At 39.4% G+C, this 1153433-nt stretch overlaps 8 protein-coding genes, 1 long non-coding RNA gene, 1 other non-coding gene and 1 pseudogene across 28 annotated transcripts; 4 read left to right on the top strand and 7 right to left on the bottom strand.

Annotated features, from left to right (window-relative positions):
* Positions 1 to 116777: 116777 nt before the first annotated feature.
* On the bottom strand, positions 116778 to 117572 carry LOC126083693 (thioredoxin-related transmembrane protein 1-like; annotated as a pseudogene).
* Positions 117573 to 380957: 263385 nt separating this feature from the next.
* On the bottom strand, positions 380958 to 392336 carry DACT1 (dishevelled binding antagonist of beta catenin 1). Of its 2 annotated transcripts, none has more exons than XM_049898964.1 (4): positions 391641 to 392336; positions 389311 to 389443; positions 387488 to 387643; positions 380958 to 384233 (listed from the first exon to the last, which is right to left on the bottom strand). In XM_049898964.1, exons 1-4 carry the CDS (start codon positions 391983 to 391985, stop codon positions 382354 to 382356), a joined length of 2514 nt encoding a protein of 837 aa, XP_049754921.1. In that variant the 5' UTR covers positions 391986 to 392336; the 3' UTR covers positions 380958 to 382353. The 2 variants fall into 2 exon arrangements, with proteins under 2 accessions (XP_049754921.1, XP_049754922.1); XM_049898965.1 differs by having other exon boundaries at positions 380958 to 384122.
* Positions 392337 to 487075: 94739 nt separating this feature from the next.
* KIAA0586 (KIAA0586 ortholog) lies at positions 487076 to 629373 on the bottom strand. Of its 13 annotated transcripts, XR_007518854.1 has the most exons (33): positions 628942 to 629095; positions 628183 to 628475; positions 626960 to 627030; positions 624260 to 624329; positions 623147 to 623216; positions 619815 to 619989; positions 618633 to 618854; positions 616416 to 616569; positions 614306 to 614473; positions 612354 to 612477; positions 607750 to 607882; positions 606792 to 607003; positions 606221 to 606293; positions 604431 to 604658; positions 603330 to 603504; positions 600318 to 600515; positions 598723 to 598910; positions 596292 to 596402; positions 594422 to 594502; positions 589177 to 589370; positions 587573 to 587691; positions 585216 to 585415; positions 581058 to 581217; positions 579965 to 580187; positions 579186 to 579430; positions 577919 to 577995; positions 576441 to 576575; positions 571660 to 571837; positions 562317 to 562471; positions 557702 to 557816; positions 512148 to 512208; positions 499034 to 499099; positions 489970 to 490053 (listed from the first exon to the last, which is right to left on the bottom strand). XR_007518854.1 is itself a non-coding variant. In XM_049897391.1 (32 exons), the coding sequence occupies exons 2-32, from the start codon at positions 628379 to 628381 to the stop codon at positions 489902 to 489904; spliced, it is 4671 nt and encodes a 1556-aa protein (XP_049753348.1). In that variant the 5' UTR covers positions 628382 to 628475; positions 629145 to 629373; the 3' UTR covers positions 487076 to 489901. The 13 variants fall into 13 exon arrangements, 11 of the variants coding, with proteins under 11 accessions (XP_049753348.1, XP_049753347.1, XP_049753346.1 ...); XM_049897391.1 differs by lacking the exons at positions 512148 to 512208; positions 628942 to 629095 and adding an exon at positions 629145 to 629373 and having other exon boundaries at positions 487076 to 490053; XM_049897390.1 differs by lacking the exon at positions 512148 to 512208 and having other exon boundaries at positions 487076 to 490053; positions 628938 to 629095.
* Positions 629374 to 629640: 267 nt separating this feature from the next.
* TIMM9 (translocase of inner mitochondrial membrane 9) lies at positions 629641 to 645247 on the top strand. The gene is made up of 5 exons (XM_049897404.1): positions 629641 to 629753; positions 633118 to 633206; positions 642794 to 642855; positions 643378 to 643473; positions 644477 to 645247. The coding sequence occupies exons 3-5, from the start codon at positions 642817 to 642819 to the stop codon at positions 644609 to 644611; spliced, it is 270 nt and encodes an 89-aa protein (XP_049753361.1). The 5' UTR covers positions 629641 to 629753; positions 633118 to 633206; positions 642794 to 642816; the 3' UTR covers positions 644612 to 645247.
* TOMM20L (translocase of outer mitochondrial membrane 20 like) lies at positions 635338 to 654671 on the bottom strand. 2 transcript variants are annotated; one of them, XM_049897402.1, is made up of 5 exons: positions 654443 to 654671; positions 654195 to 654238; positions 647338 to 647416; positions 646061 to 646203; positions 635338 to 640251 (listed from the first exon to the last, which is right to left on the bottom strand). In XM_049897402.1, exons 1-5 carry the CDS (start codon positions 654576 to 654578, stop codon positions 640240 to 640242), a joined length of 414 nt encoding a protein of 137 aa, XP_049753359.1. In that variant the 5' UTR covers positions 654579 to 654671; the 3' UTR covers positions 635338 to 640239. The 2 variants fall into 2 exon arrangements, with proteins under 2 accessions (XP_049753359.1, XP_049753358.1); XM_049897401.1 differs by lacking the exon at positions 635338 to 640251 and adding an exon at positions 645035 to 645118.
* An 8018-nt stretch (positions 654672 to 662689) lies between these two features.
* ARID4A (AT-rich interaction domain 4A) lies at positions 662690 to 731278 on the bottom strand. Of its 2 annotated transcripts, none has more exons than XM_049898057.1 (24): positions 731185 to 731278; positions 730036 to 730092; positions 728162 to 728272; positions 726312 to 726377; positions 724759 to 724849; positions 715544 to 715623; positions 715362 to 715456; positions 712202 to 712334; positions 707998 to 708077; positions 706821 to 706897; positions 706161 to 706327; positions 690462 to 690534; positions 689160 to 689254; positions 688893 to 688990; positions 687916 to 688147; positions 686242 to 686492; positions 683257 to 683454; positions 677978 to 678062; positions 676101 to 676242; positions 673614 to 674747; positions 673291 to 673395; positions 669039 to 669245; positions 667877 to 668023; positions 662690 to 664526 (listed from the first exon to the last, which is right to left on the bottom strand). In XM_049898057.1, the coding sequence occupies exons 2-24, from the start codon at positions 730039 to 730041 to the stop codon at positions 664423 to 664425; spliced, it is 3777 nt and encodes a 1258-aa protein (XP_049754014.1). In that variant the 5' UTR covers positions 730042 to 730092; positions 731185 to 731278; the 3' UTR covers positions 662690 to 664422. The 2 variants fall into 2 exon arrangements, with proteins under 2 accessions (XP_049754014.1, XP_049754015.1); XM_049898058.1 differs by lacking the exon at positions 731185 to 731278 and adding an exon at positions 730200 to 730291.
* A 17077-nt stretch (positions 731279 to 748355) lies between these two features.
* Positions 748356 to 771233, bottom strand: PSMA3 (proteasome 20S subunit alpha 3). Its single transcript, XM_049898074.1, has 11 exons — positions 771127 to 771233; positions 768377 to 768459; positions 761020 to 761143; positions 757516 to 757617; positions 757355 to 757428; positions 755225 to 755297; positions 754313 to 754378; positions 752169 to 752215; positions 749725 to 749792; positions 749131 to 749195; positions 748356 to 748520 (listed from the first exon to the last, which is right to left on the bottom strand). The coding sequence occupies exons 1-11, from the start codon at positions 771145 to 771147 to the stop codon at positions 748476 to 748478; spliced, it is 768 nt and encodes a 255-aa protein (XP_049754031.1). The 5' UTR covers positions 771148 to 771233; the 3' UTR covers positions 748356 to 748475.
* A 2273-nt stretch (positions 771234 to 773506) lies between these two features.
* Positions 773507 to 804922, top strand: LOC126083973 (uncharacterized). The gene is made up of 3 exons (XR_007518896.1): positions 773507 to 773700; positions 774080 to 774159; positions 804807 to 804922. It is a non-coding gene; the product is annotated as an uncharacterized LOC126083973 (long non-coding RNA).
* TRNAK-CUU (transfer RNA lysine (anticodon CUU)) lies at positions 775461 to 775533 on the top strand. The gene has a single exon. It is a non-coding gene; the product is annotated as a tRNA-Lys (tRNA).
* On the bottom strand, positions 781950 to 808469 carry ACTR10 (actin related protein 10). Its single transcript, XM_049898071.1, has 13 exons — positions 808275 to 808469; positions 806036 to 806108; positions 804897 to 804979; positions 803276 to 803384; positions 800778 to 800885; positions 798901 to 798968; positions 798553 to 798632; positions 792563 to 792598; positions 789503 to 789582; positions 789351 to 789424; positions 786086 to 786167; positions 784186 to 784387; positions 781950 to 782820 (listed from the first exon to the last, which is right to left on the bottom strand). The coding sequence occupies exons 1-13, from the start codon at positions 808349 to 808351 to the stop codon at positions 782639 to 782641; spliced, it is 1254 nt and encodes a 417-aa protein (XP_049754028.1). The 5' UTR covers positions 808352 to 808469; the 3' UTR covers positions 781950 to 782638.
* ARMH4 (armadillo like helical domain containing 4) lies at positions 806174 to 1019561 on the top strand. Of its 4 annotated transcripts, XM_049898060.1 has the most exons (10): positions 806174 to 806258; positions 807286 to 807485; positions 835138 to 835289; positions 879629 to 881051; positions 887087 to 887338; positions 889637 to 889849; positions 915092 to 915343; positions 1007124 to 1007155; positions 1014314 to 1014448; positions 1014692 to 1019561. In XM_049898060.1, exons 2-10 carry the CDS (start codon positions 807464 to 807466, stop codon positions 1014758 to 1014760), a joined length of 2550 nt encoding a protein of 849 aa, XP_049754017.1. In that variant the 5' UTR covers positions 806174 to 806258; positions 807286 to 807463; the 3' UTR covers positions 1014761 to 1019561. The 4 variants fall into 4 exon arrangements, with proteins under 4 accessions (XP_049754017.1, XP_049754018.1, XP_049754019.1 ...); XM_049898061.1 differs by lacking the exon at positions 835138 to 835289; XM_049898062.1 differs by lacking the exons at positions 806174 to 806258; positions 807286 to 807485; positions 835138 to 835289 and adding an exon at positions 862121 to 862205.
* Positions 1019562 to 1153433: the final 133872 nt, after the last annotated feature.

Raw genomic sequence — 1153433 nt, 5'->3', positions numbered from 1 at the left:
ATTGTAGCCATTTTAGTTGTGAAAGGGTTTTGATGTTTTCAATAGCAAACACAACAGATTGTGGTCAGAGTCTGGGCTTGTAAACACACTTCTACCATTCACCAGATGTCAAAAGGCATGTGGCTTCTCTGAGCCTCAGTTTCCTGATCCATAGAATGGAAAAACACGATTTTGCTTCAAGGCTGGCTTTTTCCTGTTTCAAGTCTCAGTTTAAAATGCCACCTCCTCAGAGAGGTATCCTCTCTAAACTATCTCCCATCCATCCAACCACATAGCCATTCTCTGTCACATCACCCACTTCCAATCCCTACCCCCAAATCTGTTTTCTGGTTTATTGCCTGTCTCCCCCAATAGAGTATAAGGACCATGAGAATAAAGACTGTTTTTATCCCTATTTATTCAGCAAATTCTGTCTAATGGCTTCGAGGTGGAAGACGCTGTTCAGTGCACTGAAGATTCATCAGTAAAGTAAGATCCTGTCCCTGTTTTCTAGTAGCGAAGACAGGCCTTGAACAAATAAGCAGATAACTTTATAACATGGCAGGTAGTAGTAACTGTTCTGAAGAATAAAGGAGGTTAAGGGAATAAAAAAGGAACCTTGGTGGGCGGATACAATTTCATATAGGGTGGTCAGGGAAGGCCTCTCTGATTAGCTAACATTTTAACAGAGACCTGAAGACAGGGAAGTAGTGAGACCTGCAGGTATGTGGCGGTGGTACATTCAGAAGGTGGGAGCACTATGCTAGATGGTCCCAAGAACACTAAGGGCAGTGGGCTGGAGCAGAGCACACCAGGGGCACAGTGGGAGGAGACGGAGAAGGAGCCCAGCTCAAGGAAGAACTTGTAATTCACGGTAAGGACTTCTGATTTCATTCTGAGTGAGAAGGGAAGCCTGGCTGGTTTTGGTAGAGTGACTTTTGTTTTATGAGGCTCACCTTTGCTGCTATGGGCAGATGAGACTGAAAAAGGGCTTAGGTGGAAGCAGCATGACCTGTCTGGAGGCTTTCAAATGGTACAGATAAGAAATATGGGTGCTTTGAATGGGGTGGTAGCAGTGGCGGTAGCAAGAAGGGCCTGGATTTCAGATACATTTTGAATGTAGGGGTACAGTATTTCCTGACAATTGGGGTGGAAGGGGGAGTGGAGAAGGAGTCCAGGAAGTCTCTAAGGCTTTTGGGCTGAACAATTGGAACAGATACGGAGGAAGAAAAGGTTAATATGAGAATGCTGGAAGTATGAATAAGGACTTTGGTTTTAGATGTATTCAATAATTTTGAAATACCTATTAGAAACCCAAGTAGAGATGTTGAATAAGCAGTTAGATATACTGACTCAGAAGTTCAGTGGAAGATATATAGGCTGGAAATATAAATTTGGGAAACATGAGCAAATAGATAATTTAAAACCATCTTTTTTTATTGTTGTGTCTTCAATGCCTGTCAGGTATGTTGTTGCTGTTGTTACGTGTCATCGAAAGTCAGTTCCAACTTATAGCAACCCTATGTATAACAGAACAAAACATTGCCCAGCCTGGCACCAATGCTTGAGTCCATTGTTGCTGCCACCGTGTCAATCCATCTCTTTGAGAATCCTCCTCTTTTTTGCTGACACTCTACTTTACCAACCATGATATCCTTCTCCAGAGACTGATCCCTCCTGATAACATGTCTGAAGTATGTGAGATGTAGTCTTGCTATCTTTGCTTCCAAGGAGCATTCTGGCTGTACTTCTTCTAAGACAGATTTGTTTGTTCTTTTGGCAGTCTATGATATATTCAACATTCTTCACCAACACCATAGCTCAGAAGTGTCAATTCTTCTTTGGTCTTCCTTAGTCATTGTCCAGCTTTCACATGCATATGAGGCAACTAAAAACACCATGGCTTGGGTGCAATGCAACCTTTGATTTATTGACTGCTGCTTTCATGGGTGTTGATTGTGGATGCAAATAAAATGAAATCTTTGATAACTTCAATCTTTTCTCCATTTATTATGGTGTTGCTTATTGGTGCATTTATGAGGATTCTTGTTTTCTTTATATTGAGGCTTAATCCATACTGAAGGCTATGGCCTTTGATCTTCATTAGGAAGTGCTTCCTCTTCGCTTTCAGCAAGAAAGGTTGTGTCATCTGCAGATCACAGGTTGGTGACAAGTCTTCCTCCAATCCTGATGCCCCATTCTTCTTCATAAAGTCCAGCTTCTCAGATTGTTTGCTCAGCATACAGATTGAGTAAGTATGGTGAAAGGATACAATGCTGACACTCACCTTTCCTGACTTTAAACCACACAATATCCCCTTGTTCTGTTCAAATGACTGCCTCTTGATCTATGTACAGGTTCCTCATGAGCACAATTAAGTGTTCTGGAATTCCCATTCCTCAAAATGTTATCCATAATTTGTTATGATTCACACAGTTGAATGCCTTTGAGTAGTCAATAAAACACAGGTAAACATCCTTCTGGTATTTTGTGCTTTCAGCCAGGATCCATTTGACATCAGCAATGATATCCCTGGTTCCACATCCACTTCTGAATCTGGCTTGAATTCTGACAGTTCCCTGTGGATGTACTACTACAGCCATTTTTTAATGATCTTTAGCAAAATTTTACTTGGCGTGTGACATTAATGATATTGTTCGATATTTCCCACATTCAATCGGACCACTTTTCTTTGGAATAGGGATAAATATGGATCTCTTCCAGTCGGTTGGCCAGGTAGCTGTCTTCGAAATTTCTTGGCATAGACGAATAAGCACTTCCAGCACTGCTTCTATTTGGTGAAACATCTCCATTGGTTTTTTGCCAATGCTTTCAGTACAGTTTGGAAACCCTGGTGGCATAGTTGTTAAGAGCTATGGCTGCTAAGCAAAAGGTTGGCAGTTTGAATCTACCAGACACTCCTTGGAAACTAAATGGGGCAGTTCTACTCTGCTATACGGTTGCTATGAGTCGAAATTAGCTAGACGGCAACAGGTTTGGTTTGTTTTTGGTCAGTGCAGCTTGGACCTCTTCCTTCAGTACCATTGGTTCCTGATCATATGCTACCTCCTGAAATTCTTTTTTGGTATAGTGACTCTGTATATTCCGTCCATCTTCTTTTGATACTTCCTGCATCATTTAATATTTTCCCCACAGAATTCTTCCATATTGCAACTTGAGACTTGAATTTTTCCTTCAGTTCTTTCAGCTTGAGAAATGCCGAGTGTGTTCTTCCATTTCGGTTTTCTAACTCCAGGTCTTTGCAAGTGTTATTATAATAGTTTACTTTGTCCTCTTGAACCACCCTTTGAAATCTTCTGTTCATCTCTTTTACTTCATCATTTCTTCCTTTTGCTTTAGCTACTCCATGTTTAAGAGAGAGTTTCAGAGTGTCTTTTGACATCCATTTTGATCTTTTCTTTCTTTTTAATGACCTCTTACTTTCTTTATACGTATGATATCCTTGATGTTGTTCCACAACTCATCTGGTCATCAGTCATTAGTATTCAATATATCAAATCTATTTTTAAGATGGTCTCTAAATTCAGGTGAGATGTACTCAAGGTTGTACTTTGGCTCTCGTGGACTTGTTCTAATTTTCTTCAGCTTCAACTTGAATTTGCATATGAGCAATTGATGGTCTGTTCTGAAGTTAGCCCCTGGCCTTGTTCTGGTGATGATATTGAGCTTTTCCATCGTCTCTTTCTACAGATGTAGCCGATTCAATTCCTGTGTATTCCATCTGGCAAGGTCCATATGTATAGCCACTATTCCTGTTGTTGAAAAAATGTACTTGCAATGAAGAAGTCTTTGGTCTTGCAAAATTCTATCACACAATCTCTGGCATTGCTTCTATCACCAAGGCCGTATTTTCCACCTACCAATCCTTCTTCTGTGTTTCCAACTTTTGCATTCCAATCACTAGTACAGTAAGTATAGGCATCCAATATTTATTGAATCAATGATGAAATTAATGTTATGAAGATGATATAAGTTCATGGGTATGAACGTATTTTTCAAACTATAAATTCTCCTGCAAACAAAAAGCTATATATAATATTCTAATATTATGATTATCTTACAAACATGCAATCTTCCAATAAGAAAGAAAGGTTTAGCAGAAGTACAACCATGTACAATTAGAAATTTTGCCTCTAACAGAAACAAACTCCAGATGGCTTCTTCCTTCCTCCCCTTTTTGATATTTAAAGTTAGTACTGTTTAATACTATAATTAAGGGTAGCACCGTGGAAAACTGAATGCCAGTGAAATGTAACATTTTTTTCGATTACTGGCTCTTCAAATTGTCAAAACGATTTGCAGTGCATTTTTCAAACTGTTTCAGAAGGGATAATTTTCCAAAAGTTAATTCTAAAAATATATGGGTTTCATATGTATTTTCTCACCCCAAATCACTCCATAACTCTAAATTCAAATGGCATTAGTTTGCATTAAATAAAAAATAGTCTTGACTTCCATCTGTTTGCCTTTTAAGTCACAGCATGATATTTTGATTAAAAAAAAAAGTTGCTTGAAGATTCTTATTGTGGAAACTATTGCTTTTGGACTGAAGCAATCCTCATAATAAAGTTCTCTGGACCTTTGAAATACATGATAAAAATGAGAAGTCACATGTTATATTTCCTCAGCTGGTTATGGAAATATAACAGGGCTGAAGGTTTTCTGTCTCTGAAAGCTGAGCATTGTGATACGAAGCCTTAACATTTTTCTGAATCTAGAGTGGGGATAGGTAGGTAGATGACTGGATGGGTGAGTGGGTGAATAGATAAATCAATGGATTGGTGGATGGATAAGGAGAAGGGGGAGGGGGAAAAGAAAGAGAGACAGCCAGAAATGAGAGCGTAAAGAGGAAAGAAAGATATTTCGACTTTTCACAAACATGCCATAATAATTCTATAGGATAAAGATGGTCTTTTTAACAGCCAACTGGTACAATTGATATCCATAATTGAAAAATAAACCTTGATGCCTACCTTACATGCTATACAAAAATTAACTTTAAATGGATCATAGATGGAAATGTAAGAGCTAGGCCTATAAAATGTCTAGAAGAAAGCATGGGAGAAAGTTTTTTGACCTTGATTTAGGAAACTTCTTAGATAGAACAAAAAAAAAGCATGAATTAAAAAAGAAAAAATTGATCCTGTATATTAAAGGCCATCAAATTTAGAATCTTTTGCTCTTTGCTACTATAAAAATGAAAACGCATGTCAAAGACTTGGAGAAAATACTTTCAAAACATATATCTGGTAAAAGACTTCTACCTAGAATACATATATCATGAAATATTACAACTCAATAATTAAAAAAAATGTAAAATATTTGAATACACACTTCAGCAAAGAAGGTATATGAATGACAAGTATATGAAAAAATACTCAACAACATTAGTCATCAGGGAACTACAAATTAAGAACACAATGAAATACTACCAAAACAGAATGGCTAAAATTAAAAAGATCAACAATGACATGTATTCTTCATAAAGACTAAATTTACTTTTCTGCCATGACTACTAGAAAACTGAGCAAAATATATGAATGATGATTTTCAGAAACTGGACAAGAGACAGCACAGGATTGTGATCCTGGAGAAAAGGGAAAAACCAAAGTGAGCCCTTTAATTATATCAGCTTACAACCTGGAAGCAGTTTCCAAGATGCAGTACAGAGAGGGAGAACCCAGATGGAGGCTGATAATCTCATCAAGTTGTAGAGACAGAGACTGGAATTTCAATTGGTCCAGGTGGCTAGAATTTGTGGGTTAGAATACTGGAAAGAACTGATCTGCATGACGTAGATCAGAAATCTGCAAAAGGGTCTACTTGAGACTTTTGCAATTGTAAACACTAAAGCAGTTACTTAAACACTAAAATAAAAGTACATGGGTAAGAAGGCCAATAGTGGCTGACGATACCAAATGTTGGTGAGAATATAGAGTAACTAGAATTTCTATTTGGAATGCAAAAGTACAACTCTGGGAAATAATTTGGCAGTTTCTTACAAAATTAAAATAAGCTTACCATACAACCCAGCAATCCCACTCCTAGGTATTTACCCAGAGGAATTAAAACATATGTCCACACAAAGACTTGTACATGAATGTTCATAATATCTTTATCCCTAATAACCCCAAACTGGAAACTAAATATTTATCAGCTGGTGAATGAATAAATAAATTGTGATATGTACATATACACATACCTACACATTACTCAGCCATAAAATAAAACTAGCTTCTGACACATGCCAGAACATAGACAAATATTAAAAGATTTATGCTAAGGGAAAGCCAAACACAAGAATCTTTTCTGCTTAATTCCATTATATATTATAGAAAAGGCAAAGCTATACTGACAGAAAGAGATCAGTAGTTACTAAGAGCTGGAGGTAGCAGGTGGGAATTGAGTACAAAGGGGAAAGAGAGAACATTCTGGGTGATAGAAATGTTCTGTAGGAGCCTTGGTGGCACAGTGGGTAAGCGTTTGTCTGCTAACTGAAAGGTTGAAGATTCGAACCCACCAGCTGCTCCACAGGAGGAAGATGTGGCAGTCTACTCCCATAAAGATATTTTAATTGGAAACCCTATGGTGCAGATCTATCCTGTCTGACAGGGTCACTATGAGTTGAAATCAACTCAGTGGCAATGGGTTTGGCTTTTTGGCTAAATGTTCTATATTATCAGTCATTGTGGCAGTGGTTCCATGACTATACATTTGTCAAAAATCACAGAATTGTACACTTAAAACTTGTGACTGTTATGGTATATAAATTATGCCGCTATAAAGATATTTTAAACATGTTAAAAATATTCATTAGATAGGATTAAAACATATTCCATCAAACAGAAAGGATTGGTAAACTAGAAGGCAAGCCAAGAGGAATTATCCAAACTGAAGCACTAAGAATATCAAAATGTAAGAAACGAGAAGAGCCATAATGACATATGGACCAGTATCAAGTAGTCTAACACACTGTGCTGGAGCCTCAGAAGAGTGTACAAGGCAATTAATATTGATAAATATTGATAAAAAAGATTCCAAGTTTTATTTAAAACATCAATCAACAGACATAGTAAGTTTAGTGAACCGTAGCAACAGAATAAATACAAAGATAACCAAAACAAGGCACATCATAATCAAACTGCTGAAGACCAAAGATAAAAGCGAACTGAAACCAATTAAAAAAACAAACCCATTGCTGTGGAGTCAATTCCAACTCATGGCAACCCTATCGAACAGAGTAAAACTGTCCCAAAGAATTTCGAAGGAGTGGTTGGTGGATTTGAGCTGCCAACCTTTTGGTTAGCAGCCGAGCTCTTAACCACTGTACCACCAGGGCTTTTACGTATCAGCAAACAACATTAAGAATGACCTCCCACTTCTCATTAGAAACATCATAAGCCTAAAGAATAAAAACTTTAACTTGCTTAAAAAAGAAACCTGTCAAGATAGAATTATATATTCAAATATTCTTCAAAAATGAAGACATTTCCAGATAAAGGAAAGCTCAGAGAATTTGTTGCTAGCAGACCCACATTATAAGAAATGCTAGGAGGAGTGTTCATGATAAACGGAAATGATATCAGTTCTACAGAAAAAATAAAGAATACCAAAGCTAATATGTGGATAAATATGAATATTGTTTTTTATTAAACCACTTAAAGTATAATTGACTATTTAAAGCAAAAATACTAACTATACAGTGCATGGTTTGTAACATATGTAGAAGCAAAATGTATAACATCAAAAGCACAAAGGAGGAAAAGAAAGAGAAATGGCATAAGCCTGAATACTGCAATCTCTAGAGCAACCATTAAAAAATATACAAAGAGTTATAGTTTAAAATTCAAGAGAGGATGTAGAATGCAATACCAAATAATATTTCATGAACTCAAAATAAGGCAAGAAAGAAGGAAGAAAGCATGGGGGGGGGGGAGAGGGAAAATAGATGTACACCCAACTCGATCAGTAATTATATTTGTGTGCATCCTTTTATATAGTACTTACACAACCCTGCAACGTAGCAGATATTTTTGTTCATATTTTATAGATGAGAAAATTAAGGCTTACAGAGGATAATTACCTTGCCCAAGGTCACACAGCTTGTTACTGGCAAAACCACTTACTTATTGAACTTACATCTTGGGAATATTCCTAGCCTCATAACTCTCTCATCAGAATGAATCTAAATGTACATATTCTATTTTAAAGGAGGAACAGTTTTCCGGAAACAATTTTACATCCTACAAGTCTTCAAGGAAGAATGGAAAAGCTACCCGCTGAATTGCTGCCACAGTTGCCGTGGAAACCTGAAAAGAGATTACATACAAATCAGTTCTACAACTCCATCTTTTAATAGGTGCAGAACGTAACCACAGGATGCCGAATCCTCATGGAAAACTTCCTGAAAAATCCATCTAATCAAAAATCTCCTCAGCTTTTCTACTACAAAAATCCCCGTTCACACAGTAAGCTGAACTCCGCCAGATGAGGTGGGTAATGATTCTCTTTCTCAGAACTGGTGCCCTTCTCTGGTTGTTGAGGAAAAAAAAAAAAAACCTAAAATAATACCGAAAAGCAAGAACAAGCGGCTACAGTGTGCTGGATGGACATGTCATAAAAGCCAGAACAAGAGGTGTTAGAGAGGAGCTGTGGGTGCTGACTTAAAGGAGTGGTAAATAGCACTGAGCTAAACAAGTGTAAATAGGACCCACCCCCGGCAAGGGAGGCAGCAGCCCCCACTGGAGGCAAAACAAACGCTCTCTGGGAGCACAGACCTCCCTCTGTTGAGTTTTTCTGTAATGCTGAGGTATAGACACTGTCAACGGAAAGTTAATTGTCACAGTAAAAAGAAATTCTGATATTAAATAAAGGCATAGCTTTGTTCACAACGAAAGAGTTATTTACTTGTTTATCTAACTTTAGGCCCTTTAATATGCATCCCTGCAAGCTGATTTTAAGTTATAAAAGAAAACTGAAGCACGAATAGCAAGTACAGAAAAGTAAGAAAGATATGATTTGCTGTTTTTTCCCCATGACATTTGACTCTGATTCAGCCAGTAGAAATAATTTAGTAGATATATTAATTAGGATTGGATTTGGTTGCAAGTGACAGAAACCCCAAAGTAACAATGGCTTAAACAAGGTAGTAGTTCATTTTTCTTTTACTTGAAAGTTCTTACAGGTTGTCTAGGGCTGATATGGCAAATCCACAATCATCAGGGACCCAGGATCCTCCTAGCTTGATGTACCACCATTTTCAGTACGTGACCACGAACTCTGCTCCAAGATGACCATTGGAGCTACAACCCACATATCCACAATAGAGCCAGCAGAAAAGAGAAAGGAATGAAGAAGGACACTCCCTTTCCCTTAAAGGACTCTGCCCTGAAGTTTCATACACTTCTACTTACATGCCATTGGCCATGTCCCATATGTCTTGGACTACCCCTGTGTGCCACAGACAATCAGAACCTCACATATTGTATTATTGTTGTTGTTTTGTGCTGTCAAGTTGATTCCAACTCATAGCAACTCTACATGATAGAGCAGAACTGCCCCATAGAGTTTCCTAGACTATAATCTTTACGGGAGCAGATTACCAGGTCTTATCTCTCATGGAGCCACTGGTAAGTTCTAACCACTGACCTTTCGATTAGCAGCCGAGCACTTAACCATTGTGCCACCAGGGCAATGTGTATAGGACTAACCTAAGAGGAAGGACGGTGGTTCTCTGCATAGTCCAGGAGATCATAGGACTCAGGTTTGATTAATTTATCCATTTGTTCATAATACATTCAAAACAATTATTAGTCATACGGTATGTGTCAGGTTCTGTGTTAGATTCTGGAAATAAAAAAATAATAGTGACACAAAAGCAAACAAATAATTTCCACACAATGTGGCAGGGATTTCAGATAGGTAAAGAAGTAGCTAACTTTGTAGAGTTTCAAGGGAGAGCTTTCAAGGACATTTTCACAAAAGACGTGCCATATAAGCTAAGTCTTCAAAAAAATAGGACATTGCCAGTGATACTGATGAGGAAGAGCTGGGAGAGGGCAAGAGTTGTTGGGAAGTGTTGGCAAGTGGAGGACACATTCCAGGCAAGGAGGAACAGATGCACTGACAAAATGTGGAAAAGTGTGGCTTAGTTAGGGAACACTTGGTAATTCCATAGGACTTGGAATGGGGATGAGAGATGTAGGAAGGGAGTAAAGAAGCAAAGCTAGAAGATGAGCCTGAAATATAGGCAGGAGCCCATGATGATGGGCTTCGTAGAAAAGTTGGAGAACCTGCACATCATTTTGTGGTTAATGGGAAGCCACTGGAGAGATCTAGGAATGAACGGGAAGACCACAATGAGACTATGTTTTGAAAGATTTGTCTGGTGGGTGTGTGTAAATATGGAAGCTAGACTGGAGACGAGCAAGTTTGGAAGCAGAAAAATTGGTTATTTGTTAAGCATTTACTGAACATCAACTCTGTGCCAGCGCTATGTTAAGTGCTAAGGATATCAAATGGAGTTTGACAGACACAGGGACCTTCAAGGAACCAAGAAGAGGAAGAGCACCAACGAGTGCTAACGGCCCTCTGCAGAGCATGAGTGAACATGCGAAGGTACAGGGTGACCAGGGAGAACAGTGAAGAAAGTGCCTGATTTTACAGGGATGAAATAGGAAAACTGCAGAGAAAAGGAGACTTTTGTTTGTGAAGGCTGAAAAGAAGTTTGACAGGTGGTAGAAGGCATGGAAAGGTATTCCTAGCAGAGTATTCAGTACCTGCAAATATAAAGAGGCATGAAGAGGAACTGCAAGTAGTTCAGTGTGGCTGGGACTCAGGGTACAAGTGTGGAAAATTAGGCCCAGATCAGGACAAAGACAGCTGAGGAGTCACATGATTGGACCTGGTAAGAGGTTATGGCAAATGTCCAGTAGGAGACAGGAACCTGACTTATGTTAGGTGGAAAGGGAGGTCACTGAGCTGGACATCTCCCATTTGTTGCTCCTGATCCACTGATGCTCTTCTCTATTGCCCAGGAGGTTGAACTGCATGGATTGCATCAATAGGGACTCTTGTTCTCCAGCTTCCAGCTGGACTTGAGCCAATGGGGAATACCAGAAGGAAATTAATGGGGAGGACAGTGTGAGGTCAGGGTACGTATTTATTCCTCCAGCTCCCTGCCTGTGGAGTTACAATATGCTCCAAAAACCAAATCAAACCCATTGCAGTCGAGTTGATTCTGCCTCATAGTGTCCCTATAGGGCAGAGTAGAACTGCCCCATAGGGTTTCCAAGGAGCGGTTGGTGGATTAGAACTGCTGACATTTTGGTTAGCAACTGTATCTCTTAACCGCTGTGCAACCACATCAGCTAACATCATAGTTCCTGTTGGATGGTCGTATCCTCACAGCACGCTCTCTCTCACTCTCCTTATCCTCATTCTCTCTTGTCCTCTTGGGTCCTAAACTGCTCCTGCCTTTACCCATTCAGACATAGGAGTGATAACAGCAACCCACTATAGCCGCGGGGTATTACACTATCCCTTGTGGTTTCCCTACCTACGCCCATTGTAGTTGTAAAGAGGTCCTTTATTAAATTCTCCTCAAATTCCACAATAAGTGTGCCAGCTGTTTTCTGCCAGAGTCCTGACTAATATAATCCCTAAACATCACCCTCACCTATACCCCATTTCTTCACAACTTTTCATGTAAGCTGGAGCCCCCAGGTTTCCCGCAGGAATGATCAAATCCCCCAAGATAATCCATAGCTCTCACAGCCCTTGTTTAGTACATCAAAGGTCCCTATCTGGTGGATTCAGGTCAGTTCAGATCAGTGTAACTAAGTTCTTAAAAAATTGCTACCGACAAATTCACGAGTAAATGGGGGGATAAAAAATGGACACAATAGTATAACCTACTAGACTGTGATTTTTGGCATATTTCCTGACATAGTTTAAATAAATAGTCCTGACTGAATTAAAATCAATCACTTCCAATTCCAAATTCCATGAAGAGAGAGCCTGATTGTTCATCTCGAATTGGGTGTTTAGTTCTGATCCACTCAGTTGTGGCCAGAGGGGTGGGTCACAGTACAAACATGACTACCTGGGATTCACCAATCTGTGCAGGGAGGAAGTTGCCAGAGAAAGGGTACCATTGTAGGATGGGCAAACATCCTGGAAAGCATCTATCACAGCAGATAGTAGATTAGTCTTTCTTTAGTTGAATAAAGGCAGATTGTGATAAACCAAGAAAGGCTAATTTAAAGTTGTCGTAACCATAAGATATCCTAGCACTGTTTTTCAGAAGAGAAGGAATAATAGCACATTTACAATTCAATTATATTTCTATTATTCTGTTGTTGCCCTGAGTCAATTCCAACTCATGGTGACTCATGTGTGCAGAGTAGAAATGCTCTATAGGGTTTCTAAGGCTGTAACCTTTCAGAAGCAGATCTCCAGGCCTGTTTTCTGAGGAGCCTCTGGGTGGGTTCAAACCATCAACCTTTCAGCTAGTAGTAGATTGCTTTACCTTTTGTGCCAGTCAGGGACTCCATCTATTACTTTAGGTCTAGTCAAATTAGATATCCCTCACCGTCCCACAGTACACTGAGGGGAGAGGAGTATTGCTACACCTGCCACACAGCTGGGTCCAAAGACTGCCTGCCTGCTCCCAGCATGCTCCAGAGTTTGTTTCCATGCCAACCAGTCTAGGAGTGTTTCTATCCTATCTACCCGCTCCAGGACAGACATTAATAGAATAAGCATATATGAGAAAGAGTAAGAGATGGGTTTAATAAGTACATGCAATTATTTTTATAGCACGGTGGTCCTAAATTATTCCTTTTGATAGTCTCCTTTATAACACAAGATAATAGAAGATAGATTATAATGTCTTTCCTGCTAAGTGCTAAGAGCTCTTTTAAATCTGTTATCACATTTTCCTCACAGCATCACTAAGAGGTAAGAAAGGTCTTGTTTTGCAGATTGGGAAACTAAGGCACGGTATCATGAAATGACCATCTTACACAGGGCGAAGGAATGCTACTATTAGGATGAGATTAAAGACTCTTACCTGTAAAATCTGCATTTTCATTATACTTTTCTGCTTCCCTGTATCCATCTGCTTTAAGCTCCAGAGCAAATCAATTCAATACAATTTTAATTAACTAACATCCTCACTATATTTTGTGTTAATTGTAAAAGAAGCAAAAAAGGGCAAGGGGGGCTGCTGCTGGGGAAGACAGTTGGGGAAACTATCAAAGAAAAAGGCAAGTGAATACAAAGATTGGGAAACAGAAAAGCAGCTGTGTATGTTTAACTTACGTTTAACTATTTCGCCTAAATTTTCTTGCAAGGAAAAGAAAACACCATTCAGCTTTGGAGTAAAAGAAGTTTAGCTCATTGGCCTAAGGTATATTTGTGACTCTGGGAAACAATAATATGAGATCAAAGGTGGCCAAAATGAACAAGAGACACCTCAGGCAGAGAGAGAAGGAAAACCAGGAAGGTGAGCATAAAAGAAAATGAGCAATGGTATCAGTCCACTCTCTTCACCTTTCCCAGAGATTCTGCCTTTGACCTCCACCTGCTCATGAGCACAACCAAGAAATGGACGAAAACATGCCTTTGTGATGATGGAGGCTGAGAGGGCATTAAACCTCTGTTGAAGTGTTGGTGCCATCGCTTTAAAGATCATGAGATTTATCTCACCTCTCTGCTTCACACAAAAAGCTACTACTCTAGACTGTGCATACAGAAACCTCAGCATATATAAATATTTATATTTTGTTATTTTGGTAAATACATACATACACACATATATGTAAAACAAAACATTTGCCATTTCAACAACTTTCACATGTAAAATTCACTGACGTTTATTATGTTCATCATGTTGTACAATCACCACTACTATCTGATTACAAATTTTCACATCATCCTTACAGGATGTATTTTTTATGTCACTGATGTTTATCAAAAGCAATGGACAATCACTTCGCAAGGATTTCAAAAGCTAAAATCCAGTGACATTTTAGTGCCCAGGTACTTTCTGAATCTAGAATTTTGGGTACCCAGAATATTTATTTTGAACTCAGAGTATGAGAGAGTGTTGATCCTGGCTTTGTAGGTCCAGAAAGTGGCAACACACACACACACACACACACACACACACTGTTGTTGCTGTTAGGTGCCATCAGGTTGGTTCCTACTCATAGCAACACTATGTACAACAAAATGAAACACTGCCCGGTCCTATGCCGTCCTCACAGTCATTGCTATGTTTGAGCCCCTTGTTGCAGCCACTGTGTCAATCCATTTTGTTGAGGGTCTTCTTCTTCACTGACCCTCTACTTTACCAAGCATGATGTCCTTCTCCAGTGACTGCTCTCTCCTGACACTACGTCCAAAGTACATAAGATGAAGTCTCACCAGCCTCCCTTCTAAGGAGCATTCTGGCTGCACTTCTTCCAGGACAGATTTATTTTTTCTTCTGGTATATTCAATATCTTCACCAACACCATAGTTCAAATGCATCAATTCTTCTTCGGCCTTCCTTATTCATTGCACAGCTTTCACATGCATATGAGGCGATTTAAAAGACCATGGTTTGGTGCAGATGAACCTTCGTCCTCAAAGTGACTTCTTTGTTTTTTAACACTTTAAAGAGAACTTTTGCAGCAGATTTGCCTAGTGCAATACATTCTTTGATTTCTTGACTACTACTTCCATGGACATTGATTGTGGATCCATGTAAAATGAAATCCTTGACAACTTCAATCTTTTCTCCGTTTATCATGATGTTGCTTATCGGTCCAGTTGTGAGGATTTTTGTTTATGTTAAGGCGTAATCCATTCTGAAGACTGTGGTCTTTGATCTTCATCAGTAAGTGCTTCAAGTCCTCTTTGCTTTCAGCAAGCAAGGTTGTATCGTCTGCATATCGCAGGTTGTTAATGAGTCTTCCTCCAATCCTGATGGCTTTGGAGAGTCCAGTTTCTTAGACTATTTGGTACTTTGTCATTCCTGGAGATTTATTTTTCGCCAATGCTTGGACTTCTTCCTTCAGTGCCATCAGTTCTTAATCATATGCTACCTCCTGAAATAGTTGAACATCGACCAATTCTTTTTGGTACAGTGACTCTATGTATTCCTTTCACCTTCTTTTGATGCTTCCTGCGTTGTTCAATTTTTTGCCCACAGAATCCTTCAATATTGCACTCAAGCCTTGGATTTTTTCTTCAGTTCTTTCAGCCTGAGAAATGTTGAACATGTGTTTCCCTTTTGGTTTTCTAACTCCAGATTTTCACACATTTCCTTATAGTACTTTGTCTTCTTGAGCCGCCCTTTCAAAACTTGTGTTCAGCTCTTTTATATCACCATTTCTTCTGTTCACTTCAGCTACTCAGTGTTCAAAAGCAAGTTTCAGAGTCTCTTCTGTAATCCATTTTGGTCTTTTTTTTTCTGTCTTTTTAATGACCTTTTGCTTTCTTCATGTATGATGTCCTTGATATCATACCTCAACTCGTCTGGTCTTTGGTCAATAGTGTTCAATGCATCAAATCTATTCTTGAGATGGTCTCTAAATTCAGGAGGGAATTACTCAAGGTCTACTTTGGCTCTCGTGAACTTGTTTTAATTTTCTTTATCTTCAGCTTGAACTTGCATATGATCAGTTGATGGTTTGTTCTGTAGCCAGCCCTTGGCCTTGTTCTGACTGATGATATTGAGCTTATCCATGGTTTCTTTCCACAGATGTAGTCAATTTGATTCCTGTATATTCTATCTGGCAAAGTTCATGTGTATAGTTACTATTTATGTCCTTGAATAAAGGTATTTGCAATGAAGAAGTCATTGGTCTTGCAAAATTCTATTATGTGATCTCCAAAATCATCTCTATCACCAAGCCCGTATTTTCCAACTACCAGTCCTTCTTCTTAGTTTCCAACTTTTGCATTCCAAACACTGGTAAGTATCAATTCATCTTGATTGCATGTTTAATCAATTGCAGACTGCAGAAGTTGGTAAAAATCTTCAAATTTTTCATCTTTAGCATTAGTGGTTGATAATGTAAATCTCAATAATAGTCAATAGTCCTACTAACTTTTCTTTCTTGTAGGTGTATATGGGTATCATCCTATCACTGACAGCATTGTATTTCAGGATAGGTCTTGAAATGCCCTTTTTGGTGATGAATTCAACACCATTCCTTTTGAATTTGTCATTCCTGGCATAATAGACCATATGATTGTCTGCTTCAAAATGGCCAATACCAGTCCATTTCAGTTACTAATGCCTAGGATATTGATCTTCGAGCATTTAATTTTTGACAACTTCTAATTTTCCTTGATTCATACTTTGTACATTCCATGTTCTGATTATCAATGGGTGTTTGCAGCTGTTTCTTCTCATTTTGAGTTTTGCTACATCAGCAAATGAAGGTCCTGAATGTTTGACTCCATCCACATCATTAAGGTCGATTCTACTTTGAGGAGGCAGCTCTTCTCCAGCCATATTTTGAGTGCCTTCCAACCTAAGGGGCTCATCTTCTGGCACTATATCAATGTTTTGCTGTTATCCATGAGGCTTTCACTGGCCAATTTCTTCAGAAGTAGATTGCCAAGTCCTTCTCCCCAGTCTGTTTTAGTCTGGAAGTTCCACTGACACCAGTCTACCAAGGGTGACCCTGCTGGTATTTGAAATACCAGTGACATAGCTTCCATCATCATAGGAACATGCAAGCCACCACAGTATGACAAACTGACAGACGAGTGGTCGCACACATATTACTGCATCCTGTGTCTACTCTGCGTTGCAGAGTATAATATTGTCCTAGGATTGAGGATACCACCTTGCCCTCTCCTAAATTCCATCCTTGTAATTTTCATTGCCTATTTACCTCAGGGTGACAAGCCCAAGATTTATTCCCCACCAAATTGCATCCCCAGGGAGGGGAACAGGGCTCAGGGCTTAAGAGGTTCAAACCCGGCTCATGGTATGCATTGTATGACCAGTAACACTAACAATGAGTGACCGTAGGCAAATTACTTAGCCTCTCTGACCTTCCGTGTCCCTATTTGTAAACTATGACTATTCATAATATCAACATTTTGAGGATTAAATGAGATAATCCACATAATGTCCAGTGCCTAGAACATAGTCAGCGCTGAATAACTTTTAGCTATTATAATTTTGGAAACCCTGGTGGCATAGTGGTTAAGACCTACAACTGCTAACCAAAAGGTCAGCAGTTCAAATTCACCAGGTGCTCTTTGGAAATGCTATGGAGCAGTTCTACTCTGTCCTATAGGTTCACTATAAGTCAGAATCTACTCAATGGCAGCAGCAACAAGTTTATTATTATAATTTTACTTGGATCCACAGTCAACACCCATGGAAGCAGCAGTCAAGAAATCTAACCACTTATTGCAGTGGAAAAATCTGCTGCAAAAGACCTCTTTAAAGTGTTTAAAAGCAAAGATGTCACTTTGAGGACTAACGTGTGTCTGACCCAAGCTATGGTCTTTTCAATTACCTCATATGCATGTGAAAGATGGGCAAGAAAGACTGAAGAAGAATCGATGCCTCTGAATCATGATGTTGGAAAAGAATATCGAATATACCATAGACTGCCTGAAGAACAAACGAATCTGTCTAGGAAGTACAGCTAGAATTCTTCTTAGGAGGGTGGATGACAAGACTTTGTCTTACATACTTTGGACACATTATCAGGAGGGATCATTCCCTAGAGAAGGACACCATGCTTGGTAAAGTAGATGGTCTGTGAAAACAGGAAGACCTTCAATGAGATGGAATGACACAGTGGCTGTAATAGTAGGCTCAAACATAGCAACTATTGTGAGGATAGCACAGGACCAGGCAATGACCTATGTTGTACATAGGGTCGCTGTGGGTTAGAACTGACTCGACTGCATGTAACGACGGCAACATTATAATGGTGTTCCTTGGTGGTGTAAATGGTTAACACATTTGACTGCTAACTGAAAGGCTGGAGGTTCAAATCACCCAGAGATGCCTCAAAAAAAAAAAAAAAAAAAGCCTGGCAATCTACTTCCAAAAAATCCATGATTGAAAACCCTATGGATCACAGTTCTACTCTGACACACATGCGGCCACTATGAGTCAGAATAGACTTGATGGCAACTGGTTTTATTTATTATAACAACTCCCTAGAACATGTCTCAGTGGAGCTGTTCCTCTGCTCTTCAGACAAGCCTCTCCTGTCATGCTCACAGATAATAAATATAGAGGAATGGGAGAACAAATTAAAAGTGGAAAACAGCTGGGAAAGTGGCCAGTCAGGAGGAGTCAAATAGTTGCCAGAATTATGTATAAGGGTCTCTACAGACGGAAAGAGGTATAAGGGTCTCTACAGACGGAAAGAGGTATAGTGTGTACAAAATAGTTAAGTGGGCACAGTTTAAGATTCTTGGGGCAAATCTAAGAGGAGGCACAGGCATATTAAGTTTATTCACATAAATGGACAGGCTTTGGGAAAATGTACTTAAATGAAAGTTTTGCATTGAAAACCAGTCTTTTCCCAAGCTCATTAGAGTGGCAAGGCAATTATCCCTTTACAAATTTAGAGTGTTGCTTTTATATAGTAAGAAGATTAGAAAACTGAAACAACTCAATATACTAGCAGTAAATCTCTGCCATAGACCTCAAAAAGAGCTAACACATTTTAGATGGTAAAAGGGTAGACTTTTGTAGTAGAATTCAAGTAAAGTATCCAAATACATTTGCAAAGGAAGATGTATTCTTTGCGAATAAATCTTCACTTTCAGTATATTGCTTGAAGTAAGAATAATCTCTTCATTGCGACCCTGATTCACACTGTTTTTCCCTCTTAACTTGCTGCCCTTCCTTTGCCACACAAAGATATTTCAAATCTGCCATAAACACAGATACTCCCCCTGCCATACAGTGATAAACTGGCTGTTACACAGAGCTTAGAAACCAGACAGAGTGTTTCTACATATCTAACCCAAGTTATTTTCTGGGGCTTAACATATTTTCAACAGCAGTTCAACCACATGCTTAACTCTAACATAGAATTCCTTTCACCAGCTATGGAAAAAAAAAAAATCTAAGAGACTATTGCTTCTGTGGAAGTGCTTGTACATGACTCCAGGGAAATTATCCTTTCCCTCATTCCAACATGCTTTATGGGGTTGCCCCAACCTGGCTGTACTAAACCTCCAAAACGTATGCTTCTGTGTGCATCACAGTGGCCAAGGCTGGAAGAGCCCCAAGAGTCTCTGAAAGCCCAGAAAGAATGCTTTCCAGCACTGAGGCTCTTCATTATTCTGGCAGAATGCCTAAACAAGTGACGCACCTCCCCTTCAGGGGCTGTGTTATCCTAGTCCCTTGCAAAGTGCCAATTCCAAAAAATTGGGACAGTTTCCATCCTTAGACTTTCTGAACATCCTTTGACCTTCCACTTGGATCACTAAGCTCCTGATCAAAGAGACAATAGGGCAAAATGTTATAGATTCCTTGACACAGAAGACGGCCTGCCTTTACTTCTGGTTCAGTCCACTGATGCCCCTCACCCAGGGCATGCACAGAGGGGCTTCCTCTTTTGGAGCAGTACAGAATCTTGATTAAGATTTTAAGTTTAAGGCAAATTGAACTGGGTTTGAATACCAGCTCCCCTGTCTACTAGCTCTGAGACCTTGGGCAAGCTATTTAACTTTCCTGAGCCTCAGTTCCTTGTCTATCAATTGAGGATAATAGCACATCTACCTCTTTAAATTTGGGGGGAAATTAAATAATTTATGTAAACGATTCAATAAGCACAGTAAGCAGTCCATAAATATTAGCTATTGTCATTGACTACTATGCAGCCTGACTTTTTTCCTCCTGAGTATTCATTTATTCAATAAACTGATTATTGATCCATCTCAGGCATTAGGGAACCATCCACAAAGCCCCTCCTTCCCCCCCTCCCCCCAGCTACTTGTGTCAGTGCCCTAAGTTGCAAACTGTATGAAAATACCCAAATTTGAGGAAGCTATGTGCAAACTATACGCAAATATACAAATTTGAGAAACCAGTACAGTTAACCCATTGCCCTTGAGTGGTTTCCGACTCATAGCAACTCTATAGGGTCACTATGACTTGGAGCCCTGGTGGCACAGTGGTTAAGAGCTTGGCTAACCAAAAGGTCAGCAATTCAAATCCTCCAGGTGGTCTTTGGAAACTCTATGGGGGCAGTTCTACTCTGTCTTATAGGGCAGAATTGACTCGATGGCAATGGGTTTATGATTCAGAATCAACTCAGCTGTACTGCAAAGGTTTTTTTTTTTCCCCACTGATAAGTAAATCTGGAGCCCTGGTGGCATAGTGGTTCAGCGCTCCTTGGAAACCCTTTGGGGCAGTTCTACTCTGTCCTATAGGGTTGCTATGAGTCAGAACCGACTCAACAACGACACGAACAATGAGTAAATGGATAAAAATTAACCCAATGATACCATTTCATCTATCTAAAATGTAACTTTTTAAATGGTAATAATATTCAGTGCCATCAAAAGCAGCATCAAAGAGATACATTGATGAAAATATAAAATTTTAGAGAGTATTTTATTTATTAGTATATATCAAGAACAAAAAAAAAATTCATACCTTTTGACCCAATAATTTGACTTCTGGAAATTTATCCAAAAGCAATACTCAGAAATACAGACAAAAAATATATATATACAAAAATGTTCATGACAGCTTTATTCTATCAGCATAAATGCTCAACAATAAAAATTACTTAAAAAATTATGATAACCCAACACAATAAAATGCCACACACCTATTAAAAGTCATGTTTTCAATGTATATTAGTAACATGGGAAAGCAATCACAATATATATATATATTTTAACTGGGTGTAAAACTTATAAATATACAGAAAAAATTATTAAAAGGAAATAAGGTAAAATGTTAACAGCAAATATCTGTAATGAAGGAAGTAGAATCATGTTTAGTTTGATTTGTATCATTTGTGTATTCCAAATTTTCTATAAAAAACACGCATTATTTTCATGATCAAAAAAATCTTTTGTGTCCTAGTTTTTCAGAGACATGTTTTCTATGAATTTACTTACACTTATACATTAATTTGGCCCTCAAAAGAAACAAATCCTTAGCCCCAAAGAATAACTGTAATTGCTAGACTCTCAGCTGCTCTGCCAGGTAGAGGAGACACTTGGAGGTAGGTCAGTTTCTCATTCTTTTTCATCCTTCCCTGCTCAGTGGGTGGGAGGGGAGCCTTACAGGCAGCCTTAGAGTCAAAGACTGATGGGTAAGTTGCAAGTAACAATGACGGTCAGGCAGACACAGCCATAATCTCCAGAGATCAGGCTCTAGTCAGCATGGAGTCACTGAGTCTGATGGGATAACTTATTTCTGCATCATCAGTAGGCTGCAGCTATGCAGTTGATTCACATTTGCTCTAAAGGTGGAGGAGTCCTGAGCCTGAGAATATTCCCAAGCCAGGCTTTCTGATGGGGTGGCCTGATCTCAGGAGAGAAAGCATGACAGAACAAGTGTGGTTCTTTTAAGTTATCCGTGTGCTCATTGGCCTGCCCTGGCTCAGGATGTGAAAGAAAAGTAGATATGTGTTGTGTTCGGCTTCATGGTTACCGAAGGCATGTTGTACCAACTTTGTGAAGTTGTAGTATTATTAATTGCTAGTATTTAGCAGTCACAGGGTACTCTATTATTCTCGGGCATCTTGCCAAAAATAATTTGGGAATTTTTCAAATCTCTCTAAAAAGGAAAGTCAACATTATTAGTGTCATTATCTTCTGAAACACACAAGAGTATTATGAAAGCTGATGCCATGGTAGGTCGCTGGCAAAACCAAAATTAAACTTATTTTCTGGCTCCTTTATTGTTAGCAGTCAGAAGTTTCAAGGAATCACAGAATTTTCCTAGTGGAAAAGACCACAAAGATGCATAATTCAAAATAAGAGAAATAGGCTGGGTATGATTTGCTCTCATCTCAAATAAAAATTACTTTTTTTTTTTTTAATTAAGCACTATGATCACTTTTTTTTTTTTCATAATTGGCTCTTGTGGAAAAAGAACTACCCTGGAATCAGAAAAAAAAAAAAAAAAAGATCTGATCGAAGAGTTCCCACTAGGAAAATCAAATCAACCATTTATTTTGCCTGTACCTCTCACTACGTATGAAATAGGTAGCTAAGAATATCCACACCAAAACTGCGCAATACTGATGTGACTATAATAAATGTGAGAGCTCTATAGCATGTTGTTGTTGTTGTTAGATGCCGTGGAGTCGGTTCCGACTCATAGCGACCCTGTGCACAACAGAACGAAACACTGCCCAGTCCTGAGCCATCCTTAACAATCGTTATGCTTGAGCTCATTGTTGCAGCCACTGTGTCAGTCCACCTCGTTGAGGGTCTTCCTCTTTTCCACTGACCCTGTACTCTGCCAAGCATGATGTCCTTCTCCAGGGACTTATCCCTCCTGACAACATGTCCAAAGTATGTAAGACGCAGTCTCGTCATCCTTGCCTCTAAGGAGCATTCTAGCCGCAATTCTTCCAAGACAGATTTGTTCGTTCTTTTGGCAGCCCATGGTATATTCAATATTCTTCGCCAACACCACAATTCAAAGGCGTCAACTCTTCTTCGGTCTTCCTTATTCATTATCCAGCTTTAACATGCATATGATGCCATTGAAAATACCATGGCTTGGGTCAGGCACACCTTAGTCTTCAGGGTGACATCTTTGCTCTTCAACACTTTGAAGAGGTCCTTTGCAGCAGATTTACCCAATGCAATGCGTCTTTTGATTTCTTGACTGATGCTTCCATGGCTGTTGATCGTGGATCCAAGTAAAATGAAATCCTTGACAGTTTCAATCTTTTCTCCATTTATCATGGGTTGCTCATTGGTCCGGTTGTGAGGATTTTTGTTTTCTTTATGTTGAGGTGCAGTCCATACCGAAGGCTGTGGTCTTTGATCTTCATTAGGAAGTGCTTCAAGTCCTCTTCACTTTCAGCAAGCAAGGTTGTGTCATCTGCATAACGCAGGTTGTTAATGAGTCTTCCTCCAATCCTGATGCCCCGTTCTTCTTCATATAGTCCAGCTTCTCGGATTATTTGCTCAGCATACAGATTAAATAGGTATGGTAAAAGAATACAACCCTGCCGCACACCTTTCCTGACTTTAAACCGATCAGTATCCCCTTGTTCTGTCCGAACAACTGCCTCTTGATCTATGTAAAGGTTCCTCATGAGCACAATTAAGTGTTCTGGAATTCCAATTCTTCCCAATGTTATCCATAGTTTGTTATGATCCACACAGTCGAATGCCTTTGCATAGTCAATAAAACACAGGTAAACATCCTTCTGGTATTCTCTGCTTTCAGCCAGGATCCATCTGACATCAGCAATGATATCCCTGGTTCCACATCCTCTTCTGAAACCGGCCTGAATTTCTGGCTGTTCCCTGTCAATATACTGCTGCAGCCATTTTTGAATGATCTTCAGCAAAATTTTGCTTGTGTGTGATATTAATGATATTGCTCTATAATTTCCACATTTGGTTGGAATAGACATAAATATGGATCTCTTCCAGTCAGTTGGCCAGGAAGCTGTCTTCCATATTTCTTGGCATAGACGAGTGAGCACCTCCAGCGATGCATCTGTTTGTTGAAACATCTCAATTGATAGCCCATCGATTCCTGGAGCCTTGTTTTTCGCCAATGCCTTCAGAGCAGCTTGGACTTCCTCCTTCAGTACCATCGGTTCCTGATCACATGCCACCTCTTGAAATGGTTGAACATTGACTAATTCTTTTTGGTATAATGACTCTGTATTCCTTTCATCTTCTTTTGATGCTTCCTGTGTCCTTTAATATTTTCCCCATGGAATCCTTCACTATTGCAACTTGAGGCTTGAATTTTTTCTTCAGTTCTTTCAGCTTGAGAAATGCCGAGCATGTTCATACCTTTGGTTTTCCATCTCCATGTCATTATAATACTTTACTTTGTCTTCTCGAGAGGCCCTTTGAAATCTTCTGTTCAGTTCTTTTACTTCATCAATTCTTGATTTTGATTTAGCTGCTCGACGCTCAAGAGCAAGTTTCAGAGTCTCCTCTGACATTCATCTTGGTCTTTTCTTTCTTTCCTGTCTTTTCAGTGACCTCTTGCTTTCTTCATGTATGATGTCCTTGATGTCATTCCACAACTTGTCTGGTTCTTCAGTCACTAGTGTTCAATGCATCAAATCTATTCTTCAGGTGGTCTCTAAATTCAGGTAGGATATACTCAAGGTCATATTTTGGCTCTTGTGGACTTGCTCTGATTTTCTTTAGTTTCAGCTTGAACTTCCATGTGAGCAATTGATGGTCTGTTCCACAGTTGGCCCCTGGCCTTGTCCTGACTGATGATATTGAGCTTTTCCATCGTCTCTTTCCACAAATGTAGTCAATTTGATTTCTGCATGTTCCATCTGGTGAGGTCCATGTGTATAGTTGCCGTTTAGGTTGGTGCAAGAAGATATTTGGAATGACAAAGTCGTTGGTCTTGCAAAATTCTATCATTTGATTTCGGGCATTGTTTCTATCACCAAGGCTGTATTTTCCAACTACTGATCCTTCTTCGTTTCCAACTTTTGCATTCCAATCACCAGCAATTATCAATGCATCTTGACTGCATGTTCGATCAATTTCAGACTGCAGCAGCTGATAAAAATCTTCTATTTCTTCATCTTTGGCCCTAGTGGTTGGTGCATAAATTTGAATTATAGTCGTATTAACTGGTCTTTCTTGTAGGCATATGGATATTATCCTATCACTGACAGCATTGTACTTCAGGATAGATCTTGAAACGTTCTTTTTGACGATGAATGCAACACCATTCTTCTTTGAGTTGTCATTCCCAGCATAGTAGACTATATGATTGTCCATTTCCAAATGGCCAATGCCAGTCCCTTTCAGCTCACTAATGCCTAGGATATTGATGTTTATGTGTTCCATTTCATTTTTGATGATTTCCAATTTTCCTAGATTCATACTTCATACATTCCAGGTTCTGATTATTAATGGATGTTTGCAGCTGTTTCTTCTCATTTTGAGTTGTGCCACATCAGCAAATGAAGGTCCTGAAAGCTTTACTCCATCCACATTATTAAGGTCAACTCTACTTTGAGGAGGCAGCTCTTCCCCAGTCACCTTTTGAGTGCCTTCCAACCTGGGGGGCTCATCTTCCAGTACTATATCAGACAATGTTTGTCACTGCTATTCATCAGGTTTTCACTGGCTAAGGCTTTTCAGAAGTAGACTGCCAGGTCCTTCTTCCTAGTCTGTCTTAGTCTGGAAGCTCAGCTGAAACCTGCCCTCCATTGGCGACCCTGCTGGTATCTGAATACCGGTGGCATAGCTTCCAGCATCACAGCAACATGCAAGCCCCCACAGTACGACAAACAAAAATGAGAACAAAAGGTTCTCAAATGAAAATGGAGGAAAATATTTTAATCGATGTTTTGTTATAATTTAATAAAATGCATAGATTTTAAGTGTACAGTTCGATGTATTTTTTTAAATGTATACACCTCTGTAACCACCTCAGCAATCAAGATATCGGTCATTTCCATGACCCCAGAAAGTTTCTTCATGTTCACTTGAAGTCAAATGCCACCTCCTCGAGGCAGCTACTGATCTCATTTCTATCACTAAAGACTAAGTACTCTATTGTGTCTAGCTTCTTTCAATCATCATAATGCTTGCAGAGGTTCATTAAAGTTGCTCTATGTAGTAGAAGCTCATTTCTTTGTATTGCTGCATAGCTGCTATAAACATTCTTGCACGAATACTTGTGTGGACATATGTCATTTCTTGTGGGTAGAAAACAAAGAGTAAAACTGATGGTTCATAAAGTAATTGTACATTTTACTTTGTAAGAAATTGCCAGACAGTTTTCCAAAGTGGTTATACTGTTTTACACTCCCACCAATAATGTATGAAAGTTCGTTTCTCCATGTCCTCGCCACGCTTGGTATTGTCAGCATTTTCAGTTGTAGCCATTTTAGTGAGGATGAAGTGGTATCTTATTATAGTTTTAATTTGCATTTTCCTAATATATGCTAATAATAATGCTTAGTATCTTTTCCTGTGACTACTTACCAACATAAGTCTTGTTTTGCTAAGTGTCTTTTTAAGTCTTTTGACATTTGGGTGGGTGTTGTCTTTTTATTATTGAATTAGTGGTTTCTTATACCTTTTGGATAGAAGTCCTTTGTCAGATACATGTATTATGAATATTATTTCTCCATCTGTGGCTAATCTTTTCATTTTATCAGCGGTGTCTTTTAAAGAGCAGAACTTTTAAATTTTGATGAAGCTTATTTTATGAGTTTTTTTTTTCTCTTATGGTAAATTCTTTCTTGTTCTATCTAAAATACCTTTGCCCACCTGAACATCATAAATACATTGTCATATGTTTTCATGTAGAAGTTTTAACGTTTTAGAATTTATGTTTAGGTCTGTTCTCCATCTTTAATTAATTTGTGCTCAGTGTAAGGTCAAAGTGGAGACTATTGTTTTTTTCCATATGCATATCCAATTGTTTCAGCACTATTTACCAGAATGACTATCTATTCTCCAATGAATTACCTTAGTGCCCTTGTTGAAAATTAGTTGACCACACATGTAGGTCTATTTCTAGACTTTGTTCTGTTCCATTTATCTGTTTGCGAATACCACATGCTTGGTTACTCTGGTTTTATATCAAGTTTTAAAATCAAATAGTGTTAAGTCCTACAAGTTTGTGCTTCTATTTCAAGATAAAACCAAACCAAACCTGTTGCCTTTGAGTCAATTCTGACTCATAGCAACCCTATAAGACAGAGAGAACTGCCCTATAGGGTTTCCAAGGAGCGGTTGGTGGGTTTGAACTGCCAATCTTTTGGTTAACAGCTGAGCTCTTAACCACTGTACCACCAGAGCTCCATTTCAAGATGGTTTTGATTTTTATATATCTTTTACATTTCCATATGAATTAGAATTAGTTTGTCAATTTCTTTAAAATAATCTAGTGGAGGAAATTGATATTTCTACAATATTGAGTTTTCCAGTGCATAAACGTGGTATATGGTTTCATTTATTTAGGTCTTCTTTACTTTCAGCAATGTTTGGTAGTATTCAGTGTAAGGTCTTGTACATGTTCCATTAGATGTATTTCTAGGTATGTGGTATTCCTTGATGACATTGTAGTGGTAATTTTAATTTCATTTTCCAATTGTTTTGTTCTTGTTGGATATAGTTTCCTATATAAATGTCAGTGAGGTAAAGCTGGTTGATAATGCTCTTTAGATATTTCATATCATTAGTGATTTTTTGTTGTTCTGTTTATTTGTTCAAATTTCCACTCTGATGGTAGATTTATGTATTTTTTTCTTTAGTTATGTTAATTTTTGCTTCATGAATTTTGAAGCTCCGTTACTGAATTTACATTTAGGATCGTTATTTCTTCTTGAGGAATTGACCCCTTTATCATTTGTAAATGTCCCTCTTTATCACTTGTGATATTTATACAGTTCGAAAATCTATTCTGTCTGATGTTAATATAGCAGCTCTAACATCCGTTTATTTAGAGTTTACATGGAGTCCCTGGATGGGGCAAACTTATAATTCGCTTGGCTGCTAATTGAAAGGTTGGCAGTTTGAGTCCAGCTTTAGGTGCCTCAGAAGAAAGTCCTGATGATCTACATCTGAAAAATCAGCCATTGAAAACCCTATGGAGACAGTTCTACTCTGACACATAGTTGAAATTGACTTGATGGCAATCATTTTTGTTTTTACATGGTATCTTTTTCCATTCTTTTACTTTTAACCCACTTTTTCTTTGTATTTAAACTTCATATCTTGCAGACAGCATATACACTGAAACCTGAGAAAGCCACAACTTGAAGGAACTGCCTTGTTTTCTGGGTCTTGCAAGTTTTACCACTTTTCTATTGCTCTCTATTAATGGAAAGTATTTGAGTTTTCCTCCCCTGACAGATTTCTGCCTTACACAGGTTCTGGCTTTCACAGGTTTTACTGTAGTTGGTCTTGCCTTTTTATCCAGTCTGGTCTACACTCTATTGTTTGTTTCTCATTTCTCCTTTAGCCTGGTGGTGCAGAAGATAAGAACTTGGCTAAAAGGTCAGCAGTTGGAACCCACCAGCCACTCCTTTGAAACCCTATGGAGCAGTTCTACTCCGTCCCATAGGGTTGTTATGAATCGGAATTGACTCAACGGCAACCGGTTAGGTTAGTTATTGAACATTTAGCTACATATTTTTGTATTATTTTTTAGTAGTTGCTAGAAATTGCATCTTTGTCACAATCTATCTGCAAATGATTTTAGGCTATTTCAGGAATTGTGTACAATCTTACAACTGTACAATATAACTTACCTTCTCTCTCACCTTTTGTGCTCTTTTGTCAGAGTTTTCCATATATCTTATTGTCACATAATACATATATTGTTATTGTTTTTTGTTTAAAAGCTATAGTCTTTTAAACAAGTATACATATAAATATTTTTATATTTACCCACTGTATATGCTTTATATACTTCTGGTGTTCTTCATTCCTTTTCGTATATGTAGGCTGCCATATGATATCAGTTCCTTCCAGCCTGATTCACTTCTTTCAGCTTTTTTGTGGTGTGGGCGTGTTGGCAACCTAATTTCTCAGCTTTGTTTATCTGCAAATGTCTTTATTATGTCTCCATTTTTATTTCCCTCTATATAATGTATCTTTTCCTCTCACTGCTTTTAAGATTTTCCATTTATTTTTTGCATACAGAAATTTGACTCTAATGTACTTAGGTTATGGTTTTCTTTGTAGTTTTCTTGATTGGGGTTTGCTGAGTTTCCTGGATCAATAGATGGCCATTTTTGATCAAATTTGGAAAGTTTTTCAAATATTTTTTCTGATCAATCTCTCTTCCTTTTTTCTAGGAGTCTAATTGCATGTATGTTCAATCTCTTGATCATTAAGACTCTGCTCATCTTGCCAATATTTTTCAGTGAATTTTTTATTTCAGATGTTGCTTTTCAACTCTAGAATTTTCATTTGGTTCTTTTATCATTCCTAAATCTCTCCTGAAGTTCCCTATCTCTTCACTAATTATATCCATTTTATCTTACAGATTCTTTAATCTATTTGTCATAGTAATCTTAAGGTCATTTTGTGCTAATTTCAACGTCTGGGTCATCCACGATTTTTCTCTTTGACTATAGGTCATATTCTTTTGCTTTTTGTATGATAATTTTTTTTTTTTTGTACTTTAGATGAAGGTTTACAGAGCTAGCGTCTCATTAAACAATTAGTACACATACTGTTTTGTGACATTGGTTACCAACCCCACAACATGTCAACACTCTCCCTTCTTGACCTTGAGTTCCCTATTACCAGCTTTCCTTCTAGTCCTTGCCTCTGGGCTAGTCTTGTTTTGTTTTAGGGGCCTGTCTAATCTTTGGATGATGGGTGTACCTCAGGATTGACTTCATTACTGAACTAAAAAGGTATCTGGGGGCCATACTCTTGGGGTTTTTCCAGTCTCTGTCAGACCAGTAAGTCTGGTCTTTTTTTGTGAGTTAGAATTTTGTTTTATATTTTCTATTGTGATCCTTGTCAGAGCAGTGAGTGGTGGTAGCCAGGGACCATCTAGCTGTGCTAGACTCAGTCTGGTGGAGGCTATGGTAGTTGTGGTCCATTAGTCCTTTGGACCAATCTTTTCCTTCTGTCTTTGGTTTTCTTCATCTTCCCTTGCTCCCAATCGGGTGAGATATACGGTAATAATTTTATGCCAAACTGTGTCTAAGAGGACCTTAGAGGCTCAGGTTAATATCTTACGTAGATGTATGTATGTGTGTATGCATGTGAATGTGTGTTTTTCCCCCAAGAGGTAATATCCTCCAATAGAGCCTAACACTAAATACCATTAAGGGTTCTGAGCCTCAAAAAATAGGAGACTACAGACTAAGAGCTGCAGAAATTACTAGATATTATTTTGTTTTCCAGCCCCACTTCCAGCTGCCATTTATTCAGAAAAATTCCATGTAAGAGAATTACTTGTTAGAAAGGGTCTTTGTATTTGTTGTTTCTCCAGATTCAAGTTGTATATGCTAGCTCACAGATTTGGCAAAAGTTTAGCTATACATATATACTAGTTTATATATCTCGTTGTTAGGTACCATCAAGTCAATCTTTGACTCACAGTGACCCCATGTGACAGGGTAGAACTTCCCTACAGGGTTTTCTAGGCTGTAATATTTTATTTACCAGAGCAGATCACCAGATCCTTCTCCATGGAGCCACTGGGTGAGTTTGAGCCACTGGGTGGGTTCGAACCACCAATCTTTCAGCTATCAGCTGAATGCTTAACTGTTGTGCCGCTAGGGCTTATATATATATATACCTATACACACGCACACACATATATATACATATATACACATATACATATATATATATAAAAAGTTCAAACCCATTACCATCGAGTCGATTCCGACTCATAGGGACCCTATAGGACAGAGTAGAATTGTCCGATAGGATTTCCAAGGAGCGGCTGGTGGATTTGAACCCCTGACCTTTTGGTTAGCAGCCATAGCTCTTAACCACTGCTCTACCAAGGCTCTATATTTCACTATAGATAGCCATGTATGTATCCTGTCCTTCTCTAACAGGATTACTCTTTCATGTGTTCTGCCATCAGCAACTGGACCAGGTATAAAAGCGTCTCTGTCTTACACTTTCCTAGGAAGGGTTTGCTCTCTGGAGTTTAGTTTCTTCAGATTATTTGTGTCCACAGCTCTTGATGGCTTTTGCATTAGCCATCTATTGCTGTGTAGCAAATTATCCCCAAAATGTAGCACCTGAACACAACAAACATTGATTATCTAACAGGGTATCTGATGGTCAGGAATCTGGAAGAAGTTTAGCTGGATGGTTCTGGCTTTGGGTCTCTTGTGAGGTCATAGCCAAGCTGTTGGTAGTGGCTGCAGTCATCTGTAATCTGAAAGCTTGTCCAGGGTTGTGGCTGTTGGTAGGAGGCCTCGGTTCCTTGCTGGCTGTTGGCAAAGGTCCTAATTCCTCGCCTCAAGGACCTCTTCATAGGACTGCTCACAACATGGCTTCTGACTCCCCCAGAGTGAATGACCTAAGAGACAGCAAGATTGCAAGAGAGCAAACAAATGGAAGTCCTACAACTTTGTATAATCTGTTCTCGAAAGTGATATACCACCACTTCTGCCCATTCATGTACCGTGGGTGAGGAAACCACAGAGGGCATGAACCTCAAGAGCAGTGATCACTGGGTGCCGTCTTGGGGGCTGACTACCATGACTTTTAAAGAGAATGTGATGTTTGTTTATCCAGTGATTTCTTCTTGTTTTGGTGGCACATTCTTCTACATCCTGAATAGCAGCAAGATGATATCCAGTAAAATGCATTTGAAGTGCAATCCCCTAAAATAACTATCTTAACTTAAAACCATAATTAAAAAAACAAAATTCAAATCAACTTTTGATTCTTTGTTTAATAGCTTTACTGGCCGTAAGAGAGTAGGGCTGCCATGCTAACATCATTAGATTTTTTTTTGGTACACTTTTTCTGAATTTTACTTCTAAGAGAAAACAGTAGCATTATTTTAATAGTAAAAGCCATGTGAAAGACTAGAAAGGCAATGAAATATAGCAGGCAATGACTCAGGTCCTGGAGTTAAACTGTCCAGTGTACAAATTTTAGCTCTGCTCCTTACAGCCTCAGTATCCTTATCTATAAAATGGGCATGCAAATGACAGGAACTTAGAGCTTTGTTGCATGAAATAAGGACTGTGCTTAGCAAAGTGCCATCACTGTCAATAACGAAGCTTTTGTGTTTCTGCAAGGTACTTACACCAAGCAAAGAGGTCTTTAGGAAGTTACGTAGCAATCCTATTCACTCCTCACCCTTCTTTCACCCTTTCTGTTTAAGGAAGTTATTTAATTGTTTATGCTTTATATAGATGGCGGATATTTCTTAAGAGACATATTATTCTTAATTTTTAAAGGCTATGCGCAGCCAGGGAAAGTAGCTTCCTTGTAGTGAATAGGTGCTTTTTAATTTATTTTTCAATTAATTTCAAGAATCGGTTGGTCTACATTTTAGAGGCTAAAAAAAAAAAACAAAAAAAACATTTAGAGGCTAGACTGTTGTAAATTTTGAAGGTTGTCCCCTACCTTCCCCAACTCTGTACCCTGTGCCCCAAAAAAAAAAAACAAAAAAAACATTTAGAGGCTAGACTGTTGTAAATTTTGAAGGTTGTCCCCTACCTTCCCCAACTCTGTACCCTGTGCCCCAGAAGTAAGCAAATATGGGAACTGAATCAAGGTAGCAGCTTTCATGCGTGGAGCTAGGAACCCAAGGTCTCAGAAGTGGTTAAAGGGCTGGAGTGTAATTAGAAGCATCTATTTGCTTCCAACTGCAACAACGCTCTCTGCTTAAGTCTCGAGCAAGGTCATTATTCTCAGCCTAGGACGCACCAGTGCACAGCAGACTGCTCATTAGTATTCCGCACATTCCGTCAGCTAAATTTGCCATTTTATTTAGAATGCTTCTGATTGCACACTTTTTATTTTCCAGGCTTCCTCAGAGAAATGGATGACACTGTTAGCGATCTGACAGGCAGCCGAGTGCACGCCGATGCGTTTGCTATCAAACTAAGGGGAAAAGTTATTAAAACACTTAGCTGTCAACTGTGAATTCAGTTACAATCATTTAAGTTTAAAAAAATACTTTTCAATAGGAGGGCCAAAAATAAATAACTAAATCAAGGCAGATGTATGGAGAGAACAAAAAGCATTTCAGTCAGTTAGAATTTAACAAAAAGATTTTGTCTTCGCTCTATACTATGTCCCAATAAAAGTAAATGAACGTGGACATATTTTAAGGCTACAAAATCGTTCATTCTGGCCATTGAAATAGATTCCTACTAAAGGCGTTTTCAGCATCACATACTTGGCAAACCTCAGAAATCACACCTTTCAAAGTCTGTGCCCTTAATAAGATAATTCATATTTATATTTAATTACCCTTTTCTCACCATTTCTTGGATGTGATCAGCCAAATGACATCTAAATTACTACCTCACAAAAGAAATTAAAGGGGCGTATTGCTTTTATGGGCTGTGAAAGGGATGTACAATTTGTATTCCTATCAGCAGAGCTACTAAAAAATGGAAATTTATGATTTCTGCCCCCTAGAAAAACCTCATTAAGCTCCTTGAAGAAATGGAAACCTCACGAGCAGTAATCAAAGCATACGAAGCCTCCTGAGTGGTGAACAGAGCCCACTTCATCAGACAATTCCGCTGGGGATAGAGTTGCCCGAGGACATGCTTCTGACCGAATGCATTATAAACTGAAAGGCAGTTGCAGAAAGTGAGCTAGGAAGCCCGACCAGTACAATGTATCCGTGAGAATCTTTATTGAGAACATATTGGCCTTTCATCTTTGTCAAATCCCCAGGAACCACGAGTAAACAAGAGGCAGATTGATGTGCCCAGCTCAGGGCAAATCAGTGGATAGAACAGCGCAGACACGTAGGTAGTGTAAGGTTCCACTGCTGTGGCCAGAGCAGCTGTATGTCACATGTCTCACAGGTCAGTATGATTTAGAACCATGGTCAGTGTGTGTGTCTGCTTGTAGTAAGCAAGCCTTCCCTGTCCCCATGTGCATCTTACTGGGCAGCACCCTAAGAGAAATTGCTCACACACAGGCCTTCATGTCATTAGCCTAAGGAAGGAACATCTGATAGGAAATGTACCAGAAGTACTTTGATTTTCAGGGCATCTTGTGGGCCACTTTGGCTGAAGAAGGCTGAAATGTTGCAGCTGGGGAATCAGGTGAAAACCACGAGAGAATCGTTCACAGAAGACAAAGAAAGAGATTGTTCGTAGAACAGTGTGGCCAACGTTAGAGGACTGATCAATCTAAGACACTAAGGAAAATAAAGACTAACTACACATTGGATTTAGCAACAGGAAGGTTATTGGTTATGTTAATGAAAGCAGTGTCTATGGAGTGGTGAGGGCTGAGGCCGTGCTGCAATGGGTAACAGGATGAACAGCAAGTATGAAAGTGAAGACCGTAACTGTAGCAAGGTCTTCCCAGGCACACAGCTGTGCAGAGATTTGAGACAAGAAAGCTACGAGAGAGAACACTGTGATTCTAAGCAGGGCGCCTGACATCAAGAATTTCGTAAGAAAAATGATTTATGTCTAGTTCATTCTGACTCATGATTACCCCACGTGTGTCAGTGTAGGCCTATGCTCCACATTTTTTTTTAATAATTTGTTTTATTTTTGCTGTTGAGAATATACATAGCAGAACATACACCAATTCAACAAGTTCTGCATGTACAATCCAATGACACCGATTACATTTTTCAAGTTGTACAACCATCCTCACCCTCTTTTTTTGGGTTGTTCCTCCCCCATTAACAGAAAATCACTGCCCCCTAAGTTTCCTACTAATTTTTCAAGTTGCTGTTGTCAATCTGATCCCATACAGATAGCTCTTAAAGAGCATAATGCTTGAGGCAGACATTCTTTACTAGTTAAGCTAAAGTATTATTTAGTTTTAAGAAGAATTCAGGGGATAGTTTTGGCTCGAGGCAATAGTTTCAGGGTTCATCCATCCTCCATGGCATCAGAAAGCCTGAATTCCATGAGAAGGTTTGAAATTCTGTTCTGCATTTGCCCCCTTTTGATCACTTCATATGGTTTTCAATGGCTAGGTTTTTAGAAGTAGAGCTCCAGGCCTTTCTTCTGAGGTGACTCTGGGTGGACTTGAACCTCCAGTCTTTCAGTTAGCAGCCGTTTGCACCACCCAGGGACTCCAAGAATTTGGAAATACCTATTTAGTGATGCTTTTCCATACTGAATGGCCACTGGTACATACATCTGCACTGGAAGAGATTATCACCTCCAAATTGGTAGCAAAGATGATATCTGAAAGCACGTTGCTCCCATCTGTCAGCATGTCCTCTTCTCTTATAATGGGATAGGTAACATAAGGTGTGGACTTCTTAAGTGGTACAAAAGGTTAACATGCACGGCTGCTAACTGAAAGGTTGGAGATTTGAGTTCACCTAGAGGTTTTTTTAGAGGTGCCTTAGAAGAAAGACCTGGTGATCTACTTCCAAAAAGCCAGCCACTGAAAACCCTATGGAACACAGTTTTACTCTGACACATGAGTTTGCCATGAGCTGGAGTCCATGCAACAGCAACTGGTTAAATGTAAGGTGTACGAGGAGATGACTTGAACTGGGGTGGGCTTGTTAAATGTGAAGCAGTGAGGAGGGGTGCTTTTCCTAGATAAACTGTCATGAAAACTTACTCTTGGCAGCTAGCTTTGGCTAATTCCATGAGACCTGCTTGCATCAAGGGCCCAATAAACTTTCCTGGGGTTTGCAACTAACCTGTCTTTTTTCTTTACCACTTTCCTCTCAAGGACCTCTGAGAGGCCACACCTTCTGAAAAGGCATACCAGTTCTGGCCTCAGCAATCAGGTAAATGTCTACTTTACAGGTGGGCTTAGATTCAGTCATTAACAGAAGGCTATTTTCATAGTAAAAATCTATATGGTAAATGGATTTACTACCCACAAATAAAACTAGTTAAGGCAATTGGTTCACAGAATTACAGATGCTTACATTCTTTCTAAAAGTAAAACTGGAACCATGATGTGCTCTAGTCATTGACGGTATAAAGACACCAGGCCTAGCCTTTGGCAATTAGCTCATTATCTTATACTAACACTACTACTTATTACTATCTGGAGGTGTCATTAACCTCCTTCCCTGCTTAGAGCAGAATTTAATACAAAGCAGATCTGTCTCTCTCACCATTCAATAGAGCATTTAATTATCAAAGGATCAAAAGCATCTCTTTATAATGTGGCTGTGCAGAACAGACTCCAAGGAAATCACAAAGGACAGCTTAAGTGTAATTTCCTGAAAGAAAAGGCAGTCAACAAAAAAATTAAACCACAGAAGATGACAGCTGTAGAATCATAACATGTCTATTTTCATCTTCCTATCACAGAACTCTATTAAGATAACTCATAACCGGAAGACCATCCAAACAAAGCAAGAGTGTTTTTCATATAAATGTACTAAGCACTTGAAAGTGTCACCAAAGGTGCTCATTTGGGAATGCCAAATACTGTTATTAGCCCTTACCCTGGTAGTACAGGTCATGCCTCAAAAGATTGTGGTAGGCTGCAAAACACACGCACGTGAAATTGCTTCCCAACACTTCCACAATTAAACGGGGTTTAAGTTCCTACTTCCCTAATCACATTCCCTCCACTCAGAAATGATTTTATTATAGCTTCTCTAGAGAAGATTTTTGGAATTAAAATGACACAATATGCCAGCCAAGAGATAGGAAACTCACAGTTGAATATACAATGGTGTTATTTATAATGCCTCCCTACAAGACAAAATCAGCTTGCCTTCATATAAAAACTTGATGAGTTTGTTCAGTGGCTGAAACAATAACAGGGCTTCGAACTGGTTCGTTCTGGTTCGAAGCCTGTTGAGAATTTGCATTTCTACCTCAGATGTACTGAATCAGAATCTATATTTTAACAGGATCCCCAAGTGATTCTTCTGTATAGTAAATTTTGAGACCCACCGCTCTACTAGTCCTTCTCAGAATTGGTCCCTAACCAGCAGCATTAGCATCGCTTGAGAACTTGTTGGAGGCCTGGTGACGCAGTCCAAATCCATCAACTGTTCCTTGAAAACCCTATGGGGCTATTCTACTCTGTCCTATATGGTCGCTATGAGTTGGAATTGACTGGACGGCAAGGGGTTTGGTTTTCTTTTTTGAAGGGGGAGGACTTGTTAGAAATGCAAATTCTAATGAACTGGTTCAAACCCCTGAATAATAAAGACAACCATTTAAGATGAGTAACAGAAAAGCAATCCTGGAGCCACCTTTCCTGTTTATAGTTCCCATCTCCAACAGGCATGATTAAAAGATGTCAGTCAATTACATTTCACTTTTTATGCAGGCTGTCTTGCTTACTTGCATTCATTATAAAATTTCAGAAATGTGCCAGGAAGGATAATTTAATGAATAGATGTTGGATTTGCCATTAGAAATTGACAAGCATCCAGCAGCATATTTTATTCTCTCTCAGAGATCATTTATTTCAGGGTGTTGTGCTTTTGATAAGTGGACTGTGTTTGGGTCTTTATACATATCATGTATAGTATAGTAATCCCTTCTTTCAGTGATTTAAATGCCTTTATTACCAGTTCCTATCAAGAAAGAAATTGTGGACTATATTAGTGAAGGAGATTATTTTTTATTACATAAATATTTCATGATATGTATTTCTCATTTCTTGCCCTGACACTTTATTACCACCGACTTTTATTAATCCCATGCTTGATATAAATTAAATGTGAGATTTTGATGTGTATGGTTGCCAGGGCCTTGAGGGCATAGAATCTCTTCTCTAAGATTACAATTGTTTAGCTTCTCCTAGGATTAATTTGCCTAACCATAGTCTCTGAGCCATTCAAGAAAGAGATAATTTGGAAGTATAGCAGCAGGCTTCAGATGTGATAACTTATAACTCCCATTTATGCCATTTGTGGAAACTCAAAGACAAGGTTCACCAGGAGACATTTCACGAGGGGCTTATGAAATTGAATACAGTCAAACACTCCATTGTTAGAGGCTGATGCACTTGTCTGGGGACCTCATGCTTGCTGGCACTTCTGTGTAAGGCAAGATTGGGCAAGGGAAAGTGGCCAAACTCACACACACCATGGTTGCCTTGGTTAGCAACTCTCACGCAAAGTGGAAGTGGCAGCTGAAACAAGCTTTGCCTTCCTCTGGGGCTCATGCAGGCTCTTGCCATGTGAGTTACCATCACAAAATTAACTGGACTATTGTTATTTTCACAAGTCTCTTCCATATTCTTCATTTCACCTCAGTATATCACTATCAGTATCACTCGGCTTTATGGAAGGAAGAATGTACGAGAAGCACCATCTCTTCAGAGAACAAGAATTACAACAACATGGATCATCATTTAATAGAAATGACATAGAATGGCATTGGCTTTGAAGACTGCAAAGCAGAATGGGGTGGGGGGGAGAGCAAGGTTGGCTTTACATGTAGCTGAACTATTTCATCTAATGAGATTATTTTAGAAGAATCAAGAAAGCCCCTTTATCGAAAAACATCTATCCAATTCAGATGTCTGATGGCCCACTTATTCTCTTGCATAAATATGTAACTCCTAGTTAAATAGAAATGAACATGCATTGAGGCATTGCCATCTTTGTTGTAAATAAGTTTATCAGATCCTTTCTTCCTTAGAAAACTGTTATGGGTTGAATTGTGTCCTCCAAAAATAGGTTTTGAAATCCTAACCACTGTTTCTGTAAGTATGACCCTGTTTTGAAATAGTGTTTTCTTTTGTTATATTAACGAGGCCATACCAGTGTAAAACAACAAACCAAACCTGTTGCCGCCAAGTTGATTCCAACTCATAGTGACCCTATACCATTGTAGGATAAATCCTACATCTAATTATTTCTGAGTTATAAAAACCAGAATAGATAGAGACATAGACACAGGGTGAAGACAGAGGCCAAAGAATGCCAAGGAACATCAAAAATGCTAAGGAACTTCAAGGAACTCCTGGGGCTACCCACAAAGAAGTATCTCCCTCTTGAGCCACACCTTAAATTCAGACATCTAGCCTTGCTAACTATGAGCAAATAAACTTCCATTCTTAAAAGCTACCCATTTGTATTATTATTATTTTTTGAAGCAGCATTAGGTAACTAAGATAACAATTATCCAAGCAGAAATAAACTACATATCAAGCTAGGAGGCAGAGGTAGAGTTGTGAACCTGGAGACTGGGGAGTCAGTCACAGGGAAAGCCAAGCCAAATGGGGTGAGGTGAGTCCTGGAGAGCCAAGAGCTTGCGGGCCATGCATACTTGGAGGTGGGAGGGAGATGATTGCTGAAAAAGGAAACAGAAGAGCAAAGATCTATTCTGATTCACTGATTTGCTCTTCATCACACCTCATTTAGTCAGCTTAGTACCAAACTTCTACCAAGAGAGCAATGGCAATGTTAAACTTCTATGATTTTAAGACCTACAGAGTAATGGGGATGCTTATTTCCCACTTCTGGGTTTTCTTACAATATAACTCCAATATTATACTTTAGCCATGTTTAATGAATGGTTAATTATGGCAACTAAGAAATGAAAGAATCTAGAAAACTTGACACTGAAGAAATTTAGTCATAATGGAACCTACAATAAAGGTTAAACCACATACTAAAAGATAATCTATGGAGATTAATCATATCATGTTCAGATATCATGAAGATTAAATTCCGAGTAAATCTACAATGGTATACTTTTGTTGTTTTGTGCCATCAAGTTAATTCCGACTCATGGAAACCCTGTAGGATGGAGTAGAACTGCCCCATAGGATTTACTAGGCTATAATCTTTACAGGAGCAGATCAACAGGTCATTTCTACTGCACAGTGGCTTGTGGGTTCAAACCACCAGCCTTTTGGTTAGCAGCTGAGTGCCTAACCATTGTGTCACCAGGGCTCCTTTAGCAAAGGTGGAAATGCTTAAAAGAACAGCATACATTTGTGAACAGTGAAGATGACAGAAGAATACATAGGATAAAGAGGAATGACACAGGAGCGATACACTGGAGCAGATCTTAAAAGATTTATTAAGCTAAAGAACATGGTGTTTTTTGTTGGCCAGTTTCTGAAGTAATTTACAAACCCTTTTTTAAAGGAAAAAAATTATCCCCGGCCCCCAGTATTAACTTAAATCATGATACACATTTACATAATCATGTGCATATACATATTTCTCACTCTGTCTTATGTGTCCTTCATGGTCAGATGAGGCCATTTGTTCCAAGTGGTTGTCATTGTGGGATCTGGGCTGAAGGAGCAGTCACTTTCTGGATTATTGCTGGACTTACGCCAGAAAGAAAAAAAGGGAGAGGGCTGAACATGCAATGGCTCTGAAAACTTGCACTTGAATGTGGAACATGTCACTTCCCCTCACGTTTCTTTTGGCAAAGCAAATGGCACAGCCAAATCTAAAGTCAGTGGGGTGGGAAGTATAATTTTCCCACAAGAAGGGACTCAGTAGGGAGAGGCAGGAAATGTTTTTGAAAACTACAGGAACCTATCATAACACGAAAAAGAAAACTAGATTTCAACTCTCTTTGTTTCCAGGTTTTATATGAGTCTAAAACAATAAAATTAATTACATAGGAAATTATAAAATCAACAAAGTTCAAATTACTATTTATTTATTGCATTGAATGTTTAACTCAAACTAAAAAACTGTGAGAAAAATGTTACAAAGAGCTAAGGCTCAGGATTACTGTTGTTGTTGTTGCTCCTGTTCGTAATTAAACTAGTCCTACCTTGTCTGCCATGGGACATGTGGTAACTCAATTCTCCCCAGGTTTTTCTCTATTGGAGCTACTGGACTGAAAATCTTCCTACAGACAATTTGCTATCACAGCATTTGGACTTCACATGGTTCAAACTCATTTATAAATTAGGTCTGCTTCTGTTCATTTTTCATTAGTTCTTGACATTAAATGTCATACAACTTGGTGCCAACACAATCATAAAGACATCTACAACACAGTGAAATTTTATGACAGTGATAAGATAGTCATTTAGATAATGCAGAATATAATTACATGTTTTAATGATTTTTTAAAAATTGACATTAAAACACAAAATTCCAGGAAACCCCTAGCCATCCTGAGCAAGACCTCCTTACTCCTGCAAGAATGCCCCTCCAGGGGTCTGAGGGTCCCTCTTTGAAAAACACTGCTACAGGCAAAAGAAAGCCATTGAAAAATTTAAAGCCACAGAATTTTATAATCAAAATGCTTAAAGCACTAAAGGAAATCAGTTGGGAGGTACTACAAAATGGCCTAGTAAGGAAAAGTGAAGACCTGAACAATAAGATTGTAAGAACAAAATACTGGAAAACTAAATGTTTAACAAAATACCAACTTGAAATCTGAGGAAGAAAACTCTGGAGAAGCAGAGAGAGTTGAGGGGAGAAAAATGGTAGCCTGACTTCCATCCCAGCCTCCCAAAACAAGGCAAGCTCATCACTAACAAAGATCTGAGTATATGATTAATCACACACTGTCATACATTGGAAAGAATACTGGACAGGGTTAAAAGATTCGAGTTTCAGTTCCAGTTTTGCCACTTTGGGGAAACAACAACCTCTCTGAGTTTATAAAGAGAAGATTATGTAAAGAGTCCTGCCTGTTTCAGAAGTTTGGTTAGAGTGAAATGCAGGGTGAATGGTGTACATCAGTTTTAAATTCAGTTCAACTAATACTTATTAACTATTATATATAGGAGGGAACTTGTTAGTTGCTGTCATTTGACAATTTGTTCTTTACCCTTTGTACTTCAAGTTATCATTTTGGGGCTATGTCTCCCCCTACCTTCCTTCTTTTCCTGGAGCCTCGGCAACCCAATAATAAGGTAATAGAATGGAAAGTTTTGTTATGAAACTCAAGTTTGAGCAGGGCCCAGAAACTCTTTTAGCATAAAAAAAAAAGGTACAAAATATAAGCTAGCAAAGGACTTACCTTTATTTACAGTCAGATTTTCCTTTAGACAGTCTACTTTTTCCTGTTCTTTTTATCAAGCCCTTAGTCTCCGAGCTTTATCTTGGCCCTGTCAAGTCTCAGCCCAGAATGACAACCCACGCTGCCAGAGGCAGTCACAGAGGAGGATAAAGACACTTCAATGAAAGAGCAGTGGCCACGGGGCCAAGGGACTGGGCAGGGGAGGTAGAAAAGGAATGTGAGAGTCGCAGGGGGATGATGCTGTCTGTTGCTGAAGGGAGCAGCCATAGGAAGCGTCCTGAGAGTCGAAGAGTGAGGCCCAGATCTATGGACAGCACAGACACATGAGTCAATGAAAGAAGGGACTGTCCATGCTGGTTGGATTATGTCCCTTGAACCCAAGGCAAAGAACATACTGACATTCTATGGGGGCCTGTGTATGCGTTTACTCAGCTGAGGGAGGGCTTAGCTCATCTCCTCTTCATCCCAATCACCAGCAGATGCATGAATTCTAACAGCAGGAACGACCAGGAGGCAAATAAGCCACATGGGACCCATCAATGGCTGACCAGTAAGACTTTTTCTTGACTCTTTCAATCCCTCCCACTAAGGAGCACAGCATTCATTTTAGGTTACCATTTTGAACCCATCGCTCTGCTGTAGTGTGACAGACAATCCTCAAAGAAAGTCCAGAAGTCACCAAACATTGGCATGGGTAAAGAACAAAGAGCTCTTTATTGGAAGCAGGTCTTAGAATAGCGTTCTGATTCGTTACCGTTGGATGGTGTTATTCTCTATATTTTTATTCTCTAGACTTTCTGATGGTGTCTGAGACTTTTAAGCTAAAAGTAAAATGTGGTTATTAGCTACTAAGGCTTGTTAAAGGAAGCATTAAAAGAAACTGTGGTTAAGCTACTGGGCTCCCAGCTCACAGTGGGCAATTCAGCTCCATACAAGGACACATTGTGGACTTAAAGTAAATTAGATTCAGCAACTTTTTAAAGGTGGGATTTGAAATCTGTGATGGTAGCAGGCAACTAAAACACTAGAGAATATTGAGGCAGATTCAGACACCATATGTTATGGATTAAATTGTGCCCCCCAAAATATGTGTTATGAATCCTAACCCATGTACCTGTGGTTATAATCCCTTTGGGAATGAGTTTTGTTATGTTGATGAGGTAGTATTAGTGTGGGTGTGTTTTAAATCAATCTCTTTTGAGATATAAAAGAGATCAAACAAGCAAGCTATCAGGCAGAGTTGGGGAAAGAGATGCTAAATCACATGAAGATCACCCAGGAACAGAAGAAGCTCAAAAGAGACAACAACCTTCCTCCAGAGCCAACAGAAGGAGAAAGCGTTCGCCCAGAGCCAACACCCTGCATTCAGACTTCTAGCCTCCTAAACTGAGGGAAAAGAAATTTCTATTTGTTAAAGCCATCCATTTGTGGCATTTCTATTATAGCAGCACTAGATAACTAAGACACCATATGCCACCTTACCCTTTTGGACCACAAGGTCGTATAATATTAGCCTTGAGCAAAAGGCAATGTATTCAATATCACAAATGAAACAGCAGTATGGCTATACTACTTTGCAGTTTTCCAGATATTATTATAATGACATTGCTCTCTTGGAATTTTATGGCCACTGTTGCTTTCTTTAAGGAAGCAATTTAAAGAACTATCTTCTTTGACAGTATCTTCCAAGGCCGTGAGACATTTTCCAAAATTGTCTGGATCCTAGTTTCTAATCCAGATACCTAAAAGAACAACTCTGCTGACTGCCATCTGTATGGGCCCAAGAGCACCTGTGACCTCATGAATGCTCACACCTCTATGAGGCAAGTAGCTAACGAATAGATATCATCCCTTCTCCAAAGGGATAATACAGAGAGGTTGAGTGCATTACCAAAAATAGCTGAGCAGTTATTGAATGAGGTGTGAGCAGATCTAGTTGTTATGGTTCCCAGACTGGTATTTTCTCTACTGGGCTACATCACATACTCCAGCATGGAACTACATATTAAAACATCAGATGCTACTGTGGTGAATGGAAGTACTTCTAAGCATTATCAGTCTAGAGATAGTCTCCCCTAAAGAACGAGGATTTAAACAAACCAAAAACATTTTGGATCCTTAAAGAGATATAAAAGTTAATCCAATAAACTGAACTAGTCTGGGGTTGTTGAATAAATAATAAGGCTCTCACTGTAATATGCATGTATATCTCACTTCACGTAGATGTGTTTCCTGAAAAATTTTACAGTGTGTATATATATATATGTATATATATATATATATATTCCCCCACGTCTGTCAGCTTGTTGTACTGTGTGAGCTTGTGTGTTGCTGTGATGCTGAAAGCTATGCCACTGGTATTCAAATACCAATAGGGTCACTCATGGTGGACAGGTTTCAGCTGAGCTTCCAGATTAAGACAAACTAGGAAGAAGGACCCAGCAGTCACTTCTGAAAAGAAATAGCCAGTGAAAAACTTATGAATAGCAGCGAAACGTTGTCTGATATAGTGCTAGAAGGTCAGTGCTTCACGTTGGAAGGCACTCAAAAGACAACTGGGGAAGAGCTGCCTCCTCAAAGTAGATTCAATCTTAATGACATGAATGGAGTCAAGCTTTCGGGACCTTCATTTGCTGATGTGGCACAACTCAAAATGAGAAGAAACCCCTACAAACATTCATTAAAAATCGGAATATGGAATATAAGAAGTATGAATCTAGGAAAATTGGAAATTGTCAGAAATGAAAGGGAATGCCTAAACATGGATATCCTACGTGTAAAAATGGCTTGGGGGAGGCGTCTGATCTCCTCCAATCCCACAGGGGGAAAGAGAGCCCAGATAACAGCACAAGGCTGACTCCCATGAGGTGGAGGCCAGGCAAGCCTCCTCTCTCCGGCACCTTTACTAATTCTTACAACAACCGATCCTCCCACAGGAGGATTTGATAATTCATTGCAATGGCCATGCAGAACTCACAGGCCATATTCACTATCATGGAATGTATTAGGGAACTAACAGTTATAATACTAGCTCAAGAACACTCAAGATACAGTTCTTCTGTCAGGGTAGCCTCTCCCCAGCTGTGCTTGCAGCCACACCTCTCCCTGGCCCTCACTCTCTGCCCAAAGGCACTGAGCTTTCTCTCTCCGTAGCCCAGGAAGCCCACCACACCGTCTTCTGCTGCTAGGTCTCTCTTGCTGGTCTCTTCTTCCTTGGTGGTGGTGGATTCTTCCTCTCTTCTCTGGAATTGGCTCTTTTAAGGCAAAACTGACCAATCCCCTTAGTAGGCCACAATTACCCTATCGCACAATCACCTTGGTGGGAGTTACAAGCCCATGGCTATAAAGGCCACACGCAAAAGTAATTAATCCACCACACTAGGCATTAGTGAGCTGAAATGAACTGGTATTGGCCATTTGAATAAGGCAATCATATAGTCTACTATGCTGGGAATGACAACTTGAAGAGAAATGGTGCTGCATTCATCCTCAGGAAGAACATTTCAAGATCTATCCTGAAGTACAATGTTGTCAGTGATAGGGAAGTATCCATATGCCTACAAGGAAAACCAGTTAATACGACTTTTAATAAAATCTACACATCAACCACTAAAGCCAAAGATGAGGAAATTGAAGGTTTTTACCAATTTCTACAGTCTGAAATTGATTGCACATGTAATCAGGATGCATTGATAATTACTGGTGATTGGAATGTGAAAGTTGAAAACAAAGAGGAAGGATTGGTAGTTGGAAAATATGGCCTTGGCGATAGAAACAATGCCGGAGATTGCATGACAGAATTTTGCAAAACCAAAGACTTCTTCACTGAAAATACCTTTTTTTTTTTTAATAATTTTTATTGTGCTTTAAGTGAAAGTTTACAAATCAAGTCAGTCTCTCTCTCTCACACACACAAAAATATACACCTTGCTACACACTCCCAATTACTCTCCTCCTAATGAGACCATCTGCTCTCTCCCTCCACTCTCTCTTTTCGTGTCCATTTCGCCAGCTTCTAACCCTCTCCACCCTCTCATCTCCCCTCCAGGCAGGAGATGCCAACATAGTCTCAAGTGTCTACCTGATCCAAGAAGCTCACTCCTAACCAGCATCCCTCTCCAACCCGTTGTCCAGTCCAATCCATGTCTGAAGAGTTGGCTTTGGGAATGGTTCCTGTCCTGGGGCAATACAAGGTCTGGGGGCCATGACCACCAGGGTCCATCCAGTCTCAGTCAGACCATTAAGCCTAGTCTTATGAGAATTTGGGACCTGCATCCCACTGGTGTCCTGCTTCCTCAGGGGTTCTCTGTTGTGTTCCCTGTCAGGGCAGTCATCGGTTATAGCCGGGCCCCATCTAGTTCTTCTGGTTTCAGGTTGATGTGGTAGCTGGTTCATGTGGCTGTTTCTGTCTTTTGGGCTCATAATTGCCTTGTGTCCTTGGTGTTCTTCATTCTTCTTTGATCCAGGTGGGTTGAGACCAATTGATGCATCTTAGATGGCTGCTTGCTAGCATTTAAGACCCCAGATGCCACTCTTCAAAGTGGGATGCAGAATGTTTTGTTAATAGATTTTACTATGCCAATTGACTTAGATGTCCCCTGAAACCATGGTCCTCAGACCCCTGCCCCTGCTATGCTGGCCTTCGAAGCATTCAGTTTATTCAGGAAACTGCTTTTGGTTTAGTCCAATTGTGACCTCCCCTGTATTGTGTACTGTCTTTCCCTTCACCTAAAGTAGTTCTTATCTACTATCTAATTATAAATACCCCTCTCCCACTGTCTGTCCCTCCCCCCTCTCATAACCACAAACGAATGTTTTCTTCTCAGATTAAACTATTTCTCAAGTTCTTATAATAGTGGTCTTATACAATATTTGTCCTTTTGCAACTGACTGATTTCACTCAGCATAATGCCTTCCAGGTTCCTCCACGTTATGAAATGTTTCACAGATTCCTCACTGTTCTTTATCGATGTGTAGTATTCCATTGTGTGAATATACCATAATTTATTTAACCATTCATCCCTTGATGGGCACTTTGGTTGCTTCCATGTTTTTGCTATTGTAAACAGTACTGCAATAAACATGGGTGTGCATATATCTCTTTGTGTAAGGCTCTTATTTCTCTAGGATATATTCCAAGGAGTGGGATTGCTGGATCATATGGTAGTTCTAGTTTTAACTTTTTAAGGAAGCGCCAAATCAATTTCCAAAGTGGTTATACCATTTGACATTCCCACCAGCAGTGTAGAAGTGTTCCAATCTCTCCACAGCCCCTCCAACATTTATTCTTTTGTGTTTTTTGGATTAATGCCAGCCTTGTTGGAGTGAGATGAAATCTCATTGTAGTTTTGATCTGCATTTCTCTAATGGCTAATGATCGTGAACATTTCCTCATATATCTGTTAGCTACCTGGATGTCTTCTTTAGTGAAGTGTCTATTCATATCTTTTGCCCATTTTTTAATTGAGTTACTTGTCTTTTTGCAGTTGAGTTTTTGCGGTATCATGTAGATTTTAGAGATCAGATGCAGATCAGAAATGTCATAGCTAAAAACTTTTTCCCAGTCTGTAGGTAGTCTTTTTACTCTTTTGGTGAACTCTTTGGATGAGCATAAGTGTTTGATTTTTAGGAGCTCCCAGTTATCTAGTTTTTCTTCTACATTCTTTATAATGTTTTCTATACTGTTTACGCCGTGTATTAGGGCTCCTAACATTGTCCCTATTTTTTCTTCCATGATCTTTATCATTTTAGATTTTATATTTAGGTCTTTGATCCATTTTGAGTTAGTTTTTGTGCATGGAGTGAGTTATGGGTCTTGTTTCATTTTTTTACAGATGGATATCCAGTTACGCCAGCACCGTTTGTTTAAAAGACTGTCTTTTCCCCATTTAACTGTTTTGGGGCCGTTGTCAAAAATCAGCTGCTCATATGTGGATGGATTTATGTCTGGATTCTCAGTTCTGTTCCATTGGTCCATGTATCTGTTGTTGTACCGGTACCAGGCTGGTTTGACTACTGTGGCGGTATAATAGTTTCTAAAATCAGGTAGAGTGAGGCCTCCCACTTTGTCCTTCTTTTTCAGTAATGCCTTATTTATCCGGGGCCTCTTTCTCTTCCATATGAAATTGGTGATTTGTTTCTCCATCTCATTAAAGAATGTCCTTGGGATTTGGATTGGAATTGCATTAAATGTATAGTTCGTTTTTGGTAGAATAGACGTTTTTAAAATGTTAAGTCTTCCTATCTATGAGCAAGGTATATTCTTCCACTTATGTAAGTCTGTTTTGGTTTCTTGCAGAAGTGTACTGTGGTTTTCTTTGTATAGGTCTTTTACATCTCTGGTAAGATTTATTCCTAAGTATTTTATCTTCTTGGGGGCTACTGTAAATGGCATTGATTTGGTGATTTCTTTTTTGATGTTCTTTTTGTTGGTGTACAGGAATCCAACTGATTTTTGTATGTTTATCTTGTATCCCGTTACTCTGCTGAACTCTTGTATTAGTTTCAGTAGATTTCTGGAGGATTCCTTAGGGTTTTCTGTGTATAAGATCATGTCATCTGCAAATAGAGATACTTTGACTTCTTCCTTGCCAATCTGGATGCCTTTTATTTCTCTATCTAGCCTAATTGCTATGGCTAGGACCTCCAGCACAAAGTTGAATGAGAGCAGTGATAAAGGGCATCCTTGTCTGGTTCCTGATCTCAAGGGGAATGTTTTCAGGCTCTCTCCATTTAGGGTGATGTTGGCTGTTTTTTTTTTTTTATACAAATGCCCTTTATTATGTTGAGAAATTTTCCTTCTATTCCTATTTTGCTGAGAGTTTTATCACGAATGAGTGTTGAACTTTGTCAAATGCCTTTTCTGCATCAATTGATAAAATTATGTGTTTCTTGTCTTTTGTTTTATTTATATGGTGGGTGACATTAATTGTTTTTCTAATGTTGAAGCATCCCTGCATACCTGGTATGAATCCCACTTGGTCATGGTGAATTATTTTTTTGATACGTTGTTGAATTCTATTGGCTAGAATTTTGTTGAGGATTTTTGCATCTACATTCATGAGGGCTATAGGTCTATAATTTTCTTTTCTTGTGGTATCTTTACCTGGTTTTGGTATCAGGGATATGGTGGCTTCATAGAATGAGTTTGGTAGTATTCCATCCTTTTCTATGCTCTGAAATACCTTTAGTAGTAGTGGTGTTAACTCTTCTCTGAAAGTTTGGTAGAACTCTGCAGTGAAGCCCTCCCGATCAGGGCTTTTTTTTGTTGGGAGTTTTTGATTACCTTTTCAATCTCTTCTTTTGTTATGAGTCTATTTAGTTGTTCTACCTCTGTTTGTGTTAGTTTAGGTAGGTAGTGTGTTTCTAGGAATTCATCCATTTCTTCTAGGTTTTCAAATTTGAGTATAGTTTTTCATAGTAATCTCATATGATTCTTTTAATTTCAGTTGGGTCTGTTGTAATATCACCCATCTCATTTCTTATTCGGGTTATTTGCTTCCTCTCCTGTGTTTCTTTTGTCAGTTTGGCCAATGGTTTATCAATTTTGTTGATTTTTTCAAAAAACCAGCTTTTGGTCTTGTTAATTCCTTCAATTGTTTTTCTGTTTTCTATTTCATTTAGTTCAGCTCTAATTTTTATTATTTGTTTCTTTTCTGGTGCCTGTGGGTTTCTGTTTTTTGCGCTCTTTCTATTTGTTCAAGTTGTAGGGATAATTCTTTGATTTTGGCCCTTTCTTCTTTTTGGATGTGTGCATTTATTGGTATAAATTGGCCTCTGAGTACCGCTTTTGCTGTGTCCCAAACGTTCTGATAGGAAGTGTTTTCATTCTCATTGGATTCTATGAATTTCTTTATTCCATCCTTAATGTCTTCTATAATCCAGTCTTTTTTGAGCAGCGTATTGTTCAGTTTCCAAGTGTTTGATTTCTTTTCCCTGCTTTTTCTGTTATTGATTTCCACTTTTATGGCCTTGTGGTCAGAGAAGATGCTTTGTAATATTTCAATGTTTTGAATTCTGCTAAGGTTTGTTTTATGACCTACTATGTGGTCTATTCTAGAGAATGTTCCATGTGCACTAGAAAAGAAAGTATAGTTGGTTGCTGTTGGGTGGAGTGTTCTGTATATGTCTACAAGGTCAAGTTGGTTGATTGTGCCATTTAGATCTTCCATGTCTTTATTGAGCTTCTTTCTAGATGTCCTGTCCTTCACTGAAAGTGGTGTGTTGAAGTCTCCTACTATTATTGTGGAGCTGTCTATCTCACTTTTCAATGCTGATAGAGTTTGTTTTATGTATCTTGCAGCCCTGCCATTGGGTGTATAAATATTTAATATGGTTATATCTTCTTGGTGTATTGTCCCTTTAATCATTATATAGTGTCCTTCCTTATCCTTTCTAATGGATTTAACTTTAAAGTCTATTTTGTTGGAAATTAATATCGCCACTCCTGCTCTTTTTTGATTGTTATTTGCTTGATATATTTTTTCCATCCTTTGAGTTTTAGTTTGTTTGTGTCTCTAAGTCTAAGGTGTGTCTCCTGTAGGCAGCATATATATGGATCTTGTTTTTTAATCCATTCTGCCTCTCTCTGTCTCTTTATTGGTGCATTTAGTCCATTTACATTCAGGGTAATTATGGATATGTATGAATTTAGTGCCATCATTTTGATGTCTTTTTTTGTGTGTGTTGACAGTTTCTTTTTCCCACTTGATTTTATGTGCTGAGTAGATTTTCTTTATATATTGTCCTTTCCTCATATTTGTTGTTGTTGATATTGTTTCCGCTGAGTCTGTATTTTTCCCTTGTATTTTATTTTGATGAGTAGGATAGTTTGTCTCCTTTGTGGTTGCCTTATTATTTCCCCCATTTTTCTAAATTTAAAACTAACTTTTATTTCTTTGTATCGCAGTATCTTCCTCTCCATATGGAAGGTGTATGATTACATTTTTTAGTCCCTCTTTATTATTTTAATGTTGTCTTCTTTTATGTAATAACATTGCCATTACCCTGTGTTGGGCTTTTTTTTTTTTAAATCTTGCTTTGTGTTTTTGGATTTCCGTGTCTGGGTTGACTTCTGGTTGCTCTGCCCAGTGTTCTAGTCTTGGGTTGATACCTGATATTATTGATTTTCTAACTAAAGAACTCCCTTTAGTATTTCTTGTAGTTTTGGTTTGGTTTTTATGAATTCCCTCAACTTGTTTTTATCTGGAAATGTCTTAATTCCACCTTCATATTTAAGAGACAGTTTTGATGGATATATGATTCTTGGCAGGCAATTTTTTTCCTTCCATTTTTTAAATATGTCATCCCATTGCCTTCTTGCCTGCATGGTTTCTGCCCAGTAGTCTGAGCTTATTCTTATTGGCTCTCCCTTGTAGGCGACTTTTCTTTTATCCCTCGCTGCTCTTATAATTCCCTCTTTATCTTTGGTTTTGGCAAGCTCGATTATAATATGTCTTGGTGACTTTCTTTTCAGATCTACCTTATGTGGAGTTCGATGAGCATCTTGGATAGATATCTTCTCATCTTTCACAATATCAGGGAAGTTTTCTGCCAACAAATCTTCAATAATTTTCTCTGTATTTTCTATTATTCCTCCCTGTTCTGGTATTCCAATCACTCATAGGTTATTTCTCTTGATAGAGTCCCATATGATTCTTAAGGTTTCTTCATTTTTTTCTTTAATTCTTTTATCTGATTTTTCTTCAAATATATTAGTGCCAAGAGATTTATCTTCGAGTTCAGAAATTCTAGCTTCTACTTGCTCAATTCTGCTCCTCTGACTTTCTATTGAGTTATCTAATTCTGTAATTTTGTTGTTGATCTTCTGAATTTCTGATTGCTGTCTGTCTATGGATTTTTCAAGCTTATTAAACTTTTCATTATGTTCCTGAATAATCTTTCTAATTTCTTCAGTTGCTTTATCTGTGTGTTCCTTGGCTTGTTCTGCGTATTGCCTCGTTTCCTTCCTGATGTCTTGAAGGGTTCTGTATATTAAACTTTAGCATTCTGCATCTGGTAATTCCAGGAATGCACTTTCATCTAAAAGATCTCTGGATTCTTTGTTTTGAGAGCCTGTTGAGGTGGTCATGGCCTGTTTCTTTATGTGACTTCATATTGACTGTTGTCGCCAAGCCATCTATAAGTTATTGTATTAGTTTATGCTTGCTTACTGTGCCATAGCTGCTTGCTTTGTTTTGTTTTGGTATACCCCTATGGGTTGCTTGAGTGAGCTAGCTTGATTATTTTCACCTTTGGAGCTCTGGTGTCCAGTCCCCAGCTGGCTAGAGCTGTTATCAAGTATATCAGTCTAGGAGTCCATTCAGTTTTCTTGTATGAATTCAGCTCAGGTTTCCAGGTAGCTGATATCAAGTGTGTGGTACAGGCTCTATCCTACAGTCTTAGGGGGGCAGGGGTGATTGGCGTATATACCAGTATTTGATTGCAGCAGGGGGTCCTGCTCTGAATAAGGCAGGGGGCTGAGAACTGACCCCCAAGTGTGTCTGAAGAAAATGCATCTCTGTTCCCTAGAGCATGCTGGTGGGTAGGCTCTACAGAGAGACCACGGGCACCCAAAGTTTTTGTTGTAAGGACTGGGAGGTACCAGTTATCTTTGGACCCTTGTTGCAGGTGGCTGAGTGAACTGAGTGGAGCTACCAGTCCTCAGGTCCCTGTTGTGGGTAGGTGGGGACGTTGTTTAATAGGCAAAGCGATGTCAAACCTCAAACACCCACCTCTCCAACACACAGCTGAAATGGTTGGAGTTTGCCAACAAGGGCCTATTCTCCCGAAATAGGCCCACATAGGTCCATGTAGAAGGGAAAGGTGCTCAAGGTCCATGGATGGTTTATGCCTGGATAGGAGCTGCTTCTGTCCTGAGCTCCCCTGGTTAATGGAGCTACCAAATCATCTTTTCCCCCCAGTTGCAAATTTTTTCCTTCCCCAAGGTCGGGAGGACAGCTCCAGGTGCTCACCAGGGTCTATCTCAGGCCCAGGGATTCAGTCGCTGAAGCTGGCTTGGGGGTGGGGGGCACAGTAAAATATATGCAAGTACTTAGCTTTTGCTGAGAGCACACTGTTCTCCTCAGATTCCAGAGGTGTGAGTGGGCTGTGTGGCTGGCTACTTCTCCCTGAGGAAACTGTGGCTGAATGCTAGGACCAGCCTGCCGCCGCTGCTGCTGCCACCACCGCCACCACTCCAGGAATCGTGCCTGAGGGCTCCCCATGATTCAGGGCCAGTGACTCCTCTCCACTTCTGAATGGTCTCTTCCTTCCCCTGCCCCTCAGTTTGTTGTCTAAGCTTGCCTTTGGTGCTCAGGTCTCCCAGCTTGTCACAAATGTACTCGTTTCACTTGCGTTTTCAGGTCTTTGTTGTAAAGAGGGCTCAATGGAAGCCTCTGTCTATTCCGCCGTCTTGGCTCTGCCAAAAATACCTTTTTTTGACAACATTAGCGGTGACCATACAGGTGGACCTTTTCAGATGGAACACACAGGAATCAAATCAACTACATCTGTGGAAATGGATGATGGAAAAGCTCAACATCATTAGTCAGAACAAGGCCAGGGGCTGACTACAGAGCAGACCATCAATTGCTTATATGCAAGTTCAAGTTGAAACTGAAGAAAATTAGAACAAGTCTACAAGAGCCAAAGTACGACCTTGAGTATATCCCACCTGAATTTAGAGACCATCTTAAGAACAGATTTGACGTGTTGAGCACTAATGAGCAAAGACCACATGAGTTGTAGAATGACATCAAGGATATTATACATAAAGAAAGTAAGACGTTATTAAAAAGACAGGAAAGAAAGAAAAGACCAAAACGGATGTCAGAAGAGACTCTGAAACTTGCTTTTAAACATAGAATATCTAAAGTGAAAGGAAGAAATGATGAAGTAAAAGAGCTGAACAGAAGATTTCAAAGAGTGGCTCAATAAGACAAAGTAAAGTATTATAATGACATGTGCAAAGACTGTAGATAACCAAAAGGGGAGGAACACACTTGGCATTTCTCAAGCTGAAAGGACCGAAGAAAAAATTCAAGCCTCAAGTTGCAATATCGAAGAAGCCGCAGGGAAAATATTAAAAGACACAGGAAGCATCAAAAGAAGATGGAAGGAATACACAGAGTCACTTTACCAAAAAGAACTGGTCCACATTCAACCATTTCAGGAGGTAGCATATGATCAGGAACTGACGGTACCAAAAGAAGAAGTCCAAGTCGCACTGAAGGTATTGGTGAAAAACAAGGCTCCAGGAATTGACAGAATACCAACTGAGATGTTTCAACAAATGGATGCAGTACTGGAAGCATTTACTCATCTATGCCAAGAAATTTGGAAAACAGATACTGGGCCAACTGACTTAAAGAGATCCATATTTATGCCTATTCCCAAGAAAGACGATCCAACCCAATGCAGAAATTATCAAACAATATCATTAATATCACACACCAAGTAAAATTTTGCTGAAGATCATTCAAGAGTGGCTGCAGCACTATATTGAAAGGGAACTGCCAGAAATTCAAGTCAGGTTCAGAAGAGGACATGGAACCAGGGATATTATTGCTGACGTCAGATGGATCCTGGCTTAAAGCAGAATAATACCAGAAAAATGTTTACCTGTGTTTTATTGTCCATGCAAAGTCATTTGACTGTGTGGATCATAACAAATTGTGGATAACATTGCAAAGAATGGGAATTCGAGAACACTTAATTGTGCTCATGAGGAACCTGTACATAGACCAAGAGATAGTTGTTTATCAGAAGAAGGGGATACTGCATAAAGTCAGGAAAAGTGTGTGTCAAGGTTGTATCTTTTCACCATACCTATTCAATCTGTATGCTGAACAAGAAATCCAAGAAGCTGGACTCTGTGAAGAAGAATGGGGCATTAGGATTGGAGGAAGACTAACAACCTGTGTTATGCAGATTACACAACATTGCTTGCTGAAAGTGAAGAGGACTTAAAGCACTTACTAATGAAGATCAAACACCACAGTCTTCAGCATGGATTACACCTCAACATAAAGAAAACAAAAATCTTCACAACTGGACCAATAAACATCATGATAAATGGAGAAAAGATTGAAGTTGTCAAGGATTTCATTTTACTTGGATCCATAACCAACACCCAGGGAAGCGGCAGTCAAGAAATCAAATTACAGATTGCATTGGGCAAATCCGTTGCAAAAGACCTCTTTAAAGTGTTAAAGAGTAAAGATGTCACCTTGAAGATTAAGATGCGCCTGACCCAAGGCATGGTGTTTTCAATTCTCATATGCATATGAAAGCTGGATGATATGCTTTCGAATTGTGGTGTTGGCGAAGAATATTGAATATACCATGGAGTGCCAAAAAATCGAACAAATCTGTCTTGGAAGAGGTATAAACAGAATGCTCCTTAGAAGCTGGGATGGTGAGACTATATCTCACATACCTTGGACATGTTATCAGGAGGGATCAGTCCCTGGAAAAGGACATCACGCTTGGTAAAGTAGAGGGTCATCGAAAAAGAGGAAGACCCTCAAGGAGATGGATTGACACAGTGGCTGCAACAATGGGCTCAAGCATAACAATAATTGTAAGGATGGCACAAGACCGGGCAGTGTTTCGTTCTGTTGTGAATAGAACCGACTTGATGGCACCTAACAACGACAACATATTTTTTAATTTTATAAATCAAGTTGTATTTTACCCCCGAATACCCTTTTAACTCAACACTGAAGTCTCTCCCGAGGTTCACCCTTCAGCCAAAGATTAGGCAGGTCTATGCTGTTGTTGTTGTTGTATGGAAGAGATCCATATTTATGCCTATTCCAAAGAAAGGTGATCCAACCAAATGCAGAATTTATCAAACAGGCAGGCCTTTAGGGCCAATGATAACACCCATGAGGTACGTACTTCATAGTTCAATCAGGTATATGAGACTAATGGGCTCACCAGCCCAAAAGCAAAGACGAGAAGGTAAAAAAGGACAAGAAACTGTACGAATTGAAACAGGGAAACTGGTGTGGAGAAGGGGAGAGTATTGACACATTACGGGGTTGGCAACCAGTGTCACAAAACAATTTGTGTATTAACTGTTTAATGAGAAACTAATTTGCGATGTAAACTTTCACCTAAATCATCATCATCATAATAATAAAAGTTGTATTTTAAATACCCAAGAAGAATCACTATTTAAGGAAGGAAGCCTGTTTAAACCTTTTGTAAAATCAAATCCTTTTTGGTAATGTGAAAAATCATCCACTTATGTGGGGGCTTTATATTCTCAGCTTCAGTATGTTTCCGTTTTCTTATTGCAGGGCATACCCACAGTTTGATTAATGGGAAAATAGTATTTTTATTTTATAATATCTCACTTTTGACAGATGTATGAAGAGTTGAATCTATTCATGAAAGGCTTTTATTTGTACTCTAGGCAATGGAATGGGGTGGCGATAGATACCAAGGCAACTTTTTTTTGCTTCAAATTAAAATCTCATAAACATATTTTTAGACCATGCCAATCTGCTCCTATAGCCTTATACATAGGCTGACTCTCGGAGAGCTATTTTTCTCACAGATATGTCTAATTGGTAGCAGCTGTTAATCAAGCATATTGTCACAAATCCTGCGGCACAGCATTCATCCTAAAGGTTTGTGGCTTCTACATTTTCAGGGGAAGCCATATGCCTTAGGCAGCATGGAATGGAGTGGATTTCTAGTAATTATATTGAGTCAATGTAATTTGGCTGGAAATTGCCAATTTGAATGTTTGTGTTGATCAAACTCCCTAGGAAGTAGTCAGGTCTTATCAGCACTTTGTGCTGTTGACACATAACCTAAGAGGAAATGTCCCCTTAGCTTTCTGGTTAAGGGCCCAGCATCAGACAGCTGGCATGCTATAGTAGAGGCCTTGACTTTAGCAGACTGGGGCTTAAATCCATGTTCTACCATTAATTCTTCCAATTAATCAACCATCGTTAAGTACCTGGATACACTTGACATTGTGCTACACGCCAGGGTACCAAGGTAAATAAGGCATGGTCCTAGCCTCAAAGGCTGCATTCAATCGAGGGAAGGCCAGGCTAAGTGCTCCAAGATACCCAAAGCCACACAGGCTTCTGTATTCTCCAAGCCTTGAAACTCCTGAGGCCAGGTTGAAACCACCCAAAGCTAATAGAGCGAAGGCAAACTGGGTGGCACAGACGGTTAAATGCTCAACTACTGGCTGAAAGGTTTGTGGTTCAAACCCACCCAGAGGCACCTCAGAAGACAGGCCTGGTGATCTGTTTCCAAAAGGTCACAGCCTTGAAAACCCTATGGAGCAGCTCTACTCTGCACACATGAGGTCACCATGAGTCAGAATTGACTTGATGGCAACTAACAACAATAACGGAGCCAAGATACCCCCCCCCCTTTGAGTCCTGTGCCCACCTCTCTAACCAGAGACTGTCAGGACTAAACACAAACATGCCTTTTATCTCTGCTTTTATCAGTCAACTTCCAACATGTAAGCCTTCTGTTCCTTTAATTTCTTCTCTAGGCACTACAAACCAGGTACAATTAAGTCAGCTACAACTTATGACAACCTTGTGTGTCAGAGTATAACTGTGCTCCATACGGTTTCCAATGACTGATTTTTTGGAACTAGATTGCCAGCCCTTTCTTCTGAGGTGCCTCTGGGTGGACTCAAACCTCCAACTTTTTAGTTAGCAGTTGAATGGGCTAACTTTTTGCACCACCCAGTGACTCCTTTCCAGGCACTACTATCCCCAACATACCCTGTTCTTCCTTGGCCCAACTCTGTAGCCTAACTTCTCCCCCATGGAGCCCTCTGAATCCCCACTCTATTATCAGATCGCTCTCTACACCCTCAGATTCCCCTACAAGAGCTTCCTCCACTTCCTTAACTGAATGTTGGCTTTCCCTGAGGATACCCACTCCTGTATATTCCTCTCAAAGGGAGTCTCTTTATTCTCTCAGACCCCTAGAGCTGGTATCCTTTTGTTCCCCAATCCCATGTCTCAACTAAACCCCTGTGGCAGTTGTATTTTCCAAAGATGACTGCAACAATATCTCCCACCCACATGCTCTTTTACAGTGTGACCTTGCTTATAGACAGGTACTTCCTCATCCTCAGTGAACATACCTGCATCTGCATCATCTTCCTTCCATATGATGAAGGAGGCAGTCCTTCTTCTGTCTGAGGGCAACCCCTTTTTTTCTGCTCTGGAGTCTATTCTTGTATCCACCCTCTTCTCATTCCTGCATTTTCAGCTTTCCCCCTCTAGTAGAGTCTTTACAGTACCAATAATACTTAAACATCCTCATTTTTTCAAACTTAAATTTAAAAAGCTCCTAGACTGTTTTACTCCATCCATGTATCATGTTCTTTAACCTCCCTTCGGAGCCATTTTTGTCAAGAGTTTACACTTGCTGTCTCCATTTCCTCACTTCCTTCCCACTTCCTACCCTGCCTCATCTGGCTTCTATCCCACCACTACACCAGAATAGCACCTGCTGAGGTCAACATAGACCTCTAGAGTGCTCACTTTAGTGGCTATGTTCCAGCCTTCATTTAAATGGTGCCAGAGCTAGAGATACAACTTTAGGAGTGAAATATAGGAATAAGGATCATTCAGAGAAAATCATGAGTATGGACAAAGAGTCAGAGGGAGGGAGACGAAGAAGGAGAACACCAAGGAAAGAGAATGCTAGCACTTAAGGGGTAATAAAGAAGTTTAGGGAAGGAGAATGAGAAGCCATGGTCATAAGATAAGAACCAGTACAAAGTGATTTTATGAAAGTCAAGGGAGACAAGAATCTCAAGTGGCCAACAGTGTCATGTGTTTCATAGAGTTCAGGTAAGTTTGAGACTGAAAGCAATGTAGAAAGCAGTTCATTATAAGGTAATATTATGCTGTGTTGCTTTGAGAACTAAATGAGATAAGTAGCAGGTGTGTGGCACCTGCTCTATAATTGGTAGCCATCACTATTAAAGGGTGAACATGAGAAGTGTGATATGGTATTTCACTGTGGTTTTGACTTGCATTTTCCTGATGGCTAATGATGTTGACCATCTTTTGATGCAATTATTTGCTATTTGTACTATACATCTTTCTTGAAGCCAATTGCTTAACACTTCAAAGATGGAACTGTTACTAGAGATGATGAAGTCTAGAATGTATTCAAGGAATTGAGAAATTAAGAAGTGGAGACAAAAATCAATAGACTTGAAGGTCAAGGTATTGTGAGATCAGAGAAAAGTTTTAATTATTTGCATAGTGTTTGGACCATGAAACAGACTGAAAAGAAACCATACTGGATCCTCCACTCCTTCCAGGGTTTTTTGTGCACTTTCTATCCCTCTGGAGGGTGGGGACGGTGCTGACTCATTTTAGCACAATGGTTTGCACATAAATGGGACTTTGTTGAAGTGAATAAAAGATGAGAGAATTTTCTCCACTTATACCAACCATTTAGCTAGCTCTGTCAATCAAAAGCAATCCTATGAAAATCTGTTCAATTCATGTTCCAAGTGAGGTGATCCAAACGCTAAGGAAAACAGGAGATTAGCAATTAATTTAGCAGTAGGGAACATGTCCAAGACAGATTGCCTCAATTTCAGTTAAACAATTTATCCCTTTAAATGAGTCTTTGTTAAACATGAGATACAAAGATTTCAAAATTCAAAGTTTTTCAAAACTCTAATCAAGAAAATGCATTTGGGATGAGTTTTCCCAGTCATCAAAGTGCCTAGCCCATTGGTCAGCATGACTCATTCTCTCTGTGGCTCAGTTTTCTCACAAGCAAATTCAGGGTAAAAACAGTAACCTCCTTGTAGGGTATTAGGATGATTACATGAGATAATATTTGAACACATTCAAGAAACAAGAACTGTAAGTATCCCTGAGAATGAAACAAATCCTAGGCCTTCTAACCTACCTCCCTATACTCGGCCTGCCGCAGAAGTAGCAGCCAAAAAGTAACTCTGGGCTTTCAGTTCAACATGGTACACAGAAAATATGCATTAACTTCTCCTCCCCAAATCTCATTGACTCATGGGAAAGAAGTATAAAAAAAATTCATTTATACAAGTCCAGAGAATGGGAAGAGTGGGCATGAATTAAGAAAACATCTTGATGAATTTTTAGAAAACAAAAGACAATTGAGAACCAATTGATGGATAATCCAGAGTGGAGATAGGCATAGGTCTGAAAGGGTGAATACCAGAGCCCTGGTGGTCTGAGAGGGTGAATAGCAGGCTTAAATGGATGTGGGAGCCATGCTTCATGGAGGGTCTCCAAGGGGCTCCAGGTGGGAAGTAGGCCAGAGACATAGGTGATTGAAGATTTGATTAAAGAAGGTCTAACTAGTTTTGCTTCACCTTGAGCTCTGTTCATGTAAAAATGTTGTCAACCGAAGCCAGAATACTGAGTTCTAAGGAAATCGGGCTATCGGCCTGTGTGGAGCATCCCAAAGTAGGATCCTCTTCATCTGGGCACTGGAGACTCCAACCTACCTGATCCTACGTGGCCATGCAGTCTAAAGTGAAGGCTGTCATTGGACACATATTGTACCAACAAACACCGGGCTCATAGTCTGTCTTCACATTCAGGAGAAAGAGCTGTTGGTGAAACAGATCTATACAAAGAAGAAATCCACATCAGCTCCCTATACTGATCAACCTAATCCTTCATTTACAAACATGAATGAACAAGAAAGGGTCATCAGATATTTGAGGAAAACTAAGAGTCCCTGGATGGGGCAAATGGTTAACATACTCAGCCGCTAATCAAAAGTTTGTAGGTCCAAGTCCACCCAGAGGTGTCTTGGAAGAAAGACCTGGTGATCTACTTTCAACAAATCAGCCACTGAAAACCCTGTGAAGTACAGTTCTACTCTAACACACATGGAGGCGGTGGGCATGAGTTGGAATTGATTCAATGGCAACTGGTTAACTGGTTAAGAGTTTAAAGGAGAAAGCAAAGAGGAACCAACAGAAAAATCAGCTCTGGAACAATCAATACCACAAGGTTCAGAGATAATTCAGGAAAGAAACAAAACAAAATCAAAAGGAAAGAAAGACAGAAATCAAGGGAAAGTTTTTTTATAAAGAAAAAAGGAAGAAAGGGAGGAACAAAAAAACCCATGACACCCAATACTGTTCTAAGAGGAGTTTCTGAAGGAGCAAACAATAAAAATGGAGGGGAAAAAAATATCAAAGAAACAACAGGAGAAAACTTCCCAAAAGACCAGTCTTCAGACTGAAAAGCACATATAGTACTGAACAGAATGGAAGGAAAAAGAGTCATAAAATTCCAAAACACCAAGAATAAAGAAAAAAAATTACAGAGGAAACAGAATCAGGTTGACATGATTCTTCTCAACAGTAGTCTAGGATTTTAGAAAAAGATGGACCAAGTCCTCCAAAATTCAGAAGAAAAATGATCTTAAATCTAGAATTCTATATCCAGGAAACTTCCAGTTCAGTGTAAAGGTGAAATGCAGACATTGTCAGGCATATAAATACTCAAAGTTACCCTCTGATAGATCTTTTGAAAACAGATCTTCTGAAAACAGAAACGTAACAATAATAATATAATAAGTATAATAAAGCTAAGAACGTACCTGTGCAAAACAAAACAAGGAATAGAGTAAGCAGAGAAAAGTGGAGGAGAGAGAGAGCACTGGAGAAACAATTTTTCTCAGTTTACCTGTTTAAAAGGTGCTGACTAAATGTAAATAATCAAGATACAGACAGTTAACTATATCATCTGAAATTAACCAATAGAATATCTAAAAACAAAAGCACAAGTTAAAAAAATTGGGGGTAGGGTAGGGTTACTCTTAGTGAGCTAAATTTGCCAGTTCAAAGCAGGCAGCTAATAAAGGTAAATTCCTATTATGTGGCTTTATGCAGTTAACAACTAAAGAAAAAGACACAAAAACAGTCAAAAGAGGTTACCTTTGAACTTGGAGAGGTAGGTGGGGATGGGGAGGAGGAGCAGGACACAGGCGAAGACTTACTACTAGACTCTGCACTATTTTAAGGTCCCTGGGTAGCACAAATGGTTCAGTGCTAGACTACTAACTGAAAGGTTGTTCGTTCAAATCCACCCATAGACCCCTCGTAAGTAAGACCAGCTGAACTGCTTGCAAAAGGTCACAGCCTTGAAAACCCTATGGAGCAGTTTTACTCTGTACACATGGGGTCACCATGAGTGAGAATCGACTTGATGGCAACTAATAACAACTGCACTATTTGAATTTTAATCTTCACAGAATTGTTTTATTTTTTTGTAATAATTAAAAAGGAAACACTTCCCAAAGATTCCTAAATCTCAAGCATTGTTCTGTCCAAACAGGTAAATCTAGCTTACATTGGGCTTGCAGGTGATTCTTAAAATGGCCACATGCTTTCTATCTGGAAGAAATACCATAATAGTAAAAGCTTTGGCACCTGTGTATTCAACAGTTAATCTAATATAACCTTTCTCTAGCTAAACAATATTTTATAAAATCTCAGTTCTGGTTTCAATCTCTACTCCATTCCTGCTCTCTTTGTAATTCATTTGTTTTCTCTTTTCTGATCACATTGCCACGGATTCACACCTTCTGGATAATCTAATTACTGCATTTCTTCTCATGAAGCACAATCATTAGCACCGTTAACCTGTAAAATACACCAAATCTCTACCTTTCTAATAATAAAGTTAACAAGTGTTATGTTGTTGTTGTCAGGTGCCGTCGAGTCAGTTCTGACTCATAGCGACCCTATGCACAACAGAACAAAACACTGCCTGGTCCTGTGCCATCCTTACAATACTTGTTATGCTTGAGCTCATTGCTGCAGCCACTGCATCAATCCACCTCGTTGAGGGTCTTCCTCTTTTCCACTGACCCTGTACTCTGCCCAGCATAATGTCCTTCTTCAGGGACTGATCCCTCCTGACAACATGTCCAAAGTATGTAAGACGCAGTCTCGCCATCCTTGCTTCTAAGGAGCATTCTGGTTGTGCTTTCTCCAAGACAGATTTGTTCGTTCTTTTGGCAGTCCACGGTGTATTCAATATTCTTCACCAACACCCCAATTCAAAGGCGTCAATTCTTCTTTGGTCTTCCTTATTCATTGTCCAGCTTTCACATGCGCATGATGTGATTGAAAATACCATAGCTTGGGTCAGGCACACCTTAGTCTTCAAGGTGACATCTTTGCTCTTTGACACTTTAAAGAGGTCCTTTGCAGCAGATTTACCCAATGCAATGTGTCTTTTGATTTCTTGACTGCTGCTTCCATGGCTGTTAATTGTGGACCCAAGAAAAATGAAATCCTTAACAGTTTCAATCTTTTCTCCATTTATCATGATGTGGCTTTTTGGTCCACTTGTGAGGATTTTGTTTTTTTATGTTGAGGTGTAATCAGTACTGAAGGCTGTGGTCTTTAACCTTCATCAGTATGTGCTTCAAGTCCTTTTCACTCTCAGCAAGCAAGGTTGTGTCATCTGCATAACTCAGGTTGTTAATAAGTCTTCCTCCAGTCCTGATGCCCTGTAGTACTTCTTCATATAGTCTAGCTTCTTAGATTATTTGCTCAGCATACAGATTGAATAGGTGTGGTGAAAGGATACAACCCTGATGCACACCTTTCCTGACTTTAAACCAATCAGTATCCCCTTGTTCTGTCCAAACAACTGCCTCTTGATCTATGTAAAGGTTCCTCATGAGCACAATTAAGTGTTCTGAATTCCCATTCTTCACAATGTTATCCATAATTTGTTATGATCCACACAGTCGAATGCCTTTGCATAGTCAATAAAACACAGGTAAACATCCTTCTGGTATTCTCTGCTTTCAGCCAGGATCCATCTGACATCAGCAATGATATCCCTGGTTCCACATCCTCTTCTGAAACTGGCCTGAATTTCTGGCAGTTCCCTGTCAATATACTGCTGCAGCCATTTTTGAATGATCTTCAGGAAAATTTAGCTTGAGTGTGATATTGTTCTATAATTTCTGCATTCAGCTGGATCACCTTTCTTGGGAATAGGCATAAATATGGATCTCTTCAGTCAGTTGGCCAGGAAGCTGTTTTCCAAATTTCTTGGTATAGACAAGTGAGCACCTCCAGTGCTTCCAAGTGTGAGAGTATTAGAAAAATGCTTTATTTCACACATATGTATACAAAATCCACTATACAACATAGCTTTAGTTCCCATTATAAGAGTAAGTGAGAATCAGTGGGCAGACCAGAATAACACTTTTATTCAAGACTTAAAATTACATCATCGCTTCACCACTGTCAATTAATTTTCCTCTGGGTAAGGTATCAGAGGGTAAAGGTTGAGCTTTCACAGCTCAGCCTTTTGCTTATGCTTGTGCCCACTCCCCTCAGTCATCTTGCCCAAGAGTCCTACTGGTAATGGTAATTTTCCCACTTGCCTTTCCTATTGTAACACCGTCAGTAGAATTCAGATCTGGGTCTCTCAGTTTCTAATGTGCTAAGAAATGGACACGTGGGCTTTATAGGGACACCACTTCCTTTGGCTTCACCTCTTTGAGAAAATACATAAGCATAATGTAAAACTTTTGCCGCATTTACTTATTATATTTGTTTTCTACTGCTGAGATCTGCAAATTGTCACAAATTTAGCAGATTAAACACCACACATGTATTATCTTACAGTTCTGTAGGTCAGGAGCTGGATACGGGTTTTGCTGGGTTTAAATCAAGATGTAGGCAAGGCTGCTTTCGGGAGGCTCTAGGGGAGAATCTGTTTCCTTTTCCAGATTTTAGAGGATCACCCACATTCCTTTGCTCATGGCTCCCTTCCTCCATCTTCAAAGCTTCAAAATTTGAGTTCTTCTCACACTGTCATCTCTCTGGTTCTCTGCAGCTAAGAAAGGATTTTCATTTTCAAACACCCATGCAATTAGATTATGCTCACCTAAATAATCCAGGATAATCTCCCCATATCAAGGTCCTTAAATTTAACCATATCTACAAAGACCCTTTTGCCAAGTAGGTAACACATTCACAGTCTCTGAGGATTAGGTGAGGACTTCTTTAGGTGAGGAATTATTCTGCCTACCATACCTATACATTATCACCCCTTGATTCCCTGGAGAGATAGGCATGAATGAGGATGAAATAATGATCTTGATTTAGGGGACAGTCTTTTAAATACTTCAAAATCTCTTATCAAAATTACATACTGATATCCAAGGCTCTCAAAGAACTAATCTGCAATTCTAAATGGTATAAAATAGTCACATTTCCAATTCTTTTAACTTATACCCAAATAATTTAATTGAGCTTGTACATGACTTCGAATATATGATCCCGTTATAGCAGAGAAGAAATAAGACAGACAAGAGGTTTCAGGAATTGGGGGGAAGAGGAATGACTAGATTTTATATTATTTTAAAAAGTATTTATACTTTTGTTATCTATTTTATTTTTAAAAAAACTTTCCCACAAATTATAAAAGAAATATATGCTCATTAAGGAAGATTTGGGAATTATAGAAAGATATCTATATACTTTTAAAAAGCTATATATAGTCTCATCATCTCCTATATTCTCAATGAGATTCAGATATGATACATACAAAACACTTGATAACAGTTCTTCTTGTAATAACAACATAATAACATCCCCAGATATCAAACCGTCTATTGCTGCTGTTGTGAGGTACCATCAAGTCAGTTCCAACTCACAGCAACCCTATGTACAACAGAATGAAACACTGCTGGGTCCTGTTCCATCCTCACAATCTTTGCTACGCTTGAGCCCATCATTGCAGCCACTGTGTCAGTCCATTTCCTTGAAGGTCTTCCTCTCTTTCACTGACCTTCCACTTTACCAAGCATGATGTCCTTCTCCAGGAACTGGTTCCTCCTGATAACATGTCCAAAGTACATAAGACAAAGTCTCACCTTCCTTGCATCTAAGGAGATTCTGGCTGTACTTCTTCCAAGATAGATTTGTTTGTTCTTCTGGCAGTCCGTGGTATGTATATTCAATATTCTTTGCCAATACCATAATTCAAAGGCATCAATTCTTCTTCAGTACTCCTTATTCATTGTCCAGCTTTCACTTGCATATCAGGCAATTGAAAATACCATGGCTTGGGTTAGCAAACATTAGTTCTCAAAATGATATCTTTCTTTTAACATTTTAAGAGGTCTTTTGCAGCAGATTTACCCAATGCAATACATTGTTTGATATCTTGATCGTAGATCCATAGGCATTGATTATAGATCCAAGTAAAATGAAATTCTTGATAAATTCAATATTTTCTCTGTTTATCATGATGTTGCTTATTGGTCCAGTTGTGAGGATTTTTTTTTTTTTTATGTGGAGATGTAATCCATACTGAAGGCTGTATAGTCTTTGATCTTCATCGGTAAGTGCTTCAAGTTCTCTTTACTTTCAGGAAGCAAGGCTGTGTCATCTGTATATCCCAGGTTATTAATGAGTCTTCCTCCACACCTGATGCTGCATTCTTCTTCATACAGCACAACTTCTTGGATTATTTGCTCAGCATACAGATTGAATCAAGTATGGTGAAAGGATACAATCCTGATGCACACTTTTCCTGATTTTAAACCATGCAGTATCCCCTTGTTCTGTTCGAACAACTGCCTGTTGGTTTATGTACAAGATCCTCATGAGCATAATTAAGTGTTCTGGAATTCCCACTTTTTGCAATGTTATCCATAATATGTTATGATCCACACAGTCATAGTCAATAAAACACAGGTAAGCATCTTTCTGGTGTTCTCTGATTTCAGCCAAGATCTATCTGACATCAGGAATGTTATGCCTCACTCCACGCCCTCATTTGAATCCAGCTTGAATTTCTGGCAGTTCCCTGTCTATGTACTGCTGCAACTTCTTTTGAATTATATTCAGCAAAATTTTATTTGTCTGTGACATTAATGACATTGTTTGATAATTTCTGCATTCTGTTGAAATCATCTTTCTTTGCAATGGGCACAAATATGTATCCATGGCAGTCAGTTGGCCAGGTAGCTGTCTCCCAAATTTCTTGACATAGATGAATGAGCTCTTTCAGTGCTGCATCTGTTTGTTAAAACATCTCAGTTGGTATTCCTGGAGCCTTGTTTTTTGTCAATGCCTTCGGTGCAGCTTGGACTTCTTCCTTCAATACCTTCAGTTCTTTTTTTTTTTTTTTTTTTTACCCTTTCTTTTAAAATTGTGCTTCAGATGAATGGAAACCCTGGTGGCATAGTGGTTAAGTGCTACAGCTCTTACCCAAAAGGTCAGCAGTTCAAATCCACCAGGTGCTCCTTGGAAACTCTATGGGGCAGTTCTACCCTGTCCTATAGGGTCGCTATGAGTCAGAATCAACTTGACAGCAGTGGGTTTGGTTTCTTGTTTTTAGATGAAGGTTTACATAACAAACTAGCTTCTCATTAAACAGTACACATATTGTTTTGTGACACTGGTTAACAACCCAACATGTCAACACTCTCCCTTCTCAACCTTGGGTTCCCTAATACCAGCTTTCCTATCCTCTCCTGCCTTCTAGTCCTTGCTCCTGGGCTAATGTGCGCTTTAGTCTCATTTTGTTTTAGGGGCCTGTCTAATCTTTGGCTGAAGGGTGAGCCTCAGGAGTGACTTCATTACTGAGCTAAAAGTGTGCCCAGGGGCCACACTCTTGGGGTTTCTCCAGTTTGTGTCAGGCCAGTAAGTCCGGTCTTTTTTTGTGAGTTAGAATTTTGCCCTACATTTTTCTCCAGCTCTGCCCAGGACCCTCTATTGTCATCTCTGTCAGAGCAGTCGTTGGTGGTAGCTGGGCACCATCTAGTTGTACTGGACACAGTCTGGTGGAGGCTGTGGTAGTTGTGGTCCATTAGTCCTTCGTGCTAATCTTTCTCTTGTGCCTTTAGTTTTCTTCATTCTCCCTTGCCCCCGAAGGGGTGGGACCAGTGGAGTATCTTAGATGGCTGCTCACAAGCTTTTAAGACCCCAGACACTATTCTTCAAAGTAGAATATAGAACATTTTCTTTATAAACTGTTATGCCAATTGAGTTAGATGTTCCCTGAGATCAGGGTCCCCACAGCCCTCAGCCCGGCAATTAGGTCCCTCAGGGAGTTTTGATATGTCTATGGATACCTCCAGTTCTTGATCATATGCTGCCTCCTGAAATGGTTAAACATCAACCAAATCTTGTAAATTCCTTTCATTTTCTTTTGATGCTTCCTGCGTTGTTCAATATTTTGCCCATGAAAAAAAAGAAAAAAAAGCCTGTTGCCATTGAGTCGATTCTGACTCATAGTGACCATGAAGGACAGAGTAGAACTGCCCCATAGTGTTTCCAAGGAGCAGCTGGTGGATTTCAACTGCCAACCTTTCGGTTAGCACCCAAGCTCTTAAACACTGCACCATTTTGCCCAAAGAATCCTTCAATATTGCAACATCAGGCTTGAATTTTTTCTTCAGTTCTTTCAGCTTGAGAAATGCAGAGCATGTGCTTCCTTTTTGGTTTTCTAACTCCAGGTCTTTGCACATTTCATTATAATTCTTTACTCTGTGTTTTCAAGCCACCCTTTGAAATCTTCTGTTCAACTCTTTTCCTTCATTATATCCTCACCTGTTTTAGCTACTCTACATTCAAGAACAAGTTTCAGAGTCTCTTCTGACGTCCAGTTTGGTCTTTTCGTTCTTTCCTGTCTTTTTGCTTTATTCATGCATGATGTCCTTGATGTCATTCCACAACTCATCTGATCTTTGGTCATGAGTGTTCAATGCATCAAATCTATTCTTGAGATGGCCTCCAATTTCAGGTAGGATATACACAAGGTCTTATTTTGACTCTTCTGGACTTTCTCTAATTTTCTTCAGCTTCAACTTGAACTTGCATACGAGCAATTGATGGTCTGTTCCACAGTTGGCTCCAGGCCTTGTTCTGACTGATGATATTGAATTTCTCTATAGTCTCTTTCCACAGATACAGCCGATTTAATTCCTGTATGTTGCATCCAACAACATCCACATGTATAGTCACCATTTATGTTGTTTAAAAAAGTATTTGCAATGAGTAAGTCATAAAAAAAAAAAATAGGTCTTGCAAAATTCTATCATGAGCTCTCTGGAGTAGTTTCTATCACCGAGGCCATATTTTCCAACTACTGATCCTTTCTCTTTGTTTCCAACTTTTGCATTCCAATCACCAGTAATTATCAATGTATCTTGATTACATGTTTGATCAATTTCAGACATCAGAAGCTGGTAAAATCTTCAGTTTCTTCATCTTTGGCATTAGCGGCTGGTGCGTAAAGTTGAAAAATAATCATATTAACTGGTCTTCCTTGTAAACAAAAAACCAAACCTCTTGCCGTCAAGTTGATTCCAACTCATAGCAACTCTATAGGATAGAATAGAACTGCCCCAAGGGGTTTCCAAGGAGTGCCTGTTGGATTTGAACTGCTGACTTTTTGATTAGCTATGTCACCCAGGTTTCCTGGTCCTCCTTGTAGTCATATGGATATTATCCTATCACTGACAGTGTTGTACTTTAGGGTAGATCCTGAAATGTTCTTTTTGACAATGAATGTGATGTCATTCCTCTTCAATTCTTCATTCCCAGCTTAGTAGACCATATGATTGTCCGATTCAAAATGACCAATTTATGGACTCAACAGATAAAGACACAAAGGGCACAGTGAGCAACTGCTTAAAGACTCAAAATAAAAATAAAACCTTGACAGCCTGGAATGATGCACCAAAACAAGAAAACAGAGAAGACATCAAGCCAGACACATAGACCCTCAAAGTAGCTCACCATGAGTTTATAGAAAGAGAACATGGAACCTAGGACAGCTACTGAAGTATGAAGTTAACTTGAGACACAGATAATGTGGCTACAGAGGGATACTGTGAGGAAGGCACAGTCCTAGGCTGGAGTGAAAAGCCAGAGAGTTGAGTTGATAGCTCTGTCATGAGATAAAGTCCTCCCAAAAAATTCGGGTGCAAAGGGGCTAGAGTACATAGCATATAAGCAAGTCTAAGGAAGTAGAGAGTTAGCCTAGGAAAAAAGCAAGTAAACAAAAAAGGAGTCTCTGAGTGGTACAATTGTTTAGGCTTGATTTCTAATCAAAAGTTTGGTGGTTTGAACCCACCCAGGGCTTCCTTGGGAGAACGATCTGGCTATCTGCTCCCGTAAACGTTACAGTCTAGAAAACCCTATGGGGCAGTTCTACTCTGTCACATGGGCCACTGAGTCTAAATTGACTTGACAGCACCCGATAACAATAACAAACAAAAAAACCAGAAGTCATAAGAGCTGGTTTTAAATATTTGTAGGACTAGCAGCTATTGCACACAAGTGGAATTAGCTCCACAGAACTGACTTAGTATCACCAAATAGATTTTAAAGGGAAGGCAAATATGATTGATCAGAGAAAGACCCAGTAAACAAAGTTGTTCAAATTTGGAGTTGTAGTTTTTCTCCTTACCTGAAGCAATATTTATGACCACCTGCCAGGAATAACACCAAGGGGAGAGGTGAGTGTGTTGGGTGAATGGGGAGCCACAGGAGGACCATTTGCCCTATGTTTATTTTTAATTTTATATCTCTATGATTCCATGAAATAGGGCACTTACAACATTAGCTAGAAGGTAAGGGGAAGGAGAAACGGAATCAGAAATGGAAAAGCACAAGGGAGAACAAGAAAAATAAAGATGGGGAGCTTTATATCTCCCAATCCTAGTCTCCCCTCCCCTACTGGAGTTGTTCAGAGTTTTATGTTGTGGAGTTCATGTGGGAAAAAAAAAAGTTCAGTGTTGCTTCCTCTATCCCAGGAATTACATTTCTGGCTAACAAATTATAGACCTGATTATTAGGTTGTAAATATGTTTCTACTTGTGTTGTGAAATAAACGCACATTTTGCTGGATGTCAGTAATGAATGGAATATATTGGCCTGAAAACAACCTCAAGCTGTTAGGAGGAATGGAATCTCAGAAAACGTGGGTGGCCTCTGGGGATTTGGAAAGAAATAAAACACCTTCAGAATCCCTGGGATCTAGCTGTTGGATAGTTGTCAAAAATATACTTTGAAATGCAAAGATTCTATTAGGGGTTTAGTTTTTGTTCACTTTTAGTAACTACAAAAAAAAAATTAAGAAAATGCACTTCTTTGTTGAAAGGCTATAATTTGCATGTTATAGTCTTGCATTTTTGATACTGCATTGACAGTGAAACTAACCTCAATGTGTAAATGTGGTTGAAAGCACAACCAGGATGCCTTCCACAATGGGGACACATGTGGTCTCTGCTCTGCCTGGTTAAGTGACTACATGTTTCTAGGGTTTGTCTGGTCGGCAGCTCTGCCTCTGTGCTTTCTTGGGAATATATTTCCTTTGTTCAAAATGTGCCACATATTTCTGATTACAGCATAGAATTTAGGCTGCAAAACAAAGCAAAAATGTTTATGTCATATGACCTGAGGCCATGTTGAAGCAAATTTTTGTTAGAATTTCTTTCAACTTCTTCTTTTGTGGTTTTGGATTCACAGCTTGCCACTAAGTAATTAGGTCAGAAGTCCTATTATAATCAGTCTGCCTCCTTTGTTTGGATCAGTGCAAATGAATTACATGAACAATGGTTCTAATTCCAGGAAACTTGTATGTCAGAAAGTCATTGTGATCTTGTCTTATGAAAAATGGCAAGTATAGGGATGCCAGTAAAAGGAGCGCTCAAATTAGTTGGTAATATCAATGCCCCTTCTAAGTTTATTGGCCATAAAATAAATGAGTGCATAAAACTGTTGTGAACATTAGGTATAATATATAAAAGTATTTCAGTGCTTTGCACATAATAGACACTCAATAAAAAGTTTATGGTTAAAACCAACAACTGGGTTAAGCGTCTTTTTTTTTTTTAATCTCTATCACAGAGCTCATCATACTAATGTGTTTTGCTCTGTTTAGTTGTGTCTTCCCACGCAACTGGATTTAATGTCCATACCCCAAGCACATAAACCAATGTAATTTGCTGAAGTACTAAATGTAGAATACCTGCCTTTGGACTTTTAACTTAAAAGTCAGTAGTTCTGCTGTCATAAACTCCATGTATTTCCAAAAGATAAGTATTTTTTCTATATCACATTTTCTAGCCTTCTATTAGTGCAATCTAAGCATAAATCAAAGTTTTACAAATATATCTGGATATAATTGTGCTCTCAGAATTCTCACATATATTAATGAAGTAAAAATTCAAAGATTGATTATTCTGGAACTTACAATTCTGCAATCTATGAACTATTCTGTAGTTGACCATGTACACTGAGACAACTATTACATTGAACCGCTGAACCAGAGAACAAAGAGTCTCAATGACAGACTTCTCTTGTGGTCAGGTCTGGGGGACCATGGAGGCTAAATTCAGAAAATCCACAGAGGCTGGAAAACAATTTATAGGAAAACTAAAAGCTAAGTCAAAGGCTTTTGAACCTTTATGCAGGGTTACGGATAACCCTGATTTCCCTACTAAATTACCGTTCTTAAGAGTATTAGTATAGTTCAAGTATATCTGGAAAGTCCTTGATGAAACTGCCTTTTGCAAAGTCCACAACTCATTCAGCTATTCACAAATGCAGTGTGGCAAGCAGGTGTCATTCAGAGAATTTGAAGACTGAAGAGCTTTATTAGATAATAATGCCCAACTCTAATTTCCTGAAATACCGATTAAGAATACTACACTCCCACAAAATGTGGTAGATTAGGTGTATGATGGTATTGAAGCAGGTGGGGAAATGTGATTAGGACCACAAAATATCCTGTTTATGCCAACAAAACCTCCAATTCCACTGTCACCATTGGCTTATACTCCATTAAAGAGCCCTAGGAGAGAATATATATTTTCCCCAATCAGAAGTTTTGACACAAATTCTTGTGCTGAGGTTTCCCATTGACTTCAAACACAAACTATTGCCTCTTTTTGATAATTATGCCATGAGGTTTCCACCTTGTTACATACAGTACTGCCTTAGCAGAAAGACAAAGATCAGATCCTATATGTCTAGTACCATTATCCAAGTCCCAATTCATGAAAAATTAGAAAGGAAAAATAGAAGCCTTCGTGGATTAGCACAAATATATCATGGACATCAAAAATATTCTGAAATGGAAAGTGCTCCTGACATTCAAAAGAAATCAAGATACCTATATAATTTGTTGTGGTTTAGTCATGTGTTACTTCAATTGTCTGTCACAACAGGGGGGCTGTGTTCTCAAAATTTCCAGAGGATTATAAAGTATGGCAAGATGGCAGCCACTAGGTCAGTTTCCCAGTAACCATTAGCATGCTCAAGACTTTATATGGAAACTCCTACTTCTCAAGGCCAGTCACCTACCTTACAGCAAGGCTTGTCTTTCCAAAGCAGCATGGCCCCATGCATGTATTGCTTCGTTCAACAAGTGGGCACAGAGCACCCATCATGTCCCTGAGCCTTCACTGAGCGCTGGACACACAACTGTGACCAAGCCTCAAGGATCTCACAGCCCAAAAGACCAGGCCAGCAACCCAAATATAGTTGCAGTGCTGAGCAATGAGGACTCTGATTAAAGAGGAAAGCACTAAAATAAAGAGTATGAAGGTACGAAATACTGAAAAATTAGTACCTAAAGAAAGCAACAGAAGATAATCTGACTCAGCTAGGTGGGCAGAAATGAAGGTGAACACTGTCTAAAGGGTGTTTGAACTTGCCTCTAAATAACGAGGTTCTTCCACTTCATTTTTCTTCCTTGAGCCACCTACCTTTCTCTGGCCAAGTGGGATTAGACCATGCAACTGAAACTCAGGACCAGTGAAGGGGAAAGGAAGGAGTGGAAATACACTTTTGGAGCAATCTTTAGTTCTTTACTATTAAGCAATAAACTGGCATCGGAGTATAATGATGGCCAACAATTCTCAAAAAAACCTTTCTTTCTGAACCGTTCCTCCTCTTTTAAACCACAGAGGACTCTCTGAAAAACTCATTTTTAAAATGCATGTTAAAAAAATAAAGATAGTAATAGGGGTGTGCAGCCAGAAGCAATTACAAGAGGATAATCTAGACCTGTAAGAATGATAAACTTCAGAATTAAATGACTTGAAACTTAACCACCAAAGATGATGCAAGGAAACTCTTGTTATACTTTCAAGTACAAATAATGGAAACTCATGGATGACAGCTCTTGAGAGGATTACAGTCTGGCGATATCCTCTGTGTGAAGCCTTAGTAAGTCCCCCAAAAGACTAGTATAATGAAATTTAGCAGGGAAATGTGAATTAGGTGATGGTGTAATTAGACAGACCTGGTTAAACAAATGAAGCCAAAGAGTGCTACAAATGGGATCAATATTGATCTACAGAGAATCCCTTGTGGCATGCCAAAATGCTCTACCAATATTTTATCAATGACTTGAGTTCCTCTATCTCTCTCTCTCTCACACACTGTATATACATATATACTGACTCACCTAAAGCAACATAGTATCAACTTTGTGGATCAGGAGCATTTGGGACAATATTGTAGGCTGGGCTTCTTCAACCTCCATTCCACACTCATTCTGGTTAAAGAGGTTGGACAACTAAAAGATACACCTCTCACTTTCTCCCATAATCAGGATTATGGAGACAAATTGCATTCCACCAGCAAATTGCATTCCACCAACAAATTGCATTCCATCAAGTAGAGGCCCTCATGTGAGATTTGGAAGGTAGAACTGAGGTAAATCCCATTTTTCTGCCCCTTTTTTGCTGTTTCTGTGGCAAGTTAGATCATGGAGGTGCAAGGTTTTTCTGCAGCAGTGTTCCAGTGTCTCTTCATCATCTTCCTGAGTGTCAGGAGTTGCAATGGCAGCGGTAGTGATAACATCTTCATTTCTGGACCACAACTAGAACCCTGTGTTCTCGAACTTATAACTCCAGAGATGAACTTGGAGATAGTAGCTCCTCTCATGGGTCTGTTTGTAATGTTCTGGGAGGTATTTCTAAAGGCCCAGCTTAGAACCCATTCCTTAGTCATTCCAATAATTTTCCAAACACCTGACTCTATGTGTTACATTTAAACCGAAACCAAACCTGTTGCTGTCGAGTCAATTCCAACTCATAGCAACCCTATAGCATTACTTTCAGCTTAAAATGCCAAGAAAGGTTTCTGTTTCCTGCACTGAGTATTGATTGACATAGGATGGCCGGTAAACATGTTGAATGACTAGAATTAGAATGAAAGGCAATTATAACATGATATAGTTTTATAAGGGTACGTGTAAAAACTCAGTACTTACGTCCAAAATGCAATTGCATGTGGATAGGCTAGAGGAAGTATAACCTAGCATCATCACATAAGAAATAGTTTAGAAAGAGACCACCTGAAAACTCATTGCCATCAAGTCAATTCCAGCTCGTAGTGGCCCTATAGGACAGAGTAGAACTGCCCCATAGAGTTTCTAAGGAATGCCTGGTGGATTTGAAATGCCAACGTTTTTGTTAGCAGCTGTAGCTCTTAACAACCACACCACCAGGGTTTCCAGCAAGACGATCAGAGATGTTAATGTGGTATCTAGAAAAAAATCAAAGTTATGATGTGCTCTATTGGTCTACTCTGGCAAGACCACATTTAGGGTATAGTGGCTAGTCCTAGGCATTTTCTTTTAAGAAGAGTATAGCCAAAAAAGAGATCCTTCAAGGAAGATTAAGTGGGATCAAGAAAATAATCTGAATCTATGTCACATAAAGAATATTTGAAGAACATGTACCCTGAAGAGAAGAAAAAACTCAAAGCGTACCACAATAGCCATATTTAAACATTTGCATTGCTTTATTGTGGAAGATTCATCAGATTTGTTCCAAACGTTTCAAAGATTTGGAGCCAGGACCAATATAGAAAAGAAACAGGGGGGCAAAGCTGGAAGCTCTTTAGTAAGAGCTGTCAGAATATGGGTCAGACTGCTTTGGGAGGCAATAAATTTTCAAACACTTGAAGTATTCAAATAAAGATGGACGATCATTTTATGGGGTGGATGTAGGGTACACTGAACCATTAAATGAGTTGCTGGCCTCAAGAGACAGAAAGGGCCGCATAAAACAGCAACTACATCAGCCTGAGACCAGAAGAACTAGATGGTGCCTGGCTATAACTGATGACTGCCCTGACAGGGAGCACAACAGAGAACCTCTGAGGGAGCGGGTGAGCAGTGGGATGCAGACCCCAAATTCTCATAAAAAGACCAGACTTAATGGTCTGACTGAGACTAGAAGGACCCCAGTGGTCATGGTTCCCAGACCTTCTGTTAGTCCAAGACAGGAACCATTCCCAAAGCCAACTCTTCAGACAGGGATTGAAATGGACAATGGGATAGAAAATGATACTGGTGAAGAATGAGCTTCTTGGATCAAGCAGACACTTGAGGTTATGTTGGTATCTCCTCTCTGGAGGGGAGATGAGAGGGTAGAGGGGATCAGAAGCTGAAGGAATGGACACGAAAAGGGAGAATGGAGGGAAGGAGTATACTGTCTCATTAGGGGGAGAGCAATTAGGAGTATATAGCAAGGTATACATAAATTTTTGTATGAGAGACTGACTTGATTTGTAAACTTTCACTTAAAAAAAGCACAGTAAAAAAAAAAAAAAATGAGTTGCTGACCCAATAAGGTAACTTTTGAAGCTTATTCCAAATTCAAAAAAATTTTTATAGCAAAAGTTTTACACGACTACTTGGATATTCCTAGAAAATACACATATAATCTACAATTCTAAAAGATATGAATACTTTTAAAGGAAGCAGCTGCAAGATCCCAGAATTTGCAATTAGACACATGGGGGTTCAAATCTTGACTCTATTGTTCACTACCTAGAAGACTTGGAGCAATTTAAATAATCTCTGATTCTCTGTTTCCTCATTGGTGAATAATGATATTATTATGTAATTTTGTTACGGGATTTAGGAAAAATGTGCCCTAAATCAGATAGACACAATTATTACAAAAATATTGTCACTTTATAATACATGCTTCAGTGATTCTTCCTTACTATTTTACTCTTTCTAACTGCCAGACACCAATGAACAAAGGTTTTATAGCTGTTCTAAATTTTAGAGTTGGTTTTTTTTTTTTAACTTAAAATTTTTCTATAAAATAGGCAGCATTACGCAATTGTCAAAAGTAAAAACTCATGAATCCAGCAGATCTGCGTTCATATCCCAGCTCTGCCTCTTCTTAATCAAATGACAATATACATAATCTATAAACTGGGATCTATAAGGTCGCTATGAGTCAGAATTGACTCGACGGCAGTGGGTTTGATTTTTGGTTTTATAAACTGGGAACCTGAGTTCTTTTATCTGTTAAATGGGGTTGATCATTGCACCTAGCTCAGGAGGTTTTGGTAAGGATTAAAATTAAATAATGTGTGTAGGCACTTAGCCAGTGCTAAGCTCATAGTAACTGCTCAATAACTGTTCACTAATAATAATAATTACGGTAAGTAATAGTGATGGTAACGATAAAAGCACAAACGACATTGGGCATTGACCTAAAATATTAATCTAATGACTTTTCTGATCTTCAGTAGTCTCATCCTAAATCTGTTATAGGATTCTTTATTGTTGGGAGATTATTTAGATATTTATACTTTTTTATAACTACACCGTACATCACACCGACTTCTAATTGTTTCACTTTTCATGGAGGTGCTAAAGACGTATGGTCATAACCTAACCTGACACGTCCATTGACCACAGGCCTATTTGGGAAGACAGTATGCCAGGAAGGCTAGGAAAATACTACGTGTTACTGGCAGCATTAACTCAATAAACTCCCCAGGGGAGCAATAAAAATGCAGTAGCTAGCAGCCTTAATGAGGACATATTTGGAGCTCAGTGTAATCTTATAATGTGCTCAGTGCCCTGTGGAATTCATAGGAGTTTGATTTAGCGACATTAGATCTGTTTCTCAAAATGTTGGCGATACGATTTGCAAAATTGTCTCTTATTTTAGCTGATGACATCGCAAATTACAAGTGTTATTATGGCATTGTTTATAATTCAAAGATGTTACCACAAGAATCTGCCTTTCAGCTGCTGGCAGATGTGAGTAGAGTTTGTCTTTGTTAATATGCCAAATTTTTCCTTAAGGGCTTTAATCTGATTTCAGAGTGTTACGTGTATTAGGACACATGAGAAGCCTATTTTGTGAAACAATTTTAAAAAACAATCTCTATTCTTTCATGATGACCTTTTAAATCAATCTTTGTCTCTTACCCTCCAAGAATCTCTTCAACTGTGATAGTTTGCTCTCCACCAAATCCTGATAGCCCCAGATATTGGGCTGGCCCTTGCCAGTTGCTGCGGAGTCAATTCTGACTCATGGAGACTCTGTGGGTGTTAGAGTAGAATTGTCTTCCATAGGGTTTTTAATATATGGTTTTTCAGAAGTAGATTGCCAGGCCTTTCTTCTGAGATACCTCTGGATGGACTCAAACCTCCAACCATTTGCTTAGCAGCCAACTGCATTAACCATTTGCATCACCCAGGAACTAAGGTTAGCCTTAATCAACCCAAACCCACTGCCGTTGAATCGATTCTAAATTATAGTGACCCTATAGGACAGAGTAGAACTGCCCCATAGGGTTTCCAAGGCTATAAATATTTATGGAAGCAAACTGCCACATCTTTCTCCCACGGAGCAGCTGGTGGGTTTGAACTGCCAGTCTTTTGGTTAGCAGTTGAGAGCTTTAACCACTGTGCCATCAGGGCTCCTGAGGTTAGCCCTTTTTTTTTTTCTAGCCCTAGTGTCTTCTAAATCAGAATGATGAAGAGAAACTAGAAGTGTGAGAAATGTGTTAGGTACTTAGGGAACTCCCAGACTCCACTTCTCAGCAGCTGTTCTCTTTAGAAACAGAGGTAATAATAGAAATGATAATCACTCAGATGGTACTGTTGTAGGCAAGGCCAAGAGATAATGCGGATAAGGGCTGCATAGAAAAGGGAAATTTTAGGGTGAATATCATTAACTGCCACAGGATGAAAGAACATTTATCAGCTGTTTCAAAGGCATTAAGAGCCATCTAAAAAAAGTGCATCACAGGGAGAGTTTATTATGTTCTAATTGGCAGACTAGCCTAAAGAGAATTTTCAAAGTAATTAACTGGCAAGTTAAAAAAAAAAAAATCCCCTACAAGTCACTTGAAAATAAAAACTAATCACTCAGCCTGTGGGTCTATCACCTGAGTTATAGGCAAAAAAAAGAAAAATACTGTATAGAAGTACATCATCTGTTTGAGAGCCATAACCAACATCACTCACTCAAGATATAATTGAGGGACATGAAACTAAACATCCAGGCCCCTCTAATCAGCCAAATTAGATGTGTGACCCAGAGCACCTGAGCAAGTTTCATTACCTCTCCATGCTTCAGTTTCCACACTTATGAAATGGAGATAATAATTTTATATACCTCATGGGGTTGTTGTGGGGATTAAATGAGTCAATGAAGGTACAAATGAAAAGCACATAGTAAATGCTTAATAAATGTATGCTGTTGATTTTACTGTTAGCATTTTTTACTGCTACTACTACTATAGCTACTGTTTCAGCCATAAGAAAGCCTCTTGGGTACTATTGAACTAAAAATAAATGTTCACCCAGAGGACAATTTGAGGCAGGATACAGTAGGTACCACTGCAGGAGAAAACAGCAAAGGCCTACAGAGGACAGAAAGCCACTTCTGGTGGAAAAAGAAGCAGCTTCAATCTTACATTTAATTAACTAATAATCCAAGAGCTCATCAAGCCAAGCCAGTCCCTTCGGGAGGCAAGCTGGTAATATACCATTAGAGACCAAGGGATGGCTCATCATACAATGTTGTCCAGTAGCAAAATTCACCTCTCAAAATTTCCCTTCCTTACCACTAACATGTAATTTCAATCTATTCCCCAGTGCCCTGCTTTCCTTATCCCAGCTATCTTACCCATTTCCTCAAATGATGGTCCATAAACAGTAGTTACAATAGTAGCTAAGACTTCCGGAGCGCTATGAGCCAAGCACTGTTCTAATACTCTTTATAATATCAGTTCATTTAATTTTCACAATCCTGTAGGTGTTCCCCATTTTATAAAAGAGAAAGCCAAGTTACAGAATGTTTAAGCAACTGTCCCAAGGTCAGTAGTAGTGCTGATCCTGGACAGAATTTTCATTATTATATAGCAAACTGAAAAAATAAGGACAATGTGGTGACTTTCTGATAAAGTAAAATATATACAATTTAATTAAGAACTGTCATGTGTTTTTAAATTATGTACTTACTACATATTTGATGCTCAAGTGTCAAAGCTTTTATGAAATGACTGTCAAAGGAAGTTAGACAATCACCATTTTTTAAGCAGACTCACAAAATTCTAAATCCGAGGACCACTGAACTCTCCCTCCTAACTTAGGACAAAGCCCTTCCTCTTGGTTTGACCTCCCACAGTCTCATCCCTACCCAGCCACTGACTTCAAGTGCTTCTCCTCCCTGCCCTTCCCCCATTATCCCTTTCACGTTACCTTTTGGAACAGCTGTTATACTCTGATCATAATCTATGTTTCCTTCCACTTCTCGTCATGGCTAAACTCTGACTCCCTTCAGTCAAGCCACTTTCTTGGAAGAGCACACAGCATGCTTCCTACAGCTCCTTCTCAAATCACTGTTCTTCTGCCACCACTGGACAACCTCCTCTCCACCAAGAGAGGGTCCTCTCTCATCTTCCTCAATGACTTTAATACAATCTGTAGTCTATCCTCTCAACCCCATTTCTTGCTATGATCATCAGCATCTAGAATGAGGATGTTTGTAACATCCTAATTAGTCTCCTCAATTCCAGGGGCATTTATTATCACTTCAGTTCTCCCAACCTTAGACAGGGCTACATGCATGCTCCATGCATAAGACATATTAAGGAATAAAGGGAATCCATTGTATTTGGTGATTAGGATATCCTTGGTTAACTTCCAGAAAGAAGCTATAGTAGAGTTGTGGAGGCAGAACCCAGGGTGCAAGGGTGTAAGGGGAGAGTGGGTGGTAAGAGAGTGGAGGTTGCCATCACTTAAAAAACTTCCCTGGGTTTTCTTTTGGCTACATTGACATTAACCTAGTTTTCCTCCTACATTCATTCTCTACTTTCTTTTAATATAGAAAACATTTCATGAACCCCAATCATAAATCAGGCAGTTTTCTAGGCATTGAGGATACAAAAAAAACTGGTTCTTTCTCTCAATTTTTTCAGTCTTGGAGAAGTGCCCTTTATAGATTGCATTCATTATACTTGAGTGGGATGAGGAAATGAGAACACAGAAGAGGACAAAATTATTTCTACCAAAGGACAAGAATGGCATTATAGATTGACAATTTTGGAGGTAGTGTGAAAGATGAATAGAAAAAAAGGATGCAGAACACATCCTATCTGGTGCGATATCCTAGGGCGCATAAACCCTAAATGGATGGCATATGTTTCAGCTTGATTCCCTCAGAATACAGTCAACATGACAACTGGGGCAATCGCCCTGGGATGGAGAAAAAAAATTAACTCAAGGGTCACCTAGAGGTCCAATTAACGGGACATGAATACCAGTTAACTATGGAAATTTGTGGAGAAGGTAGAGAAAAATTGACCTAAGGTTCTCAACACAGGAGACTAGCTGAATAATTACATTAGTAGCCAAGAGTAAGAGGTGCGTTGCTGGCTGTCCTTCTATCTCTTGCCCTAAAGGTTTCATCTTCGGCCTTCTTTTTTCACTTTTCCAAACTCTTTTGCATGACATTTTCATATCCTCCAGCTGTTCAACTGCCATGTGGATGATGTCCAACTCTTTGTTTGCAGCCAATATCTCTGATGGGTTCCACACTTGATTTTTCAATTTGCCTCCTGGAGATATCTGGCTGGTTGTCTCACTCTTTGTTGCTCTTATTGTTGCTGGGTGCCGCCAAGTCAATTTCAACTCATAGTGACCACATGTAACAGAGTAGAAACACCCCACAGGGTTTTCTAGGCTGTAATCTTTATGGGAGGCGATCACCCGGTCTTTTTCCCATGGGGTCACCGAGTGGATTTGAACTACCAAGCTTTCCGTTTGCAGCTGAGTGCTTAACCTCACCAGGGCTCCTTAGGTGTCTCACTAGGACCACAAATTAACAGTTAACATGAAACTATTCACTCTTTACCTCCAGTCTTCCGTCTCCTGTGTCAACACTTTTCACGAAGTCATAAACTTCTGAAAGATCCAGTCTCACGGCCAATTTACTGCTAGAGCATGTTGAGTATACCTGATTAACCCCAGCTTCATCACTTTCCTCCACATCTTCCTTTCTAGCAAGCTCTTTGGGATCCCTGGGTGATGCAAATGGTTGATGCATTCATCTGCTAACTGAAAGTCAAAGGTTTGAGTCCACCCAGAGGCGTGTCAGAAGAGAGGCCTGGTGATCTACCTCTGAAATATCAGCTATTGAAAACCCTACGGAACACAGTTCTACTCTGACACATATGGGGTCACCCCAAGTAGGAACTGACTCGACAGCAATCAGAAAAAGAAAAAAAAAGCAAGCTCTTTATTCAGGCCCTAACTCCATCTCACCTCCAGGTAATTTCCTTAAAATCCAATTTTCACTTTCACTTCCCCCATTGAAAAACAATTTTCAGCTGGGTCCTGACAATGTTCCCAAACTTGTGATAGACATTTTCACGTTTAATCATCATAAGGTATGCTCAAAGCAGCAAAGAAATGGCAGTTCACCAAGGTATCCCTTGCAGCTCTCTTGGGGAAGAGCTACATTTCCCTTAAATCTTCACTGCCTACAACACATGCATTATGCCCAAGATTATAGGAGTGTTCCTTTTTCAATCTCAGAAGAAAAAGGAACTATTTCACACATGGCTGTCTGAAATGTCTACTACTGAAACAAGTGTTTCTATTTAAATAGATTTTTTTCTTAAATTTTAAAATTGTCAAGCAGCAATATCCCACTGGTGCCTACTCATTAAATTCCATTTCTGAGGTTAGGTTTCTTCAATATGAGATTATAAAAATAGCAGAAATTGGTGAACAGGAGAAGACATTTGCACACCAGAGGCAGTGGGTCAGAGGTTCTTTTCTCTAACATAATAACACCGATAACTTCATCTCATTAGCAGATCTCTGAGTTCATAACTCCAGGTTTCCTCACCTTAACAAAGGCAACAAAGGCATTTCCCCTGCAGCCTAGGCTGCAGTTTCAAGCCCTGTGTGGTGAGTGGGATAGGGGTCACCAGTAGAAAGTAATTGGATTTCAACACAGGGAGCCCATAGTGCCACTTTGGAAAGGTAACCTCTTGTTATGTCCAAGTGTGCCTCTGAATCTAATGGCAGTACTTTTCCCTTTAGGGAACTCATTCAGTTTCTACAGAAAACCACATGGACTCTAGAGGTGAAAGGAAAGAATTCCCCTTTCCACCTGCCTTCACAGCTCCATTCTTATTGGCTGCAGATCCAGGCGTGAGAGTGTGCCCCAGGTGAGAGCTGGTCAATCAGCACCCAGGAGAACAGTCAGGAGAAGCACCACAACTCAATTGCAACGGCATAGAGATCAGCACCAATGGATTCATCAGGCACCCTGCCCAAAGGGGACATATTTGAAAGGGGTCACAGGATGACATGGTGACACCTGTGACTCAGTCTTTTTGGGTTCTGAGGCCAAGAGTCAGAGCAGCTGATACCAGTGTTCCCAGCAAACAAGAGGCGACTCTAATGAGGTACCAGACTAGTGCAGGAGCTCCACAGGGATTTCTGTTTCTGCTCTCCAGGCACAAGGCAGGATTTAATAATAGGAAAAACAAGGGGGTTCCAGTTAACTCACATCTTAGGGTCAATTCCAGTTTAATTTTTAAAGGGGCTTTTTTTTTTTTTTTAACTATAAAAGCAGTTCTTGTTCACTGTAAAAATATACGTAAATAAAATATGAAAATAAAAATCACACATGGTCCCAAGACCCAGAGATATCTACTGTTAATATTTTCATAAATATTCTTTCAGTAAGTATCAATGTGTGTATGTGTATATGTGTGCATGTATATAATCTGTTGCCATCGAGTTGATTTCGACTCATAGAGACCCTATAGGATAGTGTAGAACCACCTCATAGTGTTTCCAAGGAGCGGCTGGTAGATTCAAACTGTCAACCTTTTGGTTAACAGCCAAGCTCTTAACCACTGCACCATCAGGGCTCCATATGTGTGTATATGTATACGTATATATGATTCCAAAGAAGGCACAGCACTGGGCAGTGTTTCGTTCTGTTGTACACGGGGTCACTATGAGTCGGAACCAACTCGATGGCACCTAACAACAACAAGTATATATATATATACACAGATATATATGTATGTATATATTTTATATAATTCTTTTCTTCTCCATCATCCTAAAATAGGATCATGTAACACCTACTGTCTCGTAACCTACTTTTTTCACTTGACAACATATCATGAACATATTTCCATGTCATTAGAAGTTCTGGAAACCCTGGTGGCATAGTGGTTAAATGCTATGGCTGCTAACCAAAGGGTCGGCTGTTCAAATCTGCCAGGAGCTCCTTGGAAACTCTATGGGGCAGTTCTACCCTGCCCTATAGGGTCGCTATGAGTTGGAATCAACTCGACGGCACTGGTTTTGGTTTGATTTGGTTTGGTTAGAAGCTCTACGACAACATTATTTTTAGTGGATGCTTGGTATTCATGGACAAATTTTAATTTTAAAAACCTATCTGCATTAATCTAGGCCATACCATTGTTTGCAAGCCAGTCACAGGTCACTGCAAAAGGGCTAGTCAGACATTGCTTCAGTCTGACAGGACTCGTATAATGGCTTGTTGTTGTTGTTGTTCTGTGCCATCAAGTCAATTCTAACTCATAGCGACCCTATAGGACAGAGCAGAACTGCCCCATAGGGTTTCCAAGAAGCAGCTGGTGGATTCCAGCTGCTGGCCTTTTGGTTAGCAGCCTGAACTCTTAACCCACTTTGCCATCAGGGCTCCATATCACGGCTTGTTGTTGTTGTTAGGTACTGCTGAGTCCGTTGCGACTCATAGCAACCCTATGCACAGAATGACACATTGCCCAGTCCTGCACCATCCTCACAATTGTTGCTACGCTTGAGCCCATTGTTGCAGCCACTGTGTCAATCCATCTCGTTGAAGGTCTTCCTCTTTTCGATGACCCTCTACTTTACCAAGCATGATGTCCTTCTACAGGGTCTGATCCCTCCTGATAACATGTCCAAAGTATGTGAGATGAAGTCTCAGCATCCTTGCTTCTAAGGAACATTCTGGCTGTACTTCTTCCAAGACAGATTTGTTCATTCTTTTGGCAGTCCATGGTATATTTAATATTCTTCACTAACGCCACAATTCAAAGGCCTCAATTCGTCTTTGGTTTTCCTTATTCATTGTCCAGTTTTTGCATGCATATGAGGCAACTAAAAACTAATGGCTTGGGTCAGGTGCCTTGGCCCCCAAGGTGACGTCTTTGCTTTTTAACACTTTAAAGAGATGCACCTTAGTCCTCAAGGTGACATCTTTGCTTTTTAACACTTTAAAGAGATCTCTTGCAGCCAATTTGTCCAATTCAATGCATATTTTGATTTCTTGACTGCTGCTTCCATGGGTGTTGATCATGGATCCAAGTAAAATGAAATCCTAGACAACTTCAAACTTTTCTTCATTTATCATGATGTTGCTTATTGGTCCAGTTGTGAGGATTTTTGTTTTCCTTATATTTTGGTGTAATCCATACTGAAGGCCGTGGTCTTTAATCTTCATCAGCAAGTGCTTCAAGTCCTCTTGACTTTCAGCAAGCAAGGCTAGAGGCTGCCAGAGACTGCTAAACACCTCTTCATAGGTCTGTGCTTTAGACAGTATTCTTATCCAAGATTTAAAGTTTTCAAAGAACTTTTATGTCAAAAAAACATAGTAATAATAACAATAATGGATAGTCTTTTTTCTAGGTACCGTACTAAGCAATTTCCATGTATTATCTCATTTAGTTCTATCAATATCCTTTTAGATAGGACTTCTGTTTTCTCTGTTTTATTAAAAAGAGACTGAGACTTAGAGATGTTATGTAATTTAGTCGAAGTCACATAACTAGTATGTGATAGGCCTAGGACTCAACCCAGTTAATTCAGGGAATTCTACATTGTGTATAGTTCATTTAATGCTTTCCCAATATAATTTCTACTCTGTAGTAATTGAAATAATGACCTATGAAGCAACTAACTCTTATTGCATTTCACAATTAGAGTTTACTCAATAACAAGTCATAAATGTTTCTGTTAGTGAATGAGGTCTTTCACCTCCTGGCTGGTAACATAGGACAGAATAGAACTGCCCCAAAGAGTTTCCAAGGAGCACCTGGTAGATTCGAACTGCCAACCTTTCAGTTAGCAGCTGTGGCTCTGAACCACTATGCCACCAGGGTTTCCAACAAATAATGAGAAAAGCTAAAATCCTTTGTTGCAAGTGTCTTCCAGGATTTAAAGACACAATTTTGTGTGCAGATTTTTTTTTTTTTTTTAGGGTGATTTTCTTCACAACCTCACACTGCCTTTTGGTGACAGAGCCACCTCTGGCATCCAGACCCAAGTTCAGTGCCAGCAGCCAGGGCTCATGTCTGCAAGGACTTTACAGATAACACCTGGTCATTTTCAACACTAGAGGGTTTCTGCTTAAAGAACGACCTTCAGGCAACTTCAGGAAAGTCTTATTTCTCTGGAGCAAAAACCACAAACCTCAGATTTCTGAAAACATAGCCCTCAACATTTTGCATCAAATTATTATTATTTTTTTTTTTCTTCTGAAAGATCCGGCATAAATTAGGACACAGATGAGCAGATCAAGTAGCAGCTCTTAATCTGCAACTAATCTCTTTGGCTTCGTGGCAATCAGGGAAACAGCTGGTTTAAGACAAAAGTGACAACCTATTAGCACTCAGAGAGAAATGACTTCTTTCATCACTGATACTGGAAGACGCTGTTGCTATGGCAACTGGTCCCTGCATCCATCCCATATCCAATTGCTGAAATGATAAGGAAGCTTGTCAGCCTGAGAGAAGATTATTCACATTTATCCCTTCTAAGTGACAGCCAATGAGGTCGGTAAGGGAGATACTATAAAAATGCCTGTACAAACCCAGAAATTCTCATTGTGGTAAAGTACTGCTGTACCAGGCTTCCCTACCTTGTTTCTTTGACTAAAACTTAAGAGTTTTTTAATTGTACTGGGTCACATTTAATTTCATGAACTATGATATGCCTTAGGGGTAATATTTGAAATGTGCTTTCTTACTGGGCATTGGTATTTAAAATATGTGTGTGAGATATGGTATATTCCTATGGGGTACAAAAATGCTTTGGACATTCCAAAAAAAAAAATACTTTGGCTATTCCACTCCTATGTATATATCCAAAAGAATTGAAAACAGGAACTCAAATACATATACACAAATATTCATGGCAGCACTATTCATGATAGCTAAAGGAAGAAACAACCCAAAAGTCTATCAACAAATGGATGGAGAAATAACAATAGATAAATGGTAACTGTGGTGAAGGGTAAGACAGTACACAATACAGAAGAAGCCAGCACAACTTCTACAAGGCAAGGTTGTGGAAGCTCCATAGACACATCCAAACTCCCTGAGGGGCCGAATTACTGGGCTGAGGGCCGTGGGGACCGTGGTCTCTGGGAACATCCAACTCAATTGGCATAATATAGTTTATAAAGAAAACGTTCTACATTCTACTTTGGTGAGTAGCGTCTGGGGTCTTAAAAGCCTGTGAGCAGCCATTTAGGATACTCTACTGGTCTCACCCCTTTGGGAGCAAGGAATAATGAAGAAAACTAAAGACACAACGGAAAGATTAGTCCAAAGGACTACTGGACCACAACTACCATGGCCTCCACCAGACTAAGTCCAGTACAACTAGATGGTGCCCAGGTACCACCACTGACTGCTCTGACAGGGATCACAATAGTGCGTCCTGGACAGAGCTGGAGAAAAATGTAGAACAGAATTCTAATTCACAAAAAAAGACCAGAGTTACTGGCCTGACAGAGACTAGCGAAACACTGAGAGTATGGCACCCAGACACCCTTTTAGGTCAGTAATGAAGTCACTCCTGAGGTTAACCCTTCAGTCAAAGACTAGACAGGCCCATAAAACAAAATGACTAAGTCCAGCCCAGGCTCAAGGACTAGAAGGCAGAAGGGGACAGGAAAGTTGGTAATAGGGAACCCAAGGTTGAGAAGGGAGAGTCTTAACATGTCATGGGGTTGTTAACCAATGTCATAAAATAATATGTGTACTAACTGTTTAATGAGAAGCTAGTTTGTTCTGTACACCTTCATTTAAAGTACAATTGAAAAAAACAAAAAGCCATGTCAAAGCGACTGGTTTAATTAAAAAAAAAAAAGAATGAAGGATAAACAAAATGTAGTATATGCAAACAATGGAATTTATTCAGCCATAAAAAGGAAAGAAGTAATGATACTTGCTACAATGTGGATGGACCTCGAAAACATTATGCTAAGTAAGAGAACTCAGACATGAAAGATTACTTATTTAATTCTATTTATATGAAATACCCAGAATATCCATAGAGACAGAAAGCAGACTGGTGGTTTCTAGGGGCTGGGGATAGAAAGGAACGGGGAGTGATTGCTGATGTATATGGGGTGATTAAAATATCTGGAGATAGAGAGAGGTGGTGGTTCCACAATATTGTAGATGTACTCAATGCCACTGAATTATTCACTTTAAAATGGTTAATTTTATGTTATATGAATTTCACCTCAATTAAAAAAAAATGCTTTGGACAAAGATATTCTCTAATTGCATTTAGAGGAGAATAGGACCAGAGCTCTCTTCTCACCCCATGGTAGTCAGTCTTCAGTCTGAGGCTGAAATGCTGATTCTGGCATTTTTATCTTACATCCTCCCACACCGCCAGCAGCCTACCTGGACTCTCAACAAGCCCTAGATTTGTGTTAAATCACAAATGAGGGAGCTTGTGCATCTGGCAGTAGCTGCTTTGCTAAAGGATAGCAAACAAATTGCATTTCTCTATCTGAACACAAAAATGCTTCTCAGGTAGAAACAAAGTAATGCAGCTAACATCATTTAATTCTGTTTCCTGAAGGAATCTCAAAGCAGCTGACACCTCTGATTCTAGAGCACCTCAATGTCATGGCCCTTCATGACACCTATGTAAAAACAGACAACCTACATTTTCCATCCTGTTTAAATAATAAGTGCTTAACTTTTAAAACGTTTCATGTGAGCTGGAAACCAAATGTTCTTGAGGGTACATTCTCATTTTTCACCAAATAATTTGTTTTTGTAACTCATGTTGTAGAAGGCAGGAGTACAAGGAAGAATGAAAAAGAAGTACATTTTCAAAATTATAGGGTCCTCAAGTACCCACCAACAGGTCTTTGAGTCTTCCATTTCCAATGGTCACTCCTATTTCCTCCCTACTCAAACACTACATCACAAACCTAAATAACTTTTCTGGTATTTCACAATTAATATCCCTTGTCCTAAAATAATAATAAAAAACGCGTGCTCTCACCTTTGCCCATGTGTGGGTGAAACTCTCTTTGGCTGCTTTGGAAACCCAGTGGGCAGAAAAGAGAGCAGGCAACAGCAGGAATAGGTGTCTTTTGGCTAATAGCTGCCATCCAGGGAGCCACTGACAATGTGATTTGTCATGTCATTGCTGTAGAGGTGAGGAGGTACAGTCAACATGGTGCCCTAGACAGATGCATCATGCTGTCTAGGGCAAAGACCTGAAAAACTAAGTAACACAGATACAAGCATCAATCCCAGAAACCTAAGCATCAAAAGAAGAGATAAAGAACTACATCGAATACTGAAGGAAAATAGAGAATGAGGAGAGATATAGAGTAGAGGTCCTTGGCCAACTAACACAGCACAGTATTGCCATCTTGGAGCACAGCCAACAATGACTGTGGACCTGGAGTACAGGAAGACAACTTCACAGAGCTCCCAATGGGAGACAGGCCACCCGGTAAACAGAAACATGCTTTCCCATCCCTCACCCTTCTTCCACGTGTGCCACCCCCACCCCTTCCAGATGGGCCACGTCATGCCACTTGGCTAAAGATCTACCTGCACGCTGTCACCCCAGGTCTACCCCACCCCCACCCACCAGCTCCTGCTGCACCATTTTTTAATTTTTTCCTTTCTTCCCTTTATTCCTTTTCTTCCTCTCTCCTACCTGGCCATGTATGCCACCTCCTGCCCTTTCTACCGACCCCCAGGTCCACCATTCCCTAACCCACGGGCTACCTTTTTTTTTTCTTCCTTTCCACCAAGCCCCGTACACCACCCCTCCTTCCCACCAGACCTCACCATGCCACCACAGTTAGAGCATCCCCAGCTCAGGCCCACCACCACACCAGGCCTGTACTGCCCCTCCCCTCCTCCTCCTGCCACTTGACCAGCTGCTGAATAGTTGGAAGCAAGCCCATATCACTACCCAGCTGACACCCCCACCTATCTGGTGAGGAACTATGAATGCTCCCACACTGCTGGACCATCATCAGAAGGCAGACAGTACCTGCTCAGTCTGTCCTCAACCACCTTGCCAAACCAGTAGAGCATGAAAGAATTTCCCTGCCTTCTGCTGCCCTACCCACCCAGTCAAGGTGGCAAAAGCTATCGTGCCCACAGATGAGCAAGGAATAAAGCACACCTGATCTGCCTGCCTTGACATATCAAAACAAAACAAAGAGCAGAATGAAACAAATATACATACAATCAATAAATAAAGACCAAAATACCCTAATGTCTCGGAGACAGCAGACAATGTCAAAACATATTAAAAAGCAGGACAAGATGGCTCCAGCAAATAACTAAAATAAAGAATCAGATGACCTTCTAGTAGAAGAAAAGACAGTGGAACTACCTGACATGGAATTCAAAAGATTAGGGCTCTCCAAAAGAATAGGAAAGAGAGCAAGGAAAGCACAGGCAAAACTAAGGGAAAAATATACAAAATCATGAAAACACAAACAAAACCAATGAAAATATAGCCAAAATAAAGGAAAACACTGACAAAGCAATAGAAGAATTCAGGAAAATAATACAAGAAGCATCAAACTAAATAAACAATTAGAAATCATGCAAAAACAGCAAGTAGAAATCCAAAAGATAAACAACAAAATTTTGGAAATGGACAACTCGATAGAAGGTTTTAGGAGCAAATTTGAAACAATGACAGACAGAATCAGTAAGACTGAATACAAATCCATGGACACCACTTTGTCTGAGGAAAAATCAGAGAAAAGAACAAAGAAAACCTAAGAATTATATGGGACACAATCAAGAGAATAAATAAATAATGTGCACTGTTGTAGTTCTAAGATGGGGGAGAAAACGGAAAACATAGAGAAGATTGTTGAAGATTTGCTGGCAGAATACTTCCCAAATATCATGAAAGATGAAAAGCTGCCCATCCAAGACACTCTGCAAACCCCATACAGGATAGACCTCAAAAGAAAATCACCAAGACATATCATAACCACACTTGCCAAACGAAAGACAAAGAATTCTGAGAGCAGTTGGAGAAAAATGAAAGTCACTTACAAAGGGAAAACAATAAGACTAAACTCTGATTACTTGGCAGAAATTACACAGGCAAGACGACAATAGAATGACATATATAAAACTTTGAAAGAAAAAAACTGCCAACAAACAATAATATACACTGCAATATACTAATCTCACCATTATATCAAATATAATGGTGGGATTAGTACATTTCCAGATAAACAGAAATTAAGGGAATTTGTAAAAGCCAAACCAAACAGCAGAAATATTAAAGGGAGCTTTTTGGTTAGACAGCCAATAACATCAGATAACAACTGGAGTCTAAGACACAGGACAACATCAGCCAGAAACCAACCTAGGTAAAGAACTCTTAATAATAAAACAAAGCTAAAAGACTTAAAACAGGGAAACAGAGACTTCAAACTGTAAATGATAACAAGTTCAAAACAATAAAAAGGGGAATAAACAGTATAGGTATAAAGCTTTCAAATGGAGAAGTCAAGGCAATACCAAGTAATAAAAGACTGGTTCAAATTTAGGAAGGTAAGGGTAAATTTCAAGGTAACCACAAAGAAAGTTAACAAACCTACTCATCAGAATAAAAAAGAAAGAAAACATAAAGTCTTAGTAAACACAGAATCTATAATAACAAAAGAAAAGAAAATCCACAAACAAAAGGAACTCATCACAGGAAAGTAAGAGGAACAAAGAAAATGTCAGCACCACACACACACAAAAAAAATCACACAAATGTGACAGCAATAAACTCATACCCATTAATAATCATGCTGAATGTAAATGGCTTAAATATACCTAAAAGAGTGGCAGAATTGGTAAAAAAAAAAAAAAAGCATGATCCATCAAAGGACAACCCATCCAAAAGCACAACCCAACAAGAGACACATCTCAGACACAAAGACATAAATACATTAAAAATCAAAGGATGGAAAAAACATATCAAGCAAACAGTAACCAAAAAAGGGCCAGAGTGATAAAACAGACTTTGCTAATCTTAGTTAAAATAGACTTTAAGGCAAAATTAACCACAAAAGACAAGGAAGGACACTATATAATGATTAAAGGGATAATCCACCAAGAAGACATAACCTTAATAAATATCTACACACCCCATGACAGGGCTCCAAAATACATAAAACAAATTCTAATAGCACAGAAAAGAGAAATAGATAATTCTACAATAATAGTAGGAAACTTCAGCACATCATTCTTGGTAAAGGACAGAACATCTAGAAAGAAACTCAACAAAGATACAGAAGATCTAAAGGTCAAAATCAACCAACTTGACCTCAGAGGCATATACAGAACACTCCACCCAACAGCAGTAGAGTAATACATTTTTTCTAACTCTATGGAACATTCTCCAGAACAGACCACATTTCAGGCCACAAAGCAAGCCTCAATAAAATCCCAAACACTGAAATAATACAAAGGCTTCTCTCTGATCACAACACCATAAAAGTAGAAATCAATAACAAAATGAGCAAGGAAAAAAATCAAATACATGGGAACTGAATAACACCTTGCTTAAAAACAAATGAGCAATAAAAGAAATCAAACAGGGGAAAAAAAATATCTAAAATTAAATAAGAATGAAAACACATTGTCCAAAAACCTTTGGGACAAAGCAAAGGCTGTGCTCAGAGGTCAATTTATAGCAATAAACACACACATAAAAAAAAAGAACAGGCTAAAATCTAAAGGTTAGCCCTACAACTTGAATGAAAGAAAGATAACAGCAAAAGAAGGCCATAGCCACCAGAAGAAAGGAAATAATACACATTAGGTCAGAAGAAATGTAACAGAGAGCAGAAAAACAATGGAAAGAATCAACAAGGCCAAAAATTATACCCCAACAAATTTGAGAACCTAGAGGAAACAGAAAAATTTCTAGAAACACACTACCTACCTAAACTAACACAAGCTGAAATAGAAAATCTGAACAGACCCATAACAAGAGAAGAGATTGAAGAGGAAGTGAAGAAACTCCCAATAAGAACAACAAAAAAAGCCCTGACCTGGATAGCTTCATTGGTAAATTTTACCAAACATTCAGAGAAGAGCTCACGCCAGTACTACTCAAACTATTTCAGAGCAGAGCAAAGGAAGGAATATACCTGAATTCATTCTATGAAGCCAACATAACCGTGATACCAAAGCCAAGTAAAGACACTGGTAAATTTTACCAAACATTCAGAGAAGAGCTCACGCCAGTACTACTCAAACTATTTCAGAGCAGAGCAAAGGAAGGAATATACCTGAATTCATTCTATGAAGCCAACATAACCGTGATACCAAAGCCAAGTAAAGACACCACAGTAAAAGAAAATTACAGACCAATATCTTTCGTGAATATAGATGCAAAAATTCTCAACAAAATTCTAGCCAATAGAATTCAGCACCATATCAAAAAATAATACACCACAACCAAGTCGATTCATGCCAGGTATGTAAGGATGGTTCAACATAGAAAATCAATCAACGTAACTCACCACATAAATAGAACAAAAGAAAAAAATCACATGATCATCTCATTCAACACAGAAAAGGCATTTGACAGAGTTCAACACCCATTTCTGATAAAAACTCTCAATAAAATAGGAATAGAAGGGAAATTCCTCAACATAATAAAAGGCATCTACACAAAACCAACAGCCAACATCATTCTTAACAGAGACAAGCTGAAAGCACTTGCCCTGAGAATGGGAATAAGACAAGAATGCCCTTTATCACCACTCATATTCAACATTGCGCTGGAAGTCCTAGAGAGAGCAATAAGACAAGAAAAAGAAATAAAGCATATTCGAATTGGAAAGGAAGAAATAAAACTATCCCTATTTACAGATGATATGATTCTATACATGGAGAACCCCAAAGATTCCATTAAAAAACTACTGGAACTAATAGAAAGATTCAGCACAGTAGCAGGATATAAGATCAATATATAAAAATCAGTTGGATTCCTATACACCAACAAAGAGAACTTCAAAAAGGAAGTCAGGAAAATACAATTTTTGATAGCCCCTAAAAGGATATAATACTTAGGAATAAATCTAACCAGGGACATAAAAGACCCACACAAAGAAAACTACAAAACGCTATTGCAAGAAACGAAAAGAGAGCTAAATAAATGGGAAAACACACCGTGTTCATGGATAGGAAGACTCAACATTGTGAAAATATCAATACTCAAAGCAATCTACAGATATCATGCAATCCTGATCCAAATACCAACAATAGTCTTTAATTAGATGAAAAAACTAATCATCACCTTTATACGGAAAGGAAAGAGGCCCTGGATAAGCAAAGTATTGAAAAAAAAGAACAAAATGGGAGACCTACCAGATCTCAGAAGCTACCATACAGTCACAGTAGTCAAAAAATCCTGGTACTGGTACAATGACAGACACATAGACCAATGGAACATAATGAGAACCCAGATGTAAGTCCACCCACCTATGGTCAGCTGATCTTTGACAAAGGACCAAAGTCCATTAAATAGGGAAGAGACAGTCTTTTTAAAAAATGGTGCTGGCAGAACTGGAAACCATCTGTTAAAAAAAAAAAAAAAAAAAAACTAAAATGACAAAGATCATGGAAGAAAAAATAGCGACAATGCTAGGAGCCCCAATATGTCACACAACAGAATAGAAATCATAACTAACAATGCACAAACACCAGAAGATAAACTAGATCCTAAAAAAAATTGAACACTTATGCTCATCAAAAGACTTCACCAAAAGAGTAAAAACAGAACCTACAGACTGGGAAAAAATTTTTGCTATAATATATCCAACGAAGACCTAATTTATAAGATCTATTTTTTTTTACGGGAAAATCCAGCACCTCTACAATAAAAAGACAAATAATCCAATTAAAAAATGGGCAAAGGATATGAACACACAGTGCACCAAAGAAGACATTCAAGCAGCTAACAGATGCATGAGGAAATACTGACAATCATTAGCCACTGGAGAAATGTAAATCAAAACTATAATGAGATACAATCTCACTCCGACATTACTGGCACAAATCAACAAACAAAAAATAACAAATGTTGGAGAGGTTGTAGGGAGACTGGAACTCGTATGCATTGCTGGTGAGTATATAAATTGGTATGGAAATGTATGGAAAACAATATGGCACAATCTAGCAATCCCACTCTTAAGAATATACCCTAGAGAAATAAGAATCGTCACACAAATAGATACATGAACATCCATGTTCACTGTAGCATTGTTCACAATAGCAAAAAGATGGAAACAACCTAACTGCCCATCAACAGATGAATGGATAAACAAATTATGGTACACACACACAATGGAATACTACGCAACGATAAAGAACAATGATGAATCTGAGAAATATCTCACAACAAGGATGAATATGGAGGGCATTATGCTGAGCCCAAAAGAACTAGATGGTGCCCAGCTACAACCACTGACCACTCTGACAGGGATCACAATAGGAGGGTCCCAGGGACAGTGGTAGAAAAATGTAGAACAAAATTCAAATTCACAAAAAAAGACCAATTTACCGGTCTGACAGAGACTGGAGGAACCCCCGAGACTACAGCCCCTGGACACCCTGCTAACTCAGAATTGAAGACACGCCCAAAGTCCACCTTTCAGCCAACGATTAGGCAGTCCTATAAAACAAACAATAATGCACGTGGAGAATATGCTTCTTAGTTCGGTCAAGTATAGGAGACCAAACGGGCAACACCTGCCCAAAAGCAAAGGTGAGAAGACTGAAGGGATAGGAAAACTGGACAAATGGACATGGAAAACCCAGGGTGAAAAGGGAAACAGGTAGAATGCTGACATATTGTGGGAATTGCAGCTAATGTCACAAAACAATGTGTGTATAAATTTTTTTATGAAAAACTAATTTTCACTGTAAACTCTCACCTAAAACACAATAATAAAAGCAAGAGATGAAATGTGGCCCATGAAAAGAAAATTTATGGTAAAATAATTATTAGCATAGCTAATATTTGTTGTGTACGTACTAAATACCATTTAAAATACAATTTGCATGTATTGTCTGACTTGGTCTCCCTAGACACTTCATAAAATAAGTGCCATTATTGTTCTCATCCTGAGGTTTAGAGAGGTCCGGTAATTTTCCCAAAATCATATGATGGAAAAGACAGAAAAACCCAGAGCCTAATGCTACCTTTAGCTATTCCCAACGAATTTGTTATGTTTCAAAAACCCTTAAGTACAATGGTCAATCCACCTCCTTCCCATGTGAAGGTCACATCATTATGTATGTAGTTTACTCTGTAAAATTGAGCCTGGTAGTTGACACGGGTGCGCAGGAAACATTTGCTGATTGGAAAAAAACAAACAACAACAAAAAAACCTTTTGATTCCAGATTAGAGAGGTTTCTGCTCTTTAAAGAAGGTCTGTACTGTTGCCTTTGGCAGTTCCAAGGGTCCCTGGAATACTGTCATCCTACATACTTCTTTTGCCCAGGTTCCTGAGATCTTGCCTCCTCCCGACTTCCTACACACTAGTGGCGTTTTCCTTTACTGCTTTCACAAATGCAGACTTTAGAGTTCCTTTGGTAACTGGTAAGAGCAAAGAACCAAGATACATGTCATCAGATTCTTTAAACCAATATGGATCAGCCCAGAGCAGTCTTAGAAGAAGAATAATTCTTTTTCAAGATTAAATAAAACTGTAACATTCAAATTTTCCCCTACTTAATTTGCAACTAAGAAAACTCTCTAATGCAGATGTATGTGGCAAGGTTCCAACCCTCTGCAAGTAAGGCTCTGAGTAATTTCTACAGGCTTGCAAAGCTTCACTTCATATCCTAGAGAGCAGAACAAGTGCCTGTTCATCATCCTATGACCACTGTGCAGCCCAAGACTGCCAGCTTTCCTCTCCCTGCCAATGACAGACACTCTAATACACGCAAGCAAGAGCCAGAGAAAGCATTGCTAAGGCAATTAAGGAGTGCACAGCAGCGAATCTACTGACGCCTACTTAGCATTTTTTCTGTTTTGAAATTTAAAATATTATAACAAAAAATTATACCTGTCTATTGTAGAAAATTGGAAAATATAGATAAAATTAAAGAAAGTTTAAAACAGTCATAATCCCACCCTACAGAGATAGCATTTTAGTGTATGACCTTCCAGAATTTTTCTACATCTTTTTTGTTGGTTTCTAATTTTTTTTTAGGACAATTTTATTATACTATTCCTACTATCTTTGTCCTATGGCGCACAGTTCTGTTCTGACACGCATGGGGTTGCCGTGAGTTGGAATTGACTCAACTGCAACTGGTTAACTGGTTACTATCTTTCTAAATCCAAGGTACTGTGAACATCTTTTTATGTCAATAACATTCGCCTTTGATGTTATTTTAAAGGTTATATCATGTTTCATGTGTGATTAAACCATAATTTATTTAACCAAATTCTCTTTTGTTGAACCTTTAGTTGATCTTATAAATAATACTTCATTGACCATCCTTGAATATAAATCTTCACGTACTTGTTATCTAGAAATGGAATTCCTGGATCAAAGAGTATATAAGCTTTCAAGACTTTTGATTCATATTATCAAAATGGCCTCCAGAAAACTTAAATCAATTTACCCTTTCACAGAAATTCACAGTATCCTTTTTTTAAAAAAATCAAAATCATATACATTCCCGAGTCAAAGAGAAGTGCTTTTTGGAAGCCCGCATCATTGCTTTGCTCTATTAACATCAGCAAACACAGTTACAGCCTTAGCAAAAAAAAAAAAAAGTCCTTGTGATTACTAAGTTAATGAAACATTCTGCCATTTTTCAAAGGGGATCAAGCCACACACCCAGGCCCAGCACAGTCAAGGAAGAGGACCTAAATCAGGGCCACTCTGACTATGATCATTCATCTCAGGACAGTGAACTTTTGTGGGTCAATATGAGTTAGGGCTAAGAATGAAGGCCTTTTTTCAGAGGTCCTTTGAGTTAAACCATGGGCCAGCCCAGGTTCATGGGAGAACCATGCAGGTTGGCCGATTTCTTCAGAGGCTATTTCAGATTCTCAGAAAAACATGGTTTCCTCATTCAGTTAGGGATCCCCCAAGCCAGGTATAAGTTAGCCTCAGACAGGCACCCCCAGAGCCTTGCAGGGCAAGAATAGCCCATCCCCATTTTTCTTTCCAAATCTTTTCTAGTCAGAGGACACCACTGGTTTTACCTTGAGGGAGAAATTCCTCAGGGTGTTGTACAAAGTAGAAATAACAGATAAGAAGAGTTCACATCCAAGCATGTCTTTCTTAATAATTTAACTTCAAACTCCATTTGGTGTGGGGTGGAAGAGGATTACCTAATATTTCTAGAGTCAGTCACGAGTTGCATAACTTGTTCTCATTCACCTATTAATTTATCAAATAATTATTCAGTGCAATAGAGTGTGTCATTAAGACTATGGGCCCTGGTATCAGACTGCCTGCTTTCAGTTCTTATTGTATGACCTTGGGCAAGTCACTTTATCTTGCCTCAGTTTCCTCATGTGTACATGAGGACCATTGCCCTAGCCTGGATTCTCTAGAGAAGCAACACGTATAAATATATATAGAGAGAGATTTACATTAAGGAAAGGGGTTCACACAATTGTAGAGGCTGGAATGTCCCAAGTCAGTGAGTCACGCTAGAGGCTTCTCCTGATTCACACAGCCACAGGGGCTGGTGAACCTAAGACTGGCAGGTCAGACAGCAGGGTTCTGGCTCAAATGCTTCAAAGACCAATGACTCTCAAGATCGGCAGGCAAGATGGCAGGTAAGCTGCTAGCTCAAGTTCCAAGAACTGAAGGTTAGATGAACAGGAGCCAGCTGCAGGATCCAGAGTGAGCAAAACCCCACAAGCCTTGCCAGAAAGTCTACCTATGTTGGATGCAGCCCACACCTCCAAAGAAACTCTCCTCAACTGATTGGCTACCCACAGCAGATCCCATCATAGAGGTGATCACATTATATTAAATCTCATTATGGAGGTGATCACATCATTATACGAGTGCCAAAGTGCATCATAACTGCCAAGCCACTGAGAACCATGGCCCAGCAAGTTGACACATAACCCCAAGATCACAACCACACATTAGAGGATTTCTGTGAAGAAGAAATGATATTATATGAATTTAATTTATTTAGAACTTACTTAGAACAATTTCCAGAACCTAACGGCTAAATGTTAACCATTATTATTAGTACTACGTCCTCAGGTAGAAGAATTGATGCCTTTAAATTGTGGTTTTGGCAAAGAATATTGAATATACCACGGACTGCCAAAAGAATGAACAAATCTGTCTTAGAAGAGGTACAGCCAGAATGCTCCTTAGAGACAAGGATGGCGAGATTGCGTCTTACATACTTTGGACATGTCGTCAGGAGGGATCAGTCCCTGGAGAAGGACATCATTCTTGGCAGAGTACAGGGTCAGCGGAAAAGAGGAAGACCCTCAACAAGGTGGATTGACATAGTGGCTGCAACAATCAGCTCAAGCATAACAACAACTGTAAGGATGGCGCAGGACCGGGCAGTGTTTCGTTCTGTCGTGCATAGGGTCGCTATGAGTTGGAACTGACTTGACGGCACCTAACAACAACAACAACAACAACTCAGGTACTGGCTAAAAGCTGGAGACATGAAGACACAAATTCCCTGGCTCCCAAAAGCTCCCTATTCAATAGAGAAAATGAATATGTAAACAAATAATTAGGACAGGTGTTATGAAGAAGACAATGGCATCATGAAGATGGAAGTATTCGGCTTTGTCTTGGGATGCTAGAGAAAGCTTAACCTCTTCTCTGGGTGTCTGAGTTTTGTAAGGTAGTTTGGAATCTATCAAGCAGAAAAGGAGGCATTCGAGGGGCACAATAGCATATGAGGAGCCATGGAGATGAGCAAGGCAGGGAAACACACTCCTAATTCAGCCAGGCTGTTGTTTAGGTTGATAATGTTGATAAGGGGATAAGAGGCAGGTTGATGCTGGAAAATGTCACAGAAATCACTTCATGGTGTCATATTTCATATGCTCTAAATTCATAGTTCATAGTTAGGAGTTGGAACGTTATCCTATAAAGTCTCCCTTATTCTCAGCCTGGAGGCTTGAGAGGATATGCCAAGTTTTAGGGGCATAGCTTACTCAACTATGTAAACTATGTATAGTTACTATTTATAGTTATTTCTAGCTTTAAGAGCAAAGTTTACTCAACAACAGGTATAGCAATTGATACCCTTATTTCTTATTGAGATATATGATGGAGTGGATTTCAAAATTTGCATTACTTTTTAAGCGATTGCAATGAAATTTATAATTTATACTGGGATACTTGGAATTACACCACCAGGCTCCCAAGGGCCAGCAGTTACTTTCCTCTTCCAGTGGGGAAGCTTCAGAGGGAAAACTGGAAAAGATGGCTTGCCTAAGAAAAGCAGAAAAATACTTCCACATCATGTCTCATTCAAAGGAAGCCTCGCATAAGTACTCGGGAACTGCTGAAGTATTTAAAGGAGAGAAGTGCTATAAGCAGACTTGTATCGAGAAGGATCACTCTGGATTCAGTGTGGCTCTAGAAAAAAAAATAATGAAAGCAATTAAACCAGAGGCAGGAAGGCCAGTGAGGAGGCTTTTTCTGTAATCTGACCCCAAGATAGTTCAGCTCCACCCTTTTTGTTATTCTCAAATACCCTGCACTTTTCTTTCATAATACTTGGCACTTTATTCAGTGTCTGTCCTCCCCACTAAACTATGAACCCCGTGAAAGAATAAAACATACATATTATTCATTGCTATGCCCCAATGCCTAGTACTGTACCTGGTAAACATTAAAAAACCAAAAACCAAACCCAGTGCCATCAAGTCAATTCTGACTCATAGGTACATATTAGCTACTCAATAAATGGTTATTAAATAAATGTTCAAACAAACAGAGCTAAATGGAATTACTACAAAATTATTTTGTTGTCAGTTACTGCCAAATTGATTCTGACTCATGGTGACCCCATGTGTGTCAGAATAGAACAGTGCTCCACAGGGTTTTCAAGGTTGTGTCCTTTCGGAAGCAGATCGACAGTCTCCCTTCTGAGGGGCCTCTGAGTGGGCTTGAACTGCCAACTTCTCAGCTAGTAGTCAAGTGCTTAACTGTTTGCTCCACCCAGGGACTCCCAAAATTATTTGAGTAGGCCAGATAATTTTTTTCTGGAATTTAAATTCCAGAAATTTGATATGAAATTAGGAAATAATACTCTGAGTTAACCCCAATTTTGTTAATCCTATTTATTGGTTCTAAATGTATCACCCTCTTTACAGATGAGGAACTGAACAGCTCAGAGAGAGGTTAAGTACCTTGCCAAGATCATACATCATTAAGGGAGAAAGGACTTGAACCCAAGTCTGGCTAGCCTGAGCCTGGGCTCTTAACTGCTGTCTTGTACTGTAGGCTGGACAAGACAATTAAGAGCTCTTGGAAGTCATCAAATGTCACCTGGTTCCTAAAGGGGGTAGGATATTCCAATTCTGGAAGGAAAACATAAGCAGAATTCTGAGCACCCTCAGAGAAGATTGAATAATCCTATGTGACTTGGATATATGGAGCTTGAAGAGAAAAAGAAAAAGTTAAAAGTGAAAAATTAGAAAAGTGGGTTAGAGCTAGATGTTGTCAGGCCAATAAGTCCAGTGGTGAAGTGAGTCACTGCAGGCGGCAGGGAGAGAACATCGCCTAAGTTGGATGAGATGCGATTGTTTGAGACTTGAGCTTTTAAAGGTAACCTTTTGGCAAAGCCAACTTCTTTGCTTATCAGTTTCCCTATCTTTAAAAGAGCAGCACATAGAAATCAGTTCCACTCAAGGACTCATTCATACAGCAGGTTTTCCCTTCTCAACTTCTTCAGTGGTTTTAAAAAAGTTACGTTTCTCTGCTGGGTCTCTGTTTCTGGCTTTTGGGAACCTTGTATTTACTTAAGGCAGAGTCTTCTGCTAGTTCCTGAAATCTCATGCTGGATGGATTCATCATTTCCTCTTCATTAAAAGATAAGAAAAAGATGCATCTGGCCTTCTTGGTTCCTAGCCATCATCGGATACATCTTCACTCAACATTCACGATTTGTTGTGGATCTTAGTGCAAAGGCTTGAAGCTTGCTTCTAGGTTCTTTAGGTCTTATAGAGTTGAATGAAACTTGATGTAGGGGGTGGACAGATATTTGACTCCTTCCATTTCGCTCCCCTCTCCCTTTTCCTTACCATTAGATATTCATCAGTTTTGCCTGTAAGGAGGTTGTGAGCCAGAAATTAGCACACAGTTGGGTGAGGTCTAGAGTCCCTGGGTGGAACAAGCAGTTAATGCTCTCAGCTATTAGCCAAAGGTTGGAGGTTCATGGTGGCTCAGAAGAAAGCCCTAGCAATCGAATTCTGAAAAATCAGCCACTGAAAACCTGAAAAATCAGCCACTGAAAACCATTTCAACTCTGACACACATGGTGTCAGCATGAGTCAAACTGGCTAATCGATAGCAGCCAGTATAGTGTTGGTGGGTGAGGTCTGGAACACAGAACCCCAGTACAAGCTAACAGCAACCACTCCCCTATCCCAGCCCCAAGGATCCTACATTCCACATTTCTACCTACAAGTGTATAAGTCATGGTTATGTCCTAAACATCAAATATAAGCTAGGGAAACAATACAGAGAGCACTTCTCATGTATTCTAAAACACGCTGATGGAAACCAGACTTTGGAATCTCCTTTCTTCTATATCCAGGTGTAAGTTCCTCATCCTTAGAAAGAAATGAATGGGACAGTATTTTTCTTGGACTTGGAAAATATTGTTCAGAATCAGTACATCTTGCCTCTTTGCAATCTTTCCCTGCATCCGCCCCACACCCACCTATCTTCTTCCCTCTTTCACATGTTCCTCATCCCTCACCACGCTGACTTCCTTACCCTATTCCCACTCCCAGCTACATGACCTACAGGGACAAATGCAGATTGCTGTTTCCTCAGTAGGTCGGGCTTTTGATAATGTGAAACTGTTTAGGTTGGAGCTGTGGCCTGACTTTGTCAAGAGCCATATGGTGCTGAGGCAGTACTGGGGAGCATGAGAGCACAGCCAAGATCTGCAAGATCTGGGACTAGGCAAAGCTGTGAGTCTAATGAGGAAAAGGGAGCTTAAGGGAGTTCTGGCCTTTTTGGCAAAGGGCCCAGTTGAACATGGGACTACCCAGAGGCAAAAGCAACTCAACCAACAATAAATTAATAAAATAGCCTATTGATTCTGGCTTTGTTGTCAACACAGTAGACTAAAGGCACTTCTCAACTTCCAGGCAATAAGGACTCACAAGCCTCCTGATTTTACGCTCAGGCATACTCCCAGTCTCCTGGCAGCTGATAAGATGAATTGCTCTCCAAATGTCTTTCTCAGTGATGTATTTAACTGGTAACATGAAGCATTTAAAGACACTTTCTCTTCTTTTGTGAAAGAATTCTACACACACTTCCTAGGAGAGATGCAAGTGTTTCAATGGGTTAGTCAATATACAATTACAGTAGGCATAAAAAGTGGTACGTAACCTTTGCTGGAAATAAATGTAACAGAAAACTCTTCTCTGATACTTTCCCTTGAAATTTTCCCAAGAGTAAAAAAGTGAAATATTATCTTCCACTAGTTAATGTCCACAAAAGTCATTTACCCTCCTTAGTCCAAATGTCATCTACTACAGAATCAAAAATATGTTTATTCAATTGGAATTTTTATTCAAATGTTTTTGATATGGACTTAGTCTTGTGTTATAATTTCAAAATGTTCTATCTTTTAAAAAATTACTTTAGTGACTCTGAAAGACAGAGAAAGTAGAGGAAACTAGTTGTATTTAATAATAAATAAGTTATTGCATTCATCTCAAGACAAAGTTAGTAGAGCCCTAAATAGTTTTGAATGGCCCTAAATGGGTAACTCCATTGGAAAGAGCTAGAAATGGTTATTTGCATGTGTGTGGATTTTACATATGGGTTGCTACATATATAAGAAAGTTGAACATGAACTGGTCTCTTATTTTGGTAAGGATAGGGAGTTGAAGTTAAGGGCCTTGGTGATTCTGTGGTAGAATTCTTGCCTTCCTTGTGGGAGACCAGCCACCGCCAGTCTGTTAGGGAGTCTTGTGTGTTGCTATGATGCTGAACAGGTCTCAATGAAGCTTCCAGATTAAGACAGACTAGGAAGAAAGGCCTGGTGATCTACTTGTGAAAATCAGCCAATAAAAACCCTATAGATTACAATAGACTGATCTGTCACCAATCATGGGGATGTTGCTGGACCAGGCAGTGTTGCATTCCTTTGTGTATGGGGTTGCCATGAGTCAAGGCTGACTCAACAACAGCTAACAACAATAAGTTGAAAATAACTTACAGTAGATCATACCAAGCTAATATAAGACTCAATGCAGCAGTTAATGCCAGAAAACTTAAGAGTTTGTCCTACTGTCAGTTTGTTGTGCTACAGAGGCTTGCGTGTTGCTGTGATGCTGTAAGCTATGCCACCAGTATTCAAATACCAGCAGGGTCATCCATGATGGACAAGTTTCAGTTGAGCTTCCAGACTAACACAGACTAGGAAAAAGGACCCAGCAGTCTAATGCTGAAAAGAATTAGCCAGGGAAAACCTTATGAATAGCAGCAGAACATTATCTGATATATGCTGGAAGATGAGCCCCTCAGGTTGGAAGGCAGGCAAAATACAACTGGGAAAGAGCTGCCTCCTCAAAGTAGAGTTGACCTTAATGATAAGGATGGAGTCAAGCTTTCGAGATCTTATTTGCTGACGTGGCATGACTCAAAATGAGAAGAAACAGCTGCAAACATCCATTAATAACTCAGAACATGGAATGTATGAAGTATGAATCTAGGTTAGAAATCATCAAAAAGGAAATGGAATGCATAAACATCAATGTCCTAGGCATTAGTGAGCTGAATTGGACTGGTATTGGTCATTTTGAATCGAATAATCATATGGCCTACTATGCAAGGAACGGCAAATTGAAGAGGAATGGCATTGCATTCATCAGCAAAAAGAACATTTCAAGATCTATCCTGAAGTACAATGCTGTCAGTGATAGGATAATATCCATATGCCTACAAGGAAGACCAGTTAATACAGGTACTATTCAACCACTGTGTATACAGGTATTACACACCAACCACTAAAGCCAAAGATGAAGAAATTGAAGATTTTTACCAACTTCTGCAGTCTGAAATTGATCGAACATGCAATCAAGATGCATTGACAATTACCAATGATTGGGATGCGAAAGTTGGAAATGAAAAAGAATGAGTAGTTGGAAAATATGGCGTTGGTGATAGAAACAACTCCGGAGAGCGCATGATAGAATTTTGCAGGACCAACGACTTCTTCATTGAAAATACATTTTTTCAACATCATCAGTGGTGACTATACATGTGGACCTCACCAGACAGAATACACAGGAATCAAATTGACAATATCTGTGGAAACAATCAATAGAAAAGCTCAATATCATCAGTCAGAACAAGGCCAGGAGCCAGCTGCAGAACAGACCATCATTGCTCATATGCAAGTTCAAGCTGAAACTGAAGAAAATTAGAACAAGCCCACGAGAGCCAACATATGACCTTGAGCATGTTGTTGTTGTTAGGTACTGTCCAGTCAGTTCCAACTCATAGTGACCCTATGTACAAGAGAATAAAATACTGCCTGGTCCTGCTCCATTCTTAGAATCGTTGTTATGCTTGAGCCCATTGTTGCACCCACTGTGTCAATCCAGCTCATTAAGGGTCTTCCTCTTTTTTGCTGACCCTGTACTTTACCAAGCATGATGTCCTTCTCCAGGGACTGATCCCTTCTGATAACATGTCCAAAGTATGTGAGATGAACTCTCACCATCTTTGCTTCTAAGGAGCATTCTGGTTGTACTTCTTCTAAGACAGATTTGTTCATTCTTTTGGAAGTCCATGTTATATTCAATATTCTTCACCACCACCAAAATTTAAAGGCATCAATTTAGAGACCATCTCAGGGATAGATTTGATACAGTGAACACTAATGACTAATGAACACTGGATGAGTTGTGGGATGACATCAATGACATCATAAATGAAGAAAGCAAAAGGTCATTTAAAAGACAGGAAAGAAAGAAAAGACCAAAATGGATGTCAGAAGAGACTCTAAAACTTGCTCTTGAACATTGAGTAGCTAAAGAAAAAAGAAGAAATGATGAACTAAAAGAGCTGAACAGAAGATTTCAAAGGGCAGCTAGAGAAGACAAAGTAAAGTATTATAATGACATATGCAAAGACCTGGAGTTAGAAAACCAAAAGAGAAGAACATGCTCAGCATTTCTCCAGCTGAAAGAACTGAAAAAAAATTCAGGCCTTGAGTTGCAATATTGAAGGATTCTATGGAAAAAATACTGAATAATTCAGGAAGCGTCAAAAGAAGATGGAAGGAATACACGGAATCACTGTACCAAAAAGAATTGGTCAACGTTCAATCATTTCAGGAGACACCATGTGATCAAGAACTGATGGTACTGAAGGAAGAGGTCTGTGATGGTTAAGACTGTGTGTCAACTTGGCTGGGCCATGATTCTTAGTGTTTTAGTGGTTGTATAATGTTATGATCATTTCCGTGTTGAAATTTGATATGTGACCACCCCCATGATGGAATCTGCTGAGTGGTACCAGCAGGGGTGGGGCCTGTGGTGGCTTACCACCCCTCACCTTTCTTCTCTCCACCTTTTGCCACCTACTTCCTTCCTGCTTGCCTTGCCAAGGTTTTTGGCTTGTTCTGGACTCAGCAGCTGCCTCTTGTCTGACCTCTGGTTCTTAGGACTTGAGCTAGCAGCTTACCTGTCCATCTTGGGATTCCTCGACCTTCACAGCCTGTGAGCAGGAGCCCTGCTCTCCGACCTGCCAATCTTGGGTTCACCGGCTTCAGCAGCTCTGTAAATTGGAAAAGGCCTCTCTCCTGATCCATGGACTTGGGACATTCCAACCTCTACAATCATGTCAGCTGTTTCCTTGATGTAAATCTCTCTCTATATATATTTACATGCTTTACTGGTTCTGCTTCTCTAGAGAACCCAGTCTCAGACAAGGTCCAAGGTGCACTGAAGACATTAGTGAAAAACAAGCCTCCAGCAATTGGCAGAATACCAAATGAGATGTATTCTCAAGCGGATGCAGCACTGGAAGTGCTTGCTCATCTATGCCAAAAAATTTGAAAGACAGTTAACTGGCCAACTGACTGGAAGAGATCCATATTTATGCCTATTCCAAAGAAAAGTGATACAACTGAATGCGGAAATTATCGAACGATATCATTAATATTACACGCAAGTAAAATTTTGATGAAGATCATTCGAAAGCGATTGCAGCAGTACTTCAACAGGGAACTGCCAGAAATTCAAAACGGATTCAGAAGAGGACTTGGGATGAGTGATATCTTTGCTGATGTCAGATAGATCCTGACTGAAAGCAGAGAATACCAGAAAGATGTTTACCTCTGTTTCATTGACTAGGGAAAGGGATTCAAGTGTGTGGATCATAAGAAATTACGGATAACACTGCAAAGAATGGGAATTCAGAACACTTCATTGTGCTCATGAGGAACCTGTACATAGACCAAGAGGTAGTCTTCGGAGAGTACAAGGGGTTTAAAGTCAGGAAAGGTGTATGTCAGGGTTGTATCCTGTCACCATACTTATTCAATCTGTATGCTGAGCAAATAAACCGAGAAGCTGGACTATATGAGGAAGAATGGGGCATCAGGGTTGGAGGAAGACTCATTAACATCCTGTGTTATGTAGATGACAAACCTTTCTTGCTGAAAGTGAAGAGGACTTGAAGCACTTACTGACGGAGATCAAAGACCACAGCCTTCAGTATAGATTACACCTCCACACAAAGAAAACAAAAATCCTCACAACTGGACTGGTGACATGTGACAAATGGAGAAAATACTGAAATTGTCAAGAATTTCATTTTACTTGGATCCACAATCAATACCCATGGAAGAAGCAGTCAAGAAATCAAATGACATATCGCACTGGGAAAATCTGCTGCAAAAGACCTCTTTAAAGTGTTAAAAAGCAAAGATGTCACTTTAAGGACTAAGGTGCACCTAACCCAAGCCATGGTATTTTCAATGACATCATATGCATGTGAAAGCTGGACAATGAATAAGAAAAATCAAAGAAAAATTGATGCCTTTGAATTACGGTGTTGGCAAAGAATACTGAATATACCATGGACTGCCAAATGAACGAACAAGTCTGTCTTGGAAGAAGTATAGCCAGAATGCTCCTTAGAGGCAAGGATGATGAGACTTTGTCTCACATACTTTGGACATGTTATCAGAAGGGATCAGTCCCTAGAGAAGGACATAATGCTTGGTAAAGCAGAGGATCAGTGAAAAAGAGGAAGACCCTCAACAAGATGGATTGACATGGTGGCTACAACAATGGGTTCGAACATAGTAACGATTGTGAAGATGGCACAGGACTGGGCGGTGTTTCCTTCTGTTGTACACACGGTCGCTATGAGTCAGAACTGACTGGACAGCACCTGAAAACAGCAACAACTTAGACGTAGAAGGAGAGAGTAATAATATGAGCGTGCTCTGAACAAAAGATGTAAATACCCTGGTGGAAAAGTAGGAACTTCAAGGACAACAGTAGAAATTGTGAAAGTTTACGTATGATTCCAACTCACAGCAACCCTATAGGACTAAGTAGTACTGCCCCATAGGGTTTCCAACGCTGTAATCTTTATGGAAGCAGGCTGTTACATCTTTCTCCCACAGAGCATGGCTGGCAGGTTCAAACCTCTGACCATCTGGTTAGCAGCCAAGCGCTTAACCATTGTGCCACCAGGGCTCTTGTGAAAGTTTGGATAGGCTATATGTTGCTTTTCCCCGACTCCCTCGAGATCTGGAAAGTGTCAGTAGTCAGGGGCAGATGGGAACCCTGAAAGAGAGAGACCGGATAAAGCTGACAACTGAGGCAGGATGAAGAATGGAAAAACCGAAGAAGGGCGGGGTGACATAGCAAGAGAAGCTGAGCAGATAATGCTAGTTTGTCTATTTTGACTTCCATTAAGCCTTCAAAGCAGAAGATAAGAACAACTAAGCCACATCAGTGAGAGGAGGGCAGCAGGATGATCTTTAAAGGGTAGCTCTGTGGTGAGGATCCACTCAACACAGATGAGAGCAGCTCCCCAGAAAACGATAGTGCAGCACCAAAAAACCAAACCTGTTGTCATCAAGCTGATTCCAACTCACAGCAACTCCATGTGTTACAGAGTAGAACTACTCCATAGGGTTTTCTTAGCTACACTCTTTATGCAAGCAAATTGCCAGGCCTTTCTTCCACGGCACCGCTGGGCAGGTTTGAACTGCCAACCTTTAGGTTAGCAGTCAGGGACAAATCATTTGCGCCACCCAGGGACCTTAAGGGGTCTGATTATTAATGGAATCAGGGTGAACTCAATTATTAAATTTTAATAATATGAAGTCCAGGAAATAAAGGAGCTTCAAATCACCAACATTACTATATTTTTAAAAAGCCTATTTCAGTGAAAAAGACTAGGCTGACAAAAATAGTTTTGTGGCAAGTCTATTCAGCAGGCCAAACCTAAAGATTCTGTTCTGCAAAAATGACAGTGAAAACAAGCAATTTGTGTTCAGGGTAAAAGATATTATGACGTTTTAACAGTTGCAAGGAAAGTAACGTTTGAAATAGACACCTGGAGAACACACCTGAGAGAATTACAGCAAGAGGGGTTGGTTTGAGTCCCTGTGAGGTGCTTTCCAATTGCGGGGGCTGGGGAGTGGTATGAGGAGGCAGCCAGAGACATGATAGAAGGATGAATGTAAGATGGATGGGTGGATGGATGGATACTGATTAATATTATTAACATGAATTCATAGATAAATTCAAAAATAGGTTGATGTGCACAAAAACAGTACTTAGTCTTTTAAGAGAACAAGGTCCTAGTGGTGCCTACTCTTAAAATACAATTTTATACACTCTTTGCAATAAAAAAACACTAAATCATATTTATGCAAACTGTCTGATTCACATCAAAACAAAAAGAATGCTATGCAGCTGGGTCCATTAGCATGAATGAACAACCGAGCCAATAACATCTGCCAAAATGAACGTCGAAAAGGCTCCAGAGGCTGTAAAAGGAGAAGGCAGAGGAGAAGAGGCTTCCGGAAGAAAATGAGAAAAATAAAGGAGGTGAATTTAGGGTTTAGAGGTGAGAGTGAAAGGGTCAGGGAGTGAAACAGGTGGAATAATAAGAAACTAATAACAAATGCAAGAAAAAACAAGCAGGAATTACACAGCTCAGAAACAAAAGGAGATGCATGAATACGTTATTTTAGAAGTGAAGTTTTTTTTTATTTGAAGCCCACGTAAAGAAGGATGCTCACGAGTCACGCGGCCTGGGGGCCAGAGAAGGCGGCTGGCTGCTAGGCTCACAGTGCAGACTTTGCATGTGCTGATTCACCCAGCTCTAGGGCCCAGCCTTCAGCCCTGCAGGCTCAAAAGCTGGATTTTGTTGCCACTGGGACTAGATCCAGAGCTCAGGCTCACCAAAACCCACACCAAACCCAGTGCTGTGGATTCCGACTCATAGCAACCCTATAGGACAGAGTAGAACTGCCCCCACAGAGTTTCCAAGGAGTGCCTGGCAGGATTCGAACTGCTGACCCTTTGGTTCGCAGCCGTAGCATTTAGCCACTTAACCACTACACCACCAGGCTCACAGAGATGTATAAACCAGAATGTCAATTTATACATGCAAGAGTATAGTCTTCCCCAGAGGCAGTCTTCAGAGGAAAGCAATAACTGGAATATCACTTGGTTGAACACACATCGGCACAAGAAAAGTCCTGTAGCACAGCTGTTAAAAGCCTAGACTCCAGAGCACACGGTTTTTTCACTTTTAGCTATGCATCCTTGGGCAAGTTATTTAATCTCTCTGTTTTAATTTTCTCATCTATAAAATGGGGTATTCCGGTTATCTATTGCTACCTAGGAAACCACTCCAAACCTTAGCAGCTTATAACAACAGTCACGTACTTGGCTCATGAATCTGCAATTTGGGCAGGGCTTGGCAGGAACCCACCGCACTACCTTGGAAGAAGGGCCTGGCAATCTACTTCCAAAAAATCAGCCAGTGAAAACCCTATGGAGCACAGTTCTATTCTTACACACATGGGGTCATCAGGAGTAGGGGGTCACTAAACAGCAAGTGGTTGTTTTTTTTTTTTTTTTTTTGGACAGGGACAACTCTTATGTGCTCCATGCAGTACTAGGTGGAATGGCTCAACAGGAGGCTTGAGGGTCCATTTACAAGATGGCAAGTTGGGACTGAGTGTTGTCTGGGAGGTCAGCCGTGACTATGGGCCAAGGGTTCAGCCCTCAGTGTGGGCTTTTCCATAGGCTTCTTGGGCTTCCTCAGACCACAGTGTTTAGATTCCAAGAGCAAGTGTCCCTAGAGACAGGAAGTGAAAGCTGCCAGTTTCTTAAGGATTGGGCCCAGAGACTGGCACATGTCATGTACTATTGGTCAAGCAGCCACAGAACAAAATCTGAGAAGAGGACGTAGGACCATACATACCTCTTAATGGGGGAAGTGTCAAAGGACTTCGGGGAAATTTTTTTTTAAGTACATTACATGAAAGTTTAAACAGTTGGTACACATATTGTTTTATGACATTGGTTAACACTCTCCCTTCTCAACTTTTGGTTCCCTATTACCAGCTTTCCTGTCCTCTCCTGCCTTCTAGTCCTTGCCCCAGGGCTGGTGTGCCCCTTTAGTCTCATTTTGTTTTATGTGCCTGTCCAATCTTTGGCTGAAGGGAGAATCTCAGGAGTGACTTCATTACTGAGCTGAAAGGGAGTCCGGGGGCCATACTCTGAGGGTTTGTCCCATCTCTGTCAGGCCAGCAAGTCTGGTCTTTCTTTTTGAGTTAGAATTTTGTTCTACATTTTTCTCCAGCTATGGCTGGGACTTTCTATTGTTATCCCTGTCAGAGCAGTCAGTGGTGGTAGCTGGGCACCATCTAGATGTACTGAACTCAGTCTGGTGGAAGCTGTGGTAGATGTGGTCCATTAGTCCTTTGGACTAATCTTTCCCTTATTCTCTTTAGTTTTCTTCATTCTTCCTTGCTCCCGAAGGGGTGAGACCAGTGGAGTATCCTAGACGGCTGCTCACAGGCTTTTAAGACTCCAGATGCTACTCACCGAAGTAGAACGTAGAACATTTTCTGTATAAACTATGTTATACCAATTAAGCTAGATGTTCCCTGAGACCACGGTCCCCACAGCCCTCAGCCCAGCAATTTGCTCCCTCAGGGAGTTTGGATGTGCCTATGGAGCTTCCATGACCTTGCCTTGTACAAGCTGTGCTGGCTTCCCCAGTATTTTGTACTGTGTTACCCTTCACCAAAGTTACCACTTATCTACATAGGGCCGCTATGAGTCAGAATCGACTCGACGGCACTGGGTTTGGTTTTATTGTGTATTTAGTGTTTTTCCATCCCCAGCCCTCCCTCATAACCATCAAGATTGTTTCTTTTTGTATGCAAACCTTCTCATGAGTTTTTACAGTAATAGTCTCATACAATATTTGTCTTTTTGTGATTGACTTATGTGAATCAGCATAATGTCCTCCAGATTCAACCATGTTATGAGATGCTTCACAGATTCATTGTTGTTCTTTATCATTGCGTAATACTCCATTGTGTGTCTGTACCACTTTGATTATCCATTCATCTGTTGATGGGCACCTAGGTTGTTTCCATCTTTTTGCTATTGTGATCAATGCTGCAGTGAACATGGGAGTGCGTATGTCCATTCATGTGACGACCCTTATTTCTCTAGGATATACTCCTAGGAGTGGGATTGCTGGATCATATGGTATTTCTATTTGTAGCTTTATAAGGGGGTGCCATATCATTTTTCGAAATGGTTATATCATTTTGCATTCCCAGGGACATATTTTAAGACTGCAGGAGTCTGTCCTCTGGACACAAAATTATTTACATTCCTTCCACGTGCAAAATACACTCACCTCGCCCCTAAGGTCCCCCAAAGTCTCATCACAGCATCAAGCTCCTTTTTGCTCTGTACTGTTTCTGTCTCTTTCTGCCTAGCTAGAGATGATTCCGCCAGAACAATTTTCTTAAAAACCTGTGGGTTTTGTATAAATCTTATTGAGGTTCATTCCATTTGACAAAAGCCCCAACTGCAAATCTCTTCAAGTCGTCCTTCTCCACTTGAGCTCCTATGAGGCTACTGTGGAACAAATATATCCTTAAAATACTTAGAAAACTCTGTTTAATGGAGAGCAACTAACAGGTATCACTTAAGAAAGTTCAAAAAGGCACCAAACAGTTATACTTCTTTCAGAACTCTTAACTAAAGATCTGACAGTCCCATCCTAGATTTGAACTTTGGCCCAAGGCCCTTTCTTAATTTGAGAATTAGTTTGTCATCTGAAGAAACTAGGAATGGGAAATAGCTTTATTTCCAAATCCCACAAGTCCTGGCTTCTTTATATTTAATAGTTCATTCTTTAGCTCTTCTCACTTCTCTCACTGTTTATGAGGGGCAGTGAGAAGTATCCATTTTGCACTTGCAATATTCTTCTTGGAAATCTCCTTAGCCAGAGCATTCATTAGGTCTATTTCCTAATTTCCACATGACTTAGGCAACAAAAAACAAACCAAACCCAGTGCCATCGAGTCGATTCCGACTCATAGCCACACTATACAGCAGAGTAGAACTGCCCCATAGAGTTTCCAAGGAGAGGCTGGCGGATTCAAACTGCCGACCTTTTGTTGTAGTCTTTGAAAATATTCAATACTGCTATAAACCAAAAAAAAAAAAAAAAAAACCCAAACCCATTGCTGTTGAATCAGTTCCTATTCATAGCGACCCTATAGGACAGAGTAGAACTGCCCAATAGAGTTTCCAGGGAGCGTCTGGTGGATTCAAAATACCGACCTTTTGGTCAGCAGCCATAGCACTTAACCACTACACCACCAGGGTTTCCCAATACTGCCAAAAAAAATAAAAATGTATATTTTTTTTTCTAGAGGAGACAAAAAACAAATGGGATGAATAAAACTCATTAGATGTATATACATACAGATAGGATTGAATTGTGTCCCCCCAAAAATAAGTATTGTAAATCCTAACCCCTATATCTGTGGAGCCCTGGTGGTACAGTGGCTAAGAGCTCAGCTGCTAACCAAAAGGTTAGCAGTTTGGAAACCCTATGGGGCAGTTCTAGTCCGCCTATAGTGTTGCTGAGTCAGAATCAACTCAATGGCAACGAGTTTGTTTTATTTTGTTTTTATATCTGTGGTTATAAACCCAGCTGAGGATATGTTTTCTTTGTTATGTTAATGAGGCAGTATTAGTGTAGCGTGTGTTTTAAGTCAATCTCTTTCGAGATATGAAAGAGCAGATTAAGCAAGCAAGCATAAATGGAGGGGAAGATACACCACACGATCACCAAGGAATCTAGGAATAGGAGCTGAAAAGAGACAAGAACCTTCCCTCAGGGTAGACAGAGAGAGAGCCTTTCCTTAGAGTCAGCACCCTGAATTTGGACTTCCAACCTCCTAAACTGTAAGAAAATAAATTTGTTTGTTAAAGCCACCCACTGTGGTCTTCCTGTTACAGCAGCACCAGATAACTGTTGTAGTTATTGCAGGTCCCATCAAGTCAATTCCAACTCATAACAATCCTTTGTACAACAGAAAGAAACACTGCCTGCTACTGCGCTATCCTCATAATTGTTCTTAGGCTTGAGCCCATTGTTGCAGCTACTGTGTCAGTCTATCACGTTGAGAGTCTTCCTCTTTTTCATTGACCCTCTACTTTACCAAGCATGATGTCATTCCCCAGGGACTGGTTCCTCCTAATAACGTGTCCAAAGTTCGTAAGGTGAAGTCTTATCATCCTTACTTCTAAGGAGGGTTATGGCTGTATTTCCTCCAAGACGGATTTGTTCATTCTTTTGGCAGCCTATGGTATGTGTATTCAATATTCTTTGTCAACGCCATAATTCAAAGGCATCAATTCTTCTTCAGTCTTCCTTATTCATTGCCCAGTTTTTGCATGTACATGAGGTGATTAAAAATACCATGGCTTGGGTCAGGCGCACCTTAGCCCTCAAAGAGACATCTTTGCTTTTTAATACTTTAAAGAGGTCTTTTGCAGCAAATTTTACCCATGCAATATGTTGTTTGATTTTTTTTTTCTGAATAGAGTACAAATTTCACTTAATATCAAATTAAGCATCTGTGAGCTTTTGAAATGTAAATGTAAGGCTTTTCCACAACACCAAATAAAAATCAGGAATGTTAAACTTCACACCAAAAAAAGAAAAGGAAAAAAAAAAAAGTTCAAGTAGAGGTTCAACAAGAATAATGTAGAATCTCAGATGAGTATCCAAAAGTTTAAATATTCTGTAGATAGCCCTTCGATTTTAAGGATTTTCAGTAAACTTTATCAGCTTGAAACAAAAACAAAAAGCACTGTCTACCAAAACATGGAAAAATTTCCAGACAATTATCATCTGATTTAGAAAATTAAAGAAGTAACCCAAGGCAAACAGGAAAAATACAAACCATACACTGAACAGAGGAGAGCAAAAGAGGCAATCATCAACCTTTATAGGAATCAGGACATCATGGACCTATAAAAGCTGCCTAAATCAGTAGCATATCCTGTATTATTATCATATGTAGAAACTGTAAATAAAGGTAGTTTTTATTAGCTGCATAATCTAAAAATATGAGGAAAAGTTGGACTATATCTCTAAAAAGACCACTGAGCTGTCATTGAAATATACAATTCTTAAGAACATGGGCAAAATTTCCTTTTATGGGAAGTATGTTCTTTGTTTCACACAGTGAAACTGAGGAAAATCATATCAAATGAGAAATCTTTTTCTCTAATGTAAATTCATTAGTTCATCTTCTTAAATACCTCAGTAATGCACTACTTGGAAAATGTAAATTTTCAACTCAGACTTGAAACAAGTTATTAAACAGACATACCCAAATTTTATTGCTTGGCACCAGATTTTTCAAAGATTAAAGAATTGTTTAAACCACCATGCTGTTCATAAATCATATTTCAAACATTTATACCTAGTGCTACTTTTATTTTCTGAAGGTAGATTGCTCAATCTAATGACGATCTACACTGAACCCTGCAATGTACAAGGAAGTCACAGTTCATTCCAAACCAAAAGAAATTATCAATCTTCTGTTTTTGTCAAAATCATAATATTAAGATATTTCTAAAAATTAACTACTATTTACCCGTGGCCTACAAAGGGCCCACAGAATGGTATCTTATGGCATTCTATGGGAAGTCTTTGTTCCGTGTTTCCTTTCAGCTTCCTCTTCTGAAACATCTTCTTCATGAGTCTCTTGTTCCTCCTACACTTTTTTCAAAGATTGAGAAGATTCTGGTAATAATTTTTTTGAAGGGTGTGGTTGCGGTCTGTGCCTTTTTGAAGGACAAAGGCAATCTGCCACTAATGTCATACAAAATCCTAGCAGTAGTCCTGAAAGCAGGGTTGCTAAAGAAAAAACTGTATATGATCCCCACACTGCTAATCCAAGGTCTTCAAGTCCTGATCCACATAGATAACTGAAAGAGTGCTGACATACTACTTACCAGAATAGAACCTAGACCAAACCATGACGAAACAGGTTCAATATTCTTCCATTCTTTTTCACTTACAAAGTTTATGAAGCCCTTCTTAGCCCTCAGGCCCTGATAACACCTAAATTCACCATGTTTACAACGATAAATAGTAGGAAGAGAAGTTACTATAAATCATCCCCTCGGTCCTGGCTGCTCTATGACATCTACTTTTGCAACATTAACCTCAAGATCTTCTCCCCATTCAGCAAGACTTTCCCATTCTGGTTGAAGATTTTGACAAGCAGGCATGGAACATAAAATTCTATCATTCACTTTCCTTCCCAGCAACTCTTTCCAGTTTTTGGCTGTGATGATGCGCACGTCACTCCACCACCCGTGGGTCCAGGGAGTCCACCATAGTAATACCACCAGCACTGCCAGGGAAACCATGAGACTCCTGGACGGCACCATGTCAGCCGCTTGCATGCCCCACACCAACCTCAGCGACCCCCACCTCCATGCAACAGCTCTTTACTTCCACTGTGTTGTTTGATTTCTTGAGTGCTGCTTCCACGGGTGTTATGGATCCAAGTAAAATAAAATCAATCCTTGATGACTTTGATTTTTTCTTTGTTTATCATAATATTGCTTATTAGTCTAGTTGTAAGGATTTTTGTCTAGATAACTAAGACTATATATGTATATATATGGAGAAAGAGTACCAACTCTCATTTTCCACATATAATTCTAAGAGGCAGTAGTGAGAAGTAATTTCAAATGAGTTTTGGGAAAAGTTGATGGTATTGGAAGCAAATAAAAGTGACCCATAAATCCAAACACTTAGAACTCCTCAATAAGAACAGATAACTTAAAAGTTACTTATTTAGCACATGCTAACAGTACCCTAAAAAAGGAATTGGGCCAGGAAAGTTTAAGAACTACAAAAGGAATAAGGCTACCTTATTAATGATATGAAAATAGTTAATCAAAATGAGGGATGTTTTGCAGAGGTTTATGGCAGATGATCAAATTTCTTCAAACAAGAAAATATAAATATGTAAGAGGAATGATCAAGTTGATGAAAGCCCTCCTGGCTCTGGAAGGGATAAGAAAATGGCAGGACATGTTTTAAAAATGATATAGAGAAAACTCAAAGGAAGAAAGCAAGCCAAGGCCTTTTTAAAAAAACAAATAAATGCTCCCAGCTGTGGTAGTATCTAATGAAATACATAGAGAAAGGGAAAAAGGATAGAAACTGAAGCCAAAAACAAACGAACAAATGAGAAATGTTTGAGACAAAGTCAAGGTAATGAGAAAAGGAAAGGGGGATCAAGAAAGAATAAAATTTCTTCTTATGAACATTGTAGTGCTCAAAAGCAGCGAAAGTGATGGTGGTTTAAAAGCAATGCAATAAAAAACAGGTTAAGAGTCTGGATTTAAAACTTAGACACACAAGGCTCTAGTCATAGCTCCTTTCTGGCCAGATACATGTCTTAGGTAACCTTTTTAGGTAACCTCTCTGCCTCAGTTTCTCCTCATGTGAAAAATGGAAAGGGAGATTTTGATGCTTCTCTAACCTGGACTGCTATGACGAATAGGGAGCTTTTAACATGGGGCCTAGCGCATAGGAAGGACTCAACAAATGTTCATGATGGTGACTGATTATTCATGATAACCTTGAAAGATACAAACCTACAGATAGTTTTTGAAAGAGAAACTGCAGATAGTATGCAGGACATAGGATGTCACTGAGGAACTATTTCTAGGGTAAAAAAAAAAAAAAGGACAGGGAGATGTGGGCTAAATGCTTGAGAGTCAATAAAAGAAGAGTTCTCAAATAATTAATTGAACAAATACAGCTCCAGTGAGTCTCATCATGAACGTGCTGAAGGGGAAAAGGCTCCCGGGTCTAGTGGACTCTCTGCTGGCTTGATACAAGACCACTGAGAATGTACAGGATCCTGCATATCAGAGAAGATTGAAATGACTTCCGCAATGAAATCATGGGGGTTAACAATAGCTTCCTGAGGAAAGAGGAAACATATTAACAATTTGAGGTCACATCCTGAATGCCATCAATAAAAGATAGTTAAATATATTGTGGTCCATCAATATTCTGTGTGACTATAAAAAGGAATATAACAGTTCTCTAGGTACCGATGTGAAGAAACATCCTTTCTATGGTGTTTAACGACCAAGTACAGAACACACTGTATATTCGATGACTCCATTTTTAGGAAACCATCATATATGGTTATATAGACATAAACCAGCCAGGCACCCAGCAGTCTGGAAAACAGGACTAGGGCGTCAGAGGGGCTTTCCCTTTTTTTACTATTTACCAGTGGAAGGCACTATGGTTTACTGGTTAAAAGCCCAAGCACTTGCTAGCAGACAACCTTAGGAAGTTACTTAACCCCTCTGTCCCTTGGTTTACCCATTCGTCAAAAAGGACAATAATCAGAGTATCTACATAATAGAGTTGTCAGGAGGATGAAATGAGATAATGAACCTTTCATCCAGGTGACACTTGGAACAGGGCATGTGGCACCTAGAACTCTCAATCACTGTCAGCTGTCAGTGTTTTCATTATTACACTTCTGTAATGTTTGCAGTCATTTTACCACAAGCATGAGTCACTGTTGTAATCCTTTAAAAGTCTAAATGGGGAGAATAAAGAAAGTTAATACAGTTGTAGAAATGAAGAGGATTTTTCTGGCTATACTTACATGTTTGTTTCTCCAGGAGAACCTCAGTATCTCTTTGTTAAGTTTTCCTCAAAATCTTGTGGGTATTTTAATTGGCACTGCATTAAATTTATGAATTCTCTGAGGGAGGACATACTTCATACTGCTGATTCTTCCTCTCCAACATCAAGGTGCATCTTTAATTTTTTTCTTATGTTCTCAGGACAATTTTAAATTTTCTTCATATGGGTCTGCACATTTCTGTTTAAGTTTACTCCAAAATTCTTTTTTTTTTTTTGAAGTTAATATTAGAAATGGGATCTTTTCTTTTATTACATTTTTTTTTAGTCAATCTTGTTTATATATTGGAAAGCTATGAGAGGGCTGAATCTTCCAGATAACAAACTGTATTATGGAACTACTGCAGTTAAAAACATTTTGGTGCTGAAGAGGAAAGGAAGGTCAAATGTTGGAAGAGATAATTCATAAATAGACTCTACCACACATGAGACTTTAGCATATGATAAAGGAGACAATTCAAAAGGGGAAAAATGAATTAATATATAAATTACAGTAGGAAAGCTGACTAAACATTTAGAAAAATAATAACTCTCTTCTTCAGTCTTTACAACAAATAAATTCAGAGTAAGCAGAGATTTTAAAAAAAATGAACCTATAAAATCCTACCAATCAGTGATTTTTTAAAATAAAACTATTAAAGGAATAGAAGAAAACATGGCACATTTATTTATAATATTGGAATCAAAGATGCTTTCTAGGCAATATATATAAAATCTAGAATCCATAAAGAAATTTAAAATGTTTACATGATCAAATTTACCCAAACATCTGTTTGGGAAAAAAAATATAAGTAAAATCAAATAAACTGAGAAACATATTTGCAACACACATATAAACCGCCAATTAATTTACAAAGGGTTTATACAAATCAATTAGGAAAAAATTCTGATGATCTGATAGAAAAATAAAATGAATGGAGATGATTAGCTCATCAACACAGTTCATAGAAACATAGTTCTAACACCCAATGAACACCAGGACTAAACGCAGGAACACAACTTCCAAGGTTCAGGTGGGACTCAGGAAGGCCAGAGAGGATGAGGGCCATGATCAGACCAGACATCTCTGCCCAGCAGGACACAGGGCAGTTGTTCACATGGATCCATGGGCTGCTCATGGACAGTGAAAGTTAACTCTGTTACAGCTTATGTACTAGCCAAAGGATAGACCTGTCTACTTAGAGTACTTTGAGTGCAGAGATCTCACCAGAGAAAACAGAATCCATAAAGTTAAAAGGAAGATACACTAGTCAACTGTCTTGACGTATCCTTTGGGAGTAAAGGGAAAGAAGCCTGTTAAACAGTAAATGTGGTCTGGAAAATAAAGGAAATGGGGCTGGGGGAGCGGGAGGGGAACCACCATCACAGGGATTTTTCAAAGTTATCATTAGAAAACCAGGTAAAGCTGAGTACTTTTCTGTGGTTTGTTTTCTAGGATGATAATTTTGAATGCTTTCATGTCAGCATGGTATAACAAGTCAAACTCAGAAAAAAGAATTGTATCCTGGTGTCGTTTTTGCCCAAACTTGAATGAGTTTCTTTCTTTTCTACCTTCTGTTGGCCAAATGCTGCATCACACGTCCAGAAATTTTATGCTATCAGCTTTGTAATGCAACATGTTTAGTTCTGAGTAGGGCCTTTGCTGTGCGGCAGTGATTCTTTCTAAAATCTCCTAAGGTTCTTTGAATGTTCCCAATTCTCTGGTCTGACGCTTTTTCTTTTGGTAAATATAGGCTGCCTCCGATGTTTCTACGTACAGTATTTTCCATTTCTTTTCTGAATCCTTAGCCTTCATGAAACATGGTAGCACATTTGTCACAAGAGCCTTTTCGTGTATCACCACATTTTACTCAAATAATGTACACCTTCTACGTTTGTTTGCCAAGAAGCCCTCACCCACGAGGTATTTTCATAAGCATTGCTATGCCAATTTTTTCCACATGTTGCTGTAAAAAAATTAGCATAGAGTGCTTATGAAAATTCCTTGCAGGGGGAGGACTCAGTTGGCAAACAAATGTAAGATGCATGCATTATCTGCGTAAAAATACAGGATTCTCTTTTGTATGTGGTCAAATTTATCCAGTCTTTCTTCCTAGAGGACCACCACTTTCTTTCTTCCAGTCTTTCAGCATAGAAGCTTACTCTGCAATTATTGAATACATTGTGTCTTCTTAAAGTTGAGACTTGAAAGCATAAAACTGTAAAATAATTCCTCTGTTCTCTAAAGCTAATGGACTTGAGCACATCTGGCCCCACCGATCCCAGAGTCAACACACAGAAGCCAGATCAGTCACTCTAGTGTTTAGTTATATTAAACTGTACTTGCCCAGATAGCTCAGTCAGACTCTTAATCTGAGGGTCCAGGGTTCAAGTCCCTGTATGGGCATACATGGGGTCACCATGAGTTGGAACCAACTCATCACCAACTGGTGGTAGTTATACTTAAAAGAAAACAGCTAAATAAAAGAACTTTTCCTAGGGATCCTTTTATTTCCCATAGTAAAGAAAAGAATTAATCATGCAATTACTAAGAAACTTGATACAGAAATAATGTAAGGACTGTTAAAATCCATGCCAGCCACCATTTTGTTTTAATTATATAGATGTAATTGCACATAAGGAGCCCTGGTGGTGCAGTGGCTAAATGCTCAATTGCTAACAGAAAGGTTGGCAGTTTGACCTCACACAGCAGCTCTGCAGGAGAAAAGACCCGGCAATCTGCCCCCATAAAGATTAGAGCCTTGGAAACCCCATGGGGCAATTCTACTTTGTCCTAGGGTTGCTATGAGTAGGAATCTGATGGCAATGGGTTTTAACTGTACACGAGGAGGCCTGGTGGTGCAGTGGTTAAACTCGCGGCCAATAATCAAAAGGTCAGTAGTTTGAACCCATTAGCCGCTCTGTGGAAGAAGGATGTGGCAGTCTGCTTCCATAAATATTATAGACTTGAAAACCCTATGGCGCAGCGTTACCCTGCCCTATATGTTCACTATGAGTCAGAATCAACTTGACAGCAACAGTTTTTTTAATTGTACATACATAGATTTTATCTATCATCTGTCTATTGTATGTATACATATCAGTATATAAATACATATTACAGTAATTTTATAAATATAATTATACATACATTTTTTTTATTTATATATAGTTATATATTCATATATGTTACAGTACCTAACTGTCATGCATTTTATATACATATTGTTTTATTTGATCCTCACAATTTCTTTCTCATTTTAGTACTGTCTTAATTCCGATTTGCGGTTGATTAAAGATGGCCACAAATTCTTTGACGCATCTCCTATCAAGAGGCAAGGTCGATCTCCCCTCCCTTGAACCTGAGCAGGCTTTGTGACTGCTTTGGCCAATAGTTTACGGGAGAAGTGATACAGTGTCAGTTTCAGGCCCACACGTTAAAAGCATCCTCTCCTGCCTCTTCTACACTCACTTTTGGAGCCCTGAGCTTGCACTGCAAGAAGACCACCACCCTGCTGGAGACAACACACAGACAGGCTCTGAGCCCACTTGGAGAGGATGAGGGGCATAGCTGAGCCCCACCATCCCCATCAAGGTGCCAGACATATGAGGGAGTTCTTCCTGCACCCTCCAGACCAGAGCAGCCGCCAGCTAAATACCCCAAAATGACCCAGTCAGTACCACGTGAAGCAGAATTGCCCACTAGAGTCTTGCCTGAATTTCTGACCCACAGAATCATGCGATTTTATAGGATGGTCATTGTTTTAGGCCACTAAATGTTGGGATAGTTTGTTATACAGCATCAGATAACTAGAACTCCATCTTACAGTAAAGAACCAAAAATCACAGCAAGTGAAGTAGCTTGTTTCAGATCATATGCCTAATTAATAGCACAGCTGAGATCCCAACTCAGGCAGTCTGCCTCAAAAACCTGTTAGCTACTCCACTGAGTTATTTTTAAATTATAATTAACTTTTGGAGATAGGGGATATGTAACACCTTTAGTCTTCTTAGCACTCTAATTCCTATATAATGAAGAATATGTACCAAAAATATATATTCATTCTCCATTCAAGGTTATCTATTTATGCTTATTTCTACATCCCTCTGATTTGAAAATGTGATGAATTCCTCCAACAGGTATACGTTCTGCTAGTGTTTATTTTAAGACAGTGGGGTAGAGATTGCCATTTCTCTTCTGTCTTTAGCACAGATCGTATCAGCAATGTTGCTTAATACCAAGCAGGCAGGCTAATTCTGGGTCTCAGGAAGTTGATTTCTATAGTATTAAATGTAGCTTAGTAATTTTTCAAGGAGACAGAGACCCTGGAGTCTCGGTAGTTTCTCTGATAAGCTATCATCCCATCTGTTTTGTACTAGAATGCATTATTATCCCAAAAGGGAGCAAGGGTAGGGCAAGGAGGAGACTTGATACCAGCTGCTACACAGGCAAGTAATCTGTACCTGCAGGCTTTCTGGAGCCAAGAAAGGTCAGAGGTCGAGGACCCAGAGGTACTGATGAAATCAAGTGACTTCAGCTAATTAAACACTTCAGCAATATGCACTGTGGCGTTGGCACTGTTGTTTCCCAGATACAATAAACAACACGATGTGTGACATCAGGGAAAACAGGTACTCGGTGCAAGTGTTATCCTCCATTTGTTGAAGGGCATTTTCACAAAAAGTAGGGATAACCAACAAGACCTGGGCTTATTTTCATTTGCGTCACTTCCGAAACTTTCTGACTTCAACCTCTCAGAGACTGATAACATAGAGAAAACAAATAATAGGTACGCAGTGATTAGCACTGTTCCCTAGAGTTTAACGCTCCTAAACGTGCTAATTTAATTGATTCTTGTTTAGTTTGGCTTTCTGAGTTACAGTATAGGAAAATCTAAGGTAAAAAGAACTAGAAGTCTCAGAAGTTAAAGATAGGCCAGCCCCATGGCTCTTAAACAATAACTTGCACCTTTCCCTCAACTGGCTTTTAATAACAATAAAATTGTGATATGAAAGAACACCTAATATTTATTGAGCTCTTCCATGTACCAGGTGCTGTTCCAAGTATTTTCTGTTGATAAAGACATTTAATCATCACACTACTTTATGAGGTGGATATTACTGTTATTCCCACCTTACAGATGAAGAAACTGAGGTTTAGAGAGATTAAGTAATTTGCCTAAAAGCACATGTAGGAAGTGGAGGGAGTCTAGGAATTAAACCTAAGCAGACTGAGTCTAGTACTATCCCACCTCCCAAATTAGAAATCAGAATTGCTCCACTTTTATCCATTTTTACATATAAGACATACATAAAATTAAGAAATACATGATTTATTAAAAAAAAAAAGAACTTCAGAAATCACTATTTTAATTTAATCTTTGCTTAGGTCAGTGAAGTAACAGAAGTCTTCAGTGATATCTGTACCTCCTGCTCACAAAGGATTGGGGTGGGGTTTGACTGAGAACCAGAGCTCCCACCTGGTATACAGTCTAATATTTCTTAGGGTATATATAGGGTCGCTATGAGTCAGAATCGACTCGACCGCACTAGGTTTGGTTTTTGGTTTTTTATTCTGTTGCAGAGTAGAACTGCCCCATAGGGTTTCTAAGGCTGCTACATCTTTCTCCCACAGAGCAGATGCTGGGTCCTTTCGCTTCACAGCTGAGCACTTGAACCACTGTCCCACCAGGGGTCCTTATCATATTGTTGTTGTTAGGTGCTTTCGAGTCAGTTCTGACTCACAGCAGTCCTAGGTACAACAGAGTGAAACACAGCCCGGTACGGCGCCATCCTCACATCACTGCTATGTTTGAGCCGTTGTTGCAGACACTGTGTCAATCCTTCCCATTGAGGGTCTTCCACTTTTTTGCTGACCCTCTACTTTACCAGTCACAATGCCCTTCTCCAGGGACTGGTCCCTCCTGATAGTATGTCCAAAGTATGTTTGACAAAGTCGCACCATCCTGCCTTCTGAGGAACATTCTGGGTGTGCTTCCTCCAAGACAGATTTGTTCATTCTTCTGAAAGTCCATGGTATATTCAATATTCTTTGCCAACGCCATGATTCAAATGCATCAATTCTTCTTCAGTCGGTCTTCCTTATTCTTGTCCAGCTTTCCCATGCACATGAGGGGATTGAAAATACCATGACTTGGGTCAGATGCACTTTAGTCCTCAAAGCGATATCTTTGCTTTTTAACACTTTAAAGAGGTCTTTTGCAGCATTTGACCAACACAACACATTGTTTGATTTCTTAACTACTGCTTCCATTGGCGTTGACTGTGGATCCAAGTAAAATGAAATCCTTGACAACTTGCAATATTTTCTCTAGTTATTGGTCCAGTTGTGAAGATTCTTGTTTTCTTTATGTTGAAGGGCAGTCCATACCGAAGGCTGTAGTCTTTGATCTTCATCAGTCCTCTTCACTTTCAGCAAGCACGGTTGTGTCATCTGCATATCACAGATTGTTAATGAGTCTTCCTCCAATCCTAATGCCCTATTCTTTATATAGTCCAGCTTAGTATTAGATTAGTTGCTTAGCATACAGACTGAATAAGTATGGCAAAAGGATACAACGCTGATGCATGCTTTTCCTGATTTTAAACCATGCAGTATCCCCTTGTTCTGTCCTAAAGACTGCCTCTTGGTCTATGTACAGGTTCCTCATGAGCACAATTAAATGTCTTAGAATTCCCATTCTTCACAAGGTTATCCATAATTTGGTCTGATCCACACAGTCGAATGCCTTTACATAGTCAATAAAATATAGGTAAACGTCTTTTTAAAATAAATCATGTATTTCTTAATTTTATGCATATCTTATATGTAAAAATGGATCTATTCTCTGCTTTCAGCCAAGATCCATCTGACATCAGCAATGACAGCCCTCTTTCCATGTCCACTTCAGAATCTGGCTGAATTTCTGGCAGTTCCCTGTTGATGTACTGCTGCAACGTTTTGAATGATCTTCAGTAAAATATTTCATGCATGTGATATTAATGATATTGTTTGATGATTTCCACATTCTGTTTGTAATTTCACCTTTCTTTGGAATGGGCACAAATACGGATGTCTTCCAGCCAATTGGCCAGGTAGCTGTCTTCCAAATTTCTTAGCATAGATGAGTGAGTGCTTCAGCATTGCTTCTATTTGTTGAAACATCTCAAATTGTATTCCATCAATTCCTGGAACCTTGTTTTTCGCCAATGCCTTCAGTGCAGCTTGAACTTCTTCCTTTGGTACCATGGGTTCTTGACCATATGCTATGTCCTGAAATGGTTGAAAGTCGACAAATTCTTTTTGGTACAGTGATTCTGTCTGTAATCCTTCTATCTTCTTTTGATGCTTTGTGCATTGTTCAATACCTTGCCCATAGAATCCTTCAATATTGCAACTTGAGGCTTGAATTTTTTCTTCAGTTCTTTCAGCTTGGGAAATGCTGAGCATGTTCTTCCCTTTTGGTTTTCTAACTCTGGGTCTTTGCACATTTCAAGCAGCCCTTTGAAATCTTCTGTTCAGCTCTTTTACTACATCATTTCTTCCATTCGCTTTAGCTACTGTATGTTCAAGAGTAAGTTCAGAGTCTCTTCTGACATCCATTTTGGTCTCTTTTTTTTTTTTTTCTTCCCTGTCTTTTAAATGGCCTTTTGGTTTCTTCATGTATGATGTCCTTGATGTCATTCCACAACTCATCTAGTCTTTGGTCATTAGTGTTCGCTGCATCATATCTATTCTTGAGATGGTCTCCAAATCAGGTGGAATATACTCAAGGTAGTATATCGGTTCTCGTGGACTTGTCCTAACTTTCTTCAACTTCCACTTGAACTTGCATATTAACAATTGATGATCTGTTCCACAGCTGGACCCTGGCCTTGTTCTGACTGATGACATTGAGCTTTTCCATTGTCTCTTTTCACAGATTTAGTAGATTTGATTCCCGTATACTCTATCTAGTAAAATCCACAGGTATAATTGCCATTTTTGCTGTGGAAAAAAGGTATCTGCAATGGAGAAGTTGTTGCTCTTACAAAATTCTATCATTCAATCTCCGGAGTCATTTCTATTGCCAAGGCTATAGTTTCCAACTCAGATCCTTCTTTTTTGTTTCCAACTTTCACATTCCAATCACCAGTAATTACCAATACATCTTGATTGCATGTTTGCTCAATTTCAGACTAAGAAGTTGGCAAAAATCTTCAATTTCCTCACCTTTGGCATTAGTGGTTGGCGTGTAAATTTGTACAACAGTCATATTAACTGCTCTTCCTTGTGGGCGTATGGATATTATCCTGTCACTCACAGCATTGTACTTCAGGATAGACCCTTAAAGAACAATGAATGTGTCCATGTTCCCCTTTGTCTTTCCAGGCATGGAAGACCATATGATTATCTGATTCCAAATGGCCAATACCATTCCATTTCAGCTCACTAATGCCTAGGACATCTATCTTCAAGCTTTCTATTCCATTTTTGACAACTTTCAAGTTTCCTAGATTCATATTTCATACATTCCAAATTCCAATTATTAATAGATATTTGCAGCTGTTTCTTCTCATTTTGAGTCATGCCACATCAGCATATGAAGGTCCCAAAAGCTTTTTCCATCCATGCCATTAAGGTCGACTCAACTTTAAGGAGATAGCTCTTCCCCAGTGGTATTGAGTGCTTTCCAAGCTGAGGGGCTCATCTTCTGGCACGATATCAGACAGTGTTTCCCTGCTGTTCATAAAGTTTTCACTGGCTAATTCGTCAGTGACCATAAATTAGGTTGAATAATTTTCCTTTTTTTCCATTTTATCTCTTTATATATACAAAACATACTATTGGTAGGGGAAAGTGGTTTTAATTTAACTTGTTCCTACTTCCGAAAAGGAAAAGATACTAAGAGGTTATCACCGTCTTGAATTTAAGTACATGGCATTACTACTGTTAGTCTGGTGTCAAGAGGAATTGAGCTTGTATAAATCTCTGTGAGAAACCCTGGTGGCGTAGTGGTTAAGTGCTACGGCTGCTAACCAAAGGGTTGGCAGTTCAAATCCGCCAGGTGCTCTTTGGAAACTCTAAGGGGCAGTTCTACTCTGTCCTATAGGGTCGCTATGAGTCGGAATCGACTTGACGGCAGTGGGTCTGGTTTTTTTTTTTTTGGTAAATCTCTGTGCTGCCCATTGGACAACAGCAAGAACTGCTGTCTGTGAGTAGATGCAGTTTGAAGATTGATTTTTCCCTGAAACAGAGCCTCTGGTGTCTCAGTGAGGACAGTTCAGAGCACAGACAACTTTTAGGATGTGTACAGATAGCATAGTGGGTCAGAGCTTAGGCTCTGGAATCAGACATAACTGAATTTCAGTCCCAGATTTCCACAGTCTGTGTGATTTTGTAAGGATTTTAGTTTTCTTCACATTCAGGTGCAATCCATACTGAAGAGTGTAGTATAAACAACATCATGATAAACCCACCTCTGTCAAGTTGATTCCGACTCATAGCATAGGACAGAGTAGAACTGCACCATAGAGATTCCAAGGAGAGCCTGGTGGATTCGAACTGCCTACCTCTTGGTTAGCAGCCATAGCACTTAACCACTACACCACCAGGGTTTCATGCAGAAAATACTGAAATTGTGAACGATTTCATTGTACTTGGATCAAAAATCGACAGCTATGAAAGCGGTAATCAAGAAATCAAATGATGTATTGCATTGGTCAAATCTGCTGCAAAAGACCTTTTCCAAAGGTTTAAAAAGCAAAGATGTTACTTTGATGACTAAAAGCTAGACAATGAAAAAGGAAAACAAAAGAATTGATGCATTTGAACTGTGGTGGTGGCAAAAAAAAATTTGAATATACTGTGGAATGCCAGAAGAACGAACAAATCAGTAACGGAAGAAATACAACCAGAAGGCTCCTTAGAGGATAGCAAGACTTTGGCTCCCTTATTCTGGACACGTCATCAGGAAAGACCAATCACTAGAAAAGGAGATCATGGTTGGAAAAGTAGAGGGTTAGCAAAAATTAGAGAAACCCTCAAGGAGATAGATTAACACAATAGCTGTAACGGAGAACACAAATGTATCAATGGCATGAAAATGAAGATGGTGCAGGATAGGACAAGGTTTTGTTCTATTACACAAGGTCACCATGAGTTGGAGGTGACTCAACAGCAACCAGGAACAACAAATGTGACCTTGGGCAAGTAGCATGAACTAGCTGAGTCTCAGTTTTTTCATTTGTAAAAGGTGATTTAAAATAGCTTTGAATGCATTGTTACTGGAAAAATTAAATAAAACAACCTATATAAAGTGTTTACCTCAACTCCTGGCCCAATAAATGGGTTTGGAAAAAAATTTTTAAACTGTACAATTTTCAATAAATAGAAGCATACTGTAAAGAAATAAAAACAATGAAAATATACAAGCCTATTAAATTCTCACTGGAAACAGTTGCCTGCTAAAGACTGAGTCTGAGGCCTGCTCTTTGTTTTTATAAAAGGGAGATTTTAGAGGGAAGTTAAAGAAATATCAGCACCCAATTGAGACCTTCTCCCTTTCATAATCATGCAAATTAAAATAGAACTGGAAAACAACGATAATAACGCATCTATTTCTTTCAGCAAACAAATCCAATCATACCTATTTAATTGTTCCTTCCAAACTTATGACGAAACTTGTGCTGCTCCTATAGGTTCAGCAAGTTTCCAGGGATAAATTATGATAATGGGGGAAAAAAAAAAAAACCTCTTAGTTTTCTTTGAAACAAGAGAGCAAATAAGCGGCTTGGAATATAAGACAGAAAGAAAAATAAAAATACATATTATATTGTAATGATGGTGGTTCAATGGTAGAATTCTCACCTTCCCTTGAGGGAGACCAAGTTTGATTCCTGGCCAATGCACCTCATGCTGAGCCACCACCCATCTGTCAGGAGAGGCTCATGTGTTGCTATGACGCTGAACAGGTTTCAGAGGAACTTCCAGACTAAGAAAGACTAAGAAGAAAGGCCTGGGGATTTACTTCTGAAAATCAGCAAATGAAAACCCTATAGATCACAAAGGTCCAATCCACAACCAATCATGGGTATGGCACAGGACCAGGCAGCATTTTGTTTCATTGTGCACGGGGTTGCGTGAGTTAGAGTTGACTCGACAGAATCAGCCAACAATTATATTTAAGAATCAGTAACTACATAAATATCAATATAATTGTAAATCCAACCCATAACAAGCTGTTCATGTCTAGAATGGTGAAATGTATCTTGCTCTGCATGTCTCAATGGTTGTATCAAAATCTAGACTTCAGCAAGCACAGTGAGTACTTCCATGACCCTTGGCAGCTAGAGAGAGCTGGCCTAAATCTCAGGTTCAAACAATTCTTTTTTCTATGACAACTCTCAGCTAAAAGAATTCAGTCTGCAGAAGGTCACTGCCAGACTTGATTCAAACAGGTGCCAAACCTCCAGGCCTTAATATAACCAAGGGATTAAAGACCAGCAATGCACCACAAGGACAGAGGAGGCTCTAGGCAGAGACAGTAAAATACACACGTCTGTATCCACAGGAGGCAAAATAATGATGAGAGGACTTTCCACCAAGGATACACAAACTATTCAAGATATGCTCTGAAGTTTATAAGCCAGGCTATCGAAGATAGACATTCCACATTTTTATTTTTTAAACTTTGATCTCAGTAGAACACATATTCAGAATATGGTACCAAGCGTGCACATCTGTGAAAAAGAAAAATAACACAGTTGACCAAAAAATGAGCATGGAATCTACTTTATCAGCAGTTTTTAAGCATAGCTCTTAAAATAATATCTAAATATAGGCTTTCCATGCCAAAGTGGAGACAGATGTGCTTTAATATAATATCCTAATGTTTGTCTATTTCCTGATGACCCTTGGACTTCCAGGGTAGGCTTCTAGTTTCTCTTTTGAAACAGATGTTGGTAAGTGTCTGTCCCAAACCAAAAATCCTGATCTACAATGAACTCAACCAAGTTTTCCTTCCTTCTTTCAAATTTACATCAACTAGATTCCATTCTTTGTCAGCACCTATGGCTACAGAACATAATCAGAAAATAAAAAGTAGAAATACTATGATAATTTCAAGCAATCAAAAGGCACACAGTAAACATAAGGCCAGAGACATCTCAACAAAAGTGTAATTTTCCCCTTTGTCCCCTAAAAACTGGGTGTTCAACAAATGGAATTTTATACAGTCAAACACATATAGTAACTGTGCTAACCAAACGTTGCCTAGCAAAAAGCCTATTAAAGCATTAATCAGTAAGAGTGGCTTGGAGCTAACATATTATAGCTTCAGCATAGCATTGTAAGCCTCTACAGGACACTGAAATGGCAGTATATCTCTAAATCACTATATCTTAAATGCTTGGAAACACTTTGACTCTCTTCAATAGGCAATCATTTTCCTTTGGAACCATGTTTATAGTCTTGTTAACAGACCTTTATTTTTCCCCAAACAACTTTTTTTTTTTTTAAGTCAACGTCATGATCCCTATACAAATATCACAAATTCTAATTACTCAACTATAAAATCAAGGCAATTTTACTATAATGCCTTCATGATGCCGTCTTAGAAAATTATTAATAAATCAAATCCTTTTTAAAAAAATGCATCAGGGCTCTCATTAAAAGAAACCTTTGAGGAATCCAAGAATTTCTGACAACACAGATAATCAGCTTCTAATGGACTTGTTTTGTAAGTTCAGGTCTTTAGGAACAATTTTTTTTAAAGGCACACCTATGATTTTGATTTATCAAGATATCACGCATCTCCTTGTTTCCTTTAAAGTAACCTTTACAAATAGCTAAATATACTTTGAAAATGTCAAATATTAGGACCTTACAAAAAGATAATTATGAACAAAATTCTGTTTTCAAAATGATAATATTAAAAAAATAAGGAAAATTGTTTTGTTGTATGCTGTTAAACTGTGATTACAGAAAAAGGTCCTATAGCTTGTTATTCCTAGAGGTTAATTCTGTCTTTTTAAAAAATTACTAAATCTGGGAAAATCATAAGTTCTGGCTCTTCTTTTTTATTTTACTGATAAATTAATTCTACCAGGGTTTTGGCATTTGTTAAAAACTAAAAACTAATTCAGACATCAAAAGAGAGAAAATTTCTGCTTAAAAAGGAATATGATAGAAGGAAGCCATCATCTTTCAGGTAAAAAGCAGACTCATGGCATTTTCACTTATGATGATAATCATATAACCTATACATTGGAGCTGGATATCACGGAACCCCAGATCCCAAAAAGTATGCTGAGTAATCTCTGTCAGCCCCTGATAGACCTCTCCTGTTGCCTAAGACACTAGTACTGCCTTGTGAACCTGGGATAAACAACACAGGGAATGAACACATTTTATATTTTATCCAGGTCCTTTTCTTTTCAGGACTTTCTACAAATGATTACTTTATAAAACAAAACAAAACAAAACAAAAAAAAACCTGTTGCCGTCGAGTAGATTCCAACTCATAGAGGCCCTATAGTAGTGAATATTTGAATAGTGTTCTTGTACTTTTACTGTTTTTGTACTTGTTGTTGTTGTTGTTAGGTGCCATCGAGTTGATTTTGACCCATAGTGACCCTGTGTGATAGAGTAGAACTGACCCACATGGTTTTCTTGGCTGTGATCTTTATGGAAACATATCTCCAGGTCTTTCTTCCATGGAATGGCTGGGTGGGTTCGAACTGTCAACTTTTTGTTTGTGCCACCAGGGCTCCTTGCTGTTATACTATAGCATTTTTATTTATTTATTTTTTAAAGAAAAGAGAAGCTTTAAAAAAGCCTTTTGGGAGAGGATAAGAAATGTGGAGTTTAGGAAATCAAGGAATGAACATTTCTGATGGAATGAAAGTTTGACTCAAAGAGAACTTTTATTACATAAAATGCTAGACTTAATTGTTACATAAAGGAAGGAATATAAGGTTAGATCATATACATATTTGATTCCCAAAATGTAGCATATATATTTATTTAAGGCTGTATAAGAATGTAAACTTATTCAAGAACCTTGAAATCTGTGAAAGAGAAAATTACTCTTATTACTCTTAATTATTCTTATTCTTACATGGAAGGGGGATGAGGAATTTAGTGAGCTGAATATTAAGATAAAGTTTGAGAATGTGGTCTAATCACCTCAGATTAAACACTGAGTGTTTCTCATTAAATACAATGTCAATTAATCAACATGGAATTTAGAAGAGACAGAAAAGAAGTTGAATAGTTTATCACATAGAAAACATTTTCAATACCAATGCGATCTGTTTATATATATATGAACTGTTTGATTAGAGTCATTTGGATAAGTTCTGAAAAAAAATCTGTAGTCCAATAAGTAATATGAAGTTGAAAATTCATAGAATTGGGGAGGGCAGAAAACAGAGAGAGGAAATTGCAGTAGATGGTTTTAGACCACAGGGTTGGAAAGAAATGAGACAGAATATAGAGATGGGGTAGGTCTCAGAAGGCTATATGAATGGATACATTAAACTATTCACAGCCCATCCCTTGGCATCGAAAAGTTCCAAATTATATGAAAAGCAATTTTGAGCCAGTGAGCACAAAAATAAACCCAAAGAAAATCTGTACTTGGTGATTACATTAAGCCTGGCATGGACAAGAGCTGCCTGGGAAATCTTAGCTTTTAATAAGTACATCAGAAATAGGAATTGGAGAGAATGCACATGACATAAATGAACACAGGTATGAAATGAGTGACTTTTTTTAAAAAAGCTTCTACACTTGATTCAGTCATTTTAAATCTGTCTTTAAAAAGAAAATTGAAGAACAGGAATTTCAGGTATTACAGAATTAGAAAAATTTCAACAGTAACCCAAAACCCCTAGTTCCTGAAGTCCAAAACAGACATCACTGGGAAAAAATAGCTGTCTCTATAAAAACATCAATTTTTAAAGAATTACCTAATTTTTTAATTTGATATGGAAAAATATGAATGTTTGAAACTTGAAAATTCTTGATTAAAGGGAACAGTGCGGCTCATATATTTTTTAAAAGCATAAGAAAAATAAAAACTATAACCTTCCAAATTTCACCTCAAATGCAATTCTTAAATTAAAGCAATTAATTTGTGGAAAAGTAATTTTAAAGTCCCAGGTAATAGCAATGTGGTATCAATATTTAGTTCAAAGATGTTTCAGATGAAATAGAATAGCTGCTCTTAGCAAAATTATAAAAACAGTTGGTTTAGGAAATAATAGAGAATTATGTGGGGGAGGGCACTAACAAGGTGTCTGATACCGAATTTAGTAAAATATTATCTGAAGCAAATTTAAATTAACTTGGAAATAAACATTGTGAAATAAATTAAAAATTGGCTAAATTATTTTAAACAAAAAAACTGATAAATGGCCCAATATCCAATTTAGACAAGATATTTGGCAGAAGGTCTATTATTTCTGGTCCCAATAAAAATTATATTAATGACTTGGAATAGCGATGAGCATTAGGTTACTGATATTAGTAGAAGGTCTGTTTTGAATAGGCAAAGATTGTGCTCAAGTACACGAAGATCTGAAGGGATTGCATTGAAAGCCAGAAGATTATAAACTGGAGTCAGCTTAGAAAAATGCAAGCTACTATATATCATGAGAAAAATAATTTGAACCTAGTTTAATTCCATGAGAAAACATAGCAATTGGTAATGCCAAAGAGACTCTACAGGGAATAATAGAATATTAAGTAACCACTTAAAGAATGAGAGGGAAGAAAAGCAGGCCAAAGCCCTTCCAGCGTCATCTCCATTTCCTATATATGGCAGCCTGCCATGAGTAGATGTTAATGATTTGATAAGGTGAGAGAGACTGGCAGTCCTTACCTAGCTATAGTCTAACCACTTCCATCCCAGGCCATAGGAAGAGAAGTGATCAAGTACACAGCAGAACTCACAGTTGCTGAATCCTGCCTCATGCCATCTGATTTTATTGTTGTTGTTTTAATTGAGGTTAGAGAGAAACGGAAACTAAGCATATTGCTACTGATAATAATGAATTCAGTGAGATGGGACTGATGGAGCACTAGACTGGTAGGCAGCAAATCTACCACTGACCAGCCACTGTTTCCTCCTTTGTACAATGAAGAGGTTGAACTATAGCATGCCTTATGTTCCTTCTTGAGTCCCTGGTAAATGCAAATGGTTAACACATTTGGCTACTGACTTGGAAGCTTGAGTCCACCCAAGTGGACACGGAAGCACCATGGAAGAAACGCGTGGTGACCTACTTCTAAAACAACAGCTATTGAAAACCCTATGCAGCACAGTTCTACTCTAATGTACATGGGGTAGCCATGAGTTGTAACCTACTGGATGGCAACTTGTTTTAATGTTCCTTTCAGCTCTAAGATTCTACACAATGGTTTCGTGGATGTTTTGGGGAGGGGAGGGGGAAAGGCTGTATTTAGAACAAAGAGCCTATGGTAAATTTGTGTAATATATTACTCTTTGGTAAAAAGACCAGAAACCTATTGCCATCTAGTCAATTCCAACTCATAGAGACACTGTAGCATAGAGTAGAACTACCCCCATAGGGTTTCATAGTCTGTAATCTTTACAGAAGAAAACTGCCACATTTTTCTCGCGCGGAACGGCTGGTGGGTTTGAACCACCAACTTTTCAGCTAGCGGCGAAGTGCTTAACCACTGTGCCACCAGGGCTCCTTCTTTGGTAGAAGAGGCTGAGTATATAAGTGGATCCAAGTTAAAAATGTAAAACTCCTTGGGTTCTTTCCAACTCATAGCAACCCTGTAGGACAGACTAGAACTGCCCCGTAGTTTCCAAGGAGCACCTGGTGGATTCCAACTGCCAACCTTATGGTTAGCAGCTGAACTCTTAACTACTACGCCACCAGGGTTTGTATGAGTTAGAATTGACTCGATGGCAATAGTTTTGGTGGGTTTGGGGGGGTTCTTATTAATAATCAGTATGTATTGAGTGTTTCTTATTGCTAGACACTGTGCCAAGTACTTTACGTGAATTATCTCATTTAACATTTAGAACAATTCTTTGATGTAGGTATGATTATTATATCCCCTTTACTGACGGTCACGCTGAATCTCAGAGAGGCTAAATAACTTGTCCAAGTTTGCACAACTAGTAAGTGGTAACATTCCTGGGCAAAGTCTTCACCAGGCCATGGCAAACAGAAAAATAAGAACAATGACAGTCAAAAAATATTTGCTGAATTAAAAAAAATGGCATCTGGTGCACACCCACATGCATGCAATCCTTTGGGATAAAGCCCAATGTGGGAAATATGACATCTGTTGAGCACTGCTAAATGATAAGCACAGTACCAGGCACTTCACAAATATCCCATTTATTCCTCACAATAACACTCTGAGATGGGTGCTGTTATCCTCATTTTACAGGTGAACAAACAGAAGCCAGCCTTTCATTGCTGTGTCCCCACCTAGGTAGCTGTCCCCAGGAATGTGGCATTCAGGACTGGGCCTGGAGCAGAGAGGAGAAGAGACCCCCAACCAGCAAGAAGCCTATAAGAACAAGCTGCAGCATCTCAGTACCTTTGGCCAAGTTACAAAGCATAGGGTAAACTCTAGTAACTTTTTAGCTTGATAGCCTCTAACTCCACACTTTCTTTGGTTTGTACCCCAGTCTCCTTCTTTTGGAAAGTCCCCATCTATGAGGTCTTGGTGAGGGGGGAACTGCCACCCACTGCACCATGGAAGCCAGAGGCCAGGCTTGCCCTCTTCTCCACCCCCCTTCAGTCTTACAGTGAAGGAAGGACAGGCCTTTGACTTAGGCTCTACCAATCTAACATTCTCTCCTGGAGCTCTGAATCCTGAGCCTGTGAGGAAGGGATGACGTGGTTGTGGTAGCGCTTCTCATGGCTGCGAGAGAAGTATACAGCAGGATCTGTAGCCTCATTTTGAGGAGTCTTTGGTTCTTTGGTTCCTGTCCATTCTCAAGTTTATTCTTCAGCTTCCCATTTTTAAGCTCCAAATATCCTAACAAATTCCTCTTTTGTTTAAGATAAAACAGTCTGTTTTCTGCTACTTACAACAAAGAAGCCTATATGGCACAGGCTGTAAGTAGAAGAGAAAAGGCAGCTATTCACGTGGTATTTGAAATCCATTCTTGTCAGAGCACTCTCTCAAGTGACAGCTTCTGTCTTTCAGCTTCTCAGGCACTAAAGGACCACTCCCTGATCTGTGTGCCTGAATGTCGCTACCAATTCACATCTTTACCACAAATTCCTCAAATCCCTCTCCTCAGCTCTACCAGCTTTCAACCCACACAAAAAAGTGTGCAAAGATGCACTATAACAATCAAGTTGGACAGTTTTGCTATTTATGTCATTCTACATTTTGCCTCCCAAAATGAAACCCTTTCATTACAAGGTTTTAATGAAATACTGATGCAGATATTGCATTTCCCAATACAAAAGATATGCTTTTAAATGTGCTCCATTATTGTTCTACATGATATAAGACTGCTCATTACCGAGTTAACATCTTTAGGTTTCACATCCCTTTTTATTATCTTTCTACACACACACACTCACTCACTCATGAATACGTTCACACACACTCACACACACAACTACGTACCTTGCATTAGTTTTCACTCAAACCAATACAGAAAGGCAAAGTCACTCATATACATTAACAGTAAATGCTTGTATAAACAGAATGGAGGAAAGAGTCAACCCAAAGAGTTTCACATGCAGAAATTCTATTCTGTATGTTGGAAGAAAACCATCTTCTGGCTATTTTGAAATTCAATATAGGTGGAGAAAAGGATGAGAAGTTCTGAAGGGAGGAGTCCATTGATGGCCTCTGGGAGAAGATGAGGCTGGAACTCTGTGGCAGGTCACAGATAAAGATGGGAGAGGTTTGAGGGATGTCTCATGAATCTGCTAGAGGAGGGGCTTGGGAGGGAGAACTCCAAGCCGCTGGTAGCCACCCACTATGGGCATCCACAGATAAGGTGGCACTTGCTATGTGTTTGTGATTAAAAGGAGAAAACGGTGGAAAGGAGAGCCCCAGGATAAAATTCAAGAAAGAAAGACACCATCTGTAGAACATTCTCTGAAAGTACATGGAATAAGAAATACAATTTCTTTCTGAAAGTCTTATTCCTAGGGGTGTTGTTAGAACATGAGCCCATGAAGGGTTATAACTGGATTTTCTCAGTTTTCCATGGGTTCTAATATATACTAATATAAAATACTTATGTAAACAGAATGGAACAGCATTTTATACAGCAATGAATCAGCCCATTGGGATTTAAAAATGTCTCCTAATTGCCTATATGCACAAATCACATTTTCACCCTCATTTTTTCTGGCTGCAAACCAGGATCTTTACCAACTACTTCACCACCATTGATTTTCATAGCACCTGTTACAAAGTGCTGTATTGTAGGCACTTGAAAATCCAGTATAACCCAAGGTCAATAGAAGCTTCTCCTGCCCTTTGGAAATCTAGAAAAAAGTGGCTCAGATCTCCAGATTTCATGGCCTAGGGCAGTCCAGATCCCACCTTGAGATTTCCACAAAGTGTCTGAAGGACCTAATTGTTGTGGGTGTTTCTTGGTTTCCTGCTGCTGCAAGGCTGGCTATGTGCAGGAAACCCAATCCCCACTCCCAGGCCCACTCACAGCAAGAATTCATCAGCACTGCCCCCTTTTCTGAAGGTGTTGGGAGGGAGATGGGAGAATTTACACTTTGGGAATTCAAATAACTTCAAATGGAAAAGTCAGCATTACGACTCTTACAGATATTTCAACTGCTTCACCTACACGGTATCATCAGCCTTCTCCCCACTAGCCCTGTCTGCTAGCTTCTCTGTCTCTTTTCTCCTTCTCCACCCTGTCTGGAGCCACTTCTCTCTTGTCATTATGCAGAGCTGTCTTGCTCTCTTTTATGAAGCCTTGGCACCAGCCTCCTCTCCAGCCCTTGCGTCTCATCCTCTGCCCATAATTGTCATTACCAAGATCGTGACACCGTTTCCTGACAAAGAAAGTTACCTCACAAAGAGGAATTCTGATGCCAGCCATTAAGATAATAAAATGTTGTCTCCCTCATTAGAGGGAAGAAATAAAGGCAGAAAACTTTAGAAACAGTGCGGGGAGCTGATTGTAGGGCGCTGGGGACCTCCTGCTCGTCATCCTAGCAGTAAACTACAGAGTGGCCTACATTCTCAAAGGGTTTGAGGAATCAGGGCCTGAAACAACTTTTAAAAGGTACTCGGACCTGCAGGCTTACCTCTAACCCAGAGTGACCAATCTGAAGTTGTAACCATGTGCCCAATGGCCTTCACTGCAGACATGCTTTTGTTTTTTTCCTTTAAGTAAGAGACAAGAGCTCCCAATTTTTTTTCTCTGCCTTTTTCTCATCACTGACTTTTCATGCTGTTCTATACAAGCTATTGTTCTCCAAATAGTGCAAGCCCACTACTGTACTAGCCACAATGAAGAATAATTTTGAAAAGTACCAGGCACAGAAAACATTTATTAGAACTGGAAAAGTGGTAAATATCTGTTAGAAAATTATGAGAGTGAAAGAGAGAAGAGCAAGGGGGAAAACACCTCAACAGAAGATAATGTCCTCAAAACAATAGCATCCAGGCTTCAAATAGCAGTGCACTGCCTTCTAATTTCAATTTGATGTGTGTAGAATTCCTTCTTTTCCAATGCCAAATGCTGAATGAAACATGCAATAAAAATTACTGCCTGAAACATGGTGATAGCATTTAATCCTCTGGCAACACATTAGAAAGGCTTTCAGCTTTAAACCAAGGACTGCCATACTGCAGCTTTGCTCGTGAAATTATTTATTCATGCCTTGGCTTATAAAGCCCCTTTTTATAAGCTTTCTATCAGCTAATAATAGGCTGGAGCACTTACGTTCTCAGCCTGACAGATTCCACATTTATGAGACTGGGAGTTCGATGCCTGGCACAGAGTTGCCACCTGGAGGGAGTCATGCTGTCTGGTTGAGTGGGTTTCAGCATCATGATGTTGCAGGGATGCTGTGGCAGGTTAGGTACCACTGAGACAAGAGGGGCAGGATGTGGGAAGGCATGGAGTGAAAGAGGATGCGGGAGAAAGGCAAGCTGGCTCCCTCAGGCTTCTGGAAACTGTGTCCCAAATGTTTAGGGTAGAGCATGCAGAAAGGGAGAGAAGGACCCAAAGAACACAGGATAAAACTCTCTCTAAACCAAATGTCAATAATTATTAATTAGTGACAATATGTTTAACAATAGGGTTGTTGTTTGTGAAAAAGCTGGGGAGAGGAAATTAAAAGTAGAAGCCAGATTACAAAGGAAAAATTATATACTTAAGAGAGCAAACATATTTGAAGCACTTTAATGTCTATTTATTTACATGCACTTTGTCCCTAATGAAAGATATGGCTGCAGTGGGGCAAGAAGCTTACTACAGATTATTCTTGTCTGGTCATTAAAGTACAACCTGCTAATACATAATACTTGATTAGTTTAACCCTTCCTGGCCTTCCCCATTTGGTCAATTCTTGCTGTTAAGTATACTTCATAGTACCATGTAACCGCTCTTTCTCAGTACTTACCACAGCTAAAATTGTATTTTGTGTGTGTGTGTGCGTGTGCTCCATGAGGGATTGTTTTTATTTTCCCTTCAGTTAGTAGCTACAAGAGGGCTTGGAACTTCCTACTGAAACATACTATGAATGCAATAAAATTAAATGTATTTTGAAATATTTTAATTCAGACTTTCCACTAAGTATTGGTTATAAGGAAAGGTCAATAAAGGGTGCAGCAAATCACCAAAATAATAAAAACCCACTGAAAGAGAAAAATATTATTCTGATAAAATGTTAACAATTGTGGAATATGTTAAAAGCCCTTTGATGTTATTAATGGTAAAATAATAAAAGAATAGTAAAGTTCAAATAACCCTAAAAATATGGTTCAAACAAAAAAAAACCAAAACCCCAAACCCATTGCCTTAGAGTTGATTCTGACTCAGCAACCCTATATGGTTATATGAGTATAAATACCCTAAAGTATTATCCAATAAGCCAAGTTTTCATCAGAATTAAACCAGCCTTAAACTCTTTGATCTTCATTGCCAAACATATAAATATATACACGTATATTGCTTTTCTCTTTCTTGATCTTTCTGGGCAAAAGAGTCAGCTGTCCACCATCCAACACCTCCATTTTCTTTTGCTTCAGTCCCACTGGCCTTTGATCACTCCAAGCCTGGCTCATCCCTAAGTATTTGTACTTGCTGTCACCTCTGTCTGTTGTGCCCTTTCCCCAGATCTTTGCAGAGCTTATTCCTTCTCCTCAGTCCTGACGACTCCACTGGTCCCCATTCCCACTTACCCTCTACCACATTAACTTGTTTTATTTGTTTTCTGGTATACCTCAAACTAAAATCATTTTGCATTTTGGCTCATTTGTTTGTAGGCTTTTTTGTTTTAGGTCTCCCACGCAATAATGCAAAAGTCTTTGAAAGCAGGCAACTATGTCTGTCTTTTCATGTTTATACCCCCAGTGCCTAGTGTTATGGATTGAATAATGTCCCGCAAAATAAGTATTGAAATCCTGGCCTCTATACCTATAAATTAAGAAGCCCTGGTGGCACAACAGTTAAGTGCTCAGCTGCTAGCCAAAATGTTGGTAGTTTGAATCTACCCAGTGGCTCTGTGGGAGTAAAGGCCTAGCAATCTGCTCCTTGTAAAGATTATAGACTAAAAAACCTTGTGGGGCAGAAACGCAAGAGACCCATGTAGGATTGTCACCCAACGATGCAGCAAGACGATGTATATAAAAGCTGCTCAACTTATCCTTTTAGGGAAAGAAAATGCCAGTTCAAAAAAATCCCTTTAGGAAGGACAACACACAATACAGGGGAAGTCAGAACAACTGGACTAAATCAAAAGCTAAGAAGTTCCCTGAACACAACCAAATGTTTTGAGGGAGAGAGTAGCTGGGGCTATGGTCTGGGGACCATGGTTTCAGGGGACATCTAGGTCAATTGCCATAACAAAGTTTCTTAAAAAAATGTTCTGCATCCCACTTTGGTGAGTGGCGTCTGGAGTCTTAAAAGCTTATGAGCAGCTATCTAAGATGCATCAATTGGTCCCAACCCACTTGGAGCAAAGGAGAAGAACACCAAAGACTCGAGGAAAATATCAGCCCAGGAGACAAAAGGGCCACATAAAGCAGAGGGTCCATGGGCCACATAAAGCAGAGGGTCCATCAGCTTGAGACCAGAAGAACTAGATGGTGCCCAGCTACCACCAATGAAAGCCCTGACAGGGAACACAACAGAGAATCCTTGACACAGCAGGGGAAAAAGTATGCAGCAGAACTCAAATTCACGTAAAAAGACCAGACTTAATGGTCTGACTGAGACTGGAGGAGCCCCCAAAACTATGGCCCCTGGATGTTCTGTTAAACCAGAACTAAAACGATTGCCACAACCAACCCTTCAGACAAAGGTTAGACTGCACTATAAAACAAAAAATAATACTAAGAGGGTACTTCTTAGTTCAAGCAGATACATGAGACCAAATGGGCGGCTCCTGTCTGGAGGAAGGATGAGAAGGCAGGAAGGGACAGGAGCTGGTTGGATGGACACAGAAAAACTGAGGTGGAAAGGGGGAGTGTACTGTCACATTATAGGGATTGCAACTGCTGTCACATAAAAATATGTGTATAAATTTTTGTATGAGAAATTAACTTGCGCTCTAAACTTTCACCTAAAGCACAATAAAAAAAAAATCCCTTCAAAATTGTGAAAGCTATATATCATGGCTTCATTTTCCTCACCATAATTCCCATTCCCTAAAGCTAGGCTGATCCCTATAGGAGCCAGCACTAACAATTTACTTACCATCAGCTTATCTGAGCCAGAAAACACCCCTTCAGATCTGCCAGATGGTTTGGGGCCTGATGCTGTGCATCCTCACAGCTGCCTAGACAGTGTTCCTCCGAGTGGGTGAGTGATATCCTGGATAATGACAAGGGATTGGTAATTCCTTTCACCTGAACACTGTTCTCTACGGACACAGGGTACAAAGTTGGAAGACGGCTAATCCTCCACCCACTCTACAATTGTACTGTTGTTGGGGGGGACACAGTGGCATAGTGCATACTGGGAGTCTCCATGGAAAGCGCTGGATTGTAGGGTTCCATTGAAGTGGCAGCGGGAACTAGGAAGAAGAGATAAATCTCTCAACCTGCCCTGCAGCTCCTTCTTGGAAGTGTGGAACACTGCTGGACCTCAATGGCCTGGGGCAAATTCGTGCCCCCGGGACTCCTCTTTCGGAGCCGTGCCCTTTCCTAAGGACTTCCTTTCACCATTGGATTCCCTAGTCTTTCCATCAGAATTTGTTCTTAAAAAAGCATCTGATAACAAATAGATTTTACCTTAGTGTGGTTTAAGGCAATCTCTTGTTGGGCGACAAAGACTTCATTTTTAAGCCCCCTCTCCTAATGAAGAAATAAGTTATCATTTCCAATCAGAATAATCAGAGCAAACTCTTGTATAGTACTTGTTAGGTGCCAGGCACTGTTTTAAGTGCTTTAGGTATATTTACTCATTCAATCATCATAACAATCCTACAGAAGTTTCAGGTACAGAGATATTATGTAACTTGTCGAAGGCCACATAACTAGTAAGTGGCGGCTAGGATTTGAACCCAGGCAGACCAGTGCCAGAGTCTGGGATCTCAGCCACTACCCATCCACTACCCAAGAGTGCTTGTGGGAGAGGTGTTTTGCCCCCATAGATGGCTGGCTCCACCCTGTAACTTGAACTCAAGTAGTGCTTACCGATAAGCTTATGACTTTTTGGTGTGTGTGGTCGGTAGCAAAACTGTGTTAATTTAGAATGAATGAAAGCTAACGCCAGGTGAAAAGCCAAGATAGCCAACTGCAAAAATTATTTTAAAGCTCTTTCAGCCAGATATATATAGGCCACAAAAGATTAGGCATTTATTGTAATTGTTAAAAAGATGCCATAAAAATAAAGCATCAATAAGGTAGGACTGAGTTTTGGTTTTTTGTTTTTCAACTATTTGTAATTACATTTCCTAAAACAATGAGAAATTACATCTTCATCAAGCACTTGGTAATTGAAGCCCAAAGCTCATAAATCATCGTCAAGATGCTAGCATGCCATATTGCACCTGGCATGTTCCCCACTAGAGGGACAGCTGCTGTGCCCTCGTCCTTCCTGCTTCAAAGACAGGACAGCACTCATTTCTCAGAAATGATCTGAAAAGAGCTGTGCCAAATTCAGGGCTTAGGGACAAGCAAAGGGTGCAGAAATTAATTCACTTTGGAACATCATATTTGTCAATTTCCAATCATATTTGCTTATTTTTCTGGAATAAAGATTTAAAAAACCTTCTTTGCTACCTTTACACCTGTGCTCATCAACACTCAGTTAAGAACTGACTTGAGGAAAGCAATCAAAAGCTTTGTTCCAGGCCTTATTTGATAATGGAATATATGCAGCGTGCAACCTACTCAGAGTTTACTGTCCACAAAATTGCATTTTCTGTTTGCATTTATCACTTGAGATACATTCAGCATTTATCTGGCAGCTGGCAGCAGCTGGAAAGCCTTGTGATGGTCCAGACTCTGCCATTACCTCCTGCACAAAGACACACACATACACACAAATACACACACACACACACACACACGCATAACACTTAAAATCACAGAAGTCAAAGGGGTCTTACAAATAATTCAATTTACACTGCTGATTTTACAGATGGAAAAACTGAGGTTCTGAAATATTTTTTGTGTCTAGTTAGTCATTGCACTGGTTAGGACCCTTAGTTTCAAGCAACAGAACTTCACCTCAGACTAGTTTAAGCAAAAAGGGGGATAATTACTATAGGGCTGTGGATGTGCATCAAGGAACTCAATGGCAGCAATACAGCCAGGCACCAGACCAACTGGAATCAGAGATTCAAAGCCTACTTGTTGTCTTGCTTTGTCTCTCCTCTCCCCCAGCTGCGCCTTCATGCTTGGCTCTCCTTCTCTCTCAACCTACTTCCTCAACTCCCAGATCAATTCCAAAAATTCCAGGGAATAGATTCACTAGCTTAGCCTAGTTCAGATGCCCATTCCTCAACCAACCACCTACAGCCCAGAACTCCATCACATCGTAACATGACTGCTTCCATTGCAACAATGTGATTGAGTGGAAAATTCCCTGAAAAAATGGGTATGGGACAAAATAAGTAATATGAACTCACACTAGAATTTAAAACTTTTGACATTTGGTTGATTTGCCTTTTCTGCTTCCTCTCTCATCCTGTTATTTGTAAACTAATCATTTAAATATATACAGAATCTCTTTCTATAATACATTCATTCATTCTCTGATTATTTATTAAACCAATAAAAACAGTTGCCATCAAGTCTATTCCAACTCATGGCAACCCCATGTCAGAGTAGAATTATACTCCACAGGGTTTTGAATAGTTGATTTTTCGAAAGTAGATTGCCAGGCCTTTCTTCTGAGGAGCCTATGAGTAGACATGAATCTCCAATCTTTCAGTTAGCAGCTGAGTGTGTTAACCATTCGCACTACCCCAGGACTCCATTATTTATCCATCATACACATTCATTGTGATTAACAACTAAATAGTTGCATTTAATCTTCAGAATAGCTTGGCAGAAGAGGCAATGTTATCTCCATTTTACAGATCCAAAAATTGAGTCTCAGAGAGGATGGGTAACATCTCTAATATAGTAGCTAAGAGTTAAAATAATGAATGACAAGAATAAGTACACAAAAGTGTATGGTAGTAGAGAGAAATAACTGAAATCTCAACCTTAAACTTGAAGAGAAATACACCTGGAGGCAAAACATGAGTTCAGGACATCAAAAAACCCTTGACTCATGAAAAAAAGAACACCGAGCCTCTTGTAAGAGCCCACAGGCAAGGCCCGTCTTACAGAATTTTAAGGGTATTCGTCAAGGTTTGCAGGCTCTAAGATGTCAATCCCATTACCATTTATTCCATCATTATTTAGAATTGACTCTCATGGCAAGGAAGACTACAGGTATACTTTAGGGAAAGCATGTGATCATTACAGTCAAAATCGGAAATTGGAAGTCTATCTGCTGTATCTACCTTTGTGTACAGTTGGATTGTACAGTAATTAAACAGGATGGACAAAAAAAGATGTCAAAGCTACGTAGTGTTCACTCTGAGGCACATCCTGCTGCACGTGAACTGAAGTACCAATTAACTGCAGGCCACTTGCTACCTGTCTTGGAGATGCTTATGCCTCACCAGCAATAGAAGTACTGTCCCCTCTAGAGATGGGGGATCTAGAACCAGGCTTATGATGGACTGAAGGCCATTCCAACCCAGAGGGAACATGGGCTCCTCAGTGGCTGTCCTGGGGCCTTCCAACAGTAACTCCCAACACCCATGAGGCAACTTACCGAAAGAGGCTGAGGGAGATTAAGAATCTAATTCAGGCACATTATATAATACCTCATTTACAATGACATCTTTGAGAAGTGCGTATTCTTTTCTCCATTTTACAGACGAAAAGCCTGAGGCTCAGAGCAGTTAAATTGCTTGTCCACGGTCACAGAGCCAGGAATAGCAGAGTTGACACTTACACATCTGTCAGACAACACAGTCCATGTTCTCTCCACATCCCAGGCTCTCTGGGGGACCGTGTCTTTACCAACATCAGGAATACCTGAAGGCAACTCTCTCTAGCCCCAGCCTCACCTATTCCCACACACCTTTCCTGAGTTGAGATGGGGTGAAGGAGGGCCCTCTCACAATTCCCTTATCCCTGTTCTCGATGATGGGGGTGGGGGGGCAACAAAACAGAAGTATAATCAGAACACGCTGGATAACTACTTCCTTGCTCTCTGGAGCCTTCCTGGCCAACCCTCTGTTTTGGGCCTTTTATCAACCACTTCCTAGTCTTAGTGCCACAAACAAAGGACAGCCCCTCCCTTCATGCCCCTACCATTTACCCTCATATGCTTTATTATTCCTCATTTCTCTCTCATCTCTTTTCTTTATGCCAATTCCCCACCCCACCACATCTTAGCCCATCCTCCTTTAAGGATGAAATAGAAGAAATCACGGCAGAGTCAATTCAAACTATTTTGATTTACCATACTCATCCCCTCCCCTTTAATGCCTGTACCTTCTTTCCCTTCCTTTATATTTTACAGTTCTCTCTCATCTCTTTTCTCCTTGTATTTTCTTTAAATTTAGCTCTTCTCATGCTTTCTCCATTTTCCTGCCACAAGGACTCCCCTCCTGTGCTTACATTAGCCCTCCCCCACCAGCTGGCCTCCCAGGCAACCCCAGTCTGCATGCTTGCCATCCTGGACGAGTTGTGTACACCCTGGGTTTTCACTGTTTACACTCTTCCCATGGCCCAGGGTACCAGCTCCACCCTTGCCATACTCTTGCCCGCCTGAAGGTTGGTGCCTACAATACTCTGTGTGGGATAAACGATAGAAAGGAAAGAAAACTGGAACAGGAATACATAAATATTTATATACCCAAATACAGTCCAGAAAAACAAATGTGTATGCATTTTTTAAATCAACTTTAAAAATTTAACGGAGAGTTGAATATCATGAGACTTTTGTTTCTAAATTTTCATGCCTTCACCAAAAAATTTGGAATATTAAAATTATATCACTACTATAGGACCTTTTTCCCTGTGAATTGTGGGCATTTTAACCGTTTCCTAAAAAAAAAAAAAAAAAAAAAATCTAGTAATTGTAATTCCCCAAGAGTTTCCTTTTTGAACAAACTACCTTTTTTGTACATAGGGTTGCTCTGAGTTGCAATGAACTTGGTGGCACCTAATAACAACAACAACAACTTTTTGAATAAGCTATATTCCTTATAGATCAAATCTAGTCACCAGGCTCTACTTTAATCAATGCCCAAGTAGAAAAGAATTACTATGTTCAGAAGAAGCAGCAGTATAGGAGAGGGCAAGAAATCTGACTCCCTGACTTCTAAGTAAGGGAAGCTCTGGTTTAGAGCAAACTGTACTGCACAAAATCTTTCCATTTTAAGTAGAGCTGATCCATGAAGACCATGAAGATCTATGAATTATTTGGTCTTTCTTCACCATATAAAGGTTTCATCAAAGAAATTCCTCAAAAAGTTGTTGTTGTTTTTAGGTGCCATCGATTCGGTTCCAACTCATAGCGACCCCATGTACCACACAACAAAACACTGCCCAGTCCTGTGACATCCTTACAATCATTGTTACATTTGAGCCCATTGTTGCAGCCACTGTGTCAATCCATCTTGTTGAGGATCTTCCCCTTTTTTGCTGACCTTGTACTTTACCAAGCATGATGTCCTTCTCCATGGACTGATCCCTCATGACAACATGTCCAAAGTATGTAAGATGCAGTCTCGCCATCCTTGCTTCTAAGGAGCATTCTGGTTGTACTTCTTCCAAGACCGATTTGTTCGTTCTTTTGGCAACCCATGGTATATTCAATATTCTTCGCCAACACCACAGTTCAAAAGCATCAATTCTTCTTCAGTCTTCCTTATTCATCTTCCAGCTTTCACATGCATATGATGCGATTGAAAATACCATGGCTTGGGTCAGGAGCACCTTAGTCTTCAAGGTGACATCTTTGCTCTTCAACACTTTAAAGAGGTCCCTTGCAGCAGATTTGCCCAGTGCAATGCGTCTCTTGATTTCTTGACTGCTGCTTCCATGGCTGCTAATTGTGAATCCAAGTAAAACGAAGTCCTTGACAACTTCAATCTTTTCTCCTTTTATCATGATGTGGCTTTTTGGTCCACTTGTGAGGATTTTGTTTTCTTTATGTTGAGGTGTAATCAATACTGAAGGCTGTGGTCTTTGACCTTCACCAGTAAGTGCTTCAAGTCCTTTTCACTTTCAGCAAGCAAGGTTGTGTCATCTGCATAATGCAGGTAGTTCATAAGTCTTCTTCCAATCCAGATGCCCCACTCTTCCTCATACAGCCCACCTTCTTGGATTATTTGCTCAGCACACAGACTGAATAGGTATGGTGAAAGGATAAAACCTTGATGCACACCTTTCCTGACTTCCTGAACCACTCAGTATCCCCTTGTTCTGTCCAAACAACTGCCTCTTGATCTAGGTACAGGTTCCTCATGAGCACAATTAAGTGTTCTGGAATTCCCATTCTTCGCAACGTTATCCATAACTTGTTATGATCCACACAGTCGAATGCCTTTGCATAGTCAATAAAACACAGGTAAACATCCTTCTGGTATTCTCTGCTTTCAGCCAGGATCCATCTGATATCAGCAATGATATCCCTGGTTCCACGTCCTCTTCTGAAACCGGCCTGAATTTCTGACAGTTCCCTGTTGATATAGTGCTGCAGGCACTTTTGAATGATCTTCAGCAAAATTTTACTTGCGTGTGATATTAATGATATTATTCTCTAATTTCCACATTCGGTTGGATCATCTTTCTTGGGAATAGGCATAGATATGGGTCTCTTCCAATCAGTAGGTCAGGTAGCTGTCTTCCAAATTTCTTGGCATAGATGAGTAAGCACTTCCAAGCACTGCACCCATTTGTTGAAACATCTCAGTTGATATTCCGTCAGTTCCTGGAGCCTTGTTTTTTCACCAATGCCTTCAGTGCAGCTTGGACTTCTTCCTTCAGTACCACTGGTTCCTGACCATATGCTACCTCTTGAAATGGGTGGATGTTGACTAATTTTTTTGGTATAATGACTCTATGTATTCCTTCCATCTTCTTCTGATGCTTCCTATATTGTTTAATATATTCCCCATAGAATCCTTCACTATTGTAATTTGAGGTTTGAATACACAGAGAATACACAGAGTCACTATACCAAAAAGAATTAGCTGACATTCAACCATTTCAAGAGGTAGCATACGATCAGGAACAAATGGTACTGAAGGAAGAAGCCCAAGGTGCACTGAGGGCATTTCAAAAAACTAGCTGGCCTTAAAGGGTTAAAGCATTGTTCAAGTTGTCATCTATTAATTTATATATAATTTTTCTGGACTGTAACACACCTCTGGAAGAAGTACATCTGTAAGCAAAGCAGGAGTCAAGAAACGCAAACCATCGCTCATATGAGAAAGGAAAATCTGTCAGCTTCTCATAAGAGCCAATAAGCAAAGCCAGCCACGTAAACAGGATTTAAAGGGTGTGTTCAATATCCCCAGGCCCCAAAATATCAATTGCATTACCATTCATTTGGCCATTATTGAGCTGTAACCTAGAGTCTTAAATCTTTGATTTTTAAGCTTTTTAATGTTACAAAATCCTTGGGGATTCTGGTTTAAAATTTTCTCCTGAAATATATCCATATACTAGATACACACCAGACTTTGCTTACTTTATTTTGAGGGGTGTGGGTCAGTCCCCTTGCCTTAAGCTACAGCCTAAATTATCCCTTAGCCTCCTGGCAGAAACCTGAGAGCCAGCTGGGAACAAAACAGAACTGAAGACAGGACCCAAATTCATGGCATCAAATGGGAGGAAAGGGTCCCAAAGATCAACTCCTTCACAATGCTACAGACCACCATCCCGAGCTGGAAGAACACACCCCGGAAGCTCTGAAAATTGGGGGCTGGGAGTGAAGGTTGTCTTAAAAAAAAAAAACTTACACAACATTGAAGTGTGTGGAGATCAACTCCCTGAGAGTTCTTTAGAATAAAATTCCACCATCTTGTTACGATTTCTCAAATTATACATTCTCAGACAGTGAATAGCCAAAATGTGGCCAAAGCTATTTAGAAACACTTCAGAGCATATGAGCATAATTTCATACTCCATTATAAGGGATTCTTATGAAATTACATGCTGCATCTTTCTGAACCCCAAGTCAGTTTATCTTAAGAAGTGCTCTGATAAGTTTATACTAAAGCCTTCAGAAATTAAAAATATGCCTTAAGACTACACTAATTCAGCTAAATAGAGAGTTCCCAATTTAAACAAGAGAAGTTTTGTCATTGAATGACTGACTTCCCCAAACATGGTTTCTTTTTTACCCAATTCTTTTCTGTCTTAAAGACATTAACAACAACAACAAAATTGCTGTTGAGTAGATTCAGACTTATAGAGACCCTATAGGACATAGCAGAATTGCCTCATAGGGTTTCCAAGGAGAGGCTGGTGGATTCAAACTGCCGACCTTTTGGTTGGCAGCTAAGCTCTTAACCACTGCACCACTAGGGCGTCTTAAAGACGTTACATCTCCTAATTGTCCAGTTTTCCTTCCCAGAGAGTTCACTTAAAAACAAAACCATTGCCATCAAGTCGATTCCGATTCATAACAACCCTATAAGACAGAGTAGAATTGCCCCACAGAGTTTATTTCCTAGGAGAGCCTAGTGGATTCAAACTGCCAATCTTTTGGGTTGGCAGCCATAGCACTTAGCCACTACGCCACCAGGGTTTCCACTTAAGCATCGTTAAGTCACAAAAGCTACTCCTTGAAAACAAACTTCTTCAGTAGCAATAGGCTATCGGAAAGCTGGTCAAATTTTAGACTTTAGTTCTATTTAAAGGCAGAAACTATTTTTATTTCTGCTTTTAGCTAAGATCAGGATGCAGGATGAACTTGGGAGACCCAGTAGCCCTTGTTAAGGAACTTAGCGCGGCCCTCCTGGCAAAGGTCAGTAAGGTACTGACATCCCAAGGTGGCACCACGTAATAAATGTGTAAGAGAAAGGCAAAGTGTGTTACCATTCATTCGGGAAGATTCTAATGTAATTCAAACGCCTCCAGGGCACACCAGGTTGTTTGAACAAATATGGTCCAAAACATTAGCATTCACATCTCAGTTTTGCTGACTAGAGTCCTACATGCTAATAAGAATCTCCAAGTGCCTGAGAAGTACTCCCCACCCATATATTTCTAGGAGTCCCCAGAGGGTGCATTACACGTGCTCATTCTCAAGGCACCCACACTGTTTGACTGGTTGCCATTGCTCCAGGACACACAGCAGACCAAAAACCCATTGCCATTGAGCCAATTCTGACTCATAGTGACCTTAGAGTTAGGTTGGCCCTAAACAGTATGCTGCTGAGCGCTAATGTGTCACAGAGTATCATGGCATGGCTTTCAGTTTTCACTTACAGCTATCTCCCTCCTCAAAGATAAAAGGGGATCTTAGGGGCTGGGCTGTGACTCAAGTCTCACAACATTCTCATGACTGGACTCAGTCTCCCTCCATCCCTCTGATAAGTAAGCTTTCTTATAAAATCCTTTCCCCTGAGGGTACACATCTTACAAAATCTCCTTAACAAAAAAGAGCCAATCGACATCAAGTGGATTTAGACTTACCGAGACTCCACATATATCAGCGTAGAGCTGTGCTCCACGGATTTTCAATGGCTGATTTTTCAAAAGCAGATTGTTAAGCCTTTCTTCCAATACACCTCTGGATGGACTCAAATAACCAAACTTTCAGTCAGCAGCCAAGCAGGTTAAGCATTTGCATGACCCAGGAAATGAGATCTCCTAAAAACCCATTGCTGTGGGATCAATTTCAACCCATAGTGGCTCAACAGGACAGGTTAGAATTACTCCATAGGGTTTCCAAGGCTGTAATCTTTTTTAAAAAAGCAGACTGTCAAAACTTTCTCCCTCGAAGTGTCTGGTGGTCCGAGCTCTTAACCATTGCACCACCAGAGCTCCTAAGATAGACTAGCCCCCTGCAAACAGAGGGTTCTCAATTCACCTCACCTTCTGTGGACACAGGTAAGCCTAACTGAGGCTCTTACTACACTGACATCAAGGAAGGAGAAGCAGAGTAGTTACTCAAACGTCACCTAGTAAAGGCCAGAGTAGCAGGATGGGGGTCTGGGAACCATGGTTTTCGGGGGACTTCTAGGTCAATTGGCATAACAAAATGTATTAAGAAAACATTCTGCGTCCCACTTTGGTGAGTGGCATCTGGGGTCTTAAATGCTAGAAAGTGGCCATCTAAGATGCATCAATTGGTCTCAACCTACCTGGAACAAAGGAGAATGAAGAACACCAAAGACACAAGGAAAATAGGAGCCCAAGAGACAGAAAGGGCTACATAAACCAGAGACTACACCAGCCTTAGACCAGAAGAACTAGATGGTGCCCAGCTACCACAGATGACTGCCCTGACAGGAAACAACAGAGAATCCCTGATGCAGTGGGAGAACAGAGGGATGCAGTCCTCAAACTCTCATAAAAAGACCAGACTTAATGGTCTGAGACTGGAGGGACACCAGAGGTCATGGCCCCCGGGCCCTCTATTAGCTCAAGGCTGAAACCATTCCCGAAGCCAGCTCTTCAGACAGGGATTGGACTGGACTGTAAGAGAGAAAATGATACTGATGAGGAGCGAGCTTCTTGGCTCAAGTAGACACATGAGACTATGTGGGCGGCTCCTGTCTAGAGGTAAAATGAGAAGGCAGAGGGTGACAGGAGCTGGCTGGATGGACACAGGGAATACAGGGTAGAGAGGTGGAGTGTGCTGTCACGTTAGGGGGAGAGCAGCTACAGTTACATAGCAAAATGTGTATAAGTTTTTGTATGACAGACTGACTTAATTTGTAAACTTCCACGTAAAGCACAATAAATAAAAAAATTTTTAAAGAAAAAAAAAAAAAACCTCACCTAGTAAGGCTCCTAACATTCCCTTGGAGTTATCAGACATTATCTTCAAAGTAAAATAATCTGCTGGAGTGATTAAAGTGTCCCACATCATGTAAGAAAAAGAGGAACATCAGGAGACAGAAGACCACGAAGGGCAGGCAACCCTGCAAAGGCAAGAACAGAAAAAAAGAAACTATTAAGGAAACGTAGAACAGTGGGTTTGCACTAGCACAGGACTTCACAAGGCTGTACTTGGCAAGGGCCAAAAGCAGCTTTTCATTCCTCACGATGATAAGTCAGTTACTCCCAGCTAGACCAGGGCCCAGGCTCCACTCCAGAGTGCTTTGCAGTAATGGCGCATAAATGTGATGTGACTTGCTTATGACTGTAATCCAGGAAAGCCAGGAGGGGAATAATGACAGGGTAAAGAAAATTCATTACACTGTTACCCCCCTCAGACTCAAAGCCTGGCTGTTTGATTTTGCTGATCACAACAGGCTGTTGTGTGGTGTCAGGGATGACTGTAGCTTGCCAGCATTTGGACATTTCTGCAGGTTTAATTATTCTCTGGTAATAACTTCTCCCCACACCTATGAAGAACAGATGATCAACAATACCAACCCAGGGTCCCGCATACTGTGCAGGAGAGAGACCACTTTTTCCAAGCATAGTTTAGGCATACTGTATCCACAGTATGGTGTACTCACTGTAAAGCTTTAATATCAATAATATCGGTCTTTCACTTACAGATATTTAAATAAATGCTTTCCATGTGAAGCAGGAGTAATTATTACCAATATTTGGGTGAAACCAGAATATCGGTGACAGCTCCAACAGCTGCATTCAGCTTTGGCTCAGTAACAAAACACAGAAAGCTCCCCAGTGAGAAACAAGGCAGGGTTTGATGAATTCCACTCAGTTCTTCGGTTACAGATTATTAAAAGATGAATTATAAAATTGGCACAATAATGGTCATGCACATTCTTTTTGGCCAGCATCATCCCCAAGGCTCTGATAGTCACAGAAGAAGCTTTAAAGCAGAGGACAATTCAGGTCTAGCTCAAACAGACACTGTTTGTAAAGCTGCCACGCACCATTAGCACAAGCATGTCCCTGAGTGATTGTTTGATTACTTACCACAGACAGCCACACGCTGTTGCTAATGGGACAAAGACAACCCACGATGACATAGGGTCTGACTATTGCCTTGTTCTGGTCCATGAGATAGAACTCAAGAATATTTAGGCAGGCAGGTAATGCTTCTAGAAGATGTTTAACCAGAGGCCTTGGACTGAGGGAGAAGTTCTAGATCTTGCTAGCCAGACAAAGGGTTTGGCAGTACATTCTTGTGGGATTCTAGGTGGAATTCAGCAAAATATGCTGAATCTATTAGGATGCTGAGAATTTCCAGTACAACACGTTAAATATTTATTCCCTTTTGGATTGATTTTTCCTGAAACATGAGGGTTGAAGTTAGAATACATACATCTAGAGGATTCTCAGCATTCCACATCTCTGGCTGAGAACAGCTGACACCCTTTGTCACACACACACACACACACACACACACACACGACATCCTCAAGGACATGGAGACAGCAGGTGCCTTCAGAGAGGACCCGGGAAGGATGCGTATATATAGTTTATCCAGGAGTTGAGCGAGCAGCCTGCTGTTTGCCTCCATTTAGCACCTTTTCAAGCGTGACCTCCTCTAGCATAAAAAATTACTCGGGGAAAAAAAACCAGCTTTGACTCACATTCTTGTCTACCCATCACTTGATTCTCTCACTGATCTCAGGACTACCTTGGGCTTCCCACTGTTGTTCCTGAGAACCTCCTGAAGGCTAGGACCATGGTTCTCCCTTGATGTGAGGCTGGCCTGGGGTAAGAGGGACAGGAAGAGAACCTGCCAGGGCTCCTTCACTGCATTCCTCACTGAATACACAAAGCCATGGGGACGTAACAGGCTTTGCTGAAGGCTTGGTGGTAGCTAAAGGATACCACAACATAGGAATAAAAGTAACTCAGAACACTAAACATGAGTGTTTAGTGCCCACAGAAGCTTACCAAAGTAAACCCTTCTCAGGGATGCCCCTTAAGTTACATCCAGTTCCAAATCTCAGTTCCCTATCTTAAAGTCCATCTTTTCCATACCCTCCTGGGAGGGAGAACTACTTCTTCTTACCTTCCCAGAGGGAATCTCCACTCCCTCCCTAGGACCAATTTGCTTTTCCAACATGAAATTCTATGAGCCTCCACAATCCCTAGCAATGTTTCCAATCCCAGAATTATTCGGTCAAAAATGAAAATCCTTTGGTCAGTAATCCATGTTGGACTTTAGTATTTCAAATACAGCCACCATGGAGATCTCTCCACTGTGTGATCTGAAGGTAACATGCCCCCAGATTCTTCCTTTAGTCTTTTAGGATGCTGTAGAAACTTCTGGACAGAGCATGTATGCATGGTACAGACATACACATCTCAAAAACGAAAAATAATTTTCTGAAAAAATACCGTCCAAATCTATATAAACACAAGCCTCTCATCTCTCTGAAGGCACCTGCTGTCTCCATGTCCTTGAGGGTGTGTTGTGTGAGCGTGAGGCAAAGGGTGTCAGCTGTTCTCAGCCAGGGATGTGGAATGTTGAGAACCCTCTAAATGTATATATTCTAACTTCAACCCGTATGTTTCAGGAAAAATCAATCCAAAAGGGAATAAATATTTAGTGTATTGTACTGGAAATGTTCAACATCCTAAAAACACTTTCTTTAAACAAACAAAAAACCTATCAAGATTTTTAATACCCACAATGGAAAGAGTATTTTATGTTTTTGTACATAGCGATTTTAGTTTGCCTTTGCTTTGTCTTCCTATTCCTGACCACACCTTAGTTTGCCTTTTCTTTGTCTTCCTATTCCTGACCACACCAGTAGACCGACTAGGTACTGGCAATGGGCTACATCATAGGGTCTTTCCCATCAGCAGTCACCTTCCCCTGAGTCACACCCTGAGACAGTCCTTCCCAACCTTGATCGCATCATATAGCACAATATGTAAATGGTTTGGAGAGCTCACGGCAAAGTGCTGCTCTAGGCTCCACCTGGCCTCACAGAATGTAGAGAGGAAGCAATATCTTGGCACATCCATAACCTCTGTGGGGCACCCTGGGGAGCCACAGCACATCTGCTGGAAAGCTGCCCACAGCTAGACAAAGACCAAGCAAAGCTCTGTGTGTGTGTATGTGTGCACGTGTGTGCCTGTGTGCATGTGTATGTGTGTGTCCCTTGAGCCAGATCAAATTTTTAGGCAGAACTTCCTCTTCCAGCATTATTGGCAAGTAGAAAGAGAAAAACATAAAGATAGATTCTCCACTGTCAGCAGTAAATCCCTAAAAGCTGGGCTGAGAGCTTGGGCTGTGGTTTATTCGACACGTCTGTAATAACTGGCCTTCAAAATTCAAAGAGGCTTTCTCTCTGACCTCACCGTGACTAGTCCCAAGTTGAGAAGCTATGATCTAAAAAGTTAACCAGAGAGGTTGAGTACTCTTGATATAGAGTAAAAAAAAAGGTTATTAAAAGGTAAAGGACAACATGGACAGAATTTTAGTCACAACCTTCTTAATAAACATGAAAAATCTCATTACATGAGAGTAATTGCACCCAAATCCTGGCTTGTTGACTGTCACTGAAGAAAAAGGACAGTATTCTTCTTATTGTCCACTGTATCCCAGTTCTTAACAGAATGTTTGGCATATAGTAAATGCTCAATAAATATTTATTGAAAGAATCTGCTCCACAGATTGAAGGAGTGGATAACTCTTACTCTACTCATCTAAAATTTAGTAAAATGAAATTCATCCCACTTGTCAATTACAGTTTAAGGAGATTATCTAGCAGGAGGCGGCTTTCTTGAAATAAGATTTCAGGCAGAAATCCATCTGTCAACTAATGATACAGACATTAAGAAATGAGAAGTCTCTAACGAAATTGCTAAGTCTAACCTCCTGGCTGCGCAGAGAAGCGGCTGAAGTGTCATTATCAGCTTACACGGCAGGATGAGAGTCCTTCAACTCCTTCTGTTCTCCACCTTCAAAATCTGTTGAGAAAGCAGATACCCAGCCATGAAGCAAACAGGCCCTCATGCTGTTTACACTATATGACACCCTGCTGGTTAAAGTCTTCTTCCAGCATTCACAATGATTCTAAATACATTCACTATTTTCTTGATGCAAGATGATAGTTGACATAATGCAAATAGTTACATTAGAATAAACACAAGCACAATTAAAAACTCAATCATTTGCATATCCATTCTTTTTTATTCATAATAGTTAAACCAGAATTGAGCTGAAGTTTATAACCTTAACATCTATGGGGAAAAAAAGAAGCTTGTTTAAAAAATACATAGCATAAATAAGCAGATGTATTATTTTACTAAGATTATACAGGAGGCTACATTAATCTTACTTGTGTGAACAAAATTTTAAGTACTTTTTAAGTGGTTATTTGCACATAAAAGGGCTAAGGCTTTTTAAAAATGAGTCTTATTTATTAAAAACATGCCTAACTGGATTTCTTCATCAATGCTTTATTGTATTCTGCCTCCTTTAATGGTGCACTAAAAAGCACTGATACTGAATTGTTTTTGAAATATTCTATAATATTTTACTTTTATAGTAGTTTAGCTTAATCTAAGTTAATGAAGTTTTATTCTATGGAAATATTGAGGTAAATGAGCTGATGAACACAAATGTTACTTTATAACCAAAGAATATGGGATTTCAAAAAATAAAATAAAATGCTTTTCCATCCAAAACAAACAACCTTTTTACGAGTACCTATTTTTGTCTTTTCTCCTTGAACTTGACCAACACTTCATTGTGGAAACAGTTGACTGAGTAACACAACGGCGAGAAAGCAAAGTGAAGAAAGTATTTTTTTCTCATCATCTATAGTTTGATGTTTGCCTACTTTATCACCTGTTCACTTTGTGAAATTTGGATCCTAAGCCACAAAATCACAGAAAGGAAAATGTAAGCCAGACCATGTTTCTGTCAGTAGAGTCTGATGGGTTTTTATCTTGGGCTTATATACCTCCGAAAAGATTTTCTGTAATGTTATTTAACATTCATTTTACACATACTTAATAAGCACCTTCCTTGCATAAACTCATGCCTCTATTATCAAAAATGCTTTCCTTATTTGTGACTTAAGTTAAAGGAGACTTAATTAGCCACCTGTAGAATTATTCATTTTTAAATTTATGCTTTCAACAAATATTTCTTGTGTCACCTGCTATATGCCAAGCACTGGCCTAGAAAAAAACTAAGGCAACTGAAAGTTCGAAAGTTCAAGTCCACCCAGAAGCACCTCAGAAGAAAGGACTGACGGTCTACTTCCTTAAGATCTGCTACTAAAAATTCTATGAAGCACGGTTCTACTTTGACACACATGCGGTCACCCTGAATTGAAATCGACTCTGTGCCAATTGGTTGGTGGGTAGCATAGGAAACTCATAACCTAATGAAAGAAACAGGTCTGTAGCAAAGTTAATACCACTTTATCAGGAATATACTAGAAAAACCAAACCAAACTCGTTGCCATCGAGTTGATTTCAACTCATAGTGACGCTATAGGACAGAGTAGAACTGCCCCAAGGAGCAGCTGGTGGATTCTAACTGCCAACATTTTCGTTAGCAGCCAAGCTCTTAACCACTGCACCACCAGGGCTCCAGATATACTAGAGGTAGGTACAATGGAAGACCAGTCAACTCTATCTGGTGCTGAAGAGGCCAGATGGAGAAAACAACAGCTCATCTGGTCTCTCCAGAAAGAGGAGATGTTCCCCCAAAAGGACTGGGAGGGAAAGGCATTACACACAGCAGGAAGGCCATGAAGAGGCATGGTGAGGGAAAACAGTGGGCAAATGATGAGTAGGTCATTATCATTAGAAAGCAATAGCATGTAAGATAGGAGATGCTGGAAAGGCAAATTAAAAACAAATCATGAAGAACCTTTTATGCCCATGATAATTCTGCTCATTGTCATTAAAGCCAGTAGCTTTTTGTCTATTTTTAAGTCACAGAAAACTTCAGTAATCTCATAAAAACAACAGATCTTCTCCCTAGAAAACACACATTTCATATACAATCTTCCCCCAGCATACTCTTATGCCTCCAGCCACTCTACTACCCAAACACACCATCCTTGTTATTTCATGCATGTTCCATGTGTCCAGACTTTTGAATCCAAAGATCAAGATCCCCATTCAGACCTTGAAACAAAAAAAATTGAATTTGAGTTGGAGTCCCAAGAGATTGGCTTCATGGCTCAGACTCTGCCTTTTCCTCCTTTCTCGTCTTGAACTTCCCAAGGCAATTCCCTATTCCTTCCTGAAGTTATGCCATGGAGAAGCCTTCAAATTTTAAAAGTTCTTTCTCTCACACCTGTCCTTCCTCCTTTATTTTCAGCTTTAGTTATAACCACCACCACCCCCAATATCTGTGGTACTTTACAGTTTGTCAGTATATCACACTCATTCAGCACCAGCTTATCTACCACTCTGAAGTGATTTAGAGGGACTTTTACACCCATCTATAATCAGCTTCTTCAGGTAAAGATCTACATGCAAAATTAGCTATAACTTTAACCTTTTTCCTTTGATCCTATTTTTCTATGTGAAATAATTTCTACCTCCCTCTTCTTGATCTTCTCCAAGTTCTCCAAAATCTTTTTAATAAAGGGATGTAAGATCAAGACGTGATCAGAGCTAAAGATAATGAGCAGATTAATTAACAGTTTCCACAATTAAAAAGTCATACGCATCCATCCCATATCATACTATCATTCCTAACTCCAGAATTTGGTTGCTAATTTAAATATAACTTATAGTTCATGAAATTTCTCCAATCATCTCAACTCATGATAAAAATATTAAACAGATACGGTCCCACAAAAGAACAACAATTCCTGGGGAGCCCATGTGCAGGTCAGGGGGCATTGGTGGTTCAGTGGTAGAATTCTTGCCTTCCATGCAGGAGACCCAGGTTAGTTATGCAGGAGACCCAGGTTCAATTCCCAGCCAATGTACTTCATGGCCAGCCACCACTTGTCTGTCAGTGGAAGGTTTGCATGTTGCTATGATGTTGAACAGGTTTTGGCAGAGCTTCCAGACTAAGATGAAATAGGAAGAAAGGCCTGGCAATCTACTTCTGAAATCAGCCAATGAAAACCCTATGGATCACAACGGTTCAATCCACAACCAGTCATGGGGATGGCACAGGACTGGGCAGCATTTCACTGTGCTGTGCATGGATTGCCATGAGTCGAGGGCTAACCTGATGGCAGCTAACAACAACGTACAAGTCAAGAAACAGTCTCCATGGTCTCTATCCCTGCTCAGTCTTATGCTGCTTCAAAAATCTTTAAGAGATCTCAAAAAAAAAAAAAAATGCTAACTGCAGCCCTTCAGAGAGTAAGGCAAACTCATGCCTGGAATAAGTATGCTTATCACTGCCGCTTCAGGGTGGAAGTGTCCAGTGTAGTCAATTTGCCACCCAGAAGGTGGTTGGCCACTTCAAATGACAGTATCTGTTTCTGGCAGGTTGGACATTTGCTGAAGCAGTAGGTAGATTTACCTTGGTAGGTGAGAGCCCATTGTCAGCTTAGTAAGCTGTTGGGCCCATGCACAGCATCCATCTCTACTACTTGACTACTTTATTCACAAGCCTCTTGCATGTTCTTCCTGACAAGAGGATCTTCCCTCATCACTGATTTTCAAGGCTACTCCTAAGTGGACTATAGCACAACTACAATCTATTTCATGTTTGTACTCTTTCTCTATGTCAACCCATTTGTGAACCAAGCTCAGGGTTTTTTCTCCTCTGTTTGCTGGTCATAAGGGATTCCTCCCTATGGATTTAACTGTAAGCTGAGGGAGAAACACTGGATGACACCATGCAGGACTCTGAAGCAGGGATAGTAACTCAGAGTTATCCCATGTTGAAGTGAGGGGTTCAGACCTTTGTACCCCTGTGTAGACCAGTTTTGGGATAGGAACTCCCCTGGGAAGGAAGTATGACCTTGGATGAGGTGACTCCAGACAAAGCAATTCCAAAAAATGCCAAGAGTTGAGGACTTTCTGTCAGCAGCACTTCCAGAATCAAGCCTGAAGGAAGATCTAGGTAGTATATTATAGAATTCATTACATAGCCTGAGTTCAAATCCAGGCTCTGCCAGTTTTTAGATCCGTGATCCCGTGTGTTAGTCCAGGACCATCAAGAAGCAGATGTCAAGACAGGATTAGACATACAAGGGATTTATTGGGAGAAATGTAGGAGAAGAAAACTGAGAGGGAACTGGAGGAGATTGGGGGTGTTGTCAAATCATGATGTAGGACTGACTCCTGTGAAGAAAAGAGGGAGAAAAGGAAGGAAGGAAGAATTGGCGGACTGCAATGCAATTCTAAGAGAGTTTAGGCAAGGCCTATGGGAAGTCTCAAAGCAAATTCACTATCAGAGGCGTCCCACACCTCCAAGTTACAAGCCTGCCTTAGCACTTCTGCTGTACTCAGTCACTGCTGGGAACAGCCATGGAAAGCAGACTCAGCACAAACATGGTGATGGATTTCAGAGGATAGATGCTGGGGCTGTCCATCGATTTTGCTTCTTATAGCAGGAGATCTGAAATGTACATTGTCAAAGCTGCAACACCTTTAAAAGTTTCTTCAACTTTTTAAACTTCAATTTTCTTTCCTTGAAACAGTTTTATTGAGATATAATTCACTTGCCATTCAATCTTTATTTAGTATATTCACAGGGTTATGCAACCAGCACCACAGTTGAATTTTAGAACATTTTGGCCCTCCTTTAAAGAAGTCCTGTACCCATTGCCAGTCACTCCCCATTTCCTCCCACCCGCCAACTCTACGAAACCACTAGTCTACTTTTTTGTCTCTAAAGATTTGCTTATTTTGGACATTTCACATACACGGAGTCATAAAATATGTGGTCTTTTGTGACTGGCTTCTTTCACTTCAGTGTTCTTATTCATAAAAATATAGATAATAAAATTGACTTTGCATGTTCTTGTGAGGATTAAATGAACTAACATGTATTACTTCCTGGCTGTGGAACCTTGGCCTACAGCAGTGGTTCTCAACCAAAAGCAGTTCCCCACACCAATGCCCCTGGGACATTTGGCAATGTCTGAAGACATTTTTGGTTGTCAGTATTAGGGGAATGCTATCTATGAACAAAGGCCAGGGATGATGCTAAACGTCCTACAATGCACAGGACAGCTGTGATGGTTAATGCTATGTGTTGGCTTGACTAGAGAATGAGTCTCAGTGTTTTGGAAGACACTGTGTAATCACCTTCCCTTTTGTGATTTGATGTAAGCAGCCAGTCAGTTGAAAGGGGAGTTTTCTTGGGAGTGTGACCTGCTTCTAGTATATAAATGAATGTGCTGGCAAAGCTCTCTCTCTTTCTCGACCCTGCACTCTTCTCATTGCCTGACTTCTGGTTCTTGGAACATAAGGCTGCAGAGGTCTTTGGCCTGCCACTTGACCTGCAGATTTTGGGTTCATCAGCTCCTGCACCCACATGAGCCAGCAGAGGTCTTCAGCCTGTCATCTGACCCACCAATTTGGGACTTGCCAGCCCCCACAATTGTGTGAGCCATTTCCTTGAAGTAAATCTCTCTAAATACATATTTATATACACTTCACTGGTTTTTCTCCACTAGAAAACCCAAATCAAGACAACAACCCTCCACAACAAAAAAATACCTGGTCCAAAATGTTCTTATTGCTTAGGTTGAGGAACCATGGGCTAGAGCAATACACTTATCTTCTCAGTTTCCACATCTATAAAATGGGTTGTTTATTGCTGGGTGCTGTAAGTGAAAAAAAATCCCTGCTCTCATTGAGGTTACATTCTAGTGGGGACAAAAATATCACCTACTTCATAGGCATTTGAAGCTTAAATGAGTTAATAAATGTAAAGCACTTGGAACAGGCCTTGGCATATAGTAAGGGCTCAATAAAATTTATTTCTTTTAAAGCAATTATGCCAGTGCCCATCACATAATATATGCTCTTTAAATGGCAATTGAGATTACTATTAATATATATATTTTTTTAATCCATTGCCATTGAGTTGATTCTGACTCATAGTGACCCTATAGGACGATATAGAACTGCCCCATAGGGTTTCCAAGTAGCACCTGGTGGATTCCAATTGCCAACATTTTGGTTATTAGCCGAACTCTTAACTGCTACACCACGAGGGTTTCTGCTATTAATATAGTTGAGTAAATATTTCTTAGCCAAAATTTGCTCCCTGAGTACCTTGTGTCTCTTGCACCTGCCACTTGTTCTCAACTTCCCATGGGGGCCTAGAAATGCTCCATGACTTCCATCAGCTCACAAGGATAATGAGTTCCATGTTAAAGAAAACAATAAGTTGGTCTATATTTCTGCCATAGATCCTGTTTTTTGTTTTGTTTTGTTTTTGTTTTTGCATTTCCTGAGTACGAAATGGTTTCCTAACGGTCTCAAACAGAGGAATAAACAAAGGTGTATAAATGCCAAACAAGGGGGAAAAATGACTTGGTGAAGGACAGCCTAACATCATCTCAGACCTGAATTCCAAATAAACTGCTGCCCCTCCAGAGAGCTCAATACCCATCTGTAACAAAGCCAAAAGAGCAATAACAAAACCAAAATCATTTTGCTCCTCTGCTCAGCTTTCCACCAATAAGTACAGATGCTAAGCAACATTCTGTACTGGGTATTAGTTAGTTGTGGTCCCTATTTATACATTCTTGTTGGGATTTGTTTTGCTTTGCAGGCACATCTATCGCTGGCTCATGACCAAGAAAGCCCTGAACTTTTCATTCTGTGAGCTCTTTTCATTGAGTCAAAGGCAAAAAAGGCTAACTAGAGAGGCAAATCATGCCGCCCAAAGCACAGCAGCTTTGACTCCATGCAAAAAAAATTATTTTTCACCAAGATAATTCTCTCCAAGATTGCTTGCTAGAGAGTTTTGGGAGGATGAGAAGCTACTGAAAGCAGAATAGTCGAACAAAAACTGCCTGAACGTCTCCTTGCATTCCTGTCAGTATAAGAGTTTGTGTCCAAAACTCAGTGAGGGACTGATACATAAGAAGGCCTCTTTGAAGAATGCAAAATGTGGAACTCATTTTTCTCTAATAGATTGGAGCTAATCAAGTCAGGCATCAATTTTGGGGGTAATTCTGAAATCACAGAGGATCACCACTGAAATAATTTTCTGCTGTGTATATTTCTTATGGAATGGTTCTAGAACTGAAAAGTGGATCCCCTTCTGTAATTGCCCAAGAGAAAAGAGTGACTGTTGAGAAGATTTGTGTGTTAATAAGGTTCTCATTAGGACTGGAGTCCTTTCCAACTGTAATCCTGAGTTAGGTCCAGAATGTGGAAGATTTGCACTCATTGAAAGGAATGATAATTAACAATGGACACAGTGGAACACAGGAAGAGAAATTCCAGAGATGTTTAGGGACAGGGTCTATTTCATCACTTATGGGGTGTTAAAAAATAGAGCTTCTGGCAGATTTTCAACAAGACTTACAATATAATCTTAATTTTTTTTTCTTTTAAGATCCAAGAATAAAATTGTGTTCCAATGTAAAATGTTGTCCCTATTTTCTTCTCAATTTTTATTTAATTTTCATCATATTTGAAATGAGTATTCCTCCTCATTACCTTTGTAATACCTCTTTAACTTATAAATGCCAGATATTTGTAATCTTTGTTATTCAAAAAAAAGTATATACCAGATATGAGCCCTTACTTTTTCTTAAACAGCACAGTTTCTACAACTAACTCCTCCCTTCCTTACTGGCATATAAATTAACACAGCTCAAGGTCATTTTCGCTGACCATGTCTCCTCAAGGAATATTTGGCTAGAGCTATTTATATAATTTTAAAATGCTTCAGAATATTTTCTGAAATTATAAATTTATGTGATAAACTTCTTCCACCCTAGAACTAGCAGAGTAATTTTTAAAGATGTGAACTTGTGAGTAGAGTTTAAACGGGTTCTTACTTAGAAGAATTTAGGAAGGCTTGTTTCTCCGACATAAGATATAGATGACAAACACCCTTTTGACTCTGCATCAAAAGTCCAGTTTCCCAGTGTTTGTGAAGAGCACAATCAGGGATATTTTGAAAACTGGGCTCCAATATAAATTCCCATGCATTATTTGCTTACAACTTATGAAAAACAATACATAGAACTTTCACTATTCTACATTTCTTTTCATAAGAAGTCTCAGAAAAATAGCACACTGAACCAAAAACTTAGTGATTAGTAACCTAGTTGGTAGACTCAAGACTGGCTGCTTTAGGAAGTTTCAGCCTCTTTTCCTGCTTGATACCATGTAGAACTAAAACTTTTTTTGGAGAACACAGAAAAAATTGTTGTAATATGAATGGTCAAGAAAATATCATCTTAGTGGTGGTTTATTTTAGTTATGTTCATTAAGAAAAATGGATACAACAAAGTTGTATCGTATGTGTGGCACAAAAGTGTAAGCAAACATACAATGGGATAAGAGAATATTACCTCAGTCACCTCTGTTCTCTTGTGATGTCCCACATACCTCTGTCACAACACATGTCATATGATATTTGTCTACATTACATTCCCACTCATCTCTAAGCTCAGGGTGGACAGAGAGCAAGCCTCAGTGATCTTTGTTTTCCTAGGATCAAGCTCTTAGTAGGTATTCAAACATTTATAGAGGCAATAAGAATCATGTACTCGACTTTCTTTGTTACTTAAGCCAAACAAGTACTAAAATTAAAGTGCAAAAATGTATAAGTAAGCCAAATACATGCTTCTTGCCTAATGATAATGTGAATAAAAACAATCTCGGGAAAATATCTAGACCTACCCTTCAAAACCATGATTTCTCAGATGATCCTGATTTGAATGACTTATTCAATTTTCTCAAGGATGGAACACTCTAGATGCATAGAAGAGAAGCCAATTTATTACATACAATAGATGCCTTGGGGTATTAGTTCTCTCAGAGAACTCTGGATAAGAAGGGCTGATACTGACAGTTGGTTCACAAATTTAAACTAAGAATATGAAAAGGAGAGAAGACTTAAATCAGTTTTCAGTCTGACCCCAGGAAGAGGGATGACACATACTGATTAGGCCAATCTGTTTATGTACTGATTAAATAGTTCATGATAAGGCTTATGTCTAAAGCTCAGGTATCTGAGAAAGCAAATCCTGAGGCAAGGATTTAAAAACATTAACACTTTATTTGGGAGATGTAAACCCAGGGCAGTAAGAGAAGAAGAAAAGAAAAGAAGTCAACGACCAATGCATTGCAATATCCTACACTCTGCTACCATACCCTCCCTGCACCAGCTACCACTTCACAAGACCTGGGAAGAGATCCAGTAGGTCCCTCAGCAGGCATGTTCACTTAGCATGGGGGACTTATCTGGAAGTGCCTGAGGAAGAATTGCACCTCAATCTATGAAAGGCGGAATGGAGGGAAGCTTATCCACCCATATTCAATTTCTCATTGATCAAGTTTCATCCTACAGAGGACTAACTCCCCTTCATTTCCTGGTTGCATTATCCAGCCCCTCGGAGTCCCTCAAGACTCCAGTCTCACACCTATAGAGCAGTGCTTCCAGTAAGTTCAAATGTGAAGGTGCAACCAGGTGAGGGTGGGGCACTGACCAAGAGTGAAAGAAGGTGGTAGTAGGGGGAATCTATGAAGGCGCATAAGGCTTGTGCCCCATTTTTTTTCAGGGTAAAGAGCTTAGAAGTGTTCTAGTCCCTGAATCTGCTTTTCCACTGGAGACAAGGGGTTGCTAAGGCATATATGAAAGTGGATTCCATGATAATAAAAAAGACCCTCCCAAGACTCCTTGCTTTGGCTTTGCATCTTCTGGGGGAAATGGCTGTGGTCCAAGATACACACTCTCCTTACACATTATCTTGGAGAGCCCTGGGCACTAGTCCAAGCTACTATTTTACCATGTCTCCCAAAAGCCAAATTGCTGTTTCTGGGTATAGAATGAGGAGAGTACTTGCAATGGATTGTTTAGCTTGGTTTGTTTTCAACACATCTCATCCAGCATACTATTTGTATAACTATTAAAGCAATTTGGGTTAAGACGAGGTCTCACCATACTTTCACCTGTATTTAGTCTCTTGACTAACTCATTAGTATTTCAAGTATCCCACTTCCTAACTCCAAATGAACCAAGCCAAGTGACAGTATGATTTGTCTCTTAAAATGGGTAGGTGACCACAGCTCTTAAATTATCTCCTAGAATCTGTTCTTCTACAATAAAATTGAATACCTAAGAACTGCGGTATGCACAAATGTCTAGGGGCATGCACTTTTCTAACAGCATGAACTACATTCATTACATCCTTTCAGGCTCCAGTCCACACTGGCAATCGTTATATGTATCATCTGTTACCTACCTCATGGAAAAAATCCACCTGCAAATCCTGCCGCTCATGTGAAAGGTTAAATGTTGAGACCCATCCACCCGAGTCAAATCTTCCAACCACAATGAGATGGTGGTAAAGACCACCAAAGCATGCAGAATTTTGCCAAGAGTTACAAGTGTTTGGGATTTACCAGTCTCCTTAATCTCCCGTTATAATGTTAATAATCCCTAGAGCAATTACCCACCTCGGAAAATTTACATTAAGAAAATACTTAAGTGTAGCAAATCCATTAGGCAAGAAAAGTTCAAGAACATTTAGTGTTTTCTACTTAACGCTAAATAAAGTGGAGCAGTGCCACAAATAAAAGAGAAAGAGAAAGGCTGTTAAATCCCTTGAGTAAGAGTAACTTCATCCTCGAGTTTTCCCACAGTGGCGCCATTTTTTTTTGGCATCGGGCTCTGCTTTTGCTCCGTTAGCCTTCAGCCGTTTGAAGGGCTCATGACATCATCTGTGCATGTTTGCAGGACTGAAGGTTTCTTTTTGTAGAACACTCAGCCACGTCAAGGCATTTATCAAAAGCAGCTGTCCTCCATTTACATCCTGATTTAGTCTGAACTGTGCATACGAGCTCTGCAATTACTAAGGAGACTGACTTACTAAATTTCTGGTGAAACCTCGGCTGGGATGAGTGACTGATAGCCAATTCCTTCCCCCTTGACCCATTGCTCCCAGTAGCCCCTTCTTCTACAACAGTAACTCTTACTATTTGGATCTATTGTACCCAAGAGTTTGTATTCATATTAATAGGACAAAGCATATTGTGGTGAGACAAACACAAAATGTGGCCTTCAGTGCCAATCCTAGCTGGATGGCCAACTATAACTGTGGCCTCAGGCAACATGATAGATGCAGTTTTACAGACTGTAGTAGAACTAGCAGGACTGACATCCAGCTGGGACAAAAAAAAAAAAAAACCAGTATAGCCATATTGGTTGTCTAAATATTGAGAATCTTTTATTTTGCTTGGTAAGTAGCTGCTGCTCTGAGCCCTCCATCCTCACTCTCACCCCCACTCCAACTACCCTGGCTCACCTCCCTGGATCTTTGAGATATTCCCACCTCTAGCAATTAAAGGGGTAAACCTAGCCTAGAACTCTGCTTCAGCATTAAAGCCGGTATCCATGCTGATTCATCTTGATCCATCTGTGCCTGAGATACATCAGTAGTTAAATCATTTAAATAGCACCTTCGAGAATACGCACTTTATAAGCAATGGCCATAAGACTGTGGAGCCCTGAAGAATATTAAGAATATTGAAATGACCATTCTAGAAAATAACCACTCCTTCTAAAACATCTGTTCTTACCATCTCTTGTCACTTAGCTGAACACCGTGGACTCTTTCCTCTGCTATCTTTTCAGCCTAGCTCCTAGTCTCATGGTGCCTATTGCAATTTCAATTAGTTTCTCAAGGCAGCATGTGCATTAGCCATTCCTTGATTATAGTTAAATAATAACAAAGCCCTCTCTGAGCTGATGTATTAACTTAAAAACCTGCCAATTAAGAAGCATTCCAGGACTTCTGGTAGGAATGTTGAATGTGGGCAAAAGAGAGCTGAGAAAAACTAAAAAGAGAGAGAATTTGAGCCTAAAAAAAAAATGAAAATAATATAAAAGAAAATCTGAAAATTCTCCAGTAAATTTAGGCTACAGAGAGAAGAAATGCAGAAAGCCAAGTCTGGCTGGTCTTCTCAGTAATACAGAAGCAGCAACCTCCTCGGGATTCCAAATGGTCCCCAAGAATATGGATGGTTGTGTTCACGTGGTACAACATGAGGGGGTTGTTCTGTTGTGAGGCCCAGCTTCTGACAGACAGGAAAATCAGTCATTGTCACCAAGGCTGTTCAACAGCAATATTTTAATAGAGTGCATTTTGCAATAAGATAAAAATCATCTGTTAATCTACAGGCTGTTGTGCCTCAAGGACAAAGTAGGCATGGGGTATGGAGAAAAGCTTGCTGAAATATACAGGTTCTTGGGAGCTCTACAGGTCTAGGGGAAAGAAAAAAAAAAATAACCATAGCCTTGTGTGGTCAATGAGGGACCACTAACTCATTGCCATTGAGTTGATTCCAACTCACAGCGACCTTATAGGACCGAGTAGAACTGCCTCATAGGGTTTCCAAGGCTGTAATCTTAATGGAAGCAGACTTTCCTATCCTTCTCCCGTGGAGCAGCTGGTGGGTCCGAACCACCAACCTTTTGGTTAGCAGGTAAGCATTTAACCACTGTGCCACCAGGGCTCCTGTGAGGGGCCACTAGGGACCTCAAACCACTGACTGAGTACTCACCATGGTAGAATCCTTAGAGAAAGATCAGAAAACTCTTGGTTGCGATGATGTTGTTAGGAAAACCTACTACATACCCAATTAGACATATAGTTGCAAAGTAGTATACACAGTGGCCAATTTCCTAGTGCATAAAGGTTGGTTTTGTTTTCAAGATGTTAAAAGATCAAACTTGATGTACTATACTATGGTCCTTCAGGATATGTGATCGCCCTTGGTCCTTGAATTAGTTTCCAAGGCTGCCATAACAAAGCATCACAAATTGAGTAACTTATAAGAAGACAACATATTGTTTCACATTTTGGAGGCTAGGAATCTGAATTCAGGATGTTGGCAGGGCCATGCTCTCTCCAAAGTCCCTAGAAGATCCTTTCTTGTCTCCCCCATCTTCTCATAGGCACAGGTGTTCCTTTGCTTGCAACTGTAGCATAACTTTGTTGTTCCTCTTTTATAAGGACACCATTCATATTGGATTAGGTCCCACCCTGCTCCTAAACAAGATATTACATGACATAATTCCAGAAATGTTAATATTCTAAGACATTCTAAAAGTAGAGTTGGCATTTTCCTCTTAGGCACACTGTTACTCTCTTACCCTCTTCCAGAGTTTAACCCAACAAATCTCCAACTAAAGAAAGGATTATTCTGTAATCTCAGTCAGTCACCACCAAATATAAGTAAACTTTTAATCTATAAATTCTTAAAATAACACTCTGTTCTCTTAGCAGCTAAACTCCACATTCATCTCCGTTTTCATTCTCTAAACCCTCCCCAGATCTATACTAACAAATATAGTCTTTACTTTCTTGTATTGTGTTTCCTTCTCAGAAGGATGATACTTGATGACTTACCTGCCACAGTCAACTGTGATGCCAGCCAAGTAGGAGTGGGCTGGCAACTTTTTTTTTTTTACATTTATTAAGCAGCTGAGTAGGCCATGATTTGCCCAAAGTCAGTTCAGTGCTGGCTAAATTCTGAAAAGGCCTGTTCTCATCAGCTAGAACCCAAGCCTTAGGCTTACAAGGGAAATCATATTCCTTTCAGAGCTCAGATTACCAGGACTCTAAAGGAAGGCTCAGATGAAGCCCAACCTATAGAGGAACTTGAGCCCTGAAGGAGAATGAGAAACTATGAAACTGTGGATTCTCCTTATAGAGCCTGGACTGAGATGACTCATCCATGCCCTCAAACTGAAAGTAATCAGAAAAAACTGAGTTTACCTCAATTAGAGCACAAATCAAGAAAACCAGTTAATTCCATAAACTCAGTTCTTTGCAGGAATTAACAAGTGTCCCTGTAAGTGAAAACTAGTCTCTTGTCAATGAGCGGAGGATCATATCTTCAGTCTTGCTATATTACTTTTTCTCCAGAGGAGATTTAATCACAAAGGCAATCTATCTCCAGGTTGTACCATGACATACAACAGATTTCTATGCCATCAGCTGTCGTGAGGTCATAAGAATGTTTTACAAATCCTTGCTCAAGAAACTTAAAATGTAGAGTTCTGCCCTCCTGTAAAACTTACTTTTTTTCCCTGTTTAGTAATCCCAGAGGATACGTAACGAGAATTGTATACAATGAGGCCGCTATAATTTTGAAATATGTCGTCTATTCTTTTTATTCCCAGCAAAATAAATTACTAATTGGACATTATATCCATAAAACTAAGCTATTTGAAATTTTGATTCCCTTGAAAAATGCATCAAGTCTACCAAATAATTTCCACTCATAAAAGACATAAAATAATCAATTTTCTAAACATTTTTCTTCCTTCTTTTTTATATGGAATTTCAATTTTCAATTCCCAGATTTAATTTTATTTAGTCGTGGTATTTACATTTCACTAAATGAATCTAGAACACCGTGGGTAAAAACCAAAAAAACCCACTGCCGTCGAGTCGATTCTGACTCATAGCGACCCTATAGAACAGAGTAGAACTGCCCCATAGAGTTTCCAAGTAGCGCCTGCCGGATTCAAACTGCTGACCTTTTGCTTAGCAGCTGTAGCACTCAACCACTACGTCACCAGGGTTTCCCCATGGGTAAAAAAAGGTATGTTTAAATATGTGTAACAATGAAATAAATATTTCCACAACCACTTGATTCTCCCTAGGCCCTTCTCTTCTCTTCCATTTACCACCATACAACAATTGCTCCATAAATCTCTCAACTTAATACAGGAAAGTCGATTTCTAACACTGGGTGACACTGAACTTGGACAAACCAACAGGTATTTCAAAAGAAAGTGTCACACTGAAAATAGTACACTATGTAAGTAATCAAATGAGCATTCATGTCCTACCTAAAAAACAAAACGATCTGAGTCTCTAAGATACCTCTCTAAACAGTGCAAGAAGAATATTCCCACATGGATATCTTAGACATCAATCATTTCAGCATTGATTCATTCATTTATTCCAAAATAATTTGTGTGCCTGGTGGCACAGTGGTTAAGTGCTCAGCTGCTAACCAAAAGGTTGGAGATTTGAACTCACCAGCTGCTCCACAGGAGAAAGATGTGGCAGTCTGCTTCCATAAAGATGACAGCCTTGGAAACCTTGTGGGGCAGTTCTAGTCTGTCCCACAGGGTTGCTATGAGTCAGAATTGACTCAGCGACAATGGGTAACTATCTATGCACTAGTGTCACCTCATACTTAAATTGGAAATAAGTAACTTTTATTGTCTAATTATGGAGATATGGTTTGTGAGGATTAGATGAGATGAATCACGTAGTCTTTAGCACAGTGTCTGGTACAGAAGAAGTGCTAAATAAAAGCTAACAATGGAATAATTGTTATAACACAATGATGACCATGTTGACAACAATGGTGGGCACTAGCAATACAAAGAAAAATGTTAATTTTTTTAATCTCCAATTGCTCAAAATCTAGAAGACCAGACAGATGTATGACTAAATAATAGGATACACTGCAGAATCATAAATACAGTAAAGATATATCCTGGATTTTCCAGGACAGCCCAGATTTCAAATATTCTGTCCCATGGACAGACCTTGAGTTCAATACATGTCTCATTATTTTATTCATGAAATATGGTTTTCATAGCTACAATACAACACAATTGAAACAAAAAGAGAACATTGAACAGGAACTAGAAATGCTTGCTTTTAACAAATGTACAGTCTTGTTGAAGAGAATTATGCACATGAAGCCACTGAAGAGCAAGCAAAACAGCACTTAATCAGACTCAACTATTTAGACCAGAGAATAAGAGCCATAAGAATTCAGAGAAGCTTTGTGGAGAAACTAGACATTAAGGAGAAACTAGGACGCAAGCTCAAGTTTAAGAATGGGTAGGAGTTTCAAAGGGGATAGACTGTAAAGACATAACTCAGCTTCAGATTCTCAAATTGTTTCCTCAAAGATGGAAAAGCAAATGAATTGAGTATAACCACAACCAAACCAAACCCACTGCCATAGAGTCGATTCCGACTCATAGCGACCCCGTAGGACAGAGCAGAACTGCCCCATAGAGTTTCCAAGGAGCATCGGGAGGATTCGAACTGCCGACCCTTTGGTTAGCAGCTGTAGCACTTAACCACTATGCCACCAGGGTTTCCAAGTTGAATATAGTGGCAGGAAAATCTCTATTGTGTATACAGTCATCAGGAATAATATCTTCAGACAATATGTTCCCTGATGCTACTTGAGGAAAGGAATTCATCAGTTCCTGGGCAGTTCGGTTGAAGATGAAGGTATAAAAGCATTTTAATTATAAAAAAAACCCACTTGCATTTATTTAGTACTTTCACCTTTGCAAATTCCTTGATGTTCTCACCTGAGTCTCACATACTGCAGCCAGTGACTAGGTTTGAAACAAGCTCCTTAACTGTTGTGGGGTTTATCGCTGCTGTGGGCCATGTGGCCCTCAGCCAGGTCCAGAGCTCAGTGTCCACAGTTCTAAGCCACTAGCTAAATATTCCACATCTCTACCTTTCTGAATAAGGAAGCTCTGCTAACAGAATTGGGCCCCTAGTAAAATCTGCCTTGATTTGGGACAAGCATTTGGCTAATGTTATATAATCACTGATTATTTGATTAATTTCCTTCTTAAGTTTGGATCTGATGTGAGATTTCTTGGGTGCTAGATAAGAGTTCTCACATAATGGATTCCCTCATGTAATGAGTGGTAGGTGTGTAGCTATGTTCCAGAAGTAACCAGGGGGAAAGAACTGAAAAGAACTAAGATTTTTTTTTTTTACTATGCAATAATATAAAATATTAACAGCTCTTTTGATTATGGAAATAGATGTATCATAATATATGCAGTTTTCCAAGAACATGTCTTCCCACTCCAACTTAGAGCAGTAGAATGTTATACTCTTGCAGGGCTTGGAAATGTTTGGAAATGATACATGTCAAGCAAATTTATAGAATCCCCATTTGCTCTTTAGCAGTTTAGTCTATAGTAGCTACTCTTGGCAAACCCAGGAGTCTGGCTTTAAGTGGCGTTAACAGCACTACGTAGACCCAATACAGCCCTTCATGACCATCTGGCAGAAAATAATGCCTTAGATTTAAAGAACATCTTGACTCTGTTCTCTCCAAGTATATTTACGGTTAAAGCATTGATGCTTTTTGTAAATCCTTCCAACTTCCTCATCACTACTTTTCAAAAAGGTAACTTAAATACCTGTAAGTTAAGTGAATTGCCCCAAATCAGCTGGGGAGCCAAGATTTAACTAAAATAGCCATTGTTTAGGAGCCAGTGTAAGGAGCTCCCTGAGTTTATAAAGTTGGGAAAAGGCCTCCTCAGAAAACAAAGCCAGAAAGAATCAATGCACAAAGGAGTTTAGACAGATATAGAAGCAGACATCACCATGAAATAGTTTACAATAGTCTGCTCCTGAAACTGGGGAAATAAGTGAATATCCTGAGAAAGATAGCTGAAATGTGATTGATAGAAAAGTCACTGAAACTTATCTAGCATGGGGCAAGAATGGCTTTGATGAAACGTTATTTCCTTGTCTTGAGAACAATCCTCACATGGTCTCTGCCCTTAATCCCCCCACCCCATCTGTGCATATCTCTGTGTCTGTTGTTGTTAGTTGTCACTGAGTCAGATCCAACTCATGGTGGTCTTGTGTTTAACAGAATGAAATATTGCCCCATCCAGCACCTTACTCACATCTTTAGTATGTTTGAGCCCATTGTTGCAGCCACTGTGTCAATCCATCTCATGGAGGGTTTCCCTCATTGACTCTACTCTGAGAAGGCAGTTCTTCCCCAGTTGTATTTTGAGTGCCTTCCAATCTGAGGGGCTCATCGTCCAGCACTGTATTGGACAGTGCTCTATTGCTTTCCGTAAGTTTTTCATTGGATAACCAGGCCTTCCTCCCTAGACTGTCTCAATCTGGGAGCTCCACTGAAACCTGTCTACCATGGGTGACCTTGCTAGCTTTTGAAATATCAGTGACATAGCTTCTAGCATCTTAGTAACACGCAGTCCACCACACTATGACAAACTGACAGACAGTGGTGGTCTCTGTGTCTAATCAGTTCTTTTTATAACTCAGTAGTCATTAGATTTAGAACCCACCCTACTCAGGTATGATCTAATTAACATAACAAAGAAAATCCTATTTCCAAACAGAATTATATTCACAGGTATAGGAGTTAGGATTATAACATATATTTTGGGGGAACACAATTTAGCGCCAACGGTGATAATTTCTTCCTATTTATCAAGCACTCTTGAGTGGAGAAAAAACCCTAACCTGAAGGAACCATTCCTTAGAAGCGTTCACTTTCTTTGAGGTCATTCTGTGTTGACCAAGAGATACTGAGGCCTATAATCCAGATACTCACATGGAGGTACTCACCCGGAGGAAGATTCCTAAATTTATGTACGACAGCAAAGAATTTTTCTGACAGATGTAGTTGGTACCATAATACATAGAAATTCTGCTCTGCACACCAATTCCTTGTGAGTTTGGTTAGTAAGGCTCTGCCTCTTGTGGGCTAGACATCTCTGCATGAATTGACAAAATAAGGTTTCTGAACCTGTGAAGTTGAGGTCCAGGGCATTTTATTTGGTGCCTTCTCCAAGATACTGATTCCCAGGGGGTCCTGCTCATGGCTGCCAGCCAGGCTTTCTCTGGGCCTGATCTTAACTGTGTCATCTTCAATCCAGTACTTCACAAGCTTTAATGTGCTTCCAAATTACCTGGGAATCCTTCTGAAACGCGAATCTAATTCCATAGTTCTGGAGTGGGGCCTGAGATTCTACATATCTGACAAATTCCCCAGTGATGCTTATGCAGCTGGTCCAAGGTCCACTCTCTGAATAGAAAGGCTCTACTTACTTCTAGTCAACATCTATTACATAAAATTCTATCCCTTCAGAGTATCTCAAGCAATATTTGATGCTATAAGATATCAATAGAAAAAGTCCACCTTACTAATGAAGAGATTTTACTGCACATGGGGCATGGGCTGCTATGCTTTACCATATTTCATCTACCCATTTTTACTGTAAATATCAGAAATGGAAGTTGGTGAAATGAACTTCAGTTCATTTTCTCATCAAACATTAAGGCCTTCTACCAACATCACAGGATGAGCTACTTGGCTGACGAGGTACACAGAGTAAGAAGAACTGAGACTTTTCTCAAGAAAAGGTAAACTGAGCTCTCAAGCACTGAGAAAATATTAATATTTAGTCAGGCTCCAATTCAAAGCAGGTGAACCAGTGTTTACCAATACAAACCACCTACAGGTTTCATCTTACTTTTTATAGAGGCATTTTGCTAACCAAACATATACAATTAAAAAGGAATTATGCAGCAATATCGTATTCACTGCAGGAAATCTCAGCAATGTTGTGACCTTGAGCATAAATTCCCCTTAGAAGATTGTTTTGGTTTTCAGTGATAGTAATTCTTCTGAGGATAGTGTCCCTCAATGTAAATAGTAGTTAATTTCATCTAATGTTTAATAATCAAGATTTAATTAAATACAGCTCTCAGCTTTTCATTTTTTTATTAAAATTAAGAAATTTAAGATTGCTGCTATGATGAATACAGCTGCTATCATGATTAATAGTAGGGAAATAGTGTGGAGGAGGGGAGGTTTCTTATTCAATAATTGCTATTAGAAACTAGAGTGAAAAAGAATGCAAATGAGAATAAAAATTTAGGAAAAGTAAATTTTTCCCTGAATAAAAGAAGTATGAAAATAGTGCATCTCCTCTTGACCCAAAGTAGCATTCGGTTTTACCATATACTGATTTTACAATGCTTTAAGTTACTGTGTCAGCTTACAGTAGAAAATGAACAGCTAGTAAGAAAGCAGGTGCTGGCATGACATGGGGGCTGAGAGATTTGCATTCACGGGTGTGTTATGTTGCTCCTGGAAAAAGCCAATCCACCATTGATGGGAGCCACAGGTCCAAAAGATGGGCTTATGGAGAAAGAGAGTCAGATTAAGGAACTGGGATTCATTGAGAATTCCCTCGAAATGAGGTAGGAGCAGCAAGACATAACTAGGGATCAGGCATTGAAGAAACATGCTCATGAATACGAATGCAAAAATGCTCAACAAAATTCTAACCAATCAGCATCATATCAAAAAGATAATATACCACAACTAAGTGGGATTCATACCATATATGCAAAGATGGTTCAACACTGGAAAATCAATCACTGTAATCCACCACATAATCAGAAGAACCACATGATCATCTCAATTGATCAGGAAAGTATTTGATGAAGTCCAACACCCTTTCCTGATAAAAACTCTCAATAAAATAGGAATATAAGGGAAATCCCTCAGCATAAAGGGGCATCTATACAATAACAGCCAACATCATTCTCAATGGAGAGAGGCAGAAAGCATTCCTCCTGAGAATGGGAACAAGGCAAGGATGCCCATTATAACCACTCCTATTTAACACTGTGCTGGAAGTGCTAGCTACAGCAATAATGCAAGAAAAAGAAATGAAGGGCATCCAAATTGGAAAAGGAGAAGTAAAACTATCCCTATTCACAGATGATATGATATGATATGATATGATATGATATGATATGATATGATATGATATGATATGATATATGATATGATATGATATGATATGATATGATATGATATGATATGATATGGTATGATATGATATGATATGATACATGGAAAACCCCAAAGATTCCACAAGAAAACTACTGGAACTAATATAAAGACTCAGTAGAGTAGCAGGATACAAGATCAACATACAAAAATCAGTTGGATTCCTATACACCAGTAAAGAGAATTTTGAAAAGGAAATCAGAAAACAATACCATTTATAATAGCCCCTAAAAAGATAAAATACTTAGGAATAAACCTAAGCAGAGATGTAAAAGAAAACTACAAAACTCTACTGCAAGAAACCAAAAGAGACCTACATAAATGGAAAAAAAATACCGTACTCATGGATAGGAAGACTCAACATTGTGAAAATGTCAATTCTACTCAAATTTAATGCAATCCCAATCCAAAAACCAACAGCATTCTTTAACGGGATGGAAAAACTAATCACCACCTTTATATGAAAAGGAAAGGGGCCCCCAATAAGCAAAGCATTATTGAAGAAAAAGAACAAAATAAAAGACCTCTCACTACCTGATCTCAGAACCTTCTGTACAGCCGTGGTAGTCAAAACAGCCTGGTATTGGTACAATGACAGGCACATACACCAATGGAACAGAATTGAGAACACAGACATAAATCCATGCACCTATGGTAAACCGATCTTTGACAAAGGACCTAAGTCCATTAAATGGGGAAAAGACAGTGTGTTTAGCAAATGGTGCTGGCAAAACTAGGTGTTCATCTATGAAAAAAATGAAACAGGGCCCATACTTCACACCATACACACACAAAAAAAAAAAACACAAAAGCTAACTCAAAATGGATCAAAGACCTAAATGTAAAACATAAAATGATAACTATGATGGAAGAAAAAGTAGGGAAAATGGTAGGGCCCTAATACATGGCTTAAATACAATACAAACCATAACTAATGATGTACAACCAGACGATAAACTAGATAACTGGGAGCTCCTAAAAATTAAACACTTATGCTCATCAAAAGACTTCACCAAAAGAGTAAAAAGAGAACTCACAGATGGGGATAATTTTTTGGCTACAACCTAGCTGACAAGGGTCTAATCTCTAAAATCTGTGAAATACTGCAACACCTCAATAACAAAAAAATCAAATAATCCAATGAAAAAAATGGACAAAGGATATGAACAGATGTTTCACCAAAGAAGACATTCAGGCAACTAACAGACACCTGATGAAATGCTGGTGATAATTAGCCATTGAGAAAAGAGAATTGCAAATCAAAACTACAATGACATATCATCTCACCCCAACATTACTGGTACTAATAAAAAAAACTGAAAATAATAAATGTTGGAGAGGTTGCAGGGGATTGAAACTCTTATACACTGCTGATGGGAATGTAAAATGGTACAACCGCTGTGGAAACCGCTGTAGCACCTCCTTAAAAAGCTAGAAATAGAAATACCATAAGATCCAGCAATTCCACTCCTAGGAATATATCCTAGAGAAATAAGGGCCATCACACAAACAGACATATGAACGAACACCCATGTTCATTGCAGCATTATTCACAATAGCAAAAAGATGGAAACTACCTAAGTGCCCATCAACAGATAAATGGATAAACAAATTATGATACATACACACAATGGAATACTACACAATGATAAAGAATAATGATGAATCCGAAAAACATCCCACAACACAGATGAATCAGGAGGGCATTATGCTGAGGGAAATAAGTTAATCACAAAAGGACAAATATTGTTTGAGACCACTATTATAAAAACTCAAGAAAAGGTCTACGCACAGACACACGAAAATCTTTGATGGTTATGAGGGAGACGAGGGGTGTTAACTTTGGCGGAGGGGAAGACGACACAAAATATAAGGCAAATATGAGGCAATTTGACCAAGGCAAAGCCATAGGAGCTTGCTAGACACATCCAAGAACCTTAAGGATGGAGGAACTGGGGCTGAGGACTGGGGACCATGATCTCAGGGCAATCTAGGTCAAATGACATAACATAGTTCATGAAGAAAATGTTCTATATTCTACTTTGGTGAGTAGCATCTGGGGTCTTAAAATTTGGGGAACAGCCATCTAAAATACATCTATTTTCCCATCACTTTCAAACCAAAGGAGGATGAAGAAATCCAAAGACTCAAGGAAAATATTAGTCCAAAGGACTAATGGACCCCGTGAACCACCGCCTCTACCAACCTCAGCCCAGAACTAGATGGTGCCTGGCTACCACCACTGACTGCTCTGACAGGGATCACAATAGAGGGCTCCACACAGAGCAGGAGAAAAATGTAGAAAATTCAAATTCTCAAAAAAGGACCAGACTAACTGGTCTGACAGAGACTGGAGGCACCCCCAAGACTATGGACCCTAGATACCCTGTTAACTCAGAACTGTTAACTCAGAACTGAAGCTACACCCAAAGTCCACCTTTTAGCCAAAGATTAAACAGGCCTACAAAACAAGCATAGTGGTTAAGAGCTATCTATGGCTGTTAACCAAAAGGTTGGTAGTTTGAATCTACCACGGGCTCCGTGGAAAGATTTGCTCTGTAAACTTTCACCTAAAACACAATAAAATTTAAAAAAAAAAAAAAAAAAGGAAAGAAAGTACAGAAATACATATACTCAGGGATGCAGGCAATGATCCTAGGGCAACTCACTGGACTTAAGTGACTTTTTTTTTTTTTGGTGCATTAGGTGAAGGTTTACAGAACAAATTAGTTTCCCATTCAATAGTTTATACACAAAGTGTTCCATGACATTGTTGCACTCCCTGCAGTATGTCAGCACTCTCCCCATTACCACCCTGACTTCCCCATTTCCATTCCTCTGTTTTTCCTGCCTCTTCCTGCCTTCTCATCTTTGCTTTGAGGCATATGTAGTCTTTTTGGTCTTCTGTAGATGATTGTTCCAAGGAGCACTTTCCTTACCTGTGCTATTGTTTATTTATAAATCTGTCTATTGTTTATGAGCCCTGGCTGCACAATGGTTAAAGTGCTGGGCTGCTAACCAAAAGGTCCGCGATTCGAACCTGCCAGCTACTAGACAGGAGAAAGATGTGGCAGTCTGCTTCTGTAAAGATTCATAGCCTTAGAAACCCTATGGGGTCATTATGAATTGGAGTTGACTTGACAGCAGTGGGTTTTGTTTAATTTGGGTCTATTCTTTGGCTGAAAGGTGATCTCTAAGAATGGTTGCAGTTCCAAGTTAGAAGGGTGTCTTAGAGCTATAGTCTCAGGATTTCCTCTAGTCTCTCTCAGACCAACAAATATGATCTTTTTTTATGAATTTCAATTTTGTTCTACTTTTCCCCCCGCCCCCCTTACCAGGATCTTTTGATGTAATCTTGGTCAGAGAGGTTAGTAGTAGTAGTAGGTCATCTAGTTCTTCTGCCCTCAGGCTGGTGGAGGCTGTGGTTCCTATGGTCCATTAGTTCTTTGGACTAACTGTTTTCTTGAGTCTTTGGTTTTCTTCACTCTCCTTCACTCCAGGTGGAAAAAGACCAATAGTTATATCATAGGTGGCTGCTTGCAAGCTTTTAAGGCCCTAGACCCCTACAACAAGGTATGATATAGAATGTTTTCTTTATGAACTATGTTATTTCAATTGACCTAGATGTTCCCTGGGATTATGGTCTTTAGTCTTCAAGCCCAGTGACTCAGTCCCACAAGGTGTTTGGTTTGTCTAGGTTGTTTTCATGACTGTGCCCCCATGTGCTCTATTTTACATATATATGAATATACATGTAGCATATACAAATTATATATATGTAGAAATATCCGCAGCCAAACCTATATATGCACGTTGGTGTACTCCCACATACAATCCCGCACCTATTCACCATACATATCTACTATGTATTCACTCATAGATTATTGTTTGTTAATACTGTTGTTTCAGGATAGTGTGTGTTATAGTATTTACCTTGGTTGCCTTTTATTCTTGTGTACCTCTCAGTGCCTTCTGTTGCCTTGGTTATGTTGTGCCATATTGTGTACTGCTTTCCTCCTCACCAAAGTTAACATGTGTCTACTCTCTAGTTAGTGATCCTTCCTCCCTCCCCTTCCCATTCCTGGTAACCAATAAAAAGTTTTCTTTCTGTGTGTAAACCTTTTCTTGACTATTTATAATAGTGATCTCATGCAATATTTGTCCTTTTGTGATTGACTTATTTCACTCAACAGAATGCCCTCCTCATTCATCCATGTTGTGAGGTGTTTCATGGATTCATCATCATTCTTTACCATTGCATAGTATTCCATTGAGTGTATGTACCACATTTTGTTTATCCTTTCATCCATTAATGGGCACTTAGGTTGTTTCCATTATTTTGCTGTTATGAATAATGTTACAATGAAAAAAGAGTGTGCATATGTCTATTCCTGGCCCAGCTCTTATTTCTCTAGGATATGTAACTAGGAGTGGGATTGAGGGATCATATGCTATTTCTATTTCTAGCAGTTTGTAGAGTTGTAGTGTCCTGCATGTTTCTGTGATACTGGAAGTTCTGCCACCAGTATTTCAAACACCAGCAGGGTCATCCTTGGCGGACAGATTTCAGCTGAGCTTCCAGACTAAGATAGACTAGGAAGAAGGACCTGGTGGCCTACTTCTGAAAAAACTGGACAATGAAAACCTTATGGATAGCAGTAGAACATTGTCTGATACAGTGCCAGAAGATGAGCCCCTCAGTTTGGAAGGCAGGCAGAATACGACTGGGGAAGAGCTGCCTCCTCAAAGTAGAGTCGACCTTAATGGTGTGGATGGAGTCAAGCTTTTGAGACCTTCATTTGCTGATGTGGCATGACTCAAAATGAGAAGAAACAACTGCAAACATCCATTAATAACTCAGAACATGAAATCTATGAAGTATGAATCTAGGAAAATTAGAAGTCCTCAAAGATGAAATAGAACACATAAAGATCAATATCTTAGTCGTTAGTGAGCTGAAATGGACTGGTATTGGACATTTTCAATCAGATAATCATATGGTCTACTACGCCGAGAATGACGAATTGAAGAGGCATGGCGCCATATGCATCGTCAAAAACAACATTTCAAGATCTATTCTGAAGTACAATGCTGTCAGTGATAGGATAATACTCATACACTTACAAGGAAGACAAGTTAAATATGGTCACTATTCAAATTTTTGTGCCAACTACTAAGGCCAAAGATGAAGAAATTGAAGATTTTTACCAACTTCTGAAGTCTAAAATTGATCAAACATGCTATTGAGATGCACTAACAATTACTGGCGATTGGAATGCAAAAGTTGGAAACAAAGAAGAAGGATCGGTAGTTAGAAAACACGGCCTTGGTGATACAAACGACACCAGAGAGCACGATAGAATTTTGCAAGACCAATGACTTCTTCACTGCAAATACCTTTTTCAACAACGTAAATGGCAATTATGTATGTGGACTTCACCAGATGGAATACACAGGAATCAAATCAACTACATCTGTGGAAAGAGACTATGGAAAAGCTCAGTATCAGTCAGAAGAAGGCCACTGTGGAACAGACCATAAGTTGTGCATATGCAAGTTCAAGTTGAAGAAAACTAGAACAAGTCCATGAATGCTAAAGTACGATCTTGAGTATATTCCACCTGAATTTAGAGACCATCTCAAGAATAGATTTGATGAATTGCCAACGCTAATGACCAAAGTGCAGACAAGTTGTGGAATGACATCAAAGACATCATACACGAAGAAAGGAAGAGGTCATTAAAAAGACTGGAGAGAAAGGAGGCCAAAATGGATGTGAGAAGAGGCTCTGAAAGTTGTTCCTGAACATAAAGTAGCTAAAGCGAAAGGAAGAAATGATGAAGTAAAAGGGCTGAACAGAAGATTTCAAAGGGTGGCTCGAGAAGACAAAGTATTATAATGAAATGTGCAAAAACCTGGAGACAGAAAACTAAAAGGGAAGAACATGTTCTGCATTTCTCAAGCTGAAAGAACTGAAGGAAAGCGTCTGAAGCTGTTTTAGGACAGGGTGATTGATTAGATTGCCATGTGTTTAGGATGGAGAAGACCTGGCAGACACATCAAATATTCAAAATATTCAAATGTTTAAAATCCTATAGACAGTATCTAAACTGCTTAACTTTCTATGATTCTTGGAATTCATAATGATATTTTAGACACCTGGAAAAGAAGAAAGTTTCTTTGGATAATGGAAACAAGCCATCTAGAACCTCAGTGTCCAACACTGGTGTGTTTTTGTGGATGTGTAACAGGAACAGCTATTAAACCCAGACTTTTGAGCTCACATTTTCTCTAGGGAAGCTCCAAAAATACCTCTGGCTCACTGGCCTCTGCCAGAAGTAGTGCTACAGCTTTGTCTGTTGTGATCAGGAGGGAAAGGGATGTGTCCATAACACTGCCAGCGTTTCCAAGTACCACTGTGAAACACATTAGTGAAAGTTTAATGGCACGTGGAGGAGATCCAGGTAAAACATGAGGAAGTTGTAAAAGATGGGGAGGAACTTCCTCTTTCCTTCTTTGGCTCCCCTTGCTCTTGTTCAGTTCCATTCAATACGTATGTATTAAGAGCCACTAGAAAAAAAAACCACCTAAATGTCTCACATTAGGGGAAAAGTTAGGTATATCTGTTTGACAGACTGTTCCACAGTCATTAAAATGGTTTATGAAAAATCTGTAGTAACAATGCAGAATACTCATGTTTTAAGGTAGGAGAAAAATGAGATATAAACATGTGCACAACTATTAAAATATAAGCGTTAGGGAGAGGGGAAGTGAAATAAAAATACCCTCAAAAGATTAACTGTTGCTTTCAATGAATAAGTCCACAGGTAAAATGCTTCTTAATTCTCTAAGTTTGCTACAATAAGCATGTATTTATATTGCTTTTAGGTCCCTGAGTAACACAAAACACCCAGGTACAACTACTAATCTAGAGATTGGCAGTTTGAACCTACCCAATGGCACCATGAAACAAAGGCCTGGCAATCTGCTTCTGTAGAGATTACTGCCAAGGAAACCCTATGGGACAGTTCTACTGTGTAACACGTGGGGGTCACCATGAATCAGAATCGACTTGGTGGCAACAAGCTTACATTGTTTTTACAAAAGGAAAAAAATTACAAAGAAAACTTACTATGTTTGATTTAAATGAATGTTTACCTTGTTAATTACAAAAGTCAATTTAACAATATTAAGGGAAATTGGGAATGTGGAGATTCACCTATAATCTCATCACCTGATCACTTTACTTTTTGTGTATTATCTGTCATAAATGTATTTTGAAGTGTGAAATACAAAGAGCAATTGCACCTTCTAACGGGAAAAGTGTCTGTGACTGAAGTGTTAGGCTATAAAACTCAAAGGAAGCTAGAAATGCTTGTAATTAAGAGAAGTGTTATGTTAATTCAAAATCCATCTTTACATAAACTCAGGACTTCAAAACAGTAGGACAAAGAATATAATAATCACCAGAAGAAAATGCACCCTTCTGACTGGAAAAGGATTGGTGCAAGGGATACAAACAGGGGTGATTCCACAAATGAGAGTAATGTCTTTCTTCAGTTTTAGGTCAGCAGCATGGAACAAAAAGCCAGCTTTTCTTATGTATGAAAAGACATCACGATAATATAGATAATAATTACCTAATGTTTGCCCATTTACAAAGCACTTTCACTTGATTTTAATTTATTCTTCCCAACAACCCTAGGAGATAGATATAGCTGTACCTTCTATACAGATTAACATACTGATTTTCAGAGACATTAGCTGAACTGACTTGTCCCAGATCACACAACTAGAATAAAATTCAAATCCAAATCCCTGGAATCCACGTTCCCAAGCATTCCCACTACTGCCACTTGTAAAAGACCAAATGGTTTGATGAAAAACTCTACCCTTCCTATCATTTTCTAGAAATTAACTTTATACTCCAGTCCTTATTCCAAATTCCACATTCAGTATAACTGCTAAAATTTCTCCTGTTCCCTCCTATTTTGGGGGTGGCCTCACCACAATTCTGCTCTCTCTGTTCACTTGCTCAACTTGCCTGTGATCCCCTTCTCTGACTTTCCAGCCAGGCATAACCACTAGGACACATTAACCCACTACTCCCTGGCCACAGGGCTGGAGAACTCATTCTGTAATCCCATATCACCTGACCTTTTCTGATCCCCTCAGAAGGAAGTATGCAGCCTCCTGGGAAGTCCTCTGATTTTTTTCTCAGATTTCACAGAGAATGTCTGATGAAAAAAATGCTTCCCTTCATGTAATATTCTCAGGTATTTTTGCCTAAGTGGAAAGCCTGGCCTTTTGGACCTCAAGTGTTTCATAGTCTAAACAAGACTGCAGCCACCAGAATACAGAATATGTCATGATAAAGTTGTGTGTCAACTTGGCTGGGCCATGATTCTCAATGGTTTGGCAGTTATGTAATGATGTAGTTATCCTCCATGATGTGATCTGATGTGATAAGCTAATCAGTTCTAAGGGGAGTTTCCTCAGGGGTGTGGCCTGTATTCTATATATATATATATGTATGTTCTGAGAAAGCTGGTGTGCTTGCTCTCAATCCTGCATTTGGCTCATTATCTTCTGACCTATGGTTCTCAGGACTTGAGCCAGCAGCCTGCTGTCTTACCTGCCAATCTTGGGATTCATTGGCCTCTGCAGCCTGTAAGCCAGCAGCCTACCATCTGACCTGCCGATCTTGGATTCGTCAGCCCCTGCAGCTATGTGAGTCAGGAGAAACCTCCAACCTGATGCCTGAGCCATCGACCTGGGACTTGCCAGCCTCTACAACCACATGAACCATTTCCATCACACAAATCCCTCTCTCTCTCTCGTTTGGCTGCTAACCAAAAGGCCAGCAGTTCAAATCCACCAGCCGTTCCTTGCAAACCCTATGGGGCAGGTCTACTCTGATCACTGAGTCAGAATCAACTTGACAGCAACAAGTTTAGTTTGGTTATTATACACACACACATACGCTTCACTGATTTTGCTTCTCTGGAGAACCCAGCCTTAGACATTTGGTACCAAGAGTGGTTCTAGAGAAACAAAAGTTAGGGATGAGTTTTGTAAATTGGTTCTCAAGTCTGACTAGTCTTAAAGGCACTGATGACTCTGTCTCCAGTAGTAAATAGGGCACTGCTAATCCATGGCATGTAGTGGCAATAGAAAGGCACAAAACATCACCACCAACAGATCAAATATTGGTGAGAGGCAAGGCTCTGTGTAATCACATGTTTGATACTTTTCTCAATTTTGTCAAAATGAGAAGTTTTGGAGGCTGGTTGGTTGGCCCTATTTTCACCAAAGTGGTGATAGAGATGAGCTCAGTGCTTCAGAAGCACAGCTCAAGTGCCACATAAAAGACCTCAAAGTTGCCACTTGCATCCTGAAAGAAAGCCTTATTTCTTATAGTAACAGAGCTAATATTGCTGAAAACCAAACCCAGAGTCTCATCATAAGAGTGGCTGAATTACAATACCATTTGAATTCCCAACCTTGAATGGTGTCTAAAGTTAAAGTGAGGGCGTTGACTGGGAACAAACGGGATCCTGAAACTAGGTCTGGGGACATATGCGCAGATAATGAGGAAGCTGGTGACATCGAGCCCTTAAACTCCTGCCAACAGAATCAGCCCACTTACTCCCAACTGAAGAGAATACTCCATCTATGTCTGCTAAGCCACCCTCCCCAGTAAAACCATTAGCCCTTCCACCCTCATCTGATGAGATTAACCTAGCTTTTCCTGAAGAGTCTTTGTCTGAGGTATTGCCTGGGGCATCACCTGAGGTAGATGTCTTATAAGACATTGCTAAATGTTTCCAGGATCCACCCCCACCACCTATTTTTACTTCTAGACCTATAACTAAAGTAGCAGCAAGCCCCAAAAGGTGAAGTATAAAGTGTGGCCCAGGAGGTGGTACACATTTCAAAAGAACTTCTTGGCTTTTCTAATATGTACAAACAGAAACCTGAAGAACGTGTGTGGGAATGGCAATTGAGGAAGTGGGATAATGGTGTAAGGAACATAAAGTTGGGTCAGTCTGAGTTTATTGATATGAGCCCACTAAGCTCAGATTCTTCATGCAAAGCTTCAGTTCAAGAAGTTAGGAAGGGATATAATAGTTTATTTGTTTGGTTTGCTGAAGCATGAATTGCTCGGTGGCCTATACTAAGTTGAAGAATCAGATCTGCCTTGGCATGCTATAGAAGAAGGCATCCAAAGGCTTAGGGAAACTGGCATGTTAGAGTATATGTATCAGGTCAGACCCACAGCCCAGAGGACCCAGAGGACACAACTTTTACCACAATGGTAAGGAACAGTTTGTGAAGGGAGCCTCAGCATCCTTGAAGACTGCTGTGATTGCTACTTTGCTAAGTCAGATTTGACAGTGGGAACTGCCTTAACTGAATTAAGACACAAAACTACAATGCGGCTGGTTGGACCCCGTGGTAAATCCCAGACCGCATGGTAGTAGGGCCCAAATGATGGCACACTACTGACAAAAACAAGGTGGGTGTGGTTACCATAATGGACAGCAGAGTCAAAGCGGTAATCAGAATAGTCTAACTCATATGGATTTATGGCACTGGCTACTTAGTCATGTTGTCCTTAGGGGGGAAATAAATGGGAAATCTACTAAATATTTATTTGGTTGGTATAAGCAAAAGAATTCTAGATCAAATGAAGGGCAGTCTAACTTGAATCACCAGAATAGAGAGTCATGGTACCTCAGTCAATTCCTAGACTTGAGCGAGTTTAAAGACCCACAGCTCCTTGAATGAAGGGGAGGCCAGGTCCCATTGCAGAAGGATCCCACTATACTGCCAAAAACTTATACTGTTAATCTTTCTCCTCGCCTTCCCCAAAGGGATCTATGGCCTTTTACGAGAGTGAGTGTTCACTAAAGAAAAGGAAATAATCAGATTTTTAGGGAATTACTGGATACTGGCTCTGTACTGACACTAATTCCAGAAGACTCAAAACGTCACTGTGGCCTACTAGTCAGAGTGGGGGTGTATGGAGGTCAGGTTATTAATGAAGTCTTAAAAAAAATGAACCTGAGCTAAAAAAAAAAAATTTTTTTTTTAGCTCAGGTTCATGTCATAGTGGGTCCCCAAACCCATCCTGTAGTGATTTCCCCAGTTCCAGAAGCATAATTGGAACAGATGAACTCAGCAACTGGCAGATCCCAACACCTTGGATCCTGATAAGTAAGGGCTATTATGGTAGGAAAAGCCAAGTGGAAGCCATTAGACCTGCCCCTACCTAGGAAAATAGCAAAGCAAAACCAATATTGCACGCCTGGAGGGACTACAGAGATTACTGCAACCATCAAGTACTTGAAGGATACAGAGATGGCGATTCCTACCACATCCTCATTCAACTCGCCTAGTTGGCCTATGCAAAAAACAGATGGATCTTGGAGAATGACAGTGGGTTATCCTAAATTTAACCAGGTGGTGTCTCCAATTGCACTTGCTGTTCCAGATGTGGTTTCATTGATTGAACAAATTAATACATCTGTTACCTGGTATTTAGCTATTGATCTGGCCAATGCCTTTCTTGATTCTGGTTTTGAAGGGACACCAGAAGCAGTTTGCCTTCAACTGGCATGGCCAGCAATACACCTTCACTGTCCTACATTAGGGATATATCAACTCTCCAACCCTATGTCATTATTTAGCCAGCAGGGACTTTGATCACCTTTCCCTTTAACAGGACATCACACTGGTACATTACACTGACATTATGCTGATTGGACCTAGTAGGAAGAAGTGGTAGGTAGAAGTGGCCATGACTCAGGACTTACTGGTAAAACATTTACATGTGAAATTAATCTCACAAAAATGCAAGCACCTTCCATCTCAATGAAATTTCTAGGAGTCCAGTGGTGTGGGACATGTCAAGACATTCCATCTAAAGTGAAGGATAAGTTGTTACATTCGGCCCCTCCTACAACTTAAAAGGAGGCACAACACCTGGTAGGCCTCTTTGTATTTTGAAGGCAACATATCCCTCATTTGAGTGTGCTACTCTGGCCTATTTATCAAATGATCAAAAGCAGGTAGTTTTGAGTGGGACCCAGATCAACAGAAGGCTCTGCAACAGGTTCAGGTTGCTGAACAAACCACTCTGCCACTTGGGCCATATGATCTGGCTGATCCAGTAGTACGCGAAGTTTCAGCATTAGAGATGCTGTTTGGAATCTTTGGTGGGCCCCTATTGGTGAATCACAGCACAGACCTTAGGATTTTGAAGTAATGTCTTTCTATCCTCTGCAGGTAACTACTCTCCTTTTGAGAAACAGCTTTTGGCTTATTACTGGGCCTTAGCAGAGACTGAATGCTTAACTATGGGCCACCAAGTCACCATGTGGCCTAAGCTGCCCGTCATGAGTGGAATATTGTCTGACCCACAGAGTCATAAAGTCAGATGTGCACAGAAGCACTCCATCATTACATGGAAGTGGTATATATAAGTTCAGGCTTGAGCAAAACCTGAAGGCACAAGTAAGTTGCATGAGGAAGTAGTCCAAATGCTCATGGTCTCCATTCCTTTCACATTACCTCCCTTCTCCCAGTATGCACCTATGGCCTCGTGGAAAGTTCCTTATGATCAGTTGACTGAGAAAGAGAAAACTCGTGCTTGTTTACAGATGGTTCTGCATAACGTGCAGGCAGCTCTTGCAAGTGGACAGTGGCAGCACCGCAGCCCTCTTCTGGGACCTCCCTGAAGGAGAGTGGTGAAGAGTAATCCTCCCCATGGGCAGAACTTTGAGCAGTGTACCTGATTATTCACTTTGCTTAGAAGGAAAAATGGTCAGATGTGCAACTGTATACTGATTCACGGGCTGTGGCCATTGGTTTGGCTGGATGGTCAGGGACTTGAAAGGAACATGCTTAGAAAATTGGGGACAAGGAAATATGAGGATAAAGGTATATGGATAGACTTCTCTGAATGGGCCAAAGAAGTGAAGATATTTGAGTCTTGTGTGAATGCTCATCAAATGGTGGCTCAGCAGAGGAGGATTTTAACAGTCAAGTGGATAGGACGATGCACTCTGTGGAAACCAGTCATCCTCTTTCCCTAGCCACTCCCTTCATTGCCCGCTAGGCTCATGTATAAAGTGGCCACAGTGGCAGGGATGGACGTTATACACGGGCCCAGCAACATGGACTTCCATTTACCAAGGCTGAATTGGCTACAGCCACTGCTAAGTGCTCAACCTGCCAGCAGCAGAGACCAAAACTGAGTCCCCAGTATGGCACATTTCCTTGAGGCAATCATCCAGCAACTTTGTGGCAGGCTGATTACACTGGACTACTTCCATGATGGAAAGGGCAGCATTTCATTCTTACTAGGACAGACACTCTGGATATGGATTTGCCTTCCCTGCACACAAAGCTTCTGCCGAAACTACCATCCGTGGACTCACCGAATACCTTATCCACCATCGTGGTATCCCATACAGTATTGCTTCAGATCGAGGGACTCACTTTACAGCAAATGAGGTGGTGCAATCAGCCCATGCTCATGGAATTCACTGGTCTTACCATGTTCCCAATCATCCTGAAGCAGCTGGCTTGATATAATGATGGAATGGTCTCCTAAGGACATAATTATGCCACCAGTTAGGTGACAATATTTTGTAGGGTTGGGGCAATGTTCTACAGGAAGCCGTATATGCCCTAAAACAGTGTCCAATATATGGTGCTGTTTCTCCCACAGCTAGGATGCATGGTTCCAGGAATCAAGGGGTAGAAATGGGAGTGGCACCATTCATTATTACCCCTAGTGACCCACTCGCAAAATTTTCGCTTCCTGTCTCTGTGACTCTATGTTCTGTGGGTCTCGAGTTCTTAGTTGCAAAGGGAGGAATGCTCCCACCTGGAGACACAACATGGATTCCATTGAACTGGAAGAATGCCACCTGGCCACTTCGGGCTCCCCATGCCTCTGGAACAACAGGCAAAGAAAGGAGTCATCACAATGGCTGGTGTGATTGATCCTGACTATTAAAGGGAAATCAGATTGGTGTTGCATAATGGAGGTAAAGATGGTGTCTGGAATATAGGAGATCCCTTAGGACATCTCTTAGTACTACCATGCCCTGTAATTAAAGCCAATTCCAACATGACTACCATGGCCCAGATCCTTCAGGAATGAAGGTTTGAGTCACCCCACCAGGCAAAGAACCACAACTAGCTCAGGTACTTGCTAAGTGTAAAGGGAATACGAAATGGGTGGTGGAAGAAGGTAGTTCTAAATACAAGTTATGGCCACATGACCAGTTGCTAAAATGAGGACTATAATTGTTATGAGTATTTCTTCCTTAGTTATCTGGTGCTGCTATAACAGAAATACCACAAGTAAATGGCTTTAACAAAGAGAAATTTATTCTCTCACAGTCTAGTAGGCTAGAAGTCCAAATTCACAGTGTCACCTCCAGGGGAAGGTTTTCTCTTTGTGTCAGCTCTGAAGGAAGGTCCTTGTCATCAGTCTTCCTCAGGTCAAGGAGCTTCTTAGCTCAGGAACCTTGGGTCCAAAGGACACGCTCTGCTCCCAGCATTACTTTCTTGATGGTATAAGGTCCCCAAAGCTCTGCCCACTTCCCTTTCCTTTTATCTCTTATAAGGTAAAAGGTACTGCAGGCCACGCCCCAGGGAAACGCCCTTTACATTGGATCAGGGATGTGATTAGGTCTTTAACCTAATCTAAGCTTGCCTCATTAACCACAGGCAGAGATTACATACGAAAATTATATCAATCACAAATGAAGGACAATCACACAATACTGGGAATCATGGCCTGACCAAGTTGACACATATTTTGGGGTGACACAATTCAATCCATAACAGTGTGCATCAAATATTTTTGTTTTCTTCACCTATAAAATACAAGATGTAAATGAGACTAGTATGGTTTAGGTTGTACTCATGTTATTTGTATCATGTTAGGTACAAATATGACTTTGTAATTGCCTTTTTTTTTTTATTTAGAAATTGTGTAAGGTTTAAGGAGATGTGTACCATGTGCCAAGTTGACAAGGGGTGGATTGTGATGGTTAAGGTTGCATGTCAACTTGCCTGGGCCACTAGTTTGGTAGTTATGTAATGATCTAGTTTGGCAATTATGTAATGATGTAGTTTTACAATTATGTAATGATATAATTTGGCAGTTATATAATGATGTTATCTTCCATGACGTGTTCTGATTTGATCAATCAATCAGTTGTGAGGGGATTTTCCTCAGGGGTGTGGCCTGCATCCAATATATATTTGGACATTCTGGCAAAACTCGCTTGCTTGGGATCCTGCGTCTGTCTTGTCATCGCCTGACCTCTGCTTCTTGGTAACTGGACCAGCAGCCTGCCATACTGCCTGTCTTAGGATCTTAGGATTCATCAGCCTCCACAACCTGTGAACCAGTGGCCTGCTATCTGACCTGCTGATCTTGGATTCTTTAGCCCCTACCGTTATGTGAGTCAGGAGAAGCTGCCAGCCTGACTCACAGGCTTGGGTCTTGCCAGCCCCCACAACCACATGAGCTATTTCCTTGAGATAAATCTCTCTCTATAAAAATGCATATATATTTTTTTCACTGGTTTTGCTTCTTTAGAGAACCCAGCCTAAGACAGTATACTACCCAGGAGGAGGTGAATCATCTCCCTCAGGGAGTAGACTCCAACACGAAAGACACAGAAAAAGTCACACCAAAGGAAAAGCCACACTAATAAATGGCATTTACTCAATGTTTATTTATTTTAAAGAATAGTTTGTTCACTAAGGAAAACATTAAGATGTTTTCTTTCCCATTCTAGAAAGAAAGAAGCAGACATAAACAATTTTTGAAAGGAAAGTATCTCACTAAATCAAGAAAATATGGCTAATCTGTGACTAAAACCATGAGAAAAGAGCCAAAAAGAATATAAAAATTAGGTTTTTTTTCTGTAGGAAATCCAGGCTGCAAGTCATTAAGTCCTATAAATTCACCCCCAATATCCAGATCAGTTGTACACAATCTGGAATAAGTACACAAAATTGTAGGATAAATTCTAGCCAAGAATAATCTCTTCAATTTTCAATGTCACTGCCTCAACACAAAGAAAAAATAAAATAAAGGAAAACTTGTGGATTGCATATACTTCTTCTCAAGTTTTAAGTCCCCCTTCTAACATAAATATGTCCTAATAACATTGCTTGTAAAGGGCAAAACCCAAGAACTAAGTGAGTGGAGGCACATGTGAGAAGAGCCAACTGCAGGTGTCAAGGATTTCATAAACCAGCCTGCCCCAGGAATCACTTACACAGGACTGAAAAGGGAAGGTGCTTCTGTCTTCTGAGTCAACATAAAATTCTGGAACACCTTCCTTCACTGCTCAGTTATAACTAAAGAACATATCTGAGAAAAGAAAGATAATCAAGTTATTAGATCTCCACTGCCATAATCCTGAATGATTCACAGGATTACATGAATCACCTTATGAGTCAGTGACTGGACCAGGGGGTCCTCCTACCTTCTGGCCAATGACTCACTTAGCTAAGAATTTCAGGCAAATAGAACAATGAACGAGACCATCCATGCTCCACATCTTCAAAGTCTGCAAATACTTCTTAGGTAGCAGAACCCTTGTTAAGAGAGAATACCCTCTCCTGCTTGTGAAGAGGAGCTACTTTTCAATCCCCCGGGCTTTGAGAGAAGAGTACAGGGACAGGGTGATATTAAAAATGATGGGAGTAGAGAGAGTAGGATGTTGGCAATGAGACCTTTTATCAGACGGAGAGGTTTCCATCACAGGTGAAATTCCAGGAAACCAGAGAGGTGAGCAGGTTTGAACAGTAATTCTGAATGGGCCTTTGAATAGCTCTCCAACTATACCCTCACATATGCAGTAAACCCCAGTAAGAGAAAAAGTGGAGTAAGTGGCTAAGAGACTGGTTTCCGGCCATAATCCCAACTCCCCCACTTATACTTCATCCTTAGCCTCTGTAGTCTCATCTGTAAAATGGGTTGTTATGAGGATTAAAAAATATAACTCATATATAGTGCTTAGCACAGCGCCTGGCATATAATAAGCATTCAATAAAATGGTGGCTCTAGAGTCATGATGCACACATTCACTTACACATTTTCTCTCTCTCCTTTTTACATTGGAAAGTTGTTCTCCAAAAACTGCCTTTAGGCTCGGAAAGAGTTGCACTGGTAGAATCCCGTCCTTTCCTCTCCAGAGCGAGTATACTGTTGATACTAGCTACACAAGCAAATGATTTCTCCTCTAAACTACCTCCCCCTATGCTTCACATGACAAGCCAAAGTCAGACCCAGCTGGAAAACTAGATAAAATGTAAAAATCCATGAAGTCAGTTGATTTCAATTATAAACATAATACAATAATCATACCCACAGCCTCCTTTGTAAATAGCAATGAACTGAAGGGGAAAATTGGATGTAAAAATACTACAACATGCAACAATAAGAACGAATTGTTATGCCCCACTTTTACCAAAAAAAAAAAAAGGGCGAGGGGGAACACATACCCCAGCCCTGAGAATTGTGGCACAACCAACCCAGCATTAGCTGAAATGGAATTCTGAGATGCCAGTGCACTGCTTGTTTGGAAAACTGTGCACCATCCTGTAAATTAGGACCAGCTGGAAGATTCGATTTAAAACCGATCTGGCCATGGAAGGGGAAAATCTTAAACCTCCCCAAAGTAGCTCTGTCAGCCTGGCCTTGGACTAATGGAAGGCACAGGGTGGGCCCTTCTGGTTCAGCCTCTTTTCTTTCTGACCAGGTAACTTTTCCAGGTAGTAGAGTTTAGCACTAAATATAAAGCTTGTGGTCCTGGAATTCTCTACCTTTTAAGTTAGTTGAACACTAAAAGTGGTATTACTTGGGTAAGAGCTCAGTTTTGGCATCAAGCAAACCTGGGATCAAGCTCTGGTGATCCCCTGTGACCCTGGGCAGCTTATTTAACCTTTCTGTGCCGGGGGTGGATTATCCAAAAGGTAAGGTAAGCACAATTCTTACCTTGTAGAGAGCAATTTCACATTTTTTTCACTATATCAAAAGATTCTGCTTCTAGGTATGGCTGGCATCTGTCTCTCTCCCAACCCCAGAGAATCAAAGCCTCTTTTTAAAATTTACAATCCCTGACAGGGGCGGATGACCCAGTAAACAAAGTAAGCTAGAGCTTACTTGTGCTTACTTACTAATCTGTAATGAACACTTTCACATGGGCTTCACCACATCTCCCACGTGAAATTGTTCACTATGGATGATCATGTAAGCAAGGTAAACATGTTGCTTACCTTGCTTATTGGATAATCCATCCCTGTGTATGCCTGAGTTTCCTCATCTCTCAACATAGGGTTCTTGAGAGGATTAAAAGACTTAATGCACTTAAAATAGTTCTTGACATCTACTAATATTATTATTCCATTTCCCCATTCTTATTGGTCTAATTATTTCAATTTTTTAAATAAACAACAATATAAAAAATATGTTTGAAAACTGGCTTCATCCCAAACTTCAGATCTTTGCATCTGAACTTTGATACCCCACCATAAGGAGCACCAGCTCCTAATTAATGACCTTCCAGATGCCTCCACAAATCCAGTATTTGTACTAGGAAGGCCAAAAGAGGGCGAGGTCAATAGTTCTTAGGGAATGAAAACTTTCCTCCCTGTGTTCTCAAGAGTGCTGGCCAGGCTTGTTTCAGAGAATTCTCCTCACCCTCTGAACTTTGGGATGTTTTTAGACATTGTTCTATTCTAAAGCATCAGGGTGTGTTTTTCTTCACACCATAACGCAAAGGGTAAAATTTATTCACAGCCAAATTACAATCAGAAACAACCAGTAGAAATTTAAAGATGTTCTCACAGCCAAATTGCTTCATTTTCACCTCTTACTTTTTGATGAAAAATTATCAGCACTCATGGGATTTATGGAAGGAGTCAGCAAAATGTGTTATAAACACCTCTTCAAAGAGGCCCCAGAAAGCCTGACTGCAAAATTTCTACTTCTGATAGTTCTCTCCACGCCAGTTCTGAAAAATCTTGGACCCATTCTGACATAGAAATTATTTTCTATCCCCCCAGAAGCTCAGAAGTGGGATAGCATGGAAACGTGCCTAGAATATTTCACATGAAGTCTATGTCAAATATTTTGAGGTTCTATATAAATTCAAAAGGAACCATGGTGGCACAGTGCTTAAGAGCTCAGCTGCTAACTGAAAAGTTAGCAGTTGAAACCCACCAGTAGCATCGCAGGGGAAAGATGTAGCAGTCTGATTCTGTAAAGATTGCTGTTGTTAGGTGCTGTCAAGCTGGTTCTGACTCATAGTGACCCTATACACAACAGAACGAAACACTGCTCAGCCCTGCACCATCCTCACAAGTGTTGCTATGTTTGAGCCCATTGATACAGCCACTGTGCCAATCTACCTTATTGAGCATCTTCCTCTTTTTCTCTGACTCTCTACCAATTACGATGTCCTTCTCCAAGGAGGGGTCCTCCTGATAACATGTTCAAAGTATGTGAGATGATTACAGCTTTGGATTACAGCCATAAAGATTACTAGCCTTAGGGAGGTGGAGCCAACATGGCGGACTAGTCAGACTCAGCAAGCCATCCTCCTGCACCAAGAACTCAAAAAACCAAGTAGGACAGATACAGAAGTCAATCCTGGAACCCCAAACTTTAAAAGATGGGATAAAGTATTAGATCAGAAACTGCTGAGAAGAACAAACTGATTGATAATAATGAATGAGTAGAGATTTGGAGCACAGGTTTCCTTCCTACCAGCACATCAAATTGCAGCCATCTTGAGATAGAGCCAATGACCCCATACAAGAAGTACAGGGAGGCACCTTCACAGAGCTCCCAAAAGGAGACAGAGGAACTGTGTGGACACACCCAGAGTGAAGTAAGGTCCCATTTGCTGGATGTAGCACAAGGAAGTGCTTAGACATTCCTACCCAGTAACCAGAGAAGCATGCCCCTCCAGTCCCCACCCATCTGGCAAGAAGCGTCATGAGTTGCCCCATCCCCAGCATTCCCAACTGCCAGGGACCACAGTACAACCACCCCCCCACCCCATTTTTCTCTCTAATCTACTCCTGTCTGCCCCCCTTCCCTTCCCACCTCTCTTCCTGCCAGTCACCCCCTACTGCACTGAGGCTGAGAGACCCAGCCCCATGTCCCCCCCTCCCCACTGGCTCCACCTTGCTGTGCCACAGCTGACTGACTCAGTCCCTCACTCTTCCCTCCCTGCTGGCCTGACCCAGCTATGCCACTGGACCAAGCCCGCACCACCCCTCCCCTCCTGCCACTTGACTGGCTGCTGAACGGTGGGAAACGAGCTCACGCCACTCCTGGTCTGCCATATCCACTCATTTGGTGAAGGGCTATAATGTTCCCACACCACTGGACCAACATCAGGGGGCAGACAGCACCCACCCAGTCCGCCCTCGGCCACCTCACCAAACCAGTGTACAGCAAAGCAGGCTTACCCTGCCTGCTGCTACCCTGCTCACCCAGACAAGGTGGTGAGTTATCATGCCCAAAGATGAGCAAGCAGCAAAGCACGCCCGATCCACCTGCCCTGATATACCAAAACAAAACAAAACAAAAAGCAGATTGAAGCAAATACATAATCAATAAATAAAGAAAATAATACCTTAAATTCTAGAAGACAGCAGACAATATCAAGACATATTTTAAAAAGCAGGGCAAGATAGCTCCAGCAAGTGACCGAAGTAATCAGATAAACTTCTGGTAGAAGAAAAGGCATTGTAGCTACTAATACGGAATTCGAAAGTCTAGTATTTAGGGCTCTCCAAGAAATTAAGAAAGAGATCAAGGACAGCACAGGCAAAGCCAAGGAAAAAATAGACAAAATCAAGGAAAATACAGACAAAACCAATGAAAACAAAGCTAAAATAAAAAAAAAAAAAAAAACACATAAAGCAATAGAAAAATTCAGGAAAATAATACAAGAATAAGATATCAAAATAAACAAGCAATTAGAAATCATGCAAAAACAGCAATTAGAAATGCAAAAGTTAAAAAAAATTTCAGAAATGGAAAGCTCAATAGAAGGCTTAGGAGCAAATTTAAAATAACAGAAGGCAGGATCAGTGAAATTGAAGACAAATCCATGGATTCTACTTTGAGGAAAAATTGGAAAAGAGAAGGAAGAAAAATGAAGAAAACCGAAGAATTATGTGGGATACAATCAAGAGCAAAAAATTTGCACACGATCAGAGTTTCAGAACAGGGGGAGAAATTAAAAAACACAGAGAAGGTTGTTGAAGATTTGCTGGCAGAAAACTTTCCCAATATCATGAAAGATGAAAAGTTGACCATTCAAGAAGCTCAACAAACCCCACATAGGACAGTCCCCAAAAGAAAGTCACCAAAACACATCATAATCACACTTGCTAAAACCAAAGAAAGAATCCTGACAGCAGGTAGAGAAAAACAAAAAGACTTCTACAAAGGAGAAACAATAAGGCTAAGCCCTGATTATCTGGCAGAAACCATGGAGGTAAGAAAGTAATGGGATGAAATATATAAAACCTTGAAAGAAAACTGCCAACCAATAATAGCATATCCTGCAAAACTTTCTCTCAAATACGATATGAAATTAGGACATTTCTAGATAAACAAAAATTGAGGAAATTTGTGAAAGCCAAATCAAACTTACAAAAAATATTAAAGGGAGTCCCTCAGTTAGAGGATCAACAACGCTAGAGTCTAGGACACAGGCTAGTATGGTAAAGAACTCTCAATAATAAAACAAAGCTAAAGGATTTAAAACAGGAAACCAAAGCATCAATCTATAAATGATGACAACATCAAAATAAAGAAAGGGGGAATAAACAGTGTAGGCATAGAACTTTCAAATGGAGAGGGCATCAAGTTGATATCAAGTAATAAAGACTAGGTTGAACTTAAGAAGAAAAAAGGGTAATTTCAAGGTAACCACAAAGAAAGATAACATACCCACACATCAAGATAAAAAAGAAGAAAAATATAAAAATTCAATAAGCACAAAATCTATAATAATGAAGGAAATGAAAAGAAAATTCACAAACAAAAGGAACTCAGCACAGTAAAGTAAGAGGAACAAAGAAAACATCAGTGCCATGCAAAAAAGCACAACAAAATGACAGCAATAAACTCATACCTATCGATAACCACACTGAATGTAAATGGCTTAAACACACTTGTAAAGGGACAGAGAGTGACAGAAAGGATAAAAAAAAAAAAAATACAACCTATCAGTACGCTGTCTACTAGAGACACACACCTTAGACACAAAGACATAAATATATTAAAAATCAAAGGATGAAAATATATATCAAATAGAAACCTAAAAAGAGAAGGTGTGGCAATATTAATCTCAGATAAAACAGGCGTTAAGGCAAAATCCACCATAAAAGACAAGGAAGAATATCATATAATGATTAAAGGAGCAATCCACCAAGAAGATATAACCTTAATAAATATTTATGCACCCAAACACTAGGGTCCAGAATATATAAAACAAACTCTAACACCATTGAAAAGGGAAATACACAGTTTCAGAATAATAGTAGACTTTAACACACCACCCTCAGTAAAGGACAGACATCTAGAAAGACAACAAAGATACAGAAGATCTAAAGGCTACAATCAACCAACTTGACCTCACAGATATATATAGAACGCTCCACCCAACAGCAGTAAAGTATACGTTCTTTTCAAATGTACATGGAACATTCTCCAGTACAGACCACATTTTAGGCCACAAAGCATCCCTCAATAAAATCCAAAATATCAAAATAATTCAAAGCATCTTCTGTTATCACAATGCCATAAAAGTAGAAATCAATAACAGGAATAGCAAGATAAAAAAATAAAATACATGGAAACTGAATAACACTTTGCCAAAAAAAAAAAAACCCCACTGAGTAATAGATGGAATCAAAAAGTTCCTAGGATCAAATGAGAATGAAAACACATCATAACAAAACCACTGGGACACAGCAAATGCAGTGCTCAGAGGTCAATTAACAGCAATAAACGCACACATCAGAAAAAGAATTAGCCAAAATCACAGAGTAAGTCCTACAACTCAAACAAATAGAAAGAGAACAGCAAAAGAAGCCCATAGTCACCAGAAGGAAGGAAATAGTAACTATTAAAGCAGAAATAAATGAAAGAGAGAACAGAAAAACAATAGAAAGAATCAACAAGACCAAAAGTTAGTTATTTGAAAAAATCAACAAAATTGACAAACCACTGGCCAAACTAACAAAAGAAAAAAAAAAAAAGAGGAACCAAATAACTCAAATAAGAAATGAGATGAGGGGCATTACAACAGACCCAACTTAAATAAAAAGGATCATAACAGAATACTAGGAAAAATTGTACTCCAACAAATTTGAGAGGCTAGAGGATATGACAAATTTCTAGAAACATACCACTCACCTAAACCAACACAAACTGAGGTGGAAAATCTAAACAGATCCATAACAAAAGAGAGATTGAACAGGTAACAATAATTTTTTTTTTTTTTAATTCCAACAAAAAAAGCCCTGACCCAGACAGCTTCACTGGAAAATTTTACCCAACATTCAGAGAAGAGCTCACACCAGTACTATTCAAACTATTTCAGAGCATAGAAAAGGAAGGAATACTGCCGAATTCATTCTATGAGGCCAGTATGATCCTGTTACCTAAGCCTGGCAAAGACCCTACGAAAAAGAAAATTACATACCAATATCTCTCACAAACATAGATACAAAAATTATCAACAAAATTCTAGCCAATAGAATCCAGCTTCATATCAAAAAAATAATACACCACAACCAACTGGGATTCATACCAGGTAAGCAAGGATGGTTCAACATTGAAAAATCAACGTAATCTACCACATGTATAGAATCAAAGAAAAAAATCACATGATCATCTCAGTTGATGCAGACAAGGCATTTGATAAAGTCCAACACCCATTCCTGATTAAAAAAAAAGAAAGAAAGAAAAACTCTCAATAAAATAGGAAATTCCTCAACATAATAAAGTGCATCTATTTTTTTTTTTTATATAAAATAAACAGCCAACATCATTCTCAATGGAGAGAAACTAAGTGTTCTCCCTGAGAATGAGAAAAAGACAAGGATAACCTTCATCACCAGGTCTATTCAATATTGTGCTGGAAGTCCTAGTGAGAGCAATGAGGTAAGAAAAAAGAAATAAAGGGCATACAAATTGGTAAGCAAGAAGTTAAAACCGTCCCTATTTGCAGATGGTTAAGATCCTATCCAACACAGAACACCAAAGACTCCACAAGAAAACTACTGGAACTAATTGATTTAGCATAGTAGCAGGATACAAGATCAACATACAAAAATCAGTTGGATTCCTACACACCAACAAAGAGAACTTTGAAAAGGAAATCAGGAAAACAATACCAATTTTAATAGCCCCTAAAAAGATAAAATACTTAGGAAGAAATCTAATAGGGATGTAAAAGACCCATACAAAGAAAACTACAAAACACTATTGCAAGAAACCAAAAGAGACCTACATAAATGAAAAAACACCCATGCCCATGGATAGGAAGACTCAACATTGTGAAAATGTCAATCCTACTCAAAGCAATCTACAGATATAATGCAATCCTGATACAAATACAGACAGCAATCTTTATTGAGATATAAAAACTAATCGCCACATTCACATGGCAAGGAAAGAGGCCCTGGATAAACAAAGCATTATTGAAGAAAAAGAACAAAGTAGGAGGCCTCACACTACCTGATCTCAAAACCTACAATACAGCACAGTAGTCAAAACAGCCTGGTACTGGTACGACGACACACAGACCAATGGAACAGAAACAAAAACCCAGACATAAATCCATCCACGTACAGTTACCTTGGAAACCCTGGTGGGACAGTGGTTAAGAGCTACCGCTGCTAACCAAAAAGTCAGCAGTTTGAATCCACCAGGCGCTCCTTGTAAACCCTATGGGGCAGTTCTACTCTGTCCTATAGGGTCATTATGAGTAGGAATCGACTTAATGGCAACAGGTTTGATTTTGGCTTTTTTATAGTCACTTTATCTTTGACAAAGGACCAAAATCCAATATATGGGGAAAAGAGTATCTTAGTTATCTACTGGAAGCCCTGGTAGCGTAGTGGTAAAGAGCTATGGCTGCTAACCAAAAGGTTGGTGGTTCAAATCCACCAGGCTCTCTTTGAAAACTCTATGGGGAAGCTCTACTCCATCCTACAGGATTGCTTTGGGTTGGAATCAACTCGACGGCCATGGGTTTGGGTTTTTTTTGTTGTTTTAAATTTTTTTTTTTTTAGTGCTGCTCTAATAGGAACGCCACAAGTGGATGGCATTAACAATAGAAATTTATTCTTTCACAGTTTAGGAGGTTAAAAGTCCAAATTCAGGGCACCAGCTCCAGGGGAAGGCTTTCTTCCTCTATTAGTTCTGGGGGAAGGTCCTTGTCATCAATCTTCCTTTAGTCTAGGAGTATCTCAGCACAGGGATCCTGGATCTAAAGGACACGCTCTGCTCCTGGCACATCTTACTTGGTAGTATAAGGTCCTTCTGTCTCTCTGCTTGCTTCTCTCTTTTACATCTCAAAGGAGATAACTCAAGGTACAACATAATCTTGTAGATTGAGTTCTGCCTCGTTAACATAACTGCCTCTAATCCTACCTCAGACATCACACCATACCTGTTGCTGCCAAGTCGATTCTGACTCATAGTGACCATGTAGGACAGAGTTGAACTGCCCCATAGAGTTTCCAAGGAGCAGTTGGTGGATCCAAACTGCTGACCTTTTCGTTAGCAGCCTGAGCTCTTAACCACTGTGTCACCAGGGCTCCCAATAACATCATAGAGATAAGTGTTTAATTTTTAGGAGCTTCTCATTATCCAGTTTATCTTCTGGTGTTTGTACATTGTTAGTTATGGTTTGTATACTATTTATGCCATGTATCAGGGCCCCTAGCATTTTTATGTCCCTGAACCATATAGTTTTAGGTTTTATATTTAGTTCTCTGATCCATTTTGAGTTGGTGTCTGTATGTGGTGTGAGGTTTGGGGCCTGTTTAATTTTTTAGGGATGGACATCCAGTTTTGCCAGCACAATTTGTTGAAGAGACTATCTGTTATGGATTGAATTGTGTCCCCCCCCAAAAGGTGTGTCAACTTGGCTAGGCCATGATTCCTAATATTTTGTGATTGTCCACCATTTTGTCATCTGATGTGATTTTCCTATGTATTGCAAATCCTACCTCAGATGACAAAATGGTGGACAATCACACAATACTAGGAATCATGGCCTGGCCAAGTTGACATACCTTTTGGGGGTACACAATTTAATTCACAACAGACAGTCTCTTTAACAAATGGTGCTGGAAAAACTGGATAACCATTTATAAAAAAATAAAACAGGGCCCATACCTGATACCATACACAAAAGCTAACTCAAAATGGATCAAAGACCTAAATGTAAAACGTAAAGTGATAAAGACTATGGAAGAAAAAATAGGGAAAATGCTAGGGCCCTAACAAAACAAAAAAAAAAAACCACTGCCGTCAAGTCAATTCCAACTCATAGTGACCCGAAAGGACAGAAAGAACTGCCCCATAGAGTTTCCAAGGAGCGCCTGGTGGATTCAAACTACCGACCTTTTGGTTAGCAGCCATAGCTCTTAACCACTACACCCCCAAGGTTTCCCAGGGGCCCTAAAACTTAACATAAATACAGTACAAACCATAACTAACAATGTATAAACACTGGAAGATAAATTAGGTAACTGGGAGCTCCTAAAAATTAAACACTTACGCTCATCAAAAGACTTCACCAAAAGAGTAAAAAGAGAATCTATAGTTCAGGAAAAAATTTGGCTATGGCATATCCGACAAGGGTCTAATTTCTAAAATCTATAGAATACTTCTGCACCTCAACAACAAAAAGACAAATAAGCCAATTAAAAAAATGGGCAAAGATATGACATACACTTCACCAAAGAATCATTCAAGTGACTACCAGACACATGAGGAAATGCTCACGATCATTATCTATTAGAGAAATGCAAATCAAAACTAACATGAGATATCATCTCACCCCATCATTGCTGGCACAAATTAAAAAGAGAGAAAATAACAAATGTTGGAGACGTTGCATGGAGATTGGAACTATTATGTACTACTGGTAGGAGAGTAAATGATACAACCACTGTGGAAGACAGTATGGCACTTCATCAGAAAACTAGAAATAGAAATACCATATGATCCAGCAATCCCACTCCTAAGCATATACCCTAAACAAATAAGAGTTATGACACAAACAGACATATGCACACCCATGCTCACTGCAGTATTATTCATAACAGCAAAAAGATGGAAACAACCTAAGTGCCCATCAAAAGATTAATGGATAAACAAATTATGGTACATATCCACAATGGAAGACAAGAAACAATAAAGAACAATGATGAATTCATGAAACATCTCACAACACAGGTGAATCTGCAGGGCATTATCTTAAGTGAACTAAGTCTATCACAAAAGATCAAGTATTGTAAGAGACCACTATTATTAAAGGTCAAGAAAAGGTTTACACAAACACACACAAAAAGACAATCTTTGATGGTTACAAGGAAGGGGGTGGTGGGGAGGGGAAGTTACTAACCAGATAGTAGACAAGTGTTAACTTTGGCTAAGGGAAAGACAACACACAATATAGAGGAAGTCAGCGTAACCTGACCAAGGCAAAGTTGTAGAAGCTTCCTAGACACATCCAAACATCTTGACGGACTGAGTTACTAGGGCTTGAAGGCTGAAGACCATGGTCTTGGAGCACATCTAAGTCAACTGGCATAACATAGTTTATAAAAAAAAATGTTCTATATTCTACTTTGGTGAATAGTATCTGGCATCTTAAAAGCCTGTGAGCTGCCACCTACAATACATCTATCTACACTGACCAACATTATGCTCTTCCTGCATTGCTGTGTGCTGCCCTAATCAATGATTTTTTCTTTACAAGACACACCTTAGAAGGCAGTCCTGGCAACCTGCTTCCGAAAGGTCACAGCCTTGAAAACCTTATGAAGCAGTCCTATTCTGCACACACTGGGTCACCATGAGACTGAATCAACTCAACAGCAACGAATAACAACATGTCCTCTCATAGGAATCCGTGAACCGGTGAGATTCCACAAAGATTCCAGAACCCATATTCAAAACCAGGGTTCTCTAGGTAAGGAGGCTTAGAATGGCCCAGATGAGAATCATGTTGTTTTGGACTAGGACAGTGGCAGGAGATAGAAGTATGGAGAGTGTAATGATAAATTTTGGAGGTTGAACAACAGGACTTAAAATTGGATTACATGTGAAGAATAATGGAAAGAAAGGCATTAAGAATGTCTCTCGGGCTTCTGCAGTTTGGCAAGTGGGTGGGTGGCACTGCCTTTGCCTAAGATGAAAGAAGAAATGAGAAAGAGTTAAGACATACTACAGATTACACCTCAAAATAAAGAAAACAAAAATCCTCACAAATGGACTTATAAGCAACATCTTAATAAACGGAAAAAAAGACATGTTATCAAGGATCTTATTTTACTTGGATCTACAATTAACACCCATAGAAGCTGCAATCAAGAAACCAAATGATGTATTGCATTGGGCGAATCCTCTGCAAAAGACCTCTTTTAAAGTGTTCAAAACAAAGTTGTCACCTTGAGAACTAAGGTGCACCCAACCCAAACCATTTCAATTGCCTGATATGCATGCGAAAGCTGGACTATGGATAAGGAAGGCTGAAGAAGAATTGATGCCTTGGAATTATGGTGTTGGTGAAGAATACTGACTATACCACTGACTGCCAGAAGAATGAACAAGTCTGTCTTGGAAGAAGGACAGCCGGAGACTCCTTGGAAGTGAGGATAGCAAGACTTTGTCTAACGTACTTTGGACATGTCATCAGGAGGGACCAGTCCTTGGAGAAGGACATTATACTCGATATGGTAGAGAGTCAGTGAAAAAGAGGAAAAGCCTCAATGAGATGGACTAACACAGTGGCTGCAAAAATAGAACAGTACACAGTACGCAGTTTCTGGAGTTAAATAAACCTAGAGTCAAATCCTGATTCAGCTGTGAAATCTCGAGAGGTTTTTTAACTTCTCTGAGTTCTTGTCTTTATCTTTTTTTTTTTTTTTTTGAGTTCTCGTCTTTATCTATAGTCTGGAGATAATAATTCCTAGTTTATGGGGCTGTGAGAATTAAATATAGTAATCATATTCACAGTGTCTGGTGCAGAGGAAGCACTTGATAGACCTTAGCTATTCCTAGAGGTGCTATGGAAATCATGGGAGGGCTCTGTTTCTAGAAAGAGCAATTGTGAGGGCCCCCTACAGAGAGGGCTGGGCAGGTCCCAGAATGCAACTATGAGAGAAAGGCTAGATTGTTCAGAAGTACAAGACCGTTTGCATAGGAACTGGGCTGTCCCCTGTGTGCCTTTCCCATCCTCACTCCTTTTTTCCAGCTGCACTTGTAAGTAAGTACTTGTAAGTCAATGCTTCCCATGGCCAACACATATGCACATATCTTGTTTCCAGACACTTCCTTCCCAATCTGTGAAAAGTCTGTACTTTAAGGAGTGATGACAGGGTGTGAAGGAGGTTCGAACAAGCTGAAAACATCTGCTTTGTTAAATGGATGATTGTCTTCTGACTTTTTAGGAGGTTGATTTGCAGTAAACATCTGCTTTGTTAAATGGATGATTGTCTTCTGACTTTTTAGGAGGTTGATTTGCAGTTAATAACGTCAGCGTAAGCATGGGCAGGAAGCATACAAACGCGCTCTTGCTCTGGAGCAGCCCTTTATCTCTGTCTTGCATAAACATGATTTTCCAGGTTCCAAAGCTTGGCCAACATGGAGGGTGGAGCTGCCTACCCTCCCTAGCAGAGGGGCCCAGGCTCCTGAAGCTAATGGCAACACCTCTAGGGACTCTCCTTTCATCACTGCCTCCCCAGGCTGCCTCTTGAGGCAATGCCATCCTTCACTCCCTCTCTTCCCCTTCCCTCTGCCCCTCTGATTTCTACAGCAGTGGCTCACATCTCAAGTCCTCACAAAATCAAGAAGTCTTGGCGGTCTAAGGAGAACTGGCTGTGGAGGATTAGCAGTGCAGACATTGAAGCCCAGGACTGGCTAAAGTGAGTCCAGCTTCAGTGATTGATACAGTAGTGCTGGTACTGGCTCTGCTGCCAGCTCAAGCCTGTTGCTAACCCTTAGGAAGTACGTGACTTAGAAGAGGACTACATTTCAGGAAAGAAAACTTGAATAGCACAAATACAAGAAATATCTGGTATGGTAAGAAAATGTATAATTCCAAGCCAAACATGGAACAAGAATTCGGCTGCCTTGGGCACATTTTTAACAAAAACATTTAAGGACAATTGGCAGAATCAGTGAGACACTTTTATAATTCTAGATTTTCAACCTTAAGGCAATAACAGAGGGCTGGTTTCTGTGATTCCATTAGACACTGTGTGTCAAGACACAGTAAATGACAAAGAAAATTTTTATAAGAGCATCATTGATTAAAAGAATTTCTGTTAATTTGGGGGAAAAAAATATGTGTTAAGCCTCAGAATGATAGAGGGTTATTTTCAAATGATATATCCCTGACTCTCAGTTAATACAACAGAGATATCTTTCCTCCTGTAAGACATATTATTGGGGACAAACATTTTCAAACATTTTTCGAAAGAAAAGGCTTTCCGATCATTCCTAAGTCTGTTGTTGTTAGGTGCCATCGAGTAGTTGCGACTACAGTGACCCTATGTACAACAGAACTAAACACTGCCAGTCCTGCACCATCCTCACAATTGTTATGCATGAACGCATTGTTGCAGCTGCTGCATCAGTCCATCTCATTGAGGGTCTTCCTGTACCAAGTAGGATGTCATTCTTCAGGGACTGGTCCCTCCTGATAACATGTCCAAAGTACTTGAGATGAAGTCTTGCAATTCTATCTTCCAAGGAGCACTCTGGCTGTACTTCTTCCAAGACAGACTTATTTGTTCTTCTGTCAGTTCACAGAACATTCAATATTCTTTGCCAACATCATAACCTAAAGGCATCAATTCTTCTTTGGTCTTCCTTATCCATAGTCCAGCTTTTGCATGCATATGAGGTGATTGAAAATATCATGATTTGAGTCAGGCTCACCTTAGTCCTCAAAGTGACTTCTTTGCTTTTGAACACTTTAAGGGGGTCTTTTGTAGCAGATTTGCTCAATGCAATACATCATTTGATTTCTTGACTGCTCCTTCTATGGGTGTTGCTTGTGGATCCAAGTAAAATGAAATCCTTGGCAACATCAGTCTTTTCTCTGTTTATCATGATGTTGCTTATTGGTCCAGTTGTGAGGATCTTTGTTTTCTTTATGTTGAGGTGTAATCCATACTGAAGGCTGTAGTCTTTGACCTCCATCAGTTAAATGCTTCAAGTCCTCTTCACTTTCCGCAAGTAAGGCTCTATCATCTGCATATTCCAGGTTGTTATTAAGTCTTCCACTGATCCTGATGCAGTGTTCTTCTTCATATAGTCCAGCTTCTCAGGTTATTTGCTCAGCATACAGATTGAATAAGTATGGTAAAAGGATACAACCCTGATGCACACCTTTCCTGATTTTAAACCATACAGTATCTCCTTGTTCTGTTTGAACGACTGTCTCTTGGTCTATGTACAGGTTTCTCATGAGCACCATGAAGTATTCTGGAATTTCAATTCTTTGCAATGTTATCCATAATTTATTATGATCCACACAGTTGAATGTCTTTGCATAGTCAATAAAACACAGGTAAACATCTTTCTGGTAATTTCTGCTTTCAGCTAGCATCTATCTCACATCAGCAATGATATTCCTTGTTCCACATCCTCTTCTGATCCGGCTTGAATTTCTGGCAGTTTCCTGTCAATGGAATGCTGGAACCATTTTTTAATTATCTTCAGCAAAATTTTACCTGAGTGTGATGTTAATGATATTGTTTGATAATTTCCCCACACTGTTGAATCACCTTTCTTTGGAATAGGCATAAATATGGATCTCTTCTAGTTGGTTGGCCAGGTAGCTGTCTTTCAAATTTCTTCGTATAGGTGAGTGAGCACCTCCAGTGCTACATTTGTTTGTTGAAACATCTTAATCGGTATTCTGTCAATTCCTGGAGAATTATTTTTCGCCAATACCTTCAATGTAGCTTGGACCTCTTCCTTCAGTACCATCGGTTCTTGATCATATGCTACCTCCTAAAATGACTGAATGTTGGCCAATTCTTTTCCGTACAGTGATTCTCTGTATCTTCTTTTGATGCTTCCTGAGCTGTTCAATATTTTGCCAATAGAATCCTTCAATATTACAACTCCAGCCTTTAGTTTTTTCTTCAGTTCTTTCACCTTGAGAAATATGGAGCACATTCTTCCCTTTTGGTTTTGTAACTCCAGGTCTTTGCACATTTCATTATAATACTTTACTTTGTCTTCTAGAGCCACCCTTTGAAATCTTCTGTTCAGCTCTTTTACTTCATTATTTCTTCCATTCACTTTAGCTGCTCTATGTTCAAGAGCAAGTTTCAGGATCTCTTCTGACAACCCTTTTGGTCATTTTTTTTTTTCCCCTTTCCTGTCTTTTTGATGACCTAGAGTCGTACGTCATACATTCCATATTTCAATTATTAATGGATGTTTGCAGCTGTTTCTTCTCATTTTGAGTCACACCACATCAGCGAATGAAGGTCCTGAAAGATTGACTCCATTTATGTCATTAAGGTTGACTCTACTTTGAGGAGGCAGTTCTTCTCCAGTTGTATTTTGAGCACCTTCCAACCTCAGGGGCTCATCTTCTGGCATTATACCAAACAATATTCTGCAGCTATTCATAAGGTTTTCATAAGCCAGTTTTTTCAGAAGTAGGCTGCCAGGTCCTTCTTCTTAAGTCTGTCTTAGTCTGGAAGCTCCACTGAAACCTGCCCACCACAGATGACCCTGCTGGTATTGGAAATACCGGTGGCATAGCTTCCAGTATCACAGCAACGCGTAAGCCACCACAGTATGACAAACTGACAGATGCCTGGGGTTCCTGAGTCTTATCACTAAATAAATGCAGCAGTGGATTTCTCTTGCAACTATAAAAATAAATATCCACTTTATTCTTCAAGTTTCCTCAGAACTATAGTATCTACCAGCCAAACCAAATCCGCAACAATTGAGTCAATTCCAACTCACTGTAACCCCATAGGGTTTCCAAGGCTGTAAATCTTTATCGAAGCAGGCTGCCACCACTTTCAAAGAGCAGCTGGTAGATTTTAACCTTTTGGTTAGCAGCCAAATGTTTTAACCAGTCCACCATGAGGGCTCCTATAGTATCTATACACATTGAAAAAACAAATTTGTGAAGCAATATGGTGACAGAGGTCCCAGCATTCAGACTCCTCCTGTGTATATGGAACCAAGGAATATGCCAGGTACCCACTGAAGCGCTCTTGCTACTTGAGGAATGAAAGTCTTGGCTGGGCTGGAAAAAGAAAATGAATAGAATATGGGGGAGGGAGGGTAAGACAGTTCCTGGACTGAAACCTTTCAGCCACTGAGGACCAAGGGTTATCCTATAAATCACACCTGTGTCAGAGAGCACACTGATGGGAGAGGAGGCTGAGGCAGGAGTATGATCCACCATGTCACAGGGGAGGGACTTTGGATAAACTAAGGATCAGCAACACTCATATTTTGCCTCATTTACTTTAGACAATTTTCAGAGACTTCAAGGAGAAGTGCTCAGTGACTTAATATAGACCTACAACTATAAGTAGTGAGATGTATCTCCCCCACTCATTTTCAATTTAGATACCATGGTCAGTGGATCACTCTCTCCCTCCATCACTCCAGTGTTTTACCTACTCCACATCTCTACCTTGGTAACTGACATAGCTGGAAAAAAGTACATAACCACACAGACAGGTCTGGTGGTGTAGTGATTAAGAGCTTGGCTACTAATCAAAAGGTCAGCAGTCCAAATCCACCAGCCACTCCTTGGAAACCCTATGGGGCAATTCTAGTCTGTCCTTTAGGGTCACTATGAGTCAGAACCGACTCGATGGCACCGAACAACAATCTCAAGTGAGCCCTTCACACTACAGACAACTATTTCACTTCTTCTCGCCTTCCTTCAAACCTCTAGCACTCCACATCCTCATTCTTGACCCCAGATCTTGTTTCTCAGTTCCCCGCCCCAAAAAGAAGCAGTCAGAAGAGGACTTGCACATAATCCCACCACTGAATGAATCATCTTATGTGCACTGGTGCCCATATACTGCCTTCTCTCCTGTTGCAATGAATAAGTCATCCATGCCCTAGCAAAGGCCAAACCTTTCACTTACGCACATAATCACACCCACTCTCATCTTCTCAAGTTCAGGGTTCCTACAGTAGTATCATCACCCTCCTACTTGATCAATTTTTCCTGCTCTACTGGATCAATTCACTGCATAAAAACACTCTGTTGTACCCCAGACCTTTAAAAAAAGATTTCCCTTGACCCCACATCCCCTCCAGCTACAACTCTCTGCTCCCCTTTGTGCAGCAGAACAAGCGTGAAGATTTGTATATACTTGTTATTTCCACTTCTTATTCAATCCTTTCTTGAATTCACCCAGTTTGACTTTCAATTTCACACTCCACCAAGATTGCTCATGATCAGGTATCCAGTGGCCTCCTATTACCAAAACCAATACTCGTTTCTCAGTTTTTATCCAGCTTAACTCATTAAGAGCATTTGACTTAATTGATCACTACTTTTTCAAACATTTTCCTTTTTATTTCCAGAAAGGCATTAGTGGCTACTCTTCCTCAGACTTCAGACTTCATCTTTGACCCCTTTTCTTCCAATGTCTTCCCTAAATGCCAAACTCGTATTTCCAACCACTTACTCAACACCTGACAATGTCAAAAACGGAACTCTCGTTTTTTCACTCAAACCTAATCCTCTTTCAGTTGTCCTCCTCTCAGTAAATGATCTGTATTTTACCAATTGCTAAGGCCAAAATACTTGAGTCATTCTTTCTCTCAAACTCACATTCATTCCTCAAATTCTATTAACCCTTCTAATTTTTTTTAGAATTTGATCACTTCTCAGCATATCCACCATTATCATCTTATTACACAATGGCATCACGAGAATTGATGTCAGCCAGTACAGTAATTCATGCTGTCACCCTCCCCCGAGGGCCTCCCTTACCAGACCATATATACAGTAATTTTTTGTACTAATGTTACTCATAAAGCATGATTCCCAAATATCACTCCTTCTTTTCCTTTAATTACTGCTTCATTCTCAAAAAAAGTTATTAATATAGGTTTAAAAACACTAATTACCACAATATTGTAGCTAAAACACCAGAAATTTTTATAAAATCAGTGATTATAAAAACACCGGCAGCAACTAAAACAACAGTGCGTGCTTGTACCACGTGCAGATGAAGTCCTGTGATTCAAAGCGTCGTTGTAATTGGATAATTACGACAGCTCTGATCGAAGTGTATCAGAAGCTTCAAAAAGTAAATTAGCATAGTTTTAGGCTTTTAGGTATGCTGATACATGTAAGCTGGGCTTACAAAAAAAGTTTTTGTTGTTATAACTAACTACAGGGATATTTTTATAGTCATTTTGGCATCACCCACTCTGATGGCATCACCCAATGTGGTCCGCACCCCTCCCGCCCCAATAGTGAGGCCACTACTATTATGAACCACCATCATCTCTCCCCTTAACAATTGCAGTAGCCTCCTAGCTGATCTTCCTTCTTCTGTCATTGCCCCCCTACAATCCATTCTCTGCAGAGCAGTCAGAGTGATTTCCTTAATCTGTAAGTCAGATCATGTCATTCATCTGCTGGGAAGCCTTCAGTGCTTTCTGTTTCAAAGTCCTTCCAGGGACTCCAATGTCCTACATGACTTACCCCCCACTTCCTCCTACTCTTCTACCCCCTCAGATACTCCGCTATAGCCACAATGACCATCCTGCTGCTCCTTAAATATGGAGAGCATACTTGTATTCCAGGGCCTTTGAATCTGCTAACCCTTTTGCCTGAAATGCTCTTTTTCGGGTATGCCCACAACTCCCTCCCTCACTTCCTCCAAGTCTCTGTTTAAATATCACCTTTCCAATATTAAATAGCACTCACCCCCATTGCTCTACATCCCCTTTTCTTGCTTTACTCTCCTTCACTGCACATCATCACCACCTGACTTGTACTGATTTTTTCATAAGGCAGCGCTTTCCTCCCACTAGATCATAAGCACCATGAAAGCAAGGACTTGATCTGTTTTGTTTATACCTACACTCCTGGTACATACAGCAGTGCTTGGCACACAACAGACTTTCCGTAAATGTTTGAATGAATGAACTGGTATGAAATAATGAGAATTCTCTTCCATTTGTCCCTGGGCGGTGCGAACAATGAACACGCTCAGCGGCTCGTCAAAAGGTTGGAGGTTTGACTCCGCTCGGAGGTGTCTCAGAAGAAAGGCCTGGTGATCTACTTCTGAAAATCAGCCACCGAAGCCCCTACTGAGCACAGTGGAACTCTGACACACATGGCGGCACCACGAGTTAGAACTGACTCAATAGCAACTGGCTCCTTCATCGAGATGAAAAAGACGAACAAAGAGCGTTATGCTGTCATGAGTGGGTGCTCTGCCAGGGGCATTTTTAATGAGAAGCCGGTGACTATGTAGAATGTGGAGAAAGACAGCAGTTTGCAAGATGCCACAGAGTCCCTTTCCCCAATCTCCCCTGCTGTGAACCCAAAGGCAGTAGAAGAAGGCTGAGGTTTCAGCAGTTCTTTGTGAAGAGAACTGAGCCTGAAAATACTGTTCTGTTCCTATTTTTGGAGACCCTAAAGTACCTCCAGCTGGCAGCCTAAGAAGCACCTGTTACATTTATAATGATAAATAGTACATGTGTTTATACAAGTCAATAAACAATTCCATAATAATGCTCTAAATGACCACAATCTGACATACTCCACAAAGGGATTGAGTCCATTAACAGGCTCAGGCATTCTGAGTCTCTCCAGAGGTAGCTCAGATTCCACAGGGCGGCTTGAGGTCAAAGGTTCTGTGGCTTCCGGGCCAGAGTCTTAACCCAAAGACTATGCCTGCCTCCTTTTGGGAGAGAGGAACTAGGATGATAATTTAGCCTCCTTTTGGGAGAGAGGAACTAGGATGATAATTTAGTATATCTTAAGGGGGCTGTAAACCAACCAAACCACATCCTAGGATTGAATCAACAAAGCTACAGGAGTTGGGGCGTGTGGAGTGGGACTGCTGACTCACACACTCCGTGGGCAAAGCTGAACCTAATGTCTAGAGCACACTAGGACTTTACAGTACTGGGTCTCTTCGAAACAGGAAGTCACCAGAATAAACGAGAACAGACCTATTTAATCCTAAGTAACCTCAGTAGGAAAAGAAAAAGGATGCGCTAAAGTCACATTCATGGTCTAAGTATCCAGCAATGACTAATAAACATGCTTACGTACACTAGTTATCACTTAGCATGGTTAGCAGGTTACAAAAGCAAAATAAAGGCCTTTTTTTATTTTGGAGACATGCCCCCTCCCTCCTCCAGGAATTCCAAACATATTGATATGTAATGTTCAATAGATGAGGAACATTTCTATCCTGGTAAAATTAAATAGCTATTTTCTTAAGCATAAATTCAATCAATTAGGGTTCTACTAATGATCCCATTTTCAAATTATCTTTAAAAAGAAAAATTCCTCTTCTTTTTAAAGGTTCCTGTATGCAGCAGGAAACCCTGGTTGAGTAGTGTTTAAGAAGTTCTGCTAAAAAAAACTGCTGCTAACCAAAATTTCAGTAGTTCGACCCCACCAGGTGCTTCTTGGAAACCCTATGGGGCAGTTCTACTCTATCCTATAGGGTCGCTTTGAGTCAGAATCGACTCGACAGCAACGGGTACAGGTATATGCAGCAGGGAGCCCTGGTGGTGCAGTGGTTAAGAGCTCGGCTGCTAAGCAAAAGGTCTGCAGTTCGAATCTACCAGCCGCCCCTTGGAAACTATAAGGCAGTTCTACTCTGTCCTATAGCACTGCTATGAGTCAGAATCAAGTCAACAACAACAGGTTTAAAAGTAGCAAAGGCTACGCACTATGTTTAATCTAGTTGTTTAGGACAGACCCCCTTGATTTAGTCATTGTTTCAGCACATCTTTGCTGAGTATAATGCCTGTAGAGGTCTGAGCCAAGATCTCCTCCAAGACCAAGGCACTCATTTCCTGAGCTGCACAAAGACTTTGTTGCAGATTCAGTTTAGTCCTTCCCCAGGATGTGTTCTACAAATCAGTTGCCTTTGAGTTGACTCCAACTCACGGCAACCCCATGTGTGTTGGAGTAGAACTGTGCTCCACGGAGTTTTCAATGGCTGATTTTCTGGAACTAGATCATCAGGCCTTTCTTCTGAGGTGCCTCTGGGATGGACTCCAACCTCCAAGCTTTTGATTAGCAACTGAGTACATTAACCATTTGCACCACCCAGGAGCTCTGGAAAGTGCTCTAGTCCTCACCTAAAGTTATACCCCTTCCCCCGTAGAGCCCTCATCTAACAGCTGGTAGATGGGGCAAAGACCTGCCACCTTTCCTCAATTGGAGGCTGCTCTGAAAGGCAATCCCAGCTCCAGAGCTCCCCACGATAACTACTTCAGCTCAGCTTCTTCCCCTGCCCAATCCTGCTCTCCTCACTATCTCCCTGGTGATATTCCCCAAAAAACCTCTCAGTGACTATTTTCCAGGGAACCCCACTTAAGCTATCGAGTACTGTAACTATGATTTTCCAGGCACTGCATTAACTCCCAAGAGTATAAGATGAATAAAACAAGGTGTCTGTTTCAAGTTACAGTCTGAAACAACACAAAAACATACAAGCAAAACAAAAGGGAAAGAGGAGCAAGAAGCTTTACTTGTTTGTAGAACACTCCATGGGGGCAGTGATACTGGAACTCATTCTTGAATGATGAGTTCAATTGATGGAAAAGCCGAGACCAAACCAAACCAAACCAAACCCAGTGCCATCGAGTCAATTCCGACTCATAGTGACCCTATAGGACAGAGTAGAACTGTCCCATAGAGTTTCCAAGGAGCGCCTCGTGGATTCGAACTGCTGACCCTTTGATTAGCAGCCGTAGCACTTAACCACTATGCCACCAGGGTTTCTGAAAAGCCGAGGGGTCTGAGCAAATATTCTAGGCAGATGCGGCAGCATTTGCCAAGTCAAGAAGGTAAGAAAGAGCCTGGCTTACTTCAAGTTACAGTCTATTTGTCAGCATGACTGAAGCACAGAGTGAGGCAAGAGGGGAGATAGGAAATGTCAGAACTGAAGTCCGGAAACAGGATGGGCTCATATTACTGAGGAGCAATATAGAACTGAAAAAAAAGCCCAGGTACTAGTGTCAGAATATTGATTCCACAACTTACCACCTATGTGACTGCAGGTAAATTGTTTAACCCCACTGAGCCTCTGTTTCCTTATCTTAAAATAAGTATAAGACTACAACTTACCTTATAGATACTGCCAGGAAAATTAAATGAGATAATGCATATAAAGTGCTTAATATAGAACTAGGCTCAGAGTGGACATTCAAAAATTGTTAGCTATTATGGGCTGTCTCTTACAGGTGGTAGGGGGATTATCAAATAATTATAAACAGACTTGTGCTTTTAAAAGATTGGTCTAGTAAAGTATCTCTCCTTTCAGGAAAAAGGCCAAAACTGGAGAGATAAATTTACATACACATGAGAACTGAAGCCAGGAGAATGAGATTTGAGGCAAAGGCAATGCAGACAGAGTGAGAAAAGAGGCTATTTAGGGGACAGTCTAAAAAGTCTTGCAGCACCAAGTCAGACAGCAGGGAAGTCAGGATGGGGCTGCTGGAGAAGACAAGGGGGCCTGTCAGTAGGATTAGAGTCCTAGTCTGAATATTTCACACCCTGGAATAGAATGAAAAGTTTCAAGAGCTAAGTAAGTGGCATTCCAAGTGCTGCCACAAAACATGCTATGCACACATTCCTAAAAACTGATATGCTTGCTCACTTCATTCATTCAAAGACTACATCCCCTGGGCTCTATATTTATCCAACTCTGTTCCTAAAAGCACATTCCCTTACTTCCTAGAATACAAAAAAAAATTGTTGGGATGGAAATCCTCATACCAGATAAGTATTAATGGACAGTGATCATAATAAGTTCAAAAATACATATTTTAACTCCGTCACAAGACAATTTAAGGCAAGTATTAAAAAAGTTTTTTTTTTTTTTTTTACCCATATACTCCCATCTACTTTCAGAAAAAATTGAGGTAGGAAGGCAAGCCAGGGATACTAATGGAATTAAGTCTTACAGAATTTAGAACAAAAGAAAAAATATTGAAGCAATTAGTAAAGTACTTTATTAAAATCACAATGAGATACTACTATGCACCCACCAGAATGGGTAAAATTTATAAAAACTGACAACATCAAATGTTGGCAAGGATATGGAGCAACTAGAACTCTCATACATTGTTGGTAGGGTGTAAAATGTTAAAATCACATTGGGAAAGTCTCTGACAATTTCCTATAAAATTAAGGCTACACATATCCTATAACCTAGCAATTCCAATTCTAGATATTTATCCAAGGGAAGTGAAAACATATCTACATCATGAGTTGTACAACATTCATAGCCACTTTATATAATAGCTAAAAACTGGAAACAGCCTAGGCTCAGCAATGGAAGAATGAGTAAGCACAGTGTAGTATATTCATGCAATTGAATGCTATTCAGTGATGAAAAGGAACAAACTATCGACACACACAACAACATGGATAAATCTCAAAAACATCATGGTGAGTGAAAGAAAGCTTACACAAAAAGAAAATACAGTATTATTCCATTTATATGATGTCCTAGAACACGCAAACCTAATATATGGTAGAAAATAATCAGAACAGTGGTTGCTCCTGGGAAAGCCAAGGCTGTATCCACTGGGCAAGGACACGAAGGAACTTTCTGGGTGATGCCGATGTTTTATATCTTGATAAGGGTTTGGGTTACTTGGGTGTATGCATTTGTCAAAACTCAGCAAACATACACTAAAGATACTCACATCCTATTGTATTAAGTTTTAGATCAAAGAAAATACTGCAAATGAATATTCAACTGTGGTTGCCAGTACACATAATGAAGTGATTAAGGGGAAGTGTATTGACGTCTACAATTTACTTTGAAATGTGCCAAAAAACTCAATAAATTGATGGGTGGATAGACGGATAGATAGGTGATAAAGCTAGTACAGTAAATGTTAATGGTTGAATCTACAGAGTGGGTTTGTATGTGTTCACTGTAGAAATCCTTCCACTTTAATGTATGTTTCAAATTTTTTTCATAAAAGAATGTTGGGAAAATGCTTTAGTTTTAAAAGAGATCAATTCCAGTCAAAGGAAGAAAGGGGGCTCAGTCTTACAGCTACCATAAGCCTGTCTGCCTGAGTGGATCAGATGATGATTCAGAAGTGAAGGCCCTGGATGGAAGCGTGGGGAGGGTCTCTAAGGGCAGGGGGCTGCATGTGAATATGTCAGTACAAGGCTTCCCTTTCTTGCTCAGTCAGATATTCAGCAGAGCAGCTAAAATCCAATTGCGGAATATTCTGTGTTCCACTGCAGCAACTTCCCTATCAGCTCCAGAACTGAGACCCACCAGACTGTCTGCGTGCAGCTAAAATAAACTAGCCAGCAGGCCAGTGGGCCCCACTTCAGTCGCTGGCCTTTCCAGTGGAGAACAGTAAGTGGCCTACACATGCACAAACGGGGCCAGGGGCATCTTCCTCCTTCATCTGGTACAGACAGGCAATGCCACTGTTAAAATAAACAAATGGATCCGTGGGGTTGCTGGGCCTGTTTGGCTAATGCCTGGGCTAAGACCCTTGCCCTCTGATCCCATGATGTTTGTGGAGCCTGTGTTGCTGTCTAGCAACAGGGTCTATTTTTCTATCCCATGGTGCAAGTGGACGCAGCAGTCTGTGGCTGATTTATAGGAGGAAGTCACCAGTAGGAAACCCAGGAGGCTCTCACAGCCCAATTGTTTCGTTTTCACTTCCCAGTTCTCAGAACACCAGCAGGCCTGGTGGTCAGTAAAAGGGGTTACCCTTGTTGCAATATTCCTGTGAGGGAACATCACCCAAAGAAGCCCCAAAAGGCTGCCAGATTGGTAATGTTTTCTGCAGCTGATTGGATTTAGATCCTGTTTGCTGCATACATTTTCCATCCTTATTCTAACCAGCTCTAGAGACTATTTCTAAGCTTTTTCAAGGGGTAAGGTTGGCATAAAAATGGAATACTTTTTTCTTAAAGTTATTAAAGTAACAATCTTGTCTATTACTGTACTGTACTGTGATGAACAGGCTTTAAGTACATACATAAATATGGAGTATGTTTTCCTAAAAGTGCGACTACATAACAAAGCACGTTCCCACACACTCTTCTGGTCAATGCTTGTTATGAGTCTGTAGAATAAATAGCATCATGTCTAGTTTATTGATGGGGAAACAGACAGATTAAGTGACCTTCACAGAGATTCACAGAAAATGGTGGAATTTTCTCTCTGACTCCAAGTCCCTAGGAGTGAAAGAGAAAGAAAGAGAGAAACAGAGAGACAGGATGGAAGAGGAGGGACGGAGGGAAGGAGGGAAGGAGGGAGGGAGAGAGGCAAGAAGGGAGAGAGGAAGGAAAAGTCCCCACTGGTGAGTCTGGGAGCCACTTACCATTTTTCACCCACTCTATTTTGTTAGAAGCCCGTGGAACAACTCCTCATTATCACAAGCTCGGTGAGGTTTCCCCCTCAGGCAGAGCTTAAAGAGCCAATAACCCTAATAGTGACAAGGTAGCAGGCTTTAGGGAAATAATCCGAAACCAAGGTTGCTCTACAAGGCATAATTATTTCCTCACAAGTATCCCAATTCATCAGCATCTTCAGAAAATCAGAATGCAAGTGCATGTGTGGGCTCACTTTCCAACACGCACCCAAGGAATACACACGAAGGGAGCCCTCCAACTTCTCCCGTCACACACCACTCCCAAACCCCTGCAACCTCTTTGTTATCCCACATGAACAATGCAGCCTGTCTGGAACATAAAGTTCATCAGCCACAACAAATGAAAGGGATGGAAAGAACATAATCTTGTAACTCCATGGTTTCAACAATGTCCTCAACACTGATTTAAAAATTAAAATAGTGGTAACATTGGAGGCCTTCAATAGGCCTGGAGCTAGCCCAAATGGTGAGTTGCAATTTGTCTCCCAAGCCCCTGAATTCCTCCTTAACCACCACTGCCCCACTACTATCACTCAAACCCCAGACAAATTCAGGGCCAACTCTGTATAGATCAGCACCCTGGAGGAGCTAAGTAGCTCTCCAGAGCTTCCTTGAATACCAAATGAGGATATTACGTATGTTTGAATATTTTATCTTTAAATATAACTTAAAATCTTAATATAGCATTTAATTCTTGCCACCATCCAGCAAAGAAGGTATTAAAATCATTTTACAGATAAAGAAACTGAGGCCCAAAGAAGTAAAGTAACAAAGCCAGTAGGGCCCAGGGGCAATTAACCAGTAAACAATAAACCAGTAAACCAGGTTTACCAGGCCTGGGGTTTGTCACTGCAATGCTTTACTTCTTTCAAAAGATTTCCTTTCCCTCTCAGCTATATAAGTGTTCTGTGGAGAATCTGGAAGGAGCAAAAAGGACAAGTCAGTAAGTGTGTCTCTGTGACAGACAGGTGCCAGGAGGAGACTGCTTGGCAGTAGGGGAAACCTGTGAGTTATCACAGATTTCTAGTGTGATCACCTGGGATATCGTATTCAATCTCTTCACACACAAAAACAGTAAATCCCTATCAACAAAAATTCTCTTAATGGCAGCCTATTCACTTCATCTGGACCACAGATGTATTTCATTGGGTCTTTTAATTAAATTCATTTTCAGCATTTAAAAATGAGATTTCATATTAAAATTCCCATTTCCAGTTTCTCTTGAAAAATAAAAGATTTAGCAATACAAGGTCCAGGTGGCCACATTCAGCTAGTGACAGTGGTGGCTGCTGGCCAGTGCCTACATTGTCCAGTTTGCTGAAGTCACCACCACTCCCTACTGTGTCCTGACACTCAGCCTACTTCACTCATTTACCTGTTCCCAGGAGCTTTTTAATAGATGGCTTCTAAATATACACTACCCACTACCCACCCACTGCCATCGAGTTGATTCTGACTCATAGCGACCCTATAAGACAGAGTAGAACTGCCCCCATAGAGTTTCCAAGGAGCGCCTGGCAGATTCGAACTGCCGACCTCTTAGTTAGCAGCCGTAGCACTTAACCACTACACCACCAGGGTTTCCAAATATACACTAAGAAGCATATATTCATTCAGCGAGCACTTCAACTCTCTTTGTTGGCAAGACACAAGCTACTACCAGGGATACAAGAAGTGTTATATGGCTTCTGCTTCCCAGAGAGTATAGTCCAGGGGAAGGGGCAGGTAAATAAATATGCCCACTAAAATGTCAGCTCTCCAGGGGCAGCGGCAGGGGCTGTGTCTGTTTTGTTCAAAGCAATTTCCAACACCTAGAACAGTACCTGGCATATAGCTGCCAACACGTACATGTAGACGGATGGATGGATGGAAGAAAAGAGAGAAGGGGGAGGGAGACTGTTTCAGTCCCTTTTCGGACACTAGGCAAGAGATGGCAGGGAGTTCTCCATGCAGGGCAGCCAATGGCTAAGGCCACAGAGAAGAAATGTCACCAAGTGCTCTAGGAATAACCAGTTGCCATCAAGTCAATACCAACTCATGGTGACCCGATATGTATCAGAGAAGATTGTGCTATGGGTTTTTGATGACTGATTTTTCGGATGTAAACAGCCAGGTCTTTCTTCTGCAGCACCTCTGGGTGGACTTAACCTTTAGCCTTCAGGTTAGCAGCCAAGCGCATTAACCATCTGCAGCACCCAGGGATTCCCCTCAAGGAATACAGAGGAAGAATTACTTCCATGTGGGATAACTAGGGAAGGCTTTTCAGAGCAGAAGTTTGCTGGGATCTAATTTCTCCTTTCCCCTCCTTAGTAAGCTTTGACTTGTTGAGATTGCTTCAATGCAGAAAAGACACCCAGGTCAATACTCCATCCGCTTGCCAGATACGCTGCTGCCCACGTCAGAACAGGACCTGGCCACAGGGGGCACAAGATCAGACCCTAGACTGCCCTTCCAGGGAAAGGGCTCGCTGGCCTCTAAGAGTCACAGGGGCAGCCAACCATGTGGCTCCACAGTGGCAGCCTGTATAAGAAAGTCAACTCTGGTACCACACTGTGGAAGAGGGGTGCTGCCCTTATTTCAAAGCGGGCCTGTACAGAAGCTGCCAATTTAATACGGTGAAGCACACTGAACTCAGACTTCTGATCTATTCAGTGGGCAACTGTCCTGTTTCAATGACTGACATGGGCCCCTACCCGCTCCCTCCTCCCAGCCTAGCTCACAGCTTTCTCTCACAGGATCTCATTCTCCAAGGTAGGAGAGTATCAGTCTGTTTAATCTCTAAGATCCTGATTCAACTTCAACAACACACTGTGCTTTCCTGAGGCCTCCTGGTAAGAAGACACTCCTTATCTCCATTAACCTCTGACCCGCTAAGATGAAACAGCTCCATCTGCGGGCTGGAGTGCCCTCTGCCCCTGAACTAAAGCTAAGTGTGTGCGCGTGCGCATGTTAGGGGACGAGAGCAGGAACCTGGGGAGGGGGGTGTGTTAGGGGAAGAGAGCAGGAACCTGGAGGGCTCCAGGCTTGATGCCGCCTTCCCCAGGGGATGGCTGTCTCCTCCCTCCCGAGCATTTCTAGTCCAGAGTCTGTTAATGGATGACGCCTTGGGGACCCCTCCAGGTGGCCTCTGGGTTAAGAACTACATCTGGAGGAAGCAGTGCCTCCTAAGAAGATAGAAGGGCCATAAACCCTCAAAGACTGTCCATTTGATTTATGTGATAATAATGGGAATGTTAATCTCCAAAGGCAAAACCATTCCCCCCCAAATTCCAACCCCCTGTGTCCCCACACCTGACTAAATGAAAACAGCCTTACTGCCTGCTCCCGTGGGCATTTCATGTGCACAATCCCACTTAATCCTCGCCACAACTCAGGGAGCTGTGCACTGTTATGTTGCTCATTTCACAGGTGAGGAAACAGAAGCTTGGAGAGAACAAGCAACTTGCCCAAAGTCACAGCTGACAATTGATGAGTTTCAAACCCAGCTACTTACTAAGGTGCGTGGCCTAGCTGACGGCATAAGCCTTGTCTGTCTGACCCCAAAACCTTTGCTTCTGACCACCGTTGAACACTGCTCCCTACAATCACAATGGGATATATCTGGTCCACCCAAAGGCTACAAATGACACTGTTCTTGGATTTTTTTTTCTGTTTGTAAGATTATATGACATTTGGAAAAGACAAAAGTATAGTGATAGAGAAAAGACCAGTGGCTGCCAGGATTAGGGATAGCGGGAGAGCATGACTACAAAGGGTAGCATGAGGGAGTTGTTTTGTTTCTTTGTTGGTTGGTTGATTTTTTTTTTTTTTTTCTTGGAGAGACAGACCTAGTCTATATCATGATTGTGGTGGCAATTATGTGCATCTATACATTTGTTAGAACACCCTCCCCCCAAAAAGAAAGCCAATTTTATTTTGTTAATTAAAAAAAATATGGTTGAGTCCCATATCTGCCTCTTAGCATACATATTGCCCTTGGGTTCTTCATTCAAGCTGTTTACATTTTAATTTAGGGACTGAAGAGCAGTTAATGCTGTGTTATCTCCCCTCTGAGGACTGTAATTCACTCAAGTTAATGTATGTGCCAGGTAATGTTAATCAATGCAATACCAACAGTAAATACTACAGGAGGCATCACTAAATAGTAGACAGATGAGAGTCTGATTGTATCTTTCCCTGGAATGTGTGGATTTCTATTTCCATAAGCAAAACTTTGAAGATGATAAGCAGTAAAAATCAATGTGAATTGAAATTAATTTAAATAAAGAAAAACTAAGTCTTTTTTTTTTTTTTTTTTAATGGTCTGCTGGTCAGTACAATGGTCAATCAATGAACTCAGACTGAAAGCAAGCAGCCAATTCCAGGGGGCGGGCCAGAAATCTGAGACCATAAAAGAGGTCTTTGTTAAACACGGTAATTTAGAGAAATATTTTGAGGGGTACATGAAGAGTCCCTCGGAAATAGACTGTCTCATTTATTTTTATATACCCAATGCCTAATACATAATATATGCTGGATGAATGAGCAAATGAATGCATGAATAATGTACAGGCTTTTCCATGCAGAAGCGTCCCCTGAGATATGCCACAGTTGGGGAAGGGGGGTATTGTACCAACTACACAGTGTATGTTGTTAATTGCCATCGAGTTGATTTTTTACTCAGAACAACCCCATGTGACAGAGGAAAACTGCGTCATAGGGTTTTGTAGGCTGTGATCTTCAAGGGAGCAGGTCGCCAGGTCTTTCTCCCATGGAGCTGCTGGGTGAGTTCGAACCATCAGTTGAAGGCTTGAGCTGAGAGCTTAACCATTGCATTACCAGGACTCCCTACACAGTGTATAGATACCTTAAATGCATTCATTAGAGAAAAAAAATCTTTGAGAACTTTCTTTGTATCTGCCTAGGTACACTGATATTAAGTTCTCTCAGTTAATATAACGAGCCTGTAAAATCTGTATTGCTGTGCCCATTTTACAGAAGAGGAAACTGAGGCTCATGGAGTTTAAGCGACTTACCTTAAATCACAGAGTTAGAAAGCATTGGAGCCACGAATTGAGAACCCATGTCAGGCTCCTTCACACTCCCTTTCCTCCATATCACGCTGAAGGAGACTGTGTTTCCTTCTGAGAAGGATGCCACAACTTCAACTCCAGGGTGAAAAGATAAATGGCAAATAACTTTGCAAAGAAATACAGCAAATGAAAGTGAGGACACTGTCTCTAAACTGGACTTTCCCAGCCTTTTTGTTTGGAGCATTTCAAACCAGCAGGGAGGGGTCTGGGCACATACCTGTTCTGCAGTCTGCCTCTTAAGCGCAACAACATAGAGAACAGCAGGGACCAGGGATCAGTTAGTTAATTTGCTCACTCAGATTCTGGCCTCTAAGATCTGCAAATTAATCCCCTCATCGTTCTACACATTAACACTTCCACAAGAGACTACAGAGAAAAGGAGAAATAAATGTAAAATAAATTCGAAGATTCAGAGTGGGAATTGCTCCTGTTTGTAACCAGTTACACATGGTCATTGTTTTTTGTTTTTGTTTTTTTAAGAAGCGAAGGGTACCAGGAAAGGGCTGGTGGGGAAGAAAGTTCAAAGTACATTGTTTGAAAGAATGTTTGTAATTGTCTCTAAATTTAGATTCACCACACTATTCCTAAACTCCTTGTCCTAGTTCATCTAAAGGCTATAAGGTCAGGCAAGATTGAATTGTTAGTCTTGTGTACTAATTATCAAAAACATCTTATTCATGTGTATTTTATTACAGGATGCCTGATTCACTGACTGCATAAATTGCAAAAATCTCCCAGGTCCAAATGCAAGTGAAAGTTTAATTTGGCCTATAATTGAGCTTTACAGATAACTAAATTCTTCTGGGGTAGATGGGATGACGGGGGCAGTGTGAGGGTTCCATAAAAATCTCTTAATGTGCATAACCTTTTCCCAACCTGGTGAGTTTTCTAAATTGTTTCCTACATTTACCAGGTAGAGTCAGGGTTCATCTGAATAAAGGAACACAGGCTGGTGACTCCACCTTCTGCTTTCTTTGTTTCCCCTGTGGTGAACATATTTGCTGGACCAAAAACTAACACACATGATCTGGACATGAAAAAGATGAAATTAAGACTGTTCCAGAAACTCTAGAACATATGTTCTCCAAAGCTATAGCAACCTGGTACTACAAAAACCAAAAATAAAAATAAAAGCAAACCCGCTGACATTGAGTCGATTCCAGCTCATAGCGAGCCTATAGGACAGAGGAGAACTGCCCCATAGGGTTTCCAAGGAGCACCTGGTGGATTCAACCTGCTAATGTTTTGGTTAGCAGCTGTAGCTCTTAACCATTATGCCACCAGCGTTTCCACTACATACACAGTAGGTGCCTGATAAATGCCTACAGTGAAAATCACAGCAACAGTCCAAAAGGCATTTTAAATTTTCCTCAGAAATATTATCCCTAGCTGGGATTTTTCTGAATCCTCATTTCTTTCCAGCCCTGAGATGATGCTGATTTGTTATGAATCTTTGTCTGGTCCGTTTGACTCAAGTACTATGATATTCTTTTTAAGATTAAAACGAAAACCTGTGGGCTCTCATTTAAACCCTTGGGAACTTTAAAATATTGTTAAAGACACAATATATTCTTTTCCGCTTGAAAAATAAAAAAGTAGTTTGTTAAGTGCTACTCCAAACACATCACAACAGTAGAATGTTCTCAATGAAGTATTAACTATTGGTTTGTTTAGATAAGAAATACATCTAGTTGAAATCAAGCTGCAATCGCAAGACTTCAAAGCAAAACCATTTGGCTTCACAATGTTGGTTCTAACCTCACATCAAAAGAAGCTGTATCCCAGTCGGCTTATGAAAAGAAAACAATTCTTTTCAACTAATATGAAGCACGGAAAAACAAGGATAATATTTCTTGAAATCTTCTCAGAAATAAATAGTGTCACACTGTGAAACACACAACATTTCAGATTCTTTTTTAATGTCAGCAGCCTAGAGACATAGCACTTGGTGAAATAAGAACAGGTGTAAAACCCTAAAAAGAGCATCCATTTTCATTTATAATACTTATAGAAAAATTATATTAATGAGAGAAATTGCCAAAGCCAAAATCTGTTCTGGACACTTGGGAATGGGGTCCAGGAGAAAAACAGAAGTGAAGACAGGTAAGATCCTAAAATTACCCTAACTAATCCCATTCTCTGGTTGATAAAGCAGAAAAGTGCTTTTCACATTTTAATGAGAATCCTGTTAAGATGCAGATTTTGGCTGTGTAGGTCTGGGTGGGGCCTGGGAGTCTGCATTTCCAACAAGCTCCCAGGTGATGCTAATGCTGCTAGTCCCTGGACCACACTCTGAGTAGAACTTTTGACCCCTGAGTCCCATACATCCATCACTGCTTGCCAAAAACCAGCAGCCTGTCTGGTTGAAAAGCACCACAGTCTGTAGCCCTGAAGGGGGTGAGGGGTAGTTTCATGTGTTAAATGACCTCCCTTAGAGTCAACACAACAATATAAGGCAAAACAAAACCAAAATTTCCATTGCAAAGATCAGCTCATTAGGAGCATTATCATTAGAGAGATTTAGATAAAAGACAACTGAAGCAGCATGAAGAGTGCGCCTGGCTTTTACCTGAAGCTTTTGATTTCCCTGCAAAGTTCAGTGAGGGGAGGCATACGGGGAGGGCGGTCGAACCATTGGTGGCCAAAGTCATTATCGGCCCTGACTGAGAGAGATTGAAAAATCAATGCAAGTTTGCACAACAAACCACAGACTAGGAAATGGGATCAGTATATTTGATGAAGATTTGGGATTGAAGTGAGAATTACAGAGTTATTGCCGAACTAAAAGTGGTATTTCAACATCCTGGTACTTCACCTTCTGCCACAGTCTCCTCATCAATGTAATGGAAAAATAACACATTCTTCCAAGGATTGTGGTGAGAATTATATGGGTTGTTTTATATTACAGCAGATGGCACAGTTCCTAACCAATAACAGGTACTATATAAGTGTAGTAGTGGTAGCATAGTGGTTAAGAGCCATGGCTACTAACCAAAAGGTCAGCAGTTTGAATCCACCAGCTGCTCCTTGGAAGCCCTATGGGGCAGTTCTACTGTGTCCTATAGGGTCACTACAAGTTGGAATCCACTTGACGGCAGTGGGTTTTTTATATAAGTGTAAGTTATTATTATTATTAGGTATATATTTCACTGATTTGGGATACCCAGGTATCTAATTCCAGCATAAATGGGTCATCAACTATAAAAATGTATGCGACATCACTAGGAAAGTCATCCATTGAAAACAGTCAGTTTTGCTGGTGATAATATAAAATGGCAATGGGTAATATAAAACAGTACAAGCACCATGAAAAGTGATATGGTTCGTCCTCAAAAAGTTAGAAAGAGAAATACCATATGATCCAGCAATCCCACTTTTAGGTATATATCTGAGAGAAAAAAGAGCCATGACAAAATTAGATATATGCACACCCATGGTCACTGCAGCATTATTTACAATAGCAAAAAGATGGAAACAGCCTAAGTACACAGAGATGGATGAATGGATAAACAAACTGTGGTACACACACACACAATGGAACGCTATGCAAAGTTAAAGAATAACAAATCCGTGAAACATCTCACAACATGAATGAATCTGGAAGGCATTATGTTGAGTGAAATAAGTCAGTCACAAAAGGACAAATACTGTATGAGAACACTATTATAAAAAGTCAAGAAAAGGCTTTCACACAAAAAGAAACATTCTTTGATGGTTACCAGAGATAGGAGGGAAAACTACCAACTAGAAAGTAGACACATACCAACTTTGGTGAAAGGAGAGATAATACACAACATGGGGGAAGTCAGCACAACATAATCAAGATAAAGGAAAACACTGAAAGGTACACAGGAGTAAAAGGCAACAACCGTAAATACTAATACATATACAATACTGCAACAACGGTAATTAACAAACAATAATGTATAAGTGGATACGTAGGTAGATATCTAAACTGAACAGGGGTGGGAGGGGGCATGGAAGTACCAAACAAAACAAAACAAAACAAACCCATTGCTATCGAGTCGATTTCGTACAGAGTAGAATTGCCCCATAGGGTTTCCAAGGGGCAGCTGGTGGATTCAAACCACCAACCTTTTGGTTAACAGCCAAACTCTTAACTACTATGCTACCAGGGCTCCATATGGAAGTACATCCATGTACATACATATGTGTACATGCTGCAAATATACTCTTGTATGTAATAGTATGCACAGGGGACACAGTCATGAAAACTTAGCCATAACCATACATCCCACAGGACTGAGATGCTGGGCTTGAGGGCTAGGAACTATAGTCTCAGGAGACATCTAGTTCAACTAAAAAAAAAAAAAAAAAGAAGATCATAATTCATATAGACAAAGTTCTACCTTGGTGAGTAGCGACTGGGGTCTTAAAAGCTTGCAAGCGGCCATCTAAGATACAATAATTGGTCTCTTCCCATCCAGAGCAAAGAAGAGTGAAGAAAACCAAAGATCAAGGACACAATTAGTCCAAAGGACTAAAGGACCACATGAACCATGGCCTCCACTAACCTGAGACTGAAAGAATGAGATGGTGCCTGGCTACCACTACTGACTGCTCTGACTGGGACCAGAATAGTCGGTTATGGACAGAGTGGGAGAAAAATGTAGAACAAAATTCAAACTCATAAATAATACCAAACTTACTGGTCTAAGAGAGACTGGTGGAACCCCAGAGACTATGACCCTTGGATACCCTTCAAACTTGGAACTGAAATCACTCCCAGAGATTACATTTAGACATACATAGACAAGCCTGTAAAATGAATAATAACACCAGTGACGAATGTACACCTCAGAACAATCAACTATATGAGACATAAAGGGCAACATTTGCCCAAAAGTGAAGTTTAGAAAGACAGTAAGGGCAGGAAACTGGGCAAATGGACACAGTGAACCCTGGGAGAAAGGGGGAAGAGTGCTTAACATATTCAGGGGTTTGCAGCCAACGTCACAAAATAAGCTGTGTATAAATTGTTGAATGGGAAACTAAGTTGCTCTGTAAACTTTCACCTAAACAACAAATACTCAAACCAAAAAAAGACAAATATGACAATGAAAAGAGTCAGTTAATTTAAAACTGGTAACAATCACTCAGCAAGCAGGTATTACTCTTCAAGGGTTTCAAGGATAGATTCTTTTTTTTTAACCTCCAAAAAAAAAAAAACTACCCGTTGCCATCGAGTCAATTCTGACTCATAGTGACCTTATAGCACAGAGTAGAACTGTCCCACAGGGTTTCTAAGGAGTGCCTGGTGGATTTCAATGGCCAGCCTTTTGGTTAACAGCTCTTACTATGCCACCAGGGTTTCCTTTTAACTGCTATTACTAACTCCTCACTTAACACAGAGATAATAAAATGAAACAATCATCTGAAAAGAAGATATCAGGACTAGGTGACTTTAGGGAGAAATAGACGATTTTTCAACCTCCAGTTTGGAAACTATTACCCTTGCCCTAAGACATTCATGTAATAAACAAAAACAGCAACAACAACAAAAAAATCATTTTCCAATAACCCCCATGTAAATCCCACACTAGCCAATACTAACCCACTGTCATCGAGTCAATTCCTACTCATAGTGACCCTATAGAACTGCCCCACTGGGTTTCTAAGGCCATGAATCTTTACAGAAGCAGACTGTGACATTTTTCTACCTCAGAGTGCCTGGTGGGTTTGAACTGCCAACCTTTTAGTTAGCAGCTGAGTGCTTAACCACTGTGCCAGCAGAGCTCCTAGCCAATACTAAAAAATAAATATATATATATATATATTTTTTAATACTAGGAGTCAAAAAAAAAAAAATGGCTTTGCCATAGGTGGTAATATCCAATTTTTCAAGACAGCAATTGTATGTCAATTAAGAAAAATGTCGCCAACATTTTTCTATAAAATGTTCTCACAGCATTTGCTTTGGTCATTAGAACTCTGGGCTCCGAATTTTAGGAGTGTTATTGATCAAAATACTGCCCTCTTGTCCCAACGAGGACTCATTTCCAGGAAGGAGCGAGGCCTAGAAAGTGAAGATGTCATAAAAGAGAACCTGGCTGGGACAAGGAGGCTTTTTGAGGGGAATTTTGTTGGGTTCCACCACTGCTGTGGCCACAGTGCCTAGAACAGTGAATGAATGAGTGGGCCTAGCTATATGAATCTGACTCCTGGCCTTCACTTCTCTCACTGGCCAAATAGGGAGCTAGAACAAAACCTGATCCTTCTCTGTTCACATTCATTGGCATGCTTTCACTGTCAACATTCTAGGATTCTGATTGCTGTTCTGTGTGGAAGACTCTTCACTAGGCCAATCTTCATGAAGCCTAAATAAATATCAGATTTTTCTGGAGGTTGGCTTCCTGTGCATGATATTGGCAAGATAAACAGTACTAGTCCCTACAATAACCACCCTCCAGCAGAAGAGGGATATTCAGGTCCATTTTTAGGCTTGACAAGGGGCAATCACCCGCTTCCTGGGCATTCTATACTTGATTGTGCTTGAGTATACGAATTTTCAACTAACTCTCTATAACAGCCTTGACTTCTTATAACCTGATCCCAAAAGCTCTAATTCAAGGATGTTTCGCAAACAGTGTTCCTCTTCCAGGAGGCCAAAGAGGGCATCACTAGGTCTCGTCCACCTCTTGTCTCTTTGCATGCACACTGTTCCTACGTCACTTCCCAGGATGCCTTTTCCAACCTCTTTGGCTGGTCATGCCCCCATACCATGAATGCTCACACCCTGGACCCCTCTCCTACACAGCACTCATCCTAAGGGCCATTTCACATTTTTTAAATTATCTGATTACACTAGACTCTTACCATAATGGGCCCAGTGTACATATTTGCTGTTTTTACCATTGTCTTCCCAGCTCTAGCACAGTGTCTGGCACACACCAGACTTCTAGTAAATACTGAGTAAATGCATGAATTATTTGGGTGGTCAGCTTGGCTAGAAAACAAAATGAGAAATTCCTAGAACATCCAACAATTTCTCCCAATTTTGCCTAATACCAGGAACAAAGTCCTATGGACTTTCTATAGAATGCTAACACAAGAAAGGCAGTTCCAGAAGCCTATGAGTGGCCATCTATCTCTGGTCTCACCTCTTTGGGCGCAAGGAAGAATGAAGAAAACTAAAGGACTAATGAATCACAACTATTATCGCCTCCACCAGAATGAGTCTAGTACAATTAAATGGTGCCCAGCTACCACCACTGACAGGGATCACAATAGAGGGTCCTGGACAGAGCTAGAGAAAAATGTAGAACAAAATTCTAACTCACAAAAAAAGACCAGACTTACTGGCCGACAGAGATTGGAGAAACCCCAAGAGTATGGCCCCCAGACACCCTTTTAGCTCAGTAATGAAGTCATTCCCAAGGTTCGCCCTTCAACCAAAGTTTAGACAACCTGGTAAAATAAAATGAGGCTAAAGGGTCACACCAGCCCAGGGGCAAGGACTAGAAGGGAGGAGGGGACAGGAAACCTGGTAATAGGGAACCCAAGGTTGAGAAGGGAGAGTGTTGATGTGTCATGGGGTTGGCAAGCAGTGTCATAAAACAGTATGTGTACTGTTTAATGAGAAACTAGTTTGTTTTGTAAACCTTCATCAAAAGTACAATTAAAAAAATAAATAGTGCTACTATGAAAAAAAAGGCAGTTTCTAAATCAACTGGACATCAAGTTTAAATGCAATCCTGTATACCGTGCACCACCACCCAATGCATGCCTCACATGTGACAGCATAACAGTGAAGAACGTGCTCCAGGTTCTTTCAGACTTAGGTTTGAACCTTGGCTCTTCCACATATCATCTGTCACCTTTGAGAAATTACTTATCCTCCCTAAGCTTCAGTCTTCTCAGCTGTAAAATAAGACTTATTCATAGGGTTATTGAAAAAATCCAATGACCATATATTAAGGGGGAGTGGGAAGCAGCCCTGGTGGTGCAATGGTTAAGCGCTCAGCTGCTAACCAAAAGGTGGGTGGTTTGAACCCACCAGTGGCTCTGCAGGAGAAAAGACTTGGAAATCTACACCCCGTAAAGATCAACCCATTCACAAAACCAAACCCATTGCCATCGAGTTGATTCCAACTCATAATGACCATATAGGACAGAGCAGAACTGCCCCACAGAGTTTCCACGGAGTGCCTGGTGGATTCAAAATGCTGACCTTTTGGTTAAGCAGTAGCTCTTAACCACTACACCACCAGGGTTTCCCTGTAAAGATTACAGCCTACAAAACCCTAAGGGGCAGTTCTACTCTGTCCTATAGGGTCGCTATGAGCCAGAATTGACTCAACAGCACAGTATGGGGCATATGAAAGCGTTCAGAAAGGTTAACCCTTCTTAAATATCCTTCATCATGTCCCGAAATCAACTACGGCAACCCTGCGGCCAGCAGGAAGCACTCACAAAATAAGGATTTTCAAACCATTTCAGCCCTGTCACTACTTCTATACCACCAGCTTGTCATGTCTGGCCCTTGCTGTTTGGTTTTGATAATCCTGCAATTAAGCGGGGAGCATCTTTGATGGAATGTCATAAATAAATCATTAGCTTACCCTGGAAGGAGAAAAAAAATTATAAGAGGAGGTGTAAGACACCAGCCAGGGGCCACCTGAACACCTCAGTCCTTTAGAAGCACAGAAATGAGGAAGAGCAGTGTTAGGTGATCTGGTCCGGAGGTCAGGAGGGCACTTACCTTTACTCTGACTTTCTCAGCAGGCCCCCAGAGCTTCCACAGATACCTCCCTCCTGATAACAAACCTCCCAGCAGTCATTTGCCTCCATTTCTGGGACGATGTGACAGTTAAAACCAGATCTAGTCACTTTCGACTAGAACACAGCAACTTTGAGGGTGGTAAGATTAGTAAACTTCAAAAGGTTAGGAGGACTTGATAAGCCAAGGGTAGGGGTGGGAATATTTGTTTAAAAGCTTACACTCCCTGAAATATTCCATCTGAGCCCCCTCACTCCCCCCACCTTCCTTCCCCTTGACCTTTCTTTGACCCTGTCTCTACTCTGGAAGCTTCTTGCTTTGGGTCAGCTACATTCCCAAGCAGAATACCATTTTTTGCCTGGCTAAGGTTCCAGAGACACAGACATAGCCCTCTCAGGGTCCGTTGAGAGTTTAAAAAGGGAAATCAACATTTACATTGGTAAAATACACTCAGCTGCAGGTGGGGAGGGCTTAATCTCTTTTACAACTGGCCACTGCAGCTGTGCAGTAGGCTTCACTCCCCCCACCACCCCCACCAGCGCGCGCGCGCACGCACGCACGCACGCACACACACACACACACACACACACACACACACACACACACACACACACACACACACACACACACACACACACACACACACACACACACACACACACACACACACACACACACACACACACACACACACACACACACACACACACACACACACACACACACACACACACACACACACACACACACACACACACACACACACACACACACACACACACACACACACACACACACACACACACACACACACACACACACACACACACACACACACACACACACACACACACACACACACACACACACACACACACACACACACACACACGCTCTCTGCCTTCCTGGAAATAGCTGCCCCGGAAGAATGCTGAGACACATGATCCCAACCTTGCTATATATAAAAAAATCCAACTGAAATTACAGAAGTCCATTACCAGATGGGGTAGCTTCAGTGGGCTTCATGGACCCAGGAAAAGAGAGCAAGAAGGGACAGAAATCCAACAAGTTGAGATAAAGCCACACTGGTGTGCCCAACGCTCAGGGAGGGGCATGCAGAGTGAGCCCATGGGGTAGGGGAAAGTGGAAGATGCTCTTGGGGGCGGGGTTGTTGTTGTTGTTGTTAGCTGCAGCCTAGTTGCCCCACTCATGGCGACCCCATGCACAGCAGAGCAAAATGCTGCCTGATCCTGCACCATCTCCATGACTGGCTGCAGATTAGACCATTGTGATCCACAGGGTTTTCTTTGGCTGATTCTGGGGAGTAAATTGCAAGGCCTTTCTTCCTAGTCTGAGTCCGAAAGCTCTGCTGGGACCTGTTCAGCACCGTTAACGACTCACAAGCCTCCATTTATACAAGGGTGGTGGGTGGCTGCACATGAGGAGAATCGGCCAGAATCGAACAAGGGTCTCCCACACGGAAGACGATAATCCTACCACTGAACCACCACTGCCTCTGCAGCGGGAGTCAGGGGAGGATATTCTTTCCTGAAATTCCTCCCTGAAACAACCAAACTACCTTCTGATAGCCTTTTCCCCTCTTCTTTTCATTAGAGAAGAGGACAAATAAGCCCAAAGTTCCTGGGCAACAGTTTAGGGCCAACAGTGCCTCATCACAAGCTGGAAGAAGAGAACACCAGAACAAGGAGGAGGGGAAGGGAATAGCTTGCTTTAAAAAATTTAAAAAATACAACCCTAAAGCGATCAACTGCTAACCAAAAGCTCGCTGATTTGAAACCACCCAGTGTCTCCTCAGGAGAATGATGTGGCAGTCTGCTTCAACAGAGATTTACAGCCTTGGAAACCCTACGGGGTCATTTTGAGTCGATGGGGTCACTATGAGTCGGAATCAACTCAACCACAGTGGGTTAAAGTCACTCCGAGGTCTGCTTTAAACACACTTTAGGGAAAAGTGAAACCTAGCATTACTAAAACGAATTTTCTTTCACAAAGCTTAGCGGTGGCCCTCATCACATGCAGAACAGTTCACATTATTACCATTCTAAACACTACACGCTCACCTTTAGATTCGGTGCTACGATTTGCATTTTCCTGTTATAATGGTGAACTGTGGTTTACTGTTTAACTCTTAAGGATTCACAAAATGAAATGATTGAAAAAATATTAAAGTACAGTACAAAGATAGTGAGACAGGTGATCAATAAAAAAAGAAAAAAAAAAAGGATGATAACCAAGTTGCCATCCAGTCAACTCTGACTCAGCAACCCTGTGTGTGTCAAAGTAGAACTGTGCTCTATAAGGTTTTCAGGGGCTGATTTTTTCGAAGTAGATTGCCAGGCCTTTCTTCCAAGGCACCTCTGGGTAGACCCTGAACCTCCTTTCAGTTAGCAGCCTAGCATGTTAACTATTTGCACCACCCAGGGGTTAAATAGAGGCATAATATAATTTACAATGCAAATTATAACAGTTAAAATATTATGGGCTTCAGGTTTCAATATGCATAAATCTCCAAAACATAATATTGAACAAATAAGCAAGGTATGAGAACCATATAGTATAAAATTTATATTAAGTTTAAAAGCATGCAACACTTCACTCTATACTATTTATGAACTTAATGTTTATAGATACATACATGTGTTAAAATATAAAAATATGCAAAAACTTATAAGTACCAAATTCAGAGTAGTGATTTCCTCAGGGGAAGAAGGAAGGTGAAGGAATACTCTTGGAGCTTCCACTGTACCTGTTTTGTTTCATTTCTTTTTAAAAATAATGTGAAATAGACCTGGCAAAAAATTAAGATTTGAGAAGCTGCAGTGAGTACACAATGTTTGTTACATTTTTAAACCTTTTCTGCCTACTTAAAACATTTCATCATAAAACAAAATTTTGAGAACCTCAGACAAGAGTGTTCATGTGAAGGGCAATGTGCAATCTCAGACACCCACCAAATTCATTCATAGGGCACCCCACATTCCCTCACATATCTGGAAAGATCTCAGAAGGGACTCTGGGGCCCAAGAGATGCTACCTCTGCTCTGGCCCAGTCCTAACCAGGCTTTGGTGAGGACTGTTGGGCCAGAGGGCTCCCTTTCTAAGACTCTTGTGTAATCTTTCACCCAGAGGATTCGCAAAATAGCAAGCATTAGGTATCTAAAAGCTTCCTTTAGGAACTCTTAAGAGGAAATGGAATTTAACAAGCCTCCTTCAGACTAAACATGGATACTTGCAAGCCTGGTCTTTAACTGCCAGTTCCACTACTGGGAGTGATTACATCTGGCTGTACTCCCAGCTCTGACACTAGCAAGTTATATAATCTTGGGCCAGACCCTCCACCTCTGGGCCTCGGTTACCTCACCTGGGTCTAGAGGATCTCTAAGGCCTGAGCTTCAAGGTTGTATGGTTCTAATCTTAAAATTAAGAAGGGATAGGCAAATGTGGATAGACAACAACTACTGCCCACTAACCATAATAGCCCTCCACCCAGCCCCATCCTGAAACACTGCTCTCTCCCTCCTCAGGCTTCCATAACTCAAACTCCTATGACAGCCCTTCAGATTAAATGCCACATTAAAATGCAAATGTATCTGGTACCATAATAACACCTTAGCCTCAGCCACACACATCATCTCTTCTAACTCTAGACAGCCACATTTAACACAGATAAGAAAACTGAGGCTTAGAAAGCGTAAGTGATTTGCTTAAGATAACAGTTCTTAAATGGGAAACCCAGGCTTCAAGGTCAAATCTTCAAAACCCCAAATTTAGACCCTTTCCATGACAATGCAATTGCCTGGGATTAGCCTTTGCAGGGGACAGAATTTTAAAAGACAGCAAGGGTAAGAGGACAGGGAGGAAAAAGATGCAGAGGAGGATGGGTCTGCAGCCAAGGGGTAGATGAAAGGACAGTAAAAAAGTCTTCCTCACTTTGACATTTTGCATAAGGCTAGTTCCCTTTACAAACCGCCAGTGGCTCCAAGGGAGAAAGATGTGGCCGTCCGCCTCTGTAGAGATTTACAGCATAAGAAATATTTCTAAATTCTTGTATTTAGATGTTATTTTACATATAGATCAGTACCTGTATTAATGAACGAAATGTCAGTTAGCATTTGACTATATTATCTACATTCCTAAAAGTATATAAAGAATTTTCAAACTTGCCCAGACACTTTTGGATCATAATTGTCTTTTATTCAGGTATGCATAATATGTAAGGCGCCCTGGTGGCACAATGGTTAAAGCAATCAACTGCTAACCAAAAGGCTGTCGGTTTGAAACCACCAGCGGCTCTGAGGGAGAAGGATGTGGCAGTCTGCTTCTGTAGAGATTTACAACATTGGAAACCCTACGGGGTAGCTATGAGTCAGAATCGACTGGACGGCAGTGAGTTTGGTTTGGGTGGGATACGGTATGTAGTGGTTAAGCATAATGGGAGTTCACTTAAAAAGCAAAGACAAATAAATCATAGAAAGCCTTTGAGGGGGAGAAATCAGAGGCAGCCTGCGCTGAATGGAGGAGGAGACTTAATGAGCTATAGCAATAGCCCATTTGCTGATCTCCATGTGAGATCAGCAGTGTCAGGGATTTCAAGTCGTCCTGCTTCCAGCATTCCCCAGGGGACATCCCTTTGGAACACATCACACAAAAAGATCTTGTTTCATCACCAGTCTTCAGGAAGGCGGCTGCCTCTAAATTAAACCACCTCTTTCCAAACCAGGACAATGATAACCTGTAGATACCATTTTGTTGTATTTTGTTTTGTTTCTAACATCCCTGAAAAATTTTAAAGGGGGCATCTAATAACCATCATATACTGCAGAAATGAGAAGAAGGAAAAAACAGTCTCTCCAGTTCCTGACTCCATTTCTACGCAGAAATCATAGAATTCAGGAGCAAAAAGAAATCCTAGTGATTATCTAGAAAACACTTCTGGTTCAACATAGAATTAAAGGACGATACCCTGTTACACATTTTTCTTGTGTTTCCAGTAGAAGACATTTCCTTTAGGATCCCCAGAAAAGCTAATCAGACATTGTACCCCAAGCTAAACAGAACCAAAAGTTCTATTCCTATTCCTATTAAAAGGAAGCTAAGTTTAAAGCTCTTATTACTTGGTGGATTTTATTAAAGTGAGCTGATAGCTTTAAGAAGAGGTAGACACATATTCTGGAATGGGAATTCCAGAACACTTAATTGTGCTCAAGTGGAGCCTATACACAGACCAAGAGGCAGTCATTCGAACAGAACAAGGGGGATACTGTATGGCTTAAAACCAGAAAATGTGTGTGTCAGAGTTGTATCCTTTTACCATACCTATTCAATCTGTATGCTGAGCAAATAATCTGAGAAGCTGGACTATATGAAGAAGAACATGGCATCAGGATCGAAGAAAGACTCGCTAACAACCTGGGATATGCAGATGACACAACCTTGCTTGGGGAAAGTGAAGAGGACTTGAAGCACTTACTGGTGAAAATCAAAGTCTACAGCCTTCAGTATTCCTCAACGTAAAGAAAACAAAAATCCTTACAAGCTGACCAATAAGCAACATCATGATAAACGAAGAAAAGATTGAAGTTGTCAAGGATTTCATTTTACTTGGATCCACAGTCGACACCCATGGAAGCAAGCAGTCAAGAAATCAAAGGACTTATTGCGTTGGACAAATCTGCAAAAGACCTCTTTAAAGTGTTAAAAAGCAAAGATACCACTTTAAAGACTAAGGTGCCCTAACCGAAGCCATGATATTTTAAATCCCTTCATATACATGTGAAAGCTGACTGTAAATAAGAAAAAACAAAGAAGAACTGATGCCTTTGAAATACGGTGTTGGTGAAGAAAAAAGAACAAATCTGTCTTGGAAGCAAGATGGTGAGATTTGGCTCACTTACTTTGGACTTTGTCACGGATTGAATTATGTCCCCCCAAAAATGTGTGTATCAATTTGGCTGGGCCATGATTCCCAGTATTGTATGATTTTCCTGTATGTTGTAAATCCTGCCTCTATGATATTTATGAGGGAGGATGGGCAGCACTTGTGTTAGTGAGGCAGGACTCAGTCTACAAGATTGGATTGTGTCTTGAGGCTGTCTCTTGAGATATATAAGAAAGAAGCAAGCAGAGAGACAGGTGGACCTCATACCACCAAGAAAGCAGTGCCAGGAGCAGAGTGTGTCCTTTGGACCCGGGTCCCTGCACAGAGAACCTCCTAGTCTGGGGGAAGATTGATGAGAAGCCTGGCAGAGAAAGCGTTCCCTGGAGCTGACACCCTGAATTTGGATTTTAGCCTACCTTACTGTGAGAAAATAAATTTCTCTTTGTTAAAGACATCGACTTGTGATATTTCTGTTATAGCAGCCGTAGATAATTGAGACAAACCTGTTATCAGAAGGGACTAGTCTCCAAAAGAGGACATCATCATTGGTAAAGTAGAGGGTCAGCAAAATAGAGGAGGACCCTCAATGAGACAGATTGACACAGTGGCTGCAACAATGGGCTCAAACATAGCAACGACTGTGAGGATGGTGCAGGACCTGGCGGTGTTTTGCTCTGTTGTACACAGGGTCGCTCTGAGTCAGAACCGACTCGACGGCACCTAACAACAACAACAGACACATCTTCAGCATCAACACCTCTACAAGAGAGGTCTGCAAGCTCCTCCCTGACTCTATGTCATATGGTCACTGTTAAAGGTCACCAGGATTGAAAATGCATTCCTATGCAGTAAATCATCTAGGAAAGGAGAGCTGTTGGGACCAAGAACACCACCGTGAAAGAATCAGGTCCCCTACAAACAAGTGGGTGCTGTGTTACCCTCAACCGCAAATTTTCTTTTAGTTCTGTTATTTTTAAAACCACAAATATATTAATAGGTCCTAAAAAATATTAATGTGATTTTAAAACTTGAATTTCTAATTTGGCTTTTTTAAGCCAATAATTTGTGTGTGTGTGTATGTGTGTGTGTGTGTGTGTGTCATACTAGCAGCTGGAGATACTGCCTATGATCAGGACTTCTTTAATCTAGCTTTCAATGAATAACAGGGCAGCAGAAAGTGAAGGCAGACTGGCGAGCCACTAATCCAAAATTCTGGAGGACAAGGAAACAAAGGATGAACAATCCCACATATAACCCACATCCCATCCCTTTGGGGCAATATTATAGGTAAAACTTTCCAGCCCTAATCACTTTGGGCAACATTCAAAGGAATAAGCACGTATAAAAACCTGGAAGTACTAATTTTTAATAAAGAAGAAACTAGTTGAAAGGATGTGCAATAAATGTAAGGAAAACATATTGAGACCTTTCAAAGTGTGCTCAGAGTAGGAAAAGTGAACTAAAAAGGGTGCCTAGAAAAGAATAGGTTGAGGAAAGAAAGATAGGGAAAATTAATGCAGCCAGTGAAAAGGATTGAAGTTTGGGGAAGGAGTGGTATATGGAGGAAATGATTCCAAACAGTTTGAAATCTGGGATCCCAGGAATTAACAACTAACATGGCCACGGGAAACAGTTTTGATTTGAATTCAGTAGTTATTTCTGAAATGTATCCAAGAAAATGTATTTTTCTCAAGAACTGGGGAATCCATACCAGGAAGGAAATAATGGCAACAATCACCCAAAAAAAAGTGTCATTCCTGAATTCTACCATCATGATAAGTCTCTACCAACTTTGTGAGGCTTTGACTCTTGCCTTAGGAATCCTTGCACTATTGTAAAGTGGATTTTTCATTGTAAATGTCTGGCTGATGTGCTCATGTGGCACCAGCTTTTTTCTTATTCATTAGTCAAAACGAACACAAAGAATAGAAAATTGACTGATGAGACTGATTTAGGTTCTCAAGAGAGTGTGATCTAAAACCTACTGTCTTAGTTATCTAGTGCTGCTATAACAGAAATGCCATAAGTGGATGGTTTTAACAAACAGAAATTTATTCTCTCACAATTTAGGAGGCTAGAAGTCTGAATTCAGGGTGCTGGCTCCAGGGGAAGGCTTTCTCTCTCTGTTGGGTCTGAAGGAAAGTCTCTGTCTCTGTGAACTTCTGCTCCTAGGCTATCTTCATGTACCTTGCCATCTCTCTTCCCTCATCTCTGCTTCTCACATGCTTGTTCAATTTCTTTATATCTCAAAAGAGATTGACTCAAAACATACCGTACACTAATATCATCTCTCATTAACATAACAAAGACAACCCATTCCCAAATAGGGTTATATGATCACAGGCTTTCCTTAACTCACAAAAACCAAAAAACTAAACCCGTTTGCCATCGCGTCAACTCAGACTCATAAAAAAAAAAAATAAGCAACCCTATAATACAGCAGAGTAGAACTGCCCCATAGGGTTTCCAAGGAGCAGCTGGTGGCTTCAAACTGCTGACCTTTTGGTTAGCAGCCGTAGCTCTTAAAACACCGTGCCACTATGGGCCATGCAAAAATAGGCTGCAGATAAGATGTGGCCCACAGGTCAAATATTGCCAACTCCTGCTTTAAACTGTTTACATGTGTTATAAAGTCCTTTGTGTGCATGATATATTTCTTCTCCCCCCCCAAAAAAAAAATTAAATAGAAAGAAAAAATGCAATAGAAACTTTCAAGGGAAAATATACATATTCTTCCTAACCCAGATCAAAAGTCCCATTCATTGAGCCTCCAGTCTGTTGGCAGCCCATCTGCCCACAATTTCAATCTAAAATAGAAGCTCTACTTTTTCTGCTTCTGAAGAGAAAAAAGAAATGATATGCTCCAATTCTGTTGTCCACTTTAGAATTTTGGCAGATTCTAAACGCAAGAGTCAAAACAATAATAGTAGTTCAGACTGCTGCTTGGGCAGGAAGGTGGAAAACATCATATGTAAAATCCAAATGTGGCAAAAATGATAATGATCATTGAATATCATTCAGTGAGTGTCTGCTATCCATTAAAAGCTGTCCTTTCTTGAGCCTTAGTATGTACCAGGCATTGATCTCACACTAGACATGTAATTTCGTTTTATTTCCTCTAACAACCCCATGTGGTAGGTACCATTACTAATCTGATTTTGCCATAGTGGAAACCGAGGCACTGAGAGATGAAGTCACTTGGTCAAGGTCACATGGCTAGGAAGTCATGGGGCTGGTATCTACACCCAGGCAGTTGGACCAGAGCCTACGCTCTTAACTGCGTACAGCACTATTTCCACTGTCTAATTCTTAAATACATTTGTCTGCTTACCAGAAATGAAGTAGTATTTTTATCCCCATTCTACAGATAAAGAATGTGTGCTTGCTGCTGGCCTAGGCCCAAGAAGCTTGAAGGCTAGAGCTGGTGCTGAAACTGTCTGTGCTGGTGACACCCTGCTCTAGCTTATTTAAGGAGCATTTTACAAGTCTCAGCTTGTCAGAGGTCGGAGAAGAGCTGCTAAAAAAAATACAAAACAGGTAAAATGAGAACCCAGACTTTCACCCACGTGTCTTCACAGTGACAGGCTGCAACCTTTCATGGCGCCATGTGAAAATAATTACATTCCATCTCCAAGGACCCAAATTTGGTCTTTGAGGGAAGTGGGCAGGTCATGAAGGTTATTGCTGAGAAAAGGAGAAAATCTTAGCAGCTATAAAATAGAAAAATGATCAGCCTTGATTCTACCAAAACCAGAATGTAGAACAGTCTTTACCATTTATTCAACAAACATTTTAAAGCACCCGCTATATGCCAAAAAAATGCCAAGGTGCCTGGTAAATACCAGGGGCACAACAAACCTACCACAGTCCCCCTCCGAGGGTTGGATATGTCTCTCCTGGGGCCTCAGTGGAAAGTGTTTTTAAAACAGCACAAATGGAAGGATGCCAGTTCTTAGAGGCAGGAGAACAGCCGGACTATGACATCTCTGGGGGCCACTCTGCCTACAATACCCACACCCCTTCCCCTCTGCAGCAGCTGAGACAGGAGGCAGAACCACTCCCAGCTCTGATGAACTTTTCCCAAGGGAGTTCTCTCTTGGCAAGAGTTTACAACAATTGCCTTTTCTTCAGAGACTTAAATTAGGGATGGAGTAGGCAGAGGAAGGTGGTTATCGGGAAAACAGACCCTCAGAGATGCAGATTCAGGTTCTGAATGATTCAAAACACAAGAAGAGCACATCTGCTTTAAATCATGACTCCTTTCCTCCATCTATACCCAGCCTGGACAAACCCTGAAAATTATAAGACTCAGGAAGAGAGCAAAGTTTTTCTTTTGCTCTATGGATGTTTTGGGGGAAAGTGAGAGAAAAGCTGTGCAAAAGGCTTCGCCCAGAAGAATTTCCAAACAGCTCCATTCAGGACCTCCCTATCTCCCACCAAATATTTTTATACTAGGGGAATATGGGGACCACAAGCCTCAAAGAAGGCTCTCATGAAAGGACCCATGTAGAAACAGCAGGCCTGACAGTCCATGGGTAGAAATGTCCCAGGGAGGACACGTCACAAAAGGCACTGAAGCTGCTGGTTTGTAGATACTGATGTATTTTACACTCTGAAGCTGATTTTGGGGCCAGCTGCAGGCTCCTCCTTTCTCCAGCTGCTCTACACAGCACAGAGCCTAAATATTGCTCAGCTTAAAGCAACCAAAGGAGATCTCTGAAGTTGCAAGAAATATACTCTCTCTCTTAATGACAGCAGAAATTATCCCCCAAGTGAGTAGCCCAAGCTGGCCAGAAGCCTTCTATAAAGACTGCCCCCATTTTAACACAGCCCCGTTTCAAACACAAGCCCCCTATTGCAGAATCCTGCCCAGACTTGCCCACCCACTCAGGTCTAGGCCAACTACCCAAGCAGTCAACACAATGATTCTCAACTAAGAGAAAGGCACTATGCTATAGTCAGTGGCTACCAAGCTTCAACTAAATATCAGAATCACATGGGGAGCTTATAAAGCAGATACCAAAGTTGTACTTATTGAATCAGAATTCCCAAGGGTGGGGACCAAGAATATGTATTTTTGAGGGCTCACTAGTGTGAAAGCAAAAACTGAGAGGAAATTCAAAGAACCTTAGAAGCTCCTCCTAATGCTCCTTGGAGCTGGTTTCTCAAGGGTCCAACAGCTCAAAAGATCTGAAACTATTCACAATCAGGACTGTATAAGCAACATGGCTTTACATATTGGTTCCTAGATTTTAACTGAACACTGACTTAAAAGGCAAGAAATGACTCTCTAAGAGTGGAGATTCAGATCCAGTAATAGGATTCCTGGAGATTGTTTGGATGGAAGCCTAGATATGGCACATACACATCTGAAATATATTTGAACCATCTCAATTTTAATTTTTTTTTTAATAATCCCTATAAACATTCACATATCATAAGTCCACAGGTCTAATTTGGGGTATAGAAAGTACGTTCACCATGCCTTCCTGTACATGCCTCCTATTTAAAGTCCACGTCGCTATGAGTCAGAATCAACTCGACGGCACTGGGTTAGTATAAATTGTGATCAAGACCACAACTTAAACAAACGAGCAAACCAAAGTGAAATTTTAAAAATTGATACCTTTTTTCAAATGAGGAATTAATTAATCATAAATGGAGTGCTGTGATTTTAAAACTAATAGGACAGGTTAACGTGGCCCAATGGAGCAACTTTACAAAACTTCAAATTAATAGAGTCCATGGGTAGGGGAAGCTAGGAACAGCAAGAAATTGTTGACAGGCAGTGGGAGAAAGACCTAGCGATGTGTTTCCTTAAAGATTACAGCTAAGAAAACCCTATGGGGCAGTTCTGCATTGTCACATGAAGTTACTATTAGTTGGAATCGACTCAACAGCACCCAACAGCAATAACAATTGGTAAAGGCAAAGTACCTGACATCAGAGCCAGAAAGACTGAAAGGGGCAGAAGGACCTTGGATTGGAGCAGAGAAGGAAATGGTAATGCCTGGGGGAAGAGTTTCCTAGAGTTCCTACACATTCTCCACTGCCAATATCATGGCAAGAATCAAACTTATTATGCCAGGGAGACTTTTTCCACCTGAGGGTTGCTCAGCTAAAACCTGCCATGTGAGCAAAGGCACAGGGCTCTGGACTTCTGAGGACCCTCCAGAGAAGCCCACTGCTGTCAATGTGTGCTCTCTCCCAGGATGCAGACACTTGACAGGGAACACAAGGCTCAGTCACAAAACTGAAGGACAGAAAATGGAGATGTGAAGCATTACATCCTCAATAGCAAGATTCTTAAAAAAAAAAAAAAAAAAAACTGGATCTGATTAAGGATAATTGAAATTCTTCTGACCTTTGAGTAGGAAGATGAGGAAAGTTATATAAGCTGGAAAGAGGAAGTGGTGACTAGAAGACTCCCAAGGCCTATGAAGGAAGACACAGAGATATAAAATAAATCAGAAGGAAAGAAGGCTAGGTATCAAAAGGTAATATAAATAAGACCTTGATTTACTCATTCAACAAATTTTACTGAACACCTTCTTCCCTCCTTAAATTCCCAATTGCTCATTAGAGATGGTCCAAATGCTGAGCCATCCTAAGTACGGTCTTCTACTCCCTGGTACAAATCTAGATTCCATCAGCCCTTCCCCATTATCATGTCCTATGTCTAAAGCCATTCAACTGTGTGGATCACAACAAATAATGGATAACATCGCAAAGAAAGGGTATTCCAGAACACTTAAATGTGCTCATGAGGAAGCTGTACATAGACCAAGAAGCAGTTGTTCGAACAGAACAAGGAGATACTTCATGGTTTAAAATCAGGAAAGGTGTACATTAAGGGTTGTAACCTTTCACCATATTTTTCAATCTGTATGCTGAGCAAATAATCTGAGAAGCTGGACTATATGAAGAAGGATATGTCATCAGGGTTGGAGGAAGACCCATTAACAACTTGCAATACGCAGATGGTACAACCTTGCTTGCTGAAAGTGAAGAAGACTTGAAACACTGACGAAGATCAAAGACTACAGCCTTCAGTATGGACTACACCTCAACATAAAGAAAACAAAAATCCTCATAACTAGACCAATAAGCAACATCATGATAAATGGAGAAAATATTAAAGTTGTCAATGATTTCATTTACTTGGATCCATAATCAATGCCCATGAGAGCAACAGTCAAGAGATCAAATGACATACCGCATTGGGAAAATATGCTGCAAAAGATCTCTTTAAGGTATTAACAAGCAAAGATGTCAATTTGAGGACTAAGGTGCACCTGACTCAAGCCATGGTGTTTTTGATCGCCTCATATGCATGCAAAAAGCAGGACAATGAATAAAGGGAACTGAAGAACTGATGCCTTTGAATTATGGTGTTGGTAAAGAATATTGAATATACCATGGCCTGCCAGAAGAATAAACAAATCTGTCTTGGAAGAAGTGTATCCAGAACGCTCCTTAGAAGCGAGGAGGGCAAGACTTTGTCTCACGTAATTTGGACATGTTATCAAGAGGGACCAGCCCCTGGAGAAAGACATCATGCTTGGTAAAGCAGAGGGTCAGAGAAAAAGAGGCAGACCCTCAGCCAGATGGACTAACACAGTGTCTACAACAATGGGCTCAAACATAGCAGTAATTGTGAGGATGGCACAGAATCAAGCGGTATTTCATTCTGTTGTACACGGAACTGACTTGACAGCACCTAACAGCAGCAAAATGTCCCAACCATGATTATTCCTATCTCTGTGTTTTTGCACATTTTTCAGGAAATGCTCTCCTCTTTTCCCATCACCAATTCAAATCCTAGCCATTCTTCAAAGCCTAGTTGAAGTCGCATCACCCCCATGGACCCTGGCCCAATGTCTTGATGACTCTCTTTGTGAAGTCTCATTAAGCGTATAGTACATTCCACACAAACACTTGATATTTTTCACTTTGAATTGTTCTCTTATTATTTGACTTCTGAGTTTGATTGGAACAACAAAGACTCCAGAGGAGTTGATTGATTAGGTGGTGCCTTGATTTAGAATTAGAATGAGGGACTCTTTTCCCTATAAAGATAATTGTATGCTATTATTAGTATGAGTTTTACTGTATCAACGGTCAACTAGTATTCTGCTGTTTTAGTTCCCAACCACCAATTTACAAATAATCTTTTAGAACAAAAGCTGCTTATAAACTGGATATTGCTTCCATGAGGCCAAGGTGAAAAGAGTGATTGAAGAGGTAGTGAATACAAGGAGAAGTGTTGAGAACTGAGTAACAATTGCCTTGGAAGAAAACTGCAAGAGAGGGATTTTTTTTTTTTTTTTTTTGGCAATTAAAATACAAACTTCTGGCCTCCTTGCTTCTTCAGATAGTCACATTTGGTTGTAAAAATTTCTATCTCCTCTTCTTCTCTGACTCTAACCATTTAAGATCTCATTAAATTTATTTTTGTTAGCCAAGTCAACAGCAGGAAGGTTATTCCGTTAAACAGTAACATTTAATAGAAAAAGAACAAGTAACATGGGTACAAGCCTTCATAAAACATGGGATGACCTTTCCTCAGAAGACACTCAGTGGACTGATCAAATGTGATCCCCTTCTTTCAGTTTCCCTAGTTTCCCTGGTGAGCCTCTTGAGTAATATGGAGACTGGCAGTTGCTGAAAGTACCCTGCCCTCTGCCTACGAATCTGCTATCAGCAACGCTCTTTCACTCCTGCCTTTTGCTTGGAGCCATGTTTTCTATAGTTGCTTGTAACTGAGCTTAGACCTTTCCACGAACACTGTTTGATTCATGGCACTTGGCAGAAAGTATGCACAAAACCCAAATGAGCTTGAGCCATACACTGAGCTTTGAATAAACACTAGATTCACAATCATCGTGTGTTTACTAAGATTTTCATTAAAATATTACATACCCTCATATATTTAGCTTATAAGAGACCAGTTTTTTTTCTTCGAGGCACAGTACATGCTTTAAACGTGAAGGAGGCATTACTTCTGATTGTTTAGATGGAACTAGATTCATCATTTAACGGGCTTGATTTACAGACTGAAACAAGTACTCCTAGTTTGACTTAAAGGAGCACACTGGAACAGGTCATTTGTGGCTTGAGTCCTTGTCTTGGTGGGCTACAGCTGTCAATGGCAAAGACTGTAGCTCCTTTGCCCAGGCCAAGATTTGAGTGACCAAAGGATCAGCAGTTTATTATGAGCCTCTTTTTTGTCAGCTAGCACGAGGCCCCGATTGTTTCTAACAACAGCAAGCTACTCAGAGGGACCTTTGCCAAGTCACCCTCTCAGGAAAGATTAATATTCTAGGTCCTCCTCTTTCCAGATATATAAATTTGGGCAAGGTACTTAACTTTTCTAAGTGTCTTTGTTTGCTAGTGTTGCTGTAACGGAATTACCCCAAGTGGGTGGCTTTAAAGAACAGGAATTTATTTTCTCACATTTCAGATTAAAAGTACAAATTCAGGGCACTTGCTCTGGGGAAGCCAGAGCTAAGGGAAGCCTCTCTCTGTGCCCATTCTGGGGGAAGATTCCAGTCCTCTTTCAGCTTCTGTTCCTTACTCAGTTCCTTGGTGATCTTCAGGTGGCAGCTACTTCCATACACCTCCCCATCTGTGCTCACTTGTCTGTGTCTAATCTGCTTTTTTTTTTTAATAACTCAGAAGTGATTAGGTTTAGAACACAACCTATACTGATATGGTCGCATTAACATAATAAAGAAAACCCTATTCCCAAACGGGATTACATCCACTGGTGTGTTGTTATGTGCCATCCAGTCAATTCTGATCCCAACTCATAGCAACCCTATAGGACAGAAAACTGAGAAAACCTACTGCAATCGAGTCATTTCCAACTCATAGCAACCCTACAGGACAGGACAGAACTGCCCCAGAGAGTTTCCGAAGAGCATCTGGTGGATTAGAACTGCTGACCTTTTGGTTAGCAGCCATAGCTCTCAACCACTATACCACCAGGGTTTCCAGGACAGAGTCAGCTATAATCTTTACAGAAGAGCCCTGGTGGCTCAGTGGTTAAGCCCTCAGCTGCTAACTGAAAGTTTGGCAGTTCGAACCCACCAGCCGCTCCATAGGAGAAAGATGTGGCAGTCTGCTTCCACAAAGATTTTCAGCTTTGGAAACCCTATGGGGCAGTTCTACTCTGTCCTATGGGGTCACTGTGAGTCAGAATCAACTCGATGGCAATGAGTTTGGCTTTTTGGTAATCTTTAGGGGAGCAGATCATTAGGTCTTTTCTTCCATAGAGCAGCTGGTAGATTCGAACCACTGACCCTTCAGTTAACAACGGATCACCTATCCATTGTGCCACTAGGGCCCCTTCATCCACAGGTGTAGATACAGGTTAGGTGTAGTCCTGCTTGGAGACAACTCATACTTTTGGAGGACACAATTCAATCCATAACATTAAGCCTTGGTTTCCTTATCTGTAAAATGGCCACAATAACACTATTTACCTTATAAGACTGGTGAGGATCTAATGAGGTAGTGCTTGTAAGATGCAGGGAATAGAATGACAGAAGGATGACCTGGTGCTGGCTGTTTGTTGGGTGATACTGTTCGGCTTAAGCACAAGAAAATTAGTCATCTACTGTGTTCCATTTGCCAAATGACACAGCTTTTAATCTCATCCCCTACCTTAAATGCTAACAAGATATAGGTAGAAGCGCCATCATTTATTATAGTTTTCAGGCTATTTTATTTCCTTTATACTGTAAGTATGTTCACACATATTGCAGAATAAGTCCCAAACAAATGTGAACAGAATGCGGTCCAAACTGATAACTGTCTTGGCTAATTGTTTTCTTCTGGATTCTTCACTAGCTGCCAGAAGAAATGAACACAGGAAGGAAGATGGGAGAGGGGGTGGGGAAGGGAGGCAGACATAGGAGGGGAAACAAAGCTTTGGGGAGGGAGGAGAAGACCTAAAGGTAGTCCTTGGCCTGGTTTGATGGGTTCTCAGAATAGACTAGGCAGAGGCTATTAAAGCTTACGGCTGGGAAGGTGATTGGTCACATTTTAGATCTATTGTCTCCAAGCAGGACTACACCTAACCCATTCTAAACTAATGGGTGGTCTGTCCCAGGATTCCCAGGAAATAGTAGGAGAAATGGGGTTGCTGACTTCTAATTCAAATTTCTCTCCAACCCAGCAGATCCAGATCTCAATTCAGCTATGCGATGACACGTCTTTGTTTCAAATTTTCACGTGTCACTGAGAAGATGTCTATTGTATAGTGGAGAGCACAAAGAGAAAAATAAGAAAGTTGATTCCTTGGGCTGAGATGCAAAATATAGAAAAAAAAGGAAGGAGTGCCCCTAAAATTGGTGTTTATTTTAAGCGACCTCGGCAGAGAGAAAGGTAACTACCAAGGAAAGAAAAATAGCCCTGCTTGCCAAAAATGAGATCATAATAAAACCAAACCCATTGCCGTTGGGTCAATTCCGACTCACAGTGACCCTACAGGACAGAGTAGAACTGTCCCATAGGGTTTCCAAGGAGCACCTGGTAGATTCAAACTGCTGACCTTTTGGTTAGGAGCCAAACTCTTAGCCACTACGCTACCAGGGTTTCCAAGATCTATATATTTATCTTACTAATTCAAACATTTTCTTACTATCCCACAAGCAAAAATAAAGAAAAATCTACAATTTTTCCCACGTTGTCTCTATCAGGCTGTGAAAACAGCAACATTGAGAGTCTCTAAAGTTTTGCTGAGGGCATATAATATATCTGTGAGAGGCCCTGTGAGTTGGAAGTAGGACATTTAACTCTATGTTAAGAGTACCTTGTGGTGATCAAGATTCCAGAGGCCTACCTTCTGACCCCATGCATTTCACAAGTCTGACTCTCTCTTCTTAAGAACTGCTCTGGCAGATGCTGTACGGATCCCCTACCATCCAAAATCAGCACTCACTAGTTCCGGAAGACACTGGCTTTTGTCCAAAGATAAACAATGTTCTGACTCATTTAAACTTTGAAAGCATCTGTCTGACAAGGCCTCTTTGAAGACCTTGCCAGATTCTCCATATTGCCTTATTTACCCACTACTACAGCCTACCGAGCATCACCCTCAAGATCATTCACAATTATTATGAGATACCGGAAAGAACAAATCTGTTGCATGCTATATTAAGAATTAAAAAGAATCAACTTTATAAGATAATGCCAATGATCTTCCAGGAGTTGTACTTTATATTTAAGACCATTTTTGTACTCACTCAGCATTCTATTCCTAGATATATACCCAAGAGAAACACTTACAGGTACACACCAGGAAAGAGATATAAGAATGTTCATAGCATTTAACAGGGTAAGAGAAAAAGGTGGAAACAACCAAATGCCTATGAACAGCAGGATGAATAAATAAATGGTAATGCATCAACATAATAGAATATTAAACAGCAGTGAAAATAAACATTCAACAACACACGTAAATTTTAGTATCATACTGTTTGAAAAAGGCAAGTTCCAAAAGACTTTGTACAGAATTATATCCTTTATACGAAGTTTACAAATAAATAAAATTAAATAACACATTGTCATAAGCTGCCCCCCTCAAAATCAAGTGAATGGCAAATGCCTCTCAGGGAGGGAAAGACGACAAAATAAGGAAGAGTAGCTGGGTCAGTCAATCTACTTGTGAAAATCAATCAATGAAAATCCTTTGAATAACAGCAGTTTGATCCGAAATTGATCATGAAGGATTACGCAGGACTGGACAGTGCTTCGTTCCATTGTGCATGTGGTCTCCGTGAGTAGGCGCCAACCTGATGCCAGCTAACAACTTGGGACTGTGTAAGTTGCCATCTGCGTTCTAGTTGTTACATGGGTGATGGTTTCACAGGAGTTCACAGTATCACTCAACTAATTTTTAAAAGGGCCATGCATAGACAAATTATGATAATATGTAAAATAAATAAGCAAGAGATCACAATTACTCATTGAGCCTTTGTGTTGAATATAAATCTAACAATAACATCTTGGTAGAAGTAGGAGACAAGGTTAAAACTCTCTGTAGGTGACTTCCCTTCTGCTCTTCTTCCTGGCATGCTCAGAATTCATTCTTCACAATGAAATCAAGCTGTCATTCAGGGTAATATTTCACACGGAACAAAAAAGGATGTCCCAATAGCTCATGATCTCTTCAGCTGCAATTTTGTCAATGCCAATTTTGTCAGTCTCCAACATAGCAGAGTAGAAAATCGGTCATTCTTCATCATTATTATGTTTATTTTGCTGGTCTTGCACAATGCCGAAGAAACTTTGACAGAACTAGACCATCGTTCAATAAATCCCACCCTGCTTGCTTTATTGCAGCAGATAACATTAGCTTCTGCATCTACCTCCCGAGCCACTGTGGCTACCCAAGATTCAAGGAGGTATGTTCGTGGTTTGCCTGGTTGGTAAAACCCAGCAGAGGAAGAGCAGGGTGGGCTAACCAAGAAGCGAACAGGGTGGTGGACTATGAAGTTCCTCTTCTAAGGAAGACTTGCCTAGTCTCATCCGGTGCTGCTTACCAAGTGCCTCCCCTTCTGCCCACACCCATCCCAAAGTTTCGTAAATTTTTCCATGTTCTTACAATTGAATAGAGGGAAAGAGTTATGAAGAAATTGGTCTGTTTCATTAAGCATTTCAAATCACTCAAAGGAAACTAAAATTATCATTACTAAAATAATTGCCTGATTTAGGACTGTTTAGTCTGTTGTCTGCTGTGTGAAAAATGGCCAAGTAAACTGACTCTATTTCTCGTATCTTTTTAGTGCCAAAAAATAGAAATTCTTGCACTTTTTCCCATCTACACTGAATATAATCAGTCTCTCCCATTCAGGAGCTTACTCTCGGTTCAGAAGCGGCAGATCTTCTCACAATTAATCCCCATGTGAATAGCACAGGCACCATTAGCAATCCATGTTAACAGTGGCAGTACTCACCATTTCAGAGCAAAGAGGCCCTGTCAGGAAAGTAAGCTTTCCGGAAGTCTGTGATTAATAAGAAATGGGCACTGATTCAGGCCACCTCATCCCAACAACTCCTGTCTCTGCTTTCATTTCATCTGCAAAACAAGGCCATTCCTATGTGCTTCTTGCTCATCAAGATGCTGTGAGCATAATGAGCTGGTGGGTCTATGAAGTTCTTGGACAAAAGCCACTATAATACAGTGACAACTGCCTCCTAAAATTCCTTTTACAAACTCAGATGACACAGTAACCTCAGTGTGAGCTACATAATTCCTGATCATTTATTATACTTGGAACACATTTTAAGCCACTTCTCTGAGGAAGCTTCAAGCTTCACTTAGAGCCAAATGCAGCAAATCAGATCCTTCTTTCCCACCCGGCCCTGAGACGTGAAAAGTTCTTACCAGTCTCCTTGAGATTTCTTTTAAGGAATCCATTCGTAGGCTCAGTGGCCCCCAAGGTCAAGTCAGTCCTATTTTGGGTTATACCTTGATATAAATATCCATATGCATCAGAGACCCCTCTGGTATTCTTGCTATCCCTCTTCCCGGAAATGACATAAATACTAGATGGCCCCTAACTATACAAGATGGCCCCTCTGCAAAAACAAAGCAAAACAAATAACAGCAACGAAAACATATTTCCAGCAATATCCCCCAATCTGACCATTGCCAAACAAGGAATTTTGCCAGAAATGAATCTGCCTCAGAAAGTGGCGAGATTTCTTAACTTTGCCAGGGCCTCGCATAAACTCAGTGGCGAGGACAGGTAGAGGCAGCAGTATCCTGAGCACGACAGGTGAGAGGCCATGACACATGCCTTTGGACAAGGCAGGCTCTGATGTGTGATTTGCCCTGGGACCCCTCACCCTCTCTGGGGATGGGATGAGGAGGGCAGGCCTGCCTATAGCTCTGTCCTCTCTACCTTAGCATCCCTTCCCCCATCCATGATTCTTTATATGCCCTTCTTATCCCACAAGACCCCCTTCCTCCCCAAGAACAACCAGCTCACCTACCATGAAAGAGCCTCATCTTTGCTTGGCCAAAACCACTACCTTGCTCAAAGGAGAAAAGTGCAGGGGGCATTCTGATTATCTTGGCAGGGGTCATGAGATTTGACATCAGAGGGTATTTTTATTTGTTCTGCCGCTGCATAAAACATTCCTTCTTGCCAGGAAAAGACTCACTCCAGCTTCCTTTGGACATGAAGGATCACTAAACTCCAGGACATAAACAGAATCCTGTGTTTTGATGGCATATACCAAACCAGCACCAGAGAAACAAGACCCTAGCGAACTTCACCCAGGTTTGTCATGTCATACTTCCTCTTCCCCAGACTCTTTGAGAGTGCCCAAATCACAGCCAGGTGTCACCAGTAAAAGCTGTCCTCAGGCTTAAACCCCAAACCAAACCCATTGCCACTGAGTTAATTCTGACTCATGGCTGCCCCACATGGCTACTCCACAGGGTTTTCAATGGCCATGACCGTTTGGAAGTAGTCGACCAGTCCTTTCTTCTACAGTGCTGCTAGGAAGATTTGAACCACTGACTTTTTGGTTAGTAGCAAAGCACAAACCATTTCTGCCATCCAGGGACCTCTATCCTCAACTCAGGCTTATCTCCCCTTAAATCTGGCAGTCGTAGAGAAGATAATCTGAGGGAATCTTCTGTATTCTGAAAGTAAAAGATTGACGGTTTGGAATTTTGCTTATTCGCCACCCACAGAGTACGCTTTCCAAAAGCTTTTTAAACAACCAACATGAAATGTGGCTGGAAAAGACACAAAGTAATCAAGACTAGCAGGAACCTGTTTGAGTAATGGATCAACGAGGTTTCCCAAAATATACAATCAATACAATGGCCAAAACAGAAAACCATTGCAGTACTGATTATTTTTTGAGACAGGATGTCTGAGAGCTAACTTTTTTTTTTAAATCCTTGCTGAATTGCCTCATGATTACTTTTTTTTTTTTTTGCTTCATTTAAACATAAATCAGCCACACTGAATGCTAGTCACAACTCAGCCTGTATTCCCCCATTTCACAAGAGTGCTGACTGCCTGATGCTATTGCAGATAAAACAAAATGCAAAGATCTATATCCTCCATCCCACTCTGAGGGTGGAGAAGATTAGGATCTCAGTCTTTTGCTTGAATGTCTCCTACACATTCGGTCATGCCTAAATGTCACGTAAGTATAGTAGACGAAATTGCTTCTGAAACTCCAACACCTATTTTTGACTTCTCTCTTAGAACCAAGCTATAGTTAACACCGGATCGGGCCTGTTGGCCTTGAGATTAGCAGATGAGAATTCATCTTGAAACAGTAACCCCCTGGAGTTAGTGGGGCATTTACCCAGCCTCAGAGGATTAAAAGGCATTCCAGCCTCAGTTTTGAAGGCAATGGTATAAACTTTTAAAGGGAATGGCCTGCACTTCCTCTGTGCACATTAAGAACTATATAGTCAAGTGGATTATTTTTGCACATCTACAGTCTCTCCATCTGGCACAACACAGACAAGGGGAAATGTGGTTTATTTATTTCTACCCCTGTAAATCCTTTATTTCCTTTCCTGAAAATATCCCAATGGCATACCAGCTGTGACCCAGCGTCTGATGTGTGTGTGTGTATATTTCAATCGCTTGTTGGTGGTATTAAGAATCGAAGCAACCCTAAATCCACCTCACAGGAAACCGGGCCATAGCTGCTAATATTAGGTTACATTCTAATTATTTATTCTATATTCCCTTCACACCATTATTCCAAGACTAACAGATCAGGCTTTCGCACTGAATACTAATGCTGCTCTTCATCAGTACTCTAGAGCTGCATTTGTGTGTCTCCCTGGGCAGAGACCAATTACAGGACAAAGTGGAAATCCGCACTATCGCTATCAGCACGTCTCTTCCTATCGAGGTCGCAAAATGTCATTTCCCAGTTGTCCTATGTGAATGGCCCCTTTACCACTTATCAATATGCATGAAGCCCTAACTACACACTTTATGCAAGATAGTAAAAGGGAATTGTCCTTTCTTAAAAAATAAAAGCAGACACTCAGACCACCTTTCCCCTGTGCACTAAAAGCTTTTCTTTGTAAAAGAAACTGCTTCTGTAGGCCTGGGGTCCCTGGGTGCTGCAAATGGTTAACAATCTCAGCTATGAACCCAAAGGTTGGTAGTACGAGTCTACCTAGAGAAAATAATTTGGAAGAAAGGCCTGGTGATCTAATTCCAGAAAATCAGCCACTGAAAACCCTGTGGAGCCAATTCTACTCTGACACACATGGGGTCGCCATAAGTTGGAATGGGCTCAGTAGCAACAGGACAGGATCCTATCTCCTAGAATTTACTGCCAGTCTGCCCACATCAGAACCAAACAGGAGACTCCCATGGAAACAAGGAACTGAACTTTAAGATGCAAGGGAAATGTCACTGCAGAAAGGTAGCTAAGCAACGAATGACCCAGGAAAGGAGAAACTTTCCACCACCCTCTTCCTCACTGGCAAAGCGTTGAGGTTCAGGTCAGATGGGTGCTCCTCCTTAAGGGATGGCACCCTCCAAGCTAGTATAAAGCCAGCCAGAAGAAGACCAGAAGGACAACCAAGATATCTACGCAAAAGAAGGGTGGCCAAGTATCCACAGGAATGTGTATTTCTTGAGTATTAAAAAAAACTTACCTGTTATCAGGTCCAACCTCAGTCTTTAGATATAGCCTGATGATAGCCTATTAAATTATTGGTTTTGCTATCTGTAATATAAACACTCTGGCAGATCGGTGAAGACAGCCGGCAAATAGCTTACATCTAACTGTGAGGTTTGCTCACAATCAACCAAATCATACCTCATTCAATTAGGTACTCAATGAGAATTTGTCGGTGGTGATAGTGACTGTTTGTTGAACTCATGGACATTCCAGGCCCTCTTTTAAGCACTTTTAAATATCATTACTAATAATTATCAAACAACTCCGTAAGGCAAGTAGAACCTATTAAGAAGAAAAGGGTGACTCAGAGCAATAAGCAGCTTGCCTAGAGTTACAAGTAGGTGGCAGAGGCAGGATTTGAGCCAGGCCTGTGAGAATCGGAAATCCATTTATGCTCTTTCCACAACCCCAACAAATATCTACAAAATTATACATATGCTGTGTTCACTGGATTTACAGTGATTAAAGCCATATAGAAAATGATTGAAGCCAAAAGTTAAAAGGGTAAAATGTAAAGGTTATTCCTTTCAGTAAAATGGTAAGTCAGACACAGAATTACCAATTGTTAAAGCACTTATTAAGCAGGTATCCTTGCCTTAGCTCTGAAGGTTAACAATCTAGAAATTTAAGTGCAAGTGCCTCTATCTCCAGCATTAACATAGAACACAGTGAAATGAGCTTCCAAGTGTTTTAAGTGGAGTAGGACCTAGGTTGGGAATCAGGAGACTCAGGTTCTAGCCCTAAATCAGTTATTAAGTAACTGTGTGTCCCTAAGCAATTTGCTCAGCCTCCCTACTCGCAGTTCCTCACCTGTAAAAGGAAGGGATTTGGCTCTGTGAAATGACCAAGTTCCCTCTGTGAAATGACCAAGTTCCGATCCAGACCTGAAGGCTAAGAACTGATATTAATCCACTTCATGACACACTAGAGAGGCATGACCTATTTTGCAGATGGGAAGTAGAGATTCAGAAAAGTTAGGCATCATCTTACTCAGCATTTCATCACAGAGTAGAGTACTAATGTCCTTCTCTCTCCTGCACTGCCAGACCCTACTTCCCCATCCCACCTTGGGACACTTCCTTGACACTGGCTAAGCTGGGCAGAAAGGAACCAGAATAACTCCCTCCACCTCTGCTTAAGGCTGCTGTCATGAAGATTCGGGGGGAAGCCACCTTGGCCATAAGTCACCCTTCATGCTGGCAACCATCCCATCCCCACCCATGATGTAGGACTAGGGGGGTGGGGGCTGTGATTTAGTCCCCACCCATTTTTGTGGACGTGATTAACGGTAGACTCACCCAGTCCACTAGAACCCAAAAAAGGGTCTGTTGTTGAGGGTCAGCCCTTCCCCTGCCTGTATACTAGCACCTCAACACAACCCCACAGTTTTCATTTTGGCCACCTGCCTCCCACTCATTCCGATCACCTGGGCACAAAACCAAACCATGCTGTTCTGTACAAAGATGTCCTTGAGTGAAAATTCAAAACACAAGCTTACCATGTTACACGAGGACTATTAAATTTGTGAAGCCAGCCTTATGCTAAATCGCTTAGTTTTGGCTGTCTCTTGCTACATATCACAAACTCACACCACCCTGCCAACCCGAAGAAATCTGGTTTCCCCTCATCCAAATTTTCAACAGTGCACATTTTAAGAGCCCTCTATCCCTTGTCTACTTCTTTCACCACCTCAAGGTATTTCATTCCTAAGTACCTTGTTTTTCCTTTCCATATTTTCTCACTCTTACTTGCCAGTGGCACTGAGTTTACTTGCCAGTTACGTTCATTCCTTCCTCTGTATTATTTTCCTTTCCTCAAGCAAAAAAAAAAACTCCTTTTTTAGTACTCTGAAGAGTTCTATGTTGTCTGTCCTTTTCTCTATATCTATATTACACAGCATTGGCCCTGAGATCACAGAAGACTGACTGGTCCTCTTGCCCTCTTGGGATTTCCTGCTCACACATCCAAATGTACTATGTGCTCTGTGAATTCTTTTTCATTAAATCGTCACAGCCACTTTATGAAACAGCTCATTCCCTAGGCCATTCCTAAAAAAAAAAAAAAAAAACTAGTGCCATCGACTTAAATATACATACAAATCACCTGGGGATCTTGTTAACATATAGATTCTGATTCAATAGGCCCAAGAATCTGCATTTCTAGAAGCTCCCAGGTGATGCCAAAGATGCTTGTCTATGGACCACATTTGCAGGTTTGGTCTGTGTTGGAACTTTGGCAGTACTTTCGTGTGATTGAGAAGCTGATGTGAAAACTCCACCTACCACTGGCATTTCGGTCCACAAAAGTGAGCACTGCCCTCTTCTCACCACCCTCTCCTAAAATCAATAACCTTCTTGATAGGTCAACAAGTTCATCATGAACATCTCAGCATGAAATTGGTAACAACTTCAGAATGTGAAGTTTGAAAGCAGTGAAAGTACCAAAGGGAAGGGAAGCTGTAGAGTTCAACTTAAAAGCAATCCATTAAGAGGTTAACATGATAAGGTCTTCAAGGAAGACATCAGCCCCACTTACCCCATGAGACACACACAGGGATGAAACACAGGCTGTGCCATCTTGGAATATACTGACTCTCCCCTGAAAGAGCATTTTTTGAGCACCCACATACATGGGTGCATGTGCCAGGTATCTACGCAAACCTACTCATTAAATGCTCACAACCACCTTTTGAAATAGATAAACACAGTGAGGCTCAGGGAAATTGGTTAACTTTTCCCAAGACAATTACAAGTTACATAAATAGGATTCCACCCACCCCTTCCCACTGTAAGCTCCAGTCTCTATTATAACACAAGCTGCCAAAACACTGAGGTGGGGTGAAATGAAGACCCCATGAGAGTTGGAAATGTAGAGAGGAGCTTCTGCCTTTGATGAAGCTTCACCAAGAAAGCATATATGGCTCAGAAAAGAATGACCATGGCTTTGAATGGAAAAGGAGAAAAAGAATCTTTGGGAATACAGGGTAGAGAAGAGTCTAGGTGGTGTGCAGTGGGACCTTTTTGTGTAATAGTTATTGGGTGCACCTCTCATCTTCCTTAATAGCTTAGAAATCCTTGATAGCAGGGAGTGGCTATCTCTGAGACTAGCCTGTCTCTGAAGGAGAAATAATGCTCAGCCTTGTGCTTGATTATATCCTCTCCTGCCTGTGATCTGACCTGTGATCCATAACTTACCCCAAACATGATTGTATCAGTCTCCTGCCCCAACCATTGGATCCATCTTCTCTGTCTCCTAGTAAACTCTAGTCATCCCATTTGAAACAACAACAATTTTGATCAATTCCATAATCCTTAAAACCAGGTCTTCTATTTCTCCTTTCCTTTGCCACCAGCTTTGAGAGATGCATCTTCACACCCTATCTTCATGACTTAAGTACTCACTCATTGTCTTAAGTCATTGTGATCTTGCTTGAGCTCCCACTGCTCTGCTAAAACTAAGTTTGCCTCCATGGTCACCCGGAGCCTCTCAACTGCCTTTTCTTATGCCTGATCCTCCTCACCTTCACTGTGTTATTTAACTTTACTTATGCCCACCTGCTTCATGTTTAAAGCTCCCTCTGTCTTCCCTGATGTAGCAGGGCCTCATTTTCTTCCAACCTTCCTGATCTTTCTCTAACTTCCTTAAAGGTTCTTTCTCCTCCTCTCATCCGTAAATGTGGATGGCTTCATTTCTATTTCCCCTGACACTCCCTCCTTTGATGAGTTCCTCCCCTGCTGTGGCTTCAGTGATCATATTTTGGGTAGATAACTTGTTGGCTCCAGACTCACATTTCCAACTGGCAAGTGAGTATTTCTATCTCCCATTTCCTAAATAATATTACCACCTCAAATTGGCAAAGTCTTTCCTTTGACTTTACAATTTCCATTAATGGTATCATCATTCTCCCATTCATCCAGGATTAACTTGTGCCATCTCACAATTCTCAGACCTTAGATCCTATAGATTCAACTTCTGCAGTATCTCTCACATTCTCTCCCTTCTTCTATTCCTACTGCCACCATCATAGTTCAAGTACTTGGTGTATTTTTAATCTGTTCCCTCTTTTCCACACCCAGTGCCACAGCTTCAATAACTTCCCAGTGTCTGCCTTCCTACCTCTATTTTCTCCCAGCTCCCATCCCATCAAAGCCCTCCTGCAAAATAAATTTTCCAAAGACATAGGTCTGATCAGGACACTCCCTAAAATTTTCATTTCCTGGTTGCCCAAATAATAAAGTCCAAACTTCCCATCTTATTGATTAAGACTCTCCAAACAACGGATATAACTTACTTTTCAGGATTAAACTCCACATCTACCTTATTTAAACCTTATGCAAACATCAAACTAGACTGCTTGTTATACCTCAAACATCTACCATGCTTATCTCCTCTGAATCTCCCCTCATGTTTCCTTTCTCTAAAATGCCTTCCTCCACATCAAACTCAATTCCCTGTTTTTCCACACTAGTCTCAAATCTCAAAAAACTGTTCCTCATACAGGCATTATCAGGTGTGATCTCTTTTCCCTCCTTTGAATCTCCAGAATTTGTACTCTTCAGTATCTTATTTAAAAGACAGGAAAGAAAGAAAAGAACAAAATAGATATCAGAAGAGACTCTGAAACTTACTTTTGAACATAGAGTTGCTAAAGCAAATGGAAAAAAATAATGAAGTAAAACCGGAACAGAAGATTTCAAAGGGCGGCAACAGAAGACAAAGTATTATAATGAAATGTGCAAAGACCTGGAGTTATAAAACCAAAAGGGAAGAAAACACTGAGTGGTTCTCAAGCTGAAAGAACTGAAGAAAAAATTCAAGACTCGAGTCATAATATTGAAGGATTTTGTGGGCAAAAAGTTGAATGATGTAGGAAGCATCAAAGAAGGTGGAAGGAATACATAGAGTCACTGTACCAAAAAGAATTGGTCAATGTTCCATCATTTCAGGAGGTAGCATGTGATCAGGAACCAATGGTACTGAAGGAAAAAGTCCACGCTGCACTGAAGACAGTGAAAACAAAAGGCTCCAGGAATTGACAGAATACCAACTGAGATGTTTCAACATAGAGATGCAGCACTGGAGGTGCTTACTCTTCTATGCCAAGAAATTTGGAAGACAGCTGGAAGAAATCCATATTTGTGTCCATTCCAAAGAAAGATGTATGCTGAGCAAATAATCCAAGGAGCTGGACTATGTGAAGAAGAACGTGGCATCAGGATTGGTGGAGGACTCATTAACAACCTGCAATACGCAGATGACACAACCTTGCTTGCTGAAAGCAAAGAGGACTTGAAGCACTTACTGATGAAGATCAAAGACTACACCCTTCAGTATGGATTGCACCTCAACACGAAGAAAACAAAAATCCTCATAACTGGACCAATGAGCAACATCACGATAAACAGAAAAAATACTGAAGTTGTCAAGGATTTCATTTTACTTGGATCCACAATCAATGCCCATGAAGCAGCAGTTAAGAAATCAAATGATGTACTGCACTGGCACATCAAAAGATCTCTTCAAAATCTTAAAAAGCAAATATGTCACTTTGAGGACTAAGGTGCACCTGACCCAAGCCATGGTCTTTACAACTGCCCCATATGCATGCAAAAGCAGGACAATGAAAAAGAAAGACCTAAGAATTGATGCATTTGAATTATGGTGTTGGCAAAGAATCTTAAATACATTGCTAAAAGAATGAATAAATCTGTCTTGGAGGAAGTACAGCCAGAATGCTCCTTAGAAGCAAGGACGGTGAGACTTTGGCTCTCTTAATTTGGACATGTTATCAGAAGGGACCAATCCCTGGAGAAGGACATCATGCTTGGTAAAGTAGATGGTCAGTGAAAAAGAGAAAGACACTCGATGAGATGGGTTGACACAGTGGCTGCAGAGCAGGACAAAGTTTTGTTCTGTTATACATGGGGTCACTTTGAGTCAGTACAGACTCAATGGTACTTAAGTATCTTATAATAGCTTGTTTCTTAAGTTACTTATAATAGCTTGTTTCTTAAGTTACCTATAATAGCCTCCTTTGTATTAAAATGTTTTGCTCTACCTTAGAATCTAGAAGCAAAGACAGGTACCCAAATAGTTATGATCAAAGAGACTGATGGTGGCCAAAATATCCCAATTTTTTAAATTAATAAATCAAAGTATCAGAGATACACAAGTGTGTGTAGGGGGAGGAGAGGAACAGAGTCATATAAATTTTTACTGATAGCAATAGTAAAAAAAATACTTGCTACCTATTCAAAAATATATAACCTTGGCCATAATAACAAAAGCCATTCCTAAAGCAACACCATCAACTTTACCTAGATAAAAGCATAGAGAGGTCTAGTGCTAACCATTGGTCAGTTTTAATCAGATCAATGAAAATCCACATTTAAGAGGCTAATAGGAGATTCACAAACCAGACCATTCAGCAGGATTCTCTGGTGACTTATAAAAAGCTCTAATTCAGAAAGTCCAGTGTAGGGCATAAATATCTAGTCAATCATTTTCCCAGGTGACTAATGGAGCCAACGTTATCAAAAAGTCAGGTTGATGCGAACATTTCCCCAAGGTTTGGCCACATTTATGGATCACTTGAAATTCATATACTCATCTCCAAAATTCCAGAGATATTTTTCATTTTGGTGAATAGAACTGGAATTCAACTCAAGCACTTCCTCTTGAAATTAAGGTATCCTGAAAGGGGATGTTTGATAATTCAGATGCACCCTGAGGTTTATACTCCAAAAGACAGCTGCAGAAATTTAAAGTAGGATTCATATGGATCAAAAGTTGTGAAACTGGTGTGAAAATGGGCTTCATATCTATTAGATAGCCATGCAGTTCTTCAAATTTTATGATTCTGGGGGAGCTCAGAGCAGTTCAGCAATGGAAAATGAGTGCAGTATCCAGTTAACTGTGGTGTGTGAGTGTGAATACCTACACTCCCTTAGCCGCATCAGCAGTACTTGGTTTTTTCTCTGCAGTTTCAAGTTGCGTGTTCAGATGTCTTCTCCCATCAGTAAGGAAGTACAATATTGTGAGTTTCTGGAATCTAACAAATTGGGTCTCTCAGAGCCCCTTAATCCCAAAAAGCCCTTGATGAAAGAAAGCAGCCCACTAAATTCCATCTTTCTAACAAGTTTCTATGACCTAGCCATCTGCCTGCATAGAAATAACCTAAAGTTCTATACCCTGCATCAACCAATTTCTTCTCAACCTCTCATAAACTGGCAAGCATTAAGGGCACAAATGAGAACATTCACAACCCTGATTATTTCCTCCATCACATCATACAATGAACCCATAGAGTTCTCAGCACAGCCTTTCCCAACAAATGACGCAATGGAAGGGGCACCCACTCACCTTCTCGTTTGATTTGAGCAAAATGTCAACGCCTTCTCTTCCCTCACGTTGCAGGTACCCAATCTGTGGCCACTGAACTCAGCTTTTCCACATTTAGGCCACTTGAATTTCTTACTGGTGAGAGGTTTGGCTCTTCTGACTCATGTTAGCTAATTTCATAAAGGCATTTTTGATAAATACTTCCAACACACTATATCCTGTTACTAAGAAGGCCCAAATCATGGTTTTTACTAGGTTCCACCCGGGGCAGATTATCCAGTAAGCAAGGTAAGCATAGAGTTACTTGTGTTTATTTACAAACCTGTAGTGAACACATTCTCATGGGTTTCACCACATCTTTGCCTATTGGATAACACACCCCTGGCTCCAGGGCAGAAAAGATACTCTCCTCATCTAGGGCATCTTTTCCTAAAAACTCCACCATGGATCAAGACCACTTTCCCTCCCACAGAGCTAGTAGATTGTAGCCTGTTTGCTCAATCACCTGACAGAAACAACCATTCTCTCTTATTCTGATAACAGCACTGCATTTTGTTCCAAAGAACTGATGTTCTGAATTCTTAGTTCTTGTGGTCCTAGTGGACTCATGACATGAACCAAGCCAAACCTGGAATTTGGCAAAGTAGGAAGAAGGAACTCTTTCCACTGGGTTGCTGAGCTGGTAAGATGTAAGCCAGGAGCAGTAGGCAGGCTTCTTGCCACCACCTGGGAAAGCCCATCTGAGAGGAGAGCCAACACAGAAGAAGTGATGCATCAGGTTAAGACATCACACGAGCTTCTGATTAAAGCCATGCCCAAATTAGCTAGCATTAACCCTAATTTATCATTTACAAATGCCAACATATTCCTTTTTTGTGTAAATTAACTTGAGCTGGGTTTCTGTTGTAGCTGAATGTGCCCTGGCTGATATACGACTTAGGAGATGATAATAATAATATCTAACACTTACTATATATATATATATATACTATATACCATATACTAGCTCATTTAATCTTCAGCATACTCTTATGCAGCAGGTGTTGTTATTATCATCATTATCTCTACTTTACAACTGAGGAAACTGAGGGAAAAATTATATAAGGTCATCCAGCTATCAATTGGTGGAGCCAAGATTCAAACCCAAGCAGTTTGGCTCCAGACTCCATGCTATGATTCAGGGCTGCTCAAAGAGGGGTTCACAGACTGGTACCAGTCTACAAAGCATTAACAATCAGTGAGGAGAAATTTAAAGTACATGTATAGAAATTTTTATAGCAATTTGAAATTGCTATGATAGTTTTTATTTACAAAAATACTGGTCTGTGATAAATTGGGGGGAGATATATATACAAAGGGAACCCTGGTGGGGTAGTGGTTAAGAGCTACGGCTGCTAACCAAAAGGTCAGCAGTTCAAATCTACCAGGTGCTCATTGGAAACTCTATGGGGCAGTTCTACTCCATCCTATAGGGTCGCTATGAGTCAGAATCAACTCGATGGCAATGGGTTTTTTATGGGTTATATATACATATATATAGTCCTTTAGTACAGAGTTTAAGTACAGATTTAAATAATATAAATCACAGCCTCTGCCCAAATACTCGTTTCTATGAATAATGCTGTTATCACTTGGCAATCCCAAAATACACTTCTTTTGACTCAATTCCAATGTTTCAAAATAAAATCATCTGAGGTATATTTACCTCCATGGCTCCAGGTTATAATGAGATCCTGAGTTCTCAGGTGAGCTTTAGAGATGCTAACGTATAATGAGTTAAAGTCACATGGCACTGAGCTCACCAATGGCTTTTTCCCAGTGAAACTCGCCCTACACAGACACAGCAAAGGCAAAGGGAATCACAAATCCTAACAAAAGGAGAAGTCACGGAAGATAATTAGTAGGAAACAAGTGATATCAGAGAGTTGGAAGAGGGTCCACAAGTGGCGGAGAACTCTATAATAAAGTATAGAAGTCATCTGTGACCTGGCAGAGCTTTTCTTGGACACCCTATGGTAAGAGACATACATCAAGCCTGTGCTCTGGCAGGGCCACAGGAACAGTGACTAGGACATAAAGCTTAGTCCAGCAGGTCCTGAAAAGATAAGTCTCTCCTGAACAAACATTCACAAAGGAAGGTTAAATGGCCAATAAGCGCATGAGAAAATGCTTGACATTGTTAGTCCTATCAGGGAAATGCAAAATAAGACCACAATGAGATGCTACTACACATCCACTAGAATGACTAAAATTAAAAAGACTGACAATAGCATGTGTTGGCCAGGACGTGGAACAATCAGAACTGTCATAGATGGCTGGTAGGAATGGAAAAAGGTCTGGCAGTTTCTTATAAAATTAAATATATCTACCCTTGAATCCAGCAATTCTTCTCTTACATATTTACCCAAGAGAAATAAAAATGAATCTTCACGTAAAGACTTATACAAGAATGTTCATAGCCTCAAATTAGAAACAATCCAATATTAATCAATAAGAAAATGAATAAACAAACTGTGATATATTTCTACAATGGAACACTACTCAGCAATAAAAATGAACATACTACTGATAGACACAATAACAAGGGTAAATCTTACGTAAGTGAAAGAAGCTGCATGCAAAAGAGTACATGCTGTATAATTCCATTTACATGAAATTCTGAAATAGACAAAGCAAATCTAAGGCAAAAATTATCAGCATGGTAGTTGCCTGTTAGGAGAGGAGGAGGTTGCCTGGGAAGGGACATGAGGGAACTTTCTAGGAGATGGAAATGTTCCATAATAGAGCTGTGAGTTACACAGGTGTATGTATCCACTTGTCAAAACTGTACAGTTAAGATTTGTGCATTTCAATGCATATAAATTTTACTTTAAAAATTGTAAAAAAAAGTAACAATCAAGTGCAGGGACAGATTAACCAGGCTTACTTGTGTTTACTTACTTATCTGTAGTGCATAATTTCACATGAGTTTCACCACATTTTTGATGGGAAGTAGACAGTGGCAGCGCTACAGCCCCTTCCGAGACCTCCTACCAGTAAGAAAGCAGACCCAGAAGCAGAGAGCATCCTTTGGATCCAGGATCCCTGTGCTGAGAAGCTCCTAGACCAGGGGAAGATTGATGACAAGGACCTTCCTCCAGAGTCTACAGAGAGAGAAAGCCCTCCCCTGGACTGGCACCTGAATTTGGACTTCTAGCCATCTAAACCAAGAGAGAATAAATTTCTGTATGTTAAAGGAATCCACGTGTGGTATTTCTGTTATAGCAGCACTAGATAACTAAGATAACTAAGGGAAAGAACAAATACATTGTAATACAGCATATTCTATAATTTATATAGTTTTTTTATGAATATATAAATTATACATGAATATACATCTATGTGGAAAGAGATGAGGGAGAAGCTCAATATCATCAGTCGGAAAAAGGTCAGGGGCCAACTGTGGAACAGACCATCAATTGCTCATATGTAAGTTCAAGTTGAAGCTGAAGAAAATTAAAACTAGTCCACTAGAGCCAAAGTAAGGCCATGAGTATATCCCACCTGAATTTAGAGACCATCTCAAGAATAGATTTGACACATTGAACACTAATGACCAAAGACCAGGCAAGTAGTGGGATAGCATCAACGGCATCATATATGAAGAAAGCAAAAGGTCATCAAAAAGAAAGAAAAGACCAAAATGGATGTCAGAAGAGACTCTGAAACTTGCTCTTGAACGTAGAGTAGCTAAAGTGAACATAAAAAATGATCCCATAAAAAAGCGGAACAGAAGCTTGCAAAGGGTGACACCAGAAGACAAAGTAAGGTATTATAATGAAATGTGTAAAGACGTGGAATTAGAAAACCAAAGGGGAAGAACATGCTTAGCATTTTTCGAGCTGAAAGAACTGAAGAAAAAATTCAAGCTTTGAGTTACAATATTGAAGGATTTTATGAGCAAAATATTGAATGATGCAGGGAGCATCAAAAGAAGATGGAAGAAAACGTAGTCGCTGTATCAAAAAGAATTAGTCAAAGTTCAACCATTTCAGGGGGTAGCATATGATCAAGAACCAATGGTATTGAAGGAAGAAGTCCAAGCTACACTGAAGGCACTGGCAAAATACATGGTTCCAGGAAATGAAGGAAAACCAACTGAGATGTTTCAACAAATGGATGCAACGCTGAAGGTGCTCACTTGCCTATGCCAAGAAATTTGGAAGACAGCTACCTTGCCAGCCAACTGGAAGAGATCCATACCTATGTCCACCCCAAAGAAAGGTGATCCAACAAATGCAGAAATTATTGATATCCAGAGAACACATGCAAGTAAAATTTTGCTGAAGATCATTCAAAAGTAGCTGCAGCAGTACATTAACAGGGAACTGCCAGAAATACAAGCCAGATTCAGAAGAGGACGTGGAATGAGAGGTACTATTGCTAATGTCAGATGGATCTTAGATGAGGACAGAAAATACCAGAAAGATGTTTACCTGTGTTTTACTGACTATGCAAAAGCATTCAACTGTGTGGCTCATAACAAATTATGAATAGTATTTGCAAAGAATGAAAATTCCAGGACATTTAATTATGCTTATGCAGAACCTGTACATAGATCAAGAGGCAGTCATTCGAACAGAACGAGGGAATACTGCATAGTTTAGATTGGGAAAGGTATGCATCAGGGTTGTATCCTTTCACCATATTTATTCAGTCTGTATGCTGAGCAAATACTCTGAGAAGCCGGGCTATATAAGGAATAATGTGGCATCAGGATTGGAGAAAGGCTCCTTAACAACGTGCAATTTGCAAATGACACAACCTTCGTTGTTGAAAGTGAAGAGGACTTGAAGCACTTACTGATGAAGATCAAAGACCACAGCCTTCAGTATGGATTACAACTCAAGATAAAGAAAACAAAAATCCTCACAACAGGAACAATAAACAACACCATGATAAACAGGAAAGACAAGTTGTCAAGGATTTCATTTAACTCGGATCCACAATCAACGCCCATGGAAGCAGCTAAAATCAGATGAAGTATTGCATTGGGAAAACCTGCTGCAAAAGTGCTCTTCAAAGCCTTAAAAAGCATGTCACTTGAGAACTAAGGTGCACCTCACCCAAGCCATGGTAATTTCAATCGCCTCATATGAATGTGAAAGTTGGACAATGAATAAGGAAGACCAAAGAAGAATTGAGGCCTTTGAATTACAGTTTTGGCAAAGAATCTTGAATATACCATGGAATGCCAGAAAAATGAACAAATCTGTTTTGGAAGAAATACAGCCAGAATGCTCCTTAGAAGTGAGAATGGTGAGACTTCATCTTTTGTTCTCTGGACGTGTTATCAGAAGGACACTCAATGAGGTGGATTGACACAGTAGTTGCAACAATAGGCTCAAACATAGCAACAACTGTGAGGATGGCACAGGACTGGGCAGTGTTTTGTTCTGTTGTATATAGTGTTGCTAAGAGTTGGAAACAACTTGACAGCACTTAACAACAACAACATCATTTATAAAGAATGATTTAAAACATAATAAAGTGTTTATGGTATGTCAAGTGAAAAATAACATGAATTTATTTCTAATCCCAACTCTTAAATATGTTTACATTTGCTGACAAAAGATAAAACTAAAAAAAAAATAATGACTGTTACATCATATTGGTATGTAACTAGAGGGTAGGATAATGAGTATTTTGTATTTCTTGTTTATACTTTTCTGAACTTTCCAATGTCCTATAAAATTACTTTTATAGTTTGAAAAAAAAAACCAAAAAGGTCACCTGTAAGTGGGGTACACTACTTATTACAAATCAAATTCTTACCCAGTGACACAGCAACAGCAAGAAAAACAAATTTGTCATTTTATATTTTCTAGGCTTCCTGAGGAAGAACAATGGTGCCCAGAAAATTAACACTGTAAATAGGCTAGTAAGGCTCCTCTTTTCCCCCAACTGCTTTTAACACAATTTTAAAATATCCACTTTCCTTATTTAAATATGGAGAAAAACCAGGATAGCAAGCGAACAATCATTTTTCATTCTATCACAAACATTTTTTATTCCAAACCCTCTGTGCCATTTCCATCCCTCAGATGATTCTAACAAGGTGTCGTCTCCCAGCCAAGGCACTGTGGCAAGCAGACTCTGGCTGACAGACTAAGATATCTGGGTTGAAGCTAAGTAGCAGGGCAGAGAAGAGAATGCATTTGACTTAGTTCTTCTACCAGTCTGTCTAACTGTGAGGGATCTAGGTGGCTCCCTGAGTATAGAAAACACCAGCTGGACTTCCCTACTTCACTGACCAGGACCTCTCCAACCTGTAAGAAACAAATACATTGCTATCATTGCTTCATTGTGGAGCATACTACACAGAACTGTGCTGGTGAGAACAGTTGAATCATAAAATCTTTACTAAAGCTTTTGTGGAGAATTTCCTGACTTACCAAGGCCACACGTGTGCCTCATTATAATGAATTCAAATTTGGTGAGAATACAGCCAGCCGTTCTTAGTGGTATTTTGTTTCACTGGGTTTTTGTTGTTGTTGGTTGGTTGGTTGGTTTTATTTGGGGGAGGGGGTGACAGTTGTGGTTATTGTTGATACAGTAAAACAAATAAAATATTTTACTCATATAGAAGACCAGTTGGTCTTCTAGGTCATGCTCTAGAGCAGCTCTGTCCAATATGGAAGCTGGTTGCCTCATACGGCTATTGAGCACTGAGATATGGCTAGGTTGAACTGAGATGTATAAAATTTAAATCAAATTTTGAAGACCTGGTGCAAAAGAAAAAAAGAATGTAGAATAGCTCAATAATCTTTATATTGGTTGCATGCTGAAATGACAATATTTTGGACATGCTGGGTTAAATAAAATATATTATTAAAATTAATTTCACCTGTTTCTACTTTTTTGGAAGTAGAAACTAGAACATTTAAAATAACATACAGTATGCAGTGTATATTGTATTTCTATTGGACAGCAGTGGCTTAAAAAAATCATTAGCGTTCATTAAATAAGTAAAGACTTGTGACTATTCACCCTGGAGTATGCTTCATAGAAATACCCATGTGAGAGACAGCTTTATCCTAAATGAACCATTGTATCTCAGCATGCCTGTCCTTGTGTGTTTCAATTGGGGCTCCTATGTGAATTTTCTGTTTATTTTCTCTGTCCTTGGACACTTAGTAGATATGATGTGTCTCCTCCTACAGTTGCCCCATGGGCTGTTGTGTGTTAAATTGGTTCCCCAAAAAGATATGCTGAAGTCCTAACCCTTGGTACCCGTGACCTTATTTGGAGTCTTTTTTTGTGTGTGTGTGCTTTACGTGAAGGTTTACAAATCTAGTCAGTCTCTCACACAAAAACTTACATACACCTTGCTACGTACTCCCAGTTGCTCTCCCCCTAATAAGACAGCCCGCTCCCTCCCTCCACTCTCTCTTTTCGTGTCCATCTCGCCAGCTTCTAACCCCCTCTACCCTCTCATCTCCCCTCCAGAGAGGAGATACCAACATAGTCTCAAGTGTCTACTTGATCCAAGAAGCTCATTCTTCACCAGCACCTTTTTCTATCCCATTGTCCAGTCCAATCCATGTCTGAAGAGTTGGCTTTGGGAATGGTTCCTGTCCTGGGCCAACAGAAGGTCTGGGGGCCATGGCCACCGGGGTCCTTCTAGTCTCAGTCAGACCATTAAGTCTGGTCTTTTTATGAGAATTTGGGGTCTGCATCTCACTGCTCTCCTGCTCCCTCAGGGGTTCTCTGTTGTGTTCCCTGTCAGGGCAGTCATCGGTTATAGCCAGGCACCATCTAGTTCTGGTCTCAGGCTGACTTGGTCTCTGGTTTATGTGGCCCCTTCTGTCTCTTGGGCTCACAATTACCTTGTGTCCTTGGTATTCTTCATTCTCCTTTGATCCAGGTGGGTTGAGGCCAGGAAATAAAGTCTTTACAGGTGTAATCAAGTTAAGATGAGGTCATAATAGATTAGGGTAGACCCAAAATCCAAGATGACTGATGTTCTTATAAAGAAAGGGCGATTTGGAGACACAGACACAAATAGGAAAGGAGGACATGTGACAATGGAGGCAAAGATTGGAGTGATACAGCTGCAAGCCAAAGAACACCAAATATTGCTGGCAGCCACCAGAAGCTAGAAGAGGGGCATGGATCCATTCTCTCGCAGTCTCCATAAGGAACCAAAGCTGCCTACACCTTGATTTCAAACTTGTAGCCTCCAGAGGGCACAGCTGGGTAAAGCAAACAGTTAAGAGTTCAGCTGCTGACCAAAAGGTTGGAGGTTCAAGTCCACCTAGAGGCATCTCAAAAGAAAGGCCCGGTGATCTACTTCTGAAAAATCAGCCACAGAAAACGCTATGGAGCACAGTTCTACTCTGACACACATGGGGTCACCATGAGTCAGAATGGACTCAAAGGCAACTGGTTTGGGGCGTTTATTTAATCTCCAGAACTGCGAGAGAATAAATTTCTGTTGTTTTTAGCCACCCAGTTTGTGATAATTTGTTGTGTCAGCCCTAGGACACCGTTGTTGTGTGCCATCAATTCTGATTCACAGTAACCCCATAGGACAGAGCACAGCTGCCCCATAGGGTTTCCAAGACTGTAATCTTTACTGGAGTAGATCACCAGGTCTTTTCTCTTGTGGAGTGGCTGGTGGGTTCAAACCATCAACCTTTCAGTTAGCAGCCAAGCGCTTAACCACTGTGCCACCAGGGCTCCTTTGAGACACTAATACATCCCTGTTCTGCTGTTCTTCCAGGGAGTGAGTCCATAGCTACTTGGGGCTCCCTCAGCATACTGTAGGAACAGTCACTCCAGGGGCTGCAGGGGGAACTGTAGGACATTACTGGGTAAACTAATGAAGAAGGCAAACCTCCTGGTTCCTCCAAAGTCAAGTATGTTTCTCCCAAGTGGTACCCTAGTCACTCTCAGAGGTTTTGGAGAAGAGAGAAGAAAAATATTGCCTAAAAGACGCAAATACAAACTGGCTGGTTCTGAGATAAAGCCCCCTAGGGAATAGAGCACCTGATTCCACCTGGGTGGGTAAAGCCCATAGTTAGGTCACTAAGCCTTCCCCTCTGGCTAGATGGCTAATTATTTCTGATAATAGCGGCCTCCACTAACCCCTCACCTGCCCTACAGCAGCGCAGATCTATCAAGTGAGGAGGGTAGTAATTATTGGTGATGCTTGCAAACACTCATTAGCTAAGCTCCCAGGGTCCTTCGGAGACAGATCGGGGATATAAGGAGATCAACTCCTGAGGATGCCAAAAAAAAAGCCATAGCCATTTGAAAAAAATGCTGTGGTTGTCAATTTTAAGTGTAAAATTCAAAGAGCGTAAAACCAAAAAAGCCAAACCCAGTGCCGTCAAGTCAATTCTGACTCATAGTGACGAGTGTAACTCTGTAATATTTTAGTTATGATGCCTTCTAAATCTGGGAGTTGTTTGTCCCCTCTCGTTAGCTGGTATGATTGCAGTCCAGACCTCTGCCTCCAATGCATGTTAATGCCTTTTTGTCTCTGAATCTCCTTCCAGACTTCAAGTTCTCTGTAGACAAGGGCTGGGTCATCTACTTTATCCCTTTTAGCTCCTTGCATGTTGGCAGGTGCAGAGAATGTACATGATAAAACCAAGAAATGGGTTCCTTTTCATTTTCAGCTATACCAATTTGCCTTCTCTCCATAGGCAAACATTTTCAAACACTTCCCTAGACCAAAGTTTGATGACCCCAACAGATCATAGTATGGTTAATACTATGAAATTTAAAGGCCACTTGTGAACATGCTATGAATATTATATTGCACCACAATGAACAGTTACCAAGACTTCTTGTTCTTAAGGAAGATTTCTGATGTTATTGAGGTTTCAACATAAAATTTGTTTTAGGCTAGGGAAATACTACAAAGAATGCAGAGAATGAGAATTCAACTGTGAAATCACCTTGCTGACTTTTCTAAGACTCTGAGACACGCTCTTCCTTTCCTTCGTGAAGGAAAGTTTACAGAGTTCTTTTAGACAGAATGGTGAAGTCTTTTCTTTTTAAGACACAACTGCGGTTTAATTTTGGAGAGAATAAACCAGATTTCAAAAGACAGACCCTGCTGGAAAGTCACCAATTGGCCACAAACAAAAATGTCTGTGAGAGTTTGATTTTTCTCACTCCAGCTGGGAGTTTTGTTTTTCTTTTTACATTTGCTGAATTTACTTCTCCTAAAATAAAATCCCAAATTCTACTCCTAGCTAATTTGAAAAAGAGACTTCTTTGATCTTCAGAGGTGTCTTAACTTTTAAAAAGAAAAAAAGACAAGAAATTTCCAGATATTTAAATCCCACATATATACAGTAAATCCTTTTTAAAACATTCCAAGGAATAGCAGCTAACAAAAAATCCCTTACAAGAGAAAATGTATTAGGAGTAAAATTTTAGAATATAGACATATTAAACTCTTAATATACCATATGGAAAAAACTTCATAATAGGGGCATCTTAAGAGAGCTTTACTCTCAATATGAGTATGGATTCACTCAATCACAGGTTACGCTACTGATTTCATGCCATTGCCCTTTTTTTCCTTAACTCACAATCAGTCCAAAAACACTTCATTTGTCAAAACTTTAAGAATATATTTATCTTTTGAAATAAAGCCCACACAGGCACGCACACACATAAATAGAAAGTTCTGTACATTATCAAAAAACCAGTGGCATCTTTACTGCCACTGATGTTTAATAACTTACATCCCATCTATATCCTCAGATCCACATGCATTACAAAAATTCCAAGAAACCTCATCATAAATACTCTATTACTGTATGGTTTCCACTATAAAACAGGGCAGCACTTTGTAATATTATCACACTTTTCATGCAAGAATAGGAAAACTCTTTTATGGTTCCATTGTTTTCCTCCAGATACCCATGGGAAAAAAAGGAGGAAGGTCAATTTTATCGAAATTCTGATCCAGGAAATCATAAAACCAGGAGAAGAGAAGGAAACTGTGAGCTCCTTGAGGTTACACTCTACTTTCTTGGGTTATTAAAACTTTTTTTTAATGTTGATGGATTGAAGATGTGAAGTTCTGACTCCCTCCATCTTGACATTATTATCAGTGAAATACTTCTACCCTTCACCACCATCCCATCTCCACATTGAGAGTTTCAACTACGGAAATCTGGATGTTCCTCATGTAGGACTGTGGTAACCTCAGCTTACCCAAAGTGTAAGTGCTTTGTTGTTGTTGTTGTTGTTAGTTGCTGTCAAGTCAATTTCAACTCATGGAGACCCCAAGTGTGCACAGTAAAACAACTCCATAGGGTTCTCAAGGCTGTGACTTTTCTAAAGCAGATAACCAGACCTTTAGTGCAACTTAGTAGGCATCAGGCAGCCTAACCGCCTAGAGCAAAAATGGACCCCCATACGGGTTGTTACTTCAACCAAATACCGTGATATTTGTCTTTAATATGTGGAACATTCTTGAATAGAAAAGAAAAAAATAGAGGAGAGAAGAGGCGAAGGGAGGGAAGAGAAAGGAGAAAGGAAAAGAAAAAAAAAGACAAAGGTATAAGGGGAACCCTCCCCAAATTTTCACATTTTTTGGCAACCATTCAGCAGATGGGAGAAAATTTTTATCATGGCTAATTCTTAAAAATATCGAGCTCAACTCCACTGTGACAAAGTGTGTATCCCTAGGAACTAACCTTTTTTGACTTTAACTTCTCTTTTTGTGAGCTTACCAAGCAATTAATCTATAACTTGCCATGCAAAATAATTCTATAGTCTACTAAGAATAGAACACTAGTGACCGAAGACCAGACGAGTTGTGGAATGACATCAAGGACATTATACATGAAGAAAGCAAGAGGTCATTGAAAAGTCAGGAAAGAAAGAAAAGACCATAATGGATGTCAGAGGAGACTCTGAAACTTCCTCTCAAATGTCGAGGAGCTAAAGCGAAAGGAAGAATTGATGAAGTAAAAGAACTGAACAGAAGATTTCGAAGGGCATCTCAAGAAGACAAAGTAAAGTATTACAATGACATGTGCAAACTGCTGGATATGGAAAACCAAAAGGCAAGAACACGCCTGGCGTTTTTCAAGCTGAAAGAACTGAAGAAAAACTTCAAGCCTCAAGTTGCAATAGTGAAGGATTCCATGGGGAAAATATTAAATGACGCAGGAAGCATCAAAAGAAGCTGGAAGGAATACACAGAGTCATTGTACCAAAAAGAATTAGTTGATATTCAACCATTTCAAGAGGTGGCATATGATCAGGAACCCATGTACTGAAGGAAGAAGTCCAAGCTCCTCTGAAGGCAATGGCGAAAAACAAGGCTCCAGGAATTGATGGAGTATCAATTGAGATGTTTCAAAAAACAGATGCATCACTGGAGGTGCTCACTCGTCTATGCCAAGAAATATGGAAGACAGCTTCCTGAACATATATATGCCTATTCCCAAGAAAGGTGATCCAACTGAATGTGGAAATTATAGAACAATAGCATTAATATCACACACAAGTAAAATTTTGCCGAAGACCATTCAAAAACAGCTGCAGCAGTATATCAACAGGAACAGGCCAGAAATTCAGGCGGTTTCGGAAGAGGAACCAGGGATATCATTGCTGATGTCAGATGGATCCTGGCTGAAAGCAGAGAATACCAGAAGGATGTTTACCTGTGTTTTATTGACTATGCGGATCATAACAAACTATGGATAACACTGCGAAGAATGGGAATTCCAGAACACTTAATTGTGCTTATGAGGAACCTTTACATAGATCAAGAGGCGGTTGTTTGGACAGAACAAGGGGACACTGATTGGTTTAAAGTCAGGAAAAGTGTGCGTCAGGGTTGTATTCTTTCACCATACCTATTTAATCTGTATGCTGAGCAAATAATACAAGAAGCTGGTCTATATGAAGAAGAACGGGGCATCAGGATTGGAGGAAGACTCATTAACACCATGCGTTATGCTGATGACACAACCTTGCTTGCTGAAAGTGAAGAGGACTTGAAGCACTTACTAATGGATTGCACCTCAACATAAAGAAAACAAAAATCCTCACAACTGGACCAATGAGCAACAGCATGATAAATGGAGAAAAGATTGAAGTTGTCAAGGATTTCATTTACTTGGATCCACCATCAACAGCCATGGAAGCAGCAGTCAAGAAATCAAAAGAAGCATTGCATTGGGTAAATCTGCTGCAAAGGACCTCTTGAAAGTGTTGAAGAGCAAAGATGTCACCCTGAAGACTAAGGTGTGCCTGACCCAAGCCATGGTATTTTCAGTCACATCATATATATGTGAAAGCTGGACAATGAAGAAGGAAGACCGAAGAAGAGTTGACGCCTTTGAATTGTGGTGTTGGCGAAGAATATTGAATATACCATGGACTGCCAAAAGAACAAACAAATCTGTCTTGGAAGAAGTGCAGCCAGAATGCTCCTTAGAGGCAAAGATGGCAAGAGTGTGTCTTACATACGTTGGACATGTTGTCAGGAGGGATCAGTCCCTGGAGAAGGACATTGTGCTTGACAGAGTATAGGGTCAGCAGAAAAGAGGAAGACCCTCAACTAGGTGGATTGACAAAGCTGCTGCAACAATAAGCTAAAGCATAACCATGATTGTAAGGATGGTGCAGGACTGGGCAGTGTTTCGTTCTGTTGTGCATAGGGTCACTATGAGTCGGAACAGACTCGACGGCACCTAACAACAACAACCAAGAATAGATCAAAATGGAAATGAAGGAAACAAATAATATGTATCTAAAGAAAAATACGTATCTTATACTTCTTTTTCTTTCTGGGTGAAATTTATAATCAGCTGGTATTTCTGACCATTTCGCATTTGCAATATAAATGTTCATTGATCCCAAAAGGTATTTTTGGTTATCACATTAATACAAAAAAAAAAAAAATTCCTTAAGTTACATTTGTTTTTTGTTGTTGTTGCTTGTTTGTTTTCAGAAAACAAGCCTGTGTATCTCCACATCATTTTTATTGCCATTTTCTTCTCCTTCCTGCAAGATGGGGAGAGTGCCCAGCCCAATCTCAAACAGGATGTCTAAAAAGGTGGGTTAAAAAACAGAGTAAGAAGATTTGAGTCCAGGAACTTACTGGGCATCATGGGCACTTGTTGAGGCCAATGTCCTCCTCTAAAAAATGATGACTATCAAGCCTCACATAATTTCTTGGATTCAAAGCCAGGTTAAGTTAAACTTAATCAATTGTAGGGGAGGATTTGGTGGAGGAACAGATAGAATGAGACAAAAAAGCAGCAGCGCGCACCACAGGCATGCTGTCAGAAGGAAGCTGGTGGTCTGCAGGGCACTTTTGGAGAAACATTGTCAACAGTGACTATATTTTCAACTTGTGCAACCTCTATGTATTTACTATTATCATCACTTCCTTGAAAATAAAAGTTTTGTCAATAAAGATGTTCACACACTAGAAAAGCAAAAAATTTCCTAAAACTTCTTCTGAAAACTTCAAATAAACATTCCTGAGGTTCTCTACCATGTCATTATTTCACCTTTGAAGCCAATGATGTGCCAGTCACTGGGTTAGGCAATGGGGACATAAAGGCTTAAAGACAGACACTGTTCCTGTTGTTCAGGGGCCTACAGTCTAAAGGGGAGATAAATAAGTAAACAGGTAATTACAACACAATGGGATAAATATAATATATTTAATTAGAGTCACATTCAACTTCCATATACTGGTGGCTTAGGGAAGTAAAAAATAGAGTTGAGTAAGGGCTCTATCTGTTTTGTGGTGGTAGAAAGTCAAGAAGATACTTCTATCCCTACCAAGCCCATGATTCCTTTTTTTGTGTGTGGAAGCCAAGAAAATATTAGTCCACCCAGGCCCTGATTTCTCAGCTTAGGAAGTTCAAGCCAAAAGCCATGAAACAGAGTAATTGCAATGGGGCAAAGTAAAAGCCTAAAAGAATATCTGTCTCTCATTCCAGATCTCAAGGGTATAGGGATATTCTTCTCTGTGCAGTTACTTTTCTCATATAACAGGTCTTTCCCACATCTATTCTTGGAACCTATTACCTACCAAGGGTAAGGATTTCTGTAAGGTAACTCAAAGTTGAGTAGAAGACAGACATTCTTTTAATATAATAACAAGGGGAAGTGATCGCAGAAAACTAATATTTGCAATCCAATTATTTAAATCCTTTACTTTAAGGTTGGGGGCAGTGGAGGTTCAGTTGTACAATTCTCACCTTCCATGCAGAAGACCTGAGTTTGATTTCTGGCCAATGTACCTCATGCACAGCCACCACCTGTCAGTTAGTGGAAGTCTGTGTGTTACTATGATGCTGAACAGATTTCAGCAGAGCTTTCAGACTAAGATGGACTAGGGAAAAAGGCCTGGAGATCTCCCTATAAAAATCAGCCAGTGAAAACCCTATGGATCACAAAGGTCTAATCCCCAACCAATCATGGGGATGGTGCAGGACCATTGTGCGTGGGGTCACCATGAATTGGGGGCCAACTCAACAGCAGCTACCAAGAAAAACTACCCCTAAGGTTTTCTTTAGAAAGAACTTGTCCCATTCCTCCTGTCTTAGTCATCTAGTGCTGCCAAAACAGAAATACCATATGTGGATGGCTTTAGCAAATATATTTTCTCACAGTCTAGTAGGTTACAAGTTAAAATTCAGGGTGTCAGCTCCAGGGGAAGGCTTTCACTCTCTGTCAATTCTGGAGGAAGGTACTTGTCCTCAATCTTCCCCTGGTCAAGGAGCTTCTCAGGCGCAGGGACCCTGTGTCCAAAGGACCACTCTGCTCATGGTGCTGCTTTCTTGGTGGTATGTGGTTCCCAACTGTCTGCTTGCTTCCCTTTCCTTTTATCTCTTAGGAGATAAAAGGTGGTACAGGCCCCATCCCAGGAAAACTTCCTTTACATTGGATCAGGGAGGGAACCTGAGTAAGGGTGGTGTTTACAATCCCACCCTAATCTTCTTTAGCATAAAATTACAATCACAAAATGGAGGACAACCACACAATACTGGGAATCATGGCCTAACCAAGTTGACACATATTTTTGGGGGGATACAATTCAATCCATGACACCTCCTCTGCATTCAGGACCCAAAGACCCCACCTCCATTTAGCTCCCACTCCCAGCCAGAGCACATCTGAGACTAGACACAAAATTAGACAGGACGGAGAAGAGAGAAACAGAAGGATAAAGGAGCAGAGCACGGAGGAGCTGTAAGGCAGAGAGAGACAGAGGAACTTTTTTTTTTTTGTACTTTAGGTGAAGGTTTACAGAACAAACTAGTTTCTCACTAAACAGTTAGTACACCTATGTTCTATGATATTGGCTAACAACCCCACGACATGTCAATACTTTCCCTTCTCGACCTTGGGATCCCTATTACCAGCTTTCTTGTCCCCTCCTGCCTTCTAGTCTTTGGCCCTGGGCTAGTGTGCCCATTTAGTCTCGTTTTGTTTTATGGGCCTCCTAATCTTTGGCTGAAGGGTGAACCTCAGGAGTGACCTCAGTACTGAGCTAAAAAGGTGTCTGGAGCCATAGTCTTGGGGTTTCTCCAGAGAGACAGAGAAACTTTAAGGGAGGCATTCTAAAAGAGAGTCTCAGTTATCCGTGAGGCTGATCGTATGATGTGTCCCAAGTTCTTAAGACTAAGACCCCAGGGGTCTAGGCAGAGTTCAGGGACAAGTTGAACAGGCTAATGTACCTCGTGCACAGCCATCTGTCAGTGGAGGCTTGTGTGTTGCTATGACATTGAACAGGTCACAACAAGAAGCCACCCCCTAATTTCCACCACTCTGAAGATTTTGAAGAACATAGTATTTAGCACTTGAATCTGAAATAATGGACTAAAAGTGTTTCTATATTCCATGTGTGTGTTTGACTGCTAACAGTGGAATCTTTGTTTTTGACTAGAGTACCTCTCCCTTCCAGAATAATGAGCACTTATTGGATACTTTAGCACTGAGATCTAACAGTCTTTGGCCTCCTCTTCAATCCAAAGGAATTGTGAAATAACACATTTCCTCTGCATATGCTTTTCCAGCATCCGCCATATGATCTGTTGAGGATACATCCAACCTCATAATTCTCAAATGAGGAAATTCTGGGCCTATTCCAAGAAGTATTAAGACTTTATCAAACAGGCAGGGCCAAGATGGTAGAGTGGTCAGATGCTTCCTGCGGTCCCTCTTATAGCAAAGACCAAAAAAAACTAGTGAATTGATTATATGTGACAACCTAGGAGTCCTGAACATCATATACAAAGTTGAGGAGTCGGACTGAGTGGCAGAGGGAGAGAGAGACAGTTCAGAAGCAGCAAGGATTTGCTAGACCTGACCTGGCCAGCACCCTGCAGGCAGGATTGGATGGCACGCATGGGCTGAGGCAAGCAGTAGTGCTCGAGATGCATTTTCCACACCGGGAGAAACCAAGTGGTAGAGAGTTTGTACAAGCCTGTGGAACCAGGGGAAAGCAGCACTAGATCTACCACATGGGATCAAAAAAAACATCCCCCTGTGAGAAGTACCTCTTTCCCTCTCACCCACCCCTTCCTTGCTCTGCTCCGGTTCTGGCTGGCTTCAGCAATTACAACGCCCCTGGGCTGGAAGTGGGACCTGTCATACACCACGAGCTATTCTCCCGGCTTTGGAGAGGGAACAAATTAACAAATAACAAACAGGAAAAAATAATCTGCCAGCTCTCCTAAACTGGGACTTCACGGCAGACACAGCCCCTTTGCCTAGACGCAGGCATAACAGGGTCTACTCTGAATGCCTTTCAACTCTGCCTAGACCTGTGTGGGCCCATTTCAACAGCACAGTCCCTCATTAGCATAGTACAACAGGGTATATACCTGAAGCCTATTTTCAACTGCAACAACTAAGGGGGACTGGTAGATTCCTGACATGTGACACCACCCTGCCCATTAAGCAGGGTCCTCACCTACCCATATCAGGGGCCTGAGGACTGGTGGCTCCATCCACTCCACCTAGCCACCTACAACAGGGGTCCAAGAATAAGTGGTACCTCCCAGTCCTTACAGCCAACAGCACTGAGTACCCAAAGTCTGGCTGCAAAACCCATCCACCTATGAGCTCTAGGGAACAGGAACATGCCTTCCATCCAGGCATTCATGGGCAGCTGTCAGCTCACTACCTTGCTCAGCACATAACCCCCTCCTGAGGCCAGATACCTGGGCCTGCTCCAATCATCCCTATGTAACCCTGCCAACCTAGGCCTGTATGTGAGAGCCTGCACCACACACTCAGTGACCAATGACGTGGACATCTGAGCTGAATCCACACAAGAAAAGTAAACAGATTCCTGTGCTCACATACCCAGTAGCAACTCTAACCACCTGGTGACAGGCCATGAGAGCTTCAAAGGCACCAATACTCAAACCAGCTTACATATCCAGCCTATTTGGACAAATCAAAACAAAAAGAAACAAGAAGCTAGAGCATAGTAAGCAAACATAAAATAAATAAATATAATAACTTATTGACACCTTGGAGGCAACGGTCAATATCAAATCACATAAAGAAGCAGAGCATGATAGCTTCAGAAAGCGACCAAAACAAAGAGGCATGAAACCTCCCAGAGTAAGATAATGTCTTGGAATTACCAGAGCTAGAATTCAAAAGATTAATATACAGAGCTCTTCAAGAGATCAGGAGGGAGATCAGGCAAAACACAAAACAAGCCAAGGAACACACAGACAAAGTAATAAGGGAACTTAATAAGGTTACACAAGAGCATAATGAAAAATTTAACAGGCTGCAAAAATCCATAGACAGACAGCAAATAGAAATCCAACAGATTATCAATAAAAACTCATAATTAGAAAGTCATAGGAGCAGAACTGAGGCAATGGAAGTTAGAATTAGTGAGGTTGAGGATAAAGCACTTGACACCAATTTATTTGAGGAAAAATCAGATAAAAGAATTTCAAAAATGAAGAAACCCTAAGAATTATGTGGGACACTATCAAGAGCAATAACCTACAACTGACTGGAGTGCCAGAACAGAGGAGGATAATACAAAATGCAGACAGAAATGCTGAGGATTTGTTGGCAGAAAACTTCCCTGATAGCGTGAAAGATGAGAAGATATCTATCCAAGATGCTCCCAAAAGCAAGTCACCAAGACATACTACAATCAAACTTGCCAAAACCAAAAATAAACAGAATTTTAAGAGCAGCTAGGGATAAACAAAAAGTCATCTACAAAGGAGAATCAGTAAGACTAAGCTCGGACTACTCAGCAAAAACCATGCAGGCAAGAAGGCAATGGGATGACATATATAAAGCCTTGAGGGAAAAAAATTACCAGACAAGAATTATATATTCAGGAAAACTGTCTCTAAAATATGACAGTGAAATTAGGGCATTTCCAGATAAACAGAACTTAAAGGAATTCGTAAAAGCCAAACCAAAATTACAAGAAATAACTAAAGGGAGTCCTCTGGTTAGAGTATCAATAACATCAGATAACAACCCAAGACTAGAACACAGGACAGACCAACCAGATATCAACCCAGAGAGGGAAGTCACAAAAACAAGTCAAAGTTAAAACACTAAAAATAGGGAAACAGAGACATCAATATGTAAAAGATAAGATTAAATCAAAAAAGAGGGACAAAATAATGTAGTCATAGAACTTTCATAAGAAGAGAAAGTCAAGGTGATATCAAGAAATAAAAGATTGGTTTAAACTTAGAAATATAGAGATAAATAGTAAGGTAAACACAAAGGAAACTTAACAATCCTAAACAACAAAATGAAAAACAAGAAAAACAAAAAGATTCAGCAAATACAAAATCAACAACAATGAAAAAAATGAAAAGAAAATAAACCTAAATAAAAGTGACTCAGCACAGAAAATTAAGTGGAACAAAGAAGCTGTAGACAATACACACACACACACACACACACACACACACATACAAACATCAAAATGACAGCACTGAACTCATACCTATCAATAATTATGCTGAATGTAAGTGGGCCTAAATGCACAAGAAAGACAGGGAGGGGCAAAATGGATTTAAAAAAAAAAACACAATCCATTTATATGCTGCCTACAAGAGACACACATTAGACTCAAAGACACAAACTAAAATTCAAAGGATAGAAAAAAATTATATCAGGCAAATAACAATCAAAAAAGAACAGGAGTGGCAATATTAATCTCAGGCAAAATAGACTTTAAAGTAAAATCCACCACAAAGGATAAGGAAGGACACTGTATAATGATTAAAGGGTCAATATACCGGGAGGACATAACCATAATAAATACTTACACATCCAATGACAGGGCTCCAAAATACACAAAGCAAACTCTGACAGCATTGAAAAGAGAAATAGACAGCTCTACAATAATAGTAGGAGACTTCAACATACCACTTTCAGTGAAGGACAGAACATCCAGAAAGAAGCACAATAAAGACACAGAAGATCTAAATGTCACAATCAACCAACTAGATCTCATAGACATATACAGAACACTCCACAGCAGTAGCCAAGTATACTTTCTTTTCCAATGCACATGGAACATTCTCCAAAATAGATCACATATTAGGCCACAAAGCAAACCTTACAGAATCTAAAACACTGAAATATTACAAAGCATCTTTTCTGACCATAAAGCCACAAAAGTAGAAATCAATAACAGAAAAGAGAAGAAAAAAAAATCAAATACATGGAAACCGAACAAAACCTTGCTCGAAAACTACTAGGTTATAGAAGAAATTAAGGATGGAATAAAGAAATTCACAGAATCAAATGAGAATGAAAACACATTCTACCAGAACCTTTGGGACACAGCAAAAGCAGCGCTCAGAGGTCAATTTATAGCAATAAATGCACACATTAAAAAAGAAGAAAGGGCCAAAATCAAAACATTAACCCTACAACTTGAACAAATAGAGAGCAGCAAAAGAAGTCCTCAGGTACCAGAAGAAAGGAAATAATAAAAATTAGAGCAGAATTAAACAAACTAGAGAATAGAAAAACAACTGAGTTAACAAGACCAAAAGCTGGTTCTTTGAAAAGATCAACAAAATCGATAAACCATTGGCCAAACCAACAAATGAAAAACAGGAAAGGAGGCAAATAACCCAAGTAAGAAATGAGATGGGCAATATCACAACTGATCCAACTGAAAATAAAATAGCCATAACAGAATACTATGAAAAATTGTACTCCAACAAATTTGAAAACCTAGAGGAAATGGACAAATTTCTGGAAACACGCTACCTACCTAAACTAACACAAACAGAGGTAGAACAACTAAATAAACTCATAACAAAAGAAGAGACTGAAAAGGTAATTAAAAAACTCCCAACCAAAAAAAAAAAGCCCCGTCCCGGGACAGCTTCACTGGAGAATTCTACCAAACCTTCAGAGAAGCGTTAACACCACCACTACTAAAGATATTTCAGAGCATAGAAAAGGCTGGAATACTTTCAAACTCATTCTATGAAGCTAGCATATCCCCTGATACCAAAACCAGGTAAAGACAGCACACAAAAAAGAAAATTACAAATCAATATCCCTCATGAACATAGATGCAAAATCCTCAACAAAGTTCTAGCCAATAGAATTCAACAACATATCAAAAAAATAATTCATCATGACCACGTGGGGTTCATATCAGGTATGCAGAGATGATTCAACATCAGAAAACAATCAATGGAATCCATCATATAAATAAAACAAAAGATAAGAACTGCATGATCTTATCAATTGATGAAGAAAAGGCATTTGACAAAGTTCAACACCCATTCATGATAAAAACTCTCAGCAAAATAGGAATGAAGGGAAATTCCCCAACATAATAAAGGGCATTTATACAAAGCCAACAACCAACATCATCTTAAATGGAGAGAGTCTGAAAGCATTCCCCTTGAGATCTGGAACCAGACAAGAATGCCCTTTATCACCACTCTTGTTCAACATTGTGCTGGAGGTCCTAGACAGGACAATAAGGCAAGAAAAGGAAATACAGGGCATCCAAATTGGTAAGGAAGAAGTGAAAGTATCTTTATTTCCAGATGATATAACATTATAGGAAATCCTGGTAGCATACTGTTTAAGTGCTACGGCAGCTAACCAAATCCACAAGAACACCGCTGGAACTAGTAGAAGGTTTCAGTAATGTATCAGGACACAAGATAACCATACAAAAATCAGTTGGATTCCTCTACACCAACAAAGAGAACTTTTTGGAGTAAACCACCAAATCAATACCATTTAAAATGGCCCCGAGGAAGATAAAATACTTAGGAATAAACCTAACCAGAGACACAAAAGACCTATACAAGGAAAACTACAAGACACTACCACAAGAAACCAAAAGAGACCTACATAAGTGGAAAAACATACCTTGCTCATGGATAGGAAGACTCAACATTGCGAAAATGTCAATTCTACCCAAAGCTATCTATAGATATAATGCAATCCCAATCCAAATTCCAATGACATTTTTTAACGAAATGCAGAAACGAATCACCAACTTCATATGGGAAGGGAAGAGACCCCAGATAAGTAAAGTATTAATAAAAAAGAAGAACAAAGTGGGAGGCCTCATACTACATGATTTTAGTAACTGTTATACCACCACGGTAGTCAAAAGAGCCTGGTACTGGTACAACAACAGATACATAGACCAATGGAACAGAATTGAGAATCCAGACATAAATTTCATCCACCTATGAGCAGCTGATATTTGACAAAGGCCGAAAGTCCATCACACGGGGAAAAGACAGTCTCTTTAAAAAATCGTGCTGGCATAACTGGATATTTACCTGCAAAAAAAATGAAACAAGACCCATATCTCACACCATGCACAAAAACTAACTCAAAATGGATCAAAGACCTAAATAGAAAATCTAAAATGATAAAGATCACGGAAGAAAAAATAGGGACAATGCTAGGAGCCCTAATACATGGCATGAACAGAATACAAACCTTAACTAACAACGCCTAAACACCAGAAGAGAAACTAGATAACTGAGAGCTCCTAAAAATCAAAAACTTATGCTCATTAAAAGACTTCAACAAAAGAGTAAAAACAGCCTACAGACTGGGAAAAAATTTTTGGCTATGACATATCTGATCAGGGTCTAATCTCTAAAATATACAAGATACTGCAAAACCTCAACCACAAAAAGATAAATAACCCAATTAAAAAATAGGCAAAGGATATGAACAGGTACTTCACCAAAGAAGACGTTCAGGCAGCTAACAAGCACAGGAGGAAATGCTCACGATCATTAGCCATTAGAGAAATGCAAATCGAAACCACAATGAGATACCATTTCTCCCCAACATGGCTAGCACTAATTCAAAAAACACAAAATAATAAATGTTAGAGAGGTTGTGGAGAGACTGGAACACTTACAGTGCTGGTGGGAATGTAAAATGGTACAACCACTTTGGAAATCCATTTGACATTTCCTTAAAAAGCTAGAAATAGAAGTACCATAGGGTCCAGCAATCCCACTCTTTAGACTATATACTAGAGAAACAAGGGCCATCATATGAATAGATATATGCACACCCGTGTTCACGGCAGCACTGTTCATGATAGCAAAAAGATGGAAACAACCTAGGTGCCAATCAACAGATGAATGGATAAACAAATTATGGTACATACACAAAATGGAATACTATGCAATGATAAAGAACAATGATAAATCCAAGAAACATCTCAAAATGTTTTTTTGTGTGTGTGCTGAGTAAAATTAGTTGCAAAAAGACAAATATTGTATGAGACCACTATTATAAGAACTCAAGAAAAGGTTTAAACACAGAAGAAAATATTCTTTGATGGTTACAAGGGTGGAAAGGGAGGGAGAGGGTGAATTTACTAACTAGATGGTGTGTTGTGGTGGACAAGAATTATCCTAAGTGAAGGGAAGGACAACACACATACAGGGGAAGTCAGCACAACTGGACTAAACCAAAAGCTAAGAAGTTTCCTGAACACAACCAAACACTTCAAGGGATGGAGTAGTACAGGCTGAAGCCTGGAAACCACGATCTGGGGGGACATCTAGGTCGATTGGCATAACAAAGGCTATTAAGAAAATGTTCTGCATCCCACTTTAGTGAGTGGCATCTGGGGTCTTTAAAACTTGCGAGCAGCCATCTAAGATACATCAATTGGTCCCAACCCATCTGGAGCAAAGGAGAATGAAGAACTCCAAAGACACAAGGAAAATATTAGCACAAAAGACAAAAGGGCCACGTAAATCAGAGAATCCACCAGCCTGAGACCAGAAGAACTAGATGGGATGCAGCTACAACCAATTACCACCATGACAGGGAACACAACAGAGACTCCCTGATAGAGCATGAGAAAAGTGGGGTGCAGAACTCAAATTCACGTAAAAAGACAAGACTTTATGGTCTGCTGGAGACTAGAGGAATCCCAGAAGATATGGCCCAGGACTTTCTGTTAACCCAGAACTAAAACCATTCCCAAAGCCAACTCTTCAGACAAAGATTAGACTGGACTATAAAACATAAAATTGTGCTCATGAAGAGTGTGCTTCTTAGTTCAAGTAAATGCACAAGACTAAATGGCAGCTCCTGTCCGGAGGCAGGATAAGAAGACAGAAAGGGACAGGAGCTGGTTTAATGGACATGGGAAACCCGAGATGGAAAGGGGGAGTGTGCTGTCACATTATAGGGATTGCAACTAGTGTTATATAGCAATATGTGCATAAATTTTTGTATGAGAAATTGAGCTGTAAATTTTCACCTAAAGCACAATTTAAAAAAAAAAAAAGACTTTATCAAACAGCATTCCTAGAGACATCCAAGGCGAATTCAGTGTTAGAAGAGGGTCATCAGGGCACTGTTGAGCATCATCAGGATCACTGTGCTGTTCTCAAACTGAACTATCAAATGAACACCCAGAAATTTAGGTTGCCACCTTAGGAAACTCTTGGTTTAACCATCAAATACTAAAGTCAAGGTCTCCCCTTGGGTGCAACTTCATTTTGTGAAAATGACTATGCCCATGACCAATTTCCATGAAAACCATGACCAAAGCACTCAACTCCAGGTTTTTCTGACTCCCACCTTACAAATATAAACAGGAGAACATCTTCCATGGTACTCACTACTATGAGTGGCTTGAGTAGGAATCTTCATTTTCCTTCCCTTCCAAACTCACTTCTTTATTTTGTACCTAAATAGATCCAGAGATATTTCTATTTTCAGCAATTTAAAGTGGAAGCCACTTCTTTCCTCTCCCTACTTCCTTTTCCTTTTTTCATTCTCCATTTTTTTATCCTTCTTGAAAGCATATAATTCTATGTCAGATACATAATCACTAGATTCACTATCTTTGAAGAAAGATCCAGGTCATTGATTTCCATATCCATCTTAGACAGGAAAGGTCCAGATTTTCTACCTTCACCCAAACACCAGATATCAGTCAACCCTCCACAGTGGGGCAAGGGCAAAATACAGTTATAAAAGGTACTGTAGAGCAAAGGAGAATAATTGAGGCATCAGTTGGAATTCTTTTGTCTACAAGTGACAGGAAGCCCAACCTAAATTTACTTAAGCAAAAGAGAAGAAATGAGGTATCTTATGGATTCACAATACTAAAGAGTTCATGTTGGATTTTGTTTGCAGTGGAGCTTAATTCAGTCACAAACAATGCCCCTGGGATTCTCCTTCTAGCTCTGCTTCCTCTGGATATGTGCAAATCTATGCCTCCACATGGTGGGCTCCAGCAACTTCAGCCTCTTTCCTTCACAACCCCCAGTTCAACAAAAAAAGAAGTCTGCTTCCCCAATAGCCCAAACAACAGTGCCAGAATTGAATTGTTTGGCTTTGGTTGGCCCACTTTCAATCACGTGCCCATGTCCGAACAACAGCTGTGACCAAGGGAATGGATTGCAAAGATTGGCTTAGCCTAGGTCACATGCTCCACTCCCTCAGGACCAGAGATGAAGTCAACTTCACATAAATCTCATGGACTGAGAATAGGGAAGGGATACCATCAAAGTAAAATTATTTCCCCGAAAAGAGTGTGCAGGTGCTGAACAGCAAAGATAATAAACATCTGTTACTGTTCCCCAACTCTGCAAGGATGATCAAGAAACACCTGACAAAGGAGACAGGAAGAGACTTTGAACTTAGTTGTAAAGGACGAGTAGGAATTTGATAGGTCAAAGAAGACTAGGATGAGGGTAGACAGGCCATTCAAAGCTGGGAAAACACCAGGCACAAAAAGTGAACAGGCAAAAAAGCATGATCTTTTCCAGATAACGCAAGTAAGCTCTGTGTAAACAGAATGTAGTAAGCTTATAAGGAGCCCTGGTGGTGCAACAGTTAAGCACTCAGCTGCTAACTGAAAGGTTGGCAGTTCAAACCCACCCAGTGCCTCTACAGGAAAATGGCCTGGCAATCAGCTTCCATAAAGATTACAGCCAAGAAAACTCTATGGGGCACTTCTACTATGTCTCCTGGCATGTCTATGATTTGGAATTGACTCGATGGTATACAACAACAACAGTATGCCTGTGGGAAGTTGCAATAATTGAGGCTATACAGGTAGGCTGATCAAGTCAGGCTTTTTATGCCATATACCAGAATTTAGATTTGATTCTGCCTGAAGAGATGGGGAGCATCTTAAGCAAGAACCTGATCTCGAGTGGTACTGAAGGTATGTTGGATAGATAAGGCCAGGGCTATAAGAGCGGAGAAGAATCTCAGTCAAATATTTCTTACATAGCCTGAACCAAAGCCATTAACCATGGGGATTAAGAAATGAAGCCAGATTCAAGAAATATCTAGGAAGTATAATTGATGGACTTGATGGCTGCTTGGGTGTAGAAAATGGAGGAGAAAGAGGTTTCCTGCTCAGGTTTCTGGCTCTCAGGGGTATATAAAATGCAGTGGCAATTTACTAAAATACCAAATCGTTGAAGACTGGCTATTACATTGCCACTAAGTCTTGGATCTAACTTTCAATTCAGGTTTTTTAACAAAAATACAAGTTGGTGATTTTAGTTACCTTTCAATATTTATAGAGGGTTTTATGTGATTAACCATTCTGCTCACAAACATGTCCTGCCTGCCCCCTCCCACACACAAACACCCGCACTGCATCCGTTCTACATGGGTTATTTACGATGCAGCTGTTTTAGGAGCTGAGGTCCTCATGTTATTCTATCACAACTCAAAACAAATTTCTCTCCACCATCGTGGCTCCATTTGATTTCCCAGCTCAATAAAATGGCATGTTGAGAAAAAAGCCTTATTATCCATTCTAGTCCATAAATAACATAGCTAAGGTCATTCTTGAAGCAATGAAACTCTCATGATGACATTTTATCTCTGAAAAGTGAATTTTTAGTGGTGACAGAGTCCATCTTGAAACAACCCGGATATTTATTTATGTGTTTTTGTGTTTGTGAAAGATATCCCTGCAGGATATCCTCTTTAAGCTTTGCAGCTGTTGATAATGGGTCCTTGCCCAAGTCTGGATTTATTTTACAAACACATTTATCATCTATCAAACATATTGGCTGGCAAAGGTTTTGTATATTTGATGGTTTGTAACATTCTTGTCCCTAATTGTTCTGAATCCTCTGAAACACACTCATACTGTTCTTGCTCGTCCTTTAAGAAAGAGCTGAAAGGCTGACTTTGTCTGGAAGGTGACAGGATTACACTGCATTTATGCTGAATCTACAGTGTGCAGGGAGCATGAAGCTGTTTTCTAGATGAATCAGCTGATTCTTTGTGCTTTACAAGCCAGTGGAGGCATCAGTTAGCCAAAATGTAAGAAAATAGCTCATCTAACCAAGACTGATGGCAGAGAAAGGAAAACAGGAGAAAAATGAGAAAGCAAGACAGATGTATCATCTTCTGGAAAGAGTATTCCGCTCACTCAGTCCAGAACCAAAATTTGGAGCTCTACTTCCAGGCAGAAGGGCAATTACAAGTCTGGAATTATAAGTCAGGGAGACAGCTTGCCAGAGGACTACATGAATTCCTGTCTTCGTGTCATTTCCACCAAGAGAGGCCACGGAATGGCACTCGGGGTGTTAGACTGGCAGCATCTTTCCAGACCCAAGGATCCTGGTGAAATCGGATCAGTTTGGGCTACTTATTCAGTCCAAACTGGACAGGATTTACTTTGGTTCAGATTATTAGGCCCAGAGCCAAATCAGAACCAACCAGGGCTGCAATTGAGTGGGAAATGCTATTTGGCTATACTGCTGGTGTTCATTCCTTAGCTAAAGACTCACCCCAGCTGGACAGGAAACATATGCTAGAACTTTGCTGTTACTCTTGGCTTTTTTCTCTTCTGGAAGCATAAGAAGCTCTCCATTTCTTCCAGGATATATGAAGAGGATTCAAGCTCCCTGTGTTAGTTATCTAGTGCTGCTATAACAGAAATACCACAAGTAGATGGCTTTAGCAAAGAGAAGTTTATTCTCTCACAGTCTACGAGGCTAGAAGTCCAAATTCAGGGTGCCAGCTCCAGGGAAAGCCTTTCTCTTTCTGTTGGCTCTGGAGGAAGTTCCTTGAGGTCAGTCTTCCCAGGTCGAGGAGCTTCTCAGTGCATGGACCCCGGGTCCAAAGGATGTGCTATTCTCCTGGCTCTTGTTTCTTGGTGGTATGAGGCCCCCCTATCTCTCTGCTCCCTGCTCTCTTTTATATCTCAAAAGAAATTGACCCAACATACAACCTAATCCTGTAGATTGAGTCCTACCTCATTAACATAACTGCCTCTAATCCTGCCTCATTAACATCACAGAGGCAGGATTTACGACACATAGGAAAATCTCATCAGATGACAAAATGCTGGGCAATCACACAATACTGGGAAATGGCCTAGCCATGTGGACACACATTTTGGGGGAATAAAATTCAATCCATAACACTCCCTATTTAAATTTACTTTTAGTTTCATTAATCTCTTCTTTCTACTCCATTTCCTGCTTCATTATGCTTGTCTTTCGCTTCTTAGCTCATTTTCCCATCACCTTTGTTGCATTATTCTCTATTCTTTTTGTGTTTTCCCAGCTCTACATTTTCTCTCTTCCCTATACTATTCGTTCCTTCCAAGACTTTCTTTTGTTTGGGGTATCAAGATTTTTACTCCTAGAAGGTTATGCCAGCATTAAAATTGGCATTCAGATAGAGAAAAAAAAAATCCATAAGGTAAACAAGATGGACAGAGTTATTAGACAAAATTTCTTAAAGTCTGACTCAGGTATTGTCAAGAAATTGTATTGGTATAAACTACACAGGACACCAACACTACAATCAGAGTCACTCTTTCAGGTTCATACTCTTCTCAACATTTTATTTAGCAAAGTGTGCCAAAGCAAGGGTTCTCTTGTTCCAAGAGCAAAAGGTGTCAGTGCAACGGCAGCACCCCAGTCAGCTGCCTCTGTGTGATTTGAGGTAGATCACCTGGCCTCTCAACAATCCTCTAACAAGCCTGAAAATCTTCACCTTAGGTCAATAACAAAGCAGGGAAGTTTCTCCAGAGGTCCAATGGCAACTCACCTACATTTCTTCTAAACCACAAAAAAAAACAATGAGTGGCACGATACCTATCTTTTGAATATTGGGAGAGGGGCTTAGAGGGAGGTGTTATGGATTGAACTGTGTCCCCTAAAAATATGTGCTGTAAATTCTAACCCCTAAACCTGTGGTTATAATCCCATTTGGGAATCGGTTTTCAATGTTGTAATAAGGAACTACTAGTGTAAGGTGTGTCTTAAATCAATCTTTTTTGAGATATAAAAGGGCAGATTAAGCAAGCAAGCAGAGATGGGGGAAGATAGATTCCATGCCACCTGAAGATCCCCCAGGAGCCAATGAATAGAAGCTGAGAAGATGCAGGGACCTTCCTCCACAGCGACAGAGAGAGAGCCTTCCCCTACAGACTGTACCCTGTACTGGGACTTCTAGCCTCCTAAGCTGTGAGAAAATAACTTTTCTCTTCGTTAAAGCCAACTTGCATAATTTCTTTTACAGCAGCACTAGGTAACTAAAACAAGAGGGATGCTGGGATTATAGAACTCTTTGGTTGTAAGTGACAGAAACTCAATTTTAACTGGTAGAATTGAAGTGGAAATTTATTAATTCACAAAATTCCAGAAGACTTGGAGGACCAATCTTAGGGAAAGGCAAGGATACTGACTTACTTAGGAGCACTTGAAACCAGAAACACTAATTCTGGTTCTCGCTCTTATTTCTGCATCTTTCTTCATAGCAGCCCCATCTCTCACTGCACACCAGTTTCTACCACATGGCAAAGAACAAAGATTCCAAGAGCTCCCTTGAACTTTACAACCTACCACTTGTATCTCCAGAGAGGGACACCAACTCTCGTTCTTCATTCCCGGGAAAGAGCTGATTGGCCTAGACTCCTCAGTCAATGCCAACTCTGGGCTAATTCAGCTGTGACCATTGGGGCCACAGTACATGTACATGAAAGATCACAGCAGCTTTCACTGAAACCATATGGTGAGAATAAGGGGAGAAGAAGCTCTCAAAACATTTAAGTGGGAGGGGAGTGCTATTCTCAGACAAAAAGGATATATTGGACAGACAGAACACTGAGTTCCCACTACACACATGGCCTGGATGATAGGAATAGCAACAGTTACCAGAGAGGCCAGGCCAGGGAGGGCCTTAGGGGACTGATAATTCAGGCCAGAGTTTGGAGAAGGGGATGCTGTGCCTTTGTCACAGTTCAATATAGCGATATTCCTATCCTTAGCTTCCCAAGCTCAGAGGCTACTAGACTCAAAGCAGTAGACATATAGAGCCCTGGACCCGCCAAGCTATAAAATGTAAATAGTTGAGGTAAAATAATCTCTTCTAAGTATTTTAGATACCCTTAAACAAGCAATATTTTGAAATATTATACCAGGGCAGACTCAAGCAACACTCACATTCACGTTGTGGCCCCTTAGGAAGCAGCACCTCCCCCTCTAAGATGATGCCAAATACTAGGACTACTGGACAAATGTCTTTCTTAAAAGAGGAGGTAAACCACAGATATGCCAGAAACTTTCAAAACCCTGCTTACTTACTAACCATCTTGCTTTTAAATTAAAACTGAAGCCGTTTCCATGATTCTAGAAAATGTTTTAAGTGGTATAATATCATGAAATACAAGACACTATTGAGAGAATATAATTGAAAATGTTTGTAAATGGACTTTATAAAAGGATGAGATATTATGACTCTTACTTTGTTAAGAATTTGTTTCTTCTTTTCCTAGGCTGTTGTGTTTTAGAGCACTGTGCCAAGACTGCTTTAGGAAGTACTACCTGCCCAGCAGGAGTTAACAGTGAAGCTGACGTTAAGTTTCACTCTGTGGCAGGGTAGATAAGAGACTTGTCAGGTTTATTTCTATGAGGAATTATGCTTGAGGTTATCATGCAGTCAAATAAACTTTTTTTCTTACAGAATACATGGAAAGGGATTCAGAGGACTGGAGGAGCCCTGTTTTTCATTGAACAAAGTGATTTTGTTCTGAGGTTAAGCCCGTATGACCCAAAGTACAGGCTGGTATGCAAAGAGTCATGCATTGATTTAAACAATAATAAATTGTGGTCCAGAATGCAGGGGAAAAACTGTTCCCCCATAGACACTGAAGACCATACAATTTCACTGCTGTGATTTCAAAATAAACTTTGTGCTTGTTAAGGTTTGGATTTGCAGCAAATAGTAGGAACTTTTCAAAATGGATACTTAATCCAAACCAGTAAGCTATGATGCTTATAAAGCACCTCTTATAACTGCAAATAGTTAGGTAAATAAGTAGAACATAAATCTTTATAAGTAGCCAATAAAATTCAGAACTTAATGGTCACATAATAAGTTTTTAAATCATAAAATCTGGCAGGCACAATGTGGTGACTTAAGTTTATGTTATCCATGACTCAGGGGCCTTTTAGCAGGATAATTTAAACAGGGCTCATCCTCACAAAACCCATGGGACCAGGGAAGCAGGTGTGGGTTTTAAGAGGTAAGAAACTGAAATAACTGTGCCTGGCACATGGAAGCTATTCAATAATTACTTATTTAATTAATCAGTTAAACTCTATGGAGTAGCAAAGCTGGTAGAACAGATAAGAACATCACTAGTGTCTACTAATTGCGGTTAGCTGCCATAGAGTAGGCCCTCAACTCATGGGAACTCCATGCACAATGGAACTAAACACTGCCCAGTCCTGCAATCAGTTGTAAATTGGACACTTGTTATCCATAGGGTTCTCACTGGCTGATTTCTGGATGTAGATTGCCAGGCCTTTCTTCTTAGTCTGGAAGCTCTGCTGAAACCTGTTCAGCATCATAGCAACATGCAAGTCTCCACTGTCAGATGAGTGGTGGCTGCACTTGATGTGCATTGGCCGGGAATCAAACCCAGGTCTCCCATATAGAAGGCAAAAATTCCACCACAGCCCTCATACATCTAATAAAAGGAGAATTTAGTACCATTCACTCCTACGTATTAAGTTACCACCACAGGCTCTGAGATACCAAGCGAAGTACACCATAGACCTTGCTTTCCACAGGCTGCCAGTTACAAGACGGCAGTGCCCAGTCATTCCACTGACTTCTTATTCCTATTTTCTGCCACACAGGGTAATGGGATCTTGGAAGTTATGACCAATCTGATCACTTGAATGGGCTCCTCTCAAACAATATGATCTAACGAGCCTCTCTAAGCCCCGTTCCCCAAAAGAAAACCAAACCCATTGTTGTCAAGTCTTTTCTGACTCACGGCAGCCCCATGTGTTACAGAGTAAAGCTGAGCTCCACATGGGTGGGTACAAACTGCCAACTTTTACATTAATAGTAAAACCATTTGTGCCACCCAGGGACCTTCCACTAAGCCCCCACACCCCCAAATATCTCCCTCAAGGCTTTTAGGATGTCTGATAGTTCCATTAATAAGAGTCACCCTCAAGGGATGACGCTTCAGAGAAGGTTATCTGTAACTATCAGCTTGTTCATCTTAGAAGATCCCTTTAAGCCACCTGACTAAATGATAATAGCAACAACACACTAGCAATAAAAATAATTTCTTACATTTCCCTGGAGATTTATGTTCAAACTGTATGGTACCATTAGAGCAACAGCCTGAGACAGAAGAGAAAATCCAAACCATTTTCTTGTTTCCAAATCCAGTGAGATAAACTTCTATTTCCTGTTTTATAATATAAGCTTTATGGGCCCTTTTTTTGGTCTAAAATATGCTTCACACTGCTTATCAGTCACAATCTGATGACTCAATATTCTAAGGAACATTCTTTGAAGTCTCCAGGGCTTTGCTCCTAGAAAGCCTCTCCCTGCCTAGCCATAATCTAGTTCAAATGGCCCCTTCTCTCTGAGGCCTTCTGTGCCTCTCTCACAGGATTGACTATGGGCTCCTCCCTCTGTGACCCTATAGCAGTTCATGCCTTTCTCACAGCTCTTAGCACATTCTGCCATGTTTATAACTAGCTGGACAGTCTGTTTCCCCAGTTAGATTCTGAGCCCCGGAAGGGAAGGAGTTTTTGGCTTAGTCATGTTTGTATCAACTCAGCATGGTAGGCAGTCAGATGTTGGCTGAATTAAATCAGTTCCAAAGTAGGCATTTTTAAATCCAATTTTTCCTCCAATTTAATTTTTGTGTGGAGACACAGCTCTACTACATAAAATGTAAAGTAAATCATTATAAATATTTAAAAAAAAAAAACAGAAATTTATCAGTTCTTTAAGAGGTCTCTGGGTAGCACAAACAGTTAACAGCTCAGCTACTAACTGAAAGGTTGGCTGTTCAAATCCACCAAGGGGCAACTTGGAAGAAAGGCCAGGCACTCTGCTTCCAAAAGGTCACAGCCATGAAACTTTTACGGAGCACAGTTCTATTCCAAAAGATAGAATGAACATTTAAATCTGTCTTGGAAGAAGTATGGCCAGAATGTTCCTTAGAAGTAAGAATGGCAAAACTTGGTCTCATGTACTTTGGACATGTTATCAGGAGGGACCAATCCCTGGAGAAGGACATCATGCTTGGTAAAGTAAAGGGTCAGCAAAAAAGAAGAAGACCCTCAGCGAGATGGATTGACACAGTGACTGCAACAATGGGCTCAAACATAGCAACGATTATAAAGATGGTGCAGGACCAGGTAATGTTTCATGCTGTTGTGCATAGGGTCAGCAAGAGTCAGAATTGACTTGACAGCACCTAACAACAACAACACAAATTCCATCATTTTGAACAGACTTCTCTGAACTAATTATTTTAAAATGTAAATTTATAAATTGGCATTAATTTTAAAATATACCATTAATACAAACACTCTAAAGAAAATATTCTAATGAAATTATTTATAACTTTCTACAATTTACCCCTGATAACAGAAAAGTACAAGGCGGAAAAAAAAAAAAAAAAATTTTTTAAACAGAATGAACAGAATAGCATCCACTATTCATCTTAAACAAGAAATGTAAGTGAAACAAAGAAATGTTATAATAAAATATTGTAAGTATAAATGGAAGTCTATGAAATAAATACCAAAGGAAAAATCAAAATGGATTATGGAAAGAGAGATAGACAAGAACTTGGGAGACCCCAGAACTAATCTCTTCTATTACCCTCTAGCTGTGTCAACTTCAACATTATCTCAACTTCTCTGGACAGCAGTTTTCTATAAAATGAAGGGGTTGGACTTCATTGTCTGCCCGTATTTTCAAGGCAGGCTGGCCTTCCCATACCCAGGTACCTGCCAAACATAAGCACATACATTCCCGCTCTTTGGGGCCCAGGACCCTCCTTGTTTTATGGAGTTTCTTTGTTTGTTTGCCAGTTTCTGCATGGTTCCCCCTTCTTGACTCCATCTGTAGCCCCTCCTGGCCCATGGATTAGGTAGTTGGCTTTGCTGTTTTGTCTCTTGACTCCTAAAACGATGTGGCTCACTCTCAAACACCACTTTGTAGTTCAGCCCCTGGTCTGCTAGACTAACCTCCCCTTAGGCCCACCCCATTCACTTTCAAGTGGGGGGAGGAAGAAGATTCAAACAATCATTTCTAAGTTTCCTTTCAGTTCCAGAATTCTAAGAGTCCACCAGCATAAAAAAAAAAAAAAGCCTAAACAAATAGTTTTCTTTGGCCAAAATAAATCTCAGCTATTTGTTTTATGTCTGACCATCATGAAGAATCTCAGGTTAACGCAAGAATTTTTAGGCCTCGAGTGCAGAAGAGAGTCTGTCTTTAGAAGGAAAAATTTCTTCCTTTGTTACTGCTTTCCTTGATTAAAACGAGTCAGTGTTACTATCTGTAAAATTCATCCTAGGCACTTGGTTTCAATTACTTCTGTATTGGAGGGAAACTGAAACATGATGGAAAAATAACCTCACAAGATCTTAACGCCAGACATAGAGCTGCCATTGCCACACATTTCTTGGAATGGGGCCACCATTATCAAGCTTCACTTCTTGTAAATGTTTATTGACACAAAGCCTTTGACAGGAGTCAATCTGGCTGATAGCTTTTTCCTGTTAAATCCCAAGTTGCTTTTGCCACTGAGGGCTCCTAATGACAAAAATGAGGAAGTTGTCTGCAGCAAATGACAGACCACTTGGGCTGGATTTCACCTTGTTCCATTTGGCCTTCTCTGAATAAAGAGGGCAGCCATGCCAAGCTGTATTTGATGATTTGCAAACTTAGAAGGAATCAGAGAATTTAAGAGGTTTGTATTATAAAGCTTCAAAAGAGAAGAAAACTAACATTACCTGAGTATCTATTAAGTGCCAGGCACTATTTCAGGCACTTTATAACATATCTTCTGATTCTCATGAGAATCTTATGAGCTAGGTAACATTATCCCCGTTTTACAGATAAAAGAACTCAGCTCAGAGAGGTACATAAGTAATTCAAATTCATATAGCAGAAAAGTGGTAGGGAGCTGGGATTTGATTCCAAGTCTGGAAACTGGATTTTATGTACTTTTGGTGTGTGATACAGACCTTCACTTTCACATTAACCAAAGATAATATGCATATAAAAAAGAAGTCGTGGAATCACATCATTTCAGATCTTGAAAGAATATTAGAAGTCATTTAGTACAATTTCTCTCATATTATAGATAAGGTGACAGGCCCATAGAGGTCAAATGACTTGTTGAACTTACATGGCTCTAGCTGTGTAAATTGTGAAAATCTTTCTTGATTGAAGTCTTCGGGATTAAGATGCAGGCCTTTCATGGTTAATTGAAGAATAGATTGTCCTAAGTCAGCACAATTGGGTTTCATATGCTTTCAGATAATTGTGGTTATAAAAGTTCCAGGTGGGAATTTCTAAGATAACCCAAGGATACAAAGTGCTATAAAGGAAGCTTTCCTATCAAACTAATAGTCTCCAAAGCATAACTGCTTCTATCTCAGAGTCAAAATTTGGCTTAACAAGTCTCTCTGCAGCAGAATCAGTAATGTCATATGTGTTTTCAAAGCTAGGAATTCACTCAACATCAGGTCAATAGGTTAGCAGAGAGGACAGGAAGGGGAAATAGAGAAGATGCAGCCACTTAGACACTAGGTAACAAAATTAAGTTCATATATTTTGCCATTAGTACAGAAGCAATTTTCCATGTAAGCTCACAGATGCTTGCATTTCTTGACCATAGGTCAGAATTCAATCTGCCCTGAAGACAATTCAGTCTTAAAAACCAAGCAGTCAGCTAACGTCCTCAGTTATTCTTTATAGACAAAGGTAGACTTTTAATAGATTTTTCTTACCAATGTTGAAAAAACCAAATGCTCTAGTGTAGCCAAAGATCATCCACAATTTTAAAAAGCGCAAAAAAGACATTTATTTACTGGCTTTTATGAGCTTAAACACCAAGGCCCAGAGATTTATGTAAATAACAATACTCAGGAAAAGAAACTTATTTAATTTAGGCTTCTGCAAAGGTTGTATACAAACAGTGCCTGAAAGAGGATAAACATAATTCATAAGATTTTCCTGATGTGCTTAACCCATCCAGGAAGTGAAGGACTGGGTTCCCCACAGATATTGTCAGCAACTCTTTTGGAGCATCCAAGTAGGCATAACTATTAATAGGCATCTGATTGAGTTGTCTATCTACTGACCCTGGATGGAGGGTTATGGGCAAAAGCTGGGGTGCAAAGAAGATGAAGCAACTTGAAAACTGTCAAGGAATATTATTTGATGCACTTGATTCCTATGCAATCAAATCACTGGAATTCAACTTTGAATGTAAATTAACTGAAGCTTAAGAGATGAAGCCATGCTTCTTTGGAATGCTTCAAGCAGCAATGTTATCTCCCGTGGGTTTAAGTCAATCTACTTAACGGATCCTCACTCTGACATGAACTAAAGAGGCCAGCAAATGGAAAGAAAAAATCACCTAATATTGACTAACACCATTATTCCATAGCATTACACAAGTTTTCTCAAAAATGTCTGGTTACATTGAGCAATAGCCTTCATTCCTTTGACCACTATGAGCTGGTGCATTCCTAATTATTAGTGACTGCCTAGTTCAAAATCTTTTATTCCACTCACACTGAGTAGGAAGCAAATCACCCCTTCTAGATAGTCAGAGAATGGTCTGGGACTTATCAGAAGGTCCTGACAGGCTGGTTGCAGCCATTCCCGTCCCAGGAAATGTTGTCAGGATGACTAATGCAGAGATTCATGGCAACGTCAAATGTCCTCCATTTAAAGCCTATAAAAAAAGGCAACCAAGACAACAGTGTGAAAATATTAGCTATTTTTTTTTAAGTGTCACTTGTCATTGTCTTATCTGGAAGCAGAGTCTTCCTGAAACAAAAAATAACAAAAGTCATTCCATCCATGCTAGCAGCCAGTTTGGCTCTCTTTTACTTTGATAGAAGATCTGAATGGATATTAGGAAAAGGATCGTTATTTTTTCAGTGTAAGAATTTTTAAGTTTTTTAAACTTAAAATCATTGTTCGAGGTGGGGCCAAGATGGCAGGGTAGTCAGACACTGCTGGTGATCCCTCTTAAAACAAAGACCCGAAAAAACAAGTGAAATGATTATATTTACGACAAGCTAGGAGCCCTGAATATCAAAGGCAAAGTTAGAAAATGGACTGAGAGGAAGGGGGAAGGAGAGATGGTTCAGAAGTGGGGAGGAACTGCCGGACCTGAATCATTGGGAACCCTCAGGCACAATTCCCAGGAGCGACTGCACCAGACTGCTGGTAGCATTCAGCTGCAGTTTCCTCAGGGATAAACACCCAGCTGCAGAGCCCACGCACACCTCCGGAACCAGAAAAGAACGGTGCTCTCCACAAAAGCTAAGTACTTGTATATATTTTACAGCACCCCCAGCCCCCAAGCCTGCTTCAGTGGCTGTTGATTTCCCTGGGCCTCAGATAGGTCCGGCTGAGCACCCTGAGCCATTCTCCCAGCCTTGGAGAAGGAATAAATTCACAACTGGGGGGAAAGATAATATGCCAGCTCCACTAACCGTGGAGCTCAGGACAGAAGCAGCTCCTGCCCAGGCATAAACAGTCTATGAACTTTGAATACCTTTCTCCCCTGCATGGGCCTCTGCAGGCCTATTTCAGGAGAATAGGCCCTTGCTGGCAGAACTCAACTGTTTCAGCTGTGTGCTGGAGAGGAGGGTGTTTGATGTTTGACACCACTTTGCCTATTAAACACAGACCTCACCTACCCACATCAGGGGCCTAAGGACTGGTGACTCCACTCAGGTCACTCAGCCACCCACAACAGGAGTCCAAGGACAACGGGTACCTCCCAGTCCTTACAACCAAAAGCATTGCATGCCCATGGTCTGCCTAGAGAACTCACCCACCTGTGGGCTCTAAGGAACAGGGATGTACTTTCCTCACAAACACTCGGGGGATGATTTTCAGCCCCCTGCCTTGTTTAGAGCGTGACCCCCTGCTGCAACCAGATACCGGTACCCACTCCAATCACCCCTGCCCCTCTAAAACTGCAGGACAAAGTCTGTGCCACATACTTGATGACCAACAACCGGGACACCTAAGCTGAATCCATACAAGAAAAATGAACAGATTCCTAGGCTGATATACCTGATAACAGCTCTAGCCGTCCAGTGACAGGACGTCAGAGCTTCAAAGGAGAAAATAATTAAGCTAGCTTACTCAAGCAACCTTTTTGAGCATATCAAAACAAAACAAAGCAAGATGATAGGATACAGTAAGCAAACATAAAATAAACTAATAGAATAACTTATAGATGGCTCAGAGACAACAGTCGATATCAAATCACATAAAGAAGCAGATCATGATTGCTTCAACAAGCTCTCAGAACAAAGAATCAAAAGATCCTCTGGATAAAGGTGCCTTCCTGGAATTACCAGATGCAGAATACAAAAGATTAATATACAGAACTCTTCAAGACATCAGGAACGAGGTCAGGAAGGAAATCAGGCAATACGCAAAACAAGCCAAGGAACACACAGATAAAGCAGTTGAAGAAATTAAAAAGGTTATTCAAGAACATGATGAAAAATTTAATAAGCTGCAAGAATCCATAGAGAGACAGCAATCAGAAATTTGGAAGATTAACAATAAAATTACAGGATTACAACTCAACAGAAAGTCAGAGGAGCAGAATTGAGCAAGTTGAAGGCAGAATTGGTGAAACTGAAGATAAAACACTTGGCGCCACTATATTTGAAGAAAAATCAGATAAAAGAATTTTAAAAAATGAAGGAACCCTAAGAATCATGTGGGACACTATCAAGAGAAACAACCTACAAGTGTTTGGAGTACCAGAACAGGGAAGGATAACAGAAAATACAGACAGAATTGCTGAAGATTTGTTGGCAGAAAACTTAACTTCCCTGACATCATGAAAGATGAGAAGATATCTATCCAAGATGCTCATCAAACTCCACAAAAGGTAGACCTTAAAAGAAAGTCACCAAGACATATTATAATCAAACTTGCCAAAACCAAAGATAAAGACACAATTTTAAGAGCAGCCAGGGATAAATGAAAAGTCATCTACAAAGGAGAGTCAATATGAATAAGCATGGACTACTCAGCAGAAACCATGCAGGCAAGAAGGCAATGAGATGACTTATATAAAGCACTGAAGGAAAAAAATCACCAGCCAAGAATCATATATCCAGCAAAACTGCCTCTCAATTATGATGGAGAAATTAGGACATTTCCAGATAAACAGAAGTTTAGGGCTTTTGTAAAAACCAAACCAAAACTACAAGAAATATTAAAGGGAGTTCTCTGATATAATATCAGATATCAACCCAAGACTAGAACACTGGACAGAGCAATCAGATGTCAACCGAGATAGGGAAGACTCAAAAATAAATCAAGATTAAAAAAAGCTCAAAACAGGGAAACAGCAATGTCATTATGTAAAAGAAGACAACATTAAAACAATAAAGAGGGACTAAGAAATGTAGTCATAGATCTTTCATATGGAAAGGAAGACAAGGCGATACAAAGAAATAAAAGTTACATTTAAACTTAGAAAAACAGGTGTAAATATTAAGGTAACCACAAAGGAGACTAACAATCCTACTCATCAAAATAAAATACAAGAAAAAAATAGAGACTCAGCAGAAACAAAATCAACAACAATGAATAAGAGGAAAAACAAAATATAAATTACTCAGCACAAAAAATTAAGTGGGAAAAAAAACTGTCAAAGAACACACAAAAAGAAAACATCAGAATGACAGAACTAAATTCAAACCTATTCATAATCACTTACAATGTAAATGGACTAAATGTACCAATAAAAAGACAGAGAGTGGCAGAATGGATAAAAAAAAAAGTGATCCGTCTATATGCTGCCTAGAAGAGACACAAGACACAAACTAAAACTCAAAAGATGGAAAAAAAATATATCAAGTAAACAACAATCAAAAAAGAGTAGGAGTGGCAATATTAATTTCTGACAAAATAGACTTTAAAGTTAAATCCACCACAATGGTTAAGGAAGGACACCATACAATGATTAAAGGGACAATATACCAGGAGGATATAACCATATTAAATATTTATGCACCCAACGACAGGGCTACAAGATACGTAAACTCTAACAGCATTGAAAAGTGAGATAGACAGCTCCACAATTATAGTAGGAGACTTCAAGACACCATGTTCGATGAAGGAAAGAATATCCAGAAAGAAGCTCAACAAAGACATGGAAGATCTAAATGTCACAATCAACCAACTTGACCTCATAAACATATACAGAACACACCACCCAAGGGCACCCAGGTATACATTCTTTCCTAGTGCCCATGGAACATTCTCTAGAGTAGACCACATATTAGGTCATAAAGCAAACTTTAGCGGAATCCAATGCATCGAAATATTACAAAGCATCTTCTCTGACCATAAAGCCATAAAAGTAGAAATAACAGAAAAAGCAGGGAAAACTGAACAATACCCTGCTCAAAAATGACTGGGTTATAGAAGACATTAAGGATAGAATAAAGAAATTCATAGAATCCAATGAGAATGAAAACACTTCCTATCAGAACCTTTGGGAACACAGCTAAAGCAGGGCACAGAGGTCAATTTACACCAATAAATGCACACATACAAAAAGAAGGGGCCAAAATCAAAGAATTATCCCTACAAATTGTAAAAATAGAAATAGAGCAATAAAAGAAACCCACAGGCACTAGAACAAAAAAAAAAAAAAAAGCAAATAAAAATTAGAGCAGAATTAAATGAAATAGAGAACAGAAAAACAATTGAAAGAGTTAACAAGACCAAAAGCCGGTTCTTAGAAAAAATTAACAAAATTGATAAACCATTAGCCAAACTGACAAAAGAAAAGCAGAAGAGGAAGCAAATAGCCTAAATAAGAAATGAGATGGGTGATATTACAACAGACCCAATTGAAATTAGAAGAATCATAACAGATTACTGTGAAAAATTGTACTCTAACAGACTTGAAAACCTAGAAGAAATGGATGAATTTCCAAAAACACACTACCTACCTAAACTATAACACAAACAGAGGTAGAACAACTAAATAAACCCATAACAAAAGAAGAGATTGAAAAGGTAATCAAAGAACTACCCCCCCAAAAAAGCCCTGGCCTGGATGGCTTCACTGCAGAGTTCTACCAAACTTTCAGAGAAGAGTTAACACCACCACTACTAAAGGTATCTCAGAGCATAGAAAAGGATGGAATACTCCCAAACTCATTCTATGAAGCCAGCATATCCCTGATACCAAAACCAGGTAAAGACACCACAAAAAAAGAAAATGACACATTTACATCCCTCACGAACTTAGATGCAAAATCCTCAACAAAATTCTAGCCAATAGAATTCAACAACACACCAAAAAAATTATTCTCCAAGACCAAGTGGGATTCATACCAGTCATGCAGGGATGGTTCAACATTAGAAAAACAATTAATGTAATCCATCATGTAAATAAAACAAAAGACAAGAACCACTTGATCTTACCAATTGACGCAGAAAAGGCATTTGACAAAGTTCAAAGCCCATTCATGATAAAAACTCTCAGAAAAATAAGAATAGAAGGAACATTCCTCAACATAATAAAGGGCATCTATACAAAGCCAACAGCCAACATCATACTAAAAGGATAGAGTCTGAAAGCATTCCCCTTGAGATCGAGAATCAGACAAGGATGCCCTTTATCACCACTCTTATTCAACATTGTGCCGGAGGTCCTAGCCAGAGCAATTAGGCTAGATAAAGAAATAAAGGGCATCCAGGTTGGCAAGGAAGAAGTATATCTCCAAAAAACACAAAATAATAAGTATCGGAGATGTTGTGGAGAGACTGGAACACTTATACACTGCTGGGGGGAGTGTAAAATGGTACAACTTTGGAAATCGATTTGGAACTTCCTTAAAAAGCTAGAAATAGAACTACCATACAATCTAGCAATCCCACTGCTTGAAATATATCCTAGAGAAACAAGAGCCTTTGCAGGAACAGAGATATGCACACCCATGTTCACTGCAGCACTGTTTACAATAGCAAAAAGATGGAAGCAACCAAGGTGCCCATCAATGGATGAATGGATAAATAATGTTATACTCACACAATGGAATACTACGCATTGATAAAGAACAATGATGAATCTGTGAGACATTTCATAACATGGAGGAATCTGGAAGACATTATGCTGAGCGAAATTAGTCAGCTGCAAAAGGACGAGTATTGTACGAGACCACTATTATAAAAACTTGAAAAATAGTTTGAACAGAGAAGAAAATAATTCTTTGGTGGTTATGACAGTGGGGAGGGAGGGAGGGAGGGAGAAAGAGGGGTTTTCACTACTTAGATAGTAGATAAGAACTACTTTGGGTGATGAGAAAGACAACACACAGTACAGGAGAGGTCAGCACAACTGGACTAAACCAAAATCAAAGAAGTTTCCTGAATAAACTGAATGTTTCACAGGCCCGCACAGCAGGGACAGGGGTTTGGGAACCATGGTTTCAGGGGACATCTAAGTCAACTGGCATAATAAAATCTATCAAGAGAACATTCTGCACCCCACTTTGGAGAGTGACATCTGGGGTCTTAAATGCTAGCAAGCAGCCATCTAAGATGCTTCAATTGGTCTCAACCCACCTGGAGCAAAGAAGAATGAAGTACACCAAAGGCACAAGGTAATTTTGAGCCCGAGAGACAGAAAGGGCCACATAAACCAGAGACTACATCAGCCTGAGACCAGAAGAACTAGATGGTGCCCAGCTACAACTGATGATTGCCCTGACAGGGAGCACAACAGAGAACCCCTGAGGGAGCAGGAGAGCAATGGGATGCAGACCCCAAATACTTATAAAAAGACCAGACTTAATGGTCTGACTGAGACTAGAAGGACCCTGGGGGTCATGGTCCCCAGACCTTCAGTTGGCCTGACAGGAACCATTCCCAAAGCCAACTCTTCAGACAGGGATTGAACTGGACTATGGGAAAGAAAATGATACTGGTGTAGAGTGAGCTTCTAGGATCAAGTAGACACATGAGACTATGCAGGCAGCTCCTGTCTGGAGGGGAGATGAGAGGGCAGAGGTGGTCAGAAGCTGGCTGAATGGACACGGGTGGAGGGAAGGAGTGTGCTGTCTCATTACGGGGAGAACAACTAGGAATATATAGCAAGGTGTATATAAAGTTTGGTATGAGAGACTGACTTGATTTGTAAACCTTCACTGAAAGCACAATAAAAATTTTTAAAAAACCTCATTGTTCATTTATGCCAAGGTTTCTCAAACTGCCCTATTGCCACTTGTTGGTGTTTATTGTCGTTAGCTGTCATCTACTCATCCCACAACTCATTGCAACTACATGCACAATAGAACGAAACACTGCCCTGTCCTGTGCCATCTCATGGAGAGTTGTAGATCAGACCATTGTGATCATAGGATTTTCACTGGCTGATTTTTGGAAGCAGATTTCCAGGCCCCTCTTCCTAGCCTGCCTTAGTCTGGAAGCTCCGCTGAAACCTGTTCAGCATCATAGCAACAAGCAAGCCGCCACTGACATACAGGTGGTGGCTGCACATAAGGTGCATTATATTGAACCCAGATCAACCACATGGAAGGTGAGAATTCTGCCACTGAACCACCAATGGCCTCTCCTCATAGCATGTAGGTTCTGATAACTCTTTGTTGTAAGAAGCTGTCCTATGCATTACATGATGTTTAGCAGAATCCCTGGCCTCTACCCACTAGATGCCAATAGTACTCCTCCACAAATTGTGTTAACCAAAAACATCTCTGGACATGCCACATGTCACCCCACTGAGAACAACTAAGTATAAAGTCTTGACTCAAGCACTCCAGTTTCACTAAGTATGGTCTGCAGCAAAGTAATATGGCTGTCAAAGCAAGAAACAGAGGCAATGAGGGGCCATCAGCAGCCACTATCTATCTATAGCAGGCCACTGATTGGGCAGCGTTGGTTACAGCCTAGCCATCATGAGGCCAGAACTTATACCATCATGGCAATGGCCTCTTTGGGGACCTGCGTGTTTACTAACTAAAGGCTGGCCAAGAAAAGTAGACCTTTAATTCTAAAAAGACACAAGTTCCATAGCCACATTCAGTCCTTTCTAAATCCCCACAGCTGGGGCAGAATGACTACGCTGCTATTTTCAACCACATAAGCCTAGCTGAGCAAATGCAGTACCAACTGTATTATCTTCTAATTTAAAAAAAATGGGTTAGAAAAAGCATGGTCTTCTGATTTAACTTAGTAAAAGGAAATGTTTTTATTAAGAATTCCAGAGATCCAAGTTTGCAAAACTTTTGAGTCACAGGAGAGAAGCATGCCATTTTTTGGTCAAAAGTAAATTCCTTTTGAGAACAAAATAAGATCAAGAGGTCACAGAAGTGTCTTTACCTTAGGGTAACTCCTTAAATGGTATGAAGGTAATGATCACCAAAGACTGGTCAGGAAGGAGTCTCTGCTCCTCATTTAGTGTTTCTAGGTGGCTCTGATCAGCCAATTTCAATCTCTTGCTGTTCAGATTCCAGAGAAGAACTTTACTGGGAGTTTGGGGTATGTTTGGCACACTAGCCTATGGCAGAGTTTTCTGGTTGCCTACCCAAAACTCATCCTCCCTTTTATGAATAAAACACCAATTTACTGGGTATCATAATTTACCCAACATTAAAAAAAAAAAAAAAATTGCATATCCACAAGCCTCCCTTGCAGGTAGGGGTGGCTGTTTGACCCAGTTCTGGCCAATGAAGGCAGACTAACCAGCCCATACCTTTTTTTCCTTTGCTCTTCTTGCCAGGAATGCAGACACCACGCAGGAGATGGAACAGCCATGTCATGGCCATGGACAACAAGTCCATGCTAAGGATGGTTGAGCAGAAAGACAGAAAGAAACTTGGTCCCTGGTGGAACCTCTATACCAACCCTGGACTGCGCACCACAAGACTTCTCATTACACAACTATCCCCCAAAATAAAAATCTGGTTAAGCCACTATTTTTCAGGTTTCTGTAACTAACAGCCAAATACAGTTTCTAACTAACAGATTGCTTAACTCAGTGAGGACCTTAGGAGGATTTCAGGGATTAATCCTGATTCAATTTTAAACCACCTAGGTTCTGAATCTCCATTTTGGCACTTTGGCACAGAAGATTATGATCCGCTTTTGGACTTCTGTCCACTTCTCAGTGTGTGGATCGAAGAGAATCAGGATTATCTGGGATGTTTATGTAAAACTCTGCTTCCTTGTACTCAGAAATGAATTTGCTGAATCAGAATCTCTGAGGGGATACCTGGGAACTTGCATCTTTAGCAAGTTCCCCAGGAGGTGCTCATGTCCACTGAAGTTTCAGAATCGCTGCAATCCTTTCTGCTTTCTACAATCCTTCTCTGCACATTGACTTCAGTTTGAGTAATTAGTCTTCAACACTTCGGGTGGATTGCCTGTCTCAAATTCTGTTGATTTTCCAGTTAAACTAGTTCATGATCCATTGACCAAACAAAATCTGAGTTTAACAATAAAACAAATTCTTTCTTATATTGAGTCTTCATAGATTTTGAAAGCTACCTGATAACCTAGTCTAGACTTTTATTTCGAATGGTATGTAAAAACCTGTTCTTTCTTAGCTACAAACTGGACAGCAGACTGTATTATAATATCAGAGCCGAGGAAAACAGACAGCTCCCAATATATGATGGGATTTCTGTTACAGCAGACGGGCACCATGCTTTATAAAAAGTACATGAAAAATAGGACTTGCCTTAGTCAGATTCATGACTCCACCGGGATTAATGAAATCCCTGATTTGGGGTAGGGGGAATTTATGGTATGTTCTTTTTTGTCCCTAATTTCTTTAATTCTTGCTTTTCCAACTTCCCTCTGGACAGCCTGATGCATGCTATTTGGGATTAGATAATTCCAGAGTGTGGCCCCTGACCATCCCATCACTAGTTATAAGTCCTTCCGTAAGCCCCTGCAATTTTGCCATTCACTGAGTGTTAAAGGAGGCCTCTTCCCCTCTATCATTTACAGATAAGTGAGGAAAGCAATTATCTAAGGAGTCAGGCTTTGAGCCGGGTTTTGAACTTGCTGAGTGTCAGCCAGTAGAAGAGTCAGAGGTTGAGCTCCAAATCCCTGGGCTTCCCACTCAGAATGCGGGCCCTAGCGATAGAAAAGAGCAGCATTAAACTGAAGCTGAGTGGCTACACTCAGAGCAAACCAGCTGCATGGAAAAGGCTTCGTGCCAATGAGACACTGATCTGAATCACATTAAAGGTCAAAGGAAAGGATTGTTTTATTTCCTAGAAACTGAAACACCAGAACCACACCCACCTCAAATCCTTTCCAAATCCCCTAAACTCAGTTAGAAGCAAGCCCCAGAAGGGAGAAAAGGGGGGTGAGATTCTTCTGGCTTTAAAACTGTGCTGTGATATATTAACTGCTTCCCTGCTGAGAAACTTTGCAGTCTCCAGAGCTGAAACCCACGTGTCTATTCAAGGCCCCCAGATGAACATTCCCAATGTACACTTGGATTGTTCCTCTGCCAGGCCTCCCCATCCATCAGGGGACCCACAAACCTACAGCAGAGAAACACCACACCTACTGTTGTTTCAAATATTGGCACAAGTTCAGAGGACATGAGAAAGTCTTTCATGGAGCTACATGGAGGCTCCTTCACTGGCTGCCTGGTTTCTGTTTAGAGGGTTAACCCTCTTTGGTCTCCCCATGCCACCTGAGCTTGCTTGGAAAATGCTACCGAGAAAACAAAACTTCACTCCTTTCCCAGTTGTGTCGGACTCTCTGTTTTTTTTTTTTTTTTAGCTCTGAACTTGACTAAATTTGACTACCAAAATCCCATTCAAGGAAGCCAGCAAATGCTCCTCTAGTCAGAGTAATGGTGGTGCAGATGGTTAAGCTCTCAGCTACTAACCAAAAGGTTGGTGGTTTGAATCCACTCACAGGTGCCTCAGAAGAAAGCCTGGTGATCTACTTCTGAAAAGTCACAGCCATTGAAAACCCTATGGAGATAGTCTCATGGAACAACTCAGTCAATTAGCATAACACAGTTCACAAAATCATGATCTGCATCCTAGTGAAGTGAGTAGCAACTGGGGTCTTAAAAGCTTGAGAGTAGCCATTTAAGATACAACTACAGGTCTCTACTTTCCAGGAGCAAAACAGAAAGAAGGTAATCAAAAGCTCAGAGAAGAAATAAGTCTACACAAGCCACAACCTCATCTATCCTGAGACCAGAAGAACCAGATGGTGCCCAGCTACCACCACTGACCATTCTGACTGGTCCCAGAATAGATGGTCCCGGATAGAATGGGAGAAAAATGTGCAGCAGAACTCAAATTCTTAACAAAAAAAAAGGAAGCCAGACAAACTGAACAGTAGAGAACAGAGGGCTCCCTCAGAGTATCACTCTGAGATACTCTAAACCTAGAACTGAGCCTACCCACTGAGATCACCTTGTAGTGAAATAGCAGAGGGGCACACAAAATAAAGGATATTGCCCATAAGATTGGTGCTTTACTTGAAAACCATCAGTATGAGACCATAAGGTCAACAATTACTCAAAACCAAAGATGAGAAGATAAGGGTGCAACTAGAATACTGGAAATGTGACAAACAAAACCAAATTAAAGAGAATGTTGACAAATTGTGAAAAATGTAACTAATATCACTGAACAAGTTGTGTGGAAGTTGTCAAATAGGAACCTACCTTGCAGGTAAACTTTTACCAAAAGCTCAATATAATTTTTAAAAATAGTAAAAAATCATACAGAAAGCAGTTCTATTCACTATGAGTTGGAACTGACTCAATGGAAACTCGTTTTTGTTTTGTTTTGCTTTTCTGTAGCATTTCACATCTGTATCATTTATATGGACTTCAGTGTAGGCTGCCTGGTTTGTGTCTAGATACACGTCTTTTCTCCCCACTCTGGTATAAGCTCCTTGTGATGGTTAAGGTTGTGTGTCAACTTGGTTGGGCCATGATTCTTAGTGGCTTGGAAGTTATGCTGTAGTTTGACACTTATGTAATAATGTAATCACTTCCATGATGAGACCTGCTATAAGCAGCCAATCAGCTGAAAGGAAGTTTCCCTGGGCTTGTGGGCTGCATCCAATATATCTGGACTTTCTGGAAAACCTTGCTGGCTTTTGCTCACTCTGGATCCTGCATCCAGCTCATCATCATCTGACCTCCAGTTCTCAGGACTTGAGCCAGCAGGCTGCCATCTTTACCTGCCAATCTTGGATTTGTCAGCTTCTGCAGCCCGTGAGCCAGCATCCTGCCGTCTGACCTGCCAATCTTGGGATCATCAGCCCCCGAAGCTATGTGAGTCAGGAGAAGCCTCCAGTCTGATGCCTGACCCACAGACTTGGGACTTTCGAGCCTCTACAACCACATGAACCGTTTCCTTGATATAAATCTCTCTCTCTCTCTCTCTCTATATATATATATACATACACTAGTTGCTGTCAAGTAGATTCTGACTCATAAGGACCCTACAGGCTAGAGTAGAATTGCCCCATAAGGCTTCCAAGGAGTGGCTGTTGGAAGCAAACTACCAACCTTTTGGTTAGCAGCTGAGCTCTTAACCACTGTACCACCAGCCCTCCAAATGTATATATAGAGATACATAGATATAGATATTGTTGTTAGGTGCTGTTGAGTCAGTTTCAACTCATAGTGACCCTATGTACAACAGAATGAAACACTGACTGGTCCTGCTCCATCCTCACCACCATTGCTATGTTTGAGCCCATTGTTGCAACCACTGTGTCAATCCACCTCTTCGAGGGTCTTCCTTTCTTTCGCTGACCCTCTACTTTACTAAGTATGATGTCCTTCTCCAGGGACTGAGCCCTCCTGATAACATGTCCAAAGTACGTGAGATGAAGTCTCACCATCCTTGCTTCTAAGGAGCATGCTGGCTGTACTTCCTCCAAGACAGATTTGTTTGTTCTTCTTGCAGTCCATGGTATATTCAATATTCTTCACCAACACCATAATCCAAAGGCATCAATTCTTCTTAAGCCTTCCTTATTCATTGTCCAGCTTTTGCAAGCAAATGAGGTGACTGAAAACATCACAGCTCAGGTCAGGGGCACTACAGTCCTCAAAGTGACTTCTTTGCTTTTCAGCACTTCTGCAGCAGATTTTCCCAATAATCTGCAACACATCATTTGATTTCTTGACTGCTGCTTCCATGAGCATTGATTGTGGATCCAAGTAAAACAAAATCCTTTACAACTTCAATATCTTCTCTATCATACACACACACACACCTATATACCCACTTCACTGGTTTTGCTTCTCTAGAGAATTCAACCTAAGTCATTTGGTACTGAGAGTGGTTCTAGAGAAATAAAACTGGAAGGATGAGTTTTTCTAAATTGGTTCTCAAGTCTAACTGGTCTTAAAGATGATGATGACTCTGCTTCTAGTAGTAAATATAGTACTGCTAATCCATGGCATGTGGTGGCAAGAGAAATACGTAAAATATCACCAATAGATCAAGTATTGGTGAGAGGCAAGGCTCTAGGTAATTGCATGTTTGAAACTTTTCTACAATTTCATCAGAATGAGAAGTATAAGGAAGCTGGTTGGTTGGTACTACTTTTGCTAGACAAATTAGTGAAAGAAAGAGAGGAGCTCAGGGCTTCAGAGTCACAGCTCAATTGCTGCATAAATGACCTCAAAGTTGCCACCTGTGCCCTGAAAGAAAGTCTTATTTCTACTATTAACAGAGATGATATTGCCAACAACCAAACCGAGAGTCATAAGAGTGGCTGAATTACAATGCCAATTGAATTTCCGACTTCAAATCGTGTCTAAAGTTAAAGTGAGGGCATTGATTGGGAAGAAATGGGATCCTGAAGCTTGGGATGAGGACATATGGGCAGATAATCAGGAAGCTAGGGACACTGAGCCTTTAAATTCCATTGAGTCACTCCTGTCAACAGAAAAAGCCCTTTCACTCCCATCTGAAGAGATTACCCCATCTGAAGAGATTATTTCATCTTTGTCTGATAAGCCAACCTCTCCAGTAAACCATTAGCCCCACCACCCCCAACTAATGAGACTAACCCAGCTGTGTTTGAAGAGCCTTTGTCTGAGTCTTCACCTGGGAAAGCATCTGAGTCATTGCCTGTGGCACTGCCAGAGGTAGACGCCTTACAAAACATTAAGAAATGTTTTGAGAACACATCCCACCACTCATTTTTGCTTCTAGACCTATAACTAGACTTCAGTTCTAGTGAACCCCCAAAGGTAAAGTACAAAGTGTGACCCAAGGTGAGGTATGCTACACTCAATAAGAACTGCTTGACTTTTCTAATATGTACAAACAGAAACCTGGGGAATATGTGTAGGAATGGCTGTTAAGGGTGTGGGATAATGGTGCAAGTAACATAGAGTTGGATCAGTCTCAGTTTACTGATATGGGCCCACCATGCACAGATCTTCATTCAATGTCTCAGCTCAAGAGGTTAGGAAAGGATCTAATTGTTTATTTAGTTGGTTTGAGGAAGTATGGATTACACAGTGGCCTACACTGAATCAAGTTGAAGTACCAGGCCTGCCTTGGTATACTGTGGAAAGATATCCAGAGGATTAGGGAAATTGGCATGTTAGAGTGGATTTATCAGGTTAGATCCACAAACCCACCCATGGACTGACCAGAGGACACACCTTTTACCACAACAGTGAAGAACAAATTTGTGAAGGGAGCTCCAGCATCCTTGAAGACTGTTGTGATCACCATTTTATCTAAATCAGATTTGGCGGTGGGAACTGCCCTAACTAAATTAAGACACCTGACTACAATGGGACTGATAAGGCCCCTTGGTGGTAATGGCCAAGTGGCAGCACTCAATTGACAAACACAGGTGGGAATGGTTACTGTAATGGACAGTGAAGTTCAAAGCAGTAATCAGAATAGTCTGACTCATACGGACTTATGGCAATGGCTACAATGGTACGGTGTCCCTAGGAGTGAAAAAGATGGGAAATCTACTAAATATTTACTTGATCTGTATAAGCAGAAGAATTCTAGGTCAAGTGAACTGCAGTCTAAATCAAGTCATCAGAATAGAGAGTCACAGCCCCTCAATCAGTTCCCAGATTTGAGCAAGTTTACGGACTCATAACCCCCTGAATAAAGGGGAGGCCGGGTCCAATTGAGGAAGGACCCCACAGCACTTCCAAAAATGTACACTGTTAATCTTTCTCCCAGCCTTCCCCAAAGGGATCTATGACCTTTTACAAGAGTGACTGTTCATTGAGGAAAAGGAAATAATCAGGCTTTTCAGGGATTACTGGACACTGGCTGTGAACTGGCACTAATTCCAGGAGACCCAAAACATCACTGTGGCCTACTAGTCAGAGTGGAGGCATATGGAGGTCAAGTTATTAATGGAGTCTTAGCTCATGTCTGTCTCACGGTGGGTCCTTGAACTCATCCTGTAGTGATTTCCCCAGTTCCAGAATGCATAACTGGAATAGATATACTGAGCAACTGGCAGAAACCCCACTTTGGATCCCTGACATGTGAAGTCAGGGCTATGATGTAGAAAAGGCTAGATGGCAGCCATTAGAACTGCCCCTACCTAGGAAAACAGTAAGCCAAAAGCAATACTACATTCCTGGAGAGACTGCAGAGATCACTGTCACCACCAAGGACTTAAAGATGCAGGGGTGGTAATTCCTTCCATATCCTCATTCAACTCACCTATTTGCCCTGTGCAAAAAACAGACGGATCTTGGAGAATGACAGTGGATTATTAAAAACTCAACCAGGTGGTGACTGCAATTGTAGCTACTGTTCAGACGTGTTTTCATTCCTTGAGCAAATTAATACACCTCTTGATACTTGGTATGCCGCTATCGATCTAGCAAACCCTTTTTCTCTATATCTGTTTCAATGGACCACCAGACGCAGTTTGCCTTCAGCTGACAAAGCCAGTAATACATCTTCAGCGTCCTACCTCAGAGCTATATCAACTCTCCAGCCCTATGTCATAATTTAGTCGGAAGGGATCTTGATTGCCTTTCCTTTCCAGAAGACATCACACAGATCCATTACATTAAAGACATTATACTGATTGAACCAAGTAAGGAAGAATGACTCTAGACTTATTGATAAGACGTTTGCATGCTAGATTGCAGGAAATTAACTCGACAAAAATTCAGGCACCTTCCACCTCAGCGAAATTTCTAGGGGTCCAGTGGTGTGGAGCACGTTGAAATATTCCTTCTAAAGTGAAGGATAAGTTGTTGCATCTGGCCACTCCTACAATGAAAAAGAGGACACAACACCTGGTGAGCCTCTTTGGATTTTGGAGGCAGCATATTCCTTATCTGGGTGTGCTACTCTGGCCTATTTATCAAGTGACTCGAAGAGCTACTAATTTTGAGTGGTGCCCAAAACAAGAAAAAGCTCTGCAACAAGTTCAGGCTTCAATGCAAGCTGCTTTGCCATGTGGGCCATATGAACCAGCTGATCTGATGGTGCTTGAAGTGGCAGTGGCAGATAGAGATGCTGTTTAGAGTCTTTCTCAGGCCCCTATTGGTGAATCACAGCACAGGCTCTTAGGGTTTTGGAGCAAATCCCTGCCATCCTCTGTAGGTAACTACTCTCCTTTTCAGAAACAGCTTTTAGATTGTTACTGGGCCTTAGTAGAGACTGAATGCTTAACCATGGGCCACCAAGTCACCATGTGCCCTTAGCTGCTCATCATGAACTGGGTGTTGTCTGACCCACAGAATCATAAAGTTGGACACTCCATTACTAAATGGAAGTTGTATTTACAAGATCGGGCTTGAGCACAACCTGAAGGCACAATAAGGTGCATGAGGAAGCAGCCCAAATGCCATGGTCTCTATTCCTGTCACATTACCTGTCCTCTACCAGTCTGCACCTATGGCCTCATGGGGAGTTCTTTATGATCAATCAACTGAGGAAGAGAAAACCTGTGCCTGTGTGATACACAGGCACCACTTGAAAGTGGAACTGCAGCCCCCTTTTGGGACCTCCCTAAAGGACACTGGTGAAGGGAAATCCTCCCAATGGGCAGAACTTTGAGCAATGCACCTGGTTGTTCACTTTGCTTGGAAGGAGAAATGGCCAGATGCGCAACTATATACTGATTCGGGGGCTGTTGCCAATGGTTTGGCTTGATGGTCAGGGGCTTGGAAGGAACATGACTGGAAAATTGGTGACAAGGAGGTATAGGGAAGAAGTATATGGTTAGACCTCTCTGAATGAGCCAAAGAAGTGAAGACATTTGAGTCTCATGTGAATGCTCACCAAAGGGTGACCTCGGCAGAGGAGGATTTCCACAGTCAAGTGGATAGGATGATGCCTTGTGTAGAAACCAGTCATCCTCTTTCCCCAGCCATCCCATCATTGCCCAATGAGCTAATAAACAACGTGGCCATGGTGGCAGGGATGGAAGTTATGCATGCCTTAGCAACATGGACTTCCACTCACCAAGGCTGACTTGGCTACAGCCATTGCTGAGTGCCCAATCTGCCAGCAGCAGAGACCAACACTGAATCCCTGACATGCCACCATTGCTCAAGGTGATCAGCCAGCAACCTGGTGGCAGATTGATTACATTGGACTGTTTCCACCATGGAAAGGGCAGTGTTTTGTTCTTACTAGGATAGACAGTTACTCTGGATATGAATTTGCCTTCCCTTTATGCAATTCTTCCTCCAAAACTACCATCCATGGACTCGGAGAATGCCTTATCCATCTTCATGGTATCCCACACAGCAGCACCTCAGATCAAGGGACTTAATTCACAGCAAATTAAGTATGGCAATGGGCCTATGCTCATAGAATTCACTTCTCTTGCCATGTACCCAATCATCCTGAAGTAGCTGGCTTGATAGAACAGTGGAATGGCCTTCTAAAGACACAATTATGGTGCCAGCCAGGTGTAATATCTTGCAGGGTTGGGGCAATGTTCTCCATGAAGCTATATATGCTCTAAAACAGCATCCAATATATGGTGCTGTTTCTCCCATAGCCAGGATTCACTCATTATTATCCTTAGTGACCTACTCATAAAATTTTTGCTTCCTGTCTCCATGACCCTATGCTCTGCAGGACTACAGGTCTTACTTCCAGAAGAAGGAATGCTCCCACCTAGAGACACATCACTGATTCCATTGAAATGGAAGTTAAGAATGCTACCCGGCCACTTTGGGCTCCTCATGCCTCTGGGTCAACAAAGAAGGGAGTTACCATATTGGGTGGTGTGATTGATCCTGATTACCAAGAGGAAATCAGATTGAGATTGCATAATGGACGTAAAAAAGAGTATGTCGGGAGTACAGGAGATCCCTTAGGACATCTCTTAGTACTACCATGTCCTGTGATTAAAGTCAATGGAAAACTACAGCAACCCAGTTCCAATATGACTAGTAATGGCCCAGACCCTTCAGAAATGAAGGTTTAGGTCAACCCACCAGGCAAAGAACCAAGAACAGCTGAAGTGCTTGCTGAGGGTAAAGGAAACACAGAACGGGTGGTGGAAGAAGGCAGTTCTAAATACCAGCTACGACCACATGACTAGTTGATGAAATAAGGACTATCGTTGTTACAAATATTTCTTCCTTGCAGGTGTACATGGAATATTTTTGTTTTCTTCACTTATAAAATATAAGATATAAACACGGCTACTGCATTTCTTGACTGTACACATAAACGTGTTAGTTGCATCATGTTAGGTACAAGCATGACTTTCTATTGTCTTTATTTAAATATTATGTATGGTTTAAGGAGATGTGTATAGGTACCAAGTTGACAAGTGGTGGACTGTAATGGTTAAGGTCCTTTGTCAACTTGACTGGGCCATGATTTTTAGTGGTTTGGCAGTTATGATACAGTTTAGCAGTTATGTAATGATGTAATCACCTCCATGATGAGATCTGATATAATCTAATCACCTCCATGATGAGATCTGCTATGAAAGGGAGTTTCCTTGGGGGTGTGGCCTGCATCCAATATACACAGACTTTCTGGCAAAGCCTGCTGGCTTTTTCCTGCTCTGAATCCTGTATCCAGCTTGTCATCATCTGACTTCTGGTTCTTGGAACTTGAGCCAGCAGGCTGCCATCTTACTTGCCAATCTTGGATTTGTCAGCCTCCACAACCTGTGAGCCAGCAGCCTACTGTCTGACCTACCAACCTTGGGATTATCAGCTCCCTGCAGCGATGTGAGTCAGGAGAACCCTCTGGCCTAAAGCCTGACCCACGGACTTGGGACTTTCCAGACTCTACAATATGTGAGCCATTTCCTTGGTATAAACTTTTCTCTCTCTCTCCCTCCCTCCCTCTGTCTCGTGCTCTCTCTCTATATATGTGTGTGTGTTTGTGTATCTCATGTATGTGTATATGATTTTATATACATATATATATATTTCACTGGTTTTGCTTCTCTAGAGAACCCAGTCTAAAACACTGTTAGAAGTCAAATACAGTAAATGAGCAAAAATTTTTAAAAGAATTAATGGAATCTTAAAGCATATGCATTTTCTATTTGAATGCTATCAGAAGAAGCTGTTCTCTTGTAGAAAATGAATGAGTTAATTTTACACTGTAGCCCAAAGTAGACTTGATCAAAAACATCCTGACTGAATCAGTCAGGGATACCACTGTTGCCCCTGCCCCCCAACCATATTCAGAAACAAACTTCAAGGTCCAAATCTCTCATGAGAAGATGGGCTGTCACTCTAATCAACAACAAATGTCTAATGTTATGAATTAGACAAGGATGTCCAATGCATTGAAGTAACTTTACAACGTTTAACAACAGCATGTGTAATAGGAGATTAGCCATCAATGCAACTGTCTTCCTATTCAGAGTAAGAGAATGAGGATAAGTAGGAAAATATTGGTTAGATAATTAAGGATAATAGTTGGAAGAAAATATTCAGTTGTCAGTAGGATATATTTACACACATAAGTGAATTTCTTTGTGGTTACTTGCTCTTCTGAGATTAGATTGCAGCTATGCCAAATGCTCATTTTTCATGGCTCACTCCCTGCGCCCTCCCTACCAGCAAAGGAAATTAAAGGTCAAATGTCTTTTTTGGAAAACAGTATCTCAGGCTTCTAGGTTTCTCATTTAGTAAGAATTTATTGAATACTAACTATGGACGTAACGCAAACACTAGGCACCTGTCATAGCTTATCTCCAAAGATATTCCCCAAACCATGTTATACCCTTATGTAGCCCCCTTCTTCTTTAACCCAAGCCCTCACCTTTGAGAACCTGTATCTCATTTTTGACCAAGAGAATGTGGTTTAAGTGATGCCGCATAACTTCTAAGACTAAGACTAGGGTATAAGAAGACTTACAGCTTCCGCTTTGATCTCTCTGGAATACTTGCTCTGGGAGAAGCCAGCCCCCATGTAAGATGTTCAAATATTCTGAGACTGACAACTTGTGAGGAAGCCCAAGCAGGTCATGTGAAGAGACCACATGAAGAAAGAGAAACAGAAAAAGAGGGAGAGCGAGATGCCTAGACAGCCCTTAGCTGTTCTAGCTATCTCAAATGAGGAGCCAGACATGTAAGACAAGCAGGCATCTTAGATATCCAGCCCAGTCAAGCCTTTAGGTGACTCTAGTCTCTTCCCCCATCTGACTACAACTGCTTGAGAGACCTCAAGCAAGAACAGACCAGCTAACAACAAAAAAAAAAACATAACATAATAATAAATTGTTGTTATAAGACTCTAAGACCTGGGATGGTTTGTTACACAACAATAGATAATCAAGCCAGCCCCAAAGAAATGTTTCATTTTTATTGAGATGCAAAGATCTTGCCCTTGGAAAGCTTAGATTATATATAAGGAAACAACACACCCACAGAAAGCAACATGAATAACCTACAACATAACTCATTCACAAATACAAAAACAATCTTCTTCAACTAAGGAACTGCCTTAGGAGACATGCAACTGGGCTTATAAAGGAAAAAAGTGGCACCAGCTTTGCCAAGAAGATTAGCCAAACTAATCCTGGCAAACAGTGAGGGGACAGATGTCGCATCTACAAGAAAAGACAGCCTAGAAACACTGATGAAATGTAGAAGAACATTGAGCAAAGAAAAACGGCAAAGCACATTATAAAAAATATTTAATGTTAATATTAAAAATATAACCAAGAGAAAAAAAAATTAAAGCAAGACACCATTTTTTCAACTACCATATCAGCAAAGATCTTTTTTAAAAGATCATATTCAGTATGGCAGGGTTCAGTGAAACCCATGTGCCCTTCTGGCAGGAGTACACTGTAAATGAGTCCAATCTTTCTGTAGAGCGATATGTATCAAAACCCTCTAAAATAATCATATCTTTGACTTGTTGCATTTCTAGGAATCTAACCAAAGGAAAACATCAGACATTTACAAAAAGCAAATTATTTTGTAAGGGATTTTGGGGCGGGGGGGGCAGAAGGGGAGATTTACTTATAACAACATGAATTAAATATAACCTAAATGTCCAATAACAGGGAAAAGCTTAACTCTGTGATGGTGTACCCACAGGTGATAATCAAAATATTTAATAGCTGGTATGGCAAAGGCACTGGCGAATTTATAATTAAAACCAACATACCAACTAATCAGAATGGACATACCAATCAATCAAAACCAATAGACCAACCAATCATAACAGATGCACCAACAAATTAGACTGAAGGTATAAATAACACTACCTAACACTTTTATTAACACAATGGTCAAAACAATGGACTCAAATATAGCAAAGATCATGAAGATGGTACGGGGCCAGGTAATATTTCATTCTGGTATCCATAAGGTCCTTATTAGTTGGAGTCAACTTGATGGCACCTAACAACAACATAGTCACTGTGTTGCATAATAGCTGAATGTCAGCCTAGAGTTCTTCCACATAACTAAAAATCATGCAACTGTTAAAATTCAAGCTTTTAAATAATGTTTAATGACACTGCAATGAAAAAAGAAAGACCTTATATAATACGTTATCTACATACACATTAATATCACACGCAAGCAAAATTTTGCTGAAGATCATTCAAAAATGGCTGCAGCAGTATATTGACAGGGAACTGCCAGAAATTCAGGCCGGTTTCAGAGGAGGACATGGAACCAGGGATATCGTTGCTGATGTCAGATAGATCCTGGCTGAAAGCAGAGAATACCAGAAAGATGTTTACCTGTGTTTTATTGACTATGCAAAGGCATTCGACTGTGTGGATCGTAACAAACAATGGATAACTTTGTGAAGAATGGGAATTCCGGAACACTTAATTGTGCTCCTGAGGAACCTCTACATAGATCAAGAGGCAGTTGCTCAGATAGAACAAGGGGACACTGATTGGTTTAAAGTCAGGAAAGGTGTGCGGCAGGGTTGTATTCTTTCACCATACCTATTTAATCTGTATGCTGAGCAAATAATACGAGAAGCTGGTCTACATGAAGAAGAATGGGGCATCAGGATTGGAGGAAGACTCGTTAACAACCTGTGTTACGCAGATGGCACAACCTTGCTTGCTGAAAGTGAAGAGGGCTTGAAGCACTTACTAATGAAGAAAAAAGACCACAGCCTTCAGTATGGATTGCACCTCAACATAAAGAAAACAAAAATCCTCACAACTGGACCAATAAGCAACATCATGATAAACAGAGAAAAGATTGAAGTTGTCAAGGATTTCATTTTACTGGGATCCACAATTAACAGCCATGGAAGCAGCAGTCAAAAAAATCAAAAGATGCATTGCATTGGGTAAATCTGCTGCAAAGGATCTCTTTTTTTTTTTTAACTTTTATTGAGCTTCAAGTGAACGTTTACAAATCAAGTCAAACTGTCACATTTAAGTTTATATACACTTTACTCTGTACTCCCACTTGCTCTCCCCCTAGTGAGTCAGCCCTTCCAGTCTCTCGTGACAATTTTGCCAGCTAAAGGATCTCTTTAAAGTGTTGAAAAGCAAAGATGTCACCTTGAAGACTAATGTGCGCCTGACCCAAGCCATGGTATTTTCAATTGCATCATATGCGTGTGAAAGCTGGACAATGAATAAGGAAGGCCGAAGAAGAAATGACGCCTTTGAATTGTGGTGTCGGCGAAGAATATTGAATATACCGTGGACTACCAAAGGAACTAACAAATCCATGTTAGAAGAAGTACAACCAGAATGTTCCTTAGAGGCAAGGATGGTGAGACTGCGTCTTACATACTTTGGACATGTTGTCAGGAGGGATCAGTCCCTGGAGAAGGACATGATGCTTGGCAGAGTACAGGGTCAGAGGAAAAGAGGAAGACCCTCAACTAGGTGGATTGACACAGTGGCTGCAACAATGAGCTCAAGCATAACGATTGTAAGGATGGCGCAGGACTGGGCAGTGTTTCGTTCTGTTGTGCATAGGGTCACTATGAGTCAGAACCGACTTGACAGCACCTAACAACAACAACAACATACACACACACACAAATGTATGCATAGGAAAAAAGAAAGGAAATATACCAAGAGAATAACAGTGGTTGTCCCAGTTGTGAGTTAATTGGTGATTTATTCATTTTTCTTTTTTTGTACTATTCTGTGTTTTCCATATCTTCTATGATAATACACATTATTTTCATAAGTTATCAGAAAAAAGTCACATTATATAAAAGGAAGAAAATAAAAGTGATCTGAGAGCTGTGGTTGGCTGGAGTGTGCAAAGTTTGAGTTGGACTGACCAGCAGAAATGAAAGGTTCTATTTTGGTGTGAAGTGTAGGAAACTATAGCAACTTGGGGATGAGAATGGACAAAGCATGAGCAAAAGAAATTCTAAGTCCTTGAGCAAAAGGACTATACGAGGAAACCGATGTTGGATGATGGTAATTCTAACTACTAGGAGGGAGCCAAGGAGCCATGGCGGTACAACAGTTAAGCACTCAGCTGCTAACCAAAAAGTTGGCTGGTCAAACCCACCCAGCTATTTTCTGTGGGAGAATGGCCTGGCGATCTACTTTTGTAAAGAGTACAGCCAAGAAAACCCTATGGGAAAGTTCTATTTTCACATGGGGTCACAGAGTCAGAACAGACTTGACGGCACCCAACAGCAACCAGGAGGGAGTCTGTTGGAGAGGGCAGAGAAAGGGAGAATAGACAGAAGGCCTCTACAGTATTCCTGGCAGCTAAAACAACATGTTTATGTATCCACACCCATGATTTATGTTTCTTTCATCCTGTCAGGATTTTGACTTTAGCAAAATAGATCTGTTCTTGTACTACATCCAACCTTAATTCAACATCTATCTCACCAATAAATGAGGCTTTGGTGTCCTCTCCCAGTTAAGTCCCTGTGTAGAAAGAAGGACAGACAGGAAGGAAATATCACACTAACACTTTGTTCAATAACACAAAAACAACCAAAGTCAGAATTTTTACTTATTCCAGGACAAAAAGAGCTTTGAATCAGGGAGTTTTGGATCAGATCTCTAAAGACATCCCTTCTCTTTTTTTACTTTTTATTTGGAAATATTTTCAAACTTACAGAAGAGTTGTAAGAATAAGAATAGAAAGAGAACACCGTTATACCCTTTACCTAAGGAGCCCTGGTGGCACAGTGGTTAAGTGCTTGGCTGGCTCCATTCGACAGCAACAGGTTTGGTTTTGGTTTTTATACCCTTTACTTAGAGTCATCTTTCATCTGCTGTTAATATTTTACCCTTTTACTTTACCATTTGTTCTCTGCTTTCTCAATGTATACATATGTACGGCAGTTCGAATCCGCCAGGCACTCCTTGGAAACTCTATGGGGCAGTTCTACTCTGTCCTATAGGGTCGCTGTGAGTGGGAATCAACTCAAGGGCACTGGGTTTTTTGGGTTGGGTATTTGCTGGGTGGATAGATATTACATATATAATTTTGTATAAATATGTATGTGTATATATATATAAATTTTTATTACTTAAAAGTTGCATACATCATGTATATTTCCTGAGAATAGGAATATTCTCTTACATAAACCACGCTGCAATTGCCAGCCTCAGTAATTTTAACATTAATGCGATAATTTTATCTAATCTGCTGTCCCTATTCCAATTTTGTCAGTTGACCTAATAACATCCTTTAGTATTAGTATTTTTTTTTTTTTCTCCAGTACAGGATTCAGTCTAGGATCAGGAATTGCACTTAGTTGCCATGTTTCTTTGCCATTGCCATTGAAGCGATTCCAACTCATAGCGCTATAGGACGGAGTAGAACTGCCCCATAGGGTTTCCTAGGCTGTGATCTTTACGGAAGCAGACTACCACATCTTTCTCCTGCAGAGGCTGGTGGGTTTGAACTGCTGAACTTTAGGTTAGCAGCTGAGCACTTAACCACTTTGCCACCAGGTCTCTTTAGTCTCCCTTAATATGAAACACCTTTTTTTTTTAAAAAAAAAGGCTTTTTTTTTTTACATTTTTTACATCAGACACCAGTTTCACTTTAATTACACACTTTCCAACATAATTTTGCCAACGAATCTCTGCCAACTCATCACCCCTAGAACTCATCTGATCCCTCTCACACTGGAACTCCAGGTAACACAAAGTCTGTCTGGGTGGAAAGAATAGTTATGTCCTTTCCAGGTTTTTTTTTTTTTTTTCCTTCTCCTGAAAAGGACCCATGGCTACAAGTTTGATTCCAAGTGAATATGAACTCATGACCATAAGCTTGAAGGGACCATATTTTCCAATGCATTATGGAGAATGTGTTACAGACTCTCCCGTGGTGGTCAGTTACCAAATCACTCTACTGCCTTAAAATCTTTCCCAGTTCCCTTCTCCACCTGTCTCCTTCTGAAGTACCTTGACCTTTGGACTTGAGAGAGGCCATTCCTCTTCAATTACTCTGATAAATGTGAGGGCGGAGATGGCTGTGGTTGATAGGCACAACCTAAACAAAGACTCCAGATGAGAACTTTTGATGACTATAGTTTCCATCTGAGCCTAGTTGACAGTTATTAATCCATATAAATGCTGTAGTTAAACCATATGGTGGGGAACGTGACTATGAGCCTAGAATCGCAGACATACTGACACAGGGAAAAAACGACACCTATCCCAGTGTCACGGTCTATTTGCATGCAATCCCAGCCAAATCAATATCGCCATTTTAATCAAGAGGGAATTACAGGCTTCGGCAGAGAGGCAACATTGTTAGTAATTACATCAGAGCCATTTTCAGACACATTGCACGCTGAGTTGAAATGTTTAAACAGATATGAAAGAAAAGAAAAGAAAAAAACCTTGGAAAGCTTGAGGGCTGTTTGTGCCCAGAGTAGTGATTCAAGAAGTCATTGTGTTCACGTTCAAACCTTAGAATGGAAGTGCTGGACCAGAAATCTCAGGGTCAGGGAAAGAAAACAGCAGCGGCATTGTGGACGTGTACCACATGAGTGGGGGGTTTTGTCATTCTAAGTGAAAATGTCTAGGCTTTTTTTCATTTTAATCAAAATACATCATTTCTGTGCATGTTTCAGAGAAAAAAAAAATTCCCTGTGCGGTTGCCATATCAGACATACTGGATTTGCAGCTTGCCAGAGATACAATTTGGGGAAAGGAATATTTCGCTGGCTGGCTGGGAATATGTTTATGGAGACCCAGGACACTGGGCACAGCTCAGGCCTTGAAAACCAGCAAATAGAAATTAAGGGAGGTGGGGATGGTGGGAGAACAGGTCAAACAACATTCATTTGTATATAAAGTTTCCTGAATTCTTTTCATCCTTTTTTTTTTTTTAATTCTTCTCCCTCATTTGAATTCCAGTATCTGAGGAAGAAGGCCTGCCTGAATTTAAAAAGTCTGAAATGGCGTTTATGGATGAGGAAATATGATTTTCTTAATTTCAAGCTCAGGTGGCATCAGTGCGGGAGAGGTGCCATGGAAGAAACACTGCTTGAGTCAAAGAAGAAAAATGACTTCTAATTACGGGTAAGACCGGCATGCTGGCCTCAGCCCACAAGGGCTTTGTTTGTATGCAAATGACTCCTTCTAAAAAAAAAAGCACTAGAAAATACTTCCTTTCCTGGATGTGGTGAACACCCTCTTGAAATCTTGTCTATTCTACTCACTTGGTTATTTTCTTTCCTTTTTTATTTTTTTAGTGCTTTCTAAAGTAAGTGTTAACTTTAGCTCCTGCCAGGAATGATCACAAATTACAAATTAATCCATTGTCACTGGTCAAATATTACCCCACACATATGGTTTTATCATCATAGCTGTTTTTACCAAAAAAACAAAAACAAAAACAGTTGTCCACAGGTCGATTTCGACAGTGGTACGTTATTAGCAGGTTCCCCTGGGAACGAAGTCCACCAAGGCACCTAGAGAGCCCTGGGGATCCTCAGGGATGGCTTGGTGGCAGCAGCAAGAAGGCTGAGAAAGCTCCACCTCTGTCCCTGGTGGTGGGCATGTCTGTCGGGTCAGAGCCCAACCCAGCTAGATACAGAGTACTCTACCAGGCTGATGCATCTTAGGAAGTGGTATGAGTGAAATCGGAGCCCCATGGCAGAGGGCTCTCTGGAAAATAAGAGAATGCTCTTTACCTATCACCCTCCCCTCAACAGAGCCTCTGCTCACCCTATCTAGAAGGAAAAGGATGAAATAAGGGGCTCTAATTTCCAGGACACATGCATATGCATATTGTATTACTTCATCCCATTATAAATTTCTATCAGTGAATGGTTCTATTGGAACGTTGCCAACCAAATCTCCCCCTCCACAGGACCCCATTATCTCTCATCTGGTGTTCTCTGGCCTTTTCCACTGTGGAACCTATTAGCCCAAGTATCCAATCACCAAACACTGCCAGTTTTGCATCTTAAATATTTCTCTGCTTTGTCTGCTTTTCCCATTCCTAATGTGCCTGCTCATCATTTGCCTATTCATCTGACTACAGAAAGAACCACTTATTAACTCCCTGCCTCTGGCAACTAGTCTTCAGTACAGCCTTTACATTGCCACCAAAGTGACAGATGATAGATAGGTAAATAGGTAGATAGGTAGATAGATTAAAACCAGCTGCCACTGAGTTAATTCCAACTCATGGTGACCCCATGTGTGTCAGAGTAGAACTGTGCTCCATAAGAGTTTTCAGTGGCTGATTTTTCAAAAGTAAATCACCAGGTCTTTCTTCCAAAGTGTCTTTGAGTGGATTTGAACCACCAACCTTTAGGTCAGCAACTGAGCACGTTAACCATTTGCATTACCCAGGGACTCCAATAGATAGAGAAAGTCATCTCACCATACAACCCAAAATTCTTCAGTGGCTCCCCACAATCCTTGAAATATGTTCCAAACACTTTATCATGGCACTCTAGTTTTATATAGCCCCATCACTTCACAAACCACCTCTCCTTATACACACACCATCTATCTCTTTCACCTGTGTTGTGATAGCTTCTTTTTTTTTTCCCAAAAGAAGCCAGAAGTCTGGTATTTTGGTGGTTTTAAAACATGGCCCGAAAATTCTTTGACGCTGTTCCCATAAAGAAGTTGAGCCTATATTCCCTCCCCTTAAATAGGTGGGTTCTGTGCCTGCTTGATCAATAGAATATAGCGGAAGAGGTGCTGTGTCAGTTTCTAGACCCAAGCTTTAAGAAACTAGGAGCTTCCACTTCCTGTCTATAGGACACTTACTCTTGGAACACGGGAGCCATGCTGTGAGGAAGCCCAGGCCAAATGCGGGTGTTCTGACTGACAGCCCCAGCTGAAGTCCCAATGAACAGCCAACATCAACCACCAGCGTGAGAAGCTTTCCAGATGACATCAATCCCAGCCACCGTCTGACTATGACTACTTGAGAGACCTCAAATGAGAATCTTCTAGCTGATCCCAGTCAACTTCCAGGTACTATAAAAGATAATAAAATAACTGTTGGATTTTAAACCACTGAGTTTGGGGATGTATTACACCGCAATAAATAAACAGAACAGGTATTTTGAATGAAATCTGCCAATCGTTAAGCACTGACAACAAATACAAATTTAAACCACAAAATAAAACACTGTTCCAGCTAAATGCCACACTTCTGTAGACTGCCAGTTTGCAGCTTGTGCTTACACTCCAGCAATCCCCAAATGCTTGGAATACCCTGATGACACCCTGCTTTTCCGTACCTTCAGGCCCTTGCAAATGATGCTCCAGTTGTGCATCCCAACTATTTAGTTTTCCTCAGAATAAAAGCTTGTTAGCTTTTGTGAAATAAATGACCAAACGACCAGATAGCCAAACCAAACCCACTGCCATCGAGTCGACTGCGACTCATAGCAACGCTATGAGTCCAGATAGCCAAGCCCTGTCTATATTGAGACCACTTGCTGTCTTCCTTAATTCCCCCTTGAATTCTTATCACAAGCCTCCTTTAACTACGGTAAGCAGATAATGGTCCTGTCCTTGTAACTCGCAACACACCAGCCTTCACATGTCATATATCTTCTATTCTCCAGCTTCCCTTACATAGAGGATTTTTAGTGACTTCCTTCCTGTTTCCCTGCACCTCCGCCTTATTCTCTTCCTTTATCTTTCCTCTGGCAACTCCAGTGTTTATCCACCTTTCTCTTTAACGGCTTTCCATAGTTCAAGGAAGAGTGTTAGGCACCAATAGCTGGCCAGGCACTGTACTCTGCCCTGGGGATACAGAAGCATACAGCACACACAACATCACAGAAGAGGTCCTTAGAGCACCTTCCAATAGTTGAGATCACTTCTTATTTAATACTAAAAGCCACTTTCAATCCAGAGATGATTTGTGAGTATGCACATTTATCACAGTCTAAATCAATAGTTATTTTTTACAAGTAGTAAATCAAAAAGAAAGTCAGAGGTAAATTCTTGACTGCCTGGCTTTTTCTTCATCCTAGCTGATTAGTGACATTCAACTTGGCTCTTTGTCCTAAGATTTAAAAAAAAAAAAAAATCTTGCGACTAAAATTGTTGCTAAAACCCAAACCAAAACAAAATCCATTACCATGGAGTCTATTCTGACTCATAATGACCCTATAGGACACAGCAGAATTACCTCATAGGGTTTCCAAGGAGCACCTGGTAGATACAAACTGCCAATATTTTGGTTTGCAGCCATAGCTCTTAACTACTACACCACCAGGGTTAAATGTCTTCTAAATATTTTTCCTACTTCTAGTCTCTCCACCACTCCAGGTCTTCCTACATAACACTGATTGTTGGGTTAAAAATTAATTTTTTTAAAAACACTACCTAAAAACTATCATCGGAGGCAGTCCCTACACCAGAAGCTTCAAATGCCATGGTCTAGAATTCAAAGGCATCTGAGGCCTGGCCCCAATCTCCCCTCTTATACACCCTACATTGACTCTTAGCTCCTTTGTCCCTTAAAGCACCAATGTCTCCCCCCAGTGCTACAGTATCTCCCTGCACCCCCTACACTTTACAGCTACCCCACCCAAGCTCCACACTTGCTTTCAGAAGCCCCTCAAACTTTATTTTCATGAAGCTCTCTTATGGCTCTGGACCTTAGAAAGAGTCTTCTCTGAACCCATGGGATACAGACTTTAACAGTCTTAGATTAGCTCCCTCACATTGTCATCTCTCTGCAAGTAGGTCCTTCAACTCCAGAGAGACTGTAAACCTTTCCAAGATAGAAGTCACGTTTTACGTAAAACTTTATCTCCCCAGGGCCTAGCGTGATGCCCAATGGTAAATGTTGAATAAATGTCTGGCAATTGTATCTGATTTATGTGTGTAAATGTTTGCTTTGGTTATTGATTAGACACAACCCAGGTGACAGCTATACACCTCACTTTGGTCAGTGACCTTGACTTTTCTTTCGACCCTCTAATAATGTGTAAAAAACTCAGCAGTATTTACTGGCCAATCACTAATTAAATCATTGGCCAATGGTTATACACTGTAAACACTGCTTAAAGAGATGTGAAATCCTGTTTCTAAAACAAACCATGCTTACCTCCAAACCATGACACTCAATATTCCTGAGAAGTTTCCATAACAGTATCTGAGGAACGGGCTAATGTCACACACACACCAAAAAAAGGAAACAAAATTATCTTGTTTTCTTTGTCCCATGAAGCCCTGGAATTAGCATCCATGCTAAAACTACCTGAAACTTGCAGGTCAACAAGTGTCTGACTTCAGATATATGAAATATAAACTGAAAAACAGGCCAAGGAGTATAATAGAGAAAGCATTCAGCAAAAGGGGCCTGGGCTCACTTCTTGAGAGAGTAATGAGAGTAAAAAGCAGGATTCTGAAGGCACACTACTGAACGCCAAGAAGGAAAAAGGGGTGTAATTTGTAAGCACATAGAGCCATACTGCCAAATTTATACTCAATTAATGTAAGGATTAAGGGATACTAAGTGCTCTGGATTTTAAATGGTAGGTTTTAAGTGGTGCTTAATAAGATGATTAAGACGAAAAGCCTGACCAAGAATTGGCAAGTTGAGGGAAACCTTTCCAGATCATTAATTAACCATAAAGTGTTTCATGGTTGTTCACAACCCAACATATAGACAACACATTATGACTTTTACTTTAATGTCATCATCTAGACACATTTAAATATTTCCATTGAATACTACGCATTGGAGACGATAAGCTTGAGACTAGGTCACGTAGGCATCCTAGCCCAGAGGACAACAACTTTCCACTGAGAACACTGCTGCTAATTCAGAGTGGATAGGGCCTCTAGACAGAAAGCATCCAAAGATGAAGTTTCTGCATTAAATGACTCATAAATGGACAGGGCTGAAAGTATTTAACATATATTTGTGGATTTTTTTTTTTTTTTAAAACTGGACTTTATATCTTACCTTATCTTAAATCTTACAAAGATTTGAGCTGACTTCCTGGACCACGGACAGCAAACTGGGTTCTTCTCATGAACCAGTCTAATCAATTGTCCGGAGCCCGATGTTGAGAAAAATTCCAAGGCTGCCTTGGGTTTGTGGTAAAAAACAGTGGTATAATTGATTAGTGGTGCCTGCCATGGGCAAGGAGGGTCATGCATTGGTAGCATGCATGCCACATTTTTATCCTTCTTGATTTAGACACTTAGCAGTTGAAATTATTGTGGGTTTTCCCCAGCTGACGGGTACCTAGGTTCAGTCCTCCTAATGCAAAAACAGCTGTTTGGACAGGTCAGTCATCTCATTAGAAGATGGCAGGGGAGATGTGGCCTCCTTGATTCAGTAGACCCATCTCACTGGAAGACTGGATCATTGTGTCTGAATGATTCTGTTTGTAATGTATCTCAGGGAAAATCCACAGAATATGAAGATTCCAGTTTCCCTTGAAGAAAATCATATAGTTCATATCATTGGTGGCTGGCAATTCACAGTGAAAAGAGTAAAGATATTGTTTATGTTATACATGAGATAGTAAAATGTTTTTAAATATTAACTAATTTTTGTCTCCCTCTATTTACCCCTTTCCCTTTCTCTACCTCTTCCCTCCCAGCCCCACTTCAAATCGAGAATTTATTATGGGCTCACTTTTCAATAGCAGGATGTGACAGGATAAAATGCCAGAATGGCCTGCCAGACATTTGCAGTTCAGTTTCCAAAAGCCTAAACACAGTTTGCAAGCAGGTGGTCTTCAGGTCAGATATAGCCCAAAGACATGTTTTGTTGGGCCTGCAGAGAATAGTAGAAAACTCTGAATTGTTTGCCAACATTTTAAAATCAAGAGATTTCATATGAACTTAAAATTTCCAGATTCCCTCTTAAAAAAATAAATCAGGAAAACTGGCAATATTGGCCCTGTCTTCCCTCAGGGCAACACTCAGCTGGAGCTGAGTAACAACTGTCCCTTTAAAAACCACATAACCAAACCAAGCCAAACCATATAATGAAAACAAACCAATCCCCACTCAGCCGCTTCACTGGTTACTCACCTCTCTGCCCTCTATGGGCATTTAAGATTGCATCCAGAGGCCTAGATCCTGTGGCAGATCATGCCAGGTGCCTTGGAGGCAAAACCATCAAGATGGTGTGAGCACCTCTGAGGGGCAAATTAAGCTAAAGAGAAGGAGGAATTTGCCCCAGAGATTAGAATGAATACGCTCTCATGTGGGGCAAAGAAAATTGCAGAGGAAAGGCTAAAATAAAAACTTCCTCCCATGTAGGAAGTCAGGAAGAAGGCACCCCCTCCAGAGTCTCCACAGTGAGAAACAAGAACCCCCCGGTGCTGTGCTCATGACCTGAGTGATGCAAATGATTAACGGGCTCGGCTGCTAACCAAAAAGTTGGAGGTTCAAGTCTACCTGCCTCTGAAGAAAGGCCTAACAACCTACTTTGGAAAAATCAGCCACTGAAAACCCTGTGGAGCACAGTTCTACTGTAACACAAATGGGGTCGCCATGAGTTGGAACTGACTCCATTGCATCTAGTAACTGGCAGGGGTCTGGCACTCCACCAAGTGCTAGGAATGAACTGCCCATGTCACCAGTTCCACTCTTGACTTCTCATTTTCTCTCCTATGTTCTTCCATGAGATCTCCACTTGACAAATGTCAAAGCACCCTATACAAGTGTCTGGAATGAATGACATGCTTTAGAAGAGCTCTTGCTTAGAAGTCCAGAGATGCCCTTTGGTCACCTCGAACAAGATCACAACTTGCTCTCCCAATTTAAGGAAACTCAAAAGATGGAAACCTGGGGTGCAAGACCTTGCTTCTTTAAGTGAGGGAAAGGTGATTTTGTTGTTCGGAGCACACCCAGTGAGTCTTTTTCCCCAGTACAGTGGGGAATTACATAATTCAGCGCAGTCCCATTATCCATAAATCCTAACACTCTTTAGCTTTCTCCTTCATCTAATGATCTCATGGAAAAAAGCATTGGTAGTGAAAATGTGCAAGCTATTCCTTGAGTTCAATTCTGATTCTGCTCTGCTGCTCAGCCTTAAAGCATAAAGCACAAAACTATTCTAATAGGGTATCCCCACCACCTGCTTAATGTTAGGCACCCAAGCCACTCAGTCCAATAGAAGCGTGTTATGACGCCTTTTAAAAATGCTCGCGTGGTGGAGGTGTTGTCTAACCTCCTTCAACTTCACCAGGAGGAGAGAGAATCATTATCAGCATCGACAGCCCAAGGCTGATTTCTATGACGCAGAGGTCAGACATGCCTCCTCCTTCCAGCCATTTTACTAATTCTGACACCTTCCATCCCTCCCACAGCACTCTACTCCTCTGCTGGGTTCGATAATTCATTGTAGTGGCCACAAAGAATTAACAGACCATACTTACAATTATGGGATTTATTAGGGAAGTAACAGGTTACAATTCATTTCCATGCTTTGTACACAGGTATTCAAATCACATGGCACAGAACAAAATGTCTAACTATTCCTTATATTTTCATACAATTCTACAAGTGGAGTGGGAATTATATGTTCAATGACCAGGGACCAGTTCATACAGTTTGGGATACAAATAACACCCACCAGTAATTCCTAGCCAGTGAGGCTGAAACCCATCATGCATGAGTAATAGCAAGATTTCTGATCTGTCCAAGGCTCCAACATGCTTTCTGCTCTGTGTCCTGGGATCACCCAGGCCCTTCAGATGTCTGAAGAGAAAGCACAGCCCAGGAGAGTTCCATTACAACGCACAGACTGAAGTTGAGGGATGCTGGTGGGGCATTCTTCATGAATCATTTCCCAAGCTCAGAATCTGGGCAATGTTTCTGGCTCCCATAGGACCCACAGGGGCTAAAACAGCAGCAACTCTTCAGTGGTGGGCTGTCCACTCCCCACGTTTGAAGTCAATAAGGAGTCTGCCTACCAAGCCAGCCAGCACCCTTTGGATTCAAGCTTTTTCATTTCCATACTCAGTGACATCCACCAGGTGCAAGCCCTCCCAGGTTAGTCAGATGGGGATGCCTCCTATGTCATGAGATCCCCTCCCCACACCAGACTCCCTTCTCAAAAGGCTGGAGCCCCAGGTGTTACCTCTTAGAGGCCAATTCTTTCAATTCACATCAATAGTCACTTCCAAGGGAGCAAGCTGCCCCCCAAGAAGGCTGGGTGAGGGCTAGCTCTAGCATCTCACCTCTTTCTCTCCAGGCCAGGACATATACTTCCTCACTCAACTAAGGAAGGCCATGCAAATGATTCTTTTAAAGAGCAAGAAAGAAATCAACATTAGAATTTTTTCTCTCCTTGCCTATACATGAGGCAACTGGCAGCTTCCTCTTACTAAAAAATAGAGGGTGTGTGAACACGGAAATGTCATCTCTGTCAGGAAACCCCTCTGGTAGAGTGACCGCCACACTCTTCCCCTTGCCGAGCCATGCTGGCATGGTGCCACCCACTGAACTCACCAATCCTCAAGAACACCCTCATTATTGACAGTTTCACCGAATGATGATATTCAGACTTCTGAGGAATCCTTAAAAGGGTTTTGCAGTTCATAACTCTGAAGCTGTTCTCCACATTCTTTGGCAACTTAAAGTAGCTCGTACCTCGAAAAGAAGAGTGAATCACAGTTCCATGCTATGCTTAGTGTTTCTCTAATTGAGAGAAAGATCTCTAAGTACCTTAGATATTCTTTTCTTTTGCAGTGATTTCTTTTATTTAAAAAGAACTATCTATTAAAAAAAATGTTCTACATTCCACTGTGGTGAATAGCATCTGGGTCTTGAAAGCCTGCGAGCGGCCATCTAGGATACTCCACTGGTCTCACCCCTTCGGGAGCAAAGAAGAATGAAGAAAACTAAAGATACAAGGGAAAGATTAGTCCAAAGGACTAATGGACCACATCTATCACAGCCTCCACCAGGCTGAGTCCAGTACAACTAGATGGTACCCAGCTACCACCACTGACTGCTCTGACAGGGACCACAATAGAGGGTCCCAGACAGAGCTGGAGAAAAATGTAGAACAAAATTCTAACTCATAACGACCAGACTTGCTGGCCCGACACTGGACAAACCCTGAGAACATGGCCCACAGATAACCTATCAGTTCAGTAATGAAGTCACTCTTGAGGTTCACCCTTCAGCCAAAGGTTAGACAGGCCCATAAAACAAAACGAGGCTAAAGGGGCACACCAGCCCTGGGGCAAGGACTAAAAGGCAGAAGGGGACAGGAAAGGTGGTAAAAGGGAACCCAGGGTTGAGAAGGGAGAGTGTTGACATGTCGTGGTTAACCAATGTCAGAAAACAATATGTGTACTAACCGTTTAATGAGAAACTAGTTTGTTCTGCAAACCTCATCTAAAGTACAATAAAAATAAAAAAAGAAAGAAAGAAAAGATGACACAGCCACTTAGCTGCTGGCTCAGGAAGAGGACTCAGGTGCCCGGACTTCCATTGACTCATTACATTCCCTTCTGCACTACTAGTTACCTAATTCTAGTCTGTAAACGGACAGCCAATAATTTATGTGATCTCCATAGTTACCAGTATTGGCAAAAAATTTTCAAAAACATTTTTCTCTTTGTTAAAAGAAATTAAAAAAAAGAATTATCTGCCCTCTGAGTCCCAGGGTTTTCCCTCTAGAGCTGGGCAAATGTTGATGAATGGTGCCCACAACTTAAAGAACTTGAAGAGTGTTGTAACTGCCATTCTTGCATTACCCTTTGTGAAACTTCAAAATAAACTAAAACATGGGTAGTCTTATTTGAATCAGAATTCTTCTTCCCATTGGCAATTTTTCAAGACCAAACGTTTTTAAAAAACAAAATCAACGGTGTATATGTCTTTTAAAACAGCACTCTTTGTTCTCCTCCTAACTCTACTTTCTTTCTCCTCTTTCCTCAAAACTGTACATTCTTTTTGGGCCACCTCCTAGATGAAGCCTCCGATATGAAATCTGCCTTTAGGCCACTTTCCTGAGATGGAACTCACCCTCCACTCCTCACCTCAATTACTTTTCAAACTGAACTGAAAATTCCTTATACCAGCTTTCCTTCTCCAGTGGCCACACAGTCCCCCAGGACTCTTCCATTATGTAATAGAGAAACGAAGTTGAGAACAACTATAACATCAAAACATTTTATTCCAGTGATGAGTGATTCTTGCAGCAATTTGTAATTGCTTTAAAAAGTAGATTCTGCGTTCAGCTCAATTTATGTCATCTCCCTCAAAATTGGGAACTAAAAAGGGAGCAATTTGTAACTTTCAACTACCCCTGCTGCCATCAAGTCTAAAAATTTTTTTTAATTTAAAGAAAAATTTTTTTCAACTACAGATCAACTGAAATTCAATTGCTTTGGAATAATTAACAAGAGAATTCGATTTCAAGAAAGCACATGTAACTGGAGAGAAATTGGTACGTTTTGCTGTATCTAAAAACAAGACCAATATACGATTAATGATAGAGAGGAAGATAAGTCAAAGGGTCTTAAATACCTTCCAGACCAAGCTAGATACAAATAAGTAAGTAACAAACAACCATCGTCCTGCTGGTTCTACTGCTGTCAGAACACACACTGGCAATCCGTGAACCTGTCCAGTCATTCCATCACCGTTCATTGAGGCAGTCGCTGACTCTTGGATTACGTACTCTTGTTACATGCTAGTCGCTGTATACTCTACAGCTTCCTCATTGTACAAGGCAGGAGTCCTTGGTACCACAGACTGTTAAGTGCTTGGCTACTTACCAAAAGATTGGCAGTTTGAGTCCACCCAGCAGTTCCGCAGAAGAAAGTCCTGGTGATCTACTTCCAAAAGATTACAGCCATTGAAAACGCGATGGAACACAGTTCTACTCGGAACCACATGGGATCACCATGAGCGAGAACTGACTCAATGATAACTGGTGGTTTGTTGTACAAGGTATTACACAGCACAGTGGTCAGAAATATGGACTTTACACTGCCTCAGTTCAAATCCTGCCTTTGCTACTTACTCTCTGTGAGTGCCAGATGTCTTCTCTTTTCCCTTCCAGATCCACTCTGGATCCTGCTCTCTGCCCTGGCGCTGAGTTGTACTGACTATATCAACAGGCCTCATACACTGGAACTTCTGATTACGTTCTTCCTAGGTCTACCGCTGAAGTATCCTGGCAATAGGGTAGAGGGAGGAGAAGGAAGTGCGGGTGCTTATTCTCTTGGCTTCTTCTCTCAAGGTTGCCCTGGGTTGGCAGTGTCCCTGACCAGAGATCACTGCTGCGTGCAAGGTGCGAGGCTGTTGATTTCACACAACTCTCTCTCCTTCTGAGTTCTGGTGACTTCTCCCTCCCATCATCCCTTCAGGCCTCGGTAACAGTGTGCCTGCTCCTAGCTCCATCAACGCTTCCCCTACACCCACATTTGTAAGGAAGCTCTTTGTAAATAAACCCTCCCAATTCTCTTATTTTTATGTGTCACCCATTTTCTGTTTGGGTCCTGACTGATAAACACTGTGACTCTAGACAAATGACTTAACCTCTCCATGCTTCAATCTGTAAAGATAATAATAGTAACTTACCTCCTAGAGTTGTCAGGATTAAATGGTTATTAATACATATGAAATACTTAGAACAGTGTCTGGCATGCAATGAGCATAATCATTTTATTTTTATCATTGTCGTCATCATGATTATCATTAGATACCATGGGTAGACATAGTCCTTGAACTCTAGGAGCTAATCGTTTGGTTTCTGGCATGCTGAGCTGTTGTTCGTGGAGAGGTGTTTTTAAAATAAGGACCCAGAGAAACAATTACTACAGAAAGTTTCTTAAGGAAAATCCAGGAATGATTAACAACACTGGACAGCTAAGATAGATGGTCATTACTAGCAGCCCCAAAGGATTTTTCCATTCAGTTTCTTGCTCTGTTTTTTCTCAAAGCTCTTTTGATGTATCTTATCCTAGATTCATAGACATGTTAGAGCTACAAAGGACTCTAACCAGTCCACTTTATTTAGAAAAGAAAACTGAATTAACCAAAATAAACTTTTAGACCATTTAAGTGTGGACCCTGCATAAGGAAAATAAGTGAGAAAAAAATGTTGAGGCCTTTTAGTCTTGCTCAGGGGACTCTAGCCATTTGGAGAGATTTATTTCTAACCAATGTTTCCTAAGTCCAAAAAAGAATATTACTGTGTTCTCTCCCTAGAGAAGGGAAATGGATCTTAATTTTTAAAAACAGAAGAAAGAAAACAAAGAGAAAACGGAAGTCCTTCATCCACTCTACAGACTGATTTATAACACCAATTAGGTTCAAGGGAATATAAATTGCTATGTGTCCAAAGCATTTAACCAGGATTTAGATACGACTCCGAGAGTGTTAGTAAATGGGGGTGGGGGAAATTTCTAGGAGATTATGTGTGTCCAAGTTAGATTTTACGAGTCTCCTTTCCTTGGGGAATGAAAGGCTAAATTCATCCTTTTAAAAATTGGAATCTTGGGGGAAAGAAACTAGGTCTCAACCTTATTTTATTTCATCTCTCTGAACCTCTATTTCCTGTAAAATGAGAAGGTTGAACCAGATGGTCCCTATGGTTCCTTCCAGTTCTTTATTTCAAGAATTCAGTGAATTTTAAATTGGATATTACGGATATCAAAGAACCCCTTTTCAGCCTCAGATTCTATTACAAAGAAACAGACGAAGGCTATACCTCACTTGTTAAGGGATCAAAGTTGCTTTTTGGTTTCCTTCTTTTTTTTTTTTTTTTTTTTTAACATCTCTGAGTGAGTTTCTGACCCCTGAGTCCAAAAACTCATCTTTTAACTCATCCAGTTGTTTCCAGCTCCTGGTGACAAAAAAAAAAAAAATTAGTTAAAGGAAATTGATTTGTGAGTAGTATGCCAAAGGCCACTTCATTAATATGTCCAATTAGGAAACTCACTTAGAAGACTGAATCGAATTAGAAGGATGAAAATATACTTCAAGCAATATTAGAAGACAAGCATCACATATTACAGCAAAGTTCCAGCAGCTGGGACATAGGAAAAAAACTATAAATCTACAAGAGGATGGCAATCCAACAGAAAAATGGGCAAAAGATTACGAACAATTAGGTTATAGGAATAGTCAATAAACATGAAAAGATGCTTAGCCTCAGTCAAGGAAATGCAGATAAAAACAATAAAATACTCCTCACTTATCAACTGTCTCGTTACCCGACATTTCGCATTTACAACAATAGTAAAAAAAATCCAGTACTCTACTATTTGTGTATTAACGAGGCAGCGGGCTTGGTGACAACAGCTATGGAGCGTTCCTTCCCTTGGGAAGGATCTCGGGGTGGCGACCGGGAAACTGGGCCTCTCAGGGCTGGCCTTCTCCGTGGCTATGGCCTCCAGGCAGACCCATAAGCAGTAGGCAGCACCGAGCCAGTGGGCACCTGTTGTGGGTTCCCAGCTCCTACGCAGCCTGCTCTGCAGCTCAAAATTGCTGTGGACTGAGAAGGGATGAAAAAGGCATTGGAGAGGGTGTTTGGAAGAAATGCATGTAAGCTTAATGACATCCCAAAGTGAACTGTGCCTGAGGCCTCCGCCTAGGTGGGGCTGGGTGCTTGGCCAGGCTCCCAGTGCCACAGCACAAAGCCAAGAGCTTTGATGACTTGCCAGGACCAGAGGGCACAGCAAGCTACATAATTGTGAATGCAGGGCTTGCAAGGGTGGGAGTGGAGCCCTGTAGGCTCCTGAGGGAAGTTCTGATCTAGCACAGGAGAAAGACTAAGTGGTTAAGCCATGCATGGGCCCTCTAGTTGCACAGCCCGACTTTATCCAACTTTGTCTCCTCCAAGCCTCCTTCTCCACAGAGAAATAATCCATAACTGGACTCATCACAGTGATGAGCACATCAGTAAATCTTAGCTGTTATTATTTCTATGATCATATTTTCTAAATAAAAAAATCAAATGAACAAGACTTAATGGTCTGACTGAGACTAGAGGAATCCCGGCAGTCATGGTCCCCAAACCTTCTGTTGGCCCAGGACAGGAACCATTCCCGAAGACAACCCATCAGACATGGAAGGGACTGGACAATGGGTTGGAGAGAGATGCTGATGAAGAGTGAGCTATTTCTATCAGGTGGACACTTGAGACTGTGTTGGCATCTCCTGTCTGGAGGGGAGATAGGAGGGTAGAGAGGGTTAGTAACTGGCAAAATTGTCACGAAAGGAGAGACTGGAAGGGCTGACCCATTAGGGGGAGAGTAAGTGGGAGTACGGAGTAAGGTGTATCTAAGCTTATATATGACAGACTGACTTGATTTGTAAACGCTCACTTAAAGCTCAATAAAAATTATTTTAAAAAAATCAAATGAATGGTCTAAAAACAAAAAAATAATCCTCCATTTTCTCGTAATGCCGATTTTCGCATAACGACCTGGTCTTTGGAACCTACCCATGTCTATAAGCGAGCAGTAGGTGTATTTCACTCCTATCACTTTGTCAAAAATTTAAATGACTAACAATACCAAGGGTTGGAAAGACTCTTAAACATCGCTGGTAAGAGTATAAATTAAAACAACCATGAATGGAGTTGAAGGCATACATACTCTCAGTCTAGTAATTACACTTCTAAATATATAACCTAGTGAAACACTAACATGGTGGCTCAAGGAGATACTCCAAGAATAAGTTCATAATATCAAAAATTGGGTACAATAAAAATATCTACCAAGTGATAGAAGAATAAATAAATTTGGTATATTCCTACAATGGGATACTACATAGCAGTTCAAATGAATGAACCAAGGCTACACATACCGACATGAATTAATCTTAAAAACAAGGATAAAATTTTTAATTCTTGTTACATAAAGTTAATCTATTATTTCATTTATCTGGGGTTATAAAATATGCAAAAAAAAAAAAACCCACTATACATTGCTTATGAATACCAATACTTGCAGTAAAAGTATAAAACCATAGTTTGGAACATACAAGAGGTTGATACGTCCCACATCAGGATAACAGAAACGTCTGATGAGGGAAACAAGGAACTGGAATAAGAAAGGGTCCACAGGGTACAGGGGATCCCATAATGTTTTGTATATTAAAAAAAAAAAAAAAAGATTAAGCAAATGTGTCATCTTGAGGACTAAGATGTGCCTGACCCAAGCCATGGTATTTTCAATTGCCTCATATGCATGTGAAAGCTGGACAGTGAATAAGGACAACTGAAGAAGAATTGATGCTTTGAATTATGGTGTTGGCAAAGAACGTTGAATATACCACAGAGTGCCAGAAGGAACAGGTCTGTCTTGGAAGAAGTACAGCCAGAATGCTGCTTGGAAGCGAGAATGGTGAGACTTTGTCTTCTGTACTTTGGACATGTTATTAGGAGGGACCAGTCCCTGAAGAAGGATATCATGCTTGGGAAAGTAGAGGGTCAGGGAAAAAAGACGACCTTCAAAGAGATGAACTGACACAGTGGCTGCAACTGCGGGCTCAAACATAGCAATGAGTATGACAATGGTGTAGGATCAGGCAGTGTTTCATTTTGTTGTACATAGGGTTGCTATGTACAACAAAATTGTTGTTGTTAGGTGCCGTCGAGTCAGTTCCAGCTCGTAGCAACCCTACAGGACAGAGTAGAACTGCCTCATAGGGTTTCCTAGGCTGTAATCTTTACAGAAGAAGATAGCCAGGTCTTTTTTCCTGGGGAGCTGCTGGCAGGTTCTAACTGCCAACCATTTGGTTAGCAGCTGAGTGCTTTAACCATTGTGCCACCAAGAATCCTTGATCTAGGGATAGGGAAGGGAAAATACAAGATGAACCTGGGACATCTTCAGGTGCTAGCAAATAAAGAAGTGCTCAGAAAAGAATGGGGGCATGTCCAAAGGATACAGGAGTCATCTTGAAAGAACTCCCAATGGCCCGACATGGGGCAATTTGACCAAGAAAATAATGAGGGTAATAGATTATAACTTATACCACCATTTGCCACCAAGTCGATTCTGATTCATGGCAACCCAATGTGTGTCAGAGTAGAACTGTACTCCATAAGGTTTTCAATAGCTGATTTTTCAGAGGTAGATTGCCAGACCTTTATTCCAAGGCACCTCTGGGTAGACTTGAAATTCCAACCTTTTGGTCAGCAGTCTTGTATGTTAACCATTAATACCATTCAGGTACTCCTATAATTTATATAATAAAGCAAATATCCATGAGTTCATATTGACATAAATAAATAGTCAAATAAATATATAATGGGAGTGAAGACATGATGGAAATAGAAAAATCAACATTTGGCAAAAACCACAGTAATAATTGTTGTAGGCAAGAATCGCCAATGGAAGCTAAACTTAGTAGGTAAAAATATGATGAAAAACAGGCTATTTGCATACTCTGAAAGTATTTATGCACAAGATACTTATTAAAAGGGGGGAAAGAGTAACTTCACAGTGGAGAAACCTGGCACACATTTCCTTAGCCAAGCAATCAAAGTGAACGTCACCAGTAACGGAACTTATCAAGTGCTGCCTGATACGAGGCACTAAAAAGGACACATCACTTCTGTGGTATTCTTGCCAAAAACAAAATTAAAAAATCATTGCCAACCAGTTGATTCCTACTCAAAGCAACCCTGTAGAGTAGAACTGCCCCCTAGGGTTTCCAAGGAGCAGCTGGTAGATTCAAACTGCTGACCCTTTGGTTAGCAGCTGAGCTCTTAACCACTACGCCACCAGGGCTTCTTGCCAAAAATGCATAACTTCAATTTAAACATAAGAAAATACCAAACCCAAATTGAGAGACATTCTACAAAATAACTGCCCAGTACGTTTCAAAATTGTCCAGGCATAAAAGACAAAGAAAGATTGAGGAGCTGTCCCACATGGGAGGAGATTAAAGAAATACAGCAACCAAATGCCCTCTGTGATCCTGGACCAGAAAATGGATGTTAGTGGGTTGTTGTTGTTAGGTGCTGTCATGGATTGAATTTTGTCCCCCAGAAATGTGTGTCAACTTGGCTAGTCCACGATTCCTAGTATTGTGTGATTGTCTACCATCTTGTCATCTGATGTCACAGTAGTTAACAGCTTGACTGCTAACCAAAGGATAGCAGTTCAAATCCACCAGGCACTCCTTGGAAACCATATGGGACCATTCTACTCTGTCCCTATAGGATCGCTAGGAGTTGGAATCCACTGGACAGCAACAGATTTATGATGTTAATGAGGTGGGATTAGCGGCAGTTACATTAAGAAGGCAGGACTCAATCTACTAGATTAGGTTTGTATCTAAAGTCAATCTCTTTTGAGATATAAAAGAGAGAAGCAAGCAGAGAGACATGGGGACCTCATACCATCAAGAAAATTAGTGCCAAGAGGATAGTGTGTTCTTTGGACCAGAGTCCCTGCACTGAGAAGCTCCTAGTCCAGGGAAAGATTGATAATAACGCCCTTCCTCCAGAGTCGACAGAAAAAGAAAGCCTTCCCATGGAACTGGCTCCCTGAATTTGGACTTCAAGCCTACTAGGCTGTCAGAAAATAAAGTTCTGTTTCTTGAAGGCATCCACTTGTGGTATTTCTGTTATAGCAGCACTAGATAACCAAGACAGGTGCTGTCAAGTTGCTTCTGACTCACAGCAACCCTATGTACAACAGAATGAAACACAGACCGGTTCTGCTTCATCCTCACAATTGTTGCTATGTTTGGGGCCCTTTTGCAGCCACTGTGTCAATACATCTTTTCAAGGGTCTTCCTCTTTTTTGCTGACCCTCTACTTTACGAAGCATGATGTCCTTCTCCAGGTACTGGTCCTTCCTGATAACATATCCAAAGTATGTGAGACAAAGTCTCGCCATCCTCATTTCTAAGGAGCACTCTTGCTGTACTTCTCCCAAGACACACCTGATTGTTCTACTGGCAGTCCATGGTATAGTCAATATTATTTGCCAACACTGTAATTCAAAGGCATCAATTCTTCTTCGGTCTTCCTTATTCATTGTCCAGCTTTCGCATGCATATGAAGCGACTGAAGATGCCACGCCTTGGGTCAGGTGCACCTTAGTCCTCAAAGTGACATCTTTGCTTTTGAATAGTTTAAAGAGGTCTTTTGCAGCAGATTTGCCCAATACGTCATTTGATTTCTCGACTGCTAATTCCATGGTTGTTGATTCTGTATCCAAGTAAAATGAAATCCTTGATGACTTCAATCTTTTCTCCATTTATCATGATGTTGCTTATTTGTCCAGTTGTGAGGATTTTTGTTTTCTTTATGTTGAGGTGTAATCCATACTGAAAGCCGTGGACTTTGATCTTCAACAGTAAGTAATTCAAGTCCTCTTCACTTTCAGCAAGTAAGGTTGTATAATCTGCATATTGCAGGTTGTTAATGAGTCTTCCACCAATCCTAATGCCACGTTCTTCTTCATATAGTCCAACTACAGTTAGCAGAACATTTGGTTAAATTTGAGCTAGGTATGTAGATTAATGGGACATCTGGTTAAATTTGAGTTAGGTCTGTAGATTAGTTAATATTATTTTATCAATGTTAATTTCCTGTTTTGATCATTGCACTGTAGTTATGTAAGGTATTAATATCTGATGAAGCTGGGTGAAAGGTATATACAAACTCTTGGTACTATTTTTTGTACTATTTAAGTCTAAAATTATTTCAAGATAAAAGGTTTTACAAATATTTGAAGCAAGCATGACAAAATAGCAAAATATTTGATGACAATAAAATACTATTATCTTCTCTGTATGTTTAAAATATTTCATGACAGGAGAAAAAATGAAGGATATAAAATCTGAATATAAAGAATTAAAGAGAGATTGTCATCACACAGCAGTTTTTAAACAATGAGATACTGATGTGAGGGACCAGGCTTTGTATCTGCTGATGTTGTTGGTAGGTGCCATCAAGCTGATTCTGACTCATACAACACCATGTAACAGAGTAGAACTGCCTTAGAGGTTTTTTAGGCTGTAATGTTTACGTGAGCACAACACAAGCTCTTTCTCCCAAGGAGTCACTGGGTGGGTCCAAGCCACCAACTTTTTGGTTAGCAGCTGCCGTAGTTATCTAGTGCTGCCATAACAGAAATACCACTAGTGAATGGCTTTAACAAAGAGAAGTTTATTCTCTCACAGTCTAGGAGGCTAGAAGTCCAAATTCAGGGTGCAAGCTCAAGGAGAAGGCTTTCTCTATCAGCTCTGGAGGAATGTCCTTATCATCAATCTTTCCCTGGACTAGGAGCTTTTCAGTGCAGGAACCCTGGGTCCTGGTACTACTTTCTCGGTCATATGAGGTTCCCAACTTCTCTCTTTTATATCTCAAAAGAGGTTGACTTAAGACACAATCTAATCTTGTAGATTGAGTCCTGCCTCGTTAACATCATAGAGGTAGAATTTACAACACACAGGAAAATCATATCAGATGACAAAATGGTGGACAATCACACAATACTGGGAATAATGGACTAGCCAAGTTGACACACATTTTTGGACAGGGGGGTGGACACAATTCAATCTGTAACAGATGCCAAGCACTTAACCATTGCACCACCACTGGAAAAAAAAAAAAACCTGTTGCAGTCAAGTCAATTTCAACTGTCATAGTGACATTTTTTTTTTTTTGCACTGGGTGAGTGACTCAACAGGACAGAGCAGAACTGCCCTATAGGATTTCCAAGGAGCAGCTGGTGGATTCGAACTAACTTTTGGTTAGAAACCTGAGCTCTTAACCACTGAGCCACCAGAGATCCTTAAAAATGCATATGCTGGCATATTAAACAGTCCTGGTCTTCCAACTCCATTGTAGCTAGGCGCCATCAAGTTGGTTACAACTCACAGTGACCCTATGTCGCTGCACGGTCCTGCACACAATTGTTGCTACTTGAGCCCATTGTTGCAGCCACTGTGTAAATACATCTTTTCAAGGGTCTTCTTCTTTTTTATTGACTCTCTATCAAGCATGATGACACTCTCAAAGGATTAGTCTCTCCTGATAACACATCCAAAGTACATGAGATGAAGTCTCACCATCCTGGCTTCCAAGGAGCACTCTCACTGTACTTCTTCCAAGACAGATTCAGGGACAGATTATCCAATAGGCAGGGTAAGCACCGTGCTTACTTTGCTTACAAGATCATCTGTAGTGAACAATTTCACATGTTCACTACAGATTAGTAAGCACAAGTAAGCCCATGCTTACCTTGCTTACTGGGTCATCTGTCCCTGTCAGGGCTGTGTATTTGAAAAGAGGCTTTGATTCTGTATGAAGGTGCTGTAGGGTTTGGAAAGAGACAGATGCAGGCCATATCTAGAAGCAGAATCTTTGAGGTGGTGAAAAAATATGAAATTGTTCACTACCAATGACCTGCTAAGCAAGATAAGCACCAAGGTTACCTTCCCCATTGGAAAGCCCACCTCCTGACAGATTTGTTTGTTCTTCTGGTAGTCCATGGCACATCCAATATTCTTCATGAACACCAAAATTTGAATCCATCAAAAATTCTTCAGTCTTCCTTATTCACTGTCCAGCTTTCGCATGGCTAAGCCAAAAGCTTGATGTTAATTTCCTATGCTCCTGTCTCCTTTTTTCCCCTGTGGCTCAAAATAATTTCACTCACACTGCCACTACACTAATATTTTTCCTGATTTGCTTTCCACCTAATTCCTTACCACGCTTGGATGCCTGGGCTTTAGTTTATTTTGCAGTTAAAGGAGTAAATGTCAATTTACATGAAAAGTCATCTGAACAGAAATAGGGAGCCCTGGTGTAGAGACTTGAACTGAAGATGAGCTCAACTTTGAAATGTTCAGTTTAAATGACTTCATCATGACCTTTATGTGGAGATCTTCTGCCAGCTGTTATGAATATAGGTCTGAATTTGGGACTACAATTGGGATTTAACCTGGATAATTGGGGATTTGCTACAAAAATGATAGCTAAAGATGTGAGATTTGATGAGACCACCAAGGTTTAGGTACAGAACCTGGACTAATACCGAAACTTAAGGAGTAAGAAAGAGAAATCAGGCTTTATAGGGAAGGTGGGAATGAAAGCAGGATTATGCCCTATTATTAAGAGTGCTTAATGTAAAGAATTCAAGAAAGATAAGAGCTCAGTTAAAACCAGTAGGTTTGATTCTTAGAATGTGACCTTCGAGACATCAGATTCAGTAGAGTAGTAGGGGCAATCGGACTGCAAGAAACTGAAGACAAAGTGAGCACAAAGAAAATGGGAAGGAGCAGGTGTTTGGTGGTGTCTTAGGCTGGGTTCTCTAGACAAACAAAACCAATGCAGCATATAAATACATATACAGAGAGAATTATATAAAGGAAATGGTTTACATGGTTGTAGAGGCTGGAAAGTCCCAAGTTCATGGGTCAGGTTGGAGGCTTCTCCTGACTCACGCAGACACAGGCACTAATGAATCCAAGATCAGAAGGTCAGACAGCAGGTCTCTAGCTCACAGGCTGTGGAGGTTGATGAATCCCAAGATCAGCAGGTAAGCTGGTAAGTAAGCTGTTAGCTCAAGTCCCAAGAACTAGAAGTCAGATGAAGAGGAGCCAGCTGCAGGATCCATGGTGAGCGAAGGCCAGTGAGCCTTGCCTGAAAGTCCATTTATATTGGGTACGGGCCATACCCCCAAGGAAACTCCTTTAACTGATGGTTGCTCACAACAGATCTCACCATGGAGGTGATCATGTAATATCAGGTCTCATTATGGAGGTGATTACATCATTAAAAGCTGCCAAACTACATCATAACTGCCATACCACTGAGGATCATAGCCCAGACAAGTTGACACACAACCTTAACTATCACAGGTGGTGAGAAGGAGGAGGAAGATGGGATGAATGGCGGCTTTGAGGGAATAATGGTTTTCTTTTAGAAAAGGAAAGATGAGCACGCTTGTAGGAGAGAAAAAGGAGCCAATAGAGAAGGAGAAAAGTCAGGGAGGAAATGAGAAAGAATGCAGAGCATAGGTAAGGGGTACACCAGGATGGAGAGGTGAGCCTGCTGTCTTCAATGCAGGAACAGACACTGAGGAAGCATGAGACACAAGCTCAAAGTCAAAGTAACCTGCTGAATAAGGAGTATTAGGACAGGGGTTAAAGGAAAATAGAGATGTTTTGGGGAAACTGTGATGTAAAATAGCATAAATGTAAATCCACCACTACCGTATTTTCTGGTTCGGTGGTAGAATTCTCACTTTCCATGAGAGACCTAGGTTCGATTCTTGGCCAATACACCTCAAGTGTAGCCACCACCCCACCATCAGTGAAAGCTTGTGGGTTGCTATGATGCTGAACAAGCTTTGGAAGAGCTTCCAAGCTAGACAGGCTAGGAAGAAAGGCATGGAGACCTACTTTCACAATCAGCCAATGAAAACCCTATGGCTCACAACAGACCAATTCTGTTGTGCATGGGTCCCCATGAGTCAGAGGCCAACTCCACAGCAGCTAACAAAATCCTATTTTCTCAATTGATTGTTCAACAGCCTTGGGGTGGAGAAAATTTATTCATATAGCATATACGGTTGCTTTTGCATTCACTGTGTAATTTTACTCCAATAATTCTGTGAGATAACTGGAATGCGTATTATTAACCCTATTTTGTAAATGAGAAAACTAAGGCTCAGTGGTTAAATGTCTACCAAGATCATACATCAATCAAATCAAGAGCAGAACTCAGTTCTTTTCACTACACTATGGTAACTCTAAATGCTTTGAAAGAAATTATTATACACAAGTTATCAGCAGCCAAGCAATATTTTTAAAAAGCACTCAAGAAAAGCTGCCAATGTGTATGATGTCAACAGAATCATGCCTAATAGTCTTGTAAGTTCAACAAGATTCTTCATTAAATTTGTTCCATTGTTAGATAGGGGGTGGTAGCAGATGGCTGATATTGAAAGCAGCTCTTCACAGCTAAAAGATGTTAGCAAGAGCATTTACTAAGTACAATGATGGATGACATAGTATCCAATTTGCAGAAGGTGATTGAGTCTAATAGAGTGACCCAAGGATCAAGCTGAGGCTTAGTCCTATTTAACATCTACTATGATTGTTGCAGCAGGCATAACAAAATGGTAATGGAATCTGAAAATAATCATAAGTGATAGGTGATGAAAATACTAACAAAGCTGGGGAAAGTAAAGGGAACTTGATTTCAGTTTGAAGAAAACAGGGTAGAAAAGTGCATAAGGTTTAAAGTGAAGAGACTATTCACAAAGAAAGAAATGCAAATGTACTGTAGTAGGGAAGAAGCCTTGCACTCTCGGAAGAAGACTAAGAAGAACAAAGATGATCAAAAGAGGGGTAACAAGTGATAATGCAGGCAGGGCAGCAAGCTGTCAGCCAAAAGGTTCAGCTAAGACTCAGAGTTAAAATTGCAATGGACATGCTCTCATTTGTGTAACAAAAGGAAGGAGGGGAGAATGAATTTATGTGCGTGTGAGTGTATACAGTATGAAATATATACACACCACACGTAGAATGTTCTGCTGCTATTCATAAGGTTTTCACTGGTTAATTCTTTTCAGAAGTAGACTGCTGTGTCCTTCTTCCTTCCATCAAAACAAGATGGAAGGAATACACAGAGTCATTATATCGAAAAGAATTAGTCCACATTCAACCACTTCAAGAGACAGCATATGATGAGAAACCGATGGTGCTGAAGGAAGAAGTCCAAGCTGCTCTGAAGGCACTAGCGAAAAACAAGGCTCCAGGAACTGATGGAATATCAATTGAGATGTTTCAACAAACGGATGCGGCGCTGGAAGTGCTCACTCATCTATGCCAAGAAATATGGAAGACAGCTTCCCAGCCAACTGACTGGAAGAGATCCATATTTATGCCTATTCCCAAGAAAGGTGATCCAACCGAATGTGGAAATTATAGAACAATATCATTAATATCGCATGTAAGCAAAATTTTGCTGAAGATCATTCAAAAGAAGCTGCAGTAGTACAACAACAGGGAACTGCCTGAACCAGGGATATCATTGCTGGTGTCAGATGGGTCCTGGCTGAAAGCAGAGAATACTAGAATGATGTTTGCCTGTGTTTTATTGACTATGCAAAGGCATTCATCTGTGTGGATCATAACAAATTATGGATAATACTACGAAGAATGGGAATTCCAGAACACTTAATTGTGCTCATGAGGAACCTTCACATGGATCAAGAGGCAGTTGTTCGGACAGAACAAGGGGATGCTGAGTGGTTTAAAGTCAGGAAAGGTGTGCATCGGGCTTGTATCCTTTCACCATACCTATTCAATCTGTATGCTGAGCAAATAATAAGAGAAGCTGGACTATATGAAGAACAGGGCATCAGGATTGGTGGAAGACTCATTAACAACCTGTGTTATGCAGATGGCACAACCTTGCTTGCTGAAAGTGAAGAGGACTTGAAGCACTTACTAATGAAGATCAAAGACCACAGCCTTCAGTATGGATTGAGCCTCAACATAAAGAAAACAAAAATCCTCACAACTGGACCAATAAGCGACATTATGATAAACAGAGAAAAGATTGAAGTTGTTAAGGATTTCATTTTACTTGGAACCACAATCAACAAACAAGGAAGCATCAGTCAAGAAATCAAAAGACGCATTGCACTGGGCAAATCTGCTGCAAAGGACCTCTTTAAAGTGTTGAAAAGCAAAGATGTCACCTTGAAGACTAAGGTGCGCCTGACCCAAGCCATGGTATTTTCAATAGCATCATATGCATGTGAAAGCTGGACAATGAATAAGGGAGACTGAAGAAGAACTGATGCCTTTGAATTGTGGTTGGTGAAGAATATCAAATATACCGTGAACTGACAAAAGAATGAACAAATCTGTCTTGGAAGCAGTACAACCAGAATGCTTCTTAGAAGCAAGGATGGTGAGACTGCGTCTTACATACCTTGGGCATGTTGTCAGAAGGGATCAGTCCCTGGAGAAGGACATCATGCTTGGCAAAGTTCAGGGTCAGTGGAAAAGCGGAAGACCCTCAACGAGGTAGACTGACACAGTGGCTGCAACAATGGTCTCAAGCATAACAACGATTGTTAAGGATGGCGCAGGACCGGGCAGTGTTTCGTTCTGTTGTGCGTGGGGTTGCTATGAGTCGGAAAGACTCAACAGCACCTAACAACAACAGCACATAGAATATCTCTAATACGAGAGAAAAAAAAAAAACCTAGATTTAAAAAAAAAAAAAAAATTGACATAGAGTTGATTGTGACTCATAGTGACCCTATAGGACACAGCAGAACTGACCCATAGGGCTTCCAAGGAGCAGCTGGTAGGTTTGAACTGCCAACCTTCTGTTTAGCAGCCAAACTCTTAACCACTGCACCACCATTACCTCCTGTGAAATAAACTGTTGGCCCACAAGCTAAATCCAGCCTACAGATTGTTATGTTTGGTCATACATAATTGAAATTTTGAATACCTCTAGGCTAAGCATAACTCTCCAGTTTAGCATACTCCTCATTGTTCTCTAATTTATCTCATACCCACCTGATGTTATACATTTATACATACTATCTGCCTGGCTCTTAAAGGGAACTTAGAGCACACACGTGAATGCATGCACACACACACAAACACAGTTGTATATAGAAACAGATAAACACAGAAAAAGGCCAATACAGATACATTTTGAAAGGTTAACAACAGTGATCTCTGAGTAGTTGGGTGACTTTTCTTCTGTTTATCAGTATTTCTAAATTCTCTACTCCAAACAAATATTATGTTTGTAAGATAAATAATGAAAGATGGTTTAAATTCATGTTTAAACTAACATGATTAGTGGTCTCTGTTGTTGTCAGGTGCTGCTGAATCGGTTCCGACTCATAGCGACACTATGCACAACAGAACGAAACACTGCCCGGTCCTGCGCCATCCTTACAATCCTTGTTATGCTTGAGCTTATTGTTGCAGCCACTGTGTCAATCCACCTAGTTGAGGGTCTTCCTCTTTTCCGCTGACCCTGTACTCTGCCAAGCATGATGTCCTTCTCCAGGGACTGAACCCTCCTGACAACATGTCCAAAGTATATAAGACACAGTCTCTCCATCTTTGCTTCTAAGGAGCATTCTGGTTGTGCTTCCTCCAAGACAGATTTGCTCTTCTTTTGGCAGTCCATGGTATATTCAATATTCTTCGCCAACACCACAATTCAAAGGCGTCATTTCTTCTTCGGTCTTCCTTATTCACTGTCCAGCTTTCACATGCATATGATGTCATTGAAAATACCATGGCTTGGGTCAGGCGCACCTTAGTCTTCATGGTGACATCTTTGCTCTTCAACACTCTAAAGAGGTCCTTTGCAGCAGATCTGCCCAATGCAATGCGTCTTTTTGATTTCTTGACTGCTGCTTCCATGGGTGTTGATTGTGGATCCAAGTAAAATGAAATCCTTAACAACTTCAATCTTTTCTCTGTTTATCATGATGTTGTTTATTGGTCCAGTTGTGAGGATTTTTGTTTTCTTTATGTTGAGGTGCAATCCATACTGAAGGCTGTGGTCTTTGATCTTCATCAGTAAGTGCTTCAAGTCCTCTTCACTTTCAGCAAGCAAGATTGTGTCATCTGCATAACGCAGATTGTTAATGAGTCTTCCTCCAATCCTGATGCCCCATTCTTCTTCATATAGTCCAGCCTCTCAGATTATTTGTTCAGCATACAGATTGAATAGGTATGGTGAAAGAATACAACCCTGACGCACACTTTTCCTGACTTTAAACCAATCAGTATCCCCTTGTTCTGTCCAAACAACTGCCTCTTGATCCATGTGAAGGTTCCTCATGAGCACAATTAAGTGTTCTGGAATTCCCATTCTTCGAAGTGTTATCCATAGTTTGTTATGATCCACACAGTCAAATGCCTTTGCATAGTCAATAAAGCACAGGTAAACATCCTTCTGGTATTCTCTGCTTTCAGCCAGGATCCATCTGACATCAGCAATGATATCCCTGGTTCCACGTCCTCTTCTGAAACCGGCCTGAATTTCTGGCAGTTCCCTGTCGATATACTGCTGCAGCAGTTTTTGAATGATCTTCAGCAAAATTTTGTTTGTGCGGGATATTAATGATATTCTTCTATAATTTCCACATTCGGTTGGATCACCTTTCTTGGGAATAGGCATAAATGCGGCTCTCTTCCAGTCAGTCAGCCAGGAAGCTGTCTTCCATATTTCTTGGCATAGACGAGTGAGCACCTCCAGCGCTGCATCTGTTTGTTGAAACATCTCAATTGATATTCCATCAATTCCTGGAGCCTTGTTTTTCGCCAATGTCTTCAGAGCAGCTTGGACTTCTTCCTTCAGTACCATCGGTTCCTGATCATATGCCACCTCTTGAAATGGTTGAATATCAACTAATTCTTTTTGGTACAATGACTCTGTGTATTCCTTCCAGCTTCTTTTGATGCTTCCTGCATCATTTAGTATTTTCCCCATGGAATCCTTCACTATTGCAACTTGAGACTTGAATTTTTCCTTCAGTTTTTTCAGCTTGAGAAACGCCGAGCTTGTTCTTCCCTTTTGGTTTTCCATTTCCAGCTCTTGCACATGTCATTATAATACTTTGTCTTCTCAAGAGGCCCTTTGAAATCTTCTGTTCAGTTCTTTTACTTCATCAATTCTTCCTTTTGCTTTAGCTGCTCGATGCTCAAGAGCAAGTGTCAGAATCTCCTCTGACATCCGTCTTGGTCTTTACTTTCTTTCCTGTCTTTTCAGTGACCTCTTGCTTTCTTCATGGATGATGTCCTTGATGTCATTCCACAACTCGTCTGGTCTGTGGTCACTAGTGTTCAATGCGTCAAATCTATTCTCGAGATGGTCTCTAAATTCAGGTGGGATATACTCAAGGTCTTATTTTGGCTCTCGTGGACTCGCTCTGATTTTCTTCAGTTTCACCTTGAACTTGCATGTGAGCAATTGATGGTCTGTTCCACAGTCAACCCCTGACCTTGTTCTGACTGATGATATTGAGCTTTCCCATCGTCTCTTTCCACAGATGTAGTCAATTTGATTTCTGTGTGTTCCATCTGGCGAGGTCCATGTGTATAAAAAAAAAATTTTTTTTTTTTTTTTTTTTGTGTATAGTCACCGTTTATGTTGGTGAAAGAAGGTATTTGCAATGAAGAAGTTGTTGGTCTTGCAAAATTCTATCATCCGATCTCCAGAATTGTTTCTATCACCAAGGCCATATTTTCCAACTACTGATCCTTCTTCTTTGTTTCCAACTTTTGCTTTCCAATCGCCAGTAATTATCAATGCATCTTGATTACTTGTTCGATCAATTTCAGACTATAGCAGCTGATAAAAATCTTGTTTCTTCATCTTTGGCCCTAGTGGTTGGTGCATAAATTTGAATAACAGTTGTATTAACTGGTCTTCCTTGTAGGCGTATGGATATTATCCTGTCACTGACAGCGTTGTACTTCAGGATAGATTTTGAAACATTCTTTTTGACGATGACTGCAACACCATTCCTCTTCAAGTTCTAGCCAAGCAGAATTATAGACTTTCCAGGGAAATATAGTGGGACCATTCCGATACACTTTGCTTTCTGTTATTTCTTTACTACACCTATGCCCTGCGTCTTTGTATCAGATACAGCCGCAAGACAGGGTGGGTGAAGGCATACTATGAGTTTATCACACACACTAACTGAAAAAGCAAACCAGCCAACATAGTGTCCACTTCCCAATAAAGAACAACAAAAAAAAATTTTTAAGCAAATGTTTTATTTTAGTTTTAACAGGCAATATTTTAATGGATAGTTTTTAAATTAATAGGCAGTAGCCCAAAAAAAAAAATTTTTTTTTTTTTTAGCCCATTCCCCTAATCATCCATTTCCCCTCCCTAGAGTCAGCCAGAGCTAACAGTTTATGTATTCTTTCGGAGGTTGTCTATGCATGTAAGTAATTACAAATATAAAATCTTGGAGAAATTTTTGCCCAGAGCAAATCCATTGTTTTTATTGTATTTTTATTGTGTTGTATTTTAAAAATGAATTAGAAATGTATCTTTTTTCTAAAAAATGATGCAACAGAGAATCACTTTCAATTTATCGGGGAAAATTGTGGAGCTTCCTGCACCAGAAATGTATAAGTTTCATAATAATGGTGGCCGCAGGGATCAACCATTTACTCACTCTTCTTGCCGCCAGCGTGACAGGACAGGCAGCCTCACCAAATATTTCAGCCAAGCAAACCAACCGCCTAAGTGATTTTAATGGTATTCTTCTAATCTGATAACTATAATCCCATTTCTTTCCAGTTGTTGACAAAAAGCCTATAAAGAATAGCTAGTTTTAAAAGTAAAATTGGTTTGGTCGTGAAAATATACAACCTCATTATTTTAGTGGTAATTTATCTTAGTCAGAGCTAAGCAAATTCAAATCCAATCCATCATATTCATATTTCTACCTCCAAATCTCCTAAACAATCTCGAAAAGACATGACTGTGTCTGCTTCATCTAAGTCATTTATCAAGAAGAGAGAGAAAGTTGTTTCTGCATAATTAAAAATCAAGTTACCCACTGTGAATGCCTGGATTCTAAGAGGTGTATCTTTGCTGAGAGGGCTGGAGAGGGTGCTAGTATGTGTGTGTGGAGAATGCCCAGATGAAACAAACATCCCTTCCTTAATAACACAGGTAAACACCACACTCTGAGGGACTAAAGAGAGACTTTCTGCCTTATCATCAGATGTTACCACATGACTGGTGGCCTCTGTAACCTAGTCCTGACTCGGGAAGGGGGGTGCTGGTGGGAGGGTGTTTAGGAAGCAAAGAGTGCTCTCTTTCCTTCCTCTTCACTCCTGCAGTCTAAGTGGTGTGATTGAGGCGTGCTGAAAGGTAAGCCTGTCACACAAATCTCCTCCCCAACAGGCTGCCAGAATGTAGAGATGTGACAGGAAAGGTCATGACACCCAAACAGAAGGCTCCCTCGTGATTTTCAGTCATCACTGTGTAGGGTAGCAAGGCTTTCTTTGACTTATTCCACAGGCTGGGTATTGAGACTTTCCCAGGCTCCTCTTCCAGCAAACCCTTTCTCCACAGTGTGGTTTTGGGAGGACATGTTGTCAGCTACTTACAGCACGAGGCTACACTGTACTGAGAACCAACTCCTGGAGGTCAGGCAGCCTTGGTCAGTCTCATTGCTGAGGATTCTCACGACTCTTGTTAATTCATTTTGTTCTACCCTGGGCAGCTGGCTGGCTCACTCCTCATTCACCCATAAGCAGCCCCAAGTACACTGTCCTGCCTTAAGGAACAAATCTTTGGCTTTCTGAAGCCATCTGACCCCTGATCTGCCCAACACCTCTTTAACAAGATGCTCTTTTTCCACCACTGTTCTCATTCTCAAAGCTTGGTTCTCTATCTTTAACAAATCTAAAAACACATGTCCGGGAGAGATTAAAGTTAAACATCATCTCCTTCAGAATTTTTGCCAATCATCTTCCACCCACTCAGTCCCATTCCTATTCCAATCTATGTCCTTAGAAGCTCAAAGCCCACAGAGCTAACAAAGGATACTAACGGCAGACACGGCTCAGGAGAAGGTTCAGTGGGCACTATGTCACCTTACCAGCCAACTTTTGTGAAAAGTGGTATCATTTTTTACTGCCAGGTGGCAGCAGCCTCATTTTCCCTGTTAAGAGAAAAACAAAAATTGGCATTTCTATTTGTTATGAAAATTTCTTTAAAGCAAATTAATCATCTTGGAGAGTTCTAATTTTAGCCAATTAGGAGAATAAATGGCATTTAAAGTGTAAAGTGGTAAACCATCAGGGAATCTGCATGCGTTTCCCTCACTGAATGTGGAAGAATCACAGGCATTTAACTCACGTAAAGACGCATTCCTGTACCACCACCACAGGGCAGACATTGCTTTACAAGGACCATTATTCTTATATTTGGGAAAAGCGGGGAATCAAAAGAGGAAGCATGATAAGGGAGAGTGAGAGTATTCTAAAAAAGCCCCAGGCTTGCTTTCCCCCAGGGGCTACAGGGCTGGATAAACTACGAGAGGCCTGGCACTCGGTTTTTGCCATGCCCTGCAGAAGAATGTTCAGCTATTTGCTAAAACAGCATTGTACTGGGATGCAGAATGTTACCGTAAGAAAAACAGGAGAAACCTAATGATTTCAAGACCAAGCGTGAGAATCATCTGAAACTAGGATGAAACAGCCTGTCTAATGAAAGAGCCAACATTTCTAAAGGTCCTCAGGGAAAAATGGAGAGAATGCCTGTAACGTGTACATTGCTCCAAGAGCAGCCGATTCTCCGACACCTATCTCAGTCATTCATCCAAAAGAGGTGGTCTGAATTCCACTCCTGCTGACCTCACCCTACCCTTGGTTTTCCCTCTGGCCTCTCACTGCCTGCCAACCCTCAGAGAGAAGCCACTTCGACTACACTCTCCGTTTCCCACTGCACCCACTCTATGCTTCTGGATTCACCAGCCCTTTCCAACAGCCCCGACTCCCTTTAAGCCTCACTCATCACTGTCATTCAACCCTCTTAGCAGCTGGTGTATTCAGACAGCACACCCTCTTCAAAGATACGTCTCACCTGAGTGATAGATGCTCTGGAAGACTAGCACACTTTTGAGCCCAATTTTTTGTCATTTCACCCAAATCGAAACCTGTTAAACCCCATAGCCGTTGAGTCAATTGCGACTCCTAGCAATCCTATAGGACAGAGCAGAACTGCCCCATGGGGTTTTCAAGGCTGTAATCTTTACGGAAGGAGACTTCCACAGCTTTCTCCTGCACAGCGGCTGGTGGGTTCAAACTCCCAATCTTTTGGTTAGCAGCCAAGCTCTTAACCAGTATGCCACCAGAGCTCCTCTCACCCAAGCCTAGTATAGAAAATTAAACAAAATAAAATACTACTAAATATAAGAACTGAGGCCATAATAACTTCAGACAGAAATGAAAACTCCATCATCGGGGAATACAACAATGGGGGATGTGGATAGTATGTGGGAGAAGGCATTCTAGGGTGACTTAAAGTAGCATCCATCTGGAACCAAAACAGTCTATTTGTGTCAAAATGTGTAGTGCATACAAATTTCGTATGTAATTATCAGATACAGCCACTGTTTTATTTTTATTCAGAGTCTTTTGTGTGTGTGTGTGACAGCTTCATCCTATCATAAATGAGCCCCATTTACCACTAAAACTACTTCCAGCTGGTCAGACACAGCACCAACCTAGAGAGGGGCTTTAAAGTAAGAGATTAATGGACCAGGGAGAGACTATCAAAATGTGAGGATGTGTTTTATTCTAATGACTTTCTAGGCACTACACAACCATAACAACACTTCTGCTCTTTCATTAAATTTTTCTGCCATGGTGCATTTAGCTGGGGTAACAGCTGAAGCCATTTTTCCTGATAAACACAAGATGACAGTTTCCATTGGCTTTTTTCTATCATCTGGAGGTTTTCATTGAACACATAAGACAACCAAAAGTTAGAGCTGGTTTTGAAGATTTTATTACAAAATTTTACCTCCCCTCCCTCCCTCACACTATGAGCTGAGCAGCCTTCAATACCTGAGTCACGTGTACCTGATTGAGGTAAACATTGAGTTTAAAGCAATTAGGAGAACAGTGGATTATTTCTCTTTTGCAATTGAAGGGTATATCATTTTTATTTTAAAAACAAACCAAGTGATTGAAAGCAAAAGAAATAAGCATTCCAGTCTCATACCTTTCAAATTGCCACTGAGCGCTCTGGAGGCAAAAAGCAGCATGCACATCAAATTATTTAATCATTTTCTAAATAACCAGCAACAAAGATGCCCAAACCTGCAAACCTAACATGAATGCACTATGTCAGCTAGACACTGAAACTTGAGACTAATGAACAGAAGGTAGAAAGTTATTTAGTGTCACAATATGGTTTTAAGCCTGAGAAAATACCAAGGAGCCTAAGAAGCCCCTCGGACATGGACTCACCAGAAAAAAAATAGTTTCTGTGACCCAACCAAACATCTGCCCTCAAAATTAAAAGGGACTGCTGGGCCACTCCAGGCCATCCTTCCACCTGAGAAGAGCAAACATCAGTCCAGGAAGACAAGAATTGCCTATTTTTAAAGGGGCGGTCTCAACTTTCTCTCAAAAGCGATTACTATGCCTAGTCCTCACTGCCAGCACCTCTTTACTTTCATCTAGCCTGAATCCCTTTTGCTGTGATTCAGGTCTGTTCCCTCTTGGTTTATCCTTAGGGAAGACAAAGAACAGCCAGTCACCAGCTTCTTATACCAATAATCCCTCACATACTTAAGACTGTATTATGCCAATAACAGTCTTTTCTGGATGAATTATCCCCAGTTCTTTAGCATCACCTCTCAGGCCTTTATCATTCCTACGGCTCTCATTTGAACAGTCTGCATGTCTCCACTCAGGATGTGGAGTCCAGGCCTGGACACTGTATCCCAGCTGTGCACAAGACAGTGCTGATTAGAATAAGATTATTGCCTGCCAAGCCATGCAGGGACACAGAGAGGAACAAAGACTACAGTTGGATTGAGAGCCCCAGCAGCCTTCAGTCTTTGCTTCTTATCTGTTCCCAAGGTTCCAAGGCACCTTTGCTGCCAAATAATAAGTTCCTCTCTTTTGGTTAGGCTGAATTCACTGTTTTCTGACTTGTGAAGTTTTTCTTACAAACCAACATCTATGTTTAACAGCTGCTTCTAAACATACTGCTTTAAGACTGAGAAGGCTCAAGTATAGAGCAAGGCAGAAAGAAGACCTTAAAAATCAAAATGGCAGGGCATTCATTGGCCATTTGACCTTGTCTCAGGATGGTGCCCTAGAAATTCCCTCTTCCATTATTGACCCACCACCACTTAAACTTCATGATGTCTGTGGATTTGGTGCTCCTGGCTAGCTCCGCCTAGGTGGTTAATCTATTATTATCTTAAATAATAACACTCAACACTCACAACTGCACAGCCCTCTCACTTGTCCTTGCTAGGGTCACAATCATCTATTCCAACACAACCATCTTACAGATGTGGCATCTAAGGCTAGGAAAAATGTAGTGTCTGCATCAAAATGAATAGCCCTGACACATCCTATGCCCTTTACTCCTGCCAATTAGTCCATAACTTACCCCAGAATCACTGAATTCGTTCCCAATACCTAAATTATGAGGGACTTTGTCATGCCACCATTTAACAGTGAGACCTCCAGCATCGTGTTGTGTGCTTCTCTGGCTCTGTTTCCTCATCTGCTTCTCAGTGTATTTTGTTCTTTTGAATACCAGTACCTTTGGACATGTACCCTAATGACCAATGGCCCTGACTGCCAAATCACAAAATTCCTCTAGTTTCTGATGTTGGCTCTCTTAAGAAAGCTACTTTTTTTAACCCCATAACTATTAAAAAGAAGAATAGCTTCCATGCAAGGTACCCCAAAAAAGATCATCCCCTAGAAACAAGAGGCATTTTTTTGTCACTGTCTTTTCATTTTCCCTTATCAAAAATGAGAAAAATGATCCTCCTTAATACGCAGGAGTGAATCCTCCTGTTGTCCTAGCTCAAAGACCCTTTTCAGGATTTTGAAATCCTTTTATTTCCACACCATATGAAGGCTACATTTGTAATTATTCCTCTCTCTTTCTTTCCTTCCTTCCTTCGTTCACAGGTCTATGCCTCAACATTAACCCACTCTGAGTTCTTCCGTTTTTATCTTCAATTTCTTACCCAGTTTACCATTTTGAGAAACTAGCCTCTGCCATTCTGGCTACCCTTATACTTTCTAAATTCCCATTTTAGGATCCTCTAAGAACTTAATCAACCCTATGAGGCAGTTCTACTCTATCCTATAGGGTCACTATGAGTCAGAATCAACTCCATGGCAACAAGTTTGGTTTGGTTTAAGAACTTAATCAGGGTGCACTTTAATTTAATGCCTCATTAATCATTAACACTGTACCTGAACATTCACCTCTTATTTTAATATTTGGTCACATCAGAGGAAAGCTAACTTGACTTTCTTGGGCAATCCTCTTGTACATATTTTATATCCTATTCTATTTCTAGTCTGCCCTCGGTAGTCTACTTATATTTACTGGAACATTACACCTAATCCATTATCCAGAAAATGGAAATATAATACTAAGTGGTTTTCTGTAGCCCCCATTTCTTTCATAATGTCATAAAAACTTATAACACTTAAAAGCCAACGATCCCTGAGGTCATTCATTCTCAAGAAAGAACAAGTTTATTCTTGTGGAGCAGAATGTGCCTCAGATGTAGTTCTCACATTATAAGATGTGTAGCCTTAACGCATAAAATCAGGGCAGCCTGCGAGCGCCAGCATCCATTTTGCACCTGATGGTGCAAAGCCCATTAGAAGGAAGCAGGTGGGCTCTTACCATTCAGAGGTAAGGACCAGTATTTCAGCAATTCACTTCAGCCTGGATGTCAATGTGGTTTCACAGAGAGATAATAGTCCCCTTCAAACAAAAGGAAATAACCTAGAAAAGTCATTATGTCACTGTTAAAAAATGTACTTGCGTATCCTGCCCTAGCTGTTACTTAATCTGAGTTTTATTTCTAAAGGCTCCTGAGTGGGAAGACTTAAGCACCGCACATGCCTAGCTCATGAGGTAATTGCTTTCAATGTACATCAAATGTTGGTAACGGAATGTTAGCAACGCTGGGCTGGCGAGTGAGGGGTGAGGTAACTGGGGAGTGAGGTAGCAGCTAAAGAAGTTACAAAACTACACCCAATTTGACAGAGCTCTTACTCTCTAACACCAGCTGAAGAAAATGCAAGGAGCCAGGAGGTGAGGATTGTTTACAGAGCACTATCTGGTCTGAGGTGACTTTGCCAGAACCATCTGCCTCCAAAGAGCCCTCACCTGGGCTCCAGGCCCCTTCCTGGGAGCCTCCAGGCTATGAGTGATACCAATCTGCACTGACAGGCTGACACCACTTCTCCAGACAGCCTCCTTAGGGGCAACCAGTTGTGCAGGTATTAGATTCAGTCTCTCAGTTTCAGGCAACTGTGCAACTAACCTTTTCTGATGACCTTCTTTCAAGCCTTCTGCTCCCAATCAGCTCCTGTGAATTAGCAGTTCTCCCAAGTTCCTGATAAAAGAAGTACTGAGGACAGCCATATTTCCTATCATTTTGAAAAAATAATAAATATTAATAAAATAAGATAATAAAAAAATATTACGCAACTATTAGAAATGATGAAGCAAAATTATATTTATTGACATAGAAAAATGTTCATAGTAGGTTATTCAATTTAAAATGCAGATTATAAAGCATTAACATCAAGTGATTTTTTTTGTAAATGTGTACGTTAACAAATGTATATTTTTAAAACTGTGTATTTTTAAAAAGGGCTTACATCAAAACAGTAACAATGACCAGGGATGTAAACGTCTTATACAAAAAAATGATTAAACACTATTGCAAGAAAGTAAAGGAGATCTACATAAATGGAAAAACATTCTATGCTCATGGATTAGAAGACTTAACATGGTGAAAATGTCAATCCTACCAAAAGATATCTGTAGATATAATCCTGATACAAATCCCAACAACATTCTTTAATGAAATGGAAAAAGTAATCACCAACTTCATATGGAAAGAAGGGAGGCCCCAAATAGTTAAAGAAATATTGAAGAAGAAAAAAGTAAGAGGCCTCTCACTTCCTGTTCTCAAAACTTACTATACAGCCACAGTAATCAAAACAGCCTGGTACTGGTTCAATGACAGACACACAGACCAATGGAATAAAATTGAGAACCCATATGTAAATCCATTCATCTACGGGCAGCTGATCTTCAACAAAGGGTCAAAGCCCATTCAACAGGGAAGAAATAGTCTCTTTAAAAAATGGTGTTGGCAAAACTGGATATCCATATGCAGAAAAATGAATCAGGATCCAATCAGCACAAAAACTAACTCAAAATGGATAAAAGGCGTAAATGTTAAAGCTAAAACTACAAAGTTCCTGAAAGATAACATAGGGTCAAAATTAAGGGACCTAATTTTCAGCATAAATAGTCTATCCAACAAAACTAAAAATGCACAAATGACGGAAGATAAATTAGATAACTGGGACCTCCTAAAAATTAAATATTTATGCTCATCAAAAGGTTTTACCAAGAGAGTAAAAAGAGAACCTACAGTCTGGGAAAAAATCTTTGGCAATGACAAATCTGAAGAGGGTCTAATCTCTAAAATAAATAGAAAACTTAAACATCTCAACAACAAAAAGACAAACAATCCAATCAAGAAATAAGCAAAGAACATAAACAGACACTTCACTAAAGGGGACATTCGGGGGCCAACAAATACACAAAAAGATGCTCACAGTCATTATCCATTAGAGATGCAAATGAAAACTACAATGAGATACCACCTCACCCCTGCAAAAATGGCAGTGATTAAAAAAATAGAACACAACAAATGGTGGGGAGGTTGTTAAGGGATTTCAACTCTTATACGTTGCTGGTAGGATTGTAAAATGGTACAACCACTATGGAAAACAGTATGGAGGTTCCTCAAAAAGCTAGAAACAGAAATATCATATGATCCAGTAATCCCACTCCTAGGTATATATCCTAGAAATACAAGAGCAGTGATACAAATAAACATATGCAGCATTTTTCACAATAGCGAAAAGATGAAAACAACCTACGTGCCTATAAACAGATGAAAGAATAAACATTGTGTTACATGTAATGGAATACTACACAACTATAAAGAATAATAAGGAGTCCGCAAAACATCTTATAACATGGATAAATATGGAGGACATCATGCTGAGTAAAATAAGTGAATCATAAAAGGACAAATATTGTATGGTCTCACTTTTATAAAAAGTCAAGAATAGGTATATAGACAGAAAACGATGTTCTTTGATGGTTACCAAAGACGGGAGGGGGAAGGAGGAGGAACCACTTTCTGGTGGTGGGAAAGGCAATACCCAGTATGGGTGAAATCTGCAAGACTTGCCCAAAGTAAAGGAAGACACTAAGTATACAAGAATATGGGACTATTTTCATAAATGCTGTAACATAGACAATTTTGCAACAATAACAACCAAAAAAAAGTGTGTGACTACATAGGTAGATATGTATACATGTATGTGCATAGGAAGGCACATATGAGTATATGGGTATGCATGTACAAGTGTATCTGTAGGCATATGTATATAAGTTTATGTGCACTGCATATATGTATATTATTCATGTATATAATAAACCACATAGGGGCACAGTTCTGGATATTTCTTAGACATAACAAACACCTTGGGGGACTGGATTACTGGGTTTTGAAAGTTTGGGACCATGGTCTTGCTGGACAACTCTGTCAATTGGCATAACATAATTCATAAAGATAATTTTCTATATCCGAGTTTGGTAACGTCTGGAGTCTTAAAACCTTGCGAGAGGCCATATAAGATACAACTATTAGTCTCTACTCATCTGAAACAAAAGAGGCTCAAAGAATAAACTAGTCCAGAGGAATAACAGCCTACATGAACCATGGCCTCATCTAGCTTGAGACCAAAAGAACTAAATGGTGCCTGGCTACCACTACCAACTGATCTGATGAGGAACACAATAAAAGGTCCTGGACAGAAAGGGAGAAAAATGTAGAACAAAACTCAAATTCCTAAAAAAGGCCAGGCTTACTGGACCAATAGAGACTAGAGGAACCCACAAGATCATTGCCCTAAAACATCCTTTGAACTTGGAGCTGAAGCCACTTCTGGTGGTCATCCTTTATCCAAACAATAGATTGGCTTATGAAATAAACAATACAACTCATGAATACCGTGCTCCCTTAAATAATCAACTATATGAGAACATTTACCCTAAAACAAAGATGAGAAGCTAAGGAGAGGCAGGGAAGCTGGATTAATGGAAATAGAACAAAAGAAGGAAATAAGAATGTTGACACATTGTAAAAAGTATAATCAATGTCACAGAACAAGTTGTACAAAAATCGTTAAATTTGCCATGTAAACTTTCACCTAAAACACAATAAAATATTTAAAAAAAAAAAGGAATTGCCACACACAAAAAAAAGTAACAGTGGTCATCTCCGGAGAGTGGGTTATTGCTGTGTGCCATTGAGTCGATTCCAACTCATAGCAAACCTACAGGACAGAGTAGAACTAACTGTCCAATAGGGTTTCCTAGGCTGTAATCCTTACAGGAGCAGATCACCAGGTCTTTTCTCTCACAGAGTGGCTAGTGCGAGGTGCCAAACTTTCAGTTTAGCAGCCATGTTCTTAAACACTGCATCACCAGGGTTCCTGGAGTGTGGGTTACAGGTTATTTTTTCTTTTTGCTCATCCTACTTTCTAATTCTTAATTGGTATGTACTATACATGTAATTTTTAAATAACAAGAGAAAGAAATTCAACCTATAAATATGTAGAGCAAATTTTCACTCTTGCCTTGTTTGTGTGAGAGACTTTTGAGACAGCAGTTGTAGAACAGGGCACTACAGTTCCCTACCGCTACAATTTCACCTGGAATCACCACCGGCCACACACATTCCAGGAGTGCTCTGTGCCCTGCAGGAGAATGGAAGAACCTTATAAAGAAGCACTGATTAAACACAACCAGAGGAGGCTTAAAGGGGGAAGTCCAAGTAACACGGCTTTAAAGATTATTTTACAGGACGTAAAAGTACCCTTTAAATAAAATATATTGAGTTTGATACTATTACAATGACCTCTTCTTGAAGATCAAAAGCAGAGAGAATTTTATTCACAACCATGGTGAATTATTTTTGTATTTTTACCACCTTTACCTAATACAAAACATATGCTGCCATTGGACTAGCCTCCAGCTCTCCGCACTGCCCTCCACGTAGCCAGGCCCATCTCCTCAATAACAACACAGCTCTTGACTTAACATTGTTTCAGTCAGCCAGCACTGTAAGAATCTTCTGTGTGCCTCATCTCATCTGTATCACTTATTTGGTTTCAATAATATGCCACTTTATGTGCTTATTTAAAATTTAATGTGTGTATAAATTCATCCTCCAAAAAGATTTCATCTCATCACCAAGAGATCCTGCTAGCTGTCCCCTAAAATACATCCTTTCCTTCTTCCCAAATAATTGTTGTTGTTAGTTGTCAAAGAATAGATGCTCCAGAATAACAGAGCCCCTGATTTTTATGTGGGGAATAAACCCGTTGCTGTCAAGTCAACTCTGACTCCTAGCGACCCTATAGGGCAGAGCAGAACTGCCCCAGAGAGTTTCCAAGGAGCACAAGGCCCCCCCATAATAAAGTCCACACTTCCTTACCTTGTTTCAGTTAGGTATGTCTAAGTTCTGACCAATCCTTTCAGGGTTGTGTGCAACTTCCAACAATTCTCTTTGAAGAGAAGGAACATGTCCCTTTCCTCATTTTTTGAGGAAATTTTGATGTGATGGCTGGGGCTCAGGCAGTCAACTGGGACCATGAACTAGAAATATGCCAAGGAATACAGAGCAGTAAGACAGGAGTAACCTGGGCCCTGATGATATTATAAGCCATCCCTAACAGACTGGACTACATTTCTCTAGATTTATTTTATGTAAGAAATAAACTTCTATCTGGTTTAAGCCATTGTTATTTGGGGATTTCTGTCACTCACAGTTGAACCTAATCCTACTAAGAACAGTGACCATATTTTCATTTGTTCTACAAATATCTCCTAAGCACCTACTGTGTGGCAAGCACTGACTCTGGAAATACAGCACTGAACACAGCAGGTAGAGTACCCTCCCCTCCGCCCCGCCCCCCCCCCCGCCCCTCCTGGGGCCTGCATTCTAGCTCAGCATCCACACAGCTCCTGTAACACTGCTATGCATCTAGTAGGTGCTGAAATATTTGATGAATGTGTCCACAGTAATAAACTCTCCTGTTTATCCTTTTGGTTTAAAACTGATTTTGTATTTATAAGCCTAAGAATCTTTGTACAACTGGTGCTCAAAGAAAAAATTCACAACTGCTTTTAAAAGAAATGAAATTCTCCACCAGCCAGAGACCAGAAGAATTAGATGGTGCCCAGCTACAACGAACGACCACCCTCACAGGGAACAAAACAGAGGGTCACAGGCAGAGCAGGAGAAAAATGCAGAACAGAACTCAAATTCATGTAAAAAGACCAGACTTAATGGTCTGACAGAGAATGGAGGACTCCCCGAAACTATGACCCTTGGATATACTGTTAACCCAGAACTGAAACCATTCTCGGAGCTCACTCTTCAGATAAAGATTAGACAGGACTACACACACACAAAAAAAAAAAACATACACATGAGGAATATGCTTCTTAGTTCATCAGATATATGAGACCAAGTGGGCAGCTCCTGTCCAAACGCAGGATGAGAAGGCAGGAAGGGACAGGAACTGGTCAAATGGACACAGGGAACCCGGGATGGAAAGGGGTGTATGCTGTCACATTGTGGGGATTGCAACTAACATCACAAAACAATATGTGTATAAATTTTTTTATGAGAAATTAACTTGAACTGTAAACTCTCACCTAAAGCACAATAAAAACAGAAAAAATAATAAAATTATATGCAACAGTATCCAGGATAAATATTGACTCCAGAAATAATAATTAACACAAAAAGTGTGACTTAATTAGATGAGAAAGTGTTAGAGAAAATGAGGTACCTCACACACTTCTTATTTTCTTTAAATATATTTCAAAATGACAGGGTTTAGAGGAATGCTTTAAGTGGATAATTTCTCATATATGCGTTTATGAAGACTAAATAAAACTTTATTAAAATGGTTGCTTTACTGCCATCCAAGTCATGCCAACTGGTCTCTTCACCTGGAGCACCAGAAGAAGGAGAATCAGGAACAGGAGGAAGAAATGGAATGCGTGGCTAATTGCCTCCATGAACAACTGTCCCCTTTGCCACGACACCAGAAGAACTGAATGGTGCCCAGCTAACATTATTGAACATCTTGATCAAAGAGAAAAAAAGAGTATTCAATTATCAGTTAATGAGATTGTGAATAAACAAGATATTACATGAAAAGAAAAAAAAATATTTAATGAACCTTTCCTGCCAGCATGTTCTCCTCTTCCCCCTAAAAAATAGGTAAACACATTAACAAAGTCTATTTTTGCCTTTTAAATTATAACGAACAATGATGGTGACATGATGACAGTTCAAATTAATGAATTGTATTCATTGAAAATATGAGCTCTTGAGTCAGACAGGCTGTGATTCAATTCCAACTCCCTCAGTTACTAGCTGCGTTAACTTGGACAAGATATACATATCCCTCTGTGCCTCCATTCTTTATCCGAAATGGGTATTTATGTATATGGTTGTGAAAATTAAATTTGAAAATGTCCCAGAAATGGTTAATAAATATTAGCTATATTCATTTGTCAATAAATATTAACAGCTTTAAAAATATTCATTTTTTGACTCAGTAATTACATTTCTAGGATTCTATCCCAAGAAAATAATCCTAAATGTGGGAAAAAATCTTATCACAAAAATGTTCCTGCCAGTGCTGTTTATAACAGGCACAAACCAGCAATCTAATATCCTTTCCCTGCCACCTCCACTTCTAGCCCATGGTGAGCTGGGACCTATAAACCCAGGACTAACTAGGACGATGCAGACAGGGTTCGAAAGAGGAAAGAGAAGAAAAGAGAACTTAAGTCCAAATTCCTGGCAAGGCAGGCTTATGAGAAGGAATAGTTCAAAATGTCAAGTACATCAGGGTAGAGCAGAGCAAGACAGCCAAAATGAAGCTCGACCCCTGAGGTCGAGTCCCTGGAGGGAACATTCCAGAATGTAGATCCTGGAGAGATGCCCTGAGAACGGGTGGGGAAGCAAAGGAAGGAGTCTCCACAGAGTATCTCAGTCTCAGTTAGTGGGTGGGCCAGGAGACGCTGAAATAGAAACAAAATAAATTTCCACCACGAACAGAATGGCTAAATAGTTGGATAACACAATAAAGTGGTATGTGACCATTACAAAATGCTGATTAAAAAGACTGTAATAATCTGGGAAAACCCTTAGTTAATGCTAAGTGCATATGGTATGCACTTATATATAGTATATACAGTGTGCACTTACATAGTTATATGTAAATATAAGTACATACCACATATACTTATATATGTTTACATGTACATATGCATACATACTCATGTGTATGTACATATGGTAGGTACTTATTTTATGAGTGTGTGTGTTGAGAGTGTGTATATATACATTTATGTAATTAAAACTATGTTAAATGCATAGAAAAAATACTTGGAGGGAACACACGAAAATGCTAATAACTAGGAAAATAAAGTAATGGTGATTTTTTTTTTGTCTAGTTGTTAAATGTTATTGAATATATAGGTTTTAGATTCCTTTTATACTTAAAAACTTGAAGGAGGGGGACAAAAGAAAATTAGGTGCATTTATCTATAATTTTTAGTGCAACTTTTCCAGAAATTTGTTTCTTAAGAATAAAATGTGTCTTAGGCAACAAGCCATATTTTTAGCCTCCTAAGTCCTTTCCTCTAAACATCAATTGATGAGATTCTGGGGAAAGAATGTTCCTCCTTTGGACTAGTTTTGGCTCTTTGGGAAGAACTGTAACTCTTGCCTCACATGAGGTATCATTTAGGGAACAAAATTCAAAACTCATTTATGGGATACACTCTAATGGTCAGCAGTTATCCAGGATCTCTCCAAAGGTCCTAACTTGCTCCCGCGGTGAACCTTATTCACACATTATATGCGATCATACAAAGGAAAGTAAAATGGCTGTAAGTATTGTTACATTCCTCTCATTATGCATTGTTTCATTCCTGTTAGGAGCTTCCTGAAAGAATGGGTGTCATTTCAATCTCTGAATTCACTAGGGCACATCTGTGATTCTGTAGCCATGATCAGAGTCAATTATTCTGCATGACAGATTGACCACATGGTTATCAGTATCAACTATTAGGTCAGGCCTCCCATGAAATCCCTGAATCAAATCAATTCAGACAAATATTTAGGATAACATCCTTAGTTATCAAGGATTGATTTGGAACTTAATTTTTTCAGTGTTTTTAAAAGTCAGATGAGATGAAAGTGTATTTACATGGAAAGGTGAAGGTGCTTGACTTTAAAAAGCAAGTAGCAAAACAGTAAATAAGGTGTGATCTCACTCTTGGAACAAAAATACATCTAAGCATACTTGGAAGGGGATCTGGAAACATATAAAATAAGGGGCGGCTGGGATCATATTTGGATAATAAAAACACTGTTTTTATTTTCTTCCTTTTTGCTTACTTGTATTCTCTTACTTTCTATAATGCACATACACTGTGTTTGTAACAATAAAAGATTATTTTCAATTAAGAAAAAAAAAGCTCCTGTCTTAGTCATCTAGTGCTGCTGTAACAGAAATATCTCAAGTGGGTGGCTTTAATAAACAGAAATTTATTTTCTCACAGTTTAGGAGGCTAGAAGTCCAAATTCAGAGCACCGACTCCACGGGGAAGCTTTCTCTCTGTTGGCTCTGGAGGAAGGTTCTTGTCTCTTCCACTTTTGATTCCTGGATACTTGGCGATCTCTACATGTCTTGGTACCTATCTTACCCCATCTCTGCTCTGCTGGCTTGTTTAACCTCTTATATATTTCGAAAGAGAATGACTCAAGATAACCCTACGCTAACCGTGCCTAATTAACATAACAAAGACAGCCCATTCCCAAATGGGATTATAACCATAGGCACAGAGGTTAAAAATTACAATACATATTTTAGGGGGACAAAATTCAATCCATTAACAGCTCCCCTCAGTTTTAGAAATTTAGCTCTTAGCATTTCCTGGTTCTGGCTAGGTACAATTCTGAGTAAAATGCCAGATTCCACTAGAAAGCCAGAAATGTGGGTACAGCCTCCTCCTAAGTAAGGAATACAGATTTTATTTTCTTTAATCTTGTGGGAAAAAATGCTCTTGCAAGATTCCCTGCCCAAGTTTGCCAGTTCAAAGGTTGAACACATTTTGCATAAGATTTTGATAAATAGACTTGAGGTGTTTACTCAAATCCAACCCATACTTTGATCATTTTTATTTTGCCCAGCATTAATCGAAATCTCCCAAAGAAATTCTCTAGGTTACCTCCAACTTTACATATTTCTAGTATTCCTTTCAAGATACAACAAACAGCTAGCTGAACTAATATTTATTTTTTGTACTTTTGTAACTCTGAAATATTCATCTTTTATAATTAAATGTAATAAATTACTCCTTGACCATTTCAGTTGTAAGGACTCCAGAGTAGCTGCTATTTACCTGGGCAACGATCCTGAAATTAAAATAATTCTCTGAATCAGCTTTGGGCTCCATGCTGCTAGTCCTTATGTTTAACAGATAGGTTGTAACAGCTCCAAAAAACCACTGTGGGCCAAGGAGTAAATACCCATTTTTAAAAGTGTAATTATATACTCTATTTATTATTATAGTCAGAGATATGATGATCAGGTAAATAATTAAAAGTGACAGGTCTGAAACCAAACAAAATGACTCCCAAGGAAACAAAGGCATTTTTAAGCCACCTTTCAGATACATATGTGTACAGATGCTATTTTTTTCTTAGCCACAAAACAAAGAACTACATAAAAATAAGTAATTACATAGTTATCCTCAACCCTCCAAATTAAAGGTTTACACCCAAAAGAAAGAAAAATAAAATTTCATTGTGCGAATCTCAAATGCATGCTCTCTTCAATGATGATAAAGAATTTCCTCAATTTTAGCAGGCTTTACTATTCCTGACTCATAGCAACCCTACAGGACAGAGTAAAACTGCCCCATAAGGTTTCCCAGGAGCACCTGGTGGATTGAAACTGCTGACCTTTTGGTTAGCAACCGTAGCTCTTAACCACTACACCACTAGAGTCTATAGGGACCAACTTGACAGCAACAGGTTTGCAGGTACTATTACTAAAAGTGGAAACCCTGGTGGCATAGTGGTTTAAGTGCTATGGCTACTAACCAAGAGGTCGGCAGTTCGAATCCGCCAGGTGCTCCTTGAAAACTCTATGGGGCAGTTCTACTCTGTTCTATAGGGTCGCTATCAATCAGAATCAACTCGATGGCAGTGGTTTATTACTAAAAAAATGCTTGGTGGCACAGTGGTTAAGCAATCGGCTGCTAACCAAAAGGCTGGCGATTGGAACCCACCTAGTGGCTCCACGGGAGAAACACCTGTTGATCTCCTTCCATAAAGACTAAAGCCTAGAAAACCCTATGGAACAGATCTATTCTGTCCCATTGGGTCTCTATGAGTTGAAATCAACTTGGTGGCATCTAACAACAGCAACTATTACTCAGATTTAAACACCAGAATACAGCAATCCTATGTGTGTTTTTTAGTGTATGGTGGGGAATTTAGGGGAAATACTGGCTCTTGTGCAGGTCACTTCTAGGTCTCTGAATTCTACTCATATTAAAAATAAATGAGTCAGTGGAGCTCTGTTTCTGCCAAGGCAGTGTTAGCCCACCTTAGCCTCTTTCCCACTGATTACAACTTAAAATGCTGACAAAAATATGGGGGAAAAAACAAACCTACCTGAGGACTGTGAAAAGTAAACAAAAGCAGATGGACTGTGGGAGTGGGTGAGCTTCCCATTATTTTTCTTTTCTCAAGCAGCTTTGCCCTGAGGGCGGTCCCAGCTGCAGAGCAGTGGCAGTGCAAAACCCCAATAGAAACATGTCTTTCTGGCCAAAGGAACCAGGAAAAGTTGACCCTGGGGGATGGAGATGGCAGGGGAAATTCTAGAGGGGGTAGAAGTAGAGAAAAGGACCTCCTATGCATGTTGAACCCTCAGGAGTCAGGCTAACTGCTGAGCCAAGCATGCAAAGCACAGATACAAACCAATGTTGTCAGTGGCCTTGGGTTACCTCTGACTCATGGCGACCCCATACACAATAGAACAAAATGTCCAGTCCTGCGCCACCTTCATAATCATTAGTATGCTCAAGTTCATTCTTGTGGCCACTGCATATTTCTGAGTGTCTTCCAGTGTAGAGGGCTCATCTTCCAGCACTGTATCACACAAGTCTGTTGTGATCCGCAGGGTTTTCAATGGTTCATTTTCAGAAATAGATTACCAGGCCTTTTTTCTTAGTCTGGAAGCTCCACTAAAATCTGTCTACCACAGGTGACCCTACTGGTATTTTAAATACCAGTGGCATAGCTTCCAGCATCATACCAACACACATGCCACCACAGTATGACAAACGGACAGACGGGTGGTGGAAACCAACAGAGCAAAGGCTTTGAGAATTTAATGGATATGAACCACCTGCATCATCTACTCTTGGTAAGTGCTGGTCCCTTATGCAAGGGGCTTAGGTTTAGAAAGTCACTCAGGGTCAAGGACTTGTTCCTCACAGGGTAGGATTTAAAATTGAGACTCCCCCATATTGCTGAGATTCTGAAGGTTTACACCTTCAGTGAAAGGTTGCACCAGGAGAAAAATTATTTGCTGGCCTAGATGAAAATAAGCTTGTCTGCCCTGGCCTGAGCTCTGGACGAAGGAAATGTTTCCCCTGAGAACTTGTACAATCTATCCTCATATGAATCTAAGATTTGAATTTATACCACCTCTGTAGTCAGACACCCCAAAGTAGATAAATTTACTTAGTAAGTGGTCCAGCCTGGGAAATCCCTGAGCACCTGACGGTTAAACAAAACTTCTCTGTATGGAAAAACCCTTAACCAAGTCTCAAAGGATTCTCACCAATAACCTCCTACTGAAAGTGAGCTCACAGTACAAAATTACAAAATATATAAAAAATTGAAAAGGCAGTATGTGCACTAACATGTAACACTTAGGTAACACGTTGTTGCTAAGTATTAGAATTCATCTAAGCAGGGCAAACTCTAAGTAGCCTATAAAATCTGGTGCCTTTTTCCTCAGCGAGAAGATACGTGGAACCCCACTAAGACGACTTGGGAAGGAAACTCACCATATGAGTCCATGAAATGAAGGAAGCAAATTATGGAATAATACATAGAGCTTGAGATAATTTTTTTTAAAGAAAAGGCACAAAGGTTATATGTTTGTATGTGCATGTAACAGGGTATGGGAACATATATGCCATTTAGAGTTAGGGAGGTACTCACAGAAACTCTAGTCAATGCAAAATGGCTAGTTGCATATAAAAACATATGAATACTGTACTACAAGACTAGAAACTCTAAAATTTTGAAGAACTGAGTCACTTTAAGTGTCTTGCTAAAAAGGATGCCTTTACAAACCACAGGGAAATAATTTACTGCATTCCAAAGACAAAAGCTTTGCTAGAAACAAGAGGCATGTAAAGTACAAGAAAATAAAAAGTCTCTAAGGCAGAATTCAAAAAAAGGTAGTTAAGAAGTTTTCACTATACTAAAATTTGCTTCTGAAATTTAGTATTTGAAAATTAATTTTAATTGGATACATTTCACAATAAATATATGAATTATGAGACTAAGATAATTCTATAATTTCCTTTTAACAGACTTTATCCTCTCACTGGCCAAATTTGGGACATGCTGAACATCAAAAAGAAAGATTAAGATTGTAACATATCAAATAGATAAAATTCTCAAGTCCATAGGGATAGGAAAAAAAAACAGGAAAGCTCTTTTTTTTTGTAGAAGAATGTCAGCTAAAAAAAAAGTAGAAGGAAAGATATTTAGAAAACTACCATTTTGCATCCCCAAGGCAATAAATGAATCAGGCTAGGATCAACAATGTAAGCTAAATCCATTAAGTGAAAAGTTATTGAAGAATAGGGTAGCAACACATTACCAAAAAATCATCCACAAATACTAACCTTTTGCAAAGAATAAAAAATGCCTTTATAATGGAGAAAAATGATGTTCAACTTAAGTTGTAACTCTTAAATTCAGTAATAGTGGAACAATCTGATAATATATGTTTCTTGACATGAAGCAATACCAAGTACACATCACCAATAAAATCTTCTTGCCAAAAATGTTTAACCTGAATTCAATCAAGCCTTATGCAGTTTGCAGGACACAGAGGGGCTAAAAGGAAACAACTAAATTCAGACCATGAGCCTGGCTACAAGACAACAGTCCTGAATGCTTCAAAATGTCAGTATCATAAAAAAAAAAGGGGGGGGGGGGGGGAGAGACTATTCTAGACTAAAAAGACCTAACAACCAAACCCAATACACAACTTTAATTGGATCCCGGTTGCACAAGAAGATGCCGTTTTAAAAATTCTTAAACTGGAAAATTTGAATATAGATTAAATGTTTGGTATTACGAATTACTGAGTCGGAATCGACTCAATGGCACAGGTTATTATGAATTACTGTTAATTTTCCTAGGTGTGATCATGATATTGTTACACAGAACGTCCTGGTTCTTAGGAAATGCACGATTAAGTTCTAGGGTGAAATGCCATGATGATGCCTGTAATTTAAAAATAGCACAGCAGTGTGTGTGTGGTGGGGGGACTGCCAATATCTGACTGTCTCTGACCTATGAAACCAGCAATAAGAGTTAAAGCAAACATGGCAAAATGTTAGCAGTTGTTGAATCCAGTTGGTGGGTTTATAGGTGTTTATTGTACTATCCTTTCAACTATTCTGTGTTTAAAATTTTTTGTAATAAAATGTTGGGGGAGGGGATTCTTCTCATAAATGTTTTCCCTAGAAACCATCTATCAAATTTACCCTAAATTTTAAAGAAGTACCTTAACTATTCCAAAAAAAGTGGCTTGCTTTTCCTCATTTGCTTACTCGCCACTGAATCCAAGAATACTACCAAAACTTGCCTTAATTATTGCAAATAATATTCTAATGCTAGAATAGACCTAATATAAAGTTCACAAATAACACCAATAATCAACACAAGATTTACAGGTGTAAACATCTGGTTTTATACTCAAATAACAACCTTAACAGCAGTAAAACAGTTCATTACAGCATATAACGTGTTATATTAAATTTACACAATGATATAAAAACAAATACTGCTTATATCATACAGGAATTTAACATCAACAGGAATATCAAAACGAGTACTACTCATGCACAAAACATGCATATATTGGTATTAAAAAAATTTTTTTTACACAATACTGTTTACAAAAAAAATCCTTTCTAAAAAAAGCCCTTCCAGACAGGGTCAGCAGTCCAATCTGGACTGAATTGCACTAATATATTTAGGCCAAAGCTTAGGTGGCAGAGGGCTCAGTGAGCAATTCGGAGCCTGGAGTCACACCCAAAGGTTACTACATTAGGAGTGCATTTCTTTGTATCCAAGGACCAAAATTTTTCTCAAAGGCAAGTCCTCCAAGGGAGGAATGGCTGGATCTGCTGGAAATTAGGGAAACGGAAAAAAGGCTTCAAAATGTTGGGTAAATGGCCCTAGAATGGGATACCAGGGCTTAGGCACCAAGTGCGGCAAAAGTTTTAGTGAATCTTTCTGAAAAGAAAACAGAATGGGTGAAACATCTGAAAGAATGCAGACTTATATAAAAAATTATAGAAAACAATGACTACCTGTCTTACCTACTTCGCACAACTGTGTGTGATCCCCCCCGATAGGAAAACATTGCCCTAAAGATCAAGAAGCAAATGTTAAGTCCTAAAATTTCATCCAATTGACCTCAAGATCAAAAGGTCTCCCTCAACCTAATAAAACCTGAAGAAAACATCAAAACCTGTAAGACAGTCCCTGGGTTATGAACGTCAGACGTACATACAACCCATAGTTATAAATCAGCCCCTGTAAAGCCTATTACATTAAAAATTCGAGGTACATACAATGGTTTGTAATAACGGGCGCTACTTTGTGACACATGTCAAAACATTTTTACTGTATTATTATGCTAAAGATGTTTTAGTGTACCTGGAAGTTTCTTTTATTGTCTTTTATGCATAGAAAGGTACACTATACACTATATACTAAGACAAACATTTGACTAACTGGCATTAGATACCAACCAGACCTAACTGTTCAGACTTACTACAAATTCCACTTACAGACAGATCTGGGAATGGAACTTGTGGGTAATCCAGGGACTGCCTACACCTTGATGGATGTTCAGGAAATGTAAGACAAAAATCAGCTGATACCACAAAATTCATTCAACTCACCACCATTAAAACCTCAATATTTTCACTTGTAACTAACACAACATTCTTTACCTTCCATTAGAAGCACTACTGTCCGTACATGATGAAGACATGACGTAATTTACCTAAGTTTTATCTTAATAAAAACAAAAAAGCATTCCATGAAAGTTTTACATAAAAACACCACCTTTTTTCTGTGGCTATAAAGAAGACACTTTCGACTTCAATGATTTTACTCAAACCGTGGTCATCAATTTCAAAGAGCCAGACCTAAAGCGGAGGATCTTCTTCTTGAGGTTATGAGAAGCTTTAATTTTGACAAAGGTTTTTGTGGGGTTGTTGTGAAGGTCTGGGGCTGTGACCGTTTGAATAGGGAGAGTCTGGACAAACTGGGACCAAATTAATCCCCCACTTTCTTCAGAGTCACTGGTGGTTGTGCTCTCCCCCACAAACTCCCCTTCACTCACGCTAGACTCACTGTCCCCAAAGCAATTCGTGGTGTAATTGCTCTGCTCGTCCTCACTGGTGTCCACCACGGTGGAGTGGAACAGGGACTCGCACTCGGCCGAATACTCAGAGTCACTAGCTACGTAAGCGTAGGGACTTGCATATGGAAGAGGGACTGGCGCTGCATACACACCCACGTTTTCCCTGCGGTTTCTCCGGGCTCTTCTCAGGGCCTCCTCATAGGAAATCTCAGCGGACGACTTCCACCGCCGATAATCGACTCGCTTATGCTTAGGTTTGGCCACAATTGCATCGCGTCCGTGGTCATGAGACCTGCTCACAGCCCTGTGGCCGCCGCCCAGGGGCCTACTGGGAAGACCCGCCTCAGGCTGGGCATTTGCACTCTTCCTCCCCTTGTTGGAGGCTCTCTTCAGTTTCTTACTTGTATCCAGGTCATCGGGAAACCGGCACTTCTTGCTCACTGCCCGGCTTTTCTCTCTCACGGTCGGCAGACTGTGTTCCACCCCGTGAAGAGCCTGGACTCTGTGCTTTAGGGTTAAGCTTTTCGGGATTCCGGCGTTCTTGATGCCGCGATGGGGCCTGACGCTAGGCTGCTGCCCTGGGATGAATTGAGCATTGACCAGATGCCCTTCCTCCAGGCTTTGGGAAGAAGAGCCCTCGCTTTTGAAATCCAAGGCAGGCCTCTCTTCCACAGGGAGGGAGGGCAGGAGTGGAGCAGCAGGAGGAGGAACAGCCTGCAGGCTGCTTTTCTGTGACACCTTTTTCAGTGGCTGGACAACCCTGCTCTCTTGCAGGGGGGCAGGTACTCTCCCAGGGCTCTCTTTTGGAGAGGCAGCTGAGACCTGACCACTTTCTTTAGGGGACTCCCCTGCCACACCAGTAGGACACCAAGCATTTTCTTGGGAGGCTGCTTTGACATTTTTTGGCACATGCTTACTTGGAAGTTCAGTGACAGCACCTGGCGAGCAGCGCGCTGGAGAGGGCAACCTCTTGCTTTCCAATTGTTCCACTTTTGATTCTTTTGACCACTGCTTCAGCGGGGAGAATGTCCCATTGTCCAAAGGGGGTATTCCACCAGACGGCAAACACGCCTGCTTAGAATTCTTAAGGTTCACACTGTTGCCTTGTGAGACACCACCAGTCACTCTGACACAAACGCTCCCATTCCTCAGGAGCCCTTTTGTGGGGTCAGCATTCACACTGGTTCTAGGTTTGTTGGTCCTTACAGGGTGTGTTTTTCTCTGGATGAGGCTCAGAATGTAGCCATCCATTTTCTTACCGGATGAAGGGTGGGAAGCCGACCACAAAGTGCTTGGAGATGGTAAGGAATTGTCTGTTTTGGTGGAGTCGAGCTCAGCTCCGACACAAACGTCATTCGCACGGTGACCAAGCCTCTCCTCTTCCCTCAGAGGGTTCCCCGTCAGACAAAGAAGAAACATCGGGCTCTGGACGGCCACGGCATGAAGTGGACTGGGATAGCGATATACATCGTTCCCATTTTTAGACACCAGATCACACTGGTACTTGGGATTCACATCTGCAATGACATCAAGGGAGTTAAATTGTGGTGTGGAGGGGGAACAGCAAACTGCCCCTGAGGCCTGGTCTTCACAGTGGCCTTCTTTATATTCCAACCATCCTATGAGATCTGAAAAACATTTAAAGGTACACTCTGAAGAAGTGAATTGGTGAGCACCCTCTTGACCCTGGCTAGTTTTTATGAGGACGAATTCATGAGTAGAGAGAGAATGCCACAGAATCAAAAAAATACTCCAGTAGCTACTTTACCATTTTACACAGTTTATACTAATGGAAGAGAGGGAAAATAATAGCTCTATGGCTGCATGATAGTCCTCTCTCCCTTAAAGATTTTTTTAGGCAGGCCAGTATGGAATAAAAAGGAGCAAAAAAAAATGTCATTCGTTTGAACACTCTTACACGCCAAGTAGAAGCTGATAAAACCCTCTTGGAGAGAAATTTGACCATGTGACTCAAGAATACTTAAAAATGCTCATACTTCTACCTAAAGAAATGATTAAATATGTACACAATAATTTATGTACAAGGATGTTTATCATGCTATTTTAGACAGTAAAAAAATTTTAAATTAGGAGCAATTTTAAAGTTTAATGAGAAAAGTTTTAATAAGATAAATACATCTTTCTGAAGGAGTAATATTCAGCCATTAAAAAAGCTTCCAAAATGTACCGAATAATGTGGGAACACACTTGAAAGTTTAGTGAAAATCATGATATAATACAGAAAAGTATGATTATAATTTTATCAAGATTGCATGTATGCAAAGAAAAAAGTCTGAGATGAAGCATACCAAACTACTAATAGCCGCGTCTCAGTCTGGTGGGAAAGCAAGGTAATGTTGATGTTCTTTATTTTCTACTTACTAAACTTTTGACAATAAATATATAGTGCAATTATAACTGGAAACAGTAAGTGTTTTTTAAGTCATTCTTTCTCTAGGCTACTCTCCCCTCTGTGTTCTATTCTTGGTTTCCCTTTAAAATATTTTGGATAAATTATATTTTATGGGCTTTCTCCTCATTTTGTATTTTTAAAATCTGATGCTTAATGATATGTTCAAGTATAACTGTAAATTGAAACTTCAGGGAAATTGATTCATTGATCAACTTTCAATAGAGACTAATCAAATTTAAATAATAATCGCCTATATATTCAATTGTGATACTAAAAATTAAAGCACAGCATTTTTTTTTAATAGGAAAAGGAATTTTTTATGAGGTTTTAAAAGACTGAGTAGTATTAATGGATGTATTTCCCACATCTCAAAAGTGAAGATGCCAAAATACAATGAAATCAAGCTTCGTTGCTTAATTAAAATGATTTTGAGGACTTATCCGAGTGAATATTATAAAAATCAAAAAATCCTTTAATAACTTCTAGTTATCAGAGAAAACCAAAGTTGAGTATATCACTAATGCAATTTGGCCTCATTCAAACATTGAGAACATCTTATGCGTCAGACTATAAAATCTCTCATGTTTAGGATCTATCCACAAGTAAGAGAAGATTTCTGCCATAAAGAGGCATTCCTTTAGAGTAATAAAATAACAAGACCATAAAACAAATATATATACCTATTTATTGGTATACTAATAGCCTATGATATGATGTTTCAAAATACATTCTTTACTCTAAAAACATCAGATCTTTCATTTCTTCCACAATGTTCATTGTTTAAAGGGAAAGCTCCATGAACTTCAGTGATAATTAGTAGTCCCAGGGAAAAAACAGTCTGATTCAGAGACGATATGATGCATTTGTAAAGAAAAGATTATTATAAAAGTGCCATGGCCTCACCCTCCCCCCACACACACAATAAACAGGTTTTCTAAGAAGGAGAATATCCTTCTAGCTAGCTAACATCCTTTCCGTCCCTCCTCACCCACTACCCTAAGCCCTATTTTTGCACTACTTAAAGCCACATTTTACCTATGCTTCACCTTGGTCGCTTTCCCCTACTTAGGAGGTAAGGAACAAAACAGACATCCCAGCCCCCAAGAGACCCAGCCGAACTATCTTGATTATGTGAGGATGCAGCATTTCCTTCAGGCTTTTCTGGCATTTGGGTGAGGGTCTGTCTTCAAGGAACCTCTACCAAACTACCTTTAATGCATTCATAAAGTTTCCTTCTGAAACCAAATCTGCAGAGTGAGGGGGAACAATTAGCCAATAAACCTAAGGCCCAGACACTCTAGGTACCCAGACCAGTGCTTCGCCAAATGATTGATGCTGACAACACACACTGTACAAAGACATCAGCCAATTAGCAACACTCAGCTGTTCCATATTATGTCTGTGTCACCTGGACTCAAAACTTCAGCCAAGTGGAGAACACAGACAAGCTAGTGATGCAGTGACTAGTGCCAGCATCTATAGCTCCTCTCATCTCTGCTCTTCCAAGGAATCACGACATAGCAGGAGTAAGGAAGGAACTGGAGTTTCAGCACCAAATCTGCCATTCAGCAGATGGGGAGCCTCTGACAAAGCTTATCAGCTGCAGCTCTTCCTCTGTTAGATGAGAAGGTTGAATACAACAATTTCCAAAGTCCCTTGACATAGTGGAAAAACAAAGTCCTGGCAGTTAGGCCTGAGCTTGAATCCTACCTTTGCCACTCACTAGCTATATAACCTTAAACAACTTACCTAACCTTGCTGAGCTTCATTTTTCTTATATATAAAAGGGATCTAACAACACCTGCATCTCGCAGAACTGTTATGAGGATAAAAGTAGGCAAAGCAAGCAGTACAGTGTGTGCCATATAGTGGAAATGCAGAAACCCTTCCAGTACCAACAACAGCATGATTCTCTCTGGAGGTCATTGTAAGCATAGCCCAGAAAGGGGAACAATAGCACTTGAGCTAGTTTTATCCCAACTTACCCACCTGCTAAAAGAAAGCTGCCATCACGCAGGGTGTTCTGCGTGAACAGAGAAGGGATGTTGTTCCCTGATGTGCCAAGCAACCCTTGGCAAGACTGACAGACGTATTTAACTTATTGGTGAGCTTTAGTTTTAAATGATTAAAGAGGAAGAAAATAGATCCAAAGTTGTTTTCAAAAGAAAATGAAGACAAGTCAAACTAACAGCAAAGGCTCAGAAACAGAGCTTAAGACCTAATTAAGGGACAAAATTTCTGAAGATAAGCCCCGCTGCTACCATCAGAACATAAAGCCAAGTGGCACCCAAAAAATACCGGAGTAGTGGTCACTTGGTGTTTTAAACACAAGTACAGCACTAAATGCAGCAAGTGGATGAAATTCTCTGAGCCTTTATTTTTGTTAGTAAGTGGGGTTGGAGCTAAAGAACCTCTAAGGGCCCCTGACCTCTTCCAATTTAAATTTCTATCAATTATGAAAATTCTTACCTGCAGATTTGGGGCAACCATCTGAGACTGTCAAAGTTGCCTCCAAGGGGCTGCAAAAGCAGGTACTAGAATGGCAACTGGATAAACACTCACTGAAGACCGAGTTAGAGGAATTGGAGAGGGACCCTGAAGCACCATCACTCAGCTCATAAAAACCTAAAAATGAAAACACCATTTGGAATTAGGATCATGTCAAGCAATGTTACCTACTCGTGCTTCAAAGGAAAGGAGAGGTCGGCAGTTCGAATCTACCAGGTGCTTCTTGGAAACTCTATGGGGCAGTTCTATTCTGTCCTATAGGGTCGCTATGAGTCCGGGAATCATCTAGGAAAGGGAGATTTTTGGGGGAGGGGCCAACTTCGGCTCACTGAATTTAGTGTCCTGGGTTTCTGGTTTTATTTCAAATAATCTTAGGAAAAGGTAAAGAGCTCTTAGCTATGTTTCAAAGTTACCTTCACCCTCAAGTTGACCTTCTTCCCTGCCCCCACCTTTAAGGATGTGCAAGGAAAGAGACTTAGATCTGTCAAACCACGACTTTATCATGAATGTTTCGGGAGTAACTTTAAGAGACAAACAAATCTATTTAAGGAGCCAAATGGTTTAAAAAAAAAAAAAACTTTTGAAGTAGTCTCAGGAAGTTGAAGTGTGACTAATTTTCTAGCCCAGTTTTGACTTTCTCAAGTTTCAAAGGAGGACCAGTCTTCCAGAAATTTGAATAAAAGCTTTTACTTTTAAACTGTGAAACAAACAAACAGCAACAAAAAAACAGACACCTTACTTTGATTTCAAGGGGTTTCTTCTTACCCGGGAACCCAAAATTAATAATAAAAAGCCTGACCCAAAACTGTAAAACTATTAACTTTTTTTTTTTCACCAGGAAATGCTGAACTACTCCGCAGCATTGTCAATTGTCTTTTCTGGCTTGAAAAGGATAGTTAATAACAAATCTATTACCTATTGATTTAATAAAAAGATTGTGTGCACCCTTAATTTTAATTTTAGTTTCAAGAGGTCTCACAGCTACAGATAAGTAAAGTTCCAAACTTTTTAATGCTAAATCAATAACCATTAAGTACTCTGTCACCATGGAAACTTACATTTATTAAGCAAAAAAAACTACCCCTAAATATTTGTGCAAATGAATGCCTCCTCCCCCTCAGGCAAGAGACAACCTAGTAACTTCAGGTCAGCTGATCTCAGTAAAAGGGGGAGAGGTATGTTTCACTCAATCATGTTAAGGTTAGCCAATGGTTGATTTTCTACCCCACTCCCTCCTCTTCTGTTTAAAAGCTTCACTGTAAGAAGTCTATACAGAGCCCCCCCTTTTTTTTTTTTTGAATCACAATGGTCTCCCTGTATGCATATAGAATAATTGCTTGAATAAACCCTATGTTTTAATTTCTTGTGATTATTTTTTAACAAAACTCAGGTGACTCGGATCAGATCGATCTCGTTATTAAAAATTTTGTAGTCTGGCTTTATTTCCCTCACATGCAACTGAATAGGCCAGAGGCTTAAAGAAGGTATGGCAGGTAGGGAGTGTGTCCTGGGCTCCGCTTGAGGAGGGACACTAATGAGCAGTTTCTATTGGTCATTTCACAATTTCCACAGCCAGCTGTGAGAGATCATTTAGTAATTTAAAACTAATTGCCCTAGGCACTATTTTCCACAGATAGTCCCCTGTGAATGGCAAGCTGCTTTTTTTAGTCTCTCTTCACAAGAAAAAAAAAAAATTGCCATTTGCAGGTCTGGGAATGTGGACTGCAGGGGGCCAAGGCATAGCCAGTGAGTGCAGAATTCTGTCCTTGTGCTTAAGTACTCACCTGAGCTAGGCCGGCTGTCTGTCTCCAGGTGCTCTTCAGATGTCTTTTCCACATCCAATCTTAGGTCGCTTATCTGCTTGTCGAGTTCTTGCAACTGGTTCAACAAACCAGCATCTCGTCTCCTCAAACAATTCTGATTAGGAGGAAACAGAGAAAAGAGGAAGGGACACACTTTGGTGACAAAGAACCAGAAAATCTGCTCTAAGTATTAAATTACCCATCTGAAGAGTTCACTAAATCTTTCAAAACCAAAATTTTACTGGTTGACCTGAAATAAAGAAAAACTTCCAAAATATGTTCTACGTTTAATTCTACTTTGTCATATATTTTGTCAGGATATAAAGTTTCTTCATTAAGAAAAAAACATTTTTTGTTTTTAGTTTCAACTAAAACATACACAGTTACCTTTTATAGGTAGGGACAAGAAAAGCGCATTGAGTTTTTTTAGTTCTTTGGTGTCCAGCTTGTTCTTGAAAAAACAATACTTCACAGTCGACTCTTCAATTTGAAGTTAGAGTGACAGATTTCCTACAATATGCTATAATCTTACTTAGGTAAGATTTTCTGGCCAAATGTCTCAGCCTGCACAGTTTGTTTTCTATTAGTTGCTTTGTGAGGTTTCATCAGTCTCAAGGCCTTTGAAAGTTAGACACTAATACTAATAGCCAGTGCCAAGTATAATGTGAGCTGGCAGAATCCAAAACCCTCAAGGGAAAGCCCATCAAGATTTGAACTCAGCTCGGGTTTCCAAAAGTGACAGATCTGTTGTGCTAACTCACACCGCCACCTAGTGCTTCCTATGGCTGGAAAACCAAAAAAAAAACAAACTCAAAAGGCATCTGGTTCAAATCACAAATGCCAAGTCTACAAATGAAAACAGTACCACAAATATGGACTGGACTGAAATTCTCTTGACACACCGCTTTTGCTCCCCTCGAGCGGACAATAGGAACGCACCGCTCACAATCTTGAGATTCATGAAGACAAAAAGGTGCTATTGCACAAGACAACGCGTAAAACGTTAATGACCAGGCATAACCAGAGAGATTGTCTCAAATTAATATTACATACAAATCTGGCCTGCTACCAAAGAAGTACACTAAAATGCCAAAACTGAGGTATTACAGAAACCATGGTATACAGCCTCACAAAAAGAGTCATATGAATATCTTCTCCTCCTGTTTGTCCTTTGACTTAAAAAGCTTGGAGACATATACCATATGCTTATCTGCTAGAAGAAGTTTCTTCAGAAAAAAATGAACCAAACAAGTAAAAGCATCTGATGCTTAAAAAAAAAGGAAAGAAATTACCTGAAAAAATATCTTACAAAAAATATATAACAAATAACCGCACAAATCACTAGTGCGTTGTAGGAGGGACACTAACGAGTATGTGCCCAGTTTCAGATAGTATCACATCCTCAGGTGAGGATTTTTGCTGTTTTCAAAACTACATTTTGAGGTCACTGGAACAAAGCTGCCGCCATTATTCTAAGGCGGGGTCACAAGCTGTTCATCAATACATCAAGCTCCAAAGTTCTTTTTCTTCCCCGTTAATGAGGGCTGCACAGAATGAGACGGTGACAGGAATCCAATAAAATAAACGCTCCCTGAGAGCAGGTTCTCTCTTCTGCCACCTCCCCCACCTATCACAGCCAGCAGTGCGGATAAAATACGAGCGGTGGGGGCACTTTCTCCAGCCAAATTTCCATCATTTGCATCTAGTTTTAGCACCCTTATACAAAGGGCTTCTCTTTAAAATTAAGCATCAGCCAAAAACTGGCACGCTGGGGAGCGCCCTGGGAGGGGCACGCCTTCCTATGAGCGCTTCAGTGTAATCGTCAAAACTCGGCGTAGGACAGTTAGCCACGCCACAGCCCCCTTCTTGGCTTTTGTCCCTTCTCAACGAGAGGAGATGAAGCTAAAAAGACCTCAAATTAAATGATATTTTAATTGACGGTTTGCGAACCTTCAGAGAGAGGGCAGGTATTCGTCTAACTGGGGAGATGGAAGGTTACAACCAGGCGACTCCAAGAATCTCGAAGGCAGCGAAGGGCGGGCGGCCACCCCCTGCTACCCCGCAAACCGCGCGGGATCGCCAACTCCTCACCTGCTCAGACACAAAGCGGGCACACGCCGGACACGCCTGGGCGTGGGCAGCCCACGCGCACTGGGCACACTCAGGATGGGTCAAGGAGGTACGGGGGGATGGGGGCTGGTAACAGCGTGAATTTCCCCAGCCACAGGCAACCTCGCGCCCATCCCGGGTCACCTGCCCCGATCCCCAGCTCCGCTGTGGGGACAGACGTGCTCACCCCGGGCACGACCTACCAATTGCTTCCGCAACAGCAAAATGTTCTCCTCCAAGAACTTCTCCTCCAGGCGGCTGCGCTGCGCCGCCTCCGCCGGCAGCTCCCCGGCGCGGGGCGCAACGGCCCCCAAGCCCTCCGCGCTACGCAGGGCGCCCCGGACTAGCAGCTCCTGGCGCTGGCGCAGGTACTCCAGCTCCGCCAGCCCGGCCAGTGTGGCCTCCTGCCGCTCCCGGGTGCGCTGCCGCTCCGTGTCAGCCTCGCCCTTCTCCCGCCAGCGCCCCTCGAGCTCCGCCGCGCGCTGCTCGCCCCGAGCCGGCGCCTGCAGCTCCAGCTCCCTCGCCGTCCCGGCCGGACTCGGCTTCATGGTCCCCAACCCTGTGGCAAGCACCGGTCACCGCAGCCGGGCCGCCGGGGCGGAGAAGCCAGGACGCTAGGGCTGCAGCTGCGGGCTCATGCCGCCCTGCGGCGGGGCAAGCGACTGGGGCGACAACGAGAAGCGCTTGGGACTCGCGCGCGACCGCTGGCTGCAGCCGTCCAGCCCCGGGCGGCGCCGTCCGCTGTCGCCGCGCGTCCCTCGCCAGCGGCCCCACAGCTGATAACGCCCCGCTCGGCGCTACGTCACGCGCGGCGGCCGGGCAGACCCCCGCCTCGCGCCCGCCCACGCCGCCTCCCCTCGCCGGGCCCTCTCCACCCAAGCTCGCGCGCTCAGTCTCTGCTTCTGTCAGCCGCGCCCGCCGCTCTGAGCTCAGCCCCGGCCCTCCTCCTTGCTCGGCTCTCCCCGCTCCTCCCTCTCTCCTCCCCCACTCTTCCTCTGGGCCTCTTCGCCCCTTTTCGGGTTTACTGCACCCGATTTTTTAGTGGTTCCTTATTGGTTCTTCTCTGTCGCACAATGCAAGGGGCGAGCGCCTCGAGCCCCAGCATCCTGTTACCGTCAGACTCGCAGGCAAGGTCCGAGAAAGGACACAGCACTTGGACTCCCCAGAGAACTTTCTGAAACTCGACCAAGTTTCAGCAGAGAATCTTAACCCTTTCCCCACGCGTCCACTGTTCATATCCACTTAGACTGTTTCTCTCACCTTACCTAGGAAAGTACTGCGAGTGTTTTCAAAGACCATGTTTGTGGGGTTTTCTTACTCCAGTTTATAAAAGGAAGCAATACAAAGCGCAATGCAATGCTGTTCTGAAACTGTATAGGTCGTAGTTTTGTTGTTAGTGGTGGTTTATTTTAATTTTTTAAATTGTGCCTGAGACAGAAGACTTAATATTAAAGGAAGGCATTTAAAACTAGGGAGGATGATGTCGCTACACAGCCACACGGAAAATTATTTCTTTTAGATGCTCAGGGTTGGTGTGCACGCTTGCGGGCTTTGGGATTTTTGTTTTAGTTTTTTTTTGTTGTTGTTGTTTAGTCTGCATTCACAGAGGTCAGACTCTGAAACCAGACTGACTGAATTTGAATTTCAGTTCCAAGCATGACTAGCTGTACAGTAAAATGGAGTTTATTACTAACAGAACCTAAGTAGTCCTGTTGTAAGAATTACACACCACCCACCAAAAAAAAAAAAATTACGTACAATATGTAATATATAGGAGGGGGGTGCGTTTAGAATGTGTCTGGCATGTATAGTAAGAGTTATATGAATTTTAGCTATTTTTTTCTCTCCAAAAAGACTTACAATGAAATCTTTTCCCTGAAGTAACATTTGTGGTATGGTCATCTCTGCTTGGGACACTGATCACAGGGAATTTCAGTGGGATTGGGATCTGGAAATGCCACTGGCTTCCTTGTCTATGGAATAATACCATATAAACAAACAAGCAGCATGGCCAAGAGGCTCAGAAATCGAATCTACCAAGCCACAATGTGCTGAAGTTCAGCAAAGTTCTGTGTAAAGGAGTGCATCCTAGATCATTGTTTCAGACTTACACCTCTGCCCAGCTGCTAACCCTGCTAGGAATTCTCCCTGTATTCTCCCCTTTCTGGAGTCCTTGGATGGTACACATAGTCAATGTACTGGGCTGCTAATCGGAAGGTTGGAGGTTTGAGTCCACCCAGAGGTGCCTCAGAAGAAAGGCCTGATGACCTACTTCCAAAAAATCAGCCATTGCAAACCCTGCGGAGCACAATTCTACTGTGACACACATGGGGCCACAATGAGTTGGAGTCCACGGGAAGGTAACTGGTTTCCTGGGTTCTTTTCTCCCCACCTCTGCAGAGGCATATCTAAGGTATGGCACTGAGCAGTTTCTATTGCAGTGTCCGTCACCAGCTGTGAGCGATCATTCAGCAAGTTAAAACTAATGCTTTCCTATTGAGAGCCTCCATGGGTTAAGGAGGAACTCTGGTGGCACAATGGTTAAAGCACTCAGCTGCTAACCAGAAAGTCGGCTGTTCAAACCCACCAGCCACTCGGCAGCAGAAAGATGTGGCAGCCTACTTCCATACAGATTTACAGCCTTGGCAAAGTCATAGAAGTTCATCCAAACTCCCACAGGGACCAAGTTACTAGGCTGAGGGCTAGGGACCATGGTCTCAGGGGACATCTGGCTCAATTGGCGTAACATAATTTATAAGGAAAATGTTCTGCATCTTACTTTGGTGAGTAGCATCTGGAGTCTTAAGAGTTCGTGAGCGTCCATCTAAGATACTCTACTGGTCCCACCCTGTCTGGAGCAAGGGAGAATGAAGAAAATCAAAGGCACAAGGGAAATATTAGTCCAAAAGACAAATGGACCACAACTACCACAGCCTGCATTAGACTGAGTCCAGCACAACCAGATGGAGCCTGGCTACTATCACTGACCATTCTGACAGGGATCACAAAGAAGGTTCCAGACAGACCTGGAGAAAAATGTACAACAAAATTCTAACTCACAAGAAAAGATCAGACTTACTGGTTTGACAGACACTGGAGAAACCCTCAGCATATGGCACCTGGACACCCTTTTAAGTCAGTACTGAAGTCACTCCTGAGGTTCACCCTTCAACCAAAGATTGTTCTTGTTGTTGTTAGGTGTCATCAAGTCAATTCAGACTCATAGCGACCCTATGTACAACAGAACAAAACACTGCCTGTTCCTGTGCTATCCTCACAACCGTTACTATGTTTGAGCATATTGTTGCAACCAGTGTCAATCCATCCCAGTGAGGGTCTTCCTCTTTTTCGCTGACCCTCTATTTTACCAAGCATGATGTCCTTCTCCAGAGACTGATCCCTCCTGATAACATGTCCAAAGTATGTGAGATGTAGTCTTGCCGTCCTTACTTTAAAGAGCATTCTGGTTGTACTTCTCCCAAGACAGATTTGCTCGTTCTTTCGGCAATCCATGGTATATTCAACACTCTTCTCCAACACCATAATTCAAAGGTGTCAATTCTTCTTCAGTCTTCCTTATTCATTGTCCAGCTTTCCCATGCATAGGAGGCGATTAAAAATACCATGGTTTGGGTCAGGTGCTCCTCAGTCTTCAAAGTGACATCATTGCTGTTTAACACTTGAGAGAGGTCTTTTGCGACAGATTTGCCCAGTGCAATGTATCATTTGATTTGTTGACTGCTGCTTCTGTGGGTGTTGATTGTGGATCCAAGTAAAATGAAATCCTTGACAATTTCAATCTTTTCCGCATTTATCATGATGTTGCTTATTGGTCCAGTTGTGAGGGATTTGTTTTCTTTATATTGAGGTGTAATCTAAATAGGGTCGCTATGAGTTGGAATCGACTCGACGGCACTGGGTTTGGGTCTGGGTAATCTATACTGAAGGCCGTGGTCTTTGATCTTCATCAATAAGTGCTTCACGTCCTCTTCACTTTCACCACGCAATGTTGTGTTACCTGTGTAACACAGGTTGTTAATGAGTCTGCCTCCAATCCTGATGCCCCATTCTTCTTCATATAGTCCAGCTTCTCGTATTATTTGCTCAGCATACTGATTGAATAGGTATGGTGAAAGGATACAACCCTTATACACACCTTTCCTGACTTTAAACCATGAAGGATCCCCTTGTTTGGTCAAACGACGGCATCTTGATCTATGTACAAGCTCCTTATGAGCACAATTAAGTGTTTTGGAATTCACATTCTTTGCAATATTATGCATAATTTGTTGCGATCTACACAGTTGAATGCCTTTGCATAGTAAATAAAACACAGGTAAACATCATTCTGGTATTCTCTGCTTTCAGTCAGGGTCCATCTGACATCAGCAATGATATCCCTCGTTCCACATCCTCTTCTGAATCCAGCTTGAATTTCTGGCAGTTCCCTGTCAATATACTGCTGCAGCCACCTTTGAGTGATCTTCAGCAAAATTTTACTTGTGTGTAATATTAATGATATTGTTCGATAGTTTCCTCTTCTGTTGGATCACCTTTCTTTGGAATAGGCATAAATATGGATCTCTTCCAGTCGGTTGGCCAGGCAGCTGTTTTCCAAATTTCTTGGCATAAATGAGTGAGCACTTCCAGCACTGCATCCATTTGTTGAAACATCTCAATTTATATTCTGTCATTCCTGGAGACTTCTTTTTTTGCCAGTGCCTTCAGTGCAGCTAGGACCTCTTCCATCATTACCATCAGTTCCTGATCATATGCTACTTCCTGAAATGGTTGACCGTCGACCAAATGCTTTTGGTATAGTGACTCCATGTACTCCTTGCATCATCTTTTGATGCTTCCTGCATTGTTTAATATTTTCCCTGTAGAATTCTTCAATCTTGCAACTTGAAGCTTGAATTTTTCCTTTAGTTCTTTCAGCTTGAGAAATGCCAAGCATATTCTTCCCTTTTGGTTTTCTATCTCCAGCTCTTTGCCCATGTCATTATCATACTTTGTCTTCTCAAGCTGCCCTTTGAAATTTTCTGTTCAGCTCTTTTACTTCATCATTTCTTCTGCTTGCTTTAGATATTAGAGTCCTGGTGGCATAGTGGTTATGATGTCCTTGATGTCATTCCACACTTGTGTGGTCTTTGGTCATTAGTGTTCAATACATCAAATCTATTCTTGAGATGGGGTATACTCAAGTTTGTACTTTGGCTCTCGTGGACTTATTCTAATTTTCTTCAGCATCAGCTTGAACTTGCATACGAGCAATTGACAGTCTGTTCCACTGACAGCCCCTGGCCTTGTTCTGACTGATGATATTGAGCTTTTCCATCGTATCTTTTCACCATCGTATCTTTCCACAGATGTAATTGATGTGATTCCTGTGTATTCCATCTGGTGAGGTCCCCATGTATAGTCGCCATTTATGTTGCTGAAAAAGGTATTTCCAATGAAGAAGTCGTTGGTCTTGTAAAATTCTATCGTGATATCCGGTATCATTTCTGTCACCAAGGCCATATTTTCCAACTACTGATCCTTCTTCTTTGTTTCCAATTTTCACATTCCAATCACCAGTGATTATTAATGCATCCTGATTGCATGCTTAACCAATCTCAGACTGCAGAAAGATGGTAAAAATCTTCAATTTCTTCATCTTTGGCCTTTTTTTGGTTGGTGTATAAATTTGAATAATGGTAGTATTAACTGGTCTTCCTCTTAAGGGGTATGGATATTATCCTATCACTGACAGTGTTGTACTTCAGGATAGATCTTGAGATGTTCTTTTTGATGATGAATGTAACATCTTTCCTCTTCAAGCTGTCATTTCTGGCATAGTAAACCATAACCCAAAACCCATATAGTAGGCCTTAGGATTGTGCAATTCAATATAGCCAATACCAGTCCATTTCAGCTCACTAATGCTTAGGATATCAATGTTTATGCATTCCATTTCATTTTGGGGCCTTTGTCAAATATCAGCTGCTCATAGGTGGATGGATTTATGTCTGGATTCTCAATCCTGTTCCACTGGTCTATGTGTCTGTTGTTGTACCAGTACCAGGCTGTTTTGACTACTGTGGTGGTATAACATGTTCTAAAATCAGGTAGTGTGAGCCATCCCACTTTGTTCTTCTTTTTCAGTAATGCTTTACTTATCCGGGGCCTCTTTCCCTTCCATATGAAGTTGGTGGTTTGTTTCTCCATCTCATTAAAAAATGTCATTGGAATTTGGATTGGGATTGCATTGTATCTATAGATTGCTTTGGGTAGAATAGACATTTTTACAATGTTTAGTCTTCCTATCCATGAGCAAGACATGTTTTTCCATTTATGTAGGTCTCTTTTGGTTTCTTGCAATAGTGTCTTGTAGTTTTCTTTGTATGATCCATTTCATTTTTTGCAATTTCCAATTTTCCTAGTTTCATACATTCCGCGTTCTGATTATTAATGGATGTTTGCAGCTGTTTCTTTTCATTTTGAGTCGTGCCACATTAGCAAATGGTCCTGGAAGCTTCACTCCATCCATATTGTTAAGGTCCACTCTACTTTTAGGAGGCAGCTCTTCCCCAGTCATCCTTTGAGTGCCTTCCGACCTGGGGGGGGCTCATCATCCAGCACTGTATTAGGCAGTGTTCCACTGCTATTCATAAGGTTTTCACTGCCTAATTCTTTTCAGAAGTAGACCACGAGGTCCTTCTTCCTAGTGTTAGTCTAGGAGTTCAGCTGAAACCCTGTATGCCATGGGTGACCCTGCTGGTATTTGAATACCAGTGGCATAGCTTCCAGTACCACAGTAACATGCAAACCCCCACGGTATGGCAAATTGATAGACTCGTGGGGGAGCCAAAGATTAGACAGGCATATAAAACAAAAAACAATACACATAGCTCAACCATATGAGATTAAATGGGCACACCAGCCCAGGGACAAGGAATAGAAGGCAGGAGGGGACAGGAAAGCTGGATGAATGGAAATGGAGAACCCAAGGTCAAGAAGGGGAGAATGTTGACAAATCGCAGGGTTGGCAACCAATGTCCAAAACAATATGTGTATTAATTGTTTAATGAGAAACTAATTTGCTCTGTAAACCTTCCCCTAAAGCACAAAGAAACACAAAAGAGAGAGAGAGAGATTTACAGCCTTGGAAACCCTATGGGGCAGTTCTACTCCGTTCTATAGGGCTGCTATGAGCCAGCATCGACTTGATGGCAGCGGGTTTGGTTTTTTTGGATGGGTCAAGGCAGACTGGGTGATCTTGCTCTACTGAGTGTAGAAAGTGAAGGAACTGAAAAAAATGACTTTGAGCACGTCTTAGACCCATTTTTATCAGTGAAAGCAAGGAAGGTGCTGTTGGAATGTTCATGTAGTAGCATAATGTGTTAAGTAAAAGATTAACTAGCTTGCCTTGTATTTTTTAGTCGATATTATGGTAGAGTTATCTAAAAGATGGGTGTCAGGTGTTTGGACAGGGGTGCAATTTCAGTGCTTGCTATAGGTGCTGTTTTCCGTAGATATGCCTCTGCCTCTCTGTGTAGCCTAACTTTCCTTCCAAGATCAGCTCACGCTTTTTCTTCCTCTTAACTCCAGTTCCTGTGTGAACAACTGATTCTGCATTTACCACATGCTATGTGCACGTTTAGCTTTCTGGGTGTGTGCACATACCTCAATGTATGTAAGTGTGTATGTGTATCTCCTCTCCAGCTACGTTGTAAAATATTCCTTCCCTAAGGCAGGAAGCGTACCCTCTTTGTACACCCTCTTTGTATCCCAGTACTCAGCACAGTTCCTTGCAAGCATTCAACTTCTTGATTGCTAGAGAAAGACTCAAGAAAATGTAGGTTGGTTGTACTTATTTTTTCATTAACATACTTTTTAACTGAATTTAAGAGTGTCCCTTTAATCTCTGTTACAAATAGAATTAACCCAACATTTAAAATTAAGCCAACATCGAGCTGATAGAGACCCCATGTGTTAGAGCAGAACTACTTCATAGCGTTTTCTTGGTTTAGGTCTTTATGAAAGCAAATCACCAGGCCTTTCTTTCACAGCACCGCTGGATGGGTTTGAACCACCAACCTTTAGGTTAGTAGTGAAGCACAAACCATTTGTGCTACCCAGGGACCTAAGCCAACATTTACCCACCCCCTCCCCCAAAAAAGAGCTTCTTTGCCACCTTCCATTCTCCTTCCCAATGCTGTCCCTCACAGACATAAAAGGAACTATCTTTAACTACAAATTTGATTCATAATTAGCACGATTGTATACTAGATTTGAAAATGAAATTATATCCAGCTCTTCATCGACCATACAAAATCAATTCTATTTAGCTCACTTATTCTTTATGCTTCCCATGTGCCAAACACTGTACTAGGTAATACAAGAACAATTTTCCTCCCTACGTTTTAATAAGACACAAAAGAAAAATGACTGATCTCGACTGCCAAATGCCATTCGCCATGTCTTTGTTTCATTCTATTAATTTCTAAGGAAGCTTCTTACATCCTAGTTTTGAATTAGATTCCTTCTGGCTGGGTGGAGCCTATTACTGTGGCCTGTGTTATGTCACACATCAACAACTATATTTAGGAGTGAAAAAAAGCCAAATCGTGTTTTTACACACTACTAATAAATCTTGTTAAAGCAGACAGACAAGTCATTATGTCTCCAAAGCTCCCCACCTTCCCAACCCCCTCTCAACAAATGCCACTTGGATCTGCTTCATTAGTCCAAAGCAAACCATTTGCCACAGCAGCTTGTACATCTCCACGAAAAAGTGTTCCCGGCAAGTTTAAATATTAAAACTAATGTATTCAGATGAGTCCACCAATAAAATGGTCACCAATAAGAAAAAGGTTATGCCTTCCAAAGTATCCATTACACATCAATAAATAATGCTGTTTATTCACATGCCAATTAAAACAAACTTGGGCTGTCAAGTGAAGTTAGAAGCGTGGAGCTCAATGCTATAATTGTTTTTCCAGAAAAACTCCCAATGTTGTCGGAGTTAGTGTGACTGGTTGGGTTGCCCTTTTTCACTTCTTAATCCAACAGCCAAATTTTCTCCACTCTGCCCTAGTTCCTCAGCTTTGCTTTCCTCTTTGATTCTTTGTTTTGGTTGCAGGTATTCCAGAGGCAGTTGAAAGTAATCACCCACTGCTCCCTTCTGTTGCCAACAGGATCTCACTTCCCCTACTGTTTTGATTTTTCTTTTCCTTTCTCTCTAAAGAAGGTGCCGGTGCTCTTCCTCCTCAGTGCCACTTCATTATCTCCTTTCTAGTATTGTTCAGCACTAGTTAGTTCTTTTGCTTTCCCTGGAGGCCTCTGTCTTCTCAGAAAACCTGCTAATTGACACTCAGAAAGTGTGGCAGTAAAGGTAGGGTGGATCTGCTGCCTGAAGGATCAGGAAATTAAGATAAAATTGTCAGCATGAGAGTCTTGATTGAATATATCACAAAATGCATAGCTTATGCTTAATGATATTTCCTGGGCAGAGCCAGGAAGGGCCCCTTATATCACACAGTCTGACACCTTGCCCTTAGACAGAACAACTCCTAACAGCACCCACACTGAATTGCTGGGCATCATTCTACGGATGCCTTGTCCAGCAGTGAACACTCTATTGCAGCTGTGGAAAGTAAGGAGCATCAATTACACATTTTGCAATGGAGCAAAGCAACAAAATGATGCCTTACAGCTTTTATGGCCAAACAAACACAAATGATGTAACTGGAGAAAAAGCTGTCTCAGAGGAGGAGAGAAAAAAGTAAAGGGCAATCCTTTGAGTTGGGGTGATGACCACCATTTGAGGGTCTGGGATCAAAGCTCCAGCCAGACATCAAAGCCCATTTCAGTCTAATGCCAAAAGAGCCACAGTGAGTTAAACTTCATATATAAACTAATTATAGCCTGCCTCCACAATCAGGCTTCAGTGAGCATGTAGGGGAAAGAAAGCAGACATTGAAACAAAAGACCAAGAAAAAGGAAAGTTGGTAGCAAAACTGGGCAACACCATGGCCCTGAAAACTTAAAAAAAAAAAAATTTTTTTTTCGAGGGCAGAGGGGACTAAGGGAATAGCTGAGCAATTAGCAAACATTTGACAATGGTGGTCTTGTTTAAAAGGCTGTGAAATAGCTCCTTCCAGCCTCACTGACCGGTGCACAACCAAATGCATCCGCATCTTTGGAAAAAATGGTTATTTTTGAGCTGTTTCTGCATTGCTAAAGAGGTTCTGTGTACCAAGTTTCTGCCGAAGAAGCAGAAGGTGATCCCATGAAGTTTGGTGGTGACTTCTTCAGGACGCCCGGGCTTCTTTATGTGGAGCTCTGTGAGTTCCAGAGACCCCAATCTGTCCAAGAGTGACTTGCTTTCCTCACAGTCTTAATCACTGATGTGCCCACCAACTGCAGCCACCTTTACAGGTGGAAGGTGCAGTGTACCGAGTGTGCAGATACTCTAGAACTACGCACTCTGATACTAACACCATGGGAGGATTCAGGCTCCTTCATCATCCCCAGGCAAAATTAAAAAGTGTTTCAGAAACAAGTGGCCTCTTTCAACAATTCTAAGTGGATTTTGCACTTATTCTGCTTTATTAGGACCGGTCCCCAATTACTTAACGTTCTTAGTCTCCTGGACTGGCAGCCAGTGCACATCTGATTTTGTCATTCATAGAACATTTTCAAACATATTTCTTTGTCAACGAGCATTAAAATAACAAAATCTAAATTTAAAACCTGGATCTCTTTGGTGAAAGAAATTATGTGTTCCTGTAGGACAGAAGCAAACCTATCCAACATCATTACAGTGTCCCTCTTTGGGTAATCATTTGTTTTTTCAGTGGGTATTGAGCACTTAATACATGCACTGTGCTAGGGATACAGTGGTGAACAAGTCAGACATAATCCTTATCTCCATGATCTAAGAGGGAAACTGGCATTAAATATATACATTCAAATTGTGAAACAACTATGAGAATTTGCAAAATAGTATTTTTAAAGCAGATGTATTGCATGATTATATCAAAAAGTCATATTCAAATGAAACCACACAGATACCCTTATAAAACTTGAGCTTTTTTTTTTTTTCTTTTTGCAAGGAAGAAGATCTTATATTTTATACTTCACTGTTTTTTTGGGGGGTGGAATTAAATATTTATTCTCCTTAAAACTACATTTGAGATTTCTAAAGGGAGATAATTGTTCTATAGGATAATAATTCAATATTTTATCTATTCATTGACAGATAGTAACTAGTATATGTAAATAAGCTTTAAGATAACTAATTATTTTACAGATCTAGTTATTAGATTTTCCTCTGAATTATCCCAGGAAGAAGAAAGAGACAGCATCCCTCCAACTCATGGTACTATGAACAACTTGCAATATGGCTTCCTGATCATTTCCGTGCTAGCAAAGAGATGTGAACAAGCAGGTGATGCTTTTGCTTTAGAACTTGGACAATTGGTCCAGTTCTTTCATTTCCTTTGCTCCCATGAACCCCAGCTTCTCTAAGGAAATACCTAACCAGAGCTCAAACCAATCTCCCACACTGAGTTCTTGGCCTGAGCTTGTCTTAAAGACTCACACAGCCACTTTAATTAAGACCCCCTCAGGGGCCTAGAGTTCCCCTAGAATGCCATTATCACCCCATGAGAGGCTGAAGGCACACACCAATGTCTAAGGCTTAGGCTGCCTTGCCCCACAGGGAGCCTACTTCTTCTAATCCCATTGCACCTCCACAGCAGCCACAGTGTGAAGAGTAGCACATCCACTTCAAACAGAAATTGGGCCTTGAGTATGTCTGCGCTAAGAGCCTCGGATTCAAAGAGAAGTCAGCTGGGATGACAGACATCGGCTTCAGCCCCCAGAGGATAGGAAGGGCTGATAGGAAGGCACCCCAGGGGTCTCTCCCTACTGAGAGGGGATTCTTTGAAGTCAGTCTGGATGGTTTTGACAACAGATGGGCCAATTCACTTCTGTTAAGTTTGGTCCCAGCAGACTGATTTCAGAGTCAAGGGAGTTTTTGCCTAATGATAAAGAAGCCACGCCATTTTGTTATACCCAAGCTTCCCTCTTCCTTCAGGCCCTATGAAGGAATTTGGTTAACCTACCCTGGCTTTTTTTTTTTTTTACCCTGGCTTTAAGGAAGGCTGGTGGCACAATGGTTAAGAGGTCGCTGCTAAACAGAAGGTTGGAACGTCAGTGGTTTGGAACAACCACCCCTTCCACAGGAAAAAGACACGGCAGTTTGCTTCAGTAAAGATTACAGCCTCAGAAACCCTATGGGGCAGTTCTACTCTGTTCTAGAGGGTCATGATGAGTCGGCATCAATTTGGCACAAAAACAGAACAAAACAAATTAAAAAAAAACCCTTGGCTTTAGTAGAAGCTGTTTTCATATGAGAAAGAATCAGATTCTAACATGACACTTACTGATACACTTGGAAGCAGGCCACTCTGGATTTGAACTTCAGCTGCACCACACTCCACCACTCCATGGTGTTCAACACACACTGGTTTTACCAACTTCAACCTCTTTCAGTCTCATTTTTCTCATCTGTAACCTTATAGAAAGGCTGTGCCTGCCAAAGTCCCAAATGTTACATAGCCAATGTGCACACACACACATTTTTTCATGAACGACTAAATTTACAATGTTATATAGATTAAAACTAACGGACCCATTTGGCCATTATTAGGCATACAACCACTGAAGTTAAGAATGTGACTTCAGACTGTAAGGAAATTGCTATCAGATAAAATTTATTTTTAGCTGTCATCTCGCTTTGATGTGAAGACTGGTGCATAGTAGACGCTGGATAAATGTCGATGCCCTTCTTTCTTCTTCATAGTTTATCTGAGTTATTATTTAGGGTAATGAAGCTAATCAGATCCCTTTTTTTTGCATAGTCTTTTATTTTGGAAAATTTCAAAACACAAAAGTAAAGAAAATGGTACGATGAATCTCCATGAGCCTTTCACCCTGGTTCGTATTTATGAAAGATTACTATCAGGTCCCGTTTAGAATGGTCGTTTTGATAATTTGGGGACCAGCAAATATAAAACAGTTATAGATTAGACATGTATTTCTATCTTTAGTTTAGTGTCGTGCATATGATAAGCCTTCAACAAATGCTAGATGTTATTATTATCATCATTATCAAGAAATTTTTTTCTAGAACTTATCTAAAAACTTTTTATGGGCCTCATATAATACGTCTTTCACCCAAAGAACACAAAGAACTTTCCCACAATCCTTACAGTATACCATGATGTGAGCAGACTAGAGATCTTGAAGTAACAAGCAGCAGGGTGAGTCTGCCAGCAACTCAGGATGAGACCCCAGTGGCTGGTCCTGTGGTTCTGATCGTTCTTATGCCTCGAAGACTTTGTCCCCGTGTTCTGCTTCCCCTACTGGGCTTGACAGTGAGCTCCTGACAGCCAGAGGCATCCTGATGCAGGTTCATATCTACAGGGGGAGCGTTAGCACTGGATGAATGCTGAACGGTTAAAGCCGTAGACCCTGGAACAAAGTACTATTAGAAAAAGGACCAGGTGAACCAAATTAGCTTGGAAATTAGACAAAGCATCCCCAATTATCTAGACTGGGTCCCCTTTATTTGGGTTATTTTTCATGAACAATTAAATTTGCTACCTTACATAGATTAAAACTAATATACCCATTTGGCCATCACACGTACAAATACTAAAGCCAAGAATGTGACTTTGAAAACTCAGAAGTGAATTCTTGGCTTAATTATTATTGCCTCTCTGCTTCAATTAGATTTTAAACTCCTCGAGGGCAGGAACAATCCTCTACTTCATCTCTAACTACCTAGAACAAAGCCTGATACAAAGCAGATACTCAATGAAGTCTTGTTTAATTCAATCGCCTTTCATGGTAGATTAAAGTTGAATCCCCTGTCTGTAACACACCAGAAGAACCAATTTTGGGAAACTCTATAAAGAGATCGACTCGAGGGCACTGGGTTTTTTGGGATAAAGAGATATTTATAAGCAAACCCAAACTGGGTGCTTTTCCTGTTAGCTACATTTTCAGAAACATCTCTTGCACCTTTTGTACCTTTTAGGAAAATATGAGGAAATAGGAAAAATAGAAACAGTTCCATTTCTGAAAAGATAAGAATGAAGTTTGATAAAGACAAAAGGCATTTGGGGTCAGTAGAGTTAAAACAAACTCAGCCTAATCGGTCTGTTTGAAGTTGACAAGAAACAGAGAATGACCCATCGGTCTATTGCGGAGCACAAAGCAGTTTAATCAGCATTTCGTCAATGTGGCGACTCCATGGGGTAGCCTAGGAAGGCAGACTGGCACTGTGTGAAAAGCCTGGGATGTTTTTACCTAGAGGGCATTTCTACCTGAATGCCTCTGTGTGTGCTTGTGTATGCTTGTGTGTGCGTATGAGGACGAGGAATGGCAGGGAAATCACTAATTTGGGGTTTAGACTTTTCTCCTTGCTTCCAGTCATGGAATCCCTAAAAAGATTTTCTAACAATGGTTTCATTTTGTTCTGCTGTTAACTCAAGTTTACATCTTTGTGGTGGCCTGTAGCACCTCCCAAGCATCCTAAGCACCCACTAGGTGTTTAATAAATGTTTGCTAAATTGGGTGGGGCAAAGGGTAGAAACCACTAACATTGTATTAAACAAACGCCATTTCCACTAAGGATATTTGGCTCATTTCCAAAGACAGGGGGCAGATGAGCCCACCTTTCCGAGCACAGAAAGATTTATACAAACGTTCAAATCCCAAGCCTTTCTGTCTTCTGAACACACACCCAGTAGACCCAAATACATTCTGACTGATGCTGGGCTCTTCCTAGGAATGTTCTGGGAAGCTAGGATCTTACCTTGCTGACTGCTTGCTGCTGTGGCTGCAGCTACTCAGTCAGTACTAGGGAGGAAACCTGGTTCTGCTGCACAGCAGAGTGGGTATCCCTTTGTGCCTCACATCAAGCAAAGCACCTGGGGGGTTTCGCTGGCTCAAAAAACAAAAAACCCAGCACTTATACATGCACACCGTTTCCTTCCCTTAGCTCATTTCTACATCAACAAATTAGATGTCTTAGAGTTGACTCCAATTTAGAATCACAGCCCATACCACTCTTGTCTATGCACCAGTTGTGCCTTCTGACATTGTCCAATTCATGCCACCCTACCTTTTCCTTCATCCATCTCCTTTGACTATCCCCTTCCTCAGGGCACCCTAAATAAGCAGCTTGGCAGTGCGAGGCAGTTGGAATTTAAAGAGGGCTTTGGCATACCAGCCCCTGCTGAAGCAACACAGAAAGCTGAGAACAGTTTCGAGTGAGACCCCAAGCACCAGCTTTGACCATTAATTACCCAAGAGGGGAAGAGTGGGGACACATATGATCTATATTTCTAGGCATCACCAGGTAATTGCCTGAGCTCTTGGTCTTTCCAAAAAGTTTATTATCCTGTCCACTTTGTCTTTTGAGAAAGAATAAACTCTTTTACCTTTCTGCCATGTCGTCACAAAGAACAAAAATCCAAAGCTAGGTGATCATGTTTCAGTCTTCTGGGTACCCTCCGTGTGCTGCCTGGAAGCCTATCGGAATAACGTGAGTAATGAGGCTACATTTCCTATGGACCCAGCTGTTTATAAACAAAGCTCTTCCTTCTAGAAAAGGCAATGACGTTTAAATTGCTGAAAATTATCAGCCTCAACTCATCTGAATTTCATGGCAGTGTTACTAATTCAGGAAATGGAGCCACAAGAAGTTTCCCTTTCCGCCAAATTGCCTCCAGATGCGCCATACAGAAGAATCTTCATTAAAATATCACACAGTAGCCAGTGTCTCATAATTTCTTCTTTTGTCACCTTGGTCAGAAGATGAATAATAAACCACTGATCACAGAAAGAAGCTCTACGTGTTGTCTGGGATCAGCTTTAAAGCTGCAGTGGCCCACACCCTGCCCTCGCCTCCTTACCTTGTCTTTTTTTTCCATTACCCTTAACGCTTTACTGCACTATACAATTTATTTATTTATTATGTTCATTGTTTATTGCCTGTCTCCCTTACTAGGAAGTGCCACAAAAGCAAGGTTCTTTGTTTGGTTTGCTAATATATCCCAAGGGCCTAGAACAATGCCTGACAAGTGGTGTTTGCTCAAATAAATATTTGTGGAGTAAATGAATGAACGAATCTGTCAATTCATATTAGAACGAAGTCACCAGTCCTGACCTTGAAATTGACTCTAATGCCACATGTCCAACTGCGTATAGGCCACTAAGGTGTCACAAAGATAATCCCAATCTTATTTCCAGAAACCATTCACTTTCATTCCCTTATCCCAGCTTCTCCTCCCAAAGTATCTACTTTTGCCAATGATAACACAATCTTCTCGGCCTTACACTAAAATCCTTGTTCTAGTACTCTTGCCTTTTCTTCATTCCCCCCATCCCTAATTTATAAAATTCCTTAAGATGCTTCTTTTCAAATATCTTTCCAATTTGTCCCTTCCTGTCTATTCTCACTGCCATCACCCTCGGCTATACAATTATCACCTCAAATAGACTCCTAATTGGCCTTCTAGCCTCTAGTCTCTCCTCCCGATGGGCTCTTTTGCATATGATAAGAATCATTTTGATCACTTCAGGCCTCTTCCAAAGGGGTCTGTGATCTAGCCTCCCTATGAAACCCGACCCTCCTGAGTGGTCCTGAGTGGTCAAATGGTCAAGAGTTAGGTCTTAGAAAAATAGTAAGCCATAGTTCCCTGACACTTGCTCTAAGATATTAGGATATTTTAAATCTGATGCCCAGTTTGAATTAGGAGGGGTAGCATGGAAGACCCAGGTTTGATTACCGGCCAATGTTCCTCATTCACAGCTACCACCCATAACTCACCTTAGGCAGATGCACTATGGTGTGTGGGGAGGAAGGGAGCAGGGAAAACACCCTAACTGACAGGCTAAGAAATTTGAACTCTATCTCAGAAGCCACAAAGGGGGAGGTATTAGAAGAGGTCTAGATCTGGGGAACAAGATGAAAAAGGCATTTTAGGCCATCTGGTGAGTGGGTAGAGGTGCCATCGGAGGGAAGACTGACTGGAGACAGAACTCATGAGTTGATGTCAAGATATTTCCAACTATAACATCAACAATTAAATTCTGAGTACCCACTATATTTAGGCAGTGTTCAAAGCGCAGGTGACACAGCAGGAAGAGTTGTTTCCTAAGATTCTGGGAAGAGATTGGGAGAAAGCACTACAGACCAATAACAAACCACTCAAGGCCTCTTTGGAAACCCTGCTGTATAGCGGTTAACAGTTCAGCTGTTAATCAAAAGGTCAGCATTTCAAATCCACCAGGCGCTCCTTGGAAAACCTATGGGGCAGTTCTACTCGGTGCTGTTGGGTTGCTATGAGTCAGAATCAACTGAAGGCAACAGGATTTTTGTGTTTTTTTTTTTTTTTCCACAGCCTTTTACTCACCTGTGCTTGTGCTCACCTAACCACTTTCCCAGCCCCACATAGTCCCTCAGATTTAAAAAAGCACAGTTAGCCAATCCAGTCATCACTACACCAACTCTCTTGCTCAAAACCGCTGCTCCTGAAGACTTGAGCCACAGGTTAGTTAGGAAATGTTTGCTCCAAGTCAGAGGTCAACAAACCTTTTCCGTAAATGGCCAAACCAAAAACCAAACCCACTGCCCTCGAGTTGATTCCAACTCATAGCAATCCTGTAAGACAGAGTAGAACTGCCCTATAGGGTTTCCAAGGCTATAAATCTTTACAGAAGTAGACTGCTACATCTTTCTCCTGCAGAGCAGCTAGTGGGTTCAAGCTGCTGACCTTTTAATTAGCATTTGAGGACTTAACCACTGCACCACCAGGGCTCCTTCTGTAAATGGCCAGACTGTAAATATTTTAGGCTTTGTGAACCTTGCTGTTTCTATCACAACTACTCAACTCTGGTTGTAGCTGGCAAGCGGTCATAAACAATATATAAGTGAGTAAGTATGGCTGTGTTCCAACAAAACTTTGTTTATAAAAACTGATGGCAGTCCAAATTTGGCCCACAAGCCATAGTTCCTTGACACTTGCTCTAAAATATTAGAATATTTGAAATCTGATGCCCAGTTTGAATTCGGAGCATGAAAGACCCAGGTTTGATTCCTGGCCAAGGCACCTCACACTGTCTCCATCCATCTGTCACTGGAGGCTCGTGCGTTGCTATGATGCTGAACAGGTTTCAGCAGAGCTTCCAAACTAAAACTGAGTAGGAAGAAAAGCCTGGCAATCTACTTGTGAAAATCAGCCAAAAGAAACTCTATAAATCACAACAGTCTGATCCTCAACTGCTCATGGAGATGGAGCGATGTTTTGTTCCATTGTGTGTGGGGTTGCCATGAGCTGGGGCCAACTCAATGCCAGCTAGCAACAACAGAGCATGGAAAAGTAGAAAGAGAATGAGTTTCTGAACCCAGAGAAGTGGAGTAGAATCCCAACTCTACAACAAATTATGGGGCCTTGGAAAAATAAACCAGTTTTCTAACGAAGAAAATGAGAGACAGCATGGCATGATGAACTGGAGTCAGACCACCTGAGTTCACATCCTACCTTTACCACTTTCTACCCTTGTGATCTTAGGCAAATTGATTAATCTCTTTGAGCTTCTGCCTCCTCAACTGTTTTTCAAAAGAGTAAAAAATATCACCGTGCACATTGAGAGGATTAAATAAGATCATGCATATCAAGCGCCCAGCACAAGGTAAGCCTTCTGTAGCTGTTAGCTATAATAATTATTATTAATATGACATTTCCCAAAGAGAGGCTATAGAGACAATATGCGAAAATATTTGTTTCCTTATTTTAGAGATTAAAAACAGAAAATCATCTGATTTTATACTCCTGTGCTTCCTAAACATTCTTAACACAGCTGCAGGAAGCTGAAGTCACCTTGTAAACCAGCCACTGCTTTTTCAGATGATTGCCTTTAAGTGGTTTTCAAACACTGAAGGTTATCATGCATAATGTATTATGCTTACATCAGAATTAAATTTTTCCCACTGATTTTCCTCTTGCTTCCATCAAGGTTTTTGCTGGACAAGACTTTGTTTCAAGAGGGGGCTGCTTTTGCTTTCTATGAATTGCGAGCACAGAGCTTCACTCAGGGCTGTTTTTTGTTACTGCTATTGTTACCTGCCATGGATTTGGCCCCTGGCTTGTGGGGCCCCGTGCACAAAAGAATAAATTCCTGCCTGGTACTACACCATTGCCATGGTTGTAGATGGAAACACTGTGATTCATAGGGTTTTCATAGGCTGTTTTTTGGAATTAAGTTGCCAGGCCTTTCTTCCTAGTCTGTCTTAGTCTGGAAGCTCTACTGAAACCTGTTCAACATTATAGCAACACAACAACCCCAGTGACAGACTATGGTTGCGCGTGAGGTACATTGGCCCGGAATCGAACCCAGCTCTCCTTCACAAAAGGCAAGAATTCTACCATTCAATCACCACTGCCCCCAGTCATTCAGGTTTAAAACCAAAAACCAAACCCATTGCTGTCAAGTCAATTCCAACTCATAACGACCCTATAGGACAGAGCAGGGCTGCCTCATAGGGTTTCCAAGGCTACAAATTTGTATGGAAACAGACTGCCATATCTTTCTCCACCCTTCCAGGTTTAGCACCTTTAAATTAACTAATGTGATTTTTGTTTTCAGTTACAACCAAGTTAAAATTCTCCAGTAGACTCAAGACTTCTCAAGCTAGACACTAAACCAAATAAAAACTAAACCTGTTGCAGTCAAGTCAATTCCAACTCATAGCGACCCTATGGGACAGGGTAGAACTGCCCCACAGGGTTTCCAAGTAGCGGCTGGTGGATTCAAACTGCCTACCTTTTGCTTAACAGCTGAGCTCTGAACCACTATGCCACAAGGGCTCCAGCTAGACACTAGAGAGTCCCAGTCAATCCAATAGCTTGAGGAGGAAACTGAGGACTGGGGTATGGGTGGTTCCTCCCATAGCATCTTGTCCTTCCAGGACCTGGAAACAAAGCTAACTCATAACCTTCAGGAAATTCTTTTATTCTAGGGCACTGTGACCACAGCTTAAGTTGAATATACTAGTAACCTTTAAAGGCTGGGGAGGGGGAATATAGATAGATAGGTAGGTAGATAGATTCCTTCACATTGTATTGCACATACCAAAAATAATATTGCTCCAAAACACATCAAAGCAAAGACAGCCTTACCTGAGTGAGAATCTCTAGGACTGTCTTTGTTGCCTGTTGTTCTATATTAAAATACATCTCAGAAGTCTTTATGGCTATTCACGTAAAGACCTCTTGAGCCTGGACATGGGCTCTTTCTGTCTGGCTCTTTCAAAACCACAGTGACCTTCCACTTAGTGGCTCAAAGAGTGATGGGCTTGCCTTTCAGGTTGTCTTGGGTCTATCAAGGTCTCTGGCTGGTGCAAGTAGTTTGTGATTGGCTGCTAATCTAAAGGTTGGCTGCTAATCTTAACTTAAACCCACCCACTAGCTCCATGGAAGAAAAGCCTGTGAAACTGCTTCCATAAAGATTATAGCCAAGAAAACCCTACGGAGAGGTTCTACTCTAACACACAGAGTCACTGTGCATCAGATCGATTTGAAAGCAAGGGGTTTGGGATTTTTTGTTTTGGTTTGGTTTAGTTTTGGGTCTATCAGACAGTCCAAGCCACTGTATACGTTTTGCTCTTTGTTAGAAATAGTAATCAACCACAGGGACAAAGGCGGTAAACAGTAATTAATATGCAGATTCGAAAGTAACTTGCCTCTGGTGCAGAGACTCCTTTGTTTGTTTGCATAGCTTCGGACAAACTGGGGTTTGTCTTAGGCATAATTAAAAAAAAATTTTTTTTTTTTAATTAGCAGGATAAATATAAAATTATGACATTAATTGTTATCTGGCTTTTTTTTCTTAATGGTAGGAATGCCCCTGCTGTGTCTGAGATGCTGCCGCTCAGTAGGGAGTGCCTTCAAAAATGAATTTTAAAATGCTGAAATACCCATTTTAATTAAAAGGCAAACACTGAAATGAGTTTGTCACTTCAAAAATCATAGTTACGGGGCAACAAATCATTGATGCATATATTAACAATTAGTATTTGTACATCAGTTGACCTTATCCCAATGCAAAAAAAAAAAAGATCACTCTTTTCTAATAATAATAATGAAGAGTAATATTTATTAAGTGCTGTGTACCAGATATTAAGCACTTTCCTTGCATTATTTCAATTAATCCTCTCAGCAACTAAAAAAAACTAGCCTGGGTAAAATAAGGCTATTAATATCCACGTATAGATGTGGAAGCTGAAGCTTAAGATATGTTTTTTTTTTTTTAAGATAGGTTTTTCCGGTTCTGCTCTCTGTGATGTATTCAAGAGTCTCTCTGCAGCCCTCATTTCTTTCCTAAGTCTCCCTTCTCTGAGAAATCTACCATTTTGCTACTTTGAACTAATACTTGTAAGCAGCAGATGACCTAAATTATATTCCTAGTTCTGACTGTCTCCTAAATTCTAGTCTATTAGAGTCTCACTCCTGCTGTCAAGCAAAGCTTAGCTACTACTTAACTTTTATTTCCCGTTTAAAAACAAAACAAAACAAACCAGTTGCATTGAGTTGATTTCAACTTATGTTGACCCCGTGTATTTCAGAGGGTTTTCAATGGCTGTGACCTTTCTGAAGTAGAGTACCAGGTCTTTCTTCCAAGGTACCTCTGGGTGTATTTGAACCTCCATCCTTTCAGATAGTAGACAAGTGCTTAGTCGTTTGCACCACACAGGGACTCCTTACCTTTCCGTTATTCAATTCAGCTTCCATCACTTAATGTTAACTGAAAAAGTACTATATTTGTCCCTAGGGGTGAGGTAGAGTGGGAGAGAGGGGAAAGTGAAATTTTAAAAAGCACCTATTCTCAAAGAGGTTTTGATGAGAATTTAAGAAAAGAAATGAACTAAAGACTTTTTTGATTGTCCTGAGGGGAGAGAATGGAACTAGGCAAACAGTGCCTCTCCTTTTTTATAACACAGACCAGGGCCTTAAATACTGGGTAATACCCACAAGCACGTGGTAATGGTTTTCTTCCAAATTGATACAGATCCATGTATCCACAAAAGCTTTTCCTTTCCTTCCAAATCTCAGCCCAAGGTTGCTTCGCCTGTGAAGCCTTCCCTGCTTCTCCCACATCAGCCTTCTTTTGACAATTGCAATGTGATAGCATACCAACCAGTTGCCACGGAGCCCATTCCAATTCACGGCAACCCCTTGCATGTCAGAATAGAACTGTGCTTCACAAGGTTTTCAATGGCTGATTTTTTGGATGTAGATTGCCAGGCCTTACTTCCAAGGCACATCTGGGTGGACTCAAACCTCCAACCTTTCGGTTAACAGTTGAGCACATTAACTGTTTGCACTACCTAGGGACTTCTTGATATCATACTTGGTATAATTACATGGTTGCAGGAATGTCTCCCACACTAGACTATGAGAGTTTTGAGGTTAGAAAACATGTCTTTTCTTCTTTGCATCTTCCATGCCTCACACAGTGCTCACACCTACCTGGCACTCAGGAATCGGCCACCCTTTGCAAACAGCCAGACAGTGCTAGACCTGCTAACAATGTTAGAATGTACCTTCAGAGAGGAAATTAACAACTCAAAACAAAGCCAGTAAAAAGGAACCTGGGAGAATAGCTGGGAAAAAACAACCCTCCCTAGGCTGGCCTCTGAAATTGTTGGTTATTAGTTGCCCTTGAGTCAATTCAGACTCATAGAGACCTCATGCATGCAGAGTAGAACTGCTCCTTAGGGTTTTCAAGGCTGTAACCTTTAGGAAACAAATGACCAGGCCTCTCTTCTGAGAGACCTCTGAGTGGATTTGAACTACCAACTTTTCAGCTAGCAATTGAGATCTTAACTGTTTATACCACCCAGGGAGTCCTGGCCTCAGGGAAGTACTCTCTGAACCTCCAACTGATTGATGAGGGTTGGAAAAAGGAGTGGTTGCAAGGTGAAGCCTGAGCAAGATGACTTCCTAAACAGTCCCACTGCAGGACTTTCTAAAACAAAACACTGACCTAGAAAACTACTCCCTGAATCTGGCCACTTTGGGCAGGTTTTTTGGGAGGAGGTGGGGTAGTGTTTATTCTACACTTTTAAGACACAATGAAATAATGGCACCGCTCAAAGGCAATTTCCCCATTGCTGCCACAGTAGCCAGTAGGAGCCTGTGGGACCTTGACCAATGGATATTCGAATGCACACCAGCCTAAGAGCTGTGAGGCCTCTTTCTGGCATTGTCTATGGCTCCATAGGCCTCCCCAGGTTGTGCAAACTGTCAGTGTACTTGGCTACTAACAGGAAGTTTGGAGGTTCCAGTCTACTCAAAGGTACCTTGGAAGAAAGGGCTGGCAATCTATTGTTGAAAAATCAGCCTTTGAAAACTCAGTTCTACTATGATACACATGGGGTTGCCATGAGTCAGAATCGACTCAAGGGCAACTGATTGGTTATGGCTCCATATGTGTAACACCAAAGACAGTCAAAGCAGGAGGCAGAAGAAAAATTATGAGAGGAAGAAAAGCACCCCCATGTTTTCAATATGCTTTCAACCTCCCCCTCCTCCTCATAAAACCCTCACCCATCCATCACAGAAGACCACAGCATCAGCAATTCTCAGAGGACAGGAGATCCCACACATGCCCTGTGGATGGATATAGACTGAAAAAGCCCTGGTCATCGTGATGTGACTAACAACCCTGTAGGAGCACTGACCTAGGCTCCTTTGTTCTCTAGATTTCCATCCTTCCAGCCCAGCTCCCTCTAAAGCAGAAAGTACAGGACATAATATGGTGAGGACTGAGGAGGAGAAGCAATGGATGCTTGGAAGTGGGGTGGGGGTCTATCCGTTCAGCCATCTAGTGGTTGCAACCTGAATTTTCCGCCCTTCCCTCCACTTTTATTTATTTTTTGGTGCTCCTCATAAAAGTTTATTTTTAAAAAGAGGGAAAATTCTGCTGCTTAAAAAAGAAAAGAGTGAAAACCCTGGTCCCAACTCACTCATGAAGTGATAGCCAGGACTCGATCCTGAATTAGCCATTTACTGCCTGCATGACCTTGAGAAGTTATTCATTTTTTTTTCCTGTTCCTTAGTTTCTTTATCTGCAAAATGGCATTGTTAATGATTTTAATTACGCCAAAGAGTTGTTAGGAGGATTGAATGTATTAATGCATGCAAAGTACTGAGAACAATACCAAAAAATCAAACCTGTTGCTGTCAAGTGGATTCTGACTCATGGGGACCCTATGGGACAGAGGAGAACTGCCCCATAGGGTTTCCAAGGAGCAGCTGGTGGATTAGAGCTGCCAACCTTTTGGTTAGCAGCCAAGCTCTTAAATCACTGTGCCACCAGGGCTCCAAGAACAGTACTGGGTACATATATTTTATATATTTTACTATAAGTAGAACATGGGCTCCATGAGGAGGAGGATTTTTGCTTTTTGCTCGTTACTGTGTCCCTGGCACATAGAAGACACCCGATAAATAGTTGTTGAATGGATTGAATGAATATATTTTGCTGCAATCCTTCAGCTTTGGTGGTCACAGAGTAATATCACTTCTAACTATTCTTCCTCATCCTGACAATTGGCCCTGATCCTCTGATGTCCTGCAGCCTATAAAGGCAACCAAAAAAGAAAGCCCACTGCCGTTGAGTCAATTCCAATCCACAGCAACCCCATAGGGTTTCCAAGGCTGTAAATCTTTATGGCAGCAGACTACCACCATCTTTCTCCTGTGGAGTCGGTGGTTTTGAACCACTGACCTTTTGGTTAGTAGTTGAGTGCATTAACCACTGTGCCACCAGGGCTACTAATAAAGAACATACCTGTTAAGCCTGTTGCCATCAAGTCAATTCCGACTCATAGTGACCATACAGGACACAGTAGAACTGCCCTGTAGGGTTTCCAAGGAGCGGCTGGTGGATTCCAACTGCTGACCTTTTGGTTAGCAGCCTGAGCTCTTAAGGAGAAGGAGGAGAAAAATGCTGGGACCAGCTCTGCCACTTCTATATTTGTGGCGTCAGTTTCCCCTAACGATAAAAGGTAAAGGTTGGGCCTAGAAGATCCAGGTGTATGACTCATCCAGGGGACTATGTAAGATACCTGACCACAGACTAAAAATACAAAAACCAAAGCTGTTGCCATCGAGTCAATCCCAATTCACGGTGACCCCACGTGTTACAGAGTAGAACTGAGCTTTGTGGGGTTTGAATCTCCAACTTTTGGTTAGCAGTAGAGTGCAAACCCTTTATGTCACTCAGGGACCTGACCACAGTCTATTGTTGTTAGGTGCCATTGAATCAATTCAGACTCATAGCGACCTTATGGACAAAAGAATGAAACACTACCCGATCCTGCACCATCTTCACAATTGTTGCCATGCTTGAGCCCATTTTTGCAGCCACTGTGTCAATCCATCTCATTGAGGGCCTTCTTCTTTTTCACTGACCCTCCACTTTTCCAAGCATGATGTCCTCCTCCAGGGACTGATCCCTCCTGATAACATGTCCAAAGTGTGCAAGACACAGTCTCACCATCCTTGCTCCTAAAGAGCATTCTGGTTGTACTTCTTCCAAGGCAGATTTGTTCCTTCTTTTGGCAGTCCATGATATATTCAATATTCTTCACCAATACCACAATTCAAAGGCATCAATTCTTCTTCTGTCTTCCTTACTTATTATCCAGATTTTTCATGCATATGAGGCAATTAAAAATACCATGGCTTGGGTCAGACGCACCTTAATCCTGAAGGTGACATCTTTGTTTTTCAACACTTTAAAGAGGTCTTTTGCAGTAGATTTGCCCAATGCAATGTGTCTTTTGATTTCTTGACTGCTGCTTCCATGGGTGTTGATTGTAGATCCAAGTAAAATGAAATCCTTGACAACCTCAATCTTTTCTCTATTCATCATGATGTTGCTTATTGGTCCAGGCATGAGAGTTTTTGTTTTCTTTATGTTGAGGTGTAAGCCATACTGAAGGCTGTGGTCTTTGATTTTCATCAGTAAGGGCCTCAAGTCTTCTTCACTCTCAGCAATGCAGGTTGTTAATGAGTCTCCAATCCTGATGCACCATTCTTCATATAGTCTGGCTTCTTAGATTATTTGCTCAGCATACAGATTGAATAGGTACAGTGAAAGGATACAACCCAGATGCACACCTTTCCTGACTTTAAACCTGCAGTATCTCCTTGTTCTGTTTGAACGACTGCCTCTTGATCCGTGTACAGATGCCTCATGAGCACAATTAAGTGTTCTGGAATTCCCATTCTCTGCAATGTTATCCATAATTTGTTATGATCCGCACAGTCAAATGCCTTCACATAGTCAATAAAACACAGGTAAACATCTTTCTGGTATTCTTTGCTTTCAGCCAGAATCCATCTGACATCAGCACTGATATCCCTGGTTCCACGTCCTCTTCTGAAACCGGCCTGAATTTCTGGCAGTTCCCTGTCGATATACTACTGAAGCCACTTTTGAACGATCTTCAGCAAAAATTTACTTGCCTATGATATTAATGATATTGTTCAATAATTTCCACATTCGGCTGGACAACCTTTCTTGGGGACAGGCATAAATATGGATCTCTTCCAGTCAGCTGGCCAGGTAGCTGTCTTTCAAATATCTTGGCATAGACAAGTGAGCACTACCAGTGCTGCATCCAATTGTTGAAACATCTCAACTGGCATTCCATCAATTCCCAGAGCCTTGTTTTTCACCAATGCCTTCAGCGCAGTTTGGACTTCTTCCTCCAGTACCATTGGTTCCTAATCATATGTTACCTCCTGAAGCGGTTGAATGTCAACCAATTATTTTTGGTATAGTGACTCTGTGTGTTCCTTCCATCTTCTTTTGATGCTTCCTGTGTCATTTAATATTTTCCACAGACTAAAAAAAAAAAAATTTTAGAACTGGTAAAATAAAAATAAGTAGGCTCAGAGTCATGCTACTAGGAAACAATTGTTCAACCATAAAAATGTCCCAAAGAGCCATCACAAATTACTCTAAAAATCCGTAATTTTTCTTTTGAATTACAATATACCACTTCTCCATTACAACTGATTCGCTATTTTAATATGATTTTCACTCAAAGTTCCATGAAGAAAAGAGGTACTGACCTAAAGAGTTAGGTGCTCTTTCAAAGAAAGTACTCCCTGCCCCTCTGAAAACCCATAAACCAACGAATTCCATCTGGTCATGGAACAGGACGCTCATGAATGTGCCCCTCATTTAGGGAAGAAGCAAGCGGGTGGAGCAATGCACTCAAGATTCATTACTGTCAGTTCAGTTGAAATTACATGTATTAGCACTCAGATTAGATTGTTTACATAATAACAATTACTATAAGAGGGAAAGCAGGCGTTGAAATGTGCCTGTGCAGTTGACACATATGAATAATGGAGAAGCACACACTGCATTTGGTACACGATGAACCTTTTATCCTGGCATCCATGGAGACACCAAGGCTCGGCTCAAATTATTTTCCATGGTAGGGCAAGCATCAGTGATTACAGGGCTAATTAAACTGCTTGTCGGACAATCTCATATTTGACACAAGCCAAACTTGATTTTTCAGAGTAAGGTAATGAATTACTGCAAGACATCCTTAAATCACTTTTGAAAATTCCATAACTTTGCTCTGACGGATATGGAATTTTTCTTCTTTAAACCAGGAACTTGGCCTTTCCTTCTAGTTATAATAACCTGTGCCTAATGTGGCTTCGGAAACCCTGGTGGTGTAGTGGTTAAGTGCTACAGCTGCTAACCAAGAAGTCAGCAGTTCAAATCCGCCAGGTGCTCCTTGGAAACTCTATGGGGCAGTTCTACTCTGTTCTATAGGGTCACTATGAGTCAGAATCGACTCGACCACAGTGGGCTTGGTTTTGGTTTTTAATGTGGCTTCAGCATACTGTATACCCAGTTAACTCTTTATAATACAAAGCTACCTTTCGACCTCAGGTCATCTTGCTTTACCAACTCCATGTTGTTGTTAGCTGCCATTGAGTCAGCTCCCAACTCAAGGTGACCACCTGTTCAATGGAATGAAATGCTGAATGAAAATCTTTTTTCCTAAAAATTAATGAAAGAGCTCAGTCTAGTTTGAACAATTCATTCATTTAGGGATCACTTTTATAAGAACACTAATCTGAAGCTATTTTGAAAAGCATCCAAGGTTTATGGCTAGATCCTAGCATATTGGCGAGCCAAGCTTAGGTTCATCATTAGGCTGTCTCTACGTTGCAATGAGTCAGAATTGACTCAATGGCAATGGGTTTCTGTCCCATTTTGCTTGGGACAGTCTTACTTGTGCCTGTTGTCCAGTATCTCATATGGCTTAGCATTTGTTCTGGATTTTTAATTTCTTCTTAATAAATCATAATTAGCAATCATTGCATCGAAATAAACTGGAGTGGATTTAATAGACCTGCACACTCTATATTTCCAGCTTCTGCCATCACCACATCTCACAGTATGAGAAGCATGTACAGTGAACAAAGTTCTCACCTTAAGCTGTGGTTAAATCTGGAAGTGACACTGCGTCTCTCATCTCCCAACCCTTTCCAAGGGAAGCGTAACTAACGCCTCTCTTTCAAGGACACAGGCAGAGCACTCTCTGATGAAGCAAAGTGCCTGGGGCTGTAAGCATCCAGGAGCTACTAACTCCTGAGGATCTCAGGTGATGGGGGCAGGGCATGGAGTATTCACAGCCTTTTGGCGTACCAGCCTGTTGTGCGATGGCCAGTGCCAGAACCTGAGTGATGCTGGGGTCAGTGAGAAACCTGACAATTAAAGGTCGGGTATATGGGGCATATGCGTGAGAGCCTAGAGATTAAGCTATTGTTTAATTACAATAAATGATGGTTTTGCCTTTTATTGTAGATCTACAACTATATTATCAATGGCCCTTTTTATATTGCAGTAAATCCTTTTGATAACAATAAGCTCAATAAAGACGAAAAAGTACATTTAATGAAAAATTAAGTACAAAACGTCCAGTTCAAGAAAATTCATAATGAACATGTCCCTTGGACAAAATGTTTGCTGACATTTTCATTCTCCATGGGGCCCATAGAGATATCACTGATCCCGTGAGGACCAGAAGCTAAATCTGTCAAGGAAACATCAATATCAATGGTTAGTACTTATTTTAAGAAGATTTTCGCTAGAAGACAAATTAACTAATGAAGCTTCAGGAGGTTCATTTACATATCACTTCGGTGAATAGTGACTTTTTACTTAAACCAAATAACTGTTCTAAACTAATTTCAATTTCAAGTTTTCTTGTGTACACACAGAAAGTAAAACGATGACTGTTATGTGTTGTTTCCGTTAACGAAATCACAGTTAAATACCACGAGTTTATATCAGTGTCATCATTTACTTCAAACAGAAAATCTTTTAATTGCAGTAATGGCTCAATTTTGTCATGGAATCAAAGTAAAGCACTTAGCTGCTAATTCTTTTTAATTGAAACACATGATGTTATCGTGAATGCTATTGAAAATTTCAGGAAAAAGTTCAATATTAAAACTAAAAGTATTTTTGTGGTAATAGTAAGAATACAAGTGTTGGTAGACAAGAACATCATGGTAAACGGTATTCTCCAATTAGGGAGCAGGAGTGTATGAAAAATTGGTTGTGGTGCTCATATAGTTTATAATCACATCCAAACAAGTTCTGCTATTCTACCAATCGAAAAAGAAGCTGCAATTGACAAAACGGGTACATTTTTTACATACACACAGTTGTTGAACTACAAAGCTGATGTCGAACACACTAAATTACATCAGCATGGCAGTACAGGCTTCCTCTCCTTGCAGCCTGACATTAATAGGATTTTAGAAACACTTGAGCCTTTGAAGAACTATTTTATACATCAACCTAAGTGCCCATCAACGTTGTTAAACCTCTTTGTAAGTGATTCTTCTAAATTGGGCTGTATTTTATTTGAAATTAGTTGGAAATATTTAATCAAAATATTTATCGAATGGAATGTCAAATACTTCAGGTTTGAAGCTTTAATAAAATTGCAATTATTAAATGCTTTATATTTAATCCACTTAAAATTTTAAGGGGTACTGAGTTTCTGTTAAGGGTAATGATAAGATTTGGAAAAACAGATAGTGGGAATGGTTGCAAAACATGGTGAATGTAATTTACGTCACTGAATTGTACATGTAAAAATGGTTGAGATGGCAAAAGTTTCGTTATATACATTTCACCACCTTAATTTCTAATTGCAATTGTTGAAAACAAAGTTTGCAATGAAAAGATATTGAAATGTATCCTTGTAAAAGTAAGCGAGGAAGTGATCTTTAGTTATGATTTGTAATTCTATAACTATGTTTTGGAATATCTCAGGTTGTATCTTTTAACAAAACCTCTGTTTTTAAATGGGTAAGTGTATATGCTGTACCTGAAGAAAATGAAATTTGGGAAGACCTACAATTTTGTGGCATCAAAATTTGGCAAAACTTTCAAAAGATTTATAAATAGAGAAAACTTTAGTAAGTTTTTGCTTGTAAAATTACGTGTTGAAATATTTACTCTAAATAGAGGCAACATGATAGTTTTTGTGAAGATATTTTGATTGGAATATTCCATTTCAAAACTGAATATTTTATTTGTGAAAATTCAAAAAAAAAAAAACTAAATTGAAAATATATTTCATTTAGCAAAGTTTGCCTGCATCTTATCAGATGCCTTAGGACCTGTAGAGGGAGTATCTCCTCAATTAAATGCATTGTAGACTGCAGAGAACAGTCAACTGAATGTGTGAACAATTTAAGATTTATGAACCTTAAAATGCAACCTTGAAGATGATTTTGAGCAATTTCATGTAAAAATTCAACTGAATAAGATCATATTGAAAAAAATATATTCATCAGGAAAATATCAGTGGCATAATATTAGACAGAATACTAAAAACTGATTAAAGCACTTTGATGTAAACCAAGGATAATTATTCTGCTTATATCATTTTTAAAGTTCAGGTAATCAATGTAAATAAGCTTATTTATTTTGTTTTATGTGTGCAGATATACTCTTTTTATTCTTTAGAAATTACTTTTGAAAAGTGTTTTTGAACAGACTTTATAGGCCCACTATTCTAATAACATGAACTTGTTGGCCAATAAATATATATTTTTTAAATTACATAATAAATTGTCCTTAGTGCCTCTTCATCCTTAAAAGTGTCCAGATTTGGATGACTAATTATAAGATCACTCTGTTCATAAGAAAGCGTTGTCATACTGACATCAGTTCCAAAAAGTTGAGTGTAGCATGTTCACCCGTATCCATATTAAATACTAAAGTGGTTTGATGGATCAGTTGGCTTTGAATTTTTTTTTTTTTTTAAGAGATGGTAATGATACACTGATCACATCAATACACTGATCACAGTAACAATGGACAAAATGTCTCCAAGGTTTTCTGTCAGGTATTGCAGAATTCCTCCTCCCTTATGAAGAATAAGAGCCCCAGTGGTGCAGTGGTTAAGTGGTTTGAAACTACCAGCCCCTTCGCAGAAGAAAGATGTGGCAGTTTGCTCCAGTAAAGATTTACGGTTCTGGGAACTCTGTGGAGCAGTTCTACTCTGTTCTTGCGAAGATATTTGGATTGAAATATTCAGCTTCAAAACTGAATATTTTATTTGCGGAAATTCAAATAAAAAACTAAATTGAAAATATATTTCATTTAGCAAAATTTGCTATAGGGTCACTATGAGTCAAAATCAACTCGATGGCAATGGGTTTGGGAAATGCATTCAGGACACAGAATGGTACTGGTAGTCCCAGGTGGATAGCTATACACTATACACAGAGTATGAGGGTATCGACCATGGTTTTCAGTACTATAACAAGTTGAGGAAACAACTCTTAAACAGTACTTAAATCCTACACTGTCCAGGAGGGGGAAGGAAGTTACAGCCACAATCCTCTTCTATGATGCCCTATCAGGCTAATCTGAAGTTCTCTTCCTGCTATGAGTTCCTGTGATCCCTAGACCCACCCACTGCTGCTATTACCCAAGATACTTAGCCAGTATAAAAAAAGCCAGTATAGTCCATCTTATTTCCTTGTAGGAATGTTTTGGGAAACTCCAGGACAAGGCTGGCTTCATGAGCATATGACCTGTGCAGTTGTACAGGGTGCCCTCAGAAGCGAAGTGCCCTGCACTTACTTGACTTAATGCTCTGCTGTCTCCATCCTGAAATTCTTAATGAAGCTTGTCCAAAAGGCTCACATTTTTTTACACTGAGCCTTGCAAATTTTGTAACCATTCCTGCTGTAGGAACAGAACCTGTGACCTCTGTTGGGGCTCATGGGTCTGTGGATTTGTGGGACAGAAAAGGAAAGTATCAGCTAGAATGAGAATTCAGTAGGAACACAAAATTAGAGCTAAAGGTGACTAAAAGAATCCATTGTAAGGTTACAAGACATGAGATTGGTATATGCTATGCTGTGTACATTCTCAACAAAAAAAAATAATTTTTTTAAAAAAAGAATCCATTGTGATCTTAGTGACAGCATTGTACTTCCAAAGAATTATAGATTAGGACATTCAAGCCAATTTTATATAAGTTTCAAAAACTGGAGTAACCCCCCAATGTTATCTGTATTACATAAGGATTAGCAATCATATGTAACATGCCTGGAACAGGCGATGTTCAATAAATGATTGGTATTAGCACCTTGATTTTAGCCGTGTGCGTATGTGCATACGCACACTTGTTTTGGGCACTCCTCTAATTCTGCTTTTCAAATAGTACATCTCAAGATCTACAAGTTCTGGAATATCAAGACCTACAAGATCTTATTTATACCTGTGTGATTTTTATTTTGAATAATAATTTTTAACCTACTTGTAGCTTCACCAGAATTTCCAGGGCCAGACCTACAACAGAAAGAAAGGTTTAATGGCAAGTAGATGAGTGCAGGCAATGAACACAAGACTGTTCTAAACTGTTTATGGGGAAATATTTTTAACACACAGATTAGACTCATGGCCCACCCCTACTGTGAACGTCAACCATGATTGGGACTGTTTTCCTTCTGACCTCACTTTCTTCCAAACCTTGAAGAGACTGACTACTTCTCTTGTACCTTTGACCCATATCAACTTTCTTATCCTGAAACACATTTGCTTTTCCATTTGAAGGTGAAGAATAAGTCCCTCTAATGGACTCAGCTTTCTTTGCTCCCTGATAGTCTCTGCAAAGAAACAATTAAACATGAAAAAATTGGCCACACACAGGCTTTTACTTCCACACCTGAAGTGACATTAATGCCAAAGTTGTTCAATAAGTGGAGAAGTCCTTAAACTCTTAACTCAGCAATCTTTGACTGTTAGTTGTTGTTAGGTGCAGATGAATGGATTCTGACTCAGAGCAATCCTAGGTACAACAGAAGGAAACCCTGCCTGGTCCTGTGCCATCCTCACAATCATTGCTATATTTGAGCCCATTTTTGCAGCCACTGTGTCAACCCATCTTGTTGAGGGTTTTTCTCTTTTTTGCTGACCCTCTGCTTTACCAAGCACGGTGTCCTTCTCCAGGAACTGATCCCTCCTGATAACATGTCCAAAGTACGTGAGACAAAGTCTTGCCATCCTTGCTTCTAAGGAGCATTCTGGCTGTACTTCTTCCAAGACAAATTTGTTGTTCTTCTGGCAGTCTGTCTTAGTCATCTAGTGCTGCTATAACAGAAATACCACAAATGGATGGTTTTAACAAAGGGAAATTTATTTCTTCACAGTAAAGTAGGCTAAAAGTCCAAATTCAGGATGTCAGCTCCAGGGGAAGGCTTTCTCTCTCTGTTGGTCTTCTTGTCAATCTTCCCCTGAACTAGGAGTTTCTCCACACAGTGACCCAGGGTCCAAAGGACGCACTCTGCTCCTGGCATTGCTTTCTTGGTAGTATGAGGTCCCGCCTCCTCCATCCCTCTGCTCACTTCTCTTCTTTATATCTCAAGAGATTGCCTGAAGACACAATCCAATCTTGTAGTTTGAGTCCTGCCTCACTAAGACAGCTGCCACACACATTTTTGGGGGGACATAATTTATTCCATGACACAGCCCATGGTATATTCAATATCCTGTGCCAACACCATAATTCAAAGGCAACAATTCTCCTTCGGTCTTCCTTATTCATTGTCCAGCTTTCATGCATATGAGGCGACTGAAAATACCATGGCTTGGGTCAAGTGCACCTTAGTTCTCAAAGCAACATCTTAGCCTTTTAACACTTTAAAGAGGTCTTTTGCAGCAGATTTGCCCACTGTAATGCGTTGTTTGATTTCTTGACTGCTGCTTCCATGGGCATTGATTGTGAATCCAAGTAAAATGAAATCCTTGACAACGTCAATCTTTTCTCCTTTTATCATGATGTTGCTCATTGGCCCAGTTGTGAGGGTTTTTGTATTCTTTATGTTCAGTTGTAATCCATATTGAAAGCTGTAGTCTTTGATCTTCATCAGTAAGTGCTTCAAGTCCTCTTTTTGCTTTCAGCAAGCAAGGTTTTGTCATTTCCATGTCGCAGGTTGTTAATGAGTCTTCCTCTAATCCTGACACCCTGCTCTTTTTAATATAGTCCAGCTTCTCAGATTATTTGCTCAGCATACAGATTGAATAAGTATGGCGAAAAGATACTATCCTGACACAAACCTTTCTTGATTTTAAACCGTGCGGTATCTCCTTGTTATGTTCCAAGGACTGATTCTTGGTCTAGGTACAGGTTCTGCATTAGCACAATTAAGTGGTCTAAAATTCCCATTCTTTGCAATGTTATCCATAGTTTGTTATGATCCACACAGTTGAATGCCTTTACATAGTCCACAGAACACAGGTAAACATCTTTCTGGTATTCTCTGCTTTCAGCCAAGATCCATTTGACATCAGCAATGATATCCTTCGTTCTACATTCTCTTCTGAATCCAGTTTGAATTTCTGGCAGTTTCCTGTCGATGTACTATTCCAGCCACTTCTGAGTTATCTTCAGCAACATTTTACTTGCATGTGATATTAATGATATCATTCAATAATTTCTGCATTCTATTGGATCACTTTTCTTTGAAATGGGCAAAAATATGGATCTCTTCCAGTCAGTTGGCCAGGTAGCTGCCTTCCAAATCTCTTGGCATAGGTGAATGAGTGCTTCTAGTGTTGCTTCCATTTGTGGAAACATCTCAGTTGGTATTCTGCCAATTCCTGGAGCCTTGTTTTTCACCAATGCCTTCAGTGCAGGTTGGACCTCTTCCTGCAATACCGTCAATGCTATTGACTGCTAGACCTGATTCAAATGATGTAAATAGGTGAAATGTTACATGTTCTTGGGCATTAATCTATATTATACTCTCCTGAATTCATGAGGGAGTGGCTAGTAGATGCTTGCTAGCTTCATTTTGGTTCTTTTCCAGAAAGAGGCTGTGGTAGGCAGAATTTTAAAGTGATCCCCAATGACCCAAGCCCTTGTATAACCCCCTTCCCTTACGTGTCAGCAGGGCCTGTCACTTGCTTCTAACCATGGTGACAAAAGTGATTACGTTGATTATGTTATGTTGTATGGCAAAGGAGAAAAGATTTTACAGATGTAATTAAGGCCCATAAGTAAAAAACAAAAACCAAAATTATTGCCCTTGAGTTGATTCCAATTCATGGCAACCATATGTGTCACAAAGTAGAACTTCTCCATAGGGTTATTTTTTGCCTATAATCTTTATGTAATCAGTACCCCTGTGGAACAGTGGGTTTGAACCACCAGCCTTTAAGTTAGCAGCTGATCCCAAACTGCTTGTACCATCTAGTACTCTACTTCCCATTAATCCTTTCTTTCTATTGTAGGTCTGGCCCTGGAAATTCTGGTAAAGCTACAAGTAGTTTAAAATTTATTACTCAAAATAAAAGCCACACATGTATAAATAAGATCTTGTAGGTCTGAACATTCTAGAACTTATAGGCCTTGAGGTGTACTATTTGAAAGAGAGAATTAGAGGAGTGCCCAAAAACACAGGTGTGTGCTTGTGAGTCCAGGGACCTAAGGCCCGTAATTAGCTGGCTTTAAATTAATTAAAAGGAGGTAATCCTGGGTGAGCCTGACTTAATCAGGTGAGTCCTTTGAAAAAGGGTATAGAGGTCAGAGAGGGAAGAAGTAAAATTCTTCTGCTGGCTTTGAAGAAGCAAGCTGCTATGAGTTCTACAACTGCAAAGAAATGAATCCTGCCAGCAACTACAGAAACATGAGAGAGGACCCCAAGCCTCAGATGAGACCCCAGCCCCAGGCAACACTTTGATTTCAGCCTTGTGAGATAATGAGCAGACTCCAGCTAAACAGTGCCCAGATTCCTGACCTGTGGAACCGTGATATCACATGTGTATGTTGTTTTAAACCATTTTAAGCCACTAAGTTTCTGGTAATCTGGTATACAGCAACAGAAAGTTTATAGAGAGGGCTTGAAAATTAGCAGTGATTGCCAAATAGGGAACCCAATTTACCAAAGATGTCATGTCATCATTGCTGTTAGCTGCCATTGAGTCAGCCCCAACTCATGGCGACCGCATGCACAATGGAACGAAATGCCGCACCATCCCCATGATCAGTTGTGAATCAGATCATTGTGATCCACGGGGTTTTCTTTGGCTGATTTTTGGAAGTAAATCACCAGGCCTTTCTTCCTAGTCTGTCTCAGTCTGGAAGCTCTGCTGAATCCTGTTCAGCATAATAGGAACACACAAGCCTCCACTGACAGATGGGTGGTGACTATGCATGAGGTACATTGGCCAGGAATCGAACCCAGGTCTTCTGAATGGAAGACAAGAGTTCTACCACTGAACTACCACTGCTCCCAAGATTTACAAAGTAATTAAAGCTAACTGGAAATGTTCAGTTGCTAAGAGCCCCAACATGGGATTTCCACTTGACAGGAAAACAAGTGAAAAAGGCAGTAATAGATTCCTTTCCAGATTTGAAATAAAAGTCACAGCTCATTTGCTTATCATCTGAAGCACTTAATTAATTAATTAATCATAGCCCAAGCCAAGCGACCCTATAGGACAGAGTAGAAGTGCCCCATAGTATTTCTAAGGAGCAGCTGGTAGATTTGAACTGCTGATCTTTTGGTTAGCAGCCAAGCTCTTTAGCCACTGTGCCACCTTAATCATAGTTGGTTTGCTTTTAAGTCAGACTTCTTTTTTGCAGAGCTAAGGGAAAACAGAAGCATAATCTCAGGGTTATTGATTATCTTCCAAAATGTCTGCATGCATTAGTCAGCGACTCTGGCTCCTTTGCAGTGTCTTTGAAAGATAACAGTATTTAAATCCTACCACACGCCCATCCAACTCTCCAATCAAACAGAAAATCTTTTCTCTCAAATAGTTAAAGAAAGCACCATGTGAGTCCTGAGATCACTGAAAAGCATTACTGATCACTGGTTTTCTATCATTCTTTTTTTTTTTTAATACTCAATTTAGAAACGGAATGAAAGAGAAGGTAAAGAATTGGGCTCTAGTGATGTGTGGAAGCCTAGTACATTTTAGTATTGGGACTCCCAGATTATAGGAAATGTATGAATATATATGAAAGAATTTACTTAAAGGAGGTTGCCTACTTTATGCCTTAATTCTTGAAAAGCTCTGAATCAATTTTGTCATTGACTGGATCTCATTTTAAATGCATCAGGGAGCTCAGCATTTGAAAGAAATCTGCAGTAAAGCAAATTTGCTTTTTGCACTGTGTATAATTGGGCAACCTGCTTCTGTTCTATTGATATGAATTTTTATGTCAGAATTTCTTAAAGTGGAGAACTGGTACTTAAAAACTATACTCAAGTCATTTTCATGAAATGCAATGCCCACAGAAACCTTGGCTAATGTGGGATGGTCTCAGATGGGCTTTGTTGGAAGACCGAAACCAATGGCAGAGAGCTGATTTTGTCTCTTGGTGTCCCCATGTGTTTCAGAGGGTAACTGTGCTCCACAGGGCTTTCAATAGCTGATTTTTCAGAAGTAGGTCACCCAGGCCTTTCTTCTGAGGTGCCTCTGGGCGAACTCAAACCACCAACTTTTCAGTTAGCTGCGAAGCATGTTAACCTTTGAATAGCAGTATTAAAATACTAATCTGGAATACTGAAAAAGGGAGTCTTGATGGGCCACAGACCTTCAAGTCAGGATGTTTAAAAAAAAAAAAAAGCTGAGAGTCTTAGAAGGTAGTCCCTTTCACATTTTGTAGTCAGATTCCATGGGTTCAAGTCCTAGAACTTTGGCATACTAACACAGGGGATGCATTTAACTGCTCTGTGCCCATCTCTTATCTGTAAAATGGGAATAATTAAATTCCAATTTCATGGAGCAGCTGTGAGGAGTAAACACAGAATACAAGAAAGTGCTTGGTGCTTAGTAAGTTTTTAGGGTTTTAGTCTTTGTTAGGAAACCCTGGTGGCACAGTGGTTAAGAGTTACAAAAAGGTCAGCAGTTGGAATCCACCAGGTGCTCCTTAGAAACCCTGTGGGGCAGTTCTACTCTGTCCTTTAGGATCGCTATGAGTTGGAGTCGACTCGATGGCAACGGGTTAGTCTTTGTTAGCTATTACTATTGACACAATAGAGTTGTAGAGGCTCCAGTTATTAAAAAGACTGACTAAATCTAGGAGAGAAAAAAAATAGCACTGAAGGAAATAAACATGCCATCAGAAAAACCATTAGTTTCTCCAGCAGGAGAATGCCTCAGGCATTTTCAGTTCAATGACTACATACCATTTCTAATCATTATCTCATTTAGAATTATAATGAAGAATGTTGGGAATAATTAACCCCATTCTATATTCTCAGGAGCCTGTCACTACAGGTAGTAAAGATACATTGCCAACTCTATGCTTTGCTCTCTACCGTGCCGACAGGCAGGAATTCTTGTCAGTCCTAGGCAAGAAAGCACGTTCCTTCCAATGACACAATGTGAGCCCGGCTCTCTTTTCCGGCAGCATTCAGTCAATTCCCCACCTACTACACCTTGGCCAGGATGATATCTTAAATTCATCTTAGTGTTATCTTTTGATAACACTTTTATAGTCATAGAATAGTACCAGCTCCCGAAAACACCTAGCCCTTTAAAAAAGCCTAGAAACTACAACAGCAACGAGTGAGCGTTCCTTTATAGCCTGATGTGGTAAATCCTCTCTCTCTCTGCTGAGCTGCCAACCTGGAAGCCCCCTCTCTCCTTTGCTAGGAATGCTAGTCACAAAAACCCACGATAAAATGCTGCAGGCACATCAATAAAGGATATAATGAAATCAAATGAGTCTTGTTCCTTACGTTTACATGCAAAAGTATATCAAAGGGGCATCCAGTTTGTTCCTGAGCCCCGCACAATAGACTCTTTTGTGTGAGGGCAGAAAAGATATGTGAAGCTGAATTAGGAAGCAATTCCAATTAAAAGGGCTGTGTTTAAGGCCCCAAAGACAATGCAGCCTTTGCTAGACGGTTAGCTATTAGAAGTGTCTGGCTGCTGAGGTGGTTTTATGGTCATTGGTCTAGAGCTGCGGCAAAGGGAACACAGCCATCCCACCACTCTGTCTCAGGCTCTGGGGCCACACTACCTCCTCTCCAGTTGACTCCTGCATGACCTTGGGGATAATAGTAGTACCTACCTACTAGAGCTGTTGGGAGAATTAAAAAGAAATAAGCTATATAAACCACTTCAGGCCATTCTAGGCACATGCTAAGCACTCTGGCAAATGTCAGCTGTTATTGTAATGACTTCCCCCAGCTGGGCCCCACATCAGTGCGGGCACTTTGTGTGTACACGTGGGCCAGAATCACCCAATAACAAGTGAATGGGACCCTGAAAGTGTTTGGGCTTGGAGGTCAGACCTGCTACGTGGTGAAAGCTATCCCTTGGCACAAAGGCCTCTAAAGTCAGTACAATTTTCTTTCCTAGGGAAATGGAGCTCCTTTTGCAAATATTGGATACCTGGGACGTGAGCCATTTGAATTAGCTCCTCTGTCTCCTACACGTTTTTTGTATTTTGTAGCTTTAGAACCAGGGAGTTTGCAGAAGGCACCTCAGAGATAAATTATTCCCTGTGGCTGATTGTCGGCAATAACTCTCCACATCGTTCATTTGTCTTAAAAAGGATCTACCTTCCTGAGACTGAGTACGATGGCCGCTGCATGCCCACTCTGAAACAGTACTGTGTGTTTCCCTATACGGAGTATCGTACTGCGGGTGCTGAGGGATATAACAGTAGGCTGTTTCCGCCTCAGCTGCTTCACCAAAAAAAAAAAAAAAAATTCACTAAAGAGCCTCTGAAATTTCCTTTAGCGCAGAAGTACTGAAGATTCTTGGCTTTCTAACTTCGGTGTCATTCTTCATTTACCCATGAAAAGTGAAATAATTTTCAATTGGGAACATGGGTTGGGGGCTAAAAACAGGAAGTTTGAAGCATAAATTTGTGAAATAAAATTAGAAATAGACATCTTATTTTGATTTCAAGGGGCCTTCTGACCCACAAACCCAAAAATTAACAGTAAAAGCCTGAAGCCCCAAAACTGTAAAACTATTAACTTGTTTTTTTCACCAGAGACTGCTAAATCATTTTGCGGCATTTTTTCCAGCCTACCAAAAAGAAAAAATTAAAGCTGTTGCCGTCAAGTTGATTCTGACTCATAGCAACCCTATAGGATAGGGTAGAACCGCCCCCCTGGGGTTTCCACAGTTGTAAATCTTTACAGATGTAGATGCCACATCTTTCTCCTGCAGAGCGGCTAGTGTGTTCCAACGGCTGACCTTTCAGTTAGCAGCTATTGAATGCTTTACCCACTGCACCACCAGGGCTCCTTTTTCCAGCCTTAAAGAGTATTAATAATAAGGAAACTGAGGCCCCGTTTAACACGATGACAAAATTTTTGCAAGCCCCTTTGTGCCAAAGACATTTGTAACCATAAACTAGCTCAGAACTCATTAATGCAAAAAAATATAACTTTAGGTAATTTCCTTTGCTTTTTGAGAGATGAGGTAGTTTTACCATTTTAAAAACCTCCAGACTACACCGACTGTTCTGATCAGGGCCACAATAGATAAAAAACAAAAACAAAAACAAAAAAAACAATAGATGGACCTCATAAAATGGGAGAAAAATGTGGAACAGAACTCAAATTCTTAAAAAGTCCAGATTTACCGCACCAGTAAAAAACTGTTTAAACCTACTCTTCATTTACCAACTATGTCATCATTCTATATTTCATGTTTATGACAATAGTAAAAAATCTACTGTCTGTCTATCTTGCACACTAGTGAAGTAATTAACACCAAAGTGCAGGGAGAGAGTTAACCCTGGCTGTGATGGTTAAGGTTATGCGTCAACTTGGGTGGGCCATAATTCTCAGTGGTTTGGCAATTATGTAACAATGTAATTTGGCAGTTATGTGGTGATGTAGTCATCCTCCATCTTGTGACTTGATACGGTCATCCACCGTTTTCACGTAAAGCCAATTTTTGCATAACGACCTGGTCTTTGGAATCTAACTATGTCAATAAGTGAAGAGTGGGTGTATATGAGACTAAACGTCAACACTCTAAAGCAAAGATGAAAAGATAAGGGGGCAGGGAAACTAAAGTGCTAGAAAAGGAACAACCAGAGTGGAATTAAATAGAATGTTGACACCTTGCGAAAAACTTTAACCAATGTTGCTCACCTCTTAAAAGTCTTAAAAAGCAAAGATGTTACTTTGAGGACTAGAGTGCACCTGACCCAAGCCATGGTATTTTCAATCCCCCCCCAAAAAAAAAAAAAATTTTTTTCTTATATGCATGCAGGAACCCTGGTGGTGTAGTGGTTAATTGCTACAGCTGCTAACCAAAGGGTCGGCAGGTTGAATCCACCGGGCACTCCTTGGAAACTCTATGGGGCAGTTCTACTCTGTCCTATATGGTCCTTATGAGTCAGAATTGACTCGACGGCATTGAGTTTTGGTTTTGGGGCTTATATGCATGCAAAAGCTGGACAATGAATAAGGAAGACCAACAAAGAATTGACACCTTTGAATTACGGAGCTAGTGAAGAATATTGAATATACCATGAACTGCCAGAAGAATGAACAAATCTGTATTGGAAGTACAGCCAGAATGCTCTTTAGAAGCAAGGATGGCAAGACTTCTTCTCACATACTTGGGACATGTTATCACGAGGGACCAGTCTCTGGATAAGGACATCATGCTTGGTAAAGTAGAGGGTCAGAGAAAAAGAGGAAGACCCTCAATGAGGTGAGCTGACACAGTGGCTGCAACAATGGGCTCAAACATAGCAATGATCGTGAGGATGGTGCATGGCCAAGCAGGGTTTCATTCTGTTGTACATATGGTCGCTGTGAGTCAGAACCGACTCTGCAGCACCTAACATCAAAAAACAGCAACAATGTCATTGAACAATTTGTGTAAAAATTGTCAAATGGGAATCTAATTTGCTGTGTAAACTTTCACCTTCAGACTACGCTTGACTATTTGTGCAAATGAATGCCCCCTCCCCCATGCACTAGACCAGAATCTACTTAGTAACCTGGTGTCACCTCATCTCAGTAAGGTTTGGGGGTGGGGGGCGGAGGGGAAGGGTTCAATAAATCACATTAAGATTAGCCAATGGTTGATTTTCTATTCTTCTCTCTCCTCTTTGTAAGCTTCATTGTAACTAGCCTATGTCGAATCATTCGTTTTTTTTTAGAATCATAAGAGTCTCTTTATATGCATCTAGAACAACTGTTCAAATAAACCTTATGTTTTAATTTCTTTGTGCTTTATTTTTTTTTTGACAACCTGAACACTAGTGAAACTATGGAATATAAGATAAATTCAGAACCAAAAAGAGTCACTGAACGTTTTGACAGACATGAGGTACCTGAGAATCCCCACAATAAACTGGAAACAAAGAAGACAATAGCACGGTCTCAATCAAAATCAGACTATCAATAGTAAGCAGCAGTTGTCAATCTACAAAGCCTAGGATGCTTGCACGCTCGCTTAAAATAGGGGCTTTGTTATGGTGAAGAGGTAAAATGGGTCTAAATCATAGTCCCTCTTACCTGAGAAAACCCTGAGGAATAACGACAGAAGCCATCACTCTTGCAGTGACGTCTTAAAACCTGTCAAGAGGAAGTGAGAGAAATATGAAAAGGGAGGATAAAATAGGGCTTTATTTCTGTTTGTGATGTTGTAATTCTTTAAGAAAAAGGACCTAAAGCAATTATGGCAAAGTGTAAATATTTGTTAAACCTGGGTGGTGAATTACAGTATCTATGATTCTACTCTCTTCACGTCTGTATGTTTGAAAGTATTTCAAAATATTTTAAAATAATTATGCAGGTTTTAGAGGAAAATAGTCTTTTGGCAACTAGAAAGGGAGAAGTCTTGGCTAGGAAAAGCACAACGAAGAGCATATGAAATCAGTGGTATAATTTAGGAATGGATAAGCATAACTGACGTCACTGAACTATACATGTGAAGGCTACTGAAACGTCAAAAGTTTTGTTACATCTATATTTACCACCATTTTAAAAATAAATAAATAAGAGTAGCTTAAACCTTTCTTCAAGGTTAAGTTTCAGAGTGGCTCCGAAAGGTACAATGCACATAAGACAAAAACCGTTCCCCTTGATGGGGTCAAATCTGTTTTAAGTGACGAAAGCAGGAGTGTTGTGAAGGGGGCCTTCGGGAAGGGACACTGCTGAACTTCCCAACAACTGCTCTGTACCAAGTTCCCTCTTATTTTTTTTTTCCTCTCGTCACTGAGATAGTGAAATATATTTTTTAAAAATCTAACTAATATGCAACAACAATAAAACAGTGGGTTGGGTACTAATCACTTTAGACAAAATGGTGACGAAAATGGGAAGTAACTTTGAAAACCCTCTTTTCTACAAAGCGTAGGCTGGCTTAACCAAGAAAAGGTGTAAACAGAATTAAGTTCTGTTTCTTCCTGAAACCTGAAAAACCTGGATGGAGTGAATGAACCCAGTGTCCAAACTAATAATGAGAGCGCCTCCCAAAGTCAGCTTACTTAGCAAATATTGTTGTAAGGCTGACTGGTCTCCATCATCAAGTCTAAGGACAGATTATAAACGTTTTTCCTCCTGCGCAGAAGGCCGCTGCAAGGAAAATGGAACCTGAGAAGCCATAAAGTATTGATTGTAGGAACTATGGGTCGCTTGAGACCTTTAGTTCATTTACTTGCGATAAAAATTTCAGGGTAGGTGGCAAAATAAAGAATAACATCATGAATCATCCTTCATCATGAAATAGTCCTTTGACCAGTACTTCTTTGACACAGTAAAAGAGACTGTCTCAGATCAGACTTTACTTTCCCCCAAAACTGACCATATAACAAGGAGACATAGATAAGCAAAATTTCCTCCAATGTGGACTTGTACACCACAGCAACTCTTAGGCAGCTCTGTCTCCAAAATTATCACCCTAATGCAGACTGTAAACTGGTAACTGTTCCTATTTGTATCTACAATTATATTTTAACCTAATTCTCAAAATACTGTGACTCCAGGAAGAAGAGAAATTGCGGGGTGCCAAACCTGGTGTATCCTATTTCTCAAACTATATAGACAATGGGAATCATTCTTCCAAATTTAAGAGACTCATAGGAAACTTTTTTTTTTTTTTAATTGCACTTTAGGTGAAAGTTTGCAGTGCAAATTAGTTTTTCATCCAAAAATTTATATACATATTGTTTTGTGACATTGGTTGCAATCCCCACAATGTGTCAGCACTCTCTGCCTTTCTCTTTACACCCTAGATTCCCCATGTCCATTCGTCCAGGTTTCCTGTCTCTTCCTGGCTTCTTATCTTTGCTTTTGGGCAGGTGTTGCCCATTTGGTCTCATATACTTGATAGAACCAAGAAGCACGTTCCTCACGTATGCTATTGTTTGTTTTAGTAAGCCTGTTTAATCTTTGGCTAAAAGGTGGACTTTGAGTGTGGCTTCAGTTCTGAGCTAGCAGGATGTCCAGGGGCCATAGTCTCAGGGGTTCCTCTAGTCTCCGTCAGACCAGTAAGCCTGGTTTGTGTGTGTGTGTGTGTGTGTGTGTGTGTGTGTATGTATGTATGTGTGTGTATGTATGTGTGTGTGTGTGTGAATTTGAATTTTGTTCTAGGTTTTTCTCCCACTCTGTCTGGGACCCTCTATTGTGATCCCTGTCAGAGTGGTAGGTGGTGGTACCCAGGCACCATCTATTTCTTCTGGGCTTAGACTGGTAGAGACTGTGGTACATGTGGTCCATTAGTTCTTTGGACTAATATTTTCCTTGTGTATTTTGTTTTCTTCGTTCTCCTTTGCTCTGGATGGGATGGGACTAATAGATGTTCCTTAGACGGCCACTCACAAGGTTTTAAGACCTCAGAGACTACTCACCAAAGAAGGATGTAGAACATTTTCTTTATGAACTATGTTATGCCAATTGACCTAGATGTCTCTCTTCACCATGATCCCCAGCCCTCAGCCCCCTAGTGTGTTTTCTTTCCCTTCACCAATGTTAACACTTGTCTACTATCTAGTTAGTAATTTCCTCCCTTTGTTTTTTTCTTTGTTTGTTTTCTTGTTCATTGATAATACAGAATTTAAAAGAAACCCGGGTGGCACAATGGTTAAGCACTTGGCTCCTAACCAAACAGTTAGTGGTTCGAACCCACCAGCTGCTCCATGGGAGATGGATGTGGCAGTCTGCTTCTGTAAAGATTATAGCCAAGAAAACCCCATAGGGCAGTTCTGCTCTGTCACATGGGGTCTCTATGAATCAGAATTGACTTGACAGCACCTAACAACAATATGGAATTTAAACAACTTTTTTTTTTATATTAAAACAAACATGGAGTTTGTATTTGTTAGAATGGTTTGGGTTGCAAATAACAGAAGTCAACTTAAATTAATGAACCCACAAAAGGAGAATGTATTCCAAGGATACGGGAAGATCTTACAAAATCAAAGGGCAAGATTACATGGGTTTTCGGAAGAGGTGAACATCAGGGAATCATTTCCCTTCCTTTCTCTAATTACTGAATTTGTCTGAGAAATGGCTTCATTCTTCTTAGAAGAAGGGGTTTCTTTGCTACTCAGTCCTCATGGTGAATAGGAAATGGTCACCAATAGCTTCCAAGCTCACAAGTTTTAAAGTACCAGCCACTCCAATTGCTGACATGTGCCCTCACTCTCTCCCTCCTTCTCTCCCACATATACTATTGCCTTTGGTTCCTTTACCTAATTCCAAATTTATAGTTAAGGGTTGAGCACTGATCCTGTTTAAATCACGTGTCTATGACCAGCAGGGCAGAGTCATACAGGTGATGGGAGTGAAGCCAATAGTCTCCAGAGCAGAGGGATGTGGTAGACAGCGTATGAGTTCCATTATACATGCTATAGAGTAGAATGCTTTCATTCAATAAATATTTAATGAGTACCTTCTCTGTGCTTGGCTCTTGTTATGAATTGAATTGCGTCCCCCAAAAATATGTGTTGGAATCCTATACCTATAGCTGTGCTGTAGACTTGTTTGGAAATAGGGTTTCTTTTTGTTATGTTAATTATATCATACTAAGAAGGGTGGGTTCTAAACCTAATCACTTCTGAGTTACAAAAAGAGCAGATTAGACATAGAAGCATGAAAACATAGGGGAGGACAGATGCCATGTGACGATCATCTATCTATAAGCCAAAGAAACAAGGAATGCCAAGGGCTACAGACAAGGAAGAAATTGACATGTTCGAGACCCTGATCTGAACTTTTAGGCTCCAAAATGTGAGAAAATAAATTTCTGTTCTTTAAGTCACCTACTGCTGGTATTTGTGTTATGGCAGCACTAGGAAACTAAGACAGCACTCTTCTAGGCTCTGGGGAGACAGAGTGAACAAAAGAGACAAAAGTCCTCCTCTGAGGAAGCTTATATTCCATTGGGGGAAGAAAAATGAGAAGCAAATAATCAATAAATATCTAATGTATCAGATAGTAATAAGTGTAGTGAACAGTGGCAGTGGTTTGCTGGTAAATATTTAAGAACCAGCCTACTGGACAGCATTTGATGATTTCTATGGTATAAATACCACCACCATGGTCAGTTGTAAGCTACCAATGTGATGTCACTAAACAGGGGCTTGGGAAGAGATGTGCAGCAGTACACTATTGTAGAATACTTCCAGCATACAGATTAAAAAAAAAAAAAAAATACAGATACAATAGGCGTAAATAACCACAAGAACATAGGTGATAGTAAAATAATCCAGAAGTGACAAATTTCAGAATTTATTACCTTTGCTTAATATACTTTATTTAATCATAAATTAACAAAATTTAGTTTTTAATCACGGTTTTCTTTAACAACTGACTTACAAAATTGCTGGAAATTTTAACAATCAGCACTCATGAGCCACTATGAACCAGCACACCATTGGCAGTAAAGAAAATAAAGCAGGTTGAGCATTAGTGTTCCAATTTATCTATTGCTGTGTAACAAGCCACCTCAAGACTTAGTGGTTTGAAACAGCAACTGTTTTATCAGATTTCACAATTTTATGAGTCAGACATTGTGGCAGGGCTCAGCTGGGTGATCCTTCTATTCCATGTGGTATATCAGCTGAGGTCACTCAGTAACATCAGATGGCAGATGGGCTGGTCTGTCTGGAGGGTCTAAGATGGCTTTGCTCACATGTCTGCTTTGTTGGTGGGGATGACTAGAAGGCTGAGTTCAATTGTAATTGTTGACCAGAGTATTTACACATGGCCATTTCAGTATGATGATAGTGGTGGTGTTAGCTGTGACAAGTTGGCCCCTGATTCATGGCATTCCCATGCATAATGGAACAAAATGCTGCCCTATTGCAGATTGAACTGTTGTGATCCATAGGGTTTTCACTGGTTGATTTTTGGCACAAAAAGTGCATTGGCCAGGAATTGAAACTGGGCCTCTTGCATGAAAGGTGAGAATTCTACCACTGAACCACCAACGTATCATTCAGCTTGGTAATCCCAGATAATTAAACTCAGGACTACCTGAGAAACTATTCCAAGGGACAGGAAGTGGAAGCTGTCAATCTCTTAAGGCTTGGGCCTAAAAACTAACAGAGCACGCACCACCTGCACTGTATTCTATTGCTCAAAGCAGCCACAGAACCTCCCAGATGAAAGTGGACATAGATCCCACTTCTCAACAAGAGCAGTGTGATGGTTAAGATTGTATGTCGACTTGGCTGGGCCATGATTCTCAGTATTTTTATGTGATCACTTCCATAATGGGATCTGCTGTGAGTAGCCAATCAGTTGAAAAGGAGTTTCCTTGGGGGTGTGACCTATATCCAAATATAAGCAGATATTTTGGCTTTTTGCTCACTCTGGATCCTGCAGCTGCCTCCTGTTCATCTGACCTCTGGTTCTTGGGACTTGAGCTAGCTGCTTCTCTGTCAGTCTTGGGATTTGTTGATCTTCACAGCCTGTGAGCAAGAGCCTGCCCTCTGATCTGCCACTCTTGGGTTTGCCAGTCCCTGCACTTACGTGAATCAGGAGAAGCCTTGCTGTATTGCAAGCCAATCTTGGGATTCGTGGATATTCACAGCCTGTAAGCAAGAGCCCTGCTTTCCAACTTGCTGATCTTAGGTTCCCTAGCCCCTGTGGCTATGTGAATCAGGAAAAGCTTCTATCCTAATCCACAGACTTTGGATGTTCCAGCCTCTACAATCCCATGAGCCATTTCTTTGATATAAATCTCTCTCTATATATATTTATATGCTTTAGTGGTTTTGCTTCTCTAGAGAACCCAGCCTAAGACAAGGATTATCAAAGAATTTGTGGCTATTGTTAACTCACCATAGATGGAGAATGACAGTGGTGGAGGAGCTATGCTATTTTACATACAGTGGTTGGGGAAGACTTCTGAACTAAGGTGATGTTTTCTCAGAAAACTGAAAGCAGTAAGGAGTAAGCCATAGGAAAAAATAAAATGTGCACACATTTTCCGAGTCCAGCTTTTGGCAACCAATTGAGACTAAACCCTCTGACTTCACACTGCTGTGCCACTAGGGATATCACAATGGAAAAGTCTAAGAAGCACCAATTAGGCTGATTTCTTCACTCTGCAAGAGAAGGAAGGTGAAGCAGAAAGAATTCAAGTGGCTTTTCCTAGACACCAGATTAGGCCATATTAGTTAATAGCAGAACATGACTGAGTTCGGCTCTTCTAGCTCAGATCTCCTGTTTAAAACCCCAGTGCTTTCCTACAACTCCATGTTGTTTCTAAGGTCAGTGTTATCACGTGACTAGCATTTGAAATTTTTTTTTATCTTAAATTACATGTATTTTATATCATCAAAAAATGTAATTTGGGGACAGTAAGGAACATTTAGGAAAAGGAGGGTGAGAATGGTTGTACAACTTGAAGAATGTAATCAATGTCACTGAATTATACATGTAGAAACTGTTGAATTGGTGTATGTTCTGCTTTGTATATTCTCAACAACAGCGATAAAAAAAAATAAATTATAAAAAAAATATAAACTCCTTGCAGACAGAGGCCTTACTTTTATACTTCTCCAGGGCTGTCATATACAGTTGTACAATTTGTACACTGCACAAAGTATCTTACTGTTGGGGAAGAGATTGAAATGGGAGCCTACACTCAGGATATGCAGTGGGGCAGGACAGCATTAGCCTACATTCAGATTCCTCCAAAGTGTCTCTTAAGGGTATGATCCGATTACCTACTGCTGTCCAACAAACTGCCCCAAACTTAGTCGAATAAAACAACAGCGATTTTATTCTCACAGATTCTGTGGGTCAGTAATTTGAACAAGGCACAGTAGAGATAACTGTTCCATGCTGTTTGAAGCCTCAGCTAAGAAACTTATCTGGGGGCTGGGATCACCTAGAGGCTTTTTCACTCACATCCTCAGTGCCTAGGCTGAAATGGCTGGACTCGGCTGGGACTGTCAGCAGGAGCACCTACATGTGACCTCTCCATGGGAACTGGGCTCCTCACAGCTTGCTTGTTGGTGTCTGAGAAAACCACTATCTCTGAAGAGAAATTCCAGAAAGCAAGCTGCATGGTCGTTTATGACCTAATCTCAGAAGTCACACTGCACCATTTCCACAACTTTTTATTGGCTGCAAGTAAGACACCATGGCCAGTTTAGATGCAAAGCAAAACTGAATCTGTCACCATCAACTCGATTTCAACTCACGGTGACCCTACATGTTACAAACTAGAACTGCTCTGTAGGGTTTTCTTGGCTGTAATCTTTAGGGAAGCAGACCACCAGGCCTTTCTTCCATGGTGCCACTGGATGGGTTCATACTGCCAACTTTTTCAGTTAGTAGTTGAGTACAGCACTTTTGCTACTTAGGGACCCAGTTTAGACTCAAGGGGAGGGAAATTAGACTCCACTTCTCAATGGGGGAAGACAAGGTCACATTTCAGAAGAATATGTGGAATGAGAGACACTGTTGTGGCCATCTTTGAAAAATACATTCTGCCACAACCTCTTGCATAACCCTGTACCTCAAAAGAGATGAAGCGGTAATTGAGGGATGGAACCCCCTAGGACACCCCCATGATGCTCAGGGTGAAGAGTCGCCTGGGGTTGAGTTCAGATGTACTGCTTTCTCAGGTCAACACATGAGTCACCAAAAGCCACAATCTTTTAAGTCTACAATCAGGGAGTGACCTCGGTGAAGGGGGCATGGCCAGCTGCAAAAACGTACCAGATGTTTTTTGCCTTGGGCTTGGTGTTCACGCCACTAGGAAATTCTATAGAAAGGCTTGACAACTTGAGGGTTTGTCTCCTTTTCAATTTGTGGACCACTGACTCACTGCCAAAGTTACCAGGGCTCAAGCCAGAGCCAGATGTTCTTAACAGAAGTGCAAATAAGGCAGCTCCTTTATTATATCTTTTTATGTTGTCTAATGCTATAAAAAAAAAAAAAAATTTTTAATGCTATAAGATGACTTTTTTTTTGAGTGTAGTGAGGGTTTGGACACCCCTAGAAAAGCAATTGTAGCAATTTCCTCTATTTTAGTGCACTTGAAATAACCAGTCATAATCTCAAACCCTTCTTTTCTTAACTGATTGGGTGACCTTCAGCAGCTGGGCTACGAAAACCAAGTGAAGTTTCAAATTGAAGATATATTTAACTAATTTTACTCAAAGAATTTGTTCTTTGTCCTTGGTTTTTGAGAGATAGCTTCAAAAACCTTAGAATTTGCTCAGTGATTGAAGTGTCTTTGATGCAGTCTCCAGGCCATTGTGAAGAATGGGAATTCCAGGACACTTAATTGTGATCATGCAGAACCTGTACACAGACCAAGAGGCAGTCATTCAAACAGAACGAGGGGGTACTGTGTGGTTTAAAATCAGGAAAGGTGTGTGTCAGGGTTGTATCCTTTCACCATACTTATTCAATCTGTATGGTGAGCAGCTAATCCAAAAAATTGGACTATGTGAAGAAGACCCCAGCATCAGGATTGGAGGAAGACTAATTAACAACCTGCTATACACAGGCGACCAATCTTCCTTGCTGAAAGCAATAAAGACTTGAAGCACTTACTGATGAAGATCAAAGACTACAGCCTTCAGTATGGTTTACACCTCAACATAAAGAAAACAAAAATCCTCACAACTAGACCAATAAACAACATCATGATAAATGGAGAAAATAATGAAGTTGTCAAGGATTTCATTTTACTTGGATCCACAATCAATGTCCGTGGAAGCAGCAATCAAGAAATCAAACGACACATTGCATTGGGCAAATCTGCTACAAAAGACCTCTTTAAAGTGTTAAAAAAAAAAACAAAACAAAGATATCACTTTGAGGACTAAAGTGCACCTGACCCAAGTCATGGTATTAATCTCCTTATATGCATGTGAAAACTGGACAATGAATAAGGTAGACAGAAGAAGAATTGATGCCTTTGAATTATGGCATTGGCAAAGAATATTGAATATACCATGGATTGCCAGAAGAAGGAACAAATCTATTTTGGAAGAAGTACAGCCAAAATACTCCTTAAAGCAAGGATAGTGAGGTTTTGTCTCACATACTTTGGACAGTTATCAGAAGGGACCAGTCCCTGAAGAAGGACATCATGCTTAGTAAAGTAAAGGGTCAGTGAAAAAGAGGAGGACCCTCAGCAAGATGGATCGACACAGTGGCTTCAACAATGGGCTCAAATATAGCAGCGATCGTGAGGATGGCGCAGGACCAGGCAGTGTTTCCTTCTGTTGTACATGGGGTTGCTATGAGTTGGAACCAAACTGAGGACACCTAACAACAATAACAACCAGACCACACCTGTGAGTTTATGCTAATGAACTCCCTCTTGGGCAGGGGCTGGCCAGGCCAGAAAGACCTCACATGACATTAGACCAGCCTTGAGGAAAAGGGGATCTGGAGGATGATTTGATCACTCATGCCTACATAATGAAGCCCCAATAAAGGCTCTGGACACAGACGCTCCATTGGCTTACTAGTTGGTGAAAGACATGTACATGGGAGGGCCTTAACACGTCTCTTATTTGGGCATGGAAGCTCACTGGAACCTTTCCTAGACCTCATCCTATACATTTCTTCATTTGTATCTGTTTTGCTATAATAAAACTATAATCATAAGTATAGTGTTTTCCATGAGTTCTATGAGTTGTTCTAATGAATTATTAAACCCAAGGGAGTAGTGGAAGCCAGCAGGTCAGAAGTGAAGGGGGCTGGGAATCCTTGAGTTTACAGCTGGTGTCCTGAAGAGGTTGTGGGGATACCTCAAATTTGTAGCCAGCTGGTTAGAAGTGAGGGTGTTATGGAAACTCCCAATCTTGTGGCTGGCATCTGAGGTCTTGGGCCAGCTTGGTAGACTGGAGAATTGTGCCCCTCAACTCATAAGGCCTGACCTAACTCCAGTGGTTAAGGTCAGAAGAAGTGCAGCATGTGCAGTTGGTGTCAGAACAGACATAACAGAAATAATAATAAATTGACTTGTATTGATCAACACAGTTTGATGTCAGAGAAGTGGGATTTGATTTTATATACGTATAAAATACACATAATATATTTAGTTTTTTAGTGTTCTGGAATGCGTTCCTCCCACCCCATCCCACGATTTCTTGCCATTAATGTAAGACTTACTTATTTGGCATAAATAAAAAAGCAAGAAGAAGAAGAAATCACCATACATACTTACAAGTAAATTAAATTAATCTCTTTATATTTCTGTCCTATCAACTCCACTTTGAGTTCTCACCTGGAGGACTTGGGGGAAAGAATTGTAGAGTTACCATTTAGCTACACACAGTATCACCAAGTAATAAATACTAAATCCAGCCCTCCCACTCCTGTCCTCTGTTCTGGTATTTCTCCAGTTGGGTTGTCTGTAAAATGAGCTGTCACCACATCAGACCCAGGAAAAATGGGAGGGAGCTACACACCAACAAAAGAAATGTTCCTGTAAAAACATGATCCCTTTTCGCTGTATAGTTATTTAAATGCATACGAGCAAACCACTTTTTAAATTCAATTTATACATGAAATTTCACTATTTTAAAGTGTATACTTAGCTATATTGACCACTACCATTTGTTAACAATGAGAAAGTGCTTTAACACCTTTCCACTTATCCTCCTCATCATCCTACCAAAATAATGTATATTCAAGGTGACAATGAGCTGAGACTCAAGCTCTCTTCTATTTTATACCACCAGGTAGTGCCTTGGCAAGACATCAGCTAGCTTACTTTGGACACAAATCAGGAAAGTCCAATCACTAGCAAAGGACATCATGGTTGGTAAAGCAGAGGGTCAGCAAAAACTGGGGAAAAGTCAATGAGGTAGATTGACACAATAGCTAAAACAATGGACTCAAACATACCACTGATCATGAAGATGGCACAGGACCAGGCAACATTTTGTTCTGTGATTGTCTTAGGCTAGGTTCTCTAGAGAAGCAAAACCAGTGAAGTGTGTGTATGTATATGAGCTGGAATTGACTCGAAGGCAACGATTTTGGTTTTATAGATGTATGTATATATACACACACATATATATATATAAATATAGAGAGAGGAATTTATGTCAAGGAAATGGCTCATGTGATTGTAGAGGCTGGAAAGTCCCAAGTCCATGGGTCAGGTGTCGGGCTGGAAGCTTCTCCTGACTCAGGTAGCTGCAGGGCCTGATGAACCCAAGATCAGCATGTCAGATGGCAAGCTGCTGGACCATGGGCTGCAAAGGCCAACACCTCCCAAGACTGGTAGGCAATATGGCAAGCTGCTGTCTAAAGTCTCAAAAACTGGTAGTAATATGATGATGAGTCATTTGCAGGATCCAGAACAAGCAAAAGCCCACAAGCATTGCCAGAAAGTCCGTATATATTGGATGCAGTCCACACCCCTAAACAAACTTCTCTTCAACTGATTGGCTACTAAGACCAGATCTCATCATAGAGGTGATTATGTCATTACATAACTGCCAAACTACATCAAAACTGCCAAACCATTGAGAGTCATGACCCAGTCAAGCTGACACACAACCTTAACCACCACAGTTATACATAAGGTCACTATAAGTCAGTACCAACTGGACAGCAACTAACAACAAGTACCAAGGAAAAGAAGCTCTGGTGTGGGGAGAAAATATGGCAACTCTGGCCCAGCATGTGGCTCCCCATCTGCACATACACTGTTGTTGGGTGCGCTTGACTTGATTCTTACTCATAGTGAGTCCATGTAACAGAGTAGAGCTGCCCCACAGGGTTTTTTTTATTATTATTAAGTAGAAATTACATTTTTATTAAGGATGACAGTCAACAGTTGAACAACCTTTTGTTAATATACTTTTCTACACCTGCAAAAGTAGGTGGCGTGTAAATTATGCATACATTTTTTTTTTAATTTCATGAAATAGATGAAAATACCAAGTGGGGATTACCTTCTGAATCAGCACTATGAAATCTCCCTTAATTTAGTACCAAGGCCTTTTGGAGATATCTGCAATATGTATGTATCTATATCGCTCTCTGTATCCACGGATATTGTTAAGATAGTGTAGACTGCTTAGTGAGAGCTTATGTTGTACGTGTTTTGAGAAAAATTTTACCTATACAAGACTTAAACCAAAACCAAACCAAACCCACTGCCATTGAGCCGATTTCAACTCATAGCAACTCATAGGACTGAGTAGATACAAGACTTAACATAATCTAATATTACTAGGTATAAATGCAAATATGCATAAAATATCGTAACAATACTTTGTGCTCCCCTGGCTCTTTAAAAGTAGAAAAGGTAATAAAGATTTTTGTTTTTTTGTTTGTTTTTAACGTACTTCATAACCCTTGTTTTTATAACCTTTGCAATTTGTAACCTTTGTGATTGATTCTTTAAAATAATTTAGTTTAGTGTTTTCATGTTTCTTATTAGAAGAGCGTGTTTAAGCTTCTAAGATGTCAACTGTCAAGCACCTAGTTTATGCAGTTACTCATTTCTTATGGAAACAAAGTCAGATGGATGCTTATACTTTGGATGAACAAGAAAGCTCAGAGGGTAGGCACATGTTCTTTGTATTTATTCATATTTTAATTATAAATAAAGATTAAAATAGCTATTAACTGGATTTTATGATCCATTATAGCAAAATCAGAATGTTTTGTTGATCTTTTAAGAAGACCTAACTATAAAAAAATGTTCTTATTCTGTAAGGCATGTTTTATTTTAATTTAATTTTTAATAATTTATATATTTATTTTTGTTGTTGAGAGCCCATATGGTGTTCTAGGCTATAATCTTTACAGGAGCATATGCCAGATCTCACTCCTGCAGAGCACTGGGTGGGTTTGAACTGCCAACCTTTTGGTTAGCAGCAGAGCACTTAACCATTGTACCATCAGGACTTCTTGTGTATACACTAGCAAATATGTTTGGTTGGTTACATTGACAGATCAAGAGAAAGCTATCAAATTCAAAGTGTCTGAATTTCAGTAAGGTATTTAACGATGGCTTCCATGTTTGTGCAGAAACCCTAGCGGCAGAGTGGTTAAGAGCTATGGCTGTTAACCAAAAGGTCAGCAGTTGAATCTACCACGTGCTCCTTGGAAATTCTATGGGGCAGTTCTACTCTGTCCTATAGGGCCGCTATGAGTCAGAATCGACTCGACAGCAACAGGTTTGGTTTTGGGTTTCCATGTTTGTGGAATATCATACTGAAGTGTAGATTAAGATAGTAGAGTGGATTAATAGCTGGCTGAACTCTACCTAACAGTACAGATGTCACCCTAATGGGAGGTATCTGGTGGAGTGCCTCAGATTTCTGTAATTGACTCAACAGATTTCTTAATGCCTTGGATAGAGCCAGAGAAGATATTCTCATCACAGCGATAAGGCCCAAAGGTAGGGGAACTAGCAAATACTTTAGATTTAAAAGAATTATGACTTACATCATCCTGAGACCAGAAGAACTAGTTGGTGCCTGGCCACAATTGATGACTGCCCTGACAGGGAGCACAACAGAGAACCCCTGAGGGAGCAGGAGATCAGTGGGATGCAGACCCCAAATTCTCATAAAAAGACCAGACTTAATGGTCTGACTGAGACTAGAGGAATCCCGGCGGTCATGATCCCCAAACCTTCTGTTGGCACAGGACAGGAACCATTCCCGAAGACAACTCAGCAGACATGAAAGGGACTGGACAGTGGGCAGGAGAGAGATGCTGATGAAGAGTGAGCTAATTATATCAGGTGGACACTTGAGACTGTGTTGGCATCTCCTGTCTGGAGGGGGGATGGGAGGATAGAGAGAGTTGGAAGCTGGCAAAATTGTCACGAAAGGAGAGACTGGAAGGGCTGACTCATTAGGGGGAGAGCAAGTGGGAGTACGGAGTAAGGTGTATATAAACTTATATGTGACAGTCTGACTTGATTTGTAAACGTTCACTTGAAGCTCAATAAAAGTTAATAAAAAAAAAGAATTATGATGCGCTGAAAGACATGGCCTCAACTAACAAAAACAAATATAATAAGAACAAATTAAAAGATTTGTACCTTGGTTTGAAAATGTAATTCTACAAATATGAGATGGAGGAAACTTGGTTTGAGAGACTTGAAGTTTAGTTGGCTGCAAACTCCATTTAAGTAAGTCAACAGTTGGACATGACAATCATTTGTCTAATTAGTTTTAGGCCAGCTGTTCTCAAAGTGTGTTCTGTGTACCCCTGGGGATCTCTGAAACTGTTTCAGAGGGTGCACAATGTCAAAATTATTTTTATACTACCAAGATGTTTTTTGCCTTTTTTCACTGGGTGAAAAAAGACCCACTGATGGTGTAAAAGCAATGTGGGGAGAATAACTGGCACTTTAGCAGAGCACTAAACTATACTTGCAGTTACATTCATGATTGCTATGATTTGCAAAAAAAAAAAAAAGCCAGTGATGAAACTATAGAAGTTATTAATTTTATTATATTTCAACCCTCCAGTACATGACGGTGGTAGGCAGAATTCTGAGATGGCTCCCAGGATTTCCACTCCCTGATGTACATGTCATACATAATCCCCCTCCCTTGAATGAGGTAGGACTCTGAATATTATGGATTTCACTCCTGTGATTAGTTTATTTTATATGACAAATATGAAGAGATTTTCAAGATGTAATGAAGGTCCCAAATCAGTTGACTTCAAGTTAGTCAAAAAGGAGGTTATCCTGGGTATGCTGATTTAATATGGTAAACCCTTAAAAGAATTGAGCTGTTCCTGAAGTCAGAGATTCAACGTGTGAGAGAGATTTCTCCTGCTGGCCTCGAAGAAGCAAACTGTTGTCAACAGCCTAGGGAGGGGGGCACGTGGAAAGGATCTCAGTGTGGCTTCCAAGAGCCAAGACAGCTCCCAACCAACATCCATCAAGAAAACAGGGATTTCAGTTCTACAACCACAAGAAGCTGAGTTCTGCCAACAACCACTGAGCTTAGAGAAGGACCCCAAGTTTCAGATGAGATCAGAGCCCAGCTGACGCCTTGATTTTAACCTGGTGAGAACCTAAGCAGAAAGCCCAGCTAATCCACAACTGAACTTTTAACCCCAGAATTGTGAGATAATAAATGGGTGTTAAGCAGCTAAGTTTGTGGTAATATGTTGCATAGCAATAGAAAACCAAATATAAGACTTTTTATTGTGTGTGATGAAATGAGAAATAAGCATAAAGCACTTCTACTTCTTCCTGAAGTGCAATGACTGTATTGAAGAAAATCATTTGTGTGGTTGTTTCAGTTGTGAATTGAACTAGCATAAGTTTTATAGAACACCATTTTTACTTAAAAACAAACAGAGCACTGGGCAACCATGTCTGCTTGCATCTATAACCATGTCTGCATATTTTGCATTGCTGACCTGCTGGTTCTGTCATGTGGCAGAGACTACAAGTTGCCTACCCAATATCCATTCTTCTCTTCTTTCTTGGTACCCGAACCCTGATCTTTAAGTAATCCATACTAAATATAAAAAAAGAATTTAAAATCTGTTGCCATTGAGTCAATTCTGCTTCATGACGAATTCAAACTAAGGATTTTTAAAAGAGAGAAAAGGAGCACAGAGGTAGATTTAATTCTAGTTTCCAATATGGGTGGTGGGATCTCAGTTGTCCATTTAATCATTGTGCTTTATTATTTGCATATATGTTCCACATATCTTTTAGTATATAGTAAATATTGCACAATAACTTTTTTTTATTAAAGAAAGCTATCAGTAGCCAGTGGCTGTGGTGTCAACTCTGACTCATGGAAGCTCCATGTGTGTCAGAGTAGAACTGCGTTCCATAGGGTTTTCAATGCATGAGTTTTTGGAAGTAGATCACCAGGTCTTTCTTTTAAGAGCCTCTGGGTGGACTCAAACCACCAACCTTTTTGTTAGTTGCCTGGCATATTAACCATTTGCACCACCAGGAGACTACTAGAGAAAGAGAATGGGGTCTTTTTGTTTGAATCTGTAAACAAAGGAAGTGGTAACCAGTACTTGCTCCCCTATTCTCCCACCTCCAAGGCAAGGGTAGAGACTTTGTGGTATGGGCTTTCCTCCTTTTGTGACGAACTTGACTGACAGCATATAGGTAATGACTCCCAGACCATGACAAACTGAGCTGGCCACCTGCCACTCACCTGTTTTGGGGAGACTTAGAGCAGTGGAGTTGGGTCTCAGGGCATCATCCAAAAGGTGGCATGGGGCGGTAACAGCAGCAGCCTAGATCTGTGTCGAAATCTCCTGTTTTTGATAGAGCTCTCCATCTTCTGTCCACCATGGTGTGGCCCCCTATTTTGCCCTAAGAAAGCTACCCTTTCACTCATTTTCCTTCTCTCAGACTTTACATTTCAAACAAGAGGTATATCCCTCATTGACTTATTTCTTTCTAAGATTCAGTTAGGAAGAGGGTGGTGAGGGGCCCATTCTGTTCAGCTGTTGCATCTTATTCTGGAAACATGGGGTGGGGGGAGTAATAAGTCAAAACACTCTTTTGGCCAGATGGATTTGATCAAAACAAAATTATTTTCACTACCTACCTAAACTTTTTTTAACACAAACTGAGATAGAAACACTAAGCAAACTCATAACAAAATAAGTGATTGAAAAGGTAATTAAAAAAAACTCCAAACAAAAAAAGTCCTGGCCTGGGTGGCTTCACTGGAGAATTCTACCAAACTTTCAGAGAAAAGCTAACACCAATACTACTAAAAGCTAGTTCAGAGCATAGAAAAGGAAGGAATACTCCTGAATTCATTCTTCGAAGCCAGCATAACCCTGATACCAAAGCCAAGCAAAGACACTGCAAAAAAAGAAAACTATAGACCAATATCCATCATGAACATAGATGCAAAAATCCTCAACAAAATTCTAACCAATAAAACTCAACAGCATATAAAAAAAAATAATACATCACGACCAAGTGGGATTCATACCAGGTATGCAGGGATGGTTCAACATTAGAAAATCAATCAATGTAATCCACCATATAACTAAAACAAAAGGAAACAACCACATGATCTTACCAATTGACACAGAAAAAGCACTTGACAAAGTCCATCACCCATTCCTGATAAAAACTCACAGAAAAATAGGAATAGAAGGGAAATTCCTCAACATAATAAAGGGCATTTATAGAAAGCCAACAGCCAACATCATTCTAAACAAACAGAGACTGAAAGCATTCCCCTTGAGAACAGGAATCAAACAAGGGTGCTTTTTATCACCATTGTTATTCAACACTCTGCCTGATGTCCTAGAAAGAGCAATAAGGCAAGAAAAAGAAATAAAGGACATCCAAATTGGTAAAAAAAAAAAAAAATTTTAACTGAGAAAACCCCAAAGAATACATAAGAAAGCTACTGGAACTAATAGGAGATTCCAGCAAAGTGGCAGGACACAAGATTAATATACAAAAATCTGTAAGAGTCCTCTATACCAATAAAGAGAATTTCAAAAAGGAAACAATCAAATCAATACTATTTACGATAGCCCCCGAGAAGATAAAATACTTAGGAATAAATCTTATCAGGGACGTAAAAGACCTATACAAAGAAAACTACAAAACGCTACTGCAAAAAAACAAGAGACCTACATAAGTGGAAAAACATACCATGCTTATGGATAGGAAGACTCAACACTGTGAACATGTCAGTTCTACCCAAAATGATCTACAGATACAACACAATTCTGATCCAAATTCCAACAGCATTTTTTTTTAACAAGATGGAGAAACAAATCCCCAACTTCATATGGAAAGGGAAGAGGCCCCAGATAAGTAAAGCATTACTGAAGAAGAACAAAGTGGGAGGCCTCACATTACCTGATTTTAGAACCTATTATACAGCTATGGTAGTCACAACAGCCTGGTACTGGTACGATAGCAGACACATAGACCAATGGAATACAAATGAGAACCCAGACGTAAATTTATCCCTCTATGAGCAACTGATATTTGACAAAGGCCCAAAGTCCATTAAATGGGGAAAAGACAGTCTCTTTAAAAAATGGTGCTGGCATAACTGGACGCCCATCTGCAAAAACATGAAACAAGACCCATACTTCATACTATGTATAAAAACCAACTCAAAATGGATCAAAGACCTAAATATAAAAAAAAAGTATACTATATATATATATTTTATATATAATATATATAGTAATAGTATAAAACCTAAAATGATGAAGATCATGGAAGAAAAAGTAGGGACAACACTATGGCATAATAGCATAAAGAAAAAAATTTTTTTTTTCTTTATGTATGCGCCATAAATAACAATGCACAAACACCAGAAGAGAAACTAAATAACTGGGAGCTCCTGAAAATCAAACACGTTCATCAAAAGACTTCACCAAAAGAGTTAAGAGAACCTACACACTGGGAAGAAATTTTTGGCTACAACTTTTCCAACAAGGTCTAATCTCTAAAATCTATAAGACACTGCAACACCTCTACAACAAAAAGACAAATAATCCAATTAAAAAATGGGAAAAGGAAATCAACAGACACTTCACCAGAGAAGATATTCAGGTGGCTAAAACGCGCATGAGGAAATGCTTTCAACCATTAGCCATTAGAGAAATGCAAATCAAAACTACATTGAAATACAATCTCACCCCATCAATACTGGCATTATCCAAAAAACACAAAATAACGAATGTTGGAGAGGTTGTGGGAAGATTGGAACTCTTATGCTCTGCTGGTGTAAATATAAAATGGTACAACCATTTTGGAAAATGGTATGGCACTTTCTTAAAAAGCTAGAAATAGAAATACCGTATGATCCAGCAATCCCACTTCCAGGAATATATCCTAGCCATCACACAAAGAGATATATGCACACCCATGTTTATTGCAGCATTGTTCACAATAGCAAAAAGATGGAAACAACCTAAGTGCCCATCAACAGATGAGTGGATAAACTATGGTACATACATGCAATGGAATACTACAAAACCATAAAGAACAACGATGAATCCATGAAACATCTCACAACGTGGATGAATCTGGAGGGCATTATGCTGACCAAAATAAGTCAACCACAAAAGGACAAATACTGTATGAGACTACTATTTTAAGAATTCAAGAAAAGGTTTACACACAGAAAAAAGCATCGTTTGATGGTTATAAGGGTGGAGAAGGAGAGGGAGCAGAAATCACTAACTATATAGTAAATAAGTATCAACTTTAGTGTAGGGAACGACAACACACAATATAGGGGGAGTCAGCACATCTGGATCAAAGCAAAAGCATCAGGATTAGAGGAAGACTCATTAACAACCTGCATTATGCAGATGACACAACCTTGCTTGCTGAAAGTGAAGAGGACTTGAAGCACATACTGACGAAGATCAAAGACTACAACCTTCAGCATGGATTACACCTCAACATAAATACAACTGTTTTTTAGTTATCTTCAAAATTTTACATGCATGTGATATTAATGATGTTGTTCTATATTTTCCACATTTGGATGGATCACCTTTCTTAGGAATAGGCATAAATATGGATCTCTTCCAGTTGGTTGGCCAGGAAGCTGGTTCCTCATGAGCACAATTAAGTGTTCTGGAATTCCCATTCTTCGCAATGTTATCCATAATTTGTTATGATCCACACAGTCAAATGCCTTTGCATAGTCAATAAAACACAGGTAAACTTCCTTCTGGTATTCTGTGCTTTCAGCCAGGATCCATCTGACATCAGCAATGATATCCCTGGTTCCATATCCTCTTCTGAATCTAGCCTGAATTTCTGGCAGTTCCCTGTCGATATACTGCTCCAGCTGTTTTAGAATGATCTTCAGCAAAATTTTGGTTGCGTGTGATATTAATGATATTGTTCTACAATTTCCACATTCGGTTGGATCACCTTTCTTGGGAATAAGCATAAATATGGATCTCTTCCAGTCGGTTGGCCAGGTCTTCCAAATTTTTTGACATAGACGAGTGAGCACTTCCAGGCTGCAACCGTTTGTTGAAACATCTCAACTGGTATTCCGTCAATTCCTAGAGCCTTGTTTTTTGCCAATGTCTTCAGTGCAGCTTGGACTCCTTCCTTCAGTACCTTCGGTTCTTGATCATATTCTACTTCCTGAAGTGACTGAATGTTGATCAATTCTTTTTGGTACAGTGATCTTCTTTTGAGGCTTCCTGCGTCATTAAGTATTTTGCCCATAGAATCCTTCACTATTGCAACTGAAGGCTTGAATTTTTTCTTCAGTGCTTTCGACTTTAGAAATGCTGAACGTGTTCTCCCCTTTTGGTTTTCTAACTCCAGGTCTTTGCACATGTCATCACAATGCTTTACTTTGTCTTCTTGAGCTGTCCTTTGAAATCTTCTGTTCAGCTCTTTTACTTTATCATTTCTTCCTTTCGCTTTAGCTAGTTGATGTTCAAGGGCAAGTTTCAGAGTCTCTTCTGACATCCATTTTGGTCTTTTCTTTCTTTCCTGTCTTTTTAATGAACTCTTGCTTTCTTCATATATGATGATGTCCTTGATGTCATTCCACTACTTGTCTGGTCTTCGGTCATTAGTGTTTCAGTGTGTTAAATCTATTCTTGAGATGATCTCTAAATTTTGGTGGGATATACTCAAGGTCGTACTTTGGCTCTGCTGAACTTGTCCAAATTTTCGTCTGCTTCAACTTGAACTTGCATATGAACAATTGATGGTCTGTTTCACAGGTGGTCCCCAGCCCTGTTCTGACTGATGATATTGAGTTTTCCATCATCTCTTTCCACAGATGTAGTTGATTTGATTCTTAGGTATTCCATGCAGCAAGGCCCATGTGTACAGTCACCGTTTATGTTGTTGAAAAAATGTATTTGCAGTGAAGGAGTCATTGGTCTTGCAAAATTCTTTCATGTAATCTCCGGCATTGTTTCTATCTCCAAGGCCATATTTTCCAACTACCAATCCTTCTTCTATGTTTCCAACTTTTGCATTCCAAACACCAGTAATTATCAATGCATTCTGATTGCATGCTGGATCAATTCCAGACTGCAGAACTTGGTAAAAATCTTTGCATTCTTCGATTCCTTGGTTTTAGAGGATCCTCACATGTCATCTGTGTTCCCCATTTGTGTGTGCTTTCTTGTCTCTGTGTCTATGCTGCTCATCATATAGCTCAGAAATGATTAAGTTTAGGATATATCCTATACAGCTATGACCTCAATTGACTGATTGGCTTATTATAGCACATTATATTGCACTATGGAAGGTGATTTTTTCCCCCAAATATCTGTCAGCTTGTTGTACATTGCTGTACTATGCCACTGGTATTCAAACACCAGCAGGGTCACCCATGATGGGCAAGTTTCAGCTGAGCTTCCAGGCTAAGACAGACTAGGAAGAAGGACCCAGCAGTCTACTTCTGAAAAGAATTAGCCAGTGAAAATCTTATGAACATTTCCTCACATAGTGCCAGAAGATGAGCCCCTCAGGTTGGAAGGCACTAAAAATACTTCTAGAGAAGAGCTGCCTCCTCAAAGTAGAGTTGACCTTAATGATGTGGATGGAGTCAAGCTTTCAGGACCTTCATTTGCTAACGTGGCACAACTCAAAATGAGAAGAAACAGCTGCAAACATCCATTAATAATTAAAACTTGGAACATATGAAGTATGAATCTAGGAAAACTGAAAGTCATCAAAAATGAAATGGAACACATAAACATCAATATTGTAGGCATTAGTGAGATGAAATGGACTGGCATTGGCCATTTTGAATTGGACAATCATATGGTCTCCTATGCCAGGAATAACAACTTGAAAAGGAATGGTGTTGTATTTATCATTAAAAAAAAAAAAAAAAAAAAAAACACCTTCCATAGTGCAATATATACTGTGTTATAATAAACCAGTCAGTCAGTTGAAGTCGTAGCAGTGTAGGATATACCCTAAACTTAATCATTTCTGAGCTATATAAGGAACAGCATAGACACAGAGACATGCAAGAACACACAAATGGGGAACACAGATGACATGCGAGGGTCCTCTACAAGCCAAGGAACCAAAGAATGCCCGACACTACCTACAAGAAAGGAACGGACGTGGCTGAGACCCTGATTTGTACCTTTATTCTCCAGAACTGTGAGAAAATAAATTTCTATTCTTTAAAGCCACCCACTTGTGATATTTCTGTTAACAGCAGCACTAGGTAACTAAGACAGTCACGTGCACCTCCCTTCTGATTCTCAAGAGCCTTACCCACCTGTGACCATGCCAGATCTCCAGGCTTTGTTCAGCTTTGTTGGACTCTTTGTGACACCCTTGATGTTCTGTTCTTCCTCATCTCCAACCTGACCTAGTCTGAGCCTTTGGGCTTGGATTTCAGCTCCTGCCCACTGTGCCTGTGGTACAGCTTCTCCATAAGTGAGGTGTAGCCACATTCTGATATCAAGGAAGGGAGCTTGCAGGCAGCACCTATATCCAAGGTTGCTGAAGGAGTGGGCACAGAAAAAAAAAGCTTCTCTTCCGCAATCTTTATATGGCTCACAGTCTCACCACTCACATTCTCAAGGCATTCTTAGCATTGATGCTTCTAACAGCTTTCTACCACAGCCTTAACAAGTATGCTGCTAACCCATAATGAATTGTTGAAAAGCCACCAGTTTTAGAGAACATGTTCCACCCATCCCTTTCCCACTTCCATTACATTCTGTTTATTTTCTGGATTCCTTCCTCCCTGTCTCTCTGGCCTTTTTCTTTTCTCATCCTTTCCAAGTCACTCTAACTTCTAGCCCTTAGTGCCATGTCACAGGTCCTCTGCCTCCATTTCATCTCCATGACCTACTTTTTGGGTACAATTTGTTAATGTGTATTGAAGTACAATAATCTGCATATATTTAGAGTGAATAATTTGATAAGTTTTGACATATATATTAGTTTTATTATTGCCACATAACAGTTTACCACAAATTTAGTGGCTTAGCACACCATATATTTATTATCTCACAGTTTCCTTGGGTTAGAAGTACAGGTGTGAGTTAGCTGGGGCCTCTCCTCAGGGCCTTACAAGGCTGAAATCAAGGTGTTCATCAGGCTGTGTTCTCATTCAGTGGCTCAGTTGAAGAAGAATCCAAGTTTAAGTTCATTCAGGTTATTGGCAGAATTCATTTCCTTGTAGATAAGTGACTGAAAGCCCCAACATTTGCTGATTGTTACCTGGAAGTCACCCTCAGGTGCTACAGGCCACCCTTAGTTACTTACCATGTGGGCTTCTCCAACATAGCCACTTCATTAAGCCTTCAAGGAAACTCTCTAAATCCAGTCACCTAAGACAGCCTTTAATAATGTAATCGTAGAAGTGACGCTGGATCACCTTTGCCATATTATTTTCTTTAGAAGTCCTGCCCACACTCAAAGAGGGGAGGGATTACAAAAGATGAACACTAGGAGGGCAGAGACCATTGCAGACACCTCAAAGTTTGTTTGACACAGATATACACCAGTGAAACCATTACCACAATCAGGATAATAAATATTTCGATAACCCCCAAAAGGTTCTTTGTGCCCCCTTGGTGATCACTCCTTCCCTCCACCTTGTCCCTACTATTTTCTGTCACTGTAGACTAGCTTGCATTCTCTAGTATTTTGTATAAATAAAGTCATATAATATGTACTATTTTTGTGTGGCTTCCTTCACTCAGCATAATTATTTTGAGATTCAATCATGTTATTGTGTATATCAGTAGTTTATTCTTTTCCATTGCTGAGTACCATGCCATTGTATGGCTATATCACAGTTTATTTATCTATTCATCTGTTGATGGACATTTGGGTTATTTCCAGTTTTTGACTATTATAAATAAAGGTGCTATGAACATTCATGTACAAGTCTTTGTGTGGACATATGTTTTTATTTCTCTTGAATAAATACCTAGGAGTGGAATCACTGGTTTCTATAGTAGGTATATGTTTAACTTTTTAAGAAACTGCCAAATGGTTGTACCATTTTACATTCCTGCTAACAGTGTATGGGAGTTACATCTTTGCCAGCATTGGTATGGTCGGTCTTTTTAAACTGATCAAATGGGTGTGTATCTCATTGTAGCTTTATTTGCATTTCCCTGATTACAAATGAGGTTGAACATTTTTTTTCCTTTATTTATGTATCTTCTTTTATGAGTTGTCCGATTAACTCTGTTGGTATTTTTATTTTATTGGATTTTGTCTTTTTATTGAGTTGTAAGAATTCTGTATATATATATATATATATATTTGATATATATCCTTTGCCTGATACATGTGTTACAGAATCCAAGATGGTTCTCTCTATGTAGTGTCTGCTGGGGTTAGAATATCCAGGATGGCTGGTTCACACTGTGTCTAGAATCCAAACTGGGATGGCTGGAACAGCTGGGACTGGGCAGACATCTCTTTCTTCAGAGTCTCTCCATGTGGATAGTTTAGGCTCCCTCACAGCATGGTGATCTCAGAGTAGTTGGTCTTTTTATATGGTGGCTGGATTCATCTAGAGCAAACGGTTTAGGAGACCAAGGTAAAAGCTACAAGACTTTTTATGACCTAGCCATGAAAGTCCAAGAACATAGTATATGCTCCATTCTATTGGGCAAAATTCAAGAGGAAGGGAATTAGACATCACTGCTCAACAATAGTAAACCCTGGTGGCATAGTGGTTAAGAGTTTGGCTGCTAACCAAAATGTTGGCAGTTCGAATCCATCAGGTGCTCCTTGGAAACCATATGGGACGGTTCAACTCTGTCCTATAGGGTCACTATGTGTGGGAATCGACTTGATGGCAATGAGTTTTATGGGTTTGGGTCAACAGGAGATGTAACAAAAAATTCGTGGCCATCAAATCTTCCACAATTGGTGTAATTAGAGATCTCTATATTAGTACAGTCTGCCAAATTATTCCCAACTGCTCAATCGAACTCATCTAAATTCACTAAATAACACTTATTTGCAGAATTCATACTTTTCAAAGTATTTTCATGTACTTAACCGTATGCAACCCTCACAACAACCTTTTGAGTTAGGCAGGCAGATATTAATATCCCCTTCCTAAAGAAGTTGCTGAAGTCTAGCAATATTGGTGACTTGTCTTGGGTCCAACAGGAAGAATCAGAACTGGAGCCCAAGATTTCTGTTTCTAGTTCAGTGCCTTCTCTGCTATGCCATGCTATTTCCGTTTAGGTACACAAATCGTTCTGATTCAACTAGCCCCTTATTTCCTAGGAATACTAGGTTTGTGGTGGTCCATAGTTGCTAATGAATTATTTATAGGTGAATTTTCAGACAGGAAGAGCTGCCTTTTTAAATAATTAGATGCTATTCAGTTAAATCTTGTATGAACCAGAAGTTCTGCGGTTGGAAGGAATGAAAATGAAAGAGTTGACTTAAAATTGCACACCTCTGTTCAATGGCATATTATACCAAACCTCTGTTTCTGTGGAGTCGATTCCAACTCATAGCAACCCTATAGGACAGAGTAGAACTGCCCCACAGGGTTTCCAAGGAGTGGCTGGGGGATTCAGACTGCTGACCTTTTGGTTAGCACCCAAGCTCTTAACCACTGCATCACAAGGGCTCCAATTATTATACAGTTGATTAAAAAACAAAGATGGCAGAATTTTATTTACTGACACAGAAAAAAGTGGCAATCCACTGTTAGTGCAAAAAGCCAGTTACAGAGCAGTCGGTATGTAAAATGTAGACTCATTTTGTAAATACACATCCACACATATATTTGTTCTTATATACACAGAAATCATCTAGAAGCCTATATAACTGCTAACAGTGTCTTATCTGAAAGATCCTTTACTGTTTGAATTTGAGTATTATTCTTGAAATAATAATAAAATGTTAAAATTCTTCAATTTCTTCAGAAATGTGTAATTATTATAAGATTTGAAGCAGCTTCACAACTTTTCTAGTCCTGAGTAGGGTGTAAGTATAAACAAACAAAACTTCAGATAGTGTCATACTAAGGGCAGAAATTCTACACTTGTTGATTATCCCTCCAAACAGAAATTATTGTGGAAGTGTCTTTTCAATGCTCGGTATTGGGAAATGTGTTTTTAAAGAAAACAAACAAAAATATTCTTTGAGGTAAACATAATTGCTTCTAGACACTCACTGGTTTGGAATTCAAAAGGCATAGATAATTCTTTCCAAACCAAGATGTGATCATTTTCCACAGATGGCAAAGTGCAAATGAACAGTCAAGAAAAAAGTGATCAAACTTTAACAAATATAAACAGGCAAACATACATAAATCTCACTTAAAGATAAAGCATTCCTACCAAAAGTCCTATAAGGCTGATGACATTATTTAGAAATCCCAAACAAAAAGGTAGTCGTAACCCATTGCCATTGAGTCAATTCTGACTCACAAAGGACAGAGTAGAGTTGCCTCACAGGGTTTCCAAGGTTGTAAATCCTTACAGATGCAGATCACCATATCTTTCTCCTGTGGAGCAACTGGTGGGTTCAAACCACTGACCTTTCAGTTAGCAATGGAGCATTTTAATCGCTGTGCCATCAGGGCTCCTTAAGGTGGCCTGATTCTGTCCTAAATCAGTCAAAGGAGGGTCTGGTAAACTGGCAAAACCATGAGGCCAAAACAGAGTGAAAAAATGTTTGCCTATATGAGTTTACTTTGGGAATAAAATGAGGTCAAAGAACAAAAAGCTACGGTCTGGATAGGGATGCCATCTGTGGGACAGGAGCTCTAGATAGGAACGCCCTGGTCAAGCTAAGAGAGGTATTACCCAAATCTGTTGGAATGTGCGCAGCTGGGATTGAGAACTAGAGCCATTGTTGCAGAGGCATAACTAAGGTACGGCAGGTACGGTGAGTGCCCTGGGCACCTCTTGAGGTGGGGCAATAATGAGTAGTTTCTATTGGCCATCACAGTTTCCATTGCCAGCTGTGAGAGATCATTCAGCAATTTAAAACTAATTGCCATAGGCACTATTTTCCATAGATAGGCCCCTGCATCGTTAGAAGGAGCCAAAGACAAGCCTGGTAAGGACAAAAGTCCAATGATAATGACAATAGCTGCTATTTACTGAGTGACAGCCTTGTGAGACCCTTTTCATACATCATTTCACTTACAATACATAGTCTCCTTGAAAACAGGATATGATGCCTTTTTCAGGTGAGTTCATAGACCTAGAAGGGTTATGTTTCATGCCCCGAACCACAACACTAGTAAGTGACAGAGCCAGAATTCAAATTCAGATCCTTTTCACCACAAAGTCTATGCTCTCCAGTATGACAAACTGCAGAAATCTAAAGGATTCAACAGAAACATGAGAGTAGAAAAGTCAGGAGCCAGGACACTCAGGAGAGGTAAGCCCAGGTGCCAGGTGGGTCAAATCTGCTTGTTCTGGACTTCTACCAACAGAAGGTATTTCCTGGTATGCCCCTGTCATATGATACCTGGTGCATGCTGCCAGGTGGGTACAGCTTCTTCACAGAGTCATGGGACTGGTAAATTAAAATGAACACGACAATCTTCCAAAGGCAGTCAGGTCAGCTCTGCCAGATGTCAGGTTCGATGTAAGCAGTAGTGAGAACTGGGAAAGAGAGGGTGCTAGGGTCAACTACTGAATAACTGAATAACTCTGCCTGTAGTTAAAGAGGATTAGGGTGATGCTTACCCAGGACTCATCCCTGATCAAATGTAAAGGGAGTTTCCCTGGGGTGTGGTCTGCACTGCCTTTTATCTTTCAAGAGATAAAAGGAAAGGGAAGCTAGCAGAGAGTTGGGGAACCTCATACCACCAAGAAAGCAGCTCTGGGAGCAAAGCACGCCCTTTGGACCTGAGGTTCCTGTGCTGAGATGCTCCCAGACCAAGGGAAGACTGATGCATCAAAGGACCTTCCTTCAGAGCCAACAGAGAAAGAAAGCCTTCCACTGGAGCTGGCTTCCTGAATTCAGACTTTTAGCATACTGGACTGTGAGAGAACAAACTTCTCTTTGTTAAAGCCATCCACTTGTGGTATTTCTATTATAGCAGCACTAGATGACTAAGACAGTATAGCTGCCAGGATCTCTGCAAGAGACAAGTACAATTTCAAGAGCCACTGCTCTCAACTAAGCCAAAAGCTATGGCTTCCTCTTAGTTTTTTAGTTCTCCCAGTTCAGATGTTACATACCAAGAAGCAGTCACTTTCTCCAAAGTATCTAGTAACACAGTTAACACACTACCTATAGCAGATTTCTAGGGGAAACAGAAAGTTAACTGGAAGTAAAGCTCTCAGGTAGCACTTTGCCGACAGTGAGCCTATGAAGACAGGACCCCAGACACAGGGACTCCCAGGCTAGTCAAAAATGCCTGTGCCGCAAGAATGGCCCAGAAGTGGAGACCCTGGATGTAAAGCATAAAGGGCATCCATCTAGTGCTTGAACAGAATTCTTATCTCCCAGTCAGTCCCTGACTATTCCGCTGACTGCTAAATCAACCCACAAACACAAAGTATAGTGAAAACAATCCCTTACCTCTAGATAAAACTCAGGTTCCAGCTGCTGCAAGAAATTATTCATATCGCTCCTGAAGGTGAACCAGTTACCATTTGCAGAGCAGGTGGAAGATACGTTAATAACAGTACTAGGCGTGCATTAAGGGCTGTTCATTCTCTGGGCACTTAGCAATCACAGACTATTCAACCGCTGTTTGTGAAATAGTATCTGTCCATCCCCAGTGCAAATAACCTGAACATTATAAGCAAATTCTAATCCCAAACTAGTTTGTCATTTAAAATATGACTGTTCAGGACATGGCATTATGCTGAGCTGTCCTATTAAAGGATTAAAGAGAATCCCACAGTTTGAAAAAACTGAATTCAAGAGCGACTTTTTTGTGTATGTGTGCTAAATAGATATGTACCAAAACATTTGCCACTTCAACATTTTCACATGCACAATTCAGTTGCATTAGTCATGTTCATCTCGTTGTTCAACCATCACCACTGTGCATTTCCAAATGTTTCCATCAAACTTAATAGAAGCTCAGTGTCTCCTAAGAGTGAGTCATCCTTTCCTTCTCCCTCCTGCTTGCACCTGGTAACCATCAATATACTTATATGTGAGTACACGCACATGCATATATAGGTATATTTATAGGTATAAGTATATACATTATGTATATATTCATATATATATAATAAAGCATATAAAGTCACAGTTACAGAGACCCAGACACATCCAAATAGCTTGGAGGATTTGGTTTACTGGGTAAAAGGGCTTTGGACCCTAGTCTTATTAGGACAACTCTGTCAATTGGCATGACATAGTTCGTAAAGATTATGTTCTACATCCTAGTTTGGTGAGTAGTGTCTAGGGTCTTAAAAGCTTGCAAGCAGCCATCTAAGATACAACTATTGGTCTTTTCTTGTCTGGAGCAAAAGAGAATGAAGGAAACCAAAGACTCAAAGAAGAAAGTAGTCCACAGAACAAACAGCCCACACAAACCATAGCTTCTTCTACCCTGAGACCAGAAGAACTAGATGGTGCCTGGCTACCACTACCGACTGTTCTAACCAGAGACACAATAAAAGTCCCAGATAGAATGGAAGAAAAATCTAGAAGAAAACTCATTCCTAAAAAAGACCAGACTTACTGAGCTGATAGAGACTAGAGGAACCCCCAAGACTATCACCCCAAGATATCCTTTGAACTTGGAACTGAAGTCACTCCCAGAAGTCTCCTTTCAGTCAAATAATAGATTGGCTTATAAAATAAACAATATCATCCATGAGGAATGTGCTCCCTTAAACAATTAACTACAAGAGACCAAAATATCATCACTTACCCAAAAGGAAAGATGAGAAGACAAAGAGGGGCACGGAAGCTAGATAAATGGAAACAACAAACAGAATGGAAACAGTGCAAAAACACTGCAAAAATTGTAACCAATGTCACAGGACAATTTGTACAAAAATAACTAAATGGTAACCTAATTTGCAGTGCAAACTTTCACTTAAACACAATAAAATATTGAAAAAAACAAAAACACACAGCAACAACAACCCATGGAGCAGCTCTACTCTGTCACATGAGATCACTAAGAGTCAAAATTAATTCAAGGGCATCTAACAACAACAAAAATCAATTAAAAAAATAAACTTAGGTCTCTATAGACTTGCCTATTCTAGACATTTCGTATAAGTGGGTTCATACAATATTTGTCCTTTTGTGACTGACTTATTTCAATCAGCATGATGTTTTCAAGGAACATCCATGTCAGCATATATCAGGATTTCATTTCTCTATGTCTGCATGATATTCCATTGTATGTATATACCATATTTTTTTTTATCCACTCATCTGTTGATGGACGTTTTGGTTGTTTCCACCTTGTGGCTAGTATGAATATTGCTGCAATGAACACTGGTGTACAAGTATCTGTTTGCACTTCTGCTTTCAGTTCTTTTGGGTATGCCTAGGAGTGGAATTCCTGGGTCATCTGGTAATTCTGTTTAACTTTTTGAGAAACCGCCAATATGTTTTCCACAGAGGTTGTGCCATTTTACAATCCCACCAGCAATGAATAAGAATTCCAGTATTTCCACGTTTTCGCCAACACCCGTTTTATTGTTGTTGTTTTAATCATAGCCACCTTAGTAGGTGTGAAGCGATATCTCATTGTGGCTTTGATTTGCATTTCCCTAGGGACTAATGATGTTGAGTATCATTTCATGTGCTTGTTGGCCATTTGAATTTCTTCTTTGGTGAAATGTTTGTTCAAGTCTTTGCCTATTTTTGATTGGGTTGTTTGTCTTTTTGTTGTTAAGTTGTAGAAGTTCTTTATGTAGCCTAGATATTAAACCCTTTCCAGATATGTACGTCCCTGGTGGCGCAAACAGTTAAGCACTTGATTGCTAGTGGAAAAGTTGGCAGTTTGAACCCACCTAGAGACACCTTGGAAGACATGCCTGGCGATTTTCTTCTGAAAAATCACAGCCTTGAAAACCCTATGGAGCAGTTCTACTCTGCACATGTGGTGTTGCCATGAGTCAGAGCTGACCCCACAGCAGCTAACAATCAGATATATGGCTCCCCAAAATCTTCTCCCACTCTGTAGGTTGTCTCTTCACTTTGTTGAAAAAATAGTTTTATGAACAAAAGAGTCATTTTAATAAGTGTGGTGTAAAGGATGTTCTCTTTTTAGAAATAAAAATATTTTTAATTATAGGAGTAACATTAATATATACTCATTATAAAGAAAAATTGAAACAATGCATAGAAAGTAACACCCCTCTGGCCCCCTTTCACCTAGCGCCCCACCTCAGATGTGACCAGGGTATCAATTTGTGGTGCATTCCTCCCTCCCTTTTTCTCTACTTCTATAGTTCACGTCTTGAGGTGTTTCTTTTGACTTCCAATAAAATCATTATAGTGTGGATTCTGTATTTCCTTAGAAATTATTAGATACTAAGAGAGCCAGCACTTCAGAAAGCTGACCACCAGGAAATACTAACAGTTTCAAAATTAGCTGCAACCATGTCAGGGGAACCACGAACTTGTTTCTTTTCCCTGGAGAAACTTTTCTTTTTTCCCTTAAGAAACAGGAGCTGTGTACAGTATACAAGAGGAGTATGATCTGCCTAGTAGCTTTATTCTATAAACATTCTTAGAATCACTGAGCAGTTCCAACAACCTCGGTACCTCCTATGACTAAGTCCTGGAGGGAGCTGGCATTTTAAAATGGTGTCGTTCAAGCTCCAGAATATACAAAAAAACATATTCGGCTAAGTAGACACTGTAGGCACAGCTCCATGGGTAACACCCTCTTTACCTTCGAAGTTTCCATTACCCCCGGGCTTTGATCTGGTAAACAGAGCTGCCTCTAATCACGTGGCAAAGGTTGCCTTTCTCTCACTCTCCTCTCTGTGCTTTCAAAAATTGAACAATTAACAATTAGAAAGTGTTCTGTGACAGTTCATTATTTTGTACCTGATTTGGGGAGACTGAAAAATAGCCCTTTCAAACAGTCTCTAAGGCCAATTTCCTCCCTTCCCTTCCCCAGAACCTAAACCCTAGGATTCTCCCTAGGGATTTTATAGAAACCAGCCCATCTGGAATATTCTGCTGACAGAAAGCCAGTAATTGATGCCAGCCGGAGAAAATACAACTTCTGCAACTGCTTTAATTCCAGAGAAGTCTTGCCTCCCTTGGAGTGCTCACTTCAGCCAGGCCTCCTCGCCTCACTGGGCTGCGTTGTAGCTGTAGCACCTAACAAAGCAGCCAGAACACAGTGCCCAATAAATGCTTGTCAGATTGAATTAGTTGCATTGAACTCACTTGATGTCTCTGGAGCTCATTTGAAAACAGGAATAATCATACTTAGTTCACAGTGTGGTTGTAAAGACTGAGTGTTATTTGGTCATATTGTTTGGCTGGCTTCTCAAGATAAAAATCTGTTGGTTTCCTATTGCTTAAAGGATAAATAAGGTGCAGTTTCTTACAGTTAGGAGTCAGAGATCTGAGTTCAAATCCAGCTTTGGAGCTTATTAGATGGCTGCTGTTGAATGAGTTACATAATCTGAGTTTCAGATTCCTCATCTGTAAAATTAGGAAAACAATATCTATTTCATGGGCCATTATGAATACTAAATGAGAATACATATAAAGTTCACGGCACAATGCACTGTACATAGGAAGTGTCCTGTAAATGCTAACTATTATCATTATGTATACAGTCTGTACATTGCAGGCACTGGCTAGAGCTCAGTTAAGGTTTGGAGAGTGAATAAATGAACGAGTGAGCACAGCTGTATCAGTTAGGATTGTGCCTGCATGTGACAGAAACCCTACTATAGAGACTAACCAAACAGATGGTTATTTTTCTCACATAAGAACAGAGGCCTGGAAGCAGGCAACCTAGAACTGGTACAAAAAGTTATTGAGGGCCCAAGCTACTTAGAATGTGGACCTCATCCTCAGATTTGGAAGATGCTCTAATCCAGATATCCTGTCCATGTTCCACTCAGGGAGAGGCAGAAAGGGCTTCAGTTGCCTCATCTGTAAAATGGGAACAGCTGACTCCCTTTCCACTGTACCATTCTAATTCACCAACCAATTCAGTATAAAATAAGCACTGCTTATTTGGGATAATGGCCTTTGTGGATGAATTGCTTCATATCCCATAAATAAGCCATCTTAGGTCTCAACCCCACTTAAACTCATTGTTTAGAATAATAATTATGAAGATATTTGGCAACGTAAAGAAATGTTTGTAAAAATGGTAAGTGACAAGAGGCAGACTGTAACACTTGGTCTAGGTATTAACATGGATGATTAGAAGATATATTGTTAAGTGAATAAAAGCAAATCACAGACAACCTTTATGGATAATCTCATTTGAAAAAAAAATACATAACAAAACAAAAACTGGTTGGGGTGCGGTAATGGAAACTTTCACTTTTAGCTCTATAGACTTCTATAATTTTGAATTTTTACACCATGTATATATCTGTATTATTTATCTAATAAAATAAATTTAAATGAATGATTATACCTTAGTTTACTAGTGCTGTTGTAACAGAAATATCACAAGTGGTGGCTTTAAAGAGCAAAATTTCAGGAGGCTAGAAGTCTGGATTCAGGGCACTGGCTACAGGGGCAGGCTCTCTGTTGGCTCTGGGGGAAGATCCTTGTCTTTTTCAGCTTCTGTAGCCCTGGCAGTTCTTGGTTCCTTGATGATCTTCACATGGCATCTGCCTTCCACATGTGTGCCTGCTTCTGTGTCTAGTCTGCTCTTTTTTATAACTTAGAAGTGATTAGGTTTATGTCATACCCTACACTGATATGGTCTCATTAACATAACAAAGAAAACCCTGTTCTCAAACAGGATTACAGCCACAGTTATGGGAGTTAGGATCCCAAACACATATTTTTGGGGGATATAACTCAATCCATAAGAATACCCATGCAATAATATAATTATATAAAATCATGTAAGCATACAGTAAAGCTTAGAGAGGATTCTTGAAAAACAGTGGATATGTCAGGTTGGTGAAATTGTGGAAAAACTCTATTTGTGTTATTGTTGTATGTGCAACAAATATAATTTCATCCAACATGTTCAAATGAGGCACTGGTAAAATTCTGAAACTATCCAAGCAGAACATTTTTTGAAGGTAACCATGAGATTTGCTGATGGAGAGGTCAGATCAGGGGAGCCTCAGCTGGGACCAAACTTTGGCAGAGATTATCTGGAATGCTTGAAACCAAGCTATTTTAGCTAAATTTGGTGAAAAAGGTGGTACATTCAAGTTCGATTTTTCTTTCACCACCAGCACTGAGAGTCAAAAACATGAGGACAAGAACTAAGGTGATGAGATCTTCCTCTCTCTGCCTGGTCCTGTCCGCACTGCAGCACAGGGTGTTCCGGGCTCCCATCACACAGCTAAGCCCTGGAGGCTGCTGTAAGGAGGATAGAGAGGCTGCCGGGCCAGGTACTTAGCACTGCCCTGCAACTTGAGCGACCTTATGATACCCAAATGGGAGGAAATGATCCAGGTCATTAACTTTGGCTCCTTATGAACCCAGCCACTCAGAGAGCTCAAAATAAGGTAATTGTTATAGGAAGACTCACAAACGTTGACCAGGATGTCCCTCCTGGGACAATCATAACTGGTTATTACTTATTGACTCATTAAGTGCAAAGCACTTTGCTATCCACTTTTCATGCATGATCTCAGCTCATCCTCCCTGTGACCTTGCAAGGTAGATATTACTGCCCTCACCCCCACCCTGACACACATACACACACCACATTTTCCAGAAAGGCTAAAGTGGGAGAGCTGGGACTCAAATCCAAGCATGACTCCAACATCCATGCTCTTAAACTGCGCTCAACACTTTTCACGTGCGTTTGCACTTGAACAGAGTTTTGGTTCTTTGGAACCAAGGGATCCTGTAAATTTGAGGAGCACTTTATTAGTGTTGGGGAAAAAAATTCTCTGAACACTCAAAGTCACAAACAGATTTCATGAAAAAGTAGCCAGGCTTCATTCTACCCAAGTGCACAACATAGCCTTTAGGTAGCTGGGTGTGTTTTTTTCTTCATCTAAGCAGTATATCACCTGAGCCATGGTAGCCTGCAATGTATTGTTTAACATATAACCAAAGGGAAAAAGTTCTAATGATTTACTAGGTACACATCATTGGTCTTATGAGACAGCATTTATCAAAACTATGGGTTTGGCTTCTGAAAACCATTAGGTAAATCCCAAGCCTTGTGTTCAATGTGCTCACCTTGGGCCTCAGTCTAGAGGGAATGAAAAGATCTCATTGCTATTGCTTTAAACCTACCTTCCCGTTAACAAACCGATGTGTGTGTGTGTTCGTGCTTGTGTGTATACACAACTTACTTGAAATATTTAACGTGCATTTTAGGATGACCAACTGTTAAAAGATCTCTTTTCCAGGTGTGTCTTTGAAGGAGGAAAGGCATGAAGCATGCTCAGTCTTTTCCCAGCCAGGAGGAGGGAGGCCTGTCCTGTGCTTCTAGTCTAGTTGCCAACTCATTGTTATTGCTGTTTGCTGCCCTAGAGTCAGCCCCCGGCTCACAGTGACCCCGTGCACAATGGAATGATATGCTGCTTGGTCCTGCATTGGCCCCATGATGGGTTGCAGATCGAACCATTGTGATCGACAGGGTTTTCATGGGCTGATTTTTGGAAGTAGATCCCAGGTTTTTCTTCCTAGTCCAAGGGCCAAAATATAAAACCAGAAGTCATTCACTTTTTAAAAATAAGTATTAGAAGGATAGTTTATGAATACAAAGATGCTGGAAGGCAAATTCTGATGAAGGAAGTTGTGGAATAAGTCTATAGACATCAGATGGAGAAAGGAGATCTAGGGCTACACGCCTCGGCTCTTCTCCATGAACACTGTCTCCCTGCTGACTATTCCCTGCTAAAAACCCATCTGTTCACTCTCTTTAAATGCAGGGTAGCCTGGCAGAGTCGGCAGTGTTGACAAGGATGAGAAGGGACCCCATGATAAAGACCAAATACTGGTACTCATTTCTCTTTGTTTTCTCAAATGTACCAATCGGCCCTGGTACAACGTAAGGATGCTCACTTTTTTTTTTTTTTTTTGCAATTTGCAGTATGCTGATACCAGTAAAAATTTATCAACGGAAATAAAAAGGATATTCACTAGCACTCAGTTACTAATTCTGGGTTTGTTAGAGAACCTCAGGGTTCCCTGTGTCTAAAGAGATGAGACACAGTACCCACAAAGCTCAGAAGGGCCAGTACTTCCTGACCTTGTTCGCTCTGTGGCACATGTGTGTGTGCCTAAGGAGGCCATCACTCCCTGTGCCTGTGCCCTGAGATAGAAGCTGGCAAAGTGAGAAGCGTGTGTGGCCAAGTGGGGGAGTTGCTGCTGCAAGAGAGACAGTAGACAATATTCTTATCAGGGAAATAACTTGATAATGATGGGGGGGGAACAAAGATCAAATGATTGTAGGACTGGGGTAGCATTTCAGTCTAATGGACAAGGCATCCTTGCTCTTATGAAGCTTAGTGGAGGTGCAGACGTTCATCACATAAAAGCACAAAGAAAACAGGTATTATCAGACACCCTGCAACTTTTATACTAATCACCATTTTCTGAAAGGCATTCCTTACCTTGCACTTAGAATCCCTGGGTGGTGCACAGTTAATGAGCTTGGCTGCTAACTGAAAGGTTGAAGGTTAGGGTCCGCCCAAAGGTGCCTTGGAAGAAAGGCCTGGCAATCTACTTCTGAAAAACTAGCCCTCAAAAACCTTATGGAAAAGAGTTCTACTCTCACACACACGTGGGGTTGCCATGAGTTGGAACTGACCCCACAGCAACCGGTTAGACTGTACTTGGAAATGACCTTCTTTAAGAGCCTTCCAGGATTTCGTCAGCTTCCTCTCTCCTCCTGCATGAATAACCCTGTCTTTATTTAAAATGTATTAGACCAGTTTACATTCTTCAGGAACAGATGTTCTACCTGACCTTGGATGGCTCCATTTACCAGTAGAGTATCGCTATTCCGAACTGATTACTCTGTCACTCTCCAAGGAAACCTACTTCAGGAACAGGTTACTAACTGGCTATTTTAGAACTTAACACATCATTTAAAAAACTACAAGTGATCTCTCAAAGTGTTTGGTAAATGTTTAAAACGAGACTTTATTAAAGTGGCAGTGTGCCTGCAATCAATAGTTCTACACAAAATGTCTCATCTCTGCAGAAAAAATAGTCATATTAATTTTTACTTCTAGATTCCTACCCACTGGCAGGATGATCACTAAGGAACACACCTCCATCCTGGACAAAACAACATCTAAAATACAGTCCACAAGTCTTGAAGAAGCTGCACATTTTCCCTTAATTTTCATGTATGCTATATTTTCTAATTGTATTTTCAATCACTCCTAAAATCATTTATTTGATAGTTTATCTGACACATCAATCCTCTGAGTGGCTCCTTGTAACTCCTTGCACTGGTTCCATCAAACTCACCACCACACGAAAACAACTCTTCCAAGAAACTCTTTCTGATAGCCAGCATCTCCCTTTTATGCCTTTGAAGCAAATGTTGGGCTTCAGGTTATCATTACTCCCTTTTCAGGTCCTCTATTTGTGACCCAGCACTTCACTTCGTAATGGAGACATACTCACCTCCTAGTGTATGGGCCTTGGACTGGAGAAAGAGATCATTTGATCCACCTGTCACAGAGGATTCATTTATTCCACAGTAAGCACCTTGGTTCTCCCTAGACTTAATTGATACAGCTGCTGTACCAAGCCTGAGTGCCAGGATGCCTTGCTACACTGCCTATACCTGTGTGCTGAATGCCGGGATTCTCTTGGACCAAAGGAAACAGGATAAAAACCACAGCAGAAATCCATCCCCCTCCTACCACCAAGCCAGTTAACAAAATGCAGGCAATGGTAGTTTGGAGAGAAATGAAGGCATCTACAAGTGTCAGCCATTACATGAGAAAGCAATAGAGGTTGGTGCACCTCCAGGAAAAAGACTGTTACACCTCTGCTTTGCTCACACTACACTCTCCTGAGGTCAGAAGCAACCACAATGTGCAATTAATATGTATCACCATCATTTGCAGTACATGCCCCAAGATGCCTGGCATTTTCTCTCATGTGCCCTGAATTCACAGGAGATGAAGATGATGATGTCATTCCACAGATTCCTCAAACCTATGGCACCACAGGATGTGGCATTGTGACTGTTCCTGATTATTTGAACCATCAGCTTAGAGTTTACCACGCTACACTAAGCATCCTACTTGCTCTGGACAGAGACTGGAAAGACAGCTCCTACATCTGAAGTGCAGATTGAATGCTTCTAAGACCTCCCTGAATGTGAGCGCAGCTCGCACTCTATACCCAGCTCTTGACATTCCACCATTCATCTCATATTTGGCAGTTCTACTGTGGCGTCACGAAGTCTTAACAGACATTCTCAGCAAGGACTACCACGGGCCCCTTAACCAGATCATGGTTCAGGTCCACATGGTGGCATGTGATGCCCAGGTGACAACACTGCTATCTATAACTTCCCTGTACGATGCTGGTTCCCGTCTGATACTGCTGCCTGATGTAATGAATGAGATGAATGGATTCCGTGATGCATATGAGCAGCTGAAGGAGCGCACTGGAGAATGGTTCCAGTATGCCAAAACTGGTCACCACCCTGATGCAGTCACAGTGGCACCATCATCTTTCCCCAAACTTGCTTCAGCTACTTTATTCTATGCTACCATGAAGAATTATCAGCCTTTAGCAGGAGGAATACCAGAACACCAGCTGCAAGTGGCTGCCAAGAAGTTCCACAGGAGTGGAATCCTTGCCATGACAGCAGCTCAACAGAAGCACGGGTACAAGTTGGGGTCACCAAAGAAGCCTCAGAGAGGGCCAAAAGGCACTCCGATAGGAAATGTCATCACACCCAAGATGATTCTGATGAAAGTGACAACTAGAGTACCTTAAAAAAAAAAAAAAAAATCACAAAAAACCCATTTTTGGGGGGAATGAGATTCACTTCCTTGGCCTTTCTCCATCAGACTCCAAAAGGTCTTCTGGATTGCCATGAAAGGCTCATAAATTACACATTCGCAAACTCAGGCCCCTATCCACAAGCCCACTGCTGAAACAGACACATAAAGAGGCTCTCTCTGCTTCCTTTTAGGCTTCCTTTCATCAGTTTGGAAATCCTGGTGGCGTAGTAGTTAAGGGCTACGGCCGCTAACCAAAGGGTTGACACTTTGCATCCACCAGGCGCTCCTTGGAAACTCTATGGGGGCAGTTCTACTCTGTCTTATAGGGTCGCTATGAGTCAGAATCAACTGGACGGTACTGGGTTTGGTTTGGTTCCATCAGTTTAACGACTTTTATTTTGGTAGAACTGCTATTTCCCGATTAAAAGTCCCAGCCAACCTCCGGGGCCAATCTTGGTAACTGAGTGCCAGCCATAATGGTTTAACTTTTATGGAAGGAAGACCTCTGAGGCCAGGTGAGCTTTAATTGCACCTCTCTTGTTAGTGGAGAGCTTCATGTCATTGCCAAGAAAGCATTAGCTTCATACCTTGTTTATACTAGAGAATAAATACAGCAAAATTGCTCCTTCCCCCCTTTTCACCACCCCCCCCGCCTTTTTTTTTAATAGGTTAAAGCTAACTTCTTATAAAACCTTAACAATAAAGTATCACGCTTGAAGTAAAGTCTCAGGTTCTTGGCACTGAGCACTGCCAGCACTTCACGGTTAGATTTTTCCTCCTAGCTAGCTGTTCTTTTCCTTTCAGCAGGAATGTTTTCTGGTTTTTATAGCCAAACCGGATGAGAGAAGCAAAACAGCAAGAGGTATTCATGTAGTCATGTTACATTAAATTTCTCTAACATACAGTTCCATTAGAGTTTTCTCTCTTACTTACAGAATACCATTGTGTATACATTAGGATTTCAGTCTTCTAAAGTAGGCCTGCTTACAAGAAATAGGAGATTAAAGAGCTCGTGTCTTTACAGAAAGAGAAATAACATGTCAATTGTGTTTATTTGTTGGGTTACATGATTTATGCTTTCTCATGTGAAGATGGAACGGAGAAAAGAGGACACGTGACATTGTTTAGATAATCCCAAAGAAAGTTGGAGTCCCTCCTTCAAGAAAGGGGTTGCCTTTCATTTAAAATATAAATGGTACTGACAGCTTATGGGGAAAAGAAAGATTTCTTATGTTCTAAGAAATGAATTCAAGACGCACCTAATTTAGTCTCCGAGAAGGAGAATATTTAGCATTCTGGCGGGGGGGGGGGGGGGAGAAAAAAAAGTGTAATTGAGAAAGAATCCCCCCAAATAGGGAATTTAGGGGACCTTTCATGGAACTTTATGTTCATATAGATCTGAACTTTATGTTCATATAGATGTGAAAAGGATCAATGCAATTTGAGTTTAAAGTATATATTTAAAATTTTTCAGTTCCCCAAAATACATTTCAATTCCACTCCACTTCTCTATTTCTTGATTAATTTTCCACCCTATGCAGATGATGAAATCAAATAGAATTATAATGCTAGCAAAATTTTTAGAAAAATCTAACATGAAAAAATGTTGATAAAGTTTACAAATAAATATCTCTTACCTAGTTTTGCTTCTATTGGAAAAACAGGTGGCAAAAAAAGTGACAATTACAGCCCTGCTTATGAAATGCATGATTTTACAAGGCTCCAGAGTGGTACATGTGATTATCAGTCATAAGTATCAAACACTTTTGTGTATTAAAAGCTAAGTGTTATGCTCATTTTTTCTTTAAAGTCATCACCTCTGCTGCACAGGAAGTTACATTCTAAAAAAAAATCTAGATGTGAATGTGTAGAAAGAAAAAGGAGAACCAGGTAAAAACAAAACTATGGTTTATTGACTGTGCTTCAGAAGAGAAAAATCACAATGTATGCGCACACACGCACACACACACAAACACACACACACTGTTCCTTTCTCAACCCTATGGAGCAGTTCTATTCTGCAAAGACGGGGTCACCATGAGTTGGAATTGACTTGACAGCAACTAACAACAACAGCTGCAGTAAACATGCAGTGAAAGAAAAGATACAGCAATGTGCCCTCTTGAAATCTATTAAGAGAAAACTTACATCATCTTTAGCACTTGGAGAATGAGAACCACATCATGTCATCCCCCTTAAGCCCTTCTGTGGATGGTCTCCCTGCCCTGAACCAAAGACTTCCAATGTGAAGTCTGTGTCCCTTTTCTTTGTGGGAAGTTTGAAGTCCCTGACTCTTGACATATGTTCATCTTACAAGCAAGAGCTCTTTTTACAACACTTAATAGCAAAAGGGTCTTAGGTTAATGCCAAGAACCAGATTATTGCCTCTTAAAGAATTATCCTCCCAAAGGAGAAAGATACTTATTAACAGGGGAGAATTTCAAAGTTGCTTTAAAACTGGACCTCTGGATGTTATTGTTCAGGCATCATAAAGCATCTGTATTCAGCTGCTGTTTGATCCAAGTAAAACACTTCTAAAGATAAGTCAGGTTTGTTTCCTGAGTGAAGGTTATCTTTAAGCGACAGATGCAGGACAATAAAGGCCTTTTTCAGGAGCATATACGCTGGAGCAACGCAAAACAAATTTCAAGACTGTCAAGAGACTGAGAAACCTAACAGGACACCCCACATTTAACACATTCTCAATGGACTTCAGACTTCCTGGCTGTTCCTGAACTATTTCCCATGAAGCAGGGCATCATATATCAGTGTCAAAACTCGCTCTGGCTGATACTTTCCACAGCACTCAGACAAGTCCCCTACAACCCCGTACGTATGAGAACCAGCCTGTGGAAGACGAGGCAGTTTTTACTTGTGTAAATGACCTCACCGTTGCCAGTTGTGCATACGAATTCATTCATTTGTTCGGTCAAGAAATATTTGAGGCCTCTGTCTCCTGGTAATGGTTCCCCATCCCAGCCAACCATCAGAATCACCTGGGCCCCTCCACCAGCTATTAATTTGGTGGGTGTGGAGTGGGGCCTGTTAGTTTATAAAAGATCCAGACTTGGAGCCACTACTTCGGTATTTTATGATTTCATTGATGAGAAGGGGCTTACATGCAGTGCACTGACTAAACACCAATGCCTCCAGAGAACCATTCTTCTTAGCTAGATCATTAGGTCATTAGAGATTCCTTGTCCCTCCAGATTCTTGAGCCAACATCCGACTCTGTTCCTTTCTTCTGAGTTCCAAGGTCTTTCTTGGCTGGGGCTGGTGGTGGTAGGGAGCAGAAAGAGAGGAAGGAGGGGAAGGCTAAAAAATGAAGATGTGAATGTATTTTCAAGTAAGAAAAATGACATGCAGAAAAGGATATATAATCTAATCATGCTGTTATGAAATAAAACAAAAATGTGTATATGTATTTGTATGTGCTCATATAAACATGGAGATAGGTGTGAAAAAATAACAGATTAGAAAGTTAATATTAGTTACCTGAGAGGACCAGAAGCAATGAGGGGTACATAAAGAGCATAAAAAGAGGCTTGAAAGAACAGTTATAAAAATGTAAACTAAAGCATTTAAAACTCTAAATAAAAAAAGAGAAATGAAGGTGTGGCTCCCATCCTGTTGCTGCTCACGTTCCAGCTCGCAGTAATAGTGAAGTATCTTACACCAGACAAACTCTCCTGCCACTAACAGTTATAAACTACAGACAAAATATAAATGCAGCCATTTTAAGACATTGGAATATGACAAAAAGCAGACAGGAACTGGAGGATATTCATACCTTAAAAGAAAGAAAACCCACTTGGTGAGATCTGCAGTTACCGGACACCTCAATGCCCACGTGGGTGGAGAACACATTCAAGTCCAAGGGGCTTGGGAGTCAGAGCATAGCTCAGGGCTGTCAGGGAGGCGGAAAATAGAGCAGGGAAATACCAGAAAGAAGGGAACCACAGAGGGAAGAGCCCCAAAATCTGTATACAAACTTCCTCAAATCCTTAGCTGACCCCTGAACTGCAATGTGGTGGATGAAAATCCAAGGAACCCAGTGGAAAGCAACAGCTGAAAGCCTGAAAGAGCTGAGCAGAGATGTCAACAGATGCCTGGTACTGGAGAGACAAAGTTTAGATTCCCGTCCCTTCAATTTAGAGGGGCTCGGTAAACAATTTGAGCATTCTATTGAAACATCAGAAGGGCTGTGGCTTAAGAATAAAAACCACATGTAAAGGCTAAGGGCTATGCTTATTAGTGCTGACCCTATTAAGATTCAGATTGATCCTTATAAACTCCTGCCTAAATCACCTGAGATTCACTCAAACCTGAAGAGATCTCAGGAACCAACCATGTTTTGGGTTATTATAAAACAAGGTCTACTAGTAGCACCAGTCCTTGAACTACTCACTGCTAATTATGAACCTAATGGTAAAGGCTACAGATTTGTTCAAGACCTCAAAGCAATAAATAGAATTATGATTATTAGATTCCTGGTGTTTCCTACCCAAATATTATCTTCCATTACCCGCAGAAGTAAATATTCTATGGTGTTGGATTGTCATGGATTGAATTATGTCCCCCCCAAAAATGTGTGTATTAACTTGGTTAGGCCACGATTCCCAGTATTCTGTGGTTGTCCTCCATTTTGTGACTAATTTTATGCTGAGAGAATAACAGTGGGATTGCAATACCACCCTTACTCAAGTCACCTCCCTGATTCAATGTAAAGGGAGTTTCCCTGGGGTGTGTCCTGTACCATCTTTTATCTTTCAAGAGATAAAAAGAAAGGGAAACAAGTGGAGAGACAGGGGGACCTCATACCACCAAGAAAGCAGCACCAGGAGCAGAGTGCATCCTTTGGACAGAGGGTTCCTGTGCCTCAGAAGCTCCTCGACCAGAGGAAGATTGAGGACAAGGACCTTCTTCCAGAGCCAACAAAGAGAGAAAGCCTTCCCCTGGAGCCGACGCCCTGAATTTGGACTTGTAACCTACTAAAAACCCAAACCAAACCCACTGCCATCGAGTCGATTCCGGCTCACTGCGACCCTATAGAACAGAGTAGAACTGCCCCATAGAATTTCCAAGGTGTAACCTAGACTGTGAGAAAATAAATTTCTCTTTGTTAAAGCCATCCACTTGTGGTATTTCTGTTACGGCGGCACTAGATAACTAAGATATGGATATATGTGCAGTGCTAGTAGCTAGTAGTTAAGGAGAGTCAGTACCTGCTTGCTTCATGTACGAAAATCATGGGCCCTGAAGATTTACAGAATCACCCTAATATTTTTTCTCAATGCCTAAGTAAATGATCTTAAGGATCCGATTTTTCCATAAGCAGCCACAGCATATAGACAATTTATTGCTGTGTTCTGATCTAAATGGCTCACAGGGAGACTTCAAATCTCTCTTAACAAAACTGGCCAAAAAGAGACAAAGTGTCTAGAGAAAAGTTACAACTGTGTCAGAAGACCACATAATTTTGGTCACTATCTGTCTGCAGGCAGACACTCTGTTCTTTGCCAGAATAATAATGATTCCATTACATAAAAGGCCCCAAACTCAAAGACATCTGAGAGGATTTTTTGGATTGCCCTTACATGAGCTTCCTAAAACACAGTTCCAGAAACCCTCCCATGGAATGCAAATACAGCAGAAATTTTCTCCCCTCTGAAGTCCTCTCTGCAGCAACTCTACACTTTGCAGATTTCTGTTGTTGTTGTTGTTAGTTGCCGTTGGATTGTTGAGTTCATATCCCTAACTGAGCCAAAATCTTCCTTGCCAATTGTTAAGGAAAGACAAGACTGCCAATTAGGAGTGTTAATTCAGCAGAACCATTCACAGCAGGAGCTTATTGCCTATCTGAACAAATCTCTTGATCTGGTAGCTTAGACATACACTCCCTGCCTCCATGTGGGGACAGCAACAGCTACTTGGTCAAAACTTCTGCTGACATAGTGCTTACTTCTCCACTAATTCTTTGCATTCTAAATACTGTACAATTCCTGAAACTTCTAGGCAACATTCAACATTTCTCTGTCTGCTGCCTTAATGATTATGAAATCCTTCTACTGTCCTCTTTGCAAACCACAACTAAACATCATTCAAAATTTAATCTCACCACTTACTCCCTCTCTAGATGAAGAGAATCCATAGCTGTTTAGTGACACCTTGGGGATTAAGAATGCCCAGGTCCTTGGCAGCCCCATGTGTCTGTCAGTTTGTCATACTGTGGTGGCTTGCGTGTTGCTGTGATGCTGGAAGCTATGCCACTGATATTTCAAATACCAGCAGGGTCACCCTTGGTGGACAGGTTTCAGCTGAACTTCCAGACTACGACAGACTAGGAAGAAGGACCTGGTGGTTTACTTCTGAAAAAAAATATTAGGCAGTGAAAATCTTGTGAGCAGCACTTGAACACTGTCTGATATAGTGCTGGAAGATGAACCCCCCTGACTGGAAGGCACTCAAAGTATGACCAGGGAAGAGCTGGCTCCTCAAAGTAGAGTCAACCTCACTGACATGGATGGAGTCAAGCTTTCAGGACCTTCATTTGCTAATGTAGCACAACTCAAAATGAGAAGAAACAGCTGCAAACGTCCATTAATAATCAGAACATGGAACGTACAAAGTATGAATCCAGGAAAATTGGAAGTTGTCAAAAATGAAATGGAATGCATAAAACATCGATACCTAGGTGTTAGTGGGCTGAAATGGACCAGTATTGGCCATTTTGAACTGGATGATCATATGGTCTACTATGCTGGGAATGACAAATTGAAGAGTGTCACATGAATTGAATTGTATCCCCCCAAAATATGTCAACTTGGTCATGCTGTCATTGCCAGTATTGTGTGATTGTCCACCATTTTGTCATCTGATGTGACTTTCCTATGTGCTGTAAATCCTATGTCTATGATGTTAATGAGATGGCATTAGTGGCAGTTATGTTAATGAGGCAGAACTCAATATACAAGATTGGATTGTGTCTTAAGCCAATCTCTTTTGAGGTATAAAAGAGAGGAGTGAGCAGGGAGACATGGGGGACCTCATACCACCAAGAAAGTAATGCCAGGAGAAGAGCACGTCCTTTGCACCCAGGGTCGCTGTGCTGAGAAGCTCCTAGTCCAGGGGAAGATTGATGACGAAGAACTTCCTCCAGAGCCTACAAAGAGAGAAAGCCTTCTCCTGCAGTTGGCACCCTGACCCTGAATTTAGACTTCTAGCCTCCTAGACTGTGACAGAATAAATTTCTCTTTGTTAAAGCCATCTATTTTCTGTTATAGCATCACTAGATGACTGAGACAAAGAGGAATGGCATCACATTCATCATCAAAAAAAAAAAAAAAAATTTCAGGATCAATCCTGAAATACAACGCTGTCAGTGATAGGCTAATATCCATATGCCTCAAGGAAGACCAGTTAACACAACTATTATTCAAATTTATGCACCAACCACTAAGGCCAAAGGTGAAGAAATTGAAGATTTCTACCAACTTCTGCAGTCTTCAATCAAGATGCATTGATAATTACTGTTGATTGGGATGCAAAAGTTGGAAACAAAGAAGAGGGGATAGTGGTTAGAAAATATGGCCTTGATGATAAAAACAATGCTGGAAATTGCATGATTGAATTTTGCAAGATCAATGACTTCTTCATTGCAAATACCTTTCTTCAACAACATAAACGGCAACTATGCACATGGACCTTGCCAGGTGGAATACACAGCAATCAAATCGACTACATCTGTGGAAAGACATGATGGAAAAACTCAGCATCATCAGTCAGAACAAGGCCAGCAGCTGACTGCAGAACAGACCACCAATTGCTCATATGCAAGTTCAAGTTGAAATCAAAGAAAATTAGAACAAGTCCACGAGAGCCAAAGTATGACCTTGAGTATATCCCACCTGAATTTAGAGATCATCTCAATAATAGGTTTGACGCGTTGAACACTAATGACCGAAGACCAGTCGAGTTGTGAACATCAAGGACATCATACATGAAGAAAGCAAGAGGTCATTAAAAAGGCAGGAAAGAAAGAAATGGCCAAAGTGGATGTCAGAGAAGACCCTGTAACCTGCTTTTGAAGGTTGAGAAGCTAAAGCAAAAGGAGCTGCAGATTTCAAAGGGCAGCTCGAGAAGACAAGGTAAAATATTATAATGACATATGCAAAGAACTGGAGTTAGAAAACCAAAAGATAGGAACACGCTCAGCATTTCTCAAGCTGAAAGAACTGATGAATAATTCAAGCCTCGAGTTGCAATATTGAACATTCTGTGGACAAAATGGAAACCCTGGTAGCGTAGTGGTTAAGAGCTATGGCTGCTAACCAAAATGTTTGGTTTTGGATATGGGCAAAATATTGAACGACACAGGATGCATCAAGAGATGGAAGGAATACACAGAGTCACTGTACCAAAAAGAACTGGTCGACATTCAACCATTTCAGGAAGTAGCATATGATCAAGAACTGATAGTACTTAAGGAAGAAGTCTAAGCTGCACTGAAAGGAATGGCAAAAAGATTCCAGGAATTGACAAAGTATCAATTGGGATGTTTCAACAAATGCATGGGGTGCTGGAGATGCTCACTCAACTATGTCAAGAAATTTGGAAGACAGCTTCCTGGCCAACGAACTGGAAGAGATCCACATTTGTGCCCATTCCAAAGAAAGGTGATGCAACAGGATGTGGAAATTATTGAGCAATATCATTAATATCACACGTAAGTAAAACTTTGCTGCAGATCATTCAAGTGATTGCAGCAGTACATTGACAGGGAACTGCCAGAAATTCAAACAGGATTCAGAAGACGACGTGGAGTGGGGAGTATCATTGCTGATGTCAGATGGATCCTAGTTGAAAGCAGAGAATACCAGAAAGATGTTCATTGGTGTTTTATTGACTATGCAAAGGCATTCGACTGTGTGGGTCATAACACATTATCGATAACATTGCAAAGAATGGGAATTGTGTTTATGTATGTAGACGAAGAGGCAGTTGTTCGAACAGAACAAGGGGATACTGAGTGGTTTAAAATCAGGAAAGGTGTCCGTCAGAGTTATATCCTTTCACCATACTTATTCAATCTGTACGCTGAGCAAATAATCCGAGAAGCTGGACTATATCAAGAAGAACAGGGATCAGGATTGCAGGAAGACTCATTAACAACCTGCGTTACACAGATGACAAAACCTTGCTTGCTGAAAGTGAGGACTTGAAATATTTACTGATGAAGATCAAAGACTGCAGCCTTCAATATGGATTACACCTCAACATAAAGAAAACAAAAATCCTCACAACTGGACCAATAAGCAACATCATGATAAATGGAGAAAAGACTGAAGTTGTCAAGGACTTTATTTTACTTGGATCTACAATCAACACTCATGGAAGCAGCAGTCAAGAAATCAAATAACTTATATCATTGGGCAAGTCTGCTGCAAAAGACCTCTTTAAAGTGTTAAAAAGCACATATGTCACTTTGAGGACTAAAATGCACTTGACCCAAGCCATGGTATTTTCAATTGCTTCATATACATGTGAAAGCTGGATAATGAATTAGGAAGACCAAAGAATTCATTCCTCTGAATTATGGTGTTGGTGAAGAATATTGAAGACACCATGGACTGCCAAAAGGACTAACAAATCTGTTTTGGAAGAAGTGTGACCAGAATGCTCCTTAGAAGCAAGGATGGTGAGACTGCATCTCACTTTGTAGGCATTATTATCAGGAGTGAATATCATGCTTGGTAAAGTAGAGGGTCAGTGAAAAAGTGGAAGGCCCTCAATGACATGGATTGATACAGTGGCTGCAACAATGGGCTGAAGCATAACGATTGTGAGGATGGTGCAGGACTGGGCAGTGAGTGTTTCATTCTGTTGTACATGGGATCCTTATGAGTCAGAACCGACTCAATGACATCTAACAACAACAACTCAAATCTTTAGGCTTTAGTTATATATACTAGTAATTGTAAGTTTTTAGGAATGGATAGAAGCCATTCCTTGCTGAAAAACTCCAGATGTTACAGAAGGAAAACATTGCCAGACTTTGTGTTCCCAACACAGGAATTCCTACTTTCCTATCCAGTAATTGCAGAGCTCATTTCACTGAACAGTCATACAAAAACTCTGCAGGATTCCTCTCCTGACACAAAAACCTCACTCTCCCCATCACCCCAGTATTCAGGAACAGCAGAAGAACAAATGGGGCACTGAAGGTAAAAATGTCCAAATCAGAGGCTGGCAAACTACAGCCCATGGGCCAAATTTGGACCACGGTCTGTTTGCATACGGTCTATAAGCTAAAGAGTGGCTTACATTGTTTAAAGGTTTGTAAAAAAAAATTTTTTTTTAATCCACAAAGAAGAATATGGAATACACGGCAGAGACCATATGTGACCCACAGTCTAAAATCTTTATTATCTGACCCTTTATTGAGAAAGTTTGCCGACTGCTGGTCTAAACTATCTAATAACCTTCATCTGTCTTGGCCTAATGTTTCACCACTAGTGTTAATGGCCACGTGTTCATCTCCTCAGAGCTCATACAGATTTTCTCCAAGATATCATTACAGAGTGCCTTATGTGACTGGGAATAACTCTACCAATAACTGTATTTTTTCACAGGCAGATCTAGCAAAATACTGTCAGAAACTAATCTACTACACTCTGTCTGGTGTCTAACGTGTACCAGCCACCTTTCCAAAGGAGAAATCATCCAAATCTTTATACAACGTCTAGCTCAGTGACCAGGTCCACTAAGAGAGCCATCAGCGTTATGTTAGACTGCAAAAATTGCCACACATTCTTCCCATTCCTGTATGCATGTTCCTTTACAACGTGACTTTGTAGCTCTTCCCATTAAGAGATGGAGTCTATTTCTCTACCCTTTGGCTCTGGGCTTGGACATGTGACTTGCTTTGGCCTAAAGGACATGTGACAAAGCACAGGCTTGAAACTGCTTACATATTAGAGCTTGTTCTCTATTAGTGTTTAGGAACCTTGCAACCCACATTATGTGAACAAGCTTGGGCTAGCTTGCTGGATGACGAGAGACACATGGCCCAGTTATCTCCATTGCTCCTGCCAGCAGCCAGCAACTGCCAGACGTGAGGCTGTTGACTGTCAACTGACTATAAACGCATGTGTGAGGCCAGACAACATCACGTGGAACACAGCGCAGCTGTCCCAGCTAAGCTCAGGCCCAAACGGCTTTTCCTCAGAATCGTGAGTAAATGCATGGTTGTTTTAAGCCACCAAGTTTTGGTGTGGTTTGTTATGCAGAAAATGCTGATACAGATGCAAAAATGCCTTAGAATGAGTTGTTTCAGGTTCTTCTGACATTAGCTACTTAATAGTTGATCCTCAGGTTTAGGTACCACAGTGAAAATGGACTTCCAACTCAGATCAATGGACTTCCGCTCCCATAAGTGTCTGCAAGTTGAGGCTAACCCAAAAGCCTCTAGAAACAGATGGCGTCAGGGCACAAGTAGCTTACTCAAGACCTTCAGATCAAGCAGACAACTTCAGAAGGGGCAACTTCCACCCAAGACAATGAAACAAGAGAACTGTAAAACCCACTCAAACTGACTGACATCCTTGTAAGACTGTTAATGCCTAACTATGGGCCATTGTTCTCCGTCTCTCTGACTCTACTTTTCTTCATTTTTCCCTCCATCTTTTGAAACAAACTACGTTTTCCTCTACCTTATTTCTAAGAATGAGTTGGACGATTAGCCTCACCAGCTATCTGACCTGTTAGCCATTTTCAACTTCAGGAGTCACTCAAATCATACAATGTTTCGGTTTAATGATAGTGAATAACTCTGTCAAGTATATCACCAGAACATCTCCTACATACTTTAGAACATACAATAATCTCTGGACCCAGACACTCAGACTGGTTGTTACATAGAATCACACACAGCCAATATTTTATCTCCACAGAAAAATCAACCTCATTGCCTTTTAAAATTATCCTGGGTATCCATGGTACTTTCATAACCCATGCAACTACTGTGAATATGACCAAAGGAAATAAAAATACCAAGATTACCAAGAAATCCCATACAACTATCCTGATGGTAGAAATACCTTATATATTAATTCACTCATAATGTAACACCTTGTGAAAAATGTCCTTGTTCAGGAAAAGCAGAATATAAAATGTCAACTAAAATAGTTATCACTATTTGTCATAAAATTCAGGGCAAAAGATATACATTTTCAACTCTTTAGTGCAGCATCAGGCCTGTTCTTTATCTGTGACCTCTATGCATACCCAAAACTATTCCCTGGGACTCCTCACCAGCTCCTTTGAAGATTTTAAATCCTCACCAGTCTCACCATCTGGGTCTCTTCAGAGGTCTCCATAGGAGTGACCTCCCAGGAGTAAGAGGGGTCTATTGATTTGCTTGAGGGTTTTTAACTTTGGTTTAAAAAAAAAGAAAATCATTGCTGTCAAGTCTATTCCAACTCATAGCAACCCTATAGGACACAGTAGAACTGCCCCATATGGTTTCCAAAGAGCAGCTGGTGGATTCGAACTGCTGACCTTTTCGTTAGCAGCTGAACGCTTAACCACTGTGCCACCAAGGCACCTTAACCTTGGTTAGGAGTCCCTGAATTAGAGAGTTGCATCAGTAACTTATCCCCCACTATGGGTGAAATTGTAAATGAGACAGTTCACACTGTAAAGACCCAGCAAAACAGCTTTAATTCAAGTGCTGTTTTGGTAATGGACCATCATATAGCATTACCATACTTACTGTCCACACAATCAAGCATCTGTGCTCTGATTAGTATTTCCCGTTGTTTCTCTGTAAACACTTTAGGACAAGAAGAAAAATATCTTTAAAAAACAATGCAGACACAGGCTGATTACTCTCATAGGTCTGACAATCAGTGCAGCAATCTATTCTCCTGGCATGGGCTAGGTCAACAAGGAAGTTTACTTCATCAAATTTTCTAAAATATAATAAGATTTACCACTATAATAATTGTTTGCTTTTATCCAATGCTTTTTAATAGAGTCTTAAAAGCTAATATACAACTGATGTTTGATGACCAAATGATGACTGTATATCAGGAAGAATTATCAGCTCCTCTCCTAAGGACAGTCAGATGACCAAAAGGGGGGATTAATGAACCCCAACACAGCTGCCCAGTCCAGCTCGTGAGGAGGACACATCACACTGTATGCCCAAAGTCGTTCATTCTTAATTTTGGTAAGCAGATGGACATATTGGTATATGTGAGAGAATAATATTTTAGTGGGTTTCTTCTCAGTGACATTGCAGAAATACTAAGGATTCTGTTCAAATTACTCACCTATAAGGAAATGTATCATCAGGACATCTTTTAAAGGATAAAAATATTTCAACTACAGAACTACTCTTGAACTAGGACTAATAATACACCATGAACTAAGATGCTAATTTGTTTATATTTTTAGAAAAACAGAGTTTTTAATAGAAAAACCATAAAAACAGATGTATAGATACAACATATGTTTAGCATTTAAAAAGAAAAGTTAAGAGCCTAGAAAATATGCTAGTAATAAGAAATATTATCATCTGAGAATAAAGACATTTATTCAAGATTCTGTTAAAGTGCACAAAAAGCAAGTATTTTAGGATTTATACCAAAGGAACACTTTAAATACATGTTGCCCTGGTGTTAAGATACGTAAGCCCAACAACATTAACAGCCTTGATCTTGATAGAGTCTGCTCTTAGTGGCATGTCTCATAGACAGTTTTTTTTCCAGAAGTTGCAAATGATATAAATCAAGTATAAAATTAATGTTTCAAAGCTTATAATGTAAAAAATGCCATTTTACTTATTTTTACATATATAGTTTTATTCCAAAAGGACTTGAGGTATCAGAGGAACCCTGGCCAGGAATAATCAGACACCAAGCATTTTTTTTTTCGCAGAGAAAAGTTCAAGTGCACAAGGAGTGGAATAAATCAAAGATTAAACTCTCCCTCCTAAGGTTAAAAAAGCAGGCTTTCTACATTAGGGAGAAAAAACTACCAGCACCTTTAAATAAAAAATGCTTCTGCTGAAATAAGTGATATTCTTCCCAAGCAGAAAAAGCTTTGAAAACCAGAAACCAAGGGAGGATGGGGGTTAATGTTTAAAATGAAGCAGCACTTAGAAATGTTTCCCCAGCTTTCATCCTACCCAGACACTTATAGATGAACTTCAAAATAGAATTAATGACCCACAGAGCAGCATTTTTCTTCCAATTGTTTAATGGAGACTATTATAAGCAGAACTGTCCAAAGGACCATAGCAAAGAAAATAGGTTCTGAAGTGAAGCCTAAAGCATTTCAGTAACCAACTATCTGAGAGAAGCTTGAGGAACTGTGACGCAGAAGGAATGCGTGCTCCTGACATAGTTCTGGTTTCCACTGGTTTTTGTAGCTTCTATCTTTAGTAAGGAGAAATCCTTATACCCTCCCTGAGCTCTCCAAGCAATGGACCCCACTAGATGTTTAAGGAATTCTAAATTACTCATCAGTAATTCTCAACCTTCAGTGCACATTAAAATCACCATAAAGCTGGCCTGCCTGCCTGTCAGCCTTCCCTCCTCCCTCCCTCTCTCTCTTCCTTCCCTTCATTCACTGGGCTTCACCCCAGGTCAGTTAAGTCAGAATCCCTGAGTATGGAGCCTCGGCATTTTTTTTTTTTTTGGTATTAGTATGTTTTTAAAGCTCCCTAGAGGTTCTAATGTGCAGCCAGGTCTAAGTCCCACCAACTGAACTAGAAAAATATTAAGAAGAGTCAAGGATGACTATAGTTACTGTGTTTGAACTTCAGTTGTGAAGGGAAAACATTTTAAGGGAGATAAATCTTTTGCTAAGGCTAGGTTGCTTTTCTTTTCATATGCGTACCCTCTAGTTTAAGATGCTCAGTTCCCTCAAGGTAATAATGACACCCATCATTTATTGTTTGTCGTTGCTGTGGAGCCCTGGTGGAGCAGGGGTTAAGAGCTCAGCTGCTAATCAAAAGGTCAGCAGTTTGAATCCACCAGTCACTCCTTGGAAACCTTATGTGGCAGATCTACTCTGTTCTATAGGGTCGTGCTGTGAGTTGGAATCAGCTTCGACAGCAACGGGTTTGGTTTTGGGTTTTTTGTTGTTGTTAGCTGTCATGGAGTCGATTCTGACTCATGGTGACCTCACGTGTGCACAGCAGAACTGCTCCATCGGGGTTTTAAGGCTGTGACCTTTTGGAAGCAGATCGCCAGGGATGTTTTTTAAGGTGCTATTGGGTGGGTTCGAATCACCAATCTTTTGGCTAGTAGTCGAGTGCTTAACTATTTGTGCCACCAAACAGTGCTGGGTACTCCACATATACTATCGCTAATCCTCATTATCTGGTAAAAGGGTATTAACACCCGTTTACTTCAGACAGCTGACATGAAGAGGTTTATTTGCCCCCATCAGAGAACCGGTATGTGAAGAAAACTGGAATTAGAACCTGGATGTGTCACATTCCAAAGCAATACATTATTTTTCTCTTAATTTTATGCATTTATGTTTTGAAGGGTAACACAGCACATGTTTCACCATTCAAAAGTATATTAAAAAATAAACCTCCCTCATAATTTTTTCCTGTCACAACTGAAGTTTAAATGCACAGTAAGTACAGTCATTCTTGACTCCCATCACTTAGCCACTCTCATCACCCACCTAGCCACTCAGTTCCCTCCCAGGAGACAATCGAAGTTAACAATTTCTTGTTTATTCTCTCAGAGATAGTTTATGCATATACAAGCAAATACACGTATGTAAGCGTGTGTGTGTGTGTACATACCATATATTTGGATTCATTCCCATTCCTTTTTAAGCTATGGAAGCATTAATTCACAATTTTGCACATGGCTTTTTTCATTATAACAATATATCTAGAAGATAATTCCATAACAGCATATAAACTTTTTTTATCCTTTTCTGTACCACACAGTATTCTGCTGAATGGCTCAGTCCCTTATTGATAACCACTAGGTTGCTTCCGATTATTTTGCTGTTATAAACAATACTGGAATGAGTAACCTTGACCTATGTAATTTTATAAGTACAGACAAAAGTTGTATCTGTAGGATAAACACTTAGATGTAATAGTCAAGCCCTTCCTACTATTCTATGCTTTTAAGAAACGGCCAGACCCATGATGACTTACATTTACTTTATTTTAAAACTTTACCTACATACCCAAGATATGCCTTTCATTTTAATTAAAAAATTAGAGATGGTTTTTGAGAATACGCTCAAAGATAAAAACAGTCTGAAGTGGTTTTATGCCAGAGTAAAATGACCTCAAAACCAGTAGCATAAATATTGTGTTTGCTCCTCACTGCCATTCAGAAGGTATCTGCTCCTGAGGAGTCTGTGTCACCCTGAATTGTGCTGATGCTCGGAGACTGAGAGCAGTCCTCGAGGTTCACCGAGGGCAGTGTCACAGACATCTTGGCAGGTGGTGCCTGCGGAGTGAAGAGTGGTACTGTTTTACCGCCTGCAAAAAGCAGAAACTCATTCAGTTTAACAAGTATATCGTGAGTATTTTTTTTTTTTAATTTATGGTGGTGAAAATATACATAACAAAACATATGCCATCTCAGCAATTTCTATATGTACAATTCAGTATCACTAATTACATTCTTCAAGTTTGGCAACCATTCTCGCTACTCTTTTCCAAATCATTCCACCACCAATAACATAACCTCTATGCCCCCTAAACAAAATGCCCTCTTTCCCCCTCCCTCCCACTCCTGGTAACCACAAATAAGCTTTGGTTTCTATATATCTGCCTATTTCGTATAAGTGAGATCACACAGTCTTTGTCCTTTTGTGACCGACTTATTTCATTCAGCATGTTTTCAGGGTTCACCCATGTTGTTACATGTATCAGGACTTCAGTTCTCATTATGACTCAGTAATATTCCATTGTTTGTATATACTACATTTTGTTTATCCAATTATCTATTGATAGAGATTTCAGTTGTTTCCACCCTTTGGCTATTGTGAAAAGTGCTGCAATGAACACTAGTGTACAGGTTTCTGTTTGCTTTCCTGCCTTCACTTCTTCTGCGTATATACCTAGGACCCAAATTTCTTCTGGGTATATACTTAGGATTGGAATTGCTAGGTCATATGGTAGTTCCATGTTCAACTTTTTGAGGAATCGCCAAACTATTTTCCACAGAAGTTGTACCATTTTCCATTTCCACCAACAATGGATATGGGTTCCAGTTTCTCCACAACCTTGCCAACACTTGTGGTTTTCCCTTTTCCTATCACTGCCATTCTAATAAGGGTGAGGTGGTATCTCAGTGTAGTTTTGATTTGCATCTCCCCTAATGGCTGATGAAACCCTAACGGAACTCTTGGGTGGCACAAATGGTTAGGACTCAACTATAAACTGAAAGGTTGGTGGTTCAAAAGCAGAGGAGCCTCAGAAGACAGGCCTGGTAATCAAATTCCAAAAGATCACAGCCATTGAAAACCCGGTGGAGCACAGTTCTACTCTGAAACACATGGGGTTGCCATAAGTCAGAGTTGACAGCAACTAACAACAATGGCTAATGACATTAAGTATAATTTCATGTACTTGTTCCCCATCTGAATATCCTCTTTGGTGAAAGTCCCCTGCCCATTTTTTGACTGGGTCGTTTGTCTTTTTGTTGTTAAGTTGTACAAATTATATATATATTTTGGATACTAGACCCTTATCGGATATATGGCTCCCCAAATTCTTCTCCCAAGCTATAGGTTGTCTTTTTACTTTGTTGATAAAATCCTTTAGTGAACACCAGTTAATTTTTATGAGGTCCCATTTATCTACTTTGTCTTTTGCTGTTTGTGTGTTTGTTGTCCTATCTGATAATACATCATTAAAAACTAAGTCCTATGATGAATGGAAACCCTGGTGGCATACTGGTTAAGAGCTACAGGTGCTAACTAAAAGGTCCGCAGTTCAAATCCACCAGGCGCTCCTTGGAAACTCTTTGGGGCAGTTCTACTCCATCCTGTAGAGTCGCTATGAGTCGGAATCGACTCGATGGCAGCGGGTTTGGTTTTGATTTTTTTTGATGATGAATATGTATGTGCTTTAAACTCTTCTAAATAATACAAAGATCAAACAAGGATTGTACATGAGGTAATTTCTTTTCTCAAAGTGTTCAGAACTTGTCACAAAAAACTTCTACCTTTCCACTCCCACCTCTAGTCAATTAGAGACAACATTTAAAAAGTATACAAGTGTCAAAAGTTGTAGTATAAATGATAAATGCTAGATAAAACTAAGTGTGGTTAAAAGCAGTCTCTGAAATCCAGACTTAGTCTCTTCCTCAATGCGTGACTTTGGGCAAGTTACTCTACCACTCAGAATTTCAGTTTACTCCTATGTTAAGGGAAACCCTGGTAGCACAGTGGTTAAGAGCTATGGCTGCTAACCAAAAGGTCGGCAGTTCAAATCCACCAGGTGCTCCTTGAAAACTCTATGGGGCAGTTCTAACTTATCCTACAGGGTTGCTATGAGTTGGAATCGACTCAATGGAAACAAGTTAGGCTTTTTTTTTTTGCTGTGTTAAGTGGAATAATAGCACCTACTGTGCAGGGTGTAGTGAAGACGAAATAACATCTATAAAGGGTTTAACAGAGCTTAGCACGTAGTAAGTACTCAAAAACTAAGAGCTACTATTACCACTAAATGATTGTTATTATTACTATTACCATATATTAAATAGCTTGAAGTCCAATAAAAAAACACTGCAATAGTCTTGAAATAAGGTTTTGCTGTTAGTTACATATAGGACATGAGTTTTAAAAGGGGGTAGATACGAACCAAGTAAAAACCTTTTGAAGTCAAAGGTTGCCAAAATACAAGGCAGTTCGCTCTTCCTCCTACTCCTAAAACATGGACCCTCGACTTACGGTCATATCATTAAAAATCAATTACTGAGTACCTAAGGATACAATGCTGTTAGTTCAGAGAATTGATAAAATGAAAGCAACGTCGAAAGAAAAAACCGTTGAAGTGGGTAATTCAAATATCATTGACATTTAACTTTGGAAAGCATATTTCTCTTTTAAATACACATTTCTTCATTATTGCTGTATTTAACCAAATATGGAAAAACATTTCCAAAAAAATCCGTGGATTAAAAGCAGAGGGAAGCAATACAGAAGCTACCTGGTGGCAGTTTGGAATGAAGAATTCATTAATATGTTAAAAAAATCCAAAGTTGACTACATATGTATACCTATCTGCTTATAGCCTAATTCACTCTAAATTTAAAGCAAGCTTTCTAAAATATAAAGAATGTCAACTTGGTATTGCTTAAAACCACAAAAATTCTCATTTCAAATTTTATGGATTTATCATCTATACATAATAACAAGCACTTTAAAAACAAATTACCTTAAACAGTCTTCAAGACACCTCTCAGTCAAGAGTCCAAGTGATTTTTCTAAAACCTCTTTATATTTTCCAGTTAGTTTCCACAGTAATAAAGTGAAATTTTCCATTAAATTTTAATAAGGTCAACACTAAAAGTAGACAGTTCTGGAGCTTTCAATAGTGATTCAATCACAGCTATTGAAAATGATGAGTTATGCAACACTTATCATCCATGATATGTTCTATGAAATAGGATGTTACATGACTTGGATGTTGTACAAACGACGTATTACATACAGGCAGTTTTCAGGTTATAAACACCCAACTTACACACCCCCCAACTACCTACCTGCTGGCCAATGCCCAAGAGCCCCGCCCAGAGCCATGTCCTCTGCCTCACCCGCCTGTATCCCACTGGACATATATGCAGTCAGACGTTGCCCGAATGGACATTACAGAGCACATGACTGTACTTGTAAAAGACAAATTCCTTTCATATTAGGAGGAGAGGTGGGGAGACACTAGGATGAGTTACACAGTTGATGAATTTCAGTGTCTGCAAAATGTGTGGATGGACTTATATCAACAGGCAACTGGAGTTAAAGATTTCAAAGACTGAAAGGTAGTTTTAAAGATATAGAATAAGTAGTCATCTGCATAGATATAATAATTACAGCAATGAGAATAGTGATCACCCAGAAAATAAAACAGACTGAGAAGAGCGATGATAAGAGAAATGTGGGGAAAGGAACAAGAAAGAAAAGTGGTTACAAAACAAATAAAGGAAAAAAGAGGGAGGTGTCAGAGAGATAAGTAGGAAGAAACCTTGAAGAGTCATGCAAGGTACAAGATGGTTTTCAAAAAAAGTCTAATATAACTCATCTAATTAATCTATAATTGGTAGAGTTGAGACTATACCTCACTACTCTTTGCACTATACCCAATACAATAATTAACTACAGTAATAAATGATTATTTTTAGTCACTTGTTTTTTTAAAGGTGGGAGAAGGAAATTCCATTTAATTAGATTTTTTTTTTAATGGTGGGGGCAGCTAAGGAGAGGGGCAGTGCTGAATTTTCAAGCACAAGGCCCTTTATGATATGTCAAGTCTAGGGTCCAAATGAGGTTTGCTGTCCCGTCACCTGGAATGGTCTGACCCAGACAGTGGTGTCAGGCTTCTGTGTGGAAAGGAGTAAAGAGGAAAGGAGGATTTAGATAGGTCTGAGCTGGGTTCGTCCATCCATTCACCCAAAAGATATCATTGAGTATCTACTATGTGCCAGGGACACTGTTCCAGATTCTGGAGAATACTGTAATGAACAAAACGAAAACCCTCCCACAGGCCTTACATTCTAGCTGGGGGTGGGGGAAGATGACAAGTAAGGAAGTAAGCATAAAGTATGTCAGAGGAGGTGATAAGTGCTATTAAGAAAAATAGGTAAGGGGTAAGAGGGATAGAGTGATGACAGACTTTGGGAAAGTTATTTCACTTCTCTAAACCCCCGTTTCCTTATCGGTAAAACAGAGCTAACAGTATCTACCCTCAGAGGTTTTGTAAGGATTAAACGAGATAATGGATATAAAATACTTTGCATAGTGCTGGCACATAAAAAACACTCAAAACAGGTTGGCTCTTATTCCTAGGTAACTGGAAAGGAACTATTCCAAGAGGCACTGACATTCAGGGCAGGCTGCAAAAGGTCGTATGATATAGGGAGAGGGATAAGAATGATTTATGAAATATAATAACAAAAACCAGCTCTGGAAAGCCTCCAGATAGTTATGCTATTTTTAACACTAGTGATTGTGCTTTAATCGTTATGTCAGTAAAATGCACCATCTTATCTAAACGTGTTTGTTCATTTATATATTGGGAAGACTTCTTTAAGTGTTCATTTATACAAGCTAAACAGTCACAGTCTCAGAACTTCGAAAGAGAATACTTTAGGCTAGCATTGAGGTAAAAAAAAAAAAGCACCACTTTTGAGACTGTTACCAGGCAAGAACGGCAATATTCATATCCACTTATGGTCCTCACAGAGTTAACTTTTTTAAAAGAAAAGACGTACCTTAATAAATCACCATTAAAGTAAGCATAAATCTTCCACCTATATTAAATGTAGTTTGATGCTTTTAAAGTTTGACTTTTATATTTCCACAGTAATGTCATTACTCTATGATGTCATTGTTTCAACAGCTGTTTTCGGGTTAAAAAAAAAAAAAGATTATTTCTTGATTCCATGGGTTTACAGTATGATGTCATTTAATCTAGCATATATTTGAAGCTGGGGATCCCATAGAGTTAAACCATGCATTTGAAGCTTCCTAAGACATATTTTAATATACTTTTAGACATTTGAAATTGCAATTTTGTGTTTTTAAAGAGTTGAAATTCATGAAGAAATTTTATGTTTTCTGTTCTTTGATGTTGGATTTATAAGACTAAGAAACAGAAAAGTTAAAACTAATTTATTCTAAGTAATACAGGTAATGATATAAGATTTTCAATGTCCATTTAAGAAGCTGCTTTAACATATACATAGCATAGCTTTCTAAAAGCTTTTCAGGTTTAGATAATCCATTTCATCAGCAGGTTTTAGATTCTAACTCTAATCCTAAAACACATGGTAACCCATTATTATATCTCTGTTATTTGCAAACTAAGAGGAATCCAAACAAAGCATTGTCTCCTAAAACAACATGAGACAAGCAGAGAAATGAAAAAGTTTCCTTGGTAGCTGCACAGAGGTGCACACCATCTCAAACTTGTCACTGCATGTGGCAGAAGCCATTATATGAATTTATGGCATTAGTCTGTGAGATGAGAATAGATGGTGGGACAACTTTTAATTGCCTCAATTTGGACATTTCCACCTGGGAAAAAAGATTTTTTTTAAAAATAAATTGTGCATTTAAAAATATAATTAAAAAAGGACAAGTCTAATAACATTTATTAAGTACATGAAGGATCCCAACCTGAAATATATGGGCAGGTGTCAGAGATTGGTGAATACTCTGAAACTCTATACAAATTATTTTTGTATATGTGTAATTTGGGAGGGAGGTGGGAAGTCGTAGCTATCGGTGTCTTAAAAGGTTTGTGGCTCCCAAATATTTAAGAATCATTGACTTAGTCCAGGCTCATGTGCAAGTGAATCACATTCTCTGATTTAACCTGCAGTAGTGGTGAAATATGAAGAGTTCCTCTCACGTAAACTGTGAACACCTTATTCTCCGAAAGCAACTCTACTCCAGATCTGACAAATTGCACTGTAATTACTCGTTTATGTGTCTGCCTCTTCTGCTGAACAATATATTCCCTGTCATGGATTGAACTGTGTCTCGCCAAAATATGTGTCATCTTGGTTAGGCCACGATTCCCAGTATTGTGTGGCCGTTCTCCATTTTGTGATTGTAATTTTATGTTAAAGAAGATTAGGGTAGGATTGTAATACCCTTACTAAGGTCTGATCCAATGTAAAGGGAGTTTCCCTGGAGTGTGGCCTGAATCACCTTTTATCTTACAAGAGATAAATGGAAATGGAAGCAGAGAGTGGGAACCTCATACCACCAAGAAAGCAGTGCTGGGAGTCGAGCACGTTCTTTGGACCTCAGGTTTCTGTGTGGAGAAGCTCCCAGACCAAGAGAAAACCGATGACAAGGACCTTCCTCCAGAGCCAACAGAGAGAGCCTTCCCCTGGAGCTGGTACCCTGAATTCAGATGTCTAGCCTACTGGACTGCGAGAGAATAAACTTCTCTTTGTTAAAGCCATCCACTTGTTGTATTTCTGTTATAGCAGCACTAGATGACTAAGACATTCCCTAAGAGCATAGATTAGGTCTTTGTCTTCCCAGTGACTAGCAGAGTAGGAACACAGTAAGTACCTGTGACCAAAGGCATGTTTCTGTTAAACCAGTGGCCACTAATAGGAGTTCCATTTGTGAGTTCTTCTTTAGATCAACAGAGCAGAGAACATATAAGTTTGACTTCATCAGCACAATACTAACCAACTGAACCAACTGGCTTGGAGCCCTACATCATCATGATATGTATACATAAACTTTTTCATATTAAAATTTTTTATGCAACATCTATAACTAGGCTGCCACTATGAACATAGGCGTAACAATGCAATGGCTAAAAAATAACCTGACTGAGACTATCTCTAATCAGGGAGTACACACCCGTAAGGCAACCTTACATAAATGACCACTGTTGTAATGTTTTAGGCTTAGTTCAAATGTCACCTTCTCTCAAGCCTTCTTCCTAATAATCTTCATTGACAAAATTAATTTCTTCCTCATTTGTGCACTCAAGCTTTTTAGACATCCACATTTCTAGCAGCACATATCATTTTGTATTATTATCATTTGTTTGGGGGTCTGTTGTTCCCATTAAATATGTGCTCTGCTAAGATAGCCAAAAAAACCAAACCCGTTGCCATTAAGTCATTTAAGCGACACTGTGGGACAGAGCAGAACCGCCCTATAGGGTTTACAAGGCTGTAATCTTTAAGGAAGCAGATCATCACATCTTTCTCCCATGGAGCGGAGCAGATGGTGGGTCTGAACCACCAATCTTTCGGTTAGCAGCTGAGCCCTTAGCCACTGTACCACCAGGGCTCCTGCTATGACAGCAACTGTGTCTTATTTACCTCTGTATCCAACAAAGCTGTAGCATAATTCTGGGAACAGAGTGGGCACTGAATTAATGCTGAACCAAATTGATTTGTTTCTACCTAGAGAGTCTGTGGTTCCTCATGGCTAACAGCGTGCTTAGATTTAAGCCGACCAGATCCTGTCTTTAAAATCAGCCCTGGGTTCAGCAATGCAGTTGTTTCCCAGCTGCCTATGAAAATGTTGTAATATTTCAGCTGTGTTTTATTGAGTTCTTGAAGCATTTTTCCCGTCTACCCTGGGCTCATCTAGTCTTGCATCAATTCCTTGTATAAGCAGCTGCTAAGCTATCCTACTGTAGTCAGTTCTCCTTACATACTTAACCCAGCTCTGCAGATTTTGCAACATCATATCTTTAGTGCTTGATAACAAGTACTACAAGTCTAAATGAATAAGGTGCCTGGTCATTTGATGTTAAGGATAGAATATAATATTTTACTTGATTTTGCTTTCCAGAATTAAAAAAAAAAAAAAAATTTTTTCCAGAATTAGTCACTATTAAATATTTCTTTCCTTTCTTTCATGTTTAAAAAGGGTGGTTTAAAATAGTCTCAGCCCAAAATATGTTTTAGACATATAAACCCCATTACATTTTTTAAATTTACTGTTGTTCCTATTTTTTAAAATGAGTTGATAAATGTTCTAAAATTTATAATTTAAGATTAAAATGAAGCAGTTCCTATAGGAAGAATAAATGTACCAAACCAATCCAACCAAACCTACTGCCGTAAAGTTGATTCTGACTCACAGTGAGCTTACAGGACAGAGTAGAACTGCCCCATAGGGTTTCTAAGGCTACAAATCTTTACAGAAGCAGGCTGCCACATCTTTCTCCTATGAAATGGCTGGCGGGTTTGAATTGCTGACCTTTCGGCTAGCAGCCGAGCGCTTTAACCACTGTACCACCAGGACTCCTATAAATTTACCAGCACCTGTAAAAACAACTCCAATTCTTTTTCTTTTAAAAAGCAATAGCGAATGTCAAAGACTTGTTTCTTCTTATGCCAGATTCCAGCTGCTTCACTTTGTTTAAAACTGACTTCAAAGTTTAAACACTGTCCTGTCCCAACAAATAACCTCCCCCAGATGGAATTATCTTGAGTACTATCCTCAGTGTTCTGAATACCACACCTGCAGCTTTTTAATTCAACATTTTATAAACTTTCCAAAGGGAAATGATAGTTTTTTTTTTTTCTTTCTGTCCCCTAGCTTTTACCTTTAAAAAAAAAAAAGAGAGTTTAATTTCACGCACAGAGAGTTCTATAGCTGGGGTGAGTTTATAGATATCTTAGAAGACTAAAAATATTAGAGTTAGTCTCTCTACTATGCTGATTATTATCAGAGAAAGAAATGACAAGGAAATGAAAAAAGCTGTATAGTTCCAGGTTCAAGAACTTTTAAAGTTAAAAACTTACCTGAAAATACAGACGGGAGATATAGATTGGGCTCAATTTGTATCCGATCCATATCACCTGGTGAAGCTACATTTTAAAAAAAATTTCACAAGAAAATCAGTTTAGCATAGAAATAATCATGATTCATTCCTATTCACCAAAAACAAAACAAAGCAAAACCACAAACTAAATGCACTTCCAGTTACTCCATAAAACCAGGTAAAAGGAAGCCTAATCTAGTGGCCTGAATGTAAAGATGGAAATTAAACAGCTGAATTTTAATGACTGTCAATAGGAGAATAGTTTACCTAATGGATTACTATCTTTATGCATCAAACATGAGGGAAAGGCGGAAGCAAAGGATCATGAGAGAATTTGCTATTTGTATGAACTAAAATACTCACAGACCATTTTCTTCCAAGGTTAAAAATTTTCACAGATTCTCTCACTTAAGGATCTAATCATTACAAAAAAGTTTCGAATCTCCCTTCTCCCTAGGCCAGTCTATGGGCATACTGCCCAACACAATCTATCTGAAACAACCAATAAAGTTGTCAGGGAACACAGAGTCCGAGTCGCAATATACCTCTAAACCAAAGCCAAATTTTAACTTAAAGTGAATAAGAGAAAACCTTCCTAAGGTTAGAGAATTAAGAAGCAGAGAAAAGTTAAACAACTGAAGAGAGAAACTTGCAGCACATGTAGCTCTCAGGCCCACAAGATGTTCTGGGTGTGTTGATGGTATGCTGGGAACCTATACTGAGTGCTCTGAAATCAGTAACTCTCAATAGCTGCTGTTTGAAACGAATTCTTGGGGCAGAATGATATGGAAAAAATTATAATATGGTATAATATTTCTTTTATGATTTTTTCTCTAAAATAAAAAAAAGTCATTTCTCAAGCTTTATTTATTTCAAAATAATTTCAGGTGGAATTCAGAAGAAGTAGAAACTAAATAAAATTACAAGCACTACATAGTTCATTAAATGCCAATATGTTTTCAGTGGTGACAAACATTAAGCTAAACTAGTCTAATTATACTGCAGAAAACATTTAAAAAATTTAAAATATGTTAAAAATGAAACACAAGACAGGTTAACCAAAAAAAAAAAAAAAAAAGAAAGAAAGCTTAAAGAACATAGTTTTAGGAGAGAATGTATTTATTTATAAGGGTCAGATTGTGGACAAACACAAGTTACTTGTATGTCTGATAATCTGCACATAGACCAAAATTGAACATTTGACTCTGATATAGTTTCAAAAAAATCTTTAAATGCTTTAGAAGTGGTGGTTGTTGCTGAATAGATTCTAACTCATGGTTACCTCACGTGTAACAGAGTAGAACTGCTCCACAGGGTTTTCAAGGCTGAGACCTTTAGAAAGCAGATCACTTGGCATGTCTTCCCAGGTGTCTCTGGGTAGGTTCTAACGCCCAACCTTGTGGCTAGCAGTTGAATGCTTAACCGTCTGCACTCTTTAAAAATGCTTACTATGATGTTAACTATTGCGTGTTATGCTCACTTCCTCTGCCTCTAAGTTTTCCAGAGTTTCAGAGGGAGAGGAGTTACTGCTTGGTCACTCCTGCTTATTAGAGATAGTCTTTGAGATTGCACCAAGCACATATAGTACAAACATAGAAACAAACATACCAGTCCATTGATGAACCACTTGTAACAAGCAAAATTAAGTGACAGTCTTTTCTGAAATGTTTATCTGGAACTTCTCCGTTGTGTTATGGTAAGAGATAAGCTACATCACCCCCTTTCATCCTAAATAAAACTGGGTACAAACTAAGAAAACCTACCTTAGGTCTAGCTGGGGCTCAATCATAAAAAAATTTTAAGTACCTTATCTGTGTCCAGCACTATTATGCTAGGTGTTGTGCAGACTACAAAGAAGAATAAAACATTGTTTCCATTCTCTTTAATTGGAAAGACAAAACTAACAGAGGCAATTGGCAGAAGTAAGCAAATCTTCCAATTAACACTTCTGCTGCACCTAAAATATGAGAGATTTTAAAGGCCAAGAACTAATTGAGCTTTCTAACTTTCAATATTATACTCCTATCTACCAGTGTTTCTATTTGCCCAGCTCAAATTCTCTTTTCATTCTTGGTTATTTTTATTTTCTTGTTCCGGAGCCCTGGTGGTGCAGTGGTTAAAAGCTATGGCTGCTATCCAGAAGATCAACAGTTCAAATCCACCAGCTGCTCCTTGGAAACTTTATGATGTGGTTCTCCTCTGTCCTGTAGGGTCACTATGAGTCTGAACTGACTCGACGGCAACAGGTTTGGTTTCTTTTTGTTTTTGGTTCTTCTTGTTCTATTGGTTTCTTTTTAATTCTCCTTAAGGTGATATATGGAAACCCTGGTGGCGTAGTGGTGAAGAGCTATGGCTGCTAACCAAAAGGTCGGCAGTTTGAATCCACCAGGTGCTCCTTGGAAACCCTATGGGGCAGTTCTGCTCCATCCTATAAGGTTACTATGAGTCGGGATCGACTTGATGGCAACAGATTTTTTTTTTTTTGAGGTAATATGTATTGTACCTGGATGGCTTTGGAGAAAGGAGCTATGAAATATTTTTTAAACCAGTCATTCTCAACAGACGGTTGGAGTGGGGAGAAGTCTGAATCACTTTCAGGCTTTTACAAACTAACAAGGCCTCCTTCTGTACTTACAGGCTTAACCTCCAGTGGGGGTGTATCCCCAAAGGGAATCACTGCTACAGTGAAACACTTCCAAGTTAATAACTAACCAAAATGTTAATTTTATACACTCCGTTTTCTTTGCAAAACAAAAAAAGAACTACTTCTCTAATACTCTTTGCTTAATAAAACACCCTTCTGTGAAACTTTCAAAAGCAACAGCTTATTCCTGCTTTATTAAAAAAAACAAGTTTTGGAGGGGGGGCCAAGACGGCAGAATAGTAAGATGGTTCCTGTGATTGCTCTTATAACAAAGACTCAAAAAAATAAGTGAATCAATTACATATGACAATCTAGGAGCCCTGATCATCTAAGACAAAGTTGAGGAGTCACACTGAGGGGCGGGGGAGGGAGAGGCAGTTCAGAAACTGTGAAGAAGTGCCAGTCTTGAGGTAGCCAGCAACCTGCAGGCTGGGTCAGCTGGTGGATGCAGGCTGAGGCAAGCAGTAGCACCTGGAAGCATTTCAACATGTTGGGAGAGACCCGATGGCGAAGAGTCTGTACAAGCCTCCAGAGCTAGGAGGAGGCAGTGTTGGATCTGCAAAAGTTAAGTGCAAGCGTCTAACCTACCACACGGGATCAAAATACCCCTTCCCCTCAGGGACTTTCACAGCAGAGAAATGACACATTCCACTTACCCACCCCCCTCCCTGCTTTGCTCCAATACCAGTCCGGCACTATTCAACAATCGCCACGATCCCTCAGCCAGAAATAAGGGCTATCACACCCAAACCAGTCTCACGCTTTAGGGGGAAAAAAAAAAAAAAAACACCAAGTCCCCTAAGCTGGGAACTCAAGGCAGGCACTGCTCCTTTGCCTACGCACTGGCATAAGGGGTCCATGGACTTTGAATGTGCTTCACTCCTGCCTACACCTGTGTGGGCCAATTCAACATCGTAGGCCCTCGTTAGCATAGAACAACAGGATATACACCTGAAGCCTATTTTCAACTGTAGCAGCCAAGGGAAAGTTGCAGACCCGGACATTTGGACACTGCCCTGCCCATTAAGCAGGGTCCTCACTCACCCACATCAGGGGCCTGAGGACTGGAGGTTTTACCCACTCCACCTAGCCACCCAAGACAGGGGTCCGAAAATAAGTGCTGCCTCTCAGTCCTTACAGTCAACAGCACTGGGTGCCCAAAGTCCGGATGCAAAACCTACCCACCTACCCATTCTAGGGGACAGGGACATGCTTTCCACCTAGGCACTCAGGGGCAGCTGTTAGCCCCTACCTTGCTCAGCACATACCCCTGACTGCAGCCAGATACCTGTGCCTGCTCCAATCACCCCTACATAGCCCTGCCCGTCTATGACTGTAGATGACAGTCAGTACCACACACTCAGTGAACAACAACCTGGACACCTGAGCTGAATCCACACAAGTAAACAGACTCCTGGGCTCATACACCTAGTAGCAGCTCTAACTACCTGGTGACAGGATATGAGAGCATCAAAGATGCCAAGAGCCAAAGTAGCTCACAAACCCAGCCTACCTGGGCAGACCAAAACAAAACAAAACACAAGGATAAATAAATATAATACTTTATTGATGGCTCAGCGACAACAATCAATAACAAATCACATAAAGAAGTAGGTCAAGACAGTTCTGGCAGGTGACCAAAACAGAGAAATAGGAAACCTTTGGAGGAAGAGAAGGCTGTGGAATTACCCGAGTTAGGATTCAAAAGATTAATATGCAGAACTCTTCAAGAGATCAGGCAAAACTCAGACCAAGCCAAGGAACACACAGACAAAGCAATAGAGAAATTCAGGAAAACAATACAAGAACAGAATGACAAATTTAACAGGCTGCTAGAAACCCACAGGAAGACAGCAAATGGAAATCTAAAAGATTAACAATAAGATTTCAGAATTAGACAACTCAATAGCAGGTCCTAGGAGCAGAACTGCAAGTCAGAATTAGCGAGACTGAAGATAAAGCAACTGACACCAACTTATTTGAGGAAAAATCTGATAAAAGAATTAAAAAAAATGAAGAAACTCTAAGAATTATGCAGGACACTATCAAGAGGAAAAAACCTACAAGTGATTAAGGTACCAGGACAGGGGAGAATAACAGAAGATAGAGAGAGAACTGTTGAAGATTTTGCTGGCAGCAAACTTCCTTGATACTGTGAAAGATAAGAAGATATCTATCCAAGAAGCTCACTGAATCTCACACAGGGCAGATTCCCAAAAACAGTTACCAAGACATTATAATCAAGCTTGTCAAAACCAAAGATAAAGATAGAATTTTAAGAGTGGTTAGGGATAAATGAAAAGCCACCTACAAAGGAGAGTCAGTAAGACTAAATTCTGACTATTCAGCAGAAACCAGGCAGGCAAGAAGGCAATGGGATGACATATATAAAGCCTTGAAGGGAAAAAAACTGTCTGACTATTCAGCAGAAACCAGGCAGGCAAGAAGGCAATGGGATGACATATATAAAGCCTTGAAGGGAAAAAAACTGTCTGACTATTCAGCAGAAACCAGGCAGGCAAGAAGGCAATGGGATGACATATATAAAGCCTTGAAGGGAAAAAAACTGTCTGACTATTCAGCAGAAACCATGCAGGCAAGAAGGCAATGGGATGACATATATAAAGCCTTGAAGGGAAAAAAACTGCCAGCCAAGAATTACATACCCAGCAAAACTGTCTCTCAAATATGATGGCAAAATTAGGGCATTTCCAGATAAACAGAAGTTAAGGGAATTTGTAAAAACCAAACCAAAATTGCAAAAAATATTAAAGGGAGTCTTTTGGCTAGAGAACGCAACAATATCAGACAACAACCCAAGATTAGAACACAGGGCAGAACAACCAGATATCAACCCAGATATGGAAGTTGCAAAAATAAGTCAAAGCTGAAGGACTGAAAGTAGGGAAACAGAGATGTCAATATGTAAAAGATGACGTTAAAACAAAAATGGGGGACAAAATAGTGTAGTCATAGAACTTTCATATGGAGAGGTAGTTAAGCTGATATCAAGAAATAAAAGATCAGTTTAAACTTAGAAAAATGGAGGTAAATTTTAAGGTAACCACAAAGGAAACTAACAAATCTACTCATCAAAATAAAAAAGAAGAAAAACATAAAGACTCAGCAAACACAAAATCAACAATAATGAAAAAGATGAAAAGAAAATACATAAAGAAAAACCACTCGGCACAGAAAACTTAAGTGGAACAAAGAAACCGTCAACACCACAATAAAATACATTGAAATGACAGCAGCAAACTCATACCTATCAATAATTACACTGAATTTAAGTAGACAAAATACACCAATAAAGAGACAGAGAGTGCCAGAATGGATAAAAAAAACATGATCTGTCTATATGCTCCCTACAAGAGACACACCTTAGATTCAAAGACACAAGCTAAAACTCAAAGGATGGAAAAAAATATTATCAACCAAACAAAAACCAAAAAAGAGCAGGAGTGGCAATATTAATCAATGAGAAAACAGACTTTAAAGCAAAATTCATTGCAAAGGATAAGAAAGGACATTATATAGTGATTAAAGGATCACTACAATAGGAGGACATAACCATAATAAATATAAACACAGCCACCGACAGTGTTCCAAAATACGTGAAACAAACTCTAACAGCATTGAAAAAAGAAATAGACAGCTCCACCTTAATAGTAGGAGACTTCAACACACCACTTTCAGGGAAGGATAGAACATCTAGAAAGAAACTCAGTAAAGACATGGAAGATCTAAATGCCACAATCAACCAATTTGACCTCATGTACATATATAGAACTCTCCACCCAACAGCAGCCAAGTATACACTCTTTTCCAACACACAGGGAACATTCTCCAGAAACAGACCACATATTAGGCCTCAAAGCAAGGCTTAACAGAATCCAAAACATCAAAATATTACAAAGCATCTTTCCTGACTATAAAGCCATGAAAGTAGAAATCAATAACAGAAAAAGCAAGGAAAAAAAAATCAAATACATGGAAATTGAACAACACCTTGTCCAAAAGCTACTGGGTTATAGAAGAAATCAAGGATGGAATAAAGAAATTCATGGACTCAAATAAGAATGAAAACACATCCTACCAGAACCTTTGGGACGCAGCAAAAGCAGTGCTCAGAGGTCAGTTTACAGCAATAAATGCACACATCCAAAAAGAAGAAAGGGTTAAAATCAAAACATCAGCCCTACAACTCAAACCAATAGAAAGAGAACAGCAAAAGAAGCCCTCAGGCACCAGAAGAAAGTAAATAATAAAGAGCAGAAATAAATGAAATAGAGAATAGAAAAACAATTGAAAGACTCGACAAGAATGAAAGTTGGTTCTTTGAAAAGATCAACAAAATCAATAAAACACTGGCCAAATTGACAAAAGAAAAATAGAAGAAACAAACAGCCCAAAAAAGAAATGTGATGGGCGATATCACAACAGACCCAACTGAAATAAAAAGGACCATAACAGAATACTATCAAAAACTGTACTCCAACAAATTTGAAAACCTAGAGGAAATGGACAAATTTCTAGAAACATACTACCTACCTAAACTAACACAAACTGAGGTAGAAAAACTAAATAAACCTGTAACAAAAGAAGAGATTGAAGAGGTAATTAAAAAACTCCCAAGAACAAGAAAAAAAGCCCTGGCCCTGGTGGCTTCACTGGAGAATTCTACCGAACTTCCAGAGGAGCGTTAACAGCAGTATTACTAAAGGTATTTTGGAGCACAGAAAAGGAAGGAATATTCCCGAACTCATTCAGTAAAGCCACCATAACCCTGATACCAAAGCCAGATAAAGACACCACAAAGAAAACGACAGACCAATATCTCTCATGAACATACACATAAAAATCCTCAACCAAATTCTGGCCAATAGAATTCAACAACTTATCAAAAAAATAATTCATCAAGACCAACTGAGATTCATACCACGTATGCAGGGATGGTTCAACATTACAAAAACAATCAATGTAATCCATCGCATAAAATAAAACAAAAGAACCACATGATCTTTCCAACTGATGTACAAAAGGCATTTGACAAAGTCCAACCCCCACTCCTGATGAAAACTCTCAGCAAAACAGGAATAGAGGGGAAATTCCTTGACACAACAAAGGGCATCTACACAAAGCCAAGAGCCAACATCATCCTAAATGGAGAGAGTCTAGAAGTATTCCCCTTGAGAATGGGAACCAGACAAGGATGCCCTTTACCACCATTCTTATTCAACATTGTGCCGGAGGTCCAAGCAGAGCAATAAGGCAAGACAAAGAAATAAAGGGCATCCAAATTGGTAAGGAAGAAGTAAAAGTATCCCTGTTCAAAGACGGTATGATCTTATACACAGAAAACCCCCAAAGAATCCACAAGAAAGCTACTAGAACTAATAGAAGATTTCAGCAAAGTATCAGAATACAAAATAAACATATAAAAATCAGTTTGATTCTTCTACACCAGAAAAGAGAACTTCAAAAAGGAAATCAAACCAATACCATTTACGATAGCTCCCAAGAAGTAAAATACTTAGGAGTAAACCTAACCAGAGACATAAAAGACCTGTACAAAGAAAACTACAAGACACTACTGCAAGAAACCAAAAGAGACCTATGTAAGTGGAAAAACATACCATGCTCATGGATAGGAAGACTCAGCATTGTGAAAATGTCAATTCTACCCAAAGCAATCTACAGATACAATGCAATTCCAATCCAAATTCTGACAGCATTCTTTAATGAGATGGGGAAACAAATCACCAACTTCATATGGAAAGGGAAGAGACCCCAGATAAGTAAAGCTTCTAAAGAAGAAGAAGAACAAAGTGGGAGGCCTCATGCTACATGAAACTGTTATACTGCCACGGTAGTCAAAACAGCCTGGTACTGGTACAACAACAAATACATAGACCAGTGGGACAGAACTGAGAACCCAGATGTAAATTCATACACCCATGAGCAGCTGATATTTGACAAAGGCCCAAAGTCTATTAAATGAAGAAAAGACAGTCCCTTTAACAAATGGTGCTGGCATAACTGGATTTCCATCTGCAAAAAGATGAAATAAGACCTATACCTCACACCATACACAAAAACTAACTCAAAATGGATCAAAGACCTAAATATAAAATCTAAAATGATAAAGACAACACTAGGAGTCCTAATACACAGCATGAAGAGTATACAAACTATAACTAACAGTGCACAAACACCAGAAGAGAAACTAGATAACTGGGAGCTCCTAAAAATCAAACACTTAAGCTCATGAAAAGACTCCACCAAGAGAGTAAAAAGAGAACCTATGGACTGGGAAAAAATTTTTAGCTATGACATATCTGACAAGCATCTAATCTCTAAAATCTACAAGATACTGCAACACCTCAACAACAAAAAGACAAATAAGGTAATTAAAAAATGGACGAAGGACATGCACAGACACTTCACCAACAAAGACATTCAGGCAGCTAATAGATACATGAGGAAATGTTCATGATCATTAGCCATTAGAGAAATGCAAATCAAAACTACAATGAGATACCATCCCACCCCAACAAGGCTGGCACTAATCATAAAAACACAAAATAATAAATGTTGGAGAGGTTGTAGAGAGGCTGGAACACTCATGCATTGCTGGTGGGAATGTAAAATGGTATAACCACTTTGGAAAATGATTTGATGCTTCCTTTACAAGCTAGAAGTAGATGTACCATACAATCCAGCAATCCCACTCCTTGGAATATATCCTAGAGAAATAAGAGTCATCACACGAATAGATATATGCACACCCATATTCATTGCAGCACTGTTCACAATAGCAAAAAGATGGAAACAACCTAGGTGCCCATCAACAGATGAATGGATAAACAAATTATGGTACATACACACAGTGGAATACTTCGCAAGGATAAAGACCAATGATAAATCTGCGAAACATCTCATTACATGGACAAATCTGGAAGGCATTATGCTGAGTGAAATCAGTCAGTCGCAAAAGGACAAATATTCTATGAGACCACTATTATAAGAACTCAAGAAAAAGTTTAAACACAGAACGAAGCACTCTTTGATGGTTACAAGGGTGGAGAGGGGAATTCACTAACTAGACAGTAGACAAGAATCATCTTAGGTGAAGGGAAGGACAACACACGATATAGGTGAAGTCAGCAAAACTGAACCAAAGCAAAAGCTAAGATGTTTCCTGAACACAACTAAACACTTCGAGGAACAGAGTAGCCGGGGTTAGGGCCTGGGGATCACAGATTTGGGGGACATCTAGGTCAACTAGCATAACGAAGTTTATTATGAAAATGTTCCACATCCCACTTTGGTGAGTGGTGTCTGGGGTCTTAAAAGCTTGCAAGCAGCTATCTAAGATGCATCAATTGGTCCCAAAACACTTGGAGCAAAGGAGAATGAAGAATACCAAAGCCACAAGGAAAATAATAGCCCAAGAAACAAAAGGTTCACATAAAACAGAGACTCCATCAACCTGAGAAGAGAAGAACCAGATGGTGGTTGGCTAACAACAAACACCACCCTGACAGGGAACATAACAAAGAGTCCCGGATGGAGCAGGAGAAAAGTGCGGAGCAGAACTCGGCATAAAAAGGCCAGACTTAATGGTGCAACAGAGATTGGAGGAACCACCAAAACTATGGTCCTTGGAGGCTCTGTTAACCAAGAATTCAGACAAAGGTTAGACTGGACTATAAAACATAAAGTAATACTCGTGAAGAGTGTGCTAAGTTAGCTCAGTCAGATACATGAGACCAAATGGGCAGCTCCTGTCTGGAGACAGAATGAGAAGGTGAGAAGGGACAGGAACTGGTTGAATGGACACAAGAAACTGGGGTGGGAAGTGGGAGTGTGCTGTCACATTGCAGGGATTGCAACTAGTGTCACATAACAATGTGTATATAAATTGTTATACGAGAAATTGACTTGAGCTGTAAACTTTCACCTAAAGCACAATTTAAGAAAAAAACAAGTTTTAACTCAAAGAATGACAATTATTTCATTACTCCAAACCAAAGCATACTTTAGTCATTTCTTTGTACCCACCAAGCAGTGGCGTATCCAGGATATCGCACCAGCCCACCACTGTGTAGTTTTTATTAACCAGGTACAGCCCAACATCTTTCCTCAAGCACAGTAATGTGCTAATTAAAAGATTCATAAGCTTGACTTGTATTTTGAGCTGATACTACGGTAAAATTATCTAAAAGAGGGTGTCAGATTTTTGGACAGGGGCACAATTTCAGGGCTTGCCATAGGTGCCATTTTCCATACATACGCTGCTGGTCTTACTGGGTTGACAGACACTGCTCAGTAGTGCAACGCGCCCAGGGCTAGTGCAAAACGTGCCATACCCTAGTTATGCCTCTGCCACAAAAGCTGCTTTATTAGTAAAAATTTCTGAAGTGAAATAACATACAAAATCTGTTATTATTTTTAAGATGTGTCTTCAATAAGCCACTTCATAAGGTGAAGTGAAGTTATTGCAATGATGCATTTTCTTAAAGAACAAGAAAACAAATTGTTTCCCTCCAATTATACATCTTCATTTTCCCTAAGATGCCTCATTCAGTTCCTTATATATAGTTGCTCAAGAAATATCCAGCTGACTGATGTTTCTGACACCTCTGTGTCTACTAGGATACTCCTTGTGATCTTTTATGGATTATTTTCTAGAAGAAACACTCACTTTTTTTCTATTCACTCTATAGTGTGGAATGTAAGATAAAAATAAAGTCTGCAAGTGAATGACAACCACCAGTTTATATTAGAGAGGCAGCTGTAAAAGTTGTGCTCTTGGAAGCTAGAAGCAAAGCTGCCTGAATGCAAATCGCAGCACCTGACCCTACTAGCTGTGGAGCCTAGGGGAAATGCCTTCATCCTTTGTGTCTCAATTTCCTCTTCTACCTCACAGAGCTCTTATGATAATTAATGGGGACGAATAAATAACTTAGGCAATACCTGGCCCAGAATGGGCACTCAGTAAATGGTAGTTTTATTAAGTGTGATTATTTTGTAACTTTTCCTAATTGATAAAACATCATTCTCATTAGGTAACCTTTTAAAACTGTTTTTTGACAAGGAAACTTTTTTGTTTTATATAAAAAGAAAAAAAATGCTGATCATACATTACAGCAGAAGAACAACAAAGGATTTTGGAGAAAATCACAGCTCAGGTAGGTTAACAACTGACAAAGAAATCAATGCTACAAATCCGTATCAGGGACTAAAACCTACAGCCAGTGGTCTTTTCCCCACCCCCCAACTTTTTCATACTCTTCTAGGATATGTCTTCAGATAGTGAGAACTTTAAGAACCACCACAAATGATTAATTCTGCCTATTATTGCTGTTACTGAAAAAACAGTATAATCTTTAAGAACATAGCCTTTGCTTTCAGAGCTGAACCTGGATTTAGCCTCTCAGCTTCATCAGCTGTGTGACCTTGGGCAAGGTATGTAACCTCTCTGAGCCTCAGGTTCCCCAACTATAAAATGAGAATAATATTACCTACCTAACTGGTCTGATTGAGGATTAAATAAGATAATGCATATCAAGTACTTAGCAGAGTACATCACATATAGGAAGTATGCATAAATGGTAGCTATTATATATATTTTTGATGTAGCTGTAGTTATTATAATCATAAACAAAGCTCTCCTCAGCTAAACCTGGGGGAAGAATCTTGATTCCTGCAACGATTTCTCCCAAAAGTAAAATAGTCACTATCTCAATGGCGGGGGGGGGGGGGCGGGGGGTGGGTGGGTAGGGAGATATCCAACAAATAAGGTAAGCACAATGCTTACCTTGTTACCAGGTAATTTCAACAATTTCGTATTTTTTTCACATTAAAGATTCTGCTTCTAGGTATGGCTGGCATCTGTCTCTCTTCCAATGCCACAGCACCTTCCTAGAGAATCAAAGCCTCTTTTTGTATTACAATCCCTGATGGGGCAGATGATCCAGTAAGAAAGGTAAGCACGGTCTTGCTTGTGCTTACTTGGTAAACTGGAGTGAAATTGTTCACCACAGATGATCTGGTAAGCAAGGTAAGCACCGTGCTTACCTTGCCTGTTGGATAATCACCCCTGTTTTCAAAAACAGAGTTGACTATTTGTAATTTATTCTTGTAACAAGTAACCCGTTGCCAGCGAGTCAATTCCGACTCACAGCGACCCTATGGGACAGAGCAGAATTGCCCCACAGGGTTTCCTAGGCTGTAATCTTTATGGCAGCATATTGCCACATCTTTCTAATGTGGAGTGGCTGGTGAGTGTGGACCACCAACCTTCTGGTTAACAGCTGAGTGCTTAAATTCTCACTTCTTGGATGATGGGAGTTTACTGGAAGTTGAGTATTAGGCTTTGCAATTTAAAGATTAAGGTAGTAAAAACCTACAACCAGGTCAACACAACTTGAAGACTGCTTACCAAGTCTGTAGATTCTTCAGTTCCCTCCTCCTATTGTTCAAATCAAGAAACATCATACTTTCTGGTATTTGAAGTCGAAGAATGAGAAGAGAAAATTTCTAATTATTTGATCTGTAGATTTCTATTAAAATGTCTATAGAAATTTTGACTAGATAACACTGACTAAAAATTGAGTCATAAATCACCTATGAATTTAGCCTGTTACCTTTGACACACACAAAACAGACTTGTTAACTTTTAGCAAGTATTTAAAGATACCACAACATAAAAAACAGGTGTTCTTAGATTTGGAAACAGAATCCAAGGCTGGAAAATATGGAAATACAGGTGAAAATGCTTTAAATAAGGGAACAGAGGGGATACCAGGATTGTATCACTCATACATAATGCTTCTTTGAAACATTCTCATTTCAAAACTTTAGCATTTTATTTTAAACAAATCACCTAAAATCTTGTAGTTACATGATGCCAATTTGAATGTAAACCATGATGTAGTTAAGTGGGTGAGCTTTTCAAAAGACTGGTATTTCAAAGGACAGGAACCTGGGCTTTACGATGTTTGATACTCTTGCATTTAAAAAAAAATATATACTTTTGGTCTGAAAGTTTATCTTCTGGCTCTTTAATGATATCTTTAGTAAAAATCACTGGTATAGCAATGTTTAAATCTTTGAGTGTTCATATTATTGTTTTAAACAAATTCTTAATGGATTATTTAGGAAAATTGTGTAGTACTATAGATCTCTGGAAACTCTGGTGGCATAGTGGTTAAGAGCTACGGCTGCTAACCAAAAGGTCAGCAGTTCAAATCCACCAGGCACTCCCTGGAAACCCTATGGGGCAGTTCTACTCTGTCCTATAGGGTCGCTATGAGTTGGAATTGACTTGATGGCAATGAGTGTGGTTTGGTTATAGGCTCCTGGGTGGCACCAAGGGGTTAAGCTTGACTACTAACCTAAAAGTTGGTGGTCTGAACCCATCCAGTGGCACTGCAGAAGAAAGTACTGGCGATCTACTTCCATAAAGGTTACCGCCAAGAAAATTCTACGGAGCAGTTCTACTCTGTGATATACGGGGTCACCATGAATTGGAAAAGACTCAAAGGCAAAGGGTTTGGTATAGCAATATAGGGCTGTTAACTGCAAAACAAAGATATAAAAACGAAGGTCCCCAAATCTAACCACAAAACAAAACATGGATTTTTAGATGGTTGTTGCCCAGAATTTCAAACAAAATCTACTAAGGAGAAGTCTAAAATTAGTAATATTCAGGGACTCTGGATTTTTTACAATAATTTAATCGAGTTCACTAAAAGAAAGAAAAAAGAATATTAGGATATTTAAAAATATGCAAAAAAGTAACTTTTTAAACAAAAAATCTAGCCAGATCCTCCAAATTAAGTTACTCCATAGCTGTATATCTGATAAGTATACCAACTCTCAAATAATAGCATTTTCAGAAATAGTATCTTCTCAGTATAAAAGCTTACATACAACTGCAAAGATTCTGATTGTTTTCAATACACAAAATAGATGGCCTGCGTATCCTGAATGCAGACCATGATTGATTGGAAGAATAATGTACATTTAATCATCAAAGCTCATTCAAAAGCATGTAAGTGCTTCAATGTATTGCTGTGTGGTATATGACAGAGAGAGTGCTTGCCTTTTAGGAACAGGAATGCACAGAGGGAATTCCAGCATTAAATTGGGTTGACAACTGAGAGAATATGTTTTAGTAGACAACTTTATCTGCAATGTACTTCCTGGTGGTTAAACAGCCTGTGAGACAACTACTAAAACAAATTCCTCTCAGATAAGTCTTTATAAAAGCATGCCATAATGGTTTGAAAACTAAAGGCATCTTATAAATTACAATAGGTTTGCCTAGTGGTTTTTCTTTGAGAGGGTGTAGAGGTAGCAACAGAAGGGAACATGAGGTGTTCCTCAGCATCCTTCAGGGGTGCTGGCAATGTTCTGTCTCTTTAGCTGGGTACAGGATGCACAAGTGTGCTCAGTTTGTGAAAATTCTTTGAGTTGTACACTTATGATGTATGTGTTTTCCTGTATGTATATTGTTATTCTATAAAGAGTTAAAAAAAAAAAATACACCAGGTTAGCTTCAGCAATTAAAAGATGATTCCTTTATGGTTTTGAACTGTTTTCCAATGATTGAAATAATCATATTACTAAGTTTACTAGGTAGCCATTAACAACAACTGAAGTTATTGCTAAGGGATAGGCCATACTACTGACTACAAAGATGAACTCCCTTCTATTTCCTTTGTTAAAACCTTAGAATGTCAACAAGCTGAAATTATTCGGAAGTAGAAGGTGAGTTTTTGTTGCCGTTACTCTAGTATGACCCTCACATGATACACTATGTAGGATACTTGATGTTCTACGACAATTATCCACTCAATTTAAATGAAAGCACAAACTCTAATCTAATTTTAACTAATCTTAAAAGCATTTCTAAAATATTAACATGGTCTGTAAAAACACACTTAAATTCCTTATTTCAGGTACAAAAAAGTTTACCGTTCCAGTTTACGTTTCTAATGCAATGACTTCATAACTATGTTAAACTCAACTTTAACTCTTACTCAACTTTTAACTCTGATAATTCTAATTTGACCATATTACACCAGACCCACAGATTGCTAGAGAAAATCACTATTATTAACATTCTTGGAAATAACATTTGACAGCCTACAAAGCTGAAGGCAAAGAAACTCCCTAATATTTACTAAGCAGCTTGAATCTAAGTGCCTCTATAATCCACACACAGAGAATACATTTTCTGAGATGGAAATCTGGTATGAAAATTTCTTTCAAATTATAGCTTGTGACGACAACTAAAAATACTGTATTGTCTGTGTAGCCTTTACCATGGGTTTTGCCATATTTGGCCATTCCTAACTAAGTTTGGAAAGAAAAATTAAATGTGACATAGTGACCAGTTCACTTCCCCAGGGCCTGACCTGGTAACTTTTGAAAAAGAGTGGAAGAATGAAAAATGAGCCTTCAAATGCAGGAAGCCACTAGAAAATAAGAACAACACCATTCCATATCCTAAAATAAGAGCTTTAAAGATTTTCTGTTGAACAGTAAGTCTTGGGCGCAGGGGAGGGTGGGGGGAGGGTGGGCTTCTGCTCACTGTACACACGACACCAATGGGAGTAAGGGCCAGTCCAAGTTCTCAGTTACCATTACTCTGGGTAATAGTTCCAAGCTGTGCGGCACAGCTGGATAGGCCTTGCCAGCAAGGCCATCGCAGCAGTGCTTTGATAGCGTGGGGCCCTGAAGTGTCAGGATATAGAAAAGGCAGCAGTTGTTGGCTGTGAAAACAGTCTGATATAAACCAGATGGGAACTTACTAGATGGGCAACACAAAGGAAAACAATTGGCTCATTCAACAAAGTCAGGCCCCTGCTCCAGAGAATTCACAGAAGACAATAACAGTCACCCAGGGTTGATGCAAACAAGAAACAGCCATGTGGTTACAGTTTAAAGAATTGTTTTTCCTCAGACTAAACAAAGTTTTGATTTCCAATTCTTATATTCATTAATTGTAGTTTGGCATATTGTAGTTTGGCGTATAGGCCCTTATGCCAAAGAAGAATATTTCATTTATACAATATATACTCTGGTGAAACCAAGACATAGAAACTAATTTTGTGCTGGTTCCTGTTAAGTGCTGTGAACATAGCCTGAGCTATTTCAGGAAACTGGCAAATTTAGAAAAAGATTGATCATGCTGACATGGTAATTAGAAAATATCCAACGTAGTATTTCCAGGACTTCCTAAGTCCGAATTGTTTTAATGTAGGCAGAATGACACTACAGGCCATAATCACAAGGCTCTCAGTAGAACTACATTTCTGGTCTAAGCGATTTTTCTCACTTCATTAGATGGGACAGTATTATTGCAATTATATTCATACATATACTGTGTGAGGCTCACCACACAAAAAGTTTCCCATTGATTCTGGGTTGACAAGTATAACAGAGACTCAAAATTAGATTTTAAGACTCCTTAAAAAAAAAAAAATTTTTTTTTCTTTTGGCAATAGCATTTTACTTAAAGACTTTTGTAGATATGTATTCCACAACAGAGTAATTTGTTTTACTAGTTTAACCAACAGTAAATAAGCATTCTAGCTTAAATAATTCACTAGTAATTGCATTTTTTCCACTGGAAGCCCCAGCGCAACTTGGGCCTCTGCATTTACTACCAAATAAAAAAACCTTAAATTTGTAATCACCATTCTTAGGTGATGGATAAGAAGCCCATCAGGGAAACTCTGGAAAAATGAGATGTACTTCAGCAGCATTTTTGTGCACATATTTGAAAATATTTTATAATTAAGTCACCATGTTAGTTGTTTTCTGCTTAAATAATTAAAAAAATTAATAATTAGGTTTCTGAAAAGAGAAGACATTTATCTATGGAGTTGTGAAAATCACTTGTGGAACATGAGACAAAACTCAGGCTTCCCAATTTGCATTTGCTGCACTGCCCAGATTATTTTCACGGATTCTTTCCACCCTACAAACTGAGGTCAAACATGTAAAGACATCTTTCCTGTTCCATTAGAGCTTTCATCCCATGCAAGGTAATGCTGGAAATAAACCAGAGAAACAGAAGTGGAGTAACAATTTGGAGCAGGTTTATATAGTCATAAGTATTTCCAGCCATAGTTATTTTCTCCCTGTACACTTCCATACATGCTCTGGGTAGGTCACAGACAACAGAGGAATAAAAATGAAAACAGTAAGACCAGTTGAGAAACTTATCAGAGTATTACTAGGGTTGAAAAATATTATGCTTAGAAAAACAACTGCACAACTATAGAACGTACGAAACTTAGCTTGTTGTCAGGTTCCTGAAAAAAAATTTGGCCAGTTTCGTTTGAATGCTGAAAACCCCAATATCAGGCAGCAGTTTTTAACAACTTCTGTGAATGCTGAGACAAAGAACATTTAGTTAGCTAATTCAACCTCTCTGAGTTTCAACTTCCTCATCTGCACAATAAAAATAACAACAATAAAAACACCTTTACATACTTATAAGTTTGTTGTGTGAGAATGAACGTTAGGAGAGAATTCTTCGCAAGCTGTAAAGCATTTGCCAAATGTTAGTTTCATCACTGTGGGTTTAGGGGAAGAAACAGATGTACCATACTTGGCAATGACTGTGTCCTAGTGTAACCCTATATAAGACATATCGACTATTTAGAGTACGATCAAACTAGTAAACAGCCTGTATATGAGGAACAACAGTAAAAGGAAAATAACATGTAGACTGTGGGTTATTACTGCTGTCATCAAATATTTAAAAACTTGTCCCACTGAAAAACTTGTTTCTAAATCTAATAGTACAGAACTAGACCCGATATGTAAGAAGTTATGAAGAGAAATGCTAACTCAAAAAGAATAATTAGAGCTTTCCATCCATAAAATGTACAGCAAGGTACTGTGGGATGATCACCTGTCAGGTCTAGTGTTCCTTTTGCTGGCTCCCTTCTCTTCTTTACATTTTGGAGCTGTCTGAGATCTTAAACCCTGGGGTGCTTCTCTTCCCTATCTATACTCTAGGTAATCTTATCCAGGCCCATAGTTTTAAATACTATCTACACTATCAACTCTCAAATTTATACCTCAAGCCCTAAACTCTTTCCTGAGCTCTCTTCTTACAGAAAACTGCCTTCTTGATCTCTCCATTTGGATGTCTAGTAGGCTTCTCAAACTTTACATGCCCCACACAAAACTACTGATTTTCCTCTCAGTCTTCCTGATCTCAGTACATGACACTATCATTCAAGCAGTAACTCTCAGATCAAAAATTAGGAGGAATTAATCCGTGGCTCTACTTACCATCACAAACCACATCTAATCCACTTACTATTTTTTGAAATGAACTCATTGATCAGAAACTGTATCAGCTATACCATCAAAATACAGCCTGAAGCTGACCACTTTTCCAGCTCCACCTTGGCTCAAGCCACTATCACCTTTCACCTGTAATGCTGCAACAGACTTCCAATTGGTCTCCCTACTTCCATTATTGTAACTTTATAGCCTATTCTCTACCTAAAAGCCAGACGGATCTTTTAAAAAATGTAAGTTAGAGTTTCTCACTTCCCTGCTCAAACCCTCCATGGATTCCCATCGTACTCAGAATACAAGCCAAATTCTTTCTCAGAGCCTGCAGGGCTCTACATGATCTGGCTGCTGCCTGTATCTCCTATCTCCTACCACTGCCACCCGGGCATACTTCTTGCCAGCCACACTGGCCTTCTGCTGTGCCTTGGGCACAGTAAGCTCACTCCCTCCTCAAAACCTTTCTTCCTATTCCTTCGGTATAAAATACTCTTCCCTAGACACTTGCAAGGCTTCCTCCTTTACTTCGTTCTCTGTGCAAGCATTGCTCCTTCAGAGGAGACTTCCGTAACCAAACCATCTAAAGTAGCAAGCCACCCACCTGGCTTCCTCTGCTATTCATTGCCTTGCTTTATGATTTTTAAATTTATACTGGTGGAAATGCAAATTGGCATAGATATTTTTGAAATAACTGCAGCCACACTTTTAAAAAAGTGTTTCACTTTTTATTTGGAAATAATTTTAAACTTAGAGAAAAGTTGCAAGAGTAAGAACAGTATGACCGCTCATATACCACTTACCCAGCTTCACCTATTGCTGACATTTTCCCCATGTTTCCAGTTTGTCTGATTATGTCCCCATGGCCGCATCAGGTTATGCACTCTTAGACAGAATACTGTATAGGAGATGTGTCCTGCTCAGATATCACGTCTGGAGGCACATGATGTCCATCTGCCTCTCTAGGTAATATGAATTTTGATCACCTAGTCAAAGTGCTGTCTCTTATTTTCCCTTTTAATTATTGAGCAATCTGTGAGGAGATACTTTAAGACCATGCAAATATACTGCTTCTCATCAAAATTTCCTTCCACATATAGCATTCGTTGGTAAGTCTAGCCTGATCTAATCTTTGCTATGATGGTTGCAAAGCACTGACCTTCCAACTCCAGAACTCATTCCACATTTACCACTCAACACTTGGCATTCTTCTGCAAACTCCTTATTTTCCTTATAGCACTTATCACTATCTGCAATTGGAAATTTATTTGCTTACTTGTTTATCATCTGTCTTATACACAAGTATATAAACTCTGGGATCCTGTTTTGTTTACAACAGTATTCCTAAAACTTTGAACAGTGGTGCCTGGCACATAGTAGGTACTCAAGAATGAATAAATGAATGGAGGAAGGAAAGTGAAAGAAAACTGTAAACAAGGCCCCTGTGCTAGATAGAATAGACTAAATTACATCAAAAATCTCTTTTAAGATTCTCAAGGGCTAGATAATACATTTAATCCAACAAACGTTTACTGAGAACCTACCATTTAAGGCACTGTGCTAGAGAGCAGGTGTTGCAGAGATGAATGAGAAAAGGTCATCGACTCTAAGGAATTCACTCGCTAGTGAAGAAGGCAGGCTGTAAGAAAATACCCATAAAAGGTATGCTACAAGGACTAAAGGGAAGTATATTCCAAATAGTATAGACCCTTAAAGGACACCACAGTGAACCAAGAAGTTTGTATGTGATGGGGAGGTGGTGTCAGAGGGCAAGAACCCCCATTGCTTTGGAGTTGATTCCAACTCATAGCAACCCTATAGGACAGAGTAGAACTGCCCCATAGGGTTTCCAAGGCTGAAATCTTTATGAAACCAGACTGCCACATCTTTCTCCCGCACAGCATCTTGTGAGTTTGAACCACCAACCTTTTGATTAGCAGCCAAGTACTTCACCACTGTGCCACCAGGGCTCCTTCAGAGGGCAAGAGAAGGGATAACTCTAAGTAGAGGCACAGAGAAAAGCACAGGGTGAAAAAAAAAACAGCTTGGATTTGAGAAAAGCAAATAATACAATCTTAGACACAGGGGATGCTGCTAAGTGTAGGTTGAAGGACGGGAAAGGAACAGAATTATGAAGTGTGTATGGTTACACGTGACCCTAGGAATCACCAAGCCCCATCCCCTCATTCAGTAGATAAGTGATCCTGTTTATTCCACACTTGTTCCCCTGTGCCCCTCTTTCCCCCTTTTCCACTTGAACTTTATGCATAATTTTCTGCTCTTTCCCTCTCTCCTTTTCTTCCTCCTCCACTGCTTCATTTACCCCTCCTTTTCCCTTTTTTCTCTGCCTCCTTTCCTTTCTCTGCACTTACCCTTTTCTTCTCTCGGAACTACACCTTTCTTCCTCTCCTGTCAAGAGTAGAAAAGGGATAGGGTCAAGGATGCAGATGGGTCACCTTTAAAGAAGGAAAAACCACAGCTCTTTCTTCAACTCGAAAGAGAAAAATGAGAAGATAAATGTAGAGCCTTAAGAAGCTGGGGCTAGGGTAGCTATAATGTTCACATCTGAAAGGGTAGACCTAGAAAAGCAAAAGCATATACTAAAAGAGATCTGAGGTGATAAAGCTGGGATTAGGAACTTGGGGAAAAGGGTTAGAACAGGTACTGTTTGGGAGCTAACTAAGATCAATATGAAATTAATGAAAGAATTGCTAGGAAAGGCAAGAGTCCAGTTCAAGTCCCACAGCAAGTTCCTTAACAGGCTGTTATGTACACAAATTCCATCTTGATCCAGCAGGACTTCATGGGCAGGGAACAAAATCAGGGACCTTTGACAGCAGAAGAAACCCAGAAAGGAAATAGGGAAGTCTTAGACAGTGGTAAGTCAGTACTAAATTGGATAACCACATAGGTCAGGCAAGGTATGGGGCCTCCAGGAATAGCCAGTCAAAAGGAATAGGGGCTGAGTGAATGAAGGTGCCAGTACAGGTCGGGGAAAGAATGTATGACCAAAGTGGGTTCATTTAACTGATTCATTAGCCACATGAATAGCCAATAGCTGCTGCCTTGTCCCATTACCCTAAACAAGCCAGGTTACGGAAGGAAGGAGAAAAGAAGTATTAGACTGTATCCTGAATAAGACAAATATCCCTACATACTCCGAGGAGCATACATTTTTTAAAGAACTCAAGGTTTAAAGATGTATTTATATTATTTTAAATATGTTCGTTGAACAAGGAGAAAAAAATTTTACAAGTCAGTTTATCCCTCAAACAACTATACAGAACATGTATGCTCTGTAGCATTTTACCGCCAACATCCTTAGGGCTTGGGACCAATACAGATTCAATTCCTATCTTGGAAAGAGGGCTGACTACAACATGAGCATTCAAAAGGACAGGTTTCCTAGAGGCAATCATGCAAAAAATAGCCAGAATCTTGCCCAAGTCACCAGCTAGTGAATAACAGAGCTAGGATTTGAACCCAAGCAGTCTGGCTCCTGAGTACATTCTCTATGCTGTTGTGCTTTTCATTCTGCAGCAAGAAAACTACAGAAGTCACCAAGAACATCAACTGTTATCAAGCAGTGTCTCCCAAAGGGTGTTCCTCCCTCTTCTGCATCAGAATCACCAAAGGGATTAATTTAACATGCAGATTCCCAGGCCCCACTTCAGCTAAGTAATAAATCTCAGGGTGAAGCCTGGGAATCTGCCATTTTAAAAAAGCACTCCAGGAGAGTCTTTTGTCTGTTACAGTTTGAGAAACACTATATTAAAGACTAAAAAAGGAAAAATCCAACAGTGGTTCAGCTATACTATTTCTTTGTTCTAATTCATTTTGAATCGAAACAATCAAGCTTGTCTTTCATTTCCAGTATAGGTACAAAAATAGTAAAACTGGGTTAGTAGAATAATTCACTATTGTGCTGGTTGAAATAATCTACCTAATTTTTACTTCACTTATATAAAACTAAACTCACTAAAAATTATAAATAAATGACTATTATACTAATTAGAAGAATAGCATTTCTAATACATTACCTTGTAACTGAGGCTAATTTTATTTGGAGAAGGGCGGTATAGAAACATTGCTGAACTAGGAGCAAGAAGATCTAATGCTATCAAAGGTCAAGATTATGACCATTGGGTATGTTGAATAGGGGATGGTTCCTCCGCTCCAAGATTTAAGTATTTATCTCAGTGGTATTAAAATATAAAGATGTGGGGGCAGGGTCAAGATGGTGAAATAATCAGACACTTCATGTTGTTCCTCTTACAACAAAGACCCCCAAAAACAAGTGAATTGGATATATATGACACTCTATGAACCCTAATCATTAAAGACAAAGCTGAAGAATTGGACTGTGTGAAGAAAAGACAATTCAAAAACAGCAGAAACAGGGAATTACGGATCAAGACGTCGTGGGCGTCCTGCTCACTGGATCTGCACAGTTCACACAGATTGAGGCAAGCAGCAACATCCCAAGCCAAAACCCACCAGCCAAGCAGCAGCAAATCTGCACGTACCTCCAGAACCAAAGAGGACATCACATCTGTGAAAGTTAAGTGCAAGCTCCCAAACCACCACGCACACACCATAGCTCTTCCCCCCACCAGAGCTCCATCACCGAGGAGCGCTCCCTTCTCATCCATCCCCCTCCCTGCTCAGCATTCAACACCACCACAACCCCTAAGCTGAGAACTCATAGCCAGGTCCAGAGGCACTCATTCCTTCACCCAGTCACTGGCATAGGGGGTCCAGGGACTTGTAGCGCCCTTCACCCCAGTGCCTTGCAGGCTGATCTGACACCACACACCCTCATTATGATAAAATGGGCAGGGCAACCACCTGAAGTGCATTTTCAGCTGCAGCTGCCAAATGGGAGCTGTAGATTTGTGACATTTGACACTGCCCTGCCTCCTAAGAAGGGGCCTCACCCATCCACACCAGGGGGACCTGAAGGCCAGCGGTACCACCCACTCCATTTAGCTGCACATGACAGAGGCCTGAGAATTAGTGATGCCTCTCAATCCCTCCAGCCAATGGCACTGGGTGCCCAAGGACCAGCTGCACTCCTCTACCCCACCTGCCACTATGCAATGTAGTGGACAGGGGCATGCCATCCATCCAGGCACTTGGGAGCAGCAAACAGCCCCCTTCCTTGACTCCCACACCACTCCCTACTGCAACAAGAGACCTGTGCCTGCTCTGAACAACCCCCATGCAGCTCTGCCCACCTAGGACTATAGGTGAGTGTTTCTGTACCACACACTTGGGTAACCGACACCTAGGCACCTGTGCCCTCACCAACTGGTAAGCAGCAAAGCACACACACAACATCCAACCCAATGACCAGGGAGAACAACCCCTGCATCCATGACCACATGGCCAGAAGGACAGATTCATTACCTCACCAAAAAAAGTAGCCTACATCTTTAGCACCCCCACAAGAACAGTAAACAGACTCCCAGGCTCACACGCCTAGTAACTACTTTGACCATCTGGTGACAGAAGGCGAGTGCTTTAATGATGCCAATGACCAGAGCAGCACACACACCCAGCCTACTTGGACATATCAAAACAGAACAAAAATACAGGACACAGTAAACAAAACTACAATAAATAAATAAATGTAATAACTTATCGATGCCTTGGAGAAAGCTGTCAATATCAAATCACATAAAGAAGCAGGACAAGATGGCTCCAGCAAGTGCCCAAAATAAAGACCCAGAAAATCTTCCAGTGAAAGATAAGGCAATTTAACTACCTGATAAAGAATTCAAAAGACTAATACACAGGGCTGTCCAAGAGATCAAGAAGGAGATCAAGCAAAACAGACCAAACCAAGGAACACACAGACAAAGCAATAGAAGGATTCAGGAAAACAATACAAGAACAAAATCACAGAAGGAACAGGTTGTGAGAAACTATACAAAAATGGCAACTAAAAATCCAAAAGATTAACAATAAAATTTCAGAATTAGACTACTCAGTAGAAGGTTAAAGGAGCAGAATTGAGGCAATGGAAGTCAGAATTCATGAGACTGAAGATAAATCCTCTGACACCAATTTGTTTGAGGAAAAATAAGAAAAAAGAATGAAGAAAGCCTAAGAATTATGTGGGATACTCTCTAGAGGAAAAATCTAGTGATTGGAGTACCAAAACTGGAGGAGATAACAGAAAACAGAGAGAGAATTGTTGAAGATTTGCTGGCCAAAAACATTCCTAATATGAAAGATGAGAAAATATCTATCCATGAAGCTCAGCAAACACCATACAGGATACACACCAAAAGAAAGTCAACAGACATACCATAATCAAACTTGCCAAAACCAAAGACAAAGAAAGAATCTTGAGGGCAGATAGGGATAAACCTAAAGTCACCTACAAAGGAGAACCAATAAGACTAAGCTCTGATTACTCAGCAGAAAACATGCAGGCAAGAGGGCAATGGGATGACATACATAAAACTTTGAAGGGAAAAATATGCCAGCCAAGAATTATATATCCAGCAAAACTGTCTCTCAAATATGATGGTGAAATCAAGTCATTTCCAGATAAACAGAAATTAAGCGAATTTGTATAAACTAGACCAAAATCACAAGAAATATTAAAGGGGTCATCTGGTTAGACAACCAATAACATCAGACATCGATCGAAAACTAGAACACAGGACAGATCAACCAGATACCAACATAGACAGGGAATTGACAAAAATAAAACAAAGCTAAAAGACTGAAAATAGGGAACCAGTGACGTCCATATGTAAATGACAACAACATCAAAACAAAACAGATGGAATAAAATGGTGAAGTCATAGAACTTCCAAATGGAGAAGAAGTCAAGGTGATATGAAGAAATAAAAGACTGGTTTAAACTCAGAAAAATAATGGTAATTTCAAGGTAAACACAAAGGAAGCTAACAAACCTACTGATCAAAATAAAAAAAAAGAAAAACAAAGACTGATTAAACACAAAACCAAAAAAAATTAAAGTGATGAAAATACAAAAACAAAAAGGACTCAGCACAAAAAATTAAGCAGAACAAAGAAACTGTCAACACTACAAAAAAAAAAAAAAAAGAGCAGTAAACCCGTACCTATTGATAATTACAGTGACTGTAAATGGCCTAAATGCACCAGTAAAGAGACAGAGAGTGACAGAATGCATTAAAAAAAAACACGATAAATCTATATGCTGTCTACAAGAGACACATCTCAGACACAACAACATAAATAAGCTAAAACTCAAAGGATGGAAAAAAATATATCAGGCAAACAACCAAAGAAGAGCAGGAATGGCAATATTAATCTCTGATAAAATAGATTTTAAAGCAAAATTCACCATAAAGGACAAGAAAGGACATTATATGATTAAAGGGTTAATACACCAGGGGGACATAAGCATAATAAATATATACATACCCAATGACAGGGCTCCAAAATACATAAAACAAATTCTAACAGTATTGAAAAGAGAAATAGTTCCACAATAATAGTAAAAGACTTCAACATACCACTTGTGGTGAAGGACAGAACATCTAGACAGAAACTCAATAAAGATACAGAAGGTCTAAATGCCACTATCAACCAACTCAACCTTATAGACATATACACAACACTCCACCCAACAGCGGTAAAGTATACATTCTTTTCCAACACATGTGGAACATTCTTCAGAATAGACTATATTTTAGACCACAAGCCAGCCTTAACAGAATCCAAAACATCGAAATAATACAAAGCATCCTCTCTGACCATAATGCTATAAAAGTAGAAATCAATAACAGAAACAGCAAGGAAAAAAAAAAAAAATCAAATACATGGAAACTGAAAAACACCTTGCTTAAAAATTACTGGATAATAGGAGAAATCAAGGATGGAATAAAAAAAATTCATTGAATCAAATGAGAATGAAAATAAATCTTACCAAAACCCTTGGGACACAGCAAAAGCAGTGCTTAGAGGTCAATTTATAGCAATAAATGCACACACCAAAAAAGAAGAGCCAAATCAAAGCATTAACCTTAAAATTCAAACAAATACAAAGAGGGCAGCAAAAGAAGCCCTCAGGCACCAGAAGAAAGGAAATAATAAAGATTATAGCAGAAATAAATGAAATAGAGAACAGAAAAACAACTGAAAAGGTCAAGAAAACCGAAAGTTGGTTCTTTGAAAAGATCAACAACAAAAAACCACTGGCCAAACTGACAGAAGAAAAACAGAAGAAGCAAAAAACTTGCATAAAAAATGAGACAGGTGATATCCCAACAGAACAAACTGAAATAAAAAGGATCATAAAAAATACAACGCTACAAAAAATTGTACTCCAACAAATTTCAAAACCTAGAGGTGACTCAGGTCACCCAGCCACCTGCGACAGGGGCCCAGGGATAACTGGTACCTCCCAGTCCTTACAACAAAAACTTTGGGTGCCCATGGTCCCTCTGCAGAGCCCACCCACTAGCACGCTCTAGGGAACAGAGACACGTTTTCCTCAGAGACACTTGGGGGTTGGTTCTCAGCCCCCTGCCTTGTTCGGAGCATGACTCCCTGCTGCCATCAGATACAGGTATATACGCCAATCACCCCTGCCACACTAAGACTGTAGGACAGAGCCTGTACCACACACTTGATATCAGCTACCTGGAAACCTGAGCTGAATTCATACAAGAAAACTGAATGGAACCCCCGACTGATATACCTGATAACAGCTCTCGCCAGCTGGGGACAGGACACCAGAGCTCCAAAGGTGAAAATAATCAAGCTAGCTCACTCAAGCAACTCATAGGGGTATATCAAAACAAAACAACGCAAGCAGCTACGACACAGTAAGCAAGCATAAACTAATACAATAATATATAGATGGCTTGGAGACAACAGTCAATATCAAGTCACATAAAGAAACAGGCCATGATCACCTCAACAGGCTCTCAAAACAAAGAATCCAGGGATCTTTTAGATGAAATATGCATTCCTGGAATTACCAGATGCAGGATACAAAAGTTTAATATACAGAACCTTTCAAGACATCAGTAAGGAAATAAGGCAAAACGCAGAACAAGCCAAGGAACACACAGATAAAGCAACTGAAGAAATCAGAAAGACTATTCAGGAACATAATGAAAAGTTTAATAAGCTGGAAAAATCTATAGACAGACAGCCATCAGAAATTCAGAAGATTAACAATAAAATTACAGAATTAGATAACTCAATAGAAAGCCAGAGGAGCAGAATTGAGCAAGTAGAAGCTAGGATTTCTGAACTTGAAGATGAATCACTTGGCACTAATATATTTCAAGAAAAATCAGATAAAAGAATTAAAAAACATGAAGAAAACTTAAGAATCATGTGGGACTCTATCAAGAGAAATAACCTATGAGTGATTGGAGTACCAGAAAAGGGAGGGATAACAGAAAATACAGAGAAAATTGTTGAAGATTTGTTGGCAGAAAACTTCCCTGATATTGTGAAAGATGAGAAGATATCTATCCAAGATGCTCATTGAACTCCACATAAGGTAGATCTCAAAAGAAAGTCACCAAGACATATTATAATCGAGCTTGCCAAAACGAAAGACAAAGAGAGAATTATAAGAGCAGCGAGGGATAAAAAAAAGTCACCTACAAAGGAGAGCCAATAAGAATAAGCTCGGACTACTTAGCAGAAACCATGCAGGCAAGAAGGCAATGGGATGACATATTTAAAAAATTGAAGGAAAAAAACCACCTGCCAAGAATCATATATCCATCAAAACTGTCTCTTAAATATGAAGGTGAAATTAAGACATTTCCAGATAAACACAAGTTGAGGGAATTCATAAAAACCAAACCAAAACTACAAGAAATACTAAAGGGAGTTCTTTGGTTAGAAAATCAATAATATCAGGTATCAACCCAAGACTAGAACACAGGGCAGAGCAACGAGAAGTCAACCCAGACAGGGAAATTAAAAAAAAAAAAAGCAAGATTTAAAAAAAAAAAAAAGCGATGTTATTATATAAAAGAAGACAACATTAAAATAATAAAGAGGGACTAAGAAATGTAATCATACACCTTCCATATGGAGAGGAAGATACAGCGATACAAAGAAATAAAAGTTAGTTATAAACTTAGAAAAATAGGGGTAAATAATAAGGTAACCACAAAGGAGACAAACCATCCTACTCATCAAAATAAAATACAAGGGAAAAATACAGACTCAGCAGAAACAAAATCAACAACAACAAATATGAGCAAAGGACAATATATAAAGAAAATCTACTCAGCATATAAAATCAAGTGGGAAAAAGAAGCTGTCAACACACACAAAAAAGACATCAAAACGATAGCACTAAATTCATACCTATCCATAATTACCCTGAATGTAAATGGACTAAATGCACCAATAAAGAGACAGAGAGTGGCAGAATGGATTAAAAAACAAGATCCATCTATATGCTGCCTATAAGGGGAAATGCCTTAGACTTACAGACACAAAAACTAAAACTCAAAGGATGGAAAAAACTGTATCAAGCAAACAACAATCAAAAAAGAGCAGGAGTGGCAACATTAATTTCTGATAAAATAGACTTTAAAGTTAAATCCATCAGAAAGGATAAAGAAGGACACTATACAATGATTAAAGGGACAATACACCAAGAAGATATAACCATATAAAATATTTATGCACCCAATAACAGGGCTGCAAGATACATAAACCAAACTCTATCAGCATTGAAAAGTGAGATAGACAGCTCCACAATAATAGTAGGAGACTTCAACACACCTCTTTCGGTGAAGGACAGGACATCCAGAAAGAAGCTCAATAAAGACACGGAAGATCTAAACGCCACAATCAACCAACCTGACCTCGTAGACATATACAGAACACTCCACCCAACAGCAACCAACTATACTTTCTTTTCTAGTGCACATGGAACATTCTCTAGAATAGACCATGTATTAGGTCATGAAGCAAGCCTTGGCAGAATCCAAAACAATGAAATATTACAAAGCATCTTCTCTGACCACAAGGCCATAAAAGTGGAAATCAATAACAGAAAAAGCAGGGAGAAGAAATCAATCACTTAGAAACTGAACAATACGCTGCTCAAAAAAGACTGGATTATAGAAGATATTAAGGATGGAATAAAGAAATTCATAGAATCCAATGAGAACGAAAACACTTCCTATCAGAACCTTTGGGACACAGCAAAAGCGGTGCTCTGAGGCCAATTTATATCGATAAATGCACACAACCAAAAAGAAGAAAAGGCCAAAATCAAGGAACTATCCCTACAACTTGAACAAATAGAAAGAGAGCAACAAAAGAAACCCACAGGCACCCGAAGAAAACAAATAATAAAAATTAGAGCTGAACTACATGAAGTAGAAAACAGAAAAACAATTGAAAGAATTAACTAGACCAAAAGCTGTTTTTTTTTTTGAAAAAAGTCAAAAAAATTGATAACCCACTGGCCAAACTGACAAAAGAAAAACAGGAGAGGAAGCAAATAACCTGAATAAGAAATGAGATGGGCGATATTACAACAGACCCAAATGAAATTGAAAGAATCATATCAGATTACTATGAAAAACTATACTCAAACAAATTTGAAAACCTAGAAGAAATGGATGAATTCCTAGAAACACACTACCTACCTAAACTAACACAAACAGAGGTAGAACAACTAAATAGACCCATAATAAAAGAAGAGATTGAAAAGGTAATCAAAAACTCCCAACAAAAAAAAGCCCTGGTCCGGATGGCTTCACTGCAGACTTCTACCAAACTTTCAGAGAAGAGTGAACACTACTACTACTAAAGTTATTTTAGAGCATAGAAAAGGATGGGATACTACCTAACTCATTCTATGAAGCCACCATATCCCTGATACCAAAACCAGGTAAAGACACAAGAAAATTATAGACCTATATCCCTCATGAATGTAGATGCAAAAATCCTCAACAAAATTCTAGCCAATAGAATTCAACAACATATCAAAAAAATAATTCACCATGACCAAGGGGGATTCATACCAAGTATGCAGGGATGGTTCAACATTAGAAAAACAATTAATGTAATCTACCACATAAATAAAACAAAAGACAAGAATCACATGATTTTATCAATTGATGCAGAAAAGGCATTTGACAAAGTTCAACACACATTCATGATAAAACTCTCAGCAAAACAGGAATAGAAGGAAAATTTCTCAACATAATTAAGGGCATTTATACAAAGCCAACAGCCAACATCACCCTAAATGGAGAAAGCCTGAAAACATTCCCCTTAAGATCGGGAACCAGACAGGGATGCCCTTTATCACCGCTCTTATTCAACTTTGTGCTGGAGGTCCTAGCCAGAGCAATTAGGCTAGATAAAGAAATAAAAGGCATCCAGATTGGCAAGGAAGAAGTAAAAGTATCTCTATTTGCAGACGACATGATCTTATACACAGAAAACCCTACGGAATCCTTCAGAAATCTACTGAAACTAATAGAAGAGTTCAGCAGAGTATCAGGATACAAGATAAACATACAAAAATCAGTTGGATTCCTGTACACCAACAAAAAGAACATCAAAAAGGAAATGACCAAATCAATGCCATTTACAGTAGCCCCCAAGAAGATAAAACACTTAGGAATAAATCTTACCAGAGATGTAAAAGACCTATACAAAGAAAACTACGGTACACTTCTGCAAGAAACCAAAATAGACTTACATAAGTGGAAGAATATACCTTGCTCATGGATAGGAAGACTTAACATTTTAAAAATGTCTATTCTACCAAAAGCGATCTATACATTTAATGCAACTCCGATCCAAATCCCAAGGACATTCTTTAATGAGATGGAGGAACAAATTACCAATTTCATATGGAAGAGAAAGAGGCCCCAGATAAATAAGGCATTACTGAAAAAGAAGGACAAAGTGGGAGGCCTTACTTTACCTGATTTTAGAAACTATTATACCGCCACAGTAGTCAAAACAGCCTGGTACTGGTAAACAACAGATACATGGACCAATGGACCAGAACTGAGAGTCCAGACATAAATCCATCCACATATGAGCAGCTGATATTTGACAAAGGCCCCAAAACAGTTAAATGGGGAAAAGGCAGTCTTATACACAAACGGTGCTGGCATAACTGGATATCCACCTGCAAAAAAAATGAAACAAGTCCCATACCTCACTCCATGCACAAAAACTAACTCAAAATGGATCAAAGACCTAAATATAAAATCTAAAATGATAAAGAGCATGGAAGAAAAAACAGGAACAATGTTAGGAGCCCTAATACATGGCATAAACAGTATACAAAACATTATAAAGAATGTAGAAGAAAAACTACATAACTGGGAGCTCCTAAAAACCAAACAGCTATGCTCATCCAAAGTCTTCACCAAAAGAGTAAAAAGACTACCTACAGACTGGGAAAAAGTTTTTAGCTATGACATTTCTGATCAGCACCTGATCTCTAAACTCTACAGGATACTGCAAAAACTCAACTGCAAAAAGACAAATAACTCAATTAAAAAATGGGCAAAAGATATGAATAGACACTTCACTAAAGAAAACATTCAGGTAGCTAACAGATACATGAGGAAATGTTCATGATCATTAGCCATTAGAGAAATGCAGATCAAAACTACAATGAGATTTCATCTCACTCCAACAAGGCTGGCATTAATCCAAAAAACACAAAAGAATAAATGTTGGAGAGGCTGTGGAGAGACTGGAACACTTCTACACTGCTGGTGGGAATGTCAAATGGTATAACCACTTTGGAAATTGATTTGGCGCTTCCTTAAAAAGTTAAAACTAGAACTACCATATGATCCAGCAATCCCACTCCTTGGAATATATCCTAGAGAAGTAAGAGCCTTTACACGAACAGATATATGCACACCCATGTTTACTGCAGCACTGTTTACAACAGCAAAAACATGGAAGCAACCAAAGTGCCCACTGATGGATGAACAGATAAATAAATTATGGTATATTCACACAATGGAATACTACACATCGATAAACAACAGTGAGGAATCTGTGAAACATTTCATAACATGGAGGAACCTGGAAGGCATTATGCTGAGTGAAATTAGTCAGTTGCAAAAGGACAAATATTGTATAAGACCACTATTATAAGAACTTGAGAAATAGTTTAAACTGAGAAGAAAACATTCTTTTGTGGTTACGAGAGGGGGGAGGGACAGACGGTGGGAGAGGGGTATTCACTAATTAGATAGTAGATAAGAACTGCTTTAGGTGAAGGGAAAGACAGCACACAATACAGGGGAGGTTAGCACAATTGGACTAAACCAAAAGCAAAGAAGTTTCCTGAATCATCTGAAAGCTTCGAAGGCCAGCGTAGCAGGGCCAGGGGTCTGGGGACCATGGTTTCAGGGGACATCTAAGTCAATTGGCATAGTAAAATCTATTAACAAAACATTCTGCATCCCATTTTGAAGAGTGGCATCTGGGGTCTTAAATGCTAGCAAGCAGCCATCTAAGATGCATCAGTTGGTCTCAACCCACCTGGATCAAAGGAGAATGAAGAACACCAAGGACACAAGGCAATTATGAGCCCAAGAGACAGAAAGAGCCACATGAACCAGCTACTACATCATCCTGAAACCAGAAAAACTAGATGGGGCCCAGCTATAACCGATTACTGCCCTGACAGGGAACACAACAAAGAACCCCTGAGGGAGCAGGACACCAGTGGGATGCAGGTACCAAATTCTCATAAGACCAGGCTTAATGGTCTGACTGAGACTGGATGGACCCTGGTGGTCATGGCCCCCAGACCTTGTATTGCCCCAGGACAGGAACCATTCCCAAAGCCAACTCTTCAGACATGGATTGGACTGGACAGTGGGTTGGAGAGGGATGCTGGTGAGGAGTGAGCTTCTTGGATCAGGTGGACACTTGAGACTATGTTGGCATCTCCTGCTTGGAGGGGAGATGTGAGGGGGGGGTTGGTTAGAAGCTGGCAAAAAGGACACGAAAAGAGAGAGTGGAGGGAAAGAGCAGGCTGTCTCATTAGAGGGAGAGTAATTGGGAGTGTGTAGCAAGGTGTATTTGGGTTTTTGTGTGAGAAACTGACTTGATTTGTAAACTTTCACTTAAAGCACAATAAAAATTAGCAAAAAAAAAAAAAGAAAAGAAATGGAATGCATACAGATCAATATCCTAGGCATTAAAAAAAAGGTGAAACTGGCTGGTATTGGTCATTCTGAATCAGGCAATCATATGGTGTACTATGCCAGGAATGACAACTTGAAGAGGGATGGCATTGCATTCATTGTCAAAAAGAACATTTCAAGATCTCTCCTCAAGTGCTGTCAGTGATAGGATAGTATCCATACGCCTACAGTAAAGACCAGTTGATATGACTATTATTCGCATTTATGCACCAACCGCTAAATACAAAGATGAAGAAATTAAAGATTTTTACCAACTTCTGCAGCCTGAAATTGACCAAACATGCCATCAGGATGCACTGATAATTACTGGTGATTGAAATGTGAAAGCTGGAAACAAAGAAGGATCGGTAGTTGGAAAATATGGTCTTTGGTGACAGAAACGATGCCGGAGATCACATGACTGAATTTTGCAAGATGAACCACTTCTTCATTACAAATACCTTTTTTCACCAACATAAAGAGCGACTACACACATGTACCTCGCCAGAAGGAATACGCAGGAATCAAATCAACTACATATGTGGGAACAGATGGAAAAGCTCAATATCACCAGTCAGAATAAGGCCAGGGGCCGACTGCAGATCAAACCATCAATTACTCATATGCAAATTCAAGTTGAAACTGAAGAAAATTAGAACAAGTCCATGACAGCCAAAGTACATACTTGAGTATATCCCACCTGAATTTAGAGACCATCTCAAGGATAGATTTGACACACTGAACACTAATGACCGAAGATCAGATGAGTTGTGGAAGGACACCATACATGAACAAGAAGTGATTAAAACGACAGGAAAGAAAGAAAAGACCAAAATGGATGTCAGAAGAGACTCTGAAACTTGCTCTTAAACGTTGAGTAGCTAAAGCTAAAGGAAAAAATGATGAAGTAAAAGGGCAAACAGAAGATTTCAAAAAGCAGCTAGAGAAGACAATGTAAAGTACTATGATGACATGTGCAAAGCCCTGGAGATTAAAAAGCAAAAGCAAAGAACATGCTCAGTATTTCTCAAGCTGAAAGAACTGAAGAATAATTTCAAGCCTTAAGTTGCAATAGTGAAGGATTCTACAAGGAAAATATTAAATGACACAGGAAGCATCAAAAGAAGATTGAAGAAATACACAGAGTTACTATACCAAAAAGAATGGGTCGACGTTCAACCATTTCAGGAGGTAACATATGATCCAGAACTGAAGGAACGCGTTCTAACTGCACTGAAGGCATTAGCAAAAACAAGGCTGCAGAAATTGATGGGAAACCAATTGGGAAGTTTCAACAAACAGATGCAGCACTGGAAATGTTCACTCATCTATGCCAAGAAATTTGGAAGACAGTTATGTGGCCAACTGACTAGAAGAGATCCATACTTACGCCTATTCCCAAGAAAGGTGATCCAACTGAATGTGGAAATCACTGAACAATATCATTAATACCACATGTGAGCAAAATTTTGCTGAAGATCATTCAAAAGTGGCTACAGCAGTATATTGACAAGGAACTGCCAGAAATTAAGGCTGGATTTAAAAGAGGACTTGAAACCAAGGATATCATTGCTGATGTCAGATGGATCCTGGCAGAAAGCAGTGAACACCCGAAAGATGTTTACTTGTGTTTTACTGACTATGCTAAGGCGTTCAACTGTGTAGGTCATAATAAATTTTGGATAACATTGTGGAGGATGAGAATTCTGGAACACTTAATTGTGCTCCTGAGGAATCTGTACATGGATCAAGAGGCAGTCGTTCAAACAGAACAAGTGAATACCGCACGGTTTAAACTCAGGAAAAGTGTGCATCAGGGTTATATCCTTTCACCATACCTGTTCAATCTGAATGCTCAGCAAATAATCTGAGAAACTGGACTATACAAAGAAGAACAGGACATCAGGATTGGAGGAAGACTCATTAACAACCTGCGTTATGCAGATGACACAACCCTCCTTGCTGAAAGTGAAGAGGACTTGAAGCATTTACTGATGAAAATCAAAGACCACAGCCTTCAGTATGGATTACACCTCAACATAAAGAAAACAAAAATCCTCACAACTGGACCAATAAGTAACACCATGATAAACGGAAAAAAGATTGAAGTTGTCAAGGATTTCATTTTACTTGGGTCCATAATCAACACCCATGGAAGCAGCAGTCAAGAAATCAAAAGACACATTGCATTGGGCAAACTGGCTGCAAGAGATCTCTTTAAAAAGTGTTAAAAAGCAAAGATGCCACCCTGAGGACTAAGGTGCGCCTGACCCAAGCCATGGTGTTTCCAATCACCTCATATGAAGCGAAAGCTGGACAATGAATAAGGAAGACCGAAAAAGAATTGATGTCTTTGAATTGTGGTACTGGCAAAGAATATTGAATATACCATGGACTGCCAAAAGAACAAACAAATCTGTCTTGGAAGAAGCATAACCAGTATGCTCCTTGGAAGCAAAGATGGCGAGACTGCATCTCACATACTTTGGACATGTTGTCAGGAGGGATCAGTCCTTGGAAAAGGACATCATGCTTGGTAGAGGGTCAACAAAAAAGTGAAGGCCCTCAATGAGATGGACTGACTCAGTGGCTGCAACAATAGGCTCAAGCATAGCAACAATTGTGAGGATGGTACAAGACCCCATAGTGTTTCGTTTTGTTGTGCACAGGATCGCTATGAGTCAGAACCGAGTAGATGACACTGGAAAACAACAACAATTCACAGGTAATATGATCTTACACACACAAAACCCCAAAGAATCCACAAGAAAGCTACTGGAACTAATAGAAGATTTCAGCAATGTAGCAAGATACAAGATTAACATACAAAAATCAGTTGGAGTCCTCTACAACAACAAAGAGAATTTCAAAAAGGAAATCACCAAATCAATACCATCTACAGTAGTCCCTAAGAAGATAAAATACTTAGGAGTAAATTTAACCAGGGACATAAAAGACCTATATGAAGAAAACTACAAAACACTACCGCAAGAAACCAAAAGAGACCTACATAAGTGGAAAAACATACCATGTTCATGGATAGGAAGACAACATTGTGAAAATGTTATTACTACCCAAAGTGATCTACAGATAAAATGCAATCCCGATTCAAATTCCAACAGCACTCTTTGATGAGATGGAAAAATTAATCACCAACTTTATGTGGAAAGGGAAGAGGTCTTGGATAAGTAAAGTATTACTGAAGAAGAACAAAGTGGGAGGCCTCATGCTACCTGATTTTGGAGCCTATTATACAGACACGGTAGTCAAAACAGCCTGGTACTGGTACAACAACAGGCACATAGATCGATGGAAAAGAGTTGAGAACCAAGATGTAAATCCATCCATCTATGAGCAATTGATATTCGACGAAGGGCCAAGTCCATTAAATGGGCAAAAGACAGTCTCTTTAACAAATGGTGCTGGCATAACTGGGTGTCCATTTATAAAAAAATGAAACAGAACTGTCACAGATTGAACCGTGTTCCCCCAAAATATGTCAGCTTGGCTAGGTCATGATTCCCAGTATATATGATTGTCTACCATTTTGTCATCTGATGTGATTTCCCTATGTATTGTAAATCCTATCACTCTGATGTAATAAGATGGATTATGCCAGTTATATTAATGAGACAGTGTCTTAAGCCAATCTCTTTTGAGATATAAAAGAGAGAAGTGAGCAGAGAGACTTGGGGGACCTCATGTCACCAAGAAAGAAGCACCAGGGGCAGAGAGTGTCCTTTGGACCCAGGGTCCGGCATGGAGAAGCTCCTAGTCCAGGGGAAGATTGATGAGAAGGACTTTCTTCCACAGCTGACAGAGACAGAAAGACTTCCCCTGGAGGTGACACCCTGAATTTGGACTTCTAGCCTACCAGACTGTGAGAAAACAAATTTCTCTTTGTTAAAGCCATCAACTTGTGGTATTTCTGTTATGGCAGCACTAGATAACTAAGACAAGAACCCATACCTCACACCATACACAAAAAAAACTAACTCAAAATAGATTAAAGACCTAAATACAAAATCGAAAATGATAAGTATCATGGAAGAAAAAATAGGGACAATGCTAGGAGCCCTAATACACGGCATAAATAGGATAAAAGTCATACCTAACAATGCACAAATGCCAAAAGAGAAACTAGATACTGGGAGTTCCTAAAAATCAAACACTTAGGCTCATCAAAAGACTTCACCAAAAGAGTAAAAAGAGAGCCTATAGACTGGGAAAAAAAATTTTGGCTATGACATATCCAACAAGGGTCTAATCTCTAAAATCTACAAGATACTCCAACACCTCAACAACAAAAAGACAAATAAGGCAATTAAAAAATGCACAAAGGATATGCACAGGCACTTCACCAAAGAAGATATTCAGGCAGCTAACAGATACATGAGGAAATGCTCACGATCATTAGCCATTAGAGAAACGCAAATCAAAACTACAATGAGATACAATCTCACCCCAACAAGGCTGGCACTAATCATAAAAACACAAAATAACGAATATTGGAGAGGTTGTGGGAAGACTAGAACACTTATGCACTGCTGGTGGGAATGTAAAATGGTGCAACCACTTTGGAAAATGATGTGGCACTTCTTTAAAAAGCTAGAAATAGAGATACCAGACGATCCAGAAATCCCACTTCTAGAAACATACCCTAGAAGTATAACAGCTGTCACACAAATAGACATATGCACACCCACGTTCACTGCAGCACTATTCAGAAGAGCAAAAAGATGGAAACAACCTAAATGCCCAACAGTAGACCAAAGAATAAACAAATTGTGGTAAATTTGCATAGTGGAATACTACGCAATAACAAAGAATAACAATGAATCTACGAAATATCTTACAACATGGATGAAACTGGAGGGCATTATGCTGAGTGAAATCAGTCAGTCACAAAAGAACAAATATTGTATGAGACCATTATCATAAGAACTCAAAAAAAGGTTTACCCACAGAAAAAAGCATTCTTTGATGGTTACAAGGGTGGGGAAGTGGGGAAAGGAAACTACTAACTAGATAGTAGGCAGGTGTCAAGTTAGGTGAAGGAAAGGACAACATAAAATATAGGGTAAGTCAGCACAACTGAACCAAAGAAAAGCACGGAAGCTTCCTAGACACAGCTAAACACTTTGAGGGACCAAGTAGCTGGGACTGGGGGCCGGGGACCCCAGTCTCGGGGGATATTTATGTTAATTGGCAAAACACAGTTCACGAAAGAAATGTCTACATCCCACTTTGGTAAGTAGCATCTGGGGTCTTAAAAGCTTTTACGTAGCCACCTCAGATACATCTATTGGTCCCATCCTATCCGGAGCAAAGGAGAATGAAGAAAACCGAAGACACGAGGAAAGTATTAGCCAAAAGAACTAAAGGAGACCACATGAACCAGAGACCCCACCAGCCTGAGACTAGGGGAACTAGATGGTGCCCAACTATCACCAACGACCTCTCTGACAGAGATTACAAGAGAGACTACCTAACAGAATGGGAAAGAAATGCAGAACAGAATTCAAATTCATATAAAAAGATCAGACTTACTGATCTGACAGGGGCTGGATGAACCACTTAGACGATGGTCCCTGAATACTCTGCTAGCCTAGAACTGAAACCATTCCTGAACCCTACTTTTCAGAAAAGACTAGACAGGCCTATAAGGCAAAAAATAACACGTAAGGAATGTGATTCTTAGTTCGATCAAATACATGAAACCAAACAAGCAACTACTGTCTAAAAACAAGATGAGAAGGCAGGAAGGGACAGGAACCAGATAAATAGACACAGGGACCCCGTGGTGGAAAGGGGGAGCATACTGTCACATTGTAGAGATTGCAACCAATGTCACAAAAGAATATATGTATATATTTTTGAATGAGAAATTAACTTGAGCTGTAAACTTTCACCTAAAGCACAATAAGATTAAAAAATATATAAAGATGTTAACAAATCTACATCTATCGCTGTGATCACTAATTTCATAAGATTAAAATATTTTTTAAATGGCTGTTGAATAAAAAGATTAGTAAGTTTCTCTAAGAGTTTAAATTATATTTTACATCAATTCGATTTATATAAAAAACACCATAGTAAAAACTTTAAAGTCAGTCTCCAGGAAATCTGGTTAAGTACAATGAAAGGGTTGCAGAAGTTTTTGGAATGTTGGCAAGTCTTCAAAACAATCCTGGTGTGCGCTTTTGGTGAGATATGTTTAATGTCAAATAGACTCAAGAAAAACTAAGCTCTCTATATACAGGGTATAATTAATTTGACAACAATGAGAAAATTAAACCTTTCCACAATTAAAATACTTCTACATTAAAAAGGAAATTACTTTTAGCACCAACAAATGAAAACATTATAAAAATTCTTGAACAATTTTTAGTGCCTTATTTATTTTCCATGACATCCTTTTTGCATTTTGTGCATTATGTAAGAGAATATCTTTAGTTATGCACATTTCCCTGCTTGATAATATACATTTCTGTCCCCTAAATCAAAGGTGTAAATTCTTTTATATAGGGACAAACAGTTGAAATCATCATCTAAGTTAAAAAAAAGTCCATTAAAGTGTCGGAAGGGTGTCTTTTCTCACATAGATTACGCCCCCACCTCCAGTTAAACATCCTTACATAAAATCTAAGAAATGTATATACATAAAGACAATCAGCAAGTTGACCTAACACATTTGCTGCCACGTGTTTATTTTTTCAGCACTGTCAGAAAAAAACTGACAGTATGATTACATAAAGATGTTTACTTTTAGTACTTAATAGTATTCCAACAAATTATTTCTGAGAGGTACTGTTTTTAATAAATTATTCTTTTCAACTACCCTTTGCTTCCTATCCTTGAGGCTAGATGCCTTATCTTAGCCCTCTCTAAGTCCACAGCACCTTCTATATACCATATATATACCAAGAAAAAAAAAAAAACCCAAACCAGTTGCTGTAAAGTTGATTTCAACTACTGGCAACCCTGTGTTTCAGAGTAGAACTGCACTCCACATTGTGGCTGTGATCCTTCAGATGTAGATCATCAGGACTTTATTCCAAGGCCTCTCTGGGTGGAATTGAACTGCCAACCTTTTGGTTAGTAGCCAAGGCTTAACCATTTGCACCAACCAGGACTTCCCCTTTGCATGTAAAGGATGTAAAAGAGGCTGACCTAAGAATGAATGTACCATGGAATATTATTCAGCTGCAAAAAGGAATGAAGTACTGATACATGTTACAATATGAATAAACCTTGAAAACATTATGCTTAGTGAATAAAATCAGACACAAAAAGCCATGTATTGTATGATTCCATTTATATGAAATGTCCAGAATGGGCAAATCCACGGATACAGAAAATAGATTAGTGGTTACCAGAGGGGAAGACAGAAGTGACTGGTAATGGGTATAGGTTATTTTGTCAGGTGATGAGAATGTTTTGCAATTAGATAGTGGTGATGGTTGCACAACCTTGTGTATATACTAAAAGCCACTGAACTATACACTTTAAAAGGGTGAATTTTATGGTATGTAAATATCTCAATTAAAGAAAAAAAAGAATGAGTGAGTGAATGCTCACACTGTTTTTCTCTCCTCTAGAGCTCAACTAACTAATATGTAGCCTGATTTAACTTTGCATATCCTTGAGCATAGTCTTGGCTGCTCCTACACTCTGCTCAACTAGTAAGTCCTCAAAGAGTGAAATTTATGTTAATATTAGTCTAAGCAAAGGAATACTACAAAAGTCATCACAAAGTCTTTACAAAAAGCCAAGTAAAAATGACTTTTAGATTATTTCACTGCGCCTGTTTATACCATTCCCTATATTCAAAGTGTGAATAATTGAAAAATGATTGTAATGAAATAGGCTTTTTATTTTCCTTTCATTTTATTACTAAAAAATAGAATTGAATGCCATTTGGGGCCAATAGCAAATGATGTAATCATCACAATCAATTCAATAAACACTTATTGATGACTGACTGTGTGCCAAGCACAGTGGTAGGTTGGAAAATGTTCTCTTTAAATAACAAAACAACCTATCTTAACAACCCCATATATCACGTCCTCTGAAATTTTAAATAATCAGTCTGGGGAGTGACAAAGGCAGTTCTTGCCATCAAGCTGTTAAACAACACAATAAATACCTGTTAAATGCTTGTTCAATAAAATGGTATGTAGCACCGTGAAAAGAGCATCAGCTTTGCATTCAGGTAGATAAGGGCTTGAATTCCAGATCTTCATTTTCTGAGCTATATGCCTCAAGGCACAAAAGAGCTAGGAGTGTGTGTGTTAAAGATGAATAAGACTATTGCCATTTGGAGGTTCAGTAAGGACTCAAAAAGATGGAGCTGAATGTGAAGATGGGGAGAGTAGAGAACTATAGGTGGAAGGAAGGTGACATGCAAAGGCACTGAGGCTTGAAAGTGCAGAGAGTGTGGAGAAGGTTCAGTTAATGTTTACTGAATTGCACTGGGTTGATTACACATTAAATGTACTAGTACATAAAACTACAAGTTTTTGAACAGTTCTTTTCGAAAACTAAAAATTTATTTTTTAAAACAGGAGTATTTCAATGGAGTACTTTAAACTTAGCACACACAGTATCATTTTTCTTTATATCTAGTCAGGTGTTAATAATTATAAATGTTCTAGACTTTTAGCTTGAATGGGCTATACTTTTAAATAAATACCTAAAAATCCTATTTATATAATATGGAATATATAATGTTTTATAAAAATACAGCAAACTACCTCCTCCTGAAATGTTAAATATAAGAAAAAGGTACAAGTAAATAAATGTTATACATTGTCACATTTAACACCAAAACTTTTTTATAAATTCCCAAATAATAAATTTTTAGTACAAGTTAATTAGGAGAATTCACGATGAGGAAAAGAACTGTCATAAACTCAGTAACACATTAAGTCAGCTTCATTGAGGTTTAATTTATATACACAGTAAATTCACCCTGTCAGCATACAGGTCTGTGAGTTCTGACAACCCATAGTTAGGTAACTACCATCACAAACAAGATATAGAACATGTCCATCATTACCAATAGTTTCCCACTGCCATTTATAGTCAAAACCTCCTCCTACCCCCAGGGCTTCCTACCTATTGTTTTGCCTTTTCCAAAGTCATGTAAATGCGATTAGTACGGTATGTACCCTTTTCAATTTGGCTTCTTTCACTCAATAAAATGCAGCTGAGAAATTCATTGTTATGGATTGAATTGTATTTCCTCAAAATATGTGTTGTAAATCCTAACTCCTATAGTGGTTATAGGGTCACTATGAGTTGGAATCGACTCGATGGCACTGGGTTTTTTTGTTTTTTTATAGTGGTTATAATGCCATTTGACAACAGGTTTTCTTTGTTATGTTAATGAGGAAATATTAGTGTAGGGCACGTCTTATGTCACCTCTTTTGAGGTATAAAAGAGCAGATTAAGTAAGCAAACAAGCAGAGATGGGGGGAAAATAGATGCCAGGCCACATGAAGAGCACCCAAAAATTGAGGAACCAAAGCTGAAAAGAGACAAGGCCACCCCCCCAGAAATGACAGAGAGAGAGAGTGCCTTCCCTTGGAGCTGGTGCCCTGAATTTGGACTTCTAGCCCTCTAAACTGTGAGAAAATAAATTTGTCTCCTAAAGCCACCCACCTGTCGTATTTCTGTTATAGCCCACCCACCAAACCCACTGCCGTCGAGTCAATTCCGACTCATAGCGACCCTATAGGACAGAGCAGAATTGCCTGGTAGAGTTTCCAAAGAGTGTCTGGCGGATTCGAACTGCTGACCTTTTGCTTAGCAGCCATAGCACTTAACCACTATGCAGCACTAGATAACTAAGTCAAAATTTGGTACCAGAGAGTGGGGTGCAGCTTTAGCAAACAACTAAAATGTGGGAGTGATTTTAGAACTGGGTAACGGGTGGAGACTGGAGGAATTTTCATGTGCTTCATAGTAAGGCCTTAGTTTACCTTGAAGAGACTGTTGCTAAAATTGTAGACATTAAGGATGATTCTGATGAGAGCTCAGAAAGAACTGAGAGCTGTGATAAGAGCTTCCATTGTCACGAACAGAACGTTGCTAGAGTTGTAGACATTAAACATGCCTCTGGTGAGACTTTAACAGGAAACGATGAACATGGGATTGGACACTGGAGGGAAGGTGATGGTGATGCTTCCTATGCAGTGGCAAATAACTTGACTTAATTATGTTCAAATATTTGGTGGAAGGTAGAACTTGTAAGTGATGAACTTGAGTATTTGGCTGAGATTTCTAAGCAAGAATCTTAAAAATGAACTTTGAAAAATGAAAACAGAACTTAAAGATTTGGAAAATTCTGTTGTACAAACTAAGAACATGTGTCTTAGCATTTTCACCAAGGAGATGGCTACACAATCTTTTGTTAAAGAGATTAAGCCTGTGACTGATGGATCTAACCAACTACCACAGCAGAAAACCCATCAGCTTAGACTGACAGGCACAGAGACAGGATGAAAGTAAGGTAAGCTACCTGTTTCTTGGAATTCTTCAGGCAGGGAACAGGCCAAAAGAGCTACCTCTGTTGTCCTCCAAAAAAGAAAAGGACCATCCCTGGAGCAGCTCAGAGATCAGCAGAACTGTTGAAAGGAGCACGGGAAGCAGGGCTGCCTTGGTTTCAAAGGGTGGAGCTACAGCTTTCTAGTTTCAAAGGGTGGAGCCCAGCCTCCTGGGTTTCAAAGGGTGGAGCCACAGCCTGCTAGGTTTCAAAGAGTCAAATCTCCACCAACTCTGTTCTGGAGTGTGGGGCTGCTGTTAAGGTGGGCCAAAAGGTGGAGCTGCTGCCCAAAGCTGAGGTGGTGGGGCTGACATGCCCAAAGGGCAAGAGAAAGGAGACTGCCAGGGCTGAGAAGGTGGGGTCGCCATTCAGATAGGCTGGGAAAACGGGGCTGCCCAAAGCTAAGGGAGCAGAGATGCTGTCCCAGTGAGCCAGGAGGGCTGCAGTCCAGGGCCGAGGAGCCTCCACCCAGAATCCACGCAACGTGACCAACAGCCAGAGTCTGGAGGGCAGGGCCATGGGGAAAGAGGATTATTTTCAAGCCGCGAGAACTAATGTAATTTCTTGTGCTGGGTTTTGGACTTCTTGGTGCCTGTTATCCCTTCTTTCCCTCTAATTTCTCCCATTTGTAATAGAAATGTCTGCCTGTGCCTGTTCCGTCATTGTACTTTGAAAGCAGATAACTTGTATTCTAGATTTCATAGGTTCACAGATGAAAAGGAATTTTGCCCCAGGATGGAATATGCCTAAAGTCTCAACCATATTTGATTTGGATGATTCATAATATGAGATTTAGACTTGTACCTGATTTAAGACTTCTGGGATGAAGTGTTGTAGTGGACGTGTTTTGCATATGGGAAGGACATGAACTTTGGGGGGCCAGAGGGTGTAATGTTATGGATTAAATCGTGTCCCCCCAATAAGTGTTGTAAATCCTTCTATACCTGTGTTTGTAATCCCATTCGGGAATGAGTTTTTTTTGTTACATTAATGAGGTAGTACCAGTGTAGAGTGTGTCTTAACCCAATCCCTTCTGAGATATAAAGGAGCAGATTAAGCAAGCAAGCAGACATGTGGGCAAGTAGATGACATGCCACATGAATATCACCAAGGAACTGGGAAATAGAAACTGAACAGATACCAGACCATTCCCCCAGAGCTGACAGAGAGGGAAAGCCTTCCCTTAAAGCCAGTGCCCTGAATTCAGACTTCCAGCCTCCTAACTGTGGGAAAATAAATTTGTTAAAGCCACCCACTTGTGGTATTTCTGTTATCACGGAACCAGCTAACTAAAACATTCATCCATGCTATTTATTGTGCGTATCAGGAATTCTTTCTTTATAACTGCTGAGTAATCTCCATTGTATGGGTGTACCACAGGTTGTTTATACACTTATCTGTTGAAGGTATCTTAGTTGATTCCACTTTTTGGTGATTATGAAAGAAACTGCTAAAAAAAAAAACTTGAATTTGAATGTAAATATTAAGATTTCATTTCTCTTGAATAAATATTCAGGAAATGAATTGCTCAGTGATATGGTAAGTTTGGAAACCCTGGTGGTGTAGTGGTTAAGTGCTACGGCTGCTAACCAAAGGTTCGGCAGTTTAAATCCGCCAGGCGCTCCTTGGAAACTCTATGGGGCAGTTCTACTCTGTCCTATAGGGTTGCAATTCCGACTTGACGGCACTGAGTTTGTTTTTTTTTTTACGGTAAGTCTAAGGAGCCCTGGTGGCACAATGGTTAAATACTGGCTGCTAACTAAAAGGTCAGTGGCTCAAATCCACCAGTTACTCCATGGGAGAAAGATGTGGCAATCTGCTTCCGTAAAGATTTACAGCCTTCGAAACCCTATGGGGCTGTTCTACTCTGTCCTATAGAGTTGCTATGAGTCAGAATCAACTCGAAAGCAAAGGGTTAGGTTTTGGTTTTATGTAAGCTTATGTTTAACTTTATAAGAAACTACCAAACTGTTTTCTAAAGTGGCTGCAGCATTTTGCATTCCCATCAGCAATGTATGAGAATTCAAGCAGCTCTACATCCTCACCAATGCATGTTATTGCTATCAGTTTCTTTAATCTCAGCCAATCTAATGGGTGTTTGTGAGGACAGTGGTAGAAGTCTTGCCTTCTGTGCAGGAGACCTGGGTTTGATTCCTGGGCACTGCACCTCATGCACAGCCACCACCCATCTGTCGGTGGAGGCTTCTGTGTTGCTATGATGCTGAACAGGTTTCAGGGGAGCTTCCAGACTAAAATGGACAAGGAAGAAAGGCCTGGTAATCTATTTCCAAAAATTAGCCAATGAAAACCCTATGGATTACTACGGCCTGATCTACAACTGATCATGGGGATGGCACAGGATCAAGCAGTGTTTTGTTCCATTGTGCATAGGGTCACCATGAGTTGACAGCCAACCTGAGGGCAGCTAACAACAGATGTTTAGTGGTATCTCATTTTTAATTTGCATTTCTCCAATAACTAAGGATGTTGAATATCTTTCAATGTGTTTATCTGCCATCCATATATCTTATTTGGTGAAGTATCTGTTCAAATCTTTTGCTCATTTTTTAAATTGGGCTGTTGGTTTTCCTACTATTGAGTTTTGTCGGTATTAAAAAATATATTCTGGATATAAACACTTCACCTGGTATATGATTTGTAAATATTTTCTCCTTGGGTTTTTTTTTTTTTTTCCCCCATTTTTTGGCAGTGTCTTTCCAAAAACACAAGTATTTTGATGAAGTCCAATTAACCAATATTTTCTTTTATGAGCTGTGCTTTTTCTGTAGTATCTCAGAAATCTTTGCCCAGTCCAAGATCACGAATATTTTCTCCTATATTTTATTCTCGAAGTTTTGTAGTTTTAACATTTAGATCTAGGATCCATTTGAAGTTATTTTTTGTATATGTTTGTCAGATATGGGTCAAAGTTTTTTTTTTTTGCACATGATGACCACCTGTCCCAACACTATTTGTTGGAATGATTATCCTTTGCCCATTGTCTTTGACATTTGTGAAAAATTAAATGATCATATATGTGTGGAGTATTTCTGGAGTCTCCATTCCATTCTACTGACCTATTTGTCAGTCTTTATGCTAATATCATACTGCCTTGGTTACCATAGCTTTGTAGTAAGTCTTGGAGTAGATAGAATACATCCTTCAAATTTTCATTTTAAAAGTTATTTTGGTTATTCTAGGTCCCTTGCATTTCCTTAGGAGTTTTAGATACAGCTTGTCAATTTCTACCAGAAATCCTTTCTGGAAATTTGACTGAGATTACACTGAATCTAAAGTACAACTTGGGGAGAAGTGGCATCTTAATAGCTTTGAGTCTTCTAATCCCTATAAGGAAACTCTGGTGGCATAGCGGTTAAGAGCTATAGCTGTTAACCAAAAAGTCAGCAGTTTGAATCCAGCAGGTGCTCCTTGGAAACCCTATAGGGGCAGTTCTACTCTGTCCTATTGGGTCACTATGTGTCAGAATTGACTAGACAGCAATGGGTTTGGTTTTTTTAATCCCTATAAACACAGTATTCTCTCTCCATTTATTTACGTCTTCTTTGATTTCTCTCATTAGGTATTTTTGTAGTTTCTGGGCCTCAGATCTTGCAAATATTTTATTAGATTTACAACAAAGTATTTCATGCTTTTTGTTGCTATGTTAAATGGTGCTTTTAAATTACAATTTTCAATTTCTCATTGCTAGTACAGAAAAATACTACTGATTTTTCTATAGTGATATTATAGCCTGTAAACTTGCTAAAATCACACTTTAATTCTAGTACTTTTTTGTAGCCCTTGTGGAATTTTCTACATAGACAATCATGAATCTTTGAACAGAAAAAAATTTATTTATTCCTTTCTAATCTGTTTTTTTTTTTAATCTGTATGTTTTTTTTCTTGCATTACTTCATTAGGTAAGATCTCCAGTGTGATGATGAACAGGAGTAGTGAGAGCAGACAGCCTTGCCTTGTTCCCAATTTTAAATATTACTTAGTCTTTCACCATTAGGTGTGATGCTAGCTGTAGGTTTCTTGTAGATGTCCTTTAACAGGCTGAGGAACTGTCCTTTAATTCCAAGTGTGCTGAGAATTTTAATCATGACAATGCTGAATACTGAGATGCTCTTTTATTTTCTTCTTTAGTCTGTTCATATGGTGAATTATATGGACTGATCTTTTTGAATGCTGACCAAGAACTGCATTCCTGGAATAAACCTCATTTGGCCATGATTTACTGTCTTTTTCTATATAGGCAGATTCAATGTGCTAATATTTTGTAGAGGAACTTTGTATCTATGTTCATAAGGGATAATGTGCATAGGACATTAGAAACTGAGGTAAACAGTATTTATGCTTAGAAAATTGGCATGCCTCTTTTTTAGTTAGGCCATTAGTGTGAGGGGTTGAGTCAATCAAATTAGGAGTTAAACTGGCTTGGAGTTTTGTTGCTATGGTAAACTTAAGTGTACCACTGGCTTCAAAATCTTCTAGTATTACTTTGTCCTTAGTGTGGGCACTAGGCTGCTGAAGGGTTTTTCTCAATATTCCTGTTACAACATAAGCTTTCAGCCTTCACTGTGCACCTGTACCATAGAGGGATTTTTCTCTAGACTCTCGTCCCTCACCCAATAGTAGACTGGTTTTGCCTGTTAGTACTTGTGGTCTCATGGGGGGTGGGGAAGCGGTGATTCTCTGTTGTCCTGGTCCAGCCATGGTGAGGCTTTCTAGGTGACCTTGCCTGTCCTCCCTGTGAGGCTTTCTAAATGACCTCTCCTCCCTGTGGCAGCCAACCTCAGCAGGTTTTGGACAAGAGAGTCTCTTACTCTTCCCCCAGCAATAACGGACCTTTAACAAAGGTACTCACAGAAGATCCTTGGCTCAAGACTATTTTGTTCCTCTCCCTCAAGAGTGGAGATATTTCTTTCTTTACCCTTCCCCCAGCCACAATGAGTTTTCATCTATACACAGGAGATGACAGGTCTCCTGTCTCTACCCCAGTGGCTTAATGCTTTTGCTCCTACAGTAGAAGGTTCCAATTGAGGCTTCTAGTTGTTCTGGCAGTGGCAGCCACTCCCTTCTTCCAGGCTTGTATAACTAAAGGAGACTGTCTCCAGTCTTTTTCCCTACCCCCAGTCTTTTTTTCTCTAGAGGTCTGTGGAGAAGGACCTACAACTCCTCTTATATCTGTAGCTCCCAGTGGTTCTATACAAATTCTTAACAAACTCTTCTTAACTGCCCAATGTCTCTTACTTCTGTGCTCTGGCACAGGAAAGCCAGTGCTTACGTCCCATCTCGTTTTGAAGGAGTCTGTCTTCCTTGAATTTTAGGCTAATTAGTTGCTCTGCATCACCAACTTTCTGATGGCTTCAAAAATATTATGCAAGGGCAGGGCCAAGATGGCGGAGTAGTCAGATGCTTCCCATGGTCCCACTTACAACAAAGACCCGAAAAAACAAGTGAATCGATTATATATGATGATCTAGGAGCCCTGAACATCAAAGATAAAGTTGAGGGATAGGACTGAGTGGCAGGGTGAGGGAGGGGACATTTCAGAAGCAGTGAGGAATTGCCAGACCTGACCCGGAGGGAAACGGCATACTACAGGCTGGATCAGCTGGTGTGCCTGTTGAGGCAAACAATGGCACTAAGGACATGTTTTCCACATCGGGAGAGACCAAGTGGCAGAAAGCTGCTCAATCCTCCAGAACCAGCGAGAAGAGCCACTCATTCGGCAAAAGATAAGTACATGCTTCTAACCTACTGCATATGTCAAAGACTATTCCCTTTGGGAAGAACCTCTTTCCCATTTACCTGTCCCCTACCCACTCTGTGCTGGGTCCAGGCTGGCTTCAGTGACTGCCGTGTCCCCTGGCTGGAAGTAGGACCCGTTGTGCATCCTGAGCCATTTTCCCAGCTTTGGAGAGGGAACAAATTAACAAACGGGAAAAAATAATCTGCCAGCTCCCCTAAGCCAGGAACTCTGGGCAGGCACAGCTCTTTTGGTTAGGCACAGGCATAAGGGGTCCACAGACTTTGAATATCTTTCACCCCTGCATAGACCTGTGTGGGCCCATTTCAACAGCACAGGCCCTCATTAGCACAGTACAACAGGGTATAGACCTGAAGACTAATTTCAACTGTACCAGCTATATGGGAGAGTGGCAGGTTTGTGACATTTGACACTGCTCTGCCCATTAAGCAGGATCCTCACTTACATCAGGGGCATGAGGACTGATGGCTCCACTCATGTCATTTAGCCACCTGTGACAGGGGTCTAAGAGTAAGTGGTGCTTCCCAGTCCTTACAGACAACAGCACTAGGTGCCCATAGTCCGGCTGCAAAACCCGCCCACCTACATGCTCTAGGGAACAGGGACACGCTTTCCTCTCAGACACTCATGGGCAGCTGTCAGACCCATGCCTTGCTCAATGCATGACCCCCTACTGCAGCCAGGTACCTGTGCCTACTCCAATCATCCTTGCCCATCTAAGACTGCAGGTAAGTGCCTGCACCACACACTTGGAGACTGACTACTTGGATACCTGAGCTGAAGCTGTACAAGAAGCGTAAATGGTCTGTTGAGCTCACACATCTAGTAACAGCTCTAACCACCTCGTGACAGGATGTGAGAGCTTCAAAGGCACCAATAATCAAACTAGCTCACATGAGCAGCCTATTTGGGCATATCAAAACAAAACAAGAAGCTAAGACACAGTAAGCAAACACAAAATAAACAAACATAATTTACTGATGGCTCAGAAACAACAGTCAATATCAAATCACATAAAGGCGCAGACCATGATGGCTTCAGCAAGTGCCAAAACAAAAAATCAAGAAGTCTTTTGGAGAATGAGAATTTCTTGGAATTAGCAGAGGGAGAATTCAAAAGATTAACATATAGAGCTCTTTAAGAGATCAGGAAGGAGATCAGGCAAAATGCAGAACAAAGAGGCAGAGCAATAAAGGAACTCAAGAAGGTTATACAAGAGCATAATGACAAATTCAACAGCCTGCAAGAATCCACAGAAAGACAGCAAACAGAAATCCAAAAGATTAACAATAAAATTTCAGAATTTGACAACTCAATAGAAAGTCATAGGAGCACAAGTGAGACAATGGAAGCCAGAATTAGTGAGAGTGAAGATAAAACACATGACACCAACTTATCTGAGGAAAAATCTGATAAAAGAATTAATAAAATGTAGAAACCCTAAGAATTATGTGGGACTCTATCAAGCGGGATAACCTAAGAGTGATTGGAATACCAGAGCAGGGGGGATAACAGAAAATACAGAGAGAGTTGTTGAAGATTTGCTGGCAGAAAACTTCCCTATTATCGTGAAAGATGAGAAGATACCTATCCAAGAAGCTCATCAAACCCCACACAAGGTAGATCCCAAAAGAAGGTCACCAAGACATATTAAAATCAAATTTGCCAAAACCAAAGATAAAGGGAGAATTTTAAGAGCGGCTAGGGATAAACAAAAAGTCATTTACAAAGGAGGGTCAATAAGACTAAGCTCAGACTACTCAGGAGAAACCTTGCAGGCAAGAAGGCAATGGGATGACATATACAAAGCCTTGAAGGAAAAAAATTGCCAGCCAAGAATTATATATCCAGCAAAACTGTCCCTCAGATATGATGGTGAAATTAGGGCATTTCCAGATAAACAGAAGTTTAGGGAATTTGTAAAAACCAAACCAAAATTACAAGAAATACTAAAGGGAGTCCTCTGGTTAGAAAATCAGTAACATCAGATAACAACTCAAGACCAAAATACAGGATAGAACAACCAGATCTCAACCCAGATAGGAAAGTCACAAATAAATCAAAGCTAAAGCAGAGACATCAATATGTTAAAGATGACCACATTAAAACAAAAAGGAGGGACTAAATAATGTAGTCACAGATCTTTCATCTGGAGAGGAAGTCAAGGTGAGATCAAGAAATAAAAGATTGGCTTAAACTCAGAAAAATAGAGGTAAATATTAAAGTAACCACAAGGAAGCTAACATTCTACACATCAAAATAAAAAACAAGAAAAAGATAAAGTCTCAGCAAATACAAAATCAACAACAATGAAAAAGACGAAAACAAAAATGTTAAGGTTTTTTTTTTAGCTTATCAGGCATCTTACTATAGTTAGGCTGGAAGCGACACTCTTTGCATTTTCTACATCCTAGGTGGAAACAATCCCCAAATTCAACAGCATTTTAAAATGAATTTCTATCTCATTAATAAAAAACAGCACAGATTTATGTAAAACTTAGCCCCATCTCCTCCCCATCAGGGATTCATACATATCGTTTTGAAATCACTGCCATACCTTAAAAGAAAAAAATCAAAATAAACTTTAAAATGTGGTTTTGGAATTATTAAAATTGAAGTTATAATTCTGATTGTTATTGTAATTTAGCTATATTTCAAATACAAAGGCAAAAAACTTACCACTTTATTAAATAACAAGAATGATTTCATTTGTACATGTGGTCAGAAATAGCTTCTACATATATATAAAGTTTTGAATTACTTAATTCTCACATATTTAAAGTTACAATCACAGTTTGAGAGGTATAAAATGTGCAAAGATGACCAGAAATTAAACTCAGGACATGATGCCAAAAGGAAACATCTATGATTCTTTAAGTATATTTCCCGCAAAAATGTAAACTGATTACTGTAATTACATCTATTACTTTTAGGACTTTGATACATCTTTTCTGAGTAACATATATAATCTACAAATAAGAAAACTGAAGAAAGCTGTGATTCTCAAGCAACTTTAACAATCCAATCTGTCCCAAGATTTAACCATAAAACATATGGTCTGATTTTTTACCCACTGAGTGTAGTATACCCACTCCTCACTTACTGACACAGTTAGGTTCCAAATACAGGGTCATTATATGAAAATCAGCATTACGCAAAAATGGAAGATGACCACATCAGGTTACAAAATGGAGGACGATTAAATCGTTACATAACTGCCAATTACATCATTACATAACTGCCAAACCACTGAGAATCATGGCCCAGCCAAGTTGAAACATAACTTTAACCATCACAACTTGACATTAGTTACTGCCAGATGTCCATAGTTAATGTGCAAAATAGCTGGATAGTAGATATTTTTGTCAGATAATGAGATAGTTGATAAGTGAGAAGTAGGTATATAGCATGCTTGGCTTTCTAATTGCCATTTTATTATGATGGTCTTAAAAAATTAAGAGAAAAACTATCCAAAGATAGTGTATTTTAATATACCACTTTATAGTATTTAATTGTTCCTGGGTTCATAGCAAATAAATGGATTTAAAAGTAGTCTCTCGTTTGTACTGAAGAAAGTTAACTTGCACAGTAAAAAATGCAATAAAAGTTAACTTGCACAGTAAAAGGAAAACAATAGAAATGACTCATTAAAATCACTTTTTTTAAAAAGTTGCTTTTACTATAAAACTGTTAGACACATCAATCAGGATATAGAATTAAATAAGCAGTACCATGTGGTCAAAAATATATTCAAAGAATTCAATACCAAATGAAAGGGCTTTAGTCTTAGATTCCAAAGATATCATCTGTCAGAACAATCAATTCAAACCCTCTCCTCTGTATTAAATTCTGAAAGTTACAATCAAGGGGAAAAAACAAGGATTTTACAGATTTCCTGGCAACATAGTGCTGGAATCTATGTACTACCACATCTTTGGTCAATTTTTAATGGATGATTGTTGAAAGAGCTGCCACTGCTAGTAAACTGCTTGATTTCTTTATACACACACATTAAACTACTATGCACTTCAAAGTTAAATAGATGATACTTCCCTCTGAAATAGCCATAATCTGGGTTCAAGTACACTTAGAAGCATGCATCTGCCAGAAAAGACGTGGTTTTGATTCTCTTGCAATAAGGTGAATTTCCTTCATTATATTCAAGACTTCTGTGTATAAGTCAGGATTGAATTCCTTCAAAGTCACCTAAAGTCCTAAGTGCCCTAAAAGATTATTTTGGCACTCTGTCTCTCCTACCCTCTGAAACATTTGGCAATGTCTCAGAGTTTCAGCAGAGTAAAAGATAAAACCCACAAAACTTTTGGGAAAAAATTATAACCAACTATATTTACCAAGGCAATCAAATTCATTCAAGAAATGCTCAGTACGCAGGTGTGTGCCAATAATACAGTGAAAGACTTGGCTTCTTTTTAAAATACTCTATTTATAGCTCAGTATTAGTAAGGTTAATATAGATCTGTTCTCCTAATATTGCATTAGATGTAAAATTAAATGCAAAAAATTGAAATGTATTACTCCAACTTGTCTAAACCCTTTCTAAATAAAACTTCCTATTGGCTCACCTTGGTTTCTTTTACTTCTTTTATGATTCTTACTGACTTACTAAATGTCAGTTGGACACTATTTAATGCCATTTTTGTAAGTCAATAAAAATTTAACTGTTGCCATTTTTGGTCAGACATTGATATGGATGAAGCTGAAAACAATTATCAAATTCCTAAAGATCTTACCAAACAGAAACAAGCACAACTTGTACAAGGCAAGGTCATGTAAACTCCACAGATACATCCAAACTCCCTCCCTGAGACCCTCCCTGAGGGACTGAATCACTGGCTTGGGGGCTGTGGGGACCATAGTCTCGGGGAACATCTAGCTCAAGTGGCATAACATAGTTTATAAAGAAAATGTTTTACAATTCTGCTTTGGTGAGTAGCATCTAGGGTTTTAAAAGCTTGTGAGCAGCCATCTAAGATACTCCACCGGTCTCGCCTCATTGGGAACAAGGGAGAATGATGAAAACTAAATACACAAGGGAAAGATTGGTCCAAAGGACTAATGGACCACAACTACCACAGCCTCCACCAGACTAAGTCCAGTACAATTAGATGGCGCCCGGCTACCACCACCAACTTACTCTGACAGGGATAACAACAGAGTGTCCCAGACAGAGCTGGAGAAAAATGCAGAACGAAACTCTGACAAAAAAAGACCAGACTTACTGGCCTGACAGAGACTAGAGAAACCCTGATAATATGGTCTGTGAACACCCTTTTAGCTCAATAATGAAGTCACTCCTGCAGTTCACCTTTCAGCCGAAGATTAGACAGGCCCATAAAACAAAACAAGACTAAAGGGACATACCAGCCCAGGGGCAAGGACTAAAAGGAAGGAGGGGACAGGAAAACTGGTGACTGGAAACCCCAGGTCGAGAAGGGAGAGTGATGACATGTCATGGGGTTGGTAACCAATGTCACAAAGCAGTATGTACAGTTTAATGAGAAGCTAGTTTGTTCTATAAACCTTCATCTAAAGTACAACAACAAAAACAGACAACACTTTAGCTTAACTAGTAAAGAACGTCTGCCTCGAGCATTGTGCTCTTTTAAGATCCATCTACATGGGATCTAACTGACAAAAGCAACTGGAAAGATCAGATAGGAACCAAGGGAGCCATGAATTTATGTTAATGAGGCAGGAACAACTCAGAAAAGGAGAATGAGAATGGTTGTACAACTCAAAGAATATAATCAATGTCACTGAATGTACATGTAGAAACTTTGTATTGGTGCATGTTTTGTTGTATGTATCCTCAACAACTACAACAACAAAAAAAAGAAATTAAAAAAAGAAATGAAAAAGAAAACCCTATGGATCATAAAGGTCTGATGTGAAACTGATAAATAAATAAGTATCTAATGAGAAGCTGATATATTAGACCTGTGATTTTAATTTAATATTTGCAAGCTTTTTAAAATTATACAGTGTTTATATATATGGGGAAATTTAATTTATTAAATCCATGTATACATATTTAGAGAAACATTGGTTGTTTACCAGGTCCCTGGGTGATGCAAACAGTCTGAACCCGCCCAGGGGCATCATGGAAGAAAGGCCTGTCGACTGCCTCTATAAAGATTAAAGGCAAGAAAACCCTATGGAGCAGTTCTACTCTGTAACACATGAGGTCATCATGGCTTGGAACCTGCTTGATAACAATGGTTTTTTGTTGTTGTTTGGTTTTGTTTGGGTGGTTTACTATGTTCAAAAGGCTAATTGATGTCATAAGATTACTAAAATGGGCCTTAAGTAACCTGTGTTGGGCATCGGAGGGGAAAAAAAAAAAAAACAAAACTTGCCAAACAAAGGTATTTTCCTATCAGCTGTGAGAAAAATGATCATTTTATTAGCTACAACATCCCACGAGAAAACAAAACTCATTTATAATGCTAAGAAACAAGTATTCAAAAAAAAAAAAAAACTGAACTAAATAAACAGTCATTGTTCATGAATGGTAACGTTGCTGTTAGTTGCTGATTCTGACTCATGGCGACCCCACATGTGCAGAGTGGAATTGCTCCATAGGGTTTTCAAGGCTGTGACCTTTCAGAAGTAGATTGCCAGGCCTGTCTTCTAATGTACCTCTGGTTAGGTTTCAACAGACAACCTTTTGGCTAGTAGTTGAGTACTTAACTGTTTGTGCCACACAGGGACTCCCTGATTGGTAACTAAAAAAAAAAACAAAAAAACTAGTGATTGGTAACAGTACTCAATAAAAGACATCTAGTCAGTCCTGATATTATCTTAGGAGCATTTATTTGCTCAAATTTCCATACTGTCATGATTAATTTTTAAGTCACCATGAGGAGAGTTTTATAGGCAATTTTCCAAAGGATTCTAAAACACAATACTAATAATATTGTACAATGGTTAAGGAGTCCTGGTGGGACAGTGGTTAAGTGCTCAGTTGCTAACCGAAAGGTCGGCGGTTCAAACTCACCAGCCCCTTCGTGGGAGAAAGATATGACAATCTGCTTCTGTAAAGATTATACTATCGGAAGCTCTGTGGGACAGTTTTACTCTGTCCTATAGGGTTGCTATGAGTCGGAATCGACTTGACAGCAGTGGGTTTGGTTTTGGTTTTGATAGAATTGCTATGAGTCCGAATCGACTTGATGTCAATGGGTTTTGGGTACAACGGTTAGGTTAAAAAAAAAAAGGAAAGAGTGCAAAGTTATGAAAAGTTAAGAGCAACAGAAGAACAGAAAACAATGTGAAGAGTAATGCTAAACCTCATATGGCATAATCTTAATAACTCATTTAGGTCCTTCCCAAAATGCCAAATGCATAGTTACAGGGCACTCAATAATATGTATTAGTTCAATTAGATATCACTTGAAAATGAAAGAAAAACCCAGCTATAAAAGCAAAGGAAAACATTCTACTGCTCAAAACATTCCTGATACTTCTTTCTGGATTATGGCCAGAAAGTTTTGAACAGAACAGATCTTAGTTTCTACTGCTATATTTCAGAATTTAGGTTATGTGCTGTATAAAATTTCAATTACTAAGTATAAGAAGTTAAAGCACAGGACTACCAGCCTTGTAGAACCAAAGGCACTATCAAAATATTTTAATGCTGATGGTGCAATTAAAGTACAACCATAGATTTTTGATAATCAAACAACAGTTCATTCATTTAGCACGAGAATCATTTGTTTTCTGAGTTGTACCTGTTGGTCAACATCACCACACACCAAATAGCCTTTATAAAGCACATTAACAGTCATAATCTCTGCCTTTAACATATTATAATTTAAAACAAACAACTGTGATATAGATATAGATTGATATACAGATAAAAAGATCCTGACATTCAATGTTGTATAAGAATCAAAAGATAGGATTAAAGGGAAAACATTAGCTATGGTTAAAAGAAAATCCATTAGAAATAGTGTTTATTGGTAAAAAGAAATAATGAATATACAGTCAAATATGATACCAGTTCTTCATTCAAAGGGACTAAATGAAAGAAAACAAAACCAAAAAGACCTAGAAACAAGAGTAAGACACCTAAAATTAAAGAATTATTATATTTGTTTAATACCAGGACAAGTATCAAACTATTATATTATTACATAAAAACAAGTCTTACCTTGTTGCTGTGAAAGTGAAATGTCAGATTTACTTCTTACATGTATTAAACGACTTTGTGTTGGTTTGTGTTCAACTTGTTTGTGTTCAGTATCCTGGTCTTGCTTTTGTTGGTACTAAAGAATTCAAGAGATGAAGTCATCTTTCAGTTACTTGAAAAAAAAAAATACTAAGCAGTTGATTAAATTATTCAAGCATTTATTATATACAATCTGAATCTTATCTCTGTCTTCTAATCGCTTTCTTGTCATTTAGTTACTTACTGGCACTTCTACTAGCAATTGGGTGATGAGTACATATAATCAAAGAAAAGATATTATAAATAAAATTTGAAAAAAGATTTGAATAACATAGATCTTACATATTCAAGTCATCACTGTCTATTTTTAGAGAATTTAGATCTATTTATAAATCAAACTACTCTAGATTAATATACACGTGATGGATTTAGACAGGATAAGAATTTAATCATTTCTATTTAGCTATAAGCTCTTCCACAGAACTATTTTTACATAAAATGAAAACCTGCATAATGCACTGTAATTTTTGAAAAGCTTTCACACACAGTAACATCATTTACTTGATGTTCTCACAAGTGTGAGTTGGTATTGTTATCGTTTTACCATTTAAGAAGCTTATGCTCCACCATAAATCCCTCATCTCTCTTCTTTATCTATAACCTAATCAAATTTGAAATTTACAGTAGTCACAAATTCCTTCACAATCACACATCACAAACTGTGATGGCTTTAGCTCTTTTCTTTCTTCCCTTTCCTGTTTTTAGAGCCTGATTATAAATGAGTCCCCGAAAATAGCTATTAGATATATTTAACAGGAACTTAAAAAGTCATCTCTGGACTCTTATCAGCAAAAACAACCAAAGAAGAATCTAAAACACCTGACCACATGAACTCATATGTAACCATTCCAGGTACCGCAAGCATCTCTTTATCAAGAGGTAAAAACGAGTAGCCTTAGATTGCAGTAGTAGCAAGTAGCCTAAACTCTGGTCTTCCAACTTTAGAGTCATTGGTCATGTAGGTTTCTGCCCTGAAGTAAATATATTTTGATGTGTATTTCTAAGATGGTCACTAGCACTATCTCTGGCTCCTGAGACTTAAAGCCCTCCTAGCTCCCTTCCTTAACCACAGTAGTTAAGAGTAAGAATTCTGGAGCTAAACTGCCTGTGTTCAAATCTGACTAAGCCATTTTCTAGCTTTGACCTTGGGCAAGTTACTTAACCCCTAAATACTTCAATTTCCTTATTCATAAAATGGGAAAAATATTAATTACCTCATTAGGCTGTTAGAAGGATTAAATGAGTTAAAATATGTAATGAACGTAGAACACCATCTGGCAAAGTAAGCACTATAAATAAATGCGTGCTATAATTATTACTAGCCAAAGAAATCTAACAAATTTTTTGAGGCCCATTCTTCTGGTAATGTTTCAGTTTTATTTTAAAACAGGCCAGCAATTAAACAAAGCAATCTTTCTTTTATTTCTTAAATAGCTTTATTCAGGTATTTATTAAGGTACAGGTTTTTTTTTTTTTAAACACACTGCACTTATTTAAAGTGTACTATTTGCTAAGTTTTCATAGATGTATATATCCTTGAAACCATCACCACAATCAAGATTATGAACATATCCATCAACCTCGAAAGTTTTTACCCCTTTATAGTCCCTCCTTTCTACGCCCCCACACCCGTCCCCAAGCCACAACTGATCAGCTTTCTGTTCCTGTACATTAGTGTTATGAATTGAATTATGTCCTCCCAAAAGACATGTTGAGGTTCTAATCACTGTACCTGTGAGTGTGATCTTGTTTGGAAATAGGGTCTTTGAAGATATTATCCGTTAGATTAACATAAGATCATACTGGAGTAGGGCGGGTCCTAATGCTATATGACTAATGTCCTTATAAAAGAGAAAAAGATATACAGAGACAGGGAGACAGAGGAAGATACAATATAACTTAGCAGCTGTAAGTCAAGGAATGAATGAAGCAACTGGAAGCTAGGCAAGAGGCATGCAACAGATTCTCTCTCAGAGCCTCAGAAGGAATCAACATAGTCAACAGCCAGCCTACAGAGCTGTGAGACAATAAATTTCTGTTCCCTAAAGCAAACCACTTCATGATATTTTGCTATGGCAGCCCTAGAAAACTAATACACTTAGTTTTGCCTTTTTTAGAATTTTATATAAATGGAATCACTGTGTATGTGTTCTTTTTTAAGTCCAGTTTTCACTCAACATAATTTTTGTGAGAATCATCCATGTTGTCATGTGTATCAAAAAAAAAAAAAAAAACCCAAACCCACTGTTGTCGAATTGATGCAGACTCATAGCAACTTTACAGAACACAGCAGAACTGCCTCATAGGGTGTCCAAGGCTGTAATCTTTATGGAAGCAGGCTGCTACATCTTTCTCCTGCATAGGTATCAACAGTGCATATCAATTCCTTTTTATTGCTGAGTAGTATTCCATCGTATGGTTATACCACAGTTTGTCCATTCACCAGCGGACAGACATTTCTATTGCTTCCAGTTTGGGGCTACTACAAATAAAGCTGCTATTAACACTCATGTACCAGTCTTTGTGTAGACATATGTTTTAATTTCTATTGAGTAAAATGCCTGTATCATGTGTGTTTTTTGTTGTTGCTTTTGAGTGGATTCCAACTCATGGTGACCCTGTGTAATCAGACTAAACCACTCCACAGAATTTTCACAGCTATGACATTTTGGAGGCAGACTGCCAAGTCTTTCTTATAAGGTACCGCTGGGTGGGTTCAAACCACCAACCTTTTGGCTAATAGTTGAACATTTAACCACCACGTGATATGTGTATGTTTTACTCTTAAGAAATCGCCAAACTGTTTCCTCAAAGGGGTTGAATCATTTTACATTCACAAACAGCAGTGTATGAGAGCTGCTGTTGTTTCATATCCTTGCCAACACTTGCAATGTCAGTCTTTTTAATTCTAGCTATTCTAATAGATATGTAGTAGTTTTTGACTACAGTTTTAATTTGAATTTTCCTCATGAATAACAGTGCAGAACACGTTTTCATGTGCTTATTTGCCATCTGTATCTCTTCTTTGGTTAAAGTATCTGTCCAAGTCTTTTACCAATTTTTCAATTGAACTGTTTGTTTTCTTAATATTAAATTCTGTGAGTTCCTCATATATTTGTCAGATAAGTGATTTGCAAATATTTTCTCCCAATCTGACATTCTCTTAGTTTTAAAGAATGAAAGTTCTTATTTTTATAAAGTCTAATTTATTCATTTTTTCTTTAACAGATAGTGCTTTTGGTATTATATCCAAGAAATTTTTGTCTAACCTGAGGTCACGAACCATGCTTTGTACAAAATTTATAACATATTAATTCATTAATAGCTTTTCCTGATCTTTACTTGGCCACAGGTTGGTAATAAGAACCTACATAATAGTGTGTTCTACTGACAAACTTTTTCTTACATATTTTTTGTTTTCCTCAACACTTAGCACAATACCATGAAATGAACACTTACTGAATAAATTAATGTCCAGTGAGAAACTTGTTGCCATCATATAGATACAAAAGTGTAAAGACATGAGCATTTCTCAGATTAACATTTTAGAGAATAATTACCCTGTGTTTTCAGTACACTAGATCATATGAGCTGTTGGCTTAACTCAGTATGAAATTTCTTATGCTTTCATGGTAATACATTTTACAGATGTTATTGTAATAAACATTTATTGATGACCTACTATGTACGAATCACTAATCTAATTATTGTATGGGTTACAGAGCTACCAAACTAGATACCAAGCATTTAATATATATTATTTTTATTTTTAATTTACAGATGAGGGAACTAAGGCTTAGAAAGAGGCTAAATAATTTGTTCTTCATCACAGCTGAAAACCAGTTGAGCTATGATTTGTATTCGGTCGAGTTAATAAATAAAGAAGGAATTATTTGAAGCTGTCTGACTCCAAAGACTACTATGCTGTTGACAGTCATCTAGTGCTGCTATAACAGAAATACCACAAGTGGATGGTTTTAACAAAGAGAAATTCATTTTCTCACAGTCTAGTAGGCTAGAAGTCTAAATTCAGGGAGTCAGCTTCAGGGGAAGGCTTTCTTTCTCTGTTGGCTCTGGAGGAAGGTCCTTCTCATCAATTTTCCCTGGACTAGGAGCTTCTCCATACAGGAACCTCAGGTCCAAAAGACATGCACGGCTCATGGTGCTTCTTTCTTGGTGGTGTAAGGTTCCCCCTCCTCTCTGCTCATTTCCCTTTCCTTTTATCTCTTGTAAGATAAAAAGTAGTGCAGGACACACTCCAGGGAAACTCCCTTTATATGGGATTAGGGATGTGACCTTAGTAATGGTGTTACAATCCCACCCTAATCCTTTGTAACATAAAATTACAATCACAAAATGGAGGACAACCACATAATACTGGGAATCATGGCCTAAGCAAGTTGGCACATATTTTTAGGGGACACAATTCAATCTACGACATATGCTAAAGCAATACTGTTACAATTCTGATTTTAAGTAACACATTAAAAAAAAAATTTTTTTTTTTTTTTATGTACAAGTGCTGTTACTTTGGTACCTGAGAAAAATCTTCAGCTGCTACTGGCAAATTAACATCATTTTCTTGTGCTATCAGAAGTGTTGTGGGAGGAACGAAGTTAGAATCTGGCTGCAACTCCAATTCTCCCAAACTCATTGGACCACGACTAGCACAGGAATCTTCATAAACACCTCCTGTTGTCAAATATGTAAACAAAAGTTATAATAAATTGTTTAAATTATCTTAGGAAAAAATAAGTAATTGACTAGAACTACCAGTATTTCCCACCTCCTGAACTGGAAGTAGTAGTGCACTTCAACAAAGAACACCAGATACTAACCCTTCATTGCAATTAAAACCAAAGTACATACAGAATGCAAAAAGTACCTATGTTCAAACAAATCTATGGAATATTCTAAGCTGCTATCAACAAGTGGCTCATGTAGTCCAGTCCACCTCAACCTAGCTTCCACATACCAACTCCTAACATTTCTGCTCATCTTTTCAATCAGTAAGAGCCAACAAAATGCTTTCTTTTTAAATGTACTCTTTAAAGCAAAGGGCAACTTCCTGCCTAGAAAATGTTGGTATTCCTTACTTCTGTTCTGCAGGTATTTGTCTTCAAATGATCAAGTCCCTTTTCTCCTCATCCAAACGCATCTCAATCAAATTTATTATCAAAAATGAGAAGAAAATGAGAGCAGAAGTATCTAGTTATCTAATAACATCACTGTATATTTGAATTGTACTTTACACTCCATATACATTTCACATATATTATCTCATTTAATTTGAACCTCACAATCATTCCGTAAGGTGAACAGGTCAGATAGCATTATAACCGTCTTTCACTGGCAGAACTAAGGCTCAGAGAAGCTAACTGCCTAAAAATCAGAGAACCACTAAGAGGTACAGAAGGATTAAAAGCCACAATTTAATTAACTAGGATTTAATTTAAATAATGAGGATTTCAACTCCTAGTCACTGTTCTTTATTCTATGTTCTGACTAAAATATTTCTAAGAAAATTCTGTTTTTCCTAATGACCCCCTTTTAAAGAGGATAGCATAATCTATCTCATGAAGAGTTATAAACTAAATGGTTTTAAATGAAATAATATTTTAAAGATATCATAGATATTTTCTATTTAAAAGCAATCTGCTGACAATTTCCTAGGTATAGCAAATAATCACCCTCTGATTGATCTTCTATGTTTATCTAAATTTTAAAGTGTGTTTTGCACAAAGCAGTACACAACCATTGAGTTTTAATTTTTACCTTTCCAGTATTTAATCTGTAGAAAATAATTTCTCAAAACTATGACCTGTTTTATTCTCATTTAATTATCTAGGGGAAGATTAATTTAATATCCATATTTTAGAGTAACTTTTTTACTATGGGGGGGGTCTTACAGTGGGCTCTTTATATTCCGCTATGCCTATTTCTATTTCTGTGTCACCTGTCCAACCTTAAGACTGTTCAGCAAACAAATTAAGACAAAAGAATTAGCACATATAAATGCTGACAAAAAAGAGATTTAAAAACTCTTTTTGCTGATGATGTGATTATATACCGAGAAAACGCAAGAGACTCTAGTGCAGAAGAAGTCTATTAGAACTACTTAGAGAATGGGGTAACATGACTGGGTACTGGATAAATATATTAAAAATATTAGCTTTTCTCTATATTATAGTAATAAGCACTTAGAAATGGAAATAAAAAATTTCTTTACAATAAAAAAAAGAAACTTGTTGCTACCGAGTCGATTCTGACTCATAGCAACCCTACAGGACAGAGTAGAACTGCCCCATATGGTTTCCAAGGAGTGCCTGGTGGATTCAAACTGCTGACCTTTTGGTTAGCAGCCATAGCTCTTAACCACTATGCCACCAGGGTTTCCATTCTTTACAACAGTGACCAAAAATATAAAATAATTAAGAATAAAATTATTAAGAAAGGCACAGAATCATATGAGACTATGTAATCTTATTGAAGGGCATAAAATAAGATCTGAACAAACAGTAAGACAAACAAAAAAAATGCCAAATATTCCACTATTAATGTATAAATCAATGCAATTAGGGTGATTTTTGAGAGGATAAAATAATCTTAAAGTTTATATAGAACACTAAGGACTTGAGAATTTCCAAGAAAAGTACGAAAAAGAAAAAAACTGGGAGACTTGCCCTGTTAAGTAACAGGATGTACCATAAAGCCACAACAGTCTAATAAATGTTTTAGATCAGTTAAACAGAACAAAGAATCCAAGAAAATATCCCTACATCTATGAGAATTTAATATACATGTTGGTTGACATTTCAGTTCAGTGGGAAAAAGACTGGGTAATAACTGGTACTGGCATAAATGGCTATTTAGCTAGAAGAAAATCAAGATGGTCTTCTACCTTACAACATTAGCAAAAATAAAATCTAGATGGACTTAAATATAAATACATTGTAAACAATGAATATTTTGCAAAGAAATCTAGAAGACTACAAGGATAAGCTTGCGTTTGAAGAAACCTAACCAAGTTACGAAAACCCAGAAATTATAAAAGATAAAAATATCTGATTAAAAACATTTTTTTAATTGCATGAAAAAAAAGATAAACAACATCAGTGAACAAAAGATAAATTTGGAAAAAGATATTTACAATACAGATAACAGCAAACATCTAAAATACAGAAATCACTCTTTCAAAGTTATAAGAAAAATTGGAATCTGTGAAACATTTCATAACATGGAAGAACCTGGAAGGCATTATGCTGAGTGAAATTAGTCAGCTGCAAATGGACAAATATTGTATAAGACCACTATTATAAGAACTTGAGAAACAGTTTAAACTGAGAAAAAAACATTCTTTTGTGGTTACGAGAGGGAGGAGGGAGGGAGGGTGAGAGAAGGGCATTCACTAATTAGATAGTAGATAGGAACTACTTTAGGTGAAGGGAAAGACAGCACACAATACAGGGGAGGTCAGCACAACTGGACTAAACCAAAAGCAAATAAATTTCCTGAATGCTTCGAAGGCCAGCGTAGCAGGGCCAGGGGACTGGGGACCATGGTTTCAGGGGACATCTAAGTCAATTGGCATCATAAAATCTATTAACAAAACATTCCGCATCCCACTTTGAAGAGTGGCATCTGGGGTCTTAAATGCTAGCAAGCAGCCATCTAAGATGCATCAACTGGTCTCAACCCACCTGGATCAAAGCAGAATGAAGAACACCAAAAACACAAGGTGATTACAAGCCCAAGAGACAGAAAGGGCCACATGAACCAGCGACTACATCATCCTGAGACCAGAAGAACTAGATGGTGCCCGGCTACAACCGATGACTGCCCTGACAGGGAACACAACAGAGCACCCCTGAGGGAGCAGGAAAGCAGTGGGATACAGACCCCAAATTCTCATAAGACCAGACTTAATGGTCTGAGTGAGACTAGAAGGACCCCGGTGGTCATGGCCCCCAGATCGTCTGTTGGCCCAAGACAGGAAGCATTCCTGACACCAACTCTTCAGACATGGATTGGACTGGACAATGGGTTGGAGAGGGATGCTGGTGAGGAGTGAGCTTCTTGGATCAGGTGGACACTTGAGACTATGTTGGCATCTCCTGCCTGGAGGGGAGATGAGAGGGTAGAGGAGGTTGGAAGGTGAAGAAAAGGATATGAAAAGAGAGAGTAGAGGGAGAGAGCAGGCTGTCTCATCAGGGAGAGAGTAATTGGGAGTGTGTAGCAAGGTGCATATGGGTTTTTGCGTGAGAGACTGACTTGATTTCTAAATTTCACTTAAAGCACAATAAAAATTATTTTTAAAAAGTTATAAGAAAAATTTAGAATCTGGCAAGTGAGAAAAGAACTTAAATAGGTAATTCACGAAAGAGCAAATCCAAATGGCTGACATATGAAAAGACATATGAACTCACCAATATATATAAACATATAGCTTTATATATAAATAAAACATATAGCTTTATATTTTAACTAACAAAAGTAAAAAGAGTAATAGCCACTATTTCTGGAGGGCACGCAGGAAGAGGGCTCTAATTGCTGATAAAAATGTAAGGTGGTTTAAACTTTTAAGAAAGCAACTTGGCATATCTACTTTAAAACTAAAAATACATTTGCCCTTGATTCCAGTTAACCACTCCTGGGAATCTATTCCATAAATATAAAACACAACAATATGGTAGGATATACACATGTGGATATTTACTCTAACATTGTTTATAGTGGGAGAAATGGTAATAACTGAAAGTAAATATCTATCAATGGATAAATAACTGAATAAACTATTGGATATCTACTGCATATTGTTTTATGAATTTAAACCCATTGCTGTCAAGTCAATTCCGACTCATAGCGACCCTATAGGACAGAAGAGAACTGTCCCATAGGGTTTCCAAGAAGCAGCTGGTAGATTCGAACTGCTAACCTTTTGCTTAGCACCAAGTTCTTACCCACTGAGCCACCAAGGCTCCATGAATTTAAAAACAGTGAATTTAAGCATTACCAGTTAACCTAGAGTAATCTTCAGAGTTTACTGAGTAAAAACTGTGTGTATGTATGTGATTATATGTGCAAAGAAAAAAACAGGGAGGTTACTTATCAAAATTGTTAACATAAGTTACCTAGTGAGGCATAACATGGGACAGGAGGAAATCTGTGGGGGTGGGGGTAGGGTTGGAGACACTGAAAAAAGGCTGCCATTTAAAATAATGTATGATATAATCACTCTTCTGTTTTTACACAAAATGATATGTACATTAATATATGGGTATAAAGAAAAAATTAATTAAAAGAACACAACATAAATTTCATAAAAGAAATTTAAGTATACGAACCCAGAAAGTATATAATCAAACATCTCCGAAAAAGTTCTAAAGGTACGTAACAGCTTTCAAATCATATAAGACCCTATCATTCAACAGATATTCATTGACTATGCATGATGCATGAGGGACCACAAACTCTGCTAGATGACAGGGATGTGACAGTGAACAAGATAAAGTCCCTAGCCTCAAGTGAGATTACCAGTCAGTGTGATAACAGCAACCTTAGGTAGGCGACACTAGAGGACGGGGATCTACCTCAGTGACAATGGGTCAGGAAAGGATCCCATGAGAGCAATCGCAATGCTTATCTGCTGTATCACTTCTGAAGACTATGCTCATTGAGTGAAGGTGTCTTTTCTGTTGGTATAAATGTGTAAGAGTTAGCCCTTTATAAAAAGGATGCTAAAGTATTATTCATTCAAGTCAAATTTCATTTAATTAATCAAAACTTGAAATTCCTAACTTTCATTTTCTAGAATCTTGTTGTAATGAAAAAGGAACAGTGGCAGACTTTCAGAGAAGACTAGGTGCTCCTGAAACTGCCACTGCTGGCACCTCTAACAGATTATTCCATGTGTATGAAACAAAAATGTATGTCAAATTTCACATGTATAAAACCTTCCTCATCCTTATTGACTCATAATTCTGTCTTTCCTCTTTATTGATCCTGTCTCAGTGAATGGGGCTGCCATCTACCCTGGGAATCATCTTAGACTTTCCTTTCTTTTGCACCTCTCACATTCAAACTAAGGCTTGTCCATTCTCCTTTTCAATTGTCTCTCAAATCTGTTCCCTTTTATATATTCTCACTGCTGCATAATGTCTCACCAGATTCACTTTAATAGCTGTCTAACCAGCCTCTTTGCTTCCAGTCTTAATCCCCTTCAATCCATCTGCTATAGATTGAATGGGTTCCCCCAAAAAGGTATGAGGAAGTCCTAACCCCTATACCTGTTGAATGTGACCTTGTTTGGAAGTAGGGCCTTTGAAGATATCATCAATTAATATGAGATCATATTGGGGTAGGGTGGGTCCTAATCCTTATGAATGGAAGCTTTATAAAAGAGAAGCTACACAAACACAGAGACAGGCAGAAGACAGCCTTAGGAAGATGGAGGCAGAGATTGGAGCTGGGCTGCTGTTGCAAATCAAGGAACTGCTGGAGCTACCAGAAGCTGAAAGAGACAAGAAAGGATTTTCCCCTAGAGCCTTTGGAAAGATGTAATATTATACATAAGAATCACCAGGGGGTCTTGTTAAAATGTAGATTCTGATTTAGTGTAGTTTTTATGGCAGAAATGCAAATTTTCAGCAGGGGTTTGAAAACGAACGAACTAGTTGGAAGCCCCAGTTTCTCCTTACTGCTCCAATCTTATTGCATCCCATAGCCCTGAGTTCTAGTCATTGACAAAGTACTTAGTGTTCCCCAACAATGCCTTGCATTTCTTGACTTTGCCGCCTTGTCCCACTGCACATTCTACCGGGAAGGCCCCATTCTCACTCACCATATGGCAAACATCTATTCATCTTTGAGGACTCACCTCAAGTCTGACACCCCTCATCTATGATGTCATCCCTGACTGTTCTTCCCCCAGTACAACTGACCTGTACTCCTTTCTAATATGAACTTCTTCACAATAATAAAATATAACTTCCTGCGTGTTTTTGCCTTCTTGTCTACTACCTCTATTAGAGAGCAAATTCATTGTGGTCAGGACCTTACCGGGTTTTATATTCCTAGTTCCTAGCACAAGAAACCCTGGTGGCACAATGGTTAAGCACTAGGCTACTAACCAAAAGGTTGGTGGTTTGAACCTACCCAGGAGCAACATGGGAAAAAGACCTGGCAATCTGCTCCCATAAAGATTACAGCCTAGAAAACCCTATGGGACAGTTCTACTGTGTCATACGAGGTCGCTACAAGTTGAAATCTACTTGAGGGCACCTAACAACAACATCTAGCATGTGCTTATAGTATAGCAGACACTAAAAAAAAAGAAAAAGTTTTCTGAATGAATGAATAAGCAAACAAACTGGAATGTTATAAGCCTTCACCACTTGGCTAATTCCTTTAAGATTCAATTTCACCAATCAAATATACGAGACCAAATGGGTTACTCCTGCCCAAAAGCAAGAGAAGGAGGAGGAAGGGACAGGAAAACTGGACAAATGGACACAGGGAACCCGGGGTAGAAAGGGGGAGAGTGCTGACACATTGTGGGGATCGCAACCAATGTCAAAAAACAATGCATGTATAAATTTTTGAATGAGAAAGTAACTTCAGCAGTAAGCTTTCATCTAAAACACAACTGGGGGAAAAAAAAAAAGACTCAGTTTCACATCCGCTCTTGTGGGAAACCTGCTCTGAGCCCTCGTGTGTGGGCTGGTTCCTCCTCTGCACTCCTGCAGCAGTCTGTACTGCTTTACTAATCACACAGTATTATAATTGTTGTCTGTCTTGTATTTCTCCCACACTAGTTTAGAAGCTTTCTTAACGACAGCTGTCCATCAACTCTGGATCTTGAGCACCTAATACAGCACTAATTTACTACCAGGTAGACAGTAGGTGGAGCCCTGGTGGCACAGTTGTTAAGAGCTTGGCTGCTAACCAAAAGGTTGACAGTTTGTATCCACTGGCAGCTCTTTGGAAACCCAATGGGGCAGTTCTACTCTGTCCTATAGGATCACTGTGAGTCAGAATTGACACAATGGCAACAGGCTTAGATAGGCAGTATTCAATACAGGTTTTCGGAATAAACAAAGAGTTGTAATTGGTAGTATACCCCAGGATCCTTGCAACTCATTGAAAATACCAGCTGGCATTTCAGGGTTCCCAACACAACTCTCCAAAGCTGATTTTGCATCTTTTTTGTCATTCAATCCAATCTGAGAGCTAGTAAGCAGCAGAGCTGGAATTCAAACCCATTCCTGAAACTCCAAAAGCTCAAACACTTAGCCACGCTGCTATACTGCCTCCTATCTATGCTCAATCTTATGTTATTTCGTATTACCATTTTTTCCAATTAAATTACATACAGTGTACATATTAATAAAAAATGTACTACAGGTAATCTCCTAGGTGCTACTAGATATATAGAAGAGCTGCACAGCATATATCCTCATGGATTTTATTCTATAACAATTTAACAAGTACCTAGTTGTTCTCTGAAGGAGCCCTGGTGCAGCAGTGGTTAAAGCACTCAGCTGCTAACTGAAAGGTAGATATTTTGAACCCACCAGCTACTCTGTGGGAGGAAGATATGGCAGTCTGAAGATGACAGCCCAGGAAACCCTATGGGGCAATTCTACTCTTGTACTATACAGTCGCCATGAGTCTGAAAGACTCAAGGACAGCAATGGGTTAGTTGTGCTCAAGTACTAGCAGCTATCAAGTGGTTGGCGAGAACCATCTAGTGGCAACTCTGTTTAATTGCAACCTGCACAGTTAACTATATATAATATTACATTTTATGCCACTGTGAATTCTACTCATAGGACACCCTGGTGGCATAGTGATTAAGAGCTACAGCTGCTGACCAAAAGGTCAGCAGTTCAAATCCACCAGGTGCTCCTTGGAAACCCTATGGGGCAGTTCTACTCTGTCCTATAGGGTTGCTAGGAATGAGTAGGAATCGACTCAACAGCAGTGGTTGGGTTGGCTGGTGAATTGTACTAATTTGAAAGAATGTAAAAAAATTTAACACTGTCACTATGTGCACAAAATGAGAAATAATTCCAATCTTGAATCTCTCTCCATTCAGAATGACACAGTGTTCACTCAATATAAAACTGCCACTCTAAATACTCTATACCAATGTTTTCTGAACTGTAGGCATTTCCTTTTCTGATTTCTGGAAAATCAGCATTCCACTGGGAGTTTCTTTTCACTTAAGAGAATGCAGCAATGGACACAAAAAAATCAGTCATCAGTTTTCTCTATCCTATCCTTATTTCCAAAGTGCTACAGCAGAAAGCTTAGTGAAGTTCTAAAACAGTCTTGAGTGCACTGAGTACTGCATCTGAAATTTACGTAACGTGAAGACTGGATTTCTATAGTGTTACCTAAATTACCCTTTTCCTAAACAAGATCTGTTTGATTAATCACAGTTTTGATGTGCTAGTTATATTTTTCTAGTTTATATTAAAATAAATACATCATTAAGGTTTTTTAAAGGTTCATATACATGTATCACCCAAATCATCTCATGCACCACCCAGTGGTTCATGTGCCAACACTGATACGTGAATCACATTTGGGGAAAAACTGCTGTATACCACACTGCTGTACGCTGTGCTGCTGTACACCGTGCTGCTGTATACCATACTGCTGTATACTACTTTCAGCTATGAAGATCTTTTTTAACAAAGAAATTTTGCAGGCTCTCACCTGAAAATAGTACCACTTTTCTCTATTTGGGGATTACTACTCTAGATTACAATACAAATAGAATACGGCATTCAGCATGGAAACAGTACCAAGAAAGTACAATGAGATCCAAAGTGAATATTCTAACATGATACAAGAAAAAATACTTTGGTATGTACCTGAAACGGTGTCAAATTGCTGAGATAATGGCTTGGGATCACATTTTTGATTCAAAGACTCTGCATTAGCGATAGGCTGCTGCATAGAGACAGAAAGTCCCATTAAGATGTTCTCTGCTGCTGTGGCCAGCCCGGGCCTTTGTCCTTCACTAAGTTCACCCACGCTGTTTTCCAAGTCCTATGAAAAGATGAAATATTTGTCAAAATCATATAATAAAACCAAGTGAAAAGAGGAAATATTTGTTGAATATACCATGGTCTGTACCACTTGACTGTTTGAAGGGTATTTTACAAAGTGCTTTTTATAATAAATATATACTACTTGAAGGTCAAGTTTAAAAAGCTAGTTTATTAAGGCTTTGAGCGCTAGAATTTTTGCTATTTTTTTTTATGAAGTGAAATAACCCTGTTTTTTAATGCTCCAAGTTTTGCTAACAATTTAAAACACTATTTTAAAATAATTTAAAGTACTACACATAGTTCATGTAGTTTAGAATTAGAATATTTCTCCTTCTTCATGAACTAAAATTGCCTAAAGTTTTTATATGAACTTTATAATTAAGCAACTGATGCAGAGAATAATATACCTTAAATGACATAAACATTACCCCATACAAATAATTAATGTTTTTATAAGTATACAGATTAAACAAGGCTACTTTAACCATATTTAATAAAATGCTTTTCCTTGGGAAAGTATAAAAGTACAGAGATACTTTGTATATCTCTTTATCAAATATATGAAATAAACAACCAACTGAAAAAGATTAAGACTTTTTTCTTTCTGTATTAAAAATTATATACCCTAATTGGTACTAAAGGTTAACATGCTTGGCTGGTAACAGAAAGGTTAGGGATGTGAGTGCACCAAAACCAAACCCAAAACCAAACCCAGTGCCATCGAGTCGATTCCGACTCATAGTGACCCTACAGGACAGAGTAGAATTGCCCCATACAGGTGCACCTCAAAAGAAAGTGCTGGAGATCTCCTTCTGAAAAATCACCTGTTGAAAACTATATGGAGCACAGTTAGTTCTGTGCTGACACATAAGGGTTAATCATGAGTCAGAAATGACTTCACAGTATATTAAAAAAATCACTAGTACTTTTTGTAACTTGGAGACACTCTAATTAATGGTTTTGCTAATCAAGAACTGAGTAAAAATTCCAAAATCTGAAAGCTCCTATGTTTCTCATCCTACTACAGGTTACTGAAAACGGTTCTAATTTCAACCACAAGGGTTTTTTTTGTTTGTTTTTACTAGAATATATGAAGAAGTCATTGCTGAAACATATTCAATGACCCTTTTGATTATAAAATAAAATACAAACTTCTTAGCCCCATGTTCAAGATTATCTACAATTTCTTCCCATTGTATATACTTTCAACTCTATTTCCTAATCTGATTCTTCTTCAGAAATACCAATTGCCTCAGTATCCTTTAAAGAGAGAAATGCTGTTTTGCAATTAATATGAAATCACTTGGAGACTCTTGGGCAATGTTTGGAATGATGGTAAATATATTTTCTCTGGAAATTAATTAGAACTAGTTCACAGTACTTCTCAGGGATAAAAAACCTGCAAAAGCCATAACCTGTGTTAGGTGGAGACCTGCCAGAGTAGGAAAATTCAAATATTTTCCACTAAATAGAGAACGATAGAAAAATAGTAACTGCACCCTGGTGGCACGGTGGTTAAGAGCTCAGCTGCTATCCAAAAGATCAGCAGTTCAAATCCACCAGCCACTCCTTGGAAACCCTATGGGGCAGTTCTACTCTGTCCAATAGCGTCACTATGAGTCGGAACTGACACAACAGCAACGGGTTTGGTTTGGTTTTGGCACCTTGTCAAAGGCAGAAAACTTGCGAAAACCAGAAAAACAAGGCAGTCCTTCCAGTTCTGGCTCTCAAAGGTTTCACTGCAGCAGGATGGATACAACTAAAGAACAAATTAGTGGTTGGCCGATCAGATTGAGGAGCTCTCGTAAGAGACAGTAGGAAAGGATAAAAAGAAAATTTAAGAGATAAACAGTTAGAAGTGCCAATACCTAGATATAAATGTTCTAGAAAGGAAGAAATAATTGAAGAGATAAAAGACGTAAGTTTCCCAGCATTAAAAAGATGGAAAAGTCTGATAGACTCAAATAAATGAATGAAACAATATTAGTGCTTTCCTAAAAGGCAGGAAACAGGAATTAGTCAGTAGAACTTTTTAAATTATCACTGCCAGTTCTGCTACTTGCTACCTCTGTTCATGCCATTTGCTTGCCTCATTTTCTCTTTCAGCTTACTAGTTTCTGTACTAAGCAGTTTGGTTTCTACAGCTATGAAATTACTTTCTTAAGGTCAGCAATATAGGCATCATAACTAATATCTTTTCAGTAAAATCAATATTTAGCCAATAGCCAACTGAAGTCTCAGAAAATCGAATTTTTTTTTCAATAAGAAGGAAAAAGTTTTCATTCCTAAATTCTTGTCTCCTTCTGCTTTTTCTAATCACTTAAATTTTTAAGAGTAAAGATTTAATATTAGAAAATAAAACCAGCCATCTCCTTGCGTCCTGTAGAGTCTTCAGATCTTCAGTTCATCAAAAGCTGCTTTCATGTGTGCTCCAATACAGACATCCTAATACACTATAAAGAAATCGAGATTTCTAGTCCCAGTTCCATCATTAACCATCCTGAACGACTCTGCTGTACATTTCCACCTGGGCTTTCCTTGTTGTTGTTGTTAGGTGCTGTTGAATCGGCTCTGACTCTTAACAACCCCATGTACGACAGAACAAAACACTGCCTAATCCTGCACCATCCTCACAATCATTGCTATGTTTGAGCCCACTGTTGCAGTCACTGTGTCAATCCTTAAACACCTTAAATTCGATGCATCAAATTGAACTCATTATCTTCCCCACAAAACCTGGCATCCATCTTTCCGCATTTCTAAGTCAAAAACTATATAATCACCCAGCCAGGCTCCCAAGTGAAAAGCCTCAGGATTGCCCTTAAAAAACTTTTCTTTCTTAATCTCCTTCAATCAGTGAATAATTCTATACCCTTAAATTTAAATCTTTCTCCTATTTCTGTGGTAACTGTCTGTTCATGTTCTCATTCTCTCTTGCCTGGACTACTCCAGTGGTATTCTCACAGATCTCCCATTCTCCCTCACTTGTCCATACTCCTTCCTAAATATCTTAGCATGTGAATCCTCTACTCAAAAGCATTAATGGGCTCCGCAGCACCCAAGCCTTACTATGGCCTAAAAAGGTCTTTATGATCATCTGATTCAACCTATTTCTTCAGACTATCTGACGCTTTACCTAAAGCTCTAGCCACACTGAGATTTTCAACACGTTTGAAATATGCCCTAATCTTTCTTGCCTCACCCTGTCATGGGTAATCTTTTTGTTTGGAATTTTTTGGTGATGCCATGTTTTTTCACTAATAGGATGGAAGCTCAATCATTGTTTCTTGGTAGTTCTTTTATTATTTGAAAAAATAGGGTGCCAGCTGCAAGTGGGACATATCAGTCCCATGTTCCACGAAGCACAACATACATGTGGGACATATCAGCCCCATGTTCGATGAAGCACAGCACACCTGTGGGACATATCAGTCCCATGGCTCATCACACTTCCTAATTACACTTGAAACATAAAATATCTTATTCAACTTTCCAAAAATATACACAAAATACTAAATAAACACTGTGCTTGCTGCAGATAATTGGTATCAGTTTGATTCAGAGTGGGCCACATTGGTACCAAACCTCCAGGGGCAGAACAATATAACATGGGCATATATATGAAGCACACCACATTCATGGGACGTATCAGTCCCATGGCCCAGGAAGTGCATCACAAACTGTTTTCACCCCAAAAATAACTCATTTTCTAATGCTGGTAACCATACCTTCCCAGTAACACAGAGGGAATAGTAAACATACTTGCAAGCCTTACCTCACTATACAAAAGCCAAAAGACACAAAAATTTTACACAATCACTCCTCTAGGAAGCATCTCCTCATATGAATGGCTCTCAACACTCAAATGTGGCAGAGGCCAACTCCCTTGTTTCTTACGCAGTTGCACCAGTATCCACCATGATGCTAGGACATACTAAAGCAGCTCAAATGCCTGCCAACAAACCTCCAGGGGCAGAACAATATAACATGGGCATATATATCCTATGGTCCATGAAAGGGTAAACATATACTATTTCGTCTTCCAAAAGTTCCTTCCTCTTCATTGCTGCCTGGCAAAATCCTACTCAGTTTTTAAAGGTCCAGATCAACATCACATCCTCTACAAAGTGTCATCCAGCTTCAAGAAGAGACTTCTCTCCTCTGTACTCACGTACTCACATAGCACTTGTAAATACACCTATTTGGTCAGCTGTTGCACTGTACTGTAATTACTTGCTTAAGCGCTCATCTCCTACATGACTATAAACTGCTTAAAGGTAGGGGGTTGCATCTCATTCATCTTTGTGTATCCAAGGTTGTGTCTGGCATATAGCACTCAGTAAAAGGTTTCAGAAAGAAAGAACGAATGAATGATCCTTATAAATTATTTAACAGGGCTTTAGCTTTTTTAAACAAGAGGGTTGGAACAGATGGTCTAAATGCCTTTCAGCTATAAAATTCTATAGCTCTGTAATTTCAGGCTAAACTTGCCACAAAGCTGGCTACTGAACAAGTATTAGCATGCTTTAAATAAAAATTGGAATATTTGTTTTTTCTTGTATTTATATTTAATAAGAAATATCGTTAAGGTTAAAAAGTACCTCTGAATGATAAATTGCTTGCTCTGAAACCAATGATTCCTGGTTTTGTTTAGCAAGAAAAGAAAGAATTGCATCTTCACGAATTTTTTTAGGGGGCATCCTAATCACTTGCCCTTCACTGAGATGATCATCTTCCTAGAAGAAATGTAAATATCATTAGTACAAGAAACATTTTCATATTAGACATTTTTAAAAGAAGATGAATTCTTTTTTTTTTCCCCTCACAGTTTTCATTTCCATCAAACTGCGACCCTTTATACATACATAAACCCTTTAGGTTTATCTCAAATATAAACAACAGTATTTTGTTCAAATATAAAGTAATTCAGTTAAATTTAAACTGGAGATATATTATCAAAATATGTGAAAATTAGACCCTCTACCATATGATTGATCACAGTGATTCATAAACATGTCTGACGGTGTCATCAATTTTATAGTGCAGTTTCCTGCTTCCTATTTATACAGTACACAAAGCAACATCACAGACCTTAAGTGTGATTACCTTTGCTTATTTAGGTTGTTTGAAAATACATAAAAAAGTAAAGATTTCAATTCCTCAGCAGTTTTTTCAAAAGAAAATTCCTACTACCATTTCCATATGATATTTATGATATATATACATATATATCATATTTTTAATGGAGCCCTGGTGGCACAGAGGTTAAGCCATACGCCTGTTAACCAAAAAAGTCAGCAGTTCAAATCCACCAGCTGCTCCCTGGAAACCATATGGGGCAGTTCTACTCTGTCCTATAGGGTCGCTATGAGTCGAAATCAGCTTGATGGCAATGGGTGTTTTTTTTGAGGGGGAGCTAGATTATAACTAGAAAGGGTTAGTACCCCTAGATCCTATTTCAGGTTTTTAAAAAAGCCATTAAATTCAATTATTTTTTAGCACAAAGAATTTTAACTATGGTTATGGAAAAATAACAAATGTGTCATAAGAGGTTTGATTTAAATGGCTAAGGCTCTGCCTAAAATATTTTAAATGCAACCTATCCAGATGACAATCTGCACTGAGCTACATTTCACTGCCTAATTAACTGTGTATTTTTTCAACTACTGGAACCAAAGAGGTTAAAAACACAATTTTTTTCTTTTCATTCTCACAATTAAGGTAAAATTACATTATGAAATGTGCAAGACTCGGGAGAAGGGACGATGGATAGTAACTCCTCAAAGGGTATAAGGCTTCCTTTTAGGATTATGAAAAGGTTTTAGAACTAGAGATGGTAGTTGCAGTGATACTGTAAACATGCTGTCATTGCATTGTTCACTTTAAAATGGTTAATTTTATATTATGTGAATATTATCTCAATAATAAAAAAAAAAGAAACCTTAAATTCTGTCATGAATATTTTATTAAGTTTTGTGTCTACTACTCGAATAACTGAGAAATAACCTAATCAATGGCATCGAGTTCACCAAGGCGTTCTTCATGTCAGAATCCAATTTTTGAGTTAATCATTCCTTACCATTTCCAGGGCATCGTTTAGAGTGCTGGATAAGGTATCATTCAGATTTGTCGGATATAGTCCCCCATCCCCTAAAACTAGAAATTAAAATGTAAACATTTAGAAAAAAGAAGAAATACAACTAAGGAACTTAGCAAATAATCTGATGATAAAGCCATAGAACATTACAATTAAACTTATACTACAGAAATGCTAACAGAGTTCATAAACAAGTAATTCACAAGCTACTCAAACTTGCTAGTTTAAAAAAATAGCAATTTATAACAAAGATGAGATTTTTGTACTTTTGTTTCATCTACCAGATAAACAGAAAATTAAAAAATATACAAGTCTCAACTGTAGCTATGAAACTGAGAAATGACCACTCTCAAAAACTGTTGATATAATTAAAAACTGATTAATCGTTCTTAAGATCACTTTGGCAAAGTATCAGTATTTTAAAAGAGGATACTCTGATTCAGCAATTCCACTTCTAGGTATTTATTCTAAGGAAATTATCAGATAAGTGCACAAAGATACATGGGCAAGGATGGTCACTGGAGAACTGTGTACCTACCAAAACATTGAAGAAATCTAAATGCCTCTCATGTGGCAATGCTTAAATGCTACACAGTCATAAAAAAAAAAAAACCAGGTAGATCTGTATGTACTGATATAGAAAGATGTCTATAACAGTATATTATTGGGTGAAAATTCAGTTTTCAAAACAATATGCATAGTATGATGCTATTTTTAAAAGCAAATATATATATATACATATGTGTATGTGTCTATATATGCATAGAAAACAATCTGTAAAAAGACTGGAAGGATATAACCCAAACTATTAACACTGATATTATCTCTGAAGGATAGAACTATGAGGGATATTTTACTTTCTGATGCTAAGGCTCAGTAAAGTTAATTAACTTTCCCAGAGTCCATGTTCCACTTTACCCCATTAACCCAGCACCACATCAGATGCTATCGAGTTATTTCCAACTCATGGTGACCCCAAGTGTGTCAGAGTAGAATTATACTCCATGAGGTTTTCAATGGCTAACTTTTCAGAAGTAGATCACCAGGCCTTTCTTCCCAGGCACCTGTGGGTGGACTCAGACCTCCAACCTTTTGGTTAGCAGCCAAGCGTGTTAATAGTTTGCACCATCCAGAGACTCCAATACCATATTAAGTCTTGAAAACTAAGTAAAAATACTCTAAAACAGAAAATTACTTAGAAAATTATCATAATATAATCAGTGAAATCAACTGGTATAAGTTAACTTACTCTTGGGAGCCAATTTTTTACCATACTTAAATAAAATCTCTCCTTCAGAGATGGGTCTATCTGAAGTTTCAGTTTCTGTGACAGTAGTGCTCTCCAGTGTTGATGACTCTGAACTTGGCATCTGTACGGAGGAAGGGGCCTTGGTGCCATCAGGAAAGGGTGTCAAGGGAATTGGCTCTAGAGGTACAGGTGGAACAGGGACATGTATGCTCTCAGGTTCTTCATCCTTAGCCACAGACATTACACTATGAAGATAAAGATGTATTTTGAACTTCAGTCATCAAAAGCATATATTCATGTTGATATAAAACATAGATTCAAAGGTACTAAATCTCCTTTAGCAAAGTATTTCTATAATTTATACCATTATAATTAATTTAAAAGATTTATTTTTCTAATATTGTTTTCATGCTTCAGTCATAGACCATCTTGGAAGCTCTTCCATTCATAAAATAAATCCACATGGGGATATATGGTAATGTAAGAGTTAACAGATCAGAATAAATGAAGATCCACACTAGGGAGAAATTTTTATTAATAATAGATAGCTTTATTTTAATCTGCCTCAAACCTTTTAAGAAAAAGGTAATTTACTTACAATAAATTTGATAAAAAATTTGAAAACCAAAATTCATGATAATTTATGAAATGTCTTTCTTCTAAAGTAGCTTGTGGTTTATAAAGCCTTATTTATTGTATCTGATGCTTCCGGATGGGTCACATAAGTCAAGCTTAAGATAGAATGTACAGTCACTAAAAGTGAGTACATTATTGCTTACATAGCTCTTGGATGAACAGGTTCTTCATTAAGAGAGTTAGGATTCTCTTCCTCCAGAGGCAGGTCTCCATCACCCCATGGCTTCGGAAGCTCTGGGCTTGATATCTTTAATTTATCAATGGAAATTTCTGACAAAGTTGGGGTAAAAGCTGCTGCTAAAGGTGGTGTAGTAGTAGGAGTAACTGTTGGTGTATTAACAAGCGTGGTGGCAGGCATATCATTTCCTAAAGATTAAAAGAAAAGAGTGAGTAAATAACTCCATCCAAAAAACCAAACCCATTGCCTTTGAGTCCATTCCAACTCTTAGCAACCCTATGGCCAGAACAGAACTGCCTCATAGGGTTTCCAAGGCTGTAATCTTTACGGAAGTGGGCTGCCACATCTTTCTCCTATGCAGGGACCAGTGGATTCGAACCACAGACCTTTCAGTTCGCAACCAAGCGCTTTAAGCACTGAGCCACCATGGCTCCTAAAACCCACTGCTACCGAGTTGATTCCAACTCACAGCAACCCTATAGGACACGGTAGAGCTGCCCCATAGGGCTTCCAAGGCTATAAAACTTTACAGGAGCAGACTGCCACATCTTTCTCCCATGGACCTGCTGGTGTGTTCAAATTGCCAACCTTTCAGTTAGCAATCAAGCACTTAACCATTGTGCCACCAGGACTCCTAAAAACCTCCACAAGAAGGCAAAATATGTTGCTTCAGAAATCCCTTAATATTTTGGTGTACAAATAATGGCAATAATAATTATAATGTCCATTAATTGGAAAATTTCTAAATTAATTTAGTCAAGTATAAGAAAATAACCTTGAAAAGACTTAACACTTCTAACACCACCATATACTTAAATTAGTCTAAATGCCTATTATATATTTTAAAAGTAGCAACTAATGTGTTACTTTCTTCCAAGAAAAATGATTTACTAAACAGCTAGTGAACAACAGGTATATGCATATTAATTTATAAAACATATAGCAAATCATGAAATTTTATTTAATAGTAGCTAAAGTTAAAACTCATTCTGACTCAACAGCAACAGTTTTTTTGTTTTTGGAAAGTTAAAATTGAGTTACAGTGATAGGGTGTTTACCTTTTTCAGCAAACAGTTCTTTCACAGGAAAAGCTTCATCATGATCTGAAACACAGGGAGACGATTCTGGAGTTTTTACCAACACAAGATCCTTAGGAGGTGTTGAAGGTGAGCGAGGAGGAGTAGGCTGTGGGGTAGCCACTGGGGTACACACTCTGGCCTGAAGTAAATTAATAAAACAAGATAAGTTGTGCTTATAATCAGCCAAATAAAAATAATCTGAAACAACAGAATTCCCAGACTATGTAGAATTTAAATGTACGGGCAGAAACCAAATGGAATCCTAAGCGCCTTGGCACTTGAAGACTAGCTATTAGTCTCAAGATTGGCCTGCAGAAACCCTCAGGCCATCGAAATAGCTCTGCCTCTAAAGTAGTCCCCCCACGACACATAATACAGGGGAAGTCAGCACAGCTGGACTAATTCAAAAGCTACGAAGTTTCCTGAATACAACCAAACACTTCAAGGGACAGAGTAGCAGGGGCGGGGGCCTGGGGACCATGGATTCAGGGGACATCTAGGTCAACAGGCATAACAGCATGTATTAAGAAACCATTCTGCATTCCACTTTGGTGAGTGGCATCTGGGATCTTAAAAGTCAGCAAGCAGCCATCCAAGATGCATCAATTGCTCTCAACCCACCTGGAGCAAAGGAGAATAAAGAACACCAGAGACACAAGGAAAATATGAACCCAAGACAAAGAAAGGGCCACATAAACCAAAGGCTCCATCAGCCTGAGATCAGAGGAACTAGATGGTGCCCGGCCACCACCAATGATTGCCCTGACAGGGAACACAACAGAGAATCCCTGATGGAGTGGAGAAAAGTGGGATGTAGACCTCAAATTCCAGGAAAAAGACCAGACTTAATGGTCTGACTGAGACTGGGGGGACCCCAGAGGTCATGGCCCCCAGACTGTTAGCCCAAAACTAAAACCATTCTCAAAGCCAACTCTTCAGACACAGATTAGACTGGACTATAAGACATAAAATGATACTAGTGAGGATGTGCTTCTTAGCTCAAGTAGACACATGAGACTATGTTGGCAGCTCCTGTCTGGAGGTGAGATGAGAAGGCAGAGGGAGACAGGTGCTGGCTGAATGAACGTGGGAAATACAAGGTGGAGAGTAGGAGTGTGCTGTCACATTGTAGAGGAAAACAACTAGGGTCACATAACAATGTGTGTATAAGTTTTTATATGAGAAACTGACTTGAATTGTAAACATTCACTTAAAGCACAATTAAAAAAAAAAAAGGAAAAATAAATAAAGTAGTTCCCCCAAAAATCTAAGGCACACTCTTCTAATACAAAGAGGAAGACTCAGTAAATACAGCTGAGGATCAAACTCAAAATATGAGCTAGTTGGGTAGGCCATGTAGTAGAAAGGAAGCATTTTAACTGACTTACAAGATCTAAAAAATAAGCCTTTTGGTACAAAAGAACGGGACACGTAAAAAGTAAGGGAAAAATAAGAAAAAAAGGTGTAGAAGATGAAGACAATATAGAGATGGAAAGTACTGGGAAAGGAAAAGTAACCATTTTTTAATTAATTTGAATAGGTTCAAAATTCAAAAGGTAAAAAGAATGATAATGACAACAAAATAATATGAAAAAAGGAACTGACTGTATTGTTGAATTGGCAAATATTTTGTTACATATATTTATTTACCACAATAAAAAAAAAAAAGGAATTAACCGTACTTCTGAAATTTTAAAATAAAAACTTCAAGAAAATTAAAACAAACTAAAAAAGAATGATACTGATAATTAAGGCTCTCTACTTACCCACACCCTATCTACCAAGTTTACTTCCCCAAAGGTAACAAATAATCTTGTACTTAAGTCATTTAATATGCGTATACATTTAACTATAAAATAAACTCCCACAAGTCAGATTGCGGGGTCAAAGGGCTAATTACATTTGTAATTTTGATCAATATTGCCAAATTTCCCTCTACAGGATTGTTATATTTTACGCTCCCACCAGAAGGTATAAGAAAGCCCATTTCTCCTAAACTTTGTCAAATTGAGGGCATATCAAACTTTTTAGAGTTTTGCCAAGCTGAGTAGTAAAAACAGAATTTCAGTGAATTTTTATTTTTCTTATTATCATCAGTGAAGTAGACTATCTTTATATACATATATGCCATTTGTATTTTTCTGTGAATTGTCTGGTCAGGTTCTTTGCTCATTTTTCAACTGCATTATTTATATTTTTCTTCTCATTTCAAAAGGTCTTTATATAGTAGGGTGAGTACCCTTTATTCTGTATTATGACTTGCAAATTAACATGCAATTTAAAACCAGGGAGCACATTAGAAATTCTATAGTATTACTTACTACAGTATCCTTAGCCTTAATTTTAAAATGAAAGAAATACACTATACATTTTTTTATGTTTCACTACCTAAGCCTATAGCATAATAGTGCTGTTTTTAAATATAATGCTGACCCATCATCATGAGAGGACTCGAAGGTATTCTACTAGTATTGGTAATGAAGAATAATGATGATGATGAGTATTTGCCATGTTTCAGGCACTGGATTTAGTTCCTTTCATGTATCATCTCATTATATAATAGTTAAGGAGACACATGGTAAAAATGTCATTCCTCCCCAAAATAAGCCAATCAAACTTGGATTCATTCTAAACAAAAGCTCAACAATGCTTTTTATGCAACTTGAAAACTAACTTTAAAATACATTTGGAAGATGAAAAGGCCAAGAAAAGCCATGACAATTCTAATGATAAGAAACAATATGGCAGGGGGTCAGGGGAAACTTGCTCTACTAGATGGTCAGACTTTTGGTAACACTATGGCCATTTAAACTCTGTTAAGTATTCTATCTCTATTGTACAGATGAGGCTGAAGCAAAGGAACTGGGGTTCACATTCAGGTCTTCAAAACTCCAAAGTCCACGTTCTTAACAATTATATATACTGCCTCTTTTAACTGGTTTTCTACATTTTCACATTGAATAACCCTTATGAAAGTATATGCAGTATAAGGCAGAAAACAAACCAGATTAACCTGCATAGAGAAAACCATATTCATGATCATATCTGCACTGCATATGTTACCAAGGAGCTAATGAAGCACAGATCAAAACTATGTGTCAAATCTCTGGCACACTAATCACGATTACATTACACCAATCTCTGCAAGTTTCAAATGAATAATTTTATGCTTATACATCAAACGAGTCAGTTTAAATGTTTATAGAATGATACCTTTGAATCTATATGGTCATAGTAACTACGTAGTTTTTAACAAACAGTAATGTAAATTTTGCCTTTGGAAAATTTCACATTGCTATAATAGGTTAGAAACTCTATTTTACATAGGTGGATTGTTTAAACAATAATAAAAGTACCTGAAACATATTTTCTTTTAAATATTAAAAGTATCGGTTTACATAATAATCAAAAGCAACTTGTGATCCTTGACTATCTACTGAATTTTGAAAAAAATGTTTTTTTAAAGCTTAAGGACATTTTTGGCACATCTGGGGAAATCTGAATGTGAACTCTATACTATATAGTATTAACACATCAATGTTAAATTTCTTGGGTATTATAATTGTATTTTGGTTATGTAAGAAAGTATCCTTGTTCTTAGGAGATACTGCTAATGCATTTAGAGGTGAAGTGTCATAATATCTGAAATTTGTAAATGGTTCAGCAATTTAAAACAAAATTTTAAAGGCTATATATACAAAAACCAAAAACCAAACTCACTGCTGTCAAGTCGATTTCAACTCATAGTGACCCTAGACGACAGAGTAGTATTGTTCACAGGGTTCCTCCAGCACTTTATTTTGAAAGCTTTCCAACTTACAGAACAGTTGAAAGTACTGTGCAATGGTCACATCTGTATACCTTTTACCTATATTCACCAATTGGAACCATTTTGCCACATTTTCTTTACCTCTCTTTATATCTACTGTGAGGAACCCTGGTGGTGCAGTGGTTAAAGCATTTGGCTGCTAACTGAAAGGTTGGTGGTTTGAACCCACCAGCCGTTCTACAGGAGAAAGATGTGACAACAAGGAATCAAAATTTATCATAAACCAAGATCTTAGTTTAAAATCTATCCATTTTACTGTTTTTTTAATAAATGTATCATAAAAATCATGAAATGAGAGTGACTCCTACCGGCAAGTATGTTTCGCTTGTTGAAATGTCTCCAGGGACACTTACAGCAGCAAGATCTTGTTTCTTTCCTTCTTTGTCACCCAGCATGACAGCAATGGTCTCTGCAAGAGCTTCATTCACAAAATGCCTAATCATGTCTGAATTCACAGGAACCCCTGCATCAACAAAAAGCTGGAGGGTACCACCGCTTGCTCCTTCCACTAAAAAATGAAAGGATTTCAGTATAAATGTGCAAGAAACATTCTTGCGATACAAATATTAACTCTTAAAATTTTAGAGATGCCAATATGTGAGGGCGGGGAGAGGAATAAAATGAAAATACAATCGTATCTACTTATTATGAAAGAGACTAAGATGACAACTTACATAACATCCTCTCTAAACAAACCAGAAATGGGAGGAAAAGATACAAATGAAAATTTTTATTTATATGGCCTCTTCCCTGCCACTATAGGATGTAGTGATATAAAGGGATTTGCATTACATTTAATGTCCGCATCTGAAACCAAACCAAACCTAACGCCATCAAGTCAGTTCTGACTCACAGCGACCCTAGAGGACAAAGTAGAACTACCCCATAGGGTTTCCAAGGCTGTAATCTGTAAAGAAACAGACTGCCACATCTTTCTCCCACAGAGTGACTGGTAGGTTTGAATTGCCGACCTTTTGGTTAGCAGGTGAGCACTTAACCACTGTGCCACCAGGGCTCCTTCCTCATCTGAAAGCAATTCACATTTCCAAGAGTAGGGCAACAAGAAACCCTGTGATAGTTCTTGGTTAAAACACAACAACTATGGGAGGAATTTTAGAGAAATGGTAGCTATTTCATAAATATGAAAGCAAAGCTTCCTTCCTTCCAGTTTCAGATATATCAGTAATTAATGTCACAGGCTAACTATCCTCAAACTCCTATAGCAGTTTAGGTAATTGTTATTATAAGTTCTGTAGATATATTAATTTTCCAACTAGGCTGTACTTCTCAATTACATGAACATACATAAAATTCAGTATAATTCCCTTAAGAGATTTCACTAGACTTAAAGTGGCAATTTCTGAAGCTCTGTGTGGAAAATACATGAAAATGTTCTAAACAATCTGATGGATATATGACCTCTCCAGAGTCCTCCTTAAGTAGTACGTCTATACAGCAATATCCAGCTTCCTTAAAAAGTGAGTACAGGTGTCTTAGAATAACTTATTGATGGAGAAGTAATAGCAATTTACTCTGGAGTTTTATAGCAAAGCCTATAACAATTCCAAATTTATATTCAACACCATATGCCAATAAATTTCCTTTGTAATTTTTATATCCATTCTTTGGGCATAAAAATCTGAACATCTCTGTGATAAAGACCTATCCAGGCATAGGCAAAACAAAGGCAAACACATACTTTGGAAAACCCTTTGGAAAATAATTTAGCAGATTCGTATAAATGACATATATTTACCATATGACCAAGAGAAATTACAAGATGTATCTACATAAAGATTTGTTTGGAAATGTTTTTAGTAGCTTTATTCTTAACAGTCAAAAACCAGAAAGAATACAAATGTCCATCAACTGGCAAATGAATAAACAGATTATGGTACAGCCATACAATGTAATATTACCACATGCAACAGCATGACTGAGTATCAAAAGCATTATGCTAAATACAAGAAGACAGACACAAAAGACTATATACTGTATGATTTCATCTATATGAAATTATAGAAGAGTGATAGAAAGATGGTAGGAATTGACTACAAAGTGACATGGGGAAAATTTGGGGGATAATGGAAATATTTTCCTATATCCTGATTGTGTAACATACTGCTATGTGCATTTGTCAAAACTCATCAAACCGTACACTTAAAATTGGTGAATTTTATTGCATGTAAATTATACCTCAAAAAAGATGGAGGAGGAAAAGCAGGAGAAAAGGGCAGCTCCATAAAGAGGCTCCCTTATCCATTCAGTAAATACGGAAACTCTTACTTGGTGTCAATCAAGGACTAAATACTAAAAGAAAAATATCCTCAATCCTGAGTAATTCATAGTGTCGTGAATGAGGCAGATATATAAACCAACCATAATATAATCTGATAGTTATTATAACAAAGATATATATAAAGTGCTGAGGGAAATAACACAGAGGTTTGGGGGTGGGAGGAATGGAGCAGAGGGCAATAGTCTGAAATATGCATTATGAAATAAGAGGGAGAACCTCCACTACAGAGAAGTACTAGGAAGTATAACTGAAAGTTTAAGAGCTTATCTTTCATCACCCCAGGACTTGCTCAACCTCTAAAATATATCAATCTACAAGGTTTTTTTTCTTAATAGCAGAAAAAGTTAAAAGTTCCATTTTACTTACCAATGTCAGGGGTCGATGGTTCACTTTCCTCACTGGCTGAAACACTGACATTAGGCGCGACCGGTTGCTGGGCTGGGAAGCGCCCAGAGATAATTCTTGACATTATTTCTTGTTCTACCCTGGGGGATAAAAGTTAAGGATTCCTAAATTTGACTGAAATGTATAAATGTTGGACATACCCCCCTTAAAAATAATCTTTACCCATGGGCACAAACGTTCAGATGTGAAAGCAGTCACCCTGAAAGTTCAATCTGGAAAGAAGAAAAAATAACATGTATCTGCCACTAAAATAAACTATTTGAATAGAATTTTCTTGTGGGAGATAGTTCATGAAATCAAAAACAAAAACTAAAAGTTTAGCAGAACTCCTAAATTCAAAATAAAGTCTGGGCTAATCAGTACCTGGTATCTCATGCACCTAAAATGTTGGATCCCCCATTCTGTGGGCACACATACAAAACCATACGAGATCAAAGCTAGAAAAGAAGTCCAACAGCCCTGTTTTCAAGGAAATAAATATATAGGCTGTGATATCAGTGGTTTTCCTCTTAAAAAGTGAAGAAAAATTTATTTCCAAGGTCATTTTCACAAAGATTTATACATAAGGCAATAGAGATTTCTTCTAATACATTTCTTTAGAAAGCTAATAAAAACCAAACCCACTGTCATCAAGTCAATTCAGACTCAGGGTAGAACTGCCCCATGGGATTTCCAGGGCTGAAATTTTTATGGAAGCAGACTGCCACATCTTTCTCCCATGGAGCAAGTGGTGGGTTTGAACCACTGACCTTTTGGTCAGCAGCTGAGCACTTAACCACAGACTTAAAAAAAAAAAATAGTCATTGCAGAAAAATCAGAAAGTACACATAAGTTTTTAAAAAATCTCATAATCTTATATTCAGGAATAAACACAGCTAACAATTTGGTATAATCTCCTTTTCAAACTTTCATCTATTCGTATATATTTTAAGTGTAGGTTTTTATACGAACTATTTGTTTTTTTTTTTATTTGTGCCATGTAGGGACTTTAAAATAGGGTTACATTGTTAGTACCCTGCTTTGTTCACGTACTGAGATACTATTATCTTTCAATACCATTAAATATACTTCTAAACCTAATTTTGATAACTGATTAATAACGCCCTTAAGCTTTCTCGTGGGTAAAAATGGGGATAACAATAGTGCTCATAAGTTAATATATGTAACCAATCTAGAAAAAGTGCCTTGTTTGTAATTAAGTGCTAATAACAAGGCACTTTTTGGTGTTCTACGGCCTCGTAGAAGAACCTAACTATTTCTTAGGATAAATTTCTGGAAGTGAATCTCTGGGTGAAAGAACAAGCATATTTGTAAGGCCTTTGCCGCTTAACAACCGCCTCTTTGGCCATAGTAGACAGCTTAAGTACAAATATTCACGGACAGAAGCAATACTTTGAAGAATCAGTAAACCCTCAACATCACGTCAAATAGTTTCCAGAGAAAAGTTTAATAAAGAAAAACACAAGGGAGACTTTCAACTGAAATTTAATGCCTTCAGTTTAAAACTATTTCCATTTACATTTGCTACTTCAATTCTGTTCACACCAACATCACTGTAAACTCACCACTGAATTAAGCTATTTTCCAATGTTTCTTTTCTCTCAATTACTTTATCCCAATTATCAGCAGCGGGTTGAAAAGCAGAAGCAACTGGTGGAAATGGAGGACCATTATATTTTGTAGAAACAACTTTAACACTTCTGTTAAACTCCAGAATTGGTTCAGAGTATTCTGGAATTTCATCGCATTTTTCTTCTTCCTGGTTATTAAAAAAAAAAAACCCTATTATTAAGAATAATTAAAAAATCTATTAAATTTCTGCATTTGTATAACACTTCTTGAGTGCCAACTACAAACAGAGCACTTAGCCAGGTGAATTAACCAACATTTCTAAATTAATCAATAGCCTTTCTAGTTGGGTAGTATATCACACTGCTCATATAGATCAGTCATGCAAATCACACTAAAGAGAAGAAACCTTTAATTTCACAATTATTTTTTCTCTTTAAATATAATATTCATTTTAAACGGTCATGAAACAAGCTAGAAAACTTGACTATCCCAATGTAAAATATTAAAATTTCCCTCAAGACACTTAAGAACTCCACTTTTTATCATATAAAGACTGATGATTCTAAATATCACTGCTTTCCCTTGCAGAATCTATAATTTATATTTAAATATTCGGTGAGGTCCTTATACACATTATTTGTTCTACCATAACATGACAAAAAGTTGTTTCAGAAAATTTTAACCTTTTATTATGGAAAAAGTCAAACATATTTAAAAGCAGATAAAATAGTGCTCTGGCACTATTATATATCTGTTATATGTAAGTAATATGAGTTCTCATTTACTCACTGCAGTTTCAACAATTAACTCATGGCCAAGCTGGTTTGATCCATACCCCCACCCAATTTCCTCTTACTATATAATTTTGAAGCAAATCTCAGATATCACGTAATTTCTCTATAAATATTTCAATGTGTATCTCAAAAAAGTTGTTAGGCGCCACCAAGTTGGTTCCTACTCATAGTGACTCCATGCACAACAGAAGGAAACACTGCCTGGTCCTGCAACATCCTCACAACCATTGATGTTTGAGCCCATAGTTGTAGCCACTGTGTCAGTCCATCTCCTTGAGGGTCTTCCTCTTTTTCAGCAACCTCCTACTTTACCAAGCATAATGGACTTCTCAAGGGACTGATCCCTCCTGATAACATGTCCAAAGTACATGACACAAAGTCTAACTATCCATGCTTCTAAGGAGCATTCTGACTGTACTTCCGCCAGGAGAGATTTGTTTGTTATTTTGGCAGTCCACGGTATATTCAATATTCTTAGCCGAAACAATAATTCAAGGCATCAATTCTTCTTCACTCTGCCTTCTTTACTGTCCAGCTTTTGCATGCATATGAGGCAATAGAAAATACCATGGCTTGGGTCAGAAGCACTGTAGTCCTCAAAATGACATCTTTGCTTTTGAACACTTTAAAGAGGTCTTTTGCAGTAGATTTGCCTAATACAGTATGTCGTTCGATTTCTTGACTGCTGCTTCCATGGATGTCAATTGTGAATCTAAGTAAAATGAAATCCTTAACGGCTTCAATACTTTCTCCATTTATCATGATGCTTATTGGTCCAGTTGTAAGGATTTTTATTTTATGTTGAGGTGTAATCCATGCTAAAGGCTGTGGTCTTGGATCTGCCTCAGTGAGTGAGTACTTCAAGTCCTCTTCACTTTCAGCTATCAAGGTTGTGTCATCTGCACATGGCGGGTTATTAATGTGTCTTCCACCAATTCTGATGTCTCATTCTTCTTCATATATTCCAGCTTCAGATGATTTGTTCAGCATTCAGACTGAATAAATATGGTAAAAAGGATACAATCCTGATACATACCTTTTCTGATTATAAACTACCAGTATCCCCTTGTTCTGTTCAAATGACTGCCTCTTAGTCTATGTACAGGTTCCTCATGTGCACAATTAAGTGTTCTGGAATTCTCATTCTTCACAATGTTATCCAAAATTTTTTTTATCTACACAGTCGAATGCCTTTGCATAGTCAATAAAACACAAGTAAACATCTTTCTGGTATTCTCTACTTTCAGCCATGTTTCATCTAACATCAGCAATGATATCCCTCATTCCCAGTCTTCTTCTGAATCTGGCTTGAATTTTTGGAAGTTCCCTGTTAATGTACTGTTGCAACCATTTTTGAGGTATCTTCAACAAAATTTTACTTGCATATGATAGTAACGATATTGTTCAATAATTTCCATTTTGTTAGATCACCTTTCTTTAGAATGGGCACAAATATGGATCTCTTCTAGCCAGCTGGCCAGGTAGCTGCCTTCCAAATTTCTTGGCATAGATGAATGAGCACTTCCAACGTTCCAACATCTCAGTTGGTATTTCCATTAACTCCTGGAGCCTTGTTTTTCACCAATGCCTTCAGTGCAGCTTGGACTTCTTCCTTCTATACTATCAGCTCTTGATCATATGCTACCTCCTGAAATGGATGAACAACCACCAATCCTTTTTGGTACAGTGATTCTGTGTATTCCTTCCATCTTCTTTTGATGCTTCCTGTGTCATTCAATATCTTGCCTAGAGAATCCTTTGATATTGCAATTCAAGACTTGAATTTTTTCTTCAATTCTTTCAGCTTGAGAGATGTCAAGCATGTTCTTCCCTTTTGGTTTTCTAACTCCAGGTCTTTGCACATTTCATTATAATACTTTGTCTTCTCTAGCTGCCCTTTGAAATCTTCTGTTGAGTTCTTTTACTTCATCATGCCTTCCATTCACTTTAGCTACTCTACATTCAAGAACAAGTTAGAGTCTCTTCTGACATTCATTTTGGCCTTTTTTCTTTCCCGTCTTTTTGATCGCCTTTTGCATTTTTTATGTATGATGCCCTTGATGTCATTCCACAACTCATCTGATCTTTGGTCATTAGTGTCCAATGTATCAAATCTATTCTTGAGATGGTGTCTAAATTCAGGTGGGGTATACTAAAAGCTGTACTTTGGCTCTCGTGGACGTGTTTTAATTTTCTTCAGCTTCAATTCGAACTTGCCTATGAGCGACTGATTGTCGGTTCTGCAGTCAGCCCCTGGCCTTGTTCTGACTGATGATATTGAGCTTTTCCAAAGTCTCTTTCCACAGGTGTAGTCATTTGGTTCCTGTGTATTCCCTCCAGCAAGGTCCATGTGTATAGTAGCCGTTAATGCTGTTGAAAAAAGGTATTTGCAGTGAAAAAGTCATTCAAATTGCAAAATTCTATCATGTGAACTCCACCTTCATTTTTATCACCAATGCCATATTTTTCAACTACTGATCCTTCTTTGTTTCCAACTTTTGCATTCCAATCACCAGTAATTGTCAGTGCATCTTGATTACAGATTCAATCAATTTCAGACTGTAGAAGTTGGTAAAATCTTCAATTTCTTCATCTTTGGCACTAATGATCAGTGCATAAATTTGAATACCAGTCATATTAACTGATCTTCCTTGTAGGCGTATGGATATCATCCTATCACTGACAGCGTTGTACTTCAGAACAGATTCTGAAGTGTTCTTTTTGGCAATGAAAGCGACGCCACTCCTCTTCAATTTGTCATTCTTGACATGGTAGAGCACATGACTGTCTGAATCAAAATGGCAATACCAGTCCATTTCAGCTCCCTAATGCCTAGGATATTGATCTTTATACATTCCAATTAATTTTTGATGACTTCCAATTTTCCTAGATTCATACTTTATACATTCCATGTTCCGATTATTAATGTATGTTTGCAGCTGTTTCTTCTCATTTTGAGTCATGCCACATGAAGGTTCCAAAAGCTCTGTTTCATCCACGTCATTAAGGTCAACTCTACTTTGAGGAGGCAGCTCTTCCCCAGTCATATTTTAAGTGCTTTCCAACCTGAGGGGTTCATCTTTGCACACTCTATCAGACAATGTTCTGCTGCTATTCGTAAGGTTTTTGCTGGCGAATTTTTTCAGAAGCAGGCTGCCAGGTCCTTCTCCATAATCTGTCTTAGTCTGGAAGCGCCACTGAAACCTCTCTACCAGGGTGGCCCTGCTGGTATTTGAAAAACCAGTGTCATTGCTTTCCAGTATTGCGGTAACATGAAAGCCACCACAGAATGACAAACTGAAAGACGAGTGATGGAGAAAAAAAAAAGTTAGGGGTCTTTAAAAAAAAGTCAAAACTCTTTAAAAAATATGACTCAGTATTATTGCATATAAAAATGAAGTCACACAGTTAATAAATGGTTTAGCCAGGGTAGGAACACCTGTCTTTGAATTCCAAATCCTGCTATTTCTATAACTGTTTATTTTACTTGTACCTTGAACAAACAGTTAAACATCTTTCCTAGGCATTAGGAATATAAAAATAATTATAAGACTCCTGCTTTCAAGACACTTATGTGCAGGCCGTATGAAAAGATATAGCTGGGGGCAAATAAAATTAATATACTGCATACCTTTTCATACTCTAAAATAAGGTTTCATTTTATGATTAACAAAACTGGTCTTAGCTCTGAAAGCTCTGAACAAATGTCTTCTTTAAAGTCTGCTGTATGATCTTTTGGCATAGTGGTTAAGTGCTACAGCTGCTAACCAAAAGGTCAGCAGTTCGAATCTGCCAGGCGCTCCTTGGAAACACTGTGGGGCAGTTCTACTCTGTCCTGTAGGGTCGCTATGAGTCAGAATTGACTCGATGGCAATGGGTTTGTTTGTTTGTTTGTTTTGGGGTATGATCTTTTATCCCATTCTTTATTTTTTAATTCCTCCTATATTTTCTCTCCTTCTACTTTACTGTTCCTATCATGTCTATAACTCTTTCTGCTATAACCCCTACCCTTTCCTTGATTTTATGCTCCTCACAAATTTTTTCCTCAATGCAAAGGTATCACAGCAGATCAACTAGTGACCTCTCCACGAGTCCTAAATTGAAAGAGATAAATGTAATAGAGTGAAGAAAAGATAAATTGGAGTCAGAGAAGCTAAAGGAAATGAAAAAGAAGATGACAGTAGGAAGCAAGAGAAACAAGATCTAGGTGAGAAACAGCTAACAATCATTAAGTTTAATGGAAGCAGATAGGTGATACAGATAAAGATAATACTGTACTATAGAATAACCTTCTAGTTTTTAAAAACAGAAGTATACTCAACTGAAAAGTAAAAAGAAGTTTCTCAGAACACTTTAGCATAATACTTAGAGTCAAAAGATATTCAACCACATGGAAAAATACTAATGGAAAAATAATTTCTTATGGGTTTCTAAGCTTTGTTACCTGTATGACATCAATTACTTCATCAAAGTTAGTTCCTGGAAACTTCACCTCTTCTTCATCCACCTTCGTAATTTCAGCAGTCTATAAAATCATTTTCAGAGTTTTTGCTGCTTTAAATCTTTTTTTTGAAAGTTACACATAATTTTTCATATTTCCACCCATAATATGAGCTTGTAATTACAAGGCCTTACTTCCACATTTTTATTTTAATATCATGTTCTGAATTGATTTAATTGGTGAATAAAATCTAAGTTAATCCTCAAGCCATTAAATTTCAATAGCTATAAAAAAATTATATATCATTTTTTCTGTCAAGGAATCTGTCAACAATGCAACTTAAGTCAATTGATCAGCAGGTTAATATAACTGATTTCTCTCCTAGAGTTATGATAAAGTGTTTATATCTGTATGTGGGTATATGTACACATATACAAACTCACAGACAGATATAAAATAAAATAAAATGATTTAGAAAGATAAAATGATTATTTGTACTCATATACTTTTCAATAAACTTTTGGTGAAACATATTACTGATAAAAAATTAAATTAGGCACAAATAACCACGTAGGGTCAGTTCTATTTTATTATATCTCATTATGAGAGATTGTTGGTGTTCTTTCCTTACAACTGTATCCTTCAATAGCCAAATTTGCTTACAATAGATGAAATCTGGGAAAAGTTACAATGCAATTTTGCCATGTAGTAAAGTCATAACTTCATTATTCATCAGCAAATAAATACCAAGAACACATGCATATTTTTGCATAAAGTCAATAGTATAATCACAAAGTAGCATGCCCAAAACATGAACTGCAATCATCACTCTAAAATACACATTTAGTAAAACATTACCATTTAATTCCCATTTAAATCAAAATTCTTCTCCAAAGAGATAGAAAGAAATTCTTTTCACGTGAGTCTCATGACTCAAGCTATCAAAAAGTTACACTAAGGAGGATTACCACTATCTGAATGTTTATAAATGTAAGGATCTGAAACAAAATTTCTTTTTCAAGCTTATAAGCATTTCCAGATTCATTTTAAATTTTTCCTCAAAACCTAAATTATTGTTTATAGACCATGATTATGATGCAAGGCTTTACATGGATTGTTATTGTTAGGTGACACTGAATCTGCTCCAACTCAGATTGTACAATAGAACAAAATACTGCCTGGTCCTGAACCATCCTCACAACTGTTGCTATGTTTGAGCCCACTGTCACAGCCACTGTGTCAATCCATCTCACTGAGGGTCTCTTCCCTTTTTACTGACCCCCTACTGTACAAAGCATCATGTCTTTCTCCAGCAATTAATCCCTCCTGATGACGTATCCAAAGTATGTGGGACCAAGTCTAGCCATCTTCACTTCTAAGGAGCATTCTGGCTGTACTTCCTCCAAGACAGATTTGTTCGTTCTTCTGGCAGTCCACAGTATAGTCAATATTCTTTGCCAACACCGTAATTTGAATGTATCAATTCTTCTTTGGACTTCCCTTTTCATTGTTCAGCTTTTACATGCATATGAGGTGACTGAAAATATCATGGCTTGGGTCAGGCACACCTCAGTTATCAAAGTGACATCTTTGCTTTTTAATACATTAAAGAGGCCTTTTATAGTAGATATACTCAATGGATTATGTTGGTTGACTTCTTGACTGCTGCTTTCATGGGCATTGATTGTGGATCCAAAAAGAATGAAATTAATGACAGCTTCAATTTCTTCACCATCTGTCATGATGTTTTTTGTTTATCGGTCTAGCTGCAAGGATTTTCATTTTCTTTATGTTTAGGTGTACATGGAATAGCGTTAGTTAAAATCTGTAGTCAGACATTCCTGAAAATAATATGACACAATTTGAAAAATACCTGTATCCAGGTTTTCAAAGGAGGAGAAGATGCTTCTTCGGGACTAGGAAGAGATGGACTGACACTAATACTACCATTTGAAATGCTGTCAATATCCACGCTGGGTAATACCTAAAACAGAACAGAGTATCACTTTGCTCATCATTTTGACTCAAACATCTGTATTTGTCAATCTATATACTGATAGCAAAACATGCCCTTTAATTCTTAGGAGAAGGAAGAACACCAAAGACATAAGGAAAATATTAGCCCAAGAGACAGAAAGGGCCACATAAACCGGAAGACTCCATTAGCCTGAGACCAGAAGAACTAGACGGTGCCTGGCTACCACCAATGACCACCCTGACAGGGAAACAACATAGTTCCTGATGGAGCAGGAGAAAAGTGGGGTGCAGAACTCAAATTCTAGCAAAAAGACCAGACTTAATGGAGGAACCCAGAAACACATGGCCCCCAGACTCTGTTAAACCAGAACTAAAACCATTCTCGAAGCCAACTCTTCAGACAAAGATTAGGCTGAACTATAAGACATAAAAAGATACTCGTGAAGACTGTGCTTTTTTTTAGTTCAAGTAGATACATGAGACTAAACGGGCAGCTCCTCTCTGGAGGCGAGATGAGAAGGCAGAGGGGGACAGGAGCTGGTTAAATGGACCTGGAAATCCAGGGTGGAAAGGGGGTATGAGCTATCACAGTACCCAGAGAGGAACTACGTGTATATAAATTTTTGTATGAGAAACTAACTTGAATGTAAACTTTCACTTAAACCACTATATATATATATATATATATATATAAAAAAAAAAAAGGCCCTTTAATTCTTTATTGTGAAGCCAATACCAAAACTTTTAAATTATAAAAACATATTTTACAAAGTTTGGAAAATAAAGGCGAAACACACAACATCCTTTAGATCCGTGCATAGCTAAAATCTAAAATAGTTTTCTTGCCTGGTTTTTCAATGTTATTAGGTCGTAAGCACCTTATCAAGCTGCCATAGACTTGATAATTATATTTTTAAGTGATTGTATAATATTTTAACAAATATATATGCCTTAATCATTTTTCTATTGATAAATATTTAGGATGTTCCCAATTTTTCCACTATCATAAATATTACTACTAAAACGTTCTTTACATATATATTTTTTCCAAATTTTGAATTATTAGTCATAAGGTATGAATAGTCAAGGTTTTTGGTAATAACTGCCAAAATGCAATTTTTTTATGTCCCCTATTTATATCATCAAATGCATAATCAATTACAAGTTTTATCCAAAGCTTACCAAAATTAGATAATATGATTTTTTCAGTGTTAACAGTTTAAAAATGTAGGTGCATTATTGTGATTTCAATTTGCATTATCTTGACTAGGAACAAGATTTAAACTGTTCAATTTGCTTGCTTGTAAATTATATTTTCTCTTCTGTACATTCTTATTCATGTCCTTTGAATATTTCTGTATTTGCATCTATATAGTTTCTTTTTTTAATGGAGATCTTTATATATAAAAGTTAAAATCCTTTACTAGTACATTCCTTTTCTATGTTTTCCCAGTATGTTGTTTTCCTTTCAGAATTTTTTATGTATTTGTTTTAGATTTTTATAGATTTGAATCTATTTTTCTATCATATCTAAGTTTCCTTCTCTCATATCTAGGCTTAGCTTCAGCTTTTATAAAAATTCCATCCAATTATCTTCTAATTCTTCTATGCTCTTTTATAATTATACTTTAGCCTATTCCCTATTTGGATCTCATTTGGTGCATGGCAGGAGGTTAGAGTCTAAAAGTCATCTTTTTCCACACTGCTAACCAATTATTACATTATTTTATTTATAATAATCCTTGCATTTCCCATCCATTTGTGAAGTCTTCATCACATACTACATTCTTTTTAAGTAACAGGCTATTTGTAAAAAACTCTGTTACACTACTATATCAGTGACAATACCCTTTAACTTTTCTAAACCCTTTATTCTTTCAGATATCAAAATTACTCTAAATTTCAAGTACTAAAATACTTTTTTAATTAGACATTATTCAAAATTATACAGCAACTTAGGAAGAGTTCACAACTTGAATATTTAGTCTTCACATATAAAATTTATACGTTTTTCTCTCCATTCATTCAATGTATTTCTTTAAAATTTGAAATATTAATTATACGTCACACACGTTAACTCTTTTTTTTTAAAACTAATTGTAATATACTGCTAAACTGTTTCCTTTGGAATATCATCCAGTCACTTGGAAATGAATCACTGGCTCAAACCATGCAGAACAAGGATAGAGACATCACATCAATATCACAGTTTTAAAAATGAAAGATGAGAAATCAAAATTTTCAAGAAGTAGTATAACAGATTTTAAGTACTAACATTAAACCAAAGAATTTTCCTTAAAAATTTCAGCTCATGAACCCTGACATACCTGTACAGTAAGGTGAGGAGGATCCTTCTTTCCTGACTTCATCTCTACAACTGCTATGTTAGGTTTCTTTACACTGGTTTCTGGTTTTCGAGATGATGGAGGAATAGAAGTAGTCACAGTTACAGGGTGTGGCTTGCTTATAATTACTCCAGCAGGCGGCATGGTATCACTGTTACTCTGAGTTTGTCCTAAGAAGTTTGGGAAAGAAAATGAGTCAACTATTTCAGATATAAATAGGAAGATTTAATACACTACCTAGATCTTTGTGGCTAAATTCTCATATGAAAGTACTATCTGACAATCACCTTTCCCTCCATCATTACCACTGTCAACATACCATGTCATCCTTTTAGCAGTGACTAACATTCGTTAGGCACTTATATATACTTCACATATGCTATCTAATTTAATCCTCAAAAGAAACCTATGAGGTACTAATATTATTCACATTTTAATGAGCATAGGTTTAGAGATGTAATTTACCCAAGGGCTAATAGTTTGTAAGTGCAGAGCCAGGACTAAAGTATACTGCATTACTTTGTATTATTTTTATTCCCAAATTGTAACAGAGCTACAATGAAATAAATTCCTCAGAAACAATAAAACCAGCAACAAAACTCTAGTGCTTGACTTAGCATGTAAGCCATTTACTTGGCAACTATCATAGCTGTCAGAAACTTGTTAGCTTTCACTCTAAAAGTTTCACTTGTTTCCTAAATTTCAAAGTAAAAAGGGGCCATACAGTGTATTTGTTAAAAGCACAGACTCTAAAGCCAGATTTCCTTTGACAATTTACTTAACCCCTTTCTGCCTCAGCTTCCTCATCTATAAAATTAGTATACACCACCAACTTTATAAGGTGGATTAAACAAGTTAATATATGTAAAGTGCTTAGAACTGTATCTGGCATCCAGTAAGGACTTTGTGTTAGCCATTATAGTACTAGAAGGCACTTCTGAACAGATATTAGCTAGCAAGATGACATGTCATTAACATACAATACCAAAAATAAAAAATTATCTCTTACGTTAAAAAAACTCATATTTAAATCATCCATCAAAATTAAGGAAGAAAAACAAAGATACTAAAATAAATAGCTAACTGGATTTGAAGAGCTGGTATGAGGGCTAAAATGACTAGCTCAATTTTTAACACGATGAGATACCTCAAGTAAGTAAACAGAAATACACAACCATATAACTTTTGGTTATCACAGCACAATTCAAAAGTACATAAAAGGTGCTTTAAAGTGTTTTCCCTGATATATAAGGATGGTAAGAAGCCAGTCAAAACCACTGACTTACTATGAACGCCCATGACGTGCCAACTCTTTTATTTCATTTCACCCACAGCAAAATACCAAATACTAAAAGAATGCCTTCTGTGAGACTGTAGCAAAAACTCATCATTTCAGAAATTACTATTTCACAGAATAAGATACATACTGAGGGCCTCCCGACAAATAAAAACAACACGTACAGAAAAGGTGACTATTGTTTCAGTGCCATTTTGTAAGATCTGCTACTACTAGTAAAAACAAAATACATTTATGTTTTAATTTAAATTTTATTCCAATATATTTTGTTGGTTCTTACCTAAAAGAATTGCCATAGGAATTAGATGACCTTCTAGTGTACCTGAATGAGTAGGCATTTCTCTGCTTGGGCTAAACAAATACTGCTGCTGATCAACATGAGGTAGGGTAGTAAGGGAATGCTGTATTTTAGAATCCATCTTCATAGGTTTTGTTGTATAAAAGTCAGTTTGTGTTCTTATTGACTTTACTTTAGTTCCTATAATAATCATCAATGGTAGATGTTAAAAATATCATTTGAACTTCTGCTATCCAATCATGTAGAAATAACCACTTTTTCTTCATTGAAAAATCTCATTCTATACAGTAAGGTTACAGTCCCCGAAACAGAAGTACCGATCAGGGGTCAGCAAACTTTTTCTTAAAAAAAAAAAAAAAAAAAGCTTAGGCATATGGGCTAAATATTCTCACTTGCAATTCTACCATTGTAGCATGAAAGTAGACATAGACAATGCATAAACGAACGTGCATGATTGTCCCAATAAAATTTTATTTACAAAACAGGCAACTGGCCTGCAGACCATAGTTTGCCAACCTCTAAATAGATGTATATTTTGTTCTGCTACTATGATACAATAAATATAGTGACTAGAGAAAAAAGGTGAATAAAGATCCTGAAAAGTGTTCAGACAGTATTTCTGAACTCATTAATTTTTTTTCCATAGGTGCAAAAAAGTTAATGATCAGTTTTCAAATTTGATTTTTTTCACGCTCTCGTTACACTTTTACTCATGATATAATTCTGAATGACCAGTCTTTATCCTTTGAATTTATGTACAAATAGTTTAACTATTCTTTTAAAACCTTGCAGAAGTTAATATCCCTTTATATTTTTATTTCTATGAAGTAGATCTATATAGAAATTATATCTTGATTCTTAAAAAATTAGGAATTTGCTGATTGTATCCTTGAAGAAGTGGATAAATTTCCATGAAACCTGAGAAAAGTAAAGAAAAAAGTACAAAGGAAAAGGGACTAAAATATGTTCTAAATAATTTCCTAACTACTTTTTATATTTAACATATAAGGTATTTTATGAATCTAGAATGTTAAATATAATTTCATTTCGCTTATGATCCTAAGAAGAAAAATTAACTGTTTTACTACCATGTCTATATTTAATCATCCTGTTCTCTGATATTCATTTATTCTACAGAATGAATATATTTATTGAGTGTTTATTTAAAATATACTTGTTCGGTGATTAGTATGTGCTAAGCATTGTTCCAGACACAGGGAAAACAGTGGTGAATAAACCCAACTACCCTCATGGAGCTTACAGTCTAGTAAGGAAAACAATCAAGCAAATAAAAATATAACATCAGATAGTGAAAAGTGCTATGAAGAACCATAAGGCAACGCGAGGGAATGGAGAGCGACAGGAGATAATTCTGTGGATAGAATGATAAGGGTAACCTCTCTGAGGAGCTAACACCTAAGAGCAGAGAACCAAAAACGAACAGGCCATGCAAACGTCTGGGGGAAGAGCACTCCAGATAGTGAATGTACCAGTACCAAGGTGCTAGGATGAGCATGTGTCCAGAGGCCCTCACTCAGTTCTAATATAAGAGTTATTAGATAAAGGTTTTTTTGGGGGGGGGGGTGTTGAATGCATTTTAAAACCTCAAGTTATTTTTTGCAAAGGCTTGCAAAACCCTAAATACATTGATAGCAAAGTTACAATAAATAAGAGAAAATATTAGGGTAGTATCATCTACAAGCTAGATGCTTTACCGAAATAACATCGGTAGAATTTCTGACTAACTTGGCATCCTATATGATCATCTAACTTCTGGAACAAAAGGAGACTAAAGCAACTGTCAAAGGCTCCAGCCTCCAAAACGGAAGACACAATATTTAACCAATGTTAAATTTAGATATACCAGTTATATTAAGATACAGCCTGTGAAATGGTAGATATAAGTCAAAACATGCAGTGATAAATAAAGATGTTAATTGTATAAAAAAAGTAACAAAAATTTTCACCTTTGTTACCTAAGGATCTTTGAGAACAAACAAAATTGCATGCCCATAAGCACTTTCATAATAATATACAATATATGGCTAACATTTCTATTCATAAGAACATGACGAACCAAGGTCTTCAAGGAAATGCCTGTTTCTCTAGGTTATAATTTAGATTGTTCGTTGTTGATGCTAGTTGCCGTCAACTCAGCTCCGGCTCATAGTGGCCCCAAGCACATCAGAACAGAGTGTCATCCAGTCCTGCACCATCTTCACAACTGTAGTATACTTCAGTCCATTACTGTGGGCAGTGTGTATTCTGAGTGCCTTCCAACCAAGGGGACTCATCTTCCAGCACTATATTGAATATTCTGTTACGGTTCATAGGGTTTTCAGTGGCTCATTTTCAAAAGTAGACTGCCAGGCCTTTCTTCTTAATTGGTCTTAGCCTAGAAGCTCTGCTGAAACACATCCACCATGAGTAACCCTGCTGGTATCTGAAATACTGGTGGCATAGCTTCCAGCATCACAACAGCATGCAAGCCACCGCCATATGACAAACTGATAGGTGGTGGTTAAACTGTTTAGGACTTATCACTTCATAAATAAAATTTTTACAATGCTTTATCTGAAGATACCATCTAATCCTATGTTCCCACTTACTCCTACCTTGTGCCTTGATCTTTATGTTCTAGCTAGCCTTTCCACCTTTCACAGAAGGAATTATTTTTCCATCCCAAAGCATTATATTATTAAATGGAATGCTGGTGGCATAGTGGCTAAGTGCTACAGCTGCTAACCAAGAGGTCAGCAGTTCAAATCCATCAGGTGCTCCCTGGAAACTCTATGGGGCAGTTCTACCCTGCCCTACAGGGTCGCTGTAAGTTGGAGTTGACTCAACGACAACAGGTTTGGTTTGTAGTTGAAGCATTATATAATCTGAAGTGTATTTATCAGTAATAAATAAAAAGGAAATAAAAGGAAAACTTTACATATTAAACTGATACCATAAAAAATGAGGTTTACTACAAAAAAGAAGGTTCCTTACCTTTAACTCGTTCTATTACTTTTGGTCTCTGTGGTTTGGATTTAGGAGAAGGAGAATTAAATCTGAGATACGGTCCTTTTTTAAGAGTGGTGCGATGGCCCTGATAAACTGGTTTTCCATAAATTTGTAACATATAATTCTCATCTTGTTTCACTGTGGTTGCTTTCAAAAGTCCCTATGTATACAGTCAAAGTTATTCGACTTACCAAGAAAACAGTCATCTAACATGCATTTGCCTCAATTTCCTAATTTTCCTCCTTTTTCTAGCTTACGTACTATAGTAAGAATGATCAGGTGAGAAAAGTCCTCTGTTTTAAGGAACCCTTAAATTCTGGATATAGTTCTCAAACACACATTCTAAAAAACATGAAAATTAAATATAAAAGTCATCCACCTAAGAAACATTCTTACGTTACTAAGTATATTTTCAGTATCAAATGTAATGTTTAAAGACATCTTACATATTTAAAACATTCAAGTACAATAAAAATAACAATAGAGTCTTTCTATATTCTTGAGCCTATCTTTTATCATAATCTAAATGCCTCAGAAAGAGTTAGCATTTATTGAGCATTTACTAACTCCTAAGCATTGAATTAGATGCTTCACTAATCTTCCTAAAAACCTATACGTGACATTAAGACATTTACGGCCTAGTTAAAGCAGCTAAAAAAATTCCCTCTGTAGCACTTACTACTGTGTCTCATACTCACTAATGCACAAAACATACATTTGTTGAACTGAAAAATAAATGAACAAAATATATATATACACACACAAAGATAAACTACAATACCGAGTATTATTAACCAGAGAATTTAACTTTTATACAAGGTGCTCTCTAGATACACCTGCTATTAACTAAAATCCTATGAGTCTCAGCTTTATGAGATTTCAGAAGGAAGGAACTATGTATTTTTCATGCAGTGTCTTCCACATTATGGATCTCTAGAACTCTAAAGATCAATATTTTAAAGACAGTTTACATTATATATAGTCCTTCATATTTTTAAAACTTTCATATTTATTTGATCATTTATATCTAAATGGAAATGATCAATTATAATATATCTATATCATAAAACCAGATTAGAATCTTACTTCTTTTCTCTCTTTCTGTAAACTTGAAGCGGGCATGTTCCTCATAGGTGGATATCTAAAATGTTCCTCTATTTGTTTTTGAGAAGGTTTTCTTGGAATTACGGCATTATTTACAGTTTTGTTTTGCATGTTGGTTTTAATATCTTTACTCATATTTTGTGCTTTCTTGGTCCTTAGAGTCTTGGGATCAAATCTCTTTTGTTCATAATCTTTTCTTGAGAGCTCATCCTTAACATAATCAAAATCAAAATAACTGGTGCTTAAAATATATCCAAGCAGTAGTGTTTTCGTATCAAAATATATTAGAATTTATATATTTTAGTATATAAATATTACAGTATATAATGTTACAGTATTTTCTACTGTTACAAAAATACAGTTCAGCAGTCACCTTTATAAATAAAGCATACTGGCTTACATATGAATAAAAATGTTATGGAAGGATAAACAAAAAACTAAAAGGACCGTTATGAAGTAGTACCATATTTTTGCACGAATGATGTGTGCCTTCTATGTTTGTTTGCCAACTGTGCCCTCCCCCCACGAGGTATTTTCGTAAGTGTACTACAGTAATTTATTTTTTTACAGGAGCATGTAAAAAAAAAAATGTCATAGCAGTGCTTATAAAAATACCTTGATGGCGGAGAGCACAGGTGGCAAACAAATGTAGACAGCACGTGTCACATGCATAAAACTATGGTAGATGAGGTACAAGGGTGGGAGGGCAACTTTTCATTAAAAACCTTTTTATACTTTTCATTGCATGAATCATACGAATGTAGCAACTGTTCAAAAATTTAAAAAATGTTTCCAGAGAAGCAAACAACTTTGTAATAAAATTCTGAAAAAACACTTATAAAATTACTTGAAGGTTTAAACAAATGTATTTTGCATAGGATTCACAGTACCAGAATGACATATACTGCTAGCTGGCCATAGAGCCAGAACTAGACTCTAAGTCTCTGACTCCTATTTCAACTTTTTTCTGCTGCACCATACAGTAAAAAAAAAAAAGAAAAAAAAAATTCTTTTTTTACAGTAGCTAATATAAATTCTTTACAATTGCATTAGAGATATATATATCCTTAAACCACAATGTTTGAAAAATATATTTCAGTGTTTACTGCTATGGAAAAAAAACTGATACTTCATCTTGCTACCACGTGAGTAAGCACGTAAACCACATCTCACAGTCAGGAAAAAAACACTTTGGGCTCCAAGATAAACAAAAATAGCAGGGTTACCCTGTCTGGTCTATTCCCCCATATGTATAAAACTTTAAAAATCTCCTTCAAATTACTGATCCTCTAATAAGAATAGTTTTCCCATACTTCAGCAATGCTGATGTCTGAAGACATACCGTGTCCTTCGTGGATATAATCATGTGAGAAAGTGGAATTGACTTTTGTAATCTTGGGAATCTTGTGGAAGGTTTTCCCCTTAAATACTTTTGTTGTGTTTATCTTGGCAAGCCAATGCTTCTAAATCCACTGTCTTGAAATATCTTTTTAAGTACTCTTCTTTTCTAAACGCTTTTGCTAACTTTTCTCCCAATTATTCATATTTTAGTTATCTTTCTCCAGTTTTTCAGATAGTCATAATATAATCTGAGATAAGCATTTGTTAAACAAAATCCAATTATTGTAAACATATGGCGATAGAGATAAATTAAGAATTTACAAGTAGACTTACATATAAGGAATATTTTCAGTGTAATGTGATATTTATAAATAGGAATCAATGTTATGTTCTGAGAAGTCACTTAATTCTCAGTTTATTTCTAGACATACCTGAATTTCTGCAGAAATAGTTTTTATCCACTCATCTACTGTCTTTCTGATCCGAAACTTCTCTGACATCTCTCTACAAAAGAGAAAAAGGGATTTTCCTAAATTAGCACTTACTGTCCTGAGAACAGGACCTTGATCAGATTTAATTCTTATCTAGTTTTGAATCTACTGTGTAGTCCAATATCCTTCATCTGAAAAGAAAAAACCAATGTAATTAGTTCTCATCCAATGTCTAAAGAATACACGTTTGAAACATCCATGTGGATCCTTGAAGATACGGATCAGAGAGAAAAAAATAAACAGAAAATTTCCACCAGTAACTCCATGTGTATGTCCGAATCCCAACACTTGAATAAGATTCACATCTTCAAAGGTTATAAAGAATATGTTCTGAACATTAAAAACACATTAAGCAAAATAAAGTACTTAGGAAAAAAAATTAAGAAAGCCTATAGAGCTGGCGCTATGAGTCGAGTCAGAATCGACTTAACGGCAACAGATTTGGTTTGGTTTGGGTTACAGAGCTGACAGCTTCATAAAACAACCTCGGGATGGCAATATTCTATCTTACCTGTCGGCAGACAGAGCACTGATAAACGAATACACGGCAGCTCCATCTTTTGCCCGAATGATAGCTTCCAGGTTTTCTTCAAGTACTTTTTTATTGTTTTGTACTCCTCTCAAAATCTTCTCAGCATCTTTCAATATAGATCTTGTTTTAGTTGACTGAAATTTAACTGGATTCTGATCAGCAAACCTTGACATAATCAAAGATTCTTTTGGCTTAAAAAAAAAAAAAAGGCAAAAATGTTACCATGCAAAACTCATATTGACTATTATAATCCAAACAAGAGCTATTACTATTGTTGGGGCCATCTGCTATACCAACATATCCTAAGGCCTAGAATTCTCAAATTGAAGAGTAATAAGAGAATACTTAGTACTTAAGATTTCTGTCCATTTAGAAGTACTAATATCAGTGTTGGAGCCCTAGTGGCACAGTGGTTAAGAGCTTGGCTGCTAGCCAAAAGGTCACCAGTTCAAATCCACCAGCCACTCCTTGCTAACCCTATGGGGCAGTTCTACTGTCTTATAGGGTCACTATGTGTCAGAATCAACCCAACAGCAATGGGTTTAATGTGAGCATTAAACGAAGTGGGGCTGGGAAATCCCCAGCAGTGCTAGTGCCTGATCATTAAGGGCTATTTCTGGTGAATGAAGCTAAAACAAACCATAAGCAAGGTGGCTGTCAGTGGGTATGACAGACATTGTGGACTGGATGAACGACTGCCATTCACTACCCACTTTCCTCCTTCCTTCCTCAACAAAAAGAAGATGGAAAGCTAGAGATGGCCAAGTGGCTCAGTCCTGGCTTCTGAAAGGCTTTTTAAAGGGAACAGATATGGCTGACATCTCTTTTTAAGTGCTTTGTCCTTCATCTTTACCCTAACTTTCTGTCTTCATAACTTCTTTATTCCTTCCTAATTTTTATCTTTATTACCAATTTTAACATCTTGTTTCCACTTTACCTGAAGTATGCCATTCGTTTCATTCTTCTTTTGGCCAACATCATGACGAACATCACCAGACTTCTGCATGGTCACTGTAGTTGTTCCTAGTTCTTCACAGGAAGGAAATGTTTGAGAAGGTAGAGTCCCATTGCTGAAGAAGATTAAAAAAAAAAGTTTCCTAAATTTCATAAATTCAATACACATGTAATTATATAAATCTTGGACACATTCTCAATTATGTATTACTAAATGGTATCCTATTAAAATTGTACAATGAAATTAAACACTTATGTGATCAAACATATGAAACACAGAAAATCATAATATAAAATTTCCAAACAGGTTTAGGCATAGCAGGAAAAAGGCTTTGTTTTAAAAAAGCTAACACTCAGGAGAACTTCCAGAACGGTGGAGTATGATATCTCTGACAATCCACTCTTCCATACAAGGAACAAGAACACTGGCAAAAATTATTAAAATCAACTTTTTTAGAAATCTGGGAGTTAAACTAAGGCTTGTAACAATCCAAATGGCATTTGTTTAATAAAAAAAAATGCTGAGTCTCAGTTAAAAACAACAAGCTTTATGGCATTTTTAACTTGACCCACTCCCATCTACCCTTCCTAAGCCCTGTGGAAGACCTGAAAACCAACAGCCTCACAACTCTGTTAGCTAAGAAAACCAACAGGCTAGCAGCCACTAAAGGGCTCAAAACAGGATTGGCGCTCCCCAAAAGCTCCATTCACAGGGCTTGTCTTTGACCTGACTCTGAGCTAGCGCAGAGAGAAACCCTATCCCCAGGGCTTTTGTTGTAAAGCAGCTGCAACAATTTAACATCTTGCTGCCTGAGGTGGCAATACCAGTTGAGGCAAAGAAGAGGTTGGATAAAAAACTTTTAAAAATCTGGGGATTTAGATGTCCAGAGGGCACTTTGAAAAGCTCCAATATATTCCTTGGGATCTAGAAGGTCATGTGCCTGGCTGTGCGCACACCCAGGAAAGACCCGAGAAGGTCAAACTGTGAGACTCTGTACAAGTAGGAAATGAAGGCTAAGGCAGACTTATAAACTTCCAGAACACTCAAAGCATGCCCTTACACACACACATACACATATACAGAGTCTTCAGGCAAATACAGGGAGGCTTGTTGGTTCAAGGCTAAGGAAATCTCTTTCCAATCATTACCTGGTTAAGCTAACCAAACAGACTTCAGTGGCACCTACAAGAATATATACTTTACAGAATTAGTCCAGGAAAGTCATCAAACAAACAGCAACAACAACAAACCCTGGCGGGAAAGGGATTTGATTTCCATAGTTGCCACACTATATTATTTTAAATGTCTGGTTTTCCACAAAGAATTATGAGACAAACAGGAAAGTATGTATGGCCCATACCCAGGAAATATCACACTCAATAGAAATTGTCTTTGAGGAATTCCAATTCAAATATTAGACTTACTAAACAAAGACTATAACTCAGATATTACCAAAGAAAACCATGTTCAAAAAATTAAAAGAAAGTATAGGAATAAAATCTCACCAAATAGAAAATACCAGTGAAGAGAGAGAAATTATTAAGAAAAAGAACCAAGAAGAAATTCTGGAGTTGAAAAACTATAATGACTAAAATGGAAAATTCATTTGTGGGGCTCAACAGCATATTTGAGCTGAAATACAAAAGAATCAGCAAACTTGAAGATAGAGATTATCAGGTATGATGAACAAAAAGAAAAAGAAGAAAAATGAACAGAACCTCAGAGATTTGAGGGACACAATCAAGCATACCAACATACAGCATAGTCCCAGAAGGAGAGGAGAAATATCATGTGCATTATTTGAGAATTTACAGAAATAATGACCCAAAACTTCCCAAGTGAGAATCTACTCATTCAAGAGGCTCAACAAACTCCAAACAGGATAAACTAAAGCGATCCACACTTAGACACATCAAACTGTCAGAAGCCTAAGACAAATGGAAAATTCTGACAGGAGCAGCAGGAGAAAAATGCCTCATCACATACAAGGGATCCTCAATAAGATTAACAGCTGACTTCTCATCAGAAACCATGGAGTTCAGAAAGCAGTGAGATGACATTGAAAGTGCTGAAAGAAAAAAAAAAAGTAAACCAAAAAACTCTATATTCAGCAAAATTATCCTTCAAAACTGAAGGAGAAATTAAGATATTCTCAAACCAAAAACAACAACAATAAACCCACTGCCATCGGGTCACTTTCAACTCGTAGTGATCCTAAAGGACAAGGTACAACTGCTCCATAGGCTTTTCAAGGCTGTAATTTTTACAGAAGCAGACTGCCACATCTTTCTCCCATAGAGCGGCTCATGGGTTCAAACCTCCAACCTTTCAGTTAGCAGCTAAGAGCTTTAACCACTGCACCAACAGGGCTCCTTAATACATTCCAAGGTAAACAAAAACAGAGAATTCATTGCTAGTAGACCTACCCTCAAGAAAAACTAAAGGTAATCCTTCAGGTTGGAATAAAAGAACACTTTTATTAACTCAAATCCAAATGAAGAAATAAAAAAAAGAGTACTGGTAAAGGCAAAACTCAAACTTGTTGCCATCAAGTCAATTCTGACTCATAGCGACTCTATAGACAGGGTAAAACTGCCCCATAGAGTTTCCAGGGAGCACCCAATGGATCTGAACTGCTGACCTTTTGGTTAGCAGCCATAGCTCTTAACCAATACACCAGAATTTCTGGGAAAGACAAGGATATAAGTAAATATAAAAATCAATATAAATTTTTTTTTGTCATTCTTTTCCTGATTTAAAAGGTAACTGCATAACGTAATAATTATACAACTATATAGATGGGCTTATCATGTACAAACATAATTTATATGGTAAGTACAATACATAGAAAGAGGGAGAAAACAGCTATATTGGAACAAAGTTTCTGAATACTATTGAAACTGGCGAATTGAGATATTGATTATAATCCTCAATCAATCACTAAGAAAAAAAAACACAGTAAAATAAACACCAAGGAAATTAAAATGGAACACTAGAAAAAACGTATTTAGTACAAAAAATGGCAATAATGGTGGAACAGGGGAACAAAAGAGACATAAGATGTACTGCAAACATATAGCAACATGGCAGACATAAATCCTATCTTATCAGTAATTACACGACATTGAAATGGATTAAAACTGTATAATGTCTTCACATGGACTTACTCAAAATGCTGGTCTTTTAGTTTTTTATTACTATAGTTTCCATGATATTCAAGATACTGACATAGGTTGATTTGATTTTCTAAAACAATGTTATTTAAAATTTCACACATACACAAAAATAGAATACTATAATAAACCTCCATGTACCCATTTTTTTTTTTAACTACAATACACCTATTCCTCATTTGTCAACATGGTTAGGTTCCAAAGATTAGGTCATTACGTGAAAATCAGCATTATGCAAAAATGGATTTTAAAATTTTTTTTTTTGTTTTCAGGCCATCCATTTTTCTTGATTTAGAAAATATGATCATAGAAATAATAACAGCTAAGATCTACTGATGTGGTCATCACTGTGATGAGTCCCGTTATGGATTATTCATCCGTGGAGTAAGCTTGGAGGAGGTAAAGCTGGAAAAAGCCAGGCTGTGTGACTGGAAGGCCCATAGCTTAGCCCCTTCACTTTCCTCCTGTGCTGGGTCAGAGCTGCCTCCAGGGCTCCACTCCCACCTCTATGAGCCCTGTGTTCAGGATCTCAAAGTCTGCTCTGCCCTCTGGGCCTGGAGAGTCACGGAGGCTAGGGGCTTCCTGCAAGGGCACTGAGAGCCTGATTTCACACCTGGCCCCACTGAAGTAGAGACTTTGGGCCCACTTCAGCTCACTTTGGGATGTCATTAAACTCATACACACTTCTTCCAAACACCTTCTCTCTGATGCCTCTTTCCTTCCTCCCTTCCTACCTCACAGCAATTTTGAGCTGCAGAGCCTCAGGCTGCATAGGAACTGGAAACTCAGAAGAGACACCCACTGGCTCAATGTTGACTGTGTATCCGCTCAGAGGCCATGGCCATGGAGGAGGCAGACCTTGCACAGCAGCTAGATGTGGCACCCCCACTCGCAGGAGGGAGCGGAGGACGTGGGGCAGCGCAGCCCAGCTTCCCAGAGGCCGCCCAGAGACCCTCTTCGAGGGAGGGGATGCTCCTCAGTTGTTGCCACCATGTCCACCGCCTCCTTAATGCGCAAAATACATGATAGTCAATTTTTTTACTATCGTTGTAAATGCGAAATGTTGGGTAACAAGATAGTTAGTGAGGGGTAGGTGTAATAATTAACTCACGGCCATCCTCATTTCATTTATACCCCTATTCTTCTTCCCCATACCCTGCACTGGATTACTTTTTAAGCAAATTCCAGACATAATTTCATTAGAAATAAATCATCTGCATTTTGAGAAAATGAGATATATTAATTTCATAAATATAGAAAAAGGTGACGATCTATTAGTAGTAGAAAACAGTAACTAAACCTAGCATATTTGAAAAAAGCAATGTGATAATTTACTAAAATTCCTAAAGAAATTTTAGAAATATGAACAAGGCTCTTTTGAATCTAGTTTTCATTCCAATCTCTTGATTTTACCTGTTTCCCCTCTCAGGATTCCAGCCCATGTTTGACATAGTTAGTGAAGCTTTATCTGAAGATTCATTTTTTCTTGTCAGAGTATCATGGCTATTCAAAATTTGTTCCAATAGTCTTACATTTCCTACAGTGGAAGAAATATAGTATCATTCTTCTATTACTAATTCACTTTTCTTTTATATAATCTTATACCGTATTTTTACACAAATAATGCATGCCTTCTGTGTTTGCCAACGGCGGTGCCCTGGCGGTGCCCTTCCCTCGCAAGGTATTTTTGAAAGCTCACTATGCTAATTTTTTTTTTTTTTTTTACACCAACATATGAAGGGGGTTGGCAGGGCAGCACCTGTGAGATTGCCGCACAGCAGGAGGGTGTGCCTGGCAAACAAAACACAGAAGGTGAACATTATTTGCATAAAAATACAGTGTTTGTGAGATATATTTGTAATAGTACCACTAGCCATGGAGGTGATTCCAACTCATGGCAACCCCGTGTGCCAAAGTAGAACTGTGCCAAACTCTGGCTTAGATTAGTTGCTTATGGTGATTACCTACTCAATGCACTCTAAAGGGTAGGCTATCAAAACACTATCAAACAAAACTGATTTTTTTAACTCTCATGAAAATTATACTGAGAAATTTATGCCAGAATTTATTTCCATCACTGGAAAAAGAAATCTGAACAAGAAATATCTTCATAACAGAGCCCAGCAAATTGGACTACTTTTTATAAATTAGCAAAAAGGAGATTTATCTGTTTCCTCACAGCAACTACTAACTGGATCTTACCTTTAACCTCGTCTTTAGTGAGAATACATAATAATTTTTTTGGGTGAGGTTGGTTTGTTTTTTTAAATATTTTAGCCTCTTAATTCATTAAAATGCTTTAAAAGTGCCAAGACAAGATTTGAATGAATTTAAAGGATTCCAAGAACTGAAGTTGATAGTTCAACAAATACACTTACATTTATCAGAAGTGCTCAAGCACAGCCACCACTCGTTAGTCAGTGAAGGCTTGCATGTTCCTGTAATGCTGAGTAAGTTTCAGCGGGAGCTTCAGACTAAGACAGACTAGAAAAAAGGCCTGGTGATTTACTTCTGAAAACTCAGCCAATGAAAACCCTATGGATCACAATGGTCCCATCCTGTTGTGCGTGGAGTCACCGTGAGTTGGGGGCCAACTCAAGGGCAGCTAACAGTAACAAAACACTATTATTTCAGGTCACCTATAAAAGCTCTCATTCTATAAATAAGTTCATATATGAGCACTTTTTCCTAACTGAACACAGTGATAAATGTTAAATTCCTTGGAGTTTTACTATGAATATATACATGTAACAACGATAAAAGGAAACAAGCTCTTAAAATGATTACCCTTATCGTCAACAAAGCATTATTTTTTATTGATAACAAATTTTTTTTATTAAACATGTAAGTAATAACCTGTAGGAAATATTCAGAATATTATCAATGAATACCTCTCTTACTACCAAGAATCTAAAAAAGCTTGATTGCCTAGTATCATTTAAAGAAAAACATTAAAAATAGGGATCGTACTTTAGTTACTTTAGCACTTTCGCACATAAAAAAAAATAAATAAAACCGAAAAAAAAAACAAAAACAAAAAAACCAAAGCCATTGCCATCTAGCTCATTCAATTCCCACTCATAGCAACCCTATAGGACAAAGTAAAACTGCTCCATAGGGTTTCCAAGGCTGTAAATCTTTATGGAAGCAGACTGTCACATCTTTCTCCTGCAGAGTGGCTCTTGAGTTTCAACCACTAGCCTTTTGGTTCGCAGTCAAGCACTTAACCGCTACGCCAAAAGGGCTCCTTCTTTAGCGCTATAAATTATGAGAACTATAAATTATGAGTGAGGAGATCTGACTATTTCCTAACTTGAGATAGGTCAAGTAAAAGCAGTGGGTTCTCATTCTAATTGCTCTATTACCTCTGTGAACTGCCATCTCTCTATTTTCTTTTTCTTCCATAGGATTTTCTCTTTTTGATATTTTATCATCCCTTGAAACAGGAACAGGAGCAAACCTGCGAGGTGCTGGTGTCTCCAAAGAAGATTTTTGTTTATCAAAACCCATATCTTCAACCTCTCTTAAGGGTGCTTTAATAGAAAATAAGGAAAATAATAAATTTTACATTATTTTTTAAAAATTTAAAATTAGAGTGTTACTCTTCCCATTCTTTAAAACTAAAACCAATTTTATAGAATATACAAATGATTAACGAGGATATGTAGAAATAACTTCATTCTCACTAGAAATCAAAAGAAATGCAGATTATAAGACTGTTTTATACTTACAGCTACTAAACAATAAAATAAATCATTATGATAACATTCAGGGCTATTAAAGCTGTAGTGAAAATGACATAGTCATACATAGCTCATGGCAAGGAAAACTGATTAAAAAAACCATCTGCCAATAAGTCTTAAAAGTTTTTGTACTTTAACTCAGTAATCTTACTCTTGGGCATCTATTCTAAAAAAATAACCTAAAAGAAGGAAAACATTAAACAGATGATGATATTCCTTACAGCATTATTTATAAAGAAAAAAACCTAAGAACTGCCTAAGTGTCCAACAACAGGATAATGGTGACGTATATCGTAAAATAATTGCTGAACAGATAATCTTTCGGTCATTAAAATTAAAAAGACAACTATGTAAAACATAAAAACGCAATATAAAATAACACTTACACTATAATTATAACTATATAAAAACGATGTATGCCCAAGAATTAGAAAAAGCATAGAAAAATAAAGTTCGTTGAATTAATTCACTTATTTTTTGTTCTATTTCTGTTGCTACAGCTAAAACATACAAAGACACAAATTCATTATACAACATTTTTTCTTTAAAACTCAAGTCTAAAGAACAAAAATTATGACCAAGAAAAACACTAAAAATAAGAGATCCCACTTTAGTTACTACTAGGTACAGACCCAAGCCCAAGCCCGTTGCCATCAAGTCAGTTTCCACTCATAGCGACCTTACAGGATAGAATAGAACTGCTCCTTAGGGTTTTCAAGGAGCTGCTGGTGGATTCGAACTGCCACCCTTTCGGTTAGCAGCAGAGCTCTTAACCACTGCACCACCAGGACTCCGCTACGTACACAGAGATATAAAAATCTTCTCTGGACTTGAGGATGAATTAAGTGTCCACTTCTTTTTTTCTATAGAAGGCACACGGCTGGGTCACACTGAGACCTGAGCTCTGGCACTAGCTCTGATGCTCTTACTCTTAAGCCAGGTCATCTTAAGCAGGTAAGTCGTAACTTTTCAGAGCTTCATTTTCTTCCCTTCACAACTTAAAAACTGACTCATATTTACTTTTCCACAGTTTTCTAAGGATCACCAATTTGCTGCAAAATACAAAGCCCCTTATATCAATAATCCTTAATAAAACAAAGTTCTAACATCAAATGTTGGGGATACTGTACCACACGGATCATTATATCATTAAAGGGATAAAAAAACTTGATTTTCTTAAGTTCGTTATTCAAATATCAGTAGTTTGGGAACACATTTACTTCAAGTTCTAATGGCTTAATATATTTAAGCTATATATTCTTTTGTTATTATATAGAAAGATTTTAAAAATTCTATTAAGACAGACTTGCATTACTAACTCTTTGAAAATACTTACAAACAATTTATAATTGTACTTAGGTGGTTTTTCCCCTGACAGAATCAAGAAAAACAGTAAATATGCAGTTTGTCAGAGAACTGGAGGATTTACTTATTACAAACATTTTTGATACCAGATTACTAAAATTTTTCTAAACATATCAGCGCTATAAAGTAAGATAAAATCTAACACTTTTATTACAGGTTATTAATTAAAACCATAAATTAGGACATGACCCATAATTTGACTGAATAAGTTTCAAAATGGCCTAAGAATAACTTGACATAAAAAGAGAACTAATTTTAGTTACTGGGAGATTAATCTCCTACAACCCAGTAAATAAATTTTCAGCTTATATCGCACAAACAAAAGTCACAGGTGACATTTTTTATTCAGAGAAAACTATATACTTACCTTGTTTGAAAGTGAAGGTGTTATGTGAAGATACATCACTGCCACCAAGATTAGGATGTTCTGGTTTTACAAAATACTTTTCTACTTCTCTGGAAGGGGGTATACCCATAGGCTGAAAACTATTAGACTTGAGTGCAGCACTAATAAAATGAGTCTAAAAGACAAACCATTTTATTAATTTCAGATAATATCATTTTGAAAGGATTACATAACAAAATACATTGAAACTTATTAGAGGACTTGAAAACAATTTATTACTTTTAATAAATAATGAGAACACATATATTACATTGCAACTATTTATAGTAGCAGAGATGCTACTAGGCAGACGTAGTAGCACAAAGACCTAGGTTAAGCCTGGTTCTGCTATGTGGCCTTGATAATCTAACTTAACCACTCTAAACCTTAGTTTCTTCTCTTCTATCTCAGAGATGGCTCAGGGGCCATTACAGTAGGCTAGGAGACAACCAAGAGGGAGGGGCCCTAGCCCTAAAACTCACTTCAACCAGAGTACGTAAAACCAAGACATCTTCTCTCACAAGCTACGTGGTAAGATTTTGTCTGAAGTAAAGGTTTAAAAACTACTGGTAGTAAGCACTCAAATGAATAGTAGCCATGCTTAGTAGCAGCAATAATACAGTATATGCATTTATGTATAAATGAGAATTATGGTGACAATACAATTTTCAACACTACTTATTTAAACATCTGGAATATTTAAGTATCGTAACTAATAAAACTCATCTCGAAAAGTGTATTGAGATCCCTCCAAATGAAACAGATGGGACAAATTCAACTAATTTCATTCCATTTAGCATTTACTGAAATACCAGTACACCTAGTGTATCACCAAGATTTCAACTTTCTCTATAATTATAAGCTTTATAAATAAAACCAAAACCAAACCAAACCCAGTGCTGTCGAGTTGATTCAAGCTTTATAAATATCTGAATTTGCAAAGATTCCATTCTTTTAAAATCAAGAAGTCAATAAATTATGGATTTATTTATAAAGGAATGGATGGATGGCAGTCACTTAGGACTTAAGTAGGACCCCCCATTAAGAAATCAACGTGCTTTGCAAATGTATCATCTCATTTTATCCTGTACAACAATGAAAATACACTCTTTAGGTAAAAGACATCCAGGCTCTGAGAGAAGTAAGGTTATTTGTAGACAGGGAACCAGCACTCTGATAGGCCCACCCCAGCTTCTCACCATGTATCATGCTACAGACTCGATTTCAGTCACGTATGAGTCCACTCACTAAAACTTACTTTGTGTGCCTATAATCATTCCAATAAAAATTCTATCTTTGACTGCAAGATAAGCCCTATTAAGATGTCTTGAAAATTATAGTATACTAGTGTTCATTTTGTACCAATATAGTGCTATAATAAGCTTATTTTTGTACTTATCTGAATATTATATTTTAATTTAAAAAGTATAAAAATCATATATTAATCTGAAAAAAAGGAAATTAAAACCAATGCATTTACAATGCTGGTCATTCATTCATTCAGAAAAAAATTCATTGAGTACCTAAGTGCTCAGTAGTGTGCCAAACCTCCACAATCCCAGAAGAAATACTACACTATCAGCTCCTTGGGAAGATTGCTCTCTTTTTTATAATAGCCTGATACCTGGTACTCAAAAAGCAGTACATATATGTTTATGCTTTTAACTAATTAAATGGGGGAACAAATATGTAAAACAGGTAGTTCTCATCCAAGGGTATATATCAGAGTCATTAGAGAGCTTTCTACAATTCCCAGGCCCCATCCTAGACCTACCAACTCAGATTCTCTGAGAGGCCCATGCATGTTTTTATAAAGTTCCCCAAGTAATTCTGATGCACATGCGCAGGTTAGGACCCATTGATATAAACTAATAATTATGATGTAATACAAAAGCACTTTAAAAATGGTATAAACAAAAATACTAAAAAAAAAGAAAAGTTTTCTTACAAAAGGAAAAATCCAATTGTAGGGAGAGGTCTCACAGAACATTTGAGCTAGAACTTGTAGAGACCTAGATCTTGTAGGGTTCTCCATGTAGCGGGAGACTAGTGAACAAACGAATCATTATCGAAAACTAACACAGCTAAAATCTACTGAGCTACTGAAATATCGTGTGGTGTGACTGAAATATCCAATACTAGCTTAGAGATTTAAGTGATAAAAGATCATACAACATGTACTAACTTTATTACAGATACCTGAATATCTATTTGCTGCTGTTGTAATTTTTCAAGATGCTTAATGTGCTGCTCCATAAACATACTCATTTGCTTTTCATGATCACGACAATGAAGCTTCTCATGTTTATTCTGAACGTTTGTTTGCTGCTCTGTAACACGTTGTAACTGTTTATCTGTCTCTTGTAATTTATTAAGTAATTCTGTAACAGAATTGACTTTTGCTTCCAAATCACGCTGCACCTAAAATTAAAACATCAAAATAATATTACAGATACCAAAAATATGTTCAATCACTAGAAAAGTTTTTTAATGCAACTGGTATTGAGAAACGCTCAAGCTTGAGCTTTTATCCCCTAAATATTTGATGATCCAATGCCTTTATTTTTAGAGTTACAGAAATAAAAGGGAGGAAATAGTTTAACCTTAGGCAGATAATTCCTCTTAAAAAAAAATTATATCCAACTTGGCAGAAATACTTAAGTAAAAATTAAAAAAAGAAAAGAACAAAACAAACTAGCTTTTGATACTCTGCTAATCTAAAGATGAGTTGGGTCGGCAGCCTCGAGCTCTCTTTAGTGTTGTTTGTGCTACCTAATAGCTGTAAGGAAACCCTGGTGTCATAGTGGTTAAGTGCTACGGCTGCTAACCAAAGGGTCTGCAGTTTGAGTCCGCCAGGCGCTCCTTGGAAACTCTATGGGGCAGTTCTACTCTGTCCTATAGGGTTGCTAAGAGTTGGAATCGACTAGACAGCACTGGGTTTGGTTTTTTTGGCTTTAATAGCTGTAAGACACTGTGCCTGTTCTGACCTGCTTCTCTGCTTCCCCATTTGCAAACTAAAGGGGATAGCATAGATAATCTCTAAGATTCCTTCTAGCTCTAAAAATAGGGTGATCAATCGTCTGGGTGGCTTGGGACTCAGAGGTTTCCCAGGATGCAGAATACTCAGTGCTAAAACTGGGAAGTCCTGAGTTAACTATCACTATCACTATCACAGTAAGCCCTGGTTAACTATCACTATCATGGGTAATCCTCACAACTCCTGAGAAATGAATACAATCACAGATAGGAAAATTCTTTTCAAATTGAGAGCAACTAGAATGTCCCCAGTCTAGAGCTGGACACAACCATTTGTAGAATCACTTCTTAATAAATGTCTTTACATCTCATAAGGCAGTGACAGACATCTGGGTGAAAATATACTTTTATCAGTGGAGCTGCCGTTGCAATGGCAGCAGCAGTTGCCGCAGCCACAGTTGTAGCTGAATCAATTCCACTGGGTGAAGTTCTAGTCTCCTGAGTAACAGGGTTCTTTTCTGCACCTGCATCTTCTAAAAGCTGTACCTTTACTTCCTTAAAAACAGGCATGTTTTGAGCTCTGCAAATAAAAAAGGAATAAAAATATATTCAGTAAGCTACATTGAATAATTTCAAGAAACACAAGCAGTACTCCGCCGAAGGTGAGTTCTCTTGATTTTTAAAAATTAAATCACCTGTTTTTCCCTATCAGCGTCATGTCAAACAAAGCTATTTGGTTAATGATGTGTATTAAGGCTCAGGCCAAAGTATCTGAAACACTAAAGAAATAATTCCTTAAGGGCAATGATATTATTTCAGAATATAAAAGTTACACAAATGAAAAGGACATGAGCAAAATTATAAAGATATATAATCAAGAAATACAAATTTAAAACACACAGAAAAAGCTCTAAGAATCCAAGTACCAAGTTTCAGTCCCAAAGGCAGACAATGTGAGAAGAATTGTTGAAACTGCTGAAATTAATTTTCTGGAGTCTAGTTCACTTAGATTTATTTAATAAATGTCACCCAGTTAGTTAAAATGGGCATAAAACACAATATTAAGCAGCCTGGATTAAAATGGGCACAAAACACAGTATTAAGCAGCCTGGATTAAAAAAGAGTCCAGTAAACAGACACATATTTGCAGTAAGGCATTTAACTAAATGCTAAAGAAAAGGGCAGACCAATTTTGCTCTATTTTAGGCCTAAAAGAAAACAAAAAAAGGAACCACTGACAAAACTGAAGCGTCCCTACATAAATCTAAGTAAAATTGGTAGGACTGCACTCCACTGTCACCTGTTGGACTTTCCCCTCTTGATTTCTGAAGAAGGGAAAGAGCTCTTAAACTTACTCCCCTCTGATATTTCCTCATTTCTATTAAGAGCATCATTTTACTCGGACTCAAAATTTGGAAGTCATCTTTCACTTCTTTATCCTCTGCTTACCTTCTCACACCCAGTTAAGTCATCAAGTCTTGTCAATTATTTCATCATAATTGCAAGAATATGTCATGGAATTACAAGGGTATGCTGAACATCATAGGTTACCTATTCTAATTCCCTAGTTTTACAGATGAAGAAACCGAGGTCTACTGAGGTAACAGGATTTACCTGATTCAAGTCACAGAACCAGGAAGTAGCACAATTAGGGCCAAATTCCCAGAGATCTCCCACTACACCATAGCTTCCTCTACCAGATTAGCATTTCTCCCTTCTTATTTCTCCTTCTCTAGTATAAAACAGGAGCCTCGGTGGCACAATGGTTAAGAGCTCAGCTGCTAACCAAAAGGTCAGTAGTTCAAATCCACCAGCCACTGCTTGGAAACCCTATGAGGCAGTTCTACGCGGTCCTATAGGGTCACTATCAGTCAGAATTGACTTGACATTACCAAGTCAATAAGTTAGTATAAAACATCATCACCTCTTCTCAACTAATTCATTCTCCTAGTTTTTACTTGCTTAAAAACACCCCACACATATTTCTCCACCCTTTGAAAATCGAAAATTGTCCTCATACACAACTGAATGATGGTCATGAGATCACACTCTGAGAACAATTCATCCGTCATATGAAGGGTAAGTCAAAAGTATTGCTACTAAGGTTCCAATTCATACATGTACAGGTTTATTCCAAACAAAATGTGTTTAAACATGTCTCTGCCATCAATGGATGGCTGCAGACAAGTTCTCTCAGTCATTCACTTGTCTTAGCCTCCTTAGGGTGCCTTAAAAAAAAAAGGGTACTTTTGTGCCACAGAAAAAAATGATTTTGAGGTCAAGGCTAATATAAAATTTTTAACAAAACTGAAGTGGACATCTTCCCAAATCACTGAATCTTTGCAACAAGTTTATGTGAAGGTCTCTGTCATCAATTTTCCCCAGACAAGAAGCTTCTGAGTACAGGGACCCTTAGTCCAAACAAAATATTATTCTCCTGACTTTTGTTTCTTGGTGATATGAGGTTCCCCTGTCTCTCTGCTGGCTTCTCTCTTTTATATGTCAAAAGAGATTGGCTCAAGACACAATCCTGTCTTGTAGATTGAGTCCTGCCTCATTAACACGACTGCCGCTAATCCCATCTCATCAACATCATAGAGGTGGGATTTACGACACATAGGAAAATCACATCAGATGACAAATTGGGGGACAATCACACAAATACTGGGAATCATGGCTCAGCCAAATTGACACACACATTTTTGGGGGAACACAATTCAATTTATGACAGAGTCCCCTAAGGATGCCAAAACTGCCATTTTGATATGGTGTAAATCAAAGAGTGCAGAATTCTTCAGGGGAGGGTTAGAGAGATGGAAACACTGCCTTCTGAGGTATATAGACCTCGATGAAGGATAAGTTGAGAAATAATAGCTTCGCATTTTGATATTTTTGTTTAATAAAGGTTTCTATGACCCTCGTATGTATCACAATTGATTTAACTGTTTTCCAGTAATAAAAATTGAAGTCACTTCCAGCTTTTTCAAATCTAAATAATTCTTTGATAAACATCACTGTGTATAAATTATTGACTGAATTTCTATTATTTTCTTACAGTAGATCCACAACAGAATTACCAGGTCAATTGATAATGACATATTTATCATGGTTCTGTTATCAGGTTTTATCTTGTACTTCATTTTATTTTGTATTTCATTGGTATTCAATGATGGGAGAGGGTATTTAGGTAGAGTATCCAGACGTGGTCTCCTTTCACTCTGCCTAGGTACTAAACTTGTTCCTTTCACAGATCTTAGCCAGGAAAGCCTAAATTTACTTCGACGTTTATAAATATTATTATACTTAACCACTGCTGTAAGTGTATAGTGAAGTGGTTAAGACAGCAGGCTCTAAAGGTACACTGCCTGTTTGAATCCCAGCCTAATGACAACTTGCTAAATGATCTTGCAGAAATCAACCTCTCTGGGCCTCAGTTTCCCCATCTATAAACTGGGGATTCTGTAAAATCTGGTGGTAACAAAATCTATTTCACAGGGTCTTTGGAGTATTAAAGAAGTTAATGTACATAGAGTACTTAAAACAGTACCTCTTCTACGTTAATAGCTAAAAGATACTGAGTATTTCAGATGTGCCCAGTACCATGCATGATACTTTATACATACTATCACATAAGTAAAAAGGTTTTTACCATGCCCAACATATAATGAAGCTGATTTTCAAGAACCATGTTAAGAAAATAACAAATGGTCCACCTATTTTCTGTAAATGAAACTTACTTTTGCTTTAACTCTGCTCTTAGAGCATCCTTCTGTCCCATGGTGTACTGAGAGAGAGAGATGTCACTTGCTGCAAAATCAAGACACAAAAATGTACTTCAGATTCCTGAAAATTTATTACATTTTAAGAAGCTACTCAAAGAAAAACATTTTTAAACTAAAAGAACGCTTAGGTATTTAGTCATACAATTTATCAATACAAGAAAAGGCAAGGAACAAATTTAGTGACTAATTAATACTGCAATAATCATAACCCCGGGCTGGGGGGAGCGGGGAGAACCATATCAATAAAACCTGAGGCCTAACTGGAGACACTTGCTTAAAATATAAACAAAAAAAATTGCTTAGAATAAAATAAAACCAACTGCTTTAAAAATATACTTATCATCGTTGGTGTTGTTAGGTGCCGTCGAGGCAGTTTCTACTCATAGTGACCCTATGTACAACGAATGAAACACTGCCCGGTCCTGCACCATCCTCACAATCGTTATGCTTGAGCCTGTTGTTGCGGCCACTGTGTCAGCTCTTCCCCAGTCATCTTCTGAAGGGCTCATCTTTCAGTTGCTTTTGAAAGCAATTTTTTAATCTATTACCTGATCAAAGGCAACCAAAAACTTTAATTTAGAACTTATAGAGCTCAAAGGAGTCGTGGCGACACAATGGTTAAGCGTTCAGCTGCTAACTGAAAAGTTGGCAGTTCGAACCCACCCAGCAGCTCCATGGGAGAAAGACCTGGTGATCTATTTCTGTAACAATTACAGCCAAGAAGAGCCCACGGGGCAGTTCTGTTCTGTCTCATGGGATCACTATGAGTAGGAACCGACTCACTGGCAAACAACAAACAGATATCTAATACAAAACCTACAGAGAATGTTGATAAGAATAAAATTACCTTTACCGTTGCAAACGTTTTTCTGGGTTTTAGAGATTCTATCGATAGCTTAATTTGAAAGGAAAACTAATTAAAAATGAAAATAATAAAAAATGATAGGGCTATTAAAGAATGTCTAAAAATCAATTCTATCAATTTATCTGAAGGAAAAACTAATTAAAGCATGAAAAAAACTATAAGGCACTGTAATAAATGTCTAAAAATCAATTCTATCCTTTTACCTTTTTGTCTGTTACTCTCTTCTGTTTCATGCAAAGGCAACCCTTGTGCTGCAACATCTTTAGAAAAATTCTTCATCATGTAAAAGAAAGACATGAAAGACTAAAGATTTGTGATTCACTATTCATCAAGTACCATTTACTAGATATGTGACTACTTTGCTCCAGGAGGGCAGGAATTACATACTTCATTCCCAGCCCTACCACATCACTTAGGTACCTTGAAACTACTCAAAGATTTGTTGAATGAGTGAAAAGCTGTCAGACAAGTAAATGAATGAGTGTATTAACAAGCAAGCAATTGTGGCACTGAGATTGAAGCTCACATTCTAGATTCATCACTTTTGGTGAAGCAAGTCATATTTAACTCCTCAGTTGTTTCAGTTAATTATGAAAATCTGATTCACTATCGGCCAAATGACAGGAACAGGGCTGTGCAGATAAAGATGGCTAACACATGTCACAACATCACAAATTAATTAGAGTATTTTTTGTTGTTGGGTTCATATATGGCCTCAGAAGGCTCCTCTGTATAGGTGGCTCCTACTGGCTGCTAGCTTTCTACTCATATCTGTAACCCTACATTACGTCTCTGAGATTCTATTCAGTGCTAAGACACTGACTTTTTAAGTATTGATTCATTTAATATTATTCTTTATCTGCCTTAGACATACCTTTCTTTTCTTCTGCAAAATCAAAAAAGGAAAAGGAGAAAATCATAAAAGAAGAATGTGCCAGGTTATTCATTGATGATAAAAACTTTCTAAGGCTATTAAGTACAGTAGAATGGGTCTGGGAAATTAATATTAAAAAACTCTTACAAATCAGTATTAAAAAGCACAGCATATAAATAGGTAGCTCACAAAAGAATTCAAATGGTCATATATATGCAAAAAATTTCCCTTCACTAACAATAAAATGCAAAATAAAACTGTAAAATGCCTTTTATGCCTATCAAAGTGTCAAAGATTTTAAAATTTTAATGCTTTGTGTTGGTAAAGATGGGGGAAATAATTACACTCATGACCCTGTTGGAGAGAATATATACTGTTACAGTTTTTCTGGGGACAATTTAGAAACATTTCAAAAAATGTATATCTCTTTGATCTAATAATTTTCTACCTAGAAAATTAATCCTAAGGAAATGGTCTGGGGTGTTTATCACATGATAGTATAAATTATCAAACTTGGGAGAAAACAATGTCAAATGACAGGAATATGAACAAATAAACTATGGTACACACATACACAAAAACTCGTGTGAACCAATTAAAAGTTCAAAGGAAAAAAAAACAATGACCTAGAAAGATACTATTTAATACTAAATGGTTATAGAACAGAAAGATCCCATTTCATTAAAAAAAAAATGCATAGGAAAAAACTCAAAATGTTAGTTACTGTCACTTTTGGTGGTAGATTTTTTTCTTTTTTTCCTCTTTGTATTTTCTATAATGAATGTTTAATTTTTTTTTTTCTTTAGGTTTCTGTTTTCTTTCTACACACATGGAAGGTGTATAGAAGGTATTAGCTACAAACAGGAAAAGATACCTCATCTCTGGTAGTAGGGAGAAAGAGGTACGAATAGAAGCAGACAGAAAGTTTATAAATGTGAGCCTATCAGGCACAAACTCCTTCCATTTTCTTGGTAACTGGCCAAGTCAACCCACACTGTAATCCTGGCACTCATTTATGAAACAAAAGTACAGTGTAAAAAGATTGCAGTTCATGTTCATGGTAAAATAATATCGATTGCTCCACATGATTGAGGTTTGTCTTGCAAAACAAAACGTAGTATTTTACATTAGGAAAATCCACAAAATAAGCTGCGAGCCCATAATAAATCTACTGGAATTCTGCCTGATGATCTTCATAACAAAGATAACCCTTTATCCTCTATTATGCTGTAACAGTATATCCATACCTTTGGTAAACTATTTAGATAATGGAATTCAACTAGTATTAACAAATAAGGTCTGCTCAAAAAAAGAAAAAATACAAGCCCAAAGGCTATGTATTTACCCAGGGATCACATAAAGCACATATAATTACATACTTTATTGTGAGTTTTTGATAAAATTGATAAATAGTATCAATTTAATTCTTAGACTGTTATCCAAACAAAAACAAACACACATGTTTGTTATCCAGACTGGTTAAATTGGCAGTATACATCTACATTACGATTAGCAGTCAAAGCCTAATATGAAGCTCTCGTGAAAACATTGCATTTATCATCAAATGTTTTCAATATTATAAAGAAAAAAAGTTAAGATGAGAATTTCATGTTATTTTCAAAGACCCAAAACAAAAACAAACAGACCTCACAAACAGTTTGAATCATATACAAACACACTTCAATTTTTATTCTGAGCTGTAACTATCCCTACTTTTACCTAACAGTATACAAAGCCTCTGGTCAAGAATATTTTCCCTATATAGCAGCAGATTTTCTTTTCAGTAATTTCTCACAGAGGTCATTATCCTAATAATGGCTATTTGCATTTCTGTGTAAGACCTTTTTTTTTTTTTTTAAATGTCTCCAACACTATTTAAGTCACAGTTCTAGCATATAAAACACTTCTCTTGGTAAGTAAAGTCTGAATGAAAGCAAAGCCTGTTGCTAATCATACACAATTTAGGAACACATTATTTGATAATACTGAAAATTTTAACATGAACATAATTAAGAATCCTTTTGCTTACACTTTCTGACATAGTGAGATTTTCTAGTGGAGGCTGGTGATAATTTCTAGCAGATGTTAAATCTGATGAACCTAACAAAACAAAGGAATCAATTTTAGTGATTTTTAAATCAGAACTCTACTTTTAAAAACTGTATAAGCATGATTCTTCAAGAACTACAAACTCCATATTGGAGGAACCAAATTAGAAGCTACTTTTGCATGCAAAAACATCTAAGAAATTAATATATCCCAATGAAGGTTTTTACAGGTGATGTTTTGGAAAACAAGGGTCAGTGCTAATAATCAAGTGAGGTAACAAGTACGAAATGCTACAGCAGTATACTATTAGGTTTGGACCAACTATGGTAAAACAATTTGCCAGAAATAAGTAGATGAGGTAAAAACATGATTTACTAACAGGCCTATGCTAGGCTGAGTATGCTGCACCCCCAGTCCCCCCATCAAAAAACTTTAAAAAACAAATTAAGCCCATTGCCATTGAGTCGATTCCAACTCGCAGCGACCCTATAGGATGGAGCAGAACTGCCCCATAGGGTTTCCAAGGAGTAGCTGGTGGATCTGAATCGCCCAAACTTTTGTTGAGCAGCCAGTAGCTCTTAACCACTGCACCCCTAGGGCTCCTGGTGGATTCCAACTGCCACCCTTTTGGTTAGCAGCCATAGCTCTTAACCAATGCTCCCCTCCAAAAACAGTGGCATTACAAAAGCATTTTGTTGTTTCTGCACACATGTTCACTAATTTGACTCTTATAATTATCCTGTACTTTTCACTGAACTCCAGACAGGCTAAGTGGCTTGGAACATGGAGCCATCAAATGACAGTTTTTTTTTCTACCATGCCAAATTGGATAACATCATCCAAACAGAAGTAGAGTATTTCGTAAAAAGCACTACTGATGAAAACTAAGAACATTATACAAGTTAAGTGTATCGAATACAGATGTGAACAATACGGTGTGCAAAAACCATACCAAGGAAAACGCATAGCTGAGAATGTTAAAGTTTCATTCATTCAACCCATTCAACAAACACTTTGGTGACTGTCTATGCCTGGCCATTTTCCAAGAGAAAAGGGCCAGTTTTCAAACATATTTTTCTACATTTCAGAATTTAAGCATTAAGAATATCCTAAATTTTGAAACACAAAAAAACGAAGTGAAAATAAGGTCTCAAATACTTGCCAAAATAAAAACTGGGTGAAAACCTATATGGGATCACATACCATGTAATGTTCCATTCAAGTCAGTCCCCGTTTTAACAGGAAGACGTTTGTTTGCAGACAACGCAGCAGGCACGCAGGGCAAATCATCTTTCAGCAAAGTCAAATTATCTCTCGGATTTGGAGAAGCTACCTCACGAAGTTTCCTCAGTGGTATTTGAACCTTTTTTTTCTTTTCAGGGCTAACTTCAGAGCCTTTCATATTGTTGATAATAAAACTAGTCCCACAGTTCTGAATGGAAGAACTTTCTTCTGGGTCCTAAGACTTCAGAACAAAATTTTCACCGCTTCGAGTACTGGGAAGGAAGGGGCGGGGGGTGGGGGAGTTTGAGAACATGAGAGGGGTTTTTTTTAGTACGATAAAGAAAACGAATTTCAAAAGTAATTTTGGAACATGCAATCATCAACTTTTAAATAAAACTATGTCTAAATTAAACATCCATAAAACTGGCAATTTACATTTTAGTATTTAATACAGGATGAAAGATGACTATAACATCGTATTTACCCATTAATCTCAGTCTAATAATCCACCATGCCAACGAATCCGAAAATGGAGATGGCAAGAGAATGGCCATCTGAGTAATAATAACCACCCTCAGACACAGTGGATTCCCCAACCCGGGGGCTGGCAGTGCAAAACCAAACAGATGTGGAGGCGGGGTTAAGATTTGTGAAGAGGTAGCCAAGCAACTAAAATCGAAATGCTAATTTAAAAAAACGAAGAAGAAAAAGAAACAAACAAAACAAAAACCAACCCACATGAGACGCTTAGTAGCTTTCAGCCAGAGTCTCACACACCGCTCCAAATACAACCGCCGAACACCTAAATTCACCGGTCCGCGTCTCCAGAAAGCCCGGTAACCGCACCGTCCCCGGTCCAACCAAACAACAGCTTCAGTTGCCCGCGGGTCAACACCCACTTCCCTTTAAGCCCGCCCTTGAGACACAACACGCATGCGTACCAAGAAAAGCATCTAAAACATCCAACCAAAAAGCTGAATGGTCTGCGGTGCTCTTCCATTCCTCTCCGGGTGGAAACAAACTCCTGGCGTAAAAGACCTCGAACAGGAGTGAATGTGGTATGGTTTTTTTGTTTTTAAGGCAAATCATTGCGCCGTAAGACTTAGGCATTGAATAAAACCCCAGAGACTCACTGAAGACCTGCAGAGCGCCCGATCTAACTGGTAACACCATTCCTGTTTTTGATGGAGTGTTTTCACCGTCAGGACCGTGGGCTTAAGTAAATTAGTTTACCAAAAAGTTTCCACAGATTCGGGGTTTTATCGTAGAAAAAGTCAGAAATAGAGAGCAAAGTTTAAGCAAAAAACCAGCAAAAATAATACTAATGAGATTTTAGAATTCGCGGTTGGTATCGTTTCTTTCCTCTAGGTTTCCCAGTATTGTAACGAATCAGCATCAAAGGGTCTATGTGCTATTTGCCTTCGCCGCTCCCACGTGTTCTCTCCCATCCAGCGGCTCCCGACTTGACCCCGGCCCTCCGCCCCTAGACTCGACTGGTAGCGCAGCCTCCCAGCCTCGTACAGGAGTCGTATGCGAGAGCCGGTGCTTAAGTATGGTCTCTTTCTCTGTCCTCAGAATTCCAGGTTTCCGGGCGAGGGGCGGCAGGCTACGCTCTGGAAGAGTAGCGGGGTCTCTCGAGAAGGCCCCCGCATGTATGTGGGGCTGTGGGGGGCTGCGGAGCCGGGCAGGGCGTCGTCAGGGCTCGTTCGGGACTTGCTCGGGGACTATGCCACTGTGCCGAGGGTAAACCTTGAGGCTCTGAGCCGCTCCCAATCTAGGCTTGGGGAATAGGTATCTTGCTTTGGGACCCAGTCTGTAAGGTACCCACGCTATGACCTTGTTCTGACAGGCAGGAGACCCTCTAACTGAAAAAATCCTCTCTAGCCAGAGTACCGGGGCCAGCACCCCTGCTCTGGTCTGTTAATTTTCGAGGACTCGCTATTAAGACCTTTTCTTTTACACTTTACTGGAGGCTTTAAAAACATGAAAGCAAAAAATGTGATCTGGCTTAAATGCTAACTAACCAACTTTATTTATTTTACATCTCAGCTGTGTACTTTCATACAAGAAGTCCCAAGGTTAAAAGGGATTTTAAGGGCCTGGCTTTGGTGAACCCTGTGATTACTCTTTGCACTTTGATGAGTTTCCGTAATTAATGATCACTATTTCCTATTTCAGTTATATTTTCCCCTTCATTATTGGGTTCTTAGGTAGTACCTGTTTGTTCACAATTTCATGTATATTAAAAAAAAAAAATCAAACTCGTTGTTGTTAATTCCAACTCATAGCGACCCTACAGGACAGAGAACTAACCCATAGGGTTTCCAGGGAGCGGCAGGTGAGTTGGAACTGCCGACCTTTTGATAAGCAGCCGAACTCTTACGCAGTGCACCACCAGGGCTCCTCCTGTATTATATAGGTGAATTGAAAAACAGAATTACATTGTCGGGGTTGTGAGAGACCTCGGAGATGATTAAACTCCCTTAATTTCTAGGTATGAAAGAAAAAGTGACCTTTCCTTTCTAGTCTTCAAACTCTGAAAACAAGTCCCCACCTGCTAGATAGGCACTGAATAAAATGTCTTTAATAACTTGATTTGGATCTTCCTGTGCGCCATCCAGTCGATTCTGACTCATAGCGACCATTTCATCTCAAACCTTTAATAGCAAATCTGTTCGTAAAACCCCAGCAGGGTCCCAGATTGATCCTTTATGTCATTTAAGGATCTAATCCAGTGCTCCCAGATCGATCATTTAGGTCTTTGAAGCCAGCCTTTTGATCTGAAAGCAGTACTCAGTAATCTTTCAACTGTATTTTCTCCCCTCTTGCTAATGGTGAGTTAGGGTTGCAGGTAAATCAGACAACTTCCTAAACCTGCAGTAAATAACCTAAAGTGAAAGGACATGTGGTAGAGGCCCATTCTATTAATCCAGTAAGTTAGTTCAGATGACTTTAGACATTAGACCTATGAAATAAAAGACACTGATAGTCCTGGAACAAAAAAGATGGCCCACAAAATTTTTTTTCTTTCTTGGTGTCTTCTTTGTTAACATTTTTTCATTTGCTTTCTCTCTTTACATATAGATACTTTTTGCTGAACCATTTGCAAGTAAGTTGCACACATGATGTTTAGCCATAATTTCTTCAGCATGCATCTCCTTAAAGACATTGTAACCAAGCTACAGTAAAATTATCACACCTAGGAAGATTAATTTATTCAGATTTCCCAAGTATCCCAAAAATGTCTTTATTTTTGTCTCAAAAAATGTTTTCCTTTCGAGAGTCAGAATCTACTCAAGGTCCACACATAAAAGCATGTTTTTGATTGTCATGATTCTTTAGTCTCTTAATGTAGAGCAGTCCTCTATCCCTTTTCTTTATGAGTTTAACTCTTAAAAGATAAGGCCAATCTTATAACTTGTCCCATATTTGGATTTTCCTGATTATTTCCTCTGATCAGAGTCAGGTAAAACAAATGTGGCAAAAAAGCACATAGGTAGTCTTGTGTCCTTATTGCATCCCACCAGGAAACATATCAGAATCCACTGTTTGTGAGACAGTACTAGGTTGAGTCACTTGGATAAGGTGGTAACTACCAGATGTTTCCACTGTAAAGATACAATTTTTCTTTTGTAATAAGTAACCTGCGGAGATGCTTTGAGACTATGGCTATACCTGGTTCCCCCAATAACCTATCACCCAGTGTCTTATCATCCATTCATGATCCTTGCGTGAATCACAAAATTACCAGTTACAGTACCAATGCAACAAGGACCAAGGGCAATTATAATGATATCAGAAGAATTAGTTACTGTGACCCAAGTTTGAGCAGAACTAGAGATTTGACTTCAGACCTGGTACAAATCTTCATATGATTCTAAAAAAAAAAGGAGGGCATCTCCCCATCATATCCTGGTTATTTTTTTCAATATTCAGCAGTTTCTGCAAATTGTTTGTACCTGCGTAATAATGTTCACCTAATAATTTTTTTCAGGGCCCTCGCCAACACTCTGCTCTTCTCCAGGAATTGACTTTCCTTTTGGAAAAGATTAAAATAATTTAGGGAAGGCTATTCTCAATAAGGAAACCCTAGTGGCATAGTGGTTAAGAGCTACGGCTTCCAACCAAAAGGTCAGCGGTTTGAATCCACCAGGTGTTCCTTGGAAATTCTGTGGGGCAGTTCTACTCTGTCCTATAGGGCCGCTATGAATCAGAATCCACTCTATGGTAATGGTGTATCTCAACAACAAAATAAATAAATAATTTTTAAAGTAATTATTTAGGAAAGGAACTAGGTGCCATGGAGAAGAGATAGTGAGCGTGAGAAAATTGTAATTGTAGGTAACAAAAAAAAATTACCAGTATTTTGGGCTTGCTGGAAAGAAGATCAAAAGAACTTGAAGCATGTATTTGGCTACTTGGAGAATAACATTTTTAGGTAGATGATATTAATTACAATAGCTTTTAAGAAACATGGATCTTATGGTACAGTGGGAAAAACAATGGATTTTGAAGTTCAAACATGTTGGTTGGTCCCCATCTGTCCTTGTTACTACTCTGTGTAAATGACCCCCATGTAAATTTCTTAATCTTTTTGAATCATCCCTCCTAAGATTATTAGGAGAATCAGAAGAGAAATGTAATGCATATTTGTTACTTGGAAATATAAGGATAGCATGATAACCCCCCCCAAAAAAAAAAACTCAGTGCCGTTGAGTCGATTCCGACTCATAGCATGATACTAAGTTTTTTTTTTTTTTTTTAATAATAACAAGAATTTTAACCTCAAGGACAGATTGAGGAAACTAATTTCACTTACTGAAGAGGCTTAAACAATGACTTTAGCCAACAGAAGTTTGGATTTTATCAAATAGATTGCCTCAGCAGTCATCTTATAACCTCCTTGTTTTATAGGTAAGGACTCAAGCATCACTGGAGACATTCAAGAAAAGGTTGAACAACCACTATTCCAGAACAGAAAAGAAACTCATGCATCAGAAAAGGTCTGAGCTTGATGACTGCTAAGATCACCCTTTACTATTACATCCCCAGGTTTTATGATGTATTTTGTTTGTCACAAAAACAACTCAGCATTGGTGTAATCATTCCCAAAACGTAACCCAGAGATTCTAGAACTCATCCCTTCCCTGTCTCCAGGTTTCAGCAATATGACCAAGAGTAACCCTTGCTTGAATAATTGTCTTCACCACAACAAACATTTGCTGTAAAATCTGGAAACCAGGACCAAATAAAAGAGCAGCCACATTGCTGATACCTGTTCTCACCATCAGGTGGTTTGTGTGGCTGTTGGACTTTGTTATTCAGCATAATTTATGATTAAATAGCTACAAACTAGAATACTGGAAGACTTGGAAGATCTCAAACTAGCAAGTAAATCTGTATTCACTTTTATCTCCAATATTTTTTAGGGACAGTTGCTTACAATCACCTGTAGCATAATCATGATGTTGGTAAATACAGAGAAGAACTTTGGAGATTTAGCCAGACTTGAGAAAATTGCTGTTAGCTCTTGGGTTTAATTGTAGGTCTGACAATATAATTGGGGGAAAAATACATAAATAGAGAAATACAAAGAAATAAATTGTAACGTTAACATGTAGCTCTCTGAGTAATAGATAATTGACTGCATTACTTTTATAATATGTAAACTTTTTTTTTTTTAAGGAAGAGAAATGTAATGTTTAAGTACTGTATTTTAAAAGACAACACCAAGAAAATAATTTTAAATGAGAATTCATACCAACACCGTGTGGGGGCACTCCTTATCTGTGTCTTGTCAAGACATCCCAATAATAACTGTCATTTGTCACCATGAGTTGTATATACTATGGGGGAGATGGTGGTGGTAGCGTCAGCACAGTGTTGCCAGTCTCTGAAACTTAAAAAACTTTTAAAGATTTTATACTTTGCCTTTCTGAGATCTGGTTGAAAAAGTAAGTATGAATTTTATCTTGAAAAATACAAGGATAGGAAAAAGAACTGGAGTTTGGTATTACGCTTAGCAATCATGTAAATTTCTAAGATGTTGTAAGTAAGAAAATCAGATAGGGCCTTTTTGTTGTGGTGAGCTGTAGAAAGCCTAATTTCTGTGTGTCCTCCTAAAGTACAGTGAGTATACTGTACTAGTTTAAGAATTCTGAAGATTCAGAGTCTAGTGGATTACCTTTTATACCTTCCACTAGAGGCCTGTTGATAAACCAAGTTTCTCAGTGCGTGTTTTATTGTCCTTGTATTTTTTTTCAGTTCCCACAAAACTGGTTTCAGGTAACACCTATTTCTATAAAAGTTGTATTACCAGTTCTTAGATCTTTTCAGGCTGTTTTCCGAGTGGGAAGCCTGAACAGCTCTAGTTGTAAACTTTTGCTAACAGCATTTGCTGTGCTGCATCTTATTCTTTGGCAGGAATTAGAAAGCTGTACAGCCTCTTTTGTTTTTTAATTCAACTTTTTATTTTGATATTATTGTAGATCCACATGCAATTGTAAGATAATGCAGAGATATCCCTTGTGCCCTTTACCCAGTCCCCCAATGGTAACATCTTGTAAAACTGTAATACAGTATAACAACCGGGATGGTAACATTAATACAGTGAAGAAAACAGTTCAATTACAAGGATCTCTCACTTTGCCCTTTTATAACCACATCTATTTCCTTTCTGTCCCAACCCCTTCCTTAAACCCCAGCCACCATCAGTGTTTTCTATTTCTATAATTATGTCCTTTCAAGGATGTTATACGTATATGAAATCATGTGGGATGTAACCATTTGGGATTGACTTTTTTCATCCAGGTTGTTGTATTTCTTTTCTGTTTATTGCTGAGTAGTAGTCCATGATATGGATGTACCAGATTGTTTAATGGTTCACTCACTGTGACGGTTAAGGTTGTGTGTCAACTTGGCTGGACCATGATTCCCAGTGGTTTGGCAATTATGTGATGATGTAGTTTTCTAGTTATATCATGATGTAGTCATCCTCCATGATGTGATCTGATGTGATCAGCCAATCAGTTGTAAGGGGAGTTTCCTTGGGGATGTGGCCTGTACCCAATATATATATATATATATATATATATATATATACACATATATATATATATCTGTATATACATCACACACATACACACACACACACATTCTGGCAAACCTTACTCTCATGCTTATCTGACCTCTAGTTCTTGTGACTTGGGCCAGCGGCCTGCCATATTGCCTGTCGATCTGGGGGTTGTCAGCCTTCACAGCCTGTGAGCCAGGAGCCTGCCATCTTAATCTTACCTGTCGATCTTGAATTCATTAGCCTCTGAGGTCCATAAGCCAGCAGCCTGCTGTTTGACCTACAGATCTTGGGTTCATCAGCTCCTGCAGCTCCATGAGTGAGGATAAGCCCCCAGCCTGATGCCTGACGCATGGACTTGGAAATTGGCAGCCTCTATCCTGTGCTGTCTTCACAATCGCACCTATGCTTGAGCTCATTGTTAAAGCCACTGTGTCATTCCATCTCCTTGAGGGTCTTCCTCTTTTTCAGTGACCCTCTACCAAGCATGATGTCCTTCACCAGGGACTGGTCCCTCCTGATACCATGTCCAAAGTACATGAGACAAAGTCTCACCATCCTTGCTTCTAAGGAACATTCTGGTTGTACTTCTTCCAAGACAAATTTGTTCTTCTGGCAGACCACGGTACATTCAATATTCTTTGCCAACACCATAATTCAAAGGCATTAATTCTTCTTAGGTCTTCCTTTTCATCATCCGGCTTTCGCATGCATATAAGGCAATTGAAAATACCGTGGCTTGGATCAGACGCGGCTTAAAGTCTTCAAAGTGACATCTTTGCTTTTTAACACTTTAAAGAGGTCTTTTGCAGCAGACGTGCCCAATGCAATATGCCATTTGATTTTTTGAGTGCTGCTTCCACGGGCATTGATTGTGGATCCAAGTAAAATGAAATCTTTGACGTCAGTCTTTTCTCCATTTATCATGATGTTGCTCATTGATCCAGTTGTGAGGATTTTTGTTTAATGTTGAGGTGTAATCCATACTGAAGGCTGTAGTCTTTGATCTCATCTGTAAGTGCTTCATGTCCTCTTCACTTTCAGCAAGTAAGGTTTTGTCATCTGCATAATGCAGGTTGTTAACACATCTTCTTCCAATTCTGATGCCCCAGTCCAAATAGTCCAGCTTCTCAGAGTACTTGCTCAGCATACAGATTGAATAAATATGGTGGAAGGATACAACCCTGACGCGCACCTTTCCTGACTTTAAACCATGCCATATCACCTTGTTCTGTTCGAACGACTGCATTGTTGTCTAAGTACAAGTTCCACATGAGCACAATTAAGTGTTCTGGAATTACCATTCTTTACAATGTTGTCTATAATTTGTTATGATCCACACTGTTGAATGCCTTTGCATAGTCTTAAAACACAGGTAGACATCTTTCTGGTATTCTCTGCTTTCAGCCAAGATTCATCTGACATCAGCAATAATGTTCCTTGTTCCACATCCTGTTCTTTATCCAGCTTGAATTTCTGGCAGTTCCCTGTTGATGAGTTGTGGTAGTTTGGTCCATTTCACCTAAGTCTTAAAATTTATGTGTGTAGAGTTGTTTGTAGTATTCCCTTTAATCCTTTTGATATTTGCTGGATCTGTAGTAATATATCCTGTTTCATTCCTAATATTGATCATTTCTGTCTTGTTAGTCTTGCCAGAGGTTTGTCAGTTTCATTGACTTTTCAAAGATTTGTTTCATTGAATTTAGTCTGTTGTTACTCTTTTTTCATTTTCACTGATTTCTGGTAATCTTCTATCTACATGCTTTGGGTTTATTTTGCTCTGATTTTGTAGGTGTTTGAGGTGAGAGTTTTGTTAGACTGTTGCTTTGAGACTTTCCCTCTTTTCTAATGTATGCCTTTAGTGCCATAACTTTTTCTTTTGGTACCACTGCACACAAACTTTGATATTAAAAACAAAACTTCATTGCTTTCACGTCAGTTCCAACTCACAGTAGCTATAGGACCAAGCAGAACTGCCCCATAGGGTTTCCAAGATACAGCTGGTAGATTCAAACTGCCAACCTTTTGGTTAGCAGCCGAATGCTTAACCACTGTGCCACCAGGGCTCCAAACTTTGATATGTTTTTATTTATAGTCAGTTCAATTTTTTTTTTCCCCTTGAGACTTCTTTTTTTGACCCATGGTTTATTTAGAAATACATTGTTTAGTTTTTTTAGTGTTTGGAGATTTTTCCTTTTATCTTAGTGTTACTGATTTCTATTTTGATTCCATTGTGGTTAGAAACACACTCTGTATGGTTTCTGTTCTTTTAATGTTTAAATTAGGTCAGTTTTATGGCCCAGAGTATGATTTGTCTTGGTATATGTTGCACAGGCACTTGATAAAAATGTGTATTCTATGTTGTGGGGTATAATGTTCTGTAAATGTTTAGTTCCTTTTGGTTGATGATGTTATGGATTGAATTGTGTCCCTCCTAAAATATGTGTTGGAATCCTAACCCCTATACCACTTGAGACAGTTTTGGAAACACTGGTGGCATAATGGTTAAGTGCGACGGCTGCTAACCAGAAGTTCAGCAGTTCGAATCCACCAGGTGCTCCTTGGAAACTCTATTGGGGAGTTCTGCCCTGTCCTGTAGGGTTGCTATGAGTTGGAATTGATTTGATGGCAGTGGGTTTAGGTGTTTTTGGAGACAGTTTTATGATTTTTACTTCAGCCACCAAACATAATTTAGAAAACTCAAGAGAAAAAGAAAGCGTACTGTATTTACTTATATTTTTGATTACTGTGTTACTCCTCCTCCTTGATGTTCCAAAACTCCTTTTATCGTTACCTTTTTGTTTTAGAAATTCTCTGTAACCATTGTTAGGCTAGGTCTGCTGGTGATAAGTTCTGTTAGCTTTCCATCTGAAAATGTCTTGATTTCCCCTTCATTCCTAAAGGATATTCCTGCTAAACAATTATTGACAGTTCATTTCTTTCACCACTTGAAAAATGTGTCACTTTCTTCTGGCTTCCATTGTTTCAGATGAGAAATCTGCTGTCATTCTAATTGTTTCTCCCCTATAGGTAAGGTGCTTTTCTTTCACCACTTTCAAGATTTTTTGTTTACCTTTATTTTTTTATTTTCCAGATGTTTCAATATAATGTATATTGGTGTGGATTTTTGGGGGTTTATCCTGTTTGGGGTTTGCTTAGCTTCTTAAATCTGAAGTTTTATAATTTATGTCATGCCAAATATGGGATGTTTTCAGCCATTATTTCATCAGCCCCACCGTCTTTTTCCTCTCCTTCTGGGACTCCCATGACAGGAATGTTAGATCATTCGATATGGTCCTACAGGTCCCTGATATGCTGTTCATTTTTTTCATCTGTTTTCTTTGATATTCTGATTGGGTAATTGTTCTTTCCTCCAGTTCTCTGATTCATTCTTCTGTCACCTCCATTCTCTTGTTGAGTCTGTCCATTGAATTTATTTCAGTTTTTATATTTTTCAGTTCTGAAATTGCCATTTGGTCCTTCATATATTCTGTTTCTTTGATGAAACTTTGTATTTTTTTCATTTCTTTCAAATGTGTTCATAATTGCTCATTGAAGCATTTTTTATAATGGCTGTTTTAAAATCTTTGTCAGATAATTCTAACATTTGTCATCTCAGTGTTATCTTTTTTCATTCAGTTTGAAATCTTAGTTCTTGGTGATCCTCTTTTGTGACATTCTGTGTGTTGTGTTACGAGTCTGTGGATCTTACTTAAACCTTCTCTTTTAACTGGCTTCTTCTAATACCACTCTGGCAGGGGAAGAGGGGGTTGCTGCCTCATTACTGCCAGGCGGAGGTAGACATCAAGACTCCTCACACTTAGTAACACTCAAGGTGGGGCGCCTTGTTACTGTTGGATTGTGATAGGAGTTCCAACTCCCAACTAGGCCTCCATTATACCTCCCTGGTGGGGAGCAGCTGGCCCCCATGTGGCCCCCGCTGACATTATGTAGTGTAGGTTAGGACGGGGTATGTGGTATAATTACCACTGGGCAGCGATACAAGTCCTGAATTTCAACTAGGCCTCCTCTGACTCCACTGTAGAGGGGAGGGGAGGGGTGCCTCCTTGCCAGCAGTGTGGAAGCCTAGCCTCACTGTGGTTTCCATTGACACTGATGAAAATGAGGAGTGGGAAGAAGTTTTATTACCACCCAGCAGATGCCACTCTGTTGGGAGTGCTTTTAACTCATTAGAGCCTGTTTTTGCTGATGTAAGTGGGGAGTGGGTCTCACAGTTTTTTCTGTAGTGTTTGTCTGGAATAGACTGGTTATTGTGTTTTCCACCTTGTAGACTGCCCCTTTTATGGTCTTTTGGCTAGAGAGGGCGAGCTTTTTTGGGGGGGTTGTTTTCTATGTGCTTGATGGCATTTCTGGTTGCTGGCTTCTTCAGTTCCACATCTGGGATATATGAGATAAAAAAGAGACTCACCAGTGTGTTGTTCCTCAGATCCCAAGGTCACTAGCAGTTCTGACCTCTCGCCACCTTAAAGAACCTTATGATTGTTTTGTATGTAATGTCCAGAATTTTTAGTTGGACTTAGCAGGAGTAAGAGGGAACAGTACATCTGTTCTATCTCACCGAATGCAAAAGTCGTATACAACCTTGTTTTATGATATACTTACAGAATCTTCTGTTTCTTTGAGTAGTTAGTAGTATTTTAGCCAGTCATAAATATGCTTCTTGCCTGAGAAGTATGGCTGGTTTCAGAATTAACACAGTCCCTGGTACTTTAGGTATTCAGTAAGTATTTATTGAATGAATATCTACCAGTTAATTAGAATAGTTACTGCAAATATCCCAAATTATAAATAAGTTTAAAATGGATATTAAAAGATGATTCAGTAATTAGGTTTGCATTTCTGTGCAGTTAAGTAGTTGGAGGATATGGAACGAGTGTTTAATGACTTAAGGAAAACTATAATGGATAGTATCTTACCTGGAACATACGAATGAATGATGTTAGTCACAGCAGTATCTGAAAAATTGTGACCTTCAGTTAATTCTTGGTATTTTCCAGGCAGTTTATTTAGTAAACGTATTACTTAAAATGCTGTGAAATGAAACAGGAACAAAAAGTATTCTTGTTAACCTTTCAGGTGTTTATGGAACACTGGTGGTTCAGTGGTAGTATCCTCGCCTTCCATGCAGTAGACCCAGGTTCCATTGCTGGCCAGTGAACCTCAAACGCAGCCACTATCCATCTGTCATTGGAAGTTTGGGTGTTGCTATGATGCTAAACAGATTTCAGCAGAGCTTACAGACTAAGACAGACTAGAAAGAAAGGCCTGATGGTCACTTTTGAAAATTGGCCATTGAAAACTCTATAGGTCACAACACTCTAATCTCATCGTGCCATGGGGTCGCCATGAGTCCAGCCAACTCGACGGCAGCTAACAACAGTAGTTGCCTAAATGCTGGGCTAATCTAAAACCTCTACTGCATTGTTAATCTGTGTTAACTTTCAGCCGCAGAGGTAAAGGAGGTTTAGTAGGAAAAGTAGTTTATATTCCTGTACTGCTAAACCAAAGAGTCTCTAAAGTATACACAGTTGTACTTTTTATTAAACACTATTTCAAAAACTATGGCTGTGACATCTGGACTGAGACTAGGATAGTAAACAGAAAAGAACTGGTGCTTTCCACTGCATATGGAGAAATTGACTTTTCAAAAATGTCAGGATAAGGAAAAAAAAGAGGAAAATGTAAAAGGGGGAAAAGGTGTTTATGTGGTTAGGAATGACACTGCTGTGTGTGTTAATCAAAATGAGAATGCTGATTTTCTTTTCTCTTTTTCATGATGATGGCATGGACTTTGCCCTAAGCTTAAGTTTCTAGTTAGTTTCAACTGCTATAAGCTTGATACTTTTCAGAGTCATTTTAAGTAATAATCAATGAGCTAGTAAGAATGATGTACACTTCCTGTTTCTCTTTTTTGGGCTGGTTATCAGGAAGCTCAAAGCTTAATACAATGCTCAATCACAGAAATTCTGTTAGTGTACAATGTACATACTGAGTATTTCCTTATTTTTCCTTCTACAAAGTGCTTAATTTTCTATTTCAATTTAAACAGCTTTATTATATACAAATCTTTTATATGAGACTGCTTATCCTTTTTAGAACTAGCCAGGATAAATAAATAATGTGATACATTCTTACATCTGAATCAACTGAGCCTGGGTTCTACATTTAGGATATACGAAATTCCTAGTAATTCAGAAAGGTTTTTGGACTTCCTTGTCTTCCCTTCTTTGTTGCCCCCAAGTTAGATCACAAGTATCATATGTTCAGAAGTTTTTGTGATTGCCCTTTTTTAACTGCCGAATGTACAACTACTGTTGTTTCAGAATGGTCTTTTAGAACTCGGAGTATTTTTCATGAGGATCATTTATGTATAAGTGGATGATGTTTGTCAGTGATTAAAAATTCACGTAAGAAGACCAGACTTAATGGTCTGACTGACACTAGAGGAACCACAGGAGACACGGCTTCCAGACTCTCTGTTAACCCAGAACTAAAGCCATTCCTGCAGCCAATTTTTCACACAAAGATTAGACTGGATTATAAAACATAAAGTAACACCCATGAAGAGTGTGCTTCTTAGTTCAAGTAGATACATGAGACTAAATGGACAGCTCCTGTCTGGAGGTGGAATGAGAAGGCAGAAAGGGATAGGAGCTGATTGAATGGACACAGGAAGCCGGGGGTAGAAAAAGGGAGTGTGTTGTCATAGTACAGGGATTGCAACTAGGCTCACATAACAATATCTGTATAAATTTTTGTATGAGAAAATTACCTTGAGCTGTAAACTTTCACCTAAAGCACAATTAAAAAAAAAAAAAAATTAACAGAACCTTTACATTTGCATAGAGATAGTAAAAAGGATCATTTAGTAGCACAGGTCAAAGTTATATTAGCAACCAGTGGGATAGTTAATTCAAGTGCTTGTGGAAGGCACCAGAGATCTCTTGGGCTTTACCTTAAGCAAGGCAAACTATCTTAAAACTGAATATTTAGATAGATGGGTGATGAATAAAACAGGGCCTTTGGGTCCCATAGTAACATTAAGAAAAACTAGTTGCTGTCAAGTCAGTTCCAACTCATGGCGACCCCAAGTGCCTCAGGGTAGAACTATATTCCACAGAGTTTTCAATGGCTGGTTTTCTGGAAGTAGATCACCAGGCCTTTCTTCCAAGGCACCTCTGGGTGGACTCAACCCTACAACTTTTCAGTTAGCAGCCAAGCACATTAACAGTTTGAACCACCCAAGGACATAGTAACATTAAAAAAACTAATTCTAAACTCTAAGGTTCTGTTGTCATTAATGATCAGGGAGGCTGGGAGGTTGGCATATAATTTACATACACAGTTAGAAATTTATAAAATATATAACAATAACTTCAGATAAACTTGTTTCCATTCTGTTTCATATACTATTCTTGTTTTGGTTACCTAACTCTTCAATTAGTCTAAAAATACTTGTTTATAGATTGACAATTTTTTTTTTTAATTTTAAATCAGGTGACTAATAACCATACCAAAATATGGCTGCACAAATACCAGAATCTGATCAGATAAAACAGGTAAGATGTTATAATTAAGGAAAAGGGATTTTATTTAAAAAAAAAAAAAAAAGATATAACCATATCGGTGAGTGATCTCATAAAATAAACATTTATATTTCATTTCCAAGAGTGGATATTAAATGATATGAAGCATATGTATTTTCATTTGACAGATAAGAACTAAATATTCAGCTAGAAAACTGAATCATATTTTGTATAGCCTTTTTTTTTTTTTTTTATTATACACATTTAACTTAGTAGAAGAACCTATGATTTCAAGTATTACAGAGTATTTTACCTGAATATAAAACATTGGTAATTAAGTTTAAAAGCATACTTGTTTTAAAAACCAAACATGACTTGGTGTTGGGATAACTGGAAAAACATACCAAGAAGGTTGCACAACTTAAAGAATATAGTCAGTGTCACTGAAATGTATAGGTAGAACTTACTGAATTGCTGTATGTTGTGCTGTATATATTTTTACCACAATTAAAAAAGGAGGGAGTAACACTAAAGAATTTTCTGATTTGTTTATAGTTTAAGGAATTTCTTGGAACCTACAATAAACTTACAGAAACCTGCTTTTTGGACTGTGTTAAAGACTTCACAACAAGAGAAGTGAAACCTGAAGAGGTATGAATAGTTTTGCCTACTAAAATTTCTCTAAACTTTTGATAAACAATGCAAATAGGATTCCCCTAAGCATTTTTCTTGTTCCCAGTTATAGGAATTTGGGCTACCTTTTGTGTTCTATTGCTTAAAGGAACTGAAGCAGCCAGGGACTCAGGGCATCAGGTTTAACAGTGACAAATTTAATATGACAGTCACATTGTCCCAAGACACACCTTTTTAGAGAAGATGTCTGGGGCTACTGAGTTACTGTACCACAGCAAAAATTCTTACTAGTTAGCTTTCAGTCAAGATGGCCTTGCTTGATAGGGTCTTTCTGTCTGACCCTGAGAACTCACACTGACTAGAAACAGCAGAGCTTGAATTTGATGGCTCAGATTGCATAGGTGGACTCCAAAATCCCAACCCTATCAGAAGTGTTAACTTTTAATATCCCCCATCAAAACATTTATACATTGATTCAAAATGGCATTAAAACTTCCTTCCATGGAAAATATTGATAAACATTCATGCCAAGAACTTAGCATATAATCAGCAATCAATAAGTACTTGCTAAATAACTGACAAAGTTTAGGAGAGATGCTAAGTGTAATATTTTTGTTTAAGAATAAAATGTTGAAAATTCTGCTAAGAATGGGTTTTCTCATTAAAATTGCTATTGGGCCTATATTTTAACCATTGTAAAAAGAGGATGAGAATGGGCGTTTAGTTAATACTGAAACATACCTTCAAGAAAAATAGACCAGAAGCTTCATGAAGGCAGGGCTTACCTACCATTGTTCCTAGTGCCTAGCTAGCAAACTGGTAGGCATTCAGTATACATTATACTTGTCAATAAGTAGAAGTATCAATAATTAAAAGTTTTGGTCATTTGCTACACATTAATACCATTTAATTTTCAGATATAGTCAAAAGCAAAACACCCAATGGTTGTTCTTTTGAAATACGTTTTTAAAAGTTGATATTTTTATGTTGCGTCTTTGGATCTCCCTTTTTTTATTTCTAGATCACCTGTTCAGAACATTGCTTACAGAAATATTTAAAAATGACACAAAGAATATCCATGAGATTTCAGGAATATCATATACAGCAGAATGAAGCTCTGGCAGCCAAAGCAGGACTTCTTGGCCAGCCACGATAGAGAAGTCCTGATGGATGGACTTTTGATATAATATTGCTAACAGTTGTTGCACTAGAAATGAGGATTCATTTGATAGAATCCCCTGAAAGCAAAAGTCACCATGTTAAACTGTCTGTTACGACTGTTAGACAAATGGAAACCACTGGAGAAACACAATTGCTGTGTACCAGGAATAATCAAATAGAAGGTCTTGTTTGTTGTTCAGTGAAAATAAGACGCAACATTTGCTGAGGCCTTAAGATTCAGCAGCTTGGTCACTTGATTAGAAAAATAAACCATTGTTTCTTCAATCATGACTGTTAATTTTAAAGCCAAATATGTGTTCAATCATGTATGAGATAGAAAAAAATTTTATTACTAAAAGTAAAATAAATGGAAGTATCACTGAGTAGTTGTTTATACTATATGGTACCATAGTATTCTGACTGGACTGTGGATACGTTGAAATGTTTTTCAGTCAGGATCATCCTCCAAGTATTCCTGTTCATTCATGTCTGCCTCAAATTGCTGGTAAATACATAAAATAGTTACTTGCTCTCATTTCAATGCACGATCCTTTTTTTGCCTCCCTTCTTGTGTGAGGGTAGGCATTACACATTTTTATCCTGGCTATATTTTCATATATCTTCATGAAAAATCCCGTCTGAGACTAGCTTGGGAATGACTGTTATTCTCTAATAGAGTCTGATTTTTTTGCTTTTGTTGTGTTTTGTTCAAAAACAATCAAGCATGAATGATTCTAAGTCAGACCAACAATATGACATCTGATTAATATGAAAAGTGAACCAAAATTAAAGTAGTTATCTTATGGCTAAATGAATCTGAAACAAATTAAGCATTTCGGGATATTCTGATTGATGCGTAAGTATACGAAACAGTTCGGTAAATGTAAGTGCACTAAAAGCTATTAATCAATTGGCTTATGAATGGATTTCATCTGATACCAATCTAAAGTTGTACTTAATAGAACACTAATTAACCCATATGTTTAATTTTATCAAAACGGTTTCTATAGATTCTCATGTTAATGGAAAGTAGAAGTGTTCTGCTTTGATAATTTACTCTTTTTCTGTATTATATCTAGTTTTTAAGCCATTAAGTCACTTAACAATACCATTTAGCTTATAGGGCTTTATCCACATTACTGCCAATAATTATGATGTCTTTGGAAGTACAAAGATAAACAAAATATTAACAATGCACTCTTTGAAGCTGAAATGTTAAAGCATGGATAATACTCAACAAAATATACAATTCATTATTAGCCAAAGGAATATGAAAGAATAGGCTCGTTTCATCATAAAGCAAGAAAAGCAACCAAAAAGTCAGATACTTACTCATTTAAAACTTTGAGCTACTAACACACATACTTTGCAACTTCTTTGTAATCAAGCTCAACATAGTTATTTACAGTATTCATTTCATAAAGATAGTTAAATATGTGCTTACCTGGCAAATAAGGGGAATTTTGTGCAACAGCATCTCAAATACCTTGGGAGGGAGGGTGAGTTTGAAAACTTTCAGAAGTTCCTGTGGTTGCCCACACAGTAAAAGGGCATTGCTGAGATGTTCGACCCCCATTCTATGCTCTCCTGAAACAGATTAATGAATTTTAAGCTTTTTCAAGATATGACATGTATTATATATCCAGGGGAGAAAAATCAGAGATTTATGAAATTTGATTTCTAAGTAAAGTTCTACAGGCATCATTCCATTAGACAGTACAGGAATGATGGTTCATCATTTGATCATCAGAAATAAGTACTATTGCTTTATTATCTGTTTTTGATGAAGACTGAAGTTGTCAAGGATTTCATTTTACTTGGATCCACAATCAACACCCATGGAAGCGGCAGTTGCAACATCAGAAGACACACTGCATTGGGCAAATCTGCTGCAAATGACCTCTTTAAAGTGTTGAAGACTTGAAGACTAAGGTGCGCCTGACCCAAGCCATGGTATTTTCAATAGCATCATATGCATGTGAAAGCTGGACGATGAATAAGGAAGACAGAAGAAGAATTGATGCCTTTGAATTATGGTGTTGGTGAAGACTATTGACTATACCACGGACTGCCAAAAGAACAAACAAATCTGTTTTGGAAGAAGTGCAACCAGAATGCTCCTTAGAAGCAAGGATGGAGAGACTACATCTTACATACTTTGGACATGTTGTCAGGAGAGATAAGTCCCTGGAGAAGGACATCATGCTTGGTAAACTACGGGGTCAATGAAAAAAAGGAAGACCTTCAACAAGATGGAGTGACACAGTGGCTGCAGCAGTGGGCTTACGCATAATGATTGTGGGTATGGCACAGGACCAGGCAATGTTTTGTTCCGTTGTACACAGTGTCACTATGAGTCAGAACTGACTCAATGGCACCTAACAGCAACAACATTGCTTTGTTAAGAATTCTCTAATGAGACAGCGTTCTTACATTTAGTAATCTGGAAAATCCACTTACTTTTACCTGACAATAAATGAGATTTTCTTGTATTTGGTTTTGCTCTCCAATCTGCCCACTTCTAACACTGTAATATAAACTTTACAGTAGGGTAGAGCTAGACAGTGTGATGAAGCTTAAAATGCTAAGACAGCTTCATATTAACTGAAGCAAGTTGGTTAACACATCTACTTATTTGACATTCAAGTACTAATCAACAAATATTTCTTTAACGTAAAGTATCATAAATAACTACTTACAGAATAACATTTACATTCTTACCTCTAGATAACCAAAGTTCTCCCATCTGTACCTCATGCAGAAGAAGTTCTTGCAATTTTTCATTTGCTGAATCCCACAACTAAAAGATTCACAAAATATATTTAACAGTGAGTAATGAGCATATACTATACGGTGACTGATCACACTAATTAAAAAAAAAAAAAACTAAATTTCCAAAGCCAAAGTATGACATAAGGCAGTACTTTATAATATTTAAACCAGTTTCTTAAAATGGAGTTACAATTCCAGCTGATAGAGAAAACAAATACATGGCATATTCAAGTTAGACTGAGATTCTTAAAATAACCTTCATCCATGTAACTATAAAAAGGTGGAACCCTGGTGACACAGTGGTTCAGAGCCTCAGCTTCTATCCAAAAAGATTAGCAGTGCAACAACGATGAATCCACGAAACATAGCATGGATGAATCTGGAAGGCATTATGCTGAGTGAAATTAGTCACAGAAGGGCAAGTATTGTATGAGACCACTGTTATAAGAATTCAATAAAAGGTTTAAACACAGAAGAAAACATTCTTTGATGGTTATGAGGGTGGGGAGGGAGGGAGATGGGTATTGACTAGGTAATATATAAGAATTATCTTAGGTAAAGGGAAAGACAACACACAATACAGGGGAAATCAGCACAGCTGGACTAAACCAAAAGCTTAAGAAGTTTCCTGAATACAACCAAACACTTAGAGTAGCCGGAGCAGGGGCCTGGGGACCATGGTTTCAGGGGACATCTAGGTCAATTGGCATGACAAAGTTGATTAAGAAAATGTTCTGCATCCCACTTTGGTGAGTGGCGTCTGGGGTCTTAAAAGCTAGCAAGTGGCCATCTAAGGTGCATCAATTGGTCCCAACCCATCTGGAGCAAAGGAGAATGAAGAACACCAAAGAGTCAAGGAAAATATGAGCCTAAGAGACAGAAAGGGCCACATAAACCAGAGACTCCATCAGCTTGAGACCAGAAGAACTAGATGGTGCCCGGCTACCACCAATGACTGCGCTGACAGGGAACACAACAGAGAGTCCCTGACGGAGCAGGAGAAAATTAGGGTGCAGAACTCAAATTCTAGTAAAAAGATTAGACTTAATGGTCTGACTGAGACTGGAGGAACCCCAGAAGACATGGTCCCTGGACTGTTGTTAAAGCAGAACTAAAACCATTCCCGAAGCCAACTCTTTGGACAGATTAGACTGGACTATAAGACCTAAAATAATACTCGCGAAGACTGTGCTTCTTAGTTGCTTCTTAGTTCAAGTAGATACATGAGACTAAATGGGCAGCTCCTGTTCAGAGGCAAGATGACAAGGCATAAAGGGACAGGAGCTGGTTGAATGGATATGGGAAATCCAGAGTGGAAAGGAGGAGTGTGGTGTCACACTATAGAGGGAGCAACTAGGGTCATGTAACAATGTGTGTATAAATTTTTATAGGAGAAACTAGAGCTGTAAACTTTCACTTAAAGCACAATAAAAAATAAAAAATAACAGGGATTACACATGTTTTAAAAAGATATACCAGGTCTTTCCTTATAGGAAACAATATAAATGTAAATAAAGATACCACCAAAAAAAAGATAGTTCGAATCCACCAGCTGCTCCTTACTGTATCCTATAAGGGTCACTATGAGTTGGAATCAACTCAACAACAACAGGTCTTCTTGGTTTTTATAACAAAGATAGTTTTGTATGTTGTAAAGCTATTTTCCTGTCTAGGTAGGGTATTAACAGTGCTGTGTTTATTTCGTTGCATTGGTTTCTCTGGCCTACAGGGTCATTTAGATCAGGATCCCTGTTCATGCAGCATAATTCTCTAGCAAACCAAAAAAACGAAACCTGGTGCCACTGAGTTGATTCTGATTCACTGACCCCCTAGGACGAGTAGAACTGCCCCATAGGGTTTATAAGACTGTAAATCTTTACAGAAGCAAACTGCCATATCTTTCTCCTGCAGAGCAGCTGGTGGGTTCAAACTGCTGGCCTTTCACTTAGCAGCTGGGTGTTTAACCACTGTACCATCAAGGCTCCAACTCTCTAGCAAAAACCAAAACCTAACCTGTTGCGGTCGAGTCGATTCCAACTCACAGTGACCCTATAGAACAGGGTAGAACTGCCCCACAGGGTTTCCAAGGAGGCTGGTGGATTCAAACTGCCAGCCTTTTGGTTAGCTGCTGCAGCTCTTAACCATTGCATCACCAGGGCTTCAGCTGTCCAGTAGGCAGGCAAAAAGATACGCTAAGGCTTTTGTATGGGAACCCTCAAAAGTAGAGGGGTAAAGGGCATGGTGAGTGGTCGGCAGTTAGTGCTCCAAAGAGACACTGTAGTTCACTGCAGTCTAGCTCAGGAAGGTGACCATAGCCACAGGATAGCATCATCCCTGGTAAGAGGCCCAGGACTGGTCTTCGAAGGTAGGGTAGGCAGGTGTTAGCCTAGAATATCAGTTCCACTGCCAGTCACTTCATCTTCAATCTTTTACATCCAGAGAGTTTTTTGTATTTGTTTTCCCCAAGAATTCTCTCTGTAAAATGGGAACCTAGGAGTGGTTCATTTTAAGCTTTTATCAGTAAACATGCTAATGATCAGTAACAACCATAGGTTTCATTCAACAGATGTTTAGTGAGAACAGGACTCTAGGAAGAGCTGGAAGGAATAGGAAACCAAGACCCCATGTGTCCATCCACAAGGAGCTTACAGTCTAACCAAGGAAAATGACCAGTACCCTTAGGTACAACAGTGAAGTCCAATGTCAAGGGCTCAAAGCACAGAGACCTTACATCTAGTTGGGGAATAAAGAAAGGTTTCCCAGAAAAGATAGCATTTGAGATGTGGCGAGGTTCAGTGAATGTTTTGGTGAAGAAAATACAAGTGATGGAAAATTGCAGGGAGATACCAAGTGATCTTAAATAATTTAGCTGGATTATGATGAGATGAGTGAGGGGGAAATCTAATGGTAACAATAATAATAACTGCCAATTATTGAAAGCCAGCTATGGACTAGGAACTTTACATATATTATTTCTAATCTTAGGAATATAAAGTGTTACTATAGAAGGAACCCATGAAAGGCCAAGATGCCAAGCTAACCTGCAGAGTAGGGAGCTACTGCAAGGAGTTATATATTCAGAGCTACCATAGAGAGAAAGAATTTACTCTGTTAGCACAAGAATGGGCAGGGAGACTAGGTAGAATATGACTGGGAAAGCCTGGGTAAGGGAATAAAAGCCTGAAGTGGTGTGGAAGCATTAGAAACAGAGAGTAAAGTATGTGATAAGCTGTAGAAAAACAAGAATTTGGAACTGATTGTGGAGAATGAGGCTGATATTTAAGCAAGATGAAGTGGGGTCACAGCAGGGAGGCTAGTGATACTAGGAGCATCACGAAGAAGCAGAGGAGGAGGAGCAGTGAAGAGGGACCAGATGATGACTTTACTTTGGAACGTACGAAGGTGAGATGCCTTAAGAGCAGAAGACAGCGTCTGGCAGGTAGGCATGTGGCTCTGAATTCTTCAGGAGACTGGATGTAGAGAAGTACATCTGACAATCAGGTGTGGAGAAGGGAAAGAGCTCCTAGGGAGAAGAAGGAAGAGAATACCTGAAGGGTCTGTTAAGACTACAGTTTCATGGGCTCTACCCAGACCTACTGAAACAATCCTTAGGAATAGGGCCTAGGAATCTAAATTTTAACAAGTTCCTCAGGTAATTCTTACGCACTCTAAAGCCTGAGAATCCCTTGGACTATTCTTGACCTCCTAAATCAGAGTCGCTGGTGCTAGGATCAAATAACCTTTTCTAACAAACACCCCAGATAAATCAAATGGACCACACTTTGAGAAAGAAAAAGGTACTGGGATAAGAAAGATCCTAGAAGAGGTGGAAGGGGAGAACTCTGCCTAGGTTTATTCATGTATAAAATGAGAAGAACTGAGTTACGAGGATATGATAAAACATTTGAAAAATCCTGCTTCAGCCTCTTCTTTTTACATAATTCAGAGCTTCAGTATTTCCCACCTGAACTGCCACTGAACTGATTTTCCTGTTTCCAACTTCCTTCCACCACCCCGTCTTCCATAATGACAATAGAATGATCTTCCTTAAAAAATGAAATAAAACAAATAATTGCATCCCTTCTCTGAAATAAAGTCACCTTCACTGATTATCCATCACAACAGAAAAATCTCCACTTCTCAGTTTGGCATTCAAAGCTTCCCACAATAAAACACCAACTGGTTTTGTTTCCCACTATAACCCACCACTAAGCTATCTTTCAGGCCACTGCATTCCCTGAATACTGCAATTTTGGGGTTCGTGCCTCAGCACAAGCTGTTTCCTTCTGCCTAGAGTGAACAACAATATTCAGCAAATATTTGCTGACCACCTACAATGTGCTAGACGTTGTAGGCACTGGGGAGACAACGGAGAATAAAACACAAAGTCTGCTCTTAGGGAGCTTAGTCAAATAAGTAGAAAGCGTTAATCAAATAATCACACAAACAAACGTGCAAATGCAACTATGGATGATGGCAATGAAAGACAGGATCACGGAGTTGTACAAGGCTCTACCTCAATCAGGGAGGTCAGAGAAGGTATCTTCCTATCTAGCTCCTCAGACACTCCCTGCCAGACTTCCTTAAAAAAAAAACAGTGTCAAAATCTGATTCCTGCCTGTCTGTGACCCTTTAATCAAGCAGTCATCGTGAACTATCCACTCTTCCTGGACAATTTATCTCACATCTATTCCAGTTATCACTGACACCACCATAGTTCAAAACTTTTATAGTTCTCACCTGTACTGCTCCAACAGCTTGTTCCCCTCAATGCATCTAGCTCACTCCTGCCACATCAAACTAAAAAAGTTTTTTCTTTTTAATTTTAATTCCTGCCCAGAAATATTTTGTACTTTTCCCATTAAATATGAATTTCTTAACCCTGCCTTCAAAGCCTTTCCTAATTCGACCACTACTTAGTTCTCCAACCTTACCTCCCACTATTCCCCACTGTGACTCCATTGCCTACCTGACTTCCTGAATAGGCCTGGCAGATTGCACGCTCTGTACCTCTATGAATGTGCAGTTCTCTCCATCCTAAATGCTGTCTCCCCCTGAAAACAGGCCTCGAACTCGGCACATTTTTCCAGGCTCGGTTCAGTGTTCTGACTTCTCCCCACCAAAGTCTTTCCAGGACTGCATTTTCCAAAAATAGCCACAGCAATATTCCTGGTCCCAGGGGTTCTTCAAAAGCCTTGCTTTTCCCCCACCAAAAAGGAGAGTCTATTTCCCCTCCCTTGAAATTGAGCAAGCCTCAATGTTGCAGAAGTTGCACCACCTGGCACTCTTGCTCTCTATACAAACACACACAAAAACACATTTGTTTGCCTCCTTAGGACCCAGCCACCATGCTGTAAAGAAGTCCAGGCCATATGGAGTGCTCTGGCCAACAGCCACCAAATATGTGAAGGAATGAATGAGTTTTCAAATGGCCCGCCCCCAGTCCTTGAGCCTCCATGGCTGAAGCTGAGTGGAGCAGGGAAGAGCCTGTGTACACTGCAAATTCTAGTGCAAAATAGATATTGTTTTAAACCAGTAAGCTTAAAACAGGAATTAGCAGATGGAACAACTTCCCTGATAATCCAAACTTGAAAATGATCTCTGCCTCCTCTGATCTGTTCCTGCATTTGTTGGCCTCATCCACTGCCTTGTTTTGGGGGTTATTCTTACTCCTCTGTTGCTGTCTTCTGCCACATCTAGGACAGTGCCTTACATACAGGAGGCTTTCATTGACTTACCAACTGAATGAATGAAGGCTGACTTGGTTAATTCTGAAAATGCATACAAGAACCTAAGAACTATCTACAGCACTTAAGAGCTGATGTGAGTTCGTTAAACTGGGCCAACTACCAAGATGATTGCTTGTAATTGTTATTTAAAAATAAATGCCATTTTATCTGCTTCTGAGTTAGAAGAAAAGCCCTATATTACAGAAACTGGTGGCGTAGGGTTACTGCCCCATAACCCTTGCCCAGCCTGGGTTTCTAAGTGTCCTGTGTGGCTCTTTCAAGGCAAAAGCTCCTCTTCCTTGTTTCAATTAAAAGCACCAGTTCTTACGTGTTTATAGCTGTGTTTATAAGCTGAAATTGTCCCTCCTTTCCTTCCTTTTGCAGTAAGAGAATAAAATCTAAAAAATAAGGCAGCACCTAAGTAGGGCAAGGGCAGGCCTCTGCTCCGTCTGATGGTACTACCCAAACCAACCGTGCGTGTGGACTAGATTCCGACTGCCCCATAGGGTTTCCAAGGCTGTAATCTTTACAGACACATACTGTGGACATGTTATCAGGAAAGACCAGTCCTGGAGCAGGAAGGCCCTGTATTATATCACGCTTGGTAAAGTAGAGGGTCAGCGGAAAAAGAGGAAGGCCCCCAGAGAGATGGATTGACACAGTGGTCTGCAACAGTGGGCTCAAGTAGAGAAACGATCATAAGGGTGTTGCAGGACTGGGCATTGTTTGTTATACATAGGGTCACTGTTAGTCAGAACCGACTCCACGGCACCTAACAATCTTTATGGAAGCGGACTGACACCTGCTTAGATGCTCTCCCTCCAACGGCTGGTGGGGTCGAACTGTCAACCTTTCCGTTAGCAGCCACGCGCTTAACCACTACGCCACCAGAGCCCCGTACCTGAACCAAAACTAAATCAAACCCAATCCGTTGCCCTGGAGTCACTCTGCCTTACAGAGGCCTGGGAAAAACCTGCTGGGTGAATCAACTATAAGACCCTAAAGCCAGGCCAGGAAACTATCGGAAGTGAAAAGGAACTCACTAAAAACACCACCAGTGCATCTAAAGCATTTCACCTGCGCACCCCGTTCCTTAGCCTGTGCCTGTTCCGCTCTTCTTTCTGCAAACACAACATGGCACGTGCTGGTTGGAGGCTCGTCCCAAGGCCGGCGTGGGCCCACCTGTCCCGCCCGCCCGGCGCCACTGGCCCCAAGGCGGCGGCGACGGTGTCTGCACTCGCGGCCCGGCCTCGCCTAGGGGGTCCGGCCCGTCCGGAGGCCCGCCCTGCCCAGCTCAGCCGCGCCTCCACCTCCGCCGCACTCACTGTCCCGCAGGCGGCGCTTGAAAGCGGGGTCGCCGCGCCGCTTCCGGTCGAAATACACACAGTAGCCGAGAAAGGCGACGACGCCGCAGACCGCCAGGGCCGCCAGGAGGCCGAGGAGGGTGCGGACGCCGGGCATCCGGCCGCGGGCGCCCCACGAGCCGAGCGTTGGACGCGGGCTGGCGAGCGCGGTGCCCCCGGCCGGCAGGGGGCGTCGGCACAGCGGCCCAACCCCGGCCTCCTGGCTTTCCGGGCGCCCCAACCAGCCCGTCGACGCCTCGCACGAAGGCTTTCAGACAGATGAGAAAACCGAGGTTCGGAAAGTGTGGGAAGTATCACAAACACCGAGCAGCTCAGAGCTGTTCGAACCCAGGTTTGTCGCACTCCACATTCTGAATCCCTTTCAGAAACACGCCCCGCCCCTATGCTTAGGATACCCATGCGGGGCAGTCTGGTTAGCTGAGGTCTGAGCTCTCCTTAGGCCTCTGTTCTCTTACCTGCAAAATGAAGTCGATTCTAAGGTCAACAAGGGCCATCTCCTGGTTCACAACACTGCCCACTGGGCACCTGCACAGAAACCCAGTCTGGTCTCCTGTCTTCCTTTGTTACCCGAGAGGTCTCAGCCCAAAGTTCCCAACACCTTAGGGAGAGGAGGGAGGAATTTGAAACAAAATTTACCCTAGAAAAAACATTATTTGCTGGCTTAGGCGTGGTAATCAGAGGTCTCTGAGCAAAAAGAGTTACCAGAGAGACTCATGACACTTGCTGGCCTAGATGTTCCTCTAATATTTGCCTTATTTAGCAGACTCAGCAGGAAAAAAAAAAAAGGTAAGGCTTTGACCCAAATACCAAAGGGTTTTTTTTTTTTTTTAATTTTTATATTAAGCCAAAAAGAAGGCATAAGCTAGGTTAAGAACCTCAAGAACTAAATATATATATATATTTTTCCCTTAGGTTATCCAACTGCTATTCGGCGCACAAGCCTCTAGTATGTGCAAAGCAAGATGCTCGTTATGCTACCAATACCAATGACATTGACAAGTAGCCTCTGCCCACACAATGTCAGTTAGCAGGTGTTAAGTTACATACAAATGCTTCATTGAGCATTGTATATTTTTTTTCTATAACTCTTTGGCTGTTGTCAACAACCGATTGTAAACACTAATAGAAGACCGAATCAGCATCCAGTAACTGTTACAGGTGATCTGGGAGTGGTTTTTGGTCCAGAACCTTGATGACTGGTTAGCCCAGCTCTAAATGATCTTTTTCTAGGCTGATTGCTCCTGTCTTCTAACACCACCACTCTACTGCTTTCTATTCCCATCCTTCATTTCCACTGAGCTCATAGTTAGCCCCTGTGGTACATGAAAATGGGTGGGGCCAGAGAAACTGCACTAGGTAGGTGTTCAGGGACATAGTAAGCAGTGACATGTAAAGGTAGGAGAATTATTACAGCAATTAGAAACACATTACTGAAGTTGAAATTGCCAGAGACCTTGAGGAAAACTGAAAAAAATTTCAAGCAAATTTCCATGTTAAAGATTTTTCTTCTCAAATATAGACCAACACTCTTGTTGGTGATCAGAATTCCTATAAAGCTTTAGTCAAGCTCTTTATAAGGTAGAGGAAGTTCTTTTCTATTCCCAGTTTGCTGAGTTTTTATCAGAAATGGATGTTGGATTTTGTCATATGTTTTCCCTGCATCATATGGTTTTTCTTTTTTGTTGTTAATATCGTGAACTATATGGTTTTTGAATGTTAAACCAACCCTGCATACCTGGGATGAATCCCATGTGGCCCATGTTGTATTATCCTTTTAATATGTCATCAGATTGATTTTCTAAAATTTTTATTAGAATTTTTACATAAATGTTCATGAGGTATATTGTTTTTAGTTTTCTTGCTGTTTGTCTGGTTTTGGTGTCAGAGTAATGCTGGCCTCATAGAAAGTTGAAAGTATTCCCTCTTCTTCAATTTTCTGGAAATGTTTTGGTTCCCAGGTGATTGGAATGAAACCCCAGTAAAAACTCTAGGCAGAAGCTTGGTGAGCTTCCCAGGCTGGTGAAAGACATTGATGCTCGGACGGTAGTGTGTCTTTTGGTACATGAAAGATCGGGGACCCTCCCAGACTTCGTCCTTTGAGTCTCTTCATTTGTATTCATTTGCTATAATAAAACTGTAATCGTAAGTATACCGTTTTCCTGAGCTGAGTCATTCTAACGAACTATTGAGCCCTGGGGTGAGGAGCTAGTGTGAACCCCTTAATTTGTAGTCAGCAGTTCAGAAATGAGGGGAGTCTAGGGGTGCCTGAGCTTACAGCTGACTCTGAAGTCTTGAGCACATTTGGCAGTCTGGAGGATGTGCCCTTTAACTTGTGAGACCTGGGTAAAGGGAAAAAAAAAAAAAAGCACTGCGTTTATATACAGCATCTCCCAATGACTTTTTCCATTTCATCTAAGCTGATGAATTTATTGGCATAAAGATGTTCATGGTATTCCTTTACTGACCTTTTAATAGTTGTAGAATCTCTAGTTAATGCCACCTCTCTCATTCCTGATATTGGTAAATTGTGCCTTCTATTGTGCCTTCTCTCTTTTTTTCCTGATCAGTCTGGCTAGAGGTTTATCAATTTTATTATCTCAAAGAACTAGATAGGTTTTTTTATTTTAACCCAGTTATTGTCACATTGAGTCCACTGTACTAAAATCCTGCAGTGCCAGAGTGCACAGTATACACAAAACACTCTATCAATATTTGTTGTGTACTTCTGTATGTATAGTTCTTTTAATATTACTCCTTTAAACATCAGCCAATTTCCTCATCTCTTATTCATGTCAATACTTCAGTATTAATAAGATATAAGTCACCAAAATCTCCGAGGCCAGGGTAAATAAAAGGCTTGGGTATGTGTCCTAAGAGAATGCTAAAGGCAGGTGAGGCAGGGCAGTGGCAGTGAGGAGGGAGAGAACCTTGAGACAAAACAGATGGAGGCTGAAGACCCAGTGAATCAGAGAAAGGGCAATAAAACTAAAATGTAAGGCAGGATCCTTGGGATATTAAACTAACAACTTAGAATAAAAGAGTATAAACTCTAATAACAAGAAATGAAAGTCACATAAATATAACCCAGGAGTGACTATCCAAGTTATTAGAGTAAAACTTCCAAGTTAACAGCTTCAGTGTTTCAAAAAGTTACTTAAGAAATGCTAAGATATTAGAGGAAAAGGGCATAATTTGGTTTAGGTAAATTATGAAAGATAGGATTTTTATTTATATTCAAAACTGATAAATAATATATTGGGCTTATTATACCTACCTGGTTAAGAGCAGTGCAGTGGTTAAGAGCTTGGCTGCTAACCAAAAGGTTGGCAGTTTAAATCCAGCCGCTCCTTGGAAACCCTGTGGGGCAGTTCTGCTTTGTCTTATAGGGTCTCTATGAGTTGGAATTGACTCGACAGCAACAGGTTTTTGTTTTTTTGTTTTTTTAATATATATATCTACCTTGGAAGATCTTAAGATTTCTGGTCAGACAAAAGAAATACAAAAAGGTCATGGCATATTTGGTGTGTGGAGGGGAGGGGAACAGAAATTTCTCACTGCTTTCAGCTGGCGAAAATAATCACTGACTTGATCATTTGAATTCTAGTCTCTGTACTAGCCAACCATAGTGACCTTGGGTTTGGACACGTCTATATATATATATATTTTTTGCTTTACAAGGGTTTTTTTTTTTTTTTAATGTTCACTAAACTACACACATATAAATTTAAAATTACACTTTTGTTACTTTTGACATATATATACCCATGAAACCATCACAATCAAAATAATGAACACATTTGATCACCCTTAAAAGTTTCCCTGGGTTCCTTTGTAATCTCTCCCTCCTGCCTCACCTTAACCCTACCCCCAACCAAGTCCCCAGGCAATCACTGATTTGCTGTCAGTATAGTTTGTATTTTCCAGAACTTTATATAAATGGAATCATAAAAGTGTGTACTCTTCTTTGGCTTCTTTTAATCAGCATTAATTATTTTGAGATTCATCTATTTGGTTGCATGTATCAACAGTTTGTTCCTTTTTGTTGTTGAGTTGTATTCCCTTGTATGTATATACAATTTGTTAATCCATTCACCTTTTGATATTTGTTTAGTGTTTTTGCTATTATAAACAAAGATGATATGTGTGGACTTAGTTTTTCATTTCTTTTGGCAGTGGAATGGTTGGGTCCTATGATGAGTGTATGTCCAACTTTTAAAGAAATTACCAACCATTTTTCCAAAGTAATTGTGCTGTTGTGCATTGTATGGGAGCTCCCATTCTTCCACATCTTTGACAACACTTGGTAAGGTCAAGAGAAATTATGGGGGACTGGCATTCTCCTTAATAGGATTTATAAGCACAGTCATTTATGATTTAGCTACCTACTTAAACATAGGCAAATCAACTTGATCTAAGTCTCAGTTTTAAAATGAAGGGTTTAGACTCTAAAATTCAGTTTTAAATTAAATTGGAAAACAAACTAAACACACTGAAAATTGGAGCTAATTTGAGTTTCAGAGACAAATTTATAAGACTTTATATCTGTATTTTGAATGGGTAATCATTCATATGGTTCAAAACTTAAAAGACACAAGAGATTACAATGAATATATTCCTCCCAAATCTGTCTTTCACCTAGTTTCCCTTCCCCAGAGGCAACTACTGTACTCATTTAATCCTTCGAGAAATATTGTATGCTTCCTCATTCTTTTTTCAGTTGCATAGTATTCTACCATTATCAGTGTATCATAATGTATTTAGCTAGCCCCATAGTGATGAACATTTTGATTAGTTCTTTTTATCTTGCATTGGAACTGTGGTGTTGGTGAAGAATGTTGAATATACGGTGGACTGCCAAAAGAATGACCAAATCAGTCTTAGAAGAAATACAACAAAATGTTCCTTAGAAGCAAGGCTGGCAAGACTTCAACTTGTTTACCTTGGACATATCACCAGGGAAGACAAACTGCAAGAAAGGGACATCGTGTTTGGTAAAGCAGATGACCAACAAAAATGAGGGAAAACATCAGTGAGGTAGACTGACACAATGACCACAATAATGGACTCAAACATACCAATGATCATGAAAATGGCTCAGGACTGTGCAGTGCTTCACTGTTATACATAAGGTTGCCATGAGTCAGAGCCAACTTGATAGCAACTAACAAGAAAATCCTATTCATGTTTTTAAAAGCTAGTATGTTTATATATGCAAGTTCCTTGCACTTTTCAGAATAGAACTTCTCAAAATGAATTCTACATGATACAGATTCCAAAATGAAGATAGCTTCATAACTATATTAACCACAAATGTCAAAATTATAAATACTGCTCTTTTTGTTCTGTTTTAAAAGACGCATAGTGGGTCTGTATGAACAGTTTTTTCTTAGGCCTTCCACTGTGGAAAATGTAATTTGATTTTGCAATAAAGTATTTTTTAAAAGGGCAAACTGTTCCTACTCTGAGAAAACATTAAGCATGTATTCACTAGAAATTCCTCATTAGTGCAAACTCCATTCTAAGAGTCATTCAACCTTCTCTAATGAGGAATGCCATCACATACTGAACTCTTCCTGTAATGGGATAAAAATGTAACCACATGAAAGTAATGAGAGGAAAGAAGGGATAGAAGGAAAAATAAATCATTATTTTAAGAATACTGGGCATTAGATTGTTAAAGTCTCTTTTACACTGTGGTGGTGTTGCTAGGTGCTGTTGAGTCATTTCTGACTCCGAGAGACCCTACGTACAACAGAACGAAACACTGCCCGGTCTGGCACTATCCTCACAATCGTTGGTATGTTTGAGCCCATTGTTGCAGCCACTGTGTCAGTCCATCTTGTTGAGGGTCTTCTTGTTTTTTGATGACCCTATACCAAGCATGATATCCTTCTCCAGGGGCTGGTCCCTCCTGATAACATGTCCAAAGTATGTAAGACGAAGCCTCACCATCCTCACTTCTAATGAGCATTCTGGCTGTACCTCTTCCATAGCAGATTTGTTCATTCTTGTGGCAGCCATGGAATAGTCAGTATTCTTTGTCAACACCATGATTCAAATGCATCAATTCTTCTTCAGTCTTCTTATTCATTGTCCAACTTTTGCATGCATATGAGATGACTGAAAATAACCATGGTTTGGGTCAAGCACACCTTGGTTCTCACACTATACAAATGCTATTTTAACATCATTTTATGAGTACCTGAAAGTTCTCTTTTAAATATTTGGCTTTGTACATAAGGATCACTCACGAAAAACGGAAACAATAGCAATTCAGAAGCAATTTTTCTCAATTATACATCATTTTGCCCACCTACTATGTGTTAGATGCTGGACCAGGCACTTAGTGAGATACACTTATTACCATAGAGCACTTAAAGAACCAATCGTCTAGTTGGGTAGAAAGACACAAATACAAGTAAACATATTAAAAGATAAACTGTGAAGTAAAATAATACAGAAAAGGAAAATGCTTTGGGAGCACAAATTCTGATGGTAGTAAGAAGTCAGAAAAAACTTCATGGAAAAGTGGATTTTGAGAAGAGTGGTGGGAGGAATGGAAGGAGCGAAGACAGAGGTGGGCAAGTGCAGGACAATGCCTGAATGGCCTTTTTTGGCCTGGTTCCTGCCTCAGATCTACTCTTGCCCTGGCTCATTACCTGCAATCTCTCCTCCCTCACACACTTGGAACACTACACCCTTCTTAGCTTCCCTTCCATTTGCCTCGCCAATTCATAATCCTCACTGGAACTCAGTTTAAGGGTCCCTTTCTCTGCAAAGCCTTCCCAGGTCACCTTTGCCTTCAAACTAGTAGGGCTCTGTATCATTACTTCATGGTATGCTATAACGTCATATGCTTATCACACCTGCAGTTTAATAATGCCATATGCTGTTTAACATCCACCCCACTCGATTATACATTCCATGAAGACAAAGACCCTTTCTGTCTTGTTCAGTGTTGTGGCTCCCGGGCCTTAGCACAACACCCGGCACATAAAAGATACTCAGTGAATTGCTGATGAATGAATTCTGGTAATAAGTGGTATCTGTGGTTCTATATAGCTTCAAGTGCTTTCACAATGTTGACTGGAAGAAAAAAAGCCACTGCAGTCGAGCCAATTCTGACTCATAGGGACCCTGTAGGACACAGTAGAACTGCCCCATAGTTTCCAAGGAGCGCCTGGTAAATATGCACTACTAACCTTTTGGTTAGCAGCTGCAGCACTTAACCAGTCCGCCACCAGGGTTTCCACAATGTTGACAGCCACGTTAAATTAAAGGGTTTATAAGAAAGATACGTTGGTTTGTTGTTTTAGGTACCATAGAGTTGGTTCCAACTCATAGCGACCCTGTGTATAACAGAACAAAACACTGCCCAGTCCTGTACCATCCTCACAATCCTTGCTGTATTTGAGCCCATTATTGCAGCCACTGTGTAAATTAATAGCTTCATCTGTATAGATTTACATAATTTAAAGCAATTTCCTCAAAGACCTACTATGTAGTTGTCTTTTTAAAAGTGCTAAATACAAACACTCTTAGTGAAGGACAGGAAAACTAGAAATGTAACACAGAACAACAATATAAGCACAAAATGGAAAATTAAAAGAGCTCCATAAATACTTAACCTGATTTTATGTATAGCATCTTCTATGTTTAGACAGCGGTTATTAAATAGAATCTTTTACTTTCATATTCAAGAGCTAGCTAGTCAAAGTTAAACTCAAAACGTTTTGAGAAAATGTACATTTATATGCCCAATATTTGAATTATAATACCTATTTGATAGTTAATTTCATAATCTCTTCCAGCTCCAAAAATAAAGGATTTTAAGTATCTATATTCATATTCAATGAATATACAATTTTGCTCTGCAGCAATGTCCTAATACTTCATTACCAGACATATCAATTAGAAGGGACAGTTCTCAGGCTGATAACTAGTTGTCTCAGATTTACTGAAAGAAATCATTAGAATACCTAATGTATGAATCCTAGTTCCAATTGGATTTGAATGGCACATTTTTCTCATTTTTATAATTGAGAGGAATTAATATTTTGTTTATTTAACTAAAGACTGAAGAATATACTGAAATGTTTTACTTTATGAAGTCTGATTTTCCAACTTTTAAGCTACTGGCACGTAGGACAAAAACAATCACTTAAATGAAAACTAAAAAATGTAAAGCCTATGTTTAAAACACGGCCTTTATTAATACTGCCCGCTGAGCTCCATTTTTATATTACATTGAAATACTCTGCTTTGCAAAGAAAAGACAGAAAAGTGCATTTTACAAGAGTACTCTTTTGTTTTTAATTCTCTGCGAAAATGGAAGGAATCTGAATCACAAGTTCACAACGTGGTAAAATGAAATTAGGAAACAATGATTTCAGTAATGCTAGGTCATCACTAGTGTTTAGCTCGGACTTTGTTCTTGTAAATCAGATCCTGATATACAGTCTACAGCTTCTAGGTTATTATTCTACAACATATTAAACACAGAAAAGGAGCTTTAAAAAACCCCTTTCAATGTACAAACATGAATTTAAAAATTGAGTTTAAAAAAATCACCTTTTTACATAATGTATATGCAAAACTTGCTTTAAATACATGATTTTGGAAGAATTATTTACAAATGTATCCGTCTGTGGGACAATTCACAGACAAAGCATACATAGTTGCTTTACTTAGTTGTTGCATCTCAACTCTGGGAGATATGAATTTATTCGGCAGTATAGCAAACATAAAAACTGACAAAGTATCTTAAGGGCAACCAAAAATCTGATCCTCAAAACAGCTTCAGTACTAGGACTGCCAAAGTTTCTACATGAGGACATACTTCAATGATCCAGATGCCCATTAATAGTTCTGTTTGAAGGACTGAGACAGACTCCCTTCGATACAGGCAAGGCTGCAGCCTACAACCTCCTGTAAAAGGGACAGCTGAGAGCTTTTGTCATCCAAAGAGTGAATTAACCTAGAATTTTCTTTTTTTCAATTTTATTAATATTTTTAAAAATACATAAAAATACAACATCCAATGTCTGAATAAATATATTTAACAAGTTGCAAGATAATACCTTATTTTACACAAAATTTTCAGCTTTAGAAATCTTGTTAAATAACTTCATTGTTGTTATATATTTCATTTTTGTCTTTTTGTAACAAAATAAAAACTCTGAAATTACATAGAAAAAAGACAAAATATTTTTGTCAAGGGATAAGATAGTCCACTGAAAACCTATTCACAATTCCACTGTAAACATTAATAAACATTAAAATATTTGCATAATTGTGTGCTCAAAAATCCTATAAAAAGTGGAAGACTTATTACAACTGTAGTTTTCAGTCAACTACACTTCCTTTCACAATTTATTTTGTCCCATTTACACCTTTAAAACTGGGCACACTGCTGAACATATACTTTGGCAGTTCTAAATAGCAAGTGCTTCCACAAAAATAAAAAACAATTAAAAAAAAACACACACACACACACACACAACATAAACCCCCTAACTCACCAAGTGTTCAAATACATCTTAGTGAAAGTGCAGCAGTAACTATTCAGCTGGATAATATTTAGATGTTTACCATGTGCACTTGCTTATCTATGATTTCTGTTAACACCTGAAAGCTTTATTATACAAATTCAAATTTGCTAAGTGCCCTTTTTCTATATTCACAAAAAATGAAAAAAAATTAAAAGGGGAAAAATTATGACAAATATGGCAGGCTGCCTAACCTTCAATTATTAATCAGCTTATATTTTGCAACAGGAAGAAAAGAAAAGAGAAAGGAGTAGATACAATCCAGCCTGGGAAAGTATACAGGATATAACTTGGCAATGTCAAACCAGTTGAGTGCTTTGTGTGGTTGTATTTCAGGGTTTTGGGATTTATGTCCATGGCAGCAAACTGCTGGGAAGGCAGAGAAAACATTTATCACCTGCATTCTACAGCAAGTACATTTTGTGGGGGAGAAGAGGATGAGGGACTCATTCCCGTGTCTGATGAAGCAGATGACATGGAGGCTCCTGCATGAGACACTGTGGAATCAAAAGAACTGTGTTAACCTCAAATGCTAGTGCACAAAGATAGCTAGCCAAAGGCAAATTAAAAATAAAATTCTTAATACATTACATACTTCAGTTATAGGCATCTTAAAATATTGCATGAAGGCATAAACTGTCAGCCAAAAATCTGTTGGGCTCAGAAGTAATTACTAAAAACTCATCAGTTCAAAAAACAAAGGCACCATAAAATGTAAAGACTAAAAAGGTATAAACTCTTAAACTTGGCAGATCCAGAAAGGAACCTGGCTCGCCCAAATCAGAAACAAGAGCAACTTCAGATAAATTCTCACTACAGAGAATTCCTGTTTTGTCTCTAGGACTCATAGGACCATAAGGGAATTCGCTCATCCCACAGAATTTCATGTAACCACCTAACCATTCCATCTTTATTCTGCCCCAAAACAACTGAGGGATAAATTATTCCCATAAGTAACAGTAGTTATATAAGATAGATACCAGAATTATAAGGACTGGGATGAAAGAACAGTTGTGTGAAAAAAAGTCATCAAATGGCTTTAACATAACTCTTCCGAAGGCCATATAAAGGCCACTAACTCTATGCACTAGGTGTTTTGCCATTTTTTAGTTTTTGCTTTTATCTTTTCTCTCCTAGGAAAGCTGCCAATCTTTGTCCAATTGTTCCTATTTAAAGTTTTAGTTTTTGTTTATTCAAGCATATCTACGTGTGTGTATACTACCAATGACATGTAACTCATTACAACAAATTTTTATATGTATACTGATAGGAAGTCACTTGATGTCTCAATTCAATAGCTCACTTTTTACTACAAAAAATTTAGAAAACAAAAAAGGAAGACTATAATAAGAGAATCTTTTCAGTTGTATGAAACTTGTATCTCTTAGGAAACTGACTCCAAAGCAGTTGAGGACTCTGAAAAAATTTTCAATTTATTAATTTTCTCTGTTTTGTGTTTAAAAGTTCTGTAAAGACTTCTTGCTATTTACAGATTTTAAAGAAGAGGACGAACAGAAAGTCTGATCCCTTTCCATGTGCTCCATCCTATTTCCTATTGCCAGGAATCAATAACTGGTAAACCTGGAGTAGAATGATTCAAGACCACATGTAACACAAGTCATTCTATCAGTAATTCATCCCCCAAATCTCTGCCCAGGAGCGGAAAACTCCTCTCAATATGATCAAACCTCAGGTAATTTATCAGTTCCATTTTTTTCTTTTTTTAGAAACATCCCTCCTAGACCACACCTCTCCTGCCCCACCCCATTCTTAAACTACTTGCTTTCTAGGCCCGCTATGCAGTGGTCCTCCTAGAGGTTCCATTCGCTATCACTTTGAGATTTTCCTTTCCTGTTTTCCTATGTGGGATTCCTTGTTTGCTGGATCCCATGTTGTCTTCTTTGCTTGGCATCTTCAACTCACAGGTTCCTCCTCTGTTTATTCAATGCTCCTTCTAGAAATCCTGATTCATATGTTACACTTCCTGGTCAGATCCTATACATCTTATTTCTTCATTCCTATTGTCTTGTCGACTTTCTACTGGGATTCCTTCATCTCTACAGTCTCTTTTATTTATCTTTTCTATTGAATTTTTTAAATTCCTGCTGTGGTATTTTTAATTTTTGAAAGGTCCATTTTGTTCTCTGAATTTTTTAAATATTATCATATTCTTATCTCAAGGCTGCAATATCTTTTCCTGGATCTTATGATACTAATTATAGCTTTGTGTTTTTTTTTTTTTTAAATGTAGTACATTAGTTGTCTCTGTTTTTTTCCAAGTTTCTTTTTATTCTCTTTTTCAAATTTGGTTTCTGTCTTTCCTATAGAGGTTCTTCTCAAATACCTGGTCATCTGTGGCTTCCATATTTAAGAGAGGGACACTGAAAAGCTGACTGGAAGCTGAGTGTGAGTAGGCAGGGCTTTCAGTGAGGGGCAATGTATGTGTGGTGATTAGGCAAGGATCTTGCTGTTTGGTTCAGGAACCTCCAAATGTTGGTATCTATGTGTAGGTTATTTCTTTTGGGTTGGTCAGTTTTTCCAGAGAGGAATTCTACAGTCTCCTTTCAGGAATAAGCATAAGTCTGGCTGTCATATCTCAGGGACCAAGAGGATAAGATCTTGGGTTGGGAAGGAACAGAGGTCTCACCGTTCGATATGCAAACTTTCACTCAATTTCATTATCTTGGTTTAACACTTCACCTCCACCTTCAGCTATAGCTGGTGTTCCTGAGTCGACAAGCCTAATGATCTCCATTATACCTTCCAGTAAATTCACCTCCTGTTTTCTGCTAGAGTGGAAAACAGGTAGCCTTGCTTCACAGGGTGGGGGGACAGGATCCAACTGCTCCTCCATTTTCGACAAACTTTCATTTTTCAGCCTCACCCCATATCCCTGCCTTCAAAGGCACACTAAGCCTATACTTTGAGCTTTTCTGGGGTTATGCAGAATTATGTAGAATAAACTGGCTTGTTTGTTTTATCCCAATGCAATCTTGGGTTTTAGCATTCTTTAGTCTGCTGGGGCAGTTGCAATAGTCCATTTGCTTCTCAGTTTCCCAAAGAAATGCTATTGGTATTTCTTTTCTGCTGTAACCTGCTGTCCCTTTCCCTTGTTCTTGTGGATATGGGCTTTTTAATGTGTTGTTTTAGTTGGGTTTTGGGATGGAGAGGATATGAACATGCCCATGTTTAACTATCAGTCAATCCTACACATTTTTAAGGTCTAGCTTGGACACTACTCCCTCTCCAAGATTACCGCAAGGTAATCTCTCCTTGCCCTAAACTCCTATGTTTGTTAATATCACTTTTAGGGCCCTCATCACACACTGTTCTACTACATGTTAGGATCTTTGATAGCAGGACCTATATCTTATTCATCTATGATAGGGAAGCATTAAAGTTGTTAAGATGAACTATCTTATATGGTAGTTGTTTTTGAAATGACTTATGATCCCAACAAGATAACCTCCTGGAGAGTAAGCCTTATACCTTATTCATTTTGGTGGACTCCCTAATAAATAAATATGGTGCCTGATATTAGACAAGAAATAAGTGTTTGTTGGATAAAGAGTGAATTTCGGGGAGAGTAAGCTCTTCTTATGGACCCACCACATTTAGTAAAATCACACATTTTGTAAAAAAGATTACAGTCCCTTTAAGGGTCTTATTCTACTTAATTCAGTTATTGACCCATTCATTTCAACAACAGCCAACAGAGAACAAAACACTGGGACTCTACAAACAATTAATAAATGTGTAGTATATTCAAAGAGTGACAAATCCCAAATCTTCTAAAATGATAGTATACATATATGAAAAATGAGGAGAGAAAAATTATAATAGTTACCTTCTCGGTCTTTCTTTTTTAATCTTTTTCTCCTCCTATCTATAGTTGCAACTTCAGACTTCAAGGACATGTAATATTTTCTGATTTCCTGTAGTTTTTCTTGAAGAAAAGAGATTCTCTCTGTACTATTCATATTATCTAATTCATCTAAAAGGGGAAAAAAAAGTTAATCTGGATTTTAAAAAATTCTGTGAGAAAAAAAGTGGCAGTTCTATCAAAAGTCTAATTCATAAATCAACAAAAGTCTTAGTTTATTAGAACTTGCAATATTAAGCTAGATATAGCTCTGTAAACAGGGATATCTTAAATTCATGAATAACAGTTCTTTAGAGATATATCCAACTGAACATATATTGTTTATGTGATCAAAAAAAGAAAACATCAAAACAAAGCAACCCTGATCTGTAATAGTTTTATTTATTCAAAAAATTTTTTTCTTTTGATGTTTTCTTCATTTATCAGTTATTTCTAATTGTTAACAGTGAAGCCCTGGTAGCTTAGTGGTTAAGAATTTGGCTGCTGACCAAAAGGTCAGCAGTTCAAATCTATCAGCGGCTCCTTGGAAACCCTATGGGGCAGTTCTACTCTGTGCTGTAGGGTTGCTATGAGTTGGAACCGACTCGACAGCACCTAACAACATAACAATTGTTAACGGTAGAAAGAGTGCTTCAGTTTCACTAATTTATATAAATCACACATGTCTTATTCCTTAACTAAGGCTCTTCTGTCAATATTTATCAAGTTAGTGTTATCAAAAGACACAGATTTGCGTTTAAGATAATAAGCGGCAGTTATAGATACACAGTATTTGGAAACCCTAATTAAATGAATTTTTTAATCGTTAAAAAAAAAAAAAAATCACAACAGTTGCCACTGAGTCAATTGTGACTCATGGCAAACACGTGTCAGAGTAGAACTGTGCTCTACAGGGTTCTCAATGGCTGCAACCTTTCAGAAGTTGATCACCAGGCCTTTCTTCCAAGGTGCCTCTGGGTGGACTTGAACTGACAACTTTTGGGTTAGTAGCTGAGTGCATAACCGTTCATGCCACCCAGGCAAACTTGTTAATTATTATTCATTATTTATTAACATTAATCTAAGTGGACATCTAAGGTATATTCCATTTTAAAACAGACATTCAGATTTTCCATAAGCTTCTTACTGAGTTGAAAGCTCCACTTATATGTCCGAGGAGATGAGTTCGGATGTTTTTCTCTGTGTTTATCTTTTTCTCCATCTTTGATGTGAGGGGATATTCTTGCAGGAGATCGCGCAAGCTTCTGTGGCTTTGATACACTAAGATGCTTTACAGGGATACATTTGCTTGAATTGTCTAGGACAGGAAGGTCTTCACTATCACTGCTCTGTCCTGTAACAAAAAAGAATTGACTTAGAGATTATAAATGATAAGAATCTCAAATATCAAACTGCAACACAACAGTAGTGATGGCTGCATAACACAATGAATGTAATTAATGTCACTGAATTGTACATGTAAAAAATCCTGAAATAACAAAATGTTATATATATTTTTTCCCCGTTAAAAAGAAAAACTATAAAGCATATTTGTTATTTGGGGAAAAAAAAAAAACGCAACAGACCCAGAAATTACACGCAACAGAAACAAGTATACAATGCAGAGTTCATATTACTAAAAAAAATTCTTTTCCTCTCTCAGTTTTTATTGCCTTTTTTTCAAGCTACACACCGTACCTCCACCCTGCTCATTTTCAAAAGCCAACCTTGCCTACTACTGCAAAGGCAAAATCGAGTGTTACACAATCAATATCACAGCTCAGCCCCTCCCCTACTTGTACCTGTCCTTATTGCCTTCCCCCCACTCCCTAGTCTTAAAAAAAGAGGAGACTCTGTCTGGAAAAACCATCTCTTTACCTACATTCTTGAAACTGCCTACTTGCAGATCTTCTGAAATACTCCAATGTCAATTACTCAAGTTCTTTTATCTTCGACTTCTTCCGTTCCCAGGGAAAAACTTCTCCCTTAGCTGGGACCCCTTTCCTTCTTGTTAGGATCAAATTTCTTGAGAGAAATCCGGTGTTATCCTGACTTCCACACCTACTGGCACCTCTGTGCTCTTGTTAAGGTCTCAAACACTTACTATTGGCCAAATTCAATGAATGCATTTTAATCCTACTTGAATAGACTATAGCATTTGAAACTTCTTTCTTATTCAAACCCAAGAGTATTTACTGATTTTCATTTATCTCTGGTTAGTTTCTACTGTACTCTTCTTAGCTCACATAAAGGGATGTTCCATCTAATTCTACTTTTGGTCCTTTTTCTTGGCCCCTATTTTCTAATACTGGGTACCTCTAATTCAACATTCCTCAAATCACTCTTCTAACAACCTGCTGCTACTCCTGTATTTCATATCTCAGTTAACCAACTAATAAACTAATAATCTAACAAATAATAACTGAATCCTAGTGATTTTTGTTTCCCAAACCTCTTTAATTCATCTTTTCTTTCACTGCCATGGTTAACCAAAGATTCTTTCCAAAAAGTAAAACTGATTATCTCCTTCCCTTGTTAAAATACCTCCACTGGCTCCTCCCTGCAAATGGCATAAAGTCATACTCCGTGGCCTCGCATTGTTACAACCACCTGGCTCCTGCAACCAACCAACGTATCAACATACCTACCTCCCTTTTTTAATTTCAAACCAATCTCAAGCTTACAAAAAAGTTGTAAGAACAGTACAAGCCTTTTTTTTCCCCTAAACCATGTCATGATGTCTTGTCATCCTCAAGTACTTTTGTGTGTATTTCTTAGAAACAAGGATATTCTTACGTTGGTTATCTACTGCTGCACCTTAAAACTACAAATGCTTAATGTCTTCCACGGTTTCTGAGGGTTGGGAAGAATCTGAGAGCAGTTTGGGTGTGTGGTCTGCCTCAGGCAATCTTGTGAGGTTGCAGTTAAGCTTTTAGCCAGGGCTGCGGTCTCTGAAGACTTGACAAAAAGCTGGAGGATTTGCTTCCAAGATGGCTCCCTCACACAGCTGTTGCCAGGATGCCCTCAGTTCCTCACCATATAGGACTCCCCATAGATTGCTTGCATGTTCTCACAACATGTCAGCTAGCTTCCCCAAGAGCAAGTGATCCAAGAAAGAACAAAAATTTGCAACGTCTTTTATGACTTATTCTCTGAAGTCATACAATATCACTTCCATTTTGTTTTTTGGAACTGAGTCACTAAATTCATCCCACACTCAAGGGGATAAAAATTAGGCATCGCTTCTTGAAGGGAAGAATGTCAAAAGAATTTGTGGGTATGTTTTTAAAGCTACTATACTACTCTTACAGAACCATAATACAACCACGCAAATCAGGAAATTAACATAGATATATTTGTTGCTGCTGTTGTGTGCCATCAAGTCAACTATGACTCATAGCGACCCTATAGGACAGAGAATAAACTGCCTCACAGAGGGTCTCCTAGGCCGAAATCTTTACAAGAGCAGATCGCCAGGTCTTTTCCCCTGCAGTGGATTCAGACCATCAACCTTTTAGTTAGCATCTCAGTGCTTAACCATTGCACCACCAGGGCTCCCACCTAACCCTCACATCCCATTCAAATTTCTCCAGTTGACCCAATAATGTCCTTTATAGCAAAAGGATCCAGGTGAGAATTATTTACTGCATTTAGTTGTCATTTCTCCTAAGTCTCCTTAAATCTGGAGTTCCTGTTATTCCTTGACTTTCATGACCTTGACACTTCTGAAAATTACAGACCACTTATTGTGCAGGGAAACACTGGTGGCACAGTGGTTAAGAGCTACGTCTGCTAACCAAAAAGTCAGCAGTTCAAATCAACCAGGCACTCCTTGGAAACCCTATGGGGCAGTTCACTCTGTCCTTTAGGGTCGCTGTGAGTCGGAATCGACTCGACGGCAATGGGCTTGGTTTTTGGTTTTTATTTTATAGAATATCCATCAGTTTGTATTTGTCTGGTGGTTTCCTACAATTTTAGATTCCGGTTATGCATCTTTAACAGGAATATCACAGAAGCAAGGCTATGTTCTTCTTGCTTCATCCTGTGAGGGGGTATATGATTTCACTTTGTTCCATTACTGGTGGTGGATCACTTTGATCATTTGACTACAAGGTGGTATCTACTGTAAAGTTACTCTTTTTCCCTTTGTAATTCCTGCCATCTTTTTAGTCTCATCTTCCATCACTCTTTTTTCTAACTCTAGAATTGCACTGTCCAGCCACTTACCTACATATGTGTCTTAGTCATCTAGTGCTGCTGTAACAGAAATACCACAAGTGGATAGCTTTAACAAATAGAAATTTATTCTCATGGTCTAGGAAGCTACAAGTCCAAAATCAGGGTGTCAGCTCCAAGAGAAGGCTTTCTCTCTCTGTCGGCTGTGGACGAAAGTCCTTGCCATCGGTCTTCCCTTGGTCTGGGAGCATTTTAGGACAAGAACCTCAGGTCCAAAGGACGCGGTCTGCTCCTGGCACTGCTTTCTTGGTGGTATGAGGTCCCCCGTCTCTCTGCTTACTTATCTCTTTTATATCTCAAAAGAGATTGGCTTAAGACACTATCAAATTTTGTGTATCTCATCAACATAATGCCGCTAATCCATCTCATTAACATCATAGTGATAGGATTTACAACACACAGGGAAATTATAAAATAGAGAACCACCACACAATATTGGGAATCATGGCCTAACCAAGTTGACACATATTTTGGGGGGAAGTAATTCAATCCATGACACTGTGCTACTGAGAACATGAACTATGGCTCAAAGGTTTTCCTTTGAAATATCTTTTATATGAATTATATGTTCCTTTCCTTGGGATGCAAACCTTGGTGTCATAGTGGTTAAGAGCTATAGCTGCTAACCAAAACGGACAGCAGTTCAAATCCACCAGGCGCTCCTTGGAAACCCTATGGGGCAGTTTTACTCTGTCTTCTAGGGTTGCTATGAGTCGGAATAAACTCAACGGCAGCGGGTTTGGTTTTGGGTTTTTTTTCCCTTGGGATATGTGTCTACTGTAACTTAGGATTTCCCTTTCAGACTTGCATGAAGCTTTCTGCATGATTTTTACTACCTACTTTTATTCTTTATTGTACAGGAAGACTGTTTTTCATATCTATTTTATTTATATTGATTTATATATTTCCTTGTTTGTTTCAATAAAAATGATCTTTATTCCCCCATGTTTTAAAATTCCTATGGTAGTATTTAGAAGTCAGCCTTTCTAGCCTATAGGAAAACATTCCATGCAGAAATGTAAACTTCATATGCTTTTAAAAAAAAACCACAGCAAATGTTAAACAGCTATTTTCAGAACATAATAAGCCAAATTTATGTTACATCTGACATAAACTGCTGAAAATACTAGCATGTACTAAAGCCAGCATTAAAAAGCACCAACCTGTTCCATTCTTTTCATTTTTGGCTACAGCACTTGTTCGCTTTGGGGTACGCTTTTGCTTTTTTGCCAATAATCCACTATTTCCATCGCTTGGCCTCTTCTGACCTGAAATAAGGGAAAGAACTTAAAGAAAACAAGGGCCAGCATATTTATTCACCTGTCTACATTTACCTTCTATATACACATTTAAAAGAAAAGAAGAAAAAGGAAGAAACAGCAAGCAAACAGTAAGAAAGAGTACCTCATAGACCCATAGTTCTTAAAACTGGCAACTTATTTTTGGTTGTAATATAAAGGCTAATTTTTTCCCCAAAAGTCCTTACCCTTCTCTCTGCTCTCTCTCTCTTGTATGATTATACTACAGGTACTGGAAGCAACACTGGCTTCAAATCCATTTGCTGATTCCCTCTCACAGAGACCTTCCTGAGATTCCTCAGCAATACTCTCAACTTCAATCGTTATGTCACTCTCACTTTTTATACTTCGAGACTCATCTTGACTGAGAGTAAGTGGTGAAGCTTCTGAAAAGTTATGCGGTACTACAGGAGGTAGGGCAGGTGGAACTGAAACGAGAGAATTAGATTCAGAGCTTTCTACCACCACATCCTCAATACTGTTCTTATCCTTTTCATCCAAATCATCCAGATCGACTTCATGGCAAACCAAGGTTTCAGGCCCAATCAGGGGCATTGCATCCTCTTCTTCTTTTAGTGGAGTATTTACAGTTTCTGCAGCCGGACTATCAAATTTTTCACTAGTCAGTTCTTGGACGCGTTGATTTGACTCTGCTATTAATGACGGCATTCCCTCATTTTCTGTTTCAAAGTGCTGTTCAAAATTTAAGTTCTTCTTTCCCTCAGATTCGATACAATCACTGGTCCTTTCTTGAGATAAGCTATTTGTCATTTCCATTCCATTCTCAATTCTTATTTTTTTCTCTGGTGATGATTGTCCTTGTATTTTCCGTTTCAACTTTTTTTCTTTTACACAGTGGTCAGCTTCATCTTCCGTAGCAGAAGAAAAGTCTTTATTGTCTAATGAAGGAAATTCTAGATTCTGAGTCTCCATTTGAGGTTCACATCCTGCTTCATCCTGGCTAAACGATGAAATCTTTATAATTTCTAAAGAAAGATCTTTTGTCTTGCTCCTTCTTCCCTTCCCTTTAGGAGATTTTTCTGCCTCTTTCTTAACTTCTACTACTTGTTCCATTTTGTTTCCAAAAATCTGTACTATTTGTTCATTCTCTCCAACTTCTAACTTCAGGGTTTCTAAAGGCTGCATTTGAGTCCTATCATTTTCTTTTAATATATGTGCAATCTTTGGATTTTCTTCATCTAGTTTATCATCATTTACATTTTCATTTTTTTCTACTTCGTCTTTAATATCAGGAGAAAGTTCTTCATTCATCAAATTCTTTTCTAAAGTGTCTTCTGTTTCACTATCAGATGAACAAGAATCTGCAAGAGGAAATACTGCTGTATTACAGAAGTTTCTATTTTAGTTACCAATATAATTACATAATAAAAATCCCACTAAAAACAAACAAAAGCCTTAATCATATACCTCTGAATACCTCCCTACAGAAATCTGTTATATAAAATCAGTCATACATTTGTGCCAAAAATTGAGGGGGAGGGATTTCAAATTAAACTTCATGTAAAAATACAATGCATAGCAAATGTTACCATTACCCTATTTAGGCTATGATAACCCTTAAAAAATCAAAAGACTTGTATTGAAATATGAATTCAACATGCTAAGTAGTTTAACCTGCGATCTAGTAGGTTTTAATAAATGTGAAGGCCATTTTGTATCCAAAGAAATGAATATGACATTCTACTTAATTCTGAAAAAAGAGACACTCGTAATGAGCAATCTGAATTCTCAAAATTTTAAATATTCTTCTGACTAAGAGAAAAGAAGTACAGGCAAGCTCCCTTCTTGCAAAATAAATTATTCTCTTTAAGACAGGGAATTTTTCAAATAAAATAGGGTTTTAAGGCTGTATGGGAGCTGTAAAATACAAAAATTCTGCCACATGGTGCTCCTATCCTAAAGAAGTCCAAAGAGGTAAAAATAAATGTATTTTTTTTAATTAAAGGGTTCGCAAAGTTTTATTTTGTGTCTTTATCATAAATATAGATTTCATTTGTTATCACATTAAAAAACACCTTTTATGTGGTAGTTCAACAAGGCTTCTATGTACACTTTTGTAGGTTGTATATTGCACACAGGCATTTCAAGAGGGTACCTTTCATTTGTGGACATTTTGCATTTGTGTATTATGACAGCCTTCCAGCAGATGGCAGGAAGGAGGAAGAAGAAGGCCCTTTTCTAATTTGCACACAAGAGCCATGTGGAAACCCTACAGCTCTGAACAAATTTTTCCTTGAAGGAAAGTTTTTTCTTTTCTTTTCTTTTTTAATTATTTGTGTTCATCACAAAGCATGCCTATACTACGTTAGCTTGTGCTCTCTTTGAACCTGGTCTCAGCTTTGTTGAAAGATCCTGGGTAAACAGCTCTCAATTTACAGGATATACTGCTGTGCTTTAAAGGCAGTGCAGCACACACTAGGATGTATGGCTTGTCAAATCACCCTATGATCACTAAATTTTGCATTAAAATGATATGGCAAAATAAACATTCTCCTCAAATCAAACTGTATTTTACATTGTATGAGAATAAAAACCCAGTTTTATTATTTATACTATTGAGTTTTGAAGACTCAGTGATCCTCAAAATTGAGCACCTTCCATTCCACTTGACAGGGGTGAGCTGTCTGGCATATTACTGTGAGTACTTCTGGTACCTGATTTTCCTTCACTGTTTGGTGTCTTAGACAAACCATATGGCATGTTAGATGAAAGGGTAGATTTTAAAGGAGGTCGTCCACGTTTTGACTTCTGCCTCTCCTCATCCCTCTTTTCATCCTTTTCACTGTCTTCTTTATTCTGGGTAAAACAATAAAATGTATGAAAAGAGGTAACACCTTATGAAAAATGAACATTCTGCTTCTCTAAGGAAAACTGTTAACTCCAATAGGTTAGATACTTTACATGTCTACTCCTAACCTGTGCTAATAGAAAAAATTAAAAACAAAGTTTTCTAATATGTTTTCTATTTATATGAATGATGTGTTGTGCAATTTGTAACAAGCAATTACATCTATTCCTCACTTATCTACTATCGCGTTATCTGACATTTCGCATTTATGACAATATTTAAAAATCTACTATTAAACTATTTTCCACGTTAGCAAGGCCACGGGCACGGTAGCAACGGCTGTCAAGCGTCCCCTCCCCTCAAGGAGAGTCTCTGGGAAGCTGGGCCATGCTGCCCCACGCCCTCCACTCCCTCCAGCTGCCATGCAGGGCAGTGCCCTCTGGGTAGATGTGCAGGCAGTAAGGAACCGGCCACTTGTTCTGGGTTCCCAGCTTCTATGCTATGTGGCTTAAGGCCCTGCAACTCAAAACTGCTGTGGGATGGGAAGGGAGGAAAGAAAAAGGCATTGGTGAGGGTGTATGGAAGAAATGTGTGAGTGTAATAACACCCCGAAGTGAGCTAAATTGGGCCTGAAGCTTCTGCCTAGGTGAAGCTGGGTATGGCCAGGCTTCCAGCGCCCTGGCAGAAGCCCCAGCACTGGGTGACTCGCTAGGCCCTGAGGGCACAGCAGGCTCCAGGATCCTGAACTCAGACTTGCAGGGGTGTGAGTGAAGCCCTGGAGGCGGCTCCATGAAGGAAACTCTGAGCCAGCACAGGAGAAAGGCTAAGTGGGTTAAGTAGTGGGCTCCTAGTCACAGAGCCAGCTTTATCCAGTTTTGTCTCCTCCAAGCCTCCTTCTCCACAGAGGAACAATCCATAACTGGACTCCTCAGTGATTACCACATCAGTAAATCTTAGCTGTTTTAATTATGATCATATTTTCTAAATAAAAAAATCAAATGGATGGTCTGAAAACAGAAAAAAAAAAAATCCTCCATTTTTGCACGACGACCTGATCTTTGGAGCCTAACCACGTCCATAAGTGAAAAGTGCGTGTGTATCGTATGACGGTTAGAGTCAATGCATTAGAAAGCTTTATAACTACTCAACAGTCCCCCTTGTACCTTTCTATCCCCTGGGGAAAGGAAAGATCTATTCATCAATTGATAAAACACTAGGTTAATCTCTAAGGTAAAAAAAAGGCTCAAAATTCAAGATGCGTGTAAGCGGACAACTGGCCAGCAGAGAGGTGATTTAAAATTTTAATATTAAAACTTAATATTCTGAATTTAAAAATCGGATTTCACATTAAAAAAACATCAAGATGACGAAAAATTCTAAGCCCTGGAAACCCTAGGCCTGTATTCCTATAGCAGAGTTAGTTAGTTCTACCCTCCCTGGCTGAGGAACATGTCTTCTTGTTTGTCACCATCAGTCCCATTTTACCCTTTCCTATCTAGCCTCTATACACATTTGAGTTTGAATGTTTGCTCTAGGGGTAGATGGTTTTCACCTTTCCTGAAACAATGTGGTCATGTGTTTTAAATTTTTACTTTTTTAGCTCCACAGTAGTTAGAGAAAATCACAATTATCTTAAAAGAAACAAAATGATTATTACAATGAGAAAACTATTTATAAAAAATATGCAATTCAATTTGGATGATTCCTGAACCTATCATCAAGGATATGAATCTATGAACATACTTTAGTTTTTTTCTTCTGTTTTTTCTTTGGTCCACCTTTGTCCAAAGGCCAGATTATCCTGTCAGCCTTCACCCATTCATCGTACCTTAAAATAAAGAATATATACAGATTTCACAATGGTATCCTATTTGACATTTATTCACCAAATAAAAACAGCCATGAGATAGACCAAAGAGTTTGTCTGCAGAAATGCGATGGGCATAGGAGCTGGTTTGTTGGTAATATGTGCCGGCCACTGTAGTAAGTGCTTTGTGTATCTACCATTGAGGGGAAAAGGCAAGAGGATTTCTTAGGTAACAGGCTTAAAGGGAGCACTCAGTAAGCAGACCATAAATGGATTCAAGACTATGTGAATTGCTTTGTTTTCCACAACTCCTACAGATCTGAGCTTAATTAACTAAACTGATTCTATACTGGGATGCATGCTATTGACCAAATAATGCCAAGGTTCTTGTTGTTAGTTGATTCTATCTCCTGGTGGTAAATAAGGTAAATTCTCATTTGCTATATGATTAGTTCTAATCATCCAGATTATTTTATCAAGTCCTTTTCAACTCTCTTTAACTCCCCATAACTCTCTTTAGCCTTTATATTTCTAACCAAATTTTATTCTGAATTATGCCACCACTGAAACTCTGAATTTTTTAGATACCTCATTTCCTTTAAGTTAATTCTGTTTAGAGCAAGTAAAAACTCTAACTCCTCATTTTGCCTACACCTTTTCCCCACACCTTTTCCCCCCCAAAAATTTGACGTTTGCATTTTAAGATAGTCCAAGTTACTAGTCAAGGGAAAATACGAAATTAAACTTTCTAGAACTAACTGTTCTTATATTATGTAAATATACAGGTATTTATAAAGCTCAATCGAAATCTGAATATTTATGTAAAAAAAACTATAGGAACCTTCAATGGCACCATGTTAACAGAAACTCACATATATGAAAACTACACCTTGGCTTTGTAACGCATTTACCATGGAACCAAGCAAAATGAAGACACAGTTCCAATATGCATGAGTTTATCTTGACATGGTACCACAACTACCTGTACTATGGTTTGAAAACTATCTCCTCTTGAATTAACCCAATATCCAATTCTATGAGCATTTTATCGGACTTCTAAGCATCTTTACTGGCTTACTGAGCTATTTAGAAATATTCATTTGGACATTTACTGTGGGTCTACTATATGAGAAAGCATGCAGAGAAAAATAGAGTAGACAAGCCCTTTGCCTTCAAGCAACTTGCAGTCTGGTGTGAAAGACAGACATATAATAAAATCAAGTATAAACAAGTACGTGCAATATAAGTGTCATGTATCTGGTCCAGGGCCAACAAAGGAATGAGTGATCTGCCCAATTCCAAAATTCCATGGGAGCTATCAGATGACTTAGAAGCACAGGCCTGATGTGCAGTACACTTGGTCCAGGCCACACTGGCCCGGTGAATGTGGTATTTCATGTAGATACTTCTAGCCCTAATATAGCCAACTAAATGTGGTCCCAGAGATTCTACACTAGAGGCCAGGACTCCTCCTCATACTTAAATATGCTCCTCTGTTTTAGAAATCAGACTACATTCTCTAGGAGCTATAATTGTTCTATTTCAATGAATAGGCCAGAATTATATCAGCTTTTAGGGAGATGGAAGGACAATGAAAATCATAAACCATGTGAATAACCAGTTAGGTAACTGGTTAGTAAGATAACCAGTTAGGAGCAACCTCAGAACATAATAACTACTGAGAAAAGTCATAAAGCAAAGCATTAAAAAGATGAGAAAGAAAGACAAGAAAGGGAAATTCTAGAAAGCAAAACAGACAGACGCAGATGATAAGACTGGCTGGTTACGGACTGAATAGAATCTGAGGAAAAGAGAAAGCTAACGTGCTACCTCTGCAAATATAGCGACTCAAAGTTCGTAAATGTAGCCCTTTCCCCCTTTATTCAACAATATGGTTTAAAGAGAAACAAGATTTTTAAAAATAAACCCACAGCCGCCTTCTACCTCATTAAAGCAAATGGTTAACATCTATTGAGCACTTACCAAGTCACAGGCATTGTTCTATGCACTTTACATGTTAATATAGTGTCATGGATTGAATTGTATCCCCCCAAAATATGTGTCAACTTGGTTAGGCCATGATTCCCAGTATTGCATGGCTGTCCTTCATTCTGTGACTGTAATTTTATGTTAAAAAGGAATCGGGTAGGATTGTAACACCCTCACTAAGGTCATATCCGTGATCCAATGTAAGAGGAGTTTCCCTGGGGTGTGGCCTGTACCATTGGTTATCTTACAAGAGATAAAAGGAAAGGGAAGTGAACAGAGCGGGGGACCTCATACTACCAAGAAAGAAGCACAGGGAACAAAGCGTGTCCTTTGGACCCAGGGGTCCTGTGCGGAGAAGCTCCTAGTCCAGGGGAAAATTGATGAGAAGGACCTTCCTCCAGAGCTGACAGACAGAAAAAGCCTTTCCCTGGAGCTGATGCCCTGAATTTGGACTTCCAGCCTACTAGACTGTGAGAAAGTAAATGTATCTTTGTTAAAGTCATCCATTTGTGGTATTTCTGTTATAGCAGCACTAGGTAACTAAGAATCTGGTACCGAGAGAGTAGGGTGTGCTCTAACAGATGCCTAAAATGTAGAAGCGGTTTTGAAACTGTGAATGGATATAGGGCCAGCAGCAGCAGAGAAGAGACAGAGAACTAGAAGCAGCTGAACTAGGAGACCAGCGCCAGACAGTGCTGGAGCCAACCCACAGAGTGAGAAAGCTGAATGCCTTTGGCAGGAGGCTTCCTGGTGGAGTGGGGTGCCTCTGGGTACTTAACAGTGGAGCTAGGCTTGCCGACTGACAGAGCAAGAGAGCTGAGTACCTTCCAGCTGAAGTTTACTGGTGGAGTGGGGTGCCTCCAGGCACTAATCAGTGGAGCTACAGAGCTTTGGAACACATGCCCCAGCAGGGCAGAAGCAGGTGTGAGGCCCGAGAGCCCAGAGGCCAAGGAACCAGAAAGCAGAAGCTGAAGAGACAAGGAACACAGGAAGCTGAGCGGCCTCAGTCTCAAAAGGTATGGTCATGACCTCAGGGGTTTCAAAGGGTAGAACCATGTCCTCTGGTGTCTGTAAGGGTGGAGCTGCCACTCGGATGGACTAAGAAAATTGTGCACCTAAAGCTGAGGGAGCAGAGTTGCTGGCCCAGTGGGCCTGGAAGGCAGAGCTGAAGCCCAGGGCCAAGGGTCCTCCACTCAGAATCCGCAGAGTATGGCCAATACCTAGAGTCCGGAGGACAGGGCCATTGTTTAAACTGGCTCGGAGAACTGAGATTGTTTTCAAAGCCTTGAGGGCTAATATAATACATTCTGCTAACTTGCTCGGTGCCTGTTTTGCCTTCTTTCCCTCCAATTTCTCCCATTTGTAACAGAAATGTCTAGCTTGTGCTTGTTCTGCCATTGTGCTTTGGAAGCAGGTAACCTGTATTCTATATTTCACAGATGAAGAGGAATTTTTGGAGATTTTGGACTTGAAGTTGATTTAAGACTTTTGCTATGATATGATGGGTTGAATGTGTCTTACATGTAGCAAGAACATGAATTTTGGGGGGCCAAAAGGTAGAATGTCATAGATTGAATTATGTCCCCCCAAAATGTGTCAACTTGGTTAGGCCATGATTCTCAGTATTGTGTGGTTGTCCTCCATTTTGTGATTGTAATTTTATGTTAAAGTGGATTAGGGTGGGATTTTAACACCCTTAGTAAGGTCACATCCCTGATCCAATGTAAAGGGAGTTTCCCTAGAGTGTGGCCTGCACCATCTTTTATCTTACAAGAGATGAAAGGGAAGCAAGTAGAGAAGGGGGAACCGCAAACCACCAAGAAAGAAGCAACAGGAGCAGAACATGTCCTTTGGACCCGGGGTTCCTGTGCGGAGTAGATCCTAGTCCAGGGGAAGACTGACAAGAAGGACCTTCCTCCAGAGCCGACAGAGAGAGAAAGCCTTTCCCTGAAGCTGACGCTCTGAATTTGGACTTCTAGCCTACCAGTCTGTGATAAAATAAATTTCTCTTTGTTAAAGCTACCCACTTGTGGTACTTCTGTTATAGCAGCACTAGATAACTAAGACATACAGGTACTGCTGTTATTTCTCACAACTCTCTAAAGTAGGTACTTTCTTTCCCCAACTCAGAGATGAGGAAATTGAGGAATAACAGAGCACACATCTAGTAAACAGGGAAACCTTGGAGCAGCCTGGATCCAAGTAACTACAGGGCAACCAGAGATAATAAACACAAAAGACTTTCGAAAGGAGAAAGACAAAAGCAGCCCCTGACATGCAGGGGCTGGCCTGGTACTATCAGCTGAGACATTGTGTTGCTACGAGCTCACGTGGCACTCACAGCTAAGCTGTGGTGTTCTCCTGTGGAACATAAACAATTTCACAGAACATCAACATCTGACAAGGCCACTCTGTGACCATGATGGGCAAGACAAAAACAAGACTGCTCCCTAATCATATCTAAAACACAGAAAAAACAGGAACGTTGTCCAAGCCACAAAAATGACCAAACATCCTCCTTTCCTGAGTGAGTGACTGCTACTTCTTTACCAATTACAGCATTAGCTTTGATCTAGTTTCCCTTCTTTGAGATAAGATATACTAAGACACCCAATCATAGGATTACCCCCACTTCCTAACACATCCAGATATAGAGCAAAGCTCTACTTTCTTTAGATTCTACCCTGAAAATCATCTAACGGAAGCTCAAATCTAAGTCCTCTCTAACACGCATTTTTTAATATTCAAAAAATGTTTGCTCTATTAAGATGTGTGACACTAGCATCATTTCTGATACGCGAAACAAAAATAAAAGCAAGGGCATGATAGGGAGCTACAGGCTCAGCTCTCTGCCTATGTTCTGCAGGTTGTTTCTGCAGAATCTTGGGCTATAGCTCCTCCTGAAGGTGGTGCCCTGAGCATTCGCTGATTCATCTAACACCCTCTTACTGAGGCACCACACAGTTCCCCATGGCAGGCATTCTCCCTCACGGCAAATGAGTAATAAATCCAACTTGTTCAACTACAGGTGTGTTCCTGGTAAGTCTTTGGCTGGAAGCACTGACACAGCTAGTAAAAGAGTGGGAATGTTGAAGACTTGGAAGATTTAGACTCTAGGTGAGCATTACAAATATATACCATTTACTTTAGTCCTTCACAACTTACATCGATCCGTTTTTCCCCGTTGAAGGAAATTTCAATAGTAAGAAAATATTTCCTTGCTTACCTGACATTCCATCCATAGTAATGTACCAAGTATAAAACTTCTCCATCATCAAGTTCAGTGCTTTTAATACTGGCTTCATAAATTTTCTGTGTTTTCCCACGTCCATATTTTACTTTCACTTTGGTTCCTGTTAGGCAGGGCTCCATGTCTTCCTCATCTTCCTCTCCTTCAGAGTCACATTTGCTTTCGGTTTCTTCCCTGCAGTAAGTTATAACATTGATAATGCTACTAATAGCTTAATGAAAAATGAATTAATATATGCTAAAGAATCCAACGTGTAGAATATTCACAACTTAAGTATTACCTTGATAGCATGTGAGTGGAGGAGGAGAAGAAGGAGGAGAAGGAGAAGATTTTTATGAACTACTTATTAGGAATTTTTTTTTTATTGTGTAAAAGGTGCACTGTATCAAAATCCCATACTCACTAAAGGCCAACCAGTATAGCCACAGTTGATGAGGAGGTGGGTCAAATAAATCACTTTTGATATAACAAAATCAGAACAATATTCTCTGAAAAAGTCTTTAGGATTCATACTCCAGTGCCACCTTATATGTGAAAATGATATAAAGATATTTTCTATCTATCTTACTGCAACTAAGTTGTCTTTAATTAACTCTATTACTACCGTCTGCTCAATTTTAGAATGGTTCTTAGCAACATTCTTTTTTTTTTTTCTGATGGGCAGAATAATGAACAAGGGCTATCTACATTATTAACCATGTCTTTAAACCAAATTTATGTTTTATAGATTCCCCCCCCCCCGCAACACACAGAGAAACAATAGATATTTGAACATTAGATCACTTGCTAAAACTGTGGGATAGCACCAGGAGAACCAAGCTTTACGTATCTTGTGTTGGTTACTATTTGTTTTTTACTCATCTCCCTGCAGCCTTTCTTTGCACTGATAACCAAGTATAAAGGACAGTCACAGAGGGATGTCCGGCAATATTTTAAATATTTTTACAATAAAACATTCTGTATTAACCCTGCAGAATTCAGGAAAAAAATTTACATCACAGCTCATTCTAGTGTCATAAGTTTCAAAAGCTTAAGAGGAAATATTGTGCTCTATGATAAGTACAGGGCATTATTTTGGTGACTACTAGGCGATTCGACATGAAGAAGCTTTGACAAGACAATCCACTGGTGGTGGGAGTATTTTCTCTCTCCAAGGACACCTCCCAATTATAGCCTGCCTGATAAAGTAATTTCAAAAACTATGAAAGAAACTACGTTTAACAGAAATTTCTATAGATAAAACAGTCTCCTCATTTTCATGATTCCTGCTGTAGAATGAAAACGCAGACTATGTTTGTTGTCTATATTATCAATTTTTCTTTAATGTGAGGAACATTGTTTTTCATATTCAAGTCTGTTAGTCTCTCTAAAATAAGTCTGTTTGCTTTTGCATATCAATTACGAAGACTTAAAACAAATTATATATACGCAGTATGTTTCATATACATTATATACATAATATATCCATTTTGATGCTTATTTTTAATAACACTTTGAAATATAATTTTTTGTTTTGGTTTTCACCACTGTTTAAATTTATTATCCAATACAAGCAGTCCCCAATTCAAGATGTATTCGAGCTAGATGAACTGCACTTATGATTGTCCCTTTTATTTGGACATCTTATCGTTATTATACTATGTATTAAATATAATATTACATTGAGTAATTTGCTGTTATCGTTCTCATGCCAAACCGCGAAGACAAATAAAGATAGTGTTTATAAGGATACTGATAATAAAAGGCAGTAATAATGAAAGCTAAAAAAAAAAAAAAGAGTTATCTGACTTACATCAGAACCGACTTACAACGGAGAGGTCAGAAGAGAACTCCGTCACAAGTCAGGGACTACCTGTATTTAAAATTCTACACACACATCATTAACTCAACTCCAATTATTTCCTCCCACCTTCCCTAATCCTGATTATATCTCACTAGAGAACTTTTTTATTCACTAAACTACTCCTGTACCTATTTGTACTGAATCATGAAATTAACCTTTCCCACTCACCAATCATTCTATTTTTCCAAATCTTTTCTCAGTGGTTGATTTTCAGATTGGTGTCAGCCACTAGTTGGTTGCAGCAAGCCATTTGTCGCAAATTTTGTTTAAAAACTCAAATTTCTAGAAAAATTTAGCATCACATAATAATAAAAAAATAATTATGGAGGAGAGTTTATATGACAAGTATATTATGCTGTTGTTGCTGATGTAAAATTCACTTAGTAGTATCTAAAAACTAGTAAATTCTTTTGATAACACTTATTTACAGAGATGGCCAGCTAAATAACATCATAGGACATTTCCTTGATCTAGCTGGACTACCTAATCTTCGGTTATTTTTAAGTCAATTTAGACCATACACATATAATACATGGGAAAAAAAATATAGTTTTCCCTCAACAGCAAACAGGATGGACATTAAAAAGCTGAAATTTATTGTTGTGATGTGGGGCAAGAATGTATTTTCCAAACTAGAATCAGGGGTGCATGCCACTTATTCTAATACAATAACTTGGAAAAAAAAATGTCCTCGATAAAGCTAACACACAGAAACATCTGCTAGTACTGTGCACCCATGTGTTTGTTAGCTTTCCCACATTGTACCTTTTTTAAAATGGAATTTTTGCTGTCGCTGTTTCCTCTTGTCCACTTCCTCCATTTTTCTCCAGCTCCCTTCCCTGCTGTCAACTGCAGGACCTTTCTTTTGACTGGGTGGCGCAGCCTTCTTTGAGGCCACTGTTTAGGGCACAAGTGCTATTAAAATGGTGCGACCAGTATATTCTCCAATTCCGAAAGGCGATACACATCATCTTCACAATGTGTCTCACCTTCATTAGACAAGAGGAACGGAAGTCCCGATAAGAAAACATTCCCTCAAACCTGAATCTCTAAGCAGGAACAAAGCGCTGCCGTACCCCAGACAGGGACTTCTGGAGAACAAACATAAGATAATGTACCTCTCTTGGCTTTTCTCTTCCTCTTCATCTGAGTCTTTGTCAGAACCCTCCTGCTTTTTCATTTTCTTCTCTTTTTGCTTCGGTGTATTTTTTCTCCCCAGTAGTAGCTCATTTTCTTTTTTCTCTGGACTTTCATAGTCATCATCTACATCCTTATTTTCTGTATCATTTTCTTTTAATTTGTCTTCTGTTTTCTCCTCTTCAATTTCCTTTTTAATAGAATTTGCATCTCGAGCAATTCTCCTCCGTCCCTAGTAGAGGGAATAAAAGCTTTAAAACAACTATTACTATAAAGGGGATAAAAGCAGAAAAATATTTTTTTTCTTAAAATTTCCATAACAATGACTAGTCTCCTCTTTGGCTTGAGATGTAACCCTGACAACGAATCAACTCACATGTACTTATCTCTCCTCACAAAAGTACAATAGTAATAAATACTATGTCTAAATCTACTGTGATCTTTGGCTATACATTACATAAAAATAAATTTTATTCTTTAATACATTATTTTATCTCATTTTTAATATTTCTCGACAATGATAAAAATATCTATAAAGTCTTGTAAATGTCAATGATACAAGTTAATAACAGTAAAAAAAAAATTTAACTCCCTAAGCTATGGACTCTTTAAAAGCTCTGTGATATCCTGTGGTTCTCCTGTTTATTAAGACCAAATTATCACCGTATTTGTGCATGACTACAGTCTAAAGGGATTGAAAAGCATCAGTAACCAAGAAGTATGCAGATTTATCTGAACGAGTCTCTGGGGAGCTCTCTGGGCCAGCAGTAACTTGTTCTACCTCCAGTAGCTTCTATCCAGTCTTTTGTTGCATGTTCAACTGACCATGCAACTGGTGAGCCATTTCACTATCTACTAAGCTTTCCTTCAAATCAACCTCCACGAACTGGTATGATTTCCCTATTTTGAAAAAATCAAGTATTAAAAAAAAGGGGGGGGGAGGCATTTACAATCACTACCTCAATATAAGAAATGGTCTCCCTAGTTCCTGATTAAATTTACACTTTCTGCTTTTTACACTTCAAAGGCAGAAAAAAAAAAAGACCAATTTAATCTTCTTTTTTTTTTTTTTGTTCTTTCATTCTTTTATTATTCTTTAACACAAAACACTAGAATGTAAGTTCCATGATGCTAGGGACTTTGTCTTATTCACTTCAGTATCCTCAGATCTAGACAATACCTGGCACATAGCAGGTGCTCTTCGATTATTTTTAGGTAGATGAATAAAAGCAATTGTTATCTATCAAAATTTAAATCTGTGTACAGTTGACCCAGAAACTCCATTTTTAGACATACTGTTCTAAATATTTCCTTTTTCACTCAACCAGTTTATTGTGGACTTGCTTTCTTATCATTACATAAAGACCTGCCTCAACCTAAGTCAAGCATCTGTAGAGAACCCCACAGTACAGGTGTACCACAGATTTACATTCCCCAAGATTTTCTCTACTTTCTTACTAACACAAAAAGTGCTGCAATAAATGTGCTTGTGAAAACGTCCTCCTCATTTATCTGAATATATAAGGCAGAATTCCATGTGATGAGTACATGACAGTGCGCTGTAATACTTTTGGGTATACCTGATAATGTTCACAGTGATTTTTAAAAAAATAACGCTTAAATTACACCAGATAAAACTAGTATTAACTACATACCCTCGGAGATTTTAATTCTATTTCTTCTCTTTCACTTTCACTGTTTGAATCAATATTTTCCTCAGGCTCACTCTTCACTTCTACTAAAGGCATTTCTTGATCTACTTTTAGCACCTCTTCCATTGATTCTTCAAAGTCTTTTTTTTCCTCTTTTACTTTTGGTTCATGGTGGTGAATAGTTCTGAACTGAATATTTGCAGAACGGCAGTACTCCTCAAAACCATAGAGATACCTAAACAAACAATATTTGATGTTAAGAAATCTTAGTCTTTGAATTTGAATTGCATATTATTACACACACATACATTTTTAAAAAGTAAAATGCAAGTCACTTATAAAAAAGTACTTTTTGTGTGTTACTAATTTCTTGGTATTTCAGACGGGATTATGAACAAAAATACTGATCGTAAAATAAAATGCCTTCCTGAGAAATCTGAGCTTGTGATAACTGAATAGCGCTCTCATAGTTCTGGTATGAAGGTGGTTCACTGCAAAAGATAGACGTTAAAACATGTATCATAATTTCAGATTCTAAATGCTGCCTGCACCTGATTTTGAAAAGGATACCTGGACAAGATGAAAAATGGGGTAAAGCAAACTTGATGCGCTGAATCAATTTCAACTACAAGTATCTATCTGCAGTTGTTGTTAGTTGCTATGGAGTCACGTCTGACCCATGGCAACCCCATGTGTGCAGAGTAGAACTGTTCCACAGGGTTTTTAGGGCTGTGACCTTTCGGAAGCAGACCGCCAGGCCTGTCTTCCGAGGCACCTCTGGATGAGCTTAGTTAGTACTTGAGTGCTTAACTGTTTGCACACTCAGGGATTCCTCAACTGCGAGTGTTTATTAACCTAAAACTTTTACACTTTCTTTAACTTCAACCTTCCATAATTGATGCATTCTTGTTTTTGTTAAAAATTAATAAAAGCATTTCCTGTAAATATATATTCTTTGATGAATAAACTATACTACTTACTTTCTATAAGCAGTTTTTACATTGTAGGAAGCAGCTGAATTCAAAATAGGAATGCCAAGGTCCATATAAATTTGCTTCCATACAGCACCACTATCAATCTGGAAAATTAATTTTTATTTATTAACATTTTCAAAGGGAAATAATCTTTACACCAATATTCTATGTCTATTAACAAAATGTGCTTATTATCTAAAGCACATACAACAATGCAACATTAGATCATTTAACTTTTCATCACATCAATACAAAGAGCCATGTTATACCTACATTGTCACATCCACCCTGATGATAAACCAGCCTGAAGAGTTTGAAGAGATTGAGATCTTTATAGCCCAAAACAGGTGGTTTATTGATTGGAGTACCTTTTTAATATCAGAGAGTAGGAAAAAAACATTTATTTAAATGAAAAATACTGATTTGAAAACAAAGCTATCGACTTCTAATTTCCCAAATTTCATTAAGTAGAGGCATATATTTAAACAACCTTAAATTATGTAGGACAACACAAAATATTCTCTATATTCTCTACATAGCTCTGTGGGGCTCTTTAGACTCTTAAGTGTTTTGCTTCTACAACTAATAAAATCAACTCTCTAACTGCCACTGAATTGGGTAAAATGAAATTAAACCTTGGGCCTACAAACACAAAGGAAAGGGTAAGTTTTAAGCTACGGTTCCATTTTCACTGCTTTACCACAACTGTTAAGGCTGTTAGAAGTAATATGAAGGATGATTTCTGAAGGCCACAGAATGTCTAGAACCAATTTATCACAGGAATCTCCAGGACAAATGTAACATCAAGAAGTACGACAATATATAAATGCTACTAAGAGACTTTCGGGGAGCCCGCTGGTACAGTGGTTAAGAGCTCAGCAGCTCACCAGAAGGTCAGCAGTTCAAATCCACCAGCTGCTCCTTGGAAACTCTATAGAGTAGTTCCACTTTGTCCTATAGGGTGGCTATGAGTCGGAATCAACTTGACAGCCAACAGGTTTTTTTTTTAAGGTGCTCTGGGTAGCGCAGATGGTTAACGTGCTCAGCTGCTGACCAAAAGGTTCAGGCTCAATACCACCCACAGGCACATCAGAAGAAAGGCCTGGAGATCTAATTCCAAAAAATCAGCTACTGAAAGCCCTTTTCTTCTGACTTTATTAGAAATCCTAACCTATTCACACAGGGTCTGATCTCACATTTTGTTTAATTTGTTGAGACCTGGGATCAGGCTAGGTTACCTTCTACAAATGTAGCACTGGTAATCAAGGGTATGCAAATTAACATTATGATTGGTCACTTTCTATTTCTGAAATAATATATTTCTTGGTTTTATAAGTTCCAGAGAAACTAAATTTAATTATAGTCACACTATTTTTCTACACATTTCTTCTCAAAATAGATATTAATAGTTTGATTTGAGTCCAAATATTTAACTATTGTCAGCTGTAACCGATTCTTATACTTTACCTGAAATCCATATCCATAGACCCATGACATAAACAAAAACAATGCTTAAGCCTAGAATGTAAAACTATAAAAGAGATGACTAAATTTAAGTAATTAGTATGGAAATACCTCTGTCTTCCATAAACTTATAAAGTTGTTGGAGGAAGTTGTCCCTCTCTTCAGGATCAAGTTCTTCCTCAGGCTGTAAAGATAAAATATACAAATGTATTGTACAGGGAATAGAAAAAGACTGCTTTTTATCTTTGTGAACAGAATATAAAGAGATAAAATTTTAATGAAATTGAAAAATATGAATTTTCTCATAGTCCTACAATGCCAGATTTTAAGTTGCATTTTAATCCAGTTATTTCATGCAACTGTCAAGATATACAATCTCTACCCTTCACCCCATTTGTCACTTTAAACCTACCCCTGAGAATCACCGTGGGGATTGAGAACAGCTATAAGGAAAAGACTCAGTAATGGGGGGAGGGTGTTAAGTTTTCACCTTGATTTTTTTTTTTAAAAACTCACCCAAATATCTCGTGGCCCATATGAATATATTGGTAGATGAGCACAATAACGACAAATGTATTTATTATGTAAAAATAATCCACATACAAACATCAGAAGTTTTGTTATTTTTGAATGAATATAAACCAAAAGTCGCAAAGTCACAGTGGCAAACTTTTTTTGTCTGGATGCACAATATTTTAAAGATATTTAAGTTATTCATATAAATTTGATTTTGCCCCTGACCCCAATAACCCCTTTTTGACTCACACCCCTATGCTTTTCTCATTTCCCTTCCTGCATGGTCTCTCTAATTGACCTTGCAACCCCTGAAAATACAGCAGTGAGAATTATTTCTTAGGGAAGGAAAATGGACACGTAATTTCTAATTTAGTTGCTAAGAAAAATCTAATGGAAATTTTCCCATAAAAACAAGTATTTCTAAAAATATCTGTTTAAATTAAGTGTTACTTTTTACTAATTATATAGCCCTAATTATTTCTTCCTATGCTGCTATGGTCTCAGCTTTGGTCAAACAAATGGATTACGGTTTGCAATAAAGTATTGTAATAAACTACTTATAAACTAATATACTACAGAGAAACAAAACAGGGATATGTTTCTTCCATATAAATCATCATAATTCAATTTCAGAGTACTACTATTCTTGAAAGCAGAGAATACCAGAAGGATGTTTACCTGTGTTTTATTGACTATGCAAAGGCATTCGACAGTGTGGGTAGTAACAAACTATGGATAACATTGCGAAGAATGGGAATTCTGGAACACTTAATTGTGCTCATGAGGAACCTTTACATAGATCAAGAGGCAGTTGTTCGGACAGAACAACGGGATACTGATCGGTTTAAAGTCAGGAAAGGTGTGCGTCAGGGTTGTATTCTTTCACCATACCTATTTAATCTGTATGCTGAGCAAATAATCTGAGAAGCTGGACTATATGAAGAAGAATGAGGCATCAGGATTGGAGGAAGACTCATTAACAACCTGCATTATGCACATGACACAACCTTGCTTGCTGAAAGTGAAGAGGACTTGAAGCACTTACTAATGAAGATCAAAGACCACAGCCTTCAGTATGGATTGCGCCTCAACATAAAGAAAACAAAAATCCTCACAACTGGACCAATAAGCAACATCATGATAAACGGAGAAAAGAATGAAGTTGTCGAGGATTTCATTTTACTTGGATCCACAATCAACAGCCATGGAAGCAGCAGTCAGGAAATGAAAAGATGCACTGCATTGGGTAAATCTGCTGCAAAGGAACTCTTCAAAGTGTTGAAGAGCAAAGATGTCACCATGAAGACTAAGGTGCACTGACCCAAGCCATGGTATTTTCAATAACATCGTATACATGTGAAAGCTGGATAACGAATAAGGAAGACCAAAGAAGAATTGACGCCTTTGAATTGTGGTGTTGGCGAAGAATATTGAATATACATGGACTGCCAAAAGAACAAATAAATCTGTCTTAGAAGAAGTACAACCAGAATGCTCCTTAGAGCCATGGATGGCAAGACTGCGTCTTACATACTTTGGACACGTTGTCAGGAGGGATCAGTCCCTGGAGAAGGACATCATACTTGGCAGAGTATAAGGTCAGCGGAAAAGAGGAAGACCCTCAACAAGGTGGACTGACGCAGTGGCAGCAACAATGAGCTCAAGCATAACAACGATTGTAAGGATGGCTCAGGACCAGGCAGTGTTTCATTCTGTTGTGCATAGGGTCGCTATGAGTTGGAAACGACTCGATGGCATCTAACAGCTACTCTATGTTCTAATAGAAGAATTTAGATTTCTGTCTTTTCAAAGCCATATCTAAACAAAAGGCAATGTCAGACAATAAATATTGAGTGTTCACTGATCAGAAGCATAGCAACGGGTCCTTTAAAATCATCTATTCTTCAAGAATTTTAATAGCTAATAATATAAAAAAAATAATATAGCCAGACTAAATAAACATGTAAGTAAAATGTATAATTAAAAAAACAGAAGGTGATCCAGGGAAAGGGAGTTAAGATCTTTTAGTATATTCTTTTTTTTTTTTCTTTTAGTAGGTTAGTTCAGAATAATTATTATCTTGGAATATTTTCAGTTTTGCCCATATAGAGAAACTTAAGTCAAAGTTCTAGTTAGACTCAAAAATCAGCAATTCACAGAGTTCATAATCACTACAGAGTTAGCAGGGGTTGTTACTTAATGCTTACATCAAGAGATAGCTGTTTATCCTCTTTGCGAATTTAAAAATTCTGTATTCACAAGGTTATGAAAACAACAGTCAATGAGTTAACTCAAGAAAAAACGTAATCCAACAGCCCAAGAATAATTTAATATACTAATTTTAACTTTAAGGGCTTCCAGTAGGAAACAAATTTACATTGCGTATTATTATAGGTGGTAATATGAGTATATATGAGTAAATATCTATCCTACCAGATTATGAATTTTCTGACTTCAGACACTACATCTTCAAATGGAGTTCAAACATTTACAATGGCTACTATGAGTCAGGGACTGTGCAAAAGCACTGGGAATTAAAATGAAGAAAACTTGGTACTTTCTACTTTTGAGGAAACCCTGGTGGCATAGTGGTTAAGAACTACGGCTACTAACCAAAAGGTCAACAGTTCAAACCCACCAGGCACTCCTTAGAAACCCCATGGGGCAATTCTACTTTGTCCTATAGGATCACTAGGAGTCAAAATCAACTGGACAGCAACAGGTTTGGTTTTTTTTTTTTTTTGGTTTTCTACTTTTAACACTCCGAGTCCAGCAGGGGGTGCAGAAATATAAAACAAGCCAATATGAAACAACATGATAAGTGTTGCAAGTATATAAAAGAATGCAGACGCAAGGTGAAGGAATGAATGGTTCTGTTGGGGGTGGAGTAGTGGTGGTGACAGTAAAGAAAGCCCCCATGTGCGATTAGTGGACAGCCTTAGAGCAAGAGCAAACAGCATAAGGAAGAGGCTGCAGAGGCACGCTGGGATTAGAAACTGACTTTTTAATTATATTCTAAAGATTCTGAACTTTATACTCTGGGTAGATGTGAGGTTTGAGAGACAAAGAGGAATTAGATCTGATTTGTGTTTTCAAAAGTTCTTTGACAAGAGTTAAGTTTGACAGACTGAAGGGAAAGGGAAGCTATCACAGCAGTCCACGAGGATGAGAATGAAAGTCTTGCCACCTGGTGATGGAAAGGTCACCCCTTGGAAAGAGGATGAGGGGGTGGGGAAAGCATGAAAGAGAGCATAAGATGCCAGTTGTTGCACATACCACCTGCCTGGAATTCACCTTTTCTTTTCCCAAGTTATCTGAAAATGAATGATTTTTCACTGAGAAATGGCACAAATTCTAGTGAAGAATGGACTTTCTGCCATTTTACTGGAAATACACTTTGTTATTCATTCTTTTTAATAAGATATACCTTCTTTTTTTGCTGAGCTACTAACTTACTTAGCTAGCAAGCCTACTATGCAGAATATTAATTAGGAAAGTGTACAGAAAAAGTGTTCGAATTGCCAAAATACATGTCACTAAAAGATGACACATTTTACACAAAGCCCCTTAGGCTCATGTAACTTGTACATAGTTCTAATGAGTAGGGGCTGGGATAGTTTCTTAGCACCTAACAGATTGGAGCCACAAAAACTGACATTTTAAGAGTGGGGAAGGGTGTAACTAAACTTTCTATTTGCGGTTTCCCTGTACTGTGTATTGTATACGAAGGTACACATCTTTTGTTGACGGGTATTTCATCTCTCAAGAACCCCTACAAGTATCCTTAAGAAGTTATCAATGATTACACAACTACGCCCACCTTTTTTATTATTATTATTCCAGTATACCATACTTATTTTTTCAATGCCAAAATACTGCTTTTTGTGAAATAATGCCATTTTGCGCAACAGCAGCTTCATTCGTTCTTCTTGATGCTGTCTATCACCCCTTGGCTGGTCATCTTCATTGGCTACCCCTTCTCACCCCATCACTGACACAAATGCATCACAAGTCCTCCCAACTCCTCTATTATTATCTCTTAGGATCCCTTGATCTCCCCTCCTCCGCTCTCCTATTGTTGTCAGCTGCTGCGGAGTCAGCCCAGGCTTATGGGGACCCCAGCACATTTACCATCGAGTCGATTCCAACCCCTGGCAACCCCATGTATGCAGAGCAGAAGTGCTCCATAGGGTTTTCATGGTTGTGACCTTTTAGAAGCAGATCACCAGGCCTGTCTTCCAAGGTGCCTCTGGGTGAGTTTGAACCAAAAACCTTTTGGCTAGTAGTTGAGCGCTTAACCTTTTGCACCACCCAGGGATGCCAATCCCTACCATCTCCAAAAAAAAGGCTGAGCAAAGAGCCAGAAGGAGGAAATTGGCAGATATCTTTAAGGGGGAATGTTAGGATAGCTGGCAGGGCCAACAATTAGGTTGGTGTGAGCAACTCCAAGCAGCTGGCCAGAGCAGGGGCAGTGCCCTGCAAGCTCCACTCAGGAAAGTTAAGCATTGTAAGAATTACATCCGAAGTGGTGGCTCTGAGGGCACCTCTGGGCTGAAGGACCAACACAAAGAAAGCAGCTCTACCGGTAGCTGCTTGTGCTTTTTTGTGTAAAACATTGAATTTAAAAGTATTAAACAGCCTTGCAAATTTTTAAAAATGTTAAACACCAAAACAACTTATGAAGGTAAATGCATAGAAGATTTGTAAACTGTATTCAACTACTTTAATTCAAGTGGAGAACTCTTTGATCTCTAACACTGAAGTCTGTTGGACTTTTAAAATCTCAGCTATTATTTATCATTTATCCATTTTCTGATTTTTTTTAAACTTTCATTTATTTTTCCCGAAACCAAAAAAACCCAAACCTGTTGCCATCAAGTCAATGCTGCTTAAAGGAAAATGGGCAAAACAAAGAGGATACTCAGTGTAACATATCTCACACGTCAACAAGCAACTTCTGAGCAAGATCTTATGGGATGTTAGGAAAGAGCTAAAGGAGGTTCCCTATTGCTAGAGAATAGTGGAGGACAGAATGAAAAGGTGGACATGGGTCAAATCATAAAGGGCCAGAGTTACAAAGGCATATGATAAAATGCTAGACTTTATCTTAAAGTTGCTGAAAACCACTGAAGGGCTTCCAACAGGAACCATCTATGTTTTAGAAAGGTGTCTACAGAGAAATGCATTGGAGGGGGAAAGAGATAGGAGAGAAAAGGTCAGTCAGAAGACACCCAAAATAAGTGGGGCAAAATATGAAGGAGTATTATTAGTCAAGAACTCTTACTGCAAGTAACAGTAAACTATCCCAAAGTGACTTAAGCCAAAAAGAATTAATTTATAAATTCACAAAATTATGTAAGAAAATGAGATTGTCTGTAACATATTGCCTGAGAAAAGGGATATCATGAAGGGAAGTTAGATACCTTATCCCATGGTTCCCTCCATAGCGAGCATTCTAGAACCTTAAAATAAATCAACACTTTGTTTCAAACAGTAATTTCCTACGATAATTGCATAACCTATGTTCATTCATTTATTCAGTGACTATTTAATGAAGTCTTAGTATGTGCCAAGCTCTGTGCTGCTAGCTGGTGGGTACTTATCTATACAGGTGGGAAAAGAGAGAGAAAAAGCCAACAAACTGACATCCTTTGCTTTCACAGACCTTACAATCTAGTGAGGACAAAATTTTCTTAAAACTCTGTGAAAACCTTGTGTAACCTCTCTAAACCTCAGTTTCCTCACTTAAAGAAATGGACATCTATAGATAAATCCACCATTAGTCTATCAGCTTGTCGCACTATGGTGGCTTGTGTGATGCTGAAAGCTATGCCATGGGTATTTCAAATATGACTTGAGAAGAGCTGCCCCCTCAAAGTAGAGTCAACCTTAATGATGCAGATGGAGTCAAGCTTTCCGGACCTTCCTTTGCTGATATGAACGATTCAAGATGAGAAGAAACAGGTGCAAATATCCATTAATAATTGGAACGTGGAATGTACAAAGTATGAATCTAGGAAAATTGGAACTGTCAAAAATGAAATGGAACACATAAAGATCGATATCCTAGGCATTAGTGAGCTGAAATGGACTGGTATTGGCCATTCTGAATTGGACAATCATATGGTTTACTATGCTGGGAACGACAAATGGAAGAGGGGTGGCATCGTATTCATCATCAAAAAGATCATTTCAAGGTCTCTCCTGAACTAATGCTGTCAGTGACAGGATAATATACACACACCTACAAGGTAGACCAGTTAATTCAGCTTTTATTCAAATTTACACACCAACCACTAATGCCAAAGATGAAGAAACTGAAGATTTTTACCAGCTTTTGAGGTCTGAGATTGATCAAACTTGCAATCAAGATGCATAAACAATTATTAGTGATTAGAATGCAAAAGTTGGAAACAAAGAAGAAAGACTGGTAGTTGGAAAATATAGCCTTGGTGACAGAAATAATGCCAGAGATTGTATAGAATTTAACAAGACATACTCATTGCAGATACTTTTTTCCAACACTATACACGTGGACCTCGCCAGATGGAATACACAGTAATCGAATCGACTACATCTGTGGAAAGAGATGATGGAGAAGTTCAATGTCATCAGTCAGAACAAGGCCAGGGGCCGACTGTAGAACAGACCATCAATTGCTCATGTGCAAGTTCAAGTTACAACTGAAGAAAATTAAAACAAGTCCACAATAGCCCAAGTATGACCTTGAGTATACCCCATCTGAATTTACAGACCGTCTCAAGAATATATTTGATGTACTGAATACTAATGACCAAAGACAAGTTGTAGGATGACATCAAGGACATCATACATGAAGAAAGCAAAAGGTCATTAAAAAGACAGGTAAGAAAGAAAAGACCAAAATGGATGTCAGAAGAGACTCTGAAACTTACTCTTGAACGTAGCAAATGGAAGACATGATGAAGTAAAAGAGGTGAACACAAGTTCTCAAAGGGCGGCTTGAGAAGACAAAGCACTATAAATGAAGTGTGCAAAGAACCTGAATTAGAAAACCAAAAAGGAAGAGCATGCTCATTTCTTAAGCTGAAAGAACTGAAGAAAAAAATTCAAGGCTTAAGTTACAATTTTGAAGGATTTTATGGGCAAAATATTGAATAACACGGGAGGCATCAAAAGAAGATGGAAGGAATACACAGTCACTGTACCAGAAAGAATTGGGCAACATTCAATCATTTCTGGAGGTAGCATATAATCAAGAACCAATAGTACTAAAAGAAGAAGTCTGAGCCACACTCAAGGCAATAGTGAAAAACAAGGCTCCAGGAACTGACAGAATACCAACTAAGATGTTTCAGCAAACAGATGTAACACTAGAAATGCTCACTCGTTTATGCCAAGAAATTTGGAAGACGGCTACCTAGCCAACTGACTGAAAGAGATCCATAAATCTGTGCCCATCCCAAAGAAAGGTAATCCAAGAAAATGCAGAAATTATCAAACAATATCATTAATATCACACGCAAGTAAAATTTTGCTGAAGATCATTCAAAAGCGGCTACAGCAGTAAAATTGACGGAGAACTGCCAGAAATTCATGCCAGATTCAGAAGATGATGTGGAACAGGATATATCACTGCTGATGTCAGCTGTATCCTGGATGAAAGCACAGAATACCAGAAAGACATTTACCTGTGTTTTATTGATTATGCAAAGGCATTCGACCATGTGGAATCATCACAAGTTACAGATAACACTGTGGAGAATGAGAATTCCCAAACACTTAATTGTCCTCAGAAACCCTGGTGGCATAGTGTTTACGAGCTATGGCTGCTAACCAAAAGGTCGGCAGTCTGAATCCACCAGGTGCTCCCTGGAAACTTATGGGGCAGTTCTACTCTGTCCTATAGGGTCACTATGAGTCAGAATAAACTCGACGGCAACAGGTTTGGGGGTAATTGTGCTCATGAGGAACCTATACATAAACCAAGAAGTAGTCGTTCGAACAAGTGGATACTGCGTGGTTTCATATCAGGAAAGGTGTGCATCAGGACTGTATCCTTTCACCATACTTATTCAATCAGTATGCTGAGTAAACAATCCAAGAAGCTGGACTATATGAAGAAGAAACAGGCATCAGGGTTGGAGGAAGACTAACAACCTGTGATATGGAGATGACATAACCTTGCTTGCTGAAAGGGAAGAGGACTTAAAGCACTTATTGATTAAGATCAAAGACTGCAGCCTTTGGTATGGATTATACCTCAACATAAAGAAAACAAATTTTTACAACTGGACCAATAAGCAACATCATGATAAACAGAAAAAATGTTCAAGTTGTCAAGAATTTTATTTTACTTGGATCCACAATCAATGCCCATGGAAGCCTCAGTTAAGAAATCAAACAACACATTGCACTGGGCAAATCTGCTGCAAAAGTGTTAAAAAGCAAAGATGCCACTTTGAGGACAAAGGTGCACCTGACCCAAGTCATGGTATTTTCAATTGCTGCATATGCATGAAAATGCTGGACAATGAATAAGGAAGAATGGAGAAGAATTGATGCCTTTGAACTATGGTGTTAGCTAAAAATACTGAATGTAACATGGACTGCCAGAGGAACGAACAGATTTGTCTTGGAAGAAGTACATCCAGAATGCTGCTTAGAAGCGAGGATGGTGAGACTTCGTCTCACATATTTTGTACATGTTATCAAGAGGGACCAGTCCCTGAAGAAAGACATCATGTTTGGTAAGGTAGAGGTCAGCGAAAAAGAGGAAGACCCTCAATGAGATGGACTGACACAGTGGCTACAACAATGGCTCAAACACAGCAACGATTGTGAGGATGGCACAGGACTGGGCAGTATTTCATACTACTGTACACAGGGTCACTCAGAGCTGGAAGCGACTCGACAGCAGCTAACAACGATAGATATCTTCACAAGCTACTCTGAGGATTAAATAAACAGTCTTGGTTAAAAAAAAAAAGTTAAATTCTAAGAACAGAAAATTACTGTGTGGTCATCTTTATTTGTTTATATCGCCACAAAAGGTAACTATTTTAGCAGTGGTATAATGAAAGGCATCTTATTGATGATGCATGCTCTGGTACACAGATATGCAATGAGATCTGCAAACTTAAAAACTTACTTAAACTAAAAAAGAAAGAAGAAAACAAAAATAACGGTCTTCTAACTCAGGTGATCCATAGGGCAAAATGACTCATTAGGGTATCAATGAGCCAGTCTCAAATAGAAGTCTAAAAAATTGTCCAAGAAAGATATCATATGTAAAAATTGACAGATGACTATCTAGATTTTAGAGGAAAAAAAAAATGAGAGGAAACATTCACAATCTTAATAGGCCTAGATCATTTGGTGTAAAGGCTAAAAGCATTGTATTACAAGTATATAATAGTTAAATCTTGAGTTAAATAATGTCCAGTATACTACTTTTATGAAGGGACAGCATTATGCAATACGTTTTAGAAATACTTCAATCCAAAAGAATAAAAACTACAACCACTTCTGTGCCTGAAAATTATTTCATTCCTAAAGGAATCCCATTTATATTTTCAGTTAAAAAAAATTTAAATCCTCATCATTTTTGAACTAAATCTTTTCTTATATCCTACATAATCTCAAATTTTAAAATATAATTAGGATTTTTTAAAACATACTTTAGGTACAGTACACAGAATAGATTGGAGAAGGCTCAGCCATGTACACAGGAAAGCTTGTGTGGATGCTGCTGCACTAGTCCATGTAAAAGAGAATAGTGGCTTGGACTAGGGTGGCAGAGAGTAAAACTGAGGGAAGTGAACAAATTTGAGAGCTATTCAAGTAGGTATGACAGAAAGGATTTGGTGTCTCATCAGATATGGGGGGAGTCAAGGTAGTTGGTTGGAAGGTGGTTCATTTCAACTGAATCAGGGAAAGGATAGGGTTGAGGGGTAAAAATGAGCACAGTCTTGCACACATGGAGCTCTGTCTGGTGCAGTGGTTAATCACTTGGCTGCAAACTGAAAGGTCAAAGGTTTAAATCCACCAGCTGCTCTCTGGAAGGAAGACATGGGAGTCTGCTTCTGTAAAGATTTATAGCCCTGGAAACCCTATGGGGCAGTTTTACTCTGTCCTACAGGGTTGCTATGAGTTGGAATCGACTCCATGGCAATGGGTTTGGTTTTGGTTTTCTTGTACATACTGAGTTTGAGTGTTTACAAGACAAGAAGAAATCCTCAACAGACAGTCTGAAATAAACATCTGCAGTTAAGACACATCTTTGATGCAGATATGGATTTGGAGTCATTTTATCATTTAGGTAGGAGGTAAACCAGAAAAAACTGTTACGTCAGAGATGTCAAGTGAAAGGTGTTGAGTACTACTAAGTATTTTAAATAAGATCAAGACAAAAATTCATTGGATTCAGTACAAAAACTTGTTGGAGGTCACTGATGACGTCAGTAAAGCTGTTTTAGCTATGGTGGGGGTACAAGCCACACTACAGTGTGAGCTGGATGTCAGGAAATAGAATAGTATATACGACCCAGCAACTTAGCCATGAGGGAGAAGGGCAAGATCTGGACGGGAAAGGGGGACCGTTAGGTTGGGAGGGATGTGATCTGCTTTAAGAAGCTGATGGAAGGATACAATAAAAAGGAAGAGGTTATGCAGAAAAAGAAGAAATAGTTGACAGCCTAAGATTTTCTGAAAGGCAGACAGGAATAAGATCCAGAGCACAAACGGAGGGACTGGTTTTAGAGGAGGACAGCAAATTTTCAATTGTATCTTGATGGAAGGAGAGCCAGCAGATGGGGTTTGTTTAGAATATGTTCCCTCCCATCTGAAGTTCTATTCTCCTGTAGTTGAAGTTGAGTGGGGGTAGGATTGGTAGTTTAATGGAGGAGATTAATGATTTGATTACAGAAACTGGGACTTGACCAGTAGCATTGAAGTCCCAGTGAAATCTGAATATCGTAAAATTTAGAGTGGTACCATTCTTCCCTGTTGTACATGGAGAGAAAGTTTCAGGGATGATATAAAATGTCATGATATATTCATTGTGTGGTAAGACAGTTTTATCATTTCAGAAAACAGTTTAACAACTTGCCTAAAGTAATTACATGTCTCTTGTACTACATCAGGAAACCCTGGTGGCGTAGTGGTTAAGTGCTACAGCTCTTAACCAGGAGGTCGGCAGTTCAAATCTGCCAGGTGCTCCTTGGAAACTCTATGGAGGAGTTCTACTCTGTCCTATAGGGTCGCTATGAGTGGGAATCGACTTGACGGCAGTGGGTTTGGGTTTTTTTGGTTGTGTATTACATCAGACTTAAGTGAGATTAGCAATTTTTTCCTCCTTTTGAAAAAGAGCAAGATGTGGTTTGGATGCTACCAAATCCAAGTTCTTAAAATCGGTCAACTCTCTCATACTGCCACAATTATACAATACTTGGGTATGAGAAGTGTTTTCTTAAGATTCATTTCCATTTTTAAAAATGTATCTGTATTTATGTGTACAAATGTATAATCATCATTAATCTGATGAGGTGATCCTTAATTTACTAGAGTCTGACCCTAACACTGTGAAGAAAGGTTTTGCTCAACACAGTAGGTCATTTTTACTTGCTTGTTTAATAGGTTAAACTTTAGCAAATAAATCATTGTATTTTAGTGCAAGCTAAAGTCTCAATTATTCACTGAATGCTGACTTCATAGAACTTGCTTAAAAACATTTGGTTGGCCGTTCGAGTTATTAAACCAAAAATATTAAAGCTACATTTAAAATTTTCTTTAAATGTTACCGACACAGCATGCTTTCCCGAATTATCTAGCACTTACTGTCTGTGTAAACACACATACCGCACACTTGTACCCTAAGTTACCTTGAATGATCACTAACAAATACCTTTACAACTATCTACAAAAAGGCATAAATTAGTAGGTACAAACAACGCTTAACTTAAACATTAAAAAGAAAAAAATTGTATTATGTTTCCACGAATTAAGAAGGATAAAAAAGCTAGTCAAACTCCTTCTGAGAGTCAGTCTTCTCAACAACCAGAGAGCTCCCCTATATTCAACCAAAAGTGAGTAAATGTTGGGAGTTAATGAACTGATATCATTATTTATGTTCACATGGACTTTCTAATCAATTTCAAAGCTTAAAAGACAATGCATTAATATCTTTCTAACAAAAATTTTCTTAACAAAATACTTTTAAGGAATACCCACAAACGTATTCTCCAGGGCCTTTTTCAATACAATTATCAACTGGTTAAAATTTTAGACATCAATATGGATAGGACCTACTTCCTCTCAGATTCTCAAGTCTTTTCCCTCCCAGTGACAGCATGAGATATATTTCTTGTATTCAAATCCTGAAATACTAATGCCTAGTTATTCAAAATACTATTGAATAGAAAGATACTCCTCCATGGTAAAGCCACTGAATCTCAAACCTCCTTATCAAGGTTATGTTAGGGTACTCAAAACATCCTATATAAAAACAATGCCCACTGCCCATAAACACTGCAGAAGTATTTAACACTTGTATGATTCTACTGCATAGAATTTCTTCAGATACTACAAACACCAAATGACAGGTGAAAGTATTATTGTAATGTTTTACAAAATGCCATATCTATTTGGTCATCATAGGCTGTGTTAAATCTTCATGAAATGCATAGCATCATTACATTTCGGGGAGAATATGATCTTCTGTAAGATAATACAACAGCTTAGTCTCACTTGTGCGGCCAAGGCCTATAATGACTAAGCCAGGTAGGCCCTGGCTTACCAAATTTTTATTCACCTTACACCATACCCATTTCCCCTTTTCCTTTTGTGTATGTAGCTTAAAGTGCTTTTCAGTTTATCAATGTATTAAGTTTAAAAGAAAATTAGTGTTCAGAACAAGTTAGAATGATTCAGCAACTGAATTTTAAATCCAAGAGCAAGAAATGCAGCTGATATTTTTCCCCTAAAGCAACTAAAATCCCATTCTAGAATATCTACCTGTATGGCCAAAAGAAAAAGAATCAGTTTCTGTCAAGTACTTTAATAAACTGAAGGCTAAGAAACTGGCCATCTGAAAGATAATTTAAAATAATAATCATCTAAATCAGTGCCTGAATTTTGTGATTTGCCTGTTATGTTTCAGAAAATGAAAAGCATCCTGGTTTTTAACAGGTTCATATTTTAAGCAATACATTTTCAAAAGATACTTTCCTTAAAAGGGTCCTTACCTTTTTAAATTTCTTTACTTATTCCCTGCAAACAATAGGTAACAGAGCTTTGCCTCTGTTCTTCATTCTTTCTTACTAATGTTAACTCAGCTTGAATAAAACATTATAATGTTTATGAAATTAATATTTATAAGAGCACCATTTACTTAGATTTTATAGCCACCCTCCCAATCTTACTACAAAGCTCTTTTTACCCTCTTTGTTTAAAATTTCAGGTCTTTTAGGAGGGGGGAGACAGGAAGCATAAATTCTGAAACGGATACTAATTAAAAGTATTAGCAAAAATAAAGAGACTAATCTTTTTTCAATATTTGGCAATACAGGGTCCTAAGTAATGTTATGGAAAAAACAAAAGCAAAAACCACAGGCTGCAACAGTTCACACCCTGAAAATGTGGCCTGAAAACATATAATTTATAAAGACAGATTAGAAACAAAAAACATTTAATATTCAGACTTTAAATCCTGACTTTTGCCAAACTGTCTCATCATTTCAATATCTATCTTATTTTTCAGGAAAACAGCCTTCTTCCTCTGATTTTCTAAAAATAGATTCCTACTGTCTTTTTTCACAAGAAACAATTACGCTTGGCTAGGAGTCCTACCGTACCAGCCACATCATCAATACCTTAATTCTTATTTAACCCCATTTTTGGCAACCAAATGATAACTAAATATACCAAAAAAAAAAAAAAAATTCTTACCTATATGCTGCATTTTCTTTCAAATGCAAAATGGTTAGATTCCCCTTCTACTTAATCAGTACAGTGTCTGGACATTTTTTCAGTCTGACTTGCAAATATCTGCTGTCCCTCTTAGGGCATAGCATCCGCAGGGTTATACAACACTACTTACATTCTCTTCCACATAAAAATCAGACATTACATGAAAGGAAAAGAAAGACAGCCCATTTCAAAGCATCTGGCAAACCTCCATTGGCAACCTGCCAAGCCTCTGCTAAACCTTCCTGTCTTTCCGAGCATGCTCACTTAAAACCAACAGCACGTTACTATGGCAACTCTGTAGGCAGCCTGTAAGTATGAACCGCCATTCTGATTTCTGAGTGCAAAAACCAAATACTGCAGGGGAAGTAAAAGCAAAGAAATATCTTACGCCCTTCATCACATACAAGTATACTCATTTTATTTCATAAATTCATAGCGCTATAAGTAAAACAGAAACGAGTACCCCACACTTTTGCAGGCAAATATTTTTCATGCTCAATAGGCCCTCATTTTCAGTGAACTCATTCTCTTTGTCTTACCCCTAATCCCCTTCGCCCTATAAGAGCCAAAAATATACTGGACAGTTTATCCCATTTGACAAAACACTATAGAACAAACAGACAATAATATTCACATAAGCAATTATGTGGTACTCAATGGATTATTTCATAAATTACATATATATAAATAACAAGACAGTATTACAATGAACGCCACATTTATAAAATACTATCTAAATCTTTTCTAAGAGTTATCAAACTGCTAGACGAAATAGTCTTTGGGTTTGAGTGGGACTTTTTTTGCCCCAAGCATCCTTGAGATATTGTGAAATATCTCAAAAAGATAAGGTTTTGATGTTAAGGCAGACTAGAGCTGGATTCAAATCCCTGTTCTCCACATTTTAGCTGTGCCACCTTGGAAAAGTTACTTAACCTTTCTGAGGCTTCTTCCTCATTTTATTTATTTACCTTTATTTTTAAAGATAATAACAGTTACTTTACATGGTAGCAGCTTGAATGAGTTAACACAATAAACATAAAAGTGACATTTCTTTCCCCCTTGGTTGTCTGATAAAAACCTTTAGGAAACCAATCTGCATTTGTTAGTTCTTTTACTTAAAAAGTACTTCTTTGTAACCTCTCACTCACTCAAAATTAGCTACGATTTGACCACTAAGCTATAAGCCAAAACGGTTCTCCCAAAAGAAAAAGATAAAAGCTCCCCCTGAAAAATAAAGTGAAGCTAGAAAAGGACAGAAACAACAGAGAATCTAAGCAGATGAAAAATACATGAAGATATTATTTTTACTGAAGAGTATCCCAAATGTCCTTAATTGTTATAACCTACCACCTCCTCTTCTTCCTTTTTGGCCTCTTTTTCCTTCTCTTCATCATTTTCTTCAGCTGGGCCATCTTCATCATCACTACTGGATGACTCAAGGATTTCATTTATATCCATTTTCCAATTGTCAGGAACAGCTCTTGTTTTTAAGAAAATGCTTGCTTTTTGAAGCCCTAGGAGTGAAAATATACTTCAGCAGTTGTTAGGAAATTGGCAGCATAGGATAAAAGAAAAAGCCTAACAGTCAGATTCAGAAGACCTGGATTCAAATTTAGCTGTCACTTACTAACTTGACAGCCCAACCAGGACACTTGATCTCTGTTTCCTATTTCAAAAATAATGACAATAATACCTATCTCAAAGAATTGTTTTAAAGATAAAAATGATAAAATAAGCTTGAGCATATTTCATACATTATAAAGGTATACAAATGTTTGTTACTACTCTAGGGAATACTGATAACCTTAACGGTAAAACATGAAAACCTATCTAAAAATTACAATTTAAGTATTCCACCTAGACAGTAAAAAAATGGCCATCAAATAAGAGTGGATATGAACTCTAAATAGTTAAAATGGAACCAGAGATTATTCATTCCTGCTTTAGTCACTATTTTCCTTATAAAATCGCATCATGAAATTATAAATTGATTCATCATTATTTTACCTGGTTTAGCAGAGAGCTCAGATTCAGGTAGACTGAGAATGTCTACTTCTTTGATGTCCTTTCTTGCTATAGAGTAACTAATTATAGGGAAGAATAAAGGGGAGGGGAACTATTTATTAAATAAAAATTATCACTTATATAGTCCATGTTAACATATAGAAAAATATAAACCTCAAAATCAAAATTACTTTGTCTATAAAATGTTTTCAAAAAGATCATGTACATCCTAATCCTCAATAAAGGGAAAGAGATAAATGCAAAGCTAATACCTTAACTCTAAAGAGCCATATACTATGGAAGTACACTATTTTGAGACTCTCACATTCAATGCTTCAGTCTATACAACCCTCCTAAAGACCGTATGAGGTTAATTTATGGCATTGTGATGTTTTCAATACTTGTAGGCAATAATGTCTATTTTGATGTATATTATTCTTAAACGTATTATTTATTTTAACAAAAATAATGGCAATATTAAAAAAGCTATATCATTGTAAGGAGCCCTGGTAGCACAAAGGTTAAGCGCTCAGCTGCTAACTGAAAAGCTGGTGGTTCAAGCCCACCCAGTGGTTCCGCAAGAGAAAGGCCTGGTGACCTGCTTCTGTAAACACTACAGCCAAGGAAACCCTATAGGGTAATTCTATGCAGTCACCTGGGATCACTATGAGCTGGAATCTACTCGACAGCACCCAACAACAATATATCACTGTATGATATATTACGGATTCTTTTTTTAAACAGAATTATAACTCTCTCCATATACCTGTATTTGTACATGTGCGTGTATTTAATTTTAAATTATTTCTTTTGGAAACAAAGCAGAAATGAGGTTAGGGAAAATTTCGAAAAACTTGGTTTTTAATAAGAAAAAATTAAAATAATTATTTTAGATACTATAAATTCTACTAAAAATTAAGCTTCCTAGTTCATAATATAAAAGTACACTGAGAAAATCCACACAATGCTTTATGAAAAAAAAATGTTTTCACATTGTTCAGTTTTTATACAAAATTTAACAGTAAAAAAATAATTTATATTACAAAACATCAAAACATTATTAGATAACTTCTTAGTTCATGAAATGAAGATTTTTTAAAAATAAACTCTTAGGGATCTATCACTGTGATTTCATCTTTTTTCCTCCCACATTAATACTAGTAAGTGGTTCATTACTTACAATTTGGAATCAGTAAATGATCGAACTAAACACTGGTCTTTTTTCACTGTGATGTCATCATTACAGCTGGGAGATACTACCTAAAGTATCAAAGAAGAACAAATTGATTCCTAGTTCCCTTGCTCAGAAAAAAGAATATATTTTGGAAAAGAACATCTTTGTATCCTCTAACTTCTCAAATGGATTATATTTTACAAGGAATAGCTTCATTATCAATGAATTACTTATAAAAGAATGTCTCCTTATATCTTTTAACATATCAGTATTCTAGATATTTATCCATAGTTGTTATATTATAAAATGAACAATGAAATAGAAATTACAGTGCGACTCCTGCTTTTTTAAAAAATCAAGACTCATTTTAAGTCAAATAATAATCCATTTATTATTCAGAAAGTAAAATGTATGACCTGTGATGTAAATCTGCATAATAATAATTTTTTAAAATATTGGAATCACAGAATCTATTCTGAAATCTGGCTATTTGTTTAAAATAAACATCTAAGTTCACGTCATTACCACGATATACACAGTTTTTAGTAATTAAAACAAATCAGAGAAAATCTGAGCAAGGAAATTTTTGATTTCTTAACTTTTGAAAATAACATGTCTTCTTAACAGTTATCGTTGGTAAATAAGTAATCTCTGTATATTCTTTACAAAACTTCATCATTAAAAAGAGTCTACTGACAAACTGCTGAAATACACCTGCTCATCACCACCCTTGACACTAGCCCCTCTGCAACAATCTGGATCGGCGCTGTCCACAGAACTTGACGCAGTGATGGAAGTACTTCATATCTGCACTGCCCAATACAGTAGCCACGAGCCACATAGGGCTGCACACTTGAAATGCGGCTAGGACAACTGAGAAACTAAATCCTATTTAATTTTTATTGTTGAATTTGAATTTAAATAGCCACAGGTGGCTCATGGTTAACACATTAGTGCATATTCACATAATTATATATCCTTGGTAGTCACATCAGCTGTCTTAACACCAGATGGAAGTCTTTTTGTTTGTTTGGTAGGTGCTGATCAATATTAGATAGTAATATACGCAGCTGCCTCTGCCCTCAAGAAGCTAACAGTGTAATGAAGGGACAAACACAAAAAGGTACTTAAACACAATGGAAACTAAGTTCAGTGACACCACTAGGCACAGGATAATTTGAAAACACCTAGAAGAAAGATTTAACTCATTCTGAGTAAGGAAAAGATGTGGCAGCAATGGCTTAAGCTAAATCTTATGGGATGAGTAGGCACAACCCAAGGAGCCCTGGTGACACAGTGGTTAAGAGCTGGGCTGCTAACCAAAAGGTCGGCGGTTCAAACCCACCACCTCCTTCGTGGGAGAAAGATGTGGCTGGCAGTCTGCTTCTGTAAAGATTTACAGCCTTGGAAACCCTACTGATGCAGTTCTACTCTATCCTATAGGGTCACTTTGAGTTGGAATTTGACTCAGTGGCAATGGGTTTGGTTTGGTGGTCTGGAGGCACAACCCAAGGCCTAATTACCTCACCTATGAACTACACTGATGGCCTCCAAATTGATTGATCCACCTCTAGTCTTTCCAACAACAATTAAACCAACATACACTGCCTCATTAACATTCCTAAACGTACAGCTCAAATAATGTCACTTTTCTATAAAATTCTCTATAGAATTATATCCAAATTCCTTAGACAGAATTTTAAAATTCTTTCATGCCCTAGCTCCAAACTAGTCATACGTCCTACTACTTCTCTACTCACATCTAATACTTTAGCCAGGATGGATTCCCTGAACAAATAGTTTCCTGAACAAACCCCTTTGCTTTTCTGATTTTATTTCTCTTGTTTCCTCTAAGAAAGTCCCCAAGTAAAGTTCTGCTTTAAATCCTTCAAGGGTCAGCTCAAATGCACCTTCTTCATGAGGCTTTCTGGATTTGCTTCAGATGAATGTAATTTCTGGCTGCAGTGTGATGGATCATTTTTGTGTGGCCTTTCTAGCCATGGTCTTGTAACTCTCACCCAAGTGACTGGGTGAAATGGTGTGATAGTGTAATTGTGGCCCACCAAAGGGATTGGTCAGTTTTGCTATCCTGCTGGGCTTGAAATGAGCCACCCCAGAGGTGGGAAAGAGAGAATCCCACCACCACCAGGAAAGAACAGCCAGGAGCCAGCGTATCCTTTGGACTCGGGATTCATGCCCTGGGAGGCTCCTAGGACCAGGAGACAGAGAGAGAGCCAGTGGTAACCCTGAACACAATTGAGAAGCAGTGGCAGGAGAGACCTGGCAGAAGGAGATGGTGCTGTGGGCTTCCTGGTCCACAGAGAGAGAAACCTGAGTGCCTTTGGCCAGAGGCCTATGGCCAGGGAGAGGTGTGCCTGGAAGCACAGCTGGGAAGTGTCTGTCCTGATGGAAGAGCTGTATCCTCAGTGTTCCTGAGGCTGAAATGTAACCTGTTACTTCCCTAAAAAACGCCATAATTGTGAGTATTGACTGTGAGTTCTGTGTGGCCATTGCAATGAATTATCAAACCCAGAAGAGAAGTAGAGAGTGCCATGGGAGGGATGGTTGGTGTCAGAACTGGCAAAGATGGTGGAGAGAGGAGGCATGTCAGACCTCCGCCTCATAGCAATCAGCCTTGGGCTGTTGATCTTCATTCTCCTTCTGAAGTGTGAAGTTAGAGGAGGTCAAACTCCGCCTCCCTGCCATTTCTACACTGGCCAAAAAGACTCAATATTGAACATATACTATTTTATAGTATAGTTACATGGATTATTCTCTACGTTAGACTATAAAATTGTCAAATATAAGAGTCATGCATTACTCCCCCTTTATTTTCTGCATCACCTAGAAAACGATAAATCAAGTAAATAAAGGAATTTGTAAAATAATCTCTTGGCAAACTGTAACTTGAAATATTCAGAATCCAAACCCATTTACTTATCTGCCTGTACAAAGGAAAAGGCTAAAAGAATTTTCAGAATGGAAGCAAACCCATTATATAGGAATTGAGTAATATATTTACACGCACACAGAAACACTGCCTCAGCTCTTTAAAAAATTATAATCTAACTGGGGACACATTTTTTTGTGTGTGTGCCAAAATTATTTTTACAGATAATAAATGGTATCAAAATTCAGAGAAGGAGGAGGTGTACTTATGTTAGGGTGATTAGGGGAGACCCTGCAGAAAGGTAGGACTTGAGCTGAACCTTAAGACAGAAAAAATGTGAGGAGGAGAAGAGTAAGACAAGGAAGGGCAGACAGGTATTAATTACCAGGTATTATGGATTTCTCTCATGAAGTCATCTCCTATCCATCCCTTCTTCTCATTCCTTCCCAATGTCAGCAAAGATTAGCTTTCTCTACCAACTTATTGAACACTTGGCATTTCCAAAGCCTTCTTTAAAATCTAGGTGTACCCTCCCTTTCCCCAATACTCCCTGTCCCACTCCAGCGTAGGCACCACAAAAAAAACTAATCTACTATATAATGTTTAATTAACATATAATCTCTTGGATATGTATAGTAAGCTTCTTGAGGGTAATATGTTCCAAGTCTCCCACTTTTCTCTCTCCTAAGGACCCAGTACAAAATTGAACGCACATCAGATCCTCAGTAAACACTGACTTGATTGATTTAAGGTAGAGGTAAAGGCCGGGAAGAGTGGGAAAGAACCTGAGTAAAGTAGAGTGTTTACACTGAAAACAGGAAACTGAGAGCTAGGGACGACCTCAGATATCCATCTAAGAATGCAGAATTGACCCACTATGTAGTCACTGAAGGTTTTTGAGACTGGGGCTATCATGATTAACTCAATATTTTAAAAAGACTTCTCTATAAAAGCTATTTCGAGAAAATTAGTCTGAATTTAGTAAAGAAACAATTCAGGAATCAAGTTAAAGGAGGTAGTTCCTATAAATCAAGTGTAAAATGGTAGTAAGAACAGAGAATAAAAAGAGGCCACTGGACACATTTTGAAAGAACTCAAAGATCTCAATAAATTAATGGTTACAGAGAATTAAAGAAAGGAAATAACAAAAGAAGACACTGAAGTTTTCTGGACCCGATACGACTGTTCAATTTTTAGATCTACAATAAAATTCAAATTAAATTTGTGTAATACTTCTAAAATATTTTAAATGCTTTTTAAAAATCTACATCAAATAAATCATTTAAATGTTTGATTAACTGCGTAAAAAATCTTGCTTACCAAAGCAGGATACCATTCAGTCTTCTCAGATGTAGCTATCACACTTACAACTTTTCCTAATAATTCATCATTGAGACGTCGCTTATCTTCATCTTCCTCCTCACTACTTTCTTCTTCCTTTTCATCTTCCGTACTAAAAGTTAAAATAACTTCATCACGATCCTAAGATAAACCATTTCTGATACAGTCAGGATGGTGTGAATTTAACACATACAATGCAAATTCTAATCTGGATTACTTTGGAATAGTAGTAGCCTCTTCATTCTTACTGAATTGAGGAGATGGATACTTCCATAGCCCTACAGAAAACAGTCCTGAGCTATCCATAGTAACTCTGAGTTCATGTCACTAGGCAATGAGTATCAGGACTTAGACTCTCTTTCCAATCACTGGCTAGGACAGAAAAGCCTAATTATACCACCTTCGACTATATACTGTACCAAATATTTTTGTAAAAATATTGCCCTTCTCCTTTTTATGTCAGATAAAATAACTTTAATTTCTAACAGGTTATGAAGTAATTTCATTTAAACACATATGAGGGTTTATATAGGTAACATATCTGGATAAATGAAGTTTATGCTTAAGTGTCAACAATGTATATTAATTTTAAGCCTATAATTTTTTTTAAAGAAAAACAGATATATATATATATATATCCTATTTTACTTCTTGATGAGTATATACTTGAATAATCTGACATCTTCCTGAAGACACTGTCCTGCAATACGTTCATACCTTTGGGGTTTATTAAGGTACGCAAGGCTTCAAAGCTGTTTAGTTTCCTATCTTTTTAAGGTCTTATTCCTTCTTTCCCCTCACAGACTTTTCAGCTTCAAACTCCACACTGTTTACTGTCTGCATCCACTAATCTTTTCTGTTTTTCCTTTGACACTTCTACTTGTTTCTTCAAACCTTCTGAGAAACCAGATGACTCAACTTCTTAAAATTCTAAGTAAAACCAGCATAAGTAAGCTTTCACTAAAAGTCTATGGCGCAATCTTATGAATAAAATACCTAGACATTATTAGTTTATTAAATAAATATCGTGTTGTTGTTATTGCTAGCTGTGATTGAGTTCTGACTCATGGTGACCCCGTATGTGCAGAGTAGAACTGCTCCATAAGGTTTTCAAGGATGTGACCCTTAGGAAGATCGCCAGGCCTGTCTTGTGAGGCACCTTTGGGTGGGTTCAAATTACAAACCTTTAGGCTTGTAGTCAAGAGCTTAACCATTTGCACCACCTAGGGACTCCTAAATATCATGTAGTGAGTACTTACTGCATACTGATAAATTTATATACATACTTAATTCTCACAAAAATTGGCAAGATATTACCATTCCTATTGTACTCAGCCGTAATCCTGGAATAATATCTTGTGGTTTTTGTGAAGATTTGAGATAACATACGTAAGTGTACTTAACTTCAAAGAGATTAAGTAATTTTCCCAACATGTCCTATCTAGTAAGCGGCTGAGCCAGGATTTGTATTTAGGGTCCTCAGTGGTCTTTCATTATTTCTTTCTGGTTTACAACAATGTTTTTTATCACTGAGGTTGCCATAAAATTTAGGCATTATTTTTTAATTTGGACTTTGCTTTTTAAAATCTTCATTATTTTAAAAACATATACTCCCTGACAGCAATAAATATATCTAATACCTGGATCTTGGTTTCTAAATATTTTGCACTAAAAGGAACCAGGGACCCGCCCCCCCCCAGCCCCCGCAGAAATAGGTGATTCCAGAGCTGGGGCAGGAAAAATTTAAGATGAGCCTAAAATATCTTCTTGTGCCTGAAAATAAGAAATTTCTTTAAAAAAATGCTGAGGGTATATTAAAAGGGCATAAAAGCCATCATGCAGAGGCTCCCAATGGCTAAATCTGAAACAATTTGAGCATCAAAATGAATAAAAAGAACACTGAATTATAACCTACTTAGTAAAATAATAATCTGTGAATCCATAATGGTAAGAAGGACAAGTTCTTCTTATAGCTGAAAGGTAAGTGATATATAAGGAATGAAAAATTAGAAAAATCACTATTTTGCTGCCATCATAGTAACTGACTCAGGCAATAATCATCAATGGATGCTAAAACTACTGAGTGAAAATTTGATGGAGAAGGTAATATTTAAACAGACTAAAAGTATCACCACAGATTATTTATAAATTACAAAGGGAAAAATAATAACTACAGTAACTTTGAGAAATTTTGCATATACCACCTTAACCAGGTGACCAAAGTTAACATCACCAATTACGGGATAAACTGGTAACATGTGCTCCCTGATGAGCTTGCACTAAAAAGGACACAACAGTGCTTAATGTAGTATTACTGTCAAAAATGTTTAGCCTAAATCTAATAGTGAGGAAAGAAGAAGACAAACTAATACTGATAAACACTCTACAAAACAACTGACCCGTACCCTTCAAAAAGTAAGTTCATGAAAGATAAAAAAGGCTAAGGAACTATTCCCGATTTTTAAAGGAGTCTCAAGAACTACATCAGATTCAATGCACAATCCTGAACTGGATCCTAGACTTGGGGAAGGGGAAGGAAATACTATAAAGGACAGTATTAGGACAACTGGCAATATTTGAAATATTGACTATTATTAGGGAACAGTATTCCGTCAATGTCAAATTTCTGGAATTTGATACTATATGGTTATATAAAAGAATATTCTTGTTATTGTGCTTACAGTTTCCTCTCAAGTGGTTCATCAAAATAAAAATTATTAGAAAATTAAAAATAATTATGTATATATAAAGACAAAATGATAATGCAAATATGGCAAAAAAATGTCAACAGGTTAAGAGAATATGCGAGCTCACTATACTATTCTTGCAATTTTTACATCGAAATGTTTTTAAAATAAAGAAAAAATACATACACTCAAAATAGGAAAACCATCATATCAATTAAGGAATTTGGCAAAGCAGTTTAAAGCAAAAATAACTTTTTTAAAAAAAGGAGCTGTGATAATTCTTGGACAAAGTGATGAGCATCATTAAAATCAAGGCCCGCTCAAGCAAAGTATCTAACATGAGGATACGAGATACTACGGAAGCGTTAAGGAAACAAATTTAGCCACTCCTAGAAAAGCCACTGGTTTAATGCTGTAATAATTTAAAGTTACTAGCATATGAAAAAACTCACACAGGAAGAGAGGACCTCCTTCCTCTGTTCGTCTTCTTTGCAATTACTGGAGTTCCAAAATGCTCTGGATTTGTTAATGGAAGCTGGTCAAGTGTCTGCATAAGAAATATATTAGTTAAATCCACATTGTACCTGTTGGTCAGTACCTGTTCAACCCAGAAAGTCCATCCATGTCACCCTACCTCACTCTCTGCAAAATGTCTCTCCCCTTTCAGGCAAAGTGAGGTACGTCTCAGTGTTCTCTCATCACCATCATCAAACACTACAATAAGCAAAAGACATCAGAGAATTTATGCACACAAATTAATTAAATAAAAACGTAGCTTCATAAAATGCCATTACTGCTATTTATTTAGGGTTTAATATTTTTAAGAACTATTATTAATCACTTTTCAAAACCTTTGAAATCACAGTTCACTCTGTAGATACCAAACACAAAGTAAATGGCTGTTCCTAACTCCTAAGCATCTCTCCTGTTTTTCAATTTCTATCACTACAGAACCAACTTCTTAACCCATTACCAACCTAGTCCAAGTAAAAACATTAAAATACCTTCAATCCTAGAAGAATGAGTAAACACCTGGTTTAAAAAATGATTACGGGTTTTTCTCCACAGTTATCAATGGAGCACCCTTAACTTCAATAAGCTCTTTGACTCTTGGTAATGCTGTTGGTTTATTCTACTGCTTCCACTTATTTATATAATAAGCTAAAATAGTAGAAGTACTGGTTGCCAAAGTCTAAAGTTACAAGATTTAACATTTTTCTTTTGCAAGAAAAGGATATAAGTAGTTCAGAAATAAAGGTTGAAGCAAGGCAACACCACAAACAAACAACAAAAAACCCTCTAAAAACAGAAGCCATAATTGCATGGAAGCTTTTCCTCAAAAGCATTTTACTTTTTTTTTTAAAATCATACTACTTGAAGCTCTGTTTAAAATTTTCGAGAAAATAGGGGTAAGGAATCTGACAATTTACTACCAGTATTCTCCATATTTCTGATTATTTTGATATTTATAGATTAAATTTTTCAGAAATGTACTGTTGCACCTAATATTTACCAAGTTTATTAAAAAGAAAATGCTCTTGGAAGACACCTGATTGCCCAAAATTATAAAGACATAAAATGTAAGAAGAATTCTTATCTCAGATACACAACATGCATATTCATTCAACAAATGTTTTTACAGATTATAAAAATAAAATATACACAGGAAAGCACATATACCCCAAAAATGACTATTATTAAAATTTAATCCTAATGCTTATAATTCTAGATGCTTTTCCATTCTAACGGAACAGGTAGTTTTAATAAAGAAAAATTCTATACTTTATCTTGTTTAGTATCTTAGACTTTTAAAAAATTTTTATTGTGCTTTAAGTGAAAGTTTACAAATCAAGTCAGTCTCTCATACAAAAATTTATACACACCTTGCTATATCCTAATTGCTCTCCCCCAATGAGACAGCCAGCTCCTTCCCTCCACTCTCTTTTCGTGTCCATTCCGTCAGCTTCTAACCCCCTCTGCACTCTCATTTCCCCTCCAGATAAGAGATGCCAACATAGTCTCAAGTGTCTACTTGATCCAAGAAGCTCATTCTTCACCAGCATCTTTTTCTATCCCACTGTCCAGTCCAATCCCTGTCTGAAGAGTTGGCTTTGGGAATGGTTCCTGTCCTGGGCCAAGAGAAGGTCTGGGGGCCATAACCACTGGGGTCCTTCTAGTCTCAGTCAGACCATTAAATCTGGTCTTTTTATGAGAATTTGGGGTCTGCATCCTACTGCTCTCCTGCTCCCTCAGGGGTTCTCTATTGTGTTCCCTGTCACGGCAGTCATCGGTTGTAGCTGGGCACCATCTAGTTCTTCTGGTCTCAGGCTGATGTAGTCTCTGATTTATGTGGCTCTTTCTGTCTCTTGGGCTCGTAATTACCTTGTGTCCTTGGTGTTCTTCATTCTCCTTTGATCCAGGTGGGTTGAGAACAATTGATGCATCTTAGATGGCTGCTTGCTAGGGTTTAAGACCCCTGATGCCACTCTCCAAAGTGGGACGCAGAATGTTTTCTTAACAGATTTTATTATGCCAACTGACTCCCTGAAACCGTGGTCCCCAAACCCCCACCCCTGCTATGCTGGACTTCGAAGCATTCAGTTTATTCAGGAAACAACTTTGCTTTTGGTTTAGTCCAGTTGTGCTGACCTCCCCTGTATTGTGTGTGTTCTTTCCCTTCACCTATCTAATTAGTGAATATCCCTCTCCCTCTTTTCTTGCCTCCCTCCCCCCTCTTGTAACCATCAAAGAATATATTCTTCTGTTTAAACTACTTCTAAAGTTCTTATAATGGTGGTTTTATACAGTATTTGTCCTTTTGCAACTAATTTCACTCAGCATAATGCCTTCCAGATTCCTCCATATTATGAAATGTTTCACAGATTCATCACTGTTCTTTATCGATGCGTAGTATTCCATTGTGTGAATACAGCATAATTTATTTATCCATTCATCCAATGACGGGCACCTTAGTTGCTTCCATCTTATTTCTATTGTAAACATTGCAACGAACATGGGTGTGCATATATCTGTTCATGTAGAGGCTCCTATTTTTCTAGGATATATTCCAAGGAGTGGGATTGCTGGATCGTATGGTAGTTCTATTTCTAGCTTTTTAAGGAAGCGCCAGATTGAATTCCAAAGTGGTTGTACCATTTTATATTCCCACCAGCAGTGTATAGGTGTTCCAGTCTCTCCACAACCTAACATTTATTATTTTGTGTTTTTTGGATTAATCCAGTATCTTAGATTCTTCACTGTTTATAATTACAATCCTGCATTTATTTTTTTTAATTAAACACTTGCCTCCAAATCACAAACTTGTTTTTTTCTAGCAACTTGATTAGATAAAAGCAACCAACTTCTTCAATATTTACCTACTTCAATCAGTTCTTCCTCTTAAACTAAAGATATCTAAATTAGATTCTCTTAAACATCCGAGACAATGTAGAGAAAATTAAAAGCTCCTGAAGCACAAATTCACAGAACCACAACGATTCCACAAGAGCAGCTATGCTATATACTGTCAATAATACATAAATTAATGACTGCTTAGAGGCACAATGACAGGATAGAACACAACAGCCTCCAACAATCACATCACTGCCCTGTGCCTGTGCCCGATTAACAGTGCCCTAAAAAATTACAATCCTTAGTGTCAACAAGTCTAATGAATAAGCAACTGTTCTTTTAAAAGTTCAGAATCATGAAACTATCACAAGCTAAACTTAAAATACTAAATAATAAAGCCTTAAAGGTTCTAATTTTCCTTAATGCCTACAAACCAAAGACAGTGAAGCTGGACAGGCACGTGCACATACATACACCTAAATGGAAATGTGAGGAAGGAAAATGAGAATTTAAGACAAATAAACACTACCAAATTTATATAAAAAAATCTTTTCCATAGTGTTTTATCATTAATTGCAGTCCCAAATAAAAGTGTTCTGATGACAAATTTCAATAATTCGATTTCCTTTTTTTTTTTTAAATAATGACTTTGAAATAAGATCAATCAGGATTTTGAAGGGAAAAATTAATTTCACTTACATACTTTATTGTGGCTAGAAATAATGTTTAAGAACCAAAAGGATTTATCGAAAGGAGGTTATGGGACAAAAAATAATTTTACAATTTTACCTAAGAATCCTTCCAACTTCAAGTGAATAAACAGGAACCATTTTTCTTTTTTATTTACGAAACTACACAGCTGTATGCATTTGAATAATTTATACAACTTTGTTAAGCCATATAACTTTTCCATATTTTCTGAATAGAAAATCTAACAACACAGTGGACTTCTTAATCATGAAATCCCTGATTATCAAAACCAAGAAGTACCACGTATAAGAAGTTTTCTTTATAATTTCCATGTTAAAAGTACCATCTAAAAAGACACAAAATTTGTAGGCACTGAAAAGTAACTCTGGCATTTGGTAACTGTGAAATAATTGGTGAACACAGTAAATCTAGCTTCTTTTTTTAGTAACAGGAATTTTACTACAGCATGTCAAGAGAAAACAGTAAGACTATAAGCCTTTAGTGATCCTATGCAATGTCTTACATTTGTCAAAGATAGCATTTGAATAATTATTCATTTAGTGCAATAAAACATGTACATGGCCAAAAGTAGTAGCTCCATTGTGTTAGATAAATGCTAAAATCTAAATTGAGGAAAATGGCAAAGCTGAGATTTGCACAGTTAACATTTATTCATATTAGACAAACTAGACAAAACAATACACAATGCAAACAAACATACAAATCCTAACCCTAATCTGTGGGAGAAGGATGTGGCAGTCTGCTTCTGTAAAGATTTACAGCCTTGGAAACCCCATGGGGCAGTTCTACTGTCCTATAGGGTTATTATGAGTCGGACTGGACTCTATAGCAGTGGGTTTAGTTTTGGTTAGCCCTAATCTGCTAGAATTCAGAGACAAAAAAAGTTTAACAGGTGGCTGATTGTTAAATACAAAAGATTTGTTTACCTGCTATCGAAGTAAGATAACAACTAAATTAACTTTATCTACCTTGAGGCATAATTGACTATTGCTTATTGAGCATCTTCTGATCCTAAGAGCAGCCTCTGCCAAGGTAGGAATCCCTTAACCTCCTTTGATAAAGAATCAAGGATCCGAAGGTTAACCAATGAGCTATAATTTAGTTAAGGGGGTCTAAAATCATTATAACAAATAGGTATGAAGTAGAAGAGCAAAATGAATACCGAGGAGGAAGCCAAGAAGTTTAACTTGGGAAAAACTGTTACACCTGTGTACAGCAGTTATGATAACAGAATATTTCATGTAATAGAGAAAAAACATATATATGTATGTTATAATATATACACCCTAGATAAAACCAATAGTTCTATTATTCACAGAATGATCTGTGATAATTACAGAAATTCCCCAGCAACTATATATGGTCAAAACTTTCAGGAAGCTGAAAACTTAACTGGTACTCAAATATATAACTACATTAACAAAATATTATGGGAATACTAAATCTTATAAAAGGCCATTTGAATAATGGGTTAAAGCCTATCACAGGACTGAATAGATTTCTTTCTCGCTAAGTACTTCTTTGTAAATGAATGATTTCCTAGTCAGGAGAATAACCACATGGCTTCGAAAACATTTTGTATGATAAAACCTAGAAAAACCAGAGTCTGTGTAAAGTGGAAACCTGTCAGAGAAGGAAAACGCAAATATTTTCCACTAAAAAACGAGCAATAGAAAAGTGGTAAGACTGTACCCAGCCAAAGGCAGAAAACTTGGAGGACCGGGAAAAACAAGGCAGTCCCATCGAGTTTCGGCTCTCACATGATTCACTATAGTTGATTTTTGTCATAACATCTGTAGCAAGGGATTCTAGCTAAATTAAAAGCCTTATTACCTTGCAACATAGTCTACAAAATTCAGCTCACTAGTTTAAAAATCTACTCAATACTCTATTAACTAGAACTTCCATAAAATCTGATACAACTGATTTTCAAAACAGTGACTACAAGGCACAAAAAAAATCTAATTCATTAAAGCATTTCTTGGTACAAAAATACATTAACGTAAATGACAAATGAGATTTTAACGTTAAACTTAAAATGTGATGTATGAGGACATGTAAATTTTACTGTTAATTTTTTTCTTTACATTTTCCTGATTTTTCCAATTGAGTACCATATGCTCTTTCATGTCCCAAAAAAGGCAGGAATACTTTAAAAATGTCTTATCAACCACTGTATTTACCAGGAATTAATGACAACATTCAAGTTGAGATGTAAATTCTAAACCCAATTTGACACTTTTGGAATGGACAGCTTGCATACTTCCATATACATTGGATTCCTTATCTTCAATGCAAGGTTATGAACTGCCAAATGAATAAACTATGCTAGGAAGCACTGTTTTCCAACAGGAAGAGGAAATACTTTCAATGTTTTTTTAAAAAAAAAGCATGTGCTGGGGCTATTTACTGTTCAACATTAGAGGGCAAGGTATGATTAGCAAATCAAAAAATGGAATCATACTAGACCCATAACTTCTTTCAAAACTGGTTAATCAACTGCAACAGAAGATAAATTAATATTTATATAAAAAGGAGTTAATCTCACTGACTCATTACATAACTTTTGATCACTAATGATCATCATTTTTATTTGACCTAAACCAGCAGTGTGGCATCCTGTTTTTTTATCAATTTTAAGTCTAACAGAATTTCAGGAATCTCTTGAAGTCAAACAAAGTCATGGAGACAATGAATCCTTGTATAACTTTTTGGTTCTACCTGTAACACTTCATTAGAAACGAGAAATCAAGAAAAATTTGAAAACAGAACATTTCACCCCGAGAGGTAGTACCCATTTACCAGGTGCTGTCAGGCTGACTCTGACTCATGGCAACCCCAGGCATGTCAGGGTAGGACTGTGCTCCACGGGGTTTTCAATGGCTGATTTTTCAGAAGAAGATCACCAGGACCTTCTTCCACGGCACCTCTGGGTAGACTTGAACCTCCAACCTTTTCGTTAGCAGTAGAGCGCATTAATTGTTTACACCGCCTAGGGTCTCCAATACGTTTTAGGAGCTCAATAAAAGACAATTTTAGAAAGTTCCTGACCTGTGGGAGATCACACGTTATGTTTTGCCACATTTTTCACTAACTAGCAATTAAATTTTTTAAACTCTGATCATTCTTTATATGGTTCACATCCTTCAGTATCTAAATGTTCTTTCTAGCAGAGTCTATATTGAGTGTATGTAACACAACAGTGCTTCTTAAACATCTTAAATTTTTACAGGTCTATCTCTCATGCACATAAATGCAAAATCTTAAATATTTTGAGTTCTTCTTCCAAATAAGTCTGTTTCTCCAGTTGTGGTCTGTTTTCCTAAGTGTGGACTACCTGCATTCAAATCACACAATATGCTTATTATGAAAAGGAAGATTCCTGAGTTGCCATCCTTGGACTTGCTAAATTGGAAAAACTCTGAAGCCTTCAAATCCTCATTTTTTTTCAAACGAGCACCAAGTGATTCTTACGTACACTAATACTTGTAATGAATTACATGCAATTAAGATTCTAAACTCTTTGAAAACAAGAATTACACAATTTCTTCTGTCATTACCCATCACAGAGAATCACCATAAAGAATGCTCAGTAATGACTAGTTTTTAGAACTGCTAAAATGCCACTCACATAGAGCACAGAGATCACTATTCATAACTGAAGAACTATTCTGGGATGCAGGAACCCAGAATGCGAAAGCTTGAAAGGTACTGCTTCTGCAGAAACATGAGCATTATATTAGTAGAGCTTTGTGAGTAAGGTGGATGCAACCTTGAGGCTGAGTACCACATAGGATGCAATATTAGTATTTGAGTATGCATTATATAATTTCCTGCAATTCTGTACACATGAAGTCCTGTCATTTTTACCAGTCCTGTGTTTTAATACAGCAAAATTGCATTTATGTAGGTACTCTTCTCAGAGTTAACATTAAGCTTAATTTTTAAATCTCTAACAGCTTCAGCCACAATTAAGCTTCCTAAAAATATTTAGTTCAAAATAATAGCATCATCGTGAACTAACTTCTAGGAGGTTCAGCAAGAATAAAAAAGGTTAGCAAACAGTAGTTACACACAGCTAATTGCTTCTCCTAATAGAAGTCACAGAGTAAAACACAGAAAATATAATTTTTAACCAAAACATGTACTTCACAGCTTTAAGCATCAACTGGACACCAATGATTTTGACACAAAGCAACAAATCAAGTGAATTAAAAGCCAAGGCCAATTTCTTTAAAAAGCAAACAAACTATTTGCTCTGTAAACCTTCAGCTAAATCACAATTTAAAAAAAGGCAAACAAACAAAAGCCTACATTTCCAAGATAACACTAAATTTATCAAGTATGGCTGATGGTTTTAAAGATTAAACCTAAAGGGTCATTTCTTTTCCTTCCACAAGGAAACCACACATTATAATTAAACCACTTACCCAAGATATAAATGTAGAACCCAAACAATGCAGTAGACATTCAGTGTAAAACAAAAGATTGTAACTTATCCACAGGATTGTGTAGTTTAAAAGTACTGATAGGAGATATGGGAAAGTTAACCATTGCTGTTCTCATCAACATAATGACAACAACTTTTAAATACTATTTTTAGTTTTTAAAGCCAGTAAAAGCTTATTCATGCAAGGTTAAGAATGTATTCATGTTAACAGCACGTACATCTTTCTTGAGGGCTTTTACTAAGATAGCCCTCACTATATCAAAAATCAAAAATTAAGCTACAATCATCTAAGCTTCAACCTAGTCAAAGATTTTTAGTCTGCAAATTCTGTGGTAACATCTACATTACACTTATATAAAACAGGTGGCACTACAATAAAAGATTACAGCTATGCAATCTTAATTGTAATTACAGAAAAAGCATGATTATTCGTAACACTAACTTTTATTAACTTTTCTTATGGGAGAAAAATAACAATATAATTTAACTTCTTTGAAAAGAAACATCAAGGTAACCTAAAAAAGAAGTACACCCATGGATGAAATAGCTACAAGTAGCCAAGTTACTATAAGAAATAATAATTACCTCTTTTTATGGTCAATGGAATTTTTTGTTTTTTAATTTTACTGTGCTTTAGGTGAAAGTTCACAGTTAGTTTCTCAATCAAAAATTTATACACAAATTTTTTGTGACAGTGGTTGCAATCCCTGCAGTGTGTCGGCACTCTCTCCTTTTCCACTCCAGGTTCCCCGTGTTCATTCATCCAGTTTTCTTACTCCTTCCTGCCTTCTTGTCTTTGCTTTTGGGCAGGTGTTGCGCCCATTTGGTCTCTTATATTTGACTGAACTAAGAAGTAAGTTCTTCATCTATGTTACTGTTTGTTTTATAGGCCTATCTAATCTCTGGCTGAAAGGTAGACTTTGGGAGTGGCTTCAGTTCTGAGTTAGCAAGTGATCTGGGGGGCCATAACCTTGGGGTTCCACCAGTCTCTCTCAGGCCAGTCTGGTCTTTTTTTGTGAATTTGAATTTTTTAGAACATTTTCTTTACGAACTATGTTATGCCAATTGACGTAGACGTTCCCTGAGACCATGGTCCCCAGCCCTCAGCCCCAGTAACTCAGTCCCTCAAGGTGTTTGGATGTGTCAAGAAATAATCATTTTTATCACCAGCAGGGCATCATTAAAATTTTAGCCAACTTTTTTTTGTTATATCCTGAAATTGACAGGAAACAACAATACATACTTCTCTGCCAACACAATGATTCACAGTATCTAAGAAATAGAGGTATATGCAACCCCTAAATCAAATCTATGTTTTAAATCACTCAGCTGCTTACCCACAGTATACCAACTAGCATCTGTCAACTTGCTGATAATAGCTTCCTGAAAGGATCCATCAGATGTCTTTGTTTCAACAATAGCTCCAACCTAAAACACAAAATCCAAATTTCATTAGCAAATTTAAACAAACAAACCAAATTACTTCCATCAACTATATGATCTGGTTAAATAAAAATAGTAATGATGCTTGTAATACTTTTACCTTCCATTAACTTAGATCTTCATTCTTTACAGTGTTTTTATTATGCAATTTGAGCCCCAAAACGCTGTAGCTATATTACCGCTATTTTATACACCGGAAATTGTGGCTTGGAAAGAGAAAATCATTTGTTAAAAGACTCCAGGATGAGAACCCAATCTCTTTAAACTATCAAATATAAGAACTCTAAAACCTAAGACAGCAAAAACAGCTATAATTTTCCTTCATAGAAATACTGGATTCAGTATCTGTACTTTTGTTTGTTTTTTTGGTGGCATAGTGGTTAAGACCTACAGCTGCTAACCAAAAGGTCAGCAGTTGGAATCCACCAGGCGCTCCTTGAAAACTCTATGGGGCAGTTCTACTCTGTCCTATAGGGTCGCAATAGGGTCGCTATGAGTTGGAATTGACTTGAAGGCAACGGGTTTGGTTTGGTTTTGGTTTTTAGGTAAAGGTTCATCTGGAGACAGAGGGATAGACCAGCTGACCTTTCAGTTTCCAGACCTTTGTATATTAGATATTAACCCAACTGGTACTCTGACATAACAGATATTTGTTACATTAAAAATGGCCAGAATTCCCAAAGCCAACTCTTCAGACAGGGATTGGCCTGGACAGGGGGATGGAGAGGGATGCTGGTGAGGAGTGGGCTTCTTGGATCTGGTGGACACTTGAGACTATGTTGGCATCTCCTGCCTGGAGGGGAGATGAGGGTAGAAGGGGTTAGCAGCTGGCAGAATGGACACAAAAAGAGAGAGTAGAGATAGGGAGTGGGCTGTCTCATTACAGGGAGAGCAACTGGGAGTACGTACCAATGTGTATACAAGTTTTTGTGTGAGAGACTGACTTGATTTATAAACTTTCACTTAAAGCACAAAAAAAAAAAAAGGGCCAGAAAGGGATAGAAAACATGTAGGTATTCAATGTAGGTATTCATTAAACTGAACTATGAAGTGAACATAATTTACTTGGTAAACTAGAAAAACTGAACGGTCAGGCTTATGATACTAGTATATAAGAGAGCAAACATTACCTCGATACAGCAACAATGTAAAAAACAAACTGAGGTATTCTGTCCAAGAATGCAAAATAAATGGAGCTAAAAACTTAACAACTCTATGTACCTTAAATTATCCTTCTTTTACATGTTTAATATTTTTAATCTAAGGGCACAGTCATGGTAATACCATAATTTACATTAAGCAGACAAAACACTTTATCTGTATTTTTATATTCTGATTTATAAACTTCTAAAAATTTTAAAGTATATCTATACACGTAAAACTCAGTAAGTTACTGTCTCAATTTATGGCACATCATTTCAGATTTTAAACTGTAAAATATACGTACTCTTAAAGGGCCCTTTACTTGATCATCCTGCACCAGCTGTGTAGTATTATCTTGTTTCAGGAGTACCTGAAAAACATTTTTGCACAACTCGTATGTCACTTTTAAAACAATATTATTATGGTAACAACAGTTTTACCTATGCTTTCTTAGCACCCACTGGTTACCTGTAGTATAATTCTTATTACATTGTCTTGTACTTATGTTTACTGTCTCATTAACTGAGCTTCTAGAGCACTGGAGCCACCCTTCATTACTATATCCCCAGCAGTTAGCAAGCTTCAATGCATATTATAAGCACCTATAATGTTTGCTGAATGAATGAAGAAACTATTGAAAACTTATAATCTGTAAGGATTATGTAAACGCTTAAAACTGCCTTTACTGCTCTTTACCGACAAGTCATAAAAGGTTCTGATTTGTCACCAAGTACATCAAAAAACAGTATCAAGCTCTACTGCCTATATGCAAGGAAAATAAAACCAGAACTCTTTTATCCTTTGTAAAGTACACCAGAATAATAACCATAGTATGTAATTCACTTACAAACAAATGCTCTTTTCTACTACAGCTCCTGCCAGATATACAGAGTAAGCAACCATAATAGAGCAATTACCCAAATAAGAAAATTCAAATTCTAGGTAATACATGTATTATAAGACCTCCTCCAACAATCGTAGTATTGATTTAAAATTAAAAAATGAATAAACATTAAGAAACACAATACTAACAAAAAGTTATAAGCTTCAAATAATCCCGAATACTTAGTAAACAAATCCTGTATAGCTAACATAGTAAAAAGGCTATATAAAAATGCTCTGTAAGAGTAAAAAGAAATCACAGGAAAAAAATGAATGCCATGTGACATCTTAACCCTGAAAGAAGTTTCATAAGCAGACCAAAGTTTAAACAGAAATTTTATACTAATCATAGATAAATCTATTTATCTACCACACAAATCACACTCCTCTAGTTCATTCACTCACTTGACAAATTCTGAATGCCCACTATGTACCAGGTACTGCTCTACTGGGCATACAGCAAGTCAGACATTTCCTCCTTTCACAGCACTTCTTTCCGGCAGGAAATCATCAAATGTGTTAAGTGGGAAAAGCAAACTGCAAAACTCCAAGTAATCCAGTAATAATAATAATAACTTTATGAGAGCCATGGTAAAAAATCTGGAGGACCAAGCCAAATCTATTGGGAGTGGTAGAAAGGAGGACTTTCATAAGCTATATTACATAGCTTCGTAGCGTTAAAAATGTTTATAATAAGCATTGCTTACTTCTATAAGTTACATAACAAAGATTACTTAATATATATTTATATATGAAAATTATCATAAATAAGCACAATAATGTTTACGATAATATTTCTGAGACATAAACTATGGATGTTATTCCTGTTCTTTTTCCATATTTCTGAATCTTTTACAGGGAGAATGTGTTAACTTTTCTCTAGTCATAGACTAGACTTGATTCATTTTTGACAATCTTTTGAAAACAATTTCCACTGTCTTGTTTTTCCTAACCACTGAAATCGTCTCTACCTAAACATCAAACAGGAGAAAACAAGACTATAAGTAAGTACACTGCCATGAATAGGGAAGATCTAAATACTAGGAAGTATGGGCAGGGTATTTTGGTAAAAACATTTTGAAATAATCTCTCATTTTGAGTTCTTTATTTCTCAAGTCATAATGTGCCTTTTCTAAAGTTCAGTACATAACAGTGCATTTACACAGTAATAATTCAATAAATAAAATATGTTGATTCGTAGTCTCCCCCTCCTCAACTCTCTTCAGTCCAGAGTTAATAAAACTGTTACATTAAAAAAAAAAAAAAGATTACCTTAACTTTTACCAGCCTCTTCACAGTCTTAATCTTTGCCTCACAGAAGGCACCTCGGTACTTGGCACTGACATCAGTTCCCACTGTCAGGTAGGCAGGCTCATCCGCCGCCTGATGAAAGGATCATAAAATTTAAAAATAAAAATAAAAATTTTTCCTACTTCAGCTTCAAGACTCGTTTAAAGGTTCTGTATTTAAAATGAAAGGAATGCTAAAATTATTTGCTTATTAATATCATTAATAATTAGAAAAATACCCTTAAAGCCAACATTTTATTAAATAGCTCTTTATACACTGGATGTCCTTATCTAATAGAAGATGTTTTATAGTTGTAATCACAAAGTATCAGTAAGAAAATACAATAATTTTTTATAGATATAAAATGGTTCAACAGTTCTACAATTTATATAAAATACAGAAAAACAATAAAAAAGAGGAAAACTATATTCATTTGACATTTCCCATAAAATTTTAAACCATTCATTTATGGTCTCCTCAAAATGTTGTCTTCAAATTAAAAGAAATATTGCTATTAAAATTAATACTAACAATATGCAATTAAAGGTTTATTAACATAGCTACATAAAGCCTGTACCTTAGATACAGTGTAACTATACATATAAGAAATGAAGACAACCATCCTGACAAGGAGATTATTATTCGGAAAATTTTTTGGTTGAAAGGGGCATATAAAAAGTTTAAGTCTAAATACAGCTAATGAACGCAGAGATGGGAACTGATGTCTCAAGACTGTAGCCCTACCTAGCTTACAGAACTGGTAATCCTGGTATAAAAAACGAGCTTCGCTAAGAAATGTCTAATGGCCATGATTAGAATGATACATTGAACGATGCAAGAAATTTTATTTTACCATTAATTTTGATCTTGACAATAATAAAATGATTGCTATCTCAATCTGTCATTTTGCCTATTTTTTCCTAAAGCTAAGTTCCAAATTCAACATTGCTGAGTGCAAAGGTAACAGTGTACACTTTAGAGACAGATTAAGTTTAAAAAATAAAAAAAGGCTTTTTATTTTTCCTAGTAACATTAAAGAAGGTTAGATGTGTCACTTAGTGCAAGAAGATAGGAAAGAAAAAGAAAGTTTTGGAAAATGCCACATACACGTTTCAGAGCTTAATACACTGAAACAGTAAACGAGTCGGGAATCTGGTACCTTTTAAAGGTAATGGATTTACAAAGAATGCAAAATGAAGAGGAATGCTTTCCACAAAAAAATACCCAAACTGAAACATTGAGTGCCACAGCGCTCCAGAATGTTAGGATACCTTCCCCTTTAAATATCATATGCTGATGTTTGCAAGATTAGTTGTCTTCCGAAGAATTTTTTTTTTTAGGTTGGATATATTTAAAAAAAAAATTTACTATGAAAATTGGAGTAAAACTATTATTAGTTTTAGTACAACTTAAATATTTTAGCCCGGAATTTCGCTATATCCCCAGAAGACATATACCCCTTACTCAATCCCCATATTCTTTCTCTTAGCAAATTGCATTGGCACAGAAGAAAAAAAATTTTCAAAAAATCCCCCAAAGCACCAAAGCAGGACAAAAGCTTTACTTCTGCGACGGTTGCTGCCAACACAGGAAGTGTTTAAAAATACTAGCCCAATGGACAATTGAAAGGTTGCACCAGCCTTTCCAAAGCGCTAACTGCTTCAGAAAGGGGCTGAACCGTCTGCATTTAGATACACTGATCATTTCTCAGCCATTCAACACGTCCTCATTTTCATTAAGTGCTGCTTAGTAATCAATTTTGAGAACCAAAAAAAATGACATTCCACGGCAGGAGCCTCACGACAGGCAGTGGCCAGGGACATCTCGAGATCCAGAGTAGCACTGATTCTACTTACCTTCATTTTTATTGGTGATCTGTGGGGTTCCAGCTCAACGAGCTATCTTCACTGTCGCTAGAATCATGGGGAGGGGAAAGACAGGCACAGAGTCAGCCAAAAGCGGGGAGCGACCCAGGGAAAGAAAGTAAACAAACGCCAGCGGGGAGGGGCAGAAGCCTCACCAGCAAAGGGATAAGATCCCCTCGGAGGGCGGCCAGGACGCAGGGGCAGAGGGGCAGCAAGAACCCTCGAGGCGCCAAAGGGCAGCCCGTTCCGCCCCGGAGTTCGTCAGCGGCCCACCGCGCCCCCGCCTCGCTCGCCACTTTGACTGGGAATGCTGAACTCGGAGCCCCGGGACGGGTCGCGCTGGAGAAGGGCAGTGCGCGTTTCGGGTTCCCACAGCCCACCAGACGGAAGGTCGCCGAGCCTTTTCTCAGCCGCCCCCCGGATACTCTCGACTTAGGCCCGCGACCCGCCTCCGCCGCTCGGGCCCCTCGGCCCGCCCCGGGCCCGCGGTGGAGGCAACGGAGTGTCACGGCGCCATTGCTCTCCTTCCTTCACTCTGCACCATGTCAGGAAACCGAAGCGCTTCTTCACCCCGAAGTGGCAGGGGCCGCGGCCTTCAGCCCGAAGCCCGGAGAGGTGAGAGGAGATACGCGAGGGGGAGGGGGCTCGGGGGGCGGAGAGGAGGAGGGGAGGTGGCCGGGACAGGGTGTGGGAGGGGAGGGGAGCCGCACAGCGGCAGCCACCGCCTCCTCCCCGCGCCCGCCTCAACTTTTTGTACAGCTCGAGAGAGGCACCAGCCCCCAGCCCCTCCGGTCCTGCCACGGACACTACGGGAGAGGACGCACCGTGGAGCTGGAGGCCGGCTCCCCGGAGCAACCCGCTCCTCACCGCGCGGAAGCAAACTTAGCGGCGCGGCCAGCCCCACAGCCATTTTCCCGGGGAACACGGGGAGGCGGTCGAGGAGGCGGCTGCAGCGGCAGTTCCTGCAGTTGCTGCCACTGCTCCACGACTTGCCCCTTCCCCTGTGCTCGCTGCGCCGCTTGCCTGGCACCCCCCTCCAACGCCTCCAAAGCTTCCAACTGCACCGGGACCCCGGGCAGGAGCACCAGCTGCTACTGCTTCCTCCATTCAGTATCCTTCGCTTCCCTTCTCCCCACCTACCGAGTGCGGGTGAAGTGCGCGCTGTCAGCTCCCCAGTGCTCTGCCCCCACTGGCCCCCCGCGGGCCCCGGTCCGGGCAGCACCTCTACCGGCCGCGGCAGCAGTTCCTGCGCCCGGTCCCCCACTCGCCCGATTTACTGCCACAATCCACCAAATAACAAGCTGTTGAGCAGACTCGCTCCTACACGAACTCCTATTGGCTGCTCATGACGCCGAAGAGCTTCGGATTGGAGCTCGCTAGCTGCCGTCCTCATTGGATGTAGCTCTGAAACTTCACGGATTGGTGCGAAAAACAGCAGGTAGGACATCGTCCACTTATGATTGGCCATCTTCGAAGGCCAGTGCTATTGGAAGGTAAGGTATTGAGTAAGCAAGTCCTGAGAAATGATTGGTAAAAACGACTCCGGATGTGCTTGACTGAGCACTGATTGGTGAATTGAGGGGTCAGGAAGAGCAGTTCGGCACGAGGATTGGCGCCGAAGTGTCCCATGGAAACAGAACCTGGAGCAGCGGCCAGGGGCTCGCAAGGGGGCGGGGCAGAGTCTTTCTAAGGCGCCTGCGCTAAGGCGGCTTCTCGGCGCCATTTTGTCTCGGCAGCGGTGGCCACAGCTCTATCGCATTTTATGTTTCTGGCGAGAAGGGATTGGAGCGTCTATCCGGTAGGTTCATTTTAGTGCGGGACCTATTTACCGTTCCCTCCAGGACACCACTCAGTGAATAGCGGAAGAGTCACGGACCCTTCAAAAAGGTCAGTTGGAGGCTATGGTAGCCTGCCTGACTGGGGAATGGCGCAGCTTTAGCGGCACCGGAAGTGGAGGGGCCACACGACAGCCATGGCAAAGTAAATTCTCTCTGCCTCGGGGCGGGGGGGGGGGGCGGTGGGAGGAAAGGGGGCGAGGCTTACTCGCCGCGCGACAGATGAAGAGGCGGAGGAGACGAGCGCGTCGCTTTCTGGGTGGTGATCTCAAGAGTTGGGAAGGTTTTCTTGAGTTTGCTATTGTCCCAGCAGTCCTTCCTCAGTTTAGAATAGACATATTCTCCAGCTGAGCGTCACTGGCTGTGGGGGCCACCTTAAGACGGGAAAGGAATGGTTCTTACTCAGACACATCCTACGTGGGGAGAGGGTTTTCCGCGTGCTCCTCGCGTGACAAAGCTGTGAGGAAACTGAGGAATGCTCTGGGTATCCAAATGCTGAGGAATTTGCTTGCCAGCACTGACGCTGCTTCTGTGACCTTGGACAAGTGGCTAAGCTACACTGCACAAGGCTCGAGCTACTTTTTGAAAGGAAACAGTAATGATTTTGTAGGGTCTTGAAATACATTCGGACCTCGCTGATAAGAATAGTTAAGGGCAGCTATTGGTATTCTTTTAGCAAACTCCTCTGTTGAGTGAAACAAAAACTTACAGATTTTAAGTGGTGGCATTAGAGTATTCATTAAGAAGTACTTTTAAAGACTCAGATAATAAAAAATGTGAGATATTTTCGATAATCCACGTGGACTGATTTTACTCAATAAGGGAATTTAAACCTGAACCTTTTTATTCATAGCAGTGATTTTTCAGAAGATTATTTATTACGTGAAATGTATGTCAGTATTTTCTGTTGAGTGACTGGCCACACTTACCTGGATACCAAAACCCAAACCAAACCCAGTGCTGTCGAGTGATTCTGACTCATAGCGATCCTAGAGGACCGAGTAGAACTGCCCCATAGAGTTTCCAAGATGCATATCTTATAATTATCCTCATAATACCAGTGTTTTAAACCCTATTGTTTTGTTGGTGGGGCTCAAGACTAAAAAATGGTTGAGTGACTTAATTTATTACTGTTTCTTTTTGGCAGTTGTGTTGAGGAAAGTATAGGACATCTCAATGACAAATATCCAGATATTACTGAGGTGAGTCCTGATACCTGTAAAAATTTTTAGAATTGGGGAGACCCACATGGAAAAGTTTTCTGTGAACCACTAGAGGAGAGCCATGAATGATAGTATGGAAGAATAGTAGTTGAAAGATATTTTGTTTGGCAGAGGGTTCATATGAGCTGCCTGATGTGATAGTTTAGGATGAAATTGAAAAATTAGGAAATTAGGTCAGCCTTATATGTTTCTTTACCCATTCAGGTAGTTCTCATCTCTGGATTTTTAAGTATTTAATATTTTTATCATGAAACACTGAACATTTTCATGATTTTTTTCTCCTGTGTAAAAACTTAGCATATGAAGACAATCTTGTCAGTAAGTATTTAGAAGTGATTTTCTTATTTTTTAAGGAAATGCTAAAGCAATATAATGCTTCTGAATTTCCCAGGGGGTAATCACCTATAATTCCACTGCCCAACTTTAAATTATTATCTAATATAAATAATGCAGGTGAGTAGGCTTTTGGAAATTATAAAAAGCCCAAGGAAGAAAACCATCTCTTATATTCTCTCTACCAAAAGGTAATCACGTTTTATGCTGTACTTATGGAGGGATTCTGGTTTGTTTTGTTTCACAGTCTGGTTGTGTATTTTGCCACTCATGTTTTTTCTCTTTATGGAAAACATTGGGCACATTGGAAATATTGTCCAACTGTATAGGCTAGATAATTTATAAAACCTGTCTTAATTTTACTGAAGAGCAGTAACGTGTCACTGAGCGTTCTTGTATATGTTTTGCAAAATATTTTACCTAATGATTGACATCACTGACTAAAATTTCTAGTCATCTAGATCTTCCTTCACATCCCTAATTATTTCTTTGGAATAAATTCCTAGAAGTGGAAATATAAGACCAAAGGGATTATACATTTAAGGCTTTTGATACTTGTATAATTGTCTATCAGAAAGCTTTTACTTCTGCTGCAATTATGTTTTTTATCCTGCTTCTTTTTACTGCTTTTTCCCCCAAGTTTCTATTTTTCTATTTTTGTTTTTTTAGAGAGTCAAAATTTAATAGAGCACAAGCAGAAATATAAAACATTATAGGTAGAAAAATAAATCCAGTACAAGTATCCCTGAGAATCATAAAGGTTGGCATTCTGTACAGCGTTGTGCTGACCACTTTTTACTTGAGGTTGTCGTTCAGATCTGCAGTCTGAAAGGATTTTGCAGTTTCTCGGTTTGTATTCCTTATTTTAAATATTTCTGTTTCTCATAATTAAAATTTGGTACCAGATCAGTTACTGTCGAGTTGATTCTGACACACGGCAATCTCAGGTGTGTCAGGAGCTTTCACTCCTGAATCTGTTTATTCATGACTCACCATCAAATGGAATTATTACAATCATGAAGTTACATGTAAATTTGAGAATTTTTTTTAGGCCTTAGGAGTGATTTTTTTTCCCCTCGTTTTTGGTTTTTAATTGAACTTTGGATGGTTTACAGAACAAACTAGCTTCTCATCAGTACACGTTATTTTATGTCATTGGTTAGGAATGTTTTTTGAACTGTTTTTTCTGTTAGGTGCTTCTGAAGTGGATCTTTAGGATAGTTGAACATTCGTACAGTGAAACATTTTGCTACAACAGAAGTGGTATTTGGAATATACTAAGAACAAACAGATTGCTCTTATGGTATGGTTAGTTGAGTTTAATTACTTTATGTTTCTGGGTACCCCTGTCTAAAGTTCCACATTCTTAGGTGGATTCCCTCAGCGCTTTTGTACCCTCATTGGACCATTTACACGCCTCTTCTGATCACACATTAATTGGAATCGTTTAACTCTTTCCCCCTTTGAGAGTGCTCCCAGAGGGCAGCAACTATTTTCATCGTTATGTTCCCTTACTTGTTAGGTGCTCTGTAAGTATTTCTTATCAGTCTATGCATATTTGTATGCAAAATATGTAAGATAAACTAGTATTTCTTTATAGAAATTTTCTTCTGAGAATTAACGATACTGCACAAGTGCTTTCGTAACCTTCAGATTTTCTTTTTTAACATTCCAAATACTTGATTTAATGCTGAATTGCGTTTCAACTGCTAATAAAATGTAGAACCCATTAAAAATGTATCAAAGTAGTAGTTACTTGAAATGTTTTGTAATTTCTCGATCCTTTTTTTTTTTAAAGGATTTTATGATATTTTATTGGGAAGTACTTGCACATGAATATTAACAGAACGGCTAGTTGTTGTTGGCTGCCGTCAAGTTGATTCTAACTCACGGCAACCCTATGTATGCGCATTAGACCTGCTCCGTAGGATTTTCGAGCCTGTGACCTTTTGGAAGCAGATTGTCAGGCTTGTCTCCCAAGGCACCTCACGTGGGTTCAAACTGCGAACCTTTTGGCTAGTAGTCAGGTGTCACCCAGGGACTCCTGAACAGTGAATTAGACCATGGTATAAATGAAAGAAAATAAAGTATGATAGAATTATTTTTATGTAACGTATTTGAATGAGCTGAAACTGAGAATATGTGTTCTTAAAGTTTCCTAATGATTTTACAGGTGATTTTAAATTTTTCCTACAAAATCAAAATTGTCATTTTTTAATAATGCTTCTATTATATAAACCTATTTTGAAATCAGACTCCAGAGTTCTGTGTTTTGCAGTGTGGACTGTAACATACTCTAAAAGAAGTCTTTGTCTTTTAGAACAAGCCTGGTTTTTGTGAAAAAATGAAGCTCGGATTTCCAGTTTTAAAGACTTAGATCTGCTATGCGTGTTGAAAATTCTGTTCCTGGTATGTAATCTTATTTAACTATCCCCGTGCTGTTATCATATATATGTAACTCTTGTGAAAAAGAATTTTTTTTCACTGTGCAGTTATTTCTGTAAACTTCAGTATATTGTTGAGAAGCCGAACTGATGACTATTGAATGTAGCTGCTTTTCTAATGATTTAGTTATATTTTGGGAAATTACATGATTGTAACCAAAGGAAACTTTGTGGCCAAATGGGTTTGATGTTTAAGATTTAATAATGGCTAATAAAGATCAATAGATTTGTCAAAGTACAGTACGGAGTCAGATCTAGAGATTTTTAAAAGACAAATTCCTGTAGAAGGCAGAACAAATCATCATCTTTAGTAGTGAAGGTTCTTTGAGGTTAGTGAGATGCGATCTAGAAAATTAGATGAAAAGAAGGCATTCGAATTGAATGGAAGATGGTGGGCAGAAATGGGATTGTGTAAGGCAACGTGGGTCCAGGACAGTGTAAGTCAGTTTGGAGATGATGATTGGCTGAAAATTAGGTTGAGAAGGTTGTGAGGCCAACCTGTCCACATTTACAGGGTTACCTGCAACATCAGAATCATTTGGGCTACTTGTTCTCTATACAGGTTTGGGAACCTCTAGAAGGCTTTGAAAGCTGGATTATGAGAAGAAATTGAAGATTTTCTGTTTTATTTTCAGACTTCACAAATAATAATGGAATTTTAAAAAACAAAAAAAATCACCTTTAACTCTGTAAAGTTCTTTTTTTCCTTACCTGTATGCATGTTCTTTTTTAAGTCTTAATTTTCTTTTTTTTGCTGTTCATTTAACATTGTAACAAGCATTCAATGTGACTGCATAGTCTGTGTCAGTCTATTTTATTCAGTTTCTAATCCTTCAGTACTGTGCTACAATTATCTATGTGCATAAGTATTTTCTATGATTTGGACTGTTTTCTTAGGATCAACTTAAGGGTCACTACATGAACTTTTTATGACTTAAAGCATTGCCATTTTGTTTTTGAAAAGGGTTACAATAATTTACACTGTCACCCGCACTGTGATTTTAGTTTGCCACACCCTCAGCAGCATCACATAGTCTGTTATCATTTTTAATAATTTAATAGGTACAAAAAAATGTTGACCTTCCCCCTTTGTCAACTAGTGAGATGGAACTTTTTTGCTGTGGTTTCACTAACTGATTTTTGTACGTTGTGTATTTTTTCTGTCCGGTTATTTATTAGAGTCTTAATGTTTTATTCTGTAATTGTTCTATTATATAATACTTAGTAGTAATTTGCTGTAGGTATTTTTCCATGTAGATTTCCTTTCAATTTTAGTTTTGTTGAGTTTTTTTTAATAGACACAGGGATATGATATACACAAGATTTATTATTGGAAAATTATTTGGTAACAGTGTCCAGTATGGCTAAAGGGGAGACAAGACGCTCTTGCATTGGTGTCAGCGTGAGGTGAAATTAGAGTAGGACCTGGAGGCAGGGGAAAGAATAGGTCAGCAAGAAAAGAAAAAAAAAAAAGAGCTAACTAGATTTGATGGATCTCTGACTGAATTTAGGGATAAAGAAGACAAAAAAAAAAAAAATACTGTTAAGATTTTCAGAATAGGGAACAGACAGTACCATTAGCTGGTTTGGAAAGTCAGGAGAGACCACGGGTTGGTGAGGAAGATAAAATTGGTTTTAAACATGGAAGCTAGAGTTTTAAATCTCCAGTAGTAAGCTTCTGTTCTGCTTTTCTCAAATTATTTATGGGGCCTCTAACTGGGGGCAGGATATTATGCTCTACCTTATATTGTTTTCATATTTTGTTTTAATTCCATTCTTAGATGCTTTTATCAGAGCTTTTTTATTTCCGATTTTTAAAGTACAACTTTTATTAAGAAAAGTTAAAGTGGATTAATAAATTGTACAGAAAAGCCAGATGATTCTCAAACTAAATTAAGGAGAGGTTAGTTTTTCAATATTGAGAAAATACTGTAGTTTTAAGAGAGCATCTTACAAAACATATGCATGTTTTAAAACTGTTAAAACTTGCGGGGTGAAATATATTCCCTCTTCTTGAGTGGACTACTTTTTATGTGTTTAGTTTTTGTTGGATTTTAGAAGAATATAAAGAGTAACAGATGTATGTTTGTGGGCCGTAAATGTTTTAGCTAGGATACTTTAATATCTGAAATCTAAGTAAAGCTGTTATCTTGTTTTTCAAAATCACTTTATTTCAATAGATAGTATTCAGTTTAAGGAAGGACTTTAAGAATTAAGAAATGTCAAAACATGGAATAGGCTAACTTTAGTGTGTTTTTCACAAAGAGCTTAGTTTCAGCCGTTAATTTCCTGTGGTCCCTCACCCACCCCCGCCCCATTTTCCCTAAGGCATTAAAATTGTTTTGTTTTCTACTGTTTAGCAAGGAAAAAGTTCTGATTTTGTTTCAGAAAAAAGCAGATCTTTTAAACGATCAGTTAGGTGTTGTTTTAGTCATCTAGTGTTGACATAACAGAAATACCACAAGTGGGTGGCTTTAATAAAGAGAAGTTTATTCTCTCACAGTCCAGTAGGCTAGAAGTCCGAATCAGGGCATCGGCTCCAGGGGAAGGCTTTCTCTCTCTGTCAGCTCTGATGCATCTGTCTTCCCTTGGTCTGGGAGCACCTCAGTGTGTGAAGCTCAGGTCCAAAGGACACACTCTGTTCCCAGCACTGCTTTCTTCGTGGTATGAGATCCCCATGTCTCTCTGCTTGCTTCTTTCTTTTATATCTCAAAAGAGATTGGCTTAAGGCACTATCTAAACTTGTAAACCTCGTCAGTATAACTGCCACTAATTCATTTTATTATAGTGATAGGATTTACAACACATAGGGAAATCACATCAGAAGATAAAATGGTAGACAATCATCCAATCATATGAGGGAATCATGAGCTAGACAAGTTGACAGATATTTCGGCGGGGGGGGGCACAGTTCAATCCATGACAGGTGTCAATCATAGTATTAAATGTTTTTAATCTGTTTTTGTAAACAGCCGTTTTGGGAAGTCACTGGATGGTGCAAACAGTCAAGTGCACGTTATTGTTGTCGGTTAGGAGCCATTGACTCGATTCGGACTCATAGTGAGCCTATAGGACAGAGTAGCACTGCCCTATAGGGTTTTCTAGACTGTAATCTTTATGGGAGTAGATCACCAGGTCTTTTTCTCCCTTAGAGCAGCTAGTGGGTTCAAACTGCTGACCATTTCGGTTAGCAAGTGAGCACTTAACCATTGTGCCACCAGGGCTTCTGAAAGCACTTGACTACTAGCCAAAAGGTTGGCGTTTGAACTCACCCAGAGGCACAGCTCTGGCACTCTGTTTCTGAAAGGTCACAGGCTTGCCAACTCTGTGGAGCAGTTCTACTCTGCCCATGTGGTGTTGCCATAAGCCAGAATTGACTCAACGACCACAAATGACCACTACCCTTTTGGAGTCTTCCTTTTGGGATAGCACATTAACTTAGAAAATTTGAGCTACTTTGTTACGTATATCTGTCTTTGGATCTCATTTAAATAGTAAGGTATTAAAAAGTTTTCCCATCATAAAGCTACCTTTGAGTTGGTATGTAACCTGTTTACAGATTGAGGAAAAAAGTAAATCAGTATGTTCAGAAGCATAACATTTAGATTCGTTTTCAGCATTCTGAGTTTTTAATGAATTTGTAGTTTTATGTGTTGATTATTAAGCCCTTGCCCTTTATATCTTACATTTTTCAAGTGTTCTGAAGTTACTTGAGCTACATAGAAGATTTAGGTCTTCCTCATGTCCCTGTAAGAATGATAACTTTAAAAATCACTCAATGGTAGCAAAGAAGGTGGTTCTTGCTTTAGAGTGTATGTGTGGCCAGAGTTGTGTGTGTGGTTTTTTTTTAGGGGGATGTATTAAGAGCAAATACATCTGCTGCATCTGTAAAATGGGAATAATATTAGAAGCAGCCTGACAAAGCTGGTATGAGTATTGAATGAGTTAGTACATGTGAAGTTCTTAGAATGATGCCAAGTATTTAGGAAGTACTCAGATGTTAGGTGGTGGTGTTAGTATGTATATTACTAGCGTTTGTCATCCCAAGAGAGTTTTAAAAGGATCCATCATTACCATATTTTATACAAAAGTATTGAGACTCTCCTGCTAGCATTCAAGACCCCTCTGAAGCTCTTGTCAATTTCTTTCCAACCTTATTTCCTACGTTTTCCCTTTAAGTATCATATACTGCAGTCATACTAAACTGTCATGGCTTCCCTGTACAGTCCTGTTTTTTTTGTTGTTGTTTGTTTTTTTCAATTCTTTGCCTTTATTCATACTGTTTCCACCATCTGGAATATTTATCTTTCTCCACATTTACAAATGTTATCTTTTAAGGGACACTTGGTTTCATAGCTCTACAACTATAGGTAATCTCTTCTTACGGATTTCATGTATTTTCTCTTAAATGACTCGTATCATTTTCTATATTTCATTTCCACTTTTTATTATATTTCTTTCACTTGATTATGAGATCCTTACAGGCAGAGAACTATACCTTATTCACTTTCCTAGCTTTAGAATCTGTCACAGCCTTAGCACATAGTAGGCACTCAACTGTGGAATGAAGGTTTATAAGAAATAACAACAAGCTGAAAGGTGAAGTTTAATGGTCAGATACACAGTGGTGAAAATGTATTTTGTTGGTGTTTGAACATGCCAAAACATCTTGATCAGTCACTTAAAATGATACCACTTGAGATTTTAGGAATTGGGTCAGGTTCAAGAGCATGTAGGGGGTAGAACATTATGTAGATTATCAGGAATCTTCATTACAATGTTTTGTTGCTATTTTTAAAAAGATGACATGTCTAGTTGCCATAAAAAAAAAAAACCCATTGCTGTTGAGTCAATTCCAACTCATAGTGACCCTATAGGACACAGTAGAACTGCCCCATAGGGTTTTCCAAGGAGTGGCGGGTGGATTCAAGCTGCTAACTTTTTGGTTAGCAGCCAAGCTCTTAACCACTATGGATTTTTCACAGATCTTACCACAGATCTAACTTATCACCAGTGGTACAAATTTGTTAAAAGTGTAGCCAGCATTAAGGGTATATCTGTTACCAATAAAAGCATATACAGGCCACCTGGCCAAATCAGTTACTGAACCCATAATCTTACCTACAGGTAAATTTTTCATATCATAATTCCATAGTACCTCGTCGCTATGAGTCAGAATCGACTTGACGGCACTGGGTTTTTTGGGGTTCTAGGAATGAAATTAGGGGTGGCCTAATGAGATATTTCACGAAGACTCTTTTGATCCTTGGTTCCTGTGATATTGATGGGGTATTCACCTCAAGATTTAAAAGAAATGGGAAGATAAGTTATAATGTTAGGCTCATAGTAGGCATACGCTGAAGCAGCATCTGTGTACTTGAAGATCAGAAATTCTCAAATTTTTACAATACCTTAAAGGGACGCTGGGTTGACTAAGCATCCTAATATAGAAACACTGAATTTGAAAACCAGATGTTACATGTTCTAATCGTAACCCAGTTACTCATGGGCTGGCTGACTTGGGGTATATCACTCTGCATGAGTTTTGCTTTTAGAGAATGAGAGGCATGGGTTGGAGGTAGAAATATTTACAGCTCTTCATGTTTTAGGGCTCCAAATCCAGTACCATATTTTTCAAGTAAGAGTTCCTAAGCGTATTTCTAATACCCACCTGTACCTTAAAGGTTACCTATTATTTTACTACTCCTGAGAATCACAGGAAACCCTTGTGGTGTAGGGGTTGAGACCTGTGGTTGCTAATCAAAAGGTTGACAGTTTGGATCCACCAGGCGCTCCTTGGAAACTGGGGGGCAGTTCTGCTCTGTCCTGTGGGGTAACTATGAGTCAGAATCAACTCGATGGCAGCAGGTTTGGTTTTTTTGTTTTGGAGAACCAGAAGTACTAGACCCCGATTGACTCAGTAAATTTTAGCACTTAGGGAAATTGCTGATATTCCTATCCCAAAGGATCAAATTCATTGGCTAGTAAAACAGGTAGGTACTTCAGGTAATAGCTAAGCAAGACCACTGGTTAACTTTGTTATACTGAGGTCCATTTTATGTATGTGTTTCTACACCCACGCATATAACAAACAAAAGTACAATGTATTTCAATATTTTCTATTCTAGTTCACATTAAAAAAAAAAAAAAATCTGGTGACAGGATCAATATCATGACTTATATTAGAAACTTTATGAGGCAGTTGTACTCTGTACTGTAGGGTCACTGCCAGTTGGAATTTGACTCAGTGGCAGTGGGTTTGGCTATATACCCTTAAATATGATAGCTTAAAAAGTTAAAGACAAATTGTTACCTAAAAATGCTTTATAGGTAAGAGCAGCATTGGGGAAGGGGAAAAAGAAATCATACGAGTGGGATTTGTTTTCTTATTTCCTTTGCTGGCTTGTGATAGGGTTTGATGGGTTGAGCCTACCAATCCTAAAACTGGTGATAAATTACACTTTAAGTATAATTTACTTTAGGGTTACCTTAAATTGTATGGTAAGCAAAAAAAAAAAAATTTCCCAAGTAGTTCTCTCAAACTGAACCAGAATTTTACTTTCTTAAAACCTTTGTTTCTTAATCTTTCTATCACGAATTGTAAAACTTCTTCCAGCATTCATATAATTTTGGGTGGCTGATATCTTGATCAGGGAGCCCTGGTGTGACTGTGCTTAAAACAGTCGACTGCTAACCGAAAGGTCAGCAGTTCAAAACCACCAGCAGCTCCATGGGAGCTTCTGTAGAGATTTACAGCCTTGGGAGCCCTTTGGGGTCACTATAAGTTGAAATCGAATTGACAGCAGTGGTTTTTTTTTTTTTTTTTGGCGGGGGGGCGGGTTATATCTTGGTCAGACGGGTTTTTATATGAAGGAACATAGCAAAAAGAAAAGCTGTCTTCCTATTTCTTACTCTTCTATATATCATGTGATACTGAGTTTAAGGCCTTAAAATTGCCAAGACAACCTTGGTAATCAAAGCACTTTGGCTGTCTTCCTTTCAAATTTGTAGTTCTTCAATTTATTACACAGTCACGAAGAACTAGTCTGTTACCAGTAAATACGTAAGCCGCAGAACTTGCTTCTCTATGCTGCTGTGTACTTCCTGTTTTGTCAGATTTCCATTTAGGGAAGAAGAATGGTTTTAGAAATAGGCTAGCTTAGGATTTATGTTTAAAGCTTCTCCTGAAATGTAGTGTGGAATTGGTCCAAACATCTAGAGGGACAAAAAGGCATGTCATGTCTACACATGAAGTCATTTGTCAGAATGTTCTATGTGGCTTCCTATCGTGAAAGAGAGGAGCACCAGGAAGGAAGGGAAACTTTTGGCTGTCAAAAATATTTAGTGTATGACTTGCCAACTTTGTAGCTTGCCTTTATTTGTGAATGAGTCATTATGTTTATTGCCTATGAAGGAAGGATCTATGTAGTCTTGTCCTGTAGAAATACGTAAGAACTGCATTTGGCCACATTTGCTTCATTTTCAGTAGGAACAAGTGAAAGGTCAAATGGTGATCAGAAAATGGGCTACGTTGTAAATGTCAATCTTTGAGAAAAAATGTTGCAGCAAAACAATTTTAAGAATTTTTTTGCAACTAATACATAGTAATTTAGAACATTGAAAGCTATAATGATGAATTATATCACTTGATCCTGTGAGATGAACTAGTTAGCTGTCAGTAGACTATAATTTCCATGTAAACCTGAATGGCCATAATGCTGATAAAAGAATCTTATGTTAACCTTCTTGTGTAGTAGAGGGAACCAAGCCCTTCTGTGAAATTTTCTTTGACCAAATTGACCTGGCCTGTCTTAAGTCAGCTATTATTCTCTTTCTTGACCTGTGTGTAAAATATGAAAGATACCTTATCCCTGGCTATTAATGAACAGCTATGCAATTAATTCCTCATTGTCTCCCTGGCTTTTTGTCCACCTTCATGTTGGTAATAGAATCTAAGATTTCTATGTTCTCCTCTTTTGCATCAGCTAATACGGAATTGTAAGATGTTTGAAGTCATCTGCTGTGAAGTTTCTTCTAGATACTTCCTTTTTTCTCATCTAGATAGGTAATTCTACTTCTGAGACATGTATTTCTTACAAAATGAAGTGACAAAGTTTTCCCAAATACCATACCTTTCATTCCCTACTAGCAGCTTCATCTCCCATTTTGCCTTATGACAGAAGTCTTAAAACTCTGTAAGTAGTAACTTTTTAATAACATGTCCAAATCAGTGATTCTTAAATTTTAGTATGTTCATAAGAATTACATCAGGCGCTTATTAAAAATACAAATTCCTGGGCCCTACTTGAGACCTAATGAATTCAAATCTATGAAGAATTCTTATGCAGATGGTCTTTGAACTTCAGTTTGAAGACATGTACCACATGCATTCCCACTCACCTAAATTCTGCCATTCATACTTTTATAGATTAGTCTCTTTATTTCAATTTCTGGCATCTCAGATGCTTTTCTGTACTAATTTGGCATCTTGGAAGCTAATTATTGGCATCTTTAGTTTTTTTCCTGAATTTACTTGTAGCACAACAAAGTAGAATTTTAGAAAAATTTACTTAAAGAAGGAGTTGAATTGATTTATTTTTAAATAATAATGTTAAAAGTCCTGTTCATTCACTTTTCTGCCAGTCCACTACACTTCTCTGAGCTTCAATTTCCTCATCCATCTGTAAGAATGAATTGTAGTACTGGTACCATGATCACTCCTGGTTGCTGCTGACTCTCAGATCAGATTTTTGCTACTCCTTATTTAAATGAATTTTCCTAAAATTCCACTCTGTGGTGCTACACAATAAAAATAAAATGTTTTACTTTTTGTAGATAACAAATCTGAACACAGCCTGTCATTGAAAGCTTTTCACTGGTTTCCTTCTCAGTCCTTCTATTTATACCCCAGAGGGTCTGCTCCCTGCACAATAACCATTTTTGTCACATTTATGACCTTTTTGCATTATAAATTCAAATCATGCACTTCAAAGTAAGGAACCTTACTCTGCAGTGCTTGTTATAAACCATGTTATACCAGTATTTACTTTTTTTTTTAAGAGCTGTTATGTACGGACTGGAAGGATACACATTAAATGTATACACAACATGGCGATTACCTCTGAGGGAATGAGATAGTCAAAAAGAAACAGTGGTTTTATTTGTAATGTTCTAATATTTTAATATATGAGGGAGAATAAATACATAGGTACATATGCACATGCCAACAAAATATTTTTACGTCTTAGTTATTCTGGATTGTGGGAATATGTTTCTGTTTGTGGTTTTATATGTATCTTTTTTTTTTTTAATTTGCCATAGTTTAAAGTGGGGGAAATATCATTTAGTGGTTTTATGTGTATAAGGTTTAGTTTTCAAAGTAGTTTGTAAACTAAAGGTGCAGGGGTCATAGTTTGTATTTTTTTCTGAAAATTCCTATAGTCAGTTATGTTGAACCAAAGACTGGGGGTATATTTTTAGATTAAAATTAAATGTTCCTTTACTCAAAGTGTAGAATAGTGTTAATAGTTTAAAGAATAGGCTTTTCCATTGTCTTTGGAACAATGTACTCAGAAGAAAAGGATCCTAATTAACACACATGGTAGTATGGTAGAGACCCAATTCAGAAAGAATAATACCTCATATTTGAGTATTTTCTGTATAGTTTTACCTTTTCCAAAATGTCATATAATTGAAATCATACAAAGTGTAGACAAAATTTTCATTTTTCCTAGGTAAACACCTAGTAGTAGGATTCCAGGCCAGATGTTAAGTGTCTAACTTTTATAAGAAACTACCAAACTTTTTCCCGAAGTAGTTGCGTGTACCATTTTGCATTCCCATCTGCAATGAGGAAACCCTGGTGGCGTGGTTAAGTGCTACGGCTGCTAACCAAGAGGTTGGCAGTTCATACCCACAAGGCGCTCCTTGGAAACTCTATGGGGCAGTTCTACTCTGTCCAGTAGGGCCGCTATGAGTTGGAATCAACTCAATGGCACTGGGTTTGGGTTTTACTTTACTTGGGTGTCTTGTTCTAAAACAGTGTTTTTTTTGTTTTGTTTTTTTACCTGCAATGAGAGTTTCTGCTGTACATTAAAACTTTTTTCATACTGGGATTTCTTCTGGATTCTTATCAGTATTCTGGTAACTGGATGCTCTTACAAAATGAGAGAAAGAGAGTATTAATTTGTACTTATCCTATGAAATGAGTATTTTTTCAATCATTGAAAATATGTTGATGACCCTAAGACTTGATTTTCTCTTTTTTAGGTCTCGTTACGAATCATAAATAAAAGCAAACGGACAGTCTCTTCAGATAAGTGTATTTGTAATCTAAATATATTTTATTTGAAATCTCTAAACTGAAACTTTGTTCTTCTAAAACTTTTTTTTTTTTTTAGGTATCAGTATTAAGGTTTAAACACTAATAAGGTATTCAGTCTTTTCTTAAAATAAAATTTATAGTCACAAAGTAAAATGCAGTTGCTTTTTTTACCATCTTACTGATAGAATGTTAAATAGGATATTCATTATCATTTCATTTCTGAGGGTAATCAGATCTCACAGTAGTTACAAAGTGCCCTTAAATTGAACCTAGATTAATCCTGTGTATAGTATGAAAATCAGTTTTTTCATAATAGCTTAAAAACTAGGTATAGCTGCTTAGTTTTATCTGATGTTATTACATCTATAGTGGGTTACAAGTAGTTTAGCTGCTTAAAGTTAGGTTTAAAACAGAGCTTTGAACCAATTTGAACCAATTCAGTTACGGCCGACAACTGTGAAACAGGATCAGACCCTAAGTTTTACAATTTGGCATGGTACCTGGAATGAGAAAAATTAACAGGTTGAGGTTCTGGAATGAGACTCAGAAGAGGCAGAGTGAGCCGTTTCAGTAGCCTGATATGTGAGATTGGATTGTTGGCAGGGCTGTAGAAGAGCAACACACTTTCCAAGTGGTGTGGTCAGCAGCCGTCCTTAGGTGGGGTGCCATCATCTTTGAGCTGGACAGTGCTGCTCTGGACTGTGCTCAGAATCCAAGGGCAAGGGATTTATTTGGTTGCTATGCAATGCATACACTGCCCTTGTTCCCTAAGAGGGAGATTAAGTTTCTAGCAGGACTTCAACCCATAATTTTTCCTGTTCTGGTCATCTTTCTGGTTTACCAAAACCCATTGCCATTGAGTTGATTCTGACTCATAGTGTCCCTATAGGACAAAGTAGAACTGACCCATAGGATTTCCATAGGCTGGTGGATTCAAACTGCCAGCCTTTCAATTAGCAGCTGTTAACCACTATGTCACCAGGGCTCCATCCATTTTACAGTACCTTAAAATTTCGGGTGTTTCAGTGATGCTTCCTTGGCCCTGGTTTAAAAAGGGTTGTTTAGGAATACATGCACTCACAGCCCAGTAAGAATAGAAGATTAATGTGCCATTCATAGTTTGGAAAAGTTTAAGAAAAGCCACAGATTGGCTTATTATCTGAGTAAAATATGAGTTGTAAAATGTAGCAGATAATTTCACATAAAAAAAAGCCATAATAAAATACTGCTTTTGAGTTGTTTGTGTAGTAGTTAGCTATTTAAGTATAATGATTTGCTGTCTAAAGTACACAAATGCTCAAAGTCCACCAATACCCTGCAACTAAACGACTAAATTGTCCTCCCAGGAAAGCATAGCAGTTGAATGGTGCAGCACTGGCATGAGCCTGATAAAGTGGTTAAACACTCATCAGCTGCAAACTGGAAGGTCAGCAGTTCAAACCCACCAGCTGCTCTGCAGGAGAAAAATGTGGCAGTCTGCTTCCATAAAGATTTACAGCCTTTGAGACTCCATGGGGCATTTCCACTCTGTCCTGTAGGGTTGCTGTGAGTCAGAATTGACTACAACAGCAGTGGGTTTGGTTTTTTATATCTAGGATACCTGGCAAAACTCACAAGTATTTCTCCCTGCTGAGAGTGCTGCTATTGAGGTTCTGACAGTTGTCCTTCCAAGCCCCAGTACTTCCTATACCACTTACTAACAATTACGTTTACAGAGCACATTCACATACATTCTAATTTATTTTTGGCATAAATGCTCTCTGGTGGGTATTTTTATTTGAACTTCACAGATCAAGAAATTTTAAGAGTGACAGAATAGGGATTTTATTGATTGTTAAATGCACACCCCCTAACTACAATAAAGGAAAAATAAACATTCTTGACTCACATATTGATGAAACTTTTTAAAAACTGTCCCAATTTGAGACATACTTCTTTTGCATCACACCTAAAATTTAACAATGGGTTTCTTAGTAACAATCACTAGGTAAGTGATGGAGTAGAGATTGGGATTCATGATTTCAAAGCCTCTTCATTTTCTAGTATCTTTTTTTTTTTTAAGGAATTTTAAAGTAGGCATAAATCTACACTTTACTGTTGAGTAATACATCCTCAGCCCCCACCAATTTTGTCAGGGAGATATTAACCAAGCTTCAGTTGTTACAAGACAAAAATTTAATGAAAATTGATCAGTGGGTATGTAATAATCCACAGGGCTAAATAGTTTACATGGGACTGTAATAGAAATTTAAAATAGATGCTGAAGTAAATGTTACATATTATCATCATCTGATTCATCTTCTTCCTTCAAAGATTCCTGTTAGAAGAAAAATAGTTTAAAAGCAATTTTAGTATCGTCATCTCCCATACCTATAGGCAAGTTAAAGTTTAACAACCTAAATTTAATTCAGCCCGTCATTAAAAATTCACTTATTTATAACTGAAAAATGGAACACTGTTTTAGAACGAGACACCCAAGTCAAGCAAAACCCAAACCCAGTGCCGTCAAGTCGATTCCGACTCATAGTGACCCTATAGGACAGAGTAGAACTGCCCCATAGTTTCCAAGGAACGCCTGGCATATTCAAACTGCCAACCCTTTGGCTAGCAGCCGTAGCACTTGACCACTATGCCACCAGGGTTTCCAAGTAAAAGCAAAGGATAAATATATCTTGCTCTAACAATCAAAAGCTACATTGTTGCTAGAACCCAGACGTACAGCATTCATGTCCCGAAGAACCCAGGCAATTTTCACCCAAAAAATAAGATCTGGAACCAGGGCAACTTTATCCCTATTGGGGATAACCTAGAAAATTCCTGTCCTTAATGCAGCCCTACCCTTGAAAGTTTTAATCAACCCAGTTCCTTTATTATTCAACTCTTATTTGCATACCTTCAGCTGGAGAAGTTTTTATGCTGTAGCTTACCTTAGCGTATTTCTCTGCTTCTTCTCTTATATCTTTTGGTACAATTTCATGTCTTCCTTTAGTTACTGTAAAATTAAGCCACATTAAAGGAATTTAAAATAAGTATATTGTGATTTGCAACACCATGCAGTCTATCCAATCCACACGTACAATTCACTAATATTATGAAAGTACTGCAAGCAATACCAGATGCTTTGAATTCAACTTTGTATTTCTTCCACATCAGAGCTTACGTCTACCCAAGTTTACTCTTATGGAGATGAAGAGTATATTAGATCGGAATTCAGCTGATTGTAAATATTTAGTATTCATTAATGCGCACCAAATTAATTTTTAAAACATCCTAGCCTTGAAAAAAATTTAATTTCTCGGTAGTATCTTTTAAAAGCATGAAATGGATGTTTGGCGGGGGGGGGGGAACAATTATAAGGAAATAAACGGTTCACAATGTTAGTCAAGAAGTATTAAGCAGAATTTTTCCTGACTACCTTGTAAGTTTAATTTTTTTTTTCACATTAGAAAGGGTACCCAGTGGTAAAGTAGCTGTGGTTCGGACGACTCCTTCAGCAAATTAAACATGCAAATATAACTTACATTCACCAACCCAGCTGAGCTCTAGTTCAAAAGCTTTATCCTTAACTTCATCATGTACTATGTAAATTCTAAAATACAAAAAGAAAATAACATTCATTTGGCCATCTCCAAGCATTTTAATTCATGCACCTACTGTCAGTACAAATCAGAGCAACCATCCCTAAAATAAGTATTTATTACTAAAGTATATAAGACACATTACAGTCTATACAGTTATGAACATTAGAAAACAGATTACAGTGACAGAAATAAAACACTTGCTCTCCTTACAAATGATTATACATCCCAAGTTTGCTTTATTTTGATACTTTGTTTTAAAAAATCCTAACTAAAGAAAAATACCTCATAAAGAACATAGATTCTTACGGGAAAATGCCATCATTAGCTGTGTCTTCCCAGAATACGATTACAGGCAGTCCCCAGATTACAAATGAGTTCCGTTCATAAGTCAGTCTTTAAGTCAAATTTGAACATAAGTCACTACAGGTAACGTTCATATCTAAGATTAGTCAAATATCTACCTTAGTGTATAGTGTACCTTTCTATACATAAAAAACATTAAAGAAACACTTCTGAAGACACTAAAAATCTTTAACGTAATTTAACAGTAATAATAAAGTTTTGATGCTCATCACAAAGTAGCACCCATTCATTATTAGGAACCATTGTATGTACCTCGAATTTAAATATGATAGGCTTTAAGGAAGTTGGTTCGTAACTATGGGTTGTTCAGACTTTCACAACCCAGGACTGCCTGTATTTTTAACCAATTTATTTATGTGCTTGCGATAATTAGTGGTATCTTCAATCTGCAGCTTCTTGGCAGGAATCTTCTTAAATTCCTTGTCCATTTTCTAAGGACTACATTCTACTTAACCTGGCTTTTAAATTATCAGAAAACATATAAAAAAATATTAAATATCAGGATAAAGCTTTCTTTTATATTTTCCACTCTTACATACCTTACTTAGGAGGGTCGTCCTAACCCCTTACTTAATGACAAATCATATTTTCTAGAGCTAATACAGTGTTCCATTATATTAAATGAATGATGACTTTACTACATGAGACTAGAGAAGTGTCTAAATATAAAAGGTGTTAAAGGATGATTTCCAGAAGCACTTAAAAGGATTGGTTTAGTGAAGGAAATTGAGTATACCACACTCAACAACTGTACAATTCAGTGAAGATTAACTTTCTTTTTATGAGGTCCTACTGTTAGTTCCCATCATTCACTTTATTATCAAAACACTTTGCCAATCATGGAGAGGTTTCTGCTTATTTCCACAATTGCAAGGAGAGAATCTCATCATGAAGGAGTGGGAATAGTACATAGACAATTAGGACAAAATTATACAACAATGAAGATTTTAATAGGCTCTCGGGATTATCAAAATAGAACATCCTTTATTTGTTAAAATCAGTTTAGAAGGTATTAACAGGTACAGTTTAAATAGTATGTTTTTATTATACCACAGAGCCCTCTAGGACTTCCCTTCCTTGCATGTTTATAATTTAATATAAAACCCGAGACATTATCTGCACAGGGGCTGACTGGCCAGACCTTGTTCATGTATTCTAATGTGGAATAGCTGGAGGTGCTGTGAATTTGCTGGAGCATTATTTATATCCTTGATCTTAAATCAGAAAAGTTGGCTGCAAAACCATTTTATTGGATTTTTTTTTTTAATACCAAACACCACCATTCTTTGACCTAGAAGAGTTATGAGTTTTTGAAGCATTACCACACAGGTTTATTAACTTTGAATTGCAGAGTATTCAAAAAAATTGTTAGAACATACTGGATGTAACTAATATAAACCATTTCAGACTTTAATAGGCTGTTTTTAAATGTTTTGAAATGCTGTTCTCATTTTGTTACAAGAACTTTTATAATAAACCTGAAAAAGTGAAACATATCTTGCCCAAAGAAACAGCAGTTTATATAAATGAGCCAGTTTTACAAGTGACTTCATATATCATGCAGAGAAATAATTAGCTGTGAACCTAAAATAAAGATAATTTTAGTTTGTAAGCTTTCTTGGAGGCAATTTAACATTGTTATTAAGACTAAAGTCCCCAGAGGTCCAGTATTTCCTCCTGCCCTTAAATTCTGTCACCTACAAAAGAAGTTTATATACTGTCAAAAGCTGTTTTTTCCCTCCATCCCATTCATTATCACTTGAAAATCTATGTTTAATTTAAAATGTGGATATTTTCTTCCTTAATAAGATTCATAATGTGTAAAGGAAACATATGCAAAAAGAAAATATTTGCTGTAACATCTGTATCTTGCTCTATCTCCTTTATATTGTTTCATGTTAAACGTAGCTTGTAAAAATTATACATATATTCTTTTCAAACAAAACAGCCTCTCAAAATTAATGTATAAAGTAAGGTCAAGTGAAATATTTTTGTCAATGGCAAGGAAAAGTTGAACTTACATTTTTGCAACTTCTTTAACAACATCACGGCAGGTCATTTCTTTCATCTACAGAAAATAAAATGTATATTCATTAAGTTTAAAAATCAGAAGAACACTTTCCACTCGTGTAACTATTTTCACAATTTCTATGAATAACCTAATGTTCCTGAAATAGTTTCTCAGCTATAAAGCCAGGGAAAAGTATTCTAAGGTTGGTAAGAGGCCAGAACTAAAGGTTTCTAATTCATAGTTCAGTGTTTGAAAATTATTGTGCCAAAATAGTATTCTGGACAACCCCTAGATACCACTAGTTATGTGATAAGTCTTGAAAATTATAAAAATCTAGAGCCCTCAATGAATCTATTCACAGGCAAAATGTGAATTTACAAATTGTTTACAGAAAAGCTTGTTCTTATTACAAGCAATTTGGCTTTCCTGTAGTGGACATTTGGAAATCAGACTAGAAAAACAGGCCTTAAGTGTCCAGCTCTGAGGAGTGTGTATACTGTGTAGGTACTAGAAGTAACCAATGCAGGATTTTTATATCAGTCATGTAGGTTTCTGAACAGACATAAGATCAGAGCAATGTTTGAGCAAACTGGCATTCATATTCTGGATACACTTTGTGTTTGTGGGTGGGGAAATGGTGCAAGATACAGAACATTCATTTAGCAGTCCAGACTTGTTAGGTGTTTCAACTACTCTTATTTCTGAACTAGGTTAACATTTTATTTTTGATATTTTTGAAATTTAGAAATCCTGATACTCAAGCTGTGCCTGCACAACCACATGAAGAAGAACAAGAACAAAATAAAACCTTAACACTGAAGTTTAAATTTAAGAATACCAGTCTTTTTAGGAAATCGTGAAATCCAGTATATGGAACAAAAGCAACTGCCAGAGAGTTCAAAAAATTAACATCATGTGAAGAGAAGGATTCTAACTTTAAAAAGATCTTTAAAAACATACTCAGTATGTGGGAACGCTGACTGTGTGATTGTTAGAAAAGACAAGATTATTGAGGCAGTCTGGTTATGGGTTGACTATTGGATATCTCAGGTGTGATAATGGCATATGAATACTGAAGCACTTAGGGATACAATATCATGAAGTCTGCAACTCGGGGAAAAAACACAAATGGATAAAATATGAAAAAATAACTTAGATGGAGAGGTTTGTTGTAATATTCTATCTTTTCTGATATTTTAGTTGGCATTTTTACATATTTTCATTAAGTTTTTATTTCATAGGTGAATATTACCGGTATACAGAACCTCAGAAGAAAAGGCAGAGTACAGATAGGCAAACTTTTACTCTGTAAATGGCCAGATAGTAAATACATTATTAGACTTTACGACCCATAAGACCTCTATTGCAACTATTCAACTCTACCGTTGTAGTGTGAAAAACTAAATGTGACTGTGTTCCAACAAAACTTAGTTTTACAATGGACTGTAGTTTGCCGACCCCTGATTTAGAGCATGGTTTTGTCATAAAATGTTCCTTAAGCAAAGTAATTTTTCTTGATTTTAGCCAGCACTTATCTTTCCCATCCCCCGCTAGGATTTAACGACTGAAAGACAAAAGGAATATGGATCCAAATATTCTAATTTTCAAAATTTGCACATAATACTAGGGAGAAATGAGTAACAAAAAAAGGAAAGTATGATGGAAAAGAGCATTGTTAAGTTGATCAATTCATGCCTAAAAGGAAAACCAAGCAGCAAGCATTGGAGAATAGTCAGACAATGTGAAAGCTAGGTTCAGACAAGAAAGACAAGACACGGGAAAAAGCACTATGTAACTTTTCATTACAACTGATTCCGTAACATTAACTCAAAATTCTAAAGCACCAAGCCTGGGCTTCATAGGGGTCCATGAACGCACTTCAGGAGTTTTGTGAAATTTTATGAAAAATTCTGATTGTATTTTTCTGGATGAGGGTCATAATAGTTATCAAAAACCACAAAGGCATCCATAACAATTCTCCAGGTAATGTGTCACCAACTTTCCTACTCAAACATTTCGAACCTTCAAAAAGCTCTCTCTAAACATTCAATCACATTTTGTCCTTAGACTAGAAGGTTTAGTTCGTGGTGGTAGGACTTCACTGTGTGGGAGGATAATATTACACCAAAATTATAAGTATTAAACATGCATTACCTGAAGTTTTTCAATTTCTGTCTTTGCAGCTTGCCTGGCTTTACCAATAGCACAGCCCCAATAACCCTATTTAAAAAATATATATATATCATTAAATTAGTATCATTAGTGACTACAAGTATTTCTATTTAAAGGGTAAAGAGGATGTTAAATGACTTGAAATCAAGTATGAAGAAACAGTCAAGTACATTCCGATGATCTCTGGAGTGTAAAGTAATTAAAATATCAAACTTAGTTCTTGAAGAATCTGACTTCTTTAAAAGAGGCATATGCAGAGAAAAATTATATCATATACACTTCAAGAAATACAGACTTTTTCGGGGGGGGGATAGAAATGAAAAAAACTTTAGCAATATGACAATGAAAGATGAGGCTTTCCTCTCTCCCTCCCCCGTGGAGATAAAAATTACTTTGAATTGAGTCCAATGCTCTAAGTCCTCAGTTTTTGTGGTATGTTGTAAAGGTGTTTTTTTTTTTTATTATTACATACATACATTTCGAAGATTCAGTACTTAAAAGTTCATTTGTTTAAATTAGTAAATACCATATAAATGGTCAGAATAACAAGATTGTTAAGAAAAGGCAATAAATTAGAAAAAGTACCCAAAATTCCATTTAAAATACCTTTTTTAAAAGGAAAAATACTATCTTCCATTTTAAAACACTACTAATATAGTAATGGAAGAAATACCACATTCAAAAATGTATATTCGTTATCATTTTTATAAATAACATTGAGAGCCACAAACCTTTCCTCTGCCTTATAGCCATAAGTTGTTGTTATTAATGATAAAACATTCCTTAAATGATTTTTAAGGAAATTTCAAATAAGGCAAATATGAGATTTAAGTATTAATGAGAATGATACCACTAAACTAGCATTAGAATTTAAGATGATTCAAAATTACTCACATATGAAACGCCTGATGGGTCAATCATGTAGAGTTGGGCACCATCATTCACACTGTAAGACCCTAACATGAAACTGCAAAAAAGTAAATGAAAAAGAAAATGATCATTAAACACCACTTGAAATCTCAACATCGGCGGGGGGTGGGAGGAGGGGGTAAAGTGAAGACTTTAAACCATGGCTCTTAATACCATGAAGTAGGAGGGAAAATACAATGATGAAAATGTAACTGGTTTCTAAGATAAATTACTGATACACACAAGTCCTTTGATAAACACCGGGTTTTAATTATTAAAAGCTAGTGCATATTTGAGATTATCTCTTCAATATTCATGTGGCTTTTTCTGTTTGTTTAGTATTAAGCCTTCTGATGAAACTTGGCTTCCTGGTATGTTAGCGGTATTGAGAAAGGAGTAAATGATAACGCAGAATGAAAATAATGGAGGGTCTAAAAGGTAAATGTATAAACATCTTTGAAAAAGCCATATGGACAAAATTCCTGGCTGAGTATACTGAATTCACAAACTTTCCATCCTTAATTCTTTTCTGGCTACTCCCCGATTTTCCTCCAGACATTTTTCTGCAAAATACAAACTGGTTGGTCCATGCTCACAAATTAAAATTAGGCTATCAAATGATCCTATTGAATCAGATTTTCTGAACTGTGGGGTTTTTTTTGTTTGTTTTTTTCTTTAGAAGTAGATAAGAAGTCAGCCTGATCTTACATATTATTTTACATTTGGAATACCTAACAGCCAACTGTCCAATTCCCAGCCCTAACATCTTTCCATCCTCCACACTGGTATGACACTTATTTTTCAGAATGTATATCTGATTGTCATTATTATGCTTAAAATCTTTCAGTGATACTTTAGGTTGCGCTGAAACTCCTTAGCAGACTTACGTATACTCTGGCCCTGTCTGACATCGTCAATATTATCTCCATGCCTTATACTCTACATACCAAGTATACTCAACTACCTCAGCATTTCCTGAAACTGCCCATGGAGTTTCATCCTAGTCCTTTTGCTTGAAATACCCTTACTGCTCCCCCTACATCTCACTTTGCCTTATCATTTCTTCTCAGAGGCCATTCCCTAATTGATGCCCCCACTATATACAATATATACCTTTATTATTTCACCTTTGAAGTTTTATCAGTCATGATTTATTCATCTCTGTGAATCTGTGACTGTCTTGTATATGCTCAATAAATGTTCACTGAAAAAGTTATCACCCCCTCCACTATTCTTAAAACCCTCAAAAATGCCACAAAAGAATTAACTGATAAATTTGGAATTCAGTTGAAAAGTTAAAAATGAAAGTATTCTATTTAGCCTTAAAGCAAAGTGTCTTAAAATGTAATTTAAAGAAACTTAAGAATAACTAATGCAACAAGTAACAACAAGTTTAACCTACTACCGATAGGATATAACTCAGCTTTTTTTCTAACATCTGTCCTCCTTAGTAATTTAAACATTATAAAACAATCCAGAGGTAGGACTACGGCTAACTTACTTTAACAGTGGCAAGCATAAAGATGTTAGTAAATGTTTTGCTCAAACATGACTAGCCTGTTTTATTTTACAAAAGTTATAAATTAAACATGTCTATTTTAGGACAATCTAGAGTCATGACAAGTCTCCTCTGAAAAGCAGTATTTAGCCTACCAAAATAAATAAAAATACCAGCGCTTCACCTTAACAAAAACAGAAACAGTGCCCAGCGGGGACTGTGAAATGTAATGTATATGGATTCCTTACCAACTACTAGAAATTCCATTTAAGAGGATTTTACTTAAGTGTTTAAAGTATATGAGATGGAAATCAGTGAGAAAACCAAACTATAACTGGCTACCTAATAATGACAATATAGAAAATATTTAAAATTAGCTTGTAGTTTTCTGAGACAAATTTACACCAGAAAATTTATTAAAGTCATTTCTATGAATTATCACTTTACATCTGTACACTACTTTACACTATTCAAATAGTTTTTATTTTTATCTACACTTTTATTTAATCACTGCCCTAATACTTCTTAGTAATAGTACATGTTTTTAAGGGTATAAAAGACTAAAAATTGGTGAAAATACTTATAGATCTGACTGAATATCCAAGAGAATTTCATACCTGCAGCCAAAAGGTCTAACAGCACTGTAGAGTGTATATGCATGTACATACATGGCCACTCTGTCTGCAAGATGCTATGGGGGGTGGGGAGAGAAACATAAGAGCTTATTAATAAACTTCTATTACTGTTCAAAAAGCAGCTCAACATATTATCAACTTACTTTTAGTGGAATGTTATAGCCAAAGTTTGATCTAAAGTTGGAAGCTTCTTCTCTTGCTATGTCTGCTAAAGAACGAGCATCTGCCAATAAGCCTGCTACTGCCTGAAAGAAAAGAAGTCACAATTTAATAAATACATTCCTATTTTTTTTTAAATCACAAATCAACAAAAGTATGCAATTGTTGTAGGCTTACTTAATATTTTTTACCAAGAGCCCCTATTTTAAGAAAATTTCTTTGGATTTATAGTGCATTCTGGCATTTTGATGCTTGAGTATGAGATTACAATTTGGAAATATACCAAGAGTAACTTCGTTATTTTGTCCAGTAATCACAAAGAGAAGGAATATTTCTATCGCAAATCCTCCTCCCCATTTACTACCTCATTATAAAGAATAAAACCACTGGTCTTGGTCAGGATTGATTTTTTATTTAAAGCAGTTCTGTGTTCAAAAAATTACTGAAAGTTTTGGTCTAAAAGAAACAAACTCAAATCTTCATTTTCAGCCTACTGGGTAGTAAACTACAATGACAAACCACAAATCTTCCAAGATTGGCGGCATGTGCCAACATGCCCTAGGACACTGTAGTGAACTCGGAGGTGTGGGACATTTGAGGGAAATACGTGTCAAAGTAGTTCACAGTTCTAACATTCAATTGTTCTACATTCCTTTTGCTGCCATCATATCTGTGAAAAGCTGGGCTGTTAGTGGTTGCTGTGATAAAAAGTACTGTGCAAAAATTAATGTGGAACAGGAAATGAGGCTGGTACCATCTAATCTGATTTTAAAGTTTGAGAAATTATGTAGTACACATCATTATTTGTGACTGTTAAAAATTTTTTTTTTCCTTCAATGTATGTGCTTTTTTTGTTTTCAAACAGCTACTATAAGTTTTTAGGACATAATATAGTAAGTTGTATGGACCTCAACAGAGGCTAGGTGGCACAGGGTTAAGAGTCTGGCTGCTAACCAAAAGGTCAGCAGTTTCAATCCACCAGCTGCTCCTTGGAAACACTATGGGACAGTCTTACCCTGTCTTACAGGGTCACTGTGAATCAACTTGACAGCAATGGGTTTGGTTGTTTTTTTTTTTGTTTTTTTAATGGACCTTAAAAAACCAGAACGAAAACCAAATCGATTGCCATCAAGTCAACTGCAACTCAAGTGACCCTAGGGGACAGAGGAGAACTGCCTCATAGGGTTTCCAAGGCTGTAGTCTTTACAGAAGCAGACTGCCACATCTTTCTACGACACAGCAGCTGGTGGGTTCAAACTGCTGACCTTTCAGTTAGCAGCCAAGAGCTTTAACCACTGTACCACCAGGGTTCCTTTGTATGGACCTAACTACTTTTAGGTATTTTAGCCTAGTGAAACCACAAAATATTACTGAGATACTAATGGTACCATGAACCAAGAAACTTTGGAAACTCTAGCTTAGGAGATTTGCAAAATTTATCATTACTAGGTAGCCTTTTTTTTCGTACTGCTACCTAGTAATAACAGTAATTCCCAACACATTGCACACTCATTACATGCAAGGTGTTTTTTACACAATTATTTTTAACCTCATGACAAATACGGAGGTACTATTACCACCTTTGTTTCGCAAGTGAAGAAAACTGTGTTTAGAATAGTTTCCCCAAGGTTACCAAGCTAGTAAGTTTCACTATTTAAAGAATGTACTATTGCTTTGGACAATGCTTACTGTGAAGTCTGGTAATTCTCCAATCCTTTTCAATGTCTAGTGTTTTGCCAATTTCTAGGCATAAGGAATAGCATCCGCTTCCTGGCTTTAACTAACAAATCGTACAAATTTGAAAATTTTATGACAATAAAGCTTATCACTAAAATACCTATGGTTTTAGCATATATGATTTTTTTTTTAATATACCTAAAGTTTTTCTAGTAAATGAAAGAATGCATGATTCACTAGTTCCCTCCTACTACCTAGGTGCAATCTGCATATTTCATCAAAATATATCGGTTTTATTGGCAATAATAAATTAGTTCAGGAGAGAATATGTTCAGAAAAAAACAATCTTTGAAGAAGGAAAAAAGAATTTATCTGTAGCTTCACAGTTTACTGGTTATATTTTACTAGCCCTTCATGTGTGTGCATAAAACACTATCTCATTTAGAAACACCAAAGCAGGATATTAATCTGCAGCATGGGCTTTGAAATCATGCATGTAGATTCAAATTTGAATTCCAGCTTTTTTCCTCTCCTAGCTGTCTGTTTTCTTATCTGGAAAAAAAATGGGATTAACATTACCCTCACTGGGCTGTCAAGTTAAGAGATAACTTATGCAAAGAATCCAACACAGTACCTAATAACAGGTGTTCTGTTTCCTTTTTAATTAAGAAAATAACATTACTCTGTTATTTACATCTATTGAAACCAAAAAACTCTTACTTTTCAGTTAGAATGTTCAGAACCATTTCTTATTTTTTCCCCACTTTGCTGGTGGTTCCTACTATATAGGAATACATCAGTATTCACCAGTAGTGTATTTATGTATTAAGTGGCTTGGCTTGCATCTGGGCAAAGCAGGCACTGCTTTGATACCAGCTACATGAAATAACCTAAATACAGTGATGCTATTAAAGCTATTTAAAAGGATGTGTTCACTTCCCTTTCATTAAACATGGAGCCCTGGTGCCACAGTGGTTAAGAACTCTGCTGCTAACCAAAAGGTCAACAGTTCGAATTCACCAGCTGTTCCTTGGAAACCCTATAGGGCAGTTCTATTCTGTCCTACAGGGTCTCTGTGAGTCAGAATTCACTTGATGGCAACAGTTTTTTTTTTTTTTGGTTTTTCATTAACATCCTTTCCTGGTGCTTCACCTTCCTATAAAGGTGTTCACTATCTGATAACATCTTCGGTACGACAGCCATCTCCACAAGGATACAGAAAAGCTAAAGTCTTTGCTTCTTAAACATACACCTTCACTGGTGATCTACGCTGCCAAGATCTCTTTTCTACATATACTTCTCATTCCCACATCTCTGTTTCTTCAAGCAACTTTGGTTTTCATTTCTAATCACCAACCAAGTTATGAGAATGCTACCGTTCTTCGTTGTTGTCAGGTGCTGTCAAGTCAGTTCTCATTCACAGAGACCCTACAGGACAGCAGAGCTGACCCATAGGGTTTCCAAGGAATGGCTGGTGGATTCGAGTCGCTGACCTTTTGGTCAGCAGCTGAACTCTTATCCACTGCACCACCAGGACTCCACCTTTCTTTAGGAAAATGAACTATTCAAAACCAGTAATCTCTCTGATTACTTTTGTGGCTGCTCACTGATCAGAGGCTTCTTCCTCAATGGTAAAGAAATAAATGGATTCTTTTAATCGTATTTTAATATTCCAGTTACTTATTTCAAAAGATAATGGAAAGAAGGCAAAAAAGGAGCCTTTTGTACATGTGACCTTACCATTCCAATATGCCAATCAACATAAAATTGGACAAGATGACAAAAAGGAACTGTTTTAGATGTGACCTTACCATTCCAACATGCCGATCAACATTAAAAAGTCGTTTGTTGGAACCTTCTTCATAAAGTTTAGAAAGGACTAATTTTTCTACTCCAAAGACAACGCCATCTTTACACCTGATTCCAATGGCTGTACTGAAATAGAAGAAAATCGCTTTAACGCTAAAAGAAATTTCATAATGTTAAGTTTTAAAGAAACACCAAAAATAGGTAACATTCAGTTTTTCAAAAGCATTGCAAGTACTTTGAAACAAACACATTTGAAAATCAAAAAGGGAAAACAACCTGAAGTGTGACAAATTAAATACACGAACACTATGACAAAAACGAGTAGCGTATCAATTGACATAAAAAGATAGTATAGTAACTGAAAAAAAGATGGTAACAAAATATGTCCAGTATAGCAAAGTGTTTGGCATATGATAGACATGTTTTAAGTAAATGTTGACTAAATTCATATCCATTAAAATTGGTACATCATATGCACAGAAAGACAGGCTGGCTATGAACTAAAAAGTTAACAGTGACTAAATTTTTTAATATGGATGGAAGAATATATTTAATTATTTTCCTTCTTTTTACTCATCTGTTTGAGTTTTTCTGCAGTGAACATGTATTGTTTGCAATAAGTATAAAAAGAATAAAATATGCTTTGCTACAATTGTTTAAAACAAATCTTAACCTCTTAAGTAAAAATGGAGAAATTATGTCACCCTTTCAACATGAAAATACATTAATCACTTTATTCTTCTAATGGTTTTTCTTAAAGGGAATTCTCACCAGAAACCACAAATGGAGCATACATAACAGGTGATACTTGGTTTTGTAGATGTTTGGGTACAATTATATCTACTTTTCTATTTTTGATAACATCAATAAGTTCTAATCTTGTGATTTTCATTACATCTCCTTCATCTCCCATGTTGAGCTTCTACTTGTCAAATTTTTTTTTTTTACTCAAAATTTCTCTTACTACTACTTCTTTCTCTCTAAAAAATTAAACCACCATTGGATCCTTTTCATTTCAGGGCAAAATTAATTACATCTTTTCCCTTTCTCCACTCCATCTTCTTTAACCTGATCTGCCTAATTCCTAACCTTGGTTATTTTGTCATTACCATACTCTAAAAAGTGGTATTTAATTTGAGGGAATTGTGTCACAGTCACAAGCCTCTCTGAAAATCCAATAAAACTATGGCTTTACTCCCTTAAAAAACAAACATGCACAGACACAAGTTTTGCAAAGAATTTAACAGATACGCTTTCCCTGCACTTTAGATGTCTTCAACAGCTTCTCTTTCAAGTTTACACTCCTTTGCCCAGCTCTGAAAGATCCTAAGAATCTGGCAAGGCCCATCTGGCTTTTTCAACTTCCTATTATAAATCATGAACTTTACTGAATTTAACCTCACTGATGTCCCTATGTTCATTTTTACCTCTATGTCTTTAGCGAGGTTATCCTGGGTTCTGGAATACATTTTGGCCTCACTGCTGCATATTTAAATAAATTTCTACAAACTTGCAAATAAACTTGACCTTAAGCTCTACAGCCTTCATGAAGCCCTTCTGATTTATTCCAACTTATCATCTTCCTTTTCAGAATCTTTGAAAACATACTTTAATTTAAACTAAAAGTTTTCAATATGTGGTCTATGAACTCCATGAAATTCCTGAGACCCTTTCATCAGGGGGTCAGTGAGGTCAAAGTCATTTTCATAATGATACAAGGACATTATTTGCCTTTTCCACTGTGTGGACATTGCACTATTAGTGCAAAAGCACTGGTGGGTAAAAGTGCTGGCACTTTAACACAAATCAAGACAGTGGCAACAGTGTACTAGTAAACTACTAGTTACTGTATTGTTCACTGCTATGCTCTTGCCATTAAAAAAAAAAAGACACTTTTAATTAAGATAAGAATGTCCTTGATGAAGCAGTAATTAATTTTATTAAGTCCTGACAACAGGTTTTTTTGGTTTACAAGGCAGATGCTTTTTCTAAAATGATCAAAATGAGTCAAGAAAAACTGATAGTATTATTTGCCCAATCATAAAAATTAGTTTTCAAGCAGAAATCAGAATGTTATATAGCTTATATCCATCACTATGAATATGTCTGCTTCCTAGTATTTACAGACTTTTCTGATGAGATCAGTGGTGATATTAACAAATGTGATTTTTTTTTGACAGTTTAAGTAACGTGTCAACATTTGGAAAAACTATGTAATTCAGTAAACCAGTATTTTCCAACTGACCAATTCATGATGTTACAACATCATGCATGGGTTAAAGAGCCATTCAAGGAACAATACACAGCTGAAGAGATTTCAGTAAAACAGAGTATAAAAATTCACTCATATATTTTCAGATTCAAGATTGCAACTAACCTTTAAGAAACTACCAATTGTTCAGTTCTGGTGCATTATCAAAGAACAACATCCTGAAAAGGCTATTAAAATATTTTTTCAATTACATACCTGTGTGAAGCCTGATTTGCTTCATCTGCTTCAACAAAAATAACGGATTGATTACAGAAGCAGGTATGAGAATCCAAGTCTTTTCTATTAAGCTGAGCATTAAGCGATTTGCAAAAATGTAAAACAATGACACTCAATTTTTTTTTATATTCTGGATGCACTGCAATGGATCACTTTCATGTGGCCTTTCTTGCCATGGTCTTGTAACTCCCACCCAAAGGACTGGGTGGGACCGTGCAAATAATGTAATTGTGGCCCACCAAGGGGATCAGTCAGTTTTGCCTTAAAAGAGATCCAATTCCAGAGCAGAGAGAAGATCCTACCACACCAAGTAAGAATGACCAGGAGCAGAGATCCTTTGGACCCAGGATCCCTGCACTGAGAAGCTCCTGGAACTAGGAAACAGACAGCGAGAAGTGGTGGCAGGAGAGACCCGGCAGCAGGAGACAATGTGGTGGGCTTCCCGGCCCACAAAACAAGAAAGCTGCGTGCCTCAGGGCAGGGGCCGAGGGTCTAGGGAGAGGCAAGCCTGCGAGCACGGATGGGAAGAGGCTGTCCTGATGGAAAAACTGTATCCTGATTGTTCCTGGACCTGAATTTTAACTGTTGCTTCCCTAATAAGGAAACCCTGGTGGTGTAGTGGTTAAGTGCTACAGCTGCTAACCAAAGGTCAGCAGTTCGAATCCACCAGACGCTCCTTGGAAACTCTATAGGGCAGTTCTACTCTGTCCTATAGGGTTGCTTTGAGTCAGAATCAACTTGATGGCAGTGGGTTTGGTTCCCCCCCCACCCCCCAACAATAAGCCGCACGATCACGATGAATTCTGTGTGGCCACTGCAGTGAATTACTGAACCCAGCAGAGAAGTACAGACTGCTATGTGGGTGGTGGCTGGTGTCAGATTTGGTAAAGATGGTGGCGAGAGGAGGCATGTCTGACCTCGGCCTAATAGGAATCAGCCTCAGGCTGTTGATCTTGATTCTCCTTCCCCCTTGTGAAAAGAGCTGTAGCCACCACCCCCATGCTGTTTTTACACTGGAAAACTTGTTTTTTATTTAAAATGTTATTTATCTTAACATGGAATTGAGTATATTATTGTTATTTTAAATGAGTAAATATTTTTCACTTTAATATGGTAAGTATCGACAGAACATATAACCTATATAAACAAAAGCTCTTTGAGGTCCTTAATTATTTTAAAGAGTAAAGGGGTCCTGAGACCAGAATTTTGGGTACATTTTTGTTCTAAACAATCTAGTCCTTTTAATTATAGTGCACTAGCTTCCTTTCATGTCTGACTCCTCAATGAGACTAAAGGGGAAGATTATAATCTTTCCCTTTTTTATCGTATTACTTTTTAGGCACATACTTTTACAAAATAGTTATAACCATACTACACATTTTTAACAACAGCACTTTTAAGTATTCACTTGCATGTCATTAACTATTTGTTTTGGTACTTTCTATACTTCCCACGTTGTTGTTGTTGTTGTTAGGTGCTGTCTAGTCAGTTCTAACTCATAGCGACCCTATGTAGAACAGAACAAAACACTGCCTGGTCCTGCACTGTCCTTACAATCCTTGCTATGTTTGAGCCCACTGCTGGAGCCACTGCGTCAATCCATCTCATTGAGGGTCTTCCTCTTTTTCACTGACCCTCTACTTTAACCAAGCACGACAGCCTTTTCTCTAGGGACATAAAATCAGTTTGACTCCCAAATGCGTTCCACAGGGTTTTCAATGGTTGTGATCTCTCTAGGCCTTTCTTCAGAGGTTCCTCTAGATGGTTCAAACTTCCAACCCTTAGGTTAGCAGCAAAGCGCACTAACCGTTTGCACTACCCAGAGATTCTGCTCAATACAGTAGGTGCTCAAAAATACTTAACTCTTAAATTCTCAAGATTAAATTTTTTCTTTAAAAGAATTTATCTCCTTCTGACATAAGAATACAATCTTAAGCGATTTTATTTAGTTAAATGTTTCCTATTAGTTTATATGCCACGCTCAAGAAAATGACTTTATAATTTGATTTTTCTGTTTTTCACGTTCTGTGCCCACACAGTACTTAAAAAAATTCCAAATGTTTTCACATATATTTTATTCTTTTGGCAACCCTGGTGAGGTAGGTAGGGTAGATGTCAACATCCCAACCTTACAGATAAAAAAACTAAGATTCAGAGGACTTAACAGAGTAACTCTGTATCGTGTTACTTGTAAGCAGTAGCTAAGGGGAAAAGTTCCATCTTCTGATCTCCATCCAGTATGCTATCATACCAGGTTAAATAGATCCCTTTAAAAGAGGAACATTCCTAGTATTCTTTATGCAGAAAAAAAATACACTCATTTTTTAAATTATATTTCTTCAAGCTTGCTTAAATGTGACTGTTTTAACCATATTTAGATACACTTTATAGAACACAAATTCCTAAGACACACAGTTCCTTATACTCTAGCCTCGATTTTCTGGGTTACAGATGGTCTCAAAATACATCTTCAGCTTTTCTGAGTCAAGACTTCTCTTACCAGTTTCCTATACCAAAGAGATGGAAAGGAGGAAGAGAAAAACTCTTAACTCCCCCAAGTCTTTCCTCACCTCTTTGTTCTAAAAGCCCATCTTCCTTTATCAGCAGGAACAAATGTTTCAATTTTTAAAATTGTGACTCTCTTCTGAATTCTATCAAGCTTTTGTATATAATGACAAATACATAAACCTAAAATTCTTAACAGCTTTATTTCCATTACATCATTGTTGTTAGGTGTCATCAGGTTGATTTTTGATTCACAGGGACCCCACGTGACACAGCAGAACTGCCCCCATTGGGTTTTCTAGGATGTAATCTTTACAGAAGCAGACTGTCCGGTCTCCTCTCCTAAGGTGCCCCTGGGTGGGTTTGAATCGCCAACCTTTAGGGGTAACAGCAGAGCGCTTAACCATTGTACCACCAGTGCTCCTAACTTCCATTACAGTACCAGATATTCATAGTGTGTTAAGTACCAAAATCTCTCACAACATTTAAAAAGAAAATAAACTAGCTTCATTACAAATTCTAAAAACCCAAAACAAAAAAAAACCCGCTGCCATCGACAAATTCCAAAAGAAAACTTAAAATATATTTTTGCTCAAAAATTTTAAAATATTTCATAAGGCATTAAAAATCCATATACCTTCTTTCTACCACCCAGACAAGGGCACACTAAATGAACATTTATTCATTCACTAACAATTAACAACGTGCCATGTGCCAGCTGCTAATCAAAAGGTCAGCAGTTCGAATCCATCAGCCGCTCCCTGGAAGCTCTGTGGGGCACTTCTACTGTCCTATAGTGTCGCTGTGAGTCAGAAATCGACTTGATGGCAAAAGGTCTTTGGTTTATGTGCCAGCACATGCAAAAATAAGTAATAGAATATTGAAGACCCTAACAGGAAGTGAAAAAACTCAATGTTTTATATATGGACTCTTCCAAAATTCTGGAAACATTTCCCTACTCCACCTTTATTCCAAAGGTCTTAATTGTAATGGAAAAACTGAGCCCAACATCACAACTCTGTTTTTTTTAGTAAGCCTGAAAAAATTTTTTAAGAGATTTAAATGAGATGTTAAGTAATAGCTGAAAGAAATTGTCTAAAGAAGTCTTCATTCCTCCCAAACCTGATTTAGATTGAAAAAAACAATGATCATGTAAGTATAAAATTTCTTCAATAAAAGACTGATAAAATTTATCAACAAAGTTAATAATTTCACAAAGATGTTATGGGGTGCCAAGAAATCATTTTAGTGCATTATTCTAATGAATAAGAAACAGAGTAAAGAAAGGGAGCTCAACATGTAAATATCTTAGTTATCCTACGCCTTTTAGAGAGTGGAAGAAGCAATGAAGAACAATCAAAAAATCCCTGCTAAGCCACATAAACCAGAGACTACATCAGCCAGAGACCAGAAGACCTAGATGGTCCCCAGCTACAATCGATGACTGCCCTGACAGGAAACACAACAGAGAACCCCTGAGGAAGCAGGACAGCAGTGGGATGCAGACCTCAAATTCTCATAAAAAGATCAGACTTAATGGTCTGACTGAGACTAGAAGGACCCCAGAAGTCATGGTCCCTGGACTTTCTCTGAGCCCAAGACAAACCATTCCCAAAGCCAACTCTTCAGACAGGGATTGGACTGGACTATAGGACAGAAAATCATACTGGTGAGGAATGAGCTTCTTGGATCAAGTAGACACATGAGACTATGTGGGTAGCTCCTGTCTAGAGGGGTGATGAGAAGGCAGAGGGGGACAGAAGCTGGCTGAATGGACTCGAAAACAGGGTGGAGAGAAGGAGTGTGCTGTCTCATTAGGGGGAAAGAAACTAGGAGTATATAGCAAGGTGTACATAAATTTATGTGTGAGAGACTGACTTGATTTGTAAACTTTCACTTAAAGCACAATAAAAAAAGAAAAAAAAAATCCTGCTGAGACAAACATGTGACTAACTGTATTGGACATTTAAAATAACAAGATGTTGGGGAAATAAATGACAAGATTACAAGGTCACAAACCTAATGGCCATGGAAAACAATGACATAAATCAAGAATTTAAAAGAGAAAAATGGACTTGCAAGCACAATGAATGTCTCAAATAGGACATGTATTTGAGACACAAGAGAATATCTAAGTGGACAATTCTGCAATCAACTGGAAATATAGGACTGGGACTCGTGGAAAAGGTCTGGCCTAGAAAGAGATCTTAAATGACTAATAAAATTAAGATTATTTTAGAGCATATACTAGTTTATGCCAAAGTAGCATAACAAAGCCTAATTACCAAAAATATAGAAAATAAAAGGAGACATTTAATCATACCAGATCAAAACATACTTATTTCAAGTAAAACAATGTTTCTTACCTACTGTTTTCCACAGCCTTCATAGCATATTCAACTTGAAAAACTCTTCCATCGGGTGAGAATGTAGAGGCTGATAGGTCATACTAGGGGGAAAAGCAACAATAGGCTTTAAAAGGGTTTATCTTGTGACAATAATAACTACACTTTTCCCCCCTCTAAATGGCTTATGATCAGGAATGTGTGTTATATCTTAACAAAGACTCTGTTTTGAAGAGGAAGGGGAAGCACGTCAAAGCAGCAACAGCTAAGCAAATGTCAGTTTTTTTATTTCTGCTAGTTATGTCTTAAGTGAACGCTCAGAACTTTTTCCCCACAGAAAACAAAGCTCGTATTAAAAAAAAATAAAAGATTCACAGCTATGCCACTAACAATATGATGTGGACAAATCATTTAACATTCATCATTTAATGAGCATCTATCATATGTTGCCATGGAATCGATTCCACTCATAGTGACCCTATATGAATACCCTGGTGCTGTAGTGGTTAAGAGCTAAGGCTGCTAACCAAAAGGCTGGCAGTTGGAATCTACCAGGCACTCCTTGGAAACTCTATGGGGCAGTTCTACTCCATCCTTTAGGGTCCCTAATGAGTCAGAATCAACTTGATGGCAATGGGTTTGGCTTTTATTATATGTTAGTTACTATAAGGAAATACAAAGATGATTACTCATTCATGAAGTCCTTCATTTTCAGACCAGACCAGGCATGAATCTAGGTGATGGAGCACAGCAGTTAAGTGAGAAAAACTACTACGATGAAAATAAAATAGGATGATGTGATAGACTGTGGGACTAACACAGACTGCGTGATTAGAGAAGGCCTTGCTGGGACAGTTACATTTAGGCTGAATCAGACTTAAATGACAAGGAACCAGCCGTTCAAAGTATGGAGGAAGAGTCTTCCTGACATCCAATACAAAGACCTTAAGGTAGAGATAGCCTAGCACAGTCAAGAAACAAAAGGTCACTGTGTCCTGAACACAGTAAGCTGTAGTGAGAATAGTAGACTATGTCAGAGAGGTAGGTAAGGGACAAATCATGTTGGATCTTCTAAACTGGAATAGAAAGTTTATATTTTATTATAAGCCCAATGGGAAGCCACTGGAGTCCTTTAAGCAGGGAGGTGGTATGCTTTTAAAAATATTACTCTTTGTGTGGAAAATGAATTGTAAAGGGAAGGAGAGTGAAAGCAGAGAGGAGGCAGTGCAGAAGTAGTGGTGGTGGCTCTGACTAGAGAGGAGATGGGAGGTGCTAAGTTTTGAGGGTAGGAAAAAAAAAAAAGAAAAAACTTGCTAACGGACTGGCTCCGAAGTAAAAAAGGAATTAAAAGATGAATCTTATTTTTTTTTTATTTAAGCAACTAGAATTGAAACATTTAATGAGCCGATGACTGAAGGAGATGCAAAATGGCCAAGCAAGGAGAAAACCAAAAGCCATTTTGGACATGTAGAGTGTGAAATGCCTATAGACAGGCAGGTGCACATATCTGGAGTTCTTGGGAGAAGTGAAGACAGGAGATAAGTCTTAAACAGTGGTGCTTTCTGAGTCTCAGTTCCCTAATTTGTTAAACGGAGATCATTAACTCTACCATTGTTAATACTAAAATACCCTGTACAGTTATATTATCAAGTATTTTGAAAGGTTTTAAAGGGTTTGTAGAATGAAGCACTATTAATCCAATGTTAAAGTAGTTACAAAGTCAATTTGCTACAATACGCATTTATTGACCATCTACAAATCCAAAAATCGTAGGACTAACTTCAGAATCTCATAACCAAGTGGATTAAACTAATTCAAACATGGGTTGTCTATTATTAAACTCAGAACATCAGTATTTGGGCTTAATGCTGAGTATCAGAATCTTGTGAACATGCAGGAATAGATGAACTGAGAAACCAATTATTCAGTGCTTCTAGTGCAAACAAAGCTTTTTGAAACAAAAACTTTATTTTCTATAAGAAGTATTCAAGTAGTAAGCAAAGGACTGCATATACGCAGTAAATTTAACAAAGTAGCAAGACAAACAAGTTAACAATAAAGTCCAAATCCAAAATCCCCAATAGTGTGTTCATTTTATTAAAAGCTGGAAGAGTTTAAGTCCCTAGCTAATCATTTAAATGTTTACATCAATGCCTAAAAGTGCTGTAATTTGTGCAGGAAAAGCAGGACAGAGGAAAAACTCAAAGGACTCATCAGATTCAGCTTTTCTAACAATTTTTTTCATTAGTTCTGCCTCGATAGGGTTTCCAGTGACTCTCATACTGAGCGGTCGATCAGTATACTCCAAAGAAAGAGAAGGACCCATGAGTCAGCGTACCCTAGGCAGTATACAGAAAAATATATAGAAAACGCATGCGTCTCAGATCTTGGAATCCCAAAGCCTCAGTGGTTATCAAGAGTTCAACTGTCATCCACACACTATTTCAGGCCCCACAAGTTTTCACTTTCGGTTTTCCTAAGAGGCTAAAGAAAGTGACTCAGCAATCCCAACCTGCCCCCAGTCTCACTGCTGAGCTGCCAAGCCCACTACGCCAGAGCTAAAATGCTTCAGGAATCTCCGCCACCTCAGATGTAGACCTAGAAACGAGTGGACGAAAGACCGCCGGTCCCCGGCAGCGGAAGCGGCCCACTCAGCCGACGGCAGTCTCAACGCACAGACAGGGCCCCGAGTCGGTCACAGCCGCCCATCCGAGTTCCCGTCAACACTAATCCTTTGGTTAGCCTATTACACTGAGAGATAACAAACTCACCCCGGTGCCGATAGAGCTCATCCTGCTGAAACTAGCGGGACGCGTAAGGCTTCAAGGCCTAAAGCGCTTCCCCCACGCTGCAGCACTGCACAAGCTAGTAACAGGCTCTCTCATTGGCTGCACTTTCAACCAATCACTTTCTCTCTGAAGCTGGTTCTCCCCCTTCTTTAGCCCGTGGAAGGTAGAGGATTATGGGAAAGGAGGGAGGTAGGCAGGCAAGTGCCGCGAATGTACAGAAGCAATGGAGATGAGGTTGGACGAGGTTAAGAGTTCCTGATTTCTTAGTTTGGCTCTTGAGTCTTTCGGTCACTTGTAGTCATTAAGTTGCTTAAAAAGGTGCTCCATTCCTTTCTCCAAGAATTATCTTTTATATTATCTCTCTCTTCTCTCTACCGTATTCTTTCTTAAAGCAAAAAAGAAAGATGTTCATATATTCTTAAAAAAGAAAACAGGGAAGCACGAAGAGTGATAGAGGGGAGGTAACAACCCATTCTTGGAGTCCTGGTTCTGATCCAGTCGGTTGACCGTACCCCTTCACGCACCCTGTCTTCAGGCCTTTGAAAGGAAACCCGCTGAAAACCCACTGCCGTCGAGTCGATTCCGACTCAAATTGTACGTTAATTTGTATCACTGAGCTCAGGTTGGAATTTTACAGAAGCATTAATGTCCTCTCCATGACTATAACTCTCTTTAATAGAATTCAGGATAAGACTAATTCAAGAGATTTATTGAGCGCTAGTATGTTCCGAGTACTCTGGTGATAAAAGAATGAACATGATGTACCCATATCCCTCATGGAGCTTACAGTCAAGGGAGGAACTAGGCAATAAAGTGGAAATAGGCGAAATAATTGCACCTTGTGATAGATAAATCCTAAGTGCTTGGATAGACATGTCTGGTGCTCAAGGAATGACTTTGAATAGGTGATAATTAAACTGAAACCGGGGGTGAGAAAACACCAAGAGTGGTATGGAACAGAAAGTAGAGAACTTGCTTTTTCTAAAAGTCCGGTCAGTGTGCCTTGGCATAGTGATTAAGTAGGAAGACAGGCAGGACGTGATGGACATGGGACCAGATCATGTAGTAGCTTGGATTTTAATCTTACTCTTAGTAGGAAGCCGTCAGCAATTTTTTTTTACCCTTGAATACTTAAGTGCGTATTTGCAGAAGCAAATCCAAGATAGCACACATGGCATTCACCTGTCATGTCTCTAAAAAAAAAACTAGTCTCCTTTAATCTTTTGGAAAAGAGTTCCTTAGTATTTCCTTAGGTTGCGAGGCACTGATATTTTTTTTAAATACAAACCATCTATTTTGTAGAGTATTCCTCAATTTGGGTTTGTCCGATGCTTTCTCATGATTAGATTAAGGTGATGCATTTTTGGCAGCGGCACTACAGAAGTCACCTTATCTCAGAGCACATTAGGAGGCACATGATGTCAATTTGTTCCATGACTAGTGATGTTAACTTTGATCATTAGGTTAAGGTTTTGCCACTACAAAGTTACTATTTTTCCTTCTGTAATTAATATCTTGTGAGGAAATACCTTCAGACTATGTGAATATCCTGCTACTCCTAAAACTTTCACCCACTGATTAGAGTATCTAGTGATAATTCTCATTTACGTCAATTATTATGATGGTGCCAAGTGGTGATTTTCTAATTTCATTATTCCTTCCACATTTATTATTGGCTTTTTACTGTGAGGTCATCAACAGTTTTTAAGCTGGAAAATTATATGATCTGATTTAGATTTTTAGATGATATCTCTTGCTGCTGTATGAATAATAACTAAGAGAAAAAACAGAATAAAGGAGACTAGTTGAGAAGCTACTGCAGTCATGTGGGCCAACCGTAATGGAAGATGATTTGGACTACAGTGGTTGCAGTGGATATGGAAATATGTGGATGGATTTTAGAGACTCTGGGAGCCCTGGTGGTGCAGTGATTAAGCACTTGCCTACTAACCAAAAGGTTGGTGGTTGGAATCCACCAACAGCTCTGGGGAAGAAAGATGCGGCAGTCAGCTTCCATAAAGATTCCTTAGAAATCAGTTGGGGTAGTTCTACTGTCCTATAGGGTCCTTATGAGTTGGAATTCAAGTTAATGGCAATGGATTTGGTTTGGGTTGGGTTTACATCTACATCTATTCAGGGCTTGCTGAAGAATTGGATGTAAAGGGAAAAGAGGCATTTCAATTGCTTTTTCCTGCCAATGAACTCTTTTGGTAAGAAGCATCATAATTACATGGTTAGGTTTTATTCTTAAATAAAGGATATGAATTTACTTGGAAGACGAGTCACTTACTTTGCCCCACACTCATTAAAACATTTTAGTTGTGGTTCTTTCAGGAAAGATCCTGACTGAGACCTACTCAGAGGCTCCACAGGAGAAAGACCTGGCGATCTGCTCTCAACAAGAGTATAGTCTAGAAAACCTTATGGGGCAGCTTTCTACTCTGTCACAGGGGGCCGCTATGAACCAAAATCTACCCCGGGGCAGCTAACAACAACAGACCAAGAAAGCACTGAAGAAAGCAAAAAGTTATCGTCTTAGGAGGGTGTAACCTGAAGGTAAACTAAGTACTGCAAACTTATTTAGGCGTCCAGTTAAACTTTTAATTAACTACTTGTGTGTGGTAAACGCTAATGAGTGCCAAGTGCCTACCTTATATTCTAATTAGAAAATTGGTGCTCTTTCTGAACTCGTTGTTAGCTGAACTGCCTAGTTTGGGGCTGGATTGTTCATTTCTGTTGTGTTTTGGAAGAATTCATTGAATTGCCTCAGGTTCTTGATTAGTTGCTTGATTCCTAAGAAGACTTAAAAGGTGTAGGTATTGGTTGGTCGGTTTGGTTTTAATTAGGCTACTCCAAAGTATTTTTGGAAGTAGACCATATCTAATAAGCAAGCATACAAAATTGGTTTATAATTTATACACATCTTTTTTTATAGGGTAATAAGCTTATTGAGGTTATCAGGGACTATTTTATTCTTCTATCCACAAGAATACCTAACACGATGCCTTGCACTTAGTAAGTATTTAATAAATATGTTGAATATGCAAGTAAATACAGTTAAATTTACTTTCTAGTTTCATCTGTCAAGTTATAAAATAATCACAAATAAACCAAAGTTTGCAATTACAAGAAAAATTTGTTAGGAATAATTGTAATAATATTTTAAGCTTAAAAAAATTTAAATACTCAAATTTCATTTGTACTTTGAGGAATTTAAACATACAACATTATTTTATATCTTATTATTTTTTTCTTTTTAAAAATTGATTACTTCAGGAAATGTGATGCCCAATGTGTTTAGCTTCTAAATAATGTATATTAAGAATGTTGTTGTTTGTTGTTAGTTGCCATCGAGTGGATTACCACTCATATCCTAAAAATCTTTTGTTAGCCTCAGGTTTACAATTAGGTACTTCAACTTGCAGTTCTGAGAAGTTGGAAACCCTTCCCCACGCAACTACAGAAATCCGCAGAATTCCTTAGCCAGAAAGGTTACTGAGTATGCATAGGATATCCTTCCATTGTCTGAGTTTGTCATAATATGGCCAAAATCAGGTTCTGCTCTTCTCATCTTAGAATTTACATTCTTTACCTTAAGATTGAGTGATCCTTCCCAGTTTCTGTCATGCTCGATTGTCAGGCAGTTACCGGACAAAGCCTTTATTTTAATTGAATCAGAGCCCTTTTTACTCAATTTGGAAACCTTCGTGGCGTAGTGGTTAAGTACTAGGGCTGCTAACCAATGGGTCAGCAGTTCAAATCCCCCAGTCGCTCCTTGGAATCTCTGTGGGGCAGTTCTACTCTGCCCTACAGGGTCGCTACGAGTCGGAATCGACTCGACGGCGCTGGATTTTTCACTCAGTTTAGCTTTCCTGGACCCGACCGTACTTAAGTACCTACGCCTGGTTGTTCTTCAGTGTAACTAACCTCTTAGAGGTTGGACCTTTGCCCAAAACTGTAGGAATCTAATAAACCATTAGATGGGTGTTGGACAGCCTTCATACGTCTTGATGTAAAGAAAATAACATACTGGGCAGCAAATATTTAAAAACATTTCAGAAAAAAGGGTTCAATGACCCAGTAATGACTTGCATATAAGCTTTCAGTGAACTTGGGATATATATACTCGTTCCTAAAAATTCTTAATTCTGCTAAAGCATAGTAAATAAATATTCTAAACCGTTCTAACAAAATAATTCTGAAATACAGAATTAGCAATATAATGACTATAATGCAACACTGAAGGAGCAGGAACAGCATAATAAATCTAGTTGGAGGTCTATGAAAGGAGAAAAAAAAAGACTTGTTACACAAGTGCCCGGCTAGCTCAGTCGGTAGAGCATGGGACTCTTAATCCCAGGGTCGTGGGTTCGAGCCCCACGTTGGGCGCAAGGCTTTTGATTACGACTTTTAGTTTTCCCAGACATTTTTAGGTCTTAACAGGAAGCAGGAAGAGTTATTTAAATTAAGTTAATTTAAATACTCCCAATATTAACCAGATCTCTGGAAGGAATACTCCATTTTGCAAACCACAAGTGTCGAAAGTTGCGCTTGCGCACTTGAAAGCACACGCTCCCCTTTCATTTCGCGGATCTCTCCCAACCTCCCGCTCTAGCACGGGAAACTAAAAGGGCCGGGTTTAAGGTTGAGATTGGCATTCTGTGTTACTATGCATACTTGTATAAGAACAAAATTCTGAGCCCCAATTTTAGTTGCTTTTCTAAAACTTAGAGATCCGATGTAAAGGCAATTGGGGGTGCCGAAGGACTCTTAAGAAAAAGAACGAATTTATCCTCCTCCTGTTTATTTTCCTTCTTTCACCTGCAATACACTGCGTGTCCTGGGGGGGGGGATCCCTATGGGAATAAAAAAAAAATTTTTTTTTAATACACAGTGATAAATATTTCTTTCTGTAGTCAGATTTATACAACTAGTGCACAATTCAAAGTTTTCTTCAATTGTTCCTGGGACTATATCTATTTAAAAAAAAAAAAAAACGTTGCCTTGTAGTTGATTCCGATTCATCGTGACCCTGTAGGATAGGCTACAACTGCCCCACAGGGTGTCGAAGGAGCGGATGGTGGATTCCAACCGCCGACCTTTCGGTTAGAGACTGAGCTCTTAACCACTGCGCCGCTAGGGATTCATTTCATCCATGAATTGGCTGGATACTGGGAAATCAATATTCTGTAAGGTGAGGCTCTTTGAGAAAAAGGCACAAAAGAACTGAGATGTGAAAAGTAGGATAGGGAATTAGATATTTGAAGGCGGCGGGTTTTCTGTCTTCTTCCCGGTTCACTGAGAACTCTGAAGCAATCAGAGAACACCCCCACACACTCGCACCACCACATCTAGGCACGTTCTAGGTTCTTGTGCAGGGAGCTCCATAAGTGAAGGAGCCAAGCTCCTACCTGAAGCCAACCCTATGTAAAGCACTAGATCCTGTATCTTCCGAATGTTAGCCACCAACTTTTTCCCTACTCCAGAATCAATTTTTCTTCCTTCTTAATAGAAGCCCATTTGGTGCGGGGGCTAACCATAGAGGTCACCAGTTCGTATCCACCAGCCGCTCCTTGGAAACCCTATGGTGCTGTTCGTCCTGCCCTTACAGGATCGTTGTGAGTCCGAATCCATGCCAGTGGTTTTGGTTTTTGATTTTTCCCCTCAACATACAAACATGCTGTTATTTTTCTATCTTAAAACCTTGACCCAATTTCCCCTCAGGCTGTCATCCTATTCCCCTGCTTTCCTTTGGAACAAAAAAGTCTTCACCCAGTTTCCCCGCACTCACCATTCCTCTTACTGTCTCTTAATCCTGCTAATGCCCATTAGTCAAAGATCAAAGAAACACCTGTAGTTGAATTTAGTGCTGGAAGAGCACACGTCAGGAGTCATGGGGTGCCTCAGTAAGAACCTGTTATAGGATTTGGATTTTGGTCGAGTAATTTTGGGGAAGGCCTAAGGAAGCAGGGACTCTTTCTGGTTTGGGCTATCTCCAAAAGTGGGGGAAATTCTATGATCTTAAGGAATTTTGACTATAGGGAGTAAACGAAAAGGAGGATAAAGATAAAATTGGTAAATAGCTGCTCATTTAGCAAGAGAGGGGCGTTTGTTGTTTTGTGCTAGACTGTGACCTTGTTTGAAGTGGATGTTCTGTGAGAGGCAGGGGAAAATGGTTTAGCTATGTCAGATTAGTAAGAACATCGAGGTTTAGCTGTGCCAGATTATTCCCAGAATGTCAGGGGCTGTTTCTTTCTCAACCCACTCTAATCAAGATTTCATTACATCCTCCAAGGAGTCTACTGAAACTGCTCATAGTGGCACAATGGTTAAGAGCCATAGCGAGCTAGGACTGCTAACCAAAAGGTCGGCAGTTTGAATCCACCAGCCACTTCTTGGAAACCCTATAGGCCACTCTGTTCCATAGGGTCCTTATGAGTCCAGATGGACCTAAGGGCAACTGAAGCAGGGTAAGCATCTCCATACTACTAAAGCTAATTTCCAATTCCCAGTCCTAATCTACTTGACCTATCAGAAATTTGTTATACAAATTTGATTACTCCCTCCTGGACATACTTCTCCCCTTGGCTTCCAGGATACTAATTCTCTCTTGATTTCTCCCTGTGTCACTGATTCCTCCTTTTCTCTCCTACCTCTTAAACTCTGGAATGCTCCAGGGCTGGATCCTTGGTCCTCTTCTCAGGTCCATTCACACATTTGATGATCACATGGCTTTAAATACCAGCTATTTGCAGATGACTCCCGACTTTATATTTACAGCCCTGAACTCTTTCTTAAACCCCAGATTTATGTCTCAAATTTAACATGTAAAAATGTAATCTTGATCTTTGTCCTCAAAATTGTTTCACCTGTAGCTTTCCTTTTTTCAATTAATGTTAACACCATCTTTCTAGTTGCTTGCCTGCTGTGTGCTGTCGATTCCAACTCATATTGACCCTATAGGATAAAGTAAAACTGCCCCATAGGGTTTCCAAGGCTGTAATCTTTACGGGAGCAGATTGCCACATCTTTCTCCCAGAGTGGCTGGTGGGTTTGAACCGTTGATCTTTCTGTTAGCAGCTGGAGTGCAACAACCACGGAAACACTGACTCCCCTTTCTCTCCCACTTCTATTAAGAGTGACCTCCAATAGTCCCCTCCAACACTAACTCTCCCGGCCACGTGACTAATTTAGACCAATGGGACATTAGAAAGCCTGCTGCAAGTAGTGTCTTAATTGTTTATACACTGTGGCTTGGACGCAAGTTGCCAAGAAGTCTGAGTACCCTGAAACTGCCATACTGTGAGGGCACCTAAGATAGCCACATGGAGAGAGGCCGTGTGGAGGAGAGGCCATGTGACGAGCACTGAGACACCAGATTTGTAAGAAAGCTATCTTTCATCCCAACATACCAGCTGAACACAGTTGAGTGTATATTCCCTGCCAATGCCACATGGAGAACTGCCCAGCTGAACCTTGCTTGACTTTCTGACTCATAGAATCAAGCAAATAAAACTTACGTTGTTTTATGCCACTAAGATTTTGGATAGTTTATTACACAGCAATATATAACCAAAACACCCACATCAAATCTATCATAAAATTCTGTTGATCTACCTTCAAGATATACCTGGAATCAGACTTTCCTGCTATCACCCTGGTTTAAACTTTCACCTCTCACCTGGATTACTGTGATAGTGTCTTAACTGATCTTCCTTTTTCAGCCTGACACCTTAAACTCTAGCATAATATCAAGAATAAACCACTTAAAACAAGTCAACTCTTGCCATTACTCTGCTCAAAACCTTCCAGAGATACCGTTTCACTGGTTAAAAGCAGATGTCCTTACAACAAGATCTGCCTACCCCTCTGACTTCATCTCCTATTACTTCTCTTCTTGCCTACTCCACACCAGTCAAACAGGCCTCCTTGGTGGTGCTGGAAGATGCCAGGAGTGTTCTTTCTTAGGGCTCTTGCCCTGGCTGTTCTTTTTTCCTGAATCGCTTTGCCTCCCAGATATCTACACAGCTAATGCACTCACTCAGTTTGTCTTTGCTCAAGTCACTTTCTTAAGGAACTCAACACTGACCACCTTGTTCTGACAACTGCCTCACCATCCACCTTATCGTATTTTTTCCACAGCACATTAAACAAAAAAAAAAAGCCGTTGCCACCCAGCAGATTGACTCACAGCCATCCTATAGAACAGAGTAGTAGTGATCTCATGGCTTTAAATACCAGCTACCTACCCCATAGTTTCTTTACCTGAGCATACTGTCACATCTTTTTCCTACGGAGCAGCTGGTGGGTTCATACTGCCAACCTTTTGGTTAGCAGACAAGCGGTTAACCACTGCACCACCTGGGCTCCTATTCATAGCAATATCATCTTCTTATTTACATAATGCTCTATTATCTGTCTCCTTGGAATGTAGGCCTCACAAAGGCAAGGATTTTTGTCTGTTTGTTCACTGATGCATCTCAAGCACCTAAATTAGTACCTGGTAGATGTTCAAGAAATGTGCTGAGCTAGTAAATTACATTCCTTACTCATAGCAACCCTATAGGACAGTGTAGAACTGCCCCATATGGTTTCCATAGGGTCACTATGAGATGGAATTGACTTGATGGCAGTGTTTGGTTTTTGGTTTACATTCCTAAACCTCAGCCAGAAGTCAGAGATCTTGTTTTTGATATTATTCAGTGATGGGAAAACTTCTCATAAATAATTCAGTAAAAGATAGGATCAATATGAATACAAAGTAGAAACTTTTATTTTTCTGCAAAAAATTCCAAACCCACTGTGGCCGAGTTAATTCCAACTCATAGCGACCCTGTAGCTTTTTCTGCTAAAAGAGGTAATCAATTCACTATCCCAGCAATTTCACTGGGAGATTTCAACACCGAGAATTAGAAAAGCCTTACTCTTATGGACCTTATAATCTAGCAAAAAAGATAAAACCTATCTAGAAATGATTACAAGGTAAAAGTTATGATGTACTCAGATCATGTGCTTATGGGAAAGATCACTACTTTGTGAGAAAGGGTACTGTGGAAGTGTAATAGGCCCAGAGGACATAACCCAAAAAAAAAAAAAAAATCTGTTGTTATCCAGTCAATTCCTGTTGCTGTCCAGTCAATTTCGACTCATGGTGACCCCACGTGTTACAGAATAGAACTGCCCCATAGGGTTTTCTTGGCTGCATCCTTTACGAAAGCAGATCACCAGGCCTTTCTTCCACAGTGCCATTAGATGGATTCAAACCGCCAACCCTTAGATTGGTAGTCAAGTGCAAATTGTTTGAGCCACTCAGGGACCTCTAGAAGACATTAGAATACATTAGGAAGCTGAATAGCAAAAGTGAACTTTCATTTTATTCACTGGCTTAACATGGTTTTCAAGTTCTTCATGATCTAATCTTAAATGATATTAGCAAGGCCTGAACACAATGCCACCCTTTGCTGTTGGATAACACTGAGTCGATTTTCGACTCATAGCAACTCTACATGACAGAGTATTTTCTAGGCTGTAATCTTTATGAGAACACATTGCCAGGTCTTTCTCCCATGGAGTCGCTGGGTAGAATCACACTGCCATCCTTTAGGTTAGTAGCCGAGTGCCTAACTGTTGCACTACCAAGGCTCCTACGCCACCCTTTGCTTTAGCAATATCAGATCACTCCCTTTAAGATTTTGTGTACATAGAGAATTCACATTTGCTTATTATGATCACAATGCCTGGAATAACCCTGTACAATTGAAATTCTACTCATCCTTCAGGGCTAGGGTCAAAAGCTTTCTCACTGAAGCTTTCCTCAACTCCTAGTAATAATTAACTACAGTCCCTGGGTTAAAATTGAGATCAGTTCCTAACTCTGTCTTTAAGTCAAATTTGTAGGTAAGACAGAACGGATAAATTTCTTATTTAGCGTCAGTTAGTCAAATGTTTGTCTTAGTATATAGTATATATTTTACCTTTTTATGCACATAAAACACTTAAGAAACACTTCCAAATTGCACAGTTTTCATGAACGTCATAATAGGCTTTATGGCAGTCCATTCTTAAGTAGGCATTGTTCGTAACCTGGGGACTGCCCATACACTGGTAAAAGGAACTCATACCTTTTATGGCACCTACCACATTCCGTTTTGTATAATCAGTTGTATACACACCCATTTTTCTACTAACCTGTAAACTTCCTGAGGGCAAAGGCCCATGTCCTACTGTTGAAGCACTTAACAGTGTCTAAAATTATACAAAGTAAACAGCAGACATTCAATAAATGTTGAATGAATCTTGATACTGGGCTACTGAAGTGGCACATAGTGACAAAGCAGAGCTAGAAGTAAGTTAAAAAGTACAATACAACACAAATATAAAAGAGGAATCCTTTCCTATTCTTAATGACAGGAAGGTGCTTTCAAAAGTTAGTTGGTGTTGGGATCTTCATACAGAAAGTACGTAGCAAAACAAGGAAAGATCCAGAAAAGGAAATGAAAATCATTGAACTATGAGTAAGAATGGACTTGGAGATATATAGCCCAGAAAATCTATCAAGGATAAATTCCTACTCTGTCTTCAAGTATATGGCCCCACAGAGTTTCAAGTATATAAGCATATACATATATGTATATATTTCTCATCTTCGTAGGTATCTAGACAGACTGAAACCAGTAAATTTCAGCAAGAGGTAGTTCATTGAAAACAAATTAACAAGAACAAAAATAAAAATTTAAAAACTGAGTACATATTTCAAAGAACCCCTGCCCTGAAAAGACAAAAACCACTAAAGAGGAGATTAATGACATTATGAATACATATTTATAAAGCAGCTGTAACTTTACATAAAAATTAAGTATCTTTTTTCTTAGAAATGCAGAATTGTTCACAAAAGAAATTGTAAAGTTAAAAAGTGAACATTTCCACAATTTACTTAACAGACGTTTAACTATACTGTACTGCCAAACATTCTCAGTCCAAAGGGTAAAATATATTTCTATCCACATAAATTTTCCTGGAAAAGCAACATTATAATGACATGGACACAAAAATACCTGAAAGGATTTTTAAAAACAGACCAACGTTAATATTTGAAATAACTGGTAATGGTAACATTATTTATTTGTTAAATGAAATAACTGCTGAATATAATAAAATTAATGGAGTCTCTTAATACCCAGGACAGATTACATGAACCGCAGAGGGGCAATGCTATTATTCTTTTTGAAAAGTGGACTATGTAACAAACTTGAAAAATCAAACTACTATATTTTATTGACATAAATACAGCAAATCTCCTAAGTATCAGCTTCCATTTTACCACTACACAAGAGAAACCAAGTCAAAAGAATTATATATTAATGCAGAAGAAAATACAGAAATGCTTTCATTTACACCAAAGTTGCCTATAACAAAACATCCTACATACTTGGTATAGTTTGCTTATAATTGATTAAATATTTGAAATCAAGCAAAGTTGAATTTTAAACAAACTTTATTTCTCAGTGGAAAATGCTCTCTTCATCAGAGGCGGTTGAGCTTTCCCGACATCAAACATCATTTCCAAAGGTGGGTTATTGAGAGAACACCAATCTGGTAGACGACCTGTCTGATTATAATATTCTTTTGAGACTGAACGGCTCCCAAGTATGTCTTGTAGTGCTCCAAAAATAGCTCCTGTGTGGTAAAAATATTTTTACAGCTAGAATGAAAACCTTATATACATACATAACAACTTCATTATATGACAAGAGTGAAGTGGTAATATTCAGCAATGCATATTCACATTCTTCAAATTCCAGTGAAGTTATTCTAGATCCTATTTTTTAATTACAAAGTAACCCATAACTCCTGTGTTGAAAGTAACTTAAAGGGCCTTTATCAGACTATGATATGAATATAGTAAGTAATACTGTGTCTAAAAGTAGGTGAGGTAGAGTGCAGTGAAAGGCATTTTCAACTTTGAATAAACACAATAAGACCCTTAGTTTTCTTTGCCATAACTCTAAGATTACAATACTTTAATAAATAAAATGGCACTGTAAAACCCAGTAAGCATCATTATAACATCTATGCTGAAGGCCTTAAAAAGATCCAGAAGGCAATCTTTAAAAAATAATTTAGTAACTAAATCCATTTGTCCTTGACCAAAAATACATTTTGACTAACTTCTACTTACAACAAATAACACCACATTTTAAGTCTCAATATTTTACTCTCTGAATATATGATCCTGATACCAATTAGCTATAACTGCATTACATATATATACATGAATATAAAATACATATTATTTATACACACACAGAGTAAAACCCGTAAAAGCCGAAACCTGTGTAAGGCGGAAACCTGTCAAAGAAGGAAAACTCAAATATTTTCCACTAAAAGGAACAATAGAAAAGTGGTAAGACTGCACCCTGTCAAAGGCAGAAAACTTGACAGACATGGAAAAACAAGGCAATCCCACTGAGTTCCAGCTCTCAGTAGTGTTACATGTTCCTCACATTAATGATATAAAGTAATGTGACTAGATTTTTAAAAAGCATCAGAACATATCAACTATACTCATTCATAACTGTTTTTTCCTTCAAAGTAGTCAACTTATTAAGCTACTTGCTTATTTTTGTGAAATTATCATTATTCAAAACATTCAATAAACTTAAGTCACATAATAAAATGCAACTATAGAGACCAATTTTCATACATAGCTCACAAATTAGCTTTGGGAGGAATTTAAAAAAATGTTTTGAGCAATGGAATAAATTCATAGGTTTCGCTATTCTGAAGGATGACTTTAACTGGATGAAGAAATTTACTTAAAAAAATCACTGTGTAAATGCCAAGAGAAACCTAGGCATATAATTTTAAAAATTACTATAATTTAAGGAAATACTAATGTTCAAAAAAATTATTTAATAATTCTATTAGTCTATTAAGTGAGCAATTTTGAACACTGAATCTTCTATTCTAACACATCCATTAGTAATGCCATTCAGCAACCATTTACTGTATAATCAGTATATTTTAATACTAAATGCTTACCTCCTAACCAGGCCACACAATTAGCCTTTGCAGGTGGGGTGTGAATTCGGAATGTCTTGGTGCCAAGCATTTTTTTATATTTTGGTTTTTCTACCAAATATCTTATTTCTGCAAGCAATCTGTGGAGAAATCCTGGCAACATAGATGTGCCACCTATGACTACCAAATTCTCTGATAGTTGCTTTCTGGTATCTATTGGGCACTGTTATTAAAAAGGAAGAAAAAAGAATTAATCTTTGATTTATAAATAATGCTTGAATATATTTAAGGAAATATACAGAAGTATGTATTATAGACTAATTAGGCAATCATTTATATTACCAAAAGGGCCTCGCCAAGGTTTCCTTAACAAGTGAGATTTTCATGTAGCAAATGTAACCACCATGATAATGTCACCATATACTTACACAGAACTTTAAAGATTTTAAAGAATTTAAAAATCTAATAGTATAGAATTTTAAATGCCACAGGACATATGCTAATATGTGAGTATTTTCATTTTCAGGGTAGAACGACTGAGTTGGGCAAAGAGAATGAGAAGAAATAAATTACCTTTATTTTCTTTTTTAGTAAGGGAAGTATGTATAAACATGATTTTTCTGTGTTATCATCATAGTATTATAAATCCAGAGCCAGTTGTTGAGTTAGAAGATAACACTCTTAGAAAAAGTATGTTTCTACATCAGTTCTCTCTAAAAATTAGGAATGATGAGGTCCTTCACTGATGTTATTTATTTTTTTATAAAAGTCCCTGAGTGGAGCCCTAGAGGGAGACAATATATTCCAGGGAAGTGATATTTCACTTGGAGTTCTGTGACTCTGTAATCAAGAAACGAAAGGGACTCGTTACCATATGTTTTGTGGAATTTGGGGTCTCTGGGTGGTGCAGTTAAAGCACTTGGCTGATAACCGAAAGGTTGGAGGTTCAAGTCCACCTCGAGGCTCCTCTGAAGAAAGTCCTGGTAACCTACTTCTGAAAAATCAGCCACTGAAAACCTGTATGGAGCACGGTTCTACTCTGACATACATGGGGTCTCCGTGAGCTGGAAACCTGTATGGAGCACGGTTCTACCCTGACACACATGGGGTCTCCGTGAGCTGGAAACCTGTATGGAGCACGGTTCTACCCTGACACACATGGGGTCTCCGTGAGCTGGAAACCTGTATGGAGCACAGTTCTACTCTGACACACATGGGGTCTCCGTGAGCTGGAAACCTGTATGGAGCACGGTTCTACCCTGACACACATGGGGTCTCTGTGAGCTGGAAACCTGTATGGAGCACAGTTCTACTCTGACACACATGGGGTCTCCGTGAGCTGGAAACCTGTATGGAGCACGGTTCTACTCTGACACACATGGGGTCTCCGTGAGCTGGAAACCTGTATGGAGCACGGTTCTACTCCGACACACATGGGGTCTCCGTGAATTGGAAACCTGTATGGAGCACGGTTCTACCCTGACACACATGGGGTCTCCGTGAATTGGAAACCTGTATGGAGCACGGTTCTACCCTGACACACATGGGGTCTCCATGAGCTGGAAACCTGTATGGAGCACGGTACTACTCTGACACACATGGGGTCTCCGTGAGTTGGAAACGACTTGGTGGCAACTGGTTTTCCGTGAAATTTAAGATTCTATACTATGCAAACCTGCATCTGATAGACCTACAAGCCACTATGTACAAAATAAAAATCTGGGTATCGCTGCTCTGAAGAAAAAAAAAAAGGTTCATGGCACTCATTATCCCTAAAATGTCTTAGGTACCATGTTTCAGTAGCAAAGTAAAAGTTAAAAATGTAACTAATAGCTAAAGCAAAAATTGAGACAATAACATTTAAAATTTTTCTTTAAAGGACTATAGTCATAAATTAAAATTGTTTTACAAAGTAAAATACCTGCATAAGTGAATCCAATATTAAAGTGGCAACTGATTTCTCCTCATTATCTTGTTCAAAAAGAATTTCCACAACCGAATCTCTGAGGTTAAAAACATCAGTTAATATGATATGGAATATACCAAGAGTTCTAGTAACATAATATTTTACGTAACAGCACTATGTTCACGCAGAATAATTTTTAAAACACAAGGTGTTCGCGTGTATAAAACAGGAAGAATAACAGTACCTGCCACACAAGGGCTGATGTCAGAATATAAGGAGTTAATAGAACAGTGCCTGGTCCCTAGGAGGCACTCCATAATGATTAGCTACTATTATTATGTATAGACTTACATATATTCTGTGTCCAATTATACCTCCTCAAACCTACTATCAGAGAAGAAGCATTCTATAAAAGTTGATGAGACTCCACAAACGTATCGGTTTGATACAAGAAATAAAAAAAAAAAAAAAAATCCAGACATCATTTCTTTGTTTTTAAAAGTAATACATTGCAAAGATTACTAGTGGCCTATCAAATATACATTTCAACTTTCCTGTTCTTTCTCAAATTAAAAGAACACCACATTTGGGTAGCATGAGGAAGATCTTACAGTGATGGAAAAGTTCTGTATCTTGATTGTGGCGGTGATTACACAAATCTACACACGGTAAGATTACATACTTAACTATAACTCCAGTGTCGTTGAGTCGATTCCGACTCATAACAACCCTATAGGACAGAGTACACCCTTTATATCAATGGCAATTTCCTGATTTTGGTATTATACTATAAATATATAAAATGTAACTATTGGCAGAAACTGGCTGAAGGATACATGGGACCTCTCTGTAGTATCTTTGCAACTTCCCGTGAATCTATAATTATTTGAAAATAAAAAAAGAAAGAACCCCCATTTTTAAGCTGGACACATTGCTGACTAGTTAAAGCACTATATCTACCAGCCTCCTTTACAGCTAGATGCAGCCATATGACTATGTACCAGACAATGAGATGGGGGCAGAAGTGGCAGGTAGAACTTCTGGAAAGCCTATTTAAAAGGCTGAGGAAGGACTTTTCTCTTTCCCTTCCTTGGACTTCTTGCTTCAAATACAGACGTGATAGCTAGAACTCCAGCAGCCATCCTGGACCCCCCTGAGGATGACAGAGGAAGGACGGAAGAAGTTTGGGTTCCTAAAAGGAGCTGTCATACCATAACTGGCCTATCTACCTCTGAACTTCTTTTTAATGAGACAAATTTCTATCTTGTTGAAGCCACTATTTTCAGGTTTGCATGACTCATGGCCAAACCAAATTCTAACCAATGCAACACAAAACTAACTATATATATGCATATATACATATACACTATGAATCGACTTGATGGCACTGTTTTTTTTTTTATACATTATATTTTATAAAATTGGGATCACAGCATGTACACTATTTTATAGCATTTTTTACATCTTTTTTCAAAACATGTAAAATTCTGTTTATGAGACTCAGTGTACTTCCTAAATCTCTGCATTTTATCAGTAAAGTATATTAATAGGCCAGTAGTATGCTGAACACTCATGGCTAGCTATGTCTGCACACTTCTGTTTCCACCAGTTGAACTGACTGCTCACAGAGTCCGTTTTCTTTTTTCAAATCCTTTAATGCCAGCTGATTTGATATTGAAGTTATATATTTAATAATTATTACTTAACCAATGAAATACAGAAGGATAGAAAACAAGCTGTTCTTTCTATAAAAACTAAGTTGAATGCTCTGGAAAGACTAAATAATTTAAAAAATCTTTTTAGTATAGGTGAGACAACTTTAAAAGTCTTAGAAGAAAACATCTAAAAAGATTCTATACCAAGACTGATTCACGAATAACTAAGCTCTAAGTGTACTTAAAAACAAAACAAAAAAACTAGAAATCATAACCATGAGTTCCTGTTCTATTCAAGTATAATTCAGAACTCTATAAACAGACTTATCCTCAAAGAAAAGGTATGGGAAAAAGTCTGGCAAATAAATATATGTTTATAAGTTTTAAGATAAAATAAAATGTTTTATATATGATTTTTCTTTAACTGTTCTTCACTTAAAATGACCCCCCTGCCCCCGCCAGCTTTTTTAAAATTTACCAACCACCTGTCCTAATGGTGTGTAATTAGATTTCATTGGAATGAGACCTTTCTGTAGGAAAAAAAAATCTTGGCAAACAATGGTAAATTAATTGGGTCTGGAATATGAGACATAGTGGCTTCCTTTATTCCCATGTATTTCCCTACCATTTACTAACTAAAAGCTCCAAATTAATTGAATTTCCTTCAACACTTATTTTACTCTCTTATTCTGGGTTCCACTAAACAATTAGGAAAAAATTTAGAATAGTAATTTAAATAACTACCAAGAGATATTACATTCTCACTTTTTTGTTCATCTAACATACCATCTTTAACTTTTGTATATTTATGTTCATCCTTTTAATATCTCAACAATCTCTATATTAACTGTCTCAAAATCTAATAGGACCTTCAAAACATTACATAATTCTTTTCTGTGTATCTTCTGATCTTCTCTCTAATTCTGTAGATAAAACTTTTATAATACAAACTTTATAAAGCTAGTATAAACAAAAATTGTACTGTTACCAATAGATTTATATAGATCCTTCATTACAGCTTCTAGTGCATCATTAGACAGAATAATCAAATAATAAAAGGTGAATTACCAATGAATCCTAAAGACTGAGTACCTATAACAATACATTCTTTCTAACAAGAGGAAGTTTTACAGAGGGGGTTGGAAAACTATGGCCTGCTAGCCAAATCCAGACCACTGCCAGATTTTTGGAAATAAAATTTTATTAGAACACAGCCATACTCGTTCATTTATGTATTACCTATGCGTGATTCCTGTGCTACAACCGGAGAGTTGAGCAGTTGCAGCAAAGACCACATGGCTGGCAAAGCCTAAGATATTCACTATCCAGTCTTTCTCGGAAAACTTTTGCTGACCCTTGTATTAAAGTATCATAATTTCCATTCAGTTTCAAAGAATGGCTGGCTTCATTAAATTAGCTCTGAATCACCTTGATGAACAGGAAAGAATTTCTTTTTAAGTATTAAAAAATTGCATAATAAAATTAATCATGAATGATAAGGCTTAATGAAAAACACCATAATTGTTAAATCAGCAATACTGAAGTAAAGGCTTACACTAATATTTTTAAAGGGCTAAAAATTTATTTTAGTTCATTATTTTGCTCTTAAAAAGTTAAGGTCTAACCTGATTGATCCAAGGACATGTAAAATCTTCTCTCCATCTAACGGATAGTCAACATTTGGGGGTGGTGTGGGACGCTGAAATAAAAATATAGTAAGTGTAATCTACATATGTTATCAACTCACAAAAAGAATATACCTTTATTTTTAATTTACCTCAGTTTTCCCATCAATGTTAAATTTTGCTGCTTGTATATTTAGTCCACGCTTCAGATCACTTACAAAGCAAGTGCGAACTGAAAAGAAAGGCAGAAAAGGGGACTTTGTTACAGTTTGTGATTGAGTAGAGACAACCTACATCCCAGTTAAAACAACTGTATTTAAGAGAACATGCTAGCCATTCATTCCTTTGGATTTTATACTGTACCCAAGCGTCTTTATTTGCTTACGACTATTTATTCACAAATAAAGAGGGTGCCTTCTTTATTCACTGAGGAATCATAAGACATGGTTTATTATGCATACGTATCTTCTATAAAACCACATATTGAAAAACACCTTTGAGAAAACTATTGTTTGGTATCTCAGATAAATAAACTTTAGCACCATGAAAATATAGCCATTCTAATTGAACAGCATGGTTCTTTGACACAAATTTACTGATTTGTATCTATCTAGCTTTTTTTTTTTTTTTTTTAATCTTAGTTGGTCAGAACATAAATTTTGCTCTCAGTTGCAGTTGCAATAACACTCTGTAATTATTTTTTTGGCACAATTCTTTTCTCCTTCCTTGATACACCCCAACACTATCACTTTCCTTCTACTGTTGTTTTTTTTTTTTTTTTTTAACTTTTAAACATTTATTCTTTTAAAGATTCTTTCTGTTGCAAAGAAGCTCCTTCAAATTATTTTAAATTATTTTTAGAAATAGAGTAATGTTTTAGAGATCAAATTTGTTGAATGCAAGAAATCTAATACTTCCAAAACATGTTAGTCATGTGTGTATATAAAAACTATCTTCCTTCATGAATACAAAATACATTTGTTGAGAGGGAGACTACAATATGCTGGACAGTGAGCTAGGTGCTAAAGCTACTTACATATTTTACATTTTATCCAAGTCCTCATAACTAAACAAGATAATACCTAGCACTCAAGATCTTGTATACTTCAAAGAGGTGGGTACCCTTCTTTAAAGCAACCAAAATAACTGAATTAAAAATCTAAGAACAGATAAGCAACATTTGAAAAATTTTAAACTGAAAAAAATTAGGTAATTAAGCTACCCAAGTAATATAATGAGTATGTGTGTGTGTGCGTATTAGATATCTGTTTTTTTAACATAAATGGGTTCATACTGCAAATATTATTCAGTAACTTGCTTCTTTCTTTACAATATATTATGGACAGCCTTCCAAATCAATACATTGAGATCCTTCTCCTTAAGAGCCTACATGGTATTCCACATTACAAAATTACCAAACTTCATTCAACATTCCTTTTAGATGGGATGCACTTTCAATTTTAATAACTATGCCAGACTGCTTTCTAGAAAGGTTTGCAATCCTTTCTAATAGTAATATATATTAATTTTCCCACAATCTAACCAATAGTGGAGACCTATCTTTCAAATTTTTGTTAGTCTGAAGTGTTTCCCTAATGGGAAAGTTCAATATCTTTTCATAAGTTAGAGACCATATGAAAAGATACATTCCAAATAGTTAACATATATTAACATAGTTATATCATGGGGGATGGGATTAGAAAAAAGGAAGGGAAACTATTAATTTTACTTGACATAATTTAGCTGTTGTAATAAACATGTACAAAATGACTAAAATTTAACACAAATTGAAAAAATTTTAGGTAATTATACCACATAAGTAAGCCATATAATGAAGAGCAAGATCGGGTTTGCAGCCATAATTCTAATCCTAACTACCTGTGTGACAATGAAAAATCATTTAATATTTCAGGGCACCAATTGTACTAGAGTATCTCCAGGTCCCATTTAGGTCTAAAATCCACTAATGTCTAATTCCCTATTAAATATTCTAGAATATTAATTTTTTTTAAATAATTTTTATTGTCCTTTAAGTGAAAGTTTACAAATCAAGTCAGTCTCTCACATATAAACTTATATACACCTTACTACATACTCCCATTTACTCTCCCCCAATCAGTCAGTCTGCTCCCTCCTTCCAGTCTCTCCTTTCATGACCATTTTGCCAGTTTCTAACCCCCTCTAGCCTCCCATCTCCCCTCCAGACAGGAGATACCAACATAGTTCTAGAATATTAATTTTACATGACACTCTAAAGTACTGGAGAACATTAAATTACATTTTATGTGCTTTTACTTTTAGTGAATCAAAATACCAGAAAACCCAATGTGAAAATTATTATAAAAAACATGCTAGTACAATAAAAAATAATACATCTTATTAAAGTGAATGTAATACACTTTGGGCCCTATTCTAGAATTTCCAAATAGAAAAATAACTGACATTATAAAAATGTATAAAGAAAAGCTAGAGTTTAAAAAAAAAAAACAAACCTATAGGGTCGCTATGAGTCAGAATCGACTCGACGGCACTGGGTTTGGTTTTTTGGTTTTTATACTGCATCAAACCGGTGGCTCTCAAGCAATTTAACTATTTCACACTGGGCAAAGTACTAGTCCCCTAGTAACGCAGTATACTTTCTATCTGTAGTTGAGCAGTTGCTTTAATAACACATCGTGGATAATGCCAAGACTTCCAATAGGTCTGAAGAAAAATCAAAATTTTTATTTACATTATCCCACAGTCTATGTATTAAATGGAGCCCTGCTGGCACAGTGGTTAGGAGCTCAGCTGCTAACCAAAAGGTCAGCAGTTGAAATCTACTAGCCGTTCCTTGGAAACCCTAAGGGGCAGTTCTGCTCTGTCCATAGGGTTTCCAAGGAGCAACTGGTGGATTAGAACTGCTCACCTTTTGGTTAGCAGCCAAACGCTTAACTGCTGCACCACCAGGACTCCACAAGATATTATACACGCAGACAAAATATTTATTATATATATATATATATATACACAATATGCAAACATCTAATAATATATATTCTATGTGTACATTAATATAATATCTACAATAATATATTCTGTATGTATGTGTATAATAATATATATTCTATGTTTCTTTAGGTAACATGTAAGAATATTTAGAAACATACACCTTCTAAACTAACACTTAACAGTGAAAAGGACAAAATTGGGAACTTAAGATAAAGATTTACCTTTAATGTCCTCTAGGACACCTTCTGGAATCGAACCTAAAAGAGAAATTTTATAAACAACCCTATTAAATTGTACTCACATTTCCATTTTTTGTTTTGACAAAGTTAAAAAAAAAAATTCTATAATTAAAAAAAAAAAAAGCCATATAGAAAAATTAAGTTTGCTTCTAGGGAAGAACTTTCATCATTCAAAGCCAAGCCAAAGTACAAAGTTGAAGCCAGATATGCACAAAGTGTTACAAGATGTCCTAGACTTGTAAAGTTTATAAAAACAAGATCTTTAAAATACAGTAGATTACTCTACAATTAGAAAAGAATTTACCAAGAAAATCTTTTATACTATGAAGAGGTATTCTGGTTATATTGTGGCAAATACTTAGAAGAACTGATTACACAGATTAAAAATGAATTATTTATATTTCTTGTAAAAAAGTGATATTCCAAACATATTCATCTGTCCTGTGATAACAAATGGCTGTCAGTAATATGCTAACTAATACATATTTTAAAAAAGGTACCACATGCAGATTTTTAATCTTTTTCTCCCAGGTAAAGGTAACACTTTAAAATGACGAGTAAAAAAGTACCTATTCAAAGAAACCTATGCAATGTAGAATGCCCTTGGAAGGAGGATGGTTAGATATGTTTTAGTTGTTATGTGATTTTTGTTGCCAAAAATCTCTAATTTCCAGAGTTAGATTCAGAAACAAATTTTTCTAACCTAAATTAAAAATCTTCTAAAGTAAGAATCTGTAACCTATTATTTAATAGGTAAAATACTTTGACTGATTTGTAAGAACACATTATTTACATTAGAGAAGACAGCATTTTATAGCTGGATCTACACATCTTGTCAGCTGTATCTTTAAAGTATGATGGCCACTGAAATTAAGTGTCAAAATAAATTGAACTTAAAAGCACAATTTCAAAATATTAATCCATGATTTTTAAAGAAACTATAAAGTTTATTTAATCATACTGTTTTTACCATTTTCTACCATTAATAAGTATGATTTTAGAATTATTTATCATTTTATCTAATTACCTTGTCTTTTCCAAATCCTTACTTTTTTTTGTCTAAGGTATAATCTATAAATAAGTACATATATTGAATGTACATGCTCAAAAATTTTTTTTCTTTTCTGGTGGGACCAGTATGCAATCAAAAATGTTTGGAGATTCCCATCCTTAAGCATTAATATTTATGTCATAAAAAGATTTAAACTTGGCTATAAATAGACGAGAGTAGTGTTAACTGGATTATAAGAGCCTATAATTTAAGAATAAAGCTAAAAACTCTAACATTCTACGACTGTTATGCTCTCTCTAGAAATATTCAAATAAATTCCAGTGGGTGTGAAAGAAATTTGGTAGTAAGAAAAATAGTTTTCTTTAGGCAACATGTAAGGCAGGCTTGAAAATAAAGGGTTTATTTTAGCTAGGAGTACATGTTTTTTTAGATGCTATTATAGGAAAGGGCACTTATCAAATAATTACAACCATTTAAACTTTGTACGGGAGGAACAGAAGTAAGAGACATTAACTCTGGCTCTGAAAAATCATATTTAAATTTCAGCTCATTTAGGAGAATAAGAATCATAACGTTTTGATAGAAAGTTTATTTTAAATTGTCAATAAATCAATGTCTTTTTTTAAGTTGTGAGTTACTACAGTATATTCCTTCTTTCTTGAACTATGTTCTGAACACTAACTGAAAGTGTCTCATTCAAAATTCACTTAAGGGTACCCAAGTACACCTAAGACTTGCAACTCATCTTTGCTAAGGGCCTTGAAAAGAAATATTTTGGGTGTGTTTCCACTTCTAATCCTCCTAAAAGGGTGCTTTGGCAAACAGTTATATGATTTAATTCCACAATGAGTAGGACTGCAAGGTTAACTATCATAGACTCCAGATTTTGGAAAGTGTGTGTGGAAGAGGAGGATTAGAGTCAGAGTTTGAGAATACTGATGGAAAAAAGGTGTCTGAAAAGATTATATAGTTCAGAATTTTAAGGAAATGTTATAATAAGTTTTAAAGAAGGCATTTAATAAAGAGATCTTGGGATGCTCCACTAAGCTTATTATCTTTGGAGACCTTTTATAAATTAACTGTCATGATATACCAAAAGGGTAAGAAAGTTTTATCTAGGGCATAAAAATTATAATCTGATTTACAGAATGAAGAATGCAATTATCTTAACTACCAATAAAGAACAATAGGAAAACAACATGATAAGCAAGTCTAAATGTTCTAAAAATCTTTTTTCAACATTTATTCAGTGTCCAGGCATAAGCTAAGTGCTACAAGTCAAAAAATAAATAAGAGTGGGATCCTCAATGTCTATTTGGTTGGGGAAACAGTTAACAGGCAAATGAATATGTGTCATAGTATGTGCTATAATAAATGCTGCTGAGGGCTTAAAAGAAAAGGCAGCAATTTGTTCTGCTTAGGGAGGTAGGATGGCTTCACAATTGATGATATTCCAGCTGGGTCATGTAGAGGGATCAAAAACCCAACCAGGAAAAGAAAAATATCCCAGGTAAAGAAACAGAATAATGAAGGCAAAGGATTGTGGCAGGACTCATGGTGACTGGAAGACTGTAGGAAATTTACTATAGCTAAATTTTTTTTAAATAAGATACAAAGGGTAGAGTTTAGCAAGTTAAGAATAAGAGGTAGAAAAAAGTCAGATTGTGAAGGAACATGTACAGGTAGTCCCAAATTTATGTTGTAATCAAGTTATGACAAACTGTACTTAGAATCATCTTTTTTTTTTTTTTTACATTTATCATTAGTAAAATGTATTACATACAACATCACAGCACATAATTTGCTGTTATCATTCCCGTGGCAACCCCCGAAGACAAATAAAAATCAAATTTATAAAGACACTGATAATAAAAGGTAATAATGAAAACTAAAAAAAAATGACGTATTTGACTTACATCAGAACCAACTTACAACAGAGCCATTGGGATAGAGCCCGTAAGTCGGGGACTACCTGTATACAGAAATAGACTGAAGTGTATCGAAGAGATAATTTGAATCTTAACTTGTAGGAGCTGACAAGAATTCTTAAGCAAAAGAGCAATGTAATCAGATTTGTTCTGTGCAAAATTATTCCTGGCAACAGACTGAATCAGAAAAGGAGCAAAAAATTAGCACACTCCTGTAATAATCCAACCAAATAATAGCAAAGGCCTAGGTTAAAACAACGTCTTTGTTTTCAGTTGTATAGGAGTGTGGAAGATAGAAAAGAGAAATAAAATTTGAAAGACATTTTTGAGGGAGAAATGAAAGGATTTGATAACTCCCCGTTTTCTAAAATAGGAGATTAGGATGGTGTCATCTTTAGCTAAGAATGCTTAGCTGAAATAAATTTGGGGGAAGAGATAATGTGTTCATTTTGGAAGTCTTAAGTCTGAGGTGTCTTGCATGGATGACGTGCTGTTGTTCACATCCAAAAATTAGTTGAGAATATTTCAGGTTCAGAAGAAAGGATTAGGCCCAGTGATACATTTGAGCATCAACAGCATAGAAATGTAGGTGAAGTAATGGAAGTTGATGAGATCACCTTTAAAAAGCCAGTAGAAAGAAAGAAGGGACAAAAAGATCTCTGGTAAATATGAGTAGAGAAACAAAGAGCAGATGGAGGAAAAGTGAGAAGTAATACTGGAGAAATAATAGAACAGAAAGGAAGAGAGTTCTCAAAGCAAAGGGAACATAGAATTTCAAGAAGTACATGGATGGAGGGAATACAGAGTCACTGCACCAAAAAGAATTGGTTGACGTTCAACCATTTCAGGAGGGAGCATATGATCAAAAACTGATGATACTGAAGGAAGAAGTTCAAGCTGCACTGAAGGCACCGGCAAAAAACAAGTCTCCGGGAATTGCTGGGATACCAATTGAGATGTTTCAACAAAGGGATGCATTGCTGGAGGTGCTCACTCATCTATGCCAAGCAATTTGGAAGATAGCTACCTGGCCAACTGGCTGGAAGAGATCCAAATTTGTGCCTATTCCAAAGAAAGGTGATTCAACAGAATGAGAAAATTATCAAACAATATCATTAATACCACATGCAAGTAAAATTTTGCTGAAGATGATCCAAAAACGGTTGTACTAGTACATCAACAGGGAACTGCCAGAACGTCAAGCCAGATTCGGAAGAAGTAGAACGAGGGATATTACTGCTATTGTCACATGAATCTTGGTGAAAGCAGAGAATACCAGAGAGATATTTACCTGGGTTTTACTAACTTTGCAAAGGCATTTGACCATGTTTTATGGATAACATTCCGAAGAATGGGAATTCTAGAACATTTAATTATGCTCATGGGAACCAGTACATAGATCAAGAGGCAATTGTTCGAACAGAACAAGGGGATACTGGGTGTTTTAAAATCAGGAAGGTGTGCATCAGGGTCGTATTCTTTCACCATACTTATTCAATCTGTATGCTGAGCAAATAATCCAAGAAGCTCGACTACAGGATTGGGAAAGACTCATTTACAACCTGCGATATGTAGATGACACAACCTTGCTTGCTGAAAGTGAAGAGGACTTGAAGCACTTATTAATGAAGATCAAAGACCACAGCCTTCAGTATGGATTGCACCTCAACATAAAGAAAACAAAAAGTCTCACAACTGGACCAATGAGCAACATCATGATAAACGGAGAAAAGACTGAAGTTTTCAAGGATTTTATTTTACTTGGATCCACATCAACAGCCACAGAAGCAGCAGTCAAGAAATCGAAAGACACACTGCACCGGGTAAATCTGCTACAAAGGGCCTCTTTAAAGTGTTGAAGAGCAAAGATGTCACCTTGAAGACTAACATGCACCTGATCCAAGCCATGGTGTTTTCAATCGCCTCATATGCATGCGAAAGCTGGAAAATGAATAAGGAAGAACGAAGAAGAATTGATGCCTTTGAATTGTGGTGTTGGTAAAGAATATTGAATATACCATGGACTGCCAGAAGAACGAGCGAATATGTCTTGGAAGAAATAAAGACAGAGTGCTCCTTGGAAGCCAGGATGACAAGACTTCATCTCATGTACTTTGGACATGTTATCACAAGGGATCAGTCCCTAGTCAAAGACATCATGCTTGGTAACGTAGAGGGTCAGTGAAAAAGAGGAAGACCTCAACAAGATGGACTGACACAGTGGCTGCAACAACGGGCTCAAAGATAGCAGATTGCGAGGATGGCACAGGACCAGGTAGTATTTCATTCTGTTGTACATAGGGCCGCTAGGAGTTGGAGCTGCCTCAATTGTACCTAACAACAACAACATGGTGATCCATAATGTCAAAAGTTCATGAAAGGATGACTGAAACTGAACTACTGGATTTGTTGATTAAGAGCTCAATGGGCAACCTTACGACAGGAGCAGTATGTCAGACGTGTGTGGGGGGGGCGAGGGGGGGAAGAGAGTTAACTATGCACTGGGGTAAAGAATGAAATAAAGTTGAAGAAGAGTATAAACTACTTTCAACCTTTGGTGACCCATTATCTTCTGCTTTGAATTTTATGCTGATATCATGAGCTTTCATTAATGAAAGCATGCTGAATTACTGAGTGTGTCTGAAGTTTTGGTAGGTAGTATGGATTTTTTTTTTCTTGCCCCCTCCCACAGGCCTACCCTAGTGTTTAATGGCACATATGAACTACCACTAATTATACCCTAGAATCTCCACTGGGATCTATCGGTACATATACGTAACAAATAAAAAATTTCAAAATTTCTATTTTTCCTACCAAAAATTCACACACCTCATACAATACCCTGTAAAACAGTACTTTGAGGCACATGCCCATTTCTTCAGTTTCAAACAGTCATAAGGACACCTGCCTTGCAGCAGAATGTACTATCAGTGGTACAGGAGCTTCCCAATAAACCCCAGAGGCTGAAAAATTCATGGTCACTCTATGAACTGCCAGGCAAAAAAGGGTTAAATAGCTTAAAATGATTTTACCCATCACTGAGGGAAGGCTCTGTTCTTTAGCAGTACTTGTGTCAACATTACATTGTTCCAACAGTTGAGTTTCCAACTCCCTGAAGATTAAAAAAAAAAAAAAAAAATTACCAGAATGAAAATACTGCAACTGATAACATTATGCTTAGTTTTATACTTACTACATAATGGATTGAAACTTTAAATAAAAATTATTTCCCTTAAAATATGAATACACTCAATTCTAATGGAAAATAAGATAAAATTAAAAGTCCATATTACAAGCCCTCTATTGATCACAGTCAGAAAAAATTTGCAACTCTTTTTATGGCACAAGTGAAGAGAATGTGTTAATTCTAAGAAACTTACTTGTGAAGAGCTTTTCCTCCTAAGGGTAGTGCTCCCCAACAATTCAGTACTGGGATTCCTTCATATATCTATAGGGCAGTCAAGGCTATTACATTGTAGGAGATAAAATGGGGTTTCCTTGATATTTTCCTCACCTTCTTCAATATTGTTCTAAATCAGCTTTGGTGGCAAATTCTTATTTTTAAGAGTTACTGAAAAATCAAGAGTCTTTATGTTGTTCTCAAAGGAAAACAGGTTTAAGAAATATACACACACATATATTTCATTGGTTAAAGCTTGGATATCCAATAAAGTTGCCACTAGCCCCATAAGGCTATTGAGCACTTAAAATATGGTTAGTCTGAATTGAGATGTGCTGTAATAAACTACACAACAGCTTTAAAAGACTTAATACAAAAAATATTTTGTAAAATAACTCATTTTTTATATTGTATGTTGAAATGATCACTATTTTGAATATATTGCGTTATGTATAGTATTAAAATCAATTTCATCTCTTTTACTTTAAGTGTGGCTCTTAGAAACGTTAAAATTGCATACATGGCCCATATTATATTTCTGCAGGATAGTGCTGAGTTAGAGATAGGGGACAATGTTGATTTGTAACATTTGGGGTTTGCTACCTTGTCTTACATACTGTTTGGTTGGTGCTCTATAAAGTACACTATTTATGAGAAGGAAAGCAGTATACTCTAAAGTATCGGCTTTAGAGACAAACATGGGATCAAATCCTGATTACATTCTTATATGACCTTGCATTAACTATGTATTCCAACTTTTAGTTTTCTCATTTATTTAATGAGGAGAATAATGTTTATGCTGCATGGTTACTGTGAGAATTAAATAAAAAGTACTTTATATTTTAAAAGCAATACCCTTATTTAATTCCTTAGGTGCTAATGGTTCTTGATGTTCTTCCCCATGAATATTTTTTCTACTTAATGAAACATACATGTAGAATCTTAAAATTGCAAGAGACTTGCATTCATGTAGTTCAATCTCCTTTTCAATGAAGCAATGGTCACTATAACACTTCTAAGAGATAATTACCTATACACTGCTAAAATGCTTCTAATGATAAAGAATGTACCAGCTTATAGTTAGTAATTCCATTTTGGGACCGCATGAACTATTGGGAAATTCTTTTTTATGGTGACTGACATAAAAACAATAACTGAGCAAGATCAAAGTAACTGAGCAAGTTACTATATGCCAGATGCTGTGCTAAACACTTTACATATATTACCTCACTCAACCACACAATACTGCTATGAGGTGAGATTATTAAAACCCCCATTTTATAGATGAGGAAACGGATGCCCAAAGAGGTTAAGACAATGTCATGCAAATAGTAAGAGGCATAGCTGAGATCTGTACTTATGTGTGTATTTGATTCCAAAACCCGAGCTCATAAACCGATGCCATTCTGCCTCCATGATATCCTTTGGACGTAGAGAGAAAATAATGTATTCACTTTTCCACAGTGAGGCCTTTAGCTATTTAAAGGAAGATTTCATGTTATCATTTAGTTTTAATTTTTCTTGATTAAGCTTTCTCTACTTACTCTTTGTATGATCTTTTCTTAGATTTTGACCATGCTTGTCAATTTCTTTGACACAACCTAATTTGCCGATGTTCCTCTTAAAAACTGAACATAATATTCATGAGATCTGATCCCAGAGCATATACTGAGATCAAATCATAATGATAATTTCTACAATATCTAAACTTACATCTCACAATCCTGTGAACTTTTTCCACATGGTAATTCATATTTGCAATATGGCAATCCAAAAATAATTTGCTGCAATAAAAACTACTTATAAATAGTGAAATTGTTTTAGGTTAAAATAGAATGAAAACTGCAAAAAGGATACAGGTAACACCAGGCTTTCCCTATATCCACAATCTAGGACCATGGCAGAGTTAATCCCAAGTGTCAGTAGAGCCATTAGATGACTTGGAGCAAGCAAGACAGATGGAACCTAGAAAACAGCAGCAACAAAAACAACGAAACCAGAATCAGTTGTCAATATTTGAAGGTGTTTCCCTTACGTTTCAAATGTTATATATTTGAAAATACTCACAGTAACATTTTATTTATTTATACTACAATGTCTATTCAACCATGCACTACATTAAAGAATAAGTTTATCAATTATTGGAATTTATGCAAATGAAAATATACTATAATAAATATAGTTTAAGTTCTCTAAGTTGTTTTATTCCTAAAAGATAATTACTAAGCAATTTTATTAATGCTTATTCTATCCCCTTTTGAGGGGAAAATAGAAAATAATAAAAAAGAGGTCCAGAAATAAAGATTCAGAGGAAGATGCTAAATAAAAAAAAAAAAAAAAAAGAGATTCCTTTACCATCAAGATGAAAATGCAGAAAAAGAATTCTTGACTGTTTTTATTCTCAAGGTCTGTAATATGAACAGTACTTTTATAACAGTGTAATATAAAAGTCAAATTAAACAGAAGAACAAAACTATAAAAATCCTTAGCTCTTCTATGACATTTTTCAGTGAGAATTTATCAGATCTGGTGACATCCCAAATATCAGGTAAATATTTAATCAAATAGCAAACAAAGTAATGGCTATATTTCCCTTATGTAAGTAAATATTGCTGGTTCTGGTCATTATACAAGAATAGGATACTGACACAATAACAACTAAAATTCTTTGTTGTTGTTGTGAAGTCAATTTCAATTCATAGTGACCCCATGTGTGCCGACTTGAACTGCTCCATAGGGTTTTTAAGGCTGTGACCTTTTGGAAACGGATCGCCAGGCCTATCTTCTGATGTATCTCTGGGTGAGTTCAAACCACCAACCATTTGGCTCGTAACTGAATCTTATTTTGTTTTGTGTTCCTCACACTGCAAACAAATGTAATTTACAGAAATTCCTGAATGTGTAACATCAGTAAGTACAGGAGGATATGCAACCTGTTTTTCTGTACCTATTATAGTTATACCAAACTACAACTCAGAAATATTAAGTGCCTCTTACCTCATAAAGACTTTTTTTTTTTTGGTTAAATGGCCATCGGAATATTTTGAGTTCAGTAAAATGTATGAAAACACATTTATATATGCTTTTAAGTTCTTATATACTACATACATTTTACACAATTTTCCTTGCAGAAAAATTCCTGAGACAGATTTTGAAAAATTTAAAAAAAGATTCTGGCCTATTTTAACTAGAATAATTTTAAATCATATTCTTGGCCCTTATAAAAATCTTGACTCCTATAAAATGAAAGCTACAAGGAATCCTGGTAACCAAAAGGTCACTTTTCCACAGTGAACCCTTTAACTATTTAAAGACAGATTTCATGTTGTCATTTAGTTTTGATTTTAGTTTTCAGCAATACAAACTCACCAGCCACTCCTCCAAAGAAAAGACCTGGCAATCTGTTCCCATAAAGATTATAGCCTAGGAAACCCTACGGGGTAGTTCTATTTTGTCCTACAGAGTCACTATGCATTGGAATTGACTTCACGGCACACAACAATAGTAACAATAACTAATACTACTAAAATCAAGAGGTAAACCTCATTCCTGGCACTGCTCACTTACTCTAAAAGAATATTCCATTTTTTCTGATATAGAAATTTAAAGCTTAAAATGAAAGAATTAAAAAACTCAAAACAGTCACTGTAACTAAACAATGGAAGCTAGAAAGACCTGGAAGAAACCCATCATAAATCCTACAGCACAGAATATACTTCTTAATTTTGAAAAATGTCCCCAAATAGAAAAACCTACATTAAGTAAATAACAGAAACACCAATAAGAAATCTCTATCTAAATGTTAGAAGAAATGCCATACAAAGAAGAAAATAAATTGCCAGTTTGAAGAGACTTCAGGTTACTTTGACATCTGGTTCCCCAAATACATTGTGTAGTATACATACAAAAAATAAAATGAGTACCTCTAAGTTGCCATCGAGTCAATTCCGACTCATAGTGACCCTATAGGACAGGGTAGAACTGTGCCACTGGGTTTCCAAGGAGCGGCTAGTGGTTTTGGTTAGAACAAACAAATCTGTCATGGAAGAGGTATACTCTTTTGGTTAGCAGCCCTGGTGGCAAAGTGGTTAAGAGCTCAGGCTTCTAACCAAAAGGTTGGCATTTCGAATCTACCAGCTCCTCCTTGGAAACCCTATGGGGCAGTTCTATACCCTGTCTTATAGGGTCGCTATGAGTCAGAATCGACTCGATCACACACAACAGCAACAACCTTTAAGTCTAAGCTTTGAGTGTCTATAAAGAGAGTGAGAAAGAAGACTCCCTAAAAACAAAGAATTTTATTGCTTCTCTTTTACTTCTGAAAAGCATTCTATTCATTTAATTTAAACAGTTACCTCAAAATACTTGAAAAGAACACGAGCAAGCGTCTCTCTGAAGTGGGAGGGACATAATACCGACTCGATAACCACAACTCGGCGGTCTCTGGGATTCACCAACAGATGCCTGAAAGTTTATAGTTTGGAAAAGTTACAAAATGCGTTTTGGTAAATAATGCAATTTGTTAAGAACAGGGAAAATGTACTACCTCAGCTTAAGATGTTTTATGACAAAAAGACACCTTTATTTTCTTACCCTCAAAAGATAATAACATTTCTGAACTCTTACTATGTGCCACGCACTGTGCTAGGAACTTTACATCGATTAAGTCATTTATCTCAGAAAACTACAACTATTGCTTACTATGATTACTAACCTGAGCCATTAAAAAGCTGTTTTATTTTTTTAAGTTATAAAAGTATGCTCACAAAACTGCAAATATTATAGAAATTTATAACTTGGAAAGTACAAGTACCTTGTAATCCTAATACCCAGAAACTACCACTAATGTTGTTGTTAGGTGCCATCAAGTCAGTGCCGACTCATAGCGACCCCGTGTACAACACAACGAAACACTGCCCGGTCCTGTGCCATCCTCACAATCATTGTTATGCTGAAGCCCACTGTTGCAGCCACTGTGTCACTCCATCTCATTGAGGGTCTTCCTTTTTTTCCTGAACCTCTACTTTACCAAGCATGATGAACTTCTCCAGGGACTAGTCCCTCCTGATAACTCATCCAAAGTATGTGAGACGCAGTCTCGCCATCCTTGCTTCCAAGAAGCATTCTGGCTGTACTTCTTCTATGACAGATTTGTTTGTTCTTCTGGCAGTTCATGGTATATTCAATATTCTTTGCCAACACCATAATTCAAAGGGATTAATTCTTCTCCTTTCTTCCTTATTCACTGTCCAGCTTTCACATTCATATGAGGCAACTGAAAACACCATGGCTTGGGTCAGGCGCACCTTAGTTCTCCAAGTGACATCTTTTTAACACTTTAAAGAGATCTTTTGCAGTAGATTTGCCCAATGCAGTATGTCATTTGATTTCCTGACTGCTCCTTCCATGGGCATTGATTGTGGATCCAAGTAAAATGAAATCCTTTACATCTCCGTTTATCATGATGTTGCTTTTTGGTCCAGTTTTAAGGGTTTCTGTTTTATGTTGAGGTGTAATCCATACTGAAGGCTGTGGTATTGCTAATAGTAGTTTGTAAATGTTTTCATGTTTGTAGATGTGTGTGCGTGTATTTTAACAGAAATATTCACACCACAGATGTTGTTCTGCAACTTGTTTTTACTTAACGATATATATAAGATACTTTTCCGTATCAATACATATACAGAATTCTTTTTTTAATGGCCGCATGGTATTCTACTGTTAAGGATGTACAATAATTTAATTATCCAGTCCCTTTTATTAATGAACATTTGGTTTGTCTCCTTATCCTTGCCAGTTTTCTAATCTTCCAAATATATTTTTTAGACAGTTGAAAATAATCACATAAAAATTGTAATGGAAGTCAACTTAATATTTTTGCATCAGATATAATACAACGAAGTATCACTATGACTGGCATCAGGAAAATCTACCTAATCACAAGAGTTAAAAAAAGAAAACACAATTGCATCTTACCTGAAATACAGTATGTGGATGAATTCCTTCAGGTAGGAATATAATTCTTCTGTATTGATATTATACTGAACAACTTTAATAGGCTATAAAATTTAAAATGATTTATTAATTTTTATTAATAAAATAAATTAAAATATGCTTATTATTTTACTAATACATTTTCTGTTAATAAATTAAAGGTAATTTGCACTGACAATAAATGCAAAAATTAAATATAGACTAACGTTTTAAATTAGGAATCCTTAACAAATGGCCATGTCCAAGATGATGGAATTATTTTGGTTTGTAGGAGTAAAGGTGTGTGTCCATAAGTAAGCAAAGTGCTGTGCTCATATGTGTTTTTACTTCATCTGATTTTGGCTTGACTGATGATAAAAATCAGCATTGATTAAAAAGCATCAATTCCCTAGAAAGATGTCCTCAAATACTCCAGACTTGTTCAGTCCCTGTTAAAAAACCACTCCTAAAATTATTTTGTATTTATTAAGCATAGTTTACAGTGACTATAAATAGGCTTATATTTTATAAGCCTATAGTTTAACTATAAGCCTATAATTTAACATAAACACTGTAAACTGTTCGAATCTACCAGGCGCTCCTTGAAAACTCTATGGGGCAGTTCTACTCTGTCCAACAGGGTCGCTATGAGTCAGAATAAACTTGATGGCAAGGGGTTTGGTTTGGTTTTATAGGCTTATAAAAGTATTTTACTAAGGTTAAAATTTTTCTCTCAATAATATATGTGATTCCATTTATATGAAATGTACAGAAAAAGCAACTCCATAGAAAGAGAAAGTAAATCAGTGGTTGGCTGGGGCTAGAAATAGGGATTAACTCTAAGTGGGCATTAGGAATTTCACTGGGGTGATAAAAATGTCTTAAGATTAGACTGTGGAGATGGTCTCCCAACTTGATAAATTTACCAAAAATCAATGACTTGTACACTTCAAACATGAATTTTATGGTATGCAAAATGAGACCTTAATGAAGTTGTTAAAAAGCAAAAACCAAGTTTTCTCTTGGAAATAGAAGTGTAAGTTATATATTCAGCACTGTTCTAATCAATCTTGTTTGAAGTCACATTTTAAAATATTTTACGATACAGCATTTATTTTGCTAATTTGTTTTTTAAAAAATACCTTAGGAATGCCAGCTCTTTTTATCACACTAGGAATTATACATCTTGGACCAGTTTCTCCAGCAAATCCACACCTGCAAAAAATTGGAAAATTAAAACATCCTATTTAAATATTCTTTCTAAATATTTGTTACAGAAGCAAGTCTTTCTGTATTTGTTTCAAAACAGAGGTCAGAGAAACATCTGGAAACATCGCTGATGTACACAAAGGGAAAAAAAAACAAGTAAGTTAATACCATCTACTCAACTCATAATTGAGGAGCCCTGGTGGCACAGTAATTAAGTGTTTGGCTGCTACCCAAAAGGTTGGTAGTTCGAATCCACCAGTTGCTGCTTGGAAACTCTATGGGGCAGTTCTACTCTGTCCTAGAGGGTTGTTATGCATCAGAATCAACTTGACAGTAACTAGTACTCGTAATTATGCACTGAAGGAAAAAAAAGTTAAATTGCTTCAAATTAATGATACTGAAATAAACCAGTGTATTATTTTAGGGTAGCATCTCTTTTCAGTATTTAATTTTACCTGAATTATAGCCAACACATTTTTATAACCCTGGATCTATACCAGATTACGCAACTTCATTTACATACTTTCTCCCCAGTGGTTTATGTTTTGACATATTCTTTTCTTTATATAGTATACCTGGTTCTTGCTGTTTTTAATTGTCATCAAGTTGATTCTGACTCATGGTGACCCCATGCTTGTCTGAGTAGAACTGGGCTCCACAACATTCTCAGTGGCTGATTTTTTGAAAACAGACTGCCATGCCTTTCTTCAGAGAATCCTTTGGGTGGACTCAAACTGCCAACCTTTGCAGGTGCGCCACTTAATTGCACCAGTGCCCCTCACGATGCAACTCACTGGTCACTTTGATTCCTTTCTTTGACTTCACTTATTCATCTTACCACCTTCCTGCTGTCTTTCTCAATAATCATCTTCCTGCCTAACAGCATCCTGCTTTTCTCAATGTACAGTCAAAATAATTATCTTTAGGTGATAGCCTCAAAGTATTTGTTATATGCTATTAAAAAAAAAAAATAACAAGACCCTAGCACAGAATAAGAGAGTGTCATAAGCTAAGGACTGTGTTTAGTGTAATTCTGTGGCACCTGCTCTCCAATTTTTAAATAGGTTGTTTTGGCCAGCCTATTTAAAAATTGGATAGCCATTTAGTCAATAAATATTCAATAACATTTTATTCAATAAATAGCTATTAAATACCTACTATGCTTTTTTTTTTTATGCTTTAGTGAAGTCCCTGGGTGGCACCAAAGGTGTGTGCTGGACCACCAACGTTTAACCCACTCAGTGTCACCAAGGAAGAAAAAGGCCTCATGATCTGCTGCCATAAAGATGACGGCCAAGAAAACCCTATGGAGCAGTTTTACTCTGTAGCACATGGGGTTGCCATGATTCAAAATCGACTGGATGACAACGATGATGTCAGCAGGTATTTTTCAAATTGTAATTCTGCCTGTCACTTTCCTCTCTTCTGAGCCCTGTACAAGGGCTCTCAACCTGGGGGTCCAAGGACCAGTGATGTCCTTGGACATCCCCCTGAAATTGTATGCAGATATTTTAAGTTATGTGAATTTGTTACTTCCATCCGGTCCTCAAAGGGATTTGTGACATCCAAATGATTGAGAACCACTACTAGAGCGTTTACAAGAGTTTAGGGGAGCTAACAAAAGATCTGCAGAGTCTCATCTATAGGGGTTCACCTCTTTGTTTATGTGTTTAGTCTTTCCTAATTTGACTGCGTGCTCTTGGAGAGAAACGGGCCTGTTCTGAACGTATTCGCATCAGCAGCACCAACAGAAGCTCTGTTCTGTGTTTAAAGATGGTGATCGTCCACAAGCAGTACAACTCGGCTGCTGGCTGCCTTAATCTGACGCGCCCAGAATAAGACAGGTCTAGGCCATAGTCGTCATCCTCTGCACAGACGATCGCAAAGGGTCTGTTTGGTTTGGGGGGCCAGTCCCGGGCCGCAGCGAAGCAATTCTCCCGAAGCCTCCAAGGCCCCTCTGCGAGTCAAACCTAGCCCGCCCACCTGAATCTCGGCATTCACATCGCCCTGAGCGGAAATAATGGACTGTCACTGCGGAGGGTGGAAGGGGGAGTGGGGAGTGAGGTGGCCGGGAGCTGCCCTGCAAGTCTGCCACGGGGCCCCGGGCCGGGCCTGGGGCTCGGTCGCCCGCCCCTCCCTTAGGCCGACTGCAGACTGCGCCGCGTCACTCACTTGGTAAAGGCCTCTCCCAGGTCGATCACGACTGCCGTTTTCTCCCCGCCGCTCCCCAGGCCGTCGTACAGCGGCATGGCGGGAAGGAGGAAGGTGATGGAGACCACCTGCAAGGCGCAGACCCGCGGGCCGACAGGCCGGGGCTCTCAGGGGGCGGGACCGGGGCTCCGGCGCGCGGGGGCGTTGGGGGCCTCACGCGGGCGCGGCGCGCCTGGCTGGGGTTGTCCCCGGCTCTGCCTCACTCCGCGTTGGACGCGAAGCCTCGCCGGCGCCCCGGTCTCGGGACCGAGCGGGGGAGATACGCTGATCCGGGTGCGCAGGGCGCAGAGGGCAGGAGCGAAAGTGATCAGGCGCGCGGGGCGCCCGAGTGGGCGGGGCCGGCCGCCCCGGGGTCCTTCCCCTGGGCTCGCCCTCAGCAGTCCCGGGGCTGGGAGTCTAACTGCGGGGCTTCCAGGTGTCTGCTGATGCCGCAGTGGGCCCTGAGAAAAGAAGTACATTCAAAAGCTTTTATTTTTGGAGTGCTACGGCTGCTAACCAAGAGGTCGGCAGTTCGAATCCGCCAGGCGCTCCTTGGAAACTCTATGAGGCAGTTCTGCTCTGTTCTGTAGGGTCGCTATGAGTTGGAATGGACTCGACGGCAGTGGGTTTCTTTTTGTTTTTTTGGAGTAACATTTACTGAGCCTGTACTCTGCCATTTGCTTTGCCGGTTATTTAACCATCACAAGAAATACTGAGAGCAAATGTTATTTTCTTACGTATGTAGAAACCGAAACTCAGAGGGATTAAGTAATTTTCCCAGTGCCCCACAGCGGAGACAGGATTGGACCCTAGGACTTTATAATTACAAAGCCTGTATTACTGATGCTGTTCAAAAATAGAGATTAATATGTACAGGCAACTTTACTTGGGAGTCATTCTGAAAGTTTTTGTTTTAGTCCATAAGAAAGCAATTAAAATAGCATCTACACATCTTTCCATTTTTGGAGGAGTAGTCAGGGTGGTTTAGTGGAAGGAACATTGAACCAAGGATTCCTGTCCACTCTAAATTGAGGGGCTGTGTAACTCCAGAATAGTTACTAAACCTGTCTGCCAGTATGCACACACAATAGGAATTCTATAACAATGAAACTTTTACAACTTTATCGTTTCACAGCTCTATTTTTTTTCTGCTGAAGTTGTTAATGAAAACTACAGTTAGAGGGGTAAGTTGCTGCCTTGTCCCCATAATTATAGAAAAAGGAATGGCTTGTTTCCCCCCAGTATATCTTTTTTACTTTTTGTAGATGCCTGAACCTCCTGACGATGGATAATGGATAATCTCCATAATAAGTAATAAGACTGTATAGTGCAGACACTTAGACAATGTGGTATTAGTAAAGTCCACATTCAAGTCTGAATGATTGATGATCTTCCTGAAAGCAAGTTGTGGGAGGTAAAACACTGAAGTTGGAGATGGGATGAGGAAGAGAAGAGTGGGGAAAGATTGAAGCATGTGGCTTAATAGGATCAGAGGATTTGAACAGGAATCCTCATTTGGGTTTCTGTTCTGCCATTTTCTGTCAAGTCTGTAATACCTCTGATCATCTGATTTCTTACCTGCAAACTGTCCTGCTACTCTACAAGGTGTATGTGAGGATCACTTGAGATTATATTTGTGAAACTATTTTGAAAATTTGAGTTAATACTATCCTTCCTGTATTTTCCATTACATCTCACCAGCTAAATGTTGCTGTTGTCCATGAGTCTTCCCTTGAACCTTTTCTCATCTTACCATACACCCTTTGCTTTGACGGTATTTTCCACTCCTGTACATAGAGCTGGAAACAGTGGTAGTGGTTAAGTGGCTAGGCACTCCTTTGAAACTCTTTGGGGCAGTTCTGCTCTGTCTGTAGGGTCCCTATGAGTCGGAATCCACTGGACGGCAATGGGTTTTTTTTTTTTTTTTTTTTGGTACATACAGTTGGAGCTGATATTTGTTGAGTTATATTTGCTAGCTCTTTGCCATATATAATCCCATTTATTCCTCACAACAGCTTTATAAGTATTATTATCTCCATTTTACAAATGAGGAAACTGAGACATAGAGAGGTTAAATAATGTGCCCAAGGTCTCTCAGCTGGTAAGTGGTAGGGCAGAAAATGGAACCCAGACAGTCTGGCAGTTTGACACCAGACCCCAAACTACATTGCTTTATTATAAAGTAGTTATACATTAATTCAAAGGATTGTATTTTGTTATAGAATTGTAGACTCTTAGAATCTGAAGAGATATGATAAGCTTTCAAGTCTAAACTCCAACCTAACAAAACTTTCTTGTCCATCTACCGACATAGTCCCAGTGATGACAGAGGGCTTATGATTAGCTGGAATCTGTAGGACTGAAGATCTATTTGATACATTTAGGGGTAAAAAAAAAAAAAAAGGGGGAAATGCTATAAAGATAAAAATCATTTTAAAGGAGTCCACCTCTTCCAGCAGCTTGGTATAATGGACCAGAATTTAAGTCCCAGATCTGTTAGCTGACTGACCTCAGGCAACTCCACTGAACTCTCTGGGCCTTATTTTTCTCATTTGTAAAATAAGGAAGATGAACAAGCACTAATAATCTAAACTAGGTAAAACTGAAATGTGAGCATCCTTAACTCACACCTTTGTTCTCACCTTTCCTTCCCCTCCACCCCTCAAGCTAGGCATTCTCTGTCCTTCCGACTGTTACGCATGATTGTGGTTTTCATGCCACTAAAGAGCCCGTACACCCACTTCTGAAATATCTTTATTTTGTTGATGTGCTCTATAAGTTACAAAATACCCAAAATGTGTCTAAAGAGCTTATGGTATGATGAGACTCAACTCCCGTGCTCCAACTGCTGTGTTTTATTAATGTGTAACAGTGGTTTTTGTTTGTTTTCATTCATCCAAAACCCAAACGTGTTGCTGTCAAGTTGATTCCAACTCATAGCAACTCTATAGAACAGAGCAGAACTGCCCCACAGGGTCTCCAGGAAGCGGCTGGTGGATTCAAACTGCCGATGTTTTGGTTTGCAACCATAGCTCTTAACCACTGCGCCACCAGGGCTCCGAACTTGTCCCTAAATTTGAAACTTTATACTTCTCTGTGTTAAATTTCCTCTAGTTAGTGTGGGTTCATCATTCCAGCCTTTCTATGTCATTGAAAAAAATGCAAGTATTTTGAATCAAGAGCCTGGCATTCAGCCTATTAATAATAGTATCACCTACACATTTGGGAGGCATGCTTTCAAGATTTTCATTCTTGCAGTAAGTATATTGTTGAGTGCCATCAAGTCAATTTCAACTCAGAGACCCTATATAGGCCAGAGAACTTCCCCATAGGGTTTCCTAGGTCGCAATCTTTACAGGAGGAGATCGCCAGGTCTTTTCTGCCAGAGTGGTTTGTGGGTTGGAACCGCCAACTTTTCAGTTAGCCGCTGAGTGCTTAGCCATTGTGCCACTAGGGCTTTGCTAAGCCCAGAGACTACAAGAGTAGAAAAAAATGGTCTCTGTTTACAGACTGTATTTAGGAACTAAACCAAACCAAACCTGTTGCCATCGAATCAATTCTAACTCATAGCGACCCTAAAGGACAGAGTAGAGCTGCCCGTAGGAGCACCTGGTGGATTCAAACTGCCAGCGTTTTGGTTAGCAGCCATAACACTTAACTGGTACACCACCAGGGTTTCCACTGGGGAAACAGACACATAAAATAATAAGTACTATACTCGAAATATATGGAATGTGTTAAAGAACAGAAGAAAGGACCAATTAATCATTTTCTTGCCTAGAAAGTGGTCAGGGAAGCTTCAGGGAGGAGGTGTTCATCCATTCTTGAATTCGGGCAGATATTCTGAAGGACTGAGGGTACAGCTATAAAATTACTGGCCTCAAGGACCTTAATAGTCCCATGGGGAAAATCAGACTGTTCTAAAACTATTGCTAAAAGCTAATGCTTGAATGAACGTGGTGCTTTAAGAGCACACACAAGGGAGGTGGGAATAAGAATATACAATAGAGGGCACAATAATGAACTCTTATCTAGAAGCTTACTTGCAGTTTTCCAATCTGAAGCTACAGGGAGTGCATTCTAGGCTGAGACAACTGCATGTAGCAAGAGTTTATATGAATTTGCTAAGACTAGAGGGGTAAGGTTATGCTTTCAATTAGCAGGAAGTTAATAGGGCTAAATCATTAAGCACCTTACTGATGTGCTGGGGAGTTTGGACTTTATCCTATAGGTATTGGTAACTGTACACAATATTTTAAGTAAAAGGGAGACAATGTCATGTTTCTGTTCAGTTCGGTCTCTTGAAGTGGGGTAGACCAGGATGAAATGGAGGGGACTGAGACTAGTGAAAAACCAATTTGCAAGCTATAGTAACAGTCTATGAGAGAAATGACCACCTGAACTAAGACAATGGCACAGCAAGGGAAGGGAAAGATTTTAAAGAAATTGGAAAGAGATCCTAATGAAGACAAAATATAGACATTTTAGACATACAAAAGCTGGAAAAAAATCACCAGCAGACCTGGCTTATAAGAAATGTTAGAGGAAGTTCATCAGGTAGAAGAAAATAATACCAGTGATCTGAATATACACAGAGGAACGAAGAACTTCAGAAATGGTAACTATGCTGATAAGTATAAAAATTTTTTTCTTCTTATTTAAATCTGTTGGGAAGATAATTGACTTTAAACAAAAACGATAACAGTGCACTGTGGGGTTTATAGTATATGTAGAAGTAAAATGTATGACAGTGAAGCACACAGACTGGGAGGGGAGAAATAGAAGCATGCTGTTTTAAGTTACAATTCAGTAGAGAAATAGCTAGTGCTGGAACAATTGGACATCATATACAAAAACAAACAAAACCTTTGCTTATTATCTTTCACCATATTAGGAGTTAACTCAAATGAATTGTGAATCTAAATTTAAAACCTAAAAGTATAAATTATAAAACATTTAGAAGACAACAGGAGAAAATTTTTGCGACTTTGGGTTAAGCAAAGATTTCTTAGAGATGACATCAGAAGTGCAATTTCATTTTAAAATTAAGAACATCTCTTCTCAAAATTTATTGTTAAGAGGATGAAAAGATAAATGACAGACTGAGAGAAAATATTTGCAAATCACATGTCTAATATTGGTATTGAGACTGGTATCCAGATTATATAAAGGATTCTTAAAACTAAAGAAAACAAACAACCCAATAAAAATCAACAAAAGATTTGAACACACACTTCAACAAAGAAGATACCAGGATAGAAAATACACACATCAAAAAAAGCTCAATATCAATTGACATTAGGGAAATTCAAATTAAACCCGCAATGAAATATTGCTACATATCTATTAGAATGTCTAATATTAAAAAAGACTGACCACACCAAGTTTTAAAAGGTTGAGAAACAGTGCTCAGGGGTGACTCCAAAGTATTCATCAGTAGTCATGGGATGAGGTTACTTAATAGGTTACCCACATGACTCCCTTTGTTTTTAAGGCTACCATGATAAACTTTGGTGAGGATATGGAGCAACTAGAACTCTCATACTCTGCTGGTAGAAATGTAAAAGGATACTACTATTTTGTAAAAATGTTTGGCAGAGGAGGAGAGGAGAGGACAGGGAGGGGAGGGGGCAAGGAGAGGAGAAAAAAAGATGAAAAAAATAGTACTAGTTCAGGAAATACAGAAAAAAGACTTATCTCCTTGCCATCTGTGAGGCAAGAAGGACTTTCAGTTGCATGTAACAGAAGCTTAACTGAAAACTGTCGCACTTGACAGAAAAATCCAAGGATAGAATAGACATCATGCATGGCTGGATCCTCTGTTCAAACAATGTGATCAGAGCATCTCCATTTTTGGGTTCTGTTTTCCTCTGGGTTGGCTTCATTCTCAGGCAGGCTCTCTACTTAGGAGATCAAGGTGGCTCCCAGAAATTCCAGATTTATAGCTACCAGTTTAGTCATGCCAAAGAGAGACAGCTTTTCTTCTTTTTTAAATTCCAGCATGTCCTGGTGCTGATTGGCCCTGCTTTAATCATATACCCACGCCCCATTTCTCTTATTAGCTAGGTCTTCTGCTCATTGATGGAGTGGGCTCAGCCCTACAATAACTAAATGACAGAAAATGGAAAAGTATAGTTTCTCTATTGAAAATTACAGTATTGTTTCCAGACGGAGGGGGAATGCAAGTTGGGCAAGTGTCCCCAGACTGCTCTTTTTACTTTCTCTTATCCAAAGCCTATTTAGCCACATTTCCACTGTATCTCCTCTGCAGGTTGTATAGCCAAAATGAAGATAATAACAAGCCCTGAGTCCGCGTTGATAAACTGCTCATTCTTAGTGACCAAAATCCTCAGAGCTGGCAGTTATTTATTGGACCTTCTTTAACTCAGAGACTGATGAAGGGATCAGAGTGGCTGGGAAGGTGACTTAATCTTAGACTTCTTCAATGTGCTGTAAAAGTTCCCCAATGTTTAATTGAAGAAGAGTTTTTGTCAATACCAGTGACTCAAGGAGTTGCATTTATAGCCAGAAACCTGGGAATCTCCTAGATCCTCCCATTAATCTTTTCCTGTCCTAATCATTTGTAAAGTCCTGTACAGTCAAGCTTTTCAGCATGCCTAGAATAAATTTTTATCTTCTCCATTCCTACTCTGCAACCAAGATTATGGCACCAACTGCTTAATTAGTCTCTCTGGCCTCTCCACAGTCCATTGTTTGTACTGCAGGCAGAGTGAGCTCTCTAAAATATAAGTAGAATCATGACACTCATCGCTTAAATCTTTCAGTGATATTATGTAGTTTTCAATAAAGCAGCAGCTTTACAACCTGTCAGTAGTTTCCTACTTCCCATGTTGTTCATTTGGCCTAGAGTACCTTTATCTAGCAGCTTCTTTTGTCATTCCAAACTCTGCCGAAGCATCACCTCCTCTGGAAAGGCTTCCTGGACCCTTTTAGGTTTTCTTCATCTGGGTTTCTGTGGCATCCCATACGTATTATGGCACATTAAAATATTAAGCTTCAAGGGGGCAGGAATCTTCGTTTAGTTTGCTGTTGTATCCGTAAAGCCTAGAACAGCACCTTGCATGTAATAAACCAAACTCATTGCCGTCAAGTCAATTCTGACTCACAGCGACCCTGTAGGACAGAGTATAAGTGCCCCATAGTTTCTGAGGAGCGTTTGGTGGATTTGAACTGCCAGCCTTTTGGTTAGCAGACATAGCACTTAACCACTATTCCACCAGGGTTTCCTTGCACATAATAGGTGTTAGATAAATATTTGATGAATGACTACCACTTATTAGTGTAAAAACTTACTGCCATTGAGTCGATTCTGACTCATAGTCACCCTATAGGACAGAGTAGAACTTCCCCACAGGGTTTTCAAGGAGCATCTGGTGGATTCAAGCTGCTGACCTTTTGGTTAACAGCCACAGCACCTAACCACTGTACCACCGGGCTCCTCTTAAACCAAAAAAACAAACCCACTGCTGTCAAGTCGATTCCGACTCATAGCGACCCTATTAGTGTAGAGTAATCCCTTATACTTGTGCCTTCACCCTGAGAGCAGGGGCTTTGTAAACCAGTACCTCGTGGAGGACCCAGTATGATACTTAGCATTTTCGAATGTATGACTGTGGCATGGAAAGGTGGCCAGCTGAAGTGCTCCCACTTTACCTTGTAACAAACTAGTAAGAGATAATAGCAAACTGCTTTAGACTCTGAGTATGTAGCTATCAATGTACATTCAGTAGTGTTTTTAAAGTTGACCCTCAAAGAACATTTCATGAATGCTCATGACACAGTGTAATAAAGCGTCAAATGATGAACCAGTGCTTATAATTAACTGTGTGTATAGTGTATGCCCTCTTAGGAAAGAGAAGTAATTCACTAGAGAATAGAACCAGGAACTGTGCTAAGGTTGGGACACATTCGGGCTGATTTATCACAGTCTTCATTTCTGTGGAACTCCGTAGGGAAAATTTATTGCTAACTGTGAGATAATGGCAAGATCTTGAATTATCAGTCACAGAAACAGTTACCTACAACATATTTATACTTGAAAAGGCAGAGACAATTGACTAAAGTATTTAATAAAGATTTTAATAAACCATACATTGAGCGTGAGAATATTTGATGAACTAGCTTCCTGTTTCACTAATACTCTACTATAAATTATTTCACGCTCTGCCTGCAAATGGATGGCCAAAACTGGAAGTTTGGTGATTCCCCTATATTCATACTTAAGGCCAGTGACAGGTTTGGAATTGAACCAAAGGATTTGTATTTTTTGTATTGTCACTAAGATGAGAGATTGAGACATTTTTTTGTTTTCTCTATCAGATTCTTTCATTAGTCTCAAGCAGAAAAGTTTTATATTTTATTCTCAGAGGATAGAATAAATAAAAGTGTTCAAGTTCACCTGACTTTTTAAAAAATAAATCTAAATTGAATTATTTAAGAGTGTCATCAGTTATAGTTCTGTTACTGTTAGGTCTTAATTTACCTTCAAGGCAATAATGGAAGGAACACTATTCCTTAGATGTATGATCCATTTAAAGTTACATTATGGTTTTGTTGTGGCATCAGTAGGAAATAATAAATGCTAAAGAAAAAAGCTATTATCAGAGGAGTGTTGATAAATTATACATCTTTATTATACAGAGTTCTTTTATTAACAATAGTAATCTTTTTTTTCCTTTTTCTAATTGTACTTTGGATGAAGGTTTACAGAACAAACTAGTTTCTCATCAAACAGTACACACATTGTCCTATGACATTGGTTAACAACCCCACGACAATGCATCACTCCCCCTTCTCAATCCTGGGTTCCCTATTACCAGCTTGCCTGTTCCCTCCTGCCTTCCAGTCCCTGCCCAGGGATGGTGTGCCCATTTAGTCTTATTTTTTTTCCAAGGGCCTGTTCTATCTTTGGCTGAAGGGTGAACCTTAAGAGTAACCTCATTACTGAGCTGAAAGGGTGTCCGGGGGCCAAGTAATCACTCTTGATCATACACTACGTACAGGCACAGAGTTAAAAACATTGTCTCACGTAATTCTCACAAATCCTCGTTAATCAATAAATGAAGAAACTCCTGCTGAGAAAGGTTAAGCAACTTGCATAAGGTTATATGACTAGTAGGTGACAGAACTTGGAATTGTTCTTCCTATTACCTCACACTGCCTTTTGAGAAAAATAATAGCTAAATTGTACATGTGGCACCCCTGAAGGGAAAAAATCTCCAGAGCCAAACCATTTAAATAAATGTGACAAGATATGTCTAAATTTAAGGAGTGTACTGAAGGGTGTGATTTGTTCTGCTGCAGAGAAACTATTCCCAGACAGTCTAGATTATGTCTCTAATCAATATGCTCTGTGAGGGAGAGATAATCCATTTTCTGAAAAAGATCCCACACATTTCAGCTGCAAATAGTTAATTAGTCATTTCATAGCCAGAAAGTGAAGAGTAATCCTTTAATGTCCATATGGCATATGTTTTCCAAGCTTATTTTTACATTCCCTTCAGACCTTTAAATCCTAGCCCGACAAGATCACTTAGAAATGTGAAGAAATGTTGCCATGTGTATTCTATCAGGATGTACATTGAGCTCCTCTTCTCCAAGACCTTATCAGGTAGAGGGGGTTCTGCCATTATGGGCTTACTGTTTTAAGTTTTAAATCAAAGTGACAGGAACAGTAACTGGAGCTTTTATATAAAGCAGTTATTGTGAATTTATAGAGTCCTCTTTTGGAGTTGTGTGATGAAATATCTATGGGTAAAATGATACTGATGTCTGAGATTTTCTTCAAAATAATATGGGGGAAGGTAATAAATGGGTTTGTGGACAGGCAGATTGGCCATGGAGTTGACGGTTGTTGGGCCTGGGGGTTCATTGTACTGGTTTAGTGTAATTTTGTGTATTTGAAAGTAAAAAAATACAACTGTCTTAGTTGTCTGGTACTGCTATAACAGAAATATCACAAGTGGATGGCTTTAACAAACCGAAAGTTATTATCTCACAGTCTAGGAGGCTAGAAGTCTGAATTCAGGGCACCAGCACCTGGGGAAGGTTTTCTCTTTTTGTCGGCTTTGGGGGAAGGTCCTTGTCATCAATATTCCCCTGGCCTAGGAGTTTCTCAGCAGAGGGGCCCCCAGTTCAAAGGACGCGCTCTGCTACTCACTCTTCTTTCTTGGTTATAGGCAGTGCCTCTACTCACTTCTCTCTTTTATAACTCAAAAGAGATTGACTCAAAATACAACCTATTTCGGTAGATTGTGTCCTGCCTTGTTGTCATAACTGCCTCTAATCCCACCTCATTAACATAGACGTTAGGATTTATAACACATAGGATAATCACATCAGATCACAACATTGTGGGCAACCACGCAACACTAGGAATCCTACCCTAACCAAATTGACACACATTTTTGGGGGACACAATTCAATCCATAGCAACAACTAAGTTAAATCACTTCTTGCGATATATATTCATTTTATGATAATCCTTACCTCCAAGCACACCATTTAGACTAGAGCCACAGTTTCTCAAAGTATGTCCTGAGAGGGTTGCTAATTGTCCATGGGCATCAGTGCATGTAAGAAATAGTTATATGAGGACAACAATTTCATTCCTATTTTGGCATAACAAGTTTTGATGTGATTTTTTTAATTTGGGTCAGTAAAAAAAGAGCACCGTTCTTCCTATTAATTCCTGGGAGGATTTGTTATAGAGGTCATCATTGTCACTGTCATTATTGTTTTGTGGTACTGTTGTTGAGTATTGGCAACAATATGCACATGTGTGAAGTATACATCCTGTGGAGTGTGGGGTTCTGCCAAAGTTGTCTGTGGTTTGGAAGTATTTGAGAGGCACTTGGTCTAATAATTCAGTCTAATCATAATGTCTTTATCCTCACTGGCCAGTAAATGTTGGCAAAGCCTAGCCTTACACCATTAGGGAAAATGATATGCCACACTCTCTAGAGTTGTCAGCAGGCCTACTGGGAGAGAAGAGAAAACTGTCAGTCTATGCCCTGTTATTCAGGAGCAAGAGTGGAAGCAAAAACTAAGCGTGAATGCCTGTTACCCAGTGAATGAATAAACAAAATGTGGCAATGCCATACAATGGAATACTATCCAGCAAGAAAAAAATCGTGAACTATTCTTAGAAGCTTGCAAGTGACCATCCAAGGCACAACAATTGGTCTCTATTCTCCTGGAGCAACAGAGGAAGAAGGAGAGTCAGGAATAGGAGGATGAAATGGAATATGAGGCAACTGCCTCCTTGAGCAACTGCCTCCTTTGCCATGAGGCCAGGAGAACTGGATGATGCCCAGCTACCATTACTGAACGTTTTGATCAAAGAGTCTATAGAAGAATCCTGATCAAAAAGGGGGAAATACAGAATAGACCTTCAAATTCTCATGGAATCCAGACATTCTGGAGGCATGGAGGCTGGATGAACCCCTGAAACTATTGCCCTAAGATAACCTTTAAACCTTAAACCAAAAATATCCCCTGAAGTCTTCTTAAAACCAAACAATAGTTTAGCTTAACTAGTAAAGAATGTCTGCCTTAAGCATTATGCTCTTTAAGATCTATCTATATGGGAACAAATTGACAACCGCAACTTAACAGACTAGACTGGAACCTTAGGGGGCAGTGAGTATATGTTAATGGGGGAGGAAAAACTCAGAAAAGGAAGGTGAGAATGGCTGCACAACTTGAAGAATGTAATCAGTGTCACTGAATTGTACATGTAGAAACTGTTGAATTGGTGTATGTTTTATTGTGTACATTCTCAACAACAACAAATTAGAAAATTTTTTAAAAAGCCATGAACTATTGCTATATGCTACGATATAAATGAACCTCAAAGTCATAATGCAGAGTGAAAGAAGCCAGACACAAAAGATCACATATTCTATGATTCAATTTATATGAAATGTCAAGAAAAGGCAAGTCTATAGAAACAGAAAGTAGAGTACTGTTTGCCTGGGACTGGGGATCAGAATGGTAATTAACTGTAAATGGGCATTAGGAATCTTATTGGGGTGATAAAAATGCTCTAAAGCTGGATTGTGGTGATGGTTGCACGTATTAGTAAATGTATTAAAAATCATTGACTTGTATATTTAAAACCAGTGAATTTCATGGTATGTGAAAACCCAAAACTCGTTGCCGTTGAGTCGATTCTGACTCCTAGTGACCCCACAGGACAGAGGAGAACTGCCCCATAGAGTTTCCAAGGAGCACCTGGTGAGTTCAAACTGTTGACCTTTTGGTTAGCAGCTGTAGCACTTAACCACTGCGCCACCAGGGTTCCCGGTATGTGAATTAGACCTCAAAAATTTGTTTAAAAAAAATAATAAAGCATCTCTAAAGACTTGGTTTTCACTCTTCTTTTGACATTGTTGAGCATTGAGATGTGTCAGTTATCAAAACTTCTGGAATGGGATAGCCCAGGGAGAAGGTTTGCTTGTTACGTATTACGACATCCCAGATGCCTACTCTCCATGCGATTTGAAACTTCAGCACCAAGATGCTTTGTATCAAAAATTGTTGGTGGGTAGTGGATGTCTCTTAGAACTGTGTATGCAGGACCTTCTTGTCACAGAGGAACAAGCTTGCTTCCTCCAGTCCAAAACTAATCCCTCCACTTGGGCTCGGACCTCAGCCCCTACATCTCTGCAGTTGCAGTGCTTCCTCAGGTACCTGCCTCCTCCTTTTATCCACTAGCATCCTCCCAAAAAACAAAAAACTTCCTTCAACTTTATCTTCCTCTGTAGCCACCGTGTCTCTTTCCTTTCTTTCTTAGCTAACATTCTTGGAAGAGTTGTTGTTATTCATTGTTTCCTCTTCTTCACTTCCCATCACTCCTCAACCCACTGCAGTCTGGATTTTGCCACTGGAGCAAGCTGCTCTTGCAAAACATATCAGTGCTTTCTTTCACTAAATCCAGTGGGCACATCTCAGTTCTTATGTGACTTCTCTGCAAATTTTCAAGCTGTTGACTGCTTTCTCTTTGAAACTCTTTCTTCTCTTAGCTTCTACAGCACTACCCTGTTTTGGTTTATCACATATTTTATGGACATTTCTTTGAAGTATTCTCTTATTCTGCCTTGCCATTAATATCTTAATGCACAGTACTATTCTCTACCATTTTGTCTTTGATTTACTTCTCTTTTCACTCTACAGACTCTCCCTGAGTCATCTCAATCTCTTCTGTGGCTTCATTTACCATCTTATACACATACCTTCCCACCCCACTCTCCAATAATCTATACCTTCAGCTCAGATTTATTGCCTGAATTTAAAATCTATAGTTAATATTCACTCACTACTGATCACTTCTTTGTGACTGTCTCACAACTACCTCAAACTCAACATGTCTAAAACTTAACTATTCGTAATCCCTTGAAAAGTGGCCCCATATCCCATATATATATATATATATATATATATATATATATATTTTAAATCACTCAGACCTCCTTCCAGGAGCCTAAGCTAGAAACCTGAAACAGTCATTCTAAGCTCCTCACTCCCTTTTACTTCTCATATTCAATTACTCATGAAGCCCTATGATTTCTCCTTCTTTAATCTCTCTCAAGTCTGTTGCCTCCTCTCTATCCTTGCTACTACTACATTTAGTTCAGACTTTCATCATCTCTCTTGCTCTCTCTTTAATTTTGCTTGTGTAAGAACACAATACAAGAACTACAGAGGGAGCCTGGGTTCTTTGCACTGCCACTTGGGTTTTGGAGATCAGAAAAGCCCTGAAAGCATAACTTGGTGAATAGTGTCTCTTTCCAGAGTTCATGAGTCAGCCGGAGGTCTTGAAGGTGGCATCAAAGATGGCTTTAGTGAAGTAGCCCAAGTAGCAGTGTAGCTCCTGGCAGAAGAACAGCAATCATTGATATCAGTCATCAGCAGCAGTTTCTTAGGCACGTGAGCAAAGAAATAATGTCAGTTCATTTAGGAGCAAGAGTAAGATGCAACATTACTGAGACCCAGTCCCCTGTCACCTTGCAAAGAAGAGAGTGTCACTTTGCAGTAAGGAAGTGTGGGGTTGATCTTGTTCTCCACATAGCCTTACCTCATAGGAATGAAGGTAGCTTGGTCAGGATGATGGCACCATGGATGGCAGTTTGACTTCCTTGGGAAGCTTTTACTGCCAGACTAACCCGATGGCATCAGCATGGGTCATTAACTCTTGGTCTTTTCAGAATGGGTAAGACTTAAAGAACCTTGAGAGACTGCTCTAGAAAGAAATAAAAAATCTCAAACCAGTTAATGGGCAGGGAGAAGATATCTAGGGAATTAACTTCCATGTCTTGACCAGGTTTTATACTAACAGCCACTCGTTGTCCTAGGCCTTGCCTCCGAGGATTCAAACCCTCAGCCCTTGCCGCCACTGGCAAAGGCTTCTGTAAACTGCCCCAGCTTCATTAACATAGCAAAGAAAACCCTATGCCCAAATGTGATTACATCCACCTTTACAAGGGTTAGGATTTAGAACACATTTTGGGGGGACACAACTCAATCTATAATGGTAATTGTCCCTTTTTCTTGTTTATCTCCTCTGGGCTGCAAAATCTTGAGTACTAAAACAGCATTTTAATTTTCTATCTCCAGAGCGGAGCACATAAAGTTTTTTTAATAGGTCAGTGAATGGATAGATAAAGGAATGAATGAAAGAATGATAAAACAAACTCCTGTACTTTTCACCCTTCATTTCCAATAGCTCAAGAAGACAAGCCAACTTATCTTCAGAGGAGAAGTCCAGACTTGTTGCCCTAAATTACTACTGCACAGTAAATGCCTACAAAGAAGGAAATTGTATTGAAGTTTAAGTAAACTCTAAGGGAGCAAGTTTTATTGATCCGTCCTTTGTTCTGACCTTTAACATGACTGCTGTCAACTGATTTATAAAGATAATTAGGATCTAGTTTCTGACTGCCCTGAAATAAATGCCTTGATTTCTGGATTATTGCTCCCTCTTGCCTGTGAGAGAAGGTAACCAGGAAGACAAATGACCGAAAGTGAGTTATTTCAATGTGTATCATGTTGATTAATGCTACATACTTCTTCCTGCCTGCAGTTTTCTTTTGCACTTACTCATTACCATACACCACTGTGCAAATATGTCATTAAGCATGTCATCCTGGGGTAGCACTTCTTTCTAATTTTATCTGCTAATTGAGATTCAATGTTTATTTCTAGTTTGGTAAACAGGACATGAAAAAACATCAAACTAAATAAAGTTGGCAGATGTTCTGCTTTTAATGCATAAACAACTGTTTTGTTCCCCACCCCCCCAAGTGTAACTAATTCTTCTGGAAAAGTTCAAACATGCTTTGAAGTTTTTGACAATATTCAAGCATTTTAAGTACATGGGATAAAAACTCTTCCTATTAAGTTGTTTTTTATTTTGTAAAACATTCAGACTGTACAGAATGAATAAATCTGTACAGAATAAAGTATATCAGATAAAATGGCTCCTTCCCTAATACTGTTCTCATCTCTAATACCACTCCTCATAGTTAACCACTCTAATCTTTCAGATAGTTCGTATGTGCATACATATATACATACCCTTCTTTTTACACAGGTGTGATCATTTGCTCTAAAACTTTTTTTTTCATGCCTTGGAAATGTGATTAAGTCTGTACATATACTCTCATCTCTCTCTTTTTAATGGCTATGTAGTATTCCATTCCATGGATGTATGTTTTTTTTTAAGCAGAATCCTTTTGGTGACTTTTAGATTACTTTTAGTTTTTTTACTATCATCAAAAACTACAATGAATATCCTTGAAAAAATACATATGTGTATATATATATATATATATATACACACACTCATGTATAGGATCACTATGAGTTGGAATTGACTCAATGGCAGTGAGTTTGGTTTTTTTCAAGTATATATATATTATATATATATGTAGGTATGTGTATATGTGCATATATATTTATGTATATGGAGCCTTGGTGGTGCAGGGGTTAAGCAATTGGCTGCTATCCGAAAGACCATCGGTTCAAACACATCAGCTGCTCGCTGGAGAAAGATGTGGCAGTCTGCCTCCGTAAAGATTACAGCCTTGAAAACCCTGTGGGGCAGTCCTACTCCATCCTATAGGGTCGCTGTGAGTCGGAAGGAAGGCAAGTTTTTATTTGATTTATAAGAGTTCTTTGTGTATTAAATAAATCAGTCCTTTTTATGTCATACTTGTTGCAGTATTTCCTCCTGATTTTATTTTCAACTCTGTTTAACGAGTTTTATACACTTTAGGATTTTTTTCTTTTTTTTTTAATGAGCACTTCTGGTGCAACAGCTACTAGCCTAAAGGTTGATGGTTTGAACCCACCTAGTGCTCTGCAAGAGAAAACTAGGCTATCTGCTTCCTAAAAATTACAGCCTAGGAAACTCTAGGGTGCAGCTCTACTCTGTCACATGGGGTGATCACTGTGAGTTGAAAATCGACTTGATGGCACCTATCAACGACAACAAATTTTTAAAAATATGAACTAATTCATCATTCTTTTTATGTCTTCTGGAATAACTCATATTTAGAAAACCCTTTCACAAGTGAAATTATAAAAAATTTACCCAGTTTTTTTTTTTTCTCGCACATTTATGATGTCATATATTTGTTTAAATTTCTAATCCATCTGGGATTTGTTTTTGGTGAGGAAGAATTTAGACATCTAGCTTTTTTTTTTTTTAGTGGTTAGTTGGTTGTCCCAGGTAGTTACAATAAGAAAAAATGTTACTTTTGAAATTCTATTAGGATCTAACTATATGAAGAAAAAAAAAAAAAAAACTCATGAGCTTCTTTTTGAATTACTCAGCTTGTTTCTATTGCTTTGTGATACTTTAATGAAGACATTCTTTTGCAATATTTATTCTGGCTCTGAATATAGTTTAACACAAACTAAATGCTGTTAAAAGTAAAGTGACCTCGGGGAGAACAAAATACAAAATGATTACAGATACAGACAGTGCAGTTCAACATGAAGTTGGATTTATTGTCACCAACAGAAGACAGTTCTCTGAGAGCTAGTTTCTATAATTTTTTGTGTGCCACTCAGCAAGCCTTCCCCAAATAATCTATTATCTAACTGACAGGATGATATGATGTATTTAAGTGAGTCCTTATTTCCCCTTTTTAAACATCAAGAAAACAGCAGAGTACAAAGTTCTTAAAGGCAGGGAATATGTTTTATTCAACATCTTATTCAGCATCATAGTGTTACTAAATAAATTTGAATAAATACATACATTTTCAAGCTATAGAGTATGTATGTAAAAAGGTGTATTTGTGATCATAAAGTTTGAGATTTGGAATTTTAAAAAGTAAATTAGGTTTCAACCTCTGAGGATTTTCTTCTATGGTTTTTTTTTTAATTAAAGAAGAGGAAACTTAGGTCATATTCATGTTCAGAGTTTATGTAAAGAGCATATTAAACTCAAAATATATCAAAAATCAAAAGATAATATTGTACGTGCATACAAAAGGGACCCAGCCAGAAGAATACTCTCATTTATTACATAGATCACAAGTAAGATAGATTTGTCAAACCAGCCCTCTCTTCTGCTGAGTCTTGGGTGTCAATAAATCAGCACATTAACAGATAAGGCTCTGCTTCTGTGCCTGCATCCTGGAGGCAGAGGTGTAATGAAAATGGTGTACAGAGGTGGGGAATGAGTTGGGAGACAATAGTATAAAAAGTCTGAGCCCTGATCACCTGGAGCTTGGGAGCTTCTCTTTAGATCTTTCCCATAGGATGAAGCCCTAAGACTTCACTTTACTTTTCTGACCTTTTCCTGATCTGGAAAGATGGAGCAAAGCCGTTTAGGAAGCTTCATCAACATCATTTCTGCTTTAAGCCACATCTAACCCTGGGAAAAGCATGATATGATGGTCTATATGGGGATCAGGGACAAAAATTGGGTGGTGGCTGATTGGTGTCATTTTAAAATTTTTCATCCACACGTAATGAATGAAACTTCTTTCTCGTTTTTTAAGTGCATGATTGTAATGAGTGCTTATTTCATCTTTTGTAGGTGGGCTAGGGAGATTACACAGACACAAAAAGTCATTCTGCAATAAAAACAACCTTAGCTTCAGCAAAATGTAGGCAGTAATTTAGGTGAAGATGTGGGCTTTTTGGTTAAATTATTAAGAGAGTTTCTTTGACCGGGCTAGGAGAACAATGTGGTAAGATTTTCTAGCTCTCTGTTTCTGAAAAATACCTTCCTGGGGACATGAAAAATTATTCCCATTAAGTACCAACAATTGTTTCTATGTTGACGTATATTTGGCAGTCTGTATACATATTTTTTAATACATATACATATGGGTGGAAACCCTGGTGGCGTAGTGGTTAAGTGCTACAGCTGCTAACCAAGAGGTCGGCAGCTGGAATCCACCAGGCACTCCTTGGAAACTCTATGGGGCAGTTCTACTCTGTCCTGTAGGGTCGCTATGAGTTGGAATCGAGTCAACAGCTGTGGATATTTTTTGTTGTTGTTATATGTATGTACAGTATGTTTTTTTTTTTTTATTTACACAAATTATTTTTTCTTACCACCTCTTTTCCATTACAACACAATGGAAAGGTGTTCCTCTATCATCAGTGATCATATCCAGATTTTTTGTCTTTGGTCATTTTATTTTTAATTACAAAAATGATACATGATCTCAAAATCTTCAGATTTTCAAATCTTCCTCTTTTCTAGCCAGTTCACTCCCTAAGAGTAATCATTGTTAAATAATTTGAGAGTAAGTTACATTCATGTTGTCCCCTCTCTCTTAATTGCTTCAGTATGTACTTCCTAAGAAAGACAGTCTCTCAAAACTATAGTACAGGTATCAAAATTAATATTGATACAATAATCTACAAACTGTATTCTATTTCTACAGTTGTCCCAGCAGCATTACTTTTTAAATGTATCTGCTTTTTTTCAAAGAAATGTGTCAATGGATGCACACCTTAAAAAAAAAAAAAAAATATATATATATATATATATATATATATATTTGCAACTGTCCAAACGAATGAACTAGTTGACTAACCATAAACCATTTAGGCACTTGGGTTTGAATCCACCAGGTGCTCCTTGGAAACTCTAACTGGGCAGTGCTACTGGCAATGGGTTTGGTTTTTATCACCTCCATGTTCCATGTTGCTTCCTATCCTGCCTCTCCTCTCTCCTTCTCTCTGTCACACACACACACCGCTCAATGACCATCCTGATATTTCCTTAACGTGCCTTGCCTCATGCTTTTGCTCATGTCCTCTTCCCAAAACGCCCTTCCCCTTCTTCCCTTTTTCTAAATGGCAAAATCCCACTTCTCCGTGGGACCTTAGTTCTTTTTTCTTTGTGTTCCCTCAGCTTTCTGTACAAGGCTGCTTTATAGCATTTCCTGCATTATACCATCACTGTTTAGCGTTCTACCAGCTAATTCTACATTTATGGAGAGCAGAGACCCTCCAGCACCTCATCCAGGGCTCAGAACAGAAAGAATCCTCAATAAATGCTGGTTTAATACTGAGTCTTTTGTTCTTATGGGTAGGTACCAATGAAATTAATATAACACTGATTACCCTCTTGTGAGTTGCATTCCTTTCTTTTTGATCTAAAATATGGCATACTAAGGGAAGGGGAAAAAATTACAGCCTAAGAATCTATCTGAATACTACTCAGCCAGTACGAGAAATAAAGTCTTGATACATGCTACGGTATGAATGGAGCTTGAAGGCATATACTGAGTGAAATAAGCCAATCACAAAAGGACAAATATTGTATGACCTTAATTATATAAAAAGGCAAATATATAAAGACCAAAGTTTATTAGTGGTTACCAGGGGAAGAAGGGAGTGGGGAAAAGGGAGTTTAACGGTGATGGAAAAATCACACTGTTTAAGAGTAGGGTTGCATAGCCGATTATTGTAATTGTTGTCAATAAGTTGTACACCTATTAAAAGTTGAATTGGCAAACATCGTGTGATAGATATTGTCATGGATTGAATTATGTCCCCCCCAAAATGTGTGTATTAACTTGGTTAGGCCACAATTCCCAGTATTCTGTTGTTGTCCTCCATTTTGTGATTGTAATTTTATGTTAAAGAGGATTAGGTGGGATTCTAACACCTTTACCACGCCACACCCCTGATCCAATATAAAGGGAGTTTCCCTGAGGTGTGGCCTGCTCTACCTTTTGTCTCTCAAGAGATAAAAGGAAAGGGAAGTAAGCAGAGTGTTGGGGACATCATATCACCAAGAAAGCAGTGCTGGGAGCAAAGCATGTCCTTTGGACCTGAGGTTCCTGTGCTGAGATGCTCCCAGACCAAGGGAAGACTGATGACGAGGACCTTCCTCCAGAGCCGACAGAGAGAAGGCCTTCCCCTGGAGCTGGCAGCATGAATTCAGACTTCTACTGGACTGTGAGAGAATAAACGTCTTTTTTAAAGCCATTCACTTGTGGTGTCTCTGTTATAGCAGCACTAGATGACTAAGATGGATATAGTTACAACAATGACAAAAAGAAAATGTAGCTGCTTATGTACAGCCAAGCATCTCATGGGATTTGGTTCCTTGGTTTGGAAGTTTAGGGTCATGGTTTAACGGGACATACCAGTTAATTGGCCTAATAACATGTTTAGTACTTCTGTTCTACTTTGTTGAGTAATGCCTGGGGTCTTAAAAGCCTGCAAATGGCCATTCAAGGCGCAATTGGTCTCTATTCACCTTCAGTAACAGAGGAAGAAGGAGAGTCAGCGATAGAAGGAGGAAATGGAATGGGTGGTTAATTGCCTCCATGAACAACTGCCTCCTTTGCCCTCAGACCAGGAGAACTGGATAGTGCCAAGCTACCATTACTGAACATTTTGATCAAAGATTCCATAGAAGAATTCTGATCAAAAGGACATAAATGCAGAACACAATTTCAGATTCTCAAGGGCTCTAGACTTTCTGGAGCCGTAGAGGCTGCATAAACCCCTGAAATTATTGCCCTGAGATAATCTTTAAATCTTAAACCAAAAATATTCCATGAAATCATCTTAAAACTGAACAATAGTTTAGCTTAACTGGTAAAAAAAGGTCTGCCTTGAGCATTATGCTTTTTAAAGAACTATCTATATGGGATCAAATTGACAATGAAAACCAAAAACCAAATCCAGTGCCATCGAGTCGATTCTGACTCATAACGACCCTACAGGACAGAGCAGAACTGCCCCATATAGAGTTTCCAAGGAGGGCCTGGTGGATTCGAACTGCCAACTCTTTGGTTAGCAGCCATAGCACTTAAAAACTACGTCACCAGGGTTTCCAAATTGACAATAGCAACTTGAAAGTTTAGATGAAAACCTTAGGGGACAGTGAGTTTATGTTAATGAGTGAGGGACAATTCAGAAAAGGAGGCTGAGAATGGTTACAGGACTTGAATGTAATCCCTAAATTGTACATGTAGAAACTGTTGAATTGGTGTATGCTTTACTGTGTATATTCTCAACAACAAAATAAATAAGATTAAAAAAAAAAAGTATCTGAACCTAGTTTAGAGTCTGAGTTTTAGGTGATTAGAGACTAGTTATTTTCTAAAGAGAGTGAGGCAATTAAGGCAGGTCCCAGTACATAAATTCAGGACCAAGGTGAGGACGGGTATCCTTCTAAAGTTTAGAATCTAAACCTCTGAGTTTTCAATTTTAGTGTGTATCAGATTCACCTGTATATATATCTAATATTTAATTAACAGGATTTTTCTTTTTACTTCCTGTTTGTTTGAATCAAGCAATTTTGAAGGTGAGAGAGTGTATTGGAAATCTTTAAATCACTTAAAACAGTTTAGACCTGCTATTAATTTTATATCACAAGTGAGTCACTGCTTTTTTTTTTTTTTTTTTTTTGGAGTGTTTTGCACGTGTGTGTTAAGTGTATATATAAGAATTTTTTGCCATTTTTAATGTATTTTTTATATTTACAACTCAGTGACATTAATTATATTCATTCATCATGTGTGCAACCATTATCACTAGTCATTTCCAAAATTTTCTTCACCCTTTCCAGAGCTCAGTGCCCACTAAGCTATGTCTCCCTCTTTCCCAGTTTCTGCCACTCCTGGCAACCACTAAAAAACTTTGTTCTCATTACATTTGCCTATTCTAGATATTTCATGTAAGTGGGATCATATAATATTTAACAAGCTCCCCAGGTGAGTGTGAGACACAAATCCAGAAATATTATTTTAAGGTGTTTCTTAATATACTCTGGAAACAGTGAAAGAAATTTGGCTTCTGCTGTTGGCTGGTGAACCCGTGACTACAAGATTCCATTGAATTATGGCCCTTTTGCACCTGGTTTAGATTCCTGCTCTTCTAGTCTCTTGTGTCTCACAACCAAGGCCTCTGGGCTTCCCTATGCTTGCTCAGCCTGGCCCCAGGCTAGGGGACCAATCAGGGGGATTGAGGAGCTCTGGGTCAATCCTCTGCTAACTCAGCATCAGGTCGCTGTGACTCAGCACCATGTCACAGCTGTTCCCCTTGGTCTGATCTTGTCACCCAGCTCTGACCTTGTTCTCATTTTGTATCCCACTTTTGATAATTGGATCTTGTTTTGTCACAAACATCTGTCTTTTTCTTGCCAATTTTCTCCGAGACTGTCCCTGAACCTTGGTCTCAGGACAAAGTTTTTCTAGCCATGGCTTTGTTTTTTTAGTGAAAGCACTCACCCTCAGCACATTGTAAGCCCCGCTCTATTATCCATTCCTTCCCCATCTTCCATACCCTTCCACAATAGGTACACTTCCCCTTTAAATTATTTTTCTCCACTTGATCTCCACATGTTTGGTGCCTTCCCAGATCCCGTTCCTCTGACTCCATTTACCTTTCCATGAACACTTCATCCTGTAGATCTATCCCAGCAAGCTGTAGATCAGCTGTGGATATGTGTCCCTGAACACACAACCCCATCCTCATTCTCTACAACTTGCCTTCTCTTAGATTCCCTGGCTCTGTCCAGCTTCTGTTGGAATATCCCATTATCTCCAAGCTCGCTGCTGTCTACTGAGGGGAAGGAAAAAGGAACTAACAGTTGTAGTCCCTGTATTCATTTCCTAGGGCTACCATAGCAAAGTACCACAAATTGAGTGGCTTAAAACAAGAAGCATTTGTTGTCTCACAGTTCCAGAGGATAGAAACCCTAAATCAATTGTTGGCAGGACAATGTTTTCTCTGAAGACACTAGGGGAAGATCCTTCCTTGCCTCTTCCTTGCTTCTGGAGGTTCCCTGCTATCCATGGCATTCCTTGGCTTGTAGATGCATTACTTCAATCTCTGCCTCTGTTTTCACATGCTTGTCTTCCCCTGTGTCTGTATCTGTGTCTCTTCTTTTATAAGGAAACCACTCATATTGGATTAGGACTCAACCTACTCCTGTATGACCTCTTGTTAACTTAACTGATAATATCTTCAAAGACTATTTCCAAACAAGGTCACAATCATAAGTATTAAGAGTTAGGACTCTTAATAGTTTGGGCGGGGGTAGGGGGAGGATACAATTCAATCCATAACAGACATCTTTAGTGTCGTGGGTGCTTTCAGATGGCATTTAATGTAACTGATTATTTTAACATCTCTTTTTTTGGGTAAGGATACGTACAGAGAGAGGTAAGGGAACTTGCCCTAGATAAATGCAGCTGGTAGATGGCAAGACACAAGTGTGAATTGACTCTAAAGTGCTGCTTTTCAACTTTATCATTCAGTTCTGGACTACCCTGTGGTGCTGGAGGTGGGGGTAGGGTGAGTGGTTTTAGGTCTCCACTGTTGCCTTTCTGCCCTACCCTCTTCTGTTTGCTCCCCCATACCAAGTGTTGGGGGGACACCAAGGCATTTCTCCTGGTTTGAACATTTGCAATGCATATCAGTGCTGGTATGAGGTATCTTTTCCCACATACTTTATAGTCTCTTTCATTACCAATTAACTCTGTGGAGGAAAAGTGAAAGGTATGGCTTTAAGCCTGTAACTTTTTATCAACTAAACTCCCAAGAACACTTTAAAACACTGAAGTGCCTAAAAACGCTGGAGAGTATACAATGATGATTTGCAGTATGTTACTATTGACCAATGGTATTTTCTATGCCTTCAGCAAATCAGAAATGTACTTCTTACCAGACTAACATAGATAGCAATACAGAACCCCTAGAGTTGAAGCTGTCAGTTATCCTATTTAAGGAAGTATTATACCAGAGGGAAACGGGCTCTTTGTCAAAATTCCCATAGCACAGCTGAACTTCTAAAACTTTTCTATAGGGAAAGAATAATCTATAGGATTCTGATATTCCCGTTAACTCTTCATATTTTTCGTCCTATACAAATTTTTCCTGGATTGCATTATAAGGAGAGAAAAATGCAATTTCCATCCCTGCAGAATTTAAGGCCAATCATATGTGGAACTATTGTAAAGAGAAAAATTTCAGTTATAAATATAATTTAGTCAATTTCTGTAATTAAAACTAAACTAGTCACCCAAGCACTAAACCTTGGAATGATTTTTTTAAAAATTGAGGTGTATATATAAATACTTGGATCCACAATCAACAGCCATGGAAGCAGAAGTCAAGAAATCAAAAGATGCACAGCACTGGGTAAATCTGCTGCAAAGGACCTCTTTAAAGTGTTGAAGAGCAAAGATGTCACCTTGAAGACTAAGGTGCGCCTGACCCAAGCCATGATATTTTCAATAGGATCATCTGCATGTGAAAGCTGTACAATGAATAAGGAAGACCAAAGAAGAACTGATGCCTTTGAATTGTGGTGTTGGCAAAGAATATTGAATATACCATGGACTGCCAAAAGAATGAACAAATCTGTCTTGGAAGAAGTACAACCAGAATACTCTTTAGAAGCAAGGATGGCGAGACTGCATCTTACATACTTTGGACATGTTGTCAGGAGCGATCAGTCCCTGGAGAAGGACATCATGCTTGGCAGAGTACAGAGTCAGTGGAAAAGAGGAAGACCCTCAATGAGGTGGATTGACACAGTGGCTGCAACAATGAGCTCAAGCATAACAACGACTGTAAGGATGGCTCAGGACCGGGCAGTGTTTCATTCTGTTGTGCCTGGGGTAGCTATGAGTCAGAACCAATTCAATGGCACCTAACAACAACAACATGTAAATACACCCATTCCTCACTTATCAACATGGTTAAGTTTCAAAGACCAGGTCATTATGTGAAAATCAGTGTTATGTAAAAATGGAGGATGGCCACATCAGATCACAAAATGAAGGATGACTACATCATTACATAACTATCAATTTACATCATTATATAACTGCCAAACTGAGAAGCATGGCCCAGTAAAGTTGACACATAACCTTAACCATCACAGCCAGCGTTACTCTCACTTCACACCTTCGCGTTCATTACCGCCAGATGTATGTCATTAATGTGCAGAAAGTTGGATAGTAGATTTTTTTACTATTGTAGTAAATGTGAATGTCAGATAATGAGATAGGCAATAAGTGAGGAGTAGGGGCAGAACAAAATATTTGCCATTTCAATACCCTTTACATGTACAGTTCAATACCCTTTACATGTACAGTTCAATGACATCAACCTTGTTCACCATTGCTGTGTAATCATTACCACTATCGAGTTCCAAACCCCTCCATCACCTTTAACAGCACCTCCTCACTCCCCCAGCAAGGACTTCTCCTTTCTTCCTCCCTCCTGCCCCTGGTAATCACCAATGAACTTTACTCTCTATACATTTGCCTGTTCTAGATATTTCATAAAAGTGACATCATATAATATTTATTCTTTTATGACTGATGTATTTCACTCAGCATGATGTTTTCAAGGTTCATCCTTTTTGTAGCTTGTTAACGAGCCTTCATTTCTCTTTACAGCTGAGTAATATTCCATTGTCTGTACAAACCACATTTTTTTATCCATTCATTTGTTGATGGATATTTAGGTTTCTTCCATCTTTTTGCTATCGTGAACAGTGCTGTGATGAACATTAGTATACAAGTACTTGTTTGCATTTCTGCTTTCAATTCTAATGGGTATATATCTAGAAGTGGAATTACTGGATCACATAGATATTCTGTTTAACTTTTTGAGGAACCACCAAACTGTCTTCCATAGCAACTACACCATCTTACAATCCCACCAGCAATGGATGAAGACTCCGATTTTCTGTATCATCACCAACACCTGTTATTTTCCATTGTTTTGATCGTAGCCATCCTAGTGGGTGTGAAATTATATCTCATTGTGGTTTTGACTAGCATTTCCCTAATGACTAATGATGTTCAGTATCTTTCCATATGTTTATTGTCCATTTGTATATCTTTTTTGATGAAATGTCTATTCAAGTCCTTTGCCCACTTTATGATTGAGTTGTTTGTCTTTCTCTTGGTAAGTTGTGGGAGTCCTTTATATATTCTGAATGTTAAACCCTTCTCAGACATAAGATTCCCAATTTTTTTCTCCCAATCTGTAGACTATCTCTTCATTTTGTTGATAAAATCCTTTGATGACAAAATTTTTAAAAACCTTTATTGTGCTTTAAGTGAAAGTTTACAAATCAAGTCAGTGTCTTGTACAAAAGTTTATATACACCTTGCTATATACTCCTATAGGGTTGCTATGAGTCAGAATAGAATCGACAGCAGTGAGTTTGGTTTTTTTTTTTTTTTTTTTTGGTTATATACTCCTAATTGCTCTCCCCCTAATGAGACAGCCCACTCCTTCCCTCCACTCCCTCTTTTCGTGTCCATTCCGCCAGCTTCTAACCCCCTCTACCCTCTCATCTCCCTTCCAGATAGGAGATGCCAACACAGCCTTGAGTGCCTACTTGATCCAAGAAGCTCATTCTTCACCAGCATCTTTTTCTATCCCATTGTCCAGTCCAATCCCTGTCTGAAGAGTTGGTTCTGGGAATGGTTCCTGTCCTGGGCTAACAGAAGGTCTGAGGTGATGACAAAGGTTTTTATCTTCAATGAAGGCCAGTTTATCTGTTTGTTGTTGTTGTTCATGCTTTTGGTGTCATATCTAAGAATCTGGAATGACTTTTTAATTCTTCTTTTTTTAATCTCTCAAATCCAGTCTGTTACCATATTTAGCTATTCCTCCCCTTGCTCCACCCACTTGCTCAAAATCCTTCCTAGGTCTCCACCTTGCCTTGTAATAAAGGTCAAATTCTTGGCTTGACATTCAAAGTAGCCACAATCCAGTCCCCACTTACCTTTCCAGCTTTCTTTCCCATGACTCTCCTATACAAATTATTGGTACTAGAACATGCATGTTCCCACTCTTGTGTCTAGTTCATTCCATTCCCCCGATCTGAATGCCCCACCAATGTCGACCTGAGTCCTACCCTTCCCATCATGCTATCTAAGCCCCACTTTCTCTGTGAACATTTTTCTAAGCACTTCAGCACACAGTTTTCTCTGCTTTCTCTCTTGCTCCTTTGTCACCATAACTACTTGCACCATAACATCCTACTTGCACAGTGATCCTGACACCTAGTGTTTATCAGAGTGGGTAAGAGGGTGGACTCTGGAGCCAACTGCCTGAGTTTGTATCCCAACTCTGCTGCTTGCTGTGTGCCCTTAGACAACTTACTTAATCCCTCTGAGACTTAATCTCTTCATCTGTGAAATAAAGGCAATAACTGTACCTCAAAGGATTGTTGCAGCATACGTAAACTTATTTATCCTTTTATGCAGATGTTCCATCTTCCTCACCTAATGTTTGCTTTTTAAAGGTAGGTATTACCTATGTATGCTGCTCATTCCAACCACCTAGAGAAGGTTCTGTTTCAGGTACAAGAATACATTTGCAGGAAGACACTCTCAGCAAGTAGAGGCCACTCACAGTTCCTTGCTACATGTTCCTCTCCATATACCCTCTCATGGTTTGAATCTCTCTGACTTCTCTGTCTCTAATCTCTACACCCAGATTTAAAGGGCTCATGTGATTAGGTCAGGCCACTTCAATGATCTCCCTATTTTAAGGTTAGGACCTTAATTACATCTGGAAAATTCATTCACAGCAGCACCGAGAGATCAGGGTTTGATTGAATAATTGTGAGGCGGTATACATGAAACAGGGGCTGGAGATCTTGAGGGCCATCTTAGAATTCTGTGTGCTTCCGCAGGGGGGTACAGGCTGGAGAGATATGGGCTGGAAAATAGCAACTGGAGGATGTAGGTTGGTGGGGAGGGACACAAGCTAGGGGGCATTCAGGCTGGGGGATACAAGTTGGGTGGAATAGAGTCTGGAGGGCCTACAGGTTAGGAGGGATAAAGGCTAGTGGAGGAATAGTTTGGAGGGTATGTAGATTGGGCAGGATATAGGCTGGGAGGATAAAAGCTGAGAAGGATACAGGATGGGGAGTGACACAAGCTGAGGGACAATACAGGCTGGGGCATAATGCAGGTTGAAAAGAGGATACAAGCAGGGGGAGTAGAGACTAAGGGGAGACCCAAACTGGAGGAAATATAGGCTGTGGGGAGTTTATGGGCTGAGGATTGACACAAGCTGGAAAAGGATACAGGCTGGAATGGGATGCAGGGGATAGCTTACTACAGGTCTTGTAGAGCCTGGCTACCTAAGAAAACTCTTCTCAGTCTAAGTGCTAAAACAGAAGTATGCCAATATAGGACCAAACCAAACCAAACCCATTGCCTTCGAGTTGAATTCCAACTCACAGTGACCCTACAGGACAGAGTGGAACTGCCCCATAAGGTTTCCAAGCCAGTAAATCTTTACAAAAGGAGACTGCCACATCTTTCTTCTGCAAAGCAGCTGGTAGATTTCCGCAGCAGAGCACTTAACATTTGTGCCACCAGGGCTCGTCTAAGATAGGGCAGGGCACCTGAAAAAGGGACACTCAGCCCAGCTTAGGTAACCAGGGGTGGTTTCCTGGAAGGAATGCCTGAGGTGAGTCTCAAGGATGAATAAGCACCCCTAGCCAGGCAAAGAAGAATGGCAAGACCAGTGTTCAAGTCAGAAGAAAGAACGTGAGCCAAGGAACAGGAAAGTCAATGTACATTATGATAAAAACCAAACCAGTTGCCTTGGAGTTGATTCTGACTCATGGCGACCCCATGTGTGTCAGAGTAGAACTGTGCTACATACGGTTTTGTGTGTGTGTGTGTGTGTGTGTGTGTGCGTGCTTTTTTGTCCCCCAAGATTATTGTCCTCAGCCTTAAAGTCCCGTAACTCAGTCCTGCGAGGCATTTGGTTATGTTTAGGCTGTTTCCATGACTGTGCCCTGTCTGTTCTATTATGTATATGAAAGTACATGCAGCACATACAAATATGTATATAGAAATATGCACAGCCAAACTTATGTACGCATGTGGGTGTACTCTCATACGCCCTATTCAACATACATATCTAACTGTGTATCCACTCATAAATTATTGTTCATTATTACTGTTGTTGCAGGATTGTATATATTACAGTATTCCCTGTCATTGCCTTTTATTCTTGCATACCTCTCAGTGTCTTCCTTTGCCTTGGTCATGTTGTGCTGACTTCCCCCATATTGTGAACTGTCTTTCCCTTCACCAAAGTTAACACGTGCCTATTCTCTAGTTAGTGATTTTCACTCCCTCCCCTTCCTATTCCTGGTAACCATCAAAAAATATTTCTTTCTGTATGTAAACATTTTCTTGATTATTTATAATAGTGGACTCTTATAATATTTATCTTTTTCTGATTGGCTTATTTCACTCAGCATAACGTCCTCTAGATTCATCCATGTCGTGAGATACATTGGGTTTTCAATGGCCAATTTTCTGAAGTAGATCACCAAGCCTTTCTTCCAAGGTGCACCTGGGTAGACTCAAACCTCCAATCTTTGTGTTAGCAGCTAAGCACATTAACTGTTTTCTCCACTCAAGGACTCTGTAGATTATGATACTTAGTTGTAAAGTTAGGTCTTTGGTCAAGCTGTTAAATATACTTTTCTCTCTTTGAAGCAGGATAGTACCATTGAAGACAGCCCTATATAGCAGAGGAAGAGCCCTGAATTATAAATCCAGAGACTTGGGTTTCTACGTGGGCTTTGTTGTGGCATTGGGCAATCTCTTGCATGTCCAGTGTCTCACTTGATAACTAAGAAAATTAGAGCAGATGAGAAATACACCTCCATAACTGTAAAGTGCTTGAGATCCCTAGGTGAGGCAGATCTGTTGAGTGTCTGTAATAGCCCAGACATTACTACAGTTCCAACCTATTTTCAGCTGCGTAAAAAGTGTAATTGTTTCTAGTTAAGTGCATGTTCATAAAGTGCTAAATCAGCTATGTCATAGCTTAATTTCAACAAATTTAAAAGTATTTTCTGACTATTTAAGAATATTTCTGTTTGGAAAAAAATGAGTGTTCCTGGATGGTCCCTGATGGAAATAGTGCTAATTACTTAGTTAAATTTAAGAGCTTTATTGATTAAATTTCTTTGGTGAAATTTCAAGAAAATGCTACAAAATTATGCCAAAACTACCACTCTAACTACCATTCATAGAAAATTGTTCTTTCCATCATAACCTGGTATTTAAATATGGGGCTATCAACAGGTTCATTTATATTTTCAGAAAGTTCCCCAAGAAAAAATCCATTAGCCATCAACTCAGAAAATACCTGCTCTTGTAGCTGAAAATCAATATCTTATCAACTGGGTCTGCACCCTGTTCAAATGATAGTTAATACTTATTGAACATGTAATAGGTGTCAAGGACACTGTGCTAAGTTCACTATGTGATATCTCACTTAATCCTCCCAACAATCAGGATATAAGAACTATTATCATCCTATTTTGAAGCCAAATGCGCACTCCTGGTTCCTAAGTAATACTTCTACTTAGATCTAGAGCACTCGTTTGCTCTCTTAGTGAGGGCCAAGAAGCTCCAGGCGGCCTCTGCAGCAAGTTTGACCTCCTTTTATAAAGCACAGATTTAAAGGCACAGTCAGATTCTACCATTAGGGAGAGGCACTATGTAAAAACTGCCACTTGTGGACCCTCTGGAGTCCCTGGGGGCTGCAAATGGTTAATGCACACAGCTGCTAGCTGAAAGGTTGGAGGTTCGAGTCCACCCAGAGGTGTCTCAGAAGAAAGGCTTGGCAATCTACTGACACTGAAAACCCTACAAAGCACAGTTCTATTCTGACACACGTGGGGTCGCCATGAGTGGAAATTGAGTTGATGACAACTGGTGGTTGCAGACTCTCTAGTCTGAGAATGTGAATTTTTAAAAGCAATCTCCCCATGGCCCCCCTCTAAATATGCCATTGTTCTGATTCAACCAGGGAGGCTATTAAAACATACTTAGCTTGGTATGGTCACTGACCAATCACAAGAGACCCCTGACTGTACCAGTCACTACCTCCCCCAGCGCCTTTGACATCAGGATGGTGGGAGGAGGCAGAAATTGAGGCTGGGGATTGGGAGGGCATTAGAGGAGCTTGGAGTAACAGTTTAGGATAATGGCTTTTTACCAATTGATATAGAAGTGTTTTATTATTTTAACAACTCGTGATCGTACCAGTGTATTAGCTAAAACTCCACTTGGCCCATCGCCACTTGACTTTCCAGAGGGAAAGGCACCTCTCAGGCATATTACCTCCAGCCCCAACTGCACCTCCTCAAAGTAGCAGTAGTAACCCTCAGGTCTGCTCCTACAGAAGGCTGTTGTTGTTAGTTGGTGTCAAGTCATGGTGACCCCAAGTGTGAAGAGTTGAACTGCCCCATAGGGTTTTTAAGACTGTGACCTGTTGGAAGCAGATCACCAGGCCTATATTCCGAGGCACCTCTGGGTGGGTTCAAACCACCAACCTTTTGGCTAGTAGTCAGGTGCTTAACCATTTGTGCCACTCAGGGACTCCTTAAAGAAGGCTAGAAGAGGGAAAGAAGGAATCTAAGAGTCTCCTCTCCCTCCCTTAACTCCTCAGTTGGCTTGTTCCTCCAGTTCTAAAGTTATAAACCCCATTTCTCCCTTCAGAAGTTGCTCTCCTAGGCCTGGAGGCAGAAATGGAGGAGAAAGGGGAAGAGGATCGTGGTAACCGTCTTAGTCTTTGTTTCTTTCTCTGGGTTGGGGAAAAGTGTTCTGTTCTCCAACTTCTGTTATTTCTTCCATATCTTTGTTATTTACTTTAGATGTCCTTCATGTCTGCCACATTTATTCCTTCCAGATAGATGGAGAGGGAGAAGAAGTGAGGCCAGTGCTTATATTTATGCCTTGGGCAAAAGTATAGGCCTGCAAAACTGTTTATGAATGAATAATGGATTATACCATGAGGGATTTGGTTGTAGTCCTCAAGGCTGCCTCAAACACAGCAGCATCATGGGATGAAAGACTCTGAAGTCTAAAAATATTGGGTCAATAAAATGCTCAGGCTTGCATTTTCGAAACAAGAACAAGGAACACAATGGAGAGAAGACATTAAATTTCAAGAGCAGCAGCATAGAATATAGGAAGCAAGGAGAAGTGCGAGAAAAGAAAAATAGAGAAGTAGAATTTAAAGGAAAAATGGAGACTAACAAGGGGGAAAAGTTTTGATATATTGATGAACTCAGCAGAATATGATCTGAGTGAAAAGTGCTCATCCATGTAAGATTGGCTGCTGAGAACAATGCCATAAAATGAACATTAGCAGCAATGGCAAGTGCTTAAAATGCCTCTTGCAAAGAGAGAAATGGAAGGAAAACAAAACATGTCACTATGCCTGAAAATCACTTATAGAAAACTCCTAAAAGAGAAAAGAAAGAACATCTCGTGATTGCTTCATTTATCTTCACTGGGAATCTTTTCGAGACAAATTCATTTGTTCTTTTGTGGAGATGCCTCACACTTTAGACCAGTCCAGAAGTAAGTAATTGTCTCTGTATGAGGCATGCTTTCAATCATTCTGATTCCAAAGAAAATCTTTTTTTTCCTCAGGCTAGTCTTGTAAACAAGTTAGGGAGGAATTCCTTTGAACTGATTCTGCAAAGTGCATCTTTTATGTCGATATTGTAGGTCTTCAGAAAGAATAAGTAAAGCAAAACATGTTGCTCTGGCTATTTCGAAAGATTTGGACTTGAATGGAATTTGAGTTCTGGATTCAGCTTTCAGCTTGAAGCAGTTTTTTTTTTTTTAACTTTCACTCAGGTTATGTCTAGTTTATGCGCACCCAACCCAAACCCACTGTGGTTGAGTCAATTCCCAGTCAGAGCGGCCCCACAGGGTTTCCGAGGCTATAATTCTCTACTGAAGCAGACTGCCACATCTTTCTCCCGTGGGTTATGAACCACCAACCTTTTGGTTAGCAGTTGATTGCTTTAACCCCTGGGCAACCAGGGCTCCTAGCTCATGTGCAACTTCTCTTTAAGTGGATGTGAACTTTATCAGTAAAAAAGATCACAGACTTATGGTTAGAAGGGGCCTTGAAACATCATTTGGCCCAGTTCTCTGGTTTCAGACAGGACACATGCGTGTACGGATTAACTCGTTCGAATGGAATGTAAAAAATAATTAAATCCTGAGTCTCAGAGCCACTTATATTGGAACATATATTTCCGGCTTATGTGAGATTATTATAAAACTTTCTACAGCTGGTCAAACTTGCTTTACATGTCCGGTAATGAGCTTACGGCCATAATTAAAGAGCCAACAGATACTTTTTGAACAGTTGCTATGTTAAGATACTGCCGTAGGTGTTGTGGGGGATGTGAAACTGTATGAAACACAGTGCCTTCATTCAAAAAGCTTATGCTTTTTTGGAGAAGATGGTTACATATACATGTGCTAACAATACAAAGACATGGACCTTCCATATATGCTTTATTAAATAGTTCCTCTCTACAGTAGTATCATAAAAAAGATGATGAAAATTGGTACTACTTTTAGATCATTGAAGAAGCATGTAAGAAAAGTTTATATCATACATAATTCCTTTTCCTGTCACCTAAATTTAAGGTCTTTGAGGAAAGTTGAGATTGGTTATGTATCTTTCTTTATACTACATGCCAAAAAAACAAAACTACAGGTTGATCGACTAATGATAGAGTTAAACTCAATGCCAAAATAAATGCATATCCCACATTAAGTGATAAAATGCTCATCACTTGTCTTAGTTACCCAGGGCTGCTGTAGCAGAAATACCACAAGTAGGTGGCTTTAAAGAGCAGAAATTTCTCTTCTCACAGTTTTAAAGACTATAAGTCTAAGCCAGGGCCATGTAGATTCCTTCTCTGGACCTCTTTCTTAGCTTCTGGTGTCCTGTGGGCAGTCCTGGGTGTTCCTTGGTGTCTGTCTCTGCCCCCCCACCCCCATTTATGTCTCTGTGTCCATTCTGATCTTTTTTATAACTCAGAACTGGTTAGGTCTAGGATTCACCCTACACTGGTATGACGTTATTAATATAAGGAAGGAAAAACCCTGTTTCCAAACAGGATCATATCCATAGGTACAAGGACCAGGAATTCAGCACGTATTTTAGGGGGACACAATTCAATTCATAACATCACTTAATAGCTGTGTAACATGAACTCAATTCTGCTGTCATATGACACAGTTTGACCAGAAGAATTAGCCAAAAATTTTAGGGACAAGGAACTTAGCAGGAGTTGAGCGCTACATGGAAGGAAAGTCTTTTTTGGCACTGGTGTTCATGCTCTATTTAAGTCTTGGTAAACCAATATTTAAATTGTTGGTGTCACTCTGGTTATGAACCATAAGTGTATCATCTTCGTAATAGAGAAAATCTCCATTAATAGTAACCTGTTTTTTGTTTTTGCTGTTAATATGTTGCAAATTGAATATACTCTTGTGTATCCTGAACATAATGTTAATACATGAATCATAGTCTTTAAAAGTAACATAAGCACATTTGTTGGAAGGCAGATAATAAACAATAATGCCATTGTAAATGTATTTGGTAGTTTTACTACATCTACAACTGTCCCCATCATTTTCTTGTTGAGTGAGCTAATGGTGTTTCATCAGAAGCCCATGCCCCAACCAGGCTGAAATTCATCCTCCAACAAAAGAGAATGTATCACTTCTCTCACTAATCTACTCCACTCTCTAAGAACTTTCTCTGAGAAGAGTATTCCTTGAGCCTGAGCTTTGCCGCTCCTGGTAAAAAAAAAAAAAAAAAGCCACTTTAATTCTATCCTTAATAGAAGCAGAGAAAAGTAAACAATCTTTTTTTGTGACATCGGCAGTAGATATCCACACCAATATGTCACTAATAAATATCTTATGCCTATTGTTTAAGATATGGAATCTATGAAAGTCATTGATTTATTTTATCATTAAGCATAAAAAAAGAGCCAAGGACGGAGTATAAGATGCCTTTGTCTGACAACGTAGAAGGCAATTTGTGTGTTTTCTACAGTGATAAATTCTGTTTTGAGTATAGTAACTCATGATGACCAATTCATTTAGAATTAAAGGGTATAACCCACAGGAGACATTAGACCTTTGATGTTCAAATATCTTCAGATGGATTTTTACAGTCTCACAAGAACATTTTCATGACTATTAAAAAAAAAAGGACAAGATTTCTTTCTTGTAAATGTTTTCAGCTTCTGAATTTACCTAAAAAGTTTCTTTTAAATGGCTATGCTGTTTAGAAGTTTTGTTTCCTTCTGTACCTGCCTCAGTAGTCCTTTCTTCTCTTATCTTGCTTTTTCAAGGCAGCAGGCAAAATTCCATTTGCTAGAATCGAATCAGAAAGTTCAGGGCCTAAAGAAATCTAACACTTAATAAAAGAGTCTGGAAAATAATAGATTTTAAAGATGGGAATATTAAGCTTCTGCAATTATAATAGGATTTTTTGGGAGAGCAGAGAAGCAAGAGGAATTCAACTGTGTTTTGCATGATAAGATTTAAATAATGACATACTGGGGTGTCTTAGATTCTTAGTGCTACTATAACAGAATACCACAAGTGGGTAACTTTAAGGAACAAAAATTTATTTTTCTCACAGTTTAGGAGGATAGAAGTCCAAATTCAGGGTGCTGGCTCTAGGGGAAGGTTCTTTCTGTCTACCCTGGGGAAATTCCTTGCCTCAGCTTCTCTAGCATTCCTCTCAGTATTTCTTGGAGATCTCCATGTGGCATCTATCTTTCCCCTACTTGTGCTTTCTTGCTTCTGTGCCTTATCTTCTCTTGTTATATCTCAAAAGTGATTGGTTTATGACACATCTTACAATGATATGACCTCTTTAACATAACAAAGAAAACCCTATTCCCAAATGGGATTACATCCACAGATATAAGGGTTATAATTTACAACACATATTTGGAGGGGGGGGACACAATTCAATCCATAACAAGTGGACTTTTGTGTTAACAGTTAAAGGCAACTACAGTATATAAAAATTTGCTGTTCCAATGCCTTGTTTAAAGAAAGAATCATTTTATTACGGTATTTATTCTATCTACTTGTCTTCCCAATAACTTACATACTAAAGACATAATTCAGCAGGAGGTAAAAATCTAAGCTTATTAGCACTGGAGTAGTTCAAGGTAGGTAATGCTAAGTGTTCTGAGGGTATGTAACAGTTTTGGATACAATGGAACCATCGATCAGAATGAATAGAACTGATTCTGTCCAACATTGTTATCGCTGTTCATGTCATCATCACCATCATCATAAAATATTTATTGAATATCCTGAGTGAGTAGAGTATACGTAATATTATTTTATATTGAAGTCCACTCCTGGGAATTTCAGCTTAAAGCAATAAAAGTTATTAGGAAGTTCCCAACAGAAAATTAGAGTCAGGGAGCAGTTGGGCAGAGAACACAGGGAGAGGTTGAAAAGCTCCTGTTTGGAAACATTCAGGAAGACCAGAAAGGAAAGACAATCTTTTGAAGCCCAGAACGTAAATATCCTATTTACAATTGACCCTCTCTCCCACCCCCCATACATAGCAGCACCTGTCCGTCTTTTTCCATGCCTGAATCTCATTTTTGGGTGCCTTTTTTTTCTTTTAGTTGGCCAAGGCAGAAGCGTTTAAAGGGTTCAAACCTAAAGGGAGGGAATATCACTGAAATATGGGAACCATTTTAGGGCATTCCCAGGCAAACTCAGCCTGCCAAGATTTTTCCTTATGTGCCTCTCTCTTTCACTTCGTTTTGTTCTATTGCCTCAGTCCTTGTTGCTATTGTAATTTCTGACGAAAACAAAAAACATCCTTTGCAAACAGTGGTGCTGTCCAGGGAAGTCCTGCCAGCTGGTTTTCAAGAATCGTTATAAAGTGACCCAGCTCAGGGTCTTGTTCTTACCTTTTCAAAACCAGAAACCCAATTTTTGTGGGCATTAAAAGTAGATCTATTACATACCCAAAACCAAAAAATCCAAACCCCCTGCCCTCGAGTCGATTCCAACTCATAGCAACCCTATACAGACTCATACAATTCAGCTCATACAGGCTGATGTTCAACCCAAAATAATTTTGTAGACACTAAGGTCAAGCAGACAGGCGTGCTCATTTCAGCAGACCTCTATGGTCAAGAAACTTGGAAAATCAAGCTGTTGGATAGTTTCTTGGTACGTGGGAATCAGAATAAAAAGATGTATTTGATACACAATGAAGCATCTTAACTTAGTGATAACCTTACCAAGGACACCATAATGCTGCTTTGCCAAGAGTCTCTCTGCTGGGTGGTATTTGAATATGCACTGCCTACTCCTGCCTGTTGGAGGTGGTTGCTTTTGTTTTTTGCTACATCTTACCCACTCCTTTCAGACACAAAGGCTTTCCTCAACCAGGACTAGACAATCACCTTCTAATACTGATAGAGTTGTCAGATAAAATACAGGATGTTCAGTTAAATTTGAATTTCAGATAAAGCACAATTTTAGTATAAGTACATCCCAAAATATTTCACAGGACATGAAACCCCCCCTTTTTTTTTTTTTTAGTGTATGCATGTCCTCCTCTATAGGACATGCATATACTAAAAAAAAAAAAAAAAAAAGTGTCCCCTATTTTTATTTCCTATATCTGGCAACCCCAAATACTGACTTCCTGAGCTTTCCTACTGATTACTTTGATTGGAGTTTGAGTGTTCCTAAATTCTTTTGATGTATACATACAGTTTTTTGCTTTACCCATAGAAGGCTAATGTATTCGTTGTGTGTGGATTTACTGATTAGACTTTCATAAAAGTACAACCTTCCCTGATTGGGGGGTGGGGGGAAAGAAGATCTTCTTATCACTGCCATGTACCAACTGTAGCTGTTGGGTTAACTTGTATTAATTAGAATTGTTTAAAGCAATACAAAACATTGGGGGAAGATAAAAGACTAGTTAAATTACTGCCAATAAGACTGCTTTGCTTTTTCTGCATGTCGTTGTGGTTGTTGTCAGGTGCCATCGAGTTGGTTCTGACTCATAGTGACCAGAACAAAACACTGACTGGTCCTGCACCATTCTCACAATCCTTACTATGCTTGAGCCCATTGTTGCAGCCACTGTGTCTGCCCATCTCGCTGAGGGTCTTCCTCTTTTTCGTTGACCTTCTACTTTACCAAGCATGATGTCCTTCTTGAGGGGCTGGTCCCTCCTGACAACACGTCCAAAGTACATGAGACGAAGTCTTGCCATCCTTGCTTCTAAGGAGCATTCTGGTTGTACTTCTTCCAAGACAGATTTGTTCGTCCTTCTGGCAGTTCACGGTATATTCAATATTCTTTGCCAACGCTGTAATTCAAAGACATCAAATTGGTCTTCGGTCTTCCTTATTCCTTGTCCAGCTTTCGGATGCATATGAGGCGACTGAAAATACCATGGCTTGTGTCAGGCTCACCTTAGTCCTCAAAGTGACATCTTTGCTTTTGAATACTTTAAAGAGGTCTTTTGCAGCATATGTGTCCAATGCAATACATCATCTAATTTCTTGACTACTGCTTCCATGGGCATTGATCGCGAATCCAAGTAAAATGAAATCCTTGACAATTTCAACCTCTTCTCCATTTATGTTGATGTTGCTTAATGGTCCAGTTGTGAGGACTTTTTTTTTCTTTTTTTTTTATTGTGCTTTAAGTGAAAGTTTACAATTCAAGTCAGTTTCTCATACAAAAGCTTGTATACACATGTTATATGACTCTAGCTGCTCTCCCTACAATGTGACAGCACACTCCTTCTTTCCACCCTGTATTTCCCGTGTCCATTCAACCAGCTCCTGTCCCCCTCTGCCTTCTCACCTCACTTCCAGATAGGAGCTGCCCACATACTCTCACGTGTCTACTTAAACTAAGAAGCACACTCCTTACCAGTATCATTTTATGTCTTATAGTCTAGTCTTTGTCTGAAGAGTTGGCCTCGGGAATGGTTTTAGTTTTGGGTTAACAGGGAGTCTGGGGCCATGACCTCTGGGGTCCCTCCAGCCTCAGTCAGACCATTAAGCCTGGTCTTTTTACTGGAATGTGAGGTCTGCATCCCACTTTTCTCCTGCAGCATCAGGGATTCTCTGTTGTGTTCCGGGTCAGGGCGGTCATCGGTGGTAGCTGAGCACTATCCAGTTCTTCTGGTGTCAGACTGATGGAGTCTCTGGTTTATGTGGCCCTTTTGTCTCTTGAGCTAATATTTTCCTTCTGTTTTTGGTGTTCTTCATTCTCCTTTTCTCTAGGTGGCTTGAGACCAACTGATGCATCTTAATCTTGCTTTGTGTTTTGGATTTCCCTGTCTGGGTTGACTTCTGGTTGCTCTGCCCAGTCTTCTAATCTTGGGTTCATACCTGATATTATTGATTTTCTACAAAGGACTCCCTTTAGTATTTCTTGTAGTTTTGGTTTGGTTTTGACTAATGCCCTAAACTTCTGTTTATCTGGAAATGCCCTAATTTCACCTTCATATTTAAGAGACAGTTTTGCTGGATATATGATTCTTGGCTGGCAACTTTTTTCCTTCAATTTTTTAAATATGTCATCCCATTGCCTTCTTGCCTGCATGGTTTCTGCCAAGTAGTCCGAGCTTATTCTTATTGGCTCTCCCTTGTAGCTGACTTTTCGTTTATCCCTACCTTCTTTTAAAATTCTTTCTTTATCTTTGGATTTGGAAAGTTTGATCATAATATATCTTGGTGACTTTCTTTTAACATCTCCCTTATATGGAGTTCGATGAGCATCTTGGATAGATATCTTCTAATCTTTCACGATATCAGGGAAGTTTCTGCCAACAAATCTCCAACAATTCTCTCTGTATTTCCTGTTATCCCTTCCTGTTCTGGTACTCCAATCACTTGTAGGTTATTTCTCTTGATAGAGTCCCACATGATTCTTAAGGTTTCTTCATTTTTTAAAAAAGTCTTTTATCTGATTTTTCTTCAAATGTATTAGTGCCAAGTGATTTATCTTCAAGTTCAGAAATTCTGGCTTCTACTTGCTCAGTTCTGCTCCTCTGACTTTCTGTTGAGTTGTCTACTTCTGTAATTTCATTGTTAATCTTCTGAATTTCTGCCTGCTGCCTGTCTATGGATTTTTCCAGTTTATTAAATTTTTCATTATGTTCCTGAATAATCTTTCTAATTTCTTCAGTTGCTTTATCTGTGTGTTCCTTGGATTGTTCTGCCTATTGCCTCATTTCCTTCCTGATGTCTTAAAGGGTTCTGTATATTAAACTTTTGTATTCTGCCTCTGGTAATTCCAGGAATGCACTTTCATCTAGAAGATCCCTGGACTCTTTGTTTTGAGAGCTTGTTGAGGTGATCATGGCCTGTTTCTTTATGTGACTTGATATTAACTGTTGTCTCCTAGCCATCTATAAGTTATTGTATTAGTTTATGTTTGCCTACTGTGTTGTAGCTTCTTGCTTTGTTTTGTTTGGATATGCCTAGATGGTTGCTTGAGCGAGCTAGCTTGATTGTTTTCACCTTTGGAGCTCTGGTGTCCTGTCCTCAGATGGGTAGAGCTGTTATCAGGTATATCAGTCTGGGGGTCCATTCAGTTTTCTTGTATGAATTCAGCTCAGGTTTCCAGGTAGCTGATCATCAAGTATATGGTACAGGCTCTGCTGTACAGTTCTGGAGGGGCAGGGGTGATTGGTGCAGGTACCAGTATCTGGTTGCAGCAGGGGGTCTCACTCTGAACAAAGCAGGCAGTTGAGAACCGACCCCTGAGTGTCTCTGAGGAAAGCATGTCCCTATTCCCTACAGCATGCAGGTGGGTGGGTTCTGCAGACGGACCATGGGCACCCAAAGGTTTTGGTTGTAAGGACTGGGAGGTACCAGTTATCCTTGGACCCCTGTCGCGGGTGGCTGGGTGGCCTGAGTGGAGCTACCAGTCCTTAGGCCCCTGATGTGGGTAGGTGAGGACATTGTTTAATAGGCAAAGCAATGCCAAACATCAAACATCCACCTCTCCACTGCACAGCTGAAATAGTTGGAGTCTGCCAACAAGGGCCTATTCTCCTGAAATAGGCCCACACAGGTCCATGCAGAAAGGAAAGGTGCTCAAATTCCCAGACCGTTTATACCTGGACAGGAGCTGCTTCTGTCCTGAGCTCCCCCGGTTAGCGGAGCTGGAAAATTATCTTTTCCCTTAAACGCAAATTTTTTCCTTCTCCAAGGCTGAGAGGATGGCTCTAGGTGCTCAAAAGTGCCTATCTCAGGCCCCGGGAGTTCAGCCACTGAAGCCAGCTTTGGGTTGGGGGGGGGCGGTAAAATATATGCAAGTACTTAGCTTTTGCCGAGAGCGCCGTTCTTCTCTGGTTCCAGAGATGTAAGTAGGCTGTGTGGCTGGCTGCTTCTCCCAGAGGAAACTGCGGCCAAAGGCTATTACCAGCCCGCTGCGGCCGCTCCAGGAATAACGCCCGAGGGCTCCCGACTATTCAGGCCTGGTAACTCCTCTGCTTCTGAACCGTCTTTTCCTCCCCCTGCCCCTCTGTTCATTTTCTAAGCTTGCCTTTGATGCTCAGGGCTCCTAGCTTGTCATAAATATACTTGTTTCACTTGTTGTTTTGGGTCTTTGTTGTAAAGAGGGCTTGCCGGAAGTGTCTGTCTATTCTGTCATCTTGGCTCCGTCTCCCAACTGATGCATCTTAGAAGGCCACTTGCTAGCTTTTAAGACCCCAGATGCCTCTCACCAAAGTGGGATGCAGAATGTTTTCTTAATATACTTTGTTATGACAATTGACCTAGATGTCCCCTGAAACCATGATCCCCAGACCCCCACCCCTGCTACTCTGTCCCTTGAAGTATTTGGTTGTAGTCACGAAACTTCTTAGCTTTTGGATTAGTCCAGTTGTGCTGACGTCCCCTGTATTGTGTGTCGTTCCCTTCACCTAAAATAATTCTTGTCTACTGTCTAATTAGTGAATACACCTCTCCTTCCCTCCGTCCCCACCCTCATAACCATCAAAGAATGTTTTCTATTGTGTTTAAACCATTTCTTGAGTTCTTATAATAGTGCTTTCATACAATGTTTGTCCTTTTGTGACTGACTGATTTCACTCAGCATAATGCCATCCAGATTCCTCCATGTTATGAGATGTTTGACAGACTGATTGTTGTTCTTTATCAATGCGTACTATTCCATTGTGTGAATATACCATAATTTGTTTATCTATTCATCTGTTGATGGGCACCTTGGTTGTTTCCATCTTTTAGCTATTGTAAACAGTGCTGCAATGAACATGGGTGTGCATATATCTATTTGTGTGAAGGCTCTTATTTCTCTAGGATATATTCCAAGGAGTGGGATTGCTGGATCATATGGTAGTTCTATTTCTAAGGAAGCGCCAAATGGATTTCCAAAGTTGTTGTACCATTTTACATTCCCACCAACAGTGTATAAGTGTTTCAGCCTCTCCACAACCTCTCCAACATTTATTATTTTGTGTTTTTTGGATTAATGTCAGCCTTGTTGGAGTGAGATGGAATCTCATTGTAGTTTTGATTTGTTTTTCTCTAATGGCTAATGATAATGAGCATTTCCTCATGTATCTGTTAGCCGACTGAATGTCTTCTTTGGTGAAGTGTCTGTTCATATCCTTTGCCTATATTTTAATTGGTTTATTTGTCTTTTTGTTTTTAAGGTTTTGCAGTATCTTATAGATTTTAGAGATTAGACGCTGATAGGATTTGTCATAGCCAATTTTTTTTTCCCAGTCCGTAGGTTGTCTTTTTACTCTTTTGGTGAAGTCTTTTGATGAGCGTACGTGTTTGATTTTTAGAAGCTCCCAGTTATATAGTTTCTCTTCTGGTGTTTGTGCATTGTTAGTTATGTTTCGTGTACTGTTATGCCATGTACGAGGGCTCCTAGCATTGTCCCTGTTTTTTCTTCCATGACTTCTATCATTTTAGATTTTATATTTAGGTCTTTGATCCATTTGGAGTTAGTTTTTGTGCATGGTGTGAGGTATGAGTCTTGTTTCATTTTTTTGCAGATGAATATCCAGTTATGCCAGCACTGTTTGTTAAAGAGACTGTTTTTTCCCCATTTAACAGACTTTGGGCCTTTGTCAAATACCAGCTGCTTATGTGTGGATGAATTTATGCCTGGATTCTCAATTCTGTTCCACTGGTTCCATTGTTGTACCAGTACCTGGCTGTTTTGACTATAGTGGCGGTATAATAGGTTCTAAAATCAGGTAGTGTGAGGCCTCCCACTTTGTTGTTCTTTTTCAGTAATGTTGCACCTGTCTGGGGCCTCTTCTCTTTCCATATGAAGTTGGTGATTTGTTTCTCCGTCTCATTAAAAAATGCCGTTGGAATTTGGATTGAAATTGCATTATATCTGTAGATTGCTTTGGGTAGAAAAGACATTTTCACAATGTTGCATCTTCCTACCCGTGAGCAAAGTATGTTTTTCCACTTACATAGGTCTCTTGGTTTCTTGCAGTAGCGTCTTGTAGTTTTCTTTGTTTAGGTCTTTTACATCTCTGGTTAGATTTATTCCTAAGTATTTTTATCTTCTTGGGGGCTATTATAAATGGTATTGCTTTGGTGATTTCCTCTTCGGCATTCTCTTTATTGGTGTAGAGGAATCCAACTGATATTTGTATGTTTAGCTTGTATCCTGATATTTTGCTGAAATCTTCTGCTAGCTCCAGTAGTTTTCTTGTGGATCCTTTAGGGTTTTCTGTGTATAAGATCATATCACTTGCAGATAGACATACTTTTACTTCTTTCTTACCAATCTGGATGCCCTTTATTTATCTAGCCTAATTGCTCTGGCTAGGACCTCTGGCACAATGTTGAATAAAGGGCATCCTTGTCTGGTTTCCGTTCTCAGGAGGAATGCTTTCAAACTCTCTCCATTTAGGATTATGTTGGCTGTTGTCTTTGTATAAATGCCCTTTATTATGTTGAGGAATTTCCCTTCTATTCCTATTTTGCTGAGAGTTTTTTTTTTTTTTTATCATGAATGGGTGTTGAACTTTGTCAAATGCCTTTTCTGCATCAATTGATAAGATCGTATGGTTCTTGTCTTTTGTTTTATTTAGTTGATGGATTACATTGATTCTTTTTCTAATGTTGAACCATCCCTGCTTACCTGGTATGAATCCCACTTGGTCATGGTGAATTATTTTTTTGATACGTTGTTGAATTCTAATGGCTAGAATTTTGTTGAGGATTTTTGCATCTAAGTTCATGAGGGGTATTGGTCTGTAATTTTCTTTTTTTGTGGTGCCTTCACCTGGTTTTGGTATCAGGGTTATGCTGGCTTCATAGAATGAATATGAGAGTGTTCCATCCTTTTCTATTCTGAAATAACTTTAGTAGTAGTGGTGTTAACTCTTCTCTGAAAGTTTGGTAGAATTCTCCAGTGAAGCTGTCAGGGCCAGGGCTTTTTTGTTGTTGGTATTGGGAGTTTTTTAAATTACCTTTTTAATATCTTCTTTTTTTATGGGTTTATTTAATTGTTCTACCTCTGTTTGTGTTAATTTATGTAGGTAGTGTGTTTCTAGAAATTTGCCTATTTCCTCTAGGTTTTCCAATTTGTTAGAGTACAATTTTTCATAGTATTCTGTTATGATTCTTTTAATTTCACTTGGGTCTGTTGTGATATCGCCATCCCATTTCTTATTTGGGTTATTCGCTTCCTGTCCTGTTTTTCTTTTGTCAGTTTGGCCAATGGTTTATCAATTTTATTGATCTTTTCAAAGAACCAGCTTTTGGCCTTGTTAACTCTTTGAATTGTTTTACTATTCTTTATTTCATTTAATTCTGCTCTAATTTTCATTATTTTCTTTCTTCTGGTGCCTGAGGACTTCTTTTGCTCTTCTGTTTCTGTTTGTTCAAGTTGTAGGGTTAATTCTTCGGTTTGGGCCCTTTCTTCTTTTTGGATGTGTGCATTTATTGATGTAAACTGACTTCTGAGCACTGCTTTTGCTGTGTCCCAAAGGTTCTGGCAGGATGTGTTTTCATTCTCATTTGATTCTATGAATTTCTTTATTTTGTCTTTAATTTCTTCTATTAACCCGATAGTTTTTTTTTAGCAAGGTGTTGTTCAGTTCCCGTGTGTTTGATTTTTTCCCTTGTTTTTTGTGTTATTGGTTTTCTGCTTTTATGGCTTTATGGTCAGAAAAAATGCTTTGTAATATTTCAAGGTTTTGGATTCTGTTAAGGCTTGCTTTATGGCCTAATATGTGGTCCATTCTGGAGAATGTTCCATGTGCATTAGAAAAGAAAGTATACTTCGCTGCTGTTGGGTGGAGTGTTTTGTATATGTCTATGAGGTCAAGCTGGTTGATTGTGGCATTTAGATCTTCCATATCTTTATTGAGCTTCTTTCTGGTTGTCCTGTCCTTCACTGAAAGTGGTGTGTTGAAGTCTCCTTCTATTATTGTGGAGCTGTCTATCTCTCTTTTCAATGCTGTTAGTTTGTTTTACATATTTTGGAGCTCTGTCACTGGGTGCATAAATATTCATTATGGTTATGTCCTTTTGATGTATTGACCCTTTAATCATTATATAGTGTCCTTCCTTGTCCTTTGTGGTGGATTTAACTTTAAAGTTTATTTTTTCAGAAATTAATATTGCCACTCTTGTTTTTTTTTTATTGTTGTTTACTTGATATATTTTTTTCCATCCTTTGAGTTTTAGTTTGCACGTGTATTTAAGTCTGAGATGTGTCTCTTGTAGGCAACATACAGATGGATTGTGTTTTTTAATCCATTTTGCCACTTTCTGTCTCTGTTGGTGCATTTAGTCCATTTACATTCAGCGTAGTTATTGATAGGTATGAGTTTAGTGTTGACATTTTGATGTCTTTTTGTGTAGGGTCGCTATGAGTCACAATCGACTCTATGGCACTGGGTTTGGTTTTGGTTTTTGATTGTTGACTGTTTTTTTGTTCCACTTAATTTTCTGTGCTGAGTCATTCTCTTTATATATTTTCTTTTCCTCTTTTTCATTGTTGTTGATTTTATATTTGCTTGTCTTTTTTTTTATAATTTTTATTGTGCTTTAAGTGAAAGTTTACAATTCAAGTCAGTCTCTCACACAAAAACCTATATACACCTTGCTACACACTCCCAATTTCTCTACCCCTAATGAGACAGCCTGCTATCTCCCTCCACTCTCTCTTTTCATGTCCATTTCATCAGCTTCTAACCCCCTCCACCCTCTCATCTCCCCTCTAGGCAGGAGATGCCAACATAGTCTCAAGTGTCCACCTGGTCCAAGAAGCTCACTCCTCACCAGCATCCCTCTCCAACCCACTGTCCAGTCCAGTCCATGTCTGAAGAGTTGGCTTCGGGAATGGTTTCTGTCCTGAGCCAACAGCAGGTCTGGAAGCCATGACCACTGGGGTCCTTCTCGTCTCAGTCAGACCATTAAGTCTGGTTTTATGAGAATTTGGGGTCTGCATCCCACTGCTCTCCTGCTCCCTCAGGGGTTCTCTGTTGTGTTCCCTGTCAGGGCAGTCATTGGTTGTAGCCGGGCACCATCTAGTTCTTCTGGTCTCAGGATGATGCAGTTGCTGGTTCATGTGGCCCTTTCTGTCTCTTGGGCTCATAATCACCTTGTGTCCTTGATGTTCTTCATTCTCCTTTGATCCAGGTGGGTTGAGACCAACTGATGCGTCTTAGATGGTTGCTTGCTAACGTTTAAGACCCCAGACACCACTCTTCAAAGTGGGATGCAGAATGTTTTCTTAATAGATTTTATGATGCCAATTGACTTAGATGTCCCCTGAAACCGTGGTCCCCAGACCCCTGGCCCTGCTACGCTGGCCTTTGAAGCATTCAGTTTATTCAGGAAACTTCTTTGTTTTTGGTTTAGTCCAACTGTGCTGACCTCCCCTGTATTGTGTGCTGTCTTTCCCTTCACCTAAAGTAGTTCTTATCTACTATCTAATTAGTGAATATCCCTCTCCCGCCCTCCTTCCCTACCCGCCTCGTAACCACAAAAGAATGTTTTCTTCTCAGTTTAAAGTATTTCTCAAGTTCTTATAATAGTGGTCTTATACAATATTTGTCCTTTTGCAACTGACTAATTTCACTCAGCATAATGCCTTCCAGGTTCCTCCATGTTATGAAGTGTTTCACAGATTCCTCACTGTTCTTTATTGGTGCGTAGTATTCTGTTGTGTAAATATACCATAATTTATTTATCCATTCATCCGTTGATGGGCACCTTGGTTGCTTCCATCTTTTTGCTATTGTAAACAGTGCTGCAAGAAACATGAGTGTGCATAAATCTGTTCGTGTAAATGCTGTTATTTCTCTAGTATATATTCCAAGGAGTGGGATTGCTGGATCGTATGGTAGTTCTATTTCTAGCTTTTTAAGGAAGCACCAAATCGATTTCCAAAGTGGTTGTACCATTTGACATTCCCACCAGCAGTGTAGAAGTGTTCCAGTCTCTCCACAGCCTCTCCAACATTTATTCTTTTGTGTTTTTTGGATTAATGCCAGCCTTGTTGGAGTGAGAAGAAATCTCATTGTAGTTTTGATCTGCATTTCTCTAATGGCTAATGATTGTGAACATTTCCTCATATATCTGTTAGCTACCTGAATGTCTTCTTTAGTGAAGTGCCTATTCATATCTTTTGCCCATTTTTTAATTGGGTTATTTGTCTTTTTGCAGTTGAGTTTTTGCAGCATCATATAGATTTTAGAGATCAGGTGCTGATCAGAAATGTCATAGCTAAAAACTTTTTCCCAGTCTGTAGGTAGTCTTTTTACTCTTTTGGTGAAGTCTTTGGATGAGCATAGGTGCTTGATTTTTAGGAGCTCCCAGTTATGTAGTTTTTCTTCTACATTCTTTATAATGTTTTGTATACTGTTTATTCCATGTATTAGGGCTCCTAACGTTGTCCCTATTTTTTCTTCCATGATCTTTATCGTTGTAGATTTTATATTTAGGTCTCTGATCCATTTTGAGTTAGTTTTTGTGCATGGAGTGAGGTATGGGTCTTGTTTCATTTTTTTTGCAGATGGATATCCAGTTATGCCAGCACCATTTGTTAAAAAGACTGGTCTTTAAGTTTTTCTTGTATTTTATTTTGATATGTAGGTGTCTTAGTCTTCTAGTGCTGCTATAATAGAAATACCACAGTGGATGGCTTTAACAAAGAGAAGTTTATTTTCTCACAGTAATGTAGGCTAAAAGCCCAGATTTAGTGTTTCAGCTCCAGGGGAAGGTTTTCTCTCTCTGTTGGCTTTCTTACCAATCTCCCCCCAGACTAGGAGCTTCTCTGTGCAGGGACCCCAAGTCCAAAGCTCTGCTCCCAGCACGACTTTCTTGGTAGTATGAAGTCCCCTGTCTCTTTGCTTGCTTCTCTCTTTTATATCTTAAGAGATTGCCTCAAGACACAATCTAATCCTGCAGGTTGAGTCCTGCCTCACTAATACAACGGCCACCCATCCTGCCTCATTAATATCACAGAGGCAGGATTTACCACATATAGGAAAATCACACAATACTGGGAATCATAGTCCAGCCCAAGTGATACACACAATTTTGGGGGGACATAATTCAATTCATGACAGTAGGATTGTTAGTTTCCTTTGTGATTACTTTAAGTTTACCCCTATTTTTCTAAGTTTAAACCAATGTTTTATTTCTCTGTATCGCCTTGACTTCCTCTCTGTATGAAAGATCTGTGACTACATTTTTTAGTCCCTCTTTTTTGTTTTAATGTTGTCATCTTTTACATAATAATGTCCCTGTTTCCCTGTTTTGAGCATTTTAGCTGTGATTTATTTTTGCGATTTCCCTATCTGGGTGGATATCTGGTTGCTCTGTCCTGTGTTCTAGTTTTGTGTTGTTATCTGATATTATTGACTTTCAAAAAAAAAAAAAATTTTTTTTTTTTTTTTAACCAGAGGACTCTCTTTAGTATTGCTTCTAATTTTGGTTTCATTTTTACAAATTCCCTGAACTTCTGTTTGTCTGGAAATGTCCTAATTTCACCTTCATTTTTGAGAGACAGTTTTGCTGGGTATATAATTTTTGGCTGGCAATTTTTTTCCTTCCAGGCTGTATATATGTTATCCTATTGCCTTCTTGCCTGCATGGTTTCTAATGAGTACTCCAAGCTTAGTCTTATTGACTGTCCCTGGCTACTTTTAAAATTCTCTTTATCTTTGGTTTTGGTAAGATTGATTATAATATGTCTTGGTGATTTTCTTTTGGGATCTACCTTGTGTGGGTTTTGATGAGCATCTTGGATAGATATTTTCTCATCTTTCACGATATCAGAGATGTTTTCTGCCAACAAGTCTTCAACAATTCTCTGTGTAATTTCTGTTATCCCCCTGTTCTGGTACTTAGATCACTCATAGGTTATTGTTGTTGATAGAGTCCCACATAGTTCTTAGCGTTTCTTCATTTTTTAAAGTTCTTTTATCTGATTTTTCTTTGAATATGTTGGTGTAAAGTGCTTTATCTTTACTCTCACTAATTCTGACTTCCATTGCCTCAATTCTGCTCTTATGACTGTCTATTGAATTGTCTAATTCTGAAATTTTATTGTTAATCTTCTGAATTTCAGATTGCTGTCTATTGATTCTTGCAGGCTATTAAATTTGTCATTATGCTCTTGTCTAATCTGCTTATGTTCCTCTAATGCTTTGTCTGTGTGCTGCTTGGCTTGTTCTGCTTTTTGTCTGATCTCCTTCGTGATCTCTTAACGAGTTCTCTATACTAATCTTGTGTATTCTACCTCTGGTAATTCCAAGAAATTATCTTCATCTGGAAGATTCCTCAATTCTTTGTTTTGGGAGCTTGCTGAAGTCATCATGGTTTGCCTCTTTATGTGATTTGATATTGACTGTTGTCTCCGAGCCATCAATAAGTTATTGTATTTATTTATTTTATGTTTGCTTACTGTGTCCCAGCTTCTTGTTTTGATATGCCTAAATAGGCTGCTTGAGTGAACTAGTTTGATTATTGGTGCCTTTGAAGCTCTGAAGTCCTGTCACCAGGTGATTAGAGCTGTTACTAGATATGTGAGCCCCGGAGTCTGTTCACTTTTCTTGTATGGATTTAGCTCAGGTGTCCAGGTAGCCATTTACCAAGGGTGTGGTGCAGGGTCTCACCTACAGTCCTAGATGAGCAGGGGTGATTGATGTAGGCACAGGCATCTGGCTGCAGTAGGGGGTCACACGCTGAGCAAGGCAGGGGGGCTGAGAGCCACCTCTGAGTGTCTGTGAGGAAAGCATGTTCCTGTTCCCTAGAGTGCGTAGGTGGGTGGGTTTTACAGCTGGACAATGGGCACCCAATGCTGTTGGTTGTAAGGAATGGGAGGCACCACTTATTCTTGAACCCCTGTTGCAGGTGGCTAGGTGTTTTGGTGGAGCCACCAGTCCTCAGGCCCTGATGTTGGTAGGTGACGACCATGCTTAATAGGCAGAGCTGTGCCAAATGTCACGAACCTACCTCTCCACCATGTAGCTGAAACAGTTGAAGTTAGACTTCAAGTATATACCCTGTTGTACCGTGCTAATGAGGGCCTACACTGTTGAAATGGGCCCACACAGGTCTATGCAATGGTGAAAGGCATTCAAAGTCCATGGACCCCTTATGCCTGTGCCTAGGCAAGGGAGTTGTTTCTGTCCTGAGTTCTTGGCTTAGGGGAGCCTGCGGATTATTTTTTCTTGTTTGTTAATTTGTTCCCTCTCCAAGGCCAGGAGAATGGATCAGGGTGAGTGCAGAGTCCTTTTTCCAGCTCAGGGGATGCAGCTGGGTGGGACCCCTTGCCTAGTGGGAAGGGACAGGTAAGTGGGAGAGAAGTTTTTCCCAAAGGGGCTTTTTTGGATCTGTGAGGTACATTAAACACAGGTACTTATCTTTTGCTGATTGAGGGCTGCTTCTTACTTGTTCTGAAGGTTGAGCAGACTCTCCACCTCTAGTTCTCTACTGATGTGGAAAATGCGTCCTGAATGCCATTGCTTGCCTCACTGTGCTGATGCCAGAGGAATCAGCCTGTGGGGTGCCAGTTCCCACAAGGTCAGGTCTAGCAACTCCTCGCTGTTTCTCCCTCCCCCTGCTACTCAGTCTGATTCCTCAGCTTTGCCTTTGATGTTCAGGGCTCCTGGCTTGTCATATATAATTGATTCACTTGTTTTTTTTTTTTGGTCTTTGTTGTAAGAGGGACCACAGGAAGTGTCTGGCTACTCTGCCTTCTTGGCCCTGCTTCCAATTTTTGTTTTCTTTATGTTGTGATGTAATTCATACTGAAGGCTATAGTCTTTGATCTTCATCAGAAAGTGCTTGAAGTTGTCTTCACTTTCAGCAAGCAGGTTGTGTCATCTGCATATAACAGGTTGTTAATGAGCCTTCCTCCAATCCTCATGCCCTGTTCTTCTTCATATAGTACAGTTTCTTGGATTATTTGCTCAGCATACAGGCTAAGTACAATGAGAAAGGGTATTACCCTGACACACATTTTAAACCACTTTTTTCTGCATGGCTGAAATAATTTGTATTGAGGAATTAGGAGGCAGGAATTATATTATGGGAGGAGGGTCATTTTGGAAAATGGAAAATTTTTAGTGTATAGAAGGTCTGGGGAGTGGAGTTCCATCCTGGGGCTTAGTGAATCATGTGGCTGATAAGAGAACACTAAGATGTTGGAGAGAGGTGCAGAGAGGGAGGAAAGAAGCTGTCAAAGAAATACGGAATTTTTCAAATTTGTGTGAAGGTGTGGTCCTAAACATGAGGGGAGCAGGAATCTCTTCCCCTTGTTTTCTTCCTCCTGCTGTCTGCTTGGCCCTCGGGCTTTAGTGCCCAGCACTCAGGTTGCTTTTATTAGTACTGTTGTTTACTTGCATTGGGGTCAAGTGGGCTAGCTGAGAACCTAACCATACTATGTAACAGTGTTTTTATAGGAAGTTGTGGTCTGAGTTTCAAACAAATGACTTAAAAATTAAATGTTGAAACACTACTTGGTAATACTGGGTGTGGCTTATCTATCTGACAGGTATTGAATCCAGGTAGAAGGTCTAGTATCAATACAACATCTTATATTGTATTACATTCCATACACATTAAAAAAAATACAGGTTTTATAAGTTCAATTCCGTTCGATCCAATCACGTTCTATTCAACAACTATTTGTTGACTACTTATCTAGACAAAGATGTCTTCTCAAGGGAGGTGGAATGGATAAGGTCCAGGGCATATAATTGCATTGTGTTAGACATGGGGTCAACGGTGAACAAGACATTGCTCTGACCTCAAAGTGTTTACAAATAACTACAAAACGCTAGGAAGACAGCTATTATAAAAAAAGCTAATGTATGTAGCAGAGGCATTGCAGATATAAAGTGCTGTGGAAGTGTTCTAGGATGGGCCTTTAGATTCCTGACACTTCTTTCCACTCATGATTAGGAGTAATGGAGAAAGTAAACTGAGGTCATAAATTCCCCTTGGTGACACTAACCATAAGACCTTGGGCAAATTACACAGCTTCTCTGCCTCAGTTTCCTCCCCTCCCCCTGTTAAATGCAGATTATTATATATACCTTCCAGGGTCATTGCGCAGGTCAAGCAGATAAAGAACGGAGTGAAACACCTAGCATTGCGCCTGGCAGGAGTAAGTGCTCAATAAATTGTACTTATTAGTATTAGCACTTATTTTGAATTTCTCTGAGTGAACCAGAAGGAAACACTTCATGTAGGACTCCTTTATAGGGTCCTACTTAGGGGCACGAGCCCTGGTGGCACAGTGGTTAAAAGTTTGGATGCTAACGGAAAGGTCAGCAGTTGGAACCCACCAGCTACTCCACAGGAGAAAGATATGGCAGTCTGCTTTCCCTTGGAAACCCTATGGGGCACTTCTATTCTGCCCTGTATGGTCGCTATGAGTCGGAATCGACTGGATGGCAACTGTTTTTTTTACTTAGGGGCGCGATGCTAGGTGCTTCACTCCGTTCTTTATCTTCTGTGTCAGAGAAGCCGTACACAGTGCCCAGAGGAACCTCCTGCAGCCTCCGACCTGTGCCCCTTGCTCTTAACCAAGGACCAGAGAAATTCGAGCTCTTCTGAGAAAACGGTGCCTCGGGTCTCTTCTCCATAAGTACGAAGGGGGAGCTGCTGCAGAAGCCGAGGCTGAGAGGAGGGGCTTCCGGGCAGGGTGTCTCTAGAAGGTCCTGAAGCGCCCTAGGGAAGGAACCCGGCAAGACCCTCGCCCATCCCGCTCAGTTCGACCCCCTAGCAGAAGCGGACGTGGGGAAGCGGGCGCTAGGGGAGTGGGAGAGCAGCATCGTGTGTCGCCGGGGAGCGCCAGCCGAGCCGGGGCGGGCTCGCCTTCCCGCCGCCCAATCCCGAGCCTTAGCCGCGGCCTTATGAATAAGCAACAAAGCGAAGCGCCCTCCCCCCGGAGTCCCAGACAGCAGAGGGAGCCGCCGCCGCCGCAGCCGCAGGGGCCGCCGCGGGGATGCTGAGAGCAGGCGCTGCCGCTGTCCTCTGCGCGCTGCTCCGCTGAAGGCGCACAGGTGAGGACTGACGGGGTTCCTGCCTCTCGGGCTGCCGCGGCTGCAGACGGGGCGCCGGGGCAGGGATGGACCCAGAGCCTGGGGCGGCGCGGGGCCGCCCCAAGAACGGTGCGGTCCCAAGAGCGGCGCAGTTCGGGGCGCGCCAAGCGCGCGCCCAGCGCCCCCGGCGGAACACTGTGCCGGGGCGCAGGGAGCGCGGGGGCCCCTCTGGGCGCTCTGGGCAGGCCTGGGAGGGCTAGCCGCGCTCTTTGCTTCAGCCCAGCCTCGCGGCTCCGCACCGGCGAGAGGGCCTTTGTCCTGGCAGAGCTTGCCGGGCTGGCTGCCTTTTGTGTGGGCTTTTCTTTCTCTCCCTTCCCAGTCCTGCAGCGGTGATGGAGAAGTTCCCAAAGACTATGGTTTGCTCCTTTCAAACCATTAATTACAATGTCCCCAGTACCACTCATCGCCCAGCAGCCAAGGAGCCAGTGGGGTTGCAGAAATGTGTTTTGCTACTTTGCAAAAAACAAACAGTTGAGTGTTTAGATGAGGGATTTCACGGAACATCCTTGCTCAGACCCTGACCCGACCCCCAGAACCTGGAAAGGTCACTTGATTAGAAAGAGGGCCTGCCTGCAGGTTAGACCGGAGGAGGTGAGGCTCTGCCTGAGTCTCCAGAATGGTTGAGAGCGGTATGCACGTCCTGGTAGCTGACAGAACCCGATCTGTGTATATTTCAAACATATGGAGACCTGGCTGGCGAGAAAGCAGTCGGAGTGAGCAAAATATAGGATCTGCAAGAGTTTGTGTTCTCAAAGATGAGAAATCTTTGCCCTCCCAAGCTGAAGTCGAGATTTGCCGAATCCTGGCTCCTGTTTTTGGTGCTGAAGTGATATGGAGGAAACTGCTTAAAACTGTCTTCTTTCTTTCGAAGTTTTAGTTTGAAACTTAAGAGGCAGGGGCTCACAAAGCCATCCACAGAGCTGTGATGCTCTTTGTATATTTCTTTGGTCACAAGTGAGGTCGCTGGGCATCTACAGAGTCAGTGACTGACTTCTATGCACTGGCCAGCAGAACCCACTGTAGCATCTGTTGAAAGAAACTGAAAACCAGGAGGGTTTACAGTATCAGGGCATTGTCACTTTTACATTCATTCAGTAGAGATTTAAGGGAAGTATGACTTACTGTTATGAATAAGGTGGAGTTTGTTATATTTGTCATAATAATGAGCCAAGTACTTCTGCAGCAGACTTAATATTGATCGCATTTATTCACAAAATTCCCAAGTCACTGGGTTTCTAAGGAGCCGCAACAACAGAGGCAATTAGGGAGATGTGGATTTGTCTTTGTTTTCATGGAAGGCTTCTTGCCATGTATTCCAGTGTTTCCTGCTAGACTTTTATAGTGTCATGGTTTGGTATTACAGAGATGTTTGCTACCAAATGTAAGTATAGAATCAAGATGAGGAAGATGGGCTTGCCTGTTAAAGAAAATTTACACACTTCAGCTAAAGATGTACTTCATCCTTTATTCAGCAGATATTTGCTAGAAAAGTTGCACATGGAATTGTGTTTTTGTTAATTGAATTTTGTTTGTTCTCATCTAGGGAAGCGGGCTGTTTAGAGGGAAACTTGGCTTAATCTCTTTAAAAGGAAAACTTGTTCCCTAATTAAGATGTGTGATCAATTCCGTTTTTCTATTTTGTGTTTACTTGGTGATTATAAGAAAAGTATCCGAATCCAGTTTCAGTTTGAAAGATTAGATATGTTTATTCCTTGAAATATTTACCTTGAGATTATCTTCCCTTTAAATTCCAACTAATACTAAGAGAGTTTGTTAAGCAAATGAGGCTTGTGAACCGCAGAGAATAAAAATTGAAAAGGACTATATGATGGATAAATGAGAGCTTGCTGATTAAGGTTGATCAGAATAGGATTCTGCAGGTATCAGAAAATCTCCGGATCACTTTCCCTACCTGACAAGCTGAAAGAGGAGGCTCCACTGAAATATATGAGGGGAAAAGGCTGTTCCATTTGTGACTAGTATCATGGATGCTCCCAACTGCTCCGATTTCTGTAGTTTGAGGGGAATGTATGTCAGTACCACACCTGCTATGTCTTATATTGTGTGATACTTAAAAAAATGTTTTTTTAAAAATTATTTCATTTCTATTATCTCTTTTAAAAAAATTCCTACTCCACTCTTTAAACAAAATAAAATGAGCATTATCATCACCATTTTACCATGAGAAAACTGAGTTTTGGTGATTTGTCAAAGGTAGAGGTGAAACATGAAATGAGTTTTTAAATCTCCAAGTCTAGGTTTTTTTTTTTTTTTAACCAAGATAAGCTAGGGGTGATAAGCCAAGACATCTTCATTTGTCTACATTGCTAAGTTGTAGGGAGTGAAGCTTGTGGGCTGAAATGTAGAACTTAGTTGTGGTCTGCAGGGATGGTAAAGTAAAGCACTTTGCTGCTGGTTGCCAGAGTAACCATCTTGACCCCAGCTTACTTACCCTCTTTGCTGTCAGTACTAATGTCTGTTTCCTCCTGGGGGATCATGCTCTTCTTTGTGATTGCTCCATTCTCCCTCCTTCCACTTTAGTAGAACATGCTGCTGAAAGGATCATCTGTCATTCTAGCTGTTTAAATCATGGCGAAGGATGACTGAAGCCCAGATCAGTATAAAAAGCCAGGGACGGTTGTCAATAGCATAGTGAACAGAAGTGTGGTATCTTAATGCTACTTGCCATAGCAGGGTTAATAGGGTCAGATTCTTGATAAGCTCAGCTTTAAGTAAGTTAAATAATATGATAACAAGAGCCTTAATGGTTAAAAAAAAAGAAAGAAGTAAGATAATGACAAATTCATCATTGAGGATCATGAAAAGCACAAAATGGAAAGAAGATTATTAAGACACAAAGAAGGAAAAGAGTTCCCTTTTTCCTCATCAATCAAGGAGTCAGTAATTGGGTTTTAGAAGGTGAGATGGTAATCTGGAAGCAAGTTGACATGAAGCACTGAGACTTGTTAATACTGATCTATTTTTTTGTGAAATAAACTCTTATACCTAAAATATACGAGAAATGAAAATACAGAAGTTATTATTATTATTAAAATGATACATTGAGTAAGTGGCCAGAATTGACTAGGTGCTGAAAAAGCACACAGTTACATGTGGCTAGATCATGAAATGTCATTGAAAATCTTACAATAGAAAATGGAGACTCTAAACATCCTTTTTCACATTCTTAAATGGTTATTTATATTCATGTCAGTAAATATTTATTGAACACCTCCTTTATGTGCCTACTATTATTAGCAATTATATGGCAAACAAAGGAAGATTAAAGACCAGCGTTTGTGTGCAAGAAACATAATCTTATTTGACAAGACTTACAGACATGATGAATTGTGCTGGAGGAGCTGGGAGAAGGGTGGGAAAAGAAGGGGGCAGGCATTTGGGTGACAGCAGCTAGTAAACGGGATGTGATCTGGGGGGGCCAGGGTTTACATAGCTGCGGTAGGGAAGAAGGCGGTGTCTTTTCTAGCATGGTGGCATGAGCAATACTTCAGAGCCTGAAATAAGTATGGCGCATAAGATGGCAACATGGCCAAACTGATGGTAGTATTTGTACTGGGCACTAGTGGTGTGAGTTGTGCTATTGGTACAGAGTGTGGCAGTTGTATGTTTGGAGACATTTTGTGATGTGTTGTGGGAGTGAAGAGAGTTGTAGTGGCAAAGACAGGCAGGAACCCTGAAGTTTGACAGAATTAAATTCAAAAACAGACACTGCCGCTTAAGAAAGTTAATTATCCTCTATTATTATCCTCTTTCTCATAAAAAAAAAAAAAAAGGTGGGGATAATGGCAGTACTTATCTCAATAGGTTATTGTAAGACTTAAATAAGATAATTTACAGAAGGTACTTAACAACACTTGGCACATAGGCAGCGCCCCAAAAATGGTAGCCATTTTGATTGCGATTATTGTCATTTTTATTCTTAAGAATAAATATCAGAATTGTATAAAATGGATTGAAGAGGAGAGAGTGTGGACAGGGTCATGAATTAAGAGGCAATTAAAAGAGTAACAGTACACTGAGGTGATAAGGAACAATTATAAGAGATATCATTGAGGGAAAGATACACAGAAATCCTGAATCTAGAATGTAAAGGTGAAAAGAATTAAAGATGATACCAAAGGTAAGCCTGAGAAGAATGTAGTGCCATGGACAGGAAGAGGAGAAGTCAATTAGATGATGAAGAAGGCTTAGTGTTTGAGGCATTCAAATGGAAACTTCCAGTAGACATTGAAAATCTAAGATTAAGCAGCTTGCTTCCTCCCACCCCCACCCTAGCTTTTTACTGTGAGAAAAAAAAAAAAAAGTATATATATAAGGAAGTTTGTCACCAGTTTATTGACATCCTCTACAGACCTCCTGTGTCTTAAATACTGTTAGTGCAAATGTTCATGTTCCTTACATATTATACATGAAACTCAATTTATTTTGGAAATAATAGTTTTGCCACTGATGGAAATGTTTCAACATACTGGTTCCCCTTTTGTGTCTTCATTTTGCTCACATACCTAAATAGCAATGTACACTTTATTTGGAAAAATATCATTGACAGACTTAAAAAAAAATCTGATTTTTAAGTCTAACAAGACAGCTAAGACTGCATTTTTTTATCTCGACTTTCATTTGTCTTTGAAACTTGAATCTGCTTGGATTTGACAAAGAAACAGATTCTGGACTATTTCTATTTGAGACTGTCAAAGATAATGCTTGACAGAACAGTTTATCTGCCCGCTCGTGGCAGAAATGCAGTAAATGGTTCAGAGGACTATGGAGCCATTAGGATACCTTGATAGGGAATGATAGTCAAAGTGCTACTGACTTGCTCTGAAGGGTATTTTTTGAAAGCTATTACAAGCTAATATCCACTGTCAGTAATTTGGCAAGAGTTTATTTATCTGAATTCATTTGCATTAAAGAATATGGTTAAAAGAAAGCAGCATCCAGCAACACAGTATGAGGAAAAAGTAACGGAAGTTGTTTGTTAAACATTCTTCTGATTGAGTTAATTTACGATAAATTCTAATAAGCAATGAAATCTGCACTTCCTCCACCTCTTTTCCCAAGCAAAGCAGGCTGTAGATAGTCATCTGTTTGTTCAGCAGATATTTACTGAGCATCTCCTCCGTGCTAGGCACTTCGCCAGGTAGGGAATACATGTTGAGGAAAATGAAAAGGCCTATATCCTTCAAAATATGGTTACAGACAGTTTTGTGAGTCTAGAAATATTGTCATTGAATTCCCAGTGACCAATCTATTCTTATTTTTTCTCTAAATTCACACAGCTCCATGGTAGGATACCAAACTCAGAGAGTGGCTATATGAGCGGAGACCATCTTTTGAAATACAGAGAAAGATAGGGAACTTGAAGGTCATCCACTGTTTTATCTGAGTTGCAACTTTGTTCTCTGCTGCTGCTCCTACAGGCTGGCTTTTCTTCTTCTTTGAAAGTTCAGGAGTTGCTTTGAGTAGTGAGGAGAAGGCGCGTAGGGCCACAGTACAGAGACCTACAAGAGGCTGATGGTTCACTCCCACTTTTTCTGTCATAATTGGAGTTAGAAAGCAGGTGGCCAGCACTTAATCATAGAAGGAAAATCTTTTAGAGGAATGACAGAATTTCCTTCACGCAACAATTCTGAAACTCAAGATCTAGATAAAAATAAAATCTTGAAGAAAAATCAGAATTATATTAAATCTTTATCCTTCCTGCCCCCCCAAATCTGTTTTGTTCATAAAATTCTTCTCAGTCCGATTCCACCAAAATCACTGCCTGTCAAGTTGGTTCCGCCTCACAGCGACCCTGTAGGACGGAGTAAAACTGCCTCGATGGCATTGGGTTATGGGGTTATAGGGCTTCCGAGGCTGTAAATCGTCTCGGAAGCAGACTGCTAACTCCTTCTACCTTGGAGTGGCTGGTGGGTTTGAACCACTGAACTTTCTGTTAGCATCTGAGTGCTTAAGCACTGCACCACCAGTGCTCCTTTACATGATTCTAGAACATACAAATAAATTGTGAAGCATTCATTCAGTCACCTGGGTGCCTTGCCTATTTGATGGTAAAATTGTGGGAAAATGGAAACGTTTTTATTTTATGTCATGTAGAGGAGACATGAAGATCAAATCATAGCAGTGGAAGGAATTTCAAAGAAATTACTTCATTTAACTCCACATTTGTCAAAGGAGGAACTGAGGCCACTTACCCAGTATCACATTGTAAGTTTTGGCAACAATAAAGCTAGAATTCAGAAATAATTTTCCTGATGTGGAAAATATGGAAGTCTTTTAGAGCAATGAGAGAATTTCCTTCTTACAAAACCCTACTGCCTCTAAACCCTACTGCTGCTCATGATGGCCTGGAGTTTTCAGGTGTTTATCCAGAAGTGTGAGCTCATGTAGACCAAGCTTTCAGGCCATACCCTCCATCTTCTGGGATGTTTAATAAGATATTACTGAATGGAAGCATTATTTGTTCATAAAAATACGACTATGTGATGGAAACAAACCATAGAGTTCTATAGCTTCTACCTATCTTCAAATATATACAGTTTACTGTAGCAAAACACCAGCCTTACACTCTTTTAGAAGTGAAAGCAAAAAGTTGTATTGTGGAGGGGACAGATTCGTGGATTGGGATACACCATAGCACCCAAGGCAGGGGTACAATAGTATTCCAAACTGTGAGAGGACAGTGAGGTTTTTGATGAGGTGGAGTATACAAAGGCTACACGCTTGCAGGCATGAAAGGGGTACATGGCAAAAAGTCACAAGGAGGGTCTTTAGGCTACAAATCTTAACATTATCAATTCTCTTTTCTAACCTGGAGCATGTGGACTAAGACATTTCTCCTGGATCAAGCTGCACAAATGTTGTCGACAAACATCTTTTTTTTTTTTTTTTTTTATAATAACTTTTATTAAGCTTCAAGTGAACGTTTACAAATCCAATCAGTCTGTCACATATAAGTTTACATACATCTCACTCCCTACTCCCACTTACTCTCCCCGTCTTGAGTCAGCCCTTTCAGTCTCTCCTTTCTTGACAATTTTGCCGGCTTCCCTCTCTCTCTATCCTCCCATCCCCCCTCCAGACAAGAGTTGCCAACACAATCTCAAGTGTACACCTGATATAATTAGCTCACTCTTCATCAGCGTCTCTCTCCCACCCGCTGACCAGTCCCTTTCATGTCTGATGAGTTGTCTTCAGGGATGGTTCCTGTCCTGTGTCAACAGAAGGTCTGGAGAGCATGGCCGCCGGGATTCCTCCAGTCTCAGTCAGACCATTAAGTTTGGTCTTCTTATGAGAATTTGGGGTCTGCATCCCACTGCTCTCCTGCTCCCTCAGGGGTCCTCTGCTGAGCTCCCTGTCAGGGCAGTCATCGATTGTGGCCGGGCACCAACTAGTTCTTCTGGTCTCAGGATGATGTAGGTCTCTTGTTCATGTGGCCCTTTCTGTCTCTTGGGCTCTTAGTTGTCATGTGGGCTTGGTGTTCTTCATTTTCCTTTGCTCCAGGTGGGTTGAGACCAATTGCTGCATCTTAGATGGCTGCTTGTTAGCATTTAAGACCCCAGACGCCACATTTCAAAGTGGGATGCAGAATGATTTCATAATAGAATTATTTTGCCAATTGACTTAGAAGTCCCCGCAAACCATGTTCCCCAGACCCCCGCGCTTGCTCCGCTGACCTTTGAAGCATTCATTTTATCCCGGAAACTTCTTTGCTTTTGGTCCAGTCCAATTGAGCTGACCTTCCATGTATTGAGTGTTGTCTTTCCCTTCACCTAAAGCAGTTCTTATCTACTGATTAATCAATAAAAAAACCCTCTCCCACCCTCCCTCCCTCCCCCCCTCGTAACCACAAAAGTATGTGTTCTTCTCAGGTTTACTATTTCTCAAGATCTTATAATAGTGGTCTTATACAGTATTTGTCTTTTTGCCTCTGACTCATTTTGCTCAGCATAATGCCTTCCAGGTTCCTCCATGTTATGAAATGTTTCAGAGATTCGTCACTGTTCTTTATCGATGCGTAGTATTCCATTGTGTGAATATACCACAATTTATTTACCCATTCATCCGTTGATGGACACCTTGGTTGCTTCCAACTTTTTGCTATTGTAAACAGAGCTGCAATAAACATGGGTGTGCATATATCTGTTTGTATGAAGGCTCTTGTATCTCTAGGGTATATTCCGAGGAGTGGGATTTCTGGGTTGTATGGTAGTTCTATTTCTAACTGTTTAAGATAACGCCAGATAGATTTCCAAAGTGGTTGTACCATTTTACATTCCCACCAGCAGTGTATGAGAGTTCCAATCTCTCCGCAGCCTCTCCAACATTTATTATTTTGTGTTTTTTGGATTAATGCCAGCCTTGCTGGTGTGAGATGGAATCTCATTGTAGTTTTAATTTGCATTTCTCTAATGGCTAATGATCGAGAGCATTTTCTCATGTATCTGTTGGCTGCCTGAATATCTTCTTTAGAGAAATGTGTGTTCATATCCTTTGCCCACTTCTTGATTGGGTTGTTTGTCTTTTTGTGGTTGAGTTTTGACAGAATCATGTAGATTTTAGAGATCAGGCGCTGGTCGGAGATGTCATAGCTGAAAATTCTTTCCCAATCTGTAGGTGGTCTTTTTACTCTTTTGGTGAAGTCTTTAGATGAGCATAGGTGTTTGATTTTTAGGAGCTCCCAGTTATCGGGTTTCTCTTCATCATTTTTGGTAATGTTTTGTATTCTGTTTATACCTTGTATTAGGGCTCCTAGGGTTCTCCCAATTTTTTCTTCCATGATCTTTATCGTTTTAGTCTTTATGTTTAGGTCTTTGATCCACTTGGAGTTAGTTTTTGTGCATGGTGTGAGGTATGGGTCCTGTTTCATTTTTTTGCAAATGGATATCCAGTTATGCCAGCACCATTTGTTAAAAAGGCTGTCTTTTCCCCAGTTAATTGACACTGGTCCTTTGTCAAATATCAGCTGCTCATACGTGGATGGATCTATGTCTGGGTTCTCAATTCTGTTCCATTGGTCTATGTGTCTGTTGTTGTACCAATACCAGGCTGTTTTGACTACTGTGGCTGTATAATAGGTTCTGAAGTCAGGTAAGGTGAGGCCTCCCACTTTCTTCTTCTTTTTCAGTAGTGCTTTGCTTATCCGGGGCTTCTTTCCCTTCCATATGAAATTGGTGATTTGTTTCTCTATCCCCTTAAAATATGACATTGGAATTTGGATCGGAAGTGCGTTAAATGTATAGATGGCTTTTGGTAGAATAGACATTTTTACTATGTTAAGTCTTCCTATCCATGAGCAAGGTATGTTTTTCCACTTAAGTATGTCCTTTTGAATTTCTTGTAGTAGAGCTTTGTAGTTTTCTTTGTATAGGTCTTTTACATCCTTGGTAAGATTTATTCCTAAGTATCTTATCTTCTTGGGGGCTACCGTGAATGGTATTGATTTGGTTATTTCCTCTTCGGTGTTCTTTTTGTTGATGTAGAGGAATCCAAGTGATTTTTGTATGTTTATTTTATAACCTGAGACTCTGCCAAACTCTTCTATTAGTTTCAGTAGTTTTCTGGAGGATTCCTTAGGGTTTTCTGTGTATATAATCATGTCATCTGCAAATAGTGATAACTTTACTTCTTCCTTGCCAATCCGGATACCTTTTATTTCTTTGTCTAGCCTGATTGCCCTGGCTAAGACTTCCAACACGATGTTGAATAAGAGCGGTGATAAAGGGCATCCTTGTCTGGTTCCCGTTCTCAAGGGAAATGCTTTCAGGTTCTCTCCGTTTAGAGTGATATTGGCTGTTGGCTTTGCATAGATGCCCTTTATTATGTTGAGGAATTTCCCTTCAATTCCTATTTTGGTAAGAGTTTTTATCATAAATGGGTGTTGGACTTTGTCAAATGCCTTTTCTGCATCAATTGATAAGATCATGTGGTTTTTGTCTTTTGTTTTATTTATGTGATGGATTACATTAATGGTTTTTCTGATATTAAACCAGCCTTGCATACCTGGTATAAATCCCACTTGATCAGGGTGAATTATTTTTTTGATGTGTTGTTGGATTCTATTGGCTAGAATTTTGTTGAGGATTTTTGCATCAATGTTCATGAGGGATATAGGTCTATAATTTTCTTTTTTTGTAATGTCTTTACCTGGTTTTGGTATCAGGGAGATGGTGGCTTCATAGAATGAGTTGGGTAGTATTCCGTCATTTTCTATGCTTTGGAATACCTTTAGTAGTAGTGGTGTTAACTCTTCTCTGAAAATTTGGTAGAACTCTGCAGTGAAGCCGTCCGGGCCAGGACTTTTTTTTGTTGGGAGTTTTTTGATTACCGTTTCAATCTCTTTTTTTGTTATGGGTCTATTTAGTTGTTCTGCTTCTGAATGTGTTAGTTTAGGTAGGTAGTGTTTTTCAAGGAATTCATCCATTTCTTCTAGGTTTTCAAATTTGTTAGAGTACAATTTTTCATAATAATCTGAAATGATTCTTTTAATTTCATTTGGTTCTGTTGTGATGTGGTCCTTCTCATTTCTTATTCGGGTTATTTGTTTCCTTTCCTGTATTTCTTTAGTCAGTCTAGCCAATGGTTTATCAATTTTGTTAATTTTTTCAAAGAACCAGCTTTTGGCTTTGTTAATTCTTTCAATTGTTTTTCTGTTCTCTAATTCATTTAGTTCAGCTCTAATTTTTATTATTTGTTTTCTTCTGGTGCCTGATGGATTCTTTTGTTGCTCACTTTCTATTTGTTCAAGTTGTAGGGACAGTTCTCTGATTTTGGCTCTTTCTTCTTTTTGTATGTGTGCATTTATTGATATAAATTGGCCTCTGAGCACTGCTTTTGCTGTGTCCCAGAGGTTTTGATAGGAAGTATTTTCATTCTCGTTGCTTTCTATGAATTTCCTTATTCCCTCCTTGATGTCTTCTATAACCCAGTCTTTTTTCAGGAGGGTATTGTTCATTTTCCAAGTATTTGATTTCTTTTCCCTCGTTCTTCTGTTATTGATCTCTAGTTTTATTGCCTTGTGGTCTGAGAAGATGCTTTGTAATATTTCGATGTTTTGGACTCTGCAAAGGTTTGTTTTATGACCTAATATGTGGTCTATTCTAGAGAATGTTCCATGTGCGCTAGAAAAAAAAGTATATTTTGCAGCAGTTGGGTGGAGAGTTCTGTATAAGTCAATGAGGTCAAGTTGGTTGATTGTTGTAATTAGATCTTCCGTGTCTCTGTTGAGCTTCTTACTGGATGTCCTGTCCTTCTCCGAAAGGGGTGTGTTGAAGTCTCCTACTATAATTGTGGAGGTATCTATCTCGCTTTTCAGTTCTGTTAAAATTTGATTTATATATCTTGCAGCCCTGTCATTGGGTGCGTAAATATTTAATATGGTTATGTCTTCCTGATCAATTGTCCCTTTTATCATTATATAGTGTCCTTCTTTATCCTTTGTGGTGGATTTAAGTCTAAAGTCTATTTTGTCAGAAATTAATATTGCTACTCCTCTTCTTTTTTGCTTATTGTTTGCTTGATATACTTTTTTCCATCCTTTGAGTTTTAGTTTGTTTGTGTCTCTAAGTCTAAGGTGTGTCTCTTGTAGGCAGCATATAGATGGATCGTGTTTCTTTATCCAGTCTGTGACTCTCTGTCTCTTTATTGGTGCATTTAGTCCATTTACATTCAGGGTAATTATAGATAAATAAGTTTTTAGTGCTGTCATTTTGATGCCTTTTTATGTGTGTTGTTGACAATTTCATTTTTCCACATACTTTTTTGTGCTGAGGCGTTTTTCTTAGTAAATTGTGAGATCCTCACTTTCATAGTGTTTGACTTTATGTTAGTTGAGTCGTTACGTTTTTCTTGGTTTTTGTCTTGAGTTATAGAGTTGTTATACCTTTTTGTGGTTACCTCATTATATACCCCTATTTTTCTAAGTAAAAACCTAACTTGTATTGTTCTATATCGCCTTGTATCACTCTCCATATGGCAGTTCAATGCCTCCTGTATTTAGTCCCTCTTTTTGATTATTGTGATCTTTTACCTATTGACTTCCATGATTCCCTGTTATGTGTATTTTTTTTTTAATTAATCTTAATTTGTTTGTTTTTGTGATTTCCCTATTTGAGTTGATATCAGGACGTTCTGTTTTGTGACCTTGTGTTGTGCTGATATCTGGTATTATTGGTTCTCTGACCAAACAATATCCTTTAGTATTTCTTGTAGCTTTGGTTTGGTTTTTGCAAATTCTCTAAACTTGTGTTTGTCTGTAAATATCTTAATTTCGCCTTCATATTTCAGAGAGAGTTTTGCTGGATATATGATCCTTGGTTGGCAGTTCTTCTCCTTCAGTGTTCTGTATATGTCGTCCCATTCCCTTCTTGCCTGCATGGTTTCTGCTGAGTAGTCAGAACATATTCTTATTGATTCTCCCTTGAAGGAAACCTTTCTTTTCTCCCTGGCTGCTTTTAAAATTTTCTGTTTATCTTTGGTTTTGGTGAGTTTGATGATAATATGTCTTGGTGTTTTTCTTTTTGGATCAATCTTAAATGGGGTTCGATGAGCATCTTGGATAGATATCCTTTCGTCTTTCATGATGTCAGGGAAGTTTTCTGTCAGAAGTTCTTCAACTATTTTCTCTGTGTTTTCTGTCCCCCCTCCCTGTTCTGGGACTCCAATCACCCGCAGGTTATCCTTCTTGATAGAGTCCCACATAATTCTTAGGGTTTCTTCATTTTTTTTAATTCTTTTATCTGATTTTTTTTCAGCTATGTTGGTGTTGATTCCCTGGTCCTCCAGATGTCCCAGTCTGCATTCTAATTGCTCGAGTCTGCTCCTCTGACTTCCTAGTGTGTTGTCTAATTCTGTTATTTTATTGTTAATCTTTTGGATTTCTACATGTTGTCTCTCTATGGATTCTTGCAACTTATTAATATTTCCAGTATGTTCTTGAATAATCTTTTTGAGTTCTTCAACAGTTTTATCAGTGTGTTCCTTGGCTTTTTCTGCAGATATCCTAATTTCATTTGTGATATCATTAAGCATTCTGTAAATTAGTTTTTTATATTCTGTATCTGATAATTCCAAAATTGTATCTTCATTTGGGAAAGATTTTGATTCTTTTGTTTGGGGAGTTGGAGAAGCTGTCACGGTCTGCTTCTTTAAGTGGTTTGATATGGATTGTTGTCTCCGAGCCATCACTGGGAAACTAGTTTTTCCAGAAAATCCGCTAAAAAAAAACTGCAGTCAGATCCCTATCAGAGTTCTCCCTCTGGCTCAGGCTATTCAGATGTTAATGAAGCCGCCTGGGGAGGGTGGGGGAGGGAACAGAGAGATAGGAGAGTAGCACCTCAGAATATAGCCAGAGTTGCTTGTCTTGCTTGGAATGACTCTTATATCTGAGATTCCCGCGGGCGCGTCGCCTATGTGTGCTGTCTGTGTGGAGATTGCCCCCGGGGGGTCTGGCCCGCTGGAGTCACGGTCAGATCCTCCGCTTCCAGCCCCACGCCCAGCGTCAAGGCTCCCCTACTGGGACGGTGCACTCTCGACTCCAAAATCAGTCGCTGCCTCCCGGGGACTTCTCGTCCCTCCAGCCGCGTGGCCGTGCCGCCCCCGTGAACCAGGTGGGCCCCCTCCCGGGGTTAGTTCAGATGGGTGGAGTAGCTCCCCGTGCTTGTGCCGCGACCGAGTGTCCCGGCTGGAACGCTGTTCTCCCCGCTCCAATACCAGTCGCTGCCTCCCGGGGACTTCTCCTACCGGCTGCGTCCCACGCCGCCCGCGCGACCCGGATGGTCACCTTCCCGGGGTTAGTTCAGGGGGTGGAGCAACTCTCCGTGTTTATGGCGTACCTGCGTGCAGTCCAAATCCCTGTGGGACGGTTCCCCGGCTCGGATGCTACTCTTTCTGCTCCAAGATCAGTCACTGCCTCCCGGGGACTTCTCCTAACGGCTGCGTCCCACGCCGCCCGTGGAACCGGCTAGTCCCCCTCCCGGGGTTAGTTCAGGGGGGTGGAGCAGGTCTCTGTGCTTGTGCCGTACCTGACTGGTATGCTGGCTCCAGGCTCTGGAAACAATCGCTGCTTCCCCGTATTAGTTCGTTCTCCGTCTCTAAATCTGTGTTTGTTGTTCAGGGTTCGTAGATTGTTATGTATGTGATCGATTCACTTGTTTTTCCGTGTCTTTGTTGTAAGAGGGATCCGAGGTAGCGTCTGCCTAGTCCGCCATCTTGGCTCCGCCTTCGACAAACATCTTTTAACAAACAATTCCTTATTCAAGTTAAAGTCTTGCCCCTTGCCCCTTTCTGTGTTACAAGCAGTTAAGTGTTTACAAAAAACCGAACTGTCTTTTCAGAACAGCAGGAACAGGGACCTTGAAGCTAAGCTGCAGTTTAATTCAAAATGGAGTTTCATTTATATCTCGGCCAGCCATCCCACGCCAAGCACCGTGCGTGGTTTTGGGATCCACATACAGTTTCATAATTCAACTTGTTTGCACAAAATCCAAAGTTGCAATTTCATCAGTGGTGAACACTGTTGTTTTTATAGTTCTCATACGTTTTTTGTTTGTTTGTTTGTTTTGTTTTAAGGAAGCAAAGTAGAGGCAGCAGGCCAAATACAGTGAGCTGTTTATGAACTAGGATGCTTCATGGCTCCTTGAAGTATGAAAACAGTTGCTGTGGACTCAGTTCCAACTCCTGGAAACCCCATGTACATCAGAGGAGAACTGTGCTCCATAGGGTTTTCAATGCCTGATTTTTTGGAAGTAGATCGCCAGGCCTTTCTTCTGAAGTGCCTCTGGGTGGACTAAAACAGCTGAGTGTCTTAACAGTTTGCATCGCCCGGGGACCTCCGTCTTAAGTATGTTGTTGTTAGGTGCTGCCAAGTCAATACCAACTCGCAGTGACCCCACGTGATGGAGTGAAACTGCCTCATAGGATTTTCTAGGCTGTAATCTTTACGGAGGAGCCCTGGTGGTACAGTGGTTAAGCTCTTGTCTGCAACTGAAAAGTTTGAGGAGCCGTTCCACTGGATAAAGATGTGGCAGTCTTATTCCATGAAGATTACAGCCTTGGAAACCCTATGGGGCAGCTCTGCTCTGTCCTATAGGGTTGCTGTGAGTCAAAATTGACTGCATGGCAACAGGTTTTAATCTTTATGGGAGCAGATTGCCAGGTCTTTCTCCCACAGAGTTGGTCAGTGGATTTGAATGGCCAAGCTTTTGGTTAGCTGCTGAGCGCTTAACCATTGTGCCACCAGGGCTCCTTACCTTAAGTATACCGATAACTAATGTCCAGAATGTTGACATGCCTTGGTACATGTGTGTTTCCCTTTCTCAGATATCTTTCCCATGTTCTTTTCCTTTTAAATGATGGTGCTAGCTACCTGTATGTAATTTAATATTTAAATAAAATCATTTTAAGCTCTATCCTACATATGGGGAAAGTTTGTACCTCCCTCACTATTTCTGAGGATTTTTGGGGGCTGTGTTTCTCTTAGTCACTGTGGCTTCAATTTTTTCTGATGCTAAATTTATGATTCTTGCTATGCTGTTCCTTTCCTGCATTTGCACCGTGGCACTACATGAAACCACCCCATTCCTATATTTCCCCAAGGTGCTGTGGACCCAAGATTTCTATGTACAAATTACCCCAAAACTTAGTGGCTTAAGAAAACAATACGTAAATGTTTTTATTATTTCATATCATTTCTGTGCATCAGAAATTTGGAAGTAGCTTAGCTGGATGATTCTGGCTTGAGGTCTCTCAAGAGGTTGCATTCAAGGTGTCAGCCGGGACTACAGTCCTGGGTGGAAAATTCATTTCTAAGATGACTCACTCATGCGGTGCCGGTAGTTGGTCTGAGGCTTCAGCTCTGAATCCATGAATTCCTCTTTTCTCATGTAGACAAATTCAGCCTTGTTTTTTTCTTCAGCCATTTTGATCACGCCCTAAGGACTTGACCTTTTCTCTGAGTGGAATAACACATGGATGTTTTTGAACTATGAGTCGGAATCCACTCCAGGGCAACGGGTTTGGGTTTTTTTGGAAGTGGAGAAAAATCTGTGAAAATGTAAATTTCTGTATTTTATATGTGTACATCACAGACTTAACTCTGATGGTTTAATGTTTAGACATGAAAGAAAGGCGAAGTATTACTTTTATAAAGACGAGGGTTTTATTTTAGAATTTTAATTTCTAGCTGTAATTTTCTAGAACAATTGCAACATCTCTCGAGAAATTTCTAATGATGGCACATAGAAAAAGCCCTACTCAGCAAATTTGATTAAAAAAACCCCAAAAGCTCATATGTTTGGGGGAAAATTAATAATTTCAACATAGTCTTAGTTGAAATGAGTATGAGTCCTTTTTTTAAAAAAAATAAAAATGCTATAATTTTACAATAATATTTATTCAATAAACATAGCTTGCTTGGTGCCCTGGTGGCGAAGTGCTTAAGAGTTTGGCTGCTAACCAAAAGGTCAGCAGTTCAAATATACCAACCACTCCTTGGAAACACTATGGGGCAGCTCTACTCTGTCCTGTAGGGTTGCTAAGAGTCCAAATCAACTTGACAGCAATGGTTTTTTTTGTTCGTTTGTTTCAAACATAGCTTTGGTTCTGTCAAAAAGTTTTTTCCCCCCTACAAGACCACTCATTCGCATTGCTTAATTTTTCAACTTTTCGTAGTTCTTAAATTTTGAAACATGGAAGTTTTGCCTACAATTTTTGTAGTTGTTGCATAGAGTAAGAAATTATGTAAGCATTTTAAAGGCAAATTTTAATTGGAATTAATTTATATACTTTTAAAAGTCCTGAATGTAACTGCTATTAGGTAATTTAGGATGATATTTAATAAGTTTTAACGCAGATGTAAGAGGTTTTTTGAATGACTGTGTTAAATTTACTTTCTATATCCTGGACATTTTACTATTTTTTTAAAGGTAAAAAACTACTCTTTTGAGGTCTTTTAAAAAAAAAGAAATTTTTTTTTTTAATTGTACTTTAGGTGAAGGTTTACTACGTTTTACTATTTCTATAGTCATTTGAGTATATGATTATTGGAGGAATTTAGAGAGAATATTGTAAATGTGACTTTAAGGCTAGTTTATTTCAAGAAGGTGTTTTAAGAAAAACAATGAGCTTAGTACTTGAACTATGTGTATCCTTTTCTAGGAGCTTCAAGTTAAATCAGCTGCACAATTCAGCAGGGAAAAATGAATTGGGTTATCCATGTCTCAAAGGTGCAAAGAAGTAGAACAGCCACTGTTACCTACCACCTCTGAGCATGAAGTCAAGGAGATTATTTTACTTATGTTCTAATTTGAAGGGGCTTCGTTCCAAAAAATATATATGACAATTTGATGTGTTTTATTTTTCTGCAGGGCGCAATTACTGGAATTGTCAACTCTGCCAATTTATGTGCACGTTTTTCTTCCGCTATGAACAGACCAATTGTATTGCACATTTATCTGGCTTTCTGTAGCCTCCTGGCTCTCAACTTTTCTACACAATGTCTGGCCTTCCCCAAAACGGAAAGGAGAGAGGTAGCACGTATTCATGCAGAAGAAAGGCAGCCTGAGAGGACAGACATAGAAGACCTAGAAAATAACTCCAAAACTTCAAAACAAATGCTCTGGCTGGTGGTCTCTGAAGATCCAATGGTAGTGTCAGAAGGACCCTCAGCAACATCATTAAATAAAGTATCCCCTATTAATGAAGGTACCCATCCTGTAGGAGCGAGGCTTACACAGCCTAATGGCCCTGATGTTTATACTCCTACGGAATCAGTGGTCCCAGTAGGTGAGGAACTGTTTGGTTCCAGCCAGCCAGAGAGAATGTCTCCTGAAAGCGGACTTTCTAAGGCCATGTTAGCCATCACTGTCACTGCGACTGCTCCTCTGGATATTGATGAGACGGAGGAGCCCTTTAGTAGTACCAACATTCTGCCCATTGTAGAAGGGACCATAGAAGCAACACAAGGTTTTCTGAAGTATTTGGATGGTCAGTTATTTGCAACTGAAAGTCAGGAAGAAGTTAGTCTGGATCATTCACCTTTATCCTATGTAGATATTAAAGAAGTGCTAACCACCAATCTGAGAGCTGAGAAATTTGAAGCAGCCACAGAACACAGGTCAGCTTCTCTTCCTGGTGCTAAGCCCACAGCAGGCACTGATCCTGAAAGCCTTACACTGGATAGAGAGAGGCCTTCACAGACGACAACTGATAATACCCAGGCTACTGCCATCAAGCACTTACTTGCAACCACTGAGGGTGCTTTGAGTGTTGAGCCCGAAACTGACAGCCTGCTTGGAACCCCAGAAGTCATAGCCAGTGTCAGCATAGCTGTTCCAACCACCTCTGTCTTAAGTGATGAGTGGGATGACGCCAAATTAGAGAGTGTAAGCCAGATAAGGGCCCCAAACCTTGGTGACAACACAGAGACTCAGGTGAGAATGGAAACATCTCAGACAGCACAAGTCACCCGTGACTTTGTGGAAGGGGCTGAGCCTTTGACAGTGGCTGCCAGTATGGCCCTGGGGCTGCCTGAAGGGGAAACACACACAGGGACGGAATGGCTAATAGCACATGGGGATGAGACATCTGCTGCCTTCACCAATCAAAGTTCCTTTATTCCCACAAGTCCAATGGAAGATGTGGAAGTTTCAGTTGTAAACATGTTCCAAAATTCAGCAGGCTTCACGGAATCCAGCACGGAAAAGGATGGCATATTTTCCTTAGAGACCACTGTTTCCATCTCAGGATATGATTCTGAGGCATACCAACCACTGGGAAACACATTTAAAGGTAAACAACAGGAACAACAAAAAGAAAAAATAAGTAAACAAGCTTTGTTTAATATGGAATGGTTCAATTTGGTTTTGTTTTTTTTAAATGACAATCAAGAAATAAGTCTTACAGATTTTAATGAAAAGCAAAAGAACACAAAACTTGTATTTTATGTAGAAATTACACCAAAATATATCCTTGCATATAGATCAGTGGTTTTCAACTGGGGACAGTTTTGTCCTTCAGGGGACATTTGACAATGTCTGGAGACATTTTTGGTTGTCACAACTAAGAGGTACTGCTGGCATGTAGTGGTCCAGAGGTGCTGCTAGACATCCTACAGTGCATAGGATTCCCCCTGCCACAACCCCCTAACAAAGCATTATCTGGCCAAAAAGTCAGTAGTGCTGAGTTGAGAATGTATAAACGTATAGGAAAGGGTGAAAGACTGTATATTTAAATGGTGTAAAAAAAACAATGTAGAATACTTATTTACACATTGTAAAAATATATATCCCTAATGTATCTTACAAAAAAGCTTTAGGTATGTATGTGTCTCCTAATATTAACATATGAATTCTCCAACTTTGTTTTCTCACAGAGAATTTTATTTAGAAACAAGGGGGAAAAACAATAAGGATAAGTCATCTGCTGGCTTGATTCTACACTTTCTATTTTCTACAAGTATGAATGTGGCAAACTGGCAAGCCTTATATTTGTTGCCGTGGGATAATGTTTTTCTTTTATTAAGTGTATTTGCTTAGATCATGGCGTGGGAAGGAAAGGCTTAGTGTAATGTGCACACTCTCATTCCAAATTGTTTTAGAATAGATGTAAAATTTGTTACATAAGCCAGGTAACCCAATTAATGAAACTATCCAATTAGTAATACATTTAAAAGTGTTAAGATTAAATTAAAGTGACAAAAGATTGATTTTTACATGTCCCATTCATTTTTGAAAGACTGAAAGACCTAGTTTACTGTAAGTTTTTTTTTCATACATGCTTCTAGAAAAGTTGGTTTTTAAATGACATTAAAGTTGGGTCCATATGATGTGGAGGGTACTGGATATGACTAAGAAGGTTAGTTCAATTCTCTATAAGACCTTAAGATATTTCTAGGCTCGTTACGGTTGTATAGTACCACATTTTTCATTGAACAATTAAATCCATGATTCTTATGTGGTAAAAAAACAAACAAGCAAAAAAATCTCAGTTGCTATTGAGTCGGTTTTGACTCAAGGCAATGCCATGTATTTCAGAGTAGATCTGCATATCATAGGGTTTTCAATGGCTGTGATCTTTCAGAAGTGGATTGCCAGGCCTTTCTTCTGAGGTGCTTCTGGGTGGATTCAAATGGCCTACCTTTCGGTTAGTAGCCAGCACTTAACTGTTTGCGCCACCCAGGGACTCATAGATTACTCTAATTTCTATTTATACAGCCTAAAAGGTAAAATGGATTTGGTAATTGTCCGATTATTTTGATAGTTGTATATGCTCATTACTTGTTCGTAATCTCCACACTAGCTGCAGTCTTTTAACAGGCAACTTCTTTTTATTCCCAGCACATAGCACAATACTTGGCACATAGTAGGTGCTCAATAGATTTCTGTTTAATAGGTGAGTAAATGAACACAGAAAACCATTCAGTTTGGAATTATGTAATTTGGCTATTTGCCTGGTCCAGATTAATCAAATAGCTTCTCAGTGTTCTGTGTGAAAAGAGGAACAGTCAAGCAATTCCTTTCACTTAAATTTTTTGTCCCCAAGAATTCAAAAGAGTGAAAGACTGAGATTATGGATGTCTAGTGCTGCTGTAACAGAAATACTGCAAGTGTATGGCTTTAACAAAGATAAATTTAGTCTCTCACAGTCTAGTAGGCTACAAGTCCAAATTCAGGGCATCAGCTCCAGGAAAAGTCTTCTCTTCTCTGTTGGCTCTAAAGGACATGCTCTGCTCCTGGCGCTGCTTTCTTGGTGGTACGAGGTCCCCTTGTCTCTCTGCTTGCTTCTCTCTTTTATATCTCAAAAGAGATTGACTTAAGACAGTATCTACTCTTGTAGATCTCATCAGTATAACTGCCACTAATCCATTTCATTAACATCATAGTGATAGGATTTGCAACACATTGGAAAATCACATCAGATAGCAAATGGTAGACAATCATACAACACTAGGAATCATGACCTAGCCAAACTGATACACACATTTTGGGGGACACAATTCAATCCATGACAATCGACAACAGTAATTAAATATATGTTCTCAAAAGTGTTCATTATGCTTTCATTTTTTTTTTTTTTAATTCTTTTATCTGATTTTTTTTTTCAGCTATGTTGGTGTTGATTCCCTGGTCCTCCAGATGTCCCAGTCTGCATTCTAATTGCTTGAGTCTGCTCCTCTGACTTCCTATTGCGTTGTCTAATTCTGTAATTTTATTGTTAATCTTTTGGATTTCTACATGCTGTCTCTCTATGGATTCTTGCAACTTATTAATTTTTCCACTATGTTCTTGAATAATCTTTTTGAGTTCTTCAACAGTTTTATCAGTGTGTTCCTTGGCTTTTTCTGCAGTTTGCCTTATTTCATTTGTGATGTCTTTAAGCATTCTGTAAATTAGTTTTTTATATTCTGTATCTGATAATTCCAGGATTGTATCTTCATTTGGGAAAGATTTTGATTCTTTTGTCTGGGGGGTTGGAGAAGCTGTCACGGTCTGCTTCTTTAAGTGGTTTGATATGGATTGTTGTCTCCGAGCCATCACTGGGAAACTAGTTTTTCCAGAAAATCCGCTAAAAAAAAATGCAGTCAGATCCCTATCAGATTTCTCCCTCTGGCTCAGGCTATTCAGATGTTAATGAAGCCGCCTGGGGAGGGTGGGGGAGGGAACAGAGAGATAGGAGAGTAGCACCTCAGAATATAGCCAGAGTTGCTTGTCTTTCTTGGAATGACTATTATATCTAAGATTCCCGCGGGGCACATCGCCTATGTGTGCTGGCTGTGTGGAGATTGCCCCCGGGGGGTCTGGCCCGCTGGAGTCACGGTCAGATCCTCCGCTTCCAGCCCCACGCCCAGCGTCAAGGCTCCCCTGCTGGGACGGTGCACTCTTGACTCCAAAATCAGTTGCTGCCTCCCGGGGACTTCTAGTCCCTCCAGCTGCTTGGCCGTACCACCCCCCGAACCGGTTGGGCCCCCTCCCAGGGTTAGTTCAGGTGGGTGGAGCAGCTCCCTGTGCTTGTGCCGTGACCGAGTGTCCCGGCTGGGACGCTGTTCTCCCCGCTCCAATACCAGTCGCTGCCTCCCGGGGACTTCTCCTACCGGCTGCGTCCCACGCCGCCGGCGGAACCAGCTGGTCCCCCTCCCGGGGTTAGTTCAGGGGGGTGGAGCAGTTCTCTGTGCTTGTGCCGTACCTGACTGGTACGCTGGCTCCAGGCTCTGAAAACAATCGCTGCTTCCCCGTATTAATTCGTTTTCCGTCTCTAAATCTGTGTTTGTTGTTCAGGGTTCGTAGATTGTTATGTATGTGATCGATTCACTTGTTTTTCCGTGTCTTTGTTGTAAGAGGGATCCGAGGTTGCGTCTGCCTAGTCCGCCATCTTGGCTCCTCATTATGCTTTCAAAAATGAGGACAACACAGAGAACTCATACTGCTAAAAATGATAAAACTATGTAGTATTATCATCTTGTGGCAGAGAGCACTGTCCTAGGTGCTGGAGATTAAAAACAACAACAACAACAACAAATTCCAGCTGTCAAGAGATTTACAATCTTACTGGAGAAAGAAACAAAACAAAACAAAACAAATATTCAAGGAGCAAATATGAAGCACATGTAAAAACCTTATCCTCACTCACATTGTTTGTCCCGTAATCAGGTATATTAATCCATCAAATGTAAAAAAACCTCTTGAATACAAAAGAAAAAATAGCCCAAACTGGGGGGCTACCAAGAAAAGGAATTGCTTATACTAGAAAAACAAACAAGCAAATAAAAACAAACACACACTATTCTAAAGCAAATACCTTGTTTCTAAGGAAAAATCAGTAATAGGAAGTACCATGGTGTCATTACTGAAAAGTTTTAGAAAACCTAATCCCTAGAATGCTGCTATTTTTCATTGTATAACTTACTGGACTTGCTAATGTGCTATGTATCTAGAACTAATAATTTAAAATAGATGAAACAAGGTCTCCTAGAAATTAAGGTTTTAGTAGTGACTCAGTATTTGAAATTTCTAGCACAGTCCCTTCTTAAGAAGGAAGCAAATCTTGATCCTTATAAATAGCCTTCAATGATGTATTTGAGGAGATTATAATATAAAGAAAGTGGTCCTGTGATAGATATGTCATGCCCTGCAGGTTTATTGTATTCCCCTTTCTTAATTTAAAAACAAATGCAGAGCTGGATGAACCCCTGAAACTATTGCCGGGACAATCTTTAAAACTTAAACCAAAAAAAGCCCCTGAAATCTTCTTAAAACCAAACAGTAGTTTAGCTTACCTAGTAAAAAAGGCCTACCTTGAACGTTATGCTCTTTTAAGAACTATCTATATGGGATCAAAGTGATGACAGGAACTCAAAAGATTAGATAGGAACCTTAGCGGACAGTGAATTTATGTTAACGGGGCAGGAACAACTCAGAAAAAGAGGGCGAGAATGGTTGCACGACTCACAGAATGTACATTGTACATGTAGCAATGGTTGACTTGGTGTATGTTTTGCTGTTTATATTCTTACAGCAATAACAACAAAGTAAAATTAAAAAACAAAAACAAATGCGTAGCTAGCACAGTGATAAAGAGTACTAGCTGTGCAACCTTACGCAGGTTCTTAGCTTCTTTAAACCTCGGTTATTCTGTATAATAGGGATAACAATAGCTGATACCTGTTGAATACTTACAGTCCCACGATGGTGCAGATGGTTAATGTGCTTGGCTGCTAACCAAAAAGTTGGCGTTTCAAGTACACCCAGAGGCACCTCAGAAGAAAGGCCTGGAGATCTACTTCTGAAAAAACAGCCACTGAAAACCCTGTGGAGCACAGTTCTAACTCTGACACGCATGGGGCACCCTGAGTTGGAATCTACGGAAATTTGTTTTTTTTTTTTCATTGAATACTTACCAAGTACCAGGCATGTAGTGATTGTTTTACATGGGTTATATAATTTAATTTAGTAACATCTCAATCAGATAGATACTATTATTATCCTCAATTTATACAACTGAGGCAACTCAAGGCCCAGAGATACTAGGTAATTTGTTTAAGGTCACACAGCTAGTAAGTGGCTGAACCAGAATTCAGACTAAGACAAATTGGCTCCAGAGTCTGCCTTATGGATCACTATGATATATGGCTTCTATGGGATGATATGAGCACTTAAAAATGCACAAACCCCAAATCGAACCAAACCAAACCAAACCCGTGGCCATCAAGTCGATTCCGACTCACAGCAACCCTATAGGACAGAGTAGAACTGCTCCACTGGGTTTTCAAGGAGAGGCTGGTAGGTTAGAGCTGCTGACCTTTTTGGTTAGCAGCCAAGATCTTAACCACTGTGCCACCAGGGCTCCGTCAGTGCATGTGGGAGGATAAAATAATGCACGAGTACTTAGCATTGTGTGTGTATGGCACAGAACAGAAACTCAGTGAACATTAGTTATTGTAATTATTCTTGTTATGTTAAAATGCTAACTTCCTTTTCCCCTTGAGAAATGCAAATGTTAAAATTAATAAATCAAGTGCTTCTGAAAATTTTTGAGTGTAACGTAGTCATGCATCATTTGTTTCCTAACAAACTGATTATATTGATATTCAAATACATCTGAAAGGTAGCTTAGATGTTGATCTTCTTACTTTGTTTCGTATACTGCTTCTGAAAGTAACGGCAGTGAAAGCATTACTTACTGCCATTTTATTTCTGAGCTCTCTCTTTCCTTTTCCAATCCTTGAAATAGCTATCTGCACCCCTTTCTCCTAGTTTATTAATTATATAGTAACTTCTTAAGGTATAGAAATTTGGTCTATTTTAAAATATTGTTTCCTCCCTTTTAAGACATTATTACTCAAGAGATGACAACAGCTGTTCAAGAAGTAGAAGCCACTTTATCATTGATGACGCAAGAACAGGTTTCTACCCTGGAGGCCACCAGAGAAAATGGTGAGACCAAGGAAGGAAAAGAGCCTCCCACCCCGACATCTGATGTTCCTGGTGTTACTCAGCTGTCAAGAAGATCGGAGCCTGTGGACACTGAAGTTTCAACTACAGCCTTACCTTGGTCTTTCGAAGTTACTCCCACCGTGGAAGGTCTGTAAGGAGGGAATTGGTCTCAGTGTTTTGGGGGTGGATCTTTTCTGTGAGCTGACAAAGAATAGGATAAGTGAGGCAGATGGCCCTGACAGCGGCCATTGTGCACAGACACCTCACCTGGTTAGCGAATAGGAAAGGTAAGGGAAATTTCTCTTGTTTGAAGCTACGTGGCATAGCCTAAAAGGCTAGAGGTTACTTCCCAAATAAAAGCTGGATGGCTTATCTCTGGGTCCTGTGCAGCTAGACCTGAGCACTCTCTCCTAGTTTGCAACTCTGGCTGCTAGGAGTCAGAGAGGTGAGGTGAAAATAGCAAGGGTTTGAATCCCAACTTGGCCCATGTTAGTATTGTGGCTTCAAGCAAGTTGCTTAGCTTCTGTAAGCCTTGGTTTGTTCATCACTAAATAACGCCTGTTTTATAGGCTATTTTAAGGATTTGAAATACTGTACACAAAGTTACAGGAGGCCATCAAAAGCTCTGATTTTTTTAAGGGCAGGAAGGCTCTCAATCTGGGTGATCTTTGAAATCACCTGGGTATTTAAAAAAGCATGCATAGTAAGTTGATTCTCATTATTTGTGGTAAAGTCCCTGTGAACAGTGAGTTAGTGACTACCCAACCAGCCTTGTTTGATCTTAGCTGGGACCATATACTGCTGAGTGACATATTTTTTTTTTACCACTTTGTACATGCCCATGTCCCTGAATGATAGGGAAAGCACCACAAGTATTGATTTTGGAGTTACAAATAACTTTCAGCTAGTAAGGGAATTTGCGGTTATGGAATCCAAGAATAATGAGGAACAGCTGTATTATTATTTTTGGACCTCATGTCTGTGTCTCCTTAATTCAAGTGTGATCCACTTTTAATTATTTGATGCATTGTTTTTAACAACGTAACAAATACCTTCCAATTTTCCCACTCTCTTGCAAAAACGAGGGCCTTGTCACTAACCTACATGCAACTCATCACAGCCCTTCCTCCTCTGGTGACTGTCATCCTGAATCTTGTGTTCATCATTTCCTTGACTTCCTTTTCCTTTAGTTTTATTGCATCTCTATTTATTCTTAAAAGTATACATCTTAAACTCTTAGCTGAGTTTAACTTTATAAAAAGGATATCATAATGTAGGTAGCCTTTTTAGAACTTATTAATATTATATGATGAAAATTTTGACTTCTGTATAATATTACATTTTGAAAATATATTAGTTTATTCATCCAGTTTTCGTCCACTCTTCTGTTCATTTGGTTTTGAGTCATTTCCAGGTTTGGTTATTGTGAACATTACTGCCATGGGTATTCTTTTACATGTTCTTCATCGTATGTATGCAGGAGTTTCTCTTGGGTATATATAACCCAAAACCAAACCAAACCCAGTGCCGTCGAGTCAATTCCAACTCATAGTGACCCTATAGGACAGAGTAGAACTGCCCCGTAGAGTTTCCAAGGAGTGCCTGGAGGATTCGTACTGCCGACCCTTTGGTTAGCAGCTGTAGCACTTAACCACTAGGCCACCAGGGTTTCCCTGGGTATATATATACCTACCTAATTGTGGAATTGCTAATGTTCGACTTTAGGAAGTAATGCTCAACTGTTTCCCAAAGGGGTTGCACCTATTTATATTCCCACCAGCAATGTATGAGAGGCCCTGTGGATCCATATCCTGGTAGCTTTTAAAAGTACACTTTCTTAGGTTTCACTGCCAAAGAGATTCTGATTCAGTAAGTTGGGGTGTGTGGAAGGAGGAGAAATCTATATTTAAAAAGTTACCTCACGAAATTCTGACGCTCAACCAGATTTGCAAACTACAACTGTTTAAATGTCTGTAGACTTGGGAATAAAAAAGAAAAAAATGTCTGTAGACTTGGGCACACTTGGGGCTAAATTGGGTGGTTTTGAAATTGAACACATTTCAGACAGAGATCTAGGCTCTTACAATTTATCTTGTTTTAGAGAAAGACACTTGGTTTTCAAACATAGTCTTTGGCATATATTTTAATGAGTTTTTATTAAATTTGCTGCTTTTGGTAATAAATTATATAAAGTCCTGCAAAATCCATAATATTGTGGATAGAATGAAGGGGAGATAGAGATTTCTTTTTTAAAAATTGTGATTTGAGACAATATTTTTTTTGGAAGAGAAAGTGTTTGACTCGGATAGCTGGTCTAGGTGCCAAACTTACTGTATATAAGATTTTGGTTTCATGAATCATTTTTTGCTTAAAAAGTGAAAGCACAGTTTGCATTTCTCATAATGATCATCTCGTGGATCACATCCTGTCTGTTTTTCTTGGCAGAACTGATGGACACGGTCACGGGACCAAGTGAGGAGCTGTTCACATCGGTTTTGGACTCTCCAGTGACCCCCCCTGGAGTAATGGAGGAGGTGGCCAGCATTTCCCTAGTGCTTCCTGCTTCTGAGGTGTCCTCTGAGGGAAGAACTGTTGTTCCATCCATTAGTCGTGTTTATACAGCTGCCACATACGGCCTGGACCAACTTGAATCTGAAGGTATCCATGTTTTGAAGGGGATCTTTTCTAGGACCGGTTGAGTCACTGAATGTTTGCTAGTGCTGCTGTAACAAGGATACCATAAGTGAGTGGCTTCAAAGAACAGAAATTTTTTTTCTCATCGTTCAGGAGACTGGAAGTCAGAATTCAGGGCGTTGGCTCTAGGGAAAGGTCTTTGTTTCTTTCAGTTTCTAGAAGTTGCCATCAATCCTTAGTGTTTCTGGACTTGTAGATGCATCTTCCTTGTGTGTCTGTGTCTATTCTGCTCTTCTTATAAGACAACACTCAGAGGGGATTAGCTTTAGGATCTACCCTACCCGCTGTGACCTCGTTAACAAAAGAAAACCCCTATTTCCAAGCAGGGCCGTATTTACAGGTATAGGGGTTTAACTTTCTGGGGGATACAATTCAATCCATAATGCTTAGCAAATGTTGTTTTTGAGAAAAGATTAAGTGTGTTCAATCTGTATTTTAGACGAGGGATCGGTAAAATACGGTCTGGTCAAAACTGGCCTGCCATCTGTTCTTGTATGGTCTACAAGCCAAGAATGGCTTTTACATTTATAAATGTTTGGGGAAAAAAATCAAAATAAGAATAATATTTTGTGACATCTAGAAGTTATATGAAATTCAAATTTTAGTGTTCATAAGTAATGTATTGGAACACAGCCAGACTTGTTCATTTCCATATTGTCTATGGCTACTTTTTGCTGCTGCTGCAGAGCTGAGTAGTTGTGACAGAGACTGAAGGGCCCACAAAGCCTAAAATGCTTACTTTACAGAAAAAGTTTGCCAACCCCTGGCCTAAATCAGTGGTTTTCAATTATAGTTGAATGTTAAAATCACCTTGGGAAGCTTTTTAAAAATTCTCAATGCCCGGGTCCAAGAGATTCTGATGCAATTGGTGTGGAGTGGGTTTTGGGCATCAAGATTTTTTTTTAATAATTTTTTTTTTTTTTGTGGTAAAAATATATGTAACATGACATTTGGCACTTTAACATTTTTTACCTATACAACTCAGTGATACGACATTCATCATGTTGTACAACCGTTATGGGCATCAACAGTTTTAACAAGTGCCTTAGATGATTTCAGTACGTAGGCTGGATTGGGCATACTGGTTTAAATGAAAAACTTGTCTTTCCCCACCAGATTTTTCTGGAATGGAAATATTAGTATGTGTTATATTTTAATATACTACTCTGGTTGCTAACGCTGAGTTATTCTCCCTTCCTACCATCTTCGAGTTAGGATGTTGTACTATGCGGATTAGTCAGTCTTCTCACCTATTCTGACTGAGAAATTCATGCCAGTTGTACTTCCTGAGATATTGGCTTTGAGGATGAAAAAGATCCTTGGGACACAGCTGCGTATCAACAAACAAGAAGACTAGATATATGACTCCAAGTTCATAGAATCAATCAGCATTTTGGCAAGTGTAGAGCTCCTGGCTGAAGGTGCAAAATGTCCTGAGATTAGTAGTGCAGTTTCATAAGCTAATTTGAAAGACAGGTAATCTTTTGGGCACTAAACTAGCCATGTGTTTGACGTACCAAAGATATAGGATGTGCTGTTACTTTCTATTTCTTGTACTGTACGGCAGGAAAGGAAACCCTGGTGGTGTAGTGGTTAAGAGCTAGGCTGCTAACCAAAAGGTTGGTAGTTTGAATCCACTAGGCAGTCCTTGGAAACCCTATGGGGCAGTTCTACTCTGTCCTATAGGGTCGCTATGAGTCTGAACTCGACGGCAAGAGGTATGGCAGGGAAGGTGCTTCAGCTAGGTTTGCAGCTGACTTCATTTCAGACTTTCAGGATAAGAGTGGTAGTTTTCTGACAGTGCAACATGATATTTTAGGAGTAGGGTGGCAAATTCCAAGATCCATGCATAGTGCAAACAGTTTGTGCTCAACTATTAACCTAAAGGTTGACAGTCAGAACCTACTCAGTGGCTCTACAAGAGAAAGAAAGGCCTAGTGATTTGCGTCTGTAAAGATTACACCTAAGGAAACCCTATGGTGCAGTTCTACTTTGTCACAAATGGGATCACCATGAGTCAATGACTGGATGGCAATGAGTTTGGTGAAGAATCCCATAGTAGAACCCAGTTTAAGGGGTGGATCAAAAGCAGGCTCAGAGGCCAACAGCTCTTGCACTCCACGTTAAGATAAAGACCGCATGACTTGGAGTTAAGTGCCTCATGTTAGCTGTCTGCTCATCTGGAAAAAACAGGTTCCTGCAAATGAACCTGAGTTAGAGATGACAGCTTTACCTGGGAGGACTCATTAAATCAGAGAAAAACATTATATTCGTGAATAATCCATACTTGTGAAAGTAATGATTTTGTAAATTTAGTAGATGATGGAAATTGTATTGAAATGTATTGGAATTTTCCTGACTCACCTAAGAGGTCCCAGAGTTTTAGGTCTCCTACACATATCATTTTCCAAAATCGTTGTACCATTTTACATTCTCACTAGCAGTGAGTAAGAGTTCTAAGTTCCCTGCAGTTTTTCCAACATTCGTTATTTTCTGTTTTTTTGATTCGTGCTAGTGATGTGGTGGGGGGTGGGGGGGGTGGTGGTACCTCATTGTAGTTTTGATTTGCATTTCTTCAATGGCTAGTGATCGCAAGCATTTCCTCATGTGTCTGTTAGCTGCTAGAGTGTCTTCTTTGGTGAAGTGTCTGTTCATATTCTTCGTCCATTTTTTAATTGAATTATTTATCTTTTTCTTGTAGAGGTGTTGGATTTTCCTATAGATTTTAGAGATTAGATCTTTGTCGAATTTGTCATAGCAAAATTTTTTCCCAGTCTATAGGTTTTCTTTTACTCCTTTGGTAAAGTCTTTTGATGAGCATAATTGTTTAATTTTCAGAAGATCCCGGTTATCTGGCTTGTCTTCTGGTGTACGTATATTATTAGTTTTGGTTTGTATGCTATTTATGCCATGCATTAGGGCCTCTAGTGTTGACCCTATTTTTCTTATATTATCTTTATAGTTTTTGATTTAATATTTCAGTCTTTGATCCATTTTGAATTAGTTTTTGTGTGTGGTGTTAGGTATGGGCACTATTTTTTTAAAAGCTGAACATCCAGTTTTGCCAGTACAATTTATTGAAAAGACTGTCTTTTCCTCATTTAATGGACTTTGGGCCTTTGTTTTTTTTTTTTTAAATATATGATTTGAAGATGATAAAGAATGCATTATACTGCCTTGTTTTTCCAGGTCTTGCAAGTTTTCTGTCTTTAACAGGGTGCAGTCTTACCCCTTTTCTATCCTATTAGTGGAAAATATTTGAGTTTTCCTTCTCTGTTAGATTTCTGCCTTGTACAAGTTCTGGCTTTCATAGGTTTTACTGTAATTATTTTAGACATAACTCTATGTGGGCTGTATTAAGCATCTTTGAAATACAAACATGACAAAAACGTTCTAATTTTTTATTCAAAATAGCACAGTGGCAAATTATAATTACAAATATATATATTTGTATTTATAACTACATAAAATATTTTTGGGCATGGTCTTGGTTGGTATAGGTTGATTTCCTTCTTTTATTGATTATTAATGTCTTTCTCGGTTTCAAAATGCCAGCTTAAAATTGAATGCATACTTAAAAGGAGTTTTTTAATCAGGCTAAATGTCTTTAAAATATTTTAGTATTAATATAAAATAGGTGAGAACTTTCAATATTTCTTACTTAAAAGAAGTTCTGCTTTGTGTGTATTAGAAATCCAACTGAGGGTATCCATTTATCCATTTACCCTAAATAAATCAAACTTATTTTAGTCTTTTCTGTACTCCCATGGAATATGGAAATTCATCTGTGCTGTCAAATTGTAGCAATAATTCTGTAGGGTGAATGGTTATTGCTTTAAAAATTCAATATTTAGAAAAATCCACTGTGGGTCTGTTTTGTGCCAGGTACTAGGTTTCTAAGAACATGTGGAAGGTAGGAGTACAAAAACAGAGATTTCTTAGCTCTTGTGATTAAGGTGTTAGTAATCCTCCCTTCTGATCCCCCAACACTGCCTCCCCTAATGTTTAAAAATCAATATCCTCGCCTTCCAGCCAGTGGAGTTGGGAAACCACTTGTGTTCCTCATGGTGCTGACCAGAAAGTCGTCACAAGAACATGGTGATTTTGTTTGAGCTCTCCTGGGGTGACCCTGGGTTAGTTTATTGCTCTTCTGCAAGAGAAGAAGAAATGCCAGTCTCCCTGGTCTGGAGAATTGGGGTTCTTGATCTGACTGATCCAATTAATAATCTTTCTGTGGGTATAATAGACTGAGTGTTGGGTCTGTATAATACCGTGCCATTACCCTAGACGATTCCTGTTTCCTCACCGGTTTCAAAAGGCCCATTTATTACAGACTTTATGAAACGAACTCATAGCACTTGGCTTGCTGGAGAATTACCTTTTTTAACATGTGAAGATATTTTAAAATTTTGATCTCCAACAGAGAAGTTATGGTTAACTTTGTAATACTACCTTGATCTGTTAAAAGTAAGACCAAATATGTCATTTGACTTGAGTTTTTTCTTTTCTAACAGTTTTTTCCTTGCTTTTTGAAGACCAGTTTGACTGTCTTTATATTTAGGTTTGAAAAGATTGCATTTCTGACACCTCTGGCCAGCCAGGAGGCACACATGGGGTAGAAACCTGTCATTATTCTGTCACTTGTTGTTTAATCTCTTTCAGTGACATCCATTTTCTTCCTTTGTGTGTGTTTTTTTTTTTTTTTTTTTAATTTCATGAATGTTTTCTGCAGTTCTCAGAGACCATTTCCAATATGTATTTGCAGTGCCTCTTAATTTCCTCTGCTGAAGAGATAGTGGTATTATCTCTCCTTTCTTATCTGGGGTTCTTAGTTCTGTCACTGTCCTACGGACTCTCTGTGCTGATAATATAGGAATTTCAGGAACAGGTCATGTTTGAAAAATATACCTCCATTCAGGTGATCAAATGATATTTTTGGCAGTGTGGTGGCCTCATAGTTGATGCTGAAGCCAAAATGCTTTGTCTCTTTCTTTTATTGGTCAACTGGAAACAAAATGGGAAATGTATTCATTAAGTGGCATTAGAGGAAATTCTCAGAAATACTTTTCTTTAATAGCTCCACTGAGAATCCTTAATAGCTCATATAATTTTTATGGGAGAAGTGTCTGCTATTCACTTGCACGTTAATTCACAAAATCAATTTTTTTTGGCATTTCCAATAAGCACTCCTTTTTTAGAGAGCATTTTTCTTATTATTTTTGCAATTCTTTCATGACTTTTAATTCAGAAGGTAGCTGGAGCAGGATGAATGAGGAAGAGTGTTCAAAAATCTGATCTTGAGGCCATACTTATCAAATGGAGCTTATGTGATTTATCTTTGATGCTGCTGTGCAGTGTATGAGGTTAAAGATTAAGGAGAGTGCGATAAACTCGAACCATTCACTGCTACTTGTGATTTTGTAGTATGAGGTTAAGGATGTTCACTCTAATTATGCTGAGAATGAGCACAAGTTTTGCTTTTTATTTTCAGAAATTCTTTGAATTCTGATTTAATTTTGCCTCAGTGGCAGAGCCATTTAAATTACATACAAGGGAGGAAAGAACGTAGTCCCTGGTGGCTCAAACAGTTAAATGCCAGGCTACTAACTGAAAGATAGGTGATTCAATCCCAGCCTGAGGTGCCTGGGAGGAAAGGCCTGGTGATCTGCTTCCGAAAGGTCACAGCCTTTAAAACCCTGTGGAGCAGTTTTGCTCTGTACACGTGCGGTCACCTTGAGTTGAAATTGACTTGAGGGCAAATGGTTTGAGAAAGGAATGGAAAAGAGTTTTGCCCTTTGATTTTAGTGGTGACTTAAATCCTAATTTTTTTCACAGGTACCTAGTCTGTCAAAAACCATGGGAATTTAATAAAAAATTTTACTTTTATAACGTTATTAGTATGAATACACGAAACATCTAATCCTTATTGCTGAATATTAGGAAAGGACGAGCAATTTCTTTTTTCGGCAGTTATATTAACCATTCATTTATGTGTGCATTTAACAAGTATTTGCTTGGCAATTCAGATAATACAAAGAATTGGAGATGGATCTTGCTCTTTAGGGAGCATAAATTTTAGGAGAAGGGGTAAGACAAATAAATAACAGGAATTCAAGGCAGAAGGCAGAAAATATCACAAGAAAATTACAGAAAAAGGACTCTGAGAGTTAGAGAGAGCTCAGCCTTGGCTTAGAGAAACAGGGAATTGATATGTGTGCCTGGGTATGTCGTATGTGTTGTGTGTGTGGGGGGGGGGGAAGAGTTTGTGAGTACAGATTTGTGTACATATGTATCTCACTGTATAATCAAGTATAATCACATGTATAATCAAGCAAGTTTTTCTAATTTAGTTTATTGGTTACATGAATTATTTCTTAAGAATAGTTTTTAATAACAGGAGAGACTACTTTTCAACGTAGATGGGGCAACGAGGTGCTCAGCCTCAGGCTAACAAATATCTGATTTCTAGGAAGTGGTACCCTATCTCTGCGGAGGGAATGTTCAGAATCTGAGGCTAAAAGATTCGTTCAGAATGATTCATCTGGGCTCATACTCTAGGGTTGAGAATCGCTGCGAGGACTGGTTCATGCAGAGTTTTCCATGTGTGGCGGTTTTTGTGCAGCTGTTGAAACAAACATGTAGCTTGGAATGGCATAGTAGGTTGTTGAGATTTCAAAGGTATTTTAGATGTTTGCAGAAAATTAAGGCATGCTTTCTTAAGAAATGATTTTTAAACATGAGGGTTATATATATATATCTCCTTTTGCTAGTGTAAGTATACGGATTTTATTGCATTGGAGTACGAGACAGTTACAAACCTTAAAAATGTGTAAAATAATGTCAGGATATTATCAACTGGACTTTATCAGGCTGTATTTATAACTATGAAGTTGTTTTGGCATCTACCTTATAACATTAAAATGCATATATATCTCCCAAAGGAAAGATGAGAAGAAAATGTAATGCATCAACTTGAGTGGCCTTATAAGTTTTAAAAAATTATCACAGTTGGAAATATAAAATTTGTTCTGAAAGATTTACATTGATTCTGCCTACATTTACTAGTGCCTTTGCTTCTCAGCCATTGTACCTCCTTCTACATTGTTTGATATTTCCAGAATAAATATATTCTATGGAAATTTCTTCTTCTTCTATAAAAATGGTATAAAGAATCGCCAAGGTTTTAGCAAGAGGAGGAGATTCTTCAGGTGGGCAGGGGCCCTGACACTGCTCCCTCTGGATTTTCCCAAAGTGTCTGCTTCCCTTGCTTCCTGGGGAATCCTGTTTCCTATTGAAACTCTGGCTTAAGCATAGACAAAACCCCTTCACTTGTTTCAGCTGACGGTTAGTAGAAATTTTAAAAGTAGTTGGCTCAAACCTAAGGGAACACAAAGTAAATAAACCAAGGAAATAAAAGAAACCTAAAAAGGATTAGGCTCACAAAGTACAAATTTCTCTCTGTCCTTACCTTAGCAAATGAGCGCCCCGGACTCCCAGGCCCTGACCCAGTCCATGCTCTGTCTGCGAGAGTTTTTATACTCTGTCCCCAAAGCATCCGGACAGTTTTGCAGGCACCTTGTTTTTTTTTTTTTTTTTTTTTTTTTGTCTGTCAGGCTTTCTGGCTTCTCAGCTCTTGGCTTGTCTCCTATACAGAGGGTAACTTATTTTCTATTCCCCTACATGGAGAAGCCAAGACCAACACGTAAATTTCTCCCAGGGCCCACCGCCAAGTAAGGGACCCCTCCCCACTCCCCCTCCCCTCCCCCAGCCCTATGTATACATGCTGTTTGGCCAGATTTCCAGGTTGAAGGATGTACCTTCTATTGTTAGGCCGTTGACAGCCAGACACCATCATGATCTACACCGTGTACATCCCACCCTTCAGGGGAAATCCGTCCCCTATTAAAGGAGTTGCTTGATTTCTTCTAGGCAATGTAACACTGTTCTCACTGTACAAGGCATACACCTGAATGATAATAGAGTCATTCAGTCCCATTCTATAGTAAATAATAGTCAGAGTTCCACTACTGCATAAACATAGGGGTTTATCGGGTCCTGGGTGGCACAAATGATTAAGTGCTTTACTACTAACAAAAAGGCCAGCAGTTCAAACCCTCCCAGAGGCACCTCAGAAGAAAAGCTTGGAGATCTGCTTCCAAAAGGTCACAGTTTTGAAAACTCTATGGAGTGTAATTCTACTTTGCAACATAAGGGGTTGCCATGAGTTAGAATAGTCTTGACAGCAACTGATTTGGTTTTTTGGTTTTATGAAGTTAAAAGGGGACAGGAAAAAAGAAACAGAAACAATTCATTTCAAACACATTCTCCTCTGTGGAGCTCACATTGGTGAGCTATGTGGGATAGTAGCTCTGGTTCTGGTCTCAAATGAACAACCTGGGCCCATCACGAATAAGCACTGTATCTCAACCAAATTATTTCATGTCTTTATGCCTCAGTTTTCCCATCTATAAAGGAGAGATGTTGATTTTCCTGTATCTTGCCTTATTATCGGGCTAAAATGAGATCTTGGATGCAATGTTCTTGGCATACTTTTTGACATGGGATAAATGCATAATAAATATGAGCTATGTTTTTTTTTTTTATGTTAATGATCGACCACTTCATATCCTTAAAATTACACATCATTTATCATGTATTACTTTGTGTTAATTGTTATAATTAAATATTCATGTCCTCTCCATGTATCCATGGGTCAGGGACCAGGTAGATAATGTAAGTAAATGAAGAGGAAGTTTCATAAGATAGTAAGGAGTGTGAGTGTGTTACAATGGAAAGCACATACTCCCCCTGATCCAGATAGATTCTGTTCAAATTGCTTCTAGGGAGGATGTGAGCTCAGTGATGACAGATTTCAGAATTTTTCTAAGATGAGCTGAAAATTCTAATTTTTATATTTTGTTTTTAGTATGTGAACATCCCTAATGAATCTGTCGTCCTGACCCTTGACCATCCATTTGTAACCTCTTAACTGGATTCTATACAACCTCCTGAAGGGCAGGGGCAGGGTCAGACTTTTCTGCCTCGTGTCCACCATGGCCAGTGGGAATCAGATGCTGGGTAGTGAAAATCAGCAACTGAGTACGTGGTTTTAGGACCATCATCTGGTTTGATTGGTCTGCTTCCTACTTGACTTGCCCTGCTTGTTGTCATTGTTTTAAATCTAATGCTTATTTTAGGCCTGGAATTAAGTACTTTTTATGTAAATAAAGCAGTGGTTCCCAATCACACTGTCAGAGATTTAGTAGGAATTAACTTAGATTTCTTGGGCTTTATTGAGAGGTTGTACATTATTTCATTTTTTCTCATTGGAATCCATAGCAACATCTGAATTCATCCAGCCAAGGGATACTCAATACACTTAAGTGATTCTTCAAACTTACCTTGGGAAGCCAGAGTAGGAGGGAGGGGAGGGAAGTGAGGAAGGGCAGAGGAGGGAGATTCTTCTCGAAAAACATTATGAGAGTTCGTTCGCACACTTCCCCCCTGCAGTGTGACAGAAACATTTAGATGGATTTTTCTTAAAGAGCTAATATACTCATTTGAAACATGTACATAACATAGATGCATAAAAATTATATTGTTGTTAGGTGCTGTTGGGTCTATTTGGACTCACAGTGACCTCATTTGACAGACTGGAACTGCCCCATAGGGTTTTCTAGGCTGTAATCTTTACCAGAGCAGATCATCAGGTCTTTCTCCAGCAGAGCCGTTAGGTGGGTTCGAACTACCAACCTTTTGGCTAGCAGCTGAGCACTTAACCACTGCTCTACCTGGGCTCCTTAAAAATTATATTGGAATCCTGTAAAGGCATTACTACTTACTTTGAAGAGCAAAGTAATGAATTATGTGATGTTCAGTTTATTTAGTCGACATATATTGAGTGCTTGTTTTATGCAAGGTGCAATGCTTGATCCTTGAGGTGGGGCACAAAGATGAATAAGACAGCATCTCTGCTTTCAAGGTGCTAAGCAAACACAGGTGTGATACAACCAACCCATGAAGGGAAAATCCACTTTAGTATATATTTTTACAAAATCAGTAGTCAACCTGTAATTTATCTTTTGAATATGGATTTTCAATATGTGAGTTTTGTGTATATTTGCTTAAAGTAAATACTACTTTAAGACTACTAAGTTGCTGAAGAGAAATTTTTTTATTCCAGGTGGCTCAGAATTTATAGATATGTTATTAATGTAGCTTTTATGTTTCTCTTTATAGCAGCCTTGAGAGGTAGAATAGTATTGCTGTAGTCTCACTTTCCAGAAGGAAACACAGAGAACCTGATATCTGAATCAAAAGTGAGTTGTTTAATGAACAGGAGTTAGACTCTAGAACTTATAATTATTGCTGTAAGGCTCTGTCAATTAGGATAACTCAATTTAATTTGGGGCAGAATTTATAGACGATAATGGAGAACACACCGATGATACGAGGTCAAAGCTCAAAAATGATTATGTAATGACCAGTAAATGGGAGGGTAGTTCTGTAGACTGGTCTTTTTAGCTTGCTAACCAGATATAGGAGATGACATTATCAGCAGAACTCTCTAAATTAAGGAAAATAATATTAAATGAAGGAGCCCTGGTGGTGCAGTGGTTAAGCACTTGGCTGCTGACTGAAAGGTCAGTAGTTTGGACTCACCAACCACTCTACAAGAGGAAGATGTGACAGTCTACTCCTGTAAAATTACAGCCTTAGAAACCCTATGGGGCAGTTCTACTCTGTTCTATAGGATTGCTATGAGTCAGAATCGACTTGAAGAAAATGGATTTGGGTTTGGTTTGGTAATATTAAATGAAATAAGAAAGGTAAGTGTGCTCTAGGACCAGTAGTGGTATCAGTGTTGCAATCAGGAGTCTAAACTTGGGCTAATAATAAGATGAGGGACCTAAATTGAAACTCACACATTAAGCCTGTTTCTTTAAAAGGGGATCAAAGTAGTTCTAGGTTTATATCACATCCTGACTCCCTATAGAAGCAAATCTAAATTCCCTCGAGAAAAAAGGCATGTCTGCTTGAGATCCACAGGTTTCTCTCAGATTAAAATCAAGCAAACATGACATTATAATAAAAGATCAATGAACTAACAAGGAAACAAACCACCATGATTGAGAGTCAGCAGAAAAGACCATTGATTTGCCCATTCCCTACCTAGGACCTCAGAAACTAAAACTATCAGATATAAAATAACCATGTATGAAAGGCTAAAATAAATAAAAGATGAAAAATAGTTTGTGGAGCCAATGGAAGAAGTATATAGTTTGTTCATTTTTATGGTAAAAAAAGTTTTATTTTATTCTGCAGTCACTAAGATTTGTGATTACCAATGGAAAAAAGAAAAACAGCAAATGACACTATGAATGTATTATAAGTAAATTTCTTTCCAACCTGGATGTTTACTTTTAGATTTAAGAAGAATGGAGTTTATAATAATTGATAAGATAATCTTTTCTGAGAAACAGCTAGCTTGTATTCCATCTATTATATAACCTAGCCAAAGAGAGGTAACTGTTCACAAAAAGCCTGTCTACCAAATACTTGCTGCAGGGCAATGAGTTTTTCTTTTTATTTGACTTTTCTGGCCATGGTCTTGTAACTCTCACAAAATGATTGGGTTTAACTATGCAAATAAGGTGTGTAAAACTCTTGCTGGGATTGGATATAGCACATGCAAATAAGGTACCGTGGCCTACATAGGGGATTGGTCAGTTTTGCCATCCTGCTATGCTTGTAAAGAGTGATCCTACAGAGGTTGAGGGGGACCTCACTACCATGAAGAAGGAGAGCTGGAAGTGGAGGGCATCCTTTAGATCCAGTGTCCCTGAGCTGAGAACCTCCTAGAGAGCTGTAACATTGGAGAGTTGTAACACTGGAGGTGATAGCAGCATAAGATGGCAGTGGCAGGGGACCCGCAGACATGCCCCAACTATCTCATGCTGCTGCTGACTCACAGAGCAAGAGAGCTGAGTGCCTTTGGGCAGGAGGCTTCCTGGAAGAGTAGGGTGCCTCTGGGCACTTAACAGAGGAGCTAATGAGCTGTAACACTTGCCCTAGCAGGGCAGAGGCCAAGAGCCAGGGCTGGCAGCAGGCATGGCCAAGAGTGAGCCCTGCCTGCCTGTCTTTGGGCATGACAGAAAAGGAGCTGAGAGGCTGGAAGCTGTCCTGAATGACGAACTGTATCCTGTCTCCTGACTTGTTCCTGTTACTTCCAAGTTGATCCTGATCCTGAATTGCAATTGTTACCTCCCTAATACACTCCATAGTTGTGACTATGGTCTGTGAGTTGTGTGTGACCGTTGGAATGAATTGTGCAGCCAGCAGAGGAATAGAGGGTGCTGTGGGAGTGATGGCTGGTGTCAGAATTGGTAAAAAGATTGGAGAATGAAGATATGTCTGACTTTTACCTCACAGGGATCAGCCTTGGGCTGATGGTGACTCGCTCTCCTCCTCCTGAATTTAGATGAGGTCTAATGCCACCATGTTACACTCATACTATTTGTAGATTATTAAATGAGCTTGTTTCATACTTAAGTTTATGTATTCAGAAGACTAAAGTAGTACATTTTGAAGGTACATAAAGCTATTTATAACCAAGCATGGTTCTATAATGATAGTTTAATTCTTTACATGGTCTGTTAGTATATGTCTCTATTGTTTATGTTCTCTTTCCAATAAGTCTAATAAAGTCGGGTTCAACCAAAAAATAAATAAATAAAAGATGAAATCACAAAAAATGAGTAAGTAATAAGAGATTGGAATTCCTCGGTGGCAAAAATTGTTAAGCGCTAGGTTGCTAACTGAAAGGTTGGTGGTTCAAGTCTACTCAGAGGTGTCTTGGAGGAAAGGCCTGGTGATCTACTTCTGAAAAATTAGCCATTGAAAACCCTGTGAAGCACAGTTCTACTCTGACACCAGTGGGGTGTTGCCATGAGTTGGAATGGACTCAATGGCAACTGCTTTGATATTATTATTATTATTAATATGGTGTTAGAGGGCAGGATAGTGTTTACCTTTGGCACAGTAATGGAGACATGAAGGGGACTTCCGTGGCAATGGAAGATTCCTTTCTCTGTCTGGGTTGGTGGATATGGTAGTCTGTTTAGTTTGTAATAGTTTATTAAGCTGTGCACTTACAGATTGTTGACTTTTTTTTTTATACATCAATAAAAAAGTTAAAGAAGAGAAATTCTCATCTAGATATAGTATAGTGAAATTGAAGAATAATGAAGACAAAGGGAAAAGTCTTAAAACCACTTGTCTTAGGCTGGGTTCTCTAGAGAAGCAAAATCAGTGAAGTATATAAATATACACATATAGAGAGAGATTTGTATCAAGGAAATGGCTCACATGGTTGCAGGGGCTGGAAAGTCCCAAGTTCATGAGTCTGGCTGGAAGCTTCTTGTGACTCATGTAGCTTCAGGGGCTGGTAAACCCAAGATCGGCAGGTCAGACAGCAGGCAAGATGGCAGGTAAGCGGCTAGCTCAAGTCCCAAGAACTGGAGGTCAGATGAACAGGAGCCAGCTGCAGGATACAGAGCAAGCAAAAGCCCACGAGCCTTGCCAGAAAGTCTACCTATATTGGATGCAGGCCACACCCCCAAGGAAACTTCCTTTCAACTGATTGGCTGCTCACAGCAGATCCCATCATGGAGGTGATCACATTGTATCAAATCCTATCATGGAGGTGATTACATCATTATATGACTGCCAAACTACATCATAACTGCCAAACCATTGAAATCATGGCTAAGTGACACACAACCTTAATCATTACACTACCTAAGGGAAAAGACAGATTACCTACAAAGAAACAATATTTAGTCTGATAGCAGAATTCACAGCAGCAAAAATGGAAATGGAAACCAGAAGATAGGAGAATGGTGTCTTCAAAGTGCTGAGAGAAATTAACTAATAACCTGCAATTGTGTGCCCAGAAAAAGCCTTTTCAAGAACAGGGTAAAATAAAACACTTTTAGATGAATAACAACTAAGAGAGTTTACTGACAACAGATTTCAGAAAAGGAGCTCCTAAAGGATGCACATCAGGAAGAAGAAAAATAATCCTAGAAGGGCTAAGATGCAAGAAGAAATAGTGAACAAATGCATTGATAAATATGTAGAAAAAATTAAACATTCTTCATGTAAAGTAATGTAATGAGCAAAGATATGAGTCGGCATTTCACAGAAATGCACAAATGGACTAGAAATATGTGAAAAGATACCCCACTTATTAGTAATCAGGGAAATGCAAATTATGATAGTGGCATATTATTTTATACTCGTTGAATTGAAAAAATTAATGTTTGACACACCAGGAGTTGGTGAGGATGTGGAGTTAAGAAAATTTATCCAGAAATTACCTACAAAGTTAAACATTTGTATTTCTTTTGAGCCAGCAATTTTGGTTTTATGGTTACAGCCTACAGAAACTCTTGAACAGATATACCTGAAATCATATATAAGAATGTTCATAACAGCACGAATCATAATAGCAAAAAAATTGGCAACAACCAAATAACCCAAAATAAATTGTGATGTATTTGCGTAATGGAATACCATACATCAGTATAAACTAACAAACTATAGTGTTTTGTACAATAAAATGTGTGAAACTTAAAAACTTAATTTTGAGTGGGAAAGATAAGTTCTAGAATATAACATTCTGTAATTTTCTATGGCATTACGAAGAAGGAGGTGGTTAAGATGGGAGAGAAACATGCAGATAGATGCAACCGTAGTAGTAATATTTCAGTTCTTAAGTTGAATAGTGACTCTGTATATTCCTTCCATCTTCTTTTGATGCTTCCTGCATTGTTTTGTATTTTCCCCACAGAATTCTTCAATATTGCAATTTGAGGCTTGAATTTTTTCTTCAGTTCTTTCAGCTTGAGAAATGCCAAGCGTGTTCTTCCATTTTGGTTTTCTATTTCCAGGTCTTTGCACAAGTCACTATAATACTTTGCCTTCTTCAGCCACCCTTTGAAATCTTCTGTTCAGCTCTTTTACTTAATCATTTCCAAAAAGAATTTGTTGCTGTTCAACCATTTGAGGAGGTAGCACATGATCAGGAACTGATGGTACTGAAGGAAGAGTTCGATGCTGCACTGAAGGCATTGGCGAAAAACAAGGCTCCAGGAATTGGTGGAATATCTATTGAGGTGTTTCAACAAACAGATGCAGCACTGAAAGTGCTCGCTCACCTGTGCCAAGAAATTTGGAAGACAGCTACCTGGCCAACTGACAGGAAGACGTCTGTATTTATGCCTATTCCAAAGAAAGGTGATCCAAATGAATGTGGAAATTATCAAACAATATCATTAATATCACATACAAGTAAAAGATCGTTCAAAAGTAGCTACAGGAGTACATCAGCAGGGAACTGTCAGAAATTCAAGCTGAATTCAGAGGAGGACGTGGAACCAGGGATATCGTTGCTGATGACAGATGGATCATGGCTGAAAGCAGAAAATACCAGAAGGATGTTTATCTGTGTTTTATTGATTATGCAAAGGAATTCGACTGTGTGGATCATCACAAATTATGGGTAATATTGCAAAGAATGGGAATTCCAGAACACTTAATTGTGCTCATGAGGAACCTGTACATAGATCAAGAGGCAGTCATTCTAACAGAAGAAGGGGATACTGATTGGTTTAAAGTCAGGAAAGGTGTGTGTTAGGGTTGTATCCTTTCACCATACTTGTTCCATATGTATGCTGAGCAAATAATCTGAGAAACTGGACTGTATGAAGAAGAATGGGGCATCAGGATTGGAGGAAGACTCATTAACAACCTGCGTTATGCAAATGACACAACCTTGCTTGCTGAAAGTGAAGAGGACTTGACGCACTTCCTGATGAAGATCAAAGACTACAGCTTTCAGTATGAATTACACCTCAACATAAAGAAAACAAAAATCCTCACAACCGGAGCAATAAGCAACATCATAATAAGTGGAGAAAAGATTGAAGTCGTCAAGGATTTTATTTTACTTGGATCCACAATCAATGCCCATGGAAGCATCAGTCAAGAAATCAAACAACACATTGCATTGGGCAAATCTGCTGCAAAGGACCTCTTTAAAGTGTTAAAAAGCAAAGATGTCACTTTGAGGACTAAGATGCACCTGACCCAGGCCATGGTATTTTCAATTGCCTAATATTTTTGCAAATGCCAGACAATGAATAAGGAAGACTGAGGAAGAAGAATTGATGCCTGTGAATTATGGTGTTGGCAAAGAATATTGAATATACCATGGACTACTGAAAGAACAAACAAATGTCTTGGAAGAAGTACAGCCAGAATGCTCCTTAGAAGAAAGGATAGTGAGACTACGTCTCACATACTTTGGACATGTTATCAGGAGGCATCAGTCCCTGGAGAAGGAAATCATGCTTGGTAAAGTAGAGGGTCAGCAAAAAAGAGGAGGATCCTCAAAGAGATGGATTGACACAGGTGGCTGCAACAATGGGTTCAAGCATGACAATGATTGTGAGGATGGCGCAGGACTGGGCAGTGTTTTGTTCTGTTGTACGTAGGGTCGCCATGAGTTGGAACTGACTCAACAGCACCTAACAAGTTGAATGATGAGCTCTTTGTAATTTATTTTATTATTATGCTTAATGACATAAATATGGCACATATATTCTTTTGTGTATATCTGATATTGCATGATAAAAATATTAAGGCATTTAGTTGGCAGGAATATTTCAGATTTTAGAATTATAATAAGATTCTATAAAGTCTTAAATCGGCTTAACATTGTGAGCTGCTGGATTTTGTAGTTTTTTTTTTTTTTTTAAGTGTCTGGGATCCTTCAGCCCCTTCTGATCCTGAAGAGCCATCTGCTGGAGAATCACTTCATATCCTCAAGACAAGTTTTATTTTTTTCTTGTCTGGCTTTCAGGTGTGAGCACAATTTGATGCTCAGGTTAAGGAAAAAGTCTGGAGAATAAAAGCAATGCCAACCATAGTACTTCAGCTGCTCTTTACGTGTGGAAATTATTCTGCTGCAATGGCTTTTGATTGTATGACAGCAGAGGTTTCTTTTAGAAATCATGCCACTAGGATTATGTTAGAGCCATTACCTTCAGAGGGGAAGTGGGAGAAAGACTAAAATGTAATATAGACTGAGCCTTTGCCCAGCAAAGCTACTCTGTTTCTTTTCATTGTATCCTTCTTCTTCTTCACATGCTTTAATTTGTTTACCTTGGATTTAATTTTAAACTTAGTAAAGGAAAGAAAAAGCCACTGAAAAGAGATTTGGCACTTAGAACTAATGAGTAAATAGGCAAAAAATGAGAATGTAGATTAATCATTGTCATTCCAAAGAGACAAAAGGTACTACAGTAAGGTCCTATCCTTCTTGTAAGCCAAGGATAGACAGGTTCTGTTGAGGAACAAGTATTACTGCTCTGGCCCTTCCTTTTCCCAAATTGTTGGGATGATGCATTCTCAGTCAAGGGCTTTTTCCCTTTTCCTAGTGACTGGGGATGCTAAGTAGTTCTCTAATCTAAAAATGTCTAAACCATGACAAAAGTGGAATTACAGAAGTTGAGCACTTTTGGTGGGAACTGCCAATTAATTAGCTTATGGACTTTGTAGCAGAGTGCAGATTTCTTGGCTGGAGCCTTAGGGCAAATCTTCTACCACATCTTCTATTGATTTTGTTGGGAGTTAAGTCAAAGCCTTTGTCCCAAACAAAATTAAAACTCTTGGTTTTTAGGAATTTTAGGCAGGAACATTTTCATTTTCAATGAAAACAGACCTGAACTGTTGCCGTTAGCTGCCATTGAGTTGATTCTGCAGAGTAGAGCTGCTCCATAAGGTTTTCAAGAGGATAATGCCTGAAAAACATTTTGAGTTCCTCAGAAAAAAAGCCCCATGTGAGTACAAAGTATTGTTATGTGTTATGCAGTAGCTGTTAAGAGATTTGTCAAAGAGTGGCCAAAGAGATAAAATTGGCTTAGAGAGGGGATTGTCCAAATATACTCTCTTCCTTGCCACTTACAACAGGACATTTCTCAATTTGAGTTGTGGACACACTACTTAATATCACTGAGCATCGCTTGGTCATGTAACACTGTTGTAACCTGATGTTTCTATGTAACGTTTTATAGTTTTAATTTCAACTCTTTCAGTTCACTTGAAGTACAGCTATCAAATATTGAGCCATGTCCTAGTCCTTGTTGCGTGCTAAGCTGTCTACTGTTTGGATACCTGTGTTAGGCTTTTGACACTTCAGTCAGGTTTTGCACTATTAGATATCAGAATTCTTGACAGTGGATACGCTAGCAGTAGCATTGGATTAATCTCAAGTGATTCAAGCTTGGTAAGAATTCTATGGAAAAATCCATTAGCTCATGGCAAAGAACCTCAGTCAGTGCTTGACTGCATCCTGAATTCAGCGGGATATCCTGAGCATTCAAGGAAACGCTAGCTCAACAATAGTGAAAAGGGAGTTTTATGTAGTGTGTATCATGTGTTTGGGAGTGATACCAGCGCAATGTGGTGGGAAAATTTGGCTGTCAACAGAGATGGTTGCTCAGAAACCATTACTATTCCTTCGATTGCTGGTGCATTACTGTTACTGGTGGTTTTATGAAGTAATCCGCTTAAGTCAACCCAGGAAAAAGTTACAAAGGTGCACTTTCTATTCCAGAACTGGTCAGCTTGAACTCTGTGAACCTTCCTTTCCTGGGCTGCAGTGTTGTTTTAGGGATTCTCAGGACAAATGCAACTTCAAGTCTTTAAGCACAGTCACGGGATGTTGATTTATGAGGTGTATCTGTTATACATGGTAAACCAAAATTGATCACTTCCTCTTGGAGGTTCTTTTTTTTTTTCTGTGCTATTGTTATGTTCAATAATTGTGTTTTTCCCCCTTGACCCACATCCTTATTTGGAAGTTCAGAGAAACTAAAATTTAAGTTTAGTGTTTATTTAAACAAAATTGCAAAATTCAGAAAGCAGTACCCTGTAACTTTCAAATATAACCTGGCTGTGTTATTTGAATGTTTTCTTCCTTTGATTTCAGTTCTTTGGGCAGGAATCCTATTATTGTTTTTGGCATAGTTTCATTTGCTGAATGTTTGTGACCTGTCATTGTCCTTTGTATTCAGAGGTGTTCATGACATCACTATTTCTCTTGGGTGTAACTAGTTAAAAGACTAGCTGGAACAGAAATAATTTTCAGTTTTTATAAGCGGAAAATGAATAGGACTCTAGTGTTGGTCTCACGCATTTGTGCTGTTCAAGATTACTCAGGAATGTGTTACTAATTTTTTATTCAATGTTTCTTAATTAAGATTTAGCTTGTTGTTAGAAACCTGCATCTATCTCATTATTTATGCATTCATTTATTTATTCATTCATTCGACAAATACTTATTGAGCAATGCTGATTGCCAAGCACTGTGCTAGACATTTGTGATAGAACAGAGAACAAAACTACCCTTCCTTTATTCACTATTTTTCCACATTTCTAAGTCAAGCTGCTAAAAAATACATCATTTTGCTAATGAGGAGAGATGTCTATACATTTTTTGTTATTGGTCTGTAAGAGTAGTCAGGGTTTCACAGGTAATTACAGCAGGGTAAGATGACATACTACTAAAGATATTTAACAACCACAAAATAAATGTAGCCTCCTAAGAAATAAGACAATTCACTGGCAGAAAATATGATGAGAGAATAAGGCTAGATTAAAGGAAATCTCACTCCTGTGAGCCTGTCTTCCTTCATCCTCTCTACTCAGTCACTGAGGCTTCCTTTTTCTATAGCTGTTTCTTCAATCTTATAAGCTGCTTTGTGCTGAAGGGTGAGGATTGGTGGCACCAAGAGAAAGGCTTTCCTCTTTCATTCCACATGTAAATCAGAGTCCTTCTTTCCTTTTTGGCTAAATTGTGTAATACTTAATAGGGCGTTTCTGGAGAGAATACGCTCCAGTTTTGTTGTCTGACCCAGAGGAAGACATCTCATTTTCAGCATTTCAGGACAAGGAGGAGGAGAGGGAAGGCCACGCCATGGTGGGTGAGTGTAGGGGATATTATGACCCTAGCAGTGTCTTCCACATCATATAAAGTTAGCAACCTTCTTGTTGGCTTAGACTTGTTCAGATGCAGCCCCGCCTTTGGGATGCAAAATGGCTAAGTATGATGCCTTTCAAGGTCCCTTTCATTTTTTATAATTGTGTACTTTAAAAGGAGGAATGAACTGAAGAAGTTGAGGACCAAGTAGAAGATGTCCTTGGTGGGTAGTCATGGTCACAGGACAAGGGTTCAGTAATGAACTGAAAACTCAGGGCTTAGCCCTGGCTTCAATCAGTATTATATTGTCACAATTATTCCATCAGCTATAAACTTCTTAGGTTAGTGGAGAGGAAAGGGAACTGAAAGTGATTTTATAATGCTTCAAACATCAAGAAAGATTCTTTTTAGCCCATGACCAATTCCTGTGTGCGGGAGGAAGGTCAGTAAAACCCTCCAATAGGCTTGATGATTCCTGATTATAGTTTTCTCCATTATCCATTGACCCCATCACTTTTTCTCTACCCAAGCTCTTCCACAAGTTCTCTTTAATTAGAGTCCCTGATCCATCCTTAAAATCACTACCTTCACACCCCATTAACTCCCCCACCCCAACTGAGCTCTCCTAGCAAAACTTGCTGCTAGTTAAATCTCTCTGCCTACTCCACTTCCTGCCTGCACCCAAGCCGCTGAATGTGGCGGGAGAAAAATACGCAACCACCTTAATGGGCCTCGCTTTAAATTTATGATGTCAAGCTCCAGCAGGACATTGGGCTGCTTGGCAGTCCTACTACATTTCCTTGGTAATTCACTCGCCCACTCTCCAAGATGACTATTTCACACTTTCTCCTCTCGCCTCAAACCTCCAACACTCCTCTTTTCCTTTTCAGTTTCTTATTCGACTGAGAAAACAGAAGAAACAAGAAGATAACTTTCACACATTCCCACTGCCAACTCTACCTACTTCCCTGCTTTGGTGCCCATTTTCTTTGCCTTTCCTCCTGTTGCTGAGGAGGCTGTATCTGAGATAGTCCTTCTATGTGTGCACTGGATCCCATCTCCTCTCAATAATAAAGAAGCCAACCTTGTATAATGGCTGCTATGTGCCGGCTTAGTTCTAAATACTTGATTTATTAACTAATATAATCCTTACAAGCAGCCCGTGAGGTAAGAATAATACCAGTTTTACAGATGAGGAAATGGAAGCATGGGGAAATTCAGTAACTTGTTCAAAATCACCAGCCATAATAAGTCTACGTGACTCCTGAGTCCCAGTTTGTGGGCTCTGTGCAGCACCACGTCTCCACCAGGACCTTGCTGCAGCAGTTGTCCCTTCTCTCCTGCATCATCAGTTTTCCCCTTTGTATCAGATCTGATTCATTAGCTTCAATAAATTCTTACTGGCTAGCTGCCGTGGAGTCAGCTCTGACTCATGGCAGCCCCCTGTGTGTTAGAGTAGAGCTGTGCTCCCCAGGGTGTTTAATGGCTGGTATTTCAGAGGTAGACCACCAGGCCTCTTTTCTGAGGCGCCTCTGGGTAGCCTGGAACCTAAAACCTTTTGGTCAGCAACTGAGTCTATTAACTGTTTGTATCACCCAAGAACTAAATAAATTCTAGTGTTTCTTATTTTACAGAACCTACCCTTGGGTTTTCTGGGTTACCCTTGACCCTATATCTCTCCCCAGCTGCGTGAGTATTTCTCTGTTCTGTTTTTCAGCCAAATTTCTTATAAGGGTTTTTTTTTTTTTTAAATATATTTGCTGTACCTACTTCATCTTTTCTAATGTTCTCTGAAACCACTCCAGTCTGGCTTTTGTCTCTACCCTTGCACTGAAACAGCTTTTGCCAAGATCACTAGTGACTTTCCAAAGTGTCAAAGCCAGAGGGACATTCTCTATCTCTTAGCCTCTCAGAAATGCTTTATTTGCAGGAAATCATACTCTTTTTTGTTTTTTTTTCCCACTGCAGTGGTCACTTCCTTCGCCTTTGCTGGGTCTCCCTCTGCTGGCCAACCTCTAAATGTTGGTTGGCCCTGGACTGCTGCTTTTTTAATTATCTCAGCCAATCCCGAGGCTTTAAATATTACTTATACACTGATGATTCTCAAAATTTTACTTCATCTCTGACCTTTCTCTAGATTTCCAACATCTCATCTGTATGTCATAGGCATAGCCTTCACAAAATTAATATATCTCAAATAAAATTCTTGAGTTTGCTCTCTCCTCTAGTTCTCGTTATCAGTAAATAATACCACAATTTACCCAATTGCTCAGGCCTGAAATCTGGTAATCAGCCTCAACTCATTTCTTCATCCCGCATCTCATATCATATTATCAGGGCTCTACTTTCAAATTAAATCCAAAATATGACCACTTGTCACTCCTTCCAGGACTACACCCTAGTCCAAAGTACCATTATTTGTTGCTTGGGTTTTGAAATAGCCTAATGGGTCTTCCTGCCTCTTTTCTTGCTCCAGTATAGTCTTTTCTCCATCCTGCAGCCAGAGTCATCCTCTAAAAACATAAGCCAGATTGTATTTCTCTCCTGCTCAAAATCTCCAATATCTTCCCGTCATGTTCAAAATAAAATCCAAGGGCTTTATTGAGGCTAACTAAGGTCCTGTGTGATCTAGTCCTTGCCTACCCCTCCTGGTTCATTTCTTACCATTCTCTCCTTTCCATCCTCCCCCAGCCCAATGGTCGTCTTTGCCATTCTTTGAACACAACAAGCACACACTTGCTTCAAAGCCTTTGCCTTTGCTGTTTCTTCTGCCCAGAATGCTCTTCTTCCTGCAGATATTGACCTAAATTAAACAAGAGAATTCAGTATTTTGGTACAGCCCCTGTTCAAAATTTGCCGTATCAGAAAAGCTTTCCCTGATCTCCCATCTAATATAGCAGTGCCTGTCATTATCTGTAAGGAACCCTGGTGGCACAGTGGCTAAGTGCTCGGCTGCTAACAGAAAGGTTGGCCGTTCAAACCCACCAGCCACTCCATGGGAGAAATGACCTGATGATCTGCTCCCATAAAGATTACAGCCTAGGAAAGCTATGGGGCAGTTCTACTCTGTCCTATAGGGTCACTGTGAGTTGGAATTGACTCTATGGGAACAGGTTTTTGTTTTTGGTCATTATCTGTCTTCTGTTTTATCTGTTTTAATCACAGTGTAACATTATATTATATGTCTATTTGTGTATGTATTTTATCTGTTTGCTGTATGCCTACCTGAGTAGAATGGCAGCTCTGTGAAGGCAAAGACTATTGCTCTATCTCCAGTGCCTGGAACAGCACCTATTAAATACTCAAAAAATATTTGTTGAATTTTTGGAATAATGACAGATATTAAGTCCTACAAAGTTAAAGGACATGTAATTTTAGAATATAAAGATTAGAGGTAAGATATTTCTAACGTTAAAAAAAAAAACCTTTAAATGATAGATGAAAAAAAGTGTGTGTGGTGAAAGTTGTCTAGAAGCAAAAAAGGAGAGTCTCATAATTCTTAAGTGGCTTTAGTCCACCCTCCCCCTTCTCTCCATCATCTGAGGGGAGTTTCCTGTTATAGTAATCCTGTCAAGAACCGATAGGAGTGGCCAAAGGGAAGGTCTTCAACAAACTTCATGTCTCCCATCAGGGAATTCAGGGGTGCATCCATGGTCAGGGTGGAGCCATGAAGTCTTCCTAGAAACTTATAATTGGTGAAACAAGATCAAATTGGGGGTCTCATGTTCCCTGGTAGCACAATGATTGAACACTCGGCTGCTAGCTGAATGGTTGGTGCTTCAAACCTACCAGCAGCTCCTTGGGAGAAAAGACCTGGCAATCTGCTTGCATAAAGTCTACAGCCTAGGAAACCCTTCGGGCAGTTCTACTCTGTCACTTAGGGTCACTGACATGGATTGAATTGTGTCCCCCCAAAATATATATATCAATTCGGCGAGGCCATGATTCTGAGTATTGTGTGATAGTCCACCATTTTGTCATCTGATGTGATTTTCCTGTGTGTTGTAAATCCTACCTCTATAATGTTAATGAGGTGGGGTAGGTGGCAGTTGTGTTAATGAGGCAGGAGTCAATCTACAAGACTGGATTTTGTCTTGAGCCAATCTCTTTTGAGATATAAAAGAGAGAAGTAAGGAGAGAGACAAGGGGACCTCATACCACCAAGAAAGCAGCACCGGGAGCAGAGTGTGTCCTTTGGACCTGGAATTCCTGTGTGGAGAAGCTCCTAGTTCAGGGGAAGATTGATGAGAAGGGCCTTCCTCCAGAGCCAACAGAGAGAGAGAAAGCCTTCCTCTGGAGCTGAGGCCCTGAATTTGGACTTCTAGCCTCCTAGACTGTGAGAAAATAAACTTCTCTTTGTTAAAGTCATCCACTTGTGATTCTTCTGTTATAGCAGCACTAGATGACTAAGATAGTCACTATGAGTTGGAATCAACTCAACAGCACACAGCAACATGTTCCCTAAACCTACACCACTTGAGGCACTGAGAATGGTAGATTGTAAATGTTAACTCTTAGGATGATGATTATGATATTTCTAATTCTTGTATTTCTGATTGTCCAGGATCAGTATCCTATTTCCCTTTAGAACTGGATTGAGAAAGTTGCTACAATTGTTTCCAGTTCCTTGAGTCACTCCTCTCTAAGGAGAACAGGATCTAAGAGTGAATTTGTGTACCTTTACTTAACATTGCTGCAAGTTCTATTCACAGATGTGGAAGAAGAGATTGAAAAGCATGTCAAAATAGTGAATCCTCTTGTTTCGTATTATGAGATATAAAGGGATAGGAACAACTCCCTTTAAGTTCTGTTAGTGTTTCAGTGTGCTTTCTAACTGGTAAACCTTTAAGAAAGCATGCTTCCTACTCTTGTAAATAAGACTTTAATTACAATTTATGTTACCTGAATTTTGGTTCCCAAAAAACATGATGTGTGATGATTATCTGACATAACGATGATTTTGACAGTTTAAGATGTAGGGTATTTGGTAGACTCATAATGCCACAAAGCTCACATTGCACAATTTTGGCCATAAAAATTTTTTAAAAAGACCAAGCATGATTACATTGTAGCATTTGGATTATTTCAAAAGATTCATTTGTGTGAGCATATATTCACTGTATTTCTTCATTTTTTCCCTCTGGTTTCTTTTTGCCTAGAAGGAGATGAGGATGAAGAGGACGAAGAGGAGGAGGATGAAGAAGAGGAAGATGAGGAGGAAGATGAGGAAGATAAAGATGCAGATGCCCTAGATGAGAGCTTGGACAGTGATACTGAACTGCCTGGGTTTACTCTCCCTGGTGTCACATCCCAGGAACCTAGCTTAGAGCAGGGAAACCTGGGCCCATTGGAGGGAGCCACCTACCAGGTACCAGATGCCATCGAATGGGAACAGCAGAATCAGGGCTTGGGTAAGAGTCACATGGCCTTTCCTTTTCCTCCTGCCCTCCCTTCTCTCCTTTTACTTTTCTAGGGTAACAGCTTTCCTTCATTGGCATAAATTATGAAGCAAAATGGATTTTCTGTTTATGGGTAGTTCATTTGTGAAAAAGTTACCACTTACTTCTTCAGAATGTTCATGTTTATGCTCTTAAACAGCTAGGTTCCACGCAGTCTCCAAACTGCCCATTAAGAGCACAGTAACCTGATCTTTGGAAGGAATTCCTTCTATCTTTCCCAACAGGAAGACAGTTGTAGGTTTTAGGAAGACTTCCAAATGGAGAGATGTGTGTAACCTTTGTGCCGAACATGCAGCATGAATGGACTTGACTATAAAACAAATGTATTTTGTTGCCCTCTGTCTTTTTAGGATTTATATATTGAGGGAATTCTTCCCCTGGGTAAGCATTTGGGGCAAACTTTTTTGCTTGTTCTTAATGGTTTATTGTCATTATCAAACAGCCTCATTTCCAGTAATTAGGGTGTTCAGACAGCCCCATGCTTACTCTCTTGTGCCTGGCCCACGTTTGCAGTGACAGCCTCTGAGGATTTAGGCTGACCATAACTTGGCACTCCCCAGCCTGTCTCTTGCTTGGATTTTTTAGAAGGAGACACATATTGAGCTCTGAGAGCTTCCTGGAGACCTTACTCTCTTGACCTGAGATGAAGTGACAACTTTTCCAAAGAAATACCCTCTCTAAAATTCTTAGTCTCTAAAGTTAGGTCCTTTTATGCCTTCAGTGTAGCAGACATTAGGCTAAGGAGTCATATAACCAGTTTTGGGGTATTTTATTGAAAAAATGGATGTTGGTCTAGGACCTCACTTGGGAATATCATTATCTAGTTTATATTCGTGCCTCAGCTGAAACTTCTAATTTAGAATCCTATTATACATGATTTCTTAAAGATCATTTTTCTCTCATCTCATGAAAATTCTCTTTTAGATCAGCAGTGAGAAAGAGTGAGGGCATTAAAGTAAGTATGGAGTGGGAGAATTGCAGCATCTGTTTATGGTATGATTGTGTAGTTTAAAACAAGTTCTTTTTTTTTTTTTTTGTAAAGCTCAAACTAGAATTGGTAATACCTTAAAAGTCTTGTGATCTAAAAGGAGTTCTTTTCATAATCTCTAGCACTAAAGAAACATGAATGGGGGTGTTTAGTACCATCTTCTTTATCTTTGTAGGGTTCTTTGATGAACTGTCCTTTAGATTTGGATAATTGATTTAGCCAGCAATTCTAATTTAGCAACTGCTATCTTCCTGGTTCTTTGCCAGGCATTAGGGAGACAGGGATAAACAAGGCAGTGCCTTCTTTCACCTGTAGCAGAACCCATTTCACAAAAATTTCAATGCAGGGTAGATGAGTTCTATAATAAAAGTAGGTTATAAGAGGGCAGAGCAGAAATGTAGAAGGGGGCCATTTAGGTTAGGTGGGAGTGGTCAGAGTTGTCACTTGTAAGATATATAGATAGGAGATAGCTTGGAGGGGTAGGAGACCAGAGAAAGAGCATGCACGAAGGCAATAAGAGGATGAAAGAGCATGGCACACACAAGTGGGTAAAAGGAGGCTTTAGGAGACACAGCAGCAGACGAGGCTGGAAGGGTAAGCAAGGGCTGCATACAAAGGGCTTCAATGCCTAAAGGCCATTTATGAGATTAATGAAGTACTGTGTGTGGGTGACATGCAAATTCGTGAAGCGTTCCATATATATATATATATATATATTTTTTTTTTTTTGGAAACCCTGGTGGCGTAGTGGTTAAGTGCTACAGCTGCTAACCAAAGGGTCGGCAGTTCAAATCCTCCAGGTGCTCCTTGGAAACTCTATGGGGCAGTTCTACTCTGACCTACAGGGTCGCTATGAGTCGGAATCGACTCGAAGGCACTGGGTTTGGTTTTTTTTTTTGTTTGTTTTTGTGTGTGGGAAATGAAAACTCAGGGTAAGGCAGAGGTAGTGGGATGGAGAGAAAGAAGCCAACCTGAGGGCTTTTAGTCATGAGTCTTAGTGAATGATTTGAGGGGATGGGTAGAGAAAGAGAGCTGAGGATGACTTCTGGGTTTTTAGCTTGGGAAATTGGGTGGATAGTGATGCCTTTGATGAAGATAGGAAATAGAGGAAAAGAGGGGAGTTTGGCACATTGGGGGAGATGATGAGCTACTTCTGGACATGCTGAATGTTGAATCAGGAATTCCGGAAAGAAGTCTTGGCTCAGGATGTAATTCTAGGAGTATAATCTTATGAGTCCCTTGGTGATGCAAATGGTTAAGCAGTCAACTACTAGCTGAACTACTAGTTTTATTAGAGTAGAGCTGTCCCATAGGGTTTCCAAGGCTGTAATCATTACGGAAGCAGACTGCCACATCTTCTCCTGCAGAGTGCCTGGTGGGTTCGAACTGCTGAGCTTCCGATTTGCAGCCGAGTGCTTAACCACTGTGCCATCAGGGCTCCTTCCTTTGTTGTCCTTGGCTTTCTTAGTCCCCATCCCCAGGCAACCACTGATCTATTTTTGTCACTGTAAATTAGTTTGAGTTTTCTAGAATTTTATATAAATGGAATCATAGCATGTACCCTTTTGTGTCTGTCTTCTTTCATTCCATTTCTGTTTATTGCTGAGTAGCATTCAATTGTGCGGATATATCACATTTTGTTTATCTGGTAACCTGTTGATGAACATTTGGGTTGTTTCCAGTTTTTGGCTAATAGCAGTTAAAATTTTAAGGCTATGTCGGGTTTGAGACTCAGGCCAAATGGTCCTATTGTTCCCACTGTTCTGCCCCATGTCCCTCTCTGGCTGTGCCCCCCTCCTTCCCCTTGTACTGTTAATGTTTCTTAAATTAGTGATACCAGTTTAGTGATTTGTTGTGCTTTTAAAAGTGATTTACCCAAGTCTTTTTTATTTTATTTTTTATATCAGATTTTTCTTATAATGTCCACTATATCCCTAGGTGTCTCTTGTTTTTTAACTTCTTTTCCCTATAAATTTATTTTGTCAACATGTTTTTAGCATTATGGGCTTCCTGAGACCCAAAACAAGGAATAAACCTTTCAAGCTGTTCCAAATTTTCCCAGTGTGGGAAGATTGTATTTAATTAGTGTCTGGGTCTAGCATTTTGTTCGTTTACCATCCTTTCTTAGAGGGACAGGAATATCTCCTAGGACCAATAACTCAAAACCGGTAACAGCTTCTGGATCGGTATTAATTGATACAGCTTCCTAACAACTCTCAGGTCAGGTGAAATGTGGAAAACCTTCTCTATTTGTGATGGATTTTGTGGTAGGTAGGATAGTTGCTCCCCAAAGATGCTCATGTCCTAATCTCCATAATCAGTGAGTATATTATATTAGATAGTATCTTAAATTACATTGGATTACATTATGGTACAGCAACTAGTGTAGTGTTTGGTCAAACCACTGGGAACCATAGCTTAGCTAAGTTGATACATACAATTAGCCACCACACATGGCAAAAGGTACTTTGCTGATGTGATTAAATTAAGGATATTGAGGTGGTTATCCGCTTGGGCCCAGTGTAATCCTAGGGATTCGTATGTGAAGGAATCGGGAGAGTCAGAGTCAGAGAAGGAGATGTGATGATGGAAGCAGAGGTTGGAGTGATGTGGCTACGAGCCATGGAATGTGAGTGGCCTCTAGAAGCTGGAAAAGGCAAGGGAATGGATTTTCTTCTAAAGCCTCTAGAAGGAACTTGCCAGCTCCGCAGGACTGATTTTACACTTCTGACTTCCAGAGTTGTTAAGTAATAAAAATGTGTTCTTTTAAGCCACTAAGTTTATGGTAATTTGTTACAGCAGCAGTTGGAAATATACAGATTTCATTGCGTAGTTCCTGAGCAGTGTCATTTTTGAAAGTGGAGCTACATGGGAGCTGTGTCAACATGTGAAAGTTGTAAAATTAAGTATGTGTTTTTCTCAATGAATCAATAAAAATGCAAACATAGAGACTCTTTAAGAGGTAATCCTATTTCATTCATTCCTATTTTTAAATGGATTAATGTATTTATATTTTGTCACATGTAATATGAATAATATTCCAAAGCGAATGCCGAAATCCATATAAGCTTTTTAAAAGGAACAGATTGAGGTGGGTAGTTGGGATTGGCTAAAAATAATGCAAACTCTTTGAATAGATTATAGTTTCATTTCCTGTGAAGCAACAAAAGCAGAAAATTTAGATGACTTTCTAAGGCAAAGCAGTAGATTCATGGCCTCAAATTCTCTGAGTTTCTATTTTCTGCCCTGTCACATGTACATCGTCACTAAAGCTTTGGAGGGGCAGAGCTTAGTTTATCTTGCTGTAGGAAAGTGTGACTGTGGTCACTGTAGGGATAGAGGGAATCAGGAGTGAAAATTCCAAGTTACAGTTGAGGCCGATTAATTGGTAAAATACAAGTAGTTTATAAACCTGAAAAATCCATTGTGGTCCAGTTGATTCCAATTCATGGTGACCCCATGTGTGTCAGCATAGAACTGTGCTCCACTGAGGTTTTAATGGTTGTAATCTTATGGAGGAGCCCTGGCAGCATAGTGCTTATGAGCTGTGCTTATAAACAAAAGGTTAGCAGTTTGAACCCACCAGCCGCTATCCTTGGAAACCCTATGGGACAGTTCTACTCTGTCCTATAGGGTCACTATGAGTCAGAATTGACTCTGCAGCAACAGGTTTTTTAATCTTATGGAGGTAGATTGCCAGGCCTTTCTTCCATGGCACTGTGGTATGAACTCAAATGCCAACCTTTTGGTTAGGAGCTGAGTGCAAACAGTTTATGCCACCCAGAGACCTAAGTGGCATGTAGGAAGCTGTTTATTGGCATACGCAGAATAAATTTCTCCTGATTTAACATGTTCATTTTCAAATTTATTGCCAAGAATGTGTAAAGAGAGAAGACACTATGACCCACACCACTTCTAATTTAAATTGGTTTAAACAGTAAAGAAATATATTTTCTCTTAAAACAAAAGTCCAGAGATAAAGATTCTGAGTCAGTTTACTCAGCAGCTTAACTGCCATCGGTGACCCAAGATCCTTCCATCTGCCTGCACTCTCATCCTTGGTATGTTGACTTTGTTCCCGACCGGCTTCCTTATAGTTGCAAAGGCTGCAGTGTTTCAGGTGTCTTACCCAGACAGAACATTGCCCAGAGAAAGGACAAGACTGTCTTTTCACTGTGTTTTTTTCTTAGGAGAGAGAAAGCCTTTCTCAGAATCCTCTAGTAGAATTGTTCTTACCCCAATTTGCTGGATTAGGTCACGTGCCCATTTCTAAATAATCGTTGGCCAGGTGAATGTGATCACAGGATTGGTGGCATGGGTGGAGCTGGGAGACCTTCAGTCACCATGCCTATCACCTATGATTTTTGTGTTTTTGTTTTCTTCTCCCTTAACTGATACTTATCTAGGTCTCTTCTATCTGCCAAGAATCTGTGACCAATTTTGTTAAATCAACATCTTTATTTTAGATATGATTTAAAAAAATTTTTTATTGTGTTTTTGGTGGAAGTTTACAGCACAAATTAGTTTTTATTCAAAAGTTTTATACACAAATTGTTTTGTGACATTAGTTGGAATCCCTACACTCTCCCCCTTTCTCTTTCCACCCTGGGTTCTCAGTGTACCAAGAGTGGGGTGTTGAAGTGTCCTACTATTATTGTGGAACTGTCTATTTCCCTTTAAAGTGCTATTAGAGTTTATGTATTCTGGGGCCCTGTCATGGGGTGTGCAGATGTTTATAAGGTTATGTCTTCTTGGTGGGTTGTTCCTTTAATCATTGTATAATGTCCTTTCTTGACTTTTATGGTTGATTTTGCCTTAAAGTCTATTTTATCTGCGATAAGCATTGCCACTTCTGCCCTTTTTTGGTTACTGTTTGCTTGATATTTTTTTCCATCCTTTGATTTTTAATGTATTTATGTCTTTTTGCCTAAGGTGTGTCTCTTGTAGACAGCATATTGACAGGTTGTGCTTTTTTATCCATTCTGCCACTCTCATCTCTTTACAGGCTCATTTAAGCCATTTACATTCAGTGTGATTATTGATAGGTATAAGTTTATTGCTGTCATATTATTGTGCTTTTTTTGTGGTGCTGATGTTTTCTTTGTTCCTCTTACTTTCCTGTGCTGAGTTCCTTTTGTTTGTGGATTTTCTTTCATTATTATAGGTTTTGTGTTTACTGAGACTTGATGTTTTTCTTCTTTTTTATTCTGATAAGTAGTTTTATTAAATTTCTTCGTAGTTACCTTGAAATTTACCCTTATCTTCCTAAGTTTGAACCAGTCTTTTATTACTTGATATCACCTTGACTTATTCTCTTTTTGAAAGTTCTATATCTACACTGTTTACTCCCCCTTTTATTATTTTGACTTTGTCATTATTTACAGACTGACATCTCTGTTTCCCTGTTTTAGCTTTGCTTTACTATTAAGAGTTCTTTACCCTGGTTGGTATCTGTCTGATGCTGTTCTGTGTCCTAGACTCCAGTTGTGGTCTGATGTTGCGGGTTCTCTAACTGAAGTATTCCCTTTAATATTTCTAGTGAGTTTGCTTTGGTTTTTACAAATGTCCTTAATTTCTGTTTATCTGGAAATGTCCTAATTTTGCCATCATATTCGAGAGATAGTTTTGCAGGATATGTTATTCTTGGCTGGTGGTATTTTTCTTTCAAGGTTTTATATATGTCATATATGCCCTCTTGCCTGCATAGTTTCTGCTAAGTAATCAGAATTTAGCCTTATTATTTCCCCTTTGTAAGTGACTTTTCATTTTTCTTGAGCTTCTGTCAAGACCTTTCTTTGTCTTTGGTTTTGGCAAGTGTGATTATGATATGTCTTGGTGACTTTCTTTAGGGCTTATCTTATATGGAGTTCATTGAACTTCTTGGGTGGACAGCTTTTTGTCTTCCATGATATTTGTGAAGTTTTCTGTCAGAAAACCTTCAAAAATCTTCTCTGTGTTTTCCATTTTCTCCCCATTCTGGAACTCTGATAATGTGCAAGTTTTAGCTCTTGATTTTGTTCCACATAATCTTTTAGGTTTCCTTCATTCTTTTCTCTGATTTTTTGTCAAACAAAAAGGTATCCATGGATTTGTCTTCAATCTCACTGATTCTGTCTTCCATTGTTGCATATTTGCTCCTAAAACCTATTGAGTTGTCTAGTTCTGAAATTTTGTTATCTTTTGGATTTCTAGTTGCTGTTTTTGTATGATTTCTAATTGGCTTAATAATTTAATAAAGGTACTTATCAGAATAAGTGGCTTATGGGGCTGTGTAGGAAGAAAAACAAATAACAAAATAAAATCACATAAGAAATGGTGCAGTGGGAGCTGGTAGATGGGAGTGGGAGGAGTGGGTGGGGACAAGTAGAGGTGGGTGGGGCCTAGGGCAGTGGCAGGCCAGTAGCTCTGTACCCACAGTGGTATGGTGAGGTTCAGTGGAAAGGTAATGCATAGGGCTAGGTGGGATAGAGAAAGAAAAGGTAAAAAGAGGAAAAAGAAAGAAAAAACAAACAAACAAAATGGCATGGCAGGAGCCATTGGGTGGGAATTGGCTAGACATGGGATGGCAGTGGGTCAGTGTCTTCTAGCCAAGGTGATGTGTTGTGGCCTGTTGGGAATGGGCAGAGGTGGGGTATGGGGCTAGGTGAGAGGGAGAAAGAAAAGGAAGAAAGGGGGGAAAATGGTGCTGTGGGAGCTGGTGGGTAGGGACGGGGGACCCAGGCTGGCAGTGGGTCAGTAGCTCTCTACCTGCAGCAGTGTGGCATCGTCTGGCAGGAAGGGGTAGTGGTGTCATAGAGGGCCAGGTGGGAGAGAGAAAGAAAAGGAAGAAAGGAGAAAAAAAGGCATGGCAAGAGCCAGCAGATAGGGGCAGGGTGGACCCAGTCTGGCAGTGGGCAGATGTCATTCTAGCCAAGGCAGCACAGTGTAGTTGGCAAGAAACGGTAGAGATGGCATATGGAGCTGGGTAGGAGAGAGAAAGAAAAGGAAGAAAAGGAAAAAAATGATGTGGCAGGAGCTGGCAGGTGGTGGCATGGTGATTCCAGGCTGGCAGCAGGCTGGTAGCTCTCTAGCCAAGGTGGCTCTGCATGGCCTGTCAGGAGGGGTGGAGGTGGTGTGCAGGGCAGTAGGGTGAAGGTTACTGGGTGCTCTCTTTCCTGTTGGGAACTCTATGAAGTTGCCTTCCTATACTCCCTGTCCAGGGTCATTGATGGCTGTGCTCTAAGAGGATAATTATCTTACTTATCTAGTGCTGCTATAGAAGAAATACCACAAGTCGATGGCTTTAACAAACAGAAATTTATTCTCTCACAGTCTAGGAGCCTAGAAGTTCAAATTCAGGGTGTCAGCTCCAGGGGAAGGCTTTCTCTGTCTGTCAGCTCTGGGGGAAGGTCCTTGTCATCAATCTTCCTCTGGTCTGGGAGCTTCTCCATGAAGGAACCTCAGGTCCAAAGACCTGGCTCAGGTTCAGGACCCTGCTCCTGGCACTGCTTTCTTGGTGGTATGAGGTCTCTCTGTCTCTCTGCTTACTTCTCTCATTTATATCTCAAAAGAGATTGGCTTGAGATACAATCTAATCTTTAGATTGAGTCCTGTCTCATTAACATAACTGCCACTAATACCCATCTCATTAAACTCATGGAGATAAGATTTACAACATATAGGAAAATCACATCAGATGGCAAAATGGTGGACAGTCACACAATACTAGGAATCATGGCCTAGCCAAATTGATACATGTAGTTTTGGAGGACACAATTCAGTCCATGACAGTGATGCTATGCCATGTTAGTCAGTAGGGGACTTCCCACTCTGCATCTCTCCTGGTTCTCTGTTTTCCTTAAGTTTCTTCTTCTGTTCAGTGTTTGATCTAGTTCTTTATCCTCTCATTTGATGATTGGGGTTCCAGGATTGATGCTTACATCTCTGTTACTTAGTTTTTCTGGTCTTTTCTGCAGAGGGATGGCAAGATGCGTCTGTGTAGGGCACCATGTTCCCAATAATCTTAAATATGATTTTGAGTTCATGAGTTCTGTATGAGCCCCTGAGGGTGCCATTTGATCCATTTTCTTCTTTGGAAATAGACCATTTTTGACTGGTGTAGAGTTTGGTTGATGTTTTGGATGAATAAGGGTACCAAAAAACCAATAGTGAAGCTCAGCCTTATTATAGTTGCTTTCACTGTTTTCTAAAGCTTGCATCTCACATTGGAATGGGCTCTTGATTGAGGAAGTAGAATATTTTTCTCTGGGGGGTCTTAAAAAACAAGATAAATATTCAGTTAATAGTCTGGGGATGTTTGTGGAAAAAAGACATTCCTTGAGTACCTACTAATTTTATGCCAGCTGTTATAGACATAGTAAGAGACTGACATATAAGTAGGTAAATCACCATTGAGCAGAGGTGAGGTTAGTGTCCAAGTAATTCTGCAGTGGGGAACTGTCATGGGTTGAATTGTGTCCCCCCAAAATATGTGTCTCCTTGGTTAGGCCATGATTCCCAAGATTGTATGGTTGTCCTCCATTTTGTGATTGATGTAATTTTCCTATGTGTTGTAAATCCTAATCTCTGCCTGTGGTTAATGAGGCAAGATTTGATTATGTTAAAGAGGACTTTTGTGGAATGTAACACCCTTACTCAGATCATATCCCTGATCCAATGTAAAGTGAGTTTCCTTGGAGTATGGCCCGCATCACCTTTTAATTTACAAGAGATAAAAGGAAAGGGAAGTGAGCAGAGAGTTGGGGACGTTATACCACTAAGAGTGCAGCACAAGGAGCAGAATGCCTCCTTTGGACCTGAGGTTCCTGCACAGAGAAGCTCCTAGTCCAGGGGAAGATTGATGAGAAGGATCTTCCTCCAGAGCCAACAAAGAAAGCCTTCCCCTGGAACTGATGCCCTGAATTTGGATTTCTAGCATCCTAGACTGTGAGAGAATAAACCCCTATTGGTTGAAGCCATCCATTTGTGGTATTTCTCTTATAGCAGTACTAGATAACCAAGATGAGAACTGAATCATCACTTATAACCAGGGCTTATTGTAAGGTGTGACTTCTGGGGTGCTCTCTAATTTATATCACCCTCCCTACCCTCTCATGATGCCTACTTTCCGATATTAGAGCCTCTTTGGGTTGAGATAATATGTCTTCAGAAGGCCTTCAAAAAATGCAGAACTGCTACTTGGGTAGGACAGCCCATTTATTATGCTTCATGGAGGCACTAGTGGTTCAGTGGTAGAATTCTTGCCTTCCAGGCAAAAGACTGGGTTCCATTCCTAGCCAGTGCACCTCAATGAGTCACCACCTATCTGTCAGTGGACGCTTGTGTGTTGCTATGATGTTGAACAGGTTTCAGCAGAGGTTCCAGACTAAGATGGACTAAGAAGAAAGGCCCATTGATCTATTCCCAAAAAATTAGTAAATGAAAAGCCATATGGATCACAACGGTTTCATCCTTTTGTACATGGGGTTGCCATGAGTCGAGTCTGACTCGACAGCAGTTAACAACAACATACTTTGTAAGGGAGTAATTTATGAGGTTCATTAACTGGTGTTTTAGCAAGATGCAAGGGAGAAGAATACAAAACAAACATGTTTGGAATCGGTAGGAAGGTAGAATGAACTGCAGGCAAAATGATGTCTGGGCCTTATAGAAACTGAGCACTTGGCTGTGAGAAAGTCAGACCCTTAGCCCTAAAACATGTCAGCACTTCTCTTTTTCCTCTTCCTCCTCCTCCTTCTTAATCTTTTAAAGCACATAACGTGTAGCTAAGTCCAAATACTTAAATATAGTGTGACATGGCTATGGCAGTAAGGAAAAGATGCTTGGCAAAAGGTAGTGGGAATGTGAGATTTCAAACAACTCTTGATTGCAACAAATGTCAGTGTATTTCGATATACAGTATGTTACACTATGAAATGAAAGGTTGCTCAGGAAGCTGCCAGGGATAATGTAACTAAATACGTGTATGGAAAAAGAAGCAAGAAAGAAGCGTTAATCCAATGTAACCAGCACTGAGAGAGCCGGCAGATTGGCTAAAGCCCCCTAGACTAGGTTCTCAGTCTTGGCTACATATTGGAATTGCTGGGCGAGTTTTAAGAAATACTGACTCCTGGGTCCCAGCCCTAGAGTATCATTGTCCTAGGCTGTGTCTACTGGTTGTCCTCCTGGGATGAGTCAGCTTCTGTTTATGTAGGGGAATAGGGAAAGAGGATTTTAAGGAGCATTTTTTGTGTTTTAGGAGTCCCTGAGTGGTGCAAATTGTTAAGTGCTTGGCTACTAACCAAAAAGTTGGCAGTTTGTATTTGCGCAGCAGCACCTTGGAAGAAAGGCTTGGCAATTTACTTTTGAAAGATCACAGCCATTGAAAACGCTTTGGAGCATAATTCTACTCTGATGTACATGCAGTCACTGTGAGTTGGAATTGACTCAACAGCAACTGGTTTTGTTTGTTTTTTCCCCCTGTATATTATGAATGGAATCCATTAGTAAAGATTTACATTGCTTTTAATGATCTTTTGTGTGTTGGATTAGGATGTCTTACTCCCAGTCACATCCAAAACCCAGTAACCCAGTGCCCCCAGTCACATAGATATCAAATTTAAAGTCAACTGTCATTCTTTTATTTTCCGAGAAAGCACATGGTCATATTATAGGCTCCTAAATCTGGAGTCCAAGCTGCTCTGAAGGCATTGGTGAAAAACAAGGCTCCAGGAATTGATGAAATATCAATTGAGATGTTTCAACAGACAGATGCAGTGCTGGAGGTGCTCACTCATCTATGCCAAGAAATATGGAAGACAGCTTCCTGGCCAACTGATTGGAAGAGATCCATATTTATGCCTATTCCCAAGAAAGGTGATCCAACTGAATGTGGAAATTATAGAACAATATCATTAATATCACACTCAAGCAAAATTCAGCTGAAGATCATTCAAAAATGGCTGCAGCAGTATATCGACAGGGAACTACCAGAAATTCAGGCTGATTTCAGAAGAGGACGTGGAACCAGCGATATCATTGCTGATGTCAGATGGATCCTGGCTGCAAGCAGAGAATACCAGAAGGTTGTTTACCTCTGTTTTATTTATTTTATTTATTTTATGCAAAGGTATTCGACTGTGTGGATCATAACAAACTATGGGTAACACTGGGAAGGATGGGAATTCCAGAACACTTAATTGTGCTCATGGGGAACCTTTACATAGATCAGGAGGCAGTTGTTCGGACAGAACAATGGGATACTGATTGGTTTAAAGTCAGGAAAGGTGTGTGTCAGGGTTGCATTATTTCACCATACCTATTTAATATGTATGCTGAACAAATAATACGAGAAGCTGGACTATATGAAGAAGAACGGGGCATCGGGATTGAAGGAAGACTCGTTAACAACCTGCATTATGCAGATGACACAACCTTGCTCGCTGAAAGTGAAGAGGGCTTGAAGCACTTACTAATGAAGATCAAAGACCACAGCCTTCAGTATGGATTACACCTCAACATAAAGAAAACAAAAATCCTCAGAACTGGACCAATGAGCAACATCATGATAAACGGAGAAAAGATTGAAGCTGTCAAGGATTTCATTTTACTTGGATCCACAATCAACAGCCATGGAAACAGCAGTCAAGTAATCAAAAGACGCATTGCATTGGGAAAATCTGCTGCAAAGGACCTCTTGAAAGTGTTGAAGAGCAAAGATGTCACCCTGAAGACTAAGGTGTGCCTGACCCAAGCCATGATATTCTCAATCACATCATATGCATGTGAAAGCTGGACAATGAATAAGGAAGACCGAAGAAGAGTTGAAGCCTTTGAATTGTGGTTTTGGCAAAGAATATTGAATATACCATGGACTGCCAAAAGAATGAACAAATCTGTCTTGGAAGAAGTGTGGCCAGAATGCTCCTTAGAGGCAAGGATGGTGAGACTGCGTCTTACATACTTTGGATATGTTGTCACGAGGAATCAGTCCCTGGAGAAGGACATCATGCTTGGCAGAGTACAGAGTCAGCGGAAAAGAGGAAGACCCTCAATGCGGTGGATTGACACAGTGGCTGCAACAATGAACTCAAGCATAACAACGATTATATGGATGGCACAGGACTAGGCAGTGTTTAGTTCTGTTGTGCATAGGGTCACTATAAGTCGGAACCGACTCAACGGCACCTAACAACAACAACAACAAGCCAGAAGAACAAACAAATCTGTCTTGGAAGAAGTATAGCCAAAATTCTTGTTAGAAGCAAGGATGGTGAGACTTCATCTTATATACTTTGGCCATGTTATCTTCAGGAGGGAATATTCCCTGGAGAAGGACATCGTGCTTGGTAAAGTAGAGGGTCAGCAAAAAAGAGGAAGAACCTCAGTAAGATGAATTGACACTGTCTGTAACAGTGGGCTCAAGCATAACAATGCTTATAAGAGTGGTGCAGGACCAGGCAGTGTCTCGCTCTGTTCTACATAGGGTAGTTATGAGTCAGAACAGACGCGACAGCACCTAACAACAACACATTATGGAATAGCAACTAGACTAGCATTCAGCCACATAATCAGGAACAATATCTTAGCCAAGATGACACAAAAAATTAGCCATCACACTCTTCTAGTAGTTATTGTCAGCATTGCTCAATTTCCATTCACTGCAGTATCTCATTTTGTAAATTATCTTTTTGGGTCCCTCACAACATCCAGCACCCACCGTTGAGTACTGTTGACCGATTAAAGGAGAGTTCTTTTCCTTTTCCAGCTGGTGGCCATTCTGGGTGTGAAACTGTTCAGCACAATTGGGAGTAGAGATGGAGATGCTTTATCCCACTCTGCCAATTAAACAGTAGTACCTTATGTAACTATCCTGGAACATAGGGGGAAGATGATGAGGTTTTTAAATGGAGTTAGTTAGCTTGATTTATGGAAAAATGGTAAGTGACCAGGTAACTAACATCTTTCTATAATGCTAGTAACTGACACTGAGCATAAACATCATATGGCAGGAAGAACTTCACCTGATTTTAACTTTCTCTGGTTCTCTCTACCTAACCCTAAAGTAGATTTTATATTTACAAAGCCTTTAGTAATGAACTAATAATAACATGCCTTTGGGTCATAAACCTTGGAAAGCATTTTGAGGCTAGTTTTTTTCAGGAACATAACATTATTGAATCTATATATGTATTTTTTTCTTTAGAATGAACTTTGATTCTACACCATAGAAATGATCAGAGCTCGGAAATCAGAAATGTTGGGTCAATTACTTTCATTATCTTAACATCGGAATCAGATGAAAATAAGATGATTGGATTTTTACAGAGCGATCAATCAATTAAAAATTTTCAAATAGTTCATTAGGTGGCTTAATAGAGGTAAGACCTTTGATAGCTTCTATCAAAGAATAAAAATAGCTGAGGCATCACTGGATGGAAGTGAGGAATTTATTAAACCTGATTTTCTCTGCTCCTGCTACTGGCCTTGTTTTCACATGTCAGAGAATCGAGCTGTCTTTTTGTATCTCAGTCCCTAGGTGGCGCAAATGGTTTGTGCTCGACTACCAACCTAGGTTGGCAGCTTCAACCCACCCAGCAGTATGGTGGAAGAAAGGCCTGGTGATCTGCTTTCCTTAACATTACAACAAAGAAAACACTATGGAGCAGCTCTACTCTGTAACACATGGTGACGACATGAGTCAGAATTGACTCAGTGGCAACGGGTTTGGTTTTGTTTTTTGTATCTCAGTTTTGGCTGCAGCAAAATTATATTTATGATACAGTATTTTAAATGTTCTAGGGCCCTGGTTTGAAAAAAATTTTCTTGTATCTTTAGTGGCTTGCAGGAGGTCTTAGGCATTGGGTTCTTGTATCAAAGGTTCACTAAAAATAAATTTGGATTTGTTGATGAGGAAGACTCTTCTGGAAACCTAGTCCGAGACATCTCAGCTCCAAATCATTCATCTTGATAATCGACTTGACTGTTTCCCAGAAGCTGAAGCCTTTATCTGTATTTTGATAATTAAATTATAGTGACTTAGAGAATTGGGGGGGGGGGTGGGGGTGGGGGTGGAATCACATTTCAGCAGTCACCTTTCCTTTAGAGTGCCAGAAAAAGGAGTCTTGAAACTAAGGTAAAAAATCATCTGTTCATCAGTTACAGTTACTACAAACATTAACAAGGCACATGACATCTGAGGAGAATGCTGTGAGCTAATTTCTTTGTAATCAGAATGCCCTTGTAGGCTCAAATGGAGAATTACGAGTATGTGAAAACGTGGTAGGCTCTTCTGGGAGTGAAACAAGAGGAAATACTAGGAGAACTGGGAAAATTTTCCAAAAAGAAGAAATTAAGTCCTCTTTGTAAAGTACAGAGGAAAGTGAATGAAGATAATGCTTAAAAGCTTCCAACTGTCTTAATAACAAAACTGAGAAAGTCATCAACACAGTACCATTATCTCTTGATTTGAGGCTAAACCAGTTGCTGTTGAGTTGTGATCCCATGTATGTCAGAGTAGAACTGTGCTCCGTAGGGATTTCCGTGGCTGACATTTTTTTTTTAATTTTACTTAACCTTAGTTATTTATTTATTGTGCTTTAGGTTAAAAGTTTACAGAGCAAATTAGTTTCTCATTAAACAGTTAATACATAAATCATTTTGTGACATTGGTTGCCAACCTGTGATGTGTCGACGCTCTCCCTTCCTCTACCCTGGGTTCCCTGTTTCCATCTGTCCAGTTTTCCTGACCTGTCCTGCCTTTTCGTCTTTGCTTTTGGACTGGTGTACCCACTAGTCTCATATATGTGATTGAGCTACGAAGTGCGTTCCTCGTGTGTGTTACTGTTGGCTCTGCAGTCCTGTCTAATCCTTGGCTGAAGGGTGAACCTTAGGAGTGACGTCGGTACTGAGTTAAAAGGGTGTCTGGGTCCTACTCTCAGGGTTTCTGCAGTCTCTGTCAGACCATCAAGCATTTTTTTTTTTTTTTGTGAATTTGAATTTTGTTCTACATTTTTCTCCTGCTCTGCCTGGGACCCTCTATTGTGATCCCTGCCAGAGCAGTCGGTGGTGGTAACCGGGCACCATCTGGTTGTTCTGGGTTCAATTTGGTGGAGGTTGTGGTCCCTTAGTCCTTTGGACTAATCTTTCCCTTGTATCTTTGGTTTTCTTCATTCTCCTTGCTCCAGCCAGGATGGGACCATAAGATGTATTCTAGGTGGCTGCTTGCAGGCTTTTAAGACTCCAGACGCTACTCACCACAGTCAGATGTAGGACATTGTCCTTATAAACTAAATTATGCCAGTTAAGCTAGATGTCACCCTAGACTGTGGTCCTTAGCCCTCAACCCCGTAGCTTGGTCTGTCAGGGTGTTGGGATGTATCTGTGATGCTTCTGTGACTTCACCCCGGTCAAGTTGTGCTGACTTCCCCAGTATTGCGTACTGTCTTACCCTTCACCGAAGTTACTGCTTATCTCCTACCTAGTTACTGTCTTCCCCCACCCCCACCTCTCCCCAACCCTCCACTCCCTTATAACTATCAAAGATTTTTTCTTTCTGTGTGGAAACATTTTCATGTGTTTTTATAATAGTGGTCTCATACAATATTTGTCCTTTCGTGAATGACTTATTTCACTCAGCATAATGACCTCCAGATTCATCCATGTTGTGAGGTGTTTCCCAGATTCATCATTCTTTATCTTTGTGTAGTATTCCATTGTGTGCATGTACCCAAGTTTATCCATTCATCTGTTGATGGGCACTTAGGTTGTTTCCATCTTTTTGCTGTTGAGAACAATGCTGCAGTGAACATGGGTATGCATATGTCTATTTGTGTGATGGCTTTTATTTCTCTAGGATGTATTCCTAGCAGTGTGATTGCTGGATCATATGGTATTTCTCTTTCTAGTTTTTTAAGGAAGCATCATATCATTTTCCAAAATGGTTGTATCATTTTCCAAAATGGTTGTTCCATTTTGCATTCCCACCAGCAATGCATACAGTGGCTGATTTTTTTCAAGTAGACCACTAGGCCTTTCTCCTGAGGAGCCTCTGGGTGGACTGGAACCTTCAACCTTTTGGTTAGCAGCTAAGTGCATTAACCATTTACATCACCTAGAACTCCTCATTTGAGGTTATATGATGCTGATTAAGATGAAGTACTTAATCAAATGTTATTGGTTCACTTTGCTAAGAATCTGGAATATTTGGAGTCTCCCAAATTTTATGTTTTACTCAATCTGAGTCAGAGAATGTATTTAACTTCTGCATTTCAGAACGTAGAGCAATTTAGTGATTTTTCTCCATCTCCAATCAAGAATTTATTAAAGGATGCTAAAACATTAAAGCTAAGCTTAGTGGTCAGGTGAGGTTGGAGTCAATGAACTTGTTCACTTCATTTCAGCATTTGAGAACTAATAACTACAGGTTTCTGCTTTTCCAATTCAGGAGAGTATCTTTCTGTTGGACAGAAAGATTCTTTCACAGAACCTGTCAGAAAATATAGATGTGTGGTCAACAAGGGGTCTCAGTTCAATTCAGGTGAAAGATCTTTAAAATGAACTTTATGAAGATACCTGGGGAAGGAATTTAAAACAGAGGAGTGCTCATAACTAAGGTGATTGTGATTTACACTTTCCCTCTATAAATTTTCCTGCAGGGCTGAAATCTTTTTGAAATAATGGGATTTGAATTTTCAAGCTGCTCTTCTTGAAAGAGGACAGCAACTGTTTGGAACAGGATGAATTTGATGACTCCTTGGGGGTAAATACCTAAGGTAATATGGCAACTTCCAACTGCAGGAGGCTTGATGTGCAGTCAGCCTTAGGCACAGGATGTATTTCCACCTGGGTTTATTTATCACGAGTCTGATAAAAAGTATTGTGTATCCCGCAGGACCAAGGCGGTGGGCTTCAGAGCCCTGCCTCGTCGGAGGCAAATGGTACTGGCTGCCAGGCACACAGAATTAAGGTGAAAAGTTGCTGCAATGTTTGCCTTCCTTTTCAGAGTCGAGTTTTGGAAACTGCAGAGAGATATAAAGACAAATCATTCATTTATTCCACTAATACAAAGGAAAGGAGCTCCAGTGGAGAGCTAGAGCACTGCTAACTGAAAGGTTGGTGGTTCGAACCCACCCATCGGCTCCCTGGCGATCTTTTCCTGTGAAGATTACAGTCTGGAAAACCCTATGTGGCCGTTCTGTTCTGTCACTTGGGGCCTCTATGAGTCGGAATTGACCCAACAGCATGTAACAACAAAACAAAGGAGGTAGGGGCAGACCATGGACAAAATCATGATGCAGGAAGCTTGTTTTCAGTGGAATCTTGGAGCCTTTTCTTCTTTCTTCTCCCTGGTCATCATCTTCACTTTGGACTCTTTGATTTGAGCACTGGACTGCTCAGATTCAAAGAGGCTTCCTTCTTCTCTCTGTCCCTTTCACTGTATCAAAACACTTTCAGTCTTAAGACCTTAAGGCATTGAGGGACCATCAATAATTCATTGAAAGATAAATTTTAAAAGTTATATCTGTGACTTTTATACAGATATAAAATGAACATGTCAAAGATTTTATTTAACTCATTATTTAATGAAGGAACCAGGAAGTTGCCTCAAATAATTCAAAGGAGACAGCAAAGAATCACAAATTTAAATGGAGTAAAGAATTCTTGAAATGAATTTTCAAACTGAATTTTTCTAAGGGAGGAAGGTTGTCCCTCTGCTGGACAGTTAATTTGGTTGCCTAGACAAGAATTTAAGGAGTCCTGGCGGTGCAGCGGCTAAGCGCTTGGCTGCTAACCAAAAGGTTCAAACCCACCCAGGGACTCTGAGGGAGAAAAACCTAGCAATCTGCTCCCGTAAAGATTACAGCCTAGGAAACCGTATGGGGCAGTTCTCTTCTGTCACATGGGGTTGATGTAAGTTGAAAATCAACTGGAGAGCACCCAACAATAACAGACAAGAATAATTTGCATTGGTATCGGTAATTGTGTCACAAAATAGCCCAAAGGTAATGAAAGGTGCTGAGCCCTAGTAGAATTAGACAATCCTCAGAAGCTCCAGCACTCCATTGAAAGGATATCCAATTATCTCTTCTCTTTATTCCAAAAGAGTTTTTCTTACATACTAAATAATACCTTATTGCCCTTAGTTATTTGCAAGTATTTGTATTGCCAGAGAATAGCTTGTTAAGCTCAAAAAACTGAATGGTGGACTTTTGGTAAAGTGGGAATGTATAAGGGAAAGCCAAATACTGTAACAAACAGTTCCAAATTCGCAGTGGCTTAACTCAATGGACTTCTTGCTCTCTTCACAATCCTACTGTCCCTTAGGGTCCCAGCCCCCTTCTACCTAGTGTCACCACCATCGTCTAGGGCCTCACCGTTTTTATTGGATCCTCTGCATCTAGCCAAGAGACAGGAAAGAGAGAGAACTTAGGGAAGACTGCTCAGAGCTCCTCAGTCTGAATTGGACTCACATCCCTTCCACTCACATTCTGTTAGAACTGGTCAAAGGGCCTCACCTGGATGGAAGGGGTGCAGGTGGTAGTGATGGTGATAAATGTAGCCTGTTAGTGCTCAGGAGGAAGCAAAGTTAGTTTGCTGAGCACTTAGCATTTTTAGGGACCAACTTGCAGGCATACCTCCTCTGTGAAGCAAACCCCAGAAAACCTGGGGAAGATTCAGTTTTCCAGTTATAAATTATTGCTGGATCAGGAGCGATGAGCAGAACACAATGCCTACTCTCCAGGAGCTTATGAGTCATGGGGAAGAAAAATCTATCACGGGAGGCAGGACGTGATGTACGCTGTGGGGGAAAAAAATGCTCTCAAAGTACCAAAGAGCAAAATAGTAATTTCAACTAAGGGGAACCATGTATGTAAAGCATTAGAGACAAGATGGAGTCAGGAAGTCCTGAATTAAAATCTTCATTTTACTGTCGTTGACCTTGGTCAAGTTTTTAACTTGAGTCTCAGTTTTCTTGACACTAAGAAGGGCAAAATAGCTCTTAGAGTTGTTGTAACACTACATTAGTAGATATGTTATGTACTGTAGTGTGAGTATGTAGCTGCTCAGTGAGTGACAGCTAAAGTTAAGGAGAGTAGAAGCTTATTTAAACCAGACCTTAAAGGTTAGGTAGATTGTAACAGGCAGAAAAGGCGTAGAAGGGTACTGTAAGAAAGAGTCAGGGAGAGCTGCTTGGGTTCTGGTTCCTTTACCTCCCACTCCAGCCAGGAGCTTTTCTATATTGGGGGTTCCCAGTAAGACTGTGTTTGAGAAAAAGGAATCCACTACCAAAACTAAGTTTGAAAATCTAGAGCGTTCTTGGGGATGATAGCTAAACTCTTTACAGATTTGGCAAGGATCCCCAGCAGTCTTTACTCATTCATTTCTTTTCAGCACAACTCAGTGGGTGACTGTACAACACTCAACTGACGATATAGTTTAACTAGTTTAGTGTGAGGAGATTGAAAATATCTTAGAGGTGACACACATAATTGATTTGAATTTTTCAATTTTCAAATATTACCTCATCAAGCTAAAGGTAAGACTTCTGTGTCTTTTCCACATTTTTGTTCTAAGGTCTTCCCCCCGCCCCGGTTAATTATATATTTAAAAATTAAAAAAATGTAGGATAATTACAGAATGCTACTAGAAAGAAAAAAATGACAACACGACCCAGAGGCATTAACTAAGGTATGGTAGGTAGGGCCTGCTCTGGGCACTGCTTGAGGAAGGAGTGACAACGAGCAGTTTCTGTTGGCCATCACAATTTCCATTGCCAGCGGTGAGAGATCATTCAGCAATTTAAAACTAATTGCCATAGACACTAATTTCGGTAGACAGGCTCCTGAGGACATTTAGCTTGAAGCCAGGAGCATTAAGATATGAATTTGAGAACTGAGTGTTTTGTACTACTTAGCAGCCTCATGTAAATTTATATTCAACTTCTCTGCACCATGAACCAAAAACAAAAAACAAGCCTGTTGCTGTCAAGTTGATTCTGACTCTTAGTGACCCTCCCAGTGAAAACCCAGTGCCGTCGAGTTAAAGGGGACTGTAAAAGTGGCGCGGGGGCGGTGTCTGACCTCTTCTAATTTCACATAGGAGAAGGAGAATCAAAATTAACAGCCCAAGGCTGATTCCTGTGAGGCAGAGGCCAGGCGTGGCTCATCTCTCCACCGTCTTTACCAATTCTGACACTAACCGTCTCTCCCACAGTTCTCTCTACTGGGTTTAATAATTCATTGTAATGGCCACACAGAACTCACAGACAATACTCATGATTATGGGGTTTATTAGAGAAGGGACAGGTTACAGTTCAGCTTCAGGAATACTCAGGATACAGTTATTCATCAGGATAGCATCTTGCCAGCCTTGCTCACAGGCAGGCCTCCCTGGCCCTCAGCCTCTGCCCTGCTCCGGGAAGTGTTACAAAGCTCTTTCAGCTCTGCCAATAAGTGCTCTGAGGCAAGCCTCCTGCCCAGAGCACTCAGCTTTCTCACTCCTTGGACCAGGAAGCCCACCACGCCATGTCCTGCAGTCATTTCTCTGCCACCACTTCTTGAGCTCTCTCTTTTCTGTGTCTCCTGGTTCCAGGAGCTTCTCAGTGCAGGGATCCTGGGTCCAAAGGACGAGCTCTGTACTCCTGGTTGTTCTTTCTTGGTGGTGGTGGGATCCTCTCTCTCCTACTTCTGGGATGGCTCACCTCAAGCCCAGCGGGATGGCAACACTGACCAATCCCTTTAAAAAAAAAAAAAAAAAATCCAAACCCAGTGCCGTTGAGTCGATTCCTACTCATAGAGACCCTATAGGACAGAGTAGAACTGCCCCATAGAGTTTCCAAGGAGCACCTGGAGGATTCGAACTGCCAACCCTTGGGTTAGCAGCTGTAGCATTTAACCACTATGCCACCAGGGTTTCCCCAATCCCTTTAATGAACCACAATTACCCTATCTGCATAGTCCCTTCCAATCACTTGGGTGGGGGTTAGAAGACCATAGTGAGAAAGGCCACAGAAAAGTGATCCATTGCACCACAGGGACAGAATAGAACTGCCCTATAGAGTTTCCAAGGCTGGATATCTTTATGGAAGCAGACTGCCACATCTTTCTCCTGTGGAGCGGCTGGTGGGTTTGGCCTTCCAGTTAGCAGCTGAGCACTTAACCACTGTACCGCCAGGGACATTTTACTAATTTTATACAGCTGAGCATAATCCCTGGTGGCATAGCGCTTAAGTGCTACAGCTGCTAACCTAAAGGTTGGTAGTTCAAATCCACCAGGTTCTCTTTGGAAACTCTATGGGGCAGTTCTACTCTGCCCAATAGGGTTGCTATGAATCGGAATTGACTCGACGGCAGCACGAGTTTGGTTCTTTTTTGGGAGCGTAATCCATAGGAAAATCCGAGAGCAGTGCTTCTTGAACATTAACGTTTGTAGGTATCACCTGGAAATCCTGCTAAAATGTAGGTTCTCATTCAGTGGGCTTGGGGAGGAGCCTGAGTTTCTGCTTTTGTAACAAGCTTCCAGGTGATGCCAGTGCTGCTGGTCTGTGGACCACCCTTTGAGAAGCAAAGGGCCAAAGGACATACTTTTTATCTGAATCTTTGAGGAAACCTCACTTGAGAGATTAAAGGGGTCCAGGATCTTTTAAAAAGGAGTTAGGATTTTATAGTATTTGCTTTTAATAAAAGTGCATTTGTTTGGCCTTCCTTACCTCCCTCACTACAAACAGAACTGGAATTTTTTTTTGACATTAGATTAACTAGTTTTGGCCCTGCTTTTAAAATTTTACTTTACTTTTTTTTTTTTTTACTTTTAATGATAGTAATAAGGGCATTTCATTTCTTTCTACCTTAGCATCTTCCACAGTAAAATGGCTTGCTTGTTACCAGCTGCTCAGCTAGATCATTTCCATGGTTAGTATTTTTACTTGGCTGTAGTGTAGAATTTTAGGACTCGTCTATGACTTGTTAGAGTGTAGGCAGCCAGCTCCCGCTTTCCTTCAGGTGAGAATCATGGGCTGAATCGTAGAAATGAGCCATACAAATGTGCTTTTTATCATGAGTGTCCCAGTCATAGCAGGATCAGATGGCACGTTCAGCCTTGGTGGGGGCAGCGGGGGCGGGGGGGGTGGTGGCTTTCAACTATACATTTACTCAGAAAGTTTTTATTGGAGTACAGGCAGTCCCCAAGATCCCTTCCTAACTATGTCTTTATGTCAAATTTATATCAGAACAGTTATATACGGTTCTTATTTAGGGTTAGTTTTGTGCAAGAAAACGTTTGAAGCCTTTTTAATGGTTTAAAAGCTGCACGTGTAGCAAGTGAGGGGGATTGTGATGAATTTGTTTCGAGTAGGGGTTTTTTAGGGTTAGTTCAGTCGTTTCAAATGAGGGCAAATTTACATAATATTAAAGGGCAAGTATGAGTTGTTTGTAAGTCTGACGTACACCCGGGACTGCCTGTAGCTGGCTTTTACATAGCATTTTTATAGGCACATAAATATGTAGTAAATTTAGCAGTAACAATTCTCCTTTTCTGAGCACACGCTTATGGACATACTGCTAAGCACTTAATATACCTTCATCATTCAGGTCTCATAGGTAGGTATCATCCCCATTTACAGGTAAGGACCTTGTCCTCAGGTCAAAATGGCTGCCACAGTTCAGAGTAGAGGACTTCATCGTCTTTCCCAGAAACTTATCACACTGCTTAATAATGAGGAAATTCTTCAACAACAAAATAGTAACATACACTTCTTATCACATGTTTACTATGTGCCAGGTATTGCCTGTGAAGCTAACACATAAATTCTCATTTAATCCTCACGATAATTGTGAGAGATAGATAGTAATATTTTCCCTGTTTTACAAGAAGAATTTTGAAGCTGAAGATCATATATCGGTAAGTGGTGAAGCCAAGATTTAAACCCACATCTGTTTGATTGTGAAGCTGCTTTTCTTAACCACATTGTATCAACTCCACTTTCTCTCTGTTTTGTGAGTGCTAGCTTGTACCGACTTTCAAGAGCCAATTTCCAGTAATTTTCCAAACTGGTTATTAAACAAGGCATTGTAAAAATTAAATTCTGTAAACTTATAATAAATAAGTTATATTAAAAAAACAGAAAAAAATTCATTTTCTAATTATTTTACCCCTATCTATACTCTTCAGGTTGTTTACATCTATTGTATCTGTATGCTGGAAATACCACATAATGGAGTGCTACCCTGAGTGTTTTTCCAACTCTGCATTCTGCCATGTTGCATCAGTAGCTTTAAATTGGCCATGATTGCAGTATTTACACCAGGGAAATGGGCAAATGCTACAGATTGGGCCTTGATTTACTGTTTTTTTTTAATTGTCTAGACACCAGGCAGTGTTTCGTTCTGTTGTACATAGGGTTGCTGTGAGTCAAAACTGACTCGATGGTACCTAACAGCAGCAACAAAAAGAAGTGATGGGGAGAATGTTAATAATGAAGGTTAGTCTTAAAAGTTTGTTGTGTCCAGTGTTAAAGGTGAAAGAGATTTCAGTTCAGCGAATATAATTTGTGTGAGCATGAGAAATAGTTTAATCGTAGATCACACATCAGATTTAATGACAGTGAATTTGTTGGGAAGAGAGTTATCAGGTTGAGATGCAATTCTACTTGTCGAATCATAGATGAATTGCAACCATATGTTAGCAACAGCTAGAAAGGCTTGGCAAAAACCAAGGAAAGCATCCTATGAAAATCAATTGGTTATCTGGGATTTATAATAGAGTATTAGTATTTTATTTGTACATTACGTGCTACACATCTTTTGTATCAGTAAAATTTATAATACACACGTACATACACACACATTTTTCCCCAGGGCAGCTGACTGTTAAGCATCTCCCCGCACACAGCTCCCTTCCACACTTGTTTGGTCCCCAGTGGAATTGAATAACATTTTCAGCTATGCAGTATGGAGTTCTCCCTTAGCTTTCCCTTCTGTAGGCAGAATAATTTGTGGTTCCTTGATATTCCCCGCTAGATTTTATTTTCTGTATTTCCCCTGAGCAGTCTAGAATCAGGTGGGAACCTTTCTTTACCTGAGGAGTGCAGAACTGGGCACATGACAGTATTCCAGGAAGAATACAACCCATGCTGGGGAGGGTAGGAAGCCTGCCTGAGTGGCCACCCAGGATGGTGCCTGGAATAAGCATGACCTGGAGATCAGGAGACCTGGGTCTTGGTCTCACATGACGTTGTACCCATGAGTTATCCCAGATTTACTTCGTCTTAAAGCAAAAGGTTGGATTTAAAGTGAATACGAGAGTTGCCTGTATTCTTAAACTCCGTGTGGCTGTGGTTGCTTCTCGCCCTTAGGCTTTTTAATGTTGTTTTTCTTGCGTTAGCAACCGAAATGCCGTATAATAGTACCTCGTCAATGACTCAGTGGTAGATTTAAGAAACAACACTTCTGTACATTTGTATGGACCGTTTTTTGTTTATCGGGAGTCTCTGGGTGATGCAAATGGTTAATGCGTTTGGCTGCTAACCGAAAGGTTGGAGGTTTGATTCTACCCAGAAGAGCCTTGGAAGAAAGCCCTGGTGATCTATTTCCTTAAAATCAGTCAATGAAAGCCCTATGGAGAACAGTTCCACTCTGATACATATGGGTCTTCATAAATCAGAATTGACTTGACAGCAACTGGTTACTTACTGGTTTTACACTAGTGTTGCATTTCCTCTCCTGAAGCATTTGGTCGTCTCCTCTCTTTCAGCAAGGCTGCATCGAAGGGCACTGTTAGTGAAACACACACTCAAGTTTTCTATCTGTGAACTGGAGATAACGAGCTGTCAGAATCATTGTTTTGGATGACAGAATGACGTCCGAAGACCCTGGGGGGCGGGGTGTTTGTCTCACTGACCACCTGCAACCAATAACCAACAACAACTCATTGCTGTCAAGTCGATTTTGACTTACAGCGACCCTATAGGACAGAGTAGAACTGCCCCATAGGGTTTCCAAGGAGTGGCTGGTAGATTCAAACTGCTGACTTTTTGGTTAGCAGCCAAGCTTTTAACCACTGCGCTACCAGGACTCCTAGTGAAAAGACGGCTCTTCTCCCAATGCACCAGTAGGTGTCGCTGCAGTCAACTAAAACTCCAGGAACGCTCAGGCCAAAAAGATTGTTGGGGAAATCTTCCCCACCCTAAAACTCAAATCCTTCACTATGTACTGCTGCTTATTATTTTCTTTTAAGTGCAAATCACATATGTCCAATAAGGGTCAGACAAACCTCTTCAGAGAACAAATAAAAAACGTTATGCTGTAAACCATTGGATTCCATCCATCCATCCGTTCATTTATCAATCTTTTCATTTAACAAATACTTGCTAGGCACCAACAATGTGTGAGGCCCTTGCCAGGCCCCGGGATTACAATCACGAACAATACAGACAGTCTGACTTAATGGAGTTTACTGTCTGGTGGGGAAGACAGGCAATTAAAGTGATGATAATAAAAAAAGAATTGTAGTATAGACAGATTGGTGCAATGATAGGAAAGGTAAATGGCAGCAGACGACAAGGGGATGTGACTTCGTCCAGTGCTCAGGGATGATCTTGTAGATAAACTGGTGTTTAAGAAGGTGCCCAGATTGTGCATCAGTGTACAAATTACAAAGCGAGAATCTGGATCCCTTCCCTCCACTTAACCTTCTCACGGTTCTTGTCGTGGTACGATTTATTTCCTTTGTCATCAACACTATTTGAAATGCATAAAGTATACCCTCCCTCCTGATTTGATTTACATAATTTGAATTATCTAAAAAATTAATCATGATTTATATTACTGTCATTACTTCCCCCTTGGTGTATTGAAAACTCCTTAGAGTCTTTTATATGTCGGATACTTTGACAAATAGTCTTGATTATTTTATTAGCGTGTAATATACGGAAGATAAAATTGAGTGTTAGAAGCAGTCTGTCTTACCCTTGCTTCTATGTTCACTCCTCACCAAGGTGCTTCTTTTGGGTTAAGTAAAAAGCTTCAGGTTCCATCAGGGAGTGGAAAAGTCAGCCTAATACACAATTGGGAGCCAAACTGGCAACAGTAATGTGACCTGGCTGGCAGGAAAGGACTGCCCATTGAATTAGATCTTGGACATTTTAAGCAGATAATAAAGAAATATTGAGAAGAAACATGAAGTTATTCTGTTCAGTGTTTGTTGTATCGCTAGTGACTCATGAATTACATTTTGAAACCCCAAGTTTGATTTATTGAGAGCCCCAAATACTGATTTTTGGATGAGTAAGACCAAGTTTTTTAAGACCAAGTTAGGAGCCCTGGTGGTGCAGTGGTTAAAACTCTCAGCCGCTAACCAAAAGGCCGGTGGTTCAAACCCACCAATAAATCTGTTGTTGTTGTTAGGTGCCGTTGAGTTGGTTCCAGCTCATAGTGAGTGATCCCAGGCATGACAGAATGAAACACTGCCTGGTCTTGAGCCATCCTCAAAATTGCTGCCATGCTTGAACCCATTGTTGCAGCCACTGTGTCAGTCTATCTCATTGAGGGTCTTCCTCTTTTTCACTGACACTCCACTTTACCAAGCATGATGTCCTTCTACAGGGACTAATCCCTCTTGATAACATGTCCAAAGTGTGTGAGACGCAGTCTCACTATCCTTGCTTCCAAGGAGCATTCTGGTTGTGCTTCTTCTGAGACAGATTAATTCTTTTGGCAGTCCATGGTATAGCCAATATTCTCCAACACCACAAAGGTGTCAGTTCTTCTTCAGCCTTCCTTATTCATTGTCCAGCTTTTGCATGTATGTGAGGCTAGTGTAAACACCATGGCTTGGGTCAGGCTCACCTTAGTCCTCAAGGTCATATCTTTGCTTTTCAATACTTTAAAGAGGTCTTTTGCAGCCGATTTTCCCAATGCAATGTGTCTTTTGATTTCTTGATTGCTGCTTCCATGGGTGTTGATTATGGATCCAAGTAAAGTGAAATCCTTGACAACTTCATTCTTTTCTCTGTTTATCATGATGTTGCTTATTGGTCCAATTGTGAGGATTTTTTTTTCCTTTATGTTGAGGTGTAATCCATACTGAAGACTGTGGCTTTTGATCTTCACCAGTGAGTGCTTCAAGTCCTGTTCACTTTCAGAAAGCAAAGTTGTGTCATCTGCATAACAAAGGTTGTTAACGAGTCTTCCTCCAATTCCGATGCCTTGTTCTTCATATAGTCCAGCTTCTCAGATTATTTGCTCAGCATACAGATTGAATAAATCTGAGCACCTCCTTTTTAGGAGATCCAACAACTTTTATTGCAAATATACCAGAAGTACATTCTGGTGAATCAGTAACAACTTGTCTCCTTTTCAATTAAGAATTTGCAAAAATAAGTTCTTTATTCTTTTTACTTAACTTTGAGGTCTGCACTCACCTTTATTTAATTCATCCAAAAAACCATACAGCCTAGGATGACTGTATCTCTTGGTTTTTCCAACTATTTTCTTTAGAATAAATGAAATAAATGTCAAATGTACCAGGTTAAAAAACAAATTGCTAAGAGCTGGACATTTCACAACAGTGAAAGGCATAGCTGTACAGAATTTCTCTTCATTTACTTAGGTCCACTCTTTCATTTCCACGCTCAGGAGGTTGAAGTGTTTGTTTTGTCCTAGTTTGTGAATGGAAACACTGTAGTATTGTGGGAGGAACCCTGGGAAAACATCTTATCACTCCAGCTTTGCTGCTAGTGTATGTCCTGGTCTTGGGTAACTCTCTTGATTACCCTGAGCCTTAGTTTTCTCATCTAAATAAAGGGGCTTTGGTTGGGGTCTGATGTCAACATGTAGAAACCCACTTAATTTTCCTGTGTGCCCACCAATGATGTATCTGGGTTCACCTTCCTTTTTGGCTCAAAGGAAGAAGTGACCCACCTATGTCCCAGTCTAACCCTTCTACTTGTGACCTGGATGCTATGAAATTTGTTCTCCTCTTTGAGAATATTGCTTTATCAGTCATAAAAAAAAAAGTCATAGTCTGTATTAACTACATTTTCATCCTATCCTTACCTGTTATCTTCTTCCACTCATTTTTTTTTTAATTTTTATTGTGTTTTAAGTGAAAGTTTACAAATCAAGTCAGTCTGTCACATATAAGCTTATATATACCTTACTACATACTCCCATTTATGCTCCCCCTAATGAGCCAGCCCACTCCCTCCTTCCAGTCTCTCCTTTTGTGACCGTTTTGCCAGTTTCTAACCCTCTCTACCCTCCCATCTCCCCTCCAGACAGGAGATGCCAACACAGTCTCAAGTGTCCACTTGATACAAGTAGCTCACTCTTCATCAGCATCTTTCTCCAAGCCATTGTCCAGTCCCTTCCATGTCTGATGAGTTGTCTTTGGGAATGGTTCCTGTCCTGGGCTAACAGAAGGTTTGGGGACCATGACCGCCGGGATTCTTCTAGTCTCAGTGAGACCATTAAGTCTGGTCTTTTTATGAGAATTTGGGGTCTGCATCCCACTGTTCTCCTGCTCCCTCAGGGGTTCTCTGTTGTGCTCCCTGTTAGGGCAGTCATCGATTGTGGCCTGGCACCATCTAGTTCTTCTGGTCTCAGGATGATGTAGTCTCTGGTTCATGTGGCCCTTTCTGTCTCTTGGGCTCATAGTTATCGTGTGACCTTGGTGTTCTTCATTCTCCTTTGATCCAGGTGGGTTGAGACCAATTGATGCATCTTAGATGGCCGCTTGTTAGCATTTAAGACCCCAGACGCCACATTTCAAAGTGGAATGCAGAATGTTTTCATAATAGAATTATTTTGCCAATTGACTTAGAAGTCCCCTTAAGCCATAGTCCCCAAACCCCCACCCTTGCTCCGCTGACCTTTGAAACATTCAGTTTATCCCAGAAACTTCTTTGCTTTTGGTCCAATCCAGTTGAGCTGACCTTCCGTGTATTGAGTATTGTCCTTCCCTTCACCTAAAGTAGTTCTTATCTACTAACTAATCAGTAAATAACCCTCTCCCACCCTCCCGCCTTCCCCACCTCGTAACCACAAAAGTATGTGTTCTTCTCAGTTTATACTATTTCTCAAGATCTTATAATGGTGGTCTTATACAATATTTGTCCTTTTGCCTCTGACTAATTTCACTCAGCATAATGCCTTCCAGGTTCCTCCATGTTGTGAAATGTTTCACAGATTCGTCACTGTTCTTTATCGATGCGTAGTATTCCATTGTGTGAATATACCATAATTTATTTAACCATTCATCCGTTCATGGACACCTTGGTTGCTTCCAGCTTTTTGCTATTGTAAGCAGAGCTGCAATAAACATGGGTGTGCATATATCTGTTCGTGTAAAGGCTCTTATTTCTCTAGGGTATATTCCGAGGAGTGGGATTTCTGGGTTGTATGGTAGTTCTAACTTTTTAAGAAAACGCCAGATAGATTTCCAAAGTGGTTGTACCATTTTACATTCCCACCAGCAGTGTATAAGAGTTCCAATCTCTCCACAGCCTCTCCAACATTTATTATTTTGTGTTTTTTGGATTAATGCCAGCCTTGTTGGAGTGAGATGGAATCTCATCGTAGTTTTAATTTGCATTTCTCTAATGGCTAATGATCGAGAGCATTTTCTCATGTATCTGTTAGCTGCCTGAATATCTTCTTTAGTGAAGTGCGTGTTCATATCCTTTGCCCATTTTTTGATTGGGTTGTTTGTCTTTTTGTGGTTGAGTTTTAACAATCATATAGATTTTAGAGATCAGGCGCTGGTCGGAGATGTGATAGCTGAAAATTTTTTCCCAATCCGTAGGTGGTCTTTTTACTCTTCTGGTGAAGTCTTTAGATGAGCATAGGTGTTGGATTTTTAGGAGCTCCCAGTTATCTGGTTTCTCTTTGTCATTTTTAGTAAAGTTTTGTATTCTGTTTATGCCTTGTATTAGGGCCCCTAACATTGCCCCTATTTTTTCTTCCATGATCTTTATCGTTTTAGTCTTTATATTTAGGTCTTTGATCCACTTGGAGTTAGTTTTTGTGCATCGTATGAGGTATGGGTCCTGTTTCATTTTTTTGCAAATGGATATCCAGTTATGCCAGCACCATTTGTTAAAAAGACTATCTTTTCCCCAATTAACTGACACTGGTCCTTTGTCAAATATCAGCTGCTCATATGTGGATGGATTTATATCTGGGTTCTCAATTCTGTTCCATTGGTCTATGTGCCTGTTGTTGTACCAGTACCAGGCTGTTTTGACTACTGTGGCTGTATAATATGTTCTTAAATCAGGTAGAGTGAGGCCTCCCACTTTCTTCTTCATTTTCAGTAATGCTTTACTTATCCGGGGCTTCTTTCCCTTCCATATGAAGCTGGTGATTTGTTTCTCCATCACATTAAAAAATGTCATTGGAATTTGGATTGGAAGTGCACTGTATGTATAGATGGCTTTTGGTAGAATAGACATTTTTACTATGTTAAGTCTTCCTATCCATGAGCAAGATATGTTTTTCCACTTATGTAGGTCCCTTTTAGTTTCTTGTACTAGCACTTTGTAGTTTTCTTTGTATAGGTCTTTTACATCTTTGGTAAGATTTATTCCTAAGTATTTTATCTTCTTGGGGGCTACTGTGAATGGTATTGATTTTCTTTTGATGTTCTTTTTGTTGATGTAGAGAAAGCCAAGTGATTTTTGTATGTTAATCTTATAACCTGAGACTCTGCCAAACTCTTCTATTAGTTTCAGTAGTTTTCTGGAGGATTCCTTGGGGTTTTCTGTGTATAAGATCATGTCATCTGCAAAGAGAGGTAATTTTAGTTCTTCCTTGCCAATCTGAATGCTAGGACCTCTAGCACAATGTTGAATAAGAGCAGTGATAAAGGGCATCCTTGTCTGGTTCCCGTTCTCAAGGGAAATGCTTTCAGGCTCTCTCCATTTAGAATGATGTTTGTTTTTGGCTTTGTATTAAAAAAAAAAAAAAAAAAGGGCTTTGTATAGATGCCCTTTATTATGTTGAGGAATTTTCCCTCAATTCCTATTTTGCTGGGAGTTTTTATCATGAATGGGTGTTGGACTTTGTCAAATGCCTTTTCTGCATCAATTGATAAGGTCATGTGGTCTTTGTCTTTTGTTTTATTTATATGGTGGGTTACATTAATGGTTTTTCTAATATTAAACCAATATTAAACCAGCCTTGCATACCTGGTATAAATCCCACTTGGTCGTGGTGGATTATTTTTTTGATATGTTGTTGAATTCTATTGGCTAGAATTTTGTTGAGGGTTTTTGCATCCATGTTCATGAGGGATATAGGTCTGTAATTTTCTTTTTTTGTGGTGTCTTTACCTGATTTTGGTATCAGGGATATGGTGGCTTCATCGAATGAGTTAGGTAGTATTCCGTCATTTTGTATGTTTTGAAATACCTTTAGTAGTAGTGGTGTTAACTCTTCTCTGAAAGTTTGGTAGAACTCTGCAGTGAAGCCATCCAGGCCAGGGCTTTTTTTTTGTTGGGAGTTTTTTGATTCCCTTTCTAATCTCTTTTTTTGTTATGGGTCTATTTGGTTGTTTTACTTCTGATTGTGTTAGTTTAGGTAGGTAGTGTGTTTCTAGGAATTCATCCATTTCTCCTAGGTTTGCAAATTTGTTAGGGTACAATTTTTCGTAATAATCTGATACGATTCTTTAATTTCAGTTGGGTCTGTTGTGATATGGCCCATCTCGTTTCTTATTCAGGTTATTTGTTTCCTGTATTTCTTTAGTCAGTCTGGCCAATGGTTTATCAATTTTGTTAATTTTTTCAAAGAACCAGTTTTTGGCTTTGTTAATTCTTTCAATTGTTTTTCTGTTCTCTATTTCATTTAGTTCAGCTCTAATTTTTATTGTTTTCTTCTGGTGCCTGATGGGTTCTTTTGTTGCTCACTTTCTATTTGTTCAGGTTGTAGGGACAGTTCTCTGATTTTGGCTCTTTCTTCTTTATGTATGTGTGCATTTATCGATATAAATTGACCTCTGAGCACTGCTTTTGCTGTGTCCCAGAGGTTTTGATAGGAAGTATTTTCATTCTCTTGCATTCTATGAGTTTCTTTATTCCCTCCTTAATGTCTTCTATAACCCAGTCTTTTTTGAGCAGGGTATTGTTCAGTTTCCAAGTATTTGATTTTTTTCCCCTGATTTTTCTGTTATTGATTTCCACTTTTATGGCCTTGTGGTCTGAGAAGATGCTTTGTAATATTTCGATGTTTTGGATTCTGCAAAGGTTTGTTTTATGACCTAATATGTGATCTATTCTAGAGAATGTTCCATGTGCAGTAGAAAAAAAAAGTATACTTTGCAGCTGTTCAGTGGAGTGTTCTGTATAAATCTATGAGGTCAAGTTGATTGATTGTAGCAATTAGGTCTTCCGTGTCTCTATTAAGCTTCTTACTGGAAGTCCTATCCTTCTCCAAAAGTGGTGTGTTGAAGTCTCCTACTATAATTGTGGAGATGTCTATCTCACTTTTCAGTTCTGTTAAAGTTTGCTTTATGTATCTTGCAGCCCTGTCATTGGGTGCATAAATATTTAATATGGTTATATCTTCCTGGTCAATTGTCCCTTTAATCATTATGTAGTGTCCTTCTTTATCCTTTGTGGTAGATTTAACTTTAAAGTCTATTTTGTGAGAAATTAATATTGCTACTTCTGCTCCTTTTTGATTGTTGTTTGCTTGATATATTTTTTTCCATCCTTTGAGTTTTAGTTTGTTTGTGTCTCAAAGTCTAAGGTGTGTCTCTTGTAGGCAGCATATAGACGGATCGTGTTTCTTTACCCAGTCTGAGACTCTCTGTCTCTTTATTCGTGCATTTAGTCCATTTACATTCAGTGTAATTACAGGTAAGTATGTGTTTAGTGCTGTCATTTTGATGCCTTTTTGTGTGTGTTGTTGACAATTTCATTTTTCCACTTACTTTTTTGTGCTGAGACGTTTTTCTTTGTAAATTGTGTGTTCCTCATTTTCATAGTAGTTGAATATATGTTTGCTGAGTTGTTATGTTTTTCTTGGTTTTTAATTCGAGTTATGGAATTGTTAGACCTCTTTGTGGTTACCTTAATATTTACCTCTATTTTTCTAAGTAAAAACCTAACTTGTATCGTCCTGTATCGCCTTGTTTTCCTCTCCATATGGCAGCTCTATGCCTCCTGTATTTAGTCCCTCTTTTTGATTATTGTGATCTTTTACATAATGACGTCAATGATTCCCTGTTTTGAGCATTTTTTTCTTTTTGAAATTAATCTCAATTTGTTTTTGTGATTTCCCTATTTGAGTTGATATCAGGATGTTCTGTTCTGTGACCTTGTGTTGTGTTGGTATCTGATATTATTGATTTTCTGACCAAACAATTTCCTTTAGTATTTCTTGTAGCTTTGGTTTGGTTTCCAAATTCTCTAAGCTTGTGTTTATCTGTAAATGTTTTAATTTCACCTTCATATTTGAGAGAGAGTTTTGCTGGATATATGATCCTTGGCTGGCAGTTTTTCTCCTTCAGTGCTCTATATATGTCATCCCATTGCCTTGTTGACCGCATCGTTTCTGCTGAGTAGTCTGAACTTATTCTCATTGATTCTCCTTTGTAGGAGACCTTTCTTTTATCCCTGGCTGCTTTTAAAATTTTCTCTTTATCTTTGGTTTTGGCAAGTTTGATGATAATATGTCTCGGTGATTTTCTTTTTGGATCAATCTTATATGGAGTTCGATGAGCATCTTGGGTAGATATCCTTTCGTCTTTCTTGATGTCAGGGAAGTTTTCTACCAACAGATCTTCAACTATTCTCTCTGTATTTTCTCTTATCCCTCCCTGTTCTGGAACTCCAATCACACACAAGTTATTCTTCTTGATAGAGTCCCATATGATTCTTAGGGTTTCTTCACTTTTTGTAAATTCTTTTATCTGATTTTTTTTCAGCTATATTGGTGTCAATTGCCTTATCCTCCAGCTCCCCCACTCTGCATTGCAATTGCTCGTTTCTGCTCCTCTGACTTCCTATTGAGTTGTCTAATTCTGTAATTTTACTGTTAATCTTTTGGATTTCTGAATGCTGTCTCTCTATGGATTCTTGCAACTTATTAATTTTTCCACTATGTTCTTGAATAATCTTTTTGATATCTTCAACTGCGTTATTAGTGTATTCCTTAGCTTTTTCTGTAGATTGCCTTATTTCATTTATGAGGTCATCCCTGATGTCTTGAAGCATTCTGTAAATTAGTTTTTTATATTCTGCATCTGGCAATTCCAGGATTGTATCTTCATTTGGGAAAGATTTTGATTCTTAATTTTGGGGAGTTGTAGGAGCAATCATGGTCTGCTTCTTTATGTGGTTTGATATTGACAGCTGTCTCCAAGCCATCTATAAGGTATTGTAATGATTTATTTTGTATGTGCTCACTGAGTCTTATGTTGTTTTGTTTTCTTTCAATATATGTAGATGGGCCACTAGATTGTGCTGTCTTGATTGTTGTAGCCTTTGAATCACTTATGTCCTGTTACCAGGTGGTTTGGGCTGTTACCAGATATATAAGCCTAAGAGTCCATTCACTATTCTTGAGTAGAATCTGATTTTGGGTCACCAAGTGTGTGGTGTAGACTGTCACCTATTTACTTAGAGGAGTAGTGGTGGTAGTTGTGTGCACCAGATTCTAGTAGCAGCAGGGGGTCACACTCCAGGGGTGGCAGGATGCTGACAGGCTTCCCCCAAGTGTCAGTGAGGTAGGTGTGTCTCTATTCCTAAAGCACTTTGGTGGGTGGGCTCTACAGCTGTAGCTTAGGCACCCAATGCATGTACCTCTACAGATTGGTAGGTGTCACTATCCTCAGACCCCTATGACAGGAGGCTAGGTGGTTTGGGTGGAGCTTCAGCCCTCAGTTCCCTGTTGTGGGTCAGTGAGGGCTCTGTTTAATAGGTAGTGATATCTGACCTGGGAAACTTGTCTTTCCAGTAATCCGCTGAAACAATTACAGTCAGATCCCTATCAGAATTGCCTTTGCATTATAATAGCCACCTTGTTCCCTGTAGGGATGAAAGCCCAAGACTGTGGGTCTCATATGCTTGGCTGGAGCTGGTTCTGTATTTTTCGTCCAATTTCTGGAAGTCAGGGAAGGATTTTTGGTCCCTGGGTTTTTTGTAGCTGCTTCTCTGAGGCCAGGAGAATGGGTTAGGAAAAGACAAAAACGAAAAACAAAAAAAAAAAACAAAAAACAAAAAAACCGCCGAGCACTTCACTCTCTGGCCCAGGAAATTCCAATGTTAATGAAGCTGCCTGGGAAGGGGAGGGATCAGATAGATAGGAGAGAGTAGCACCCAGGAATATAGACAAAGTTACTTATCTTGCTTGGTGATGACTGTTTTATCTGAGATTCCGAGGGGTGTGTAGCCTGTGTGGGTTGGCTGGGTCGAGATTGTCCCCGAGGGTCTGGCCCGCATCCTGTGCTTGTGCTGTCCCAGAAACCTTGGTCAGTTCCTCCACTCCCAGTCCAAAGCCCAGCGCCAAGGTTCCCCAGCTCGGACACCACACTCCAGGCTCCAAAACCAGTCGCTGCCTCCTGGTGACTTCTCCTCCTGTCAGCCGCTTCGCTGTGCTGGCGGGCTTCCCCCCAGGGTGGCTTCTGGGGCCTAGGGCTGCGTCCCATGTTTGCGTCGTCTCAGGATGCCGTGCTCAGCTCCCCTGCACCAAGTCCAAAGCCCGGCATCAAGGTTTCCTGATTGGGCCGCTGGCTCCAGGCTCTGAAAACAGTCGCTGCTTCCCTGTGGTTGCTCTTTCTCTCATTAGCTGCATCAGTGTGCAGCCTGCCTGCGCTGAGTCTCTGTCACTCAGGTCAACTCTTTAGATCTGTGTTTGATGGTCAGGATTCGTAGATTGTCATGTATGTGATCGATTCACTTGTTTTTCCGAGTCTTTGTTGCAAAAGGGATCCGAGGTAGCTTCTACCTAGTCAGCCATCTTGGCCCCGCCCTCCACTCTAGTTTTGAGGGAGAAAGTCTTGCCGCCACCTCCAGCTGTTACCTCTATCTGTTCTCCACTCTCTGTGCCTTCTCTGTGAGCTGTATCTACTACACTGTCATCGAGCCAAAAAAACCAAATCCACTGCCATTGAGTGGATTCTGACTCATAGCGCACTGTCATCCATTCATCCTTAATCCATTGCTCCCTCCACTCTACTGAAACCATTTGCCATGAACTCCTAACTTCCTAATCTAGTAATCCAGTGAGAAGTCCTTGGTAGGTGCAAACAGTTAATGTGCTTGGCTGTTAACCAAAAGGTTGGAGGTTGCCCAAGAGGCACTGTAGTAGACAGGCCTGGCAACCTACTTCTGGAAAATCAGCCATTGAAAACCCTATGGAGCACAGTTCTACTCTGATTACACATGGGTCACCATGAGTTGGAATGAACTGGTTTTGTAAATTTAGGGAACACTTTTCAGCCTCCACCTGTCTTGATCTCTCTGTGGTTTTTAGCAAAGTTGGCCAACAGTAACTACTTAAGATTCTCTCTTCCTATGGCTTCTTAATACCACTGTCTTCTGGGATTCTCCTCTGGTCTTTATAAGTATTCCCTTTCATTTCTGCTTTGAGGCCTCTTACTCTGCCCATCCCTTAAACATTACTGTTGACCTGTGCTCTGTCCTCGGTCCTGTACTTTTCTCATGGCTCCAAGCTCTTTCTTGCTATCTGACTAATTTTGACAACTTCTTTACCACCCCATACACTTACCAGTCTATCTCCCTAATCCCTTCCTCTCTGAGCACTGGTGTCATATTCCTAATTTGCATACTTGAAATCTCCAACTATAGCAGTGGGTATTGAAGTGTAGACCCTGGACCAACACTGTCAGCATCACCTGGGAACTTGCTAGAACTGCACATTGTTGGCCCCACTCCAGACCCACTGAATCAGAAATTCTGGCTTTAGGGCTGGCAATCTGTTTTGACGAGCCCTCCAGTAGACTCTGATGCATGCTCAAGTTTGAAAACCAAGAGCAAATTTTTTTTTTTTTTTTTTTTAACTTTGGCTGCATATTGAAATCGCTTGGGAAGCTTTAAAAATATTTATGCCCGAGTTACACTCCAGGAAATTTTGATTTAATTGGTCTGGGGTAAGGCCTGAGAGTTGAGAGTTTAAAAAGCTCCCCAGGTGATTCTAATGTGCAGCCAAGGCTGAGAACCACTGATCTGGTGAGCCATTTTATATGCAACCTATTTAAATTCAGCACATTATTACTCCCCATATTCAACTTTCCTCCTTTTAGGCCTATCTCAGAAATGACATCGTCCCCCACCTGTCTGATGGCTCTACTTGCACAAACAGGGGGTGGGACTATGGGCTTAGGGCTGCTGTGTGTGAGGTCGAGCCAGAGCTTTGGTATGGAGCAACGGGTACTGAGATCCATTTCCATTGGTAAGTAAAAGATAGTCTAAAACTTCAAAGACACAGAGGTGTGGAGAGTGAGAACCTGATTGGAAGGGCAGGGTCAAAGTAGGGATGCAAGGCTGAGAAAGCATGTTTGGGAGGCAGAGACCGGTGATGGTCCCTGAGACAAGGGAGAGGGAGTCCTTTGTATTTAGCTGAGCCCTACAGAGCTGACAAGGGCACCAAGCCAGTTGGGAGCACTAATTGTCTAAGTTAGAAATCTGGAGTCACAGCAAAACATACACCAATTTAACAGTTTCTACATTTTTTTTTTTCACATGTACAATTCAGTGACACTGATTACATTCTTGAGTTGTACAACCATTCTTACTCTCCTTCTCTGAGTTGTTCCTCCCCCATTAATAGAAACTCTCTGCCTCCGCTGGTTCATATCATCTTTTGAGTTGCTGTTGTCAATTTGATCCCCTATAGGTAGTTCTTAAAAGGACATAATGCTCAAGACTTTTTTTTTTTTTTACTAGTTAAGATAAACTATTTGGTTTTATGAAGACTTCAGGGGATGTTTTTGGTTTAATATTTAAAGATTATCTCAGGGTAATAGTTTCAGGGATTCATTCAGCCTCCATGGCTCCAGAAAGTCTGCAGTCCATGAGAATTTGAAATTCTATTCTGAATTTTCTATTCTATTCTATTTGAAATTCTATTCTTCTATAGAATCTTTGATCAAAATGATTAGTAATGATAGCTGGTCACCATCCAGTTCTGGTCTCATGGCAAAGGAAGCAGTTGTTCATGGAGGCAGTTAGCCCCACATTCATTTTTTCCTTCTGTTCCTGAGCCTCCTTCTTCCTCTGTTGTTACAGGCAAATAGAGACCAATTGTTGCACCTTGGATGGCCACCCCATAGGGTTTTCTTGGCTATGATCTTTATGGAAGCAGATCGCTGGGTCTTTTTCCCATGGAGTGGCTGAGTGAATTCAAATCACCAGTCTTTTGGTTAGTGTTCAAATGCTTAACCATTGTGCCACCATGGCTTCTTAGGGTCCCTCATTTGCTTATTGGATGAAATGAGTTTCCTGCACGTGACCTTAGAGGCTGTGTACATTTTGGTCTAAAATCTACCTTCCTAACCTTACCTTCTGCTACCTCTTCTCTTGCCATCTGCTTACCTCAAACACTTGCCACACTGAAGCCTTCTCAACCTGAGCATGAAGTATTCTTTCATGTTCCTAAGATTTTGCATATCCAGATCCCTCTGTTTGGAATTCCACGCCCCCTCCCCACTTCTCCCTTGTCTGTCTATGGAATGCCTCCTTATTCTTCAATACCTGACTCAAATGTCATCTGATATGGGAGCATTCTCATAAGTTGGTGATTGTCTTGTTTATACTTCTGCAGCCCTTTGTTCATGGTGTTATATTGTATTTATTAAATGTCTGTATTGTATTTGGTAATGTCTGTCTCTAGGGTCACTATGAGTCAGAATCGACTCGACGGCAGTGAGTTTGGTTTTTGGTTTGGTCTTCTTTATAGATCCTTGGGTTTGCAAATGGTTTGCCCTCGGCTACTAACCTAAAGGTTAGGAATTCTAACCCACACAGTGGCTCTGCAGAAGAAAAGCCTGGCAATCTGCCAAGGAAATCCTATGGAGCAGTCCTACTCTATAACACATAGAGTCACCATGGTTTGGGATTGACTTGATGGCAACGAGTTTGGTTTGGTTTTTGGTTAGGCTTCTTTAAAACGACTGTGAGCTACTCGAAAGAGAGGATCACGCTCTATTCATCTTTGTGTTCCCTATGGCCTACTCTAATATACAGTGCATATACTGTTGTTAGTTGCTGTCAAGCTGAGTCTGATTCATGGTGATCTCATGTGTATTAGAGTAGAACTGTGCTCCATAGGGTTTTCAGTGGCTGATTTTTGGGAAGTAGATCACCAGGCTTTTCTTCTGAGGTGCTTCTGGGTGGACTCAAACTACCAACCTTTCAGTTAGCAGCTGAGCACATTAACCCTTTGCACTGCCCGGGGATTCCCCCAGCACATGTTAGGGGTTGTTGATTAACGAAAATGAATGAATGAATGTATGCAGCATACATGCGTGGATGGAAGTGGTACTGCAGTGTTTCTCATCTCAGTGGAAATGTCAGTAACTGTGCAAAGAGCTTGAAAGTTCCAGCTGGCTTGTTGGTCTTTCAAGTAAGGCTTTTATATCTGCAGGTAGATCCTAGACTGATGGCCAGAGGATCTTTGGCTAAGTCTTTAAAGTCCTCTTTAGCTGTAAGAGTTGATAACTTTATCTTGGCTATATTACTTACCATCCAACAGTTGGAACACTTTCCTCATAAGACTTTTGCCAGCTGGCTGAGAAACAAGGGTAGTTTGCATAACTACAGCATAACTTGTCACTGTCTCTTTTTCTTAGTTCTCTGAAATTCACTTCTTTGTCCCTCAATGACAAATCATTAGGCTTATTCCCAAAAGAATTGGTTGTCAGGTAGACATCATTAAGGCTAGTGAAATGTCTTAGTTTCAGCTGAGCAAGGCAAATATGATGCTATCTAATCATGACAAGGCTCGTGGTATTGTGTTCAGAGGAGCAAAGAAGAACATCCTTCAAGTCTACAGCATACCTCAAGTATAGGCAGTTACTCTTGTCAATGAGTAGTGTGATCAGTGTGTAAAGCTTAAGGTGGGATATTAGTGCTTCCTTTGATGCAAAAGCATCAGCAACTAAAACTTTTTTATGGGGAAGTTAACTGATAATTCACACCAGTGTTTCTAAATGTGGAAAACTGATTTTTATAATTAGTTTACAGACATATCCTTTTTCAGAGGTGTGAATGATAAAAAGCACTAAAAGCATTTGTAAGACTCCTTTCCAGTGTCTGCTTGCCTCGTGTTCTTGCTTCCTCTTAGTCCTCTATTGCTTCTTTCACATCCATTATCATTCTGAAAAGAAAAACCATTCAGTCCACTTAAATGATGTTTCAAAATGACATGCAATCCATTATAATTCAGAAAAAGCCAGCAGTTTCCAGAGAAAAATGTGACACACTCTCTCACCTCATCTTTTTCTTTACTTGAAGTGAAATTTCAGCTTCTTAGGATGTTAAAATTTGACATACTTTCATAAGGTCATTATTTTTGCAGGTAATGTCACCTATTAAAACTACCTGCTTGGTTGGCTAAAAGGAGTAAGTTAGAGGTTATTAGTCCATTTCCCCCATTTTTTTAGTTTGTTTGTTCATTCTGACTATGAAGCAATATACACTTACAGCAAAAAAATCAGATAAAATGTAACCCTGGCATTATGGCCAGGAACAGCTGGCTAGGCTTCTGGCTCTGCTCCGTGCATTAACAGAAAGGCTCCTTACCTAAAGCAATCCACACATTCACTTGAGGGCCAGAGGATGGTGCAGAGGCTTTTCTACCATTTCCTTTAGGTTATCCTTCGGCAGTGCTGACTGTCTTACGTGCGTGCACAGAAGTCCCTCTTTCTTGGTCTCCCTGCCGCCTTACCTTTTCATCACTCTCCTCTTAGGGCTCCGGCTTCACCCTGTGGTCTTGTGGTTCAGCTAAGACATTAAGTCCTGTTTTACACTGCTTAGTTGAGCTGGCCTCTTTCTTCTCTACTAGATTGGAAGTTCCACAAAGGCAAAGGCTGCTTATTCACAGCTGTCACCCTGGAGTCTAGAACAATGCCTAGCACATAGTAGGTGCAATAAATTTTTGTTTTATAAGTGAACGAAGTTTCCAAAGTAAAGTATCTACCTAGACAGGCAAATCTCTCTATTGCCATTATTGTTCACCTTCCATTGCATAACTCTGGTGCCTTAGACTAGAAAGCCCCCTCCTTACCAGAAGAAGATGGAAAGGCACAAAAGAGATGAAAGGAGAGGAAACCTCATCTTCTTACATTTCAAAAATATTTAAAGGAGATGAGAAAACTCACCCACAATCATTCTACTCAGAAGAAACAAACAAAAAAAAAGAGTAATATCTTTCAGTCTTTTTCCTATGCATTTTTTTCCATAGTTGACATCATATTTTTTTCCATTTTAAAAAAAAAAAACAAACTTTTTTTTGTTTTTTATATCAGTGCATTCTAAGTTACATTTTGTAGATTGGTCAAGTAAAATCCGTCTGCTCAACTTAGTAGTAACCATGTTTAATTTATTTGTAATCGTGTTTTCTTTTGATTCTAATACAAATGATTTTGACATTTTAATGTTTCTAAAATCATAGGCGTCTTGTCAATGTGTATTTTTAATGTCAATGGTGAATCACAGAATCAGTGACTTCTTAGGGTCCAGTGAATACAGCATTTGAAAGAAGCATATGGTACAGTTGCTTTGGTTTTTTCTCATGGAAAAGTGAGAAGACTGATCTTTATGGTTCAGAAAATATTTCTCTGAATCCTTCAAAGCTTTTTGGGTTCTACGTTTCCCTGTTTACTCTTGACAGTAACTATAATGACAAGGTTGGCTTTCTTACCTGGCATGTGGAGGCAGAGGGTGCATAGGCATGACTGTAGCATGTTATAGCATGTTTTTACATGCTGGCATATTATCGTAAAGAGTGACGACTAAACATACGTATTGTTGGCAGTTGTAGGATTTTCCTAGAAGTTTCCAAAAATGAGTGATCATTTTATATGAAGGTAAATAGAAAAATGAGACTACTAACATGGCAAGAACAGCTTATGGAGATGAAGTAATGTTTAACAGCAAATATTGCAGGCCCAGAAGTTTTTTTTTAATTAATTATTTAATATATATATATATATATTTTATTGTACTTTAGGTGAAGATACAGAACAAGCTAGGTTCTCATTAAACGGTACACATTTTTTTTTTTTTTTAAGACATTGGTTAACAACCCCACAATATGTCAACACTCTCCCTTCTTGACCCTGGATTCCCTATTACCAGCTTTCCTGTTCTCTCCTACCGTCTAGTCCTTGCCCCTGAGCTGGTATGACCCTTTATTCTCATTTTGTTTTATGGGCCTCTCTAATCTTTGGCTGAAAGGTGAACCTCAGGAGTGACTTCATTACTGAGCTAAAAAGGTGTCCTGGGGCTGTAGTCTTGGGGTTTCTCCAGTCTCTGTCAGGCAAGTAAGTCTTTTTTTTTTTAATTTTTATTGTGCTTTAAGTAAAAGTTTACAATTCAAGTCAGTTTTTCATACAAAAACTTATACGCATTGTTATCTGACCCTAGTTTCTCTCCCTACAATGTGACAGCATACTCCTTCTCTTGACCCTGTATTTCCCATGTCCGTTCAACTAGCTCCTGTCTCCCTCTACCTTCTCATCTCGGGTCCAGACAGGAACTGCCCACATAGTCTCATGTGTCTATTTGAGCTAAGAATCACATTGCTCACTAGGATTATTTTATGTCTTATAGTTCAGTCTAATTTTTTTTTTTTTAGTCTTTGTCTGAAGAGTTGGCTTTGGGAATGGTTTTGGTTTTGGGCTACCAGAGAGTCCAGGGACCATGACCTCTGGGGTCCCTCCAGTCTCAGTCAAACCATCAAGTCTGGTCTTTTTACTAGAATTTGAGGTCTGCATTCCACTTTTCTCCTGCTGCATCAGGGATTCTCTGTTGTGTTCCCTGTCAGGGAAATCATTGGTGGTAGCCAGGCACCATTTGGTTCTCCTGGTGTCAGGCTGATGGAGTCACTAGTTTATGTGGCCGTTTCTTTCTCTTGGGCTCATATTTTCCTTGCGTCTTTGGTGTTCTTCATTCTTCTTTGCTCCAAGTGTGTTGAGACCAATTGATGCATCTTAGGTGGCTGCTTGCTAGCTTTTAAGACCCTAGATGTGACTCACCAAAGTAAGTCTGGCCTTTTTTGTGAGTTAGAACTTTGTTCTATATTTTTCTCCAACTCTGTCCAGGACGCTGTATTGTGATCCCTGTCAGAGCAGTCAGTGGTGGTAGCTGGGTACCATCTAGTTGTACTGGACTCAGTCTGGTGGAGGCCATGGTAGTTGTGGTCCATTAGTTCTTTTTTGACTAAACTTTTCCTAGTGTCTTGGTTTTCTTCATTCTCCCTTGCTCCCGAAGGGGTGAGACCAGTGGAGTATCTTAAACGGCCACTCACAGGCTTTTAAGACCCCAGGTGCTACTCACCAAAGTAGAATGTAGAACGTTTTCTTTATAAATGATGTTATGCCAATTGAGCTAGAATTTCCCTGAGACCATGGTCCCCACAGCCCTCAGTCCAGTAATTCGGTTCCTCAGAGAGTTTGGATGTATCTGTGGACCTTCCATGACCTTGCCTTGTACAAGTTATGCTGGCTTCCCCAGTATTGTGTACTGTCTTACCCTTCACCAAAGTTACCATTTATCTATTGTCTATTTAGTTTTTTTCCAACCCCGCCCATCCTCTCCCTTGCAACCATCAAAGATTGTTTCTTTTTGTGTGTAAACCTTTCCATGAGTTTTTACGGTAGTGGTCTCATATAATATTTGTCCTTTTGTTATTGACTTATTTCACTCAGCATAATGCCCTCCAGATTCATCTATGTTGTGAGCTGCCTCACAGATTCATCATTGCTCTTTATCGTTGTATAGGACTCCATTGTGTGTATGTACCATAGTTTATCGATTCATCTGTTGATGGGGATCTAGGTTGTTTCCATCGTATTGCTATTGTGAACAAAGGTGTGCATATGTCTATTTGTGTGATGGCTCTTATTTCTCTAGGATATATTCCTAGGAGTGGGATTGCTGGATCATATGGTATTTCTATTTGTAGCTTTCTAAGGAAGTGCCATATTATTTTCCAAAATGGTTGTACCGTTTTGCATTCCCACCAGCAGTGTATAAGAGTTCCAACCTTCTTGCAGCCTCTCCAACATTTGTTATTTTCTGTTTTTTTGATGTGCAGGCACAGAAGTTTTAAAGAACCTGATGGAATGTGTTAGTTATATACTGCTGCATAAAAAAATTACCATAAATGTAGCAGCTTAAAACAACACACATGTATTATTTGACACTTTCTGTGGGTCAAGAGTCTAGGTACAGTTTAGCTAGGTCTTCTGCTTCCAGATCTTAGCTTCAAAGTATTGACATGGGCTGCAATCTCATCTCAAGGCTTGACTGAGGAAGGATCTGCTTCCAAGCTCATATCATTCTTGGAAAAATTCAGTTTCCTGTGGACTGAGAGCTTCAGATTCTTGTTGGCTGTTGACTGGAGGCTGCCCTTAGTTCCTTGCTATCAGGCAGCTCACAACATAGCAGCTTGCTTCATCAATGCCAACAAGAGAGAGACTCTGCTGGCAAGACAGACATTACGGTCTTATATAATACAATCACAGAAGTGACATCCTATCACCTTTGCCATATTTTATTCGTTAGAAACAAATCACAGGTCTTGCCTACACTCAAAGGAAGGAGGTTACACAAGGACATGAATACTAGGAGGTGGGGATCACGTGGAGCCGTATTACTCTATAAATGGTTCATCCAGTCACCCACATCTGTTGACAGAGTTGGTTCATTTCTGTCTTCTGTTGAAGAGTAAATTGGGTAAGGAAACAGGCTTATTCTAGAAGACAGTGGGGGCATGAGAAGAAGCTCTGAGGAGAGTATGCTGTATACTTACAGTGATGCAGTGCATCAATGCAAAATCTCACCATTTGTTTTGATCTTTCAAGGGAAACAGGAAAAACAGTGGTCTTTGAGGAAGATAATGAATGGCAGTAATATCTGGTGGGCTAGGTCTAAGTGTCTGAGGCTCAAGGGAACAGAATTGCTACAGTCATATTATAAGGCAATGCAGCTGATTCTTTTAAATCAATGGCACTGTTTGCTAACAATTTATCCTACAACATTCAGTGTCATCCAGGCTTGTTCTGAAAAAAATTCTGAAACCATTGAGGGGCTCTATTTGATGCATACAGAGTGAACTATACTGTAGCGGTGAACATACTTTTTGTGAAATATGTTTTTGATCTCAGCTGGCATCACCCTACTTCATCAACAGTATCGTTTGTCTGCTTTTGCTCTGAATTACTCTAAAAAAATCAATGACACCTAGCACAACTTCCCATACATGGCAGGCACTAAATAGATATTTGCTAAACTAATGAATGAATTCCAAAAAATCTTTTATACAGTCTTGGTGGTAATCATAGGAAAGAAGTTTTCCAAAAAGTTTTCAGTAGTATCAATATTATAGGTATAAATGGGTAGTCTGTGAGTTGCTTATTTTGAACAGAACAACATCCATTTTTCTAAACAGTTGTGTTTTTGTTTTAAGAGCATTCTTGCTCCTTGGTAATATTGATGTCTTCTGCCTCAGCTGGAAGTTACCATTTTTTGCTCTGAATACTATAGTCAATACAGTGGTAGTGAATTTGAAGAGCAAAGATGGTAAGAGTCAGGGGTGTTTCATGGCATCAGGAATACTTTAACAACCACTGTCCGCTCATTCTTTATGGTTGTTTCTTATTAAAACCAGTGGCCATCAAGTCACTTCTGACTCATGGCGACCCCATGTATGTCAGAGTAGAACTGTGCTCCATAAAGTATTCAATGTCTGATATCTCAGAAGTAGATCTCCAGACCTTTCTCCCGAGGTACCTTTGGTGGACTCGAACCTCCAGCCTTTTAGTTAGTAACTGAGCATATTAGCCATTTGCACCATCCAGGAACTTCTGTTTCTAATTAGAGTTTTGCCAAATTTCTTGCTTAGAAGACTAGGCTGCACTAGTCAAGAAGAAGTGAGCAATAATTAAATGTTTTGGGAAAAGTTTATGAATGAATAAATGTTATAAGTGACAGTTTCTTCATATGGTAACTAATCCTGTGTTGGAAGTGTTTAAAGTAAAATTTTAATGCCAATATTTTGGGTGTTGGATCAACCTATTGTTGATAGTGTAAGTATAGCTAATTCTCGGGGTTAAAGGTGTGTGAATTATTTACTTCCAGGTTGACTTCCTTTTGCCAGTCTGGATATTTCCAGGCTACTGCCTCACCCCATTTTCATTTGATATAAACTGAGGGATTCCAAACTAATTTTTTAACTACCTAAGAAAAATATCAGCAGAAAAACAGTCCAAATTCCGGCCAGGTGGAAAGTTTCCCTTTGTTGGTGTTAGCATTTGCACAACCACTTCCATCTGTCAGTCTGTGTGATTGAGAGTTAACCAGGCAGGTTGACGTGGGCATTGATTCTGCTTTTTTATTGATCAGGGGAGATGGAGCTGGGGAGGCTATGATAGATGGGCAGTATCAGAATGTTCCTGGCAGAAACTGGGAGGCTATGTTCTTCTCCAACTCATTAAATCAAAGCAGAATACTAAAAATGATATGCCAGGCAAGCCATTCTTGGGATGCAGATAATCAGATTTTCTGCTTATTTGGAGAGAACCATGACCTGCCTAGTGATCTCTAATAAAACGTTAATTTAAAAAAGATGCTTCAGTACATAAATCGTCTTTACTATCTTTATCTTTAAAAACCCTGCCCTTGGACCCAGGGTCTCCTTGAGTTTTTGCTTTCTCTCTCTCCTTTCCTTTGAAGCTAAGCTGCAAATAGGCTATATCACACCACGCCACAAAATCTGTTCTTGCTGAGGGCTTCCATGTACCTCCCAGACAGAGCTAAGACAGCAGACTCGAGTCTGATTGCCTGGGCTAGAGTCCAGGCTCTACTCCTTACTAGCTATGAGCTTAGGTAAATTATTTAACGTCTCTGTGCCTTAGTTTGTGTTTATTAATAAACCAGGCCTATTATCCCTTGTGGCTGTTGTAAGGATTAAAGGAGTTAATGCAGGTAAAGCACTTACCATAGTGCCTGGCACAAAACTAACTCTTAATGTGCACTTATTTTTATTATTGTCATTTGCTACATATGTTGTCCATTTTCAGTTTTTACATTGCCCAACTGCAGCACTGGCACTACTGGCCACTTTCTTTTCCACAGCTCCAGTGTTCCATTGCTTTCTGGTTATATTCCCTACCTCTGGCTATTCTTTGTGTTAAGACCCTCCTGGGAAGGAGTCCCTGGGAGATCTGAATAATCAATGAGCTTGGCTGTTTAGCGAAAGGACAGTGGATGCTTTGAGTCTACCCAGAGCATCTCAGAAGAAAGACCTCGCAATCTACTTCTGAAACACCAGCCATTGAAAGCCCTACGGAGCACAGTTCTACTTGAAACGTAGGAGGTTGCCATAGTTCAGAGTTGACTTGAAGGCAATTTTTTTTTTTTTAAGGCATTATAATAGCTAATGAGAAACTCAAGTGTTGCAATCCAGTAGACCTGGGCTCAATTCTAAGCTTTGCACTTATTAAGTGAGTGACTTTGGACAAGTTAACCTTTCTGAGACCTCATTATTTATGTGTAAAACAGCGATAATCCTACCTCACTGGGCTTGTTTGAGGAGTAAGTGAGATAATATAAGCAGAAGGCCCAGTGCAAGCCATATTCTGATTTTTACTCCTGCCTCTGGCTCTGACCGCCAAGTCTAGGGCTGCCAGGTAAAGCTCTGTAGTTGGTGCCCTTCGTATTTCCCAGGGGAGTCCTTTACTTAGGGTAATATGTGACACAGGAGCCCTGGTCCCCTTCATACTGCCGCCCCCCGCCCCGCCACCAACTTTTGGTGTAGAGATGGATCTGAGGAATATTCTTGAGAGAGTTGGAAAAAGTCCCACCAGCTTAAAAATTAAATCTTTTTTGACCTTTTCCCCTTAAGTTATGTCTATATCCAGTGATTACCAGGCCCGTTGTTTTGGTTTCTCCTACAGCTCTTAGAAACATCTCCTTTTGAGGGAACTGACTGATGAGACTCTGGCCTTGGAGGGAATCACTGGGGAACCAGGCATGATGCCTGATGGGAAACACCAGCTTCAGTCCAGAGTTCAGAAATGATTGATTCTAGGGCAGCCAATGCAGTGGGCTGAGCAAGGCAGTGGGGAGTCTAGAAGTGGTTTGTGTGGTTTTACACAGAAATAGTTGCTACTGGTAGAAGCTGGGCTAGAAGTATGAGAATTGGATTTTTGTGGGTGGGGTGCCAGGATCAAGCCTTGGAAGAGGGACTGGCATCAGTCAGGCAGGATTTCAAAGCTGAATTTTGAAACCCCAGTGAGCTGGGGTTCAGGGAAAATCTCTAGACTTGGGAACTGATCAGAATTGAGACTCTGGATCTTTTGAACTAAGCCATCATGAGATTAGTGAGTGAGGGCTGTGAGGGATTGGCTAGACTGTTCCACAAGCCTGCCCCGTCCAGGCTAGTCATGGAGGAACCTCATGTGGTTGGTACATAACATGGAATCTGAAATGTGACTTGTGACTTAATTTTAAGTGTTACCAAAAGGGGTCAAGGGGCTTAAGTGGGGGCCATTGCTGCATGTTGTCTCAGCCACTGTTAGCTTGGGAACCAAGGTAGGTCAGAGCTGTATTAGTGGACCCAGCTGGCAAGACCTGGAGAAGGAAGAGACAAGAGAAATAAAGCTAACAGATATATAGCTTGTTATTGCTTGTGACCATTAGAAAAACGCACAGAAGCAATTTGGGAATCCAGGAACTCTGAAAACATCTTTCCTTTGTGCATTTGCTGCACATACTCAGTAAAAAGCTCTGTGCCAGCCCAAACACCCAAGAGATACCTTCTCCTCCTGGTCTTGCTTGCTTCTGAAGAGGAGTGGCCCCTTTCAGCCAGAGAAGTGTTTTGTACGTGATACTCTGACTCAGAAATGCTCCTTGTGGTGACCATAGTTTTGCATCTCTTAATAGAGATGCGTGGGTACAGTCCTATAGGAATAATCTAGAAGCTCAATGTCACAGGTGTCCAGTTATTCCTTTTCAGCAATATCTGGATGTAAGATTCACGGATGCTGCAGTGTTTCAGAGGACTATCAATTATGAAGGGGCAATTGGGTTGATTCCCAGACTCCTGGCCAATGCACTTCACGCGCAGCCTCCACCCGTGTTGCTATGATGCTGAATAGGTTTCAGCAGAGCTTCAGACTCTAAGATGGGCAAAGGAGAAAAGCCTGTCGAGCTACTTGTAAGAATCAGCCAAGGAAAACCCTTGAGTAACAACAATCCGATCTGCACCTGACAAGCCAATGGTGCAGGACCGGGCAGTGTTTTGTTCAGTTGTGCGTGGAGTCACCATGAGTCAGGGGCTGACTTGATGGCACCCAAAAACAACAACATTATACCCCTATTAGATCTTGACCAGTCTTTTCTGATGGTAGTCAATTTACCTGTTAGAATTTGGACCAAATTTTTTTCCACAAGTTCCGTGGAGTTAGAATAAAGAGACAAATTAGTGTAGTGGGAGTACAAAGCCAAGAACAAGCTATTCCCCACTAGTGACAAAGAGTTATGATGAAACAACAGCAAAGCTGACTCATTAATGCTGTTTTTACTACCCTGTTTAGGAGACTCTAGAGATAAACTACTCAGTCCTTTTAGTGCAGGCAGACCAGTGAAAGAGTGCATAAAATATAGCTCAGGAAAAGGTGAAGTAAAGTATTAAATTGTGATCATATTACGTAAGATTCAAACAGTAATATTGATTAAAATGGACTATAACCCAATAGATTTAATACAAAGACATTGAGAGGATTTTTCCTCTTTTGCAGATTCCAGGATAGTTTTATGTTTTAGTTCATCCGAATCTCGCTTTGTTTTCTGTGTGTTGACAACATGGCTTAAAACTGTAAACATCCTCCTGACAGATCCTGTTACTTAGCTTTTCAATTGCTTGAGATCTGGAGCTATAGTCTCAAGAGAGTCCACTAGTCTGTTTTAAAATACCGGGGAACACACACATAATGCAGCATCCAGCGTTTTATATTCTGCGCACATCAAAGGATGCTACCGTTGGAAAAATGAACCAGAAGTATAAAATCTTTTCTATGCATTAATAACTGCTGGCTCTGGTCAAAGTCCACAAACTCCAGCTGGTCATTAAAAAAAAAAAAAAAAATTAGTTTCCCATAAATGCCATATGCGGAGAAAGTAATTGCTTCTGAGGGTTTTCAGTAGCATATTTTTGGTGAGTGATGTGGTGTGAATTTGTACTTCCAGGGCACTTTTGAGATGATTAGTGTTCTAAGCATTAGTTGAGTCATTTCCAAAGACCATTTGGAACCTGATCCCCAGGCAGCAGCTGAAGAGACATTTTGGACGTACGCTTCTAGACCTTGGAAATACGTACTTGTTGTAAAAGACTGACTATAAATATTGACTTTAAAATTAGAGGTCACTCTTTGATGAGATTTCACAGCCTTGCCAGGACTCTTCTGAAATCTTGCCTCCCTTTCTGCAGTGCTCTCCCCCGCCTAGGGATGGACAAAGTGTTTGGCAAAGTGGCCAAGCACCTGGCATTCAGCAGGTCTACTCAGAGCACGACCTCAGATTTATTTGTATCCTGGGAAACATGAAACACCAGGAAGGCCTTTTGAATATTTTATGCAGCCCTCTCCTGTTACTGAAGACACTCAGCCTTGACCTGTGCTAATACAGCTCTCTTCTGATGCTCACTTCTATCCCACAGGCCCTTCTCTTTGTGTCTCTCTGACGGGTTATGTGCTTGACTTTGAGCTGTCTGCCCTGTCTGCCTCTCGTCACCACATTACTCAGCATTTAAAGATCCTTGCTATAAAAATTGGTCCTTTCTTTCCTGAGTCCTAATTGCCTGTCCCTTTGTTATCAGGAGGGATTGTCCCTGGAGAAGGACATCATGCTTGGTAGAGTAGAGGATCAATGAAAAAGAGGAAGACCCTCAACGAGATGGGTTGACACAATGGCTGCAACAATGGGATCAACCATAACAATGATTGTGAGGATGGTGCAGGACTGGACAGTGCTACATTCTGTTGTACATAGGGTTGCTATGAGTCAGAACTGACTCGATGGCACCTAACGACAACAACATGACTTTTCTCAATTCCTCTCTTTCATTCTATGGCCTATGATACAGCATTTCTGTGCTTGCTTCTTTAATTTTACTGCGTTGTGAGCAAGACTGCAATGAAAAACAGCGATGGAGAAGCTGAATCCCCTACTTTTCCATTGTGGAAAAGTTATTAGTAGTGCCTTCCTTTGCTGAAGAAAAATAAAGAACCAGATCTGAACAGTAATAAAGGGTAATTAATCTATGCCACTTGGAAACGCCATACATTTGGATTTGTGGGTGGACTGTGGCTGTTTTACATTGTTTGCTTAAAATTTCATACTATGCTGTTCCTTCACTGCAGAACACCCCTAAGTTCTCTTTCAAGGCCTTTTTGGTTCAGATTTGAGAGTCAAAGAGTGGTCGTATAGATGGTAGTGAGTGAGTGGCAGCTGTGGCTTTCTTTATACATTTGCTGCAGACTAAGAGCCAAAAGGACTTTGAGGATCATCTGGTTCAGGTGATGCATTTTACCCTTGAGGACACCTTGACCCTGAGAAGCTATATAACTTGCAAAGAGTTATTACCTGTGAAAATCCCAGATCTTCTCTCAGTCTGCTGTTTCAGTCATGACATCTAGCTGCTTCACTTATTCACTTGATCCCTGTCTGTTAACACACACACACATACACACACGCACACACACACGTACACACACATACTTTCACAAACTTAAAATATAAACCATGGCCATCAAGGCGATTCCGACTCATAATGACCCTATTGCACAGAGTAAAACTACCCTATAGGGTTTCCAAAGCTGTAATCTCTATGAAAGCAGACTGTTATATCTTTCTCCCATGGAGTGGCTAGTAGGTTCAAACCACTGAACTTTTGATTAGCAGCTGATCATTTAACTACTGTGCCACCAGGGCTCCTTACTTGAAATATAACATGGTAGAAAAGAGCGCTGGCTTTAGAGTCAGACATACCTAGGTTTCCATTCTACTCAACGCTAACTAATTATATGACTTAATTCATCCCTCTGAGCCTTATTTTTTCCTCATCTACAAATTGAAGATAATTAGGTTACCTAGCTCATAGTTGTTATGAGGATCAAATAACCTAATATATATTTAGGTTGCTTAACAATTTGTCTGGAACCTGATAAAATCTGTTGCTGTTGAGTTGATTTGGACTCATAGCGACCCTATAGGACAGAGTAGAACTGTCCGCTGAGGTATCCAAGGAGCGGCTGATAGATTCGAACTGCTGACGCTTAGCCATTGTGCCACCAGGGCTCCGGAACCTGATAAGGGCCCAATAAAATGTGTCTGTTTGCCAAGTAAAATATCTCTATCTCCATCCACATGTACACGGCACTGAGCTAGGTTAAGAAGTTAATGCAAAGTGATACGTCATATGAAAGTGGGAAAGCATCAGACTAATTATATTTCTCATGCAATTTTGTTTAACCTTTAGGATCTGTATTGGTTAGGGTAAAGCTGGGCTGATGTAACAAAGAGACCCAAAAATAATCCAGTGGTTTAAAGAAAAGTGTATTTCTTTCTCATGTAAAAGTCTGAGGTAAGTTTTCCAGGTTGGTAGGTGGCTCTGCTCCATGTGGGCTTTCAGGGATCCATAGTCTTTTGTAAGTTGTTGCTCTGCCATCCACTAGGGCATTGTCCATGATGTCTGAGTTGCAGCTGGGAAGGGGAACGAGAGCATAAAGGGGGCACTTTCACTCTCTTAAGGTACAAGCCCTGGAGACGTATATATCACTTCCACTAGTCACAGGGCTAGAAAACTAGGGCAGTTGGCCAGCATGTGCCCAGATATAGTTCTGTTGCTGTAGAAGAAGGGGAGGATGCCTTTTTGTGAACAACCAGTAGACTTTGCCTTAGATCCCAACTCCAGAAAGCCAACACTGTTAAGGGCAGTACGGCATGGTAAAGGAATTAGAGTTAGGAGCCTGGGTTTCTCACTCAAATTCAGCCAGAGACTTGGACTGTGACCCTGGCCAAAGTGCTAACCCCTTGTACTTAAGTTTTCTTAGCTATGAACTGATGATCTCCAAGATGACTTCTAGTGATGTGAAGCCCTTCTTGACTTCTCGAGAGTTCTCTTTCTCCTCCTAAAGCACCTCTTGATTGTGCATTATGTGGGTCACAGCTCATACAACTTTATTTGTTATGAGTTTTGCTTCATTTCCTTAAACTATGAGCTTGGTAAAGGAACAAGTGTATCTTTCTGCCCCTCACGGCTTTCTGCAGGTATTGAAAAGTCAAAATGAATTTAGGAGTTGGTTAGTTGATTAGTGTGAATCATTCAGAGCTCTTTGGAGAAAGGTATTATAGACACGAAGTACTGCAGAATGATTTTCTTTGGGAAGGAAGCAGGTCTTTTCTATGTACACATTTTATGATTCTGTGACTCAGCAGCTCTTCTTAAGTTGGGAGGAATCCCATCTTAGTTCTCTCCGATGACATTTCCTCTAAAAGTTTTTTATTTTCTAGCTAAACTTCGGGAAAAAAAGTTTCCATTTCCTCTAGTGGCTTCTGCAAGGTCAACTTAATACATATTAAGCTTTAAAAGAAAATATTCTCACCTCTATGAATAGAGAGCAGCTATGAGTCTGAATCGACTCGACGGCACTGGGTTGTAGGGGTACTGGGTATGAATAGAGATCTATTTTTAAATCTTTCAGCATTTCAGGCAAAGGGCAGAGTACTTACAGGATATTAAAATGCTGGCCCATGTAGTTTGCTGAGCTTTTGAATCATATTTTGTACACTCAAATCCTAAAACAAATCCCTTAGAGATTCAGTTTAAAAACAGCATATTAAGCATTTATTCTATAAAAATAGTCTCTGTTTTGAAGTCAGCTCCCATCAAGTTTGTTACTGGTAGGCAGTGACTTGAATACCAACTGATGTAAAACCTTACTGAGCATTTCAGTTATCTGGGGATCTGGTTAAAATGCAGATTCTGATTCAGTAGGTTTGGGCTGGGACCTGAGACTGCATTTCTAATAAGCTCCAGGTGATGTCTTGATGCTGCTGGCCTGTGGATGAAGCTTTGAGCAAGTATGTAAGGAATATTTTCTACTAGCAAGGGGCTTTAAAGATGCTCTGCTACTAATTAATTAAATATAAGGTAATTGTATTACCTCATATTAAACCCATTTGCATATGTAATCCCTTTAAGACTATAAGATCCTGAAGCACAGAAAAGAGTCCTGTTTATTTCACCTTATTTCCTCCTATGAGTTTAGCACATGTCATGTACTTCATGGAAACCCTTGTGGCATAGTGGTTAAGAGTTCAAGTACTAACCAAAAGGTTAGCAGTCTGAATCCACCAGGTGCTCCTTGGAAACCCTATGGGGCACTTTTACTGTTTTTTTTTTTTTTTATAGCGTCACTATGAGTCGGAATCGACTTGACGGCAACGGGTTTGATTTCATGTACCTCATAAACCTTTAAAACTTATTTGTTAAATGGTTGAAAGATCTAATTGAATGCTTGTTTTATTCCAGGAACTAAGTAGAGGATACATATGTTGTCACAGTGGTTAAGTGCTCTGCTGTTAACCAGAAGGTTGACAGTTCGAACCCACCAGCTGCTCCATGGGAGAAAGATGTGGAAGTCTACTTCTGTAAAGATTTATAGCCTTGGAAACTCTATGGGGGCAGTTCCACTCTGTCTTCTAGGGTTGCTATGAGTTGGAATCGACCCAATCGCAACGGGATGTATGTCATTGGGCATGCTTTTTGCTTTCTCTATCAGAATTAATATATGAGAGGAAATGTGGCCTTATACTGGATCAAATTGGAAATATTTATTATTAGTACTTTTTATTCTCTATAGTAAAGATATACTTTGATATGTGATACTTTTGACAAGTATATTTTACTCTCTATAGCAAAGACTATTGATATATGCATCAGCACATGGCTTGAGCAGTTCTCAGAAGTTTGGGCAGCTGCGGCAGCCATTTAGATTGAAGTCACGCAGGCTTACAAACATCGTTTTCCTCAGTTAGCAGTGGCAGCATAGCCTGTGTCTCTCTTGGAATCCAGGTACAAGGGAGACAGTGACTCCCATGGTCTGACCCAGGACAGATGGGACATAATGGGCATGTTTAGTTGCCCTGGAACAAAGCCAAATGAAATTAAAGGAATTAAATGGTGACGCATGAAAAATTACATTTTGTATCTGAATTTTCAGTGCAGTATTTTGTGCTCAGACCATCACAGTTAAATTCTGTATAATACAGCATATCTTGGTAGTTTTGCTGGCAAATGACATTCCCACATAATTGCTTGAGGAAAAAGAAAGTATGTCCTTGGGTGTTCTGTAGGGGGGAAAAAAAAGCCATAGTGCTTTGTAGGTAGCTTACTCTCTCTCCTTTTTTTAATTTACTCTTTTTAATTTTTACTTATTTTAAAAAATTTATTTGTTAGCTTACTCTTCATTGCACATTTCAATATGGTTTTGCAGGCTTTCTTATCACTCAGTTGGCCAGCATAGAAACTGAGAGGAATGGGGAATGGCCTTGGTAATGCCGTAGACTCTGTGCTGACAGCTTCCATGTGAGAAGTGAGAGGGAAGCTGGTGTGCTCATTCACATCGCACTTGCTTAGCTCCATGCTGCACTTCACTGATGGAGTCACAGCCTGGCTTTGGCTATGCTTACCTGTGCACCCAGACCATGAGCTCTGGGGTCAGACAGATCAGGGTTTGATTCCTGGATCCACCACTTACTGAGTGACCTTGTATAAGTGGTTTTTTGTCTTAGTTTCCTTACCTGTAAAATGAAGATGGTAGACTAGACATTGTATAGGGTTTTTGAGAGGTGCTGTGGTTAGCTCCTGTCAAATTGGCTCTGACAATAGAACAAAACATTACTTGGTCCTGCGTCATCCTCACAATTGCCAGCATGCCTGAGCCCATCATTGTGGCTATTGTGCCAATCCATCTCACCAAGGCTCTTCTGTGTCCTCATTGGCCCTCTACTTCACCAAACATGATGTCTTTCTCTAGCGATTGATCCCTCCTGATGACGTGTCCCAAGCAAGTAAGGTAGGTAGTGTTCCGTTGTGATTAATAAGGTTTTCACTGGCTAATTTTCAGAAGTAGGTTGCTAGGCCTTTCTCCCTAGCCTGGAAGGTTGACTGAAGCTTGTCTACCATGGTGATCCTGCCGGTATTTGAAATACCAGTGGCATAATTTCCAGCATCATAGTAACATGCAAGCCACCACAGTATGACAAGCCGACAGACTGGTGGCGGTTTTGAGAGGTACTAAGGATAATAAGCCTAAGTATCAGTTTCTCAATATTCCAACTCTAAGAAGCTAAATATTTTTGGCTGTCTAGTGTTTACGGTCCATGACAGCATATGAAACATGTTTATAAACATTATACGATATAAGGAAGTGAAAAATATTACCTAAATACATAATTACATGAATGCATATGCATGGTTGTCAGAACAGGATGGCGATATGACTGATGTCCCTAGCAGCGCAAGTGACATCCTTTCCTGACAAGAGTCATGGAAACCAACTGGAGAGTCATGGAAAGCTAGAGAGAGTACAGCATGCTCCCAGACACAGTGGCTGCTCTCAAGACACCTACATTTTAGTGGGGTGAGACAGACATGAATCAAGTAATCACCAGTCTTTAAATTGTGATTATGATAAGTACTGTTAAGGAGTTTAGGTGGCTAGATATCTCACAGCAGAGTTCCTGACCTGTCTGGAGATCAGAGAAGGCTTCTTTGAGGAATGGGTTTGTGAAATGAGATCTACAGACAAGGGAAGGGGGCCAGGACATGCACAGAGAATAGACTTGTAATAGCTGGAGGCAGAAAGAACTGTTTGGGAACCTGAAAGAAGGCCAGTGTGCCTAGAGCCTGGAGGAAGTACGTGGAGGCTGGTGGACTAGGCAGAAGTCAACCCATGCAAGACTTTGCAGCCCAGGTTAAGGATTTGGGCAACGGGGTGGCTTGGAATGGTTCTAATATATTTGCATTTTAAAGGCATCACTTTGCTTGCAGGATATCTTAAAAAGAATGTGATACAAAGAGTGGAAAATGGAGTAGAAGAGGGGCAAAAGCTGATGCAGGGAAGCTGATGAAGAGCTTGTCACAATAGACTGGGTAACAGGTAAAGATAGCTTTGACTGGGATGGGGAGAAAAGTGGATGAATTCAAGAATTATTTAGGAGCTAGAATCAAAAGACCTTGGTGGCTGACTGGATCCTCAGAGGGAAGGTTGGGAGTGTTAAAGTTGACTCATAGGTTTCTGATTGGTGCTGTTGGGTGGGTAGCTGTGTCATTACTGAGATGGGGAAGACCAGGAGAGAATCTGAGTTCGGAGTAAAGTTGGAACCAGGAGGGAGAGAGATCATGAGTTTAATTTTGGGTGTGTAGAGTTTGAGGTGCATGAGAGATACTGAAGGAGGGATATGTCTGGAGCTTAGCGGAGAGGCTGAATTGGAGCTATAGGTTTTGCAGTCATCAGCATTGGATGGTGATTTGATGGCAAGGGAGTAGATGATAATGCCTAGAGAGTGAGTTTAGATGACAATGCCTAAGGAGAAGACTAATGGCCTGGAACTGGATCTTGGGGGAACTTTAATAATGTAAAGGTGAGGCAGAATATATCAAACTCCCAGAGGAGGCTGAGGAGGAGCAGCCAGAGAGGTAGGAGGCTCAGGAGGAGCAGCCATGGTGTCAGAGATGCCCAGGGAAAGGGCTGTTTCAAGATGGAGGGAGCGGTTGACTGAGAGACTGCAGGTGAGAGGCCAACAAATAAGGAAACAAAGAGCAGGGCTTAAACTACTTGAATGAAGAGCTTTGAAATTAAGAGACAGTCGAAATTAAGTATTTGTAGAATGTGCCCATGAGCCTAGCACCCCCTCAATTTCCTCCTTTGTAAAATGGGGATAGCAGTAGATTTGTTTTGAAAATTGCATGAGGTGTATGTAAAATACTTAGCACAAAACTGTTGTTGTTAGGTTGTTATGTGCCATTGAGTTGATTTCGACTCAAAGCAACCCTGTGAACAACAGAATGAAACACTGCCTGGTCCTGTGCCACCCTTGTGATCATTGTTATGTGTGAGCCTATTGTTGCAGCCACTGCATCAATCTATCTCGTTGAGAGTCTTCCTCTTTTTTGCTGACCCTCTACTTTACCAAGGATGATGTCTGTCTCCAGGGACTGGTCCCTCTTGATAACATGTCCAAAGAATGTGAGATGAAATCTCACCATTCTTGCTTCTAAGGAGCATTCTGGCTGTACTTCTTCCAAGACAGATTTGTTTATTCTTCTGGCAGTCCATGGTATATTCAGTATTCTTCACCAACATCATAATTCAAAGGTGCAGCACAGAGCTGGCACCCAGTAAATGTACAGTAAATGTTAGCTGGTATAACAGTGAGCAAAGATGTATGGAGGAAACAAGAAAAAAAGGAATGGGGGTGAAGGTGCAGAAGGCACAGTATTTGGTCTCACTAGAGGTCAGGGTTTGCATCTGAGAGGGTGGAAAACTTGAGTCTAAATGAAGGAAAGGATTGTGTGCCAGGCCAGCAGGGGGTTATAAATCTTCGAAGTAATCTGGGTAAGAGATAACCAGGGTCTGGAGTAAGGTCAGGGCACTTAGGTGAGCAGAGAACCTCTGGACAATGTATCAGGACTTTGGAACGAATAAACCAAAAAAACCAAACCAGTTGCTGTTGAGTCAATTCCGACTCATAGTGACCCTATAGGACAGAGTAGAACTGTCCCATATGGTTTCCAAGGAGCGCCTGGTGAATTCAAACTGCCGACCTTTTAGTTAGCAGCTATAGCTCTTAAATCCTACACCACCAGAGTTTCCTTGGAACAGAACAGAGAGGTTGAAAATTCTTCCCAACACTCAGTCTTAGAATATGCTAAAGTTTTCTCTTTCTTTTTGTGTATTTTATCTTTATTTGTTAACTAGATATCAAGCCTTGGATGTCTTTTAAAGGGTGCCATATCAAACTCAAGGTCCCTAGGTGGCACAAATGGTTTATGCTTAACTGCCAACCTGAAGTTGGCAATTTGAATCCGATCAGTGGTACTGCAGAATATAGACCTAGCAATTTGTTTCTGTTAAGATTACAGCCAAGAAAACCCTGTGGAGCAGCTCTACTCTGTAACACATGGGGTCACCATGAGTTGGAATCGACTTGATGGCAAAAAACAATAAAAACAACAATATGAAACTCAGTCAGGGAAGAAGTAGGTCATTGGCTCAGCGTGTTACCTTGTTGTATGTCCTGTAGCCTATTATGTAGAATGGAGAGTTAGAGACCAAGGATGGAGCTCTGAGTGACCTCCAGAGGCAAAGGAGGAAGTTCATATAGACCTTTTGAATTTGAAGAATAGAATTCAATCAAGAATAGATGATGTCCTGGACTGAAAAGGACAAGTACAACGTGTTGTAACAAATGATGATCTACTTTATTAAGTTATGGAGAGGCTAAAAGTGGTTTCTACTCCATAAAGTTTATCTATGTGAATATATTAAGTTATTCAGGTGCAATTACTTGTCTTATTTGGCAAAATCTTTGTAATTTTAGCTGTGCTGCACTTGCACCAATTGAACGTTTAGCAGTTTGCTCCAAAGTGTGGACAGTAGAACAAATGCAGCCTTCTTTGAAGAGTAGCTCTTACATCAAAGACTTGCAACATTTGTCAGGCTTCCTATCCAGATCCATTTCAGGGAGCCTGAAGCTGCTGGGAATATATGACTCTCTTCACTGTAGAGGGGCCATTTGACTAATTTGTTATTTTCTGTAGTCACCAAGTGGCCCTAGAAATCGATCTGCTTGGTTTCACAGTTATCCTTCAGTGCTGTGCTGCAGACCACATCATTTACCTGCTCAGCTGCCACAGATTTTGTATTACTGAAGATTTTTCATCTGGCAGAAGCAGAGTAATCAATATTATTAAATTCTATAACCTCTCCACCCTCCAAAATAGAAGAGGTGTAAGATTCTCAGGTCCTGTATGTGTGACATCAGCCATAGTTGCATTCTTAAAAGAGATGCTGCCTGGCTTTACATTATACAGATAAAAATTTTAAATCAGCCATCTTGCCATTGTTTATAAAATTATCCTCAATTTATGTCTTTCATTCCTGTTTGTGGCATGATGTCTTAAGTATTGGTGTCATTATCAAGTGAAGAAGCTGAATGCCATTCCACCCAGATCTGCTCCCTCCTTCTAAATAGACGTACCCAATAATTAAACAAAAACCAAAAAAAAAAAAAAAAAAAAAAAACATTTCAAAGCAAGGCAAGACTGAGTAAATAGCTTGGCTCTTTCACTGAATACTCAGCTGGGAGCTTGTTCCTAATCCTCAGGCCCATTGCCCCAGGAGTGACCGTAGGCCTCTATGTGTTTAATTTTGACTTGTTAACTAGATATCAAGTTGATCTCCTATTTATGAAATAAAAGGTTTAATTATGGGCCCAAAGTATTTCCAAGTTGTGTTTGAATGGCTTTCTTGATCAATAGCTCAACAAGGAAGAATGTAGTCCCTCACATGGGTGATTTGTTTGCCACTGGCTATGAGTAGGTCCAATAGGTAAAGAGAAAGGAAGGCATGAGTTTGGGTAGTGTAAAGGTAAGCCTTTGAAGATTGTGAACCCCCTTGGATTGGGCTGGACTAAACTGAGTGTGAGTAAAGCAGCCAAAAGCAGACCATTGAGAAGGGTTTGTTTGTTCTCTCCCTCTTCCACGGTACTATATCTGCAACGTTAGACATAGCTTGTCTAACCTTGTGTTATACATGTGTGCGGTTAGCAAACAGTGTTTGCCTTATCAATTAGGAGAGCAAAGCATATCTGGAAAATGCTCTGCTTGAAGCCAACAGTCAGAAGGTGAATGTCATGCTTTGGGACCTGAGATGTGCACTGTAGACAAATAACTGAGAAATTCAGGTTTGATTTGGTTGTTTCAATTCTCTACGTGAGAACCTAGATGGATAAAAACGCCTTAACCAGTAATGCTTCTGGGTAGAATCATTCACGCTCTAAGCCACAGGAACGTTGAATCCTAAAGGGGGGAAAAGTTGTATTCAGGATCAGGACTCAGTAGCTGAGACTTAACAAAACAAGTGTGGATCTTTTTCTGTGCAGTCATGGAGGTGCTGGGTTAGAAGGATGAATTCGTTGTGTGGTGACCTCATGTCACTAAGTCAATGACTGAAAAGCCTGAGAGGGAAGCGACTACTCTCTCTCCAAGTGTCCATAGCAGGAAAAATACTCCTTAATTAATGTGTCCATTATTTGTGACAGCCATATCTGGCATCACGGGGTCTTACCACGTAAAAAAAATCTTGATCATCTCTGTATCCACCCCCAGCAAGTGCCTGTTCATGAAAGATACTTAATAAATGGTTGAATTGATTTGCCACAGAAACTTTATGGGAGGTTATAAGTTTCAAAGCATTTGCTCTTTTGGGTCTACATCTTTGTTTCTACTTTGTAACCTAAAATAGATGCTACTTTTGGTGCCGAAATCATCATGTAAAAAATCTCACTGCTGACATAGCCTGAAGGAGAGGCTCTTTGAAAAAAAGAAAAAGGTGAAATTGAGTACCTATGATTATGACTTTTTTTGTAGTTCAGAAACGAGTATATCTTGCAGCAGTGAAAGATCGTCTATTCTCTGTAGCAGTTCTTTGATTTTTCTCAAGTTTCTTCTCCTCTTATCAGTGAGGCTTAATGCTATTTTGATTGATCAAAAGTCTAGTGAGTTGAGCTTCTTATTTATGAAGTAAAAAGTGTAATTATGGGCACAAAGCATTTCCAAGTTTCATTTGAATGACTGTCTTTCATTTTTCTTAATGTCCCAGTCAGCCTGTTGCTTAAAAAGATTGTTTCTCTCTACGTTCTCCCGTCTCTGTCTTTCATATGTTGTATGTCTCTGTTATGGTTCTCCTCTTGCTTATACCTTCACAGTTTTTTTTTTCTTTCAATTCTCCTCATTTCCTTGTGCTTTTTTTTTTTGTGGCTCCCTCCCAAATAATTGCCCTTCTATTAGAAAATATGTTAAGTTCTTTTTAGAAGACAGACATAAAGTGCTAACTACCAAGGTGGACGTAAGATAATTTGAAGGGGAGAAGAAAACAATATTTGTCAGTCTTACAGGGATATCTCTTATCATTACCACACAAACCTAGTTTTCCTTTTAGGCTGCCTTCTACTAACCATGTCCAAATAAGCTTTCTGAAAAGCATGACATTCATCGAGTAGCCACAACCATTTAGTCTTCTTGAGCCCATAGCAACCTGCTATAGCTTGATGCCTTTCTATTCTTAGAATATGTCAGAAGTAAGTATAAGTTAGCAAAGGTCACTTTGATGCCTGGCAGACCCAAAATAAAAGATGCAGTTGTCTTTGAGAAGGGAGCCTTGGGTTTTTCCTTTTGTTAGCTTTTGTGGCTTTAACTCTCCAGAGAATCTAGTGTCACCTTTTACCTCTCTTGTGAGGGGTCCTCATAGGCAAAATGTGTAAGTTCATACTTAGCGGACTGGGGTTCCATTTCATAGGATTCAGCTAGAGCTAAATTGCTAAGTTCAACAGCTTCCTTCAAGACTGCAGGCACTTTCATTTTCTGCTTAGGGGATAGTTTGAAGCTCTGCCTTCACTCTGCTTTGGACCTGCTTACTCGTCTGGTTTCCTTGGTTTCTCTCCTATTGATATCTACCTAGATTCTTCTACTTCTAGCTTTTCTGGATGGGTGACCTATTTGGGTAGTAGCTACCTAGTATGGCTGTAACAGAAATATAACAAGTGGGTGGCTTTAAGGAACAGAAATTTTTTTTCTCACAGTATAGGAGGCTAGAAGTCAGAATTCAGGGCTCTAGCTCTAGGGGTAGGCTCTCTGCTCTGGGGGAAACTCCTTGTCTCAATTTTTCTAGCATTCTTCGCAGTGTTCCTCAGTTCCTTGATGATCTCTACCTGTCATCTGCCTTTCCCCTTTTGTTCTTGCTTGCCTAATCCGCTCTTTTTATATCTCAAAAGTGATTAGGTTTAAGACATACCCTACACTGATATGGCCTAACTAAAATAACAAAGAAAGCCTTCTTTCCAAATGAGATTATACCTACATGGATAGGGGTTAGGGTTCCAGCACATATTTTTTAGGGACACAATTCAGTGCATAACAGGTGGTTTGCCTGGCTTTTTGGCTCAGCCAGTCCCTAAGGCTCTTTCTTCCTGTTCTGTGCTGTGCAACCCCCACCCCCAACCAAGCTTCTAATTACTGCAATTTATGCCATCCTGGATCCATTGCCTCAGGCTCCTAGTTGTGGGGAGCAGAAAGAAGTCAGACTCCCATTAATCTTGGAATGCATGGTACCTCCTATGAGAAGCATAGGTAGTTAGTGATGAAGAACATAGGCTCTGGAGCCAGACTCCCTGGGTTCAAATCCCAGGTGTGACACTGACTAGTTGTGTGATTTTGAGCAAATTACTTAACCTCTCTTGATCCAGGTCTCTCATCTACACATCAAGGATAATGGTTGCACCTACTTTATATGGCTGATAGGAGGACTACACAAGTTAAGCCATGCAAAGAGTTTAGAATAGTGTGTCTACTACATAAAGTAAGCACTATATATGTTGACTGTTACTAAGAAATTAAAACCTGTACTGTCTGACTTTTGACTCTGCCAGAAAGAAGGCAGATGGCTTAGATCAGTGTTTATTGAAGGGGAGTTCACAAGTTTACCATGAGAAATTTTAAACTCGTCCTCACGTTTAGATGAAAATGTAAACTCATCGGGATAAGCATGTGTTAGATTATTTGGATGACCCCCTTATAGCTGAGCATGCCATCTGATGATTAGAGAGGTAGGAGCCCTGATGGCACAGTGATTAAAGTGCTCAGCTGCTAACCAAAAGGTTGGCAGTTCGAACCCACCAGCCACTCCAAGGGAGAAAGATGTGGCGGTCTGCTTGTGTAAAGATTTATAGCCTTGAAAACTATGGGGCAGTTCTACTTTGTCCAATAGGGTCACTATGAGTTGGAATCGACTCAATGGCAATGGGTTTGTTTCAGTTTTCACAATTGCATTGTGTTTATGATCACATTATCAGGAGTGAAGGCCATGATGGAGGCAGGTTGTACAAAGGCTGGCCTAGCTATGGTTCTTTGGGAGAAGACCAGTGGAGGAATGAGGCTTCCTGTAGCACGAGGTAGTCGGGGCAATCACCATAGCAGTAGTCATAAACTAACTGGTGGTGTCAACTTGGATTTCATTGCAACTCTATTTAGTTTATGAATTTATTTGGTTTTATAGTCATATAAAAGAGCTATCAGCATAAGGAGTTCCTGTCTAGGCTTACGTTTGTATTAATTCAACTAATTTTATAGTAAGAATAATTTGCTAGCACTGGAGGTCCATAAGAATGTTTATCTTATAAAAGGGGTCAGTCTATATATTTCTAAAATTTGAGAAAGACTAGACTATTTCAGTGGTTCCCAAATGTCAGTTCATGAATTGTGTTAGGCAGGCTACCAAAAATAAAATAAAATAAAATAAAATAAATTCCTGGGGAACTTGTTACAAATGCAGATTCTTGGGCCGTGTCCTGGAGCTGCTGAGCTCTAGGGCTTGGATGGGCCTGCAAATCTACATTGTTGCCGAGTCCCTCAGAAGATTCTGTTGAGCAACAGGTTTGGGCTCTTTGGAATGGATGAACTCTCAATGTTCTTCATTGTCCTGGAATCTTAGAATTCAGCGTCCTTATCTTCAAAATTGAGATAATGGTTCTTGTCCCTTTCTTGTTAGAACAAGGGAGTAGTGAGAATTAATGAGGCAATTTTCATAAGTGTTCTTGGAAGGAAAGTACAATTTAAATGCAATATATTGGGGCCAGAATTGAAATAGATCATCTCAACATGTAAATTGTTCCCTAAGAACAAAGAGGTGACTCAGGTCATTGCAGTGCATTAGCAGGTTGATTTCTGCTACCAGGGATCCGTCTTCAGCAGAGAATTAAGTTCTCTGAAACCAAGCATATTACTGTGAGATTTGTAAATCAGTTAACTTGGTATTAGGTGTTAACAAAAGCAGGGAGGCTGTGGTGAGAGCCCTATGCTTTTGAAAAAAAAGAAATTCTCTTATTTCTTTTACACAGGGAAACACAGGATGTTTTTCATTTCTGACTGGATCATTTTCCAAAGTTGATTTGAAATGCAGAGGGCATTTACCCCTTAGGAACTGTGTTACATGCCATGATGAGGTCCCTGGGGCAGCCCATAACAATTCATTCAGCTCACAATGTACCTGAAGTAGACTTTGTTCTAAGAGTTCTATAGAAACAGATGAGATCTGCACCAGACAAGGTCTGGGTGGGAAAGCATGTTCTACATTTCAACTTGGGGTTCTAGGGACACATTTCTCCCCATCTGGTGAGAAGTCATACTTGTCTTTATTTCTCTCATCTTTATTTTTCTGTTCTTTTTTTTTTTGTGTGTTATCATACCTAAAATTCCAAAAGCATTTGGAAAGGATAGAGAGAGGGGAATGGAAATGGTCTGTGCTTCAGTTTTTGCCCATCTCTCCCCATCTAAATTTTCCTGTTATAATCCCCATTTTCTCAGGGTGTTCTCTGCACTTCTAAATTATACCTAGCCATGTGGTATATTCATTTATCTATGTGTGTGTGTGGTTCTCATGCATTCACTTCATATCCCATAGCACTGAACCAGAGGGGATTTTCAGGACCTAACAGTAGGTGTTCTGATGAGTTGACTTTAGCTATCCTGCAAATCATCTTGTTTAAGTAGAAGTCTTTTTTTCTGTTCCAGATTCCATAATAAGCCAGTATCAGTGTCATCTGTTAAGAAAGGCTAGTCTTTGGCATTATTCCTTCCTTTAGATGACAAAGGGTTAATAGGAAAGATATATATAAATACATATACATATATCACACATATATACATATACACATATTCATTTACATATTTTAAGTCTCTGCAAAGCCCTTTTCTGAAATCAGGCTGTTGTTGTCGTTAGGTACTGTAGAGTCAGTTTCGACTCATAACAACTTATGCACAACACAACGAAACACTGCTCAGTCCTGCACCATCCTCACAATCGTTACGTTTGAACCCATTGTTGCAGCTACTGTGTCAGTCCATCTAGTTGAGGGTCTTCCTCTATTTTGTTGACCCTTTACTTTATCAAGCATAATGGCCCTCTCCAGGGACTGGTTGCTCCTGATAACATGTCCAAAATACATGAGACAAAGTCTTGCCATCCTCGCTTCTAAGGAACCTTCTGGCTATACTTTTTCCAAGATAAATTTGTTCTTCTGGCAGTCGGCAGTACATTCAATGTTCTTTGCCAGCACTGTAATTCAAAGGCATCAGTCCTTCAGTCTTCCTTATTCATTGTCCAGCTTTCATATGCATATTAGGTGATTGAAAATACCATGGCTTGGATCAGATGCACCTTAGTCCTCAAAGTGACATCTTTGCTTTTTAACACTTTAGAGAGGTCTTTTGCAGCAACTTGCCCGGTGTAATACATCATTTGATTTCTTGACTGCTGCTTCCGTGAACTGATTGTGGATCCAAGTAAAATGAAATCCTTGACAACTTCAGTCTTTTCTCCATCTATCACGATGTGGCTTATTTGTTGAGTTGTGAGGATTTTTGTTTTCTATATATTGAGGTGTAATCCATACTGAGGGCTGTAGTCAGGAGGTGGTAGATGCTGGTAAAGTGTTGTAGATGCCGTGTGTCCAAATATCTTCAGAATAATCAGGTCTGAAAAACTCAGTTAAGTAAGCTTTTTTAATTTTCTTTAATTAAAAGGGATTGTGTCAGTTCAGGTCCTTTGAGAAGTAGAGCCAAGATAGGATTATATGAGCAAAGAGATTTATTTGGAGAAATACCTGTGAAGGATAAGAGGGAAGGAGCAATAGTTGGCAGTGAGAGCCTTCAGACTGCAGTGCAGGTCTGGCTCCTGTGAAAGGAAAGGAGGAAGGAGGGAGGATTGGGTAGGGAAAGCCTCGGCAGGCAGTACACTCCTAAGAACATTCTGGCCAGGCTGATCGTGACTTCTTGCGTCAAAGTTGCCCATTAGAGGACTCCCGTGTCCTACATGAATGTGCCTGAATGGGTATCCCCACCATACGCAGTCCTTGCCTGGGAGCAGCCCTGGGGAAACGTGAACTCTGTACAAACTGGTGTTAGATCTGAGATTAGGAGGAGGTACTTGGGGCTGTCAATCAACTATGATCCCCCTAGCAGGAGAGCTTAGTGGTGCATTTCCATAACCTTCATAGAAATCTTTCTGGGGGCACATGAACGTAGATGGTAAAAATTACACTCTTATTTTCATGAACTTCTAAGTGAATTTCAGCATTTTGTCTAACTATGAGTTTAGGCAATAGCTATAGGAGTATTAACTGCATGCCTTTGTCACCAGTAAATATTACAGATAGTTTCATATCACATTGTAGTTATTACAGATATCTCCAAATGTCATTTATGCTCATCATTACTTTGAAATTATGGTAGTTATTAGACCTGCCACTAGATCTTCCTATTTAATGAGGTAGTAAAAAGGCACATTTACTATTGTATCACAAATTAAAAAAAACAACTTGATAATGGAATTTAAGTACGGTTTTGTTTTTTAATTGTATATATTTTATTTTATGTATTTATACGCATTCCAAGAAGGGCCTATAGTGTTCATACAACCGAAAAAAGGGATCTGTGGCACAAAAATGATTAATAACCCCGGCTTTAGATAGTATTCAGTAAAAAACAAAAAACCCAAACCCACTGCCTTCGAGTAGATTACAACTCATAGCAACCCTATAGGACAGAGTAGAACTGCCCCATAGTGTTTCCAAGGGGTGCCTGGTGGATTTGAACTGTAGACCTTTTGGTTAGCAGCCTAGCTCTTAACCACATGCCACCAGGGTTTCCAAGTATTCAGTAGGATCACATTAATTATATTATCCCAAAAGTTGTATCCTTTACCCGGCTCCAAATATATGAGAACAATAGCCTCAATCCTTATGAGAATATATTACCATGGACTATGAATAATTTATTCAACAAATAGTGTCCCCAGAGTGCCAGTCCCCATGTGGTTGTGGGGTTGCACGATAGCAAGACAGACACAGTCCCAGCCCTTTGTGAGTTTATCAACTAACAGGCAAGGTAGTCATTAAACAAGAGCAGTTAGGATTATATTACAGTTTTGTATGTGATGTTAATGACATGGGAAGTACAGGTTACTGTGGGTCTTCCCAGTAGAGGAACCTAGTGTAGGGGCCAGAACAGATCTTCCTGAGGAAGGCCATTAAAGCTGGGTCTGAAGAACAAATAAGATTTAATTGGGAGAAGAGGAAATGGAGACAGAGGCTAGAGTAAGTGTGAAGGATTTGGGGGTGAAGTGTACATAACTCATATTAAGAACTAAAACCTTACATGCAGGGCCTTGTATGCCATGTTAAGAAGTTTAGACTTTTTCCTCAGGGGCATAGGAAGCTTTGAAGGGATTTTAAGCAAGAAGTGATGTGTTAAGATTGCCTTTCAAAAATGTTGCTTGGGAGGAAACCCTCCCTGGGGTCAGGAGGCTCTTGTGGTACCAGAAGTGAAAGATGATGGTGACCTGGGTTGGAAGGATATGGTGGGTGAGGGAGAAAACAATGTCAGGCAAGACTCTTCAAGTTATTTTTGCTTGATTTCTGTTGGGGATTTCTTTTTGGCTGTGTGTGAATGACTGGGTCTTGAATTTCTATTTGTTAGTCTACCATGAGTTGCATTAAAATTTTGGAAGCAACTTTCTTAGAGTTAAGATGTTCATAGTAGCTGTAGTTCTCTCTGAAGTCTGTTGCAAATGCCTCTATGTAAACATAAAATCTCATACACATCTTGGAAAAATATTGGACCACAGAGAAAGTAGATGTTATTTGGTTAGGTTCTCTTAGTGCACATTTGTAATTTGCTGCAGCATTAATGGTCTTTAGACTTCTACATTAAGGAGAAAATAAACTTAACATTAATAATGTAGATGGTTATATTGCCAATTAAATGAGAAATCTCTGGCTGCTTCTTCATAAGACACCTGTAAATGAGCTCAAGGTTTGTTTGGTACTAGGTAAAAACAAATTCATTTTGGTTGATGGCTAATTCAGGGCTGTGCTCAGTTAGGCAACTCGTAAAATTGTATGGAAATGAGTCTCTGGGATAATCAGATTTTATTTCTAGTGTCTAATCGATGCTCAGAGCTTTGGGATTTAATTATGTCTGCTGAAAAAAAAATACAATTCAATTTCTCTTCCTCCCTTTTAAACATAACTGCAGCCTTCATTTTAATTCATAAACGTACAAGGCTTTATAGATATTTTCTGGCACGGTACCTCATATCTAGTAGTCCCTGGGTGGTGCAAATGGCTAAGTGCTGGACTACTAACTGAAAGGTTGGTGGTTCAAACCACCAGAGACCCCTCAGAAGTGAGGCCTGGTGATCTGCTTCCAAAAGGTCACAACCTTGAAAACACTGTGGAGCAGTTCTACTCTGCACATTTGGGGTCACCATGAGTTGGAATCAACTTGATGGCAACTAACAGCAGCAGCCTGGTATCTCTTAGGTACTCAATAAATCTTGTTTACTGTGTTGAATTCTTCTTCCAACTGAATGAAAACTTACAGAATTAGAACTCTAGGTGTGGCTTTGCTTCTGGTTCCTCTGTTTCTCTTCTTGTCTAGCAGTTGACTCTGACTGCACATTTTACAATTACTCCAGAGAAATAAATAATTGGGAAATTATTTATTTTAATATGAGGACTCCCATTTTCTAGACACCTAGGTAGCCTGACTTGGGCGCAGTGTTGGGTGGTGGTTTTTGCTCTAGTACGTTGTGCCGCAAACAGGAATCCCGTGGTGTCTGAGGCCTGATGGGTGGAGTGTGTGTGGATGGAGTTTGTATCCTACTCTTTCCCCTCTCTGTGGCGCTTTTCTACCTACCTAGCTTCTAGAAGGGCTCACATAGCTTCTTTACCCTGCCTGCTACCAAAACCTACTCACAGGAAAGAACTGGATATTGTACGTGTACCTACCTTCTTGTGAGGTTTAGTCATTGTGACTTATCTCCCAGGGGAATTTGCATTTAACAACAGAACAAAAACAGTGGCAACTAATATTTATTAAGTCCTATCTGCCAAGTGTTTTATATTCATGTTGACTCAATTATTATTTACTATGACTCTGTAAAGTATGTCCAAGAGTCACCATTTTACAAATAAAGAGCCTCAGAGAGGTTAAATCTCTCACCCAAGGTCCTGTAATCGGTAAATGGTCAACCCAGTTATCAGACCCAGTTCTGACTCCTGAGCCAGGATCCTTCCACCATCTCTGTTCTCCTTTCAATTGTGCTTTGAAAGGTCATATCCCAGCAAGTGGACAGCCAGGAGGGGATGGGTGGCTGATTCTTGAAGTCATATCAAATTAGTGGTCACCTAATTTGCCCCAGGTGAGGTTTTTTGCCCCAGGTAAGTCCATTGCAGAAAGGGATAAGGATGTGGTAATGATAACAAGTTATCAATGGTCTAAGGATGTGGTAATGAAGGATGTGGTAATGATAATGTAAGTTATCAAGAGGCACTAAATTTAAATGGTATTTTTTATCAGTTGCATATATATAGATACATATAAACTTTTTCGTTACTCTATTCAGCAGGCATTTTTTTGTTGTTAGCTGCCCATCGAGTTGGCGCCCAACTCATGGCAACGCTATAACAATGTGATCCATAGGGAATATTATTGGCTGATTTTCAGAAGTAGTTCGCCAGGCCTTTCCTCCTACCCCAACTTTGCCTGGAAGCTCTGTCCAGCCTCACAGCAACACACAAGCCTCCACTAACAGACAGATGGTGCTTATGCATATGGTGTATTGGTCAGGAACTGAACCCGCATCTATTGCATGGGAGGCAAGAATTTTGCAACTAAACTGCCATAACTTTCTACCAGGCATTTACTGACCACCTTATATGTGAAAAATGGCCCTGGTGGCACAGCGGTTAAAGTGCTCAGCTGCTAACCGAAAGGTCGGCAGCTTGAACCCACCAGCTGCTCCACAGAGAAAGATGTGGCAGTCTGCTTCCGTAAAGATTTACAGCCTTGGAAACTCTTTTGGGCAGTTCTATTCTGTCCTATAGGGTCACTATGAGTCAGATTCAACTCAACAGTAGTGGGTTTTATATGTGCAAAGTTCCATACCAGGTGTCATTAGGAAGAGAACAGTGTACAAGATAGAGTCCCTTCCCATAAAAAGTTTACAGTTAAGTAGAGGAGCTAATGAACATACAGCATATAAAGCAATGTATTATATTTTCTGAGTGTGATATATATGCAGTAAGGGGGAGAAGTTTTTTTTTTTTTAGGCCAAGGTGGAAAAAGGGGCTCAGGGCCAGCTTATGGAGGCCTCGTTTGTTAGGGTAAGTAGTTAACTTTTGGTAGACCTTGAATTTCCTGTTTTAAATAGAGAAGTGTGCTTTGAAAAATTGATGTGAGGGGCAGGATGCAGTCTAGTTTGGAAGGGAGTGGGTATAGAGGAGAAAGAGTAGTTAGGAGAAACTAAAAGATTGTAAGCTCCTTGAGGGCAGGGTAATGGTCTTAGTTATCTCTGTACTCCCAGTGCCAAGTTTGCCCATAGTAGGGACTCAGTGCATCTTTGTAGAATGATTGAACTGACATTTCTTGTAGGTCCTTTTGGTACCTCAACACTCAACATATCCAAAGTCAGATTCATTATTTTTCGTTCTCCACAAAACATCCTTCTCTTCTTATCTTTCCTCCGTCTGTCAATATCATCACTCACCTTTAGTCACCAGGCTCTAAATCTTGGGGTCTCCTTCCTCATTATTATTAGTTGTAGGACATGCGGTGCCACCTCTATGCATTTCATATAACTCCTTCCTCTGTTCTTATTACATTATCCTGGCCCTGCTTATTCACTTAATAGATGTATGTCACACCCGTTATGCTGTACTGGGCACTGGGGTGCAATACCACTCTTCCTGTTGCCCACTTTTCTTTTGATTTGCTCCATCACATCAGACTCTCCCCTGCTTTCAAGCCTTTGAGCTTGCTTTTCCCACAGGTATCTGCATGGCTTGTTTAGAGGGTTGAATGGTGGCCTGCTTTCCTGATGCAGTAATCCCCAACTCAGAATTAATGTACAACCTCGTTCCAGATAGGCAAGACTGCTGGCGTGCTTAGCATGAGCAAACAAGAACCTGCTCAGCTGTAGTGACGCTTCTGCTGTTCAGGATGTCTAAGAGTTCCATGGAAAAACAATGTCCCCTGAAAAATATGTTCACACGGAACATTACAGACCACACTAGGAAATGTTCCATCTTGAAGGAAAATAAGTAAACAACAAAGAGGAAGATTAGCATCTTAAGAGCCTGGCAAAATAGAAATATGTTTGAAATGTTTTAAAGAATAAGGAAATTGAGATTGGCTCTACTGCCTTAATAAAACATTCCTCTCATATATTTGTACAGCTGCTCCCAGGGAGCATGTGAAAAGCTTGCTTAAGGGATTTAAAGGGGAAAAGGTGAAATCTGAGGTTATTTACCTGCTATCTTTTAGTGGTCTGGTGGGACCTTTAGGTTTTTCCTAGGGATCAAGAGCTCAGGGAAACTTTCTTTTCAAGTAATCCGTTTAGGTGGTGGAAGAGCTTTGCTTTTGAGGATATTAACTATGACACTCAGGTGTTCTTAACCAAAGGTTTGCCTTAATTTCTCTTGAGAGTGTAGCTTAGTATTTCCTCATTATTGTGAGGACTGAAGCATTATGAACTGCTAAATGGGACTTTTGGAAAACAAACCCTGAAGCTGCTTCAAAAACCACTTTAGTACTCATTCAGCTCTCCAGTTCTAATTGATTTCATCTCTTGACTGAGCCCAGGAAAGTGAGAGCTTCGTGCTGATTAAGTAGAATCGTGTCAGAAATGCTAGATTTGTGTCATCGAAAAACATGAGACTTCACGGACTCCCCTGGTCACTAGCCAGTCTTTTCTTGGCCTTAGACTGTGATCAAGCCAAGACTTTTAGCAGTGGAAGCCCCAAAGTATATACAAAGAAGAAGCTCAGGGACAGCCAGCTATCGCTTTCGAGTGAGTACTTGGGGATGTCATGGATTGAATAGTGTCCCCCAAAAATATGTGTATAAATTTGGCTAGGCCATGATTCCCGGTATTGTGGGATTGTCCACCATTTTGTCATCTGATGTGATTTTCCTATGTGTTGTAAATCCTGCCTCTATGATATTAATGAGGTGGGATAGGTGGCAATTATGTTAATGAGGCAGGACTCAATTTACAAGTTTGGATTGTGTCTTGAGCCAATCCCTTTTGAGATATAAAAGAGAGAAGCAAGACAGAGGGACCTGTCTTACTTATCTAGTGGTGCTGTAACAGAAATACCGCAAGTGGATATCTGTAACAAAGAGAAATTTATTCTCTCACAGTCTAGTAGGCTACAAGTCCAAATTCAGGGCAGCAGCTCCAGGGGAAGGCTTTCTCTGTCAGCTTTGAAGGAAGGTCCTTCTCAATCAATCTTCCCCTGGACTAAGAGCTTCTCCACATAGGAATCCCAGGTCCAAAGGACAAGCTGTGCTCCCAGTGCTGCTTTCTTGGTGGTATGAGGTCCCCCCGTCTCTGTTCACTTCCCTTTCATCTCTTGAGAGATAAAAGATGGTGCAGGCCACACTCCATGGAAACTCCCTTTCCATTGGATCAGGGATGTGACTTGAGTAAGGGCATTATTTCCCACCCTAGTTTTTTTTTTTTTTTAATCCTCTTTAACATAATCTAATCTTGCCTCATTAACCATAGGCAGAGATTAGGATTTATAACACATAGAAAAAATACACCAATCACAAAATGGAGGAAAACCACACAATACTGGAAATCATGGCCTAACCGAGTTGACACATATTTTTGGTGGACACAATTCAATCCATGACAGGACCTCATGCCACCAAGAAAGCAGCACCGGGAGGAGGGTGCATTCTTTGGACCCAGGGTTTCTGTGCAGAGAAGCTCCTAGTCCAGGGGAAGGTTGATGAGAAAGACCTTCCTCCAGAGGTGACTGAGAGAGAAGGCCTTCCTCTGGAGCTGACTCCCTGAATTTGGACTGCTAGCCTACTAGGCTGTGAGAAAATTAATTTCTGTCTGTTAAAGCCATTTACTTGTGGTATTTCTATTAGAGCAGTGCTAGATAACGAAGACAGGGGACTTGTCTTGAAGCTGAGGTGGTCTATCACTTTGCATAAAATTGAGAATGAGGAGGGACTGGCTGTAGGGCTGATGGGCTTTATGATTGCTAAGGCCTCAGATATATCTTGAGATGGTGAATTTTAGATTCAGTGAGTCTGGCAAGCAGCACATACGAATTTGACTTTCCACTGGAAGCTTGATGATAGTAAACTTGAAGCAGTAAACTTTCTACTAAAAATAAAGTATGGATACTAAACTATTTAATTTTTCACACAATGGATTAGAAATCAGATAGTCCAAATGTGAGGAGAGACCCCAGGAGAGTGATCTGGGGAGAATTTCAGGTCCCCTGAGTGCTGACCTCATGCAGCTAAATGGTAAAACCATACAATCAGAAACCTCAGTGCTCAGCAGAATTTTCTAGGGTGTCTTAAGTGAACAACAGTATTTTTTTTCTCTCCCTTCAATCAGGTGTGGAAACCCTGGTGGTGTAGTGGTTAAGTGCTATGGCTGCTAACCAAAAGGTTGGCAGTTCAGATCCACCAGGTGCTCCTTGGAAACTCTATGGGGCAGTTCTACTCTGACCTGTGGGGTCGATATGAGTTGGAATCGACTCGATAGCCACAGGTTTTTTTTTTTTTTTTTTTGCAATCGGATGTAGAGGAGAGGCAAAGACAAATTGTTTTCTCCCCCAGTGAATGATGGGAAGCAACACTGTATAACATGCTTCCCTTTTTGGAAAGACAAAGGAACACACACTGAGGGTATGTTCTACTTCACTTATGCATCATGTATTTCCATATGATAGAGGTTCACGAGAGTCTTCTCATCACTAGAGTGGTGATGACCCGGTTTATAGTTTATCAATATCATTAGCATTAATAAGTGATCCCAGCAAGGTGTACACTTGGTTACAAGGTATTCTCTTTGCATCTTCCCAGGAGATAGCTAGTATCATTCCTAAATTTGTAGTTAAATAAAGAAATTCTTAATGCTAGTTAAAAGTAGAGATTGGGGCATCTGGGCTCTTTGCACTCTTCTCTGTAAGTATCAGTGCAGAGCCTTCAGAATTAATTGCTTCTTAGATGCAGGATTACTGCTCACTTAGCCCTATGCAAAGAAGTAGGTCATTCTTTTTACTGGGATCTTGCCGTTCTGTAATTATGTGAAGAGCTAATGGTTATAGATAGGGTTTCTGTGTGATTTCAAAGCAGGTAAATTTAGCATCATTAGAAAATAATCGGTAGCTACCAGATTTCAAGCTTCTTAAAAAAACTATATCCAGATAATATTTCAATCTTGATAAGTTTCATTATTCTTAAATGTATTATGTCATTTGGAAAAAACATTTTTCTGTTTCTTGCGCTAGAAAGGACACTTATGATTAACAAAAGGAAGGAAGAAAGATAGCCTCCATTCATTTCTTGACACTGTTGAAATACTGTAATTGAAATTTAGTTACACATGCCTTGAACAAAGAATTATGTTCTCGTATTTCATTTTTTACTTAGGTGTAATATACATTTCTTTTTTGATTAAGATAAAAATCAAGTTTTCTACATTATTGGAAGATGTAAATGATGTTGAAAATTTAATTATTAAAGGTGTCTGTATTTATAACCCTTTCAAAATTGAATGTAAGCTAAGTGAACTCAGCTATGAAGTATATCTTACACACATTGTACGGAAAAGTTATATATTATAAGTTCAGGTATTCTGAAATTTTTAAATTAATTTGGATATGTGAAGATGGCCTCTAACTTGAACTTGTCTGGTTTACCTGCTTTCCTTGCCTCTTTCCCTTTGTTCTTTCTAATAGTTTGTTTCAATGTACAAAATAAGTACATTAGTATAGTAACGGGTGGACCTGCCTGTGTGGTGGCAGAATTAGACTAGTGTCTTAGTTTGAGTTCTTCCTAAAAGCAGAGCCTGAGACAAGGATTTGGGTGCAAGGCGTTTATTTGGGAAATGATCACAGAAAGCATGGTGAGGGAGTGAGAAGGTGAGACAGGGGAGGGTGGAAACCAGTAAAGGGGAATTAATGAGTGGATATTGCTGGGGCCCCTTTGCTGTTGGGGATTCTCTGAGCAGCTGTGTAGAACACACTTCAGGGGTGCCACTGTGGTAGGCAGAATCCTCTTCCTCCAAGATGTCCATGTCCTAATTCCTGGGACCTGTGAATATTTTACTTACATGGCAATAGGGACTTTGCAGATATTGGTTAGGTTAAGGGCCTTGAAATGGGGAAATTATCACAAGAGTCCTTTTAAGAGGGAAGGGGGAGAGTCGAGAAGAAACTATGACGGCAGAAGCATAGGTCAGAGAACGAGAGGGAGAAAAAGACAGACACAAACCATAATATGATACACAGAGACTGAGTGAGAGACAGAGACCCAGTCAGAGAGAGACACACAGAGAGGAGAAGTTTGTTAGAGTGGGGCAGGGAGAAGAAGATAGAGAAAGAAGGAGTCAGATTAACAGACAGATGAGCTGGCTTACCCTCCTCTCCCTATATTTGGGTATGTTTCCTTCTCCAGAACTTGAAAAAGCCGTATTGTGGGTTCTGATATAGCCACCTGGTCTACCTGTTCACACCCCCCGCCCCCCCAGAGTGACCAACTGGTGTCCTAAACAGGCATATGCTTTAGAGCCATAAAGGCCTAAAATTCTAGCTCACCTATTTTTTTTTTTTTTAGCCATGTGGCTTTCAGTGCTTTTCTTACACTTCATTTTCTTCGTCTGTAAAATGGGGATAATACCATCTATCTTGTAAGGTGCTCATCAAATCTTAGTTATTAGCTCAGACAAATCCTGACTCTCCTAAGGCCCTCATTCGTTTTCCCTTTAGAAGAGGAATTATGCATATGTCAGGGATAAATACAGCCAATAAATTTTATTATTGGAAATAAAGGAAAATTAAAAGTATCCTTTTAAATAAGAAGTTTGGGATACTTTTCAGCTACAATCTATTAAAAACAAACCATGCTTACCGTTGATAGGATACATGGAAATGTTTTATTAGCAGTTTCTTTTTTACCCTTTTCCCATTTGTCTTCCAATAGATGTTGTTGCCATGTTGGTAGATGCTGTCTAGTCAGTTCTGACTCACAGCAAACCTATGTACAATAGAATGAAACACTGCCCAGTCCTTTGCCATCCTCACAATCATTGCTATGCTTGAACCCATTGTTGCAGCCACTGTGTCAATCCACCTCATTGAAGGCCTTCTTCTTTTTTGCTGACCTTTCACCAAGCATGATGTCCTTCTCTGGGGACTGATCCCTCCTGATAATATGTCCAAACTATGTGAGACGAAGTCTCGCCATCTTTGCCTCTAACGACATTCTGGTTGCACTTCTTCCAAGACAGATTTGTTTGTTCTTCTGGCAGTGCATGGTATATTCAACGTGCTTTGCCAGCACCACAATTCGAAGGGGTCAATTCTTCTTCGGTCTTCCTTATTCATTGTCCAACTTTCACGTGTGTATGAGGTGACTGAAAACACCATGGTTTGGGTCAGGTGCACCTTAGTCTTCAAGGTGACATCTTTGCTTTTCAACACTTAAAACAAAACAAAACAAAAACCCAATTCTGACTCATCATAACCCTATAGAACTGGCCCATAGAGTTTCCAAGGAGTGCCTGATGGATTTGAACTGCTGACCTTTTGGTTAGCAGCCATAGCACTTAACCACTACACCACTGGGATGTCCATACACTTTAAATAGGTCTTTAAATATTCAATAGATAAGCTAGTACATATAGTGACAGACTCTGCACCTGGAAATTTTATACACCAGAGGGTGCTACTGAGCATGAGGGAAGGCCTGCCTTTTTTTAAATTTTTATTGTGCTTTAAGTGAAAGTTTACAGATAAAGTCAGTCTCTCACAAAAATTTATGTACACCTTGCTATATACTTCTAGTTGCTCCTCCCCTAATGAGACAGCACATTCCTTCTCTGTGCCCTCTCTTTTCATGTCCATTCAGCCAGCTTCTGACCCCCTCTGCCTTCTCATCTCCCCTCCAGACAGGAGCGGCCTACATAGTCTCATGTGTCTACTTGATCCAAGAGGCTCACTCCTCACCAATATGATTTTCTATCCCATAGTCCAGTCCAGTCCCTTTTTGAAGAGTTGGCTTTGGGAATGGTTCCTGTCTTGGGCTAACAGAACGTCTGGGGACTGTGACCTGGGAAGGCCTGCTTTTAATAATCTGTGTCTACTTTCTTTTCCGTATACTTCTCTCCCTACTGGATGGGGACCAGAGGCCTCATTAAATTGCTATGCTTTCTGACTTGCATTAAATAAAATTGCAAGAAAGAAATCAGAATTGGTGGGATTAGAATGAATCTGTAGCTGTGAGCTGAGGAATTAGGTAAGTGGAAAGGCCTCAACCTCACCGCGTTCCCACTGTCAGCAATCTCCCATTATCCTGAATTTGCAAAGGTTTAGAGAATTTCGTATCTATTATTATTTTTTTTTGAATTTTAAAAGTGGTAATAAGAAGTCATAAATAATTTGGAAAACCCTAAAAGCATAGAGAGTAAAAGAAAAATCACCATAATTCTACCACCCGTTGATGAGTTCAGCTAACATTTTGGTGTACATCATTTCAATTTTTCCTATATAGATAGTATTTTTTTTTGTTGAGAATTGCTTAAATTTTTATTGTGATAAGTATGTATAAAAGAATTTGCCATTTCAACATTTTTTGCATGCATAATTCAGTGACATTCATTACATTTATCATGTTGTGCAGCCATTAGCACTATCTCTTTTCACATTTTTCTATCACCTCTTTCAGAAGCTCAGTTCCCCCTATACGCATAGTATTTTTATCCACAAACTTGGGTTCACATTACACGTACGTTATTTTTTCCTTTGAAGTAAAATTTGAACAGTACCGTGCCACTGAATATATTTCTTCAAATAATTTTAATTGTCATGTAATATTCTACTCTGTAGATATCAGAATTAACTCAACAGCAACAGGTTTCTTTTTTTTAGATACAGACTAAATTTTTTTTCCTTGAGTGTTTCAACCCATCCTGTATTCTTGAATATTTATATTGTTTCAAGTTGTTTTCTATTATAATGTTGCAATGAACCTCATTTAAAAAAATTTTGTGCACATTCATGATTGACTGTTTAAGATACATTTCTTCTAGAACTAGAGATTTTGATCAAAATTTTAATACATTTTTAAGGCTTTTCGTATCAATTGCAAAACCTCCGACCTCCAAAAAGCTGTATCAATTCATGCTCCTTTAATCAGTGTGTGTTTCTATTTTTTTTAAAAATTGTAGTTGTTAGTCCTCTCTTCATAGACAATCTTTCTTTTTACTAGCAATCTTCATTTCTGATTTTCTCTCATCTTTTTTTTTAATTAACTTTTATTAAGCTTCAAGTGAACATTTACAAATCCAATCAGTCTGTCATATGTAAGTTTACATACATCTTACTCCCTTCTCCCACTTGCTCTCCCCCTATTGAGTCAGCCCTTTCAGTCTCTCGTTTCGTGACAATTTTGCCAGCTTCCCTCTCTCTCTATCTTCCCATCCCCCCTCCAGTCAAGAGTTGCCAACACACTCTCAAGTGTCCACCTGATTTAATTAGCTGACTCTTCATCAGCATCTCTCTCCCCACCGCTGACCAGTCCCTTTCATGTCTGATGAGTTGTCTTTGGGGATGGTTGCTGTCCTGTGCCAACAGAAGGTCTGGGGAGCATTGCCGCCGGGATTCCTCTAGTCGCAGTCAGACCATTAAGTATGGTCTTTTTATGAGAATTTGGGGTCTGCATCCCACTGATCTCCTGCTCCCTCAGGAGTTCTCTGTTGTGCTCCCTGTCAGGGCAGTCATCAATTGTGGCCGGGCACCAACTAGTTCTTCTGGTCTCAGGATGATGTAGGTCTCTGGTTCATGTGGCCCTTTCTGTCTCTTGGGTTCTTAGTTGTCGTGTGACCTTGGTGTTCTTCATTTTCCTTTGCTCCAGGTGGGTTGAGACCAATTGATGCATCTTAGATGGCCGCTTGTTAGCATTTAGGACCCCAGACGCCACATTTCAAAGTGGGATGCAGAATGTTTTCATAATAGAATTATTTTGCCAATTGACTTAGAAGTCCCCTCAAACCATGTTCCCCAGACCCCTGCCCCTGCTCCGCTGACCTTTGAAACATTCATTTTATCCCGGAAACCTCCTTGCTTTTAGTCCAGTCCAATTGGGCTGACCTTCCATGTATTGAGTGTTGTCTTTCCCTTCACCCAAAGCAGTTCTTATCTACTGATTGATCAATAAAAAACCCTCTCCCTCCCTCCCTCCCTCCCCGCTTCGTAACCACAAAAGTATGTGTTCTTTTCAGTTTTTACTATTTCTCAAGATCTTATAATAGTGGTCTTATACAATATTTGTCCTTTTGCCTCTGACTCATTTCGCTCAGCATAATGCCTTCCAGATTCTTCCATGTTATGAAATGTTTCCGAGATTCGTCACTGTTCTTTATCGATGCGTAGTATTCCGTTGTGTGAATATACCACAATTTATTTACCCATTCATCCGTTGACGGACACCTTGGTTGCTTCCAGCTTTTTGCTATTGTAAACAGAGCTGCAATAAACATGGGTGTGCATATATCTGTTTGTGTGAAGGCTCTTGTATCTCTAGGGTATATTCCGAGGAGTGGGATTTCTGGGTTGTATGGTAGTTCTATTTCTAACTGTTTAAGATAACGCCAGATGGATTTCCAAAGTGGTTGTACCATTTTACAATCCCACCAGCAGTGTATGAGAGTTCCAATCTCTCCGCAGCCTCTCCAACATTTATTATTTTGTGTTTTTTGGATTAATGCCAGCCTAGTTGGTGTGAGATGGAATCTCATCGTAGTTTTAATTTGCATTTCTCTAATGGCTAATGATTGGGAGCATTTTCTCATGTATCTGTTGGCTGCCTGAATATCTCCTTTAGTGAAATGTGTGTTCATATCCTTTGCCCGCTTCTTGATTGGGTTGTTTATCTTTTTGTGGTTGAGTTTTGACAGAATCATGTAGATTTTAGAGATCAGGCGCTGGTCTGAGATGTCATAGCTGAAAATTCTTTCCCAGTCTGTGGGTGGTCTTTTTACTCCTTTGGTGAAGTCTTTAGATGAGCATAGGTGTTTGATTTTTAGGAGCTCCCAGTTGTCTGGTTTCTCTTTATCATTTTTGGTAATGTTTTGTATTCTGTTTATGCCCTGTATTAGGGCTCCTAGGGTTGTCCCTATTTTTTCTTCCATGATCTTTATCGTTTTAGTCTTTATGTTTAGGTCTTTCATCCACTTGGAGTTAGTTTTTGTGCATGGTGTGAGGTATGAGTCCTGTTTCATTTTTTTTGCAAATGGATATCCAGTTATGCCAGCACCATTTGTTAAAAAGACTATCTTTTCCCCAATTAACTGACACTGGTCCTTTGTCAAATATCAGCTGCTCATACATGGATGGATTTATATCTGGGTTCTCAATTCTGTTCCATTGGTCTATGTGCCTGTTGTTGTACCAGTACCAGGCTGTTTTGACTACTGTGGCTGTATAATAGGTTCTGAAATCAGGTAGAGTGAGGCCTCCCACTTTCTTCTTCTTTTTCAGTAATGCTTTGCTTATCCGGGGGTTCTTTCCTTTCCATATGAAATTGGTGATTTGTTTCTCTATCCCCTTAAAATATGACATTGGAATTTGGATCGGAAGTGCGTTATATGTATAGATGGCTTTTCGTAGAATAGACATTTTTACTATGTTAAGTCTTCCTATCCATGAGCAGGGTATGTTTTTCCACTTAAGTATGTCCTTTTGAATTTCTTGTAGTAGAGCTTTGTAGTTTTCTTTGTATAGGTCTTTTACATCCTTGGTAAGATTTATTCCTAAGTATTTTATCTTCTTGGGGGCTACTGTGAATGGTATTGATTTGGTTATGTCCTCTTCGGTGTTCTTTTTGTTGATGTAGAGGAATCCAAGTGATTTTTGTATGTTTATTTTATAACCTGAGACTCTGCCAAACTCTTCTATTAGTTTCAGTAGTTTTCTGGAGGATTCCTCAGGGTTTTCTGTGTATACGATCATGTCATCTGCAAATAGTGATAGCTTTACTTCCTCCTTGCCAATCCGGATACCCTTTGTTTCTTTGTCTAGCCTAATTGCCCTGGCTAGGACTTCAAGTATGATGTTGAATAAGAGCGGCGATAAAGGGCATCCTTATCTGGTTCCTGTTCTCAATGGAAATGCTTTCAGGTTCTCTCCATTTAGAGTGATATTGGCTGTTGGCTTTGCATAGATGCCCTTTATTATGTTGAGGAATTTTCCTTCAATTCCTATTTTGGTAAGAGTTTTTATCATAAATGGGTGTTGAACTTTGTCAAATGCCTTTTCTGCATCAATTGATAAGATCATGTGGTTTTTATCTTTTGTTTTATTTATGTGATGGATTACATTAATGGTTTTTCTGATATTAAACCAGCCTTGCATACCTAGTATAAATCCCACTTGGTCAGGGTGAATTATTTTTTTGATGTGTTGTTGGATTCTATTGGCTAGAATTTTGTTGAGGATTTTTGCATCTATGTTCATGAGGGATATAGGTCTATAATTTTCTTTTTTTGTAATGTCTTTACCTGGTTTTAGTATCAGGGAGATGGTAGCTTCATAGAATGAGTTGGGTAGTATTCCGTCTTTTTCTATGCTTTGAAATACCTTCAGTAGTAGTGGTGTTAAGTCTTCTCCGAAGGTTTGGTAGAACTCTGCAGTGAAGCCGTCTGGGCCAGGACTTTTTTTTGTTGGAAGTTTTTTGATTACCGTTTCAATCTCTTTTTTTGTTATGGGTCTATTTAGTTGTTCTACTTCTGAATGTGTTAGTTTAGGTAGGTAGTGTTTTTCCAAGAATTCATCCATTTCTTCTAGGTTTTCAAATTTGTTAGAGTACAATTTTTCATAGTAATCTGAAATGATTCTTTTAATTTCATTTGGTTCTGTTGTGATGTGGTCCTTCTCGTTTCTTATTCGGGTTATTCTTTTCCTTTCCTGTATTTCTTTAGTCAGTCTAGCCAATGGTTTATCAATTTTGTTAATTTTTTCAAAGAACCGACTTTTGGCTTTGTTAATTCTTTCAATTGTTTTTCTGTTCTCTAATTCATTTAGTTCAGCTCTAATTTTTATTATTTGTTTTCTTCTGGTGCCTGATGGGTTCTTTTGTTGCTCGCTTTCTATTTGTTCAAGTTGTCGGGACAGTTCTCTGATTTTGGCTCTTTCTTCTTTTTGTATGTGTGCATTTATTGATATAAATTGGCCTCTGAGCACTGCTTTTGCTGTGTCCCAGAGGTTTTGATAGGAAGTATTTTCATTCTCATTGCATTCTATGAATTTCCTTATTCCCTCCTTGATGTCTTCTCTTTTTTCAGGAGGGTATTGTTCATTTTCCAAGTATTTGATTTCTTTTCCCTAGTTTTTCTGTTATTGATTTCAAGTTTCATTGCCTTGTGGTCTGAGAAGATGCTTTGTAATATTTCGATGTTTTGGGCTCTGCAAAGGTTTGTTTTATGACCTAATATGTGGTCTATTCTAGAGAATGTTCCATGTGCACTAGAAAAAAAAGTATATTTTACAGCAGTTGGGTGGAGAGTTCTGTATAAGTCAATGAGGTCAAGTTGGTTGATTGTTGTAAGTAGGTCTTCTGTGTCTCTATTGAGCTTCTTACTGGATGTCCTGTCCTTCTCCGAAAGTGGTGTGTTGAAGTCTCCTACTGTAAATGTGGAGGTGTCTATCTCACTTTTCAATTCTGTTAAAATTTGATTTATGTATCTTGCAGCCCTGTCATTGGGTGCATATATATTTGATATGGTTATGTCTTCCTGATCAATTGTCCCTTTTATCATTATATAGTGTCCTTCTTTATCCTTTGTGGTGGATTTAAGTCTAAAGTCTATTTTGTCAGAAATTAATATTGCTACTCCTCTTCTTTTTTGCTTATTGTTTGCTTGATATATTTTTTTCCATCCTTTGAGTTTTAGTTTGTTTGTGTCTCTAAGTCTAAGGTGTGTCTCTTGTAGGCAGCATATAGATGGATCGTGTTTCTTTATCCAGTCTGTGACTCTCTGTCTCTTTATTGGTGCATTTAGTCCATTTACATTCAGCGTAATTATAGATAAATAAGTTTTTAGTGCTGTCATTTTGATGCCTTGTCATGTGTGTTGTTGGCCATTTCATTTTTCCACATACTTTTTTGTGCTGAGACGTTTTTCTTAGTAAATTGTGAGATCCTCATTTTCATAGTGTTTGACTTTATGTTAGTTGAGTCGTTACGTTTTTCTTGGCTTTTATCCTGAGTTATGGAGTTGATATTCCTTTTTGTGGTCACCTTTTTTTATTATTTACCCCCATTTTTCTAAGTAAAAACCTAACTTGTATCGTTCTATATCGCCTTGTATCACTCTCCATCTGGCAGTTCAGTGCCTCCTGTATTTAGTCCCTCTTTTTGATTATTGTGATCTTTTATGTATTGACTTCCATGATTCCCTGTTATGTGTATTATTTTATTTATTTATTTATTTATTTTTTAGAATTAACCTTAATTTGTTTGTTTTTGTGCTTTCCCTATTTGAGTTGATATCAGGACGTTCTGTTTTGTGACCTTGTATTGTGCTGGTACCTGATATTATTGGTCATCTGACCGAACAATCTCCTTTAGCATTTCTTGTAGCCTTGGTTTGGTTTTTGCAAATTCTCTAAACTTGTGTTTATCTGTAAATATCTTAATTTCTCCTTCATATTTCAGAGAGAGTTTTGCTGGATATATGATCCTTGGTTGGCAGTTTTTCTCCTTCAGTGCTCTGTATACGTCGTCCCATTCCCTTCTTGCCTGCATGGTTTCTGCTGAGTAGTCCGAACTTATTGATTCTCCTTTGAAGGAAACCTTTCTTTTCTCCCTGGCTGCTTTTAAAATTTTCTGTTAATCTTTGGTTTTGGCAAGTTTGATAATAATATGTCTTGGTGTTTTTCTTTTTGGATCAATCTTAAATGGGGTTCGATGAGCATCCTGGATAGATATCCTTTCGTCTTTCATGATGTCAGGGAAGTTTTGTGTCAGGAGTTCTTCAACTATTTTCTCTGTGTTTTCTGTCCCCCCTCCCTGTTCTGGGACTCCAATCACTCGCAAGTTATCCTTGTTGATAGAGTCCCACATGATTCTTAGGGTTTCTTTATTTTTTTAAATTCTTTTATCTGATTTTTTTTCAGCTATGTTGGTGTTGATTCCCTGGTCCTCCAGATGTCCCAGTCTACATTCTAATTGCTCGAGTCTGCTCCTCTGACTTCCTATTGCATTGTCTAATTCTGTAATTTTATTGTTAATCTTTTGGATTTCTACATGCTGTCTCTCTATGGATTCTTGCAACTTATTAATTTTTCTACTATGTTCTTGAATAATCTTTTTGAGTTCTTCAACAGTTTTATCAGTGTGTTCCTTGGCTTTTTCTGCAGTTATCCTAATTTCATTTGTGATGTCTTTAAGCATTCTGTAAATTAGTTTTTTACATTCTGTATCTGATAATTCCAGGATTGTATCTTCATTTGGGAAAGATTTTGATTCTTTTGTTTGGGGGGTTGGAGAAGCTGTCATGGCCTGCTTCTTTATGTGGTTTGATATGGACTGCTGTCTCCGAGCCATCACTGGGAAACTAGTTTTTCCAGAAAATCCGCTGACCAGTACGCTGGCTCCTGGCTCTGAAAACAATCGCTGTCTCCCCATATTTGTTCGTTCTCCATCTCTAAATCTGTGTTTGTTGTTCAGAGTTCGTAGATTGTTATGTATGTGATCGATTCACTTGTTTTTCCGAGTTTTTGTTGCAAGAGGGATCCGCGGTAGCGTCCACCTAGTCCGCCATCTTGGGCCCGCCTCTCTCATCTTCTTTTTATATTCCCTTGCCAACCTCCATTTGTTAAGCTTTAAAATGATCATTATATAAAATTTATCTTTACAGCATCTTTTTTTTTGTTGAAAGTCTACAGAATCCTCATGGAAGAGAATCGTGCTTACTCAAGATTGGGAACTCACTGGAAAGAATATTTGCTGAATACAGGAAAAATTATTTCTTAAGTACCCGAGTGTCCAATACTGTGTTAATGACCCTAGTGGATACCTAAGAAGCACAAAGTATGACCCTCAGGGGTTTCATGTTCTTAGTTAGGGAAACATAACCAAGCTCACGTATTCTAAAGAGCAGAATTTTCTTAACCTTTTTAGACTCATGCCCACCAAAATATTTTCTTATTATCTTCTGTGTTTTACTCCACTCACTAGCCAAGAAGATTTTGCCCTTTTCTGTAATTTGTATTGTAAACTACAGAAATAGGTACATTGAACGTGCTCTTTCACACTACCTGTGCACATAGACACATCCTGGGCATTAGTGACCTGTGCACATAGACCTGTGCACTGCATTAATGACTCATCCAAAGCCAGACTCCGAAATTTACTCTAAGGCCTGACTTGATAAGGCCTAAGTTCAAATGTTTCTTTTGTAAGGATTTTCCTACAGTACAAAAAGCCTTTCGATGCCTCAGACCCTGGCTTGATTTTTGTCTCCTTTTCTTCCTCCAAGCTACCCTGATCCTATCGGCCACAGTAATCTACTACAGCTTCAGGGCTTGTTACTTCTGCTGTGAGCCTGTCCTGGCTTGCCTTGTCCGTGAGGAGCTACACCAGCATCTCTGCTCCCACCTTGTTTTGCTCTTTATATAACATCTAGCCTATTCTGTGATTACAAACATCTTGCTTTAAAGGTTGAAGTTCTGCCTTTGTTCCAATAATTGGCTTTCTGCTCTGCCTCTCACTCTCTCTATCCCTGTGTTGCTGCCTTGTCATCCACTTCTCCTCATAGACTTGATGGCCTAACCTTCTTCTCAATGGTATTGGGTCCCCATACATTCTACTGAAGGAGCCATGTTGGTGCAACAGTTAAATGCTTGGCTGCTAACCAAAAGAAAGTTTGATGGTTTGAACCCACTCAGCAGCTCTGCAGGACAAGGATCTGGTGGTATGCTTCTGTAAAAATTACAGCCAAGAAAAACACATGGGGAAGTTCTACTCTGTCACATGGGGTTGTGGAAGCGAGTTGATGGCACCCAACAACAACCATCTTCTGTTGACCCAGTATAGAGAATAGTGCTTGACCAATAAATAAATATTTTTTTAATAAATGTATGAATGGATGAATTGGAAGCATTCTCTTGCTTGAATTTAAATTTATGTTTTGGGTTTAGTTGATCCTTGTTAACAATAGTCATATTTCACTTGTCTTTCATTCTACTCTCCTACCCTAGGTTTCTTGTTTTTGTTTTCTAGTTTCTCTATGTCAAGTACTGTGCTAAATATTTTGCATATGTTATTTCTAATCTTCACAATAATCTTGAAGACAGATGTTACCATCTTGATTTTATATATGAGGAAACTGGAGGTTCAAAGTTCTTTAATTTCTCCAAAGTCACTTAGCAGATCAGTGGCTGACCTGATCTGCTGGATCGGGTTCATGGAACTACTCACAGGTAGAATCACAAATGCCTGACTTTATCCCTGAGGTTCCAGGACTTACCTCTTCTCACGTTCTCATTACCTTGATCTTACCCTCATAGATTACCACTACTTTGAACCCCAGTAGAGACAGAAGGAGTGATGGGGAAAGGGCAAACCTGAACGTCATTGCCCAAGCTGACATAAGATATCGAAGCTGGGAACTGATGAAGATAGGAGAGCCAAAGATATCTCCATGTCTTCAAACTGAGAGAGTACAAGAGTGGTGGTATCACTAAAAGAAATGGGACGTGGATTATTCCTGTGGGTCGTTAAATCAGATCATGGTTTGAGTTCCAGTGACTTAATTTGCTGGTTAATCATGGGCAAGTCTCTTAGCTCCTCTGAGCCTCAATTTCCTCTTCTTTTCCCTAAGAATAATCATACCTAACTCTCACCATTTGTCATTGATTTGCTGGTCAAATGATGAAATACGTATGAAGTGCTTTGGAAAGGAATAAAGTGATACAAATACATAGATACATACCTACATATCTAAATCTGTATATCTAAATTAGCTGTCATCACTATTGTCAAATATGTTATTCTGTTGTCAGATATATTATTACCAGAGTCAGATTGTACATGGATATGCCAACTTCTTGGGTCAAGTATGCCTATGCTAGGGGTTAGCAAACTACAGCCTACCAGCCACATATGCGTGCCTGTTTTTGTACAGCCTGTGAGCAAAGAATGATTTTTACGTTTTAAAATGATGCAAAATAACAAAAGAAGAATATTGGTGACATGAAAATTACATGAAATTTAAATTTTATTGTTCATAAAGTTTTATTAGCACGCAGCCACCATTTGTTTATCATTTGGGAGAGCTTGGCTGCTAACCAAAAGGTCAGCAGTTCAAATCCACCAGCCACTACTTGGAAACCCTATGTGGCAATTGTACTCTGTCCTATAGGGTCTCTATGAGTCGGAATCTGCTGGTTGGCAGCGGGTTTGGTTTTGGTTCAGGGCTACTTTTGAGTTACAACAGCAGAGTAGTTTTGATACAGACTGTATGGCCCACAAAACCTAAAATATTTATGATCTGACCCTTTACAGAAAAAGTTTGCTGACCCCTAGTCTACACCTTTTGAGAGTCATCTCTGAGCTTACCACTCTTTTTCCTTCCCTTCCCATTTGTTGAACCTCCTGGAGAGGAAAGGAAGTTTAAAGATGTAATAATCCCAAAGTATTTCTTTTAAACTAATTTTTGATGTCTGCTGATAAGGGTAAAATGAAGATGTATTTGTCTTATTCTTCTTCATGCTTTAAAAGAATGAAATTTCATTCTGTGTTGAAACATTAGTATAACTTTAAAAGGCAGTTAAGGGGAAAAAACTCCATCACCAACGTAAAACCTCCCTTAACATCACCGTTCTAACATGTTTTCATTTTGCTGGACACGTCCTTCAATGCTTGACATAGGTATTATAAGCATGAGCACATCTGCTGCAAAAGAACTCTTTAAAGTGTTGAAAAGCAAAATGTCACTTTGAGGACTAAGGTGTGCCTGACCCAAGCCATGGTATTTTCAGTCATTTCATATGCATGCAAAAGCTGGACAGTGAACAAGGAAGACCGAAGAAGAATTGATTCATTTGATTATGGTGCTGGCAAAGAATACTGAATATACCATGGAGTGCCAGAAGAATGAACAGATCTGTCTTGGAAGAAATACAGCCCAAATACTCCTTAGAAGACAAAATGGTGGGACTTCATCTCACGTACTTTGGATATGTTATCAGGAGGGACCAGTCCCTGGAGAAGGAAATCGTGCTTGGTAGAGTAAACGGTCACTGAAAAAGAGGAAGACCCTCATGAGATGGATTGACACAGTGGATGCAGCAACAGGCTCAAACATAGCAACGATTGTTAGGATGGTGAGGGACCGGGCAGTCTTTTGTGCTGTTGAACATGGGGTTGTATGAGTCGGAACTGACTCAACAGCGCCTAACAACAACAACAACATAAATCATGGGCTATGTTAAATTTTATTGTTGATATAGTCCTTTTTAGTCAGCTTTCATAAATATTTCTTGATTATTGCTTTTATTTTTAATGGTGGTTACACTGTAATAGAATGCTACAGATTGTAAGCTATATTCATAATTCAGAAATATTTCCTGTTCTTGCCTTGGGTTAGATTCTTTCTTCTAATATGAATGCAAACGCTTCTCATTGGAGCCAGTGCTGGGCAGCCTTAGCTTGCCCATTGCCCTTTCTTATATAAATCCCTGCTCTCTGGCACCGATTCAAGTGCCACATTCCTGTTGAGCTTAAAACTGAGAAAGACAGGGAATAAAGCTAACGAAAAAATATCAGATAAAAAAAAACTGGTATTTTAAAGGTGATTTCCACTCATCATCCCTAGACCTTTCCCCAAAGCATTAAAGAATAGTAGAAAACCATTTAGCAAACAAAAATATTCTGTTCATCTAATAATGATATGAGGGATATGTTTGTGCTATCTGTTGCCTTCTTAAATAAGTGAGAATCAAAACAAGACCATTACTGTCATGTGTTAATACTGTATTTCATACAATAGAACCTTCATTGTGCTGTTACATTAATTTAATAACATGAAATATAAGTTAAAAAAATGGCTTTTCACATTTTATTCTCTTATTCTTCCTAGTGAGAAGCTGGATGGAAAAACTGAAAGACAAGGTAAGAAAAATATTTTCTTCCTTTGACTCTATTTTGTAGGGCATGGCTTTCTCAAACAAAAGATCTCCTGAGTAGTAGACCTTTAATTTATTATTTTGATTCTTATAATGTATCCAAACATACAGGCCTACTTCAGGTGCCCAGCAAGAAACAAGGTCTTCCCTTTAAATTCTGTTATTATAGAGCACACACAGACATACACACGCACACACACGTGTGCACACACATACACACAAAACTAGATCAGTTGCTGTGCCATGGTGTGTCAGAGTCGAACCATGCTCCATAGGGTTTTCAGTGACTGATTTTTCAGAAGTAGATCACCAGACCTTTCTTCCGAGGTGACTCGGGTGGACTCAAACCTCCAACCTTTCAGTTAGCAGCTGAGCATGTTAACCATTTGCACCACCCAGGGGCTCAAGACGCACATTATTCTTTGGAATACCATTCATTCTTACAAAAGCAACTTTTTTTTTTTTATTATTATGACTCTGCTTTAGATGAAAGTTTACAGAACAAACTAGCTTCTCATTGAACAATTAGTACACATATCGTTTTGTTACATTGGTTACCAACTCCACAACTTGTCAACACCCTCCCTTCTCAACTTTGGGTTTCCTATTACCAGCTTTCCTGTCCCCTCCTGCCTTCTAAGCCTTGCCCTGGGCTGATGTGCCCTAAAGGCAACATCTTGTATGCTCAACTGAATAGTATCTCCAATACATCAAAGTAAAGATTCTTTTAGAGAATTTCAGGAACACAGTTCTTGTCCCAGTGTGAGGGTCTCCTAAGCCTGGTCTTCCTGTGTGAGGAAGAAACGCCTTGGGTTTTGGAAGGCATTGATTCTTCTGACCTAAGGGCAAAAACTGATGGACTTGATTCAAGAATAAAAGTCTGTGAATAGAAAAGAAAAGAAAAAAAAACCCATTGCTGTGGAGTCAAGTCTGACTCATAGTGACGCTATAAGACAGAGTAGAACTGCACCATAGGGTTTCCAAGGAGCAGCTGGTGGATTTGAACTGTGGACCTTTTGGTTAGCAGCCAAGCTCTTAACCACTGTGCTACCAGGGCTCCCATGGATAGAAAAGGCATCCTTAAACCATAGAGGGTGTGAGATAAAGACACTCCAATACCAGAGCTCTCTCCTTAGAAATTCCTTCACCTTTATGTAGACTTTCATAGTACCACTACTTAATAAGTATTGATAAATTGACCTGCCTGGAATGGTCAATTATAGAAAAATATTTTCCTCTCTTTCTTTAATTCTGCCATCTACATAATGATTGACAGTATTAATTTTTTCCAGGTTCATATTTTTCATTTTCTTTTGATTTTCAATCTTCTCCACATTTTCATTTTTGGTTATCATATAATTTTAAACTGGAATTACTCATACAAATATTGATGGGTCCTGAATTTCTTGCCGTAGCCTGTGTCAGCTTCCATTACTATAGCCCAGCTCAGATTTAAACGGGGTTTTAGTTAGATGAAAACCTTTTCATCTGCCAGATATTGAGTTACCTCTGATTCACCAGCTTCAGAATATATTTCTGTTTTTGGTAGTCCCTATCTTTTTGATTATTTAGGGTCAATTCTTCACATATTTGAATGAATAATATTTCTTTTACTACAGCTTAATGTTAAAGAATAAAAGAAAAGAAAATATAACATTCAACTTCAATTAAAATTATTAATTCTTCTCACTGTTATTTTTCTGCTTAGTGGAATTCAGCATGTACAGTTTTTGAGAATGAGATTTTGTATTCATACACATTAAAAGTGACATTGAAAAATTTTAAACCTTTTGAGGTACTAGGGGCCATTTTGGTATGTGTAATGGGCCCAGCTATCCAAAGGAGATAGGACCCAATGAACGGAGCAAGATTTGGGCTGAGAAAAGCTCAAAAGTTTAAAACTGGATATATTTACATTGGCAGTGTTCCTCTTATTTTTCAGTGGAAAATATGATGCAATGAAAATTAAACAGGCTTTTTTACATTAATTTAGGAGTCCATATGTCATTTTTTCTATAGCCGATACCCTGAGTTAAAAAAACAGGGCAAAAAATAGACTTAAAATAAATTTTGGCATGTAGCCCATTTGAAGTTGCATATTACAAAATTTCTTACCTGTATGTATATATACCTTTGCCACCCCCTTTAAAAATCTGTGCACCTTCAGAGAAAGGCTATATTTTCTATTCCTATGGGCCCTTCCTTCTTATCTTGTCTCGAAGGCCTGGCAGCTTCTCCCTGCACTTTTTTATCAAGAGAAATAATTTTATGCATGGCCCCTAATTTTCTGCTTATTGTGAAGTTTTTTCAACTTTCTCTTCCTTCTGTAGTTTTTTTTTTTTTTTTTTAGTTACGTCTTAATTTTAAAAAAAAGGGAAGAAAATCTGAGTTTCTAACTGTGGTTGTCCTGTTTAATGCCTCATGTCTTCATATTTGACTCTCTTGGAAAGACTCTAATTTTCCCATACATCCCTTCCCCTGTGCTTGAAATATTTATTACATACTCACTTGACATATGCATTCATATGTGTGTATATGTATATACACATATATATATATACATACATATATATGCACACACACATGCAGATGTATCTATATCATCATAGCTCTCTTTCTGTAGCGGTCTTGTTAGTCATTATCTTTAGAAACATTGAGAGTGAAGTAATTGCCTCTTCCATGAAAGTCACAGAATCCCTTAGAACTGAAAATTAAACTACATATTTAACTGAGCTTTTCAGCTAAACCAGGATTCTTTCTCAGTTTAGCTTCATTTAATCATTCTAATATTGGTTTTCTTATTAGACAGCTGGGCTCTAGAAAGGATGGTGCTTTAAAAAGTTCTAAATTATTCCTTTTGTTGCTGTTTAGTCCCTATATTAGTTAGGTTTAAGATCAGCTATGAGTGTTAGCTATATTTTTACAACAATAAAAAAAATAAAAAAGGAGAAAAAAAAATCAGTGATGAGTGACAGACACCTCTAATAGCAGAGACTTAACCAAGACAGAAGTTTGTCTCTCATTTAGGAGCTATCTTTTTTTTTTTTTTTTAGGTAGTAGTCCAACCAGTGGAGAGCTACACAGTGTCTGGGCTCAGCCTCCTTCTATTTGATGCTCCTCCCTTTGTGACTTTCATTTGTAAGGCCATCTCATGGCCATGGATGGCAGTTCCAACTTAGCACTGTCCACATTCTAACCAGAAGGAAGAACAAAAAAGGGGAAGATAAAGATACCCCTCCCCTCTTAAAGGGGAAGATAAAAGCATGGCTCCCCTCTTAAAGAGTATGACCTAGAAGCTGCGTGGTCCACCAACGTATCATCTCCTTGACCAAATTTATCACATGATCATACCAGCTGCATGGAAGGCAGGGAGAAGTATTCTTTATTCTGTGCCCAGCCCCAAACTGGGGGTCCTATTGGTAAACAGGAATCTCTGGTCGTCCAAATGGTAAATGCGCTTGGCTGCTAACCCAAAGTTCGAACTTTGAGACCACCCAGAAGCACCTTGGAAGAAAACCAACCCCACTGCAGCTGAGTTGATTCCGACTCATAGCGACCCTATAGGGCAGAGTAGAACTACCCCATAGGGTTTCTAAGGAGTGGCTGGTGGATTCGAATTGGCAACCTTTTGGTTAGCAGCCAAGCTCTTAACCACTGTGCCACCAGGGCTCCTTGGAAGAAAGGCCTGGTGATTTATTTCTAAGAAATCAGCCTTTGAAAACTCTACGGAGCACGGTTCTACTCTGCAAACACGGGGTCACCATGAGTCAGAGTTGACTCAACGACAACTTTTTTTTTTTCCATTGGTATAGAAGAGGAAAGTGGATATTGAGGGACAGCCTCTATACTCATTCATTCCATCATTAACATTCTTCCTGGTTAAATGTCCAAGCTGGTGAGGCTTATTAGACCAATCCTAACTTGGCTACCTATTGAGAGATCTTTTTAACCTCTGAATTCCTTCTCAAAAACTGAAGGTATGTAACAATTTTAGTTGTGTAATGAAAACCAGCCCTGTTGTTATATCGTCAAAAGCATTCTGTTTCTTCTAGCTTTAGGAAATCATCTAGAAAAAGAATGACCCAGGCTGTACTTCATAACAGTGGCTGTCAGTGGATGGCCAGGACCAGCATCATCAGTATCACCTGGAAGCTTGCTAGAGATGCAAACCTGGAGCCCTATCCCAGACCTACAGAATCAGAAAAACAATAAACAATTCTAAAAGAAGACCTTATTTTCCCTTAGTTTTGAAACAGGAACAGTTAAATTATATTTGAAGAGGATAAGTTGCTTTGCTCGCATCTTGTAATTTACTTTTAATTTCAAAGCACAGGCAAATGCCACACACACACAAGATCTAAAAAGAAGTGTGATGTTAACTAAATTTTTATGAAATCGACATGGTTTAATGCCCTAGAACAAGAAGCCTAAACATGTAAATAAGAAGCATGGGAAGAGTGACATATTGTGGAATATAAATGTTACGGTGTGGGGTTACGTTACATAGCACGAGGAGACCCACACAGGGGTTGATTAAGTTGATCTTCCAAAAGCTTGAGTATCAACCTTTGAATGTACAGCTCTGTAAAGCCTAATCCACTGGGCTTAAAGTTTGTTATATTTCAATATGTGCATATATGTTTCCATGCACTGGGAATGGTGATTTAAAAAAAAAGTATTCACAGTTCTGGTGAGAGCACGGCAACTTTGCTGTTGGCCAACGTCTCTCCATATGGAAAATTACAGAGATTTTATAAGCCTTAAGTAGGTCTGGAAGAATTTTAGAAAAAGTTTGGGCTTCTGCAAAGCATATTAATTTCCTGAAAGATGACTGGGCTTTGTTTCTTGGGGAAAAACACTTAGTATGCTGTTGAACAAAGCTATTGTTCTCAAATTAATGGAAAAAATTCCACATTCTGCCCTAACTAGACCAGGGAAGGCAGAAGCAGTGTGTGAGCGGCTCGTGTACCTGAGGAGGGGCTGCTGTTTTGTGAGGTTTCATCTATTCCTGTGGTTTTTGGTTTGCTTCTAGAAATGTTGGGAAAGCATCTCAGCCTGCATACTCCAGCACTTTATGGAAAAATTATATTCTCTGCCCCTCTCTGTTTTGGGCTGATTTTGAAAGATAACTAGAAAAAGCCGGTGCTATTTAGAAATTTTTAGTCAGTCAAATAAATGGACAGAATCATGTTCTTTGTCTCTTTCTCCTGAATAATACCTGTCTAAAGTACTTGAAGTACTTGTGGAGCCCTGGTGGCTCGGTCATTAAGAGCTCAGCTGCTAATCAAAGGGTCGTCAGTTCAAATTCATCAGCTGCTCCTTGGAAACCCTATGGGGCAGTTCTACCCTGTTGTGTAGGGTCAGTATAAGTCGGAACTTTCTTGACTGGTAACAGGTAAAGTACTTGTGAAGTCCCTGGGGGGGGACAAATTGTTTCAGCGCTCAGCTAGTAACTGAAAGGTTGGAGGATTGGATCCATCCAGAGGCACCTCAAAAGAAAGAGGCCTGGTGATCTACTTCCAAAAAATCAGCCATTGAAAACCCTATGGAACACAGTTCTACTGAGACACACATGGGGTTGCCATGCATTGAAATCAACTCTATGGCAACTGGTTTTCTTTTTTTTCAGTCCTTGTTTTTTCTTTTTTAAATTGTCTATATATTTTTCTGGGTAGGAGGGGCTTTCTTGGAAGGAAAACCAGTATCTATGTTTCCCCATGAAAGAGATCTAAGGTAGTATAGGAGAAGCCTATAGGTGACTTATTGGCCAAGAAACAGATTGCACCTTTAGTGTGATGGCCTCGCCCTGAGCTCAAGAGTAGATTCTGAGCAACTTACCCAAGTCCAGAGATGTGTGGAGATTCGACTGCTCCCTCTGCACTGTGGTATCCATAGTGACACGTTGGAACAGTGAGGCACACATGGATTTGATACCTCCAGTCTCTTTTGGAGGTACCGATTTCGTAGGCAGTTATCTTTGTGCCCTTTCTGCCACTTCTTTTCCTTGCGGCTGGGGACTCTCAGAATTCCCTCCCAACCCCCAACTTTGGTCTTGCCCACTGGGCAGATTTATCCCTTTTCATGTTCATTAATTCATCCCCTTTGTGTGCACACTCTCGCCATGTCCTTGTTTTTTCTGCTTTTGTGTCAGCATCTAATATTCTTCCTCATTCCTTTGTGGGTCTTTTCTTCCCTGTTGTTTCCCATCTTTTACTCATTTACAGGCTCTTTCCTCTCTCCTTACTCTAGTGCAGCTAAGATTGAGAGCAGACTGCCTACATTGTTTTAGTTATTCAGTGTTCCTGTAATGCAAATACAATAAGTGGGTGACTTAAAAAAAAAAAAAAAATTATTTTCTCACAGTTGTGGAGGCTGTAAGTCCAAATCAGAGTCTTGGCCATGTCATTACTTTTCTTGTTGGTAGCTCCAGGCATTTTTTGGTTCTTCGGTTTTCCTTGGTTTGTAGACAATCCTCACGTGGTGTGTCTTCCTTGTCTGTGTGTCCGTGTCCATTCTGATGTTTTCTATAACTCAGAAGTGATTGTTTAGTCGTATACTGGTGTGACCTTATTAACATAACAAAAGATAAACCCTATTTCCAAACAGGATTACATCCACAGGTACAGGGTTAGGATTTCAACACATATTTTTTTTTTTTTTGGAGAGGGGAGGACACAATTCAATCCATAACATGTCAAGGTCCTCCTTTTAACCTCAAAGAAACATAGTATTCCAGAGGACACTTCAACTCCTTTGGACCTTGACTCAGACTGATATTTTCCATTTATAGCATTTTAATAGTTCCAGTGTTTAGAAGCTCACTTGGCCCATCTTAATCCAAATGATATTTCTGTCACCAAAAACTGATGTGGACAAATGTGCACACGCAAGTGGCTGGAGGTGCCACTAGGTCTGGCTGTTTTATTCCAATCCTTCTAAGTTTTTGAAATATCCAATAATAGTCACACCTGTCTCTCTGTTGCCTTCTTATTAAAACGTAACTGTGTTCAGGTGCCGTTTTCTCTTACAACAAAGCAAACCGGGGCATTCAAAGCATCTAAAAACCTGCTGACGTCCAGCAAGGACGAGAAACCCAGGGCACTGGTGTGTTTAGCGTCCTGATGCGGTTTCCTTTTCTATGCAGGCTGGCTATATGTCTGGGATGCTGGTGCCTGTAGGGGTTGGGATAGCTGGAGCCTTGTTCATCTTGGGAGCGCTCTACAGCATTAAGGTTATGAATCGCCGAAGGAGAAATGGCTTCAAAAGGCATAAAAGAAAGGTATGGAACCAACAACAGCAAAACCTAATCAGTTTCAGAATATTCTTTGCTTATCTAATTTGCTTAATAAAGCACATGGGGCTTAATGATGCAGAAACAGTATCGATGGGCCCGGCGGTTGGGAGTAGTGGCTGCAGCTCCTGCCTCGCCTTTGTTTGTCAGGGTTTCCTTTCAAGAGGGCCTGTTTCTCAGCTTTGCTCTACAGCAGAAAGAGTTTAATGCTTTTCTGTTTTCTTTTTCTAGCAGAGAGAATTCAACAGCATGCAAGATCGAGTAATGCTCTTAGCTGACAGCTCTGAAGATGAATTCTGAATTGGACTGAGTTTCGTTGGGATAGTCAATGATGCTATTTTATTTTTTATTTGCGGGTAAAAAAACAACGACAAGCTGCCACGTCTCTGCACATCTCAGTCTCATTACTTGCTGGGTGGTAGATTTTTCTTGTGCTGAGCAGAAAAGGCATGCTGTATACTCAATGTAACGCACAGTGTTTGTTTTTTTACTGTAGTGAATTTTCCACAACCATGAGCTACAACTCCTAAATATGCAGTGTTTGGGTTGTTCAGTAGGAGTTGCTAGACTAAGTAGAGTAAATATTTTGGATTTTTCCACAGTATCTTTTCCCCTGGTTTGGTTTACCCGCACTAAGCATAGTAGCCATTACTGCCATCAAGGCACGCTTGATTCTACAACACAAATCCTAACAAAAAATCACTTCTGATGATCGCACTCAGCTACTTGAAACCGTGGGCTTGAGCGCCACAGAACGTATTGCATTTGCATCAAAACTAGCAGGAACTCAGAATAAAACCTTCTTTTGTCAAGATCTCTGAGGGTGTTAGAATTGTACTTAGATTTATATAGCTTGCATTATGTACTTTACTTTCCCAGTTTTAGTATTTTTTTTTTTAACTTCTGTTTTGTCCCCATTCTTGGCAAGGGAAAAAGGCACCAGAAATAATAGTACATTAAATTGACTGTTGATCTTAATGTACATTTGCTGTCTTACATAGTATGCTCAAGTCCAACTGACCCATCAACAGACTCTAGATGTTTATTATTAGGGGATGTTCTTTTTTTTCAGGACCATTTGAATTTTTCAAGAAAATATTGTGAAGAAATCAAGAAGAAAATGAGGGTAGATAAACTCCTAGAGGAGTCCCTGGGTGGTGTGAATGGTTAACTTGCTCAGCTGCTCACTGAAAGGCTGAAGGTTCGAGTCCAGTCAGAGGTACCTTGGAAGAATGGCCTGATGATCTACTTCTGAAAAATCAGCCATTAAAAACCCTACAAAGCACAGTTCTGCTCTGACACACATGGGATCTCCATGAGTTGGAATTGACTTGACGGTGACAGGTTTAAACCCGCAGAGCATTTATCTCTGCAATTTGGCTCTGTGCTTATGTGGCCACTGATCTGAATTACTCAGAATGTTCCTTTCCCAAATCTGTGGTTCTTGGTCATGGAAAGAGTAGGCTGCCATTGGTCCTTATTTGGCTTTTATTAAAAAACAGACCCTCTGTGGTAGAAGCAGGCTCAGCAGCCAGAACCATGGTGACCCCAGAGCTCATGGGAAACCAGCTTGCCTCAGGGCATCACGCTGTGGGGTTGCTGGATTATGCTAGATCACTTCTCGTTTCCTTTGGAATGTACTTCCCTGCCCTTGGTTTGAGTCTGGGCATTTGGGATTTGTAGTTAGTTGAGTTTATGGGTAGAGATTTGGGTCATTCCCATGGAAGAATATCAATTACTATTAACTTGTGCACATTTATTAGAGCGTTTATAGAACATTACTATATTCAAGGCAAGTTGCATGTTTTTCCTTATAGGTACTCTGTAAGATAAGACATATGTTTATATTCTCCCATTTGACTGAAGACAGAACTGAAATAGAGAATTGAAACAATTATCCAAAGTTACACCCAAGGGAAGGACCAGGAATACAACCGCTGGAATTCCAAGCTGTGTGCCCCTATCTGCAGTTTAGTGCCCTTTCCATAGACTGCAAAGAAGCAGTGCTATTTCTGAGGCTGTCTTTAAAAACCAGGTTATAAGGAAATAGCTGCTCAATCAAGGACTATTTGTTACCAGTTTCTGTCTTGGTAAAATCAGTGATGCCTCACTAGTTTCTCTCTTATACTTCTTTCCTTGGCCACCTCACCTATTAAAATTGTATCAACTTAAGTATCACCTCTGGGGAACCAAGAGAGAAACCTCTCTAGAATCCATTCTTAAACAATAGCTGGATCAAAAGAATGTTTTTATCAAATAATTCTAATTTTTTTTGCCAAAAGATGTAAGCAAATGTGTAAAATTGATAGAGAGAGCTGAAAACTCTGCACAAATAGAAGTTAGCAATTGGCAAATAAGCCCAAGGCTAGATTTTAAAAATAGAATTCAGAACCATGACACTCCTAAATGATTTGTAATTTGATAAGTAGAGACAACCTGATGTTGGATAAGGTATGTTTTCCTTTTCCAATAGTAGCCTCTTGCTGTGAGTGTTCCTTAGATTAGAAGTAAGTGAGCATACTGTATTCTTCACAAGCTGTTTATAGAGGATATTCAATAAGCCACCTCACTCAGCAACACATGGGTGATATTTTGGCTACTTTTTTTTAGTATAGTGTATTTTATTTTTGTTGTCATTGAGAATGTACACAGCAGGACATACATAAACTAATTCAACAGTTTCTACGTGTACAATTCAGCGACACTGATTACATTCTTCCAGTAGTGCAACCATTCTCACCCTCTTTTCTGAATTTTTCCTCCCCATTAACATAAACTCACTGCCCCCTAAGTTTACTATCTAATCTTTTAAGTTGCTGTTGTCCATTTGATCCCGTATAGATAATTCTTAAAAGAGCACAGTGCTCAAGGCAGACATTCTTTACTAATTAAGCTAAACTATTGTTTGGTTTTAAGAAGCCTTCAGGGGATATTTTTGATTTAAGGTTTAAAGAATATTTCAGGGCAATAGTTTCAGGGGTTTGCCCAGCCTCTGTGGCTCCAGAAAATCTGGATTCCATGAGAATTTGAAATTCTGTTCTGCAGTTCTTCCCTTTGGTCAGGATTCTTCTACAGAATCTTTGATCAAAATGTTTAGTAATGATAACGAGGCACTATCCAGCTCTTCTGGTTTCATGGCAAAGGAGGCAATTGTTCATGGAGGCAATTAGCCACACATTCCATTTCTTCCTCCTATTCTTCTGTTGTCCCATGCGAATGGAGAGAAATTGTTATACCTTGGATGGCTGCTTGCAAACTTTTAAGACCCTGGAAACTACACAACGAAGTAGGAGATAGAACAGAAGCAGTAAACAAAATATTAGGCCTATTAACTGGGATGTCCCATGAAGCCATGACCCTAAACCTCCAAACCAAGAAACCAAATCCCATGAGGTATTTGGTTGTATTTAAGAAGCCTCAACAGCTGCTTTTTCCTCAGGCTGCTCTTAATCTCTGGTCTTAACTAGACCATGCTAGTAGGTTGAGCCTTCAAACTACAGCTGGAGTAAATTCACAGATAACAGACACATGTTTTCATTCTTCCTGAGGCCTATGGTGAGAACATGTGTGTGAATTTAGGCTTAAACAGAAAGGTCTCTGCAGCCCTTTTTGGGACATATTTTTTGGGACACATGACTGATTAGAGAAAAAGAGTTTACTTAGATCACAATAGATTTCTGTACAAACCTGTTTTAACCGTCCGTGTTGACTGGAACGCCCCGTGGATGGCATAGTGGATATGTTTGTTTTGGCGGTTTTCTTTGCTGCTGTGGAACAGTGGTTTTCAGTGGTTGGTTTGGGTCATTAAGTGGATCAGAAAAGGTTGCCTTGTGCTAAACAAAACCTGGGATTAGAGGTGCTGCCATGAGGTGAAGGCACTGGCCAATATTGTTATATGATAATCAGTCACTCATGGGTTTATCTAAGAATAAGATTAGTATGCTTATAGCTGCACATTAAAAATAAGAAGTCATCTCTTTATTCTAACTTGTTGTTAGCTGCTGTCGAGTTGGCTCTGACTCATGGCAACTCCATGTTCAACAGAACGTTGCCTGGGCTTGTGCCATCTTCTTGATTGTTGGTATACCTGAGTTCATTTTTGTGGCCCCTGTGTATTCAGAGGGTTGCTATGAGTCAGAATCGACTTGACGGCCGTGGTTTTGGTGTATTCAGATTGCCTTCCAACCTAGGGGGCTCGTCTTCCAGCACTGTATCAGACAATGTTCTGTTGTTACACAGAGGGCTTTCATTGGCTAATTTTCAGAAGTAGACCGTCAGGCCTTTCTTTCTCATCTTTCTTAGTCTGGAAACCCTGCTGAAACTTGTCCACTATGGGTGAACCTGCTGGTATCTGGAATACTGGTGGCATAGCTTCCAGCATCATAGCAACATACAAGCCACCACAGTATGACAAACTGACAGATGGGTGGTGGTTATTCTAATTGCTAAGCTTAAAACATTTAACAGTGAAACATGTAAAGCCTGCTGGAAAAGGGAGTTTGATAGCTGCAGCTTCGATTGCTGCAATCCCCTTTAAACTGAATTTTCCCAGCCAGAACTGCTGGCATCCCACTTCATGGGCAGGGACTCTGTCTTATCCTTGGAGGAAGAAGCAGTGTTTCCTAAACTTGCAGGGGCACTTGTTAAACATTCAGATTCCAAGGCCCTGCCTCAGACCTATGAATCAGAATCTTCAGCGGAGGAACATGGGATTCTCGTGGCCAGGCAGGTCTGAAAACGCAGCTAATAAAGCATCTATAAGAAAACAGCTTCCTTATTAAAGAGACAAGGGAGAGCAGACCTGTGAGTATAGAGTCTTTTCCTAGTTGGACTACCCAATAAATCACACCTGCCATAGTGAAGAAAGAAAAATTTTGAGAAAGAGAAAAGGGTGGAAGCCACTAGAAAAAGAGTGGACTGCTCTCATGCCCTGTCTTTTTCCGTAATCAGGGAACTACTTTTCTATTAACCTTCTCTAGCTTTTCCTCTCCCATAATCTGCTTCTTCCATAGCTGTTGGCTTAATTTGTGTGAAATACTTGGAGTTAATTAGTATCCCAGGATAACAGATTTCCTTAGCATTGCTTCAAATGCAGTTTCCCAGAAACCTTTCTTAAAATATCTGTTTTTCTTTCGTAGGTCAAAAATGTTGTGGGGGAACTAATGTCATGGAATACTTTATGTTCAAATTATCAAATGGGAAACTAATTTGCTTTATAAAGTTTCACTTAATACACAATTAAAAAGAAAGAAAGAAAGAAAAGAAAACCCTCTGGAGTAGTTCTGCTCTGTCACATGGGGCCACTATGAGTTGAAATCGATTTGACACGGCTTCCCAACTCTGGTTGTGCAACAGAATCGTCTGAAGAGCTGTGAGAAAAAGCACAGATTCTCCAGCTCCTCCTAGAATTCGTGAATCAAAAGTCCCTTGGATGAGGTTCAAGCATGGACCCTTACAAAGTGCTCCGCATATGACTTTGAAGCCCACCCATCATTGAGAACCGCTGTTTCAGACTTGTGTTGGGGCTGCTTTACAACAGCAAGAATGATAGTTATCACCACCCTCAATTTATTTAGTATTTACACACATCATCTCACTTAACCCTAGGATAGGGGTGTTATTTTACTCTTATCCTCATTTTATAGATGATAAAACTGAGATGTGGTGAGGTCAAAGAACTTGCTAGTTAGGACTGAAGCTGAGATTGGAACTCAGGACTCTAGACCTTGTTATTCTTCAGGGAGACCCACAGAAACCATGGGACCTTCAGAGGTCTATGCTGTCTACTGATGAGCTACTTCCATATTTACGAAGATAAGGCTGGATTATCCCCAGTATTACAATGGATAAGGAAATTAGATGGAAAGAGCACTGCACTGGAAGACTGGTTTCTTCCCATCTCTGCCAATAAGTCACTTAAAAAAAATGTTGCGGGGAAATTTTTTTTTCCTTTTTTTTTTTTTCAGTGTGCTTTAAGTGAAAGTTTACAACTGAAGTTAGTTTCTCATAAAAAAAATTATACACACATTGTTATGTGACCCTGGTTGCTATCCCTATAATATGTCGGCACACTCCTCCTTTCCACCCCGGATTTCCCTTGTACATTCAACCAGCTCCTGTCCCTTTCTGCCTTTTCGTCTCACCTTCAGATAGGAGCTGCCCATTTAGTCATGTATCTATTTGAACTAAGAAGCATACTCTTCACGAGTATCATTTTATGTCTTATAGTCCAGTCTAATCTTTGTCTGAAAGAATTGGCTTCGGGAATGTTTTTAGTTCTAGGTTAACAGAGAGTCTGGGGGCCATCTTCTGGGGTTCCTCCAGTCTCAGTCAGACCGTTAAGTCTGGTCTTTTTACTAGGATTTGAGTTCTGCACCCCACTTTTCTCCTGCTCCCTCAGGGACTCTGTTGTGTTCCATGGCAGGGTGGTCATTGGTGGTAGCTGGGCACTATCTAGTTCTTCTGGTCTCAGGCTGATGGAGTCTCTGGTTTATGTGGCCCTTTTTGTTTCTTGGGCTAATATTTTCCTTGTGTCTTTGGTGTTCTTCAGTCTCCTTTGTTCCAGGTAGGTTGAGACCAATTGTTGCATCTTAGATGGCCGCTTGCTGGCTTTTAAGACCCCAGATGCCACTCACCAAAGTGGGATGCAGAACATTTTCTTAATAAACTTTGTTATGCCAATTGACCTAGATGTCGTGGGGGAAGTTTTTTTTTTTAAAGCAAAGGTTAGAACTTATTTAAAGTGGTTTCAGCACAGTCAATCAAAGCTGGTTCTTTGTTTTGTTAGATTTCAAAGTCAAAACATCAGAGAGATATCAGAAAGTAAGATAGAGCATTCTGAATACCTAGTGCTTCCCTCCCTCTGTACCTGCAGACACCTTCATCATGTGGAAGAACAATGGAAACACCTTATTTGGAATCAAATCTACAACTTGGGGGAGAAGAATCAAATTATCCACAAGCATGGTGTTTTCTGTGGACATGATTAATCAGTGTACCTACCAGCTGCCATATATATATATATATATATATATATGTATGTATGTATGTATGTATGTATGTATGTATGTATGTATATATATAAACACTGGTGGCTTAGCAGTAAAGAGCTATGGCTGCTAACCAAAAGGTCAGCAGTTCAAATCCACCAGGCACTCCTTGAAAACCATATGGGGCAGTTCTACTATGTCCTATAGGGGCGCTATGAGTCAGAATCAAATCGACGGCAATGGATTATATATATATATATATATATATATATATATATATATATATCAAGGAAATGGCTTATACAGTTTTTAGAGGCTGTAAGTCCCAAGTCCATGAGGCAGGAAAGAATTCTGATTCAGGTAGCTGCAAGGGCTGGAAAACCCAAGATTGGCAGGCTGGAGAGTAGTGCTACCACAGGCTGTGAAGATTGACCATCGGCAGGCAAAATCGCCAGCAAGCTGCTCGCCCAAGTCCCAAGAACCGTAGAGCAGATGAATGGCAGTCAGCTGCAGGATCTTGAACAAGCAAAAGCCCTGGCAAGGCAAGGCGAACAGGAGGGAAGTAGGCAGAAGAGGGTGGATAGATGAAGGCTGAGGGGGTGGTGAGCTGCCACAGGCCCAGCCCCTGCTGGTACCACTCAGCAGATTCTGTCATGGGAGTGATCAGGTATGAAATTGCAACAGGGAAGTGATCACAACATTGTACAACTACTAAAACACTGAGAATCATGGCCCAGTCAAGTTGACACATAATCTGAACCATCACAATAGCTGAACATTTAACTGCACCACCAGGGACTCCATAGAATGTGCTAGAGGAGACCAACGTTCTGAATGGGCTCATGCTTGGAAAAATGATAAAGACAAGCAAGGAGAAGAATACAAATGGTCCCCCTGAGGTAGGTCATTAGCAGGGAAGGGACCATAAAACTACTATTTTGCCTTCATCTTCTCTGAGAAAATTATCCTTCCTTAGTCAGAACAACATAATTGGAAGGAAATCGAAGCCCAAGATAGATAAGAAAATGAAAGGCACTTGCCTACTTTAAATGAGTTAAAGCTCGGTTAAATATCTTTCTTAATTATGGAGAGTTCAAATGATTGAATATAAACTTCTAGAAATAGGAAATAATCTGAAAACAAAATAATAGTATTGACTTAATATAAGTTTATATATAAATATTATTCCCATATTTGCACATTTAGTACCGTCTCATAATACACCCACAGCTATTAGGTTGTTTCTGACTCATAGCAACCCTATAGGACAGAGTAGAACTGATCCATAAGGTCTCCAAGGAGTGGCTGGTGGATTTGAATTGCCGACCTTTTGGTTAGCAGCCGAGCTGTTAACCATTATGCCACCAAGGCTCCAAACCAAACCCACTGCCTGTCGAGTGGACTCCGACTCATAGCAACCCTACAGGACAGAGTAGAACTGCCCCATAGTGTTTCTAAGGCTATAAATCTTTACAGAAGCAGACTGCTACATCTTTCTCCTATGGAGCCGCTGGTGAGTTTGAGCTGCCAGCCTTTTGGTTAGCAACCAAATGCTTTACCCACTGTGCAACCAAATGCTTTACCCACTGTGCAACCAAGGCTCCTTGCCTCACAATATGCTCATCTCTTTTTTGGGACCAACTGATAGATTGATAAGCTGGTAATGGATGAAGACAAAACATTTAATTATGTGATTCTCATCATTATAAACCTTGGCAGTCAACACAACTGGAAACAGAATCCTGTCCCTTAATTTCTATATGCAGAGAAAATAATCAGCATTTATATAAGCCACTCAAATTTATGCTTTGTTGTTGTTGTAATTCTGACTTATAGTGATCCTATAGGACAGAGTAGAACTGCCCCGTAGGGTTTCCAAGGAGCTGCTGGTAGATTCGAACTGCCGACATTTTGATTAGCAGCCTGAGCTCTTAACCACTTCACCACCAGGTCTCCCTAGTTTATATAAATAGATCTAACTTCCTATTAATTAGCCCAGATTTGCAGATAAATAGGTAGATACATGTAGAGAGAGAGACAGAGACAGAAGAAAGGAAAAAAAGAAGTTTCCCCCAGGAAACAGCAGCAAAAACACAAAGAATCAAGGCATCTGTGCTTTTGTTCTAGTCTGCTTAAAAACAGAAAAACAGGGGGAGGAAAGGGACTTCTCAAATCTTCTACCTAGTAAAGCGAAGATTTTACTTTCCCTCTCAAAAAGCAGCGGGAACAATAATACAAATGATGGCTACCAATAATTTGTAATATAGAGTCTACATTCTCACCCTAAGATGGCACTCTCTAGACCAGAAGCTTAAGACTAATGGCACTGGGAGTTGTAACCTTTTGTGAGGGTGAGGATGGAGTAGCTGAGAAGAAACAGGAATTATCTAGGTGTGGGAACTGAGTGGAAGTAACATAGGAGACAAAGATGAGCACCCCCTTGGATTATTTCATTCCCTTTAAAGTAAAGAGGTTGTCTGCTCTGGTTTCAAAAGAAATGAGCAGCTTGGTATCAGGTCAGGAGTCTGGGGTTTTAATTAACCAGTGTCATGTGATTCTCCATATTTTCCTCCGAATTCACAGTGAAATAAAGGAGGAGACCTGTAGCATTTGAAAAAAATTCTCCAATTTTGTGCCTTACAGCACAGCCACATAGTTTTTCATGACAAGACAGACTAAAATATGACCCTAGGAAAGTGTAAGTGCAGTCTTTCAAAACAGAAAGATATTTGGATACCAGATGATGAAAGCTGTTTCTCTTTCAAAAAGGAATTTTGATACAAAATCTCCAATGATTATTTCTTTACTTCCTTCTTTACATAAGAGAGAAAGGAAAGAAGAAGAAATCTGAAATGATTTTTGTAATTGAACCAATCAAATCACAAAGGTGTGTGTCAAGGGAGTGAGAACGGCTACAGACTCTATCTTTGGTAAACCAAGAAAAACCCGCTGCCGTGGAGTTGATTCTGGCTCATAGTGACCCTATAGGACAGAGTAGAACTGCTCTGTAGGGTTTTCAAGGCTGTAAATCTTTACAGAAACAGACTGCCACATCCTTCTCCTGTGGTGAGGCTGATGGGTTTGAACAGCTGACCTTTTGGTTAGCAACTGAACACTTAACCACCACGCCACCAGGTAAACCAAGAGTACTGTGATACTATCGCTTTCTACTGACAAAGTATTTATTGAATGCTTCTATGTGTCAGGCACTGTGTTAAGTGCTGGGTGAGTGAGAATAAGTAAGACACATACCATGCCGAGAAAGAACTCATGAACTGGTAGCAGGGAGAAAAAAAAAAAAAATTTTTTTTAAAGGGCAGTTTCATCAGAGAGACACTATGGGATCCAAAGAAGCAGCATGTACCCCTATGAGGTGGAGTAGGGATGTTTCTCCATAGAAGGTAACATCAAACCTGAGGCCTGAAGGATGACTGTCAATAGCAGGTACAAAAGAACTTTCAATTTAATAAAAATTAAACTTCTGGGGAAACCCTTCAAATACCTTTAGGTGATTACATGACTTTGGTTAAACCCTTGGAATGAAATACTGCCTAGGATCCGATTGACTCTTTTGATGTGAAAACTATTAAGATGGCTTCTTCTTCTTTAACATGAGAATCAAAGCTCAGCATCTTGTTTTTTTTTTTAAAACAAATCCAAGAAGCTTGACTGTCAAGGCTGATCTGGATGAGGATGGTATCAAGATTTGGATGAGCAGGCTGGAGAATTTTATGAATAATGCACACCCCACACCTGAGTGCTGAGTGGTTTCTGTGGCCTTTTGGCAGTTATCATGGACAGTTATCAAGTAGTTTACCTTCCTTAGCATATGAAAAATATAGCAAGTTTTCCACAGTTGCCATATCAACATAAGGTCTGATTCTGGCAGACTTTCATGACAGCAATGTAGAATTGAGGAAATGCGGAAAAGCTTAAAAAGAAAATAATTATCACTTCAGACCCATCCCTGGAGATGACCATTGCTAACATTTTGGTCTGTGTTTTTCTAATCTTTTTCTTCTGTGTATTTATGATATGTTGTATATACATACTTTTATTTTTACACAAAATCAGGATTATAATTTACATGCTATTTTATTACATCTCTGTAGCTACAATTTCTCATGGTTGTTTCCAAACGAATAAAGAGAAGAAAAAAAGCTTGTGAAGAGCCTGGAGTCGTACCTGAATGAAACAGCTATGTTTTCCCCTTAACAAGATTTATTTGGCATTTGATCGTCCACGACTGTCCAGTCACCTCAAGATGCTTCCATATGATGTAATGCAAATGTAGTTGAAAGAAGAAAATTCTCCACAAACACAACTCCGATGGGCAAATGTGCTTTGGGGGATTAGAGAAAGACTGCAAACAAAGATTGTAATATCTCATAATTAGCAAGTAAGATTGAATAACCACCAGGGTAGACAACATGTGGTATTGTGGGATACTTATTGTAGTGACTTAAGGGACATTTATTGTAGTAACATAAGTTGATTAAAGTCTTATTCAGTTCAACTGTCTTGATTCTAATTAGTATTTTGTGTCATTTATTATGGTGCAAACATATTTTTTACATTTGATTTCACTTGGTAAAATTTAAATGAGTGAACGTTCACCATGTCCCTTATTTTCTTTGTCCTTTTTAAAAAGAGGAGCCACAGCTTTTCATGCCCGCTGTATGTCTTCTCCACTGGACCCTCTCAGTCCAGTCTTTCCTCATCTCTTTTGACTCTGAAAGGTCTGCATATGAAAGTGGGTATAAGCTGATGGAATAAGCTTATGTTTCACTAAATAATGTTTTTCATTGTCTCACTTCTATGTATCTTAAGAAAACATTGAAGTATCTTTAAAAACAGTTAAGGAAACCTTGTAATCCATTTGACCAATACCTTTGTATGCATCTCCACTAGCCCACACTCAACCAAATTCCTTGCATGTAGTAGGTTATGAAATTAAATAAAGCACATGGATAAAGCCTATGAAGTTTATTATAAAACTAATGTCCACAAAATGTTATTAGATTAAAATGGGATGGAGTGACCACTTGGCAAACTGCATGAATGGAACGAATGTGCTCTTTAGGATACATTTCTTTTCATGTTTCAGGCCAGGAAATAGCCAAAGGCAGCTGGGAAAAAATTGCAAATAAACAAATTAGAACCTTATTTATCCTTCCATTATAAATGTTGAAGGTCTTCCTAAAGTTCGGATGTGGGAAATTATTGAATTGACTAATGTTGTGCTATATAAATAAAATGTGAATTTCAAAAATGTTGGTAAAATTCAAATTTATTTAGTGATAATAAAATCATGAATATTTATCGAGCTCTTGGTGCGGGCCAGGTGCCATGGGTAAGCTCACTTAATTCATACCAAAACCCAGTGAGGTAGTTACTGTAGGTCACCAGGGTCTCTGTTGAAGGCAGAAATCTCACTTGTAATAAATAATTATCCTTGACAATAGAAACATAAAAAAGATTGCTAATAAATGATCTGTTGATTGTTTTTCTATGCTGTGGAAACAATGTGGTGTTGGTCTTTAGCCACGATTTTGATTCAGTTTTAAAAGCATTTAATTTTTTTTATTTCAGCCCACACTGAACACAGGCTTTGGGCAGATAATCCATTTCCAACCCAAGTCTCTAAGGTGACGAGCCACAGATGGAAGAATACTGCACATTTGAACCATATCCTGAAATTGTTGAATGAATACCTGTGGCCATGCAAGCACCTTATTTTAATAGGTGGTATGCAACAGACAAGCCGATGACTGAGAATTAAGTTTACTGTTAGCCTTTGTCATTCATCAGAGACATAGTTCACAATCGTTGTTGTTAGGTGCTGTCTAGTTGGTTGCAACTCATAGCGACCCTGTGCACAACAGAACAAAACACTGCCTGGGCCTGCACCATCCTCACAATTGTTTCTGTGCTTAAGCCCACTGTTGCAGCCACTGTGTTAATCCATCTTTTTGAGGGTCTTCCTCTTATTTGATGACTCACTACTTTACCAAGCATGATGTCCTTCTCCAGGGACTGATTGCTCCTGAAAACATGTCCAAAGTATCTGAGACATAGTCTCACCATTCTTGCTTCTAAGGAGCATTCTGGTTGTACTTCTTCCAAGACAGATTAGTTTGTTCTTTTGGCAGTCCATGGTATATCCAATATTCTTCTCCAACACCGCAATTCAAAGGTGTCAATTCTTCTTTAGCCTTCCTTATTCATTGTCCAGTTTTTGTATGCATATGAGGTGATTGAAAACAGCATGGCTTGGGCCAGGCGCACCTTAGTCCTCAAGGTGACATCTTTGTTTTTCAACCCTTCAAAGAGGTCTTCTGCTTCAGATTTGCCCGTTGCGATGTGTCTTTTGATTTCTTGACTGCTGCTTCCATGTGTGTTGATTGTGAATCCAAGTAAATGAAATCCTTGACAACCTCAATCTTTTCTCCATTTATCATATTGTTGCTTTATTGGTCTAGTTGTGAGAATTTTTGTTTTCTTTGTGTTGAGGTGTAATCCATACCGAGGACTGTGGTCTTTGATCTTCATCCGTAAGTGTTTCAAGTCCTCTTCACTTTCAGAAAGCAAGGTTGTGTTATCTGCATAATGCAGGTTGTTAATGAGTCTTCCTTCAGTCCTGACGCCGTGTTCTTCATATAGACCAGCTTCGCAGATTATTTGCTCAGTATACTGATTGAATAGTTATGGTGAAAGGACACAACTCTGATGTATACCTTTCCTGACTAAACCATGCAGTATCCCCTTGTCCTGTTCGAATGACTGCCTATTGGCAGCCTGAGTTCAGACTTCTAGCCCACTGGACTGTGAGAGAATAAACTTCTCTTTGTTAAAATCATCCACTTGTGTTACTTCCGTTATAGCAGCACTAGATGACCAAGGCTGTTGTGAAATAAAAACCAAAAGAACATTGGTGATACAATATTTTTATAATGTCATGAGAGAGCCTGTCCTATTATAATGGCCCCATTTTAAAAGTTAAGACTGTCCTGTGTTCAGACACTATTCGTTTCTAGATCTACAAGGCTTCTTCATGTAATTTGTACACTTGTTATTGATTTTTTGGTCATCATTCTATCACAAAGGAGAATTATTTTTCAGAGTATACTGTGGAATACAGTACTTCGTTAAGTATATTAAGATAAAATCTATGAGGCGCAGGATTTGTTTCTTGGTTTAAGACTTAGTAGAAGGTGGTTTTTTTGGAGGGGGTCAATTCTTCATTTGCTTCAATGAAGACAAAGTACATTCTATGCAGAGACATCTTTGCAGAGAACAGTTGGGAAAAAATAAAAACAGCTATGAAGAGGAATTCTGTTGAGATTTTTTTTTTTCTCCTCAAAGTGAGTGTGTGTGTGTGTACATAAGAGAAAAAGAGTTAAGTGACTATCTCCTTTTGGTCTAAACTGGGACACATTTGATAGTGAATGGGGACACCATTAGTAATTACAGTGGGACAACAGGCATTAACTGGAATGGTTCTGGGCACACTGGGACCTATGGACATACTACAGAAAGAGTGTATCAGACACTCTTTTATCACTCCATTTCCTACCTTTTCTTCCAGCCACAGCAGCAGCAATCAGTTCTGCGCAGGCATTCACCAGTTTGCTCAGGTGCAACCTGACAGCACCTCACCTAAGGCACATACCACCTGCCTCCGCTCCCTGCCTGGGGTTTCTCTGATGCCATGGTGTGGGCTGCCTGCAGGAACTGGCAGTCACACACGTACAACTTATATATGTAGGGGTGCTAACATGGGAGCCGCACTCTGTCTATGTCACTACTTCATCAGAGACCAACCAAGAATTTGGAGGCAGGTTGGTTACATCAGAATCCTTCCATGCTAGTGGTTTGTGATTTGCCCCTTTTGCAACTGGCATCTTCTGTGGATGTGGATTTGCATTCCTTTCTGTCAATGCTTCCACCAGCAATACCACTGAAGGGCTTATAGAATGCTTGATCTATTGGCATGGTATCGTCAGAATATTGCCTCAGCCCAAGGAACTCACTTTATGGAAAAGTAGATATGACAAGGGGCACATGACCACTAGTCATATCATATTCCTTAGTAACTAGAAGTAACCACCCTACTTGATTGATTGAGTGGCCTATTATTGGCTCAGTTAAGGTTGACCCCATCTAGGGGTCAACATCCTGCCAGTGGTACTCTGTCCTCCAGGACGAAGTATAGGCACTGAACCAGCAAGTCAGAAATACATTATGGTACTGTATTATCCTCATTTGTTAGAGTACATTGTCTTCTGCTTGTAGAATCTGTGTTTTCTGTCCCTATAACCTTAAGGTCTCTACTGGATAAGGTCTTGTTTCTAGAGTATACAATAAGGATATCACCAAACTTGAAAGTATGGATTGCAACTGCTTCACTTTTTTTGATTCCTCCTGCCAGTGGGCCAGCAGGAAAAGAATGGAGGTACTAAACTGGTAGGTAATTGAACTTTGATTACATGAGAATCTAGGGTTGCTACTACCCAGTCAGGGCAAGGAGGACTATGTATGGAACTGAGAGGCATCTCTTGGTGTTTCCAGTCTTGGTGATAATCGGCAGTATGACAACTAACAAATAAAGGCAAGACAATTAAGACCTGGGCCCTGCAGGGATAAAATTCTGGTCACTCTCCAAGTAGGCAACCCAGACCAGCCAAAATGCTGGCCAAGGACAAGAGAAATCTAAAATGGGTTGTGGAGGAGGGAGATGAAGAATATTATTATGATCTTGGGACCAGTTGTAGCAGTAGCAACTGAAACTTGTTCTACTAACTCTCTTGAATTGTTTGCAAAGATTATGGCTGGCTGCCATCTTGAAGGGGACTCTGTGATAGATTAAACTTAATGGGTGACACAGACAAGTGCAAGGGATGGACTGTATCAGACCCTTCCTGTGCACCACTCCAAATCCTCTTGCTCATGCCACTGAGGTGGTAACCAGATCTCTGCAGGCTCCAATGAGCTTTGCACACGTGCGGCCTGACAGAGTGTAGTTTTGTGCTGTGTCTTTCTCACTTCTCTGATGCTGGAGCATCTTTGACTCATGCCATGGGAAGCAGATCAATGCTCAGCCATGTGTAACTCAGAAGTGTGGGGAGTTGACATCTGTGGGGCCACCCTTGACCAGTGGGGAGGGGAATTGATGGATACGTGCTCTCTTTCTCCTAGGCAAACAGTTTTGGGTTGCAATTTATGAGACTCCTGAGAGTAAAAGCCAGTCACTCATAATAATAGCAAACTTGATAATGCATCCTTGATAATCCTTTTCCTCTTTCATAGTTTACACCTCCATCCTACACTCCTGTTGCCTGAGATCACATTTTCAAACTACCTGTGTTTAAGCCTTTGTTGCAGGTTCTGTTTTCTGGAGAAATCAGACTAAGTCAGAGAGCAGACAAGTTGGGGGTACAAAGCAAAGGAAGAAACTGATCTGGCATTAAACTGCAGGAGTATTTCAGGACATCAGAGACCAATTTAGCACTATAATATCTCTAATAATGAAGATGACACATTTAGGCCACATGCTTCCTTGTTAGAAACTCTAATCAGAGGATATAGCAATTTTAGAGCTGGGAGGATTCTTAAATCTCATTTTTAGCCTAAAGAAAAGGAAGTACAGTCTGTGAATATATTCCAGTACATCTGATAAGGGGATTATAGAATGTGAAATCATCCAGTACTGACCAGAATAATGGTGAATATGAAAATAATGGTGAGACTGCATCTTACATACTGTGGACATGTTGTCAGGAGGGATCAGTCCCTGGAGAAGGACATCATGCTTGGCAAAGTACGGGGTCAGTGGAAAAGAGGAAGACCCTGAATGAGGTGGATTGACACAGTGGCTGCAACAATGAACTCAAGCATAACAAAGATTGTAAGGATGGTACAGAACCGGGCAGTGTTTTGTTCTGTTGTGCTTAGGGTTGCTATGAGTTGGGACCGACTTGTCAGCACCTAACAACAACAACAACAACATTCCCTACAGTGTAAAATTATATACTGAAGAGTCTTAAAGACTGAGGAACAAGGGAAATAGGATTTGGTTAAGGTTAGTTGAAGTAAAGAGCTGTCTCGTGTTAAAGTTGGTACAGAGGGCAAAGATATTTTAAAAAAGAGAAAAAAATCCTTTCAGGAGATAGATTTCTCCTGGGACTTGTTAAATTTTGGTCCATGAAAGAGAAGAAGGGAACTAACATACACTAGTTGCTTCTTTAACCATGTGAGGTGGGCATTATATTTATGGATCTGGACCACCACCTGCCTGTCAGTTTTTTGTACTGTGGTGGCTTGCATGTTGTTGTGATGCCATAGTGGACAGGTTTCAGCAGCGCTTCAGACTAAGACAGACTGGGAAGAAAGGCCTGGTGCTCTACTTCTGGAAATTAGCCAGTGAAAACCCTATGGATCACAACAGAATATTCTCTAATATATTGCTGGAAGATGAACCCCCTAGGCTGGAAAAAAAAAAAAAAGGATGGAAGTTACTCAAAATACACAGTGGCTGCAACAATGGACTCAGCATACCAACGATTATGAAGATGACACAGGACCAGGCACATTTTGTTCTGTTGTACGTGGGGTCATGAGTCAGAGCCAACACAAAGACAGCTAAAAACAACATAAATCAGGAAGTTAGGCATCAGAGAGGTTAAGTAATTTTCTAAAACGGCTTGTAATCCAGGTACTTTTGATTGTATTCTTTCTATTCCATCTCACCATATTTCCTCTGCCAAAGAGGACACTCAGCTTTTTCTAGCCCCAGCAGTTTTGGCATCTTTAGGAAGCCTTGCCAGGGCTGTAGCCAGAGTCCATTAGAGGTAGGAAGAGATCACGGATTATTTCTTCTGGTCCCTCCATCCCAACTCTCCTATGAAAGGAATAACTCAGTTGTCCAAAGCCAATTTAACATGCCTAGTATTTCTACCTTTTCCTTCTCACTGCCAGCTAAAAACTTCTACTAGCTTCCTGATAATAACTTGAAAACAATTTCATTGAACAGGAGGAGAGAGTTCACACCTAAATTAGAGTGAAAACGTATTTTTAGGAAGCAAGGTAGTTGCATGAAGCAGAGTCAAAGTATAATTTATCAATCAAAGGCAAATTTTTTTTATCACATTCTTAGTCCTTTTGATAAGTGATTCATTCAGTAAATTTTCATTTTTGTGAGTGTCTAGAGCTATGCTACAATATATAGATGACACAAGGTTGCTTGCTAAAAGTGAAGAGGACTTGAAGCACTTACTGATGAAGATCAAAGACTACAGCTTTCAGTATGGATTACACCCTAACATAAAGAAAACAAAAATCCTCACAACTGGACCAATAAATAATATCACGATAAATGAAGAAAAAGACTGAAGTTGTCAAGGATTTCATTTTACTTGGATCCACAATCAACCAGTGCCCGTGGAAGCAGCAGTCGAGAAATCAAATGACATATTGTAGTGGGCAAATCTTCTGCAAAAGACCTCATTAAAGTGTTAAAAAGCAAAGATGTCACTTTGAAGACTAAGGTGCATCTGACCCAACCCATGATATTTCAATCACCTCAAATGCATGGGAGAGCCGGTCAATGAATGAGGAAGACCAAAGAAGAATTGATGCATTTGAATTATGGTATTGGTGAAGAATATTGAATATTCTTCTGGACTGCCAGAAGAATGGACAAATTTGTCTTGGAAGAAGTACGAACAGAATGCTTCTTAGAAGCAAGAACGGTGAGACTGTGTCTTACATACTTTGGACATGTTGTCAGGTGAGATCAGTCCCTAGAGAAGAACATCATGCTTGGTAAAGTACAGAGTCAGCGGAAAAGAGGAAGGCCCTCAATGAGATGGATTGATACAGTGGCTACAACGGGCTCAAGCATAACAAAGATTGTGAGGATGGCACAGGACCAGGCAATTTTTCATTCTGTAGTACATAAGGTCGCTATGAGTCGGAACCGACTCGAAGGCACCTAACAACAACAGTGTAGTGCTGAGAGATGAGCCTCCCGTGTTGGAAAGCACTCGAAATACACAGTGACCGCAAAAATGGACCGGAGTACACCAAGGACAGTGAAGATGGTGCAGGACCAAGCAGTGTTTTATTCTTTTCTACTTGGAGTTGCCATGGAGTTGGAGCCAACTGGACATCAGCTAACAACAACATGTTTGACTAAGCTGACATTCCAGCCTCTCCACATTTCTTTAAAAATTATATAGAAAATGCCTACTGCTACTTCATGCCTGAGGGAGCTTGCCTTAGAAGGGTTCATGGATCAGTTCCAGATACCATAAAATATTTTCTTGCTTTCTGACATGACTACCCCTTCCCTGCTTTCCTGATAAGAAGGAAAGGCCACTAATTATTTCCCACAGGCTTGCGAGGGAAGCAATGTTGTGATAATACTACTTTACATTTGAATTGTCATTAATCTTTTAACATAGTGTCCCTAAACCTGGCCGCACATTCAAATTTCCTGAGGAGCTTCTTAGAAATGCTCATGCCCAGGCCCCACCCCCGGAAACTCTACTTTAAATGATCTGGGTTAAGTGCCAGACACAAGTGTTTTTAGCACTTCCCCAAGAGGTTCTACTGTGCATCCAGGGCTAGAAGTCCATGGTCCGGAAAATGCATTTACATTTGCTCTCAGCAGGTGGGCGTATGTTAGGTTTATAGTTCTCACACTTTAATATCCATTAGAATCACCTGGAAGCCTTCCTAAAAGACCTTATTGGTAGGTTTGAGGTGGGGCCTAAGAATGAGCATTTCTAATAAGTTCCCAGAAGATATTGATGTTGCTGCTCCAGGGACCCCACTTTGAAAACTACTAGTGGTTAGATGAAGAAATGAAAGCTAGAAAAATGGCATTGCTGTCTTGAGTCCCACAGCTGGTTAGTGGAAGACATAGGACCAAACAGGTCTCGAGGCTGAGTCCTGGGGTCTTTAACTTCTACCAGGCTCCCGGCCAAAGCTCTGTGCCTTTGGATGCTTCACAATTCTTCATCTTTGCTGTCAGTCAATTCATGTAGGTCTTTCTCCAGCGCACAGCCCTTGAGTCTGCACAGAGCAGGGGGAGAAGCTTCCAATTGCATTTTGGGGGTGACCGTCTACCTTGATGGGTGGTGACTACTGATAATGTTGAATTTGCCAGAACCCTGTGATACCGGAAAACAGTTATATGGGAAAATACCCTTTGTGTTCAGGAAAAGTGGCTTACTGCAAATAACCACCCTGGATGTCCATAGAGTGTGAATTAGGGGGAGGACAGCAAGGTGGCAAGAAGCAGGCAGTCTACAGTGATCTCATCTAGATCCCACAGGGGTGATCACGATCGGCCAACCTCTGGGTAACGAATGCAAGAATGGCCCTGGCGGGTTAGTGAAAGGCTTGCCTTGCTGGCTCATGGGCCTCTGGAAGGTTGTTCTCACAGTGGCCAACTTTTCTGGTTCAGGAAGGTGGGTGACCTGGGGAGAAAGTGAGGTCCAGGAGATAGACCTGTTTGTGGACCATGTTTGCCTAAGTGACAGTGTCCGAGAAAGAACAGAGGATTTGAAATTGGGAGGTAGACTCCTCCCTAACATTGGTGACCTTATTTAGTGCTTCAACACGTGTAGACAGTGATTTAAAATATGGATTCTGGAGTCAGACTGCCAACAATCCTAATCCCAGCTTTACCATATTTAGCTGTGCTAACTTAAGCAAGAAATTTAGTTTCTGCCTCAGCCAGGGTTCTGGCAGGAAAAGAAACACACGAAGGATTTAACTGGAGAGAGGTTAACAAAGAGACGTTTTCCACAGATGCGAGATTAAGGTAATCAGCAGGGATGGTGAAGCTCCCAGGGCTAACAGCAGCGGAAGCTATTATCAGTTCTTTTCCTGAAGGGACAAAGGGAGGGGACAGTGTTACCTGAACCCAGGGAGAGCTGTAGTGTGGAAAGAGGGGTGTTGGTCTGGACCTGTGGATGTAAAGGAATGTAGCCACTGCCAAAACTGGCCCAGCAAGGAAAGAGGAGGGGCATAAATGCCCATACCTCGCTTCCCCTGACTTCCCATCTCAAACCAGTACCTCCCATTTGCCAAACTCAGCCATAACCATAGGGCAAAGAGACTTTGTTGATGCTGTCACAGAGGCCAGTCTCCCAGGGACACAAAAGCAGTGAGAGAAGGGAGCAGAATGGTCATGGGAACTCAAATTCGGTATTACCAGCCCAGCTTCAATATGCCCTAGTTTTCTCACCTATAAAATGAAGATGTTAATAATGATGCCCTTTACGTCAGAGGGTTGTCGTAAATATTAAACGAGATGATGCATGTAAAGCTCTAGATCTGGCCCATGGTACATACTCCATTGTTGTCAGCTCTTATTACTGCTACATTAAAGGCAACCACTTGGACTGTGGGAAGCGGCAGTTCTTCTGAGGCCTTGCAGGAGGAGCGTGGTGCCACCCTCTAGGTCAAGAAGGTTCCTTGTGGTGGAGTAATCAAAGTCAGCTGTGCCTGAGTCACACATATAGACTCCTTGTCACAGCCAGTGAGTAATAGGCTGAGTCAGAGGTGGTGGCAACAGGATTTTCTCTTCTTCCTCATGCTCACTGTCCTTTTTAGCCTCCTTGACAGTCAATATGCCAAGACAGATGAAGGCTCAGCCTGTCTGATCGAGGTGATCAGCTTTATTTACAGACTTGAGTTCTCTGGGGTGAACAGTCGCATGAGAATGGGGACAGGTAATCACTTTTCCTTCCCAGGGGATGACAAATCCACACGTTTGTGGAGAGTCTGGGACCCACTAAAGCCACAGACTCAGGCAGCTATGGTTTTTGCTGCCTAGTACACTTTTTCTAACATTCTCTTCCTATTGATAAGACTCTTGACCCAAAGGCCCACTGGTCCCCAAGCTCAGCACAAAACTGGTCTGGCCGATCATAACACCTTATTCTCTTGGATCTGAAATTGGCCCGGGGCCCAGGGCTGATGTTTCCTCTTTAAAGAAAAGAGATATACAAAACAATCTTTTGGTCTCTTCTAGGTCTACAGTACCTAGGAGTTAAATGACTGAAAAAGAAAGCCTTGGTTTAAGCACTTTCAAACTCAACATTTTATTTCACTTGAGGCAATATACGCACATTGGTTAAGAGCACAGGTTCTGGAGTCCAAAGACCAGGTTTCAAATTCTGGCTTGTCACTTAATTAATGTGACTCTGGAAAAATGTCTTAAGCTTCTGTTTCTTTATCAGTTCAGGAATTGACATTTGCTGAGGAGTTAGAGGAGGTGGATGGGGGTAGGCATGGATGTCATAAGGAAAGATTAAATAAGAAAACATAAAGAATTGCCTAGCACAGTCCCTGGTACACAGTGAGCACTATTATTTATTATCTGTATTTTTAAAGAATCTAAAATACATAGATGTCTATGGCAGCACATATAGCCTTTCCCAGCCCACAGAGTTCTATGTGAGTTCACATGGGAGAGATCACAGAGGTTTCAGCTGCTCTTCTTTCCCTCCAAAATAGAGTCAAGACCGGCATTCAGATAGTGTGATGGTTAAGGTTGTCTGTCAACTTGGCTGGGCCATGATCCTCAGTGATTTGGCAGTTACGAAGTAGTTTGGCAGCTTTTTTTTTTTTTTTTTTAATTGTAGTTTAGATGAAGGTTTACTGAATAGGCTAGTTTCTCATCAGTGAGTACACACATTGTTCTATGACATTAGTTAACAACTCTAGGACATGTCAACACTCTCCCTTCTCAACCCTGGGTTCCCTATTGCCAGCTTTCCTGTTCCCTCCTTCCTTCTAGTCCCTGCCCCAGAGCTGGTGGTCCCCTTTAGTCTTGTTTTGTTCTATGGATGGCAGCTTTTTAATGATGTAATCACCTCCATAATGATATCTGATATAACCTGATCACCTCCATGATGAGATCTGTTGTGAACCACCAATCAGTTGAAAGGGAGTTTCCTTGGTGGTGCGGCCTGCATCCAATTTAGGTGGACTTTCTGGCAAGGCTCACTGGCTTTTTCTTACTCTGAATCCTGAAGCTGGCTCCTGTTCATCTCACCTCCGGTTCTTGGGACTTGAGCTAGCAGCTTACCTACCATCTTACCGGTCGATTTTGGGATTCATTAGCCTCCATAGCCTTTGAGCCAGAGGCCTGTTATCTGACCTTCTGATCTTGGATTCAGCAGCGCCTGTGGTTATGTGAGTTGGGAGAAGCCTCCAGCCTGACCCAAGGACTTGAGACTTTGCACCATCTACAACTGCGTGTGCTATTTCCTTGATATAAATTTTTCTCTCTATATGTTTATATGCTGCACTGATTTTGCTTTTCTAGAGAACCCAGCCTAGGACAGGGACTAGGTTTTAATTCAAAATGTAGCATGAATCAAGAAATATATTTGTCATGGTCAGTAGGATTCAGCCAGAAGATTTTGACTTATTCAACATGTCTCCCAGTGTAAGACAAAGTAATTACTCTGCTTGAGTCCTAGATGGAAAGATGTCGATGAGCACCTAGGCCTCCCCTTCTGATGTCGTGGTCTTAAATGAGATAGGATGAAGCTGGCTGTGCTCTCTTGGACAGAAGTGGATGGGGTCTGACTCTGGTTATAATCTGGGGATGCTGTGGGCATGGTTCTATCACACCATCAGGATGTCACCCTGAGACCCTATCCTACCCTCTGGCTCTCGCTTGGATGGGAAAGATGCTGGCCCTGAGGCTGAGCCCTGGCCGAGTAGGAGCCATGAACATCTGCTGTAAGCCCTATTCCCACCATATAAATGGAATTATTTACATTTTGAAGTGCCAAGTGTCAAACAGTGTTTCATTCATTTGAATTATTCTTAATTTAATGTTATAACTACTAAAATAGGAAAAAGGGAAATACAGAAAGCCATCTTCACAACCCCACGACTCCTTGAATCTGAATATTTCATTTTTTCCCTGCTCCCTTCTGGTCCTTACTCATATGGCTGCATGGTTTTTATATCGTTCAAACCATAGCAGAAATTCCATGCTGAATTTTCACTTTATTAAGCTTTGGGAACAGCACTTGTAGACTTTTTATTTCCTGCATTAAGAAACATGTATAGGCGCTTCATCCCAACTTGGCAGGTGAGCCTTGCTTTGGAGAATGTGGGACAGGCAGCCCAGCAAGGGCCTTGCCAATTCTTCTCTGGGTCCCTCTGCTGAGCTTAAAGCTGTAGAGAAACCACAGGTTGCTTCATGCTTCCTGAGTGGCTTTTTAAAGCTAGATTGGTGAAATAGTAGTTCACCAAGTTGTTACTGGTGCTTTTAGAGTTGTCTTCTGCCAGACTGCCCTCCCCCTCCCCCACCACACTCACTAACCAAAAAAAGAAATCTAGCATTTGCATTGTTTTCCATCATTTTATAAATAGCTTTTTTGTTTCATGTATAAAATTTGGTTCTACTCTCTTCCCTTCAGTCTTCTTGTTCATCTTTCCCAGACCCCTTTTGCAGCCCAGAAATAGGCACTCAGAGGCTTCCAATCTAAGCATCAACACCCTGCACATGCAAATATTTGGACTTCCATAGTCTGTCTCCTTGCCTGCCTCTCCCACTGAGAAGAGACAAATGTAGCTGTGTTGTGTATTTGGCAATCAGGGCCACCCTGCAGCTGTGGCAGTGGTTCTAGCAGCGGCAGCAGCAGCATCCACTAGAGAGCTGAGGGATGTTGGGCCTCCTGAGAAAGTTGAGGAAGGGACCAGGGGTCGCAGGCCCCCAGACATAGATTGACTCTTAAACAAAGGAGAGAAGCAAAAAGGCCTCCTGCTCCCTTGGAGGAGAGGAGGAGGGTACCAGGAAGGTAGGGAACTCACTGTGCCACCTGCCTCAACTCTGCCAAGTTTCTGGACTCAGAGTGAAGCTCAGTGAAGTAGGCAAAGTATATACCCATAGTACTCCATAACTTGCTCCTTCCAGGAACTTGCTTCCCCCACAGAGTGGTTATCAACCTAAGAGCTCAGAGTGATTGTTTTTTGAGAGGGTAGACATATGTCTAGTTTACCTGGACCAGTCCCAGCTTACCCTGTTGTGCTGGAATATCTATCAGCAATGTCTCTCTCACTCTAAAACATAAATAAATTGGTATCATGATAGGGTCGTCCCTGGTTTTGAAGATCCACATATGATTCTAGGACATCTAAGATTGACTGAAAGAACCATCACATTTGGAGGGAAAAATCTATTTAGGGTAGAACTGTCTGTGAGCCTGAGTTTGGAGCCAGTAGCAAAGAGGGGATTGCCACAGTGATGCCAAGACTGGAAGATTGGTGCCCTCCCCCAGGCCCCACAGGAACAGCAGGCTCATCTGGAGTCTGGGTGCAGAGCCACAGCAATGTGGGAGACTGAGTTGTTGTTCAGGGGCAGCAGCAGCAGGGGATCAGGGCCGACATCTACCTATACTGCAGAAATGGAGAGAGAAGGGGTTGGTTGAGTTAAGGTTGCAAGGACTATACACCTCTAGGTACTTAAGGCTTTGTCTTTTCCAGTAGCTGGTGTGCCCTTCAGAAACAAGGGTATTATTCCAATAGGAAAAAGACTAAGAAGCTTAGCAACCCAGCCAGGACCATAGTGCCTGTCTCCTGTTCTTTCTGTTACAAAACATTCTCTCATGATCTGGCTTCTCTCTTCTCTTCCCCTAGCCTCACCTGCCCTCTGTTTCTACTTGCATCCTTCTCCCTGGCTCTCACTGGCTTTTCCAAATCAGAGGCAACATAGAACAAACCTCACTCAACAGAAAAATGCTGGTTCATCAGGCAAGTTGGGAAGCTGAGCAGCTGTGGACACAGCTGGTGCCTCACAATGCTTTCAGCAGTGTCCGGCTGTTTCTGATGAGTGCTTACTTCTCAGGAGGCAATACCTATACCTCTGTAGCCACATTAAATAATAAGAACAATGTTTAGGTGTCGTTGGCCGGAGTGGGGCTCTGGAAGCCAATTTGTCAGGCACAGCAAGTTTCTACTGCCCTGGCTTCCGACGACTCAGCAATTGCAAAGCGTGCTCTATCTCCCCCACCTACACTTTAAAAATCTGCCCTTTAAAATATGGCCCCAAGAAGTAGGAAGGGCCTCTTTTGACCGTGTCTGCTGACACAGTTTTTGACTGGGGTAGGAGGGCGAGGAGCCCTGTAGAAGCATCACTCTCTGGATGTCAGAGTCTCCTTGGAAGAGCCTTAATTAAGGACTCAGAATGATTGACAGGTGGTGGAAGCTCGAGCAAAGCACACTTGACATGCAGCAGAAGTCAGTGTCTGAGCTGCAAAAAAAATTTGACAATTTAGGGACCCTGAAAAACCTTTGCAGGTAATACTATAATTTCATTCCCTAGCTATACATTTCTAAAAAGACTGAAATGGCTGCCAAATGAACCCAGAATTGGTGTGCTTTGACTCTCTTAAATGAGGTATAATATAACTAGGTAGTGAGTTCATTATTTCCAGTTTCGTGGAATTTATTTTCTATACTGTACAGACGGTCTTGCTGCAGTCATCTTTGAATGCATTCATTTAGGCCTAGGCCTCTGTGAGCAGGGAAGTCTGATTTGCTGCTGAGGATAACACAAGTATAGCAGGAAAAAAACCCACTGCCGTCAAATTGATTCTAACTCATAGCGACCCTATAGGACAGAGCAGAATTTCCCCATAGGGTTTCTGAGGAGTGGCTGGTGGATTCGAACTGCTGATCTTTTGGTTAGCAGCCAAGCCCGTAACCACAGGAAGGTAGCCCCCAATTACATGAACGGGTGGAGAAAGAAAATTAACACATACAACATTCCTCCTTCGTTCTGCATTTGTACATCCTGGATCGACTGCTAACTAAAAGATCAGCAGTTTGAAACCACCAGCGGCTCCTCGGGAGAAAGATGTAGCAGTCTACTTCCATAGAGATTTACAGCTTCGTAAACCTATGGGATTGCTATGAGTAGGAATTGCCTCAACGGCCGTGGGTGGGTGGTGGGTGGTATCCCACTTCACCAGGTTGGCGTTACATTTTTTTTTATGTTCAAATTACATGACTATGAAACTCCATCTACTTGCACAATAAATGCTTTCTTCCCAGCTTTACTGCTAATGAGCTCAAAGTAGTAGTTAACCATTCTCCTTGAGCCTCCGTTACCTCATCTGTTTGTACCATGGGAATAATATCGATCACAACTAATCATAAGGTCGTTGTTCTGATTAGATAAGAAAATACGTGTGAAAAACTTAGCACAGTTCCTGCTACGTATGAAATGATCCATTAATGTCATAATTTCTCTTTACAGGTGCTCACCCAGAACAATGCGGGTGGTCCTGGTAATGTGCTCAGAGGGCAGAAAGCCAGACACCTGCTTAGATTTCCAAGGAGACAGGATCCTTTAACTGTTGTTTCTTTTGCTACCACAAGGTGTTGTTGGTGGTCCCAGGGGCCAGTGTGGTTCTCTCTGGATTTGGTGTGAGAAGGGAGCCCAGAGGTTTGGCAATAGCATTCCAGGGATAAAGAATAGGGGAAGACCCTTCTTTCACATCGATACATTCATTCAGCTATGGTTGTTCCATGCCACTCTAGGTTGGGATCCAAATGCTACAGCTTTTTGTAGCCCTATTCAAAAGAACTTTCTGAGATGATGGCAGTATTCTATATGTGTACAGTTCGATATGGTAGCCACTAGCCACATGTGGCTATTGAGCTCTAGTAATGTGACAAGTAGGACTAAGGAACTGGATTTTAAATCTCATTAATTTTGAGCCAACATTGTGCCCCAGGCAGACGCATCATGCCTTCCCTTTGCAACAAAGACCTGAAAAACTAAGTAAAACAGATACAAACATCAATATTGGAACCCTAAGCATCAAATGAAGGGGTAAAGAACTAGACCAAACACCAAATGGAAGAAGAAACTAAAGGGAAACAGAGACTGAGAAGAGATCCCTTGCCAATTAACATGGCATAGTATCACCATCTTGAAGCACAGCCAGCAATGACCCCAGACATGAAGGATGGGAAGGCAACTTCATGGAGCTCTCAACAGGAGACAGAGCACCCAGTAACTGGAAAAACATGCTTTCCAACCCTCACCCTTCTGTCCCATATGACACTCCCACCCCTTCCTCATGGGCACCAGGAAGAGAGCTACCGGCCCTCAATCACCCCAGGTCCACCACCCTCCCCACTCATCAGCTCCTGCTGTACCATTTTTTTCCGTTTCTTCCTTTTCTTTCTTCCTCATACATAGCCCCATATACCACCTCTACCCCTTCCCACCGGGTCATGTTGTACTACCACAGATAGAGAGCTACTCGCCCACCACCACCTTGGGTCTCCCTGCCCTCACCTGCTAGCTACTGCTGTGCCATGTTTTTACTCACTTCTCCTCCTTTTCTTTCTCTCTCCCACCTAACCCTGTACCCCACCTCTACCTCTTCCTGCTGGGTCATGCTGTGCCAACTTGACTAGAGAGTGACTGGCCAGCTGCCAGCTTGGGTCCTCCCACCCCCTACCTGCAAGCTCCTGCTATGCCATTTTTTTCCCCCCTTTCTTTCTCCCTCCCACCTAACCCTGTGTACTGCCTCTACCCTTCCTGGTGGGCCACACTGCACTGTTGCAGGTAGAGAGCCACCAACCGGCCACCACCCTAGGTTCCTCCTATTCCCACCCACAGACTCCTATTGTACTGTAACCAGGGACATAAAACACCTGTATAAAGAAAACTACAAAGCATACTTTGGACATGTTGTCAGGAGGGATCAGTCCCTGGAGAAGGACATCATGCTTGGCAAAGTACAATGTCAGCGGAAAAGAAGATCCTCAACGAGGTGGATTGACACAGTGGCTGCAACATCGAGCTCAGGGATAACAACGATTGTAAAGATGAAGCAGGACCAGGCAGTGTTTCGTTCTGTTGTGCGTAGGGTCGCTATGAGTTGGAACCAACTGGATGGTACCTAACAACATAACAACAAAACATTATTGCAAGAAATCAAGAGAGACCTACATAAATGGAAAAATATACCATCCTTATGGGTAGGAAGACTCAACATTATGAAAATGTCAACCCTACCCAAAGTGATCTACAGATATAATGCAACCTCAATCCAAATACCAACAGCATTCTTTAATGAGATGGAAAAAGTAATCAACTTTATATTGAAAGGAAAGAGGCTCAGATAAGGAAAGCATTATTGAAGAAAAAGAACAAAGTAGGAGGCCTCGCACTATCTGATCTCAGGACAGCCATGGAAGTCAAAACAGCCTGGTACTGGCACAATGACAGACACATAGACCAATGGAATAGAATGCAGAACCCAGATGTTAATCCATCCACCTATGGTCAGAAGATCTTTGAAAAAAGATCAAAGTCCATTAAATGGGGGAAAAGACAGTCTTTTTAACAAATGATGCTGGCAAAATTGGATGTTCATCTGTGCAAAAATGAAACAGGACCCATACCTCATACCATACACAAAAAACAACTCAAAATGGATCAGAGACCTAAATATAAAACCTAAAATGATAAAGATCATGGGATAAAAAATAGGGACAATGCTAGGGGCCTTAACACATGGCATAAAGAGAATATAAACCATAACTAACAATTCTCAAACACCAGAAGATAAACTAGATAACTGAGAGCTCTTAAAAAAATTAAAAAATTATGCTTCTCAAAAGACTTCACCAAAAGAGTAAACACAGAACCTATGATCTGGGAAAAAATTTTTGGCTACAACATATCTGACAAGGGTCTAATCTCTAAAATCTATAGAACACTTCAGCACCTTAACAACAAAAAGACAATCCAATTCAAAAACAGGCAAGTGTTATGAACACGCACTTCATCAAACAAGACATTCAGGTGAGTAATAGACACATGAGGAAATGCTCCCCCAATCATTAGCCATTAGAGAAATGCAGATCAAAACTATAATGAGATACCATCTCACCCCGATGTTACTGGCACTAGTCAAAAATCAGAAAATAACAAATGTTGGAGAAGTTACAGGGGGATTGGAACTCTTATGCACTGCGGGTGGGCGTGTAAAATGGCACAACCACTATGAAAAATGATGTGGCGCCTCCTTAAAAATCTAGAAATAAAAGTACCATACAATCCAGCAATCCCACTCTTAAGAATATATACTAGAAAAATAAGAGCTGTCGCACAAATAGCTATATGCACACCCACGTTCATTGCAGCATTATTCACAATAGCCAGAAATGGAAACAAGCCATCAACAGATGAATGGATAAACAAACTATGGTACATACACACGATGGAATACTACACAATGATAAGGAACAATGACTAATCTGTGAAACATCTCATGACCTGGATTAATCTGGAGGGCATTACGCTGCGTGAAATAAGTCAATCACAAAATATTGTATGAGACCACTATTATAAAAACCCAAGAAAAGTTTTACACATAGAAAATAAAGAATCTTTAATGGTTACGAGGGAGGGGAGGGGTGGGGAGGGGAAATCACAAAATAGATAGTAGACAAGTGTTAACTTTGGTGAAGGGAAGGGCAACATACAATATAGGAGAAGCCTGCACAACTTGACCATGACAAAGTTATAAATGCTTGCTAGACACATTCAAATGCCTTTATTGACCAAGTTACTGGGGCTGAGGGATAGGGAACATTGTCTTGGGGGTACAGCTAGGTTAATTGGTATAACATAGTTCATAAAGAAAATGTTCTACATCCTACTTTGGTAAGTAGTGTCTGGCATCTTAAAAGCTTAAAAGCCATCTAAGATACATCTATTGATCCCATCCCATCTGGAGCACAGAACCAAAGAAACAAGGAAAATATCAGTCCAAAGGACCAATAGACCACATGAACCATAGCCTCCACTAGTCTGAGCCCAGAAGAACTAGAGGGTGTCCAGCTACCACTGCCTGCAGCACTGACAGGGATCACAAGAGAGGGTCCAGGATAGAGTAGAAGAAAAATGTAGAACAAAATTCAAATTCACAAAAAAAGATCAGGCCTTCTGGTCTGACAGAGACCGGAGGAACCCTTGAGAATATGGTCCCTGGACGCTCTGTTAACTCACAACTAAAGCCACTCTCGAAGTCCTCTTTTCAGCCAAAGATTAGACAGGCCTATAAAGCAAACAATAACAAACCTGAGGAATGTGTTTCTTAATTCAGTCAGATATATGAGACCAAATAGGCAGCACCTAACCAAAAGCAACAATGAGAAGGAAGGAAGGGACAGAAAAACTGGACAAATGGACACAGAGAACCCAGGGTGGAAGGGAAAGAGGGGAGAGTGCTGATACATTGTGGGGATTACAACCAATGCCACAAAACAAATTGTGTTTAAATTTTTGAATGAAAAACTAATTTGTGCTGTAAACTTTCACCTAAAACACAAAATTAAAAAAAAGTTCATTAATTTTAATTAATTTAACTACAAATAGTTATATGAACTAGTAGCTACCCTGGAGAAGGATGTCATGCTTGGTAAAGTAGAGGGTCAGCGAAAAAGAGGAAGACCCTCAATGTGATGGATTGACACAGTGGCTGCAACAATGGGCTCAAGTACGGCAAAGATTGTGAGGATGGTGCAGGACCGGGCAGTGTTTCCGTTGTACGTAGGGTCGCTATGAGTGAGAACCGACTCTACAGCACCTAATAACAACTGTCCTTCAGAGTCACTCATAAGTGGGGGTTTATGACAGAAGTGGCCTATTTACACCTGATATCCATGTATTGTAAGTTTGCTATGAGTCTGAATTGATTCGATGGCAATAGGGTTTTTGTTTTTTTATCCATTTACTGAGGACATCCATCTATGAACTAAGACTGAGTTAAGGTGTGAGTTAAGGAAGAGATGTCAATGAAACAAAAGTTAGGTGCCATGGGAGGCTGGGCCACTGGTTCACATAATTTATTTCTGTCTTCTGGACCTGCTTGAGCCTGAGCCTGAATGTACAATTTCTACAGTAATGCATTGTTGCTACACCCACCTGGCCCTATGATTTGATGGCTCTGACAATACCCAGTTCATGATGGGCAACTCTAGTTGTCTGGTCACTCAATTTCTACCAATGGTAAGTAGCTCTTCAGGAGGTTTTTTTTTTTTTTTCCTCCAAAGGGAAATATTTCTGTGTCGCAGAAAGCATGGCATTGGTCAGAACCCTAGAATCTCCTATTGGGTCTTGTCAGACTCCAGACATCGTCCCATTTTTTCTGAATACTTCCAGCCCCTTGTATCCATTGGATCATACGGCCCAAGTTGCAGGGCAGCCTGCACCACCGCCTTGACCTGTTGCAGAGTCTGCTCTTCCTCTGGGCCCCACTCAAAACTGCAAACGTTTCATATATGGGTTGGTGCACTGTTCCGAAGTGCCATATGTGCTGCCCCTAAAATCCAAAGAAGTCTTTTAAGCACTACATCTTTTTCTTAATGGTAAGGGTTACAAGGCACTACAATTCATCCTTCATCTTAGGGAGGATCTCCCAGTATACCCCAGATCATTGCACCTCTAAAAACTTCACTGACATGGCAGGCTCCTTAATCTTTGTTTTTTCTCCTGCATTCTGGCACACATGTTTCTTACTAGAGCATCTAAAATACTATAAATACTTTACTTCTTGCTCCCCAGGTCTAATTGGCATTGATGTTATCAGTATGGTGAACTGATGTGATGTTCTGCAGAATATCAAGACAAAGTCTCTGCAGCCTATATTGTGAAAGAGAGCCCTTAGAAATTAAATAATTAATGTATTCTTCTCTCTTTCGGCTTCCCAAGTAAAAGGTGAACCTCTTTTGATCCTCCTTACTGATACAAATTAAGAAAAGCATACTAGTCAGATTAATGGCCACATACCAAGTGTCAGAGGCTGCTGATCTGTTCCAGTGAGGATGCTGTATCTGGCACAGCTGCCGAAATTAGGGTCACCACTTAGTTAAGTTTATGGTACTGCATTGTCTTTGTCCATGCCCCATTTTTTTTTTTTTCCCAGGGGACAGGTAGAAGAATTGGAGATTGCCACCCATACATGTTTTAACTCTTTGGTGATGGCTCTAATTTCTGCAATTTCACCTGGGATGTGACATTGCTTCTGGTTTATTATCTTGCCAATGTGTGGAAACTGTTTTCAGTTTCATCCACTTAACTCCTATTGTAATGACACAACACAGCACAGGGGATCAATGTGAAGGTTCTGTCAGCTATTAAGGATATCTTTTCTGATTATACCTTACAAACAGGATTCCATTTATCACCTGACTTCCATATATCCCCATTCTATCTATAGCAACCTAATTGTATTTCGGGTAGCACTGTTAGCTCTGTCCTAGATATTCCTCTTTCCCCAGTATACAGTTACTATGGCCAACAGCCACTCGTGCCTTTGGAGGAGGATTGGGGAAATATTTGTTATACCTACACTGTTGTTGTAGGTCCCTTCATTAAGTAGACCTGTTGTTGTTGTTAGGCACCATCAAGTAGGTTCTGACTCACAGTGACCCTGTGTACAACAGAGTGAAACACTGCCTGGTCCCGCACCATCCTCATAATTGTTGTTATGTTTGAGCCCATTGTTGTAGCCACTGTGTCAATCTATCTAATTGAGGGTCTTCCTCTTTTTCAATGACCTCTATTTTACCAAGCATGATGTCCTTCTCCAGGGACTGGTCCCTCCTGATAACATGTCCAAAATATGTGAGACAAAGTCTTGGCATTCTTGCTTCTAAGAAGCATTCTGGTTGCACTTCTTGCAAGGCAGATTTGTTTGTTCTACTGGCAGTCCATGGTATATTCAATATTCTTTGTGAACACCATAATTCAAATACATCAATTCTTCTTTGGTCTTCCTTAAACATTGTGGCATAGTGGTTAAGTGCTGTGGCTGCTAACCAAGACGTTGGCAGTTGGAATCCATCAGGCGTTCCTTGGAAACTCTATTGGGCAGTTCTACTCTGTCCTATAGGGTCGCTATGAGTTGGAATAGACTTGACGGCAGTGGGTTTGGTTTTTTTGGTTTAAACGTTGTCCAGCTTTAGCATGCATATGAGGTGATTGAAAACACCATGGTATGGGTCAGGCACACCTTAGTCCTTAAAGTGACATCTTTAATACTTTAAAGATGTCTTTTGCAGCAGATTTGCCCAATGCGATCTGTCATTTGATTTCTTGACTGCTGCTTCCATGGATGTTGATTGTGGATCCAGGTAAAACAAAATCCTTGACAATTTCAATCTTTTCTCTGTTTATCCTGTTGTTGATTACTGATCCAGTTGTGAGGATTTTTATTTTCTTTATATAGAGGGGTAATTCATACTGAAGGCTATAGTCTTTGATCTTCACCAATAAGTGCTCAAGTCCTCCTCACTTTCAGCAAGCAAGGTTGTGTCATCTGTATATTGAAGGTTGTTAATGAGTCTTCCTCCAATCCTGATGCCCCGTTCTCCTTCATACAGTTCAGCTTCTTGGATTATTTGGTCAGCACACAGATTGAATAAGTATGGTGAAAGGATACAACCCTGACACACACATAATAATTTTAATTATTTTCCTGATTTTAAACCACATAATATCCCCTTGTTCTGTTCAAATGGCTGCCTAAGTAGACCTAGGCTCCCATTAAATAAATGGGTTCTGGGTCTCTGTGCTGACTTAGATTTGGAAACTAGAAGAGGAACCATGGTTCTGCATTGTTGCAGCTCACTCATACTCCTGCTGTCCACACTTTTAGTTTTATTGTTATAATACTCTGGTCTGTTCTCCATATATCATCCCCCTTTGTAACACTATGATTGCTACAGATCCTCGGTGTTCAGGGTACCCTAATTGCCACTCCAGTCTTGCTACTAGTGAGGTAATTACAGCCACCTTGCCTCCGACAATTAAATGATGCCATTTTTGGCATTTCAGGATCTTCTCAGTTCTGTTTATGCTATGGAGCCCAGATCAATGGCAGCATCTCCCACTTACAACATTGACCTTCAGAGACAGCTAACGCCAAGCTTCTCAAATATTTCAGGGCCCCTCACAGCAACATATTCTTTACTACCTTAATTAAGAGAGTGTTATCTAGGCCCTCTTTGGGGTAGTCAGTCAGTGGGTTTTCAGGTCTCACACAATACATTTATTCCACCACTCTCTCCTTTCCTGAGCCTTTTGAGCCTTTCCTCAATACTGTGCCAAGGCATTTCTAGCATCTCCACCTCATTTACTGTAGATCATTACTCTGTCCAAGCTTCAAGGAGCCAACCCAGCATTTATTAGAAACAACTCCAGGTGTCTTGACAGATGGGTGTCCCCAAATCACACAAAAGTATTATATGATATTTTCACACCAGTGTTCTTTCTTTGTAGAAATGAAGAATGATACCAATCATCTGAGAATTTGTGGGGCCTTGGGAACTCAGAAGTTTCACTTTCTAAGAAGCAGAAACTTTCTCTAGCTTAATAAAGGAGATAAATTTTGACATCAGGCTAACCCCAGGAATTGATGGCCAATGTAGGATGAGCCACTTGTTCCTGCTACAACAGCTTGAAGCAAGTACCTCTGGGACTCTGGGAATTGCAAGAAAAGTGGTCAGTGTCATAAAATGGTCACCTCGATCATCATCTCCTTATGAAATATTATCATTCCTGTGATTCACATAAGAATAGGCACCTGAGAGCTTTAAAATGGCATTATTGTTTTTATTATATAACAGATTGAAATGAAAGTTATTTACTTTCAGAATCCTAAATGAATTACTGTTGGTAATTTGCATACACATGGAGTCAAGTGGTTGTAAACTACATTCCTTCCTCCCTTTGCTTTCCATTGTAGTCCTGAAAATCAACCTCTTATGAGTTAAATTTTGATGTCTAGCTAGGCTAGGAAATGTTCTTGAATGGTACATCAAGCAAGATGATGATGATAACAATGAATACTTACAAGACACTTACCACTTACTATGTGCTGGAGCCCTGGTGGTGCAGTAGTTAAGGGCTCAGCTGCTAACCAAAAGGTTAGCAGTTTGAATCTACCAGCCACTCCTTGGAATCTACAGGAAAGAGTAGATCTCTTTGGATTAGATCTACTCTTTCCTGTAGGGTCTCTATGAATCGGAATTGACTTGACGGCAATGGGCTAACAGTTTACTATGTGCCAGGCACTGTTCTAGACACTTCACATATATAAAATCTATCCAATCCTTACAACTCTATGAAGTATACTATTCTTATCTCCCTTTCACAGGTTTTACAGATTTTCCTTCATATTCCTTTCTTTATAACCCCACTAGTAAATGATCAAGATTGATTGGGGCCAGATCCCCCACCTGAGCCACCTCAGAAGGAAGGAAGTCCTATAGCAGTATATCCTGAAGCTTTGTTCTCTGAGTACCCTAAACAATTTGATCAGATGTTTGCTTCCATTTCTCATTTATCTTTCCCTTAGAGCCAATCAAGCAGTAAATATTTTAGAGTGGACATAAACCTTTTTGTTTATAGTGCCTATAAAACTTTCTGTGGTAGATTAATTAAAGACAGCCACAAATTATATTTCTTCCATTGAAAGGTGGCGCCTAATTCCCCTATCCTTTTTTTAGTCTGAGTTGGCTTTAATGTCTTGTTTCACCAGGACTTTGTGGTAGGAGTGTTGTGATGAGAATTCTGAGGCTAGATCAAAAGAAGCCTGGCAGTTTTCCTTAGAGTTTCTTGGGAGACCTGAGCTACCATGTAAACAATTTGACTACCCCGACCGAGTCCATTATGCTGGAGAGACCACATGTAGGTGCTCAGCTGACAGACCCTGCTTAGTCCAGCCTTCTAGCCTAGCCCACCAAGGCTACAGACATGTGAGTAAAGCCATCTTGGGCTCTTATACGAGCTCATTGCTAGCTGATTACCATGAAATGACCACCATTGGAACCACATGGAACTGAGGAATTGCCCTGCTTGAATTCCTAATCCACAAAATCATGAAATTTAATAAAATCGTTGATATTTTAAGCAACTAAGTTTTGGGGGCAATTGTTACATAGCAATAGACAACCAGTTTTGAAGAGTGATGATGGAGGTGGCAGAGGATGTTAAGGGCAGAGGGTGTGCTAGGGCAGTGTGAGTTTCAGGGCATCTTTATGCACATTCCCTGGAGATTTGCTATTACCTTTGAGTTTGTGGCAAATAAGAGGAGAGAATGTTAGTAAATCCCAGTTCCAGGCATGGGTACACTTGAGGTCTGCTTGAACTTCCTTTCTTGGGACCATGAGCTATCCCAATCCCCTTTTCTGCTTTAGCTGGTTTGAAATGGCTTCTGTTATATGCAGCCAAAAGGGGCTTAACCAACACTGTAAGTTCACTCCCAGCCCACAGGTCCTATGACTCAGAGGGTTGTGATTAGACTACAACATTGATTCCTCAAGAAAAAGCACCTTATTTCTGCCCTTGATGAGAAACCTCCAGCAGGGCAACAGAACCACAGGGCGTCTGCCGTCCCTCCTTAATCTTTCCCTACAAAATCACCAATATAATTTTGGGAAGAAGGTGAGGTGTGCAGCCCCAATTTAAGTGGTGATTTGTGGTTGAAATGCATAATTACTTCTACAGACAATGAAACCTAGTGATGACAAGCAGCCTCCTGGGTTCTCTGGCTACCTGAAAGTTATGTCTTTCATATCCTGCAAGGCAGTGGTTACATAAAGGCTAATTATTCCCATATAATCACCCACAGAAAACTTCTTGGCATGTAGCTAAAAAAGGAAATACAACAGGTAAAGCAAGAAGAACAGAGTAGATGCTGTGGAGCAACAAGGAGCCTGGACTCTGCCCAGCACAGAGTTGGATGTGGGAGCTGAACAGTGAGGGAGGAAGGATGTACACTTTGCATGGGGGCTTAGTGGACAGCTGATTTAGCTTCTCTGTGCTTTACATTACTAATCTGTAGAATGGGTTTAATAATATTACCCATCTCATAGGGTAGTTGTGAGGATTAAATAGCATAGTATATACAAAGCATTGAGGTCAGTTTTTTAAAGGGCCTAAAAGTTAGTTGTCACCGTCATCACTGTATTTCATGTCCATGTCAAAGACTAAGGGATATGATTTTATCTATAGGTGTTGGGGAGGAAATTATTAGGCTTCCACATGACTAGAGCATCCAGAAGGCAAAGGGATGGAAAGGATGAAGAATGCTGAGTGTGGCATTCTGCAGAGAGATACCTTGCTCTCACTCCCCTGCTTGAAGCCATGCGGGTGATTTTTTTTTTTTTTAGGAGAAGAAAGGGAAATGAGACAGCTAGGATGAGGATCAGGAACTGCTTTTTTTTTTTTTTTGGTGAAAGCATATATAACCAAAGATATACCATTTCAATCATCTCCACATGTACAAATCAGTGGCATTGGTTACATTCTTCAATTTGTGCTACCCTTCTTGCTACTCTTTTCCAAATTATTTCACTACCATTACCTTAACCTCACTACTCCCTAAGCTTCCCATCCAACTTTTTGAGTCGCTATTGTCAATTTGATCTCACATACATAATTCTTTCTAAGAGCACAATGCATAAAGCTGATATACTTTACTAATTAAGATAAGCTATTTTTTGGTTCAAAGAAGACTTCAGGGGATAGTTTTGGTTTACAGTTTAAAGATTATTTCAGGGCAATAGTTCTGGGGCCTCATCCAGCCTTCATGACTCAAGAAAGTCTGGATTTCATTGAGAATTTGAAATTCTAATCTATATTTCCTTCCTTTTGATCAAGATTCTTCTACAGAATCTTTGCCAAAAACGAAGAATTGAGTTTGATCCTGGATCTGCTAACAATCAACCAAATACCCTGGCACTAATCACTCCAGTCCTTTGGGGCTTTTCATTTTCTATAAGATGAGAAGATGTTGAAGCTCCTTCCACCTCCAAAATGATGCTTTGAGATGGCCCTTTCTTTCTTCTCCATCCTTTTGAAGCTACTTACTATTCAATTACAGCATTCTCTGATAGTTTATCTCCAAGACTTAACTTCAGTCTGCTCACTTGTTCATTGTTTCTGCCACTGTCTTTGTCCAGGCCACCATCATCTCTCACCTGGACCACTGCCATAGCCTTCTAACTGATCTCCCTGCTCTGGTTGCTTCCAAGCTCTTTCCATATAGCATCCAGAGTAGTGTTAAAATTGTCACTCTCCAACTTTTCAACATTTTTTATTTATATTTAGAATAAAACAAACTCCTTCTATGATCCACAAGGCACTACAGACTTCTGCCTACATCTTCTCACCTGATGCTGCTTTCTCCCTCTTTCATTATAATCCAACCCTGGCTTTCTGCCAGTTTCTGGAATGCCCCAATCTCTTGCCCATCTCATTTCTAATACACAATTCAATTACATTGGTTACACCCTTCAAGTTGTTCCCTGTGCCTGGAATGTTTTTGTTACCCCTTCCAGAGTGGCCCGTTTATACAACCTTCAGTCGTCAGCTTAAATATGAGCTTCTCAGCAAGTCTCTCCCTAAGTGCCATAGTAGGTTTTTACATTGTTTTTCAATCTCAGGTTTTTGCTTATTTTCTTCATAGCATGTATCACAATTTCATTCTCTTATTTTAAAAAAAAAATTTAACTTCTTTTTTGTTTGCTTTACTGGAATACAGACTCTATGAACACAGGAGCTGATTTTCTGTCTTGTTCACCATTTTATTCCCAGGGCCAACACAGTGCATGATATGTAGAAGGTACACAATAAATGTTTGTTGAATAAATAAATGATTGAGCCCTGCCCTGTTGATAAGTTCCAAATATCCTGCATAGTACACAACTACCAACCTGAACCCAGGCTCTTACCAGCCTTTCCCAATGTTGCTAGTATCCTGGAGATATTGCGTCTGAGTGAGTCCTGAACTCTGTCAGCATTTCCATGTGTATTAATCTGTTGGCTATTTGAAGTGTCAGTTTTTGACAGCCAGCTGGAATACTCTCATTTCCTGATATGGCAGCCAGTGTAAACTGCCAGTGATACTTTTATGATCCTAATGATACACCTCATTCAGGTCTTTTCTAATTTAGGACTCTTTAGGCTGGAAACTCTGGTGGAGTAGTGGTTAAGTGCTACGGCTGCTAACCAAAGGGTCAGCAGTTCGAATACGCCAGGCACTCCTTGAAAACTCTATGGGGGAGTTCTACTCTGTCCTATAGGGTTGCTATGTGTTGGAATCGACTCGACGGCACTGGGTTTGGTTTTGGTTTTTAGGCTGCAAGTAATAGAAACCAACTTTAGCTAATTTAAGAAGAAGAAGAAAAGTTTATTCAAAGGTTTTAGGGGTATTTCATAAAACTGGAAAGGCAAGAAAGTAGCTGGGCCTCAGGAAGGACTCAAGTAGAGGGCAGAAATGCCATGGGGAATGCAGGCTGTGTTCTCTCTCCTTCTGATCCCTGCCTCCAACTCCATCCTTCATTCTCAGTGCACCAGCTTTCTTTGCAATAGTACAAGTAGTGTGCAAATGATGGCCACCTCTAGCTCTGACATTCATATTTCAGTTCCTAGTTCCAAAATTTTAAAGAGACATTCTGATCAGTTCCACTGGGTCCAGGCAGTGGCATCACTAGGAGGGCACAGGGGGTATAGACTGCACTGGGTGACACTGTCAGAGGGGGTGACACTAAAATGACTGTCGATAAAATTTTTGTGCGGAGTTCCAACAGAAATTTATTATTTTTTATAAAAATATCCCTGTAGTTAGTTATAACAACAGAAATATTTTTTGTAAGCCCAGCTTACGAGTATCAATATACATACAAGGCTAAAACTATGCTAATTTACTTTTTGAACTTTCTAATGTGCTGTGGTCAGAGTTGTTATTATTAATCAATTACACTGACGCTTGGAATCATGCGGTTTCATCTGCTGTTGTTTTTGTTGCTGCCAGTGTTTTTATAGTCACTGATATTTTCAGAATTTCTGCTGTTTTAGCTACAATATTGTGGTAATTAGCATGGGGAGGTGACACTATGAGCTACCGCATTGGGTGACACCAACCCTAGTGACACACTTGGGTCCAGGGCCCATCTCTGGTTGGTTCATCTGTGGCTAGAGGGTTGGGATCATGTTTTATAATCATGGTTTTTAGGAGCCCACCCCCATGGATGGGAAGAAGGAGCCTAAGGTTTACTATGTTGGCAATGGATGTTGGTGATGATTGCACAGCATGGTAAATGTAATTAATATCACTAACTTGTACATGTGAAAAATCTTGAATTGCCAAGTTGTTTGTTATATAAATCTTTACAACAATAAAAGAAAAAAGAAGGTCACTATGGGCTGGAAAGACATCCTAAATGATGTTTACTACAGTCCTATATCAAACACTCACCTGGCCAAATTGAGCCCTCAGAGAGACATCAAGGTGATCTGAACCTTCCGAAACACGGCTGTATGCTGCCTTGCCTGCTCCCTTCCCTGCACCTTTGTTCGTGCTGCTTTCTCTTCCTAAGATGTACATCTTTCAGCTTTCTTCTCCAAACCCTGCCCATCCTTTAAATCTTACAGCAAGTCCTTGGTTAGGAAGACTACTCCCACTCATAGGGTTGTCTCAAGACCTTCATGGGTTTTTTCTTTCTCCTAGCACATGTTGAATATGTATTTATATATAATGAATTGTAAATTGGTCTCAAAGCTGGAAAGGACCTCATGCGGTCGTTTGTCTTCTTCCAGACCACTTGTCTTCTTCTGTGAAGAACATGGATATTAATACTTGGATGAGGGTGCTGTAACCTGGAGTGATTGGCTAAAGCTAGTTGGTGTCAAAGCTTGAGATAGAATTCAACCTCCTGTTTGCAAATTCAGTGGATCTCCTTTTAGTTCATGAATTTAAGTCCCGTCTTGTCTTATATATTTTGATAGTAATAGCTTCCATTTGAACAGTTTCTTAAGAGTTATCACTTGGAACTCTCAGCAACCCTGTGAGGCAAGTGTGACTTTGAGTCTGTCCTTGGTTAAGAGAATTGTTTGGGGTCATACAACCAGGATGGTAGGAAAGGTCATTCTGTCAGGAGGATGGGAGGACAAAAATATTAATGTGAGTTCCATCTCCTATCCCTCAACAGAAGAGGAGTGGAGCAGGCCCAGAAAGGACAAAAGCTGGCCCATGCATCTATTCTCACAAGAAAACCAGTGCAGAAACAAGCTTTGCTCCCCAGAAGCCTGTGAGCAGCAGGGAGAATCAGAACTCTCAGTGTGTTGTGCATGAAGGTACAGTGCTGGTGGGAGGGGTTGTAGCTGTATATGTGGGGTGGGGGGAGTTTTTTCAGAGGATCTTGGTAAAGAGACATTGGAGAGCTGTGGTTTGTGGGGGTTAGGTGTGAGCCTGTACATCTACAGTGTTCAGTGTGTCGATAACTGCAGAGAAGTCAAGGAGAAAGGAGACTGAGTAATCAGCAGTGGTTCTTGTATGAGACAGCTTGCATGGCTTTTAAACAAGCACTGTGAGAGAGCGAGATGAGGGAGGAAGGGGAGAGCAGGTGGTGAGCAATTACCTGTACAAGCATTTTTCTTTTTGGGAGGGAGAAGGAGGCATACTTTTAGGGAATTTTGACCCATTGACCCATTGCCGTCGAGTCCATTCTGACTCATGGTGACCCTATGTGACCAAGTAGAACTGCCACATAGGGTTTCCAAGGCTGTAATCTTTATGTGGCAGATTGCCACATCTTTTCCCTGTTGAGGGGCTGGTGGGCTTGAACCACTGACCTTTGAGTTAGCAGCCAAGCACTTAACTACTGTACCACTAGGACTCCTTGCTTGAGTGAATACCCATTGCTGTCAAGTTGATTCTGACTCATAGCAACCCTATAGGACAGAGTAGAACTGCCCCATAGGGTTTCCAAGGAGCAGATGGTAGATTCAAACTGTTGACCTTTTGGTTAGCAGCCTGAGGTCTTAACCACTGTACCCCCGGGGCTTGATGGAATAGCAGGGTGAAATTAGGGAATTTTCATGATTGTGTCTGAAACTCTGATGTTTACTGTAGGGGACTGGGTTGGGCCTGGGTAGGACATGGGCCAAGAGATAATTAAGTACTCAGATTCAGGTCCTGGGGTGGGGCAGAACTAGCTTAGAGAATCGATCTCACCCAAAACAGTCTGTGGAAAAAGCCAGAACCCAAGCGTGATTAGAAGGCAGTGAGGCCCAACCAGGGCAACCCAAGTCCCTTATCCCTTCTGAGGAGCAGGGCCAGGGCTGAGAATGAAGACCTGGCTCTGGAGCTACCAGAACTAGGCAAAAGGGAAGTAAAGAAGGTTCTGAGGGACTGTTGGACATAACATTGAAGGGTCTGGTGACTTGCCCTTCCTTACCATCAGCTGCTAGGATATGTGAGTGAGACAGGTTGTTATTATTCCCATTTTACAGATGAGAAACCTGAGGCTTAGAGAGGTTAGTAACTTATCTTTAGTCCGAAATTATTAAGCAAAAGAGTCAAGATTCAAGCCCAGCTGTTTTAGCCCTAGAATCTTTTTTTTTTTTATTCATTATGGTATATTGTTTCCCTAAAGTTATTAACAAAAATCTCCAAGAAGAAAAAAGTACATCAGGCTTTTTTTATTATTCCCGCAAAAAAAATTTTTTTTTTTTTTTGTAAAACAAAGAAACATTTTTTTCTTTTGGATCTTAGAATTTCTTTGAACTCTAGGCTTCTATACAGTTATTAATTCAACAAACTTTTTTGAGAATATACTGTAAGGCAGACATGGTGCTAGTTACTGGAGGTGAAACACGAACAAGAAAAAATCCCTATTTATTAGTGTGAAGGAAAAAGACATGCATTTACAAATATTTTTCTATATCTTTTTTTCAAATTTCCTACATTCATTTCCTTTCATATCTGGAAAAAAATACCCAAGGTGTTTTTTTTTCTTTTTTTAGGAATTACTTCTATTGCTTCCTAACAACAACATTTAGCTCTTTCAGATGAGATGAAGAAGTCATGAGAATTTGAGGGCTTGCACAAATTTTGTTTAGTGGTTTTTGTTAGGTGCCATCAAGTTGGCTCCAACTCATAGCAACTGTATGTACAACAGAATAAAAACTGCCTTGTCCTGCACCGTCCTCACAATCACTGCTATGTCTGAGCCCATTTTTGCAGCCACTGTGTTAATTCATCTCATTGAGGGTCTTCCTCTTTTTTTCTGACACTCTACCAAGCATGATGTCCTTCTCCAGGGACTGGTCCGTCCTGATAACGTGTTCAAAGAACATGAGATGAAGCCAAGAAGCTCACTCCTAACCAGTATCACTTTTTATCTTATAGTCCAACCCAATCCCTGTCTGAAGAGGTGGCTTTGGGAATGGTTCCAGTCTTGGGCTAATAAAAGGCCTAGGGACCATGACCCCTGGAGCCCTTCTAGTCTCAGTCAGACCGTTAAGCCTGGTCTTCTTATGGGAATTTGAGGCCTGCATGTACCTGCTCTCCTGCTCCATCAGGGATTCTCTGCTGTGTTCCCTGTCAGGGCAGCCATCGGTTGTAGCTGGGCACTATCTAGTTCTTCTGGTCTCAGGCTGATGTAGTCTCTGAGTTATGTGGCCCTTTCTGTCTCTTGGGCTCATAATTACCTTGTGTCTTTGGTGTTCTTCATTTGCCTTTGCTCCAGGTGGGTTGAGACCAATTGCTGCATCTTAGATGGCCGTTTGTTATCGTTTAAGACTACGTCAGGGGATTCTGATGCAGCTCAATTGTGGGCCATGCATTGAGCAACACTATTGGGGCCCCTTTGGCAGTTATCTTCTTTTGCCAGATATTGGATACAGTTGCTGCTCTGGTCCAAAAGGTATCTTTTTTCCTTTTCTTTTGTCCAGAGATTAGGAAATAAAAGATAGTATGCTTGGGAAAGGAAATCAGGCTGCCTTGGTACTGAGAGCATTTGGAATGGTTGGTTAAAATATTTCCAAGTCAAGAATCTTTGAGCATCCCTAAAGGACGTGATAAAAAAGAGAGAAAGTGGACCTATAGACCTGTTCTTTGTTTGCTTTCTCATATCCTCACATTCTCAGCACTGAGTCCCCATTAGAACTTCCAGTCCCTGAGGTAGTCAGTATGATAACCCTTTTTTGATTCCTCCCTTTCATCCCAATGTGCCTGGCTAAGCTTCAGGACCTCAAGTTCATGCATTCTGCTGGGTGACAGCTAATTTATTTTATAATTTAATATATGATTATCTGTCCCAGGTAGCAAATTTGCATGCTAGGTGTGGCAGTCAGAATAGCAATCCCCTAAAGATGTCCGTGCCTTACTCCCTGAACCTGTGAATATGTCACCCTACATGGCAAGGGGGAATTAAGGTTGCAAATGGAGTTAAGGTTAATCAGCTAATTTTAAAATAGGGAGAGTAACCTGGATTAATAGCCCCTGGGTGGCGAAAATGGTTAAGTGCTTGACTACTAGCAGAAAGCTTGGTTCTTTGAACTTACCCAGAGGTGCCTTGGAAGACAGGCCTGGCTATCTGCTTCTAAAAGGTCACACAGCCTTGAAAACCCTATGGAGCAGTTCTATTCTGTGTACACTGGAACCTACTCAATGGGAAGTAACAATAACATCCTGTACTATCTGAGAGGTCTAGTGTCATCTCCAGGGTCCTTATAAGAGGGAGGGAGGAAGATTAGAACTAGAGAAGGAAATGTGATGACAGAAATAGAGGTCAGAGTAATGTGGCCGTAAGCCAAGGAATGTGGGCAACCTGTACAAGGCTAGAGAAGACAAAACAGTGATTCTCCTTTAGAGCCTTTAGAAGGAACACAGGCCTGCTGACACCTTTATCTTAGCCCCGTGAGACCAGTTACAGGCTCTTGTCCTCCAGAACTTTAAAATTATAAAGTTTTAAGCCACTAGGTTTGTGGTAATTTTTTATAGCAGTGATAGGAAACTAATACATGAGGTGAGATCTCTTGGAATTATAATACCTTAATCCAAAACAATGTTTTCTTCATGGTAACGTTAGTCACTGTGGAAGACAAATTTGGGAGATACCTGGGGATGCAACACAGTGATGTGAAATCTCAACACATGTGCTAAGAATGTCTGTAAAAGACTCATCTCCAAGGCCAGTACCCCTGACCTTGTAATCCTCCCCCTTTCACTACCAATCTTTTGCCAACACAGTTTACCTTTCAGTTCTGCTGTTGCCTGTGACTCTGAGTCTCCTTCAGTTTCTACTCAGTAACCTTTTACATGTACACAGAGTTAGGTTTCTAGGTCAACATGAGGAATTCTGCACAACTCCTTCCTCCCATCTGGGATAAAAAAGATGCCTTCCCACTACGAAAAGGTAGGTCAGGTCAGGTGGCCTCAGACCTAGGAAGAAAAGAACTTGAATATCATCATTTTAACTTTCTTCTTAACTCTCATGATAAACTTGTAGGCTTACTGTCTGCTTGATTTAGGCCTACTTAAAAAGTAGCTTCTGTATTTGTGTACTTTGGGGGCAGTTCAACAGAGTGAGAGGTATTGTTACTAGTTTTTCTGCAAGAGCTTTTATTAAAAAAAAAAAATTCTAGAATCGCTCTTCCTCGGGAAAGATCCAAGCCACAATCAGGGTATATCTTTTGTTTCCTCTGCCCTGCTTTGCTCTTCCTCCCTTGCTGTTACTTCTGCAGAGAAACTGGACACATTGGTGAGTGCGGGAAAGGTGGTGGATTGTACAAATGGGGGGTCTTTCTTCCAGGAACCCTTCACTTGCCAGCCAAGAGCTTCCTCTCTTCCCCCCATGGCTGTGTCTCCTGAGATGGGTAAGATTAGATTTGCGTTTTGCCAAGAGGGTGATTTATTCTTCTAGAGTAAGGACAACCGGACCTCCCCCCAGATCAGTCTGTTCCAATGAATGCTTGCATACAGTGACTCCTGGACAGCAATTCTATTTATTAAGGAGGAGATAGAAAGAAAACTCTGGGGTTTGGTGGGTGGTTAGCCCACCATCCTCAAAGATGGGGCCCCAAAGATGGAATCCTCTGCCTTCGTGTCTCTTCCCCAGCACCTGGGCTTTTGGGAGCCCTCTGTAAATGCTGACTACTCACAGCCTGACTATGGCTCTGCAGATTGCTCATTCTGTTTGGTGACAGTTGGGTTTTTTTTCCCCTGCCTTCTAGGAAATAAGCAGCAAGGGGCCTACTACAGAGCCTTCCTTCCTTTTCTCCAACGAGTCTCCATTCCCTGAGGCTGCTGTGAGGGATGTAATGCTGAGGTAATCCTGCCCTGCATGAGCACTCAGGGTTACATCTACTCTGGTTGAGTTTCGCCCTAGCTAAAACCCTAGTGGCATAGTGGTTAAGTGCTACGGCTGCTAACCAAGAGGCTGGCAGTTTGAATCCACCAGGCACTCCTTGGAAACACTATGGGGCAGTTCTACTCTGTCCTATAGGGTTGCTATGAGTCGGGGTCAACTCGATGGCAGTGGGTTTTTTTTTTTTTTTTTTGGTTAATCAGCTTTAGGGGTCAACAAGCCATGACAGGAAACCATGAGAAGAGTGAGCACTAATCAAGTGCAGGCTGTTGGCTCTCTTGTTCAGCCATATTCCCTCTGGAAGGGACTGGAAGAATCCATGAGCCTCAAGCAAACAGGGCGAGGAGTTTATCCTGGGCACAGGTCAGAGCTTCTGTAGAACATGCACCACTAAAGAGAGCAAGACCAGATGAAGGAGTGGCCTTATTGTAAGTCCCCCCGTTCTCCTTTTTGGTAGCTTGTCACCTTGATTACTGTGGTAGCTTCTAGTAGCCCAGACAGCACTGGGAAGCAGCAGGGTTTCTTTTCTTTGTTGTTGTTGTTTTTTTTTCCTGTTCATTGGAGAAGAAGACTCTGCCCTGTTGATCCTGTTTCCTCAGCCTCCAGCACAAAGCCTGTTGCATGGTTCGTGCACAATACATGTTTCAGGAACAAAAGAATAAATGAACCCAGACTTTGTGCAGTGTGCCATCAAAGGTGGCAGCAAGAGGAAGGGAGAGTAGGGAGAAGTGTCCAGAAAAGGTGGGAGGAGTTCTTGATATGATTTTTCCTGAGAGACAGACCAGCACATTTTCTTTTTACAGAGAAGCACTGCCAGGCATTCCCAGGTTTCCTCGTGGTTTTAGTAACTAAACTCTTTAATGGTCCTGTAGCCCATCATGGCCGCTGCTTGTGATTGTGCGTGTTGTGTTTGCACAGCTTCAGGGAGTACCTCACATTATAACCCAGTGCCGTCGAGTCGATTCCGACTCCTAGTGACCCTATAGGACAGAGTAGAACTGTCCACAGAGTTTCCAAGGAGCGCTTGGCGGACTCAAACTGCCGACCCTTTGGTTAGCAGCCGTAGCACTTAACCACTATTCCACCAGGGCTATAGGCATGAGGTATTATGTAGGATTAGACAGCTTTCAGCAAGTATCAGGAATGTGTCTTGAGGAAGGGATTCTTTTTTCTAATTTAGGGTAGAGCAGGGCTGAAGGTCTGAGTTTAACCACCCTAGCCCGTATGAGAATAGTCCACGGCTTCTCACAGGGAACTGACCTGAGCTTAGAGGCCCTCCCCACCCCCAAACACACACACACAGCAGGGTTAGGCTACATCCTCTGGAAGTGGTGCCTACTTGGTTCTTATCCTTTCCCTGCCTTTCCAGCAGGCCACCCAGACCTCCAGCCTCTTGTAACCATGGGTTTTTGTCTTGAACTCTTGGTCTACTCACTGCTTTTCTCTTAGCTGGATAGATGTAGTTTTTCTTCTCTTTGAAGAGTCCTGAAATGCCAAGGCAAAGTCATAGACTCAAAGAATTTTTAAACTGCAAGTAAAAATGCAGCTGTTTAGAATGCAAGCTTTGGCTTAAGCAAGACTGAGTTTGAATTACACCTGTACGATCTTAAGCAAATCCTGTAATTACTTTTTATCCAACCAATCATCCATCCATCCACCCCTTTATTCATTGTTTCCTCAAAAATACTTAGCATCTACCCTGTTCCAGGCATTGAGTAGTTCTGTTCTCACAAAACTTACAGTCTGGGAAGGAAGGCAAGTATTGAACAGATACTCACTGTACAATGCTGATAAGTTCTAGACAGAAAAGCAACAAGAGGTGATGAGGATATGTAGCAGGAGGACTTGAACTAGTCTGGTGAGGCAGGGAGGGCTGAGACTTGAAGAATGAAAGGGAACTAACCAGTCTAATATGAAGAAGCATTCCAAATGGAGGGATCAGCATGGCTGAAGACCCTGGGGAGGCCAGTCTGCAAGAGAAACCAATGCGACCAGATGTGAAGTAATGGGCAAGAGAAGCATGTCAGAGATTGGGGTGGCAGGTGGCCACAGACCACACAGGGAATCTTAGGCATGGTAAGAATCTTGCAAAGGTGCAGGGGTGGGTCAGTGGTAGAATTCTTGTCTTGCATGCTGGAGACTCAGGTTCAATTTCTGACCAAAGCATCTCTCATGTTCAGCCACCATCCGTCACTGGAGGTTTATGTGTTGCTGGGACCCTGAACAGGTTTCAGCAGAACTTCCAGACTAAGATGGACTAGGAAGAAAGGCCTGGCAATCTACTTCTGAAAACCAGGCAATAATAACCCTGTGGATCACAATGGTCCAATCCTGTTGTGAATGGGTTCACCATAAGTGAGGGTGGGGAATTTTCTTAGTCATCTAGTGCTGCTATAACAGAAATACCACAAGTGCATGGCTTTAACAAAGAGAAATTTGTTTTCTCACAGTCTAGTAGGCTAGAAGTCCAAATTCAGGGCATCAGCTCCAGGAGACGGCTTTATCTCTCTGTCAGTTCTGGAAGAAGGTCCTTCTCATCAATCTTCTCCTGGATTAAGAGTTTCTCCACACAGGGACCCCGGACCCCGGGTCCAAAGGGCACGCTCTGCTCCTGGCATTGCTTTCTTGGTGGTATGAAGTCCCCAATTCTCTGCACTCTTCCCTTTCCTTTTATCTCTTGTAAGATAAAAGATCCTTTACATTGGATCAGGGATGTGACCTGAGCAAGGCTGTTACATCACAAAGTGGAGAACAACCACATATTTTTGGTGGACACAATTCTATCCATGACAGGAATCGACTTGGCGACAACCAACAACAACAATAAGGATCCCGTGCTCTAACCCAAGAGCACTGGAAGGTTTTTAAGCAATTAAGGAAAACAATCAAATCTAATTTTAATTTATAGAGTGATAACTCTGGACTGATGTGAAGATGTTAGACTAACGTGAAGGCAAGAATGGATACAGAGAGGAAAAGACCAGAGGAGTGTGACTTGCCCTGTGGTTGGGGGAAAAACCAGTTAATTTCAGGACTCGTCTCTCTCCTCAGGACTTGTTTACTCCGTGGCTCTGCTGTGCTCTCAGCTCTGCAATGCAGCCTGGCAGGAATTTTCTCTTTTATCCTCCAGATGCCCTCAGCGTTCTACTGGGACTCTACGCCCCACCAGTGAGCCGATGAGTTATTAAAAATAATTTGTTTTCCAAGAGATGGTATTTTGTCTCAGTACAGATTTTTGTGGGGCACAAGGAAGCCAGACCAGTGCCCACAGCTGACTGACCATGAGTCCCAGTGCCCGAAAATGCTTTTCTCTACTTCCTCAATGGGGGATAGAGGCAGCTGACTCCCCCACCCAAGATGTCATCATGGACCGGAGCCTGAATGGGGCCCGAGGGCAGCACCACACCCCACCCTGCTGCTCTGACTTCTGGGGCTGGTAGTGGGAGCCTCACTCTTTGTGCTTGTTCAGGGTCACACAGAAAGGCCAGCGGTGTTTTCCCCAGGAACCTGAGTTTATTTTCACATCTGCTCAAGGTGGGGCGAGCTGGGAGTGGTGAGGAGAGACGGAGTTCACATCAGAGCTGTGGGGGACCTGAACCACCTCCTTGGTGGTCAACCTAATTTCTCACATTGCCGTCTTTCTCTCAATGGCTCCGTGATTTCTTCTGTTGTGAATGTTCTGCCTCCCAACAAGGAGAACTGCTCATGAAATTTAAAAAAAAAAAAAAAAAATTTTTTTTTTTTTTTACAAGAGTATAAATCTCCCAGTTACCTTTTGGGATCAACATCACCCTCAGTAAAATTTGCTTCCTCTGCCAGTGTCTTTGATCCTTTTCTTGCATCCTGTTTAGGGGAGCTGGTAAGACCACCCAAGGTCCATTGATGTGCATAACTGAATATGCTTGAGCATCCCTTGATAGAGAACAGCTGAATAATATGGGCAAAAAAGGGTTCTCAGAGAAATTAAGAAATGTTTGAGGTCAAACATTCTTTAGAAAGGTGGGTCCCCTGAAAAGGAAAGGGAACCAAAGGAGACATTAGAAATGCCCCATTGTCATGTGGCCCTTTGAGTGAGTGGGGTCAGTGGCCTTAGGTGTTCTTATGGCTGGCCTGGGTCAGCTATGCTCTGTAACGGGTATCAAGATGGCTGTGGGGACTGAGGTCTTGGTTTGTGGCTAGTCTTCTGATCAGACACAGCTGCCACAACTACTAGCCTCCCCAGAGAAAAGAGAACCCAGTAAAAATACTTAACATTTACATAACCCAGACCATGTGGGTTTAATCCTCACAATAATCCTATGAGGGAACTATTGTTATTAATCCCGTTTCGAAGATGAGGAAACTGAGGCCAGAGAATTTAAGTAGCTTGCCCCAGGCAGGCTGGGATCAGAGCCCTGGCCACACTCTCCTGCCTCTGGGTAGTGCCTAAAGTACTCCTGGTCAGATCCTGCTTTTCCCAACCACTCCCAGCAGGAGTCCCTGGTGTCCTCCAGCAACACAGAGCCTCAGCCCAGCTCATTTTCCAAGCCTGACCTGACCAGACATACGCATCGTCCACAGGCTATCAGTCTAAAAACCTGGAACAGTCTATGTGCCTGTTATTGTACCAGTACCAGGCTGTTCTGACTACTGTGGCTGTATAATAGGTTCTAAAATCAGGTAGAGTGAGGCCTCCCACTTTGTCTTCATTTTCAGTAATGCTTTACTTATCCGGGGCTTCTTTCCCTTCCATATGAAGTTGGTGATTTGTTTCTCCATCACATTAAAAAATGTCATTGGAATTTGGATGGGAAGTGCATTGTATGTATAGATGGCTTTGGTAGAATAGACATTTTTACTACGTTAAGTCTTCCTATCCATGAGCAAGGTATGTTTTTCCACTTATGTAGGTCCCTTTTAGTTTCTTGCACTACCACTTTTAGTTTTCTTTGTATAGGTCTTTTACATCTTTGGTAAGATTTATTCCTAAGTATTTTATCTTCTTGGGGGCTACTGTGAATGGTATTGTTTTGGTGATTTCCTCTTTGATGTTCTTTTTGTTGATGTAGAGAAAGCCAAGTGATTTTTGTATGTTAATCTTATAACCTGAGACTCTGCTGAACTCTTCTATTAGTTTCAGTAGTTTTCTGGAGGATTCCTTAGGGTTTTCTGTGTATAAGATCATGTCATCTGCAAATAGAGATAATTTTACTTCTTCCTTTCCAATCCGGGTGCCCTTTATTTCTTGGTTTAGCCTAGTTACTCTGGCTAGGACCTCTAGCACAATGTTGAATAAGAGCGGTGATAAAGGGCATCCTTGTCTGGTTCCCATTCTCAAGGGAAATGCTTTCAGGCTCTCTCCATTTAGAATGACGTTGGCTGTTGGCTTTATATAAATGCCCTTTATTATGTTGAGGAATTTTCCTTCAGTTCCTATTTTGCTGAGAGTTTTTATCATGAATGGGTGTTGGACTTTGTCAAATGCCTTTTCTGCATCAATTGATAAGATCATGTGGTTTTTGTCTTTTGTTTTATGTGTATGGTGGATTACATTAACAGTTTTTCTAATATTAAACCAACCTTGCATACCTGGTATAAATCCCACTTGGTCGTGGTGGATTATTTTTTTGATATGTTGTTGAATTCTATTGGCTAGAATTTTGTTGAGGGTTTTTGCATCTATGTTCATGAGGGATATAGGTCTGTAATTTTCTTTTTTTGTGGTGTCTTTACCTGGTTTTGATATCAGGGATATGCTGGCTTCATAGAACGAGCTAGGTAGTATTCCATCATTTTCTATGCTTTGAAATACCTTCAGTAGTAGTGGTGTTAACTCTTCTCTGAAAGTTTGGTAGAACTCTGCATTGAAGCCATCCGGGCCAGGGCTGTTTTTTGTTGGGAGTTTTTTGATTACCTTATCAATCTCTTTTTTTGTTATGGGTCTATTTAGCTGTTCTACTTCTGATTGTGTTAGTTTAGGTAGGTAGTGTTTTTCCAGGAATTCATCCATTTCTTCTAGGTTTGCAAATTTGTTAGAGTACAATTTTTCATAATAATCTGATATGATTCTTTTAATTTCACTTGGGTCTGTTGTGATATGGCCCATCTCATTTCTTATTCGGGTTATTTGTTTCCTTTCCTGTATTTCTTTAGTCAGTCTGGCCAATGGTTTATCAATTTTGTTAATTTTTTCAAAGAACCAGCTTTTGGCTTTGTTAATTCTTTAATTGTTTTTCTATTTTCTAATTCATTTAGTTCAGCTCTAATTTTATTATTTGTTTTCTTCTGGTGCCTGATGGATTCTTTTGTTGCTCGCTTTCTATTTGTTCAAGTTGTCGGGACAGTTCTCTGATTTTGGCTCTTTCTTCTTTATGTATGTGTGCATTTATCGATGTAAATTGACCTCTGAGCACTGCTTTTGCTGTGTCCCAGAGGTTTTGATAGGAAATGTTTTCATTCTTGTTACATTCTATGAATTTCTTTATTCCCTCCTTAATGTCTTGTATAACCTAGTCTTTTTTGAGCAGGGTATTGTTCAGTTTCCAAGTATTTGATTTTTTTCCCCTGATTTTTCTGTTATTGATTTCCACTTTTATGGCCTTGTGGTCTGAGAAGATGCTTTGTAATATTTCGGTGTTTTGGATTCTGCAAAGTTTTGTTTTATGACCTAATATGTGATCTATTCTAGAGAATGTTCCATGTGCACTAGAAAAAAAAGTATACTTTGCAGCTGTTGGGTGGAGTGTTGTGTATAAGTCAATGAGGTCAAGTTGGTTGATTGTAGCAATTAGGTCTTCCGTGTCTCTATTGAGCTTCTTACTAGAAGTCCTATCCCTCTCTGAAAGTATTGTGTTGAAGTCTCATACTATAATTGTAGAGGTGTCTATCTCACTTTTCAGTTCTGTTAAAGTTTGTTTTATGTATCTTGCAGCCCTGTCATTGGGTGCATAAATATTTAATATGGTTATATCTTCCTGGTCAATTGTCTCTTTAATCATCATGTAGTGTCCTTCTTTATCCTTTGTGGTGGATTTCACTTTAAAGTCTATTTTGTCAGAAATTAATATTGCTACTCCTGCTCTTTTTTGATTGTTGTTAGCTTGACATTTTTTTTTCCCATCCTTTGAGTTTTAGTTTGTTTGTGTCTCTAAGTCAAAGGTGTGTCTCTTGTAGGCAGCATATAGACGGATCATGTTTCTTTACCCAGTCTGAGACTCTCTGTCTCTTTATTCGTGCATTTAGTCCATTTACATTTAGCGTCGTTATAGATAAGAATGTGTTTAGTGCTGTCATTTTGATGCCTTTTTGTGTGTGTTGTTGACAATTTCATTTTTCCACTTCCTTTTTTGCGCTGAGACATTTTTCTCCATAAATTGTGTGTTTCTCATTTTCATAGTAGTCGAATTTACATTTGCTGAGTCGTTATGTTTTTCTTGGTTTTTATTTTGAGGTATGGAATTGTTAGACCTCTTTGTGGTTACCTTAATATTTGCCCCTATTCCTCTAAGTAAAAACCTAACTTGTATCATCCTATATCACCTTGTTTTCCTCTCCATATGGCAGTTCTATGCCTCCTGTATTTAGTCCCTCTTTTTGATTATTGTGATCTTTTACATAATGACTTCTATGATGCCCTGTTTTGAGTATTTTTTCCTTTTTAAAATTAATCTCAATTTGTTTTTGTGATTTCCCTATTTGAGTTGGTATCAGGATGTTCTGTTCTATGACCTTGTTTTGTGTTGGTACCTGATATTATTGATTTTCTGACCAAACGATTTCCTTTAGTATTTCTTGTAGCTTTGGTTTGGTTTTTGCAAATTCTCTAAGCTTGTGTTTATCTGTAAATGTTTTAATTTCACCTTCATATTTGAGAGAGAGTTTTGCTGGATATATGATCCTTGGCTGGCAGTTTTTCTCCTTCAGTGCTCTATATATGTCATCCCATTTCCTTCTTGACTGCATGGTTTCTGCTGAGTAGGCTGAACTTATTCTTATTGATTCTCCTTTGTAGAGGACCTTTCTTTTATCCCTGGCTGCTTTTAAAATTTTCTCTTTATCTTTGGTTTTGGCAAGTTTGATGATAATAAGTCTTGGTGATTTTCTTTTTGGATCAATCTTATATGGGGTTCGATGAGCATCTTGGATAGATATCCTTTCGTCTTTCATGAGGTCTGGGAGTTTTCTGCCAACAGATCTTCAACTATTCTTTCTGTATTTTTTGTTATCCCTCCCCATTCTGGAACCCCAATCACACGGAAGTTATTCTTCTTGATAGAGTCCCACATGATAAAATCTTATTTTTAACGGTAAAATTTCTTCCACTTGGTCAGTTTGTCATTCTGTGGTGGCTTGCAGGCTGCTATGATTCTGGAAGCTATACCACTGGTATTTCAAATACCCACGGTGGACAGATTTTAGCAGAGCTTCTAGACTAAGATAGGCTGGGAAGGAGGACCTGGCAATCTACTTCTGAAAAAATTGACCAGTGAAAACCTTATGGATAGCAATGAAACATTGTGTTAAAAAGCAAAGATGTCACTTTGAACACTAAGGTGCGCCTGACCCAAGCCATGATATTTTCAATCGCCTCATATGCATGCAAAATCTGGACAATAAATAAGGAAGACTAAAGAAGAATTGATGCATTTGAGTTATGGTGTTGGCAAAGAATATGGAATGTATCATGAACTGCTGGAAGAACAAACAAATCTGTCTTGGAGGAAGTACAGCCAGAATGCTCCTTGGAAGTGAGGACAGTGAGACTTTGCCTCACATACTTTGAACATGTTATCAGGAGGGACCAGTCCCTGGAGAAGGACATCATGCTTGGTAAAATAGAGGGTCATCAAGAAACAGGAAGACCCTCAATAAGATGGATTGGCACCGTGACTGCAACAATGGGCTCAAACATAGCAACGTTGTGAGGATGGCACATATTCTCTTGCATATAGGGTCGCTGTGAGTTGGAACCTAGTTGACAACACCTAACAACAATATTTTTATCTTATATACAATAAAGCCAATTTTTTTTTTTTTTTACACAGTTATATAAACTGATAAATGCAGGGTTATGTATTCACCAACACAATCAGGATCCAGGACAGTTTGATCACCAGCCTCCCCTTGTCACCTACAAATTTCTTCATGCTACTCCTTTGTAGTAAAAACCTCCCCCTCCCCATCCTTAACCTCTGGCAATTGCTGATTTGTTCTCTATTCCTATAGTTTTGCTTTTCAAGAATGCCATCTAAGTGGAACCATACAAGTAGCCTTTTTAAATCTAGATTCTCTTACTTAGCACAATGCATCTGAGACTCATCCATGTCATTGTGGGTATCAACGGTTCATTTTGCTTCATTGCTGAATAGTATTCCGTTGTATAATGATACCACAAATTGACTACCCATTTCCCAGTTGAGGAACATGTGGATTGTTTCCAGATTATGGTGATTATGAATAAAGCTGCTATAAATATTTGTGTGTATAGGTTTTGTGCGAACATAGGTTTTCATTACACTTGGTAAACCTAGGGATGGGATCGCTGGGTTACATGCTAACTGTACATTGTAAGAAACTACCAAACTCTTTTCCAGAGTGGTTGTACTATTTTGCATTTCCACCAGTAGTGTGTGGGTGCTCCAATTCTTATACATCTTTGTCAACACTATTGTCAGTTTTTTTCTTTTAAATATTTTAGCCATTCTAATAGGTGCGTAATGGAATATCATTGCTTTTAAATCAAGATATAATTCACATAACATACAATTCACCCTTTTAAAGCATACGATGCAGTGGATTTTAGTATATTCACAAAGTACGTAGCCATTGCCACTATCTAATTCCAGAACATTGCCATCTCCTCAGGACAAAAAAAAAAAACAAAAAAACCCTGTACTCATTAGCAAACACTCTCCTGTTTCCCCTTATCCCAAGACCCTGGCAACTATTAATTTACTTTCTACCTCTCTGGATTTTGTGCATATGTGCTCTTTTGTGTATGACTCTTCCACTGAGTATGTTTTTAAGGTTCATCCACCTTTTAGCAGGTATTAGTACTTCCTTCCTTTTTATGGCTGAATAATACATGGTTGTGATTTTAATTTGCAGTTTCCCTAATGAGTAATTAAACCTATAGGATGAGGCAGTTCTACCCTGTCCTGTAGGGTAACTATGAGTCGGAATACACTTGATGGCAACAGGTTTGGTTTTTTGGTTGGGATGACTAATGATATGGATGTTCACGTACTTAGTTGCCATCTGTATATCTTTTTAGGTGGGGTGTCTGTTCAAATCTCTTCTCCAGTTTTTACATGGGCTGTTTTTTTCTTATTGTGGATCTTTGAGAGTTGTCGGAATCAACTCAGCTGCAGTGGGCTTTTGGATTATGTGTATTTTCGATATAGCCCTTGATCAAAATGTGATTTTTTTTCTCCTAGTCTCTGCCTTGTTTTTCCATACTCTTGACACTGTCTTCAAAAAAGCAAAAGTTTTTAATTTTGAAATTCAATTTATTGATTTTTTTTTTTCTTTTATGGACCTTGACAATGGGGTCATATCTAAGAACTCTGCCTAACCAGGGTCACAAAGATTTTCTCCTAGTTTTTTTTCATTAAAAATTTCATGAATTTACATTTCACACATAGTCCTGTGATCTATATTGTGTTAATTTTAAGGTTACGAAGTGCGAGGCTCATTTTTCATTTTCTTTTTGCTTGTAGATGTCCAGTTGTTCCAGCACCATTTATTGAAAAGACTATTCTTTATTCATCGAATTGTGTTTCACCTTTGTCAAAAATCAATTGACCCTATTTGTGCAGGTCTATTTCTGGACTCTCTGTTCTGTTCCATTGATCTATGTGTCCATCCCTTTGCCAACATCATACTGTTTTAATTACTGTAGCTTTATAGTAAGTCTTACAATCAGTTAGTATGAATTATTCAATTTGGTTTTTGTTTTTAAAATTGTTTGGGTTATTTCAGTTCCTTTGTCTTTCCATATAAATTTTTAGAATCAGTTTGTTGATAACTATAAAAATCTTGCTAGAATTTTGATTAGGATTGCATTGAATCTACAGGTCTATTTGGGGAGAACTGACACCTTAACAATATTGAGTCTTTTAATCTCTGTATGTGATATATCTCTAGTTACACCTTCTGTTATTGATTGAATTGTGTTCCCCAAAATGTGTGTCAACTTGATTAGGCCATGATTCCCAGTATTGTGTGATTATCCACCTTTTTGTCATCTGATGTGATTTTCCTGTCTGTTGTAAAATCCTATCTCTATGATGTTAATGAGGTAGGATTAGTGGCAGTTATGTTAATGAGGCAGGACTCAATCTATAAAATTAGGTTGCATTTTAAGCCAATCTCTTTTGAGAATGAAAAGAAAGAAGTAAGCAGAGAGACATGGGGAATCATACAATCAAGAAACAAGAGCCAGGAGAATAGTGTGTCCTTTGGACCTGAGGTCCCTGCCCTGAGACGCTCCTCGACCAGGGAAGATTGATGACAAGGACTTTTCCCCAGAGCCAACAGAGAAAGCTTGATTCCATAAATATTTATAGCCTTGGAAACCCCACAGGGCAATTCTCTGTCCTATAGGAACACTGTGAGTCAAGATTGACTTAAGGGCAATGAGTTTGGTTTTGGGCTTTATTTATAAGGATGCTTCTACATTATCAATCATACTAGAAAACAATTTGGAAACAATTTAAATGTGAAATAATAGGGAAATGCTTAAACAAATTATGGGGTAAGAGTTCGGCTGCTAACCAAAATGTTGGCAGTTTGAATCTACCAGTTGCTCCTTGGAAACCCTGTAGAGCTATGAGTTGCAATTGACTCGACGGCAACGGGTTTGTTCATTTGTTTTGGTTTTATAAAATGGAAGGCTATGTAGTAACTAAGAATTTTGATGGAGCTATGTATATACTGATGTGGAAAATATTCTGTAAAAGAAAACAGGGTATAAAAAAGTATGCATCATAGACGCTATTTAAAATATACCTATCTATGTCTGTGTCTATATCAGGAATTGATGGAATATCAATTGAGATGTTTCAACAAACAGATGCAGCACTGGAAGCGCTCACTTGTCTACGCCAAGAAATGTGGAAGACAGCTTTCTGGCCAACTGATGGGAAGAGATACATATTTATGCCTATTCTCAAGAAAGGTGATCCAACTGAATGCAGAAATTATAGAACAATATCATTAATATTACACCCAAGCAAAGCTTTGCTGAAGATCATTCAAAAGTGGCTGCAATAGTATATTGACAGGGAACTGCCAGAAATGCAGCCCGGTTTCAGAAGAGGATATGGAACCAGAGCAATCATTGCTGATGTCAGATGGATCCTGGCTGAAAGCAGAGAATACCAGAAGGATGTTTACCTGTGTTTTCTTGACTATGCAAAGGCATTCGACTATGTGGATCATAACAAATTATAGATAACATTGCGAAGAATGGGAATCCCAGAACACTTAATTGTGCTCATGGGGAACCTTTACATAGATCAAGAGGCAGTTATTCAGACAGAGCAAGGGGATACTGAATGGTTTAAAGCAGGAAAGGTGTGTGTCAGGGTTGTATCCTTTCACCATACCTATTCAACCTGTATGTTGAGCGAATACTCTGAGAAGCTGGACTATATGAAGAAGAATGGGGAATCAAGATTGGGGGAAGACTCGTTAAAAACCTGCATTATGCAGATGACACAACCTGGCTTGCTGAAAGTGAAGAGGACTTGAAGCACTTACTAATGAAGATCAAAGACCACAGCCTTCAGTATGGATTGCACCTCAACATAAAGAAAACAAAAATCCTTACAACTGGACCAAGAAGCAACATCATGATAAACAGAGAAAAGACTGAAGTTGTCAACGATTTCATTTTACTTGGGTCCACAACCAACACCTATGGAAGCAGCTGTCAGGAAATCAAAAGACGCTTTGCATTGGGCAAATCTGCTGCAAAGGACCTCTTTAAAGTGTTGAAAAGCAAAGTTGTCACCCTGAAGACTAAGGCGCACCTGACCCAAGCCATGGTATTTTCAAAAGGATCATATGCATGTGAAAGCTGGACAGTGAATAAGGAAGACCGAAGAATTGAAGCCTTTGAATTGTGGTGTTGGCAAAGAATATTGAACATACCACTGACCATCAAAAGAACGAACAAATCTGTCTCGGAAGAAGTACAACTGGAATGCTCCTTAGAAGAAAGGATAGCGAGACTGTGTCTTACATACTTTGGACATGTTGTCAGGAGGCATCAGTCCCTGGAGAAGGACATCATGCTTGGCAAAGTAAAGGGTCTGTGGAAAAGAGGAAGACCCTCAACGAGGTGTATTGACACAATGGCTGCAACAATGGGCTCAAGCATAACAACAATTGTAAGGATGGCGCAGGACCGGGCAATGTTTCATTTTGTTGTGCAGGGGTTTCTATGCATCAGAACTGACTTGACAGCACCTAACAACAACAACATATCTAGAAAAATGCCTGGAAAATTTAACAGACAATCTCAGTGAATGGGATTTAAGATTTTTTATTTTCTATTCTTTTCTTGTGTTTTTCAATTTTCTGTGCTTAACATAAATTGTTGCAAACAATTCATAAAAGGAGGGTGAGAATGGTTGCACAACATGAAGAATATAATCAATGTCAATGAATTGTCCATGTAGAAGTTGTTGAATTGGTGTGTGTTCTGCTGTCCATATTCTCAACATCAACAAAGAATAAAATAAGTTATAAAAAATAATAAAAATTAAGCGTTGTAGCACAGTCTGTTATTGTTTACAAATATCCATGTGCTTCTCTACACTTTCCAGCCTCCCTTACATGTTTGGGTTCATGTGATTGGGTTCTGGCCAAAGGGATATTGTTGGAAGTGGTTTAAGTCACTCCCAGGCCTGGCCTTTAAATACTTATTGTGTGCCCCTCCTGTCTTTTTTTAAAGAATTGACTTGAAGACCATGAATTCCAGATGGTTTGGCTACAAGGTGGAGGAGAGGTACATACCATATACTGGACTGTGCCATGAGCAAGAAATAAACTTTTGTTTATTCAGGGTTGTTGTAATAACTACCATTTGTTATCCTGACAGATACAACAGTGTAGTAAGGATTACTAAAGTGTATCCAAGAATAATAAATAGGAAAATGGTGAGACTTTGAAGTAGAACTCATTTGTCTTGGATGTCAATGAGCCAGAGCTACTTTGGAAAAGTTTTTTAAAGATTAAGATGAATCAACAAGATAAATTCATTTTTCTTTAATTTAGAAGGTGCCAATTTATTCATTTATAGGGATAAAAATAGCTGCTAAATGTGGCAAAATACTATTTTTGGCTGGTCAGCTGAAGGAAGCCAGATTTCTAGCTAAAGACTCGTTGGTGAATCTGCATTTGGAGCAAAGCAATTAGACTGGTTGTAATAGCAGGATTGTGTAGTGGTTATGCCCACAGTGTGGAGTTTGAGGCTCAGCTCTGCCATTTATCAGCTGTGAATATCTGGACAATGCATTTCATTTGTCTGAACCTTGGTTTTCTCATCTGTAAATGGTAATGATGACTGTAGTTGCTTCTTCATCATTTCTCTGTATCACAGTGGGAATTCATTTCCAGCAGCTTCTTTTTCTGCTTAGCTCATTTCAGAGTTCTGGGCCCTTGTCTTACTGATAATTCTTCGTGACCTATTTGCAGATGTATGGCTTTTGGCAAATGACCACTTTAGCTGGATGGTATGTCATGAAAGCCTCACAAAGCACAACTTTGAAGTGTTACTAATGAATATGAAATGAGAAGTTCAGAAGCCCTGATCGATGGGAGAGGAATGAGGGAAATGTGAGGGGTGAGAGGGAAGGGTGGATGCTGTTTTTTATCAAGAAACAAGAAATGTATAAAAGTATATTTGTCAGGTGGGGGATACTCGGTAGGATAAATCAGGAGGAAAAGTAATTTTTTTAAAAGCGGGAGAAATGATTGGGTTAATTCATGTGTATGTGAAAGGTAGCTTACAAGAGACTTTATTTGTGGTTATAGATGTCTAGAAGTGTTCATATTTATGTTTTCTTAGTAGAAATAGAATGAATTGGATCATTAGAAATAGAAGAACCTGTTCTGGTCAGTAAGGTTCTTGGTAATGCAGGAAAGACTCAGGAATAACAAGAAAGAGGAGGCTGTGCAGTGTCAGCCTTCTGGCAATTACAAGAGTGAGAAACTGGTGAGCCTAGGGGAAGTGTGTGCAGAGGACATACCTGAGCCTGCCTAGGGAGGAGGCTCTGTTGGGGATAAAAGAAAACTGTGTGTGGGAGCCATTGTGGTGTGGTAGCTGCCTGTTGTCTTCCACTGGCCTATTCCCGAACAGCAGAAATAAAACAAGAGTTTATGAATCTGTTTGTTCTGCTGCCCTGCCAACTTCCTCCTTCCGGGAAGTAAGAAAGTAGGGAAATTGATACAGAGTGACTCCATGAGAGAAGGATCCTCTGTGGGTACTTTATTCACCAAACTTGGGACTTATCCCTAGAATCAGAACAAGCATTGGCAGTGGAAGGAATCCAACAGTGTAGAGAGAGAAGTTCAATGGGGTACATCTGTGATCCATACGGATCCTCAGGGCTGGAGAAGTCCACCTCCTAGAAATGCTGAGGCAGTGGCGAAAGATGAGGAGTTGGGGAAGAGTCCTGTTACATCAAGGCACTCTGCGGGGTGAGCAAGGCTGTGTGAGGGAGCTCACTGGAACACGCACTGCACTTTGCCATGAGAAAACACCACGCGGTGAACTATTAACTACAGGAAAGAGAAAATCCACATGCTAGAAAAACCAACAGATATCACAGCAGACTACACGGGGCTTCTACTTTTGGAAAGGGTACAAACTTGTGGAGGGGAGGAATATACTTCATGGAAAGAGACCAGAATATAGCAAGAAATTAAAAATTGCATAAGAAATAGAAAAAGAACCCCACTGCTCCTGTATTCCCTGGGTGGTGCAGGGTACTGACCAAAATGTTGGCAGTTCAAGTCTACCCAAAGGTGCCTTGGAAGAAAACCATGGCAATCTACTTCCAGAAGATCAGAGACATTGAAAACCCTATGGAGCACAGTTCTACTCTGAAATCAACTCCATGGCAAATGGTTTGGTTTTTGATTTGCTCCTTGTTTAGCCTTCAGTAAACAACTGTATAGATATTATGCGGATAACTTCAAAAAGGAACTTTGTCCTGATCCATGATATCTTTAACATTGCCAAATTTATGGAAGAACAGTTGGAGTCTGTACCAGAAACTATGGACATAGTACTTATCTCTGAAGACAAAAAAATAAATAAATAAAGTAATACAAGCCAGATCTCTTTAACAAAGCTCTCCAAATACGTTGCTGGTTTACTGATTTTTGCAGGGGAGAGGGGATCACATAATGTTATGGGGAACAACATGATTAGAAACATTTGGTATAGAAGTGAAAGGCTAGGGTTCTGGCTTTTAAAAAACTGAATTCAAGCATAGTCTCTGCTTTTACTAAATATGTGATCTTGAGCCAACTCCTAGAGCTCTTAAATCTCAGTTTCTGAATCTTTAAAATGGAGATAACAATCACTGCCCCGTGCATATCACTGGTAGTTGAAAGAATCAGATTAGATAAGGTATATGGAATTGCTTGGTGTCTTAGTTATCTAGCACTGCTGTAACAGAAATACCATAAGCGGGTGACTTTAACAAACAGAAATCTATTCTCTCACAGTCTAAGAGGCTAGAAATTCAAATTCAGGGTGCCAGTTCCAGGGGAAGACTTTCTCTCTCTGCTGGTTCTGGGGAAAGATTCTTGTCATCAATCTTCACCTGGTCTAGGAGATTCTCAGCACAGGGACCCTGGGTCCAAAGGATGCACTATTCTCCCAGCTCTTGTTTCTTGGTTGTGTGAGGTCCCTCTATCTGTCTGCTCACTTCTCTCTTTTATATCTCAAAAGAGATTGACTCAAGATACAACCTAATCTTCTAGAGTGAGTCCTACAACATCAACATAACTGCCTCTAATTCTGCCTCGTTAACGTCATAGAGATAGGATTTACAACACACAGGAAAATCACATCAAATGACAAAATGGTGAACAATCACACAATACTGGGAATCATGGCCGAGCCAAAGTTGACACACATTTTGGGGGGACACAATCCAATCCATAACGCTTGGTAAATTGCAAAATCATATTTGCATCTTTATTACTATTAAAGAGCTATAACCATGGTCGACTGGGACTCCATATTATCTGGAACAAGAAGTTCCAGGCAGTGTAAGCAGTGGCTTCTTAAGAGCGCAATTACAGCTAGTTCCTAATTACATTTCCCATTAAAAGTCTTTTTCCAGTAGCATATCTGGCTTTGGGAAAATGAGTTGTGTTAGTTGGTATTGGTAAGCTTGTACTGAAATTCTAAAAATGCCACATCATTGAAACAAAGGACAAAAAAGCTCTATTGGAGACTGCCTTCATCTCATATTCTCACTCTGGGTTATTTTTTTAATGGTCTCAAGAAGACCTAAGCATTTTATTTTTCAATTGAGGTGAAGTTCATACAACATAAAATCAACCATTTTAAAGTGAATAATTCAGTCGCATTTAGTAAATACACAACTTTATGCAATCATCACTGCTATTTAGCTCCAAAACATTTTTATCATCCCCAAATAAAACCCCATACACTTAAGCAGTTACCATTATTGGAGAGCCTCACAATAATCAGGTATCTAAAACTCAAAAAGTCATTTCAAGTCATCGCACCCATAGCCAGGTTGGGCAATAAAGAAAGCCACAGTGTCATTAAAGAGAATTTAGGGCTTGAGATACTGAATGAGTCCCAAAACAAATTCAGCCCAGAATCAAGGGACAGGAACAAGATTCAACTTATTCCAGGAAATTCAACTCTGTTTCACAGTTGGATTGGGTTAGCCGTCTTGCACTACAACAGAGTTATTTCTCCCTGGCAGTTAGGTACAACACTTCCTTTTCAGGGACTTGACATCCTTTCTCTGTAAGAACATGAAAGTGTGGCAGGAAGGAAAATTTTAATAATGAGATGCTGACATCACCTACTCTTAGGCAGGATTTTTCAGTCAGCGGTATCTCTCTAACAAGGGTAGCAAAATGTGCAATTTTAAGTTGAGAGAAAGAATGGCACAGGTTTCTTCACTAAATCTCAAGGTATTGGAAAACAGGAATGGATTTTTCAGCCCACAGATGCTTTGCAGCTCCTGGATGGAATTTTCGCAAGGTGAGAGGCAGCACTGGAGCTACCCTTGGGAGTGGGCTGGGGTTGATAGTCAGCTGCCACAAAGTACTTAACACAGTCCTGGGAATTTGGTGGCTAATTTACTCATTCTACAAATATTTACTAAGTATTTGTGCACTGGGCACTTTGTTAGCCTCAGTAGGGAATATAAAATTGCATGCAAAGCAATCCTTGCTCTCAAGAAGTTTATAAACCAGTCATTTTCCAGTCAACCCCAAGTCATGGAGATCCCGTGTGTATCAGAGTAGAACTGTGCTCCATAGGGTTTTCAATGGCTGATTTTTCAGAAGTAGGTCGTCAGGCCTCTCTTCCAAAGGGTGAACCTCAGGATGAACTCAACTCTTCAGTTAGCAGCTGAGTGTGTTAATTGTTTGCACCACCCAGGGACTCCCCAAGAAGTTTATATGACATGTATTCTCACTCTGGGTTATTTTTTTAATGGTCTCAAGAAGACCTAAGCATTTTATTTTTCAATTGAGGTGAAGTTCATACAACATAAAATCAACCATTTTAAAGTGAATAATTCAGTCGCATTTAGTAAATACACAACTTTATGCAATCATCACTGCTATTTAGCTCCAAAACATTTTTATCATCCCCAAATAAAACCCCATACACTTAAGCAGTTACCATATTCCCCCCACCTCCAACCCCTGGCAACTGCCAATTTGCTTTCTGTCTCCATTTACTTATTCTGAATATTTCATAAGTGGAATCATGCAATATATGATTTTTCAGTTTCACTTAGCCTAACGTTCCTGAGATTCACCCACCATGTAGCTTGTATTAGTACTTCCTTTCTTTTTATGGCTGAATAACATTCCATTGTACCACACTTTGTTTATCCATTCATTGTTCATGGACTTTTGAGTTGTTTCTACCTTTTGGCTATTGCGACTAATGCTAGTATAAACATTCGTGTACAAATATTTGTTTAAGTACCTGTTTTTGAATCTTTTGGGTATATACTTATGAGTGGAATTGCTGGGTTGCATGATAATTTTATGTTTAACTTTTTGAGGAACCAATAGAGGCCACCCCATTCTACAGTTCCACCAGCAGTGGGGGAAGGTTCCAATTTCTCCACATCCTTGGCAACATTTGTTATTTTCTGTTCTTCTGATAATAGCCGTCTTATTGGGTGTGAAGTGGTATGTATCTCATTGTAGTTTTGATTTGCATATCCCTACTGGCTAATGATGTTGAGCTTCTTTTCATGTGACCTAAGTATTTTTACAAGGTAACTAAGATACTTATTGGAGGCCATTCTAAAGACATTACCACCTTGGCCTCTGGGAGGGACTGGGGCTTGAGATCGTGGTACATGTTGTTGTTGTTGTTAGGTGCCGTCGAGTCAGTTCTGACTCATAGCAACCCCATGTACCACAGAATGAAGCACTGCCCAATCCTGCATCATCCTTACAATCATTTATTCTTGAGCCCATTGTTGCAGCCACTGTGTCAGTCCACCTTGTTAAGGGTCTTCCTCTTTTCTGCTGACGCTGTAGTTTACCACGCGTGATGTCCATGTCCAGGGACTGATCCCTCCTGACAACATGTCCAAAAGTATGTAAGACGCAGTCTCACCATCCTTGCTTCTAAGGAGCATTCTAGTTGTACTTCTTCCAAGACAGATTTGTTTGTTCTTTTGGCAGTCCATGTATATTCAATATTCTTCACCAATACCACAATTCAAAGGCATCAATTCTTCTTTCATTTCCTTATTCATTGTCCAGCTTTCACATACATATATGATGCAGTGGAAAATACCATGGCTTGGGTCAGGCACACCCTAGTCTTCGAGGTGTCGTCTTTACTTTTTAACACTTTAAAGAGGTCCTTTGCAGCAGATTTGCCCAACGCAATTCATCTTTTGATTTCCTGACAGCTGCTTCCTTGAGTATTGATTGTGGATCCAAGTAAAACGAAATCCTTGACAACTTCAATCTTTGCTCCGTTTATCATGATGTTGCTTATTGATCCAGTTGTGAGGATTTATTTTTTTCTCCACATTTAAAAAAAATTTTTAACAACTTTAGATGAAGGTTTACTGATCAAACTAGTTTCTCATCAAACAGTTAGTACACACATTGTCGTATGACATTGGTTAACAACCCCATGACATGTCAACACTCTCCCTTTTCAACCCTGGGGTCCCTATTACCAGTTTTCCTGTTCCCTCCTACTTTCCAGTCCCCGCCCCAGGGCTGGTGCGCCCTGTTAGTCTTGTTTTGTTCTGTGGTCCTGTTCAATCTTTGGCTGAAGGGCAAACCTCAGGAGTGGCCTCATTACTGAGCTGAAAGGGTGTCCTGGGTCCATACTCTCAGGGTTTCTCCAGTCTCTGTCAGGGCAGTAAGTCTAGTCTTTCTTTTTGAGCTAGAATTTTGTTCCACATTTTTCTTCAGCTCTGTCCGAGACCTTCTATTCTGATCCTTGTCAGAGCGGTCAGTGGTGGTAGCTAGGCACCATCTCATTGTACTGGACTCAGTCTGGTGGAGGCTATGGTAGATGTGGTTCATTAGTCCTTTGGACTAATCTTTCCCTTGTATCTTTAGTTTTCTTCATTATTCCTTGCTCTGGAAGGGGTGAGACCAGTGGAATGTCCTAGATGGCCGCTCACAGGCTTTTGAGACCCCATATGCTACTCACCAAAGTAGGATGTAGAACATTTTCTTTATAAACTCTATTATGCCGGCTAGATGTTCCCTGAGACCATGGTCTCCACAGCCCTCAGCCCAGCAATTCGGTCCCTCAGGGAGTTCGGGTATGTCTATGGAGCTACCATGGCTCTGCCTTGTACACACTGTGCTGCCTTCCCCGGTATTGTGTACTGCCTCACCCTTCACCAAAGTTACTGCTTATCTATTGTCTGTTAAGTGTTTTTCTATCCCTACCCCTCCCCACCCTCATAACCATCAAAGATTGTTTCTTTTTTTATGTAAACTTTTTCATGAGTTTTTACAGTAGTGGTCTCATACAATATTTGTCCTTTTGTGATTGACTTATTTCACTCAGCATAATGTCCTCCACATGCATCCATGTTATGTGATGCTTCACAGATTCATAGTTTTCTTTAGTGTTGCATAATACTCTATAGTGTGTATGTACCACAGTTTGTTTATCCATTCATCTACTGATGGGCATCTAAGCTGTTTCCATCTTTTTACTATTGTGAATAATACTGCAATGAACATGTGTGTACCTATTCATGTGACAACTCTTATTTCTCTAGGATATATTCCTGGAGGTGGGATTGCTGCTTCATATGGTATTTCTATTTCTAGCTTTCTAAGGAAGCACCATATCATTTTCCAAAATTGTTGTATCATTTTACATTCCCACCAGCAGTGGATAAGAGTTCTGATCTCCCCACAGCCTCTCCAACATTTTTATTTTCTGTTTTATTGATTCATGCCAGTAATGCCAGGGTGGGATGCTATCTCATTGTGGTTTTGATCTGCATTTCTCTGATGACTAGAGATCGTGAGCATTTCCTCATCTGTCTGCTGGCCGCTTGAATGTCTTCTTTGGCGAAGTGTCTGTTCATTTCCTTTGCCCAGTTTTTAACTGGATTATTTGTCTTTTTGTTGCAGAGGTGTAGGATTTTCTTGCAGATTTTAGAGACTAGACCTTTGTCTGGTTTGTAATAGCCCCAATTTTTTTCCCAGTCTGTAGGTTCTCTTTTTACTCTTTTGGTGAAGTCTTTTGATGAGCATAAGTGTTTAATTTTTAGAAGATCCCAGTTATCTAGCTTATCCTCTGGAGCTTGTGTGTTGTTCGTTGTGATTTGTATCCTGTTAATGCCATGTATTAGGGCCTTTAGCATTGATCATTTTTTCTCTTCTATGAACTTCATAGTTTTTGGCTTTATATTTAGGTCTTTGATCCGTTTTGAGTTAGTTTTTGTATATGGTGCGAGATATGGGTCCTGTTTCATTTTTTTGCAGAGGGACATCCAGTTTTGCCAGCACCATTTCTTAAAAAGACAATCTTTTCCGCATTTGATGGACTTTGGGCCCTTGTCGAAGATCAGGTGACCATAGGTGGATGGATTTACATCTGGGTTCTCAATTCTGTTCCATTGGTCAATGTGTCTGTCATTGTACCAGTACCAGGCCGTTTTGACTACCGTAGCTGTATAGTAGGTTCTGAGGTCAAGTAGTGCAAGTCCTCCTACTTTATTCTTCTTCTTCAGTAGTGCTTTATTTATCTGGGGCCTCCTCCCTTTCCATATAAAGTTAATGATAAGTTTTTCCATCTCTTTAAAGAATATTGTTGGCATTTGAATTGGTATTGCATTATATTTGTAAATCGCTTTGGATAGAATTGTCATTTTCACAATGTTGAGTCTACCTATCCATGAGCATGGTATATTTTTTTATTTATGCAGCTGTCTTTTGGTTTCTTGCAGTAGTGCTTTATAGTTTTCTTTGTATAGGTCTTTTACAACCCTGGTTTGATTTATTCCCAAGTATTTTATTTGTTTAGGGGGTATTATAAATGGTATTGTTTTCCTGATTTCCTTTCCATCGTTTTCTTTATTAGCGTACAGGAATCCAACTGATTTTTGTATGTTGATCTCGTATCCTGCTACTCTGCTGAATCTATTAGGTCCAGTTGAATTCTGGGGGAGACTTTTGGATTTTCTTAGTATCATATCATCTGCAAATAGGGAGAGTTTAACTTGTTCATTACCAATTTGGGTGCCTTTTATTTCCGTTTCTTGCCTTATTGCTGTAGCTAAGACTTCAACACAATGTTAAATATGTGTGGTGATAAAGGGCGTCCTTGTCTTGTTCCTGTTCTCAAGGGGAATGTTTTCAGCCTCTCTCCATTAAGAATAATGTTAGCTGTTGGTTTTGCATAGATGCCCTTTATTATGTTGAGAGATTTCCCTCCTATACCTATTTTATTGAGAGTTTTTATCCGGAATGTGTGTTGGACTTTGTCAGATGCCTTTTCTGCATCGATTGAGATTATCATTTGGTTCTTTCCTTTTTATTTATGTGGTGGATTACGTTGATTGATTTTCTAATGTTGAACCATCCTTGCACACCTGGTATGAATCCTACTTGGTCATGGTGTATTACTTTTTTGATACGATGCTGAATTCTATTGGCTTGAATTTTGTTAAGAATTTTTGCATCTGTATTTCTGAGAGATGTTGGTCTGTAATTTTCTTTTTTTGTGGTGTCTTTGCCTGGTTTTGGTATCAGGGTTGTGCTGGCTTCATAGAATGAAATTTGGAAGTATCACTTCCTTTTCTATGTTCTGAAACAGTTTTAGTAGTACTGGTGTAAGCTCTTCTCTGAATGTTTGGTAGAATTCTCCAGTGAAGCCACCTGGGCCAGGGCTTTTTTTGGTTGGGAGGTTCTTTTTTTTTTTACCTTTTCAATCTTTTCTCTTGTTAGGGTCTGTTCAGTTTTTCAATGTTATTTTGTATTAGTTTAGGTAGGTAGTGTGTCTCTAAAAATTTGTCCATTTCCTCTAGGTTTTCAAATTTGTTGGAGTATAGCTTTTCATAATACTCTGTTATCATCCTTTTTATTTCAGTTGGGTCTGTTGTCATGTCCCCCATTTCATTTCTTATTTGGGTTATTTGCATTCTGTCCAGTTTTTCTTTTGTCAATTTGTTGATCCTTTCAAAGAACCAACTTTTGATTTTATTGCTCCTTTCTATTGTTTTTCTATTCTCTATTTCATTTATTTATGCTCTGATCTTTATTATTTCCTTTCTTCTGGTGGCTATGGGCTTCTTTTGCTGGTCTCTTTCTATTTGTTCAAGTTGTGTAACTAATGTTTTGATTTTGTCCCTTCTTTTTTGATGGGTGCATCTAGTGTATAAATTGACCTCTGAAGACTGTCTTTACTGTGTCTCAAAGGTTTTGGTATGATGTGTTTTCATTCTTGTTTGATTCTAGGAACTTTTTGATTCCATCTTGGATTTCTTCTATTGCCCAGTGGTTTTTAAGAGGGGTGTTATTGTTTCCATGTAATTGATTTTTTTTTTCCTTACTCTTCCTGTTGTTAATTTGTACTTGGATGGCATTGTGATCAGAGAAGACACTTTGTATTATCTCAGTGTTTCGGATTTTGTTGAGGGTTGCTCTGTGGCCTAAGATGTGGCCTATTCTGGAGAATGTTCTATGTGCATTGGAAAAGAACGTGTACTTTGCAGCTGTTGGGTGGAGTGTTCTATATATGTCTATTAGGTCAAGTGGGCTAATTGTGCTTTTTAGCCCTTCTGTACCTTTGTTGAGTTTCTTTCTGGATGTTCTGTCCTTTATTGAGAGTGGTGTGTTGAAGTCTCCTACTATTATTGTGGAGCCTTGTCATTGGGTGTGTTGATGTTTATTACGGTTAAATCTTCATGACGGATGGTCCCTTTAATCATTATATAGTGGCCTTCTTTGTCTTTTATAGTGGATTTTGTTTTAAAGTCTATTTTATCTGAGATTAGTATTGCCACTCCTGCTCTTTTTTGGTAGTTATTTGCTTGATACATATATATTTTTATTTGCTTGATATATATATTTTTTATTTGCTTGATATATATATTTTTTATTTGCTTGATATATTTTTTCCATCCTTTGATTTTTAATAAATTTACAGCTTTGTTTCTAAGCTGTGTCCTCTTGATGGATCCTGTTTTTTTTTAATCCATTTTGTCACTCTGCATCTCTTTATGGATACACTTAGGTCATTTAAGTTCAGTGTAACTATTGATAGGTGTTGAGTTTATTGCTGTCATTTTGTAGTGCTTTTTTCTGTGGTGCTAACATTTTCTTTATTCCTCTTACTTTTCTGTGCTGAGTTCCTTTGGTTTATTTCTTTTTCATTTATTTTGTTTTTGCAGATTTTGTTTTTATTGAGGCTTTATTTTTCCTCTTTATTTTGATGAGTAGGTTTGTTAACTTTCTTTGTGATTAGCTTGAAATTTACCTTTATCTTTCTAGGTTTGAGCCAATCTATTCTTACTTGGTATTGCCTTGCCTTCCCCTCCATTAGAAAGTTCTATACCTACACTGTTTATTCCATCTTTTATTGTTCCGATGTTGTTGTCATTTACAGATTAACCTCTCTGGTTCCCTGTTGCAATTGTTTTGGTTTTGAATAGTCCTTGAGAGTTCATTTCCTAGGTTAGTATCTGGCTGGTACAATCTTGCCTCCCAGATTCAGGCTGTGGTCTGACATTGTTTGTTCTCAGACCGAAGGACTCCCTTTAATTCCTGTAAGTTTGGTTTGGTTTTTACATATTCCGTTAATTCCTGTTTATCTGGAAATGTCCTAATTTCACCAGCATATTTGAACAAGAGTTTTGTAGGATATATTATTCTTGGTTGGCAATTTTTTCCTTTCAAGGCTTTATATGCGTCATCCTATTGCCTTCTTGCCTGCATGGTTTCTGCCAAATAATCAGAGTTTAGTCTTATTGTTTGTCCTCTGTATGTGACTCTTTGTTTTTCTCGAGCTGCTCACAGGATTTTTTTGTCTATGGTTTTAGTGAGTGTGATTATGATATGCCTTGTTGTTTTTCTTTTGGGGTCTATCCTCTATGGGGTTCATTGAGCTTCCTGGATGGCCAGCTTTTCATCATTCATGATATTAGGGAAGTTTTCTGTCAGCAATTCTTCAATGATCTTCTCTGCATTTTCCACTTTCTCTCCCTGTTCTGGAACTCTGATCACTTGCGAATTTTTGCTTTTGATTGCATCCCACATAATTCTCATGTTTCCATCATTCTTTTTTTCTGATCTTTCCTCAGAGTTGTATCCAAGTGTTTGTCTTCAATTTCACTGATTCTGTCTTCCATCATTTCAAACTTGCTTCTCAGCCCTTCTATGACACTGTCCATTTCTGAAATCTTGTTGTTTATCTTTTGGATTTCTAGTTGTTGTTTTTGTATGATTTCTGGTTGTGAGTTTATTTTGGTCTTTTGTTTCTGTATTACTTTCCTGAATTGTTCCATTTTTTGTCGGTATTTCCCATGAATTTGTCTGCCTTTTCCATAAATTTGTCTATTTTTCATCATTTTTTCTGCTTTTTGCTCAACTCTTGGATTGCACTGAATATTAGAGATTTGAATTCCCTGTCAGGTAGTTCTAGTTTTTTTTCTTCTACTGGAAAGTCCTCCAGTGTTTTATTTTGGATGCCTACTAGAACCATCCTATCCTTTTTTAAAATATGTTTTGATATTGTCTGCTGTCTTTTGGACATTCAATAGTTTTTTCTCCATTTCTTGATTGTAGATTTGTTTGTTTCACCCTGCTTTTTTTGTTTTATTTGGTTATGATTGAGCAGGTTGGCTGTGTGTTCTTTGTTGTTTGCTCATTCGTAGTCACAATATTTTCTCCTCCTTGTCCAATAGGCAGGGCCAGTCAATCAGCTATGGTGCAGCAGGGCAGGTCCAGCTGAAGGGGAGGGGCTGGGATGGGTTGTTTGTGGCATGTACTAGGGCTGGAAAGGTGGGCCAGGAATCAGTGCTGGGCAGGTTTCAGTAGGCCGTGCCTGTGCTGCTTGGGGGTTGTGATGTTCAGTGCGTGGTACAGGTAGGCAGCAAAGATGGGGGAGGTTGTGATGTCTGGATCTAATAGGGGTATGGGAAAGAGGAGACAGAAACAGGAGCTAAAAACAAACAAGCAAAGAAAGAAAAAAAAGAGTGTTAAGGGAGTTTGCTGTTGGAGAGAAGAGAAAAGAAACCAAGAAATGGGGAAAAGCAAAGGGAAAAAGAAAGAAAAAAATAACTAGATAAAAATTTGGGAAAGAAAAGCCCCCAGGAGTCCCGGAGTCCCACCAGCAGGGATAAGACCAGGGAAGTGGCTCCCAGGCTGCATGGTATAGCCTGGCTAGAGGAGGTATAGATGTCACACAGCACCAGGTATTCAGGAGGCAGGAAAATAAGATAAGTGTAGAGACATGAGAACTGAGAAACGAGGAAAGACAGGAAGGGAAAAGAGAGAGAGGAGAGAGAGACAGGGAGACAGAGAGAGAGAGAGAAAGAGGAAGGGAGGGAGGGAGGGAGGAAGGAAGGAAGAAGAAAAGAAATGAAAACAAAAAAGAAAAAGAAACGCCCCCAGTGATCGCACCTACACAGCTACACAGATTGAGAGAGTGGCTCCTAAGCTGTGCAGTGCAGCCCAGCTAGAAGGAGCTCCCAAGCTGTTAAAAGAAAAAGAAAACAAACAAAACAGAACAAAGCAAAACACGGAGGAAAAAAGCCCCAAGGATCCCACCAGCGTGGTGTCGCGGACCGCAGGAGTGGTTCCCCAGTTGAGCATGGCTTCACAGCCTTTCAAAAAGAAACACAGAGCCATGTGTTCCAGAGAAAGGAAAGGGATGTGGTGGGAGGCACAGAAGAAACCAAAAGAAACAGGAAGGACCAACACCAGCTCAGGAGCCTGGCCAGTGTGGGCAGGGCAAATCCAAGCAACCTGTGGCCAAAGCAGTTGCCTCCTGGCCAAGAGACTGCGGCTAGCGGGAAGCAAAGGAGGCCAAAGTCGGGAGGAAGATTGGGGGGCGGGGGGGGGGGGGTGGTTAGGAAAGCATGTGTTGCTCATTACCGGGTGCTCTGTCTCCTGCTGGGAACTTTGTGAACTGCTTTCCCTTACTCCCTGTCCGCGGATCTCCAACGTGGGTAGGGCGAATCCAAGTGGCGTGGTCGCTGCACTTCCTGGCTGGCCAAGCCACCACAGCCAGACAGCAAGCTCAGACGTAGAGCAGTGGGGAGAGAATAGGGGGTGGGAAAGCCTGTGCCGCTGGTTACCGGGTGCTCTGTCTTCTGCTGAGAGTTCTCCAAAGCTGCTTTCCTGTGCTCCCTGTCTGCGGATCCCCGACAGGAGTCCAAGATGCCGGATCGTGCTGCACTGGTGATGGGGCCCTCCGCAGGTATCTCTCCTTGCTGTCTGTCCTCTGTCAGTTTCTTATTCCATTGGGTGCTTGGCTGAGTTCTTTATCTCTTCGTTTGACATTTCAGGTTCCAGGAATGACATCTGTCTCTGTTTTACTTAGTTTTTCCGGTCTTTGCTGTAGAGGGAGGGCGTGGTGCTTCTGTCTATGGCGTCCTGTTGGCCGGAAGTGCTCCAGTTGTGGGGATTTTTGTTTTCTTTATGTTGAGGTGTAATCCATACTGAAGGCTGTGGTCTTTGATCTTCATCAGTAAGTGCCTCATGTCCTAACTTCATGGTACATCGGCCTAGCAAATTTTGATAGGAGGAGGAAGAGGGAAGTAAAGGCAGGCCTGGGGGCACTGTTTGAGTTTGGAAAATAGGGACTGTTGTGTAAAAGCATTTGGGGGTGCAGACACCTAGACAACCAGGGGTTGGGCTGAGGGCTTTGTGTATTGGTGAGGTTTGAAGGATGGCAAAGTTAGGCTTCGTGATCCTAGGTTAAACAATGTGAGTTGTCAGGACCAGCCTCCCTATTTCACAATTTCTCTGAGCACAACTCCCGTGATGAATGAGCTGCACTGCTCAGGGAGAAGAAGCAGAATTATACACAGACTGTTAGGAAGCCTTTATGCTTGGGAGCATGAGTGAACTGCAGGCTTCTCTGATGTAAGAGAAGCAAAAGCACTTTGAGAAAATCAAGAGCCCTCTTCAGACTTTGAAGTAGTGAAAGCCTTCTCTTTAAAACCACAATTTTAGTGTATAGAATGAATTAATTTTTTTTCAGGACTGTTTTTAAATGAAGAATTCTTGCATATAGCTTTGGAATGTATCTTTTTTTTTTTTTTTTTACTACCATCTCACACTTAGCAAAAAACCCATTCTCATCAAGGGAATTGCTTTGAAACTAATTTCCAGAAATAGGATTTAAACTCCCTTAAGGGATACTTCCACTGCCAGTGGATGATAATATTGAGCCCTGACCTGAGAGTGTCAGACTTTATCTTCTACTCTATTCATACCCTTTCCTGCCTCTATGTAAAACAAGAGCTATGCTAAGTATTGTAGAATGTTGGTGTGTAATGGCCTTTAGAGTTAGGCTGAACACACTCCATAGCTAGTTCCCATCCCCATCATTCTATTGAAATTGCTCTCCCAAAAGGGCAAATTGCCAAATCCAGCGACCTTTTCTTAGTCCTTAACCTATTTTTACCATTTATTGATTACTTTCTATATAGCAGGCACGTTACTCAGTACTTTATATATTTGTATTGTAGTTACAAGTTTAACTCACTATACAACTTGGAAGTTTACAGAAAGTCGATTATCTTTATTTTGTCTCTAAGTCTAGCCATCTTCTGAAACTCCAACCCACTGGGGAAAATTATTTAACTGTCAAGTTCAATTCAAAGATTAGTCCAATCCCATAAATTAAATATGTCCCTTAGTATTGAGTATCTCTTGGATAAAAATACTCTGCTACTTGGATACCCTCCCTCCCTCCTTCTGCTGCTTCTTTCCTAAACTGTTTCTGGGAATATGAAGGAAAGGTGTGGTTTCACATGACTCTAGGGCAACAGGAGAGAACCAGAATCCTTAGGTGTTATATCTTTTTCTTTTCCAGTCTCCAGGCCAATGTCTTCTGTCCACCTGGGTGCTGTTTGCTCTGCTGATGTGGATGGCTGAAGTTAGTGGTGGTTTTCTCTTGCCATGGGCAGGTTATGGCCACGCTCTCTCTCTGACTTAGCCTCACCTCCACTATATCTGACTGAGAGACTCCTTTGAGACCTAACTGTGACCCCCATTTGGCCCCAGCTCAGGAGGTCTACTTTGGAGCCCTTGCTACAAAGTTCTTCATCACTGCTATGAAGACCTCCTCTGATAAGCTTCCAAGTCCTAATCTTAGCTGTTGTGAAAACTTACCAAACCAACATGCAAGCCAAGGGAAACTTGGAGAAGCTAAATCTTTCCCACAGTATTACCCTCAATTATCTGATCCACCTCTCCCTCTCAGGGTGAAAACACAGAGAGAGAAGAATTGAAATATGCATCTCCCCATTTTGGTCTATTACTTCCCGCTAGTTTCCTCTTCTCATAATTCCCTGGTGCTGGAAAGGGGCCAACTTTCCCCTCTTCCTGTTCTAATCTGGGCACCATTTCCATAAAACTCTATGATCTAGGCTTCTGAACCTGCTTGCACATCTACTATCTTTTTTGTCCTTTTTTTCAATTCTGGCCACCATTAGTGGCACAAATAGTTAAACACTCGACTAGTAACTAAAGATTGGTCGTTAGAACTCCCCCAGAGGGACCATGGAAAACAGGTCTGGAGATCTGCTCCTGAAAGTTTACAGCCTTTAAAATCCTATGGAACAGTTCTACTCTGCACACATGAATTGGAGTTGACTGGACAGCAACAGCTAACTAAATATATTTGGATTATTATGATAACTGACCTCCTGTCTCCAGTCTTTCCATCTCCAGTCTGGACTGCACACAAGAATCCTGTTACTAGTTCAGAGGTCAGCTACATTTTAAAGTGGGTAAAATATTTTTTTTCACTTCCTACTCTAAAGTTGTCAATTGAGCACTACTAAATATAAGGATGGAGCCAGAGCCCTCGTGGCACAATGGTTAAGCACTTGGCTGCTAACCGAAAGGTTGGTTGTATGAGCCCACCCAATGACTCCGTGGGAGAAAAAAGCTGGCAGTCTGCATCTATGAAGATTACAGTTTAGGAGACCCTATGGAGCAGTTCTACTTTGTGATATAGGATCACTATGAGTCAGGATGATCATCTTGATGGCATACAACAACAACGATAACAAATATAAAGATAGAGCTTAATTCCTTAATGTAACACAATTCTAGCTCAAATCTAGTTTCACTGCCTTATGTCTTATCATACCCCCACACGGGCCGTCCTTTTAGGAGAGGCTGGCTTGATAGCTGTTCCTTCTATAGTCCATGCACTATCCTGCTTAACCAACCACCAACTGCCGTCGAGTCGATTCTGACTCCTACCGACCAAGGGTCCCTTTTTCTCCATTGCAGTTCCCTCCTGGAATGCCTTGCCACTTAACCAAATCATACCCATCTTCTTAAGGCTCACCTGTTATCTAGCCTATGAATCCTCACCGAAACATCCCATAGCACGTATCCAGAAGATTGCTTAATATTAAGGGACTAGTGCAGAGTTTCCCAACTATGGCACCGTTGACATTTTGGACCAGATAATTCTTTGTTGTAGGGGACTGTCCTGTGCTTTGAAAGACATTTAGTACCGTCCCTGACCTCTACTCACTAGATGCCAGTAGCACCCTCTTCCCCATTTGTGACAATCAAATATGTCTCCAGATATTGCCAAATGTTTCCTGGGATTGGGGTGGGAGTGACCAAATTGCCCCCATTTGAGAACAACTGACATAGTGTGATGAAAGAAGATCTGAACCAATGAGGCTGTGAACATTTGCAGAATGGTTAGAGATAGGAGTTATTTCCTGGGACAAAGGAACCATGTCATAGGATGGCTTCCATCCTATTTAGACTATGGACTTGGAGGACATAACTACATGCCATTATTGTATATGAACTTCAAAATCTGTCTCTGTAGTCACATCCCCTTTGTCAGGCTGTCACAACCTTTAGAAGGAAAAATATCCCTGATCTGTGACAACTTTTAGCTTGTAGTTTCATGATCATGTTACTTAAGCTTAGCAAACGGTCATTTTTGCATATGAAATTACTAAATGAGAAGGTAAAATGAATGTGCTGAGCATTCCTTAGCATTCCTTAGAGGGCCTCTATTTGGTATGGAATTTAAAAAAAAAGAAAGAAAAATGAGAAGGCTTAAACTGAAGTCTACATTCGGCATGATTCAGCAAAGAACAAAATTGAAACTTAATATTAGATCTTTGCAGACATGCTTTTATGGTTAACAATGCTTACTCTAAGTACACATATTGCTGATTTAATTCAAACTTATTTCTAAATCAATTTTGGATTTGAAGAATTACCTTTAATACCATCATTTTTGAAAATAAAATTTTAGTTTTTTAAAAAAAATTAATAGACTTCAATTTTTAGGAGAGTTTTACATTTATAGAAATATTGAGCAGAAAGTACAGAGAACCCTTATATACCCCCACTCCTTCCACATTCAGGTTTCCATATGAAACACCTTTCTTTTTTTAGTGTGGTACATATAATTGATGAATGAATACTGATATATTATTATTATCTGAAGTCCATGTTTTATATTCGGGTTCACTGTGTTACATAGTTCTTTGCATTTTGATAAATGTATAATATCATGTATTCATCATTACAGTATCATACAGAATCATTTTACTGCCCTAAAAGTCCCCTGTGCTCCATCTATTCAGTCCCTTCCCCTGAAGCTCCTGTCAAACACTGATCTTTTTACTGTCTCTGTAGTTTTACCTTTTCCAGAATGTTATATAGTTGGAACTGTACAGTATGTAACTTTTTCAGACTGACTTTTTAAACTTAGCAATATGCGTTTAAGTTTTCTTCATGGGTTTTTAGCTTGATAGCTCATTTCTTCTCATCACTAAATAATACTCCATTGCATGGATGTGCCACAGTTTGTTGATTCATTCACCTGTTGAATGACATCTTGGTTGCTTCTAAGTTTTGGCAATTTGAATAAAGCTGCTATAAACATTTGTGGCTTTTGAGTAGACGTATGTTTTCAGCTCCTTTGAGTAAATACCAAGGAGCTTGCTGGATTGTATGGTGAGACTATGTTTAGCTATAGTCCGTAAGAAAGCTATAGTTTGTAAGAAACTGCCAAACTGTCTTCCACAGTGGCTGTACCATTTTGCATCCCCACTAGCTATGAGTGAGAGTTCCTGTTACTCCACATCCTTGCCACCATTTGATGTTGTCAATGTTTTGGATTTTTAGCCATTTTAGTAGTTGTATAGTGGTATCTCATTGTTGTTTTAATTTGAAATTACCTAATAGCAGTACAATGTTGAGCATCTTTTCATTCAAATATTTGCCACTCTGTATCTTCTCCTTTGTTGAGGTGTCCAGATCTTTTGTCCATTTTTTAAATTGGGTTGTTGTTTTTTTATTGTTTAGCTTTAAGAGTTCTTCATATAATTTGGATACAAGGCCTTTATCAAATGTATATTTTGCAAATATATTCTCCCAGTATGTGGCTTGTATTTTCATTTTCTTAATCAAATTCCTGATTTTGAATTGGAATATTGTCTTCATCTAACTAGTGCAAGACATTTGGAGTATAGGAATGAATTAGTAATTATTGTGAATCTACAGTAACAAGTCTGGTTGGTTTCTATCTCTGGGATAAACAGAATATATGGTCATGGTAAAGTATTGGCAATAGCGATAAACAGGACACCATCTGAATTTTATGGGATCTATACTCTACAGTTGGCTGGATTGATACGTTACTCTGTTAACACCTGTTCTCGGCCTTTGTTATCTAGACTCTAAGAATCATAAAACCGTTAGACACTGTCATAGTTTCCTAACAAAATATCACGAAGTGAGTGGTTTTAAAGAACAAAAATTTATTTTCTCACGGTTCTGGAGGCTAGAAGTCCAAATCAGGGTATTGGCCATGTCGATTCCTTCTGGGGGCTTTGAGGGAGAAACTCTTCCATGCCTCTTGGTAGTTTCTGGTGGCTGGGGGCCAACCTTGGTGTTCCTTGGCTCGTAGATGTATCTTCACGTGACATCTGCCTTCGCCCTGTGTCTGACTCTGTTTTTGTGACTGTTCTCCCCTTTTATAAGACACCACTAAGAAGGAATTTGGATTAGGACCCACACTACTCTGTTATGACCTCATTTAAATTAATTGATAACGAAAGAAAAACCCTGTTTCCACACAAGGTCACATTCACAGGTACAGAGGTTAGAACTTTAACATATCTTTTGGGGGGGACAGAATTCAACTCATAACAGGTACCATTTTGTGGGTGAGAAAACTAGGGTTCCTTAGCCTGGATTAGAACACAGTTTTAGTGATTTAGGGTTCAATGAGCCTCTCTTCAAGGCTCCTCAAGATCTCCTAATATATGGGGTGCCTTGACTGCCCTTTGAAGCCATCAAGACACCCTTCAACAAGATGTAGATGATGCTTCTCTTTTATAAACGGCACTTTCAGTTGTATAAATAGGTAGCTAGCTGAACTATAGAGACATTTTCCAAGAATTGGTTATTGTTAGAGAAAACTGCGCCCCCTAGTTCTGTTTATATTTGTTTCTTCATTCTTCAATAGGCATTTATTGAGATCTAGGCACTGGGGATTCCAAATAGACAAACCCTCCAGGTGTTTACATTCTATTCCCAATAAGAAACATCTGACTCCAAGAGGGAACAATAATCTGAAGGTAACTTCCACCCTTCCTTCTGCCACCTTCATTCACTCCTCCCCAAAGGAAGCTTAGCTGATTGTGATACCAGGAATGAACCCGCAGCTTCAACTCCCTTTTCTATCTATTTGAAGCACCACTGCCCGCTCATCCCTATAGTATGCTCAGTCTGTGTTTCCGTGGTCTGAGGCCGGCCATTCAATACACAGGGAAAGGGACCCAAAACCCAGTAGTGGCTGCAGATCCAAGCCCATTCTCTTTTTATTTATTTATTTTTTTCCGTTCTCTTTTATCAGTGAGATAGATTTGACACAATGGCTGCGACAATGGGCTCAAGCATAACAACCATTGTGAGGATGGAACAACAACCGACAACACTTCATTCTGTTATACATAGGGTCACTGTGAGCTGGCACTTACTTGACAGCACCTAACAATAACGAAGCTGACATCTTCAGTTTCCCTCATTGTACTTTTTCTTACTTTGTTCAGAAGTCAGAGAAAAGAAAGGGGTAGTTGATTATCAGCCTTAAACTTTCTACACCCACCCTCATAGTCGATGTCACAAATGTTATCAAGTGAGAGGAATAGCTCTACTATTGGTGACCCACAAGGGAGCCCTTAGGGAGGATCTGACTCCATTAGGGGACAACAGCCCTTTTACTGCTATGTACAAGCAGGTGACAGATACTTAGAATCTCTCATTCCATTAGGCTGTTCTTACCGTATACTCATAGTAACAAAGCCAGCCTGAACGACTGAATGTTTAAACCCAGAGAGCCAGTAATCCCTTTAGGGAGGGAGAATGAACCATGGGGTGCCTTTTTATAGATGCTTACTTCTGATGTGTAGGATGCAACATGCATACTGCCTGCTCTTTTATGAGATATGTAATATCTTCCTGTTCTGGAAGTGTTCTTGGAGACGTCTAATGAGCTAACTTATTTTATAGATGAGGAAACTGAACCCAGAAAGATGAATGTCTTTAAGGTTTACCAACCACTACCCACCCTGCCCCTCTTCCCCTCCTCCCACCATAAACCAGTTAATAGGGGGCAGAGCCGAGGCTAGAACCTGTCTCATTCTCCTTCTACCGTATTACAAGTGATTCTTATTTGTAATATCCCAAGCAATGTTGGAATAGTCCTTAGAGATTGTTTCGGTATTGTAAAATGTAACTTAAATAACTGTTTCTCCCCTTACAAATATAGTATAGTTCACTTTAAAAATATTCAGAAAACACGGGCAAGATAAAAGGAGGAAGTAAAAATAAGCCATAATCTCTTCACCCAGAGGAAACCACTATAAATATTTTAGTGTGCCTCTTTCCAGTTTTTTATGTATACAGATACAAACATACACATATAAAATACATTAAAATGGAATCGTACTGCTCAGACTCTTTTGCAGCCCCCCACCCCTTTTTTTTTTAATCTTTAACAGTATGTTCTGGAAATCATACCAGTAAGTTGTGTTTTTTACAACATTATTTTTACTATTTCTATGGTGAATATAATTAATCTTCTGTGGTTGAATATTTAGGTTCTTCCAATGACTATAAAACGGATGACAGTATGATGGGCATGCTTGTAACTAAGTCTCTGCTCGTCTAAATGTGGTTTGTATCACATGATTGGCCTTGAAATTTTGCGCTGTTTTTGTTGTTGTGAAAGTACAATAGTGGATAGTAATAAGAATACACAATAACATAGTAATAACAGTTGTGCGGCCTTTTCTGGTTCACAAAGCGTTGTTGCATGCATTATATAATTTCAAACACTGAATCTATGAGGTTGCTATTACACAGAAAAGAAAACTGAGGCTAAGAAGGCAAAGTAACTTGCCTAAGTTCACATCAGCTAAATTTGCCGACTGCATTTCGCGTGCTTATTATAATTGCCTCTCTGCCTTTTCAGGCCACAGCCGAAGGACCAGCCCCTTCTCCTAGGTGCCATGCTCTTGTGTAGCATATTATAGCATGTCAGCCTGGCTCATTCATTTATTCAACAAACATTTATTGAGGATTCTCTGTGTGCCAGGCAACTGGTTCTACCCTGGTGAATGGGTAGTGAATAAGACAGATGAATCTTTGCTCTCATGGAGCCTTTATTCTAGTCGGGAAGATAGATAATAAATAACTACATTTGTAAACAAGACAATCTTATATAGTGATAAAGAAAATAAGGTAAAATTCGTATTTGAGAGTGATGGGGTTTGAGGATGAGCAGATGCTTTTTAAAAAATTTATTGTGGTAATACACATATAACAAAATATTTGCCATTTTAACCATCTTTAAGTATACAATTCAGGGAAATTAATGGCATTCACCATGCTGTGCAACTATTACTGCTGTGCATTTCCGAAAGTTTTTCATCACCCCAAACAGAAATTCGGTGCCCCTTAAGCAACAACTCTCCATTCTCCCCTCTCTCCGGACCCTCCTCACCATGAATAAACTTTTGTTCCTATGTACTTGCCTATTCTAGATATTTCATATAAGTCAGATCACACAGTAATTGTCCTTTTGTGTCTGACTTATTTCACTTAGCGTAAAGTTTTCAAGGTTTATCTATGTTTTGTCTTATATCAACACTTCATTTCTCTTTATGACTGAGTAATATTCCACTGTAAGGATATACAACATTTTGTTTATGTATTCATCTGCCAATGTGCACATTGAATATTAGGAACAACGCTGTCATGAACATTGGTGCACAAACATCTGTTCGAGTCACAGCTTTCAAGTCTTTTGGGCATATACCTTGGAGTGGAGTTGCTGGGTCCTATTGTAATTCTGTGGTTAACTATTTGAGGAACCACCAGAGTGTTTGCAACAGAGGCTGCACCATTTTACGTTTCTACCCGCAATGCACAAGGGTTCCAGTGTTTCCACATTCTTGCCAAAACTTGTTATTTTCCAAGTTTCTGATTTTAGCCATCCTAGCGAGAGTGAAGGGGTATCTCACCATGGAATGCTGTTAATGTGTTTCCAGGATCTGTGCACCCAATTCTGGTTCTGTGTGCATTTGCCTTCGCACAGCCCACATCTGTGACTGTCTTCACAGGCCTGCTTTTGGACTACTGGAGTCACATCACCGGTGGGTACAGAGAGTTAAAAGCACCTGGGCAGTCATGCCCTCATTACCCCCTCTCCCCAGGCCTTAACCAGTGACTGACTTTTGCTAGAATATGAAAGCCCAGCTCCCTCACCTCAAGCCCAGACAAACTCCCAGGCATAATTTATACTCCAGAGCTCCTATGGGATCAGGCCGAGGCTGGGTCTTTGCCCCAATTCACATTCTTACATGGCTTCTTCTCTTGTCTTGTCCTGTATCTCCCACTCTCATACTGGTTTCCCCAGGCAGCATGTCCTTAATAAATCACTTGCACCTGAATCTTTATCTCAGGGTTTACTTCTGGGGAACCTGATCCAAGACATGGGGATTGCTCATTCAGATTGGTGAACAGGGAACGCCCCCTGAGAAGATGTCATTTGAGCTAAATCCAAATGACCAGTAGAAACCAGCCACGAGAAGGGCTGGGGATGGTAGTGGTGCTGCTGGAACATTTCAAAGACAATGAGGATGAGGTAGGAATGAGTTTGGGATGTTCAAGGAACAGAAAGGCGGCCGGCGTGATTTCACAGTGAATCGAGGAGAATGAGGGAAGAAGAAGCACCACCACCCACTCGCCTTCAGAGCTGGAGGCTGGGCTGCGGTTGATACAATCTTTCTCATCTCCACTCTGCAGAGGCGGGAGTTAGAGGAGACTCAGCCTTTCCTCTCCCAATATTCCAGCATAATCTATGGAATGAGGCTAAAAATGGGAAATCCAAACCAAACCCACTGCCATCAAGTCAATTCCGACTCATACCAACCCTACAGGACAGAATAGAACTGCCCCATAAGGTTTCCAAGGAATGGCTGGTGGATTTGAATTGCTGACCTTTTGGTAAGCAGCCAAGCCCTTAACCACTGTGCCAAAAGGGCAGAAGCCAGTCAGAAAGACTGACCTCAAAGAAAATTAATGTCATGTTGCATTTTTCTGAATAGTGCTTGAATAGCATCCTAGTTGCTTAAGAGTTGTTTGCAAGGATCAAATATACCCAACAATTAGGGAACAACTAAGATCCTGGAAGAATCTGGCCCAATTTTTTGTGTGTACTTAGTTCTTTAAGATATTAATATAGTAATAATTTCCATGTCTTGGGAACACTCTCATTCTAAGCATAATTGTGCATTTAGGCACTTCAGGATGTATATGAATGTGGCTCTGTCCAGGGCTCTGAAAGAAAATAGATGAGAGTCTGTGATGCCCCTATTAGGAAAACCTTGTTGAAGTGAATATTTGCATACAGAAAGGGGGATTGACCTGTAAAGTTGGGATCATGACAACTCTACTCTGTGTCTTGGATGGGAAAAAGAAAATGTCTTTCTAATGGAAAAGCAAGAGGGAAGTAGGCTGTTTTTGCCTGAGCCCTTTGGGAATGGGTTAATGACACCCTAAGCCTCATGGCTTGGAGCACAGCCCATGTGGGACTTGGTCATGGAGGCCCACACCCGTTAAATCCATCTTCTTTGCCTATTCTTTGTTAGAATGAATCAGTGACCCTTCATCAGTGATGCAACTGAACTTTGATTTGGATTTTTAAAGAATTTAAAAAATGATATAGAGACTGAAGACAAACCCCTACTGCCCAGGACAAAATATCACATTCTTAAAACAAAGCTACTTGCTCTAATTGTTAACGTGTTTTAATTATGCTTTCTTGCCAAGACTTTATTTCTTGCTCCAGGTTCACTCAATGAGACATAATGATGCAATTTCTTCCTGATTCATTTTATTCCTTGTACTTAATGCAATTTTAAAAGGAAGGTTTTAACAGATTATTGATTATCTATGCCTAAAATCCCTTACGTTTTTTTCCATTTGGTTCTATTTGATTTTGCCAATATTTGTGTTAAGCAATCTGCATTCATTTCAATGAGAAGATGCTATTTAGGGACCTTAAACAAATAAATGGTTGGGGGTGAGGGGCAGAGAACAGATAGGGATCTTCTGCCACCCCCTTCTTGGCTAACGTAGCCATTCAACTGGCTGGCATCATCTTTGGTTTTTGTTTGTTTCCGATAAGAGAAGAGGCAGTATCCAAGAGGGAAAGGGGCCTTCGTTGATTAAACAAGGAGGTTGAGTGGCTTGTTTTCATTCCCATATAGCAATGTGTGTGTTTAGAAGGTCTGTATTTTAAGTAATGCCCTACCTAACAATTTGCAGTGCTTTTTTTTTTTGGGTGAGATGCTACACTTGCTGGACTAAACCCTGAAAGAATAGGACAGAACTTTGACTCACCAACCTTTTGAGGTCAATTTCAACAGGGAAATGGGGTAGTGTTATTTTCCCATGTTAACTGAGTTTTTAATCTTCAGAGAAAAGATGAAATATATATTCCATCAGAGGTATAAAGTTTTTATCTACTCTGTATCTGTGGTTTTATGTTTGGATGCGAGTTCTGTATATATTATTATGTTCTATCTGTAATTGTGGCCAGGGAAAAAGCAATGGTGGCCCTCCAAAAATATATGCCCACGTCCTAACCCCTGGAATCTGTGGATGTGACTATATGGAAAAGGGTCTTTGCAGATGTGATTAAGGTAAGGATCTCTAGATGAGACCATCCCGTATTACATGGGCAGGCCCTGAATCCAGTGAAAAGTGTCTTAGTCATCTAGTGCTGCTATAACAGAAATACCACAAGTGGATAGCTTCAACAAAGAGAAATTAATTTTCTCACAGTCTAGTAGGCTAGAAGTCCAAATTCAGGGCGTCAGCCCTAGGGGAAGGCTTTTTCTCTCTGTTGGCTCTGGAGGAAGGCCTTTCTCATCAATCTTCCCCTGTACTAGGAGCTTCTCTGCACAGGAACCCTGGGTCTAAAGGACATACTCTGCTCCTGGTGCTTCTTTCTTGGTGGTATGAGGCCCCTTCTCTCTGCTTACTTCCCTTTCTTTCTTATCTCTTGAGAGATAAAAGGTGGTGCAGGCCACACCCCAGAGAAATGCCCTTTACATTGGATCAGGGATGTGACTTGGGTAAGGGTGGTGTTACAATCCCACCCTAATCCTCTTTAACATAAAATTACAATCACAAAATGGAAGACAACCACACAATACTGGGAATCATGGCCTAACCAAGTCAACACATATTTTGGGGGGACACAATTCAATCCATGACAATAAGTGTCCTTAAAAGAGACATACAAAGGAGAGACACACAGAGAAAAGAGGAAAAGGCCACGTAAAGATGGAGACAGAGTCATGCAGCCACAAACTAAGGAACACTTGGAGCCACCAGAGCTGCAAGAGGCGAGAAATGGAATCTTTCCTAGAGCCTCTGGAGGGAATGTGGCCCTGCTGACACCTTGATTTCTGACTTCAGGCCTCCAGAACTGTGAGAGAATAAATTTCTGTTGTTTAAGCAACCAAGTCTGTGGTTATTTGTTATGGCAGCCCTAGGAAATTAATCACTGAGTATGTGTCCTAAGGGGAGAAGTCGGCAGGGAAGGAGAATGAAGGCTGGCTATGGGGGTAACCCAGAGGACACATTCCAGGAACCAAAAGATAAAGTATGCGATACAGGGAGCCTGGTGAGAAATCCCCTCATGTCACCAATCTCTAGATTCCAAGTGAATTTTAACCTTCTTTATTTATGTCCTATATTCTTTCCCTCTCAATCGTGTAAGAGGAAAGAAAGAGGACAGATGATGGTTAGGGTGGGAAAAGGCAACCCTGAATCACACATTTCATGGTACTGGCTGCTACATACTTTCTGGTTGTCACCATTTTTGCCAGGTAAATAAACTGGTTAAAATAAGAAATATAGTTATGAAATCTTAACATCACAGAAGTTCCCAACCTTCAGTCCTAAGGCTATTCTTTTATCATTATAAAATAAACTTATGCCAATGGTAAATATATCAAATAGACCAAAGGGTATAAAGTGGAATTTAAAAGTCCTGCTAACCATTCACATCCTTGATTCCTATTTCCCCAAGCAATCGTTATGAAGCTTCTTCCAAAAAATTTTACATACATATTTTGTAGCACACATACTTGGATTTTTTTTTAAAAAACAAGTGATATCTAATTTTACACACTGTTAAGCAACTTGATTAATAGTTTTGACATCTTTCCATATCCATGTATAAAATATATAGATAGGATGACCATAAAATTTATCCAAACAAAGACATTTGTTGAGTCTTGGGGTGGGGGGAGGATATTAATAATTCAGTGGGACACTAGTCATGAACTGGAAGTGTCCGAGGCAAATTATAACTTTTGGTCATGCTATCTACAGATCATAATTTGAACATGACCTTACTGGTGCCTTCTCTGGAAATTGCAATGTTTGAAAGGAAATAAAAATGTGGGAAAATCTATCAGAGAATGAGAACTAGAGATACTTCTGTCATAAAAATCTTGGAAAGCTTTGGTTCAAAAAAAAAAAAAAAACTGTCCTATCCTGACCAAACCAAACCCTTTGCCATTGAGTCAATTCTGACTCATAGCAACCCTATGGAACAGAGTAGAACTGCCCCATAGTCGAGTTGGAATCGACTCAAAGGCAGTGGGGTTTTACTTGCTTGTTTGTTTAATCTTTACAGAAGCAGACTGCCACATCTTTCTCCTGTGGGGCAGCTGGTGTGTTCGAACTTTTGACATTTTGATTAGCAGCTGAGTGTTTAACCACTGTGCCACTAGGGCTCCTAAACTCTACCAAATTTTATTTTCAAGTTATGTGAACAGGAAATTGGGGGCAGGTGTTTTGAGGAGGGAGCATTCCCCATAAAAGATATGAATGTTTTAACAATGTCAGCGACACTGACCAGAGAATGAAAGAGATCTCCTTCAGGGACATAAAGGACTGTCAAAGTAAGCAGATTTGGGACTTTTGCTGATTCTTTTCTGTACAGCTTCAAGTCTACCTGCAAATGATAGTTTAGCACTTATACCTGACATAAAAACTTTTGCACACATGGGGGATCCAAGATGATTAATGCTGGCTGTGTTATACCAAGCTTGAACAATTTCTTAAGGGCATCTTGGTCCTCTACTGAGTTGTGTTTTTTGTGCTTCATTTAACGTAAGACAGAGCAGGGTTTGGGTTGTTTTCTTCCATAGAGAAGCAGCTGTGAGATAATTGGTGACTGGAGGTAAAGGAGCTACAGATCTTCAGCAACTGGCGCTCTCGCAGGCAGGATGACATGATATAATGTTTATGGGAAGAGAGGGAGTTACCAATTTCTGTCTGATGCAGCAGATTTTTTTTTTCATCTATGTAGAGAAGGCTAATTTCATTTTTATGTGACTTGCACTTGTAGTTTCTCATTTCTACTGGGACATTTACCAAGTTCATATCATCAGGCCAGCTGGCTATCACATCTACACGTGCCTCTTGGAGATTCTCCCTACCCCTGTGGTCTTCCTTTTAGTCTGATCTTTGTCAGACAATGATTTTGTCAACATCAATTAGAGGCTCGCGTTTAACTATAAATAGAAGAGGATGAATCAAAACGTAACATGTTCTGAATTAATATTACGTATGAATAAAAACATTGCAGAGTTATCTTCCTCATCTCTGGATATCAATCCAGATACATATGTAAAGTGGCCACCCATTAAATTAGACACACTGAATAAGATGTACTAGAAGGAGCACTGGTCTGAGAGTCAAGGAGCCCTGAGTTCTGATTCGGGTTCTGTCACTGACTCACTGTGAGATCTTGAGTAAGTCTCTAGGCTTCACTTTCTTCCTTTGTAAAACCAAACCCATTGCCATCAAGTTGATTCCAACTTGTAGTGACCCTAGAGGACAGAGTAAAACTGCCCCAAAGAGTTTCCAGAGCTGTAATTTTTTTCTTCAATCTTTATAGAGGCAGATTGCCACATCTTTTTTCCATGGAGTGGTCGGTGGGTTCGAACTGCTGACCTTTTGGTTAGCAGTTGAGTCCTTAACCACTGTGCCATTGTTGTTCCTCTTAGGTGCCTTTGAGTAAGTTCTGACTCACAGAGTCCCTATCTACGACATAATTAAACACTGCCTGGTCCTGTGCCATCCTCACTATCGCTATTACATTTGAGCCTATTGTTGCAGCCACTCTGTCAGTTCATCCCGCTGAGGGTCTTCCTCTTTTTCACTGACCCTCTACTATACCAAGCATGATGTCCTTCTGCAGGAGCTGGTCTCTCCTGAAAACATGTCCCAAGTACATGAGACATAGTCTTGCCATCCTAATTTCTAAAGAACATTCTGGCTGTACTTCTTCCAAGACAGATTTGTTCCTTCTTATGGTAGTTCATGGAATATTTAGTATTCTTTGCCAACACTATAATTTGAACCTGTCAATTTTTCTTCATTTTCCTTGTTCATTGTCCAGCTTTCGAATCCATATGAGGCTATTGGAAATTCCATGGCTTAGATCAGGAGCACCTTTGTCCTCAAAGTGACATCTTTGCTTTTTAACACTTTAAAGAGGACTTTTGCAGCAGATTTGCTGAATGCAATATGTCGTTTGATTTCTTGACTGCTGCTTCCATGGACATTGATTGTGGACCAAGTGAAATGAAATGAAATCACTGACAACTTCAATCTTTTCTCCATTTTTCATGATGTTGCTTGTTGATCCAGTTGTAAGGATTTTTGTTTTCTTTATTTTGAGGTGTAATCCATTCTGAAGGCTGTAGTCTTTGATCGCCAGTAAGCGCTTCAAGTCCTCTTCACTTCCAGCAAGCGAGGTTGTACCATCTGGATATTGAAGGTTGTTAATGAGTCTTCCCCTGAACCTGATCCTGCCTTCTTCTTTATATAGCCCAGCTTCTCAGATTATTTGCTAGGCATATAGATTGAATAAGTATGGTGAAAGGATACAACCCAAACACGTAACTTTCCTGACTTCAAACCACGCAGTTACCCTTTGTTCTGTTAGAACAACTGCCTCTTGGTCTATATACAATTTCCTCATGAGCACAATTAACTGTTCTGGAATTCCCATTCTTAATGTTATCCATAATTTGTTATAATTCGTGCAGTTGAATGCCTTTGCATAGTCAGTAAATCACATGTAAACATCATTCTGGTATTCTCTCCTTTCAGCCAAGATCCATCTCTTGTTCTGTATCCTCTTCTGAATTCATCTTGACTTCCTGGCAGTTCCCTGTTGATGGACTGCTGCAACTGCTTTTGAATGATCTTCAGCGAAATTTTACTTCCATGTGATATTAATGATACTGTTTGATAATTTCTACATTCTGTTGTATCAACTTTCTTTGGAATGGGTACAAATATGGATCTCTTCCAGTTGGTTGGCCAGATAGCTGTCTTCCAATTTTTTTGGCATAGATGAGTGAGCACCTATTTGTGCTGCGTCTATTTGTTGAAACATCTCAGTTGGTTTTCTCTCAGTTACTGGAGCCTTGTTTTTCGCCAGTGCCTTCAGTGCAGCTTGGACTTCTTCCTTCAGTACTAGTGGTTCTTGATCATAAGCTGCCTCCTGAAATGGTTGAATGGCCACCAATTCTTTTTGGTACAATGACTCTGTGTATTCCTTCCATCTTCTTTTGATGCTTTCTGAGTTGTTCAATATTTTCCCTGTAGAATCCTTCAGCGTTGCAACTTGAGGCCTGATTTTTTCCTCCAGTTCTTTCAGCTTGAGAAATGCTGAGCATGTTCTTCCTTTCTGGCTTTCTAACTCCAGGTCTTTGCCGTTTCATTGTTAATGCTTGACTTTGTCTTCTTGAGTTGCCCTTTGAAGCCTTCTGTTCAGCTCTTTTACTTTATCATTTCTTCCTTTCACTTTAGCTACTCTACACTCAAGAGCAAGTTTCAGAGTGTCTTTAGAAATCCATTTTAGTCTTTTCTTTCTTTCCTGTCTTTCTAACGACCTTTTGCTTTCTTCATGTATGATGTCCTTGATGTCATTCCACAACTCATCTGGTCTTCGGTCATGAGTGTTTAATCCATCAAATCTATTCTTGAGATGGTCTCTAAATTCAGGTGGGATATACTCAAGGTTCTTTTACTTCATCAGTTCTTCCTTTTGCTTTAGCTGTTTGATGTTCAAGAGTAAGTTTCAGAGTCTCCTCTGACATCCATCTTAGTCTTTTCTTTCTTTCCTGTCTTTTCAGTGACCTCTTGGTTTCTTCATGTATGATGTCCTTGACATCATTCCACAACTCGTCTGGTCCTTGGTCATTAGTGTTCGATGTGTCAAATCTATTCTTGAGAAAGTCTCTAAATCCTGGTGGGATATATTCAAGGTTGTATTTTGGCTCTCGTGGACTTGCTCTGATTTTCTTCAATTTCAGCTTAAACTTGCATATGAGCAATTGATGGTCTGTTCCACAGTCGGCCCGTGGCCTTCTTCTGACTGATGATACTGAGATTTGCCATCATCTCTTTCCACAGATGTAGTCTATTTGATTCCTGTGTGTTCCATCTGGTGAGGTCCATGTGTACAGTCACCGCTTATGTTGGTAAAAAAAAAGGGTATCTGCAATGAAGAAGTCGTTGTCTTACAAAATTCTATCATTTGATCTTCAGCATTATTTCTATCACCAAGGCCATATTTTCCAACTACCAATCCTTCTTCTTTGTTTCCAACTTTTGCATTCCAATCACCTGTAATTATCAATGCATCCTGATGGCATGTTTGATCAACTTCAGACTGCAGAAGCTGATAAAAATATGAAATAAAAGAGCTGAACTGAAGATTTCAAAGGGCGGCTCAAGAAGACAAAGTATTGTAATGACACGTGCAAAGACCTGGAGATATAAAACCAAAAGGGAAGAACACGCTCAGTGTTTCTTAAGCTGAAAGAACTGAAAAGAAATATAAGCCTCAGTTGCAATAGTGAAGGATTCTATGGGGAAAATATTAAACGATGCAGAAAGCATCAAAAGAAGATGGAAGGAATATACAGAGTCATAATAGCAAAAAAGATTAGTTGACGTTCAACCACTTCAAGAGGTAGCAAATGATCAGGAACCGATGGTACCAAAGGAAGAAGTCCAAGCTGCACTGAAGGCATTGGCAAAAAACAATGCTCTGGGAATTGACGGCATATCAATTGAGATGTTTCAACAAATGGATGCAGAGCTGGAAGCGCTCACTCGTCTATGCCAAGAAATATATGGAAGACAGCTTCCTGGCCAACTGACTGGAAGAGATCCATATTTATGCCTATTCCCAAGAAAGGTGATCCAACCGAATGTAGAAACTATCGAACAACATCATTAATATCACATGCAAGCAAAATTTTGCTGAAGATCATTCAAAAGCACTTGCAACAGTGTATCAACAGGAAACTGCCAGAAATTCAGGCTGGATTCAGAAAAGGATGTGGAACCAGGGATGCCATTGCTGATGTCAGATGGATCCTGGCTGAAAGCAGAGAATACCAGAAGGATGTTTACCTGTGTTTTCTTGACTATTCAAAGGCATTTGACTGTGTGGATCATAACAAATTACGGGTAATATTGCAAAGAATGGGAATTCTAGAACATTTAATGGTTCTCATGAGGAGCCTGTACATAGATCAAGAGGTAGTTGTTTGGACAGAACAAGGGGATACTGATTGGTTTAAAGTCAGGAAAGGTGTGCGTCAGGGTTGTTTCCTTTTACCATACCTATTCAGTCTGTCTGCTGAACAAATAATCTGAGAAGCTGGAGTGTGTGAAGAAGAACGGGGCATCAGGGTTGGAGGAAGACTCGTTAAAAACCTGCATTATGCAGATGACACAAACTTGCTTGCTGAAAGTGAGGAGGACTTGAAGCACTTACTAATGAAGATCAAAGATCAGAGCCTTCAGTATGGATTACACCTCAACATAAAGAGAACAAAAATCCTCACAACTGGACCAGTAAACAACATCCTGATAAACGGAGAAAAAATTGAAGTTGTTAAGGATTTCATTTTACTTAAATCCACAATCAACAGCCACGGAAGCAGCAGTCAAGAAATCAAAGGACGTATTGCATTGGGCAAATCTGCTGCAAAGGATCTCTTTAAAGTGTTGGAAAGCAAAGATGTCACCTTGAAGACTAAGGTGCACCTGATCCAAGCCGTGGTATTTTCAATAGCCTCATATGCATGTGAAAGCTGGACAATGAATAAGGAAGACCAGAGAAGAATTGATGCCTTTGAATTGTGGTGTTGGTGAAGAATATTGAATATACTGTAGACTGCCAAAAGAATGAACAAATCTGTCTTGGAAGAAGTACAACCAGAATGCTCCTTAGAGACAAGGATGGTGAGACTGCGTCTCACATACTTTGAACATGTTATCAGGAGGGGTCAGTCCCTGAAGGAGGACATCATGCTTGATAATGTAGAGGGTCGGTGAAAAGAGGAAGACCCTCAATGAGATGGATTGACACAGTGGCTGCAATAATGGGCTCAAGCATAATGATTGTGGGAATGGCACGGGACCAGGCAGTGTTTCGTTCTGTTGTGCATGGGGTCACTATGAGTTGGAATCGACTCAACGGCATGTAACAACAATACTCAAGATTGTATTTTGGCTCTAGTGGAGTTGCTCTATTTTTCTTCAATTTCAACTTACATAGGAGCAATTGATAGTCTCTTCCACAGTCAGCCTTTGGCCTTGTTCTGAGAAATGATATTGAGCTTCTCCATCATGTCTCTCCACAGATGTGGTCGATTTGATTTCTGTACATTCCATTTGGTATAGTCACCGTTTATGTTGCTGAAAAAAATATTTGCAACGAAGTAGTCGTTGGTCTGAAAAAATTCTATCATCTAGTGTGTTTCTATCCCAAAGCCGTGTTTTCCAACTATTGATCATTCTCTGTTTTCAACTTTTGCGTTCCAATTACCGGTAATTACCAATGCATCTTGATCACAAGTTTGATCCATTTCAGACTACAGAAGTTGGTAAAAATCTTCCATTTCTTAATCTTTGGCCTTAGTGGTTGGTGCATAAATTTGAATAATAGTCATATAAACTAGTCTTCCTTGTGGGCATATGGATATTATCTTGTCACTAACAGCGATGTATTTCAGGATAGATCTTGAAATGTTCTTTTTGATGATGAATGCGACACCAATCTTCTTCAATTTGTCATTCCCTGGATGGAGGACCATATGATTGTTTGATTCAAAATAGCCGATACCAGTCCATTTCAGCTCACTTGGAGCCCTGGCGGTGCAGTGGTTAAGAGATCAGCTACTAACCAAAAGGTTGGCATTCTAATCTACCAAGCTGCTCTTTGGAAACTCTGTGGGGCAGTCTCTGTCCTATAGAGTCATTATAAGTTTGAATTGCCTTGACAGCAATGGGTTTTAATGCCTAGGATATCTACCTTTATGCCTTCCATTTTTGACAATTTCCAATTTTCCTAGATTCATACTTTGTACATTCCATGTTCCAATTATTAATGGATGTTTTCAGTAGTTTCTTCTCATTTTGAGCAAATGAAGGTCCTGAAAGCTTGACTCCATCCATATCATTAAAATTGAATCTGCTTTGAGGAGGCAGCTCCTTCCCCAGTCATATTTTGAGTGCCTTCCAACCTGAGGGGCTCATCTTCCAGCAGTATATCAGACAATGTTCTGCTGCTCTCCATAAGGTTTTCACTGGCTAATTCTTTCAGAGGTAGACCACAGCCCCTTCTTGCTAGTTGGTCTTAGTCTGGAAGCTTCATTGAAACCTGTTCACAGTGGATAATCCTGCTGGTATTTGAAATACCAGTGGCATAGCTTTCATCATCACAGCAACACACAAGCCACCATAGTAGGACAAACTGACAGATGAGTGGTGGACTGTACTATTAAGGCTCCTTTTGTAAAAGAAGGGAGGTGAAAACTGTTGATTTCTAGGGTCCCTTTCAGATCTATTGTTATCTACGGTTTTGATGCTTTGTTTTCTTACTGTCTCAGTTACGTAGTGGTGCTATAGCAGAAATACCATTGGGACATCACAGGTGGGTGATTTTAAAGAACAGAAATTAATTTTCTTAGTTTTGGAGGGTAAAAGTACAAATCTGGTTGATTCCTTCTTTGTTGGTAGGTAGCCCCAGACGTTCCTTGGTTTCTTCATTTGTAGACAATCCACACATGGTGTCTGCTCCCTTGCCCCTCCTCTTCCTGTGCTTGTCTCTGTGTCTAATCTGCTCCTTTTATAACTCAGAAGTGATTAGGTTTAGGACATACTCTACACTGGTGTGGCCTCATTTACATAACAAAGAAAACCCTATTTCCAAACAGGATTACATTCACAGATACAGGATACAGGATTTAGGATTCCACCATATATTTAGGGGGACACAAGTCAATCCATAGCACTTAACAAGTAAAAAATCACAAAAGTATTTTCCTGATTTCACACCCATTTTTTCCTAATTTTTCCCCTAGTTACCACTTTAGAGTTTCCCTTATAAACAAAAACAAATAGAACAACTCAGTTGCCACTGAGTCAGCTCTGACTCATGGCAGCCCCATGTGTGCAGAGTAGAACTGCTCTGTGGGGCTTTGAAGGCTGTGACATTTTGGAAGCAGATAGTCATGCCTTTCTTCCCGAGCGCCTCTGGCTGGGTTTGAACTACCAACCTTTTGGTTATTAGTTGAGTGCTTAACTGTTTGCACCACTCAGCCACTATTTTGAGTGTATTTCTCTCACTTCTTCACGGTCACATGCAATGTTAACCTTGAGGTATGAGAAGAGTAGGTAGTTGGTTGCCTTTTCAATGTGAGTTGAGAGCTACATTCCAATATCTCCAGCCTTGGCCTGTCTCTGAAATTTTATCCTCAGGCATTTGTTTCCTGTGGATAAGGCACCTGCACTGTATTAATATACACAGACCTTGGGGGAGGCAACACTTTAAGCTTGTTTCAGCTTAATGAGAGTGCATTTATCTGGGTTTTCCCAATATGCTGGCTAAGGGACCATAGCACCTTCGGAGCAAGAGAGAGACAGCGAAAACATTTTTACAAGGCAGAGGAATGAATGACACACCAAAAACCTGGCCAGTGGCTGGTGGTGTTACCTGGTAGGGGTCAGAGTAAGGACAATGAGAAGCTGGGGTGGGATGGTGGCCAGAGAGTTAATGAAACACTGGAATGGGGAAAGTTGCTGGCAAAGGAGTAGAACAAGGACATCAGAAGACACCAAAATCTCCCTAAGAACAAACTTTGCCTCACAATTTTCCAAAGGCTGGATCTGTCCGTGTTAATCTGTATGAAACTAGTACAGTTACTCTTTGCTCAATGAACACGTGAGAACAAGAAGGCAAGGAAGGGAATCACATTATATTAACTTGTGACACGTTCTCATGGCTCTTTCAGATTCTTGTTTTCATTTTGTCTGAATTTCGGATCTATAATTAGAGTTGAGAAGAAAATGTTCTGCACAGGGAGTTTTGCTAACACCACCATTTTGGAGAGGAAGTTTTTTTTAGAGGTGAATACAGTAACTCTTTCCCCATCCCTTTATAAACATACTCTCCCTTTTAAAAATCTGGGAAAGGTTGGTTGTTGGAGATTCTTTCTAACAGAACTCTTGTTCCTGTTAAGTGTTAAAAAAAAAAAGCACCTAGCCTGCCCATTGGTGTTGAATCTTCAATGAGCACTCAGGGTTGAAGGTACACGTTGGGAGATAAACTTTTCTTCAGCACTATGCTGGCTGAGCAGAGGCTTCATTTATTTGATGTGTGTCTTTGTTTCATGCTGTTTTGACATTTCTGTAATGTGTGACTTTCTTCTGGAGAAAGTAGATTATACAATGTCTTTTTTTCCTCTTTAATCATTCATGTTTTTAACCTTACAAGCAACTCTAGATGTCATGGCGATAGAGATGGTTAAGGAAGCTTTGTGAAAGTAGTGTACATCAAATCTGTGTGTTACCTAAAAAAATGGTAGCTGTGAGAGGATTTTAAAAATGTCGGGTGCAAAAGTGAGGAATATTCCACAACAGTTAAAGATTTCAGAGCCAATAACTCCTGAATTCCAATGATTCTTTCCTCCTTGGTAAACTTGATCCCACCAAACTCAGATGCCATATTAAAGATAAAAACTACTATGTTTTCATTCTCTTTTGCTTTGTCGACTTGTCTTTCATTAGTTTTCTCATCTTGTCTACCGGAAGCAGTGGGGAGCTTAGGCTTCCAATCTTACAAGGCTGTAATAAGGAAAACACACTCTCCTGCTGGGGTGGTGTCAGAGAAGATCAGGTAGGGAGCGAGGACTTTTATCCTTGCTAGCTGATATAACAAGCCTCCTCTCACCTCCCACTTCTATGTCAGTGGTGACCATATGGGGAGACTGTACTTCCATCCCAACAAAGCCGTAACAAGGCATATCTCGTTCTCTCTGGTGTCAGAGAAGGCCTAGTGGAGAGTCAGGATTTTCACCATCACCCGAGGGTAACAAGGCCATTTCCACCACAGTGTCAGTGGAGAACAGGTGGGGAAATGGAACCCCACCCCCAACCAACAGTAAGAAGGAGTCCCCTCTCTTGGGTGTCAGTGGAGGATGAGTGGAGAACCTGGATCTCTGTCTCTACCTGGCAGTAATGAGGTGGCATTCTCCCTTCCCCTGCTGGAGTTGTGTCAGAAAAAGCCAGTTGAAACAGGAGGTTTAAATAAGATCCAGAATCTAATAACAATATGAAATCTGTAGGTTTCAGTAAAAAAATCACTTGTCATTTCAAGAACCAGAAAGATCTCAAACTAAATGAGGGGAAAAAAAAAAAAAAAGTTGACAACACTGAGACAACAGAGATATTTAAATTATCTCACAAAGATTTTAAACCAGCCAAGATAAAAATGTTTCAACATGCAGTTAGGAGTGAACTTGAAACAAACAGGGAAAAAAAAAAGAAAAGCTGCAACAGAGAAATAGAAGAACCAAATGGAAATTCTGGAACTTAAAATAATTGAAACAAAAACCCAATGAATAGACTCAACAACAGAATGGAGCGGACAGAGGAAAGAATCAGTGAACTGGAAGGTAGAATAATAGCAACTGCCAAATCTGAACAATAGAGAGGAAGTAGACTAAAAAAAAAAAAAAAACAGAGCCTCAGGAACCTGTGGGACTGTACCAAAAGGTGTAATATTTGTGTCATCACAGTCTTCGAAGGACAGAAGAGAGGGTGGGGCTGAAAAAACATTTGAAGAAATAATGGCTGAATATTTTTTAAATTTACAAAAGGTATAAACCTAGAGACTGAAGAAGGTGAGCAAACCTTTTTGGTTTTTCTTTGCCTGTTTTCTTTTTCCTGCCTTCCTGTGAATTACTTGAACAATATTTTACAATTCCTTCTTGATGTATATATGGTCATTTTGAGTGTATCTTTTAGGTATAACTATTTTAATGATTGATCTAGGTATTGTAATATATATACATAACTTACCACAGTTTAATGGTATCATTATTTTACCAGTTCACATGAAATATAGAAATATTGTTGTTGTTAGGTGCCGTTGAGTCAGTTTCAACTCATAGTGAACCCTGTACCACAGAATGAAAAACTGCCTGGTGCTGCACCATTCTCACAATCATTGCTATGTTTGAGTCCATTGTTGCAGCCACTGTGTCAGTCTATCTCCTTGAGGGTCTTCCTCTTTTTCAATGATTCTCTACTTTACCAAGCACGATGTCCTTCTCCAATGACTGGTCCCTTTTGATAGCATGTCCAAAGCATGTGAGACAAAGTCTTGCCATCTTTGCTTCTAAGAAACATTTTGGCTGTACTTCTTCCAAGACAGATTTGTTTGTTCCTTTGGCAGTCCATGGTATATTCACTATTCTTTGCCAGGACCATAATTCAGAGACATCAGTTCTTCTTCAGTCTTCCTTATTCAGCGTCCAACTTGTGCATGTGTATAAGGCAATTGAAAACACCACACGTTGGGTCAGGCGCACCTTAGTCCTCAAAGTGACATCTTTGCGTTTGAACACTTTGAAGAGGTCTATTGCAGCAGATTTGCCCAATGCAATATGTCCTTTGGCTTCTTGACTGCTGCTTCCATGGGCATTGATTACGGATCCAAGTAAAATGAAATCCTTGACAGCTTCAGTCTTTTCTTCATTTATCATGATATTGCTTATTGATCCAGTTGTGAAGATTTTTGTTTTCTTTATTTTGAGGTGTAATCATACTGAAGGCTGTGGTATTTGATCTTCATCAGTAAGTGCTTCAAGACCTCTTCAATTTCAGTAAGCAAGGTTGTGTCATCTGCATATCGCAGGTTGTTAATGAGTCTTCCTCCAATCCTGATTGCCATGTTCTTCTTCATAGAGTCTAGCTTCCCAGATTATTTCCTCAGCATACAGATTGAATAAGTATGATGAAAGGATACAACCCTGACACACACCTTTCCTGACTTTAAACCACGCAGTATCCTCTTGTTCTGTTCAAACAACCAACTTCTTGGTCTATGTACATGTTCCTCATGAACACAATGAAGTGTACTGGGATTCCTATTCTTTGCAATGTTATCCATAATTTGTTATGATCCACACAGTCAAATGCCTTTGCATAATCAGTAAAACACAGGTAAACATCTTTCTTGTATTCTCTGCATTCACCCAGAATCCATCTGACATCAGCGATGATATCCCTGGTTCCACGTTCTCTCCTGAATCCAGCTTGAATTTCTGCCAGCTCCCTGTCAATATACTGCTGGAACTGCTCTTACATGATCTCCAGAAAATTTTACTTGCATATGATATTAATGATATTGTTCGATAATTTCTGCATTCTGTTGGATCACCTTTCTTTGAAATGGGCAAAAATATGTATTCCTTCCAGTCAGTTGGACAGCAAGCTGTCTTCCATATTTCTTGACATAGAGGAGTGATCACCTCCAGCCCTGCATCTGTTTGTTGAAACACCTTAATTGATACCCCATCAATTCCTGGAGCCTTGTTTTTTGCCAGTGCCTTCAGTGCAGCTTCAACTACTTCCTTCAGTACCATGGGTTCCTGATTATATGCTACCTCTTTAAATGGCTGAACATCAGCCAATTCTTTTTGGTATAGTGACTGTGTTCCTTTCATCTTTTAATGCTTCCTGTGTTGCTCAATATTTTCCCCGTAGAATCCTTCAACATTGCAGCTTGAGGCCTGATTTTTTCTTCAGTTTTTCTCAGCTTGAGAAATGCAGAGTGTGTTCTTCCCTTTTGGTTTTCTAACTCCAGGGCTTTGCACATTTCATTATAATACTTTTCTTTGTCTTCTTCAGCTGCCCTTTGAAATCTTCTGTTTAGCTCTTTTAATTCATCATTTCTTCCATTTGCTTTAGCTACTCTACATTCAAGAGCAAGTTTCACAGTCTCTTTTCGCTTCCATTTGTTTTTTTCTTTCTTTCTTGTCTTTTTAATGCTCTTTTGCTTTTTCATGTATGATGTCCTTGATGTCATTCCACAACTTGTCTGGTCTTCGGTCATTAGTGTTCAATGCATCAAAGCTATTCTTGAGGTGGTCTCAAAACGCAGGTGGGACATACTCAAGGTCATATTTGGTGCTTGTGGACTTGCTCTAATTGTCTTTGGTTCCAACTTGAACTTGCACATGAGCAATTGATGGTTTGTTTTGACGTTGGCCCCTGGCCTTTTTCTGACTGATGATATTGAGCTTCTTCATAGTCTCTTTCCACAGATGTAGTTGATTTGATTCCTGTGTTTTCCATCCGGTGAGATCTACATGTATAGTTGCCATATGGTGACTATAAAAACATTACCTCTCTTTATATCTCTTTGCAGACCTGGTGGCACCATGGTTAAGTGCCCAGCTGCTAACTGAAATGTCAGTGTTTTGAACACCAGCTGCTCCATGAAAGGATGTGTCAGTCTGTTTCCATAAAGATTGAAGTTCTATGAGGCAGTTCTGCTCTGTCCTGCAGGGTCGCTATGAGTTAGAATCGACTCAGTGGTGACAGATTTGGTTTTGACCCTCCTTATTTATAACATAATTGTCCAAGTATTTTTTTTTAACATACATTTAGAACCACATCAGACAGTGTTATAATTTTTGCTTCAGCCATCAAACATAATTTAAAAAACTGAAGAGGAGAAGGAAAGCTTATATTTACCCATACTTTTTTGCCACTGGGAAGGGCCATCTGTGGGGCAGGTTATATCTCTACACTTGTAAGTAAGGTCAGAGTCAATGACTTTGGGACTGGTGGCCCCGTTATTGAGTCTGGTCAATCAGATGCACTTTCTATTCTGTGAGTTTGTTTCTCCTTTTGTGGGCTTCTTTTCCACTCAGCAGGACAGAAGAGGAGGCCAGAGGGCAGCCCTGGGATCGCAGCAGGGATTACTGGTCTCTGCTGGAGGGAAGGGGAAGACACAGATTGAGTATGTTTGTGAACATTGATGTTCTCTTTTCAAACCAAGCCAGTATGTGAATCACTTGCTTTCTTGTCCTCTTTCCAAAACCTCACTGTGCCTTTGCTGTACATATCTACCACCCCACTCCACTGTTACGTTCCTTTTTTTTTTTTTTTTTAAATAAAAATGGTTAAGGATATCTTCCATACAGAAGGAAACTACATTAGTTCTTCAGCTTATTAAGTATTTCCCCAACTCTCACTTTTGGTTTGTAAGACCAGTGTAAAACAGCATTGGACATATTATATAGGTATTTCTGCACATAGATTTTTTTTTTATTCCTAATTTGCTTTCTAGCAGCAGGTTGCAAATGCATTTTCTTTGCTGCCTTAATCTTTGGAAAGTTGTTTTCCCCTTATTAAATGTATGTAAGTCTCTCTAGCAGTGCTTGGAAGTAGAAAATCTGTGCGAGTGTGTTTGCATGACTGTATAAGTGAGGAAGAAAGTTCAGTGTGGAGCCTGCCTGTAAACTTCCTTAGTGAAAAATAAGCAACAAAACTCCCTTCTAAAATAACAAGGAAAACATCCTAACAGTTGGCAGCAGAGCATGGCAACAGCAAGCATGTATAGATAAGTGCCAAGCCCTTGGGGAAGGCACTAAGGGTATGAAAAGGTTAATGACACAGCGCCTACCTCAAGGGCTTTGTGGTTTATTATAATTTACTAAAAATGGAAGCTAGCCTGTTTTGAGTGTCAGATATAAAATATTAATGTACATGAAATTATATATGTATTTTAATTTTTATTGTGCTTTAAGTGAAAGTTTACAAACCAAGTCAGTATCTCATACAAAAACTTATATACACCTTGCTATATACTCCTAGTTGCTCTCCTTCTAATGAGACAGCACACTTCTTCCCTCCACTCTCTATTTTTGTACCCATTCGGCCAGCTTCTGACCCCCTCTGCCCTCTCATCTCTTCTTCACACAGAAGCTGCCCACATACTGTCATGTGTCTACCTGATCCAAGAAGCTCATTCTTCACCAGTATCATTTTCTAGCCCATTGTTCAGTCCAATCCCTGTCTGAAGAGTTGGCTTTGGGAATGGTTCCTGTCTTGGACTAACAGAAGGTCTGGGGACCATGACCTCTAGAGTTGTCTAGCCTCAGTCAGACCATTAGGCCTGGTCTTTTTACAAGAATTTGGGTTCTGCATCCAACTGCTCTCCTGCTCCCTCAGGGGTTCTCTGTTGGGTTCCCTGTCAGGGCAGTCATCGGTTGTAGCTGGACACCATCTAGTTCTTCTGGTCTCAGGCTGTTGTAGTCTCTAGTTTATGTGGCCCTTTCTGTCTCTTGGGCTTGTAATTATGTTGTGTCTTTGGTGTTCTTCATTCTCCTTTGTTCCAGGTGGGTTGAAACCAACTGATGCATCTTAGATGGGCTGGGTTTGGGTAAATGGCCGCTGACTAGAGTATAAGACCCCAGACACCACTCTCGGAAGTGGCATGCAGAATGTTTTCTAAATAGATTTTATTATGCCAATTGACTTAGATATTGCCTGAAACCATGGTCCCCAAACCCCTGCCCCTGCTACGCTGGCCTTTGAAGCATTCAGTTTATTCAGGAAACTTCTTTGCTTTTGGTTTAGTCCAGCTGTGCTGACCTCTCCTGTATTGTGTGTTCTTTCCCTTCACCTAAAATAGTCCTTATCTACTATCTAATTAGTGAAAACCCCTCTCCCTCCCTCCCTCCCTACTCTTATAACCATCAAAGAATATTTTGTTCTCTGTTTAAACTATTTTTTGAGTTCGTGTAATAGTGGCCTCATACAATATTTTTCCTTTTGCAACTGACTAATGGAATTATATATATATTTTAATTAAACTTTTTATTTTGAGATAATTGTAGACTCACATGAAGTTGTAAGAATAAAGCAGAGAGATTCCTTGTACCTTTTACCCAGTTTCCAGCAATGTTAACATACTGCAAAACTATAGTAAAATATAGTTTTAGGCAGTGCTTTTTTTTTTTTGGTAGCATTGACTTACTTAATGCTCTCAGCTATTCTGCAAGGTAGTGTTAACCATATGGGAAGAGATACTCAAAGAGATTAAAGAACTTGCTCAAGTTTGCAGCGATAGTAAATGGTGATGTTCAGGTACAAATCCGATCTGCATATACCATACTGTCTCTCCTTGCTGTGGTGATGGATAAACAGAAAAGAAAGAAAAACAAAACAAAAAAACCAACAAACGGGCAAAACCAAAAACCAAAGCCTTTGCTGCCAAGTTGAATCTGACTCCTGGCAACCCCATGTGTTACAGTGGAGAAATGCTCCATAGAGTTTTCTTGGCTGTAATTTTTACAGAAGCAGTTGTCAGGCCTTTCTTCCACAGTGGTGTTGGGTGGTTTTAAACTGTTAACCTTTAGGTTAGTAGTCGAGTGCAAACCATTTGTGCCACCCAGCGCCATGTCACCTAAATACCCAAGAAGTGGCAGATAACAGAGGTGTTGAGCTAACAGAGGTGTTGAGCTAACAGAGGAGAGAGGTGACTGTGACAAAAGAGAGCACTTAAGCAATATGGATGTGAACCAAATGCAATGGCCCAACCTAGAGGGTTATTTTCTGTACCATTTTAATTTAGATGTAAGTGCTACTAATCTGAACAGGGCCACCATGGTGGCTACTCAGGCAGAGGTAAGCTCACTAACACCCATGGCAGTGATGACACAGAAACAAGGCAAAACCCAGAATTCAGTGAGGCAAATAATCTCCTGAAATAAAAATTGTAGTAACTGAAGACGTGAAAGAAGTACTAAATATGCCTTGAGAGTGATCAGAATCTAAAATATCAGGTGAACACATGACAGTGAAATTACCTTTAATTTTTTTTTCATTTTAGTGGAGTGGCTGTATCTGTAATATCACTTGTTCATATTACTATAAAAAGAAGCTTTGTAATCTCTAATGTTGCTGCAAAAATGTTCCCAGAGTTCTTGGCTACTGTTTCTTCTTGAGCCTTTTAATCCTGCAAATTCTCAAGCCCATTGGACTAGAAGATGTCCCATGAGGGATTATAATACATTGCTACATTCATTTTATTGACTGGTGAATTTTACAGTTGTTATTACTTGACCTAAGAGCCAAGACTGCTCCCTGGGAAGGGGAAATGGTGACTAGATTAGTTGGACAAAACCCTCCAAAGGACTTCCATCTTTTTCTGATTTTTTGTTTTCACATACATTAATATTTTATATCTGACTCAGGAAATGTAAAGTCAGAAGAATTTGTAACCAAAGGCAAATGTAGACTGTGCCTGTTATGGTTACATAAATATAAACAACTTTTTGAAGGTATACATTATATACAGTAAGGAATGTGAGTTTTTAACTGAAAGATAAGGAAACAATGTGCAAGCATTATGTCTATATCAGGGATTTTTCTGTGGCAGCTTGAATAGGGAGGCTCCATCCTCTCCCAGGACTATGAGCAGACATGAGAAGAGGTAAGGCTAAAGTGGTCTAGAAGTTGGTGGAGTGGCTTATAGAAGTAAGGAATGATCATTTCCCAAAGAATCGCCATTTCTTTTTCTACATGACCCCTGTCCGCCTGTAAAAATCATGCTCCCTCTTCAGAAGGTAACTCCAATGACCCCCTCTTCTTACTTTCCCAAGATCTCCAAGGGGCCGTGACATCTCCCTGGACCCTCTATTGGCCTTCACTGTACATCTAGGCTGTCACTCACCTTACTAACTGGTGGTGGCATTATCTGGGAATGTGTTACATGTTTGCTTCTGCTCTGGCTACCCTCCTCCTCCCCCAGATTACATAATTGAAACTCCTTTATCTGGTGGCCTTAGTTACTGACCTGCTCTGGGAATGTAAAACCTGGTTCTTTGATCAGCCTGTTGAAGAATCCAGCAGCTCTCTTTTGTCTGAGCTTGACCACTTCTCCGTGCCCAGAAGTCAGTTGTGATGGGTATGACCAAGGACTAGGAAGCAGAGAGCAGGCTGTTTACTCTGAGACACTGGGTTTGTTCACTCTGACCCTGGCCTGATTCTTTCTTTCTCCTACCACCTTTTCCTTCTGAGTGTTAGGAGTTAGAAAGCCTCCAAATGATCATTCTTCCTTAAAAGCAGGGTGTAGGGAGTAGATCCTCACTCCTTGTTCTTGGGTGTAGTTCTCTTTATGTATTAACTGAGGTAAAACTAGCTCCTGTAATCAATGAACTCTAAAGTTTTAGTGGCTCAGCACAATAAAAGTTTATTTTTCCCTCATGTAATAGTCTGATGTGGGTAGTCCTGCTCAGCAGGGAGCATTCTTCTCATGGTAATACAGATGCCCAGGTACATTCCGTCTTGTAGTTTCTGTCTTATGCTTCCATTAACTTAATGGAAAGATCTGGAAATGGCATATATCACTTCTCACATTCCTTTGGTGAAAACTAGTCACGTGGTCACACCTGGATGCAGGGAGTACTGGGAAATAAGTCTGTGGTTGAACAGTTACTTTCCGGCAACAAAGTCACTCTATAGAAGCAGAAGCATAGAACGTGGTGAACTAGCTAGCAGTTTCTGTCATACTGTGTTATTTTATATCGGGGAGAATTATGGTGTTAACATACTTAAAATCAAAACAAAACCAGTTGCCACAGAGTCCATCCAACTCATGGCAACCCCATGTGTTTCGGAGTAGACTGTGCTCCTATTCAACTGCCATGACCTTTTGAAAGTAGATCACCAGGCCTTTCTTCCAAGGTGCCTCTGGGTAGATTCCAGCAGCCAACTGTTCTGTTAGTAGCCAAGTGCTTAACCATTTGTACCACTGGGGGACTCCTTTATCATACTTAATAACCCCCTTCTTAATTGTCTCCCTCCAGTTCAACAAGTACAGTTTCCAAGGCTGTTATTGGGCTGGGCTGGACCCCAGTACTGTCTTATCCCTACTGTAAGACCTAAGCCAGATCTTTGAAGACTTTGCTAAGTGTTGTGTGGACTGTTGTGCAAGGATCAGCAGCGCGTTGTGGGTCAGGATCTCAGCCCACTGCCTGAAGCTCTATCATCCCTTCCCCATCCTGTATAATTATAAAAGTGGCAAAAAATATGCCTATTTCTTCTCCTATTGGCTTTGCTAAAGTAAAGCATTTTTAAAAGACTATGTCCTGGTCCTGTGCATATCTACTTGTTTTTATGTCCTGGTCCTGTGTATATCTCCCTCAGCACATAGAATAGTTTCCAGAATAGTTCTAACAATGCCTTGCTCATACTGGTTCTAATAAATGTGTTGCAGGAATGGGCAAACAATAGAAGTAGCCTAACAATGTCCAAGGGAAGGCATATATCAGAATCCCAGGTATGTTATTAACCAATTAACCCGTGCCCTCCAAATAAAGAGCACAGGACTTATTAGTGGTAATGGGAGATGAGGACTACCCAACATAGGAGTCCTTGCGTGGTACAAACAGTTAAAGAGCTCGGCTGCTAGCCAAAAGGTTGGAGGTTTGAGTCCACCCAGAGGTACTTTGGAAGAAAGGCCTGGTGATCTACTTCTGAAAAATAAGCCATTGGAAACCCTATGGAGCATGGGGCCATCATGAGTCAGAATCTGGATTAACTAGGTTAACTTAAAATATATTCATGCAAATTGGTACAGCCATTTGGGAAGGCAATATCTAAAAAAGTATAAATGTACATACTCAGCAATCCTACTTCCGGGATTTTTTTCCATGGAAATGCTTCCACAAATATGCAAGGACATTTGCATGAGGATGTTTCCCTAAGCATTGTTCGTAGTAGTGAACAAGTGAAAACAATTCAAATGTCCTTTGTTAGGAAACTTGTTAAATAAGTCATGTGACAGTCATAAAACAAAATACCAAGAAAGAAGAAAAATGAGGCATTTCTGTAGTTGCTGATACAGAAAGGTGTCAAAGCTAGGTTATTATGTGAAAAAAGCAAGTACAATGCACCATATATGCAGGACAATCTTGTATATTTCTGTATGTGGCTTTATAGTCTCAGAAAAGTTCTGGAAGGACATGTACGAAATTAGAAGTAGTGTTCATCTTTGGAGTCAAGCACTGGATTACTAGCTGAAAGGCTGGGGGTTTGAATCTGCCCAGAGGCACCTCAGAAGATAGGCCTGGCAATCTGCTTCTGAAAGGCTACAGCCTTGAAAACACTGTGATGCAGTGTTACTCTGTACACATGGGTCGCCATGAGTCAGAATTGACTTGATGGCAACTAACAACGGTATTCATTTTGAGGGGCTAGGAAACCCTGGTGGCGTAGTGGTTAAGTGCTACGGCTGCTAACCAAAGGGTCGGCAGTTCAAATCCTCCAGGTGCTCCTTGGAAACGCTATGGGGCAGTTCTACTCTGTCCTGTAGGGTCGCTATGAGTCGGAATTGACTCCACGGCACTGGGTTTGGTTTTTTTGGTTTAGGGAAATTCTTCTTGCTATTTTAATTATTTGCGTACTATTTGAACTTGCAACAAAGTGTATTACTTTAAAAAAAGAATTTTTTTTTCTTTTGAAAATATACCCTGTGGAGGTGTGGGCTTGGTTTTGGTCAGGAGCCGTCCTCACCAGGAGAGTGCTCATTCTTCTCATGCCTGCAGTGTGGGCCTGTGTCCCGGTTCTGGTCTGCGTCCTCTTTCTGATCTTCTGTCTTCACACTGAGCGGGGTGCTCTGGGCATAAGGCCTCTTCTTATAAACTCACTGTCAGTGCCTCCATCGGTCTTTTGGGATTTGATGCCTTTGCTTCAAATCCTTTCAAGCTTACGTTTCCTTCCTCACACACCTGCTCCCTGTTCCTCATTTTCATTGTGTTCTTTCTCCCTCCTGTAGTTTCCACATTCTCTGTGTTCTGCTCTCCTCTGACTTTTTCATGTCGACTTTCTCCTTCTCTGAAGATTCCACCTTTCAAGAGCTGTCTTTCTCTAACTGCTGTTGTTTATTGTAGCCACCCCCGCTGAACAGACTAGGAAACTTGCCCTTGTCTGCTGGAGCTAAAAGCCTGAGCCTCGCTGCTTTCAGCTGCCTGCATTCACACCACCAGTTAAAGATACTCTAAGGTACAGTAGTTCTGCAGTAGGTCCCAACTTTCTAACTCTGTGTGGCCAGAAAAGCAATTAAAACACTGTCACAGGCAGAATATAACCTACTAACTGCCAGAGGGAAAGCAGGAAGACCGTAGTAACCAGTCTCCAAGATGGCCCCAGTAATCGCACAGCATTGTGTGATTCCCATCCACATTAAACCAAGGCTGACCTGGGTGACCAACAGAATGCTGTGCAAGTGACAGTGTATGACTTCTGAGGTGGAATCCTGAAAGACATTGCAATTCCTCCTTTAGTGTCTTGGATTGCTCGCACTTGGGGAAACTGGTCATCATGAGAAGCTCTGTGAAGAGACCCACATGGACAGGAACTGAGGCTTCCTGCCAACAGCCAGCACCAACTTGTCAGCCATCTGTGTGAGTCACCTCAGAAGTAGATCCCCTCCAGCCCCAGTTAAGCCTTCAGAGCTGAAGTCCCAGTGCACATCTGACTGCAATCTCAGGAGAGAACAGGGCCAGAATTACCCAGCCAAACCACTTATAAATTCTTGGCTCAAATGCATGAAATTATGAGATAATAAATGATTCTCATTGTTTTAAACCACTAAGTTTTGGGGTGACTTGTTCCACAGCATTAGTTGACTACTACAAGAGCCTTGTCCCAAAGACATGAATTAGCCATTTTCCCTATGGTCTTTTGATGTTTACCCTTCATAAAGTTGAGTGAACTAAGGATAATATGCTTTGGTGATAGACTAGGTTCAGATCCTCGTATTGTCATTTCCTACATGTGTGAACTTGGAATAAGTCATTTAGCCTCTCTAACCTCAGTTTCCTCATCTTTAAAATGGGAGAGAATCATGTCCACCCATCAGAGCTGTGATTTGAAGATAATATGTGTAAAAACATTTAACCCAGATCCTAACACAGAGCAAATGCCAATTTAGAAAAGGCAAAGAGATTCAGCAGCAAAGACAGAAAGCCTATCTCAATATTCCTGCCATTAACTCTTTTTTCTGGCCAGATGTATGTAAAAAAAAAAAAAAAAAGATGTATGTAAAGTTAACAACAATTTGAATTCAGTTCAACTTTGTGTGAATGGAAATATCTTAAGCTTAGAATGGAACATGAGAGTTTATGCAATTGCTTTGACGATTATATCAAATCAAGAAAAATTGAGGATGGTTTCTGCCTTCGTTTATGTATAACAACACTGTTCAGATTTGCAATATGAAAATGGGCACTTTCTCAACAGACTTAGCATTTTTGTTTCATTCAGAGCACGTGAGACCTGGTTGTTTTTCTCCTACTACTGTAAGTGCACATTAGTGAAACTTTCCCACCAACACATACACCTTCCGGTGATGCTGGCACAGTTTTATGGTGAAATGAATAATTCAGAGCTTGTGCAGACCCCAAATTCTAGGCTTAAATTGTTAATGGATCTATCAGTGTGACAGATTGATGCAAGGTTGTATCGGAATATAAAACTACAAGATTCTAACTCACAAAAAAAAGACCAGACTTACTGGCCTGACAGAGACTAGAGAAACCCTGAGAGTATGGCCCCCAAACACCAGGGAGACCCTGTATGTTGGGGTCACATTTGAGCAGAGACCTGAAGGAAAGGAGAGCATGGGCCATGCAGTTATCTGGGGGCCTCTTCAGCCTTCCATGCAAATGCAACACAAATGTGATGGCCCATTAGCATTTGAGAATAAGCAGGGAATTATAGCAGCCTACATTAATTGATCACTAGGCATCCTGCTAAGCACTTTAGATATCTCTTTGGATTCTAAAATTCTAATGTTAAAATTAGTGTTGCTATGAACATTTTTGTACATGTGATTTTTTTCTTCATTTATTTGAATTATTTCTATAGGATAAATTCCCAGGAGTCGAATTTCAATTTAAAGGATATGGGCTCTTGATATTATTGTCAAATGACTTCCAAAGGACTAGACCAATTTATATTGCTGCCAGCAATGTCCGAGTATAGTAAAGAGAGAAATATTAGAATGAGACATTTTGTTGTGAATGTCCATACTCAATAGCACAGTTTTATATTTCTCCAAAGTACAAGGGAAAGATGTTCCTATCTGAACTGTTGTGGTTAGTAATGCCTTCTTTAATGATAATTTGCTTCTAGGACATATGTAATCAAATCCACAGTATGAAGCCCATATCAGCATCTCAGAGGCTTCAGAAAAGAAGCAGTATTGAGTACTGAGTTGGGACTGAAAGATCTAGATTCAAGTTCTGGCTTTGCCTCTTATCAGTTGGGCGGCTTTGGATGTTTCTTAGCTATGCGGAGACTTGGTTTGTTCATCTGTAAAATGATGATGTATACTTCACAAGACTATGAGGGGAACAGAATGTTATAGAGTGTATGGAAGTCCTTCCTAACTCTAGAGAACTCTACATACATTAGTTAGCTAGTGTTGATACTGGACATTCTCTGTTATCCTACGAACAAATCTGAATTACAGTGTTTTTCATTAAAATATTTTAGTGGATGGTTTTTTTCTATGTGGCTTCTCAATATTCATCCTCTCCTCTTCTGGTAAGAGAGCTCCAGTTTTTTAAAAGAGCTCCCCTCCTAGTCCACGTGGTTTATGGGGAGCTGACTTGACTCCAGGCCCTAGAAGTGATCATGTGATCCACACCTAAGCCAATCGGCATATCACTCCACCCACTGGCTCCAGTGATTGGTACAGGGCTGGGCATATGACATAATCGGGCATAATCCTTGGGTATTTGCTGGACCACATAGGAGAGTTTTCTCCTTTGCCTGCCCTGAAAAGAGGTCGTATGTGTGGCCAGTATGAAATGCAGTGAAAGTAGAAGAAAGCAGAGCAAAGAGACTGGAAGAGAAAACTGACAGCATTGTGAGCCCGAGTCCAGCTGTATTCGATTCATCCTTGCACTTGCCAGTTACATGTTGCCAATGCATTGTTTTCATTTAATCCAGTTTTAGATGGATATTCTATAGTTTGAAGCCAAATGAATTTGGAATTATATAAAAACCCATGTGTAATTTGTGTAGCACTCTGTGGTTCCCAAAGTGTTTTTCATATTGTGTTCTTATCATTGGTTTCTCACAGCATCCCTGTGAGTGAGGATAAACTAGCTGCCGTTGAGTTAATTCCGACTCATGGTGACTTCATGTGTATCAGAATAGAACGGGTTTTCAATGGCTGATTTGTCAGAAGTAGATCACCAGACCTTTCTTCTGAGGTGCCTCTGGGTGAACTTGAACCTCCAACCTTTCAGTTAGCAGCGAGCACATTACTGTTTGCACCACAAGCATAGAAGGTGCTATTTTGCCATTTTCAAGGTGAAATATCTGAGGCCATGCAGTGTGGTGGGTATGAGCCAGGTTAATGCTCAGACTAGTCCTGCTGTCTCCTCCCTGTGGGACCTGGGACAAGTTACCAGCTTCTGTGAATCTCAGATTTCTTATCTGTAAATCTGAGGAAACAGTGCTGGCCAAAGAGATTTTTCAGCAGATTAGATGAGATGGTGAGTATGGAATGCTTAATGAAGTGCTCAACAGTTAAACGCTTGGCTGCTAACTGAGGGGTTGGCAGTTTGAACCCACCCAGCAGCTCCTTGGGAGAAAAACCTAGCATTCTGCTTCAGTAAAAGGTTACAGCCAAGAAAACCCTATGGCGCAGTTCTACTCTGTCACATGGGTTACTATGAGTTGGAATCGACTCAACTGTACCTAACAACAACAAGTGTAGAGCCTGACCAAGACAGGTGACCAGAAAAGGGTAAACTCATGTTATAATTTCTGCAAAACCTCTGAGCTGGTAAATGGCAGTGTCACCACCAAGACCAGGCTATGACCCAGTGTTTCTCATACCGCACAGCATGAGCCTCATCCTGTCATGGGCTGTGCACCCACGAATCACCACATACTTCTGTGAGTGCCTGATTTATGAATTTTGGAGCTTTGGAGCAGTAGTGTTCCGATGGCTCTCAGGAGCAAGATAGGAACAGGAGGAACACGGGCCTGCTAATGTTCTTCTGCACTCCTCCAACCCCTTCCCAAACGAGTTTTAGACTATGAATTCTAATATGCAGAAATATTGAAGGATATTTTAAAATATTCCTAGAAAACCTATTAAGAAAACCCATAACAAAGATTAACTGCATCAATAAGACAACATGGGGACCTGTATAAAACAACTGGATATTTAAGTTACTTCCATATTGAATAGAAGTTGGCAAAAGCAACAGGGCTCTTACTGAAGCTGCTGACCTCGTTTCTCTTCCGTTAGTAGAAATGTTGACATGCAAATTGAGTAGCTGGAACCTGCCAAATATTTAAGTGCTTGTTGCCTCACTTGAAATGGGTGGATAATTGAATCATATGCCTAGAGATTCGAAGAGACAGGAGGTGTTTTCATGGACCTGTTTCTTGTGTCTCTGTTTTCTTCTGCTTTCTGCCCAAGAAACTCATTAAGGTTTGTGTTTAATGATCTGATTGAAGCACCCACATACCCAACTAGTTGACACAGTTATTAACTTTCCACTTCCAAGGCAATAAAACCCCCAACGCTATGTGTCTTAAGCCCGGAAGGAAAACCATTGCCTATCCTAAACCTAAATGCAGTGAACAGTGTTCAAGCTGCTGCGATCAAGCACTGTGTTGCGGCGACACAACATATACACAGAAAAAGCAGACGGCACGACATCACTATGCATCTGATATGCCTAATTTTGTTATTCAGATAATTGCATTTTCACTCTGCCACCACCGTAAGTCTTGGTTAAAGTGTCAGGAAATCCCAAGACTACGTAAATGCTAATTGTTATTATTGAGTGTTTATGAAGTTTCTCTTTAGGAAGATCGGTCTCTAGAGATGCTCCCAGAAACATGATAGGCACTGAGATTTGTCATGATTTTACTGCCACAAGTTCCTTTGCAAGTGGAGAAGGTATATTTCAAATCGTCTTAATTTCTTAGGACTGTATTAGCCTCTGTTTGCCTCCATATAGTCCATATTCCTTTTAATATGGGCATTATTCACTGGCGACTCCCAGATGAGGCTCATTGGAACTGATTCTAAAACTCAGATATTCAGAAGCAAATTGCCTATGCTCTGTTTACAGAGACGTCATTGGTGGGAGCTAAACTTAGAAGCAAGGCAGTGATGCGCTGAGTGACTGCTCTCTTGAGTCTCTCTAATGTATAGTTGAAGAGCAGTAACCAAATTATTTTCCATTTCAGAGAGGTCTTTTATTTATTTATTTATTTTGTAAGCAAAAGGGATACCAGAGGACCCAGCTATCTAAATGCCATCTCCTAGCACCAAGTGTGACAAGGTGTGTTTTCACTGAACCCCAGGAGCAGTGGATAGAAGCTTGGACGGGGCTGCTGAACCGTGTGGCACTGATCTGTGAGCAGCACGTGGGGGCTGTGGGATGAGTGTCTTAATGCCTTCTGCAGGGACTCAGGAGTTTATAGTTCAGTCTCTCGTTCCCTCCTTGCAAGTGAACATTTTATCATGAAGAATGGTTTGTGTACTTGCCCTAAATCCTTTCTGGTTCTTCTTGCCTTTTATGACCTGAGTTCTTCACTGTAGATTTTCTCTAGTTCTGATGTCTTCTATTTGTCATTTATCATGCCAGCAGTTTAATAGAATTGCAGGCCTGGCAGATAGTCCTGGGATGTCCTTCTCCACACAATGCCAAGGAGCTTTAACCCTATCAGGGAGTCTCTTGACACCCTATTGCAAAAAAAGCAGTGCTAACCATCCTGGAGTGACGAAGCAACAACCAGAAGCAGAGTAAAGTGTACATGTGTCAACTTCATAGAGCTTTATCTTCCATTGTGCATGACAAAGTTTATGAAGAGTGGTTTCCTAGGATATCCTGAGGAGCAAGATCTAAGTGGTCAACTCCTTTTTTATATATTTTCTTTAGTTAATGATGCCAGGTAAATATGTCTATCCCTGAAACTCTCAATTAGTCTCTCTTCCCCCTTCCCCAGGTCCTACAAAGAAGTGGCCTTTGTTTTATTATTAGATTAAATTTACAAAGTGAATCCTTATAAAAAAATTGAAAATGTCAGTTTGTTATATATGGTGTTATTTTTTGGCCAGTGAAAACTTAATTTTTTTTCTATGAATGTAAATAATTTTGCCTCTGACTTTGGTAAAAATTCAGCAACAGATTTAAAAATTTTGTTTAATGAAATATTTATAGAAAAGTACACAAATCATATACAACACAACAAATCATCATAAAGAGAACACAGCAGTGCAAAGTTGATGAGCTCTACATATTTATATAGTTTTTTTTGTTACTTTTTGTTACTCTTCCTTTTTCACTTAATGTTATTTTGTATACCTAGGCACTAATAGAGTCTAAATGTCTCTTTTTCAAAGATTATCGTGTTTGTATATATAATAGCTTCTTGAGCCATTTCTTCTCTTGTTAGTCACTTCAATTTTAATGTTTTTGCTGTTTAAATTTTGTTATAAAAGGACTATTTGTATAATTGACTTTTTTTTTCTTTCTTTTCAGCTATTTTCTTGGAATGTGCAATTGCCAATTCAAAATCACAAATTATTTTAAGGTTCTTTTTACTTGATTTCAGATTACTTGCCAGAATATCAGTGTAAAGTGCCTTGAGTAGTACTTGTATATACCTGTACACTAATGATAAACATTGGGTTTTATAATTTTTAATTTATTTTAGCTTGTTCAATAGTAGTACAATTGTATAGAGGACTTGATGTGGTCTTTGTCTATTATCTTCCTTCTGAATTGGCTAATAAGCTTTGGCAAATTAATGCTGGGACACCTTCTAACTATATTGAAGGTTTTAGAAGTACACCACACTTCGTGTTCAGTCATCTGAAGTTATAATTGAACCAAAATACTTCTGAATATTTATGAAAAGTAAAAATAATCCCAGTGATTATTTTGGGTTGGGTAGGGTTTAAATTGAGCTGTGATGGGCTTAAATTGAAACTCATTCAACACCTACTTTGAGGGGATGATTTGTTTCATTGCTATTGAGAAGATGGTTCCATTAAACCCCAAAACTCTACTTAGCTCTTTAAAGACCAGAGTCAAAGACCACCAAAAAGCAAGTGTGCTGGGACTGAAACCTTAAAGCTTGGCGTCCCTCTCTCGCTGGTATGGTTGTAAATGCTCTGTGGTCAAGAGACGAGCATGTATAGACATTAGTGTTGACTGAGAACAACGTAGTCTCATCCTTTTTAGAAGGAAAAAGCTACCAAGAACTGAGGTCTCTATTAAATGATGGAGAATGGGTGTGAGGTATGACTTAGGTGTTTGGGCACAGAGAAGTTGAGTTGAGGTGCCCATAAGTCATCTTGACTGGCTTTACAGAGGGGATCAACCTTCTGAAGAAAATTAAAATAAATGGCTTCTTGGAAGGCAGTATGGCTTACTGATAGACAGCATGGGCTGTGGACACAGAGCTGAACTGCCTTTTTCAGTTGCTAGTTGTGTGACCTTGGAAAAAACCCTTAGCCTCTCCAAGGCTTAGTTTCACAGTCTGAAAAATGAGAATGAGGTGTACTTCAAAGAATAAATGTCAGGTTGAAAGGACATAATGTATATGACACCGTGACATATAACGCATGCTCAGTTTACATTGTTATTGTTGTTAGCTGCTATGGAGTTGGCTCCTGACTTGTGGGATGTCATGCACCACAGGACGAAATGCTGTCCAGTCTGTGCCATCCCCATGAATGGTTGTGGATCAGACTGTTGGGATCCATAGGGTTTTCAATATCTGATTTTTTTTTTTGGAAGTAGATTGCCAGGCCTTTATTCCTAGCCTACCTTAGTCCACTGAAACCTGTTCAACATCATCAAAACCAAAAACTAAACCTGTTACCATCGAGTCAGTTCTGATGCATAGTGACACTACCGGACAGAGTAGAACCGCCCCATAGGGCTTCCAAGGAGTGGCTGGCGAATTCAAACTGCTGACCTTTTGGTTAGCAGCTGTAGACTTTAACTACTGCGCCACCAGGGCTCCAGTATACATTAAACCTACATTAAAATTAGGTATTGTTATTTTTCCATGGAGAAATGTGTAGGCTCATAGCTTTATGGAGATAGTGAGGACCAGCCAAAAGGGGGCACTAGAGACTTTGTTGCTTCTGTATTTTCCCAAGGTGGTTGCAGGAGGGGAAATAAGCCTTGGTTTTCTCCCTGTTGTCTTTTCATAGAGCTTCTAGAAAGTTTCCTTAAGCAGATGGCAGAGATCTAAGATGAAATTCACAAATGATGAAAAGCATTTAGAATCATGACTTTTTTTCCCTCTATGTTAAAAAAGTCCAACTATCTCCTTTGGGTGTTTTAAGTGGAAGATAGGTTAATATAAGCTAAATATATATATATATATATATAAAAAGCCTGTAATAAAAACTATTCACAGGTTTTTTTTTTTTTTACAAATCATGTTTTATAAAGTCATGTTTGTACCCACAGATTTGCAGGCTGCTGAAACCTTAGAGGCGTGCACCAAACCAAAACCAAACCTGCTGTTGAGTGGATTCTGATAGTGACCCTATAATACAGGGTAGAACTGCCTCATAGGGTTTCCAAGACTGTAAATCTTTATGGGAGCAGGGTGCCACATCTTTTCCCTTAGAGTGGCTGATGGGTTCAAACTGCTAACCTTTTGGTCAGCGGCTGAGTGCTTTAACCGTTATTTGTGGAGACAGAAAGATCACCTGGAGGTCCTAGGCTTACTCATTGTGTTCATTGGGTAAATATGACTGATTTCATGGCTTTTGTGAAAAATTCCAGTTGTGAATCCTATCTTTAATATCAGGAGGGACCAGTCCTTGGAGAGGGACATCATGTTTTTTAAGGTAGAGGGTCAGCAGAAAAGAGGAAAACCCTCAACAGAAATGAATTGACACAGTGGTTGCAACAGTGAGCTCAAGCATAACAAAGATTGTGAGAATGACGCAGGACCGGGCTGTGTTTCATTCATTCTGTTGTGCATAGGGTCGCTGTGAGTCGGAACCGACTCGACAGCACCTAAAAACCAACAACTTCTCTAATAACAGAATGCCAGTTCGTCATTTTATTTCTCAAATGCAAAGTGAAAGATAATCTCTCACTCGAGGTGGAATATTGGGTATCGATAACAATAATATGTCTGGTAAATGTCAAATCAATTGTTCCTGTAACATCTACCAGGGAGATTTTCCTCCTGCCTAGTGGCTCTAAGGAGCTGTGGATTGAGGAGTAGAATTATTTTCAGTCCACGCTTCAGGTGCCTGTATGGTGTTAATGGACTTAGTTGATGGACAGCCATGCCCTCTGCATGCTGATCCCTCTGCATGCTGATCCAGCCAGAGTGCCACTCCTGGAGTCCTCTGGGAGACTACGTGGAAATAGGGTGAGGACCCTCTTTCTTGTGATACCAAAAATACCATCTGAATAATGTATCTAGACATAGTTCTTCACGAAGTAGGAAGCCCAGTGTACATGCTTCATCTCAGCTCCTCCCTACAATATGGTGTTGTAGAATTGCAACGTGATGTTCGGGCCACATTTTCCTGATCTCTGTCCTCATTGATAAGAAGTGAGGAGATGAAGGAGAAGGCATTTAGCCAAAGACGTGAGAAACACTTCCAAAACTAACTTTATTTTAAAATTTTAAGGTGTTATGAATAATAAATGAACATGTGGATGTTTTTTGAAAATGATTCCCATATTACAACGACAACCATTTCTTTAGCAACACTCCTGGGTCTTCTGATTGACTGCAGTCCAGCTGATCCGGTCATCTATACTGGAATCCTCCTGGCAGTTTTGCTTTAGGCTGCTGTTTGCCTGGGCTTGTCTCCCGGGTGGGCTTACATCCCTCCACATGTCCTCTCATCCTCCTGGACAGTGGCTACCCAGGGCATGTTGTTCTCAAGCAGAAGGGCAGGAGTACAAGAGGCAAGCACATTGAAAGCCTCTATTCACGTGTCATCTGCCAATATTCTATTGGTTAAAGCATGTCAAGTCTGGTATCAATAGGGCAGAGAAGGATACTGCATCCACAGTAATCTAAATGATCACCCAGTCTGCTTTTCCCACCACTGCAACCCCAGGGCCTGGCACATGTTGTGACTCAGTGGACATTTGTCAGATGAATGAAGGAGGAAACCAGTAGTGTAGACCCACAAGAGTTAGCTAAGAGTAGTATTAATGGTAACAGTAGGATACATTCCCTGTAACAAAGACATTCATTATAGTAAAAGATGCTTAAAAATGTATGACACGTTGTACTAAGAAAACTGTAATGTACATGCAAATATGTTCACATGTCTGTACTGATATGTCCTGTATTTGTCCTACTGACGTATCCTCGGCAGCACAGTTTAAGACGTACTATTTTTTTATTATAGCCAGAAGGCCCTTCCACACTGGACCATCCTGTGACTTGCGGTTATGGCAGAGTCTGCCTCACGATGTGCTGTTCTGCCCCTGAGCCTCTGGGCCTGATCAGCATGTCTGCTGAACATGAATCACCCGGCGGTAATTGCTGCAGGCCAACTGGCCCTGTGGCAGTGGCTCTGACCAGCTGGGTCACATGGCCTAAAGCTATGCTGCAGGGAGTATCAAGTGTCTCGGCTGTCCACCCCAGTTAAGAGTCAACCAAGCCGGCTCACGCTTCTCTGTCGCTCAGCTGGTGATGATCGGGGCTCTGGTACAGGAAGCTGAGCCCGGCCTGCTGCTGCACCGCGTGGGCGGCCCGCCTCCCCACGCTAGTGATCCTTCCTGGGTATCCATCCTTCATGGTGCGTTCTCGGAGCCACTGATGCATTGCCTCAGGAGGCCAGATGGATTATCTAGGGCAGATCCAAGCCTGGCTGCTAAAGAAATGATTGACCTATCATAAATTTGGTCTAGATTGAATCTCAATGCAGAAAAAAAAAAAAGCAGGGTGATTATTCCAAACATCCCAACAGAATATGAATTCAGGTCAGGCAACTTATCTGTCTTGTTCGCGATTGCCACTCAAGTGACCAGCACTGGGCCTGGCTCAGGGCAAGTATTCAGTTAATATTTGTTGAATGTATTAAGTAAAGGAAACCCTGGTGGCTAGTGGCTAAGTGCTGCAACTGTTAACTGAGAGGTTGGCAGTTCAAATCCGCCAGGCGCTCCTTGGAAACTCTATGGGGCAGTTCTGCTTGTCCTATAGGGTCACTATGAATTGGAATCGGCTCGATGGCAGTGGGTTTTGGGTTTTATCAAGTAAAAGCATATGCATTCTCCAAATTATATTTGGCTATAAAATAAAATTTTGCGTTATGCATTACGTGGATGTTATCAAATTGGTATTATTGTTAAGTGCCATTGACTCATAGCAACCCCATATGACAGAGTAGAACTGCCCCATAGAGTTTTCCCTGGTGGCGCGGTGGTTAAGCACTCGGCTGCTAATTGAAAGTTCAGTGGTTCGAAACCACCAGTGACTCAGTGGGAAAAGATGTGGCAGTCTGCTTCCGTAAAGATTTCAGCCTTGGAAACAACATGGAGCAGTTCTATCCTGCCCTACGAGGTTACTGTGAGTTGGAATCGATTTGACGGCAATGGATTTGATTTTTTTTTTTTTGGTTTTAATCTTTATGGGAGCAGATCGCCAGGTGTTTCTCCCTTGGAGATGATGGATGGGTTCAAACTGCCAACCTTTTGGTTAACAGCCAAGAGCTTAATCTTTGCTTTGCCAGGGTTCCTTGTTATCAAATTAGTGTTACTTTAAATAATTTTTGATTCAATAAGTCCTATATAAATCAATACCAGACGAGTTGCTATTGAGTCAGCTCCAACTTATGGTGATCCCATGCGTGGCAGAATAGAACTATGCTCCAAAAGGTTTTTAATGACTGGTTTTTCAGAAGTAGTTTTCCAGGACTTTCTTCTGAGGTGCACCTGGGTAGACTTGAACTTTCAAAATTTTGGTCAGCAGCTGAGTGGGCTGTTTGCACCACCCAGGAACTCCAACTAGCACATAAAAAAAAATAGTAAGCACTATATGAGTATTTGATAAATAAAATAACATCAAAACAAGAATGAAATGACTTTCATGTTTTTTTCCAGTTTGCAACAAACTACAGATCATCTAACTTCTCTGTCATGGCTCCCTGCTTTTCTAATGTATCTCCTCAGATAGACCATATCATCTAAAATGATGATGGTAACCATGACAACAATAGCATTTAGTATTTATTGAGGATTTAGTATGCATCAGGCATTGGATTTTTTCACAGGCTATTATTTCATTTAATATTTAAAATAATGTATGGGGTGGAGCATATAGTTACTTTGTTTTACAAAGGAATCTACCCCTTTCTCAGATCGTAAATGATGAAGCCAATCTTTCTGATTCCAGAGTCCATGTCTTTTACTACAGTATTTCCAATAAGGAAGGTGACTGCTGGACAGAAATCCACTTTACTTCCCTGTAGAAGATGTATCAATATCAAGTATTAGCTGAAAGAGGGATGCAAGTTTTGCAAAGTGTCTCTATCAGCTCATTTTTCTTATCTTGTTGAGGGTGGGGGGGTGAAGGGCAAGTAATTAAGATCTGTGATTTAGATCCTGTTTGTTAGTGACTGGGTCTGAGTTCCAGGGAAAATCCAAATCTCCCTTCCTTTGAGGTCCTTCTTGGCTCAGACTTTGTCTTGAGTAAATATAATGAGATGATGATAATTCTTGTTGTTGTGTGCTGTTGAATTAATTCTAAGAGCGATCCTATAGGACAGAGTAACACGGCCTCATAGGGTTTCCTAGGCCGTACTCTCTATGGGAGCAGACTGCTACATCTTTCTTTTGTGGAGCAGCTGGTGGGTTCAAATTGCTGACCTTTTGGTTAGCAGCTGAGCGGTTAACCATAGTGCCACCAGGGCAATAGTGGAGTTAATTAAGCTGAGCAGGTCTTCTACAACTAATAATTCCATGAGGGACTTCTTAGAGAGTTTAACTGAGATGCCAGGGGCTACTGTGTCTCTTGGGTCTAAGGAATATGCCTCGTCAGCATCTCCAGCGGGGCAATGGAAAAGATGGTATAATTTAAAGGGGGAAATTTTCTTGAACAGGTGTGTGTGTGTGTGTGTGTGTGTGCAAATGCATGTGTGGTGTTGTCAGGGGACACCCAAGAAGCAGTCAACTACAGACTTGGCATAGTTAGTGTGGCTTTGTATCTCTCTAGAGGTGATATGTTGAGGTTTCCTCATGAGAATAATGCCCAGAAGAGGCTGTGCACAGGGCTGACAGTTGCTTGGCTAATCCCTACCACTTCTTTGACACTTTCCTGGATGAATCTGTTGCTGGGGCTCTGTAAGCAGCAGTTACCTTGGCAGCAGGAGAGAAAGGGAACCCGAGCCTGCAGTTCTCTGATCATGGTGTAGCTCCTCACTGAGATGACAGGATGCTCATCCTTCAAAGTGACACCTGGGACAGCCACGTCCGTCAGTCACAGGGGGCTGCCCATTCAGAGGGCAATGAGGGGCTTTGTTTTCCAGTGTTCAATCTTAGCAGACACTGCAGTTCCCAAGGTGCTGGAATAACACCCCATTTATAAGGTTCGGTGGGACATTTTCAGAGAACAGTCTGTGTAATCTGTAGAACGGTTGACCTGGATGACCCTATGGTGTAAAGTGTGTGGAAAACATCATAGGCCCAGCAAGCCTGAACGTAGTCCAAGAGTCTGCTTCCCTAACGGTCACTTTCCTCCTAGTGTATTTGATCACAGGGGTTGTCAGTTCCACTTGGTTTCTATCTGGCCATTAGCCATCTTGCTTAGCATTACCCTGGTTTCTGCTCACAACTCTGGGACTGCAGAACTGTGGGCCTCCCTCCATGCAAATCTGCTCTGCAGTGCTGGTCCCTCAGGCAAGTTATTCCTTTTACTGCGTTATCCTTAAGTTACCCACAGATTCCGTAACAGAAGGCTGCTGTGTGTATAGACTTTTAGTGATGGTTTTTGGATAACAGAGGGTAACGTTGAAAATGGGAAATCAGAGAACTATGTAAGAATAGTGTTATTCTCAAGATTTTTGACCATTTGCCACAGGGAATTTTTCTGTGGTCCCCACCTTGATAGGTGTCTTTTCTCTTCCCTTTCCACATTTTCTAGATGAACCTGAAATGCCAAATTTCCTTTTCCTTTACTATATCTAGTAATAGAGCTCTTTACGTGTCCCTTCCTTATCTGAAACTTGTCCCTTGACCTGTTTTGTGTGGCTAAAAGTTTCATAAGGAGCTCTGCTAAAAGACAAGGCCTTGTACAGAGGCCTCTACCTTTAGCTATACAAAAGCCAACAGGACCTTTGAAATTATAATTTTTACCTTAATTTGTAACAGTCAAATTCTTCCTGAGGATTCTCTCACCTGTTTTGGTAAGCAGGAGAATGGTGGAAAAATATATTAATTCCCTCTCTCTTCCCAGGTCTTTCTGCATCCTCCCTGCTATCTAGACTAAGCCCCCAGGATTCAAATTTTATATCCCACCCCCAAATTACATTAAGACATTGACTTTAAAACTCCTTCTTAAGCTTGGGACAGAGATAAATCTTATTTATGATATTCCCCAGTCTAACTAATGCTGGAAATGAAGTTTGAAAATAACTTGAGTGAGCTTGGAAGAAGATTCTTCCCCAATTGAGTTTCCGAGTGAGAACACATCTTGGCCAATACCTTGAATGCAGCCTGTGAGACTAAGCAGAGAACTAGGTAAGCTGTCCCTTGTCCCTGACTCCTGACCTACAGAAAACCAGTTGCTGTCTAGTTGATTCTGTCTCCTGGCGACCTGTGTATTGCAGAATAGAACTGTGCTCCATAAGATTTTTATGACTGTGACCTTCTGGAAGCAGATCACCAGGCTTTTCTTCTGGGTGGGTTTCAACTGCCAACCTTTCGGTAGCAGTCAAGTGCTTTACCTAGGAACTCCTGGCCTACAGAAACTGTAGGATAACAATTGTGTGTTGTTTTAAGCCACTAGATTTGTGGTAATCTGTTACGCAACAATAGATAACTAATACAAACCCCACCTCAGAGAGTTGTTAGAATTAAATGAGCTGAAACACATGAAGTGTTAGAATAGTGCCTGGCACACAGTAAGCATATGACAGTTGGTAGCTATTGAAATACTAAGTAACTTCGTAGCTTTCTTCTCATAGTCACTCAGTCAACAAATTTTGAGTGCAAACTGTGTGCCTACATCACCCCTTTTTTCAAACTCCTTACAACCTGGTGGAAAAGTAATTTATTAAAATGCTTATAAATATAAGGAGTATGAAACCCATTGCCGCTGATTCTGACTCATAGCAGCCCTATAGAACAGAGTAGAACTGGCCTATAGTTTCCAAGGAGCACCTGGTGGATCCAAACTGCCGACCACTATGCCACCAGGATTTCCATATAAGGAATATTATGAAGGAAAAATCCAGAATGCTGTGGGAGAATACACAGAAGGACTTAATAATATCTTGGGTTCAGGAAAGGATTCATTGAAGAAATGATGTTTAAGTAGCAACATGAAGGCTAAATAGGAATTAAAGGGATGAACAGTGGGAGGAAGAATACCCTAGACCAGCACTGTCCGATAGACCTTTCTACAATGTTAGAAATGTTCTATATCCGTACTGTCCAATCTGATAGTCACTAGCCAACTGCGGCAATTAAGCACTTTAAATTAAATGTGGCCAGTGTGACTAAAGAACTGACTTTTAAATTTCATTTAGTTTTAATTTGTTTACATTAAAATTTAAATAGTCCCACATGTAACTAGTAGGCTTCTGTATTGGACAGTGCAGGGACAGAAAGAATGGCATGTGAAAAGATCTGTGGCTGGAGAAAATAAGTTTTATTTGAACAATTGAGACAAGTCCAGTATGACTGTTTGTTATTCAATCAAACATTAACTAGCTAAAACTTGTACCACACTTACTCTATGCCAGGCACTGTTCTAAGCATCCTCCATATGCAAACTCAATTCTACCTTACAACATGCCCATGAGCGAGAACTTTTATTACCTGCATTTACAGGCAAAGAAACAAAGGCACTGCGTCGTTAAAGTAATTTGCTCATGAGGGCCCAGCTAGTGATTGGCTGGCTGAGCTGGGCAGACAGAGTCCAGAGTCTACTGCAAATATTGCCTTTCAAACAAAAGAATTGTAAGCTGTGTTTGAAGTCGGGAGTTGGGGAGCTCTTATTTCCTTACTTGGGCCACTGTGCCTGTGTATGTTGTAGAAATGAGATCTAATGGAAAATAGGAAACCCTGGTGGCATAGTGGTTAAGTGCTATAGCTGCTAACCAAAAGGTCTTCAGTTTGAATCCACCAGCCGCCCCTTGGAAACTCTATGGGGCAGTTCTACTCTGTCCTATAGGGTTGCTATAAATCGAAATCGACTCAATAGCAACAGGTTTTGGTTTAATGGAAAGTAAATGAAAAGTAATTTGTATATATAAAAAACCCTTTCCCATCGAGTCTATTCCCACTCATGGCGACTCCATGTGTTACAGAGTAGAACTGCTCCATAGGGTTTTCTTGGCTGTAAAATTCATGGAAAGAGATCACCAGGCCTTTCTTCCGTGGTACCACTTCATGGGTTTGAACCTCCAACTTTTAGACTAGTTGTTGTTGTTAGTAGTTGAGTACAAACTGTTTGTGCCACCCAGGGACCTTATGTATATATAATGACCTCTGTGAGTTGGAATCAACTCGATGGCAACGGATTTGCTTTTTGGAAATCCTGGTGGCGTAGTGGTTAAGTGCTACAGCTACTAACCAAAAGCTTGGCAGTTCGAATCCACCAGGCACTCCTTGGAAGCTCTATGGGGCAGTTCTACTCTGTCCTATAGGGTTGCTATGAGTCAGAATTGACTCCATGGCAATGAGTTTTTTTTTTTTTTTTTGGAGAAAGCTTGTTGTTATGTGTGATTGTATCCTTAAGAAAATCTTTGATATTTGTATTATTTATGATATCCTTACCACAGCATAGAATGATAAGAGTTTTCCAACACTGAAGTCCATATCTTCTACATTTTGCTGTACCTTAATTGATCATTTAATAATTATATCTATGCACCTGGAGGGTCAATGGCATAGGGCACAGTTGTTATTATTTTCTGTTTTATACTAGTCATAATAACAAAACTATTTCTGTATAAACTCAAAAATTTTAAGAGCTGAGTTTATGATTCATGAAGGGAAACAATGGGTGCCTAGACCTATTTAGAGATGTTTTCTGTGTATACATTGGCATGATGTAACTAAGACATTAGGAAATATGAAAAGAAGTGATTTCTTCTTTCATGCATTTTTATGAAGCTCTTAACACTAAAATATCTTTTTGAAAAGATGGTTTAGTGTCAAAGAAGTGAAAATGGCACTAAATATAAGTGTTCCCAATCAATTTTGAAAGTGTTCACCCAATTACAAACCCAGTGGATATTTAGAGATCACACCACCAGAGGGAGTGGGATTACATTTATTTATTTATATTATCCCATCACTAAACATTCTCTACTGGTTGATTAGTGTTACAATTACAGGTGATTTCATACATGATTAAAAGCTAAAATCTGTTGAAGAAAAACAAATGCTCCAATTACCTTTGGATTTGTTTAATTGGATTCCTGAGAATAAGAAGTGCCTAGAAGGGTTGTAATCATTGCTTTGATATATAAAGATTCAGGATTTATCAATATTATCAAAAGACCAAGGAAGTTCTATAATTAAAAAAAAAAAAAAAATCCATTGCTGTTGAGTTGATTTCAACTCATAGCAACTCTACAGGATGGAGTAGATCTGCTCATAGAGTTTCCAAGGCTGTAATATTTGTGGAAGCAGACTGCCACATCTTTCCCCTGTGGAGCAGTTTGGTGGGTTTGAACCACCGACCTTGCAGTTAGCAGCCAAGTGCTTAACCACTTTGCTACCAGGGCTCCTTTGGAAATTCTGTAGTGGTTTCTAAATTTAGAAAAGCAGCTTAAGCAGTAAGGAGGCCTAGGGCTACAATGCGGAAGTTATTATTACCCACTGCTATTTTTTTTTTTAACTCCATCACCTGATCTGTTAAAAGTTTCCCTTCCCCTGTATTTGTGGTTTTAAAGTTTGACATTAGTCAGAGCTTGCGTATAACACAGGCAACCAAATACAATGTAACAGGAATAATATTTTGCAAATACACTACTAATGTAGTTCAACTTCCATTTTGGATCAATTGTCTGTTGCCACAATAATGCTGTATAACAAATAACCATTACATCTTACAGACATCCAAAAATAAGCATTTATTTCTCACATATCTGGGGATCACCTGGGGTTTGGCTCATCAAGGCTGAGCTTAGCTGCTCCAAGCTTCAGGTCAGGATCTGCCCCATCACTCATTCTTCTTCGATAAACAGGACAGCTGGGACATACTCTTCTTCTGCAAGGGAAGGTGTGCAAGAAAGCCAGCCTAGCTGTACGAGCTCCTGCTTGTATCATACTATTGATCAGAGCAAAAGTCACACGGCCAAAAGTCAAAGAATGGGGAAGAACTCAGCCTTCCTGGGTGGAACTGGAACATTATGTGCAGAGGGCATGGACCCAGGAAGGGGTGATGATTCGGGCCATTCGTTTGATCTCTCACACCCCTAAAATCATGTTTTATTGCAACTTTTCACCTCTGACTTCACATCTATGATGAGGCTTACCACTCCAGGGCAGTAAAGAGTGGAAAGTTGACCTTTTTAGCAATAAAAAAAGCTGGCAAGCCATGATTTGTGGAGAGAAAGGATTTGGTGAATTCCACTGACTTCCCTTTAATAATCCAAGCCTTCAGATAACACAGACAACCAAATACAATGTAACAGGAAAAATACTTTGCAAATATAAAGCTAATGTAGGTCAACTTCCATTTTGGATCAATTGTCTGTTGCCACAATAATTTGACAAATTTGGGTATTTCCAAAACTTGAGTGTCCTCACATCACCATTCTGGTCAAAATCTTTCATTGGTTCTCTATCACCTACAGATTATGATGAATTCTTTAGTGTAAGGATGGTCAAGCCCCTCGCTTATTCTCTAGACCTAGCTGGATCTTCCTTTGAAGGGTAAAACGTAGTATTTGGCTCCAAGGACTTGTCTTTGTTTACCAGTATTAATTAGTTATTTGATTGTCAATTAATTCAGCAAGTATCTATGCAACACCTACTCTGTGCTTGATACTGTGCTAGGCATTGAGAACGCTGTGGTGAGAGCGAAAAGATATAGGGTCTGGCTTCATGGCACTTATACTCTAGTGAGGGAGACAGACAATTAAAGAGGGCTTTCCTGAAGATGAAGCCTCTAGGTTGAGACCTGAAGAAAAAGTACCAGGCAAAGGCAGGGGGCAAAAGTTTGAGGGCAAGACTGTTGCAAATAGAGAAAACAGCAGGTTTAAAGACCTAGAGAGAGAATCTGAAAGAAGTTCATTCAGGATGGCTGGAATGAAGGGAGTAATCAGAAAGTTAAAGCCACAGACTTTGACGGAGGCCAAAGTATGTACACAATGATAATCAAAGCCAGTTGCCGTCTCTTGCCAACTCGTGGTGATCTCGTGTGTGGCAGAGCAGAACTGATCCATAGGTTTTCAATGGCTGATTTCTTGAAAGTTGATCTCCAGGTCTTTCTTCCAAGATCCTCTGGGTGGACTCTAACCTCCGACCTTTTGGTTACCAGGCCAGAGCGTTGGCCATTTGTGCCATGTACACAATGATAGGGCATGTGGAATTTTGCTCAGAGGCCTCTTGGACCATTCAGACGTTTTAAACAGAGCTGCATTTTTGAGAGGCCAGACTGGCTGTGGTTTGGAGAATGCGTAAGAATAGGGAAAAACCAATTAGAAGACTGTGTGGTAATCCAAACTAAAAGGACGGTCATGTGGCCTTGGGTGGGGGGCATTGAAAACAGAGAGAAAAAGTTTTGGGGAACTAGCATCAATGGTTAAGCACTTGGCTGCTCACCAAAAGGTTGGTGGTTTGAACCCACCCACTGGCTCCATGGGAGAAAGACCTGGCGATCTGCTTCTGTAAAGATTACAGCCTAGAGAACCCTATGTGGCAGTTCTACTCTGTCACATGGGGTTGCTGTGAGTTGGAATCGACTCTATCACACCCAACAACAAAAACAACGATCGACGGGATTAGGTGATATCTACCCATTTCTCATTTGAGAGAATCAGTATTTATGGAGGTTTCTCTGAAGAACAGGTCTCCAGACTTTGCCTGTGGATTAGTTAGAATTATCGGAGGACACTGTATTTGAAGTGCATTGTCAGTATGGTTTTACTCAGCAGTGCTTTGTCGTTGTGCCACCAAGCTATAGTTTTATAACCTCCTGTGGATCCTCTTTAGGTACATGCCTGAGAAAACTTACTCTCAGGGCTCATACCAGTGGTAACTTGTATTCCTCCTGACTTTATTCTGAGCCTGTGACCGTGAAGAGTAGTGTTGGTGACCACACGTTCTTTTTTGGTTGGTCTTTGGGAAGCCCCAAGCCAAATTATTGCTGCTTCTAGCAAAGTGTTCGACGGCACTGGGTCTGGGGTTTGGGGTAGCAAAGTGTATCGACTCTCATGACATTTACTGGCCTCACTCTGGCTTCATTTTCTAGTTTCTATTTTCATTTTTGTTTTCTTCCCAATTCCTTGCTTGCTTATTAGTATTATTTTAAATCTTGCAATGTAGTATCTTTATAAGCTACCTCAATTCCTTTTTGGAATGAGATTGAGTATAAATAATTGTAATAATATGAAGAGAATTTCTTGGATCTTTGTGCTGGAGAACAGTTAAGAAGTTAATATTGGAGATATACCCTTAAGTGTTTAATTGTGAATTAAAAATTTCTGCTAAATTTTTTGAAAATCTAAGGGTTTTCTCTTCACTTATCAAGCAAAAAATACATTCTCTCCTGGACTATCTTCCCCAAGTGACAATACTGGTGTGTTTGTGCGATTATCACCTACTTCTTCCTTCTAATTTAAGCTGAACAGTAGTGTTTTCTGTTTCATAATGGGCAACTTATTTTCACCTAGTACTTCTATAATTTTTCATATTGGAGGATCTTTTGGTATTTGGTCGCAGATAGACATTTTAAAAATATAAATGTGGCTATATTGGGGTAATTTTTTTTTTCTGAGTCACAGAAATAACTTCCTCCCTCTCTTTTTCTTCAACAGCTGGGCTCTGCATTGTATGCCAGAGATGTGGATTTAAAAAATTTATCTATGTGTCTAAGAAACTAGAAATCTAGTGGGGGAAGACAGTCCATCAGATCTTTGACATCTTTGCTGTATAGTGTGGTAAATGCCCCCACGGCGGGTAGGTGCACTGAATGCTCTAACTTTCCAGGTCTCCACTTTTTATCTTGGTTGTGGGAACAGGCCTGCTGAGCTAAACTCACTGCATTTCTTTGTTCCGGGTCTGATTGTACCAATGTTATGCAGACCCAGCCTGTGTGGGTGTCTGACTTCTTACTCCCCATTTTGAAGTTAGACAGTCTGGAATTACATGTCATGCAAAAGGCTGCAGCTTCTATTCAGACAAAAATCTCATTGTTCAGGTAACCTTTTAATGCCAGAGTTTACTTAATGAAGTTACTTCCACATTGCCTCTGTTAACCCATGATTGGAAAATTGCTTTGCTGATCTGGAATCAAGGAATTCTGTAAAGGACACATTGTGTAGAAAGGACATTCTCATCAAGCCTCCATTCAATCTGCTTAGCAACACTATCATTGATTTGCTTTGATGGATGTGGTAGATTACAAAAAAGGCCACAATTCTTTGCAGCAATCCCATCAAGAGGCAGATTCTATTTTTCCATCCCTTGAATCAGGGCTAGCCATGTAGCTTGCTTTGGCCAATAGAATATGGCAGAAGCAACATAGTGCAAGTTCTGAGTCTAGGTCTCAAGAGGCCTTGTATGCTTGACTCTTATCTCTTGGAACTTTGCTGCTGTCATGAACAAGCCTGGGCTGGCCTGCTGGATGATGAGAGGCATGTGACCCAGCCGTCACTGTATCCCTAGCCACGTCTTATGCCAGAGAGGTCATCCTGGTCTTCTCAGTCCCCAACTGCCCCACTTGCTGACCACAGATGCATAAGTGAGCCCAGCCAAGATCATTCAAGCCTGGCCAGATCAGCAGAACTGTCCTGCTGACCACTGGGCCATAAGAAGTAATAAAGCGTTGTTGTTTTAAATCACTAAAGTTCACTAAAGCCATGAGAAATAATCAGTGGTTGTAGTTTTAAGCCACTAAAGTTTGGGGTAGTTACGTATGCAATAAAAGCTAGGCAACAGGAATGCACTTTTGGCATTATTGCAATGGTCTGCAAGTCTTGGTGGAATTCAGAGCAGAATAGAATAAAGGGAGGAAGGCAGTTAGAGGAAAAGAAGAGTAACATGCACTGACCACCTTCTATGTGCCCAACTGATGATTTCTTTACCTAACTCAATGAGAAAACAAGTAAACAAAAACGCCTCCTGAATATTAGATTATAGGTAAAGGAGGAGATTAAAACCTTTTAATTAATTATGGTTCCCAAAGAATTTGTCAATTGAGCTGTTGTTATTTATAGCAGTGAATATTGAAAATATCAACCCCATAATTAGAAAATTCTGACGGCACTGGGTTCTAATAAGAAAATGTGTAACTCCATTTATTTAATCATATCTAAATGGAGTTATTTTTTTTTTTAAAGACAGCACGAACCATTTATGTCATTTATTTATCCCCCCAAAGATGAAGGGTAACACTTTCACTCCACTGGATGCCAATTGGATAAGTAATCAAATATTCATTGCACCAGAAACATAACTCACATAAAAAACTCTGGAAAAATGCCTGTTTTGTAGACATTATGTTGGGTTTTAATGCAATTTAAAGGAACCCTTGATGGACATCTTTTTTGTGTGCCCAACCCAGGGTTCATCCAGGAAAGACAGAAAGGAGAGAAACATGTGATTTGATTGAAAAGGATGTGGAGGATGGGGAACATAGGTAGATTCCAGCTGATTGTATTCATGAAGTATCCAGAAAGCCACACAGGAGAAGGAAGCGTTGCTCAGTATCAGGGAAAGAGTGACCCACTAAGAATGGGAAGGGCTGCCACCAACTCGTTATAGGGCCTCTGAGCCATTTGCTCTCTAGCCTCAGTTTCCTCATTTATAAATTTTGTACTTGGGAAGTTGCTACCTATCCTGAGTGAGAGAGTCTGTGCCTCGTCCCTACTTTGAGAAAGTGGTCCTAGGCTTCTGTTCAAAGGTTTGCTTCTTACAATCATTCCTTCAGTCCTTAACATGTTTTGGTTACATGGTATGCCCCAGGCACTCTGTGAGGCTATGGTCATACAATGGTGAATAAAATGCGGTATCTGCCTTCAAAGAACTTAGCATACAATGTGGAAAAGACCATACCATGTGGAAAGGGCTCTGATGGGGCAAATACCTGGCCACTCACGGAGAGGGGGTGGTCATCAGGGAAAGCTTCCCAGAGGGGTAATTCCTGTAGAAATAGCTGAAGGATGAGTAACACCAGGCAGATGAAGAAACACTTGTGAGAATGGTCTTATCACTTGATTCTACTACATAGAACAGTGATGCTTATGTCCAGATAACTGTACTTGGAGTCCTTTATTAGTTTAAGGCTCTAAAGACCTCAGGGCTACTTTGAGATTTTATGAAACTTCTCATGTACTCGTTGTCATAGAGCCCTGTTTTATTATTTATGAGGACATGAGAATGGAGGAGTTAGAGACCTTTAGTCAGACTCCATCACATTCACTAGAAAGGAGATAATTGCAATTACTGAAGAGGTTAATGTGCAGGCAGGCAACACACTTTAGTACACTACATGCAAAAACTCAGCTGCACTGGAGAATAAAGAGCTGGGAAAGGGTTTTAGGACTTGTATACTTATATAAATGTGTGTGTGTGTTCATTTTAAGTTTAGTAAAGTCCTGTTCAGGAAATTTGGAAAATGGAGATCATTCATAATCCCTGTACTCTAATAACCACTTTTTGAATTTTGAATATTCTAACAATCTTTCCCCGGTATTAAATATATATATGTAGTCGTAATGGATGTCCACATACAATTTGGAATTATGCATTTCTTTGACCACCTAATATTATAGCATGAATATTTGTCTTATTGCTCCATAATCTTCATAACTTTAATTTTAATACCTACAGAATATTCCACCTAGTGGATACACTGTGGCTTATTAAACCATTTTCCTATTTCTTGGACATTTGAGTTGTTTCCATTATTTTGTTATTATAAATAATGCTCTGATGACTGCCTTGGTGGTCACAAGAATATAGAACTAGAGGAGACTTTAAATATTACTTTGGACTCTTTTTCCCTTGCATTCAGAAGAGGCTTCCTCACTGCCCAACACAATAGGTATCAGTCAAATAGACTACAATGTGGTCAACCCTCCTTGGGGTAATACTATGGGATGGCCCCAGGCACAACCATAGTTATTTATGGATAACAGGGGAGAACTAAACTCATTATTTCCATGATGTAAATATTTAACTTGATGTTTATACAGCCCATACCACTGACCTGGACACCAGAAACTTAGCTACGACCACTGTCCCAGCTGCGTTGTTCATTGCCAACACGGTCCCTGATTCCTCCACTTAACCTCTAATTCAAAATGTGGGGTGGGTGAATGTGATTGATGGAGCTGGGATACACAATCCCAAGGAGAAAGAATGAGGCAAGTATAGAGGGGAAGCCAATACAAGGGCATATTATGGAGCTGACCCTCATTTGGCAATCAAGATTGACTGCTCAATTTTGTGGGTGTGAGTGACAGCTTCTTAGGGTTGTCCATTCAGAATAGAATGGAAAAAAATTTATACCTCAGCTCCTATCATCTATTATCACAAGTTTGCCAGCGTGACATCTGTCCCCTGCACTTCCAGATTGCACTTGCTTGAGCCAAGTGGATACACTTTTATGTCTCAGCATTAGCAGGGAAGCCCTGGGGCAGGAGGCCAGAGGTACACAGCATTGGCATGAGGTGAGGCGCTGTCAGGTTGTGTCTGTGTGATGATGGACTCCACGCAGAGCTGGTTGCTGCAAAGATGAGGCCAAGAGGAAGTGAAGTGGAGCATAAGAGGCATTCGATACAACCTTTTTAGTTTCTTTCTTGAAGATGAGGGGTCTGCCTGATAAGGTGGGGCCTCCTCTAACATTAGCTGTGTAGACAAAAATTAAAAAAATAAAAGATAAATATCCACTGCAGTACTGATACTCTATATTATCTCAGGGTATTTAAAGAGCAAGTCCTATTGATGGGTATCACTGACTGAAAATAATCAAGAAATAAAAGCTTGTGAATATATTTTCCACAAATGAATAGCTCTTGAAGCTAAGGACAAAGCTATTCCTGAAATTATTTTTGGCAACAGATATGGATGTATTGCCTATGAGCAGCCATCTAAGATACTCCACTGGTCTCACCCCTTTGGGAGCAAGGAAAAGTGAAGAAAACTAAAGATACAAGAGAAAGATTAGTCCAAAGGACTAATGGACCACAACTACCATGGTCTCTACCAGACTGAGTCCAGTACAAGTAGATGGTGCCCAGCTACCACCACTGACTGCTCTGACAGGGATCACAATAGAGGGTCCTGGATGGACAGAGCTAGAGAAAAATGTAGAACAATATTCTAACTCACAAAAAAAGACCAGACTTACTGACCTGACAAGAGACTGGAGAAAACCCCGAGAGTACGGCCCCCAAACACCCTTTTAGCTCAGTAATGAAGTCACTCCTTAGGTTCACCCTTCATCCAAACATTAGATAGGCCTATAAAACAAAATGAGACTAAAGGGGCACACCAGTCCAGGAGCAAGGACTGGAAGGCAGGAGGGGACAGGAAAGCTGGAAATAGGGAACCCAAGTTTCAGAAGGGAATGTTGAAATGTCTTGGGGTTGTTAACCAGTGTCGTAAAATGATATGTGTACTAACTGTTTAATGAGAAGCTAGTTTGTTCTGTAAACTTTCATCTAAAATACAATAATAATAAAGATATGGATTATTGAATGTATATTCTGGACTCTCTTTGTCTTATTGATACAGTCTAATAAGTTTTAAATTTTCTATTTTCTCTGATTCTCTGTTCTACTCATAATTTTTTTTTTCCAACAGTTTATTTTCTCTTTGGTGTGGTTTATTGATAAATTGCCTTAAAAAAACAAAACCAAATACACTGCCATCGAGTGGATTCCAACTCATAGCAACCCTATAGGACAGAGTAGAACTGCACCACAGGGTTTCCAAGGAGCGCCTGGCAGATTCAAACTGCCAACCTCTTGGTTAGCAGCCGTAGCACTTAACTACTAGGCCACCAGGGTTTCCAAATTTAGGGCTGCCAAAGCAAGTTACAGCTACTTGCCCTGACTCGCATTCGAATGGAGGTTGCTGCGGCCACAACGCAGAGTACTAACCACTATACGATCACGGCCACTCACAAATTGCCTTAGGACCTGGTAATACCTAAATATGCATATTATGCCCTTAAGAAACAAAGGATAAAGAGAATAAGGTTTGAAAATTAAATGTAGTGTTTATGGAAGGAACTCAAGCTCTTTTTGATTTTAATTTTTTAGTAACATCACTTTTTATGTGTCAAATTAATCCTGAAAGTTGGTAGTCATTATATTATGCTAGAGGGAAAAGAGAACTCAGGGGCTGTGTTAGCTTGGGCCGGGATATGACACTTGCCGCTTTCATTCACAACTCCTTGGCTGAAATCAGTCACATGGCCCCATGCAACCACAAGAGGGCAGGAAAAGCAATCCTGTGGTGCCCCTGAAATGGGAGAGAACCATTAAGTATTTGGCAAATAACATCAATGACTGCCACAGCCCCTTTGGCATTTTAAGTACCTGATGTTTTTTTTTTTGATGTTATAGAAAGCCTGTATGATAAATAATGTGCACTAGGTTTGAGTATGTGGCATGTAAGACACTTTTAGATGTTTAAATTACAGAAAGCCTTATTTGTAAATGAGTGTGTAGCAAGTTTGAATGTATAACCACCAACACAGCTGTGTAAGAAAGGTTAAAAACAAATCTTAATTTTCTTTAATATAAATCTTATACTGAGTCACCATTTCCCACAAGAATAGTGGGAATCTTAGTATTATTGGGACTCCCTTCTGCAGGGTTATGCAAATTCAAAGGGGATTTTTGGCTCAGCCCAAGTATCAGGGAGGCCTCGGACCTTCAGTTCCCCAGTCACTGCTGAAATGCACGTTATTCATGCCCATATGTGATTCCTCTTGGGTTGGTGCTGTGCTGATCCTGGGCCAAGCTTGGCAGCATCAGAATCAATGCTGAAGCTGGGAAGCCCAGGGTCTGTGGTCCAGCCTCCCTCCCAGCACCCAGTATCCTGTGATCCCTCTGAGACCTTCCATGTCCCTGGGGCGCTGTCATCAAGGAGGACCTTGTCACACATGGGACACACCAACCTTTGTCCCCTTCCCAGCTGGAAGCAAACTCTCTTGTCCTAGGCCTCCTCACAGGATAGGAGGAACTGCTGGCCCTGAGCAGCTTCTCTTTTTACAAAGCAGTTAATTTCTGATGCGCCTTCCTTCACCTGTGTGCGATAGTGCCTCATGTGATTATTGAGATGGTTGAGAGTGTTAAAGAAACCTTTGGGAGTGACTGCCACAGAGAAATTCATACTCATATAAATGAAAAGTTCAAGTGTGAACTGACTTTAGTAATAAATAATGGACAGAGCAAAGGTGGGGTCGGGAGAAAGAAATGAATAGTTATTGTGCATCTACTATGTGCCAGGCCTTGGTGAGATATTTTCATATGTTACCTTAGCCATTATAGGAACACTGTGAAGTAGAGAGTATGAGTCCATTCTACAGAGGAAGAAACTGAAACTTGGAGAGTTTAACACATGTTCACATCTCTTTTAAGAAGCAAGACTGGGGCTTGAGACCCCAAAGTCCATGCTTTTTCCACTGGAGACAGTAATGAGAAAGTAGGGAATTTCCAGCTGGAGGGTAGCAATTTTGTAATAGATATGTAAAATTTAGCTCACTGGAATGCTTTCTGAAAGATTATTTTAAACTAAAGAAAAAAAACTGAATTTTGAGTGTCTTTTAAAATGCAATAACTAATTGTAGTCATATACTTTATATAAGTTGAAATAGTGTACACAATTGTTGGATCATACAAATACAACTTTATTAAAAATATTTTAATTACCTTGCCAAAGAATGGTGCTGCTGACATTGCTGTGTATATTTGGAGTTTATTTTCCTAAACAAGGATCTCTCTGTAATTCTTAGTGCTCTATTAAGTTTCATAGTAAATTCTTATAACTCAATCCTCGATGCAGACTTTTTCTAAATTCTCACAAATATTGACTTAATGCAGTTTAAATTATTGAGGTTATGTGATGATTCAATTTTTCAAGACACAGGCTATCTTGATGTATGTGTATAGTACAAAATAATAATGATAGCTAACATTTTTGATGCTTATTATGTGCTAAGGTACCATGTTGGCACAATGGTTACACGCTCAGTTGCTAAGTGAAAGGTCGGCAGTTCAAACCCACCATGACTCTTCAGGAGAAAAGACTTGATCTGCTCCTGTAAAGATACAGCCCAGGAAACCCTATGGGGCAGTTCTACTCTGTCACATGGGGTCGCTATGAGTCAGAATTGACTCAACAGCACAAAACAACAACATTATATGCTAGCCACCGTTCTAAATTTTTATGTATAACCCAGTGCCGTCGTAATCT

This window comes from Elephas maximus, chromosome 10 (genome assembly GCF_024166365.1).
Source record: "Elephas maximus indicus isolate mEleMax1 chromosome 10, mEleMax1 primary haplotype, whole genome shotgun sequence".
Taxonomy (NCBI): domain Eukaryota; kingdom Metazoa; phylum Chordata; class Mammalia; order Proboscidea; family Elephantidae; genus Elephas; species Elephas maximus.
This window is presented reverse-complemented; position numbering and strand designations above follow the sequence as displayed.

Bases quoted from the DNA above. Each gene is read 5' to 3' on its own strand.
- PSMA3 (XM_049898074.1), bottom strand. From the start codon at position 771,147: ATGAGCTCTATCGGCACCGGG. The intron at 768,460-771,126 runs GTGAGTTTGTTA...TTTTCCCCCTAG, and splicing joins TGAGCTCTATCGGCACCGGG to TATGACCTATCAGCCTCTAC. The intron at 749,196-749,724 runs GTAAGTTATATT...TTAATTTTACAG, and splicing joins GCTCAGCTGGGTTGGTGAAT to TAACTAAAGGAAGACATGAA.
- DACT1 (XM_049898964.1), bottom strand. From the start codon at position 391,985: ATGAAGCCGAGTCCGGCCGGGACGGCGAGGGAGCTGGAGCTGCAGGCG. The intron at 387,644-389,310 runs GTGAGTACTTAA...TTTCATTTTTAG, and splicing joins AGACAGCCGGCCTAGCTCAG to GTTTTTATGAGCTGAGTGAT. The intron at 384,234-387,487 runs GTAAGAATTTTC...AATGTTTTTCAG, and splicing joins TGGTTGCCCCAAATCTGCAG to ATCTCATAGGATGGTTGGAA.
- ACTR10 (XM_049898071.1), bottom strand. From the start codon at position 808,351: ATGCCGCTGTACGACGGCCTGGGGAGCGGCGGGGAGAAAACGGCAGTC. The intron at 800,886-803,275 runs GTAACTGTTTAA...GCTGTTTTCTAG, and splicing joins TTCTTTTCAAGTATTTTGAG to GTTCCATCTGTCTTGCTTGC. The intron at 789,583-792,562 runs GTAAATCTTTAT...CTTTCTTTTCAG, and splicing joins TGTCCTAGAGGACATTAAAG to TTCGCACTTGCTTTGTAAGT.
- ARID4A (XM_049898057.1), bottom strand. The intron at 708,078-712,201 runs GTAAGCAAGATT...TTGATACTTTAG, and splicing joins CTGAATGGTATCCTGCTTTG to GTAGTATCTCCCAGCTGTAA. The intron at 688,148-688,892 runs GTAAGTAGTATA...TTGTTTGTTTAG, and splicing joins GTAAAAACTGCTTATAGAAA to GTATCTCTATGGTTTTGAGG.
- TOMM20L (XM_049897401.1), bottom strand. From the start codon at position 654,578: ATGCCCGGCGTCCGCACCCTCCTCGGCCTCCTGGCGGCCCTGGCGGTC. The intron at 646,204-647,337 runs GTAAGAATGTAA...AATCTGTTTCAG, and splicing joins AGAACTTTGGTTATCTAGAG to GAGAGCATAGAATGGGGGTC. The intron at 645,119-646,060 runs GTAAGCACATAT...TGTATTTACCAG, and splicing joins AAATTCCCCTTATTTGCCAG to CAATTTGAGGCAGACATGAA.
- KIAA0586 (XM_049897391.1), bottom strand. From the start codon at position 628,381: ATGAAAGGCTCTGAAGTTAGCCCTGAAAAGAAAAAAAAGGTTCAAATA. The intron at 612,478-614,305 runs GTAATAGAGCAA...CTTCCACTGTAG, and splicing joins AGAGATGGCAGTTCACAGAG to GAAATGTAAGACTATTGGAA. The intron at 587,692-589,176 runs GTGAGTTTACAG...TTTATCCCCCAG, and splicing joins GAAAATAGCTTAATTCAGTG to GGTAGAACAAGAAATAATGT.
- ARMH4 (XM_049898060.1), top strand. From the start codon at position 807,464: ATGACAACGATGATGTCAGCAG. The intron at 915,344-1,007,123 runs GTAAGAGTCACA...TATTCTTCCTAG, and splicing joins ACAGCAGAATCAGGGCTTGG to TGAGAAGCTGGATGGAAAAA. The intron at 1,014,449-1,014,691 runs GTATGGAACCAA...TTCTTTTTCTAG, and splicing joins TCAAAAGGCATAAAAGAAAG to CAGAGAGAATTCAACAGCAT.
- TIMM9 (XM_049897404.1), top strand. From the start codon at position 642,817: ATGGCTGCACAAATACCAGAATCTGATCAGATAAAACAG. The intron at 642,856-643,377 runs GTAAGATGTTAT...ATTTGTTTATAG, and splicing joins AATCTGATCAGATAAAACAG to TTTAAGGAATTTCTTGGAAC. The intron at 643,474-644,476 runs GTATGAATAGTT...TTTTATTTCTAG, and splicing joins GAGAAGTGAAACCTGAAGAG to ATCACCTGTTCAGAACATTG.